This window comes from Temnothorax americanus, unplaced genomic scaffold (assembly GCF_048541705.1).
Source record: "Temnothorax americanus isolate GAGA-0224 unplaced genomic scaffold, ASM4854170v1 Scaffold22, whole genome shotgun sequence".
NCBI lineage: Eukaryota > Metazoa > Arthropoda > Insecta > Hymenoptera > Formicidae > Temnothorax > Temnothorax americanus.
This window is the reverse complement of record NW_027509360.1, coordinates 1,864,204-2,839,378: the sequence shown is the minus strand read 5'-3', so window position 1 is coordinate 2,839,378 and position 975,175 is coordinate 1,864,204. Positions and strand designations below refer to the sequence as shown.

Below are 975,175 nucleotides of genomic sequence, written 5' to 3'. Positions count from 1 at the left end.
GACTGCTATCGACCATGTTTCACCTGTCATATCGGTCCGATATGCGCAGAACTACGGGAACCTAACCGACGACCGTGCACTGATACGAATTACTTCGGCTTCCGGTAACGCGCGACCGCAATTAATTTCTACGCGAGCCCGAGGTATCCACAATATAATTACGCGAGTAAACATAATCGCCACAGATTGCTCGTCATATCGCATTTTCCTCTTTCCACGTAGCGTATTTGGTATAATGATTTTTTTATGCGATATAATAAGGAATAAAATAGAAAAGTTTATCTTTGTAAAAGCTGATAGCTTTGACGAATGGCGTACGCGCGATTGAAAAGGGAAGATGAGTACGTTTATTCATTACAATTGAAAAAAATTTCATTTAATTGGAAATCTGCAGCTGCAAATAATATAGAAAAAGTGCTGTGTTTACATATTGTTTACGCAGCGCATCAACGATCTGGAATGTTATTTCCACATATATACATATATTAGAAACACTTGGGAGCCTTGCAAACCTTGCAAACCGAGTTTAGGTACAATATTTTTAGCCGTTTTTCCGCGAGAGTACACGGAATTCTTCTGTTTATATTTTCCTCGCGTACGGATTTAACAGTTAAAATTTACTAGCAAAATAAATTATAAATTATAAAAAACATTTTTGCAGGTGTCCGGCAATCATCACAAAATATTTTCACAGTTTATTCTAAAAAACAATTAGAGCGGAAAATCTCTTAATAATCGAGTGTTGAAATCAATACTTTACGAATTATGGATAAAACTATAGAAAGTGGTATCTCGCATGGAATTCACACGCTCAAATCCATAACATATGCACTTACACACTTACTAAAATGTGTCTATTATTTTCACAATTCAGATGATATTGATTTTCACCGCTTGGTTGATTTTTTTTTATCTTTTTTTATTCGTATTACGCGTCGTTATGAATATTAATTAATCGTGCTGGTAAGCATTACTTGTTCATAGAGAATCGCGTTTCATGTCCTTTGATATTCGTATCGCAACCACGACGAATAACGCGATGATACAAGGAACGGCTTACATCACTCTAGTGCACCGTGAATGACAGTGCGTTAATTAAAAAAGCATTTATGTAAATTAATTTTTTGTTTGCTACAAACATTTGTGCCGTAAGAGGAACGCAGTTGTATGCTTTTATAATAATAAATGAAAAATTTTTGTGATTTTTTTTCTGATAAATCATAAAAATAAAATTCAATTATGAGATAATTATGATGACACGTTCACTAATCGTTAAAATACGACGATTGCGAAATTTCTTACAGCTGCATGTTTTATTAAAATTTTCATTATATGTTTTAAAAAATGTGTAAGCGATCTTAATTTTTATATAAGCTGCTCTATTCTTAGCGGATATTGAGATTAAATATCCGATATCAATTTTAATCAGTGGTTTTCTTTTTTAGACATGTTTTTTATTTGTTGATAATTTTTATTTTTCAGGTAAAGTTTGTTTTATGTATAATATAATGATATAATATAAAATTACAAAATATAAGAGAATACAAAAAATATTACAAAATAATGATACAAACATATGGATCGAATGATTTATAAATTCAAAATATTTTACTAACGCGGATACTAGCACGAAACCAAATATAATAACACAAAATTCAAGATAATTTTATGCCAAATATGCCGTATGCAACTTTGTGCCAGAAATATAATTATATCATTAAAAATAATTAATATATTTGTTATTAATTGACAATATCATGGAGTTTAAATAACGTGAGCAAAAATTTATTAATAAATTTTAATTACGTATTTTAATCATAAGAATACTTCGATTATTGAAATATTTTACAAAACTTTCGAAAAAAATATCGTATAAAAAGATGTAGATGAAGTTTCGATGTAAACTAATATTTTCTAAAAAGATAAATTTAATATTCACACTAACGAACACGGTAAATAAATCGATTGACAATACTTAGAATATTCGATTGTGATATGCGTAATTTATATGGTATTCAATGCAACGCGAATGCTTTATTATAATTATTACTATTCTACGCGATAATAAATGTAATTTTCGTGATTGCGCGTCTGTACGTAAATTTAATAATATATCGAACGAACCTATCGATCGATTACGCGTACAAAATCTAATATACTTTTTACTTTATACGTTATGATGAGCCTCATGGGCATTAAAAAATGTTCATTTTATCGGGAATAATCGCGTTATCGCCACATTCAGTGAAGGATAATTGACCCAATGATTTGGTCAGATTAAAGTTCCTGTCCCAAGTGGCACGCCGTTAGTACCCGACATAGAGATAAACGTTCTTAAAGTGAAGAGCAACCTTAATGTATCTTGCTTCTACGTCGGGTTCCTTAAAATCGATCCGCGAAAGAATGTTAAGCGACCTATCGAATATCAAGAACCTCGATACAGAAGGGAATAAATCCCAAATCTTCTGACTGTTCCCAATAGCAATGATTTCGTTAGCAATAACAATACGTTTAAACAATATTTAACAATCCGCGAAATTAGGAACTATATTGAATTTATAACAAAATAAACTAGTCCCACATAAAATGTAATTTTGTAAAATATGCTTGTATTATAGTTTGCGAAATCAAAACTGCGGATGTGAAATTTTGCAAAGTAGAAACTAAAATTTAATGAATGGTTTAACATCACACGCGCGAGTCTTTATGCTCTTATTTAATTTTATATTACATGACATAAAAATTGGCAATTTTTTAATATAAAATTTAGAATTATTATAATTCTTGAAAATTTATTAACATCCTTTAAATATAAAATACAAAATTTTTGTAAAAAATAAGGAGTTTAAAAGCAAATATGTATCAGGACTTTTTAATTTAGAAAAGTATTATTATATATTCAATTTTGTCGATTTCAAAAAGTTTAATTATCACTCACCGACCGGTGCGCAACAGCGGAATTATCTGCAACGTTGACTATGATGATTCTGTAACACACAAATATAACATTCAAATTAAAGCAACGCTTTAAATAAGAAATAGTTCAAAAATTAATTATTATGCGCATTTTTATTCATTTTTAATATTTAAATACTATAAATTTATTGAAATAATTACAGAATTTTTTTGAAAGAAAAGAACGATATTATAATTTTCATGAAAATTTTATAAAGTATTAAATTTTAAGTCATTTTCTCTAAATATTATTTTTTAATCATCGAAATCAAATGGTCCGAATCAATATATGAGAACAAATAATTTTGCTCAAATAAAAAATAATACTCACCGCAAAGTTGTTCCGCTGGCGCCTGATGCCTCTCCCAAGCCTCCTCCTCCTCTCAGGCTGTCCAGGTTATCAGCTTTGTAAGATTCCCAGCACTTTCTAAGCTGTTAATTCTGTAATCATGTCGTGGAATTTGTTGAATTGATAATCGATTTGATAATCGCTAATTATTCTTGATGATTTTGCTTTGAAAAATAATAACGTTATATCACGTGAAACGGCTCGCGTCACTTGTTTACTCAAATTGCACATTGCGAGAATGGTAGTGCAGCAACCTACACACATGTAACGGCACAACGCGTGGTGTGTACGCCACGAAAGAAAAAAAAACACAAATATCAAAATCGTGTACCGGTCGATTGCCCCCACGAAATATTTAACGCTTTATGAAATATTCGCGCCCGATATTCTGTTTCTGGCATTTGAAATCAATTTCAATGCATGGGCTATCATAACATTGAATTTAAATCTAACATTTATTTGAAGTGTAATATCAAATAACTAATTTTATCGTAAATATAATGTATGTGCCTTAATTTATTATTATTATTATTATTATTTTACGCCAAATTATGTCCAAGAGAAATGAAATTATGTCACTTCCATTATGTATTTTTATTATTTAACAGAGAATTTTTCTTGCAATGTTATTAAATTAAGGAAAATAACTCAACTTGTCATTAAAAAATGTAACGACACATAATCTCCTCGGGTTTATTGAAATTATATAATTTCTCGCATCTCTCAAAATTCAGAAATTTAAAAGTATAAAAAATAATAAGATTATATTTCTTATATATTCTTCTTTCATAAAACTAATTTATTAAAATCATACAATTTTACTTCTTCTAGCTAGAATGTAAAAGTTTTTCAAAAAATAATAATAATAAATTATATAACTCGCATTTCGCAATCACAAATCGAAAAAAGAAAGAAATGGGAAATATATCATTAGCCAATTTTAATCGCTTGGAATTTAAAAAGCTATTGTAAAATTTCAGTATGAGAAATGACATAGTTTGGCCCTACAGCGTTGTAATTAATATAAATCAAATTACTGATTTTTTTTCGTATAATAAATACTTAACAGGTAATTTATCAGGTAACAGAAATATTATTTATTTTTACAAAGTTTAATAATAAAAGACTATATAATAAATAATAGATTTATAATAAGTCACTTACATAATTGTATTGCTATTACTTAATGTCTCCTCACGCCTCGCAGATTCTTTCGTTACACTCACAATACTCATTTGCGAAATTGGTTAATTACAACCGCCTGATAGTATTTTCGCGGCACGTACGACACACGACGCGCGTTTTATTGTATTGCAAAGAATATTAGAATAATACCGAGGGATTGCACAAATTAAATGTACGATCCGCTCGTTGCGAGAGATCTCGCAAATCAATGCGATTCGTATAGCGAATCCTGGAGCCGATATACGAACGCCGAATTTTACGCGGTATTTTGCGGTTGATATATTAAAACACGAATTTAATTATGGCCGTGCAGGGTCATTAATTTTTTAATGCATTAATTTACGCAATACATATATGTATTTTCTATGTATGCCCCGACACGCGCTCAAATTCACGATAAGTTATGAGATATTAATGAGCCCGTGTGTGTACTTATCGAACGCGTAGCGATGCCGAAATTCCGAGATACCAACACTTCGACAAGAAGCTATTGTCTCGATAACTCGATCCACTGACCGTCGTTAATCGCGCGAATTCTTCGTCTCTAATTAATCTAATTATCCGAAAGCGAGAGCGAGAATAAGAAAATCGCATTCGGCGATTTCCTTGATCGTATCACGATCGCTTCTCGAATTGTATAATAGCTACCTGCCGGTAATTTTTGCGCGAACACATAATTGAAAAATATCGTGTATACACAATAGCACGCCACGTAGTCGCAAAAAACAAACGTCCGAGCGGTTGTGCTTACCGTTCGTCGCGTAAACACGGTGGCAGATAGAAAAGCATGAGCGGTGAAAGAAACGGAGCGACCACGGGAGCAGCCAAGTTTTAAAACGGTTATTTTACATTTTCGACAGTTCTCTCTCAAGAGCATCAACCTAACGGCTTGATTACAGTAGTGCCACATTCCACATATAATTGCGGATTCTTGGTAACATGAGATGAGTGGTGTGGTGGGGGATTTAGTGGGGGAGGTTGACTCAGTACGGCGCGCGCGATGTCCCTAGACCGCGCCGCCCGGCGCCCAGTCCGCTTACCTTCCCTACATCCCCACCACTCGTGTTATCGTTTAGCCTTTAGCCGCCGGCGACGGCGGCCTGCGCAGTCAGCAGTGCGCGGCGAGCGAGCGGTGGCGGCGGTGCGGTGCGTGGTGCGTATTGCGTATCCCTGGTATCCCCGATCGCGTCGAGCTTCGTATACGTGTGTATTTTGTCTGCGTCGCCGGTAATCTCTTTTTTTTCGGAAGACACTCCGCGGCGTCGGTGGCGAGCCTTCCTCGTGTGTTTTCAAATTCGGTAGCAATTTAGTCGTATCGCGGTGACGGCTAAGCGAGACGAGATAATTTATTGCCTCGCGTACCGGCGTTCCCTACATCAATTCCTCGAAATCCGTCGTGCTCTCGGCATACCGCGCTTGTTTTTCGCGGCGTCCGTCGCTTGTGGAAGCAATTACGTTTTACGTTTTATTAGGTTTGTCCTTATGGAGGATTCACACTGCGTCCGATGTTCGACGTACGACGATCCGACAACCAATAACAGAATTTATTATTAGAGACAAAAACTTCCTATTGGATGTCGGATCGTCGTACGTCGAACATCGGACGCAGTGTGAATCCTCCATTATATAAGGATTTTAGAATGTCGAAAGTCGTGCTCGAGTCCCGCTCGTGTTTCGACTACGTCGCCGGCTACTTTGGTTTTTTTTTTTTTTTTTTTTTTTTTAGAGACGCGGCGCAGATGGCGAGCCTCCCTAAATTGCGTTTACATGTTCGGTCAGTTCGGTGAGTGATTTATTACTATCGCGATGACAGCAAACCGAGCACAACAACTTAATAGCTCCGCGATCCGACTTTTTTCACATTCGGTTCCTCGAAATCCGTCGCGTTCGGCATACCGCGCTTGTTTATTTGCGACGTTCGGCGCTTGTCGAAGCAATTACGTTTTTTTTTGCTTGGATCTCGAAAGCCGTGCTCGAGTCTCGGCACATGCCGCACACGTGTTTCGCTTACTTTTTTCTCGAGCTATACATCGTTTCGAAATCTCCCCATAAGTACCATTTCCCCTTCCTCTAATTTTTCTCCTTCCACCACTTCCAAAATCGGCACTTCGGCAGTCACGTCACCTCAGTAAGCCTCAGTTTCAGTTCCTATGGGTCTATCGCGGAGACACGGGCGCGAGCGCGAGGACGGCGATGTGAATATGATTGCACGCCGCGATCGCGCGATTCGTCGATTCGCGATTATCGTAGCCCGACGGGCGCGAATCTAATCGCGCTTAGTATTGTATTTCGGGCTCTTTTTTGAAATTGGTCGTCAAGCTTGGGGAGTTTGGGAGTTTTGGTAAATTAAAAATGTCACAATTCAATTGTGATACTCATACGCGTCGTCAGTCTCGACGCGTTTGCTCGCTCATGTTTATACACGATCGCCAGATATTCCGTGTCGTAACGGGACTATATTCGTGCAAGTGTTCCACGCGACGGTTGCTCCCGGCGAGTGAAGTTGGCCGCGTGATTTACGAAATTTTGTCCGCCATCTTAGACTCGTTTGTCGCGTCTCTCTGCGGGCTGCGGGGCCTCACAGGTCATAGGCCGACGAGCCGGGCGTCGCGGTCGAGCGGATCGCATAGCTTCTACGTAAATTCTCCCATCGTCGTGTAGTTAAGTGCCGCGTCGCGTCGCGAGATTAATACCGGGAGTGCCGTGCAAAGTGTCGCGCGATTACGAGCGACGATATCGTCGATTTTCGCTCGTGAAGTGAGTGAGTGCAAGCCGATCGAAGGAGGACCGAGGAGAGGAGGAGGAGGCCTGGGAGGGCTCGGGTGACGGCGGAACGACCGTGAGGTAAATATTATTTTTATTTGTGTAAAATTAATTGGTCTCAAATATTTATTCGGATCATTTTATTTCGACGATTTAAAAATAATATTTAGAGAAAATGATTTAATATTAATGAAAAATTATAAAATTTTCATGAAGGTTCTAATATATCGTTCTTTTCTTTCAAAAATTCTCACAATAGCCCAGTAAAATGACGAAATCTTGAAGAAATAATACTGACTGGACTGAAACTTAGTAAACAGGCTTGTTTTAGGGTACTATTCAACATATTAAAAGTTCCCACGTGTATAGACGCTACGTTGCGGGGAGGGGAGAGTCCAAAAGGTCCCAAAAATCAGTTTTTCGCAAATAACTCGGAAAATATCGACTTAGCTTACAAAATTCCACACAATTTCGTTTCTATTTAAGTCTGTACGACCAAATGGAGCAGAGATAAAATTTTTTTAAACACCGGTAGTTTTGCCTCGATTCGAGAGTCCATTTTCGAGATATTAGCGAAAAATGCGTGACGCGTGTACATATGCGTTTTTGTTGCGTCGCAAAACTACCGGTGTTTAAAAAATTATATCTCTGCTCCATTTGGTCGTACAGACTTGAATAAAAAACGAAATTGTGCGGAATTTTGTAAGCTACAATTTTTATATCTACATAAATTTCCGTAAAGTTGATATTTTCCGAGTTATTTGCGAAAAACTGATTTTTGGGACCTTTTGGACCCGCCTCTGCCCGCAACGTAGGCGTCTACACATGGGGACTTTTAATATGTTAAATGGTACCCTAAAACAAGCCTTTACAAAGTTTCAGCCCAGTCAGTATTATTTCCTCAAGATCGACAAATTTCGAGTCATTTTACTGGGCTAACAATTATTTTCACAAGTATGTGAATATTAAAAATGGATAAAAATGCCCATAATATTTAATTTTTAAACTATTTGTTATTTAGAGCGTTGTTTTAATTTATATGTTATATTTGTGTGTTACAGAACGTTGCAGATAATTCCGCTGTTGCGCATCGGTCGGTGAGTAAAGTAGAAACTCGTTAAAAAATTCTCAGTCATTATTCGTTTTTTTAATATTATTATTCTCGATGGATGTATAGGATTTGATAGGAAGGTTAGAGTTTTGGTTTTAATCGCGTATGCTCCTCTAATTTATTTTTGTGTTGAAGATGCAAGTCTTCTAGTTGTTTCTGCGGGATTAATCTTTCGTCTTTTTCAATGAAGATGTGAATCGGTTCTCTACCAAATTGTAGTTCATAGGGAGTGTAACCCATACTTTTGTTAATCAGGCAATGTTAACATGTAATCGCTAATTGCGCGATCAACAAAAGTATAAATGTCTTATACATATGTCACAGCCTTTTTGCGAAATCACCCATTTTGCAATAGGCTAGCTGTTTGCAAAACGGCGGTACACGTTTGCACACATTTATTGGCGCGCAGTTTAAAAATTCGGACGGACGGACAGACAAACAGTCTGGTTTTATATAATTAAATATAATAGTATGATGGGCACCAGCATCGACACCTTCATTTAGAGCGTTGGTTTAATTACAGTTTTTTCGGTTTATTGAAATTTTTATTAAATTAAATTGTTTATATAAGAAATGATATTTCGATGTAGATGTCATTTCTGCATTGTTATATATTTTTCATCTTCTGCTTAATTTTTTAAAAGATATAATGACTTAACGGTAACGGTTTCGATTCTGGTCCTACAGGCTTCACAAAATTTCCATACGGTTTACGGTTCCGGTCCGACAAAAATGTCGGTTACGGTACGGTTTTCGGTTTCGGTCCGGTCCGGGTGCCTGGTTCCTACTTACGAGATTTAATTTGTAAAGTTTATTTTTTTTATAAAAAAAAAATATTAATATAAAACTAAAATAAATTAATAGCCTGACATTATTTATATCGCCCGAGCGTAGTGTACTTTTGTTAGAGAACAGTGAGTCGCTGTGCGAAATTTCGAAGTTCCGGATTGTGCAAAATATTTTTCATGAATAAACAAGAAAATATTTATTCATCATTTATTCATGAAAAATATTTTCTTGTACATCTTCCAACGATGTTGGACGGGCCGAAGAGGACACTTCAAATTTGGTTTATTATAACATAGACATAAACCAAAATTTGAAGTGTTCGAAATCTACTACGGCCCGCAGACTATACACTGTTGTAGAAATTAGATGCAGGGATATAAATTTAGTTTACTTCCATGCTGTTCTTCCCCGAAACATCTCTGAAATTGGTTCGACGCACATAGAACGTAACTAACGTTTCTTGCTGTCTCGGCGCCACGCGCGTTACTTTTCGTTTGCATCTACCGGAAATTCCATTGAAGTTGATTAATGATATAAATCGGGAAAAATATTCAAAGAATAATGTTTTATTTGGCGTTTGCTAACACCAAGAAGACCGCTATTAGAAGTTAAATTATATTATGTTCTTGCTCAACATTTAGAAATTAATTGGATCTGAGATTAAATAATTTTTGCACGAGCCGAAATAATCAATAAGATATTTTCTTTTTTTTATTATATACAAGATGAAGATAAACTTCATATTCTACAAATTTAAATTTTGTGTTAGACATTTAGGGAGCTTTTCAGCAAGCGGTACAAGTCGACATAAGTGTCGTCTTTGTTACCTACTTATTGCCAAAAAAGAAAGGTAGAACGACGCTTGGTGTCGACTTGTGTCCCTTGCTGGAAAACTCTTTCATTCTTTTTAAGTGGAATTAGTTAAACATTAGATAATTTGTATATAACAATTAAAACTAAATCCATAAATTAAATGCATCTTTAAGCTTATCGATTAAATGAGTTTTGATAAATGATAGCATTTATCTCTCGTGTTTTTACTAAATCTAGAATTTATTGGTACCTACAGTATATGATTATTAGTTTATAAAAGAGTACTTTTTAATGAAAAGTAGATCACAGCGGATACACTGATTAGTTCGAACTTTGAAAATATTGTTTTGTTAATGATATCACGTAAATGTAATTTTCAAAAAAGGTAAAAAGACGTCAAGTACACATTTACAATATACATTAATGATACACGAGATTCACTTAAGGTAAAAGTACCACAATACCCGGACACTTAAGAGTAGGTAAATAAACGTTTGTGGATATTATAACTATTTCAAACTATAAGAAAAAATAGTTTTATCTTTGATTTTAATTTGCATTATACTTATAAATAATAAAAGTGTTCAGATATAGATACATGTCCGGGTTATCCCAGATATTGGTATCTTTACCTTACGTGTACAAGTTAAACGCCTATTGTTTTCTATGTTTTGTATACATTGAGTATAATAATGTATTTTTCTTTTAACATTTAAAGGCGTATATTATTCCTGAGTTTCGTAAAGCGCATTGGCGCGCATTTATTTACACTAATTCACAGCATACGTAACGTTTACTATACATTGTAGAAAATTCGCGTTTTACGGAACCCAGGGTATGTCCGCGGTTGACGTTCGGCCGAATCTGTTTGGCCGAAACGGTCATTTATTGTAAGTTTTAACACGCTATCGGACACACGGTTTTGCGTGAAAACGTGAGCTTTTGTTACAGAAAAAGAGAAAAGAAAAGAGACTCTAAAAATGTCGAGATTTACCGTGTACATTTCCATGATGCGTGAATAAGAAATTGCGCCAAGGCTCTGGCTTTTGTTTGCGCTTTACAAAACCGAATTTTGTACTTGTATTTATCATTATCTATAATTTCTACGTGGCCGACGTTACTTTCGACCTGAGCGTGAATAATTGCATGTTCTTTTTTTTAACCCTAATAGGTATACACAGTCTTATTTTGCCAATTATACACTGTGGAGTCTTGGAGACCCCATCCACATTTGTTTGTCATCATAACTTCAGCAAAAATGGATTTCAGTTTATTTATTTTTTAATCGATCGAGAATCGATCGTAGAATACGCCCAATGTATAAAAGTCGATAGAATTAAAGAGTTTCAAGATATAAGTACGAGTAAAAAGAAAAGAATATATGGGACAAAAGTTCAGAAACGCGAAAAAAGAATGTTGGGCTGGGGTCTTGGAGACTTCACTGTGTATACCTTGAGTTAACAAACAGCACTGCGCTGCTGTATTCTCGATGCTGCATAGGAAAAAAGAAATCGATATAATTCACATTTTTATTTAAAAAACCGTATATACAGTTTTGCAGTACACGGAAAGAATGTATCGGTTTTGTTGAAGTATTTAAAAAATTTACCTGGATACAGATCTGAAAAGAATTTTGTTGGACCATCAAAATAATTATGTAATTGTAGAACACTTATTAAACTGATTGCTAAAATATCAAAATTTTTTACAGCATTATCATCATATTTCAGCGACTTACTATAATTATTTTGATGGTGCAAAAAAATTTTCAGATCTGTATATAGCACAACATTATTTTTAGATCTGTATCCAGCTAAATTTTTAGATACTTTAGCAAAACCGTTCTTTCCGTATACATATTTTTATCAGAGTCTAAATATCGCTAATATATATCTCTAGTGTAAAATGTATATAAAAGAAGTTAGTTGTTGTTGTTTGTACACGCATTAGTCTAATAATTTCTTTATCTGAACGTTGTTGGAATATTATCGAATCATTAGAGAATCTTAAAATTTTGAGTTTGACTGATCGAGATCGAGATTCAGCGGATTAGGCAAATATGTATAATAGATAAGCAAATTTCTGCAGAAGTTTAGGATGTCTCTACTGAAATTACTTGTAAAAGACAGACATATATCTGAACATTTTTAATTCTCGTCGAGACCGTGAACGTTTTAGGACGTGTTTTGTCCCGAAGAATGGTTGAGGATTGCTGATGCAATCAACCGTCTTTGTTTCTAAGTATTAACCGCTTTTACTTTATCGATTTTGTATTTATAAGTTATCACCGAATGGAATAATGGTCGATTTAATCCCGAAAGGGAAATTCTAATAATTCACTAATTCAGAAGTGCAGCGAAAACGATCAGGCCTAATGAGAATAGCTGATCCAGCGTCCTATCCCTTTCACTCGTTAGAACGAATAACGTGTGTTCCCAGTACAAATAAAAATTTTGCGCTTGTTAATTCGCTCTCGAGGTATAAGTCACAAAATTGGATACGTCGACGAGAATCGTCGACGACGAACTCTTTTTACGTCACGCCCGCTATATACCCGTTTCTGCAGCAGTCACACGATAAGATCTTCAACGTAGTTTGCGAGTTCAGCGCCATTGAGATGAAAGTTTTACGATCGAATTCCTAACCGTGACAGCCGCTATTAAATATCGATCGCCAGAACACGTGACTGGCAAGACATTTTCTTGCACTTATCTTGCACTTAAACTCGCAGATAGGAAAATCGATTGTACGATAGAATAGATGATTCGACGATTTATTGACATGTAATTTGGATATAGATAAAAGATAAATAGCTCCGTAAGATAGAATAAACTGAAATATATTTAATGCATTACGCGTTCTAAGAACTGACCGATAAATTCAAATGTCAGGTTAAATCTCACATTTAGTAATCCTTCTTCATAATGCAGTTCGTTATCAGCAATTTTTTAATATTGCAAAGATAAGAAATTTGTTTGCGATTAAAGTTTGGAGAAACGTTTCTTGATCCGATATTCTAAAGCTTTTTCGATTCTCATCAAATAGTTTTTATCGAAAACAACACGAAAGAAATACAAATAATTACATTATATCTCTTATGTTTACTGCGTATAAAACTTCTTCCGAATATTAGGTATGTTATTACGTTGGGGGGGAAAAACATTCGTTGTGCAACATTCTTATGTAAACTGCTACACGATAGAGTCTTCTAAAGTGCTTCAATTAATTCCGTCCGATATAACCCCGGCTTAACTCTCTCGCTCGCTTCACTTTTTTATTCGAACTTGGCGCGCACCGGTTCTTGTAGAACACATTTAAGTTTTAATTCTATTTCTTCAACGCGGACACATCTTTACTGCGAGCCATTACGACTTTTAGATTTATTAACCGTTTTAAATATAAAATAGCGCTATGTCGCGTACGGCATTACTTTAGATTATGGAGCAATCTAATTGTAAGTGATAGCATAAAAAAATGGAAGACACGATATGTCACGTTATCCCATTGTTCTCTTGTAACCATCGTCCGCGAAAACGAACAGTCCTATTGATAGCTGTTACCGATAGTGCGTTACAAACGCTTCAATAGCTGTAGTCATGGAAGCTAAGGTCTAAGGCAAACACGATCAACGGCCCACGGAGTGATACAATGCACAGATTGTTACCTGTGTACAGACACCTATTATCGTACGAAAGCAAGAGACGTTACACGGAGGTAGATTAATTTGAATCTGTATTAAGATTGGCTATAACTTGTTTTACAGTTTATTAAGCGAAATAAGATATTGATATCATTTATCATATACACCTACACTGAACAAAAAATTCATTATTTGCAAGAAAATAGATTTCTTTGAATTTAGTTTCCTTAATTTAAAGAAATAACTATTTGGTAGATTTAAGAAAACATTTTTCTGAGTTTAAAATAATTTCTCAAATCTACTTCTTTAAATTATGGAAACTAAATTTAAAGACATCTATTTTCTTGCAAATAATAAATTTTTTTAGTGTAATAATTACACACATATTTCTTTATTTATAATAATTGAATTGGTAAAGCGTTAATATTTGACTGGGGAAGAACAGCATTAATGTACAAAAATTCAGCAGTGGACAGAAAAAAAAGCAGTGGTCTATAATATTTTACGGCATTGTCCGAATTTTATTCACAATGGGTCGGCAGTATGATAGTGGACGCCCACTTTTATTCCTGGGTACGCGCATGTAACCCAGACGCCAAACGGCAGACTGTGGCTGATCTCACGAGGGGCGAATTTCAATTTCGCGCGTGAATCCATGAAAATGTCGATTGCACTTACTTCCGGACAGTTAAGTGGCGCACTGGGTGTTGCGGGGGAGAGAAATAGGAACCTTCGGAGATCACTCGCTCGGCCGAATAAAATAGCGAAGCGAATGGGAAAAGAAAGAAATGAAAGAACTCACGACGGCGCGCATGACGGGACTCTTCTCGTCGTCATCCAGCACGCAGCATACTTATGCGCGCTCCGTCTTCTAACCTCGCGTTTCTACCTACCTAGTTACCTATCTACTTACCCCGCTGATTCCCAACCTTCAGTCCCTATGGCAACGCACTTAAGCTCACTTTAGTATTTCAGTCTCGGGCACGACGTTTGCATCCCTCTTGGTTACTAGTCGTATAAGTATTGCCCCGCGTGTAAGTTGCATTGGATAATGGACAAAATCGTTTATGCGTTCTCGCGTGAAATAGAGAAAGAGAGCTTTTCCCTTTCGTTTCATCTCTTTGTCTTTCCAAATTCGTCTTCGTCTCTTCCACTCCCTATATTCGCATTTCCTTTGCTTTGTCGTGTACCGCTCTAGCTCGCACAGGACTCGCTCATGCTTGTTTGCAAATGCTGACTGAACGTATTGTACTCTCGCGCTTGCGGGAGCATTTGTCGCGGATGTGCCCTCGCGATTCTTTTAACCGACTTCAGATTAGTCCCGAGGCGTCTCGTATTTCAATCCGCATCTTTCCTCGCGGCTTTTAGTGACGTATGAGCTTTTATTGTGTCGTTGCACGTAAAACGACCGATTTGGAAAGCTTGTGTGAGAATGTTTTCATAAACCAAACTTTCTCTTGGTCTAATCAATAGATTATACGTGTAATAATAATTACATGTCATAAAATATCTCCTGTATTATTCATATATGCTTTTATTTAGTAATATTTTCTTTTTTAATCATTTTTATGTTATTCTTATAAGATAAAGCACTTTTTTCATATTTTCTTAAACTAATTTATCTCCCATTTAACAAGCATTTTATATTATAAAAATTCTTCTCGTAGAAATTTCTGAAGATGACAAAATAAAAGTTAATAAAACTGTTTAAATTAATAAATTATGTAGATGTTAAATGTTTCAAATTTTATAAATTTATTTTAATTATTATTGTTTTTTTTGCGATCCGTCTTGACAACATGTATTATCGACACTTTAATTTAATTTTTAATTTTTAAATTTTGATTTTTATATTTCTGACCATGGTGTTTAATTATTTATTTTTTCGGTCTCCAGACTCTCTGGTGAGTTTTCAAATAAAGAAAAGTTTTTTATTTTGTTTCCATCAATCTAATAATTTCAACTACTCTACGGATGTTGATTATTTAATTCTTACACAAATTTATGGTTTTCCGACTTTTTAATTTGAAAAAGCCTATTTTCGGTATGTAATGATGGAGAACGTGATTAAGTAACTCTACTTCTGTACTGCTGAGGATGGCTCGATGAGGAGTTGAAACGTACGGAACTTTTCTAATGTTTTAAAATTTAAATAAATCAGGTTTCTATGATAATACGCACGGGCAACCGCGTTGATATTATTGCCAATTTCATGTTTGTTTATTAAAATTTTAAAAATTTTCTAAAAGTAAATTTTGACATAATATTTTGCGAAATATTTAATATCTATATATATATATATATATATATATATATATATATAACATTTTGAACATTTTTCTTTTTTGTATTCCGTGAAAAAAGTAAGAGCATGCTGGCCAACGCGGTGAGGGTGTCCGACATTCCGGGCATTAAGAATATAGCCTGATGGTCTTAGGAAACTTTCCCGAGAAAGTGGATTTGTGCATGGCCGCGGAGCCAACGGTCGTGAGAAACGGAACGTACTCCGTCGTACGTCGTTATTTGGTCAGGTTATCTGAATTTAAATTTATCCGAAATGTCGCATATACGAATAAATTACCGCGAGAAGCGCGAGACATCCGTTATAGTTTCTCTTGGCGGGGAATAAACGGCGGGGTCGCCACGATTACGGACTGCCTTGAAAAATCGTCTGCGAGACGCGAACGCGAAGCAGGAAGCGTAGACGATTTGAAGAGAATATTTTATCGGGAAGAAAGACTCGTAGCGGAAAGAACCGCGAAGAAGATATTGGTAAAAACGATCCGCGCGAGCTTTACAAAGCCTTTTGTAAACGAGTTCGTGTAAAAGAGAGATATGGGAAAAGAGCGGGAGTTTTGCCGAATTTTGGTACGCTCTAATTACGTCAAATACGTAACATTTGCATTCGTACGCAGGTATGGCACACGTAAGTCCCGTGTATCTCGCAGGTGCATTTCCGCAGCGGATGCACATCGGCGCGTAGGGAACTCTTGGGAATCTTCAGTAAATCCGCTGATACGATATCGACGCAAGAACGTTTGCCACTTCGAACTCCAATAAATTCCTTTCATTCTCACGCGATATCGAGACATCGTCAAAGCATATCATTCGCGGTACATTTCATCAGTTGCAACCGTTTTATTTTTTTTTAACTTTTAACACCTTATTTCGTTTTACATACACGAATCGTTGCAGAAATGGGAAGTTTACCAAGTTTCTTGTGGTTACTCTAATTCTTTTTTGCTTTGCTCATTTTCTTATCAAAAAACTTATGTTTACACAGTAGATATGAAAACAATTTTGATTCGAAAAATACGCGCGCGATGCGATGCGATTGTGAACGTGCGCACAAAGTGATAAACAAGCGAGCGACGATAGCAATTCTTATATCATGTTCCGCTACACTTGCGTTTCTCAATTCCTGCAAAGTAAAACGTAATAGTAATAACAGAGGATATTTATTCCCGTCTTCGAGCCGATATCTCGAACACGGCATTGCGGCCGTTTATTATTTGCAACGTAAGCCGTCGCACGTCCGTAACAATACTTCGTAAGTCCGTAATTTGCATCTTGTTCCGGATGTATTCCGTGTCGTCCGCTACGTATTAGCTCCGCGAGACTCCGTCGTCATTAAACGAGTTTTCCCCGCGCTTCTCTCTTTCGTTTATGCGGCGCCTTTCCGCCCGTCCGAGTTTTCTGGACGCGTTTTTCTTCGTGTTTGCTTCGGGCGGCTTGTCGGCCCTGAGAAAAATAAAAATTTTCCGTATTCTCGCCACGATCAACCTGGTCAGAATTACGAAGGACATATATAGCAGACCGACGGAGGTGACATCGCAACCGCAACGCCGCGAAATAAAAGCCGCGACGAGGAATACTTTATTAAATCTGGACCCGTCTGTCGTGAATAAAAAGAGCAGATATCCTCTGTGAAAGCAAGACCGGTAAAAGGACGAGGTCGACGGCAAATCGTTCTTCTCGTTACTTAGAACGTGGGTTGATGACCGCAGAATGGGAAGAGCAGGCGAAGGTGAGAAGCTCGGCATCATGGTTACTTCGTTAACCCTTTGCGCATAGTCCAGCTTCGCTGCATTCATTGCAGGCGCGCCGTAACGAAATTTGGCGCAGTCGTCGGAGAGTAGATAGAAATAGACACAGGCGCGCAGACGCAGCACATAGACGTAGTCATAGAGATAAGAAACTGTTAAGCCTGTGGGTGCAATTATTTTATCATAATAAACGTGTTTAAAATTATTTTTCTCGCAATTGTCTCTATCTTCTATCAGGGTTGACCGGAAAAGTCCAGTGGATGGAAAAATGGTAAATTCCGGTTTTTACCGTCCCGGACCAATGGAATAAACTGGCAAAAATTAAAAAACAAAAATAACTAATATAATACTGAAATATATTTATACTTCATGTAAAAAGAAATTTTTATTTTAAAATTAATATGTTTATTTTTTTATATAGACTAAAAGGTATGTTGCAAGCTTAAACAAATTTCGCCATTGCCTTGTTCAGCTCTTCTTTATGTGCGGTTGTAGTTTTAATTATATAAATTTGATATTGATGGTTGCTTAAAAAATAAGAGCATGAAGAAGATTCGATGTCAATTCGCTTTCTTTTACTCGATTCTTCCAAATCATCGTCTAATTTATTTTCATTTATTGGATTAGATTGAATTTGATTGTCATCGTCTCTTTCAATCTTATTACACTTTTGAAGATGCTGTTGCAATCGTGGGGCTTTTGTACTTACTAATGTTCCACAAGCAATACATTTCTCTCGGCACATCGTCATGTTTATAAATATGCTTTTACCTTTCTGACTTAATTTTCTTCTTGTGCAACTCAATATCAGCTTCAATCAGTTTTATTTCGCTGACTATAGCATGCCACTCGACTTGCCGCGCAGATTCTTACGCACAGAATCGTAGCTAGGACTATATAGGGCCCCTCGGACACTGAATTAGAATATCGAAAAAGGTTTTCTATTTATTTTATTGTTTTTAATTTAACATAGTAGAAAAAATCAGTTTTTGTCAGTTTTTTCCGGAAAATACCGGTTTTTATCACTGGCATGGACTTTATAAAAAAGAAATTGAAATTTTGCCAACTCTGTCTTTTCTACAGTTTGTTCAATGATTGACAGACCACAAATGTTTGGTTTTTGGTTGGTGTTTGATATATCACACGCATAAACGAAGATTTTGGTGTGTTGTATCTCGTGCTAAAAGCAGTTAATCGCTTACTCCGCCTTCACTAACGACTGCTTAATCTTTCAAGTTCTGTGTTGAAAGTAACTATGCATCTTGCATCATTTTATCTGGAGACCGCAATAATTAACTGTATCTACAAGATGTACAATTGCGTCTGCAAACCCGACGTACATTTTCACAATGTAGCGCTATACGAGCAGCGTATAGCGTATGAAATAAATGACAAAACGCATTTTCCGAGATCTGTCAAGCGAGATCTCTCGGTGGTAGGAAACTTGACCTTCCGAGATCACGAGAAAGCTCGATCACTTTGCTGGCAGCTTTTCATCTGGGCCTAGCAAATCTATTCCCGTCGACTCCATAATCGCAAACCCGTAGCTCCGAAGGGATTCCTAGTATCTCGCTGAAGATTCGCGGATGTGTGAGGGTTAAAGACAAAGATCAACAAACGACGGGCGAGAAGCCCCGCCGAGAAAGGAAACGACTTACTATTTTCTAACGGTTAGGTCGCTCTCCCGTTTGACGTATCCGAGAACACAGGCCGGAGAGTGACGTATACGGCTATCAATGAGCCAAGGAGCTTTTCACGATCCTCAGACAGGTCATAAGGTCGTTATGCTCCGGAATCGGTGCAATCAACTTGACGACGATTCCAACGGCACTACGATCGTTCGTGCTGTCCGATTAAGTTGAAGCCTTTGCAACATTAGCTGTCTTAACACATTAATTGTTTCTCGGAAAAACCACAAATGTTTCGCAAGATGCTATATATAGCGCACGTAACGTAAACTATAGATTTTCAATACTGGCGGTGAATATCGGAACACAGCCTTTATCGCGATTTTTAGTAAAATGTATAATGAAACACTTTGATTTCAACTGATACAAATAAGTACTGTCTGTTTTCTCTAGTATTAGAAATTAATATTTTTTTTTTCGTAAGTTCGACGCCGTCAAAGGGAAACATTAATCCGACGCATTATATTTAGTAATAATGCTAATGCCGCGTATCCGCTTTTCTCTTTGTAGCTTTCATCGTATTACCAAATCTGTCACTTACAGCACTCGTTTAACGGCCGAATAAAGGGATTGATTTGCGTGCCGATTCGTGTTCCACCGCATCGTGGCTGTTGTAACGATCGGTTAAGGAAACGCGAATATCGACGATGGTGGGACACATCGTTCACTTTTTTCTCCCGGTCGTTTTCGATCCGCGACGAATTTACGACCGTCAGCGCGCTATATACGTATCTCCCTCGAGACTTTTCCGTTTTCTCTATCTCCTTTCCGCGCAACCGCCCGCGTTTCCCGCACCGTCCATCGCCCTTTCGCCCCTCTTCGTCGTCTCTCATAAACGACTGTTCGTAACAAGTAGCTCGCAGCTACGAATGATAAGTTGTGAACTGAACGGCTTCTTTATCGCCGTTTTTCCAAGGAGACCTTGAACAGAGCGTGACTTAGTAAACGCTGTGAATCTTAAATTCGCGATTTTTTATCGAGAAAATCGATTACTAAACAGTAAAAGGTAATGGGGTCAACTAAACCTTAATAAAAAAAAATTGTGTAGGTAAGTCGATTTGTGCGTAATTGATTTTAAATGTAATAATAAAATGAAATTGAAATCGCATGTAAATAGACAAGAAAAAATACTCATTTTGTTTGAAAATATGATTATAACACAATTTAATCCTACGTAATTGTCCAAAGCTTATTGTGCGACGTCAAGGTATTAATGAAAAAGTATAATGTGTTTAATTTGTATTTTATACTCAACGACCGGACGAGAAATACAAAAATATTTGTCCGTTTGAATATTTATGACGGTACAACATTTATAACTAATACGATCCATTATCGTTGTCGAGCTCGAATCCCACAGCACCGAATTGTCACACGGTCAACCTAATTAAGCAATGCCATTTACGAGTAGGACAACTCTCCGAACGAATTTCAACGAGGAAATCCTGCTTTTCTCCAGCGCAGTTTCTCATGCAATACGATTATATGATAGAGAAAGAAAAACAAAGAGAGAGAAAGATAGAGAGATTAAGCTAAATTATCGTTGATCTATTTACCATAACAATAGAATTAAAATTAAATAACTTAGCAGATAGAAAAATATTCTGAACATTAAATTTAAATATTAAATTCAAATATTTTCTGTGAGCGCAAAACAGACGAAATTCCTTTCTTCTTTGTTCTCTTTAAAAATAATTTCTTTATGGCAGTTTATGGGTTCCATATTACTTTTAACATTTGAAATAGCAAAGAATACCTTTGTCATAAGCTCATCTACTAACATTGCATTGCGAGCACCGCACAATACTGGGAATTGTACCACGTGTTATGAATTTTTGTCAACATTTTATTTTCTGTAACAATTTTCCAAGTATCCCTTCTCTCTCTCTCTCTCTCTCTCTCTCTATTCCTCTCTCTTTCTCTCCTTCCCTCCGTCTTGCCTCTGTTTTTCGATCTATCAAAGGTATTCTCAGGTTAATCTGCTATGTGGATATACGCGCCATCTTGGAATTCTAAAAGCCTCGCACAAGTTTCGCGAGTTTCGCCAATAAGTTTGTGTATCGCGGTATTGCAGCTGGTCTGCTCCCGGTTTCCCTACGGCAGTAGCAATCGCGCCACCCTATGTCCCTCGCTACGAAGGCTTCGGTATACTCGCTCTCGCAACTCGCTGTCGACAAGGTGAGAGAGCGAACAGGGAAACAATATGACGGATCGAAGGCAAAGGACGAAGTGCCGAGGGAGTGCGGAAGGAGGGACAGAAGTTACGCGGTAACGGTGTTGAAAACGTGAAAATATGCGCTGAAGTACACTCGAAAAAAAAAAAAAAAAAAGACGGTTGACAGTCACCGCCGGCCGGATGACGCGATAAAAGCTGGCAAAGCTCCCCTTCCTCACTAGCCACTCTTTCAGCAGGCTTTGCACCCTCGACAACATCGCTCTTTTTTCCTTGAAGTGTAACCGAGGACGCTTCACGACCGGCGCGTTGAAAATCTTGCATCTTTTGTTTAGTAACCCTGATTCGGTCTTTGTTCCGCATAAGTCGCGTGTAACGCATGCTAATTTAGTTTAAACGGGGATATAGTTCGTGATGTATAAGTAATATGTACGTCTGATTATTCCGTGATGGTGCAATAATCAAGTTGGGTACACATTCACTGCTACTTAGTTTCAAGTCCAATTTTACTGAAATCTTCAGTTTGTTGCTCGTTAATGAGATCTCGTTCTGGCAATTGTAAAATTTTATATACAAATGAGATATCTATAGTTCAGACACGGTGTCCAAGACTTTGTCGCTACTCAATTCCACTTTCGTACTAATATCAGTGTCGAATATTTCAACTATTATATTAGTGGTTTTTTTGCATTTTGAGAAATTGCATCATCTTTCGATGATAAAATTGCGTCTTTCACGGCTTTTTAAGCTCAGATTTTTCCCTTCTTGGGAGAAAGAGGTTATTTTCTTTTTGTGATCAACTTTTATAATTGCAAATTTCTTCTTTGTTTTCTTTGCAGCTGCTCTTACAGACAACTTGACACTTTCCACAATCAAATATATTCACTTTTAAATGAATAAACTAATAATAAATTCACTTTTAATCACAGCAGTCTTTCAGAGTACTGCATGCAGCTTTGAGTTTATAAGTCAATGAGTGTTTACTTTTATAAGTGTGTAATTAGAAAGTGTTTGAAATACAAATCTGTTTATTTCTAATAATTAAATACAAATTGTGTGTTTTATTTTGTTCTCGTTTGAAAATCAATATACATCTGTTTAAGGTAGTCGTCTCGTCAGGGCATGTATTAGATAAAGTTTTCGATTTTGGATTTTATATCAAATTATATGATCAGCTTTGCAGTCGATTTTTTCTGTGGCTCCTTACCGACTATTTACTCTAGAAAATCGATCTCGAAAATCACAAATTTTGCATTACTTCATACAGACGGCCAGAAAAAGAAGGCTCTATCACGGTTTCAATCACATATTTTTCGCATTTTTCGATTAGATGAAGTGAGAAAAAACATTGTTTTTGTACATTAGATTTCGAAGAATTCGATGCAACCATAAAATATATAGTTTACCGGAGATTTCGCTGCTAATTTTTAAGTTTATTTTAGTGAAAATGCGGTAATCGAGCAGACATTTTTTGGTCGAGGTAAGGTTGGGAAGACTTGGCAAGCCGCTGGCTAATCACTGTAGTTGCAGGTTATGAGGCTCGTCTTTCTTAGCCGAATTGGATAGTAATTGACACCCCTGTCATGCGTTTTGAAACCCTTTCTCAGTAATTGTCAAAATTCAATCGAAAAGGAGATGTAACCTCACTTGTAACCTTTCTCGACGACTCGCACGATCAGCCGATCAAAACGGAGTCAAATGAGAAAAATCACATAATTTGGAAAAAGTAACATACTTTGGCACGTATGAAATTTTACACCATAATTCATAAAATTATTTTTCCCTTAGCAAAAATTGCCTGAAATATATTTCTGAACGTGAAAACCTACAAACAGTCACATGACTAGCACGTAGCGAGACGCCTACCTTAATTTGACTTGTGTTTGATTTTAGAACTACAATTTTATAAAGATCTATAATGTTTGATACAAAAGTGTTTGAAAGTCAATCACTTCTATGCATAAGTGTTTGAAATGCAAATGCTTTTCTAATTGTGTTTGATAAGTCAAACATTTTTTCTACTTTAATGTTTATAATTCAAACACTTATGATGAACCAATTTTTAGAGTGATAAACTGTTTTTACCATGTTTTTCTGGACGCGCTATTTTCAGTCTCTCCTGGCGTATAAAATGAATAATAAAGGCGTTCGATGGACATTCAACTTTGTGCAATATTCTTTCGAGAAGAGAGCTTCTCTCTTCTATTTTGATAGAAAAACGAATAAAATTTTCCGGCATGTTAATGAGTTCGCTCACCGTCGGCGTTTTAATTTAATATTAGCTGTTTTCTCTCAATTTTTATACTATAGCGCCCCATTTTTCTGCGCTGCAGCTTAATTCTGTTTCCTTAAATACGATGATAATCTCAAGGCGTGTAGAAATTTAATCGCGCGGTCCTCGCGGACATTGGGTAATTGCTGCGCTCGCTTTTTATGCGAGATAAATGCGATTGAAAGATCCTCTTTCGTGAAACCGCCGTTATATCCTCGAGTTAAATCTTTAATCAAAGTCGCAAAGACGGCGGCGGCGTCATCTTCTTTTCCGCTGAAGCCCATATTCACGAAGGGGGATTCAAAGCTTCGTTCCTTCGAGGCTTTCGGTGAGCTCGAAGGAAATGGGTTTGCTAACCCACGCCGGCAAGACGTCTGCGGCGACTGAATACAAGCTTCGTACGTATTATACAGATATATATATGAAATGATCGAGTTCCTTTGCGGCTTCTGGGATTCCTTTCCGGAGACGGGTGTCGAGTTCACCCGTCCATCCGGCGCTCCAGAAACTTCACCCGCATCATTCACGATCGAGGACAAGGAAAGTTCGTTTTGCCGCGAGAAAGCGTGCCAAAAACTCCGCGACACGCGTCACGACGCTGAAGTTTAATCTGTGATCGACAGCCCGCAACGGACAGCTTTTCTCTCAGCATTGTTCTCGCGCACGTATAGAGATGTGTCATTTCCCTGCAATGAAATTTTCACGCTTGCAATATCAATTTATCCTCTTTAGAGCATGCTGCCGTTAGAATATATCGGCAAATGATGATATCTCTCAAATCAGTTTTACTGTAATTGATACATATTACTTATTGAAAATAAAAGTTTAATGTTAGTTTTTGCATAATATATTCGTAAACATTTATAAAGTACATTATCAAAATATATTTGTCGTTATGGGTGAAGGGTGACGATGAGCGCGAATTATTATATTACTTAAAAAATTTGTGCGTTGTTATAGCATTGCAGAATATTAAATTATAGTATTTTATAATCAGACGTAATATTATAATCGATTGTAATACGATAATGATGAAATTTTTTAAGCATAACGTTTCGTGCAGATTTATTTGCATAGAAAAACATTTTTATTATATTATGCGTTGAAGAACCTTTTGCATCGTGTTCATTACAACTTATATGAGAAATTTAGAAGCTATTTCCATTTTAATTTATTCTCCTTAACTTATCTTCATTGCATTACATAGCGTGAAATTTCATATAATGGGGTACTCTCTTGCGAAATATAGGTTTATAATATAATAATATCTCAAGATATTATCCTGCGTATTTTACGTACACGTTTCGCAAATGCGTCTTTCTAATCGAAATTAATGTATGCTGAGAAAAAAGTTAAAGAGAAAAGCGCAGGTTACATTGTTCAACGAAAATTTCGTTCATTAATTTTACATTGTTTTTCTTAGGGCGCGAAGATTTTTGTCGCGCTTTTATGGAAAATTTTCGTAAAGCCAGATGTTCGAGATGCAGAGAATGTAACGCCGACGTTGCTCCCCGCGTATAAGAACGGGATTGCATAATCTAATCTGGAACGTCGAACGATTTCGCGCATTGACTCTGAATTCATCTATAATATAAAACGTCGTAGAATCGACCATAGCGCGTAGAGTCGACCAAACTGTACTTTTTTGTTTTCCGTTTTATTCACCGTGTACGGTTTAGAGAGAAAACGCGAGAGAGAAAGAGAGAGCGAGAAAGGGAATGCGCCGCACGCGCGTGCTTCTTTATCCGGTAAACTCGAAGTATGCTCGTTATTAAAACAGTATACTCGGTTCGACGAACAGCTCGAGCGTCGACGATGGCTCGTAACTCGACGACAATCTTTTCGGCAAAATCGTAGAAGCGTGATGAAATTTCTCGGCCGTGTATTTGTTGCCGTGTATCAGTTGACGCAGTATTTTAAATTAAAATTGCCGTCGTTGGTTTATGGCAAACGGGGTTTTTTTTATATCGAAAATACGAAACGACTGTAGTCGCGACAAAATGCATCGTCGGTGGGACGCGACGCCCGGCCGCTGCTTGTTTCAGCGAAACGTGAGTTTTCCTTCGCTGCGAGTCCACACTACTGCCAGGTCGTTATTTCGTGTCTCGTTTCGAGGATAAGAAAAGGAGAGGAAAGAAGAGGGCAAGAGAGAGAGCAAGAGAAAAAAAAAGAAATCAAGTGACTCGTGCAAAAACGAGCCGCTTGCTATTTTACCGCGCCGCGCCGAGAAAAAGGAGTTTGCAACGAGTTGCCGGCACCGCTTTCTCGTATCTTTACGGCCACGCCGGGGCAATCGAATTTAGGGGTAGAAAGCGAACGCCGACGAACGTGTGAGGGATTGCGTCCGAGAGTCGCGGCGGTCCTTTCGCGAAGCGAGGAAGTGCGGGAGAGCTACCGTAAAAGGGACGATTTTCTTTTAACGGGGAATAATTTTCTTGACCACCCTGTATAGGCACATCGTGTGATATATATGAAGCGACGTGCCGCACGCACACAGGCTAAGCGACAAAATGCGGAGCATGCGCTCGAGCACCCATGAGTGTACGACCGTGGCTTTCGGATTCAGTTTAACCCCCGGCCTCAGCAGGGGTAGAACGTGTTTCAGCACCGTCCAGCAACGTGGGTTTATCGTATCGTATACCATTGTTCGTCCCGGCGAAACTCGTTTCTCTTCATCACTTTTCTCTTTCTCTCTGCCCGTTACTCCGTTGCCATCAGAGTCGCGTAGAGTAGAACGAGTCAATGACGAATCAGGCGCGACGCCCAAATAGATATTCGTGTGTCTGGTCGAACAGTCGACGCGATGAGAGTATAAACGCTTAGAGGAGACTATAATTCGCGATTATCACATCTGAATGTCTGTCGACGTCCTGCGACGAGATTTCGCGAGTGAACGTTTTCTGCGGTCGACCGGCCAAAGGCGGCCCACCAAAGTATCCCGCGTCTCGACGAGACAGAGAGCGTCAGCGTGAGACGGAGTGAGATAAAAGGCAGTCATTTCCGCGTCTGCTATTGTGGTGCTGGTGGTGCTGGTTGATAGCAATAATAGTAGTAGTAGTGGGTTCTGTCGGTGGTGATAGCAGTGGTGGCACACGTGAACACTCGACGTGGAACTACAACGTGGAAAAATGCGGTGAACCACCATCCCCCGCTGTCCCGCTGCGCGCTACGAAGCATACCTCAAGCAGCTCGCCCATTCAGGTGAGTGCAAAAGATATTCCTTTTTCCGTACCCTTCTCAACGCCCCTTTCTCCTCGTGAGAGCATTTTTCTTCCCGTACCCGGGACGCGGCAATAATTACATACCAAAATGACATTGCTTCGACAAACACGCGATGATGCCTCTGCACGATCAACGAGCTCAATAGCATTCTCATCGCGCACATTTAGCGATAAATGTTATTACGTGATTCTGGTATAATATTATTATATATTAATATTAAATACAATTTATATATATATATATATAGAAAGAAAAACTCGTGCTCACAAATAGCTGCATTTGATATTAAATATACTTTGGTATTTTTTAATTGCGAATATAAAAGTTTTTACACAAGCAATTAAACTGAAACGAATATTTACATCCATTAACAAATATAAAATATGTTTAATATGTAACGTATATACATTTGACTTGCGCGATGTTGTAAATGAACACGTAGCTTTCAATTGCCACGTGTGGCATTTCACCGCGATTGTTTTTCGCGGAAAAATAATTACTATCGATGCCGAACACTATGAGGCAAGATGATAGTTCTTAAGGCACGCTTATAGACTAGATATAAAAATAGATAGAAAAATACGTTCAGCACATCAATGGTTAGCGAACGTTATAACGATCGATTTTGCCGAGGCGTGACTGTCGATTCAGGTCGTTGCGCGAGTATAGTATTTTTAACGACGGTACAATGAACTCTCGGGGTTCATAATGCACGAGGACCCCGATTAAAAGCTGGATTTTTCTGTATGTTCATACAAAACGTGCACGGTTACTTTCTAACTCGTGAATGAGGTCCATTCGCGCGTTTAACGGGCAATCCGATTATGTTTGAAGCCAGCGACGATCGATCGAGAACGATGATAATCTAAGCTTTCAGTTTGACGAGACTTTTCTCGTGAACGTCAAAAGCGATTGTATCAAAAATTTAAGTCGTAACTTTTCTCCAGTACTCCGAGGATTTAACTTCGAGCGTATTATTGTGTTTGTGATCTCAGCGTCAATCGAGTACTTGTTTAAAGTAATCCCTTCTTAGATACGTTGCACATAAACGACAAAGACAATTGTGTGTGTGCGTGAATTCATAGTAATTTATTACGGCTGTCTTAAGTCAACGGGAGAACATGATATATTTGATATTCCAATGAGCCGGTGCTTACGCCACATTGCCGTTATCATGTAATTTTATCGCGTAACCCCGAAGCACAGAACCTTTTAGTTGTTATCTCTTGACAGCGGATTTCGTTATCTGTTCTTAAGTACTTTAAACTTAGACTTTTATTTTTTCTCCGTCTCATAGAAGATGCTGATTTACCACAATCATATCTGTCTAAGATTTATATCGTGCATATATATGATAAATGGATATCTTTTGCACGCAAATGCAATGCAAGTGGAAAATACCGAGACACGCTAATACGTGGAGAGACAAGATTTTCGAACTAACACATTTTATATTTACCTGCTTTATTTGAATCCAGCTATGATAAATCTGCATAAAGCTTCGACTATCTCCGTTTAATATTTATGTATTATTACTAAGCATCGAAATTCGAAATTGCGTTTTTGCACCTGCGAAACGCGAATGCAAATAACGAATTTCGTTTATGCATTCAAACATATATGCATCTTCTTGAAAATAATGTACTTTGACGTTGATAGAATAACACAAATCAAATAAATTGTCAGGATAACATATCAATATAAACAGAAAGAAAGTAAGGAGTTAATCAAGAGTTAAAATAATAACACAAAACGCAGTGTATAAATATTGTTTTTTAATGGAATAATATCTAGAATAGTTATTCTTCGTAAAGAAAACAACTTTATACTCATGCTTAATTTGTATTTAGCTCGCCTTTAAAAGATATTATTTATACCACTCTTATTTTTTAAGTCCCTCAATTTAACTTTTGCTACTTCAACTTCCCGCTAATACTGTTTCGCACTCAGACGAGTATAGTTCGTTATGGCAGAAGATTAAAGCACGTGTGTATACGTATATGGTACAAATAACTGATCGTCAGTGGAGCATTTATGTTTCCACACCTAATTATGCTTCCCGTTTGCCTTGAGTGGTGGCTTACGAATATTCGAGGTATTAGCAAAGATTACGGAGGTGAGGTACGAGTTTGATCCACGAAAGTACGCACAGTACGCTCGTCTCCTGCCGCGTGCACAGGCGAACAAAGTACCAGGTGTACCGAGAATCCTCCGGCAATAAGTTACGGGAACTTTACTTCTCTGATCCCTCCGGCGCGGCGGTTTTCTACGGATACAACTATTTCAGTACTTGTCTAGCCTTCTTCACTTCAAGTGAAGGAAAACGTCATATTTCTATATCAATCCGTGACATGATAATGTTTTTTGATGATCTGAAATCAAATTTGAAGGCACGGTGCGAGTGGAATCGGCCAGGAATTTTATCGCAATTCGAAGTAATTCAGTTTTTTAGTTATTAGGTTATTAGATTTGTTGTCGCTACATATGTACATATATAACCTTATTTGAAAAATGATAGTATCAAATTATACTAAAAGACATTTTTAAAAACATTTAAAGCAACCATTAAAGCAAACATTTAAACGTTCAAAAGAATTAGGATGTCTTTTAAACGGTAGGAATGGAAGTAATAACTGCTATAATGAACTGTCCATGTATCTTTATAAAAAAATATATTAAAGTCCCGTTTTCTTCGTTTATGCTTGCCTTCTTTGTAATTATCATATTTATCATTTTATCAAAAACAATGTCCATCACTAATTGCCTTCAGGCGTGAGATTTCGCCCCAGGAAATTATACGTCTTGACTAGAGCCGAGGTTGTTATTGTGTTTCGAATGTGTTGTATTTGATAGGATTACCAATCGCTTTGATACATCGGATTATACAATAAATTTGCTTTATGCAGAGCGTGTCGTTTAAAGATACAATAATATCAAGAAATATTTGACAAATTTTAGCATCCCGCGAATTCCAATCGTAGTGACAAAAGAAAATTTGCAATTCGTTGGTATGTTAGAGTACATATATGAAACGTTATGAGATATTTTTGATCATTAGTGCAAGAGTACACAATTAATTTCGAATAATGGTCGTGCACAAGAATTATTCAAGAGTAAACGAATAGACAGATGTCATCTATGTTCGTTTTATTTCACTGTGTAGAATAAGCGCGTGTAGGCAGTATTTCCTCTCATGTCATCGACGACATTGATATCGATTGTGAGACCTACCTATATAATACACGTTCGGTATTTCTTCGATTACTGTCCGGTACTCAACGGAATAAATAAAAACATGCGACTTAAAGTCTTAAAGTCTAAAGTCTCTGCTCTTACATCGAATTTATTTATGATAGGTATTACTGAAACTTGAAGATAATTTTGTCATTATTGAAAATTTATACGATAATTTCACGCTATCTTTCATGCCGTCTTTCTCATATTTTATTTCGTACCTTTTCTAATTTAACCGTATCTTCATATTACTAATACGGGGTTTATTAATATAAGCAACTATCGAAGCAATATTATACTCGCTCATACAGCCGCTCAGCTGGGCAACTACAGCTCGCTTATCAATTCTCTCGGAACCCGAAATTCCAATAATTTCAATTAGACGGACAATTTTCGAAATTGCTGGTATTTCGGGTAATTTGAACCTAATAGCGAGATCTTGAATTATCTAAGATTTATTGATTAAAATATATTAGTTCGGATTAGTTATGTATTGAGAGGAGACGCAGAAAATACGCGAGAAATTGGTTAAGACACCTTTCTATACCTTTCATAGTTTGCTACCAGAGGAATATGATATTATTTCGGTGTATATGGCTTCTTCTAACATTTTCATTTTTAACTTTTTTGTCTTTTTTAAGTATCATTTTATTATTACTAACAGCGTTTTTTTAAAGGGTTACAATCTCGTTAAATGTCGCACAGATTAGTAACGCACATGTAGCCTCTCATACGCTTTACCCGCTAACTTCGCTGCACTCTCTGATGACATTAATCTCATCGACGCGGTGGTGATTACATCTAGCGATTATGATCGATGAAACATATTCGTCATGGCGGCTTAAGTGCGCACGGTGCCAGTTAGTCGCCATTAAATTCTCGCTTTAAACGTTTTACCTCTAGTTACAGTTTCGTTCTCGCGGAATATTGATTAATCTGTATTTATAGTCGCTATTATTTATAGCTGTTTTTTTATTTTTAACCGTAATATCGCGCGACTTTCTCCGTTTTACCTGCGATACTGTCATCGTACAGGACAAAAATACATAGCGGAACGGACACTGCGCGCTGTATACTTGAACTTCGATATAACGTGTATGCACATCGTTATGCGTTTACTCGCATGTTACTGGAATGAGAGTTAAAAAAAAAAAAACGGAAGGTGAATGGAAAACATTTTCTGGTGCACACATCGATTTGCACTTTCAGCAGATAATAAATATTATGCGAAGCTGATTCCTTAATATCTTTATGCTTGTTATATATTTGTTTTCTAACAATATGCTTTTACTAATGTCCGCAAATTACGCTCAAGATATTGAATTGAATTAGACGGAGCTATAATCGATAGATCGAAGCAACGTTTAACACGCCGAACCCTACATCCAAGCTCAAGTTTCGATCGTTAACGGCATTTTACGGCGTTTAACAAATGCCGGGGGCGCCGAACTGGCACGGTGACGTCGATGGTGCGGGTGCGACATTAATCTCATCGACAGGACGTTGAGGGTGATTATGGATGGTGGAGAGGCTCGTTCAGCGTCCCAATGGTGCGCAGTATGGCAACGTTATACGCCGTTTCGCCGGAGGGATTCGCGGCGCGGACGATAGCGTTTGCGAGAGAGGGACTGCGGCTCTCGACGGAGGGAACGAACCATGCTATGGAATTTCGAAAGAGAGAGAGTGAGCAAGAGAGAGAGAGAGAGAGGGAAACGTAGGAGAACATGCGTACGTGTGCGTTCCACACGTTGCGCTTGCACGCACGCTCTCAGCACACCGCAAATAGTTTCGGGAATCTCTAACATGTGTTGCGAAACGCGGTGATATGATTTAGGAATCGCTTCCTGCATATATGGGCCACATCCTGCCTGGGATTTGCTTGCCGCACGCAGCGGGCGTTGCGTCCCTTCGAAATGGTCCTCCGAAACGGCGCCATAGCACCAGCCACCACCGACGCCGCGTTCCGATGGCGTTACTCCGTGGCACGATAATGCTGGTTAAGATTTACCGAGCTTACGTGACTTCCATCCGCGAAATTAGGCCGATTCATCATATCTCGACTGAATGCTAAGAGAAAGGAAGAGAAAGAGAGAGGGGGGAGAGAAGGAAAATAGGGATATATATATATATATATATATATATATATATATATATATATATATGAGGAGAGGAGAGGCGAGAGGGAGAGAAATAGAGAGAATCGCCTCTGCTCTATTCAGAGAACTGCAATCGGTTGCGTTGACGTCTCTCACCGCAAGGCGGTATTCTGCTCACGGGACATATCGATCATCTTGTGATATATCACCTCCTTGCCATGGTGCTCTGCCTGTGATCGCCCCGGCGACTGAAGGAGGGTCTGGACGTCAGGCGCAATCGGCCCAATTATCATACGCGATAGGCTGGCGAACTCCCTTGATCGTGACGTTATCCTTCTTGTTATCGTTGTGAAGATCGGATCGTGTTACTTCTCGTTTCGCAATGATGTAATACGCATATTGATAGTCTCGTCCGCATTATTGAAAGGAATTTACACGTTGACGAAGGAACTCTGTGATAGAACGTAAAAATATTTCTACGTCAGTCATAAATAATGCGATATATTTGCGTGGATATTTAACATTCTGTAAAATGCGTGAGTAGTAAAAAGTGCGTAATATTTCACGGAAAAAAGCTAGTAAAAGACAATTGTTTACTGCACGTCACTGAGATTTTCCGCATGTTTAACGTCACATATTTTTTTAGCTACACCACGGACAATTCTTTTAAACCAGATTAAACGAATAATCTCTGCACTGGATCGATCGATCGATCAATCGGTCGATCGGCTCGGATGAAACCGCTAAATTAAGCCGATTTTAACCAATTTAAGCGTCAAAGCAGTTCGCTTATTTTCGGAGCCAGGTGATAAGACTGATAAGTCGCGTTCAAACAGGTTTCATCTTTTAAGAAGGATAAATTTTTGCGTCAGTCGAAAAAATATATTGAGGTATCGGTTTATATCGATTGACCAGTAAATTATTTCTAGTGTGATAAATTCGTGCATAAAAAGTTGCATACAAATTCTCATGCCAAATTTCGCTCGAGTATAATGTTATTATTCCATTCGCACGATTTTACCAAATGATTAGCGAACGAGCCGAAGCCGTGTGTTTGTACGTGCGCGTTAATTTCATTATCCGCGCTCCATGTTAAACTTTCGCGACGAGGACGCAATTGGTTTATATCGTGTTCTCCATCATTTGGGTCCTGCATTTTATTCCTTTGTTGCGTGCCGGACGATGGCTGTCGGCGAATACTCAGAAATTTTCTGCGCGTTAGTCGCGCCACAATGAAGTGCTATTAAAAAAAAAAACAGATTTTTGCTTGTCCGAGCGTAAATACTGTTGAATATTTGCGATAGAATGTCCATTCTCTCTGTCACAAAAAGCTACAGAGAGAAAAAGAGAGAGAAAGGGAAAACGTGTTTACGAAGTGAATAAACAGCTCTTTGATAATTTTGGAGATATTAAGTATTTGCTGAATTTCTCATATAATTCACATAATTTTTTTTTTTTTTATCTTTACGATTGTACACGATGATGAAAATAACGATGGGTTATGCATAATAGGAATACAAGAGCGTAAACGTTTGTTCACCTGCAAATCCGGCTGCTTTGTGTTTCTTTTATTACGCTGGCAATTTGTCGCGTAAATGTAAAATTTTTTGAATTATCTATGCTTATGCATACGCGACTAAAAATTATTATGCTTTTCTATTTTATTGCGAAGTCGCGGGCGTCGCGCTGATTTAGATTTATGACGACGGGGAGGCGTTTTTTCTCGTAGCTCAATAACGTCTTCTCGTTATCGACGTTCGACGACGATAATTAATGCCCTGAAAAGATAATGACGTTACGAACAGTCTAAACCTTCGCGAATACGGGCGGGCACTCACAACAACGCGTAACTCGCGGCTGTTGCATATTCATAAATAGACAGTAACGACAGTCGGAGAGGCTTCCGGCGGAGATCTAGTTTGTAGGATTCCCATGTTTGTTAACTCCTCTCTGCCGTTTATGTGCCAATAACCTGTACGTTTTGCCCCCGTGCAGTACCAAACGTCAATTAACGCGGTTGGTACACGCAATGTCGTCGCGGTAGAAAACTATCTCGAATCCGAGCGTACGGTGTATTAGCCATACTCGTTCTATTTTTTCGCTTGGACTGAGAAACGTGAAAGCTATGAGGAATACCGGAAATTTTTAGATGACTGCATTGAGGCACTTATTATTAATAGAATAAAATGAATAAATACTAACTGCAAAGAATCTTGTTAAAATATAATCGGGAAAAATCATTAACAATCATTAACAATTATTAACAGTTCGAGAAACAGTATCACAATATCGCGTATTATGTTATAAAATGATTTCTAAATACGTACAAGAAATAATATTTCAAAAACGTGATTCGCATACTAATTTGCATTAATTTCTATGTAGAATCAATTACTGAAACCAATTTATTGGAGCGCGATATATTTGGACAAATGCATGAAAAATATAATATATGCCTTTTACATCGTAATTGCATCTTTATCATATGTAATTACATGTATTTTTATAATTGTATTTTTTTTTGCCTAATGTTCTTACAAAATTATTATTATCCAGAATAATTACTCTCGTCTATTTCAACTTTCAATTTGTTACTTCCACGAAAATTTACTGTTATGCATCGAACTTGATCCGATTCGCACACAACGGCGATGGCGGCAAAATTGCCGAGATTAAATGTCAGTCGCAGCTCGGCCAAAAGCCAATTCCGCTTTTGCCGAACTCTCTTTGCACAAAGTACGAGCGGCCTATATACTAGCTCTCTTGCTGTCTTCCGAGCCCGCTGCGATCTCTCGACTAATCACGAGGTGAATCGCACAAGGGACCGGGGGAGCAACTTATTGGCGAGATAAAGAGAGAAAGAAAGTCGAAATTAGAGCCGTGGCTGTATCAAATCTAAGCTCCATGTACATCTACCCTATCATTTTCAGACGAACGTTACAGGATGTGCGAGCTTCATAGGCACGCACGGAACGAACGCGCCAGACCTCTCTTCGCGACGTCACTCTCTCGTGTTAGTACTCTGTCATTAACATTCCCTTCGTACCTCTTCTCGTACTTCCTTCTCATCTCTCTTCCGTTCGTTTATATTTTCCTGTTTCCGGCCTGCACCATCCATCCATCGCTTCTTCTAGACTTTAGCTCGTTAATCTTAGCCGCTTATCTTTACCTGTTTTCTCTCTCCCCCCTTCCTTCTCTCCTCTCTCTTTCACTCTCTCTCTCTTTCTCTCTCTCTCTCTCTCTCTTGCTCGTTCTATCACGTTATCTTCCTTCTAGCTCATCGACTTCAGTCTGTGTGACCCACTTTCGTACTTCTTGCGTTCCTTCCGCTTCTTTAATGTCTTCCTGATAAGTATTTTCTTCTTATTTATAAAACATCTGTTTTACAAACTGTTATTTTGTTTGCATCAATAAATACCAAAACTTTTACCGGTTTTAGCCTATATAACTTTGCAACAAATGTAAATTAATATTTGACGATTTGATAATAATAAGCTTTTGTGAATTTAATTGAAAACGACGAATCATTTATTTGGTAACTTGGCGCTTGGATCTAATTTTCTAACTTTCAATTCAATGTTATCTATAGTAGAAAAGTAAGTATGGTAAGAAAATTTATGAAACTGTCAAATAATCCGGTGAGAAGCAAGGAAGTTAATTATATAAATGACGTGAAAAAGTCGTTATCTCTGACGTATTCTTCAATTTCTTCGTGAACATCTTTTGTTTTCGCGTCGCACTCTCCGTATCGTATTATTTTATTCGTTCGCTTTGGGAGCAGCTTATCCCCGAGCGATAAGCTTCGCTTCGTCTCACTCTCTCCGGTCGCCCTTATTTCTCGGTTAGGTTCCTGCCTATACCTCTAGACGCGCGCTCGTTGCCGACGCTATTTCGTGCAACGCTCACTGCCGCAAAAACCAAGTCACCCGCCCGCCGCCACCGCCGCGACTGCTGCCTCTTATCCGCCTTGTCCGCCTTGTCCCAACATCGCCGCCGTTTATCGTAACTTCACGCTCCGTGAATGTACGTCACGGCCGCTTCGGGCTCGTTTTGTCGACGACGAAGCCTGTCCCGAAACGTCGAGATCCACGCGAGACTTCGCCGCGTCGCTTCGATCTTATCACAGTTTTCAAGACTATACAGCATTTTAATCGTGTGCGATTAAGTTTGGAGATTAGAGCAATCGATTGGCCATGTATCCTATCTGTAATCGCGTTAAGAAGAAAAATTGGACTGCCCTAAATAATCATTATGCGCGATAAGGTATCTTTGTTACTTATTAATTATAGGAAAACGGTAAATGAATTATTTATGTAGAATGGCGTATCATGTTTCTTAATATGTTTATACATATCTTATATCTAAATATATATAATTTATAGTATATCAAGTGATACAATACAATTCACTGTATTTTTCGAGAAATCTGAACAAATATCCATAAAGATAGGAAGAAAACGATAGATAACGAGGAACAGAAAGAAAAAGGGAAAAGTGGTGTCCTTAAGCCCTCCGATGTATCCCCCTAGGCAATTCGACGAACGCGACCGGCAAAACAGGTGCACGCTGAAAAATTCACCGACCGTTAAAGGTAGGGATGGAGAAAAGAGTAACCTGGGAGAAGGCTGAAGTGGTATCGGACGGCACGAAAGAAAAGCAAAAGCGAAATGCGAACGATGGGTACGGGAAAAAGGGATTTCACGGTATATTATTGGGGCACCTGCCGAAAAACGAACGAGGTGAGGATCGAGGGCGTTTGAAAAATATCCATCTTTCATTCGTCGTACATGAACGTGTCATTTTTGATATCACTTCTCCCTAGCTATCGATCGTTGCCGACCGCTTAGCGTTTCGCGCGAAATCGGGTTGCATAAATGTACCCGACACAACAATGCATCCGTTTTTAAGTACGAGTAAAGTCCGAGTGTTAGAGTGAGTATTTACGTGAGCGATACATAAGTGCGAGCAAATTCACTGCAAATCCAAATGTGTAATTTTTACACATTTAAGTGTGTAAAATCGTGTAGTCACTTTTTACGCATGCATTTGTACGCGTGTAATTTTTTTGACAAATGTGTAAAAATTACACGCCAAATGTGTAATTTTTATACATGTAAAGTGAAAAGTGTAATTTTTCAAAAAAATAACGCGTTATATACAAATGCGTAAAAAGTGACTACAGATTTTACACATTTAAATGTGCAAAAATTACACACTTGGATTTGCAGTGCATTCGGGCTAGCTATTATGCTTCGGAATATTGTTTGTTATACTTTGAAACTGTCTCGATAAAGTTGTTGCTTTGTTTATTAACATTTGACGCGATGTATGTGCAAAGTACGGGATTGAATCGCGTTGCTTTAGAATACAAACGTACTTGGAATATCTGATTCATACTGATACTAGGTAACTATAGAGTACACTTTGTCGAATATCACAGGTGTTATTCGCGACATACAATACGGAACATGTAATTCAAAACTACATGATAAAGCCACTGTAGAGTTGAAGTATATATCGTTATACATTTTAGACGAAACATATACTATTTAATTTCATGCATAGAATGAAAAGAGATTATGTCAAACTTGTTTAATAACGTTAGTATTCGCAACGTTAATAAATTTAACGTGCACATTCGGTATTGTTTGACCTTGTGATCTTTTGCGATAAGATGATCTGACTCAGGCTCTCGTGTGCTTAACGATTTATGTAATATGCGCGAGCTATTTTTATTATTAGGCTGCGCGGTAGTTCATAGGGTTTCATGGTTGACCTTCTCATGAAGTCAATACTGATGACATATTGAGGCAGCAGACTCTCTTTCAATCTCTCATGTTGCTTGATATAAATAAAACTCTTCTCTATTCTTGCATTCATATTTTTACAGTAACGCGGATCTGCTTTTAGTGCGTCTCGAAGTAGCCGACTAAGGAAACTCGTCGTGATAAACTTCTGTATCTATTACGAAGATGTAAATGCTACGGCGCACGATTTCTCTTATTGATAAACCAGTCTCGCTCAATAACGAGACTTTTCGTGTTCGCGAACGTGCACAGGCAGTTGTCGCATGGAGCGCTTGAAAAAGCATAGGCGCGCTTTTGGTGAAAGAGCCTGTGCACGATGTCGCGTCGCCGTATTTGTATGAAATAGCGAGAGATGAAAGGAGAGGCGGAAGGAATCGGTGGTACCGCGAAGAGCCTAGGCACATAAAGCAAGAGTGCCGTCAGGGACGCACTGACTAGACGCGCGGGATGTCTGTTTCGACGTTGCGAAAGAGATCGGCGGGAGGAGGACCGTCGCTGGCGAGAAGCTCCGCTACTCTCCGGCGTCCCTCCGCGCGCCTTCATCCTTTCATGTAGTACAGTGCCAGTCAAGCCTGCATTGTTTGAGTTATCACAATGGCGGAACAAAACCTCAACCGGGGGATCGAACTCCACTCCAAAGCCCAAGCGCTCTCTCTGTTGCCTTTCCCCTCGGCGGCAGAGGCGCCGCCGCCGCTTTCCCTCCCTCCGTACCCCTTCATGTTCACCAACTCACCATGCTACCCCACGGTTCTGGTCTTCTCCTGTTCTCCCTCTGCGCTGGATCCGCAAACAACAAAACTAACCCCGAGCGTGGCACTGCCGCGTGGCGCGCATTTTGCTCTTTTCTCTCTTTCTCTCTGTTTTCTCTTCCCGCATTCTCTCTCTTTTTCTCTTACTACCTCGTTTCCCGCAACCCCTTTCCCCGGTTCCCGGACGCTCCCACCTCTTTCGTCGCTGTTCGCGGTAGAAGCTGCCGCTTTTTGAAATGCAAGTACCAGTCGTGGAACAAAAGGCAAAGGTTGCGGCGGTGCAAGATGAGTCCATTGTGTTGGCGTGAGCGCGCATATACGTCGATGTTTTTCGAATTGCGATGCTAGCTCCGTGTTCCTTGGTACGCGAGATAAATGTTCGCATTGTGGTGAATCGCTCACGAAGGTACCTATAGGAAGAGGTTTAGGTTTAATTGATTGTATGGAAAAGTTGTCTACTGCTAATATTCATTAAAATTTACGAGGTAACATGGATTCTGTTAACATACTCTGGGAAAAATAAAGACGGTTATAACCCACTTTGGGTTATATCCAAATTATTTGGATATTGTAATCGTAATTAACATTTTGGTTAGTGCCCCTTAAGTGAAAATTATTTTTGTGTAATTGAATATCGACAGAACTAATTGAGAGAATTGACTAATATAACTTAAAAGTCTTTGAAATAGAATTGCTAATTATATGATTTTTAATTACGCGTAATCGGGGGCCCCAAAGTGGGTTATATTTTTCCCAGAGATAATAAATACATAATAAAATTCCATAACTTTTTTAAAAATTGGACAATATAATTAATCTTTACGTTCATCTAGACCTAGAAAATTACAACGATTAAAACGTATAATAATAGAATACTGCAATGAATGTATTCAACTACCTCATATTTGTTTCGATAATTTCGTTTGTGATTAAAATTTTAAACGTTTTAGCTTTAACGATGAACTAATAACATTTTTCTTTTTAATTTAGGTAAATCACATAACAATTTTCTATTTTCGAATTTTTGTCAGCGAATATTAAAACTTGATTACACGATTGATATGCGCTCCTTTGTTCTAATTCCCATATATGACTTTTATCGTCACAATTGATTACCGCTTTATAAATTTAGCACATCAATTTTACTCTTTACAAAACGTTTAAGAGAAAGGACTTTCCTTTGTTACATATATGAATATCGTTCAGTGGTTTTCGTTTGCTAATATATTAATCCCTGAGGCGTATAATATATTATTACATTGTTGTACAGAGTATAAGACACGCAAAATGTAATAACGGCTGCCTTTGATCGTTATTATAAATGGCAATAATTTAATGTTAAAATTTCATTGTCAATTACGTTACATTGTAGCTTAATGTACATAAATAGTAGTGGTATGTATTGAATTTTGTTCGCTCACTTTAAATTTATTATTCTATTATTTACTTAAAAAAGTTACTGTTACTTGAAATAAGCATAAATGAAGGATGTGCAAAATTTGTATTTTTTAAAAGTCGAAGATTGCATTGTCTTATACTATGCGAAAAATCGGAATATATCCTATCTTGCAGTGCTTCTTAGACGTGACATGTATTTTATTTGTTCTGGTTAAAGTAATATACCTCCGTCCAATAAGAGATCATATTTGATCAAACATAAATAACGATAGGGCACAGAGCCGCAACAAGGTGTTCGCGTTAAAAATTATTTTTATTCAATAGATAGATTTAATAGATTTTATTTTTTAATAGATATTGTCCAACGCTTAAAAATAAAAATAATTAACGCGGACATCTTGTTGCGGCTCTGTCATATCGTTATTTATGTTTGATCAATCATGATCTCTCGTTGGACGGAGTAAGGTGCGCGCGAATCCGTACCCTCTCGTGCTCATTATCACGAGAGACAAGAGTTCTTTTCGTCTGTGTTCTATCTATTACTCGCTGCTTTATCGCAACGAACTTCATTGATCTGTTCTTCTGCTTTCTGCGCACCGCCCTCTGCCTTTTTTGCCGATCTTCTTTATCACCGCGGTCCTGTTTTTCTTACGGTTTTTACTCCTCTTACAATCATCTTTTTTTTTACATCTTTTTGTGACTTTGACTGCTCGCGCTCGACGTAGTTTCAGCGAACATTTTATATTATTTTTTTTTCTTTGTTTTACTTTTTATCTCATTTTTTATCCGCTGTTCTGGTCTCTTGGATGACCACACATCGTCCGATTCTTTTACGAGGAAACAGAATTTTCCCTCGTCACCTTCGCTCGATTCCTCGTTATTATTTCATAATGACGCTGTAGTTTTTTGACACGCGATATATATGTACACTGAATATATACATATCATCACGTAGTTTCTGAAACTGAAAGATTTTGTACGTTTTACATACATGATATAAAATATTTTTGCTAGATTTTGCTTTTACTTCGAAATACTGTCAATTTATCATATTAATCACGCACGTACGATCGCGGTATAGATTTGTACCTTGAACTCGGTAGGCAACTTGGAACTAAGCATATTAATCTACAGATATATATAGAGAGCGTACGGGCTCGGAAATTAATTTCAAACAATTGGCACGAAATTCGTGCGGAGCGGTTATGAGACGATAGCTTTGTCTTTCGAAGAAATTCTAAATCGATTCGAGCCATCGCCCTCGAGTAAGACAATGCATTTTTTTTCCGAACGTGCTAAATATCGCACGAACGATATTATTCATATATCGAATGATTTCGGGAATTTGAATTGATCTCGTTCGTAAAACACAGTGCTGTTGTTAAAATTTTTTTATTAGAATTTTCCTTTTACAGCTACATTTTTAATTCTATTGTAAAATATAGCTGAGTTTTTATTCAAAAGATAACGTGAATAGGAACAAATTTTGCAACGAAAATTGCAGTTCTGAGAGTAGCTGTGAGTAATCGACTGAACGTCTAAATTAGTGGCCAAATTTTCAGGCGTCACAAATTTGCGCACACGTTTGCGACTAAATCTCGAGATCGATTATACTCGGAAATTGTATTGCGGATAGGATACGGAAACGTTGTACCCTCTATTGGTTTCTGGTATAATAGTCAGCCAAGTTGAAGAAGAATATGATTTTTTCTTTACATGGAGCATTTTCTTTGAAGTGTGACGTATCGATTGCAACGATTTTACTAATGTGCCCTAACTTAAATTCAGGGTATTCTACATTATTTCTAGCCATTTCCACTATGGATTTTTGTGTCATGAGTAGTATATCTGGCATAGTTTTTACTCCTTGAGGATCACCTAGATCATCGCTCATTTCACGTGATTTTCATGGAGTAACCGCATAATAAAAATCTTACAGAGAGATTTTCTTTCATCCTCTCTCTCCTCTTTCTCTCAAAATTACTTTTCTAGTAATTATTATTTAAAAATTAAAGTTAAGAATTCTGCAAGAACAGATCCCATATTGTTCGTGTAACACAATCTGCAGTCACTTAAAATAGTATTTTATATTGTATTGTATTTTTATTTATGTTACAATTTACGATATACTGAATTGTTTATTAAAATATCAAATTATATTTTGAAGCATTTTCTGTTGGGTCATTTGTGTTCATATTGTTTTACGTTTTACGTTTTAGCTTACAACACGTGATTACATCTGGGGAAATATGATCATTATTTTGACGAGCGCCAATTGTATCATTAAAGTATATAATTGATACTACTCTTTATCGAGTATACTTAATTATTCAAGAACCTAGGGAAGGTATAACGATTTTATGACAATCGTACATTGAAAGAATTTAAATATTGAAATACACAGCAAATTAAATATCTGTTATATATCTATCATATATATCATATGTAAGCAAATACAAATTAAATTTCAGAGCACATTAAATTATGCACTACTTCCATTGCCTCTGTGGCCGTCTGAACGACATTTATTGAATAGAAACCGACAATTTAAAACGTATTGAGCGACGAATCAATTTTTTATTGTGTGATAATCGTGCGATAAATCCAGGATTTTGAAAATATACGAATAAAAAGATGAAATTTTTTCTTCTACTTTTTCTCTTTCATGTGCACATTTTTCTGTAAATTTTTCTCCATTACGAACGTTTCAAAGTATGAGATTTTTAGCAATCAAATTGAATTATTTTTGTCGGAGATAAAGACAGAGTCAATCGTGCAATATAATAATTTAAAAGTATGTTACAATAAATTTACAAATACGTACTTTATATCATATATACGGACGCTGTAGCTGCGCTGGAGCGAATCATATCTATTTTGTCGTAGCTGTATTGCCTGAACCACTTGAGCTTCATGATGGATACTCATTCAGGGATATCGAAAAAATACGCGCACTAATCAACATGATATGACGATCGTCTGATTGCTCGTTCGACATTTCCGATACTCAACTATACAAGCGATAAACTTCGAACGTTGACATATGTGGCATACGCGACGATCGTCATTTCGCTGGACACGCGGGATAGATGCGACAAGCACGAATTACGCACAGTTGATTACCGTTGGATATACCATTATTTGAGCCGTTCTTACGGCATTGCAAACCAGAACACGGCAACCGTATTTTGAATTATTGTCCAACAAAATTTGCAATGCAAAGCAGAATAAAATTGTACACCGGCAATTACGTGCAACAACAAAATGTAATGTTACTCCTTTGCTTTGCAAATAGCTCAATCACCCTTCGATGATCCTGATGGTTTACCGCACATTGCGTGGCACGTTCGCACGCGCTCCTGTGCATCTCGTGGAATTGTCAATGTTGTAATATCATGTGGAAGCACCTGCGACCACACGAAGCTCGGCTATAATGCGCCTTGTAATCTCAAGAGTCAAGCTCTACATCATCGAGATCGTCACGAACGGAAACTCAGGATTGCACGTGGATTATCGATACACATTGGGTTTTTTTTTGCGTCACGTGCGGATAGTCGATCCGTCACCAATATCAAATTTATCGCCATCATGCCCGTTTACTAACGTAATTTATCTCGCGACGGTAACGGCCTTTCTCGTACATAAATCAGTGCCGATTGATTCGATCGTTCATTGCGCCGTTCATCTCGCGCTAGTTCACGCGAAGTTCGCATTTCAATAACTTGAGGAGTAAACACAGTAACAATGTCAGTAAAGAACAGTTCACTTTTAGAGTTGTTTTGATGTTTGGAACTTTTAATGGAATCTTAATGATAAACGCGTGATGTGATTGATCTATGCGTTTGATCTATGAAAGTCATGTAAATTATTGTATAAGTTGAGATTAAAAAAGATTTTCGGACTAAATGTATACACGCACACACATCGATATTGTGATATCGTCGAAATAAATAAATCTTGAACATTCTTTTATAATTTAAAATAATATAAGATGAGTCAAGAGACAGTAGAGTCAATAATAAGCAGCTGATTTGTATAGGTGAACATTTTGATATTTTTCTAATTTTCTAACTTTAACGGTGCGAACAAAAAACTCACAATGACATAACGTTCATCGAAATATCATGGTAGCTTTGTCGTGAAATCTGCAACGATCATCTACGAAGCCAATTGTCACTCGTAATCAGGCGAATTATTTTCGATTTTCCATCAGCGGAGTTGATAAAATGAATATAGTGTGCGTAATATGTAGTGATTTACTGGCACCATCCGACGATGTTTTCCACACACCGTGTGTGTGAACATATTTTTCACTTCGCGTGCTTAATACAGTGGCTATAGAAAGATCAAAGACCTGCCCAATGTCGGGACAGGACAACCGAACAGACGATACGCAGGATATATTTCAATTTTTCAGACAGCGACAATATCGCAGAAGATGCTGCATCACTGCAGAACAGAATTGACAGCTTGACTTTTCAACTAAAGTTGAGAGATGAAAATCTCAACAAACTCACAGAGGAAAATGGAAAATTGAAGACGCAGACAGCTGGCTTAAGACAGGAAGTACGAAATGTTGAAAGTGAAATGAAAGACAAGAATAGTGCAATTCTTGCGCTTAAGGAACAGATCAAGTTTTACAAACAGTAATGTTCGGATGCGAACAATTACAGGAAAGAGAATGAACATCTGAAGAAAAATCTTCAACATTTGAAAAACGTACAGAGTCTTATAGATAGTTCTAGACGTGAGGTGGATGATAAAATAATGATGACGAGTGATCCTTCCAAACTTACAACACACATAGCAGTATTAAAAAGGGAATTGAAACACATGTCTCTAACAAGAGCAGAGAGGTCAGAGAGAAATATAAAAAATTACAGCAAGAATACACGCGTGCCTCTACAGAAAACAAGGTTTTAACAGAGTCAAGAGAGAGTAGAAATCACGTAATTTTAGAATGTACCATGATTATTTCCGAAGCCCTCTTGAGACCATCACTGAAAAATCCCGTAAGTTGTGTAATACCGAGGCGACGCTTCTCTTCTCTCGCGGGTCTGCTTAAGTAATCACGCTCAGTCCACTGTTTCATCCCTCGTTCCCTTTGTTCCGCACCTCGACTTTCTTTACCGCGCTCTCCCAGCGTCGGTAGAACGTGCAAAATGGAATTTGCTGGCGTTAAGTCGGAGTGCTTACGGTGCTTTATTTCTTCACGCCCCCGCACCGCCTTTTCTTCCCTTGCGCGTTGCACGACGAACGACCTCTCTTCGTTAGCCGCTGATTATTCGGCTCGTTACCATTGGCATTCTCTTACCTACCTCTCCCCTCTTCGCCTTCTTTCTTTCTGAGATAAGGGCGCGCGGCTCGTAAAATTAGCAGTCGCCGTTTACGAGTTTTTCGGTGGGGATACCGCACAAATAAATTGAATTTACGTGAGCGTGGACGCTATCCTGCGGCCTCCTCTCTGTGTTCCGACACGAGAAAACAATACCGGAGATAAAAGGAAAAAAAGGAGGGAAAAAAAGGCAAACGTATTGTTTTTCGCGAAGCACGATTTAATACAAGAACCAACGTGTAATAAAAATTGAAAAGCACGATTAAACGAAGGCATTGGATAACAGTTTTTTTTTTAAAACGACTTTTCGCTAATTTGTAAGAATTTTTAATGATTATCTGTCCAACAATAAAAGCGATGGTTAATTTTCCATGAGAAAATCGAGTAAGAATAGAAAAAAACGTTGGATCAATAAGGAGCTCTCTCTCTCTCTCTCTCTCTCTCTCTCTCTCTCTCTCTCTCTTTCTCTCTCTCTCCCCCCTCTCTCTCTCCCTTTTTCTTTCCCTCCCTCTCTCCCTTTCTCTCTCTCTCCCTCTCTCCTTTTTTCTCCCTCTCTCTCCCCCCTCTCTCTCTCCTGTTGATCCCGTTGCGCGTACATATGTAATCGATAACGAGCAACTCAACGGACCGTGGATGCGCTTATACGCTTATATGACCAAGACGACGTAGAGAAATTGGCGGCGGCAACGAGGTTGAGGGGGATAGGAAGGTGACTCGAGGCGGCTCGATGGCGGAAAATGTGTAGGTTCCTCGTGTCTGTGGGAGGTAATGGGTGGTCTGGCAAGTCTACTGCCGATAGAATAAAGTTGTCAGCTACGGCCCGAGACATCCCGTCCGAACCGCCTCGTAAATCTCTTGAAAGTTTCGCCGAGGAGGGTCGTTTTTTCGGCATTTTTGCATCCTTCGCCTGTCTACATACATGCATTCTCGAGACAACGCTTATCAACTATTACGTCGAGCCACACACACTCTCGATTTTGACTACCGCTATTGGTGCACATTATTGATCTACTTGCGTAGAGAAACAGGAGGCACAGTTGCTTGCGACGTTCAATTTTGTTCCGAGACGATAGATTTTTCAATGGAGCGACAAATTTTATCTTCTAAACATTCTTTGGTTGGATAATTAAATTGTGTATGTTTTCAAGCGGTGCATGGTTTTTTTTCAGCACAATTCATGCAGCCGGTGTATTTTTTCATGTTATTTATGCTTGTCTTCCTCAGTTATTGATCATCGGCCCATTTGTGTGTTCCAGTTAACGCGCGGCAATTATTAGGATGATATGCTAACGAACGATGATTGACAAACGGTACTAATTAACGTTCCCAGCATTGCTTTATGGAGCAGCTATCTTTGATATCGAAAGCAATTCGAAATAATTCTGCTTTCGAATTCCTGTTGCATGCTTCACATTGCCGATCTCTCGATAATGCGGACGAAATCTATTATCCAATTTCACGCGATAGTAACGTATAATGCGCGCGATTTTACTTACCAGTGGTATTGCCAGCCTAAATCGGTATTCCTGTTGTCGCATAAGGGATCGCCGCTTTGCGGACTAACGACCGCAGCCATTGCGGTCCATGATGTTTTGCTTGACTTCCTAAGGAGAGTCCGTAAATCACGGCTAAACGGGTTGCGATCCACGGTCGTTATACCAAATTTTCGCATAATAGACACACGGGACCGTGTACCGCTAAATTTATACCAGTCATTACAAACACCATGGTTTATGCAGTTTCTGCGTCGCGTGCTAATTGAAACAAAAAATTCCGCTCCTAGTATGAGTGGTATTATTCTCGAGTAAAAGCCGTTAATCGCGACTATAGCTTCGCCTCGAAAACATTTACGATGCTTACTTGGCGAAATTAATTGACATCCTTCATAAACGTTGCGCGAGATATTTTCAAGAATAATTACTTGATGTATAATAGGGTGAAATTTTTAGTATGTATTTTTCGCGCATGTATTTTTATGTTAACTGTTATCAGAATATCGAGATAGCCGCAGCAACGTTATTCAAACGCATAAAACAGTAGACATCTCTGCATTCAACGCAACCTTATTTTTTATCTTAAGCAGTAACTGGAGGAGTTGCAATTCGCGTTGGAAAAGTAGCTCCAGAGTAATACTGATGCTCCGTAAGGTTCCCAGCTAATGTAAGAACGACATAACTCCGGAGTTATCTCTCACTTGCTCCTCGTGGCGTCAGGAAATACGTTTCTTTGCCGGGATCTTGCTCAACGGTATTAGGAAGAATTACCACCGTTCTTGTCCCCGAAGAGCGTAGATTATTCTATTCCGTGCTCAGTGAGAGACTCGGAAAGACTCATTTCATCCGAGCGTGAAGTCCCTTTCCTTTCTCACCGTTAAATCTTCAGCTAAGTTACGCGAAGCGCGCTTTGGCACCTTACCCGGGTAATTCAGCAGCCATGTCATTTGAAGTGAAATTCTAATCGCGAGTGGTGTTCGCACCAACGAAACGTCCGCGAATCAACGGACCTGAACATGTTCGCTAGCGCTGACAAACATGTTCGAGATATACGTACCAAATATCACCGCACTAACGCCGTTGTTGAAGGGTCGCAACATTGTACGGTCGACCTTCTCTCTGTGTGTGTTCCGTCCTCTTCCTTCCTCCTTCTCTCTCTCTCTTCCCTTTTGTTACGCCGCAATGCTCGGTCAAGTGATGTGCCATGTGCGTCGTTAAGGGCACTTCCTGAGTGCGCCCCTGTTTCAACGCCCACCCTCTTTGTCGCTATACGGAGATACAATTTGTTTTCAGATAAATGTGGGTGCATCGTATACAATGTAATAATACGACATACAAAATTAGAAAGTCTCTAAGAGGTTCAAACGCGTAACTAAAAATAAGATAATTTAACTTCCATATTAGATATCGTAAAAGAATAATGTAGCAAATAATATGACTACTTGCTACTTTTATACATCGGCACATTTCTGCATATTGTTAACTCAGCAACAGCAGTATTTCCTATCATTAGTATTCTCCTTTTCAGTATTTATATTAATAACTTTATCCCGCGGTGAGATACGTGGCAATGTATCCATTTACGGAGACAATTGTGTACAAAATCTGAGTCTTATGTCAACTGCGAGTTAAGATTAATTATGCGCTGCAAAAAAGCTCAAGCGAAATACGACTGTTGCCGACGGATGGTGCCAAGCGCGAAGAAACCTTAACATTTATTGCCGACGAATACAGTGGTGCGGCGCGAGAAAAAAAGCCGGCGCGGAATATTATTATACTGCATCATAGTCACTCGCAAGGCGCGGAGAAAAATGCTTTTGCATCTGCGGCTGACTAACGTTGGGATATAAGTAATGGTTGCGCGAATTTCCTGCGGGGCGATGTGTTACCGGTATGTTTCCCGCGGACTCCGGCGGCGATACGCCAGTTTCTTATTGCCTCGGAAGCCGCTGGCTTTTATTGCGAGCAAAAAGTGCATATCAAAAGGGGAAAACCACAAACGAGTAACATCGCCAACGTTATAAACGCCCGCGCTCACGTGGGACGTCAAATACTCTTACAATTGTTAGATAGCGCCGCGTCGACGAACGAAACGTTCACCTCGAATTATTTGTCCGTCCACTTGAAACCACTTTTACGAGTCCTTCGCAGAGCGGTTTAACGACGATAATTATAAGAGGGAACTCTCAAGTGCCCGGCAGATACCTGTGTTCTCGGAAGGAGCATCGTGAACAATGAAATCAAATGGTTCAGTCGCGTGAACATTTGTACAATAAGCTGAGAAAAACGATGGAATTCTCCGGGTCGAATGACAATACAATTCTAACGGTGAAATTTCCGTTGTTCAAAACGTCCAATCTCAATTGGAAAAATTGGTTTCTTCCTTTACTTGATCTTATTTCATTATTTTATCATTATATTACTTCTCTAATCCACGATATTACAGAGATATCAGGAGCGACGTAATTTAATTGTAGTTGGAGGTAGATATCAATATCTTTTTGTCTTTCTAAAAAACGGTACCGAGAACATTTTGCATTTAACAATGGAAAAATTGTCATAAAGAGGAACTTGTGATTTTTTTATGTAATCTTTCGTGTAATTGTGCTCATTATCGGTAAATATAGGTTGTCACACAACAGTCAAGATCAGTATAAACATTCTAAACAAGAACGGATGAAATATCGCGTTGCTAATAAAAAATCGATACGTTTCATTACCAAAAATTGCTGGTTCTCTATATTTCGCTGGTCCAATCGCGAGGTAAAACGTAAAACTGATCGCGACAATAAAGAGCTAACGGTAACGGCAACGTCGCGCGATATTCTGCCGAGGGTAAAGTCCGCGCTCCATTATCATCCCCTAAATCACACCGGTAACGTTTTTGGAACGGTCGTAACTCCGGACTCTGATGTTTTTGGCCTCATTAGTAGCCGTCTCTTGGCTTGATGCGCTACATGGAGGAGGGTCCCGTTAGGCCAAGAGGGAGCTGAAGGACCTCGCCGGCGAGATGGTTGGGAGAGGCGAGAGGGTGGGTGGAGTGGAAGGAGCTAACAGTGGCTGCGATTAATATTCCCCGGTTCTACCGAGAGAGAACCTTCTCCCCCCCGCACCTCGTGTCTTCGCCCCTGTGCCAAGCCTTCTCCCGTGTGTTTGCGCTTTGAGTCACAATCACCGACAACGTCGACGCCTACGTCATCGCTACATCTTTTGAGCCCCGTGTTATGTGTAATATCACGCTGAATCGGAAGCACTTTGCGGCGTGACAGCGATTAATTAACGAACACGTAGCTGTCGTTTCTCGCTCTCTCCTTCACTCTCAACAATTAAGTGAGCTTCAATATATTACGAAGACATTTACAGGGCTATATCAAATGCGACAGGATAGATTAGGATTAGGCTAGAAAATTGTATAGGTAATTGCTAAATTAAAGAACTCTTATAATAAAGTTTAATATCTTTACGCAGCAAGTTTAATTTATTTAGCATAGTTATATTTATATCACAATTATCGTTTTCTCACAAATTGAAACTGTTATGCTCAAATGTTAATAGTTATTAGCGTTTGATATAAAGCTTTTCAAAATAATTGTGGCGAAAGGTTATCTTATTTTGATGAATTTACATGATTGATTACGCGGCGTCAAATTATTGCCTGCTTTAAATAGTGATACGGTTATCAGTCATACCGGAAAAGTACAATAGCGAAAGAATAGCGCGGTAACTTCGATGCGTCAGTCGGCAGTTTTCATTTAATATAATACGCACCCATAAAATGCAATGTGCAGAATATTATTACGATTTGCAACATACACGCTTGCTCTGACAGTTCATTGAAGCACGACTTATTACGAATCTGGCATCGTTGTCATGCCGGAGTTGATTTAACGATAAGTTCGTTTTATTATAATTACTATTGAAATATCGACCGATAACATACTCGATCACACTACACGAGTTTGAAACATATACATGTGGTGTCGAATTATACACAGAACTTCTGTTACATTGTTGGAAAAGGAAATTTTCATATTTGCAATCATTTAATGAGAATATTGTAGTCTCTCCGATCAGCGTTAATCTGATATTAATTCCAGAGAATCTCGGCACTCGCTTCCGCGTTGCGCTTCCGACTTCCTTCCTCATTTATGCGAACTGATTTTATCATCGCCACCTCTTTTCTTCTGAAAGAAGAAAAAAAATGATCTTTGTTCCTCTCGCGTTATCGCACGGCAAAAATCATTCGCGGTGTTTTAGCAGTTAGAAGTTCCCGAAGAGCTTGTGAAGAAAGACCTCGTCGAGAGAGATCTCTCCTCCTATCCGACACTCTAACCGATTTTCCTAGTTTCCTTTCAACGATAAGTCGAGTAAAGTTTCACCGAAATAGCTCTCTTTTCTCAATATAGATTTTCTCGGTGTAAGTTACAACCTGCTTCGAGGGGAATGACAATTTCGTCCGATGCTGCAACCGTCCCCTGTTTTATTTCACCGTCGAGTCGTCGACGTCGTGCCCGTTGACGCTGGCGCGAGCCAACTTCGGAAAAGTCAAGATAGCGGGATTTGCACCCAAAGCTTACGCGTGTATTATCTTGGCGCGGCAGACTACGGCTGCATTTAATCGTCGCGCGGACGATTAAGCCGGGGGAGAAAATCACGCATCGAGGGCATGCTCGGAATAAAATACCCGCGCGATTATCAGCGAAGGGTTAAGAGGTGTTTTCAGGCAACGCATAATTTTGTTTTCCCGTTTTAAATGAAATTTATGTTTGCGTAACCAAATGCTAAAAAAATTGAAAACAAACTATTTATCGGTCTTTTACGTAACGAGATGGTACTACCATTATGCCATTATATTATCTTTTCATAACGCGCGCGCGTATATTTATTTTTTCTATAATACGATGCCTATAAAAAAATACGAATATGTTCCACAGATTCTATTACTATCTATGCGATATGTCTAACAAGCTTCGTTTAATCATGGCCTTGTTTGTATCTTGTTACACGGAAATTTCCAAGTTACTTCAGTGTTTTCTCATATGGAATTGCTTCAATGAATCGTAAAAACTTACTCTTTTTTGTTCTACCAATTTTTGAATGTGTGTTTACTCTTGTTTGAAACATTTGAAACATTTCGAGGAAACGAAATTTCCTCATTATGACTAAAATTGTTTTGACATAATTTGTCTACGATACGAATTGTTCTCCAGTTCGTTTTATCATCTTTCTTCACTTTCTTTTTGAAGACTTCATACTCATCAGGTCTTAGTGTTGCGATACGAAGTATATTAATCATAACTTTTTCACGTTAAATGCTAGAGCCATCATTTGTGAAACCTTTTCCTTGATCCTTTATTCGTGAACTTTTACGATTGTGAGATATTGTGTTAGCTAAATAACGTGGTTATTTTTATATCGTGAAATATAGCACGACACAGAGACATCGGACACCATCCTTAATCGTATGATTGCTGCACGACGTACATATTGTAGCTTCAGTGCAGCAACGGTACAACCTAGCTTGTTCAAGGAGTACTCGCGCGCGCACAATGAAGCTACCGATACAAAAAAGTCTCTGCTCATGCATACTTTAGTAGCAGCTGCTCTACCAGCTCCAATTCCCAAGCGTGTCGATAGCACATCGGCTTAAGTACCGTTCACAATCGTAGCGCCACGATGCCTCAAGCGACCATAGAGACGTCGATCAAAGCTGACTGACGAAGTCAAGCCGCAATATATCGAGCCATCCTTACGTTCGAAAGCTGTGCATTATGATTCTCGTGTACAGTTTCCGAAAAGTTTGTTTCTTTTACAATTATTTGCGAGAAACTTACTAAGAAGAAAAAAATTAAACTTATTATTTACAATGTTTAGAGAAAGATAATTCATTACTAATATTATTGTACAAATTTGTCTTCGCCTAACTCAATTAATTCTCGATGTCTTACTTGAAAGAAGAAGATTATGCGCGTACTGTATTTTTACGCGAAAGAATTTTCCGAACGTCTAGAACGACAAATATTGTCTATCACGAACAATGACATTCCAAGATTCTTGTATAATAGTATCTTTATCACGTCATTGACTTTAATTATTCATAATCACTATAATTACTTTTGAGGTTAAAGCGATTCACTTTGAAATTGTGTCGCATGCTTTATTACACCGAATCGTTAATTCACGTCTTAAAACACCATTTCAGAATTAGATTACTAGGCTGACGAGGCAAAAGCAGCGCATTAAATCGTTGGAATATACCCCATGTTAGCGTGCGTCAATTACGTATCGGAAGTATGTGCGATGAAAATATAAGACTATAGAAATTATTTTCTTTTTTCCATATCCCTAGTATTCTTGGCGTGAATAATCGCCGTATCGATATACTCTAAAGCATGTTTTCATTTAAACGCGAACGTACAAAAATTACTTTCATCGCTGCAATATCGTGCTGCAAATCTTAAGTAAAAAAATTCATACGAGATTTAGCTTAAAAGATAAACAATTTTCTTTTTGCAGAACGTAGTATATTACCTCTCTAGGGAGAAAAACTTTTATTATACAGATATCTTAAAAGACGTAGTTGCTTCCAAGTATCGTTCTCACGTTCGAGCGTTACGTTTCACAAAGGTTCGTCACGAGATGCGTTGCGACTTGCGCATCGATTTGAACTTACCCTACCTTCGGCATCGATTGATATCCGTCGAACAGCATTCTCGATTGTTCCAACGTGGTTGCACCGAGCGCGCACCTCGCAGTAGCGGCAGAGCGGAGGCGCGGCCCTCGCAATGTCGCTCACCCTCTCTCACGAGGAGGAGGAAATACGAAGGGGGAAGATGAAAATAGGGATGGCACTTACACGACGTCGACAACCTCGTAAAGCCGTCGGTACACAAATTCTATGCAAACGAACGCGTTCTCGCGCGCGGGCGCCCGCGCGCGAGAACGCACCTTCTTGCTTATATTCGATCTCGGACGAGTATCGCGCGTCGAGCTATCGCGCGGATACGACCACGTATATGCATGCACACCATCGGTGTATACGTTCGCGGTAATTGGCTATCGACTCTACCGGGTGCAACAACCGTACGGCGCGCAAACCAGACAGCTGGGGAATGTGAGTTACGTATCGTAATCACGCGCTATCCAATCCCATCCCGCTTCGCACCGCACTCCGAGTTCTGCGTTTCACCACCGCGTTCCTCGCTCGGTACCTCCGTTTTCGGCTCTTTTTTCGGTTAAGTGGTGGTCCTTTCACCTAGTTTTCAGCTCTTCTTCTTTCCTCTCCGCTGACAGCCCGAGGATCACGACTTTGATGTGGTTATGCAAATTATTCGACACGGATACTTGGCTTCTTATTGTTAGCTGTTATTGCTCGTCCATTTGCTTTCATTCATTGAGCTCTTTTTTCTTAACACGAGAGAGAGAAAGAGAGCTGGTTTTAACACATACTCTCGTAGAATCTCCGCGCGCAATCTCTTTTCGCGACAGGGTTTTCTTTCCAGGGCGTCCTACACTAAAGTTTTATACTACGCTTGAACAAGATGTCACGCTTCTGCCGTCTTATTTTCCGCTAGCCTCTTTTTTCGTTTATCTCATTCCCAGGCTCAGAACTAGAGGAATAAGAGAGGAAATAGATATCACAGAAAGTTGAAGAAGAAGGAATGGCTGACTATTAGATGCATATACAACTATATCAAGAGGATAGGCAAAATTATATAAAAGAAGAGAGTTATAGAAACACCCCATAGATTCAGCAACGCTGTGCTATATAACTTCAAGGAGAGGTTGAAGGCACATACTTTCCCTCACCTGAATGATGTAACAAAAAAGAATCTTATTCCCGTCGCGGTTTCCTCTGTTCGTACATTCAGAAATTATTCCGCAAAGTCTTTCAAATGTCACGTTCCCATTTGTAAAAATTCAAGTCGATTACAATAACGATTTGCGAATGACACACTATTCTTGATCAATTCAATGTCGATCAACGTATCAATTTTTATTTTAATATATCTTTGGTTAACAAAAAAAGAAAAAATGTCGGAATTTTGAGTGGATTTATGCGTCTTTGTTGTCTCGCGCTCTTTCATCAGTTACGGTATTCAGTTTCTCTTCTTCACTTTTTACTTACCGACTAAATCATCTTTCAGCCCTGTCCCGATTCTACGTATTTTCTAAAGATTGTAAATAAAACCCGCCGCTTTTTACCGTGTCGGCCATACTGCACAGACGACGCCGTTGGTCTTATGGCAACGAGACACTAATTTCTCATGCACTCCAGTCCGCCGCGCTCTGCATAATACTCGCCGCTGCAGCGGGATCTCCCTGTCTCTCTTCCTTCGTCGCTTCCTCTCTCGCCTCCGTATTCTTCCGTCTCGCGAGTATCCTAGGTAATTTAGAGGTTCGTAGGCTTCTTCCTCGCCGCGTTGCCTTGTTAAACGCGAGCGCTCCAGTAAATTACGAGGGCGGACCAGCGTGTTCGGATTATGCTTTCTTAAACGCTCGCGCATTGGGAGAAGTTCGCGAGATATCTGTACGCGGAGAAGGGTATCGCGAAATGGCGCAGCTATTAATTAGCTGAAATTGTAGCGTTCCCGAAAGGTTGAAAGCGGTTAATTAGTATGCTCGCTTGTTTATAACAGCCGGTTTGCGTCGCCGCCATCGAGAGACGCGAAGAACTTTATATTCCACTCTAACACAGTTGATTTTCTTACAATGCAGCCTGCGATCCCAACGGTCTCCCTGGAGATTTTGCTGCATATTCATTGCACGTACATCGCGGCGAACGTACGCGCTTTACGTAACGTTGTTTCGCGGAGCGACAGCCGCGGCAGGTAATAAATGTTACGTCGCCTTAGTTACTGGTATTTGCTTCCGAATCAAGGGAGTAACCGTAATGTCCCTCGTAATCAGTGATTTTGTACTATTTCGCAGTGCAGCTATAACCGTAAAAACCAACATCCGCAGCCATAACGCGATGACGACCAAACAGTTTTATAACAATTTTAGTACTGTATGGTTCATGCCTATATTTTATATCTAAGACTTAATAACGTACGTGTACATTATAAAATATTATACATATATTTACCGCGTGTTGTATATGAAACTAAATATAAAATGTTTGCAAGAATAAAAGGTTATACGTTTTTAAATGCAGTTTGCTCGACATGCAGCTAACTCTAGATGAGTTCATTTATTTTCACGATGCAAAGATTAAGGCGACGGTACACGCATCTGCAAACTCCATAAACGCATCATTCTCGTAATATACGCTTCCAGCTTCTAGGTGTGCTTGCGTGCGCGGGCAATATGTACATGTGGGCATGTATATATAGGTATATATGTATATATTGCATGTAACATCGCATTGGTGCACCTGCGCGTGCTGGCTGGACTTGCGGAATTAACTGCGATCCTTAATTATCTCATGGTCGGAAACCGGAAAGCGGTACGCGAATGACACTTTTAACTCTCCGTAATTTTCTCCCCCAACTCTCGACTATTATAATGGCTTTGCCGGATATGAAATAATCTCGCAAATAGATCCCTTCCCACATTCCGTGAGGATTCATTGAATCGTAATGAGAGTTTGTGAGAACCAAGCAAACTGTTTATCTACGCTATTGTAATACATCTCGATTTGTCCATTGCTTAGAAAATGTAAAAGTTTTCGATTACCTTATGTAGATAGTAATACATATATATAAGCAATATTGTGAATTAATATTGTGATAATATTAATATTGACAACCGAATTATTACAAACGTCTGCTATTTTTGTTCGCGATGAATAATAATTGATAATAACATCAACATTAAAATATCCGCACTTTTAACTTTCTATTTTAAGTTTAATATTTACAAAATTAAAAGTAAAATGTCTTTTAAAATATTAATTAATAAAGTTAAATTTTTTAACAATCTTTGTTAATCTAATCTCGTCCAGATACTATCCAGATTTATCAATCGTGTAAGCAGCACGCGTCCTTTGGTGTCACGAGTCAGTTTCAAAATTATTAAAGTCGAATTGAGTTTGGACAGGAAGTCGAACTACGGTGCGAAACTATCGAGATCTCGTCCCGTTCCAGCTTTCGACTTAACGCGATCGAATCCCAAGTCCCATCGCGACCACCGCACGATTCGGGCGCGACCCGTGTATTCCGCGGCCGCTAAAATCCTCTCTCGACTCCATTTCCGACCTTTTCGTCTGCCATCTACCACTGTCGTCGTCGTAACTCCCTGACAAGGAACTGGCCTTTAATGTACGAGTCGTGTTCGAACCGAAACCTGTTTTGGCTAGTTACGAGACGTACGTGGAACTTCAGTGTCTGATACCTATCGTTTCTGTGTGGCATTCTGCACGTACTCGACCAGGGGGTACGGAGGCACACTGACCTCGGTGCGCCTTAGGGTTACACCGCGCCGTCGCTGTGAGGGATGTGTTCTAATTCAGGGTGCCGCGACTGATGCTAGCGAAGATAATTGCGTTTCGCTGCCTCGAAGGCGGAACGACCGCATTTGATAAAACTTTTTCGGCCTTCTCTGCTCCCTCGGCTATTTCCTCCCTTCTCGGTCGCACACCGCCGACATGTGGTTCTCGTTACTATGTTTCCCTTCCGATATATATATATATATATATATATATATATATATGTGTGTGTGTGTGTGTGTGTGTGTGTGTGTCTGTGCGTCCTACCTCCCCGTCTGTTTCTACTGCAACACGTCGCAAACGGGAACGAAAATGGCACCGTGCACAACTCCGGTGAAAACTCCGCGAGTGTGGTTTCCTGGTGCTACCGCTGCGCATTGCGATGCACCGTGCACAACTCGAGCCCTCTGGCTGATGCCGGCTAAATAATGCGCGCCTAGTCGCGTTAAGAGCTCCCGCGCTCAATTAACGCGTCAACTTTATTGCCGAGACTATTTTGCACCCTTATGTGCGACTCACGGTGGAAATTATTTTATTCCGCGGTTTGTTTTAATAGAACTTGGTAATGTTACACTTTAAACTAGCTTAACAGAAAATTAAAAACTGGTGAGTAATTTTCCTCGATATTTTTGCTACGAAAAACTTGACGGTGTAAGCTCTTAAAAAAATATTTTTTTTTATCGTGACCAACAAGTATTTTGTACATTGTATACAGAGGAAATTGAAAGTTTAGTTAGTTTGTGGCTTTATTGTCTCTCTATCGTTGAATCTTTTGTGGTACTATTATATTTCCAGGGAAACTTCGGCTCTCGCACATTTGACCACAGATACTGAGTGCAGAGGCGAAAAAAGTCGCGGAGAAGGACTCGAGAGAAGCCAACTGCTGAGTATTATTAACGGACGAACTTTATCGGTTACTCTCGCACTTTCGGAGTAAACATCGACGCGATGATATTGCCCGATGATAAACAGCTGGCAGTTGGAGCTCTCAGAGCGAACTAGATATTGCTGATGTTCAGTAACTTCCAAGCTCTCGAGACTCGTATCTTTTTATTCCGGAAACGAACCATTGTGTAGCAAAGAAGTTGATACACGTCGAGGACATGTCAAGAGACGTAACTTCTGTCTCTCAGTGAATAAAATATATATTGATTAATGTGATATTAAAAGAAGCCACGGAAAACGAAGCTTTTTTTTCTTCACTTAGCGATCTGAAAACATGATAAACGCGTCAGTTTAACGCGCTTCGACCGAACTTGTAATCACGGATGCGCTCGACAGGGTCATATGTCAATGTCTCTTCACCCATAGTTAATGATTATTCACAAAGAAGGGATCTATTGTCTGATGATTTTCCACCTTCAGCGGGAAGAACAAAAGTAAAGCGATTATTCGCGTGAATAATCTCGATAAGATACGACATGATTGTTTTTATATTTCTAAATAATTGCTGTCGACAAACAGCGTGAGTCTCTCTTCAGGATTTATGATTTTTTTTTTAACGATTAATTCCTATTTTTATGTTCAAAACAAAATACGACACAATGAATTACATGGTAATTAAACAATGCCCGCATTAATTGAGTTTTCCGCATCAGCAATCGTTAATGACAATCGACGCAAAAAATCCCAATTAGCAAATTATAGATGAACATATCGTAAAATCTTAAAATCGTTCAAAGCATTCAAGATTACTGATTGCTGTTAGATAAATTACCCTTGTATTTAGTGATTATTTTATCATTACTGTATACTTATTTTGTGCTTATTTAAGGTATGATGTCGTGTTTATGATCCAACCTTACGTATCACGAAGAGATTATTGGTACGCGAGTACGCATACCTCATTCTTCCTCCGACTCCAAGTTTTACTTCTGTGATTTTCTGTTCTTTTCTACCCTCATCTCTTTTTCCCTCTCTCTTCGCTTTTTCTTTTTCTTGTCTCCCTGTCCGTCTTTTCTGCCTTTTGCTACTTGCCTACACGAAACGTCTTTTGCGTCGTCTCGAGTAATGAAAGCTCAGACTATTCGCACAAAATGAGAAGCTAGGATATTCCTTATTTACCCGCTGGAATTAAAACACGTAGTACGCACGTACGGTATGGAGTAGAGTGTAGTAATGTACAGTACTTATATCAGTTGAAATATATCGTTTTGTTACTTTTTATTTTAGCATATTGTTATTTTAAGATAACGTTTTGAAAATTTCACGTTTATTTATTAAACATATAGTCCGTAAATATGTCAATGCATTTCTCCAATGCAATTGATGAGAAGTCATCAATTATTTTCAAGCAATATAATTAGAAATCTTGAATTTTACAATTGAATTTGAATGTACAATACTTGAACGTATAAATATATCAAATATTCACAGAGACGTACTAATTATTTAAATACGCTAGATACCTTTTAGAAGATTGGAATGTTGCATCGATATATATATATATATATATATATATATATATATATATATATATATATATATTATATATATCGATTTTAAGGTATTTTTCAAGTGCTTCCAAGGGTCTCGCAGAAAACGTAAAACGCTGTAGCAAGACAGTCAATGTTCTTTAAACAAGTCGGAACATATCCAAATGTGACGTTATTTGACGTCCCGTATACCGAGGGTTATTGGACAAGGGCACATACGGGTTCTGTCGGGTTGACGCTATTTATCTGATGCTGAGACACAGACACACATACACCGCACATACTTGCGCGTAAAGAGAAAGAGAGAGAAAGATAGGGATAGGGATAGAGAGGAAAACTCGGTATGTCGAACCGCCGCAGTTGAATTAAACTACGGGGCATTCCGGGGCTGAAAATGTCTCAGGGTCGGCAATGCTTTCCGCAACAACAACCAATGCGGCCATCGTCCCACATGCAGCTTCGTCGTCGTACCTTCGTAAATACACATATATGAGCAAGAGAGCCCTACAAAAGCGTCGTTGTATCCGGCATGCGCGTATTCTGGCACATCTCTCGAAAATGGGTTGGTTGTCCCCAGCGCGCGCGTACGCTCGTCTCGTCGCCAGCGCGCACGTTCGCTTCGATGAACGCCGACGACAAACATTGCGGACAGAAATTCTACGTATTCCCGGCTATCACGAATACGCGCCAACGACGACGGTTCTGGCTTTCGCGGTATCAAAATTGTATCCAGAGAAAGTTTCACGGCGTTCCGCTGAAATTCCGCACCCGGTAAGCGCAGTTTACATGCTATTTTTCGCATGCGTATGTGTTGCGGAAAATGCTATATACTGCCAGACGCTAGCTGTATGTATACGGGTTTTTTTTTCAATCAAAACTTCATTATTTTGTTTGTAACAAAATGGATACGATCTTTAGTCGCGCGTACATTTTGTTTTATATTTTCTCACGGGTGATTTTTCAGCTTAAATTATTAGTCGTTTTTTTTTTTTTTTTTTTTTTAATTGACTGCGAGAATATTGTTCGTACTTCTATAATAATACGTGAACCGGAAATGAAACTGATGGAACTCGAGGCTGAACTAGGCTGAGTTGATTTTAAAAAATTGCCGGAGTGCACATCGATCGATCGTATTATCCGATCATATCACATTCGTCAGCGGAACTCTGTAGGGTAGAAAACAGCGCAGGCTCTCGTCCACAACAACGCGATGTAACAGATACGCTACGCTCGAATCCATTTCAGCTAAAACTCTTTTCTTCTGTCGTTTTCATTCTGTCTATTCAGCGCCACGAATGATTTGCGAATCACCGTAATTTTCTTTGAGTTTTCCTCCTCCTTCTCGTGTAACCGCCTATACTTTCGTCAAAGGGAAGATTGAGTGGGCTTTTAAGAAGTTGGACTAACGAGAATTCTCGAAAGTAAGCAAGCTTTTCTTGATGCACCACCGGAAAATTTACATCGAGATTGATCCCGTCAAAGAAATCATCATTTCGTTCAATTCAATCCGAAGAAATTCGATAGGCGAGCGTTAAACAGGGACAAAATTTTATCGGGAGTTAGAGTAAATTATTTGAACAAAAATCTGCGACTTTTTATATTCAATTTTATACAAATAACCATTGTATTTTCAGAAAATTACGTTCTTTTCACTCTAATCGACATATTTTTCTTTATTCGCATAAAAACTCGGGAATTATGCTTTTTTATCTGAATCTTTTTTTACAATTCTTTAAAGCGATAATTTGACTTTAGTTTGAATGATATTCAGATGAGACATTAACAACATATAATAAATTAATAATAGTCTTAAATATATACTTAAATATATCGCGTCCATGATTGTTCTGAATTTAATTTTAGCTTTCGTAACTTGAATTTTAAAGTATAATTTTCACATTATTGTATGTAACTCTGTATTTCAATGCGGAGATATGCTTTCGCCAGAGGAATTTTACGGCAACAATTATATATGTCTATTCAAGTGGACGTGATACGATATCGGTCTGCATTTAGTATGACGCTTCGGCATTAGTCGCTATAAACCTATGCGATATATTGATATACGATGCACTGTCAACGATTCAATGTGTGCGATATCGTACGTGCCGTAATTTTAAACGTTTATCGACGCGTTACGATGGATAACCGATATTGTCCATCGACGTACCATATTCGAAAAATTCCATAAAATTAATAAAGCATGTGTGGAAACGCGATTAAAATATATGTGAAATAATTGTGAGAATAACTTGCTCAAATAACTTTGCTTTGTTTATTTAGATTGATTTTTCGGCAGCCGGTTCCTAAAACGTGGCGTTGTGCCTATTGCAGAAAGAAAAAGGTAACATTCGTTCGACTTTCTTTTGCAAATTATGGAAAAAGTAATACAGCGAATGGACTATTGGGAATATCGGACGGTGGTTGGTTCGTGGAATTTCTGTGGATTAAACCGATCCCGATAAAGAAGAAAGGAGTACCGCGACGGCATTATATCGGGAATATTTCGCCGTGACTCCATCCAACCGTATCGGTTTCCCCTCTCCTATTGTTATACCCCTGCCGAGTTTCCCGATACTTGGCGTTATATTAAATTATTATACTTTATACGGCCCGCCGGCGGTGGTAGCGCACTGCGATGACCCTGTTGTAATACTCCCTGCCGGGCGCGCAGCAGAGTATTACGCACGGTCCCGCGGAAAGCTGCTTTCGGAAATTGGGTGATAAATTGGGAAATCGATATATGCGCCCGCGAGTTGTTAAGCGTGATGCTTTACGCGCTGCGTCACCGCGTCGCGCCGCTGCTATTAACAAGACTAATTATACAAACGGACCCGGTTATTAATTACCCGAGAATCGCGAGAATCTCGCAGCGCGGCGGGGCGTTTATGAATTCGGGCGTTTCCGAACATTCGAACAGACGCGAACTTTGTGACTTTTGCGGACATATTAACGGTCTCGCAATTTTTTTCTTTTTTTTTCTTCAAGCCGCGTAATGCCGGTCGTTGCAGGTGAAGAAAAAAAATGTTCGAAAAGTGATTACGACGTCATAATCATCGGTGCCGAGTGGTGGAGCGTGGACTGGCTTAATTGTTGACCGAGCTGGTACGTTAATTCGGGCCGATTATCGCCCTCGTGACTGGACAATAATTAAACAGGCTGTAGTCTCTTTGTGAAGTGCTGCGGTTTCGCTCGCATGCTAACCTAAATTCATGGGATATATTTACGCCCGCATACTCACGTGCACGTTCATGGTGGACTGCCTTCACCCATTCCCTCCCCTTTGCCCTGAGAGATTTGCTCGGACTTCAACGCTATCGTCGACCGCCGCCATCGGTTTCGCCGTTTCAAGGTTTAATCCATTCCGTTTCCGAACTATGGAATATGGTAAAAAGCGCGGAAATATGTTCAAGCAAATTTACACCTTTTGCGATAATAATTCATCGACCGATATTGACTGGGATATGGAGTTTTCGCAATACTCGTTACGCATTACTCGCTACAGAATATAAAAAAAAATCTTTACTTTGATTAATCTCGTGAAACGTTTTACGATTTTAGGAGATTTTTGTTCGTCTTGATCGTGTTAATAAAAATCATATCGTAGTTTCTCCAAGCAGTATTTTCTCCAAGCACAATCGTGTGCGTGTGTGTGTGGTGTCTTGTCTTCTTTTTCAAATCTTAAATTTCTATTTGATATTAATCTTTAAGTACACGCGTTACTTTTAGTAACATATAGTCACAGGTGGGGTCTGCAGGGGTCCCCACAAGTTTTTTGTTTTCTCTAAAAAGTAATGTAAGATATGTAAGTTATAGAGTACATAATAAATAAAACACATAACTGACATAGTGACATCTCGCATAACTGAGAAAATACGTAACAAAAATAGCGCTTGGGGTCCAGCCAGACCCCGTCTGTGCAGTTAAGGATTAAAAAGAAATCTTATAAATTGTTTTGTGAAACCATCACGTTTGAATCAAACATTCATATTTCATATATTTTTCTCTATTTCTCTTAACATGCAATACATTTTAATATACTTAATGTATATTGTAGATAAAGATATGCCGTATAATCGAGAGAGACATTTGTTTTTTTTTTAAAGACATCACTCGTAGAAAATTCGATTTGTTGCAATTAGCGACTCGCGACAAAGACGGAATACCGTGCAGAAAATAACGATCGCCATTAAGAGACGAAGCGATAGACCGGTAGAGAACTTAGTGCGAAATTCCGCTTTATTGACGGATCCATTAGCGTCCATTATATACAGCGCGATGCATTATTACCTTGCTGTATGCTCGTAGAAATATCTGCATTCGTAAGATCGGCTGCCACGATTGTAAATAATGGAGTTTTATTAGGATCGGGATGAGAGGGCATTCGTCGATTCGATGATAATGGAGTTGGGCGAGCAGTATATTGACGACGTGGCACGCCACATCAATTGCCGGGGAATGAATTAGTGTCGAAAGGCCCAGCACAACGATGATACGACGATTCGTATCAATGGTCGTTCTCGTCGACGCCGGTAATAATCTCTAATTTAAAAGATCGAATTAAACGATATATAGGCTCTCTAGACTAAATTAAAGGAAATAGATGAGGCAATCGGAGCCTCGCGCGGTAATCAATGCGCAGACAAATTAAAATAATAAATGAGTATGTGTCAATAGGCTCATAAAATTAATAATCAGTCAAGGAAAAGAAAAGAGCGATTGAGCCACAACAGGATGTAAGTGTTGAAATTTCTATATTAAAATGATAGACAAACGTTTCGGCCCTTCATAGGACCATCTTCAGTGTCGGTATAAAATTACGAATCTTAAAATATCACGACATACTAATCACATAAATGAGTATATTAATCGTACGTTTCGACACCCTATTCGTGTTTTCTTCAGCGTAAATAATTAAGTTACATAAAATTTATGACGAAAGATCGAATAATTAAAAGATCGAATTACAACGATCCGACTCAACACCCAGAGCGCTCTTTCAGCTGACGCTCTTTTTAGCTGGAATTATATATCGAGGTGAAATGTATCATGCAGCTGCGATGGCTGCTAATTATCGAGATATACATGTAAATAAGCTAATAACATTTTTACTACACGATCGCGTTATTATGGCATTTATCATTCCATCAGAGTTCTCATTACAGCGTTTTGTTTGATAGTCAACATGCATATGCGTACTCTGCAATATGCATCATAAATATTTATAATAGTAATTATAAATCATATTATATATTATAATACGTGTATATACATATGTATATATATATATATATATATATATATAAGAATAATAAGAGAGAGGATTTGAAATATTATTGATACAGTTCCCTCGTGACTAAAAATACTTTTTTTTTAGGGAAGAGGAAAGCGTTATGCACACATGACCAACAGAACGCAGCTACAAATCACGCGGTATTTACCGAAAAGTAGGTTATCTTTTACAGGCCAATAAGCATTTTCTTACGATGTATGTCTTTTTCGCGATGTAGACTTTATAATGGGCAACTTTATAAACGAGCAGCGCGAGTCGGACGACGTTTTTATTATTCTGCGGCTTCTTCTTTGCGTGCACTTCGCTCCGTTACATCAGTATACCACGTTCATGCCAGACGTGTCTGACTATAACTGGTTCTCACTACTTTCCGTTTTCGCGAGGCGAGTGCTTTAAGTAAATTGAATGACACGGACGGTACACAGAGCAGGATTATGGTACGTGCATTTGTATACGATCGTAAAACGTAAATACATATCGTATAAACGATAATTTATATCGTACGAAATTAATGAAGTACTTTTAGCTTAATTTATCTTCGTCAATATAATTAATCGCAATTTAGAGATTTGAGAATGGCATAAAGCATAATGATAAATTGTACAAATTCCGATAATAGTTCATAAAAACGAACTTTCATTACATGTAATAAATAACGTGATTAAAGCTTTTTGTTAAATGTTATATTTAATAAGAAGAAGCTTGATGAAATAAAATGTCAGTGTTGAAATAAATTGACGGGGTGTAATTTATATAATTACAAATGTATGACATTGCGTATAAATGTATAAATTGGATCTGCAATATTAAGATTCCAGAATGAGTCGCGATATTATAAATTTCTAATAGATCATTGTAGAAAACACGTACTCTAATATTTAAACGTATTATTTATTATGCACGTGTATTTTACCGCCGCGATCAAATTTGCCTTGTAAAATTTTTGTTTACCTCTTCTCGTGAATACTTCATCTTGTTTTGTTCGTTCTTCTGTAACACCGGTCCGTTATTTTCCCTTCGCTTTTTCTTGTGCATGGATGTCGGCGGCAGGTACACAATTCCCGCAATTTTTGCTCATTTCAATACCCGCTACCGTACCTTACTACGAGCTCTCTTTCCCTTTCTTCTTCAGAGCCTTTATCGCATTTACAACTTAGAATTTAATTCTCAGCCGAACTACGAAACAACGAGTTCAAACCCATTCAAACAATAACCCCACTTAATGAGAGAAATCTTAACAGGTTTAGTAGAATTTATTCAATCTCGTCGCTTCCAGATCCGTAAATGTGCCACGAAAATCCCGGCGTATATCAATCTACTTTTAATCAAATAAATACTTATCGATCAAAATAAATACTGCTTAAAAAGTAACGACGTTTATCGTCGTAAAAAAAGTCGTTCGCGAACATATTATTGCTTTTCTCATTGCATTATTTACGCGCATCGATACGCTGATACACCCTGACGACCAATCGGAGGCGGTAAATACTTCGTCACCGAGGCCGACAAGTACCATCCGCGAGTACGCTTTAGGGACCTATTACTTTTTACACTTCTTCGAGCCGAGCTGCTCAACGACGAGGTAAAAGACTAGCCTGCCATTTCGCACGGCCGTGCAGAAACCACCACACGACCATCCTGATCTAAGATAAGGGTCGTTCTGGGAGTGACGCCCTTTAATATTTGTCACGGCCATCTTTTCCGATTAGCTACGCTCGCACCTCCGTTACCGGCGATAAGAAAATTTACACGAGTTCCTACCTTATTCGGTACACCTAAGCGTGTCGCGGCTTAATTTCACTCCAAGTGGCAGTAAGGGCACTTTAACGTACATCTTTTTCACCGGCTTGTTCGTGCATATCTTGAATTTTTTATTCAGTATATTTTTTATTTATTTTGAGCTATCTTTATGGGCGGAGGGTGTTAGATTCGCCTATGCTTTTAACATTAATAATTCAAATTTACCATAAACAGTAATGGTTATATTTCGAGGCTAGTATGTCAACGAAAATTTAAATCGCGTCCATGGAATGATAACAGCTAAAAGCCGACTTGCACGAATTACGATGTTATCTTTTACGACTGGTAGAAGAATCGATCAGTCGTATACTTGAAATAGGTTGACTGATCGAGAACCGTAGTATAAGAAAATAAGAAATCCTTCGGCACAACTTGGAAAATAGTTTTCAATCTCATATCTTTGTTACTGGAATTAACCAATCCTTTTTCTAATTAAATTGTAATTAAATTAAATTTAATAACAAGTGTAATTCGATAGAGATGAGAGAACGGCAACTGTTGACGATTCATGCTGTCCTATTTCTCATTCGATTCAAGTCGCGTTCATAACTCAATCTAAATCATTATTAATTTAGAATAATTCATTTTGGGGAGGATTCATAAAATATTCAAGACGCGGACGGGAAGACCACTTAATCATTGAATTTGAGCGCAAAAGCCAGGTCGATATCTCGCGTAAGCACTCGAGGTGCAAACCGGATTCGCGTGATCCATGATTCTTGGTTCATTACGGCGTCGTAGTTGCTGTTAATCTGGCGTTACATCGTCCTTTCTAAACCAGTTCGCCGGATCCCAAGGCCGAAACTTGGTTGCATACGTATACAATAGCTCGATCCGGCGACCACCTATATTGCCTATACGCGACATAATACTGTGCTAGTGAGGCGAAGGGAGTTACTTTAACCTCTGTGGTTAAGCCAAAGCGCCTTGGCGAGCCAAAAGAGGAGAACAGAGAGGGGAAATAGCGACGGTAGAGCGCGGCGGTCTAATGTTACCGCATCCAGGAACGCCGCGATTTCTCACCCTTATCTTATCTTACCAAGCCCCTCCCTCCCTCGCGCATTCTCCGCACCACCGCCGACACCGACGACCCTTCGCTTTCTCCGTCGTCCAACGCGTTTCAGCTGAGAGTCCCCAAACCTCCTTCCAACCCCGAAGATAGATCTCTTACCCGTTACCCCCTATCTCCTGCCTCACTCTTTACCTCCCAAAAGGGATAGAAAGGGGAGAGAACTTAAATTCGCTTCTCGGGCTTTTAATTCCACGGATTGACGCGGAATTTCGAGCACAGCCGTTCGCACTCATACCATCGGCCTCCTTCCATTCACGACCGCCACTTTCGCTCGTCCGCTCGTCCTTTCGAGTCTTCCTTCGTCCGTCCCGCGCAGCCCGCCGCGATTCTCACGAAAGAGGCGGCGAGTCAGGGCGAACTGGAAAATCTGCGGTATCGATCGGCACCGTCCCGCGACTCGGTCGGAATTACGACCATCGATCGAGCGAGCGAGCGGGAACGAGAGGAACGGCTACCACCGCGGCGACTAGCAAACTCTGCGCCCCTGTCTCCCTCGACGGAACTGCCATATCCCCCTTTCCGCTTTTCCGCCGTCTCGCTCAACCATCTCCGCAGGACGAACGACCGCCTCATTTCCGGTTTCTGAGGAACGATCCCTCCTCTAGTCGGCAGCGCGCGCGCGAGAAGCGAACGCTCCCGCTACTGCCGGCGAGAGTATCCATCGTTAATCCGGAAAGACTACGGGAAGTGGGTTTCCATGAATCTTTCAGATTTTCCGCGACCCCGGGATACTTCCTGAACGACGCTGGGGATAAGTAAATCTTGGTGGAAATTCGATTAAATATTTACGACAAGAAATATATCACGATTATACGGCTAATGCACATCGTGCATTTTTAATATCCAGTCGAATGCAGAAGGTATGATAAACGATATGATTTTGGTTATTTAATCTTAATTTTGATGACTTAACTTGTTGGACAAATAGAGATAAAAATATATCCAAAAAATTTTTTCTGTGCAGAATCAATAAGTGCACGTAATAGATATTTTTTTTTTAATTTATGAGTTTAATTTATAAGTATATTTTGATTAATTATAGCAATTGCGATATTGCAATAAATGAAAAATAAATAATATTTTTAATATCATTGATACAATCATTTTCTAACAATTTTATAATATTTAAGTATTAAATAGTTATTAAATAATAATTTAATTTTGATATTTCCAGATTCGATGGTATATTTATATACGAATTCATTAATTACTGGCATGATATTAGTGATTTTATAACGTTATTGAAGTCATGGTTAGTGCAAAATAATTTACTTTCACTGCATTCACTCTACATTTGCGGGAACGCAATCTCGAAATAGCTTTAGATGGCAATACTTGAGTTCGGACGAAAACGTGTTGTTGCACTGTCGTAATCTGGAACGATTAATAAATCGCGAGTATAGTGCGCGTAATGCGCAACAGCGCAACCCGAAATTGCACTTATAACACCGGAATAAGCTATCAGAAACGAATGGCGTGTTCAACGTGAGTTTTGAGATTAACGGCAACTTTGTTGCGTCGCCCACTGAAAATCGACGGAAAGAGGAACTTGCTTTCCCGGGTGCCGCGTCAAAATTAGTTACGCGTTCCTAATTGATTTTAAAATTTCCGACAGTCAGGAGCTCGGACTCACGCGTATTCAATGCGGATGCTTGAATACATATGAGCGCGATACGTGCGAAATGGGACGGTTTTCAGTTCGCCGAAAAGGATAGATTTCCGCCGAATATTTCTTAATTGTTCTCGGATACGATTCAGAACGACACGTTCGCTTGCATTATTGCTCTCGAAATCATTCTGCCGTACTTCTCGCGTGTCACCGGAACGCGAAACCTGACCGATGGGGAAAAAAAACAGCGTCGAACGCAATCGCACCTTGCCGTCAACCCACTTTCACGGCCATTAAGCGCATTCGCGCAAACGTACGACGTATTCGTCCAGATACGGAGAAAAGATCGAAAAAACTTCGCTTTACGAGGGTGCGTACGTGGTAACTAGAGACGAGCATCGTGACCGGTAGGTAGGTAGGAGGGAACGAAGGGTGAACGATTTGGTGGCGTGCCGGGCAAATTGGCCCTGGAGCTTTTTGATTCGATCAATTTACCGAGCACGCCGCGTATTTCGCCCTCTCGTTCTCCCTTTCTCGCTCGCACACTCAACCGCCGCTTCTCTTTCCCGTCCTTTCATTCGTCGGATGCAATGCTGCTCGAAATGAAATGCCGAGGATTTATCAATCTCTACCTTCCACCAATAGCATTTTGCACGGGTGTCGATTCCCAATTATATAATCCTAGAACTACGATCGACGAGCCGCTATGTGTATTTTCGTATATATTTGAGCTTCTATTTTAATTCTTCGACAGTATTGTTCTTTATTTTTCTAATTCAGATTATTAATATTCTGTAATATATAGAGAGATATGTACGGAGAGAATTTTCTCTTAAAATTTACCTTGAAATCATGGTATAAGTTGCGGGACAACATGTATTACCAAGAATTTTATGCGAGCTGTTCTGATTAATATCCACCATAATAAAAAATATTAATATCTATTACATTAAAATATAAAATATGTTTGATAAATTTTACTAAAATATATCTAGGAAATTTCAATAATTTTTCATAATTTACCAATCTGTTTATGTATATTTATATACGGTTACATTAATTACTGGCGTCATTTTTAACTTCAAATTATTAAGGATTAAATGTATTTAATATTATTGTTATTATTGTTTTACTTATTATTATTAATGATTGAAATATTTGCAATTGTAGCAAATATAAACAAGATAAATTTAAGTGTTTGAATTTTTGAGAATTTGAATATCTTGATTAAAATTTGACGTATTGATATGGCAAATTTTCTACGTATTTTATTTTATAAAAAATGTTAATATATCTCTAAATTTATTTGATATAGTTACATATTAATGTAACTTATTATATTATACTATATTGACGATTATGGAATAATTATATTAATAGTATAAACGAGAAATTATTATCCTGCCATATATTAATGAGTAAATACTCCAACTGTACCAACTAATCTTTATTAAAACTGTAATAGCAGATTTAATTAAATTTTGATAATTACTTACATTGCGTAATCACATGTGCAATATTAGAACAATGATTCAAGTACGTCGCCTATTGATTTTTTGCTTTAAAATCGACCTTATCGCGCTACGTACAACGGGTTTTTGCATTAAGGCACACTAGAATCTTTTTTATTATCACACTATTGACTTGTAAAGAAGGTAGAAAATTTCTTAGGCCTAGCTACGATCAAACACGACCGTGCTCGCGCCAAATGTACATCGTCTAAGGAAATAGCGTGCGCGGCATCAAAAGCGTGATGTGAACGTGCAAGACCCCTTTTACTTTTTGCTGACAAATTCTGCGCGAGTCTCTCGGCGGCTATGAAATCGGGCGAGAAAAAGACGCGCGCGGCAGGTAGGTACGTACCGGCGAAGTGGGTTTTGTAGACACACACAATTTGTCAAACTGCCGCGCGGCACAATGAACCGTGTATTTTCCCAGCAGATTTTCCGCTGCGACGGAATTCAGGCCAACGTTGTCGCGTTTCTAATCCCCGTCGTGCGGCACGTCCTTCTCTTCGTCATATATAGCCAACGTCTTCGTGTTTCGCCTCCTTCGATTTTGTTTTCGCGTTTCTCGTGCTTGTACCTTCTGTGTTTCGTCGCGGCAGCGCCTTCGCGCCTACGTTGTTTGCGTAGTTCGTTCGCGAACGAAGCACCATTTGAAAATCAACATTCGGAGGATGTGCGCTCGTTTTGCGTCCATACACACGTAGATATACACGGGATGCCAGGAAATTGCTACGCGCCTCTTTTAAATTTATACGCATTGAAGAAAACGGTTTTCTAGTGTCGTCAAAAGTATTGTCATCGATCAAAACCTGTTTCAACCATCTTTAGCTAATCGTTTAACGTATATCAAGCAATTAGAAGGGTGTACAGCATTTTGATTCAGCTCTGTGTCAGCTATGTGGTTACGTCGATATACGTCAATCGGAGTACACGCGCGCAATCACGTGAAATGGGACTTGGACTATATGTAGGTCCGATTCCCTCGGTACCCGTTTCTATCTATTTACGCAGCCTCGCTTCATTTAGTTTCTTCGCGGTTCGTCTGTCTGCCCATCCGTTTGCCTGTTCGTCGATCGATCGATTTCCGCGTTTCCTCCGTACATGTATGTGTATATATGTGCACGCGGTTAAGATCCAATATCGATGGGATTACGTAGAAACGCAGCGCTTTGGCGACCTCGACGTTCGTGATCTGTGAAAATTCGGCTTAGAGCGTACAGGCACGTATAACTTCATAGAATGTCGAGGGCGGTACCACTTTTTATCTCTAATCTAACTCGACTTAAACGGCGTACGCGGTGGTCCGAAATTCGCTTTTCGCAACCGTCCCGTTAATTGCCACGATACCGTACACGTGCCAATACCGGCTTATCTTTGTATTGCGGGACAAACACTTCTCTCGCAACGGCGCCACTAATTTTAATAAAAGAGACGCCATTCTTTCGGATACTTGCGCTCACAGCTTCAGCGATAATCTCTTTCATTGTTGTCGCCGTAATGTGATACCCTTATTTTTTGTTGCAACGCTATTCCCGCCATTATTTTTGCGTCGCGTATTTACAACGCAATTCTGGACAAGAAGAAAATTGTATTCGAAACGTTAAGAGTTCGAGGTGTTTGCCTATTACAATGCTCGCAAAAGTGATCGTTTATTCTTTTCGAATTCGATTAAAAGTTTCTTTCAGCATCACCGCGAGTCCCAGGAAATCTTGCGATCCATACAGATCCTTTGGTTAATTCTTCAACAAACGTTGCAGTCAGGCGCCTGTATACCTTTCTATACGTAATTAACGTTCTCTCTAAATTTCTTGGAGTGGGAATACTGCCACTCCAGTGAGATTTTACTCTTTTGGAGTAAGATTTCACTCTTTTGGAGATTTTGAAGATTTCACTCCAAAAGAGTGAAATCACTCACTGGAGTGGCAGGCAGTATTCCCACTCCAAGAAATTTAGAGAGTTTGCAAAATAAAATCGGAACGCGCCTTTCATTCTTCTCGAATCATTTTTCAAGCTTTATGCTGGGGTTACGCTTTCGATTGCAACAAATTATACCATTGCTCTTTTCGCCTTACCGCTAAATATTCTTCTGCATCTACAAAAATAAAAACTAAACGAATTTAATGGAAATTTTTCATCAACGTAATATTTTATCAAATTCAAAACGAGAAGGACATAATTATTTGCGATATTCGCATTTCGTTAAATAATGATACAAATGTGTTTAATTCTATTCAAAAGATCTTTCATGCTGGGGGACTGAATGTTTATTACTTGAGCCATTGTTGCAAACTTTTACATCAATTAATTATTTCGGGAAATTTTGGCATTTTATCGAATATAATATACAGGCCGTGTATTCGGAAGACACAAAAATCGACAAAGAGATATCTGATATAATTAATTAGGATATAACATTGTTTGGGGATACGTATGTCGATGTCGGTCGTGGATGATAGTGATGGAGAGGAGTGTATGGTTGGAACGATGTTATGTGGAGGATTCATTATAATCTCACTTTTCTCTTTCGATTCTTTAAAAAGGAAATTGTTTTTTTAATAGAATCCGATGATTATTGATCAAGCGAAAGGTCAACCTTTCGCTTGGCCAATAATCGTCGTAATAAGGAGTCGTTGCAGAGAATTTGCTGGTCCTAATGAAAGGAGAAAATCATTTCGCGCGCCTTCTCCCCTTTGCGATTGATCCTCGTCGGCACAAGACGATCGCTATCTCCCCCTTCTTTTACTGTGCACGGCGACACGTTCAGGAAACATTGGGAGTGAGACGGAAAAGGGAAAGATATTTTTTCGCGCCATCCGCCTCGGCAAAACACTGGCCAATTTCACGGAATAGCTCGTACGTGATCCGCAGATAAAGAACTTTGACGTCTTCCGCTGGAAAGTTTTTTTTATGTCTATGGAGAGGGCTTTCGATACCACTACACCAAGTTCAAATACTCGAGGCCTGGATATGTGCGAGGCCTTCTCGCGTGTTTGTCTAACGCTCTTCTCGCCCTCTCGATTCAGCTATAGGATAGATGTTAACAGGTGCGAACTTCTCATTAATGTTTAACTTATCCAAGTTTACCACGTCGCCTACTTCAAATGTTCTCACGGACGTGTACAATATTATCACGGATATCGCCTCTCGTCGATATGATTGGCTCATTCAAGTATGAAATGTGAATACGTACTCATTGATCATCATAGATATCTACTAATTATTCTATCGATAATGCTGGTTAAGGATTGCTAAACTTTTATGTGATCAATTTGTATATGTTAATGTGCTGCCGGTACATTAGTCACATGAATACGCAGACAATGTAAATAACTATTATCTCTCAGTGAACTGTGCTTTTTTCGACAACTTTTTATAAATCAGGGTAAAATTTTGTTCAAGGCGAAATTTAGCGTATCGCGTTTTCGAAATATACGGTGAAAAGTATTCTTCTCACGGGATCGTAATTTGGGAATGGAGTCTTTGCATGATAGAGCGCCGCGCAAACGGTTGAATTCATTTTAGAGCTTCGACGAACTCAGGCATCCCGCTTTTCCGCAAGGTAACCGATTGCGGAGCTATAAGTGGAAAGGAGGACGGCGAAGGATGGAAGAAGAGTCGGGTACCTTAACCTTCGATTTCTGACTCGTAGAAGAGGAGCTTGCCGCGTTTGTCGGCACCACTTGAGCAGCTCGTCGAGGAGAACTCGGTAGCGTTTCAAGATCGAGGGGGTCTCAAACGCGGTTTCGGCTCCCAACCTCTCTATATCTTCCCTCTGCGTTTCTCTCCATCAATTTATTTCAGCCATCTCTCTTCTTCTCACTTTGTCCTTCCTTTCCCTTCTTCATTTCTCTTTCTTTCTTTCTCTCTTTCGTTCTCCTTTTTCTCTCTTCTCGATGTTCTCTGATAAAAGCGCGCGTGGCGTACGAAGGCGCTCGTCGAGTAAAGGAACGCCCTGGGCAAGGAAAAGGAAGACGTCGTTCAACCCACGGTCTTCCACGACGGCGTTTATCCTTTGTGTGTACCGCGCCGGTGCCGGTGGTCTGTCGGTGTTTGCGCGCCCGTGTAGGTATATCCTGTCTCCGGCAGGTAACCTCGCGCCCTCCGACGCGCGACTCGAACTTCACGATCGATCGATTTTCCCCGTGGCCCCGAGAACGAGATACCATAGAATTCGAAGCGACTCCAGAGCGCTCGGTCTGACAGCATTCCTCCTTTTCTGTTTTCTGGCCGTTCTACCTCTCTCTCTCTTTCTCTTTCTCTCTCTCTCTTTCTCCTTTCGTGCTCTCCTACTCGAGAACGCTTAAGGGAAAGGCTCGCCTTCCGAATAGGAGTTCGAAGTAAAGTTTTACGGTCCAAGTTAGGACCTCGCGCCGGCAGGAAGGAAAGGGGTTGGCAACGAGAGGTGTTCGAAACGAAGGGGTCAAAGAAACGGAGAAACCGAGCGGCAGGAGGTAAATTTCGCGACGGGTCGGCGAGCGTGCGCGGGCTGCAACTTCGCTCGTAAATTCGATATTCAAAACAGGAAGTGAACAATGCCCCTTATACACTTCGCCACCCATGCGGTGGGTCCACTTGGCCGGCGAGTATCAGAGACGCACTCCCGGAGAAAATTGGACGATTAATGACTTCACCGCTAGTAATGGTGCATTTACAATCAGCCTAATTATCCGTTTTGCGTCATTGCACAGCTTTCCGCCGAATAGATTGATAAAAGTAAATTGGATTTGGGGAGACAGGGGAAAAACGATTTCTGAATTTATTCTATGTTTATGAATTAAATACTTCATAATAACACATAAAATATTAACACGCGTGTTACATTAATTATTATTCTCAAAGGTTCTTTATTCTTTAGACATTTTCATATTATTCATTAACGTAATGAATTATTAATGAATTGTTTTTATATACCCTATATTTTTTAATTATGTTTATTGTTTGCTGAATACCATGATATTTCGTATAATATTCGCCATCGGCAAGGAAGAACACCGTTGAAACACCGATACTCTTTGTTAAAAGCGCTACATTTGCGGAGAGAAGGATAAGCCGCAATGGAGAAGTCCATAGCCGATTAATAATTCTCCTGACCGTTCCCTCTGGCGCCCGGACATTCCAACAGTAATATCCTGCGGACGTAACGTTCGATTTATCGGCAATGGACGCGCAATAGCACGAAACGTACGCACGCAGCTCGTAGCTGCAGCTACCAAATTTAATTTCGCATTTCAACGAATTAAAATTCAAACGATCGAACGATTGACTTTATTTGCATACCGTTGGTATTTATTAACCGGGCCGCGGACCGGACCAAGCTGTGTCTCTGTTGCTTCTCTATTTCTCTCTTTCTCTTTTTCCCTTTTCATCTCTCTGGCTCTTACACATACATACACTCTTTCTCCTCTCTCTCTCTCTCTCTCTCTCTCTCTCTCTCTCTCCCTCTCTCTCTCTCTCTCCCTCTCTCTCTCTCTCTCTCTCTCTCTCTTTCTCTTTCTATCTATTCATCTCTTGCTTGTCCCGATATACCGCTATCTGAGTTCCCCCTATCGCTATTTCCTCACCCTGTCGTTCGTTCGCTCGCTCTTTCATCCCGGTGTGCATAAAAATGAAAATGGATCGTACAGCGCGCCAAATGGCCAAGTGGATTTATACCGGAAGAGGCAGACATTTTCATTTTTCCGTCACAAACTGTATGCCTCACCTGTCCACCGGCGACGCGCCGAGTTTTCAAGCGGTATTTCCCGATACCTAATCGGTGAAGAAGAGGGAAAGGTAGCGCCGCGTTTGCAGAGTTACGAGCGCTCGACGAATGCGCGGACACAAAAGGCGGTTCGTAAGCGGTTATGCACCTGTCTATGGTTTACGTACCTACCTTGCCGTGGCTCGCGGTTATGCCAATCTCTTTTTGATCGACGAGATCGGCGCGGATTTGCCCGCGTATGAATTTTTGATAAACGCACCATTGACACGTGGTCGAGAGGGAAACACGATGTGAAAAGTATAAGGGCGCTGGTTTTATTCGGAGCCGGCGCGTTTGCTTTATGACTCTCTTGTGAGTTCTTGTGAAGTCTTGATGCGTTCGCAGAATTCCGTTTTCCATTTCACGATGTTGAAACACAGAATATCGCGTAGAACGAAAAGCGCAGCTCCGCTATCGTCCTCTGTCTTCCCGGGGTATATTTATTGCTTAGACGTAGACAACGACGGACGGCTTGTCAATCAATTGAGTGGAACGTTTCTGACGTATCGCGGCATTTAGGCATGACGGTAAAACGCGGTGACGATCAGCAACAGCGATGTTAGACGTGAATTTTGAACAATAACGTGACATATTCCAATCGAGATTAAAAGCACCGTCAAGTTTGATTGAAACTTTCGTTGCATACGTCTGTATTTTTAAATCAGATATGCGTTAATAACTGAAATAATAATATAATAAATTAACTGTTTCGTAAGGACTCTATAGTATCTTTTTTTCAAATCTATATCTCATAATCTTTTTCGTCATAACGCAGTCTTGTTGTCAAAATTGATTCGTAGTTAAATACCGATGATAAGCGAATTATTGGATGGAACAAGAGTAAGAGCAGTAGAAGGAAGGATTGCTTAAATGACTGGGAAGAAAGTGGCAGCAAGTGAAGGGAGCGAACGGGAGGCAACTAAAAGAAGAAAGAGAAAGAGTGATGGACATTGTGAAAGGAGACGAGTCGTTCAATTAGAAGACCCGAGGCAGCACGATCGAATGCGAGAATTCAATTTCCTCGGTCTTTCAATCATTTCGAGTGCGCGAGGTTTCTTTTGCTTTCTCTCGCTTCTCCTCTCTCCCCTTTTCATCTTTTTTCACTCTGTCCCAGCCTCATCTCGGCTCCTGGCTGGCTCTCGCTTCGTTATCCTTGCGAACGACGTACCATTTTTCCAGCAGCCCGTCTTTTCTCCCGTTATTCAACCACATCCTCAAAAATCCTCTCCGACGCTTCGCTCCACGGCCTCTCTCGTATCTCTTATAACTCATGAAGTCATTAAAATCTGGCGGGGAGATAATCCCTTTAATGCGGCTTACACGGATTTTTCGTTAACGAAAAGTGAAACGAGCACTCGAACGCGTGTAAGTGCACGAAGTCACGTGAGCGACTTCTCAACATGTTCGTTTTACCACTGTACGATTTCAAAGTTTGAGAAACTACCTTTGTAAATAAGCGATGTGAAAGGAGAAGCACCGATCACGCTAATGCAGCATAACTTGGCTCCGTTGCCAATGACGTCGAAGCACGCTGATGTAATTGATAATTAAGCGTCAGGCAATGACGAATTGAACGAGTTTTTAACCGTGGAAATAATTTTACATTATTGTCCTTCGTTTAATCTCTGCGACTATACGTGAGAGTTTGCTGTTGATCTTCTGTGTTCTGAGGTGCGATCTGTATCAGCCGAATTTATCGTGCTTCTGGGACTTTCGCAAGGGAAGTCCCGAGCTCGTTAGCACGATCCACGCTAGCTCGTTACATCGGACAGAGTTTACTACTGTACGCACATAGTCTACGTCTAGAATATCTAAGTTATCGCGTCTTATAGTTTACATCAGATAAATAATTGAAGAATGTGGACACACAAAAATTATTCTACGTCACATTAATTTACTTCGGCATAATTTAGTATAATTTTGAAACTATTAGGGAATAGTAAGAGAGATAGCTAAAAATTTTTATTCTGTTGAATATTTATAAATGGTTTATTAAATACAATTATTAAATACAATTTTTTTTATATTAAAGAATAACATACAATATAAATATATAATAGTGAAATTTGCTATAATACATGTTAGACTATGCGTTTCGTATTGTGTGAAATTAACGATGAATATAATTCGAGATATTTTTTTGCTCTCGCATATACGGTCTTTAGTTAAAAGATGGATCGTTTCTTATCGCTCGTTAAACAACATTAAATACAAGCTTTACTCAGGTTCATCACTAATGCGATGATAGCGGCTACCTTCTATTATCTATGTACAGAGAATGTATAATGATACGTAAAAAGGATCCGCCCTTAGTTCGCCAGCTATGTTGGACTTAGGTGCGTGTAATGAAACACGTGTCCTCGGGGACTCTCATCCCATGAGACGTCTCGAAACGGCATATTATTGTCACGGTAGTAGTCGAACGCTGCAGTTCGTCACACGGTGAGTCTCGCGTTATTTTATTTTTTGGCCGACCATTTGCTTGTGTTGCTGTACTTTGATACTCTTGATTTAACCGTAACCATCGCAAGCCAGCTTTCTTTAGAAAAGCGCCGAGAGTGGCCTTGTTTTCCGACCGCTTTGATCTTTTCCAAACGTAATCTGCTCGTTTGCTGCGACCCGACGCAGCTAGATATAAATGAAAAATAACTAAAACTAAATTAAAGGAAAAATGGAGATCAAGTTGTGAGTCACATGAAAGAAAAAGACAATGTTAGATAATAATTTACGCTATTCGACGCAAACGAGGAAACAAATAATATATGTATATTTAAATTTATTCTGTTGTAATTATTCAATGATAATAGAAATACCTAACAAGTGGCCGAATGTAAACGGCGTCCGTCAAATCGACACGGAAGATCGTAATCCAGCTTATTCTGAATTCTGACATCGCGTCGACGACATAAACGATTATGGAACGACAGATTATTAACTTTCTCTCTCTCTACGTTAACCGTTAATGACGGATTAGAGTAAAATTTTACACAACTTGTTTTGATAATCGAGTGTGTTTTTCCTGAAGAAGAGTTTTAGCGTACGCGAGTAACTGTGTCCAATGCTTTATGAAGCACGGTTTTCAGTTAATAGCGAGATAATTGGTCAATATATTTAGTAAAACATTATATAACTTCAGTGAAGTGTCTACGGCTTAGCGGTTAGCTAAGGCTACATATACTTCTTCTGTTATATTTATAACGAACGATATAGGCGTGCGCGAATCTCGAGGCAAAGTTTCGAAAGTATACATAAGAGTCATCCGATCTTATTTTACGAAAGTTTCCCGCGGTATCGTTCGCCGCTGCATATTCACTGATCCAAGTGTAAAACTCTAGGGCTGGTTCAATCCCGTCCGATTAATCTGCCAGTAATATTGAATCTTTAAGAACTACTTTTTATTTAGAGAAACAAAAAAAGGGTCATTTTACTATTTTTAATAAACAGCATTTTTTACTGTTATTGTATCAAGTTGTATTATAATAAATAATTTTGACTCATAAGATACCCAAATAAGAATCAGGCATATATAACGGTATAAATCGATTCTTAATGCCTTGGAAAATATACTTGAATTTTTTTCAGATTTTTTATGGCACCATTACAGCTTGAAAATCTTAAGGGGATCCTAAAGTGAAGGCTGAACTTTCTCGACGTCGGTAATGTCAACATTTCTAATCCTGTTTTCTATGTCATATATCTATATCTGTCCTTGTCTAACAAGAGGCATCTGTCCTTGTTTCGCGTGCTGCGCCATCTCTCGCTACACGCAATGTCAACTTGAATGTGCTTTTGCACATATAAAAGTTTATTTAAACTAATCTTTTTTTCTAGGCTTTCAATCTTAGATCTAATTGCACGATATTGTTCTTAAATATTGTCCTTAGGTTACGCCGGTCTAATTTTGTGGATATTTATTGTGGAATTTTTGTACAAAGCAAATATTGTCGTCACGTATACCAAAAATTAACAACTTTAATTTTTTCTCGTTTTCGATATAAATTCGACCACCATGACCTAGATTTTGATGCGTACTTTAATTCTAGACAAGAATTTTGCATTTCTATAAAGCCAATTAAAAGATTAGCGCTAAGAAAAAAAGCCAGTATTACAGACGGCTTTAGGATCCTCTTAAGTGGCTTTAAGAGACCCAGGTAGTCGACGAAAGGAGCAGAATTACATGTGTTCTGCGAAGGGTTAATAATATGTTCTGTAAAAAAATTAGTCATATAAATATTTTGAATAAGATATCAAATTGATGCATACTGTTATTTTTACATGGTAAAATATAATAACTTCTTTATTTTACCCATTCGCAAAAAAATTATTTTTGGATTATCGTTATTTTGTTAAGCAATTTTACAGATGCGCAAGATTTGATATATTACGTTGTGTGTAATCTGTAAGTTTCACTAGATCGTTTTATGTCGTTCGACCAATCACGCAAATAGCGAAGCCCAAACGTCCGTCAGTCTACTCGTACTTTGTTAGAATGGAATTACAAGAGTGGACACCTCGGGTGAGAACCCGCAAGCGTGCATGCGAACATGGTGCGCGAGCGAAAACGTTACAAGGCAGTGAGAGCTGGCCGGGGTATAACCCAAAGGCCAGGACACCCCTAGTACGTCGAGGTCGAAACTGTTTCGAACTGTGGTCTCGTAACGCCGTTGAGACATGCTCGGTAACGTCGTTAGTCGCGAACGGTTCAAACTAGTTTATAATACGAGCGAGACAGTGAGCGAGACAATGAAAAGCGGTTACAGAGTGGAACCGGACGGCGCCGGCGTCCCGATGTCCCGTGACGCAAGTACAGTCCGCAGATTACACTGACGGACCAGAGATTGATCCTGAGAAATCGAGAAGAAAACGATTCTACGCTCGTGAAACTAGGCAATAAATAATGATGCTTTTGGGATTTTTCGCGAGATACTCTGGGGCGCGTTCAGCAGAATACAAGCAAATCTGTTAGCAGTTTGTAAATGTTTGTGTGCTCTGTTGCGTTAGCGATGTTTATATCATATGCGATTACGAACTGTCAAAATGTGTCATTTTGCGTTGTGAAAAAAACGGAGGACATACCGCTACGGAGAATTTTACGAAAAAATATCACCGTTGTATTTTTAATGGCAGTTTGCTCACGGTTTTTTTTTCTCTGCTACGAATTGATATTTGCGGATTGAAATAGACACTAAATTCAATATCGCATTTCGACAAGTCGATGATTGAGCTCGACGTCGCGAGAAAGAAACGTTGCCATTTTAAAAAGCGATAATCCCCTGTCAGACATTCGATAACATCGTCGTTGCCGCGCGCGCCGTTAAACGCTCAATAGATAGGTGCATAACGCGGAACGGTAATTATCGGGTCCGATTCTCATCAGAACGCGCCAGCCATTCTTTGTCAAACGCAACCGTGTCGATGGTGGAATTACGTTTGCGAGGTGCCGACCGATAATCCACCTCTGGCATTTTCGTCATTCGAGCAGTTCGCTTCGTAGTTGGCGCGCGCGATAAAGCCGGTAACGTCTTTAAGTGGAAACGTTCGTTCAACGTCAGACGAGCCACGTAGCGACGGCGCAGCGACCCTGGTTACGGTGGCAGCGGGGCGCGGTGCGCGAGAGGGTGAATAATCATTTCCCGTCGTAACAAGGGAGATCGAGTCGTAACCGCCTTTACTTCGCACCTTACCTGCGCGCCACGTTTCCACCCTCCGGTTAAGAGATTGTGATTCTATTCTGTAGAAAGCCTTTCGACCTCTCTCTCTCTCTCTCTCTCTCTCTCTCTCTCTCTCTCTCTCTCTCTCTCTCTCTCTCTCTCTCTCCCCCCTCCTTCATCCTTCCTTCCCTCCCTCCCTCCCTCCTTCCCCTCACCCGATATTCTCTTTTTGTCCATGAACGCACTCCACCCCCCGGTGGGTTCTCTTATGACGCACTTAACTACACCGCCGGGGTCTGTTTTACGAGCACGGCTGCCGATCCCCCGCGATAAATTCGCCGGTGGTTCGCCACCTGGCTAATTTCTACCAGCGTTTTCTTAAAAAATTGCTGTTACGATAATCGCGGGTGCTGATCCGCGATACTATCAAGAATACCCACAGGGGAGGGTTTTTTTTTTACAAAATAGAAATATAGTAATAGTAATATACTATTGTAACTGATATAACGATACTTCATGCTGACGTTCAGATCAACTAGAATTGTTAACTATAGATAGCAGGATGTATGGGAGCAAATTTATTACAAGAACAAGCGAAATATCTATATAATAAAAAATAGGGTAACTCGAATAGCATAGTGCAAGTAGCATGAGCGACAGTTTAGACACATCAATTCTAGCGAATAGCTACATATTCTGTGATTTCCCACATAACATAGAGACATTGTGAGAGACAGTCGTTTGCATCATCACGAATTACTTTTACGTCTCGGTGAGATGCTAGATGCTACATGCTTGTTAAATTCTGTCAGATGTTATACGGTTCTGACATTTCCCTTCTCGATTCAAGTATGTTATTTTATATGGCAAACAGAAATTCAGTATTAGCGGAAGTCTATGAAATTATGCATTCCCAAAATATAGAACGGTTCTCATATTTACTTCGCGCATATGAGTATCTAGATCATTAAAACTTTCAATTTAATTCGTTCACAATCGACAGTCTATTTAATCTACTTTGGCAATATTTTAATAGCAGCACAAACTTTTATGCACGTAAAGAAAGTTTCCAATATCTGTAATATTTAGAGTTTCGGCTGATATATAAGAACTGAATAAACTTAATAAAATTTTTCTATATATTATTGGTTATCACATCACGTCTTCAGGTGCATTTTAATATTAAATAATAAACACGTAGGCCCCGAACAAACATTCGGATAAATTTATCACAAACTGCTTGTAAGGTGGGGGGCCCAAAATTCGTCCCCGCGCTTAATTTCGTTTCGTTCAATACAGGCACTTGGTTTATAGGTAATGGGATATTTAACGAAGGTAATGTCAAAATTTTTGAGCTCTTACATCATTTAATACGGTCTGCAGGTACGAAAAAGTGACTTGGGGACGAAATTTGGGCTATATTATGGAAGAGAAACAGGATTAAAATTCGGGAGAGGTCGACTCTCAGCGCGGATCAGAATCGGCTAAGGAGAGAACCCGGGAACAAGAGTAAATGTTTGCCGCCTGCGAAACGAAATGGCGTCCTTCGCAGCGGCTGAACAAATACGAATATCGTTGAAGGAAAAGATGACCGTCTTTGTGTCCGCATTGGCTGCTACATTCTTTAATTGCGTTTTTTTGGCACCATTGAATGCGTAACATAATGGCAATGTCTCATGATATATCAAATAATTTTATCAAGCTGTGAATTCGGAAGTAAAATACTTAGTGTAAATAATACAAAAATAGTCCAAATATTATTAGCAAATATTGTTCGAGTATCTTAGGAAGTTCTATATCGATAATGTGTTCCACTGATTCAGATAATATATATCATGAAAGTTTGATTAACATAAATTACTCCTAAATAGAATTAAATATAGAAATTATACATCTGCACTACCTTCTAATAACAATGGTTATTGTACCGATGTATCAACGTAATTGATATTATCAGTGCGATCTGATTCGATATGCGACATTTATCGCTTGCAACGAACAGTAGCTGAATTCCATTATAGGACAATCCGGCGCCTTCTTACATTACACAGCGGCTGATCGCTGAACATCGATACTGTTACAACTTGTTAGTATATTCTTAATCTCGTGAGACCAGTTGTAAAGATCTATCCTCTCGTCGATTAACCCCGATTTGTATCCCGATCGAGTTGCAGTTGTCGTGAAAATTATGTAAGCGTTTCAAACGATTAAGTACCGCGAGATGAGGTCAGCAGTATAATTATTAAAAGTTTAATTTTTGAGATGTCAAGCAGCAATTTTGAAATTCATCCAGTCGGTGCTGTCCAGAAGGAAACTTCGAGAGACTACGTATAGAGTAACTAATGGAGGATTCACACTGCGTCCGATGTGGTTCGATGTACGACGATCCGACATCCAATAACAGAATTTATTATTAGAGACAAAAATTTCTTATTGGATGTCGGATCGTCGTACGTCGAACATCGGACGCAGTGTGAATCCTCCATAAAAGCGACTTGCCGTACGGAAATGACGTAATACCGATGCCAAGGCTTAACTCGGTTTGGCGAGTACGTCGCGGTTGAACTGTCTCCTCGGACTGGATGGTTGCCGGTTCGTTCGTCTAAACCGATCAACGGCCATATTAACGAACGCATCGCGGCTCATAAATCATAGCGATGCGGCGTTGTAGCCAATCGGGTGGCCCGTTTAGACGCTAGGAACCAGTCGGAGACGCGGCTGAACGGACGCGAACGTCGAACGAATCCCACGCCCCGGAAATTACGTGTCCGACTCTAAACTCTGATGATTGATGAGCCGGCTATACGTGGAAATAGTGTGGAGCCGGTCCTCTCCTGCTTACTACGACTTCCTCGCGCAGTTTCAAGCCCGACGATCCCCCTCCGTGTCCCTCCATCACCATCTTTCCACTTCGCTATTTCGTTTTCCTGCACCTTTGCTTTGCGCCAACTTTATCACCGTCAGTGCTGAACAAATCTGCAAAATACCTAATTGTTGTACCGGCTCACGCTGGAAAATGCCCTCGAAGTTCCATTTTATTATTTATGTCGGAGAGAACGTCTAAATTACCTAGAGATTCTGTTAAATGAAAACTTATTTTTATGATTTAGCGAGGCACTAGAATATGCAGCTGACGTTCTCCTCGAATTTATCTCCTGGCATGCCCACCACCCTCCACATATGTCTCTTCTAAAGTCTCGAAGACATTCTTTGCGCGCGAGGAAGAAAAATATTCGGGTCGTGCGTGATATTAGAAATTACAGCGTTGGAAAGTTATAAAATTCCCTGACACATATGTAGTACATATTAATCTATATCCAATTCCGTCTGAACAGTTCTTCCCTAAGCCATATACATCTCGCCTCCGAAATGGCGAAACGAAAAGTCTTCGGGGACGAGAACGCATTCTACCGTGGCATCACACCGAACTGTCACGAAAGTGTTTCCCAAGGATCAGCATTTCCGTTCTTCTCCTCGTTCTTTCGACGTTTCCGGTTGTCAGGAGTTCGTCCTTCGGGCATCCACTTCACGGTAATCCGCCAGTCGAACCGACAGTTCGGCCTGAGCAACGAGCAGAAGAACGGAGAAATTTTCGTAAAACGTTTTTCGATCCACATCACAAAGCCTAAAGTTCATCGGCGCGTGATTTATGGAATTTGTAAGAGAAGAAAAACGTTCTATTCACACCGGAAAGCCGAGTGTGTCGCGTTCTGGGAGAAGGGCGGAAAAAAACATTATTCGAAAGAGCAACGTATCGCTTGGGAACGCGAATTTCCGGCGGTGCTCCCGCCGACGCGAGATTGCAATGTAAACAGGGAAGCGGGTTATTGAAATTCAGGGCGAGCGAGAGGGTGCGCGCGATCGGCTGCGCGCGGGACGCTCGCACAGTTGATGCTTACTGATTTCGTGAAATAATTTTTCTCCGCACCCCGGGAATATTCCCGCATCCGGAGGGACGCCCGGGCGCGGTGTGCGAGAGAGGGGACTGATGTTCGTTTTATAACGCTAATTGCGGCCGTCACAAAGTTGCCACCGGATTTGCATACTATTGCTTTCGAAATTAGACGGCCGCGCGCTGCGATGGTCGCCGACGTCGCCTCGCGTTTCACAAAAGTATTCCGCGAACGCGGAGAAACGAAACGAATGAACTCGTTCAATTCGCCGCGGCATACTTAGTCCGCCAATTTGCACGCGGTGGCGTTTTCTCGCGCGCTACCACCCTCCCAACCACCACGACAATCGCCATCACCGGCGAATGTATTCCGCGGCGCGGATGTGTCGCGGGATCGCCGAGCTAAAGCGGATAGAAAACGAAATTATGTCGGCGATCGATCGATGCTGCCGCTTCTATAACCGGGACTTATTTACGCGCCGATGGATTTCCCAGCGGGTATAGGAAACACATCGTAAGATCTCCGCCTTCGAGAAGTTGTTTATACTCTTCTACGTTTTTAACGTTATTATATATTTTACCCCAACTGACTTTCAAGTAATATTCGTAGCTTGCTTGTAACATTCCCAATTACTTTTTTGACAAAGCTATCAAGAATAGGTACCAATCGAAAAGTACGACGGATTGTTGGAATTGACAATCGAAAGGTCTCCGTGTGTCGATGACAATAATATTGACTACGGGACAAGTAATTGTCGGTAGTTGAGCGTTCGCCCTTGTAACTTTCGCATCGACAGATCTTCCGCGCTTCCTCTTACACGCGACTCGCAGTATCGTCACGGTTTTCTTTTGTTCGAGTTTTTCTATATCTCCAATAGCGTTGTACGTTGAGAAAATTACGATTTCCAAACTGGAAGCAATGTATTTTTATCGCGGTTAGATTTATTGGCAAAAGAAAAAAACCAGCGAAATTTATTTGTTTGTTTACAACTACTTTTCAAAACGTACTGCCTACGCGAATTTCAACTGTACGAGGTAACGCGCAGTAATTCTGAAATACGCTCGGTAAATTTATCTTCTCTGATTACTTCGCCGACACATGCGGTTAAAATTGAAGCGGAATGATGACTATATTATTATATACGCATGTCCCGAGGGGATCCTTTGGCCATGAAAGCGGAAGCTGCTTCCGCGATACCATTTTACAGAGATATTAACATCCGGTTTCGCGCAACGTGCATATTTTACAAATGACGATATTAACGCTTGTGTAAAATCAATAAAATTAAGTCTTGTTATTAGTATTACGAAACTAAAACAAATGCTCTTAACCTGGTAATATCAATCAAGGTAATCGATATATTAATCTTGTCTTCTAGACAGAAATATTTAATTTTAACGTTTTAGTAAGTAATGTTTGAAATGCTTTGTAGTATTTTTACTATATAGATATAGCCTCGTGACCTCGACGAGAAATTTTATTCAGAACATCAATGGTTCGTGGATTAAAAGGTAGAGATATGTTGCCGTAACGTGGTACGAAACTAATAGTAGCAAACCAGGGGCTCATATATTTCGAACGAAAGCGCGCATTCCGAGTATCATTGGAAAACCATACTGTGTGATTTCTGCAGGGAATACGGTGCAGATATTTTCCACGCTTGTATACATTTCTTTTGAAAGACCACTTTTCGAAGATTTTTTTATTTTTACAAGTCGCTTCTGCGTGAGTCGCCATCCAATTCGATTTTGATTTCGTCAGGAGGCACTTGGTTGATAACCATTATCGTTAACCACAAGATGGACTATTTACGGACGCGACGGTCCGATCCGCGCTGAATTTAATCGCAGTCTCAAATTAATCGACACATCCAGCCAGGAAAGTCGGTCGCCATTTTGCCAACTACTGGCGGTGCTCACGCAATCTCGGATAACAGGTCGGCCGAACGTTAAAGTTTTTAATGGCTCGACGCCTTATCGCCGAGCTATTCGTTGGAAAAGAGAGCGGGCGAGAACTGGCGAGAAAGGCGAGAGCGAGAATATGGAGGGTAGGAGAAGGGAAGGAATGGAGTGCGGGCCCCCCTTTTCTTCTATTTCGGGCTGTCTACTTTTCCTGAGAAAATAGCGTCGCTTAAGAGGATCCGGCTAGGTTTTCATAATGGCTCCGTCCGATCCCGTACCCACTCCCTACGATTCCCGCATCCCCTACCGTTCCCGGACCCTCTTCTACATCCGGGGCGTACGGAGAGAAGAGTGGTGCTTACCCTTGGAGCGCCGATAAACTTTCAAAGTGTGCCACTTTATCGTTTCGTCTCATTACCGAGACAATGAGAGAGATTGCATTTCACTAACTAAGCAAAGAACGAGCGAGAGAATGAGGCCCTGTTTCGCTTCCACGACAAGGGAGGGAGGTGGGGGGAGGGGGAGGGGCGGCTTCGAAAGTCTTCCGCTCTCGCCTCTCAAATCATCTTTCCGCAGTATCTGTCTTACGTCGGCCGATAAGATGTATTGCTCCCGTTGCTAAAGTGAAAACTATATATACGCGCTGTAAATAAGTTTTCCGATGTACTTCGAAAATCTATACGTCTTACGTACTATCGATCCGCGCGGCGACGAATGTCATTCGATACGAGTGACAATTCCAACTTACGACGCCCTATGTGAATCCGTTTCCGGAGTGCATTTCACGCGAGAGATACCTGCTTATACTGCGGCTGTTAGACGTTATGGCCGTCTGAAGGATGCTAATTAGAAGGATCAAGAACTAGCGAGACGACGCATCGCGTCGCAGCGCCAAAGCCCGTTTAACGGGCGAACCGGGGAGGACGAGAAGGTAAACCGCGATTGCGAAAGTTGGGATCTCCATATTGATTAGCGGTTGCGCAGGCTCTTGCATGTTTGTCCTGGCTTACCCTGCTCCCGTAACACCGTTAGCTCCGAAGTCTGCTTCTCGTCGTCGACAATGAGACCATGCCCAGTTTGCTGATTAGCCGAGATTGCCGGCGGGTGTTTAACTATAACTACGAGCGACACAAAGGAGAAAGGTCATCCGTTATGGAGAAGTCACCGAAAAAAGGACAGGAGAGAATGCGAAAAGAAGAAACGGTTGTCGTCTCCTTACTTTCGCCGGCTTGACGGTGACGGTAGCAAAATGTTTGCACAGACGCAACTTGAGATAAATTGCATCGTCTAGTATTTAATCCAACTTGGCCAACTCCGGAAGGCCATTCACGAGATGCGAATGCGCGAAGCCGAGTTTCCTGCTGTCATCCCGCATGAAGTAGATCCTCGAAGAGGCAACGCATAAAGGTCGTTCGTTTCTAAATCGCCAGAATGATAAAATATTTAGTCGCACGAAATACACGAACGCAGGAACGACGGGCCACTTTGATAAACAGCAGGGATTCCGTGTCGCTCGCTCGCGAGAATCTAGAGCGATATGACTTGAAGCTTCCTGAAATGCTGACCAACGGATGCGCTCACGGAGAGGAAATAATTGTTACATATTCTGTATATGCATGTAACGGCGGTGATGTATGACGCTAGATATGCCATGTAGAACGCTTCAGCGACAATGACTATAAAGGCCGTAATTCTGCCGTATCGCGGTGGTCAATGTACAATTAGGTGCTTTGTTGGAATGTACAATCGCGGTTGGAATTCGGGCCGGTGCCGCGTGTTTGTTATGCATTTTACTCAATCGCGACACGTATTCGCTTTACACGCTATTCACATATCGGTTCGGCTGCGATGAAAATTTGATCCCATAATTAGCAAATGCCCCGTAGGATCGAAATTACAAATTTATTTGCACGATGCGCGGAATGACTTTAATCGTTAACGCAGTTAACGCATCCGGCGTACGTTGCCATCGTTACATTGTGTAGTTTCGTAATAATTATAACGATAATATTAATATTTTCGTCGGTGCGCACGGGCCAACCGCGCCGACCGCGAACAAACCGCGCCAATTGGCAATTAGCGCCGTCATTAATATCGTCACGTAGGGCTTACTAACTCTGCAACTCAACTTCGAAGCGAGCGCGCGGTGGTTGTTATGTTATCAATCAACGCGCGCAAACGACTATATTTCAGTTTTACGGGGGTATAAATTTCCTTCCTTGCTTGCAAAAGTATCAAGCTTATAAAGAGGTCAAAATAATATTGTACTCTTTTCGGATTCGTATCTATATTTCTTGAAGAAAAAAAAGAATTGTATTTTTCGTTAATAGTTTTTATATGTTGTCTTGAAAATTTACGAATAACTAATGAATAAAAAGTAATTAGAAGGACTGATATATATCACGTTTAATGGAAATTTACGGTTCATCAAACAACTTATGCACACACACAACGTCGACTATATTTTTTCTTTAATATCTCTTTCTAACGATGAAAGCATTTTGTTCGCAACTTAAACGATGTCTAGCGAACAACGTTGTAAGTTCACGCTCAACGAGCAACATAAAAATAAAACAGACGAGAAATTTATTTATAGATTTCATTAACATATATATATCAATTCAACTAACAAGCTATAGCGAGCTTACGCGCCTGCTCTATATTTTTTCTTTACATTGTTCGAGGTTGCACCGAGCTAAGCTTTGCAAGGTGCTTTCTTTCACAAACTCTTCGATACATCGCAATACCGTCCACAATCAAATAAATTTACCGTTTAAATTCGCCGTTACTTCTGTTTTGATCTACCAAGCCATTTTATCCAATCTTCTCCTACAATTTCCGCGTGCAGACGCGTCAATATTTTTCGATTTCTGCTGTAGTCCAGCTATAGGATCGTAAAACTGGGATGGCTGAAGGAAATGGCCAAGTAACACCTATATGCATTATCAGCGTCTCCCGGGGCACACCGGGTTTCCTATCTACGATTTTATTCGAGGGCGTGCACAATCGCTTTTACACAGTCGCCATTGCTATCTGGCCCGCGTCGTCGTCTTCGTTCTGCAATCGTTGTTCGACCTTCGTCGGTTTGCGATCGTTCTTTAAACTCCCCTACTTTGCACTCATCCCTCTTCCGCAGGCGCGATAAGTTTTCTGGCGGCGGTTAACGAGCCCCTAAAATCACGCCCGTAAAATTGGCGTGAAATTTGAAGAATCGCCATCTCTTTCGATTTCTTTTCGTCACAATTACAGTACACAATGAACAAATTAATAAATGCGCGAGAATTGAATATTGTAATTATCTCAACAAAGTTTAGATTATTTTTTTCGTGTTATTAGATAATAGTAATACGCTACAAATATGGTAGTTGTATAGTCTTGAAATTTTTCCCTGTTTCTTTATATTTTCTGTTTTATAAAAATTCCTCTAAACTTGTATTCATAGATAAAAAGTAGTTAAACGTTAAACACAAAGTCATAGAAAGAAAGTCGTATATTTATACGCGATATTTTTTTAAAATCCTGTCAAAAATATTATATAAAATATTGATTTTAAGTTACACGTAAACACCGAAATATCTGTGTTACTATTTTGGTATCCTCGGGAAAGAATAGTTTATCTCTGTTTTCATTTAGCTCTGCAGCGGTTTTGCAACTAACCAACCTGCCTTTGTTACGCGGTATATTCTTCGCGGTTTTAGTGGGCGATAACACAGGTTCATAATACGAAGGGAGAAACGTCACAGGAGATTGCTACCTCTCTTTTCGACGAGTTGCTCGTTTTGCTCCCTTCTTCCCTTTCTTTTCTCTCTTTCTCTCCCCCTCTCTCTCTCCCTCCTAGGCTCGGTATATTTGCCCTCGGAAAGTATATAGTGACCCGGTAGCGCGGGATAGATCCCTACCAACTTATTATTATATCGCCGCGTTCCAGTCACGTATACGCTAAAAACTTTTCTTTCGACGCGTCCATTGAAAAAATTTATCATACGTTTTTGCGCCGCATTATATGCCTTATGATAGACGCCGGACAACTTCCTCTTTCTTGCCTTCTCTCTCCCTTTCCTCCCCCTCTCGTTTCTTTCTTTTTTTGCAGTTGAAGGATCTAGGGTGAAAGCGACAAGCGTTACTGGGTCACCACTTTGGAAGTTTCGTGATACCGTAAAATGAAGTCGGTTCTCGTTGGTCGCCTCGTGCTTTCGTGGGCCGTTAGACGCTACGGCTATGATTATTGCGACGCTGGACATACCGGTTGTAGTACTAGTTCAAATCGCGAGCCGGCATACTTGATTTTTATGCAACGATCTGGATGTAACTTCTCCCAGGGGCAGCATGAAAAGTAGCGTTTTGTCCGTTCTATATCCCACAAAATAATTTCTTGATACAACTCGCAGAAAAATCAGAATTCTTAACGACTAAAGTTCAACTGAAAAATTCTCTTTTATATCTTTCAATTGTACTGCTAAAGATGCTCGTACGCATTAAATATGCGCTACCTCTACAAGTGAATCTTTTTAAAATAATAGCTGCTCGACGTTTTATTTTCGCATCTCATGAATTTATTATTTTCTATATAAACGCATCTCACGATGGATTCATTATTTTCTGTAGGCGCATTTGCCATTTTCCGCGTATATTTAAAATAGCAGCCGAGGGAGCGAGAGCGCGGAGCGTGGCGTGAGCGAGCCACGCAAATCGGTCATTTCTGTTGGTTGCACCGTAAAGGAAGCGGTCGCGTCTAAGACCGTAGGCATCAAAAGAGGTGAAAACGCGCAAAAGTGGGATCCCCAAAGCGTGCTTCTTATTTCATTGAAACCTTGCACACTGTCGCACACACTGATTCAAAACGAATAGGCGAAGTGCAAACCTGTAATCAGATTTACCGACAGCGTTTTAATTTCGTAATGTACGACTGACGCTAGCTGACGATGCAGCTTGCCATCGAGATATATCGGCTAATGACCGTATAGTCAGGTCGAGGAAATTTATCGCTCGTTTTACGTTTGCGGCACTGTGTTTGTGTGCGCCGAAAAGACAAAGAAAAGAGAGAGAGAGAGAGAGAGAAATGTTCCAAGTTATCCCTCGCGTTCTGCCTTTGTCGTCGGCCGGTTTGAACAACTTCCAGTCGAGCGATCGTAATTGTTCGCGAAAAACGCTCGAAAGAGGTATATTATAGTTATGTAAGTGTTCTACTAATGTGCCGTGTGGATCCCTTCTCTGCAAAGTCGATTTTAGTCGATTTTACAGTATAAAATCACTACCTTATAAGATATCAAGTTAATGTGCAACGATGTCCGTGAGAACATTCGTAATCAAATTGAAATGATTATAGACGAGCACGTATTTAAAATATTCGTTTTAAATTTGATTTTATATTATTTTTCATTTGATTTTATTCGTTTTGTATAATAATGATTTCTTATGTTCTCTGGAAAAATACCGACAAACTGGATTGATAACAAACAGACACAAATAAAAGAGAAATGCGTGAGTAAAAATGCACGTGTTCATCGCATTTACATTCATTAAAAGGAATGAGCTGAATGAACCGGTATTTATATAGCGCAGTTGAGCTTGATCCGACTGAAACGACTGCAGGAACGACGCACATAAAACAAATTGTACGACCTGCAGCGTAATTGCTTTACGCATCTACAGACGCATCGTTACCGTCGATGATTATTCATTGTTTTATAAATAGTCAGCTCTCGGTATCACGCGTTACGTCTGGTGCGGTTGCATTATTCAACAAGGCTCAGAAAAGAGTGACTGCAAAGTAAAAACGGAAATTGCTGCGAACATACAGCGAGTATTCTCCAAATCTTGCAATCTAATTTGTCGTTTGTCGCGTCCTATTTAAATTTAAACATCAGCGACAAATAGGAAATCCGCAGGATTGATGATACATTTTTCACGTGATGTATTTCTCGCGTTTCTTTTATGAATAAAAATTTGTAATTTAGCAAGTATTTTTAAAATATTTTACTTTGATAAAAGGTTTTGAATTTTGAAGTACTTACACGAGTAAATGCAAATTCATGCGTTTTGCATTATGCATAAATCTGTAAGAGGTTGATGCGAGTGAGTGAGTGAATGAGAGTAAATGAGAGATAAAGGAAGGGAGGGGGGAGACAGAAAGAAAGAGAGCCGGAAATACTCTTTGCAAAAATGCAACGACGACGAAATAATGATTTTTATGAATCTCGATCAGATTGAGGGTTTCTCGAAACTAATTCGTGTGCCCACAAGTACGTACGTTTAAAGTCCATAGACGTCGATTCTAAATTTATAGCAGGACATAAACTGATCTTCTGGCCACCTCTTGAAATACGAGATCTAGAATTTTTCTGCGAGCGGGCGCAGCCGATGGCCGGAAAAAAAATAAAGAAAAAAGAAGATCCTTGGAAAAATTGCGATTCCAAAAGGAGATTAAGACCATCTACCATTCATTACCTAAGACAGGACGAAGCCCTGCAGGTCGCAGCGAGGAACTCGCCTCACACATTGTATAATTAATTATAAGGAAAACCACCTGGTAGTTCCGTCCAACGCTAATACCTTACATGCGAGATACTAAGTGCAATGGTCGAAGGGCGACAGTTTCGAGGAGCATCGATATCATTTCTGTGCGCGGTCTCATGGGATTAATTGCACGCGCATTGCAACCAATTAAGCTGGGATATGATCAACTAAATAATGCATTTTCCGCCATAGAAGCGCCAGCAAATACGGTTCGACGGTTCGCGAAAGTGGCGTTGAACGGCTCCGAGGCCACCTTTACCGTAATTCGTCGTTCCACAGTATTGGATTTATCGAGTCGAGAAAATTATTGCCGCTTGTTGCAAAAAAAATTGAGAGAGAGAGAGAGAGGGAGAGGGAGAGAGATGAGGGGAGAAAGAAGAAACGGGTCAGACTTTACTACCAGGTAACAGTCGCGAGCTCTCACGACAATTATTGGAGTAAAGTCGTCAAATGGTTTTCGTCTGTTCGATCCGTCCCCGCCATTGGTCCCGGAGGAGAGAAAAATCATTTACTCTACTTCTTCCTGGACACGATACGGAGGGCGCTAGAAAAAGATGACGCTACCACCGGCTCGAGCGTAATTGGTAGCATCTGTGACCTAGTCTTCTGCGAAATTGATTGAAGTCTTCAGCCAAAGAATCGCGGCTAATTGGAACGGGTAACAAACCTACAGGGCAAAACGAATAGTTCTCCGCCTCGATTTATCTCTTTCGAGTGATACGCCACTTACTAGAAAAGCCGATTAACGTCACCATTGAGCCCACGCAGGAACGTTGGCCGTTGCTCGAGGCATTAAATCGTTTCTTTCGTGTCGCAATGAAAATCCGCCTTACGTATCTTCCGGCGTCTTACAAGCGCAATTAAATAGGAGCAACGTCGCGTCCGATATTCCGAAATACACATTGCAGTTAAACCGAAAGGATTGGAACACAACGCAATTATAAGTCACTGGTATTCAGCAGGGAATCGAGTTAATTCCACGAATTTTAGTTAACTGTACAACGTTCTCATCAGCTTATCGATTCCGTAGCGTTATTTGTACTCTAGCGCGCTATTAAGTCGGGCTTTAAAGCGCGCAATAGCGAGATAATCGAGAAATAGCTCCGATGTCTATTATGAACTAGGCAGGAATATATCCGAAAGCAAAATCCGTGAGATTTTTGTAATCCGCCGATTGCATTTATCCGGCAATCGATGATTCGCGACTCTTAATGTGATGCAATAACGAGACAGTTGCTACCAGCAAACCTTTCCTACCCCCCTCCCCCTCCCACCCTTCCTGCTCTCCTGCCCTCTCTACAGAACCTAATTTAATGTATTCTTCAATTATTCATTTCCTCGGCGACGGAAAGGAACTCCAGAGGTGGCAAATTCTCCACTATAGAGATGGACGGAACGAAACGATGGAGAGAGAGGTGCTCACAAGTCGGGTCGACGGTGATGGCGGCCGCGATGGCGGCAACGGCGGAGGGATGCCTATTAAATATGCCTCGGAAAATTGGATTTGAAATTCTTATTTTTCCACCGCGCGTTTCTACCATCCCCGCCTTCCTCTTTCCGCTCACCCCCTCGCGCGTTCATTTCTTTATCCACGGTTCTTCGTCTCGCTCGATGGTCGCCCAACCATCGTTTCCCGAATAATTCCGCTCGCGAGAGAAAAATATACATTCTATCCCGAGGCTAAATACCGATGTCGCTATTGTTAAGGGAACAGCTTGGGCTGGCCTAATAGTCCTTAAATTTTTACGTTATGTACCTGGTGCTGCTGTCGCTGCTAGGAGAAAGCTTCCCCTTCTTTTCTTTCTTCTCGTTGCTGTATCTCTCTCTTTCTTTCTCTTTCTGTTTTGCACGTTTCTTTCTCCGGGGTAGAAACGGAACCCGAAACATTTTCAGCGTGTAATGGAATTTTCTCTGGCTACACAACGATGAGATGTATCACATTTTGTAAGGCGCAATAAAGATTCGCGAATATATAGGACGCGGTGAAAGAAATTCGGAGTCGCAATTCTTTCATAAGATACGACTGATCATTGATTTTTTAAGTAGTGCAATATATATATTTATATTTTTTTAAATATACAATTAATAAATTAAAAGATTTATGTGCATTACCAACATTGCTAATAACCCGCGAATTTTTTATAATAAAATTGTATAGAATCTTGTATATGTTTGAGGTATTATGTAATTGCATTTGCGCTATCGTCATAACTAATAATCAGTGATAAAATTCTTTTAACCTGCTACATTTATATACACACGATTATGTGGCATGTGTTTCGGAAATTAATAAGCGTTTGAATGACGTATCGAACGGCAACTTACAAGGCAACCGAATCACTGTCAAACTTCGCAACTTCATTTGACGTGTATGCACACCTTTACACATTTGATGTTCCACGATTACGACAAGGGGTGCAAGAAGATTGAGACATTACTATGTCGTGTAGCTTCTTGTTCAACAAGTTTCCAGACCGAACAAGTTTCCGATCAAATTTTTCTGTCCCGACTTTTTCCGTGTTAAATCAACCTCTTTGCGCCGTGTCTCGCTGGAGGGTTAGGGCCTAAACAGAATGGCTGTCTTATAATCTTAAGGCAGTGTTTTATGCCTTAAGTCTTTGTCTTATGTAACGCACAATACTGTGTTAATGTTTCCTGTCTTGTGTAGTATACGCGACGTATAACTACACAAGACAGGAAACATTAACACAGTATTGTGCGTTACATAAGACAAAAAGACAGCCATTCTGCTTAGGCCCTTAAGATCGCGATGAGCTTGTGATCGCGGATTCGCGGAGAATAAATTTAACGGCGCATACAGTCCAATTTTGCAAATTTTACACATACTTGCGCGGGGTTTTTTTTTTACTTTTACATTAATGCGCCAGGTGCGCTCTTTTTTTACGGGCAACGACAAAAGCGCGCATTTCCTCTCGATGTCTGAGCGCCGGACGAGCGTTCGTGTTCGCCGCTATTGTAGGTCGATCGATTCTCGAGGAAATTGTGTGAGTGCGGTTAACGTGCCCGCCTGTATAGTCGGCGCGGGAGGCGATACGTCGAATCCGCGCGCGAGGAATGATTTATGGAAAAACAAGGAAGAGCCGCGCGCGGCGGACTTTACGGGTCATGTTTAGATTCACGAGTTGCACCTTGTAACATCTTCCATCGCGCGTTTACCAGCCATGTTTGCTCGACCCTTTATTATTTCTACGCCGCATTAAGGGCTTACGCCGTACGCTTCGCATACGGCACATAATTGCGGTGGCACACGATTTACATATTGTTCCGAGCGCGTCGCGATTTAATCTAACATTTTGCAACGCGAGGTCGGAATCTCGCGGCCATACGACCATACATTTTGACGGTATTTCTGCGTAAGATAACACGCGGGGATAATAATGCTGCGGACTTTTCCGTAATAACGGTACGGCTCGATTATGTGGCGAGCTTGTCACTTCACTTAACGCCGAAGCAGGCGCGTGGGTAACGTATATATTTGAGATTTGTGAGCGCGCACATCAGACAGCGACGTTTGGTGGTCTAGCTTAAATCTACTCAGTGCTCCCGATTGTATACAGAATCACGCGAGCAGGACGAATTCCCTTATTTCATCCAGTTCGTATATCTCGTATCAGCAAGGGCGCGGGCGTTCGACTATCGCGCATTGGAAAAAGATGAAATTTCAGTTCGAGATTCCGTTGCCGCAAACTTAGATACACGGTGTTATCCTTACCCGTTCGTACGAGTTTCGGCACGCTATACCGTCGACGTTTCTCCTTTTTTTTTCCTACTTTACGTCGGGTTACGCGGCGACATTTTGCAGGCCGTCATGGAAAACGAATGCAAATGCGTTACGCCATTGTGTGGCGTGCCGCCGGCAGTTGGCGTGACTTCCGGCGGAGGCGCTGAGCGCCGGAAACCAATCGTAGCCTCTACCAGACCGAATCATCTGCGCTTCTGCGGTCAAGCAATCCACGTGCCGTCGAGCTTCTCCTGGTATTCGTTAACAGCACATCGAGATAGAGACGAGCCGGGATATCGACTGCTCCTACCCCGCAATCCGCGACGTAGAATTTACGAAGCTTTTGTGAACGAATCGCCGTCTAAACGCGAAATTTTCCTCGAAATATCATAATTCGTACTCTATATCATCAGAGTAACGGATAAAAATATTAATTAACGTTATTTCATTTGTTTAACGCATTATAGGTTTTTTTTATCATACTAAATACTAAAGTACATATACATATATATATAACAATCGATTATTTCAAAAATTAAAAGGTTGATACGTTTCTTTTCTCAAAATAGAAAACCCCCAAAAATATGAGATTTACCTGGATCGACTTGACGTGTCGAAATTAAATAGAGTGACACATAAACCTTAAAATAGAAGAATGAACATAACTTGAATACTTATTACTAGCAAAGAAGAATCTTCTTTTCTCTTTGTCTTAAAAAATTATTGATATTTTGCTATTCTTGTTAGGGGAACGACGGCTTAAGAAATCTTATTCGTGAATATGACGACTTAATATACAATATATTGGCGTTCGTATTACATGCGAGTCGCGAGCGGGAGATTGTTGACCAATCTTTTCCGAATATCGGACTTACAGCCATACAAGTCGTCATTTATCGTTATCGCCGACCGCCTGGGATTCCCTTGCTATTGTTCTTCCGAGCATAAATCCGCCGTAGTCTTATGATATTCTTATATCGCTGCAACGAGGTATCGAACTACATCGGGGCACGTATCGGAACGAAGAGAGAACAAAAATAAGCGGCGAACGAGGCGGACTGGGACAGGGAAGAGGGAGAGAAGGCGGTCGGTAGGCGAAAGGCATCGCCGTTCCGAGGGTGGATTATCGGTTTTGTTTGCCCGGAGGGCCGTCATCGAGTATCGATATTCGCAATCCCGCGGAGCCTGCCGTCGAGCTGATGCAAAAATCAATGAACCAATAACCGAGGTCGATTCTCGTCTTTTGTGCTTATGTGTACGGCATGCAAGCGCCGCATACATGTACGCTGCTTGTTAGCCCGGAATCCACGAAGAGCTCTTTCAAGACTGATGAGCAGGGAACGGTAATAAGAAAAAAAAAAATCGTTTGCTTTATTTTTCCCCCCTTTTTTTAAGTAGCACCGCTTCTGCAATACGAAAACATGTATGACTCACAATCTACAAAGTTGCCATGGTACGGTAAAAAAACTTTACTGTAGAATGTATATGTACATTGACAATATTTGCTAATGATATAATACACATCATGTGATGTCATTATAATTATCAATAATATTAAATTTAATTTATTCGCAAAATTAATATTATTTTAAGGAATAATGAGATCATTAAGAAAGTTTCACTCCTTTTCATAGAGATTAACGTTGAAAGTTTTCATTGAGATTCCTATTAAGATTAAATTATGGTATTAAACACCAATCTCGCAAACATTGTTACGCCGCTTTATTCGAGAAGTAAAAAGATATAAGAGAAATGAAGGAAAAAAAGAAGGATTGTCAGAATCGATCTAAATCCGTTGTCGTCAGCATCAGCGACGACGCGTAATAACGTGAAATCCGGAAAATGAAAATCCGTGCGTTTCCTTCGTTCGATGCCGCGGCACCGAGCGGATCGGACGAATCGATGGATTAAGTGAACAGCGAGAAGGGGTCGGAAAGAGGTTGCACAATCGCGGAAGCGCGCACTAAATCCCAGCAACAAAAAACTCTCGACCGGCATAAGCCTTTCAAAGTGTTCCGTCGATGTATGGCGGGCCAAGCCGAGAAATTGGGACGTTAGTCGTTATCCTCGTCTGAAATAAATTCATTTTAATTCATTCGTCCTCCCCTATCGGGGCGATAGAGAAATCCTCCATCATTCGAGAAAGATTAAAAAACTCGACGTTGAGCTCGGGGACAGACGCACTCGGGACCAAATTCACTTTTTCCTTTTTTTTTTACGCAACTGCCGCAACAAATCGAAAGGATTGTCAACCTGACGGAATTCAATTTTTTTTATAATGGACACCGTAAAAGCCTGGGATTTTGAGTGTCTGGATGTAGCATGCCATTCTATGTTCGACCGTAATTTAACCCATTACGAATTAATTCCGCTCCCGTCGTCGCGAGGTTAATACGGTATGAAAAAAATTCTTTATTGAGTTCATTATGGAAGCATTGCATTAATGTACACGATGTTCGTGTTAGGATAACATTATGGTATATCGCGTGGAGGATATTGCCACGAAGGTATTCTAGCGACTGGTGCAACTAGTGCACGGGGCGCGCGCGCGTCAACAATCTCGTCATAAAGCGATCAGCATTTTTCCGTGGGAGCCTGGCCCCGGCGAAAGCACGCGGATTAAAATTCAAAAGCTTCCGGCGCGCCAGAGATCGCTTTAAATTTGCGAAGTTTCCGCGATGCCGGCATCCAACTTTTCGACGATGGATCTGTCTGAAAAAGGCGGACGGAGAGAGGCGGAGAGGAGACGGTATAGCGAGAATAGCATCAAGCCGCACGGCACAAATATTCACTGTGCGTTAAATATAAATAGAACTTCAAAATTGCACAAAAATCGCGGGATTTCGCGGGATTGGCTTGAAACTTTGTACACGACGCTCGAAATTTTCGTTGTGAAAAGGTAAACGATTAATCTCCCTGTGTGCGCGGTACGATTGCGTTACGTTTGCAACCCGAAACGTTTCGTGAGTCTAATCGTAGAGTTTGAGCAGCTTTTTTGGTTTAGACGCTTTTGATGCTGCAGTAGCGACGTCCAATTTTATACTAGCACAAAGTCAAGCGAATTAAATCAATTTTAACTCGAAAAAGGACTTTTCTTCATTGTGCTCGTTACAAGAGTATCTTCATATTAAATCTTGCAAGTTTTAAAGTACTGTTCAAAAAGAATTGCAATAACATATGTGCATTTAATACATATATCAAATAATTTTATTATATAAATATGAAAAATATAATTATTATATATATATATTTTATATATTATATATATAAATTTTTATGTGGTAATGCCAGAATCTTTTTAAATGTATGTAATATCACTGGAGCTAAAAAGCTCCGCGATATTCATTCGAATCGCGGCGGTTAAATGTTCCGAGACAAATCGTCAACCCGTGGAAATCGTGAGATAATGTAATATGACGCATATATACCCCGTAGCACTATCCATTCTCTTAAGTCTAAACCGACCTGAAAAACGCCACCGCGAAGGAACGACGCGATATTCGAGGACGACCTCGCTTGTCTGCCAACGAAAAACTGCTAGCGCATTTCGTTCTGTCGGGATTTGCTTCCACGTCCAAGAAACCAATTTTCCGCAGGCCTCTCCGCCACTCTTATTCTTCTTTTGAAACGCTCCGATGGAACGCGCCGCCACAGGAAAAGAGAGGAAAAGCGACGTTCGACTTTGAAGAGGGGAATGGAAGAATGGGGAATGGGGAATGGGAGAAAAGCAAATCTACTGGAAGGGAAGAAAACACATCAACTTCAATTCTCTCGAATAAATCGGCGATTTACCTAGCGGATTTAGCAGCCGCGCCATGTTTAATCGAGGCCATTATAACTCGGCCAAGTTATTACAAGCCGAGCTATTAAGAACTTTTGTTAATCCGTAAAAAGTGTCGTGCCTCGCCGAACGGCGTGAGCCGTTCTCGTCTACAAAATTCCAGGACAACAAAGCGCAAACCGTTTGAGATTGTTCACCCCCGCAATTACGAAGATACCAATCTCTATATTTACTCGCGGCGGAAAATCGTGGGTGAGTTTGCGCTAAATGGGCAAAATATCGTATTCAGCGGGATGTGAAAACGGGCACTTTAAAATAACGAAGGGATAACGCAAAGAGAAAAAAAACCCGTCGCTTTCTTTTGAGGTAGCTTTCTTGCGGATTCTTGGCTTTCTGTTTATCAGTAGAAAAACATTCGTAAACAGCGCTAGTTCACTATTCCGATACAAACGTACAAACTTCGAATCGTGTCTGTCCCACTTTCGACGGAAATCGTAATCTCGTGCTGGTAACGTTATTCGCGCGGCAGCAAGTCCACGAGGAAGGTGCCGCGGCAGATGCACGGGGTGGAATTCATTACGCGAGACCAGCCGTAGCTTATAACCGTAAAATTCTCACGTGCTATTCTATCGATCCGTAGCATTTTACAGACGTACATCGGTCAAGACGGCTGGCTCCTTTCTGGAAAGTAATTCCACGCGGAAGAGCTCGCTCGTATTTAATTACACGCCCTATGCCTCCCCTAAGACGGATACGATCGTTTATTACACTGCTGCAAGTTGGCCACACGTGCATGCCTACGCGAGCACGCGTGTATATATATATATATATATTTATCATGGGTAAAAAACGCCGAGGCAAATGTCTTGTAAATGCTAAATTAATTATTTATTAGTTTTTAGTTTATTTACAGTTCTTTTCTTGTCAGTTATTAAAATTAAAAAATAATATTCTATTAATGTCGATTGGGATCATTTCGATCCCAATTATCCTCCTCTTTATCGAATTTAATCTGTCTTGAATTTAATCCTTTTGTCATTTGTCATTTTGGCTAATTCTGTTGCTTTTTCTAGTGCAAGAAATACTAATTCCCTGTCGTTTAGTATATTAATAATCAATTTCTTCATGGGATTTATCAGTCCGTTTTCGAGAAATTCTTGTACGATGTCTTCCACGTCCCGATGACTTCTCTTATTTATAATTTCTTTCGTTAGATTCGAGGAAGCTGTTAGAACTATAATTATCTGTTATTTTATAAATAACATTCTCCAAAAAAATACTTTTTGAAGAAATGAACAACGAAAGAGAAAGAAAGTTTCATATATTTTATTAGGATATATACTTTAAGGATCTGTTAATGTTCATTAGAATTAGCACACGAACGTTGCAATATGCAGTCGAAACGAGTATTTAATCGCGAGGGAACATCGCAGATCAGGAATAAGCTCTAAAACAAGACGGTGATTCGTCATGTCGGGTTTGTCGCCCGGATTTAGATGGGCATCAATTATTCCGAGATACCAAGCCGATTTTGAATGGAGCGTGATATCGACCCACAGTTCGGCGCGTTGCACGAATAGATACGTAGAACGTCGAATCGGTGGTCGGTCGGTACGGTCGCCTAACGAAGAAACAATGGATATTTTGGCGTTAACCCGCAAAAACCGCAGCTGACCCCTCTCTTTGGCTCCACCACCGTCATTGCAGTTATCGACGACGCGTTCGGTAGCTTCGGTGTTACTTTTTCCGTTTGTCCCGCACCGCTGTCGCAGGTCCGTGTTTTGTTTAAACAAAAAAATAGAACGCGGTAGAAGTATAGCGGCAGGGATATATTCGCGCAGGCTGCCGCGGATGTTTATCAATTTTTGCGGGAATCGCTTGGCATGTTTCAACGTAAATATGTCTTTGGATTTCGTTTTGCCATTTCTGTAGTGTTCGCGCATTTTCTCGCGATGCAAGGAGCGAGCAGAAGACGAAGAGAGAGAGAGATAGGTATTTACACTGTGCCGATATATCAGACGACACTATATCATATCCTGTCTGTTTGATGCTACGATGCAGCTTATGTATTATGATTGCATGTATGCATTCTGAAACAGTCGAAATTTCATCATGCCTGTCAGCCCTTGCGTTTGATGTAAATGCGTTTGAAGAATAATTGACAAGCCTTGGAACACGGTTTGGCTGTAATATGTTGTCAACCACGGCGCTCACGTTGCATCATATATCATCAGTTTCGCTACGTCGCTTTGTCCTTAGTTGGATGCATTCCGTTGACGCTTTAACCGAACGTGATTAAAACTTAAGAATTTCAAACTTAAAATATTTTGTTAGATAATGCAAGTTTTTTTGCTACATAAAAATATTACTTTTTTTTTTTAAATATTCACGCTCTCTCTACAAGTTAACATTTTCAAACATTGTTGAACGTACATACAATTCTCTTATTACACGATTTTTTATGCTTTTTTTGTGGCTTTTTGAAAAATTTTTGTAATCTTTCATGTATCTGTACAGACCTTAATATTAATTTCTAATAATGAATTAATGAAATTTTATTTCAATTGGATACATGTCTCCTCATATTATATCATGTTAAAAAAGTTATATTCTAGACAGACTATACATATTTCAATCATCGTTGTAGCTCCAATCATATTTCAGCAGCTCGGTCGTCATTGTCAATCATATATGATTCGATTATCATTCATATGTTGTTCGTTTATCTTTATTCCTTTCAAACTCAGTTATGTATATGGCTTTCAATATAAAACAGCGTGCGCTGTGTATCTTCCTTTATAGGATTAGAAATCATGGCACGCGTGCATCTTCAACCGAGAAGAGGGTTAACGTATTAAGCTAGAAGCTTAGAGTTTCAGTTGCGCAATTGTTTCAATTCAGTCTTTCTAATATCATTATTTTTTACGCGTTTTTTTCCAAATAATGCGATTTTTTCATGCGAAACGTATCTAACGCAAAAAGAGAGTTAGGTGTATATGTATGTAGGTATGTATGTAAAGATAAATTATCTAATATGCTCGTATGAAAGAAAATAATGAAATTATTAATAAATAATGACTAATTACGATAAATATACTCGACAAATAACCGTTTTGATTTATAACAGTATTGATTTTATAATTACATAATCCAATATATGCAATCCAAAAACTTTAATAACTAAAATAATTGGGCTTCAATTTTTAAAAATTATATTCTGTGTAACCGCAGAAAGAAATTATTTCTCGACATGTATTATGTAGTATGATTTGTTCCTATATCGTTTGCTTTCTTCCTACAAATTTATTCATTGCACTTATTCAAAATCACAATCTCACGCAAAGTTGCAATGCGACAATTAGCGCCCCTTAATGACATAACGTAATTTTAGACGCGCACAGTTGAGTAACACTTTCGTGAAATGCGCGTAACGCGGCCGTTAATTTGGGAGTAATGTTATGCTTCGCAGGCGTTGAACGTCGCGCGAGTCCTGTTTGTCGTGTTATTTAATTAAAATTTCTATTCAGACTGCTGTTGCACCTCGTTCCAGTTCATGGCTTAGCACTTTAAATCCACAGCTCCGCTCAATACAAGATACAATTTGACGGTAAATGATTACGGAACAAAGTAAAGTGATAGTCTAAAAATGTGAAAAAGGAAATAAAGAATATGAACAAATGTTTAAAATATTTTTTATTATATTACAGAAAGTATTCCAAATTTTACAAATATTTTTTTAATGAAAAAGAAATTTAATATTACACATTCTCTTTTTTTTTCTTTTTTAATTAAAAAAATTGGAGATTTTTATGTATATATAATATGAACTAGATCATATAAAGATATTCGAACAAAGTAATAGAATTTATATACAAAATGTAAATCTGTCGGACTAAGTATACGTAAAGATTAATAACATGCGATTTCGCGAGAGGAATACGCATTACGTGAATTGTAACTGATGAAAAGGAAAAGATAGCTTGTTAATGAGACAGAAAGGAACAACTGGATAAAAGAAATCCGTTAACGAGGTAGAAGATGAAGCTTCTCTTATCTTGCGCGAATGTCAAGCGAGCGCTAATGAATTCGCGCCCGGTTGCATTTTCACGCACGGCAAAGAGAAGACACGAGTAGTAAAGATACTAGATTGAGGCAGTTGGCACGGGAATTTCGTTTCGGAATGTGCAAAGAAATTATTCGCTCGGGTTCGCTCATTTATCCCGCGTGTCTGCATAAGTCGGCCGTAAGGCAAGGATCGTAATTCAGACGACATTCCGCGTTAAGGACGTTCGCGGCATGGCCGCGTCTCGTTCTCAAAAGAAACATCTTATAGCAAGAAATTTTGTTCTATCTATTTCGCGCTCCACGATCGCCCTCGTGTCATTTGGTGGAACGCGAGTGAGAAGATACGAGCCGAGGTCTTCCAATTATCGGCGCGAGTCTTCCTTGGTCGCAAATTAATGACAAGTTGGTGGCAACGGCTATGAGTTTGACCGCGCGCACAAACGTCGGTTGCGCGATAGTTAGCCGGGTAACTTTGCCCAGAATGACTTTGATAACTGCTGTCATTAAGGCGAATGTCTTCTTATTGGTCATATCCTTCGGCGGTCGGATCGTTGTGACGGCATGTGCTGGATATTAGTGTAATTGGTATTTAGGAGCAAAGATAATTACTTCTTAATCTATATTAGAATTAAACACATTAAACACATACGCACGTTGATGTCATAATGAAATAAATCAATAAATCTCGTATATTTACGGATATATCTACATATAACTTGCATTTGCTACTCGCAACTTATAATAAAAGCAAACGAGACACAACAATATTTTTATTTTGAAAATATAATAATTAGCTACTATATTGCTATAATATTATGGTAAGGAACTATTTTACAATTATTTATTTTAGTAAATTCTGTGGAAAAACAGAAAAATATCTTTTTTTTATTTTTTGCTAAGATAATGCTGCTTGCTAGGATGTTGGCTAAATTACGTCAAGACACTACTTCTCTGAACGATCTAAATTAAGCCTCAAGTCCCATGGGTGGCATTTCAAAAGCATATACGAAATTTCACGATTGCTTGATGTGTTTTACGTCTCGATAAACACGTTAAAATCTTATAATCCTGGGGAGAAAAAATCTGACAGGTAATATCGTCGAGATTCAATTGAAGTCATACCGCCGTTCGTTCGGGAGAATGGATGAAATAAGAATAGGGCAAAAGAGGATTCTGTGGTTAATTTAGAGAAACGTCAAAGGTTCGAAAAAGTCCATCTTCGCGGAGCATCGTTAACCATTTTTGTTCTCTCATGCTTACCCTGGGATTACAGCCGTAAAAAAGGTTCATCAACGACAACGAAGCATGAAAAATGGTTTCTCGCGTGAGTGCGGTATAGAAAGCCTTATAATTTCACCGAAGCAGACAGGAATGACGCGCACCAACACGCGCTTCCATATAATTCGCTATCTTTTCATTCCTTTCCAGGATGAATTTTTATATGTCGAGTGCAATGCGCGAGATTTAATTTGTAATGAGCAGAAATTCTATGTCCTTGACGGAGTTATAACTTTCCACGTAATTACAACAAGTACAAACCAGCAAATATTTCTCGCGTCCTTATCTACTATCAAGTTTAAAATTGCTGGATTTTTTTTCAACTCTCATCGTGTTTTCCGATAACTGCAGTCTGTTGTAAATAGATTACTTTATCGTTATCGTGATAAATACATTCGAATAGATTACCACGACGTGCATCATGAGAAAAATAAAAATCTAATCTTCATGTTTCTTCTTTTGCTCCTCTCGTTAACTCGCCTCGTTGATTAGCTCTTGCTTTATCTTCATCTTTGGCGTCTATTTCTCTCAAGTAATTACCTCTATGTATCGTTTAGTCGTCTCTCAGTCTCCGGCAACAATTCTTTTTCTCACGGAACGTCGGAGCTTTGCACCTTCATTTCCGCCTGGGAGAGATCGATAATCGAGACTCTTGTGGAAAACGGATCTAGAACAAGGAGGAAGAATGAAATTATTCCGAGCCTCGGAGTCGAAAGTCCCCCGGGATATCCGCCGGCGAATTTCATATTTCTGCTTCTTGTAGATGCCGAGCGTCGAAGTCTTCCAGAGGACCCTTCCGCGCCCAATCTTCTCGTAAAAAGAACCCTTCGCCCCATTGCCCTCGTAAAGACCGCACCTAAGGGTGAAAAATAATCAGAGAAGCCCGCGATAGAGCCGTAACTGCTTCTGATTTATATAATCGTATATACCTCTTAAAGCGGAACATGTCTGCGTTTATAAATAGACGTTAAATCGCGATAACTTCAACGTAAATTATTGGCGTCGTTGTGAAAATTGCGAGGGTTTTCGAAGAAATAGTAGATTATTTTCTAAGAGAATTTTACATGTGATATTAATAATGCTATTTGTAAAAGAGAAAAAGAAGAAGTATTTTAAGTTTAAGAAAAAGTATTTATAGAGACATTCGGTTGATGATGGTTCAAAACGATAAAAATGCGCTCTAAAATACATTAGAACTCAGCGAAAAAGGATTCAAAAGTAATTTATTTTCATGTGTAAAAAGGAAAGTGAAGCAAAAGACAATAAGAAACGGCAGACAATAAGGCGAGCAGCCGTTAAGGGGAAAGAGATGGATGTATAACAGGAACGAGGGTAAGCAGAATGTGTGCAAAGGAGCAGAGCTGGGAGAGACACTTCAGGAAATCGTACTAGAAACTCGCCAGAGTTTTCGTCCCGTTTTGGTGCACCACTAGTGCTCCGAGAAGAGAAACGACAACGTAAGAAAAATAAAGGCTTCCTCCTCCTCTCTGCAGTACAGAACGCCGCTTCTTCCGTCCCTCTCTTCTTGTTGCGAATCGCGTTTCTCTCCTCGCTACGACTTGCTTACTTTTCGTCCGCGTCGAGTTTCGTTTTCCCTTCTCTTCCGCTCTTTTGTGTGCTCGGTCTCTCCTCTCGAGAATTATTAAAGGGAAAACACCCACGAAAATCCGTTTTCGGTTGAACGGCGTGGCAGGAGGAGGAGACGGCGGTAACTCGCGAATTTTCGTTGCCGCCGTGGTTCGCGCCGGCAGGCGCTCGCCGCGTGGTAGATAAAGATAAATGTCGCAAACGAAAGAAAATTACGTACTACGAGCGGCGGCAGGCGCCACGACCTGCTGCTCGTGAAATTTTTAAGCCGCCCATAAATATTCCATTCATACTTTTACTCTCCTGCCGCTGGATATAGCCGGTGCGCCGGCTAAACGCGCCGGCAGCTGCCTCCGTTCGCGTGCGGGATTCGAAAAATACAACGAACGAAAGCGATCCGTGCACACGCTCGGTTTCCCCGGACGCGCGTGTGCACCGGGGCGTGATCAAAGCCGCGTCAAGCCGAACGGAAACTTTCGGACGGATATTCCATATATTGCACAGCGGCTGCCTTCAAATTTCGGAAGTTCGATAGCCGCCGGCGCCATTATTACGTACAAATGGAAGTTCGGTCGAATCGCGGGTGGCCTGATTTGCCATGTTTTACACCGTACCTAACGAACTGAACAACAATCGATTTAACGCACGGTTTACCTAATTGCGTTTCGCGATCAAAGCGCGGAGCGCCGAAGCGCGAGACAACGTCGAAAATATGAAGATCTTTATGCAATATTATGATCGTTCACATATATCTCGCATATATAGGAATATATTATAATAATTCTAATCTGACATGTGTATAATACCTTGATCTACACCGATATTTAACATTTTGTGAGTATCAAATATCAATTTTATATATATATTCAAATATATATATAAGTAAATTTAAAGAGATCGGTAAAAGCAAACTTTCAAAAAGACAAAATGTAAAAGATGGAGAAATAGCTTTTCGTGAAACAAGTTCGAAAGATTCTGATTCTTTGATATATTTTTGATAATATAATTGTAAGAAGACATTAAATAATGAACGTAGCAATCTTCTTAAGTAGCACAAAATTAATTCCTAGGTATTTTAACACATTAATTTTCGAAATTTTCGCGAAGCCGAGTACATTTCTTCATTTCAACAACGTTCGGCATTCGTTAACAATTTATTCCGAAACGCCGGTAAGACTTATATTTTATAAGTGTCGTTACTTGTATCGAGTGTACGTGATGCTCTGCTGGAACTGGTGATCTTTATCTATACCTAGAGCTTTAGTATGCGGATCATGTATTGCCTTTCCTATCTTTGTATGTCCAATCAAATCCTCCATTCTATATTGAGCTCTTAAAATCATAAATACTTATAACATTAAAATGAAAATATGTATACATTTTGTAGACGAAATTTAAATGTTCTATTATAGTGCCTTGAAAAACGAGACATTTTCGTGTAGACGGTAGTTACGACAAAATATTGTATGCTCTGTCTTGATATCTAATGCTATCTACTTTCGTTTATTTATACGCACAGATCAGTCCTAAATCATGCATGAATTAATCCGAAACAGATTCAAGAATATAATGAAACGTGTCTTGCACGGTGGTGTATGATTTTCACATCAACGTGATTTAGTACCTCTGTGTCCAGCATGCGAGTCGTTAGACTTCTTAACGCTCGTTTCACCACACTCAATACGGTGTGCTTCGAGCAGTATAGCGAGCGGATGAAAGCGGAGGGGCGAACAAAACTGCGACTTATCGATTCCCGATTGCCGCGTGTACGCGTTGCCACGCGAAAAATCGCCGAAAACCTGTATCCGTCCGACCAATTATCGCAAAACATTACATTTTCGTGCCCGTATTAATTAATGCCACCGTATGCCTGGTTTTTCGGTTCGCTGCGTAACTCGTCGCCGCGTCGGGACGAATTAACGAGGATAAAGAAACTGAAATCACGTGCTGCTGAGCGTAACGTATTTTACGAATTGCTCGAAACATGAGCAAATAGTTCATTAACAGATATATCCAAGGCATTTGTAGCGCTGTTAAAAAACCAATGCGATAACAATCACGTATAGCAATTATAAGGTACTGAAATTTCCGTCGTATACCATTTTCGTAGTAAGATCTTTAACTGTAATTTCTGACGGAGTTACAACGGCAACGAGAAGCATCGACGCGTCAATCGCCCTAAACAATACGTCGCGGATATATACGTTCGCCGCCGAATATGAAAAATACGTCGCGATAACAGCCGCGTCGATACGAGGTGCATACGAGGCATTTATGTCATTCTAAAACGAAGCGTCGAAATCAATCCGAATAACATTAAATATATAACATTAAACATAAAAGCGGGATAACGCGACGTGACGGATTCAAAATTCAATTTTTCAATAGTTTAAAAAGACGATTTAAAAGAATGATAATTCGGGAAGTCAGTACTCTGATAAAAGGATCTTTTTTTTAAATTTGATATATAATTATCTTACTATTTAATCCGTTTATAGAAATCACTTTATTAGTAATTGACTCAATGGATTGTATTTTCGTCGACTGTTTTATATTATTTATTACGACAAAAAATAACGATTTAAATGTTATATACGAACAATTTAAATATAAAAAGTTTTTCGATACTAAATTTTATTTATGTCTATTTGACACCGTAACAGCCGATAATTGATTGATATTTAAAGGTACGATTTTATTTATAAAAAAAAGGATTGATTTTTAATAAAGAAAATTGATTCCGCAATGTTTTTTTTTTAGTAATATTAATGGAACAAATAAATAGAAAATATACAGACGTTAGTGCTGAAAGAATAATGGACAAAATAATTCGGTCGCCGTCAACGATATCGATCGCGCGAGAAAGAGTGAGATGTATGACAAGGGACTAGGGAGTAAGGCGTAAGTAAAGTAGCAATGGCCTGATAGGAGTGCCATAAGAATAGTACGAATTGGTCTAGATAAAAACGATCGAAGCGATAGGGGTGATCGCAATATAAAATCTTGGTGGGACCCAAGCCATATGACGTTCCAATTTCAACGTTCTGCAGTTCGTATGTCCGTCCATGCGCATACTATTCCACTTCCGCAGCGATATATCCCATCGACTTTCTTTCGCCGGCGCATCCTACCTCGCTGAAACACGAGGCGTTACTTCACCCATTTTCTCTTTTCTCGACCTGCGATTCGTCTCTTTCCTTGTTGTATCCCATCTCACCCGGGCGCCTGTGTTTCCTCTTTTCATAACTCTCGAAAGCCTCTCCACAGGTCTGGGCTGCTTTACAAAATCGATAGTGAGGAGTTTTTCACGCGCGCGATTCAGTCGCGTCCCTCATGTGTTTTCCCTCTTTAGTTATCTTTAAGCGCTATAGCATTCTCTTATGGATGAGTATTTCTGTTTGGTTTTTTATTTATTTATTTATTTATTTTTTATTTATTTAGTACAATCTCTAACCGGGACAATTTTATATAATTAATACCGCATAAAATGAAATATTTAATCACGATTTAATAGCTGACGTTTCCAATTGAGTAGATAAATTGCCGAACGAATCGAGCAATTTTAAGAACATTCGAGGCATTTCTATCCTGTGCAAGATTTTAAACGAAAATATTATTAGATTTTACTTGATTTCCTAAATAATCCAGCGTTGCAAGCTTTTTAAGTACACGGGAAAAACATTAAGTTGCTTTAATTAAACGTCGACGTCACGGGCTGCCACAAGTATAAGTGCAGTTAATTCAATTGGATATTATTAGACCAAATATTTAAATTATTAAAACAATTATCTGATGTTTTTTGTTCATTAATATTGATGTGGTGTGTTGCATCAATAAATTTTATCTCAATAACACTGATGCTGTTGATACAACATCATTTTTTCTCGTGTACCCTTGCGAAAAAGATCTCTTGCTTATTTATATAAAATAGATTGACACATTTCATTTTTCATTTTATTTCTCGACGCGATCCTGTACCTACGAATATATTTCTTGCGTATCAAATGTACAATATTTTGGTCCTGTATTCTAGGGCGGATGTAGTTACATCTGTCATCGCGGTTTCTTTCCATGCGCGTTGTTAAGGATAGTAGCCGAGCGCGGAAAGAAAAAAGGAAAATGGAAACGCGGATGGAAAGAGAAAGGGAGAGAGAGATGAGAAAGGCAGATGCAATAACGTCGCGTTTGTGCGCGGTCGTAATTCTGGCTATATCGAGCATTTCACGATGACGAGATACGAGCGTCTAGCTAGATGAACAACGAGCCGGTAAGGAAGGGGATGAAAGGGAACTAGGCAACAAGCGAAGGAGGAGGCTCCGGATAGCGGCTAAATCATTTAACGGTACGTGCTGCGGCCGGAGAGCAGGCTTAGGGTACTCGGAGAGGCTTGGGATTACGGCTCGCTTTGTGATCAATCGGGTTCATTGGTTTCTAATCGCTCGCTACGATGGACCCGTATTCTAGATATAGCAGGAATATACCCGGTACGCCGGCGATAAGCTTCTCGCGCCAGTCGTGCCCTTAGAATTGATCGCGAATACATTGTGCGGGATGGAAAATAGACGACAGGAAACGCTAAAAGATAGATAAACAAAACGGATGCACGAAAATAGGAAGCGTATATATATACATATATATATATATATATATATATATATATATATATATATACCAAGTGTTAAAGTGTTTTTTTTTCTCAAAGAAAATTTGATTGTTCATCACATTTTTTGCGACTTCTAGATCTTTAACATAAAATATTTTGATTAAATAGCTCGATAAAAATCAAACGATGTAAGAAATAAGATTCTGAAAGAATTATTGCGCGGGGAGACCGAGATGAGCAACTCGATCATTATGCAAACTTTGTTCCGCTAAATTCGAATAGATGCTGGCATTTCCCACGATTTCCTATGGGATCTTCTGCTCTTCCATTGCATACATCTCATTTCCTTTTGTAATACGTTAGCTCCCACGGTGCTAGCTTTGTACAAATAAATTGCATTTTTCTTTCCATAATAATCTCCTTCGCCGTCGTAGCTCTCCATAAATTGCCCCACGCGATTATATGCAAGTAAAAATATAATGTCAAAACATAAAAGTAAAGAAGGAAACGATGTAATATATTCACTCGCGTTATTACGAGAATTTATTAAAGTTTGAAGAAATTAAAATTATTAGGAATATTATGTCACTTATATTTCTTGAATAATTCAGCAGCAAAATGCAATTAAGTATTATATTTAATCAGATTTTTTCCTTTTTTTTTCTCTCATTTTTTTTCTCTCTTCTTAAAATTTTATTATTATAATACCGAATATTAGTAGTAGAAATCAACGTTGTCAACCGACAAATTGCATCAGTTCGCAGGAATCTAACGTTATGCATGGGAACATCATTCTTTTGGAAAGTTGTGCTCCGCTTCGTTCCTCGCAAGGCACGTAGCGCTGAATAGAGGATTAATGATCGTGTTTGTAACTTTGATGCGTTGCGACGACTGCAAGGCGCAGCCGCGTCAGCCGGGATTGAATGCAGCTGCAGCATTCGGCTGTTGCTCGCGTTTATGCGGCGACCGTAACGTCGGCGAAACGCGAGACGGACGATCGTTTGAGCGAGTTTGAGGGAGGTCGCCCGGAGGAGGAGGAAGGTTAAACGAGGTGTTTTTGTTGCGTGTTCTCGGACCGTACTCGAAACTCGACCATACGTATGTATGTCGTGCGGCAGTCGCCGTCGCCGACGGTATTCCCAGGTGTATAAACAGCCAACTTTGTCGGATTTCAAATCGACGAGATTATTCGACGCGTTCAAGGCGCTGATATATCCATCGGTTCCCAAAGGACCATCGCTTTCCATCGTTACCTTTGAAATTGCAACGCACGACAGACTGATTTAACCTTATAAGATATTAAAAATGCTCGCAAAAAGTGAGACGGCGCGTAAAAATTGGGAACATTTGTTTTGTACTCGTGGATTTTTTATTGTTAAGAATCCGGTTTATTTCGGTGATTTTTCGGAAAATCATTTATTCTGCAAGAGTAACGGTATCGACGCTTTAAATTGTGACGAGACAAATTTGTTCGGTCGTAAAATATCGAGACTTTATCAGGCCGCGAAAGATCACGTATAGTACATCGCTGTAAAAGTTGGAAGCATCGGTTTCACAGCTCTTTTCTCAAGCGTCCTGTTTACTTCTTAAAGTTAAAAGCAAATTGGCACAGGAACGCGATGTAAGAGCGTATCGGAGAAAAGCCGAGGACACGTTCTCAGCTCTGACGAGGGACAGATTTATCGGCCAAGCCGATAAGGCAAAGGGTTGCTTGCACTCGGATCGAGGACGTTAGGTTGACGGGCAGCGCTCAAATGCCGCTCGTTAAACGTTATTTATAAGAAATTCCGGATGCTTTCGAAATCGATGGGACGAAGAACGCGTTTGGAAGATATGACGATGACCGAGCATGGGCCCGTTAAGAGCTGAGGAAAACAAGGATACGTCGATCATTTTCCTTTCGGATAAATAAAAGCTCTTTCTTGATCGTTCGTTCAGGGGAGAGGAAATAGAAAACAACTGACTGAGAAAGAGAGAGAAAGAGGAAATGTCGGAGAAACTCCTTCTCAAGTTCGATCAAACGGTATTGCGGCCTTCGGTTTCAGGTCAGACGTTCGATCATCTCGACATATGGAAGAGGAAACGATTTTGAGCACGAAAGCACTAAACCGGCTCGTGGGAGAAACTTTTCGAGAGATTTAAGATTTCTCCTCCGATCGGTCGCGTCCCGCCCCCCCTTCCAACGAAGAATTCTTTCACGATGATAAGTCGATCTGTCGTTACGAGACGGAACGAGATTCGACATTTCTTGCAATAGTGCGGAATTTAATATTCTTTCTTAGGAAAGTTTAGCGGAATCCTTTTAGAGGTTTAGGCGAGGGCAAGAAACACGCCGCTCGGCGCGGCGGCCGCCCGTCGTCTGAGATCGAAGGCGAAAAGTTCAAGATTCCTATTTACGTTTTGCTTGTAAAGTGTGAAAGTTGAAGCATATTTTGCCCGTCTTGCTAACTTTTCATAGCTCCCGGTGGAATAATACTAAGGTACACGGGGCGAAACGTTGTAACGCGAGCGCGCCGAAGTGTCGAACAGCGTGATAATACGAGGAACGATTTTCGCAAGGAAAATTCTCGCCCGCGGAAAACCGTTCTCATTGACCGCTCAGTGATCGTGTGTGTATCGACTTAACTTGCGCACTTTGTTCATCGTTAACGACTGTAATTTACGGTTGATAAAAAAAAGGCACTGCTGTATATTCCGTAAATTGCTTCTGTAAATGACAATCATCGTTGGCATACAAACGTGCACCGTATATGCACCGTAATATGGACAAACTGACGCAGTTGACAATAGTAGATGGAGCACATAAGTAATAAACGGGGAGCATTTTTCTTCGACATATGCATTCACGTTTGCCATACTTCTTGTCAATGTCGTTATGCGTCCAGGGAAGCGACGGGACAACGGAATAAACAACGAAAGACGCGAGCACTGCGGTTGAGGCGTCCGCGATGTATATGGCTCTGGATTATGGATGGCGATTTAAACTCGGCACCTAAGTAATCCATCACGACACACGTTCGTGCACCGGTATACCACGTTGCTTCTGAGCGCACTGATTGGGTTATGAATTTCGTTCCGACGAGTTCATTGTCTTCTAAGTTTGTTAATTTCGAAGCAGTTCAAAGTTTAAAATAGATATGAACGGAAACAGATATTTAAGAAATATTTAAACACTTCGTGAGACGAATGTAGCTATTCTCGTTTAAAAATTAAGTTAATATTGCAGTTTTTCGCGGAGAAAAAGAAGAAGTGAAGGAACGATTTTTAGCAGGAGGAAATTTTAGCAAGAATATCGCCCACAGATTTTGCGTTACATTAATTATCATCGTAAGATCCATTTTCATCATCGCGTGAGGTTCGTTCATACTCGTCGACTATGTACGAAAACCGAGCGGGGAAAAAACGCGACGGATGTTCGTTCGTTGAACTGGTTGGCGGAACGAGCGAAAAGTATACAAAATAACAGATGCGGGGAGAGGTGCGAGAGGGAAGAGATAAATGAATGGCGCGGATCAAACGGAGGGAGTGAGAAAGAGAAGAAAACGCGAGCGAGGTGGCCAGGTGAAGGGGGGGGGAATTGAGAGATCGGCGTACAGGACGGACGAGCGAATGCGGGAAAGCGGAACTCGAAACTGCACCGCGCTCGAGAAAATTGCGTTCCCGTTGATAATATCGAGCCGCATGGCTGATAACGCAGGGGCGCGCTAAGAGGTAAACGAACCCCGCGTGCCGGCCCTCCGCGGTTACACCGCCGTACATTTTCCCCGTGTGGTGTGCACTGTGCACGCGCACACGTGATGTATGTGCCAATGTGCATGCCTGCTTTGCATTTTTACGGTGCACGTAGAATGAAGCGGTATAAAGCAGTCTCCACGTTCTGTTCTCCATCGCTTTCTCGCCCTCCGCCTCTCCTCCCCCCCTCGCCCCCTTTCTCACTCTCTTTTTCTTTCTCGGTCACGCGGTATCGCACGGGACGCGCGATCGCGTGCTCCACGAGAATCCAGGGGAATACCGTCACGAGACCGATGGAATTTCTCCTCGCAGTTATCCGCATATTTTGTAGTTTGAGACGCGCGCATATAGATTGCGTTTATTTTCCGCGTGACATGTGTCACCGGATACACGCCGGCATTAAGGCCAGCACAGTAGGCCGCGCAATTTTGGAAATCGATTGTACGCGATGCCAAAAATGATTGCGAGGATGAAGAGCCTGCGGGTTAGAAGCGCGCCACGTTTTGATCGCCGAAGTGCATTTAAAATCAATTTTCGACGATCCGTTGATTGGGTCGACCCCTCTCTCTCTCTCTCTCTCTCTCTCTCTCTCTCTTTTTCGCTTTCTCTCTGTCTCTCTTTTGTAAAACTCTTCCGCTGCATTAGTGAAACAATTAATTCGCAACGTAGGGCGACGCGGCAACGTTCGCGTTAAGTACACCTACCTGCCCAGTGAGCTAGCTGCTCGCATTCGCTTGTGGAGCGAAGCGGAAAAAGGAATGAAACGAAGAATGGGGAAAGGTAGCTACTGCTCGGTTAGAAATGCGATTAAATCTTTGCGCTTTAAACGAGATTACATCGCGGAAAACATTCGTCTTATTCGACGTAGGTAAAATGGCCGCAGCGCGCTTATTATATAATTTCAGAATTATTTGTAGAACGCACGCGTTAAATCTCTTTCCGAGATTTTAATTGAGGTCACACTCATCGTGTTTAGCACAATTAAAAAAATTTGAATTGCGCGCAATTAAAAAATACCTATAACATTATTTTAAAATTATTTTTCACATAATGAAAAGAAGCGACACACGGATAAAATATAATGAACACGATGATATCAATATATATTATAAAACCAAAAAGGGTTAATACTCTATTCCGTCAGAAATGAATACAATATTTAACATATAGGGGTTTATATGTATGCACAAATGTTATCCGAGTTACAATAATAATTAATGACGTTACCGTCTTTATTAACTGGCTGTAAAACCGTATGAATCGTGTACTCGCGTAATAATCCATACCTACATGGTAAAGTTAGTGTTTCAAGAGCCAGGTGGTATTCTCGAAATAATGAACAGCGTAATTGCGCCGATGTACATGACCCTTACGGTGAGCGCGCTGAGTGGAGTATAATATCTGGAGACTATTAAATCTTAGAGACTACTAAACGCTTTGATTGTGCCAATATTATGCAATATTAACAAATTTTCACGCTTGAATAATCGTTTACTCGTGTCGCTGACTCTTCAAGAATTTTGCAAGTGTGCATAATGTTCATAGCACCGGAAATATGCATACCGCACAATTATAGACGACACATCGAGTTTCGAATATTACGTCGGAGGAAATCGTGCGCGCATGGGATTCTCTGATTCCTCAGCGAAGAAATTTTCCTTCGTCGTCGTTCGAAGCGAGAATGTGCGCGCAACGTGTAGAATAAAATTAGTTCGGCATTCGCTCTCGCAATATCATTTTCGCCGCTGAACTTTCAGCGATGCTGCGAGGCAGAGAAACGCTGCCAGGCTATATATCCGACATTCGGAGCCAGACCATAGAAAGTGAACAGCCGAGAAGAGTTTCCGGCGGTAAACATCGTTCTCCAAATATTCCCTCGTCGACGTCTCTTCAATCCTACTCTGCTATAACATCCTCGAAAGAACAATAGGTATACGAAACATTTTCCGGCCATTTTGACGAAAGTCGTTTATTTCTCCTTCATTCCACTCTCTCTTTATCTCTATCTCTATCTCTCTACGTTTTCTCCTCCCGGTGCATATCTCATCAGTACCGGTCGCGTCCGCTGGGATCAATCGAACACGGAATATATCCTCTTAGATTTCTCACTCGTGACATCATTTGAGATTTCGCTTTTGTCGTCACTTCCACGGTCATGACATTCGCAAGTAAGTTCTTGCGCCTTATCTATGTGATTCAGGCTTCCTCGACGATGCATAATCCGCGAATGCATGTTGCGCGCGTACACGCTGTCCGTGTGTCACGTGGGTGTGCGCGTGCTTGCATGTGTGTGGCTTAAAGCATGTTTTATGTGGCCCAATCCTCGTTAATCTTTCAACGTGCATTCGAATGAGCTACACCACTGCACTGCAACATCCAGTTAGTAGTAGTAACAAAGCTATTTCGATGATTACAATGGTGCTTTGCACTCTTGCACATGTAAGAAATATCACAGCGATTATCGCGCTAAAAAACGGATTTTTTAACGGATATATTAAAAAACATATAAAAACCATTTCTTTAAAAAAAATTTTTTTTTTACATACATATTCTAATAATCACATGCAATAATGATGTACATACGAACATCAAGTAGATTAAAACGTTTTCATTTAGCTGTTTTATCACAGAAAAAGCGAAGTAATAATGTGCATGTATATAATCGTTTTATATAAAATTAATTGCGAAAATTGTGGCAGTGCGGTTATTGCAATACCGCAGTATTTTTGCATAATAATGTCAACGGTCATTGTTTTTGAATAATTTTAGTAAAAAATTAATAAAAGTCAATTATTAACAATTAAAAATAATTTTAATTTTATTTAAAGGTCAATTATTATTAATTAAAAATAATGTTAATGTTATTGATGAAGTAAGAGAATTGTTATTAATAAAATAATTCTAATTTTTTTCGCAATAATTTTGCAATAGCTCTAAATTTTATTGTTATATTTTTTAATTTTCACGCATTCTCCTCGTAAATTGCAATCATGAATGCCGTGTAACTTTCTGCCTCCGTATAACTGAAGTTTATAACCGCATTTTCGCGCACAGAACGTCCCGCGGTTTGAATATAATTTGCGAGAATACGTAACGCACGTTAATCTTAGGCCGGACCGCGTACACCTAGGATACATGCGAGCAATATATTCTACCTTAAATGCAGTTACGTTCGCACATACCGCGTCCAGAAAAACGCGGACTTTTCCGAATTCGCGGTCACGTTCTACTTTTGCTCATTTTATTTTTGCTTTCTTTCTCCGCGTGCGCCTGCTCCCGGCCCCGCGCTCGCAATTCTCTCACCCCGATTCCGTGACGATATTTTTTCTATGTTTTGCAACGGGTCCTGCCTGCGCTTCCTTCCTTCCCTTCCACCCCTCCTGCTTTTCTGAGCCTTGTTTCGTCTGGATGTACCCAACGGTTTCACCGGCAACCCTCGAACAAAACCCCCAACCGCGTTGCAGTGCCAACGAACGCGTACCACCGCAACAACCCTCTGCAAGCCACTATAGCAGCATCTCCGCCTCTCTCCCTCGACATCCTCCTGCGTTGCAATGGAGGCGCAACCTTTCCTAGACACGGTATAACCGCTACGGCTACGATACGACCTCGGGCTTTTATTTTGAATTAACATTAACAGGTTTCTGCGTCGGAGAATTTATGCGGAGGTGCACACACAAATAAGTCACACTGGTTCGCGATGAATGGCCACATTCTAATGCGGAGAAATATTTGTTGCAATATATTTATATATATTTGTCCGTGGAAGTCGAGAGGTAATTTGACAGGCGTCAGTTCTCAGCTGATGGATGAATACATGTCATATCTGGTACCATTGTGTGTGTGTTCTGTTAATCTCTGTTTTTTTTTCATAATATAGTTTTAGATGTAAGATATATATAAAGCTTAACATCCTGCATTAATAATAAAATTATTTCTACTGTTTTGGAAGCTAGAAACAACGGCATACGTATGTACTTTCCTATACGCTTGAATAATAATAATGTTAAAAAATCTCACTTCTGAACTAAATTTTTTTACTTCAAGTGAATATATTGGACGTCACAACCGCTACGATTTCACCTTTATTTTGCATATCGAGTCATCAATCATACATTCTCATTAAATCCGTTACTGTTCCGTCAACGCTATGAGAGTTCACCGCACCGTCACGAGGACGAGTCAGGCTAATTAGAAGTTACATTGCTAATAAATCCGACGGGAATTCAATAGCGATTTTGAGGATTATATCAATCCTGCGGTTATCATCGATCGCGCACGCCTCGTTGAAAATACGCTATTTTACGGAATTTTTAAATGCGAAACGCGAGAACACGGGGGATCAATTCGACGCGCAAACGGCGGCATGAGAGCGGCAAAAAAATTCATATTACTACAAATGCGGCGCGAATGAATTTATGACGACCATAAATTCTTGCTTATTCCAAATTATGCCCCATATCTGTCGTTACCTGCCGCGACGGGATAAATTACGGGCGCAGATAACACTGATATCTGTCCGTTTATAATAAATAAAGCGATCTAATTTCGAATGTCCGCTCTAGGTTCGCCCGTCGATGAATAACGACGCCGCTCTGTCGTCGGATTAAAGGTCAAATAAAAAGAAAATAAAAAGAGGAAAACATTCAGGATTGCCGAAACTATCGCCGGCGCCGCGGCGTGCCGTGCACTCCTGAAATAACTGTCGTTCCGAAGTCTTCCTCTTTTACCTTTTTCCCCGTTCCGCACACTATTCGTTTTTTTTTGCCACTCCTTCCTTTTCATCTCTTCTTTTTTTATTCGAGCGTCTCGTACTAGTAGGTATTCGACCATTCTAACCCGAGTGCGGTGGTTCCGAGTAGGTCGACCGACTATTGGACATTCCACTCTATTTGCGAGACCTTTAAAATTGTAATATACTTCCCCTTCTTTTTTTTTTAATTAAATTCCGTCCCATCCGCCCGTTCGTGCCTCTCGTTCGAACGTCTATGCTGGAGACGCGAGGCTCGTCGAATGCACCAGAACTCGATCTCGCGACGATTTTTCACGGGTTCTCTCCCTCCATCTTTCCTTTTCCGATTAGAAGCTGAATATCTGAAATTCATGCCATTCGTCGCATGTCGACGCATTCAGTATAGAACACATATTTGTCAGTGCTGGACGATCGATGTGATATGAGCTCTCAATATCACGGATCAGTACCTATCGATAGGTCAGATGTAACATCGTCTTGTCGGTATTTTTTGTATTTCTATTCTTGCAGAAATATTTCAAGATATATACGTATGTTATATATTTACATATATATGTACATATATACCGCGGACTCGAATGAAGTCATATCACAAAGCGAGTTAAATCGGTTTGAGCGCCGTTTAAAGTTCCTGCAAGCACATAATATTTTTAATGCGTTTTTAAAGTTTTTATGAAGAATTAGAAGTGTCATGTAAAAGACGTGTAAACCTTTGATCTTGAATTCTGAATGATAATTTTGCTTTTTCGAGCGAGAACGCGAGACAGCGTGTCGCCTTAAATTCAGAAACCTCCAGGCGCACTTACCAATTCTTCGCGCACTTGCCCGGACGAGTAAAACTGGAGGAATAGCCTTAGTTTTGTCAGGTCAGGATGAAACTCCACCGCAAAAGTAGAGCTGGCGTTGCGTCAGTGACGTATGCGCGTTTTATAATGCAGAGTACGCGAACTCACTTTGCCGCGGTCGCGCAAGGAACTCCAGAAAGCGAACGAGAAGACGAACTCGTGCGTAAACGTTGTCGTACCTCGTAAATCTTTTTTCATACATTTTCACATGGTTTTCTCTTAAGTGCGCCGAGTACACACTCAACGTCGTAAATGCTTAAACCGCTCGTTACTTTGGCCGCGTGCGCGTATAAGAACAATAATGGGCGACAACAGGGACGGTAAACTCCCTTCGGCGTCTCTCTATAGCGGTTGATAGGATTTAACGAGGTATCCAGCACTTTCACAGAACCATCCGGCGATGGACGATTTTGTTGGACGTTAAGCCGCGAAGGAAACCGCCGTCGGAGTTAGGCAGCGCGTCAAAGCAGCTTCGATCGATTCAATTAGGTTGATTCCGATTGACTTAAAAGGCATTAAAGCTCGGGGTCTAATCCCATTCCACCGTCGACCGAGTTCCGCACGATTCACCTCTTCGACTCTCCTCTTCATACCTACTCGGCCTTCTTTCCGCGGTGCTTAGGAAGTTTTCACTGGCTATACGAGAAATCGGTCGGTGGCGAGCTCTAGTCCTTTCCCCGCTTGGGGACGGTTTGTCAGAAACGTTATTGGGACAGCGGTACGTTATCGAACCTGGAACGAACGTGTTCCAGACACGTTTACGATCGGCGAACAGTATATATCCCCCGTCGCGGAACTTTTCACATAAAATGATTTACAGTCGCGCGATATAAGATATAAAGTCGCGCGTTTTATTTTTAATCCTATCCTACGTCACAGAAATTGTCGGACGACAGTGTTTATAAGTATCGACATCTCCAGCTTTTTATTAGGGTTCTGGAAAATTTTCAGATTACGAGTCACGCTCACATGAATACAGAGTTACGTGTATAACAAATTTAAAAAGTCTTATTCGTGCATGTTTGATAAAATTTTTCTTTCGCGGTGTTGCACGCAAGACCGATCGATTCTCTTGTCCGCGATCAATCGTATATAGCGAGTTTCCTATCTTAATGAGATATAAATTGTTGATGCAACACTACTGCACAAAGTCTGTATTCTCGCTTTACAAGACGATATCACTGATGTTTCTTTCCCACTCTTCCCATTATCGACTTTTATTCTCCCCACGATTCAAGAATCGCATCTTTAAGGGATCTATAAGATGAAATTTCCTTCCCTCTTGTGACACCCTAGTTTCTTTCACCCTATCTGTATTTCCCATCTTTCGTTGCAAATCTACTTTTTCCAACATCATATGTCATAATGAAATATTTCTCTTACGAGGGAATTTCTCTTGCGGATTTTTCTTTGCTCAATATCGGCTTTAAAAACTCATGAAGAAACTTTATATTAAATTGAAGAATTCGATTAGGTAAATACAATTTTTTGCCAGATCAACCTAATAAAATATAATTTTTTATAAAAAAATAGTATAATTTTTTATAAAAAAGATTGAAGAAAGACAAATAACTTTTTAGTTTTTTTTATAATCTCATTCTTTAAAATAAAACGTTTCATTAACTTAACGAGACTGATACTTATGTTTTTGAAGGAAATAACAAGAACAATAATTTTTTTTTTAAATTGGTTAAAATCGAAGTATATTAAATCAACGCCAAGTCTCAGAAAATATCACGAAGACTGATGATCCGTAAAAATAGATAGACTTGGAAAAGAGAAGGTCCTAGGAACGAATCGAACGATCAGACTGGCGTTTATATTAAAAGTCACGAGCTTAGCAAAATTTTCGCCTCACCGGCGGATACATATTTCCTTATCCCAGACGATGACAGAGATTTATAGGGAAGTTTGGTCATCTCTCATTGCCAAAGGGTTACGAAATTCGTCACTTTCGTTATACGACATCAATGTGTACGATGGAGTAAACAGCTTTTTCGTATAGGATTCGCGCTACTTGTACAAAGGTGAGGCACGAGGTTCGCGTTCGCGTTCGATGAAAGCCGTGATACGCGCTCGTCATAGAGGAACGTCACCAGGAAAATTGCTTTTCGCATTGCCGAATCAAAGCCTGGTGGTGCGTGAATCGACACTGTGAACGGTTTTAGCCATCGGCCGATTTATAGTGTATGCACGAGAGGACCACCATTAACGTAGACAAAGTTCCTGTTCAAATTGCAGGTTGCCACGAGTAAACGCTCCAGGATTGCGCGAGAGATACGTTTTGTTGCGGGTTTTTGTTCCAAACTATTTGTATCTCTGAGTTTTATTTTTGCGACGATGTATTCTGTTAAAACGTTTCATAAAAATTCGCTCGTATGATATTTTGAAATAGATCATCGTCTTTGAATATATATAATCTTTTATACTAAATTATAAATTCTATTAATTAAAACATCGGATCTAAATGTGTATCGAATCGGTTTCGTATTAGCAATAACTAAAATATAGAACTAAACCACAGTTTTTCCAAGTTTGTAGAAATCTATCGATCGTGCCTTTATAAATTATTATATTGCATTATACCACAACTGCAATTACTATAGAAAGAAAAGGAAAGTGTGCTAAATATTTTACATATGAATGTTATATGTTGTATAAAATTATCAGTTTATCTTAAAAATAATTCGCAAATTTTAATTTACATATATAGTGTGTATTAGTATAGATTCACAAGAAAGCGAACGCGTTTTGTTTATTATATGCTTGCGGAAACTTTAAACTTTAAACGGAATCATTCTTCACACAAAAACGATTAATTTTATAGATTTTAGTATCGGAAAAGTATTTAGTTGTCTTGAGAAAGTTGATCCTAATAAAAAAACGAAGAATTCTGTGTAACTATGAAATAAAAGTACCGAGTTTATCAAAGTTTGTATAAGATCGATGGACGTAAAGTGGTACAGGCGAAATGCATGACGCGATAGAGCAGAGGCGATAGAAAGACGAGTTAGGCACTCGTAATCGCGGCTTAGAATGCATGGAATAATTGTGCGCGAGCGAGCGAATGGACGCGTCGCATTGTAGGCGGCTTAAATGTTGCTGCAATCATAAAATATATAATTTCTTTGAGGAGCGGCTTATTACGTCACTCGTTCCTTCGTTCGCGCTCGCATTCGCGCCCCCTGATTCTTTTTTAAGTCCCGCCTCGCCATTAGGTACTTTACGCCGCGCCGTGGCAAAACAGCCGACGCTGCAGTAGAGTAGCCGTGAGGATGGTCCGCCAGGCAAGGCCGAGCGGTGGACCGTGCGTAATACGTTTGCGCGTATATCCATATACACATATACGTTCGTGTATGTATGAGCATTATATACAGAAATGCGCCTCGGAAATATCTCATGCGTTCCGTAATAAAGTGGAGATAAACAGGAAAACGGGCTTCTTTCGAGTGGGTTTTCCACCCGCGCCGCGCTTTTTGTGCAGTCCAACGGGTTTTGCGAGTTTCAGAGCTGTTTGCACCCCTCGTTTGTATTCTCCTCTTTCGCCGTTACATCTCACTCTAGAGGTGAATCATACTCGACGCGTGTACACAAGATTAATACGAACACCGAATAAAGAATATCCTTTCGACATGTTTACTCTCTTGACAATACATAATTTCAGATGTGGTGTCATACCAAAATCGGCGCTCTTCTGAGTGAAATTGAAATTGATCATGTCAGACAAATATAAGTATAAGAGAGACGTCTTATACGGAATTACGCGAAGAGATGAAAATAGCGGGAATGAACGAGACGGAGAAAAATGAGAAATAATAATAACGCGCGAAGTTGCGAGCCATCCGTAACAATTTGTCGATTGCTTGAACGAGTTTGTTGACCCAGCAGAACTGTCATCTTATAAGTGGTAGGAGAAAGAGGGACGAGAGTGAAAAAGAGACGGAAACGCCGATCCTACTTGGCAAATTTTATCAATTTCGCAATTTCCTGGCAATGGTCCAGCAACGGTTCTGAACACAAGCACAAGCGAAGCGTTTATTCTCTTGTCTCTGCGCTAGCGCGGGATTCGTTCGGGAAATCGCGGAACACGTTTATAACGTCGCGCAGATTTCCCGAATACTACCTCGCCATCCAGACGAACGCACGTTCTCTAGTTTGGATTTGTACAATACAAAACTTGAAACGCGACATTCGGATGATACGTTTCATACAAGATACGTAGAAATTTCTTTCTTTTTTTTTTTTTTCTAAAACTCTTCTTTTGAAATGCTTGGTATTTTTGATATACATATTTGGAACCGTGCGCGCGTAGTTCCATCGAAAAAGAAATTCCATATATACGTTTTGTATCATTATCGACGCTTCAATTTTTAAAGAATATATCTCTAGCAATTTTTTATTGCATAATTAACTACGGTGCTACTGTTTGCATGTATATGCCGATATATTTGTGCTTTACTTAAACTTTGCTCAATTAAAAACGAGAGTAATAAGCCTCGATGTGACCTTTTTCTTTTTAACGTTGCAATTATCCGTCCGTTCCTTCGTTTTCTCGCGTCAACATCAGAATCCTCAAAGCTGGAAAAAGAACCTGAACAGTCTCTAATCAGGTAACCTTTCGTGCTACACAGAAATCTCGAAGGATAGGAATGCAGTACAGGGGGATTGATATATATGTATATGCGTAGTAGAGGGTTGCGTTTATTTCTAGTTCCTCTATATGATCGCAATGCCTAGAAAAAGCGGGGATTTATCGGAAAGGGATGGTATCGAAGCCGGCGACGTACATACATACATCGCGTAAATAAGGTGCTTAAATAAAATCAAACGACGACGACTTTCTCGGAGTTGGGTAATTGCTTTATGCGACTACCTATATCGCGAGCAAGAGAAAAAAAAAAGAAAATTGTATTCATATATGTTTACTATATACAAGTTGAAAGTTGCGTAAAGCCTCGCGGCGCCATAGAGTTCGAGATCAAAAGCCGTCATGTTTCTCTCTGACGATTTCTGTGCATTGCCGCGGACATTGTATATCATACAGATGTGTATGAGTAGATTACGCGCTTACACAGCACGAAAAGAGACGAGAATAAAGCTAGCTCGCTGGGAAATTTTGTAAATTCAAATTGTCCATTACGTAAGCCGAGAAATCGATCGTTTGCCTTATCTTACACTTAGGGGTTAGAATATTTAAATGATGATAAAGCTCTTGCTTCGATACAAGGGGGAATGTGGAAACGACGCGAACTACACCCTCCTTTACGGAAAAAGGTGTTGTACACTCAATACGCGCTGTAAGTGCATGGCGATAGAATTTTTACGATATCGTAAACTATCTATGCGCGGAAAGCCATAGTGATAATACGTACTCTATTTTTCTGGATATTCTTTCGCGTACGCCGACTTCTTTCGCCGACGAAGAAGTATTGAACGGTATATAAGAATCGGATGCGCTATACCGGCCGTTGCACCGACATTGCCGGAATTTTATTACTATAGATTTTTCGCGTCGATCTCTTCTTCCCTGTCTATCGCGTGCCACGTTCATCTCTCTTCTTTTGGCCCTTTTCCTTTTCCTTTGTCGTTCTTTTTTTTTCTACTCACATAATGACGCACGGAAGTCTTGCTGGTGGGCTTCGACAGCCAATATCGCGGAGTGCGACTTAGCCTTGATCCCCTTTTATATTCACTGGATTTAAATAATGGAGACTGTGCTAATTCGCTGTCAGTGACGGTCAACCTTCAAGCGTAGGTACTCGGCGGAATTCAATCGCGCCGCCGGGAATCTTTTGCGAAAATCCAGAAAGAACGTACCGCTCGAGGATCGATTATCTTTTTACTTAAATTCGATTTATATTCGAAACGAGAAAGGACACTAACCGATCTGTCGCTGATGTACCCGAACAAGAACAAAACTATAATGATATTACTTTGAAGTTGTAAGGATTTTCCGTGAGATTCAGTTAAATTCTTTTCGCATTTCTTTAAGCGTCACTATTCATATATTTTTAATTAATTTTTTGAAAATTTTATTACAATTTGTCGCATTTGTATTCTATTTGCCACCGCGTTTATTTTATTAAAAAGGTATATTTTTCTCATAATTTTGATATAATTAAGACTTCGATTGTCTAATATTACTATTAGTTTTATATAGAAGAGAATTCTATCTATTTGTTTTATAATTTTATAAATCACATAATTTATTGAAAAATCTACGAGACAAATATCACAAAGCTAATAGAGATGGTAACTTTTAATACGGCCACAAAGTTAAAAATGTTTTTCAGCTTCAATATCTATGCTAATCCTCTCTGTCGTTTCTTTACCCTTCGTATTTTTCCCGTGATGGTCGCTTTCTTCGTTCCTCACTCCTTTGTCTGCCCTCGATTCGCCACTGTCCTTTTACGGTTACGTAAACAGCGATTTGAAAAGCGATTTCCCGCAACGCGGAGAGCGGCCGAGAAGAAGATAGCTGAACCCAGTCTGTAATGTCGCAGTAAAAATACTTTTACGGCCGGTGAGGTTTCTGTGACCCTAGTAAACGTAATAGCACGTTACATTCTTCACAAAATCGTTCTTATTCCGGCTACCGGAGCGTAGACCATCGATTTCTAGACGGTGGAATTACGAGAAGATATACCGACGTAATTACTTCAAAATATTACGTTAAAATTTGTCCTGTATTATTTCTTTATTCCATTGCCACGCTATTACCTTAAATCGCATTTTGCGCGCCAATAAATACCCGTAACGCCGAATTATTAATTAAAATTAACATAAAGCCACGGTAATGTCATGTAAAATTGTTCCGCCGTGTTAGAGCGTAAACGTTATAAGCATGGGGGATTAAAGTAAAACATTGTTTCGAATGAATTTTATTCCAGATATATATATATTTTCGTTAACACACATTTAATATAATAAATTATAAAAAATTAGCGAGAAACGGATTGAAGGTATACTACTTTAATTCTACATTATAGGTACGTGTGATGTTTTAACTTAATTACTCGCGTGGGATGTATTTTACACCATAACATTGTATTATATCTTAATTTTTATTGTTCTTTTTGATGATTTATAATTAAATGAGAAGGCTGTGATAATATTCTATATATCTTCTGAATTAAGATAAGTGTAAAAGTTTATTAATTGTGCGATACAATTTATGCAGCATTCGAGCGATAAAAGAGTTTTATTTTGTGAATTTAGTACATTTCTAAAGGATTTATTTTGCAGTCCACGCGAGTAACGTAGGGTTAAAAAATTATTGTAATAAATTTCAAACAATCTATAGTCATGTTTATTCGACTATCTGAATTAGTTTTTTTTTTAAAGATTGGTTACTTCGACGCTCTAATCTATTCGTCGCATCTTCGGATTGTAACTTTTCGCTTCTTGGTGGAAGAACTTCGCCGCAATCGTCATGCTCTTTGCTCGGAACCGGATAAAATAAAACGTAAAGCCTTACACCTTACATTTTACATAAGCGTTATTGAGTTATACCATGAGAAACGCAGGCTTGTCTCACTCAGCGCTTCTGTGTTAAGCGGCAAGCATGCTAGCTCGCTCGGTTGGTTTTATGAATGTCAAGTGTTATCGTTGTACCTCGAATACTGCCACGGCAAGTAATAATATATTGTACGTCGTTGTTTACCGTATCAACGACGCCCTCTTTTCTCTCGTGCAAACGTTTACCTTTCACTGCCAGGTATTATTACTTACACCGTTGAAAAATATTTGCCTATCGGAGAAATTTGTTGTGGCTATATTTTGTTCGTAAGTTATGTCACACGGTCTTAATCGCGCGATGCGCACTGCCAATCTCGCTTGCGAGTAGTAATAAAGACAAACGCAAGAATTGAAGAGTACGTCTTGTCGTAGACATTGTAGAAATTTCGAACTCTCTCTCTCTTTTCTTCTCTCTGTTAACTACAAGAATTGTGCTTACAGAGCTGATACGCAAATAGAATTAGAACGAGAAAGCTAATCAAAGTTTGTCGTTAGAGATGATGAAATATTTCACTTATATTTGGAACGAACGATTCCCAATTTCTAGATCGTTTTTGGACGACGCTCGGCACATTAGTTTGTTGCTAAATGTAGCCTATAGCTACTGTGCGGCATTTAAAGTTATTTTTAGGGAGAACATCTGTAGTTATTTATATTTCACGGCTTCTGTACGAACATTCGCAGGTACGATACATTGAACGGGCCGTTAGAGTCAAACGCGAAATTCAAGTCTGTTTAGCCTTAGATCGCTCGCTCGACTAGAATCATTCCGCCCATTTCCTATTTCGAGCCAAATCCCCTCTATAGAACCCATTAGTTCAAGTCTAATCTTCTATTCAGCATTTCCGTTATAGTTGTCAACATTACAATGGAAGGCTGATTAAACCACCCCGTCGACGGTGGTGCTATTGCGCACGCCGCCGGTGTCGCCGACAACGCCGCCAGTGTTGCTGTTGCTAAAATAATTATATTCGTTCACTTCCCAAACTGATGCAAATCGGCAGCGCCGTGTGCAACGCGAATAAATAGTGCAGCCGGTGCGCGGCGAAAACACTGTAAAAAAAAAGTTCACCCCCGACAAGCCCGGTCTCTCCTATTTTGTTTTTCGGCCTCATCGTGCAACCACTGTAAAAAAAATTTCCCAGATCGTTATTATTTATTATCGTAGTACGCGTTGTGTAACGCCGGCCGATACACCGCGCGTAATCGGCCGTGCAAAACGTTCAATCCGCTTGTGCAAAACGTGAAAGAGAGAGGGAAGGAGAGAGAAAGAGAAATTGAGAAATGTTTTTCAGGATAATTTGTGAAAATAATACGCGATGCACTGATTTCCATTTTTCTATAGTATACTAGTTACATCTCAACAAATTGATGATGTAACGCTTTATAACATTAATTAGACTCGTATAGAATATATCTGTTTCCGTATTCACCGTACTGCCATAAATATCTCCAGATACAGATTATTTTCGTCTATACGCGTTTCTATGCGAGTGCATATATCGAAATTGAAATTTGCAAATGGGGAAAACTCATCGATGCGATATTCCTGCCCACGGGGAAATAATAATTAGCCAAGCCGGGAAATCTATACGAGATGGAATTATTACGGTATGTAGCGTTACGCGGACTATCACGAACATTACAATTTCAGGCGCGTGATTCGCCGCTTCCAACCGGAATTCGGAATTTCGTGCGGGTACGAGTATCGCGGGTAAACGGCATGTACCAATATAACTTGTTGCAAGGCTAATTTTAACTGGCGGTTGTAAACGGCGCGAATCGAACCAGCCGCTTCGCGCCGTTCCGTCGCAATAATTTCCGTCCGAAAAGTGTAGCACGCGCGTGCCCCTTGTATTTCCCGTGGGCGAACACGTGGTATTAATTGCAACTATGCTATTTCGCCTCTTCTTTCGCTCTCGTTTTTTCCCAATGCCTTTTCCCGTATCTCGCGTCGATATTCGATACGGGATACGGTGATCATTAGCGAATCATACAGCAAATCATTAACACGATTACGAGGTTGCGTGGTTATCCCGCGTAATGTATTTTACAATTTTGGGCCAAGCGCGAAATACACGATAATGAAATTTTTCCGGGATTAACTGACCGTGCATGGATTTGCACAGCTATTCGTATTAACAGTTGAAGGTTTGAAAAAGTGTTAGGTCAAGTGGTCTAATTAAATCCGCTGGAAAAAAATTGTGTATTCGGTTATCACCAAAATATCATAACATTTGATTAATTAATAGGTTAGCGCTGCATTTATCAAAAAATAACGATTTTTCAAGCAAATCTTGCGCAATGGCCAATGACAATACGTTTTTTTTTTTTTTTTAAGTCTTGAACTGTCAATATTTTCCGTTTTATTTTCCATTTATTTTTAGCATTGTTTTTAGCATTGCACTCGGCGATGTTCGTTCGCCGATAAGCCGCACCGATTAAATTTATTCGGAGCATATACTCGTCGGATCGCGTGCGTTAATAACTCTCAGTTATCAGCAGTTCATTGCACCTAACTCGCAGACAAACAGATCGACAATAAACATACGAGTTATACTGTACGTGTATATATACGCACGTACAGAAGGGCACATCACAATTTGACATATGGATATCGCGCCGGCAATGCCAGGCAATACAGGAGTCATTACTTTACATCTCACTCACGGGTCACCGACCAATTATTGACAGTCGATGATGTAATTATCCACCGTTATGAAACGCAGGAATCACGACTAAATGTAATCTGCAACGGCATATCCGATATTCTTTCACGTTGACTTCGCGCATCGGGATTTCCTGCCGATAATCATACAGCGATAACTTTAATTTCGCTATTCTCTTATTATTACTCTTATTATTTCTCTTATTATTATTTAACTTCGCTATTTATTTGATACTACAATACTAATTTTTCTTTAACTGTAAATAGTCAAGTATTACGACAACTAATTATTTCTAAACACTTTTAAATTGAGACGCAGATCGTCTAATATACGTGCAGGGTATTCGCTCCGATCTAAAATTCTGGATGGCATATTTTCCACGAAGCTAAAAGTCCCATTTTGCTCAGGTAGCATTTTGACGGAGGCAATGTTACGCGATATTAGAATACGGAAATATCGTGTTATTAAATATAAATTAAAATGCAACGCAAGCCTCTTTATGAAAAAAATTAAATGTATATGTAAAATTAAATAACTGTAAATGTGTTAAAGACTAAAAGTCGGGTCGATCGATGGGATTGGTCTCGAAGCAAAAATTAACGTATTTTCCCCATTAACTAACTTTTACCCATGAATACATTTTGATACGGTAAGCTATTGCCCGTGGATGACTCTTACTATTTTCCTTTACTGCAGATGACTTTATGTCGCCGTCAACCACGCTAACGCAAAGTTAAGAATGTAGCCGGCCGCACCACTATCTTCACAAAAAACGCAACGTTGCGCCAGCAAAGCCATTTTTTTTATTTTTACATACTATTTATTATTTATCAATTTTTTCATAAATTGATACGATATAATGATAGTTAAAATACACGTTTTTAAAAACTCATGGACGCTAAAAACAATTGAGGCCATCATCAGACCCCTCCGCCGCGCGCCGGCTTTGTGCATTTTCAATAATTTTTTTAGAGATGTTGCCACCACAATTTTTACTTGGCTTTTTTTTGGGTGGTATGTGTTAGCACTATACTTGTTAGTAAAAAAAACCCAGCTTTTATAGTATGACTTGAAAATAATTATTTTTAATTATTTTTCATTAAGCCTGGCGACTAATTCTCCCCGAGCAATCGAACTGGCAATTTATTTGCATGTTCTTGAGTGATTAATTATCAATATTCGATAAAAATTAAGACTTATACTATGAATTGAAAATCCGTTTTTTTCTCACCTACGTACTTCTAAACCCCCCAAGTACGGCCAGCCAGGTGTTCGGATTATCGAAGGAGAGTCGTTCACGCAGGTTATAACGGAAAATCGTGATTTATAAAATCACTTGGCCAAAAGTGTCGTCAGCTCTTGGACTATATCTTCCGCTTCTTTCGACGGACAAATTATTTGTGCAGACATCTTGTACATACATTATTAAGACATTTCTATTTAATGATAAAGGTGTCCAGACATTGGTACATTTACTTTATGTTATATATTTTACAAAACTATCAACATCGCAGACGGGCGCGACGTTTTACATAGCTTTTACGTAAATGGAGAAACGTATCACGTCAGCCACGCCTTCACACTCACAGTCACGCATTTTTTTTCCATCATAAAAAAAAACAGAAATTTGCGGAATACACCTAGTAGACATGCCATCTGCCTATGAGAGGATACCGCTGACCGCGATGAGATCACGAACAACTTACTATTTTCTCCTTCGTGCGGGACTTTGCTTCTTCGCTACGCTTGTGAAATTGGATGAAACTGCTGGAACGGGCTTAGGTAAACAACGTGAGGAAAGAAAAAGAAAGAGAGAAAGAGAGAGAAGCTCTCGAGCGCGATCGCACGTGCAGGGGGAGTATCCCGCGCGTGAGAAAACAAAGTGAACGCCACTCGATATATCTCTTTCGATTGCGCGGTAGAACCTCGATTAAAGACGGTTAACCCTCTATATTTTCCTGTCCTGTTTTATCATCCCGTTAAATACCGTCGTTATTTACAGCTTCCGCGCCGACTATAATGATCGGACTAGCCTAAACACCGAGTAGCGAGTGGACGGCGCATCCGATAATTCGACGATATTCGGCCAAGCCCTCACGTATTCACCCACGAGAAGCTTGGACACCACCTGGCTGACCTTTCGCAAATATAGCGAAAGCTTACTCGATAATACGCGTGCATCCTGTGCGGAAAATCAAGCGCGCGTTTATAAATGTTTGCCGCGCGGAGAAAGGTCAGTCGGGTAACGTGTTAAGAATCTCACTATTAAATGCCATGCTTAAATATGTTCCGCGGAAATATCGACTATCTGTCCGGCCAGCGGAGTTGGCGACGTTCACGACGGTGAAAACCACTACTCTTCGTGGCGTGCAAATTTTTCCGCGTCCCGGTTTTCACTCCTCGGGGACCGAAATTGAAGTCGCTCTCGCCTCTCGGGCACGTACACCAGTTATTTCAACGATATAAGGAATTCTTAGGAATTTGCCGTTGGCGATCGAGTGATCTGGATACTTTACCGGTACGGGACAGTGTCATGAATTCTCAAACAGTTGCAAGCTCCGTAATTCCTCACGTATCTAAGTCCACCGTCGAATCTGAACGTCTCGCGAGTATGATATACTCGAAAATTTTGTCTCAGTTGCATACAATTTACGATCGCCGCGGATAATATTGTGACATTTCTTTCGAATTAAAACAAATAAGTAATAATTAAGTAAGATTATGTACACAACTATAGAATTAAAATTCAGTGTTTACAAAAGCAATTTCCAATTGTGTAAATTAAATATCTGTAATTTTGAAAAACATATAAAGTATTTTTAATTTATATCTCGATCAACGGGAATAATGTTTATATCTTCCCATAAATTACGTAAGCTAGATAAGCTTGTGCTGATTTAGCGATTGCTATCGCGAATATACCTTTCTACTTTGCTACACGGATCTACTCGTCTCCCAGAAACGCCGCATATTCAGTAATCTGGCGCACCGGCCCTTCAATCCCTCGAGAAGATCCCCCAGTCTCTTTAAGCCAACCCTCCAATGAAACTGCTCTCGCTTAGAGTGCTACGTAACATTCGTAATGGTCACACACGCACATTTCCGCTCCCTTCTGGTAATGGAAGCTGAAACACACCGATGTAACGATTTACGATCAATACCGAGAACCCCGACACAAAATTTTGAACACGTAACGCACATTGTTCCGTGGGATTTGTAATATTAACGACATATTAATGGCATTGTGATTTATCTGCTTCTGAATTTGCACTTTATATTTTCAAGTACTAAAATGTGTATTTTTTTATTATGCGAAATATATTACTACAGACTTTTGCTCTAACTCTATGACAGTTACATGAAACTGTTAAAACGTTATTTATATTCTTATTACTTTTGAATTCGTGTTATAATTTTCTTTATATCGATCAATTTGCAAATCACGACAATTAATAAAGAATTTATTAATTTGAAAAATGTATGAAAAGAGTAGGAATGATTTAGTATTTTAAAATCTAAAAGACCGTAGTAACGGGTCTGGGGATGCGTTCGTGTGAAATAGCAATCTAAGCCATTACGATAAATTTACGTCGCATTTCTAGCAAGGCAGCTTTTGCCTGGGATTTATCCCGTGGGAAATCTATTAGTTTTGTTCGGCGAATTTCGCAATATTACTGCGGTAAGGCAGGGTTTGAAGGCGGCCGAATAATCGAACATCGATTCGTTAAAGTCGATAGCCGATTGTAAATAGTACGGAATTGACGTTCGTTACCTGTCGGAATCAAATGTGAATGCTTGCCGGGAAATGTGCCCGTTATATTTGAGCACGTATTTTATGATAATCAGAATTATCGTTAACAGAATGATACACAGTTTGCATTGGACGATATTCAATAAAATGTTTTATGAAATGTATATTAGTATAGAACTGGAGGAAAAGGAAAACTTATTGACAATCTCATAGAGGAAGAAAAAAGCGTGTGGGAAATCTGCAGGTGATGCCGTTTGTTCCCCACGCGTATTCGTTCTTCGCGCTTCCTACGAAAATGTCAATGCCGCCCTTTTCCGCCTTCTGTTTTTGATGAGAAATAATCCGATCTCTCGCTATTGGCTGACGCGCATCTATTGTACCGCGTACAATGCCGTACAATACCATACAATACCAATGAATAACGCGAAAATACGCGTGCGGCGCTTTTCAATATTTATTTCATTACTTTGTTCTTCAGCACTTGCCAAGTCAGCTAGTCAAATTGGTTTTCGTCCAATCTCTCGTACCCCTTTTCACCTTTTACACGCCGCGTTCTCTCGCACGCCGCGTATAATCAGATCTGACACAATATATCTCGAGTCGTCCCACTTTTCATTCACGGCGCGATGCAAACATCGGAATGTTTACTGCAGTTTCAACGTACAAGTGTCCCCGTGTTCTTTGCGAGCGGACGTTTCACCAACAGCGAAACGCGGCGAAGGAGAGAGAGAGAGAGACACGTTCCTTCCCTTCGCCAGTACATTCGAAAGGTATTTTATTAACGGCGAATGAAACAGACAGCGCGGACAAAAGCTAACGTGCCATATTGTTCGGACAATACATTGGACGGGACAGAACACGCAACACGAGCCGCGCGCAATTGCACCGACTTGCATTCCGAATGCACGCGAGCAATGCGGTCGCTGACTGCAATTGTGGTCTCTCCGCGCGGACTGCTATCTCATGGAAAAACTAGATCGCGCCGACGCTCTTTTCTCTTCGTTAAACCTTATCTATTAAATTAAGCTAAAGAACTCTCATTGAATTTGCACTGCTATTCTTCATACTGGCATTCGGCCGCGACAGTGGAAAGCATATACAGTATACAGTACTCTCTCTATCGTATCTATCTGTACGCGGCAGTCAGTTTCTTGGCAGAGCGAATCGCCGGTAAAACCTGGCTTACGGAGATTGCATAACGCACCAGAAACAAGTGTCTAAAAGAGCTCCCGTTGCATCGTTCCGACGGGCGTGAAGTTTACGAAGTAATCAGATAGGCAGAGAGAGGGGGGGGGCCGTGTTCGCGCGCGCTACACACATTTACGCGAGTTTGAAACTCCACCTTCGCAACCTCAATCTCCTCCTATTATAACGTCTATACGACGATGAAACGAAAATATATCTCCGGCGCCAAGTTTTCGCGGGGGGGAGGGCTGAGTTCAGGACGCGGGGCGCAAGTTATTAGACACGCCCGCGCAATAAAATTATGTTTCGCCCCGTGTATCCGCCCGGGCGGGAAGTCACGTCGATTACGTGATACCGCATCGAGGCTCTTTTTGATCATTCCCTACCCGTGTACCCATGCGTGCTCACCCCCGATATCGACGAGCCGTAATCGGATAACCGAAAATGAGCCAACTCTTAAAACAGTTTTAAATTCAACCTGGAAAGCAAGTAATTAGTAATTCTTTTCAACCAGTTTCTCTAACGGGCAAGAAACTTCGGGCTACCCTCTAATTGTGAGGAAACGAACGGGGAGCGAGGTGAAGGGAGAAAAAAAGGAGGAGAGGGGTAAAAAGAGGAAAAGGATGACATCCGCTGCCGCGCCGGTGAAAGCGTAAGGCACGTGTTTCAAGTATCTTCCGAGCGAGGAATCCTTGATATTAATTAGATGAGCCCGTAACTCTGAAATCGGAGGAGTAAGAAGCCGAACTTCGTTTGGGAGTTCGTTAAAGGAGTTACTCGCGTTCGTATGGCGGCGGATATCCTAACTCGCGTAACGACTCTTAACGCGATGGTCTCCCTGCTTCCTGTCTCCTCCTCGTCTACTTCTCCTTGTCTTACCTCCCCCCACCTGTAACGAACGCAAAGTTCCTAGCGTGAAACGTGTCCCTACTTTCGTGGATGCTCACAATTTGTTGCACGCGACATCCGACGCGTGTCGCGGAGTTTTAGACACGCGAGTTTTTTCCTATATGGCTGCTTTTTCTCTCCCTCCCCCTTTTCGTCTCTGGCAAATCCTTTGCGAAAACATTAACTTTAAAGCGCGAATTTATCTGGAAAATCTCTTCGTGCTGTGAAACCAATCGTTTTCACCATCTTCGGACCCTTTGTTAATAATGTCCTGATTCTCTTTATCTTCCTCTCTCTCTCTTTCTCTCTCTCTCTCTCTCTCTCTCTCTCTCTCTCTCTCTCTCTCTCTCTCTTTCTGTTGTCGGAAAACTGCTGCTCGACGCGAGAAAATTAAAAAATATTCTCTAGCTTATTTCTAAGTCAGTTTATACCGCGAGATAATTAACGGAACGACGGTGAAACTACAATCGAGGACATAGCATGAATAGCCGTTTGTTTCAGCTGATACAATATCCCGGTTTACTTTATTTTATTATTTTATTCGCGCGCATTATGTTTAAAGTCAAAAGGCTATTACCGCGGAAAAACTTTTATCATACAAAATTTTCATTCTACTCAGCTGAACTTTCAGCCGCGAGATAAAAGGAGCGCCTCGCGCGCCACACATTTGCGTAAAATAAAAATCGCTTTTGGTGGAGGGGGAGGGGGTGGCGCGGGGATGATCGTAGGCGGATTAAAGACCCTCCGTGGAGCCATCTCCGAGCTATTTCGTGAAACGCGTTGCGACGTCGAATTATCGATCTATCAACCGCTGTAATATTTTGGAACGAACGAAGACAAATATTTAATGTAATTTGACTTTCACAAAAAGCAATCATACGCGATATCGGCAAATTTTTTGTTTTCAAAATATCGCGCCGAACTCGTGATCCGGTGAGAATTTCGCGGCACGTCTCGGGCTCGCCGCGAGGAGCTTCCCCGATCCGCCGCTCGGATGGCAGCACCGGCCGCGGCGTAGCACAACATGGCCGCCCTGGTGTTGGCATCGCCATGGCAATTCTCTTGGCAGCTTCCTAAACCGTCGCCTTTTTTATACATTTTACACGAGTTTTTCTAGTATCTCAACGCCTAGGAGCATGGGATATAGTGTGTGCGGTGCGTGTGCTATGATGTAACTGCGGCGCGCGGAGGCGTCCGAAAGATCGTCGCGGAGCGCGGTGAGCGCGGTGAGTGTTTTCCTTCGCGTTCTCGCTGCGCTGCGAGTGACTCGTGTCTCGGTCCCGTCGTCGGTCGTCCGTCCGTCGAACGAATCTCGTGCCGCGCGAAGTCGCCAGGATCGATTCTGCAAGGCGAGCGCACGTGATACACGGAACAACGAGCGACGATCGAGAGTCCGAGCGTCGCGTTGCGGTTCAGTGTCAGTGTCGTCGCGCGCGCTCGTCGTCCGCGAGATCTGTCACTCGTCCTCCCGTGTGTCGCGCAGTTTTTCCGTTCATTCCCCGTTTCGAGTATACGTGCGACGCGACGACCGGCCTCCTCGCCGGCACGCGCCACCCGGCGCTCGTCGATCCGGGAGAATCGTGTGCCACAATCGGGATTGTTTACCGATCCCGCGACGCCGATGACAGTTGCGTGCGCGAAATCATTGACGCGTCACACGCTGATTTCTGTCAATGGGACGACAGACCGGTTTCCTATCGGCTTTCGTTCACGTTGTTTTCCACATAAAGGTTTAATTGTTTTTACCGACGAAAGTGTAATTGTTAAATTTACATGGAAAAAATATTTAGACTTGAATTAGTCGCAAATGTATACAAACGCGCGATATAAAATTGCTGGGGGGGCTGGCTACGTAAATTCATCGAATTTGGTAGGCAAATTATAAATTCGTGTTTACATTTATTTAACTCATAAGCAAGTTATACAAAATCAATACGGTAGAGAAGACCGAAATATACGAATTAATTCTGTTTGTATCGAGAATAATGAAATATGTATGTATTTTATATATATATGTATTTCGACACTTCACCGGCGCGGCGCCGCGCCGGTGAATAAACGAACGTCGCCATGGTAACCCGCTCCGTCCACGAGTATTTCGCGTGTTGTGACAGCCGGCCGGAAATGTGGAATAAGCGCGAGATCGAATATCGCACAATTGCTTCTTAATTCGCACGTTCTTTTTTTCTCTCTCTCCCATCGTCGTTGTTATCGCCGTTTCGCCGGGCAAACGATTCTTCGCGCGCACGTTGTCCGCGTCGTCGCCGTGTCTCTAAATTGTCACCCGGACCGTCGACGGTATGGTCGACGATACTTACCGAATATATTTCGCCTTTGAACATTTTATTTGTAAACGCATTAGAAACACGTGGTTAACAATAACATGCGAATCGTTCCTCGAAGCACACGGAGGAACGTATTGATTTTTTCGCTGAAATTAACGTGTCTCTGCAATGTTTGCTTTCAGGGTGGACCTAGCTACGTTCCGAGACTGTCTGAAAAGCGACACAGGTGCGTACCGACAGTGGCATCCCGCGGGAGTAGTCCAGTAACTTTAGGATTTCACTTCGGAAAAATTCCAAGTGAGCTGAATTTTTGCATGCACTTTTATTTAGTCTTTATAAACAATACGTATCAAAAGACCCCATCATTTGATTTTACGCATAATATTTTACAGCGCGTAAAAAAGATGTTAATTTGATTTTTCGCTACTATGTTCCTATTGATTTTACGACTATAACGTCTATTTTGAAAAGTAAAGACGAGAAAATTCTCTACAAAAAAGGTCTTAGGTAGTTTTTTCGTACGCGCAATCGTTTTCGCTTATAATCTGGCGTTGAAATTGCAAGTTAAGAGAGTTATGGGTATTAAAGTGCTTTGTTTCACATACTTGTAATTCATTTTGTACAAAATGACAAAATTATGCTTTTCCTTCTTTTTCTTTTTTTTCTACTTATTCTTTATTTTCATCTTCGTTTTTGAATAAATACATTGTTGGAGGTAATCCATAGGATTAATTTGTGGGTTGTCAATTTCTTTGTCTTTATTGACTTCTGTTTCGGATGAATCGTCGATTGGTGCAACACTTATGCTGCAATATGTGTCGGTAATATGGCATTAAAGTTACTGGACTGGAGGGATGTACGAAGTATCTGTGCAGTAACGAACGATGTAGCACGTACGTTTGTTATTGTTTGTTCATTTACCTTTCGCATATTATTTCTCGCTGGCCGCATATGAAAACGATCCTTCATATCTATTCATTGCTTCTTTCTTCTTGTTTGATTATATATTTTAATTACAGCCACGTTAAAATTGAGATATATTCCTAGAATTTACTTTTCGCTTTTTTTATATTGTTTAGATACATGCTGTCTCTAAACTTTTTAACGAAATAAAACTGTAGTATATACGTTTTATTATAGTAATATTACCGAGGTTAGAGTGAAATTGGCCCTAAGTCATAACATTATTCAGTCTCATTTACGATGAAAGATAATGCCAAGAGTATAAATCATGGTTTTAATTAACCGTAGATGATAACATTATCGATATTTATATATGAGGTCATTTCGTAGAGCTACTGAATTTTCTTCTTTGTTTTATACACTTTTAATTTGCATATATACGTACGTTTATCGATAATATTTTCGTTGCCCTACTTGTTCGTTTCTTCTGACGCTTACATAAACATTTGTTCTACTTCATATCGATTCCTGTTCATCCATTTCTTTCTCACCGCCACTTTTAGTAGATATAAAACTTTTCGTTAAAATTAAAGTATTATTACAGAGAAGTAAATTCACTATATAAAAATATAAATCTGAAAATAGAAGTTTATATAAATCATAGATTTTTTTCTTATACTCGCATGTATTTTTATTGCTATTAATATATAATGATATGTATATTTTTGTAAATATAAATCAATATATTTACACCGGATCAAAATTAAAAATATCGCAGATCAGTTTTATTGTATAAATTTCAATGGTATCTCAAGATAATAAAGCAATAAAAATTTGTCTCATACTCTCGTAATAGATAATAAATCGTACGGCTCGAGAATAGGTCGAACTTATATCCTTAAACACATTCTGCCTGAATAAAACTGGCAAATAGTAAGAAATGGCTTATTATTAATAGTGTACTTACTATTCATAATAACAATGCAGTAAATTTGTATTTGGTCGTCAAGCTTGGGGAGCTTGGGAGTTTTGGTAAATTTAGTGCGTGTTGCGCCTAAGTTGTAGTGTATATGACGGTCCTAATTTGCGCTCTAAATCTTCAAGGAGCAAACAGCCTATTTCATATAGAACATATTTTACGTAGTTGTTAGGGTTCACATTGTCCAAATTGTAATAGTCTTATAATAAAAGTATAACATACTGAATTTCTTCTTTACAGTTAAATACAATCATAGTTAAAAGCAAACAATAATTTGTTATACATACATATAATTATGCAGGTATAATCAAGAAGAATAATTTAACTTGCCGATTGAAAATTATCATTTTCCCGCGACGGAAAATGTAAACAAACATAATAGTCCAGTAACTTTAGCAAAAATTCGACCAATCTTTGGAAAAATTTCAAGTGAGCTGAATTTTTGCATGCACTTTTATTTAGTTTTTTTTATAAATAACATATCAAAAGTCGCCATCATTTGATTGTGCGCATAATATTTTACAGCGCGTAAAAAAGGTGTTAAAAATTGGTTTTTCGCTAATATCTACGTTCCTATTAATTTTAAGATTTTCCTATAATCGCGTCTTCCATATCCAGTATTTTAACTTCATGCATTTAAAATTTTGGATTTTTCAAAAAGGTGTAATGTTATTTATAATATTATAATATCATCAATAGAACTCGAGGTCGTCTTATTTCGGCACAAGAAATATGTCAATGGTCCATATTTTTTGTCTTGACATAATAAAAGATTTTGCATAGAGTTTTGAAAGTGCTTAGATATATTAGCATTTATCTTGAGCAAAAACACCATACAGCTGAAGTTTATGTTTTTTTTTGGTTTGCGAGGAAAAATTGCCGCAAACCAAATATCTATTTTGAAAAATAAAGATGAGAAAATTCTCTGCAAAAAAGGTCTTGGGTAATTTTTTCGTACACGTAATCGGTTTCGCTTAATCTGGCGTTGAAATTGCAAGTTAAGACAGTTACGGTTATTAAAATACTTTATTTCACACACTTGTAATTCTTTTGTACAAAATGACAAAATCATGCTTTTTCTTCTTCTTCTTCTTCTTTTTTTTTCACCTTCTATTTGTTCTTCGTTTTCACCTTTGTTTGAATAAATGCATTGTTGGAGGTAATAAGATTAATTTGTGGGTTGTCAATTTCTTTGTTTTTATTAACTTCTGTTTTGGATGAATCGTCGATTAAGTGCAACATTCAGACAAGATTGTCCGCGAAAATTACCGCAGACTGATAAACAGTGGAGTCTTAACTTCTGATAGCCACACAATAGTCCCCAACTTTTTGAACAAATGCAAAAAATCATGTTCAAAAGACAATCCGAAGCAGGAAGTTGTGATGTTTTTTTTTTGGGTCCAATAAATTTATTCTTTAATATTTATTTTTAAACTTTGGGATTCAGTTCATTACCTACTACTTTTGCACTTGATAATAAACTCGAAATCTATGTGTAGATGGTAATAAATTCAACACTTCACTGGTTTTTTTTCGATTTCTACAAATGGAATACGATTCTTCCTGAGCACATATATATGGTGCTCCAATTAAAGAAGCCTCCAGTAATACGTATCGTTATTTGTGCTTCACCAAATCTATAGGTAAAAATCTATAGATTTCAGAAATCTGAAATGCCATATTACCGACACATATCGCAGCATAACATACTTTTTGGTAACTTACGAACGAAGATAAGTCCTTGTACCGACAGCGGCAGTACTTGTGTATCGACTGCTGAAAATTTATCCACGACTAGGTTTCTGCATTTATCGACTTACAGTCTGTTCGACCTTTCTGCATGTCGATAATACTTTTTCCTGGTTGTTATCGATATATCGTTGGTTTCCATTCGTTGAAATGGCAGTCAACAGTTTTCTACAGTTGAAGCAGTCGCCACATTGTTATTGCAGAAAATCTTTATGTCCGTTTATTGGTAAATAATTTATTATTCTGCAAGAATTTGTAGAAACTCACTCTTCACTTTATATGAACTCGTCCTTTTTCTTTCTTTTCCATTTTACCGCTAAGCTACTGTGATATAAGTCACTTTGATTCCGTTGTGAATAATAATCCTTCTGTATTATAAAAATCCTATGTATACTCAAAAATTAATTGAAGTAGAAATGTTTTCCTGAGATTACATATAGTATGTATATATAAATTTCTTTCATGCATTTTTTGTCTGCATGTATTTTGCTTATAAATTTTTTTAAAAGGTGTTTAGCTAAAGGCAGATTTTAGAATGTTATATACATATATTAAAATAAGTAAAGCTATATGGTGCTTATTAATTCACAATAAAACCTAAATGCACGTACAGTTTGAACTGATTTCTATTTATTTCTTAAAATAAAGATTTCTTATCTGATATACGCAAATTACTATAGTTGAATCTGTGTTTTATTGAGTCTTGAAATTATTATATTTCTACAAATTCTTGCAGAATAAGAAATTATTCCGCGTACACGTGAGCGAACTTTCGACTGCGCGCGCGTTTGTCGGGTATTATTTTTAATCACTCAATAGTTCGCTCGAATGTCCGAGTACGAATCTCGAGGCAATGCGATTATCCCGTAATTGGATTACGTTTGACTTCCACCTGTTTTCATGCAGATACGCCGCGCTCGCTTCTTTTCACATCGCCCGTAGCACCGAGGTGCCAATATCGTTTTTTCCCCCCTCTGCTTTTTTAATGCAGCAATTCACGCGTGCTAACTTTCAGTGACTCGACGCAACTTATAACAGTACAATCTAACGGTATATTTTCCAATAAAAAATATATATTGTGAATTACAATGTTGCTTTTAAATCACAATACGTTTGATCAATATTTATACTCATAAATAATTTCTCTACTCTCTTAAAATTAAAAAGAAAAGAGAGAAAAGAAGGAAATAATATAAATTCACAGTCGAGGATCGGTTTACACGTTTGTCATAGATTTCAAATTTCTTGTTTAACATCCTCTTATCTTTTTTAAATTTACAATGAATCATGAATTCCCCTGCCGTGTGAGGGGGAGCATCTGGCCTCCGCGTTATATTGTGTCAAAGGGGCGAGAGATCTCATGACTCATGAGGGTAGTAAACCATCAGCCGATAATCGATCATGCGACTCGGTAGCTCCATTCATGGCGTGTATAAAAGAGATAAGCATCATGAACTTTCATCATCAAAGCGGTGACATATAGCCTTTTATGCCAAAATATCGCTTGCCTTTTTACGGGGCGAATTAAGTTAGTCCATTCCATTACCGTCCTCTTCTCGGTTTATCAATCGTTGTATCGTTATAATTGGATGTCATATCAAGTTTGCGCTGAATGACCGTTTCCTCCTTTTTTCATCTTTTTTTTTCGGTGAGACTTAATGATGTTCTCGAGTTCTCGCACACCGCGTTGCCGTCGCGAAATATCTGGAAAAAGAGAAATTTTTTGTATTTTTCTACCCTCCTTTGTAAGATTTGAAGAAACTCCAATAAAGATATTGGGATGCGACAGTTTTCAACGCGTGCGAGCTTTTCCAACTCGCGGACGACATTAATGAAAAAGTGATTAATTTCAACCGTAGGGTGGCAAGCCCTCGCTCCACCGTCAGACTCCGACCGCGTTGCCGGGTGAACTGAACTGAGAGAGAGAGAGAGAAAGAGAGAGGGCGAGAGGAATCGCGGCGGGCGGCAAGTAACTGACCGCAAAAGCGACGACGAGCTCTTTTATTTATTCCTGTTTTCTTTTACGCGGAGACCCCATTCGTTCATTAGATCCGACCATCCATGCAACACGCTCGCGCAGGCTGAAGTTGGTGCCGAGTTTTCTCTCGGACCGCATGGTACATCTCTCATCCTATCTTCTCGCCAACTCGAAATTCCCTGCCTCGGTAGTTCCTCTAAACTGTCTGTTGCTGGTTCGTAGTAATTTGAAAATGTGATCACATCTGGATTTTGTTGGATACGCTACATCATTCTTAATAAAAGATTTATTTAGTTTGCAAGACATTTTCTAATATTAATATAGCGCCACGAACTCTATAGGAACATAATAATAAAGAAATTGAATAAGTAAACTTACGGGATATAAACAAGTTATATTATGCCTTTTAACAATTATTATTAATGTTATCTTTTTTTATTGTCGAATTTGTGAATCTTTGTTCCTTATTTCTAATTGTAAGAATTTACTCATTTTGTTATTCCAACGTTTCTGCTCACGTAGGATTAATTTTCATGCGTCTGGTTTGAAATCTAGAACGACTTTTTGTGCATGGTAAGTCGGTCGCGTTGTAGAATTCCTCTGTTTTCATAGCCGGGCGAGATTGGAAGCAGCCGAGGCGGAAGCAAATCCAAGAACGCGTTTGATCTTAAACCGTTTTAACCATTTTTTGATACACGTCGCTTGTCTCGTTCTTTCCTCACGAAAACGCGGCTCTTTCATTGATTAATGCACCAGCGGGACGCCAATGTATTAATAAAGCTCGAGGCTGTATGTATTTAATTACGCAACGTCAGACACACGGGTGTAGCTAAATAAACGCGCGCAACGTATGCAGAGATGCGTGAGGTAGGAGTTTGATGTAGGGATATGCGACGGTGATAGTGACGGTAGTAATAGTAAGCAACCCGCACCTGTGAATCTTTCGGCGCTGAATACTTTAGAGCGAAACTGCACGCATTCGAGCTGAACGTCGGTGTAACCAGTCCGGCCCGGGGCTAATGTTGCAGTAGCGACGCCAACCTTTACCCTCTCGCCCATTCGCATGTCTCCCTTCGCAGCCCCATCTTCCCTCCCTCCCTCTCTCTTTTTCTTTCTCTCTCTCTCTTTCTCTCTCCCCCTCTCCGTTCCGCCCATCGGTCCCTGTACACTATCCCGTGCGCCGCTTGGCAGCTGCCTTTTCCTGCTGCTCCCGTGCTGATTAATTAAAGGACACCCGAGAGACGGCGCGGTGGCGTAGTCGTGCCGAGAAAAAAACATGTGCCAAAGTTGGCCCGTTTTTCAAGCGCCGTAATGCCGCTTCGCGCCGTCCGATTGTTTTAAATGTCGATCGATGCGTTTCGTACGGCGGGAATAATCTTCCCGTATACGTTGTGTCCCCGTTGTATTTTGCTACGTCCATAAGTCGGGCGAATTACGAATATAAATTGCAATTGCAGCATCTGGCGCGGTAAAGCGTTTAGCCCTTCTGTTAACCCAAGGGGGTAATAAAACTACCACCGCTCGGGGTTTTCCCCGCATTTTAAATGCGCAAATAATTTTCATCCTCGTCTTATGCGTTACTTTCATTTAGCGATTGGAAACGGTTGTTCGTCTTGATGTAACGACTGCGCGCGTGCGAGAATGGAAGAAAATGCCATTTCGGCAAAACCGACCGACACGCGGTTTCATTACTGTCACTTAAGACTTAAGCCCAGCTTAAACTCCGCTCCAAGCGATCGTGGGATTTGCCATGTTAAAGCTAAGCCACCAAGCGCCGTGACGGTAAGGATATAGCAAAACAGACCGCCATTCGCACAGCGTATCCACTTTTAGAGTTTTCACAAAAGTCGTCTATTTTATATTGTTTGCACATAAATTCGACCAGATAAAACTTGCAGCAGATTACTCTATTTTTTCTTTAATTATACAGTAAGCCAGCTAGTATTTTTTTTAAGCTCTTCTATATTGCTTTATATAAATAACGATCGTTAATTGTTTTGCGGATTTTTGTTGTTCTCTTAAATAGTGTATACGTCTTTATTCTTTATCCTGTTTACAAATTATTTTCAAGTTTGTTAACAACGGAAAGTAATTTTTAGTAAACTCGAAGTTATATCCCCGCAGTTTTGTTTATTAATGTTTACGGTGGATATTAAATCGACTTTGAATGTTAAAGGTTGATGAAATTAGCAGAAGTAGTAATTATTTACTAGGCTGTACTAATGAGATGAGTTCACTGTTTAGATATAGGTATGATATAGGTATGTGTATACGGACTTTATAGCATGGTATATTTATACGAATGCAACATATATCATATACATAATACGAGATTATATCATGCGAAAATAGCGAGAAATAGAGACTGTTCTATCGTCCGTGGATATAATATTGAAATACTCGCGCGTATTTCAATTTAAAAAAAAAATTAGAGTTATCTGGACAGACTAGAACTCAACTAAAAAATATATGATTTTTTTTTTTTAATTTGATAGAATTTATCAAACGTAGCGAAGCTGCCTGAATTTTTACGGTAAAGCGAAAGAAGCGACCTTAATTTTTACGGCGAATGCCAGCTAGATAACGCGCTAGCAAATAAAGTTAGAACGGTGGAAAGAATCTAAATAGCTACGATGGTAAGTGGCGATGTTTCTATCTGTCTTAACGCCGATTTAACGGCCACTTTTTTTCATTTGCGCTCCGTAGAGAAACCACACATTCGTTGGTTTGCTTCATTCTTTAAACAGGAGAGTTAACTTCAAACGCTAATTGAAATTTGTAGAGTGTGCGAGTCTACTTGAACACGAAGCCAAAGCCAGAATTTTACTTTTAGCGTCGATATTTTACCGCTGCGCTTAGTTACAAGCTTTTCGAATGGAGCAGGTCAGCAATTTTAATTCGAGTCGATCGAACGTGGAAATAACTGGCGTGGTATAACTTATTATTATTCTTGATGTGGCGTTCCGTCGGCGAAATAAAGTCTCGCCGATGGTCCGATTTTGCTGTGATATTTTCAGCGTATATCCGCGAACAGCGGATCGATCGGTTGAGAATATAAATATTGACGAAACTACGGTTATCCCACCAACCAATTCGATATAGGCATCCGCCACGTAATGGTCGGGACGATATGCTTTAAAGCAGGAGTTTCTCGCGAATGTGCAATGCGAATGCGAGACACGCGTACTCTATCGTACTCTCCCGTGTGAAAGTACAATCTAATTTATGTCGAGCTCTGCCCGTGCGTGTTTCGTACGGATATATCCGATACATGATAAATGCACGAAAGTCATAGCTATCATGTGCGGCATTCCATCAGGTTTTTATTTACGTTCCATTGAAAATTAACGTCGATTTCTGAACGAAGTATCTGAAAGAAAAAAAAAATATACTGTAACATGTAAGATACGATATAAAGAGTTTATTTTATTATTGATATATTTTTAACTTGTGACGTATACCGGCGAAAAGTATGAAGTATAAAAATATAAAAATAATCTCAGCTTAATTTCTCGTTTATGCCAATATTAATTACTTTTATTGGTAATATAGATTACGGAATATAATTCTCATCCTTCGATTTTAATCTGCATAAAAACGTCTTTTTTCCTGCGTATGCTCGCGAGACACCTCGATTATCGATTTATCATCCTTCTTTGTCCACTGATACTCTCGGTCCATTTTCTAGTCGCATATTACTTAGATAGTCATCTGCTATCGCTTTATTGTGTATGTGTGCATAAAAGAAATCCTGTTGAGCTATACATTTTATCGTTATTCTTGAGAGTAGTGGATAGGAAATTCAACTTTAAAGAAAAAATCTATTAGAAAAGAGTTCAATAATAATAAAAGAAATAAAAAATAATAAAAAAGCTCCTTTGAAGAAATTTGGGGTTATCCCTTTAAAACTTTATAATGATAAAAGAATCGCTTCTTTCCTTAAACAAACTGCTGTTGAACAATTATGCTCACGAAATAGTCGCACCTGACGATCGATAGAAGGACAATCAAATGTCAACGGTGATTCGTACGTATGATTCAGAAATGTTGCAGTCGAGTAGGGAACGTGCGAAGGGTTAATCCGAGGGTCCTCTCGCATAATGGTATTAATGTGTCGTGCCTTTGCCCATAGTAGAACGGCCAGGTAGAAGCGTGTAATCATTGGCACGCGATAGTGCGTCTTGTTACCGTCAACGATAAGGACTACAATCGCAACCGACTGACCAGGCCCGACAATTCGCTAGTTTTTATTCGCGAGCTAACAAAACAGTGCGCGCGTGTTGCAGCTGAAATTATTCGAATCGTCGAAACTGCTCTGCTTTCCTCACGGGAAATTCTCGAAAACCCGGTTACTTGCGTCAGCGTGGAATTTGGTTTAAGACGGCCTTAATTCACTGCGTAAAATTGCTCGGCACTCGGCCGTAATGGAACGTAGAGAGGGATACTCGGACACGTAAAAGTAGGGCTGATTTTATTTTCACGGTAACCCCGCGATCAATTGATTCGATTGTCGGAAAGTCCAGTTCTCGTAACGCTTTTTCCTAGGAAGTATACCCGGTATTCCCGATTGGTCTCGACCATTATGGAATTAGGATGGTATACGGGAAATGATTGTATCGCGATGAAAAATCACTTTCTCATGTTTATCACGTGGAAGTTCGAAACATTAAATTTTCACTAACAACAAGAAAAACGTACGGCAAAGTAAATTTAACAAAGTTTTTCTTAATTATTTCTTACTTACTAATCTCAGGATATTTAATTTTATTTGCAAAGAAACTTGCAGAACTACGGATCGCGTTGATTAAAATGGAATTTTGTATAATTTTCAGTATTAATAAATACATAATTGACTTTGCCTAATGCGAGTCTGGCGATAAATCGTTTTTTATCGGTATGCGATTAGTGCAGTTGCACGAATCTTTCTAAGCGCTGATTGTTACTGAAACACGTATGCGCGCGTGTTTGTATTTATTTATATCCATAGCTACATATATACGTATTCTAGATGGGTAAAGCTTCTAGTCGCTGAATTTCAAGGCACGCTCTGAAACGTACCCAGCACACGTATGAAAGTGCAATAAAGAAAAGTGGCGTTCGTGCTCAGACCGAATGCGCCGGAGCTGCGCCGTGGCGCCCACTCGTTCTCGAGGAATTTATTTTCGATCATGGTGGCCATTGCTGATTAGCGCGACAATGGCAGCTTTGTTCTACGATTAACGACGTTTTCTCCAATTCCACCCATTTCGTGTACCCTTCCCGGTTCCCGATAATCGTACACTCGAATCCGGATAAGATTTAAAGAGCCATTCTCGGGAACTTACGACGGCTCTTAACTATATGTAACGGTTTCATTAAATTTTAAACCGTAGTACCTATGGGAGACATGTGCGATACTTGTTGTTACAAGATTCAGCTATTTACGATTGCCGTTTCTGGTATAAAACGTAACGGATGTATTGCGCTGTCTTAAAGTCCGGTGAAGAGCCGCCTCGCTTCTTTTTTTATTATCGTCGCGTATATATAAGAACGTTTCCGCTTTCATCGACGTATAGGTACTTGCTTTCGCGAAACGATGTATCACGCATTGTGAGATTATCTACCCGTTAAGTTCTCTCGAGAGGTGTAGCTATAGAGAAGAAAGAGCGAGATTGTAGCGGATATGATAGAATTTTTTTTAACGTTTTTTGAGGCAAAGAAGGGATACAAAGCTCACTTAAGGAGGGAGCGTGGTCTCTCGTTTTCAGCAGGAGATATCTTGATATCTAGATAAAGCTAGTTTTTTACATAATTAGATTCTCGAGCAGGTGCTCGAGATCGTTGATAGGGAATCGTTTATCTCCTCCTCGCGCGTAGAACAGGGTGGTTAAGACTGACGACTACTTTTGACTCTTTATTCGCGCAATTACACTTCTCTCGATGCTTCAATACCTCGTGTGATACTCTCTGAACAATGAAAGTGGTCGGGCGAGATCTTTCCTGGGGGAATGCGGTTCGTATTCCCAGTTTCTTCGCTGGAAAACGTCGAAACGGAACGCGGAATTAGATAGTGAAAACCGCCGGCAATTCTGTATATAGATATCTCGTAACGAAGAATGCGATTGTTCTCCCGTCGTTCGCGGGCGCTAATATCTATCGCTATTGTAGCTCGTTCAGTATTTTACGGAGCAATGAAAATATTTCCTCTCGATGCGATTAACCGTTGCACATTTTTCTCACTATTTTAACTCAACAAATTGCTTCAACTAAATGCCGATAACTTTTACGTAGCGGCACACAGGCGTTGGGGATGTCGGGCACGCTATTGCACACATTAATCGTACGAGAACTTCGTTATTTAGATCGTTATTTATTGTCCATTTTATTCTTTTCGAAAGAACCGGTGGGGGGACGAGAAAATCGTTACGTAAAGTTTCACGGACGAACCTTCGGCGCATTTATCTCGCGCAGCGATGATCGATGCGCCCAATATAAACGAGGTAATGACAAAGTATTCATTACGGGAAGCGAAAGAGCCGTATCGCGTTCTCGTGAACACCAGCGTGAGATAACTTTGGTTGTGTTTTGATAAGCCTGATGATAACCAAGCGGATTCGCGCACGTATATGTAATTACGCTGCGGCCGGGTGAGTGTGCGTGAGAGTGCTGCTTACGCTCGGTATACACGTGCAATCTAAGCGTACGCGTGTCTATACACCGATATTGGTTTCACCTTAAACTGTACCCCCAAAGTGTTGGGAAATTTAATCAAAAAGATTGCCTTTACGTAGGTACGATAGCGCGCTACTTTTTGTGATCCTCCTTTCTTGAACGGCAAAACGTTGGCACCAGATTCTCATAAAGTCTTATTTCGTCCGCTTGTTTTCGTGGTTAAATATACACGTTGACGAGATCTAATTGCGGCGATTTCAGCTACTTAACACGTGTTTGAGAGACTTCCGCACGATTACAAATAAAGTTTTTTTTTTTTTTTTTTTTTTTTTTTTTTTTTTTTTTTTTTTTTTTTTTTTTTAGGAAATTCGTTTTTTATATTTTTTGTTGCACAAACAACATTTATTAAATTAGAATTAGATCAATTAGAGGCATTAACAGTAATGGGAAATCATTTATATATTGCAAAATTTTAACAACTTTATTAATTCTCAAATTATAAAGTATACCGAGTGAAGTTGATGTGAAATTTAATAAGAATAAAATACTTATTGCAAGCTTACTTTTTTCTCAAAGCTTTTTATTTGCGATTACTCGTAACTCAAGTACTATACCACGGGCTGTTGACGTTTCTTTTAAGAAAGAAAAAACTCTAAATGGAAAAAAGTAATCCGTAAATGGAACGTATTGTGGTCGATCTAAGATTTCCAATTTATTTTCTATTACTTACAAAATTTATGTTAACATAATAAGATTTTGCCACTTAGTAAATTTTATTATATTTCACTTAATTAAATTTCTCAATACTAGTTAATATCCAACAGCTTTTTTTCACAATTATGTCGAAGGGAATTTTTGCGAGGAAAGAAGCTTGGCTGCAAACTCTTCGAAAAACGCACCCACGAGGTTTATCCGGCGTTCTATCGCGCGGTTTCTCCCGAGATATTTTTCGCGGTCGATTCAGCGATAAAGCGCCTGTCGGAAGGAGAGCGAAGCCGCATCGAAGGCGGGTGTTGATTGGCCGCCAATCGCAAAGCGCAGCGGAAAACCTCGAAGCTCGCAGGTTGGTACGCGGTCGGAGGCTGGTCGTGGATTAAAGGCTTTTCTTTCGAATTTCACGTCAGTCAGCTTCGCGCCCGGGATAATCCCGGGAGCTGTATTCGCGGAGCGTATATAAAATAAAGATCCGCCACGTCTGTCGAGCTGCGTTCCCGCTTAATAACGCTTAATAAACGGCGATCGATCTGACATGACGCGCTGCCTTTCTCTCTCTAGTTTTCTCTCGCACCCTCCTTCTTTACGGAACTTTCTCTCTCTCTCTCTCTCTCTCTCTCTCTCTCTCTCTCTCTTTCTCTCTCTCTCTCTTTCTCTCTCTCTCTCTCTTTCTTTCTCTCTCTTTTATACGGCAATGAAACGGATTACACTCTTTTACGCGCGTTTGGCACATGGGACAGGGGTTGGATGCGGAGACTGGCAGACTCGCGTGAAAAGCGAGAGAAAACAAGTTCTCTGCTACGGGGTGGGACCGTTGGGAAAGAGTGTGTTTGCCGCACGGTTTGATGGAGATACGGAACGAATGTTGGATGGGAAACTCATATGGGAGTTACGAGTGTTACGTCTCCATTATAAAGCACATTCGCAAATCATATTGTTTATTTTTAGTCAAGTCTTCAACATTCGGGACATGATTTTTTTTAACTTTATTTTGCGGTACTTTGCGCGATAATAAATCGTAGTAATAATTAATTAAGCTAATTGCAATTATATCCAGAAGTTTGATATCTAAAAATACAGTGGAATTGATTTACACGTAACTGCCTTTCGTAAGTTTTAACTTGCAAAGTTTACGAGGCGGAGTTTTGCCTTTCCTGCCTGATCGTGAACAGCGACTGAGAGTCATTTACCTCCGTGGAATTTACTTGATAATTAATTAACGTAATGAAGAAATAACTAATATCGGATAAAGATTTTGTCTTCCATGCATGGTGGAGAGAAAATTCCGCATTCCTTATTCTGCTATAATATATTTTTAAATGTTAAAAATTATAATTGTTAAACATTATTTTCGTTATAAATGGCGAATGGCCACTGCGAATGTGTCGAGTGGAACGTATTCGACGTTTTAAAATTAATGATTCTGGATAACGTATAAATGTACAAACATGGAATGGAGATTAGATACATTTAATATACGATGTTTTTTGGATCCATAAATTTTTTGTTATGTTTATTGCAAAGATTCATTATATTCGAAATTTTCCCTGATAAATAATGACGACGAAAATAAACAACGAAGCTTCTCAACCACACATTTTCTCTTCATTTCCATCGCACTCGACAATTTTTGTTCCGCATATTTGTTCGTTACCCTTGTCATTATATCGATTGAAATGCTATCGGGCGTAACCATCTATCGATCGACACAGGGGAGCTTCACCCTTCTTCGGCAAACTCAGACGCGACTTTTGACAACTTTAATCTCTTACCCGTGCGCGTTCTGGTGGGACGCAAGCGGAATCCTTGGATCAAAACGGCTGGAACTACTCCGCCACCACCTACTCAGGCCCTTTCCTTTCCTAGAACATGAAGGTATTCCTCGCCAAACCAAACTACGCGATGGTCCGTGTTGAACTGAACCGCAAGCCGTCGGCCAATTATACGGGACCCTAATAATTTAACCACGTGTCGTTGGTCTGCCTAGATTTGGCCATGATAACGCACTCTATAGTGTGCGGGGTCGTTGTATGCAGCCGAACCGTCGACTGCAAGGGGAGGTTGACCCGCACCGATCCCCCGTGGGGATATTTTATGGTAACGTTATGGCTTACTAATAACAGGTTACCGTCAGATTTTAGAGCTGTTAATCACACAAGCCAGTACCGTCGCATGGAACTAACGGACACGTAATATCGGTTTGACATCAAAACGAGCTCACGCGCATACGAAGAAATATAATTGGAAACTTTCTATAGTCGTCAGAGCTTTCGCTCGACGTTTGTTTGATTTTCAATTTCTAGTTGTGGAAGATTGTATTGCGAAAATTCGAATACTACGCTATTGACAAAAGAACATTTTAGATACTCCTGTTTAATGAAATTATTTTTTTTTTTTTTTTTTTTTTTGACATTTTTTAGACAGATAAGTCATTTGTAAAACGAACTCCCGTTTAATGAAATTATTTTTTTTTTTGACATTTTTTAGATAGATAAGTCATTTGTAAAACGATTTTTCTAATTTAAGAGCGAATTTGAAAAAATTCGCTGTAGCTATAAAACGTATCTACGATATAATACCTGTGATATATTTTGAAATTGAGATAAATGTCTATTTTCGTTAAGTTTTACAAAAAGATGCATTCTCTTAGAGTATGGCAATTTATTCACGATGTACTCGCGCGAAGTGCCTCCATCGACTTCGTCGAGGAGATTTACAAGTAAGCACCTAATATTCGTCTCTGAAGTTACTCGACTTTAACGCTCCCATACAATACTATTAGCCGTCTCATTCGGCCGCCCCGTCCCGGGAGTCGCGATTATTGGATCAGTAAGTTTTATTGCTTCCTAAACAATTCTCGGGACGCTTAACGAACCAATAAACGTTATGGGTCTGATAACTGTCTCGTACAGTGCCTCGGCATTAGCGGCTCTGAGCGCGTTAACGGGTAAAGCAAAGTTTCGTCGTACTTTGTAAAGCGCGTCGGGAAACTTTTTCTCCCTTGCGACTTAACGCACCTCACGGATTTGTCGTCGTGCTCGTTGTTATTACAGCGCGCGGCCGATATGTGCCGTTATGGAGCGCTTTCCAACTAATGTTTAAGATACAGGGGAACTCTCCGCTACACCGAAACTTTCTAATTGCATTAACTCAACCGTACGTGCGCCCCATTCCTTGGCAGATCGTACTTGTAACCTCCTATTTCGTCCCGGATTGATTACCGGTTCTAACGCAGCGATTGCATTAACGATGAACTTTAATGGCGCGCAGACCGAAAACATAGCGGCGTGTTTGTCCTTTTCATTTCAAGATGTACAGAAACGCCGCGGCTTTGCGCATCCTCTTTCATCTTTATAAACTCTTTGATTAATATATATTTGAAGTCAATCTTTCCTGAGCAAAAATTTGTTTGGATATCAGCTTTGTCTGTAATTTTTTAACATCTCAGCTTTAAATATTGCTGCTAATTCTAAAGTTAAAATCTTTTTAAGTAAAATCCATTCAATAGTTATAAACAAGAAACAAGATTCTTATCAATGATCTCTTTAAACCATTTTTAGATTCTCATACATTTATAATCCAAAAACTATTTTCGCTTAAACATTTTGTTAAGAAGAAATTCATTCTGAAATTTTTATTTGTATGTAAAGAAAGCATGGGGGAGCTCGGGACACCGCAGAGATCGATGCGGTGACATTTTTAGAAGGTAATATTAGTGAAGTGCTGCAAAACGATCTACCAATAATTTTTTTCCTTCAAAGTTACGTGGGTAGCTTAGATATTAAAAAGTACCCGCCTTTATCGTTGAACTCCTGTCTTCTTCGACTTCATCGATCATCGATTATGATGTGAGTATTCGTGATGGAACTCCATCTCGGCCCGTTTCCATCAAGGGAGTTAAGAGGTCGAGGCGGAGAATAGGGTGGAGAATGCGCTGCTTCCATTGTATTTGTGTCCTCTTGTCCTTCCCTACCTGTCTTTAATTCCCATTTTCTCACTTTTTTTAAGCTTTGCCTTTATCAAAGAGCATTTCTACTTCACTCTTGACTCGTCATTGTCGTTTATTCTATTTCACTCGCGCGCGCTGTGCCGCGGTTTCCCACGGGATCCCTGCTACAGAAACACAGACAAAAAATATCTGGTAATCTTTTATTTTTTACTTCCGATGATGAATTTTCTGACGCTTGAATTTTTTTTCTCTTGTTTTGTTTGGTATGGCCTTTTGTTTTAGTGTTTTTTTTTTTTTTTCGCAATTTGATCAAGCGTGTCGCATGACACAAGGTCATGATGGAGCTGTTTGATCGATTCACATATTGAAAATCTACCGATACTTAATTGACACGATCTGTATACAAATGCCAATAGTTTTGGAAACACGTGCGCGCTATATAGTCGTACGTGGAATGTTGCCACTGTTCGCGACGCAGAGTGTCAGTGTGGCGCGAGTAAATACTTACATTCCTTTCGCTCCGCAGTCTATAGGATAACAATACACCGGGGAACTGTTTTACGGCATTGTAAGTAGACTCGCGTGGCATCTTGTAACTATACATTTCCATACCTGACCGTCCGCCCGCCCTCCTTTCCCGTAAATACACCTGTCTCGGTACCGTAGGGTCTCGTGCGGCTTTATATTTTGCTCGCTTCACGCGTGACGTCATCACCAAAATACGTGAGCGGCGTTAGGAATTGTGGGGCAACACGTAGAGAACCGCGGAAACGAGCGTGACTTCAACGAGCGCGGCGGGAACTACCCTTAACCCATGAAGAGATCTCATTCCGAATGGAACAGCCCGATCTCTCCTCCTTCAAAGTCGCGCTATTCTTTTACGCATAAGTTTTAGATCGCGGAGAAACGATGTTTATTTCCCCTTTCTGTCTCTTTTTAGTCTTTTTCTTTCTTTCTCTCTTTTTGCATGCAGTTTTATCGCGAACATTGACGTCGATCTTTGCCGATCGGACGTATGCATCTCGTTGACTACCGGTGTCGTCGTTCAATAGCACATTTCGAAGTACTTATAACGAAATAAATATCGCAAAAAGACTCAAAATGTTAACGCGAAAAATCGTCAACTCTGTTCATGGGATTTCGAGAATGAAACGGAAGGAGGCGGTATCGAGTTTGGCTCGTACCTGTCCTATCTAGAATTCAACGCGGTTCGACGCGGAAAGAAAAAAAAAGGGAGAGGGAGAACAGGGAGGAAAAAGGAAAACCGTAATAAGAGGAAGCGACGGAAGCGAGGAAGCCCGAGGGAAACGGATGGGTTTTAATATCGCGGGCTCGACGGAGCCCGACGGCGATAGTTATAACGGCGGCGCACGCGGACTTGCTAAGCCTTACAGATTGTGGGTTCGAGACTCGACCGAGTAAATCATGGCGTCACACGGTGTGCCATCAGTTTGCGCTTTAGGATGTGCCAGAGCCCAGCTGCCAAGCTACCCTAGCGGATCATCCCCGTGGGATTAGCGATACTTCAATAAACTCTCCCGTACCTTCCCGACCCGAACAAGCCGCGCCGCGCCATGCGCGCGAGTCCGATCCGTTATCTCTCTCTCGCGCTGTCTCTTTCTCTCTCTCTCTCTCTTTCTCTCTTTTTCTTTTTCTCTCTCTCTTTCTCTCTTCCACTTCTTGCTTGATGCCGACAGAAGCGAGGGTAGTACAAGTTCGTGAACGTGAGCGCGCGAACTGCATTTAAGCGCAATAGGATTTGGCGGGGTTAAACGATTATCCAGCGGTAACAGTTTAAACAGCGGCTCGGCCAAACGAGCCGGGCAGAGCTACTCCGCTATTCTTCGAGCTCGCGTTTCATATATCCGACGGTGATGGTGGTGGCGATGATGCTCTGCTACCGTAGAAAATCCACGGGGAAAAACGATTTCCTGCGATATGTACGGAAGGGTACGACCGCCATTAGCGCCATTTCCGCCGTTAGTTAAAACTCTTCGGGATAAGAGATCTGACCCAGTTACCGATGTGCGCGCGTAACACTGGGACTTCCCGAGATCCGAGTCCATCATTACTTATGTATGGAAAGAAGCAGCGGGGGGGGGAAAAGAAAAATGGAACGCGAGTCGAGCGGTAAAGGTCGTGAGTCTTGCAAATGAAACTAATATTCGCGCTGACAGGGTCGATAAAAGGTGAGCGAGGTTCGCAAGGAAGTAGCAAGAGGAAGACGGGAGAGAGGGGAAGTAAGAGAGAAAGGGAGATAGCTGCTTCTTCGGGCCCGACGCTGAAACTCACGAAGGAGAGTTTAGGTTTTTATACAATAGATTTAACCTGATCCCCGCGCTCGACCGTTCCGGCGAGGATGTGAGCGAAGAAAGAATATCTATTTCAGAGAGGTATATTCCCCTGACCCTCCGAGGTTACCCGCGCTTGCCCGCTATCTTCCCTGTACTCTTTCTTATACGCTCCGCCTTCTCTCCGTCTTGCAACTTCTCGTTTTTTTTCCCGCTTCTCATGGCCGTTGTTCGTGCGCATAACCGCGAAGAAAGTATCTTTCGATATCGCCGTAGTCGGCGACACGATAGGGACCGACGGTTATTTCAATCACCATAAAAATAGTTTGTTCTATTTTTATAGTCGCATCCACGCCATGCTATTCCGGGAATTTTTCTTCCTTTCCCTTTTTTTTACACGACGAGAATCATTTCCCCGTGCACGCCGACCTGATGTCGCGTGACCCGCGCTTCAAAATGCCGGAATCACGGTCTCTAGTTTGAACGAGCATCTCTCGACTGCCGTGCACGCGCTACTGCAAGATACATTCGTCTTAGGAGCTTAATTAAAATTTATATTTTCACAAGGCGGGTTTATTAAACAGCCGAGACGTAGCCGCGTCGCTATCTCTCTTCTTGTTCCGCGCCGTCGCGCCCTTTCCCGTCGTTCGTTCCTCCATCCCATCAGCCGGTTCTTCGCCATACCCCGCCCTATGTTTTCCGCTTTCGCTGCCTCGCAAAGTCTAGGTAGGATTTAACATGACTGACGGGCCAGGATCAACCAAATCAGCGTGCACGTATGTAGGTATACCGCGGATTAAATCCTCCGCGAAGTTAACCCGAGGTACGGAAGAACGAGCAGCCGTTTTGTTCGTGCCGGGGAATAATAACGAGTATACTTAGGGCCCTCGTGTTTTTGGTTATAGCCCTCCAAGTGTAAATTATTCCATTCTGGAAATTCGGCAAAGAATGTAACGCCGCCGGCTCTTACCGTAGAGTCCGCACAGAGAGATTCCTAAATTTACCGAACTGCGCGTATAAAATTAGCACCCGCAAATGTATGGTCGGGGATACTAGAGATATCCCAGTCAAAGCCACGTGGATATTTGTCTTGCAGACGGCGCAACCGGTGCAGTTTACATAGGTGTATTAACATTAGCCAGTATAAAAGCATATACATTCGTGTATACATTGCTCGGTTGAATCGCCACGTACTCGACGTTAACCTCGCGTGACGAATATCATAAACGACAGTGGCAGTGCGTAGTGCGTAGTGCGTAGCGCGGAAAATGTTCTCTCTAAGATTTTACGAGGCTGCGCGCTGCCTGTGTCCTGTGCGTGCGTGTTCTCGCACACACATATTTCCGCGTATGCAAACGAACCAATGGCGATCATTATTTGCATTCTGAAGAGGGTGATCCTACACTCGTGGAATGCAAATGACGCGGCAAAAGCGAGATCGAACGTACGGAAATTAGTAAGTAAACTCGATATTTCTTTGACGCGCAAAGAAGTCAATGGAGAGTTTTACGATATTTATAAAAATTGATGTAAATTATGAATAACGATTAAATGATTTTTAAGAGGTTCCGCAATGTCTGATGGATATATCACCGCGTAATCGTACAGGCGAGAGCCAAGTACGCTCTCGCATCTTAATCATCCCCTTTAATTCAATATAGACGGTTTCTCCAAAGACTTCTCGTTAATGAATTCGTCAGTTCGCACAGATACCGTATCTGTCCGCGAGACCTCATCGCCACCGTCCTCCCTGTATATTCACGGGCACTTGACGTTGCATTGTTACGTACGGTTGGTAAACACAAGGTAGTTATCAACACTGAGAGCTAAGTCTCGTTAACCGTTCCTAACAGGCGAATGCGAAGCATCCTGCCATTGAATTTGATGCTTCGCTCGGGAGACTACCTACGTGCTGTCACGTCTGGAGACATTTGCTAACCCGCACGATGCACCGTCAGATAACATGAACAAGAGAGGTTTGCGCCACGTAGCACCATCGTAGGGCGGCGGAAGGATGTAGGGCGAGAACGACGCGACCGAATGTTCTCAGAACACTCACTCGTCTACGTATGTGTACCGATCTTCCGCGTGTGCGCGCGCGTATGTGTGTGTATGCATCCGGTTAGTCTCTCATGGCGCGGCGTTACCGTGTTATTTACGTATGACATGCCTCATTATCGGGCGTTGCGCCGCGGCTTCGGAAAATTTCGACGTGCTTATACACGCGAGTGGAGCGCGATCGCGTCTTTGGATAGGAGGGAAAGAGAATTTTCATAGCTCGGAGGGAGACATTTGTTCACGGTGAAAGTAGGCTTCTCCTACGTCGGCACGTTCCTACCGTTTATCCTGGAACTCAATGGATTCTCGCGTTTGTCGTAAAACATGATTAAATGTAAACACGTGCCGCACCAGTTAGATATAAACACCTCGCGCAAACAGCTACCGGAATACCGCAATATACCAATGAAGACGACGCCAGTGACGACGACGACGATGAGAATGTGTGTGCGCCAACACTCCCGACTACACACCTATTCTACTATACATATATCTCGCCGTCAGTATATAGTGACGAGACCGTACTATGACGGTGTAATCAGGCACGCAACTGCACGCAATTTCCATGCGCGTTCCGAGATCGCGACGGCAAATTTTATAGTTTTTCGTACGAACGACGCAATCTTTTTTTTCTTCCTACACTTCCGCCCGCGTTATCGCACCCTTTCCTACCCCAACGCTTTGACGTTTCTCCCGAACGCAGCGCCGTGTATTATAATTTATGGACGGATCACCGAATCGATAGCCTGATAGAATCAACGTGGCGTGGACGTTTGCTTTTCCGCGCGAGTGCGCGAATGCCGTACGGAGTTTCTTGGTACAATGGGATCTCTTCTATTTCTTGAGCGTGCACTTCAGGGTTTTCGTAAACGAATGTCGTTTCGCCATTCGGGATTTTGTATTTCGTATACCGAAGGTCGTCTTCCATCCGTCCGCATTCTACCATCCGCGTTTTAGTCTTTCCTCTCACGGCTCCGCAAAAAATGCTTTTCTCGTCATTTCGCCGTAATTTCATCGGTATGATCCTGCAATTTTAGTTGATCAGACTTCCGCGGTATCGAATTTATTCCGCCGCGATTCACAACCTATTATCTTTCACGGAATTCTCTCAGGCAGATTTTCGTGCTAATTTCTTCGAAATACTTATTTTATATCCCGACGATATTTATTCGCGATGATATATCCGAACACACGACTTTTTCCCTTCGATTTGATCTCTAATTTATTTTTTGATGATGTGACAAGGGAGATATATATATAACCACTTAAATGAACTCTTGAACTATCTCGAAGCATCTCGTGAACTTTCGTCCTATATTGACACAACTTGCACGATCCTTGACAAACTACAATAGTTCTACACATATAGACAGGCTGCAATTATTGCATACCATACGGTTTTGTGTTTATTATTTATTTACAATTTTATTAACGATACTCAGATTTATTATTGTATTGCAATAATTTATTAATCATATTCATATTGGTGATGTATTATTATATCTGCGCTCAGAAAGTCCGCATTATTAGTTTTGACAGCGCAGCTCTGGCATTCTATACGAATACCGTAATCGGATTAATTATTTATTGTGTTATTACGTGACTCTTTGAACCATTTATCGAGTAATATCAGCCAATATTGGAGGCGATATAATATATACCAGCACGCCTAGCAAAGTCTGGAAGTTCCAACGCTCGATCGTTGTATGGATGACGCCGTGGCGTTAGATACGTTGTAAGCCGCAACAGTTTATTAGGCACCCCGCTGCGACCTTTATTAGCCTTCTCTATCTCCTTCATAAACGGAGTTACGTGTTACGGGCGTATATGTTCACGTACACGGACGGCACACGTCGAAAATGTGACACGCACTCACGCGGGTCTTCGCACGTTTATTCCATACGGCGATGTTTGGAGTCCGTGACGAGAATCGCCATGGGTTTGTTATTAACGTCACGTATGCATCAGCTCGGGAGGTGGGAGAGGAGCACCCTTTGTTTCATACTGCGAAAGTTATATATCATAAATTTCGTCAAACCCATACTGAACGGTTAATTAAACGTTTTATTATCGGCACGGGCGCGGCGGTGGAGCGGCGCGCGATGCCCAATAATTATAAGCGGTATTTCTTGCAAACGCGTTCCACGTTGCCACGTTCGCGTGTGACACGTTAATAGCGAGATGAACTCGAATATTCCACGAACGTACGCGAAGTCAATTTTGACTCGTTTCTCCCCCAAAAAAAACCTCACGTCGCTGTATCTCTTTTCGCTAAGACCAGTTTTTCACTTTCCTCGGTAAACGCTCCTCCTAATTAGTCCTCATTCTTTCTGTTCTTTCTAACGCATTGTCAATCTTGACATACTTAGGTACTTTCCATTTCAACAAATACTTATACCTATATTCTCCCTGAACAATTATATTTTATTAATAAAATCGCGTTTATTTTTACGGTTTGAGATTAGATGCGCAGCAACGTTTCCATTTTGTCCGACAATCGCGTCCACTTGCTGAAACGTCTTTAGCTCGCTGACGAACTCTTCTTTGAAGAGCGTTACAACACGGTAGTACGAATTAGATTTCCTGCAGATGGAACACAGAGGGAAGGTAAGATTTTCCACTCTGCTCTCGAAAACCGAGCTGTGGGCGCGCGAGGATTGGCAAAAGGTGAGTTCATCACTAAGTCATGATGCTTTTATCCGGCGATCTTCGTTACCCCTAGCGTCTCGCGAACGGTTGTCTCTCTCCTTCTCTCGCTCGTTTCTCCCGTAGCTTGACGACGACTCCCGCAGTATCCCCAATCTCGCATCTTCTCTAACCTTCCACCGTCTGCCTCATCCTAGAAGACGGTGGGCAGCGGGAAAGGGCCTACCCTTTCCATGCTGTCACATTGTCGAGTCCTTCGAGACCGCTTTTTTCTTCTCGTTTCTGTCTCCTCAACCCGCAAGATTTCCGCCGTGACTGGTACATCTACATATACATACGCGCTGCATGTACACTCCATGTATTTATATTTGTTTTCACGGGTAGAAAGAGAAGAAACGATCGAGACGGAATAAAAAGGCGGGTGGATCATGGATTGGGAAAGGACCAAAGAGGATTTTACGAAGGAGGTCACTACGGGTCGCCGCGGCGACCTCCTGGAATACTCGCGGTCGATAAGATCGAATATTAAACTAGCCTCGAAATATTCACGATCTTTAACGTACGGAATTTCGAGGATTTTAATTATCGCATTACTCAGTGCTTTTAATAATTGGATTCATCAGTTTATGCTACATCCTCGATAATTACGAGGGTTATATCATTTCGTAATCATATACAAGCCTTATAATTCCTAATTGATTTCTGGTTGTTTGGTACGAGAACACAAAATTTTCACTAATTAAAAGGTATCATTTAATAAGTGACATAAGGTGCTTTATAAATTCATAAAAGGAAGCTTTTTGCATATTCGTTAAATATAAATTTCTATGATTGACATGGGATATCAAATTATTTTGTTAAAACAATTAGCATCTTATCGTATCGAATTATTTTATTAAAACACCACGTTCCCTGAATATTTTTTTCTCCTGGAATTTCAGCTGAATGTGTAACAATTTTCTAGCATGCTTCGCTGTACTCGAACATCAAATTAACCCGTTGTTTACTCCCTTCTTCCGTCTTCTCTACGTCTATACATTGGGCGAAACGATAAACTTTTTACAGGGCGGATTTTCCGGGTGGAAGCGACCCCTGGGAACGCCAAGCAAGAAAAGATCGGAGCAACGAGGCGAGAAGCTGTATTTAAAAAATTTAAGCGGCCCGTTTGCCAGTCTAGATGTATTTCCTTCGCGAGTAGAAATCTCGACATCGCCCAGTCAGTAATTTCACGCAGAGATCTGAGCCAGAGTTTCTGTCTCTCGTTCTCTTGCAGTCCGAACGGGTAAAAAGACCGGCGGATGTCACGATCTTTTTATACCAACGTTGTTGGCGCTTTTTGCGCCGCAGTGCAAATTTGGATAATTTTGTTTCTTAGCTGAATTGTTGTGTATTTTATTAATATACATTTCCGTATCGATTAGATGAATATCTGAGTTATTCAAGCTATTTGCATTACTTAGTGGGTGACTTAAATTAAATATTAGTTAGGTATATTAATCGAATTATTCATTTAAATAGTATAAAGTAAATGGACAGGCTGATGTAAAAGATATTTTATTTTTTATATAAAATATGAAATATTTAATGCGTTGTGTTGTTTAAATATGCAAAATAAACATACAGAAAGAACAGTTTTGCTGAAGTAATTAAAAATTTAATTAGATTCACGTTTGAAAATAATTATATTGGTCCATCTAAATAATTATCAAGCTGGTTGGTAGAACATACAAATTTTTTGCAGCATTGTCATATGCTGGAGTGTCCTATATAATTATTTTAATAACTTGACTAATTTTTTTTAGATCTGTATCTGGGTTAAATTCTTAGATACTTCAGAAAAACTGTGTAATATCTAATGTTTGTCGCACTGATCCATTAATGATTTTTTAATCTCGCGCGAAAAAGTTTGTGACAACTGACACGGTCTGTACGAGACATTTATGTCACGTCTAATTTGATGGTGAGACACCATTAACGCTTGACACGCGGAGGAAGACTTGTTCTGTATCTCACTGTTCATTTTTACGAGCGGCTCGTTACAGCCGTGAGCCGCGGCGCATGCAGTTTATTACACGGTGCATAATTAAGTAGCGCCATATTTAAAGCCGGTTACGTCTCGTATGCTAAGTAAGGGCGAGGTGTACAGGCCGATAGCCTAGCGTATTAATTCAATTTTCTACCACCCAGATGCTGATTTGAATTCCACGGTAACGTTGTCGGATGTATCGTACGCTTGGCATTACCGTGAAAAAGTCGCTTCTATCGCATTGTTAAATGGCGCAATAGCGCGGCACGCAGCCCGCGGCCATATCGTTATCAACTGTTAAACGTTGCACGTCGTAAGAAAGTAGCCATTTCGTATGAAACATAGTCGCAACGGTTATAATTCGTCGACCATAAGACGACGTATCGGTAGGTTTTTATACGGCATCGAGTTAAAGCATAAAATTTTGATATTGTGCCTTCTTAAAGATCTTCTTCTTGCCCTCGTTCTGAATATAACTTACAAACGCTTCTATCCTAATAGACTTAAGATTGTTGACTGTTTTCTAATATACACCAGTAAGAAAATGACAGTTATTTCAGTGCGCGATGCAATGTCTAAGTAATCTTATGACTTTGCTGTCATTTTTTTCGATATTCAGGTCATAACTTCCAATGCTTGCTTTTGTAATATGATTTAATATGGACAGGTTTATAGAAGTATTTGAAAGAAAATTGATCTACACATATGTCATCTGATTTTTACTCTGCTATAAAAGTCATAAGATATTCCTGATGAAATACGATAAGTTATAATATTATTGGAAAAATCGGTCTATAATGTTCCACGCATAAATGGACTAAATATTTAAAGCAATTAAATATTCATTTTTATAGCTTATCTTGTTCAACTAAAATGATGCTGCGGATAATTGAATCTTGCATAAATTATGAAATTAAGTTTAAGAGAGAGAAAAAAAAACAAGATTTTCCGCAGTTTGATGAAAGCGAGTATCTGGAAAATTTAATCGGTAAAATAATTCACTAAATTCACATTACAATTTACCCGGTTGGCTAAAAATAATACTGCGAATGGCGAACCATTATATTGTTCGGAGCACGGTAAAGTTGCGGAGAGAGATCACTCGTAAAACGCAATTCGATACTGCATCCGGTTTATTCGTTTACTGGTATAAAGAGTGCACTGGAGGCGGTGAATAGAATCCGACGGTGGGCGACAGGGATAATGGCTCCGCGACATTTCGCCTTTTCCGCGACGGTAGTAGAAACGGTGGCGGAAGTACGTTTTCCTTTTATTTCCGGTGCAGCGCAGCGCGGTGACAGTGCAGCGCCAAAATAGCCGCCTCCGGCAATCGCACGATAAACACTGGTCTATTCCCTTCTGCCTGTACATTCTACCGCGTCCTCTTTCACCCTTTTTTGCCCTTCTTTGCCGTGATATCGCGCTAGCGAATTTTTCGCCGTGTGATTTCAGACAAAGAGGGAAAGAGTAGAAATTTTTTTCGAGCTCAAAATTAAAGCTAAAAGAGAACGCGAGTATTTTTCTACTTTGACATTGGATTTGCGTTGTTCCATTTGATCTACATATATAACAACTTATTTGTTTGATTAGAAACTTTTTTCTGTTTTTATATATTTTTATAAAATATTTTTATAAATTTTATAAATTAACATCCTTTCATTATTTAATTATATGAAAAATATATATTTTTTAATTTAAAACTAAATCGCGCATGAAACGTTATTTTTGCATTAATCTATACACTTATTAGATTAATTAAAACTTTTAATATTTACGACGGCTGGGGTACAAGTAGAGGACAGAATGAACAGGTCGCAAGATGCAATTTATATCACAGTGATCGAGTGAAGTGGGAATTCGCGTTATTCGTTCCGCGCCGCTCATCACGGCAAGTTACCTCGGAGGTAACGGATACTCGGCGAAATTTACGGAAACATTCGCGCGGCAGGCGAATGGCCCCACCATTTAATCCCGAATAGTCTTCCACGATTGGCAGTAATGGAACATCCCTGATGAACATCCGAAGTCTGCGATATTATCGAGCGCGACCTCTCTTCTTCCTTTGCTGTCCTCCCATATACCTGCCTGTCCTGCCGCAGTTACGCAAGTTTCCAATAGCATTATCTCCGGTCGACGGTTTACCAGTAGCGGTCAGAGCATCCTCTTTGTACACCCCCGTCGCGGTACTCTCCTAATCGATTTAATTAGGATTTTATCGGATCACGGTGTCGGTGTGTACTTTTCCGTGCAAACAAAACCCCCGATTACCCGCGGCCCCCGTGTCCGTAGTCCTGCGAACTCCACGGCTTAACTTGGCGATGCTTTCGACGTTGCCGTCACTCGTATCCCTTCGGCAAACAGAAATACCGCTCGAATTAAGTGTCCTCCCGATGGATAATTGATTAAAACGGCAGGCCGGGGAGAATGTATCTATTCGAGCATCGACGGCGTCGCGCCGGAAGAACAAGAAGGTATAGCAACCGGTGTAACTTTCCAACTTTAAGGTTCCCTAGCTGCCAAGACTTTACGGCGATATGGGCGTCATAAAATGGATACAAAGAGACCATATTATCTCGCGGGTACGAGACCGCGTGGAAGTCGGGACAGAGAGACGTGAATCTGCATATGGAACGCGCATTAAGTAGTTTCTTCCGCGTTTAATTTAATAGCGCCGGCACAATGGGCGAGACTGCGAGAGGACGAAACGCCCAACGCCTCCTCCGCCGCGCACCGTGCTTTATGTCTCTTGAGCTTCGAGTTTTAGCATCGTACGCACACCGTACAACTTATCATTTTCCGACGCCTTTCGAAACGTCAGGCAATATTTTAGTATCGTTCACTCGAGCTGTTGACGAACGATATTCGACGATCAAGCACGCTACGTTACGACCGAGACGCAAGATTTGCGATACATTCTATCGGAATATTTTCGTATCTTTATTCGCGGATCAACGCGCGTTGTATTCCCGTCGGCGATAATCGTTGCCGTGTGTCATAATAGAAATCACAGCGAAGAATAGAGGTGTCGAAGTCGGGGGAACATGGGGCCAAAGTCTCTTTTTGTTATTCCGCCGTCTCGATTCCACCCTCGCTTATCGCGCTTCCCGTGATCGAAAGAGCTCCATTATTTTTATCTCCATTCCATTAAAGTGCCTCCCGTACGCGTAATCGCTATACATTCATCTGTTCCTTACACATTTCCTCAGCCCCTAGCAGGGTCACACCTCTCCCTGGAGTAGCAACTTCCTCTCTATCTCGTTAAGAGAAAAGCCGCTCTTTAGAAAAATAGGAATCAAACGGCAAATTCAAATCGACTGAAACGCAAACTGTCGAACGGCTATCGGCGCCGTCTGCTATGGCGATCTCTTCACGTTTCTTTCTTCGAGGCAATTTTCACTGCGCGACGCCACCGAACATCTTCCCGCTGACGTTGCGCGAGAAAAGCGGTAACATCGAGCATTAACTTTCGTCTGATTTTATTGGATTCTACCGAGATGGATGTCGACGGGGAACACGAGTGTTACGAGATGGAAACGGACGCGTTTCTTCGACCGAGGGGGGGAAGGTAAACACACCGGGTGGTTGGTCGCGCGAACGTGACAAAAACGAAAGACTCCTCGACGTATCCGTGGAGCAAAGGCGAAAAGTAGGAAGAAGAGAAACGAAAGAAGCAGGTGGCAGACAGGGTACAGGGTAGCTTCATTTCTTCATAACTTGGCGCGACAGCCGAGAGAAAAATTGGTTCTACCCCGTGTCCGGGCCACGGAGGTGCAAAAGGATTCGCGTGAGAGGGTGTGCGGACCGGGCGAGGCCGGGGAGTGCGCGGGGAGGGTCCAGAACGCTCTCTAATATCTTATGATTTAGTGTTGGATGCAACGACGCAGCTTAAACACCGCCCCGGTGGTATACGGCACTGTTGGCCGATACTGCCTCGAAATTAAACTTCCGCGGGTTCTTCACCCTGTCTCTCGCCTTGTCTCGCGCGCCGCGCCACCCGCGCTCCATTCCGCTTTCTCGTCCCCATTTCTTTTTTATCCTCGATACGACATTCCCCGCGAGAGCGCCAAGTTTGTACCCGCACCGTTTTAATTACTCTATAAATACGTCTCGCGCCGTGTCTTCTTTTAAAATTTTAACCGGCCGGGTGATATCGCAGGATACACGTGACACACTTCACAGTAAAGAGGGATAATTTTGTTACGGAAAACGCGATTTTTTACCAACAAATTTATTCTGCCTGTACAGTTGAGTACCTTTATTTGTGCAATTACATTTTATAAATCGTATAATAGAGCACTAACATTAAAATTGCGTATAAATTCTGACTACGTTTCTCAATTGATTATTATTTTTCTATATACAATCTTCTCTTTTCTTCTTCACAACAATCACAACTAACAGTAAATCTTAAGGAGGCTCTTACCCGGTTGCTCTAATCAATGTAGCAACCGAAAAATTATCATTAATAATTGGTTATAAAATTATCGGAAAATTAAATAAAAAAATAAATAATGATTTTTACATAGTGTAAGAGTAAGTTATATGTTCTATTAGTGTAAATATTAAAATTTATACAATAAGTCAGTTGACTACGTCAGTGCTAAAGAGCAGAACATGCGCGTGTCACAACGTCGTCTGTAGCAGTCTGCAGCTAAGTGAGGTGTAGCCGTGTAGCGTTGTAGCGAATGATGCGATGCGATGAAGAGATGGAGCCAAAAGAAAGATATAACGTGAGAATGCTGAGAGGGAAAATGAAAGGAAAATTCGCGAAAATAAAGGTTGTCAATGCGCGAGAGAATAATTATGCCGCTACCATACAGCGCAGAGAAAAGACATGTGCAAGTGAGGTTAGAAACTTCGCGCTATTTTGACACTCGGAAGATCATTCGCCTAACCTGTCGTACGTCATATTAAAACTACAATATCTTTTATAACTCATCGTCAACGCCAAGTTTTCTTCTTATCATTAGAAAGATTATTATTTTAACTACAATTCCTTAGTTTTTTGTTTACCTGGCTCGCAAACTTGCCAAGAAAATACATCACTTCCGGTAAAAATTTTAGTGTTTACCATATGCCCTGTGTTAAAAATGCGAATTTCAATACTGATATTTTTACAGTTTTTATCGTCAACCTATGCTCAAGTTTTGGGCATCGGTCCGTTGTGGTTCACTTTACAACATATATTAATTTCATAAAGATCTGTCATATTATGATCGAGGTAAGAGCCTCCTTAAACTCGAAAAAATATTTTTTGAATCCTATGCCATATAATGCAAACATTATAGGTGCATTGCAGGAATATATGCGTCGTAAAGCCCAAGTTTACTCGAAATCACCGAGTGTGCTTCGCACTGCGACCATCTTGTATATTTCATATAACATCGGAGACGCAGAGGTAGACAGTTGCTACCTCTAAATTTACGAGAACGGACATTAAATAAGCGGCATAAGCTGACGCCGCGGACGCTCTTATTCCGGACTGTCGTCCGAAAAAAAAAGGATCGGCCGGCGGTCATTTGTCAGTTGAAGCGCGTCCATTAGGGGTGAAAAATCGAGCATCGCGCCGACCATAAACAAACAAAATTATACGGCTGGCCAACGGATTCCCGACGGGACTTGTGCGGTGCACACACGGCATATTATATCGTGTGTATACGGGGCGCGCCAAGTGGACTCTTGCTTCCTGTTGCTCGTCTTCGTCGTCTTTCATTCAGTTGGATTAACGTACACGGCATTACCGTCGTCCCACGTTGCCGAGAGTGAAATACGCTTTTGAACGTTTCCCGTTTTGCAATCCCACTAATGCAATAAACTAGTTTGCGTTACTCTTCAGGTTTCATGCGTGTATTTTAATATACGCGCGCGCGCGTGCGCAGAGCACGGTAATCTTCTCGCGCTTGTTTTTTCTTTCTATTTTTTTTTACTCATGTGTATATGAACCCATATAAAAACCTGGGGGGTATTCTGCGAATATTTATCGAAAAATATTATTTTTAGCATATGACAATGCGGGACTGTTTCTCGGACACAGCTCGCCGTATTTTGTTTTCGGTATCGAATACAGGAACGTGACAGTCGGTCACGCGGAGTGTATATGCAATATATATCTACCCACATGCAAACATGGCGGTACATCGTTGCGCCAGCCGATGTCGATTGTATTCGGTCTACACGCGAAACTCGTTTTTTACTCGTGCAACGCGCCGACGACGAAATAGCAAATGCGTTACCAGGTTGTTTCAATGGACGACATTATTGAGCGAAATGTATATGCGAAAAACTGTAAAAGTGGGAAATATCGTACCGTGTACATACGTGTTGTGACGTGTATGCACCTATCATGGTGATTTTATTCGCGAACGTGAAATTTGCCCACTCAGTAACAAGTGCTCGATTTGCTCTCAGGTTTACAGACAAAATTAATTTCGACGTATTTGTCTATCACACAAACAATTACTGCAATGCTTTTTAGATAAAATCGAAAATTTTTTTTAAACTTCCTTTAAAGTAAGATTTAATATTACGAATGCAGTACCGACGCATTGCTTTTTTAAAGAATTTAATAGTGACAAATATATAGTTGACTATTTGAGTTTGTTCAACTTTACGATGAGGCGGTACGAAAGAAGTCTGATAACAACAAGCTAAAGTAGATAAGTAATATCGGGCTCTTTCGATAATTGTGCAAGTTTTCGACGGACCGTAAGCGTACGAAACTATATGTATTAGACTTGGCGTGCTCATAATTTCTTCTACGCAAGTCCTTAAAGTGTATTTCTCTTTTCCTTATAAAACAAGAAGAAAAATATTGAGTCTTCTCGATCTATTTGCTGTCGAAATGATTGCAGGAACTTTCAGTAGTTTCAATAAACATTAATTTCTTCTTCATTAGTTCAGTACTTATGCAATAAGAAACGCGATTCTTGAAAGAATTCCGGAAATGCAACAAGGTCTCAGATGTATGATCGCGAACGTACGCGTTTTTATGGAGAAGGTCTACGCAACGCTGCAATATAAAGTTTCTAAAGTTCTGTGCGCGAAGGGATACATTATATAGATGCGTGCCGTTTTACGATCATGTCTTATCCTTCATCCACCTCGCGTACCGTCGAATTTAAAGCATCGATGCCATAAGTAACCAAGAAATAGTCATAAGTAATATCGACCATAAGTAACCGATTTCGGCGAGGATGAAATATCCCGTTATGAAAGACGTTACCGTGAACCGCGACGATATCGCTTTCGTCGCGTGCCGTGCGTGTGTGAGCGCTTTCGAGATTCGCGGAGAAGAGAAAAAAAAAGAGGAGAAGGAAGAAAAACGACGGCTGGATCACCTATATGATCTCTTTTCGTGCGGCAGGGCGCACTATCTTCGATCCTCTCAGTAAATTTGGTCCGGGGTCACCTTCGACGTTCGTGCGGAGAGTTCCTTGCGAAACGGGGCGGCCGATACCGTCCTTCCTTTCACGTCGAGCGCTGTCCCCAAGGCGGCCATTTATATGTCCTGCGGGGAAGTTTCGACGACCTGGCGGGCTTTGCGGTTCCCGAAACGGATACTAAGGGTGAGCCACAAAGAACGAGGATGGACGCTTCTCTTACTCGGGTACGCTTCCAGTGGCCACGTAGGGATTAGCATGTTTAGATAGCACTCACAGAGTAGTTCTACGACCTGCCGAATTAATGCCACGACGGGACAACTTTGGACCGTACCTTGATCCATCTTGATATTCCGAGGGAAAATTGAGGGGGATACTACGGTTTTCGGCAAAGACGACCGAACGAGAAACAGAAACGGCCCTTTTGTAAGTTCCATAAGGATTGCTCGTTGCTCGACTACCGCGTCTTTCTTACTTTGAAAGCACTCTACATCTTGTTTAGTATCGACTTTGAAAATTTTGAAAATTACCTCCGCTTACGGATGCGCATTCTCCGAAAGCACGACGAAATGTAACTCGCGACGGTACACAATGGCACGCGAGAAGCACGCGAGAAAGGGCGAATAGCGAGGAACAAGGGAATTTTGCGGAAACTGCTTTGCAGAAGAATCGTCGAGACTGTTATCGTTTTTAACTATTTTATTAAGACCGGCGCGACGGTTGACTTGCAATCAAAAAAGAATCACACAACCGTTCGTGGACCGACAACCGTCCGTGCATCATATTTCCCTTTCCAGACTTTAAGTTACGGCTTAGATATACGAAGGGCTTTCTATAGCAGATATCCCGAGATTGATCGCCGCTGAGTTCGTGATTTATCTTTCTTATATACCTTCTCGCTTTTTCCTTCGCCTCTCTCTGTTTATCGTCAGTACATCATGTTCTCAGAGCGTACACGCGTCTGCATATTCATAAAATATAGTCACAAAATTGAGAAGGTATTTATTCGGCGAACGGCAGGTGATTTTCAATTTGACAAATTTAAATCACTCGAAGATTTTTCTTCTAGAAAGTATCAAAACGCCACGGGCAAGGTGATTTATTTTGCGTGAGTCCGTTCGATTCTATTTAATTAACCGCGGGTTTTAAATCATCTCATATTAAAACTTTTGCGACGTTTGAGAACGAAAGCAATTTTCTCTTGGAATTTTTCCCCTCGATTTTTTCTTCTCTCTACGAAATAAATGATTCTCTTTAACGTTCGTTGTCATTTTGTCACGAAAGACTTGTTAGTCTGTAGAGAAAATGCATTTTGAAAAATTATATACCAGCATACGTAATCGTCTACAAAAGATACGCTTACGATAATATATAGAGAGAATAACTCAGTGTCGAATTTTATGGCAATTTATTTTTAAAACTAGAAGTTATTACGAGTTTCTGATTTAGTTTTTAGTAAACAGCAGTATTTCACATATATAAATCATCAAATCCTATGTTTGATAAACGCGGGTAGGATAATGTGTAAGCGCGTTATACTACATATCAGATTATTACCCAATCTCTTGTCAGCCTCATTATCATTTGGTTACAACGCTTAATCGGTGTTGCATCAATATGGGCTATCGAAGTTTGGAATGGGCTTCTGAACACAGATAATTTGACTAGAGAGAATCGCTATTTTAGCCAACGATTGAAATTTACTCGACCATTTAAACGTGTAGTTCCAAGTTGTATTCACATGTAAATTTTAAAAGTGAACAAGTAGGTTAAACAAAGAGCGAGGAGCTATTAGTTAACGTAGAAATTCGCGTTTATTCTCAAACCGCACGTTTATTCCGTCCGAAAGGAAGGAGGAGTGAAATTTAATGTGGAAAATTTGACGTTCGGGAGTGCGGTATGTTTTAGACTCAGCTCCCGGCTATTACCTGTCGTCGGCTCGAGCCTAATACGTATGAGTTAGTTGGCTACCGAGCAACAGGCTGTCGTGACATACATAAATCCCAACTAGGTAACGGGCGGCACACCTGACTTCGTAGTCGACGTGTCGGCTTTTCCGGAGGGAGCGAGATAGTCGGGTAGAGCAAGCAGTTGGGTCGCGTCGGTGCAGTTTCGTCGAAGAACCAAAAAAGTTTTCGCACCCAAAAGAAATTCCGATGGGACGGAAATAGCTGAAGTTAAAAAAAAGGAGACAAGTAAAAGAGGAAAAGTCGCGACTCTCCGCGAACACCCAGATCGTTTCGTCGACCAGTCAACGTCCATCGATTACGATAAATTTGTCAGCGAAATGTTATTCTTGTTATTCGAGAATGGAGGGCGACGGGGAACGAGAAATAAGGTCGATAAACATTTTGTAAATTCCACCCGCTATAAAAGTATTGGCGCGACGGTGATGCCTTCGCCTCCGCTTGCGAAGTTGTCAAAAGTTTTCATCTCCGCGAGCGGCGAATTATTGTCCAATTCCCCGTCGGGAAACGTCGGTATCACGCACTCTCGCTGACGGACTATACTTTAGCGCGCGAGCTTCGCCGTGGTGTAACTTATATTTAATTACTGCCGGTAATATATTAGATTTAAAGAGTTTTCTCGTAAAATATCGCAACATTAAGGAAACCTCCCTCCGGCGCTCCGCCGCAAGGCGAGCGAGCGAGCTAGCGGTCGAAGGAAATGATTTACCTTTCATGAATTCTTTACGGCTACCTGGACGACTAGGAAACCCCCGAAGTTGCAGCCACTTGAGCCCTCTTTTTCTCTTCCACTCGTCTCCTTTTGCCCTTTTTCCCCCCTTCCTTCCTTTCGACCCACCGCGCTCTCGATCTCTTCCCCGTAGTGCGCCAACTTTCCATCGTCGTCCATCTCGTCCACCACTCCGATATTCCCTTAATTTTCCTTAGTCGCTCGCACTTCTTAACGATTTTCTTTTACTCCTTTACTTACATTAGTTTGGCCGATCAATTAAGAAAGCTCTTAAAACCGCTCGTCGTGCACAGTTCGAGAATTATTCGTTATCGTTGTGTCATTCAATTGTTATCGTCTTAAGAAAGTTGCAGTTTCATACAAATATTAAGTTTTTCAATGATGGATACAATATCGAAACGGATTCTTCTACTGATATTTTCTGATTGTAATATCTGAGTTCATGTTTTTAAATGTAGTGATAATGCCATCGATAATCAGATCGCCAAGCATACAATGCTTTATACAGATAATCAGATCCGCGCAGATTGAAGGTGAAAACTTGTAATGGTTTTGCATGCTTACTCACGAACAAATCATTTATTGCGCAAAATGAGATACATCTGAGAGTTTGTACACAATGATATCCCATTTCTAGCTTTTTTTTTGTTTGTTTAATGGAATTTTAATTGGCTTTGATAGAAACTATTAGTTTTCATTAACGCAATGTGACGACGAAATATGGAAAGAACGCGTATGTGAAACACCGCTGCGAGATCAATACGCGAGATGTTATATCGCAATGTATACTTTATATCGCGAGAATGAACGAAAAGCTTAATAGAGTCATTCGCCTTAATTCGTGATATATCGATCGCACCTAACACGTTTTTCGTAACCTATCTTACCCACTTTTAAACCTGGTAAAGCCCTTAAGTCGTAAAAAAGGTACCCAGTAATACCCCCGATTTACCCAGCCTCCTATGAAGTTAATTCGCATTTTCAGGCAACTACAAGTTAAAGTATGAAATAAAGAAGTGAAGAGAGTACAGGAGAGATGTACAGCGAACAAAGCGAAACCGACAACTAGAAAAGCGTGAAAATATTGTATAATTGACAATTGTATCCTATTAGCAAGATTTTCTGTAACCCATGTTCATTTTAAATTCATTCTTGTGTAATTTTGATTGTTAAATTGTTTTCACCGGATATAAAATTGTATTGTCACAATTTGGCATTGTAATCATTTTTTGACAATTCTCTTGACATATCTCTGACACAATTCTCACGGTGAAGTGAAAATATTAAAGATCTTCGTTATCAAAAAGTTTGACTCAGTTCGACGGCGCGTTTCTGTTGTACTCATCAACGTTGAGGCATTCGATTTACGTGCGTGCATTTGAAAGTAATTGCATACGAACGTATCGCGAAAGCGAGCGGGGCCTAAAACAATGTACGCGAGTCCGTGACGAGCGAGTTACCATTCAGCGAATATTCGAAACGTTAACCTGCTGCCAGACCAAGTCTCGGCGAGCTTTTTCTCTGTATCAACTCGCACGTAACGATTCGTCGAGGAGAGTTTCATGGTAGTTCGAATAGTCAATGTTCGATGAAAAATGCAGAACCAGCGCGTGATATCGTCCGATGGAACAATTCCATTAGAGATCTCGCTTGGGATCGACTGACAAGGGATGTTGGTGTTGAGAGCGCGGATATCGAATGAGGAAAATAAAAAAAAGAGGGTTGAAAGGAGCAAGAGAGACAGACAGAACAGCGGAGAGGAGGGGAAAGGCGACGAAAAGAGGAGGTAAAACGAGCGGGGATATTTTTCGGAAAGAGCTTGGAAAACCCAAGCGGCCAGTTGAATTCCATACAATGGCGTTTCGTGCCACTGTTAAAAGAGGGGCTACCTACCATACACGGAAGTGGAATCCCTATCCTACCTACGATCTCCTTTTCTCCTTTTCCCTTGTGTACGAAGGCCACACATTTTAATTTCACAGAAGTAACGCTGCGAATGACGAGACGTTATCGGTTGAAGATATGTCAAGAAGACGATATATTACGACGATAATGTTAGGATACGATTGACACATACAACATGTTAAGATTTTTATCAACGATATGCCACGTGTCCAGTCGCATTCAGACCTAGTGAATTTCTATGGCGTTTGTTTGAGATAGCCGAATATTTGGATAAATCTATACGTAACATTGATGCAATGTAAACGGCATATAGCACTTATTCCCTTTCAAAAGCATCTGAAATTAATTTTCACCCGTTGGAAAATTTACTCAGGCCCGTGCAACAGACCTTGTGTACGTTGTAAATTTAAAGGATTTCCGTTTTCATCTTTTTCAAAAAATTTGTAATGGAAAAATGAATAAATGATACCACGTGAAAGCGTATAAACCAGCACTTGAATTTTTTTGTCGGCATCGGAATAATGGAAAAACTGTGGGAAAATTCTCACCACGAGGTTTTACGATGAAAATGAAACGCACCATTATGAATCAGAATAGATGAAGGGTAAAGCGATTTTGATATAGTAACTGCATATTATCGTTGGATTTACCTGACATGCCTTCAGTTTCCACACGTTCTCTTTCATCGCATTTGTAATTAATACGATGAAGAAATTGTTATTTTATTCCCTTCATTATATTCATTACGGTGGTTTATCACGAATTATCGAATGTCACGAGAAATTTAGTGGAAAAAGATTTTTTTGTTACAGAAAATATACTGTGTAATAAAAATTTTTTGAAAAATAGTTTGATTTTTATAGTTTAATGGATAAAAAGTCCATTTGGCTAAAAGCGGGATTTCTTTCATTTACTGGAAGTGCGTGTCTATATTTCCAACATATTCATGTCTTTGTGCTATCGTATTGGGAAATCTACATCCGACGAGAACTTTTCTAGCTTCTAAAAAATCTTAGAAATGTTAGTCTGACTTCGAACCTTCGAGTAGACAGATGGCACGAAGGGAATTGTTTCCCCAATAATTTATTGTAGTATTCGATCTAGTAAAATAAGATCGGTTAGTAGAAAAAAGAAATTTATAACTGTTGGCAAATAAAAATAACAAATAACTAGGATATATTTTTACTGTTTTTCTCATTTTTTATCGTAAAATGGAAAAAGATTATACAAAACATTTATTTTGAAGAGCATTATTGACAGGTAGCAGTTTTGGTATAGCAGTACTAACAGAAAAATAAAGTTCTCGTTTTCGAATTAATTTTTGTTTTAAATTTGAAATTTTTGAAACATCTTTGAAAAATCTGCAATATATCTTTAATCAAGGTTAAATTAGATAGTAAGAAGAACCAGTTTTTTTTTTTTATTTAAAGAGCCAATTTAGTCGAAGGGAATTATATAAACAGCACGATAAAATTCGAAATAGCTAGTAAAAAGAAGTAAGAAAAGTTTCTTGCCCGGACGAAAGTAGGATTAGGATAGCACATCGAGGAAGTGTCGAACTTGTGTCGCAAGCTTCACAGTCGTTGACTTGTTGTCCAGACTCAAAAGACATATACGAGGGGCCTTCAAAAACTTTTAATTAATACAGATGACGAGTACACAAAGCCTCAACACCGAGCAAAGAATTTTGGAACAAAGGCGAGAGAAGAGCATTGTTGTCGGATCTTGTTACGGAGACGTGCCGCGTTGAGAGAACAAGATGGAGTGACAGAAATGCGAGAAAGTGGGGTAGGTGACAACGGAGAAAGAAGGAAGTACGGAGAGAAAGAGAAAAAGATAGGAAAAGGGAAGAACGCCCAGGGAGGAAGTGAGAAGCGCAGTCCGACTTTCCATTATGGTGTTATCCGCTTCTTCTTTGCTCTTCTCTTTCGTTCTCTCGGGCAACGGAAAACGTATAAACTAGAAATCTTTCGCGCGAGTAGTTTCCCGTAACATCAATTCACCGTAATACCAAGCATCAGTAATAAAATTTTACTCGGCGTCCCGATATATATGTATACGCATATACATATTAACACTGATGATTTCATAATTTTGCTTCTTCGGTGATTTTTCGCTTCGAATTTGTTATTCAAAGAATTCCTGCATTTGTTTGATGCATATGCTATTATAACCGCGCGCTATTCCTCTCAATTATATACGATAAATCGTTGTACTGTTTGTCGAATATGTGTGTATATCTATAAACAATTCAAAATTTTGCTAATGGATTAAACATACAATACAAACGTATTGATAATTATGCGGCTATTACAAATTGCGCGGTGCCATCGGATTACAATCGAAACGTATTTGTGTTTAGGAAATCTGAATTTCACAGTCTTGTTTTAACTGCGATATTCCCATGAAACTAGGAGCATTAATCTAATGTGAAAATTTTACATCGATTTATAACAATCGCCCTTATAAAAAGGGACAATGGATATGTGCAATAAGGTTCGCGATATAAAAAATTCGATTAACAATAACTTAATTACATTAATATACATGAATTATATATATATATATATATATATATATATATATATATAAAATACAGTACGGGGTACACAAAGTAAGACTTATCGATTTATACAAATGAGTGTTATAAGAAATTATGTGAGCGAAAAGTTATTGTGTGATACGAGCTCATCCGTAGTTCCATGATGAATATTTTACGTAGGAAAATCGTGAAGTTCTTCATTACTTTTACTTAAAGCGGTACCTAATTGTCAGTCCTCAAAATGAACGACATATGAGACTGAAGCTGGATTTTAATTAGTCTTTTCCACATTCGTATGAAACCGTCACGGAACATTGAAATTTTAATTCCTCTATTCAACTTCTTGCGCACATTGGAACTTTAATAGTCGACATAATTATGCTTAATTATGAAAGAAAGAAATTTAATAAACGATATTATCGTCTATCGTCTTAGACTTTCAAAACTTTGTAGCGTAAGGCAATTTTACCTCGCGGTGTTTTGCTCGTGGCGTTTCAAGTATTCTACCCCTTTTCTACTTAAATTAATTAGCGACAGTTACCGTCCGATAATGCGCTAACAGTCTCACTTTCTGTCAATATCGATAGGTAAAGGCCTTTGGTGTATTTAATAAGTATTAACATATACAAAATGTGATCTAAAAACATTATGTATTTTAAGAGCGTATCGTAATTACAAAAATAAATAAAAAATGTATCTTTAAGAGGGATCCGCGTAAATCAGCCTTATAGAGGTGAAATTAAATTAAATTACATGATATTTTTATATTAAGATAGCTCAGTCAAGATCGATAAGTAGAAGAAATATTAGCAGGATAAATACTGCGAGTCATACTACTCGTCTGTTGACATATCGTAGTTCATGTGCATTGGATTTCCACAAGCAAATTGTTCATATCTTTGTTCAAGCTAATTTGTAAAACATTTTTTAAAATCTATTTTTATTCTTATACAAGCGTCAACGTGGTTACCTTTCTTTATGTCATATGTGTTATATGTTTAAATCAATTTTAAGTTTCAACGTTTAGTTGATGCGCGGCAGGAAATTTAATAAAAAGATTACATCGAGAAAATTAGGAAACTGTAATCGCGAAATGCAATTTTCTGTAATATAATTTTTTATTTTGTTATTGAGGCTTTCTGCGAATGACTATATTTAGAAAGCGAGAGGTTGTGTACGTATAACTGAATGAATATAATTGCTCGTAAATAAACGGTTATTTATCAAGAATTTATTTTGGTATCGAAATAATGGAATATATTCATTATGAGTTTAACGAACGGGACGTTTTTGCGAGATGAATACTGACATGGAGTCGAGGCGGAGCAAACGCTGACTTCGTTACTACCGCATTGGTCGATCGTTTACACACGCATTTGACTTCGCCGATTTACAAACGGAAGCCCAAATGATGGAATCGAGAATGTGTAGCTGACCGGCCGCGTTTGATTGCGGATGCATTCGTTTGCACGCGCATGTTCGTACATGTACGACGTATCGCGTTGTAGTCACTCCGGGATCGGGGTGTCTCGGGGTCACGCGGGGAAGCGGGTTGGAGAGTCACATAGGGCGGTACTATCTATCCGAACTAGATTAAAAGCATTCGTTAGCGCGTTACACCGTTTTCTGTCGGACCACCCACATTTGTACGCTCGCAATTTTGTTAAGACTCGCAGGAATACAAAATAAGTTTATAAATCAAATGATCGATTTTTCTGGTCAAATTTTCAAACTTTTAAATATCAGCAATTTATGCATAGGTAATATATATAATTATATTGACCTAAAATATAATTTTTCACCTTCCAATTTTTTTAAAAATCAAAAACTGACATGACGCGCAAATTGCACAAAGCGATCTGTTTCTTTCCCAAAATCTTGCGTATATTATTATGGTATAATTCTGTTTAAAATCACGTTTTTATAATTTTGTATATGCATTTTATTTTTGTATTTATATAAGTGAGAATAAAAAGAGATTCGCCGCTTTTAACTAATATAATATGTTACCGGAATAAAGTATCTTATATCTTTATATAGTTATCGCGAGCATTGTTTAAGAATCGCGCGCCTTGATGCGAATAAGCAAATCGTGAGCTAAGAGAGCGTGAGGGTTGGTGAAATCCGTATTCGACGGCAAGCACAACGAGGTCCCGCTTTTCAAATCTTCTTTCTCGCTATCCCGGGACTCACGCTCACCCGCTGGGGTTCGAAAGCTCCGCTTTAGCTAGAACTTCGTCGTTCCTTTGGCACTGACAATTGGATTCCTCGCGCTACTCCCGTCGAGTTACAGATTTTTCCTTTCCGCGAGAATTTTCTTACAGACGCCTTTGAGAGACGAGAGATATCCCACCGCGCCGTCTCTATCGTCTTCGACGCGGCTCGCCGTTTCTAAGTACCGGTCCGCGAAAGGAGGGATCGTTACGGCGGGCTTCGAGTCTTTTCCTTTCCGAATCCGGTGCACTCTTTCAAATCAGCTTTTTTTTTATTCACGCCTAGGGAAGAACACCCAATATCGAGCTCTCGATGAAAACTCGCGTGGAAAGCGTGTCATTAGTCGGTATCGATACCTAGCGTTCTGGCAGATTGCTTCGCAAACACGACACATTTTGCGTGATAATGCCTCGCGATATAACTTCAGCAAACAACTATTTGTTACACCCTGTGATACCACACCCTATTATATATTAAGTCTAGGGATTTTCTTCTCCTTTCGAGAGAAAAGAAAAACAGTCCTACCTTCGAGTAATTTTAAACAAAGTCCTCGAGATATAATGGCTTTGCCATCTCGAAAAACCTCTCTTTTTCCTACGTGCTTCCTCGCAATCGAAGTGGTTTCGTGTCGGGGAGTGAGTCTTGATTTTTAACTGCTTTCGTGATCGAGGCTATTAACAGCTAAGAAGGGTGAGTCAGAAAAAAGAAAGGGGTTCCGGCTCCTTAGAAAAGAGGAGGAGAGAGAAAGGAGAAAAGTCGAATCTGCGCGTTTTCTAGTGATTTTTCACGTTGTCCGAATCGGTTACGATAGGTAAATGTACGATGATATAAAAGTAGCTACTATTTTTATTGCAGAAAACAATGCAATTTTTGCAGCGCATTTAAATAAATGCTAACATCACACAAATATTGAAATATAAAGTGTATTGTTAAATTGACTATCATCAATTATTTTTTATTTTCAATCGAAAATATTGATTTACATTGCTGTTACGCGCGAGAAAATCAATTTTTGTTAAGGCTCGATATTGATTATTACATTACACATTACATTACGTTTATCGTATTTCGTTATGGAGGCGAGGGAAAGAGGGAGTTTGTGTAAATCAATTCCATTTATAAATAGGTATATTATTGCTGGTAGAATAATTAAAATTATATTGCTATCCGTTTCATATCCGCGTGTGCATTGTTTAATATGAATAAAATAATATTGAAACGTATTAACTAATTTTTTACATTAATTGTAGCTGAAAGTATTTTAGTTGCAAGGCTATTTTAAACACTGAGAGATCGAATAATTTTACTTTTACGACAAAACCAGCGTTACCTTCATATCCGGTTAAAAAGGGAAAGGCTGGAGAGTATCGATTCGATATAAATTCGCGCTTTAGCGCATTGGTTTTATTACGCGAAACGATTTTGCACTGCTCGCAGAAAGTGACAATATCTCTTTCCTATTTACCAACGCTTTAATAGCGGACTAATTATCGAATACTGATCAATGCATGAGCATTTAATTGTGAAAAACAGTTTTCACGATTCGTTAAATCACCATTTTTAGTGGTAAATACTTTACAGTCCTTTCGTTTCGTAATCACAACCGATTCTTTTCCGATCAATTACAAAAAATGCTTATTACTATTTTTGTTTAACTTTTTATAAATATTAAATACTATCGCGCGCGCGTCGACTTAGTTTTCTAAAATTTTAATGTTTTAAATTTTTTATGATTTTAGTTTTATGTTTTTCAAGTAAGCCATTTTTAGTTTTTTAAATTAAAATTTTTGTATCACAAAGTGATATAATTACTCTCTAAAAAAATTATTTTGTAGAATTTATAATTTCTTAAAAATTACAAAAAAGCGTGGATTTTATTAAAATAAATATGACGTAATACTTATTCAACTGTTTTCTCCTGAGATACGGAAATCTCTTAGGCTCGATTATCGAGCCTTGCAGGGACGAATAGTAAAACAGGAGTGAATCGTACACTAAGAGCGCGCAGAGTCTCTCACGAGAAGATATAAGACGAAAGTCGAGGTATTTCCGGGAGTAATTTTCCGCTGGGTGCCTTCGGAAAATGTTTATTCATAAGTCAGCGGAATGTGCACGGTGTACGATTGTTCTGCAAGCTTCTCCACCATTCTCTACCCAGAACCGTTGTCTGCGTTCTTCTGTTTTTTTTTATTCCTTTTTTTTTAGAGAAGCCGAGACGTCTCGACGTTAATACGGTGTTAATGGGGAAAAGATTCGAGGAAGAAGCATCGTTGACGTCCGCTTTGCGTTGAGCGGACGAGCGCGAACAAGCGCAAGAAGAACGCGGGTTATTCAGAAAAAACTTCAGGGAATTTCAAGTAATGAGACAACATTAGCGTCTCGGGAGAGAAGAAAGAGACAAACGCGGGTTATACATGAAAAATCCACGCGTTCACCGCGCGACGAGTTTTACCGTAAATTGTATTAAAGCCTCTTGGGCAGCGCTATTATCGGTTATTCTACTTAACGCCGTTGCGGTTTGAACGAAATCACGTATTCCTCATAATCCGTCGAGTTCGTCTCTATTTTCGAAATGCGTTAACTCGGATTTTAAATCGATGAATGCTGTTAAGCGGATCAGGATGTTGTATCCGTTTCGGCGATAAACAAATGAAATACTTTTTAAGTACTAACTTGATCGCAAATGAAAACCGCTCGAGCACACTTGATTATGAATATGAATCGCGAACGTTATGAATACCAATCTATCTAAATAATTCTCCGGCGAAAGAAGCAAATACGAAAAAATATAAGATACGATAAAATACACACGAGTCAACAGCTACTTTTCAATTTATTATTTTGTTGTGCCATAATTAAACGAAGTTCATTTATACGTTCATGGAACGAGCACAAAACAGATAATGTTGAATTATTTATATTTTATCGTGCAAATGTTCTATTTTGGAAGAAAATATATCGATAAATAATTAAGCATAAAGTGACATTACAAAATAATCTTTTGTAATGCATATTCTAATATCGGTGTCTCTTTATTTTTTCCAAAGTTTTAATGAAGTTGCAGCACTTGACTTTTATATTCCTAATCATTTCGTTGGAGATTATAAATAATTTGAATTTTAATTTGATCGCGTATTGAATTTGTGTGCCAAGAGCTTAATTACAGACAGACACGACGATTGTCGACGATTTTTATCTTCTAACCCTCTTATCCTCTGCGTCGTTTCCGCGCACGTTCGTCTTCTTGCCTTGAATTAAGACTCACCGCCGTGCACGACCGCCGTACTTTCCGGTTACTCTTATTCCGTTTGTCATCTTTTGTTCGGGACGAGAGAAGAACGAGAGGGAAAGATTTTAGAATGGACACAGAAAGAGCCGGAACAAGCGCCGGGAGGGGTACCGAGGGGTTTATCATTGAGCACCGTGGTGCACTGGCCGCAGTATTAAATTAAGTTATGCTCATCTTTGAATTTTTTTATTATCACTGAGAAAACGGCGAGCGCATTTCCGTCGGTTCTCCGGCTAAGGCGCGAGACGAGTTTTTATTTCTTCCACCTGCCTCTCTTTTCCTCGCTTCGCGCATTGGTCGGGCGCGCGAGCGATGTCGCGCTTTTCGCGCATATTTCTGCATTAAGCTCTCGACACTCACTTTACTGTCGTCCGATTTTTATTTTGCAATTTTAACCAGCATTCGATTTATGAGTGAAGTTTCTATATTCTAAGAAAACGTGGATGGCCGCCATTGCGGCGCGTAATAAATATTTTCTACGCGGCGTTATCGGATATTCCGAGGCCTCAAATTCGAATTACGCGGTTAATATGTAATTGTTTGGCGTTTGCAGTGGCTCTAATGACACCAGCACTAATGGTCGAATCGGCTAAACCACAACAATGATTATTGCACATTTTGTCGTAGATTGTATTGTCGCCCGACTCGACTAGTTTAACATTTCTATTATAAAGCTGTCAAACGTTACAATTACTTTAGGCGCTGAAAATTAATGATAGACAATTCGAAATTTTATTTAATTTTATTGGATATGCTTTTAGTAGGCTTTACATATTTAAAACGCGAATGACGATTTCAATGTAATATTTATGACATCCGTTTGACTAATCTTGTTTTTATCTACTAATATTTACTACTCTTTATATGTTACATGCTTGTTAAAAAATTTATGATATTTTGCTTTTAACTATTCCTGAATATCGAGACGTACTTCTCATGTTGGCGCAAGACTTTAACGAAATTATTGTCTTCATGCAGACACGTATACACGCTGAAAGATCATGTTTAAAGAATTCGGAACCGGTATATGCAGAAGAGTTGCGTGTCGCATTTGCAAATGCGCATTCATTGCGGAAGTGAGTCAGAGTGATATGGGGATAGTGATCGAAGGGGAAACGGGAACGATGAAAGAGAGGGTGGTATTAAAGGTATGGCTGACGGTAAAAGCAGAAACGCAAAATAAAGGCACGAAGGGGAGGTAAATTACTTCCGTGGCGATGTCGTAAACATTGACCAATTACCACGAATAATTAATCGCTGGTACGCCATTCTATCTCACCGCTCGATACGGAAATTTCGACCAATTTTCCAAGTTTACTTCCATCGAGATCTTCGGGTAATTAGAACGATACAATGAGTTTCTCATAATAAAATTAATAGCTACAAATTTCGACTCAATAATGACGATTAAAATAATATTTATTGTTTGTCGTAGTGGTTTTCAGCGGCCGTTAATTTTATTTTCGAAAAACCGCGTTGTATTATATTCTATTTATTAAATAATTTCATATATATATATATATATATAATTTCAAGTTATTCTTTTAGAATAATCTTTTAGCAGGAATTATTAGATATTTTCTAAATCTTCTTTTATCGTAAATATATTTAGCTTTCGTGCTCGCGTTCATTTTTACGTCTATAAAATTAAGCAACAATCTTCACGTGATATTTTAGTCCGAGCGGGAATTCGATTTCGTTGCCTTTGAAGACACACGTGAACAGATACACTCACAGTACATGTACATGTAGACGCGTCACGGCACTTACCTGTTGAAAAAACGATCGGTCCCATCGAGTCCGACTTCCACGTAGACTCCCAGGAGTCTCTTGAGTTCCGCGACTGGACGACGAAGAGTCCAAGTGTCGGCGGGAAAGAAAGGAAGGAAAGGCCCGGACTATTTCTCGAAGCAAGAAGGCGCAAGCGTGGCAGATCGTGGTCACCGTCCTGTATCGATAATTCCTTCTTTGCCGCGCTCTTTCTCTCTATCCTTCTTTTTCATCTCTCTCACCCCTTTTCTTTCTCTCGCCCGTTCTCTCTCTTTCTCTCTCTCTCTTTCTTTTTCCTCTCCTTCTGTTGTCAGCTATCCGCTTTGTCTTATCTTTCTTTGCGCGAGAGATGTTTCTTCAGATACGTTCAGCTGCACCCTCGTGGGTTCCCACGGGCACAGCCGTCCCTGGGAGTACCACGCGGACAAACATCAAGCCAGAAACTGCGATACGTCGGCCGGAGAACGGCAGCTCACCCCGAACATCCCCTTACGCGGGAGACGCATGCGTCGCTTTTAAACCAACGCCGAAACCAACCCCCTACCTAACCCGCGGCTACCTTGCCCCCGTTCTTCGATTCTCCGAATCACTCCCGCGTCTCTCTCACACTTATCTCTCTCACGTAACAGTGCCATTAACGATCCGTGATGATTTACGATCAATTTTGAGAAACACCCTATGAGCTTACGACTTCAGCACTCACTTCAGTAAAAGAAAATTATTTTTTTTTTTTATCATCACTTCAAGAATGTTAGTAGATTGGATTGAAACACTTTTGATAGAAGCGCCGGAGAATATTGAAACATATCGAAAACCGACAGATTTTCTCGTAGCTTACGTTCCGACATCTTGGAATGCATAAACTCGCTCGTGACTCACAACTTCAGTCCAGTGAGAAGAAGAAAACAACAAGAGAAAGGAAAACCAGAAGCATATCTCCCGATCATCGTAAAATCTGGTCTGGCGCGAATTCGTACATGTACGTACGGCAATCTCGAGGCCAAAAGGGGCGGCGCGCCTGCGTCAGAAATGTCGGTGGTGGACGGGCAGGGTAGGGGGTGTCGTCGGGGGGCATGGGGGTGAGTCAGTCAGGCCGCAGCGCGCGTTCAGAAAACTACTCTTAACGCGGGGTCTCATACGCTCGCCGGAGTAATTTATAATTGACTCGCGAGTACGCGACAGGAATTCGAGGTTCGCGTTTGCTCGAAGTTCTTCCTTTGATATCCAAAAACGTGAATCTTCTACGAAAACGGACTTTCCCGAAGAGACCTGATTCGTCTTTTCGCACAATAAACGCGCACAACACACGGCATTATTTAGAGTTTCACGCCGTGCAGAGAGACAGATACGCAGATGCGTACAGATAACCGTCGAGAGGTCTGCTGTTGGGAAAAATTCACGAAATTTAAACAACAGGAATGGGAAGGACGGTCAGGAATGTAAACACTCGCAAATTCGAGAAATTGAATTAAGCTCTTGTGAACAGCAAGTTCTCGTTTAAGCACAGCGGTGCTGAAGACCAGAGACGAGAAGTGCAACGAAAACTCGCCAAAAGAGATACAAATGCAGCGGAAAACACCGTGGAAAATATACCCACAACGATCGGATGGTGAGAATGTGAGAAAGTCGCGTGCGGCGAGGAAGGTAGTACGAAACAAGATTCGAAGGAGCCCGCAGTCATGAGTGCAACGAACCCGAAAGCTCTAAAACTGCCGTATAAATTTCATCACGCGTGCTGCTATTAAACTTAACCCTTTGTCTTTGTTTCTTTCTCGCAAGATTCCACTGAGTTTCGTTCGATCGTTAAACAAGACGGATTATTTGCATTTTCCCGGCGAAAGCCAAAGAGCGCGTTTTGCCAACGCCTCACCATTGTTGCACAGAAAAGGACCGCGTCTCAGCGTAATAGTAGTCTCATCCGAACCAGCTATTCCATTTTCGGATTTTGAGCATCAACAGAATTACGTTATATGTTTTCTTTAACGAGAAATCGAAGGAGCAGAGGAATATAACGCGAAGACCAGGAGCACAGAGTGGAAAATGAAAAGTCTACTCGCTCGGTGGAAGCCGCGGGAAAGCAGAGAAGAACAATTACACTCAGTTACCTGGAGGATGTAACGCGAGCCGGAATCGTGGCCAGCGCCGGGTCCAGGGTCAACGTCTCGCGCGACAAAGCTCGACGGAAGCTTTGTCGTGAGGGCTCTCGGCTTGGAGCGTGGGACGCGCGAAAAATATGGGATGGTCGTGGAATCACAGGAAGAAAGAGTCGAGATAATCGCCACGAGATAGGGCTCGCAGTCAAGAATGTGGAATTTCTGAAAGTCAACAGTGGAAGAACGACAGAGAAGAATCGGATAAGGTGGCAGATAATCGTTCGCATCATCGAAGTGCAGATCTCTGAACTACTGAACGCCGTGTGTAGCTTATTAGTAGCTGTCGTTGTCGGCGTCAAGAGTGGAGAAAACGACGCGAGGACGGACGACCGGAGGTGACTCGGCGAAGAAAACGGAAGAAGGTCGGAGAGAAAATAAAGGAAGATATTTTCTACCTCCTGGGAAATATACGTCGCGCGACATCCGTCTTTCGGAGGCCAACCTGGAAGTGACGCCCTTCCAAAATTGATCCTTCTATTAAATCGGCAAGAGTGTACACGAGCGGACGCGACGACGGCGAAAGAATGTAAATAATTCTCGTACGCGATAGGAAGCGTATGCCGCGACAAAGTGGCACAACGATCGCGGCCATTATTGCGATGTCAGCGACTGGCTCCGAGGAAAACACGCGCTTCTTTCTTCCTTAACGTCAACGTCAACGACCGCACACAACGACCGCTTTTCGATATATTCGCGGAATATTTTACTGTGAGAGAGAGAGAGAGAGAGAGAGAGAGAGAGAGACACGGAGAAAGTGGGAGAGAAAGAAAATGTTAAATGGCGTGTGTCAATAATTTTTCTCGATGGCCGCTGAATAGACACTTTCGCGTCCTTCCGTCGTTTTGTACAGTTATACCATAAACGTCAGAAACAAGTATTTTTTTACGCGCAGCTCAAACTCCCGCGCGCGCGTTACTCTTCCTTTCTTTCCTACGAAAAAGTATTTCGCGAACGTGCGCTAATCTTTAGCGCTCCGCCAATTATTCGCGTCGTACTGCTCGAGAATTCAACGTGTCCGATTTTTTCCTTCCCCGGGAAAAAGAATCTTCTCCCCGCGGCGCCTGTGTGTGCGACGAGGGAGAAGAGTATAATCGCCGAGGTCTACCCTACACAGCGTCACACCTGCAACAACGTTTTTCGTCAGGAAGACGTATCTCGTCGTCCTACTTCTGTTCGCCCTCTTCCCCTCACAGTGCTGAAGGTGGTATGTTTATGACGAAGGTGGTTTATCTTTTCATAGGTGGCACGCTGCGACGGTGGTGTTAAGTGTGCAGTGATCACGGGTGGTCGAGGGAAGGCGGGAAAGAAGGTGGTCAATATGACTCCTATCTTCCTCGTCGTGTTGCTGGCGATTGACCCGATTATCGCGCAGAATACCGGTGAGTAAAATCCAAGATCAACGACGAATGCTAGTGTTTAAAGTAAACTCTCACACGTCCGGTCGCGGGCACGGACAGTTCCTCTCCGCGATGGACACTTCGTGCGCGAGGACAATGACCGCGGAAAACCGCGCGGAATGTGTGCGTGTGTGCACTGTGCACTCCTCCTAGGACTCTCGAAATCTACGAGAGCCGAGCGACGCGCCACTTTTCCACGCGCATATCTCGCGTTCGATCGCGCGTATAAAAGAGAGTCGAGTCGCATGCGTCGCGAAACTAGATCGAAACCACCGATACGCTCGTCCGCTCGAGCGTACACCGCGTTATTTAAACGGGACGAGATAATCCCTTTGCACGAACGAACGTTCTGGATCTTCGTAATTTATTACGGTTTACTTATTAGCTACGACGTCGCGCTGTCGGCCTTATCGCTTTCGATCGATGACGCGGGCAAAAAATTTTATCGTGCATCTCGATACTTATAAAAATTAATTTTTTTTTTGCGGCTACTCCCGCGACACGTTGTGATATTTTTGCAGAACGACTCGACCTCTCGTACGTGCAATCGCCTCGCGACATTAGCCGTGGTCGTAGTAATTTCGTTGCAAGCGCGCGCAAGTGCAAAGAGACTCTCGCATCGTACGATTCGTGTGCGAGAGAAGGAGAAGAACTAAATGAAAGCGTGCGTTAACGTTCTCTTCGTAATACCCGTGCTCCAAGGACGTTCGCGGAAGCGGGAAAAAGAGAACGGACTACTGAAACGCGTCGCGGGTGTCGAATATATGAAGAGAACGATGAATGAAAATGCCGTCGGCGTGACTCTGCCGCTCCCTAAAGTCGAGCTTTAAAAGCGCTCGGCTGGCTCGTCTCTTCGAGGCGGGTAATAACACGTGTCTCGAGCAGGGAGCGGCTCTCGGCGGCTAAATGACTAGCGCACGCATCGCGTTGAATTGCGTGCGTGTCGTACCGCGAACACGTGTCAGCGTCGCCCCGACTAGGCCGACACCTCGCTCGCGATTAAAATACGCGAACGGCTTGTCGAAAGTCCGGGCATTACTCCGCCGTATTATCGGGCGCTCGCGATCTCTCGTCGAAAATACAGATTCGCTCGCGTGTTCGCGTGCGATTCGCCGCGACTTTTGCGGAAGTGACCAAGTCGTCGGTACCCAGGCTCGATCTAGGAAACGCCATCGAAGTGTATACGGACTCAATACAGACTCTATGCGGACTCTAAGACTACTTACGTTAAACTCGACCGACGCACGGGGCGACGCCTCGCGAGCCCGCTTCGCGGATTTATAGAAACTCGTAGATACACGAACACCATGATCATTTCTTGTCGTCGCAACAACGTTAATAAACATCTATTTAGGGTTGGATGATCGGGAGCAATGCTAGCTGCGCGATCATTATGCGGTAATCTGTCGCCGCAGTTGGTAATCCGGCGAGCTTTACGCTGACTCTGTCATGACGATGATACATCCCCGGCATTTCAGTCAATTAATTACGTCGCGACGTAATCCTAATTCGGCTGTCGGAAAGCTCTCGCCGGATTTGAATGCTTTGTGAGTTTCAGGCGATGAGAAACGATAATGTCATATCAGAGCGATGCTGTAAAACGCGTCCGTTGTTGCCGGGTCAGTGGCGGCAACGGTAAGTAGGTAATTGAAAGGTCAGTGCGAAACTACGCTTTTAAAAGTTCCCCCGTGCAAAAACGTCCGACCGTGATCGAGTTAACGATCACGGGGAGTCGACTCGAAATATCAGTTCTCTTTCAGAAAAACGGCGCGTTGTGCCTGTGGCGGAACTAGCGTTCCATTAGTAACGAGTGACGAGAGTTAGCTGGAATCAGCGGATCAGCGCGGAACGAATCATTTTCCCCAACGGAGACGCCGATTTGATGATTGAGTTCTGTTTTCCGCAATTCTCGACAACCGTGCTGTCGTGCGCCGCCGACCGCATTCAGGTAAAACGCAGGGGATATCCGTGGACGCTTTTTTGTTTTCTACCCCTCCTTTTTTTTTAATTCGTGCAACGCCGGTCGCCCGTCTCCCATCGGTCGGATTGAGTACAGAAAATTGGCACTCCGCTCTTCGCGTCGGCGACGGCGGAAAGAAAGCGACAAAAAAAGGGTCGAAGAAGTCTCGCGGAAGGAGGAAAAGATGTGTGTGAGAGAGAGAGGATCGAAGCGGAGAGAGCGGCGCGTGCGATAGCAATGGGATGGGTGAAATCCATAGTTAATGCAGATACGTCCCGTCCGTCTCGTCTAACTCGAGGAAAAGGAAACAGTCCGGGTCGACTGCGAAGATTTCCTCGGAGGCTCGCCTGTCCGTGTGGTGACGTCTTCGTGGGGTGCGAGAAAGGAGCGTCTTTCTCGCGGGTTAAGACGACACGAACGCGGCTCCCTATCGAGATTGCGTCCTTTTTTTTATTTATTTTCTTTTTCTCTATCTTTTTCGCTCCCTAGAAAGATCGCTCGCGTTTTTTTCATATTTCGGGCCAGAGAGAATCTTAATGTACAAGTTCATATTACGCAGGCATCGCGCCGACTTCGCTACACGCGTTGAGTATTGCGAAAAATGTCGTTAGTGGTGATCCGATTCCAAATCACATGTCACTTCCGGCGTAGCGCGCTTTACATAGTGTATGCACCAATACCTTTTATAATGCATATACACACACACATACAGATGTATTATGCAGACGCATACAGGTACAGACGCATAGCGTAGCTTACTCTTTCCTTCATTTCTGGCTTTCTTCTTTTTTCTTTGTTCTCTCGTTCTCCCGCTATCGTTTTCTCGGTCGCGCGGTACGTCAACGTCCCGCTTTTCTATGTCACGCCGCAAAATGGATTCTCCACGGCTCGACCTCAGCACGACAACCAAAAGCGAGCGAGGCAAACGGTAAATAGATTTTTCGACGCCATAAAAAGAACATCGAGCGGGTGGCTGCCTCGGGAACGTCCAGAAAATAGTTTCACGAATTTTTAAATAAACTCACTTACAGCAATAGTATTTCGAGAAAATTCATCGATGCCAAATTTCGGGTTCAAGTTTTCTCATCGCGAAAAGCGTATTTTAAAGCTTCGTCTCTCGATTTTCGGATCGCTTTTCACTCAAAAGATAATCTCGGTACTTCTGACTTGACATTGACCAAACATCAACTCCAAACATTATCAGAGATATCGTAACTAACAAGAGAAATGTCGGAAATCTATATAAGAGAATATATAAGAGAAACATTTGAAACAATCAATCACATATTTCCGTAAAACGGATTAAATCGTGCTGTCACGCGATTAACTCGTTATAGTAAAGATAAATTTATGTCGCGAGCGCAATCATCTATTTTGTTTACCACATGTGCATGGAGAAAATCTACGGCTAAATATTCTTGTTTCTCCTAACCGAACGCGATAGGAACGGTCGAGCTACCGTCGTTGTTTCCCGAAAAATAACCCCGCCGCATTTTATGATACATTATGCACGCTGAACGATGGCGCTTAGTATAGGTACACCTACATCCGCCCGCACCGCCTTGTCTCCCGACTTCCCTATACGAACGTCGGTTGCCGTGATCATATTTCATCGGCATGTCAAGCGAAGAAAAACTCGTTTCTACCGTAATCGTATCTCCCGACGAATCTGGTTAGACCCGCCGTCATAATACACCGCCATTACGATTGAGATAACCGGAGGAATCGTGCGTCGGGGACCAACGGGAGAGATCGAGGGCGACTTTGGACGGTATTTCGGTGTAAAGGAAGAAATTTCTCAAACGTCACGGCATTCAATAAAACGCGGGTGGAAGTTCATAGCACGAGCGCGCGCGCGCGCGGAAGCAAAGAAATCGTATCACTTTTACACAAACGGGATGTATAGAAAGAGTTCAACGGATTTCTGCAGTTAGACGGATAACGTGCAGGTTGTCTCCTTGTGAGATCATTTGCTCTTTTTTTTTAATCGTTTTAGACAAAATAACCGCTGCGTTTTTTGGACTGGGTGAGGCCGCGTGTTATTTATCTTCCGACCAGACGTGATAATTTACATTCTCGCAAACCTTCACCCGGGTTTCAGTTCTGACCTGTCGCTGGTACCGCGCGACCTGTCGTCGTTTTTATCAGTATAATTGACAGAGTAGACGTCGGAACTTTTCAAAGGGCCGCGGTATGTATCCGCGACCAAAGAACTGCGCGAGAAAAACGCGGCCAAAAAATCGAGTACGACGCGTAATGACGAGTGACAGCCGCTTGCGCCGCGTGCCATTGCGCCGGTGCCATTTCGTTCTGCCGGTTTGCCGTTTTTGTATTCACCGTTTCATGCTTCTCTCTCTCTCTCTCTCTCTCTCTCTCTCTCTCTCTCTCTCTCTCTCTCTCTCTCTCTCTCTCTCTCTCTCTCTCTCTCTCTCTCTCCTCTTTGTACATATGGAATAAACGCGTTCCTAGGGGAGGCAGAGTACCCCCGCGCTGGTTATCGCCGCTCTTATCCAGCGCTTTCCGCACCACCGAGCTCGCAATGCAACGGGCAATTTGGAAAACCGAAATCGACCGATCTGCGACATGCTCTTTTGCGGCGTTTTCTCGACAACTATCGGGGCATTCCCCCGGGACGTATCGCCCGCTCTTTGCGACTCACGATGAGGCTATTAACGGGAAGAGACTCGCTCTCAAAAAACGGGCACCCTGATATCGGTATGACGTACTTAATTAGCCGCCGCGCAAGTACGAAAGAGGCGAAAGAAGTATGCCGCTTACATGCAACCAGTCTACCCCGAAGAGAGTCGCGCGACGTCGGCCTGGAAACGAGACCCTGGTCTGGGTTACTTCGATCGCGCGTACGTACACACTTCTGTGCTCGCGTGCTACACCTTATGTATTCACCCTACCTACGTACCGCAACGCGTGCAAGCACGCTGAAGTAGCTAGTAGAATGGCCGGATGATAAAGTAAAAAAGTTTACTCCGGTTATTTCGTAGGAACTCTCGGAGCCGGAGCTCTTTCGGGCGACTCTCACATTCGAGAGAAGCACAGTCATTGCATTTCGTCAACCTCTTTCTCTCGCAGTTCCCCTTTTCGCACCGCGCCGCGATCTTCCGCTTTTTCCCGTCACGCTCGATATAGTTTGTCCTGTCACAGCACCCCCAGCTCGCGGGCTTTTTTTATATCAAACGAATCATCAAGATAAACCCTCTGTGAGAAACTTACATCTCCCCTAAAGCCACAAGGCATTGTACGGAGGGTGGCGGCGCCGTTGCTTAGCCGCAACATTCTCCGCGGGTTTACACCCCCGGAGTGAACTTATATACTTGCGGATCTAGGATTAGCCGCCGCGGCCGACGGAGCTTCGTTTGCGGGCTAAACTGATTATGTCGTTTTGCGGCGGGGAACTCGCGCGATCGGACCAACTTTTACAGTGTTCGACGCAGCCCGAGACCGTGGAGATGTGCGTGCTTAGCTTTCACCTCCGAAACGAACTCAAACCACGGTAGAATCCGCGTTTGACCGGCTAATACGCGCAAATAAGAATCAATGGCTATCACTTTTTCAATGGCTTATAATCTTTTTAGTAGATTAAATAAATGAAAATATTTCCTACTCTAAATATTCCTATTCACGAGAATTGAAATAACGAAAATATATTTTTATGTAACTTTTTTAATAATGAAAATTAAATATTACATTTTTTTAATAAGGAATGTTAAAAAATAAAATGCGTATTCCGTGCGGCTCTTTGATGATAGTTTTGACTTCAAAAGCCTTGAAATTTACCTTCGATACAGCAAATGTTATTTATACACCATAGAGCACGATAATACGGCTGGCGTCGAATAATGTAGCGGACAACGATGCCCGCCATTGCATTCAGCGTTAATTAATCGAGCAAACTTTTCGCTCGCGCTGATGCATCGACTGTGGCCGCGTTTAATGCCGCGCATTGAAATGCAGATGATAATTACCCGCGCGTAATGCGAAAAAATCGCTCGTGTTAATTGCCAGACTGAGAGTTGCAGACGTCCTCGCTCGGCTGCGGCGAGGAGTTTCTCATTTCGTTGCAGAAAGCAGAGACAAACCGCTGTCTCGGATTAGGGGTGACGTTGGAGAGAGCGCTGCCGCAAAAGTTAGTTAATGTAATTAACCATTCTGTGTGAATCAAGCCGCGAACCTTTAGCTCCAAGACCTTTTGGCCGCTCGCGCAAGTCCAACGTCGCTTTTTAAATCACCACTTGCGTCGTTTTTTTAATCCTGTTATTAATACAAAACTACCATGATACGCGCAGAAGTTTCTCAGTGTATCTCATCCTGGAAAAATATTTTTTTAATATTTTTGCTTGATATATATATATATATATATATATATATATATATATATATATATTCTCCAGATTTTCCAAAATTTTGACGTATAAAGAATCAAAATGTACACTTTAATATTTTTAGCAATATTGTGTTTTCAACGTGTGCATATCGTTAAATATAGAATATACAGAATATCTGGTGCATAGCAGTAAAATAGGAAATGACCTTAATAGCAGTTACATCACTCGTATTTCAAGAGAGAATCAAAAATTCTTATTTTAGTAACGAAAATTTCGTCATGATTATTGTAATAGTATTAGCGTGATAATATTTTCATCTCTCATTTCACATAAATGTCGATTATTTTTCGAAGATACTTAATACGGAAATGGTTAAATCAAACACTCCGGAGAAATTTATTAATTTGTAATTCTGCGCTGCACAATACGATCATCGGAAACCGAAAAATATCCGTGAATAGTGGCGAGTGAGATAAAAATTCCCTATCCGTAAAATTCGTGTGAAGCACACCCTTCACCCGGTTTTTGTATAAGACACGCGTTACACGCGGTTAACGCATGGAGGTCGGCCGAATTTACGGACAAAATGCGAATTTGAAGGGAACGCGGGTAAACGCCCGCGTCTCTATCCGTGCGTTTCACGTCGGATCACCGGAACGTTGCAAAATACGGGCATCACCGCGGTAAAACGATTGCGAAAACATTTATACGGGCGCGGGCATCGCGCGCGCCGGGGCGCTGCGCTGCTTCACGAACTACGCTGTCTGTATTTCTACGAATTGTGCGAGATTGGTTTGCAGCGAGGCGCCTAATCAAAGGATAATAACATTCGCGGAACGAATGCATAATCTACTTACGTTAGAGGACTCGCGCGCGCGTCGGACGGAAAACACGCGCCTGTCTTTCGCTTCCAAAATTACGGCTAATCCGCGCGCACGAATCACCGAACAATTTCTACCTTGACATTTTGATTTATTAAATGCTCTGTGCGATTATTCATTCCGTTCGTAAACTTCGCTTTGTCGTCGTTACAACGCCGTTTTCGCGCTACGCGAGGAGGAGAGAGACAAAAGAGAATGGAGCGAGCGAGTTAAATATCAAAGATACGATATATTTATACTGCTCGCGCAAAATACAAAATATGAACAAAATGTAATCTCGCCATTTTTATGCGCGAATGCGGACCTATTATTTCCGCGTTTTTCTCCGCGTTTTTACCGTTAAACCACATATCCGCGAAAGCTATGTGACTTTCGGCTTCACTAACTGCATTTCCTAGTACATTATCGGACAGATTTATATCGCTGCCGGAAACGAATGGCCCCCAAAGCGCGCGGAACATTCGTGAAATTTCGAATATTAAATTTATGATGGATCGCTGCCTTCCGCGAGGTTCCGCCATTTTTCGTAGGTAAGACCGGGGGAATGTTATCGTCGTGAAAGGAGGCGATGAAAGCGAAGGAATAAAAAGTTCGAAAAATCACATCAAGCGTTGTGCGCTTTGTGTCTTGTAAATGGGGATACATGGAATCGCCGAGTACTGTTATTAGTTATTGATAGAATCTGAAAACACACATACTTATATTTGGTATAAAAAGCCATAACGTTTCTCAAAATAATAATAATACTGTTATATCGACGGAATATTGTTTCATTATGCAAAGTACTCATTCAGGATCATTCTTTTTCCTCTTTTTACGTAATGCTGAACTCGGTTTGTACCGCAATGCAAACATATCAGTAATAGGCGCGATCAAAATTCTCTAAAAATCCACACGAGATCATCTTTGACAAACGCATCAAATGATTGCTTGATTGGATCGCGGTGCTGCAGCGGGATGAAAAAGGGCCATACATAAACAATATCAAACGATGGATATCGCGTGGGCTGGCGGGTGTGAAACATTTTTAGCAAAAGCCCTTGTGTGAAGCTATTTCCCTATTCACGTGCCATGGAACCGACTGGAGTTTGCAACGAGCGCACGCCCGACAGCGCGCTAATGCGAAGCCGATGTAGCCATTTGAAAAACGAAACGTTGTGCAGCCACAGCCTATGCTGATCGCCCGCCGTGTCGTAGGGCGAGAGGAAGGGCGACCGTTAAGTCCCCATTAACGCGACGAACTCGCCGAAGTTTAAATCTGGCCATTAACCGCATTTACGATTACGGTACGTTACTTATCGATTATACAAGGAGTCTTTATACAGAGTGGAGGAGAGAGAGAGAGAGAGAAGGACACCGAGTGCGAACCACCAAGCTGTATGTATCGTCCGTGAGCGTGAGAGAGCGTCGACGTTCCACATAGTGGCATCATAATTTGCAATAACCGCGGCAATAATCGTACCTCCTTACCGGCCGGAATAATATCACGGTAATTTCTTCAGTAAAAGTGCCATTGCCCGCCCCGCCAGCCCTTTCGCCATTCCAACGTCCGTCGCGATCGTCCGTGCCACTATCTGACCTTTTCGGTATACGCGTGCGACTCTCGGGTCGGTAACGAGAAAACGAAACGAAAGCGATGCGGTCATTAGCGGAAAAAGAGTCGCGGTCGTTTCGATTGATCGAATGACGCACAACGACGACCACTCTATTCACCACGCGCGTGATCGCCGGCTCTTGAAACTCGGGTAATTAACCGAAAGGGTTGCGGTTCGCTGCGTGTCAATAGTACGAAATCACCGCAACGCTGCGATCGGTATCCCTTTTTCAGTATACGCGCGAAGTACAGACAGGCATCGCAGCCGCGATATTCCGCGTGGCGATCGGATAACAAACTCGCGAATAAATATATTTGGGAACCGAGCCGATTGCGTTCCTATCAGGGATCGGTTTACCTCGCCGTATTCGAATCGGCGGCATCGATAACGTCACATCGGGTATCTCGCTTCCGCGAAAATACGGGAATAAAGTTTCCCAATAAGTATAGATAACCAGCGGCGGAATGTGAAGCGCGTTCGACATCCCGGAAGAAGGATGCGGGCTTTCAGAGAGCTTTTGCGATCCGCCGGCATCGATTTACGCGCGCGCGCGGATATGGGGGTATACGGGCGATGTAACGCGTGCACGAGATGGTCTTTGAAAAATCGACGGCTACAAGTGGGGTTTCCGCTCGCGTTTGCATAAAACGAAAGTCCCGATCGAGCCCTCTCCCGCGGCACCTGCACCACCGTCCGATTCTACCTCTTCTCATTTCCTACCTTCCTTCCGGTTTTTCTATTCTTGGGACATCACTCCCGCCAATAGCGGCGGCCGGCGCCGGCCGTGCGTGTTTTGCATTTCGCACTTTCAATTTTGCATCAACTATTTTTGATACGGTTCTTTTTTCCAACTTCTCGGTCCTCTCGGCCACGTTCCCCGGACGAACAAACTTCATACGCCTGTACAATACGCGCGTACTCTGCGTCGCAATGTCGGATCACCTTCGCAAATACTTCTTTCCCCGTCGTGACACGAGGTTCTCCGATGCCAACTTATATAGCAAGCAATATGTGGATGGAATAGAATCCACGATTCGTCGCAATGGCGCATGAAATAGCGTGCCATGCTATTTGAAACTTTATCCTTGCATCATGACTTTGGAATGCTTTTCTATGTCTTATATCGATGATTTTTTCCAATCGACTTTGTCAATGTTCCAACAGCATATTTATGTTGAAAGAAAAGTAAAATGTAAGAGATGCAATAATTCCATATGTAATTATATAATTATACTAATACTTAATACTTTATGATATATCTAATACTTAAAAGGTATTTTATGCTATTTTCCGAATATATTATGTTCACAATAAAATAACGTTCAATAGAAGATTGTCGGGAAATAATCGCATTGTTCTCTATAATTTCGAGAGATTTTTGTGTGCTTAAAATTTCACAATGGCTCACCTCGCCTTTGATCGTTGCGCTTTATTTCTTCTTATATATATTAGATTCTTATGTATGAACTGCCAAAGGGCAATTGCGCGTAATAAGAACAAGTGTCCGTGAGTACGGAACAGTACACTTGCATTAAAACTATAGTTTACGCTTTGCGTATTTGAAGAATGAAGAACCGTTATTTGAATGCGATGCAGAGGAGGAACTCTATGAACGTGTTTTGCTTCCATATTACTCTTAGTCGTATAATACGTTGCAAATATCTTAAGCTTTGTGCCGTGAGTTATTAAAAAAATGAGAAAAACGCGGGGAAACGACTGCCAATTGAGTAGAGGAAGGAATGTATTGTGAAAAGTCGGCGCGGAAAGAATGCGCGCCTTTAATAAACTCTCGTTTTATAAATACGATATAAAGGAAGTAGAAATGTCTATATTTGAGAGGGCGTCTTGTAAATGTAAGTAAGTAATCTTAGCTTTGTAAATATTACATCATCGTACCCACGCTCGTTCCACCGATAAATTCTATACATATTCTGTAAATATTTTCATGAGCAACATAGAAAATTATACCGTAATGAGCAACGTGATACAGTGCATTTTATAGCGGGGAAATATTAATAGACTAAAAAAGAGTAGAATGAACATGCACGGCTACAATCTATAGAGTTTTTCACAGTTTAAGAAAGTTTGAAAAATGCGTTTTGGATACAGTCTGTATTACGTATATACACGCACTCGCACAAAAATTAATTTGTATTTTTTCGCTTTCAGCGAAACGTAACCTCATACGTAACGCGATTCCGCGCGAGGATTTGTATCGAGGTCCTAAATAAACCAAAGTTTACCCCATCCGCGTGCTCGTTCCGCGGAAAGTACGGCACCAGAGTCGCAAAGCTTAAAAGTGCATCGGCCGAGAGTGATCATTCAAAGAGAGCTTCGGTTATCCGCGCTTCACGGCCCGCCGCTCTCGCGCGCTCACCTTACGCGCGCGCCAGATACTATTTTTACGTCGACGCCCTTTTAAAGACGAGTTTTGCAATCGCATTTCCTGCGATCTTTCTCTGAAAAGCATCGCCCAGATACCTCGGCGTCGTTATCGTTGCACGCGCGCTTGCATTTGCTGGATGTACATCCTGAGTCCGGCAGAGTGACATTTCTTCTGTGCGCTGACCTCACACAGGTCAATACCGCCGCGCGATAGAGATGCATTCCTCCGCTACCGGCGGCTACATTTAATCGGAGACAGGCGGTAGGATATGTCAATGAAAGCTGGATCAAGTTATTCTAAGCCGCGATTTTGTCATATCTTCTCCCCAGCGAAATCTCTCGTTCTCTCGCCGTCGCATTCAAGAGTAGAACCGAAAAATGGGATATTCTTTGAAATGCCAGAGGATCCGAGGTTCACGTTGTCACGCGAGTTCCACGGGAGAGGGCTTATTGTATTCCGGAATTCTTCGACAACTCAGTCATAAAACTCCGGCTTATCCGCGCGGAATCCGCGGCGAAAGAAATTTACCCTGCGGAAAGTTACACCTCGATTTTCGCCCCGGCTTTTACGCGCGGCTGACCCTTACAGTCCGTTTCCACTGTCGTGACTTTCACCTCTCCGCGTTTCGATACTTCCCTCTCGCGCCCCCGTCCGATGGACCGGCCCTCCCACGTCCGTATCTTAACAACCGATCTACATTGTCTCAGGTCCGTTCCGCCCATTCCTACCGTTCTTTCCTACCGAGAAAGTTTATCGCGAGCTTTAACAACACGTTAGCTTTTTCTTTTGTCTGGACGAGCCCGCGCGCGGTCGAAAGCGCGCTATTTCCACCTTTCCGACGATAAAAGAACTCGGAGTGCTAGCGCTACACTTCCACGGCTATCTCCTCGATATCTATCGTTGTCATTAATTAGGTCTGCGCCCATTTACTCGACTTGAGCACTTCGCGACCACAAACAAATAGAAACTGAATGTACATTTATTTAATAGTTCTTTCTCTTCTTTCTCAAACATTTTATCTCGATAGAGTTTTTTATTCAAAATTCAGATGACGGATTCTTTAATTTTTTTAAAAACTAGTAAGTTGTCAGACATTAAATCATTATTAAAAGAGAGTTTATGATATCACGAAAAATACATCTGCAATTTCTACTCGTCTATTTCACGTACAAATTGCATATTAAAACGAAACATCTTTTGAAAATCTTTCGTTCCAAGAATCACAAGATTCTTTCCATAGCACTTTGTCGTCGCTTACTCCGGCTGGCTCATCTCGTACGTGTCTTTCCCTCTTTCCCGAATCTTCCTCGCTTCTAGTCTCAGCTGCTGGAAGTTTCACAGGCTCGAAACTCGGCGAATTAAGTGCTAACTTAACTCGCCCGCGCGAAACTTGATTCAGCGTTTCTGTGTGCGCGAAACGAAGGCTACGGGCGCGCCGACGACGACGAGTCACGTACTGGAACTAATTGCAGTTTTGTAGGGAACCGTGAGATTTTGTCGCACCTCGCGAAATAAAGCTGGAAATTAATTCTCTGGAGGATCGCGAAAGTAAACAGAGGCGCGCGCGCGCAAGATAAACGAACCAAACGACTCCGCTGATCGTTATCGCACTATAACGCGTCTCGACACATCGGTGCAAAATGAGATGTTATCTTCTCGACAACGAGAGATAGGGGTATATCTGTTCTTCGCTTCAAAATTATTTCGAGCAGGCGAAGGGGATTTAGAAAGACGCTCGAACGGGATACACTCTTGAGTCGGACCTCGTCTACCAGCACACTCGACTTTTCGAGCGTTACCTAAATTAAACAGTTAAGAGGCCTCCATTTTCGTAGCTAAATTGCCGCGAAATCAATTCCCCCTCGCTCGTGCGCTCGCGTCGTCTCTCACGTGCTTCAAGTGGGAAGCGTTTACTCAGAGATTTTGCTTCCCTGAGCGTCTTCGGTGCCCTATGAAAACGTATCCCTTTCGTGCATTTCTTTCCGTTCCGTCGCGAACGCGACGATACCCCGTAAGCGTAGATGAGAGGCATCGCCATATACGTAACGTCCCTTTCATCGGAGGCGCATAATCATAATGCTACCTAGATAATGCCGGGTTCCGTTTAAGGCAGTAAATTGCGGTTTCTGTTTCCTTACGTGCCGTCCGTGTGTAGACTGGCATTACCGCAAGTACAAGGACGTGTGTGGGACATGCGGTTGACCCGAGTGTAACGCGCAAAGGCCCGTTACCGGGGAGGTCTTTGAGCTACCGCGAAGCTACCGACGACGACGCGGAGAAGACACAGTGGCGAGGAATAAGGCATTCTGCGCACTATAGTACGGACAGTTATAATGTATATTGCTCGCACCCCGCGCTGTCGCTATGTAGTTGCGTGTTACTCATACCTCTCACAAATGCGCCCATAAGCTATAATCTCTCCGGCTGTATTAAGCTGTCGCGCGCTCGCAGAATCAGAAATAATCAGATGCGATGCGGTTGACATTTCGGTCCTAATGGCTTTATTCCTAAACGGTACACTGTGCATTCCTTTAAATTATCCGCTATCTCTTGTGTTGGCAGAAAAAAAGCTACATAATTTAATTGAATTTAATTGGACCGGCGTATCTTGCAATGTAACGTATTATTACCTTCTTTTATTTTAAAAATAGCACGGAATATGTAATCACGCGTTCCGGTATATCTGTCGTTTTATTTTGTATTGAGTGAAAAGCCATATGTGCGTATATAAAATAAGACGTCAAATATCATCTAGACACTTATCAATTTGTTTTCGTTATCCTCTGCGGCACGACCGGCGCTGTTTTATTCAATGAAGGGAAAGAGAAATATAGCGAACGAACGCTCTCGGACGCGGCGGTAGAGTGCGATGTATACATAGTATATCGATCGAGTTCATTGCAAAAGCCGGAGTCCTCCGCGCGCGGTTTGTATTCGTGATACGCTCGACCGAAGTCTATTGATCCAATTAAATCCAACGTCACTCTTACGATCGTGTTTCTCCACCTCCGTTTCTTTCTCCCGTAAGCTCCGCTTTCAACGATTCATTGTTAAATCTATAACGATAGGAGTCCATCGTCTCTCCGACAGAACGGAGACGAAGACGGAGACGGAGAGCAGAGGACGATCACCAAGAACTTGTGTCGTTTTGCTGAAGGATGATGTAATCCTCTTCCGTTTAATTGGCGAGACGTGACGGCAGATAATGACGGTGATTCGATCGATGACAAAGACGAAGCGTGAGAGTAGCGCTCTACTCCTCCCGGGACATTATCGAGATATCTTTTACCAATTACAGCGAGGAGCTACAACTCCTCCCCGCTAACTCCTCCTCTGTCGACAATTAATTTTTCTAGTGAAAGCACGTAATAATAATCTAGCTTATAAATGATGAAATTTTTTCTATTCTTAATACGCGGTCTATAAAAGCTAGCCAAGTTAAAATTATCTCTCACGATCGATCCATTTCACGAGGAGAAATGAAATTAGTCCGGTAATATATATATATATATATATATATATATATATATATAATTTTAGATATTAACAATTAGCTAGAAAAGAGGAAAGTAATTAGAATCGCTTATATTCATTATTCTGCTTTGAGAAATCTAAGACTAAATGAATTTATTCATAGTTCACGTGCGACCGGCACGTTTTTTTTTCTACACTTTGTACCCCTCGCGTTGCTTATACCTCCGTAGCGTGACAAACGGCCACTTCCGACCCCCTCGCCATTCTCGCGCTTCTCCTCTTCCCTCTCTTCTTCCTCTTTCTTTCTCTTTCTTTCTCTTTCGCCACCAATCTTGCGGCAGTGGGATTCTTTTGACGTGGGTCGCGAGGAAATTCTGGCGCAGATTAAAATATAGATTTTATTGTTTTCTGGGCGTGTCGCGTGCGCTCGCGTACGATTTATACGGCCGTTACTCATGCCGGGGCTCGTTCCCCTCTCTGAATCACATATGTATAATAATTCATCCACGATGCGCGTTTTATGAGATCTTCTATTAGATGCGCCACGCCACGCCACGCCGGCCTGGAGCCGGTAACAAATTCGACGGTCGGACTGCCGATTCGTCTATGCGACGTCGAACCGGAGCGTGAAATCCGGACGATAATGATGACACGCAGCAGTGTCATAAATCGGCACAGAAATATACGCCAGCGAAGCATGAAATTTTTGAAGAATATTATATCTTCGCCTTTTATATGATTTCCAATATATCGGTCTAATGTTAAATAATCCTCATTACGATTAATCGATTTATTCAGTTTTAATGTTTTTTTCATAAATCGCGAAATGTGTGTAAATATAGAAAATTGAAATTACAGTTAATGAACTCACGGATTGGTGAAGTCATTGCACGAGTTGATTGCCTCGCAGTTTTCCATGGTTATTTCTTGTGAATTATTATCCAGCCTTTAAATAGTTATTTTTCTTTTATTACATTTTCTTTTTCACTGCAGTCTTTTTATAACCGCTTTCATTATCGATCAGTTTGTCTGTTTTCAGCGTCGTCTTGACAAACTGCCTTGTGATATAAAAGATTGACAAGATCGCGGTACGTGTAACCGCATGCCAGTAACCAATTCAATTAATTTACCCCATTTAGATTGTAGGCACGATTCTGGCGCGCGGCGATCGATAAATGCTAACGCGTTTGGGTATCGGTAATAGCGGCATCGAAAGCATCTGACGTTAGGTTCCGTACCTGCCAAGTAGGGTGAGCCTAATTAACAAGTACCGCGAGAAGTTGTCTGGGTATTAACGCAAACCTAAACTTATTCTCGATTTTCCGTCGAACAGCCGAGCTCCCTCGTTTCAATCTGACGTACTCGCCGGCGTATTCCTTGGAGATTCGCCCCGGCTGAGACTCCACGTCCATAAAACGGAATTGCTAACTTGCGCGCGGCGGTACCGGCAAGATTGTCGCCGACTTTTCCGCCGTCCGCGTGCGCTCGATAACGTAATGAAGAAAGCCATTTCATAATCGACACCCCGCCGGAGCTCCCGAACGAGGCACGATGGCGCTCCGACTTTACGGTCTGCGTGCGCTCGGTTTCTTGGTCGTACACGTGAACACTCGGGCATCGTCGGTGTGTGTAACCAGCGGCAGACTATGCTAACGGCGAGAGCGGCGAGCTCCACGTCGGCACGCCACTGGACGACGTACAGGAGATCGCGTGCCGAAGGTTACATCGACCGACGATCACCGCACTCTCCGAGCAACCGATTCTCTTTGCGCTACTACGACCTCACCTCTTCGCCACCCCCTCGCAACCACGTCCTCTCTCTCTCTCTCTCTCTCTCTCTCTCTCTCTCTCTCTCTCTCTCTCTCTCTCTCTCTTTCTTTCTCTCTCTCTCTCTTCTCTTATGTTCTCTTCTCTTTTCTCCTCTCCTTCCTCTCTTTTCTTCTCTCTTCACTTTGTGCCTCCCTCTTCTTCCCTTCTCTTTCTCTTTCTCTTACTCGTTGGCAACCTGACGCGCGAGCACCCACCGAGCACGACCGACAATCTAACCGGCGCTTTATGAGAAAACGCTGAAGAGCTGCTTCGCTAGCGGACGTGCCTCCCGGCTGTTATTACAACAGAAACCACGGCGCCCGGCGCGATTAGAAAGGATGGAAGACCGGTCGGAACCGGCACGAGAAATTACGCCAATTTATGCGCTTGTACGATCCCGAGGTAAATGGAGACGATTCACCCTCTGCTTCACCATTCTCTTGTACGTGGTTTGCTTTCTCGCTCCTGTTTCCTCTGTCTCTTTTTTTCTCTTTATTTTGCAGTCATTGTCTTTTTTCGTTTGAACTTTCTTCCTCGGGATGGTCGATATGGCTGATCGTCGGAGCGTTGCGAGAACGCCATGACCAATACCGAACGTACCAAGAAAAGTGTAAGCTTTCGCGTGGCTAAAGTAGATTACTGGTATCATGGTCGAACAGCCATGTAAGGTGCCATCGCGCCATACCGCGGCCGCGCCGCGCCACGCCACGCTATGCCACGCCATGCTATGTTGGGAGCTTTCCGACGTGGAATTGGAAACTTTTCGGTTCCGGACCCGGGACTAACCGCACACGCTCTTGAATCCAATTCGAAAAGCGCCGCGAGTCGTTCTTCCTAGCAATTAACCTAAGAGGATTATACACGGGCGTACATACACAGCCTGTCGCGGTGTGTACTGGCACGGTAGCCCGCCGGAATGAAACTATCACGTGCTCGGTTTTATGGCCGTTTCAATTTCTGTCACTTTTAAGCGGATTTCATTGCTCGCCTTATTAAGGCGCACCCGCACCATCGCTACCTGCGATTCTACCTTCGATGTTACTTCGATAACTTGTTAAAATCGATTACGACGGATGTCTGCTGTTTGTAAACTTGTTCGTGTAATGAGACTATTAACGTTAAAATGGTCGAAACGATCATTTTCTTGGTCCGAAAATTATTTCTTCAAACGACTATTTCGCGATCTATTTGGTAATCATGTTCACTCAGCAATCTACGGATCCTTGATACTTTATCAAACGAAATCGTGCATTTGATTTCCTCAATTTTTAGTTATAAAATCTTTTCCATTATCAAGAACTGCTGTTCTCGATAACATTGTATAATTCATAATTGTCCTTTTCTGGATTTCTTTCGGATGCTTTTTATATTTCTGCCGTGTTTACGAAGTCAGTGGATGTCTTATCAATCCTTAGGAGAGTTAAACTTTGCATTGTCCATCGTGAATGCCATTCAATGAGAAATTGAGTGACACACGTGCTAACTTGGAATAATAACGGTCCAACGCAAAAGCTAAACAATCCTCGTCGCTCTAGGGGGACTATTATCAATTATTGTTTGCTTTAGGGGATTGGGACTAGCACCGCATTTCCCTGCAGCATCTGATAAACATTAGAACAGACGGTTGCAGCTTTATGTATATATTTCTCTCTCTCTCTTTCTCTCTCTCTCTCTCTCTCTCTCTCTCTCTCTCTCTCTCTCTTTTTCTCTCTCTCTCGCTTTCCACATCGAGCCATTGCGAGCCGGTGCATAACGTACATACCTCGAGAATACGCGTTTTAGATCAAACCACATCATTATTCGCGAGCCACGTTTAGTACTTGACTTTGATCTATAATTAAGTGCTTAACAATCGTGGTATAAACGAGTAAACCGGATATTATTGGACGCATGTCTTCCACAATTTTTTCAAATAATTTTCTACATTTTTCTTGCCGAACGAAATTGACTTTTCTACGCAAATTCAGCAATGAAATTAACGTGCGCAAAAGAACTGGCGTAACGACGACTACGTCCGGCAGTACAATCGAGGGAGAAATGGCGAGGAATGAAAATGTACAGTTTCCTTAGGGAAGGAGGACCGTAACGGCAATGAATGCTAGTCGGTGATTCTTGGCCATTAGAGGAGGCTCTAATTGCTGAGTATTTAAAAACAAGGTCTTCCTCTTTATTCGTTCGAGTCGTTTCAGAGTGCTTTCTTAGCCAGCGAGGGGGGAAGACGAGGAGGAGAAGGAGGGGGGGTTTGCCCGCCGTGAAAACTTGTAGAGGTAAAATGGTCACGGCGCTCACTAAGTGCGGGTTGCATGCACGCGCGCGCGCGCGCAGCTGCAGATACTCGAAACGAGAATGTAGGAGTATATCGCCGTTGTTGCCGGTAGCATTTGTAAACTAGCTTTTGATAGCGCTACGAAATGGCGTGGCGGGACTGCTGGAAGTTTCGTGCTATTCTTCTCTTTCTTTTCTTTCTTGCTTTTTCGCCTTCTTTCCTTTTTCTTTCAACGCGATGTACCTTTTTCTTCTCTCACTCTCTTTTTCTCTTTCTCTCTTTCTTTCCTTCACCTATCTCTTTCTCAGTCACTATTACACTCTCGGCCCGCTGTCTTGCCTCTCCCTTCCGCAAGTTCAACGGAATCCGCCCCTGAATCCGACCAACGAGGAAATAACTGACGCTCCGTAAAGTCTTTTCCGGAATATCCGCCGCTGCCGCATTCTCCGCCCCTCACCGAATAGGTTGTTCCCGCTTCTTTTTAGCCCGGGCGTCTTCAAAGCAATCGCCTCGTTCTTTTTCGCTAATGCGCTGCTTCTATTTCGCTCTTTGCCGGTAGTCTGAAAACTTGCTTTAGTCACGGTTGCTGCTCTGTTATGTTTTTCTTTTTTTTTTACTTTCTTTTTTTCTCCATCTTCCAAAGTCGTTGCGCGCTCATTACACGCGCATACGAAGCCAGCCGCAATAATTGAATGCAACTCTTCCTACCGTGGTTACCGTAAATCGCATCTGTATGCTCGCGCACTAAGTATCCTCCTTATTTTTCTGTACCGTGACAATTATCAGGCTGGAATTTCGCTCCTTCTCTCTTTTTTTTCCCTTCGTAGATGATTATTTCGTTCATCCTCACGTTTTCTCGCGAAGTCCAATCCGAGAGAGAGGAGGGGGACGGTTTGACCCGCCCGTAAACGTCGAGGCAAGAGCGACGCACGAGCTCGCCATTCGGCGACAGGGATGAAAAACGTTCTGGAATCTGGCAACCCTTCTCCGTATGTAAATTCACCGTGGGAGACGGATGTGTGTACCCATACCTATCTCGGTTGGATTCGCGGCGCGTCAGGCACATCATCACCCTCCGGCCCCACAAACCGTCGCATCTACCACGATCTCCGTTCATTCGTTCGGTCGAGTCCGTCCGCACCCAAACAGACCCATTTCTCGCCGTCGAAGTCAAATCTCTATATGGCGAACAGCAGCACCAGAGAGAGGAGTGTCGCATGCCATTCGGCAATCGTCCAGTCGAATGTTCGCTCGGTGATCATGAGTGCGCTTGAGCACACTTATTAACACGGGGTGACGCGAACGCGTTTGGATATGGATATTTGTTGTGTCAACACGTAATCTTATATTTTACACGCCCCACACGTTATGCACGTAGGCATCGACATTTGTCGCGAGTGTATTGGAAAAAGGAAATATATATATATATTTCCTCCTTTCTCTCTCATTTCGAATATTTTTTTATATATTTGAAATTTATTGAAATGCGTAGGAACGAGTATCTCCCCGGTAAAGATAAATTCAAACCGCGCGGAGTCCAACTCCCCGCCGTTATCGAAGGGAATCTGTGATTTCGGTCGGACGAATTGATTTATCGACAGACAACGGGTGGGCCAGTCGGAATAAGGACACGATCGAAAATAAAATCTCACCGTGATCGATACGAACGGCGTCATCTGGTGAAATCTGTCTCGAGGATATGTCCGCGTTTTCTTACGGCTTAACGCCGTCGATGCGCGGATCTCTCGTGAAGGGAGGCTGGCGTCTTATTTCTAGTCATCCGATTTCGGGCGGAGGTAAGACTTGTTTACCGGATTGTTTACCCGGTTGCGCGCGACGCTGCCGCGCTGTCGAAGTCGCGATGCACTTTGCTGGACTTTGGCCGTAAAAGGGGCTCCCGCGCACACTGTTTGCCGAGGCAAAGTTCGCAGTACGAGCGACGTTGGAATTTACCGGAGGTTTCACTGAGGCGAGAGAAACGTTGCCACTTGGCAACCACGTCCGACATTCGGGCATGCCTTAGGGATACTGCTCGTCCGTTTCACGGCAATTGTACACAGTATATTTCAACTTGTGGTGCTCTATAAATTTCAGGAGAAGATATTTCTTAGCATAATAATCGTAACGTTTTCTATTGCTTGATAACCGCTTTTACAGTCGATTTTCCTACTTTCAGATGATCTCTGAGCTATTTTTCAATAATATGCGAATGAAACTTCTTGAAGTATAACTCTGCTTTTTATTTTCATTTTTTATATTGTAGATTCTTTTTTTTACGAGATCTCGCTTTAATCTAAGATTAACTGAAAAGGATGTTTTGCTGTCGGAGATATTACGTTACGAATCGCTTTCAAATAAGCCATCGCCTTCTGGAAATCGACATTATAACGAAAAAGCGACGCTCTCGAGAGATTGGTCGGTCGACATTATTCTCGACCGTATCTCTGGGTCTACCCCTGGCGATCCACAGCCGGGTATACTATTAAATTTGATCATGGCCGGGGCGCGTCATAAAATTTATATCCGTTCGAACTGACGTCGATCGCCCGGTGGATGACGCCGCGAAATCCTGGGACGATAACGGGCATAAAAACCTAACCTAACAAAACGATCCTCCTTCACGTGCCTTTTCGTCGTCTCCTTGGAAGTTAGTAAAAGGAAGTACGTTTTGCCACTTGGTATGCTAATATCCGGCGCCTTTAATCCCTGATAACGATGTCGTTAGAGATCCCGTTGCCTCGTGAGCGCGAAGACGCGAGATTGAGTCGAAGAAACTCGTTCGCCACTCGTGTAATGGAGTTCCACGTTCTCTAATTCCAAGACACGTATTCCGAATGTACATGCATTGGAACGGCTACGTATATGCTTGTCGAAAAATGAGAGGGTGGTATATAGACTCGCGGAACGAAGATGGGGGATAAGAGTGTGGTCGAAGGGTGAGAGGGTGAAATGAAGCTGAAATGACTTTCCATCGTTCTTCCTTAACCTCGTCCGCCTCATCGATGCGGCCGATCGAGACGGGGCTATAAACCTCGTCGTAAGTATAAGCATAATGGCAATTCTTCGCGAAGAAAATGAGAGTGGCGACGCGAAAGGGGATGATTGGCGAGGAAGGAGTACGGAGGAAAGCCGGATGCCGGACGAGAGAATTACGTTTCCGAACGACCGTCCCGGTAGCCCTCCCAGGATCATATGGTACCGATTGCGGCTTGCGCGTGCCGCGTGCGTCGATCTAAACGAAGATTAATGTCGGCGAAAGAGCAATTTTCCATTTTGGTCGTGGACCCTGATGGGTTTACGTGAATCGCCAGTTTGCCGAGTTCCCCCCCCCTCCCCGCCTTGCCAGATCTCGTCCGTAGATAATTTTGGAACTACGAAATTTTGTTCTTGCAAATCCGTATAATTGCGGAAAAACGGAAACCCGAATTAATTCGGAGAGCGACCGGGGCGAGCGTGCATGTGTGTCTGGGCGCACGAATAGATCTAGTATATGACCGAGTTCAGCTTGCGAGCGGAAGCGGCGTCACATATCCGGCTTCTGCGAACTAAGTTCGTCTCCCATCTACCGCGCGAACCGGGTTACCTACCCGCCCCGTTCTCCAACGAGTCCTCCCTGTACGGCACCTCGACCCTATCCATCCATCTATCCATCCAGCCATCCATTTATCCACCCGTCCGCTCGTCCGTTCGCCCGTCCAACCAGCCGCGTGTTAGTCGGTGCAGTGAAATCTCACGAACGCAATTATCAACCGCGGAAACAAGCGACTCTCGCTGGTGATAGAGGATCCCGATTACTTCCGTTAATTAATATCGTTGCAGGAACGTTTTACGTTCTCGAATCGATTCCTGTCGCCTTGCACCTCCCGTTTGCATACAACGTTCCCTTTCTTCTCTTATGTTGTTTGGTGCGATTTCCGCTATCAAAAAGATCGCTTTTTTTCATTCTTTTTTTTTTAACGTTCATATAACCGCTGTTATTATATTATTGCGCGAATCTATCTTTGTTATGCGACGTAATTGCTAAATTCAAATTGAAATTGAACAATGTAAACGCCCGTAACGTGTGAAAAAAAATTTTCTCCCCATGAAGTTAAAAATGTGAAAATTTGAAGAACGTATACCGAGATTTGGTTCACGAGTTCAATCTGCGGGGAATTCAGTACCGATCAATTTTCATTTCATTTTTTATTTGGCCAAAGTGCACCGTGATAAATTCCAATCAGGCCAGCGTACATTTTTATCCAGACCGTGCGATATGACGTTATTGCGGCTAGAATTTTAGTAATTGGTCGATTTATCATTTTTTAAATATTTTTACTTTTACATATTTAAACACTGCATTCACTTATCACTATATACACTCGCTGTGAATGCAGTGGATTATGTAACTCGTCAATCATGACGCGAACGTGTTTTACATTAAAACGACATTGTATAAACAAAAAAAAAGGAGATGGATTTTTTCGACGCGATACTTTATCTACGTCACTTAACATCCAAATTACATTTCGGATCTAATATTTATCCATCTAGATTTATATAGGAAAGTATTGCGTGCGAGTAGAATTGCACGAAAAATTTATTAATTCCGGTACTTTCGAGCGTAGCTTGAGTCTCAACGTTGCGTGCAGACGCCGGGGCACTATTTATGAGAGGATTTTTCAAGAAACTTCTTCACGGATATTTTCGCACCTTTCTTTTTGTTATTTTGATAATTAAAATCCGTCTGTTAAAGACAACCGATGTTCTGACATTTCTATCGCGCTTTCGCGGCTCTCTCGCTTCTGTAGCGTGCGGGCATATTTGTATTCATGAAACGATAAATATGTACTTGTGCGCGTAGATGTGCATCAGCGCGATGGCAGATATCCGCATCTAACGAACTGACACGGGGTTACGTTCATGCGGTATCGGTACGCCATAGCTATGGCTTGTTTCTCTGGCGTGGAGAGCGACATCGGCTCAAACCATATTGCGTCCTTTACGCAAATCGCGTAACCTAATGCGCCCCGTAACTGTAACGAGGGTGTGCCCGTTAACTCTGACCGTAATTTAGCGATGCGGTCGGAATCCCAGAAATATATACGCGAATTCGCAGTTAAGTGCGCGTTGTTGCGGAATAACGGTTCCGGTTCTTGAGATTCTCGGGAGATCATATGTGTACCAAGTATTTATTATATTCACAATCAATTATGCAAATTGATTAAGTATTAACAAAATTAATTAAATATTTGTTAGAGAGTGATGCACATTTACAGATTATACTCATATTTTTTTTATTTACGCGAAAAGATAAAATATTGAAAATTATATTTGCCCAGCTACGTAAACGGAAGTGAATTCTTTTTGTACGAATTTGATGATGACTCGTCACAGATTTATCGCATGAAGAATTAAGCAGAGCAATAGCGATTAAATTTGCCAAAACGTCGAAGTTGAAGTTCCGAAGTGTATTTCGCACGAAATGTACGTTCCACGCGAACCAATCCATATGCTCAACCGCATGGCGCCGTTAAACGCATGTGCAGGAGAGCGCGCGCGAACGCGTCCTGGTCCGTCGATGGTGAGTATAAGCCGGCTGCTTTTGTGGCGCGGAATATTAGTCCATTAATGTCGGCCATTGTGCTCGCACGGCCGAGCCAGTCGACAATACGTCAACGGTTCGACTCCGCCACAATGCGGCAATAATCGAGCTTCCTCCTTCTCTTCGTCTTCGCAAGCTCTCGAATACGTATAGACACGCGTGCACACGCGAAGCGGGATTCTGTTCGCGAATTCGTCCACGACGTTCCATCACGTACATGTAATAGAACGTGCCCCACACGTACACGCACGCACAGTCGGACCAGCCCCAACAACCATGGAAGACGCGGTTTAAGGGACTCATTGTAATCTCTAGCTCGTCGTCGACGAACCGGGAAAACCACGACACGGTGTGCCTACTGCGTCCCCTTTGGTCGGGCTCTCTTGCCGTTGTGCTCTTCTTTCCTAGCTCTCGTAAACGCCCGGAAATCTCTTGTCCGCCTTCTTGAACGAGGTTAAAGTCTGATTATGCGCCGCGGACAATACCTCCGCGGTCTAGTTTACATTCGCCAACTAAACGGCCATTCGCGGTCGTCGAGCACTGTTTTGGGACCGGTGCATTCTACTGAAGGAGCCGGTAGATGCAGAACACGTCGCCGAACGTAGGGATCGCGAAGGAGAAAAAGGAAGAGATGAGTTGGAACGCGCTCCACCAAGTCGTAGAGAGACGAATAAAGAGTTTATTTCTTGAACTCTCGTATGATTCTGGCAGATTTTTCTTTGCACGAGCATCGCTATACCAGTTGTTTATACTGAGATTAATTTGCAATTACGGAGTTTGACGACAAAGCTCTCGATATTTCTCAATATTTGAGAGTGTGGAACAAAGTTTGAGATTTTTCATTGATAACGTTTTAATAGGTTTTATCATAAATAATAATTTAATTTATATGTCTTTCGGTCTTCTTTACGTGGTCGGCTGAATTTTGTCCACATCAAATAGAATGACTTCAACGAACGATTCGTGAACACTAAAACGAGTTTAGTAGCCAGCGATGCATTTTCAACCTGCCGGTTACACGCGTGCGCACCACTGTTTTCATTAAGCCATCGAAAATGTTTGCTTGGGTCAACGTCAAAGCGCCTTTGGGATCTGCGACCACATCGCCTGCGTTTCTGTCCCTGTCGCCCTGCCCCGTTCTTTGTTGCCCCCTGTTCGTTCATTTTCACTACGTGCGTATTACATGTACACGAGAGGTTTCATGATACTCTGTAAGCACAATAGAAAGCTTGGTCCATCTTTCCGCGTTGTTAAGCTTAAGGACGATTGAAAGGATAGAAATTTAACTAGCATTTTTTAATTACACACTTGGCGATATTTCTTAACCGGTATTTAGTGATGCGTCTATTCTATTTGAGTGTCGATTTCTTTATCACCTATTAAATTCGTAACTTTGAATAAAGTTCTAAAAGAAGAAAACTTAAAATCGTCTATAACGTACGGAGAACTTGGTTGTATATCTTTTTCAAACGTAAAAATTGTACAGTGTTTTCAGCGCGATTTTTATTATAGATTCATACTATGATCTTCACACCGATTGCATTTTCCTTCTTTGTATATAAATGCTTCTGTAGAACGTGTACGTGGTTACACGCTGCGAATACACCGTAAATAAATCCCTTTCGAGTAGTCTTTCACCGGCTTGACCGGGAGATTTATATAGCAGAGACCGCGGAGCGCGTAATTATGTGGCGATATAATGAAGCGTATCCGGCGTGTATAGCTGGAACGATTCACGGCGTGGTGATAGGATAAGGAGAGACCTTTCGTGCTCCGACTTAAAACTCATGAGAACTACCCTCATCCAATTAAGGTATCATCCTGCCTTCAGGTGCGGGCGTTTTCATCGCGTTGGGGGACGTCCGCGGAGGGGCAGGAAGACAGAGGGGACTCGAGAGGGCACTGAAAGGCGCCCGTGCGCGTAGAGATCTACAATAACGATCCCGCAAATCTTCGTTACCCGTTTAAGTCGTGAAAATTCCTCATTAAGTCGCGCAATTTCATCTTACCCGTCAGGCGAATAGTTTAAAATAATTCCGTCGTGATCAAAGAGCGAGGCAACGAGAGAGGCAACTTTCGTTCGTTTGATCGCGTGCCCCCGCGAAATAATTTATCCGGAAGCATGCATTTGTTGCTAAGACCCACGTTCATGCCCGCGAGTTTTCGAGGCTTCATGCGAGTTTGCAGATAAGCGGAATCTCGCTTTATGAGTAATTCTTGCGAGATTTTAACTTCTGTTTCCGAGGAAAAATGCGAAATTATGATGAAAACGACGTTTAGCAGTTATAAAGAAATATATCCTTCATTTACAAAAATTAGCTCTGTTTCCATGTCGGTGAGTTATTACACTCGCGAGAAACGGATACTAATCAGCATTCGCGTGATATAAGACGAAGAATTCGATCATCCAGTTCTCGTGTTGAAATTGCGCTTGCTTTCCGCGTGCTGCGCGCACATTACTTATCGTTAGAGCATCTGCGCGGATTATCCGGGCTACACAAATATCTCCGAGGTATATAATTAGCGAGTTATACGCGTCGCCGGGAGCGTGGAGCGTGGAGCGCTTGGAACGATTAAATTCTGCAGGAGGTGTGAAAAGCTCGCTCTTAACGAAAGTCTAACTTAATATAAGCCGCTGGCAGGCGGCCGGCTCTTTTTCTTCTTCTTTCCTGCAGGCGCTGCTACCTGCTATCGCCCCGCTTCGCGTCTTATCTCCTTAATATTTCAAAACCCGAATTAATTCTCATTTTCTTATCGTTTTTTCCCCGTGTGTTCGATTCATGATTTTCCACGCAGTGAGATCGTGTACAAGGGAATTCGCCCAGAGGGAGAAAGGTATGTAGATCGCAAGGAGATGGAGGGAGGAGAGAAGGGGCAACTGCGCCAAGTAGGAGTCGATAGCAAGAAGGTCGATGGTGGTGGTGGCGGCGGCGGCGGCGGCAGCGACGACGATGGAGAGGAGAGAAAGCTGGAGCGCGCGCGAGCAACCAGGAGAACCACCCTCATAAATATTCACGATGAAATCTACCCCTCGATAATAACGGGCCCCGAAATATACGCGCGAAGCGCGGTATCTGATAGGGGCAGCACCGCCCGGGCGACCGCGCCCCGCTTAAACCCCCAGGGTGTATTAAGTACCAACATAGAACGTTCCGCTTTCACTTAGGTCTCGTCCTGTGTTCCGTCGTGTAGCGTCGTGTTTCTCTCCACCGGCGCGTTGCGTTGTTTCCGATACCGCTGATTCGCGCAATTTTCGCGAAATTCGTAATCGACGCGCGTGTGTCGCGCGCGACCCGGGCACGCCGACAATTCCCGGCCGGACGGGATTTACGATTCTATCTGTTCTGTCGTCGCGCGTCTATGAGCGGTCAGCGGCCGTACGAGAGGAGAATTGATAAAAATGTTCGTGGATTATTTGCGGACGAGCGGACACAAACGCTATTCTTTTACCTGTCGCCCCAGGTTCTCCCTAGGCGTGCCTTTGCTTTCTTTTTACCTCTCCTTCAGCTCTTTTCTCCCGTCTCTGAATGTAACTCTTCTTTTTTTCTATTCCACTCTTTTACGTTTAACATTGACGAACTTTCTCCCGTTTCCTCTTCCGATTTATACTGTTCTCCCTTTCCTTGACAATGTCCGCTTCTTTGGGCGAGTATATAGTGGAACGAGACCGTGTATCCGACCAGGAAATTGCCTTGGTTTCGTCAGAGTCGAATGCACCGGAGAAAATCGAAGTAGCCCTTATAAAAAAGGGAGAAACGAAGACGAAGCCCTGGGCATTTCTAGAGGGCTTGTTTTCCTCCCGTAGCCTTTGTACTTGTCATTCTGATTCAATTCCTGCGTTCTTTTCCAGGAAACGGACCGCGGATAAAAATCCCCTTTGACGAGATATTGCAGGAAACGTTACATCGCGCTACACTGACGTTAAACAAAATCTACACTCACACGGGAAACGTTCGACCGCGCGTGTTTCGCACTCGCACAGCTAGGAGCTCGTACATAGTTTCACAAAGCCAATTATAAATTTTGCTCCGCATAAATATCATAACGTAATGAATCTCGTGTTAGAAGGGCACATTTTGTCAATTTTGCCTATAACTTGTATAATCATAAATATATGATTCATATTCTTATTACGTCCTTTGTCCCTCGAAATTCTCGTGGTAGATCCATTTTAGAATCTCGTGATCGTTATGCGACATTGTTTCGCTTTACTCTAATTCGATTTACCTCTGTCTGTGAATTTATGAACACACAAAATCTATATCCAATTCGAATATAACTTCGTATTTCCTTTTCGATATTTCCTCCATTCCCGCGCTACACGCGCGCGTATATGCGTGCGCGTATCTCGTGTGTTCGAGCCGGTCGATATTATCGGCGCGAACTCGCATCTTTCCACCATCCCAGTCACCATGTCCGTTCGGAAATCCAACCTCGTTCGCTCCACTTCTGTCTGGTCGCTGCGTCCAAATGAGATTTTCCATCGACCAACCAACACGCTCCTTCTGCACTTTTGCCTCACGGGAAAGAAATATTTCGCCCTGACATAAAGACGCCGCTCCTCAAGGAGCGGCGAGACCTCGTTCTGACGTCGCAGGAGAATACATACACTCCTGTAATTGAAACCGCTCGCTTAGAATTCCATTTCCATTGCACGCGCAATGTCCCCTCTCATCGCGCTCTCACGTTACGTTCTTTCGCTATTATCGTCTCCTTTCTCGCGGACAATTGGAAAGTATTTTATGCCGCGTTTCTCTTAAACAAATGGCCGTTCTGCAAGTCATATTTGGAGAACAGATTTATCTGACACCGTGTGTAAGCGCCAATTTGTGGCGAGATTGAAGACAAATGCGAATTAAACAATTCTTGAATTAATTAATTATTTCAATTAACGTAAAGAATAAGCGTATAAGAACACGCAAAAGAAAGAACGAGAGAGCTTGTATCAGTAATAGTATACGTGATTAAACGAAAAATTTGTGGAATTTCAGTATACATGTATGCTAGTCCCTCTGGCTCTTCTTGCCATTCTCTCTCGACTCTTATTTCTACTCGTGCTAAAGCATCTTTTACTCTTGATCTCGTTACGCATTCAGAGCTCTCGGAATAGTTTTCATTCTTTGTCTTACTTCTCTCATAGTATGGTCGTAGTTAGTTTCGGCATTTCGCAGACAGTTTTAAAAACGGTTTAGCCATCAATATGTTCATTTACCTTCGTTGAATATTGATAACGTTACAAACAATATATGTACATTAAGCATTCGCTATTATATGAGGACGGATTAGCGAATAACAATATAATATGTCTATTGATCCTAGTAATTGTTTAATATAATTTTCAATTAATTCCAGCGAGATTACTGGCGTATTTTGTATGGTTGGAGTTTATTGTTGTATGGGAGAACGATATTTTGGACATTCCGGGAAATACGATTGCCAGATATGAAATAAAGATTCAAACAAAAATGATTCATGAAACTGTTGCTATTCTTCTCATATAATATGAAAGATTGAACTATTAATAATATCTTACAATTAGATGTTCTATTAATAGCGTACATTACGTGAGAATGGACGAACTTTTTTTTTCTTCGTTAATAGTTTGAAAGAGTTCGCGAAGGTACGCTAATTGGCCTGATTCCGTTTGTTATACGGGGAAAAAATGTATGCCATTTGCGGAACGTGTAGGCACCAGCCTATAGTAACTTACTCCGCGAAAGTTTTAAATTTACACAACTTGGCAAACTTCTAAACCTTCCGAAAGTTCGGAGGGGGGCAACTTTTGCGGGCATAAAATACCAGCTGGAAAGTTGCCGGCTAAAAGAATATTTCGCAATATCTTAAGGAATTCCGCGTTCCGCATATCGCGTGCCGCGCGACCTCTCTTTGGGCGTTTACCCGCGCGAGAAGTTTACGTCGGATCCTTTTTATGGACCGCGCGCGTTATCTGGGATATCGCTTGCCGTTAAAGCCGGACGTATTTCGAGAACAGCCAATGCATTCCGGTTTCGGCGAGACGCGCCGAGCAGAGCCGCAAGCAGCTCGCGCAGAGGGAGCCAGCCCAGAATCCCGGTGTGGAATCCACGTATGCGGTGACGCAAAAAACGGCGGTCCGCTTTCTGGCACGAAGATCGACAAAACGCGAAACAGACGACGACGGCGAGGATGCCACGGCAGGAACTAAAGCCGGATCCTTCTTGCTGGTACCTTCGCCAGAGCGGTCGCATTACTGGCGGTCGACAAAACCACCGTCTGTCACAGTAAATACTCACCGTATGCATACCAGGCATCTTGCAAATCCTTCCATTGCGAACTGCTCGTGCGGGTATCCGGCACCGAGGCGAATTACTTATCCACGAGCTTGGAATTTTCAATCGCCGAATTCAATTTAATCGTTTTGCACACCCGGGAGATCGAAGGATATTCCATGCAGAGTTATTTTGCCTTTTCCCGGAAACACATAGTTTTCTAGAACATTATCCTTGAAATTGAGTATCTACATCGTCAGCCAATTTAAGAATAGAGAAAATTCTTTTGCAATTTATATTTTTTTAGCTTTCTTAAAACATTATGCACAAGAAATTTTTATAAGTAAAAAAATAGAAAATAAAGTATATTTATATGAAAAATGTATGATGTCTGAGATCTTTTCGCTCGTACAATCGAATTTCTTATACTTTTACCAATCAAGATTAAAAATGGATTTTATATAAATGTATAAGAGAGCACGTTTTATAATTATATTATACCGAAAAGTTTTACAAGGCAAGCACAATTGATTGAGTAGGAATACGCGATACAATAACTTTTTTACGTAACGAGACAGGTAACGAATATCTTGGACGCGTTTAAGTTAATAGAACGTTATAAAAGAGATGGAGGGAAAGGAAAAAAATAGCATTTGAACTTTATCGCGACGGGATTTTCTGTCTACCCAGAACTATCGACGGTTCTCAATTTTGCGGGGCGGAGCAGCGACAAGCACGATCCGGTCTTCGCGAAGAATCAGAAAAGTCGCACCACCTCGAGAAGAACTTCCGGTAAAACTTTGCGAAAATTACCTAGAGATCGAGCGTGTTCATGGTAGCGGAAAAGGGAACGCCGTGGCGATCTTTTTTCCCGTGGAACTTTTCTTCCATTGATTACGGCGTGCCGATGTCGCGGGCGTTGTAACTTTGTCGCTCTCTTGTTAAAAAGGTCTTCAAATATTTTATTGTGGGAAGCGCGAAAAACCTCTGCAGGAATGAAAGAGGACTTATTTGTTCGCGGAATTACGATCAAATTCGACTTATCACGATGAGAAAAAAAGCAATTTGCATGAGAAATTTTTACTATTGTGTACAATCTCGACAACAAATTTAGCAATATGATACAATATTTATATCTCGATTTAGCCATCTTAAAGCTCAAGGCAATGACGCGACACGCAAGAAATCGGCTTGCAATTGATATCGCGGCTACGTGGACTAAATTCCACTGTGTATCACAGTAAAAAAACCTCGATGCACCGAGATCCATAAGCACGATTCGACCGCCACTCCTAACCAAGCTCAGCTACCACGATCTACCTACGTGCCGGTTTACTATCGGCTCGCGCAACCTCGCTCTCAGTTACCTTCGCGTTTGCCCCCTCGTGTACACCCTTCTACCACACATACACACACAACTCTGGCAATCGGCGGCGAAAGTCCCCGCAGAGTGGTGCATACGAGAGCGAGCACAACGTCCGTAATGTTTCCTACACCGGAGATGTTATCGGGAAAGCATAGCACACGTAAACGGGATAACGTATAGTTATTTGTATCAGTATATACCGTGATCGATAATTATCAAAATAAAATGTAATTTTATTCGGATTAATGAAACTGAGAGGAAGAGAGCATCCAAAAGATGCGCATTAAAAGATTCACCAAAAAATTCAATTAAATGGAGCACCGAGAACTAAAACTAGATATATAATATAATATTTTGATGAAATTCTAATAATAATTAGAATGTAAAATAAAGCTTTTTTTAGGAAGCTCTTACATTCAACAAATGTGATTTTTGTCTTATCTGTCTTTCGTTTTTGGCGTTTCAAACATTATTTATAGCATATTCTTTAATTATACGCATTCTTTAGAACTTAAAACATTCTAAGTCTTATTTCAGTGATATTTCATCTTATTTCTTTAATTATTATCTTAAATTTCTTTAGCTTGTTATCGCTTTAAGCACCTAACTGATGAGCTGAAATATGATCTAGATATATATTACGCACAATATACGTAGCAAGTACAGTATATATAACACATACACTGACGGATATAGTGTAGAGTGCGGGTATATAGTTTACTCAGTATATAGTTTAATAGATACGGATAATCGAAATGTTCAATAGCTTAGACTTTCGATTTACGGGCGAGCAAGTTTCTACAAAACATCACGTTTTCACATCCTACTGCACAAGCTTAACTTCTTTCCTTTCCCGTTGCCGCTTCGTCTCATAATACCCGAGACCTTATTCCCTCATCCGTGCCTCCGAGATAAACCATCTGTTCGCTGGATCGCTTCCCCGATTTCAGGTAACGTGGCGCGATGTTGACGCAAGACAACGATGTACTGCAACAACAAAACTTTGGCGCTACATACAGCATACGGTGAACGCCCGACGCGAAATAACTCCGAAACTTTTAAATAACCTTATCGCAAAAGTGCAGAATAACATATTTGTGCTTTTTGACGGAAGAATGACGACGTACCGTTTTCATTTCTTGTAAATACGAATTTCTGCGATCGTAATATTGATCGGCGATGAAGTCATATGCTGATTGCAGCATTATTATTCGAGTACCGCGCTCACTTCTATTTATTCTGCAACTGAAAGCAAAGCGGAGGAACCTACAACAAGTTGTATTGTTTCTTACGCCGCTTTTCCGGTTTGTGCGTCAATAAAGCTACACTTCCGCACGGGAAAGCTTAAGCAAATAAACATTAAATGCACCGTTTAAACAGAGAATTGCCGGAGACAGAGGTCCGCAGTCTCTCAGTCGTTTTTTTTTCCCTCGATTTCGAGGAGCTGCTCATCGTCTGCCTAGAAAAAGAGAAATCTACCCCGCCGCGCGCCTCCCCTACGACCTGCGGAGTTTTATCGCGCCGTAAGACGAAATTACGTGTCGGAGAACGTTATAAAATCGCGGTGAAATCGCGAAAAGAGAGCCGTAAAGAAAAATCGATGGCACGTTCGCGGATGCTACCACCGTCTCGTCCCAATCATTGACGGAGATTCGATACCGTCGCGTCGATATCGGATCTGTTGCGCAATCTACGGTTAATTAAGATCGTAGATTCGTCCATGCGGCTAACCGTAACGCGGTGGAGACTAAAACTTCGCCCCTTTCCAAAGCGACCTGTAATCTCCAGCTGCATTCTTCGAGAACGATGAACGCGACCGCGAACGTTCTCTCTCGCGTGATCTCGAAAAATCGTTGTCTGGTATCTATATTGAGGCAAGCAAGCAAGCGGCTATATCACCGGGCTCGAGAAGCCATACCCGGTCATTCGTCGCTCGAAGCGGCAGCGAGATACCGCGATGGACGGATCGAGCTGGCTTCGGGAGCGTGGAGCGGAGCGAAGCGAGCGCGAGGACCGATGTTCATTTCATGGGCCGTCACGTCGTATCAGTCCAATGGCGCAAGGTGTGATTTTTCCCAGGGAATTTCGGTCTGTTTAATAGAGATCCCATATCCCGATCCGCCCGGCCTGCCGGGTTTGAGTTACGCCACCGTCACACCTCTTCCTCCCCTTCCCCGCACAATTCTCACGCTAGTCGCTCTTCCCTACTTTCCGGTCCTTCACTCTTTCGATCGACTCTCCTTTTCCCGCTGTATATGCGCTTGTGCGCTTCATTCCATCATTACGTCTCGTTCACCTCGTATTCGTTCTGCTCGGCGCAGCTCTATTTCGCCTGGTTTCGTCTTCGTCATTATCCTTTCTACCTCACGTTCTCCGACAAAGCTCTCTTTCCTCTTCGTTTCGCAAGAAGTTTATTACAGGTTACAGCATTAATAAATATTGCGTTCTGTCCGTTATATCTTTTATTGCGCGTTTCGTCTGACTGGATAGGAATTAAATGAAGACGCTACACTATTTATTTATGAAAGTATCCACTTGCGAGTGTTTTACTCTGACAATGTATATGTAGACGACATTGAAATTGAAATTAACTCGTTTACTCTATAATAAGAAATTGTGCGTGTCGGCAAGTCGCAACTTTTATATAACATGACGAAACGGAACCGATTTCGGATACATTTCTTCCCGGCATTCGTTCTCGAAGTTTCTTTTCGCGTAGTGTTCGAGAGCGAAAAAGTAAGACCGGCGTGTGTAGTCGATGGCATTAGCGAGTCTCGAGATTTGTTAAATGCTGAAGGCACTCCGCGAGAAACTCCGCTACGATTTAGACGTCAGGACGAGAGCGGAAACCACTTTCCGACCACGAAACGTAGCCCATTCTAGTGTTATTTTTCTTGCTCTTGTTTCAACTGCGGACGTTTCGTTGCGAGTATGGGATCGCCTCAAAGATAAATGACTTTTGCATTACCTTTATCATCGTTTTGGTCTCGAAAGACTTCGGGAAAACCAAAAGTCAATGGAAACTTTTGAAATCACATTAATAATGTATTCCTAAAAATAAATATTATATATTTTTAATTACAAAATATTAATCAAACGAAAAATTATTTTTATGTATCGAGATGTGTATATGAGTAGATTAAAAAGACACTCATTTTTCGGGAAACCGATAAGCTTAATGAGTGGCTCGAATCCCTTTCAGTACTCGCCGTGCGATTATGTCTCAATTATTTCATGTCCGGCGCTTCGCGGATATTCGATGGCATTGTCGCGTAACGCTTGACAGCAGCACAAAGCTATTGTTTTCATGACGACGACGCGATACCGCCATAATTAACTGGCTCATCGTCAATCGAGTGGCGCAAGCGCGTGTGCACACACATATTTAGGTCTATTTCACGGTGCAATTTCGCCGCTCTCTCAACGTTACGCCATACTCGCGTAATGACCATAATTTCCTTGCGTGGCCGATTAAACGATCGATTCAGTTTTCTTGCCAAATTATCGCCGCCGCGCGCCGGTTGTTTACGACCGTAATCAAAGTCGCCGAGCGGCCTGACGGAATATTTCGCCGCGGTTTAAAATGCCATGCAAGGAACGTGCTCGTTCGGGCAAGTGGACCAACTGAAAAACAGAATATTTGGACCGACGCTGAAAAGTCTAAACCGAATGAACAAAAGCAGCGCGAAAAACTCGAACTAAACGAACGGCTTCCGGCTGAGTTTGCGAAAACTTTTGCCGTGAAAACAACAATCGTTTAGGAGAAAAAACGCTGAACTCGTAGGAAAATGAAAAAAAAAAAAAAAAAAAAAAAAAGGGTGAGAGAAAAGGAGTAACCCTCTGGCTTGCGCTTCGTGAGGGATGATGAGCTTTTTTTTTAACAAAGCGACCGTTCTCTCCGGAGGAGAAAGAAATCAAATAGTTCGTAAAATCGGTAAACTAGCAATAACGAGTTGTTCAGGAGGGAAATCGCGTTCGTCGAAAGGTTCATTCGTAATGGCCCTGTAAAAGTCGAAACAATACAAAAGATCGCGCCGTCTTCTAACTGTCGCGAGCGAATTTCGAAGTTGGCGTCTAATCGATCTCCATTTCGAGAACCGAAGCTCGTTCCGAAGTTTTTACCACGCGCGTCCATCGCCTCTCGTCGCAGACCCGATTCGTTGGTAAGCATCCATTGGCCAAAAGAGACGATGTGGTTAGGAGGTGAGTGGCGGTTCGTGGTACGGTGGTCCTAGTAAAGTTCTCAGTGTGCAAGCACGTTTAGCACACTTCGAACCGGGCGGGGAATTCAAGTGCGGGAAAGTACAATTGCGGCGGCGGTGGCGGTGGCAGCAGCTCTCGCTCCATCAAGTATTAAAACTTCTCAAATCGACGCCGCGGTAAAAAGAGAAGAAGAATCGCCGACACCTGCGAGATTCTATGCCATTACGCCCCCGCGCCTCCCTCGTTCTCTTTCGTGCGCGCGAAACCAACCCCCCTATTGCGTCCTTTACCGCGCGCGCCTACCCGGTCGCGAATCGTTCCCGTGCAACTTGCGTCGGATCCTATTCTCTCCCCTTCCCCCTTCGGATTCAGCTCGTGCTCGTACCGGCACTTGTATTACACAATCAAATCTAAGAGGCGTCGCTTTCTGCAATCACGTAAACCTTTCGTAGAAACGACGTGACTTCGGCCGCACGCTATTTCTTATACCATGGTGGCTACCATTTAACGACGATATATATGCCTTCTGCACTCCTGCGGAATTACTTCGTCACGCCGGCTAATTTCTTTGTATTTTGTCAGATACACAGGCGCGCTCTTTTTTTGCGCGAAAAAAATATTTTTCCCCTAAATCTTTGCGACACATCTGGTCGCGTGACGCTTTATCATGACACGTATTTTATATCGACATAAAGGAAAAACACTGGAAATCTACATATTCTTGCGGATGGAAGACTTTTCTCGTTACACGAACAATTTCGTATGTTTTTCCCACTTTTGACGTTAAATGCGGCTGTTTTTCTTTTATTTTATGCTGGACGTTGGATACTGGACGTTAACATTATTTTATTAACGTAACATTACCGCGCGCTCGAGTTCGCTTAAAAATTTACGAGGAGCTGTATACAGTAATGGGGAAAAGCGAAATTGCAACAAGAAGTCCGCATTTGAGATAATGCAACAATCTAGGAGAGCCGTACCGTAAAGCTTGCCGCTGATCGACCCTCTCTCGCGGCGCGATTCTATAACGTATAATAAGGTGAAGTCGAGATTTCATTGGTCTCTCTTTTTGATTCAGTGCGCCGCGTCGTAGCGCTGGTTAGACTTCCGTTAGAATTCCGATAGCTTAGCTCTGGCTGACTGCCCTTTCACGGTTGATGCGTCGGAAGAATACGAAAGACGTTGAACGGGAATGGAGAACGCGAAGAAGAGAAAAAAAAATGAAGCGAGAAGGAGCAGAGCGGAGAGAAAGAGAGAAAAGGGGAAAGCTTCCGTAACCACGAAGACACTCGTCGGAATGCCGAGAGGCGGCGGTGTCGCCCGTCGCGGAGTCGCATTACAATAATTGAATTGCATAGGACACGCGGGTCTTCCCACCTTCAAAGAACGCAAGAAAATAGCTAGAAAGCTTCTCTCGCGGGGAACGAGATGGCTTCCGGAGAAAGAGGTGGGTCTCCGCGTCACGAGAGCCCGAAAGGGGTGGTTGCGTCGCCGTTTGCGTTGGAGTTCGAAAGCGGACACGGACGAGAGAGAGAGAGAGGGGGGTGGAAAAGGGGGAGGAGGGGCGTTGGAAAATCAATAGAAGCGTTCGTACGTCGCGTGCAGTTAAGTGACTAAGAAATTAATATCTTGATGAGGTCGGACCTCGGCTGCTCGTCGGGCTGAGGGCTTAAAAAGGTGGAGGTATAATGGGGCAATAATAACAGCAGTGTTTGCCCTCTTTCTCTCTTTCTCTCTCTTCTCTCTCCCTGTTTTCTCTCTCTCTCTCTCTCTCTCTCTCTCTCTCTTTCTCTCTCTCTCTCTGTATCTCGAAAGGGAGGCGTAGATCTTTCTTCCATGTTCGTGAGCTCAAGGCCAATCTTCGTGTGCCTTGCGGTCGTACGTTTCTTTCGGTTCCATTTCGCAAAAGTGGGACGTGGAACGGCAAAAAAGTCGCTAGTAAGACGCAACGAACGCCTTCAGAAAAACCGACATAGCTGACGTTAGCGCCCATAAATTATTTCTCAAGGTATTATTAACTTCCGTCAAGTCTTGCGTGATTTCTATCGTGCGTTTTGAGATACTGGTTTGGTCCTGCGACGTGATTCTTATACTCGTAAAAAAAGAAAATTTTTATCGTGCGCTATCTATTCACGCGCTAAGATCACATCTAAATCGATACAAGTCCGATGTTTCTCTGTTTCCTTTGAGGCGGAACATGTTATACGTTTAACGCGGATATTTCCTCCATCGAACGATATTGTCCAACTCGAGAAAAGATCCGTGACTCCACCCTATAGAGTCGATTGACTCTGGTTGGGATACCACGAACAAATAAAAAAGGCAATGGACAGCACCGGCTCTTGGAAGTCGTAGGAACGTCTAGTCGGCAAGGCGGTACTAGGACTGAGGTCGCGAGATTCGATCTACGGAGCATGGGACTCGAATAGCGATTGAAAAATGGTAGTAGTCGCCGAGGAAGAGAAGAGTGCGGGTGCGACAAGAAGGAGAGTTCGGAGAACGCCGAAACTACCTCGTGGAAATTGTCTCGAGACGAGGTCGCGCAGTCGGAAGCGCGGGGCGAGGAAGTCGGATGAAAATAGGAAGGAACGTCTCTTGCCCTCGGGTTCTTGGTTCTTCGGCCACCCAACCCGTATACCTACGCGATATCGCGGTGATTGTCTCGGCGACCGTTCCCGACGTGCAATGTGGCAACGTGCAGAGCGGAGGGCGAGAGTGAACCCGGGGACGCGGAAGGGGACAAAAAGCCGGGAACTTGCCCGGATCGGTAGCGCGCCGTAACGTGAGACACCCGCAATTTACTGGCAATCAGCGGCATGAGTGTTTTGTGGCCGTCCAGGGAGACGAGCCGGATGCACCGTTTATTTCTCGTTGTCATAGAAGAATTATAAGTCCTCGGGCGCGCACCGGCTCGTCCCCCTTCCTCTCCACTATCCACCCTCCGCGTATCACGGGCTCGGAGAAGCCCACCCGGTGCAGCGGGATCGCTACGTGGCGCGCGTGATAAACACACGTCTCGGATTACGATTCCGAAAAATCGCCCCGCGACGCTGGTTTGTAACGCACGCTGATTCATACGCGCGTCGATGATTTATGACCGGCATGGCGAGAGTTTAAAGAACGGGGCGTGCGGTTGGATGGCGGCTTTGTATGATGATTAAAAAGAGTTGTTTACCGACGCAAGCATCGTTTGCTAGATAAAGAGAGAGAGAGAGAGAGAGAGAGAGAGAGAAAAAAAGAGATAGCGCGAATAGCGTGCGTGTGACAATTTAATCAACACGCGTCGGTAACTCCCGGCCGTACTGCGTGATGTTTCAAAGCGATCGGCTCGGCATATTTGCCAGCTCGAAATGATGCTGCTGCCGCTAACCGTTGGTGTATTAATCGGCTGCCATAATCGGTGGAAGTAAACGCTGCGACGTTCCTATATATCTGTCGAATAAATGGCTAGTCGAGCGTGGCCTGAAACGGGCTCTGGTAGCGCGTTTAGGAAATTATCGGTCGGCTTTATCATCGTATATTTAGGAAATAACCGGGCTAGCATGGCGCTATTTTAAAGTCCCATAAAGTATGAAAAGGCTATATCGAATCCGCTTGATTTGATGCTTCGACGTGCAAATCCAACAATCCGTTTTCATTCGGCCGTCGTTGGTTTTTGCTGCATTTTGGCGTTTATCGATATCGGTACGGTATACGGTTCACGGTGCCGCGATATAAAATACAGTGCACGATGAACTATGATATATCGGAATACCGCGTACGCCGTATATCGCGAGGTACGCGCTAGCTTCAAAATTATATCGTGGCCTTTCGAGAGCAGCTTTTTCTCGGTTCGCGGAATTTCGTTTTGTCACAACGGCAAACAACGTCCGCGACGCACGAATATCTACGCGAACGAGACGTGAAACAAGGGAGAGTCGCGGAAAAGTGATTGGCGTATTGTCGCGAAACTTTTAATATCCTTCACCTTGTTTCCGATACGCCGCGTCGTCGCTGAGGGTGACTGACTCTTATATCTCCCGGCTCTTTCCACGTTCGGTACCCACGTCGTCTCCGTCCTCCGACGCGCATACTTACTTTCTCGCCGTCCTGGTGACGCGTCGTCGCACACACCTTCGCATCTCCGCGGCCCATATTTTTCCGAATCCCGCTGCGCCACCCATGGGACACGGGGTATCTCTCGCAGTCGCGTTCGCCCATCCCTCCATATACCACGTCGAGCAAACTCACCCCGTGATGAAAAGTGCATTCCGATATTTATGCATCGGGATTTATGTGACGGGATTATGTGTACGTTGCGGGGGATCGCGTGTCGGTATCGTCGCGAAGTAGCGTCGTAGACAGGAGTGACACTTTCCGTTCGGAAACGCCCGGCGCGTAATGACCAAAGGCTTTAGTCCGCAACTGATGTTGGAGAATCACGTTTATCCAATTAGAGCGACTAACAATAGATCCAGCCATATTACCGCAAGTATGATTAATTAAATAGCGAACAGTGTAAACTGTCACGTTCTCTACGTCCAATGACTGTCGCGCTGTCCGATAATTCTCTCTACGATAAATGTGCGAGTAATTATGTTGCAGAATCTATTTTAAAATAGATATTATAGCGCTGTTTAATATTTTCTGATTAATCAGAAAATAGAAAGATACATCTGCTATTTGCTCAATCATTATTGTTATTTAAATTGGACAAAATATACATGCAGTAAATAACTCACGAATATAAACTATCAATTTTTCTGCGATGATTTAGGAACTCTCGCAAGCTATTTTTTCTCAGAAACATAATCATTATTTACGTCGCCATAACGGCCTAAAATATTCGGAAATAAGTGAAGTATCAATCACACGATGAAGGGCGTCCCAATAATGAAATATCAAGTGACTCCGGAGCACCTTCCACACCACCCCACTCCCTATATCCTCTCTCAGTTTTACTCGCCCATCGTCGGGGTTGGAGACACCTGCCTTATAAATGGCAGCATTATGCCCCGTCCAGCACTCTCACCACCGCTATTGATAGTCGTCAAGGGGGGATGGTGAGTTGCGCTTCAGCTTTCAATATTTCAAACACTTATCGCGGCTATGTGCGGCTCGAGGGGTTGATGGAGGGTAGGGAACAGCAGGAAACGAGTGGTGGGTCCTGTCTTCGTGGCTGGTTCGCGGATTCGAGCTTGGCGGCTGTGCCACCTTCTCCTACCTTCATCCGGTATAATAGTCGCATTTATATCATCTCTGCCCGACGGTTTTGACTTTATAATTTAATGCGGAAGCCCTCGACCCACCCTTGTGCCCGTCCACCGCCATCGTCCAGACTGGAAAGGGTTGCGCGCTAGTACCAAGTATCTTCCCGTGCTACTACTGCGATGAATTATGTGAAACGTATCTGATTTTCTGCCACGGTGCCGGACTCCGCGCACCGGCGAAATGATACACTTCCTTCGACCGATAGTCCACCGATTTTGCTGTACCATCCTCGGAATATATAATCCGTATCCTTGGGAGGTGGATGAGATCGGAACAAGTTTCAGTATACGTCGGTCGGAATTGATTTCGAATATGTTGGATAGTATGGGCGGGCTCTCCGACGTGATAGAGTTAACCAAGCAAGTATCTCTCGCAGCGTATTTCGTTATTACTCCCGTGCGCGTTTGGAAAATTGCTGAAGGAAATAGGAAGGCGAATAAACGATAGTTTCGGGATCGAAACACGAAGCTATTAACCGTGGAAGGTATCAGTGAAACATGAGTGGAACTTACAAGATGAGTTTTTATGACATGCGATTTAGAGCTCTTTTCCCTCTTTTATGAGCGTGAAACAATTGAATGATGCAGTTAACCGTAAATAAGAAAAGATACGCTTCTTCGAGATTACTAGAAAAAAATTCATTTTTTCGCATATTTATTTTTAACATACGCTGCTTTAATACATCTTTTAAAATTTATAAAACACGACATCGTCAAAAAGCTTATAGATTAATATGTAAATTTATCTGTTTGGACTATAAGGAAATAAGCAAAATCGTGGAATTTAGATTCATAACTTTTTAGAAATTTTGTCTATATATTTTTTAATTTAGCGTTTCTTTGTATTATTTTTAACGTATTACCAACTTTGAAGTCGCAAATACAAATATCTTCTGTGACGACATCACTCTCCTCGAATTTACTTCGCGTCGTTTCGCGAGAAATAGTACTTGGTTATTAGTCCATAAATCGTATGTCGAAGATGGCTCGAGCGAGAGCCCAATACAAAGGAAGCTCTCGTGGTTGCGCATCGTGGATCTTCCGTTACGAGCCGACCATGCAGAGAGATACGGTGTATTAAATGGCCAGGTGCAATAGGCGAGCGTTATAGCGGAACGTTAGAATGGAATATTGCCACTATGACCTAACGCCGCTACTAGGTACGTAGTCGAGTCAAGCGGCGCTCCTCCCCGGGCACAATAGCCTCATGAAGCATGGATAAGAGTCGGAAAAATATGTTCGCGATCGATCCGTAAGGTGTACGCCCCCGTCAGTGCCTTAAATCTTGCCGCGTGCGAGAAAATATATCTGCGAACGCGGTGATTGATTCTTTCGGAGGAGTTCATTCGCGGGGCCTCTCGCAGGAGTCTCCCTCCCCGCGCTACTCGGCGGAACACCGGTCCCGCGTTTTATTATGCATCGCGAAACTCACGCCATGTGTCAAGCTTCCGCTGTAAATGCGTACATATCCCGTAGAACGTATATGGCAAACGCGCGCGATATTGTACATCCGCAAGAATTCTATTCGCGCGGTCGCGGCGGCGTTCCGTATATCTTTTTTGATTCTCTTTGCCTTCTTCCCTGACACTCGGAGGCAAGGAAATATCCTGTGGAATATCACGCGCGCTCGTGTAACAGGAGCCGTCTGGAGTGCTCGTCACGCGAACGCCACTCGCTCGTCTTACGTCAGTGCCGGTTTTCAAAAACGTCGATCGGGTATGTCGGAGATGCGACACCTCGACGCGGGAGAACTGCTGGGAGGGAGCCGGGGAGTTTATGACAACGAATTCCTTGGTGATTCGATCACTCGGCGATGGAACTCGATCGGGATTTTTCGGCGAGCGAGAGCGACTTTTCCTAGAATGCATCTTTCTTTCGCATCTTCTTGCGTGCAGCTTAAGTAAAATTTCTGAGAACATCCATTGCAATTTGTGCGAAGTATATTAATTGTAATGTATATCTTAATTTAAATTACTCAGAAAATAAATATTAAAAAATATTGAGATTTTAAATAAACAGAAAAAAATAGTAATTAAGCGTCTTAGTCGTTTACACTACTACTTGAATATTCAAAATATTTTGTTTAATATAATTAAATAAAACATTTAATAAATTAATTAATTAAATTAAAATACATTTATATAATGTTTTAATATGATTTTTTTTTTCACGTTATATATAAAATTTTTAATAAAATCAAATTTTTAAACATTGAAAATATTAAATGCATTAAAATAATTTTGTACGAGTAAAGTAAATATGGCGTATGTATATTGTATTTGAAATAATTGATGCAAAAAGCGTCCATCTATATGATTCTGTTACATATAATCAATATTATATTTCGGAATTTCAGATAAAATTTCACACAATGGAAATGGATCTGGTTAGGTATACGTGAAATGCATTCAAGTATTCATATGCGCGTTTACCGGAAATGGATGCGAAAGTGAATTCTGCAGACTTAAATCTTGAAACATCGAGATGGCGTGCGATCCTAATAAATGTCCGGCGGGAGTTAAGAGCCGCCCATTATACGGTAGGTCACCGGGGAACCACAAATGTGTCACGTCGCTTGTCTCTCGACGTTGGTCGCGATGCGCCGCTAAACTGGCAGGTCCCTCTCGGACGCGTACAAGTTCAATCCTCTTTGTTTGTGTCCCTCCGCTTATCGCGTACTCGGCATAACACTTTCTACAAGCGATGGACGGAACATCCGCATCGTATTGAACATGAGCGTTTAATAGCCACGCGGTTTAATAGCTATGCTCCGCGTTTGAATAGTTAATGGCCGCTAATATGCGGAATTAACCTGGCTCTTCATGCCAACGTTCCCGCGTTTACTATCTCGTCAAAGACTCGTTCCGGGAGAGATGTCCCACATCGCATTCTGTTTAAACCGCTCTATTGATTAGAAAAATATGCATTAATTAACAATATTCTCTCGCCCTCGTACGCTCGATTGGCATTGCAATAATTTAATCGCGCGATGTTACGCGCCGTGGTGTTATGAACTAACAGATACATTTCGTCGTTCAATAATTTAAAAGCAGCCCATGTTAACTCGAAAAAATGTGTAAAAGAACATAACGAAACACATGCTGTCGTCCCTACGGAATGGGTAATGTACATCGCTAATTTATCTATGTTGGGTGGAAAGTACACATTTATATGAATTCACGGCTCAACGTTCAACTTGCGCACGCGATGCGGCAATAGTAGGAGAACAACGACGGCGAGTAATCCTTCGGCCAATCTTCATATCCGTTATACCAACGTAGGAGTACGCGTATACTCACCGCAGCACGTGGAGTAGACCCGTACACACAACATACATATACACATACATGCGGTACGTGTATCGATGCGTATAAAGGTACCTTCGTTGGAACGGGACCCAGGCGTTCTCGCCGTCCCAGTAGCCACATCACAGTGCATTAAATTACCGAGCGCGATGCGGATACGAAGGCAGTTTAGTTTGCGTCCGTACAACGCCGCTCGTTCTACTGGCAACATCGGCCGGCGTAATGCCGCTTTGTACTACTCCACGATGATGCCGATGGCGATGCACTGCCTCGGCCGAGCTTTGGCCGCCTGCGCGGTCAACGGTCCAAGCACGATGCAAGCTCGGGCTCTTTACACACACACATATTTAGCGTAACCGGTAGCGAGTGCAACAAACGGTCAGTTCGATTTCGTTCTATTAAACCTGTGCGCCCTTTCTGCGCGCGGCCAACGGGCTGAACGAGCTCGTCGGAGGTGCTCATTTTCAAGCGTAAGAAGCGAGAAAGCTTTTCGCGCACTTCTTCTCGTTTGTCTCTTTCTCTCTCTCTTTCTTTCTCTTACCAAATAAAAGAAGTGGTAATGGCGACGATACCGTAAATGTAAATGAGAATATCGCGCGTAACTACCAGACCCAATTATTCTCTGAGCCTTTCGCTATATCGATATGCTTGTCGATCGAATTCTCGAAGTAACTATTTAGCCTTCTCTGTGGATCATAAAACATTTTATTGTGTTTGATCTTTTTGTTCGTCGTAGGAAAAGTATGTGAATCGTTGATCTATAAACGAGAGCATAAAAAGGCTCTTTTCTATCATTGCAAATATAAACATTACAAGTAAAAATGATATCGGGAATGTAAAGAATTGAATGTTTTTTTTTCTGGTGTACATATCTATTTATGTCAATGTATATATCATATATACGGAGACAATTTACAAGATTTTAAAGATCTTATGAATCCTACATTTGTTTCTTTCGTTTTCCGCGATCTTTCTAAATTTTGTAGACATTTGCTCTGATTTTATCTGTGAAAGGTCATGATATAATTCTTGATTGGTAAAGTCGATGTACTGGCATTAAATATAGTTTAAAAGCCGGCGCAGAATCCCTGAAAACATTCATATCACTTAACGCTTGAGCCTCCCGCACCCCTTCGGGGGAAACGACTGGCGGGAGCCCATCGTCTCTCTGGAGTATTTTAAGAGAGAAATTTCGACTGTCCACTCGAACGGCTGAAGAATTAATTCACATTTATATGTGTAAAACCGATTGGCAGAATTAGATCATTAGATTGGCACATCGGTTTTACCAACAATATCTGTTGGTTTTCAGATTTCAGTTTAAATGGAGAATTCTGTATCTTGACTAATTAGAAATAAGATGCTGAAAGTTGCAGAGATTTTAATAATGTTGAAGAACATTCTAAATTAACAAGCTGAATATAGTACTGCCAATTTATGTTCCGTGAAATTGCAAAAGTACCCACTACTTTTTTCGCTTCCATGCAAAATCGTGTACTCCTTATCTGCAAGTTTTAAAGTTCCGTTAGAAAAAGTTTTCGAATAATGTCATGAAATCACGTGACAGCAATCAAAGTACTGCTGGATTGAAGAGTTATTTAGCTGGCTTCGACTGCCACGAATAAAAATGTTACGTTGAACGATAACGGACGGAATTGAAAGATCGCCAATGGTCTCACTAAAAATCTAAATAAACGAGAGTCTTTGCGCGATTTCAGTCTATTTCTCTCTGTCTCTCTCCCTTTGTCTCTCTCGTAAAGCACACTTACTGTACGCGGATCTTAACACCAACGAGCGACTGGTCATCCACTTTGCGCTCTCTTTCTCCTCTTCTCTCTCTCTCTCTCTCTCTCTCTCTCTCTCTCTCTCTCTCTTCTATTCTTCTCCTATTCTCTTTCCCTTCTCTTCTCTCTCTCTCTCTCTCTCTCTCTCTCTCTCTCTCTCTCTCTCTCTCTCTCATAACTATCTCGAGGGTGAGTTTGGCTCGCAGCCAGCGTGGCTGCGCCTCCGGGGACTGCTCTAGATCTTTGCGGCCTTAGGGGACGGCGGAGAGAACCGTAACACCGACTCCGGTATTTACGGTCATTTTTATGGCCAACTCTGCCCTGCCATATAATTGCCGCGGTCTACCGGTGTTTTAAGAGCTCCATGCTCTCGGACAGAACACGGTGGGTAACAGGAGGTTGCGCGCTAGTGGTAGATGAGGATAGCCTGGCCGATGCCCGAGACCCTTCTAACTCTCGTCGTGACTATATACCACAGCCAAGAAAGTGGGAGCTCACGTGTACGTGACGGCGATACCCGAATGCTTTCCAGGCCGAAGACGCGGAAACTAACCAGGTCGCACATGGCGATTTCGCAGCGGACGGCCGTAAAAAACAAAGGCTTGGTGAAATGCCTATGGTTTCCGCCACGGATAACTATCGCACATTGGTAGCTTGAAAAATCGCCAGCTATCTTCATTGCTTCTACTTTGCTCACACGCGATTAGTGTTTCGCCGAAATGTTTCATCCCGCATTGCAATAAAAAACAGCTTTCATACCAGCTATAGCCTTTTACATCGCCATGAATCTTTGTTTTTTTTTTTTTTTATACATTTTATCTGAATCACCGTTCGCCTATTTTCAAGCGATTTTAAGCTTAAGCGTAGTTTTATTCCGATCGTATAGTTAAGGATAAGTTTTCCGATCGCTCGAAATACGATCGAGTAATAGAGACTAATCTACACCGAACGTAGAATACTTTTATGTACAAAGCCGCTTTATATATAAACTCATAACCCATAAAATGAAGCGTTTTCTTGGCAGCAAGTCTGGCCACTAAAAAGAAATGCTTAGGGATCTCTCTTTTACTCGACCGAGCGAAATACCTATGAAAGCTCACTGAAAAGAAGGAAGAGAGAGAGAGAGAGAGAGGACAGAGAATTAGGGCAAGAACAGCAACGAAAGTAGGGATTCCGTGCCGGAGTTTGTCGCTCGTCGGACGAGGGTTTACGATATTGTATCTTTTGCGGGGACTCTTTCTCTAACTTCCGTTTTCTCGGATCTACCGAGCTTTCGCTTGCCAACAAAGAGACGTCGTCGCGTATCCAAGTTTGATTCTTCTGCGGCATTATGTTATCCTCTCCTATGAATTTTTTGTTAATACGTGCGTATAATTGTCCGCTCACAACATTCTTATCGCGCCGTGATAAGACTAAACAACCCTCTCCGCTATATTTTATTTCTCTGTCACCTCTGTTACTTGTTTGTCTATTGCGTTCTTCGTCGCATGTAATGGGTGTCACGGGGACAGGTCACGTGATGCAAGCAATTTGTCATATTTCCACCCTGTCTTGCCTCTTTTACTTCTTCGACTAATTCGTCCCGGGGCAAAGTTCTGTTTTCTAACCAATTTCATTAAGCATCGAGGGGGGCATCTCTATTATATAATGTGACTTCATTGGCAAGGGTAGCAATCTTACTAATGGGTACACCCAAGCGTGCATATACATACACGCAGGCACATACCCGTCTGTACGTGCACAGAGTTGCGCGAATAACCCTCTGTAAACCGAGGCGAGAGAAAACGAACGAACGAATGAACGAATGAACGACCGAGGGAACGAACATGGGATTGTCGCTCGACGTATATCCGAGCAACTATACTCTACTCGCGCGGCGTAATCCCTCACAAAGGAAACTGTCAAAATAGCTCGTCCGACTGGACGTACGGCCGACCCTCGGTGACGTGCACTTTGTAGATTTTGACCTACCTATGCGCTTATCATCGTCGCCCAGAAATTCCCGATACGCCGCGCTCACGCTTGATTAATAGCACATCAATTTACATCGCTAATTTATACTTCCCTTCCCCTCCTCCTTCCCGCGCGATCGAGACTTCTGCCGAGTTCTATCGCACGTGCTTATCGACCGCGGCGTTGTGTAAATTAAATTTCTAGGAGCTGGGAAATCAAATTTAACGCGAGACTTTGCTGCAAATTTAATTCTCTGCAAATTCGGCGGAAGAAACGTGTTTGCCGAGTTCTCATTTTCAGACAATTCTCCGTAGACTCCGCCGGGAGATCGATATTCCGATTATTTTTTCACGCAGCGCCAATTTTAACGCGACGACGTTTCAGTACGCCGCGCCGTACGCCTCGTCCTACATTTTTATTCTTTTTCGTTTTTTTTTTGTTTTTTTTTTTTTTTTTTTTTTTTGGCATAGCGGCGCGTTGCAGCGAGCAAAGCCACTAGGGAATAATATTTTCCCGTCCAATTACGACGTTATTACGAGGCGCGGAACGGCGCACGCGCTTTCGTACGGGCATTGGTAACATTAATAACGAATTTAATAGTTTTCGGGATGACGGCTGGAACGCGGAATTGGTATATATGTGCGCTGGGGGCGGAGAGGTAATGGAGGGTGAAAGATGGAGGAGGTGCGAGACCGTTCGGGGTGCCGGCAACCCTTGAAACAATCGTCGTATTGTAAGCGTCGCAATCCGGAGTTTCGCAGGACAATGGCGGCACCCTAGCACATATCTCGACTTGCTAGACTACTCCTGTTCGCTCGCGCTCTCTTTTTCTCTCTCTGTCTCTGTCTCTGTCTCTCTCTCTTTGTCTCTCTCTGTCTCTCTCTCTCTCTCTCTTCTCTCGTCTTTCCTACTACTTCCGCATCTCGCACCGGTATATCTCGCTGCCAGCCGGATGAACAATGAGAAGCAAAGAGAACGTCGTGCTCTCCTCTTCGGCTGGATTCTCTCCTGTTGTTGCATAATTCGGAGTTTTCAATACTGAAGTCCTCCGTAAATGGCGCAAATTTTGCCAAGCTTACAATGCCTAGCTACGAAATGTCTTCACGTTTCTTACGTCATTCACCGCACGAGCACAATATACCAATGCGCTCTTTCATTACAGTGTGGAAATGGCATAATAAAGCATTACAGAGTTTAACGTCGAAAGATGAGAATCTCTTTTATGTACTTAATTTGTCTATGTACATAGGATTTATCACGTGGACTTTCTTCAATCTTATCGTAAGATATAAATGCAACTTGAAATTGAATTAAAGATTTGATTCAAGAATCTTGTTATTGATGGCTTTAAAGACTCATTATTTTATAAATAGAAATACAAAGAAAATATAATGTTGAATTAATCGAGTACACGAATAAAAGCTTTCATTGGATTTGACTTGCGAATGCATTTTTAAAGGAAATTCAAACACGATGATCTACTTCGGTACTTTTCTCGGTGCTCATCAATTATACGCACACAAAATGTGAATAAAGCAATAGTTTTATTGCACTGCTCTCGTTTCTTCATTATCATATATATTATATAATACTTTTTCGTTATTTCACATCATTAGACATTATTCATATATGTCTGATATTAAATCTTCGTAATAATATATCGATGTCTATAATCATTGTAAGATCAATGACGCATACGTACTTTTCTGTATAAACGGCGAGTATATATAGAGAAAGATAAAAATGCTGAAAGGACGAAAGTTTTTATGGCGATGGAGTTTTAAACAGAAATCGCGTACGTCGCACGGAGGACAATATGAGAGTTGGGTACGTTTACGATGAGCTCAATTGCTGGCGATATCCAATATCGGGACATCGGGAAGCACCGAAACGATTTTTCAAGAACTTTTCGGCGGAATGGTATTTCGGGAGAAGTTTGGACCGTCGTCGGGCAGAACGAAGGTTGACAAGCAACGGCGACACGAACAGAAATGCTCGGACGGTTCGACGCCGAGATAGGCCGGAAGGGAATAACGGCAATACGGTCCGGCATAAATCGTCGGTCGTCGATTCGATTAGACGAACATAATTTACACGCGCACTGCGAAGGAGTCTGCGAGCGGCTCCGCTCGATGCCTCTGCACCGGCTCTTTTTTTCCAGTATCACTAGTATCAGCCGCGTTCCGAGAAAACAATTGCCCATTGGGCATAAATCTGGGGCCACCTAGACTGATATATCTATATATACTATATACTATACATATATATACAATACACGGACTCTTAAATTCTGGAGCGCCGAGAGGAGGTCTCTTTATTTCGCCGACCTCGCCGTCGCCAACAGCCTTGTATCTCCTTCCGTTTCTCTCTGCGACCGCCGTGCCTCGGTCTCTAATTTCTTTGTTCGCCCCCGAGGGTCGCCCGTCATTCGTGAAACACGACGAGGCTGTCTTTACTCGGGATCCGTTTAATTGGCCAAGGACGACAGGGCGACTTTCTTAAATTCGGGACGTCGACGACGATGAGAGCGCCGCATGTATGACCAGCGAGGAATGAGTCTTCTTAAAATATTCGAGTGTTCGGAGCACACCGCCACTAGGTGCGATAAACTCTGTCTCTTCCGCGAAAATCCAAGCGGAAAGTTTGGCACTACTTCGATGTCAGCGTCGCCCGACACACAATAGCTTGTTACGGGACAATGGTCGGGGTGGGGTAAATTCGGCCGAATTTAATTATGAGACGCCTTGGGGAGGCGGCGAGCGATGTAGCCGGAGGATGGTACTCGCCGAAGTCTACTGTCCCGCGCCGCGGAGGTGAGCGGATGGAACAGGAAGGGAGGGCGTTTGCCCACACCCTCGGGAGAAATTGAATGCGGAGCTAATTTTACTCGCGATACAGCCACTGATTCTCTTTTCTTCTTCGTCTCCTCTCTCTCTTTTTTTCTCTCTTTCAGCTTTCATTTTTTTTCGCGCTCCACTCTTCCACCATTCGTTTTGTACGGGCAAACGAACGCCCTTTTTTCTTGTCGTTTCCGCTAATCGCGGAATCGGAAGCCCCAGCAACGGTTACTCCGTTCTCCTCTTGTGTGTTTGTCTTTTTTTCCCCCCTCTTCCTTTCTTTCGTTTCTCTTCATTTTTGCCCACCTTTGCCTCTTTTCTCTCCGCGGTGCGTTTCCTTGGTATTCTTTTTCTTTTACTGGCACCGTTTTCATAAATATTCAATGGCCGAGGCAACGTCCCTCGTGACTGCAAAACTTCCGGACGATTTCGCTTGTGCCAAGGACTTTGCGCCTTTGAGCTGGATATAGCTAAAGTCGATGTTTCATTAGCTCGCTCACTGGGGTATTCGTGAGCAGAAAACATTGCAATTTAATCTTCAGTAGTGCACTGCGGCAGCGGCTCTAAAAGAAAGCGAGCGCCGCTGCGGAAATCTCGAAGAGAAATGTTTGGATAACTTCAACGACGAAACGCGCGCGATCAATATCACACATACACGCAACACGCGGATTTATATATAATCGCATTATCCCAGTAGAGATGCAATTTTTCAACAATGACAAAGGTGCGCCTCGTTCGCTCGAACGACAGATTTTCACGAACGATAAACTTCCCGTGCTCGCTGATAACTACCGCGGTAAAGCGCGTTGTCTTTTGCCCGTCCAGCTGTTAGTAAGAAATTACCGGGCTGTCCAGGTGGAGGAACAATGGGACGAGAGAAAGGAACAACGACGGGTAGCTGCGGGAACGCTAAGGAGCGAGAGCGAGAGCGAGAAACGAGCACGGCAAACTCGGCTGCGAGTCGCTCTATTATAGTTGCCAAGTCTGCAGTAATCATGTTAGATATTTTAATAAGAGGGAACAGCAGGGAGAAACCGGATACCTCATCCCGCCGTTGCCGTTGCCGTTGCCGTTGCCGTTGCCGTTGCCGTTGCCGTCGCCGCCACTGCCACCGTCGTTCTCCTCGTTCTACTCTACCCCTACCCCGCTCGCCCTCCTCGTTGAAACCCTCTGGGCGAACCTCGTATTCCCTCCGACGGTCCTCTCCCTGACGTTTCTCCTTACCATTTACATTTATATCGCGACTCCACGGTGATCCTGTTACCGTGTCTATTCGCGCACCTTCGCGCAACGCCGAGAATCCCCCGTCCAGCAGGGGTATAAATGGAAATTCAGATTTCTTCGAAGCCTCGTCTATCCTCGCGCAGATTTATCGAAAGAATTTATACGTCTCAATTCTCGTTCCTCTCCGTTTTTGCAGATTCTTTCGTCGGCGGACAAGAAGACGAGTTAGAGGTGTGCCGGTAAATGAATCCGTCCATTTCAGCGTTCCGGTGCGACGCGTGTTCGAAATAGCACGCTATAGCGAGAATTTCGAGAAAGTCGAAACTCGATTTGCCAAATCCGACATCCCCCGCGATCGGATCGTCTTAATCGAGACAATCCTAGTGAACGATCGGGACACACGTCGCCCGTCTCAGGGATAATCACGTTATTTCGATCGAAGCCACGATACCGTTTGCCCGCTCGCTCTCTGTTTCCCGCAATTCCTCTTCGATCTGCCGATCGACTGTTTTCCGTTAGGTTCGATCCGCGTAGTTTCTCACCGCTGAAACTTACCCGTTGTAAGTCCTTTTTTCTACATCGGAAACAATTTCGCGCTGTCGAATCGATCGATCGGATTTCCCGAACCGCCCCCGGTTGCCGTTACTTCTAAAGATTTTCCTGCCGGCGTTACGTTCTTACGTCTCGTTGCTTTTACCGAGCGTTTTACTCTGCGTACTTCCACGACTCTAGTCTTTTCATCGTTCTTTTATACTCTTTTCGCCGCGCCAAGGGAAGATCCGATGAGTCGAGCAGATCGCGAGACGATCCTCTAAACCGGGCTGAGCCATTCATCCTGCATCACGCAGGATTAGAGACGCGTATTCCATTTGTAAGAAAATACGTTTTCGGAATTTCCTTCGGGAACCGACCACGTCGTTCTCAGGTTTCTCCTCATTGTACGGGAAAAACGAGGACCCTCGGAACCCGGAGCCCTCGTTCGTTGCTAACGCAAATTTATCATGCTAAGCTATGACGTCGATGTTAAGAATTCAAAATGAGTAACGTTAATACCGAGATGCTTTGCTGCCGCTCGTAAATTAAAGCGGACCGTGGAAAGAGGATAGGCAGATTTTAATAATTCCGATATTCTTATGGACTAGGAGAGCGAAATCCTTTCGTTTTTACTTTTTGCCGTTTTCGTTTATTTCAGTTTTGTCCAGTTTTCAGGTCGTTTCCAACGATATGTTCTAAAAAAAAAAAACAACAATAGAGATCGTCTCTGTGAATAATTCCATATCTCGTCGTTTAATCGTCAATATTTTAAACCGTAACACGACGTCTCGATAGACGCGATCGAACAAGCGCGCGCCGAAGTCCGTGGATCGACTTCGTTTCGAGATTATCCGAGCGCGTATATCGTCAACTTGCGTCCTGTGTGCGACGCATGCAATTTAAAGTCCAGGCGCAGAGTTACGATATAGCACGATGGACAAGTCCGCCTGCGATCCGCGATACAAACAGGTCGCTGAACAAACGCGATAACGAGATATACGATAACAGCGGGCGCGTTTAGGGTAATCACCGCTCAAAACATGTACGAAGAAATATTAAATATGAATACTCCGTACGCAGCACAGAATCACGGGCCGGCCCGGCATTAATAGCCGGCACGAGGGCGCATCCGGAATAGGGAGTTGCGAAAAAAACGTTTCGGACGAATTTTTCCTCGCGCGTGCGGAACGAATCGCTTATTCTTGCCGCACCGAGGGTGACGCCCTGGCCCGATCGGGGGACGAGACAATAATGGATCCGGTAATTTACAAGTTAATTAATGGTCCATAGTTGGTTACGGATCAGAAGTTTCGTCGATTACCAATCAAGTTCTTGACTAATGACGGAGCAAGATCTTCGCGGCCTCTTCTTTGCGGCGCACGTGATTAATGGGAGCTAATGATACCGATGTCAGATACAGAAATGGCTTTTAAGCTGTGCGCGTATACCTCGTTGTGTCTACCACCGCCGTTTTATAAAAGAATACGTTTGATTCTCGTATAGCATCTAATCCTTGTGAATAATGTTCCTGATCAAAATAAAAAAATTGTATGTTATAAAACTTCCTACCCTAAATTAATCTTCGTATTTGTTACGTAAAGATCACTTTTGTTTTGTTTAAATGTTACGTGTAATATATACAAGTATATATACATATATAGACAAAACTGTGTATCAAAGAGTTAATCGACAAGACACCATGCTATCGACAGACTGGTGCACAAACGCCGCAACTGTGTAACATGGCGTTCACGAGAGAATCGCCTTTGACGAAGACGCAAACGCAAATTGTCGCAGTTGGCTTCGAATTTCGAAGATCCAGCTACGATACGATCCTTCATCTCAAATGCAAGGACTTTGGAATTAACTAATTAATTCCGCCGACTACGTCAAACAACTTGAATCACCGACATTCCGTGGGAATATCACGAGACACAGTGCATGCCGTGGCAAATTACTGACAAACTCCGCGTTGTTCTCGAAGAAATAATGTGTGAAATAACGTGCCGCCTGACGCGCGTAGAGCAAACCGAGGGCTAAGGTAACGCTCCTACATGAAAAACTTTATCGTTAGATGCTGCAACTTGCGCTACGGCATGATTAATAACTTCCCTCCGTCACGAAACTATCAGTAAAGAGATCGGTAAATACAGAAGCCACACTTGATAGACGCCATCTTTGTCACAATATTAATCGAACTCCTGTTAATTATGATTGTTAATTATGATTAACATTATATCGACTTTTCGATGCAATCTCGAGATAAAAATTCGCGCGGGATTCAATTTTACGCAATTAAATTGCATTATGATCGTTAAGTAAATTCGTAACAATCGCAGCTAAGTAATTGGGTTAATGTTCTCGGCAAGTTTCCGAGAATCAAGTAATCAAGGAACCGTTCGAGCGGTGTTTAGTTTACCTTTATTCACGGAGAAACGAAACTTTATCTCGGAGAGGTGTATACATTTGCGCGCCGTCGTGCAGAGGTACTCTTTTTCCCTCATTACGCCAACTTGCCGATGGCACTCCCGCTAATTTCGCTTTGCTACTTTGGCAACGTCTCGCACGTTTTGGCATTCTGGACGATTCTCTTAGACCTGGATCGATTGGTAATGAGCGACCAGAAACGGGAGGGGGGAGGGGACAGAACGCGGGGCGAATCGTCCGGAAGGCCGGTTGCTGTCAGGGGGAGGGAAGGCAGCGGAATTGGGAGGGTAACTAATGGACGTTTTACGGCGTCAATTATACACCGTCATAAAATATGAATAATTGCACGAGATTATGGGCATGCAAAATTTGTGCGAGCTTGCCTCTCCAGTCGGCCAGAGTCGTAAAATATACGGCGGAGAAGTAAAAGTGCGAAATGCTTAGTCAGCCTGTATTCGCTGGCGAGCAGCCATCTGCACGTGTCATATACCAGACCGACGTGGGTAATCTCTTGAGCACGCAGATAAATTGTCAAATGTATTAAAAAATCAAGTAAGTACTACTAATAAATATATGCGAAGCCAGGGTGTCGGACTCATTTTATTCAGAAGAAACGAAACAACGCAAAATAAATTTAGATATTTAGAAGAGAAAAAGAGAAAAAATTATTTCCAGTAATTTATAATAATTTAGATTGTTTCTTATCTTGAAATTTTGACTGAATTAATTTGTTAATATGGCTATTGTCTTAAATAAGATTTAGACGTTTCATTACATGAAACAGAAATTTCGTCGTATCAGAAATTATGATTATAACGCATTCCTATAATTCAAATTTGTGTGGCTATTCTTGTGTATGATATGACAAAATTATTCATAACCGTGAACAATGGTTCAATCATTTCTCTGTTAATAAACAATTTCGCTGCTTATAATTCATGATTCCATTTGCCGATTCATTACATTGTATTGTGTTCTTAAAGCGCTTGAATGGATTTGTCTTAGAGCGTGTAATAAATGAGTAATCCATAAATAGAAAAGTAAAATGAATTAAATGAAACTCTTATATATAATTAGTCGCAACGTCGCGTCGTGCCGTGACTAATAGAAGTTGTCGTGTTGTAATGATTTCATCCATCAGTCGATTTCACGAGGCGAAACGTCTCCCGGGAACGGCCGACGAATTATCCAAAGCTAACATCGAATCTCAAGCCGTACCTGTCAGGACGACACGTGGAATATTCCGGATTCCGTGAATACGTGATAGAGAATTTAGGCAACTGCCTTGGATACACCGGAATACCGGATGACACGCCGAGAGAAGACACATGGCAACGTGCGACTAACGCGGTTCGCTTAATCGGTCGCACTCGAGCGGAGTTTCCTTTGTAGGATAGCTTATCCTCGCGACGGTTCCAACCTCGATCACCCTCGGCACCGTGCTCTGTTTGCAAATTAATTCGTCCTACTCGAGTCGCGAAATGCCAAACTGTCGCGACTCCGACAATGATGACAATGATGATAATCAGTGGAGAACTCTGAATAATTCGTGATACTATTAGCCTTTAATAATATAAAAAAAAGAAATTTAAATGGTTATGTAGTAAATTTTCAAGTCTATATACATATAGAATCAGATAATTCCAGAGTATTAAAATTAAAATAAAAGAAATTATTATTCTGCTCTTTCTATCACTCACTCGCTCTCATACATGTATATTCTAATTCTTTGATAAAATACGAAAAATTAAAGACTAATGTTTTCTTTATTTATACAAATTAATATTTATTGTTCTATCACGTTTTGAAGTAGATATAGAATTTTAACGTATGTAAGTGTATTCGAATATCTGAAATTGAAGACTTCTATCGACTTGTACGTTGAATTTTATAATCGAACCCATGGACAATAGGGACAATATGTCGCCCTGCTGTCCCGTATAAGCTTCGGTTATGGCACTTAAACGCATTTGCCGATTTTAACAGCCGGATACCCCTGATTTCGCGCAATTCCCATTCACTGGGCGCACCCCGACGTTCTACGGTCCACTGGTCACATGTGTGCAGCAGGAATACGTTATTCCTTGGTCTTTCTTCTCTCCTAGCTTTTCGTCGTTCTCGCGCTCCGCCCTTACGCGCCCGAGAATCTCTATCGGCTGAAATCGGATTTTAAAACGTTCTTGTACGGTCCTCACCCGCGTTCCCTTTCTCCTTGATCTGTTCTTTGGATACATACATGATCTATATTGGCAAAAAGATACCGAGACGACAAACCCGAATTTTCAAGACGTACTCTCAAAACAGTGAAATATGTTTGAAAATTGTCTTGAACCCTACATTTCCGTAAGCATTTGACTGTAATATTTTTATCTGGATGTAAGTTCTTGGATTTCAGATTTCGTATTTTTCTAACGATATAATGGCATTACACAGTTACCATTAACATGGTTGTGCGCGATATCGCGCGATAGCAGTGCAGTTTCCGAAGTACTACAAAATGGCGCTTACAATGGATAATTTCGTCTATTACATAGTATCTGCAGATGCCGTTTTTATATAACCGGTGATCATGAATGTTTCTCACGTGAATAGACGTGAAGAGAGACAAAGAGATCTCGTTCTCGTGAACGAGTTATTAAGCCGGGTACGCAATTTCGCACAGCGAAAGTAAATGGGGAATCCGAAAAGAGGGAAGGAGGAGGAGAGCGTGGTGTAAAATTTACGTATAAAACTGGAAACTGGATGTTCCGTAGGCGGCAATGTGGAATTCCGCGCTGTGTTCGACGTGCAAAGTCCAAATGATATTTTGCCGGTGTGTTGTCGTTTCTAAGCTTGATTGCATTTTGCTTTACGACGAGGTACATGACATCCTCTTCTCGCCGTGTCAGCCTGATGTCATCACTCGCGAGCGGCTTTACCGTGCTCGCTAGCATATTCTATCGCAGATCCCATCTTTTCGCCCGTTACGCACCGTCGTGCAATAATATCGCGCAGTTATGCCGCCGTCGGTCGTAACAGGACTCAAAAGCCAATGCGCGGACTTGCAGATTATAGAGAAGCGGTAACGGGGCAACGGCACCGCGCTCGTTTTACCCACCTACCGGCGCGCATTAAGTTTAATTGCGAATTTAGTTAATGAGCGGCGACACTGGATGCGCTTAAGTAACTGGAGAGGCGTCCGACGTCGAAACACATCATCTTGCTTCAGCATCGACCCTGCTCGTAACCTAATCCCCGGCTATATATAGTTACATATTCTATATTTATCGCGATAAAGTGTCTTTAGTATTATTAATACCTGCCTGCGCGCGAGAGCATTGACGGGATAAGCTTCGGCAGTATGTAGTAAAGCGTGGGATCACGTGGAACTGCATTCCCCCATATCCGCCTTTTTTTTTACGTTAGCGCCCTTCTTCGCGAACTAAAGTCAGAGCCATTATATCGTGGGATAGAGGCTGCCGTAAACCGATCTTACGATCGACCGTTAATCGTCTGGGGATCATCCTCTTGACCCTTTTTTAACGTCATGTCCATCGAGGATGCAGTAGTGCTCGTAATGCGGGCGTAAAAGATGCTGGCGTATTTTATGCTGGAATATTTTAGTATTTCAGAGTATGGATTACACAATGAAGACAAGACGTAAATTAAAATGTATATACATTATATAACAAGATCAATTTAATATTTATTTTTATTTACTCTCAAAATTTTTTAATTATTGAACCGTTTATTTTTAATAATTTTTAAAATATATTCTTTATTAATAAAGGTAAACATTTACGCTATATTATTTATATATTGTGTTATTTTCACAATGTTTCTCTCAGTTTTTGAATATTGATATTTAATACAGTTTTCAATTAAAATCGATTCTATTAGCTTCGAAAAGAAGATGTCTTTACAACTGAAATTATATATCAGTAAAAAAGATAACTTTATTAAGAATTTGACGAATTTTTGCTGCGAAATTTGCTTGGATCGTAAATAAATAAACTCTCGTTAATCCAGCTAAGCTGACTAATTTCCAAGTTGAGATCGAAGGGTTTTGCAAAGATCGCATGTGCGTTTCTAAGCGAGGGCGAGGGCAGACGCGCTGCTTAACTTTGTACGTGCTTCTGTCATGTGCACCAAACTTCCATAGTTTGGCTTCCATGGGAAATATAACTTTGTAGCTTAAATAGGAACAAACCTCGCATATCCTAGGCGCGGTTTTGTTATCGCCCACGAATAAACTCACGGAATAAACTTCGTCGAACTTGATAATCGGGGAGGAGAGGAGAAAGAGAGGGCGAATTCGGCCCGGCAGATTCTAATTACTGACTAGACACGAGGCCGGGCATGCCCCTGCGCGATCCCTTGAGAAACTTCCCACAGTTATGGCTCGTATATTCGGCGATCCTCTTTCATCGATGCCGTTCTTTTTCGCGCGCGCCAAACGGAGCTTTCTTTGTTTCCGAGATTTGTTCGTTCGCGAACAAACGAGCGGCCTACTTGCAGCTCGGCCAAAACGAAACATTATTGAATACTCGTTAAACGGTCATCAGCGTACATTTTTCCGTGGTTTGCTTGAACTTCCCTCGCGAAGTAATCACAGTCTCGTGACTCTCTCTTTCTCTCTTTCTTTCGCGGCGATGCCTTCCTCTTACAATCTTTCGGGACTACTTTTGCTCTTCGAGAGCGTATATTTCTTTGCAAGTGACAAACAAACGCAAACTCGCGCAGTCTCGCGCGAGAAACGCGCGAAGGCACGCCCTCTCTCATCGGCGTTCTCCCGCCGTTCCCCGCGGAAGCTTTTTATTTTGCTTCCGGAGCGGTGGAGCTCTTTGTGCCTTCCTCTACAGTCTACACGGCAGGGTACGATCGTCCCGGCGGCATTGCGAAGCTTTACGATCTTTTAATGGACGTCGGATTTAACAGCGCCGCGCAAAAGCTTCGCGGCAATAAGGCGGCAACCGTAATCGCCGTGAAGAATCTCGGTCGCTGTTTTGCACTCGCGCGGTTCGGCCCCCTTTCGTGCGCCCATTGTGATAGTACCCCAAGCAACCTACTCACGCCCCGACGAAGCCTCGTCGGCCCGCCTCGCTTCGCCTCGTAACACATTCAGAAACGCGACGAGACCGGTAATCACCGTCTACCTCAATAAATCATGATTTTTTTCCCCTTAACGATCACCGTCTCCCCAGCTCTTTATATTCCGTCCGAGTTTTGTTTAAATTTAGTCCTTCGACTTCGCCGTAGCGACACGGTATCCCGTTGACGGAAAGAATCCCCCTCCTGCGATTCCGTTTGAAAAATTAGATGGGGCCTCTCCGAGACGGTTATTGCTTATCGCGTATACAACGACTTCATCTCGTTAACTGATTTATAGTTATATCGCCGCGCGTCAAATATGGGAAGAGCCGCGAAGATTAACATCTTTATTAACGGCGCGCAACTCGTTTCCCGTTTCCCTCCCCGAAATCTCATTGGAGTGCGCTCGAGGGGCTCGTTTCGGCCCGCACAATCATGCCGATCCGACAAATCGCGGTTTTATTTTAACGATCGACCGCAGCCCGCAACAGAGCGATCGGCGGTTTCGTCGTTATACGGTGCTGCGCCGTCATTGAACTGGGATTACGTCAATCTACACTCACAAAGTTCGTCAAGGGGAGGCTCGTTCGCGCGCCGACGGCAGGATGGAGGCGAAAACGATCGCTTGTGCTAGTGGCAGCTCGTTCAAATTGGGAATTAAACTGCGACAACAAGGCGCGAAAAGCGATTTTTTTTCGTATTAAATCGCACGGATTATTCGTCGGCCGAAAAACAAAACGCGCTTAGTTTCCGTTAGTCACCAACGAGATTTTCTACGATAATCCTTACTATTCAATTCAGATATATTTGTACATTATATTTTAATATCGTGTGAAATATTCCAGATTTGTCCTCAGAGAACAACGTTGAATAATTTCATAATAATATGCCAATTAACGGCAACGTTATTTGCCGAAGCCCTTTTCGGCCGTTCTAGTTTCACCAACAACAACAACAACACCAACGGCAACTTTTCATCAGCTAAAAAAATTATCGGATAAATCCGGCACACTTTCCATTTCACCAACGAGTGCTGCCAAACAGAGCGCTTTTCGAATAAATTACCAAACTCGGTTTCTGAAATATCTCGTAAATAAACGCGTCGACCGAGAGCCCCGTTAGCACACATTCGTATCACCCCGACATTCCACATCGATTATTATTATCCCACGCTGCAATATCATTTATTCAACGTTCCGTCCCGTCGAAGTCAACTACATGCCACGAGTCTTGTCCAACGATGACGAACTGCTTCCTCGTAATGAGCGTAGACGAAATCTTCTCGTGCCGGACGGCAAATGTAAAACAACCACTCGTTTCGTCAAGGTGCAATCTGTCTCTGTCACTATGCAATAACTTTCCCCGCTTGCTAGAGAGGGGCGTGACTTCCTCTCATCCGCTTCGGGTTCTCGTAGAACCCAGTGGGCTTGCCATGCATCGGAGTTCTCGCGCGCAACATATTTTCATCAGGTCTGTTTCGATCGGACAAATTCAGTTTTTGGACACGTAACTACAACTATTAATTTCGAAATTATACCGATTTTATTCGTTTTACGTTCTGATGGAAGGTATCGCATACATTCCGCAGACAGTCGAACGTTCTCGCCTTTTACGTTCTCGGCGCCTAGCGATTCGATTGGATTCGAATCGATCCGCCGGTATATTCGAGCGTGGTTAATCTATTACCGCGGTGTAAACATCGCGAGGATACACATAGATGTATTTGCAATTAAATTCGATCACGACTACGCTATCTCTCTGGAAGGCGGAGGCGCGGTCGATTAATGATTCGGAAAAACGATAGCACGTCTCGAATCCGCCCGAGGTACGGGGCCCTCTCGACTCTTTCCATCGTCCAATACACGGTTAGACGCCTACGCGCGCGCACACAATTCACCTTCCGCCGGATTCGCGAGATGGAGGCGTTAGAATTAATTCGTGTCACGACAGCGGGGGGGAACGTGGTCTCCGAACCGCAGACACGAACGTGTAACTTAATTTCCAGGCCTCGTACTTCCATTTCTATTTGCATCGGGCAGAATACGATCGTTTCTAATTAATCTTTCGTTAATCTTTCGTGGAATCGAATTGTCTGCTTCTCTTTTCAGATTCGATTGCCCGTGTCTGACTATTACCGTCCTGTTCTACTTGCTGATGGTTTTTTCTCTCTGTTGGAATTTTAAAAGATATTAGTTTCAACGCGTAATTGATAAAATTATAAAAAATTTGCAGTTTTTGTTAATAATAAAAAAAAGGTCTAAAGTTGTAATTTAATTGATCTGAATAATTAATTTAAAGATGTAATAATACAAAAGTTTATTTTATAATTACAATGTTTTTATACATCATATATTAATGTTTTATATAATATATGTTATACATGTGAATTTTTACCGAAGTTAACGAGTTTCAAATTTCTTCTTCAATAATTCAGTTACACCTTAATTATTCGTCATATGTTGATAGCTGAAAATTAAGAATTGACTCTAGAGTATTAACTGAAGAATTTTTCATTAACATATTACACAACTCTTATCCGTAATCGAACATCTTGTCGACGAGCTTTTTCTTCATCTTGTCGGCTCTTTCTTTATCTTATCCGCGCAAAAGCGTTGTCCGATCGATACTTTCTCCGCTCCATTTTTTTGTCGGCGCTCGATGCTCACGTTCCGCGGTGCCGCGGAAATATATACGTGCCGGCAATACATGTGTGCGATAACTCGACGAACGGTGGACATTACCACGACGGGCGGTCTACGGCGGCGGCGGGGACACAAAATTACAGCCGGTTGCATTTACGTGACTTCCGTTGCACTCGCACACGAGCGCGCGCGCGCCCGCCGCACTGCTGAGGTATTTCCTACGACGATTATCGTTCGCCCCGAATTGATCGTAATACAAAGATAACCGTTAATAACTCAATTCCCGGTGCGAGGCGTGCTAATGGTACATCTGCTCGGTATTGCGCGGCATCGTACATTAACCGAGAGCACCGAGCTCTTCTCTAGCGTTTATTTGGAGCGAATTAATTTTAAGATCCGGCAACACCTGAGCTCGCGATCAATCATGCATTTATCAACGTTTTATTTAATATCATCCAACGAGCGTTATTAGTGAGAGAAACATTGAGTAATTTTTCAATATAATTAAATTATGAAAACCATTTTGCTGCATAATGTTATTATGTAACGTTTTAAACGTGAAGAAGCGCTGTGGCAGCGCAATTTTTTTCGCTCGAGTCTAAACTGTAATAAGATTTGTCGCATTTGTGATAAATTTTATGACAAATCCTGTCGATTGATTGCTCTTGATTGTGCTTTATCGAATTATAATGTCTACGCGGATGCCTATTCAAAGAGTGGAACGAAATGCTTGGATTTCGGATTGTTACCGCGGGGCAATTATTTTCCTAAGCGTGGTGGTTAGAGGGGGAGACAAATTATTCGTCGAAGGGACCAATGAAAGGGGACGAGAGCGAGAAAATCGTTTGCGCTCGCGCTACGCAAACACGCTCAGCGTCGAATTTGTCCGGGAGCTTTTTGGGACCGAGAACAGTGGCCAGGAGCATCGTATCTAAATCCGGACACGGACTTGTAAGGGATGCCCATTGGGCGGATGGCCCAGGGGCGACGTACATTCGTTGCAGTAACCAGGAAGAAGGGCGGTAGGCGGAGAGAGAGAGAGAGAGAGAGAGAGAGAGAGAGAGAGAGAGAGAGAGAGAGAGAGAGAGAGAGAGAGAGAGAGAGAGAGAGAGAGAGAGAGAGAGAGAGAGAGAGAGAGAAGGATGCGAGAAAGCATATGGTTAAACCGTAATAGGGGTGAGAGGGGTGATATATTTAAACCCGGCAAAGTTTGGTACTTGGTTCTAACGCGGGGGTGCGCCGGGCGTGCCTCGCATAAGTTTACATTATCTTACCATCTGATAGCAACTATATAGCGGCCCAGGCTCTCAGCGCACGGAGCGCGAGGCAGGAGGTCGACAGAAATTTGGCCCATGAGAAATCGCCTTGGAATTATCGATGGCGTACTTTTGCGTGATTAAAATAAAACGCCGTTGAGTTTGTTCAAGAGGTAGACCACTGTGCGATGACACGCGATATATAGCTCGATGAAGATTATTTTAAGTCGCAACGTTCTCGATTCAGAAAGATACGCTTAATGGGGACATGCAGACGTTCGATGTACGTCATACAGGGTTAAAATTGCGGACCAGATTGACTCATCCTGTCATTAAATATTTGTGACGCTTGTGAAAAAAAAACCGCGGTCACTTCTCGCGACAATACTAACGCTTATACGACCGCGTTTCTTTTCGCGACAGTAACGTGCGTTTCTTGGAATGGGATCGTTACCCTCGCCGATGTAAAAGATATCGACCGTTGTGTGCTATTTCGATTACGTACACATATCCACGCGTATGTGTATCACGCCAAGTATTACGCTATCTTTTCAATCTAATTACCATGCCGTGTATAATTTGATACAATAAAATACATCTCATCTGGTGGTGTATTTTAGCGTTGCCTCGAGGACGATTTACTCCTTGCCGATGCAATTGTTTTTTTTTGCCTCTTCCCTTTATCTAGCCGCGGAAACATCGACTCCGGACATCGAGAACGAAATTTAAGAAGACTCAAGTCCCTCGCTCGAAACTAGCTTCGCTAAACGCGAAGCGTGATTACTCGAAGAATCAACTCGAAAGTCCTTTCAGCCGAGAACTAAAGAAGTTGGTAAGCCAAACACTATTGCGATTCTCAGACTATGTTCCACCCCCCCTTTTTTCCCCCTCATTCTCCCTTTCTCTAGAACGCTTCATCTTCCTCCTCGAGCCTCCCTTTTCCCTTTTATTATAAAACAACCAATTAATCCAAACTCAGTAAGAGGATCGGAAGATAATGAATGCAATAAAAATATACGCGCCAATAACAATAGCGAACTTGAGCAAAATATGCTAAGAGGCTTAGCGAACCCTCGTCCGCTACGATTTCTCCGCCTTCCACCTCGCTCTCAATATCATTGTCTCTCGTCGGCTGACTCGAGATTTACGGGGAAGAGCGACTAAACGATATGATTGTTTGTATAATATAATCCTTCGATGGAGCTGTCTTCACAACTTCGAGCATCGTTGAACGTAAAATTAGCAGATTTATCGCTGCCGATACACAAAAGGACCGCGATCAATAACTTGCTTATGCAATGAACTTAAAGTTGTGGAGGGCCTATTATGTTCTCAACGAGCGAGTAAAATTGTGAATTCAACTAAATCATAAATATGCATATATCGTGCGTTTATTTTCAATTAAATAGCAAAATGCAAATTGTGTTGAAGCCGTTACGTTCGGCGCGATGCGCGATAACGTTTCGCGTAATTCGCACAATGTTTTCGCGTTTACATACGTGTATCGTCGCTCCGTCATTAGTCGGAATCGATTTTATAGCGACGAGCATTAATAAAACCGGCTATATAAACTGCCGTCGGACGACACGACGGCACGTAATGCTCGCGCGGCCGAATTACCTCGGGGAAAAGTATACTTCGCGAGCACGCCATTGCGTAATTATGTACTTTACCTCGTTAAGAATATTACTTCACCTCTAAACCCCTAATCGCGCTCAAACGAACTCGTTGTTTACCGATGAATCAGGCGAATTTCTGCCAATAAGCATCGGAAACAATCGTCAAAACTGTCCGTAAGTCTTTAAAATACTTCTGGAATATCGGTAACCTTTGGAAAGCAAGCGATTTTTTCGCAAAAATTTCATAAACTCGGCAACAAGGTATATATTTAAAAATATTTATTTTTAAGCAAATAAATTTTTTAACAGTGATAAATTTCTGCATAGCATTCAGCGCCTTACGACTTTGGTAAGTGACACCTCTAAATTTGAAAACCGACGGGAATAAGAAAAATACAAAATTTAGATGGAGATATACTGTAAGAATATATCGTAAGCGAATGGATCGCAAACTCACATCCCTCCGTATACTGATGGGCTCTCTCTGTAGTGCTCTTATTTATCAGCGAAAGATCATCGCTGCCAGGTTTATCTGGTATTTTTCGCACCGCGAAATGGACCAACGAAGACATTATGATGCTGGTTCCGAATTTACGAGAACAGTAGCGACGAATTACAGGGGAACATCGTTACTTTGCGCACGACTTCGCCGCAGGTGCACCCGCCCGCCGTACGATATATGCGACCCCTCTAAATCGTCGTGCACGACCTCTCGAGATATTACCGTGGCGCGGCGGGGGCTACAGGGACGAAGGGAGACCACCGAGGGTGTATGTATGTGTGGAAGGCAGGATAGGAGGAGAAGGGGCGGGCCGGCCAGTATAAATTGCATCGTGCGGTCGACGAAGCGCGGTCGAAATTGGGGAAATTAAGTTCGTCGTGTATAGGAGCAGTACCGGCGAGCTATGCACCATTGTAGATAGTACACAAAGAGACCACCGCGTCATGTGGTAACCCCGCGTGGTCCATGTAACCCTGCTGTCGATGTCGATGTTCGAGGTCAGCGCGCGGAAAGAGATGAGCGCGAGCAATAGGAAGTGGGATATCACAGACCGGAGGGGAATCTTTCGGGCGGCGCGGCTCTCGTGTGTTCTCGCGATTAAATGTATATTTACGCTGCGGCGACACATGGTCTTCGAAATAAATTCTGAGCCCCCGATCTCTGTGAAAATAAGACGCGCCCGTCCGGACCGTATTTTACTACCAAAGCGCGACGAAACGCGCCGCGCGCACTCGGCACCGTTTGGCGTTCAACGCGACAGAAAGATCGACGATAACGTTTAACCCTTTTTCGGGTGTGTTTGTACGAGGAGCGTAGAATCGGATCTTCTCCCCTTCATCGAATTCCGCAAAGATCTCTCCGTTGGCTATATCGGTTAATCCAGGTCAGTACGCGATTCCAGAGTTTCCGAGCGAACGTGCGATCTCGTCCGTTCGATACTTCTGCTCTCAGAACCGTGAGCATTTTCGGAATTTGAGCAACGAACCCGAAAACCCTTTCGTCTCGACGAGACGTGTTCTCTTACTCGATACGCGGTCAGTTGCCGAAGGGAGTCTCATGTGGAAAATTTCGTCGATCGTCCGTACGCGTTTTCGGGACATCACTTCATTGCGAAGCGGATGAAGTGGTCGGTTCGACGACATCCTTTCGGAGGGTCGTCCCATTCTTTCGTCAAAACCAGTTACTCTTCTTCGTAAATTTTTTATTCGATAGAATCTCATTAGATCCATGTAACCAGAAGCTAGATGGAATATCCTGAAAACTTTTTAAGATTGCAATGAAACAGTAACAGCGTCTAAATTCTATTAAAGTTTTGCTAATAATAAAAGTTGAGTATTAAATTTGGAATTAATTTTAAATAACGTAGCTTCATTATCATCTAAATTTTCCAGGACTTTGGATGGTCCGCGAGCGCGAACTTTTTTACTTCAGACCTACAATACACATATTTTTATATAAAGTTCTACAGCACTATTTTTGCGATATTACCCCACTATCTATAGCGTTTTATCTTCCTTTTGTCATTTTTCATCCGTTTTTCATCCGTTTTCTGGCGCATGCGTTGCTTAATCATGACCCGATTTAGAAGAAAAGTTACGCCGGGTGCCAGAGCGAATCAACCAATGAATAGCGGTCTAACTACCGAGCTGTTAGCGGCACGCGTGCGAGCATGGAAACGCGTTATGAATCGTTTAATTCCATTTCATTCTCAGCCCGGAATCCCGCATCTCTGTTTTCGTCCCTCGCGCATTTTGCACTGCCTCCCTTCCTACGCTCCCTGTATCCCTTCCTTCCCAACCGCGCGACGCCGTGCAGTCATTGAAAATTGGCTGCCGCAAACAACTCCGCACTTTGTTAACCGCATCGAAAACGGTTCCATTGAACCACCACGCATTCCTTTCCAAAAGCTATCAACGCAATGCTCAATATTTTTTAACTTATGATTGCTGATTCGTTTCTCATGCCAAACAGTTTAATTTAATAAAACACGTTTAGCGTGTTTTGTAATGCAGAACCAAATAATATTACGTAAGAAAATTGACAATTTAAAAGAAAATTATTATTTATTATTATTTTCTTTAATTTAATATTCTGATATGTGCAGGTCAAACACAAAATCTTGTGTAATTATGTTTATATTAACAATATATCTATTAGATTTTATTTATCAGAAGAGAGATTTTGTAATTATATTTTATTTATAAAAACAATAATATTGTGAACGTAGATTACAAAGACTACAAAGGAAAGTTTTTTACAGCCCGTTCCTGGCCACTTTACAGTTAAGCTTGACGTAAACTTTGCGAGCTTGAATAGTGTAACTTAATATATAAAAATTCTGAAAATGATTTGTTAGAATATATCCTGTGACGACTATACAGAACATAATTCGAAGAAAAGACGGATATGTAATTTTAGCAACGTCGTTGATCTCCATTTTCAACATTTCATCGCATCTTCCGTACGCAGCATTGCATCTAAGCTAAGCAAACCCCTCGAAGAACGGGGACGACCCGACGAGGCGCGGAGAGAGAGAGCGAGAGTCGCTACGACGCAAAATGAAGAATGACAATCGCGGAGGCGGGGCCGGTCGGAAGAATCAAGCATAATTTCTCGGTGATGGTGCGCGGCGTCGGCTTTTCAACCCTTATAATATCTTCAGCGTCCCAGTCACGACCCCTATCGCGTCCTCTCCGGCTCCCCTATCCGCGCGCGCGCGTTTCTCTCCATCTTTCGGTTTCGCTACCGGTACGCCCTCACTCCTGGGAATACATTTCCATGCATTTTCCTGGGCCACTCGTCGTCCCTCCTTCTCTCCCTCCCGTTTCTCTTCAGCCGAGCTTCCACTGTCTGCTTTCTACCCTATCCGACAACTTTCGTCGCCCTCGCCAATCCTCTCGCCGTCTCGCTCTCTTTCTCATCTTCTCTCTTTCTCCGCTTTTTCTGCCTTCTTTCTCGTGCTTTAATTACCAACTTTTCCCTGTTTTCCAGAAATTTACGCTCAAGCGAGCAGCTTTTTCGCGCCGACAGTGGTGGTTTCTCCTCCGTCTGCCCATCTTCTTCCATCTATCGCCCCTTTCTCTTCTTCTTTCGCAATGTCGCTTCTTCTTTTTTCTTTATCTAAAGCTCACGTCTCTACTTGCCTACGATACATCTAGCAGTCCGTTTTCGGTACATGCAGTTTTCGTCTGCGAAGCACCCCTGCGAAACGCAAATATACACAGTCGCGCGCCGAGCGGAGGATCGGGAAATCTTGTAATGCTCCGCTTTTCATCCGTCGTCTCCCGCCCCTCTTCTGCTTGTTTATTCGTCTCTTCAATTCCCTATCCGCCTCTGACAGGCTTCGAAATGTGATTTGCCAGCGTCTATGGAGTGCAATGTATCCGCGCAAATACACAAGCGACGGAAACGCTCGAAGGAGACGCGTGCAGTCCGGCGTCGCGCTTATTCAATATAGTATAGTCAAAATCGGAAATCCTTCCGGCCACAAAATCCGTGGAGCCGAGTTGATCCCGTTTGAGGAGAGAAAAGCATCCGAGCGTATTATTTGAGGAAGTCCTCGCGTGCATCACCTGAACATCTCACACGTGTGCAATTTCGAAGCTTCTGAGTTATATACGCACGCTCGCGAACGTTCGGACAATTCGCGAAAGGACCGGGCTATTTTCCGAGGGACGAAACTTTCCGCCGAAATAAGCGCGATAATTTTGTTAAGTCCACTCTCAGGAGAGCCACGGGAGCCGGTGGAACATCCCGGAGGAACCGCAACCGTACTTTTGGCGAAGCATAAATATAGGAAAGAGCGGCCGACTGGATAGGCGGGGTGGGGTGGGGTGATTAAAAGTTTTCTCCAGTTTAACGATCTGCTCGTTTGAACCGGACCGGAAGTTGAGGCCGTTTCTCCGCCTCTCTTCTTCCTCTTCTCTTTCCCCAACTGTGTTTCCTCTCTCCGCTCCTTCGGACTTGTCTTCTAATGTGCATCCTTATTTGCGGCTGATAGTAATGAGTACGTAAGGGATGGTCAGCCTTCGCGATTCCCAACAAGACTCGCCGCTTCCGACGGCCTCTTTAACCGTCGACAGCCGGTGGAATACCAGCTATCGTTATCGCCCACCGATCCACCGAGCGATGTTATCGTTCGTAGGGTTGTATACCAACTTCGCCGGGCTCGTTATAGTGATTTCAACGCGATCCGCTGCGTGCTACAAAGTAACAGCAATGAGGATGAAATCGATCTGACGAAAGATATTCGGGCGACTCGTTGGGGCAATAATCACAAACGAAATGATTAATATATTGCAAAAGCGATATATATTATCCACGATGAAATCTAATCTGATAACTGATCTATAAATTATTGAACAAAGTATTACATATATGATGATTTTCTTTTCTAATTTAGTATTTATTTCTATTTAATGAGAATTAACGAGCAAGTTCTTTAATTAATTAAACACTAAATATATGTGAATCTCATGGATACGTGGATATACACAGCACACGCTCTACTTTATCTTAATTGGGAAACAAGATTTTCAAATACAAAGAACTCCGCACGATTCTTATGAGAAAAACGTTCAGGGACACCTAAATTACAACATATCACAAATTGAAACAAATTGACCGAAAACGTTTTTCTCATAAGAATCGCGCGGAGTCCTTTCTAAAGCACAGCAAGTACTATGCGTCACTTCGACCCTTTAATTATCTCGTTTCGCATCGCACGTATTTCTTTTCCGCTCGGAGAGTGGAGCTACTGAACCACACACGGAATACTCGCTGGAAACACGCGAGAACGTTCCTCGGCTACTTGGGGTAATTCCCAAAGAGATTATCGAAGACGCATCACCGCGAGTCCGCGTCCAGATACAAATTGGTCCCATGCAACCGTGACCGGTGGCGCGTCGGAACGCGCACACAACGCCGTTACCTCTAATACATGCACGTTTATGCGTGTGTCGGACGCGCATACAGAGCGGTGTACAGGTGCGATGTTTGTGCGCAACGAGGAAATTGCAGGCTCGCCGGTCCCCCAGGTGCTCTTCGTCATCATAAAGCCTACGGCACTGGCGTTGTACCTGTATTAAACCCATCCTGGAACACAGCCCTCCGACTCACCCTTCCCAATGTCCGCTCCCTTGCCTTCCCCCGCGCCACGCGCACGCTTGTCCACTGTATACCGTGAGTGTGTGTGTGTATGTCGCGATCCGAGGGAGGCTACCAACCGGTCCTGGAGACCGCGCGCGCGTAGCGCGTCTCCCTTAACAACTGCGGTCCGGTCACTGTGCATGGCTATTTAATAATCAGTATTTATGGCAAAAACTTGCCAGACGTCCGGCGTATGGGCCGTTGCCTCCCGAGCTTGTTCGCCAAAATCTACGACCTTGAATATTTTGGAAACGCAAACCGGTGAAAGCGATTTTAAATTTACTAATTTGAATTATCTTAAACATACTGGATTTCTCGACGAATTTGAAGAGAATCGGTCTGTACATTATAACACAAAGTAACTCTAAAAAATTGAGTAAAGTAGAAGCGAAGTAGAAGTCGATGGAAATATGTTGAAACTTGAGACGGCAATTAGTTATAACATATTTGACTGAAGCGCGTAATTATTTTCACAGGATTACGTAGAGAAGTCGCCCAAACACTTTGTAAAGAGATAAGCTCTGCTGGGTTCGTAAAGAAAATACCAGCTGATCCTCAACTGGGCGGTAGCTTACTTTGCACAAAAACAACACGCAAGACACCTCGGACTTTAAGAGTCATTGTCCCATGAGGTCGATGTAAATACAAAGTTGCCAGTTGCCACGGAGACCGCGAAATCTCCGCATCGCGTGGCGTGAATGAAATTGCACCGGATAGAAATTATATAGGAAATGTAAATGTTCGAAATCGATCGCGACAATTGAAAACTTGACGCGAAGCAGCCGTCTAATACCATATCTTTATAAGATTGTTTTTCGCTAAAAGACTTACCGAAAGTGATAGCATTGAGAAATATTCCAAGTCTTTCTAAATGATACAAAACAAGTATAAAAGGAGTATCTTTTCTAAATATATGCCATAATATTTGTAAAAGAGCAGTTTTCACGCTGATTGTTGATCGAAAGACTACAATACTTTTGCGCGCAAAAATGATTCACGTTACGGTAGCACTCGGATTTTGATATTCCCAGTTCGACGGTATAATGAGATCGTGATCCTTCGGGAACCATTCGAGCTCGCCGGATGCAAATCGGACTCACGCGTCGTGCGCTCGCAAGCTCGCCGTTGTCCACATCAGAGGCAGCACCTAATAATAGACTCGAGGCCCGTCTCTCGGCCGTCTACCAATATAAACTTCTCGTTGCTGTCCGTTCGTTCAGACTGAATTACCCCGGTTCCGTCCCCGAGGAGTCTACGGTCCGGCGTCCAACAACAAAGTTTGCACCGGCAAGTAAAGCTTAATTAAAAGCTACGATGATGCTCAAGGGCCTCTCTCGTCGGCCGGGTGGGACCGCCGATTCGTTTCGCCAGGGTATCGGGAAGAGAGAAGGGCTCGCTTCCCGTAATCGTTCCTCGTTTACCTTCAGCAGCTTCGGGAACTACGTGGCCAGCACGCGAGCCGCTCACGAGGACGCATTTTGCTTGCTGACCTAAAAAAAGGGGACGAAGTCTTGCAATATTTTCACGAAACGGTCCGAGTTATGGAGGGATGCTGTTTTATGGAAGGTATATCGCAGGATGAATATTAGGATGAATGAGAATATCAAATTATCTTTAGCAGAAATTTACGAAAAGATCTGATCGTGAAAGCAATTAATGTAAATGTATGAAAGAGCTTTTAAGGTTCTGGGAAAGATAAGTTAATAGCAAGTTTCCGTTGAATTTCAAATGGAGATCTCATTTCGTTTATACTTTATCATAGATATCTAGTATTATATTTTTGTACTAGGTTATAAATATTATATTAGATTAATCAATATTTTTACTATTAGTATTTTTATATTTTTACTAAAGGGGAAAATTGATTTCTGGTTAATTAAAAAATTTCTTAAAAGAAAGTTGTAAACTGCTCGTCGGCTATCGTATTTCTAATGCAAGCAGTTGTAACTTTAGAAGACTATATCAGACATTCTCGCTAGAATTTCGCTGAAAAATGTAGACCGTAGTTTCTAGAAGCCATCTCACGATGTTTCCGTTAGTGCACTGGACAAAAGCTTTTTAGCATCATCTACCAACCATGCTTTTTCTTTCGCGCGCTCGATGGCGGCGCGCATGAAATGACGTTATTTTAATACATGGGACGCCATTTCGCCTACATTGTGCCGCGCATTATGCGAACGACTCGCAGTTGCAACCGCAGAGGACATTTTGCATTTGTAATTTATGGACTCCTCTGCTGTGTGACAAGCGCTTATCGCAGTCTTGAAATACCTAGAAGAGATGTTTCGCGGATTCATGACATTTAAATTTATAAATTATTGTTTTTGTTTAAACGCATGCTCACCACAATGGACTTTTTATACCGTCCTGGTTTAAATTTTTGATAAATGCGATGGGATACGTCGTACCGCATGAAATTAAGCGCTTCAGTAGTACAAGTCAAGTATTAGTCAAACGAACAGTCAAATAAATTGAATTGTTTTTTTTTTTTTTTTTTTTTTTTAGAGAAGATTACTGAGTACAGTGATGTAAAATAATTGTGATGTGATTCCAAGAAGTATCTATCTTTTATAAAAAGTCATGACAAGTTTTCCTGACATCGTACTGCGAGAAAAGAAATTGACATTAAACTTAGTCGATGAATCCGTCAGACCAAAGAGGCAGTGACAGTTTCATGACCGTCTACAATCCGATAAGAAATGAAATGAGTTAAGGTGAATTTCTGACGCTGATTTTATTTGACAAACGTCAGTTCTGATACAAACGCGCGCGCCACCGTGCGATTTTATCCGATCTTAAGTCGGAGGAGTGAATCTTTTTTTGTCGACACCGAGAGGTTTCCTTTGAAAAATGCGAGCCTCGCGTGGTCTGCGTGTTTTTCTGTTGGTCGCCTGCCTCGCGTCCAAACCGTAGAACTGCCTTATAAGGGACTTATACTATTATACCCTGTGCCTCTCTCTCTCTCTCTTTCTTTTTCTCTTTCTTCTCCTTTTCTTTAGATTAGCGCGACTTGATGCGAATCTACCGTCAAACGACGACAAAACATCGCAGAAGTTCGAGGCCGGCTAGAACGGGAGGGAAGTCCAAGGCAAGTCGTAATTGTGGCACGCAAATTGTTAAGCTAATAATGTCGAGCATACACGGCTTTTTTATCGACGTAGACTTTTTGAGGAATGACACGAACCGCGGGAGTCTTATCGGGTCTTTTCTTTCCTCGCTCCACAACGATTTTCTCGTCGCGGTCGTCAAGTAAAGGCCGACCTTTACCAGCTTCAATTAGTTACATGAGGTAATTAGCATCTAATTAGCGCTCTGCAAATAATTTGCAAATAGTTTTATAGAACGCGCGATCAATTGGGTTAATTGACTCGTAGCATTTTGATTGACGTGGTTCTAAGCATTGTTTAAATGTTTGAATCGTATTGAATAATTTCTCACACAAATTACGTTATCCTGATACTGTAGCAACGGCGAGGAGATCCGTTTATAACACAAACGTCGAAACGTGCACTTTAGAGAGGAGAAGCTGTCTCTTGCCTCGAGAATTATTAAAAGTCATATAGCACGTGATGTGATTAACGAGAGTACGTTACGGCATTACACACACATATATATGTATATATACGTTCGTTACAAGCTTGTTGCCAGCATCGATTCTCCGGCGCCAAAGGTAACTCGTTCGCTTTATGCGCTCATCCATTCGCCATTGCCTCCTGACGTTCGCAAAATATTTCGCTTTAGCTTTCATATGTACGATCAGCTTTAATAGTTCCTACATAAAGCGCATTTTGAGATCACATGCCCGGAATATAGGATTCATTTCGAGCCAGGCCGGCGAGAAACGAGCATCGTTCCTCTTTGTTGTCTCGTCGTTTTCCGGGGATAGGTGCCGTTTACTTTATTCTCTACGCTTTTCGTCCTTTCCACCTCCACCTCTACCTCCACCTCCGCCCTCCCTCTCCCTCCGCTTTTGCCATTCCCTTTACGCCCCATCCACCGTCGCGTACAAAGAATCTTTGTAATCCTGTTCTTGTAGCCCCGGGGTGCAAAAACGTGGCGGCATCCGCTCCAGTCTTCCGTATCGTCTGCAGCCGCGTGCATCCGATGCACCCGCGGCACCATCGTCAGCTCGTGAATCAAATGCAGAGATCGCATCGCAAGGTAAATTGTTCGGAAAGCCAGGTCGCGTTTGAATTTCCGCCGGAAGGTTTATGACTATTTCTCCGTTGGGGGTCGTTGCTGGCGAATCGAGCGTATCGCGCCCTTTCTTAGGAGATAATATATATATATAAACACAATCCACACGGCAGGGGCGTTTAATCGAGTGTCTAATCGATTTGAGACATGAACTTCTTTTTCCCCTCCATTAGCAATTGTTCACTTGCGTGACTGTTGCTTTAGGCAGGTCTACAGAACGATTTGAGGAAAGAAATTCAGGGGAGATATACTATTTTTTCTGAAGTTGACAAAAATATCTCGGCAAACTTATACGTCTGTACACCGTAAATTCTGTATATATCGAGACTTTTTCTATTATGAAAACACACGCGATTCTTATATACCGGTACCGCTTTTACTTTGCATCGAATTTCTCAATTCGATTCGTTTATTCTCCACTGCGCCACAAGCATCTTCGTCAAATTTCGACACCGGTGGGTCGAGGCAGCGCCGTCAAGAGGAGAGATAACGGGTGATGTGCGAGCGCAGGTATACTGCGGGGGGTTTGCTATCGTTGGCGGAGTAGCACTTGACAGCGTATACCAATTATTGCGTCGGACGCGGCTCGTGGCCAGGGAAACCAATACGCCGGGACAAATTGTCAATTTATGCTTTCTCGTTATTACGCTGGCCTGATCATAGCGCGCTGGGGCTTCACCGGCGGCACGTGAACTCCGATGCACACGCATCGTCACCGAGTGCATTGTGCAATCTATGAGAAGGAACGACCGCAGCGGTGTACGTTGGGTAACCGCAGATATGGACGTTCCTCCGTCCGCATGAAGGCGGAATTCGCGCACGTTTCAATCTCGCGGCTAACTGCCTCGTCAGGCGCCCATTACGGCGAGATACCTTCGATCGCGCATGAATGGCAGGGCCCCTTTTGTAAACTTATCGCGTACGGACGATCACAATGAAACAACGTTAGACACAGCCCATCCGTAAAACGCCTAGAGCGTATCACCTGACGCAACCTAATCTACATAGGCCAACAACGAAAGTTTGAATAAAGTTCTCGATCTAATTATACAAGCCAATGTTTATTCTTGGTGAATTTAAAAGCAACAGCTACGCATTTTATTGAGACGGTATTGCGCGCATTTTGCCTATGTACTTCGCGCGTGTGACTCAACATCCATTTAGACATGAACGCGTAATCCATTGCGTTGCGACGAAACGAACAACGAGACAAGATCAACTTTCATCCGCCAGATAGAATCTAAGGGGAAGACTTATAGTGGGTTACGAGGAGGGAATGATACAGAATTTATCCGTATATTGCGGCCGCGAAGGCTTCCGGGGGGAGGCTGCCACACGCAAAGCCATAAAAATAAAGCATAAAATCAACTGCTGACTCGATCGCGCGCCGCCTCCTACTCCTTGGCAACGGTGGGAGAATATTGCGGAGTATGCGATTTAAATCATAAAACTCGAATAAAAATCCTAGACTGTTTTTGCAGCTGCAGCGTCACGAACGGCAGGAATACGGAAGGAAAGAGGCAAGAGAGGGAGGAAAGCAGAGCGAGTCGTGTGAGATGAAAACACGAATTTCGGATGTCGCGTCTTTCATCAGCGGTCTCTCCTTCCCTCCTCGATTCACTCCGTTTCGCTTGCTCGCCGCTTATGTTTCTCTTTCGCCACGTTGCTTAACTTGCGAAACTGTGCGAGAAACTCGTAAAGGAAAATCACGCGTGCGATTTCATCTTGAAGCTGCTCGGGTCCTCAAAAAAATATGTAGTATATATAGTAATGTGAAGCCAGATTTATCGATCAATCTAATCGAACGATTTCAAGATTGAACCGCATAAACAGTTTCTAAACTTTATTCGCATAATTATCCTTTTTTTTAAATCATTTTTTGCTATTATTAAAACATATAGAACATTTAGCCTCGCATAAGTCGACTCATGAATAAATCACCGAACGTTGTGCTGGATATTCGCACTTCCCCGCGAATATTGTTTCAATGCGGGGCCATTATCCACCCAAATCAGGGAACAAAATATTTGATTAAGTTTAATCAGATTCTCCAGCGTTACCCCGCTAAGGATTAATGAAGTCGCTCTTTGAGAAAAGCGGTTGTTCATAAAGCGTTCGCTCGGAACGGAGCAGGCGAGGATAATATTTCATTCTCAGGCACGGAGTATTATTTTTCAATAATTCAGCTAACCGGCGAGGTATACCGGCCGAACAGTGGCTCCTGCTTTTTTCCCTATTTCTCGCGCCGTCTATATTTTTTCCTTTTTGCTTTGTTGCCCTGACCTTAGCCTCGGTGCGCGCAATCGGGCGCAGTCCGCGTTAGCGTTTGCGTAGCGGCGGCTAGGCGTATTTTGCGGCGTCCGGTCCGGTTTGTAGGTGGACGCGGAATGCCGTCGCGCACGGTAAATTCTCGATGCAAATGAGATCCCTGATACGGCGCGAAATATAAATCCGAAAAACCCAGGGAGAATATTTATGTCCATTATCTGAGAGCTAAGCGAAATCGCTCCGATCCGTTCTCCGCTCACCCCTATACGCGGCAGAAATACGGTCAAGTCGGATTACATTTTCGGGAATATTACAGGAAAACCACTTACGAAATCGATTAACCCACTGTCACGAGATATCGGGATTGAAATACCGCGCGGCACGGTGCAGAGGCTGCGTCTAAAAATAGTAATAAGATTTCTCGGCAGAATTATTCATCTCTTGATAATCGGAAAAAAATAGCAAGAGCTAATGTATTTGCCTAATCCGTTTAAATATCCCATTTAATTGCCATATTCGTTTATAGAATTCAAATTGTGTATTACATATTTGTCTATGTAATCTGGTATTTTTTGCAATGAGCAAGAAGAATTTATAAAACCTGTATCAAAGAATCAAATCTAGAGAGGAGTTTATTTTTTCTGATATAAGACGCTACTCAGTTTATCTGAGATTTTTTTCTTTTACAGACTGAAATTTTTATGTCATATTTATTAAATGTATATATTTGGGTATGTTATATGCATTCATGTAAAGAATGAAATCTCATGGAGTCTCATGTTATTCGTGTTTTATAAAGTTTGATTGAGATTTAGCGAACGCGGTGGCATTAAAATTACAGTATAAGTCCTAGAACAGAAGCTTTAATTGCATGGTATAACAGTTTGGTTCGCAATCGTTTTAATCGCATGCCCTCCATTATCATCTGGAACGCGTTCCTTGAAAGGATATCACGCGAAGCCTTTGAGGTCTTTAACACGTCAGAAGTACCGACGAAGTACCGAATCACCACTGGTCAGTTCCCCTAACAAAGTTGCCGACTAAATAAAATTACAGGCTTATGCCAGTAGGTCGTATTAGCATTATCTGATCGACCAAACGTGATTCAGTTTCATAAAAAAAGAAAGAAAACGAGTATCGCACTAAAGCTCCGCAAATACGCCACATACTTGCAAGTTGCAACTTATCGATTGCCCTCGTACTTGATTCCTACATCTTCTCTCTGAAGAAATAGTATATTTTATTTTGAGGAAAAATATTTCATCTCGGATACCATATTGTGAGAAGAGGTTGGTCAAGGTTGGTGAGATTTCTTAATGCAGGATTTCTCTCGGGTTCGAGTGCAATCATAGGAAAAAGGTTCGAAGTTCATATTTCATGTACACAAATTTGAAATTGCGAGTTTATTGGAAAACCAGCGGAAAACGGAATTCGATATTACATGCATCTTTCTCGGCCTCTCTCTCCGTTCTAGAATCGCGTTTCCATTAATCGATATTCCATGGCCAGTTTTATCGAACTGTCCCCAGTAGATTAGAAACTTGACACACACGATGGCGTAGGCGCGGACCGAAAAGGTGTTAACTTCTCGAAACTAATAACCGATGTGACAAGCAGATTTCCCCATTCCCAATCGAAACCATTATTAAGCCATCTACTGTCCTCGCGGCACTTTGTCCGGATTGGTGGTTTCATCCCCTTCTTCCCTGCGTTCCTCGGGAAGCTCAAGCTGGGATTTGGCCAGGCGCCAACGTATTCATTCCAGAAACTAGCCGACCGATCTAAGGGGCCAATTATTTAATCAATTCCACTCTCTTAGCGGCCCGGGATAGCGGAGATGGCCCATTCGAAACGTGGAACTGCCGACAAGGACGTCGACGTCTACGACGTCGGCGACGACAATTGAAATCGGTCCATCTTTGTCTCGTCCGCGATATTCGGACCCACTTACCGACCAACGTTTGGACATGCTTCAAGGACGTCGTCGACGGGTTGTAGAATCTCGAACGAAATCCATCCTTTGACAAAGATTACGGTATCTCGAAATATCGGTCACTAAATCCAGATCAATTCATTGCTCTATCGTTAGTTTCATTCTCTCAGGGCTAACGAATGTAATGGCTAATGATAATCAGTTTAAGCGATTGCTACTACTCAGGAGTTCCGATATATCATTTTTTGTTTGCAATTATTATTTTTGTTAAATAAATACAAATGGTAAATAACTGCTATAAATGTAAATTGTTTATTTTTCATTAGTAACAAAAAATATTTATATCGAATCATATATTTTCTCTGTATATACGTTGCAATTTCTAAATGTTATTTTAAGCTTAGAGCTTTTGAGATTTTAAATCGACCATGGGATAAATATAAATATGCGCTTGTCTATAAGCCCAGGTGTTATGAATGAACTGACAAACAAGCTATCTCGCATGATGCATTCGCATATATTGGCCTATATATTGATCGCGTATCATCATATCCGAAGCGCCACGAAGCAGGTTTAACGTCAATTAATTTGAAACTTTGGCACAGCAATTGCGAGAGAGAGCGAGAAAGAGAGGGATAGGGTGGAGGATGGTATATAGGATAGATGGGATTTCAGGAAACTCACGAAGATTTGAATATTGCCAATGAAATTAAGGGGAGAGAGCGAAGGAAATACGTGCCACATCGTATATACCACCGCGCGTTACCCAGTTCCGCTGATAATGTTATAACTATATCGCAGTTAGATACGACCAATTTTCCACTTATTAGTTATTACGTATGTCGCTAAACGACGATTAGTTAACTACTCGATTGGAAAATGCAAACGAGGGAAGATGTAGTCGGAATCAGGGAGATGCTTTAATTAACTGCTCTGATCAACCATTTTATATTCATTGTTCATTCGCGCGCAAATGCATATTTTATTTTTTATTAAAATGGTAGGTATATAATATTGCAAATGGTATATATTATTGCAAATTACTTCCACAAAGTAGGAAAAAGATTGTATCGATTTCCAGATATTTTATATATAATCCATGATTTTATAAATTAAATAAAATTTTTAGTTTTGTCTGTAGGATAATTTTACAGTCCGTGTAAGCGCGAAGCAGAGCGTCAATTGTATCTATACCGGTGATACTTTAGACCCCTGGGGCCACTGGGATTAGTGAATAGCCCAAACTACCAGTGAGAACTACCACGTAGTTTAAGAAGTATTGAACGCAATAGGCAAATTTGCGCCGCCAGCGCCTCGTGGTCTCGCCGCACTCGCCATCGTCGTACATCGCTAACCCCGTGAGAAACCGATACAAACTACTCACGCGAAATCATAATGTCGGTCATTAAAATTGATCGCGCGGCAGTAGCACAATCGCTGACATTGCTGGAAATAATTTAAGTAGCTCATTGCGCCTTTGAGATTCCAATCGTTTAAACATTTTGCACAATTTTCACACATCATTTTTCGTTTCCTGCAAATTACCGAATATATGTGATTCGAATAGTATTAAATGTTTGAAGCTAACCGAATGAGCTGTTTCGTAATGGTAAAAATTGAGCGAAACGATTCATTTTACGTCGACGGCAAGAACTATTCGCGCACGTTCCGCGTATAATATCGCAATAAGCCGCGATTTAGCGAGTGTCGAATCTGATGCGCCATAAAATTCCTTCCCTCGCCGTTCATATTGAGTTCCCGCGCCGGCATGAGCGACAGCGACGTCTTGCTTCCATTAAGATAGATATCCCTTCCCGTCGAAGCAGTTCCGTAGGAATTCGACGGCGTGAATGCGCGGTCTGATAGCCCGGAATGCCGACGAAGAAGAGACTGCGCGGAATGAGTGATAATAAAAATCGTGCCCATATATACACATACGCACGCATCTGTCAATCCGCGACGGAATGCTACCCCGTTGATGGTGTTAGAATTACGGAATCTCCAGCGCGGACACGAAATTTTAATAACCGGCCTTCGAATTCTATCTCATCTTTATACCGATTTAAGTATAGTCACGCGCGATTTTTACATTGACTTGCCGGAGAACGATCGTGCGTTTTCTCAAAATGAGTCGCCTTTCTTGCCCTTCGCGACGGGGTGGTAAACTCGCTTTTGTGCGCGGGGCGCGCAAACAGCTCGCATGATCCCGGACTCGAAAATACGATCGAGCTAACATATACACACGTGATCGCGATACGTATCTCGGCGCCGTGGCCGCGGCCACGTAAATAGGTCAGTTATATACGGATCGTCGAGCCACGATGCCGACATGGCATCGTACTCGATCCACGGTAACGGCAAACCTATTTTAAATATATATTGAATTAAATGCGCGAATGTGTTTCTTTCGTCAGCTCTGTTTTTCCTTCTTTCTGCGTATTTTTTCACGGATGGCCCAATTTTTCGTCAGAGAGAGTATTTACACGCGATTATTAAGATAGACAATAATCTTCATTTACGATCGGCACACCTATCAGATAAACGTCGGGAGCTTGTGCTGCAAAATAAACATTACGGGAATATAAAACGAATTAAAACTGTTGTTTGCGAAAATCAAATGTTTGAGCCAGCTCGACATTTTTTTTCTGGCGAATGGAATTGGAATGCCTGTGAACGTCATAGAAACGTCTTTGTCATCGAAGTTCAATGAGACGGCGCCACAATTCGTGATAACGAGATGCATGAGTTGAGTTATAGATTCACATTATGCCGGCCCGCATGGATTTCCCTCTGCCAACGGTGTGACGTATCGCGCTCGCAAGTTATACCGTGCACGGCAACTTCGTCATAACGCCGGGGGCTGACGTTAATTCAACGTTAACCTGCGGTAGGGGAACTAATTATAAAATGCATTTATATATTCGGTTGTTTTCGAATTTTTGCTCGGCGGTAAATTCCACTGTTTGCTCAGTTTCGCTCGAATACCGTATACTCGATCTTTGAGACGTTACCCCTTAGCGGAAAGGAACGCACGTTTGAAAAATTCTGAACATGTAAACTATTTATCATAAATTAACCGAGCCGGATTTAATTTCCATCAGATTAACGTAATAAATGTAACGTCCGTGTACATGTACAATATACCGTATTAAAAAGAACTACTTGGATGAGATGGAAAAAAAAAACGATGCCCGCGCGGGTTCATCAGCCGGAGTCGCTTTGGCGCTCCTGATTCCCATCATGAAAGCCTCCCAGCTCCCATAGCGACGGCGTGGCAATTTTCGTGTCTCATATCCCGTGCCTGTCGTACCGAGCGCGTGTAAGGCTTGTAACACGTAACTTTTTATGATCGGGAAAATAATCTCGCGCAATACGGTTATGGGAGCCCCGTCACCGATACACTGACATTACTCAGGCGCATAATTCCGCCCGCCCCCTTGCGCAAACTTATTTACGTCTCGCGAATATAAAACGGGGCATAATGACTCCTTATATCGGGAACGAGAGTCGTCGTTGCCTCGATTATTAAGAGCGCCGGGAAATTCATTGAGTGCCGTAAAAGCGAGCGCGTAAAATCGGGGAAAGTGCGCGCGAGCGCGTAACTTGTCGCTTCCGTCGCGACTGCCGTGAATAATCGTAAGATATAAACGCCGGAATCAAGCGATGAAACGGAAAAAGAATGGCCGAGGATTATTGCGACGGGAACAGCGTTATGTCGCGAACGAACGGGAGACACGATAAAATACATCGCCTAAATACTCTTCGACGTCGATGGGAGAGAGCGATTGGGCTGTCGTATTCCCACGGAGGTGAAGGCATCTTATGCGGTAGCGAAGGGTGCAAAAGGGCATGAGTATAGCGATACCACGCCCGCGTTATTATACGCCAAGTTAACGACAAGATTGTTTCTCAAAGTTAATTTACATCCACCGGGGGCCCGTCTAAGAGAAGAGGCAACGTGTCGATACCTCCTCGCGCACAATCTTGCCAAATTAATATCCCGTTCTATTCGTGGGGAAATCTCTTCGACGATGAGAGACGACGCGACGACGTATGCTCGCGTCGAGAGCTTCGCAATGGAATAACAGCGGTTTGGTTGACGTGCGCGCCGAAATGGCGACATCGCGCTTGCGTATCTCGGGATGCATCCGCTTGTTTGTCTGCGAGAAGCTTCACGCATGAAGGAACGCATTTGTGTTATTACGAAGTGTTGTTACAGAATGTGGATTACACACGTCCTTGAAATTATTACATACCTACTCGTGGCGTCTGGCTGGCTGAAAAGCAGTTTTGTTTGTAACGCGATTAAGAGATTAAGACACAGGCAAGCGAACAGGATTGATATTGAATTTATAGAAACATCATTAATATTATCATAGACTATTCTTAATATTAATATTACGATTATTATAATATATTAATATATTTTAAATTAAGAAACATAAAATTATGTTTCAAGATAAAAGATATGAGAAGTATAAAATGATGAGTAGAGAGAGAGAGAGAGAGAGAGAGAGAGAGAGAGAGAGAGAGAGAGAGAGAGAGAGAGAGAGAGAGAGAGAGAGAGAGAGAGAGAGTTAGAGTATAAATTTCATTTGCTAGCTTTTAATAATAAATCATTATCAGATCTCTATTATCTATTCTAGACATTTTATAATTATATATTTGATATAATATGACTATATATAATTACGAATGACTGACAGAACTAATAATATTAGATGAAGAATAAAACGATAGACCTACGATTTTCTTTTTGGCATAATTTTGGCAAGAATTATAATTTTCCGCTTTAATTTCTCGCAGCGCGGATACTTTGAATTTTAAAGCGCGCCATTGGCGATTCATTTATTCGCGCGAACACGAGGTAACGACCGTACAAGAATGAATACTAAACATCGAGCGTAAAAATATCGCCATCGCCATCGACGGTTATATTCCGCGAATAGGAACGCATGCGAAAACGTAACTCGCGCTTTCACGCTTTTCCGAGAGCTTTCACGACAGCTGCCGACCAACTCGCAAACCACCAAACACCCCTACCGCCCATCCTTCTTTCACCCTCTGCCCGACCTCTTCGTGCCTCCCGAAGGTTCGTGCAATACCCCGACGTTTTCACACACGCGAATATTCCAAGTCGAAGGAGATCGACACGGCTCTCGAGAGCGCGTATTATCGAGGGATGCAAGTCGCGTGTCGATGGCATGCCTTCGTGGCTTCGAAGTCGACGCAGTATGGCGATGAAATTCGAGAGGGATATCGAAAGCTGCCACGTATATTTCTTACTCCATTATTGAGCTTGATCAGATACATGTATACTTGCGGCGATAAACACGAGAAGCATGGGAGACACTACAAATTTATCTTATTTATCTCATTTATATAAATTTAAGTGCGTGCTTCCGCGGGAACTAATCAGTGCGCGAATGTATGCGATTAATTCCTGCTGCGTGGCCGTCTGATGTGAACGATATAATTAGATTAACGAAAACTGCGTTGGGGTTCGGCGGTCAGTACAGCGAAAGAAATGAAATGTCATGGTGTTCGTATCCGCGTAAACGCAAACACGTCGACGCACGGCACGCGCCTGGGCTCGCGAGGCATCGCCGGGACGTTACGTACGACTTGACTCAACGAGCTTCTTTCAGGAAACATCAGCGACTCGCACTACATCACGTACATGACAAGTAAGTACAAACAACGCTCGTAACGGAGGTGGCGAGCGCCGGGGGACGCCCGATGTTATCCGCCCGGCTAACATCTAGGGCGCCGCTCGCGCTCGCGCACACGTACCCGTATACGTAGATCAGCGTGGAACGAATGCGGACCCGTACGCGGCTCGTTGGCAAAAATACACTCCCCCGTGCACGATAACGGGATTCGAAGGGGGGGAACGAGGTCAGAAGAAGTGGACCTCACGCGCGCACGTAACATCGATCAGACTCGGGAATCAGGCGTTTCGAGACACGCGCAGCGTGTAGGGGCACCGCGAGCTCCCGCCGCCCGCAAATCGGCCTGTTTTCGAGCACGGACTGGTCAATTTCACAAGGGGCTAAAGGGTGAGAGGATGGGACTAGCCGGTATCTAAATTTCAAATTCACTAATGTGTATATTTTTGCCCTGGGTCCCGCGGCCGTTCTTCGTCCCGTCTATCTGTCCACCTCTCTTTCCCACCGTTATCGGCCGGCTTTCTCCGGACGCTTTGAATTTCAAATTCGGCGCGACCACCGTGTCGGCCGTCGCGGCAACAACCGACTTTCGAGTGTTTCCACCCGCTTATGCGCTGTCATTTGTTTCCGTCGCCCATTCCCCCTCTTCCAATCGGGTTATATGTAACAGACACCGCGATCTACGGTGCGGCGGTATCTCTGGTTGGTACCTCGCACTTTTATTTATGGCGCCACCCGGTATGTATCAGAATTGATTCTGTGATTTATTTCGCGGCCGATAGCGACGCGCGGGTCCGCTGCCAGCCGGCACGAAAAGGCGAATTTCGAGACTACGTTGCGATCTCCTTCACTTTGAACGTTGCGTGCGACGTAACGATTACGTTATAATTTTCTCACGTCTCACCTTACGAGGCAAAGTCTGTTCGCGCTCGCTCGTTCCCGTACGCTCGGGACGGTCGCGTAATAGTCGCCGATTGGAGTGCACGCATAACGAGAAGCGAGAGCGAGATACCGTCTTTTCCGGGGTAAAAATAACACACTCGAGCATTACGCTAATGCGCTGCTTTAACGGCAATGTAACTCCGACGTTATCGTCGACTAATCTTCTGCCGGCAATGTCTTTTAACGGTTCTTTTGCCGGTCTTCTTAATGCACGGGACTTTGCACCTAATTGCACGCTACGGCCCGACGATCGCGAAAGTTCCTCCGCGCGTTGCTCGCGCGAGCAACGGCGGGAGCAAGAAAGTCCCCGCCCGGGTTGAAAGGGATGAGAGGAGGCACGACCCCTGGCTAATTGAAGCGCAATTAACCGCGTTAAAACGCCAAGTGCTGATTAGGGCGCTACGTCTACGTCGCAGGGCGGCCTACTAATCTATGCGCATACGTGACGGCGGTGGTTCTTGCGTAAATTGAAAGTCGTCCTTGCCCTCTCATCGCTCGGCAAGAGTGCACTCGACCGCTGAAATTCGCCGAGGTATTACCCTTCATCCTCTTCGACCCTCGACGCCGTTAAGTGTACCGTCTATGAGTTTCTAAACGACGATTCGGTTATAAGTGCATAAAGAAATGATTGTAACGTTTATACAGCGATGAAAATAAAGTTATTTGATATAGAATCAAGAGTGAGAAATCTTCCAGTAAATGGTACAATCAGTAATTTCAGAATAAAATTAATGATTATTCTTTTTTTATTACTCTTATAATATTTTCTTAACTAAACAGTACGCACAGTAAAGTAATTTAAAACAAAAATATAAAATATGAAAGGCCAATCTCCGAGCAAGATAACGAATAGGTGTTGGTTTAATATAAATAATAATAATTTATTAAATGGCGAGAATAACAATCGTTTACGTTTTGACTTACTTAGTCTTCATCGGAACACACTGGAGCAAACCGATAAAATTACATTACAATAAATATAATGTAATGTAACTAATGTGTTTCATCGGTTCGGCCCAGCATGTTCTAATGAAGACTAAGTAAGTCGAAACATAAACGATTGTTATTTTTGCGGTTTTTGCCATTTAATAAATTATTATTTATATTAAACCAACACCTATTCGTTGTCTTGCTCTCGACATTGGTCGTATAACCTTCATATTTTAGTTTTGCTGTTATCGAGCATATATGTTGGTCTTTTCACAAAAATATAGCTTATGATAAGAGAAAGATTTAACAATAACTGCGTAACTCTATAATTAATTCTAAATGTTTCTTTCATCACAAACCCATAGCTTTAGAACTCAAACATTAAATCTAGAGTTAACGATACAATCATTTATTCTCATGTCAGGAAATCCAAACAAACATTAAAGGAAACCATTATAACAAATCAACTGAATTCAATTTTTATGTTCTATGAAACGTAAGCGAGGGATGCGAACAAAATCTCTGAGTTTTATAGACGAGTATATTTGGTATGTTCTAAAGGAATGCGCGCGGCGTTGTATTAAGATTAGATAATTCAAGAAAGACCTCGAACGCGCGCGGCGGGGCCTCGTGAATATTCACAAGTTCGCCGAATTGCGGGGACTCTCCCAGTGGGACTTCGATTGTTCTCTCTGGTCGCCGCAAGAAGCTTCACCGTCGTCGTCGTCGTCGTCGTCGTCGTCGAGACACTCGGAGAAACGCGAGCGCGGCTAAGAAACGCTAATTGCGCCGAAGATGCCGCTGAGACGCCAGAACGAGAAGGAACAGCGGTATTAGAGACGCCGTCACCATCGCTATCGCTGCGATTTTACAATGAGCCGAAAGCGACGGTGGATGATCGCGTTTGGTTGGTCGGATTCGCCAGTGGCAGAGATCCGGCGTGGCGAGAGACGGCTGCGGAGAGGGTGTACCTACCTACTTATTTAGAATATTGCCGGCATACATCTGCATAAATTCAGCGCAGGCCCTTCGACATTCGCGTCGTACCAACTTACCAACCCCCTCCGGACTTTACTCGCGGAGACGCTCTTAGGTCAGGGAGAGGGAACGGAACGGTCGTTCGACACGGGGGGTTGTCCCGCCCTCCCGTCGTTCCGCAGCCGCCATCAGCATCATACCGCTCGTAAAGAAATCCCTCGTGACGCCGCCTGAAAGCATCCCCGGGGCGCGAGCGCGAGAGGGTAAAAAAATTTGAGGCGCGTCGCCGCGTTATAAAAATATCTTCGACGTGCGAGCGTGTATTATCGCGCGCTCGCGCGTGGGAGATTAAAGTATCCCGGCAAACGTGCTCGATAACCGATGATCCATTCCCGACGAATGCGGGAACGCGCCCCCGCGGTAGATAGATAAGGTAGCGAGGTTATATAGATGGAAAAAGAAACGCCGCAAGGCCGTGGCGAGAAGCGGAGTGACGAGAAGGGGTGGTATATTCTCTTGTGACGGTAATATCTATATTACATGAGGTAGAGAGATGGGGGTGAGAGCGGGAGAGAGAGAGAGAGAGAGAGAGGGAGGGAGGGAGGGAAAGAGAGAAGTACAACCTACTGTATATGCACGCGGGAATTACGCGATAGGAACGTGGATGTGCGCGCGCGGACCGCTCGCGCCGCAGGCCCCGTATACATATTCAAATTGAATTATACGCGCTACCAGACGCGTTGATTCGAAATCATTCGACGGCTTGGTATCTCGAAAACAAGCCAGTATCGCCCTCCCCCGTCGGCGTCGGGTCCGCCCGCTCCGTCCCCGTGCGTGAGTTTCCGCTCAACGGGACTGTCGTTCTCTACCCTGACTAATGGAAATTCTCTGCGAGAAGTTGGTTAAACGCATTCGCTTTGCATACGTATCGAAGCGCGGCGGTTGTTGTGCTATCCCGTCCGACTTCGTGCTCCACGCGTGCAAAAGTGATGCATCGATGCACCTATCGAGGAATTTGGAAATCGCGATTCAGTCCCGGCGTGTCTCGTCGATTCGGATGCCTCGGCGGGTTCGGTTCGGTCAGCGACGAAACGTAATTACTTGATATGTATATCAGAGTACCACAGGAATCAGAATTTCTCGGATTCTGTTCCGAGTTTCTGTTTAATAAAATGAATCACAAATCGAAAAGGAGAGAAAGAGAGAGAGAGAAAGAGAGAGAGAGACAGAAATAAAGAAAATATTGCATCAAGAAAAATTTGAAATAGAACGCCACAACACACACACACACACACACACACACACAAACAGTGATTTGCATTGTCGGTGATAACATCGCGGATACGGAAGATCTTCGTCGAGACGAGTCAGGTCGAAACACGCGGGTTGTATTCACTCCTTCCCGGCGAGAGGGACGAGTGAATAAATTAAGAAGGTGCCAACACGGGAAGAGTAACGAATCTTCCGCCGTGTCTTCTCGTGTCGCCGTGGAAATTATTCTTTCCTCCCTCGCGTTGCACGGCGCGTCTCTCCGCCACCGTTGTTTATCTCATTAAAGGAACGCGGAAAACGGATAATCTCCCGGTTGACAAATCGCGCCCGGCGTCGACGGAGTCGGTTCCCCGTCCGCTCCTTTCACCGGCGTAACTTTATCGCGGGAAGAAAAAACGAACGAGGTGGTAACGGAAGCGCCGAGCGGAAAGGGGTTTTAGAGTGCCGGCGACGTTAGGCGATGGATAGGGAAGTAACCGGGCCCAGCCTTACTGGCGGGTACCAAGCTCCGTCGTAATGGACGCTTTAATTCCAAAGGAGAATAAATTGCAATTTTTCCGACCGTGCGGCGTCATTCATGGAACCGCGAGAACGAACGGTTCCCTCGTTAGTTGTGCGAGCGGCGTCAAAGAAAAATAACGCGATTCAGTTGAATAGTATGCGCCGTGTTAAAAAATCTTGAAACGATCGGAGTTAATGAGATGATGTTTAACGATTTGGTTAAATGGAGAACACATCGCATCTTTGAGAAAGATTTGCACGTAATCTCATATCTGTGTCAATTCAGTTAAGAAATATTTAAAAGCCCCATTAAATATTTTTGTCGGATTTATTAAGATCTTTCTAGCGCATGTATTTTACAATCAGAATGTTTCAGTGAAAATAGCCTCGAATCGCGCAATAAGAATCGATGGGGTCGAAGTATTCTTAGTTTGAACCAGTTTCCAGAATTCGGGTAATCGTGTTCGATTTCTTTTCTTATCTATAGATAATACGTCGATGGTATAAAATAAATTGCCGCTTCTATTATTGGAATTAATATCTATCTCGGCCGGATGATAGTCCAGAACAAATCGTGAGTTATATTTCGTTTAGCTCTGAAGCTTTAACTGCTGATTCTTTTGTGTTCAATTTTCTTTTTATAAAAAAATGTCTCGCGTCTCGAAAATGTCGATTCGTATATTAGTGACATATTTGTCTAAAAAATACAAGTCAAAAAGAACGAATGTCAAGCGTAGAAAAAAAATATCGACATTATATTCCCATTTTATATTTTATCAATTTAATTACATTTGTTTCGTTCAATATTTGCTCAAATGACCGTATATGTTTTCTCGTATTACGTCGATGAACCCGCTCGCGCGCCGGCAAAATTTTCATTATTTTAACCCGGCCAGATTCCACTCGGCGTTGTTAACACATCATATTTGAGCAATGAGACACAAGTTCACCCTTACGCCGCGCTCGACCCATCTATCTCGGCCAAGTTTGAAATGTGTATCAGCACGCAGAAGAGCGTGGATGAAAATCCATTTAAATTAAATTAATATTTACCATACGGCTGAACGGAAAGAGAGCGCGATCGTATATACGCACGCAAGTTGAACGGAAGCTCCTACCTGGGATTTTAATACTAAAATGCAAATAAATTTCGCATAATTATCTATGATAAACCTGCATTGTATTCGCAACATGTGTATATATTCGCCTATAATGCATTATCCCGCGTTCTCTTCTCCCCCTACTAACGTCTCACCTTTGTGGACACCTTTCACCCCCGCGGACGTTATCGTTATACATATGCATATATGCATATATGTAAATAAACGTGTATATATATATATATATATATATATATATATATATGCATAAATGGTCGCGTTTACAATCAATGCTAAGCGAGTGGAAGCGAGATGACATCGGCGCGACGACTCTGTATAGCTGCATCGGAAATTGCACACACGGTGTATCGACCCGACGGCACGAAATTTCGAGCGAGCCGGCATGGAGGTTTGTCCTCTTTCGAATTCGGCCGTGGTACCGGCGAGCCCGAAATGACTCCCGATCCGTAATTACCGCCCCCGCTTCGTTTCCATAAATGAGCCCCTGCGTACGTCGCGCCGCGCGTCCTCGCGTTCACGTGTTATTTAGGGGCCGGGCGTATATCAGAATCCGTTTAAACGCATCCCGTATTTGTTTCGCGATTCGCCCACCAAAACTCGTCCTCGACAGCCCGCGGGGAACGCGTTAATGTAATTGCCGCGTATTTTCAGTAATATTCCTACAGCGGCGCGGCCGCGCGTTTTCTGATGCGCGGCGGGGTCTTTGTTGAAAATCACGGCTTTAATACGGCTGCATTTTGATATTAATTAGCGATAGTACCGCTCGCACGGGCACGCCTTTCAGGGATTAACCACGTGACGAAATTGATTGAAGCGTTACGTATCAGCACGGTCTCGATGGCCGAGCGTGGTCGATATTCTCTCCATACTCTTTGCCGATCGAAAATTCTACGTATATATTTATTGCTCTACTTATTGACGGCTCTTGAAAGCCTTCTTTTTTTTTGTACGATGTCACGAAGCATCGTTCGCGCGTGCGTTCGCCAGCCTCGAATCGATTTTATAATACGTTCGGTAGTCGCTAACGCGTAATGTTATTCAAATCGCATGCAGATTGCTCCGTTATCGGCTACTTTTTCAATTACGACGTGGCGGGCTATAAAATGTAATGCCGACACCAGGAGCGAAACTTTTTCTCCAAGTTATCTGAGCCCGTGCCGAATAGCCATAAACTTTAAGTATAAGATATTGCCGTCGCGCATTTTTATATACGGATTCGCGATCGATTCGTCGCGCGAAAAGTCGCGATCGCTACCGTCGTATACCATAGGGTAGTGCGGTAGAATCTACTTCGAATGTCGGGCAATTGTGCGACATGCATCCAATACTGACACTCTTTACTGCGAAATGTTTCACGACCCGGTTACGCGCGTCCCCGATTGCATTGGACTCTGACCTTTTCACAAATGACTTTATTGCGGGACGAGAAACATTTTCCCGTGTGTTGCACACAGAATTACGCGCGGATAACTTTCCGCGGATACGCGAGGATCGTCCTCTGAAAGTCTTCGTCCTGTGTTACTATTTTCATTTCCGGCAGAGCGTATCTCTCCTCGTTCCTGGAATACTCTCTCACTTTCACTCCTCCTCTTTCTCTCTCTCTCTCTCTCTCTCTCTCTCTCTCTCTCTCTCTCTCTCTCTCTCTTTAAAAGTGGTCCGACATTCATTTCGCGGGATGCAACGACGGCATGCCTCGCTTTTCGCAATCTAATTTTCACCGGCGTTTAATCTTTGTGTACACTCGCCGGCTCGCGTGCAACCCGGCAGCGCGAGAATCTCTCAGAAAAGAGCAGCGAGTGTCGGGCACGTGCAAGCTTTTCCAATATTTTTCGAGCCGAGCCATTACTCCCGCCTTGACAACGTGCCCCTACACCTCTCGCGTGTTTTTCCCTTATCGTTTCAGTCAAAATCACATTCATCGGCCTCTCGTGCTGCGAATTTTTTTTTTTATCTTCTCACCGAAAATGATTTATTCGCGAGGAGAAGATAGCGGGAATGGGACAATTTCGGATAAATAAATGTCAGCGGCTAAAGTAAATTAATTCTCAAATATTCGACGCATTTTTCGGGCTCTAATTCGTTAAATCGTTTACATAAAAAATAACGCTAAATTAATCTTCACCACAATTGGATTCATAAAGATTATATCCCCCGTTATATTTTCGATATATATTTCCAGCTAACACAGTCAGATATGATAAATCAATTATTGGAATATAATACTAATAGCGCCTGCGTTAGATACGTTTACGGTTGCGGCCAATGAATGTGTATACATTTACCAGCTTAATTTCGATCATTCCAAATTAAACAGATATTAACTTGTCATTAATGATTCTAATTATTCGCACATCTAAAAACTCGTTCAAATTGTGTTAAAAGTAATTTCTTGCTTGTGCATAATAGAGAAGAACGATTTTATTATATTCCAGAATTTTTCGGAGAGACAACAGTTGCAAAAATCGTCTTGGATTATTACCGACGCGAGCTAGCTACTTCAGCATCTACAATCGAAAAACGAAGCAAAATGAATGCAGCGTGGCTAAATTACGCAAACAATTAAATGAAACAAATTGCACATTGGCACTGTTATATCCCCCGCGAGCTTTATCTGTATTGCATTTTGAATTGCTGACCAGACGGGGATCGAATCGATAGTATAGTTGCAGTGGGGATGGTCCTCCTTCGCGAACGACCTCTTTCCTATTTTTGTTCTATCCCTCTGTTTCCCCGTTCATCCACTTTTAATGGAATTGGGCAAACGGTCACTTTTAGCGGCGGAAGATCGAAAACTGCAATGCTGCAGCCAAGAGATAGACTCGGTATTTGCTATGTTGGAATTTAACTGGCACTCGCTTCTACGTATACAGCGAAACTTTTGGAGATTCTGATCGCTCGGAAACGACATTCCGCAAATGGTGTCGCAAACCTTCCTCGATTGTGTACAATTTGCATTTCAATAATGTTGTCGATACCGACGCTGCTGTAAATATATTTTCAAGTAAACGTTGTTATTCTTAGTAAAGTCGAGTATTGAAAAATAACATAGCTCGCTGACTTGTTATTACTGTTCTATTTATATTTATTGAAATTTTATTATAGCGATCGCATTATCCACACACATTTCGATAGAGGCACTACACATTTCCGTGATGTGTCTGCGAAAGTTACACTGCGAGTTCAAGAGATAAAATCGCAGCAAATTGTATAAAAAGCATCGCTACACACGCACACGCACCTACGTGTACACATACGCGGAAACGGTAAGTCGTAGCCTTGTTGTACACGCGTGTACGTGTACCATGTGTACACAGCGACCGTGGTCGACTAATGGACCTGTTACGAGCAATTCCGGTGGAACGACAATTGCGCGCGGAGGTACAATACGTTCGGATAAGAGTAATTTTGAATGCACAATTCGATCAAAAATTATCTGTGCTTCGTCGGCGGAATAATATTTAGCTTGAATTACGTCCGACCGAAGAGCGCGTGTGTGCGCATACGTGCGTGAAGTGTCCACGACCTGCGTTTGTAGATTAGAGTGGTCATACCTGTCAACTGTGGAATCGTCGAGTCTCTTGTACATATGCATTTTTTGCAAGTTTAACTTTTCATCGCGAAAACGACGAGCTCGCACTCATTACTCCGCTACATTTTTATTCCTGTTTCTTTTACAAAAAAGACAGTTTTTATCCATTTATATAAGGTTATTTTGTACTTTTTCTGTTTTATGATTTTTTCGAGATTAAGTCACCATTAATGAAAGTTAACATAATTTATTTGATTTATTTATATGTTTTTTCTTTTATATATATATTTTTGTATTTCTACCTGTTTGTTTTTTATAATTATACAGAATTTAATTTTTATAAAAACTTCAACTTTATAGAAATAATATAAACATTATTTGAGTGTGCCTATAATATTATATTATCACTTTCTTCGAAAGCAAAATTCTTACTCGGATCAAGAATATTTTAAGAGTACTTCTCTCGTATATTGCGCATCAACGTTCACCGCGATAAACTGCTATTATTTTTCGATACATTTTTCTTTTTATACCCGATAAAGTGTGTCATTTGACGATACGATGGACAGACGCCGTTTTAAAAACGCTGCAATAAAGTCTCACACGAGCCACGGGATCGCAAACTCTCCCGGAACGATTGCACTTTGGATTAAAAAGTTTTTTACTGCGTGTGATGTACTCCGACGTCGTAAAAGTATGTCTAATGACCCAGAAAAAGGAGACGCCGATGCCGCGCCGTGGCAAGTAGTATAAGTCGAGTTTATCGCGTACCGGGGTACCCGTAAACGTCGGGTAGATATTTTTCGGTCGTATAAACGATCGTATAAACGTCTCGGCATTAGCTCGACTGCGCCAAGATAAACATTCTTTTAACACCCTCGGCTGGAAAATCACATTTTATTATTATCCGTTAGTCCCATTACGAATAGGCGTTTCGGCGTTTGAACCAAGTAAATCAAGATCGATGTTGGCACGCAACGTTCGACTGTAAAAAGATAAGATAAAAAGCTGTGTACATTTCGATATGTCTCGCCGCCAGCGGTCCACTCCTTTCGCAGGTCGCTACACTTTTTATTCAAGCTCTTAACTCGCGGAAATAATACTCATAAACGACGTGTCGATTTTTCCGACGTAGGATCAACACGATCGAAAAGTTCCGAGACCAATTTAGAACGAGCAGTAATCCCGTTCCAGATAGCGCATCTCTGGATGTCGTCCCTTCTCTACGACGATTCTTTTTTACGTTTCTCTCTCTCTCTCTTTCCTCTTTTCTCTCCCTCTCTCTTCTTCTCTTTCTCTTTCTCCGGAGACCGCTCGACATCGCAGCGAAGCGCGGCGTTGGTCTGACAAAGGAGCGCGTCACGTTCATCCATCTTGCACCGGCCGTCTCTTTATTCCCGAGGTTAAAAGCAGCGGAGGCAGTTTGGACTTCTCGCCGCACTAAATTCACTAATTTCGGTCACCGACTTCTGGCCCGGTGCATTCGTGTAGCCACCGCGCCGCGCCACGCCGTGCGATCGATGACGGGAGAGATACGCCGTTCTCGCCCGACGAGTATAAATTTCGCGAGCGCAATCAGATTGGACTTTTACGACGTTAATTCGTAGAAGGCTGCAAACGCCCGCTCGGAACCCGATACAATTATCGGGAACGTTATTCTCGGGATCTCGATTCTCTTTCGGGAAGCGCGCGGATACGCTTTCGCTCTAAAACCGGAGTGTCCCGCTTTTCGGCCGCAAGCTCCGGCCATTTTTACATATCGAAAATTTTCCGGCTTCCGGACTTAACGCTCGGGTGTGCTGTCCGTCGTCTTCTATATTTTAACTAAAATCTACGAAAGCCATTCTAAATGATGAAAAGTAGACTAATGACCCGAATTTGCGAGAAGGAGACTAATTACCCAAGCAGAGTTATTGATGTAGAAAGAAAATATCTGCGTAACCGAGGACTGCAATTTTCCTTTGCAAATTAACGTTTTCCTACGCTGGCCGAGCGAGCGAGCGAGCGCAACCGTGAACTTTTTACTTAAATTTTAACACGAGAAACGAGAAACGTTAAAACGCGCAATTTTCATGAACGAAGGGTCCAGTTTTTATATAATTTTCTGCTACTTTGCGATTCTTTATAAAACGATCACTTGATTTCCAGTGCAAATAGCTGAAATAATCTTTATCTAGGTATAATACAATTTTATTCTGCCTTTTAGTACTGTTAATTTGAATTACTATTAATATTTTTATTGCACGAAAATTTAATAACTTTTTATTGCATTTGAAATAAATTTGATAATTTTATATGAAACAGACTGCAAGTGTCACAACCATTTAAACTTATTTTTTATCGTCAAACAAGTTTCATGTAATGAAGGCAATATTATTGTGAGAAAATGTAGATAGAAACTGTACATAAAAACGATATTTAAGACATGTTTTACAAAAATAAGCTCCAAATGATAAAAAATAAAATAAAATAATTATCAATTAAAAAGATACTCGCAGGCTTTTTGTATTCTCTAATCTATCTTCTATTCTTTAATCGGCGAGGAAAAAGACCTTATTTTTGCCATGAAATGGCGTGTTAAAGCAAACGAAGTCTCAAAATGCGCCTCAAATAGCAGCCTGGCCGCATGACCATCACACAGAAATTCTATTGTAAGCCGAGGTCTAATCAGAGAACCCCGCGTGTTCTCTTTGTTCACAGGTCCGCCGACGATCCTGGTGAAGCCACAATCACAGCAGGTGAAGGCAGGCGGAATAGCGAGCTTCTACTGCACTGCGGAAGGAGCACCGCCGCCCCAAATACACTGGCGAAAGAACGGCAAGAGAATCTCACGTAAGTCCGCGCACTTTCGCACATATTCTACTTCCCTGTCTCCGACCCGGTTTGCGTCTTCGAAATCGTCGCCACCGGTTCGTTGAGAATGCTCGAGGGTGCCGCTCTTCGGCCTTCGACCTGCACGCGAAATCTGTATCTTCTCGTTTCACGAGAACCAGAGACGCCGCGGTGAAAACGAATGAAAATTTTATCTAAATTAAAAAGTTCTCCTGACCTGGATTCTTCGCTTTTCATTTTCACGTCTTTCCCGGTACCGTTTCGTCCGCACGCGTTCATCCATTTTGCCGCATTTCTTCCTATATCGTGCATCTCGCTTTCTCTTAGTCAATTCGAACTATTCTCAGTCTCTGTCCAAGTGATTTTTGCACTCGTCCACGACGAAAACCGAACGAGTTGCGTTGGATGTTTCGCGAAATGCATATGCGTCGTATCTGATCTTTTTGTCAGGCTCCGTACGACCAAACGGATTGCGACAGCTCGACGTACTTCCATAAACCGAATTGCAATGACCATCAGGATAGTAACTCCTCGAAAATAGTTGCATATATTGACCTCCGGCTTAATCCATTCGTAATATAATAGCTTTCATAGAATTTGAATTCTGTTTCTGTAATATTCATGAATTTGTGGTTAATTCGTTTGACCTTTAGTAAACTAGGAATATATTTCCATAAATGAGTTTTATTTTAGGAAAACCGAGAAACAAGTTTTTGACTTACAATTAGTATCTTTTCTGTGTCAGTCAAAACGTTATTTTCCGATAGTATTTCTTGTAGATAACTGCCAATATCGATAGACTGTTAACTGCTAAACATAGATAAATTACTTGAACCAAGTGAGCCCACTTGTCGAAAAACTTGGAAATGCCAATTTGAAGATCGAATCTCGAGCTTCGTATATTACATTCTCATACGTTCGGAAGAACCAGCAAATCCCGCGATTCTCTAATCCGACGAGGAACACCCGACGAGATAATGGCCAGCGACCGCTTGTAACGTTCTGAACGCCAATTCGCGGTGAGCGCGGACGGACGACGCGGACGGGGGGGAGACGATAACCGGGGCGGGCGGGCCGCCCGCTCTCGAAATTTATACAGACGCGCGATCCAATTCCCATTCAATATTTCTCGGGCCGCGGAATTGGATACGAGAGGACACACATACCTCCCTTTTATTAGATTCCGCAACGGCGCAATTTTCGATCTTATATCGCCCGTTGCCGCCGCGCCGATCATTTTCGCGCGCCCCCCTCCCCCCCCTCGATCGTGCCGGTATTTTCTCGCCTTTTGTGACGAGGGTTTTCCTTTTTACGGTGCCGACGTCCGCCTCAATCTTCCGTCTTATGTCGACAGAATCCCAGTCCCGGTATGTGGTGCATCAGTATGAAAATGGTGCTTTACTGCGGATCGAACCTGTCAAGCCCGGGCGCGACAATACCAACTACGAGTGCCTAGCTGAGAACGGAGTTGGCGACGCTGTTTCAGCCGAGGCGACGCTCACCGGTTACGAAAGTAAGTGAGATTGCCGTTATTATCATTCATTTGCGCTGATAGGCGAGCGAATCCCCTATCTCTCAGCGAGGAAAATCCCATTTCTCAAAGGGAGATTATTTTTGATACAATCAACACGCCTTCCACTTCTTAATTATCTCATACTTCTTCAAAACTGATTTATTCTACTTATTTGTCTCGCGCGTTTTCTGATTAAATAATGAATATTATTAGTTCTCGCGAGATTCAAACATGCTTTTTCTGTAGTAATTTTACTTCGGGATCTCAGCTACAAATTAAATATTTCTCTGCTATTGTCTTTCATTTCCATTTCAAAAGTTCATTTAAATTTACTCTGCGTTCTTTTCCGATAAAAATCTGCTCTGTACGAAAATTTATAAAGTGCCCCAATACGCGAGAAATCGAGAAATCGCAAAAATTTACAAACTACCGCAGAACATGTTATGGCTTATGATATTTTTATTAATTACGATTGAACGAAACAAAGTATGGAGATAATTGGATCCTTTGCAAGCACGAAGTCACGCGTATAGCGAGAATATTCCGCGAACAAAACGTACCTACGTATACATATGCCAGCAAAAAGAGATATATCACTCAACCTTGTCGCGTAAAATTTTGCTTTTACGATAGCACTGCATGAAAGAAAGAGAAAGGCCCTTATTCCGAAACTGCATGTCCCAGCATAATTTTCGTCGGCAGGCTTGTGCTCAAAAGGACTACGTTATACGATACGATGGAAAGTTTTAGTTTTATCCTGCCGGTGGTAGTGGTAAACCGAGCACACGGTTTGTGTTTTATAACAAAGTCACTTGCCTTGGGAATAGTTTTCCCGGACGATATCGCGTAATAACTATTAGCGCTATCGGGGACGTCGCTACGTTGTTTAATATTTAAAGGAAGCTTCCGGGACAGCTGCTACCGTTTGGTAATGTTCGAAGCTTTAAGCTTCCTCCTATCTCGCGTGTACTATGGAGTTTGAATGTGACGCGCGCGGATAACGGCTTCTGAACTGTTTACTGATTTAGACCTCACTTAAACGCACTTCGAGTCGACGTGGACGATGATGTATCATTCATTTGTGATTGATCCTTCAATGACACTTCGATTACATCGCTTCTAAATCGCTGCCTTCCCGAAATGAAGATTAAAACTCTAATGTTTTTCAATCACATGTTTAAAATGCTGATATTACGAAGTATTTCGAAGCTTTGCTCGAGTTCGGCTGATCACATCGATATAGCGAGCGTAGCAAGGTAAATCTTTCTAAATCTGAAATTAAACAAGAAACTTGCCCACATTTTGCTCAACTTCTTTCTTCCTCTATTTTCTCAGCTATGCGGTATTTATACGGAAGACTGGTTGGCTTAATGGCGTCCGATTCGACGACCAAGACGGCAAACGACGTAATGAGGGAAAAAAAAACCACCGTGCCGCGAAACCTTACCCGTTCCCGAGGGAGAATCTCTTGAACTTTCGCAAAACGTTTTAATTGGCTTGGCCAGCCGTTTAATTTAATTCTAATTTTGTTTTTCGAATATGTTCGCTCGTGATTCGCTCCTCAACGGGGAAGAAAACAACGCCCGACTGTGTTTTTGTCCTTTCGGTATTTTTTAAGGTTTTCTTCATTCCATCTTGTTTTCGTTCATTGATGATGCCGTACCGACTTATCCAATACGCGCGTCAAGCTTTTTTTTTATCTCGATTGTCGGACATTTCCTGTCAATGCTGCTCTCATCTGGTGGCCGGTCCGGCAGTTCCTCGTAAATCACGGATATTCTCTGAAACCTCCGCTGCGATTTCAATTTATTTGTTATAAAGTTGATTCCGGCCAGATGAGCCTGTTCCCACGGGCGCAATAATAATGCGCGCGTGCGTGGGCTATCGTGAAATCAGTATACGTCAAATTGAACGTTTTTGCCGTGCCGTTTATTCGCACTCCTATTTTATTTGCGAATCATTAACGCGCGTTGGTCGAGAGAGAGAGAGAGAGAGAGAGAGAGAGAGAGAGAAACAAAGAAAAAAATAGAACATAGACTTCCTGATAAATGAAAATAATTTCGTCGGCATCACAAAGCAAAATATTGTACATTCCACGTCGACTACGCGCCACATCGTCGTCCCGAGCGTCTGCTCGCGCTTCAAATAATTCAGCGAGCTTTTACTCCGGCTGGCCGGCCGAGATATTTTTTAAGGGCGCACGAAAAAAAGCTTTGATGAAAGACAAAATTTAATTCCGTCTATGTATTCCGGAATTAAAGGCCCAATTGAGGCTTTACGCAGGGAAAGAGAGCAACCGTCAAGAGAGCGCGTTTTGCTAATTACGCGCTAAATCGCGACACATATACCGCGAAAGCTGAGCACCTTTTTTGCTCGTGCTTGAGAGCTCACCTGATTAATTGCTGACTGTCGGCGACGCACATGTGTATACATTTATGTTTGTATATTTTTATAAATGTATCCTCGTTTGTGTCGCGAAATGACTACCGAGGGAAGCGTCGTTTTTTTTTGCGTAAAAATCGCTTTTACATTTCGTGTAAAACTTTTAAGAGCGATTATCCGATAGTTTTTTTTCTGCTAAATCTCATAATTACGGAAATTACTCAAAGGGAATAATATTCCTTGATAAGTGATGTTTTCGCGAACCATGTGCTTCGCTATTTACTGCCACGCTGTAAGCTCGTGTCGGCCATATCGACCCCCGACCGTACGTATACCACGCAAACTTCGTTATCCAATCCATTGATACGATAAATACCTGCAAGTTCGCGGTAAAGCCTCATTCGGATAATGCGATTAATTGTTAGCCGAGGTATGTAATGATATAATGACGTAGCAATCGCGCGTGGTTGTACGATACGCGCGTGCAGAAAACAAAAACACAAACGATTGGTCAGATAATTGAAATATTGACCGAGCATCTGCAGTTTATTTGTTTTATACTTATCGCAATGCCAAAATAAATTCTTTTATAATAATTGGGAGATAACATTACATCGGAAATGATAATTGTGTAGTATTATACGTATACGTTTTACCTTCGCCAAGATAGTTTATACCAAATCGAGATATCAGTCGTAGAAATATTTTTCCGTTAAATCTGTATAATAATAATGAAATTTTCAATAATTGCATCGCGTCTTCGTACCTATATGTTGTGAAACTCGAACACTTGTAAAACGTAAAACCACAATAGAGGCAATAAATGCGAGGTATAATGCGCGAGGAACATTGGATATAATGTAAGGATGAGCGAGCATTACGAGAAACACCGCCATCGCCATTGTAGAATTTTCATGAGAATTTTGTTCCCCTTTTCTTCCATCGCGTAGTACAACCATTCTTTCTTACGGCAAAAATCTGAAAACCATTTCGAGATACGGTTCAGGAAACAGCGTACTGGCTTCTGTTGTTATTATTGCAATTTTATTCCACGAATTTCTGCTACGTATCGTGATTCGAGATATCGCACCACGAGGAATTATTTGTATCCGATCGTAATTATAAGTACCTTTAGTAATAAAACTATTTTTAGTAAATCCATAATATAGAAAGTCACGTTAAAAAAATATTGATATTCAAGAAGTATAAATCTGAACCTTAGAGGTAAATATTTTATTTCTTTTTATTCGCATCATACTTACATTATATTTCTGTATCTTAGAGATAGAGAATCGTACTCCTCCATTATTGTGAAATTTGAGAAAACAGGATTTGAAGTTTTAAATAGGAAAATGTATTTTTTTTTAGATAAAAAATAAAAGTAACTCTTGATTTGTTGAATTTTTAATAAAATAATGTAACTGGCATGTTTAATATAGTACAACTGCCAATAACGCGCAAAAAATACCTGGTTTAAAATTAAGACTATGAAAATTTTCAATATAACTTTTCTTTAACGTTATATGTTAAAAATCAGACAGAAGATAGACATACCCTTTATCGTCATGTAATTTAAGCTCCTGATATATCGGAAAATGTACTATTATAACTCCATTTTGACAAAAACTGGACATACGAGTCTTTATTTCTATAATAAGGTACAGAAATATAATGCAAGTATGACGCGAATAAAAAATATAAATTCAAAGAATTTAGTCTTCTCCAAATAGAAGACTTGTACAATATTTTCCTACAATAAAAACAAAAATAATTTACCGAAGCCGTATTCGTTTTATTGACACAGATCGCTACTGATATTCTAAAAAAGAACTTGGTATATGAAGGGAAGCGTCTGAATTAATTGTTTGCGCAAGAACAACAGACGATATCTGAATTCAATGCAACGGTAATTGCACCGCCAACAAGTAACAGGATAAAAATTTGTCGATTTACGTGGGAACGTGATGGCGACACGACAGTTCCTCGCTCCAGGATTCCCCGAAGAGCGACTGCGGGTTCTTGCGCGTCGCGCAACAAAAACACGCCGTTGAATTATTGGTTGCGTTTCTCTCGACAGGATAATGTCGTTTTCCAGTGATGTGTTCTTGGATCGATGTTTCCCTTCGTACGAACAAAAAACAACGCACGTCCGAGAGAGCCCCGAAAGTTTCCAGCGGCAAATAAAAGATACCATCCCACGATTCTCGCTCTCCGCGATTTCGCCACGGGGAGAGTCGTGTAATATTAAAGTCGGCAAGGCCTTGTATGTCGTGTCACGTTTTCGTTCCCGGGGCGATTCATCGTGCTCCGCCGCTAAATGCACAAAGTATATTAACCCTCCTGATGATGGAGGGTGCTCTAATTTTCGCGTCTCCCGTAGGGGGATGCGGAATTAAATTTGCACGAGAACTAAGTGGCGTCTTTGGTTCTCGTAGCCGCGCCCGGACGAACTAGCCACTTCGTTCTGCACTCTCCGCTTTCGAAACGTCGAAAGTTCGTACGGAATGGCTATCGTCCTATCTCTCCTTCGAGAAACTTGGTCGCGACATAATTCTTTTAGGACCCCTGTCGGCCACCGAACCAACGGAATACAGAAGCGGGGGGGGGGATGATGCCGTTTTAATTGCCACCGTACAATCGGCACCCGATGTAAGAACGCTGGATGGACGGTCGACGGTATTCACAATGGAAATTACGTTAAATCCTGCACAGGCGCGAATAACGAATGAACAATGGCTCTATGGGGAAACGCTGTGTTACCTTGTTTCTTCCTCTTTGCCACAGCTCGCAGAACGGTAATTAAGAGAGCGCTACGGGCGCAAGGATCTATGCGTCGCTATAATAACGGCATTATTTTAATGAGAGCTTTGTAATATTCATTTTAATTTTTTACTTCTGTGAAGCATTCACTTAAATCTTGACAATTATTGCTATAAATATATCTAATCCTGCGAATTAGGGAGATTGTAAAATCTACTGTACGAGATAACGATATGCTTTTAATCTATGGATTTTTCGTTTAATTCAGAATTGATTTTCTTTTTAATCAGAATCGGTAAAACTTGCCGTTTGTCACACAATCTTTCTATTTTCAATCTTAAATATTTTTTTCCCTAAGTTTATTTTTCAAATTATATAAATATGGTTTTACCGTTTATTTATATCTATGACTTGATTTTCAAAAATCTGGAGGTCGAGATCGCGATCGCAAATAATAAATCCTATATTTTCGATCATTCTTTCTAAATTATTACGAAAAATATTGGTTTCTCGGTATTTTTTTATTTAATTATAAAATTGTAAAAGAATGCATATAAGTAAAAGCTTGCTAAGACACTTTCTATAACGTTACTTATTTATTAAGTCAAATTGTTCTCATTGCAATACATTACCCAACTTTAACCGTAGTCGGAAAGTAGGAGTTAATGATTTTAACTTTTGATTCGATTCGAGTGAACAAGTGCTCGGACGAATGCAAAATGCAGTTTAAGTTTATGCCGATTGTTGTTTTGCCGTCATCTCCGAGTTTCAAAACTACGAAACATTGCTGCGAGGAACGAAGAACCGAACGATCGTTGGAGCATTGGCTAAATCCGATACTTAATTAACAAGCTGCATCGTGCGATTCCTTTTTTTCTCTGCTCTGACTCGTCCGGTATCTGATCTCACGTCGTCGATGCGATTTGCCATCAGCGACTTTTTCGCCGGTGTGCTCTCGCAAGGCGTGTAAGAAAAATCCCGAAGAAAACAACCGGAGTCTCTCGCCTGTCCCCTCCCCCCTCCCCGCCCTGTTCTCCAACCCTCCGCGAGAATCCGCTCTCCTTTTAGGCGGGGTAGTTCGGACGGAACTTTTGCCAAGTCGGACGTTTTAATTCGAGAAGCGATTGAGCACGAAAAACGAGACTACGAGGAAACTAAAGCCGCCTCGATAGACATCGTAAATAAGCTCCAGGTTTCCGCTCGTCGTATTCGCATTCGCTATACATGCGGAAATGTCGATTTGAGTGTGCGTGCCAGCACTCGTATTACGAATAAGTAGTTAAGAAAGCGGGGATTTTATGACCGCGCGGTTAAACCGCTATTTCCAGATTTCCGCCATAAAATCGTTAGTATCCGAGCTAAGTAAGGTTTAATTAATTATAATACCAGCGTCATCTGCGTAGCCGTTATTATTATATACCTGAATGTCATTAACGATTTTCCTCGGATGATTTTTAGCACGATGATTGAATGGAAAGTTATAAATTCAGAACATTAGAAACAAGAGAGCACAATTCAGCTTCAATTTCACTATCATAAAGCTAATAAAAAAGATGAGCGTAGAAAAAAAATGTACAATAAAACTGACTAATTATATATTTGAGAATGAAATTATAAGAAATTAGTTAGTCACATTAATTAGATTAATGTGACTAACAAGTACAGAATCGCGGAATAAAGGAACCATTATGTTTTTATATAAATAAAAAAAATTTTTCCATTGCGTGCAGAATGCGAATATTTTGCAAATGTCATCTTTACAATAAAATATTTAAATTGCGTGAACATAATTTAATAGACCTTTTGTGATATCGGCGATAAAAGATTTTATTTTATTTTATATCTTTTTATTTATTTTTTGACATGCGCACGTTTTCTGGCGTAGGCACATTTAAATATTAGTTTATATAAAATAAAATCCATTGAACTTAAAAATTGCGAGAGACAATGGAATATATGTATGCACTGTTTTGCGAGCAAACGTGCAACGGATAATCCATTCAATCGTTCCATTCTATAGAATGCAAAAATCAATCCATTGTGTATTGGGGAAAATCGTGCATTTCAAAACCATAAGCCGTTTGTTTATCGCAATGAGCGATTGTTCTCCATTAATCCTACCGCTGTATACAGTAATATGAACTGAATCTAGACATATTTAATTGCCATTGCGCATCATCATAACTATATACAAATGCGCGAAAAAATCTTTTAAAGCAACATAATATCGATATACGAGCACATTGGCAAATTACAAACCAATAATTGTACTATAAATATGTCTACTAACATATAATTTAAATCTCTATAAATTATACAAAATTCTCTCAGCGACACTCACGCTGACTTGTGAGATTCGCCGCATAACGATTTGTTTTTGAAAGAGGAGTTGAATGCTGTTAACGACTTCGAGATAGTCAATCAAATGTGGCGAGCATCGTGCACGAGACCGGGCGGAAGTATCAGCACGAGCTCGCGTTGGCGGAAGTAGCACACCGGATCGTGAAGAGATTGAAGAGACCCGGAGAATTGTCAATCCCTACATATTGTAACGGCCGATGTGAACCCCGAGTACGAGTGGAGGGCGCGTAGTACGCGCCGAGGGTGGACAATATTTACTCCTGTTTCGAAGAAAAAGAGCGGCGGGATTTCTGTTTCGAGCACAGGACTCTTTTGTTTCGCGTACACGGAGGGGTTGTTTTCTTTCGCCTTACTCCATTCCGCTTGTTTGTCCCCCGCTTTCGCCACGCAGTCAACCCACACTCCTCCGTCCCCGTCTCTCCCTTCTAACCCGCTCTTCGGTTACATGCATGGAGCTTTTCTCTTGGCGGAATCAACAGTCGTATAGAAACTCTTGCAGCGACCCTTACAATCGAACACGGTCTGCTCCGCGAGAGTCGAAAGCGAGAGGACGATTCACAAGGAGCGAGGAATTAGGGGAAACGCATAAACATCCCTCGGTAGAAAGCGCGTCTGCAGTTGGCTGCCTCTTCCATTGCAGTAAAATTACAAGCCGGGCGTTCCTTTAAAACGAGCCTCCGGACTACTATCGATAGAAAATCAATCTTACCTTCTCCGGAAAAACGGTCCGTAAACTAGTGGTAAACGACCTCGCGTTTGCGCGAAAATAGAAATCGAAATTATCCCCTTCCCGGGAAATTCTTTTTATCGGAAGGGAACGAAAATTTGATCGCGGTCCTAATTGCGAAATTACTCGAAAGTTAATGGCAAGTCAAGCTTTCGAGCACGTAATTCTTGAACGAAAAAGATAAGAATCGAAAATTTTAAAAAGTTACTCACAAATCGCGCGTGAATACGATGGTACCCAGTGTTTCTCGCAATTTCACATCTTTATTTAAGAAAAGTTTGATTTTTTTTTCTCGTCAAAACGATCGATACGAAGCTCTTCAAATATAAAGAATAGCGGTCTGCTATCAAATTTTTAGCGAAAAAGGATTCACTAGAAATTCCTCCAAAAGTCTGTGGCCGATCGTGCGGCAGATATCCGGCGTCCAGTACCCGCGCGAGCAGAAACACCCACCGACTGAAGCCTGATCCGCAATGAAAAAGCGGGGGACAAAAGTTTTGGAACAGTAAGAAGTGCGAGACATCGCCCGGGCGAATATCTTTCCGGTTTCAGAGAGTTTCGAGCGTGAACGAGAAGTTTAAGTTAAGAAGGTAACAGTCAACTTAGTTGGAACGTCGTTCGGAGGCAGCTTTGTACTCTCTTCCTTCCCCCCTGCTTCTATCTAAACCGTCGTGGCGGTTCGTCCGGAGAATTTAATTCGCCCGAAAAAGCGGCACCTTAATTAGCAATTAATTGGCACATAAATTAGCTGCGAATTTTCACCAGCGGCATACTGGAACGTATATATACATATATCTCCCTCTCTTTCTCTCCGTTTATCTATCTCATCCCCTCTCTGCCTCTCGCTAACCCCTTTCGCACATCCCCTTCTGCTCGGTTTTTTCTTCATCGTGCCAGGCCACCAGCCGCGACAGAGATAAGAACGTCAGCAACTATTTCAGCAATCTAACTTTCTCGCGGGTTCCCGGAGAATTTCCTGCACGGTGGCATTCGCCGCCGCCTCCTCACTCTCCACCGTTCGTCGCGAATTGCACTCGTAAGCCTCGGCAATGAAACCTTCCCGCCGACAACGACTCCGAAAGATGGTGACGCTTTTCTACGGCGATAAAACACGCGCGACGGGCTAAATCGACGGGCAAAGCCTCGGTAGAATCAGATCTTCGGCGTTCTCCATCGTGCCGGGGCAACCTGTAGCTTCGCGTCGACGAGAATTCGCGAAATCCGTTTGTATTGCGTAACGCAAATCGTGCTTTGATGTCTTTCCGGGTCGAATGTTTGCAGTAACGTTCATCGAAACGAACGAAAACAGACAGCTTTAGGAGAAACGTTTGGTGAAAGCCTTTGTAAAAAGAAACAAACTTTATGAAAAAAGAGATAGCGAGATGCGTTTGTATAAGAAGAGAAGAATAAATGCCGAGGATGGTATTTCGCGACACAAAGTGCGCTATTTCCCCGTTCGCTTTTTGCAAACAAATCTAAAAAAAAAAAGTTTCCGAAAAGGCGCGGAGATATAATTTGGCGCGCGAACGTCGCGACAGATATCGAAATAAATTATGGCGATAATGGAGAACGACAGTGGAAAGAAGAAATGCCGACTATCGAACGCGAAAGCCAAACAAATTGATTCTTTTCAGACTTATCGGAGAATAATGTGGCAATATGACAATAGCTGTTTGGTCCTTTCGAGCAGGCGTGAAGATGGTAACGATAGAAAAAGATTTCGGAGTGAACATGAGATGGGAAAGGCGAGAAAGGGCGGAAAAACGCGAGCTTTATTCGCCTCTCTGTTCGCGATTCGAGGAGTTCAGGTTTTAAAACAGTCCGACTTGTTAGGAATCGCCGTCGCGTTGCTACATACACGTTCCTTTATGAAAACCAATGATATTCGATCCGCGACTTTCTGTGCTGAATGTATTATACAGACTCTTTCTCTCTCTTTCTTTTTCAGCTCTTTCTCGTCCCCGATTGTCCGAGACGAAAAACCATTATTCGCAACCGCGGAGTGGTTTTATGTGATTTTGTACTCCATTTCAATCGATTCGTGAATCGTACCAATTTTCGTGGCTCGCCGTGACCGTTCCTTTATACATGTACGAAATGCCTCAGGACTGCTCGATGTCCTTGTAGCTAACCTATTATATTTCTAACGTAGACAAATCTGTTCATCATTCACACATTTATCTCTTCCATTTCTTTTTTAAATATTTGTGAGCAATTCTCCATGATAAATTAAAAATGTTTCTAAAATGGGGTATAGTTAATTGAAGAATGAATTTTTATCCATTTGCAGAATTGTGAAATGTAATTTGGCAGAAAAATATGTCATTTAATATAAAAAATATTAAGAGATAGATTTTTATGTGATACTGTAATAACACGGTAGGACCAAATCCTGTTAAAATAAATCTTGTTTTTTTAGTTTTATTTGTAGTCGAGAGAATATCATATAGTACTGAGACACCATATGTATGTGCGTGTACATATATGTTCTATTGCGGTCTTTGCTTACTGCTTCTCTACTCTCCGTAACGAATTTGTCGACTTCCTTTACAAGATTCTGCTTTTTCGATCCGGACGTTTTCGCACAAAGGTAGAAGGAATTGTCTCGTCACGGAAATTCTCTTGCAAAGAGTATACAATGTTGGTCACTAGCAAATGCAGTAAAACAGTTGCGAGAGCAACACTAAGACGATCGACTAGGAGTAAGCAGTTTTTAATTGAGAGGCTGCAAAAGCAAGTCAAATACAACATGAATTATGGATCTTTTTTTTATATTTGACCTATTGCTACCACTACCATTACCGAGTTGGATATTTTTTTGTATCGCGGGAGCATCTCCTACGATCCGTAGGATGCGTGGATTCGAGGAGTGCCTTAATTGGAGATCTCTGCTCCGTAATTGTGACTTCTCGTTCTATAATGAATTATTGAGTGGATTGCACTCTGGCGCAGGCGAGTTGTTTGAAGTTTCACTTCTAATATCTTATTTATCTCTTTTTAGTTAATGCATCCGGTACTCTCAGGGACCGGCAACGTTTACCGTTCGTTCGCAATCATTGCTCTCGATAACTTGATTTCTCGCATCGGATGTTACATCGCCAAAAGTTGTTAAAAGTTTGAATTTTTCTTTGCGACGGAGTTAGATTTGCTTCTGCTCGATCTTAGCAAAACGTAGTGGAACCAATAAATATTTTATGTTCGTTATTTGGCACAAAATTTATTGAGACGGAAGTATGGAAGCTTATAATTACACCGAAGCAGATAACACATGCGCGAAAATCATCAGCGTAAAAAAATTTAGACGGAAGTTGTTCCGTTTATTCTTCGCTCGGAAAGTCTTTTAACGCAAGGTTAAGCCGCCGAGAGTCTAAGATTAAAGTGCCTGCGAGTCCATGCAGCCAGCTCGGAGTCCTCCTTGGGGCAATTCTAATGACCAACTTTACTTCCCTCCACGTTGCTTTTTATTTTCTCGGCATTTCTCCCATTTACTTTCAAGCTGAAACGCGCGAAAGAAGGCCTCGCGATGCGAAGTAACGAAAAAGTAATCATCATTTGCCACCGCACGCAAATCGTGAAATGCGAAAATAACGAGCATCTGCAATGGATTCGTTAAGGCGAAAGCATGTTTCGAAAAAAAAAAGCAAAATTAAAAGTAGAACAAGAAATATCCTCGGAACATGATTTGAAATGTTAAAGGCTCGAAATGATTTTTTTTTAATTTTGATTTGAGTATTCGCAAAAACGAATGTACGAATCTTGCGTTACGGCAGAAATTGTGGCAAGTTGTATAATCGTCTCTTATCTCTCGTAGAAGTTCCGATCGTTCGGTGAGAAAGCATCTCTCACGAATCGCGAGGTACGTCGCGGTTAATGCACTCGATAAGTCTCGTTTCCCCGCGATCTGCCGCATTATGCGAGGCTAGAGAGGAGATCGCCGCGGCAGGAAGTTTGTCTCGCAGAAAGGCTATTCGTCTCCTTTACTTCCGCCGGGAGACACGCACGTATCTCTCGTCGTTCTAATCTCTCCTGGAGAGGAGACTGACGGGGCTCGCTTGTCCTGAAGGAAATACCGAGACAAAAGCGACTGCTTTTCCCATCTCTCTTTCTCTCCTTTCTCTGTTCCTCCTATTTTCTATTATCCATTTGCTGCCATCCACGCATGTTCGACTTTAAGAGACTGAAATAAATATGAATTTTACTCGACAAAAGCTAGAGGCACCGAGGCGCTCAGACCGATTCGAACGTGAAGAGAGAAAGAGGGAGAAGAGAGAGAAAGAAAGAGAGAAGGAGAGAGCAAGGGTAGTAGAGTAGAGCATCCTACGTACGTAGAAGGCGCTTCCAATCGACCGGAAAATCCGATTTTCTCGGGAATTAAGCCCGTAAGGGCGGATAAGAAAGAGGAACGGACTAAACGGAAACTGAGGCGGCGGGTCACTTTCGGAAACTTGAACCGCGCAATACGTACTGGCATAAGGAAAATAAAATATGAGGTGCAATAGAAAAAGCTGAGACGAAGTGGAATTTTCAACTTCTGCAAAAAAGTTTTTGAAAATTAATCTGTATCTGTGTCAAAAGCAGATAAAATTATGAGTGAAAACAGCATATTGTCTATTTTTACAGGATTAAGATATATATATATATATATATATATTTATTTTTTAACATAATGTTTCTAAAATTATCTGATGCATTTGCGACGATACATCAAAGCCGTCTACGATTATGCGGAATAATTCACGGAATTACGCGTTGAATATGCATTGTGATATGCGATGATGTCAACTCAAAAACGACAGAATTGCGTAGGATTCGCGTATATTTCGATGGACAAAGTTCGATCGCTCTTTGGACCGCCATTTGCGCTTGATTATTACTATTACGGCTGTTATTATTATTATTATCATCGTCATTATCATCATTATTCTACATTAGCCCGACATGTTGCTATTTTACGCGCGCGGCAAAAATGTCGACAAAACAGACGAACAAATAATATGTTGAATTATTGAATCGGTTATAAAAGTCATATCAAAATTTCATCGCGCATTGTTTCGACGGAAAACAAAATGCGCGGAATACATTGTGCGGACTGGTATAATCGATAATTAATATTTTGAACGAGTTATTTACTCGGCCGCTGACATTATTTGCCGCGCGATATAAATCAATCATAAGCCATACATGCGTTACATTTTGATTTTATATGAATTGTAGTCTCCGAGCCGTGGTTAACCAAAGTCGATTAAAAAAACGTAACGATTTCGCGGATGCGTTGAGCAATGTAAAAGAACATCGAGTGGCGAAAAATATTCACGAACAAGGCGACTCTCGGTTAGAAAGAAAACGCGCGTAACAGTTGAGCAAAAACGAAAGAAAGGCTAAGCTTAAGGCTTTCAAAGAATCGCCGGAGATGAAGCGACTAGAAGGGGTACCGAAATTCGAGTAGGGTAGAGCGGGGTCAAAAGTAACGCGGGGCGAAAGTAACAACTCAAATATCTATAGCTAGTTATAGCTATAAGATATAGCTTATAGTTATAGCTTGTTCAGCTTCATCCGTTAACCAATAGACGCATGCGCATCTATGCCTCTAACTATATAGATATTTGAGTTGTTACTTTCGCCCCGCGTTACTTTTGACCCCGCTCTACCCTACCTGATTACTAATCCGGTGAGCGTTCGTCTCGTGGTGCGAACGTCAATTCGATTTAGTTTGTAAATTGAATTATACCGTCCGAAAAAAGCGGATTCTAATTTTTTTCAAGAGAAGGAGACGCTCTCTTCGTTACAAACCATCTCCGCCCTTGGAACGACTTCCCGTACTTTTCTACCCTTCACGTTCCCTTTTATGTCGTATCGGCTTCGCGCGACCCTACAGAAGTACCTATCAGACAATTTCTTTCGCGCTTTTGCTTGCTTTCGGCATCCTGTTCCTCCGGCTAGAAGGTTGAAATTGTTTTTTCTGTTACATACAATTATGAGGGTCGGCATCTGCTTCTTTTTCTCTTTCTTTGTCATAAAAATTGCTACACGGAGGCGGCATGGAAGCGGTTATACAGACATCGTTAAGACAACAATGTCCTCTTATGAAGAAATAAAAAAACTTGATATTTATGAGCCAAAAAATAACGCGTGCGAAAACGATTCGTAATATGCCCTGAATTTGCGTGAAAATGTTCGAAATAATGACAGATACACAGCAGCATATAATTCCAGCGAGAATAATACGGTGGGAACAATTTTATCGCAAACGCGCGGCCTTTCGCAATGCACATGATTTTCGCGTAAAAATCATCGCGATAAACGACAAGAAATGACATCGCTTTGAAGTCGAAATTGCGGTCTAATTGTCATTTTAACGATCGCAGCCGCGATTATACACGACGATGCGATTTTTGCGTTAACTATCGCGGCAATACATTAATCATTTTTTTCTATGGTATAACGGAATTTCATAAAAACCGTCATGCTATTATATACGCGTAGAGAGAATGAGAAACTAATTTAGCGTTTTGTTTAAAACAAGCTAATTCACTTTTACACCGTATGAAAATGTTTTAACCACTGTCGTTCTTCGTTTATTAAAAAGCTACCCTCTCGAGTTTCCGAAGGCACGCGCCGCACGTATACCACACACAACGCTCGTTCGCTTCAAGTGTATATACTAAATTCAACTCGGCCGCCAATATTTATCTCGCTCGCGACATACGTTGCATTAGGCGAACGGGAAGTCCGTCATCATTGTTCTTATTCCCTTAGCAAAGCCAGACGAACCTTTTCTCTTTCCCCTGAGACTCGTGGAAGGGTATGGAATTGTCTGTCTGACTCCTTCTAGTCACGAAGACCGAGGCGTAAGAAGGACGAAGGGGGACCCGAGCCGGAAAACTCGGAAGCGCGCTCGCTGAAGTACCGGACTTTCCATCTTATTCCCAGAGTTTCCCTTTGGTTCTCTCTCTCCCTCCCTCTCTCTCTTTCTCTCGGAGATCTTAACGGCGCGAAGGAAACCGATTCGCTGACCCTCCGCGGAATTGATAGCGGGAATCCTAATTGCGCGCACGTAGATGTGGATCGTCACGGACCATCGACTGAGAAACGAAGAGCGGGTGGACGCAACCCCGGAAGAGTCTCCCGCGGATAAAATGGTGCCGCGGAAAACGTCCGCTATTTAAATCAAAGGTAGAGTGCGCGACGCCGGAAATGCCGGCACAGCCGGCGGGCATTGTCCGGTAATGAGGGCAATCAGTCGGCGAAATGATATCTCATCATATTTTCATTAGAATAATGGTCGAACGAGCTAGAGAGAGAGAGAGAGAGAAAGAGAGGGTGCAACCGCGGAAATAGAAAACAGAGAAAGAGCAATGATAGAAAGAGAGAAAGGGGAGCGAACCAAGTCGGAAAAGGAACGAGAGAGATTTTTCGTAAGCAAAAAAAGGCGTTGGTCGCTCGCAAGCGATGAAAAAAGAACGTTGAAAAATTCGCTGCGAGCACTCCGACGTCTAGAATCCATATCGAGGATATTCGGAGAACGCCGGCCGTCCTTATTTGTGAGTTCTAATAAGTTGGCCTTCGAGCTGTCGACGCTGGACTCGAGTGCCTCGTTACCGATGTTCAGCCCTCGCGGAATATCTCGTGGAGGATGGTGAAAGAGGGAGAGAGGAGAAGCCCTGGCTTTAATTTCACGCTGTAACGACGTCCGACTTCGCGAAACTCGATAATCGGACGACTTTGCCCGGTAGTCCGCGAACGAAGACAGAAAACCACTCCGGGAGTTTCTCTTTCGGTATGAGGCACAACGTCCCTTCCCTCCGCCAAGTAGAGTTTTCCGTTGCTGCTGAATGAGTGGGGATTTATATTTAGCATACGAGAGCCTTCGTTCTAACGTTGTATAGCCGGATTCTCTACGTTCTTTCGGACTATTGCGCTACAAATGGTTTGTAAAAATTTTCGAGATAAACTACATGCATGGATAATACAATTGTTACGAAATTAATATATAATTTTCGAAAGTAATCTTGTCTATATTGAAATTCTGATAAGTACTCTGGGAATTTTGCAATGTTCGCATTATCGCAACACAATGTTATATTGTTGACTAATACGGATTATTAATGCTACTATAATTCTCTATTCTCTATTTATATCATATTATATTTATATCGTATTGTACCGTTATAGTTTTTGGTCTCTATTTATATCACAAATTTAATATTCTCTAATATACAAAATTTCATTCTCTCTCCTTCAATCAATATGTAAAGATTACATTTCATATTAAACACACACGTGTATTCCACAGTGCGAAATGCGCGATATAAACGCGGCCTTTAATATGTATATGCAGCATTGCAATAGAGAGCATAAATTCCAGAATATTCCTGAAATATTCCCCAATCAATTACGGCGGATCGTGTTCACATCAGCTCGCATGATATTGCATCTTGCGGATGGTTGCACGCGGTCGAATTTAGATTTATACTCGTCCAGATTTATAAACATTCAATGTATTCATGCGCGACCCCTTTTTGCGTCACGCGGCAAATGCACTTCCATATCGCGTCCTCCATTTTCGCTGCAATGAATCCACATACTTCACGTCTTTGGGGATTGGCTACTTCCAACGCTTTTTGAATCGCGTGCGGCCACGATGAGCTTTCGCGTTTTTGGCCTAAACTGGATTACACGTACTCTCATAAACATGGAGGACGAGCACTCATCTTCTCGAATTTCCATCCTCGTCGATATATATATATAGGGATAGCGCTGCGGCTCGTTCACCCGATGGGGGTCAAGGGGGTCGAAGATTTAAGGGTGCGGTCCCCGGCACCGAGTGGCCGCACGAATAAGTTGCGGTCTGAAGGATGGGCTCCATCTCTTCTCGCTGGTAGATAGGATCGACGGGGGGTCCGATGCCCGGCTACTTAATATGACCGATAGGAGTCTCGGTAAGCCATCAAAGTGTACCGTCCGCGCCGAAGCTATCCCACGTCCGGGGGATGCTGGGTCAGCCATATTAGTTATCGTCAGGAACCGAGCGGTGTCCTCCTCTCACCGGGCGTTTCCATCACCGGCTGTGTCTCCGCCGCCGTCCGGAATATGCAACGTCGATGGAAAACGCAGGGAAATGTCGAGCGACGCTTTTACCGTCCTCAAATTACCGAGTCTGAAACGGGACTCGGAACATTTTGACAATTTTACAAGCTCCAGCTCCAGCTCGTCGCGCTTTCGCCGCCATGGAGCTGCGCATAAACGGTGGGTTTGAAGTAACGCGATGAGAGAACGTGAAAGATGACGAAGAGACGGGGGGGGGGGTGTCGGTTGAAATCATACGCATTCTAAAGCAGTTTATTTACCGTATATAAATTTCACGAAAGACGGCAGCGTTTGACCGGTGCCGGGGAAAATCCGTGAAATTCTTACAGCGTTTATGCGCCGCCGCCGCACCGGCGTTCTTCATGTTTATATGCATCAAGGCGGGGTGGACCGTTTGTGGCGAGAAGAGTAATAAATAGCCCGTTGCTCGGCGACGGTGTTCCCGGCCACCGACGGAAATCCACGTCCCAATAGCCGCTGAATACGTTCTTGAATTTGTACCGTGTCCCGCGCGGCTGCCACGAGTTTTATTTACGCGGCTGTTTACGAGGACGAAATGTGACGGCAAGTACGTACGTACATACGTACGTACGTACGTGCATGTCGATCGACTTTGCGTTTTCTCGAAGCTACATTCATCGGATTTCCGCTCGTCTCGTTATCCCAACTTCGAGACATTTCCAAATAGTCGATCGAACTTTCATCGCAATTACCATCGTGTTTTTATTCGCTCTTTTCGTAACACTGAAGTATCCAACAATATTGACGGTTATTTAGAAAAATAGTTTTCCATTCTATGTAGAGAAAAGAAAGCAGGTGAAACTTCTGTCTTTTTTTCCTCACATTTGCCCTCTCGTTTACACACATCTTGTTGATCTAAACTAAATTGTTATTTTAAAATATGAAATAAAATCTATTTATATAAAGAAAATTATCAAAATATATGGACTTAATGTTCGATGAAATACGTAACAGTCGAGATATAATCGGCTCGACCGTTTTAAGTCAGACTTTAGAGATTTCGCAAAATTCCAACCCCGAGAGCAGAGAAGCCGCGTCAAACTTTATATGCTTTTAAAGGCGGCCTTTTACGCAAGCCGTTTTTCGAAGTGGCACGGACGCATTCGTTAGCGACCGCTGCGCATGCAACGAGACCGTCGGCCTCAGCCTGCCGTAAAATCGATATAAAGGGTATTGCCACGCCGAAATGCAACTCCGTTCCAGGCAAACATGCGTGCCCGGCCGCAGAAGAGCTCGTAAAAATCGGCCGAAGAACCGTTGAAATCCTAAAGGAGAGACCGTCGTTACCGTAGATAGAAAAAGACGATGAAATCGGCTTTGAATGATGAGAAAAATAATTCTGAAGATTTTCTCTTTTTACCTGAAATTCCGTTCCCCATCTTTTATCCTCACTTGCTCTCCCTAGCCACTCCGCTTTCTCTTTCTCGTTTTATTGCTTATTTTCCTTGCTATTGCTCTCTTTTTCTAATCCACTAGCTTTTCCGAAAGCCCCCGACGGAGAAGCGTCGGATTCTCTACTGATATTATTAAATCTTATGCGCACATATATACATTAATGCTTGACCGTATTATATTTGTTATAACGCGCGCGATGTGAGCCAACAGCAATAACCCATAGAAAAGCACCGGATACTCCGATGGGTGAGCGTTTAATATTGCCGGTCTCGTCTTGCACTTGAAATTCCATGGAGGACTACTTTTCGAGTACGTAGATTAAATCGAGCAACCCGTTCGCCAGATCGAGCTCTCGTTTCCATCCGTCCATCCGTTCGTCTGAGAGAAAATTCCCGCGAGCCCGATCAGCCGCATGACGAACTCGGTGCCTGAGGGCTCTCTCGTGAGGATGGGAGGGAGTTGGGGAAGGGGGGCGGACGTGGCGGTCTGATGAAGATGGCAGATAATCATATTCGATTAGAATCATCCCCGTGGTCGGATCCTTTGTCCCAGGCGAATCTTCGAGTTGAAACTGGCGGGGGAGGAGAGGTCGCAGGATGGTAGAAGGGATCGCAGATGCTGGAGGATATAGGCTCAACGTTCGAGCATCCTTCATCTCTGGAGGTACTTCATCTTCACTTTCTTTCATCCCTCTATTTTTTCCCTATCTCTTCGTTCTCTCTTCTTCCTTTCGCATATCTACATTTATTGTCATTCTCTTTCTCTCTCTCTCTCTTCCCTCCTTCCCTTCTTTTCTCTTTCCCTCTGGTTCATATATTTATACGCTCTCTCTGTTCTCCACTCTCCACTCTCGAGGGTTTTCTCTAACTCAATCCTTAATCTAAATCACGATTTTACCATTACCACACTGTGTTCGTTACTCCCAAATCAAGCTCCACAATCGTGGGCGTGCAGTCACTATAAATTGCTTAATTATAATCCAAGAGGATCTGTGCATAGTACGTGTTGAGAGCGTGAAGCACCGAAACGATCGTTGTGGAAAAAGCCGGAAAATGCGACTTCGCATGATTGGGTCTTGTCACATTAATTGACGAAGTCTGTGATCTCCAATTGACTGAATCCAATCTTCTTGGTAACCGACGGACGATTGAGAGAATCTTATTTTTATCAATGGTTAAGGATGAAACAGAAAATGTCTATCGAATAATGGCCGATTACCTGTGTTAAGATCTCCACATTGTAAATTTTAAAAATGAATCATTAACGTACACATGCATATAATTAAAAGTTTGTTTCTGACTTCAATTTTTACAATCTGAAAGGACAATATTTATAAGTACAAATAATATAAATATGATTTCTTTGCGTACTAGTGATTATTGTGAAATTTAAAATTTTGTTTGAAATAAATCCGTAAAGGTATAACTTTTATTAAATCATATACGTATAGAAACGCGCGTCTCATCACTTCCGCTTACAAGTGCAAGTCTGTTACAAGTCTCGCGAAGGTCCAGAGGGCATCCTTCGTTAGTCCCACTTTAGGAAGCGAAGCCGTGGAAAGGGGCAGCGAGATGGACGCGCGGAAGCGATGGTATGTGGAAAAGTAAGCAACGCTCGCTCGCGCCAAATGGGAAAACACAGAAGCTATAGTTGAATGGGCATTCAAGCGAGTGGCGGCCGACTCTCGCAGCGCAGCGGCAGCACGCGCCTTGAATGCTATACACGACCAGTAGCACAATGGCTGAAGCCGCAGCTTCCTACAATACCGTTGGAAACGGCCGCGCGATAAATTCCTACAACTTTTATCGAATAGGAGGAGGGCTAACAGGCCGAGGGGGATATTGTGAAAGTTCTGTCCCGCGGTTACGGCTGACTGGCCTTTGGAATTCATGCTCTCCATTTCGCCCCTACCGCGCGGAACCTTTACCGTCTGCGAAACTGCTTCCTCTTGGGCCCCCTATACGTGCTCCTCTCATCTTCGTTCATTCACCCGGTGTGTGACACTCATAACCTGTGACATGAGTTTTTCCCTAAATACATGTGTGTCAGTTCACGCGTTTCTCATTCGTGAGTTAAATACTTCTCGAATCGTCGTATAAACCTGCGAAGTTTTTTTTTTATTTGGAAGATAAAGTAGTAAATTTGTTATTTTTTTGTATTTTATCTTTAAAAGTATAATTTATTGTTAAATATTGTATTTTTTTGTATCCTCAGAAACTTCCTAGTAGATTTTTTTTTTATGGTCTTCGTTATTGAATTAAGATTGTCAGTACCCTAAAATTGAAGCATCGCCAATCGATGCACGAAATATCCAGTACAGATTGCCGGCTATCCTGACAGATGCGACAAACGATGGGGTGGTTAGGAAGACGGAGAGAAAAATCGTTACCGTCGGGGCATGAAAATCAATTGCGTGATCAAGTCCACTTATTTCCTCGGCAAGGAAACTTGCCGCGCATTCTTCTCTTCCATCCGGGAATCCCGCAATCAAGAGGTTCCTGCGGATCGACAGTGTGCGTGCAGACGAACCTCGATGCTGAAAAGCCGCCGGAATAAGACAAAACGAGAGGAAGGAGATGAAATGACGGCGACGACGAAGATCGAGAGTGAAGAGAGAGAGAGAGAGAGAGAGAGAGAGAGAGAGAGAGAGAGAGACGATCTATAGAGGAGCAGATAGAACGATGAGATCATCTCTCTCTACGCTCCCACTGATACTCTCTCTCATCGCTCTAACAGAGTCCCGCCGCTAAAAATGAGTGAGTGATTGAGTGGAAGAGAGACGCCAATCGATAAATAGAGGGAGATCGCTCGAGACGTCGAGACATCCAAATAAGCATCCACGTGCTGGAAGTAACGGGAAGCGGAAGTATCCCCGGAAAACCATTTGTAGCCCGCATTCTTGACTCACGTCCGAAGATGCGGGTAGTTCTCCGGCAATTATACTAATGGAAATCGGGATGTAAGCGACTGATGGGAGGAAGGAGGGAAGAGAGTATTCTTTGACTGTGAAGTTGACCGAAACGGAAATAGAAGAAGGCGAGGAAGAAATACGTTAGCGAAAAAGGCGGAAGAGTTGGCGAAACGAGTCGGGCTGATGTATGTGTGTATGTGTGTGTTTGGGTGTATATGTATGCGTGTTGGGTAAAAAGTGAGCAACATTTGAGGAGGAAACCTGCTGGATACCGAAAAGCGAACGATGAGGGTAAGAGACGAAGGAACTGAAAGCTGGGAACGCTCGAAAGGGTTGTATACTCGCTCGGTATGCTTGGCCGCACTAGTCGTTTCGCTGCCAAAATAAGAGGGGCATTAATGAATGAACTTGACTGAAACATAGGCAAGGATAAAGGTCGAAGCGTCCGCGTACGCGAGAGAAAGGAGAACGTAAGATAAGGGGAAACGAGTTTTCAAAGAAACGCTAAGTGGGCCGACGTTAAGCTGCCGAAAAAAATAGCCAAAACGCTTTTCCAGAGCGAAAAATGTACTTGCCGTCTCTTTAACCTCTGTCAAACAATAACGAAGCGAGTTCGAGCGGAATGTTAAGCAACTAAATATTTCAAAATTTAACTCTGTGCAGAAACGCGATGATAAAAAATGGACGATGTCATACAGGTTTCAAGTCCGAATATATACAGTAGCCTAGATTTAGTTATCAAGTTTTTTATTGGTCTGAATAACTAAAAATAAAATAAGATCGTTATCTATAAAAGACGCAATTTAAATTTGAAAATATGTAACACATAATCTTTTTTTGTAATTCAAGATTTTTAATGGAGTATCGAAATCAATACTTAATAAAATATTTTAAGCTAAATGTTTAAAAGTATTATAAAAAAAAAATAGCTTTTACTTAGTGAAATTTTTACCAAAGAGAAATCGATTCCAGGCTAATCATGGACAGCTGTATATTTAATTTCCAAACTGGAGCACGGAGTGTTACTATCGGTAAAAGTGGCGACGACCATTCGGAATCAAAATGGTATTGCACCGGAAATAGCGCAGCTCGCAGCGCGTCGAGAGATACCCAGTCGATGGAGTAAATCGAGTGTGACGTTTAACGACAGGTTAAACCATTAGACGAGGTTACGATCGATCGGATAATACGAGACGTCTGCGAATTTGATCGGCTGTATCCGTGCCAAATTTCTGTAATCGGCGCAAATGATTACACTGCGCTTTATACGATACTCGAGGCCAAACCCTCTCTCATTGTTGCGCCCATAACGTCCCGATACGCCGCAATTGGAGTAAATATTTGAGCACTAATTGAACTATTCGGACCGCATATACCCCGTAGTTTCCCGGCTAAACAGTTACACTCGATTGTGGTAAATCATAATGGAAATGTTACCGCGCAGGGCCGTATTGCGTTTTCCTGCCACTTGCATCGTTCGGCAAAATATTTGTGCGATAAATTATATAAACGGACCGGTGCCCGTAATGTCGCTCCTCCTCCTTCATTAATTATTATTATATCGATAGAGTATCACTCGCGCGACATTACTTCTTGCGCGCAACGAAATGGTCCCCCGTTAAGCATTGTACTTCAATTTGGTCGATCTACGGCGGCTATAATCAGGTATTCGTTAATGACACTCTTAAATAAGTCAATATCAAAAAGCGATGTTTTATCTAAACCAATATCTCGTTCCGATGCCATTGATATTCATGCTAATTAATATTTAGACTTAAGCCGCGAAAATATCGCGTTATGTCATAAATCCGTTATTCTTTCTATAACATGAGTAATTTTGTCTAACAATAAGAGTAAATAAATTTATCTGATTATCGTATCTGATTATCATCTCCGAACGTACAATCATTTCAATATTTGAAACGTTTTCTCTGACCTAAATGACAAAACGCACATTATACTTAATAATACGCACGCATTAAATATGATAGTTAGATCTGTATGCGCGGGAAATAATATTTAACCATCATTCAGAGATCATAACCAACGTCTCCACCGTCGCTGCCGTTTAGTTTAAATAGAGATGGAGCACGCGCTTCCGGCACGCTCGAATCAACCTCTATACGAGGTAACGCACAACGATCCCGTGTAAATCCTTCACGCGTGTATGCATATGCGCTAATGAGCCGGAACACTTAGCCGGTGCAGCTTCGACGTTGGCCCCCACGTGTTTGCGCGTTAGCTCCGGTCCACGGGGATATTCCACACCAGAGACCTGCCGCAGTCCCTGTATACCTCGATCGGGCGTGTAAACTCTCTGCGCAATAATGACCGACTGGCCCACTGGTGTACAGACCTTTAAACTTGGAGTACCTATCTAGATGAACGAGTAGGCTCGTATTTATCGAAAGATAAATATATACCGGATATCAGCGACTATTTCCTCTACAAGCTCTAACGTATTAATTTTTTATTGCGTCGGTGAACTATACCACAAATAGCTTTCCATGAATTAATCTGCAAAGTATGTATATGGTTGTATGTTTTTGTAGAAGCTTTCGCGCGCGAACCGTCGACGCAAAACAAAGAGCGTGCGATATATGGGATACGCGTATCTAGTCTTACTTTGTTTTGTTGCACAGAAAACTAAATTGTTGTCGAGATCGTTATTATTTTCAACTAGAGAGAGAGAAAAGTTTTGTAGTCTAAAACACGGCAGATATTTGTCTTCTGTTGCAGAGTTAGCTTAATGCAAGTTTATAAACCGACATGTATAATGGAGAGTATATGTATGACCTGAAGAGAATGTCAATAGCTTTTACTGTTACTCTGGAAACTTGTCTTACCGCTTCTGATCGTCTTATCTTTGCTTTAATTGCTGCTTTATTTATAAATATATGAAATTTCTTGTGTTAATATTGCTTGATACACATTATTATCTTTTTTTGTGTTTGCGATATAAAGAAACAAAGATCTTTTTGATTGCGGTCCGTCGATAAGGCAAAAGTCCTTACGAAGCGTCTTGAGGGACCAGGTGAATAATGCCCCGCGGTCATGAGGAAGACCCGCATCGCGAAGCATTGGAGGCATTAATTATCCGGCGAGAACTGCGTGAAAAAGTTGACCGAAAGAGCCAATCAAACCATCCGGCTTCCTTTGCTTCGGTTTTAACGAAGGAGAGCGCGTGGCGCGGGAGCGCCCGAGCGGAAGAATCACATTACCGGGCGTCAATTAACGGCACCGTTTCGCGCGGTATCCGCGATTAATTAGAAGCTTCCGGGTGAGCTGGCAGCGGCTGCTGGCTGGGGTCGCTGCCGCCACCAGACAGGCTGTAGAAATACGACGCGGGATGGCGACGGGCTACGAACGACGGGGGAGAGACAGAATAAACCTCGGAAGACAGGGTGCCGCCGATAGAGCACCGTTCCGCACTTCCGTGAAAGTCGTGGAACTCGCGCGCCTCTTCCATGGTAGATTAACCGTTAATTGGTTAAGCATCCGGAGTCCGGAGGGAGGGTGCGGAAGGCTAGATACGCCGGTCTCTCCATCTCGGGAGCGGAGTTTGATTTCCGCCGGAACGCACGTCCCCCGTCGCGTTCACCGCCGCGGATATAACCATGCGATTGTCCGGATTCGCTGGGATTGCTAATTAAAAGATCGCAACGACCTTCCCCTCACTCGTTTTCTATTTACGCGACCGCTTTCACGATTTCCGTTTGACAACGCTTATTGATACGTGATGTAGAGCAACTATATTTTCTACGCTACGAAGAGAATACGGCATATAAATAAAAATTGATGAAAACCTGAATTTTGATGAATAATCTCAACGGTGAATGTCTGATGGTACACTCCATTTTGCACAGTGTATAAAATCTGACAACATTTGCACAACGACACTCAAGATTTATGGACATTTCCTGATCCGTCAATCGTTGCGCGTTTTAATGTTCGACACGCGTTAATGCGCAACCGCGTTATTAAGTAATGAGGCGTATCGATAAATCGTTGCCGGCGCAAACCTTCCGCGGTAGGCGTTAGGATTATCTGGCTGCGCAGCAAGTACGGGCAATCCAAAAGCACCAGTCATTAATAATTCCCTCTGTACTCGGTAAACACAGTACCAAGCTGAAAGTAATTCGCTGCGGCAGCGAACTGCCCCACAACCTGGCTGATATTAAGCGCGGCAACTGCATACTCTGGTGCTGGGAACTTCCAACAGCGATGTTAAACTTACATCCCGCCCGCTGTAATCGATCGTATACTGTTGACGAACGGTGAAAAGTATTCGTTAAGGGTACCTCGACAGATTGTTCGTACGGGATTACATTTTCGACGCACAAACTCAGCGCTAGATGTGCTCGCCTATTCTTAATATTAAAACAACAGTCGTCTTCCTGGGATACAATGTTTATTTAAGACGATTGAGAAACTTATTTCAAAGCGCGTAACTTTTTACGATCTTTCCCTTTTGCAACGTATAACCTTTATTTGTTAAAATGTGACTTTTTAACATATTCCGAAAATAAATTTTTTTATTTAAATTTCCGTAACAACGAATGTATGTGATAAATGTGATGAAGTTATATATTTTGCATAGAGAGTACGCATTGTAGAAAATATGCAGCTTCCAAGATCTTGCCTATGCTAGAGCAACGACAAACTAGAGTTTATTGTTATTATCGAAAGTCGTTTTTTCGATAAGGACCAAACTGTTTCACGTCGTTTCTATCGGAAATAGAACAAAGAAGCGTCTATATTATAGAACAACCGAAGATGTCGTACGTCGAGGATTTTACCATCGGCGCTTGGCGGCAGGCCTCTCGAAAGGAGCAGCTTCTTCTGAGGTGTAAGTAAGCCAATAACCCGCCGCTTACAGGTGCCTGAGTCCTCGTTCGCCCTGAAGCCGGCGCGGCGCGGCGCGTATCCCGCATATATAGACGGCGAAGCGAGCTCTCTTATATTTTATGCAGCAGTTTATAGAGATATATCGGGCGTCTAGCGCGATGGCATAAGTCAAAACCTACTTTACCTAATGGCCTCCTGGCGACCTCTCCGTCCCGTTATCCCCGGTAGGGGAAAACGGAAGGGAGGTTTTCCACTGCTCCCCAGCAACAGCATCCACCGCCGCCGCCGCTGCCGCTGCCGTTCCCCTAAAGTAAAGGCCACTCGTAGTAACTCCCGTGGCTGTAGCCGCTCCTTCAGCTTACGAGGACTCTTCCTCGTGTATTCTGCATCAAAATTGCATTTCCAATTGCAGCTTTCTAGGCTGCTGCCAGTCGAGACGCGCGTTCCCTTCTTTCCCCTCTCTTTCTCCCTCTCCTCCTCTCCTCTTCTCTTTTTCGCTCGCTCTTCTTTCAACCTTCGCCCGTACTCCCTAGTGTCCTTTCGTCTATTTTCCCGCATCTATTTTACATATGCTTCCAAACGTACTCACGTGGCCGTACGGGTATCTAACTCCGTCTGGGAATCCCATCGCGTCTGCGGTCACCATCCCCGGGCCCGACGCCCCCTATCCATCGATAATTCTCGTCTCGGGAATCTTATCGATTCTTCGCTACGCAAATCCGAAGTGATGGGCGTACTAAATTTAATCTTAAACCGAAGATCTTGACGAATACACGATGCACATTGCCAATTTCGGCAAGTTGAATTAACATTTCGCGCGAAAATCACGTATCTACTACTACTACTACTGTGTATTATTCGTACTTCTTAATTTATATCTAGAAAAGAATAGATTTAGCATCTTTTATACGAAAAATTAATCACTCCGGTCTGTCAGAATAGTAATCTTGAATCGACAATCTTTTTCCGCTTTTCTAGTTTTTCTTAATCACGAGCAAACTCATGTGAAGACGGACGTGATTCTTTACCGAAAGCGTAACCGCGAAATTATGCACGACGACGTAATGGTAGCACGACGTTTCGCGAAAAAGCGTGAAAACGTTTCTACCTCACGCTGTCGCAAACGTATCGTCTTGTTTAATAATTATTACCGCTACGTATCTTCCACTAGCGATTTTATCTTTATCCACCTTCTTTTTTCGCTTTTTTCGTCATTTTTATATAAATAACAATGCCTGACCCTTTCAGTACCTGGCGTATATCAGCGGTTTCTATGCATCCGCTCGCACATCTCGCGTGGAAGTGCACGTGGAAATACGTCACGAATCTGTCGCGCGTGCCCGTACGCGGCATGCAACGCGCATCGACTTCCCATCGTGGGATTCCTCAAGCCGAGACACGTAGGATCGAAAACTATCTCTCGTCGGCGCATTATCTCGCGGATCCATACCCGTTACTATGCAAACTGCCGGATGGTTTTCCAAACGCGGATATCGACAAATACTCCGAGAGAATTCTTATCATTAACGTTAAAATGCCCGGAGGTAGACGATTTGCGGAACAAGTTTCCAACTTTCGTGCTAGCGGGGTAAAATACGCCTCTTAACAAAATTCCGATTTTTTTTAGAAGTTATTGCACTTGGAATGTTTAAACTTTTATGCCACTGTGTCACCGTTTGCCGGATGATAATTTAACCATCTATTACAATTACAGTTCTAAAAGTTCTTCTCCAGCATTTTCATTACTTTCAGAAGTATGTTATTAAAGGAAATAACGTTAGTTACATAAGTGATAATGTTAATGCTTCCACAAAAAATAGATACAAAAGATGTACTTGGTTTTATCCGCTCTTAAAGAAGCTGAAAGACGGTAATTTTAGTATATATATATATATATATATATATATATATATATATATATATAAACGTACGTATTATTTTAAATATATTTTTATTCTAAAATAATACATATATTATTCACTGCTCAATACAATTACAGAGCGTGCTAAAAATTCAGGAATTAAGTGATTAAAAAGCTTATTATAAAATAACATTTTTATTTTTACAATTAATTAGAGAAGATTCCATTTTCAGTCAAATTTTTCTGAATATTGGTAGCCTAATAATATTTCTATATGTGAATTCTGTATACTTTTTCTAACGTAATAAACCGCGACGATTATTTGTGAAATTTTTATTTTCTATTCTTATACTATTATTAAGCTCTCGCGTGTTTTGAAATCTTTCCTAACGCTCAAGAGCCAATTTAAAAACCTACATTATGTATAATTGAAACGTCAGAATGTTAAAAAGATGCATTAAAAATGCAATGAAAGCGTATTCGCCGTATCCGTTTCTTCTTCTTTGCTTCTGAGGCAGGATAATTTCGTACATAGCTATATCTTTAAGAGGAGCTTAATGACTAACCATTTAACAGCACAACGTTTCTGCCACGTAGGTTTTCGTCGCCGATGTGCGCCGCGAGATCCTATTTATTCCCCGGTGACCGGGCGGACAAACAGAACTCGCGTGCTATCTCGATGTCGCATTCGTGATGTAGTTTTTTCGACATAACGCGGAAACATAGCTACGGCGGACACGGGACACGGGGCGAACATGCGGGAGTGTGGGTGCGCACACATGTACACGTGTAGAGAAACGCACGTGCAATAGGACATAGCCTAGCGCTGGACAGGCGTATACATTTACATACGCGAATACGCGAAAAGAGAAATAGGCGGGAGAGTACGGAGAGGGAGAGAGAGAGAGAGAGAGAGAGTAGGAAATAGAATGAGAGAAAGGTCGGGGAGGAAGAGAGGAAAGAGACGAAGGGAGAGAGGCGGTTCGGGGCAACATGTCGCCCCGACTCTGCTAAACAACAACGCCGTGAAATCAAACAGTGCCATGCAGGTACGCACGTGCGTACGTGAACGCGCGTCCGTGTATGCGCGCGGAATACGCACTATAGCATGTGCGTATCCGCCGCGATTAATAATTAGACGCGCGGATCGGATTCGATGTCGTCTCCCGCACCCCACCGCACCGCAAGCGCGATGATTCGATTTATCGTCTCGCGACCCGACAACTCTCGTATTCCGGATATCGACTCCGTCGTCGATTCCCCAGATTCCTAAGGAAACTAATTATTGCCGAGCAAACTTTCGGGATCGCGCTCGAACGTGCGGGCGAGCGAGCGAGCGAGCGAACCAAGGCGATTTTCAACCGATTCCGAGTACCGGGAAGATCGATCGCGAAATATTTACGGAGGGCTAAATGAGTTTTTACTCGTTCATCGCTCTCCGACGCAAATCCCACGGCGGAGTAAATTGAAAGCGGCAAGAAATGGCGAATTATATTTGCTTTGTCGCGCATATTTCCGCGCGCATGGAATTTCCATAAATTAATTATTGCTTTCCCCACGCTTGGACCGCGCGAATTTTTTCGCGGGGGTCTAACCATTGTTGCGCGGCATCCCCGTTGCGAAGTATATACGACAGGATTTTTCAAAAATTCAGCACGGGGAATTGCCGTAGTGAAGAAGGTCGTTATTACTCGGGGTAAGGGATGGGGGATGAGAATAAGGGCGCACAGACACCATCTCGACGCGGCGCGAAATGGTCCGTAAGCGCGGCCCGTATCGTCAAATTTAACCGCGCTCCGCGCAGCACAGAGGTTAACCGATTTAGCCCTGAATAATTCACTAATCTGGTTAGCCGCGCTAGGATGAAAATTACAGATAGCTCCGGAGTTGCGCATCAGTCCGTCTGATTAGCGGCCTCGCGCACGTCCGTGTCTGCCTGTCCGCTCGGAGCACCTTAACTTGATTTAACGATACGGCGCAGTATCCAAACGCGCTGACGAGGGCCCCGATTCGAGGAATTAACTTCCTCGAGCGCGCTTCCGCATGCCGTATCCGGCATTAAGCGCGAAAGAGCGAGCGATTTTTATCGCCAGGAGCGCGAGACGCTGTAGACGGCTTTTCATGGATATAAAAATGTTCGAGACTTGAAAAAAAAAAATCTCATTTACTCTAAAATACGAGAAGAACGGCAGGGTCGACAGATTATTCACAGGATTAATAAAATATTTACGTGTTCCATCTCTCCAGCCAGTTATATTTTATCTCTTATGATTCACGATCAAATTATACCGTTACGAATTTTTTTTTTTTAATTCATGAACGGAGATATTTGTAGCCAAATCATAGATCTGTTTATTTATATGTTATGCTGATAACGAAAGACCATTTTGTCTTCTTCGATTGCTTTTTTGAAATTAATTAATCATAGATAATGTAGTATATTTGATCAGTTTCGTGAATCAATTATACTCGTATAACAAAATAAATTAATGTTTTTGTATCTACATTCAAAATTAGCATTCGTTTAGATCAACGATTTTCCTATATTCCAGAAAAAAATTAGATTTAAACTATGATCTAACTAAAGTATACATATTCATAGCGCATGGCAAAACTAGTTCCCCTTCTGAGAGAACTGAACTGCCCCTAAGGCGTTCGAAAGATCTTGAAATACCACCTGACGAAAAATTCATATACTATCATGCGAGACCCCGCAGTTGTCTCGGATTAACCTTGAGGGCTTGTTCTACCTCAAATCGCCTCTCTCGGCGGTGTCCCAATTTTGCCGGAGAGCGGCGAGACGAGCTCGAGTAGGTACGTGTCGTCCTCAGTACCGACTTCCGACGGATACGAAGTTCCCGGCAAAGGTGTCGCGTTTCAATTTTGATAAACTCCCCGGTACGCGTCCCTGGAGGGCGTCGAGACGCTTTCGAAATTTCATGAAACGAGAACCCCGTTTCTCTATACTTGGCTGTCTCCCGCGCGCGCCCCTGCGCGTCATCCTGCGTTGAGTAGCTTTTTGCGAGAGGTCGAATCTCTAGAGCGAAAAATCGCTGTCCACCCTACGGGCGAGAGAATTGCCGAGGAAAGTAACAAGGAGTGTCGAGGTTGAGATGAAAAATCTTGTGAACGACTTCTCCTTTTGCATAATATTCGTTAGACAAAAGTATAAGAAAAATAGTGAAGTTAAATTATTCTTTTTTAATTAAACGTTTGTTTTAGAATTTAGATGAAAGAGGAGATAATTTAATCTTCTTTATGTAGTGAATTTATTAATAACTCAATAGGAATATAACGTAAAACATGACAGTTTCGACAGTTCGGATGAAGACTCTTTTTCCATTTTTCATTTTTTGCGACGAGGATATGCTTCCGCGCGGAAAATCTTTGTCGCCCTCGGGAAAGCAGTCGACACCAGTCAAGAAAAATGATAAAAGATACCGCGCGCTCGCGCCGGAAAGAAATTCCAGCTCTGCTTTCGTTAGGGTCTCTTGACGCCGCGTGTGCAGGATTTTTCTGGATTTCCCATCGACTTAACTGCGGGTCCCCTCGCCCATTCCCCACGGTTTGAGGAATGTCTCGCGAATGGTTGGCAGTTAGTTCCTTCACGGGCAAAATACCGCGAGCCACTCGAGCAACTTTTTGCTACGGCGAAGTCAAACTCGAGGACGGAAAATCGTCGATGCCATTGTTACATCGTCGGGGGGCAATGGGGCGAGTCGATTCCAAGCTGTTCCGCCCTCGTGCACCCTCCGACACCGAACCACGATTTTCAACCCTCCGCCTTCGCGTTTCTCGTTTCGCCATTTGTCCACACCGCCTGTTATTTCTTCTCGCTGCTGTCCGAACACGCTTCACATCCGGACAATGCCCGCCGCGCGTTTCTTTTTCGACGGTAGCAACAACGGAATGGGACGGAAACGGAGACGGCGGCGGTCGACGTAGGATCGCTGTTGCCGCTGTTGTTCCGTCGCCTCGGTTTCGATACGTCGACGTGATCTCGCGAGATGGAAAAGGGAGGATGCGGAAAAAGCGTGGCCGAGATGGTCGTGTAGCGTGCGAGTTGATCGATGGAGCATGAAACCACCGATAACACGACCTCTGATACCGCGCGTGTCGTACAAGCGATATCTCGATTAGCAGCGTTAGTCTTGAATTGCCAGTCACATCGCAGCTCGCGCCATCGGGGACAATGAGACACAGGGGGTATCGGAGTATCGATCGAGAGGAACAAAGCCGCGGGAAGGAAAGCTGGCGGATTTAATCTCGTTTTTATCATTAACATCTCCCAAGCTCTTTTCCCGAAAATAAAACGTGCTAAGAAGACGTTTGTCACTTTGAATTTAAATATCTGGTAACGAAGTGATACATTTGCATGCAAAGGAGTTTTTAATTTTGATCCGCTAATCTCCATAATTTCATAATTCGCAGTCCGAATACTCGAAATATAACTTTAATTGCGAATTGAAATTGAAACTTTATATATACTGATATTAAAATGGCTGGCATTTTATACCGGAAAAAAATGTTTTATTTTAGCTTTCATTTTGCCGTTCTACCATATATCTGGCCTCATTCGAAAATAAATGTAATGTATATAACGTCAGTTTTGACATTATTCAGTTCCGACATTGTTCTACCATTTTTCAACACTCGAGTTTAGATTCGTCTCGGGACAGAGTATTTTCAGAGAGCGTAACAGAATTATTTATAACGAGAATATGCATTCTCTAATATATCCTGCCTCAATTTTCTCTGCTGCGTCACAATGGCGAGGCAGCGTTACCGCAACGAGATTAACGATCATTATCAGCGCCTTTTTTTGTCCATTCGCCGCGCATTTCGGATGCAGGTGAAACATGCCCCTTTCCCGCGTCACGCCGCGCGTCGCGCTACATTCCCGGAAATGTCTCGCCATTCGTATCCCTAAGTCAGCGTCGTCCGCTAGAAGCGGAGATGAAGAAACAACCGCGAAGATAGAAATATATGCGCCACGTAACCGGGACGACGAGAGCGAGCTAACAAGTCGCGCACACGATTCCGGAAATACACGGCGTCGTCGGCGACATTCTCGCGCACGCGTTTGCCACGAGAAAGAAAACTACGTGCCGGAACTTTGGAATTTTATGTATGGCATTTCGTCGCCGAAGTATGCCGACTCGCCGCCGTACCCGCCGTGGAAGAATAGCTCCCCATCGTCTTCTCCGCGAACTTTCCGTCCCACCGCCTTCGGAAGAGTACCGCAGCTCGCCGCTTTTTTGTCGCCGGATCGCACCTACTTTTTCTTCCGTAAGAGAGTCTCCGAGAAAACTCCACTGAATATTTTTCTTGCCTTAGACGTCCGATCATCGCCGCGATCGCTACATTTCCGCTAATAATGCGGCGATGGAAAAGTTTCGCGCTGCCCTACCCGCCAGCGCTTCCTATATTCCACACTAATCCGTGTCGATAGAAAAAGTCTGACGAAGTATAAAATTGCAAATACCATTCTCTGTATTATACGAAAAACAGTATACTGTTAACGATAATTGTCGAACCCGTGAACAAATCTCCCTTGAAATTGTGAAATCTTAAAAAGTGGATCAGTAAGATCAGTTATATTTTATGATATCACTGAAAATTATTTATTGTTATATTTTAGGAATTCGAGGGAACTTCTATTGTATTCGCGTTTATTATTTTGTTCGTTATTTGCGTGCAATTCTTTATCATTGTGAAGGTTCGGTCCATTTTCTCTCTTTCATGATTGGACACTGCAACTTCCAGCAAAATTCGAAATAGACTTGTTTGTATAAACCATTGACGAGATGTTGCGCTTAACGATCACGGATTAAACGTGTCGTGACCTCAAAAAATGGCGCGAGTCAGTCTTCCACGGCTGAGGGATAATATTACGGTGCGCCGGTGCATGCAAATTTTATTGTTTCCCCGACCGAAATTAGTTCGCGGCTATATGAACTCATATATTCCGAAAACTCGTTTTAAATTTTTGAGATTGTTCGTAAAAAATTCCATCCGCGGTTACTCATAAAAATGTACGACGTTGCGTGGAAACGCGCTTTAATGACACCGATGCTCTGTTTAACTTTTTACCGTATTAATTTCGCTAAAAAAAAAAAAAGGAGAGGAGAAGCGACAGAAAAAGGATTGTCCGTCGTGTCCGGTTCGCTCTTCTCGCGCGGCCGATTTTGTAGCTGATCTCGATTCGAGATGTCCGCGCCTCCCCCTCCCCCTCCCGACGCCGAGGTTCGTTGTCGCCGAACACTGACGGTGACGAGTTGGAACGTCCATGCTCGGTGTTACCGTTTTGTATGTACGGAAGCTTCCGCAACGGAGCCGGCGGTAGCGTAAAAAGATTAGCCGTGCACGCGAGTTTGTAATGCTCTCATGAAAATCCAATTACTTCCGCGTCCCAGAATTGTACGAGCAGGTGCGGCGTAATTGTCGAACCGGTTGTACATTTACTGCCTTTGCCCGGTAACTCGATTATTTATTCGCGCAGAACTTTATTTTACATCCGTCCCCCATTTCGCTCTTTCCGCGCTCTTCTTGTTCTCTCTTTTCCTCCGTCTTGAATGGTCATAAAGCCGATCGAGAGAAAGAGGTGGGGAAGGGGAGGTGAGGGGTAAGATTTCGCGACGAGGAAAATATTGTTTCCAGACGCGCTTTAAAAGGAAACCCCTTCAACTTCCGTGGCTCGATCGAAAAACGACACAGGCACGCCGGAAGGAAACTTCTCTTCCCCTCTCTCCGGAGCAGGAGTTGCGATTTCCTTTCCCGTTCCGCCGGAATATCGGTCGACTAACGGAATCGAGGCTGTATGGGGCTATATAACGTTTGAGGAGAAAACGGAAATTCAATTGTTCGTAGCGATTGCGGACGGGAAACGGCTCGACGACCCGCGACGTCCGAAAGAGGATCCATGCCATGGAAAACTGATTTTTTTTCCGGATTCCTCCCCGTTTCCTTCTCGTCCGTCTTTCTCTTTTCTCAATTTTCGGTCAACGAGCGTAGAAATAGCGGTATTATTGGCTTATACGTCTCGCCGCCAAGACAATACACTCGCAGCCATACATTCCTGCGGAAGGCCAATACCGGATCCTTCGGTACCACTACGTGACTGAATCACAGCTCCACCCGGAGAAATCGGAGCTATATCGTAATTCAGTTTCTCGCCGGGGGAAGCCCCGCCGGTATTATTTTCGATATCTCGACTCGCGCGTATAAATAGAAACGACACCGGATGTCACCGAGAGTCGATCGAGGACGAGGATCTTTCGAGCTTTTCCGACTTCGTCAGATTCGTCTCCCCCCCCTCTCTTTCTCCACCCACATCCTCTCGTTTATCACCCACCCGTGCCCGTATCTTCCGGTTCACAGTTCATGGATTTTCCCTCGGTCCTATCCCACCCGCGGCTTCCTCGGGAGGACTTAACATCCGCTGGGTCAAGTCGAGAAATAGGTAAAGAAACTTCTCGCTGTGTCTCTCTTTCTGTGTCTTCTCAAGAATTCGGCCCAAAGGGCGACCGATCATGGCGCGCTTCACGAGAATGTAAGTCCGACGAGAGGCTGCGAGGAGAAGAAGGCGGAGGAGGGCATGATTTATCGCGGCTGCGAACTAAGATGTATCGCGGAAGTACGAACCGAATCGGATAATCACGCCGCGGCCGGCGAATGGTATATCGAGGCGCGGCCTCGCGAAAACAAAGACGAAACTACTCGGCGACTGATAAAAAAATCGACGCGTCTTTTTCTCCGGTACGATCTTTCTCGCTCCGCGCGAAACGGTATAGGTACGCCATCCAATAACGCCACCGATATTGAGTGACGGATGAATTATTAAAATAGGGCGGGTACGTCGCACGCAGAATGCGAAATGAAGTCCGATGAAATTTTCCTCTGGCCGTCGATTTTCGGCGATTTAAATTATACAAAATACGGTGTAATTCAATTACCCCGCGGGCAGCGGCGCATTATAATGCAATCAAAGGGTGAAGAGTTCTGGGCATACCAATTTCGTCCGCGCCCATATATATCTTTAATCAATTATTCCGCGATATTACAGCTCATTATTAATTTGTGTTGTTTCAAACACGCTGCCGTACGATGCTATTTGGAAATTTCATCGATCCCGTTCGGAAAACATGGACGCGGAATGAAATTCGTAGAAATTAATTTTACGATCGAGCGATTCATTCGTGATTTTTATGATTCTCACATTACAAATTGAAAATATAGGTAAATTATTACAGTTCCGTTTATTCGATACGCTTCCAGCTGACTTAACGAAGCCAGCCTTGAGCGACATTTTATCCGTTTGAATTTCTTCCGTTTGAACCTGGAGAAAAGACAAATATGCGTTTACTCTCTTAATCGACTTGGTTGGCGAAACCAAGGATCATTACTCATCGTACCGATATGAAAGAGCCGAGAGGAACTATCGGGAAACATTTCTTAAGACGAAGGGGGCTGGGTTAAGCTGACGGAAAATCCGGAAAAATCCTTTGGTGCGAAGTGTCGAAACCCTAACGAAACGATGAGCAGAGAATTTTCCTCGGTAAGCTCGGGCGCGTCTTTTATCATTTTCCTCGTGCCGAGCCAGCTTTCCTTCCGGCGAACGGCTACAAGGGGCTTAAATATCTGCCGCCGTGTCGTACGAGATCGACAGAGTAATGGAGCAAAAGGCGGCCTGGATATACCTACCTCGCGAGGTTAATGTTTACGTCACGTCACAACTAAACGGGGGGAGAAAAGTCTGCGATTACACGTCGGCGTGGAATTATAATAGTCGGATGCTTATTCGTCGATCGATCGCGCGAGTGTTCGATTGAGCCCTCTTGGCAGAGAGTCGCGCGTCGCGCGTCGCGCGTCGCGCCGTCAATATTTGCCGACGCGACGTCGCGTTATAATTTCGTATCGACGAACGAGGAAAAACGTCGCAGGTTCATAGTGCAAACGTCACTCGGAATAGAAAGAACGCCTATCAATCTCGCGACGCAACATCGATACGCATTTTCCGTTTAATCCTCCTGGTAATTTCCTTAAACAAACACTGCGCCGCGCAGATCCACGCGAATTATTTTTGCGGGACCGCTTGCGATTAAAAATTGCATTACTCTCTCTCTTTCTTTCTCTCTTCCTCTTTCGTCCGTATAATCCCGGTGGCTCAAGCGCGCCGCTGTAATGGAAAAATCATCCCCGATACGATATATGACGTCCGCGAAATTCACTCTTTCTCCGTCCCCCTGTTTGCCTCCATCCTGTATCTTTTGTTTGCAAAAACGCCGACATGACGGAAAATATTTCACGCGCGAAATTAACGAAGCATAATTGTTTCCTCGTTTACGTATCGATATATAATGTTAACTTTAACGATATTTCGTCAGGAAATGCATCTCATTTATACGATATGTGTGAAGTTTCACGCTTAAAGCAATTCTTATCAGCCGCTATTACTTTATTGCGAAATTAGTTTACTGAGGTCATTAAAGTCTACTCGATCTTGATACCTAAGCTACGTCAAAAGAGATCTTGCTATTAGGTCCCCGCATTGCGCACGCAGCTTACGAGACGAAAACGTAAGAAGCACGGTAAGAACGAGTATGCTGAGATAATAGTAGCTGCCATCAGTGCTGTCTTATGACACGCCCTTGTCTCCCGTGCCCGACCTCCATTTCACTCAGCATCGTCAAGCACGACGATAACCATTATAATCAGAAGTTTTGCGCTCCGGTGCATAACATCACCTGGCATACGCTCGGAGTGTGTTTCATAAATGTAGTATAACGAAGCACCATTACTCGGAATTGTTATAGTTACCGTCTTAGAACGGATATTATCTCGCAGCTATACAAACGGAATGGAACAAAAATAGTTAAATCGCTCAAGAACCAAAAAGGGATTTGACTTGACGAGTCGCTCTGTAATAATCGAAACTGGCAACATGCTCTAAACTGGCTAAAAAGGCATAGGATATTAATAAATTGCGATCAATCGGATTAGTTCGGTGCGCACAGATTAAAAATAACAGCGAGTTTGCAGACCGTATTATAACTGTCCGAATCAGATTACTAACAGGATACTCCTCTCTTGATGGAATTTGACAGCATTTGAGAATCAAGTTGCGAGAAAAGCAACGTGCAGCGGATGTTTTGCGCCTGTGACAGACTGCGTCAAAAAAGAGACAAGCTCTGAGTCAACCGTCGTTATCTGGCTGTTTTTATCACCGGATACTGTCGCGCGCGTTCCAGTATGACATATGGTGCAATGCAGTTGCACGTACCTAGAACGATGGCGTGTCCATCTTTTTTCGCCGTTCTCGACGGCTGCCTTCGATATCTTTCTTTGGCCGTTGAATTCTCCACTATCAATCGCAGTGATGATCAAGAGTTTTGCCTTTCTCTACGACATCTCAGCGCACTCTATAGTAGATATTATTTTCCTACGATGTAAAGACCTGAACTTTTTACAGCATTTAATCGAGTTCTGCTTTTTTTCTAATTGTAAGTAATTTTCAGTATTATCTTATTAAGCCACTTTTCTGAATTATTTGAATCATAAATTTCCCGCAAAGTCATCTCGTTCCTTCTTTATTCTACTACTTGCATCCCCTTTATTACGAGATCGTACATTTTGTAATTATTACTGTCACCATTCGCCACTGAGAGGATGCTCTGGCGTTAATCATAATTGGCCGAATTACAGCAAATTGCTAGAAAAGGAAGAAATGGTTAAGGATAAAGAATCCTTAGCTAGCGGATCGATGGAAGTGAAATAATATACAGTCAGCTCATTTACGAGCCTCTACAGGACATTAGTGCGCATCTCGTCTGCGAGTTTGCGATCTCGTAAACTCAGAGTGATTGCGGGAAATAACCAACCATGTTCTCTCTGAACTCGCGCGATAAAATATTCTACATTGAAAAGCTTCTGATTCACGGTTGTAGATATTTTTATGAAACCATAATAAACACTATCAATTATTTATACATGAACGAACAATAGCTGAAATATGAGCAGCTTGCGCACAACTTTTTCAGTTTCCCTTTTAAGCACACGAATATTATTAATTGTATTATTTCCATTAACGAAATTTCCATATTAACAAAATGGGAAATAATAACTCACCGCGGTAAGCTCATCGCAGCTAAAATGGCGCAGGGTCACCAAACCCGTAAAAAAATTTGGGGATTTAACATATAGGGATGATAACCGATGCGTGACGCGTGTCCTCGGCGCGTGCTTCGGAAAGATCATATCACGCTAACAACGAATCAGGTATTCATCGAACGCGCCGGTCACTAAATCGCGCAATTAATTGAAAACTATCGCGCGACGCGTGTTCAGTACTTCCAACGAGTTGTCGGCGCAACGGCATAACGATTTCAACCTGGAATTAACGCGGAAACACGCGTCGTTTACCCCGCGCCGAGCATTAATCCAGCGTTAAAAAAAAAGAATAAATAAAAAAGGGTTCGTTCCCGCCTCCAATTAACTACGGTTAGATTTATCTTGACTAGCGATGGAAACTGCTGCAGCGCGGTTTTGTGGAGAGTGTATGTAATCCATATGGTTTGCGAGACGGGAAACTACATCGACCACGCGCGCGCGTTATTCACAATTATGGAGACGGGCGAACCTTTGCCGAATACGCGCCTGGATATGCGAATAGTCTGTTTTTCTTTGCTCGATGTCTCATTAAATCGCCACTTCTGAGGGAACATTAAACTGCTGCGTCTGATACGTCTTATCACTTAATTGTCAGCAATGACTATGCACCTCTAAAATTAGATTGAATTATAAATTTTGATGGAAATACCGATTCGACGGTATTCGTATTTACTTTTATTTATTTACTTTTAATTTCTTATATATGTATTTAATTAATAAATGTGGAACTGTCGATAAGAAACTCGATCTTTTGTATACATATGTAAGTCTTATATTTAGGATCACGTCGGACACGTTTTAAATATAAGAAAACTTAATTTTAAAAAAAATTATGCAAAGGAAGTCACAAACGTGTGATTTTAAAAGTGTTTAAGAGGCTTTTCTCAATCGATCAATTGACTTAATCCTTTTTATCTCGGACAACCAACTGGGAAGATGAAATCAGGGTAGAATAATCGACTCGGCATCTCGAAGGCGTATAAATAGAAGAAAAGAACGATGCAAAATCGTTTTAAAACGCAGAGAGAGAGAGAGAGAGAGAGAGAGATCGTTCAAAGGCGAAAGCTCGAATCGTTCTGTACGCGAATAGTGCCCATAAAAGTAATCTTGTGCACTTTCAACTTTCGCAGAACGCGTTCCACCAGCGGATTATTGCCGCGATAATTATTTGTTTCACGGATTGAATAAAAATTCAAATGAGTTCCACAGAAACTTTGCAACCCTTCTCGTTGCATCGGGATAGGTGGAAGCGGCAAGAGGAATCGAATCACAGAAGCTTAAAACCGAGAGAGAGAGAGAGAGAGAGAGAGAGAGAGAGAGAGAGAGAGAGAGAGAGAGAGAGAGAAGGGGGGAAGGAGGAGACTACAGGAGACGAGAACTAAAACTTTGATGTTACGTTATTACGTTCCGTAGGTAGTATAGGGAAGCTTTTCCGTAAGCTAATATTGCACCGAAGATCGGCAACAAAGCCTGCAACGGAGATTCGCGCCAGGAGAACAATCGCTGCCGCTCTTTCTCTCTATATCCTTTCTCTCTCGCTGCTTTCTTCCCTTTTGCAGGGAACAAATCGCGCGCGAGATTTCGTAGACACGCTCGCGAAACGAAAGTTAGGTGCAACTTGCGTCGAGAGTGTTATTTCTGCGCGCGGAAAATATCCGAAATATCAAATCGCGTTTCGAAAAGAATGGGAAGAAAACGCGCGAGAGTTCGTCGCGGCCCGCATTCGCGAATATTGCATTCTTCTTCTGCCGACGGACGCAGAATGCTTCGATTCTCCGGCGACGGACGTTCCGAACGAAGATGGATGCGTAAAAACTCGACAAGTGGATGTAAATCGTGCGCAAACCGAGTTTCCGTTTTATCACGCTCGCCGTTCTCCCGCTATTCTTAAACGCGCATTGATTTCGCAACTATCTCAGAATAAAATGCAAGATAAAATGCAGCACCACGACGAATATAATTATTGCAAATAGAATTTTTTACATTACTATGAATCGAATTGTCATATTTTTAACGCTGTTCCTCCTCTCTTGTATATCAAATAAATTAATTTCATGCCGCGATAAAGAAATTCCAAAGTAAACAAAAAATTAGATCACTAATAGCTTATGGATTATTTTTTTTTAGTTTTTTAACATTTAGTTAATTGACAGTTTTAAAATAATGTGAGTTTAACAGCAACATGTTTATTGCGGAATTAAAATACTTCCCGATTTGACGATGCTAAAAATTTATGCCATAAACTACAAAAATAACACATATTTGCAATATCACCGGACGTATCGACCGTTTTGTAACCAAAATAGCGAGGAAAAACTCACGAGAAATTTTCCACCTCTAAACATCCGACATCATCTTGACAGTGACAACGTCACGTCAACCCGAGTATTAACTTTCTGCAGAACCGCTCGTAGATAGTAACATATTACAAACATAAGCACTTTCTTGGATTCACATTGCAAACCTTTCATTTTTACAATAATCCATCAAAATCCCGAAAAAATAAAATGCAAAGCATGCAAAAAAAGATCGCTGTTAAAATATGGACTTTTGTGATACTTTTAAACAGAATTTCTATTACTATTTTCATTCTTTATTACTACAACTCAAAGCTACGTAATAAAATTGTTTTTCAAACTAGTTCTTTCTCATTTCGCAAATTTTATTTAAATTCTGGATCCTATTTTGGAAGTTGTATAAAAATAATTCTAAAATATTATGAATTTTAATAAGACACAAATATTATATAATGTAATTATAATGTTTTGAGCCTCGATTTTAGCAAAATTTTTAAAACGTGTATTACTTTCTAAGTTAACTCAATGCATTAAACTGATAATACGTAGAAGTTTTAACATATTTTATTTAAAATAAAATCGTGTGTTGAATTTTTTTTTGTTTGTTGAAAGTTCAAGTATTTAAGTTTTGGTGCCGGACTTTAGATAACTAGAAACAAAAGGATGAATGAGCGCCAAAAATTTGTTTGCCCCGGGCGGTTAGAATCGGCCCTGCGAAAATGCATACCGCGGGCGAATATAGCGCGACGAAGTCACGGAACGTGCCAGACGTGCCCGGGAGCATCGAGAAAGGGGGTTGCAATCTTCGCGTAGCGAACAAAGCATCTTGGAAAATCCGTGGTAATGGAGCGACGCGAGGGTATACGGCGATACGTAATCCAGGTGTTTACTTAATTAAAAGTAATCCATTACTGGCGTATCCCCTGGCGTTCTCCGCGAAGGCAACTCCCGTCCGTCTCCTAAGAAAACGCGTATCTGCGTGTCTGCGCATTCGCTACGTGTTTCGTCCCCCGACAAATTACGCGGCGTAATAATGGCATTCGGGATAGGTGAACGCCGGGGAATTAAATGCGTCACGGTTGAGCATAATTAAGCGTATTTTCGATACATGCGGCATAGTTTTTCGCAAACATTTATGATAATGAGAAATACACTTTCAACTTTGTTTCTGCAATTTATGCTCTTTGCAATTTATGCTCTTTTTTTCATTGTCGATATATACATATATTTATATAATATTCTATATGTATAAAATATTGTATATAAATAATGTCTGTTTTTCTTTGTTCGTAGAATATGTCTATAAAAGAAATAATGTGACCTAAAAGCCTCGTCATAAATCGTGCAAGAGTTGAAAAAAAATTTGATGTTTAATTATAAGGATATATATCACGCTAGTATAGAATTTACAAAAAAATCCTTTTTCTCGTATAATTTAGGAATGAAGAGATGAATATTTTATATGGCACATATATTTTATTCGAAAGATTACTCTTGATATCGATTTCCAACTCGGTGCTTCCAATAAAAGATGCAAGCTTGACAGTCTGGTCTAGTAAGGATACGCCGATAAAAATAATAGATCGGCTGGCAATAATCGAAATCTCGATCTTCCCGGTAGCTATTACTGGTGGCTCGAAGAACCGTATAGCGCGTGAATTATTTCGCAGGCTGATAAACGAGATTAGTCGCAGGGAGCACGCTTAGAACGACGCCGCACTTATGTATTCCGCAAAGTGCTCGTACGAACAAGTTTGGATGTATGTGGGAGTGCGATACCGGAGAATATAATGCTTCCTTGAGTAACTCTACCCGTTTGATGCGTAAAACTTGGATAAAGGACGCGAAACGGTATCTCGAAGGCATTTGATGCGAATGGAGCACGCGTTATTTCGTTAACTGCTCGATTCTACAAAAAATACGGTAGTTATAAAAGAACAATAAAAATTTAATCCAGAAGTGAAACACAGATTCGAGACATAACGAAGTCATTCTTGAGGCGCTCCACGACTTGACAGATGAGATCTCATCGAGCAAAATGAAAGCACCGTATATAAATATATGCAATTTTCCGTTTTGCGACAGAAAATATCAGCCAGAGTGTTCCAAATTCTCACGATTTCCGGATACCTATTCGACGTAATCTGCGCAAATGACGATGTCAGTTAATATTTTTCATCGATACGAAAAGAAAGAGAGAGCAAAGAACAGTATCCTGAGTATGGAAAGAGAGAAAAAAGAAAGAGAGAAAGAGAGAGTTTTTCTAGGAGCGCGTACCCACCCTCCCGTTAAATGTGGATAAAATGTAGAATAAAGTGTAGAAGAGGGGTAGAAACGCTCGGTAACGGTAATTATTTTCCTTTCTCGGCCGTAACTGCTCAGCCCACAGGCTAACGGCGACGGAGGACTGCGCTTTTCACGGATTAATTAAATCGTTCGCGGAACGTTCACCGAACAAATACTTCTCGAGTCGAAACGAGGAAAGGTGAAGGAGGGAAGCACGGACGCCTCAGCCGGAGCAAGGAAGTGAAGGAGAAGGAGGAGGAAAAGGAAGAGGAGTAGGGAAAGAAGGAGGGCAAGTCCTTGAAACTCACGTCGTCCTTTTCTATCACATCGACCGTATAGAGCCAAAGATAGTGAGTTCACGATAGTAAGAGCCTTCGAGACGAGCCTATAAAGTGGGTTTTGTCCGCGAACAATGCGAAATCTAAAATCCACCCTTCTTCTTCGCGACCTCGCGGTTCTACGATATATGTTCTAGCGCGAGCAAAATCGTAAATTCATATTTTTCCTTAACTTTTCTCATATCCCGCGCATTTGCTAGCCGCCACGTCGTCGATATCTTCTCTCTCTCTTTCTGTCTCTCTTTCACCTCCATGCTCTTCCGTTCGCATGTTCCAAAGTGCGAGCACCTCGGAAGCCGAGTACATTATCGGGCATGGTAAAGGTTTGCGAAGTTTATTGCGAAACTTGTACTTAACCGTAGATGCCGCGATAGGCCACGACTTTGCCCTTCCGCACGGCCCTTCACTTCGACGGTACGAGCGCGATAACCGTTTGTAAAAAATTTTCCTTCGGCTATTTTCCCATACAAATTTTCCTGTGTGCAAGACTTCAAAAAAGTCTCAGAGCTAAATAACATTTTCGATAAGCTAAGGGGTTTACGACAGACAACGGCAGATTTAAGAGTTTTCGAAATTTTTAGTAGAATATCAAAGAAATTCTACACTGTTCAATTGTGAAATGACTTTTTCAATCAGCACATTTGTCGAAACAAAATAAATAATTTAAAATAATATTAATTGGTAATATATAAACACGGTTAAATTTACATAATCAATAGATAACAAGATATAAGAGATAACTAGGACTTAGATCGTTTATGCACGTCGATGGAACAAACCAACGTAAACGACAGCTTCGACGTAATTAAGCCGCGTCCGTCAAGGAAACCGTCGTCCGCCGGATGCACTCGTGTTTTCCCTCCAAATATATATTTTTACCTGACGCATTAGCTAATTGGGTGAAGACGATCGCTCGATGGCTCGACCGGAAGCGGTAAGGGGCCCGGCTCGCCTGCGCAACGGCGCGGGTAGGATGGTGAAATCCGGCGAATCGTTTCAGGACATATCACAGCCCAAATTACCTTAACGACCGCGAAACACCTAACTCTGGCCGGAGTCCGATCCGCTGGCAAGGTAATCGAGGATCCTTTGGATAACGATCACAATGAGGAGGCAACCTTCCAACCCCGTAAGGCCAATGTATGTGCGCGAACGAATCGTATAGGGGAGGGCCACCTACGGGAAATGACTATGCGCATCCTGAGAAATCGCTAATGGAGATTGTACCGCTTTCCACTAACTCGCCCGAAATCCCCCGGGATGTAACTGCCTTCAAGATTGCCCCCCCCTCTTCTTCTCTCTTGGGAACGGCACGGCTGGCACCTGCGACTAGTTAATTGGAAAATGCGAAAGTGACTGTTTACGAAAATTCTTGCGTCTTCGATGCGCGGAGCAACGAACGTTCGAATTTGTCTTGTAATTATACATACGTAACATTTTCAGTTCAATAGCTTGTGACGAAATATTTTACAAAGAGCACAGTCACATTCAAAGCATAAAACTTGTAGGAATAATTGGGAAAACCGCGTATAAATATTACAACAACCTTTTTCATTTCCAATATATATCTATGCATATTTTATTTGCAATAAAACGCATTTCTTTTTTAACACCTTTATTACGCTCCGCATCGAATGTATTTTATGTATTTTCATAACATTTATGGGCTTTTAAATTATTCGGTAAGTTTCAAACTAAAAGTGTAATATATTCTAACTAGATAAATATGTGTAAAAAATGAAAGGAAAAAAAAACAGATAAAACGCGCTACCGCTAAGTGACGCGTCCCGCGTGCATAAAAAGATACTTTGCCACATGTGATACCATTTTGAGGGCTACAAATGCGGCGAACGCGCATGCTTAAAGATCTACCCGAGTAGATGAGCGTAATGGCCGCGGCGAGTTTCCGACGTTTTTGCCGGCGGTTTCGCCACGGAAAACGCGGCAAGTATCCGCAAATAAAACGCCCGCGCGCATCGCTCTACGACGCTTTAACGCGTGCATCGAATGCATCGCGAATGCGCTTCCAAAGCCCAGGGGGTATCCTGTGCATTTACATCCCTTACGCGGCAACATCTTCCCACACTGCAACCCGCAGACACGCCCTCGAAAGCGCCCGGGCACCCCCTCGCGATGCGATGGCGCCGTACACGCGTTGTATCGAGGCGAAGACTATGCGCTCCCATCCCTTCACCTGCTCCGCACCATAAACGTCGGCGCCGCGTCCTGGCGGGATATACCAAACTCTTCAAGTGGGATCTCTTAGATGGAACCTTGCCTAATGCACTTCCCGCATCATCGCGCTCTACCGCGAGTTACAAGATTCAAAACCCTGAGGAGATCATATTCTACGAGAGGCAATAAGGTCGAGTACCTTTGACGGGATGTCTATTCAGACAACACGTTCAATGTGTACGGGACTTTAAAATCGTCGGAATTGGCAGAGCCAACTCGCCAATATGAAGATCCTGCGTATTTGTTTTACAATTTTCACACTTTCGCGCTTTCAATAGCAGAAAGAAATATTAATTCCTTCTATATGATATTATCTTACAGAAATATACATTTTTTACTTTAATGCCCAAATGAAGTTGAAATAATTGTACGAGAGCTTTACCTTGTCTAATTTGTGCTCGAGTAAAGAATCTACATTATTAATTAATTAATCTAATAAATTTATCTACACAGCTATTGAATCTTCATATTACATAAGGAAAACAATATTAGAAATTGCTGCTAGATCGGATCTCTAATAAAATTTTGTTTCTACACATCATAGAGTAAACTCAATTCTCGTCTGGTTATACTTGTAAATTTTTTTCTTTTAAGGAAATTTACAAAGTGCGAGTAAACGTTGGTATACTTTTTTTTTAGCATTACACACGTTTATATTTTATCTTATTTACATCCAAGAATCGATTCTAAACGAATCCACCAGGCAAAGGTTCAACACGTTGAGTGCTTTTCTTTTTTCAGCGGTAACAAAATACTGAATAAACTATTACCTGTGCACATCTTTTTGAAAAATAACGAAAGTAATACCGCGGATGTAAGTGAAATTTGACACAAGAAATGCGCACCTTTTGTTTCATTTTCCGTGAAAGCTTCCAACATTCTATTCTCACGCTTCGAAAGCAAGACTATTTGGGTAAAATTTCATATTATGAGGGTGGACAGAAAATTTCAGGTCGACTTCTCGCCGGAGTTTCGGTTTCCCTAATATCGACTGTATCCCTTTCTTCAGTCGCCCCATTGGCCGACCTCGAATACGTTTCACCCTTTTCCACCCTGACTGCACAGTGAAGTTTCCCTTTATATTTGCTCACCGAGACCGAGCGAGATCTCTCTCGCCTTTCCTTCGAATGAGAGCGAAAGAAAAGGCGAGAAAGAGAGAGTTCGGCCACTCGTATTCTCTTTTTACTCGTTTGCCGTTCTCCTTTTACCTTCCCGAGACGAGCCATTCATCGATCGATCGGCGTCCCTTTCCGATGCGGTACAAAAACACGAGCGAATAATATCGCGAACGGCCAATACTCGAGAGTCCTCTCTCGCAAGAGAGGGCCACGAGAGAAGAGGGAAGAGCGACCTTTGAGGCAAATTTGCGAGTGAGACTACCGGCGGAAATCCGAAGACGCGCGTTTCTCGTTGGCGTATACGAAAATGTACAATTTCTTGCGCCCGACGCTTCCTCACTGCTCCTCACCCGCCCGCCGACCCTCGAGGGGCTGATGGATGGATAAAACGCGAGGCGCTTCTTTGAATGGAATCTTGATGCGGGACTTTCGCTGCGTTAAAAAGATTCGTTCGAAGTAATGGCGCGTGTCTTAAGATTCAACCTGCGCTTCGCGGGGGTATCTCAGCAACGAATGTAGCGATATTTCTCGTACAACGCGCACGCGTTTTCTCTTACTATCGCCTTTGTGAGCGAATTGACAGCGAGAGCTTTTGTTTAGCGGGCTTTCAATTAACTTTCTTCTTTACTTTGCTGGAATATGTTATAATATCGTGGTGAAAATATTAATTTTTTTTTTCTATTTTAATTTCGAGAAAAATGCGAATGAATATTTTATCACTTAATTAATCACAAATTTTTGTTGATTTAATAAAAGCGAAGATGTTCACATGCACACAAATATTTCGCGTCGAATGCAAGATTTCGAGGGCGCATAACTGTATACATGTCGCTTACAAATTTAATGGAGTATTGATATATTACTGAGAGATAAAGCACCCCTACTCGGTGTAGCGTCTTCGCGATACGATAACCCGCACCTCCGAGACCACGCGCGCTGTTATAGTTATCTGGCCTGTTGGTCGGATCAAGATTCGAGGTAGGATCATCGGCGCTATCTCGGGTACGGAATAATATCCCGCGGGTCCCGGAATGCAGCCCTTCCGGGAAGAGTCGAGGGGTCGGGGCCAAGAGTTTAGCGACAATAATAACGGTGATTAACGATCGGTGTACATTCCGGGACGGCTGCGTCGGACGGGCTGCTCCTAAATACGGTCGCCGTCGATGACTCGATCGACTCTCCCGGTCCCATATTACGCGGTGACCGCGTTTTGGTGTCCAGCTCGCGTCCACGTCCATCTAACTGCATCACGATCCGCCGTGGACTCTACCCTAAACCGGCATATGCGTTGTATGTGTACACACGCGCCTTTTGTGTACGTATACATTCACGCACGTGCACACACGTGTGAAAACGCCTACGTGCATCGTCGCGTATACACGCCCGTGGCATGTACGTAGCGTGTACGTGCCGCTACATCGAACTACGTGTCAGTGCTCCTCGTGCGCTCGCGTTCATGCAAGCGCGCGGACGGCAGCGGCTGGCTAGGTGGTACGAGGTCTTGGATCGATCGACCATTCGTATGGTAATGTAAGCAACTACCGGACCGAACTGCTTGCCGGAGCCGAAGACCCTGTCGGCCAACCAGTGTTGGCGTGATGTCGAAGAGGAAAGAGAGGCACTCCCAGATCTTCCGCGCGCTCTCGTTCGCCGAGTGGGAGCGAGAGACGAATTTAAGGGAAAGAGAGAGAAAGAGCGAGCGAGAGAGGCATCACTGGTGCTTCGACAATATCCACGCCTCGTCCGCTGCCGCTGACAGGGATGCCGACGTGGAGTCAGGAAACCGAACGATATGATCTATAGCGTTAGCGGCCCGGCGTTATAGCGATGATTTAAGCGCATAATGGATAAATCGGATGAGGCGAGTGCGTGAGTACCTCTGCTCGCGCAAACGCGTTGTCGTCCGTTGTGTCCGAAGCCGAAACAGACGGCTATCAGTTAATCAGCGCTTCCTGTTACGGTTTACGACGATTTGATGGATCGCCATTGCCGTGATGCGCGAGAGAGAGTTTGCGACCTTGATTCGCCTAGCAGAAACGTTGATAATACGTAATTCAAGCGACAGTCGGGAGGAAATCGCAGGAGAATTTGTTGTCAATGAGCGGAGGATAATCCTTCCCTATATATAATTGACGAGTTAACCGTGCTCTGGGAAATTTATGCACGAATTCTCTGGTTCCCGAAGAAAGATATTTATAGCTTGTAAAACTTAATAATAGTTATTAGCGATACACACGTCCATGTAATTTCTAAGTGAAATGACCATAGGAACCAGTGTTACAACGATGAATAATCGTTAGGTATATGACCTTAATGATAATAGAAGTTATCAATGCTACATACGCGTAACAATAAGTCAACATACACTCATAGCTGGAAATATACATAATTATAGGTCAATAATTATTCGACTAACGATGTTGATATTACGTTTAATGAGAATATTTTAATCAGGAGGGTCGAATGTGCTTGACAATAAGTCCAAAAGACAGGCAGATCCGAAAAATAATGGATTTTCAAGTTTCGACATGGTCGGATTGCGTTACAGCAGCGATGTGGAGTGTCGCATGTATCGTAACGCGGACGTTCATTTACGACGCGATGAGTTAAAGTTGGACAGGAACGACCACGGCATTCGAGAAACAGCCCGAGCGTGTGCGTTATGGCTTGGCGGCAGGCAAGACAGTGCGAAAGTTGCCCGGATGACGGCACACATTGGCTAGTTTGGCCGGGCAATATCTTCGGCGGAGCGGCTACGGAAAGGAGAGACCATTGGATGCCGGGCGACCGTGAGAACCGACGAGCACCGGAACGAAGTTATCGCGGCAAAGTGCACGGTAATTGCGTTAACGTTCACAAAGCGTTCTCCTCCCGCGTATACCGTGCTCCATCCTACTCCCCGCGCTTTCGGAGACACAACCCACTTATCGGGATACACCATGAGGGGATACGATAGCCGCGGATGGGAATTGTTCTCGCGGCCACCGAAAAGTGCGGTCGACGATTGATTGGACGGCCAACTATTCCGCGACGCTTTCCTCACTTCAAATGGCGATCGCGTGCACGGAAAACATTTGCAGACTCCGGCTGCGAGTATAACGGTTCCGCGTCGCGGCACAAAGGAAGAAAAGCCTGTTTGTCAGCGCCGGTGGAAACGAAACGCAAATAAGGAAGGAAGATGACGTTCCTCCGGCGAGACCGAGATAAAAATCTCGATTCGACGTGCGCACGGCGGATTTCTAAATGTTTGAAATTCATTAAGACGTTTACGATTCCGGAAGTACGCGTACTCGGGCGATGTTTTAACGTTAACGTGACGCCGCATGGCGAGGAATCTGCTCTCTCACTCCTCCCCGCGGATGTAACGAATCGCTTTTATTTTCGGAAAGAGATACACGCCGGGAACATCCGACGACGAATGGGTCAAGATTACGAAATTTCGTAATTAAACGCGGCACGAGGATAGGTGGATGAAGTCTCCGGGAAAACGGACGTTATTTCTGCGCTAAGTACCCGAAACTTTGTCACTTAAGAACTTTCGACTGTTATCAAGATCAGCCGCGGTTACTGGTTCGCACATACCTCCGGTGAGAGCTGTCACTCTTAATTACTGCTCAAAAAATTTGCGCGCAGAGATTATATCTTAAAACGAACGCGCTGGGATTATGCAAGCCGACAATACCTGACTTTCTATATTTTCCACGGATAATATCCTCTAATAATAACAATTTTCATCGCTCATCGATAAAGAGGTTTAATTTCCGTTTGTCAATCAATAACTAAAAAGATATTAGTAATGATAATAATGATAATTAAGAGAGAATTTATCGAGGACCGTATTGAAAATATATCCGTATTTTTACGGCAAAGCTCGTATTCTTAGGAACATATTTTTAGCGAAAGAAAATTATTATAAAGCTTTAAAAACTGGAGCAGAAATATTTATGTAACTCGTCGCAAAAGTTTTTTTATTACGAGCAGTGATTATTTTAGTACTGACAGTAATATATATTAGTTTTTTCTGTAGTTTTTACACGTGACATTATTTTATTAATTTACTCTGCACTGTTTGGGTTTAAATTTTCTCTTGGTTATTTCTTTGTAATATCTCTCCCAATAGTTTGTATTTTAAAAATTACGCCAAGATAGACGGTAGGAAAACGTGGCGTGAGCAAATACTGATTTTCACGACGCACGAGACCGAGATATTTCCTATTTCGCTGAATATTATCACCTCTCTGAGACCACCGTGCTTGGGATGTGCTCCGTGCCTTTGCGGCGAGTCGTTGAGGCGTGCGCGTCATTCCTCAGCGAAGCGAAGACCCGGTGACGTCGACAGACTCGCGCGAGCAATCTCTACCAATCTCGGGTACGAAATCTGATTACGCGCCACTTCGTCCGCTTGTAAACTGGATACGTAAAATTAATTATCAGGAGGAGGCGAGAGACAGCAGAGTAGTAGGTAGGAGGGGAGGGATACGGAGACGTCGACGATGACGACGGCGAGGATGGTGGTGAAACCGAGATAGCGAGGGATGGGCGCGCACCCCTTCGCGATGAAAACCGTTCCCGGGAACGAGGGGTACCGTGAAACACCGAAGGCGGTAGGAGGAATGGAAATTATACCGAATAGGGGTGCTGGATGGTTGGCTGGCTGGCTGGCTGGCTGGCTGGCTGGTCGTAATGTCTTACTACGTCGGCGCGGCGCGCGGTAAGTCCCGGATCCCGGTGACGCTTTTAGACTAATGACGTAAACACGCAGAACAGGCAGAACGTGGCCCGCAAAATTGCCGATTGGCGGAACAGTCAACCGCGACTGTTTCCCGAATGCTTGGCAAATTTATGTCGTTTTACCGTTTTCGGCCGCACGTTTTCCCGTCCACGGGAGCTATCGCCAGGAATGCTATTGTGAGCCCAACATAAAACCGAATGACTCGCTCAAGAAATTGACACTTTCAGCCGATCTTCGTTCATCATCTCGACTTGTTGCGACTACATCTATATAGTACTTAATAGCGTTTTAAACTCGATAGTGTAGTTTTCATATGTGTCGTTCAAAAGTTCTTATATGTATTGTACTTTTTAGATTATTGGATGATAGCTTTGTTACAGAGCTCGGGTATTTCCCTTCGGCCTAATTTCTCGCTTATAAAAAGCAACATGCATCCGGCCGTGTTGTAACAACAGAATTGCCAATAATCCGCGTGTATAAATAATTTGAATCGGACACAGTGGATTCGATATGGATCGTGCTTTTCATTAAAAGAAGGTATTTACTGGAATCACCGTAGTATGCCAATGGAAGCTCATACCGCGTACGCATCGTGGCGAGCTTGTGTTTACCGCGTAAATGAACACCTCGAATTCAATTTCAAGTAAGCAGTTTTAATATATGCGCCCTTCACTATTGTTATAACTTCTATTTCATTCTTTTGTATATATAGTTCCTTTTTAGCGAATAATTTGACAGTCAGTTTATTTAATATCAGAATAAACTGCAATTATCGTATTTTATCATAGAAAAATATTAAAAAGATATTATATCTTTTATCCATTTTATATCGAAGTAATTATAACAATTAAAATGATGCAATAAATCATATTAAGATTATGACAGCAATAATATGACAGTTGTTATTATTTAGTATTATTATACCGCGTTATTTGTTGTTTGTCCGTCGTTTTTGTTTAGTATGTTCATACGACCGATAAAAGCGGCGAGTTTGATTTATCAGGCGAATTACTTTTCGGTTGTCCCGGTACTAATCCGCAAACGTTCATAGTCGCATTTAAAAAGTTCAACTTTAAAACACGACGTTATCTGTTACGCCGGGTAGTAAACACCGTTTATGGACGGTCGCTATTGGAGCCAATATAATACCCGGGGTCGTGTCTCTCTCCGTCTCTCCTCTCTCCGGGGCGTACAATCTAAAATTCGTTCGTGGCACAATTTCAACATCGAACCGCGATCGATATTAAAGTCCATTAAACTGGTAACCCGCGCGCTAACGGTTTCCAACCACTGCCGCGCGCGCGTCTGACCCGCGTGGGACTGTTCTACTGCACCGTCACTCGGCTGAAGGTATTAAGTAGTAATCTCCAGGCACAATCGGCCCGCGCGGTGAAAACAAGTGGAAAAAATCGCGCTGAACAAGCCGGACGAACCGTTCACGTCGTCTGAGTTGCAACAACAATGCGATCTTTGAGAATACGTTAAGTAATCGATATTTTTTTTCTTTTCTTTTTATGGAAAAATTCACGTGACGATTATTCAGTCTCGGCAACGACGAAGAGATAAAGGAATTAAAACGATCCTGATACGGTGTTCGAAGAAACGTCATTTTAACGTACCGCCAAACATTTGATCGAACGATTCGAGTGTGTAAAGAGAACGAAGGAGAATTGAAAGGAAAAGAAAGAGAGACAGAAGTAAAAGGTTCTGCCGGCGATAATTCTGCCGGCGGCGTGTTGCGATAGATTTTTACGAGGTCGAGAGTTATAACTCACCTCGTTTGCGGGCAACTCTTTGAATCCATTATACTCCCGGCGGCCGTAATAAATTTGGAAATTCTGTTAAATCCGCTTCGTGCGCTAACGTTTTCCAATCTCGACGTCTGACCGAGGAGAGCGAGCGAACAGCAGCGGGCTGTTTTACGGAACTGTCGGCCGAGCGGCGGCATTAAGTGGTAATCTCCAGGTATGAGCGGGGCGGCGAAAGGGACTGCAAAAAGCGAATTAAAAGAGCACGGTTGGCGGCGCCCGCGCGACCGCCACCATCGCCACCGGTTTTGCCAATCACTTTAAAAGGATCGGCCATTTCGCACGCGGCCGCGGCGTAACGATCGTTACGCCTGTTAAAGCAATATCGAGAAAGGCCGATTCGCTTTTACCTTTCGCCGGACATCGGCCGTGCTCGCTCAGACGATCGCGATGAATAATTGGGAACTTTTACGTCGGTCGAGCCGCCGGGGCTCTTATTAATCGGCTTTCCGATATAAAGAGAAACGCGGAACTGAGCGATGTTTTCCGAAAAAGGAGGGCGAGCGTGTGGGAGAGAAGGAGGGAAGGAAAAAAAGAAGGAAATCCAATTACAACGACGGTATAATTATAAATTCTCAACTCGTACCGCGGAATTATTCATTCGAGGGACACGGCCGGCAAGGGGGAACGAACGAAAAAGGAAAAAGAGAGGAAAAAAACGGCAGTTTCGTTGAAAAATTAACCACTCCTTTTCCTCATATCACCGTTGCTTCGGTAAGAACGTATCATTCTTACCGAAAGAGAGAACAAATAATTCGACCGCCAACTGCGGTACGCGTCCATCGTCAAGGACTCGCATCGCTCTTTTTATGATCCTCCGACCACTTTTTCTTCCACTTTTTTTTCTCCCACCCTCGCTTCTCGACGCCCGCTATCGCCGTTTTTGCGGTCCGCACGAAAGCTTCTGAAAAATATGTCACTTCGAACAAAACCCCGATATGGCGTGCGAGGGAAAGCACTCCTGAACTACCGAAACGCGCGAACGATGAAAAAGAGGAGAGAAACCTGTAGGCGGACTCTCTCGAAGATTAGAGAGGGCAAAAAAAGGGTGGAAAAGGGTCGCGAGATTCCTGCATAGGAAGAATGGATGTCCGCGCGTAAGGCGTACAAATAAGCAGCTGTTTCCCCTCGTAACTGACTACAAGCACCATCACAAGCAGGTTCCCTGACTAGGTGCCACTCGTTTATTCCCTCTTACAGCGGCCCAGTTATCTTCCCTTATCCCTACTCGTCGCGTTTGGTTGCCCGCGAGCTAACAGCTTATACATCTGTTTCTGTTTTCTTCCCTCATTTTTCTCCCTTTCATCCCATGCGTTCTTAGGTCTCTCTGTTCTTCCCCCTTCGCGCTTTCTCCTCTATTCTTTCCTTTCAGAGCGAATTTCCACCCTCGAGCTGCTTTTACCGACTCGTTAAGGATACGCGTCTTTACGAAATAGTTGGAATTGTATCGAATCATGGGGTGGAAATCGAAATTGCTAAACTCCCGGGAATACGGATGCCTGAACAACAAACTCGAGCAACAGTCACCGCACGTTTGTGTTCCTCCAACCCTTTGTCGCATCATGGAATTATAACAGATGACTTTATCTATTTTTCGGCGAGTTTCCTTGGACATTGACATAGATTGAGTTTCGTCGAAAAAGAGAAAATACGATAAGAGAATCACTATCGGCAAAGAGAAACAACAATCGTATCATCCAAAGTTATTACAGCTATTAGTTTTTACATAGCTATATATATTTTACCTTAAGGGAAACGCTCGAATATTTATTATGAATATTTGTAACTCGGATTTATACGGCTTGATATTTTACGCCGATACCGCCGGCGATCAGCGCTAAGAATGATCGATCTCTAGCGAGATACATCACTTCCGGTTAAAATTTTTAGTGTTTACCATATGCCCTGTGTTAAAAATGCGAATTTCAATACTGATATTTTAAAAATTTTTATCGTCAACCTATGCTAAAGTTTTGGGCATCGGTTCGTTGTGGTTCACTTTACAACATAATTTAATTTTATAAAGATCTGTCGTTTTATGATCGAGGTAAGAGCCTCCTTAATGCACCGCAACGGCGTCGCGCGTACACGTGACGCTTCCTGAAAGCGTCTCTCCGATATGGCCGGACAAGGGAGCCACCCCTCCTTCTCTATACACCGGACGCGGTATAAACCGCGTGAGAAAGCAACGGCAACGCGATTTTCATGAATAATAAAAAGGGCGAGGTGCCGGAGAGCTCAGGTTTCCCTACGCTGATCCACCTATCGCTTTCCGGAGAGAAAGCGCAATGTTTTTTCATTCTCTTGAAAAATATGCTGGCCTCGGGCCTTCGTCTTCCTACTTTCGAACATTCTCGTTCTCGCCTCTTCGCAGGCAGAAGCAGTTTTTCAGCTATTCGGTTTCTTCCGCAACATAGCAACATGAGGACAGACGGAGAGACTATGTATGCGATCCAATTTTGAGTAAACTCAAATATCGGTGCGATATGCACATATTTGTTCGACAAAGCGGGATGATTATATAGGTATTTTTTCGCGCGAAGGAAATTTAAGCTCATAAAGCTTATATCGATTCCTATTTTTGAGAACGTAAACTTAAAAAATAAAACGTAAAAAAAATACATGTATCGATTGCTCTCGTTCCATCTCCTCTCTGCTGCGACCTGCTCGCGCGAGTAATCTATCGTTTTTCTTATGAAAAATGATTCTCATACACAAAATCGCCCTTTCTGACGTAGAAGATCGTCAATAAGCGAACCTCAGCGAAAGCCAAGGATATTTACTTCCTTCGTCTGCTCAACCTGGACTCGCTAATAGTTTTCCGATCGATCGTGTCGGTCCGAAAATGAAGGGGGTCATTAAAGAGCTTTCGAACTATTTTCCCAAGCTCGCAGCTTCTGCACCGCGTTCGTTGCAAGTTCTACCGAAAGCTCAGAACCGCAAGATCGTCTTATGACCGATTGCGCGAAACTGCCAACAGGCTTTATTAAGCCATCGTCTTAATGAACCCCATTCGACAAAATTGACTTCCTAGTTCGAAAATATTTATTTGCGCGTCTTTTACTACTTTCATATTTTACTTCACTTTTATACCGTTCGGTAATTTCATCGGTGAACGTTTATTTGCCGTTGTTTATAATAAATTTAATGAAAATCGTTACTTTGTAAATACACTACGCGTTTTACGCGAAACGAGAGTCGAAAGATTATTTCTGCTTCGAGCTTAACAAGAACTGATCAGAAATTAGTTTACTCTCGAAATTACTCTCTTAACGCGAGAATTGATTTGCGCGATTGTTTTGCATTTGGTCTCTCATCTTTTATGTATTTTATTCGACTTTCTTGTACTATCAGATTCCACTCTTTATTCCCTATCCTCTCTCATATGCTGACGCGTCTCAGACATTAGCCGGCGTTCTCCAGTATACCTCTCCCTCCCTCATTTTTCGCTCTTTCCTTCACGCCAGCCTTTCCATCGTGCCCAAGCTCCGAACAAGCTTTTGTTGAGCTTTTGATGGAGAGATTCCGCGCTTTGCCACGCTTGTCTGGAGCTTCCTCTTTGTCCTTTATTTTTCCCTCTTGCTCGGGGCTCCGATAGGAGCGTTCTGGTCCCAATTTCTCACGATCGAAAGGTTCACGAGCTACTCAGCAGATTTCGCGGAAAAAATGTCTATATATATAGGAATGATTTCGATAATAGCGACAAAGTGGAGATATATGGAGACGATTTACGGATATTATCGGCGTTTCCGAGATTTCCTCTTTCGCATTATTCGGCAACGTTTCACTCCCCCCCCCCTTTATCGATGCACGTATTAACTCGGCAGACTCAAATCACGGTCATCTGTTATCCATTTCCGATATCCATCGAGAGCGAGACTCGTATGGCGAATCGTAAGCCACAAATACATAAGTAACTGATATAAAAAATAATTTTATTAATAAGAGCACTTATTTTTATCCTTGTAATTTATACTCAAATACCGCTGTATAATTTCAAAATGTCAGGAATATATTATTTACGGGATTATTTTAGGATACAATATTTCTAAAAAATTAAATCTGTAGAGATGTGTAAAATATACGAATTTTACATGCATTGTTAGACGTTGCGTCACAATCTCTATTTACATGTCCTTACGCGCAAATCTCTGCTCTTATCCATATTCATTTTTATCAACAAAAAGTTAGGATTGAACAAAACGTACGAAGATACTGCCAATTTTGCTTCAATGTAACATTAAATGAGAGGAAGTAGATTTTTTTATAGGTATAACCGAAGAACACTGGTCGCCTTGGCATCAATTTTTTCAAAATAAAAATTGAAACGCCACGTCTTTCCCTTTATTGCATCGTGATTTTTACTTACACAAGTTCTCGTGATTTCTTTTTTTATAAATTCGCGATCTACCGGTGGCACGCGCGATCGATAACCGAATGTACACGGAAGCTGTATCATCTTGTATTATGGTCTTTATATTCATCGAGAAATAGAGACGATTCGTTCGCCAACAATATCCTAACTACAATGTAACGAAGCACTCGACTTCTGCTTCTATTTCAATCTATCTCAACATACTTTTGAGGATTGAACGAAAGATTTCTTCTTTCTTAGTCTAACAAAAAGCCACGAAAATCAAATTTATTGCGAAAAAAGTAGCTTTGAGCATTATATCGTAAAAGTACTAAATGCTAAGTTAAAAACTTGCTTTTTCCAAACAACGTGAGAATATAAGAATTTATCTTTGAAATATTTATCGGGGAAGGGGACAGGAAGCGATTTAACTGTCCAGATTTTAAAATCTGAAGCAAAAAAAAAAGTGAATTTACAAGTTTCTAAGATTTATTTTTAATGCAATTTAAAGTAGTTCCCGAATTCACGTATTTTTCTATCCTTTGTTGAACTCTTCACGCAGGCCTGGGAGAAGAAAAAGCCACACACAAACGAGGCCCAACAACGGGTATGCGAGAGAACGCGTCGAGAGTGAGAAATAAAAGCATTCGCGTAAACAGCGCGCCGGGTCATGAATTACTTAAGAATATGGGTTCACCGTTGGATCCGCGAATTTACAACCGCGGCTCCTCGCCAAGCGAGAGGGCAGCCGAGTCGCCGCGCGCGACGTTGCCTACGTTCGTACGTCCGCCGATTGCATTGTTTTAATAAAGCCAGTAAACATATTTTATTTCTTGTAATGCTGTTTACGTCTCGTAAAATGGTTAAGCTTTCTCGCCGGGCTCGGACGCCGGTAAAGAATTGTCCTTAAATCGAGAGGAAAACGCGCGCGCGGAAAATACTGGCGCGATGCAACATTAATTATGTCTCGGGAAAAGTTTGCACGATTTCATAAACTGCCAAGTACCTTCCGTTATAGCTATACAGAAGTGTGTCGATAAATGTAGAAAAGTATTTTTTCTCGCGTTTTGTTTCGTGTAATTTAATGTATTACCGTCAACAATTTTAATGAGTGAGAATAGAAAAAAAAAATAACTGTCACATATAAATACATATTATAAATATAATTTACAAGATCTCTTTGACACCAAATCTTCAATTAATTCAACCTAATTTTATCACTATTTTACTCTATTTGTTTTTATCCTCACCAGTATATAGAAACCCTAATATTTTTTTGTGTCGTTTTTATTATTTGTCACTTGGTCTATAACCTTACGACAAATTTTAGAAATAGTCGCAAAATGATGCTATTGTGGATAACAATACAACAATATAATCGACATGGGAAAGTATACAGTGGAGTTTCGCGTACGACCGGATGAAACAACTGACTGCGCTATCAACGTGCCACGTCGAGTCTGACAAAGGCCGTCTGTGGCGTCCAGTTGCCTCCTGGGGCCAGAAAAGCTATGATCCACAAATTTCATTGACACCTACCATCCGAGATAACGTTGTCCATAATTTTGTAGTCGGATCCACGTTAAATGCACACCACCGCCATGTCGCACGAATATTTGAAACCATCGCGGAAAACCCTCGGCGATGAAATTACCGACGATGTTTCTATACTATATATGTCTCACAATCAGACACATTCGATAACCGATTCTGTATATTCCAGCCGTTTAATCCCTTTTATAGCTTAACGTTTTATTAACTCTCGCAACAGCTTAACGAACGAATTTTGCGGCTGATTTTCACCCGAATTCTGTAAAATCACGGTGATAAATTAATTCCGTGAAATTACGAGAATTACACTGTTCATAAAAAGCGTGATCAAATGTCGATGACATAGTATGAAACTGCATTATACAATTTGTAAATGAGTGTAATAAAGGGGAAAAAAATATCGTCGAAATTATTCTGCAATGCGTTTTAGATATAAACGTAACTGTCCGTTCTGTACAATACATCTCGCTTTCCTCGCGCGACAAAATTCCAAGTATTTTTTTTTGGGGGGGGGGACAAAATTTACGTTGGAGAATTTGAAAGAACATTCGCAGATCGTCCATCTCATGGCCACTAATTCCTGATGTTTACGATTCTGTGTGCCGACCAACCCCGACGGCCAGAGACCGTCAATGACTCTCCATTTTCATGATGCGGCCGTATAACGCGGTCTGTGAGCGACATACGCCGTTACCGTGGATACCGATTTAAGTAATCCCCGGGATACGGGAAATTCGACTCTCCGCAACCGATGCCGCGTGCCGCGGGATAGTATACGCCACGTCGACCTTTCGGCCCGTTCGAAGCTTAATTCACCGCGAAATACCGGACGTCCATTAGCTGGCGAGTCTGCTTTAACCGAGTCCGCCAAAACTCCACTCACGCGCGCCGGTGTTTCACGCACACGCGTGCCCATCTGCGCACGCGGCGTGTATATGCGGTTCAGTGGATATGTATATACGCTCGTGCACGTTTATCACGCCATCCTACAAATTCACGGCATTGACTAACGATTCCGAGCGTTTTCTATAACGCGCCGCTACGAATTATTTCGCTAATAGAAATAAATCGGAAATAAAGTCGTGAGAAACTGTTTAAATGCTAATTTATTTTTACTTAATTAGTTGTTAAATATTAATTTCAGTTAGATAATGACTTTTTGCAGATGTATTACAAAATTCTGCATAATTTTACAGTATATTGATGTCAAATAATTTTAATATATCAATAATGTAAAATTTTGATATTAAATCATTTTAATATTGCATAAATAATATTCTGTTACACGCGATAATTACGTGATTTTTAATAGATCAAATAATTAATATTTATAATAAAATATAATACTTTTTGCATATCATTCCTCACTATATTCAGTTTTCAGTAAAAATAAAGCCAATTTTATATGATATTTCATTTGATTTTCAGCTTTTACAAAATAATTTAAATTTAATACAAATGTGTCATATAATTGTTCATATTACTTTTATTTCTTCTTTATGTATTTATATATTTCTTATTTGTATATTTCTGATTGTAATAGTTTTCGTTATTCTACTTATCCGAATTTTTACTTACCCATATTCCTATCTATCCTATCTACTCCTATTTAGTGCACCGACTTCAGTTACGACTACAAATACAACCAATTTATAGCGGAACCTACGTGCTGGCTAATCCGTTTGAATTACTGATTCACAATTTAACGGGATTAATTTGCAATTTTAATTTACGAGCGATTAGAATTTTAATTTGCGATCAATATGGGCTAATCAGATGAACAGACTATAAAAGATTATAATTAAATTTGCTTTATATATATATATATACATATATATATATATATTAGAGTATAAAAACTTTATACTCTAAAAACCTCTGTTTTAGTATAATTTATCACTCATTTTATTTCTTCTTATTTTTCAATATTTATTTAAGCAAACTAAGTGAACTCGAAGATTTAATTAAACCTATAAAATTTTTCTGTTATATTATCTTTTAGCTTAAACTTATAATCTTTTTTCAAATATGAAAAGATTATGACTATGATAAATGATGAATTCAGATATATAATAATACAAACTATTTATACTGCTACATTTGTTATTATATTGTAAATTTAACTGTTTCTGTAATAATTGTCAAGGAATAAGAGAGATTTTTAAGCCTTCTATTCGCGTTTTTAATATTTTATGCATACCTATTACATTTTATATATTCAATATAATCTTCATAAATCCATTATCCCAGGATTAAAATAAAAAATAATTTAAGACTCACCGATACGTTGCGATGCATATGCGATGTGTAATCGTAGCGATGTTGTAATCTACGAATATTGATCTGTAACATAGAAATATATCGAAATTATAACAATGCTTAAAATAAAATTAAAAAAGAGATTAATTATTTCGCACGTTAAATTCAAGTTTAATTTTTAAACAGATATTTAGTAAAAGAATTATATAATATCTACAAATTCTTTTTATTTTTATCATTACATAATGAGAAAGCCGGTGTAAAAAATAATAGATGACAATAGATGAATAACAAGTCACTCATCTCATGATTGTATTGTCAATGTCTGATGTCTCCTAATCTCTTTTTTCCCGTATATAGATTCTTTCATTACACTCACACAATACCTATTCGCGAAACCGTTTAATTATATTATGATCGCACGCGAAATTAAGCCACCATAATACGACAACTGCGAGGTGCTTTTCACGGCATGACACACGATGCACACTTTATTATGTGGTGAAGACCGTTAAAATAATACGAAGGGATTATAATAATTATGTTTTATTCGTAACTTGCAATATTTCATAAATTAAGAATATTACAGTGACGAATTTCGAGCGGATGAAGGCTTATAAATCACTTATGTACGAACGTGGAATTTACACGATTAGCAAATATTAATTTAATTACGATTGTATACAGAATCATTGATTCCTCAACGTATATGAGTTTACACGCACATATATCGGAGCAGCATACGTGCATTTTCCAGATCCTCTTTGGTCTCTACATGTATGTCTCAATAAACGACTAAATTTATTTATTGAGGCATTAATAATCTCGTGTACTTATTAAATACGTACCAATGCTGAAATATCTACTTCGATAAAGATTTTCGTACGTTTCCATACGATAACAGTCATTAATCGCAAGAAACAATAAATCACGTTGATAATAAATTATTTGTAAAGGATCGCGTTTGCATCTCCCGTACCTGTCGCGATCGCGCCTCGGAAAGTAATACAACAATACACAGAGCGGCTCGTGCCGCTAGTTGTTCGTTTGGATATCGACACACGAATGATAGCACGATGATCTTGTGTACGTATCGGCTGTAACGGCACTAACGGCGTGCTATACCTCGAAAAAACAAACACCGAAGCTGCGCGCGCGCGCTAGTCAAATGTTGTCGCGCCGGAGTAATAACTTTATAAAAACAAACTGAATATATTCCATCGCCAAATATTCTATCTGTTACGTTTTACATTAATTTCAATAAAAAAAATTGGCTATTAAATCTAACGTTTATTTAAAGAATAAAATTTTACCTTTGATTGGATCGACAAACTTATTTGTAGATTAATTTATTGTTAATAATTTCTTTTAATTTATATTTGATTGAAGTAAAGTTGTGTGTGCGATTTTAAGAAATCAATAAATCAAAAGAGAAATATTGTCAGGACTGTCTTTGGAGTGCATTATTGTCTCAATTGTAATGGCTAATTTTACTTATACAGAGTTGATGAATTACTGATTTTATATGTACCATATATGACTAATGTATGTAGATATACCGTATATGACTAATGTGTATACATATAATGTATAATATAAACAGACTAATGTATGTTTTAATAAGTTATGATGAATAGACTAATGCGTGTTTGATGTTCACAAACTTTAATCTGGATCCTTTATTCTCGTTGATAATGGAGCTTTCCAAGTGTTAACAGTAATCTGTATACCGAGCACAAATGTATCTACGAGTTTTACAATAGAATTACCATTAGCCTGCTAGAATATACGTTTTATTTTAAGTTGTAAAATGCTATTTGTGCTCTACTGATTTCAACTTTCGAATTTTAATAACGCGACTAAAAGTGAAATGCTATTTACGGATTAAGTTGCTTGTATGCCGTTAAATAAATCACATTATTTATTTACTAAATTTAAATGCACAGTAATTTATCCAAATTTTGATTCGTGATTTATCAAAATATTTCACACTTGAAAATTAAAAAATTACAATACGTTGACATTTTCTCTAATAAAGAAAAATCGGCTTCAAAATCGTCAAAAATAATCTAATATCATGATCTGTGGAGTATTATGTACGTCGTTGCTCATATTTCTAATTAAAAATTACGTGATTATTAAATTCCAACACAGCGGGAGGGAGGTACTCATTGTTGACAATGAAAATTGAACAATAATGGGAAAAGCGACGTTGGTGCTTGCCGCATCTTCCCGGCTTGACGATCAAACGGCCGGTAACAAAGTTTGCCCCGCATAAACAACACAAAGGCCTATTGAACTCCACGGGGCATTAGAGACAGTGGAACGTTTCCTCCTTGCAATTAGCCGGCTAATTGCTCGCCGTTGTGATACGGTAAGCGCATTACAACGGGGCCGCGCATCGGATGACTCTGGCGATGCATCTTCGATCTGCCGGCTGTCGTCTGTCGGTGGTGCATTCAGAGGTCCGTGCATCTCGACCTAAATACACGGGCGCCAAGTAATACAGGGAACAGTGTAGCGTTCTCTAATTATCGTATCGTAGTCAAGCGAAGTCAACAGGTACCGGTGATAAAATTATCGACCGTAAGCTTATCCCTTGTCGTTGAGGTTGTTTCCGCGCTCAAAGTCCCTTTTGTTAAAATTACGAGGTGACGCGTTTTTAGCCATCGAAAAAAGACCGCAATTATTTGTATCTCACTTTTAATAATTATGATTCTAAAAACGTTGAATTTATATCAGTATATCACACTTTGTTATTTTTGCTGAACAAAAAATATTTTTCTGCGACATTTACTATTTGCGTGAGTTATGAATAGTCACGATGTATATGTATTCAAGCTATAATATAATTATTCTGAAAATTGTACTTTTTTGAACTGAACCATTATGCAGATAATAAAAACAAGATTATTCGTGAAGCTATTAATTATGCGACAAATAGGAGAGATATATTTAAAACTAATCGCTTTGCAATTTTTTCAAGTTTATTATTAAGGCTGTTGAAATAATGAGAATGTAGTTGAGTCCAAGATTATTCTGTTTACAAGAATAGCACGTTTACTTTTCGCAAGTCTGTTTTGCCTTTCAAAAGCCATCGTACTTGAAATTTTTATCGCAACCACCCCGCCGCGTAAGGTGAATAAGAAAAATCCTGGGGGTATTAAAAAAATAAACGCATCCACCGTTTTCGATACCTATTTAGAAGCCGACCGTTGGGAAATCATACAACGAAAGTTTCCGCACCTCACTTTTTCCATGAAATTATGGAATATCGGGGTGTACGAGGTTTTGCACTTTAACTACCAGCGTAGCAGCGCGCCGCCGCTCCATTTATTTTACCATCGATAACGGTCGACTCGCCGCCATTTGCCACTTTTACATCGAAACCGTATTATTGTGACAGGTTTTGCTGCCTTTCCGATAGTTGTGACAAGCGGCTTAATACGCGAAATTCGATGCTGCAATTTTAAGTGAGTCGCGGCAATAGCTGTCCGCAATTAAATGAGAGACGTCATTCAGTTTTATTCCTTGCGATTCGAGCGCGCTTTTCCAGAATTGCATCTTGCATGACACAAAACTAGAATAGACTTAATCAATACGAACTTTAAACAAGTATTTCGATTTAATGGAAATTGTTTTCTTTTTCATTAAATTTACACGCTTATATCTTATACCCGAACAAAGAGAATATGAATATAAAATGTCAACTGAAATTTTTCAATTAAACTAAAATTCGCAGACGAGTGGAAGAGCACAAAGGATAATAATCTGGTTTCTATTTTTAATAAAATACTAAAGTAAACAGAAAAATTAAACAAACGGGACGATGGCACAAATATGATGGAAGAATCTTTCTTCTTTTAACGCTTTTCCGTTTTATCCTGATAATAGAACAAAGTTGTCAAAACGGGTTCCGCTATTATCTACATTGAAGTAAAAAACCATACCGTTAATGGTATTAAATTATTAAATGCGACGGTAACTGTAGAATTTTATGCGATTTATCGTTTGAGATACTGAAGACTGAAGGATATATTCACCCTCGGAAAGTTGAACGAGATTAAAATGAAATATTTGGAATACACGTTGGGCTGTTTATTAAGCTTACCCTGAAGAAAGAAGGGGGAGCATTTGTGACGCGAGCTTATCCCTAAGAGTCCATTTCACATCGTGAAATATAATCGCTGTAATCCAAGATGGCGTAAACAGTAATTATTCCTTTGAAAAGGACTCGTGTCCTTCATAATCCTCCCTTGTAGCCCTCACACGGCTGTTGTAATTCTACCAGAAGATCGCAATATCCACGATCATAGTTCTACAAAATGCTGACAGTAACTCTCTTAATTAATTGAGCAGACGTTACATGGTGTAATGTTGTGTATTTAATTATAAATGTGACATTCCTATTTTCTGTTATTCGAATACGGAATGCATTATGTTACATTGAAATAAGTCAAGCATTAGAATAGTAAATATTAAAATATTATTAGAGTATTAAACAGTTCTCGCTATTGCTGGAAAATCATGCGAAGCTTGTACTTTAAACTTTAGATACGTTTATCAGGTTAAATAGATCATAACGTTTGCAATGGTAGGTATCTCAAGATTAAAGCAGCAGCATAGAGATATGAAATAGCTGTCACGACGGTTTGTAGTTGGAAAGAATTAGAACGAAGACGTTTGCTCTGCGACAAGCGACGCGCAATGTTCGAGCGAAAAAATTACGACGATCTTTGATCGAACTTGTCGTTCTTTTTTTCTCCCGTTATATAGAATAGAACGATCTTGTTCCACGTCACGTTCACTTTTCCACGAGCCATCCTCTCGATACATAGGTTTCACCCCATTCATCTCGCCAATTTGTAAAGCCAACGGTATTAATCACGAGATCAAACGACGATTTAGGACGACTTTCTTCAATGCCTCTCTACGCCCCGCCCGTCTCAACGTCCAAGGAAGGCGAGTTTGGCTTTAAAGCTTAATCTCTTAAGAGCCGCCGCTCGAAACCAACCTACTCGATGCGAATCCCTGTTAAGGCGGGCCGACTGGTTGAGAGGTAGCTCGGATATTACGAAACCACCCGCTCGCCCCTCTTTAGTCTCTTCACCCGTCCTCCGCCCTCTGCTTTTTTGTGTCCTTTTACACCACCTGCCGCCAGCATTGGAACATTAGTGCAACTCCGAGAGACAAGCTTTTATATTCCGGTAATGTAGCTTGCACCGCCCCGGTCCTTCGTTTAATGAAGTTAACTAGCGTGACGCTCGACGTACTTGTTGTTGGTGAAGCGATTACAACCCGCTTGCACACGCGGGTCTCGAGTTTTCTCCAATCGTATTCGAGAAAAATGAGTACACCGAAAATAGGGGAAGGAGACCAGACATCATTCGCACAGTCTTGTTAAATCGCGACATACACGACATACTTTGACGCATTTTTCGTAACGTTGCTAGCGAGAGGAGCTTAACCCTCGAGTTTACTGCATGTTTCCGGCTCTCGCTCTTTCTCTACAGAATCAGGTAAAGATGTATTTAAAACGAAAGACGAGAGATAACTCCTTCCTGCGAGATAATTAGTGAATTTTTCTACCAGGTATATATAAATGCTTATAATAACAGAAATATATAATCTTGAAAATATATTGTTATATAATCTTTGACGTGTGTACAAATGTAAAAATATAAATTACACATACATTAAGGACATGTAAAAACGATGTGTCTTAAGGAGAAATTTTCACGCTATGTCAGCAAGTGTGCTATTCCCGAACTTAATTCCCCGATTTCGTGAGGTTTTCTTCGCTTCGTTTTGGAGCGATTTGCACCGGCGCGGCGTCCCGAACTCGAGGGGCTCTTTTTCTGCGACTCAGGGCAATTTCGCATAGATCGATTTCTCTTGAAATGACGCGAGGCCAATATATGAGGGTACATACAGAGCGACCCAGACACTCCGCAGCAAACTTTTCCATCTACGGTTTCTTTCATCAATTTTTTTTACATCAATTTCTTCTCAACGAGAATTATATCAATAATTAAACTGTAAGCAATGCAAAAATAACGAACTTTAGCAAATAGATGGCCCTGTTTTTTAATCAACTTTTAATCAGACTTACTTTAAAATAATATAAACTCGAAACCTACTAAAATATTACTAGAAATTGACAAATTGAAAGATAGCATCCAATCAAATGGTTGCTACAAAATTTAATGAAATATTATGCGATTTCTGGAACACCCCATAAATATACGTCCATGTCCAGAAAGTACGCCTGCAGCTGCATCGCCGCATATATGCTTGAATTATGAAGGCGCGTTTGCCTGAGACTTTTACGGCGGATTTTATCCCACGTGGTTTATTGGCACGTCCCTTATTGGCCGGCTCTCTCACTTGGAACCGACAGCGATTAATTCCCTCTACCTCCATGACCGGACGTGAATTTTATTTCAGACGATGACGCGATCATTACGGATGCGTACGACTGCATTCGCCCCGGTGCGATTGAAAACCCGCTGAGTCATCCGTTATTCGTGCTACGTTCTTGCGCTAACATAATTTAGCATTACGAGGCATCGAGAAATACGGGCGCAATTACGAAATTGTGAAAGTTAATTGCATTTGATATGACTTGACGGATCGAACGTGCGTTGGATGTTTAATAATTATGAAAAAGTACTGTTATCTTACAAACAACTACTGAATGGTTAACCGTATCCTACCACACACTGTAACTCTTTCATGAAAATGTTTATTTATTAATTGATTCTCTTTTTCTATCACCTATAGAGTTACCGTGAAAAGCAGTGTTAAAAAAGAAAAAAAGTATTTCTAAAACAAGCTATTTTCTCTTCAAATATTTTCATCTTTTATTTTTTAGCACTAAATATTTCTTTCTATTTTCATAATTATAAATCTATTAAATTATAGAAATTAAATTAAGAGTGGAGTTTTTACTTATATTGTTGAAGTTTAAGTATATATATATATATATGAATCCAGAACTGTTAAAAAATCAACAATTGAAGAACACTGATCCTAAATCAATTGCGTAATTCATAGATAAAAATGATTTAGTTAATCTACGAAATTTTATACAGACTTCGGTAATATTTATGAAGTTCTATCTAGTTATGTCCATTGCGAAATATGACGATAGATTATATATTTTGCAATGTGTTGTCTTATTATTAATATTCTCACAACGTTTATTATCGCATACAATCCGAAATTTCTCGGGAAAGTAGCAGGTAACGCATTCGATAATATAATCGAAACATCCCCATCTATTTACGAATTCACATAATTGCTGTAACATCCCGTAGCCTGCGGCTGCTTTCGATACGCGGAAAATATTCCCTGCGGACCGCAACAAGACCGTTTCCCCATACCTGTACATATATCGTCTAAATTGCACCACCCGCGGCTCGAGAAAGCCAACCAATGGTGCAGGGTAGAAACTCCGCCATCCGACATTCTCCACGCAAATCTTCGTGGCAGTTCTGCCCTTGGCCCCTCCGTTACAACCCCATCGAACCCCGTTGGCCTGTCACTCTTTCATCCGGCAACTTCTCAGGTGTCTCGAGACGTATCGAAGTGCCCCGGATTACTTTCTCGTATCTCCTCAGGGATAGAAACTTCCCAACCAGTCAGCACACAAAGATCGCGAGAAGAAGGTCGATCACTATGAAAGTTTCGAGTGAATTGGCAGAATATTTCGCAGCGGTACGATCGGAGTCCGATTGTTTTGTCACAGTTTCCTCTATTGCGTCCGAATGAGATGCAAAGAAAATCTCGTTGAAAACATCGAAATGAAAAATCTACTTCTAACAAGTAACAAGCAATCCCAAGAATAAATGAAATCCGAGACAGGCCTAATTATTAGAACGATATATCTAAATGCGTTACATGATTACAGAAATATATCTCTTATCTTCATGTGTCTGTTTAAAAGGAAACACAATTGATACGAAAAAATGAGATTGAAAGAATGCGAAAATGTACAACAATACTCTTTGATCGTTCCGAATCGACTGAAACGTTGGGATGTCACGATGTAGAGGTAACGGACTTCGTCCGTCGCGAAGTCTGGGGCTGGGGGCTGTGCATCCCTGGAGATGTCGTTTCCAGATGCCGCACCCGGGGTATGTATCGCGAGATACACGGCGACGAATATTTGCGACTCCGATTACGAAAGTCGGAGGCGATTCGATTCAACCGTCGGGAAAGGAGGTGAGCGACTCCAGTATCGATTTTCTCGGGCGCGTATTTGACCCTCCCGAGCTACTTTTTCCCTCGAAATATGCTGATTATTCGAGCGCCAGTCACGTTTTTGTATTACATCGGGCCGCGATACGCTATCTCGCGCCGGAAAGACGGAAGACGGAAATTTATTATTTCCCCACAGTTACGACGTGTTATTTATGTCCGGCGGTTTGATTCTAGAGGTTTTCAAAGTCGCCGCACGAGACCTATACCTCGGCGATACGCCACGCGCTCTCAATATTTTCGTGTAACGTCGCGCGTTTAGACGAGAGGAGAATTTATGCGCGACGAACGATGATTCGGCACGCACCCTCGTTTTCGCAACACGATCCTGTAAGCCGTCGATATTTCAGAGATTCAACTGTGTGCCACTCCCGCGGACTTCCTCCGATTTGTGGATTCTCTAGATCCCCCGTGAGGGATCGCCGATTTCGAAATTGTCGTACATCTGGCTATCTCGTAGCAATTTCGTCCTAACGACACCCGGCAAATCCATTTTTCCCCTCGTTCGCTTCCTATTTTTTTCATCAATAGATCGGCTCTTATTTGCTTTAACTCCAGTTATCAATTATGTATGAGCCGAATGATAACACGGAAGAGAACGTTTCGGGGCCGCACGAATTGATCACCTGTTGCTCAATCAAATATACGAAATAACGTTGTTAAAATTACGATTTATTCCTATATTATATTCGTTTTCGCCGCCGGTTGAGGTAGAGCAAATATTTGCTGTCGATGTGTCGATCGCAAATGCAGTTGCGGCTCGGCGCAAATTTTGTGGAAATACACGTTACGAAGCGCTAAGGCCGCTCACAGAATCGTCGGAGCGGGAAGAGTCAACAAAATCCCAAAGAAGCGCTCGCCGCACCATACGCTTCTAAAAGAGTGCCGCCTGTGCCGCCGAGTAGTCCTTTATATATAACTTTGACCCTCTAAGAAAACAATTCCTTTATCGCCTATACGTAAGCGTCTCCTCGTAAAATGAGGGTGCCAAAGAGATCAGTCAGAACCTTTTTTCATGACTAGCCCTTCACTGAAAGCCGTTCTCGAACATAGAAAGCGCAGTATCTTCTTTTCTCCCTTTTCGTATGCCTTGAAATCTTACGATCGCGAGAGTGATGTCGAAAGTAACGATAAAAGGATCCTCCACGTACGGGCGAAAAAAGGGATGGAAGTAAAACGAGTTATTTGAAACCGATCATTCTATTGATTTCTCTCCATTATGTTTCACTCGAACGACACGAAACGCGGGCCCGCTGGATGATACGATAAGACGGAAGATGGAGGATGCGAGAGTGAGCGCGCAGAATGGGACAAATCGTTACAATGCCTCAACGTTCTTCATACATCCGCCTTCGAATTGAAGTAATCCCGGTATCACAACGGCGATAGTTGATATTCTATATTCCATTACCGAAATCTCTTATCAGTACTTTAATTATTTTAATCAAATAAATTGCTCGCAACGGTATCAACCTAAAGCGATTTTATATCAAATTGATAAAGTTACTTTACGTTACTTTGTCTTTTATTGTAATGTACATTAATCAAAAAGTTAAAGATCCATTCCGTTGCGCGGAAATTAAGCGGCAAATGTCGCCAGTAGAGAGAATGTCATTATAGAGTCAGACGATAAAGAATGTTGCTGAATTTGTCTTTAATCACTTTACGGTTCTACTACGGTACACTCGATATATTTTTCGTCATCTAGTAGCTACAAAGTTAACAAAGTAAATACACAGTCTGTAACTTAATCTTGTGTCCTGTGTCTTGTCGGGCAAGAATCTCTGAAAAGAAAAATCACTTCTCGCGTGAAACTGTGATCTTACGATCGCGTTGCGGCGAACATAAATCTAAATGTAACGGTAAAAGACTCGATGTGCGAATAGAGATAAAGCGAGGGAGAGAGAGAAAGAAACGGTGCAAAGCGCCGTAAAAGGAAATTGTAAAAAAGAAGGCGGCGTTCATCCCCGACAATAACTCGTCCACGTGCGCTCGGTCCATCATATTGGCGCTTTTACGCGCGCGCATTTGCGTGCATAGTCAAGTGGCGTGCACAGCGAGAAATCGCAAATAAAGAAGGAAAACCAGGAATGGAAGAACGCCGTAAAGAGAACGAGAAACCGGGAAGAAAGACAAATTCTCACAAAAATCACGTCTTCCACGAAAAAGGCGACAGCGACGGTCGTCGTCTTCGTTATCGTTGTCGTTGTCGTTGTCGTTGTCGTCGTCGCCGTTGTCGTCGTCGCCGTTGTCGTCGTCATCGTCGTAGTCGTGTTCGTTCTCCGGTTGTACAATAGTCGTCGCGCGACCTCGGACACGAGGAAGGCGCGGCGGCCGGATCGCCAGGTGGGGACAATAGCTTTGCCGACGACTTTGTTGTCGTTGCGACGCGGTCGACGTCGGGTGCTTGTATTGTTTGTTGTCGCCGGTGGAAAAGCGCACGGAGGAAAGAGGATATAGCGGGAGGAAAAGGACGGAGAGGAGAGGGTGGAAATGGCTGCGGGGGGCCACACGGAAAGTCTGCAGGCGATTTCTATTGTCGGCCGCGAAGCGCTCTCTCGGCCGCCGATATAATTGGCGCAGCCGCGCGTCGGATAACTCGGACGATAACGAGGACAAAGAAGCGGCGCCGCGGAAGAAGACAATGGGGAGAGGAAGACCCCCTGAGAAAATCCTGGAGGTTGTCGAGCATTGGACTACCGCGCTCTCCCCTATCGGCCTCTCTCGCGCGTTAATAGCACGGCGAATCCCGTTGAATTTGACAGATCCTCTGCTGAGAAAATGAAAGAAAGAAAGAGCGACGCGACTTGTATAATAGCTTCGAGTTCCTTAATGCACAATAGTTGCGACTATGGTAGCAAATAGTCGGTAAATTGATTGACCCATTTGCGATCGTTTTACCTCTGCGCAATATACACGAAAAAGAGTCCACCAATCTCTCGATTAGATCATACATCTCGCATGCATCTTTGTTAACTTGAATGTTTTCGATACATATATGGTAATGTACATGATGACATCGATGCCGTCGTGATCTGTGCTAAAAAAGCGATACAGCTAAATGTCCTCGTTACGTTGAAGCAAAAAATTATGTAATGCGGTAATTAAATTCTCCTCTCTGTTCATGTTAAAAGTAGAACTGTTAATTTGACAGATAAAACAAGTATCCACTTACTTACCTCGATTTAACTCGAAATTTCCAACAAAATCAAATTGCGCTAAATAATTTTATAATTTATCTTTCTATAGATATTATTATTACTTTCGATAAATATAGATTCGAAAATGGGAGAAATTGATTTAATGTAATAACGCCAGCGGTGTTGGAAATAAAAAGTTTGACGAAGTAAAATTAAAAATATTTTTAAAACAACGTAAATTTAAAAATATTTTTAAGCAAGAAAAAGCCCATTTATGTGCTGGTTTTAGTTCAAATGATTATTGAACGAAAATCTTTCTATATAAGAGAAATTAAATGGACAAATGTGTGTGTGTGGAAGATAATGATGAAACAATTAAGAGAAATTTATTTTTCTTTTATCCGCAATCTAACATCTAACCGAACACCGACTGCTCGGATAACGTCAACTAAAGACGGTGTCAATGTTACAAAAGAAAAACAAAAGATAGAAAAGACACAAAGCGACTGGATGCGCAATTGTGCCAATCTTCAAATATATCTTTACGTTCGTGTGAACGACTGGCTTACCAAGCTCCAACAGGTTCATTGGTTTAAAATATATTCGCGAATAGAGACGAGTAGATCAGAATACGCGAAAGTACTTGCCGACCATTAACTTCATCCGCGAGTTCCGATTGCTCTTGTAATTGACGAGACTGTGAAAGATGGACTTTCTAAGAGCCACCCCGAGGCGTCGATGGTAATTGCAGTTTGATCGCGCTCTTACGAACTTTCACCCAGTTTGTGGGCCTTGTAACAAGTCTCAAGTTCGCTTACCAGTAACTTTAACCTCAGATAGTTAAATTTCTAAAAAATTATAGAGCCATCTTCTCTTTATAAATTATAATTCGAATGTTGTGAAATGGAAAACCTTGTATTAAATCTTTGCGTTATTTAAATCTCAATTTATTAATGACGATGCATAATAAAAAGCATTATCTCTGTGAAAAAAATTTAATTTTAAATATAAAATAAAAATATGTATATAAAATGATCCGAGAAAAGAGTGCACTATAATTTTGGAAATATAAGATTAATAGTTAGAGAAAATGCCGTTTCCAGTCAGGCTGAATTTTAGTGGACTAACAGTAATATTTCTGTATTAAGAATAATATTTCTGTATAATTCTATCATATATTATATCTTCTCTATTAGATTTTCAATTTCATTTTTTGTAAAATAAATTCTACGTCTGCTTCAGATAACCAGTATCGAGAGGTTATTAAATCGGTTCAGGTAAATTGTCTTCATCTCTGTCGTACGAGCTTCCGTCGAAACGGAAGCAGGACAATCGCGGGAGTTGTTCTGAACTTCGTACGCCGCGTCGCCAACTTAGATTTAACTACGAGTTCACCCCAAGGATTAATGTAGCGCCGTCGTAATTACATGAAGAACGGGAGCGATGTGGGTCGGATCACGTGTACCTCGAAACAGGTCAAATTAATCTTCTTACTCGCCCTGAGGCTGAACTTCACGCACGACTTGTGCATCGTGCCTTTGACGCGCTCAATCTCTATCGAACATATCTTTTAATTAGGTATCGATTATAGAGACCCGTGGCGAACGCCACGGCCTATTAAAATCCATGAAGATTCAAACATCATCGTAGGTAGATACCGTTTTATTGCTTCGTCTTTCTCAAAATATAATGTTTTTCTCGGATGTCTATAACTGATCTTGGCAAATATTCATTCGTTTTAAATAGATCGATGTATTTTTCTGTTATACTATTAAAAAAAAACACACAAGTTTGCGAAGAGAATTGAGAACTAAATAGTGAAATATAAAAATCTTTTGCGAGATATTTATTCCAATTACGCAACATCCAAAAAACGCAGCTGCCAAACGAGAATCGCGCGATTTATTTGATCCTTTTTGGCGAATCCTTTCAAAAGATCTTCGCGCGGTATATTGAATTCTGTGATTCCATTCCTGATTGCATCGGCATTCCGGCGCATCTATCCATATCAGCGGGCTGCCTTCCGAGGGACGGAAGATCTGTTTTCCGCGATGGGAAATGGGAACGGCGTGGCCGACCAGTTCCAGTGGCTTTTGCTAACTTTCGATCCCGCGAGACCAGTCGCCGGATGCCCGTCTACGATCCACAGAGAGCTATCCGGATCTACTCTACGACACGTCCGATATATAATTGACGAGCCACGAAGTTTGCCTCGTATCAATGTAAAAGACGTGTACACATCGAATATTTTGACGTTCTCGCTACGCGCGATATTTTCGACTGAATGTTATCTCCTATAAATAATCCACGTATGTGTACTCGTCCCGCTATATATCATTATTTGATTATTCTGATGTCTAAGAAGATCATACATCTTGTAGCTGAATAACGGATGAAGCAGTCAAAATTTTTTGATCGATTATACTCAGTGTGCGCGAACACGCCTGCACGTATAAAAGCTCAAACAACTACAATTAAGCTTATGTGAGCATATAATAAACTCGATGAACTCGCGCTTTATTTTAAAATATTAAAAATTATGTTCACCTTGCTCTCAGGGAAAATTAATGCAGTGATCTTGCAAAGTAAGTTCATGAAAGTGCAACGGCTTCAACTAATAACATGTGCTTACTCAAATTTTAATAACATACATGCTTATTCAAATTTTCAGATTATTTCACTTGAGAGAAATATTGTATTTATTTTAAATTGTATTACGGATACGTTGTCTTGCTACGATTACCATATATTCATTCTTCAGCAAACTTTCTTAAAAGATGCATCATCAACTCTCGTCTTTCTCTTTGCATATATAACATCATCAGCGCTTCTTACCGCATAATGTGCTATTTCAGACTTTTAAGCGTGATATTTAATAACTAAAGACATCATCTTTTTTGTGATTACAGCGGAAAATCTACCGATGGGTTTCCCAATGATCACTCAAGCGCCGACGACGAAGGTAGTCGAGATGGGCCACAACGCGGTTCTTCTCTGCACCGCAGTTGGATCCCCGACGCCTATCATCTCCTGGGTGCGAGATATGCTGCCTATCGACACGTCAAATCCACGATACACGGTTCTGGATTCCGGTAAGTAACCACCGCCTGTCAATCACTGCGATCGGGGCCTTTATATCGTCGCTCGTTCGTCGAGACGTCGGTCGTCGTTGCGCGACGCATGTCCCCGAAGGCTCGAACCGGTTTTAGAACGCGGTCTTATTGCAAAAAGTACCGCCGCGTGAAATGAACGACATTATCGCGGTGAGCAACGAACGTTGCACTTTATTCACGAGACGGAAAGTAGGCCGATAAAGGAGGAAGGGTACGCGAGGGGTGGAGAGAAATATGGGGTACGTGAGCGACCGAACGATGACAAAGGCTATGAAAGATAGAAAGATTAAGGGTGTTTGGCGGGTACACAGGTAGGGTAACAATGGGGGCGCCCCATCGGCGCGGCGGCGCGCGACCAGTGGCGCATGTCATATCTCGTTGAGTGCCCGGGTGCGTAAGTCACTGTCAACTCGCGGCGGCGTTGATCGAGTGGTCACGCGATACGCGAACATCCAGCACATCCATCTCGTTTGCCGAGAGCACACCTGGCTCCCCCCCCCCTCCCCTCAACTTACTCGCACTCACCGAAGCGCATTTCGTACCCGATCATACGCGCGTTTCATAACCGGCCGGCTGCCGTAAACCGTACTCGCGCTACTTCGTCCGGCGCGCTTGTACCACGTTCGGCAGTACATCGTCTTTCGATTTTCACGACGGCACCGATAAAAAGTTCGTAAAAGTTTCACCAGATATCATATTCACGCGAATGGATATCTTTGATGACGATCTCACTTCGTGTCGCATTTTGAGTGATATAACTGCGAAGAGTACGATAATAATCATCGGTAATAATCAAACATATTACGGAATGAGGGAATCGGCTTATGTGTGTGTAGAGTGTAGATATTATTGACGTTACATTTCTTCGTTATTTATAATTCAGAAAAAACAGTCGGAAGTACATTGCGTGTCTGACCGCACGTCGTTATGACTACTGTCGCATTTGACATGTACACGCACTACTTTAAAGATCTACGGATGAACATTAATCTACGATCTTGCTAGTGTAAACGTTAAACGTTAAAGAACTCTTGGTAAGCCCAACCTCATGACAATTTACTATAAATGTCCATTTGCGTTTTGATAAAAATTCTTGATTACGATCTACCTAAATACAATATTGTAAACACAGTATTAATGCAAAAATGATATTTGTCTGACTCGTGAACGTGACTACTGGCGTTTTAAAAACATGGTCGTACTACTTTTATCCACAATCTATGCGTAAGACTTTGAAATGGGTGCCACGTAATCTCACAGCAATATGTCATCGATTCTAGATAAAATATCTTGATTGCGATATAAATTCGACTTAAATCGCGTATCTGAAAAACCTACCTCTTATCGCAACCTACTTCTCGCATATTTTTCTTCGTTTAATTAAGTAGCGAGAAGGTTCTCGATCGTCACATCATTGTTAAGCGGAAACTCCTTGCGAAATATATTAACAATATCCCTCGGAAGAAGTCGAGACGGGGCGATAAAGGTGCGAACGAATAATTTTCTGCACGCGTTGCGGAGTTTCGTTAAAGCGCGATGCTTCTCATTATCTTTACCTTAGCCGCTTGTACAAAGCCCCAGCGTGCCTTCGTGCGCGTATACGCACGTATATGCGAATGCGTTTGTATAACGCTCACTTTGTTTTTATCGTACGACGACGGTATCATTATCGAGCAACACGTCACGTAATATCGGCGTGCACTTTCCCGGGCTATCTTTACGGTGCCCGCCGCAGTTTGCCGCGACGTGAAAAGTGTACATTAGATGCGGCAAAACCGCCGCTGTATATGCGGAACGCGTATATACACGCAACACACACGCAACATGACACGGCGTGCACGTGTCTCTCGCGCACACAGTAGCGCGCGTGTGCATGCGCGTTATGTATTATGGATACGTTTGCATACCCTACTGACGGCATCCCGGGCATCCGCATTGCATCTCGGAGGCCGTGTACGAACGAAGCGTCGATACGGGCGTATGCGCGCGATGCGGCAGTCTTGCTAGAAATTGCCATAAAGAAACGCTACAGAGGAGGAAATTCGTCGGGCAAGATGCATTCGTCCGGAAACTCGATCCGCGCCGCGCAACCTGGCACGCGTGCCGGTCCACCGCTGATAAAGTTGGTTCTGAAAATCGCGGGACGATCGAGAATGGGAATCTAAATGAGATCCACCGCGGAATGAATCGGCCCGATTCCTATCCCGGTCGTTTCCACGATCGATAGCCGCGATAATGAAGTATGCCGGACGTTTATATAAACTCGTGCGGCATCGAGGCGGGCCGTTACGCGGCTATTATTATTGTAATTAGATGGGAAGAATAACGGCGTGTATTTTCAGTGTTTTTTTGCATCGCGAAGGAAAGTTTGCCTATTATCGTAGTTACGATTGGAACGGCGTTATTATCCTCAACGATGACAACGGTACGTTGATAATAAATTTATTTGAAATACAGTGTAAGAATTCCCGAATTTCATTAACAGTTTCTATTACTGCTTATGTTCGTAATATTGAGATAAAAAAGCTGAGAATATTTAAATAAGAACAAAATGAATTTCTGTAATTTAGTTAGATATCTCACGCGCTAATTGCAACATTAATAAATAATGTCTAAATTACGTTCATAGTGGCTAAAATGATTTTCATACGTTAATACTCATACGTTAATCACACGATGCATTCAATTACGTCGCTCAGCATGTGCAAATTAAATTTGTCGACGCGAGCTGTACGATGACGGTATTTGTCATCGCGTGACTTTTTATCGAATGGAGATAACGGTTACCATTGTCGGCCATAAGATCGAGTTAAGTGTAATTTAACGGAGAAGGGTTGATAACCCCTGCGCGGATGAGGGAGGCGACCCCCGGAGTCGCATCAGTCACTCGCTCGCACTCTTAACGTTATTCGCGTGTCTTCGCGACTTCGTGTGAAGACCTGAGTCGATAGCGTGCACCCGCGGTACGCTGCCGCCGTCGCGTTATACGCACATCCCATAAAATATACGCCTTAATGTATCGCAAAAAGTACATCACAAGTCGATGTACTTTCTGGATATAGCGGCGCACCAAGTTCCGCGCGAGAGAAATGGATGGACGAGAAATAAGGAGGAAGGTGGATGCGCGTCGGGGAAAGAAAAGGTACGGCGAGAACGAGGGCCGCGGGTGGGCGAGAAGGAGAACTGACGGTGCTGACCGGGGCGAAACGAGAGTTTTCATAAATTCCATCCTCGCGCTGACAAGCATTTTTCTCGTAAATCTTACCTGTCCTCGAACTCGTTAAGCGAAAGCTCGCGCGAAAATTGTACGCGCGCGCCCGTCGTTCGTATCTATCGCACGAAACTGTTAACGCGTTTGCGGAACGCCACGCGGCGCGATAGATTGCCCGCGTTCGGGAATTTTTTTTTTGGGGACTGATGATGCATTCTTGACAGAGTTTTTCATCGTTCTGCTATGTTTTATCTCGAAACAAGAACTGGATGCCGCCAAATATCAGAGAGCGACGCCAAAAATAACATACGCCATCGATCGACGCACTCGATGCATCGTGTTTTCCCGGAATAAAATACAAACTTCTCGATATATGGATTTTCCAAAGCTTATCCCGTAATTAAAGAAAAGAAACAAAGTATTATGAGCAAAAAGCTGGAGCTTTTACACATCAGGCGTATCGTAAGCGATAGCATTTGAGCGTAAATAAAGTGTATATCTATGAGAATTTTTTCATAAAAAAAAATGCTCTGAACATATTTCTTCCAAATACTGAAAAATAAATACTATAAAATATTCTATCTCTAAGAATCTCTTAAAAAAGTTCTAAAAGTTTTTATATATTATATTAAAAAATTTTAAATATATAGCTACATTTTATGCACTTTAGTGTATTTAATTGTTCGTATAAACCATGCTTGAAAAATTTATAGTAACGATATATGATTAACAGCTTTGTTTTCTCACATAACAAAACACCGAGCGTCACAGTATCTCCATATTTAGATGCATTAATGTATTTTATTCCGTTTATTTAACAAGCGTAACAGCGCGTGCAAATTTTTGCCGGAAGAAAGACAAGTTCAGCACGGAGAAAGTGTAAAAAGTGGTGGATATTTTACAAAGACTTGTGATAGGCGTTTTTCTCGCGGGGCTCATCCGCTCTCGCAACGATTACGTATAGAATTATGCGAAAATTGCGTGTGCATATGTATTATTCAAATCTCGCAGATTAAATTTACTAGGCGTTTCGCCTCGCGTTGTCAGCGAAAATTAACCCATTGCTAAAATTTTAACTCGCCGCGCACTCTCCCGTGCGCGCGCGCGTCCGTGCCCCAGATACTCGGTACATATACCATTGTTTGCGTTAATTTACGGGAATAGCTACATTCGCGATGTACATTAACGATATCAAAGCGTCCTTACTTGTCATAGAACAGCGCTTGAGACTACGGAACTACCTCCTCACATTTTCACTGCGCGCGATTAAATTCCGCAAGATCTTCGCATTTGGTGAATTGAAATGTCATTTAAAAACAGTAAAAACACAACCGCGCTTTCCCAGAACATGTTACATTATATGTAATAGTAACAATTAATTTTTTTCTGAGTGATTAACGCGGGCTATATTGAGTTATATTAAGTCCTGTTATAAAAAGTTATAAAAGTACTTTCAAAATTACGGATGTTAAATAAATGTTGAACACATTTCTTAAATCTCTTAGCTTTATGTTAAATTATTAATAAGCATAGGCTGCAAAACAAGTGTCAGCCTGTTATATGGAATATAATTATATTACGATATATGAAAAATATGTAAAAAGTATATAAGTAGTGCACAGGATTATAAAATTTGATGAAGAATTAAGAATTTCGCATGGACACGCGAGGTTCGCTCCGCGAGCAACATGTGAGCAACATATTAAGCACACGCTAAGCTCGCGCCGATAAGTCACGCTTATTCTCTCGGAGAACTCTGGCGCGCGATTACGCGACGGCAAATTTAATTAGATACGCGGGCGCATAAGTTAAAGCAGTTTAACGTTTCATTTAACCTTCAGCGGGGCGTCTTGCTGAAAGGTGGTTTGGCTCGGCGCGGCCCTTGAGGAAATCTCTCTTTCTCACGACTGCCGACTGCTCGCGCGGCGTCGTCTCGTATAGGAGCGCTCAGCGCAACGACGCGGGCAAAACTTAACACGGCGAATCGTTAAATTATATTTTGCAATTCTCCGCTCATAAAGCGAACGAAGTGGTGCGCGACGGAGATGAGGTAAAAGCGGAAAGCGTCGGTTAGCGCTTCGTCAACACTCGTAAAATTCTCCGCGTTAAAGCCCTCGAAGCTTGATGAACGAGCGCCGAACTTCGGAACAAGCGACGTAATATAGTAGCGCGACTTAACGGTGCCCTAACGGAAGATACCGCATCGCGACGGGATGATCGCGGGTGTCAGATTGTCTCGGAGATTAGAGAAGAGCAAGAAGATGGGAAAGAAGAAAAAGATTGGACTTTTTTACGCTCTCGGAACAACTGCGATGAAATCATTGCGATAATAAATTGGAAGAAGTACTAGAGAGATAATAATCGTTCAAAAGAAAATAAGAGATTTCATATAAATATCTCAATTTAATGTATATAAAAGTCGGTATCAACTTTATATGATCAAATCGTTAATTCTTATGATGGGTCTTTATTTATATTTCATGTCTTTTTCATTTATACACCTATTATCATACGTACATCATTAAGGAAGCGATGATCGCGAAACCCGAAGAAAAAAAGGTCAAGATAATCGAGATCAACTTTTTCTCGGCAGGCAGTCCCTCAAATGATTACTGCCGCGATACAACGAGATCCGCCCCCCCCCCCCCGGTGAACGGTCTACGCGACAAGATTTCTCCAACCCATTAGTCAAAGTTAATAACGAAGAGAAACCAAGTTTGACATAAACAACACGATGAGCACAATACTCTTATTATACGCTTCATTTTTCTGCTCTCTTGTTCATTGCCTCGTCTATTTTGCATTTGATAACTGTCCGCTGATTGCTATCTTTTTCACGATTTTGATATTTTAGAATTCGCTCTATCATCTTTCGGAAGTTAATTTATGTGTCCTCCCAACGCGTGCGGTAATTACAGTTTCGGGATTATTGCGAATGTTACAATTATCCTGTGCTACAGCCGTTTACAAACTCTTCATATTGCAGTTCATTACCTTTGATATCGTAGTATTGATTAACACAGCCGCGTCACACGCAGCTCGACGTAGCACAATGGTCAATGGTATTGTTAAATCGACTTACGCGATCCACCACTGAAATCTACACCATAAACAGCTCGATGTCGATTCCTGTGAGGCATGTCTCTTGGTGTTTGCAAAATTTTGCGCAGCGAACCGTCGACAAGCTGCAACCAACGAAGTTCGAAATAAGCTCCGGGATAGAATGAGCATTTCGAGTTTAACACTTATGCTGAAATTCCCGAACGTGCTCCTTCTCAGCCCAGTTTCTTAACCCCGCCATGCATCCCTTTTCCCTTCGCGCTCGACCGTAGCGAAACGGGCGCGTCCTCCACCTTTTCCACTAGCGTCTTTTCCGTCGCCGTGACTCCCCCAGAGAAGCTCTCCCGGGCCCATTAGACCACCCTTTACCCAGGGGGTTGACTTATGACACCGGCTACGCGGCGGGAGCTTGAGTGAGTTACTCTCTTTTCGCGGTGGGAGGAACCCAATGGTTGAGGGAGAGAACGGGCAAGAACGAGGAAGGATAAAGGAAAAAGGGCGACGTTACCCGATATATACCCTCAGAGAGAAGCGGATCCTCTCTCCGTTGTTTTTCGCTGTACAAAGACGCAAGGCGAGACGCGAGGGAGAGGAGAGCGTTCGTTATCTTAAACGACGCTTCGTCAAAAGACCGAGTAGTACGTAGTACGAGTTCCCCTCGTGCAGCGACAGCGCGGGAGGGGGGGGGTCGACAGGATTCTGATCGCGGAAACAACAACGTTCAAACAAAGCTGGAACGGCGCCAAGAAATCGCAATTGCATGCGATAGGAAACTCGCGCGAGCGAACGAGCACCGCGTCGCCGCCTTTCTACTTTAATTAATCCGGATAGGCAGAGCTCGGCGCTAACCCCTAAATAACCGGCGCAAACTCGTTTCGTCGCTGTTATTCCGGCAAGGACGGCTCCGCTGTCTATATATAGCTGCACCCCGACGATCATCCCCAAAGCGTTTCTCGCTGCGACCCCTCCGTGCCCGCATAATGCTGCCAATTGTCCTTATATTAGCACAACGCGTCGCTTTCGACGGTAATTTCCCATCTGTGCCTTTGATTCCGGATCGAATTCAGGCCGCGCTTACAATCGAGCTATGCCACTGGAAACTGTCTCTTGACGCAATCAAGAACCAGCATTGACGTACGTCGATGTAATTACGATCGCAAGCTGGGCATAGGGGTCCGAGAAAACAAGAGAGCCTCTTTTTTTCGTTTTTTTCGTTTTTTGTGTGTAAAATGTAAGTAAATCGGGGATAATTCTAAAAATTGAAATTTATTTGGAAAATATGCAAAAAATTGCTCTCGTGATTTCTCTTCGTATCTAATTTCTAAATGTGTACTCATGACTACCGAATTTCTAAATAAAGAACAAGTTTTTAAAGAAAGTACTTCCAATTTTTTATCAAATTTTTTACGTTGAAAGTTTTTGACCGCACTTGACCTATAAGAGAAAAATCGAAAACACTCGCGACTATTTTCTGAATCACTTTTAATGATCGAAAACTATATATAAATCGCAAAATCGGAGATGTAAACTTTAATAACGAAATTCCGCGTTGAATACACGCGTCGGGATTAAAAAGTGTCGCGGCAATGTGCACGATGGACGCATCGTAGGTATACGACTATACGCAGCGTACACTTCGGAATGCTTTCGGTGTGTAAACATATTTCCCATTTGTATTCTATCCGGATGGAATCCTGTATTCACCGAGTCGTGCGCGGCGAATTCATCCCCGCTTCATTCTTCGATTCCACCTCGCGACGCATGTTATCCAGAAATGGAGGATGAGGCGAAGAGATGACAGAGTGAGACGACTTGCACACTTCATGTATTCGTGTCGTACGTGCATACGTATACGCATCGGGGATATGTGTGTACACGTGCGTACGTACGCGTATATGCGTCGCATTTGCTCCCGTAATATTAAATGTAAGAGAGGACATTTCAATATTGGTCTGCAAACACACAAATAGCAGCCGTATACGTTCTTCCGCCTGCATCGTGTGCACACATTCCCGTGCCGCTGCATATCCCTACGCAATCGTTCAGGATCTCGCGGAAAGGCCCGAGAAAAATGCTGTCGCCGCGCCTACTGACAGACGGAATGTGTCGCCCGAAGCTTTCGCGAGATACGAACACGATTTTCCAAAGCGTAAAGAAAATTCGACACTTCCCGTACATCCGTCGATCGCGCGTAGCTTCATCTGGATTGAATCAGTCGATTGGAAAGCAACGTAAAAGGACACTTTGTATCTCGCACTCATTTCATTTGTTATCTGCCTTCGCACTTTGATCTTAATATATGCGTGTTTCACATGTTGTGCATTTTATAAAACAAAATTTGTGATTTAATTATAATACCGTACAGTTCTTTCCTTAAAGCATGTAGTTATATAAAAACAAATTATAAAATAGAGATTTTACATAGGATTGTGTTAGATTCACAATTTATATAGCAGATTCTATCCTCTTTCTCTTTCACGATTAAAAAACGGGAAATTACAAGCGGGATATGCATTTAATAGCTTACTTATCTCGAGCCTTTACTTGGCCGTCGATGACAGATTTCTCTATGAGTTTTAAACCGATTTTTCTTCGTCAAAAATCTGCTTGCTTTACGTATCAAAGTTCGTGAAAGTCGTTAATTGTCATATACTGGGAATATCGATCGACCTAGCGCGAGAGGGCCGTTGTTATTCGCCTATTATTTTTATTCAGCCGCGTATCTCGTTGCATATCCCGTGGATGTAAAAACAAAATACATCAGCAACAACTATATTTAATAAAAACAAGACATTATACTGTCACCGAAATAAAACATGGAAATAGAAGCAGTTTTCGTAATTTTATATACGGGAGATACGATATTAAAAACTGCGCTTGAATCGATGCAATCCATCTCTTGTGTTCCCTGTGCATCATATAAACATTTACGCATTTATATTGCATCGATTTTCAAGATAGAAAAGCAGCGTGAAAATTTTCTCAAAATACACAATTTTTTGTTTTAACAAGAAGGAGAGAAAGAGAGAGATGTGAGAGTTATTATCTTTAATAACTTGGACGCAAATCAAATTTGAGAAAACGATGTGAGATGTGCATACGATCACAAATTGACGCGATATATTTATCGTAGTCTCAAGTCTTAAATTATACCACTTTTAAAAGCACGAAAAGTCTAATACACATAAATATCTAGTTTCGAAGAACGAATCATTTTTCACTGGAAAATTTTACGACGCGGAAAGATAGAGATATCGCATTATCTATTCTACTACCCATTTAAAATATTCCTAACTTCGACTACCCGATCGATACGGTAAACTGGGATTATGAAAAGTTGAACAGGGTATTATGTCGATGGCTTTTAACGCAAATGTCTCTTCGTGTTCTCTCTAACGTTGTATGTGCCGATTATTGCAGTTAAAGCGGCTATGTGCTGATTATTTAACATTTATAAGAAACAGTTCACACAGTGCATTACCGTCATCTTGAGAACTGGTTCCCACATGTTCAATATCTAATTGTTCATCATCGCGTCCCTCTTCGCAACCTCTATGAATATTTTAAGCGGCTATTACGCAATACGCCGTAAAAATGTCATCGCTAAATCAATGATAATTCGCGTTCACTTGTTAATTCTACATTGTTCTTTACGTTTCACACGTATACGCGATAAAATGAGAAGTTACGACATCAACCAGACAATGGGACATTGAAACGAACGTTAGTAAAACCCGTAAGATGGAGAGAAAAAGGACGATAATTATTTTTAATATTGATGTGCACGCGTTAAAGAACCTTCCCGTCATAATTAAATTCAACAACATGCGCACGATAGTAATCATTAGAAATATTAAATTAAACTATAGACAAATAGTAAAACATTAACATTCCAATTTCTTAAAGAAGCAAGAATTTTACTTTTTAAAAATAATTTACAATCAAGCATCAACTTCAAAGAAGTTATGAATAGTTAAATCTCAGCAGAGGCTGAAACGTAATGAAATTATATATTTCCCGAGTTGAAAAATAAATTCCAATAGATGTGCGGAAGCTCGTTTAGGAGTTTGTAGAGGGAAATGCTTGATACTAAGTTCAAATGAAAATTAATTAGAAAAGAAAAAAACTTCAATTAACGGTATAACAGCACGACAAATTCCAATTGTATATTCCACTGTGAATTTAACGAAATTAAATTAATAACTTTAAATATAAAAATTGTGAAGCATCTAGAAATCGTGTGATATATTCTTCACGTATTTGCTGTTCGCATGAAGGGCAATTTTCCGGATAGCGGATAGATAATGTGTTAGGCCCATACTCTTCGCCGAGTATAACTTTTTCGCGTCGGTGCGCTAACAATGCGCACGTGATTCCATCGGGATAACAATACGACCGTGCGCGCGCGTTCCTTCCTGGTCGGCTTACGGGAAATTGTAGATGAGGCACGATTACGTATTCCGATCGTACGCGATATCAGTCCGCCTCGCTTCTCACTCGTGATGGAGTGTTCTCTACCCTCGACCCTTACTCTCTCTTCCGTTTCTTTCTCGTCTATCTATACCAAATACTTTACCGAATTCTATCCTAGGCGAGTTCTTTCCTTATCAGGACTATCTCGATAATTCGCAGTGCGAAGTTAAAACGCTCAAATTCTATTCTTATTACACGTATATAAAATAAATTTTACGTCAATAAAATTTAGATGTTACAATTCTAAGTTACAGTTAATACCGTAAAATTTTGCCTTAACTAGAATGCAACGATAGAAAACTGTTCTTTAAATGTATCAATTGATCGATATTAATTAGTAAAATCAAAAATTGAATAGAAGATGTAGGAGAAAGATTGAAAATGAATAATTAAGATGAGTCATTGAGAAATAGCTATATATATTAATTGAGGATTAACATTTCTAATTAAGAGCGCGAGACAAACTTCCATTTTAATTACGTCACTGCCCGTCTCCATCATCTGTTTCCTCCACGATCAATCAGAGTCAAGATCATAATGCGCTTGCCGAAAACCGCCACGTATGGCACGTGGACCTACTCGGGCGGATAACAAATTCCGAAATCGGCAGCCGGCGAAAATTCGGCGGCCTGCGAAATTAACAGCCGCGCGCCGGGTCACGCCGATAATTGTGGGCTCCGTTTTAACCCGGGGGCCATAATAACCAAACGGAACGTACCCTCTAACCGTTTCGCGCACATGTTTCGTTCGTTAATTCGTTTGTTCGCTCGCAAGGGAAACAACGCACCGTTCGCACACGATATTTGTCTTCCACGAGGAAAAAATATTCAGAGTTTACCGCGAATTTCGAGGTAAACTAATCCGCTCGTTCGTGTAGTCGCGTTTTCGTTCTCGATGCAGCCTATCGCGATTCGCAATAGGTGCCGCACATATCGCTCGATCGTAGCGTCGCGACGTCCTTCACAATTTATTGCACTAGACCCCGCTTATCTCACTCATGATCATCCTCTAATTATAACCGTCATCGTCGATAAAATGTCAGAAAGATTGAAAGCGAACGATCGACCCTAACGGCAGTCCCCCGTTCTATACGCCCCATTCTCGATTCCCGGTATTCGCCGGTGTTTACTTTACGAATGGGCAGGGCGGCTCCTTCGTGAGTGGAGAAGGTCACGGGGTTTGAATTATACCGGGCCGGTAGTGACGTCGGCGAAGATAATCACACGTCTCGCAACGGTCAGTTCATCATCGGGCTCTAAGGGAGCTGATGCATCGTGGAAAACCCGGCACGAACCCCGAGAGCCGGACGGAAAACGGAATGTACGAGTCAGGGTGGGAAAAGGGGTGTAGGAAGGGTGAGAGAGAAAAGGGCGACACGAAGAGGTCGACCTCTCCCAGCCCTAGCTCAACGTCTCTGTAGAACGTGGTAGGAACTCTATTAGCGGTGGAAAAATGAAGTAAAAGACGCGACGAGCGCCAGAGAATATAGACGTCCACTCAAACGTGATTCCGGCGGAGCTCGTTACCGCATACATATATTACTATATACTTTTAAATTTAATTGCACAAGACGGAGATTGCTCAGAATGCGGTACACTAAAGAAATTTTGTTTCGACATTTATCCTTATATCATTTCTGATGATCTATAATAAATCTATGCTATCGAATAAAAAAATCTGGTCGCATTAATTATTAAAAAAAAGAATGATAATAAACAATGGTAATTAACATAATGAAATTCAATATGTGAATAACTGCATATAAATACCCAGTATAGTATCACGAAAAGATAATTTCTCGTATATATCAGGCTTATAAAAGCGCTATTATAATTTTAGATCAGATAATATTAGGTCAGATATTGAATAAGATAATAGTAGGTAACATATTGTTGATGGAATATTCTACGTTTGCATTTCAGGTGCCTTGCAGATTACCGAATCCGACGTAAGCGATCAGGGGAAGTATGAATGCGTTGCTAACAATTCCGTAGGCACAGAGTACTCCAAATCGACCACGTTATACGTAAAAGGTACGTAACTGTTTACAATTTAACTGTTTACAAAAGCTTGCACGTGAAAATATTTCAGTGTATATTAAATTAATTAATTTTCGAGCGTATTTCATAATTACAGTTAATAAATATAGTTTTTTATTGCGTTTCTTGTCGGTGTCTTATTAAATACGATATAAAAAGCAAAAAAAGAAGAAAAAATATTCTAATGAAAATCAGGGAATCTGAAGCCCCAAAGGACGATGTTTTTGTTGACCAAATAACGAACGCAGCGTGTGCTCGTCGCACAGTCACGCCAATGCCATAAACGTAGACGTTTTCCTGTTTGTAATTAAAATTAATGCAACGCAATTAGAACGTAATTAAAATTAACGGGCGGCACAAAAGGCTCGCGCGACTCACATAGCGCGTGTTATTTGTCGAGACTTTCTGTTCCTTGCATTCTCGCCGCGATCTTGAATCTCTATGGTTGTGTGTTTCCGTTTAATCGTCAGCCACGATTTATAAAATCTGCGCGATGGCTTTACAAAATAATTATTTTGCTATGCTTCGTGAATTTTCACCGGACACAGTTAAGTTGTCGTCGACGTAAGACGCGCGCACGTAATAATTATGCTTTAATTGCATAGATGCGCCATTTACGCGCGTTTGCATTTCGATTTAATGTCACTCGTAAATAAATAAAATCACATGTGCTCAATTTTCACATAATGTAACTTACATACTGCGAAGGATCATGCAATATGAAGGTATATTATGTACAAGATCTGACTTTTCGCATCTTTCTTATTCACAGAGATGTATTTATTTTTCAATTTAAAATTAGATTTGTTCAACAAACATGATTGGCAGATTTTTTAAATAAGCGATTAAGAACTTAAAAATTTTCACGAATTAAACTTCTGCATGTAAATAGGTAATCAAATATTGGCTTTTGTATCTTTCTTTAATATAGAGCTAACATCAAGTCGAGATTAATCTAAATTTAAAAAGATCGAAAAATTGAAAGAAATTAGAATAAAATTTAGTCAATAAAAGATATTTATCCTGACGACTGTGCTGTGCTTCAGTACGTCGTGTTTCACCAAGCTTCTCGATTCCACCACCGGCGGTGAGCGAGGTAATGCTGGGTGGGTCACTGAATCTCACCTGCGTCGCCGTGGGTGCGCCTATGCCCTACGTCAAATGGAGAAAGGACCCGGCGACCGATCTAACGCCGGAAGACAACCTGCCGGTCGGTAAAAATGTCCTGATGCTGGTGGACATCAAGGAGTCCGCCAATTACACGTGCACAGCCGCCAGCGATCTCGGTGTAATTGACGCGACCACGTTGGTGAAAGTTCAATGTTCGTACCAAATTTTCGATTTGTGAAATCCCTTCTTTAATTTAGATAGATTCTACAGACCGTTTATGCATTTTCACGTTTTCTGGCTCACGTTGTCGCGGATTACGTGATGCGAACCGATTAATCGCGCGTTGCGTTCACCGGATAACTAATCGATCAGCAAGCTTAGACCTTGCATTATAGCAGCAACAACCGCCATGAAGCAATTTACCACGGAGAGCTATTTGGAAAAGCAGGATCTTGATGAGGAAAATATTTTTACTGTTACACATTACAGCCAAGAAATTTAGCGTTTACAACATTTCTTTCTAGAAGCTCTTAAATATCGCGACGATTTTGCCACTCATTTCGGAGTAAATGATTTCGTATTCTGTGAGACTTAAACGTGATATTTATATGATGGAGAGGTAAAGCCGTAATAATCCCCCCGCAGCTCTTCCCGGCCCGCCGGAGAACGTTCAAGTGTCCGACATCACTGCGACGTCGGTGAAGCTGAGCTGGTCCTACAAAGGACCGGATGAGCTGCAGTATTACGTAATTCAGCATAAACCGAAGCACGTGAACCAGGCATATGCCGAAATATCCGGTATCACGACGATGTACTACCATGTTAGGAGTCTCAGCCCGTATACGGAGTACGAGCTCTACGTGATAGCCGTAAACAGCATCGGGCGTGGTCCCCCAAGTGCCCCGGTGATAGTCACCACTGGTGAAACAAGTCAGTACTATAGTATTGTATTTTTACTATCGTACTATTCTCTAGCCATTTTTATGCTTCTATTGTGGTTAGAAACGATTATTTTCCTTTTCAAAATAATATAGTTCACGCTTCCAATTTCGTAACATTTATTAGTTAATTTATTAGGAAAATTGGCTTTTCTAAGAAAATCTTTATTCGATATTGCAATTTATATCGAAATAGATCAATATGACTAGCATCTACAAATGTCATAATTAGATTGCCCGTATAAAGAGATTTTCCCCTAATTCGCCGTTTCCGTGCCAAATTAACAAATGAGGGAAAATATCGTTTCTGCAGAAATATGTCTTATTTTATCAACATTCTTCTCTCGTCAGTCTCGAACTCATCGTTCGATCAAGCTTAACAAGACGTAACAACATCTATTAAATCAATCATCTTTGACGTACACGAAAACTTTATTGGGTCGTCTATATCATGACCGCTACGACAAAATAAACCCACTCATGAATCAACTCACGTTTCATTTCTGCGCCTCGCAATGAACATACGTATACGTGCGTCTCGCGGCAAGCTTATTCGCCGCTCATTAAAACGCGAACACACTTCGAATCCGACGACGTCCGTGCTTTTTTGCGCGCATCCATTCGCGAGGATCGGAGAACAATAAATACAAAGGCGTAGTGGAGGAACGGCACTACTCCGACGTGAGCGTGAATTTTTTGCACGTAGATAGAATTTTTGTACATACCATCGAGAAAGAGGAGCGAATTTTTACGCACATTTTTTGAGGGGAATTCTGTATTTTTTCCATGCTGTCCGCCGTGGACGCACGATTTGATCCATGTAAGTGACAAGAAAATTTTTTTCACCTATCACCAAACCTCCTCCCTTCCCCATCTGCTCTTTGTTGCACCAGTGTGTTAGTGTTTTTGCGGGGCCGTTCCACGGCGTTTCATCGCGTTTCGACGTCTCGTGTCATTTGTGTATTTTTTACACTATATCCTCAGCCCCTATGTCCCCCAGCCTCTCACTGCCACTTTCACTTTTCTCACTCTTTCTCTATATCTCTTTCTTCGTCTCGAATACGCGTCTCCGTCTCCCTTTTTTCCTTTTTGCAAAAGAGGGGAGAGGAGCGAGAAACGAGTACGCGGGAGAGACAGCACGCGAAATTGCACCTTTCCTAACAGAATAGTAGCACACTTCTCACCACGTGAAAATACGAAGGCGACATGTACCGCTCTCGTAGTTCGTATTTTCACTTCGCATTTATTGCCCGCGTTTATATACCGAGAATTGACAATAATCGTTTGAAATTTGTTTTTTTTTTGCATAGCGGAATCGACAAATGGAGGTGCCAGTAAGTCAAATCATATACTAAGAGTGCCGTAGTGATTCATTCACACCGATTTCTTTGCCTGTGTAGTTCTTGATTTTGGTTTCCTCTCCGTTTCGTTACTTCGCGCACACATGATTGTCACTTTAGCTGACACAAATACGTATATATACATACTTTGCCACCCTTAATGCGTATACATCGATACGTGCGCAATTTTCGTCTGGATATCTTTGTAGTTAATTGCGTACGGTGTAAATTTTTGTGAAAATGTATCCATTTATCACCGTAGTGTCGTAGTGACGCAAAATGGAATTTAATTTCGTTCTTCTCTTCCCTATTTTTACATCGCACCTACTCTTGGTTCTTATAGTTTTTTTTTTTAAGGGTTTCTTTTTGGAGAGCTTCTTATCGTGTGACTAACTGACATGTACCGCCCTTCCGCGTCTTCGTGTGGTTGCTCTTCGTCCGGTCTCCCTAATAACGCTAAAAACCGGCTAATCTCTTTTTTAGAACCCGGTACAGCGCCGCGGAAAGTTCAGGTACGGCCGTTGAGCTCCAGCACGATGGTCATACAGTGGGACGAACCGGAAACTCCGAACGGTCAGGTGACGGTCGGTGTCTTTTTCGAAATTATCTTTCACCGCGGTTTTCCTGACTTTCGCAACGTTATCGCTAACGAGCGCGCGATATGCTTCTTCATAGGGATACAAAGTGTACTACACAACGGACTCGAATCAGCCCATGGCGTCGTGGCAGTACCAGATGGTGGATAACAGCCAGTTGACAACCATCTCGGAGCTGACGCCGCACACGATCTATACGATAAGAGTCCAGGCGCTCACGAGCGTCGGTCCTGGACCTCTCAGTCTGCCGGTGCAAATCAAAACACAGCAAGGGGTACCGAGTCAACCCGAAATGCTAACGGCGGTCGACATCGGGGAGACCAAAGTAACGCTCCAATGGAGCAAGCCCGCTCATAGCGCTGAGAATATTCTCAGCTATGAGCTGTATTGGAATGACACTTATGCAAAGGTAGGCAGTTATACATTTTTAATGTCAAAATAAACTTCTTTTGAACGATAACTTGTTCATCCCTACTTTACATTCACATGCCAGGCATCGGGCATTAATGCTTAGTAATATATCCCGTATATCCTTTATTTTCTCCTAATGCTATGTTAACTTGAAAATGATATTGAAGGCAATAAATAAATTTTTTTCATCGCTCGTGAATAGAATGGACCAAAGTTCGAGGGATGAAAAATTTTAGGGTTTTTGTCTAAAAACGATTATTAATCTATGGATCTAACCCTTCCGGCATTTCTGCTCGAATCAGGAGAAGCATCATCGCAGGATACCGGTGACCGAGAACTACACTTTGAGCGGCCTGTATCCGAACACCTTGTACTACGTATGGCTGGCCGCGAGGAGTCAAAGGGGAGAGGGTGCCACGACGATACCGTATCCGGTTCGCACCAAACAGTACGGTAAGCAGAACGCGTACGAATGCATACGAAATCAAATGAGTTCACGCAGCGAGGAGTGCCAGACGCATGCTGATACGCGATTGTCGCGAGGCCGAAAGGCGGTCGACTACTCGATATCCCAATTATCGTGGCGATCTCGGGTACGACGCACCTCAGCCCTCCGGATTCTCGAGCACGATCGCGCATCGCGATGGCACAGCAGGTAGGAGGTGCTGTAGCGCTAGACGCTCCTGCAAGTAGCGTAAGCTATCGACGCACAACACCTTGGAAAGAGCCTTTGAAAAAAAAGAAAAAAAGGCGAAGACCTTTCGTCTTCGAGAACGCGTTTAATAAAGAAAAAAAAGGAAAAGAGAGCGTAAAAAAGAAAGGGAAAGACAGAAAAATAGAGAATAACGTTGAAAACAAGTGAAGTGTGGGAGAGTGAGAATGACTGCATGCGTTGCAAATAAGAAAGCCGTTTTTGGATGCCACTTTATATATATATATCTATATATATACGTACATATCATACATATAAATTGCACTAAGCACTGCATTGATATATGTGTGCATTTTGGGCACCTCTTTTCATTCTCGATAACATGATTGATTTATCGTCCGTTCTTCAGTTTTTCGTTGTCTCGTTCCCTTGCAATTATATAAACGTGTAACTCGTTAACTCTGCGGGTTATACGCCCGAGTTAACACGAACCGCTCCGGGAGAACTGTCTCTAATCACGTCTTTTTTCGACTGTTCAAGGATCGATTCGTGACTTTTTACCTTGAATATTTTACACCTCTCTGAACCTTGGCCAAACATACCGTTTTGTTGGTATCCCTCGACAGTCACCGTCGATTGTGCGCGCGTCACAACGTTGAGACCGTCAAATCGAGAAATACGAGAATTTGTTCGCTCGTCGCTTGGCGTGCTAACCGAGCTATCATTCGCTCATATGTGAAAATCCAACTACTACTACTTACTACTACTACTACTTGCAAACTACTGATTTAAAAAACTTAGTTTTCATGAATTAATAATTATCCGACGACAAAGTAATAAAAGTCACGCTCCACGACAATAATTCTAATGCTGCAACGTTTTTTCGTATTCTCGTCTTTGACCTCAAGTTAGAGACTAGTATGATCGGCCGGTAACTGCCGATTATGACCCTCGATTTTGTTTTCTTCCCCTCCTACAACTGAGTGTTATACAGTCCCCGGGGCTCCGCCTCAAAATGTAACCGGCAAGGCGATCAGCCCGACTTCCATATTGGTAACGTGGAAACCGCCGGCCGCTGAACACTCCAACGGGAGGATCGCCTACTACAGGCTGCAAGTCATCGAGAGCGGTCGCTCCGACTCCGAGGCGAGGACTATCAAACTGAATGACACGCGTTTCGTGTTGGACGAGCTCAAAAAATGGACCGAGTATCGGATCTGGGTATTGGCCGGGACCAGAATAGGTGACGGGCCCCCGAGTTTTCCTATCTTGGTCAGAACTCACGAGGACGGTATGTATCACAGACACTGACTGAAAGTCTCTCTGTTTTACCTCAGGCACGCGAGGAGTAACGTGTAAAATCCGTGGTGACGCACAGCGCGAGAGGGACGAATACCATGGCCGATGTTCTCCAATAGCTATCGCAATATACTAATTGACAGAGATCGATATCGATCGTGATACGATCTCGATGTTGATGTTATTCAACAAATATGTATAACGATCGTAATCGCGGTATAGAAAACCTCAACGCCGCGGTCGCTACGAGTTTCACACGCTAAGCTTCGCCAGGAAGAAATATTATATATTGGGATGAAGTAATAACGCGCCTCATCCGAGAGCCAAAAATATAAAAGCCCGCCAAAAGTCAGTCCGGTTATACTCTCGCGCGGTTCCAGTGCGGGTTGCGACGACACGCCGCGTGTTATTCTTGATCCGGTGAATGCATTACGTATAATATACATTACTGTATATTTTCGATTTCAGATTTACGCTAACGTCACTTCGTCACCTATCTCTCTTCCCAAACTCTCAAATGACCAGATTCTCTCTTTTCTCTCTATCTCTCCTTTATCACGATTTTCTGTTCTGTGTCCTCTCTATCGTATATCTTTTCTCTCCAGTGACTCTACACTCATGTTATATTACATTGTGTTTACGTTTTTATATTCTATTAAATTACATTATACAATATATTATATACTCTGTATTATATTATATATATGAGCTTTCCTCTTCTCTCACGCCGTTCTTGTGTTACAGTTATAGTTTCGAGAAACGAACTATCGAATCGCCCATCGTGACGAGAGAGGAAAAGAGAACGGACACGGCCCTTTTTTCCGGTCGGGTTACCTTTTTTTTGCGCGAACAAAAGTTTTGAGCGCGCACGACTTTTTGTATTTTTCGTGCCTCTCCGATCACGCTACTCCGATCGCTTTCCTGTCGTTCTTTTCGTAACCTCCTTCACTCTTCCGATTTTTATAAAACGGCATCCACGCGAAACATGAAACGATGATGGCCCTACTTTTTTGGCTGGCGAGATTTTATATTTTTGGATTTTTTGCGGCAATAAAATCTCCGATTTATTCTAGCTTTCCCGAAATCTCCCAAAAATTCCTTTCTCCCAACCCCCTCTCTTTTAGTGTGCCCACAATCATTTTTTCCAGGTGCACGCAGCCACGGATTTTTCAGAAGCTGATAACCAATTTTTGAGCTCAGCTATTAAAAGATGAAAGAAAAAGAAAGAAACGAATTTTCTTACCGTTTTTTACAGGGCCTAATCGCAACTCTCTCTTTGTTCGTTGCCGTTGGTTTTTTTCACCCCCCAGCCCCACTTTTAAAACTTGGATATCTATTTTGACACGCTAATTAATATCTAATTATACTCACTCAAGTGTTTTTGTCTTTCCTTAAAGCATTTGCAGGAGGATGATCCAGGTTTTGAACAGCTAGTTTTTAAGATCTATTCACATTATCGTAATATATCAATATTACCTAATAATATGTACTCATTACACTCAATGTTCTTTCTGGTGGTTACCGTGGTTACGTCAGTAAAGATGTTTCGTTTCTCTCCTTTAGTTTATTAATTCACTTTTGCCACGTGTTATGAAGATAGAAGTCAGGCTGGCTGCCCCGCGTGCCATTATTTCCGACACTTTTTTTTTAACCTTTTTTTATAACGCCACTAGCAGCATATGCCACATGAAACATGTAAGTAACACTAACGAACGAAATTAAATAACAACTTGTTACACGTGCAACAATCGGACGAAAGTAATGGCAACGCGTGGGACAGCTTGCGAGTGAAGCGCTTACGTATATATATATATAAAAACTCTAGCGAATGTTATCTCACACACAAGAATATATATATATGAGACGCACTTTTTCACTATATATATATATATCACACATATATATATTTCTATATCTCTGATATATAAGGCTCTTTTGTCTTTAGTTGAGATTTAGTTCTACCTATCGTTTGCACATGTTTAGAGCATGCCTTCGTTTGTTTAAAGATTCTTTAACTTCCCACGATCCCAGAAATGCAACCCCGTCGAACTTGTCCCGTCTAAAGAAAAGGAAAGAAATCCGAACCGATCCCCCCTCTCCGTCTCCGACCATCGAAATCCGCCGAACTGCGTCGAGTCTGCGATAATCATCTCTTCCCGACACAAACGAATACGTTCATCTTATACCATCTATATCCTATGAATGGCATGCCGATGCATGAGACAGTTTTGCTTTCTGTTACTTCCTGTTCCCTGTCCCGACCGAGCGGCATCTCCGAAAGTGCCGATCGATCCCGCATGTCGAACGTTTTTCGTCCCTCTATTGCCGAATGACGTCCAACACGATCCCTCTCTCATAACAAACGAATTCTGCACCGAGGGAAAAAAATTTGTTTGCACGATATTTATATATAGTAGTTGTTGAAAAAAAATAACTCCGCGCGGTCGTTAGCCACGATATTTCCCCGGGAAATCATTTAATCGTAACGATAACTTCTCTCGGTGCGGAGAAGGGGCGGTGCGGTACGACCGTGATCGTTAAAAGTTTCACGGCGCGAGTAAGTAGAAACTAGAAACAACGCGAATCGCGATATTGAAAAACATAATCGCACAGGAGAGCTAAAGTTGAAAAACAATTTGTTCCGGTAAAAAAAAAAATCCAAAAGCGAGAAAGGGAAGTAAGGTAAGAAAAAGGGGGTGGTAATCGTACAAACGCTATTTATCTTTAACGGGCTATGAAGATATTCGCGTTTGGACACATGGAGAGCGTCATTTGTCGCGGAGGTATTACGTCGCCCATGTGATTGTTGAACGAAGGAGTCGTACCGACGCGTCCGTAACGATCTTCCCGTGTGCCTTTCACAACCGTTCACCACCATGGAACACCCCCCCCTCGGATCCTCTTTCGTTTCTTCACCCTCCCGCCTGCGCTCCCGCTCCTACGAGCCCCCATTCCCGGCATTATCCCGTTCACGGAGCAACTGATCCGGTGCCCGTTTACCCTCCCGAAGCAGACTCGGCAGAGCGAAGCGAAACGATAAAAAGCACTGCTGAAAGCACCCTGCCGTGTAAGCTCGCACATTGTCAAGCACAAAGATTCACCGTCACGTGTATAGCACATATATATCTTCTACGCATACGTTTACTACTATTACTGACTGTCATCGTTCACTATTTACCGAGAGATATCACATTGCTGCTACATGGTATTATATTATATACAGTCTCACCGTATATACGTATGTGTGCACGGGCACTTTGCAAAAATCACGTAAAAACGCGCGCCGGCACCGTGTTTCACATTTATTATACTTCTCGCACCCACCACGCACGCATACACGCACCCCGCGGAGTCTCGCAGTGCCACGCGCGAACGTACGTACACGCACGTGCGTGCGTCCGCGCCGTCGTAGTCTTGTCCTTCTTGCCCACCCCCTGTGCACCGATTCTCAAGAGCACCCGCTTTTACAAATAATTCGGCTGCGAGATAGCACGTAGCATTCACGTAGGACACGTGCGCGGGCGTGTGCAACTTGGATATGCGTATACGTAGAGGCGTTAACGCTCACATGCTGCGTGAGAGAGCACCGTGCACAGCAGCGGCTATACACGTCCGAATAAATATTATTATAGACGATGCAATATCGTGCCGCCGAGCACCAGCACTGAAAGCACCCTCGAAAAGCACCCCCACTGTCGACTGTCGTGCAACCTGAAGCTCCTTCCTGAGGCGATCTCGAAATGGCGCGGTACAAAAGCTATAATAATAACCGAAATGGTAATGGATTGTTGTTGCGAGCAACGTTGTTCGTTTCGTTGCGGTAAAAGCGCGGTCTAATAATATTCGTGAAATTATATTTTACTGTATCGGGTTATTAATTTGTGAACGCTAGTGAATATATAGCGGAAAAAAAGCAGATAATATATATACGCACAAGCCGATTGTGTTAAGAAATTATCCGGAAGGAAATATGAAAGTTATTTCATATGCAGAAAAAAAATCGGTTCGTGCGGAGGCTGTTTTTATCGAAAATTTACTAAGCATACCTACAGAAATTTATAACCAATACTATGTATAATATCACGAGAAAAATAACAATCGATGATTGACGATTATTGGTTCACGATACATTTTTTTTCGAGGTCGCGACAGGAAGGTGCGCGCGTGAATGCGTGAGTGATTGTGTAAAAGAATATCGGATGGAAGGAGGACGACACGCGTAAGAAAGCGTACGCGAAAAGTGACGAAAAAAAAAATCAGGGAAGTGATCAGTCACAAAGGAAAACGGTATACAATAAAAATCGAATTGAGAGTTCGCGCGATATTTTCTCTGCGCCCAAACGTCCCCGACGAAGAAGAGAGTCGGGCAATTTGTGTCGATAAAGAGAAAGAAAAAGAAACGTTCGCGAGGCGTTTTCTTGGAAAGAAACATTTGAATACCAATATTCATCAGACCTATTTCTGATTATATTCTCATTTATATGCTCATCAGTCACAATTTTCGTGAATTCGACGAGTAGATCGTTTCCAACGTCGACTTCGCCTCCGCCGGAAACGATCGGTGACCGTTTAACATCCGCGCCAGCGGAGAACATCCTCTTAAAAAAAAATAGCACGCACAAGAAATGGAAGTGCAAAGCGCACGCTCTAAAATAAAACACTCAACTTTTGCTCGTGCGTAAAGTATCCGGCGCGGATGAAGTACGGTCTGTCCGTAAAAAAAAAGGAAACTCACCGTATGCTGCGCTGACCGCACGGACGAAAACGAGAAATCTGAACATACGTAGACTGCGAGCATCAGGTCCCATTAATTTTCATACGTAATCACTCGACGGCCGTTTTTCTATTACGTATATCTTCGCTCTCTGCATGCGAGAATCTGATCCGTTTCCAACTCTTTTATGTCTCTGTAAGTGAAAACATAGTACTCTGTTATTCAGATGATACTTCGATATGTACGAAATATTCTATTTTATAAATGCCATAGCATCTTTTTCTACGTACGTATTCTACTTTTTTATTCTCGAGAAACACGCACACGTTTTTTTACATGGGTATCTAGAGAAGGTATATAATTACATTGTATATGTAAATGTGATTTATTTCCTTTTATATCTCTGAACTTTTTCATCAACGGTTAAAGCAACGCTCTTTTCGTAGGCGTAATTTAAAGTTTTAAGAGCTTCGGCTGCCCGTTTGATTGTTCCTGATTGTTTCCTTCAATTTTTTACTTAACACGTAAACTATATTACTGTTATGTCCCAATAAAACGCATGATTTATGACAGTTCGTTTCCTTTAGCTCGACCCAGCTAGTTCCACCAATTTGAATTAGACATTTTAGATGTCATCGACAGTTTCGACCACACTCGATCATCGACAGGTACGCGAGCACGATTCGTTAATCAAATAAACGGCACGGCTACCTCTATCACCGCGTCTCGGCAACGGCTGTCGAAACGTATTTACGCGCGCGTTTTACGTGGAATTTTGTGATTTTTGCGTGGATGAATGCGCGGGTGGATGTTGACATTGAGAGAAAGAGAGAGGAGAGACGAGAAGGGAAAGAAAAAAGAGAGAAGGGAAGGGGAGACAAATAGCGGGGTACTTTTTTATGGTATCCCAAACGGCTGAGTGATCTCACTGTGTCTGTCTCTCCCTTTTGCTCTCTATTTCTTTCTTTTAGTTTCTCCCTCTGTCTCTCTTTTTCTCTAATTTACCCTGCCTCCCCTTTGCTGAAGCGACAAAAGTTTTTGATCGAGCTGCTGTTTTTTGCGGGTGACTTTTTGGAGTTGCAAAAAGAAGAAGAAAAAAGAAAGTAAAACAATTTTTCCTCAGAAGACACTCCACCCCACCGACATGTATCCCGATCTTGTATCGTGAATTTTTGACTACATACGTAAAATGTCACGAGAGTAATCGCGAGTTTTTCTCACGACTGCCCATTTCTATAGAATACCGTAGTGATAACCGACGAAACCTTTTCTCTCGTTTGATACATCCTAGAAACCGTCCACCTTATTCTTTCTTATGGTTTCTCCTACCTATAGCTTTCGTTTCGTAGGCATTTTATCATTAGGTCTTCCCTTTGATGTCTCGTGTCGGGGGAGGAAAAGAAGGGGGAAGATTCGAAATTTTGACGCTCTAAGATTACCATTCACCCGCGATTTCGGGCAAAGAAACGTGAGACAATTTAGCCCTCGTGTCCCGCCCCCGACACGAGGCAGATGAACACATTAAGCCTTTAGTTATTTCATATTTGGAGTAGTGATTGCGCATGCCAAAAAAAAAGATATTCTCACGTCTCCCGCCTCTCTACGACCAACTGTAACCGAGGGCCAAAGCGATCATTCATTTTTTTTTTTGGGTCTATGTAACGATCGATTGGAATCATGAATCTTGTTGCCACCGACATTCGTTAGCAGTTGCGAAATAAGCGGTGTGATTGTCAATCGAGCGCATGAGGCCGGAACGAAAGGACCGAATCGAGCGAATGCGAACGCGTGCCTGCTTCGAGAAGAAAAGGATAAACGAGATCTCTGTCTATATATATATTTTTTTTGTCGTAAAATCGAGAATATAGTTATTATATAATAGAGAGGGCCAATTTTGATGATAATCAGTAGTGTGCTACCCATTGATATGCCTTAAAGATTAATTAAATTACATTACACTGTAATTCTACTCAATGTACGTGCGAAGTTGACACGAATTTTTACGAGTTTTTTTTCCCACTTTTTTGGCGACTTTTGGGGCGCAGCTGAAAAAAGTGAGTATCCCTTAGCTCGTCTCGAGTTGTGCCATGACATTTTTCTATATACCGTCTATTTTTGTTTCACTTTTCCTTTTTGTCATCGTCTGGTTTTTTGCATATGTACACTCTCATTTTGTTGTCTGTCGAGAAAGTTCAATCTCGAAGTGTCGTCCTACAGTTGTTTTTTGTCTTCTTATTTTTTTTTTTTTGCTGCAGCCAGTGAATTATATTATAATATAATCTTGAGGAACATATTACATTCATTATAACGCTGCGACTGCGCGCGCTCGCCACCCTTGTTTTTTGCGCTACATAGCGAAGTTGTAAGTGTGATCTTGATCTTACTTGACTGTGTATACATGCGAGAGCTAGAAGCAGAGCGAGCACGCGATTTTCCAATCGCTTCTCATCAAGTTCGCGCTACGACGATTCAGTTTTCTGCGTCGGAATTTTCTGTATGTACTTTCGTTGCGGCGCAAGTTTCATTTTTTGCGAATCCCTCCGCCGTAGAGCTGCTTCTACTGTTATATATATATCGTGTGGAAGTAGGTATTAGGCAGTGCTGGTTTTTTATCTGAATTTTTATTTTTCTCTCACCACGTTTTACGTTTCCCATTTCTCTCTCACAACCGCGTCAATTAGCCGTTTAGCGAATTACGACGAATACTGGACCGTCCATGAGACAATCGAGTTAACTCGTCTCGCGAAACACCGACGTCCTGATGGCATCGCGACGTCAGAAGGGGGTTAACGCGATTTCGCGTATTTACGCCGTGTGGCACAGTCGCGTACTCTCTAACTTCCAACAGTCGTGCAGTGGCCGCGGTTGTAAATAAACGTTGTAAATAGGCAACGTGTGTATTTTTTCCCCGCCACTACCTCGGATCCGTTCGAGGAGCAAGGATTCCGCGACTCTGCCATCGTCGCCGTCGTCGTTGCGGCAACTTTCGTCCCCCGGCGAGCGTACTCGTTGCCCTCGCAACCGCCTCCGCGGAAACTCGCGTGCAACTAACTATCTACTTGGTCTCTGAAGTCATGGACTCTCCAATATTGCCGCTGTGTTATCGTGCCCAACATTACCGCGTCTACTTTACCGTGTCTACGCGCGCGCGCTTGTATATGCAAAGTCGAATGCGCGCGGGCTAAAGAAAAAAAAAGAGAAAAAAGCATTATTGGTATTCAAATGGAGGATTGTAATCGTATCAGGGGCGTAGAGCATGGGGTACAACGTGCCTCGTAATATTGTTTGTACGTCGTTTTGTCCGTGTGTGATTGGCGGCATGTAATTACCTTCTCCACTATTTTATTCGTCTTCTTGTTCTTCTTTTTACCTTCCCGTCTCTCTTTCGTTCGCGAACCTTATTTTACTTATGATTTCTCTCTGCAACCGCCGCAGTCGCTGGTACTTTCGTTTCCTTTTTCGATTGTATCTCACTGCTACCTCGTTCTTGCTGTCAACTACTTTTTTTTCCACCCCGTTTACAGCGACGAATTGGACGACGGATGGACGGTCGCGAAATGTAGAGGAAACGTTTTCGCATTGTATAAAGACCGATTTTACTTCTCGCTTTTCTTTCTCTAAATACGTTTTATCGTATGACAATAGGTATTTGTGCAACAAGTGCTGTAAGATGAAAATTCCCGGGTACGGTGACCGCACGAGCCGAAGGCGAGTGCGTCAACTCCGCACCCGGGAATTTTCATATTTACGCACGACTGCACACCCTATTTTATGTTGCAGGTGCGTGGAAAGTGGTCTATCACGCACGCGTAGCGTGCGCAATGGGCCACTTTCCATGCACGTGTTACATAAAGGTACCTTGTCGCTACCGACATATTACGCTTATCGCTTCTCACGTTGTTCTTTCGCTTCTGGAATGTAAATAATGACGTAATGATCTTCCGGCAGACAGGACAGACTGTGAATGACTTACATACTCTTTTGATTTCTTTCGTTTCTCATTTTTCGATCGTGTTTCTCTTTAATTTCACACAAAGATATTTTTATTTATTATTTCAGGTTTAGTAAATTCGTTATTTATTATCTCCTGTCCGCGTACGTCTGTGGGTGTACATGGGCGTGTGTCTGTGAGTGTGAGCGTCGGACGAGCGTAAAGTGCACGAATTAATTATGGATTGCGTTACAGTGCCGGGGGATCCTCAGGACGTCAAAGTCACGCCGATCAACTCGACGGCGATACACGTCAAGTGGCAGCCGCCGAAAGCGAAAGATCAGAACGGCGTCATACGGGGATATCATATACACGTGCAAGAAGTGAGGGAGGAGGTCAGTTTGCGGCTGCTGCACGATCAATAGCGTAGCGTTAGAAGTTTTGGGCTCTTGCGCGAAACTTCCCGATAAAACCCGTTACCTTCACTATCGTCTCTCTATTCACATGTAATATTATCGCGAGTTCCTTTATCCTTCCCAGTTCTTGTTCAAGTATTAATAGGATATACGTCTTAAGTAACACGATACTAAGATCTTTAAAGCGATTCTGTAGAATATTTCGTAACGAATAAACAAATTTTGACGATTTATTGGGAAGATTGTGAAGAATCTCACGAATATAGTTCTATTTCAAGTATAGTCTCATAAATATTAAAATATCCATCCCACAAAGTGATTTGAAAAAATTGTTGAGATATTTTTTATAAATTTTCCTATATTTTTAATGTAACAATCGAATTAAAATTTGAAAAAAAATATATAATTTCGGAACTATATTATCTGACATATTATCAGCATCTGTTAACAATATATTTCTTTTGAATGCTTGAATGAAATGAAGTTTAAATGAAAACAATGGCAAGTACTTAGACAGGTAAAGGCGTGGACTCGCAGTAAAATTATGATGGTTTCTCAGGGGAAAGATTTATTGAACGAACCGATACGTCGAGACGTACACGATGACGGCGTGCTAGAAGTGAACATCACCGGATTGCAACCAGACACGAGATACTCGGTGCAGGTAGCGGCATTGACGCGAAAAGGAGACGGGGACCGTTCGGTACCGATACACGTCAGGACGCCGGGCGGTGTACCAAACAGACCACAGGTGAACGTAAAGTAAGAATCGCCTACGAAATATTGTACCTTCATAAACAATTCGAATCGAATTCTATGCACGTTATATTTTCTCAGAGTCCTGAGCAGAGGCCCCGATGTCTTGGAGCTCGAATGGGCCCAGCCTACTCAAATCTACGGTAACCTGCTGGGATACCGTATTCGGTACGGTATTAAAAATCAAACGCTCAAGGAGGAATTTATCGAGGGAACGCGTCAGCATACGTACAAAATTACGGATCTCGGTGAGAAAGAACATGCACTATTTTTTTTTTTATTAATAACCTGTATTGTATAAAAATTATTATTCCATGTCATATAAAAATAGTATTGATTTTTGTATTGAATATTCTTCAAGATACATAACATATATTTTTCTCTTTACCTAGTTTTCTCTTTACGTTTGATGTAATATTATACTTATTACGATAATAACTATAATTGCTCAATTTACTAGATAATTTTGAAATTACTTGTACCTCCCTCCATTTAATAAAGTTATTTGTCAAATAATAAATCTGTAGGAGAACAAGGCGTTGATTACGAGTTCAGAGTAGCGGGCAAGAATGACATCGGCTTTGGTCAAGAGACCGTACGGTATTGGTTCAGCCCGGAAGGCGAGCCAACCGGGCCACCGACGAACCTGTCGTACTTCTTTCAAACTCCCGATACTGTGTGCGTGACCTGGGACAAACCGCTTCGGCAGCACAGAAACGGCCAGATAATCGCATACGACGTGCAATTCAACAAAAAGAACGATCACTCTACCACTATTGATAGGAACACGACCAAGACGAGAGCGGTATTCACCAATCTAGAGGAGAACACTGAATACGTCTTTCACGTGCGAGCGCACACATCGCAAGGCAGCGGTCCGTACTCCGAGAAAATCACGATAATGACGGAAAAAGATATCGGTCGAGCTCCGATGTCCGTAAGAGCCGTGGCCACATCGGACTCCAGCGTGGAGGTATGGTGGGAGCCGGTGCCGAACAGAGGGAAGATCGTCGGTTACCAGATTTTTTACACAACAACCGCTGTGGAGGATCTCGATGAATGGAAGCAAAAGAGTGTCGGTCTGACGGAATCGGCGGATCTGATCAATCTCGAGAAGTTCACGCAGTACGCTATAACAGTAGCGGCGCGCTACAAGACTGGTCTCGGAAGACTCAGCGAGAAAGTCACAGTGAAGGTGAAGCCGGAGGACGTACCATTGAACCTCAGAGCGCCGGATTCATCGACGCACTCGATGGCCCTCTCCTGGACCCCACCCATAAGACTGACTCCGACGAAGTACAAAATCTCGTTTGATGCTGTTAAAGAGTTCGTGGATTCTCAAGGTATAACGCAAACACAGCTCGTGCCCCGCAGACAGATCCTATTGGAACCTCAAATCACAAGTACGACAATAAACGAGCTGCAACCATTTACGACTTATAATGTCAACGTGAGCGCTGTACCGCGCGACGGTCAGTACAGACCACCGGCGAAGATTACAGTCACTACGCAGATGGCCGCGCCCAAACCGATGGTGAAGCCGGACTTCTACGGTGTGGTCAACGGCGAGGACATTCAAGTTATCCTACCGCAAGCTTCCGAGGAGTATGGTCCAATCTCGCACTATTATCTCATCGTTGTGCCCGAAGACAAGAGCACGGCCAATAAACAGCCGGATGAACTGACTGAGGATATGATCAGCGGGAAAGGTGCTAAGCAGGAAAGAGAAAGTGCGCCCTATATAGCTGCTAAGTTTCCACATAGAGACATTCCGTATACGTTTCATTTAGGCAGCGGAGACATCTACGAGGGATATGAAAACCGAAAGCTCGCCAAAAATAAACGCTATAGAATATTCGTACGAGCCGTAGTCGATACTCCACGAAAGGTAAGATACGCGGAGCTATTCGAGTATTTTTATATAAGTTATTTTTTAATAAGTCTGTAAATTGAATGAAATATCTCTTTCAGCATTTGTACACATCGTCACCGTTTTCTGAATATTTGTCTCTGGACATGAGGGAAGTACCTCCCGGCGAGCCACCACGTCGGCCAAATCCTAACACGCCTCCGGATGGAAACCCAGAAGTTTCTGTAAAAACTAGCGGTCAAGAACCAGGCATGGTATGGGTAGTTGGTCCTATAATCGCGGCATTGATGGTCAGCGTTTGCCTTGTACTTTTATTCGTTATTAGAAAGTAAGTTGCATTTCTTAATGAAAGATAGATAAAGTTTTTACGGTTGAATTGTGGATGCATATCTAATTTCTCTTAATTATTTCAGACGAAGACAGCCATGTAAAGCACCGGATCAAACAGCCGTTACACGACCGCTCATGGCAGCAGATATAAGCTCTAATCACGCACCGTCGGATCCGGTCGAAATGCGGCGACTAAATTTCCAAACCCCTGGCATGATTTCACATCCACCGATTCCTATTAGCGAACTAGGCAATCACATTGAACGCCTGAAAGCGAATGACAATCTCAAGTTCAGTCAAGAATATGAGTCAATAGAACCTGGCCAACAATTCACGTGGGACCATTCCAATATGGAAGTCAACGCGTCGAAGAATCGTTACGCCAATGTAATCGCGTATGATCACTCGCGAGTAATCCTTCAGACAGTTGACGGTATGCCGGGCTCCGATTATATCAACGCCAATTACTGCGACGGTTACAGAAAGCAGAACGCATACGTGGCTACCCAGGGACCGTTGCAGGAAACGTTCGGAGACTTCTGGCGCATGTGTTGGGAATTGCGCACCAGCACGATCGTGATGATGACGAAGTTGGAAGAGAGAACGAGGATAAAGTGCGATCAGTATTGGCCTACCAGAGGATCCGAGACTTACGGACAGATGACTGTGACCATCAGCGATGTTCAAGAACTGGCAACCTACTGCATTCGCACATTCCAGGTTTGCCGAGCAGGTTATTCCGAGCGACGGGAGATAAAGCAGCTGCAATTTACAGCTTGGCCCGATCACGGCGTGCCAGAACACCCCGCACCGTTCTTGCAGTTCTTGCGCAGAGTTAGATCCCTCAATGTGCCCGAAAGTGGACCATTGGTGGTGCACTGTAGCGCGGGCGTAGGAAGAACTGGCTGTTTCATCGTGATAGACTCAATGTTAGAAAGAATCAAACACGAGAAAATGATCGACATATATGGCCACGTCACGTGCCTACGTGCTCAGAGGAATTACATGGTACAGACGGAGGATCAGTACATCTTCATTCACGATGCCCTGCTGGAGGCGGTGATTTGCGGCAACACGGAAGTACCGGCTAGAAATCTACATTCTCACATTCAAAAGCTCATGCAGCCGGAAATCGACAATATAACTGGAATGGAACTGGAATTCAAGAAACTTTCCAACATCAAGGCTGACTCGACCAGATTTATATCCGCGAACCTGCCATGTAATAAACATAAGAATCGATTGGTCCATATTCTGCCTTACGAATGCACCAGAGTATGCCTACAGCCGCAACGTAATATCGAAGGATCTGATTACATAAACGCGAGCCTGATCGATGGATATCGCTATCGCGGCGCCTATATAGCTACGCAAGGTCCTCTGTGCGACACCACTGACGATTTCTGGCGTATGCTGTGGGAACATAATTCCACGATCGTCGTTATGCTGACGAAATTGAAAGAGATGGGCAGAGAGAAGTGCCACCAGTACTGGCCGTCCGATCGATCTATCCGTTATCAATGCTTCGTCGTGGACCCGATCGCGGAGTACAACATGCCGCAATACATTCTGCGAGAGTTCAAGGTGACGGATGCGCGCGACGGGGCCAGTCGCACGGTCAGGCAATTCCAATTTATCGACTGGCCGGAACAGGGTGTGCCGAAATCCGGCGATGGTTTCATCGACTTTATTGGACAGGTGCACAAAACGAAGGAACAATTCGGCCAGGATGGACCGATCACCGTGCACTGCAGTGCCGGTGTGGGAAGGACGGGTGTCTTCATAACGCTTAGCATCGTATTGGAGCGAATGCAGTACGAAGGTGTGGTCGATATATTCCAAACTGTGAGAATATTACGCACACAACGTCCAGCTATGGTTCAAACCGAGGTTCGTAAACCCCTAATTTCAATGCTTTGTAAAGTATTTATAATGTATATAACTGCGTGATATCTCATTTGCGATATTCTTATCACAGGATCAATATCAGTTCTGCTATCGAGCTAGTTTGGAGTATTTAGGCTCCTTCGATCATTACGCCAACTGACAAGCCGACACTCGCGAGCAGAGGGATCTGTCGAGGGATAAGCGAGACCGGCAAAGAGGCGAGAGAGATATCGAAAGAGCAAAAGTACGACGTGTCTAGTACAATAAAGTCGTGTGACATACTCGTACCTTCCAAGGACAAATACAGTAGAGCAACGCGATTACTAGTGTCGTGGACAGTTAATATAGAGATGAAATGTTTAGTCAATGGTGTTGCAGTAAATGCCGGAAATTTTCACTCCTGATATAGCAAATACCCGTGCTGAGAGAGAGAAGCACTCGGTTTAGGCTAATCTCTTTTTAGAAACTAGATTTGAAAGTTCCCTCGTGGTGACGCGAGTCAAAACTGCCGTTTAGAAGTACGTACAATACGCCTGGTTCCACGAGCGATCGTACGGTGTCACGTAGATACATTCTTTTCTTTTACGCGAACAAAGCGGATTCTTAATTCCCAGGCATTCTCTCACGTCGAAGAATCAATCAAGTACGACGATGTAATCAAAATTACGAACCGTCATAATCGCGTAGGATTATATTCGCGAATTAGTAAATTGGAACATATCCCATTGTCAAGTCGATCATTCGCAAAAGCATTTTTTAAGGTCTAGATAATCTAATTTTAAGATAGACTGAAAATATTACGACCATATCTCTCCCACTTGAAACATGGTGCATTTTCCCGTGCATAGGATCTCTTACAAACTAAGACAATGAAGATCAAAACCTTTCCTGTTTATCGAGGTTTAAGAGTGCTTCCTTCAATAGCGAATTGCATAGAGGAACGAAATGGTCTCGATGTCGACGTCCGTGTCTGTGAGAGAGTACCGAAACGCACATCAAGAAAATAAGAACCTACCATTCACCGTACGTGGGATATTCCATGAGTACTTACTAATGTAGAAAGAAAAATGGATTGAAAAACCAGTCGAGTAACCTTTCTGTAGCCATTACAAAATAAAGAAAGAAAGAGAGAGATGAAAATTTCCGCTCACAAGAAACAAAAAAAAATTGCCATACTGCCAAATTGACAATTATTAATGCTGTACTCACTTATGAACAGTAGAGATCTTCTCATTATAATAATGTTAGATAGATTATAAGAAATTGTTTTTAAGGATAGATTAAGCGACGCCATTAGGGAAATGAGGATGAAAGAAGGACCCGAGTGAAAGAAGGATGAAAGGAAACGGTGCCTATTCAATGAAAGGTGCGCAAGTGAATTTGCGCACGTTTCTATAAAAGAAGAGAAAAAAAACTAATTTAAATAGAAGCACTGTACGTTGAATTCGTGTACTGTTCTCCCGAGCCCTCGATACCCTTATGTACAAAGTTCCCACGTAGCTTCTACCTCGAATATTTCTACTTGCTATTCAAATATATTGAAATAGTCATAAATTCAATTACATTTGCATCGGTTCAATGTTTTTTGACTTACGAGTACCTTATATTCAAATCAAATTTACGCTGAGTATTCATTGTTCATTTTATGTGAAAGCATCGACATTTGCAAAATATACCTTTTCTTTTTCAAATGCCAGATCAATGCCAAGAACATATAATGAAGAATATCGCTACATGATATATTTGTTACGGTGAGAATATTTAATTCGGTAGTTCTATAAGATTTCTAATAATTCTATAGAATCACTGGCTGTACTGGCGAATTAATAATATATTCGAATGTCTTTTCCTACGCATTTATCAACATGACTAGTGATTCTACAGAATCGTAGATAATTTTATAAAAGCGCGAGTTATTCACTTTTACCGTGACATTATCCATTTTGTATATTAATCACGACTTCGGATACACGTATTGCAATTTAAAGTTGCAAACTGTCCAGTTTACGAGGACAATAATTGTGCGCTCGATTACACTTTCGAAATCTACATGATATACTATTGGTAATACTATTTGGTATAGCAAATATATCTTATAGTCAAATTTTAGAAAATACTAATTAAAAAAATGGTATATGTACAATGAGGGGAACGTAACGTCATCTAAATAAAGTAATTTATCAATCAAGAATCTTCTGGTTTTTGGCATTCTTTTGGCTGTAACGATTCTATACCTATAAAATATTTCTAATATGTTGAAACTACATGTGAAATGCCACACAAGAATGCAATTACACGATTTTATACAATTTTGCTCGAATATACTCCTTTTTCCATTAGTTATTGTGGTTCGAGGGTTAGAAACTGTGACTAAATGTACATAACTGCACCGTTTGTCATTAGTAACATTATATAAATATATATATAAAATGATAAGTAATATATACATAGATATACATATACATATATAAATATCATAAGAGATACGAGTGTGCATAAAGACATGAAGATGTTTAAGAAGATATAGGTATTTTCCAGACTACCGTGTTAAGTTTCAACAAAAAAATGTGTAATCTACTCAGTACGTTGTATCTACCTGTATTCTCTCTATATCTTTTATTCACCATTTTTACATTTTTTTAAAATACTTTTTTAAGTAGAGTTTTTTTTATTATACTTATCGCATTTAACAAATGTACTTTTATACAACGGCTTTCGAACAGAGTATTCCTTTATGGATTGGATTCTGAAAAAAAATTACTTATTCGATTTAGTGTTATATTTTTTTTCTTTTGTTAACAAACTGAGGGCCATTTCACATAGCATTTAATATCATGTACTTTGTGCTTGAAAAAGTACTTAATTTATTTTATATTAAAATGTACGTAATTAAATAAGTAATTACTTTCAATTTTTCACTGCCTGTTAAACCCATTACAACCATGGCATTTTTCACTAATTTATAGTATAACGGTAATAATTATAGTATTACTTATAATAATGCATAATAATACTAGTTATAAAAATAACTACGATTTGCCTTATGTCTCAAAGTTCATTACGTAACAGTAACATTTTAAATGAATGATGTATTTTAAGTTATCACGTTAAATATTTCTGGAGCAATGGCAGTAGATCCTTTATTATGACTTAATATTTGGCCTTCAGAATGTAACCATAAGCAGGTAGTTACTTTAACGTGCAGCATCTTATTTTGAAAGAAATATATATTCATACAATAGTTTTTATATAATTGCTTTTCTTATAATTTCAGTTTATTACAAACATTGCTTTAGCAAAAATTTTTATATAATATGCTCCTACTAAACGTTTTCAAGCAAATTAAGTTGTGATTATTTTCAAACGGCAGGAAAGGTTTCACCAATATTTTTATTTCTTTTTTTTCGTATGCATAATTTTGAAGACTGTAATCGGTATTTAAAGACACACTCCTCAAGACTTCTCAAGACATTGTTAATGAAATGTTATACATGGTGTATGACTGGATAACGTTTAACAGCTCTCTTGCTTACATGACTGAAAACGCTAAACACAAAACTCGAAACAATATGTTTTAGGACATTAGGATATAAGAATGGATGATATATGAACAATTATAAGTTGTACATTGGAATGTTTCATCTGTAAATAACACTAACTTATTTTCATTGAAATATTTTTATCTCGGTTATTGTACAATTAATTATTCCAAGTTTACGAAGCAAAATTATTTTAATTGCTAATTTTGATAAACTAGTTCTCGCTGTGGGATCATTTCTCAAGAAGGCAAAATCAGTAGCTTTTAAACTTTAAAAGTCAAACGCCGTGTACACACTGTGGTTTTTATTATAATGTTCTTAAAAAGAGAAAAAGACTTTTGCTAAAAATAACTTTCAAATCATTATTATAAGTATTCATCTGTAACAAATCATTGAGCGTTTCATCCCACTAAAGAGTCTTCTTAGAATATTGTAAAGCGTATTAAGTTTTAATAGCGTTAAACTTGGCAGAACTTTCGTGAGAAACTTATAAATTTCGAAATTTCAATGTAATTATTCTCAACACATGTACTTTGCCAACTTTCTTAATGGCTTCACGTTTAAAGTCTCAAGCTAAAATATGTTACAAAAAATAAACAAAATTGAATTATTGTATAAATATACTACTAGTTATAAATTGATATCGTTAAACTGTACTCACTAAAATTTGCTGCTACAAGGAAGTCCACAAAATATTCGTACATTTATATTATAACATAATAATTGTAATGTTACACTAAGTTTTTTGTATCATTCCGAAACTTTCGTGTATGTTGTATTTTAGTACCGTAAACCTTGTTAGTCTTTATAATTTTTTAATGATCTAAAATGTATAGCAAACGATATGTGGTTTGTTGTATTCTTCTTCTTCTTGAAAACGTATACAACTCGCGCGTGTCTTCGGAGCAGTTTTGATAATATAATAAAATACAATCGGCTACTATAGGCTCCGTGCAATATAGCGAGTTTGTTATTGTGTATAAGATCGCCTCTCAAATTCATCTGTAGATGAATCAGTAAAGTGACGCGGATCCGAAGAAGAATATGAATTTAAATGCAAAGAATAAGTCAAATACTAAATATCGTTGAAAGAATGGGAAATTATTTTGTGATACTTTCTTGCCAGAAAGAATACAACAGGCTGAGGTAAAAACATGATAAATGCAATGTTACTGATCAACAACTATACAAAATAAATATTGTGTAATAGGAAGAGTCTGTTGACAAGGAAAAATAACGTGTACATTATATGTATTGCCTTGCGGCATTAATAAACTAGTACTAACATAAAAGATGCTTCCTTCTTTTTAAAATATAGGTATTCATTTTAATCCTTCCACTTTTGGTGACGTCAAGGAAAACGACGGACTGGATAATGGGTAAACAGACATCTAGTCAAATAACAATAATATAGAATGTGAAGATTGACAACGGTTTATTTTATATAATACTTAAAAGATACTGTCTAACGTTGTATGTACAAACATTTGCAAATATTAAATTATTGTGTGAATATAAATTTTCAATGATACACGCACAACACGCACACATACATTAATGTTTCAAAATTTATAAATCTATATTACATTAGTTGGTTGAGTGGAATTATTCGTTGGTGGACTCCTACTCATTATGGAAGTAACCTAGGGAAAGAGAGAGCAAAATGAATTAAGTAAGAATGATACCTAAGTACAAAAAGAAAACAATTATTTTGTGTCGTAAAAATATATACATTTTGCAACACTTGTTTCCTGATGAAATCACTTGTGGCCGCTGAAATGTTTTGATCATTTCCCATTTTACATTTAATATAGCCATACAGATTCGCACCATTTAAAACTATGGCAATGCAAACGAGGAGAAGCCATTTGAATTTAAAACCAAATAATGCCGCAATGAATAGCATTGACCAAAAAAATGGGCATAAGATCAGGGCCAACCAAAAGATTCGCGCCTCAGTCGCATTAATACGGTTCTGTTGTACACCCTGAAACACAGGGCACATAGCAGACAATTGGATTTACACATGTGAAAATCATATTTAAGTAAGCTACGTCAACTATGTACGTATATTTTACTCTCCAACACATTTTATGAATAACAAAACAGCAGCTGGGACATAAATTTGTCAGGTAACTACCTACTTATTGAATAATGCGTATAAATAGTTTTAGAAAGTGCCAAGGGCATAAAAATATAACAGCTGGTAAACCTTGAACTACTCGATCCAGTTAAATCAGCGTTTGCTGGAACGTGACAAATGAAAAAATATACTCGATAATTGAAAGCTACATTTCAATATAATCTACGTACGTGGAACTTATGTGTGATATAAAATGTGATAACACGACATAGGCTTCGTATCTCGTTGAAATACAGAATTGAATGATTTTCTCGTCACAACGCCGAAAGAGGTAGAAAGGAGGCACTTTCTCGTTAATCAGAGACTCGTATACGTAATGACATGAATCAAAATATACATAAATGTGTATACAATAAGCGAACCTTTCGAGACTCAAAGATCCAATGACTTTTGCCATCGTCATCCACATAATTCCACCATCTAAGGCCGACCATTAATCTTCCCGTAATATTTTTAACGGTCCAAAAATCCATCGATAAAAGTAGTACCACCGTTACAAAGCTCGCTATAAAACTATTTGAAAACAAACCGCAAAACAAATAAACTATTATAGCCGCTATCCTGAAGGCCAAGTGAAACAGCGTAACGTACGGGTGTCTAGAATTGTAAGAGGACAACATTTTATCTTACAGAAGTACGGGCGCACTTCCATTTAGAGATATATCTTCGTTAATAGTACTTAAGCCTGTTGGGATTCTGGGCGGCCTCCTCTTCCTCCCCGAAAGCAATCGTATCGTCATCCATCAGTAAAGGTACCTATAAACGAGATCGCGAGACATTCGGTAAAAGGAGTATCGAGCATGCACGTTTGTTTCCATTTATCACGCGTGAATTATATTCGTGGATTGCATTATTGTGACGTTACGTGAACGAATAAACTCGAAGGTGTAATCTGCGTTTCTCGAGAAGCCAAAAAAAAAATAGAGAAAAGAGCGAAAAAAAAGGACGAGACACGAAGTTTAACCCCGAGAAACACCCGCATTCGCTTCCGCAAAGGGCGTGATTACCGATGTACAAACCCTTCCTAGGTGTACGCTAGGATATACGTACGGAAATGCGCAAGCGAATGTCGGAGTGACGACCTTCCTATCTCGCCGACTAGAATTATTACTCTCGGTCCTCCGTCCGGTAACGAAACGACACTTATATTTCGCTCTACAATCGGTTACCTCGTGGGTTAGGCACTACGACTAAAAAAAAGCCATGTGGCGTCAGTATGCGGTCGATCGCGCGGAGGCTCGCGGCGTTTTGCACCTACCGTTGCGGACGCCATGTTTGCACGTTGACGGTTGACGTTGGCTCCGACACGGCGCGTCGTCTGCTGGGCTGGGTGGAAATGGTGGAATATGGAAGGTGGTGGTGGTGGTGGTGGTGGTGGTGGTTGGCCTCGTCAGCCTCGCGGTCGACGGCGGCAAGAGTCGCCCTGTTCCCTCAAAACGCGTCGCGAACACGCTCTCGCGTTCCGTCGTTTCACCGTCGGGGCATTGTCGATCAAGGCGAGCGCCTTGACATCGTTAATAACCGGCACGGACCGGGAACCTTGAGACGCGGCGCCGGCGCCGCCGACACGGACGAAAGTCGCGCGACCAGCCGAACCTGCCGAACTCCGAACTCGCTCGCGCGAAGAGAGTGAAGAGACTTGGACTTTGGACTTGGACGCGGCCGGCGCGGCGGCGGCGATTGGTCGAGCGCGGGAGAGACAAGCGCGCTCATTGGCCGCTCCGATCTGTCGCGCGTCATTCGCGGCCGCTGAATTGGAGGATTTTCAAATCCATTGCGAGTTAATTTATTCCTGATTGAAACTCAACTTGATTTCGGACAATTCGGCGTTGGCTTCGAATTAAATATTCCAATTAATTAAATCCAACTCGTAAATTAATTACTTTCTAAACTGTTACCGAATTATTTGTCTATTAATCGCGAAATCATATTTATCTTTCAATTCCATCGAGACACGAGACGTGCCTTTTGATCCGACAGCCGAATTTCAGATCAATGCATTCGTTTCGAGACCGGCCAAAACCGTCGTCCGGCGAGACATGCGTGTGTGCGTGCTACGTAATGTCACGTAAACACACCGCGGCCTACGCGCCTGCGATATTCGGGAGTCGCGATTGACGTATGTACATACCTATACCGCGGTGGTGGCGGAACGACGCGTACGGCCGTGACGCTGGTGCTGGTGCCGGTGCTGGTGGTAGTAGGAACGGGGGTGGCGGCGAGGACTGAGGAGGCTGGAGGACGTGCCGACGCGGTAGTGGTTCGACGCTCGTGCGTCGGTGGTTGCGCGTTGCGCGCGCGGTGGTTGAGATAAGCAGCGCGGGGGACTGAGTGCACGGCAAGACCGGAGATCTCGCGCCGCGCCGTTCTGCTGCCGCGTATACGCGCTCGCTCGCTCGCTCCGCCGCGTCTCACATATACCGCATCCGTCGGCACGGCACTCTCGGCAGTTCGTCGCGGGACACGGTCGACCGATCGTTAACAGTCTCTCTCGCCCGATGTGACCGGAGGGTACCCGCGATGCTCAAGGATCACTCACCGATTACCCAGGCGCTCCTCGGGACCCTGTTCACGTGGGCTCTCACCGCGGCCGGCGCCGCGCTCGTCGTCGTCATTCGGGGGAAACAAGTGAGTACCGAGCGCGCGGTGGATTCTTCTCCCGGATCCCGGTCGTGGCCCGTCGACGATGACGCTCCCCCACGTCCGAAACGCCGTTCGCGTCGAATCCGAGCCCGAATCGTCGCCGTCGGGGAGAACTTAACCTTACCGGCGCATCCGCCATCCGCCCGTGCGCGAAACTCGCATCTTCGAAGCCAACATTCGAAGCCCAGTTTTCAACTGCGGTAACTGCACGCCGTGCACTCCTGCGTGACAAATGCGCGCGTCTTTCAGCTGCACTTTCTACACCTTTGTTCCAAATCTCTCCGAACAACACTTGTTTCGAGGATAAAAAATATAAATATGAAAAGTAATAAACGTATTTGCTCTCTATTTTTGCGTCGAAAACCTTGATTTTAATCTCTTTACTCCGAATACGAAAAAGAAAATGCAAGCCTATTGGAAAACCAAGGCTAATTAGTGTTGGTTAATCAAATTGAGCTAATTAGCTCAATTTTCGTTATGTACAAATATGGAAAGAAACTGTTTGCAACTTCGTATAATAAACACGCGCTCGTATTGACATTTCTTCTCCTATTTGTGTAAATTCCTTGTAAAAAATAAAATTAAAACCCTTTAATCAATGACATTTGAAAATGTCAACGATATCGCAATTCGATATTTTCCAACGCGCGCAAAATATCCAACCTCGATCGTCGACGGATCAAGGTACGAGGTTTCTCTTGCAGGACGGACGCAAAAACGCCGGACATTTGCGTAAGCAAGACTATTCCGGCGCGATCCTTCGTTGCATTTAAATTTAGATTTGCTGCTTCGATTAATCGCAGCTGCCGCCGCCGCCACTGACGGCGCGCGGCGATTGGCGGGCCCGCGTAATCCGCCGCTTCCTTCGTGCGATTTAATTCGCGCGCGCGTACGAGACACGAGTTGAATGTGTCGTTGATGAGAGTCGTATATACGTGGCGCACGCTTTCACGTTCCCATCCAGACGCGCGGATTGCGCGCGGCCGTCTACGATCCATATGGACAGAAAAGTCGCGCGAACGACGATACGGAGAAAAAAAAACGAGTAGCCGTATCGCTACGTTCCGGATGTTAAATTTTGCGCGTAACCGGTCTGGGCGGGCCCACGGCCCACGCAACACGCGCGGCAAACTTCGGTAAAAGTAATAACAAATTCTTGTTTCATCAGGCTAACGGCCGTTCTATTCCTGTGTTGCGACTGGAATCGTAGATTTAAATTATTAACACTAAAATATAACCAAACTCGTCAAAATGACGGATACAAATTTCTTGTTTAAAATTACAGAAATTATTAAGGTGCTTTTGTTGGAATTTACGTTGATATTTGTCGAAATAAAAAATCTATTATATATATGTGCTAATTTATTTTCAATTAACTACTCTATATAATTTCGAAGTTCTGTATGTAGGATGTTTACTTATACTGAAATAACTCGGGTTGTTTTAATATTAATATCATCGATACTTCTTGGAGATAATTTTCTAACAAATAATGTGTGTGCCTTGCAGTATCGTATTTTTAATATTTTTAATATAATATTACATCTTTTTTATATATTGTGTTATCCGTGTTTCAAGTTTCAAGACAGAAAGTAATTTCTTAGCTTCTTCACGAAATTGTTGGATAGAACTTGATTTTATCTCGTCTTTCTCTAACTCTTACCCAATTCTTATCCTCTTCTCTTAGAAATTCTATGTTTTTTCCTTCGAAATCTAATCAGTATTTACTTTTGATATTAAGACACGTCATATTACTTGACCATGATTGTTTTAAAACTGTCCATACCTCCATACCTAGTCCAGGGCTCCTGTGGACGTCAACTTAAAATACCCAATATGCAGAAATTTATCGTCAAGGTTATCGTCAAAACTTCAACTAAACTTCAGTCTGCCTAACTTCAATCGAAACGAATCTATTTTCGATGAAGATATTGCTAAAAGAGCTTAATTGCAAAAGGTTGAACGTAAAAACCGTTGTCTCACGGTTGAAGTTAAGAAAAATTAAAATCAATAAAGTTGAAAAAAATTGAATTCTAATGTCCATGACGTATCTTCGCGCCATTGCTCGAAAAATAATAGTTGCGTCGCTAGATTCTATTTACTTTTCAAATCGGTGCATTTTATACTATCTTTTCCTTGTTCTGTAATCTGGATACGATAGTGAGATAGCAAAATATATTTTTCCCTCGCGGTATCAATGGCTGATATTGATTATAATTTTCACGGAAATGGTAACTAGCATCCACAATATTTACCTCATAATATATAATAATAAATCACCCAACATTATTTACGGTATAATAAATCCTGCTTCTAATTTAACGTTGAAAAACAAAGTACGATAAGATTGCAAATTTCCATTGTCAAGCAAGTACAAGACGCGGAACTGTTAACGCTAGCAACCACAACTCCATCAAAGTAATGAGTTTCAAATTTCTTGTTTGAAATTACAAAAATTATTAAGTTACGTTCCCTGGAATTTATGTGGACTTTTGTCGAGATAAAAAGTGATTATATATTATAGATATGCCAATTTATTTTCCGTAAATTACTCTAAAATTTCGAAGTTCTGTACATAAAATATCTATACACATATATCAAAAAAACAACGCTGGTTATTTTAATATTAAAGTAGGAAAATAACTGAAAGAAAAAGAAATCTTACATTACACACATTAATTGTCAGGGTTTGATTTTCTAACCTACTACAAACTGAATTAAGGCCAATACGAGTCTGTGTACGCAGATGTTCGTGCGGTACCGCAACTATTAAACAACTGCGTTTGCAGGCTCGCATATGCCTTAATTTAATTTGTTACAGTTTTCATATAAATGAGCGAATTATTTATTTTATTTGTTTATATTATTTTTTAATTTTTCTCTATACAAAACAACTGTTATGAACATGACACATGAGGCAATAAATTAACGTTTTTGTACTTGGTTCTACATGAACTTCTTCACGAACTATGATGAATGACATGATGTGTGTGTTGTTTACAGTACGTATCTAATCTATCCTTTTTTAATATTATATAAACAATTAGGTTAATGTATTCACACGTAGATTCCAATTCGCACGTGTTGAGTTTCAATCGTAGATATGCAAGTAGCCAAACATATCCATGTATCAGGTAGTAATATGTCAGAGTAACATGTCACGTAACTCGATAGATATTGCATTAATCACAGATCCATTACCTCCTATATGTATCTGTCCTATATATATAATTAAAAGTTTTTAATTAAAAAAGATTATTATTTTTCTTTCATTTAATACATATATGAGAAATCAGTCCGCATTTTTCTGCACTGCACGTTTCGTGAGCCAAGTTAAAAATATCGAAAAGAGATTATTTTGAATATTTTTTTTGTCAATGTTGGGCAAGATCTTTTGGTGCTACATTTATTTTGTGGATTATTTAATTAGCATCGTAAATTTCAGATTGATAGACCTCGACACTGTCGATCGCATATCTAACGTACTGATATACGAGATAAGAGTTACTCACGAAATATTGACATACGCGTTTTTTTATACTTGCAAGTTTAATGTGTGCGCAATTCGCTCCCAAGTAAACACCTGCCGCACCCCTGATGTCTCGACGGAAGCTAAATCAGAGTTGCAGGTCTCTTTAAGTTTGATTCCAAGAGAAATCTAGATTATGGTTGTAATTGTCAGTCAATGCGTTATTTTTATTTCAAGGCCCGTGATACCAATCCCTGATATATATTTTAAAAAACTAGCATGAGTTTTTAATACTATAGATAACGAAAAGAAGGAAATAAAAAGATTAGAAAATGACGTGTCACTGATTAAGGTTCGAGAGGGGGAGGGTCTAAACGCAATTTTTTAAAATCTTAATTCTAGAGCAGATGTATATATATTCTAAAAATTATCAAAAATAATAAAAATTGTAGAAGAACTGTCAAATTTGTAGCGTAAAATTATAGTCAATTTGAATCATTTCTAACCATTCCTATATACTCGCTAGCTATTCCATTCGCTACTGATTCTACTAAAAAAAATATGTCATTAATTTAACTAAACTTAATGGAGTTAAAATAATACTATACTTTTGTGTTAAAATAATTTTCAACACACATGGTGGTTAAAAATAACAAAATGTTATTCAACTCGAGGTATTGATTTAAATTTCATCCTTTAATATTTAACAGTGATAGTGAAACAATGTCAAATGTTCCGTCTCAGATTTAGATATCTGATAGCTCGGAAGGATTGCACGGATTAAAAGTAAATGGAGATTCATCCCCTTTCCTCAGTCCCTTCACCCAAATTTTCGAGTAAGGGAGCCGCTCATATGTCTATAATGGTTCGTTTCCGTTTCAGCGTAAGCTCCTCGATGTCAGCCTGGGGTTCGCCGCTGGCGTGATGGTGGCCGCGAGTTACTGGTCGTTGCTGGCACCGGCGATCGAAATGGCAACCGAGAGCAAGATTTACGGAGCGGAGGGCGAGTACGCGTTCGTGCCGGTCGCAGTTGGGTTTCTCGTCGGCGCGGCATTCGTATACGGGACGGACGTGTTGATATCCACCCTCGGCATTCAGTCCCCCAATGTGCTTTTAGCTATGCAATCAGTCGGTACGAAACAAAGACGCAAGATCATTGCGAAACTAAAGAGTGACGAGGACTTAGACTATGATGATCATGATCCGTTGTTTAACGACGTACAGATACCCGGCGAGAAAATGTACGCTCGCGTCGAATCGACCGCTATCGATGGTATCTCATTTTCTTCTCCCGTAAAATCGCAGATTTTTGTTTCTCTCTCTCTCTGTCTTTATAGGCTTGGAAAATGGGATCAGTTCGTGATGATATACATACATATATATACTGTACATATATATACTCTGTATATGTATATGAACGTCCACTCGCCCCTCTTTGCTTTATCGCAGATGTACCTGGTTCCTATTCGGGAATAAGCATTCTCTCAAATTGTTATTTTTATGAAAATTGTCATATATTATCGGTCTGTCTTATACAATCAATATATAAGTTACAATCTTTGCATGTAGCATGATCAAAAATGCTTACATAAAGAGTAATAGTATGATAAAACTGTTTGATAAAGATCATGTTATAGACAAATTAAGTTTACAATTTTAATTTGACATCTTTTTCTCTCTTTCTCTCTCTCTCTCTCTCTCTTTTTCTCTCTCTTCTTCTTTCTTTAATAGATTCAAGGATGCACATAATATGTATTATATGGAGGAGTAAAAACCACAGTGGTGTAAGCCAAATTTTTTTAAATATTTTCTCGCGTGCATAGATGCAATTTATATATTATACAGATTGCATTTATACACACGAGAAAATATTTTTAAAAATTTGATTTACACCACTGTGGTTTTTACCCCTCCATATAATACATCCCAGGTAGTACATAATTAACTAACTTAATTGCATTACTGACGTGCACTAGTTTTAGGAAGTTCTTCAAAACGGAACACACGTATAAATGTTCTTTTAATGGCCACGTTCAGCAGAATGTTTATTTTGCAACTGTTGAAAGTTTTCTAAGCTCAGATTTGTCCGATGACAAATAGATTAAGACCGGTGTAGGACAAAATTAATTTAAGTAAATAACTGGATATACGTGCATGGATAAAATTATTTATTTTGTGCAATAATTAGTGCAATATAAATTTAAATGTTTCAAAAAAGGCTATTAAAGCTATTATATATATCTACAGATAAAGCAACTTATAATTTTGAAAGGAAAAATTTAACAAATAGGTATTTTTGTTAACTGTAGAAACGTAAAAAAAATGTTTCTTAAATCATGGTTTCAAAAACATTTTTGTTCAAACGTTTCTTAATGGTTCTTTACGGTTATGAAACTATGTATACGTTCAAAAAACGTATAATATGTGCTACCTGGGAATTATGCATCCTTGAATATACTCGCTAATATTAAAATATTTCTTATTATATTTTAATATTTTATTTTCTTAAAATTAAAATTTTTATTAAGTGTGATTGATTAAATTTATATATAAAATACTAATTAACAATTTTTTATTAATATCTAAATAAATTTCTTTAGATATTAATGCAGAGACTATTGCTTATTCCAAAATATATTGTTTGCATAAATTAATATAATATATGTATTTCATATAAAAAGTGACGTCTGATAGAAGTATGAATAGTTGATTTACACTTACTCCAAAAATATCCCAAAGCTTTGTATTAGCGTATGCATGATATTATTTGTAGTGAAATACATGGAACTTAAACACACAGGTCCAATATAAATAAAAATATCCGACCCAACTCAGCTTAAATACAGCAGCTAAACTTAAATTATAAATCCCTACCGAGTGTGACGTGATCAAAAGTGTGGAACAACGAAAACAGAACTAAAAATATTCAGTTTAAACTTACCATTAATACAAAGTGCACGTCCGTGTAAAACATTACCTAATAATATATTTAAATAAAAAAAAGAAATAAAACCAATAAAAAATAAACATTTTAGATCTGTGTGGAAAGTTCTATGGAGCTTAAAAAAAAACTGATCTTATTAATCCTGCCTAAACGAATCCAGCTGCAACAAATTCTAATCGAAAGTATCACGTGCGTGAAGAATTCCTTCTTTTAGTCCTTCATCTTAAACAAATTGCATTTGCATGAGGTGACTCTGTGCTCGTGGCTCAGTTTTTGAAAATTTTGCGCTGGCGGGATGTGGTAAATGTTGTTGTGAATGTTTGATTTTTCAGGCTTCTACGAACAGAATAGTAGACGCCGACAAATCACGAATATAAACAGATCATCGGAGTCAGCGGAAATCGGAACGGTTTACGAGGATCCTAATAATGAAGCGAAGAATAACCAATGGCGGAGGATATTGCTGCTAGTTGTCGCAATTACGGTATATTTCTACGAGATAGTAAATAATCATGCGAACTACACTTGCTTAGATCTATTTTACGTTTTATATATGGAGGGGTAAAAACCAGAGTGGTGTAAGTCAAATTTTTTTATAATTTATATATTGTAGAAATTGCATCTAAGCACACGAGAAAAAATGTAAAAAACTTTGACTTATACACCACTCTGGTTTTTACCCCTCTATATAGTTATGAAGTTAAGTATAATGTATATATGTATATATATAATCGTTCGACTTTTATAATTAGGTGCACAATATTCCTGAGGGTCTTGCGGTTGGTGTGGGCTTTGGAGCAATAGGTAGTAGTGCATCAGCAACTTTTGAAAAAGCAAGGTAAGATCAGAGATAATACAAACACGTACCGGAAACGGGATACGTAGCTTGTAACGTAAATATTGGATTGCACAATTACAAGAATGCAAGGAATTAGCATAATTAGATACGCAAAATAACAGAATATTTATACAAGATCTGAATAATACTCTTTATAGGTGCAAATATCTGATAAAGTATACGTTCGACAGATATTGGCATTTGCCAATTTTTATTGATTCTAGTACATTTTTATCAAACGTTAATTGTTGATTCGATATAAAATCGTCAAAATATTTCATATCGCGACAGATGATTTCATATCGACTAAATTTAATTGTCGATTAAAAGATATATGTTAATTTAAAAAGAGCTTTTAAAAAGAAAATAATGTGTTGCCCGGTTACGCGATGACGCGCTCTACTAACAATGTTTAATAAAGGCTGTATTACTAACTTAGATCAATCTCGTCTATTCAATTGATTACGCGAGTCAAGAAGGTTAAATACAAGGCTGGCAAAGCGGATTTTAAATATCGCAGATATTATACGCTCGCATATATTACATTATTTTTATATAATATAATCCGTGAATAGAAAACAAGTTTGAAATTTAAAAAGCGAAATGATCGCATCCCGTTTCGCATTTCGATTACAGGAGTCGTGGTATTTATATACCATATATCTCTCTCTCTCTCGCAACGGAATTTATTTTAATTATATAGTAACCAGTTTTGTGTGTGTATAATGTATAATAAAGTACGCGAACGTTAATTATATTAGAGGAATACCGGGCGGATCTAAATGGCACCAATAAAAGTAATTTTACGCTAGTAAGAGACAATCCTGTTTTTTTTTCTTTTTTTTCTTATAAGAGATAAGCAACAGGTTTGTATCGATGAACAACCTAACTTAATCTAATCGTTAATGTAAGAACAGGATAAAATTTCTACCTAGAGAGAGAACCGAAGAAACTATCAAACGTATTAAACGAGAAATTCAATATCTACGAAATATTGTTCGAATATTTTCGTCTAATTCTGCGGTAGTATATCTTTCGAGCATCTTTGTTACCGATGGCGAGGATACCGGCTGAGTATACTTAAGTCCGAATTCCGTGTTAGATGGCAGCAACGTGCAGTCGCCGGGGCGTCGCGTAAAAATTTAGACGTAGTTCTCCACGAGAGGAAGCCGAGATTAGTGATACGCATATATGTGGGTTTAAAAACTTTCTCGGCTCGTCGCGTTTCGTTCGCCACGCATTCCGAAATGCTCGCTCGATCGGAGTCTCGGTCGGAGAAGCGCGTAAAGAGAAGGAGAGGGAAGAAGATTGGAATTCTGCCGCACGTAACTTCCACGCATCTCTCCCTCGCCGCCATCTTTCCCCGTTCCGCCGCTCGCCGTTCAAATTCTATCAGCGACAAAGCAGGGCAGAGCAAGTAGGTAAGTGCGAATCGTCGCGTTCAATCTCAATAATCCTCGTTCCAATCGCGACAGTACCCCGTCCGCGTCCGCGCGTTATATTACGTCGACGCGCCGCGCGGATCGCGAGCGATTCAAGATTGGAAGCGAGGTGGCGGAGGAGGCGCGGAGAGCCGAGCCCGCATCCGCACCGACCTGGCTCGGCCCGCGCGGCGCGGCGTGGTAGGAGGTCCCCATGAATGAGCTCTATGGTGGTCGACCGCGGCCGCCAGTTGGAGGCGAAGTTTATTGGCTCCGCTCGGTGCCTGCCTGTGGCGCGCGCGGGCGCGCAGGGAGTGAAGGGCACGCGTGGCCCTGGAATTCGACGAGCCCTAGGCGCCGCGCATTCCATTCCAGCGTTCCCTCCTTTCCCTTCCTCCGCGTCTCCTCGCGCTCCGCTTATCTACCTACCTACCTACCCCGCGCCTACGTGTCCCCGGTCCCCGCTTCTTCTTTCGCGCTGCTGTGCTGCCGCCGCTGCTGCTTGCCCCCTCTGGCCCCCTCGCCGCCCCCCGCGTCGCGTCAGCTCGCTCCAAACTCGCCGTCCTCCGGCCGGTGTCTTCGAACTCGCTTTCTTCCCTCGAGAGCCGCGGTTTGCTTTTCGAGAATTTCGCCGTGTACGCTGGCGACGACTCGTGTCGCGTGCGACTTTTGCGGAATCATCTCGGGGAGAACATTTTTTTCAGAGATTCGAGATTTCCGGGGATCTCTTTCGGTTATTATCCCCTCTCGTGAACGCTCCGAATTGACACACTTTGACGTAAGGAATGTATCTCCGGTTATTTTTATTGTGCTTCTATTGACACATCCCTATGATCGATTGAGATTAATTGTGCAATTAAGATCTGTCACGTGCTTTTTGCCTTATTGATCGAATGTTGATATTTGCGTCTGGCTAATGTTAAAAACGTTGAAGTCATACGAAACGCGAGATGCCGAAGATGTAATCCATTAGCTGCGACAATCTTTATTTGGAGGTCAACAATTTTTTATCTTTTATACATGATTAATTAAAGGATTAAAGTCTGGATGTTAATTGGTCAACGGAAAACGCTCTTCACCTAACTATCGAATACATATCCTATCAAAGACAAACTTGTAAAAATTGATCTCGAAAATAGAATAAAATTTTTGTGTCAGTTTTAATAAATAAAAATCATGAATCATAAAATTATAAAATAACGAAAAAATGTAAAATAAAAAAATTGCAAATTAAAAAATTGCAGGTATGCAGCACACCTGTTCTCAGTAATATCTTCGTAACGTGACGTTTGTAGAAGCGCCGCACCTTAGGCGGCTTTATGTTCTTCCTAATGAAGCTATAATCGCGCAAAGGTTAATCTAGCGAAAGATCTTAATCTTAATGCGATATTGAGCAAAAGACCGAGGCTTATCACCGTGTCGAGTGAGCGCGCGCGCGCGCGCGCGCGCACGTGACCGTGCACGTGCACATACGCGAAGCGTTATTTCCGATTCGCCCGGCCTCCGGATCATTGTCGTTTGACGTATACGTACACCGCCGTGCAATTCGCACAGCGCCTTCCGTACACGGGCATTCGCTGTTTCTGACGACTTATTTACGATCGTTACGTGATTCGCGAACGGATACGTGACACATCGCGCTTACATGTATCGCTCTTACACAACGACGTTGACTGAGCAAACCTTTCCCCCGCGTTGTTTCGCGTTTGAGAATCAAACGCTCGTAGGCTGCGGTCTTTCTCGTTAACGAGAAAATCGAAAACTTGAGGCAGGACGCGTTGGTACTCGCGAATGCAAAGATCAACGTATGCCTGCAGAGCTCCTTTGTTGCTTATTGTTAGGCACAGGCTTTATTCTTTATTTAAAGCGAATGATTTACTCGCGTTGTAAATAAGATACCGAAGGGAAATAGGCAATATGTGTTTTTGTTAATCTCGCGCGTAATAAACGAATGATAAAACCGCACAATAGCGATAAGCGTATACGGACAATAGAGGCGAATGGACGGTAAATAATGACGCGCGCTGTCCTTCTTTTACACTTGTGAATATGCCTCACTCCTCACTCACCCTTGATTCACAATTCAAAAAATTGCTTAAAACAGATATCGTCGATTCACGTTTTATTATTTTTTTAATTCTTCTTATTTTGATAAGAAAGCTGTTAGATTGTTCTATAAAAGATTCCAAGATAAAGATATTTTTTATATAAAAGAACATTTTGTAAGAAAACTATTTCGTTATTACTTTGAACTGTTATTCGTGAAAATAGATTTTTACGAAAATAACTGATCATCAAGTATGCAAATATTATTCGTTGTTAATATTAATAATATTAATTGTTACTTTTCATGTATATGATGAAATTGTCAACTTCTTCTACATATTTTCCGTTAGCATATCGCAACAGGTATGACCGTACCGATACATAGCGCTAATTTCGAACGAGAACGCGAAAACGTCATTTAGTTATCGCAACCAGTAGTCGCGAGCGACGTTTAATTATGAACGGAATAACTGTTCCGTTCCGACGATGTAATGCAAAATTGAGCAACGTCGTCCGTTTCCGACGACAATGGAGATAAGAGGTTCCCGGCGACGCCGACGGTTAAAATCGTCAATGAGAAACCGGGCAATTAATATCACAACGAAAGCGCCTGGATTTTTCACGGTGACTACAATCCGACCTGGGAACTTTCGCGTCGCTCTCGGGAGGTAATTAGCGCCGTCACCTTAAAAGCGATCGAAAAGCGACGGTAGTGAGTCGCGTAAGGCGGTAGCCGACATCCATTTCGGAAGTGAAACTTCCCACGGTGTGCGTGCGCCCGTTTATTGGCAAGTCCTGATAAGAGAGAAATTCTGACAACGGCACGCAACGGCGCTTTGTAACGCTTTTGGCGCTATATACCGAGTAGTAGTTGGTCCTGTTTCGACCACGGTGAGAAAGAGAGAAAGAGAGAGAGAGTGAGAAAATGACGGGGGGAGGGAGGGGAGAGAGAGAGAGAGAGAGAGAGAGAGAGACACACGCTCTCGATGCTCGTTTGGAAAAATCGTTCAGCCTTGGGCGACCCTAGCCCATGCCCTTTTCTGTCTCGACCAGTTCGTAACGAACGACATACCATTCTCACGACGATTGCGATTAACCCCCTTGGTCCTGCATATATTTTCAGCTGCGCTGCAGGTCCGCGTCGTGGAGTTCGCTGTATATGTACAGGGCTGGTCGCGCTTGCTTTTAACGATGGACCTTGTATGAGTAACTAAGAAGGGCGTTTGAAGAGATGCGAGTTTCTAATTTTGGAGCGAGAGGTGCTCCCGAGTCGGTCATTGGGAGAGAAGGCCAATCTTCTCAATAAGATCTGCAAGATTAACTATTTTATTTATTAATTGTACATTTTCCTTCGGAATAGGAAAGCATTCAAATTTAAAAGTGCTCGCATTAAATTTTATTCTAGAATTATTATAAATACTGGACAATTTTTCAAACGTTTTCAAATTATTTGCAATTTTTCGCATAATATTGATATACATCGTTAACAGGAAGTGCGATAGATCAAAGAAGGGAAACAATAAAAAAGATGCCATTGCTTCTTTTACTTTTGAGGACAAATTACTACGGTATAATAATCTGCTAGCGTATATCCGTTACATAAGCATCGTGATCCTATGATTCGAGTTTCCCGTCCATAAATCGCGCTATCGATTTGCAATATCCGCAATAGGCAAGATAAAAAAAGAGGCTCGAAGGAGATCGTTGTCACGGCGTCCCGGTCAAGGAGAACGCCGTCGAGAGACGTCATCGTTATGGAAATGAAATTTTTGCGCAACTCGGGCTGCGACAGGCTCGGTCGATTGATCAGCAACCGACCTACGTTCGCGTCGCGTCCTTTCCAAGGAAACATAACTCTCGCGGTGGCGGAGGTGGCAATAAGTTCCGGTACGCTGCCGCGCTGAAAGAATCATGAATGAAACGTTTCGCAGTTTCTGCCGCCGATGTTGCAGAACGACCGACGGAGAGATACGATAAGAAATTGATGGAAAAAGAAAGAGAGAGAGAGGTGTTGTAGTAGGTAGATGGAAAGGTATAGGCCGATTTGCGTCCGTTGCAAATCGCTCAAGGAGATCCGGTACTGACTCACTACCCACGAGAATGTAGGTCTATCATTCGTTTCTTCCCTCTATTCGCGTCTATTTTTTTTTTTTTTTAATAGAAAATCTCGAATTTCAATCGCGAATGTATGCCGAATTACCCGCTCCAAATTTTATTACACAAGTGAGACAATATGTCTATACAAAACGTAACCACCGTACAATTTTTGATAAGAATTTTGTCCTAAACGATATAAAAGGCACATGCGAGAACGCGGTGTGTACAAAAAAATATTGTCTTACTTTTTGGTACATTTTGCACATGGCATAGCTATGCTAGAATTAATGCCATCGCCGATATATTTGACGCTTTAATTCGTGGATGATTTCGGTGACGGATAACATCCCCGCCGCTACACGATAACGTAAAGCAGCATCTTACAGTCGCGGGCGTACCCTGGGGTCCGGGAACGCGTTCTCCGAAATTTATTTACGACGCGCCGTAAATGCGGACAGCGTTTCGAATCACCGTAGGCGGAGTACGATCTCACAAAGGGCGCGAGAATCTGATTTGTACACACTGACCCTTCCTTCTCCTTCTCGTCCTTCTCCCCCGTTGTTCTCCTATTCGTCCTTTTTCGCGGAGCTGCTTCTGAACAAGGAGGAGGTCAGAGAACGACGGGGATGAGAGGATAAGGAGAGAGAAAGAGAGAGAGAGAGAGAGAACATGTGTAAAAACGCAGGAACCGCGGGGTCCCCCGAGTCGCTACGCCACGTAGATGAGGTGGTGCTATGTTAAACATGGCGCCGGACAAAGCTGCCGACGAAACCATCTCATTTCAGTGCTATCCTCTCCCGGCTGCCTTATTATATACCGGTCGACCGGCGCTCACCGCGGCTCTTTCTTCTTTCTTCTCTCTCTCTCTCTCTCTTTCTCTCTCTCTCTCTCTCTCTCTCTTTCTCTCTTTCTCTGCTATCTTCTCATCCTTATTCTTCATCCTCTCTTTTTACATCTTCGCTTGTATTGGCTCTTTTTTCTACCTTCTCTTCCCTCCTCCCCAAAATTTACCTTTCTCATACTTCTCCCTCTTTCTTTTATCTTTATTCTGTTCCCGTTTCTTCTCGATATCCTGTGCACGTCCAGTTTGAGATACGCCGTAAAGATCGAGATAAAGAGCTTTTGATTTTTTCGATATTACTATGTTTATCTTCAACGACGCCCCAGGTTTCTTAATTTGTGTCATCGAATTGTCGGACACGAGAGTGGCGTTTAACTTTCCGATGCTGTGCTGCCAGGTATAAATAGAATGCCCTTTCTTATCGCATTAAACATTAACGACAGACCTTTCGATCGACTTTTCTTTGACAAGAACGTCGTAGTGCCAATTATTGTGAATGGCAAGACTTGAGAGAAAGAGATTAAACTACTGATGTAATTGATTAACAAAATTCTATCGTTCGTTTAATTTCAAATAGACTTAACTTTCCAGAATTCTGTTTAACTCTCAACAATCTCAACGTAATTATCAAGATATTTAATATGGAATTCTAAAGGATCGCTTTAGTTTTATACTGCAATATCATTTGCGCTTAATCGTCAATGTTTATATAATTGGCATTAAACATGGCAATATGCTGAATTAATAACTCTCAATTGTCGGGGGACGTTCTCCGGCGTTCTGTCGACTGTGACATGCCCTGGTTCCTGTTACGGTCCCAGTAAAATCGTGGGCCCGTTCTCCGTATACTTATGTGGGCACTTTGTACCCGACGTTGCTTATCTCACGCGGAAAACTAATTCTGACGTGTGCTAATAGCGACGGAAGTCAAGTACGATATAGCACTTCCCGCTCAGGCATGCCGCACTTATGGATATGCACGTGCGCGCGTGCAGTTAGGCGCGATACAGGCCCGTCGTGTTACCGAGAGACCACACCGTCCTTTAGCACGGAGGGGTCCGTGCATGTCGGAGTAATTTCTGTTGTCGGCGATTTTCACGGCGAGAGACAGACCAGTTCCTCGAACACTCGTTCCCGATCTCGTGCTCGTCGGCATGTAAATTACGGGGGAGCCGCACATCGCACATTTCCTCCTTTACCGATATACCGCCGAAACACCGCGACGCTTCCGAATTCGTTGCCACGTCAGATTATCGAGAAAACGTACTTCTTTGCTTCTCGCGTGACGCACGTGATGGTTATTATACAGAAAAATATTATCATTTGCCGCGACGAACAACACGACGGAAGAAAATCACGTACAATTTCTCGCTTCTGACATCTTAACGTAATACACGCTGCGGTTAGCAATCGCGGAGTTTAACGTGCGCAAAGATATAAAGCGAGGCAAAAAGGTGGTCGGCGATGTCGATAATGTTGATAAGAATTTTAATACTCGTTCGCTATATGTTTTACGATATTAGCGAAGATAAAAGTTTTATGTGTATTATAATTTAATTACGAGCGCGGATCAAGAATAACGATATTAAGTTGAAAACGTTTTAATTATTCGTGTATTTATCTTGTGTCTATCTATTTCAAATTTTATTGTTTAAATTGTCACAAAAATTATATGAACAAATATAAATAGCAGAATATATATACGTAGAATATTTTTCTATTTTATATAAAAAAGTAATTAATCTAATTTCAAATTTCATTACTTCTTAATTATACAAGGAATTCTAAAAGAAACCGATATCTTATACGTCACATTCGCGATCCTTACGTTTATAAAAAAAAAATTGGTTCCGAATTGGTACATCTGCCACCGTAATTTTTTTTTTCTTTAGAAACGAAAAGAATTTAGCAAAACATGAAGGCCAAAAATGTGTTGATACACCGCTCTTGCAATTTAAAGACGCAATCCCCTTATCGGAACTTCTGGGGAATTCTCCAGCGACGAGCGAACAATCGACGATCGAGTGACGACACTTCTGAGCCTTAAAGAGTCCTCCGCGTTCGTCAGACCGCATTCGCGATTACCGTGGTCTCGCCTTTCACGGATTCCCCCGATTTCCTCATTATTCCACGAAGCGCGATTACGCCGATAAGCATCTCTTCCCGTTTCGCCGGTGCACTTTATAATCATTCAGGCACGGCCGTTCGCGAGTCGAGCGCGTTTCTGAGAACTGGACTCGCGAGACGTTCTCTAAGCTAGTGACATTCCACGGCACGCCGATACTTCTCCCGTCTCGTATTTCGCGTTCACGCGTTCCCTCGCGGCCCCCCCCTTTCTCCCCTTCGTCCTGCCGATACCTTTTCCTTCGTCTCCTTCCTCTTTCGCTCCGTCTTCTTTTCTCCCTGCTTCCTCTTCCAATCGCCGCTGCAGCGGTACGAACTATTAAAACCTGACTTTAAAATTTATATCGGCCTCGCGGCATCTGCTGCACTTTACCGCACTGCAGATTTCTCAACAATTATGTCACTTACCGCGCAATACACGCGCTGACACACGGATCGCGATTAGCATACGTTAATTTAGCAATCGTCGATTCATAAAGTACTTGTATTTGTATAACTTCTTAGCTTTTCGCGTTTCTTGGTCTACTACTAGGCCTACTCATCGTAATGCTTTAAAATGAAGGAATCCATTCGATTTAACTTAAACGCAAAAATTATCGCCATAAAAATTTGATATTATAAAAACAACTTGATGTAATGTAACAATGTAAAAAATTATGATACGCAATCATTAAAATGTTGTACAAATCATTCCATTATTTCTTAAATCTAAACAAATATAAAATATATATTATTTTGATATTTTAATTCGAATTCGAATTTTGCTTTAACTAAAATTTAAAGAGCAAACTTAGTTATCGAAAACAAACACGAAAATAATCCTTCACGATATTACGACTCTTAAAGGATTGTTCCTATATAAACTTCAATATTAATTCTTTAATTTTTTTTTATTTATACAAAATTAATTAGATTTATTATTACTCTCTTAAATCAATTCGATATTTTCCTGAAGTCTTCTGCGTGCAATGGGCGAGTTAACAAAATCCCTTAAAGGATTGTAGTCCGAAGTTCAACTAATCCTCCGTATTTTCTGTGTAAAAGAGAAACAGAATCAATTAAATATTGATTAAGTTTAAGTGATGTTTACGAGAACATCCCGCGAAGGAGCGCACCGATGGTCGATTACGATAACCTTGAACGATTAGTGGAGTCCCGCGGAGCTGCATCGAGCTGCATTCCAACGATTTCCTTCTTTTCGGCGAGGAGAGCCGTGCTATGCTGCCGACGACGGCAGTACGTCCTAAGCGCATCTCCTAGGCGAGCGTCTGACAGTCGATCGGTCGATGCGCGATGCACTCCTTAAGTTCATCGCCTGGACTCGCCGCCGCGCTTCTTCCTCGCTCGCTCGCTCGCTCGCTCGTTCGTTCGTTCGCCCGCTCTCTTCATCGACGGGCCGATGCACCGGCACGACGCGACGTGGTGCAGCGACTTCGCAATGCCTGGAATGCGGCGGCATTACGCATGCGCGCCGTGTACCTTACTCGGAACAGCCGGATCCGTTATGTCCCTCGACGACGACCTCACGATCGTCTGCGGGGACTTCACCGAGACCTGCGGCCCGCGGTCTCTCTGCCTGTCTCTCTTTTTCTCTCCCTGTCGTCCGTTCTACCTAGCCAGCCCTCTTCTTACTCTCTTCCTCGTCGCGGAGACACCTAAGCTCCTAATGCGAAGTGTACGACGGCATCGTAGCTCTTTGTTGCATTGCCCGAGACACCTGCTTTACCTTACCTTACCCGTAGCTGCTCCTCGCCGGCGATTAATCTTGTTCGCCGCATACCGCGATACGCGAGGAACTCGGAGCACTTCTCCCTATATCTCTACTTTACTTGCTCCCTCGCCCTCTTTCTCTCTCCGATTAGACACGATCGGTCTAATGCGAGCTAATTGATTCCGGTTGCGAACGCTGACGGTGTATTACTCGGCTGAGAATGATAAAGAAGTGCGCGATAATAAAGCTAAATTACGCGGGGCGCATTTCGCAGATGAGTAATCGAAAAATGTCACGATCGTTAGCGGTACTTAGTATCCTTATATATATCCGCGGCTTTCAAATATATATCTCTCAATGTACACTATAATCCGCGCTCGCGAAGACCCGTAAACCTAGGAATAGCTTATTGTAACTTCGAAGTTATAACGATCGACGGATGAAGAGAGGAAGCGGAATAACAGTAAGACCGATATGTCACTTTGAGAATTGCATGTGAAAATTACGTGTGAGGGCCAGTCGTAGTGGCTCAAGTGGCTGCGATAGAGCTACCGCGTCAAGAACGGAAAAGCGTAGGAGTTAGGAACATCCCTATGTTGAGGGTGCGTAATCACTGCGATCGCGACGCGAGACCGAGACGGATACTACAGCAGCGTCGGCGGCGGCGGCGGCGGCGGCGGCGGCGGCGGCGGCGGCGTCGGGGTTGATCTTACGGTCTTATGGTTTTATAGCGTTAGTCCGTGGCCGGTGGCCCTCTCTCCCCCCTTTATCCCCCCTCCCCTCGGGACTCACGGAGCTGAAAGAGCCGGAGAGCTCGCCTTGGCGTTGGTGGAATGCGGGACGGGCAAATCGCGGTCGGCCCGCTTGCGCCTCGTTCCCATGCATTCCTTCCTGCCCCTCTCGCCCTCCTCCGCGTTCTCTCGTCTCATGGTCTCCCTCTCCCTTTCTCTCTCTTTCTTTCTGCGCTCTTCTCCCCCTCTTCTCTTTCCCTCCTCTCGGTCTGTCTCTCTCGGTCCCTCTTTCTCGCCCCCTTCGCTCTCTCTCTCGCACAGACACATCGCTCCGCACCTCTACGCGCTCGACGTTTCATCTCGTTTCTCTCCTGTCTCTCTCATTTTAGCGTACACACGTACGTATGACACACATGCACCACAAACGAAGATTTCGCCTCTTTGCTCTCTCTCTCTCTCTCTCTCTCTCTCTCTCTCTCTCTCTCTCTCTCTCTCTCTCTCTCTCTCTCTCTCTCTCTTTCAGTTTTTCTCTTCCTCTATTCCGCTTGTCCCTTTTTTCTTTCTTTTTCAGATTCCTCTCTGTGTCTCCCGCCACGGGCGCACACGCGAATTCGCGGATCTTTTCCTTTCTTTCTCTTTCTCCGCGCCATCCCCTTCCCGCTCCCCGATACTCCGTCTCGCTCGCTTACGCGCGCGTGCACATATATATGTATATACGCACGCTCGTGCACGCGATAGACGTAGTGTGGTACCCCTCTCTATATCTTCCTCTCTTTCTCGCGCGCGCGGCTGAATCCCTAACATCCTTGCGCCTCCTTCGGAACCGAACCATCCCGCCTCATCCTGTTCCTCGACTTCCTTCTGCTTCTCGTCGAACACGCTCCTTTAACCGAGCCATACCTCGTCGCGGCGGGGAAAGCCTCGTCATGGCATCTTAACCGATCGACTCGTGCCCGACGGGCAACATTGTTGCGAATCAGGCCGAAGAAATAAATATTGAGATGGAGCAATATCGAGACGTGTTATGCGCCTTATTATATTATCTGCCATTTTATTCGAGCACTAATTTTTATTTTCTGCCGCTGAGTAATCTTAATAAATCTGATCCCGCTCGCACAATCACAAAATTATTAACGGTTTTTTTTAAATATCTCAATGTACGAAGTCTTTTATTAGAAAGTATTAAGATTATAATAAACAATACTTTTAGCGAAGCTTTCATTCTTTATGTTACAGTTCAAGTGTTTCTTAAATTGAATTAAATGCATGATTTATAAGTTTCTGTCTTCAAAACTTTTATTTATATATTTTTAATCCATATTCAATATAAAATTCTAAAGTTCTAAACTATTCGTGAAAAGAAAACGACGTCGAACTGATCTTTATTTAACATTAAAATGTAATAATGGATCGAGTAATAAAAATGGTCGGTTTTTTTTCAAAGTACGTTTTCACGCAGAATTAGCTTCTGACGTTCTTCGTCCTGCGGCAGGGCGAGGAGCAGGATAGGTGTTGCTACGTAAGGACAACCGCGGCTTTATGGAATTCAACATGGCGTCCACGGTGCGTCCGATGGAGTTACAGCAACCGCCATGTTGGTGCACACCAACGAACTCCCCAGTCAACATGATCTATTAAGTACTGCCACAGTGTTTGACTCGATCTCTAATTTATCATTCGATTCGGACTAACAGCGACACTTCAGCATTACAATTGAATTATTTGACTTCATAGTCGAATCTACTTCTAACCTAATTCGTGACCGTGACATTCATCTTTCAAGCCCTGCTTTTTTCCTCGTTTTTTGTTTGTCTCACAAAGAAATGATCGACAACGATCTCGAGCATTTTCACGTTTTTTCCCTCGCCGGGATCGAGAACCACTTATGTATATCGGCCGCTCGTAGTTGGCCCGGATATTAGATATGCGTAGATAACGGTGCGAGAACGGGGCACGTGTTCGGTCGTGCGTGCGTGTGCGTGCGTGTGCCTCAACTCACACGCGCGCAGCTTTTTTTCGCGACGGAGATGACTGACCCGGTCAGATCTCTTTTTTTCTACTAGGAGAAATCCGCGGTTTTTGACACGAGACGGCACGACGCCAATGTCGTACGGCGCGCGAAACATTCCTCGATTACCGCTTTATAATTTAAGCCGACGAATAACGGAAACAGGATCTGCCCTTTTCTATCATCTACTTATTCATTAATTTTTATTTATATCTGAATTATTTGTGAAACGATACTGCAGATAATTGTATTACGCAAAAAATCTTATTTATACATAAAAACGCAACACTGCTCGATATTAGCGACAAACGCACTCATAGCGCGTATTTTTCTTTACATGCCGTTAAAATAAATTTTGAAGTAATTTTTTCGTGTAAATTCAAGCGTAGCAATCCGTTTGGACTAAAAAAAAAATGTTATAAATGAGCAACCGCTGTTATCTTGTTCCTTACATCGTCACATATCTTGCATAACAAGAACCAAAAGCGGACCACACACACACCAAGCATGATAAATACTTTCTAATCTTCGCACAAGCGAAGAAAAGGAGACACCGAGTTAATGGTTTTTCTAAACATCCCGTCGACACACATCGACAGGACTGTGATAGCCATCCGTGTGTTGTTAATTTCTTTATCATCAAAGCGGTAAACACCACAGCTTCCAAGATTTTACATGCCGCAAGTTTCGAATCAAAAAAATGTTTCCATCAGCAATTCCATGTTAAAATCATTATATGGACGGAACATCGATTCTGAATTAGTATATTATAGTAAAATGTATTTGTATCGAAACAAACTCAGGGAATTTAAGTTTTATTTTATAAATCTGGGAATTTATGTTAATTATTGAAATGTCTAATATATTTGTCAGTTTTCAATGAACAGAAAAAAAATGAAGAAATTAACAACTTTGACGCGTCAAACTCGAAGAAATTTAAGCAATTTGAGGGAGCAAAAGTAATCACAAGTTTAAACTTTTCCACGTCACTTTAAATTAAGCGATTTTTTTTTCAAGCTTACCCTGCTCCTCATTTCCGTTCTATCTTCGACCTGAATACATATTCATCGTCGCAGCGTCGTCCATTCGTCGACGCGGCGTGAAACCTCAATTAAGACGGTTATGCGAAAGAAGCCGGCTGGTTTCTCAGTAGAAAAATTCCTTCCTGAAAATTCGTCATCGATCTACGCGCCTGTCAACTTATTCGCCAATTCGCCAATACTTTCTCCCGGATCCTCGCGCGAAACATTCCTCGGCCCGGTATCCTCCGCTCTCTACGAGAGAGCTCTCAGCTGCCCCGTTCCTAAGGTTATCTACCCGACTTCTCTCGTCGTTTTCTTTCGCCCATCGTCCTGCCTCGATCTCGGCTGCTGCTTCTCGCACTCGAATCTTTTGCGGCCGCGGAGTAGCGTGCAGCCGTGTTCTGCGCTCTTCGCGCCCGCACGAAAGAACGATAGCTTCGCTAATAGGTGGATTAGCCACGCGTAAATGTTACGGTAATACGATTAGCACCAGAGAAAGGTCGGCGCTAATTAATACGTTGCGTGTACCTCGCTCTCGGCAAGTCGCACGGAGTTTATCCAGAAGATTCCTTAATTTAAGACTCGTTACAGAAAATAAGCGTTTAATATAAAACAAACTCAGAACGAGGTTTCGCTATTCTAAATGACGTTTCGCTCGATTCGAAAAACTACAAAGATATGATAGTATGAATGACATCTGTCTATAGCCTTTCACAGTGCGCTATTAACTTTGGCATATAGAAGCTTCTTCAACGTAAAAGCAGTTTTAAGAATATTCTATACATGTGCACTACTGATAATTTTTTATGTAAAGTTTTCAAATATAAATAAAAAAAGTCTGTCTTGTACAATATTACTTTTTTGTGCTAAATTTAATATTCTGTGTATCATATTATGAATTAATGACCAATATTGCGGTCTTTATATCTCTATATTTTTATTTTATTACATTCTTTATTTTTTATTTGTGTCTCTTTTTTTTATTTATTTCTCAAATATATTAACAATAAGAAGATTAAAATGCTAAGCGCGATCGAATCGTGATATGAACGACGGCCGAAATACCGTTCTCTCGATCTCGAAACAATTCTCCGTCGCCCTATAGCCGTCTGGCGAAGACGGTAGACGGAGCCGGGAGTAGTCAGGGGCCCTAACCGTGGAAAGCAGAAAGAACTCAGGAAGAAGGAAAAGAAGCCGCGGCACCCGAACCACCAGCGGTGGTGGTGCGCGTTCAAGGGCCCGCGATGGTAGTGGGGCACCCGCAAGAGGCAGACCAGCCGCTCTCGCGCCTCAAGAGAGCGAGGGGAGAGAACGACGATACACACTCGTGCACACGTACATATCCGCGTACACGTACCGCGAATACAAGTGGGGTAGGGGAAGGGGCGATCATTCTCGGAACTCGGGTGATCTCCCTCGGTGCAACTGGCGAACAGCCGGACCCAACGGGTTAACTGTACAACCACTTATATACCTCGACGCCGTAGGAATGCGGCGACGATGATGCCGTCGTCCCATGAAATAACGCGCGACATGCCGCGGCATGACATACCTCTCGCCGGAAACCCTGCGTGTCCGCGCGAGAGGGCCCGCGGGAAAAGAGAATCACCTTATACTGGATGATCCCTGCGCGAAAGCGCGGATCACGTCATTCATTCACCTGTGCCGCCTCTACTGTCGATCGTCTTCTTTACCGGACCTGCCGTCGTTCTACTGTTAACTCGCGCTGATCTTTCCGTATAGGACTTTTCCGACACAAAACTCGCGAAAACGCGGATAACTACGATCGTGTGATATTTTATACGTTACCTCCAAAGATAAAACGCAAAGTAACACCCGATTTTATCCGTGAAACAATCGTTTGTGATAACAATTTTATCTCAATGCGCGTTCAGATTATTAAAATTTTAATTATTAAAAATCGTGCGACGGCCTTTTCGAAAATGTGACGACTTCGAACGGTACTGGGCATTTAAATATTTTTGAAAATAATTATAGAATTTTGGAAAGAAAATATAAGATAAATTTTTTTATTAAATTTTAAGTTTTCTTCTTTAATTATTTTTTTTAATTGAAATAAAACGATTCGAATAAACATGATAAAGAATGATTAATTTTGCATAAATAATTAAAAATTAATACTCACCGCATGGTTGTTCTGCCGATGCCTCTCCTAGGTCTCTCCTTCTTTCAGCAGGCTATTCAGGTTGCCAACTCCTCAGGACTCCTCTGACACAACACTCGCGAAAACGCGGACAGTCACGATCGCGCGATATTTTATACGTCACTCCCGAAAATAAAACGCGAAATAAAATAATTAATCCGTGAAAAAATTGTCCGCGATAACAATGTTAACTCAACGCGCGCGTTCAGATTATTAAAATTCTTATTATTAAAATAACATGACATTTCCGAAAATTTGATGATTTCGTACGGCACTCCCGAAAATGTGACTCGACGAACCGTTTATACAATCGGCGGCGATTTCTAACGAGTATTCTTTTTTTACAAATTACAAATTATCTTTCTCCTTTCAGAGAGAATCGAAAATAAATTATACATATTTTAACCGGCAGTGCGTTCAAAGTGCGACGCGAGACGTTCGCGAGATAGTAAACGCGAAATTCCAATTTAGACACATCCGCGAATATCGCAACGAATCTTTTATCATGCGTAAATAGGACACATGATTACACCGCCGTTGCACGATGTCTCCTAAGGCTTCCTTTTTTCCCCACATTTCCTTATCGCACAATACTCATTTATCGAAATGCTGCAGTTAATTATAATTGCGTGACGATCTGTAGAGGGTCCTATACGACGCTTCTAACTGTTAACTGTTCGCGGGATTCTGCGAAATTGTATTCCAAATGAATGATCAAACGGATCGTGCAAAAGTACGCGATGTGATCAAAGTTCAGCATTCTCATCGCGTATCGTTTCGAATAGATCGCGTGAAATATGTATCCGCTCGAATCAAGTGTTCATTGCTTTGATATCCATGCGATTCATTAAATGTGAGCGTTAGTTAATTGTACGGTAGATAATTGCATATTGTTGCGAAGACCGATCGAGAGATCTTAACGCTACAACGTACAGAACAGTTCTGAGCTACCTGCCGGCAGTGCCGGCGACTTTAATTGTTCTCGCGCAGCGACCGACGTCACGTAAACAAAGTGCGTCACGTACACCGAAAAACAACCTCGAGACCGCGTGCTAATCACAATAACATTTCCCCGAAATACTTCAACGCTTTTTAACAGATTCTTCATACAAATTTGAAAGAGTCGCGAGACTGATTGTCTCGATTCTTTCTGTGTCCACCGCGTTACGTTAATATATATAGCGACGAAGATTTCTGCAACTTCGCGATCCGCTACGTGAATCAAGCGGACTGTTAGTATAGTAAAGCAGTTAATTAGTCAAAAATACATGCTGATTGTTCCCTATAAATCCTGATCGTTCGCTAATCGATGATTCGCCGAGTCGGATCGCGGAAGAGCCTGCTGTATCGCATCTGAATCGTTTGAGCCTGTTTTTTCCATCTTGAATCGATCCGCTTGCGTTCACGTGGTGGTTAGAGATTTTTGCGGACGACGTGGACGCATCAATTTTTCGCGTCGGCAACATTTCACCAACGGTAACATTTTTACACGATTATAATGGGGATAAGGATAAAGAGAGGAGGCTTTTTATTAGATTATTTATAAGTAGCTGTTTCATTCTTGATAGAATCATCCCATTTTCGAACAATGTACACCGCGAAAATCTCTAGAATGTCTCATTAATTTTCGACTGGAACTTGGAATAAAAATAACTAATGAAAGAAGAAACGCAATTATCTTGAGAACGAAAGGCAAAATGATTCGCCATTAGATTCGCGAAAATTTTGAAATAATATCCAGCTTTTATATTTATATGATTATAATTGGTAATTTCTCTATTTAAGGTTTTGATTTATCTCAGCATTTATCTGAAGCAGGAGTATTATGAAATGCTATTCATCAAGTCGCGAAATACGATTACTAGCAACCGATGAGTTTGAAGCCCCTGAACGGCTTGTTGCAGCGTTCGCCTCGTAAAGTCCGGCGCTCATGAATATCGAATTACGGGAGCTAGATCGCGGAAGATCTTCGTTACCTCGTTCCACGTACCAGAACCGAAGGCTTTTTCTTCGTTTCGGTCGCTTCGCGCGCATGCGGCTCTGTCCGGTTCAGTCGAGTCATTCATTCGAATAGTTAGTCTCCTCTATGAAGCCCGGTACCGTTTTCTCGCTTCTTATGGACCTTAGAATTGGATCATCTCGCTAACCGGACAAGTCTCCCGACCGTTCCCCGTCTTCAATTCAGCTCCCGTCATAGGGTTCTTGCGAGGCCCCAGCACGATTCTAGTTTTATAGGAATACTATTACGTCGATCCTGAGAATCCCATTGAAGGTCTACCGATGGAAAGAAAGAGAGAAAAAGAGACAGACCAGCGCTGACGTATTCATGGTTGCAACGACCTCGCAGCCGGATTATATATAATTAATTTCGCAATTGTCTTCGAAGAAATATTAACCGTCGAGAAACAAGTTAAACTTTACCTCGCAAAAGTCGCAAAGATCTATGTATTTTAATTAATTTCCACTGTACAAGTTTAAATAAGGATTAGAAATAGTTAAAAAATTATTGTCAAAGAGACGTAATCTGCACTTTCTCCTGGAAATATTCTCATGCGTAACTCGACATATATGAATAAATAGCTCATTTTACATCCCGCGGAATTCAATCCCATCCATGTCGATTCGTCCGCGAGGCTTCCTCTCGCGAGCTCGCAAAGTTCAACCTGCGTTCCTTCGACTCGCTCGGAGTAGTGAATGGAAGGATTCGTCGCGGGATTGGCGGAGAACGCGCGGGGTCGAGAGCGGTCGGAGAGCGATGATATTCCAAAGTTGAGGAGAATTCCGCGGCGGCGGTGTGCAATATATGAGAAATATCCCGCCGGCTTGTGCGCCGTGTTAGACGCGGTGTATACCGTCGTTCATTCACCTGTTACGTCTCTCTCCCGTCGCTCCTTCCCTCCCTCGTTCCATCTCGTTCGCTCGCCCGTTCGCTAGCTCGCTCGCTCTCGCCGCCTGCCTTTCTCTCTCATTCTTCGACGTGATTCTACCATGCTATTACTTGTACCATAGATCACGCTCGGCGATTCGCGAGGTCGCGGAAAAGAGAGACAGAGATGAACGGAGGTCGAGGAAAGAGGTCTCGCGAGCTTGCAACGAAGCGCTAACGTTCTATCTCTTCTATATCGATCACGTCCACTAATCCATCGCGTGATCATTTTTGCGCATATTATACAAATTATTTTTGATCCCCCGCACTTTACCATAATTATATTTGAAAAGTTATGTAAGATTATGTCTTAATATCCATACATCCAGAGATTAATTAACAACTTTATGTATTGATTTATAACTATATTATCAATTATATAAATTTACACGTTTAACTTACACACACATCACTCATATATATTATATATAAATGTACGGAAGCCTGAAGGATTCGCAGCGAATGGATATTCGACATTGCAATAATTAGTTATTAATGTCAATGATACAAACACGTTACGTATTACGTCAATTTACTTATGACTATTGCGCCAACGGCTTCACCTCGTTGCTGGGCAGTCCGCGTAACTGGAAGCGAAACTCAAGGCTTTGTCGTTCATTGACATCTTATTTATGAGCGGCGATCCTGGTCGAGTAAGCTTAGCCGTTCTTCGGTAGGCATGAAAGAGCGAGCGGTACATACGGCTGGATCTAGAGGAAGCCTCGCGGCTCTCCAAGCGCTTCGCTCTGATCGCGAAGATGGAAAAATCTGGAGAATGTCGAAGCCGTCGACCAGTTTCAAGAACTCACTGCCACGTCGGAGAAAGAGAGAAAAAGAATGTGTGTGCGTGTGTATGTTTGTGTGTATGTACATATTATACGCGCGCAAGTTGATTCTCGCGCGGAGCCACCTTGTCTCCTTTCGTTTCGTTCTTATCGCGCTCCTCTCTTTTTCTCTTTCTCTCTCCCTTTTTCCTTCGCTTTTTCTCAATTCGGTGGCGGCAGAACGGCCCCTATTTTTGCATATCATCGTTGCGGCCCATCGGTGCACAACCTTACGGAATTTGCGAACGGTGCGCTCGGTGCAAGATCGGAGTACCTATCTTGAGACTGGTACAGAAATATCGCGATACTTATACGCTGGAACGCTTTCGATTGCGTTAACTTTGTGAAAGAATCGGTTATCGCTATATAGATAATGAATTATACCGAGTATGCAAGACAGTCTTGTCACTGATGCTATTTAAAAAGTTGATTTTTCCTTGGATAATTTTAGAGCGACTTATATTTTTAATTTATAATTAATTACATATGTATTCGCAAATTAAAAGTAACGTTCAAATTCTGAATTTTGTTACAGAAATCTCGCGATCGGGATCGGGATACAAAACTTCCCAGAAGGATTGGCAGTGTCTTTGCCCCTTCAAGCCGCCGGGATTAGCACGCTGAAGAGCTTTTGGTACGGCCAGCTCTCGGGGATGGTGGAACCCATTGCCGGTGTCCTTGGCGCAGCCGGAGTGACGCTCGCCGCACCTGCGCTACCTTATGCACTTGCCTTCGCGGCCGGTGCGATGATCTACGTTGTGATCGACGACATTATCCCGGAAGCGCATCAAAGGTATGTGCCGTATAATCCACTTGCCCGGAAAAACTTGAAACTGCGAAACGACTCCTATTTACGCTTTTTTGCAATGCTCAAAATAACGGTCACTTAACTCGCTCTCAAGATCGCTGCAACGCGATAGGAGTCCCTCTCGAAAATGTATAAATAGCGCGATCACGAGTTCAGTCGAGCCTTAAACCTATTCGGCAAAAATCGGTAGATAATAAACCTGTTGAGCGTTTCCGATATCGACTTACAACCGATATTTCCGATAAGGAACTTTATGGTCGCGCACGGTACATCGGGTACTCGGAAAATGCACGTGGGCACGTGTTATTGAAAAAGCGTGGAAGGTGGTGTTGAATGCAGAAGGGTGAAGCCGGTTCGCGCAAAGGGAGTTGGGCGCAACTCGTTCCCTTAACTGGTTCCGGTTTCTCCTCCTTCTTTCTTCTCTCCCTTGTCCTTCTTCCTCTCTTTTTCTCTCTCCCTTTCTTTTTCTCTCTCTCTTTCTCTCTCTCTCTTCCTTTTCGTTTCTTTAAAACACCGTTCGTACCAGCACCAGCCCACGGCGCACTTGCACCCGTTTCCGTCTCACGTTTCACCCTCGGTCCATTCACGATGAATTAGAAGTCCAGGCTAGTCTCAGAGTCAGAAGGGCGGAAGACGCTTTTCCCACCGACACAATGGCCCTTCATTTCGGGATTTATTCTCTCGTCCTCGGACGCGAATGCGGATAGCCGCTCGATGGCGATCTTTCAATAACGCGTGATTCTCCAATTCGATCCTTCAGAGTGTCATTTTTGTGTTGCACTTTATTGTGTTGCACTTTACTTTCTCAGAAATATTTTCTGCGTTATATGAGAAAAACAATACCGATTATTGTGGATACAAATTAAGAAGAAAGCTACGATCAATTACGCGAATCGATTTAGAGATTATCGTGCGGCAATTTGTAAAATTTTACATTTATATTTATATATCTTTTCCATACTTCTTTTATAACTTATTAGATTTATGAAGTTTATATCAAATTAACTGAAAATAATTTCTTTCATTTGTTTAATATCCATTCGTTTAATTTTATTACAGTAATAGATTACACACACAGCGACTTAATCGTGACTCTTTCAATGTAACGTGACGACGAAGCCTGTAACTCTTTACTTTTATGTTCTTTACGATTCGAAGCCGCTAGAAATCAGCGAGATCGTTCCGGCGACCGCGCGAAACGTCCGGAATTCGTTTCGACCGCGGAGTATGCGAAGCACCGAAGCGCATAAATATAGAGAAGAAAAAATTCGTGTTGCGCGTATGTCCTATGAATTTCTACTCGTGTCAAGCGGACGCGCATATGTACCTATACATACGTACTCGCACGCACAAACGTACCTATAAGTATCTATACGATGCCCGTATTTGAGAGCGATTACGGTACAATGGCGCGTGACGGCAGTGCCGTAGTTAGCGCGCCGTCGGCGAAACGGACGTGGCGAATTTCTTTCCCAGGCCTGGCGGCGCGGCGGCCTAGCTGAAGAACGTGCATTGTCATTATAATTGGCTTCTTTTGTATTTCGCGTGCGATCTAACCGCCCGGATACCCAAGCGCGAAAGCACGGTACACGCTCTCTCTCTCTCTCTCTCTCTCTCTCTCTCTCTCTCTCTCTCTCTCTCTCTCTCTCTCTCTCTCTCTCCGTCTCTCCCTCTTTCTCTCTTTTTCTCGTCGCGATTCTCTCTCGTCAAGGATCCCCTGAGACAGTCAGCCTCGACTCGCTCCCTCGGGAACCCTCCGGGTGGCCGGAAAACACAAAAGTGAAAACAGATCGCTCGCTCTCTCTACCGTCCCGTCTTTCCTCTCCTTCGTGGAAACCGTTGCTCGACCTCCACGAAAGGAGAGTCCACGAAACGCGAGCATGCGACTCTTCAAAGAAAATCAGTCGATCTCGAGCTACATTTGCATAGATGCACGCCGTCCAATTTCGCTTTTCTAATGCACTCAATATCGATATGTTCGAAATTCTAGCAACGATACGGTCATATCCGAGAAGCGTACTTGTGATCAAGCCCTAGAAGTACGAGATTTCCTTCTTTATACATTTGTGCATACGCAAATATGAATACTACTATTATTAGCGAATCGTTATTCCTGAGAAACGACTGTGAATACGCTTTTAAGTGCCGTAAATGCTCAACTCGCAACCTGCAATATTTGTATTACTGTCGAGCTACCAGAATTATACTTGTGCTAAATCCACACTTGCTTCATTTAAACGTGTAAAAAATTATGGGTTGGGCAACGACTTTTGTAGCGCTAGTCTCGATTAAAAGAAGTTTTTTGTCCACATCGTAACTAGAGTTATAAATAGGAGAACAAATTGCGAAGCTATCCGCGTTTATGACTAAAACTGGGCCACAGACGCAATATCAATTTCAGTCGAGGAAAAAAGGACATTGGAATGCGTGAGATTCCTTCGAATTCTTTCTCGAGATCTCGGTACTTTCGACGGAGAAACATCGGTAAAAATCGGCGCGGCTCGATTCGATTCGGAACGATCGCTCCTCGTGCAATTTGCATTTTCCTCTGCTCGGCGAAAAGGAACGCCTTGCTTCGCCGATGATATCCGTGCTGCATGTTCGACGCGGCCGAGCAACGTAGGGATATTTAAATTTATTGCCTTATCTCGAAACTTTCACTTATTCGGAATCGGACGTCAAGTTAGCCGACCTTTTCTTCTGCAACTGTGCAGTTTCGACTGTGGTAACTGTGAGATAAAAAAAAGAGTACCAAATCAATCGGTGCGATTTAATATACGGAGTGCTCGATAACACGATACGATGTTCGAACGTGAATAGTTGCAAAGTTATAAGAAATCAGAAAGTACACGAAGTACGTTAGAATTTTATTATCGTCTACGGAAGAGAGTAACGTACTGTCGGTATCACGCCAAACAGAGGATAAATCAGATCGAGGATCGGCTCTTAGCGGATGCGTTTAGCGGATGCGAAACGCGACGCGACTTGACGCGGCGCCCCAGTTTTGCCGAGCAAACGACGCGACGGCGACGGGACGACGACGACGAGACGACGACAACGGGACGACGACGGGGAAGAAGAGAGCGAACATTGTTATCCCATCTACCATTGCGATGAGACACGATAATGGCCAATAAAAATACAAATTTTTTGACGCACACCGAAAGGAGGTATTTACCGCGCGGATATGATTGATGTGGTAGAACGCCCACCGAAATACAACGGCGCGTTTCGCCGGCCGTTAAAATTGATGGCCGTGTATAATTTACGAAATCAACAAGCCGTGACGTGCAATACCGGGGTATATACGCGCGGCACGGCCGCAGCGCGAGTGTGTGCTTTGTATGTGCTTAATCCCTACTTACTTGCCGCGAAAACCCTTTTATTTCTCGCCATCCTGGGGCTCTCTTTCTCCCAGGTCGTTGCCACGGAGCCGTAGGAGCAGAGAAGACGATGACGATAGCAGTGGGCGACGGCGCCAGTGCCGCCTTTTTAATTCCCCGCACCCTCGTTCCTCCCTCTCCCCCCCCCTCTCGTCCTCCACCCTGGTTCACCACCAACGTCTCTCTCGATTTTTACATTCGATCCGTGCGCCGCCGGTTGCGCTAATTAAAATTCCCTCCCGATTCTTGCCGTTCATGCATCACGCCGCCACCAAATCGCAATATTGCGGAGATTTAGAAAGAACTTGATACGCGCGCGAACATCCTGTCCTTGTTGGAGTTTCGGACGAACTTTTGGAAGGCAGAATTATACCCAGATAAAATTGTCGAAACGGAAAATGTAAACCGCTAAATTCAACATTGTCGTATAAGTCGTGTCAAGTGGAGCGATACGTTTGGAATTTTTTGGCAGCTTTTTTGCGAATCTCCTGGATTTTAATGCGCGTGCCACATGCGCTTTTTGTTTACAGTGGAAATGGCAAACTCGCCAGCTGGGCCGCTATCGTCGGTTTCCTAGTGATGATGTCCCTAGACGTTGGCCTAGGTTAAGGACATCGTCCCCAAAGTAGTTACGGGCGCGTCCACGCTTTTGCGAACGTGTAAAGATCATCTGGTAATGGTAACGAGTGTTCGCAGACGCGATGAGACCGTCCCCTCAATTCGCGGCATTCACCGGACAATAGCACGTCTTCTCGCGAAGAAGTCAAAAACCGAATGCCTAGCGATAACGAACGTTTTCCAGTCCCGACGTGTGTTTTTTATCCGCCGTTTCGGATACGGCACTTTTATCCTTAAAGACTCAGGAGAATCCAACATTAGCGAAATAAGGAGTGTTTCCAATCAGGTTTCAGACTATAACCCTCGTGATTCCTGGTAGTCATCGAGAGGAACAGAGAGATATATAAGAAATTACATAAAATATTAAGCATATAATATCATGTGAAACTACGTTTTTAAGACTCGTCTGTAATTCGATGTCCGATTAATGCTATAACGAAGGCTAAGTTGTGTAATCGCTCAACAATTTTCTAAACCGGTAGATATTTTTCTAGAACGCATTTCACTTCTAGAATGCATTTCACTTCGTAAATGTCTTCCCTCGTATCTAGTCCTCGTCGATGCAATTCCAGAAGTCGAAGACACACGATAGCCTGGTTGACTGAACTTAAAATCGAACATCGAAATCGATGTCTGTCAGGATTCACCGAGATAATTGCAAGATCGATACAATCGCGAAAATTCGGTAGGTAAAGCAATTAAAACAATGTGCAGCGTCGAGAACTGTTAAAAGAAATCAGCGTTTCAAGCTATCTATTTTATTGAAAGTACAGCATCGAGAAATGTCGATATCTCACAAAGAGGGAATGGATATTAATTTTTTATCAAATACGTAGACAGATTTATATAGATATTATGACATATATCGTTTCAGACACAATAGAGTTCCAGGAAACTTCAAGCTATTTATTCCTGTATATATCGCTTGCGCCATTTCTTATATCGATTTGACTCGTCTTGACTATAGACGAATTAATAAAACGTTCTAAGTATCCAGAAAAAAAAATTCAATACGAAATATTTTTTAAGAGGGAATTATATTTTTCCATTGATTCCATTATTATTTTCTTTTTATACTGAATCCCTCTTGATGGTTTTTGGGAAACATCAAGTTGTAATTATATTTATATCAACATCAATATTGATTGATCTTTTTGTCATTATTTGTATTTTACATCAAATTTTATTTTACATTTTTCTCATTTATGTATATTTACCCATTTAGAACATTAAAATGGTAGATATAGAACAAAGATTGTTTATAATAAAATCACTTTAATTTTATCAAGTTTTTATGTAAAATCCAGTATTTTCCTAAAAGATTATCGATTGTTTTATTAATTTGCTTCAAAGTATTTGTATTATTACTTAATTATTGTGAATATTGTTAGTATTTGTGAGATTTAAATTTGCGGTTTGTTCACGGAATTAGTTCGTGATTCGCAAATCATCATTGGCATGTTTTCGACTTATATACTGCCGCCTTATTCATTCTTCACTAATGAGAGGCCCACCGTCGCATTATGCAAATCCGTTTGCGCCTTTCTGAAACGGAGCTCTCTCGAAAGAGTGCGAATTTCGCAACTTGCATGTATCTCTCGTGCTCGCACGCAATCACCGACTACGCTCTCGTGCCTGGTAGGTAAACCTATACGCATATTTATTGCGTTACAATGTGCCCTTTCTAATCACACATTGCGCGCACGGTGCAATTTTGTTCTTGTAGCGACGTGCCGTTTATCCCGGAACACGTAACGAGGTTGCCACTATACCCGTTGGCGCAAAAATAGATCACCTCGCGGAATCCGATACACGCCTCTCTCGTCTACGGTATTTCCTTTAAAGAAACGTCTAAGTTCAATCATCAGATCATTAGCCACAAAGAAGTCAAAATGAATTTTAATGAAATAATAATATATGAATGAAATAAACAATATAATTTTACTTACTTACAATTAGAGGCCAAATGAGGATTCCTTGGTTGATTGGTCAATTGACCAAAGCATGGCATATCGGATATAGTGGCGTGTGTTCTCAAGCCTTCAAAAATTAGTCATTTGGGGGGTTTTTTTTTTCAAGGTTTTAATTTCTACTTCTATAAATATATAAGTGCAAATTAATAATTGCAATTAAGATGATACAGAAAAGTAACCGTTATCTGTAATTAAATCAAACACTTTTACAAATATCCCTTTTCATATCTACAGTAACATAATTCTATATAACATTTTAATGCAGTAGCATATAATGAAGTATTAGGAATATACATATAATAAGTATTTAGTCTTTTCATAGTTTTTATATGTTGTGGATATGTGTATAAAAAAGGTAGATATAAAATTTATTCTTTTATCTTCAGACATTGGTTTGCCTAATTCCAAAATGCAGCTTCTTTATACGAGTAATATTTAGTTTCAGCATGCATGATAGGAATGTAATATTCTGTTTTCATTATTAAGATCGCTGCGATCGAGTCGGCATCCCAGATCGATATTCCTCGATAGACCGGATAGGCGTATTCGCATCAGTAATTGAAAGGCACAGATCAATCATTGGTTAATCCGATTCTCGACGCTGTACGGTTTATATAAGATATAGAGATTATATTTTGATACACGCACAGTCGATAAACCATCTAAAGTGTTAACAATATACGTGTACCCACGTATGTACGCAATACCGTGATGTGTAGAGAAGACAAGGTGGAACTTTGTCGTGGATGACACTCGAGCATTAAAGCAACAACGAGCTCAGCGATGCGATCAGAAGTTGGTCCAAAATCCTGAAAGGCAATACAATTTAACGTTAATCAGTATCATTATATCGACACGTTGATATAATTAATTTCACGTTTGGATTGAGGACCAACTTTTTAATAGGTTTTTCACTACGCTATTGCTATTGTGCGCAACATTACATCTTGTCCTCTTACTTTTCACACATCTAGACTTATATTCCTTTATATTAATTCCATTAAATAGACCGTCTGATTCCGCGGATGTCGAGAAGCATCTCTCGTGCGATGATTTTACCTAACGCGACGAATCGACGAGAACTGTCCGTTTTTTTTATTTGTTTTTTTTTTTTAAGCATTTGTTGGAACACATCGCTGCTTTTATGAAACTGATGCTTTACAAGACTAAAATTGTCAATTCCAAGAGTCAATTGGACTTTCTTCTTGCGAAGAAGAATTTTTCTTGTCGCGTGTACGACCGCCGATAGATCTTCTCGACGATCCTTGATACGGACGATCGACAGACAATTTACAGTTCAAAGCAAACCACCGACGCTCCGGTTTATATTAAACCAGTGCGACCTAGCACTGCCGTTAGAAGCTTCGATGATAGGAGCGAAGGACGTCTCGATCAATGTCGACGGCACAGCATCACGTCGACGATTACGATGACGTGCGCGAGCGGTGCTTTAGCGAATGTATCTTCTGCAATTAATAATGTAATTAATTACGCGAATTGTGTAAAATTATACAAATTATTATATTATATCTAGGTAGGTAACACAGTCAATTGTAAAACGCGTGCGGTGCGGACATTCGTGTAAATTGTTAATTTACGCCCGCCCGCTACTTCATTGATTTGGCGATTAGTACTTTATTGATGATAGCATGTTTTCGTTAATTAAGATATTTTAATAGGAAATATACTATCCAGAAGAAACGCGTTTGCACATCGCGCAATTAATTTGTTTTTTTCTGGTAACTTTTACAGCCGGAAAGTATTAAGAATTTCCTTTCCGATTAAATTAGGTGCCTTCGTAACTTAATTAGGATTACTCGTTTAAGCAAGACACCAGGTATTTGGTGATTAGACGGAACGACTGATTCATTGTCCGCCCGTTCATTATCGCGCATAATTAAATTGGTATAATTCGTCTCAAAACTTTTACACACTGCATATTCAAGAATTATTCATTTATCACGAATTTAATGCTGCGGTGTAATGGTTTTCAAAGATGTGCAATAAAAAAAGAAGTGCATTAAAGCGTACGTAATAAAACATGGCACATTCACCTACAAAATTCCATCTATTCCTCAAAACTACTCTACTAATCGTTTGTTCCAACAGTTGAGAAGTAATAAGTATCTCTTAACACAAGCCTGCTCTCCTTTTCCTGTACCCGAGACGATAATAGAATTTTATTCTCTTGCATTAACGCTCTACTTACTTATGTTTCCACAGAAATAAAGATTTTGGAGCATCGTCTTATTTGTAAAGTGATTGATGAAAGTAATAGGTGTTACACCGGGGAAGGAAGAAGGAGTGCTTGTCGTACGGGCTCGTCGACGGTAAGTTTTATCCAAGTTCTCTCCCTGCTTTGTGTGTCTCTCTCTCTCTCTCTCTTTCTCTCGGTTCGGGCGCGGTAAAGTGACGGTGTGCAATGTCGGCGCGGCGCATCCCCTCACCTCGCGTCTCTCGCCGCGAGTGAGTTGCATAACCCGAGGAGAACCGAGACATGAATGGAGCCGAGCGGCGTGCAACAAGGACAGTTGCATTGCCGGCTCGGTTTCCCGGTGCGACGAGTGCGAACGCGCGCCCGTGTATTGCGATGGTAGGGCGCACTGACCGAGGAGGATGCCAGTTTGGGTGCAGTGGCGGATTTAGGAATAGACTCGTGGGCGCTCTGCGGAGCGTCGAGATGCGACGAGCATCCGACTTTCGGCGGCGCCTAACTTTACAAGGTGGTTGTACAATCGCGCAGATGCCACTCGCCTAGATAAACATCGATTGATTGATGAACAATGAATGATATTAATTGCTTCTTAACATTGCAGTAAAGAACTTTGCTTAAAGTATTTCGAAATCGCTGTAGAGAATTAAAAAGATAAGTTATTGATGTGTGTGCTATTGCTGATCGGAATAATTACATGGATTATTTAAAAATAATATCGGTCGCCTGACAATTCCTCTATCCGAATACGCAACATTTATTCGCGAAAGAAATAGAATCCGGAGGATCGAATGATCCTCGAATGATGTGTAAGTATTAAATACGAGGATACGAGCCCCGAATGACAGCATTTTAAATAAGACTATCTTAGGTCGTTGTACGTGGAATACATTGACTAAACCGGCAACTCGTTCTTTTTAACTGTATTTTTTTCCGCCTATTGTCGCTTTCTCCTCTTTGTCAAGTACGAAAACGTAAAAAAAAGCACAGCTAAAAAGGAGCAGACCTAAGAAAGGCGGATGTCTACGAGGGGTGGCCTCAGATTTTATATGTATATGATGTGCCTAGAGCAGAGGCTGATGTGTGTGAATCCGCCACTGTTCGGTGCGAGACCGAGAACGAGAGGGACGTGGCGAACAGAAATGACGCAGTGACCGGCGGAGTCCGGCGGTATAGAGAGAGAGCGATAGAGAGACGCAGAGGAGGCATTCCGGTGGAACGGCGACGGTATACACGTCCGTTTCCACGTAGCGAGAGGGATATAGAAAGAGGTACGTCCGCGCGCATCTGCCGTCGCTGCTCGCTCGCTCGCTCGCTCGTTCGCTCGTGGAGAAAACGAACAAAGACAGAAACGGCCGGTCATCGTTAGAGAAACACGGGCCGCGTTCTCCACCACGTGGCGAAAGAAAGAAAGACGAAAAATTCTGGGAAGCGAAGCACGATCGGAGATACAGATTCGCCCCCGTGCGCGCGGCGAACGCAAACTTGGAATGCGAGGTGCGAAAACTTGGGAGAGAGAATTTATTCTGTTTAGAGAAATTAGTCTTGAGCAGAGATAGAAGTACGCAGTAAAATTTAAGATACGATTAGTCGGCGACGAACTGTAGAAAAATTGCGCGATGCATAAAGAAATAGAAGTTAATTAACTGCGTCAAATAGAAACTTAACAGCAGACGTTATACAAATCTTGTTACACTTTTTAATAGTTCTCTTGTGCCATGAAATCTAAAAATCTCGCGGAGCTTGGTCAGGATTGGAAATGGGCGAGAATGAAGACCGACTAACTAAAACGAGAGATCGAGAAAGACTGACGGAGGACGAAAAAAGCGGTGGATAAAGAAAGATAGACTGAGAAAAAGAAAAAAAAGAGAGAAGAGGATGTCGTTGGCGGTGCAGTAATCGGCTTAGCTAAAGAGAATGGTCACGTGGTCGGTGCGATGCGCGCACCATCGTGAAACGGGACGAAGCAGGGCAGGGAGACGAGGGACGAAAGGAACGGCAGCAGGAGGGTGGGAGGCAGGGTGCAGTGTGTTACATAGGAAAGCCAGCAGTCGCATAATGCACTTTGCCCTGCGCGTCGCCGCGCCGCCGCCGCTCCGCCGCCGATATAACCGGCACACACGTGCAACGCGGCTCTCGACGTGATGAATCTCTCTCTATCTCTCGTTCTTTCCCGCTGTGATAACGCTCGGTGACAATAGTGTTGTTATTGTTGATATTCTTGTTGTTGTTCCTGTTGCACGACGCATCCTTATCGATTAGCCGGCCTTAGTATAGGATCTTCGTCTAACGTCGCATTTAGTGAATTTTTCAAAAGCATTTTCCAAATCGGAGCAAACGTTTCGCAACATCGCATTTAATTGCGTCGATGCGAGGAAACTGAGGACGACAGTCGAATAGTTTAGGGTTTTGTGAGAACGCAGACGACTTTAGTTTTTAACTTGCAATGTTGCATTAATATTATCAGAATTTGTCGTAAGGAACAAATCACAAATTATTGCCGAGTTTAATTCGTGTATCCGGATTTTCCTGGCGATCCACTTCGGGTTGCTCGAGAAATTTGCTGCCCGCGCATACGTCGATTTAGGAAATAGCCAACAGAATCGTGGTTCGCTGCACGTCGATACGCAAGGGTGCGTCCTAAAACGAAACTCGGCTCTCGCGAGCATTAAGCATCCCGCCCTAGGACATTGTCCTTTTCCCTTCTCATTCACATTTCGCCCACCTCGCTCGTTCCTCCGTCCGTTCATCCAGCGTATCAATGTGGACCGATTATTATGCAATTTGTCGCCACATTTTGTAATTCTCGTACAACCTCCATTACGACGATCACTATTGCATCATTTAACTTCCTCAAGACATGCGCGTTGACATCTCGCTTTAAATAATATATCCACACATTTTTTATAATAAGAAAAATAAAACTTGAGCAACATTTACAGATTTTTCGGTATTTTGTTATATAAAAAAGTATATAATATATATATAATATATAATTATATAATTATACAAATTATAAATATATAATTATATAAATTTAAGAAAGAGTTATAATAATCATTAAATAGTTATAATTATTAAATTATTAATTATATAATTACATATATATATGTAATTTGATATAAATATATTAGAGTAAATCAATTAATTTTTCGACAGAGAAACTGTTGCACTTTTGTTGAAACCGCGTGCGAATGATCTCTTTGTTTCCTATATTTTATCGATGTTTTCGCGCACGGCAATTTAATTGGAAATGGCATGGCTTCTAATTGGTTACAAGATAGGCGACGATATATTTCCTCTGAAATAAAATAGGAAATTTATTCTCTCTCTTTGTTAAATTTTGCTCGGTAAGCTAATAATTTTTCAATAGAGATTGATAAAAAAGTAAAGCTATATTTATCTCTTTACGAAAACGTGCGAAGATTATCGAGGACTCGAATTGCATTCTGGAATAATTACGCGGCTTTGGAAGCCGCGATTAATTTGTCGCGACAACATGATACGACCTTTTAACTCCGATAACCGGTAACCGTCCCTACTCGTTCCCATATATAGCAACGAACTTCCGACAAAAAGTAATCACCGACCTCCACGAGTGGCGGAAGTCGTAGGAAGCCGTCAATTGTACGACAGTATCCTGCGACAAACCATTATCAATCCAACGCGCCAAAAATAGGAAAATTGACGACCATGCTTGATAAACAAATGTTTTTTTTTTTTTCTACGCGAGGACGCGCAGGAATCAGACAACGCAACGTAAGTATACACTGCTTCATAAGTGTGCGTATAGCTTGGTTTTTTTTTTTTTTATTATTATTAAAAGTCATTACTGCTATTGAGAAACTGAGGAAATCATGTTCTAGATTATACACGGTCAAAGTTACAAATTGACGCAATTATAATATAATGAAATGTAATACAGTGTTCCTGCGAAACAAGTTTGCTTCGTCTATTAAATATGAAATTCCCACAGGCAAGATATATACGTCTAAAAGTAGACTTTTTCTTGAAACATGTTTTATGTGTTCTTTAAGACAACTTAATGCCGTTTGAATTAATTCTTAACAGGGTTATAATTGTACGAAACCACACTTTTCTCTACACACGCTTTTTACGTATTGCGACACATGTACATGCGATGTATACGTACGTCTGCTGTCACAGCACTATAAATTCTTCTCGACTTTCTTTTCTCACGAATTTTTGCCATCAAAATGTTGTAAGATTGACTTACGATCGTGCCGTTGTCCATCACACTTTTTCTTAGCTTTATGAAACGTGTTATATTCTAACAGTCGAAAATGCATATTGATTACCGCTATTATCAACGAAACAAGAAATAACTAACAAGTATTAAAATAATAGAACACGTTTTTAATGAACATAAATTCCTCAGATTAATGATTCTTTACTAATAAAATGTTACTATATAAATAAAAGTTAATAAAATATTCTTTATACAATCGATCTTACATACATCTATGTTATCCGCGAAATTTTCAAGCTATTTAAACAGATTTGAAAATAGAGATTCAAAGAATTTTGAAAGAAACATTGCAACAATTTGTTTTCCAACGAAATTATTTTCCTCGAAAGGGTTAAACGATTCACGCGGTAAATCATTGAGCTTTAGTAAAGTTATATACCCTCGTCTTGCGTTAGTATTCGGCAACGCACACACGCGCAAGCCTTCCACACTCGTTCACCCGCTTTATACCGACGAGCACAGTAGGTTTATATATAGAAATAGCAGCAGCGGAACAGCACCGGAAGCAAAAGAGTTCCGCCCAAGCCTGAAAGGGTCACCGTACTTCGAAGAACGAGATCTAAGACCGCGCGCGTACACTTAACGAGATTCTACTTGCGTGTCATTGAAGGCTCTAAGGACTATGTATCGCGTTTGTCATTTTGCGAGTAGGACCGATAAAAAGTGTTTACAATAAAATGTACACGGAAACAAAAACGCGACAATGTAATAGAGAAACAAAAAAAGGTATATCAGAAATTCCAAGATTTTTTAATTTAAAAGTTGATACTTTTTTGGTTTCTCATGATCTTTTATTCTGAAGTCGATGCACTCGTCGTTCGAAGAAATAATATGAATCGAAATTTCTAATTTTTGCAAAAGCGAAAAAGTATTTTAACATTCAGTTAACATTATTTATATATATAAGTACGCTTCAGAAATAGGATATATTGAAAAAAAATTATATTTCTCGTAATCTTTTACTGAGCAAGACTGCAACTGAAAACAAAGCTATTTAGTCTCTATAGCGAATTTAATTATGAAAGAATATGTGCGATACCGATGATAATGATCGCACGACACCGTCAATGAGAAGATGCAGAATCGCGATTCGTCCCGCGGTTTAGCGGAAGAAAGAGAGAAAGAGAGAGAGAGAGGGGGGGAGGGAGAGAGTCAGCTTTGCGTTAACGACCACGCTTTTATTGCTACCGGTGGCGTATTCTCCGGCGCTGCGCATCCGAGCCGAGCGGAAGTCGGCACGGAGCGTTCGTTCCGGAGGCGCGTATATATTAACGTCTTCTCGCGGGGGCCAGGTAGGTACGTAAGAAAGAAGAAGCGGGCGAAGCCGTCGGTTCCTGTCGTTAACGCGCGCGCGCAGGCGTTTCCTCGCGAAACGCGTGACTTTATGAATGAAACCGCTAACCACTACACCCGCGTATAGCGACCGTGCGTGCGTGCGCCATTTCTACGCGACGAGACGGTAGTACGCGCACGCATTTACTCGCTCGTTCTATGTAGGAAGGAAGTCGCGACGGCGGAAGTATTGTCCGCCCCGGCACGGAGAACGCGGACCGTCCGCGTCGGACAGTACTTGCGCGACAGGATGCCGCATTCAAGGAAGTGTAACTCGGTCCGCGTGAGCGCCGCAGCCGCCGCTGCCTCCGTGTCGGGGTGCCCTTAATCGCGTGATGCATCGTGCATTATTCATCGTTTAATTAGACACCTTCGAATTCCTGGCGATTCCTAATGAGCCCACCGAGATCAGCAGGGTGTTGGCCTAGCGAATCCCTTTTTTAACCCTTAAATGCCACACCTCTCAAGAATCTCGTAAATGACATGAGGGGTCTAAAAAATCCCAGCATGAAAAATATCTCCTTACTCATAGATTTTTTTATCTTTAGTTATGAAAATTTTTTTCAATGTTGTTCAAGGCTTAGAAAAGAGAATAAAATGCTTATATTGTTAAAATTTCAATTTCAACATAGTATAAAAATTTAAGTAAACTGAGTACTGCTAAGCGTACAAACGGGTAGGTCACGCACTCAACTATCATCAATGGGAGCATGAGCGCCATTTTTGGCAAGAACATTTGAAAACGTTTCATTCTAAAGGGTCTGGGGTCCGCTGGACCCCACGGGGCATTTAAGGGTTAACGTTGTTTAGGCTAGTTATATGGAATAGACACCGCTGTCGAACAGAAACGCCGTTTCTCTTTAAAATTATCCGATGAATAAACGTATATAATAGTATGTATGAGGTAAAATGTAATAAATGTAAGCAAATATAACTGTATATGAGGTATGTTTCGAAACGGTATCACAGATACGTAAAATGACTCTGTTAGGAGTGAATTTTTATTTCTCCGTTGGAGATTCTCGAACCGTCAATAAATCGTGTTACAGTTCACTAAAATTCACGCCGCGTTCCGAAAAAGTCTTGCAACGAATTAAAAAAAGAAAGAGAGGTGTCTCCTCTTTCCCGCGCGATTGAAATTGACACCTGGGGGCCCTTGTATCGGGCCTCGGACGCGACTATTTTCGGACACTCGTCTTATTCATCGGCGCGGTATTTCTGGTCCCGGCGAAACTTGACGTGTATACGCCCGTCCATTATTTTAAGACTCTACTCCGATACTCTCGAAAACGCTTCCCGATACCGTCGAAAGCCTAGATCCCCCGTCTCCGTGTCTCCTGTTTATTATTCATCGCGAGCTACCCGGTGCATCGCGTCACGTCACATCGAAACGGCGACGCACGTTCCAACTCGTCCGAAACATCAGCGCCGTCCGGGGCGCGGGTTGGGCCACCTCTCTCCGATCAAATTCTAGGCCGACGACTGGCGGCTCTATTTCTAAATCTACTTCTATTCTCTATTTCCACGCGACGGCGTCGCCGCGACGAGTTTATTCGTCTGCGGTATTTCGAGGAGACGGGGCCCCAGTGCTAATTACAGGGCGCCCCGTGATGCGCAAGTTCAAACTCGTCGAAATTTCCAATTTGAGATTTCGTCACCGAAAGGAATGCTTAAACGTTGAATGGTTGAAGGGCCTGCGCGAATGTAATATTCTCTGCAATATTCTGTCTGTGTAAAAAGAAAAAAAATTTGACGCTCGGGAAAAGTTGCACTCGATCTTGCGAATTTTGCCACCCAGTAGACGCCTCTGACCTGCTGCTGCTGCTTTTTCTATTGCCCATCCTGAATTTTCTCGCTGCGACGCGATCCCATCGAGGAAGACTAAATTGCTCGTTTGCGCTAATGCACTTGATATCGTTTAATAGGCTGTTATGAGAAACATCGAGCACGCGCGCGCGAAACGGTGCTCTCTATTCTCAACAGAAATTCTTTGCGTAATCGAATTTCTAGTATGTTTGCTATATTTCTTAGCTTTATTGCTTTATTCCGAATTAATTCTTCTTTTCATCTTTAACTTAATTTTTAATATCCCGATCGAAGGGCATCGATGGTTTTCAATAAATGATTTTAATTAACTGCTATGTATTATTTGTAAAACATAATTTGAACGAATTAAGAGCGGCAAAAATTCGTTGTAAATCGACAAATTCTCCACTCATCGAGAAAGTTAGCAGAGTAACGCGCAATGAAAATTTAATTCGTATGCTGGCTTTAATTACGCAACAGTCTATTTCTTTTCTCATAGCTATATGTAAACCAATTATGTTAAAAGGCCACTTGTAGTAATGCCGGTTAGATAGTTGTCTACCTAGAGCACAGTATTGATCTCAACATGAAGCTTATTATTTTTTATTAAACAATTTTTCCTCGTCTTCAACTTCCTTGTAAAACATCAATTTACAATTTGCCTCCAGATGTATATCTTTTTCAATATGCATTATTCTGCCGGGTCAGCGAGGATCGATGCTCCGCGAATCCGATATTAATCTTAGTAGTCGTGCTTTTATTAACTGAAAGAACGCGCACCTTATTAGGTTTAAAACAAAGTTGATAACGCGAGGCGTTAAAAGTCGTGGTTTTTTTCCCCATTTTAATCCTTATTATTTTTCTCTTTAATTCCACCGCAAACGAGGAAATCTTAGTTCCGCGAATACGGGGAAAAGCGATTAGGAATATCGAACCGCGGATACCCATGGAGTCCACCGCCGTGTGTTGTCAAATCCGACAGCGATAGACCGCTAACGTGTTAAACATTTCCACGGCAGCGTAATCGCATTCGATCTCGAGGAATCAACACCGCCAGCAGCCATTAAACGTCGGCGCTTTCCGCATGAACATCACGCGCACCCGTAAGAATGCCAATAACCGTGAAAGACATATACTTAATCCGCGTGCCGTCGCACCCGACTACATGTAAATATGCAAGCTGATCGACGTTCACGTCGGAAAATCCGGGAACCGCGTATCGTCAATTAGAAATAATTAGATACCCGTGAAATCTCGTCGCGTTTTTCGCGAACCCGCGGTAATGGCCTTCGGAGATCGCGCTAAAGAATACGTGCGAGACAGGGCTCGAAATTTTCGATAACGAGAATAAGCGAATGCCTAAATTTTTGTGTACCACATATAAATCGAATTTTATACAATATTATATTTAAGAAAAAACCCCCACGATTTTTTACCTTATTTCATATTCATATCTTCTCTCTTCCGTCTGTAACCTTTTGCGCAAGTATAGGTATCACCGTTTACCTATCATTTCTATAGATTAGATGCGACAATGGTCGCATAATACCTTTTTTTTTTCTTTTTGGAGTCGTCCCTTTCATAATTCATGATATGAGCCAAACTGACAATTCATCAGCTGACCCGAAACTTGCCTCGACTTCGCGCACATCGCATTCATTGACCCAGCATTTCAGTTTTATATTTTACACATGTAAACACGCGGTGTCTTTTAGTACCTTTAGAAGCCCCGACTTAAGCCAGAACCCGACCAAATCACTCCCCATCAATTAAAACTTAAAACTCAACGTATAATTTTTTGAAGTCGCAAATACCGGACAGTGTGAAACGGCGCACAAATAAACAATCGTGTAAGAACTACGTCGCGTGAGTAGATTACAAGAAGACAATTGTAGTGGATATTGTCGCTGGCCGAAAATCACATATATCATTAAATGTAGGACGCGATTATTTTGTCGCTATTTTGCTATTTCTGGCGCTCGAGGAAATTCTCGGAGGAGAAACAAGAGTTTACGGCCATTTCGCGAAACTATTTCGAAAGCTAGCTACACGACTGCGGGAGAGCGTTATTATGTCACGTGTAAAAGACGACAATCACGACGATAATGCAATAACTGGTGCACGTTAATGTATAACTATAGGGGAAACTCGCTCGCGCGAGCTTCGATCTTCCTCGGGCAACGATTGAATCGATAATTTCATAAGAACAGCATCTAACACACACGTACGCAGTTTTATACTTGAAAAATATTTTGAGAAACGGATATGTAAAATTATTAAATGCTAAGCAATTATTATTATTTAAAAATTGCCCCGCAATTAAATTTTTATCGCATTTATAACGTTTCGTAGTTTTCGAAACTTTTTGCGATGCCATTTTGTTTGCGTTTTTAATTGATTTAATTCCGAAAATCGGAAATGGTTTACAGCTTCACTTCACGTAAAATGTCACGAATTGAGCTTTCGCGATAGAAATTGCTTACGATACGTCGATACGAAAGACTGTTACATCGGTTACGCAACTTATCGGTTCTAATCTTATTCGTAATAATAAATGTAGAAGAGACATCCTTATTCTAGATAATGCATAACGCGGTACGCGCTTATGTAGGTCTGGTCACGAAGCACATATATGTTGCTTCGAAACATTTACATTCGTATCATCAATCACGCGATGGTTCTACGTATATTCCGAAGACGACAGTTCTCGTAACAGGAGCATTGTGTATTATTGCTCCGCTTTTGCACGCGCGCGTGTGCGCCCACACACATATGCAGCGCGTCATTATATCAGAAACATCTTCCGCTTAAGACAAACCGCCGCTGCTCCGCGCTGTGCTTAAAATTATCGAAAATCTCGGAAGATTTTCAACGGTCCGCGAGAGAGTGAGAGATCATCGTGTTTTCCGACCTCGTGCGTGCTTCCCTCCCCCTGACCCGCGCACGCTCCGCGGCAACGTGTCGCAAAGGCGGTCGCGCGGAGACTGCGGAGAGTGGAGAGTGGGGCGCGAGAGAGACAGGGATGGGTGAACGGCGAGCGAGACGGAGCGAGGGTTGCCGAATGTCGCCGAACGACCGCGACGCGCGGCGCGGCGGGGCGGAAAGAGACGGAAGGACGGAACGCGTGCGAGCGAGGCAGGAGGCTCGGTCAGTCGGTTCTCAGTCCTCGTCCGTCCGCCAGCCGGTCGTCTTCCGTGGAAACGATCGACAGCTCGCGCGCACACTTCGCGCCGCTTTCTTTCCTTCCTTCCTCGATCTTTACCGCGCGCGATCGTTCCTCGTTAACGGAAAACGACCAACGTCCCCACGTCGCGCACTTTGCGCGAGACTCGCGTGGCAGCGTGGGAGCCTGCGCCCCTCGCTAACGGCCGCCATTTCTGTTTTCCGGGACCGTTTGGATTTCCCGCAACAGTGCGTCGCGGGAATTGACGGCTGCGACAGCTACGAAGGCGCGGAGGATCAGCCTGTAGACGGAGAGGCCGGGGAGAGCGGCTGTCATTGAAAACGTCAACGAGGTAGGTGCCCACGTATCGTGCTATTAGCGTACGGAAAAGTGTCCGCCGCGCCGGCGAAAAAGCCCGCGCGATACGCGAACGCGATTCGTTCGCGAGATATCCCGCCGTCGCGCCGGAATTCCGTCACTGCTCTTTCCGTTACGTCAACCCGACGTCGCAGGAAATTGATGAGCGAGCGAGCGAGCGATTCGATAAGTGATATTTGCGAAACGTGACAGATAAAGTAAAAAGTGAGAATATTTTGCGCCGATTGTCGGTAATAGGAACAATTTCGACGGGAGGAGAAGAAATTGAGCTCGTCGGAATTATATTTTTCAAGACGGTTTTTAACATTGATGATTTGTATATATTCTGTACGGACGTTGTTCAAAAATTCACAATAAATTCATCTGGAATTGATCGATTCCATTGTACAATTTAACTTTTATACAGTACGCTATGGAATGATAACAAAGGTTCAAAGGTACATACGATATTTGTACGCATCGTCGAACGAAAAACAACGGCATGCGCACGTCACGAAACTAAACGATGTTGACAGCCGCACGAGGCACGAGTCGGGGTCTTACACGATCTTATAGCTATTGAGAATCGTTCCGTCTAAGTAGATAACACGTAAGTGCGAATTGTGTGTGTGTGCGACTCTCGTTCGCGCTGGTTCGCTCGCGGAACCGTCTACAGCTGCGAATTAAATCACCCTCGACGAATTGGCTCGCGTGATTTTTTTTTTTTTTTTTTTCGTATCTCGCGTTAATTAGAAACGCGCGAGGGGGAAAAACTTAGGGATGCGCGTAAAGAGCGGTGATTTTCTACGCGATATTCACACACAATCGCGACTTCCATCGTTCGCGTATCTAGATGAAGTGACGGTCACTCGTTAAGCGGAATCTCGAAAAAGAACAAGATACTTGTGCATATTTATGTAATATAAAACATATTTTTAATTGGTATATTATATTTTTTTTGCATATATATATATTTAATATTTTTTATATATAAAACATTAGAAAGCGGGCAAATTACTGCTTATATATTTCAGTTTTACACGCATATACAGATTACTAGAGTCGTAGAATTTTAAAGCGGATCTCGACGAATTTGCCCGACGACAATCGATGAATTTGTTTTATGAGGGCTATGTGGGTCAAGGATCGAGAAGTCTTATCGCGGAATCGAACGTTGGTACGCTCGTAAATCATACGTGTGTAAATGGGAATTACTAATAAGCGTAGGTATGTACGTAAGCGCGCGCGCGCAATCGAAGAATGGACTGCAGTAGATAACGAATGTGGCAGGCATAGAAATGTGTATTTAAGATATTCGAAGTACACGGCTATTTGGTAGTGCGCCAATTACAAGGCGGTTGATACCGATTACCAAGTGTAGGTATAGCTAGATGGACAGACAGGCTTTTGCTCACGGGCTCTTTTGCATAACTAGGTCTTTTGTCAGCAGTAAGTAGCGTCAATTCGCACAGCAAACTGCATTAGTTACGATAACGTTTTATTACTTCCTACACCTTCGGCAGGAGTGGATTCGTGGAAGTGGCGAGTCGATTTTAATCTAAATTTCAACGCTGAATAAGAGGGGCAGATCTCTCGTTCTAAATAAGCTATTAGGTCAATGATTTTTCCGTTAATTATTGAAAGATATCAATGAGATACACGAAATTCGGAGAGATGTTTGTCGAACTTGTAACAAAAAGGATTTATCGGACGGAATTTCCACTTTTCCGCCGCACTCTTGCTCTTGCTTTGCTTGATTTTTCCATTTGTCCCGATTTACCTTAAGTGATAGCAGAAGGGGGCAGGGATAGAGTCGGAAACGGGGGGGGGGGGACAAGTCCGGCGAGAGGACGACGGGATCCGCGCGGAGCGGCGATTACGGCGAATGTGCCTTTATTTAGACAGGCTAGCCTGCGATCGAACAGTAGTTTCTGATGTTCCTCGAGCGAGGAGAATTAACAACTCGACATTCAAGCGTCCGTGAAGAACGAGCGATGAGATCGAAGAGGTGAACGCACTGGCGCGAAATTTACGTCAGGCATGCGCGTGTGTGCGATACGCACGTGCGCGCCCGCTCGCTCGCTCGCTCGCGCGCGCGCGCGCCGGTGTGCGTGCGTGCGTAGGATCGTTTGATCTTTGCGAATGGTGCGAGCAAATCCGCGTATCATTAAATAGATAACGACCATAAAAATTCGGCCGGGTTACATAAAGACGCGCAAAAGTGCGCGTTAAGGTCCGACCGTTCTATTTATGTGCCGGGGCGACCGGGGCGCGTTTCTAGGACAGTGGCTCTCAATCGCCTGGCTCGTCGGAGGCGGAAGTCCGGTGCTGCCTATTTTGCTACCGCTGTCGTTCAGTGAATATCGAGCGATCGTGAGATCGTGACGAGCAAAAAATCGCATCGTGCAATCTAAGAGATTGAGGAATTAGATTAGAATTTAAAGGATAATGAATGGGATATTGTGTTTAATTCCCAGTATCCCGGTATCCCAATTCTCATTTAAATAACAGCTGCTGATCTTTCAATTCGATTTATCTGTTAAATATTTCAAGCTTCGCGAAAGAAATAATGGGAATGCACGTTTCTAATTGTTTAAAATTATCATTTTTTGATACTCGTAAACGAATAATGTATATCAGTGTTATATATAATGATTGGTGTACGCATTTTTCCACAGAATTTAAGTACAACATTACTAAACAAAAAAACTTCCAGGCGCCAAACTTTCGACAAATCTAAGAGTACGGTATTTACATAATGATTACACTTACATCGTTAGAGATAATTCCAGTCTATCATTATAATTGATATATATATAATTTTTATGATATAAGACATATTAAATCGGTGAGTGTTCTTTGGCGAATGAAAAACTCAGCCGTCTATGGGTGGAACTAATTGAAATCGTCTAGCTCGATTCTTTTTTTATGGCACTTCATGGATTATCAACGTGGCGATAACGCGATATGATCCTAAAAACGTACGATAACGTGCAATATGATCCTAAAAAAAAAAAAAAAAAACGCGCGGTATCGTGCGCACGTAACTCGGATCGTGCGTACGTAAAAGTCACGGGTCGTTTCCGCGGCTCGATAAGAGCGGCCCGATTAGAGAGCCCCTGATGAATGGGAAGGGTACGGAATAATACGCGTGTACGCGGTTATCATCCGCTCCCTAGGTCTGTTTGCTTTTTATCAACGGTCGCGCGCGATAATTTCTTCTCCAAATTGCGAGATCCGCACGGCCGAGTGACCGCGCGGTTTTTCTACGCACTCTCGCACTCTCGCGCACAGATGCGATCGCGGCGCGCTATTCTTTCTCGCTTCTGGCGTGACACAGCGGATTGATTGCCAATCTGACGTGTACGGGAATGATTTATTATTGGTACCGAATCTGATTTGAATAACTTTGACGAGCAAATGATTATTAGAAATTTTCGAACCGGTATTGCTGGACGCGAGTATCGTAATAAACAGCGAGTTACGCGCGATCGTAAGGAAAACCGTTCACGGAAATAGGAAGATAGACGGAAGGAGGAAGGAAAGGAGTAATATGTTCTAAAAGAGGCGAATTTCCGCGTGAGAAGAAAAACGAATGCACAGACGCGAGAAATAGCTGCGTAAAACGAGCCCCTGAGATATTTCTACGTCTCTTCCTCTCTTTCTCCGTCATACAGATTTTTCCGCGGCGCCACATTATTGGCGAACGTCCAACCACGTCCAACCGAGGCGGGCAGCCCCGTGCCTCGTCTATTTTCGTTTATTCCGGATCTTCCTGAAAAGCCAGGCCCAACGAACGGGTCGCGTTCGCCTTCAATGCTCCTTCCGCCAATGGCATTTAACGAACGCCGCCGCCTTGGCGGCCGTGCGCGATTAATACCGCTATAAAGATGACGATAATCGTGACGAATCGGCGTCGCGCATAACAAATGTCGCGGATAATAAAGAGACGATACACTCTGTGCGCCAAGCGTATGTCTATCTCGCCTGTGATTCCAATAGTTGAAAACTATCGCGACACTCGGATACTTCTCGCTATATTCGCGACAGAAGTTTCTTTTTAAAAGATCGCGTGTGCTTCCACGTACGAACGGAAAGCGGAGTAAATCGACATATTTATGTCCACTAATATTTGCTAAATGTCATTAAAATGGTAACTGCCGCGAATATTGGCTTCTAGAAGAGAGAGATCAATACATTCTAATGACATTCGACTATATGATTAAATTATTCGAATAGCTCAGATTATCTTGATTCCCTTTGTATTGAAAAATTAAGAGCTTCTGGCAGATTAAACTTTGTTGTAAAAGCAAATCACATTTTTTTATTTAATTACAACTGCGGATGTTTTTACGTTGGATAATAAGTTTGATTTGTGTGATCGTCGAGACGTATAAAATAAATAAGTAGAAAATAACGTAGAAAATAAATTTCTGACAAACAAATAAATGTTCTAAATTCATCATGAATTTGACGAATAAATTGTTGTCAACTTGGAACCTCCTGTATGGGATTCTATAAGGAGCAATTTTTCGAGACTCAACTTGTTCTGTCCAACTCGTTTGCTCGTTTTCGTGTAATCAGGTCCGGAATCGCAGACGTTAATTTATACCGCGGCGGTGATTCGGGAGAGGGAAGGAGAGAAAAGAGGAGTGTAAGAAAAAAAAAGATTAAAGGAACCATTCTCCTCGGGAGGGGCGCTGGCTAGTCTGCAGCCAGTCTGAGAATCGATGTCTTTAATTCTCATATGTGACTCAAGCGTCTCCTCTTTCCTGTTCTCTCTTCGTCTCCGTCTCTCTGTTTACTTGTCCATCCATCTATTTGAATTTTAAAGTATTTCTAGAAAGCTGTCGGATGTGTCTCTCTTCTTTCTTCCCCCCTCCCCCCTACTTCTCTACCTTATCTACCTTCGCGATTTTTCTTGTTATTATTTCTTTAAATAATGAAATAACTAAATTGTATTTTAATTCTGTGATTAATATGACACGACAAATCTAAAGGGATTTTACCCCATGATTTTATCCAAAATCAATCTCTCTGCATCCTCTCTCTTTCTCTCTCCTTCGGCACCGCAGCCCCGATCGCTCGTTGCACGCACCAACGCTTCTCCCTCCGTGCAGCGTGCGGCATGCAACAGGTATCCACGCTGACGTCAGAATGAAGCGAGAAAGAGAGAGGGATACGCGACGCCCCGCCGACAAAGACGGGATGATCGGATCGGAGACGCACCAGCGGAGGAAGTATACGAGCCGCGAAAGAAAGAGAAAAGAGAGAACGCAGCGGGGGGACGGGGGGGACGGGCGCACGGAGGATAGGATCACACGCACATGCGAGACTTCTGCCTGCACATGACTCGAGCGTCGGCTGCATCCGCCGTCTCTTTCCGTCCCTCGTCGGCCGACGAGCTCCGGGGCTTAACTCGAACCGAGTTGTGTCACCGCGCCGCGCTGTGTGTTACGAGGCTGTTATTCAACGCGCGCGCGAAAATATGCGACGGGCAGCGACGTATATGCGCATCGACGACGGTGCGTGTTTATTACGTTTACTTACGGGGGCCGATCGAATCGGAAAGTCGAACCGAGACCCGACCGCCGAAATTTTTATCCGCGGAATCGAGATACCGGCAGGTGGCTATTACTCGAACGAGATATCGCTTATAATTAGTTTCAATTTTTTATGATTAATTCTCGGTTAAATGGCACTCACCGATCTCTCGGATAATTGTACACCCCCGCAAATTCTTTGAAGTAATTAAGATTTTTATTTTAAGAGGTTCTCCTGCAACACGACGAGCGCGAGTCTTGAAAAAATCGTCGACGAATAATTTTAGAATTTATCTTTTCACGTGGCATCATCTTCCACGCATGCACTTCTCGCGCGCATACGCGTGCATTTCCGTCGCGCCCGCGGTTCTGTTTACAAATTCCTCGGGTCTCGTCCGACAGTCGAGCTCGCCGACGACGTGTCCGTTACTGTAATTCCGCGAACTGCTTTAACAACGTCATGAATCACGGAATGACTCCGTGCGCCGTAATGTATGCGCGCAGAAACGAGAGATAACAGGCGCTGCCATTATTTTCGTACGCGATTACTATTCCGGACGTGACGCGGCTGTCCCGTTCGTGTGAGTCGCTTCCAAACGATAGTAATACATATCGATAAACGACATAGAGAGTAGTGAGGGCGAGTGAATCGAATTTAAGACCTGAAAAAAATTCTGCAAAAGAAATATGACATTTAAATTTAAGACATCCGATCAAAATTGGTATAGTCGCAGTAAAAGTAAATTTTTTAACTTTAAAATAATCCAATAGAACAAAGATTGTCTTTTCACGATGCAAGATACTTCGTCCTCATCGAGTCATTTTATCTATGGATTCTTGGACGGAATCACGCATAGTTCAGTGAAAACGTTCAATAATCTTTAAGCAGCGAATGGAAAATCCATCGACAGTTAATTTCAGAAATCTCGCTAATAGAAACTTACATAAGTAATTAATATCGGCAACGAAGAGAATGTCTCATTGAATATTCGTCAGGAAATGTTGATTTGAAATTGCTCAGGTATATTCGTAAATATGTATATATCCTGTAAAAATCGATCCGGCTCGAAATGCGAGTTTGACGTTTGCCCTATCTCGTAGTAACAGGCGAGAATGGGGAAGGGACCCGTGCATAGAGCACCTCCTCTCCCCTTCCGCTTACGAACGAGCGATGTAACATAAGTTTAACAGTGCGTTCGCGTGTGAGCGACGATCTCGGGTGCATATATCGGCCCGCGAGAGTAGGACGCGCGCGGCCCTCGGAACAAAGCACGTTTCGCGTGCAAGTACATGACTGCGTATATAGAATAGGGTAACGCGTATGTATGTACAGTAAGCGCAGCAGACCGTCCCGTCTCGTCGCGGCTCAGACCTTAATGACGTCATTATCTCTAATTAGAATTTCCATGGTGGTAACCACCACGCGGGGGACGCCCCGTTACACCTGGGGACTCACCCGATACGCGGATAGTATATCGATGTTTCGCGCTCGCTATACCGAAGTGTGTATCCTTGCGTGCCCGATATACTTCACTTCCGGCTCTAACCCAGACAGGCTGATCTCGCCTCCGAAACGCTGTCGCGATCAGATAATTCTGAAACGGCATGCATATATTATCGCGCGCGCGGTGCGCGCAGTCCATTATCGATTTTTATTTTGATCGCTGCAAAAATATCGTTGTTCAATTATCATAAGCAATATTCAATATCGTGCAGTATATCACTTTTGGCGTAGTATATAGTTTTCCGTCATCTTTATTCTCGACATGCCATTAAAACTTGACAGTCGTCAATCTAGTATATACTTATTATCGAGAGTTTGAGGAAGTTGAAATATCGGTCAGGTAGTAGAACTCTCTTTTTTCTTCTGCTGTCTTTTTCTCTGCCGTTAGATTATAGATCGTGTAAAACGAGCCGCCGAGCATAGTCCACGCGTGATAGCACGCCGGTAACGAGAATTATGTATAGGATAAACTGATGCGGATGAGCAATCTGGCTGTGACCAATCGCCTATGTGCGTCGCACGGTCGCAGTTGCATCATCGATAACGGTTTCTCTCTCTCTCTCTCTCTCTCTCTCTCTCTCTCTCTCTCTCTCTCTCTCTCTCTCTCTCTCTCTCTCTCTCTCTCTCTCTCTCTCTCTCTCTCTCCTCTTTCTTTTTTTGCGCGATATAGTGATAGAAGTGTATTATCATCGCGGAAAATATTCTTCTCTTTCGCTCTCCACTCTCTCGCGATGCACGCAAAAATTTGCGAGTCGTCGCCGTCGTCGCCGTCGTCGCCGCCGTCGCCATCGCGAAGGTCGCGTTCCTCGATTCTCTCTCGTTCCACTAATTCGATCTATCCGATCCGATAACGGGTGTCGCAAGAAGGAAAGAAACGCAGACTGAATCGAGTTAAAGTCGGGCGTGTACGCGAGGAAAACCAGTAGCGAGTGTCAGGTGTCGCATAGTCCGCAGCGAATCGAATATCTCCAGGTATCGCGACGCGTAATTCAACCCTAAACTTGAAATGCCAAGGGATTCACCAAATTAGAATCAGGCTGCGGTAAAACTCTCAAATTCAAGTAAAACGATAAAAATCCTGTGGTTTCTCCTAATGCACGTTTGGTTATTTTTAGATAATAGGATTTCTATATATATGTGATACGTTAAATATATAATATTAAATTGTACATGTGTAAGAATCTGCAAATGCGACTTGGACAATTTAATCGAAATAATGTAATAGAAATCTACATAGATAAGGTATAAAAAACCGATGTATTTTATATTTATTAGTGCCAGATTTAAGATTAAACTGATAAATGAAGAAAATTACCTTTGTCTCATTTATAGCATTTACAAAAGAATAGCTCGTTTTTACGCATCGACCGCATAGATAAATGGCGGTGCGATATTTGCTCGCTTGGGTTTTTCACGGAACCGCGGATGACCGACGCAATGGCGCGTCTCTCTTTTTATTATTCTCCGTATCGCCGTTGCCGGGGTCGCCTGTCGTTGGCGTCGTTTCTCCGCCAACGTCACGCGACAACTATGTGCGCGACACACCATTCTCGGAGACGTGCAACCGGGATTGCAAAATGCCTTACGCTCGTAGTTTGCTGTCCGTGGCCGACGCGACGCGACGTCGCGGAATATCCAACATCGATGGACAAAATGTGCGTAGTTTCGTCGTTACGTCAGCTTTTTTAGGTATTTAATCATTTGACGCCGTCAGGGATATCTAACTCTCACGGTTTCTAGAACAGATAATACTAATTGCAAGATTTTATCACGCATCTCTTAATTTTGTTATATACTGTGAAATAAACTGAATAATAATAGTTTCTTTCATATTGAGATGATAAGTCTCTAGAAGCTACGTATTTTCTAAACCATTTTAATCTTTTTATACAGTGCTTAAAAATTCACATCTCTATACTTAGCTTTTATACATATATATATTTGTTATTATAATGTAAATTGAATGTAAAATTAATCTATACATTTTAATTTTCTAATGGAGAAGTCCCTAAATATATTTCTCGCGAATACTCTAACTAGGATCAAAAAATTGTTCCATGAAGGCAATAGTTTCTAATATCCTGATCGCTCCACTAATCTTGAGGTCCTAGACCTCTAAACGAGATATATACGGAAGGCAGTCGTCACATCTTCGCGAAAGAGTGCAATGTGGGTCGCGAGAGACGTGGCGAGATGCTACTAGACATGACCATTGCATACACGTCGGAAATATCTCGCGCTAGCTATTCGCTTCGTAATATTCCTTAACCTTATTCCGCAGACATTTCATTTCGAGATCTTTCATCACTGTCGTCGTTATCCGTGCTTTCGTGATCTTGTTTGCTCCTGCTTTGAATTATAACTACTTTGGTGTTCTCGCGATGTCGAGTCATTGATGCTTCTTGGAACGATCGATATCACAAGATGAGTCATCTTCTCTAGAACGCAAATAAGAAATAAAATTTTATTTTTTTCTCCTTCGTTGATCCCACGCAATGTTCGTTTTGATAGGATCTTAATGACGCGTAACTATAAGAACGCTTAATATCGTAGATTAAAGATTCTTGAGAAAGCGTAGTGCCCAATCGAATTTTTATTATGAAAAGACTTGAAATTTCTTACGGAATGTCGGTTGCGCGCGGCTTCGGAGCGTATATTCTCTATATACTCATCCCACAATGTGTATCGCACGGAACAGAAGTTCGTCGGGGCGCCGCGAATTGAGTACCGCTGACATGCTTAGACGCCACCGCCGCCGTCGCGGTTGGATCTTTAAACTTTAAAAGCCAACGCGCCGGTCGCGTAGCTATTGACGGCTGGACCAGGGCCCCCTCTTCCCACCTTCTTCCGTCCCCCCAGCCCCACCCCGACGACGTGAGAAGGCCCTTTCGAATTTTCTCCCCTCTACTTTCTCCACCTCCACTTTTCTCGTTCTCTCGTGTCGGCCTCTTTCTCCTGTTCCCGGGCACAGTGAGGCTACCACCGAGTGGCCGCTTCCACCGCGATTATGCAAAACAATTATTGTGGAATGCGGTCAGCTGTTCCCAGACGCACGCTGAACGTCACGCGCGTGCTCTCTCACCCGGGCACGTGCTCTCGCGTCTCCATAGAAAAGAGCACGATTCCCGTAGAAAAATGCACGTCTGATATCCGTTCTCTTAACTTCCCTTTTTTTTTCGCGGATGACACAACCGGCAATCTTTCCCTACAAACCCGTACATCCGCTGCTATCGCGTAATGAGACGAGATCGCTGTGACCTTAGTTTAGTACTGATTTTCTGAAAATGTTGTTTTAAGTTATTTTATTAATCTTATGTGACGTGACATTTCGATGTATCATGCGAAAATAATGTAATATTGATGTCCTCTTGATATAATATCTATACGATATACGATAATTCGATATTGAATAATTCAATTTTAGTGTATACATCAAGGTAATGCTTGAGATATCTTCACCGAGATATCTACGTGTGTGTCAAACGACACAGTTATCTTTTCACTTTACTTTAATTGCAGAAAGTAAAAAAAAACTAACGTTTTTAAGCCATTGATTTAAACAGCGAATTATCGCATCGTTTTTCTTCCGCATAATATTTATTAACCGTCAATAGCATCCCAGGAGAAACGAAGTACTTAATTGTTTCACGATGCAGTCACGTGTTGTTTGAATTAACAAGAGATAAGCATTTTATATGTTCGTTTGCTAGAATCGCGTCAGTCGTTTCCGTTTTCTCGCGAGATAATCGGACTGCGCGTGTGACAGCGTTGTGCTATACAAAGCAATACATTGCAATCGTGATATATTGCACCTTCTAATGAGACACTCGTTCGAACAAAACTGAATATATAAAATTAAAGCATTCTCAGATGGTAGCCAGAGAGTAAAAAAAAGAATTTATTCCAAAGATTGATAAAATCTACAAGTGGATCCGCACCGTTTCTTCTCATTTCGATAAATGTGGAAGTATAAAATAGATCTATGAAAATTATACCAAAGCCTTAAGCTCTTTTCAGGTAATGATCCTTCATAGAACCGCTAATGCGTTTTAATGTTTATAAATCCTACTTATCCTACTTGTTCCATTTTTTATTTATTTTACTTATCAAAAAAGTCTCTTTTTCTCTCTCATAAAGTATAATCATTAATATCGTGACACAATACTGTCAAATGCTATATAAGTTACCCGAAACGGATTTTGAAAGTCAGAACATGCCTTCGCCGTAATACCATAGTCACTTTATTCGCGACACTTCCGTTTTTTATTTGCGTAGCGTGTCTTGAGGCACGCCTCGGCCTTGGAGCTCGATACACGTGCCGAAATTACATCAATCTGTGTATTTTCGCTCGGCAAAAACGAGCAAATCGTTTATTTGCGATGGTAATTAATGCTTCGTTGACGATTCCTTGGTCTTTACAATCGGTTTCCTAATCCCTGTGCAAATACGCGGTTTACGAAATGCGATCAATAGTGGACCTTAATGCTCTTTGCGAAATTATTTGACTTATAAAATGACGAGAAGCAAAAAGAAATGCTATGTGTGTATCTTACGTGACTTATAAGCTTCGTTAGGTTTTAAATATCGAGCAGCAATTAGGGACAGTCAGAACAGAAATGTTAACAAATCTTTCCATTCGTCACTCGAATATTGTATATCTTCTGTGATGCTCAAACGGCGATCACGACTATTAATTATTATTCCAACACTCGTATCACACATACTCTTGGGGGGGGGGGGGGTATACAAATATTTTATTATCACGCAATATGCAGACACGTCTGCGACAGAGTATTGCAAAATCTTATCATCAAGATCAGTTTGTAATAAAAGAACTTCAGTCACTCGAGATAAATAACATGTAATCGATCCGAATCTGAATCAGTAGAGCATGCACATTTTATCTGCATAATTTATTTATTATCAATGTCACAGAAAACCCAAAAATAATTTTCATATTGATCAAAATAAATTTAGCACGCTTTGCGGAATATTTTTAGTACTCACTTCCATTGGTAATAACGATTTATTAGTATAAAATGAACATGACATTATTATAATATTGCTATCTATTTTGATACGAACGATAATAACGATTTTAAATAATACAGGAGTCGAAAGTTATTTATATAAAATTCGAAAAACATGGCTTAATAAGAATATTTCTTATTAAATTGCATAGGTTCTCTCATGTTCATAATTTGTAATCTCGAATACGCAATACGCAAAATAGTTACCAGAAAGAGTACTTCTCGGAGTATTATTCCTATCAAAGTTACGTCGAAAGCATCATCGGTTGACTCGATTTTCATCGGTGATTCAAATCCGTTCCATTTCGGAAAGAAATACCACAAATGTATTCTACATATATGGTAAAAGGGTTTCTAAAGTGACGCCGCATTTGCGTCGTGAGAACGTCTGCGGTGAATTTCTCGGTCTCGCGGAGGGCCTCTCCGCGATTGGTCGCCAAAACCCGCCTCTATTACGCAGCAGAACCTCCATCGCTTCAACGGTGGCCTCTCCGATAGTAGATATACTGGTAGGAGGTGGGTCTTTAAAAAATTAGCGAGGTTCGGTCCGCGCGTGGGTTCGTTCAACTCTTTGTCTGTCTTTCTCGCACGCTCGTGAACGCACGAATATTTTCCCCTCCTCTCTGCCACACGCACAAATATCTCCCTCCTCTGGCTCCTCTGGTTCGCTCTTCGACGCTCTTGGGCGCGTCCACGTGCACACGGAACGCTTCCCGAAGTGAGTCACTATTTTTCTATCTCTTGATTTTTTTATTTTTGTTTCGTCAACGATTAACTTTCATATGCCTCTGTGATTTTTTTTACGTAAAATTTTATTTCTCTTTTATAACCTTTAACTGCACGGGCGGGGTCTGACTGGACTCTAAGCGCGATTTTTGTTACGTATTTTCTCAGTTATGTGTTTTATCTATTATGTATTCTGAAACTTTACATATCTCACATTACTTTTAGAGAAAACAAAAAACTTGTGGAGATCTCTGTAGATTCTACCTGTGACTACTATATGTTACCAAAAATAACACGTGCGTATTAAAAGTTAAGCTTCCACTTTTCTATGAAAGATCGCGCATCTCATAGCCGAGATACAGAGCAAAAATTTGTCTTTATAACTTTCTTTCGTATGAAATTTTGTTTTAGAAATTAGTGTCCTTTTAAAAGGAAGTGGCTAGAATCGCGGATGTATACCTAGAAAAGTGCAAAATATATTTACGCGGGAATGTACCCCGTTTCTTCCTGGAACTGACGCCACTACCGGAAGGTTTCTATTTGAGTCATTGAATTCACGCGAAATCGGACACTGCTACATTTCGGGAAAACGTTTCAGTTTGACGTCTAGTAAAGTATGACTAATGCTCGGTTTCACCAGCAACGGATAGGAACGATTTGTGCGTATAATAATAAGTTCATTTCCTGTGACCGATAAGAGATAGGGAGCAGATGTGTTTACGGAGCAGCCATCAGCGATTTTATTACGAGCTCGAATCGAAGGGAGAAGGCATGTATGCGGGTACGTTCCGCGATTTGCGGGGTGTACGCGGCTGAATTTAACAAATGCGGGGCTCGAAAACTTAAAAAAACTCGACGGATAATAAAAATCATCCAAAGTTCTATTAAATAAAAAAACATTTCGACAGTAGCAGTAACATTTTATTTACAATTACTGAGAAATGAATGCGAGAGAAACAAAATGAATAACAAACGCGAACATGATAACAAGACAGAAGTGAACAAGTGAAAAATATCTGCAATGTTGCAATAAAAATATCTACATATTAATGTGTTGTAGGTATATCTCTTATTCATATCTTTTTAAATAAACTTTCTTCTCCTTGGAAGTAGAAAATTACGGTCAGGAGCATAAAATATGCATATTGGTATATAAAATGACAATTCTTGATTCAGATTACAATCACCGCGTTGCATTATTGCGACGGAGAATTTCTCGGACAGTTATTACTTTCCGGAACGCGGCGATGGCGATGGTGGTCGTAACAATACGGTATCACTGCTGTTAAGATAACCGAGGACGACGCGGTTCCCACGTACCCGCGTCCGTATATCGTTGCTTGAAACTCAGTCGTATTGTATAACTGCAGGGGTACAGATCCTTTAACCGGCATTTTGCGCCCGGTAGATGCGGGAACCTTCAATCCGCAATCCTTTATATTGTTATTTACAGCGATCACTATCTATGAGAATGCTATAGCGATTGATTTATATGGTTGCTTCAGCATTCACGCGAATATTAACCACACGAATTCTATAAGCATATTTGTCCTGTTACCAGTGACTCACTAAACGGAACAACATGAAATTTTGAGGCTTAATTTCGCACGTGCGTGGATAAAACTGATCTTTGCATTTCAGAAAAATTGATTCTCACGATCTATCTCTGATTTTGATGCTGCAGCTGTGCAACAATTTGCATAGTTTTATTGTATTTATTTGCATGGGAAATAAAGCATGAAAAAATGTGAACCGACGATTCGTCGGTATGATCCATCACTGTATCGTGTTTTGAAGATATAACTACGAAAGATAGAGACGGGCACGATTATCATGTGTATGCCGTGTGTTTGCGCGAGCGCACACACAACACACCCGCACGCACGCGCGGTAATCAGTTCTCGGATCGATCAATCAGCGGAGTCCTAGGGATCGTGGACCGACGAATCATCGGGACACATATCTAGCCGTGATATGGCTGTGTGTGACGCGAGGCAGCGTGGGAACTCCTTCAGGACACGCGCAGCGGTGCTCAATCGGGCCGAATTGTTGTTGGCCCGATGTTGGGCGCGCGCGCCGGAAATTCGCATGACTCCCTCGCTTCAATCCCTCGCGCGAACCTACGCGCCGTCGAAGTTCGCACATTAATTTCGCGATTTTCTCCACGCGCGCGAAGTCGAGCGGAGATTAATTAGGGGCATGACGACGATAAAATACCGTCTCGTTCCCGCGATGAGAGAGATATCTCGGTCTTGCCGCGGAAATTGGTAAATTACCTCGTCCGGAATAAATCAACTTTCGGACAAGAACCGCGAATAAGAACTACAGAAGATACTTGCATAGAAAAAATGGAAGATCTGTCGTATATATTCCTCTATTTATTCAAAAAACTTTCATTTGAAACGCACTTGCGTTTAAAAAATCGTCGTAGTTTCTTTGTTACAGATCTGGGAAAAAAATACAGATACACGTCCATTATGGACGTTAGATCAGAAAGAGTTAAAACGAAGCGCGCTACCTTGAATGAGAATAGTACCTGGGGTCCTTAACGCGTCTCGGTAGGAAATCATGGCGGGGATGATGGGTCAATGTTTCGTGGAATGCGGGGAAATAATGGAGGTCAAGCTTCCTCGGGTCCGTACTTGCTGCTGACAGCCGCCGCGCCGACGAGATGAGAGGTGGATGGGTTAGCCGGAGAGGCCGGGCCGGACGTCGTATAGGTATATCTTCTTCGTCTCTCGCTCTCACTCTCGCTTTATTTGGCGAGTGTTTTTTTTTTTTTGCCGTGTTTTACTAGCGGCTTAGCGACGCTTTTTATAGCCGGCTCGCTTCACAATGCGCCATCACAGTGGGTTTTTACAGACGTCCTGTAGTATCTAGGCGGCGCGGCAGTGTGTATCGGATGTGTGGGTATTTTACATACGCGCCGTTATATAATGCGCAGCGCGTTATTGTGCAGGCTGGTGAAGCCTTTTCCGACACATCGTCGTCAGGTGAATCCGTTCGCGCTTCATTCTTCGATGTCTTTCAGCACATGATATAAACAGCGACGAAAGAAATTATTTCTGTGACTTTTCTTATTACAAAAATAATTATAATTTGATACAAGCTTTTGTACTAGAATTAAAAATCAAAGGAAGTAAGAAAGCTTTGTAAGTCAGTCTTCTTTCGAAAAATGAAATAGCATCAGGAATAATGTAAAATGAGAATTTAACACACTTTTTGTGTTGTAAAATTTCTTTATTTCTCCCATTAACTATTACAAAATTATCGAATAAACTTAGATTGAAAGACGGGAGATAACCTTACTATGCTATGAAGATAAGGAAAAATCGTGCGTTTCGTAAATCAGAATATTTAATTTTCTAGGAAAATATATTATACATTTCTTAAATTTATAAATTGTTAAATATTTAATATGCTTCTTTAAGAAAGCATTCGATGTTATATATTTCATTTAATATTCCATTTAAATTAATATTTCAACAGCAAAGAAAACAGATACTCTAGAATATTGCATACGTATACCGGATATTCCAAGAATACTTATTTCAATCTTAATTATTTACTTTTGGATCGATTTAGTCGTGGAAGATATGGACACAGCTATAGAATACATAAAATATATAAATGTATTCTATATGAAGGAAAGTCGTTTAAACATTCCACATATCTTCGGAACAATGTATTAAAGTCATTAACATTCATCAAATAATAAAATTATATTTAGCGAATAACGATTAATCAAATCGACACGCTCGCCGCGAGAGGATTTAGTCAGGTTCCGCAATGTAGAACGCAATTCACGGCGTTCTATATTTTTATATACGCGTGCGAGTAATTATTTATGCTGGCTGTGCAGCATGTATATTTTTACACGCGAGTATACGTGTATCCGTGAGGATACACAGTCGCGCACAGAGATTTCGCTCTTTCTTCCTCTTTTCCTCTGTCTCTCTCGTTTTCTCCCCATTCAATGCTCGCCATGAATGAACCACAGACTCTTCGTTCACGCTATATAGTAGACGCTTTTTCCCACACTTTAACGCCACAATGGTCGTCCTTCGAAGATCCAGACTGCCTCGTCGATCTTTCTTATATAGGTACCTATATATATATATATATATATATATATATATAGCAAAATTGCTTGTAAACTTGAAATTATACGAAACATAATAAGGTACTGTCTTAATGACATTAAATTGTTTTCTATAGCCATTATCGTGTTAATAATAATTATAGATTTTTTAAGGATTTCAAATAGTGTAGTATATATGCGAAAATTTAATTACAAATTTGCAAATATATAATAACTTTATATTTCATGAAAGAAACAAATTTTTCAGGAAACATAAACAAATATATTATCTTATTCGTATCTCATTTTTCGTAAAAATGAATTTGAACTGCAGTCCCATTTTTAAGAATTGTTACATTACATTATTACACCCCTCACATTGTGATTACTTTAGAAAATTGAAGTTGTTTAAAAGCGATGAGAGATGCATTGTCCCTCTTTCATATTTCTTTAACGATTCCTCTTATATCCTGTTGTAAAGTACGTAAAAGCGATTATTATTATCCGACCACAAAACATGATTAGGTGACGTGAACAGACTGAAATCCTGTTCACCGATAATTCCGTCGACTGTCGACACGTGGTTAACCATAATCGTGGGAAAAAAGAGCTCTAATATCTGTTCATGTATGCCTTCTCAGATTAATGTCACGCGTATATGTATACAAGTAAAAAGAAATGCATATACACGTAAATTTATATTTAATTTTGTTTTCAATTTGTGAAAATTTCAGGTCACAAGAGATACAGATAATATTGGATTAAAATTCTTGTGTGTCCGTTGTTATTCCTTGAAAAACGTGAGGCGAACGTACCTTTTAATCAACTGCGCAATCGGGGCTACTTTTTTGACAGCGTCATAATCGGGCTACGCACTCGCGCGTCTATAAATCTATACACGCACACGCGTTCCGTTTCCGGTTCGTGACGTCATTGCTCCTCACCAAATGCGTCCTAAATAGCGCCGTAAAGTTTATACGTTACCTCCGAATAAGAGGCCTGTGAATTTTTTTACACGCCCCTGGACTAGCCTAGACGCGTGCTCAAGACACCAGATGTATATTTATTAGGTCGAATACTGTGACTCAAATATTCAATTATTATTTTTTATGCTCGGTAAGCCGCCGCCTTAAATCTCGTTTAATACTCGATAGATTTTTCTCGCGCGTCGCAAAGGGAGGATCCGTTTTCCGTCGCAAGTAGATGCGTACGCAAGTGTGCGCATTGTGCGTGCCTTTCGACGATATTCGAGGAACCGGAGGGGGTTGGCCGGATGAGATCGAGACGGTTTTAAAGTCCGCGTGCTAACTACAATCTGACTCGTGAATTAGTTTCGGCGCGTTGCGCGCACGTTCGATATCGACTCCTATACCAATCTCGTAACCCTTTCCGGTTCGCCTATAGGCCTATACGACACGCTGATAAGTCGGGAGGCACAGTTCGACGGAGACGAACAACTGCGATGAGTTAAAGCGACGCGTTAGAATGGGAGATTCGCGCTCTACATCGGATTAATTTTGATTTTAAGCTTAAGCGAGCTTTTTTTTCTTCATCTTATGTTCATTCTATTCGTGATAGCAGAATTCAAAGCCGTAATATTAATATAATTTTCTGGAGCAATCGCGTTGCGATCGTCGACTCTGTTATCTATGCATGCAGAGGTATAACATCGAATAACCGATAAAACGTTTGCGTCATAACGCCACCTGCGCCAGGCATGCACAGCCTGTTGCGTAAATACACGTGTGTTACGTGTGCGAACGTATACGTGTGTAGGTAACGTACGTCGAATGTACGGAATTTGTCGTAAATTCACGCGCGCGCGCCTCGCCGCGACTCGTCGAGAGGCAGCATTGCGCAACGTGGGATGTGAACATGGATGTTCATTTGTCGCCCATAAAGGCACGGCGAGATTAGAAACGTTCTTAGATTGTTGAATCTGTCTCTTTTAAGACCCCTTTATGTAGCTGTTTGAAAGAAATTAAAGCTAATCAAATAATTATTAATCAGGATTTGAAAGAAGCGGATCGAAAACTTAGACCCTCTAAACTCTGAGTAAATGTTCTTAATTAACATTGAAGACATTAACTTTACCGAAGCGATTTACAGACATAATGATACCGAGTGACTTGCTCGCCTCTGTCACGTAAGCGATATTTAAACAAAAGATTATCTTATCCTATTTTTATCTCGATGTTTAAAAAGACGTAAAGTAGTCTCCACCTTCCATCTCTACGCTTCGTATATCTTCGTATCTCATACCATGCATTCAAGTAATCTCTTTTCGTATATCACTTGACAAATTTCGTATCACTTGACAAACATTTTCTACTCGCTAAACATGTGACATTTATCACTGCGCGGACACCGTGTGGGCCTTTTAAGGTCGATTTTTCGTATTTTACAGTTTTCTCCTAACGTTTCAACACTTAAAAAAAATTGCAACGCCCTTATGTAAGTATCTATAGAAATCACTTTTTTGTGAAACCTTAAAGATGATACATGAATTTTTATTAGATTTTTTGTAACACAGAACGCTAAAAACGCGCAGTATTATATTATTCTTTTGCTGTAACGCAAAAATATTACTTATTGCACAGTACATTTAAATCAGATTTTATAAAAGATCGATAAAACGAAGTGTGAGCTTACCGCTTACTTTTCAGATCGATTTAAATACCTAATCCAGATCTTCTTTTACGAAAAGACATATCGGAATCGGAAACTTGGCTTATCCATCAAAAGCACAATATGTTTCAAATTTCTTTGAGACCCTTTTCTTTAATATGCTGTAGGTACCGTTGACGCCTAATCGAAGCTTTGCCGAATGTAGTGCTTTACCGGAAATAATAAGGAAGCAGAGAGAAAATAATCCACTGTGAAGAGATACAATGCTGGCAAAATCCGTATTCACGACGAATAGAAAAAATCATATTTATCACGCGAACAATTATACTTCCGTACGTGCATTACTCACGCAAAAGGATCGAGCTGAACCGTCGGCGTCGTCGGCGGAGCGCGCGTGTGCTCCAAAATTAAACCCATGACTTACGCACGTTCTCTCGATCACGATCGAGATAGCGCGCGATCGTATACGCAACAGAAAAAAAATTCGCTTATCTGAGGCGCCAGCGAGTGGATTCCTCGGGCGGCAATCGTTCGCGGTTCTCGATTTCGTAATCTCGTCTTTCCGTATCAGTTTAGTGTCCGATTGCTTGCCGTCAGCCATCCTCCCGTGCCCGCGCCCGCCGCCACGCCACGCCACGCCACGCCACGTCGCCCGAGTTCGGAGGTTTCATCTTTCCTCCCGTTTCCCGTCTCTGAATGGAGGCGTCGGAATTCTTATCGACTGCCGGCGAACGCTGTAGTATTACGTCATACGCGGGGCCACGCCGCAAATCTGTTGTCCATTCGCTGCTAACTATAATTATACCCTCTTCCCCCCTCCATAGATGCCACATAATTGCGTCGTATGGCGCGTGCTGTGGAATATTTCGTGACGCGGAATTCGAGAACGAAATTATGATTCTGAAAGGCGGAAGATTAAATGCGATGTATTTGCGATAGATCGTGTCCCGGATCGTTGATTGCTTATTTTCCACAACTACACTATTCTCAATTTCCTATTTATTACTTCAGCGTACAGTCGTTATGTTCTACGATCGTTATTCTGTCGATTTTTCGTGCGTGTCAAAAAGTTACAATTAACTTCAAACATCTATATGCCTGAGTGTCGTAAGAAAACTGCGTTTGTTGCACCCCACTAAATTTTAACGACGTAAGAAAACTTTAATATAAGAAGAGTTTTATTAAAACAAAAATTTACGGACCAGTTTCTTGCAGAATCTGTGAAAAGATGCGGCAGCTCCTGCGCGTGATCGCTCGCGCACGATCAGCGTCGAGAGAGCGTCTCTTTCGAGGGCGGTCAATTTTTCAACGACGAGCGTTATCGCGCCTCGGTGAACGTCGCGTTAAACGCATGCATCCAGCGCGTGTTCCCCATTCGCATTCGCCAGGCCGAGCTTCATTCACGTGCTGCGTCGCGCCGTCGAGGATGTCGGGACCGGATGTCGGTCGTCGCGGCGATTCGATATCCCGGGCGGCGTTTTCGATCGCACGAAGGTCAACGCGGGTTAATCCCGAGCTACGTTATTCGCGATGGACGCGTGACCGTGGAATATCGCAGGAAGAAAGAAAGAAAGAAAGAGAGAGTAAGATAATGCATTTCGATCGCTTAATTATCGCGTTGCGCGAGTTTGCGTGTACTCACGGACGTTAGCACTTAAAATAATAGTATATAGATATATGATAACGCTAAATTAAGAACGTTTCGAAGTATAACGGATTCTTCACGGTCGCGCGATTTTAGTTTTATACGGTTTTATACCAAGCAAATTGTTACGCGTCCGGATTTGCATCATTTCCATCGACACACGTATCGCGAATTATTTTAAAAATAATATAATAATTTTTGCGTTATCTGGAAAAGGAATATTTAGGGCCAATTTTTGGTTGAATAAAAATTGACAAGTGTTGAGTAAATCGCTGGGTAGGGAAAACGACTTCCGCTTTTTCGAAAGAACGATAATGTCTATATGAGCTCGCGATTGTGCATTCTACACATATTTTACCGATATTTTTTACGCAAATATTTTTTTATGATTTTCCCCGTTTAATTTCATTCGAGTAAACTTTGTTCGGGTAAACATACTTTATTTAAAGTACGCCTGCCCGGCTCGTACTTTAATTAAAACCGGGCAGGCGGGGACTGGTTGAGAGCGAAAAATCGCGGGTGCCTCCGAACATTCCCTTTTCCGTTCACCGCTTCAATTATCTTTTCGACGCACTCGTCGTCGTTCGTAAGGTGAAATTCCGTTGCGTGCGCGCGGGTCGGTGAGCAGCCTCGTATCAGAATCGTTTGCCGTGCGTGTCCGCCCACTCGCCGCCGCCACACACGTCGTCGTCGTCGTCACCGCCGCAAGCTGCCTGCACAGCCGGAGTCGTAATAATCCACGATAAAAACCTATTAAAATACGATCGCGCAGGATATGCATTCGCTCGCGCGACTATTACGTTCGCGATTGACCGGGCTCGAGCGTCATTAATGACGAGCCCACAAATTCGCGCGAGCCGAAAACTGCCTGGCAGAAATTCGCGCTCTTGTTACTCGAGTTAAACGCTAAAAATTGCGAGCTAGACGTCTATGACATTTTCGGTTATATAAATCGTAAGAGATAAGATAAGATATATAAATCGTGAGAGATGATTTTGACGTTGCCGACTTTCAGAAGTGAACGTGTCGCCTCTCTTGAAGTAACAAGCACCGAATAGTATAAGGGTTACTCTGTGTGAACGTGGCTTAACGCAACTGCGCAACTCATAGAAGCTAATAACGCTTGAAGTGAAGGTTGTGATGCTAGAGCGAAGACACGGAATACGTTATTTCATTGCGGACTTGTAGATACTCCTCACGCATCCTCTCTAGCAAGTGCAGCGCCACTGAAAATAGAATTGCCTCGCGCAACGTTTCTTTCGAACTCTCTTCTCCGTCGCGACGAGTCCGTTCGAGTCTGTTACATTGTCGCAATTGCATCACGTGGCATGTAAATACATGAAGTATTTTTTCGTACAGTCGAGGTCGCTTCTTCTCTCAAAATACGATTCTTCGTTAAACAGCGTCACTCGCATTTTTTCTTATTACTGATGTTTTTAACATTAATTTTGTTTTACAGAGAAATCTCATGTGTGTAAATGGTTTCGATATAACTGCACGTGCCTGCATACGTTTTGAAATGATCTGTTTTGCAAAACCTCGCCGAAATTGTATCACGAAGTGCGCATGCAAATCGATCATCCACGTGCTGTATTTATTTTCGTATTTTTAGTATTGTACGCGCGGCGTACTTGAAACCTAAGCGGTCCGCATAATTCGTCGATTCGTTTATTCAGCAAATTCGCGGTTCGAAAAAACGACGGTATTGCGCACGACGTCTTTTGTCGTCGACGCCCGTCTGCCGCGTTAACTCTGCGTGTGCAGAACGCTTCGCTATTGCACCGGAGCGAGAAAGAATGACGGAGACGGAGTGCCGGTTCACAATAATGAATGGATTAAACAGCGTGACGTCACAGGATGGATTATATAAACGGTGGCGCGCGTGACATCGGACGTAGGAAGGAAGTTCGCTTCCTTTCGTACCTACAAGGTATTCCGTTCGTGCACGCGTGTAAGTATACGTGCGTGCGTGTGTGTGCGCGCGCGCGTTGTGTACGCGGACCATTTCGTTGTCGAGGGGTCGTTCATTTGAAAGCGGACGAGCTCGGTTAGAATTCTAATGACGACAGTGCCGCCTCTTTTCATCTCCTCGATACGGTACCAGGCATCCCGGCCTGCAGAGCGTACAACGCGAAATTATCGTTCAACGTCCGTAATTCCTACGTTCTAATTGTTGATTTTACGTCTGGTTGCAGGCTGCGTGCGACATGCGTACGACGTGCGTATACATCCCCGTGGCGAACGCGGTTCCCGACAGTTTCGAGAACGAGATTGTAAGTCTTTTTGCTTCCGTATAATTATACGAACGACTTTTGTAGGTAAAAACACGTTCCACGCGCGTGATCCGTGTGAATCACGCGCTTTGGAAACTTCCGTTAATTCCGGGCAATGGGATCGCTATGAGATAATTTTACGCTTTTTACTATGAAATTATCGAATGCAAGCTATTGCCTAAGATGTAGACCATTTTTTTAAATAATTAGATTGATTAGAAAGTAACGTAACAATTCTCTATCAAATAGTCATTAATAACATATATAAAAATTATATGGCCATTTGTTACAAACTATATATAGATAATACGCATCGGTACCGCGAAATTACTGACACAATATATGGTCTTATAAATCATAATTGATTTCTATGGTTTATATATATGATATACGTGTATAATATATCTACAAATTATTTCAAGTAATACTTTTCACCTGTGAATTTCATCTGTAAATGATGTTATATTAACGATTTCGTTTGAATTGTGATATTTTTAATACTCATATTAAAACTTAATAATTATTCTGATTTTTATTTCCGCTTTTTTGAATACAATTCATAAGTAAAATTTCTCGCTCTTTTTCCTCGATGAATTAAAAATGCATGTCAAGAAACGGGGGATTTCTTATTAAGAGAGAAGATAGAGCATATGAGACGATTCCGCCGATTACATTTCAGAAATAGTACTTTATTATTTAGAAGATTAATCGACTGACTGTCAAATTGCGCAAAAACAGAAGGTATAATATTAAGTGAGAAATTATGACCAATCGAATTTATATTCCGTTCATTAGTAACATAGTGTCATTTTTGTTAAAACTTCGCGTGCAATCTGCCGGCTCATGCCTATCATTATACCGATATTATCGAAAACGTATCGTCTCGCCGTATAGTATATACTTAAAGTTCCACACCGACAGGAAGATATTATCATAAGCGTCCCCACCCCGATATGCAGATATATTTGGACGGGACTACGCGCCCATGACGCAGACGAATCTAATTTATCGTCCCGACGGAATTCGTTGTGGTGTCGGTCGAACGGGAATCGGACGATCCGATTTTTGCGAATCTTCACGCGCGCGCGACGCAACATGGGGCGCGCGTTTACGTAATTCCGGTCCCCGTCGGTCATCCGTCCCGTTTCCTCGAAGTCCTCGCTAGGTCTTCGCGCGCCGATTATTAGCCTGTAGTCTGGGAGCTGTCTGCGGGTCGACGTCCGGCGTCCCGGAATAGACGCGCATCCCGCGCCGCGCCGCGCCGCCGCGCCGATGCTTGTTACATTCTGTCACCTACGAAAACGGACGCGCTGCTGGATCTCGTGATTTCCGGGCCGGCTTCATGCGACGGGAAAAGACCGAAGACGCGCCTATCCCATTGATCCCATTGATCCATTGATCCATTGATCCGTATAATTGCTTGTTTTATCAAGAAATACGCGAGTAAAATAATTACGATGATACGTATAGGTATCGTTGTGTATTCAAGCGACACATCCTGTAACACAAAGAATTTGTTCTCATATTACGAAATTATTTTTTTTATTTGTTAGCATAATTTTTCTAAGGGCGCTGGATAAAATACTTTTGTTGTATCGTAAGAACTTAACGATCGTCGGTTAAAAATCTTGACCACAATTCCCGCTTGATCGTTGCATTTCTCTCGGTTGCATCGTCTCAGCGGCGAAGCTACCCCTCTTTTTTTTCCTCTCCTATTGCCCGGTAATACGTCACGATGATCACCCCGAGACCGGTTAACAGTCATCCTCCTCGAAGGGCAGGTGCGTAGGTACGCACCGCTTTTGTATGCAAGGGAAAAGGGCAGCTGCTTGTTCCTAGACACAAGGAGGCGAAGGGCAAGCAAGTAGCGGAAGAGAAGGTGAGGAGGGAAGAAGTGGAAGAAGACGAAGGGCGAGAAAGAGAGGTGGCTCGCTGTGCTAAGGTAAACGATATAATGGGGACGTAACAGTGGGTCCTTTTCAGTGGCAGATGTCCTGGCCAAGACACGTGCCCGCGACGTGGTCCCCCTTTTTCGGAGCTCCGCGTCGCCCTCTCCCTCTCCCCCCTTCTTTCTCCGCGCTCGAGGAGGAACGAGAGCGGAAAACCCCCGAAAAAGAAGGGGCCTCTCCGTGTAGTAAGGGCCGCGCGCGCGTCCTACGTCGCGCTACTTCCTTTCTTCCGTCCTTTCTTTCCGTCCGTGCCTCTTTTTTTTTTCTTCTGAGCTTGAAGGGACGAGCGGCTTGGCACCAGCTGCTCTCGTTATACTGCGGATTTCGCACCGGTGTAACGGCGAGTCCGTTGCTTCGCGCTCTATTTGCGCGAAAATTTCAGACGGACTTTTACTGATTCGAAAACGTCGTCTTCCAGCACTTACTGCGAGTCTCGCAGCAGAGATTAGAGAGAGATCAACAGAGGAATTGTTTGACCAGTAATGGAAAACTTAGTAACAGTTAAGGTAAAACAATTTATTTTTTAGCTCTCTGGTGAAACTCTCTGACAAATATAGGCAAAAATTAGATAAAGATATATTAGAGTCTGGAGTCGGAGAAAAAAAAAGTACGAATAAATATTAAATATACCGCAGAAAAAAATACGATATATAGAGAACAAAGTAAAGTATAATAATTTAGGAGTTGGATATAAATAAGAAACAGTATAGTTAGAGAAATTATTTAAATTAGTACTTGTCATCGTATTATCAATGTTCATTTAAAGAATATTTCCTATGATTCAGTCATGACGACATTTTTCAAACGCTTCGATTTTGTGAAAAATATTACTAGAAACTATACTTGCGGACGAATATATCGTAGAAACATCTCGGAACTGCTGCGATTGTAACATATACGCAATTGAATCCGACATATCATAAATCGCATCGTTCGGTTCTGCACGGGTAGCATCTGCGCCTCTCGATTTCTCCAATGTCGCTTCGATTCGGTTTCGGATCTCGTATCCTAGATCGCTAACAAAGTGACCGGCGACGGAGAAGACGCCGAACATTGCGCGAACAAAAAGAATTTGAAGCCGGTTGGTGCCGATCGTGTTCGAATAAGCCTCAGGCGGGATACGGTACATATCGCCATGCCAAATTCTTTCAAAAGGCAAACGTTGTCGAGCGGTTGCATTGGGCGTTTCGCGCGGAAAGCTCGTCGTCTTTTCTGACCGCCGCGCGCTGGCTTAAAACCGGTCCAAGTGAAAAATATCTCTAACAAGTTTTCTAACAGAGCACGCCACGGGATATCTCTCACAAAGTGTGAAACGACACCACAATAAATTGGTATACACGACGCTCCCCAAAACTACCTATCTCTTCAAGCACATTAAGCCATTAAGAAAAACTTATGGTTGCGTGAACTTTTGTTCTATTTTACAAAATGCGTAATTATATGTATATATATTTTTTTTTGTAATAAAATAGAACTATATTAACGATATCCAATTTCTATTAATGTGGAAATTAAAACCCGCGGAAATTGTGCGGTTTGACTATCCATTCGCCTTGTCCTCATTGTACGACTTTGTCGCCACAAAAGCCGTTATGATATCTCTTACGTTTCGTCTCTTCAATGAGTTTCAATTCAGTTCCCGCGTATGTTGCACGTATAAAGCGAGCTTTACCCCGCGTCGTCTGAGAGCCGCTGCGTCGCCGTGCGACTTTTTGAGTCGCTTTGGTCTCACGCCGGGAACTATGGACGGTGTATACACGTACATTTAACGCGCACATACGTATACGTATCCACGCACGACTGATGCACTAGCGCGCGGTTACGCACATACACCTACGTCTCGGGTAGAGCCCCGTTTTACACACGCCGCGCGTACATTACGCGCGATATATCGAGCGCGCATTCCTGCTCGATATACCATTACGCGGACCGGCACCGGGACTCGTCGATACTCGCCGTGATCGCGCGACGATATCCATACGTGTACCGGTATTCCGGGACACGAAAGCCTATATAGTCAAGGAATATACCTCTTCGGTTAAAATAGCATCAGGTAGATATATATAAGTGGCTCTTGCATTATTTTTTTATAACAGCGAGCTCTCTTTCGCGTCACTTCTCGCTTAACGGAAATGTCGATAAAGCTCGTTCCATCTGCTTTTCATTTTGCTTAATATATATTTTGATAACTCAATCTGTGATTGTAATGCTAGCGAACCAAAGTCCAAAAATTGACCTGAAGATACGAGATATTATTATTTATTTTCTCTTCTAGAGTTCGAAATTAGTTTATAAGCTTCGTTAATTAAATTCTATATTCTGATAAGTACTACCTGAGGACTACTACTAAGTCTACTTACCAAAGTACTACTTAACTAATTGAAAGTTATGAATATTTATGTTTTTACCTTGCTTTTAGTTTCTCAGGAACTTCTTATGTTCAATTATTGTCAATATAATAATTTAATTAATAATTGCTCAAAAATGAGTAATCTTTTGTATGCAATTATTTAAAAAACTGTCGAGCATGTTTCTGGTAAACACTTGTAACCATGATGCGACGAATTACAACAAAAAAGCTCGCAATCATAAAATAGTACCCGCATTGACTTTTCTGCATGTGCGATTACCTTTCGCATGTATGTATTCCTGCATGCTTATATGTTTGACGAATCGCACTATAAACGCTAGAATCCTATCCTTTGAACGTTAATTTTTCCTCAGTGGAAACTTTTCTCACCGCTACATTTGCCGCATTCGAAAAGTCGACGTTAAGTAGTCTGACAATTGCATCCCAAATCTAAATATCTTTCAAAGTAAAGTACTTTTAAAGCGTACCGAAAATAATTCATGCTTTTCTAAATTTCAATCGAAGCTTTAATACCAAATGTCCCGTAGTTGTTGATGCGCGTAAAAAATTACGACGAATTTACTCGAATGCATAAGGACAATGATGCTCTATCGTTCTACGGAAGACGTCGTCGAGTTCCCGCGAAGGCCTATCGAACGTGGGATTCTATAACTTTATCGTGCGAAGAGGAGACAAGCCATTTCTCGATGTTTGTCTCATAAAAGAAACGTAACGTTGCCAAAATCTCGCTTCCTATTTTATCTTCGAAACCAGACGCGACAAATATCACATGATCGTTAATAATAACATGTGGTTGATTGAGAAAGATACTGGTTATTCATCTCGTTTTTTAACAGAACGATAGTTTCGTAGAAATTGTGTGCGGTCCGTGCCATCGAGCCACAAATCCGTGATCGAGAGTAAAAGGATGAAGCACTGCTGCTGAGAACCTCTGCGGCTACTTCGACTTCCTTCGACCCGAATGCAGTGACCCGTGCTAACGATCGCGAATAGCAACGATCGATCTTCACGATCCGGGGTGCTGTGCCAGGCGAAGAAGTCGAAGACCTCACTTCGTGAAAGTTCTTACATTGGAATTCCGTCATATCCGAGACGAGCGATTTCGTTTCTTTGCTCCCAGTTTTTTGCTTGTTCCGCTCTGTCTCGTTTTCTCCGATGCCAGTGCCGATGACTTTGAAATTCGCCTCCGAATAGTCCATGAATAATTGCGAATGGGAAGAAAAAATACGGGAAAACAGAGGAAAAGGAACAATTGGCCGGAATGTAGTTGCAAAACCTGCGACATGTTGCGTGATGTGTCGCAATGGTAGTTCGATAGATTTCTAAGAACACGAATCGAATAATACGACTTTTAAGACGATATTTTTATTCCGTGTGAAGGCTCTGGTAAAATCAAAGAGAGTGTGGAACGGGCTAAGTACGTTAAAATTTGATTTATTATAAATAAAGGGATTAACCTTTGTGCATCGTCAACAGCGCCTGGCTCTTACTTAGCCCGTTTCACACTCTCTTTGATATTTCTATTGCTCGGAAATTGTTAATTTAAACGATCGATTCATTTGACAACCGCGATTATTTTTAATATTTTAAATTAACGGTATAAATAAAATAAAATATGAATTTTGAGCAAAAATTAATGTGCCCGAAAATTATAAAATATTTAAAATTATAATCATTAAATATCCAAATCTTTACGTTATGTAATAACTAATATTTTATTAATTATTTTACTATTATGCATAAGGAAAGCTGTTTGAGTGATGAAAATAAAAATCGATTAGAGTGTTGTAGCGTCTTTTTCGCTGTATAAAAACCGTCCCAAATCGTTTACAACGTAATTATTCTAATCTTGATAAATATACGTCGCTAATAATAGACGATATAAATACATCTTATCATTGTTATTAACATAAATATCGAGAATAGGTTCTACAAAAGTATTGTTGCTGAAGCTTACGATAACGTGTACGGTAAAAGCGCAAAGTCCGCCTATGCGAATTGGATCTAATCCATTATGTAGCGATCGTCGTCTACCTTTTAAAAGCTGCATATAGACTGACAGTGACATAGTATAGACATTGGTATACGAAGATGAGTGCCCTCCATTATTCACGCGGATTATCGATAAATTATAATAGCGACGAATCAATATAGTTGAAGTCTTCGAGCTACGAGCTGTTGTTCGATTTCCTGGTATCAGTCAACGCTGATGTCTCTTTTTACGTTTTATGCGCGAAGTTCTATTACGGTTTTATGTTTTACGGTGAAATAAACGTAAGCATTTGGCGGTAACTGTGCATCGTCTATTGTGCCAACTTAAGCGAGATGTGTTAGTTTGTTGGTGCGCTAGTTTTGAACTTACGCGCGCGGTTATTTCCGATGTTGAAAGGCGTGAATCAAAATGAAATGCTTTTCACATTTAATTTAGGACATTCTTACATTGCATTATTATATTGTCGGGACTATGGGATTTAATTCCTTGAGATTTGAGTCGAATAAAAATTCTCTGTTTCGGTAATTTGTCCAGAGTTTTGCAGTTACTAAACGACACTGATGAAATAAAGCATTATTTTATGTCGTGCGAATCTCGATTTACATGTTACAAACACTTTCTAAAAATAGTATATACTATCGGTTGCCAAAAGGTTATTATCTACGAAAATACCACGAGAAAATGCGTCTTGAAAGTGAAAATGATTGAAACTGAAGTGTTGCAACGAACGGCAAAATATACACACACACACCATTTTAATAATATTAAATAAAGGGAGAGAAATATTTGACGTGAATATTATATTTTCTACAAATATTCTAATCATCGTCTACGAGGTACAAATCTGAAATCTGAGGATTATTTTATTGATATAATTATTATATATTTTTTTATTTTCGCATTTGAAGATAAATAGCGACGCGCTCGTTTCATTGTTGTGAGAACGCCTATTTAGGCTTCTATATCTTTTTTGTACGTTTCGAGGCTACAAGTTCCAATTCCCCGGCGCAAAATTTAATATCGAAGGATGCGGCGTCTCGTCGGCTACTGACAAGTGCAATGTACCAGCGGTATGTGCGGGAATAATAACCAGACGTGTCCTGACAGAAGCGAGTTCCTGGCACTCGGCATCCCGTTGCGGCCGTTCGTTTACTTCACGCGCCGCGTAATGTCCTACCGCGAAGCCCCATTCGCGTTTGACGATCCTCACGTCGCGCTTTCGTGACACCTAAGAGGCCAAATTGACGGTCTCCGAGTGCCAGGACCGCCGTCTGCGAGCGTGCGAGCGCAATTGCAATAAAATACGCAAAACCCGCGCATACCTGCGTACCTACGCACGCACCGGGATGCGCTAACGAGCGAACGACGAGATATCTCGTCGTTCCTCATCACCGGCCGCTTCATCGGCCACAGCCGCGTCCTCGAAAACACGTTTTAGCGCGATTGAAATTATAAAAGTGCTCCCTCGCCACTTGGCGTGACGCACGTCGACTCCTCTCGTCGCGAGGTGCGAATACACCTCTCTAAAGGCGAAATTGCCTTAATCCTCTTAACCGATGATGCATGGATCGCCGGGATTCCGAGCATCGCTCGCTCCGTAAGTTATTCCTCCGAGTGTCTCGAGCGAATTCGCGATTTACGAATTAGATATTCCCCACGATTTGTAATTTAACGAGAATCTAATGTTTCTGCATTCGGTACCTTCATACGATATCAGCAATATAATTAATAATAAAATGGCTTCATAAAATTATTTTAAAAAAATAGAAAATTGTAGTATTTTGTTAATTTGTCTTCTTTTTATACATGGCTATTATTTTTTCCCGCGCTACTCGTTCGCTAGTCATGCACGATGAAGACGACGATCACTCTAATGCATTACACATGGGGGGATATCGCGACGCAGGAATGTATACAATGTGGCGGCGTCCACTGTACGCGACTGCTCTTAGTAGCGTTCATTCTTCATCGGAGATGTAAAATTACCATACGGTCGTCCCTCTCGTAAAAGAGAAGCAAGCGCGGCGTCCTCCTCGACGGATCAACCGAGAGCGTATGCGGCACATTTAAATGTCCGGGACGAAAAGGCGGCTTTGGTTATCAGCGGCGCGATACGAGACTGTCCGCGGACTCGCGTGGACTATCAACTAACGAGCCACAGCGCGGCGAGTAACGCGTTGATGCTTATAGTATAGGAACCCGGTTGCTTTTGCGGCGGTCGTCTCTCCCACGGCAGGGCCGCACGTCGATCCCGCATTCCGTATTCGTACAGGCCTCGGGTACACATTCGAGCATTTTTTCGGGGCAGCATTAATCGTGGCGTGCTTTAAACAGTGGAGAGCATTTTTTAATCAATTTTTATTTTCATCAATCAAACAATTTTGCTGCAATACAAAGACTTGAATATTTTATAATTTTAGAACACAAGTTTTTTTCTGCTCGAAAACGCTCAAATTTTGTTTAGTTCGAATCGATTTGCGATGTCCGAAGATACGACACTCGAGATATGGGGTGTTCGAATGAGAGTATATATAGTATCCATAATAAATGGAATAAATAACTTTTACTTATTTCTTTTTCGTCTAACTTTTACTCATTTGATATAGCTAACTAAGTTTAGCTATATCTCCTAAATTCGGGATCACTTCGTGCCCTCAGGTTCTAACGTGAAGCTTGAAGGATCCCTACAATTTAATATTCGGATTCTCGGGAAAATTATAGCGCTGTGTGCTACAATAAACTCATTACGCCTACATTATTCAAATTGAAACGTAGTAATCGAGGTTAATTGGAGTCAATAATAGAATGAGGAGTACGTCCGCAAATAGTAACGAGATCGTGTACACGTAGTAATAGCTGCTGCAGCAGCGGCGGCGGCGGCAGTAGCAGCAGCAGTCGAAAGCAGTGGTGGTAATAATAGTAGTAGAGCAGAGCGGTAGCGGCGCGTAGTGGTAGTTCAACAGGCACGCACAGTAGTGTAGTAGTAAATGGTGAAGCCGGTAGAGAGGTAGAACACGGTGATGATTCGGTGAGCAACATCGCGGTCGGCGGTGGATGCCGAAGAGAGGCGTAGAAGAAGAAGAAGAAGTGTCTGATGGAGACGGGAAGAAAGAGAAGCGGGGGGTGGCTGGTCAGGAGGCGAGGAGGCGGGGAGTGAAGTCGGGGACTAGACTTGTACCTGCATTCCATTCCCACTGGCCGTGTAGATCCTTGTATAGGTGTTCGTCCTCCTCCTCTTTCTTCTTTTTTTCCTCCACGACCTCGTCCTCCTCCGCTCCTTACTCCCAACTCCTACTCTTTTCTTCTCGCGGAGAAAGAGAAAGGAAGACAGGGAATCCTTCTTGATCGGCTTGCCCCCCTCATATCTCCTTCCTCTTCGTCTTCCTCTTCTCTTCGTTCGTCATTTTACTTCGGCCGCCTGCTCAACGTCAACCGGATCGGGGCACTTACGAGGGCCCTCGCGATGAAGACATCCCCCGCGTTTCGCTTCGCGAAATTCCCGATATTCGACGGCAATGGGCCGTCCTCGTTCTCGTGTCAACGGACCCATCTCCGAATTATTTCTACTTTATCGCGGGGAGTTCGTCCTTGCGTAGATCTCCCCATCCCCGTCGGACTTCTTTCTTCATCCTCCGATAAGTCTCTCTTTCGTGGCACACACTTCACACTTTGCAAAGTAATGGTACACTGGTCTCCTAAAGGTCCTCTTTTTTTTCCTCCCCTTCTCTCTTTCTCCTCGCACTCGGTTTATCAGTCGCTTTCTCTGTGGACACTCCGTCGTACTTCGTCTGCGATTTTGCTTATTTTTTTTCTACACACTCCCTGTTAGTAATTAGATCTCATACATGAAGAAAAGAAATCGCACTACTCAAAATTCCATGATTTCTACCGAAATTCCGAAAGCAAACGATCATGGTTTCTATTGTAAAATCGCTGTACGTTTTGACGATTTGCTCTCGCACGCCTCAGTTCAAATTTGAAGTTTAATTGCTGAGAGATTTAATGTCTTTAATCTTCTAATTTAATGAATTCACCAAAAGATCCAAAGTGATTACATTCGAAGGTGCAAACTTTGAACGTCCCCGTGTGCGATTTCGTTATTAATAAATAATATCTATCAGAATTAAACAGGATTAAATGTCGTTCTCAAAATGATCCCGAATCGTGGAAAAATAGCCTCGTGGCGCCGCGACTCTCGCGGTGGTGTCGCCAGACAAATATAAACCCGTCGAGTTATTCCGGAGTTGCGATCCTCTTAATTAGTACAATTAGCCGTGCCGAGAATAGAGTGATGACGCGCGTCGCCGGTATTGCGCGAGTGTCACGGAATTGCATACGTTCGTCGTTACGAATCGCATATCCGATGAACAATCCTTTCCTCCACGCCCTGGTGCGAGAGAACGAGTCGCAAAGGTCGTGAAAAAATGTTGGAAAAATTATTCAGTTAATTATTATCAAATAATAAATTAAGACGAAGGTGGGAAAGAAAGGTGGGTTTGTAGGATTAAATAGAACTTTTTACAAATATAAAAATAACGCTTGTATAGACGTGGTAACTTGTGTAACTTGCGATATGTAAATACAAGGTAAACATGCATCACGCGTCTCTCGAAAGTTTCGCGAAAGTAGCTATACCTCGACCCCGCCATTACCGAAATAACAACCGCGTTCCAGAAGAGAAGTTGGGCAGCCTCGTGCGGCGACCTCCACGTATCGCACGTGGCAGTGCGTGCGATTCTCTTACCCCAGCGTGTTAACGAGAGCGTCCCAAATGCGGATGTAGTCGCATCGTAATCACGATTACGAGGGTTTCCCTACTTTTTTTTTTAACACACGGCAATAAGAGGATCGACATCGAGACGGAACGCGGAAGCGCTAAAAGAGCTCACGTTGCAACAAAACTTCCGAAACAAAATATCCGAAGTTAAGAAAGTTATAAGAAAAAAGATATAAAAAAAGGAAATCAAAAGTTCCGGATCTTTGAAGGAGTCATATGATCCGAGAATTTCGCTCCGAGGCTCTCAAGAAAATGAAATAAGATAAAGCGCAATGTACAATGTAATTAAAAATTGTCGTAAATCGTAAAAGTAAAAGAAATATCGACTCCATTGAGTAGTTCTATCCATCGAAGGTCCATTTCCCGATTGCTGACCGCAGTCGTTGTCGCGGAGCGTTTAGTTTAATTAAGAGAATTTCTTTCAGCCTACTTAGGATCATTTTAGGGCGTAGGTCGTCGTGGTTCGACGTCGCGGCCTTCGTGCAGCGTACCTATCGATCGCGAGTTAGTTTAGAGCGAATTACGTCAATCGAGGAGTATGTGTGTCCCTTTCTCCATGACGCCCCCGCGCCATCGATTCGCTTGCAACGGCATCGTTTTGCAATAATTGAATGAATTATGAAAAGGTGGGGGGAGAGACAAAATATACTTGATATCGATATCTTATCGTTACGTGGTTTCCCGATATCAACCGATCGGTATTCCATCAGACGAAAGTAGCTTGATCGACCGATCGATCGTGCACTGCTTAATGTTTGATTATACTCATGAAATTTTTATCGTTCAGCTTATTTAAACTTGCCAAGTTAAAATTCTGCCGAAGTTTGGGATCATTCATCATAGCTCGTTATATCCAATCCTCGTAAAAATCCTCATCTCAAGGTGATTGGAAACTTTGAAACGTCAAACTTATATTAATCATAGGAACATCAATTTTTCGTTTCTCGTATACGATCAAAAATAACTTTTGCTCTCGGCGCGTTTGATAGAAAACTCGATTTGACAAAAGTTACGAACTCGCGATTTTAAATTGGTTCGGGAATTCACAGATAAAAGGACAATCTATTAATATTCGCACCTTCTCTACCTTCTCACTCAATTCCCCGCGATTCGTCGCGAGAGGGGCGAATTCCAGAGAGAAGAGCGCCCAGAGCGGCAGCCTTGTCAAGGCGCTCTTCTCCGCGCGAGCGGACTCGCATGGAAAACATCTGCCTCTTCCTCTTCGCGGCCGCATAGGGTCCTCTTGGTCATACGCACGCGGCATTCGTTTAATCGGTATTCACGACCGTGACTCGGCGATGACATCAACGCGCCGCCGCGCCGTGGCCGCCGGCATTTAATCCAATGCGGTTTTGTAACGCGTTAATGTTTCTTTAATCGCTCGTTACCCGCGCGAGATGTTCTCCGTACCATATTGAATGCCCATCGTGTCCATTGTATGCAAATCGATCTCGGGGACGTGTCACATTCGCGAGATCGTAACGCTCAAATATCGATCTTTGCCTCGCTTCGTGCGTGTCTGGTTCCGGTAGAAGAATTGGGTGAAAAAATTCGCGCTATTTATACGCATTATCTCCCGTGGTACCACTTGTCTTGTAAGGAAAGATCATAAAATGTAATTTGTACTGGGCGCGACACGCTACGAATACGGTATAAGGCATTTAATCACCGCGTGATGTTTTCTCTGCGGTTAAACCATTGATTTTTTGCACATTCTGCTATTAATTCTTGCTGCTAATTTTGATTGATCATAATTTCTCGCATATGATTCCTATTCAAGAATTATTAACAAAGAATCGACAATTACAAATTACAATATTATTCTCCCGCAACAACGTAGAGATTCAAGCGACATCTGAAAGGCGCATCTGAGAGATGCTTTTTAATCACTTGCGTTATCTAAGCAAATAGCGTCGTGCGGTTACAAGCATGTACAACTACACGAACTGTAGCCAATCTTTCTAGCTTCCAGATATCGACGCTGTTCGGCAGCTGTGCAAACGTTCGTGCGAAGCTGTCTATCGCAGAGAGAGAAAGAGACGAAAAAAGAAGCGTATGATATCGAACGACCGGGCTCTAACGAGGTCCGGATAATCTTCTGATATCCTCTTTTTTCTTGTGGGATTCTTTTTTTTCGGCCATCATATCGAGGTCCGGAATCGAACCGCACACGCAACGCGACACGGACGGTGTCACGCACGCATGTTACACACCCGCGGACCCAAACGCGTGCGTGAGTGTGTGCGTGCGTGCGTGCGCGCATGAGCCACCGTTCTCGTCCATGCGCGAGATTCTCTGGAGGGATCTGTCACGCGTACAAATAGCTGACCTCGCTTCGTCGCCTCTATCAATGACTCGCCGCGCGCAGGACTTGAATGGCTTTTACGCCTCTTCCGTTTACTACGCTCTTTCGCGCGCAAGACAGTCGCGGAGATTAAAAACCGGTATAAGTTTCGGCGAACTCGACCTTCGATGAACGCGGACGCGAAGATATCAATCTTACATCATTGTTTCGGGAGTGGAGATCTTGCGTCGTCGGGGCTCCAAAAAGTCAAAATTTAAATTCTATCACGTGGTTTTTTCGAACTTTAACGAGAAAATAATATAAAAATAGCACGATTTTAAAAAGGTAGACACTTTTTACGATAAGAGATCTTCCAATTTGAATTTGGTATTGGAAATTTGATAACGTGTCTTAAATATGTCTCTATGGAATTTTAGATAGGCGTGAAAATATAATGCATACATCTCTTTATTTGAGTTATGATAACTTGCTCGTTGAACTTTTGCGTAACAATTTTTTTGTCCTGCTCTTCATTATGAGCGCTTATCTACCCCCTCTCCCCCCCTACATCAGATGTTAACTCATTGGATAATGCAGGGTACCAAGATCGGTAACGTAGAAAACTATTATGCGATGGATGGACGTGTAGATTTCACGTTACTCAGACTGGGTAACTTGCGCTCACTCGGTAAGTATATGTTACTAACCTTAGATAATGCTGTTAAATATATATACCGATTATCTCGGATGTTACTTATCAACAGTCGCTGGAACTTTTTTTTTTTTATAGAAGCCGCGATCATTTTTTTAGTAAATTTACATTTTGACATTACTGGGAATGAAAAGATTTTAATTCTTTCACAACATCGACAAAGAAATAATACATTTTTATAAACAATAATGAAAAAGAGAGAAAAGAGAATTTACACCGAATTTAACCCATCCTTAATATTATTGAGTTATTAATTGTATATATCTTTATTATATATGTTGCTCTTAAACACTTAAACTCGTAAAATAAAACAAACATTTATCCAATTTCTCATGTATATTTTTATGTATATACTTTATACAATATGAATTAATCGTCGCATCGAGAACGGTATTTCATGTATGACCACTTCGGTGACAACTTATTTCGATAAGAAGTGATATAAGTGTAAGACTTAGAGGAAACGAACTTGTCTAATTCGCAATGTTGTTTCGATATTTATCGAGGAATCGCCGACGATTTTTCGCGTTTTTTGTAAACTCGATTCGATAATAACATGCGGTATCTCGATAACAGCAACTTCGCGCGCGCATGATACATCGCGCGACGTTCCGACGATCCCCGCTCGTTAAATTTTACGATCGCACCAGGCCGTCGAATAACTGTCGCGGCTGATCTGACCGCGTTAATTAGATAAAAGCGGCGGCCCGATTCTCGGAAGGGCCCAACACGGACGGAGTAATCAGCGAGCGAGCCGATCGACGGTGCACGCCGTTACGAGATATCGACGTTACGATTGCGTCCTCTTTCTTTCTTTCTTTTTTCTCATTTTAATGCGCTATCCCAGAAATACGGAATGGAAAACAGTGGACATCGTTCAAGCGAAGATCTACAAGTTCATTCGGGATGGCAGCCCGAATTGACATTATCGCGAATCAACGCGGAAGTATTGTACTGGATGGCCCAAAATCGCTCTGGATCTTCTAGCGATGTGCACTTTATGAAACATTCAAGATCACTTTCACTTTCAATTCATAAGAAGCTATAGTTCGGTACATAACATCTTGATGTCTTTGCATCAAATTTTCGTTAAGATAAAATTCGGGTGATAACATTTAAATGAGGCCTCGTAAACTGTTTACATTTACGAGATATAATTCGTTAAATATTCGTCGATGTTGAATATCGGATAACTATACTTGATTATTTCTCTTGATTATCTTGCACCGCCAAAGCGATTGCCATTTCCTTTGCGCGATCGTGAGCACGCGCGACAGTGGGATTCCCTGTATAATATTTCAATTGAAGGAAGTGAAGAGACCGAATCTCTTCGCGTGCTGCTCTTCCTCGCCTCGCTCTTCCACGGAATATGGCCCGCGGGTCGCGAGGTCGCGGTATCCTTATCGGGGCTCCGTGTAACCGGCTCGTTTATCAGCCGACCGATAACACACGTGCAAAATAACGTATATTCCGCGTTGGACCCTTACGGACGGTCTACGAAGTCGCGAAGTAGAATTTGAAGTGGAATTCGCGTGTATATATAATCTGAATCTGCATTCGATAGATTCTGCTCATTGTCAGTTTCCGCTGTCAATTTGCTAACAATTTCTCATTGAATTAATTTTCCAATTTGCTGCTATACTGTGGAAGGCTTACTGGAATAAAAAATGAATAAAAGTAAAAACAATATATATATATATATATATATATATATATATATATATATATATTCGGGCTCGACTTTTGCGTCCGCGATCTTTTACCCCAGGATTAAAAGAAATCATAAGCGATATCAGTTGTGACGAAAAAATCTCTTTATTTCTTTTCAGGAAAAATTTTTACAATTAATCCGCGCGCGCGATCGTGTGTTGTATTTTCTACGATAAAGCGACAAGCGCGAAAACGTGGCTTATATAATTGAATTGAAATAAAGAGAACCCGCCGTGTTTTAAACGCGTAGGTGTTGCACGGGCATCTAAAAGAATTAACGTGCACGCGATAATAACGCGTTTATGTAAGAAACGTTTATTCATCCGCGTCGCGCGCACGGGGGTATTAAGCGTCGGTTTTAAAATCGGTGTATAACATTCCCCGCTGGTACGATGAAAACCTCCCAAGTAGATCCGTCGATTAAGGATCGATGAGGGTTTAAATATCACTGATCATCGTTCCCCGCATTCCTCGAGGTCATCGTGTACCTCCGCGCGGCACGTCTCGGTCCATCTGGTGTTCTGACCTGTCCAGCGACACCGCTCTGTACGTCTCGCGCACACACTCTCTCTTTCTCGCCGTCAATTTACTCTCAAAATGTAAACGTTACCGTGTTTCTTTAACGGTGCAGTTCCGATAATAATGCACGTCAGTGATCTAATCCTTTGTTGCAGACAGTAAGTACCGATTCAATTCTGTTTTTCATTTTTGATCACTGCATTGATACATTCGTCAATAATTTATTATCCATTTTGCTTATGCTTAATGCTATTGTCTTGATTTATTTTATTGACACGGTCAATACAATATTTTTAAATTGATAACAATAATTTTATCTATCTATGCGATTCCGGGAGCCGCGTGCACGCGACAAAGTCGAAGACGCAATAGTTATTTACGGGAAAACACACACACAAGACCTTTGAGTGGATCCCTCTCCTAACAAATGTATCTCCCGTATGCCATCCTTCTCCAAGAGGCAACTCAAAGCACAAAGGAACAACGGGAAAGGCGCGGTGTTCGCCCAGGGTGACCGATTCTCGAAATTACAAATTTCGACGACGTCTGGCACACGTCTGCCTGTTATTTTAGGACGTTCACAGAAATTCGAGGCCCGGCAGGAACGTCTTCTCTTTCTCATTCGGCATCGGCCGAATGGGTCGCGCCCCGTTTTAAAAATCCGCAGAAGTGAAAGTCGCGAGCGGTAGAAGAGAAGAAGAGCGCACAACTACCCTTCTTCCTTCTCCTGTTTTCGCTACTTCAAAAGTTCGTTGGAACTAATCTGCCTTCTTCTATTTTCAGGATCGTTGACAACGTGGGAAGTGGACAAGCTACCAACGCCTGTTAAAATACTTATAGCAACTTTCGTTTGCCGAGTTATTAAAATTAAGAATTTTTGCAATAAATTTAATTATTTAATTAAAAAACGCTTATATTATAAGCATCTAAAATTACCACGATTATAATCATTACCAGTATATAGTCAATGGAAATTCTCAGTTGGATTAATTATTCTCTGACGAAGTAAAAATACTTATTTGGTTTGTATACGCACTTTTGACTGAAAGTCGGTGTTCCATCTTATTATTGTTTGTCATCTTAATACATGTTATTGCGATAAATATTACCACATGCCTCAGTGGTTGAATTGGTACGACACCCATCACGGAATGAGGGAGGTTCCAGGTTCGAACCCCGGCTGAGGTAATATTTTTCGCAATAAATTTAATTATTTAATTAAGATGCTTATATATATATATATTATAAGCATCTAAAATTACATCAATTTAGAATGACCAGAATCCTTGGTCGAAACGCGGTGACGATTTGTCACGGCGATTATAATCGTTGCCAGTATATATAGTCAATGGAAATTCTCAATTGGGAAAATTAATAAGTTTAATAATAATTATCAAATTTAACGTATTATGAATAACTTCCTAGAATACCGCTTTTCCTGCCTCACGATTGGACGATCAGGACGATGCTATCGATGCTACGATGAAATCGGAACCGACGCCGGCATTAAGACGAAACTGGTTTTCACAATGAACTGACAGATATATATAATTCTGAGATCATTGTGAAAGCTGACTTTGTTCGAGTATCAACACAACGGGTCACAATGGCGTTAATCCCGAAGAGCGAAGATGAAGACAGTGTATAATAAGTCTCGAAATGTGAAATAGCACAGTTTAAATTACACTGATCTGTGCAAAGAGAGGATTTAATGTGATAATGATTAATTAAGGTATATATATAAAATGTAAGAATAAATATAAAATATATTATAAGATATACATATAAGAATAAAATAAATATATAAGAAATGAAAGAAAAATATGATAGCAGAAAAGCTATTGTAAAAATATATTTTTAGCTGTATATACGAAAGATCAGGAGCTTTAATAAAATCGTCTTTCTCTTCTAAAAATTAAGAAATGCAAAATGATGCTTTTCCTAGAAATTTACCGAGATCATATAATAGCATAACTCTTTTCAACATTAAATGAGAAGAGTGGAAAATAGAAAGCCTCAGCGAGCTTTAGATAATAAGAAAATTGTTACGCTAGTTTTAAGATATTTATTTTATTTTATTTAGGGTCTTTTTTAAAGTACTTTTGTACTATCACTATATAGTAAATTAGTGCACTCTTAGAAGAATTGTGCGCTCTCAATATAAATCAGGTAGAAATGCAATATTAATTAAAAACGTTCACCCTCGCGAGGGAAAGTACGCTTTAACCGGTACTCGCCAATTAAACATTTAGAGCGCGAACGAAAAGGAGAGGGAGAGCGATGTGCGTTTTTGTCGGAATTTCCGGTAGTGATTTATCAAACGGGAAAGATCATATCTGACGGATGGACGGCGGCAAGAAACGACTCCTCGAAGTTATGAGAAGAAGAAGAAGTAGGCGCAGAAGAAGAGGAAGAAGGGGCCAAGGAGGAGAAGAGAGAAGAAGGAGAATGCCTCGGCATCGCATCTCGCGCGCACGCACCACGTGTCCGTGTCTGCCCACGTCATCTCATCTCTACATACTGTACGCATGTTGCGCGCACGTGTATGTGTGTGCGCGTGTAGGCACATGTGAGTGAACGGGTGGTACGTACGCATTGCGTAGATCCTCTAATACGCGGGCTAATAGGCCGGGCTGGCGCTATCGAGTGTCAAACGGACCGAACGTAAGAAAAAGCCCGTCAAAAAGCCCCGTAGGCGCGGTATCGCGGGTCTTTTTGACGGAAAGCAGCCGGACGCGAGCGGCAGCGAAACTCTATACGGTGTCCGTGTACCATCGGGCCTCTCTCGCGACAGCGAGAGGCCAACGAGCACCGAGCGCGGGGATCTCCGACGTATCACACGCACCGGCACTTTGGGAACCCTTCCAACGCGCGCATCGGGCCGTTGCATGACAGCTCGAGGAAACGCACGAGGAGTGTCCTCGAGGGCTGAAGAACCCCGCCGCCGGGGTCCTTTACGCTCTGTCTAGGTCCTCGAGCCGGACAAATTCGGCTTCTCCGAACATGAGGCGCATCCTTAGCGTTCCTCGAGGACGCGCGCGCCCCTCTTCTCGCGGATCTTTCTCTTTTCTAGTGGGCAACTTTTGAATTTAATTAGTGAACGCGACTCACATATTTCCGAATAATGCGACTGTTAGAGCGTTAAGCTTGCCGACGGCAAGGTCGGATTAGCGCCGGTTTGCAATCCGTCCCTAGTCCGCTTTGCGCTTTATCACGTAATTTAACACGCGCGCGTGTTATTTTAAATAAAATTAAGATTCTCACTTATAATGACGTCATTGACGATAAGGATTCGTTACGCGATTCGTCATGTTTTCCCGGTAAAAGGAAGCTGCGTGTGGCGGCGGCGGTCTCGTAAAAATTACCTGGCAAATTGGAGAGGCCGGCGGGGTGATATACGGTGTGCCGCTTGTGTTTCGCCGTCGGTGACCTAGCGTTGCCGGTAAGGAGAGCAAACGCTATTGCGGGGGTCGTTGGCGACCGCGAAATGTCGGTCGCGCGTTAATAACCCGCTCCGGCTCGGGACCGGGCGAAATTTATGGTCCCACCAACGTTTTGACAAGCGCGCGAGGAAATTTATCGGCGTCGGAGCGGGAGGGAGAGGGGAGACCGGAGGAGAGAAGACGTAGGCAAGGTGGTGGCACTTTTTCGTTGGCCAACCCTGGCGACGATGTTTTGAGCTATTAGACGAAACAAGGCCTCGCTGTTTTACGATCGCTCGCGACCCGGAGCGTGCCACCGGGGCACGATCCGCCGTCGTAAACGTGAAGGCTCAGGGAATATTCTCTAATCTGGCACAACCGAGAAACTTTAGATTTTGGCTGAGAAAGAGAGAGAGAGAGAGAGAGAAAGAAAAAAGAGACGTAGTGAGTTTCTAATCCAAAAGAATGTGTGACTGTGTATTTGTGTAACACTAACAAGAGGAATCACGAGAGTAATGCAAATGAAAGACACTGATAAATTTGCTTGTAATTTATAATTTATAATAATATTGTTCATTTTATTGTTACCGGGAGCTTCTATTCCATTGCAGGAATTCAAATTCTCTAAATTATAGTTAGTTTCAATGCGACATTTATGATAGGCGATTATATCGTTGATGTAAATTAGACGCTAAATCGATTTTATAAATTAAATTGTTATTTGTACTGTTTCGACCAACGGTTTGATAATCCTTGGTCAAAATAACGATTTGTGTGCAATATATTAGATATAGATATGAATATTACTAGGCGCAATTTGATCTCTGCAACGAGATTGTATATGCGATAAACGACTTATTACTCGGGGATATAATTGAAATAAATGGGCTTTTCCCAGAAACGGCGTTAAAAAGTATCGTAAAGTGGTCGTGTAAGATCGAATAATTAGGTGGCGCCGTGGATACTTTTCCGAAACTGCACTCGAATCAAATTTCCGTCCTATCGTCCCGAAGGATTCTTATATCGTCGCGGAGAAAGCGGGATGACTTTTACGATCATTGTAGTCATCGCGGTGAGAGTTTCGAACGACATCGTAAAAACGATCTGATACGATTTTCTCGAAAACTCGTAAATCCTCCTTCGTACAAGAGCGAACCACTTGTGGCTTGCTCCTATGATCGCCGTCGTGAAACGTCACTTTGACAACCGAAACGCTCGTAAGTGTGAAGAGATAAATAAATCGTGATTTTGAGAGAATGTGCTAACCGACTAGTTTTCCTCCCAGTTTTCTCACATTTTCGAAAGTATTTATCTCGAACTGTAATTTAGAAGTGAAAAGAAATATTATATTTTCTTCGAATTATAGTTTATTATAAATTGTTAAATTATTTCATACAAACTGAAATACGTGCGTCCAGCGTTCACATTAAGTTTTTTAAGGCAATTTAATTTAACTTAATTATATAAAAAGTTATTTGAGACAATTACAGTTAAGATTCGAACATTAAATTAAGGCTGCAGAGTTGAAATTAAGAAAAAAATTGCAGCAACGCTCGAATCCGTCCCTCGTAGGGACCGCGAAGGGGGTTAATGAATCGCATCGCGCGTAATCGATAACCGCGCTCATTCTCACACTGGACGTAGGAGAGAGCGCTTTTTGCTAGCTGCGGCCGGTCCGCCATCGCTGACCAGCGAGCGGTGCACGTGCATAATGCACGGCACACGCACGCGTACGCACGCGCGTTCTCTCTCTCTCTCTCTTTCTTTCTCTTCTTCTCTGTCCGATCTCGCGGATGTGCGCACCATCGCACATATACGATTCGCTCAAGTTGGCGAACAGCGTGGTCCAGCCGGCTCTCTTTCTTTCTCGCTCCTCCCTCTTCTTCATCCTTTTTCCGTCTTTCTCGGCCGTCATCATCTCGGGTCCGAGCTTTTATCGAGTCCGAATCGCCGCTAGCCGGCCACATGTGTGCCCGGCAAAAAGTCCCGCCTTGAGGCTACGCTCTCGCCTTCGTCCTCCCTGCGAGCTTTGAGGACCACGGCCGTGGCGGGTGGCCGAGGCGGGTAATAAATTTATTACGGCTCGCAGTCGACGGAATTCGCGAGCGAACGCGGAAGAGACGACCGTTTTGTACGATGGAAGCTTTATTTTCTAACGCTAAGAAAGTAGCGAAGTATAATAAACTCAACGGAGAGAGAAACTTATTTTATATTCGGACGGTTTCACAATCAATGTAGATCTTTAAAGGTCTAAAAGTTTAAATTATTGGATTTCTAATACAGAGCGCAGATTTTGGGAATTTATTTAAAAGAACTTATTCGAGTCTCAAAATTATTTAATATTTCTATTAGAATTTTCGAATAGCACATATTTGATGCAACTCATCACTTAAAAGTTACTTGACATTCATATTATTTTAATAAAGTAACGATAAGAGAATCGATGTGGTTATCACAGGATGGGGACAGGGGGATAAATACTGCCGTACTACGAACATTCAAATAAATGCATACGATCGGGAAGCCTCCTGTGTTGTATGCAGGGCTATTGTCGCTTGCGGCAACGTCGCGGTCGCGTCCCGGGTCCCGGCATCGTGCTCTTGCAACATGACCCCGAAAGACCTCTCTATCGCTCTCGCAGACAATGCGACGGTGATAATTCCCCCGTTTTTTTTCTTCCACCGAGAGAGCGAGTAAATCTGGGAAAATTCACGTATACGGGACAACGATCAAAACCTTTGATGGGGCCGCATCCGCGTTGAACTCGATAGGGACCCGATCTCCACCTCGATCCCCCTCTCCATATCGTCCGTCCCGCGATAACGCATCGGACTCTATTTAATCGACCACGTGAACCCCCCCCCGGTTACATAATCGTGCCAATTCGTCATGGCCGGACCAAAAAGCTGGAGCCCGCGTAATCTTTTTCCACTCCAATTCCTGTCAAATCTCACCCCCCCTCCTCCGTTATCACGGTGGGGTAACGCGCGTGAGGCCCACGAAGAGGTCAATCACCAGCGACTTGTTAATGCCGTCGATGCTACAACATAGACATTTATTTACAATACAGGCATATTATACAATCCACGGTGCGACTGTTATTTAGCTTTATTTAGTTAGTCAAACGTGACGATCTAATTACGAATTTTATTTGTTTGATGCAAGAGTTTGTAAGATATCAATTGGATATCAAGATATTATTCTAAAATTACACTCTTGTATTGTGTAGTATTAGCAGAATATATCAAATTCGATAAAGAAAGCAAGAAAAATGTATATCTAGTTTCCCGATAAGTCAACAATTATCCATCTCGATTTTTCAAAGAAAAAATTGCCAGTCATATACATATGGATGGATTGTGTATTCACGATCCAAAAATATCTTTGTCAAATTTAAGACAATTTAGGCTCAACGTTCGCCAAATGTATAATCGCTGTTTAACCCTATGATTTAATCTCCCGATTTAATTTTTAAGCCTCACTAATAATCTTTCCAGCAATCGAATATTTATTTTCGAAATCGGTAGGTCTTTTTACTCGTGTAAATTTAAAACGATTTAGAATCAACGTTCGCAAAATGTAATGGTTTAACTTTTTCTAATTTAATTTTTTAACCATGCTATTAATCTCCGATAGCAATTGAATTTTCACCGTCGAAACTGACAGGGCTTCCTACCCCTATAAATTTAAGACAAGGATCTAGGTCATATAAAACGTTGACCAACAACTTCGTCACTTTTCAATTCTTGGACCGGGTTTCCTTCGTTGGCTTCGACGATGGAAAAGCATGCGCGCGTCACATCGCCGATAACGCGGTCGCGCAACAACAATACCGAGTTATAAATTATAATAATAGCCGAGGACATTGTAATCGGAGCCGCAATTAGTCTCAGTCGGCACTGAGCGACCCGAGTGGGGAGCCGGTTTATTGTGTTCGACCGTTATCGCGGCAATTTTTCATCGTGACTTCTGATAGAAATTCCCTCTTCACGTTCGTGTCCACGCGAAGAAAAGTTTGCGTTTATCTGCGCATAATTTAAGGGAAAAAAAACAAATTGACATATTTCTCTATTCATTCGTTAAGTAACGATTACGGCTTGTAGGACACCGAATGTTAAGTCTTCAAGGGAGAATGATTATTTACGACACCGTCACTCCACTCTCCTTAATATCAGGGAACTTTGCTCCAATTAAAGGAGTTTGTCTTTAAATATTCGATTACCATTAATTTCTATCAAGTATTTCTCTTTTTGTTCATGTATGTCTATTACCGCCAAGTTATGCTCACGATATACGAACTACGACGGATCGGTATTTCGTAGAGGACTCGATTACAAGAACGCGTACATGAGACGAATCGGTGGGCCACGTGTCGGTATCGCGTCTCGAATTTCAAAAGCTTCTTAAAATCGGGCCCGAGAAATGAGACGTACCTGCTGTGTGTCACGGTTCTACGGTTCGTCGAAGCTGCCTGTTAAGAATAAGAAACGAGAAGGAAGGAGAGCGAAAGAGAGAGGGTTAAAATCCACATAAACGTCTTCGGAATATTGTGACGTCTCTACCAAAGGTCGGCAACACGGTGACGGGGATACGTCGCAGATTAATCGTTGTGATATCTTCTTTTAATAATTTATTAAAATAATCATTTATTCGTCGCTGTTATTTACGCGTTTTTGTTCTTTTCTATTTTCCCGCGATTTACTTCGTCGAAGCTCTTCGATGTCATCGCGTCGAGCACCGATCTCTGCGGACTCGGCTTCCTCGGCGATTCTTGCCGGAATGTTGAAAGGCTACGACGATAACGCGAATATTCTTATAACGCTAGCCTCGCTAAGCCGCTGGTATTCACGGGTACGCCCGTACACATGGTGGTTCTAGTACCTCGATATAGTGGTGGATACTCGCTCTTTGTCAGCCATACCAGTCGAGAGTCACTCACGAGGAGAGTGCTTGAGACAGTGCAGAAGGCCTCGGGCTCTCCTCTCACTTCTTCCTCTTATCCTCCACCTTAGGTGACGTCGCGGCGTTAATCGTTTTTCTGCCCGTTGCGGCCTACAGCTTTCGGATCAGAAGCGCGGAATTAACGAAAACCCTTCGGTCGGGAATTCCGGCCTTCGATATAACGAGCGAATCCGAAACTCTTCGTGAGAATTGCAAGTGAAAAGACAAAATTAAAGCTGCGGTAAATGATAAAGAAATATCGATAGAATATATTGAAAATCGCAAAACTGCAAAGAATTAAGATAAATTCACGTGACATGACGTCTATCAAACTACACGGTTAGATAAATGAGTAGAAATCGTTTATTGAGAGATCGTAGAGAGAGAAAATGGGCAAATATTTTTTTTATAAATATATTTGCTGCCGATTATTCTTGTTAAACGAATAGATTACTTACGCGAATCAAAGAGTAATTTCTTTAAACGACAAAATAGTCATCTCATAAATTAGAATAACTATAATAAGTGTAACAACGTGTAAATTCGACGGGTTTCTCGGGCGACATGAGTTCTCCCGAGGCTCGGATTTTCAGCTTGAAAGAAGGGCAGGCTTTCGGCGGGTTCTCTCGTCTTATCTCGCGAACGGGACGCAAACGCAATTACGTTAATGCATCATCGACGTCAGTAAGTGCCGTGGAGAAAACCGTCTGCGCAGAAAAATGGAGGAAAAAGAAAGGGGAGTGAGAGAGGCCAATGGGTAAGAAGGGTTGAAGGAGGAGGAGGCTCCCTGTCTCTCAGACGGCGTATCTGCCATCGACGTTGGGCGAAGAAGACGACGCGGCCGCGGGTCTCAGGCGCAGAAGAGCCTGCGGTAAATTCAAGACCTATAAAACGTACAAACAAACTTTTTTCTGAGAAGAAGCTAACCGCGCCGTGCCGGCATCGCCGGCATGAGCGTATCGCGGATCACTCGCTGCCAAATGCCAATTATCTTTACTCGCCGCTGGCAATTAAGATGTGCCGCGCTTGGACGGGCGCCGAGGGAGAAGGAGCGATATCGGCCGCCAAGGGACGAAGCGTATATTACAATTTCGTCGAAACGGCAACGCGAGTTCCCGAGACGTCGTCGATGAGACGCCAATTAAGGTCACGGAACGTGCCCGTTGTAATTCCTCGAGATTCATAACGGATAATTAATGCTAAGTGACGAATATAAACGTAATTTAATTTGTAGCGAAAAATATTACGTCGCGTCGCGAGCTTTCGCAAGATCCATCAAAATGCATTATTTAGAGAAGAACATAGCGCGCGCGCGCGCGGGCGCGGTGCGCCGTGCAGTGGAACATTAAAAGTCTCCTGGACGCGAACCCCTTTGGTTCTTACTGATAAGCTTGTATCGGCGCCCTGCTATGTACCTAGGTGCATGGTTTATCGGTATCTACCGCGTAATTACCATGGTAACGCCACGATAAGCCGCTACTCGTGTTTAACTTGCTATTGACCGCGCATCACGGTGAGCCAGCCCTTCGTCTCTATGGGTATGCGGCCTCGTCTAGTTTCACACGTGGTGGGACCCGTTTAGTGTGTACCGAAAGGGCGACCGATTAGATTGCCGAACGATTGCGACTTCGCTCTTCTCGCTCTCGTGGAAGAACAACGAAGGGCGAGAAGAGGTATCATCTTCAACGACCGGAAAACTACTGCGCTGCGACCCGCGAAACTTATCTCCGCGGCTATTCAGCAATTCTTAAAACGGCCTAATTGCCGCGCTAATTAGAACTATCGTCGTGTCGGCTGATAAGCTCTCTCTTCGATCCTTCCCCCCCTTATCTACTAGATATTATATATATAAATTCTGAATCATCGAGACGCAAGTCTCATCGAGATCACGTAAATCTTTCCTACAAGACATCTCAAATGAAGCCACGAGACGCGTAATGATATTAATTCATTAAACAAAGTTTCGAAGGTATATTAAGCTATCTAAGCCAAATTATCAGAACACAAAAAATTTTATATGGAATTAATTTGCTAATTATTTGCTATTTCTAGCATATATGCTATTTTTTACAATTACGTGGCAGCTTATTCTTAAGCTATCCAGCTTTTTGTAACTTTTTAATAGCTGGAGCAAAAAAATTACTTCTAAAAGCGAAAAATATCAAATAATTAGCAAATGAATTCTATGTAAAAATTTGTGTGTTCTGATAATTTGGCTTAGGTACCTTAATATATCTAAGTTTCGAGATAATGTAAAGCTTCTTTGTATAAATCCGATTCCATTTACGCCAAAAAGATATTTTTACGCATGGATATGATGATGCCTTTTTTTAAACAGTAAATAATAATTTTATATTTAGAAAATTCGGAATGAAGCGATGATATAAATGATTCTTGCTCCTTTTCGCGTTTCGCCACTTCGATTTGATTTCGTGACGAATCTTTCGCCAGAAATATCGACGGAACTTATGGTTGGCCCTAAGATTCTCCCGCAATCACAATGGCATACGCGTGCCGCGAGGCGAGATTTCGATGAATGGATAGATAGTAAGGAGGATATATAACTGGCCGATAAAACGTAGCGCAACCTGGAACAGCTGGAAGGGTTTACAACTCTTTATTCTGCGGGGCGCTGAATGCCCGAACTGTCGAAAATTTTATCGATATATTATCGTACTCGCTCAAATATTTATTTACCGTACGAAATGTCATCGCACTCGATCGGCCCGAGATTGTATTCCCCGCAGGAGGGAAATGTCCTTTTCGAGCGAAGGCGGAGTGAAGTACCCAGGATTACGAAAAATATTAGTCTAATCGCTTAACATATTTTTATGCAAGTTTTATAATCACAAGCCAGTATTGTGTGATAATGAGATATTTAATGTTAATGATTTTTGCCTCAGGTGGAATTGCGTACCGATTTTCACCAAGTGTGTTCAGTCTAAAGCTATATTTCAAGATGGCATTTCGATCAAATGGCATTTCGATTAACTTAATCGGTAATTAATTTGTCAAATTAATTTAAACTTTCGTGTTAAAAAATTTATCGTTAATCTTAGACATCTTGTTAGCAAATTTAGTTAGCAAATAGTATCGTTTTATTGAAGTTCATTGTGAAGATACACAGAAAGGGGAAGAAGAGAGAAAGAGCGGATGTGCTCGTATCGAGATAGACGTCGATTCCACGATTTCTAGGAACTAGCACCCGGAAGTCGTTCGATGTTAAAGAACGACCGCCTGCTTCCAGTAAATCGAATATACACATATATTACGTGACGAAATTAAAATAGATAAAGCGTATAAATGGCGGGTCTTTCCGACACCCCAGCTGCCCGTACACTTCAATGGGCGGTACTGTCGCGTTTGCACCACGATTGTTTCTCCGCTATATCCTCCTTGTCCTGTTCACGGAATTCTATATATCGTGCCAAAGGGGTCAAGAAGGTGCCGTTTCCGTCGTTTGTTCCGTTCCGTTGCCCGCTCACGCGTCGGTGCTTTATCGAAATCCCGATGTCTGACAACGATGCGAGGAAAAAAATCAGACGGCCGTACGATGATACTGCGGGATGGAAGGGCTGACTCTCGTCAAGCTCATCGGTCTCTTCTTTCGCCGAGAGATGACGAGGGAGAAAAAAAGTCAAGTTGATCTAACTCGACGAAACCCATCGTGAACGATCGCCGCGCGAGTTACCGACTTGTTTTCACCACGGTATCGCCCATTCTAAATTTAGCTCTAAACTTGGCATAACTCACAATCAGTAGAAAAACAGAGAGATTAAAATTATAATATAAATATGGGAAGAGAAATATATAAAATTTGCAGATATGTACAGGGAGAAACTCGAGCATCTCGTTTCTGACGAATAAATAATAATTACGATCATAGAAGTACGTATAATATGGACAAAGTATTCGTAAATGAAATGCAACCGAATTTAATTACAACTAATTATAAGTGATAATTTTTATTGAGTCGTCAGAAGTACACGTGTACCTTGTCTCCGTTTAATCTCCTAGATGCGGATAAGTGGCATATAAAGTCGCGACATTCCCACGTCCCTCGCCGGTAGATTCGATAAGCCCCCTGTTTGCTCGACCGAGAGAATGGTCCGTTCGCGGTTTTCGGGCCATTAAAAGGGGAAAGTAAAGGGCTCGACAAATATTTGAGGCGCGTTGTTACCGCGTGTGACCTAGTCCGCGTACTATTTCATTTCGCTACGCGTGTATCGTTGCAAATATCATTCGAGAAGGCGAGAAAGATAAGGCTCCACGTCGGCCTCGGTCGCACGGTCCTGATGCGAATTCGGCTGCAGCCGTTTAGTACGAAAATTTTATCTTTAAGAATATAAGTTCCTCGCGCAATTGAGAAATTACATTCAGATTAGCTGAGAAAGTCACGGTCAAAAGGACATTCTAAATACGAGGGTCGTTCAATAAGTCCTTAGAAAAAGATAGAAAAACAAAGGATAAGGAAACAAAGGATAGAAAAAAAAAATTTTTTAAGGACTTATTGAACGACCCTCGTACATCTATCAATTTAAATGGTTTGTCATAATTCAGAACACATTATTTAAAACGAAACATAAAATAATTAATTGAGATAATGCTAATATTTTTACGTTACGTATAGAATGATACATAATAATATATTTGTTATAAAAATGTGTTAAAGTCGACATATAATTTCTGGGAAGTTAGGAGCGAGAGAGGGATATTAAATGCGACAGATTTTAGTCTCTCTTGCTTTATTTCTACAAATTAGCGTACATCGCACTTATAAATTACGGTTTAGTGCTCGCTCTTCAGTGCGCACAACTACGCCGAGACGTTAACCTACGCTTTCTATCAATCCTCGTAAAAATGCGGTGAATAAATATCTAAGTACAAAAGCACGGCTGTGTCAGCGTAGTAACTAGTAAGTGTTAATAACGTATAGTATATGTGATCTACGTGTTTTAATATGGAGCTGTAAGCTCATTTACAATTAGCTGTGCGCTCGATACCAGGCCAGTCGGTTCTCGATATATCCGGTCGTTTACGGTCGAGCTAAAATCGGAAATACCATTCACATCTCGTGGAAAAACGAGGGACGATTCGCGATTGAATTACTATAGAAAACGACTCGGCTCTTTAATTCATAAAAATCATACTCGATTAAAATTTCCTAAAGAGTTAACTCCGTCAATCATCAAGTCTTTTACAGCTGCGATCGCGTCGCCGTGCCGTATCTCGCGCGCGAATTCCGGGTCCCGAAATACTCGGTCCGTTAAACGGAAAGCGCCAAGCGCACATTTGTTGCCACCCTCGATCGTATTTCAGCCGTTTATTTGAACGGGACGTGCGCGAGCGTGCGGCGAGCCGACCGGCCGATCGCCGGTTTATAGCGTCCGCGCGCGTCTCGCTTACATATGTATATACATATATATATTTATTACATTTGGAACGCTCGCGCGCCGTTGGGCACCGTATATATCGAGCGGCCGCCTGTTTGTTTGGCCTGAAATTCTGCGCTTTGGAATGGCCGGCTGTCATGGAATGATGTCATGGTGAGTATCGTGGCCGCGCCTCGTCTACGTGCTGGAGACTCTCGAGTCGGGAGAACGGCCAATCCGCCATTTTCGCGTCGAGCAAGAGGCACGTAGCGCGCGCGACCGTATCTCGGATTGCGAGCGATGGTTGTTAACGAGCTATTGCTGTTAATAAATTATCGTTAACAACAATTGTATATTACCAATCACCGTAAAGTAGAATATCGATACCTTATTGACTCGTCATGCAGTTCGATTCTAACACTTGAAGAAGGAAATCCGATCTCTTCTGGAGATGTGAAAATTTAATCCGGTGTTAGTATCCACGTCAAATGCAACGGTATAATAAATTGCCAGGCTTAGATAAACGAAGGGCCGGATAATGTATAATAAAGATGAAAAATCTCAGAACTAAGCATCAGATCGAAGAAAGTTAAATGAAGGGTATAAAATCATTGTTCTGCGTATCTTAAAAAGGATTGAAAGCCCATCAGAAAAACCGAAACTCAAACGATTTGACTTTTGTCTGACTCTGGCTTGATTATCTCTAATAGATACGTTTATAATAAATTTTAGCGCTCTGCACTCTATATATATTTTCCCGTCGCGTTTCCTGTTGAAATTAGGAAGAGAAAGACCCATCAAACTCTATGTAATGACGGATGTTACGCGAACGTTTACACGTAATCGTCGCGATACCAAAATTACGTGGCAGAACGATAAGAGTATAATTTCGACTTTCCAGAAGAATGACTTGGAAATCTCAAAGTCATGACCTTCATATGTATCGATATTTTCTTTTCTTCCCGTCTTTCTTTCTTCACAAATTCGCAATGCCGTCAAACGTCAGAGACGATAGTCCCTTTCTGAGGAAGAGATTTAAGATCGACGCGAATGGATTATATCCAACATATCTGCGTTACGCTACAAATTTTATCACACGAAGCTCACGTTTAGCCGCGCGTACAATCGCGAGCAAACTCATATGTAAAACTATTAATAGAGTGGATCTCTACAATTAATCGTTAATTACGTTGTATTTGGCTATTCCTGGGGCTCTGTATGCCCGGAAATGTCGCGAGGATTTAACATCGCGGCGATTAATCCGATCACAATTTATTTATACAATCGTGTGCATTTTACAATCATTTTTATTTATACAAGCATTTGCAATGATTTGGGTCAATGTAACAAAATATTCGACGTGATAAAATAGTCTTTATTTTACTTTTTTTACTTTTCGCGCACATAACTTTATCAGCATCGTTATCTACATCGGGGTATCCTGGATCTATAAAAAATACTTTGTAGAGAAATTTCTTAAGAAACTCAATACCGACTTTTCCTTAGTAAGGATTTCTAAGAAATATGACTGTATCGTCAAAAATAAGGTCGTTTACGTGAGTAAGTTGCAAAAATTGCGAAGAAAAAAATAACAAGTCTTCGACTAGCAAATAATTTTAAGACAATTTCGATAAATGTACGACTTTAACCATCGAGCTACATTTTTGGCAAAAATTTAAAAGCTATAGACGGATAACGTCTTTTCCTCGGCGTGTCGGCCGGGGCGACTCGAAGTCGCGTTCCGAAAATCTATCCCTCGAATATTTCACGACAGATCCAGGATGGTTTACGCAAATCTTTTTTCTGCTTGTTTATATACGTAAAAATGGGACGATTCGACGATATCGCGGCGTGCCTCTCGGCATCGCGAAAACGAAAAATGTGTGTTGGGCATTTTTACCTCGCTTTGGTCTACATGTAATTCGGCCACGTCTCGATGCCAGACACGTAGCGATGTGCGTATTGCGCGTAGGGCGTGGACACGTGCGGATGGCCCATCTGCGTACTCGCGTGCGAATGGTGCGCGTTATGGGCGGATATGTACTGGACCGGCGGAAGGGGAGGCTGCAGCTCGTGGTACCTGACCATCTCCTGAGTCCTGTCCTCCCATGACGAAACTTCCGCGATCGCCTGCTCCGAGCAGTGACGCTTGATCGGTCTCTCGATCTCCTCCTCATATCTGGAAGTGAAGCGAAGTGTCCCGATGTCCCGTAAATCATGCAGAGAGAGAGAGAGAGAGAAAGCGGCAGGGATAAATTTCGGAAAATCCATCGGTCAATTTTACAACGCGCCTCTCGTAACTTTGGTCTGATGTTAACGAACAATATTTGCACCGAATATAATTGAGTGTTCTTAGAAGAGAAGACGTGCAAAATTATAAATAAAAATATTAATTAGATAACGATGAAAGATATGAGGAACTCTCGACATATTACGTCGCGCGCGGTCTTTTCTATTTTAAGTGCAACGAAACTTTTGGTGGTCGAAACTTGTAGAATGCCGCCATTATAATTTTACGTTCTTTTTAGGTTGCACTCTTTGACTTGAAATCATTGCGAAAGAGCGCAATTACGACGGGCTCTCTTTACCTGTTGAGTAACCATTGCGAGGCGGTGGTGACTTGCACGGGCGGGTACTGATGTATCGGCGTGCTGGTCTGGGGCGGTAAGTATTGGTCGAGCTCGTTGCTCTCGACCTCGCACTCCTGGAAATTCACCGGGAGATTCAGGCCGAGACCGCCCAAAGTGCCGAGGCCGTTCAACTGATTCTCCTCGCCGGGGAGGCCGTCCCCGACCTCGATATAACGAAGATCGACTGCCGGTTGCTGATGCGGGGACTCGCTCGACGGCGTGCCGCTGACCAACTCCTGGTAGTACACCGTGTTGTTGTTCTGCGGAAGCTGATTACTCTGCGAATCAAGCGTCTTCATTTCGCGGGACGTCAACGATTAGAATGATTGACCGAGGATACAAACAATTCGTGCGCGCGCGAAGTAGCTTTGAATAATTATATTTACAAGGATTAACTCTTTGCTGTCCTACTTTGAATTAGATTCGACATAATACACGGTCGTATTCTTTAAGCATTCGAATCGGCAAATTATATTTTTAATATCATCTCTATGAATTTCTCCAAGTAATAAAAATTCTTTGATTCATATTAGATACTAGCTGATTAGATAAAATTGAGGATGAAATACTTCATTTTTGCTCATTTGCGAGAAATTATTTGGTCCGCAAAAGTTAAATTTTTTTTCGATTAAATATAATGATCGCAAAACGAAAATTAAATGGCAGACAACTTATTGTTTAAATTATTATCATTATTACAATCATTGTTAGTTATGCAAATTGATCTTATGAACGATAATCTTAAAATGGCAAACGCGAGTATTGTTGATATAATTATCTAAGTTATTTCTTTCTCATCAAATCAAAAGTTTTCGGGCGATCGCAAGCGAGACGCGTTGAGTACCTGATTGATGTAGTGCTGTCCCCTGGGTGTCGTAGGGGGTGTCGGCGGTGAGAGGCCCTGACCGGGTGTCGTGGGTGGCGAGGAGCTCACGCCACTCTGCGGCGAATTGGGACCTTGAACGCCTCTAGGACTCATGTCCTCCTGCTTCATCGACCTGGTAACGCTGAACGTCACGTTGCTCTGGCTCCTCGTGGGCGAGCTCTCGCGACCGGAAGACGGCCCGTTCTGCTTCCGACGTCGGGGTTGATACTTGTAATCGGGGTGCTCGCGCTTATGGATAACGCGCAGACGGTCGGCCTCCTCGATGAAGGGTTTCTTGTCGTTATCGGACAGGAGCCTGTACACAATCAGCCGCGTAAGAATATGTGTTGTACGAGCTTCGCGGTATCTTTTAAGCTACGCTCGAACGTCCACAATTTTTCCGAATTGTTATAATTTCAAGACCTACATCGCGGAGCGATTCTCGACACTCGGCCGTGAAATCTGTCGTCGGCCCGACGTGATTCACGTCTCTTCGCGCCCGCATTGCGCGTATACACAAGCGAGCAACCGTCCCTCTCCTCGCGCCGCTCGTGGCCGAGCGTCTCTTGCTACCCGGCATCAGAAGAGCCTCGGAACGAGAGCGTTTCCATCGGCGTCCGATATATACTCTCGAATAAGTCGAAATGGGGGGTCTGGTTAGTGTTTCTGGGCGCGTTAAGGCGCTCGAAGGCGCGCACAACTTGGTCCGCCTCGCGGAGCGGCTTGACGGGCGCGGGGCTCGGTGCACAGTTACGGTCCTTAAATGCTCTTTGTGTTTATATTCCCACTGGGCTCGTAAACCTCGCGGCCGATAAGGTTTTCCGGTGCAATAGAGAACGTCCGAGAGATTTCGAGGATTTCCGTCGTTCTACGCTATAGCCGATGGTTCGTGCCGCCCAAGCGATTCACGTTTCTTCTCTTTAAACGTCTTGCATTTAATAATAAAGTCATCCTGCAAGATGCAGGATGACCTCAGGTTCGTCGCGCTTTCTCTCATCCACAAGATAATTTCCGATTCAGGTCGTCGATGACCGCTTCTTCTGAGTTTGACGTCTCATTCATATTCATTCTTTTCTGATATCTTCATTTAATTGTTAATATGTTTCTTAATTGTATTGTAAACACACACCGCGCGCGCAAAATGCAAAATAGAATAGGAGTTGCATGTCATGAGAAACGTTTGAGGAAGCTGATGGTGATACATCATCTGGAGTATTCGCAAGCTCGGGATTTAAATCCCACGACGGGAGCTAAGCTCTCGAGCGGGTTGACACACGTATCTCAAGCTTAACCGAGAGTGTTTTGTCACTCCGACGGAAAGAAGGAGGGAGAAAGAGCCATAGACTGGCGGAGAGAGAGAGAGAGAGAGAGAGAGAGAGAGAGAGAGAGAGAGAGAGACGGAGAGAGAAAATCCATCTGGTCAATGGACTTGCCACGAGCTTTTTTTTCGACCAGTGGATGCCGACGATAGCGAACCGTCGCAGCCTCTCTTTTTCCTCGCCAGATGCAACGCAGGGTCAGTCAATTTAGTTCTGCCTCTCGCCAGTATCTCTACGAGGTTATCTGTACATACGTATCAGATGTTACCCCGTGAGAGAGGAGGAGAAGGAGGAGGAGGAAGAGAGAAATTCACACGGCCGAACGTCGCACGAGCTCAATCTCGATGAATCCACATCGCGGGATTCTAATTGAATTATCACGCTTGTCATTCCTAGTAACCGTCAACAAATCGCGAAATTGTCCGACTTTCTCGAAGCGTTCCTTGAGCCAGCTACTAAAAGCGACGATAATTGCTGGACAGAATGTATAATGTTGAATATTAACAAAATTGCGATTAATGGTTAACTTCGTAAAAAGACGGAGACGTTATAAATTTGATTTTCGCGAACGTAATGCTTCAAACAGCGATATAATATATAAAATCCAAGTCATTGGCCGAAAAGAGCAATTTGCGCTTTTACTTCGAATCGATAGCGGCTACCGAGAGAGGAGAAAATAATAGCTATCGCTTTCGAGGGAAGTCTGATGTGTGGAGGAATCGTTCCTTCCGGGAGATAAGACGGATTTACCTGTTCTCGTCACGCGCTATTTGCAGGCGGGCCCGCGGCGCGGGGAAGCGGGTTCGGAAAAATTCACCTGACGGACACAAGGCGCCTATTGTGGTCCCCGGGGGCCCCTTTATCTCCGGCAGGAACCGGCCGGCAGCTGCGAGCACGCGCCAAGGATGAACCGGGGGGATATCTGTTTTCCTTTTGTCGACAAACACATCGCGTTTGGAGTATCCGAATGGCGATACGTTTCGAGACGACGAGAGAAAGAGAGAGAGAATGCGAGAAAAAGATTTATTTCCAGGCGCTGGCACCTGGCCCTCTTATCAGGATTGACGTGAGACAAGTCGGCGTCAAAGTCCGCGAGAATCGACGCAGTTGCGATTAAAGTTCTTGCGCCAAAGGGGCAAGAATCCTTATCGTTTTACACTGCAGATTTAGATCCTCGTCATATTCTCGTAACTATATTGCGTGAATTATAAAATTTTTGCGAATTATATTACGATATCGCTTCAATCTCTGCTTACATATCTCTTAGATTTTATATTTCTCTACATTTTTACATCTTCATTTTACATATCTTTTTCCTTTTGTACGCACATAAGGTCGCAAACATCATTGTAATTCAAGTGTAACGATATCTCCTTTATTCACTTGTCACTTCGCGAACGACCGCGCCATCGATGATCAATGTTGCGATCTCTGTACATATATACTCGCAAGCACGATCTTCGTTGAGCTTCGCCGTTTTATCGGTCTCATCGAGGTTGGCAAGCAACTCCGGGCCGCGTAGCGCGATCGCTCTAGCACTGTGTTCATTACCGAAGATGACTGTATCATTTGTTCCTGCGCGAAGGTGGATCAAAATGTCAGAGTGGCGCACGGCGACGTCTCTCAATCGACGACCGATCGCGCAAATTCGATTCTTTACGCGTGACGTGATTGCTCAAAGACGATTTGGCTAGTTCATTCGCGCGTATTACGGAGCCTTGGCACAGTCACGTATAAATACATCTCGCGTTCGAACGTGAATGTGTTAATTGGGACTAGGTCCATATACCGAAAAGGTGCTAAATAATGACTTTTTAAGAGCCGAAAACCGTAGGTCAACGTAACGACTCAAGGACGGCTTCTGTTTCTCTTGTACGACCGGGGTACATGCCGATTTTGGTACACGAACCTTCAAAATCCCGTCTCCGACGTGTATTCTTTCTCCTTCTTATGCGAGAGGTCTAGGTGGGTAACGGTTCACCTACGAATGGTGAATGTCACTTTATTCAATCGACGCGCGTTACAGGACCAATAGATCGCTAATGAGCCCCGATATGGCGTTAGGAAAAAAATCGATTGATCTTTAATGCCAAGCGGCGTCTTATCTTTGGGCGAAAGCTCCGGCCGCGCCGTGACAATCGCCGGGATATCGATCGTCGATCTTTGGCGAACGATCGCGATCGCGGCCGGTGTTATTAAATGATTCGCGACGGGGGTCCTTGTCGGCGCGGCCTCTGATGATCGTTTATATGGCCCACTGGGGCACCTCGTTAGTCCCAACCAGGAAACGGAATCGTCCACCAGTCATCCCGCGTATACAGGATGTATCGGTAATCGCGTGCGTTGCGCGCACGTTTCATTTACCCGACGTAAGTGTATATCTCATCCTCTCGATTTCTACCTTTTCTTTATTCAACGGTAGGAGAAGGCGTTTAAATCTATTTTGAAAAGATGAAGGATTTTCCAAGAGCGATATATCGGAAGCGACACGAGCGTTAAGGAGATTTGTATCTTCTATAAAGAGAGGGCTGCCGAGACGTCACGCGAAGTGTGTTCTCCGCTGTTACATGTGCGACCCGAGGTTCACGGGTCTCGAGAAGCAGGAACACTTGTACCACGTGCAGCCTAGGCGCCACGTGGTGCGGATGTGTTTACATATATGTATATACGTGCCGCGCTAACTCCAAAAGTAAAAAAAAAGAAGAAGCATTCGCGAATTCGCTGGTAAAAATAGAAATGGGTTACGTATGAACAAGTGGTCGCGGGAATTGGAACGCGGTGACTCTGAACTTTCGTCGCACGATCCTTGTTGGACGATGTTAGCTCTTTCCGGCCCAGCGATTTTGATCGAAATCGCATATGCAATTTCGCCTCTTACGCAAGTGAAATCGAACGTGATTTCAAAACAGTCAAAGCATTATCTTTATTCTTCATCCTTTGGTGACTGAAAATTTTTTGAATTTCTACAAAGCCTCACGGCAGTGAAAGAAGGATAGTTCGCAACGCAGAACCGTCGTATATTTATCAGAGATTCGTAAAAAGAGGAAGAAGTGCTTCCAAGTTTTTAATAAAGCATAAATTGAAGAATTTTAATTTGCTACATATAAAAATCAATATCGATATAATTCTAAATTATCTGTTGTCTGTATTTTGCCCCTTCGCGCGAATTCAACGTGTGAGCTTGAAATTATTGAATCGGCGATAAACTATCACAGGTGGCCTCGAATAAACGGCAGCTGTAAAATGCTCAACAGCACATTTCCGTGCTTTCGGCTTGTGATCCGATTTTCTTCGAACGAGGCGAGCGCGAACGAAGATCAGCGGAGCGCGATTCTCTCGCATGGCTGGCCGCCGCCTGGCGAGCTCGCATCTGTGAGAGAATCGGGCTTATCAGATCGGGAGAACCAGAACGGAGAGGCATCCGATTGAAGACACGTGGTGCCGATTAATTTTATCGAAACAGTGCCTTTCCGCCGCGCAGGGAGGCCGTTGAAACCTTATTCGTCGACCGAACGTTCGAGTGCGCATTTATACGTTTAATTCTCAACTATACGCGACTTTTATAAAAGCGAATCGAGCAAAAGGAAAAATTGAAGCAAAAAGTTGTGTTAGACTGAAGCGGAGAGTCTAGTGACATTTTGTTCGATTTCGAGCTAAATAATTCTAACAAAGACAAAAAGAGGAGCATAAACGTCAGAGTTATCTTTATCATAATTTTCGAAAAAAATATAATGGTAGATTTTAAGCTGAATATTTTAAATGGTAAAACATCTAAGATCTTGCGCTAATCTAAGAATAACGAAACCGCCGTGCCTCTCCTAGGATTTGTCACGTTACTGATTTACCGGCTACCGTTCCGCTTGACGCGTTCAAAATATTGACGCAAGCACAAAGAACGCGCGACACTCACCGCCATAACTTTCCCAGTGTTTTCGACAGCTCGGCGTTGTGAAGCTGTGGGTACTGATCGGCCAGTTTTCGCCTCGCAGCCTGGGCCCACACCATAAACGCATTCATGGGCCTCTTGACGTGGGCCGCCCTTTTGTCGCCGGAGCCCCTGCAATTCGAAGACATTATCTTCATTGGAAACGATACACCTCTCTATACAAATTTGCGCGAACAAACACAAGATTCTATTAAAGAGACTTCTTCAATATTATATACCCAGCGAGAAACCTCTTATTTATGTACCTCATTACGTTTACTGCGCGCTCTAAACATCTAAATGATTAATTCCGAGATTAATTCAATTCACCACGTAGCTCGTGATACTCCTATATGCAACGTAACTTCAACACGTAACTGAGTGAGTCCTTATTCTTTTGGCAATTAACATGCTCGGTATTTTACCGCTTCCGGTTAACTTCTTTCGCGATACAACTTCGAGATAAAGTACTTTTACAATACAAAATTATATCAAATGTCCCGTCAAACTTTCACAGAGTCGCGTAAATCTCTGATCTCTTACGACTTAAAAAAAACGCGTATATAAAAATGAGATTTTTCAAATCGTTCAGTAAAAATAAAAGCTAAATTCAACAGCGAGAAAGATTCTCTCTCTCTCTCTCTCTCTCTCTCTCTCTCTCTCTCTCTCTCTTTCCTCCTCTATCTACCTACCCGGTCGACTATTCTGGCGGATAATCTGGTGACTTGCAGAAGAAAATAACCAGAGGCGACGGCACGGTATATACATATACACACGCACACATACGTATCCGTATCGGGTTCTCCGCGCGGGCTACCCCCGGGTCATCCTGGCGAGCGGCGCGGAGCGTTTAAAACCGGCCTTAAAATAACACCGTGGCTGCCGACGTGTGACGGGTAGGAATGGACGTATCCCTTTCTTTCCGAGAAGATGACTTCATAAAACTTTTGCCCCGTCCAGAGCCCAGGGATCGACGTGATTGACGTGATTGCCGCGCCAGGAGAGATATCCTGGACTGGCCTCTTCCACCCCCCCCTTTCCTACCTGTTTTTCTTTTTACCCTTAATCGAGGATTCTTTAAGGACTCGCGCGCGGCCGCCCGAGCGGACGGCCGTGAGGCGCGAAGAACGGGCGGCATACGGTATACGGGATTATTTTCTGGCAAGAATCTCATTAGGTGGGATATAAAGAGATAGGCACGCAGTTATTATGCGATCTTAAATAATGTCGAAACAATCGGATTAAGATACGAAGGTACAGCTCGGATGTAGCTGGCGATACGTAAACGATATCAGATGCGTACATAAATTATGTATATTTATCGCGTACGAGAGTGCGCGATGTTTGTCGCGATCGATTCCCGATGCAAGGCGGGGTAAAAGGATCGCTCCGAAGGCTTCCGGCCGAGGAAAGCGGAACCCGGAGGGACAGCGTTGCTGCAACAGTCCGTAGGGTGTAATCGGACCTACAAACGTTCGATTCGCGCGGGGATTACACGGGGATAAGCGTGGCGAACGCGCGTAACGCGGGTGAAAAGGACTCCGGCGTGCGTCTCAAGGATTCGAAAGCGGTCCCCGCGGTACATTTCGGCCTCTTTGAAATGAGAGGGGCGTTAAATCCGTGTGTAAACCCGCGGAGCCGTTGGTAATTAGCGTGGGCTCACTAACGAGAGTTTTCACGGCGCTCCTCGACGCGAGCGCGCGGCACACACGACGCGCGCGCTTTACCTGGATAAACGCAAGGAGAGGAAAAAAAAGTGAAAAAAGATGCGTGTGACTCTGCGCGTTCGCGACGTAGGCGTGGTACCGTGCAAAATGGCACAAACGCGCAGCAAGAAGAACTCGAGAGCGATATCAGGCGGGCAATTGAAAGAAAAAAAAGAAGCTTTCACTAACGCGCCAACCTTATCCTGCGTCTTGGTGAACACAATTTTCACCAAACTGTCATTTTTGCGCGTTTAGAAATCGTCAATTAATGTTTGATATATACGGTACGGCTCGCGGCTTCTGCGCGACACGATACACACTCTCACGGAAATGCATGGGAATTAAAAAACCGGTCGATTTTATCGGGCTCTATCGCCGGGAATAAACACCGCACCCTGCGTCTAACCCCCCCCTCCCCCCCCCCGAGATAACCCCGTAATTGAGGGTTAGCGATAAGCGCGCGTAACGATACACTCCGTGATTTCCGTCGTAGCCCGCCCTCCTCTATGATCTAACCGCGTACCTAGTACCGCGTAATCGCTCCTCCTCGCATCGTTCCGTTGAATTTTTCCGGCGTCTTATCTTCGGCGCGCGCGACAGCCGCGATCCTCCGGACATTCTTTTCGCACGCGTCTAACGACGTTGAGATTATAAGATGAAATCATAAGCAAATCTTCTTCACTGAAATCAACATTCTCGATGTCATTTGATGGAGTTTTCTTCGGAGAATTTTAAAGTTTCCAACGCGTTTCAAAAAGAGACGTTGCTTCAGCATTCTTTAAAGTCATTTTCGAAAATACACTCGAACCTTTGATCGCGTGATTTTCTAGATACATTCCAAAATTTTATTATCTCGGCGATGTCCCAAATTGCAGGTGATGACAGTTCACGCAATACAATTACACCCAAACGTAATTTCCACATTTGACACAACGTAAGTGTCTTATAGACGCTCCGATAAGATATTTTTCACAGTTTCCGGTGTTTTTTTAAATCTTCCCGATATAGATTCTTCTATTCTATTCTTTTTGCAAAGGCAATTACGATCGTCGCGGCAACTAGAAATACCAAATCGCAGTATATCGGCAGCCATTACGACGGCGGATCGGAAGGCGCGCGTTGCACAATTTTCCGCGTATCGAGGTCGAGCTCGCAATTTTATCGAGTTCGCCGGCGATCTAATAATTTTTCATCGGCGAGCACCGAGTGACGCGCCGAGGACACACCGCTCGACGAGGAACACTCCGCTCCTAAAGTGCGGAAAGAGAAATAAGCATTTCAGTTTCTCTCCTCTCGTTATTTTCTTCTTTTTTCTTTCTTTTCTTCGGATCGTTATCGGGTCGCTGTTTTAAAACCGCCTCTGCCTTCCCACGATCGCGGAGGACCGACGGGCTGGCGCGCGGGATGCGGCGATCGGGCATTAATTAGCCAATTTGCGTTAATTGGCGACCGAGGACATTTTTCCGCGAGACGCACGTTTCCCAGGCCGGGGAAACGAGTGCGTCATAATTGAGTTAGCGTTACGTATTTTTAAGGCCGCGCGTCGCGCTTCCTCGCCCTCTTCTTCTCTCCCCGACGGCTCCGTCGCGTCGTTCCTTCTTCTTTCTCTTCTTCGGTTTTTTTCTCCCCCTCCCTCCTTTTTCCCCCCCTCGCGCGAGTTAAACCCGCGAAGCTTCACAGCACGGCCACATGCGTGCGTGTCTATGTTATAACGCGTCGCTAATACGACTCGCGACGATTAAAACGCTTCGCGAAAACATCGAGGAAGCTAGAGGAGAAAAAAAGAAATATACCTCTCGGAAGCGTTTTCTATTTCAGTGATTCATTAATCTTTCTGCTCTAAACAGAAAAAAATATGAACAAAATGGTGTCGTAACATCTAAATGAAATATCAATGGAGAAATACATCTTTCATTCGTCAGTGTCACACATATATGTCGACGTTTGCGCGAAGTTACTTTATCATATATGATAAAGTAACTTCGCAAACGTCGACTATGTTAATTTTTCTTAGTTCCTTCGATTCGGTGAGTTTTTTTTTCGAACGACGGCAAGATCTCTTTTCATCATCCTCTTCAAATTCTAGCAAAAGAACGTTTAAAATATGACTAATGAAATCTGACTGAAAGACATCAGAAGATTGCGCCAAAGCGCCCGAGCAATTTTTCGGAATCTTTCCATCGCTCGAATGAAACGGCGGTTCAGAAGTGAGGAAAAAAAAAAGAGTCTGCCACGCGATACACTTACTTGGTAGCAACGGGTACCAGGGTCCAGTCGTATCCTTGGAGAACCTTGGCGACGGCAGCGCTGATTCCCTCGCCGCCGTTGGCGGCCACCGTCGCCGCGGCGACGGCCGTTGCTGACGCTTTGCTGTTACCGTTGATGCTGTTGTTATTGTTGTTATTGTTCCCGACCGCCGGCGAAATCGACGCGCCGCTGCTCTCCGGCTTGACGTCGTTCATCTTCATCCCCTTCGTCGCTTACGTCGCGCGCAACAACGATGCCCGCGCGAGGCCCGTCGGTGCCGAGGGTGCCGTGCGATCGCGCGCGATCAATCCTACCGATTTGTCGACACGCGGCAAACACGTCTCATCTCATCTCAGCCGCGAAGAGTAATCGCGATCGATCAATTTGTCATCGCCGCGATAACGCAGCCGCTCTTGTTATCGCCTTTTATCATCGCGGCGAGCGCATCGCTTACGTTTTCCCGCGATTCGGTCGCGACCCCGGCGGTCGACGATAAATTTCGTCAGCTGCTGATGCCGCGGTCTCTGCGTCCGATCTCGATTCTTCCCTCCCCTCGCGGAGTTTTGGGCTGCCGCGTCCCGATCGGCGACCGTCACGTTTGTAATCAAATTCGTCGGCGATTAACTCGCGCGTATCTCGCGCGCACACTCGCGTGACTCGTTTGCAGCGTCGTTCTATCTGCTCGTAGGTCGCCTTTTTACTCGTCGCAGTTCGCCGAACTCCGGCTGGCTTCTTATCTGCGCCGCTCCTCTTTGTCCGTCTCGCAGTCTCGCGCTTGGTCCCCTTCCCGAGAAAGGCGAGATCGGTGCCGCGTATCTCGTGATCGACAGCTTTCCTCGACGGTCGGTCCTCTTATCCTTCCGCGTAGATCATTGCACTTTGCTTCTCTGCCTCGAGCCAGCGGATCTTCAGTCGTATGACACGTGTCTCGGTAAACAGATGTCACTGGCGTTTAAACGAATTCTCGTATCGTTACAGTCTACCGCATTCGTCGTGTATCCTTCGAGAGGAGCAGCATCCAAGTATCGTCATATACGTCGCGAGATCGCCCGTGATGTCAGCGGAACTGAAATTGTCCGAAAGCATTCGCGGAATCCGCGGGGAGTCTGCGACGTCTCTCAGTAGATCCGTTCGTCCGATCGTCAGGAATCGTTAACTCGCACCAGCCGGTCCGGTCCAAGTCCCGCGGGGACCGCGCACGACTTCGCGCCTTTCGAAGAGTCTCCCGTGTAGCGGCGCGTTCGAACAGTTTGTTTTTTTCTTTCACATAACGACACCGTGAACTCCGGTATCTCCGCTCGCCGGGCCGGACGACGAAGCTCGCGCTCGCATTACTCGCGTTAACTCGCGCCGAGTCGAAGCTCTCGGGGTTTCGGCGGGTCGCTTGTCGCGCGATCGGCGCTCGAGTGAGGTGGTTGCATCGCCTCGGGGCAGTTTCCACCACGAGGCCTGACATCGTTCACTCGGCTCGGCTGGCTCGTTTTGGGGGCGGGGCGAAGGCAGCGCGCTGGTAACACTTGTTGCTCCGTGAAGTCCCGGCGACGGTCGCGTGCACCGGGAGGGAGATGACGGCGGCGGCGGCGGCGGCGGCGGCGGCGGTGGTAGTGGCCGGGATATCTCGCGGATGGAAACGAGACAAGGAGAGGGCACACGAGGCACTCGCTCGGCGTATCTCGCGGCCGTCGTGTTCGCCGGCCTCGTCGTCGCCTCGACGAGGAACGCGGCCAAATAAGGCGGCACCCACGAGGCCGTTATATTTTTTTGTTGCTTCTTCGTATTGTAATACACCGTCAATGGAAAGATTCCGCGTTATCATAATCGACGTACGAGCAAAAGCGAGCCTCGCCATAGCGGGAAGGACTGCGATCGTAATTCTTTAACCCTTATATATTCAGACACTACCGATCATTACGATAATAATGAGATTGAGTTTGCTGTTAATTAATAATAATTATAAAAGATTTACTGTAATTAATTAATTAATCAAAGGAAGGCTGCTGAAAATCTGTTCATCGAAATTCATCGAAAAGAAATTCGTTAGCAAGTTTCGATAAAAAAATAAAAGCCCTCCTATGGGCGAGTATGTAGTAAAAATTAGCGAGAAAATATACACGATCCAAACGGAATGTAATATAAAAATGATAACTCCGAAATAGAATCTCGAGTACCAAATCATTACACTTGTGTGGCATTTAATCTCCTTTTTTCAGCGTTGACTTAATTCTCTATAGTACGAGTTCCACTAATTACGTACCTCGTCAAACTCTATCTCTCTTCCTCCAACACTTTTTATTTTAATACGAAGTGTTGGAGTCTTTTTTTTTTCAAGACCACGATTGCATTTATGATACGCCGCTAAGGATTGGAGACAAAGAATGCAAACACGCCATCTCGTTGACCAAAGAAAGGGTGTCCCGCGACAATGTTGCACCATCCGACTGCAATCCTGACATTTTTTTCGCGCGAGAGACCACTCTCGCTGACCGACAATCAGACGTTAATAATATCGCGGATTTGTCTCTCTCTTTCTTTCTCTCCGTCTCCGTCTCTCTTTCTCTGTTCTCGGATAGATCATCTCCCCTTCCTCGTGTGATACCGCGTTCCCCTCCCCTTCGGGCTGTCAGAGATCGCCGGTCATTCCATTTATATTTCGGTGCTCTTTGCTGACAAGAGAGTTTCCATGGCTACGATATCCTCCGGGAGGATGGAACCAATCGTGTTTCTGCTTGCTCCACCTATCTCTCGCCTCGTCCCTCTTCTTCTCTCTCCCTCCTTCCCTCTCCCTCTCTCCTACTGCAGCTCCTCGATTCTCCGCTCCGTTCCTGCTCGCGATCATCTCCGTTCCTCCGACGTGGTCCCGTCGATTGGTCCGGGCGGTCGGCTGCAATTATGACGTCGCGTGGAGGAGAGTACATGCCGCGTCAAGACCGGTTGCATTCACGATTGCACGCTGCACTCATCGACCGACCCTCGTGGTGACCGGACATTTACGTTTCGGCAAGGAAACGAAAGCTTCGACGAGACGCGCGTAATTCGCGAGGACTTTCAATGTTGCTTCATACTTGGGAATCTTGCAAATAAATTTACCTCTCGCGTTTTTACATCGAATTCTTTTCAACACAAAGAGGACATGGGACGTACGAAAGAGCCATCATGTGTACATTTTGTAGAAAGACCAGATTTTATGATGTCATTAAATTAATAAACGTTATAACGAGAAAAAATTTCTACTTTGAATGAATTTAGCGAATTATTTATGGATTTCTAAACAAGCTTATTTTTTCATTAACGAAAGCATTATTAATTAGCTCAGTAATTTTTATTTCTCGCAAAATAGAATGACGTCAAGCCGTCCCTTAAATGTTTACCATTAAAGTCATTTGGAATAAGATTCGTTATTTTTAATTACCTGTTTTATTAATTACGCGATTATTAATTAGAAATATATAAATTCCATTATTCTTATGAATCAGCATAGTATAATGGAGTTATCTGCTTTAATATTTGTCAACTGCATTTGCATCTTCGAACGCACAACGCACATAAATCTTGACCCGTATGCAACGGTCTCTGGAACGCAGCTCGAGTCATTAATCAAGTCGGTTGTAATTAACGATTTCGTAAGCGTCAGTCCGAGAACTCCGAGCGAATTAATTAGAAAGCAATAGGAATCGACTGAGTTTCACAATGAAAATTAAGCGTGGCGAGTACGACGAGAAAGATTTGCGGATAAGGAGAACGAAGCTGCGTTCCTAGATGCGGTCAGTTTTCGTAAACAAAAATAGAAGATTTTCATCTTACTTATTTTATTTCATAAGAGTAATACACAGTCCCAGCGATTACATGTCAGAAAGATTATCTAATTGTAAGTCATCATACTCATCATAATATGCATATTTGTGCCACTGAAAACTGAAAACTAAACATACAGAACGCATTCCAAATCAGAATAGTCGGACGACTGGTTCGCCGTTTCCTTACAACGAAACCTACGCTATATCTTTGTATTCCCCATAAAGTCGAAAAGCGAATTTATCCCGCGTAAAAAAGGAAAAATTAAATCTCCGCTGAAATTAATAATCTGGCTTCGAATAAATTATAAGTATGCAACAGTAATCTAATTGTCTTCCAAGAATTCGAGAGGATTAATCAAAATTTAATTTTTTCTCTCAATTTTAAGAATTACTTCTTCAAACTTAAAGGAAAATCTTCGTTGGATATTCTTCAGTTGTTAAATTGCACCAAGATCCTTTAATTAATTCGCTGAAATCAGAGGCAGCTCTTTAATTATCATTCCTCCGCGGATCGATTCCCGAGTGAGATTAACTTATGCCGTTCTTGCGAAAATAATTTAACCGCGATCCGCGAAAAATCGGGTCGACGTCGCGCACGTTTGCCGCGCGTGTTTGCCGACACGCGTATACACCCGTACACGTGTAGCTATCGGCCTCGTGTACTATACGCAATGACGTTGCCGGGACGCGATGATGACGGCGCAGAATGTCTCGAGGCTCGTGTCTCCGTTGGGGGTCCGTGCGCGAGTCGCCGGTGCTCGCCACCCGGGGGGCTACATGTGTCGGGTACCCGGCTCTACCGACCCACCCCCCTCCCCTCGCCCCGTCCCCCGCCCCATGGGATCCTTTCAAGTGCCCGACGGCACGCCGTCCCGACCCCCAGGAATTGCTGGAATTATTATTTTATCGCGGCGACGAGGGAGAGTCGCCTTGCGTATTCGATACGTATCCCTCGATCCACCGCCGGGCTTTCCAACGGTGATCTCTCCCCCTTATCGTTCCCGGTTCTGTTACATCCGCGGCGTGATTAATAACGATATGTAATTAATACTTATCGAGATTAAGAGGTACGAATGCACATTTCGAGAGCACGAAAGTGAAAGTCATATTAAATCTTTTTCGATAGCCAGTTAAGAGATAGATATTTTTTTATTGTCCATTATTCCCAGATAAACACATATATAACAAAAATTATTAAAATGAATACTTAACATCTTTCAAAATATTTGAGATAAAGGAAAATCAAAGCAATTTATTTAAATCCATAATAAACTTTTTTACTTTATCATTTTTTGGAAAATGCAGAGTTCAAGTTTTGCTTTTATACCCCTTTTGTATGAATTTATAATTCTTTTATATGATTTTTTTTCGAAAGATATACCTTTGAATTATGTCTTCTAATTCTAATTGATTAAATCATTAAATTCTCTTTCTTTATATTAAATTCTTTTTATTGCTGTGTTGTTTAAAGAAAAAGAGAGAAAAACATGTTTTTTTTTAAATTTTATCCTCCCTACTGTTTGTTCAAATGTTAAACGTACCTTTGGATATTCAAAGAGGATGTAATAATCGCGCCTCGAAATAAAGAGACACGGATGCGAGGCTGGTGCGAATGTTTCCCCGGATGGCTGTGCCTCAGGAGCGACTCTGAGAGAGACAAAGAGAAAGAGAGAAACGAATTCTCGCTTACGTACACCGGGGAAAGGCCCATATTGACGCCACGTGCGCGCGCGTCGGGATGTTTATCTCGGCAAGAGCAAAATTCCGACTTCGTGAAATCAATATTATTGTTCCCGTCGGGCTAAATTTGCATTGCCGGTGCACAATACAAGCACGCGCCCGGGCAGACATTTGAAGGATGCGCGGACGACCGAGTATCTCGCAAAACGAGCGCACAAATTGATGAAAAGTGCTAATCGCCACGCTATATAGTTTTATTTCTGATTAATTTTATAATTAATTCTATTTCAAATAAGATATGAAAATAACGACTATGAGAATTATAAAAAAGTTATTGGAAACTTTACTTGATTTTTTATTATATAATTATATTAATTGTTATATATACATGCTATGTTATACTATTTCTATGTAATAATTATATTTATATTATCATTTATTTATTATATAATTTATATTTATAAATCACATTTTTGTATTTTTATTCATCTACCAATATGGGATAAATTATTATGTTGTTATCATTTTTAGTTTTATTGCAATTGCAATTGCAATAGGCTGCTAATCAGCTAAGTCGAGCACAGAAATGTAGAAGAAAAATTTACATTCTTCATTTTCCAAATACCTCGGCAAAGTTGAAAAACATTTTTACCGAGTTGTTGATTTACAAATAAATTACCAGGTTATCTTTTGTCCTTATCAGAAATTCTAAATGTGTTAGTTTCGTCGTGTCGGTCTAGCTCGCGTTTCAACATAGGTCATTTATATTTGTGCACAATTACGAAAGATCGGAACAGATTGAGAGACGACGCTATCTATGCTCTCTGGAGTGGAGCACCCGGACAGGAATGTCGTAATCTTTAATCCGCGAGGGAGCCGGGGTCGCGCACTCGCGTGCGTTCACGCGCCGGTGATGGTAGCGCGAGTTAATCCCGCGCAAAGTGCGAGAGCAAGAGATGCTCTCTTTGATCTCACCACAAAAGCCGCCACACGGCATTGACCGTGGTTTATATACGCCCATGGTTTGTATGAGCCACTGTATTTGCTAGCTCACTCATTCATTAAATTCGTTGTATAATTAGGCTCGCCTTTCGGGACCGCTGGACGGAGAAAGGAGGGAACCGCTTCGAGAACTCGTTGCTCTCTTCTGCCCCCTTTTCTCTCGCTCTTCTGAACATCACGCTGCTCTATTTTGTCGTACGCACTTTTTTCGCGTTCCGTGTCGACGCGATGTTATTCTCGCGCATTTACATGCAGGGCGCGCACCGAAAGAAAATGTATCAAGGTGAATATAACTTAGGGCGAAAAAGAAAATTTCTTCCCCAAAGAGAACAGAATATATTTGGTCATATTGACCCAATTTACGTCATTTTTTTGTCAATGTAATGTCAAATTGACATTATTTTGACTTTTCCTTAGGTCGTTTTTGGCGAGAACACAATCGCGACGGTGCAATGCAAGATTTTTCCCAAATACATAGATAATACAAGTTAAAGCTTGCCAGTCGCTACGTGATGGTCACGCTCAATGTGTGCGTGAAAACTCCTTCTCTCGGGCCCTTATCATTAATCATTTTATATTCGCGTACGATCAGTAAACTAGCGGTCCACTTCCCAGCGACCTTTTCACATACGATCCACACGTTCGCGACAACAAACGGACGGTAATTAGTCGACGCTTCGTCGCGAACAAATTGCAAAGTGGGTATCGTAAGCCGGATGCGTATTATCTGCGGATCTTTAGATTCCGCATTACTGCAATACAATACAACGCAAAAAGTCCAAGAAACATTTTTGTAAGTAGCATAATATATTTCTTTCTCTCTTTCCTTTGACAAAAATTTATAAATAAGGTCCAAAATAAAATTTTTTCTAAACTCTCCCTTCGAATATTTCAGGAAATAATTTCCTATCCCTCTCTGAAGCATAGTACTCTGAAGTATAATTCAGGAATTCTTTTCACTCATTCATAATTTAAAAATTATTGACATTTGTGTTGAAAAAAATCAAAGTCTCAACTAAATAATCTACCATCAATATTCAATCTTTCTGCTAATATTCTCGCTAAAAGCGGTATGAGCTTTTTTTCTGCGTATTCAGTAAGATAGAAAAAAAGGGAGAAAAACCACTCGATGACGAGGCGCGGCTTCGCGATTCCATAAGACTCTCAGATTTCACGCAGTTTTCCACGGAGAAAGGAGCGTCGGAAATTACGAGGAATTGCGATGCAGAAACGGCGGTGGTGCAGGATTGCACCGCGCAGGATATGCCGAGAGGCCGACGCGGGCACGAGGAACCGACGACGAAGATAAAGAGAAGAGGACGAAGAACGGTGAAGAAGAGAAAGGAGGAAGATCCTACGTGTCTCCCCCCACCAGAGGTAGGTGGTCCACGGAACCGCCTCCGCGGTCTGCCATCCGCCCGACGGTTTCGGTGCGTGTGCCAGACGTGCGCTCGTCTCGTCTCGCCTCGGCCTCGGCCTCTTCCAATCCGTGGACCAACCTGTGCGGCTGTGAGCCGTGCAGACGGCTTCCTTCGCCTCCCTGAATCCATCGGGTCCGTCGTCGCGTCTCTCCTCTCGGCCGATCAGTCGGCCATCGGAGTTTACCTGATTCGCCAGTACCGCCGCGCCGTCGCGTCTCTCCCGATCTCGGGTCACATCCATTCGATGTCGCGTACCAGAGATCGGATAAAGGGACGACACGGCGTCTCAGTTCACGCTATCTCCCGTCCTCGATAACCGATAAAGAGAGAAAGAGAAGCGACCAGGTACCGATAAAAAGAGACGCCGTGGATTTTAACTATGACGCGACTCGATGATCTCGAGGTCGGCCAGGACGAATCTTCTCCCGCACGATGTGGCACCCCCTCGAAGTAGCGTGCCCTACGACTCTTGAGCCGTCTCGCATCGAATGCGAGGACGCAGAATCCTCCGAGAAAGGATCCATTGACGAAAGATAAGTCGAGGAGAGCTGCAGCTCGGGTGATTTCCGAAGAGAGTGCGTCCCTCCTCTCCTCTCAACGCGTCGCGTTGCGTCGCGTTCCGTCGCAACGATTTCCGTCTAATGTTTCTTGGAGCCGATAACGAAGTGAATCTCCGAGTGATCTACGAGTTCGCGGGAATCGGTTTAATCAATCGGGATAAAGGAAATATATATTCGATGCGGATAAGGTCGCGCGGGGTCGACTAAGTAGCCATAAAGAAGATTCGGCGACCTACCCGACCCGATAAATCGCGCTCTGATAACCCTCGATTAATTATCGAGCCTCTCCTCTTCCTGCGCCTAAGATTTCTTACCGAGAATCCCGCTTATCTGCGACCGATATCCACGAGATGCATTTTACGTCCCGTCGAAATTTGCCATTCAATTTGCCGATGATTATTTGAGTGATATTTTTAACGTTCGAGAATGCGTTCTTGAACTCGCGAATCTTTGTCATCTATGAGAGATATAGTTTTTGGTGATCGTGCGGGCACATTGGCCGCCGTCAGTGAGAGTGTCTTTTGCGTTTAATTAAAAAATGGAAGCCCATCATAATAACAACGGCTTGTCGTCATTGTCGGAGGGTAAAGCCGGCTCTTCCAGCAACGAACATGGCAACAATAATTCCTTGGACGATGCTGTGGGCAAGCTACTGCAAGGTATGCAATTTTGTAATTGGCGTATAATCGTACAACATAAATCTGTCTATAAAAAAAATGTAATGAGTGTAGAGAGAGTTTCACATAATGAGCAATATTCTTGAAAAATAGTGAGAGGAAATTAAATCACAATGATGTTTACATTATTTTGAGGAGAGTTCCGGTCAATTACACATAAGAAAAATTTTTAGTAATAAACAAAGAATAAATACCACGAAGTATCGCGTTTTGAACGGACACTTGACGAAAAATTGACTATTAGTTTACGTAATCTGGTTCAGATATAATTATTTACGATTTTTTTTATTACAAGCTTTTAGGCACGTTTTTTCGAAGAGAAGTTTAAAAAAATTATAAAACATTAACAAAATATGAAAAATAATCTACGTTTGCGACGCTCGGACGCGATATCGAATGGCATCGACGAAACAAACTGCAGATCGAAATTGGCGGACGAAAAAATATCAGTCATCCGAAATAGCACGCGAAACGCGCACGTCCATTCGCCGCCACGTTCTTTTTCGCCCAGTCGTTGCAGTCTTTATCGAGTCATTTAGGGAGGGAAGGCAAACTGGTAATTGGCGCTGAAAGCCCGCGTCGTCGGCAGCATCGCTCTCTTCTCCATTTGGCCGCTCGCCGATTTATCCGGGCGATATTCGCGAGAGTAGAAAGCGGAAAGCAGGAGTGGTGCCCGACAAGGGGGAGAAAGAGCGCGGCGGTAACGGCGGCGGCAGAGCGGAGTCGGACGAGGCGGAGAAATATTAGCTATCGTCCGCTCTTCGCGAACGATCCTCCTCGGCTATATATTTCTCCGAGAGGGGAAACTTCGCTGGCACGGCAGGTGCTGCGAGCAGAGCGAGACGAGGCGTATACGCGCCTGCCACCGCCGCTAATTATGTTAGTACCGAATTAAATCTGAAAGATCACCGTCGCGGGAGGGGCGCGCAGGGCTCGTGATTTACGGCGCGCGTCGAGACTTGGTCGTCTCCGCGACGACGAGGTTTCGCTAGAAGAGATGCGGGCACGATCGTCGCCGCCGCGCCGGCCGGGGGGCAGCGGCACCCGGACAGGACGGACAGGTGGAAATCGCCCGGGGATGATATCTCTGCCGGGGACTAATTCTGTCCACGAGATGTTGGACAATCGCGACGCGAATAATTATGAGGATTAATGAGGTCTGGTCGATGTAGCGGATTAGGAGGAAACGCCGCGGGCGCGTCGCCCTTTTCTCGAGTCTGCGGCTGGCTATTCTAGCGGGGTCTAGATGCGAGATACGCGACTATGTTAGTATCTCTCGTCGAATCTTACCCGCATACTCTTCATTAAACAGATATATTCCTAGGAAAATTTCTGAGGGGATTCTATAGAGAGTGCGTTTCGACGATAACCGATTCACTCGGCGAAGGATACCGCAAATCATAACGCGCTCCTGTTTTAAGATCAAATCTGAGATGTGTTTAGTTAGATTAGATATAGTGCCAGAAACGACAGCAGAGTGACGGATACTTGAATCCGTTGATGATTGAAGTTGAAAAACCGACGGCACGCGCGAGACGCTCGTGAACGTCGAACGCACGCAGGAATGTATAATCCAAATAGTTTATCATATAGCTCGAGGAAGGGACAAGCCCGCGTCTGCACCACGAGTAAATATTTGATCCACCGGTGCTAAGCGATGCGCATTTCGTTACAAAGTATCCACTCGACAAAAATACAGGTGTCCCTTGATATTACTCGAAGCCATGCGTACGAAGCACGGATGAGTCTCGGATAGATACTGGAATTTCGCGTTATGAAATTACGCGAATTATCTCATTTATCATGTTGTCTGCTTATTAGCAATCTCGCGTATTTTACCCACGTGTAAAATTTTCATTATCACAATGTTAAAATATTCTATAATATGACTGAAATTAAATAAGACTGTATCCTCTCATAGATACAGCGCGTTGATAGCGCATTCTTACTTTACGTATATAGCTATGTCAAAATTTTATGTCGGATGATAATTATTGTATACAACCGTTTTTTTTTAAAACATCAATAGTGCCGGTCACATTTTTACTTTAAATTGTTACGTAGCTATGACAAAATTTTAAACATATCAGATATACAAAGTAATTCTCGAATCACACAATTAATTAGTTCCATGTTATTGAAAACCATGTTATTTAAGACTTGGAATTCAATTTTGTGGAGATCACGTTCCGTACTATTGAAAACCGTGCGGTTCAAGACTCCAAATCTATATACATAAAATTGGGCATTTAGTTCCAAGGACTTATTGAAAATATACTTAAAAAGGGTTATTACAATTTTTTACTGTGCAGTTCAAATACAATTATTCGAGGATCACCTGTAATTGTCATATTTTTACAAGAGTTTTAGAAAAACTTTGGACAGTGCCGGTCACCAGGATTAACACATTAGGCTCTAATCGTCTTATCCGACTTGATTTAAATTTCGATTATCTCGTCTCATTCGATTTCGGATGCCTCATTTCGCCGATCAGCATTGGTACCACGTTGGTACCGCGCTAATTCTCCTTGCGTCGCGAAGTTGGACGGTGCGGCGCGAGCCGAGGATCGTCGGGCACGTGGCGATGTCAAACATCGACGGGACGAGGTGTCGAAGCGTTTAAGAGGGCCTCGTTAAAGGCGGGAGGATTTGTAACAGGCGGATTTGTAAAGGAGTTAATGTAGCGCAAGAGTCGACGACAGGTCGCCATTGATGGCCGAGCACACCGGTTCATTCACCAGGCCGCACAACCCGCCTATTGTGGCACGGGCGCGCTAACTACGGTCCTGATCTCGCAGCTCAAAAGCCATTCACGATCCTGAAAAAAACGTGCGAGTTCTCGGTCACTCGCCGATTCACCGAGTCGTTAATTAGCCCGTTGCCCCGAGTCGCCCGTAATTAGCCAAATTAAAACGGGGGAGGGAGGAAAAGAGCCTAAAATTAGGTATCTAACGATCTGGCGAACGGATCTCTCAATTCCGCGATTTGAGATTTATTCGCTTGCGCGATCACCGACTATGCTCGATGCCAGAGATCGATTAATTCACTGATAACAATATGTCAACGTCGCCTCGAGATAAAGCCTCATTGTGCCGCTTATAATCCCCGCTTTATTTCGGACGAACGTAACAATGTTGTTTTCTAATTCAACTCTACTCGCGAGAGAGACGAGTCTTCCTTTTCTTCTATATATACAATTATTAAACAGACAGAGGTGCAGAAACGCTTCTTTTTGTCGTTCTACGTAAGGCTCCAGCAATTGAGGGGTTCACCTACATTGTCGGTAATGTTGGGCCTCAAAAAAGGGGCCGTCCCGCCTAAGGACCGATGCCTTCTGCACGCCTAATCGACCCGGTTCGCGCGAAATTTCCTCTATTCCCGTCGCGTTCTTCGCAAAGCCCTTCCGCGTTTCCGTGTAAAATTTGTATTTCGGCCGCGGCTATCGGCGCAGGCGTCGACGAAGGACCTCCCCCGGATGCTGAAAGGCGCCGACACAAGTGCCGCGCCAGTGGACCGTGGACCCACGGTAATTAGCTCCCACCAGCTTCCCAAACCCCGAGTTGACGCTTCGTCACGTGCACCATCTTTCCCGTGGTCTCGCCCATACCCTCTTTCCCCATTCACCCTCGTTGACTCGCTCCCTAAGTGCTCAATGACGATTAGAAATACAAACGATTAGAAATAAGAAATTCAATTCGGCCTTATAATGCAGCTAATTTGATATTTAAATTTGTTATCTTCTCAACTCCATATTTTTAATCTGTCTTAACACGTGTGTAATGCTTTTCTTTCTTCATCTCTTTCAAGATATATAATCGTGTCAATCTTGTGAAAAATAATAAAAGTTGTTAAAATTGAAACCAGAGAAATTAATGAATGTTATACACACTCATTCCGCGACTAAGCATCAGAATATTCTTGAACCTTTGCCACATTATTTATACAAAATAACAAGCAAGTAGTTAAACGAGACCTCGCTCCTAGTTTGAATATTCCTCTAAAAGTGATTTTCAGGCTGCGGTCCACTTGACGCTACAAATGCTTCGAAGCATTCCTCTTCTCTTTTCTTTCAATGAAGAAAGAAAGAGAAGAAGGACGCTCCAAAGAATTCGTAGCGTCAAGTGGACCGCAGCCTCAATCGTGCGAAGAAAAGGATATTTTGCAAGACGAGAGTTTAATTACTTGTTAAAGTCAATTTCATCAATCTTGCACACACGGGATATTACGCAATTTCCGAATCGGCCTAATTACCGCCTTGCATCTCGAGCTCTTCCTTATTCCTTCGAGGTCTGCCTCCTCCAATTTGGACCAGACTGTGCTCTTTCGGGCCGGGGAATTAAGATTTAGGAGACCGCGGTGAGAGAGAGCGCAGGACAGATTTACATAAGTCGGTATACATTTGTTCGAAGGGAGACAAGGTTTTACGACCTCGGGCTTGCCCGGAGTTCTTTTTTCCCACGAAGTGAAATGTAGGAATCCACATCCGGAGCTGAATCCTTATTAAGCGATGCGCGGAATTTTTGGTAATCCGGAGCACTTACGTCACTTAACGTCTCGACCACATAAGTAGGGCTACTTCGTGATAAACTTTGATGTTACCATATCCACTGACGCGTTACGCCTACAGTCTATAATTCAACTGAATTTTTTAAATGTAAGATATGACACGAGATACGTAAATATACAAAATAAGAAATTATCTCATTTTATAACTTTAAAAGTTAAATGTTTTTCTTCCGGCTCAAATTAAAATATTCAATTCTAATTGGAAAAAAGTACTCAGCATTCACGAAATTGGTATTTATATAAGCTATATTTTTATTTTTTAATTTTCCTCACGCGTTCGGATTGGCTGATGATGTTATGATCATCTCCCGAAGAAAAGATAGAGTTTTTCTTCACTGAAAAAACCGAATCTCTCAAGTTGACCTACACGACCCGAGATTCCAGTGAGTTATTTGCGTTTGAGAGGAAATGACTGCCTAGTAGTAATAATAATTAGTTTCTTAATGCGGAGGAGTAACGGGAGAGCGATAGAAACAGAGAGAGAAAGAGAGAGAGAGAACATCCTACCCAATGTCTCTCTCTCTCTCTCTCTCTCTCTCTTTCTGTATCTTCGTATGATTTTCAGGTCGTAAAAGTCCTATCGCGTTCTTCGTAAAGAAGTTAAATAAAGAGGAGACGGAAGAAGGGGGGAGAGAGAGAGACCGACGGCGCTAACAAATGTCGGTCGAATCGGCCGCACGAGCCGCGAGGATACAGGTGTAGTTTTATCTCGTATTCCTTTACAATCCGATTCCGCAGACAGGACTACTTCCGGTGCCCACGAAGACGGCAAGATACGAACCAGAAAAGTTCCTGTTATCACGTGTCGTTTTTAACATACCTTTCATGTTAGTCGGTCTTACAGTTAAATAGAAAATAATACCAGGATAGGCAGTCGTTTTAATTATTTAATTAATTTGAATACAGATGTTTTAAATGAAGCAATGGAAAAAAACGTAATCGAGTACTTCTCTATTGATTAAAATTTTCCAATAATTATCTGAAATTTAATACTACTGAAGATACTTCTAAAATTCGAGGGTATTGAAGCTTATGCTGAAGTTATATATAGATTTATCGAATTATATATAGATAAAGAGCGAGTTTTTCTCTGGCGCGTGTGATGATGCGCCAGAGTCTTGTGACTTGTTTCTTCCCGAGATCTCGAAGACTATGTACATGTATATGAATTAAGCCATATATGAATTAGTCCCATGTACATTTGCAGGATACGATTGGACGCTACTTCCGGTAACTTCGCGCGCCAGCGGGAGAAGAAGCGCCCACGTGAAGCGCCCGATGAACGCCTTCATGGTGTGGGCGCAGGCGGCAAGGCGAAGATTGGCCGACCAGTATCCGCAATTGCACAATGCTGAGCTGTCGAAGACGCTGGGAAAATTGTGGAGGTAATCCAGCTTCGACTAGACATAGGCAGAAACGTCAGAAGAAAAACCCAGTCGTTTCGCGCATTTTATACACAGAGTGATTATATACAGTCTTTACGTAGTTTCAAATTTTCGTAGCTTCCATTCTATAAAATTAATCTGTATTACGTAAAACAAAAACCGAGATACGATTCTGAAATTCTACAAATACCTTTTGCAGTAGATTTACAGTAAATCGCTTCAAATCGCATTATCTTAGTCCGCGAATCATCTAAAGAGCGGGATTTTGTTGAATAAACAATAGTCTTAGCATGTTTCCAGAAATAAATCCCGCGATCGGCAAATTTGGTAACGCTGTGGTCACGAGATTGATCCACCTCTCTTTCAATCCATTTGTTAGAAAAACTTTCCTAAGCAAACTTTAATACATACTTCACTAAATTGTAATTCTAATATCTTTTACATATTAATTTCATTAAAAAACAAAAGTTTTGAAAAAATTGCATAGACTTTATAATCGTTCTGTATAATATCCGGATAACATGCAGATACCAAAGAAAAAAATATAATCCGCGTGTAAGGCAGATTATTACTTGAAGTTAATGAAGCATCACGAGAATAAAAATAGAAGACGAAAAAATATATCAACACCCCATTTTTTTATATCAAATCAATTCAGTATCTATCCCAGTAAAATTCAATATTTTTGAGTGCTCATCGCGTTCAGTGGCAATACTATAGAGATTGCGAGATGTGTCTGCTGCAGGATTCTAAGCGACGGCGAGAAGCAGCCGTTCATCGAGGAAGCCGAGAGACTGAGGAACGCACACAAGAAGCAGCATCCGCACTACAAGGTAATCGACCGCCGAATTAACTGACGGATGACACGCGGCCACGGCGGAATCGCGCATATCATTAGGGCTAATACGGGGGAATGTATCTCGCGCGTTACGAAATTGCGCGGATTCGCGATCGAGCGGCCCGATTCGCGCGGGATGGCGGAACGAATTAACGCGTGCAGCGCGCATTCATCTTGGAGCGCTCGAGTGGTTAATCGAGGCCCGATCGCCCGAGCGATTTGAATCCCACCGCGTCGGCGATGATTTACGAGAAGGGGAAATGAATTCACTGCGATGAAGCCATCCGTGTCGCCGCTCCACTGCGAGGCGAGAAAGTGGAACGGCGAGGACGAGACGCGACGGAGCTTTTACCGGGTTCCAGCTTTGTTGGCAATCATCTGTCTAATGTATTCACTAATTTAATCCGATTGTACGATCGCGTTTTAAAAGTCCGATTTCGTAGATTTCGTAAGTTTATCTTCATAGAAATAATAATATTTTTATCATGCGCAAAGTTCGTTAAAATAACAAGCTATATAAATATAATGTACATGAAAGATAAACATGTGCGCGCGCAGAAGGCAAGGTTGTTTAAATAATATCTGTCTGAAATTAAAAATCTAGCATTATAAATTTCTTATATATAATTTTTGTGTCTATTTATTTTGTATGCAGGCACGAAATTACAACGTTATAATTCATTAGGGATTAAGTAAAAAGACACATATCCATATATTCTTTTCAAAGTTAAACTCAGAGTTAAACTCACTGCAATCATATCGGATTACATCAGACACAAAAAATTTCATCGTACAGCGCAAAAAAAGAATTTATAAAAGATTTTTTATTTCTCGTAATGTGTAATACGGTTCCAATAGAGCGTCTTGAGACTAATTTAAACACGATGTGATACTGTTCGTAGTATCAACCTCGTCGCAGGAAGCCGAAGTCGGACGATCAGATGGGCATCATCGTGCACAGAGGCGGGCTTCCGTCGCCGGGGACCTCCCTCGACTCCTCGGCCGGCTCCTCGGACTGCACCTACGCCCGCTTGTATCCGGACACCGGTGTGAAGGCGTACGAACGACCGACGACCTACCACGAACCGAAGTCCAGCGCCTACGACCTGGCCCGACCGGTCTGGGTCAACGAGACGGTCGCGAAGTATTCCGCCGTCGATCATCCTACCAAGCCGACGTACGAAACGACGGCCAGAAGCTACGCCGAGGCGAAGTGCCACGAGGTCGCCAAGTACCACCACGAGATGGCCGGCACCAAGTACCACCACGAGATGATCGGTACCAAGTATCATCATCACCACGAGTCGACGGCAACCAAGTATCCGGATCTGCAGACTAAGCCCTACGATCTGCCCAAATACCCGGACGCCAAGGGGTATCCGGACGGTCTCAAGTACTCCGCGGAAATGAGCAGCGGCGCGGCCGCTGCCGCTAAAGCGCCCTACGCTTGTGTACATGGACAATACTACCCTACCGCAGAGGGATACGCTGTGCACGGTGAAGAGAATGATTACCAGCCGCAGAGTGTGTCGTCGCATCCCTCTTTTTACCCCTACATATCGGCGTCCATGGCGCAACCGCCGTACTACATGGGACCTCGATAGACCGCGAGCTGAAGATGGGAGGCGATACGAAACAATTCTTGGAGATTTTCACAAGGCCGAATGAAACTGCGCGGCATAACATCGAGTAAAATACAATCGTAAACTATTGCCCGTCGGATAGGAAACTATTTACTATGGATAAATTAGTCGAGACAATATTTCTGATGAATGAAACCAAGACTGCGTTATCCTCTCCCTCTGAATGCGAGTCGTGTTTGAGTCTTGATATAACGCAGCAGCGTGTGCGTGTATGTGTATGTATGTGTGTGCTTGATAAACTTTGAGCGTAGACGATAGTAACGCTATTAACGACCCATCGAGATTTAATTCAATCGAATATATATCGGGCGTTTAATAAAACTCTGTAAAGTACTTAAAACAATAGCGGTGTTGTACTTAATGACGTTAAATTCAGTTACTTAACTTTATTCTACAAAGCGAGACACATTATTCGATTGCTTTGTAACCTTTTTTTTTTTAATTTATTAGACATTACAGGCGCGCGCTCTCTACGCGCGTGCCATTTAGCTATTTACCTATGTTTGAATAAATATTACAAGTCAACACACAATAGGTTTGAGAATAGGTAACCTTTTAACTGCCATTAAATTTGTTTACAATACAAATAAAACAGATCTATATTACCTAAGTATTCTTGAGTTACGGCTCAATGTGCGACATTCATATTCTTCGGGACTATTTGCAGAAAAATAGGAACGATATAAACACACATTTTAAACACAGAACTTACAAACAGATTTATAAATTATATAAAAAATATGTATACTAACTTATGTGTACCATTCCACGACATTTCCAGTGACTAGGAGAAAAATGTAATCTCCACTGAGTTAGAATTATGAGAGAAAAAAAGATATATGTACGAGCATACGTGAACATCTCGCAAATCACGCCGTCTATAACGCGAGCGGAGGAAAAAAGGCAATCTAATATCACATTTGTCGAGACATCGGCGACAAGTAGCGGTGAAGAAGTAACTATAATACACGCTACGTAACGAGATAATTGCTAGGCTAATTACATAATCGTTAACCGAGCCAGCGGTAAATCATCGATATAATTATACCAAGCGTGAATGTGTACGTGCGTGCGACGTGATTCTGCAACCAAGTACTTTTCTTTCCGACGACATCCCCTCTTAAAGTCCTTCTTCTTAGTCCTCCAAACTGGAGTCGCGCCCGATGATGGTTGCCAGTTCCTGCACCACATCTCGATTCGCGTGCATGAACGCCTTCGCGGTCCAGATCATGTTCACCAATATCTCATCGCTCTTCTCGTCCATGGCGACTTCCGTCGATAGATGCGGACTGAATCTATAGTACGGTACACCGATCATGGAGCACCAGGTGCGAGCGCGATCGACTACACGGCCGTCGCTGGCTGTTGCCTGATCGACCAGCAGCGTGCCAAGCGCCGAGATACCGAACGCGAGTTTGGCGGTGTCCCAGAGACTGTCCGGTCGGAAAACGTCAATCTCATTCAGGGCATACGTGGTCGGTATGGTTCCCGTGCCGAGGGAGACCACCAGCGACAGTGGTATCACCTCCTTCTCGCGATTAGTAGCCTTTAGAGCCAGATTGTATTCATGGATCTCCGTCATGGCGTCCAGGGTGGGATTATTAGCTATCAGACCGCCATCCAGAAAACGGCCGAACGCTCGGAAGTACGACGGCGCCGCACCAGTCGCTCTCGCCGCTTTCCAAAGCAACTGCTCCCGCGGCGACAATGTCGGTTTGAACATCGAGCTCTCCGGCAACTTCAGGATCGCGCTGGGCGCCTCGTAGTTGCGGAATAGATGAAGATCCACGGGTTTACGATCGGCGAGCACGCCTGTGATCATTATCTTTGGTATTTGGATGTCGGCCATGACGGTATCAGCGCCGAGGCATTCCTTCAACTCCTTCTCCAAACCTTCGCTGTTGTAAGGCCGCGAACCCACGAAGGCGTTCTCCTTGATACGAAAGTAGAGTGCCTGACATTCCCGTAGAGACTTACCAGCGGCGAGACCGAGTCCTAAGATACCGCCGGTGGACGTGCCGGCGATCCAGTCAAAGCAGTGCATCACGGGTTTGCGCAGCACCGATTCGATCTCCAGCAGCGTCTGTATAAGCACTAGTCCCCGAATACCGCCGCCATCGAGACAAAGTAGCCTACCGCCCTTGATTCGCTTACGGTTTCCGGGCTCGGCCATCTTCTCCATGCCGGAAACGTGAAGCATCTGGTCGAGAATCGTGCGCGGTATATAACGTGGTGGTTCCTCTGGCGCAATACCAGTATAGTTCTCGCCGTGCTTGCAGCCGAGATGACAACCCGCCATTTCTGGCGGGCACCTCTGCGCGCCCACCGCGTGCAACATGTAGATTATCTTGTTGCCATCGGTGGTGTCGACGTTCGCTTTGTGCCTAGGTGTTTCCGCCTTCCAGTTCTGCGGGTCGATGTCGGAGCCGAAACCGATGAGCGCCTGCACGATGGCCGGTGTCTCTGCCTCAACCGCAAGGTGCAGCGGTGCGTTGCCGTCGTTGTCGACGATGTTGACGGATGCCATGTGGCTCAGCAGAGCGACCACGCAAGGCAGCCGTTTGCGCATCACCATCACGTGTAGCGCGGTACGCCCGTTGAAGTTGGGCGCGTCGATATCGCAGTTGGTGTCGATCAGCGCCGTGATCACCTCGCGACTACGCGACCAATGCAACGGCGTGCCACCGAACTTCATATCTTCCGGGTGAAGCACGTTCGGTTTGTTTTGCTGCAGGTAATCGCCGACGTAGCCGGGACTGGAGGGCTGACCCTCGGAAGCGGGTATATTTACGTCGGCGCCGATCAACAGGAGCGCTCTCACGCAATCAGGCTTGTCGTTCAAGCACGCGACATGCAAAGGGGTGTGACCGTTGCTGTTACGACTATTTAAACTGTTTGGAAGACCAGGACCCAGAGCAAGAATGATCTCCTTAGTAGACGTAGCCGCGTAATGATAGACGGTATTCGCATTGTAATCCAGATGCTCCAGCGAACTCTTCGCCGCTATCAGCATCTCGACGGTGCGGAGGTTGTGTGTCTGTATGGCGACTTGCAGGGGCGAGATACCGGTCTCCGAATCGCCACTGTTGAGTTGGCTGTTGACGATCACATGCGTGAACGCATCGTGGAGGGCAAAGTACGCGGCTAGATGTGCTAAAGTCCACGTTGGGTGTTGTGTGAGAGTGTCGCAGAGTTTTTGAATTTTTCCAACACTGCACATCTTGAAGGAAAAGAAGATAAGATCAATTATAAATATTATCCGTTATAAATTAATGCAAATTATATATTAATTATAAAATAATGACTATCTCAAACTTTTTTTTAAATTATGTATAAAAGATGTAAAGAGATGTGTAATATGAGAACGGAATTTCTTTAAAGTATACTTAATCGCTACACTTTATCTAAACATATGTATATAAGATGTTAAAACAAAGAAACGTTACCTCGCGCACTATCTGCACAAACACAGGGACTTTGTCTTTATATATTGAAAATCGTTCCTCCGCACCTCGTAGAGTTTCAGATCGAAACAGACTGAAATGAAACATTTAAAAGTCAAGAAAACATCCAAGTCTCGAAAGATCAATAAAGATAGGAAATAGAACACAAAAGATATATGGACAATATTGAAAGTTAAATATAAAGTTGCAAGAATGCAATAGCTGCTTTCAAGAAAACGATTACAATTAATTATTATACATTACAAATAACTTTTAAAATAAATAATTATTATAATCACAATATTGTTTTCTTGCGCCAAAATAACATGACGTACCTGTACGCTTCATGCAGGGTTTCCGTGCACGGCCTGTGCAGGACGATCTCGTATTTTTCCTGATTTTTCTTACCGCCGGGCCCGTAGAGAACAATGCCGTCCTCGCGGGAGTGTATGTGCCGATTGCTGTACTGGTCCGGCCGGACCTCCAGAACCACGTTCGGCGGCGTGTCCGTGAAGACGATGTTCCGCAGCACGTTGTTCGCGATCGTGCCGAGCCAAGCCATGATGTTATCGTCGTCGCAGCTGACAACCGGGTGAGTGAACGGGAACGATAAACGCGAGTATCTCTACCGCGATGAGACGTTATACAATTTCCCGTTACTCATCGCGTTGCAAAAACGCGACATGACAGCTCGTTCGTATCTCGCACTTTGCCTCGCCCCGCTCGCCCGACGTAACACGTTTATGCGAGATTATCCCATCCGATCGAGATGAACGACACGCGACGGTAAGTAATGACCAGTAAAGTAATGACAGGCGAACCAAGGTCGACCAAGACGATCCGAGAGACCTCGCGCAGCGAGAACGTACAACAAAGGGCTGTCTCAGCTGGTCAGCTGTCAGTAGCTGCCAGCCGGTATAATGCCAGAATTAATTGTCCCTAGTAGAGGCACGTGACGTAATTTGATAGCAAATTGCGCACTCGGTGCATAAGTGCATTTTGTGTTTGCTGGGATCATGTGAAGTATTGAGTATTATACTTTTTTATTTTTGCTCTTTTTAAGTAATGTTCTCTTCTTCAAGTTTTCTTACCATAAACAAATAAGAAATGCCTAAAAACCTACTAAAAAAATGTTATATTTTATGTAACTTTCCGAAAATCGATATAATGTTTATACGCGCGGGAATTATTAATAATTTTATTTTTAATTATCAAAATATGTTTTTATAATATGCTGCTCATATGCATACATACCACATTTTCTTTGTATGCGTATTCCCACACGTCCTCATTCTGCTATTCATCAGAACGGCATCACTGTTATTAAACAGCTGGAGAAACGCTCTTATAAAATGCATGTTTTAATTTATATATTTATTTCTTTTTTGAAAAAAAAATACTGACATAAATTAATCGAATTTTAGAACAATTTTAGAATCAAACATAGAAGATAATCGATCGTCCCCTCTTCTGCTCCAATTAAGTTCAAAAAGGTTGCCTGGGTAACGGCAGGACAAACACGACGAGTTTTCCATTTCATTCAGTTTGATTCAGCTAAGAAAAAACCTTAATTAGGTTAAAATTGATATTTAAAAAAAAATATCAGTTTAAGATGTCGTGAAATATAAGATACAGTGATTAACTGTGTTGAAAGTTTTAATTATCCTTTCTCAGTAAACTTCCTGTTTGTCGATGTCAGGCTTAAAAGCCACTTGGTGTTGTTTGATTTATACGAGAGCGTGACGCGATGCCTTTGTTCTTCAACAAGTTTTCCCCCAAGAAGACGCCGACTAGGAAGGCATCAGTTTTTCTTGCAAATAAAAATTTAAGCCCTAAACGAATAGAGAAGGAGCTTGGGCCTGAAGTAGGACCTATACGTCTTCACCTGGGAGATCAGGAAGCTGTCTTTGAGGCTGGCCTGTGGATTCCAGGTAGAATAACGTTCAATTTACCGTGCAAAGACCTTTACGCTCTCTTTCCCAAATATATGAAAAAAAGAGGACAACTCTGTTCTAGAATCTGGTAAAGCGGGAGGTACTTTCAAAGAGAACGAGAAGTTAAAAAAGGAAGTGAGACGGCTGGAGGAAGAGAACAACCTGTTAAAGCTAAAGTTTGACGTACTTTTAGACATGGTAATTTTCTTTTATGTTGCATCTTTCAAAAAGTTAGACAGTTAATGTCTAAAACAAAAAGTACATACGTAGGAAGTTTGTCAATATTATAGCAGAACAATAATACAGACACGTAATATGATAAGTATCATATGTTATATTAATTTGTTTACTGTTTTATAGTTAACGCAAACAACCGCCGAGGTTCATTCGCGGAAAGAAGAATTAGAGAGACTGAAAAATAATTTTTCTCACAACAAACGAGTTGTCGTTTAATATATTAAACATTGTTAATTGCGTCGAGGACATACACAGTAACTATAAAACAACTTTATCGAACTACCTTTAAACATCTTAAAACTTATGAAAGTTTTCACTTTAATGAGGCAGAAGTTGAATTTTACAGATAAAAGTCGTATTTGACACTATTCGGTTCTACTTAAGCTTTTTACAACTTTAATCGTTACAAACTGTACATTATTTACAATACTGTGAAAATCACTTGTCAGTTCCCACTTGATGGACATTTGTTCTTCGTATGACCTGTGAAAAAACAGTAGAAAATGTAAAAAAAATATATGATATGTACAATGTGACAGATAATGAATATAACTGAGAACAATAAAAATGTTACTGTTTTTTTTTAAGTGGAAGAAAATAGTAGAGATAGAGGGGAAGAGAAAATATAACAAAAAAAAAGAAGTCTTTACCTTCTATTCCGCAATTTCCGCACTTTCTCTTGCCCCCGGTAAGTCTAGGTCTTTTGGGGACACCGCCTTTTTGAGGCATTCTGCTTCGTGCTATATTCCCTCTTCCTCTCGCAGTGGAATTGCTCCAGTCCGTGTTCTCGTGACTACCGGCGTCATCCTCGTCTGCCCACTTGAAGAACTTACAGGTGGAGTTCATACCTTTGGGACATCCGTAAAACTGCCGTCCTTTATTGGGGCCGTCCTTATGAACCGTCAGCCTAAAGAAACACGAAAGAAAATATTTTTACGTACATTACAGACATAGCTGTTAGCCGGCGATATTTAACTAAGACTTTGACTCATTAATTATTGACATTGAATTTAGCCGAGAAAGTTTATCGTTCTCTCCGATCGAAGAATTTACTCACTTTCGAGCGGGCTGATCACACTGGCATATAACATCGTTCGTGGATGAGTTTCCCCAATCGTTATTAGAAGTGCCAACGCGAGAGACGTTGCCAGCACCATCATTGTTTCTGTTCAGATTAGATACCCAACTTGAATGCTCGATCGCTGCGTTATCTTCAGGTTCGGCGTTGTCAGATGCCCACAAGAAAAAATTGCAACCGCTACCTTGCGGTTTAGCACATTTGTAAAATAAACGTCCTGGAATTACAAATGTTATCCAAAGCGACTTATGCGACAAATCACAAAGATTTACATTTTTGAACTTACCTTTATTTGGTCCCTCTTTTCTAACTGTTAACTGGATCGCAAGCTCGTGACAATGACATATAATCTCAGTACTATTGTCAATGTTACCCCACGTATTGGTTATACGATTCGTGTTGCGAGAATCTCTGGCCGCATATGGTTTTGATCTGTTCCGCGAACTATTGAAATCATCCGAATTAATTCCCCAAGAATTATGGTTTTCTCTATTGTTCGACGTTGTACTTCTATCGGTATTCGGCCTATTTGATCTATTTAGCTGAGAAACATTAGAATGTTGGTTTTGTATACGGCTTTCAGATGTGCCAGAAATTCCGATCAAGCCAACATTGTTGTTACTTCGAACAGTACTTCCTGTATTACTAGAAACGGACTGTTGTTGAATACTTCGCGATTGGGATGTACTTGAGGTAGAAGTGGAGCCGTATCCTGTATCCCTCGTATTATTGTGACCAGTGTAATTCGCTCTTCTCTCTCCAGTTTGTTTAACGCAATCTTCCCTGATGTTCGACATTTCTCTGAATTCGCTATCACAGCCTATACAAGTTGTGTAAGGGGTACCGTACAAGGGTACCATAGTCCTGACTAATTTGAATTTTAATTTGCGTATATTTTCTGTACACTGAAAATATAATTTGTGCATAATAACCAACTTAATAACCTACAAATAACACATTTATGTAAAACGCTGCGAAGACGTTATATTTACCTGACTGCATGTTTCGTTCAAAACCTCCACATCTTCTACAGTTTCTGGGAACCAGATCACGTTGGTGCACGTTCCCATGCAACTGATATATTTTCCTCTGCCTTGTCGTCTCTCTCTTAGAACCATGTTAGAGCCGCATTTTGGACACTTGAATACAGCGACGTCACTCTCTTGAGCAACCAGTGCTTGCTCAGCTTGGATAGGTCTCTCGTCGAGATAGTGTGCTAAAGAGTCGTCTATCAGTTTAGCGCGTTCTATAGCCACTTTGAATACTTCGCGATATTTATTAACTTGATTTTGTAACACTTCATTCGGGTCTTTTTGACGCTGGCATATCCTATGATAACAAAACCATATGATAAAAAAGCAGATTTATAAATATCACTTTGCAGCGTATAGAATAAGGGATTGTTTAATGATACAATGAGTTGCTTACAGCTGTAAATCCTTTTCTAACTCCGCGCGCAAATGCGGCTTGGACATTTGGAAACCCATATTGTCGTAACCCATGACCAGACCAATCCCCAATTTGCCCGGCATGAAATGTTGAGTGTCCGTTAAACCCACGTATTGCCTGGATTTGATGGTGTCGATATGTTCAGCGTGAGTAGCGTCCGTACCGATACCGTGCTTGTCCATCAGTGCGATCAACTCGGCCTCGGTTAACAAATTCGGCGCCGAAGTCTTCTCTTCCACCATATCGATGGTGGTCGGTCGGAAAACTTGGTTCTGCTCGTAAGGGTGAATTTGCTTGCTGTTCCATTTTTCGTATACATACACGTCAAGATAATTCTTCGCTACGATTTCGAGACCATTAGCCGTGAATCTTTCTCCCGCTATATTGATTTCCACCGTTGTTTCCCGGCCCTCCGCGTTCTTCGACAGACAAGCCAGAAAATGTCGAACCACAAATTCGTAGACCTTCGCTTCGTTTCCTATTGACAAGTCGCGACTGATTAACGCAGTCAATTTAACGACAAATAAGAACAGACTCTAGGAACGGACCTTGCAAATTGTCGGCATATTTTGTAGGGTGAATAGGAGGATGCGCTTCATCGCTTTTCTTCCCTTGCCTGGGAGTTATTCCAGAGTCCAGTAAATTTCGCGCAAAGTCACCCCATTTCCGATCGTTTACTTGTTGCTCCACTAAAGGTGCCAGATTCAATTCCTTCGGGAATATATTTGTTTCCGTCCGTGGGTAACTGATGAGACCTTGGGTGTACAATCTCTCCGCGATTCTCATCGTCTCCTTCGCGTTTATGCGCAACTTACGAGAGCCTTGTTTCTCCAATTCCTAAATCGATGATTCTCGATGAAATCGAATGCTGAATAACTCGCGATATCTTCTAACAATAACTCAGTTACTTACAACAGTATCCAGGGGTAGCGGTCTCCATTTGCTCTTCGGTTTGCACGTTACCTTCTCTACCGTAGCTTCCGGCTGTTCCAAGCACATGTCCAGAAAGATCTGGCAAGGCATTTTCTCGAACAATCTTACCCTGGCCCATCTGAATTCTACAGACATCCCTTCGCGTTCGTCGAGCACTCTTAGCTTCCAGTATGGCTCGGATTTGAACCGATTGATGGCTAGAAACCTCTCGACTACAAACCCAAGTGTTGGAAACTGGCAGCTTCCGTAACTGATAAGCATATCTCCAAGAGTATTGGGGAATACTTTTTGCAACCTTAAGGTCTGAAATCTCGTGAACGCGGCACCTGTCAACATGTTGGTTAATTAAAGATTCATTTACGTGGAATTTATATTTACAGGTAGATTACGATTCACAATAAGATGTTTAATAGAATCAGTACCAATTCGTAAATCTAATTCGCTTCTTACATCTACGGCATCGCTCATTGCTTTATCTGGTTCTCCCAAAGTTTGCAGGGCTCTTTCGACGGACTGTTTCGTAATTTCTGAGAATTTTGCTCTGAAACATTTAGGAAAACATTAAAAATATTGTCAAATGAAAAGAACGTGGAAACAGGTTTTCAATTACCTATATACACGGATATTACGCTTGACTGCTTGGCAGACCTGAATAATCTCAAAGCCTATGTTCTCCCCCTCTCTGTCGCAATCTGTCCAAATAATCAATGTGTCACAGGATCGTATTTCTCGCTCTAAGGTCCTCTTGATCTTTACGTAATTGTCATCTAAGCACCGCTTAGATACCGGGGCATCAAATAAGGTTAACGGATGACAGCTGTGCCACTTGCTGTAGGCACCGTTAAATTCGTAGCCTAATAAGTGGCCGGTCACGGATGTCATCATCATTTGGCAGTTTTGACCCCACAGTTGTACATTAAATTCGAAGATCTTGTTGTACACGGAAAAACCTTCCCTCTGCAAGAAACAGAAGCGTTGAGAAGCACATTTCCATAGCTCCTTCGGTTTGCGAACAGATACGATTGAACGATGAGAAGTGCGTGGACGATAGTCAAACATTACCGATGAGAGAACGCTTTATGCACAGTGTAATTGTTTACCTTTCTGCTGGTACCGTGCGACAAATAACCAGCGATAGTTTTAGCCGCGTTCGGCTTCTCGGCAACGTTGAGGACCTTCATAACGCGTTGTGAACAATATCGCCTTAACGGGTAGAAAGAATTCGCAGACTTGTTGCTGGACAAATTGTTGATGCCCCTCAGACCGTAATATATCGTACAATCCAATGCGATATTGTATAATTTAGAGAGGGCCATAACACACACACATGACGCTCGGTAATGTTGACAATTTTCCGTCTACGAAGGTTAGGTTCCTCACTCGAAGCAATCTTTTTCTGAATATACGCAACATTGAACGACGTGTCAACACATGCAATTTATCTATCCCAAGTCACGTTATCGGAATGAGGCACTTGTGTTCTATCTATCGCGATATCTTAACCATCAACGGCGCGACGGCGCGACCGATTCGCTTCGAAATTTTGTTTATCGAACCTCGCACCTCGCACTGCTCGCACTCTCGCAGTGCCTCTGCGCGCTCGCGCAGTGGACAACAATTGCGCAGTGACATGCGCGACAACTTATTACAAGAACAGTGATTTTGCGTTTCGTAGGTTCCTGGAGTGGGAAATTTCACCAAACTGGTGTCACCCATCAGAAAACGCAGAAGAGGAGCTGGAAGGAGCTTCGGAGCCGCGGAGATCGTCCCTCGAATATTTTGCACAACAATTTTCAATCCGATGTGGATTTTTCTCAGGGCACGCACACGTGGGTATCGCGTGCCGAGTGTCCGCGTCAACGTTGCGCCACGTTACGTCACCGCCGACGGGAAATCGGAGAGTGACGGAGAGATTGCGCGAGGAATCGTAACGCGCACGTACCCGCGCGTGCATACGCGCGTCGGCTCCGCTGTTTTTATCAACGACGGACACTTCGTGCTCGCGACTTCGCCCGTCGACGGTCCGCGGGACGCGCCGCTCCGCGTGTCCGCGCGCCCACGACCACTGGCGATCGCACGTACGCCGTTTCCTCGGACGAAGAGGAGGCGCGAAAACCCGACGACGTGTCGCGTCACGTCGTGTCATTGAACGATTGTTCCCTGCCTTCGCGTTAAATTTGCATAATTAATAGCGCAATTACTCGATCCTCGGGGTGTAGAGATCGCGGCTCGAAATCGGCGAATACGCAGATTTCTGTTTCCCGGGCCACGTCGCGTGTTTTTTTCCTCTCCTTTTTTACGAACTTCGTTGTCCGCTCTCGTTGATCCTGGTCGGTCCAAAATTTATTTCTGGCAAATGAGAGAAGGTCGGATGGCCTCGTCTTCGGGTTTTATGTAACTACCGGGTCTGACGTGAATCCAGGATTTTTTATCGCTCGAAGGGATTTACGGAGAGACCTCACAAAAATACAGTTCTGCTGTTTATAATCGTGATTTGTTTAAAGACCGTTGCAAGGCGTCGTGTCGAATGCAGTTGGGATTGCAATACGTTAATTAATATTTCTTCCAAGTTTTTAAATTCTCGTTGAGGTACGAAACAGGAAAATGCCTTTTTTCTCTTCAAGATCTCGCAGACAAGCGATCTGTGTCGATAACGTACAAGCTTCATACAATAATGTCACATCTCTATAAAAACAATAAAAACATTACGTTTGCTGATTGTGAAATCATGGATATTTCATCTGGTTTCAGCGATAGAGGATCACCTTTGACTTCCCTGATTTGTGATATGTGGCTTTCTTTAAAATACCAAACATGACGGAGGACATGTTGGGCGCGGACATCTGCAGGGTCTGTCGATCCGAGGGCCTCGCCGACAGACCCCTGTTTCATCCGTGCATATGTACAGGCAGCATTAAATGGATACACCAGGAGTGCCTGGTCCAGTGGATGCGCTACTCGCGCAAGGAGTATTGCGAGCTCTGTGGCTACCGGTTTTCATTCACACCTATATACAGCCCGGACATGCCGCGACGTTTACCACTGAGAGACGTAGTAGGCGGCTTATTCTCGAGCATCGTCACCGCCGTCAAGTACTGGTTACATTACACCCTGGTAGCAATCGCGTGGCTAGGAATAGTCCCTTTAACCGCGTGTCGCACATATAGAACTCTCTTCAGCGGACCGCTCGATTTGGTTCGGGTAAGTGGGAGAAATACGTAATAAATCCTCGGCTTTAACACAGGAATTTGCGACTTAAAGCATCGACAAATTTATCGCTGACTTTGTGTATTTGCAGATAATGTCGCTACCGACGGATATGCTCTCCACCGAAAATATATCATCGGACGTGTTCCACGGCTGTTTCGTAGTTACTTGCACCTTATTCGCGTTCATCGGTCTAGTATGGCTACGCGAGCAGATTTTACACGCGGGCGGTCCCGACTGGCTCGAGAGAGATATACAGTTGCCCCCGGTCGACAATCCGCCACAAGCAAACGCACAACGACCGCAACAACCTCAGGAACAGCGTGCTATGCCACAAGAAGTCCAGGACAACAACAATGTCCCTCCCTTCATTGATCCACCTATTCCGCAAGAAGGAGAGTTACATAATGAAGGTAATCTGACAAAATAAGCTAGATTTTTATACCTTGAAAAGCGATAATATTACAATTAACGCGATAGACTTGATTGTATCTGTAATATAAATTAATCGTTCCTTTTATTTAAACCAAATCGTAGAACAACAACGTCCCATATATATGGCAGAAAACTTGGCCAATAATCCACAAATTGGCGAACCCGAGGATCTAGTGAGAGATATACAGGCACCTGCTCCTCCCGCACCGCCCCTTCCAGTCAGAGATGAACTCGGCGTAGACGGTGGACAGGCGAATGCCGTGGGTGGCGAGCGTTGGGCGAGAGGACACGCAGTAGGCGTGCAGGCACACGTGGTAGGACAGGCGCAGGGTGAAGCTGAGGAGGCTAATTGGAATCCTATGGAGTGGGACAGGCCAGCTGAGGAATTAACCTGGGAACGTCTCTTAGGATTGGACGGATCTCTTGTCTTTCTTGAACATGTCTTCTGGGTTGTGTCTCTAAATACTTTATTTATCATGGTGAGATTAAATGTGATTAAATATATATTTATTTAATCCTTGCCTTGTGCGGTTTTCGATCAACTTCCGTACAATACATTTGTTCTTTTTCGCACATTTAACTTATATTACGCGCGCGCGTGATTAAATATATTAAATAAATGTTTAATTTTTTTAAACAATGATATTTTGCGCCAAGGTAGTTTCTCTTTCTTTTTTTTTTTAATTTTTTTTTTTTAAATCTTTTTCAGGTATTTGCTTTCTGTCCGTATCATATCGGTCATTTTACGATAGCGGGATTGGGCCTGCAGGAACACGCGGCCGCGTCGCACTTCGAAGGCCTGGTGACCACGCTGTGCGGTTACTGCGTGATCGGAGTTTGTCTGGTGGTCCTCCACACTCTCGCCGCACTGTTAGGCTTTCAGCGCTCCCAGCGAATCTTAGGACTCTGCTACGTTATTGTCAAGGTCTCCTTGCTCTCTGTCGTGGAGATCGGCGTACTTCCATTAGTCTGCGGCTGGTGGTTGGACATCTGCTCGTTGGCGATGTTCGACGCTACGCTCAGAGATAGAGAATCTTCGTTCAGACTCGCTCCCGGCACATCCATGTTCATCCACTGGCTGGTGGGGATGATTTACATATATTATTTCGCGTCGTTTATTCTTCTCTTACGTGAGGTTCTGCGGCCCGGAGTTCTCTGGTTTCTGCGAAATCTGAACGATCCCGATTTCTCTCCTATACAAGAAATGATACATCTTCCCATACTACGACACGTACGTCGACTAGTCGCATCCGCAATCATATTCGGCACGGCAATTTTGCTGATGTTGTGGCTGCCCGTGAAGATCCTAAGATGGGCCTGGCCAGGATTTTTACCCTACACTGTGACCGTACAAAGCGAAGCTCAGGTAAAGGAAAAAAAAACAGCAATAATGTTAATTTATTTTACTCCTTCCTATTGCGGCGATTAAATTGTATTTTCTAAATTCTAGGTCAGCGAGCTTTCGTTGGAGTTGCTTCTGTTGCAAGTGATCCTTCCCGCGTTATTGGAGCAATCGCACACGCGCACATGGCTGAGAGCCCTAGTGAGAGCGTGGTGCCGCGTGGTAGCGTGGATGCTGGATCTGCAGTCGTATCTTCTGCGGGATCAGGCGGACGAGCCGGGACCGGCGGTAATCGAAGAACCACAACATCCGGACTTGGGCGCCGCGCATCAAGCGCTGTTGCACAGAGAGGGACCAACGGGATTTCAACCTTATGTCAGGCCGCGATGGTTTCCCGCGAGATTGGTCGGGCTTCTGTTCTGCGTTTGCGTGTCCCTCGTGATCGCCAGTCTAGTCGCTATGACGCTGCCCGTATGGCTCGGACGCAGAGTGATGGCATTGTGGATGGTAGGGGCACCCGCTCCGTCGCCGCCTGTGTTGCCGCCTACACTAACCGGATCCGGTAAGTCGGCCAATTTATATTTATTTTCCAGTTTTTTTTTTTTTATGTAAACGTTTTAAGAGAGAATATTATCTTGCAAAATATACTCAAAATAATTATGATTTTTTGCTCTTATTTTAGACGGTGGCGAAACTGTGGGGTCTCTATCCGGAAGGGTACACGAAGTGTATACGATAGCCTGCGGGACGTATGTATGTTGGGCCGCAGCTCGAGGTTTAGCATTGGCGTTCTCCTGGTTGCCTCGCGGCCGAAGAGCCATTATAGACCGGATCAAACACTGGGCGATCTTGGCCGTGAAAGCCTCGGTGGCGTTTGTGTTGCTCGTCGGCGTTATACCGCTCCTGTTCGGTCTTCTTCTTGAATTAGTAGTAGTGGTCCCATTGCGTGTGCCGTTAGAACAAAATCCCATCTTATTCATCTGGCAAGATTGGGCCTTGGGCGTACTGTACACTAAGATAGCTACCGCCATAACGATGATGGGACCGGATTGGCGAATACGTCTCGCTATCGAGCGGGCGTATAACGAAGGCATAAGGGAAATGGATTTAAAGTTCGTCATCAAGGAATTAGCGGCTCCCGTTATATGTTGCTTCGGCCTCGCCCTTGCGGTTCCTTATGCCGTGGCCTACGGAATAGTTCCACTTCTCGTGACTAATCTGCAGACCCAGATCCTTATCGCCAGACGTCTATATCCTTTTCTTCTTTTAGTAAATCTGGTCTGCGCGGTGATTTGCTTTCAGATACGCCAGTTCAAGAAGTTGTACGAGCATATTAAGAACGACAAGTATCTTGTGGGGCAAAGGCTCGTGAATTATGAGCATCGTAACAGATCGCAGACCCAGCAGCATCAATCGCAGAGATCGAGCTAACGGTGTCAGTAGGCATAATATTGTTACGGGCGGAAAACGGATTAGGATTAGCTTCGTGTACATTCTTTAATAATTACTTACTGATTGATAATTTATATTATATATACATGTGTATGTATGTATATATATGTACACACACACACACACACACACACACACACATATATATATATATATATACACACACACACACACACACACACATACATACATATACATATACACACACACAGTCATGGTTTTATTTTTAATATTATAATTTATTGATGTAAAGCGATACCGAATAAATCAAAGACTGTTATCCAGTGTCGCTTTTCACTCCAATGCTTCATAGTTTTAATATCAATATGATGTATATCAATTATTTTGACAAATAATGAACGAGATTTTAATCGCATTATTTGCAGCAACGAAGGATGACTACGGACTACGGGGTTATAGAATTATGGTAAATATATTGAAAAACACAATTTTATTCTTTGTTAGGTAACTGTGAATTTCTGACGTAGTCCATCTTGTGCCTATTCTATAATTTCTTAACGTAGCTGTATTCTTAATGTCACTATTATGTTATTACGTAAAATAACTTGACAGTTATAGAACTGCGTAAAACAAAAGTAACATTAACAGCGGTTGAAATCGTTAGGAAGTCGTACAATAGACATACAGAAGTATAAGATAAATGTTACAGATATAAATGTACAGAATAAAATCTCGATAATTCTTTTAGATCTTAGAAAGAGAGATTAAGAGGGAAAAAAAGGATATATGAAAGTACATTGTGGTCATTGTTATCTACTATAATATAGGATATAATTTCGATCTCTATGTAATAAAATTTGTATAAACCTGCATACATTTGACTGGCGGCTGGATTTAATGTAATCGAATATTTTTACAATAGCCTCAAATGTTTGCAAATTAATTAAAGTTTCGCATACGGGTTATACTTAATCATACTTTTGTTTTTGTTCATGAGAATCGATTATTTCTAATATGTATGCATAAATCACATGTAGATACCCAATGATACGGTATGTACATGTATATAAAACATTTACAATAAACTAATATTTTATAATAAAATGGTATATTGTCCAAAAAATATTGTGTATATATATATATACATACATATCTTAATATTTATTTATGAAATAATATTATGCGCTAGTGTTAAAAAATTACATAAATTGCATCCTTTTACAAATCATTTCCATACAGTCTGCAACAAATTCGCATTATTTATTACAAATATACTACATTCAATAATCACTCGGCAAACGTTAAATGCTTTTAATACCAAAAAGCAGATGTCAGATATGTAAAAACAATATAAAAATACTTCGATTTTATTGGATACTTTTATTCGATATTTTAGAGGATTGCATTGTACAATTTGAAGTGGTATCTCGTCTAAATTCGTAACTGTTAAAATTGGATTGTATATAATAGATATAGTCTCCTTTGTCACTGCATCTAAGTTTTTCAATAATAAAACATTAATACATTTAATAATATTATATAAAATATAATAATATTATATAAAATATAATAATAATATTATTATATAAAATATAATAATACATTAATAAAAAATCATGTACATATATATAATCATTATTATCAATAACAATGATTATGTATAATTTTCACAATAATAGTGATATAATAATAATAAACGAATATATAAAACATATAATAATAATTTATCCATCATACAGGTTAATCATTTTTAAAATGATTTAAAAATGATTTTATTGCATTCTCAGTGTAGCTATGATCGTTAAACTGTGTCTTCTGTATTTTCACTAATTAATATTTGTAATCCTCCAAATTTCCAATTTTTCCATGTATATATATATATATATACATGAATATTCGTAAATTTTTAAAATATTACAATTTGTACATACATTAAAATAGATTGTGATAAATCATAGAAATTGTCGATCATTATAAAATCAATTAAAAATATCCTAAATCTCTGTCTACTGTTGCGGCGGCGGTAGAAGAGTTGCTTTTAAGCGTAATTCGTCATTAATTTTCTTTACCTGTATATGCACCAAACTAAACAAATTGATTATCTAAAATAGATATTTGCAGTTTATTAATAATCATTTTGATAATTTACTTTTGTTAGTACATTATAGAGAATATTACCTGTACAGTAGGCGGTTTCGTCCAATAGACAGTTATAGTTGGTACATAATCTGCGGTATACTCCAATGTGGCAACGGATTCCATGTCTTTAAGATTTACTCTTAGTTTTATGCCAGTATCACAGAGCATAACTTCTATACCGTCTTCCTTCACGTATATTACAGTAGCTGCCGCTTCAAATCCGCCTGCAAGGCCTACCATATACGCGAAGAACACCTCCGTGCTCTGTTCCTGAGCTAATTTCGCACTATATTTCTTCAAATTACAATTGGCTGCAATTCTGTCGCAAATTAAATGTAAAAGTTATTTGTTGAAGCAAATTTTATATCGTTCTGCTTTTGTATCGCATCATTAACATACTTGGAGCACAACTTGACCGTCCATTTTTCTGGTAAAGGTTTATTTTCGAGTGTCGCACTGAGCAAACGGTGGACTATGCAATCGGAATATCTTCGAATGGGAGAGGTAAAGTGTGTGTAAAGAGGCACATTTAACGCATAGTGTTTTAAATCACTCGACAAAGGTACGGTAGATGCGCATACATATTCTGCGCGCTGAGAAATAAAAATTTCAATATTATAGAATTATCAAATTGTAAACTTTCCTTCGCTATTTGTCTTTACATTATTAATAAATCACGTAATATAAAAAATAAAAATTCTTACCGTCATAGACTTTGAACACATATTTACGATAGTCATCATAACGTATTTCATAAAATCGACAGAAATATTTTCTGAATCATAACGACGGATGCTGGCTTGTAAGGCTCCAGCTGTTTCAGTATTCAAATGAATTCCGTACTTTTGCAATATATTATGAACTGTATTGAGGCAGTGCTTGGATGGAGCTTTATGAATACGTAATAAAGCCGTTTTGGGAATTTTAATGTACAGTTGTGCGGCGACTGTCAGATTTGCCAACAGCATAAATTCTTCTATAAGACTAAAATACAGATATTCGTAATAATTGAGAAAACAGAGTTAGAGTTTCCTCATGCATAGTCTAAATAATACAATAAATCAATAGGGAGATATAAGTAACTGAAAAACTCACCTATTGCTATCGTTTTTTTCATCCACATAATAGTTTACAGGTATCGGAATCCCGTGTTTCTGACTGAGCGTGGGATCTATACGTATCTGCACCTTTGGTTTATCCAATCTGAGTGCACCGTTAACAAATCGTTTATTTTTCAACTGTGTGGATAATTTAAATAATTTGTTCACTATATCGGATAATAACGATGCCGTGTAATCTCCTTTTATGTCGAGAAAATCTTCGGGCCAAGACTTTTCCGGATCGTCGATCATGGCTTGAGCCGATTCGTAGGACATTTGACAACACGATCTTATTACAGTCCTTGCGAAGCGATGTTTCAAGACTTCACCGTCTGGCGTTATTTCCCATATCACAGAAAAAGCTAATTTATCTTTACCAGGTAGTAAAGAACAAACTTTACACAGTTCCTCCGGTAACATATGAGAAGTCATGTGTGGCAAATAAATAGTAGTAGCTCGTTTCAAAACTTCTGTATCTAGCGGAGAGAAAAATTCCAAATAATGCGTAACGTCTGATATATGTACAGCAATCTGAAATTATAAAAAAAAAATAATTTATTAAATAACCTCTCATGCTATATAAATCTGCTACGGCTTAAGTTTAATATATTGCAATTACTTCGTAGTTTTCATTATCTAAGACTTTACAAGAAAGGGCGTCATCTATATCAACAGCTGTCGCGGGATCTATCGTAAAAATGCATTCGCGCCTCCAATCCTCTCTATTTTTTAGGTCGGCCTCTGTTAAAGTATAATCACTAGTTGGAAGTCCTTTCAATAACGTTTCTCGGTATGGAGATATATCTAAATTATTTTCGAGTATTATGGCTTTTAATTCCGTGTCTATCTCGCCACCTTTACCCACGATCGAAATAACTCGCCTGTAAATACGGTATAGAAATATATTTTATGTATGTTTACAAAGACAGAGACAACAGAAGACAAGGAAAGTCAATATAAACGTGTGAATATATATCTTTAAAACTGTGACATATTATTCTACGTGTTAGATACGTGTAACGCAGACCTACCCTGATGCATGTATCTGCTCCCAAAAATCGATATTAACAAAAAACATTGTATTCTCGTAAAGTTCTGGTTGATCGTGATATAAAGACGGCACAGATTCAGGAAGTATGTCAACCAGCGGTACTCTCTGATCTTTTGGATGAAACATCAAGAGCGAATTTTCTTTCTTCTTTAAGTATCCAACCGCTCGTCTCGAATGCACTTTCTCTAATATGCAAACAATTTTACCAGTCTTTTGTATTTCTCCGTCGGAACACTCGTGCCAGAATTTTTCAGGGTTTACGCATGCCACAACTAGATCCCCTTCAAAAGCACGATTTCTATTTGATATACCAATGATCAGCAGGTCACGTTCTTCGTTATGCATATGTAAATAAGCATATTTGTTAAAAGAAGGATTCACGCGGAGATTTCCTTTTACATATTGTACACCATTGAACGGTTGCTTTCTTAAAATATTCAACATTCTCGGCACAGGTATGTGATCTGAAAATATCTTCCTGATTGGTTTCTCTACTACTGTATTCTTTTTCTTCTTCGGATTGCTCTTTATTATTTTTTCACCATAGTTTTCTTTCCCTGCGCTTGATTTGTTTTCTGCTTCTGCTATTATATGCGTTCCTGTTTTATTTCGTGTATTAGCCCTTGTCAATCTCGAGTATTTTCCTTTGTTATCAAGAGTATCAGCCTGGAAAAACGGTTATTATTAATGAATGATAGTACAATGGAGAATATAATAGTTTTATTAAAATTATTACATGATACAGAAATAATGGGAGTTCCTACGGAACATTTACATAAACAAGAATAAGAAAGATTTGCGTTGTACCTGATTTGTAACTATATTTTTAGTCCCGCAATTGTCGTTAGCTGACACTATCGTCGTCCTGTCGCCTTTTCTTTCTCCTTTCACAGAATCGTTACATTCCCCCGCAGTACCGTGCTTCGCTTCCAATCTGTTAAAAACGTTCCAGAAGACCTGAGACGTGCTCGCACGCTGCGCGGGATTATCTTGCGCAGCATCTTCTGAGAATTTGGATGCGACTTGTCCCTGGATATTATCTGCTACGTCGGATTTCGTGTTCCTTCTTTTTGACCGGAGACTCGAGGAGATCTTGAGATTAGCCGCGAGCTGCTCGCTGAGCTCCGTCAATTCGTCGTAACGAGTCATAAACGCTTCGCCCGTCAAGGAGTTTAAAATCGTTCTCTGCACGCAGCGTTTTCGTTCATCTCTACACGCGTTACCTACGTGACGCCTGCGGTGAGATCCATCCTCGGCTTTCCTCACGGATTCGTCAACTCTCAAGCGCTTGGGCATGATCGGCGACAGAACGAGCTATCGGGGCAGCGACGATAAAAGAATCACTAGCCGTATATCTAACGCGGAACACAATCTGAAAGAAAGATACAGATTACAAAAGAACAGATCACAGATAAAGCTTGTATGTACTTTCTACGTGTGTGTCAAGAGTTAAAAACGATCTCCGCATGGATCAACTGGGAACCATCGACTCCGTGAAAAATTTCGCGAACGTCATGCACCGCCTGCTGTTACCTCGGGTCTCGGGTGGCTCGGGTCACATTGAAAGGAGGGGAAAAAAAAAGATAAATACACGGTCCGTTAAGCGTTAGATCGACGAGAATGCGCGGCGAGAATTTGGGTTAGGGCCTCGCTAGGCCAAGACGAGCCGAAATCCGAAATGAGAAATCGTCCTGCGCACGTGGGTCACGTGAGTCACGTGGATCGTCCCCGTCGCTCATTGGACGAGCTGCGCGACGACGACCATGCCATTGGCCCGATTGGCCGTTCGATTCGACGGGTGTGCTGGAAATCGGAGCGTGTTGACGACCAACAATCGGCACTTTGAGGTTAGGGTTCTCAGTAACTCTGTCGAAGACATTCGAAGAGGCGATTCAGGTTGTCGCCTGACTCGCGTTAATTGTATTGAATTCGCGTTGCATTTTAGTTGTGTCGCGATTGTATGGAAGGATGGCCGATACAGATATCTTTGACAGCAACGAGGAGCAACTGCCGCAGGACCTCGGCGACGATGTCGTTCAGGAGGTCCTCAAAACTGGCACCGACCTACGCCAGTATTCTAGACAGATCGAGAAGGAGCTCAAGGAGGTCGAGAACAAGTCGATTCAAGATTACATCAAGGAAAGCGAGAATATAGCCAAGTTGCACAATCAGATTGCCGCCTGCGACAATATCTTGGAGGTTAGGATTCGCTGTCGACGCACCAGGTCTTGCTCGACACGTCGACGGATTTATGCATTATGTCCACTTCTACCAATGTAGCTTAACTTTAATCTTGCTTTAATTTTTTGAAATCTTTCTTAGTTCTAAGAATTATAAAAAAGATAAAGAATAAATTAAAACATGGATTAAAGTTAATCTGCATTGACAGCGATAAATATGAGATGTAAAATAATAGCTTGTCGCCGACAATATGTTATTAATAACTTCTTAAGTTCATGACTTAAAATTTAGATGATCAACTCGTAATATTAATTTTATCATTTATTATTATTCTGATATTTCATAAATATATATGTATGTTTACGATTTAATAGAGTATTCGATTTTTATTTAAAACTATAATTTTATCGCTGTCATTTGGTCATTTGATTTAAATTGGGATTTACTGCTGTCGTTTAGTCATTTATGAAAATGATAAGTATAGAAAAAAATTTGTTTTTGCAGCAATATACATATATCGTTACATTATAAATATATATTCTTGTTTATGAAGCATCTATATATAATAATAAATAATAAATTTAATATATAAGCGAATTGTTCAGATATTTATGTTGAACAATTTATATTAATAGTCAAGGATATCTTATTCTTTAATTACTTCTGGGTCCGCAAACTCTCCCTACTCTATTGATAGTCATAAAAATTTACAGAGTTGTTGGACTTTAATAGCATCTCATCAGCAAGTGCCTTAAATGTATCGTTTGCATAATCTATTTCAATAACTTATCTTTGCAAAATGATACTGTTAATTGAGTAAAAGGAAACATTCACGTATAGACTTCAGTATTATTACCTTTTACAGAAAATGGAATCTATGCTGATGAACTTTCAGACAGTTTTGGGAAGTATTAGTTCGGAAATAGTTTACTTGCAACGCAAGTCTGTTGCCATGAGTCAGCAGCTATCCAACAGACAAATAATACGAGGCCCGCTTAGTCAGTTTATTGAGGACATGACGGTGTCTGATGCTCTAATAGCGTAAGAGGCATTTGTCAATGTTTTACAAAAGAATGTTAGAGAGATAAACTCGTTAAATCTATATTAATTTTCTTGCAGCTGTATTATGGACTGTCCAGTGACTGAAAAGGAATTTTTGATTCAGCTACAAACTCTGAATCATAAAATCAACTTTGTGAAGGAACAAAGTTTCAAGGAGGCTAAGTCTTGTTTAGACGTGAAGGATATATTAGAGAAGTTGAAGGTGAAGGCGATGGCAAAGATTAGGACATATTTACTAGAGCAAATTTATAAATTTAGGAAACCGATGGGAAATTTTCAAGTGCCGCAGAACAATATGCTAAAGTACAAATTCTTTTTTGAGTTTATATTGTCAAATGAGAGAAATGTGGCTGAGGAAATATGTGGAGAATACATTGATACTATGAGCAAGATACAGTACTCGTATTTCAAAACTTATTCGTCGAGATTGATGAAATTACAGGTAAAGCTGCAACAGATAAATTATATTATTAGTATTATTTAACCAAGTTGAAATATCAAGTTACAATTATTTTCACAAGTTTGAAGAGAAAACGTCAAAGGATGATTTAATGGGAGTCGAAGACACTGCAGGCAAAGGTATATTTCATAAGACAACGTTAAAGCACAAAGGTACCGTCTTTTCTATAGATACAAGAGGTCAGGTTTTGTCTTCTCTATTGGAAGCACCTATAATTATCCCACACACTGCCTCTAATAAAACACGAGTAAGTACCAACGATACATATATGACTCGAACTTGCGTGATCTTGAAAGCATGTTTTCTAAATTAATATTGTAATCTTACAGTATCATTATGAAGCTCTATTCAGAAGTGAACAATATGGTATTTGTGATCATGCTTGCAGAGAATATCTGTTCCTGATAGAATTTTTCAAGGTCCATAATGCACAGGCACTAGATATTTTTAATCAGGTAAGAGATTAACATTTATAATAAATTGATTTAATACATTAAGTAAGTATATTAAGTAGTAAATGTGTACTAAAATATTTTTTCCTTTTGACAGGTCATGGGAAAAACGTTAAATCTCATGATAAAGAATTTGCAATCGTTTGTTGAGGATTGTTACGATACAATTGCTCTGTTTCTCTGCCTGAATTTAGTGAAGCATTATCAGTTAATATGTCACAAAAGAGCTGTACCAGCATTGGATAAATACTGGGAGACCTTAACAGCCACAATTTGGCCTAGGTACTTAATTATGCTTAAAAATAATTGCAATAATATTCACATCTTAGTATTTCGTATCGTTACAATTTGCAAAATTATATCTGCTTTTTAGATTTACATTGGTGTTCCAATTAAACATAAACAGTGTCAAAGACTGTGATCCATCAAAATTCAACAAAGAGACTGGTCCACATTATGTAAGTATCTAAAGCAGTATGCAAAGGATTGTTTATAGTGGCATTTGATTACCATATAACATTGCAGTATGTAATATTGTTAATTTCTTATATAATTATGAATTTTTAGATTACCAGAAGATACGCGGAGTTCAGCGCAGCAATTGTAAGTGTAGTCGAGACATTTCCTTGCGAGGGGACGACTCAGTTATTGGCAGAATTGAGAGAAACTGTACAATGCTTCCTGCTAAGAATGGCATCTATTTTCCCAACCCGGACGCAGCAATTAGTATTTCTTATCAATAATTATGATCTGGTACTCAGGGTATTAATAGTAAGTAGATTTTACTTGACATGGAAAAGTCTATCAAAATTAATATATTAAGAAAGTATTAAGATGCTACATTTGATTACAGGAAAGAACGCGAGAGACCTCGAAAGAAGCGGAGAGTTTCCGGGAGCTATTAAACTCGCGTTCTGCCGAATTTGTCGAAGAAGTCTTGAGCCCGCATTTCGGCAATATAATCCAATTGGTGAAGGAATCGGAGGCTCTAATCGAAAAGGGCCAAGCTGATGATTTGAAACGGCAGGAGGGCAAAGCATTGGCCCTAGTGCAATCTTTCACGAACAATTGGAAACGAGCGTTAGAAGAGATAAATCGTGAGGTGTTACAATCGTTTCCCAGCCTGGTGCTCGGCAGCACTCTGGTGCAAGGCGCAATGGCGCAATTGGTAGCATATTACAATCGCCTACACAAGATTCTGCCGCCAAACGCGCGCACGCAACTTACGAACATCCATCATCTAATGGTAGAAATTAAGAAGTACAAAACAAATTTTTAGACTACTTTTTGAAGAAATTGATTACTCAAATCCAAATAGCTATTGATCATTGGTTATTTGCTGTAAAAGAATTATTTCTAGTATTGCATATGAAAATCAGCTATTGCAGCGATTTCAAATTCTAGTAATTAGAATTATTTATTAAATAAGTATGTAAATTTTGTTTTATTAATAAGTACTGTGTTTAGGAATATTGAAGAACATTCTTGTAAATATAATCATAGAAATACATTCTGTACATTTATTTATAAAAAGATATGAGTTATGAACTAAGCATGGTATTGCGTTACCATTCTATACAATAGCGATTAATATCCCGTACTCTTGTGCGCCTGACACGAGTACACGAATCTCTGACGTTGCTTATCTTATATAAATTAATATGTATACACATGTACGCGCGTTAAAAATGGTCTCGTTACTTTTTCCTACGATTTCGCGACCTATGGCATGTCAATTTTTCGGTGACTGAACCCAATCGCGATGCGGCGAGCATTTACTAATATTACTTTAATATAACTCGATTTAATTGCCACACATTTCACCGCACTCACGCAAGCAATTTACATTCACTTGATATATCGAGCTCATCAACTTTTCGAGAAATTATACAATAGATACAATTGCGTTTAATGTGACGAATTATTATACGATTATCACCTGCATGATTGCAATCTGTGCATCTTAATCGTCAATTTGCATTCATTACGAACTGTCGTTTTATAGAACACCGTCGATAGCATGTAACACACCGTTCGTCGCTGGCACATTATGCGTCACAACGTGTGCCTCGTTCACTCGTACGCGTCCTGAAACAACGATGTATGTCGAATCATCTGAGAGATTATCTATTTCTTGATTTATATTTTTCTAATAATGCGATGCATCATGAAGGATCAGCTATTAAAATACGAATCTTACGTCATTTGAATTACTTACCGCCGTTTTTGTGGATATGAACCGGTGATTGTGGACGAAGGGTGTCCTTTTGAATGTAATATCTCATGCCGGCCGTGTAAAGAGTCGTGGGAATCACGTGCCGCGAGATTATCGCCTTCGCCGCTTCCGGCCCGTCCTCATCGGTCCAAATTGGAGCGCCGTTCTTCGTGGACGCATCGGTGAAAGCGGAATCGGTTGGTGCGAAGATGGTGAACGTCTTCGGTCCTAGAAAGGCAGCTTTCGTTACACTAAACGACGGAGGATTCAGGATGATTCATCGATTTTGCAAGTCAGACGTACAGGAGGGGCGCATATTGCACAAACGGAGTTCTTTTAAATTCATTTATTTTTTGCTCGGATTTTCAATTTACCTGTGAGCGTGTCCTCCAAGCCCGACACGTGCAGCATTCTGAGGAATGTGGTGAACCTCCTCTCACGATCGGCTTGCAGAGTTTGCACCAAATCTCCGACCGGAAGCGGGAACATGACCCTGTCGACGGCGTGGGCGATACCTTGAGGAATCTCGATGTCCCGTTTGTTGGGCGCGACTCGCGCCCCGTTTATCGCCGTTACCTATTTGCAAACAATGCGAAATTACAAATGAAGGGAAACGATTGCACTGATATGAAATTGTTTTCATCGGATCTGTTCTGAAAGTTTGATATGTACTAAGTGGGCGTATCTCTCTCTCAGAGAACATTATGACGTCTTGAAATGGTCTGACAGAGAAGTAAAAAATTTTGAAGATTTATGGAATTATTAGAAAGATATCTGTATAACATTTTTAATACGTCTTTTGATAAAATTTTAAAAAAGATGAGCCGTCTTTTAGACACACGCGTTGTCTGGATTTTTTCGTGAGAAGCGGACGACGGAGCTGTCGCAATTTCATGCATGTTCACCGAGTGAATGGAAGAGATTTCTATATTCGCGAAGGTCAATAAACTGGATCACGCACGAACACACATGAACCAATCACGTATGTAAAAATAATGTTGCATTGACTCACAAACTCTTAATAATTTATACAGATAAACGAACGATTTTCTACCAAACGAAAGAAAAGCTTAATAACTTAAAAAAAAAAAGGAATTGAACCTTAATTAAAAACAAAGAAACGTAAAATAAAAAGGCGAGAAAGGGTCTCATCGGAATTGGACAAAATTCTAAAATATTATATAAAATTACTTTCACGTCGTTCCATTCGTGATCCTGCATCGTGTACTCGTTCACCCGCAATTGCGTTCCCGCAAGACTGACGCCGGTCATCTCGTCCTGCAGGGAATCGATCCTGAAGGCTCCTGGTATGACGTGGTGAAGAAGAAGCTGTCGCAAAGAATTCTCAGTACATATTCTAGGCACTAACGATTTTTACTGTAGAACATTTTCTTTCACTAAGCTCAGTTAATTTCAAGATTAAGTTTAATTGAGTCCTCTCCTCTCGGGAAAAGCGGCAAATCAAATTAATTACGATTGGCTAACTGGTGTCAGTGAAATTTACCGTTAGGTAGATAAATTATTAATGATGCTTTTTTGGCACCGATACGTACCCCACTTAGAAGTCTCGGATTGTCGTGGAACTTCTGCTCAGCTTTCTCTGGCCCTCCCAGCTGCACCATCAACGTCCTGAAGGCTTTGTCCGTAGGGACGAATATGGTGTACGGACCTGAAGCATAATGTCGCAAAACAATACAAGGAAGTGTCACGAAACTATCGAACAGCGTAATTGTTATAGAAATCTTTGGTTCAATTTGGAATCGGGGCCTTTCCTCAAACTGGTCAAATGTCCAGACGCGTTCGATTTAAATGACGATCGAAAATGAGAGAGACTTTCGGCAAACTAAACTTCGGAGAAGAGGGAATAGATGACGGAGTCGTATCCCTCGCGGAGACTCGATCCAAGGTTCAATTATTAAAATTGTTAGAGATTAGAAAGAAACCTTTCACACATCGCCTCATTGCATTAATTTGTAACGTCAAGAGCTACACAATCATTGCCGTGTATATACGTTTCGCGCAGCTTTTGCGATCCATAATTGCGTTTCATATTCGCCATCAGACCATTCTCTTCCATTCCGGGCGTAGCACACGCGCGGTTGAGTTCATCTATGATCCTCGCAGAAGGAGAAACATATCGTTGGAGAACGTGACGAAGTTACACAATGTCCCGATTGATGATTGCATTCGCGATCGACAGAAACGGAACTGTTACCGCGGCGGGGGATCGTTATAGGAAATATCGCTGTTTCTCGCACGCGAGAAAACACGCAGCTGGCTTATTATTTTCTTTCTAACGAGCGTGCGAACGCGGTCGAATAAAATCGTCGGTACGTGAAAAGAGCTTCAACATTTTCCTCACGACGAGACTCTCTTCTCGGGAATTGACGAAACACGGCGCGGCGGCAGATGTCGAGTCGAGGCACCGGCGTTTATCGGATTATTCAGCGAAAATTGTTTATAGCCGAGGGAACGCGTGAAAGGATCGACGTACGCCACGTTATTAATACGCTGCAAAGAGAATCCAGTTCAACTTGAACTGGATTCTTCAGAAATGAAATGAAAAAATTTACTATCGCGTAGGGAAGTTATTACGTAACTTATCTCACGTAACGTTGCCGTAATTCTCTGACGTACTTTCATGCGTTTAGCTTACGAGGTAAGCCCGTTTCTCGATCTTCCTCTCGATGAAAAAAGGTATATATACATAGATAAAGGGCCCGAAGAGACAATGGGCTAAGCAAGTCGTCACGCCGATAATTATAACGACTAATGAAATCGCGTGTCTTCTTCGTGAGAGCCCGCGTAATGAGATACGCGTGTCTTTGTTCTCGTAGAAGACGGAGAGGTGCCTGTGTCGAAACGAGCAACGAGTCGTGAGAACAATTTTTCCGACGAATGTTGCACGACTAAAAGCGAAACGCGAGGTACAAATGGTGGTGGATTGTGCAAAGAGGCACGGTCTACCTCGCCATCAACGGGGATTATTTGTACAACCGTTTGGTCCACGACAACATTGACGCAAGTTGTGTCCCGCCTTGCGATACTGTTGGATAAGACCGCGGCGGTCCTTGCACTGTTGCGCAGAGAATTAATTCGTTTATTGTAGTATTTAACGTCTTCACACGAAATACTCTTCGTAAAGCTCGCTTATTGTCGCGCGTAGTGCATCGTCACTTATGACTAATTAATAATTTTTCGCTATTTCTGCTTTATAAATCATGTTTTTCCGCGATTATGTTAATATTAATAGATCGGAATATATTGTACGAACCGTTTGTCAAATCAAATCATTGACACCAGAACAATTGCAGTAACTGCGAATTTCTTGCTTAAAATCGTGACGTTCGATAAGTACTTACATTAAGTTTTTCTCTCTGTTAATGTTACACATATAAATTCTATTCTATTAATATTTTTGATAAATTGTGTGTGAGAAAGTTTGAAAGTTACCGAAATTCGTATTTTTGTTCATCAAATGAGAAACTATTTAAAGTCTTCTCTTCTATCACTAAGAGTCTATACTCTTCTATCATTAATAAATACCATTAATTAATTTTACACGGTAAATTATCAAGTTTGACTGACATCCAACTCACCGGTTTCGTTCAGCACATTATCCAGTCCCGACTGCCTCAGGTATTTTGCCATAGCGAAGAGGCCTTCCTTTCTCAATAACGTGGCTAGATTCTCCTGCGAACCTTGAGTTTTCGCCTCCTCCGCTGAGGTCGACGAAGTCTCCGTGGATGGATACTTGGAAAAATAGACATAGTTCGGCGTATGATGCGAGTAAGTCGCCGGAGTCGTCGCCGTCGTTACGATCTCGTTCACCGGCGCCATCGTTGGGATGAACTGGCTCCTGGTGGACGAGTACTTAGTGGTCACCCGCGGGATGTGATCCGATAGGGTTGTCTTCGTCGGGCTGGTATTCAGAGAGTTATATACGTGGCCCGTGACGCTGGACGCCGAGGTCACGTATTTGTCAGTGGTAGACACCGAGTTCGGCGATACCGTGACGTAGGGGATGTATTCCGTCGTCGACTTACTGAAAAATTTATTTCGTCGTTCAGAATCTTTTACTAGATCGAAAAAATTGTTTGGAATAGATTATATGAATGCGAATCATCGCGATAATCACCTTTCGTATCTGGTCGAGGTAGATCTGACGGTGGTGGGTCTGAAGGTCGCCGCCTTCGTGCTGACGGAGTGATGAGATGATATCGGCGTTCTGGACGTACCAGTGGACACTATCAGATTCGGATCGATGCTGGACTCGAGATGTTCTAGCGTAGACGATTGCGTGGTCGGTCCGAGCGAGCTGGGCGGCAGCTTCAGCTCGCCCTTCTTGATCTTCTCGACGATGGACTCGACGTCGGTGCCACTCTCCTTATCGTTGGCGTTACCCTTGATACCCTGCACCTTGTAACTGCCGTCCGGCTGTTCCTCCAACAAAACGAACGTGACTTTCTTCGCCGGTAGATTCTGGATTATCGGCGTCTTGCCGATCTCCTCGAGCCTGCCGTCGCTCTTCTGCCGGATGATCTCGAAATCGGCACCCGGTGGCAGTACGCCGCCCTTCGTCAGCTCCTCGAAGAGCGCCTTCGGAGGCTTGATGGTGGTCGTCGAGGACGGTATAGCTGACGTCTGAATAGTGGAACTCGATGCGATGGATGATAAACCGTTCGGCGCGTGAATGACCTGAATCTTCTTGCCGTTCGGTAGTATCAGATCCCTGGTAGTGACATTCCTGACAACGTCATCGTCATCGCCGGACTGAGATAGAGCGAGTTTGAGTTGCTTCAGCAACAATTCCCGCTCAGACTGTGGAGAGCTCCTGCTTCTGCCGCTGGAAGTCTGTCTCGTCGTGCTGGGTTTATCGGTCTGATAGATCACCTTGATCTGCGGCTTCGGTTTACCTTGCTGCAACAATTGACTCTCTTGACCCTGAAGCAGGCTGAGCAAGTTCTCCGGTATATCTGTCTCCTGATGAGCATTAGAGGTAATCAGACGTCTGGATGGCGGAGGTGGTTGCGTGGTAGTGGTAGTGGTCGTTGTAGTCGTGCTTGCTGCTGTCGTCGTATACTTTTTCTGATGGTTAGCAATTGCTTTAAGGAAAAGGTCCGCTTCCGACGGCGTGATACGTCGCGCCGACGGCGAAGATAGCAACAACGGTGAGGAAGTGGTGCTAACGGTGATCGGGATCGATGTCGCGGTAGGTGGAAGTGGCGTAGTGGAAGTGAGCCTCTGGAGTTGCTGAAGTCGCAGCAGTTCCTGCTGCCTGCGCAATTCCTGTTGCTCGTACAGCAGCTGCTGCCGTTGCTTCTGGAGCAGCTCCAGCTCGCGCTGCTTCTCGAGATATTCCTGTAACTGTACCGTCTGCTGATCGCTAAACAGCGGTTGCGACAGGTCCTGTTGAAGATTTTGGAAGCCATTCTGATTGTACTGATTGTATTGTTGTTGCTGGTATTGCTGCCGTTGCTGGTATTGTGGCGTTTGTACGCCGCCGCTGCCACCGCCGCTACCACCGTTCACGAAGTTCGAAGTACCGAGTTGCTGGGCGATCTTCTGTTGTTGTTGTTGCAGAAGCTGCTGCACTTGTTGTTGCTGCTGCTGCAACTGTTGCAACTGTTGCTTCGCTCGATCAACTTTGTACTTGGCCAGGGAGGAGTACGGCGTGCTCGATTGTGCTTGTTCGAACGAGGAAACCCGCGGATTCTTGAAATCTTGAATGGGACGTTGCCGGTACTGTTGCTGGTGCTGTTGCACATCGCTCAGTATCTGGGCTTGCTGAGAAGCCGAGAGACGAGGTCGCGGATCGTTCACAATGCGACCCTAGAATCAAATATTTACACGAATATATCACGCATTTTTTTCAGAAAGAAGTAAAACACTAAAGTTTCTTAAAGATACAAATAATCTGTTTATAAAGCTAATTATTATTGTCTGTTTATATGTATATTTTTCTATTAAAACGACTGATTTACGCTGTAAAGTTTCTTGCACATTAAAATGCATTCCTGCGGTCATTGCTCTTTATTTACTCTGTGTAATGGTGCAATATCTTATGCAATATAGAATTTTTGCGCATGTTCTTAGGCATCATGAGCGCTTTAATACAAAATTATATAATACCGTGATATTTCCAGTGGCATTTAATCAGTAGCAAAACGAATTAACGACAACATGTTTCTGAAGTTCAATTACGACAGTCTATTGTTCTCTTTTAATAATTTTTTGATGATGTAGCAAAAAATTTACACGAGGTGTTCTAAGCTGTGATAAAGAGACATTTGCTTTTTGTGAATGAATATAACTTTCAGTAAACTTAAAAATATATAGCGCTATCAAAGACATAGAAATAAAAATTTGATAATAATGGCAGTGAACGCAATCTTTCGTATATTACAGAGAAAGTATGACGGAAGGTATGAGAGTATGAAATCGTTGACAGTTTTCATAAATTATCCTGGTTAATTGCTTTGCGAATCACATTTTGCATTTCCATTCTACATAAGATATTCTATTTGGATAACGTGCTGCACGTCAACAAGATAAAAGCGAAAGCAAATCGAATCTACGCAATTGACGGCAATTCGGTGTATGTCACAAGATTTATAAATTATCGTAGATTTATACTTCAGGGCGCTTGGGAACCAAGTGGAAAATCGATAAGAAGATTACCTTCGATTTAGTAAAAGTTATATACTGGAAATGTCATATTCACTCTTGCGACTATTCATTTTAAAATCAATAGATCAACATATACTTTACAACGTACAATATTTTTCAGATAAATCTCATTTCTCTTCCTTTGTTTAGAGACAACAAAGAACGCATTAAAAAATTATTAAAAAATCATTACATAGTGATTGTAATTTGTGATCAATTATATTATAATTATATATCATTTATGTGAGGCACGATCAGTTTGAGACAGACTTTCCTTGAGAGAAGCCTGGATCTATAATTATATATCATTTATATACTTTCACATAATTGACAATATAGTTAATTCTCAAATTTTAACAATAAACAATTTAAAAAACATTTTCAAAGAATTTTGAGTCAATAACTTTTTACGATCACAGCTTGTGGTATAATAAACTTAATGATCTAGATTTTACTTTTTTCTCCAACATATACCATAAATTCCTACTTATTGATTCCATTATCGCCGCTTTTATTGTTGCCGATATACTTAATACTGTACACAACATGCTCTCAAATTCATTGTTGTTGCTTTTATTGTGCGCGCGAGAAAGACGCGAATAATTAAGGTGGCCCGTAATTAAGAGGGGCATTGTTCGATCTTCCTTTCTCCCGTGTGCCTTCTGTGCCGTCGTCGGCCCGTTGTGAGACGGGTCTTCTCGTCCTCTCGTAGAAAGTACGACCTACTGCAGTTTCCATTTCACACACATAACGACTTACATATCATGTTCAAGTGGATCGACGTGTGTACTGGTTCTTTATATAACGGCACAGCCCTGCGGGCTAATATCCGCGTTTTGCATGATTACGCGTCTTCTCGCGTGGCGGTTTGCAGCTGTCGCATTTTTACAAGACACTCATAATATTATTATTCAGCAGAGAAACCGTTGAAATGTTTTTTTCTACAACTTCACGTTGACGAGACACTAACTGAATGTCATACTTCCTGTATTTTACGGTGAAATTGTCGCTTGACGTCGAAAATAGAATGCGTTTTTAAGAAATTTTTATTATTACTTGCAGACTGACGGTTAAAATAGCAGTTTAAACAGTGAGAAGTAAGATGACTCTCGTTTGCGAGAAATTTTAATATACACATGTCAACAATGTTTCGCTTCGCGTTCCAGATCAATTATACGTATTCGATTTCATTGACATTGACATTAACGCCAAGGAACCTCTCTAACAGACATCCACGCGTTATGTCGTAATTCTCCACGTCGATATTAAGCAACAATTATTTGTACTAGGGTATATCGTCATTTTTAATAAATAAATAAAACGTACATTATTTGCATAATTTTTTTTCATTCGTATCAGAAACGACGATAAGATGTTGATCTGAGATCTTTATGCAAAAGTTTAGCGAAGTTGCGAATGCAAAATAATTCGACAAAACATTTATATTAAAATATTGTAGTTATACAAAAAAATATAAATTCCCTCGTTTACATGTTCTTGATAAATTACCCCTAGTATGCTAAATAGATTTGATTGTATTGACAAGCGCAAGGTTACTGATACTGGTTTTCCAATATCACAGTCGTTCTAGTTTAACGTCACGCATAGCGTAACGAAATAATTTCGCATAGACACACGCAAGGAGAGCAGCATCTAAAATTACTTACAACTGCATGCATTTCGCGAGTTACGTCTTTTTCGTATCGTTGGCCGCAGTTTCAATCTTTCAGCTGGATGGTTCCAGACAGATCGATTAAAAGCAATTAGGTAATTGCACGTCGTTCTCCTCTCACAGCTGTGACACTTTGTTGTTAAGTGTCACAAACTGCGATGTGGCGATTATGCGTCTGTCTCTACTTTCTATTTTAGCACACGTGCGGCGGGAAATAGTAGATCCCAGTTTTGTAAGCGGTACTTAAAAAGCAGCAACCTCCGAGAGTGCCCGATCGCTCGTTCGCTAAGCGATCGGATTAAGTTGCACGTCGATGGGTTGCACAGATTCCTACGCGGTAATTACCACTTTCCGCAACAACGTTGCATGCAGTCATGCAGTTTGACGCGTGCGGCAATATCCCGGGGCACGCGTAAATCAGATCAAACCGGATATTAAATGTCGTTAAAGAGCTGTACGCAAACGACGCCCGCGTTTTGCAGAAAATGCGCACGTTCCAAACTGCGGCGGCAAAAAAAATGTTTTAAAGTCTTTTCTGGAATTGGATTTCCGTCGTAGAGCTGCGAAAATGAGCTATCTGGTAATTTGCGCGATTGCCTCGAGAAATGGTCTGTTTCTGTCAGAGGATAATTGAGGCCTAGAAAGCGACGGAGTTCAGAGAAACTTTGGAGCACTGTAGCAAGAATGACGGGGCCGTCCTGTTCGACGATTCATCACGCGGATTTGGAGTTTGCGAAAATTCGGCTCAGATCAAACCGGAAATCGCGCCAAGTTCGCAATTCGAGTAAAACCTTGAAAGAAAAGTATAAATGCTAAAGATAAAAGTATTCAAAAAAGCTTGAAGAAATTTATTGCAGAAAAAAACTTGAGAAAATAAATGTTGACAAGACTTGCTGTCTGTTGTATAATAATTTTAAGTATATGATGCGATCTCTTTTTTTCACGTTAAATCTTTGAATGAAGCGAACGTTTCTTTAAACTCCTACATGCATTTCAAAGATGCTCGAGTGTCTCGAAAACAGGTCGTTGCAGAGTCTTTCGCGAAGGGAACAAATGCAATCGCGTAATGCCTCGCAGCCCACAGTTAATCACTCTGTTACACACACACACGAGTACCATTAGCAAATAAAAAATATATTAAGTGGAGCGAACAGCCTGCCACGTGAATAAATGGCTCTCGATGTGCCGTGCTCCACCCACGCGCTGATAAATGTTGGAGAATTACGAACGGGTTTCGATAGGCGCGAGATAATCGTTATCACGTGTGGCTTATCAAAAAATATCATCGCTGGGATTATAACAGTTTCCGCGTCTGACCAGAGACAGAACTCTGAACCGGCGCGCCGGCTCGTGAAAGACGATCCTCTCACTTTCGTGCCATAAACCGAGCGCAATTCGCGGCCGGTCACCGCTATCCGACTCTCAAAAATCCTCCAGTAAACAGATCGAGATAAGAGGACAATCGGTAAACTTGTATCAATGTATAGATTTTAGAATAAGTACGACAATTGCGAAATTTGAACGTCAAAAAGTTCTCTTAAACTTTTTGCAGCTATTTTCTATGCACGCTTAAATTATATTAAAGTAGCAATTATTTAATTAAATAAAACGTTGCAGTTTCTCAATTAGACAAAACATCGCAACGGTTGCTTATTTGCAATTACTGAATTTCCACCCTTTGTCGCAACTAAAAAATTCTTTACGTCAAATATAAAATTACTCGGCTATAGCCTTGCCATTAAACCTGTTCACTTTTCTATAATGTGTAATCCGCAGAAGAAATTTACTGTGGCAGGGGAGAGAGAGAGAGAGAGAGAGAGAAGCAGAATAACTTATTAAATACATATAACGCCACTGCAACCTCTTACTCGCCGTGTCGAGGCAATTATCGTTTCTCCTAGCGGTCCAAAGATCAAGGAAAAGATCGAGGGCGTTTATAATGCCCAGAAGGAGCTAAGAAACCACACTTGGGATAAACGTTCTCCTCTTTTTTTTCTCTTCCGCTTGTGGGAAACTCGCGGCCACTGGACCGCGCTTGGCTTTTACGATGATCGTGCGCCGCTTAATTGCGCCAGTAGATACGGAATGTGCATAGCCAGACGCGGCGTGAGATCATACACGTATTTCCAACTCGATACGCCATATCGGCCTATCTCTTGATGCGAATTTACGTATCTTCTGATATTCTCGTTCGTTAAAAATCAAGTAAAAGATCGATTAAGATATATATCATTTGTAAATTAGAAATTATAAGTAAAATTAAAAATTCGTAAATTAAGAAATCAAGTAAAATTCAAATCAAACCAATTCGCACTTGCTCCTGAAATTAAACTTTATGTTAAACCTTTAAATGTTTGTTGTATCGTTTATCGCTGCCTGACAAACTATATCTTTTCATCTTTATTTAGAATTCTATAACTGTTCGCATGTTATGTTTTTAATCTTGATTTTGTTTTCGACTTCATTTTTGATAGGAAATATTATCGTAACATAATATTAATTGAGAAAATACTTTCTTTAAAAAAAGAAAGTATTTAAAAGTTGGTTCTATAAGAAACAAGATATATTCTGTTTTGTAAAATTGTTCAAGCACGCTTATACACAAATTTATCGATAATCAGGACGCTGTAAGTAGATATAATTTTAGCAATCTTACTATACTACTCTTATTTTATACTCGAGATTGCATAAGTTGTTGGCATGCACGGTCAAACGTGTGCGTTCACTGACATGCAACGCCGCATACTTGGCTTGTGCAACGAGTGTTCCTTCACTTTTGAAGTGTTCCGAAAGACAGGAACGCTTCCTCATAAAGAGGATCTTTTTGGCTATTACGTTAATAACAGACTATATTTCGTAATATCTTCAATCAATAAAAGTCTCACACATTATATAAATTGAAACGATTATTTTATCATTTACAGGACTAATTATACACACCATTATATATATTATACATATATTTTACATCAATGACTTGCATATTAATTGAGTGAGAATAGTTGCCGGAAACTAATGCACTTTCCGATTGCTAAAGTAGAGCAATATTACGTACTACTAGAGGACCGTATTTACTTTATAATAGCCACATAAACTTCCAGTACGACATTTAACCAATAAACTGCATCACCTTATCCCGTTAAGAATCAATACGTACTTTCATATCCTGCCCCGGAAGGCACTGCCATTGAGCTAACATAAAGTGTTAGCTTTCCGCATAAAGCAAATCTAATTCCGCAGTAACATTCCTACTTTCATTTAGATGTGTTTCACACGTCCTTTGTGAACCCACGAGCAAAGGTATATTGAATCGTATTGTCAGGCTATAAGTACTTGGGGAACCAACATTCGCGGCAACAACAGAGATTGAATCGGGTTTATAAATATGTAAAAATGTTTAGAATGCATTTGAAACCTTCGTTCGTGCGCTTTTCTTCAAAATTTCGAAATAATTTGACACGCACTCACTCAGCACACTGAATATTTAATATATCCTTGGATAACTTTAACGAAATGTGCTCGAAGTGTTTTTTTTCTCACAATTTTGTCAAGCAAGCTACTCGTTTAATATTCTTATATGTTTAAAGAAGAGCTTCTCTTGCATTAAGATTAGCATAAATTCATAATTATTCCATAAGGCATGACGTTAAGCAGTTTCTACTGATCCTACCAGGCTTGATCGGTAGATGAAAATTTCTCTCGTAACAACGAACGGTGTGTCCTTTTGCCGAGGAGGATCGACGAGAGAAATTTCACCCCGGGGTCATTTGGAATCCACGCACTTTCCGTTTCACCGTTTATTACCTGAAACCACCTGCCAACACAGGACATTTCTACGCGGCGAAGAGCGAATCAGAAACGACTTCCAAGACGGTATCGCGCACAAACGAAGAAAAAAAGAAGTGCGCGTGGAAATAATTGAAACCAGAAACGTTTTTCCAGAAAATTTTTGCACGCGAATATATTTCCTATGTAATTAATAAGTTCTATAATGATTAGCTGAAGTTATATCGTGAGTTATATCATTGGAAGTACGAGACTTTCATGAATTTTTTTGGATTAGAAAAGTTTTCAATAATTTTGTCTTTAACATTTTTCTGGATATAGAAATATCTACGTGAATAGTGTCTTACAAAATAAGAACAATGCGTATATTAACAGCATTAGCTAATAAAAGTCTAATTGACAATAATCTTATTAATTTAATTCAATAACAAAAAAATTAATAAAGCAAATAACACTTTATTAAAAGAACATGACGTATTTACTTCATTAATTATACTGTTATTAAATTAATAACATTTCTTTTGATTAGCTAAACTTATTGTTATAGCTAATGTTGTTAATATTATGCAATATCATTTTTTTTCCATGTAGAATTTCTTTCTTGAAATAAAGAGATATCGCATAAAAATGGCACGAAAATTGAAACAGGTTTTTTTCTTGGCGGAAGTTATTCGTAAGTAACAGCATACGAGCTGAGTAGTAAAAGTGGGTGAGGAGAGAAAAAGACGAAAAAGAAAGAAGTTTAACCTTCGCCTCTCTCGTGTGTCCACCGAGGAGAAATTGATTAATGGCACAATCGAGGCGACCGTCGCATCGCCTCGTGCCTCCACTTATACAGGAAGTCCAAATTCCAGTTCCGCCTCTTATTCAAATTTCGAGAAAGCTCAGCAATAAATGAAGTATCGCGGTCATTTGTATAGTAGAACGAAAATGCACTTCTCCACAAAACAGAGAAAACGCGATCGATTATTCTCTCGTAATCATCTCCGTCAATTTTCAACTCGGGCAGGAAGATGGGAGAAAGTAGCGATTAAGAGCGTAATCTGCGTAATAAAAAAAAGGCACATATTATTTCGAGGCCGTTGCTGCGAGAGAAACGGGAAAAGGGTACCACAGCTGCGTTACCACAGCTGAGTCTTACTGAGCACCCATTTATCGCGTCTAATTGTTAAATTGATATCTATATAAACACTTTCCGATACAGATATTGCGTTCTTACGCGGCGTGTTACCCGTCACGCTCTCTCAGATCGCTCGGTAATTTGTCTTAACCAGCGTTTGATCGTCTGTTCCTGTTATTAACGCTTGACCAATTATAGCGATCAAGTGACTTCGTCGTGCCGTTACACCGGAAAGTGAAACGATGCGGTAACAACGCCGATGGTTCCCCTCCGTCTAACTCCACTCGCGCCGGTATTGACACGAGCGAGATTCCTGAACGAGGAGACTCACCGGAGAAAAAGCAAGAAATTAATTGCACACCCGACGCAAAAATAGTGGTTTACGATAGGCAAAGGTTTTTCGCCATCGCGTCTTTCTCGTAAATTCGGTGATGAGCTGTTGCGATAAAATTAATAACAACCAGAGATGGATTTCTGGGTACGACGATATATAGACGAGCGTTCTAGCGGTTCTAGCTCCTTTTACAAGAGGAAACCTGAATACTCGATAATTCCAGTTGTAAAATTTAATAGGTATCTCTGAGAGCGTATGTCGTCCACACACGTTGCCGTAAATGATAGTTTCGTTGCGGCAATTTAGTTCTGTAAGGACTAACCCCGTGAACGTTTGCGTAAGATCGTGGAGATGGGCTCGCGTGTAAGATCCGTCCGGTGCGACGCGCGAACGTGTTGAAATCGTGGTGGACTGTTCTCGCGGCGGGATATTTCGTTAAACAGCCGTTTGCGCAAAAATGAAACGGATCGCTCGTTGGCCAATTGGCTCCGGGATAATTCGTCCGTGTCCTTTACGATTACAGTCCGCGAGATAACATTACGCGAAAGGAGGGAAATCGATTTCGGTAAATGAGCGAATCGTGGAGATTAGAGACACGTGTTTGTCTGTTCGCGGTTAATTATCTACAATTACAGACTCGATTACTCGATTGCACCATTTAATCGAGTTGAGAGCAGAGTTGCGGCTGTACAATTACATCGATTACGAAATACCCCGAGGTCTAATTGTTTCATTAGTGTATAGGGATAATATTTTGAATTTGTAGAATTATCGCACGCGTATGTTTTGCGGATGGAAAAAAAACGCTTGGGACAAGACGCATATAAATCTTCCCAAACTTTCTTCTTGAAACAATCTGCCATCTCAGATTATTTTTTTCTTTAATTAGACGCCTTTCCTACGCTGGGTGTTGTAGCTTCACTTTTACTGCGGTAACATTAAGCAAAGCAGACAAGCGAGAAATGTACGAAAAAACACTTTCACAGTGATCACTGATGAACCAGTTGATTAAAAGGTGACAGTCTTCCTGCTTAAGGCTATAAAACTGGACTGTACGAAAACTGGACTAGCGAATTAATTTACATAACATTGATTTAACGTCTTATTGCTATTAATATAAATAGGATTTCTTTTATTTAATTAATTTTTTAATTTTTTCAGAATAAAATTCTTTCGTGAATATAGAATCGATTTCGTTAGAATTGCTTAACGCAAGGGAAATTACTTTCACTCATATTAGAGAAAACTAAATTTCTTCTTTAAATAGGAATTTATCATATTGCAAAATATTAATTTCTCGAATTTTACAAAGTTTTACCAATTTAAAACTTGCGTCTGGAAGAAACTGCGAAATTTGAAGTAGAATTTGAACTATCTACGATAGTTATTGACTAAGAAAATATTCATAATTCTGAATAACTGGAAACTTTTATGTTCATCTTACTTCTGCAATCTGATTGAATTAAGTGCGATTTCGTTTATCATCTATAAACATCTCGACATAATCTTTTATTTTATACTTTACGATCTCGTCATTGTTTTGTTACATCAGTGTATAATTGTTGTTAATTGCTTTTCACGATATTCGATGCTTAGATGTTTCTTAACGCATATACATTTATGGGATGAAAGTTGGGCTGTCTTCCGCATTTATATTATCGAGATTTCATCGCGCGATTTGGACAATAGCTTAATTGGACAACAATATAGCGCAGTGTGATTCATTTGATATAATCGATGATTATTCGACGATGCGCGTCTACGTGTCGTATGTAATTAATTTCATTAAAATGAATAATTACGGCTTTCACAACAAGATATAGTCCCTGATACCAATTTCCTTCCGATACACGCTTCACAGTCCGTTCCACTCTGCGCAGAAAACATTCACGAGATTCCCGATTAATATACCGGATTGCATAATTTCCTCGCCCAAGAAATTAATTACACCCGTTCACCTGCGTCCCGTTATCTTTCCTGTAACGAAGCAACGAAATTTTGTTCGCGTCGTCGACATTCGTCGTATATCTTCGTTATTTTCTGGAGAGATAGATTTCTGGAGAAAGTGAGAGAGCACGTAGCATCCTTCACCTTCACCCATTGTCCTCTATATTTATCTCGATCTCACCTCGTGTCGCGAGGTATAAGATTCATAGCGCGAAGATCCGATATTTCTTCATCGTGTCGATGTCGAACCATCTGCAGCTAAGTTAATGTTCCGCGACACGAAAGCGAATTATTAATATTAGAATTAAATATCCGAGAAAAAGAACTGAAGAATTTACATCAGCTAAACGCAATAATTCCAGGATAGTAGAAACGGATAACGATTTCCCTGAATTCTATTACACATCTTAAAATCATTCTTAAGTAGATGTACCCTATTTTCGCTTATGTGGTATCCTTGACAGTAATTTAATAAATGTGCGTTTCTCTCACGGTACGCACTCGCACTGTATTTTAACAAGAAAACTTCTTTATTTTCTGTATTTAATCCAGATACGCTCTAAATGAACTATTCCTTATCGGGAAGAAGAACTATGAAATATGAGAAGAGGATCGCGCAGCAGTCATAGCACCGCGACCGTTTCGAAGAACGAACGACGAAGGAAAATCGCTTTAGCAAGCGTGCCAGGTCACACGTCTGCGATTTAAAGACGATTTCTAACGCGTGCCAGAAAATCATTACAACACGCCATCATGTATGCCCGCATTTGTGTCTGTAATTACCCGCGCGTAAAATTGCGCCCCTTAATTTTGCTCAATATTTAGCTCGCGGAACGACTCTCGGTGTGATGTTGCGTGAATTGCTCCACGTTCGCGCGAAAGATTATGGGCAAATCGAAGTGGAACGGTGAAAACCGTATATGCCTCTTATGTAAATTGCGGAAAAGCCGCGCGGAACGTTAGCGCTCTTTACTGATTACTGTTAACTGATCACGGAATATAATGCCGCCCGATGGATGGAATATGATGCCGCGACGTATTTTTTGCGATTGCATAAAAAAAGATTATCTCTATTATTTTACAATATATTAGATATATTAGATATATGTAAATGATATTTACACCTTTAGATATACGTGTTCTTTTTAATATGTAAATAAAGATATATATAGGTGAGATTGTTTTATCTAATATTGAAATTTTCTTTTAATATTTTTCGTACAGATATAAGATGTTTTTATTATTTAAGTATTAACAATAACAAAAAACAAATGCAATGTGTAAACGCTATAATGCAAACGTTATGCGAGATTATCATTATGCTACTCACAATCAAACAAAACGTACCGCACTTCTAAGTATCAAATGTATCTAATCAGTTAAGGATATATCTTCTCTGATAAAGATGAACGTGTCTTCGTTTTGTTCGCGCATTAGAAAGTTCCTGGTTATACGTGACGCGTGTACGCTTTATACCCATCGTTCAAAAAACTTCCGGAAGAGGAGACGCTTCAACCGGAAACTACTTCAATTCAATTGGATGTCCCTCGTATTTCCTGTTACACGCGCACGAGATACTTTTCATACCGTACATGGAAACCTGAACGTTTTCTCGGTGGCCCGAGTGAAAGGTCCCGCGATCGGAGACGTTCCACACCGTTTGGATCCACGCGTATCCATTTCCGATGTATCCTCAATTAATGACAATTAACTTCTCAAGAGAACGCTTCCCTCCACTTAGGTGAAATAAAGAGAGATTCGTTCACACAGCATTATTTATCTTTCATTAGGGTATAAAAGCTATATCGAAAGATTAGATTATTTATATACTTTGAGAAGCTTAAGAGAAATGTTGAAACGCCAAAATCTTTCTGTACAACTACTTTTACAACGTTTATTAAGAGGATTCGTATTTGCTCAAGATAAATACTGTTGTGCACGTGGGTGTGTGTTCACGTTTTTAAATTATTCATCAGCACCGGATTGCTTCTTTATTCATGCGGGGAATCGATTCCAGAGAGAAACCGAGCAATTAGAATGAGAAGATCCACGCTGCTAAGAAGGCTACGAGATGTATATCAGAGTCCAGATGTAAAACACGTAGAGCGGAAGTGTGGAAGAAGGTTCGAGGAAGAGAGAAAGAGAGAGAGGGGCGGTCAAGAGTCACTCTGTTAGTGGGTGAGCACTCGTGCGGTTCTACTTTCATGCAGCCTCTGAATTGTTTTACGATCTTGCGCATCTAGAGTTCTATCGTCGTAACCACTGAACGGATCGATCTGAGAGAAAGATAGAGGAATATTCAAATTGACAGACGAACAGTTATCTTTCTCTTTCTGTGAAAGCATGAATATTAAAGCATGGAAGTAGGTTAAAGCAAAATATTATGATGATATATAGAAAATTTGATGACAATACTTCATTCATCGAAAGCATTCAGCCAGCGAATTGCTAATTTTACGAAATTGCTACAATATTTATCGCGTCAATCAAATCAATCAATCAATCAATTAATTTTTTCTCATGTCGTAACAGATACAATAGCTCGCGTGCTTTGTATGCATCTCATAAGAACTGTATTTTCTGTATTTTTATTAATATATAGTGCCAATCTAATTTGAGAAAAATACTTTGAGTGTAAAGTATTTTTCTAGAAGTGCTGATACTTCAGATTCGTTTTTCTTTGATATAACGTATCCGGTAAAAAAAACTTGTTTATTAAACGTATTCATCAAATTACTTTTTTATTACTAAAATATCTACATTATTTCATATATATAAAATCAATGAAAATAGAAAATGATTTTTCTGCACTAATTTTGCTTTAAGATAGAAAGGAGCACACGATGTCACGTTATCATATAAAATTTAAGTAAAAGTTTGATTTGCGTCTGGACAGAACGTTTGTCAGAAAAGATAACCTGTGATATTGTCGAATTATCATATCTAAAAACCGGTACTGCAATACTTAAACCGATAGGTAAAGTGCACTACTTAAACAAATACATTGTATTGCTTTCTAGGCAAGAAGAACATTCGATGAACAGGCGAGCGTGAGACGCGAATATAGATTCCACGTTCGTCTTTATGAAGGAAGACGAATGGAGAGCGTAATTAACGCAAAGCGCGAGTCTCTTTTTTTCCCTCTTTCTTTGCGCACGGTTACCGTCTCGCCAGTGAAATTTCACTGTGATCGTTATTGAAGTAGATAGCCGGAGGATTCGCGATGCAACGGCCTGATTACGTCAGGCGCACAGCAATTTCATTAAATCTGCATACTCGTCCGCGCTCGAGTAATCTACGTGCCCGGAGCAATACATTAAATCGAGTCCCTAGAGAAATTTCGAAACGAATCCAATCAAACGCTAAAGGATTCATTGCGGAAACGCGAATGAGATGGATGATGGACCTCTGGAATCGTCAAAACACGAAGCCTCAACCTGAGTGAAAAATACTTTTCAATCACTCAACTCGTTATTCAATTGACTATTCCTTCTTTCCCAAGCAAGTAAGCAGATATATGTTAGTAATAAAGTTAAGTGCCATGTTCCTGATTAATGTAACTCGGTCAAATAATTATATTTCTAAAGGATAATTTATTCTATTATTAAAAATTTCATATCTGCTTATTTTTATACTTTATTGTTATTTTTTTTATTATTACTATATTTTTTAATAATACATTTTATTGTTTATGTGTGTCTGCGTGCGCGCGTATGTGTGTATGTTTAATGATTCTCGCGCATGCAAACGTTGCTTCAGCAGGAGCAAAGCCAAATTACGCGAGAGTGTAAATTTTATGACTTTTCCACGGACAAAATTTTCAGGGTAATAAAATGTAAGAATAATAAAGCAATTACTTTCACCACAGCGTTCTGCGGTTTGTACAATTCATTTAGGTGTAAGTGCCGTCTCAGCGATAATTCCAAACGTATTTAGATTTTTCGCGGCTTATACGATTTTATCAGTATAAATTACTGCTTTTAAAACCATAGTATGGAAACTAACGATCTCTAATCGTCGAACGATTTTTGGGTTGAGATACGCGAATTCATGTACTATGAAGCCGCGAGTAGCTCCCATTCGAAAACGTTATTCAGTTGCCTCGTGATCGACTAAAATGTAAAATGCAAAGAACTCGCGCTTTTATTTTGTTTGTAAATGTTTTCTCATTACTTTCAACAATCCACGACTCGACAGAAATTTATGCAAAAATCTGCGATAAAAGATTGGCACATTATATCGATTGCAACAACGAAGCGGAACCGAATCGAGATTAAACGCGTGAAAAATCAGATTTATCAATGCTTTTAGTCAAGTGTTAATCCGAAATGCCTCGCGACGAATCTCGCGCGTCGTTACACTTCCATTACGCAAATATGTATATTTTGCCGGCCGATCGAAGAAAGTTTTTTGACGCGAGAGAAAGTTGCGCGATGGAATTAATTAAAAAAAATAAAAGTAATTCTCTGATAAAAATTGTCGCATCAGTCAACAGTCTTACAAATGTTTCGACTAAATAAAACAATCTAATTAGAAAATGAATAAATTATGAAATATAGAAACTTTGGTTGGATTAATTGCGATGATATTAAATGCATATTTATAATTCCGGTTCAATAATAAAATATACAAGATAAATATTGCTTCCTAATCACTCACCTGTTGAAGATGGGGTAAGTCGGCGCCGTTTAAAATTGCAGGATCGGCCTCAGCCGCCACGAGAATGTCTCCCCGCAGTGTCAACGCGGTCCACAGAAAACACAAGAAGTATCTCTGCCTCATCACGGAGGATGAATTCCGTTCCTGGCTCTAAATCAACGTCTACACTATGACGAAGCACCCGTTTTATTCTTCTTTCGAATTTCACCACCGGTACATCAGAGAGAATCCTCTCTCGCCTGTATTAATTTACAAATGCTCTCTCGGTAGCCTATCTCAGTCGACGATCCTTGTATAAATAAAGATGAATCCGCCTTCCTCTTAAAATAATCTCACTCGTGAGATCAGACGCGAGGTCTCCCTATTGTTTTGACGATTGTTCTTAGCCTCTTCGATCTTATCGGTCGTGTTCGCGCTTAATCACGCGGGAGAAGCGCCTCTCGCGTCCAGGGGATGCCAGGCATTGAATTCACCGCGGCGACTTCCTTCCTTCCTTCCCGTGTTCAGGAAGAGACGAGATCAGGAAGAGGCTGAGCTGATACGCCAGCTACCAGTTGCGGGGCCTAACGAGTTCGTACGTCGACGGGGACGAGTTCGGGACTGTTGGAGATCGGAAAACGTCCGTGAGTTTTACTTCTCCGCGACGCGGGAAGAGTTCTCGGGGTCCGTCAAGTGGGAGACTGCCACCAAGCAGGCCGGTGAACGTCAACAAAAAGGAACCCACTTCTTCTCTCGATATTTTCTTGCTATGAGACAGGATGAAAGACCGTATTAATTAAAAATTGAAAATAAAAGTTCCAATCTATTAATTAAAAGAGAACTTAAAAAGAACAATTTTTTAAGTACAAAAGCGTCCTGTTTTTAATTTTCCTAGATTTTTGAAAAATCACACCAATCACTTTTAATATTTGAAATGCATTCAGCTATTAGTTATCACTATTTCACCAAAGTCCCATCTTTTTTACCATACAAATGAAGATCTATCCTGAGCTGAATTTCTCAATTCTCGTTAGTAACTCATTGCGAACACGCTTTGACTCGGCATATTACTGTAAAATTGCTTGTGACAATCATCGTCGCCTAAATAAAACTAAGTCGAGAAAACAATTTCTCTACTTATTCTTTACTTAAAATATTACGTCGTGTCTCTCGTACATAACATATATACACGACTTTGTTTTCTGAGCTGAAGACCGTGAATTAAAGCTCAACGAATAAAAATGATAATTTATAAAATAATAAAAATTATTTATGTCTCTGTATTTATGTCTTACAATTAGCAGCCGTGATTTTATTAACTTCTTTAATGTCTTTTTACTGTTTCGATAACAATATTCTTCTATATCTAAATATTAAATAGTCAGCATTTTTTTGTAGTTGATAAAACAGTTATATGTTGCAGTCTAGGAAATTTAAAATAAACTTTCGAAAGCTCTCTCTCTTTCTCTGTCTCTCTTTCAAAGAACATTTGTAAGAAGCGTTGGTAAGCGTTGGTAAGAGACATAAAGAAACCCCTTTCGTTCCTCTTCCTTATCACAAACGAAATATCGGAAGAGAAATGTTACACGACCAATTCCATCCATCCGTTAGCTATTACTTAATGACGATCGAGATCGAGCGAACGCTTGAACGGACATCGGTCCATTACGTTTCCGTCCAAGTGCTCGACGTTCCAGAGAACGGGCAAATGCGCGACGTACCATTTTACAGTTGCCTTTTTCATACGCCGCTTCCGATAACGTGCCGCTGTTTTATTCGCAGCTCAGCGACGCGCGCTCGCGGAAATGCCACTCATTAAGCCTTCGCACGCCCGTTCTTACGTCAAGCAATTTCTAACGAAATTATTACGTAAATTAACTTGCAAATCGTATCTAACGTTTCCTACTTAATACACTTAATAGTTTCCTACTTAATATACTTAATACGTGTTTTCGTTGCAAATTTATTTCACGATTCTTTAAATAAGCTTTCCTCGCGGATATACTATATTGTGATTAATTAATGTTGAAATAAATATCGGTGACTCTTATTGGATCGTAAGTATGGAGAAGCTTACGAAATCCCTATCATTACAAGCAAAAAAAAATAGATCTTATAATCATAGTTGGGGCCCGGAGGCGTGTGAAGCAACCGAATCAATCGTGTTCGAGAACTGACGGGAAGAAGTCAGTTCGTGCAACGATGACTAATGACGCACCGTAATGCAACGACGTTATTAAGAGAATCAAGATCATGCGATACATACTTGTTCGATCGATGCCGATCTTTCGTCATGGTCCAGTACTTTCTGATTGAGCAGCGAAAACACTTTCGGGTTCGCCCCGGGCGACGAAAACTCGACCGTCCAGCGACTCTTCCTTTCTCCAGTCTCGATTGTGCGACGGCGAGTCTCACGTTTCGGACTGATCGCCCATTTCAAAGAAGGATTTGCAGCATTGGCAGCTTCCACTGAAATTTATAATAAAAATGATTTAAAAATGTATTAATATAAAAAATAATATAAATTTATTAATGTTTGAGATAAACTGTGTGAAATGCGAAGTCAACTCTCTCCCTAGGGATTTTGTTAAAATCCGTCTACTATATCTTTCAAATCGATTAAAATTTTGGACTACATTCGCGAAGAATTGAAACTAAGTTCGCTGGAACTTAAATGAATGATGTGGATCTGATATATAATTACATTTTAAAATCATAGAAGCTCACGAAGAATTTTTAATGTTAAATTACAATTGACATACTTGAGCAAAAAGGTTGTGATTTTAACGTGAGCTTAGATATTATTTTTTATCTGACGAATACACAAATACATTCAAAGTACGGTCTTACATAATTTCTGATAGCAAAAATTACGCGAGAAAAATAAAATATCCACATACGTAAGCTACCACATTTTATAGAAAATACATACATATATCTACAGTTATTTATTTTTGAAAATTAATAGAATAGCATAATATATTATTTACATAATTATTAAAATGTAGTATTTAGTGTAAAAGGCTATCATGTTAATATCTACGGCAGTTTCATATTATTTGCATTCTAAGTATCGCGTGCTAAGTACTCGCGTGTAGTTTACAAGCCACATTATGAAATCTGGAAGTATAAATAATTAAACAGGGACAAGAATTTTCGCAAGATTGTTATCTGCGAGATCTCAGGCTCGTCTATTACTTGACCTCGTACTTTATCAAGTTATTTTGTAGACGTTAGTACACATATGCACATAACGCATATATTATTTCCATTATATCATAAAGCCCATAGCTCGTGCTAACGCGCTATCTACATGTTTATCGCTCATTTTCTACGTCATCTCGACACTTTTTTCCACTCTTCGTATGGCGATCGACTGCAGAATATTGTAATTATTGGATATTCTCGATTTTCTCGAGAAATAAATTCTGTTCTCTGTGCGATGTATATACATATATACGTGCGTGCAAACTTTCTTTCTTCGCACGGCTATTACTTTCTTCGAGAGGCACGCAACTTCCGTGGAATTATCTGCCCCTAATTCTCGCGGACGAAACGAAGATGACGAAATTTTCATAAATTGTTAGGCATTGTATCACATTAGTGTATTAGGAGATCAAAGAGAGGCTTCTCTTATATATACGGTGTACTCTTTAAAAAGATAAATAAAGAGTTGCCACATGACATTTCGATTAGCGATGAATTTAATATTGCGAAATAATGGTGTTATAATGCTTTTCAATCGGAGAATGCCAATTAAGACATTAAGGCGGCCGGGTTACGTAAAACGACATAATCTTCGTATAAGTTTATCACGAGCGAGACATCTGCCGTGTCGCCACATGAAAAGTATTATGTGAATGTACGAGTATCATGTATGGGAAAAAGAGACTTTTCTCTTCGTATATACGCGTATGAATCCTCGTTAAAAAGCGTTTCACTCGAATGAAAGGGAGCGGAAGCGATCTTAATGAGACAAGAATTATGCGATTTCTTGTATAACAAGATCTCTTTCGTAGCACAAAACTGTAAAAGGATACCGCAGATATCTAAAAATCAAACAGCTTCCCGAAACAAAGCCTAACCAAAATTTGAAATCATATATATTTTAGAAACTATAAGACGAGCAGTCTCGTCTTTCAATCAAGTTATGTGGATAAATAAGTTATGATTATCAAATAAATTGTGATGCCCACAAGAGACGTGCGCTTTGAAATATTAGTTTATAATCTCTCTCTATTGGTATAATTTAACAATACACATATATCATTTGTAAATAATTTTCATAAACTTATAATGACACCTAAAACCAATAAATGTATGATAATTATTTAAGTATTGGTAGAATAAACAATGACTTCTATTTATATCTTTTCTTGTTAAAAATATATCTAATATATAGTAAAATTTGCGGACCAATAATGTACATAATAGTTTTATAATCCATATTAGCTAGTCGAAAAAATTATTCGTGATCGATAATATCCTGATTCAGCTTTGCAGCCAATTAGTTTATTGATATATATCCGCAGACAAACGAGTAATGTATCTGTAGTTGTATACCGAGAAAGCGAAACAAAGTAATTCAATCGCATTATTCTCCGTTATTGGGCCGCGACCGCACTCCGTAATTAATATCCGCGTCATTGCATAAACGCGAGAGGCACGGCAATTTTCACCAAAGTAGAAAAACTGCCCGCTGTAATCGCATTGTGGGCCCTGATGACACCGCTGATGATGCGCATTTAAGCACAGATTACGCGCATGTTTCACTTCAAGGTCTGCTCAAGCCAACCAGTGAATGTGAAATTGTCAACGAAACCGCAACACAGCTTCCTTTCCTCTGCCCTTTGCGCGATACTTTTATTACGATTCTTTAATCGCTCATAACGGAATTAATCATTTCAAATTATAAAAAGACCGTATCATATTTTCCAAAAGAAAATCCATACTCAAAATAACTCCGGTATCTGCAATTTTAAATTAACAATCAAAATTTAATACGTGGCATTAGATTTCGCGGATTCCAAGTTCGTTATGTACAAATTCGATAATAATAACGGACCCGCTATGTGCAAACAAACATTTGAGATGTACAGCAAAATAACATTTGGATATGTAAACACAAACACACATATAACACAGTCACATAGCCTAATCTTCAGTACTCTTGCGTTTCTCTTAAAAGCATCTTAAAGACGATCGTCGAAATCGAAGCAAGCATGACAACTGAGTACAATTACGGTAATTGGTGCTTTACGCTAAATAATAAAATGAAAGTGATATTAAGAAACGATCGCAACGTCTCTAACAAGTTTTCCGTTGCACTGGATATTCACATCGGTAATTTTCATCATATTATATTTCTACGCATATGGAACGAATCTAGAAATATTAGACACAACATTTCAGAACATTTATAAATACAGATTAAAAAATATATATATATAAGAAACTTTTATACGCCTCAATTGTCTTAAAATTAGATTTTTTCCACATTAATCTGTCTATTAATTGTAAATACTGACCGCGTTTTTTTTTATATATTTAATATAACTTATATTATATATATATATATATATATATATATATATATATAATACTTGTATATGTATAATTCATTGTATACAACTACTACATTATACATACGATTCGAAATGCATAATCTGTTCTTTTTATTTATTTACGTAAAAGCCAAACAGAGAAAAAAGCAAGCAAAGGAATTTTTTAATTTAATATATCTACCATTCTCTCTGATATCATATCAACGTCTCACAATCTAATAAAATATTTTTAGTTACTTAATATGTTGTTCTAATTGTGTGTGTGTGTGTGTGTGTGGATGATAATCAAATTATAAATTTCATACATTTAATTAGAAATAAAACATGTCGTTACAGGTAGCTTTGCCGATCCAAAAAATTTTCCAGGATTGGCGAACTTGTGTCAACAAATGATAATTTTGGGAAAAACCGCACAGTCCAACAGGTTTCAGGAACTTTTATATAAATATGACGGCGATATCTCCTTAACAACATCATCAGAGCATACCACCTATTATTTCCACTTTTATACAAAGGACTATGATGTTGTTGAGCAAATCTTAGAGCGCTTTGTTCAGCTCTTCATTTCAACTCCTTCTTTCAATGACGCTTGTATCGAAGAAAGGATAAGGATAATGAATTCAAAGTTAAAAACAGAATTGCAACATAATTGGTTTCAATATTTTGAAAGGTCTACGATCAATTCCGCTCATCCTTATTCAAACTATGGCTTGTGCAAGGAAAAAATATTGACGGAAATGTCTATAAAAAACATCAAATTTACGTTACTCAATTTCATTTTGAAATATTACTCCGCTAATATCATGACACTAGGCATCGCGAGTAATTGTAAGAGGCAGTAACTTATTTATAGATAAAAAAAATAAATAGAGAATGTTTTTTAGAGTTAATACATAATAACAGTTATAAAGCTATTACAAATTATAATCTTATTATATTAAATGAGTCAAACTAATGAATAAATTTATACTTAGATGCAGGTAGAATTGAACAGATAGTAGACAAAATATTCTCTGAAATACAGAACTCGGAAATTAAACTTCCAAAATATTTTACGCCATTTACGGATCGATTTTGCACTGTATGGTATATTGCTCCAAAAAGTGATACCAAGAATTTAATGAGACTTGCATTTCCTTTGCCGAATTTAGAAGAAGATTGTTGGCGCAGGGTAACATAATTTTCTTATAGAGCGTTTTTTTTACAAATATCATCTCAATTAATTGATTTATATTAACATATTATATATGACATTATACGTATATATGCACATTAATTGTTAATATTTAATATTTATAGACTTTTAAAATTTTGACATTTTCAAACATTTTCTGTTTCTGTAACTTTCTTCTCTGTTTTTTTTATTGGTCTCTCGCAAAAACAAACAATTACTGGCTGCAGAAAGACCTAGATCGATATTAATAGTCGGTTCTTATTTCAAGATCGTCTTAAGGACGTTCACCGGTCCTTATACTAGAGAAAATCGAAATTCTATAGATTTTCTTGAAACTGGTGAATATACGTTAATTTAGGTGTGCTTTATGCGTGGTATAAATTTCAGTACCTCTTACGGTATAAAAATCGAGATACTGAGCCTCAAAGTTTCAATATTTACCAATTTAGTAAAAGTTGAAACTTTGAGGCTCAGTATCTCGATTTTTATACCGCAAGAGGTACTGAAATTTATACCACGCATAAAGCACACCTAAATTAACGTATATTTACAGTTTCAAAAAAATCTATAGAAAATAGATTTTCTTTAGTATAAGGACCGGTGAACGTCTTTAAGTAATGTCTTAAGATGTTAATACTTGGTGATTGATTCATGACATCTTAAGATTGTACTTAAGACAATCTTAAATATAAGCTCCGACTATGAATACCGGCCCTCGAGTTTATTTATATACCAAAGGCAGAATAGCTAAGAAACAATATTATGTAATTAGAAAAGAGTTACACAAAAATTTCTTTGAAATTTCCAAAATTTTGCTTAATCCTTTATTATTTTAATAATTTTATCTATTTTTTTCTTACTTATCACTCGTTATTACAGGCTGTAAATTGTATTAGCTTTTTTCTGGAATATGACAACGAAAAGTCACTATTGGGTACATTAAAGGCCAAGAATTGGTGTAACGGTATCTCTATTAGTGCATGTCAAGAAGCCAGAAATCTAAATTTTTTCCATGTCGTTTTCACGTTGTTGCCAAAAGGATACCGACATACCTCTAATATTGTTCAATTATTTTTTGAATATCTTAAGTTATTCAAGACTAAGTACTTAAACTCACCGAACCGTCGATTTATTAAAGTACTAAACAATGTAAGTAACAAAATATAAGAGTTTATATAGAGATTTTCGACAAATTGTCATACTACTTACAATTTCTCGTGATTAAAAAGATCAAGTAAAAATATGATATATAATTAAACTTTTCGAAAACAATAATTTTGACATTTTTATGCTTTTATATTCAAAATCATTTTTCTCAAAATTTCCATACACGAAGGAAAAAGAAACCTTTTTCTTATTTCTTACATTTCTCATGTTCTTTAGCACATTATCGTTTTACATTTATTATTCATCTGTACCTAATTATTATAAAGAATTTTATTCAACTTGAACGAGATAAACAAATATACATAACTTTAGACTCTTTAGAGAAATACTTATATATATAGCATATTTTCATACGTGCATATTTTCTCAATTTCGCCTTTCTTGAGAACTAAGTCAATCAAAACATATATTTTTTATTTCTTTTTCTCTAATAAATTAAAACAAAATAGCATAAATAATGTTTTCAAGAGTTCTCGACGTCTCGCTTGGGAAATATATAAACAAATTCATATGTATATAAACCCATTAAAAAAATTCTTATGATTTAACTTTATAAACACCACCTACAAATCAAACTGGTATTAACACTACTGGTGTTTCAACCCTAGTATAAAACAACTTTTATCTCAAACACGTTTATGTACAAAGCATACGAAAAAAAAGATAGAGACATAAAAATGAGAAAATGACTCAACCTGTAAAATCCATAAAATTCTACATTTGCAGATGTTAAAATATGGAAGACTTGAAAAAGAAGAAGAAGCTCAACAAAGGATTATAAAGATAGTTCAACAATTGAACCAATGTCAATATCCATCAACGAATACTCTAAACAATAAATTTTTTAGAGAGTTCAATTATATTACGTCCACGATTAAAATACTAATAGATGAATACATATCTCCGCGTTTTATTAGAATTTATATAATCTACGATGACTTCCCGCCTTTAGAAAGCGAATGGGACAATGCAGACTACACAGAAAGTAAAATTAAGGAATCATTAATTGATCTATGGTCAAAAGAACCATCGAAGAAAGAAGAACGATCAGAATTACTTCTACCTGACTTAAAATTTGTGCCAGATCCAAATGTATGTAACTCTTCACTATATTAATATACATATATATATTTAGGCGCAATCATATTTTCGTTAATTTATTTATTATTAATATATTATCGTGTAAAATATGAATATTTAGAAATAGAACTAGAAATTCTTCTAAAAAAATCGAGATACTTTTTTACGCAAGCGTGGTGCAAGGCAAAGAAAAATAATTTCTTATGAATCGAAGATATGAAATAAATCCTTCTCTGTACAAGAAATCTTTTTAAACAGATATTTATATATTTCAAAAATAGATCTTATTTTAATAATAACGCTTTCTTTTGAATTTGAATGATAATTGGTTACATATTATCATATTTATTTCAACAGTATTTATAAGGCAATTTCAAAGAACACGAAATTATTTGTTTTCACATATTTTTCGCATAAAATTATTTTTTATATTTTTTTAGGGCTGGCGCCCTATTTTTTACATTATAGTCTAATGAACTTTGAATTATGGCGTATATGTACTATACAAGTAATTTAAAGACTATTCAAGATTATCAAAAATACAAAATAGTTAAATTTATATATAAAATTTCGAAACTTTTCAATGTTTTTGTAAAATAATAGTTCGTATAATAAATATTTATTTTACGTCTTTGACATGTATTAATACACGAAATCGTATCTTTCACGATTAACCCGTCATGTCGTACATCATATTTACATATCGTGTATATCGGTAGCAAAAATATTTTACAGATCCCACTATATACTGAAAAAATGCCTGAAATTATAAAGGACACATTATTCATACAACTTTGGTACGCCCACGCAACTCCAAAATCAAGCGCAATTCAGCGACATATTAAAATGTTCTTTCATTTCATCAGGTATACGAAGCAAACTTAAACATATTATACAAGCAATATATCTGTCACAAATAAATATGTATCGCAATAATGCGTAACGTGTAATTTCTTTCTGAATTTGATTTGTAGTCCGCAAGCTTACGAGAACCCCTTGGATTATATATTAAACATTATATTTGCCAGGCTAGTTAAAATTTCTACCGAAATGCCGATTTTTCTTGAAGATGAAATGCAATGGGAGATTAGGAAAACCAAGTACGGCATAGTGGTGAGTAAAATAATAATAAAATCTTTGATACATAAATTATGTATTTTATTTTTTTTCGCTCATAATCCAAATTTAATAATATATAACCGACTTTTTTAATTCCATCTGCACGATTAATCTAAAGAAAACAAATTGTATAATAAAATATTCAAAGAGAAAGAATGCACTAAAAATAATCTATACTGGCGAGATTATATTGGTGTAACTCTTTCGTTGTTTATAAATAAATATGTAATAATAAATATTTAGTACGTGTAACTTTTGATTAAATAAATTTTTCTGAAAGAAATAAAATTACATTTGAATATAATATTTGTTCGCAGTAGATGTATTCTTACCGAATAAATACTAATCGACTATTTGCAAGCAAAATTTTATTTCCCATTCGTCATTTGTTATTCGCAAATTTGTTTAATTCTTTCTCGTATAATACAATAATATTATATATTGAATAGACATCTAATTGACTTCATGCAAAAAATAGATAATTAAGAAAACTGTTTACTTTTTAAGGCAATAATTAAAAAAATTTTCTTTAGCTTGAACTAACTAGTTATGTCCCTATAACGTATCGTGGGTATTTGGGAAAGGTAATTTCTACAATAATGCACTTGAAAGTTCTACCGGAAGAGTTCGAAACCCTCAAGAAGAAGGTAGGTACAATGAAATACAGAGAAGACACAAATTTAAATTAGGTATGAAATTAAATTAAATATAGCCGTACTTATTAAGAATGCGGGTTACAGTATATCAAAGCCTTCAAATATTTCGCACGTATGCGACCATCAGAGCAGGCATTCTGTTACTTTCAAAACATGTTATCGGAGAAATCCTGGCCGCATAATGAAGTATTAAAAGCAAGTACTTGTAAGTATGCGAAAAAATATTTCGTTATTAAGATGTTAAAAATAATTAATTGTAAATTTATGTTTTATTGAAAAAATATATCTTCTTTCAAATAAATTTTGTTAACATATAATTATATATCGTTCATTAAACTTAAATAACTATGCATTCAGATAAGATTTAAATCGTGATTTAAATTGATTTAATATTTAATGACATGTAAATTATAATCGCTCAAACATCTCTATGATGTTGATAGCTACAGATATAACTGCTGATACAATGCAAAAGTTTATACAAAAGTTCGTTAATAACTTACACGTTAAATGCTTAATATACGGTGAAATAAGCAAGGTACAAGCCTTAGAAATAGGTGATACTCTGGAATTCAAGGTGAAAAAAGCAAAAGACCAAACGATCACGCAAACAAGATTGCTACAGCATCGCGAAGCCAAGCTAGAAAATGGTGAGCAACGTTCAAACATAAAGCCAACATATAACTTTAAAGGATTTTGAAAATTCACGACAAGCCCCAATAGTATTAAACAGATTTAAATAACTTTTTTTGTACCTAAAGTCTTAATAAACTAAATATCATTAAGAAATAAAATTAAAAATTAAAAAATGCAAATTTAAATTTTGTCATATTTTTGGAAATTAGTTATTAAAAATTTTAAGAAAAGATTAATTCACTTTATTGCACATTTAATTTATTTTATATATTTATCGGCAAAAGATTATCCTATGCGTAATACAATTTTTGTCACCAAATGAAATGTCTTCAGCGAATTAATTAGATTATATCTAAGGCTGGAATGTATTTTACATTCCACGCGGTTATTATTTAATCCTGTTAAATATTAATCGCGTGGGATGTAAAATCCAGCCTTAGAAATCTAAATTAACAGCGATACATTTTCATCAAACGAGTGCTGCACAAATCACTTATCAATTAAAGAAGAACTTTTATACTTATTTTTATCAAAAAGATATATAAATATTATTAATCTCTATTTAATTGTAAATTATTAAACAGAACGTTGAAAGTTGATTGTAATGTTGCGGTTTAAAATAAATTTCATACGAAAATACGTTAAAAAGTAATATAAAAGTTAACTAATATGATCTATAATGATATATCATTATATGCTATATAATAATATATTGTATTCATTATAGATACTCACTTTCTGTATGAAGTAGAACATAATAATAAATCCCTGCATGATGTATCGTGTACGCTAGTATACTATCAAATTGAAGAGACAAATCTATCGAAATTAGCTCTTGTATACCATATAATGGCAAAAAGATCTTTAAAGTTCTTTGAAGATATTCAGCACATCCACAAAATATATATGTGTGTGTGTACAGCAACGGGTGTACAAGGCTTCCAAATCGTAATTGATGCTTTTATTGACCCATATGTTGTTCAGTATCATATCGAACAATTCATCTCATCTACGATGGTAATTATCGCATTACACAAATTCCGCGTAAATCTGTTTGCGCTGTGAGAATAATAATGTATACGATAATCTGTTATTAATCGTACAATCGGGCAAATGATAGAAATATAATTACCAAAATAATATTTGAGAATATAGAATAAAATGTTTGTATTACTCTTTGTACCGAGAAAAACATGACAATTAATGAAATTAATAAAATAATAATATAATAATAATAATAATTAATAGTACCTTGTATCACTTCTAAGCTTGAATAACGTTTAATTAACAATAAGTTGCGACATAATTAACTCGTGCAATATATCACAAAATATGTTCTCTGCTATAACAACAAAAATAGATAAAACAATTCAAACTTCCACATTTTTTGTTTATCGTCTCTATTTATAACGAGCTCACTTGTTTTCGTTAAATACAGTAGCCTGAATACTTTTATTTGCCACATTTTTAATCGCTTACATTATAATTACATTTTAGAAATACATTAAACAGCTCTCTAAGCTCTCTATAAAAGAATTTGAGAAGTACAAGACAGATCTCATCAGACATGGCGAGATTAATAAGACACTAAAATTAAATGATATATCTGACGTAATCTGGATGGGCGGTTTTACCAAGTTATATTCCGGTGATCAACAGAAAATCAAAATAAAATCCATACAAGACATAAAGCAAACATCATTACTTAAGTTTTACAAGGTAACAGTATTTTTTACTTTACATTTATTTATCTGCATTATGCGTCACATAATTTATGCTCTAAAAAAAATTTAAAAAAATTATTCTACATAAAAAAATATGTAGAAAATATAGAAAAGATATTGTCATCCTGTGGATTTCCGAAAAACAAATAATCTTAAATTAAATAATTAGTAGTAATTGTCCACTTACTAAGATTTAGATTACCTAGCTTAAATCTTCTCATTGTCGTATATTCTTAATTTTGTCAAAAGCATAATTATCACAACACGAATGAAAAGAGATATAATATCATTTTCTAAAGAAAGAACAATAAATTGCAAAACATTACACGTAAGAGATATTAATGCAAAGATATTAAAATTATATTTTAATTATATTTTAATTAAAATATTATTTTAATTTTTTGAACTAATATGTATTTTTTTGTGTTTAATGTTTTTACGCGAATGTTTTTGCGCGAAATTATTAATTGCTTCATCTCAATTGCAAAATTATATTGCTCATGTTTTCTTATGTATAACTTTGTAGAAACACATTTATGACAAAAGGGCTACATTATCAGTGCACGTGTCGCCCAAGCGTAAGAACAAATTGCAAGAAGAAAATGCATCACCTGTAGATGCATCACCTGTAGATGAAAAGGACCAGAGTGAAATATTAAATTTTGAACCCAAGATGATTACTCATGAACCATTAGTTACTATTGATACATCCAAAGTGTCACCCATTGCCAAAATAAAGGGATTAAAGTATACATTAAGCAGGTGGTGCAATATGGAAGAATGGTATCGCATCCCTGAGGCACGCTTTAAAAAAATCAATGACATCATGCTGTTTAAACGAACTCGAAATTACTATAATTAAATACCGCCAGTTCATTTCGCAGAAAAGATGAATTTCCATATCGAGAACATGTGGAAAATCGTTTTTGGATTTAAGACAACGTTTTATACAAATAGTACTGCTATATCAATTTAGGTGAATTATATATATAAACCTTTTTTATACATATATATTAGAATCTGCGAAGAAAATACGATATATTCTTTTAAAATTATATCACTATTCGGGCATTCCAAATAAATGCACTAGCTCAGTTTTATTATTAATATGAAAGACGTAAACACATAATGTGATGTAACGTATATAATGTATTCTAGCCTAGGATGTATAATCGCACAAATACTATTGCAATCGTAGATTTTAGATAGATTGCGCGCTCACAGATACCTATACTGACCTATAGGATAACTAAACAACATCGAAGAAAAGAGATATGCGATAGTGTTAGATATTTTCAGATATTTTCTCTATCGCACAATCCCTTTGATAGGATGATGCAGACAGATAAGAATAAAAATAAGAGAGAGAAAAAGTGAGATGATTAAGGAGCATCTCTTTCTAAGAGAATAAAAAAAACCGACTTATTTCTTCCTCTTCTTTCTTCTCTCCATCATCTATGCAATAAGGATTGTGGAAAATATCTAACTAGCTGCTTCCTCTTTCATGCTGTTTTTCACGCCTCCAACGAGAGCACGCCTACGGTAAATCTACGATTATAATATGCATACATTAGATTTTAATGTTATTATCATGCGCGACTTGGATTCTAATTCCCAATAAAATGTGTGTGTCAATCGATATCTCAAGTTTTAATTTCTCATGAATGCGTAATACATACCCCGGTGAGAATTGCGCGCACACCGAGCTGAGTTTCGGCGAAGGAGTTTAACTTGAAACGCATAGTCTATAACCTGGGGCCTGGGCGTGCAGAGGCCGGATCGACGCGGGAATCGCGATCTCGACGTGCAATATGTATGACGCGTTACCGCGAACGGTCGATATTTCGCGAGACACTCGCGATGATCTTCGTCCAGAATTAATTTCCAGACGAAGACACGAACACGAATACGGAGCGATATGAACATAGCTGCATGATCCTTCGCGGCGCGATTCGCGACGGATTTCGATTCGAGATTAGAGGGACGTGGCGATTCTCGAAGTCGTCGAGAAATGTAGCGCAAAAATCAATTCATGATAATTATTTATAAATATCTATATTAATATTATATGGTATAATTACATGTCAATTTTATACAATACGTGTATAATAATTACATATAATTTTATACAATATAATAATTGCGTATTATACAATACACAACTTTATATATAATACATCCCGTTATATTATATATCTGTTTATTAAAATAATTATTATGTTGGAATTGCGCTTAATTAAGTTAAAGTACATAATTTTCCGAGGTTGAAAACAATATTACGAAACAAAATAAAATATTGCAATATATGCATGTTTATATGCATAAACGCATAAACGCGCGTGCGAAAGGTTTTCTAATGTAGATTTAAATATAATATGGAATAAAATTTATATTTCGATTCCCTTAGGATAGAAAAATATTTGTAGAAAAAAACATATTGTAATTTGCTGTTACAATTTGTCAAATAAAATTAGAATTGACACAAGCAAAGGTATGAGTAGTAATCAAGAGAAAATTTACAAATTGAAGATTTTGATTTATTAAGGCAGACCGTTACCAAACGATCGACCAAAATCCATCTATTGTACAATCCTCATCAGTCTTACATAATTTATTGAATGTGGTTTTTAATGGAAAACCGATAATTTCCCGGTCTTCTTGTATTCTAAACGTAAATGTCGATTCATGAGTTCCTATGAAATATCTAATTAAAAAAAAAAAAAGGAAAAGTTACCTGAGATTCTTGTATTATAAGCTAAGTATCACAAGTTTATCACAGATATTTATTGCAGATAATTTATTAAACGAGTAGTTTGCACTCAACAACCTGTTTTTAATCAATCGGTATGAATAAATCGTCATAAATATTCTTACCTGGCATACGAACAAATTATTTGATCAATAATGGCGACCCCACCATCTTTGAATTTATTTATTACATAATCAGATGGCACATACTTCATGACTTTGTACTGAGGTAAATACGACTTAAGTTCTTCGAACTCTGAAAATCATTATTCAAGTGTTATTTAATTTTTCTTCATATATAGAACATTTTTTCAATTATAACTTGTACATTTAACACAGATTTGATAATTTATAGAATTTTCCAAAAGTCAAGTTTACATAAAGCTGTATATACCGTATTGCTCTGCATCTGTCGCAACAAATAATAAGGTTAGCCCAAGCCTATCCATTCTTTTTTGTAATTGTAGGGCAGTATCCATTATTGTCGGCACTGATTCCTTGTGAGCCCTAATAAAGTCGCGTCTCCTAAGATGAACCGCCAAATAAGGCCCGCCTCTTGCATTTCGCCGATTCTGAAATTAGAACTCAGATAAGATTTATCATTATCATTATAGTATAAAAGAATAATAATCAACATACCTTCTCTTTGGTCCAATCCGCTGGTCGTTCCGTATTATCGTTCACATTCGTGGAATTTAGAAAAATTTTCCTATATTTTTCCGCGATATCGTACAACTCGGAATTATAACGCATGCTGCGTCTAGCCCTCCAGTATTCTTTAGATCCGTATTCGTCGTGTAAAGCAATCTCCATGCGATCAAACATTATGGATCTGTGTAAAAGCAAAAAAGTGATAGTAAAATCCTTACATAAGCAGTATAGAAATACATTCAGAATATCTCACCTGTATTGCGTTGGCACGAGATTCTGAGAAAGGTCATGTGCCGTGCCATGAAACTTAAGACATTTCACATCCCGAACCGTGACATTATGATAGCCCCAGAATGGACCGATGTACAAATGTTGCTCCAATTCACGATATCGCGAAGAGCCACGGTCGCAGTCTACCAGTTCGTTCTTATCCTCGAATTTACCTGTCTTGAACATTTCTTCGTCATTTTGCAGAATGTACAGACGATCGAGTTGCACCTCTCTGTTCCCGCACGAGTACTCTAAAATCAAGCTGTTGTACAGTCAAATAAATCATTTATATCAAATCCTCATAATACCATTAATCAGAAAAAAGTTAATACACATTAATAAATGTATAATAGATTGAAACCCAATACAGAATTATTCTATAACTTAGAAAATCTGTATTAGAAAATAGAAGAAAAATATTATGTAGACACAAGTTAATCAGATTGTATCTTTCAAGTTATCGAAAGAAATAAGGCATAAACTTTAGAAAGTTATATTCTTCCTTCAATTTTTCACGAAGCAAAATACGCTTCGAGTATTTGCTAGTACCTCAAGCATTATATAATAATTCATTATAATTCAAGAGCTAAATCTTGAATAATCTAAGTTTATGTAACACTTTTTCTTGTTTTACATTCTGACTGTATTCTTTGAAAAAAACCTAAGCAAACGTTATGGGTTTAATATTCTTGCAGTTGTGAAGAAACATAAAGAAATGCACCTTCCATAAATGTGTACATCTCCATGACTGATATGTATCGTTGCAGACTAGCAATGTCAAAGAAAGTACCCCAGGACAGACGTTCCTGGGATCCTATATTTCTGCTTTGCCAATGGTACAGATTACCTAGAACAGAGATTGAAATAAATGCACAATCGTGTATAAGTTATAAATCTCATGAAATATATCTACAGTTCATATATTACCCCATGGTGGCAGAACCAATTGCCACTGGTATTGCTTATCCCTCTCAATTAGCCTTCTTAGAAAAACGGCGACACGGATATACACATCTCTCCTCAGATTGAAGCCTTCCGCAGGATTCACATCGTAAAGGATGTAACTGTAAAGAAAGCATATCGTAAATCCTCGCTCTGAAGCACGAAAATAAACAAATATCTACAATAACATATGACATATATAAAGTTGCATTTCTATAAATCTATATTTTATATAAGCCTCACAATGAAAGAAAATTATTTAAATATATATTTTTCAAATCTCATTGAGATACATCTCGACGTAATTTACAATAAATATATCTCAATATAAGATTAGAAAAATATAAATATATAAATAATTAATTACCAAGTTTGACTGAGATTTAAAAACATGGATTTAAAGCGTAAAATATACGGACAACGAAAAACTTTAATCAGTGTTTTCTATTTAGCGGTTGTATAATTCTTTTCCTTCGCAAGCAAAGGAATTCCGGTTTAAATTTTAACTTCCTCTGACGCGAGATCTCAATAATTCCTGACCGTATTCCTGTGAAGTGGCTCTGACCGGGACATCCTCTCGAATCCTCGGCGCACTCGTCGGGCGTCTCGCAAAATCCGGACTCGCTGCCACTCGCGACGCACGCAATCGAAATAACAATACACAAAATTTTCAAGACGGACATTTTTCACTCGCAAATCTCAGATCTGTTTTTTTAATAGTTGAATTAGCGTATATACACCTTCTCTCGACGTACTATTTACCTTTCCTCTTTTCTCTCCAATTTGCTCCAATTCCGTCTGTTCAAGTGTAGGAAGTACAATTCGTACAGTGCATATAGTGCAGTTATAAAGAATAGCTCTCGAGTCTCGAAATAATATCGAAATATCGATAAAAACGACAATAAACGATCGCGTGTTTCGAGCTTTCAGGAAGTATGTTGTACAATACTTACATGCGTATGCATCTGTGTGACGTATTCACAGATAACCGTGGATTTATGCAGGCCGGGATTACCCGGCTTTCCGTATAGTTTCTGTGCCGTGAATTTTTCGAGTAATACGCTACGGCACGCTACTCGACGGTCCACTCCAGTCAACTCCAGTGTGTAACGTTTTGCTCTGGGCTTGCCCGTCGTCTGCTTTTGTCACGCCCACGTTTTCCCCGTCGAGAGTCAAGATTTCTGTCCCAGTCCGGTTTTCCATTCTTCCCTCCGTCGAGCTGACAATCGGCGACACACGAAGATCTTGCGACAGACAATGCAACCCGTAAAATCATGAAGTTTTACGAGGTAATTGACACTCTCGTGTACTTGTAATCTGTGTTCTTTTTTTTGGGGGGGGGAGAAAACAAATTGAATGTTTTTTTTTTCTGTTAAGCAGAATCCGGATTGCGTGCCTCTTGAGGAACTGCAGCTGAATATCAAGAATGACGGGGTGGTTGTTGTGATAAATGCGTTGGTACGTTAATTTCTGTAACGTGGCATTGTAAAGATTCGTGTCCGTCAGAATTCATGGTTCCTGTTTCACTCTGATACCAACGACTGTGTATAAGGCCCAGTTCAACAGTGGCCAGTTATCTAACCTTTGAGTTAAAAAGAGACAGAGAGTGAGAGTTAACTACTAGTTAAGCTAACTGACCACTGTTGAACTGGGCCTAAATGAGCCAGATGTTTGATATTCAGGTTCCTGTGTATTGACGAATGTCGAATTTTAGAATGCCAAATGGGCGGACGAGCGTTACTTCCTACGTTACGAAGTGCCGGAGATGTACGATGAAGATGGGTCAGAAATTGTGGGCGCTAAGGATCGCTGGCTGGAGGTTGTGAATTACATCATCGAGGATCTAAATTGGTTACTGGACCTTCCGTTTTATCGGTACAACACGTCCCTTGATAGCTTTGACACTGTTAACGGCGTGTTAACAGTTACTACAAGCAGTTTTCCTTTATTTAGATTCTGGTCCAACATTGTATACAATGGCTCGATTATGGATACATTGGTATCTTTTTTACAAGAGGCCCCGCCTTTCTACACGTTAGAAAATTTTCCCGCCGAACCGAAGATGCTCGAGGCATTGGAAAATCTTCATCGTAACGTACTTGTCGTCTTTGCACGACTCTGCACGAATAAGAAGAGTCCGGGGGAATATATGAGCCGTCCGTTCCTTGGGAATTTGTTATACGACAATTATATATTTACAATACCAATTATATTTGATCTGTGTCAACTGTACGGTAGAGAAAATGCCAAAGTAGTGGAAAAAATTGTACATAGTGTATTTAGTCTACAGCCAATGTACAATGACGACCTTCAGAAATCTGTGCCGTGCCTTATAAAGGTATAATGTATACTGTTAGAACATTCTTTACAAAAAAAACATTAACTTTTTGTATCATATTTTGATCGTTGGTTGTATTCATGTAAGAAATATCCGTTATAAATATGAATTTAATAAATATAACTAATTGTTCAGAGTTAAATTTGCTTAAAAATGTGATTAGCAATCATTGTATGATCAAAAATTAAGTAAAAACTTGCAGATTATAAGGAAATTGTTATAATTTTGGTTTCAGTTGAGTTAATTAATCATTCTTGCTACCGTAGGCTCTCGAAAATGTTGAACGGAGATTCGAGGATTGTCCAAGTGATGCGACTGAAGCAGTAGCACTTTCAGAAAGAGGAAGCTCCATTGAGATAACGTTATATAATTTAGAGGATTTGATACTCTATGTTCTAGATGTATCATCGACTCTTACTGCGTTATTAAGAAGCTATTCTCCAGTAACTGCGACATTTCACACAGATGACTTCATAAACAAGTGAATAAACACTCTTTTACTATTGGCATTTAATTAATGTAACAGATTTTATAATACTTTGGCAACACATTGATGCTCAACTGTTGAGTATTAAACCAATTTGTTTAATACTTACAGTTTTTACTAAATCTAACTCTTATTTGTACACCTATACACTTTGTTCAAACTTGCAATATATTATTATGCGATATTTTTATATTGGTGCCACTATATTGTTTCTGTTTGCTAGGATAGTTTCATTATATGGAAGTACAATACCTGAGATGTATAAAAAGTTAGATAAGTTAGCATATAACGAGGAAAGTATGCCAAAGTACATTGAATTGAAGCATCGTCTCGATGTAACCAGAGTGGAAATATTAAACCTTTATCGAATTATTATCTATGAACCTATATTAAATATTCAGGAAAAGCTGTAAGTATGAAAAAGTACCACTTTATAAAAGTAATTATATGGATCATCCTGAGTAAAAGATTTATTTACTAACGTTACATCTGCAGAAACACAATAACGGAAGACGAGATAAGAAATTGCATAGACGAATATTTAAATTTACTAATGAATGCTATATCTGAAAAAGAATTCATTATAGATTATCATCAGTTTTACCCGATTGATGTTGATCTAGAAAATATGACCAAACTTTGTCCTGAAGTGTATCCTTTTTTTTTAAAGAAATTACAATATTGTAATTATACAAAGAGAGATTTTTAAATTTTAATTTCCTTTACGTATTTAATGATCAGTGATACAATAAAATGCGAGTATATATTACAATCATTGCACGCATCAATTGGAGATACTAAGACGTCAGCTAGTGCATCTCTCAATAATACTAATGTAAGTAACAATCTTGCAAATATATGCATAGGTTGTTTAAAAACTTTCCATCATTATGTACTACGTTATAGATGGCTGTTGCTGGATCTAGCGGTGTTCAAAGCAATCAACCAAAAAAACATTCCAACGATGTGAATTGCGTAAACAATAAGATGGACTTTGCTTCAGAAGATCCTTTCAACATAATGGCTCTCATCTCGGAAGTAAAAGAAGTTTTGTGCAATTTTGACTATGGTGAAGGTTTCATACAGGTAAGATATTTGTATATATTAAGTTTATTAATTTATAAATAGAAATAATGGACGAAAAACAAAAAATTAAATTTGCCAAATAAAGGATATATTAAATAGCATTTTTATAAATTTGTGCAATCTAAAACTTTCAGCTATGTTTAAAGCATTACAATTATAACGTTGAATCTGTGATAAATGCAGTTTTGGAGGATGATTTACCACGTAATTTGAAAGGATTTGATAAGACAATACCATATATACCACCGGATCCAATGGTAAGTGATAAAATAATTTTTGTGCTATATGACAAGCCAAAATAGCGAAAATTAATCTGCATTATGTATTATTTTAGGAAACGTCGGCTGCTGCGAAACCTGCTGTTGTAAATCTGGCCAGCAATTTTCAAGAATTAGATATTTCTTACAACACTGAATTTGACATTTTGACAGAGAACTTTGCAGAGTCGGAGACAAGGAAAAAGTAAGTCATTGAATTTGTACAAAATTACATGTTTTTTAACAGTCCTGTTATAATTAAATATATCTTTTTTTTCTAGGGAAGGTAGATACAGAAATGCAAATGAAATGCTGAATGACAAGTCTGAAATTAAAAAATCGTGGAATTTTTATGAAAAGTACAGCCTTGTCGTCGATGAATACGATGATGAATATGACGATACATATGATAGTAATGACATTCGTGGTAGCGCACCGGACGATTCCACAGAAATAGACGTTAGGCCTTTCACCACTCCGAGGGTTAGTTTAAATATTCTTTAGCTTTAATTTATAATTTTACGTGAATTTTGTTTTCTATGCAACAAATTTGTTACGCAGATATTTCAAACACGCGATAAAAATAATGCTAGCTCGGAGGATGACGATGAGAATGAAGAAGAGAAACCTGTGCAGAATAACGACCATTTCATACAAAATCCAGCGGAATTGCGCGCTAAAGCTGAACAGCGAAGACAATCCGCAAGAGATGGCAGAAATGCTCACGATGTAAACGGTAAATTGCAAATTTATTAAATTCCTTTAAAACCATTTACAGTTTTATAGTATAGATTAAAACATACGATAACAGATACAAAATAAAATACTTTAATTTTTATTCGACAAATGTACAAAATCGCTGTTTCAACTTATATATTATTTGTATTTACATATCATGTGCAATGAAATAGTGATCTATTACATTTCGGAATGGTATCTGCAATAACATTAATTATATAGTATATTTATAAAGTATACTTAATACTTTTTTAACTAGGTGCTTAACAAATAATCACTTTAATCGCGTTCACCTTTTGTTTGATTATTGATCTGTTTACTTGTTCACATGTTACCGATTGAAAAGCTTTAGTAACATTTGACAATTCAATGAAACTTGCATTCATTGAGTTATATTCAGATTTTAAATTGTAATCTTTTATTTTTTTAAAGGCAAGCCAAAAGATCAAAAGCAAGACAAGAACGGTCCGACTAATAATAGGAAGAAAAATATAAACAAAGCTTCACAAGGCAATCACAATCGGCGCATAGGTGCCCAGATTAAAAGGAACCGAGGAATGATTCCATCTTAAAGCGGCACATTTTTGCAAACGCAAAAGATTAGACGATGTACATACTGCCAAGCAATGAACATCTTTACTTTGTTATTTAATCATCCCACAGAAATAAACATTCTTATAATTTCTACTCCTCTGATTAATTATTCCGAACCAATAACTTTAACGAATAAAAACACATTTTTGTGAAAATGATTTTGTAAAAAAAAAACATGTTCTCTGTACGTTACTGTTTTAGAAATTTTTAGAGGAACGCGTTGTACTCGTTCAATGATCCTTTACTATAGTTAACGCTCTCAGTCTATTTAATTCAGTATTAATAATTCGCTGATGTTCCTCCTCAGGTATCATGCTCGATGTGAATTCAGAAGAACATTGAATAGGCATTAATTGCGTGTATAACTGTGTCGCGTGCCCGTAATAATTTAATTGTATCGTGATCACTGCGTGAATGCTCGGATTGATGTATTCCAATCTTTTCCCGAGAAACGTGGGTAATTCCGTGAGTAACTGAGCGTGTATAGTCTTTAACTCTTTAGCAGCTGCATCCTCCGCTCGTCGCTCTCTCTCCAGCTTCGCGATGTGGCTCGCAGTCCTGTCCTTTTTCTCTTGTAATTTTTTTACACGATTATACACGTATTTCCACGTAGCTACTAGTTCCTCACGCTTTGCTATCGCTGCAGCAATGGTGATAAATTCATTTCTTAACTTTTTTAGAGGTTCGATAAATGTCTTATGGCACAAGCTGCTGATTTCCTGAACGTTCTTTCCCACCTGACAGCGAGACAGTGTGATTAACGTGAATCATAGTATCCCGAGGGGAAATGTTAGCGTCATTACAGGTATAAACATGTTAACTTACTTGGGTAGCAACAGAATAGTACTCTTCCACTATTTTTCTACATTCATTATTATTCTGCGCTAGCCCGCAATTGATGAGATTTGTACTTAAACGTTGATCAGCTCTGTCTAGATTCGTCAGAGCTCCTATATATTTCTTCATCTCCTTGGTCAACTTTCTTATCGCGCTCTCAACACTTGGAAAGAAAACCGATATTGTAATACATTCAAATATATTTTTAAGTAACAAGTGCGATGCATAAAAATCTAGTTCAGAGAAAGACAGTCGAAAGCAATTGCACTTGACAAAAGTACAAAAGGTCGCACTGTACAAACTTTTTAATACAGAACAATTTTATCGAATGTACGTACTAGATGAGCTTTTGGACAACAACGTCCAATTCTTTATCTTCCGTATAAGACAAAAGTGGCGACGCAGAAGTTGGCCTCTGGGTCAAATAGTTCTTCTTCAAAGGATTCCTGCTCGTACAACATACATATCTCATGTAAGTTCGCGATCTGATAGACAGATATTGAAGCATCGACGCATTTTGAAAGTCAGTTACTTACCACGTCATATTCGATGTCGATCAACAAATGTTAGCATAACAATTGTTTACATCTATATGGATGATTCTAAAGTTCAGACGATAATTTTGCAGGATGCTGTTGCAGCTGTATGCAATCTTTATCCGTATCTCAGAATCATCGGGCGACTCGTGAACATTCATGCACGTATATCTTTGACGAAATTACGATAAATTGTTTGTATAATCAGAAAACAGCTGTAGCACCCACTTTTGTTTTAGGCGCAGAAAGTGCAGTAGACCCGCAACCGCAAGGCGCACTGGGTCACACCGAACACATCAGCGGACTGCGATCAGCTGAGCGATCAGAGGAGCCAGTTTACCACAGTTTACGTCGCGTGGAAGGTGAGAAGATTCGAGACGGCAATGTTTCCGGCGTACGCGCACTTGTCGGCTTACGACAGGCACAAGAAACTCGTGAACGACTACCTGACAGTCTACGGGAAGTCAGTATCGTCGTTCACACGAGACACGTATGTTGAATCTTTCGGTTTTACATTAGCGGATATTCGGTGGAAGCTAATTTTGTTATCGTCGGACAGGACCGTGACAAGTGATGTCTTGTCACTTGTTTGGCTCCTCGTTTCGATCGACTCCGCTTTCTGCAATTTTACTTTGTTTTCCTTGTTTTCTTCAACGGCTGAATGCACTGGTAGTATCCCCGGAGAATATTTCAGTAAAGTTTATCTTTATCTATTGTTATTTTGTATGTGTATATTATATATTATGTTGCATTATTTTGCATTAAAGTGTAAAAATATTATCGGATTCGTGAATGCTTTCTTCCCGAAAATTGTAACCTTTTTTAAGATTCTTATATTTTATAGTTATACTATATAGAAAATACGATGTGAACCGAAAAGCTAGAAGAGCTACTATACTTTTAAGAGGCGCATAATTTACGTCATTTCCTTGCGATGGATTTATCATTAATTAGTAGCATGAAAGTTATAATTTGATAAAATTTGTAATAAACAGCACTTGACGTTTCGAGGTCCCGAGACAAAACTGATTACGATGTCATCAGAGATAACCACAAGTTTCTCTGGGAGCAAGAGGACATTCCAGACACATGGGGTGCAAAATTAGCTAAGAAATACTATGACAAATTGTTCAAGGAGTACTGCATATGTGATCTTACGTATTACAAACATAATAAGGTACGAAATGTCCTTATTACATATTTATATCTCCGTATTGATTATATGGTGAATTGATTATAAAAATAATTATGAGTAAGTTGATTAACATTATTAGTTTGATATGTGCGTAGGTTGCTTTGAGATGGAGAACCGAGAAGGAAGTGATAGTTGGAAAAGGACAGTTCGAGTGTGGCAGTAAAACGTGCAAGGAGAAGGAGAATTTGCGTTCTTGGGAGCTTAATTTTGGCTATGTGGAACATGGCGAAAAGAAGAATGCACTAGTAAAATTAAGTATGTTTTATAATCAGTTTAAAGACGAGACAATTATACGTATGAGACTGCTCCGCGTAAGACAAATTAATATTTCTTTTTTCTTTTTACGTTAAGGACTTTGCCCGGAATGCTCGGTAAAACTCAATTATCGATCACAAAAGCGGGAGGTGAAAAGGGGAAAGTCTTTGAAGCGTTTGGACACGAATTCCGAAAGTAACAACGATGTGGCTACTGTATCCAGTACTTCAGAATCAGATAATAGAGCGGAGATAGATTCCAGATCGGCTGAAATACAAAGCAGTGAAAATACTGACACGAATGAGACGAATATCTGGAAAGAAAAACCAACTGAAGACGCGGAAAAGACAAGAGAGAAAGAATTTGAGGAATACTTGGCAGATTTGCTTATGTAAAAGCGATTAGTAATCATAATTTATTTTTCATTTGATGTTTTATTGTAAATAGATATTGAAGAAAATAGTATAATTTCTTATGTTCGATTTCTTGCAAGGATGCTAGAATGTATGACTGTTAGTACAGTCATATATATGTATAATAGTATTATTAAACAATAAAATTTTTATAATAAAATATTTCATATATCACAGATATTTTTCAATGAGATACCTTTTATGCATTTAAAAGAAATTTGAAATAAATGAGAGAGCGATACTTATTATAATTTAATAAAAATGGAATTATATTGTTATGTAACTTCTTAATAAACTTTAAACTTATAATGTTAGGCAATGTTTAATTTGTGTACCAAAAATTTATAAGAAATCAAGAATGCCTTAATTGCATGCACGTTGTGTCTAAATTTATTTATTTTTTTCGTCTCTTTTTTTATAGTGTAGAATTGTAGACAAAAAAAGGGAAATAATAAATTAAATTTGAATTTAGAATTGTATCGTTTGGAAGTTGTATTTATACCACTTCTTACTTAATTATATACTTTCCTGATAATTTAACGTTTTTTGAGAATTAAAATTTTTGCGGTTGATTTATTACCGACCGAGATAAGTTACATGATCTTCTTATAAATTACGGATAAAATTTTCAATTTTTATAAATCGACAAAGTATCAAGATAATATAATTCGATAAAACGTGACACTAATCGAAATTTTAAGAATTACGATTGTAAAATTTTTAAAAATTATGTTTGTGGATTCGAATCATTAGAATTCAAATTAGAATATTTATGAAGTAATATAACGGGATATGAGGTAATATAAGTCATAATTCCGAGTCTTGTGATTTCAAAAACTCTAATTTTATTTATTTCTCTTCTTTTGTCTACATATTGTGAGCAATATTATAAACTAAAAAGGGGCAAGATAAATAACAAATCTAGACACGCATGCCCCAAATATGCTAAAAATTAGTACAATTTCAGTATTGAGGCATTTCCGGTGCCTAGTACAGATTATACAGATTACAATAATATGTTACTGTTAATATGGGGTAACAATATATTTTCCTGCCAAGAAATATAAATAATTTATAGGGTTTGCATGAATGAAGATTTATATATTGATATTTTCAGAAAGCTTTTCAGGATATCTTTTTAAACCTTAAAGTATTAGAATTATGTAAAATGGAATAAATTTGTATTATTTTGTATGTGTGTGTGCATGTGTGTTAATTTCATATTAATAGATCAACATTCTTTTGCATTCGATTTTTTTCTATTACGTATTTTATGACAAGTTTTTAATATGTCCTACATTTGATCGTATACAAAATTGAATATTGACTTATTTTCTTGCGTAAAAGCTTATCTAATATTTTTTAACATAAATCTAGTAATTTTTTGTCTTAAATCAGAATTATACATTTTATTTTTCATTATCTAATGAATTAAAATTAATATCTATTAGCTACTTACGTAATTATTAATTCAAAGAATGATCGTATAAGATTATACTTTATATTTGTTCTGTACACCTATCCTAAATTGCACAATTCACTATTGTTAGAGTTTGTAGCATCTCGTTCAACTTCTATCATTTCGTCATTTTGATCATGACTTTAGTAAGCTTACATTGCATATAAAAAGAGCGAGTAATTAATTTTACAATAAGTTCAATGTCGTTGATGTCTTCTACTATCAAAACTTCAATATAATACTCCTCAACTTTAATATATATATGTGTGTGTGTGTATATATATATATATATATATATAAATGAATATATATATATATATATATTAGGACTGTACATTTCAAAAAACGTAAACAGTCCCGGAACATACCTCTGGACCTACATATATATATATATATATATATATATATATATATATATTCTTATATATATATGTATATATACATACGAAGTTAATATACAACATATACAATGCTAATAAAATCTGTTACGTGTTGTGTATAATTCAATGTTCAATCTGAATATTTTATAATATGAATATTTGTGCGCTAATTATTACATTATTAATAATATCCCAACTACAAAAGTATTAAATATGTTCTCTGAAGAACTATAATCGATGTAAGTATTGCCACGTTTCATCTTTTATATCGACATCGTTAAAAAAATCTAAATTACTATGTATACTTTGGGACTAAATATTGTTAACGCAGCTGAAACGCGTCGTATGGTACAATGATTCCTCGAAAATTCTACATATATCATATATCAATCATTTCATTTCTCAGTCAATTTCAGTTACGTAAAATGAAAAGTAGCACCGAGTATCATAAAATATGACTTCAGTTGCAATTCGCGTTTCTTGTAGATAGTCTCATTTGATTAGCTTGCTTCTGCGAATCGCTATCTTCATCGCTACAATCCTCGTCGTGTGTATGCGTAACATTACGTGGCGTTTCCGGTCTCGCATGTGGAATTTGATTATTAAAATGGTCCACATATAAATTCTTCTAAACAAAAAGACGATATGGAATACATTACTGAGACTTCCATGTCAATCAATTAATATAATGACAACGATGTTTTTATAAATACTCACGGAAGAAGGCCGATTGTGTTCTTCTTCCTCGTCTACCAGTTTAAATGTTCTCGAACGGCTTATCATCGGCGTTTCCATAACAAACCTTTGTTCATGTGCTACCGTGCTCTCATGAGGCATCTGAAAGCGCAATAAGGAGGATTTATGATTGTCTCTGTACAACTTGGATAAATCGTGTATCCCAAATACGCCGTAACAACTTACCAGCATAGCAGGTGCTCTGAACATGTATGAAAAGGGGTAGTAAATCAGATTCAAGAAAGTCGCTGCGTATAGATCGGCATACCTTACGACTTGACTGCTGAAAAACGTTTGTCTACTTCCGCTACGAAATAGGGAACCCATCATGCCGTAAGCTAAATCCATTTTGTGTGTGACATCCCTTATGGACGCGCGTAACTTGGAAATATCCGGCTTTTCTTTCGTACTACTGTCTAAATTTCTAAACAAAGTAGTTGCAACGTTAATAAAAAAAAATACGTTGCGAGTATTTTATATGAAATATTTATACCGATTATATACTACTTACTTATACATTTCCCCGAGCATAACGTCTAGACTCTGTAATTCGGCAAACAATTGACACTTATCGGTCCAAACGTGTAACTCTTGAACCAGCTCGGGGACTATTAAAAATGTCCTCCAGCCCTTTATTTTCTTGCTTTTTAAAATATCACCAAATATGTGGTCACCAACATATAAGACATCTTTTCCTTTCGCGCCGATTAATTCTGTAAAGACGTCGCACGAGCCTCCGGAGTACACTTCCCCTTTTAATAAAAATCAAGGGTTAAAAATGTCACTTGTGGTCAACCAAAGTTTTCTAAATTACATTTGTTAAAGTTAAGTTAATATTTCTTTGTTACCTGTATGAAGTGGTCCTTTGTGTGTACCAAGTTTTAAAGCACCCGTTCTCGTGTCCACTTGTCGTAAGATTGTTCCTTCTCCGAAGAACAACGGCTTTCTGGCGTCTACCACAATTGTGTCAAAATAAGTTTTCCAGTTTCTATGCGGTTCATCAGGCTGAAATGAAAGTAATGTATCAGAAATCTATTTATACTTAGTATATATCTTGTGTGAATATGCTTCATCATGAGTATATTTCTCGCATTTAACAAGCGAGAGAGATATTATCTTATGAATAAAAAATTTCTCATATACAGATATACAGAATCTATTCTAACAATAAGTTAGATAACTATAAAGGTTCAAAATTTTATTAGTGTCATAATGTTTCATTAAAAATTTACATATTTAATTTCGAGGGATTCTTCAAATTATTAAAACTAAATTATTAACGTTGAATAAATAATAAATATAGCTCGTTAATTTGTTTGGAGCAATTAATTTCAAGAATGGTGACAGTGAATGAGAAAAAACGTACCCGTGCACCGTGTGGAAAATCGAACAAATAAGTCATAATTTTGTCCGTGAAAACGTAATCACTGTTAGTTAATAAAAACACTCTCGCTCCACTCTCTCGGATTCTCGTAAGGAACATAGGCAACCTCTCGTCCTTCTTTACGTATTCATCTAAGTTCTCGATAGTCTTCGATTTCAGATCACCATGAAGGTGTATCCAATCTACCGCGTTTCGGACGTCCTGAAATATGCTTTTGAAGCTCATGGTGAGCTCACCTTCTTTCACTCCGGTCTTTTCTCTGGTATATTGCGGCGAGTTTGTGAAAAAATCTATCAGACACGCCAGCAGATAGGTCTCCGGTAGATTGAACAAGGTATTGAGCACGTAAACTCTAGATTCGTCTAATTGTAGAAATTTATTTGGATAAAGCTCGTAGACCTGAGAGCTGAAATGGAACAGACGAAGTGTGTGTAGAGATAAGAGAAAGAGAAATAAGAGAATATAAGCTGTGCGAGAAAGGCGCAAGCGTAATTTTTATCCCTTACTGTTTCAAGAACTCGAAGCCGTGGACACAGACCAAGATGTTCCCGTAAGCGTCCACTTTCAAGAGATTCCCGTGTAAGGTATCGAACCATAATCCACGAACGGGAAAACTGGGATCGTATTCGAAGGCCTTGATTTCCTGCGGATACCCCAGGGACACTAGACGATCCTTGAGCAGATTGAAGCCCAATTGCTCATACTGTGGCGACTTGTATTCTAAAATGTTACATAATATATTTATCTATATCGTATATGTGTGTAATTTCGTTTATCTCAGCTTCTCTTCTAGAAAAAAAGGAAGAGCCATAATTACCTGCCAATGTGTAATCCATATCGAAGCCATAGAACTTGATGTTCTCCAAATGAAGACTCCGATTGACGAAGATCCTGCGAAGAGTGATTTATCGATTAAGAAACATAATTACATTGATTTACGATGGTTGTAATTTACAAATTTGTTAAGTACGCGATGAATTTGATTTAATGAGGAAAATTCAGCGAGACCTATTGGCGACGATTCGTCGCGGGTTACCGATGACAAACTCGTTCCCCTCAAGATCTTCCTGCTGATAGAGAAATGATAATCGTGGTATTCTCATAATATCGGAATCAACTTCTCGCTCGTATTGTATGCCGCTTTTCGAAATAGCAATCATTTTGTTGCGATATTAAAGGCGGGAAAAGCTGATGGGTATGTTAGATTTGACGTGTTGGACAAATCGCGATACTAAAGCGCTGGTAATCGAGTAACAAAAGATTGTTCTCTCTCATTCATTTTATTTCTTGTTGTTAAATTACACTAATTACTGTGTGCCAAAGAAGATATATAAATCTACACGTCTTCCTCAGACAGACGCTTCTGTGAAAGCTCGTACAGGAGCAGCGGTTATTTCGATGTCACTATGTGATTAATTAAATTAATAATCTCGCGTGAAGCCACAAAGATTACGTTACTTATCATCGGTCGAGGCATTCGTGTTGAAAATTATGCATTTTGAAGTCGAGACACACTTTCGGCCCAACTTTCGAATGTGTCAGAATCGTCGAGCCGACAGACACATTCCGCAGCAACTTTTTATAACGCTAATTGCGATCAAACATAGAGTGCGGATCCAACACGAACGTTTAATTTCTCTATTTCGTAATCTCGATCATAAAAAACTTAAAAATTCCCTGGATTTCTTTTATCGTTATCAGTATGATAAAAAAATGGTTTTAATCTTTGACAATAAAAAGTCATAAAGCTAACATCGACGTAAGATGAGTATTCTATTCTAATCAGAAAGCAAAAAGATTGGCATGCATATGCATATGAGAAACGATAGACAATTAGCAAACTACATAAGTAATTTTAAAAAGAATAGAGGAATATATATATATGAGAAAAAAATAATCCCGAAAATTTTGAAAATGTAAACAGCTCTTTTTAAAATCTTTGGAAACTGCTTCGCATTTTCCTATAAAGCAAAAAAAAATGGAAATATTCTTGTTTTATATCGCTCTTACGGCGCGGCGATGACTAGAACGTTCACATCTATAATACATATCGCATTTCCGCTCTGCGTCGGGCTTACATCAGCCGTTTGTGATTCCCTTTTTCTTTTCGATTCTACATCAGTCGGATTTTATTCGCGTGAATTGTTTTTTTTTTTTACTCGAATTTTTTTACGAATTTACATGACTAAAATGGAGGACGGTTAACTTACTCATTCTGGACGCACTGTCGCGAATTCACAAAATTCGCAGTTGGCGAGACGTCGTCGTTCGCATCCTTCAGCCACATTTTTTCGCGGAATATCAACAAATCATCGGTACTCTGAGATCGATTTGTATTTACGTTATCCAGCAACAATGCGTCAGATGCAATAAAGCCGCTAAAGAGATCGGGACAAAAACTCGGGACAATATATAGTCTAGAGAGAACTCCGAATTTTTTTCCGGTAACAATATAACGATAAATGTGACGTAATATAATAGATGGTATTAATAAATATATCAAGCTAACTCAGATTATGTGTTGTAAGAACAAAAACAAAACTCAATCGGCCTACGCATATATCGACCTAGAAATTCTTGTTTCTTTTACGTTCCGCATTTATTCCTTTAGAATATAAATATTTCATTAAAAACTATCTTGTATAATTACTATCCAAATTTAGTATGCGTAAGATTTTCTTACTTATAATTATATTCGCGATTTTTGACACCACAGAGTTGTAAATTAGAATAAAATTCCGCCCCGAATTCCGTGTAAAACGGTTTTACAATAAAGACATCGTCACAATAAAGAGAATAATCATTTTTCGCGCTACTGGTAACGCTGGGTCAACGAATACACTGTCGATAAATAATAATTCTAAGATGCAAAAATCTCGAGTTTTTTCTCTTTTTTTTTACCGAAATTGGATAAAGACGTCAAAGAGGAAAAAAATATCGCGATAACCAGCCGATAAAACGTGACACGAGTACAACACAAAGAGGACGTGTGTTCGAAAAAAAGCTGTTCGTACAAAGCGCTCCGCGAAATCTTCCAGCGTGTTCGTCAGATCGTCTTGAGTCAGAAAATGTCATCTACTCCCAATGACGCACCACACGCGGACGAAAGCTCTCGAGTCGGATTACCGCAACGTAGGTAAGTCGCAGTTCGAAGCGAGCGAACGAGCGTGAAAGGCGTTGCTTTTGACGGTGAAAGAACAAGAAACGACGACGACGGCGACGATGCTGTTCGCTCAATGACCAAACGTCCACTGGTCCGTGGTGAGCCGCCGGAGTCGATTAATACACAACGATGGTAGCTAATTCATCGTCTTCCGGATATAAACCTCCCCCAATCCGACGGGGATTGCGTGCAGGACGGTTGTTCAAGTTCCAGCGACGGTTAGATCAGATTGTTCGCCTGGGATTCACTTCGTAATTACGTCGCCGCTACACGACGGCGAAATCGCATGGTGTATCGCCGAAAAGCGTGCGAACGAAAACGTGCGATCCCCCACGTTCTTCTCATTTCCATCGTTTTCTCCTGGCTCCGACCCGCCCCGAATACACGACGCGACGCGAGAGGAAAAAAGCTCGTTGTTCCTTTTCTTCTTTTTTTTTTTTTAATATCGATACCAGAGGTGTGTTCCCGCGTACTTTAACGCGAACGATAAACGGTTCACGCGAATTCAACGCGCCAGGTGAGTCATATCACCTTGTGCTTGGTATACACGCGTGAGAACTTGGCCGTATCCAATCTAATTTTAGACGTCCCGAAAGCGTTTCGATCCTACGTTTGCACGTATGCCGAGTGAACTTTAAGTTCCGACAACCGACAAGGCTCACATTACCGTATTGCACGCCGGTATGCGGTGTCCCACCCGTCCGACCGGTACAGATTCGAGTATGCGACTAGAGATCGCATATTTGTACGACTCGATCGAATTTGTTGATAGAATGCCAAGTATGCATATAGTATATATATATATTTTTTACAAAATAATGGTCTGCGAAAGAAAGAAAATAAAATGTACATTAATAATAATAACAATAAATAATATATGTACATTGCTTTCTCTTTCAAAGTTATTCTCTCATAAGATTATTAAAGTTTCTTCTTACAGAGCTGCATATTTCCGTTTGTGGCATCATATTGCGGCTGGTACCGCGAAACGAGGCTCGATTACGTGCCTTAAGGATATCGAGATGTTCTAACGATCAATTTCGCGTAATCTTGTTAATCGTTCCTAGATACAACCTTCTTACAGACGTATCTCGCACCATGGATTTTTAGTTAAGTCGGTCAAAGCGCTGCACAAGAGGATGTAATGCATACCGGCACGCAAGTCACGGCTGAGGCACGCACCGCTTGCACTTTCACCAGTAATTTATTCGCGGTATCTACCGCGCCACGCGTCTACGTTACGTCCGCGTATAAAATCATTTCAATAATTAATTTGCTTGATTAAAGATACCATACATATTGTTCTTAATTATCAATCCGCTATATCCAACGTACATCGGGCATTACTCGATGCTGTATAGCTGAGGCGTTGATAAAGCGTTTTATGGCGCAACGCTAATAACGACATGAATGAATACACGCGCGTTTACTATTGCGACGTGGAGCTTCTCATCACGTTGCCATCAGAAGTGTCTGCCAGTGACTCGAAATAAGTTGCGCACGTTGCGTAAGTTCTTGATAGTTACTTTTATACGTTCACGGTGGATAAAGACGGTGATTATACGGACGAATGACCGCACGCACAACGGTGCCCTAAAAAAAATGTGCATTTTAGGAAGAGCAATTAAAGTTTTCGAAGAGAACATTTTTTAAGATACATCTACATCACGAATCACGACATTTGTATGACGCGATTATTAGTAGAGCTTAGAAAGATTTCTAAGAGAGCGTTTTCAATCACGTCGCTTTACGTGCAAAGCTCCAACGTTTTATTATTAATTTTATTACTAATTATATCAATATAACATCGAGAGGACTTTTAGATCTAAAATTTATTATTTGTTGTACAAAAATTAATTAATTGTTGTTACAAAGATTATCTGCCAAACGTTGCCTGGCATTCTTTCGATCAAGGATTGAAAATTTTACGCGTGCAAATTGTTTTTTTTTTTGTTTTGTTATTATTATGATGGCGCAATTCTTGTGAAGCAATACTTTGCTTGATTACATTACAACGTCAGTTGTCGTTGTTGCTATCTGCTTAGTGAAGAAACTTGTTTGCGTCGCTGGAAATTTTTAGTCGCTTTATCGCAATTGACTCACAAAAGCATCTTGACAGTTCTTGGTCCAACAGATTACGACGAACATGCAATACGGGGATGAGAAGAGGAACGCTTTAGCGCGCGCGCGCGTATAGAGATAATACTTTCTTATGAAATCGTTATATCGAGAATAACTGATCTTCTCGCTACTATTTATATGTCGTACATAAATACGAATAAACTGAATAAATACATACCAAAAATGGCTTATTTGAAATTGTATTATACATATGTAAATTAATAATTATTAATTCTAGGTGTAGTGAGAAAAAAAACAGATTTGCCAATTTTAGACAGTAAATTAATTTTATACTTTATACATGCATATAGCTTTTATAGCTTTAAATATGCATATTTGCAAAAAAAGAAAAAAAAAAAGAGAGAAGAAAATATATAAAAAATAATTTATAAATGTATCTATATTTATATCTAAATATTTCGCTGTATATAGCCGCGGGTATCGTGAGAATTATGAGAATTATAAGTCGGGAACAATTACACGCGATGAAATAATTGCCGTTGGCACAATGAAATTCTAAGAAAGATTGCTGAAGAATGTTGTATAGTGTGACACACGAAACTCCTTTATTATCTAATAATACCATTGAGCGCGTTAATCTATCGCGATTAGTCTCTCTATATACGGTTTTGATTGGTCTCCTGCATTGTTCTCGTATACATTACGGTAATGATGGAATAGCGAGCATGTTCGCACTCTTAGAAATACCTGTAGAAAGGAAGATAAGGCGTAAATATAATGGTTATTTCTGTCTTCGACGAGAAGACGATCAATTACAGAGCTTAAGGAGATGTCCTCGAGCTTCGAGATTTGGCGCTTCTTCACCGTCTAACACAATAAGACGATAAATTTCATCGTTGATAAATCGCGACGACATTTTATACATATTTAGATGCACGAATTAATCCATGATTGACTTGAAAATCGTCGCGGTTACTCAAGATACAAGAGATTATACATTCAAAGAGTGTAGCATTAAAATGCAACCTCAAAAAAATTTATTTTTTCATTCCTCGCTGTTTTCTTCACGAGGGACACGACATCCTGTATACAGTTTCTGTTACAAAGAAAACACGTGTATAACAAACGCGAGACGAAAATAGCGCACGTAATGTAACGCGAGTAGAAAGAGAGAGGAATCGTTTGATAAATTAGAATCAGTTAAGCTTCGTCCAACAATAAGTTCAAGTCCCTCTTCTTTTAAATTACGATCTTCCGTGATCGCAAGATGGATATGACCCGAATTCGCGGATGTGCCGGTAATAAAATCCGCGAGTTTGATACAGCGGAGGTGCCGAATTCAAAGCGGCAATCGATCGCGAGCGATGCCTCCGAAGAGGAGGCGTATACCTCTCGGTCTTCGCGCATCAGCCCCGTTACACGAGCACTGCAGATCGTTGTGCAGCAAGCGTGCGCGCACATTATCGGGAGATGCGAGGATATATGCGCGTGCATATATCCTCGGTTTCCCGAACCACGTGAAAACCTATATTTTCCCGGACGCAAAATCGATGGTCGCGACACGACGCGCGAAAATTCCTCGCTCCGCGCGAGGAAATTCCAATCTCGGTTGCCGTCGGATGCGAGAGAACCGGGAGAATTAAATCTCTCTCTCTCTCTCCAAGAGATATCGTTGTCTTCGGTGCTCGCGCGTAGATAAACGAGTGACCGAATTAAGTATATACCGTCATATTCCTCGCCAGTACGCGATGCGCGTTAATTTCAATCAATAATAGCATATCGAAAAGCAATCGCGCGTGTCGCAACATCTCGCAGGTTGTCTTCTCTGGCACTAGGAAGTAAAATGAGTTAAAATTAGGCTGAAAACTCGACATTACCGACCCGGGGCCAGATTCTATAATTGGATTAAGGTTTGCCGGTGAACTGGCGGGGTGAAATTGTCTTGCGCGTCGGCCATATCGAGGTCGCCTTATCGCGTATTGATAACACATCAATCCTGACCTCACTCCGCTTTCACCCCGGCTTACTATGCAGAATCCTATAGATTTACCTGTGCCCCAGTTCGCGCTTATCACTGCGGGCGCCGTGCGTGCCCTCGATGTAGCTGTCCAGGTCTTGCTCGCTACGATCGTTCCTGGTCAGTCCTACGTTAAGGCCGAGCATGGTACGGTGGATCGATTCCTCGGGGAATACGTTCGAGTCATCCGGGAATCGCAACCTCGGTCCTGCACCGTGAAATTCGAGTCGTCTCTTCGTTCGAATTAAAGGGTTCTGGGTTCCCACGGTAATGAAGTAAGCCCGCAATTCGTAAGACCCGTATCTTTACGTGGCGATTCTCGACAATAAGGCCCGGTCTACAATGGATGTCGTAAGTCGGAGTCGTATAAGAAATTGACCAATCGCAATCTATTATTCTCCTTGCGGTCGAAGAACAACGAACTGTGATTGGACAATAATAGCGGTGTACAACCGCGACAAAAGGTGGAGACCGACCGCGTTGAATTTACGAGCTCGCGAGTCTGCGGAGCCCGACGCATAATTGGAGCAAGGCGAAAGATTCGCGCGAAATAAACCGTTCAACGTTTGTTCGGCGCATTTAAAACTGGATTTTACGGATTGCGAGCTCGTCTCATTGCGTCGAACCCTATATACGATCCGTCTCCGAAAAAGTTATTTAGAACAGAATAATGGCCTTGCACGCTGATAATATAATTAGCGAGATGCCCCACACGCGGCGTATCTGCTTAAGTACCATTTATCGCGCGATATTTTCCAACGCGCGAACTAAAGTCCAATTGCGGAGATAGATTAGATATATTAACGCGCGCCTAAATAAATCGTGCGGCTCGATCTAAAATTCGGGAAAGCTACAGAGAAAGCGACGCGTGCAACTTACGTTAATTAAAACACACTTAAAAAAAAATAGAGAGAGAAGAAGATAATTACCAATAGCGTAGCTCGCCGGCGTAATGACCACGTCGACATTTCGTTGGGTCATCGCGCAAAATAACGTCGCGAAAAACTGATCGCCGAATCCACGTATACCTAGTCCTTCGAAGTCCTCGACTTCCGTCTTGCACGAGCGGTAATGTCGTAATGACGGGACGGTACTTTCGACCGTGAATCCGTGAACAAACAACGCGATTCGCGTTCGCCCGACGCGAACGGAGAGGCGATAAGAATGCGGCGGATCAGAACCCGAGGGTCAAATCGCCGCGTGACGAAAGCGACGGAGAAGGCGGGATAATCGCGCGGCTCGCGTGATACGCCGCGATTTTCATCGTTTTCTTATATTCTCGGACGTCAAGTCGCAACGAATCTTTCGGGTCAGAAGGCGAGAACGAGCGAACGAGAATGCGAAGCGGGAGCTTCTGCCGCAACAACGATAGTATATACTTTATGGGTACTATCGTTAGCCTTGAAAAACCACAAGAGTGCATATCGACAGTACGTGTTCGGATATGTGTTTTTGGATACGTGGTATATATCTCCATGTGTCCTCAGCAGAGATAACGGTGGTAATAACTAATAACGCATATCGTTGCTCTTAATTATAATTGGACTTACACTTAAAAATTCCTTTACGCGTCAAATTTTCTCATGGCTTCTATAATTTTCTTTTTTAATTAAACTATTATATATTTGCACGAAGAATTTAACAGACTCGGTGTGAAAAAAAGGCTGCAGATATAATGCATTCTTTAATCTACCTGTTTTTAATTTATGATTTATATAAGGCGAAGAAACTTTTTCCACACTCTTCCTTCAAATAGGATATTACTTGGAGAAAATATTGTACATATATAATATATTACATATTCTCTTGAGATTATTTTTCTTACGGATATGCATTTGTGTATATCTCGCTGCGCGACATTAGCCACGGAGAAAGAGAACGTCGAGCAGCTTCCCGAAATACTTCGCGACCGAAGTGTATCGTTTAAACGAGTTATTTTTGTACGGCACACATGGATTCGTTTTCGAAAATGCGCGTAGATTACATCGGTATTTTCGATGCTGTCGCAACTATTAGAACGGATATATTATTAGTCCGGAAATATTCCAGAAATCTATTTACATACTTGTAGCATAGCCTACACCCCACTTGAGCAAAACCGTCGCTCGATAATAAGCATCTGTTTTATACAACAGCTATTTAGAGTACTCTTTAGTCATTTGTATCGATAAAAATTAAAGACGGCATGGCACAAACATACAGGAAAAACTCAAGTATTTGCGACGATTATACGTGTAAAAACGAATAATTAAATTTATGATTCTTATCTACGGCGCATATACTTCGTCATTTCTGTAGCAAAGTTATATTATCCATAGAAAATAAAATTATTAGATACTTGTGTTTTATTTTATTTGGACAAATGCACTCCGTCTATAATCAAAATATATTCAGTGTCGCTCCCAGACGAAACGGATCGTGTTTAAAAAATATGAATCTAATTTAGAACTTATATTTATTTTCATTTGTAATACGTAATATTTATTTATATGTAACGATATAAATCTAATTTTTTCAGTGTTTAATTTAATATTATACGTAACTGTTTACCTGATTTTATTTTATGTTCAACTTTCCGAACGCTCTCATAAATAGCTGTCAAGCTAAAAGACAGCTTTCAATCGTGACGTACGGGTATTATCTAGGTCGCTGAATTTACACATTCGTTATCCAAATATTGAATATTCAAAAGGAAAACGCTGTCACAAGAGCTTCGAACTCGTGACGTAAGGACGACACAACGAGGCGGCCTGCGCGAATGCCGATTCACTAACCTTTGGCTGGCCTGCCGGTACCACTTCTTGTTACCGCTCGGATCGTTGTCGTTCTGTGGCGCGTTAGGCCCCGTGTTCTCCCGATCTCCGTGCGCATTGCAGTTTTCAACCTCCATGATTAGCTGCAAACGCAATTTATGCAACATTCAATGAGATCTTTTCTCCGAACACTCAACGCTACCATGCGTGCATGTGTGTGACGCGTGTTAATATACATATCATGTATCAAGAGATAAATAAAGAGTCATCAATATTTAATTCTTAATAGCAAGACAAAGTTAGCGCGCGAAGAAAATTCTCTCGCAAGTACGAAACAGAAAGGATACGAAAGAGCTCTAACGAGCTATAATAGCTCAGGTTTCATTAAGAGTGACGGAAAATCTGTCGCGCAATGACTATGGCTGCATTCCGATATTTATTGTCGGTGAAAATCTATAGTACACGTCATTGATGTCGTTATATACGTAAAAAGTGTAAGGTTCGCGCTTATTCGTGTTTCGTAGCGCGGATCGAACGTTTTGTGAGAAAAGCACGTCGCGGTCACTCGCGAAATGCGAAATGTGCGATAAAGGCGAGGACACCGCGAAACCGGCGACGGTTTCGACGGGGCTCGGTTTATCCGGCACGGACAGGCGGGGGAACGTGTCTCGCGATTCACGATCCGTCGGGCCTCTCCGCTCTCGGTAAATCGATATCGCCTGTCGCGAGCGCCGAAATCCGAGCTCGATGAAACGATCGCCGGGTTTCGAGTTCTCCGGGCGGGAAGAATGTGAGGAAAATACACGCACGGTTAACCGGGCGCAATCGCAACCCCGCACGCGGCCCGGATATCAGCGGCGCCGGCCGCGTTATCGCTCTCCGCGTCGGAATTACGGGATCGACGGTGACTCGTCGAATCGAGAATTCGAACCGGCGCGGCGAGCGCGTCCGTCCGTTGCTCCGAAATCGTCCTCGCGGCGCGGCGTATAGGTATTGTTTACGCGCGTTAAACGCGCGGAGGGAAGGTCTCGGTCTTTCCCTCACGCGTGCACACACGCACGTCGGCCCACGCCGTCAACGCGAGGTTAGCGCGAAAACGAACGTCCGTTCCCGTACCTCGTCGGCGAGATCCCTTATCGCTTTTTACGACGGATTCGTTAGAATCGCTCGTGACGCTGCGAACTGTCATTCGAGGCTCAACGGACCGGCCGATATCCAACCGCACCGCACCGCACCCTCCTACGATGCAACTTCACGGCGTACTGAGGTCAATTCACCGAACTGCGGCGACCTCGGCCGGCAGGTGCGCCAACCGGTCGCGGCGAAAAGTCCCCAGCGCGGCGCGCGGCGCACGAGCGACGTGAGGGGAAAAAAAACTCGGCGTCGTTTTTTGGCGTCTTTGCGATCGGGAACCAATCGCGATGAACAAACGAGAGCGCGCGTACTCGTGGAAACGGATGCGCGGGGGATTAACGAGGCCCAACGGGGACGCGACGCGTTCCTGATCGTGGCGGCATTGCCGAGCGCGAAAATACAAATCGGAGTAGACGATAGAAGTCGCGGCACGCAAAAGATGCATCTTGGGAATCGAGAAAGGGATATTTTTGTTTAATGGCGTCGAGCTCGAATAATTAATTTCTCAACGAGAAGTTTTGCGCGTTTCTCCCGTGGCGATATGTTTCGATAAATGCGGCATGCCACTCTTCTTATAGATATATATTATCCTTAAAAATGCATGCGTGTGTAATGCAATCTCTGAACTATATATAATGCATTTCGTATAATATTATATAGGATTCTTTTTTCTTATCCGATGCGTTTACAGTAGCTTGTAGCTTCTCGAAGTCAGGGGGGAAAGGTCGATGCAAATCATTTATAATGAACGTAATAATTAACGTAAAGGGAGAGATATACAGGGATCGATTCGAGGAAGTCGCGTTACAGCGGACATAAATAAGTACCTACACGAGCAAAGTCGCGCTCTTTCCAAAAATCATTCCAACGAGATTAGTCCGACGCGTGCAACGTAAGGTGCGAAAGGGGTTGAAGAGAGCTGCGTCGAGTCTCCTTCCTCCTCTTCTCCTCGGATTTTCGACGGCATGCACAGGGCACAGGACGACGGAGAAGGGCGCGCGACGCGGGTTTTCGGGGGGTGATTTAAACAGCGGAACATAATTGAAACAATAAATGGTGCACCTGTCGGATGGTCGAGGTCGAGGCGCGAATAACAAGCGGCGCACTCCGACCCGTGGAAACGCCGTTGCCGTCGCCGTCGCCGTCGCCGTCGCCGACGGCGCGGCCGGGCTCGCTCTCGCTCGTCCGTGGCGCCGTGCGTGACCCGTCGTCGCTCCGTCGTCGGCCGTGCGCCGAGATCCACGGTGGTCGTGGTCGTGGTGCAGCGATAGGAGGAGTAACGGTAGTAGGAGGAGAAGCGAAAGGAGGTAAAAGCCCGTGTCTCGCGGTCCTCGCGAGCCTCCACCACGCGTACGCGCCGCTCATCATCGTGCCCGCCGTCGCCGTCGTCGTTGACGAACGTCGCCGCGGAGCAGCTGACGGCCCGTCGTTAACGTGAAACGATTACGTCGCTCGCGGCTGGTCATCGCGTATTGCGTAAAACTAATCCGATTTAGGCGGCGACCTCGCTCGCTCCGTGCACCCCTCCGGCCTCCGGCCCCTCTCGGCGCGTCTCTCCGTCTTCGCGGACCTTCGCCATCCACCGCCGCCGTCGGCCGTCGTCCGTCGCGTCGCGGCGAGATCGCTTCTGCCGACGGGGAAGAGGGAGAGGGAAGAGGAAAGGAAAGGAGGAGGAGAGAAGGGACCGATTGACACGCAACACGCACGCAGTACGCGGTACGCAGTCTCCTCTCGCCGCTCGCCGCTCGCCGCTCCCGCTCGCGGTACGCGGTACGCTCCTCGCTCCTCTCTCGAGTCTCTCGCGAGAGCGACGCGTTGTCGCGCGGTGCGCGGATCGCGGTGACGAGGGTGACGAGTTATTGTCGCGTCGACTCGCGTCTCGCGGGCCCAACAGGCCCAACCCACTTTTTGATTCGCGGCGGCCGTTCGCGCGCCCGGTCGTCTTGTGCGCCATGTACCCGCGGTGATCCTCGAGCAGCTTCCTCGGGCAGCGTTATTACCCCGGCCAGCGAGCCGAGGTAGCCCCGGAGCCCCCGGGTGTCGCGTCGTGTCGCGTCACCCCGCTTCGCCTCGCCCACTGCGCCTCGAACTCGGGACACTCGGGTAGGTGTGGAATTTTGCGGGACGACGGCGCGTCCACGTAACCTTTAAAGCCACCAAGGAGACCGTCGGTCGTCGCGTTTCCCCTCGGCCGACGGCCACCGCCGCCGCCGCGTTCATGTGTCGACGTCGACCGTCGTCCTCGGCTCGCCTCCGTCGGCAACGCTCCGGGTCACGTCGCGGAAACGACGCTCCGACGCTGAACGCGATCCGTCGAGGACGAGAAGCCACCCCCACCCCCCCTTTCGTTCCTTCGCCACCCCCCGCGTCCGCTCCGCGAATCTGCGACCCCGTTCTCGTTTGCGCTGCGCTCACCGCCGACCGACGGCGCGTGCACTACGTGTTTGTCGTGCTGTACCTGACGATATTCAGTTTGATTCTGTTCTATTTATTTCTGATCGTGCGGGACGTTATCGCGAGGATACAATCTCGTCTGTACCGTTGAGTTTTATTTTTTTTTCTTCCACTGTTAATAAATTCAGTTATTCTTCACCCCACACGGTGTTTTGTGTTTTCATTTCGTACACGCTCCACTTCGCGCGCGCACACGCACGCACGCACGTTCCCCGCTTCCATCCCTCTCTTCATTCTTTCCCGCACCCTCCAATTCTGCACAGATTCTCACGTTCTGTATCTCGTAAGTATGCGTTGAGAGAGAATCTTCCGTTGCGATCGTCCTTGGTTTTCTTCTTTTCGTCGGGCAGAGCGTTTCTTTTCGGACGTTATGATTTTGTAATGCTTACTGGACCAGCTGAGAGTGCATTCGCTTCGTTCGACGTAGTCCTTTAGATTGTTGGAAGATACCTGGAGATTCGTTTTCAGACGTTATGATTTTGTAATTCTTACTGGACCAGCTGAGAGTGCATTCGCTTCTTTCGACACAGTCTTTTAGATTGTTGGAAGATACCTGGCGATTCGGCCACTCAGAAACTATCCGTATTAGTGCGAGAATAAGGTCAATTTTTTTATTTCTTTTTTTTATACTCGCACGAGAGTATTCTGTAGCCGAATGAGAAGAACGACATGACCGACGATCACTTTCTGCTGATTGTCGAAGCAATGGTGTGCTGAGAGGTCGACGCGCGTGGACTAAGTAATCCAGGAAGGCTCGTCGCAAGTTGAGAAGATGAATAATCAGGCGTTTAGTTTGGCGGAGAGACTCATACCGTCGACCTACGTGCAGCAGGGCCTGAACGCCAAGAAGTCTCGCGAGAACCTTATACGGCATTTCATCGAACACGTAAGCCTCGTGTCCATTTCTATCTCTCAATGTAGATTAATTTCCCAGTTTTTAATTTGTTTTTTACCCTTTCTAAATATTCTCTGATGTCCACTTCTACCGATGCGGATTAACTTTAATCTCGGTCCAACTTGCTTTTTGTCTTCTTTCAGTTCTAAGAAATAGAAAAAAGATGAAAAGTAAGTTAAACTGAGAGATCAACGTAGATTAAAATTAATCTACGTTGATAGAAGTGGACACTGATAGAGCAAAAAGCGATCTCTGTGCGCGAAGCAAACTCCGAATGTATATGTTTATCTGAAAAACAGCGAAAATGGCCAGAGGAGGGCTGGGACGACGCAACGATAGAGGCGTTTCTGTCGGATCTGTCGCAGATGGACAGCAACAACTTCCCCTCAAATTGCAGCGTCGGCGAACGGGAGGCGAGGATCGTGTCGAACATCGTCGCGAGACGACACTTTCGTATGGGGCACGGCATAGGTAGATCCGGCGATCTGGAAGAAGTACAACCGAAGGCAGCTGGTAGCAGCTTAATGTATAAATTAACCAACTCCTTAGTGCTTGAAGTTATACGATATATGGGTAAGGAGATACACAGGAATATGTATTTAGCATAATAGAGAATATGAAACATTTCGCGCAGATTCAATAATCGCGTAAGAAATTAATTTATTTGTGGTCTAAAATGGCAGAGAGGAGAGACGGATTATGAGTCTTGATGTCAGATTAATCGGAAAAGTTCGTTAACTTTGCGATTTATTTCTTTGTTTTTTTTGTTGTCTGACTCTTTTCGTTTCATTAGAGACGTCTAACAGAGATATTCTCGATCGCAGGAGTGAAGAGCATAGCGGGCTGCTTTCTATCGCCAATGGCTACGGGAATGAGCCTAGTCCTATGTATGTTAACGCTTAAGCAAGACAGACCACGAGCGAAATACGTTTTATGGCCTAGAATTGACCAAAAGTCTAGCTTCAAGTCTATAATCACGGCCGGATTAGAGCCTATCGTTATCGAGATGCAAATAATAGGGGACGAATTAAAAACCGACGTGCAGAGACTCGAGGCCCAAATGGCAGCCTTAGGCGAGAGTGTCGCCTGCGTACTCACGACAACCAGCTGTTTTGCGCCCAGAGCGTGCGACTCTGTGGACGCGATCGCGGCCCTCTGCGGTCAGTATAACGTACCGCATCTGGTGAATAATGCATACGGGTAAGTGGAAAGATGCATAATTTTTCACGTACGTCTCTAGATCGATATCTTGGCACACCAATAAACAACCGCATCCTCGGCTCTAGATCTAGAATTTTTATTCGGAAATCAAATGTTGATCTTACTACCGAGATATCGAAGTGTATTCCGATTTAAAACGATTTTACTAAATGTATCGCACTATATTGCTAAAAGCTTGCAGAGCACAAGATGTATGCATCTCATACAAGAAGCGTCGAAAAAGGGTCGAGTAGACGCTTTCGTTCAAAGCACGGACAAGAACTTCCTAGTTCCAGTGGGTGGTGCCATTATAGGCTCCTTCGACAAGAATCTCTTAGATCGCATATCGAAAATGTATCCAGGACGTGCGAGCGCGAGTTCCGTTATGGATGTGATGATAACGCTGCTGAGTCTCGGAATGGCAGGGTACAAACAATTGATTGCTCAACGTAAGGAAATGTATTCTTACCTGAAAGATGAATTGGGAAAATTAGCGACGAGGCATGGGGAGAGGCTGTTGGACACTAAGGGCAACCCAATATCCATGGCTATGACTCTTCAGTGTCTGAGCCATCAGCACGACAACAAGCAAGTCACTATGCTAGGATCAATGCTATTTCTGCGTAACGTTAGTGGTACTAGAGTAATAACGACCACGGATTCTAAGCACATTGTTTCACATAAATTTGAAGGTATATATTTTTAATTATAATTTAATAATGTTTTTTAGAATATATTAAATTTATTAAAATATATAATAATATAATAGTCATCTCCGTACAACCATATTTAAGAATATCGTATAAATTTATTGTGAATTTTTTAATTTTTTAATTTAGATTCTTATCTAAGATAATTTCTGTTTCGTAATATGTATTTACCTTAATCGCTAACAGGCTGGGGCGCACACAACAGCAATTATAGAGTTCCATATCTGACTGCTGCGGCAGCGTTAGGCATGAAGAGATCTGATGTGGATGCATTCGTACAAAGATTGGACAAAGCTTTAACGAAAGTAAGGAGGCGTTCAGCGCCAGTAACGCCTACTGCTTCGCTCGCCGGTTCCAGCATCAATGGAGATGCAGGTGGTACTGGTGGACCAGGGGAATCTAGCACAGCCTCAACCAGCCGTGCAAGTAGCAAAGACAGTCTAAGAAAATGAACCGTAATCAACGCAACTGGCCAGTCCAATCAGCACATTAATCTCAATTTGTAAGTAACTTATCGCTTACAAATTGACATCCATAGCATGTTTCTGAGAAATACAAATTTGGGGTACACGTGTTCCTTTATAAATATGTCAATCACGTGTTTGCGTTGACACAGGAGTTTTACGAAATTTGAAGAAATTTAATACAAAAAACCTGAAATTCTTTAGATTGAAAATTAGATAATACATTTTTTATGGGAAAAGGGAGGGAAGGAGGATATATATATATATATATATATATATATATATATATATTTCTTTTCTATATATCACATTTCTTTTCTAAATGAGATGTCGAAACAAAATCCATTATTACGTTAATATTTCACAATACTAAAGGAAACAGTGATTACATGTATTCTCACAGACACATGCTAGATATAAATGTACTGATTCGTCTGCCCATTTGCGTTGAGATATTGTCAATTTAAATTATATACCAAAAGAGGATGAGTCTTCAGACGTTAAAGAGTGATCAAAATTAATATTGGAAAATGACAGGAAACACAAGGCATTCGGATTCCTATGGCTCTGTTTCAGAAAGAGATTTAAGTGATGAGCGCTGGCTGTCGATATAATTGTTGAGTATGTTCTTCGTTGAAATGTATATGCTATTATTTATAAAGATAACAGGCAACATTGAATTGAATTCTTACATTTAACTCTTTTTTCACCTTCTTGCTGTCTAATGCAGTTTGATATAAACACATAAGAGACACGTATCAATCAAAAGAAATTGTACGTTTGCTTTACATAATATAAATTCCTATTTTAAAGGAATAACTACGAAACTTACAATTCTGTCGATACATGTAGCAATATTTGCTGTTCCAATTGTTTATAATATTTGTCATGTTATTCTCTTCAAAGCTGTCACGTTTCTGATATAATTTATTCACTTATATGCACTTAATAGAATCGATTGTTATTGCGTCGTGTTATTTTGTTATCTTTAAACGGAGACTACGACATAGACTGCATATAGAATGAGAATCTTTTTCTTTTATTTAAGCAGAGTATATTAGTGTTTACGGCACTAGTAAAATGATATATTATCTGTAAAAAAGGAAGCAGTAGTGAAATATTTATGGAAACACTATTAGGAAAGTATGTCAAAATTTAGGTACATAGTACACATAATGACACAACGTGGTATACGAACATGTTACGAATATTGAGTTTATATAGAAAGATTGTAATACCTTCGCTTATGTAGGTATTGTACGTTTAGTTTCCCAAGAACGATAAGAATTAGAGCACAATATGGTATTATTAATTTGTTTTCAATGCTTTTTCAACGATAGTATTACATTTAATTGTACTGTTGCGTAATAAATAGAGCATTATGTATCTAGGAGTATGTTACGGAAATATTAAGATTGTTTGACATATTTAGTACTATTCGCAAGCAAGCAACATCAACATACATACTAGATACTAACAGACACACACACATACATATTTATACATACGAAAAAGTATGTTTATATGTATATAGATGCCTGCGTGCATAGGTATGTATACAGATATATTCATACTTGTGTAATTCGTTGCGTATAAAGAATAGTTTATTTGAAGTTTCATGTGATTTAGAAAATGGTATATCGAAGTTGTATTTATAAATATTTAATAGAGATAAAGGAGAAGTAAACCGATAGGGGGGAGATTATTAGCGTTGTTAAAATTTTATCGAGCATATATAATTTATAATACCTGTTGCACTTTCTTTAAATAGAAATATTAATTATTTATATTATATATTGTTGACGTTTGAATTTTGTAGTTGTACATTTTACGTCGAATGTTCAAAGCGAAAAATTATTAGTCGGTAAATCATCTGGTAAAGTGACAACAGCGCAAAATGACTATAAATCACCGAAGTTTTCAAAGTGTATTATTATTATGAGCGAAAGAAGCAACGATACACGGAGATTAGCATTTAATTAAACGTTTAGTTGATGGCTTATTAGATCGACAGAGTGCTAATTAAGATTTTGTGAAGCTCCTAATAATAATTATCATTATTCAATACATTATATCCTACTAATAATTATGGATTCATATTTTTCAATTAATTATATAGTCACTACGTCCCTCATATAAAGAACCGATCTTTTAGTACGTATATAAATATATACTTTTCCTTTCCAAAATTTATGATATAATTTACAGGGTGTTCTAGATTCCTACACCTTTTTATCCATAGATCATTTGGTCTTTTCTAGAGAATCGGTTCCAAAATAATCAAAGAAAAATGTAAAATGTAACTTGATAGATTTGGAACCGTACCCATATGGCAATACTTATACTTTTAGACAAGAATATATATACAAGTTATATATACTGCTATTGTATTGCGCACTTTTCGACCATTCGTTATAAGTTATATGTTTTTTTAATTATCTACATATTTATCTGGGAGGAATATTACACGCAGAAAAAAAATTTCTAACATGTAGTACAAGAACTTGCAAAATTACCGCTATAAAGGGATCGTGTATGACGCTATAATAGGAAATACACATTGACGTTATAATATTATTTAATAAAGAGGAATATATGTTGTGTGTGTATATATATACACATATATACATAATATACATGTATGAGCGATCTTTATACCATGATATCTCGATGTATTCAGGCTATTATCGAAAAATCACGCCATCTCAACTATATCGATAATCCACACCTATGAGTTTGCATCTTTATATTTAAGATTTACCTTTCACTTTTTTTACATCAGCAAGCAATAAGTATGACGTAACGCGTATGATTCTGCGGGATTATCTTTCATTCTACGCTCAAGCAAGGAAACATTGGATTTTCTCGAAGAGCAATAGACAAATCAGCCTATATACGTATTTATATACATGTATATATACATATATGCATATATGTGTGTAATAATAGGAAAACATTCTAGGACGTACGAGGCCACTGACGTACGATGATCCTATAACTCGTACTCGTGACATTCCTATGTAAATAAAGAAGTCTCTGTCTTATTTGACTCACCTCCATTTTTCAGCTGGGTTTCGTGCAATAAAGGGCCAGCTTACTTATTATATCGTTAAACGCCTTTTTCACGCGACAACGACGATCTTGCGGACCTAATTTTTCCATTTTCCAATTTCTCTCTCTCCCTGAGTTTCGCGTCCGACATAGAATCGGTCCGGCTCCGACTGCAGTTTCATTGTCTTTTTATATATATATATATATATATATATATATATATAATACGAAAATATATAAAATGATATTCTAACACAAACAGCGAATGCGTCGACTTGAGAAAACACCTATACGTTCGCATGAGAACAAATGTGTATTTATATATAAGGGAAAAAATAAAAAAGAATGTATATTATATATATACATATATAAATATATGCAGCCGAGTCGCTGTATTAAAGTTAGTGTCGGTGTGTAATTGTGAGCGAGCAGTTAAGGCTTGTATCGAATATACGATAAATATACGATATGATTAATAAGGACGCGAGGCAAAAAACGAGATAACTCGAGAAACGCGAAACGTGTTCTCCGAGGAGTATTTGGTTTTTTTTAACGATGCAACATCCAGGACGCGCCGGAGAAGTCCGCGACTCTGCTGGCATTGTACATACATACTACATAAACTTGCTTCAACGGCCCATCTTCAAGACACGTGGGAAGCAAAGAGGGGGGCCTCGCGGGAGCGCGTGGAGCTGAACATCACGAAGATGTTCCTTCGATTGGGACGTTCGTCGCTCGTAAAAGCCAGCATTCCGAGTACCTAGATAGAAGCGAAAACAGGAGAAACGATCGAGAGGAAGAAGATTGTACAGGATCGATCCGAGTGCGAACGAAATGGAGACGACCGCGGGGTCGTCTCGATCTCTTCATATCGTTTCCTCCCTGGAAGTCTGGAAGCTGTTTCCGCCTGACTTTCCTCCGGCGATTTAAAGAAAACGGCACGCTGAATATTAATCAAATAATTAGCGAACAATGTAAATGGCGTAAATGTACGCGCTCTTCCCTAAATATGTGATTACCGTGTAATAGTCGGCGCTTTATTTGTAATATACGTAACTATTGGATAAATAAATTAAAAACTGTTAAGCGACGCCCACTTTGTTGACTTAAAGGACGATATCGTGCATGAAAATATAAAGAAATTTCTTTTAAAAGAAGCAGATTGTTTCCTGCTACGTTTTAGCTATATAAAATCATTTTGCGACATATCTAAATGTCTGGAAAATGAGGTGAATTTATTTTAAATCTTTATATGTTTTGTCACCTATATATATAGCACCCCTCTACTTTTGCATTCTTGACTTGAGATAGACAAAGAAAAAGAAGATAAATCGTTGCAAAATTGAAACTTTTGATAAACTTCGACTTTTGAGTATATATTTCTTGGGAAGTACTGACTTTTATAATCCTTTTTTCAATCTTGAAAAAAAAAAAAAAAAAAAAAACTGAACATATTGACCCAGTGATAAGAAGAAGCATAAAGGTAGAGTTTGTTGCTCCATGATTTCTGCGACTGTGCCGAAAAACTTGCCAACATCTCGGAGCGTTATCACGAGCTTCAATAATCTTATCACGAGTCTAATCTTTCGAACATTTCAGGCGAGAAAGGGCGACAAGCTTTCGCGTTTTCGCGATTGTAATGCTGTAGAAATGTAGAGAGAAATTAATTATGTACAAATTTCAATATGAAGTTTTGGAAAATAATTCTGGCGATGCGTCTCAGATCTGCTGTTGTCGCGAACTCTAGTAATCTTATCCCGAGTCTAATTCTTTGGATATTTCGGCGAGAAAGGGTGAAAAGCTTTCGCGCGTTCCGTCGGACTGACGCCGTAAACGTAGATAAATTAATTATGGACGAATTTCACTACACAATACGGAGTTTTGGAAAATAATCTTTGATAATCTTGGCGATGCCTTTTGCGTCTCATTTCGCCGATTCGACAATACGATATCAATAACGGGACTGTGAAATCACAACGGTCAACGCGGATCATCCACGTTGCCGAATGACCGCGATGCGTGCACCGCTCAATGGACACTCGTCGTTTTTCTTAATCGTGAGGTTCTCACGGAGGCTTTGCGAACGGTGTGGCGACGGGAGATAACCTAAACCGGCATATTGCCATATGTCGGAGGGAACACGGTGATCTCGACGAATTTTAGACGCCGCAAGAGAGAGGAAGAGAAATCCACGTGCTGTATTTCGCTGGGTTCGTTCCCGGCCGTCGGCAGCCTGCCTGAACCTCGATTCCACGATCGATGAAACCTTTCATGTCCCATCTTTTGCTCCAAGAATTTTGTTGACATTCAGCTCGGTGACGCTTTCCGTTGATCTTCTCCTATACCGTGTCGTTCAGCAATTGTATGTATGACGATACGAAACATTAACGTGAGTAACATTTGCGAATAGTACAAGTTAATTGAACATTGCCGTCGCTTGACGTAGCCGATAAGCCGACGTAGAATGATATGGGTTAGGGAGACTTTAGGAGGTAAATCATGGTTCTACCGGCTCTCGAAGAAACAGTAAAGTAATTGACGAATAAATAAAGGAAGATTAAATTTCTTAAATCGTGGCTTTCGATAAAAGTGGCTTCGAAATCGTGGAATGTGAAAGCAGTGTGGATGCATTTGTTTATTTCAATAAATAATTTTTTAGAACTTTCTATATGAATTTGATACGTTTTTAGAAAATTTATCTTTTTTTTTTTTAATTGGGACATTTCAGGATCGTTGAGAAAGTCAACATCTTTTCTACAATTCTTTATACATTGAATTCTGAAATATTCTAAGATTTTGTGCTCACACGTTCTATAATTTCTAAAGAAAGCTTATAAAATCTGAAGAAGCTTTAACATGTACACATTTGGTGGATATATAACTCCTTAACTATCGTTAAGAGTTACAGAATTCCGCCTCTGGAATCTTTGTACTAAATTATTCCATGTATATTATTGTATTTACTCGCCGAGTATTATCATCGTGACGACTTCTTTGTTTCAGGATACTTAAGAATTTTAGAATGGCGAAAGGCAAAACGCAAGAGAAGGCCACGAAGATAAGAGCCAAGACGTCTAAGACGAATAAAAGTTTAAAAATGCCGATAAATTTTATAATCGTCACTGCGAGTATGGCCGTTGCCATTTGGTTTGGATACAAGGGATACCTCGAAACGAGAGTTAATACTCCATGTGACGTGAACAAGGCATGTGATCCATTGAATAATTTTACGTACTCTCAAGATCTTGTTATAAATCGATAAAAGCTGTAAAATATCAAGCGTAGCGTTACAGAATAGTGTCTCCAAAACTGTAAGAGATACACATCTGATTGTTATAGTATTTTGTTCGATATAAGAAAGTTTGTTGAGGTTTAATTGGTGCAACTTTGGAGATATTAGATATGCAATATGTTTTTATATACTCTCTGTGTGTAAACTATCAAATACCTGCAGATTTGTAATCCGGAAAATTGGAATGTTTTAAAATTAGCTGGTTACTGCATCTGGATTGGACGACCCGGATAGATATTGGGGTACCTACCGTTCCGGTGTGTATTTCGGCTTAAAAACAAGAGATCCGCATTCCTTGGTGACTGGTTTGATGTGGTATATTCCACGTTACCTACGCCACGATGGGAGTGGATTTAGACATTGGTGCGAGCAAGGCGATGAATTAGACAGGTACCGTAAACGGAATATTCTTCGGTCAGAAATAATTTTTTACCGATGCAACTAATTGAAATTTAAATGTTAGATATGCCTGGTTGGAGCACGACGGACGAACATTTGGCGTTCAGGAAATAGTAGACGGTTCTGTAGTTATAAGTACGACATTCGTCAAAAGACCTGGTGGATATCACGGTGGTGACTGGACCGCGAGAATTGCGGTATCGCCGAAGAAAGAACGGGTTGGAGAAGAAATTTCGCTGTTATTTTATACCGCTATCGAGGAAGGCACGAAAGGTTGGATAAAGGCTAATTTGGGGGATTACGATCGTTTGACGGGAATAGAAGGAAATACGCAGGGATTGGGATCTTTCGTTATAAACGTAAATTTGATAAATGGCACTGTGGAAGCGCATTCCTTCCTAGCGACGGTCGCTCCTGGTCTACACGTACTGAAAGAAACGGTACTGCAAAATCTCCGCGTCGCAACTCAGAAGGGATCCATGGAGAAACACGTAGTTTTAGCTGGCGAACAATTGCCTTTGCTGCCTGAAGGCAAGAAGAAGGATCCAAATTTCATCGCGACTCAAGTGACGGGAAAAATCCCCTTTGAGATCGAAGTTAGTTATGAATCTGGCAGTTTTGGTAATAGGATAGAGAAATTAACGGGCAACGTTTATGATGATGCTCTTAAGGAACACAGAGAACTGTTTTCGAAGAAATTTGAAACTATTTTCAAACTGAAGTCCAAGGGATATACGGACGATGAAGTAGCGTTTGCGAAGATGGCATTTTCGAATCTTATAGGCTCGGTAGGCTACTTTTATGGGACTTCGCAAGTGCAAAGTACGTATACCAAGGGACCTGTGCCTTATTGGAAAGCACCTTTGTATACTGCCGTACCAAGCAGAAGCTTTTTCCCGCGAGGTTTCCTGTGGGACGAAGGTTTTCACGGTTTACTTATCTCGGCTTGGGACACAGAAATAGAATTAGATATCGTAAGCCATTGGTTTGATCTGATGAACGTCGAGGGCTGGATACCGAGGGAGATGATCCTGGGTCAGGAAGCTCTGGCCAAGGTACCCGAAGAGTTCGTGACTCAGATCAATACGAATGCGAATCCGCCTACATTTTTTTTAACGCTCGACTTTATGCTCCAGCATAAAGAGCAGAACTTGCTGAAACATTTCCGGTTACTCGACAACCTGTACAAACGATTGCAGGTATGGTTCTCGTGGTTTAACGTCACGCAAGTCGGCGAGCTGCCCAGTACGTACAGATGGCGGGGCAGAGACGAGAAGACTACCAGAGAGTTGAATCCCAAAACGCTCACATCCGGCTTGGACGATTATCCCAGAGCTTCTCATCCAAGTGTGTCCGAACGTCACGTTGATTTGCGTTGCTGGATTGCCTTCGCCGCTCGCGTTATGGCTCAACTCGCCGAAACGTTGAGTTACCCTGCCACAAAGTACCAAGAAACATTCCAGTATCTGTCTGATAATAACTTGTTGAACAAACTACATTGGTCGTCGAATGCGCAAGCATATTCTGATTACGGTTTGCACACCGACAAGGTGGTTCTACGGAAACTCGCGTCGCCGCCACCTCGTGCAAATAAACAACAATCCAATGTACAACCGCCGGAAATGACACGCATCGTACTGGAAAATCCGTCTTTGAAGTTCGTCGACACAACCTTTGGATACGTATCGTTGTTCCCTTTCATTCTACAGATTGTCGAGCCCGATTCGCCACAACTGGGGAAGATACTGCAGGATCTACGGGATCCTGATTTATTGTGGACGAAGTATGGACTGCGATCGCTCGCGAAAACATCGCCTTTATACATGAAATACAATACGGAACACGACGCGCCTTACTGGCGCGGTCCTATCTGGATAAATTTGAATTACTTGACAGTGCGGGCCGCGTATCATTATTCTAACGTAACGGGACCGTATCGGGAAAGCGCGAGAAGGATATACCAAGAGTTGCGAAAGAATTTGATACAGAATCTTATTATGCAATATAGGAAGACCGGATATTTGTGGGAGCATTACGACAGCACGGAAGGAAAGGGCAAAGGGAGCCACCCTTTCACCGGCTGGACTTCCTTAGTTGTACTACTTATGGCAGAAATATATTAAATGTCGTGCTAATGTGTATATATCGAATATGATCATTCTGCACTATTTCACCGAAAGTGGAATCAAAAGACATTGAAGTGTTCATTCAGATTCGAGTTATCACGTGGATCTGTTGATAGCACTTTGCGTTTAGACTAGACAGAACAACCACAATTGTATAATTGTATTATTTTGTTGTATCACTATTACGTTATGTGTGTATATTATGTTTTTATCTTTTATACAATGTTATATCATTGGGGAATCATTGTGTTGTCGGAAAGAAAAGCATTTGTAAACATGTCAAGCTATAGCTGTATATGATATACTCGCACGTACAATTTACATTAATTGGGAGATATAATAATATTCTTTGATATCTTGATGGCCTGATATTCTTGATAATAAATCTAAATCTAAATTCTAGATTGAAGATAGTTGCATCTCTTCTAACAAAAGCGTTACTTCTAATGTTTCTACAAGTACTATAAGTATATAATACTCCATTAAATCACGATGCCGAAAAATATGTGTGACGGTCATTAAAATCATTCATTATATAACATTTTAATTTTAATAAACCCCATGTGCGTGTTTACAAATTATAATATAGAGTTCATAATGTTAACAAAATAAGGATCAAGTGTGTGAAAACAAGCAATACTTTACACGATACTGTGCTGAAAAATACGTATGACGGTCGTATAAAAATTATAGATGTATTTTAAGTAAAGCAATATGCTTGTTTTTACACAGTTTAGTTGGTTTTTTATTTTGTTAATATTATGAACTCTATATTATATTATAATTTATAAATTCACACAATGTGGTAATGATACTGTGCAATTGTCTTGAAGGAAGAAGCTAGATTTCAAATCTTGGCTGTGATTCACTGAAAACTTTCTATGTACATCCCTAATCTTAAGCTCTTTTGGGAAAAGCGCTGTGTTTTATCATTGTAGCACACTTCGAAATACACTTATTTATATATAGTTGTACAAAAAGGAGCTTTTGCTAATCTAGCCGTTTTCTAAAAATGGTTTTCGAAACGGAAGTTCAGGCTGCGTATAGCGTAATAAAATGTTATTTACACATTAAGGCGAAAAATGAATATACCTCTTCTTTTGCGCTTATGTAGAATTTTAATTTTGTTTGTAGACATTAGTTTCACATTTATCGCGAAGTAATATTATACAATCTCGAGTTTTTTTTTTAAAGGTACGTAACAGTTCTATAAACGATATGTAACCCACATATTTTTATATAAAGATCCAGCTTTTGTATAAATTGAGCTATTTTTATTTTTAATGTTGTTTTTATATCTAAACGCTCAGAATATGTATACAGATAATCAGGAAACCTTGCCGTCTATAACAGTATATAGATATTACAATAAATATACTTTTTGCAGGCTGCAAATTAAATATTTTGACAAATTGAAATATAAAAATAAATAAGTTATTAATGCTCTACAATTATTATATTATTCTTACAGCATTCCAAATAGTTTTTATTAATTTTGAACTGAAACTCATAAATAGTGAAGCAAATTGTGAAAGAAGGGAGCGTTTGATAGGGTATGTCCTCTTTTTTTTCACATTAGAGAGAAAAAGAGAAAAGATGAACTGTGCGAGAATTTCAGCTAAAAAGAATTAGGCGGATTAGGCCTATTGCTTTGCAAAAGGGTTGGCACTCCTGCTCGCGACGCACCTCGAGACTCGAGAAACGATTCTCGAATCGCACGGTCGCGGTCGCTCGATCGCCGAGTCGCTGATGACTCCCTTCAGACGCCTCGACGCCTCGCTGGCCTCGCTCGAAGGATAGGACGATAGGTGTGTGCCCGTGGGGTTACGGTCGTGGGTCCTCGATCGAAACAACGTCGCGTGGACATTCCGATTTCGTATTATGGAGCCGTACGACGTGATCGTCAATCAGCCGGTGGTTATCGACAACGTAAGTGCCCGCCCGCCGTTCAGTTTCTCTCGCGCGATGTGTGTCCCCGGGAAAGCGAGCGATGTGTCAAACTTCAATGTCGGTCGTCACCGTCGACGAGGAATTGTCGCTCAAAAGGACACGACGTTGAATGCTTCATGCTTCTCCTCGCGTTCGCATTACTATTTTATTTACCGTTATTGATTTGTATTCGTATCTTGATTTCCGACCGCAAACGGGAATTATTATTGACTTCATCGACAGTCCGGTCGATGGATGATGATGACAATGTCGATACGATGACGCTATGCGAATCTTTTCCCAATTTAGGATCGATAACGTTGTCATTACAACCTGGTCTTGTTCTGTTCAGGGATCCGGCGTGATCAAGGCAGGGTTCGCGGGCGATCAGATACCAAAATGCAGATTTCCGAATTAGTAAGTAGCGGGGAGAGAGCGCTATTGACATTCGTGACAGTGTCTCCCGGTTTTGAAGCTTACTGTTGGATGGCTAGTTATTCTGATGACATATATCGAGAATGTCTAGATTAAGCTTTGATTTCATTATTTGCTCATATTGATTCTCAACTGGAAGAATCGCTTGCTACAAAACTTCGAGGTGTATTTGTCGTTTTTGGTAAAAATTGTCTATTTTAAATAAAATTGATAACTCTATTTGTGTTAACAAAGTTAGAGACATTATTTAATAAGTTAATTATATTATTTTTTTTATGAGACTTTCTGACTGTTATTACAACTTGTAAAAACTAATTAATTGAAATGTTAAAAATCAATATGACGTTAAAAAATATGATATATGACGAATTTTAAAATAAATTAGAATTTTTACATTAGCAGCATTATTGATTGATAAAGGAATTAATGTATGTTTCTTGTCTTTAGCATTGGAAGGCCAAAACATGTACGCGTTATGGCTGGTGCTTTGGAAGGAGATCTGTTCGTGGGTCCAATAGCGGAGGAGCATCGTGGCCTTTTATCTCTTCGGTATCCAATGGAACACGGCGTGGTCACAGATTGGAACGACATGGAGCGTATCTGGTCTTACGTTTATAGTAAAGATCAGTTAGCTACGTTCAGCGAGGAGCATCCGGTGTTGCTTACAGAAGCACCTTTAAACCCCAGGAAGAATCGTGAGAAGGCAGCCGAAATATTTTTCGAAACGTTTAACGTTCCAGCTTTATTTGTTTCCATGCAAGCTGTACTTAGCTTGTAAGTAACCTTTTGCAATAATCAGTGTTAAAACGATTTGTAACTTTTTACCTTCTGAAATTAGAATCTCGAAATTATATTGTTTATGGTGATTAGATGACCGTTTTGGATTGCACAACAATGATCTTTGTTATTTATCAATGCAGATATGCAACGGGCAGAACTACGGGAGTAGTTCTAGATGCTGGCGATGGTGTTACGCACGCTGTACCTATTTACGAAGGTTTTGCTATGCCTCACAGTATAATGCGAGTTGATATAGCAGGACGTGACGTTACGAGGCATCTTAGGCTACTTTTACGTAAGGAAGGTATTAATTTCAAGACTACAGCGGAATTTGAAATTGTCAGAATAATTAAAGAGCGAGCGTGCTACCTCGCTAGCAATCCTCAGAAAGAAGAAACGATAGAGACGGAGAAGTTTCAATATGTGTTACCTGACGGCAGTCACTTGGAGGTAATAAAGTAACTTGAACCCTAGTAATAATAACTAGAAAAATATTACGCGTGTATATAACTTCAAAATAGCAAGTTCGAACTTCTTATATGTATGCTTTATTCAATGTAGATTGGTCCGGCACGATTCAGAGCTCCTGAAGTGCTGTTTAGACCGGATCTGATAGGTGAGGAATGCGAAGGCCTTCATGAAGTACTAACGTATTCCATTCAGAAGTCTGATTTGGATTTGAGAAAGGTTCTATTCCAAAATATCGTATTGTCGGGAGGATCGACATTATTCCGCGTAAGCAGACAAATCAATATATGTGTAAAATAAAGAAAGAATATAAAAAATTATATCTTTTTGTATTCTTATCTTTCTATATTGTACAAAGGAATTGTTATAATGTAACAAGATTCTCATATTTACCGTTTAGGGTTTCGGTGACAGATTATTATCGGAGATTCGTAGGATGTCGCCAAAAGACATTAAAATAAGGGTAAGGAAACAGAGAATAAAAAAATGAAGATAAGATATAAATTAAATAGTGAATCAAAAAATTATAGTATATTCAGAAATGCATTATATTTGTTTCTGGTTTAACAGATATCTGCGCCTCAGGAACGATTATATAGTACTTGGATTGGAGGTTCCATCTTGGCTTCTTTAGATACCTTCAAAAAGATGTGGGTGAGCAAAAGAGAATTTGAGGAAGATGGTATACGGGCTATTCACCGTAAAACATTTTGAATTTAATTTAGAGAAGCTTTCGAAAATGTTATATATCGAATAATTTTATTATAATACGAAATGATGGCACACACACTCGGCACGATACAAAATAATATGTCGCAGCAAGCATACGTTATAATTGTTTTGGATAGTAACTCGTATAATTTCTATCATTATTTCAAGGAGTCATTACTTAGGTATTTCTAATTATATTTTTAAGGCCCGCGATATAGCGCAAGAACCGTTTCGATTTATTTTTGCTTCAATCGATTAATGTGACTTTATTTTGATAGATATATACATGGTTGTGTTAACATACAATTAATATACATGAATACGTCTGCAAAGACTGTATAACGCGATAAAAGTGAAAGGAAAGCTAGCACATCTCGAGATCCCTTAAAAATGTAAATAACGACTTTTCGAATCAAATGAATTATGGTCAAACGTAACATTCTAAATTGTTTTTAGAACTTATTTATTTATATTTATATATTTATGCTGTGCGCTCTGTCCCGTTATGTGTATTACGGCAGTATACATGATTTTTCATTTACTATTGTAAGAGAGAAAGTGCTCTATTTCGGCTTCAATATAGCGAAACGAGGTATTCTGTAATTTCTATGTGCGGTAACATTTATGCAAAATATTTGTAAATATGCTTTCGTAAAAATAAATCTTTATAGTCTTTACACCTACAAACGCAACACACATAAGTGCATGTGATTAAAATATGAATTTCTACAATTGCGTAACGTCGAGATTTGTAGCTTTACATTAAACAATTGATTCCAACTTACTTTGTATCGCGCATAAACTATTAATTTTTAAATGTATATTAAACGCTGAAGGAGAGAGAACGCAATCTTTGTTACTTTTTATTTATGTATTAGTATGTTTTAGCTGTGATAAGAATAGGGATTATCGGAAAGTTTATTGACGTTCTTATCGCTACGTAAAAAGAAAGATCGAGTTTTTTGAAAATAACAAGCAATAACTTAATTGGAACGGATTCAGTCATCACATAATATCTGTTAGAATTGTATATTATATATATGCCTGCGCTGTTCGGAGAGAAACGAATATCGAGAACATTCAGAAACTTGTCGACAATTATTTAATGTCGCACACGCAATGGAAAAAAAATGCTCGAAATACGAGATGCTGCACAAGGCAAAAGTACTATATGTAGAAAAATTTAGAAAATGCGCCTGAATCAATATATTATTTAAAAGACAACCTGCAAAGGCATCTATATTAAAGCTAGTGTAACGAGTGTTTATACCATTTTTAATTATTTAACAAATGTGTATTTTTGTTTAAATAAACTGTACGAGACACGCTGGTTTTATATATCTGGAGTAATCGGAAAATACATGCGAAATACGGCATTAATTAAACAATATAGAACTCTGTTAATTTTCTGCATTTATATACTATATATTATATGAATATATTTATATATATTTTATCTTTATTTTTAATAATATTTGCAACAATATATGTATTCATTAGTCAACGTAATATTTAGTCATATACTAATTGCAGACGGAACAGCATGTTTACAGCACGTGGTGCCACTGGAGCCTCCACAGTGGAGGATACAGATATTGTCTTCGTGTTTAGCTTACACGTGGTACGATGGTGGTGCGGAAAAGAATGATAATATATTTATTTTATATATATTTATCCATTTTATACATAAAATTAAGCTTTACAAGAAGATCTTCGCTCTTCAGTTATGTCGTTGCAGTATTTGTTAAACTTTCGACTTACTACTTACATCTCAAATTGAAAAAAAAAAGAAGAAAAGAAAGGAGATAAAAGTTTCGCGATTGAGAAAGGAGCGTGATGCTTCGAGAGAACACAAATCGAAGAATTTAGAAGAATCTCGTAGGTTAAAATCGGAATGGAACGAAAGATTGATAATATTTTCAATCAAAGTGAGTGGATTTAATTTTTATCATAAACTTAATTTTTTTTATGAAGAATGTATTTTTATCTGAAATTGGACTCGTCACAAACGCATTATTTGTATCGCACTTATGGGATTTTCGTCTTTATTTCAATATCATCCATCGCAATAGTCTGAAATAAAAACAAAGATAATTTCGGCATACACAAGGAAAATATTAACCGAAGTTTAACTTTTTATCTTTTCATCTTCTTCTAGTTCTAAAAAATTAAGTATTAATCGAACGGGGCAAAGAATCTTTTAAAGTTTAGCGCCAAGCTGATCGCAGCTCTTGTGTGCGACAGCTTGGCCAATCACGTTCCGTTTCGCGTATCAAAGCCCCGATCAGGCTTGCCATTTCGCGCTCCTTTCATTTGATTCGCCGCTTCCCGATGAAATTCTAGTTATTTCTTCGCGATCCATTCTCGATTCTCGCGGTTACGCAAAACGTTGATACCACTTGGCAGAGGGAGCCGTCCTCTTTCTTTATCAAATTATCATATGGGCAATGGCAATGGCATACGGTAGATTAATTTCCCCTATGCCCGGTTGGTACCGCCGTTCACTCGCTCGACCGTCGACGGCTCGTCGACTCTCTCCGCGCGGTGAGCTGTCTATCTGGACCTGGACCGGACGGACCGACCTCTCGTGCTCTCGTCTCGGTCGCTCTCTCCGTCCCTCCCCTCGGTGTCTCGAATGATCGTGCGACGACTGCGACGTACTTGCTGCTCGCTCGCGAGCATCTGACGCGAGGCGTATATATCGTAATGGCCGCGACTTGATTTGCAGGCGAAGGCCTACGTGTGGCGACGCGAACAGGCGAAGAACGAGCGTGCGAAGAGAGGAGGTTTGTTGGGTGGGTCGGATCGGGTGGAAAGCGAGACCAGACGGGACGGCCGTCGTCGGATCTTCAACACTCGCTCGCTCGCTCTCGAGACTCTCTGGACCTCGAGAGTGAAGGATAGTCTCGCGCGAATTGTGCGCGTGATTCAGCGCTCGCACACAGCCGTGCGTGCGTGCGTGCGTGCGTATCGCGAGAGTGGGTGGGCGAGGCGTGTTGCGTGTTCACTCGCTCCGGTTTCCCGCACGCTCCGCCGAGGCCCGAGAGATATATCATCGTCGCGACGAGCTCTCGCTCGCTTCTCGCTTGTGCGCGCGCACGCACGTGTGTGTGTCTCCGTGGTGTGCGCCGTGCGCGTGGTGTGTGCGGGAGTGAGTGAGTGAGTGCGTGAGGTTGCACTCCGGATAGCGATAGCAGCAGCAGCAGCAGCAGCAGCAGCAGCGGCGGAGCGGCGGCGGCGGTGCGTCGATCGGTGGCACCGCGGATCGGCACCGCGATGAGCGACGACAGGAGCGAGGACGATCCGATCATGGACTTCTGGTATAGCAATTGGGAGCAGCAGTGCGTCGAGGCGCTCGAGTCTGAGCCCGATTACGAGAATCAGCTGCACAACGAGAAGGAGCTCTACTCGCAGCAGATGTGGACGAAATTCCAGACGACCGCGTCGGCCATCGCTCAGTTGTACAAAGGTGATCCCCCACGTTTCCGAGACCGTGGGACTCGCGCCTCTTTTTTTTTCTTTTCTTTTCTCTTTTCATTTCCTCCCCGTTCGCTACGGCACGGCGAGCCGCCTCCAAGGTCGAGCTCCCCCGTAGCGCCGCGAATTCCGCCCGTCTCGCGTAACATCCATTTTGTCGCGCCGTTACGAGAACGATAATCTCGCGCAACGTCGTCCGTGTGCGGGAGACTCGTTCTCGTGACTCCTTCCGCGCGAAATATCGATCGGATTCGTTTAACCTCCTCCGTTTTTTTTTCTCCGTTATTTTGCAGACCGCACGCTGGGTGTATCGCTGTGGGTGCCCTTTCAGACGGCCGCTGGTACCGTCACGTCATTGTACAAAGGTGCGTGATTTCTCAAGTGTCTTATGGTGCCCCATTGTCAACAGCGACCGATAACGTAAACGGCAGAACGGCACGGCCTCCTCTTCCCCCTCCTCCTGCTCCTCCTCCTCGTCCCCGCCTCCGTCTCCTCGCCTCGTGCGCTCCGAGCTCCGAGGCGTCATCTTCTCCGTGGCTCGAATCTTTGTTCCTACCATCTATGCTCGTGCTCGTGTCGCGTTTGTCCTCTATTGTGAACGCGCGTGCGATCATCATTACCGATGAAAATGGTCCCTCCTCCACGTGATGGCTGACCGCTCAGGGTCAGCTGTTTATTGGGCACTGAATGCAACGTTACAAAATTAACGTTGGCCGTATTGTCATCTGTAAAGAGGCCAGGAGCCATTAACCAAAAAGGATTTACAATTAACGTGGCACCGAGGAATTTGTGGATTGACCGTGCGGTCTCTCCGCATCGCGGGACGCACGACTTTCTTAACGGGGCAGGCGCAAAATCATTGGAAACGAACCAGTGGGAGAAATGAACTTGTCGAGTTTCTTCAACGACTTAATTATAAACTACCGAATTCACGGGTACAAAGAAAAATCTATGGGGAAGAATCACCATAACGGCTCTCAAACGGATCGAAAACAGTATTTGCTTGTGATTTTTTTCCTCATCGTTTGATTTATAGGTTAGGTCAATTGATTAATTTGTTGGTCATGTTTTTTGATATTTTTTGACGTCACGTTTGATTCCGGATAACTGCTGATTATTTTGGTGTTTTATAACACGTATAGGCGGCGTATATTTAATCCAGCAGAATTGCTCCAGTGTCGCGTGTCGGTTGAGACAACACGGTTCTTTTTTTATTATTTAGGTTCTCTCAATCAATAGCATGAAATGTCTTAATATATCCATGTAAAATTGAGAGAAAGTGTTGTCACGATTAATATCGGAGTACAATAATTTGCAAAATTATATTTTTTTGGTACGAGAAAGAATTGGGTATTGAGACATATGTGTGATAAAAATAGTAATACACTGAAAAACTCATTAATTAATAAACATCTGGCAAGAGCGATCTATTATTCATCGTGCTGGTAAAAGGAGAACGTGCGTATAAAATCTTAACGGAAGACAGAGCGAAAAGACAAATTAGGTCAATTTTAAGGCCGAAACATAGTTATTGATATTTAAATTTGATGACTAATGATTACTTTAATAATGTTCGTAATAATGTTAAATTATTCGTGCTATCATTGACGTTAGAGATAACAGTGTTGCAAAAATGTTAACTTGACGTTTGTGATAACACAAAGACGTGTTCTTTCTTTATTCCGAGCATAATAGCTTTATCATATTTCGGTTTTCGCAATCGTTATCTCTGTCTGTCATTATCACGGTTTTTCTCCTCTAAAAAATCTTCTACGTTGAGAAGAGTTCAATTTTTATCTATTATATATTTTTATATATTTCTTTTGTTTATATATTGATCTTTTATATTATTGAATATATATGTATATAGAATAAAACATAAAGAGTAACAGATAAAAGAGGTATATTCAATTCTTGTTTATATGATTCATTGTATCAATTGCAACGACATTGTTACAAAAATAAAATGATAATGATATGCGTCTTACGAATAAAGATTATTGATTGTAGATACAAAATTTAACGCGATAAAATAATTTGGATATTATTTGTATTATGGATTTTATTATGTTAAATTTTGTAACACGCGTGCCTCTATTATATAAAACTTATATGCACTTGTCTGTAAAGTTAATCGAGAATTGTTTAAATAGATTCAGTGGACTGTATGAGGCGATGCAGCGATTTGGGAGTAGAAATGGGCAAGCAGAAACGTTGTAAAGAAATAATGAACTGGGCTAGGAAAAAAAGACGTATGATTCGCAGGGAAGATCTTCTTGCATATCTCGCTGGAAAGCCACCACCTCCACCTCGTCCGCATCCACACAGGTTTATCTTCGTTGTAGTTTATTGCGAATAAATTATTAATTAAAAAAAAAAAATAAACAAATAAATTTTAATAAATTAGTAAATAAAATAAGTCGATTGCTCATTGACGATACAATATGTTGATAATGTTGCAGAAGTTCACCTAAACCACGTATGACGGTGTGTGGCTCCCCGTCGTCTCAAAGTCAAACACCGAGTATGGTTATCGCTCCAGCACCGACAACAGGCACTGATCCAGATCCTGAGTTACACACATTTAGGGAAGCATTGTCGGGTATGTTATTCTATCCTCTAATTTAATTTGTTTTAAATTTTATGTAAATTCTTGTTACAGTTAGTCAGTGCTATATTATTTATTGCGGTAGCAACATCCCTACTTAGTATTAGCTAAAATATTTATATCGTTAAGGTTTATAATCATATTTGATTGAACGTAGAATCACGCGACGAAGTATGAAGACTTTACGCGGCACGATATGCGGATGCCCGTGATAAAAAGTATTAAAATTTTCCAGGTTCTCCAGTGTCTCGACGTGGCGGAAGACAAGCCGAACTGTCGGCCTTTATTAGCAACGAATTTGCTCGGCACCACAAACGGCCTGCTTCGCATGACGTGGATATGGGATCACCCACGCACAAACGTATGCGTACTACACTGTAACGGCGCGCGACGCGTACGGTAGCTTTACTCCCTCGTTCCCTGTTAATTAATCGACCCGATTAATGACTAATAGCTCAGCTCCCCTACATAACTCCCGGTTATGTGTAATCATTTGAGGGAAATGGTAGTGGTTCACACTGCCAGGTAAACACGTTCGTATGTGTCTCCGATAGCTTTTACTGCCGATCTCGATTTCTATAACGTTCAAAATTAACTTAATCCCATAATAGCTGTGTAGAGTGCGTTCGTTTGACGCATAAATTTGAAAATACCTTTAATGCACAATAATATATTTACGGGATATTCATTTTGCATGTATTGGCAAAATAATATTTCGTTCACGTTCTAAAGTTATTGTTTCCCCTTAATATGTGATTTCATGAAAATTTGGATTTTGTGAAATCCTATACAATATAGGTGTATATATGTATATGTAATAATTACGTACTTCTTGTTTATCGATACGTAGAAAATCACGGAAGTAAAAGCACACGAACGTGTCTTAACAACTACTGTTTCAAGTGCCCACACATAATAATCGGTCTGACACTATGTGCAAGAATTTGTATATGAGATTTGTCGATCTCATTTTGTCGATCTATAAATCAATTTACGAAGAATTTGTTTAGCCAGATGTGTGACATTATATTCGAAATGTTAAGTCTTTGAACGTCATTACGTATATCGATATATGTATCGAAATTTATAACGACTTTATAACGATAAGCATTCGAATATTTGTCAATCAATATTAGGCCTGTTCGTTTTCGCTGCACTTCTATTATCTTTTCTTTACATTACGTGCGGAAAATTTTCAAGTTCTCGAGATAAAACATAAGAATATTTTTGTCTAAAAATGTGTTGTCTTAAAATTGATAGTTAATTTATGGTCAGAATGGGACAGGGAGAAGATGAGTACAAAAGATTTGTTTTTATATTAAATTGAAATTCATTAGATTGCTCATTTAAAATGTTGTTGTTTATTACATCGTGATTGTTTACTCACGTTATAACTCACGTTAATCCTTTGGACGTTTTTCAATTAATAAAATGGTTGTTTCATATCATGTGGATGATAGCCAGTTACGAAGAAAATGAGAAACGGTAGAAAAAATGATAATAATGCGATAATAATAAATTAAAAATGCTTCTATTTTAAGTCTTATTTATCAATTATCAAAATTGATTTACCATATTCTTGTTGAAATGTCCCCGAATGTATAATAAATTTGAATCTATTATTGAGTCTTTCGTGTATAATAATATATGTAATTTTCTCGTTTAAAACATTATTTTATACATTCTTTTCTATCCTACGTCTATTGCACTTCATTTGTGTGCATCATCGTAAAATAGGTTGAGATGGTTATTGCCCAGATTGTTCGACTTCTACTTTGTGGTCAAATTATCTTATGTTAAAAATATTTATAGAGTCAAAATTATAAGATTATGATATCAAGGTCTCTCAAGAGGAAAAAGTACTAAAATATTTCATTTCTCAGTTACGAAAAGTGTTATGCGAGGGCATCAAAAATATTTCTTCAAGAGATCTCATGAGTTTTTACCGTGGCATACCAAACTTTTAGTATAAGAGTTTCCAGAAGTAAGATAAAGGGCAAGATAAAAGGCACACAAACATGTCTGATCTGTTATAAGAACTCAATATCTTAATATACTGAGGAAAAAAAGGGGATAGTATAAATTTAGTTTATCTTTTGTTGATGCGTGGGCTAGTAAAAGAGAATTGATGAATCATCAGGAAGATACCAAGCTTTACATCCCGAACAAGGTCTGCGTTAATATTCTACGATAAAAAATTGATTTAATATTCCACAGCTCACAGGAGCGTAATGTGTTCGCTATATAGAACTTATTTAAACGTAGACTTTGTAAGGTGTGATAATGATTGCAATATATGTATGTGTGTATGTGTGTACATATATATACATATAATATATATATATATATATATATATATATATATATATATATATATATGTATACACATACATATGACGATGTATTTTGTAAAAAAGGCGCTTAACAATTGCGTTTAACGATTTGTGCCAGAGAGTGAGAGCCTCTTTCCCTAATGAAGGTGATGATTGTAAATGTACATTATTTCTAACTATGCCTCATACTACTTCTATCTGAATTTTCAAAGATCTTACAGATGAATTAGTGGATCGTTATTTATCTTATCGAATCCACTGGAACTCGATTTATACATACAAAATCCACATCTTTGTCTGCACACCGTTCTTCGAAGATCATGTCACAAGTCGACGTACATTTTTATTTGTTTCTTTGCAAGATTGTTCGAGCGTCATTCATGAGAGGGGTAAAAATTGTTGTTCAGTTGTAAATATAGATAGCGTATGCTAATAACGGTAAACAATAAACATTGATATATCGCTAATATTATCATTATACTAGTGTTAACTACTATGCGATAGCTTTAACAATATTTATCAATACCGTGCGATCGGCAGTTTATAGAATTATCGAGGACTCTGCTCTCGATTTACACAGTTCCTCGGATGAGATCGGCGATGCAGGGTCCGAGAGTATCGCGCCAGTGAGAACACACTACAACCGTGGAGAATTTATTTTTCGCGAGCAAACCACTTATATGTCTACTGTACATGCGAATTAAACGATCACGGAAGAAAAGTGTTGCTTTCACGATGTAAAAAAAAAAGATCTATTCAGCAATTTGTACGTTCGCATCAACACGTTTCTTCCTTTTCCACTGTCGGAAGTATCTCCCGTGTAAATGTCGTTCTTTTCGTAACTATGATATAGAAGAAAGTAATACATTACTTAGGTATTATCGTATGCGAAGATGCCATACTTAGGTACACTTTATCCATAAGCGAGCGCACCAAACCCGGCGATATAACGTCGGGGCAACTCTAAACACCGATCTGTTTTCGTTTCCGTTCTATGTGTTCGTGGTATGTCTTCTGACTGCACAATCGAAAACGTCCATCCTTGATCATCATGTCTTTGAGTGAAATATCATCGAGAGTTATTCTCGAGGGTCACATTTATAACTACGATGGACAACATATAATACAGATGGAAAATACTACAGAGAGTACTTACTCTCTCATTCGTATCTTCTTATTCTCTTTACTTCCGAGAGTCGCTCTCAAATGGAGAGATCAATGGCAATTGTGCGCTCCTTTTTTTTTCATTAGCGAGTAAGTAGCTTGAGTACGCGGTTTCGCCGGTATAATTGGCATTTTTTCTCTATCTAGCATAATAGAGCCACCCGTGCGCACGGGACGACACTTGGAGGTCGGTGAAAAAATTTTCCCACACGCGAGAGGAAGCTTTCCCTTTCTCATGGGAGAACTATCTCGTCGGAAATCTGTGGGCCATTATAAGATTACATACAGATATAATGCACATCGAGAAAATATGAAATTAAAATGGTTTTGTTGATTAAGATATAACTAAGTTTAGACGATATGTGTTGCGTAATTTTTAATTCGTATTATAAATATAACATATATTTAATTCAAAATTAGAACTCAATAATTTGACAATTCTTACAAATAAAGTTGGTAAAAAGAGTTCTTTTTTACTAAAGATAAAAATATTTTTTAAATGCGAAATTGAATTAAAATATCATTTTATGTTTGAGATATTTACGATATGTTTATATGAAAATATATAAATGTATAATAATGCGATGATAGGCGCCTGACAGACGCTTCTGAAAGAAAAAAATAAATAAAAATACAATACATATTTGAAAATATATCGAAATCAATACAAGGACCGGTGTAATAGTGTATTCATAGGCTAAAAAGCGGAGGTGAAGAGAGTCAGGAGGGATCACTTGTATATTATATTGTTCACTGTTACATTGTACTTGATACGTTCGTGATACGCAGGAACGTATTATAAACGCGTCTGCAAGATGCGAGGCACCAAAAAATTTTTTACGAGCGTATCATCTTTTCTTTTCTCATTATCCCGATGCACATCGCTGCAAGTTGCATTGGTGCACTTTCGCGAGAACGAGTGTACCGTGACATGAGACTTGCACAAACATGACGCCTTAGTCGGGCACGACGCGTTCATGGCAAGGCGTGAAATGGTGCTGTTACTTTCTTGCGAACATAAGAAGCTTGTATATTTTTGCGCCTCTTGTTTGTAAGATAATCATTTACAAATAAATCACGAAAAAAAGAAATTTGCCGCGGCATTTTCCTGCCCACGCTCACACTTTCTCTCTCTCCAACGTCTCTGCGAATAAAAACCATCATGTATATACATATACATTCTTTATTGTCACATAATTATTTTGTACATTTTGCGCTATTTTCTGAATACAATATGTACTATACACGATGTTACACAAAATTTTAACGCATAAATTCAGTAATCTATAATTATTCACAATATATAATTCATAATTATTACCAGGACTCAGTTATACCTCAGTTATCTAAAATGTAGATATAAATTTTTTAAACATTTTTTTACATTATACATAGTGTTACTAAATTCTCACTCATTAAAAATCGTTAAGAGTCGAAAAAATTAGCAATATCAATCCTTTTTTTTATTAATATAGTAGCTTACAATTAGTAATTATGCTTTAGACATAAATGACGAAGTGGAAGGGCAAGTGATTATTGTGTAACTATAGTTCATCAATAATAAATTAAAGTATCTAAATTTTGATATTCAATTTATTTCGTGAACAGTTTAATATTTAATGTTAATTTAATAATTAATGTTGTTAAAAAAAAAAAATTATGGTAAAAATGTATGTTTTTATTATATATCTGTGTGCAAAAATTTTGAAATTTCGTGTATAGTACAATATAATATATACGTCTAATTAAAGTAACAGGTCAGGCTGATGTTGAATAGAACAATATCAACGACGATACATTTTATGGCAGTGTATTATGGTGTATTGAATTTTTGTTTCTTTAATTATGGCAAGAACTGTTTGTTCTATCTTACTTATTTTGTGCGATCGATAATTCTCTCCTTCCTTCTTATTTTTTTCTGATTTTCGATTTTTTGTAAACTTTTCTAATGATCATTTACATAATTACGATTACGTACAATTTAAGCCAATGTGAGATCGATTAAATATAGTATATATATTTTTTAACTGTAAATGATAGGAAAATATGTTGACAATAGATAGACTATAAAATTACAAGGCACAAAGAAGTTCGATATTAAGACACTTCTGATATTGAATAATTTAATATTTAATAATTTTAATAACTTTTTCCAACTTTTTTTATTGTCTAATGATTAATTTGCGCGATTTTTACAAAAAACCTCAATTTTGTGTTTTACGTTTAAAAAACAACCGTTCCCTATTTCTATCTCTTGCACACAAGCCATTAATAGCTACTTTCCCGCACTTGTGGATGGACGGATAATTTCGTTAACAGCAGTACATCCTCTATGGCTAATGCAATATATTTTCACAATCTACTGTCCTTGATAACACTCTCCGGCGTGTTCAGCGCTTTTTTCCGATTTGCGATTGCATTAGTGAGTTTCCGTCTGGGACCGAGGGGAAGTTTGAGGGCCGCTATGTCGGTTTCAGTGAGCAGCATCAGAGCTTCCAGATCGATTTGCTCCAATTCCAAGATGGGATGTATGGATGTGAGATTATTGGCGACCAAAAATCTCTGTAAAGGTGTCCATTCCTCGTCCGTTTCCTCACCTTCTGTTCACAGATAAATTCAACAATGTGATATTTTGCTTTTCTTGCAGGCAAAACGTGACAATGCGAAAAAAATGAGGGAAAATGATTGATTATCATGCATCGTTTCTTAATGGCATAGAACGCATTGTCGTATTTTATTGCAAGGGCCATAAGTATTCCAATTGTACTTTGTAATAAGGTTTGTCGAACTTACCCGAAAGAAGATCCTCATCCCACAAGCTTTGCCTGCGTGCCAAACTGCCGGCACTTCCTATACTAATCTCTTCATTGTGTCCGTTTGGGCTAAACTTATTGCTGTTTATGGATCCGTTTGTAGAACAATTTGCTGAAATATTGCTGTTTTGCAATTGAACATCCGTCTGGATGACTGGCAGATTATCTAGCGTAGATGTTATCTACAAAAGAAAATTACGAATTAATTTACGCAAATACAGAAACAAATTAATTAGCTCATCTACCGCCTTTTCCACCTATTCGTACATTTCATTGCATAATTGCGTAATTAGTGCATCCGATGAATATCTATTACGTATTTCTACGCTGTAATCGTTTTAAAGATCGTTAGCGTTTCTGCAACGATTCCCATTATTCATTTCTTTGTTTCTCTTGAATCATGATTCAAATGGGACAAGCAATAGCTCATCTCGTAAAAGAAAATGCAATGAAATGTTAAAGCATACCGATTTCTACGAGTCGAGTAGTTATTACGAAGATAGTCATGCGGAACGGTTACATTTATGAAATGCAGATTACAGTGTGTAAAAAGCATTAAAATGATTGTAAAAATAAAAGACGTGGATTGTACAAATTTCTACAACTCCACAAGTTTTTAAAGAAAATAAAACACGCAGCTCAAAATACAGAGAATATTTCTAGAGTAACTTCTTTGTTGCTTATACGTTCTCTTAACTTAATATACGTTTTTATTGTGAGCAAAGTACTTGGAACTACTAGCGAACTTGTAAGAACGATCTAAAATATCCATTAAGACTAACCGCCCTTCTGAAAGCTACTGAACCGAAACCAGGTCGGTTGAAGATGCTGGCTGGTTCCCGAAGAAAAGCGGTGTCCTTTGCAACATTCAAGTTCTCTTCCTCCCTATCCTCTTCCTCCTCGTCATATATCCTTTCACCTAAGAGATCGGGCGTACTCTGTGATTTACTGAGAGTGCCCCATACATCAGAGATCTTTCCTCTTCTGATGCCTATGTGTTGAGGCTGAGTGTCATATGTGCCTACGTACATAACTTCAGAATCCCGTCGAACGCCGGTGAGACTTCGAACTGACTTCTTTCCATTCACTTCGACCTGTAATATATATGCAACATTATATAATTTACTAACCATTAAATTAAATCAAAAAATCGTTTGAGATAAGTTACAACTCGGTTCATTCGTTATTATTTCTGTTTTTTAGACATCAAAAATTCTAGTTTTGGAAATTATTTTTAGATCATTTCTTTGAACGTTCGTGAAAAATTGTATAATTTTCATTTATTTATATATCTTTTTTACCTCGACGACTTTGAAGTCGTTGACGGCTTTTTTAGCTAAAGCTTTCCGACAAACTGTGCTGCCGTGTCTCTTCGTAGTAGTACCAACGATGTCGCTGAATGTCGGCGAAGGTTTCATTCGGCCTCTAAAGGTCAGTACCCCGGGCCGTTGGGGGTTCAACTCATTCATTGCGTCGAAGTCTGATTTAGCACGATCCTTTATGAGTTTCTTCTGTTCCTTTTCCGCTCTAATTTCGGCCATTTTTTGTTTCTTCATGTACTCCTTCAGTCTTAATAGAAACATACTTTTATACATAATTATCTATAAAAATTTCAACATATATATTTAAAACAAAAAATAAACAGTTAAAAGAAATTATATTAAAATCCAATATAGATGTAATAATATGCTAATCGCACTATCGCAGTGAGTAAAAAAAAAGGTTGAAATTGCGAAATTATTTGTGCATTATCATAGAAACAGGTTTAATCGAATGATCCGCAAATGGTAGCGACATTAGTCTCTCTCACTCTCTCTTTTCAAGTGGGAGGTGCAAAAACAAATTCACATTCCACAACTGTACCTCTTCTCCGCATCTCTCTCCGCCTTTTCCCGGAGCAACCGACTTTTCTTGCGATTATTCAATTCCTGATCGGCCTGAGCAATGTCCAGGAACTGCAGGATCTTCTCGCAGCCGTTCATCGCTGCGAGTTCACGGGCGGAATGCCGGTCGATGTCCAGCGACCAGATATTGCAACCGAATTTTACCAAGAATTTCACGCAGAATTCATGGCCCCTCGCCGCTGCCAGGTGCAAGCATGTATTACCGAAATAATCGGTCTTGTCCGGATCACCTCTACGATGAAACGATCACGTTACGCCGAGATAAATGTGAGGCAGATTTTTCAGATTTCAAGAAGAGAAAAAAAATCTGAATTTTTGTAATAAGAATTGTATATAAGAGAATATGAAAAATATAATATACATATAAATATATATAAACGAAAATCTTGTGTATAGATATAACAATAGTGAAACATTTTTCACATTTTTTTTCTCTTTTCAAGAGAAAGGCAGTACAGGTTTATATTTTATAATATTTGGTAAATTCAAATGATGGATATTGAAATGTAAAATATACAGGGTCTATTTCTGACAATAGATTAGAATTGTTTTTCCAATTTCGAAGAAGTCTTTCGATCGAAAGTTATATAGATCTGAAGAACTTGTATTACCACACATGTAATTTCTTTTTACATTAAAAGCATTTTACGGAAAAATGTTAGAATCTCTGTGATCTCGTAAAAATTTATTGATCGTTTTCTATTTGAATACGAAAAGAAATAGATAATGTTCGAGAGAAACGAGACGGATATTTCATTCGTTGGTTGTATCATAAATGGATGGATGTATTCGTAGATTTTCGGATACGTGGGATCTGCTTCGGCCTGCCTTCCATCAAGTATGCGTCCCATTGTTTTTCATTCGCTCGACCGCGGTTTCCGCAACTGTGCAGTCGATGGACACCTGTAATGCGTGCTTCCGGTTCCGCGCACATATTATTGCGATGTACAATAGCAATACTATAAGGGCTCTACGACGGTACCTTCAGGTACCGGGGCAATTTGAATCGACATCCTGTCGTTTTGCTGACTTACTAGAGATCGATGTAACATTTATTTTCAACGTTTATATTTTAAAAACTTTATTTCTCAAAAACCTCCGACGCAGCGTTCGCGATAAATGGCCGGAAGCGTTGAGGGACTTTACAGTATTTTGGAGTTGGCTGGAGCGGCTTGCAGTTGAGGTAAGTATTAATTATGAAGTACCAGTGGGGCTATCGTGCTCACGGGGCACGACGACCTCGTGCCTGATGGGCACCAATGTTTCGTGTGAGTGGATAAAACGCGAAGTTATATATTTTTCATCGAACGTGCTTCGTTTCTGCAACTTGTTTCTGTAACTTAGTTCCACGTATCGACTATATACATATACACACATAATTTTCATTCAGTTGCAGTGTAATATTAATCGTACAAACTGCAAAGTCTACATGCAATGATCAAATATCAAATGCATTGTACGTAGTCGGGCAAGAATATTAGAAAAGAAACACCTTGTCGCGCGCATGAGCTATCGCATGCCCGCGGTGTAAAATACGACACGTTGGTCGCACTTGGTCACTGTAAAAAATAAAAATAAAATTAGGCACGCACATACCCTCTGGCGACTAGCAGTCTCAGAGCATCTACGTGGCCTTCGAAGGCTGCCCATAATGTCGGGGTCATTCCTCCTTCATCTCGCGCGTTACAATCCTTTCTCGTGGCTTCCTTCAGAACATCCAATATGCCTTCTTGCGCGGCCCTTCGACAAAGAGAAATATATTATATTATTCTCTTACATTATATCATTATTGTTCGTAGGCACGTGTTTCGTTCCGAGTGTTGAAAATCGAATATTAAGACAGAGTAGTATATACAAATATTGATATTTAATAAGTTATATTCAAAACAAATAAAATTATGATATCTGGGTATTGATAAAAAACAACTTACTCATCAATTGCAAATATCAATAGTAACGTATACAAAGAAATATGTAAAAAATACATAGATATATATACGGTACTTACTCTCCAAATATCTTATTTAAATTATTTATTAAAATTAATACTAACATTAAATTAAATTAATTTTTATTGATTCAACAAATTCATTACACACGCACAGTATTTTATGTTTCACTCCGTCTTTCTTTCTCTTCCTGCTAAACAAAAAACTATTTTTACTTTTTCCGAATATTCGGAAGAAACGGTACATCAGTATTGCGGAAACTCTACTCGTTATTTTATTGTGTGCATCGTGATGTCTTATCTTTTAACTAGGATGTTTTTTTTAATTATTGTCACAGTTTTCGAAGAAAAATCATGAACCTCGGCATAGCAGAAAGCTTCGCACGATGGCATGAAATATATATCTATGCGTCTCAACATCTGATAATCTGTGGAGACTTGCTCGTGATATTTTAATTAACGAATTAAACTGTTAAAACGCGCTTGCAGCAGCGCGATGCGTTTTCCTTCCTTTTAATTAGGAAAATTGGCACGTTAAAAAAACCGCGCGTGATTTGCGAGGCGAGACAGCAGCAAGGTACTTTCGATTCGCCGATGCTGCATTCCACAAACTGATTTCAGCGCATATCATTTCTCGGTGCTTCGTCAATGTCATCGAGTTATAACATTAATAATCCTTTTAATTAATCCTAAACAGTATATAAGTTTAACACACAAGCTATATTAAAAACAAATAAACATTTAATAAGTGTATTATTTTTCTTTGCATTTCTCAACATTAGATTACATTCGAAAATTAAACGTAGTTTCTCACACTTGTAAATTTCTTGCCACTTAAACTCATCAATCCGTACCATTTTGAGATCTAATTATAAAATTAATTTCTTACAAAGTTTTGGAGAATTAAATTCCGGAAGCATTAATAACGAAATCCTTTTTTTCACTCGATTCAAAGCGAGCCGGACAAAATTCGAGAGAGCTCAGATATTTTTTTCCAAGTTAATTACTGAAAATTCAAACATTTTGAAGACAATCAGCTCTGTGGATTGAAGTTTCGTTAAGAAAATATCTTGAAATTCAATAGGGAGATACATAAACGTATCGTCGATTTGCTACGCGTCGCGTATATCGTCCGTAGAATAAATACATCAATCGCGCGGCGTACAGCACACTCGCCATTGCTAACGAAAGTTGACTGGTTCGCTAGAAATTTTTACGGGTGATCCGTGCGATAAATTCCGTGCGTGGTTGAATGAAATAAGAGCACGGGCCTCCTCTCATGCATGAATTCCGCACGCGCTCTGCCGATGTACACGATACCGCAATGAAACAGCCCGTAATTACGGTTATTTTGCGCTTGTGGACGACTATTCGAAATCTTCTAATCTCTTCATTTACTAAATCGCGCGTACGTTACTGGGGATCACCGTTGCTCTCTTTTACACGCATCCAATGATACTAATAAAAAAAGTCAGTTGTTAAAATATAATACGTTAATTATCGCTTAATGTGTCTCTATTTATTCCAACAGCTCATTGCGCTTTGCAACTATAAAATATAAGAGATTCGATTCGGTTCACGTCTTCTCACTTCGTTCCACTTGCTTGGTAAACGTCGGTCCGATTTCCTTAATGAGATAGAGCGATTATCATTAATCCTGTGCGAATCGTTTAATTTACGATTCAAATTGTCTGAAAAAAAATCTCTCGGCATGCCACGTGAAGTTCGCCATGAAAATTTAATTCCTGAAAGAACAATGGAACAGAAGAAGCATTGAACTTTCGTACAATCGGTCAAGACTCGAATACCAGCCTATTCGCATTTTTTTTGCAGCGTGGAGCGCGAGGAAAAGGATAGCAATAACGTATTCAAAGTCGTATATCCGATCTGTAAATCTTGTCAACATTATTATCAACATTCGCGTATTATTCGTGACGCGCTAAATACCGCTGCAGCTATTCTCCCCGTGTTATCGAATCGCCTCGCGCGATCGTTGCCACGCGCCGCCGGGGGATATTTTTTTTCTCAATCCCAAGGCGAGTACCTCTCCCCGCGACATTTTTCTCCGCTTTCCGGGATTTAAGTCCTACGGGCGAGCGCTGCACAAAACGAAAACAAGAGCAGAGGAAGAGTCGGAAGAGGGAGAGAGAGAGAAAAAAAAGCGCACTCACTTGTGAAATCGCTCGGACGACATTTCGCGCGCGTCGCTCACTGCTTCGACAATCCGGCTATCCAGACAGCATCGTTCGCGGGTCCGGATGACGCTCCTCGACGAGGAGCGTTCCGCTCGAGGATTCGGCGAGGAGGAGGCGAAGGTACGGCGAAGAATAGGTACGCCGAGGCGGCTGGACGCCCGTGTCGAGAGTACTGCGGAGTACCGCGTCCGGCGGTGCACTGCGGGACGAGTGGCGAGTTACACCTGGGGGCCCCCCAGGGCCCCCGGCCCCCGGCGCGCGTTCCCCATCCTCCCAGCTGTCACGCTTCGCTCCGCTCCGCTCCGACTCGATAACCTCACACCTCTCGCCACGCTCCGCGCGATTTGCCGCCACCTGTCTACGGGCGCCGCGGCCCACCGCGGCCGCCGCGCCGCGTCCTGCGCCACCTGGAGCACGTCCTGCGAGATTCGTACGGCTTGGATTCAAATCGCGAGGGCGCTCGCGTTCAATCGCTTGTCGCCTGATTCGGCGAAGGAGGAGGCGGACTGCGGAGAAGCGGGAGCCGCGGCAGGAGAGGCTGAGTCCGCTCGAAAGGTGGAAATTTCGCGTATACGGTAATTTTCATGCGCTTTGTCTCGAGTCGAGAAACATTTTATGTTCCTTTTAGACAGGAATGAAAATTTTGTCGGTTCGATTCACTCGTTCGCTCATCGCGATTCGCGCTGTATCGAGGTGAAGTTGGAATTAACGTCGCGGACGCGGAACGGATATCGAGCCCCCGAATTGTCGAGTCTGAAATGCCACGACGGGTTTAATTAGTGTAAGTTTAGTTCATTATCAAATTTGTATTTGACAATTGACAATCGCTTGGAGCAGATTCGACGTTCGGCGATTTGTCGGGACTCCGCGCGAGACTCATTTGATCGCGGCGGGATTCCGCGCGCGGCGCGAGCAGTCGGCAATCTGTATTTTCGGAGTAAATATTCTCGCGAATATTCATCTCTCAAGTCTCAACTCGCTCATTTATTATTACAAGTGCGAGATCGCAGGTGGAACGCGAGCGTGTGGGCGTATGCGCCGTGCACATTAGACCTTGCATATTGATATACGCATAAAGTGTGCAAAAGTGCAACTGGGCTAGGGACAACAATTGTCGCGTGGTGACAACGATAGTGCGAGTGGTGAGACCGTCGCGTGAAGTTGGCCATGATCGAATCCGCGAATCTCATTCGTCAATTCAGATTCTTCCGTTACGAACTTGCGAGACGCTTCAGACGCTATGCAGGTGGCCCGTGATCCTGTGCGATCGCATCGCGCGCGACGCGCGTCTTCTCCCGCTTCTCCGCGTACGTTGGTACGTTTCGCCTTCGCCGCCATAGCGCGATAAAGTCACGTCGCGGGACTCGCGGGTGCGATTAACGTCGGGAGTGCCGAGAGCGGTGGACGCGCGATCGACACGGTGTTTCGGGAGAGTGCGATTAGCGGCGGGACGGGACGGGAGTACTCCGTATCGCGAGTGAGCGTGCCGGGGAGGCATCAGGCGACGGCGGAGCAACGCCGTGGGTAAGTGTCCGATTACTACTTATTCGCCGTTTGTCGCGGCGGGGCATTTCGCCGCTTTAGAATCCCCAAGCGCGACTTTGTTCGATCCTCTGCTATTGTAACATCGAATATCTCAAAGTGTTTGTCCGTGGCATCTAGTGGAAAAATTCCTCGTAGAATATAGTATATTTCAGTATATATCACGGTATATTGTGATATATTATCAATATATAGATAATACGAATGTGCGACAGTTTCGTTAAATAAACTCCGCGCGATCGTAGCGCGATTGCGGCGATTGGTTCACGGGATGAAGTACGAGTGCGCTCCGTGCGACCGTAGCGTCTTCCTTCGACTGATTTTCGAATTGATTGATTACGTAGAAGTTGATTGAAATATATAGTATAGCAAATGAACGTAACAATCATATCTTTATTAGAATTTTTTTTATTAACGACCTATTTGAGAAGATCGAATTGAAATCACTTTAAATAATTTTTATATCGACTTGGTGGTGGCAGATATTTTTTTAGCACTGATTCCAAGATTTATATTAAATTTAGAAGTGAATTATTTATCGTGCGATCTGCAAGTTATCTTTCGCGTAGTTCGCACGGTAACGATGCGGTTTTAACTGTTTTAACTCATCTCTGCAGAGAGCGTTACTTGTCCATTAGCAACGTTTATCATGCTTTGTGCCAAATAGGCTAATATTTTTCTATAAAAAAAAAAGTTTATCGTGCTTTCTTTATCCAATAAAAAAAAAGTTTACCGCGCTTTCTTTAAAGTCAAGTCGATGTCGGAACAAGAGTTCCTAATGGTATTAATTTTGAATCGTTTATTGGACTTTCGACAAAATGCAACACGAATCTGTAACGCGTAACGAAACGTGACAAATCGTTATGAAAAAATTACATATAAAATTTTTTTCTTTGAAAAATACACATAGCTACGATTAATTTTGGGTTGCCTTTTTTATTGATATACGTTACAACAATTAGCATGCAATAACGGTTACATTGACTTAAAAATTTTACACCGATGCTTATCCGCGTCTCAGCATTAATTGTACCAAAACTAGAACCGATATCGTAGAAATTCTCGTAAGAATTAAAGTATTTTTAGCGTTTGATTGTCGCGAGAAATTGTTCGAACAGTCTAGGCTTTTCGTCAAGGCGCATATCGATTTAATACGAATTAAATAATTTAAGGTATCAACGTGAGAGCTGAAACGAACGGATTTTTCGCTCTTATACGAAAATCTTTATCAAAATATCGTAAATAATCATCTTTTCTCTTAAATTACGTATATAGATTTATATATAATGCAGTTAATACATTACCGTACGTGTCTCAGGCTATGAGACTTACGAAGTTATTCTTTACTTTAACTTTTATCCATTGCGGTGCGCGCGAATAAAAGTATGCATTATCTGCTTTATAAGAATATCTCTCGCGCGTTTAATAATTTTGACGATTCTTATTTCAATCACTCTTGCGCGCCTGTTCGTTTCTTCGATTTGAGATATTTTATCGGATCGAAGCAGCATCGCACATTTGCCAAGAGAAACGTTATCCAGTATAGTGTCTCTCGTTAAGTTATACCTCGATCACAGTTCGATTATGTTTACTCCGTTAAATATGAGTTATGTACATGCTCATTATACGTACATTCGTATCCGTTACAGAGTGATAACTATAGATATAACTTAATTCTACTATGTATTAAAATCGCGGTTTTGCAAACACGTAAGCCGTTTCAACCGCGAGGGGTTGGAAAATTATGAAAGACAATCGACGCACCTCGGTTTCATACATCACCCGATACACTAAACTTACACATTTTCTGGTAGAAAAATACCAGACGACTTTAAGAGGCGCGCTATTATTATTGATACCTATTGATATTAAATCGTTAATTTACATATCGTCAATATATTGCGTGTGATTGCATTTTTTTTATTATACTACCTTTTTCGGTACTGCTTTCTACGTTTGAAAACAAATGAATGAGATTCTGTACAAAGATCGATCGTATTTTAATCAGTATAACACTCAACTATATTAATCATATCTAAGCGATCTTTAATATGTATAGCGTTTCCTAGAATCTCCGACATCAATTTCACAATAATAGATATTTCTTGACCAATTTGAAGGTACACTTTTATGATTTGAGATATGGAGGCATCATTTTCAAATTAAGTGACGTCTTTTTATGAATGAAGTTTATCGTTTGTTTAAACTCAAATGAATTTTATTTCTTCAAAATTTTGATTTAGAATTTAACCATCAAGACTCAGCTTTAAATACTGAAACGTTACAACAAATAATTCCACTATTAATTTTTCAATTCTCTGACGTGAATTACTTACCGTCGAAAGCGCTCGCGAGAGCAATCTTTTCAATTTTTATTTTTAGGACTTTTTTGCGTTCTCATCGATTCTTTATTCATTTACGCCGATCAGAACATCGTTTCAATGTTATCCGATAGTTTTTCTATTGTTTAACGATTTTATCTGAATAAACAATCTCGATCACTTTAGCATCGCGTACGCTTTTATCACGTTATTATTGTAATTAGTTATTTATGAAATTTTTTGTCAAGTCCCGAAAAATTTCTGTTCTCGCGTAATTTGTGGATTTTTATTCTGCAAACTTTTCCTTCGGAAATTTATCACATCCGCAACAAATGATACAATTTTTTTTAAATAATTCCTTAGAAATATTAATTCTCAGAGAAATTTGACAAAATAAAAATTAGGCAATATGTTTTGTTTTCTCGACAAAGGTAAATCGATCGGGACTAAAATCTCGATTATTCTGTCGATTTCGAAACGAATTAGATAACTGTTACCATCGGCATAAAATACAACATATGTTTCTCAAAATGCAGTACATTTTTCGCAAATCTATTTGCGACGCGAATTAGGGGGTGAAAAAGTGAAAATTTCAACACGAATTTGTCGAAATCGCGGTTGCGTAATTATTTGACATGACACGAAGATATTTTATTGAATGACATCAATGTGAGCTGAAAGGTGGAAGGTGGAAAAGTTTGTCGACAGTCGACCACTAGACGTTTTCCAAAATAAAAACAATCTCGCTTTTCTCTCTCGATAGGGAGATTAATCGTTAATATACATGTATATAATTAATGTTGTGCGAACTTGTTGCGAGATATAAAAATATATTACACGCGCGATTTTGTGGGCCGTTACTTGGTTAAGAACAACTCTGTTACTCTGACGCTATTAGACTGCGCACTATTTCTCGCTATTTCGTTAGAAATTTAATGATTTTTCTTTTCATTGGGCAATCCGCGCGAGTGTATCGAGAGATTCGTGTGTTTCTACATGTTTCTATGATTTCGAATTCTTCTACGATTTGTCATCGCTTAAATGTTTAACGAAGAAGTACGGAATAGGCCGCAGTTTCGCGTGCACGAACGGCAAATGCGTTAACAACGGATCGGAAAAGATCTGAGATTTATATAAATATTCAGTTCCCATATACATATGTTTCGTGGTTGGTTTGAAGAAGAGTCTTAAAGATACTTTCGATGGCACTAACACCAGATGAGATCCACATTAATCCATTCGTTACCATTTTTAATCTTTAAGCGAATTCTTTAGCGAAAATTAAAACGGAATGTCAGAGTGAGAACGAATTAAGTAAACTTATTAGTAAACAGATAAGTAAAACGTTGTTTAGAAAAATAATTTTGTCTAATATCTTTGTTTCAGCAAGAATGATGAACGTAACGAATAATGAAGAGGAAAATAAAAGGTATGTAGAGGCGAATATATATCACGTTTAATGCCGCGTGGCGCGTACGAACGCAAGCACAGCGCAATCCAGCTGTACCTACTTGCGTTAAAATTTTTTGTTCAATGTATACAACAAAAAGACATCATATTTTAAAAAAAGATACTATGCAATATAAATACGCAAGGACAGCTATTAAAAATATTCGAATTAAAGATATTCGAAAAAATATCTTATGTGTTTTTTTAAGTTAATTAATCCTTACTTTGCTTTATTAAAATACAAAGGTATTTTTTAATCGAAGAATTAATCATATGTGATAATTCTGGAAAATGTAGATAATGTCGGACAATTTAACAATTAAATTCACTGTAACTGATGAATTAATATAAAAAATTTCCTCAAATTTTTTCTGGATCTCATGGGAGAGTCATGGAATCTTTCTTATTGCTAGGAAACTACATCAAAATCGATTGAATCTTTAAAAAGGATACGAATCAATGTTTTCAAAGCATATGAATAATGAAAATAATGCACATATAATGGAAATATAAAAAATAAATGTACGCGAGGAACTAAAAATGTAGAATAAATAACAAGTCTAAAGTCTTTGTTACATTCCGTTATCTAGCGTATCCTTTTTTATAATATCTCTTTTGTATCGGTTCTTAAATGTATTCACGTCGAAGAGATTATAGCGTTCTGCTTTCGTATATACGAGAAAATTGTGCCATACAAATGCATGAATCCCGGTGTAAAGAGTAATATAAGGTATGTATGTTATATAAATATAATTATATAATATACGGCTAACATATTCCTCATAGATCCTCCTTCGTCGCCAATCTTCGTAAATATTTATGAACGGTACATATATGGGGCTTACCGCTTACCACATATTTGACCGCGTACTTTATAACTAGCTGCGTGAATACCTTGGTGCAATAAATAAAAATTCCATATATTAATGATATATATATAGAATGAAGCATACTTGAAATTTTTCGTATAAAAGATAACGTTTTCTTATTTACGCATTTCTTATTTGTACATTTCGTCAAAGCAACAAATTTAAATTATCATTGAAATGAAAAATAATTTTCGTTTCGTCAAATAAATATGTACATTATTCTTTTATTGCAATATTAAGAGGTGAGAACAAGCGCGCCGTCTGAGACACTTCGTATTCTAATAACACCGTTTTCTACCGTACAAGATTCATTTTGAATCGCGCTACATATATCCCTCTGACTTTATCGTCAGAGACTTGACACAACAAACGCTCGAACGAGTTAATCTGAAACGTATTTACAGGTGAACGTTGTATTTCCCGTTACAAGTACAAAACTCTCTTTAGCATGGTTAATCACGTTTTGCATTTCAACGAATCTTATACCTTACGTTAGGTCTATTATCGTCTATTGCGCTACGTCAAAATTTGTTGGTAACAATTATTTGTCATCAATGTGGCAAACGTTACAATCCCTCGTTACCTTTGCGCGAAAGGCATAGCGAGTGTTTGCCGATAAAAAAAATGATTGTCTCGTTACAAAACGCAATTCGTACGTGATCTTGTTTTTTTTTTTTCGTTGAGCATGTTTCACGACGTAACGTCGCACCCGAAGTGACAATCGCGATCGATCGACAGTCGCATCGTCGAATCCTTGCGTGATTTTCTCACATTTGCGAAGGGACATTGCCAGCAATGTTGAACACGAATCTCTTACTTCGCAAATGTCGTCGTTATTTTCCCCAGGATGGCCTGAGTACATTGTTAAACCTCAAAAATCTCTTCCGCTCTTCATACCTCGTCATCTTCTATATACAAAGTCGTTTCATATTTCTCATTGTGCTCGATCTGCCCCGAATTGTGCGCCGCTTCCTCAGCTATCGTCCGCGAGCTATCGTCCATGTCGTCGGCGATAATTACGGGATTTTGTCCTTGCACCGTCGTATCGGTCCACTCGCTCGATCTGCACGACTCGCATTTCCCATCGTCATCGAGATCATCCCCCGAGCTTTCCACGTCAATCTCCGTGACGTTCTCCAATTCCGGTTCCTCGAGCAGCATATCGTCCTCCGTAGGCCCCTCGGATGACAAAGCGTTAGGATTCGCCTCCTCGATATCCAGTACGTGACTCTCGTCAGAATTGTCGCCGCGGCTCTCCTCGGCGTCGAGGGACACCGTCGTAAAGTATTTCGGCTCGCAATCAGATCCGCAGCCCTCCATAACGACCTGAGTATTCAGGGAGTGCCGACTCGACTGAGGATCCTTCGAGTGCCTGTCGAAGGATCGCCGTCTGTTGTCGTCCGATCTAGAATGATGTAGCTTAGGATGACGCGGTTGCCTTCGCAGATTCTCCCCGCTGTTCGCTCGGGACTTAATCTCTGCGTCGTCAAACATGCACCGGGTACAATCGACGCTGAATCTATCTATCGATAGCTTCCTGTAAATTCGGTTAGAAGAGACATTTTCTCGATTGCTTTTAGCAAATGAAGTTTTAGAATGATTAGACATCTTATATAATGTATAATGTTACATACAAACTAAACAAAGAGCAGTTTAAAGCCTTATAAATTGTGATTTGTGCAATCTTAAAAAAAATATTTATAGATAATTTATTTTTAATCGGAAATCAATTTTGATTTTATTACTACGACTATATATAGTTTAAGATCGCGATAAATTTAAATTTGTGATCGTAGACCATAAGTAGTCATCCAGCAAATGACACGTGCACGTTAGAAATACAAAAAAATAATACACTGAGAAGAAAATTGTTAATCCCAAGAAATTAGTCCGATAAATTCAACTCTAAACATTTTAGTTAGTTAACTAAACATTAGTTGTTTCTGATGATTATAAAATTCGATCTGAAATTCTTTCCTACCTGTAGTCTCCCCTTCGGAAATCCGGACTTCTTCGGAACTCGAGGCTAGCTTTTCGATGTCCCATCGTTCTGTCGAAGCGACGATCGCCGCCGATTCTGTCGAAGGACATTTTACGGAAGTTTGGCGAGGAGACTTTGCGGAAGTCCCGTGGCGAGGCCTTACTGAATTCTTTCGATACCACCGTCAACTCTTCCAACAGTCTCAGATCTATTGAATTTCTTTTTCTTGGCACGAAGTCGTCTGGATATCTACAATAAGCACCTGATCGAGATGTTCATGATTATTGATATCTAGACGTGTAAACGCATTTTTTTACGTTTATCCGGGCAATCTTCTTGGTCCATGAAAGCGATAACATCCGAACTCCGATTACTCGAAAAAAGCTTAATATGCATTATAGCATTTCGTGCAGACAGAATGAATTTAATTTCCGTAGTTTCATATAGTTTCTGAACTAAGTAATCTAGCCATTTTTTTAAAATTGATATTTTTAGAGTATCTTACGTATCTGATGATTATTACAGTGATCTTAAAAATCTGAGTGATCACATATTTAAAATTATTTATTTATAGCCACCTGGCAATTTAGGCGAGTGCACGAGAGTCGGCGGTGGTCGCGTAGCTTCATCGACTTCCTCAACGTCTTCGACTTTTGTTTGACGAAGCAGCTGATGTCGTCTCGCTGTGTCGGATCGGTCCTTCACTTTGAGCGTAACGGGACCTTTGTTCGGTATATGTAAATCCATCGCCATTGAAGCTTGACTACCACTCATCTTTTGATGCTCCAGGCTTTCTCTGCTGACCTATTAATTATCGAGAAAAGAGGTCTTATTAGCCGTTCTGAATTATAATCATTGAGAGTATTGAGACAATAAAGACCAATTGGAACTTGTCAAAATTTTTATCATGCAAAATATAGTACGTTTATCTCTTTTCGTTTGGTCAAAAAGTAATATAGTTGTTGTTAATTGATCAAGTTCGCGAAAGAGGTTTTGTTTCTTTCTCGATTACCTGATGCGGGCTGTAGCTCGGATTGTCGACCGAAAGGGCGTGTCTCTGCAGCAATTCTGGATTAAGTAGCGAGCAACCCGCGTATTTAGGCGATCTTCGGCGCGGCGACTTTTTGTCGACTAACGTTGGTGCGCTCGGGCTCTTCTTTATGGAGTGCGCCACGCCTTTTTCCCGCAGATCTTTTGAGAACTGCATAAACTCCGCCGTCAGCTGTTTCCTCGAGACTTCGTGCGTACTGGGACTCGGGCTGCGGTTCACCCTAAACAGGCCCAGCTGATGGTCCCATTTTGTCGTCTGGCTCGATGTCGATCTTCTGTTGCGCTGGCTTTTCGAACTCCTCAGCGTTGATGCCTGGTTGAAGCGATAGCGAGCTGGCACCACCTTGGCCGCGCTGTCACGCGCTTCGAAAGTCATCACGCAGGCAGCTACCACAATGAAGCCTGAAAATCGTTATTTATGTATAACAGAACGTTAACTTTTACATTTGCTTAACATTTACATTTGCCTATATTTACATATATTATTGGGCTTCGGATTTTGCATCATTAATCATTGAACGCACATTAATTTATCAATGCAAGTTTAAGCAAAGTATGTTCTACATTATTGAACAATTTATTCGACACCATTCAAAGTAGAACGGAAATGGAACGTGATATATATGAGATTTTATTTCGTTGCATGGTGATTATCTTTTAACTACAATACATAATCTTCATATAATTTGATTTTTTAATTTAACCATAGTGCAATTATCTTAACTTCTTTTATTTAAGATTATTAAAACTTGATGTTTCACGCGAATTAGGAAAACGCGAGTCAGAATATTCTAAAAATGTATTTTCTCTTAATATAAACGTAATTAAAGATGTGTAGATAAGATAAAATCTACGTGGCGCTTGTATCCGAGGCTGCTCGTCGATAGTCGAGCGTAAGCCTCCATAGCTCAGGGGTTAGAGCACTGGTCTTGTAAACCAGGGGTCGAGAGTTCAAATCTCTCTGGGGGCAAAAATTTTTTTTTTGTAGTTTCTATCAAGTGTTCTCATTCGTGCAGTGCCGCGCATTTTCCGCGTTTCGCCCGCAATTTTCCGCTTTACATCCATTACATTACTTCATGCTTTTATTTTGTAGCTATTATTAGATCTTTGTATTTCCTCATGCAAAACTACTTATCTGTGCAATTTTGTAATTTTTTTTAGAACTATAGATCTATCTTTGCTCATATATATCAGTATATGGTCGAAAACACAAAAACTCATTTATGAGGTTGATATAATATCTTCGATATGATATATCGTATATGTTGAATATGTATTGATTTTATGCCAAAGAGAAAAATTATAGTACAAGCCTTGGTTTACAGTTAGAGACGATATTAATTCTCTTCCAAAAGATCAATTTACAAAACGTTGAGAGGAATTAAATTTGTACACGATATTTTCCACAATCTTATTACGTCATATTATATAACGAGTACATCAACATATACGTTATGCATGAAGTGCTGAGTTACATGCTATTATCTACATCCCGGGATGTTTATGTGAATTTTGCAACGGTGCACCTATCTATTACCGCGCAGTTTCAAGGAGATCAGTGTTGCGTAGCTAGTCGCTCGGTCGAACAAGTGTATCGCGCTTGTAAATTGTGCAAAATGTATGTTACTATTACCTCCCAGACCCATAACGACAGGGCCGGCGTAGCTCAGATTATTCAGGTGAAACCCGCGTGACTCGTTCTTCACCTTTACCGTGATATTACCTCTGATCTCTTGCGCCACCGACAGCTGGTCCGCGTAATATCCTATTGAAGGAAACAAGAGAAACGCTTTCATTCCCCATCGTATATATATATGCAATGATTGATGAGACATAACGGAATGAGAAAAATAGAATAGATAGCAGAAAGATTTTTTTAATTGTTCTAATGTGATATTTTGCGCTTGACGAGTTATAAAACTGTGATTACGCAATTACAATTAGTGTTTATATGAAATGGAATGTTGTTTAATATAAATTTGAAATTCAAATTTTTGGTTCATGCACGTAAGCATAAGCAGATTGCAAGCTTGCGCGTGAAAAAAAATCAACTTTTTTTTGCAATGGGGGGAAGCGTGGATTAATTATAAAATTTAATTATTTATATTTAGAACGTACAAGTTACTCCAATTATTTTCTTGTCGTCGCAAATTCATCAAATAGAGCAACTTTCTGCGAAGTTCCTTAAATGTGAGCCATTAAAGACAACAGAAATTGGATAAAGAGTTGATCTTTGCAAAGGATTGATCTTTCCAAAGTGCTCTTTGCAAACGCCTCTAAACGGTTAGCGGTTTAGAGGCCAAGGCGGAATAGCACTCGTCGGCATGCACTCATGTTTAATTACGTAGTTCTACTCACCTATGGTCGCCATGCAAGCTCCTAAAAGCATTAGCAGCAGCCCAATTCCGAGAGCTTTGCAGGCGTGCCACAAGCACCGCGTTGTCACCTTGCCTCTCACCACCTGTTCGATTTAATTGCCGTCGTTAACAGTTAATAAACCTGGACGATGGTCCAGTTGTTTACCCATCAGCAACAAACGTTCGTACGTCCGCGTTTACACGGCGCCGTTAAATCGATCAGTACGATTTACGATGTTACATTAACGGTGTAACGGCACAGTAACGTTTTTCGGTGCTGGTAACCACGAGCGACGTACTCTTAGCGTTTATCTAAATTATTGCACAGTGATAGTATAGTGCTAGGATAATTAATTTTAATCGCAGATTAATTAAACAAAAAGTAAAAATTCTTTCTACGAGCGTGTGTCATTGGGATTAGTTCTATGTATTTACAGAATCGTGTGCATAGATATTATTATAGCAGAGAGCGATAGCAATCCCTTTCAGCAGCACTAATAATAATTGTAGCTTCCTATAATTATAGTGTTTGCTTTTGTTTGTACGAAATCTGCGTATATTTCCGCTGAGACGGATTCTGCATCGGAAGAGTAATTTCTGCAGGTGTTTATAAACGTGCTAGAGATGATCAAAATAGGGATATATATCTACGTATACATGCTCTCTACATATGCATATTATTGGACTTTTTTCTCTCTCTCTCTCTCTCTCTCTCTCTCTCTCTCTCCCCCTCCCTCCCCATTTCTCTTCCTGCGGCTGATATTCTTATCGATCGATCTACTCCCTAATAATTACACTAACGAGACTGATAAAGAAAAAAAATCAGCTTCGTGATACGGTATACTTTGAATACTTTGAATTTTTATAAGCGATAAGAATGTACCTGCACGTTCCAATTAGCCCCAGGCCCGCAGGCTCTTCTCTGCGTCCCCTGCCATTGAATGCTTCCTTGTGGCATCCTGTGTGCTCATAAAACCAATTGTTTCATTTTAATATTATTGCAATGTAGAAGGAAAAGAGAAAATTTAAGGTTCTAAGATTTGTATTACATTGTAGAAGCAAAATTTTAATATAAACTGTATTTCAAATTTTGTTAAAACCGTGAATTATTAGTTACATAAAAGTATTACTATAATATGTATTAAACAGATTATTGTAATTCTGAACAGATATGGCTTGTTGGTATCTCAGAAATTTTTTAATATAGCGAACGGTCAAACGTATACACGGTATTTTTCCGTTGCGTTCTGCTACATAAAAATTCAAGTGGCTTCTAATATTCTGTTCACATGCACAGTTTTCATAAAAAGTTCTTTTCGCTCGCGTACATACTTCTGACGTCTAGAAAATGAGAAAAATAATTATCTAGTTTTAGATAATTATTTTAATGATTCGTGTCAATTTGCTTTAATTAATCCTTCATCATAACATAATTATATCTAATGTGATAAAATATTTGAGTCGCTAACTTGAAGTTTTTTTACTGTAACGTAATTATTGTATGCAACGTAATTATATCGTGTTTTTTAAAATAGATATAAATTGATAATAGGAACGATAATCTTATGCCGCGATGAATATAAAATGTTATCGATATAAGATGTTATATACCAGTCTACCTATTTTTATACATCTCTTTGACATTGATAGCGTTAAGATATCGATATTCTGTAAGAAATTTTAGAGGCTTTTAATAAAGTAGTCGATCCTTTTGCTAAAAATTTTATACACTTACGTATATGACGTCTGGATAAACTTTTTTAACTTAGATCTCAATTTGTAGTAATAAGAGTAGTAGCATCAAGAAAAAAAAGAAGCGAGCATCTTTAATAAACTCGCATACTACGTAAATTATTTCTAATTTAAATCTTCTTGATTTTTTAACGGAACTAGGGAACTAAATCAATCTTTGCTGGACATTAAATTTATTAAATTGCTTACCCTCACGTTTTCCAGATCCTTGAGCCTCAGAAACATACGATCCCAGATTCTGTAAATATTTTCAACTAAGTATCATGGAAGAAAAAGGATAGAATTGTTAATAAAAAAAAGATTATAAAGCTGAATTATATATATACGAAGAACGACACCGTATCACTTTTACACACGTGCGGACTGTATATAGTGTCAAAGAAACGGGATTCTTTTGTCTTTATTTCTATTTACATTTTTTTGTCTTTCAATTGACACTTGAAACAACGTTCGATTTGCAATGAAAGAATGTAATAACGCGCAAGTTTGTTAATTAGCAATTCCGAACTCGCGGCATTATGTGCGATCTCTCTCATCACGTTTTGTCGCACAGCATCGTCCGTGACGTCGTTTTAATTTGACGGTCGCGCGTACAACGGACACACGCTGGGTGCGCGCTATTCAACACATCTACATTCACTCGTACACAACATCGCCAGCTACGCATACGCCACTCGAGGCCGAGCACAATGTGTACGTGAGAATTATCTGACTGCGTCGTCAGTGTGCGCTCGCTCTCGTGTATGGCGAACGCGGCAGAAGTGCATTGTTCGTATACGCCTGTGCCTCCAGTATTTCGTCTTTCAACGTCGAAACTTCGCGCGTCCTATCGATTCAAATCCCTGCTCTTTACAGTTGCGGCGGTGATCTTTCTCTGACGTCTCGAAAGTTGGCCATTTTCGCCCGACAGATTCTGTCAGCGGCTGTAAGCTCCTTCTCTGAACACAAGATCCCGCTAATGCCGAAGTAGTTTTTGTGCCTATATTCTTAAATCTGCTTTTCTTGTCGGCGAGATCATTTGAGACGCCGATAGAGGAGGACTTTATTAAATTGATTCTTCGGTAGTCTATTCCTCGCAAAAAAATGCATTCAAAAATTGACGTTTACAGCACAAATATCTTGCCTTTTTGCGCCGCGGAAAAAATCGTGCAAGCAAAATTTATATTTTGCGAAAAAAAAGAGAAAAAAGCGTATAGCTCTATAGATAACAAAAAATAAAACGATTTCATGGAATGCAATTTAATTAATTACAATTTAATAAAAAACAATCGAGGTGGTCACGTATATGTACGCGATTCAACCATGTTTTTCGACGGTAGAGATCCGCGTATCGTTATTCGCGTTAGATACAACACGAAATTTCGTGCAGAATGATGAATAGTCGCGATTTAACGATACAACTCACAATCGCTCTTGCTCCTTGTCTATCCAACAAGGGTACGTGCACAAGTCTACTTAAGTTGCATGTTACGAACTCTCCGCACTCTGCTATTTCAGAACTATTCGATCCGACGGACTCCCGAGAAACTGCTTTCCGCCGGATTGCTTCTCGCACTTCATTCCGCACAGCGTAGCGCCCAATTCAGGAGAACATTCCACGTTATGGCGTTTCAAGACCTTTTAAATTCGATTATGTATATAACGTGTGCGCAAGATGTTACTATCGCTCGCCAGCGATCTTGTTAAATCAGTATCGCAAATCTTTCAGTTTAAAAATGTCATACACTTTTTCTCTGTAAATGTAAGACATTTGTAAAAAATTTTATCTTATACTTATATTCCGCTGTAGATACAAATTATATCTCTTAAAGAAGATTTATTGGGAGATTTTTTAAATTCAAAATTTGAGTTCTTTCATGGAATGGGAATTGTATATAAATACAGTTTGAATTCTTTCATGGAATGGAAATTGTATATGAATACAGGATATCCCGGATTTATCACGCAACTTTCCAGTCCCTTAGGAAAAGTCCAAACTTAGAAAGACCAATTTCAGAGAGAGTTATAAGCGTCTGGGGATAAAACGACTTGGAAGAATTAAACTCCCAAAGTGTATACAGATAAATATAACTTGCTTGCAACTGATTTCTTATAGTTCAATCAAATTCAAGATACGTATATGCCGTAACTATCTAAGATAGCTATTATTAATTGCTCATTATCTGACAAGATCTTTCATGAAATTTTCACCAAGCACGAGTCGAATTCGTATTCCATCGGAGAATATGTGGTTAATGGAGTATCTGTAACGCCGTGTATATTTTCCTAAGCGGTTGTTTCCATAAACGCGCGTTTTCGACTCATAATTTTTACTTCTGTAACATTGACCAAGCCAATTCGCATGTTTATTCGTGTTTTATTCAAACCAGAATTTCGATTACGATTACACATGTGTTACTTCTCTACCCAGAGGGGTAAAGATAGAAGCCGCAATAAATTTAGGATTACCTTTGTAAATCTCTTCCCAAATCTGCCCATCTCGACAGCGCGCAGCGTTCCTTTCCCTTATAAAAACTAAATTCGTTGTTTCTTTTATTTTGATTCCTATCCAACACGCGTAAATCATTTAGGAGCGATTGAGCCGGGAAGATATCGATTTTATCACGTTTCGCACGAGAGCGTGATTTATTCTCCTCGTGAAAGATGTGTCACCTGAATTACGAAGCGATCGAATTATCCGCGATTTCAGGTAACGCGGAGTATTTTCGACGCAACCTCGCCTCGCCTATATCGATTTTGATTATTAAAATCTGACACCTGTGCTCCCTCCTTACGAATGAGCGTGTGTCCTATGCTACCGAGATAAATAATGAATTCCAATGCTTTTGCAGCGGATTGGTTACCATAACGACCGACTCGGCTGGCGTACCATTTGCATAACCACGACCTTTCGTCGTACGCCGCGTGTTCTTCCTTGTCCAATCAAAGCCCGACTTCCGATCCATCGGATGGCTCGTTTGAATAATGCATCGCGGGAAAACGTCGTGCTCCCGGAGGGTTTCCCGATCGTTTTCCAAACCGTTGTCGCGTACGAGGTTTCTATCGAGCTCGCGGAGATCTCATGAATGATTTTTTCCCGACTATACCCTCTAGGTTCCGAAAGCTGACATTTGAAAACACTCGCGGTATGTTTCTTTTCAGCGTATTATGGAAAAACTATCGATTACTCTTCTCCAATTGTATCAATTATTCACAATATTTGCGTATTAATCCGATTGTATGTATGGACGGCACGACGAATATCCTTTATTACATTTTTATAGCATCATAATCTCGTATAAATACATCAGATACGCGGAGTATTATATTCTTAATCCTTAATATCGCGCAAATATCATACATGGAGTGGTCGCGATCTATATTTAACCCTTTGAGGTATGTCGAAGCCAACCACCCGGTATTCACGGCGAGTGTTCGCGAAAAGAACGGGATAAAAAGCTTTCAATACTGCCTACGCCGCGCCGCGCCGCCGCGCGCCGTCACGGATATCGATGTAATCAACGTCGGACGTTTCTCTCGCTCTATAATAGAGTTTCGGATGAAATGTATGTTTAAAACGAAACCCTTGTAACTGACCTAAAAAACGGACGCTTCTTAATCAATGTTAGCGAAATTTTTACCGTGATATATTAATAAATATTCGTAAAAAGAATATTACATCGTATATTTAGTAAAAGAAAGTGCTGTTTACAGTATATTCTATATAATTACCTGCCTAGAGATTCATATCATATATATCTATTATGGTATTTAGTTTTTGCACGCGTCGCTTCGGGGAATATGAAGGTACATGCAAAAGTAGATTTAATGGCTCGCTATTGCCCCGCCGTTGAATTTGCATTTTTAATTACTCTTCGCAATCTTCTTGATGCAGAGTTCTTGCGCACGGTCGCGCACGACTTCGTCATTTATCTCGCCATTATCACGTACTGCACATATATCTTTATACACTATACACTTTAGAATAGCACACGAAGATACATATTTATGTTGCCGCGTCTCGCTTTTGTAGACGAGTGCTTTTAAAACATTTCTCCCATCTATCTCAAACGCCTGAAATTTTTATTCGCGCCCCTTCCCCCCCCCCACCAGAGAAAGCTATTTAAGGAATTATTTAAATTACTACGGCTCACCTATCTTTCCTCTTCCGCTCTTTTTCCCCGTTGTCACAGCATCTCGTCCCTCTCGTATTTCGCGTTCCGCGCTCGGGGAATCAAGATGATTATGATCGTCCACCTTTGACTTTTCTTCTCGCCGGTGAGTCAGATACGCGAATCAAAGCTCCATTGAAATTAACGTGCCACCTACACGTCTCGCTCTAATGTTTCGCACTAAAGTTTCACGCGGCGCTATTAAGTCACTCCTCCGTGCGGGAAACCGGGACGTACAATACGAATCGCTAATCAACAACGTGACGCGATAAACTCGGAAATTTTAGGCACCTCACCGAGAGCACCGACGCGGCTTTATTTTTATTCCGACACGTGTTGCGCGGGCGAACTAAGAAAACACGATGATATCCAGGGCGATTCGTGCTCGTGCCGTATCTCTCGCTTCGTCATTTCACTTTCGTCACCTTGCGATATAACCGTCAAATTTTCGAAAGACGCTTTTTCACGCAATGCACTTTTCAAACAATGCAGACTGTTTAAGGTCGGATGCGCGATGTCATCTTCACAAATCTTCTATAATTTTCAAACGTACTCTGTTTGCAATACAGATACTGGTATCGATACTGGTGTATTTAATTTATTGCATCCTATAGCAATGCGTAACGATTGTACTTACTTAAAGTGATAATATTGTTGTGCGTGTTTGCTTGTTTGAAAATAGCGACGTAGTTGAAGAAATTGCTGACCGAGATTAATCTATGGTTATATATTCGATAGTCGTATCGGGGCCAGCGAACCGAAGAGAAAAATTGTGTTGAAATCGGGATTCGGTTATTAATAAGTCAGAGTATCGTGCAATCGGACTCTGAATGCGGAGCGACAAGAGGAAATCAATGATTTCATATATATAAAGTGAAGATGTCCGTTATGTGCAGCTCGTTGAACAGTGAAATATCCTGCCTGGCTACAATGCTCTTCGGATTCCTTTATGTATTCCCGTAAAACGATTTTAATGTACTTCTATCAATGCAGTGTGTCATCATCTCTGGGAAAGAATTCTGTAATTTTATTATATGCGCTCATCTTATAGGTATGCGCGCCGTTCGATCTATGTCTTCGCAATCGTACATAATCTCATTGCACTCGTATTTCGTATCTCTTGTTGTTCTCGGAAAGTGTATTTTCAATTTACACAGTCGATATTTTCCATTTGATAAAAATGCCTAGCGTACGCAGTAGGTCAAAACAGAATATCTCGATGAGACGAATCAGAAATTTTCAAGTTGCAACAACCTTCTTACAAAATTTAAGAGTCAGAGTCGAAGTTAGAAATAATCGGAGTGCATTAAAGGATTTCAAAGATTTATTCGCTCGATTCAGCTATCGTCGCTGTCGCGTATGCACGTTTAAAGATCGCTTTTCACCCGCCAAAGATCTGAAAATCGCTCACCTTGTCAGAATTCAGCGCGTGGAAGGGAACACTCGATCGTCGCACGTCCCGCACGTCGATCCCGCGCTCGTGTCAACCGCGTAACTACATCCCGAGTATACGTCGCGACGTCGCGGTGCTCTCGCGGATAGAACAGGCGCGCGCGGGAAGGAAGCTGCGTCGGGGAAGAATCGTAGTCGGGGAAGCACTGTACCAACGGTCTGCCCACTAAATCATCGACCGATCGAAACTTTCGCCGCGTATCTCGTCGACGTTTCTCGCCCGACTTTCCTCCCGCGTCTCGCCCGAACTAAATGGATGCTACCCCCGCGTGTTTATCCTGGCAGCGAAGTCCGGCTAGATGGATCCTGGCGGTAGTCGGGCAATCCGTATAGGGTACAGGGCGAGCGATAGGCTCGTGAGAGCGATATTAAATCACCGTTGTCGTCGGCGGCGGGACCCGTGGGAAACGCTCGACGAGATGCCGCTCGAGGGAGTGTCCTCCTCCTTCTTCGGCATCACCTGTTGGTATCGCGCCGTGACCCCGGTCACGGTTTTATACGGGGTGGCACGCTGAAAACGGCCGCGGCGCGGCACGGCGCAGCGTCTCGCGCCGAGCCAATGCGCACACGCCGCCACGGCAGATCGATGTGCGTTGTATATATATCGCGAGCTTCTCTCCTCTCTCCGAGGGAGGATAAGGGTTCTCTTAGCGAGGAATCTCTTTCTCCTTCTCTCTCGACGGTCGGTTATGCGCGCGATGCCCGCGTCCGCCGCCGTTATGCGTTTACCCGCCGATTTCGCGGCGTGTCAAATGCACCTGTCGCGGCCAGGTAGCGTGCAAATGACAGCTTCATAGTCGGTAGGTATTTAGGTATACGAATAACATCTAGATGCAAATGTTTATGTATGCAAAGAGTTGTGCACAAAAAACCATAGCACGAATGCTAATTATCTAAACATGCGAAGCAGACTGTTAACTCTTTTTTTGGATATTTCTCGTATATTTATCGCCCACGTATTATTTTAATGTCTGCTGAATGATTTTCTTTTTTAAGTTCGCGATCTTATTTTAATTTTCTTATACGCGACGCAGGACGGTGTGCTATTTTTATTTGTTTATACATGGTAAGGAGGTGCATAATATTGGATGCACAATATCGGAATTTGAGATATTATTTTTTCCGATATCAGTTATTTTTGCTTAAGGTTGTGCGATTCATAGCCAAGGAGATCATTTATCAGAGATCTTAACGATATTTCGTAATCAATACTTTATAATTAGTTACTCCATTAGACATTAACATCTTCAACGTTCGGTTTAATCAATTTTTACTCACCCCATTACTTCATTTACTCACCCCATGATTTTCTTCTCTCAGATTCACTCATTGCACTTACAACATTCGCGAAAACATGACTAATTATATATATGTATGAATCATTAGAATATGATAATTGCACGGCACTTCCGGCGATAATTACGCGCAATGCGCACTTTACAATTTATATACATTGAAATTCTATCTAAACGTGAGAGATCGCTCGACACTCGTAAAACTTGTAAATTGACACAACGAACAAAATCTCAAACTCTGTACTCGTTACTCAAACGCATTGAAATGTTGCTTGACTCGCAATCAATTTTGTACATGCGACGTTCCATTTATGACTGAAAAGTTGAAAAATAAAAATTAGCATTTTAAACGCGCAGTACAGTGCGATTAATAAAGTTGAATTAATGATATAATTAAAATGCAATTATCTGAAAATCTACTATCAAAAGTTAATATTGCGTATATATAATGTATTTATAGGAATTTAGTATATCTCTCTATACTCCGCATTTACAACCGAAATAAACGAGCAATTTACGTTTAAATCAGCGAATATTTCAAACCTCGATGTATTCGAATCTAGTGTCATCGTTAAATAAGTCATTATCGTCGGCGTATAAATAACGCTTCATAATTCCCATCCGCTATTAATTCGATTCTGAGTGACACGAATAAATCGCGTGAGATATTTGCATCGATGAAAACTGTCGAGAGACTTACAATCGTTAATCGCGGGAATTAATCACACGAGATGATGCGCGGGCTAATAGTTCGTAGGAAATAATCGCGTTTCGATGGGTATAACACGGAGTGACACGTTGTTATCGGTTTGAGCTTTGCCGCGTGATTAATAACACGGTGTTCGACGGCCTTGCCGTTGGACGCTTATTTTCCACAAACACCAAGGTAACACCAAGGGTGTTATATTTTATATTGTAAATTAATTTCGATTGAAAATGAACTATTATCTGCATATTTTACGCTTTGTTTCGTGAACTCGTTAGCATCGGGACGATTAATTCGGTTCGATTGAAGGAGCAGTTTGAAATGGAAATATTGTCGCTCTAATTTTAACTGACGAGACTACTTGTTTCAATCTGTTTCATGTCTATATGAATGTATATTGTTATAGTAACAAATTTTAATTATTATACGATGCATTATTTCTTTTTTTAATGACAACTTATATAATTTAATACATATCATCTAATTTTTATTTGAAAAGAATTGATAAATGTATTATTTGAAGAATAAAATTTACCTTCGTTTTAATTGGAAAACGGTTTATGTAAATTATTTCATTATTATTATTATTTATAGATTTTATTTAACAGAAGAGTAAAATTGTACAATTTATTTTTTTTATTAAATCAAGATTTATAATTTTACTAGATCGAGCCTTAGGAAATCAAATTATAAATTGCTGTAAGATGATCCATTTTAATTTATTGAAATCATATATTTTCGCGCTCGAAGTGCGTAGAACTTTAGAGAAAGAATAACAATAAAATAATTTCCATAAATACTTTTTTGATTAAAACGGAGGTAAAATTTATCCTTTAAATAAATATTAAATTTAGTACCGTTAATACGTCCGCAATATTGTAAGCAATCATTTATTTATTTGCTCTTCGAATGTATTGAACATTTTAATTGCGAAACTTTATACTTAATTCATATTCGGGGATTTATAAAATAAATATCGTGTAAATAGCCCGGTTGAGAGATTTTGTAAATAATATTTATTAGATAATGTGTGCTTACGAGTATTAGGTAACATAATGTACTCTAGGGTCCTTCATAGAAGGCGTACAAATCATTGTTCCAGCAATGTCTTCTAGATTAACGTAGATAAAATCGTCGCCGTTGCGATCGTCTTCGTTCGCTTTTCGCGAAACACGCTTCGTTGCGCGAAGTAACAATTTCTTTTTTAATAATCGACACATAAAATCGAATCTCTCGTCTTCATCGAGGTCGCGGATTATCACTTCTCGCATTTATCGGCCAAAGTTTGCAAGATTACCTAATCATTTTAATAACTTGGCTTACACGCCGTAAAATGGCACGTAAATTCATGATATTTGCAAACTTTACTTTTGAGAGATGTCTCTTTAAATATATTTTTTTTAACGTTTACTTTTCTTTTTCACTCGTAACAATCTCCTTTACTTCATTATACTTATACACGTGTATGCTAAAAATTCAACAATCATCTATTAATAATAAGAAATCGAGCGTATAAATGTTGCTGACTCATTGCTACAATAGCTTATGCGGTACAGTATCGTAAAATTTGAGTTTCGTAGCAGAGCAAGCGCGTCTAATTAATATGTAAAGCCGCTTAATCGCGAAGGGCGAGTTACGCTATACGCTTCGACAAGCCAGTGAGCAAGTTCAAGGGAAAAATCGTTTTGCAAACTGTCGTCGCGATAAGAGTCTGACCATATAATTATACGCGAACACGACCTCATTAGCGATACGATTCGATTTTATTGCCGCAGTTCACGCGCTTCTACGACGATCGACTCGACGTTTTCCCGGGTCAATTCTAACATCAAACCAACCAAAATTCCTAAAATTAGTTTATACACGATCTAAATTTACCTCTCTCACTCTCTAACTAAAACTTCTCTCAAGTGAATGTATCATTTGTAAATATTTTCCTAAGTTCGTCGAAGCCGACGAGCGTGCGCTCGAAAAACGCGGTTCGACTTTCTTTAAAAAATTCTCGATTAATTAATTCCTACTCTCTTATTTGCATTCTCTTGCACAGGTCTCTTTATACACGCATTCTTTTACACACATTCATACTTTTTCCTCTCTCTCTCTCTCTCTTGTTACATATACAGAATATTCCAGAACTATCGCCAGTTTTTTCTCTAAGAATTCTTTGATCAATTTGGATTTCGGCAATTAATGAAAATGTCGAGGCGTCAGTAGTTTTTGAATTATAAGCGGCTGAAAACTTTTCTTGTTAATGTGTTATTTTATGTTATTTTAATAGTTCTTACTTAATCGCGAGCAAATATCTGTAAATACTCTGAAGTGTCCAATATTATAAAGATAAAAGAATTATAAGAAGCTGGGCTGAAAATTAATCAAACAATTCGTAAATGAAGGAAATGGCGGTAGCATTTTGGGATATCCCATGAATATAGTATATATTTATCTGTTCTCATATAAGGTAATAGCAAGTGAGTTAATCTCATGCACGTTTTACGTCCGCAAGTACATCGATGCCTAATTTTCATAGATATTAATGTAATTACGCACATATCGGTATATATTTATAGTTACGTTCATAGGATGCCATGTACATGTGTTTACGTTTCTCGTTTTTTCACTTTTTTATTCTCTCTCTTTCTCTTTCTCCCCCTTTCTCTCTCTTTGATTGTGTAAATGTGTGTATATTATCATATATTTATATATATATATATATATACTATGTTTCTTATGTAGAGTAGGTATCTCAATAGTGTCTCTTGTCTTTTTTTATAGCATTAAGAATTCATTTATTAAAACTTTCTCTATCATTTTCTCATTTTCATAGCGTTTTTAATATCTGCGGCCATGCATTAATCATTGCAATATATTTTCATCGTACAGGTTTTGCAAATCTCTCTCGCTTTCTCTCTCACACGCACACTCTCTCTTTTTCTCTTTTTTCTCATCCCGCCACATAGTTAAATTTTTCTAAAAACTTTTACACGCTGTACATAGTCATCGAACAGCTCGAGGCATCCTGCTGATTGTACTTGTATTTGTTGATAATGAAATTTCTCTTTAAACGCCTCCCATTCCGCTTTCTCGTCCCCGAGTTCTCGCAGCGATAAACGGCGATGCCCTTCAGAACGGTGTTTCTAAAGTGCTCCAACTCGCGGTCGTCACTTTTTTATATCTAGGATTCGTCTCGAGCGTTCGACAAAGCGATAAATCGAAAATGCGAGCGGGCGAAAGTTTCACGTCGCATCTCCGCCGAAGTTCGTCGCGGAAATTTACAGCTATCCCCTTTTGGACCAACTTGCACGACTACTCGACGTCGACTCGACTCGTTTACGTCGATGACGATTGGCGTTATACTTCGCCTCGGGATTCTCGGCGTCGAGAGTCAATAAAAGATATATATCTCTCGCGAATTGAAATTACTATTTTACTCGAATAAAGCGACTCAGGGATGAGCTTGGCTAGCGAAAGAAGTCCCTGGGGGTGTCAACGAGTCTCTGTGAAAAATAAAATAAAAAAGACGCGCTTGACGAGCTAGCGTCGTGGCAACTGATTTTTCTTGCACCTGAATTATTGACGCGCCGAGAAGCGCAGTGCGGGTTCCCCGCGGGACGCGTTTAACTTTTCAAAACTGGCAACTTTGCCCGGGATAACGGGCGGCAATCGGCTATACCCAGCCAGAGACTTGGTCGACGTTTGTCTTCGCTCGCGTCGCTCGATGTATCGACGTTCGACCGCAAAACTTGTTTCGCGGTAAATGGTCGGGGAGTGCATTTATTCTCGCCAGACGAAGTGAAAAATCGTAGCTACGGTCAGAAACGTGCCGCGTTATGGTCTCTCGAGTACAGTCGCGAACTGTCTCCTCTCGCTTCTTCCGTGCTCCTATACGGTGCATTTCGAAACTACCAGTACGTATTTCGATGACGGCCTTGTTACACTCACGCAGACTTGATATTTCTTTTGGGATAATCTTACGGAAGACCATCATGTCGCAATTTTCTTATGAATTCCCGCGAAGATAATGCGACAATCCGAACTTTATCAAAGTAAAACCGGCCTGAATTTTTTCTAACAATATGATTTTATTCTCCGCCTGTTATCTTGAAGTTTCGCTCTTCATTAATTATATATATTTTCGCTTTTAATTCAACCACATTTAACGACATTTAACATCTGTTATTGAAATATGTTCCGGTGGTTTTGGGACACCTTGTACGTACACTTCGGTTGAATATATTCTATCTACACGCACGTCTCTTGTTCTGCCAAACTCGCTCGTTGTTGTGCGCTTAGACATGTCATTTTTTTAAATTAATTGTATATAATGTAATATAAGTATAATATATATATATATATTATTATTAATCTGAGTTTCTAGGCAGTTGTGTGTTGTTTACGGTATATACGTTAAGGTTTATGTAACTAAGATCCCTTCCTTTTTTCTCGCTGTTGTCTCCCTCTTGCCTTTTTCTCCGAATTGCCTTCAATTACGTTCTTAGAAAAAAAAACGATTTCTATTTCGCATGCGTGATTGACCGTTCTACTTGTTAGGTATTACAAAATGAACACGTTGACCTATCGGGAGAATAATGGTCGAGCTGTTCGAGAAAAGAACGTTTACATTCATCTATGTATATATACATTTTTTAAATTAGACTTTTTTTACATCGCAAGTAATAGCGTGATTGTGAATGTAAGCTGAAACGTTACCTCGAGACAAACGGAACTCAAGAATCATAGATTGTCCAAACGATACGAGGCACGGGCGTATCGATAAATTTCATTTCGTCTACATAAGTAATTGACGTTGTCCGGATACGATTTTCGCGTCCACCTTCTCGAAACGCTCGAAATTATTCCGGCCTTTTGACAATATATTGATCTTTTCTCTTTCTCTCTCGTTTCGCTCACATATGTGTTGCTCACTCATACACACTCAAAATAATTATCTATGGGTTTCCCCGTCGACTCTCGAGTCGGTTCGCAATATATTTGTCTCGGCGTCTGCTCGCGCGGAGGAAAGATTCATAAATTATTTATAAAGAATAACCGTGACACGGCCGCGCGCGCATTTGTTCATCTAAACGTAATTAAGTTTACGAAGGTTTTATACATTACGGAAACGCTATACGGAAAGAACGGTATGTGTGTGTCTTCCTGATGTCCTAATCGGTGGTATTGAGCAAAGTGCCGTAATTACGTACTCGTTAGACTTACTCGGTACGAATTAGAAATTATACGTATTATACGAAATTATCCTCCTATTGGTCGTTTATGCTACTTAACAGTAGACTATCTGGCGGTTACTTGCTGCGTTATTGCTGCTAAAATTTATGTAAAAGGGAAATGCGCCTCATTCTCTATGTATGATTATCAATTAATCGTAAACTTCTTTTTTTTTTGTATTTTGACAATTTTCACCGTGTTTGCTAGATCTCTCGGGATAAATGCATGCTGATAGCTTTGTTTCAAGGGAAAAAAAGGAATTTGCCTTTCTGAATTGAGATTCGAACGCGGCGGGGAACGTACAGCCAACGATATACTTTTAATTAATGACTAATTGTAAGTTCATTAAACTCATGTTTTTTTTCTTGCGTTGCAAAAGCATGTTTCTTGTCAAGAGTCTAGTTCTTTGACAGTTTGTGCGGACGAAAATCCCGTAGCTCGTGGAACAGCGCCGCGAGTCGTCGAAGGCATCGATTGTTCTCACAAATGTGTATGTATGTACGCGCGTGTGTGCTTTCGCGTTAAGACGAGTGTTTAGTACGTATTGAAAAATTTCTCGTAGATGTACAGTCCACGCTAGACTACGTTGTGCTTCTTATCGTCTTCGCTCTACGGATCTATCCTTCCGATACTGCTACTCATTTAAATGCGATATTAACAAAGTCGTAAATCGGAAAATCTCGGCGCGCATTTCTCTCGACGAAATGCGCACGGTTTTCTCATCTCGCGATGTCTCGCAGTTTGTTCGATTAAAGCGGTATGACGGTCGATTGAGCTATTAGATAATGTTACCTTACTATAAATTTTCTAAACTATAAAAGCGTTTACAAGACTATGTGTGATTTGTAACAAGGTACGAAATTAAAAATTTATATTACCAAAAAGTTTCGGTGAACCCGTACATCTTCTCGAGGCTCTGGATACATTTCTGAAATATCTCTTACAAAGAGTATCTACCTTTTCTGTCAAGGAGCGTGTCCTGTCGTGTAGCTAAACCGACTATTATATCGTTTTAATGAATTGTTGAGCGTAACGAACCCACGTCTTCGACTCGCAATAATCGTACATGCGCGACTTTCTCCGACGATATAATTTTCTCCCTTCTGCGACGCGCCCCGATTTTTTTTTTTTTTTTTTAAGATGGAAGCACGAAATGTTTCACGAGGCCCGCGGAAAATATCACAGCCCTGAGAGAAGTCACGAAACTATCCGCGACGCATCCAGGAGTTTCTTGGTCGTATAACTATTTTGAAAGTGGCGTAAGTTCAAGTTTGATGTAATCCTAAATTCTGGAATATAAATCTGCGATCTGCCTCTACAAGTGTTCTACCTCTGAAAACTGTTACACGCCATTTTCGAAACGAACGGCTTGTAATATTAGCGATATAGCTTCCGAAGAGTATAGGTCGCGTTACGCGTTGCAAGTGAGTCTGTTAAATCAACATTTTGTTCTCAAAGCACTTGTGGCTATAGGACGATTCAGGACGACGGTTCGTGCGATCGTAGCAGCGATGGAACTCGAGCGAAATTGTGCGAAGTAACGTAATATAGCCAATCTATTACGCTTCGAGAAGCTTGTCTATGCGGATATATAAAAATGTATCGGTATTGCAAATCATCGTAAAGAATTCTGTCGAATTATATCAATCGGATCGTCAACATTTTTACATTTTTGCTTATCGTTTACGAAACTGAGAATGTCATAGACGTGAGTCAAGGTGTTCGTAAAATCCAGTACAACGACTTGGCAGTGAATTAATATCGGCAACGAATCGTATTACATACGCATCTTAAGCATAATTCAAGCAGCGCGTCGAATAAATTTCGAGAATAGCCGATATTCTTTGGCGATGCGAGTCAGTTAGAAGCATTGATGTTATTATCGATAGCGTGTATCTGGACAGGTTTGTATCTTATAGAAAGTATAGAGTCAATTTTGGAAAGATTAAAAATGGAATCGATGCGCGCGATTAATAGAAAATTTCGTTTCGTTGCGTTGCTATCAATTACGATAAATTTGCCATAAAGCGAGAGGTTTTTCCTTTCTTCTTTTTATTGACGCGTGGGAGCTACCTTGGCGCGCGAAGCTTTAATGAATCGTTAGAAATTTAATTATTTCTCTCGCACTCTTCAATCTTCTCTATTTGGAAATTTCGTTATATTCGCACATCATAAGTGCACTTGTCTGATTCGATATTCATGTATAAGGGCGTTTCAAAATTACACTGACAGACACCATTGGTGGCGAATTCATTGACGAATTTGGAGTCGTTCCATCTTAAAAACTATCGAAATATTAATAATTTTTCAATTATAAGCGATTGGATATGAGTAATCTTTCATACATTATCTTTGAAAAGTACAAACAAGTAACGAAATCTTATTCTACATTTAATCTTAAGTGAACTTTATATATAGGAAAAGCTTTTGTTTAATGCTTATATTTACGTATTTAATGTTGCAAATTAAGAAAGGGTAGGAAATTTTTTATCCAGCTATGTTTCTCTCTATTGAATGAAATGTTAATTGCAAAATACTAAAAAAATTTATAAATATCAATCTGTGTTGGAGAATTTAAAAAAGCTTTTACGATTCAGTCAGAGTAATGCAAAAAGAAAAAAATATAAATTTTGGAGGAAAGATCTTTTCGAAGATGATTGTATTTAAAAGGGACGTATAAGCTGAATAAAATTAAATTGAAACGAAAGTATACAGTATATACAGGCAGTACAAATACCTATTAACTTTTACGATTCTCGTTTATAACGTGGAATTGAATTCAAATATTTCTTAGAGAACGCGCAGAATATTTTCAATATAGTATAGTATCGTTAATTCATCTAAAAATTATAAAAGTATGGCTTATCTCTTTGGTTGGTGTATGACAGTGATGTCATTTACGATCGTTCTCTGGTCGAAGTATAAAGAACGATGTAAATGTGACGCCTGAGATGATATTCCGTTCGAACTATTTATATTTCGGGTTTTAGCTTAAACGCAAGAAATCTTACGAGATTAATTACGCAGAGCTGCCACAGGCAAATTCATATTCTTGTACATTTAACGCTAGATATATGGCTGCCTGGTTTTGATATTTATTAATTTTGTATATGAAGATCGTGTTGCACGTGCTGGAAGCATGATATGAGAATCAGCCGACCATAAATGGTACTAAATGTACGCTGAGAATATGACCTTTTTTTCCTTTCAATAAAATTTCTGCGAGAATCCTTCCGATCACCTTTGCGATTAGCAAAATAACTTACATAAGTTGAGCGCGTAACAAGTATTTTTGCGAATTTATCCTAACGAGTTAAAAATTGCAGCTTATAAAGTGAAATTATGAAATGATTCATACTTTCAAACTTATATGTTTTCTGTTTTTTTTTTTTTTAATTATTTTAAAATAGAATATGCAGCACGGTGTATGTAAAGTATACGCTTCAACGTAGTGCAGGTGATGCAAATTGCGAAATAATGAATAAGTGTCCGGATTATTAAGTCAAGTTTGAAGTCTAAACGGAAATGCCTGACAAATAATGATCGCGAAATTATGCCGAATAATTTGCAAGCGTGGAAGAAGCACTGAGAGTTAAAAACAATCATTAATCTTTCTTTAATATTATGAGGTTACTCTCTCTAATTCGTGTTTAATATCACAAAATTAATAAAGGCGTCATTTATAAGAGGCGGATAATTATTTCTCAAATGCGATCGCAATTTACTGCCGCTAACGGCGCCGGCGTTCGAGATCTCCTTCCAAACGACAGGCGAACGGACTCACTCGTCCCAAAGGTGTCTCCGAAGGATCCTCGACGCCATTAACTTCGAAGGACCGGTCGCATTCCCGCGTTGAATCTTCGTCTCTCGTTAAGGCGCGACGGAGTCCCTGAAGTAAAAGTCGGCAGTTCTTTCGGTGTAGATTGGTCGGTCGTTTCCGTTGGAGTTTGCCTTCTTATGGATACGGATCCTTTGGCGATTCGGGGCACGCGTCCTTACAGGCTCCAATAATACCGCGGCACCCGCAGGATCTTCGGCGATCGCGCAAAGTCGGGAAATCCCGGCACGATTGTCCTTAAAGAGGATCAGGACGCGCCGTAGACGCAGGCCGAGTTGTCCGGTGGACTGATCTTTTCCACAGGTAACACCGCCGCTCTGTGCCACTCGTCACGAACCTATCACCCAGAAAAGATAGTGATTGCAAACTGCAGCAAGATAAGAAGTGGAGAACGAAATCGATCTCTACGTTTGATACCATTTTTGAAATTTCTTTTCCAGCAAAAAATCATTAAGGATCGTTTTCTCGTCCTTATACTATAGAGAAAATCGATTTTTTAAGGATTTTCTTGAAACTGTGAATATACGTTAATTTAGGTGTGCTTTATGCGTGGTATAAATTTCAGTACCTCTTCCGGTATAAAAAATCAAGATACTGAGCCTCAAAGTTTCAACTTTTACTAATGAAAAGGTTTTCCAGGCCAAACGGTAAGAGATACGACGTTGGCCAAAAGGACCAAAGTTGCTCCTCTCGTCGAGTTCTATGAGGAAAAAATGCCCCAAAACTAAAAAAAATTAAATTAAAAAATTTTTTTTTAAAACTTTGAGGCTCAGTCAGTATTTTTATTTTTTATACCGGAAGAGGTACTGAAATTTATACCACGCCATAAAGCACACCCAAATTAACGTATATTCACAGTTTCAAGAAAATCTATAGAAAATCGATTTTCTCTAGTATAAGGACGAGAGAACGTCCTTAAGATCAATCTTTTGAAAAAATAATACGTGGAGTTGTAGTATCTAGTTGTATGTAATTTTTCATTTTTCATTAATTCTTTCATTTCTCATTCTAATTTTTTATTTGATTTGCTTGAAAAGCCAATGTTTGCTATTTTAATTTTTCTTTATGTCGTCTCTTTATTCCGAGCGTGAACATAATTCCAATAATGAACTTGCGAAAACAAGAGCCAAGGTTGTAACGCGTTCAATTAGCTTTGCGCGTGTGTAACAAAGAGTGTTAAAACTTTAACAACCGTCCAATAACGCTGATAAATTCAACGCGCGCGCGCGCGCGATAAACCGTAGATATCCGGAATTACGCAGTCCACCGTCGCGTAGGATTACGTGTTTTTCGTTCGAGCTAGCAAAAGCGCTTTTCGTTTACAACCGTCGTAAAAAAAAACGGCGCTTTGTAGCCGATTAAAAACGAGCATCGCCGTACCTGTTCGACTTTTGCGAATACCCTCAGCAAGTTGAGGCCGGCTAGTTTCTTGATGTCTTCCTCCGTCCATGTAGGATCCTCCAGTAAGGTGGCCAATAGTTGCGGATACCTCGAGACATCTTCTAAACCCGTGGGAGTGCTGCAAAAAGGATAAATCTCGTGAGGATCAAACGATCTTCTTAACTTAGCTGGTTCGAGGTAACACTCAGAGAACGACGATAAGTTTTCTGTGCTCGACGCGTTACTTTCATGTTCTTAAAAGAACATCGTAACAATAAACTGAATAAGGATTGAATCGTTTGTTTTGAAGACGATATGAATTATATTTTTAGCTAATCTGAGTTGATATCTTTCACTTCTGCCTCGATATTGTATTCATAATTGACATATATGTCCCACGCATTACTGCAGATGCACAAGCCTTTGTGATTCCACATTAGTTCTGAACAGTCTGATTATTATTATGAATAAATTGAACTTGAAGATAGAAAATAACTGTGTACAATTAGCTAGTTTATTGCGAAACGCATATTAAATCGAGCACGATATAAGTTCAAAATTATATAACATTTCTGTTTGACTAACATGTTTTAGTGATTTTATGAGCAATGTTCCGTAACATGAATATAAATTAATTTTGTTTTTGTGCCCAATGAAAAGGGGTAGAAGCTATATTTTGCATGTTAAACCGAAGTAAATTTTGAAAGAATTATTGCGACAAAAAAAAAGCATGGAAAGTTATGTTAGCAACGATATATTATATAATACTATGCATTACAAGAACCATGATTAGGCACTTTGTGAAAGTTTTATAGCTGCAGTGGAACAAAAGCAGTTCCTTGGGCATTGTTTCTTGCGTCCCTCCATAAAATTAACCTCCCGGGACTCACGCGCTTCTCCAAACAAGCGAAGCAATTATCCCGAGTGTTATAAAAGTGGAACTCTCTGTAGGTTAAATACACATTTACGTCGGGCTCCAGATTTATTGTGGCTCGTACCTTTCGACGAGATTAATCATGAACGTTATTGAACGAAATTACTTATATGTGGCAATGTCGCGCGCGTGTTGTCTCTGAGTGTTTCTGCCTCGCGAAAATAGATATGGTGAAAGAATAATTACAAATTTATCCCGTCGAAACCCGCTCCGATCCCAACGTGATCAATTCCCGCTACCTTTCGAATATGATTGATGTGTGCTGAAACAATATAGGGCCTTGATCATTCTGTCCTGGTTGGCAGCGCGTCGCAAAATATCTTAATATATAAAATATTTTAATATAAATGCATGCACGTTTGCCTGTGGGAATAAAATAGGGAATAACGGCGCCGGTTATATGAGGTAACGCGTTTACGAGATCGTCATGCATGCATGGGTGAAATAAAATGTTTTGTTATTGTCGGGACAACGTATCTCCTCAAATATTTGCAAACGTTAAAGTGGAAGCAAGAATATATCCCACTTAAAAAATGACTGAGCAAGATGAATTGCAGGATTCTTGCAATATTCAGATGCGTGTTTGTTTCTCGTTCGAGAAATGTCGGACACATTTATTTATTTTGATTTAATTTTACGTCTTTTTACGGAGCATGACTCCGAAAATTAAATTCACGACGGAAAACGTGTCAAAATGACGTACAATATAATACGTGTATAGTAATTACGGCGCGTCTGTCACATGCAATATCGATAACGGTATAATTTATTCCCGGGGTGTAGCTTAGCACAGTTTTGCGAATAGCGTTGCACGTACCAATAACGTCTTTTATAGTAGCGGTGCTGTTGCATGTTATGAAGTAGGTATAAAAAGGGACCATCGCCACTCCGCCATTCTTAGCCTGTGAACAGATGCATTAATGTCGTATACGCTGTGCGATCGTATTTCTTTCGATCTTTAAACGTATGACACGAAAATACATCGTGCAGTCATTTGCAGTAGAGCCATAATGTACATTATCCCACTACTGAAATTTATTCGCGAGAGAATGGCCGTTTAAAACCTTAATGGCCACTCTTCAGAAATATCCATGGTCTAAAATCCGATATAAAAATGAATGAAAAATTTTATTAATTTAATTCGTTTATGCAGATTGTTGCAGTTGTAAAATACACTTAAAGATTCACGCGGATAATGTTACTGCATCAAAGAAATCGACGTTTCAGAAAATAAATAGTTCATAAATTACAGTTATAAAAGATATCATCAAAAGAGAGACTAATCACAAAATATGATCAGTTTAAAATAATTTGTTTAACAATAATTTCTTTATTAACTCAAGTTGTTTTTCAATCAACTGAACGCGGAAGCTATCAGGGAAACTGTTTCAAGGAACACGCAGTTGTCTATTTGATACCTATCCTCGCTTAAACTGCATGGGCAATGTTAATTAGGGCAGCAGGACGACGCGGTTAATAACACGTTACCGGACAAGCCATCCGGCTTAGATCGCTGTTACTCATCTTCTCGTTCTGCGGGTATAATTAAGGGAATATTGATCGCCCACGGAGAGAAAGAGAGAGAGAGAGAGAAGAGAATGAAGTTCGTGGATATGAGGATGTTTGGTTGACTTCAAGAAATCGAGGGAAATGTCGGTTAATTAATTAGTATCCGTCTTGTTCTTCGAGGATGGTTAACAACATTTCACGCGTATACTATCTTGCAAATTGGACATGTGTTTCAAAAGAATTGGTGAACGGAGCAACATGAATTTTCCAGAATAAAGTATTAATATAAAGCATTAGCTAATATTAAGGTATTAGAACAGATTAGCGCCAAGTTAGTCAAAATAAAAAGTTTTCCGCTCAGAACCTTAAGAGAGTCCCAAAGTGGATCGTAATATTATAAAATATTAATACGTTATCAGTGTACCTTTTGCTACTTATATCTTTCATAATTTATCATCTATTTTATATTTTCTATCTTTTATAATTTAAGTTTCTTTTTCTAGATAACAAAACTTTTGTGATTACATGGTTATTAATTCTTTATATAACTACATATAGATTAGAACTGTCAACTTATGCTACAGTTTAGAATTTTGTATGGGTCCAATGACTCATATAAATAATACTACAGAGTGTAAAATGGTGCATAAAATTTGCATCGCATATCCCTCGCGATAAAGTTCGAAGTGCCGAATTAATCGGCAATAAGTTGAATTTACTTTCGTTAGCTTAGAGCTCTTTGAGCTCATCGTTAGTTCGTCAATCGTCAATCGTTAATCAACGAGCACGCGGCACGAGAATGGGATGAAATTTTAATGAAGCGTCGCGTTTAAATTCTTACTCGACCAACTGTTACGATTAATGAAACGTCAATTATCGTGCCGCGTTTATGCCTCTCGCGAATTTAATGGGCGAGGAAAAATTTCGGTGCTGCGGTTCAGAGGACGAGATTAGCGCCAATTGGATTAACGCCAATTCGCGGTGGTGGCGGTGTGAGCAGAATTATCGATAATAACGCGGATTAAGCCTCTCGAACTTCTAACACACTCGATGCTATTTTGACGCGTTGTTTCCGTCGCTCGAAATCGTTTTGACATATCTCCATTCCCGAGCTTCGTTCCTTCGTCCACATTACGAATAGTTTGCAATTATCTCGTTACACAAACACAAACAATTTGCGCGCTCGATGTTACACTTTGTGTTTGATAATACAGATCCCGATGTTCTTGCACGTTTCCACCGATTCGCGCTCCGCGCGTTTTACAACTTCGCGGATTGCAAACTACTCTGATATCGCGTTCGATTTGCACACGGCTGGCCTGACTTCGCTTGTAGGCTACGAATTTAATTTCGACGTTACGCATCTCACTTCCAGATATCAGATCTGTCGATAAAACTTGCGTTTAATCACTCGGCACTGCGCGCACACTTTCGTTTTGCTTTTCGCATCATTTTTATTTCCTTTTACATGCACTCGAACGATCGCGATATATATAAATAAAGCGGTTGTCGGCAGCTATTTATTTCGCACGTATGTTTTATATTCCTTCTCGTATTCGATCGTATATATTTTTACTATCATCATATATTTTATTATATCTTTACGTATGTTTTTCGTTATATTATTACTTTATCAGTATTATTTTCTTTCTAATTATAGCTTTGCGTCGAAATTGTAATTAATTAGAATGTTGAAATAAATTTCTGACGAGACTATTTTGCATCGCCACGTAAAATCGTTAATGCTCATGAGCACATTTACCAGCGTAGAACTGCGGATATTTTATTACCCGCTGCTTCTCAAATATTACACATATCACAATTCCGCAGGGTAGTTGTCGCTCACCAATACTAAACCGCACGAAAACCGAGCTTCAGGGCGACCTGGTTGGTCAGCGGCATGTATGTACGCTAACCCGAAATCAAATAATCTCGGTATGGTCGAACAAAGGCCGCGGCACAGCCAGCAACTTTCATGCGCGCCGGTTTACATTTTCGCGAGTGTTCGCTTTGATTTTCTCTATCCGTCTCTTGTAAGCGCGGCAGCGGAGAAATATCTCATTCGTTTTCTGTACGCGAGCGCTCGCACTCCGCACAGTGCTTTCTAACTGACCGACGACGCGCGCGGTACCGCGAGACCTGAATAAATAAATAAATAAATCCCCCTTGTATATATATATTGCAATCGACGTATCGCACTTTTTCTTCTCGCAACAGCGCGCGGTGTTTCCGTTTAACTCGCTACCTGTTTCCACGAGGAGCGGAAGGTTTCTAACTGATCCGTTTACTTTTTTCTTTTCCCCCCTTTTTGTAAGCGCAATCCGATTGGATTCGGGTATCCGTGTTTATGCTACGCGGGGAAACTCACCAGATTTCTGAGCACGTCGTCCGGCACGTTTCTGGTAGAATTGCACAGCGCTCTGGCAGCGCTGTGCGAGAAAATCACCGGCGCCCTCGTCGTCTGCAGGGCCGCCCTCATCGTTCTTGTCGAGACATGCGAGAGATCGACCAACATGCCCAGCCTGTTCAATTCCCTGACAACTGCCTGCAGAATAATCAAATACGTTAAAGTCATATTTATCTGCGTAAAGTCACGTATGACTATCTTATGAAATAAATTAATGAATTAAGAATTTCGAAAGGACTATGCTAATAGAATTCACTACAGAAAATAAATTGCAAATTTAAGTAAAAAATACTATGAAAATAGGTAAAGTAGGTAAAAAGGAGATGCTGCACAACGTTTTATAGGACTTATTGTTAACTTATATTTTACATTCGTTATACTATCTTTCAGGATGCATTAATTTTAAAAATATCCTTCAAATATATATTCAAGAATAATGCTTCAAAAATAAAATATTTAGTAACGGAAGCAAAGTATAGGAATCAAAGTATTTCGTAATTCCGAGAGCGAAATGTCGGACGGAGTGATGGGTTTGGAAGGTGCGTCTGTTACGGCGTAAAAACACGTGGAAAGGGTCGATCGGAAAGGATGAGAAAAATATCATGGGAAACGGAGGAAACGCCGGCGTTTCGACTAGCGAACATTAGCCGGGAACGCGCAAGCAACCGCCCATTCCATCATGTGATAGCGGAAAAAGCTTCGATGTATTGGCCGTTGGTCGAAGCGTGGGCTCGAGCTTGATATATTTGCGGCCCGCTGCCGCCGTAAATGTTAAATCACTTTTCCTTATCTTGGAAATGAAGTGAGTTTAATTTTGAGGAACGTTGCGAGTTCCAACGGGATTATAAATTGGCGCGTCAATTTCGTTCAATTTTCCGGGTTTAGTTTGACCTATATCGCTTTTTTAATTAACGAATCAGTTAATTAACCTTTAAAATACCGGATTGTTAAAAATAATTAGCAAATTAAAATTGGAAGATCCGATTGCTTCTCTTTGTTATTCTATCCATTCTTGCTCTTTCAAACATTAATTTTCGAAAACACGACTCTTATATATGTTTCTACGTACTATCGTATTTTCTACAAACGTCGCGAGCAAATTTCGATAAATATAATATAGTCCTGTCGACGCGAACGGAAAAGGAAACGGAGGGGGGTAGGTGGAAGAACGAATCACAATGGTCTCGTTTTTCCAGCATTTAAGGGTGAGGGCCCGCTTTTCTCGAGCCGCACACGATTTCATGCGAATGATGCGAGTCTCGTGCGTCGATGGTAGAAAACGACGTCCATTGTTTTTGCGGTGAGATGATGGTCTCTGATATGCGTCGTTTTTTAGCGAGACAGACGATTATGCGAATAAAGAACGATTTCTTATTAGCATTATATGATTTCTTGTTAGCATTAATAACCAAGCGAAAAACAAGCTAAAAAAACACTGCTTGTAAGGAAAATAGAGCGAAAACATGCAAATGTCGCTCAAGTCGCGAACAAGTAGAACGGCTAGGTAAACAGTTGGAAAATTTTATAAAGCTATAAGTAGTATTAATAAAAATCAGGGCGTATTATTTGAATGACTTAACGTATGTAACTATAGCGTATATAAATTTTAATTTTCGCTTCGCAATATTCGCTAAATCTTTCGATCCATTCAGATTTAATTACGATATTTTTCAAATTAATAGCATCGCGTAATCGATTCCGCTGCATTCGACATTATTTCCAATCTTTCGCGAAAATCGAGAAAAAGAAATCGGTTTTATGTGTCGTCTGTATCCCCCGGCGGATGAAACGGCGAATTTTCGCGGTGTAATCCCGATGCCTGTTGCTGCATGGGTATCGAACGCGCGACGGGACTAGGTGAAACTAATCGTCACATCTAAAAGCCGCAATAAAATCAAGCTCACGTTGCAACAAATACAACACCGCGAGCTATCGCCATAATTTCACGATATATCACCGTGTCATGTTAACGGTGGTCCAAGATCGTGCGTGTGTGCGTGCGTGCGTGCGTGCGTGCGTGCGTGCGTTCATGCGCGTATTCGCGCACCTGATGAATGGACACCGGAAAATATGGGTCGTTCAATAGAAATAACAGGCCAAAGGAACAAAGAGCGTAAAGGGTAAAAATGTTCGTCGAGTTGCGCATTCGTCCGCACACGCGGCGCAGTCAAACTCATCTCTTCGCCGGAATAGCGTATGGCTGTCCGTCGCCGGAAATGCATGCCGGTATTTACAACGGCATGACATTATGGAAGGCTGAACTGTACAAGGAAACACGAGCACGGAATTTTCAGATAATTCTGTTTGTCTTTTCGAACGAGCTATGGCGTCGCGACGTTTCCATTTGAAACGACACGCGAAATTCGTTGAAACGTATTTTGCCGGGTGTACAAGCGAGTGGTTTCGATAGGCTTAGATCTCGAGGTAATGAGTTACTCATTTATAATTCTGTTCAATTACCAACATTTCTAGTTGTCTGCCGTGCGCGACTGCGAAGGCTCGTTTCTTCCTTTCGTTTGCATTTCGTTCACTTTTGTGTAACGCGAAAGCAGAGAGATCTCTCTCTCTCTCTTCTTCGAATAGAAAACCAAACTAAAGCACACGAAGTGGATTATTGTCTCTGATAAAAATATTTCGGTATCGCAGATAGAGAGAAAGGACGATATTACTTCCGGGACTTGTAGATTATCGGAATTTCGTGGCGAAATGTTCGCCCGATGCCAGGCTACCAGCAATAACACTTTTGTACCGCCGGTGTTTCAATATAGCCAGCGGTGTGTTGCGACAATCGAGACACGCCAGGCAACACGACTTTTCGTTTGCGTAGCAAATAGAACACGGTTGATATCGCGCGTACAGAAAATTCTTTTTTCCGAGTAATTTATTGTAACCGTGGCTCAATCATATTTACCGTTTTTCGATAGTCAGTTGCAATATATGCGTGTTTAAATGACGCAGCTGAATTGGCGATATCCGTTAATTAAGCTTTCTATCTTCGCTTTCCAGGAATGAATAAATTATATGCGTAAATAATGTGCAATGAAATATAAGAAATGCTGCAGAAAAGTACCGGGAACGTATACGATAAATAAAAATGATTAAAACTGCTCCCGGACCATGATATTTGGAAAGACGTTACCGCGTCAGCGAATTATTTCTAATTGCCGAAAATTTTTAAATGGAATATCTGTTTAACACTTCATGGGCGAATTGTCAATGACAAACTGCGGAGCATTTAGCGTTGCGCATAAAATTTTTCTTCGGAAGACCTGTCATTTGTTAATGTGAGATTTAGCTGTTGCAAGGGATGCGATAATGGAGGGACGAGATAATGGAGGTGATTCGTTTGATTTACGTTCTCACGCGTCTCCCTCGTTCGTTTACCTCCTCCTTATTTCTTCTCCTCTCCATTATTCTCGCTATTTCATCTCATTTTTTCTTCTTTTAATCGAAAACCGTTGTTGCCGCAAGATTATAAATTTCGACAAAAACTCAATCGATGCGAAACGACCTGACGAGAATTCATTTCTTCCGGGGGGTTTTTTTTTTAGACGGGTTTCGGGATTCACGCGGCGCGAGAATGGCAGAAATTCGCCTCGTCGAGATCACCGAACCTGTGCGTTAACGCTCGAAATCCCTCGACGAATTCTACACGCGCGAAAGTGGGTCGGGATATAATTTTATGAACGCGGTGGAGCGACGGGAGTGATAAACGGAATGTAGGTCGGACGCGATCAGTCGCGCGTTCGTTGACGATCATTTCCCCGGTTACGTCGTGGAAAAATAATTCGAGCCATCGAGATCGTGAAGCCGCGATCTAAATCCCGCTACGAAAATTGGGAACGTCCCTGATGTAATGTGCCGTCGTGACGTCTCGTTTATATAGATATTCCGAAAGGGTGAGCCGTTGGGAAATTTGAACAATATATATACAAGTGCGAAGTGTTAGTAGAAATTAGTGCATGGATATTATCTTATCGGTGTATTTATACTCTTTGTTCGCTAATAGGTGATTTAAACGCTAAATTTGCCAATTCGTATAACAGTATTATTTGTAATAATTTGCGCGTAAAAAAGAGAAACAACTTCAAATTACTTTGAACATTACTCCACACACACATGCTTTAACGATATAAGATATTCTCTAGTCTCAGGTTGATATCACTATTTATTAGGGAACATTTTATTTTCGCAAAAAAACTGAAAATGTTTAATGCAATATTCGCGTTATAACGTACGGGGAGCTCATAGCGAAATTATAATCTGAACTGTCGTGCGGTCGTTTCGCGGAATAATGCCGGGACGCGTCTTGGCCGGAAGTCTGCAGTATTATTTTTCAGCAGAATGTCGCGCAGCTCTGTCCGTGTCCATAAAACGGAAACTCTTTCGAAAGCGTGTATGTACAGGCGGGCATTTTTTTGCGAACGCGATATTTCCCTGTTCAGTGAAAAAGGTAAATCTGCAGTGGAGCGTACAATGTAAATGTTGACTCACTTTCCCAAATTCGCTGAGGCCCGGCGTGGAGTCCTGAGTATTGTTCGTCTCGCCAACGGAACAGACTGCCCTGCCAAGAAAATGTCTGTTAGAACGTCGGGGTTTGCGTCTCTCGCCGCAAAAATCCAGCGGTCGCGCTGCGTGCTCGCGCTTGCTTTCTCTTCCCTCGGACGAGTTTCGGATGAGAGAATGGAGCGAACAAAATTTTCTGAACTATCAGGTTATAAAGCTTCTAAACTCATACATATTTATTATGCGTATACATACATATTTCATGATCCATTTAGTGTGAAATAAATCGAATTCCCGATCACGCGTGACACGACAAATTGTCGATCGTGAAAGCGTGTATTCATCATTAATAGAAAATAAATAAATTATTTTATACTCTATTTTGTCACATTTCAAAAATACCTATTTATTTATTTGATATTATATAGAATGTTTTTTAAGTGTTAACAATGAGTTTTTCTATAAAGTCTGCGTCTGTCCAAAACTCGATAAACATGATAATCTCCATCCAGCTTTAATATCTATGATTTTTGTAATAATACATTTTTAGATCTGATCAGTAATGGCTGGTATAGGTATGCACTGAGAACAGAGAAATTCAAACTCCTTTCTATTTGTGCTCGAATAGGCATATCCGAGAAGCGTTGGGTCAAGTGATTTAGGTCAAATGTGCACAAACTCCCCCGCTTTCGGGGTTGCGTACTTCGTTATCATATACGTTGCCTTTAGAATCGTTAAAGCAATCTGAAGCTCATTCGAGTTTCGCGTAACTTTTCGGAAGTAGCGTGTTTTCATTTATCTATTTATTACGGTTAATTCTTACTATTTGCTAGAGGCAAATTTATTGATAATAAGAAAAGTTTCGAAATATTTTGAGATATAATAAAAGCAATATCTTGAGATCACAAATACCTAATAACCGTATAGATGTGTCGTTTTAATAGCATGTCATTTAATGTCACTTAATATGTCATTTTTATTATTTTAATGGCAGACTTTTCCTAAATAACTTTGACATTTTCTGAATAATTATATAAGAGACTATTATCGATTGCAACTTTTTCAATTTTCTCGATAAATATCTTACAATTAGCAATTATAACTTTACTGTAAATATCTGTTAAAATAAATACTACTTGCAATTAATTGAAAAATGTAACATCTCGTTATCTATATTTATACTTTTAACGCTTAATAATTTTCGTAACTAAACATTTGCATAATTTTAATTTTTGTTAAAAAAATGTAAGCTTTTAAATTCGCCAGAGAAACTATTAAGACTTGTTTTGACTGTTAATGAAGAGAGTTTGTGTTATTTTTATTTACTGCTGAATAGTGGAATACGTCCAAAATATCGAGGAAATAAAGGTGGAAAGGTTAAAAAAACAAGTAGTATAAAGGCGCGAATGATATTGAGAATCCGATAATTCTTCACGGTCGATTTTCGCTTCCAGACGTGGAAACGCCAGAGATGATTCGGCGTCGTCATCTAGAACTGTAGAAAATTCAATCGGGTCGACAATCTCGCGTCCCTAGGGAGGAGAGGGAGGACACGCGACAGAAATGGAAAAAGACGAACAGAGATGCGAGAGAAAGAGAGAGAGAGAGAGAGAGAGAGAGAGAGAGAGAGAGAGAGAAGAGGGTCAGAGGCTGACATTAAGCCCCGGGTACACGTCCGAAAGCAATTCGGATAATGTCCCAATAAAAGCACGCTTTTTCTCATGGATGCCGGAAATCTCAGGCCGCAGAGATGAAACCGCATTTTTAGGATGAGTTTTCTTCAGATGTTCTCTCTGCGGTAGGCTTCTCTCATAGACGTGCACTTTTCTGAATGTCCCAAATCGCTTGTTCTTTTGTGACTCAGCTAGGCAATTATTATTATGTCTCCTATTACAAAAAGTTGCACATTGCCTATTGTTTTTTTTATTACGACTTATTTATAGCGTTATTGCAAAGATGCGTGTAAATTTCTATAAAAAAATTACTTAGATTTAATTTCAATAATTCTTAGAACAAAGCATTAAGTTTCAGAAAATCTGGTGTAATTTAACTTTAAAGTTGATATGATAGGAAAAGTACAAACTGTATAAACTTTAAATGTGTTATTATGATTTTTATCTTTCAAATTTTTTCTCATGAAACCTCGCGATTTATTTTATTACGTAGACATTTCTAATATCTGTATTTTTATTTGAGTAACACATTTATTTGTGAAATGAATCCTTCGCCCCTTCCTTCGATGTCGAAGACCTCCCGACCTCCCGACCTCCCGTGTCATGCGTATCAAGACGACATCGACGTAATTTTGGAGAAAGGGGAATTTTGTAGATTAGAAGAGAAAAATATGTACTATCCGAAAGAAGATTTGCACGTCGAGGGGTCTGACGCGATTCCCGATTCTTATTTACTGCTGTAAGCGTCGTGGCGTCGAGGGAGACATAAAGCAGGCGAACATCGCGGAAAGAGCACGGCGAATCGGGTCGGTGCCCATTGTCGTATAATACTTCGGCCTTAAAACGGCGTTAGAGTTAGTAACATTGGCGGTCACCGTCGTAATTTACATCCCGAAAACTACCGGGGCATCCAGCATCGCTCTCCTCGAGACGTAAATCCTATTTTGCGTGGCACAGGGAACACAGAATGAGATTATTACATTTCGAGCATGATTCCTCGCGCTCATAAAAGATACAGTATGAGCAATGTGGGTACATGTACGGTTGACGAATGCGGTTGACAATTGGTGAAATTCGGTTGATAAAAGAGGTAAAGCGGATGTGAAAAATGTAACAAATAGAAAAATAAAATCGCGAGAAATATACTTTTGAATTTTTGGCATCATCCCGACTTCTTCGGCGCGGCCATTTAATGAACGTTCCCAAGCTTCGCGAAGAGAAAAAACAACTAGAATGTTCTAAACTTTAGTTTCCGGATTATGAATATTATTATGCTGAAAAGATAAAAAAAAAACTTGGCGAAGTTCGAGAGGGTAGAAAAAGTCGAGCGAGAATTTTTCGTTGGTCGCTAATAAAATTTCCTTTCGACGACGAAGATCTGTGTAAATGACCACGGCTTCGTGATAATTAAACGACCGCGGAGCCGCGCGAGAGTCGAATGTCGCTGTTCTGCGCGCGTGTAGTTCTGTTTTATGGCCCGCGTAACTTGCAGCTCGCAAATAATGCAATGTTGGATTTTCCGCGAAAACACAACTTGTCGCGGCTCATGTGACCCGGATCGAACAAACGCATAAAAGCAGGGACTTTATTTACAACTCCACACGGCACGCGGTATCGCAAGGGAGGCATAAACCTCGAGGTTAAAGATCGATGTTCGAGGAGGAAAAGCGTTTCTGTTCCTATTCTGCTCCATTTTTCGTCTCGCAATCTCGCTCGCAAGAAGCGAGCGGATAATAATAAACTAATATATGCGATAAAAAAAATATAAAATAAAAATATAGTAATAAATTTTCCGCAATTTTATATTTTTAAGTTCAAGATTACATCGCAAAGATTAGATGATATTTTTAAATGCTTTATTTTGATATATAACATCGCGAGAAAAGATATGAGATTGTTTATGTTTCAAAATTGTAACAAATAAACTCGTAGTAGCAATATGTAAAGTAACATAAATAAAAGCCGGAGCGTATCGTTATAAGATTTTATCAAGTATTAAGCTCGATTTACTAAATGTATAATGATGAACAAATGATGCGGTAGATCGGGACGGACAATGCCAGACAAAATCTGGCAAAATTGGAAAATAAAGTCAGAATAATTTAAAGAAATGTCTTTACGGTAACTGATTAGGAGACTAAATTGTGAAAGTTGACTTCTGGATTCTGAGGTCTTTCTAATAAAAGATGCTACTCTCCTCTTTTTCTCTCTATGCGAAACAAAGCTCTTCCTTTCTTCCGTAAAGTTTCTTTTTCAGACGCGCCGGAAAATAAGCGGCGGCTTTGGGCTTCTTTCGAAATTACAGAAAAGAACTTCCGGGCGTCCAGATTTCAGGTTATTTTGGCCCTCGGCTAAGCCGATCAGCCGTGGAATTGGTTTGCCTCTAAGAGCAGATTGTGATACGAAGCACAATGAGTTGCGAATAAAAAAAACCTGATGTTCGATGAATGAGCGGCATGTACATTGAGAAACTTCTTGAACGCGAGGTAAGAGGAGGCACGACAAGAACGATGTCGAGAAAACGAAACGCCCCGCAGAATCTTGATCTCGTGAATAGGAAGGTGAAATCTTTCAACTCTAATGAATCGTGCATTGACGCGAGGAACATAGTATCGAAAGTTGAAGTTAAAGCGTATTTTATACTAAATCAATATTTCAGCGAATAGGCGATTTCAAAATATTGTTTTTTAGCTAAATCGATATAGAGCTTATACAATAATTCTGTTTGTAAATTAAATCGAGCTTGGCTCGGAATAATGTAACATGTATAAGATTGTTATTTTTATTTGAAATCAAGCAGCGTTATCCCTATTAAGTATGCCGTAATCTATTATGATACATAATTCATGCATAATTTGAAAAAGAATATATTAGCTTTTTTATTTTCATTTTTACTCGTGATTAAATTCTATCACACAACGCTCTTTATCATCTCGTTAATTTTTTTTGCTGCGTGACCGGTTTATTACGAGTCCGTTATTCCTCTCATTGAGCTTCAGATCGCGTTAAATTAATTATTCCGAAGACAAGTTCTTATATGTACGCTCCCTCGTAATTTATACTCACCAGGAGGTGTCGCACGCATGTGTCAGAGTAAGATATCGCGCTCCCAGACCGTAAAATGTCCTGAGGACACCCAAGGAATTTCCCAGGGAATGACCACCTTCCACTCCGATTAGACTCGCGATCTTGCCTTCTCTATGCGCCTCGATGAGACCTGCGCAAACACCATCACATCATGATTTAATCGAGGATTTAATTTAAAAAAATCTCTCGGTGCCATATTCTTTAGTTTACGTTCCACGATAATAGAAAGTTCGTCACATTTTAGCGATTTAATGTTGTAAACGTGAAACTAAAAACTGCGGTAGCGCTATCCACGATGAACTTGCCGAACTGAGAATATTTAAACCTCAGAAAACACCTAAGTACACGAGTTATTCGAGGCTCATCCTCCCGCGGAACTTCGAATCATCTTCGGTGAACTTTGCTCTCGGCCGAATTACAGCTTCTTCCGTGAATCAGCGAAGTTTCGTCCGTTTTTTCGTCGTGCCTGCTCCGCCGGCGCGAGTCTTATAATTTTTCCTTTTTTTTCCCCGGGCGAGATTAAAGTGACACTTTATGAGATTAAGCGGAGCCGCGGGATCGTAGAATTATGGTGTTCATAGATTATTTACGACCTTCGCCGGGTGAAGAGATCGGACGGAATCTCGGAAAGTCGGTCGCGCTTTAGGCGGATCGGGAATGAATGAAAAGATCGGTAAAAATCGGCTTTCAGATCCGCTTTCGGAAGTGCTTTCAGGAGTGCTGTCGATCGCCTCATTGAAACTTTCAGGCTGCATCGAGACGGCGCCGGTGGGATATTAAAGCCCGCTGATTTATCATACTTTATATCGTGTATGTCGAGTATCGCGCGAGTTATTTATTTAACTGCATATCTTGGATTTTTAAAGTCCGCTTTGCTGCGATATTAAAGGTATACGTATGTATTTCTGTAATCTCAGGATTAATGACGGATTCGTCGGACTCGTAAACTTTTATTATCCTGTTGCTTTCCATTCGTTCTCAAAAATTCTCACACTGCGCTTTTTTTATCGCTACACAACCACGCCATTTACGATCTCTTGTTTATTTCTTTGCGCAGCTTTTGGTAAATTGGTAAATTATTATTGATGCTGGTCAATATAATTATAATTTAATCGAATTTGTAGACCGTGATGGGGTTGCATAAATTTTTATATAGATTAAATCCGAGGATATCGGATTGTAATTAAAAAAACATTGAATAATTACAAAGAAAAACTGCAATAATAAATTAATATTAACCTAAAGTTTTTACGCGCTCGCTTGATTCATCCTTTTATCATGCCATACGATAAGCTAAAGCGTTTTATAGCATTTAATAGGATTTAATATCTTTTATCTTGATACAAGAAAGCCGCATACTCTCTCTTTAGAGTAACGCGCCATTGATCTCGAAAATTAAAAAGCTGTAATCTTCTCTTGTAATTGTTCTCTGCCTTGCTACTTTGAACGAAGCTCGCTTGGAAGCAGCTTGCCTTAAAAAAAAAATAAAATGAATCTAAATGAATATATCTCCTCCTTTAACAACTTTTTCGTTTTTGTTATTAATTACTATATTATTTTACAATAAGCTTATTATTACATAATGTAACATATAAGATCTAATCTGAGATCTAAGGAACATCTAATAGTAAAAATGGTTTAACAAATTATACATTGCGCGAGATAAGAATATTAAAATATCGATGTAACGAAAAAATAAATTTCTTAGGACTAAATTAACACAATTATTATAAATAATTTACATTATCAATGATTTAATTTTTTGATTCTGGTTTATCGATTGTATTAACATGTAACAACTTTTATGTGTTTTTATACGAGTTAGAAGAAATTAGAGTGCTTTGAGAGGTATCTTGCTAGTTATTAATTAATAACGTTTTTTTGCACTTGGTCAAATTCAACGCAACGAATTTTCAAAATTGCGGTTTTTTTGTCTGTTTGGGACGCTGTTGTGAGATAGATTCGCATGCACGAGCCGTTAGCTTTTCCACCTTTTACCTTCTTCATACCGCGACCTCGTTTCCACTTCCCACTTGGCGAAGTTTCTCGAGCTTATGAAAATGGCTGACAGCTTTCCGGACCGGGTTACTCGCGGTAAGTTCCACTGCGAGGCTTTCGTTGCGAGGTTGTGCCAGTCCCACACACATTTCTTCACTCGCTCTTCACACACACACATATTCCCCTTTTCATATTTCAACTGCGTAACTTGATTTGGTATATACCTGTTCAATCAACTGTTCATTTGCATAAACATATTCGTCGCGAGAGGATCAAATTTTTCATTACTGGACGATTAACTGTATCTTATCAATCGCAAAAATTGTATCGCAATTTCCAGCATGAAATATTGTGGCGACTAAAGTTTGAACTAAAATTCTATTAAAATAAAGTTTCGTTGTAATAAAAGATTATCTAATTTATTTCAAGTAAATTGTCTTTGCGTTTTTCATTATACAATGTACGCCGTTCGAATTATTTGTTACGTTTTTAATCGTTTTTCGATTATTTATGCAGCCTTTGTGCAGAAGCTATATCGTAAAATGTTACGCGTTCTTATCTCTTTCTCGCGCGACCTCGATTCGATTTCAACGAGCTTATGAAAATGGCAGTCGGGTTTCTGAAGTGAGTTACTTGTCGCAAAAACTTTCACAAGCTTTCGCGTATATCCTTCTCGCTGTCCTCTCCTGTTTGGCATTTTCTTTTCTTTTAGCTATGCGCGCAGTTCGTTCTTTATTTTAGCGCCGCTGTTGCCTCGGTTATATTTTCTCTTTTTCTCCATGAATATATCGTAAAAGTAGCTATTGCATATCGATGAAATTTATTCTCCATTAGTCGATTTCGCCAACATTTCGCAAATTCTCGTTAACAGACGATAAATTGACCCATTAATTTTTAACGGTAAATGAGTTTTCGTTAAAAATAGAGGTGGTTTAACCAGTCATCAACGTTAATGGACGTTCGCGAAACAAAAAAATTTGCATTCAACACATTTCGTAATCCTTTTATCTCTTACTGTATTGAGATAAACTTTGACATACCTAATAGTAATTCGTAACAGGTTTCTAAAATGTAGTGGGGTGTTAGAGCTTTAAATTATTTTCCTAAATTTGTATAAAATATTTCAAATATGCGCGCAACAAAAATGTGATAATAATTAATTAGTACATTAAGCAGCACTCGTAACATGAAATTGATAATATAAGTTAGTTGGCATTAATTCGTCAAGATTAATTCGAATCGCAAAGTGATAAAGGCCCGTCAATGATCCGGCAGGCATTATCTCAATTTTAATATTCTTATTACGTCGAATACCGTTATGTCTCTGGTGTCTCGTGAATCAGCAGGGACCGTCGTCGATTATGGCGTGGGCGGTAGCCTAATACTTTTGTCCACTGCTGATAAATCTTCCCTAATACCAAGTTACGCCATCGAATCGAATCCAATAACGACTTTCCTCTTCAACTTCGGAGAAGTCGAGCAATTAATAGCGGTCCTTTATCCTCTCGAATCGTCCCGATGAGAAACTTTCTCCAAGACCGTCGCTTTCATATCTATTGGTACTACCGGTTACCGTGTTACATTTAATAACATAATACGACGGTCGCAAGAATTCTTTTAGTTACAAAAGGTAAGGTTCAGTTCAAATAAACCAACGTTGCTCCTGAAGACACAACGTGGATTCTTTTGATAATACTTTAGAGACCCACATTCATTGTACGCGCTTTGGTATTGTTGACGTTTCTACTCAACTCAACGATCCTCGTTTTTCACTTGCGTTTGCTTGACACACATCGCATTGTTCGTATAATATTACTAACATTTATTACTGTCATTTATTAATTGGCTAACTATACAATCGTAGTTATAAAATACTTTATAAAGGTAAAAAGGAGATAATTTTACGTCTTTAAAATTGATGATAAAAAATAAACGCGCAGAATGATATTAGATCGTTTAGAATAGAATTGCAATTTTTTATACGAATTTAGAAAAGAAATTACTGATATTTAATATGAAGAAAGATTATAATGATGTGATTACTGTCACGTAATATGATGGAAAAATTATAAAATTGTTGATTATAGATCAGTGCTGATGTAATACTCACCTTTGACGGAGGTAACCAGGGTTAAGTGTTGAGCATTCATTTCGGCGAGTCGACGAATTACGTCGATCTGTTCCAGTGAGAGTTGAACTGCGTTTAACTGAGCGGCACCGCAAGGAACGTAGGCGGACCAAAACTGAAAAAAGAAGCAGATTATATTATTAGATTATTTAGAAATCTAGCATTTCTATGAAATTCAATTTAACAAATGTTTTAACACAAAGTCCTTGCGGTATGAATGTTTCAAATTAAGAAAAAACAACTTTTTTCTTTTTATATTCTCTCCCATTTTTCTCGTGCACGAAATTAATCGATTGAAAATATTTTTCGGAGAGAGAAAATGAAAAAAGGAGAGAGAAGACAATTGGTGGGCTTAATAGTGATATAAAATCTTGATATAAAATGGTTAAATCAAATATCAACGAAAGAAGATATCTCAACAAACTTATTTAGAAAAAGGGCACTTCTTTTTTCCGAAAAAGAGGAAATCTGTTCATATAAAATCATGTAATAGTTTATTCTCTCTTTTAACTCTCGAATACATTTCTAGGAGTTACATTGCTACAATAAAGCATTGCGGTGGAAGATATCAAATGAAACATTATTAATAGTAGTTCTCGTGTATTTTTTCGCGTGTTCTGATATCGCGTGACTCCGTACTACAAGTGTCGTAATATAGTCACGCCCAATTGCTCACAATGCTTTACGATTGTCGGCGCGATAAACGTTTCATTAACTCTTTACGTTAAAAAATTTGGGTTTTACTTCCGCGCTTAACAAGTTGCTTTATCGCGCAAGGAATGTTATTTGAGGCTTCTTGCCGAGAAGGAATTTCACGTGAAATACCGATACTTTTATCTATATCTATCTAATTACTTTGCATAATTGAAAACATGATATTTTGATCGAGAAAGTAAATAATCTTGAGTCTACGGGACCAAATTAATTAAGAGAGAATTTAATATCTTTAATTGTATGCTAAGCAGTCTCTTTTGTATATTTTTCTTATAAAAGAAAGTATATATATATATTCAAAAAGTTTAGCATTCTAGGTCGATATTGATCGAAGGAAAAGTATTTATTGTACTGAAATTAAGATTTTCCTTCGATAAAATCATCGTAAGTCGTGTTTTCAAAGTTACATCGATTTTAAACTTTGCTTGCACCAGGCGAAATGATCTAATTCCCGCGTGTTTACTTAATTTACGCGTAAACGCTCAGCCTCGAGTTAAGCGTTCACGCAGTTCGGCAAATGTTGAATTCCTGGAGTTCGATCGAGCTAGCATTCGATGTGTCGTCGTCGAACGTAATCGAACGTCAATATCGGGAAGGAGACACGCAGGGCAGCAAGTTGCTGGAATACGGCATTCACAGCCCGAATTTCACTGCGCTTTCTCGTAGAGGCTTTGAGAGAGCTAGCGTTACCAATTACTCGGCGGTCTAATTAACACTGAGTTACCGCGCGCACTGGCGTAAATATTGAATTTCAGTTCCGGGTATAGTCTAACGCGATTGGCATCCTCGATTCTCGCGCTGCCATGCCGGTCCTCTTCCGACATCAACGTTATTATACTAATCGCATGACATGAATGGGCAGGATGGCGTGCGTTCGGATAGCGAGGGATGAAAGAAAGCTGGAAAAGCGGAGAGAAGGTAGATAGGGAGAGATGAGAGACGAATCGTCACGGAAATCTCATGCAACTCAAACGAATTATCTTTCGACTGCAGGGGAAATCGGAGCTATCGTCTCGGCATGTAGCGTTTCACGAACGGTCTTTTGACGCTCGCATTTATCGCCGATAGTATATATAAACGCGTTCTATGTACATATACACTTCCGCGTGACGTTACGAACAGAGAGACGCATTTATATTTTCTCGCTATTATTTTGACTGCGTATTTGAAGATACTACATGCGCGAGAGTTACATTATTCTTCTTATTGTTAGTGAATTGCGCGAGATAGTGACAATCGTCACAAATATACTCGATGTTCGTAGGATCCTAAACGTATATATGATTTATCGCTCTTGGTAGGCAAGTGAATTCACGGGCTATGTGAATTCAAATAATTTATAGTATTTTGCGCGTAATTTAAACGGAGTGCGGATGCGCGTGACACGCGCGTAGACATCTTTCCGGTACATCGCGCGGCAGATGCGCGCGATAGAGGGTTATTCGTCACGGCGAAATAGACGTGGGGACGCTAATAATCTGACGCCGCTAACTGATGGAGTTTAGCGTTGCAAACAGCGAGCAACAGCGAGCGGATCTGACGTTCCCTATCTTCCGGACGACCCCCGCGCCGCTGTAGAACGCGCGCGCGGACGATCGCATGGCGAATCGCAGTTAATAATGATATCGCGAGGCGGGGTATGCGGCAGATAAAGCCGTCCGACCGGAAAGCTACGTGCCTTCTTGCAGAAGGAAAGCAGATAACACTGACGAGACGGGGGGCGGAGGGGAAGTAGTTCAAAACACGCGACGGCTGCCAACGGAATATCCGCTCGATAGCGGTGCAACGTTTTGAGAAATCCAGGGCGGAAACGTATTTATCGAAGAAAACGTATCTTGAGAGCGTCAGCGTGAACTCGGGATGAAGGATAAACAACGACGCGCGTTAAATGGAAGGCGTTTTGCTGTCGCTTCGCGGAATAGCGTCAAATTTTACAGGCGTAATTGTGTCCAATAAACACCACGGATACTCGAATTTATAGTTGTAAGTTGTAACTGAGAGGAACATAATGGTGCACGTGCATCTCTTCAGGCACTCATACTGTACTGTCAACGTGTACATATAAAAGAGTCAGCTAAGTGCCATTGCTACTTACGAAAGGAGCAACAGATTTTCATCTTGAGCACTCAGAGACCTTTTTATTATTAATCAGTTTAACTAACTCTTAGACTTGCCACTTTACATGTTGTTAGTTAATATAAATCTGCCAAAAACTCGGCAAATGCACGCTGCTTGCTTTATGCACCACGTACGAGAAAATCATAATACACATTCTCTTTGCGAAGGTGACGTCGCGCAGTGAGGGAGCTCTCGAAAACAAAGACGCTTTCAATGCATTTCGCGTGCAAGTGCACTACTCACGATCCGTGAGAGTTCTTTCGTTTCGTATTCCTTCGAAATAGCCTTTTCCCGACGACGAAAATTATTTTCTTGCGCCCGAAATAGCCCGCTCCAACGGGCGTGCTTCCGTTTCGCGTCGGAAAGTAGAGATAGAAAAAAAGAGAGAGAGAGAGAGAGAGAGAGAGAGAGAGAGAGAGAGAGAGAGAGAGAGGTGGTAAGGATATAGTTTGGAGTAAACAACGACGGTACGGGGTTGCTAGTCCAGCGCGGCCAACTTCGTGGATGGAGCTTTCGTCTCGCTGATTGTCTTTTATCGCTGTTCTCTCGTTGCAAACTTCAGCAATCTTTTCGCGGTCACGGTACTTTCTCCGCGTTTTCGACGGAAGTTAAGGGGCGGAAGAGGGTGGTAAAGGATGGGCAGGGGGGAGTACTAAGCGGGCAGGAACTCGGCTTCCGTCCCTGTGTGCGCCCCAACGAACTGAGAAGAAATGGAATTTCGTCGCGCTCCCGCTGTGGGGAATTTGTTCGTAAACAGGATTGCCATTGTTAAGGATATCTACCTATCTACGTACCGTGGAGTTCGCATCGCGCACGAACGCGAAGTTTGAGTGGCTCGACCCGAAGGAACCGGTTTACTGCCGCAACGAATGCGCCTCGATACACTCGCTCTCGCGAATTACACGGCATTTCCTTGTTTCGTTATGTCGTTTTTACCGCTATACTTTCCGCACGATAGCTCGAGGGGGTGGAAAGACGGGTAAAACTGGTGTACGGCTCCTTTTTTTAGTCGTAACGGTCTTTACTTCTATTTTTGTAGAGGTAAACGGAGTGAATTTTCTTTTGGCAAAGGTTTGCTCTAAAAACTAAAACACTTCATCTCGCTGTCATTTTCATATGGAAATACGGCGATACTAATAATGCTCTGTATATTGTGTATTCAATTTATTCGTAATGTATTATCATACGGTTGAACTCAAATTAAAATTCTATGGAAATAAAATTCCGCCACCACAAATAATTGAACATACAATACATATCGCAAAGGTAATAATAATGTCATAATTAATATGCTATTTATTATGTTATCTCGTTTTACTGTTTTCATATTATTTTACGACTGTGTGCAACCATAAAATATTAAACAATGTTTATCGGTAATTCTAGCGCCGTAAGTTCAAGCGCAGGACTCATTTTTATCCATGAGTATCGAATTATCGATACTCTTTATATTGCCGCGAATAAAATTTATATTTATAATTACTAATGTCGAGTACTATATTGTATCTGATTTTTCACATTTATATGTACAATCTTTTGATAATATCGATAAAACCGTATTGACAGTAGATTAGGTATCCTTGAGTCAGAATATAATTGATTAATTTCCATTAATTAATTGACGTGAGAGAGCATTTATTAGCGGATTATACTGAATTCAAAATACCTCATTAGTTCATGCATCGAAATTAATCGGCTAATCATTAATAACATGTACATAAACAATAAAGCCATGCTACGTGTATTTGATCGACAATTGCAATAGGATCTACAAGACTAGTCCAGCTTATTAATTAGAAATCATGTGTTAATGTCCAAAGTTTAATCTTAAATTTATATCGTATATAACATTTTTACAGGAGACACGTATCTGATTTTATTATCTAGACGTTCGCACTTTTTATTATAATAAATATATTATTTTTAAAAAGAGAGAGAGAGATAGATCTGCGCATTATGTGTGATTAGTTTCTTTTCTTAAAACAAATATTCCAGAGAAATTGCATTAAAATAAAATTGGAATATTTTCTCATATGATTTCTGTTATACTTTTTACGTTTGTCGTTATATAAACTAATTTTGATTCTACCGCGTCAGTTTCGTGTAGTTTAAAACAAAAATTGCTGATTAAGCGCGGATCTATCGTGTCTCATCAAAACGCAGTTAGTAAAATTTTCGTCGCTTGCGAAAACTTTTCCGTCAACTACCTCGCGATTTCTGGACGCTTTTCTGCACCGCTCCCGGTTTGCGGCTCTTTTTCGTGGCGCTTTCTTCTCAGCTTCCCGCAGAAAACGTGCGAGAACCATTTCGCCAACAAACTCCGTCCGCCATTCTGCCGGTGTGCTTTTATCTATGCATAAGTACTCCTCTAGAGCCTTGAACTTTGCCGTTGCAGATTTCCGCCACGCGTTAATGCACCTTCGATTCGTTCCCGGCTTGTTTCGTTGTAAGCTCCCCGAAACGAGAGCGAACACCCGTGGCGTGATAAATTGGTTTTGCAAAGTAAAAAGGTTTGCGCTGTTTTCTCGAGAAAATTTGATGTACGGTTTTTCGACGCTTCGAGGAGGATAACGCAATATTGTAGAGATTATCGCGATGAAGAATGCTACGTACCAAAATTATCATCCAAAAATATCAACGACGATCAAATAAAATGCAAAAAATATTTAATTTTTTTTTTTTTTTTTAAATAGCAAATGTGGAAATCCATTTTAGCAGACTTAATCGCGTAAAAATGTTTATAATGTAATTTATATTTCGAGGATATCGATCAAAAATTATTTTGCGTTTGCAGGAGAATTTTATCATTATTCTCGGGAATAAATCTTTTAAATTAGTACGTTAATTTCACATATAGCTATAAGGATATATTAAGATTTTTACTATCGATAGCTGCTTTCAAAAAGTAAAACTTTGAAACCAATGCTTTGATATTTGCCATAGTTTCATCTTGCGAGTCACAATTTAATTCTCTCAATTTAATATTACGTAGGTATTACTATGTATATGTATTATTAATTATTACTATTTTTCGCGTGATGAATATTTATCGCATTTATAATTACGTGGCGACGCTATAATGAGATCACAAAACGCGACGCATTAGATGCACGATAATCCATTTGCCGAGATACGAAAACACGCAAATTAACATTGATCTGAGATATGAGAGCACATATAAGAAAGGAAACACATACACGTACAGACGCACATACAGTATTCGGAATTTACATTTACCTTATAACGTTTTATTTATTGATGTACTATTTCGTATAGAGACTTGCACCGAGATCGTTAGGTATGTGCGACGCGCTGTTGTTTACGCCGACCGCGGCTTCTCGGGAACATGACGTAGTGGGGGTGAGTAGGGATAGGATGACTAGGCTTACCGAGCACGCATGCTTACCCCCACTTTATCTCCCATTGTTCGCGCGTCGACACCGCCAACTCGGCCGCTGAAACCTTATTGCGACATTAAGTATACCGTTCGCGCGCCGAGACTCGAGCGGGTAACTTCCGCTCCGTGTATCGTCGTATCGTAATATTTTATTGAATGCGATCGCGGCAAATGCCGAGAAACACAAAACGCTATCACTTTGAACAATTAACGAATGCTACTTCGCACGGTTCAATCGTCTCTTGTGCTTAACGATTTGTGAACGTATCGAGACGATGGCTATTCATCGAAACGGATATTTCGCACGATTTAGAATTAATAACGAGGAACGAGTCTCACAAATCATTTCGTTTCGTCGCGATACTTACGGGCAACGATTGCTTTTTTTAACAACGGTCGGATTAGAATACATTTTTGCTCTCGCTCTTTTCGTCAACGTTAGTACAATTTGTTCGGCAATTTCACGATTTACATACGTGATCACTTTGAATAATTAACGATTGTCAAAATCCCCCACGGTTTAACCGTCTCTTGTGTTTAGCGATTCATGAACGTATCGAAATGACGGCTATCCATCAAAGCGGATACCTATTTCGCGTGATTCAGAATAGGCATTGATAACGGAGAACGGAGGCACACAAGTTATTTCGTTTCATCGCGATACTTACCGGGTGACGATTGTTTTTCCAACGGTTGGATTAGAATATATTTTCGCTCTTGCTCTTTTCGTCGACGTTAATACAATTTATTTGGTAATTCCGCGATTTACTCGTTCAAATTATATCATGCACGCATATAGGCCGGTATTCATGTTGAAGTTGGCGTTGGCGTTGTATATTTTCAAACATTTTATTGTGGTTTTATCAGCCACTAACTCAATTCGCGCTATCTCGCGGTATATCAGGATAAAATTGCCAATTCCATTTATGAATTTTTCGGTCAACAAAACCGTCACGGCTATAGGAAACGGATCGATTTCGAGTCGTAATACTCGTACGAACGCCCTGTCGTTCGAAGTTTATTCGCTACCGTGCAGAATGCCGCGAGTAATTAACAAATCGCATAGTTCGTGTAATTATGTTTATGTGTTTTCGTGTGTGAAGGTTGTGCCACGAAAAATCAGCAATAGAGAGACATGAGAGGAGGAGGAGGCTCGGGGAAGCATCTGGCGACGGCGGAGCAACCAAAGGGTGAGTATAATTTATTGTTTACTTGTTACATATTATACGTTGTAAAATTTATTATTTATTGAACATTCGAATATTAATATTTTTATTTTTTAGACTTTGTGCAATACGATGCATATATGAAATATTTTTCATTATTTAAAAGATAATACTTTTTTCATTAAAATAATTAATACAATATTTTTTAGACTTTTAACATATACATTTCTGTGGGTTGCTTGTATGAGAGAAAAATGGATACTTTTACTCATTGAATTTTAGAAAAGTTTATGCTTAAGAAAAAATTTCTTTTAATTTCGGAAATCTTTAAATCTCTGTTAAATATATCTACTTGAATAATAAATATAAAATTTAGTACATATGATAATTGTATTTTTAATTATAATAATATAATATTAGATAATGTTCTAATCTGAATATATTTGTACTTTATTTTTATTTGTATTTGTATTTTACAGATCAACGTAGTTGCGCTACAACTCCGCTGCTGCGCATCGTAGTGGTGAGTTTAATATTATTTTTTTTATTTAAATTTGGGGTAATGGATCCAGAGTAAAAAAATATATTACAGATATAACAAATGTAACACTTCACGGATCCATTGCCTTAAAATGGATGGACTAAGATTGATTATTGCTAATATTTAATTTTATTATGTGTGTGTGTATATATATAGTATATAATTTCGTTTTGATTTATTATATTTATTTATTGTGTTGATATGTTCGAGTATATCGGCGAGATGACGATTGCGCGCGCGAAATGATATATTTAGATGTTGTGTGTATTTATATGAAAAATTAAAACATGAATAACAATTATTACTTGCGAAACAATAATAGAGAAATATTGTTAATATTTAGGTGGTCTTTGTTTTTTGTTTTTTTTTCTATTGGTTTAAATTGGCGCAAGATAACAATATACTTAGAAATTTTATTCAGCACTCATATATATTGAAAGTATAAATATAAAACATACAGACTATATTTCATTGCTACAGTATTTTTGAATTTAACTGAATGAGCTAATGACGATTAATTACATTTATTTATGTAACGCGCCAGTTTAACGTTAATCTTTCATAGTCTATCCATATTTATTGGTGACTTGATTTTGCAATACTTAAAGAAAAGTGAAAAGTAACGTGAGATTCAATTGTTGTTTCATCTTCTTGAGAGGAGTAAAAGAATTTTTGCATTCAGATTATTTATAAGTGGATTAATTAGATGCCACTTATGTTAAAATGTTTGAAATTGAAATAATTCTGTTATATTGAAAACAATTGGATTGGTTTTCGTAATATAATAACGAGATATAAAACTTTATTTCGATTATCTCAATTGATACGCTTTTAAAATGAAATTTAACTAACGATTTAAATTGCGGGTTTAAAATAAGTATTTGCAAAAAAAATCAATCTCGCAGATAGAATAACGTTGATCGCACTCACAGAGATCGTGCGACACTATCGAGATCGTAGGTTTTTATTATTGAAAGTTATCTCAGAGGGTGAAACCCTCAAGCCGTTCAAGCGAACATCCATCGAAAATCATTCCCGAAGAATAAAACTGTCGAGTATGTTTTACTATCCAGTAGCTCCTTGCAGAGCGGAGCTCTCGCACGAACAATCACTGAGAGTCGCACTTAAAGTCTACATTCACTGTACGCTTCCGCTACAAAGAATCGTTCTCGAACGGACACGCGTTGCTAGCGCTTACATTAGTAATATTGATTTACAGCGGAAGGCCGTGGAATACGAGTCGTTCCGTAGTTACAGTTTCTCCGCGTTTTCGGAGCGGAGGTGAGATGGAGGGAAACGATTCCGTATTCAGTTTCCGAGTTCTCTCCCTTTCTCTTACTCCCTTTCCGCCATTTTCTGAGCAAGCTTTTATCTGTGGACGAGCACTCAGGGGCAACGAAGTTCGTCCGTATGGACGTGCTTATCGCCGTGCCTTGGGCTCGCCATTAAGGGCGAACTCCGGCTTCTTAACCCTCGATGGATTTGTCGTAGGGCTTACGTGCGACTATAGTAGCGCGTTATTTATATTGTTGCCAGTCGTAAAATTGCTAAATAAATCGCGCGACCGTAGATATCGCGTTAAATCATATCTGACAGCCCCGACGCGACAAAGTTGTCCTGTAACGCGAATGGTTGTGCGTAAAATTTATATTGCGTATACCTGGAAGGGACTCGACGGCGCGGATCGATACGCTCTAAATGGCGCATTGTTGTTTGATAAATATTAATGGTTCAAAAGTGTGTGTGTCATTTTTTATAGGGAAAAAAACCGCGCTCCTGAAATTGATACGCAAATGGCGCCTGTTCTTTTTACACCACCGCGTTTTGTTCCATCTTGGAAAATAATGGCGCCCGGAACTCACAACATTTCTCTGCCTGCCGCCCTCGTCGTTGTTCTACATTTTCATCTCCCACTAGTTTCTTTTGTGCGAGCGCACTTTTCCTTTATGTTATAAATTAATGGCGAAATTGCTTGTTTACTTTTTTAATTTACTTTCACAGGCACGTTACAAACCTTGTTTTTTTCCTTCTGTTTTTTCTGTTTTTATACGTTTTTGATTACTTCTATGTAGTACCAATTAAAGAATTATTAGATCTCCGAGATGCAAACGTGAAAAAATGAGGAAGAGAGAAAATCCTTTTTCTCTTCCATTATAATCGTAAATCCAATTATTGTTTTTACTCGTGTGATTATCTCGTTTTTTCTCATTTTCATTCTCATACTCGTATATCGGAGTCAAGAGTGAACTGATAAAAACTATTAAAAAATATACGAAAAAGAAGTTGCCACATTTACGCGTTTAGACTTGTTAAATACTCTTATCGACAGCAAGTCAATCGAGCGTAATCATAATCTTGATTTTAGTGCGATAATATGCATATTTTAACGATAAAACATGAGCATCCGTCGCATCACATTAAGAATCCAATTTTTCTTTCGGATCAATAAAACTCGATATTACTCTCGGGTAATAGTTAGCGTTGGACGCGTCGCTAAATAAAGAGAAAGAGAATACCGGCCAATTTCTCTTGTTACGCGCACTCGGTCCATTTTAGTTAGCCCTTTTGTCGCGAGGTTTCACTTAGTCGTTTTCAATCAGATTTACAAACGAGGTCGGAGAGCGCAACGGACGGAGTTTTCTTTTACCGGATCTTAATATTTATCCGAGTCCGGAAGAGAGCAAAAGGACAAGAGCAGCCACGGGAAACTAAAAAATTGAATTTCACGGGCGCGCCCGCTTCTCGTCGGCGACAATGGTCGCGCCTTTCATCGGGATTGTTTCGATAATTGAATTAGAAGTCGCCGGTATCTCCGGCGGAGTTTACTAGAGAGAGAGAGATAGAAGCTTTCGCAACCGTTTCATAACGCGCCCGGAATTCCAAATCCGATTGCTTGCACTGTATCTCGGGTTTACATTCGGCGTTTTTTAAGTTTTCCCTGCTTGTTGTGGCCTTCGACCACGTCGCCGCATCGCGGTATTCACAGCAAAATGACTCGACAAATATTTAATTTATAAAATGCTTAATAAAAAAAATTATCTGTATTAATTATGAGGCTTTATCTAATGGGGAAGATAATTAAAAAATATCCTTACTCTATAGAGTTTATATTCTTATTATATCATTACTATATTCGCATATTTTTATCGAGAAAAATAATCAAAAAATGAGTTTGCAGTCAATTAGAGGTACACTGTAGAAGGGTTAATTAGGCTGTACATTGAAATCATGTATGGGATGAAGATTGATTATATGCGTCGATTATGCGTGTTAGTCCACTCTGCAGTATGTTAACATAGTAGACATGTTGCACACAATATAGTGATGCATGTAATTTGCAATGCAATAGCTTTGTCGGAGCGCTATCACTGGAGGATTAATGTCCCAAAATTTAAAATGCATTTTGATAGCTCTCTCTCCAATAACATACATATGCACCTCTCAATATTTATCACGTGTAGTTAATCCGTTTGCCTTTAACCACAATGCCTTTAACCAATTTAACTGTTTGCTTGATTTTGAAAATTGCGTACATGTTTCTATATAACATTTAAATATCTTGCAACATACTTGGAGTTTGCTCTTGCTTATCTTTTTTATTATTGTTCAAGATTTTAACGTTCTAAATTTCTTAATGCGCGTGATTAAAACTGGTTTAAAAAAAAATCAATATTTCAATATAATTTTAACAAATTATTAATAATAGTACGAGTCTTACATCTTAAAGCAATCATAAAATACAATAAATTTAATTAACAAAACGGGCGAGATAATGCAATGTAAATGTGTAAATGTATGAAATATTGCTGCAAAATAGAAAATTTTACATGAAATTTGTTTATCTTAGCGTTCAACACATTTATTTCTGTGAAAAATGTAAAGAGTTCTTACATCCGAAGTTTTCTGCTATTTCTTATTTCTGCGCTACCAAAACTAAGCGCAACACTTGAGATTCATCTTTCTTTTCCTCGCCCGCACGCATTTCTAGCATAAATTTCCCCATCTTTGCAAATTCTTTCTTCCTTGGATATATTCTTCTTTCAAGCTGTCTACATTTACGCTTTGTAATGAAATCTGATTCCGAGGAGAAAAATTCAAAGCATACCCTCTGACTGAGCTCAGTCTCATCGTCGTCGATAAAATCCACCGTCAATTTGTCAGAACAGCGCGAGTTGAACGTTGATAGGGAAATGAAACGTAAAACCGTACGACGGGGGATTGAAAAGGTGGTACAGAAGGGGTCAAATGATACGGCGCTGCAAACGAATCTGATTATGGCGCAACCGCGTTTCACTCGACGTTACTGCCGTGCGATGAATCGCGCGATGAGCGCTATTACCTTTTGTCTCTTTCATCTCGTCGAGCACTCGAAGAAATCGACTTTCCCGCATTTCTTCCATTGTCTTTGTACGTAGTACTTCTGTCAGACGTTATTTGGTATCGAGAGAGAAAAAGAAACTCGTTCTGTTATTATGTCGAATCAGAAACTTTGTGATTGATAAACGGTTAATGTTTTCTCTAAACCAGCGGATTAGTTGAATCCGCTCGTGAAAAATACAAATTGCGACGAAATTATTTCTATTTTTATACACGCGATTGAATAATAACGCCATGAAACTTTTCGTTAAAATTTAATTTAATATTATTCTATATCCAATATATATTTTTAAAATTGTGGGGAAATTTTTCAAAAAATTCGAAGAGTTGCGCGTAGATTTTACGATTGCGCTTTTATGTCTTTATGTCGCGGCAGTGATTTTTGCGAAATGACTTCCTCTCTGGGCGACATGTATATAATCACGTAAAACGCAGGATCTCTCGCTGAAGCGAACGAGCGATTATTATCATCGCAACGAGCTCTCGGCTTTATCTGTTGCTTGTTCTTTCCCGCTCGTAAATGAACGCGAATCATTCATATCGTATATCAAACGCTCCTCCTTTCTTCCAGCGTCGCTCGATAGCCAGATTGTGCTTGTGTGTATCGTAGCACTATAAAAATCACGATACCCAAGCACAAAGCACAACGAGCACACAAGGTGGAGAGAGTATGCCGTAGTTATGAAATCGGTAGGTGTCAGAAGACCGCCTCCGTTAGTAATAACGCGACGATGAGTGTTTTTATTATATTTCATAAGGTTATGAAATACGTGGTAAATATATAAAAAAAATTTAGCGAGGGGATATTGCTGAATTTTTCGTGAAATGACGAAACTTGGAGACAGAATGAAAGTAGCGTGGTATGTGCCTCGTGTAATTCCCGTTTCGTAAGAAATTGAGCAATTGATGATACAATAATGACGATATTATTTTTATTTCTTTTCAAGGTTTAACAAACCTATTCATATTAATCGAATCGTATTTCGTGAGATACGATGATATCTATTTTTATCCATTTCTTTTCCGTCTCCCGCGCCCTACGGTATTAATATAACTTGATATCCTAATCTCGGAAACAAGCGCTTGACGGATACACGTAATTTCTTTCTCTCTCCCGTAGGGACATGGATGCTGTTAGGATACTAACGATACTTTTATTTCTACTACAAGCTATTAATGTTGTCGATGTCTTTGTCATGTAATCGATATATTGATTTAATAAGGGCATTGCACATTTACAATAAAATAGCTCTTTTTATTAACTGAAATATTCTAAATTTATACGTTATCTTTCTACATCATTTCTATAACAGCTCTATTTTTACATGTACAATAAATTGTCTGTTGGATGCATTTGTGCTTGATGCACTGACGAGTCTGTCGTACTTGACGCGCAATGCATTCGGACGAACAGACATTGTAGTACGTTTTCCAACGCTGCAAGAAAGCGCAATTTTTCGATACCAGAAAGAAAGTTCAATTTGGGATGTTGAAGAGAAAGCTGAATTTTTCGATATTGAAAGGAAAGTCCATTCAGCGCCTCGAATGTGTGTGTGTGTGTGTGTGTGTGTGTGCCACTTCTGATATTAAATATACAATATTCGAAAATCATTTTATTTGTTTTATATAAAGTGATTTTTGCATGTATGTAGCATTGAATTAAAAATTAATTAAAATTATAAAGTTCGATGAACGATGAACATCGTAAATTCTCTAATTTACATATCACGTATAAAATAAGAGTTGAAATATTTGTTGTGCGGATTATGTAGGCGTCTAATAGCTATTTCTAATTTTGTATTTGGTCAATAGACAATCCGAGCGTGAACGTGCAATCGCGCGCGCGCGTTTTCGCATATGGTGATTTTGCTAATTTCGGATTTCCATCGCTGTGAGATCGCGCAAACACAGGGTCACTTATTGTTGGTTCGTTTTGTGCAAAACGATAATATACATACCGTCTTATAAATTACGCTACGGAGATGGAGATGAATTATGAATTGGATATCCGAGAGGAGAACCGGAATTTAGATTGCAAACTTGAATTGCGCAACTGTGGTATTCTTTGGCGAAGTAAATTATTTAAATTTCACAAACTGCATATGTAAAATAATTTATCGTTCGTCCGATATATTTTGCATACGAAATAATTTAGCTTTAGATTTGGCGAGCTTCACACAAATGATTTTAATTATGATTATTATTGAATTGTTGATATAATAATGTCGAATTATGTAGCAGCTTGAAATTGGTAACTGTTTTGAAAAATTGTTATATAAATAATATATAAATATTTAGAAATTCAGTGATCACGAGTATCAGTTGCACACTCGAATGAATATAATTACAATTACAGTTTTACGAAGAGAACAAAAGCTTTAATTGAGTTTTACTTTAATTGAGTTTTGATACGTGAAAAACGGTTTTATTAAATTATTTAAAAAATAAAAAAATAGTTCGACCTCTGAATTTTATTTTACATTGTATAAAGCATATGCATTTGTAAAGAATCTTTTTCTCCGTATACCGCGTGTATCATGCTGCTTCGACTATTTCTATAAGTTCGATCATTTATTAAGCAGTGTGTTACCGGGTTGAGAAGCTAGTTCTCATAACCGACAAGAAGGTAGCGAGCTGGTATAAATAAATTTTTGCAGAATGCAAGGCAGATGTTGAGCATGAAAGCCGCGGCGGAAATTTCGGGATAGCGGAAACTGCTATTATCTCTTTTTGCTAACCTATTCTTTCGACAATGTTTATCCACTCTGAATTACCGTCTAGGAATTGAAACGTATAGACTCTATCTGCCTCGTATTGTCGAATTTCATGCGCATACCTGATTTTCTGTAGAGGACTTGCACGATATATTGTTTACTACTTGAATGATGCTTGTACGAATAACAGTCCACTATTATAAGAATGCAAGATTTTTTTGTGAGAAAAGTTTTCGCTATTGAAACGTACGTTTTTGCGATCTATTTTGAGCTATTTTGAAAGAGTTAGTTCGCAAGAATTATAAACGAACCGGACGATACGGATCGTAATTCGAATCAAACGAGAGAAAAATAAATTTTGATATTTTCTGCTTTTGTCGAGAGGACATATTTCTACCTTTCGCGAGATCCGGTCGGGTACTTTTCGATCAGAAGAGAATTAGATAAGAAAAGAATTAGAAATCCTGTCTCCATATTTCTTGTGTCTCGTCTAGAGCCTCGTTATATCTCATCCCAGCAGAAAGAATCGAAAATCGAATTTCACCAGCACGCGCCGCGGAATTTTATTTGCGATCTTAAAGCGGATGGCTTCGGTGCCAAGTTACAGATCGGGGTAAACAACGATTTGGCTCGCTCCGGTTGCATAGGCAGGAGAAATAATAGCGATGAAAAGACTTCTCTCTTTTGTTCGCTTTCTCGTTTCAGCGTCGGATGAACGAGATGGAATTTTTTCGTCGCTGTTGTTATTCCACGCTTATGTAACGAGATCGGGCCATTTCGCGTTCAAGAAGCGTCTCGCGTTCCTTCCGATCACAATGTACCCGAACGGGTCCGAGTCCGAAAACGATCGACGTAAGTCATCTTTCCGCGTGATGCCGGAAATGAACTTTTTGGCGGAAAGCCCGGGTAATCAATAATATGCTTTGCGAACGGCACGCGATAAAATACGTTCGTTATTAGCGCGGTGCACGATCAGAAAATAGGAAGAACATTGGGAAAATAACCGGTAGTTTCCATGAACGAGAGAAGCAGAAGTGCACTTCGTTAAATCGCTGATAATGGCACGTCTGAGTTCGAGATAGTCCAAGTAAAATAGCTTCTTATATACGAGCGTCATTGTCTGCTCATTTATGGATGGAACATTCGTGTATATACATATATATATACACACACATATATGTATATCTATGTATATATATATATACATCTGCTATTCAGTTGGCGGTACTTTATTCCCATGTTTAAAGGTATTTTAAAATTTTATAATTAGTTTTTTCCGTAAATCAGCGTTATTTATTGGAATCATGTTGATTGTCATGTCGTGGTCATAGAGTACCTCATTAATCATCATAGCCAACAATTAATCGGAAACGTTGGCAAACTGTCGTGCTGTACACCCTCGTCAAGTTGATGTCAAACAAATTGAAATATAATACACATACGCAGTGTCAATATATCGCGCGTGTGTAAAAAGATAGGTTTTTCTACGGGATGCAGCGGGATGTAGAACACAACGAAGCGGCGTTCTGTCCGTCGTGAAATTAAATATCGACCTTTTCTCTCTTCCGAGGAATTTAATTTTCCCTCTATTTCACTGCAGTCTAATTACCCATCCTCTATGCTATGAATGCAAATTAAGCGAGGCGCAGAGCCTCCTCTATATGATCAGGTATGCATCTTTTCGGGAATACCGCACCGGGGAATACGGGAGGTCTGTTCTCGCGGAATGGCCAGGTGCGGCGCTATTATCCAATATGACCTAATTATGATAGTGGTACACCGACGTAGCGCCATGCGTTCGCTACGGACCCGCGTAAACCAGTCCTGCATGCATCAGCACCGCACGCCGATATAATACCCCTCTCGTAATAACGACCAATTCGCGTTCCCCGTCCACCTTCCTCATACCGCGCGCCGCGTTCGCGTTCCTCATCGGCCGAGAACGTAGACGCGTACGCCGAATCCTATCGATCCGATCGAATTGATTGACGTATCGACACCTGTCGCCGCTCTACCACTGACTTTCGTAAAACTTCGCATCGCAATCGGTTACGATTCCCCCCTTCGCAAATATCGTGATAAACATGCCCGGTCGGCGATTGACAACGAGCTGAGAGAAAAAGCTCGCACCGTGAACTTTCGATCGCCATCAGCGACGGCTAGTATTTTTGATGCTAGATATTAAATCGAACTCTGCATAACGTACATTGCGATAATAAGATTTTGAAATGCCCTAAATAATTTATTTTGGCTTTACAAACTTTACAAGTTCTTGAATTATTTATTTTACTACACTTTTCACACACATATTAGCGTAAAAAAACCTACACGTTTATTGCAATTTTTTAATATAGAAAATATTTATTAAAAAAATTAAAAGTATGTAACGCGTTTAACGTTTAATATTATATAAAAATTAAAAATTCGCTAAATAGATAATTAGCGACACTAGTGATTGTTGTTCTTCGCCAATAATTTTATCTTATAATCGTTGTATTTGACAATGAATGAAATTCTTGAAGACTATTGTTTACCGAAGATAATCGATTTTTATAATGTTGTTATAATGTTAAAGTGTCTTCTCATAGAAATCAAAGGTGAATAAGGACATAGACTAAATTCTGACGATTTTCAAAAGTGATTGACATATCGACATCTGCTATTCAGTTGATATCATCATTGTATCGTGCAACTTTGATACTTCATCGATTTTTTTTATTTTGTGCAAATAGATTTATTACAAACGTCGATGCACAAAACGATTTTTAAACTTATTTTTGTTATAATTGAATTACTGGGATTAATTAAAACTTAATAACACATCGCTATATTTAACATAAATTGTGTGAAAATTTCGGATTAATCTCACGGTAATGATCACGAAAATTTAATTTAACTGCAATGCAGTTTCGAAATATAATAGAATTCAAAGGAATAATAGAATATTTAGCATATTCAATGTTTCAATAAATAGAATGCGATGTAGTAACAACGTATACGGGATGTAGCCGTAGGTATAGTCATACAAACTCAAGTGAAAGATAGGTAACAAGAGGGACAAGTGGCAGGTCGGTTGCCATTCTCGTTCCTGTAATTTATTGAAATGTGATTGATGGATCGACATCTTTGATCAAACCGCTTACTTTAATTAATTTAGTTTTTGATTGTTAATTTCAAGTAACGATTTGGGAGTTTGGGAGCATAATTCAATTTTCCCACAATTGCTCTTAAATAATTTATTCAACGAATAGTATTAATGCAGATTAATTAATATAATTGATGAAATAAATTTATCTTTTTTTGCGTGAGTCAAGACTTTAATAAATTAGTATTTAAGTGTTAAGCATTTTATTGGGAACGAATAAATGTTATATAAGATTATAAACTTGCATTACAGCGAAGTTGTGGTGGTACAATGATACTTCGCAGTTTAAACGTAAAGCAGCTTCTCTCTCTCTCGAACGATCGCGTCGAACTTTTCGCTGATGTTTAAAATTCCATCCGGGAAGAGCGAATACCGTCAATAATAAAATCGCAAAGTTTTTAATTAAGTCACCTACTAATTCTTCGTAAATTGACAACAATGTTTCCGTAATGAAGCGCGAATGATTCGCGATTAATCCGCCACAAGTTGCGCGAACGAGAGAATTAAAGTAAAAAGAGGGTGTTAGCAATAATTAACAGTTTATCGGCGCTGCAACAGTCGGTTCCCAGAGGAAAAAATGCTCGCGTTAAATTTTTATTGGCTGATCAAGGTGCAAACAAATTAAGTCGAAAGGAGACAATTGGGAACTGAAACAGAGTGAGAACTGGCCGGGCAGTTTCGATGATCGCAATATGCCAAAATAAAGTCTTTGAATTATTGAAATGTTCTAAATTATAGGCACAATTTTGTACCTGTAATTTAACATCACATTATAAAAGTGCTTAAAAATAAAAAAAAAAATCACTCCAAGTGCAGACATTTTCTTATTTGTCAAACTTAGACTTATAATAACAGTTCTTTGCCAGTTTTTTTTTTATATCAGTACATATTTACAAGCGATTTATTTCTTACTCTTAAAAATAAAAATTTATTAAAAATATACTATTATGCATTCATTTACACTATTTTTACAGAAAAGTAAAAAGGAAATTTTGAATGATTGATATACCTCGTGAAGAATGGAACAAACATTCTATCTTGAGCGTATGTATAAATGTATTAACTTGTGTTTTAATGATTTTTTACTGAAATCCAGAGTTTTGATTATGAAACTTTCAAACTCGTTTAAATACATTCGTGCAAAAAACATTCGCGATAATATAAAGAAAGTTAAATAGGAATGTTTGTACAAATTGATTCTCCGGTTTTCCCCTTGTAAATTTCAAGATGTTTTTCTAAATTTATGTTAGATCACATGTATCGTGTTGACATTCAAGTACTGATTGGTAATGAGAAATTTTAATACAACTTGAGCTCGACGCGAGGTGCACGCGAGTCGACGTAATTAGCGCCTTGATAATCGAAGCCTAAAGTTTTCCCTCGACCTTACCGGCCCATTGACACTGGCAGCACCGTTACCAAGTCCGCCAAACTAACCCCCACCCTTTCGACATTCAAATAGTGTCGGTGCAAACTTGTTCAAGTTCCGACTGCAGCACGAGCTATAGGTAGAATACGTAATGAGTACGTGGGCTCTTGACTTCGGACTATTATACGAGCCGGCCCATTATGACTAATCGCTCGGTATGCCTCGCTATCGGAGCCTCGGGCGAATATTCGCGTGGCGAACGAAACTTATACGCATACAAGAATCACAACTCGTTATCGTGGATTTGGGTTCAAATAAACGTGATCGAGAGTTTAGTCGGAACTGAGAAAATGTTTTTCTCAATAAATATCTCGGTAGAACGTTAATAACGGAATCATATGACAAATAAAAGGGCAAATTATTATGTACTTTTACGTTTATATTTTTCTACCGTCATTATAATTAACGATGTGCACTGATAGACAGAATCCTACAACCGCCCTAACCGGGCTATTTAACGTTCAGTTAAAGTACGCGTACGGTCGGATCAGGCTCTTACTTTTATACTACTCCACGTCGCTCATGGTGAAACGCCCTTCCCGCACGAGATCGAAAATTCCTAGATAATTTCTCGTCACGCGATTATTTCTCGTGGAGTGGCCACTCACTCGGGCACGATCTAATTTCTGGCTTAATCTCGAAGGCGCGCGGTCCGACGATGAGACACGATGTGAATGCGAACGGTCATACGCGCAGTCAGGATGCGAGGAGATGCGAGAGCGAAGATAGAAAGCGGAAGGGGGTAGGGGAGGGGGAGTTTAGGTATTGGTGATTCTATAGCGATGTATTAGCGCCACGATTGCCGCGGCGCCAGCAGCCTCGGCCTAAGTGAATGGCTCTGCCGAGGGCTTTGCTGATTATGGCGTCGCCATTGATCCAGATCGAAATTGGCTTGCCTCTGTCACGGAACGTGCCCAGAGGACCATTAATATTCTCCGCGGGCCAAGAGCGAACGGGCGCGACGCCGGTATCGATGACGGAGATGAGAGGAAGAGGCCAGCTAATCGCAAATATAGCCGTAGACCGAGGTGCGAAGCCGTTACCGGGATATATCAGCTCATTGAGCGATTAAATAATCAGCATCCAATCGTTTGTCGTATATATATATATATATATATATATATATATATATCGAGAGTTTTTCTTTAAAATCCAATTATAATTGTGTGTGAATAAAAGAGTAAAAAAGTACTTGTATACCGAAAACGCTTTAGCAGAAAAATGCTCGAATAATATTTTGTTTGAAAAAAGTAGAGAGAATATTTTTCAGATGTGTTTTCTGCATGTAAAAAAAGAATATTCCCTCTCTACGATATTTTAGTAGATACATCAGTATTAATTAAATATCTGATTTTTCACGTATTTTTAAAATACACAGTATTTTCTTTTTAAGGCCGCAACAAATAAAAATGTATACCATTGATAATAAAAAATACGACGCTTTTGATACATATATTTGTAAAATATCTATTTCAGCAACTTTTCAATCCGTAAAAGAAAATACACGATTTTTTAAATAAATAGTTAAATGTAAAATACTTTATTATACTGATCTTCTGACAGATAATCGCAAATAATTAGATAATGGATAATCTTTAACGTTAAACAGTCGATCAATAATTAAAAAAGGCCAGTTGATTTATAAATCCTTTTCTATCGTTAGGAGAATGACAATCCACCACTTATCTGTCTATCGGCGCGATTGATAAATTGTTAGGATTAAAAGGGTTCACGATCAGTAAATAAATGCAGTGTACTCGGAGATTGAATTTGACGTAAACCGGCAAAACTGGAGCAAAATTCTCGCGCGCTCTCGATATAGTCTCGATCGTGTTTGTTTACACTTCTACTTTATCCGCTTGTCGCTTGATTAATGAGGATTACAACGGACTATAAAAAATAAGGATGTACTCCGTGTTTGATCGCGCGAATTATATCGGGAATATAAAATTTATGGACTAACACACTGTAATGTGTTGCTTCGAAGCGAGTAACAGGTTATAAATATCGAATCGGGTACAAACGCCATTTCATTTATCCATAAAATTTTCCGATATAGATAAATTATGCAGCATCGGAAACACGCCAATAATAGCAACGGATTAATTTAGATCATTTATGAGCCTTTATGACTCGCTTTTACGTCGCTTATTGCTCTTTTCAATCCGATGAATAACTTATTTGCGGAATAAATATCCTAGCACTCGCGTTTACAACCAAACAGAAGTATTTAATTTTTGCGTCGAAATGATTCAAAACAGAGAACGCAATTATTCCACCAATCAAATAGTCTGTATCAACGATGATAAAAATATGCGTTCTTGTATTTTAATTAATTTGTTTTATTTTAATGCAGTTTTTAAAATTGAGTAAATACTTGTAACATTATTTCTCTCTTACAAATGTGTTATATATTTTTAAGATGAAAAAAGCTGATAATTTACAATAATAATAATAATAATGAATCTAATAAATTGCTACATTCGGCCTACTTTATTTAAAATACTAGTCTTTAATATACTGGTTTATTAAATATAACATTTGACAGCGTACAGAATTTTGATTTTTTTGATCGTACAACAGAATTAAATAAAAGACAATGTCTAGCTGAAGCAAAAAATTACGTGACAAGTGAAGATAACATATTTCTTTCGACAATTGATCTTTTCCCGCTCGAAGCTATAATATGACTCTATATTAGCGTTTATCGGCTAATTGAAGTTTTCAAAGGTAGTCATTTGCCAGATTGGATTAAAAATTGAGTAGTTGCTGAGGATCAAAGGAACCTATTTTCTGCCGTTCAAGTACCGCAACGGATTCTATATACTGGCTTATTGGCGTATATATCACCGCATACGATTTATCTTTCTTTTTTAATCGCGTATCACCAGATAAACCAGCGATCGACATTTCCACAGAGAAAATATAAATGAGAAATCGTTACCAACCGTTTTCTAAATTTTTAAGTTTGTTGGAAGAAAATTACATTTTTTCCCTTAACAATTTAAAAATTACTAAGATTTATCGGAGCGGAGGTGCACGGATTTCGGTCGAAATTTTTCGGGAAAGTGGCTCTAAAATGTGTTTCTCGATACCGAGAATCAATTTTCGTTGCCGGTATATATCTTTTTCGGGACACCTCGTGGACGCGGCGATGAAGGCTCGAAGTAGATGATGCTTCCTTCCTCCGTCTGTATCTGTCGATTGCCAATATCTCGGCAAGACGGCAAGAGACGGCGGGATCGAACAGGCAGGATTCTCGATTCCGATAAGAGTTAGTGCTCACTTGTTGACCCGCTTCGACGATCGTAACTTATCGAGATACAAGACCGACGATTGAGAGAAACGACGTGCGGCCAGACGCCGAGAGTCTCGGATTTATTGAGAGGTCTTAATAACGTCGCGCGCACGATGATTTTTATGGCGACGCGTGCTGATAGATCGACGTCGGCGGCGGGTTTAGCATTTTTTTTTTCAGTTTGAGATTTGCGGTCGAGAAATCGCGGTCGATTAAGCGTCAACGGTTTACATCTCATTGAGCCGATTGTTACATCGTTGCAAGAACGATACTCGAATCCGTCGAGACGCTATCACATGGGCAGTTCTCCATAGTAGTTCATGTAGTGCCATCAATTAGTCGCTTATTAGCCGAGTTACGTCAAGTGGCATTGTGCGGCAAGTAAATTTTCTGTTTTATCGTTTGTGTGCAAATCATCGTTAGGCATTTCGATTCATCGTTCGGCGCGATCCGATTGGATTGTACATACGCGCCCGCGTATAATCGAGTAGAATTACAGACGCCGTGTGCCGGCCAATGCCGATCTGTTACAGCGAACAGCTACAGATAGAACTGATAATGAATTGGAATTGTTTGCAAACTGCCTGGGCGCTTTAGCAACAACGCGAGTACCGCTATTCGCTACAATTGCGCACATAGTTATTCCGTTCGGATAATATGTTTCGATAATTGGAGGCTTTTACGGTTTGGGTCCAATTGGAATTGCACGTTTCTATGCCACTGACGGGTCTCTCCGTTATCGATAAGGTCGACCTGTCATATTCGGGAACGCGCGCCGCGGCGAGCGTCTTTGTTTAAGTTGGATTGCTTCCTTTGATATCTAATTGTCCGCAATTGAATATCATTCTTAGTACGGTGACAGGTAAATTCGCTGCTTCAAGATAGTTTTGGCGTGCCGAAACCCTTGTATCAGCACCGAATCGTCGTTAATCTTCTTACCAGCGTATATAATATAAGAAAATCAAGGCTTACATTTAAACCGAACGATTTTCTATTGGTATAAGATTAGTTTCTTGAAAGAATTTGTTGTAGCAAAAAATATATTATTTATTCAGATATCATCTCGCGATAAATACACGAATTTAATATATTCTATTTTTATTCAATTGCTGATGTGACTAACGTATAATGTTTGATAATTTCGAGCGTTTCTCATTATCAATTATTTTTGATAAAATAATGTATTTTTGATTTATATGAATGTGTAACGTAATACGAATTAACATAGAAATTGCGATACGATACTAAAATTCCGGAAACAGAAATAATGGTCGACGGAGAGAAAGGACGGTGAACCTAACGAATGCTATGTTGAATTTACCTGTGCACCGACGAGGCCAGCGCGTAATCTAGGGATGTCCGTGTGACTCCAGTCTGATCTGGCCCAAGGGTCGACCCTGCCGAGATCGCTGCTCAGGTTGACTTCGCCAAGTTGATTGTGTACGAACTTTCTGACGTTCCAGGGCAAATCGTTGTGCCTGCGAATTAGAAATATGAGTTTTAAAAGAATATTACATTACGTGCAGCAAGTACGATATCTTGCGATACTCGGCAGTGTATATAGGTGAATAATTATTTTTGATTAACTTGAAAATTTGTGATATGTTGCAATGATATATCCTTTTTATTCAAGTATCAGTTGCGGAACATTATATACTTGAATAATAATTTGAAATGTATAATGATCTGTATATTACAATGTTACTTGAGATTAATAAGCAAGATTGAATCGAAATGAGATTTATATTTGATTTCGAGAGTATCCGGGAGTTATATCCATATCATTACGCGATGTAAACATATGATATGTTGGAATAATTACTCGATACATTAATGAGATTGTATACTCCGGAAACAAGACTGTATATTGGGAAATTCAAAGCAATTTGTATTTTTCGAATGTCTTTGTATATTGAAGTTTGTTTTAAATTCTGTTTTACGTTTTACCCGCAGCACATTTTGCGAGGTTTTACTTTCGGTATTTTTTAATTCGGTAATAAACTCACCCGTCGATCAGAGGCACTTCAGTGAGAATCCTCCTGATCACGTCCAGCCTCTGCTGGTGCGTGGCAGGCGCGGATTGTAATAGAAACGGCAGACAGAGGCCTCCGAGAAGCAGGACGGCCACTAGGAGCAGGACAGGCGCCAACAGCCGACACCTCCTGCGAGAACTCTCGTCTCTGCGATCCTTGCTGCTGCCGCTGCTAGGCGAGTCCTCGCACGGCGGCGGTAGTCGCACGGTGCCGTTGCAAGGCGCCACGTCTGGCAGTTCTGTTAGGCACGTGGTCTGAAAAAAGAAATCCGAAATTGCACGACATTCTGCTTGCTTTGCCGCCGGTGATCTCGCTGAATTATTAATCTCGTTGAAGAGGGAATTGTTACAAGAAGTCGAAGAGCGATTTTGACAGGTGTCAAAAAAATATTACGATATATCGGTTTAGTTTATGGTAACGATTTTTGAACATCTTTCGAAAAATTTTCTGAGATTATATGTAGATTTCGTAGATGATACATCTTTAATTCCGAAATTTCAAAAATCGCTTTGATAATTTAATGAAACATATATACGTTTTCAGGGATCTTTTTATTAATCATTCAATATTAAACTTGCTATTAAGCTGTTAGGTTATCTATAGTTAATATGCATGTCCACAACTCTTTCGTCAATTTGAATGATATGTGTATGCGGTAACTAACAAGTTTGCGAAGCAGATCTCATTCATGGAGAAGAGACAGAACATTTGTGTTGGTTTAGTATATCGTGCGCACGTTCGAGATATTTGCTTGGCGAATTAATTAATTTGGTTAATAGCTGCCGCGGAGATTACATGCTGCTATCCAGCGGACGCGCGTGCACTTGTGGAAATAAATAATTACTTATCTGTAATTTCGCGTGCGTTGGTAAGCGACACTGCGGAAGATTAATACTTCCCGGCTAACTGAAGTCAAACACAATGTATGTTGTAATAAAATAATGCGACCGAGAGTATTACGAGAGATTTTAATTAAACATATTTAGACGCATTAATATGATGAAACACTTTTTACTGTTACAAAATTGTAACTATTTGCACATTGTATAATTAATAATATATTTTGACATATTATCGCAACATATTGTGAAGATAGATATTAATCGCTTCTCGCGATTAATATAATTAAATATTAATTTTTTTTCCTCGCGATTAATATAAGTAAAAATAATAATTAAATCTATTCGATGAAAACTTCTTGCATTATTTGGCTACGCATTGATCTTACGTTCTGTTTGCAACGGCATTCGCAAAATTGTCCTAAATCTTTAAAATATTGCTAATATGAGCTTTGTATAGCAGGGATATAAATCCTCTCGTCTCGCACACGAGACGTTTCGACGTGGGCGAAACGTATCCGAGCGAAGTTAGACAATCGCGAGTATTAACGACTATTTAAGTGTCTTTTAGAAAGTGCATTACGCTAGTGGCGCATGCAGCGGAAACGGACAGCACGGTGGCTGTAACCTGTCCGCGGAAAAATATAACCACCGCGGATGGAAGGGCAACCTCGAAGGAGGGTTGCTGGATGAAAGGAGGGCTCCTTCGCGGCGTCACATGCGACGCTCTGCAGGCAACGCGCGGTAAACTTTTGTTCGCCCTCCTTTCGACCATCATAAAACACGTTAACGCCTAGCTACGGATTTTCCGCGTGTATATAGGATATAGTGTAGAACACAGTCGCGAAAGGCATTGAGATACTTGGCGAGCCTCTGGGAATTTTCTCAGTTTCTACAGTTGTCGTAAACAACTCACCAAGTTATAACTCTCGTATATACCCCCCTTTCGCAACACTTCGTAATACTCGTCAGATTTCACGTGATTACAAATCAAATAAAATCGTGAATCTTTATTGACACGTTGATACCACCCACGATAAGAAAATAATAAAAAAAATCTATTTTACAGTTTTCTCGGTTGTTTTTAGTAAAATGTAATTTGTGTGTGTGCGCTAACATTTTTATACATAATTTATTAAACGTACTAAATTGTGAGCTTTCGGCGAGACATCCGACACGATTGAAGATGGAAACAAACAATAATAATTGAAAACAATTTGGAAACTGGAGTTTAAGATAATCTCGTTATTAAAGATAAGAAATAATTAGAAAGGTGTAGAAAAATTTTGAGAGACACGGCAAGTGTGCCTCTTTCCGATACTTCTTCCGGTGAAACTTTTATCTCATGCATGTCCCCCTTCTTATAATATGGCAGCGCCAAGTTCCGCGCATTTATGGTATACAATAATGCGAGGGATACGAAGTTTCGCGAGATGCTACGCGGCGGAAGAAGTTCGAACGAGAGCGACGAACTGCCGGATGAAGCCGGCAGATTCAACGAGCTAAACCGCGAAAGTTATCGTCGGCATTACCGACGCAAAAGAAATGGCGATATGCGTTGTCGTCGAAGCGCGAAATAGCGAACGCGATTCCCATTTTTAGCCGTTTCTCCGATTTCTTATTCACGACTCCGCTCGGTGAGAATCGATTATCGATACTGCGGGTAATTAATAGCTGCCTGAAGGTAATGAAAACGAAAGCTATTGACGTTTCTATGCATATAACTAATGGAGAAAGAAAGAGAAAGAGAGGTGTTTCCCCAATAATACTTGTAATTTATTGTTTAAAAAAATCATTGTTCCAAAAAAGTCTGGTGGTTACGGTGTATTTTTTCTTTTTTTTAATAGAACAATGAACGATTTTTACTTTATTTATTAAATATAAATGCTAAAATCTCTCTCTCTCTCTCTCTCTCTCTCTCTCTCTCTCTCTCTCTCTCTCTCTCTCTCTCTCAAAGACAGTTTTCTCCCGCAAATTTGTTTAATGGCGCAATAAAGAGAACAACTCCGAATTCTCGATTTTTTTCGCGCGAGAAATCACCGAAAAATTAATTCGTACTTTATCACGCTCGCTACGTAAAGACAATTATTGTCGCTCATGATAGTAATAATGGGCGACCGGTTTTTAGCGCTACTCCTCCGGAATTTAACGAAAAAACGAATTTTCAACGTACTTTTATAACCGTGCTAAAAGTTTTTACCGCAAGCATAAACGTATTAATTAAGCGCGTTAATTAAGCGCGTTTAAAAACGAAACGACACATAAGGCAGTTATGTAGATATGGAAAATGCAACGTTTCAACTTATTCTCGTGTATACTTTTCTTGAAATGAAATATTCTTTTCATTAGCACGAGAGACCAACATGTCTTTAAAAATATCATATTTTCCTTGTATTTGAAAATATTTAAAGGTTTTATTTTATTTTTCGAAGATATAGTGTAAAATATTATTTAATACATTAATACCGTGTAAATATGTTCTTTATTGATGAGGAAGACAAGTTAAGTATATATGTCACATGTCTTTAATTTTTGTCCTGCAGAGAATATATGAGAAATAACAAGAAAATTATAAGATGGGACTTTATTATAAGAATAATTTACATATAGTTCGCATAGAAGGTATTAATTTCTATGTCAAAGTGTAATGACATTTTGGTATTTTTTGAACTTTGATTTTTTGGTAGTATTTTTTTTAAATATATACGAGAAACTCGACAAAATAATAAAAGGGACTTAACATAAAACATTTCGAAATTACCATATTTGAAAGATAATAATTATGTTTTTTTTTTATTTGCAATTGTAAAATGTGATGTCACATATACCCACTTGTCATACCGTATCCTATACACCCGTGCCGTTTCTGTATAGCTCGTAGTACTCTGAAACTATAATAGAAGTCCTTCCGTATCTGACGTGTTCTTACGCGATTAAGTCCGGGCCCGACTTCTCGAGGAGACGTGAAGTGTGAGATTCGTAGTTGGCTCTTTGGGTATACACGTCGGGAAACCCGGAAGCGAACGCCATCGCTGATTCCTTCTTGTGTGTGTCTGGTTAATGGAACTAAGAAGCTCGTAAACGTATTAACTGCTGGAAAGGACATCGGCTTTGATCCTGTGACGAGTGCCTGCCTTCGTCTCGTCTTTGCTCTTTGAGAAGCACGGTCGAAGCATAATCCTATATGTTTTAAGCAAAAATAAAACTTTTTTTTTTATTAATTGTTAGAAAATTAAATAATAAATTCCTATTATTATTTTTTGTGAGTCGAAATGTGAAGTGATACTAATGATGGTATATATCAATTCAAATTGTGATATGCATTTCTGAAACATATTGGCTATGCTTGCGCATATCAGTATCTGTGTGATTGTGAGTTTCTTTTATCATCCGTTTCTGTTTTCGAATGGGAAAAGGAAATATTTGGAACGTATCTGGTGATGATATTCAGCTTTTCTTTTCATTTATATAAGCTAATCATAACACGAAGAAAGATCCCGCAGAGATGACTGATCCGTACAGTCATTTGGGTTTAGCGAACCCACGGTCCCGAGCTCATCACATTGCGGATACTCACATACATTTAAACATATTTCACACACGCACTTACACAAGTGAATTTGTAAATGGTAATGCAGTGAATAGTTGAAAATGGAATGGAGGTAATCTAAAGAATAAGAATAGATTAAAGTTTCTTTAGATGTATCTATGTTAAATAACTTATAATTTTTAATATCATATAAAAACATATAAAAGAAAATAGAGAACAAAAGTCACGAGAGAATGCAACGTGATATAGATATGTCCAAAATTTCCCTCGTCCCTTTCCTCCCTTTGAAACAAATATGGAAAAGAAAATTTGCGAGATATGCATCAAGAACTTGTCAGACAAGAGCCTTAAAGTCTTCTCTAAGAGATGCATTCTCGTTAAATGAGTCCCGTAACGAGGCTTCTCGCCAAACTCTCATAACAGGGTCCTCCCTTACGAGCTTCTTGAAGTGCGCCAAATTTTACGTCTCGCTATAACGACGTCGGGAGATAAAAGCCTCGCGGAGTTTGGAGAACGCTTATCTCGCCGTTCATAATTTTGGAAATCGGACAAGTGGGACGCGGCTGCGAAAACGGGCGGTAAGTTTTAAGCCGTAAAGTCCTCGCGGAGTTTACTCGTCGTTAATAGCGCGCCATTGCGGTGTCGGGGATCAAGGGACGTCGCGGGAGAAAGGGTGAAACTCCAATAACGAATGTAATTCACAGTCGCGGTTGTGTGTCCGGTCTAAAGTCGCGCGCCAAACGCCTCACTTCTCCGCGCTGAAGGCTGAAGGCACTTTCCACCTTTTTGCACGCGCGTGTATGCGTGCGCGGAAATAGTAGGCGGTGAGAACAGGCGGGCGAGAAAAGGACTTGAAAGTCGGCTGGACCAGAGCGACACCGCGTGCGAGAGCATTGTCAAGTTTTCGTATAAATTTCTCCTCGACGTGAATTTAAAGACCGCCGCGGGGAGGCTTTCGTATAAAGCCGAGCCGGAAGGGTAGTCGGGACGAAACGAGAGCGGAGGGCTGGCCTAAAGAGGCAGGTGGCATTCGAGACTATGGTATCCCCCTTGTGTCTCCCCCCTTTCTTCTTGCCTTTATCTCGACTGTCTCCTCGTTCTCTTAATTCCGGTGCGATTAACGGTCCGCGCTGCCGAGAAATTAGTCCATCTTGTTTCTGTCCTTCGCTTTCTCTTCCTTCTCCTCACTTTTTCGACGTGTTGGCGTTTCCGTTCCTTCCTACTTTCTTCTCCCAATTATCACATCCTTAACGCAAGGTCTTTCACCGAACGATCCATCTTCATCTCTTTTTAAGCTCGAATTTGAAAGATAGGGAAATTAATATTATGAATAAAAAATATGATTAATATATCGTACATAGATGTTCATCTCACGGTTAAAGTGTCAGTAGTAGCATTCTATAAGCACATGATCGAGGAATCGGTATACGCACCCTCTTTCATATCATGCATAACAAAGTTTGTGCTGTATTTATTTTGCAACAAGCGCAGCATCGGTTTTTTGTTAATTAGCTTAATCGAGTGGCGCTGTGCATAACGCTGAATCGGACTGATGAACCGTGAAAAGAGATGATTTTCTGGACGTTAAACAGCATTGTTTAAGAAAGAAAATTCCGATTCGCCGGGAAACGCGAGCAGGATATCATCATTAATGTCATTTCGCGTGAGCTGATTAAGAGGAAATAACGAGAAATATTATAATTACCGAGATAATTGCGTTCTATGGGAATTATACGCTTGTCACGACGGAAAAATATCACGGGCTCCGCTCGTTTATTATCATTTCACGCTGCATCGCAACGCACGTATTCCCCGGTATTCTCTTTTAATCCCTATCGGTCGAAATGTTAATTTTGCCGTTCTGTCTTCAAATGTGTAAGCCGGTCGTTAAATGTAAATTTTCCGCGTGTGACAACGCGTTACGGAGGTAACGACAGTCGTATACGCGTGGTTTAGACTCGCACCGGATTAGACTTAATGAATTTACGCCATTTCGACGGTCCGAATGTCAACGACCAAGCGGAGACGCGCTAACATACGGGACATTTAGTCGAAATTAAGGACGACCTTTGTTCTCGCGAGCCGTTGCGCTCGCCGCACGCCGATTCGCACGTTCGCTCACATTTTGTTTCGAGTAACGAGCGCGCACTCCGCAATTGGCGCAAATACTAATGCGGAAACAGGTGGAGGAATTGGGGGAAGAGCTTTTGTTTGGCTGGAAAATGGCGGTGCCTCGTCTGTCGAATAGCCGGACAATAATTTACGTTCTTGTCACGGGAGACAGAAGAGAACTAGACAGACAGTCTACATTTATTTTCATATATTCGTATTGCATGGTGTAATAACAATCTATTATACTATACGAATTATATGGGTTTCACCAAATCCACCACGTCATATTTTAAGGCCTTTTTGATTAATTTGGAGTTGACTTTCCCCTCCGAAGATAATAGTATATTTTAATATATTTTACAAGCCTTTCGAACACCATTTTATCAGCAAACGCATGATAAAATCTTGTTTTAAATTGTATATGCATTTTGCAGCAATGACTCTCGTTTGTCTTTAGATCATCTTTTGTTAATGACGAGAAGCCAGGGGCTTTTCTGATGCTTTTAGTTAATTAACAATTATACGACCGACGGTGCGAGAAGGAAGCGGACAAGGAACGGAAACCGGCAAGGCGGACGAATTGGTCGTCTTTGTAAAACGGAAGCTCGTCGAAGGTAGCCGTCTCTTATTGGAATTAAATAATTTAATGCGCCGCGAGCTCTTCCGGAAATTCCGAGCAAGTTCTGTTCAGCATCTAAATTGAAACTTCGGTCTTCGATATCTTTTCGCGAGCGGAACAAAATAACGTGCATTGTTGAATTAACTTTCAAACGTTGCGACACTTTCCCCAGGATTGTATCGCGCGAAGAAAGCTTTGTTTGTGCGGCGCTTCTTGTTTGCTTACCGTCTTCGTAATCCGATTAAAATTTTATGTAATTCCGACCGTCGGCGTCGTGTCGTGTCGTGTCGTCCAGCCAGCCGAATGCTTTTAAATTTTATGATATTTATGAAGATAAAAGATTTAATTTTTGTTTAGTTTTCAATATCTTTCGTCTATTTGTTTATTATTCTGTGATTTATTTGAAATATTTTAGATATAATTCTTATAGCAGCAGAGAGATCTTTAACATAAGTACGGCAATAGACACCTTTTGCTTAGGGAAAATTAGCGTAATGATTAATCGTTTAATTAATATTACGATCGTTTTGTTTGCAATATTTATTTACATTTTTAAAATTGTAACTAACACAAGAAGAAGCTAATATTGAAGCATCGCAATAATAATATGTTTTGCAAATAACGTTGCATATTGTTTTGTTGTCAAATAAAACTTGACAAATAATTGTTAAACAATGTTGCATGCGGTATATTTCAACAAATCTATCGAAATAGGATTTACAATAGTCAAAGCGACAATAGTCAAAAGCGTTTCACGCAACAATTGTTATTTAAACATAACATTTAATGAATTTTACAAATATGTTCGTTGCAAAAAGTGGCGTTTAATCAACGTTTCGCTTACACAGGAAAGAATCGTTTCAGAAAATCTACAGTAAAATTTGCGAAGAGTACACGATTTCTGAACAACTTTGATATCACTCCAGCCTTTCCATTTAATTTACGCGCTTCACGCTCTTGTGTACCGGCAGCGAGATCTTTTCTTCTCTCGCCTTAGCCCATTTCCCGTCCCGGCGATAAATTTCACCGAAGTTCTCGCGCTTGTCATTTTCGCGATGACATACAATACACGATGCCTCATGCATCTTTGCAAAATCTTCTGAGAGCCGGTCTCGTCTTGAAAAATTGAAACGCGATTCATGTTTTATTCCTTCGCGTCTGTCCGAGATGTTGTTTTCCTTCCGCGTCTATACCGTGTGCGTGCGAGACAATCGATTTTCACGATTTCCAAGAAAAAGTTTCCCCGCGGCGATTCTTCTCAGTGTCGCAACGGCGCGGCGGGCGCGGCGAAACTAAATGGCATGTGGGATCATTGGTGAAGCGAGTGAATCCGCGATGCTCGGGGGCAACGCGATATATTTCCACGGCCCCGTTAGTAATCTATAATGTGACTTTTATTCCTAAATTCAGAACATTGATACGTATTTGGTGTCGAATATAACAAATTGAATTAAATTTAATGATCGAAATTATACTTAATGTTCGTTTCTTTAACCAGGTTGAGAGAAAACTGGTGACCTAACCAGATGAAGTATAAAAATGTGAAGAAATGAATATGCATGAGGAAAGTGCATGTTATTATTCCTTAAATATCTATGAATACGATAATATTTTTGCGCGTTCTTACGGCGTTCCCATCCGCTCTTTATTGTCTCTTTCGCTACGTCTCTGTTGAGTCTGCTGCGCATGAATTTCCATATTTTTCTCGTCTCCCGATTGGACTATAAGTTCTACGAAATTATAGTTCATTTTTTTCTTGTCTCGAAAGAGAGGAAACTTTGGTCTCTCTGCGAGCGAGAGTTAACTTCGCGCTGCCCCAAAGTACTCTCGACCGTCACCTTGTTTTTTCCTCTCTCTCGAATCGACAATGAGAGATGCATAAAACATTACCGAGCTCCAATTTTCTAATATCACCGCGTAGCGCGGCGGCTCTATCATCTTATAGGTTTTCTTCCTCAAAATCATTCGGGTGAGATATCTTAATTCATATGCGCTGTGTAATTTGTTATACTCAATTTTAGAACACGCTAACATAAAAGTATTAGCTAATTAACATTCAATTAATGTCTTCCCATGCATATGCGACAATCGACAGGTCCTCGGTGTGAAGTAAAATAGTATAGAACGCAATAAATATAATATGTATCCTAATGGTTGATAATCTTTCACCTCATTTATAATTGTTGAATTAAACCTTCATTATAAAGATGGCCTAAATCACGTATCTTTTGTTGAGATAATTGAATTTTTTTGTGTACATTAAAAATATTCTTTAAAGATTTAACGAAGTTCGTGTAGTTAGTTAAGTAATGCTAAACACTATTATACTTTTCACGTTTATTTTTTCTATGATGGTATAATTTTATGAATACTGAGCGATATAAAGCGAAGTACACGGTTAAACTCGGTTGTTTCACATAATTTACCACTATAATATTATTTTAATCACTAAGCATAGACGTATGCTAAAGCATGAAACAATAACCTCTGTTTTCATTTTGATGTTATACGATAAAAGCTGTGTACTCTCCGTTTTTGATATGTACTTTTTTACCTCACACATAATTTGCTAATAAAAATTTTATTAAATATTGTAATTACAAATCGGTCCGTTGAATACGACGAGTTTGGCATCCAATGTTGAGTATTCGAACGTCATGTATAAAACCGCGTAACGCGTAATCTGCGCAAGAACATTGATGCAATCGATGAGATCGCGTTCGTATAGGGATCCCCGAACGTACCATATCGGCGAGACGTTACTTAAAAAAATAAAAAAAAAAAAAAAAAAACACGAAAAATCCTTCGCGTAGAAGGCAACGGGGATGCGATAGATACCGAGGGATAAAACTTGGACGAGCGAGAAATTAATCGCGACTGATCCGTCTCTTCCGCTTCTTCAGCGTCGCGAATGAATGATGCATAAAACATTATCGGCAGTTGCTTCGCCGACAGCGTGGCGCAATTTCTGACCCACCTCATTCTCTCGGATCGATTACCTGCTCGGCGTGACGCGCTCCGATTTATTTCTCGTAATTAATTTGTCGACGATGAAGGCGCGGCGGCGAGGCGGCGGTGCAATGGTACGCGAGATGAAATCGCGCGGGCATCACGATGATCCCATCTATCGCGACAGCCGGGGGAATCGCCCGAACAAGTCGTCATCTCGTGATCGTGTGATGCAGGATGCCGAGAGATCGAAGGGCGAACGTCAGCCCTGCTGTAGCGCCGACATCGAAATGCGATTTTTCCACCCCGAGGGAGGAGGAACTCCGATGGCCAAGTCCATGCGAGTGATCGAAGTTCGAGAAGCTCGGCCGACTCCTTGCCCTCGGCCATCTTTCCTATCTCGGTCCTTTCCTACCTCGTCGCCCGAAGATGAAAAATGCATAAAACATTATCGGCATTCCGTTAGCTGGCGGGGGTCAGCATCCTCCCATTGAAAGGCTATCTTCCCTCCGCTCCCGATTCTCGACTCGACTCGCGTGCCCGTATATTCCCTTTGCTACCGTGTTTATATGAAAAACATGCACACCCGTGGAAAATGAATCGGATTGCGACCTGTTCTTTAATCTCATCGCAATCTGACCAGAAGCGCCGATTTCTGGTCAGATTGCGATGAGATCTTTCTTGTTCTTTTGCCTTATCGTATTCCTTGATATTAATCATCGCGCTGATCTTTTTCCTGCAGTTAATGTTTCTTTAGAAACAGCTATCGTTAAATATTTCTACTTTTGTAGAGAGAAAGTACCACTTTTATTATTTCTCAAACATTATTTCTTCTTAATTACGTAGTGCTTTGCCGAAACTGTCTTTTTCAATATTTTTATATAATTTTATTATATAAAAATTTGCGCGGATAACTTTCTGATGAAACGTAATATAAAATCATTAATTAGAAATAATTAGAATTTTTATATTTCGTACTTTACTTATAATACGGGTCGAATACAGATACGTCGTGTACTAAAAAAAAAAAATTAAACTCACAGTCTCTGATTAAGCTGCAGGCGATACGTAAAAATATTGAAAATTAAAAAAATATAACGCGAACATGGTATAATGGATTCACAGTAAAGCTATGCTATATGCGAATAAAGAATTGAAATTTTACGCGGCGGGATAATGTATATTGTCGGATCACGAACTTTTTCCTCTTTAAATATAATTGGAAAATTCAGGTGCTGCATATTTAATTTATATTATTACATTTAACGCGTACTTAATTTGTTTTACTTTACATGCCATTATCATATTACATTGTCCTGTTATATATTATCTATTTAATTCTTCAATTATGAGGTCGCAAAAAGCAACGGGCACGTAGAGAGCGATCGGTGTGCAAATACCGAAGAAGTTAACGAGAATATATATACATATCGAACGGCATAATATTTGAATTATTATCAAATTCAGATTTATTCGGATTGTTGTCCGATTAAAAATATTAATCACTTTCTAACGTGAATCATAATTAGTCTTTTTTTATTATGATATTTTAGTTAGTTTATTTATTAATTAATATAAATATATGCGCGATGCGCGAAATACATCAGTGGATATTCGTTGTGAATCATTGTTGACACTTAAAAAAAATCTCGAAAAATATGAGAAATGCTCTGGGAAGCTCGAAATTGAAAAATGTTATGAATAACGTTTCTCAATTTTAATCATCATGACAGACTTAAACATTTTCATGAAAATGGTGATTTCGAAGGAAACAATTAATGAAGCCTGCAAAACGCAAATACAAGTGGGCTTCTTGACGAGCGAGCGGGCAAAATTTTTTCGGGAAATTTACTGTTTCGATAAAAGTTGATGCGCGTTACTGCATCAACATGTATTCCTTAAATATTAGCTGTCTTGATAAATTTATTGCTTAAATTGTGTTGCTCAAGACATTTTCAAAAATTGTCGCTGACTATTACTTCTGTGTGAGTGATCTCTTATCTATTTTTTTAAGAGAAAAATATGGAAGATTATATATATATATTGAAAATAATTTTGCTAATAGTATTTTTTTTCTCTCTTTCTTTCTCTCTCTAATGTCGAACGTGTAATAAGCATGTACATTACTTTCCGAAAGACGTCGATGTTTTAAGTGGTAATTCCCGAATTGCTGGCACACGTAAATAATTTAAGTGAATAAGTTTACCGTATCCGTTCTGAGGTTACTTGGGAGAGCCTAGGGACAAATAAGGCCGGCTTTTCCTTTGCGCGTTAAATCTTGTTTAAGCGATCCCTGCACGGTACCTTACGCGTATATAAATGCGAGTATACTATCACGAAACACGTGTTGCTTTAAACTAAATAAAACGGTAGGTACATACACATGTTAAATTTTCAATGATTAAATGATGAAATAATAAACCGAATTATTAACGAATATCAATCAACAATGTGAATGAAATAGAAACATAATGAAGTAGAAACTGAGAAAGAAATTATCACTAGCGCGACTTTAAAATTTTTCCATCATAATGCTGTAATAAAATCACGTTATGTAATAAAAATTGAATGAAAACTGCAAAATTTAAAAAGCAACTTACTAAAAATGCTCGAAATTACTGTTATTTTTTTTCAACGAAATATGGAATATCAAGAGACTTTTTCAATTTTCTAACTTTTGCGTGTTTTTCTAGAAGACTAACAATTCTGCTGAAAGCCATGCTCGATATTTAAAGCGCGCTGAAAACATGGTCGAGCGATTTCTAGGGAGGGAGAGAAAACCTCTGACGAAATTTCTCAGAATGCCATTCGCAGGGGAGTCGCCACGAGGCGCAAAAATATCATCGTGGAAAGAAAAAAATCATATCGACATATCATCCTTGTAAACGACGATAACTTGAAAATCGATGCGCTCGTTAAAATGCTGCCGCTTTGCTGGTTTTAGTTCGCGGTTGTATTCGAGATAATAGTTTTTGTTCGCTTACATTTTCTCGTTCTACAATTACGGACCTGTTTCTGATTTTTTCGCTCATCCCACGGAACAATACAGTGGACTGCAAAGAGTGCACGCACATTCGAACCATCACGAAAGGAGACCTTAAAATTCATTACATTAACAACATATGTATTAAGATTTATCATACTGAAAGATCTTTGAATTAAAAATAAGTGTTACAATATTTATAGACATATTCTTTCTTGAATACTTTAATAGGCATTTCTATTTTATTTTTCATACTATTTTATACTAATTATCTGCATTCCTGCAATTCGCGATTCTTATCTTATTGACAGATTCGGAGCATCTATTATAGCTTCAATGTGTCTCGATCCGTTACCGTTGGAAAAAAGATTTGGTACAGCAAGAATAGTTGAGACGAAATGCCAGAATCGGCCATAGCTCGCCGCTGTCTGTATTACAAGTCCCTTCGTATATGCACATCCCTTTGTCGTCTTTCATTTCAAAGTGCATCCTTCTGCCAGTCGGGAACAAAGCGGAAGAATTGAGATAAAAAAAAGTATTGATACTTTTTTCGCTAGTCGTTTACTTCACTATGAATATTTAAAGAGGAGAGTTTAAGGTCTTTCGGCTCTTAACCCTTAATTGGCCATATAAAGTGCTTGCGGTTATCCAGGCTTTTAGTATAATTTTACGTGGTGTGCTTTGCACGTTCGAAATTGAAAAGACATTTTTCTTCGACAAAGTGTTCTTGGAAAGAGACGCCCAACAATTTCTTTGGATAGCTCGAAATAGATTTTACCTTGGAAAAATTTCGATCATGATATTTTATTTAAAAATTATGAATTTGTTAAATGTCTTCTCAGCGAAGATGCACTTCGCATAATCTAAAAAAAACCCGTTGTTAAAATATGAGCAGATAACTTTAAAATATACGCTATACATCGTAATGCACCCGGGTGAGCTTCTTGTTCGTATATTTAGGAGGGTTCGTCCAGCCCACCATCTCTGGTTGGTTTGTCCGGGATTATCGAATCTCCATTGTCAGAAATTACGACGCTCCATTTTATATTAAATTTCACGATTTAATACCCGCGCTATTTTACGAACTTTTGTCGAGAAACGGTTCAGGCGAACTTTGTTTTGAAGTACCTATGCATTTAAGTAATGCAGCTTTTGGACGATCTTATTCTTTGAAGTAATATAATTTGATGCATTATTTATAACTTGTGTTAGTTAAATTGTGAGATCTCTTTAAACATAGTAAACGCGTGATAATATATATTTTCAACGATAGTACGTGATAGGAATAGAAATAATCCATTAAAAATAATTATTTTATATTTGCGTATATTTAGTATATATTGATATATATATATATATATATATATATATATATATATATATATATACGTGAAACTAAATATTAAGAAGTTTAAGAAACCATTAATTTCATTAGACGAGATATTTATAGACAAAGCTTATGCTGTTATGTCAATTTGTCTCGCGTACGAGATGTCGGATTTCTCTTTCATTTTCTGCCGTTTTTCCTGCCGCGTGCTCTCGCATCCTGGCTTCGGCCGTTCGCGGCGAACCCTTTTAGACCTATCGAGTGTTCCACGGTCGAGCGATTTTCCGTTAAATCGCTCGGCAGCCCAACTAAATGAAAACGTGTTTTTCGTGCCCTTCGACCATACCGATCGCCTCAGTGTTAATGGTCGCGGTTGGAAATGCAATCGATATCGTTTGGGTATCAATAGCTTTACTTGTTTGATAGTTTTTTTTCTGTTTCTGTAAAAAATATTGATACCCGAATCGCAAAATTGGTTATAGAGTTGATATTGAGTTTCCTGTTATCCACCCGCGATGGCGGGCACTAACCCGACGAGGAGACAAACTCGGATTTTCCCGGCCTCTGCTGTGCACGAGACCGACGTGTAAAGGCTTACAAGCCTGGCGGCCCTCGACGATATTATATAACGATACTCCCCGCAATTTTACGAGGCGTGAAACGTTCCCTTCCGCATGGCGACCGTCATGGACCCCACGATTCCGCGATTTACTCGGAACACATAGGTGAACGGGGTAGACCCTTGTGAGTAAGTGCACAAGGGTCGACGAACTCTCGTTCATCCCTTGATACGGGAGATGCACGTTTTGATCGGAATCGTTGAATCGCGTAGCTCGCTATTTATTGGAAAGGAAACTTAGGAGTAGATTCAAGTTCGCATTGTGTGAAATGAGACGTTAAAACGAAGTTTTATAAAATATGGCTTTATATAAAATGCGATTGAGAAAATGGCGTATGTAAATAGATGATCTGACAACTTAATAAAAATAATATGCTTACGAGCTCGAAAATTTAATAATTTATGTTTGAGGTATAAATTGAGCTGTACGGCTTTTTTAATTTATTATTGAATCTGATAAATCCGAATTGGATTTTGCATTTAATTATATTATTATCTTTCGTGTGATTATAGGATGTATTTATTATTATATATCGATAATTATAGCTGTTACATAGAAAATGCAAAATTTTCGTGATATAGCTTACGTGATTTTCGATGACATTATTAACTCGTAAAAAATTAAGTGACCTTGATTGGTTTCAATCGCTCTTTTTTCTCCCTTCGATACAATCGGATATCATTGGCCGATTTCCAGGAAATTACGGCGCGGGAGTGCGACGTATCCGAAAATATAGCACACGCGACAATCGCCTCGTTACTTCGACATTCGCATGAAAAGCGCCCATTCGATGCGAAACTCAAGATTTTTCAGGAACAAAAAAGACGAGAAGAGAAAAGTACGGAGGGGTGCTTTGTGCAGAAAGAGTCACGGGGGGCTCTCAAACTTGTCGCATTTCGAGAACGCCATTATGCTCGTCTATTGGCCGGATCGTACGCAATTTTTCACTGTACATCCTCCCCTCGGGATACCTTAAACTTTCCATCTCTCTCCACTGCTCGCGTTGCTTCGACAGCTCTGCAAAGATGATTCATCGAGCTTTGAAAATGACGCACGCGCGCGAATCCTTTATTGTATTAGATCCGCGCTATAGCAGTATGTATTAATAATACAATATTTAAATACCGTCATTGGTAACTTCTCTTTTGAAATACAATATTACGTGATCGTATTTTTGTTCATCGTATTTTTTTCAAAGAGATAATGAAATAACATTTAATTTATTTATCACGTGTTAATAATATAATAGTATTTCATTGTTGTCATAATCGGATAATATTATATGTTTTTTAACGATAATAAGAATATTTATGGTTATGTCCGTCGTCATTTTATTCGTGGCTACATTGCGTTTTGAAATTATATATTGTTATACGACTTACTACTATACATATTTTTATAGATATTACGTAAAATTTCATTATTTTATTTGTTAGGAAAATAGCGGGCTACATCAATGTTATAATTAATCATGAAAATGCATTTTTGGCGTATGCATGTTGTTTCAGACGTGAGTAAATTAATTCTTCGTAATATGGCCATTAAAGTATATATATAATTTTGCTTAGTAACTTATTTTAAAAATTTAATATCTACACGGCGAAGAGAGAGAGAGAGAGAGAGAGAGAGAGAGAGAGAGAGAGTAGGAGAGAGTAAAATGCTCTATGTCGTTTTTTAAATTTTCTTCGCAGATTAACGAGTTTCATATTTAAATGTCAACTGGAGTTTTGATAAATTCCGTGATCTTATTGTATTATTATTTGATTTATTGTATATTTATTGTATATTATATATATATATATATTTTTTTTTTATATGTAGATATATATTATATTTGATTTTATCGTTCTTGCATTTTTGATTGTTTTAGACTATACAGTGTTTAATTGTACGTAACATCTACTGTCAGTATCACTGATAGAAATAAAAAAAGAAATGGAACGAATAACAATATAAACGAGACTTTATAGATACACGGATAAAAGTCATGGATATGAGTCAAAACTTGTGACGGATAGTATTGAACGATAGTTGTATCCCGAATTATTGACGTATAGATGTGATATATGTAATTCTATTGGTAAAATCGTTCACACTGCTATTTACACAAGTATGCATGTCATACATTAATTATTGCTTTCTATAAAATTTATTTATTTAACGATTGTTAAGAAGATTCGTTGGATGCATTTAGTCGCAGCTCGTTTGCTCCGATTAAAAGTCACGAGTAATTTGCATAGACCGCATCTTTATCTAATTAATTCGCGAAGTCTAAATGAAAACAAAATGTGCTTGTAATACCTTCAAAGTTTGTTTAAAACCTCAAGAGGATATTTAAATTCGAATAAACGGTCGAGAAAAATTAACGAGTAATATAAAAAAGTTCTAGAAATATTAAAGAGCCACTAAATATAAAATATACTTCGTTGAAGTTGGGATTACAATTTGGCTTGGAAAAATTTCGCACCTTAATAAACAATTTTCTATTCGAAATAAAAATTTAAACGTTAAGAGGTTAATTCTCTCGCAAATTGTTATCGTGCTTCGTAATGGAGGATAATGGATAGCGAAGTGAACTTTCGTTTCTCTGTTCGAGTGTCCACAGAATTTGTCTCTCTCCCTCTTTCTTCTCCTTGTAATTTGCTTGTTCCCCTGCCACGAATTGTTCGATTCCGGCGACGTGCTTTCGACTTAAGTGAAATGAAATGATCTGCACGAACGGTGATCGTAGCGGTGGAGTTCTTTTCTATGAGAGAAACGTGCATGATGAAAGGAAATCGATGTTAAGATGAAAAATGTTACGATACGGAGGATAATGTTTCTGCCGTACATCGGACTGGATTGCGAGTCGATCGAAGCAAGTCGATCGAATTAGAAACAATAAGTTTGAGAAATCGTAAATGCAAAGTAATTGCGCTTGATGTTAAAGAAACGATTACAAATTGAAGCGTTTGATTATGCCTAAAACTATCCGTTGCCGATATCGCCTTTATCGGTCTATCGTGTTACTCGCACTGGCTGCACTTTATCCGACGCATGCTAGTGAAACATTGTCCCCATGCCACCTCGTCGGGCTTTTTAAACGGGATTTTTAAATCGATCAGCCATAAGTGACACGTACCTTCCCGCGTCGGTTTTCAAATTTGCATATCGACCACACTCCTAATGAGCGTATAAACTTCATTTTCTCTCTGCGAATAAAAGAAGTTTCTTAACACGAATCGGGCGTGTTAGAGTTGCAAGAATAACGTTAATGGAGTAACGTGACATTTCCCCGACCTGTTTTCTGATGACGACTTGAAGAGATTTAACGGTTCAACTGTGGTTAAGTTCTCGCTTAAGATTCGCGCTTGCGGAAGTGCCAACTGCAGCGCAGCATGATTTCAAAAGTCTCTCTTTCTTCTAATTGTTCGCGATCGCGAATTTTAAATTCCGTACACGTTGTTGGCCACGTGATCGGAACCCTAAGAGACAAGAAGTTAATTTCTCAGAGAATCTAAGACACTCAATAATTATAGATTATAGATGTAATTGTCTACAGTATTTGTACCGTTCAATTTAAACAAAGAACATATATTTTTTCATACATTTATCTATTGGACAAATATTGGACCGCGTTTTTTGAATTTATGTGCTTATTTCTCAAATTAAATTTCTGATTTTTGTTCTCTGCTACTACCTGCGAAAATATTTATTTTCGAGGATACTCCGCGTTGAAGTTTGAAAGAAATAACGATTCCCGCAAGTATCTGCTTATTTTTCCTGGTTGAACATACATTTGCGGAATATTGGCGTTAAGGGAAGCCTTTTTCCAGGTTTCTTTCGCATTCCACATAGAGACATTAAAACTACATTAAAGGCCGAACTTTTCTTATCCTCTTTCGACGCTGTCGATGTTTTTTTTCCTCGAACAATTTTAAATTAATGTTCACTGTGGCGTGTAAATTCCATTGCCGGCTGCAATTTAACACCAAATTCCGGTAAATACAATCACGAACACCAGTCGGAAATGCAAAGAGAAAAATTGTCTGCGCATCCGCGTTGTTTCCGCTACAGTTGCCTCATCGTCGTTTATCCGTGAATATTATACGAATTTTCGAACTCGTCTTTTTAGCGAATCATGATTTAAAAGAGGGGAGGGGAGGTGCGTTCGAAAACGAGTAAACTCGCAAAATTTCTCAAAAAATGTTAGGGCCTTGGCACATAGAAAAACTTAAGAAGCGGTAAGAAATCAACGGTATGGATTCGCTGCCGCTTAGGGCCGTGCTTTGTAAGTTCTTGGCTGTGCGTGGCTGATTTGCTTACCGCTTGAGTTTTACTGCTTAAGTTTTTCTATGTGCCACGGCCTTTATATATGCAACTCGGATCGAAATAACGCTTTAGATCGAGAAAACGAATTATCTCCTGGTCATTGGACCATTGGCAGCGTTCCGATATCTGACTGCGACATACGACTGATCGTCGAACCGGCCTTAATGTATCCAAGACGGATTAACTCATTTTTGCATTAACGTTGAAAACACTTGGCGTATGAATTTCGCATTACAATCGCAAGAGAAAGGCATATATCGGCGCGCTGAAATTACCGCGAATCACATGTGAACGCTTTCCTGCTCGTCGCGCACTCATCGCCGTGCCGAAAAAGTTTTCATTTCTTACCTATTATTTCGTAGGAAAAGCGTCGCTCACGAGCCACGAGCCTCCACTCTATTGCCGTTTTTATGTCGCCGAGGTTGTTTACGATTTTGGGCTCGGCTTTCCTGGAAATCGCGAGACGCCCGACGCGGCCGGCGTACTTCCCCCACTCTTCCCCACTCTTTCCAAATTTTTCCTATTGCCTATAGAATGCCTAGTCGCTCGCGGACAGTATTGGTGCTCGGCTCGCTCCGCGTTTCTCGCGTTCTCCAACCTGTCGGTCGTGAATCTTTTGGCCGTTATCGCGCTCCAAAAGGAGCCATATTGTAATTAAAGAAGAAATATCGTGAATCTGTTCGCGAACGAGTGTCGGGATTGAGCCACGGTCGATCGTCTTGTTGCGTATGTACTACGTACCATATCGCGTCTCTCGATGTTCGCAAGTGGCGTCGAATTAATTGATTCAAGAAGTTAGTCTCACGTTTAACGCAAGCGAATTGGCGAATCCGCGCCGGATCTTTTTGCTCGCCGAGAGTGAATCTCGTCGCGCCGCAGTAACGTATATCTCCCGTCATTAAATTTCCGTTTCACACGCGGGTGAGTTGGTCGTGGCGCGTTTTCGCGAGCCAATCAGTCGCGTCGCGTGGCATCGGTGTGAAGTTGCACCCGAATTGAATTTTTCGGTTATTAACGAGACGCCTCGGGTGAGAAACGGATCGAGCGGGCGTCGCGAGTCGCGACGCATTTAATTAGTAAGTAGTAAGTAGAACCGTAATTAGCCGCGTGACTCGATACCCCTCATTCGCAAGGCGTACTTGATCCGTCGGGTGATCGGTCGAGAGGTGATCGTGCGTATTTCGCGAGATTCGCATTCGGTCAAGGTGGCCGTCGCGTCACCCGGCGCGGTGCCGCGCCGAGAACGTTCGTTAGGAAACGGTGGCCATATTTGCAGCATTTCGTTCCGCGGACGTGTATTCTTCGTATCGATCTTGCTCCGTATACTTATTCGTTCTTGTTACAACACGAAGTCATTTTCGCGTGTATCATTTTTATTCCAAGTGCGGGAAGTGCGTGGAAAGGCTGGAGCACTGTCGCCAAAATATCATCGTTAAATATTGCGTTAAATATTGATCAGTGCGTGCGCGATCAAAGCAATCATATTTTTGCGAGTTTCTAGTGCGTACATGTGTCATAAAGGATCGCACTGATCGCAGTAGCAACGGACTGAAAAGAGAGGAGGAAGAGGTGGCCCGGGGAGGCATCGGGCAACGGCGGAGCAACCGTGGGGTAAGCAACTTATATGACTTATTTAATTTATTATTTTACTCCCGACATTATTTTATACGTGTCGATACGTGTTTATTATTAATCTCAGCGATCAAGTATTATTTTCTTACATAATATAACGCTGTGTAATGCATATAAAATATTTTAAATTATTTTCGAATATTATCTACAAATACATTTAAAACATTATAAGTATAAGATTGATAATTATTTGGATTATTACATAATTAGATTGTTTCTGAATTTTTTTTAAACAAAGAAAATTCTTTTAAGAATTATGTAATTATTTTGCTAAACATCTGTTTGAAGAAACCAAAAATAAAGAAATTCGAGGTAATAATTATTTTTTAAATATTAATTATTCTGAAGCACAGTTGTAATTTAAATACGCTCTCTTTTACAGATATGACAACTCCGCTGCGCATCGTACCGGTGAGTTTGAAATAATATTTTTATTTTTTATCTGGAAAATCTTAAATATATGACTCAAAGAAGATATTGCAAAGAAATTTTATTTGTAAATTCATCAATGGTTATTATACGATAAATATCAAATAGAATGGAGTCGCGCTATTATAGGAATAATTGAAGTAGCTATAGTTAAATAAATTTTCCCTTACGACATCCCTTCTCTCTCTGCTCTCAGCATTGGTATTGCGTATTCCCATATAGAGATTTGGTAACCGGATAAATTACCAGAGATACATTTTCCTTCAGGAAATCAAGCGATCTGGAGGATTTCCAACGTCGATGTCTCGAGGCAGTCGGAAATTCGCGACTCGGTATAGCGCATGAGGATCAATAAGATAGGGATCAAAGGCTTCGAACATGCTCGAATCCGAGTGACAAAAATCTGAGTTGGCAGATCAATTGTAAACTGCACCCACCACATATATCTAACGACAAATAATAGATATAAAATAGGCAAACATACACAATCTTGATTAAAACAATGAGACGTCTTATCAATTGATAGATTTAAATGCTGGATAACGTTTACAACACGTAACGAAGTTTCACGTTTAATTATAATAGATATTTAATTAAAAATTTCTTCTATTTTAAACAAAATGAAATATTAAGGAATCTTAATTCGAAAATGTATCATTTAATTGTGTGGTTAGTTTAACTTATAAATTAAATTTCTTCGCATTCATAAAGACAAGTAGGCAGATGATATATTTTACTCTCCGAATCAATCGGTCCCTTAAGACATATAGAGAAAAGACAAACTTATTTGCGTTGAACTAAGAAGAATGGAAAAAGAGTATAACAACATGAGGAGATGCTAAAGTTTTTCCATGTATCTGGGTAACTTTTTTACATATCGCAACAAAGACTGGAAACGATATCACAATTTGAGCATAATTCGCGACGACGTTGGAATAAGGTATATCAGTCTATAAAGGTATGAGAAGGTTAATCAGGCAGCTAATTGCAACATCGCACGGTGTGTGTGTGTGTGGTTCCGTTTATACCTCGTCGCATAAACAGTTTTATTATTTATAATGGAATATATCGATTTTTCTTACGGTTCTTCCGTGTCATCCGGCACGCGTCGGTAATAAAGCCCTTCTGGGGCGTTTCATATGTAGGCCGCATTATGCAAATGGATTATGTGTTACGCAGCGGGACCGTTGTAATGTGCAGTATGATGAATTATAAAATACATTACTGCCGGTTGCGGCGTCGAGTTCCTTGAGCCCGCGCTCGATATACGTAAAATTTCCCCGAAAATTGCATACTCTCGTCGGATAAATCGGACGTTTCTCGGTACCGCGGGAAAAGGGGCGGGACGATAAATCGTCCGTTTTATAGCGCGTGAATCATTTTATTGTCGAAAACTTCGTAAAATGCGTGTCTAAACCGCAGATAATATTACCATACCACTACCGATTCGGCTCCCGGCCGAATTGGATAATTACTCGAATAGAATAATTGGACCCGATTCATTCCGAACGTAATCCCCCAGGGCATTGTTTGCAGAAATAAGAAGCTTACCGCTAACCATTCAATTTTGCTGCATTATTTCGCTCGAATGTTGTTGTAATTATATTTGTCGGTGTATTAGGAAAACTTGTTTGTTACCGCATTTCGTGGATTTTCGTGGGATATTTTATTCGGTAATAATTTTAGTTATTATCCGCTGCAAATATAGACGCTCAGATGAATTTTCTGGCTTTTACGCGCGTGCATCGTACTGCTGTAAATATGAATAACGACAACGTAAAAATAGAAATGTGAATTGTCGATTATTACGATTGATATTGTTAATCGCTCGTTTTCGAGTGTTGCAATTGTACGAGGAATCTAATTACCAAAACTAACAACCAACGACATAAATAATTAAGGATGGAAATTAAGCGTTTGATTAAAAGAGAGTTATCATACATCGAATTTAGAATTCCATTTATTTCCAATATTGTATCGGCGATGAAATTAATAAAACGACTTAACCTATCCGGCAGTGATTCGTACAAAGTTTATAATTTGTCACGAATTGAATCCGATTGTTGGGCGCGAATCAGAATGAAATTGAAAACTCGTATTTCAAAAGAAGTGATGGTGATTGAGGGTAAGAGTAATTTATTGTTTCCTGCAAACAGGAGAGCTAGCAAGGCAAATTGAATTATCTATCAGTGGAACGGTGTAATTTGGTTTTAATTAAAAATTCGATAAAGCATGTTGTGTGTTCCAATCAGCCATCATTATATCCTATGAAGGGGATTAATTAAATTGCAAAAAAAGCTCGCATACAATTCGCAACGTAAATTAATAAAGAGGTAGACGCAGCGTCACATATCATCAAATTTACATCGACCATCTAAATTATTTTCATATAGAATAGTGAAGGTTCAGTTAATCGCGTCATTCCACTCAACTCGCCGAATGACAGCTCGTACTATATTGTCGTAAATCCCGTCCATATGCCGCACCTCTTTGGCGGAACGTGAAGCCGATGCTGTATGCAGTTCCGAGGTCGTTCGTGTACACACAGGGTGTTCCAAAATCCTCGATCTTTCTTTAGTAAATTGACGTAAGGAAATCTTGGGAGCGCGAAACAGTATCCATTGCAATTTTTCAATACTCTGTATAACGGTAATAAAAATCGAAAATAAATTCTCGAAGATCGTAGAGTTTTGCATAGGACATATATCTTTTCCGAGTCGTGCGAAAATGCCTTGGACAAATCTTTCTTTTAATTCTTTTGAAAATACTATGGAAATTTTGTAAATTGTCTTTATTTAGTTGGCGCAAATTGACTTTGCAATATGTTATCTCATGTACTCTGCTATATTTCTATGACAACACTAACAATGTTTTAAAAGAGCATATCAACCGAAGCGGTCATTAAATATGCGTTAATGTATGTTGACAAAATTTAGTGCAAAATTCAGTCGGTATATATTTGCGTCAACCCTTTCGTTAAAATCATAATTTGATATGGCGACCAATGTAAGCGCGGAAATTAATCTTTCCATTCGCGTAGTTTATGATCCAATGACATTTCAGAATTCAATATTAGTCCATATAAATGTTCTCTTAACAAAGCAAACAATCGGTATACAGCAATATGACACACATTTTGAGTAAGGTTCCATTTCGAAAAAGAAACGTTTATAGATCCGGGACTGACAAGTCCGGGGAAACCTCGAGGATACACGTCTCTCGTGTCGAAAGGATGAAAACGTCTCGTGTCAACTCGACACAGGGGAGATGCTCTTGAGGTTTCCACGAATGTTTCATCAGACACACCCTGTACACGGAGATGATTGAGTGACGTATTCGGGCTTGGTTGGCACAATCGCTCTCGCGGAGTCGTTCGCATACTCAGGTCTCGTTCTATTACCAGAGCGCATCAGATATATAGTGACCCGGATCTCTCTTCTTTCGGCGTTTCGCTGCATAAGGAAGCAAACGAGAGTCGAATGGAAATTCGATAATAATTATTGCAGCCGGTACCAATGGGACTGCCACTCTCCTCCTCGTTGCCCTACTCGCAGACCGTCGAAAGCCGCCGGCGTGAAGGCCGCGCTTGTGGCGTCCATAAATTTCGTTATACGGCGTTGCGCCATTCTCAGATTGGCCTTAGGTATACCCTACGAGCCAGACGAATGCGCGCATTTATCAGCCGATCCCTTCGCCTCGCGACCGATAATTCGATTAAAAAATCATCAAAAGCCACCGCGAAGACAAATTCCTCAATCGTAACTCGGTCACTCATTTAACAGATTAACTCGACGACTCGAATAAGATACTCGTACAACGTGTAATCTGCCCTAAATCGAAATTGACGCGAAGCTTTGTACTTGACATTATTTTAATTCCACTTAAAAACACTTGCACATGAATGCATCGAAACAAGATTTCGCAATGTACAATGTAATGCTGATGAAAAAGAGCTTACAAATCCAGATTGTTATAGTAAATCCAGATTAAGAATGACGTGCTACAGAAATTTTGTTTGCTATACAGCATATTTTCGAATGGAACATCTCTGTGATTACAGCATACGAATGCGTGTTGTGTTTAAATGTTAATGTTGCATTAATGCAATTGCGAACTGGCAAATCTCTGTAATATGCGGTTGAAAAACCATATCACAGGGAAACAGATATTGTGCATCTGTTTTCCCGTACTATTATATTAAAAATTCATTCGCATTATCTTGTTCTCATTTACTTCACAAACTTTCTCGGTCAAGTTTCGCGTTTAATCAATATATTCTTCTTTAGTAAAAATTACTAAATTTAATCCCTTTTATCCTTTCATTTACTTAGCTTTAATACATATTCATAAAAGACGCCTAAACCATTTAAAGAAACATACATAGATAAAAAAATTTTTTAACGCATTGAAAAAAGTATTTATAAGAGTTAATTTAATTTTATCGTAGTTGATCGATTTTAATATATTTTAATATAATTTTAGATTATAACATTCTACGTGTATTTAGGGGAAATTATCATAACGTAGAAAATTATGTTGGAAATTACAATGTCTGGCTTAGAACAGTTATGTAAAATAATTATTAATGTTGTATTCGCTGGCCCGTAAATTCGCATTTAGAAAATATGTTATCGCGAATGATGCAGTGGAAGATATTAATGGAATTATTGTGGCTATCAAGAGTATTAAGTGTCTTGCGAATGAATAATATATTTTGACGACTGATTAAATCCCGGTGCGATTTGCATATGAAAATACATTGAACAACGACGGTAATAATGACGACGGCGGAATATGGCCATGCGCGCGATTCGATATTACGGAACGGCATTACATCGACTATAATTTCGCGGCGTGCACTGACTCTGAATTACCATCCTGACTAAACATCGCTTTCGGATGGTGCAGGCAAGTAAATTTTGTTTAATGTCGCACGAACGCATTCGCCTATCAAACATCTATCAAATTCGCCGAATGCATATTTTGCTTGTAACAAGAATCCGAATAGACTGAACGAACGTATAAACGAATAGCCATTAATTCTTGATTTTTTGATTTTTTTTTCTGACCGGATGTTATTTACCAGATGTATATTTTCAAAAAAGCTATCATATCTATATCTACAAATAAGATTTTAAGATTGATTCAAAAAGCCACGAAAGGTGTATCATGAAATCGATAAATAATCTTTTAGCGAGTGCTAATAACGTTGATGACCAAGTTCAAAGCAACGGCAACTCGAAAAATATTCGTTTCCAGCTTTTTTTTTTACGAAATTCGAATATTATTAAAATTGATTAGAATTTGATAAATCTGATGTCTTGATGTAACAAAATTCGTATTGATCATACTAAGCATCAGCATTATTTACTTGCATACACTATTCATGAGAGATTTAAAATAATAAGAGGTTAATATTTTTGGATTCTTTTAAACAGTCTAAATGTAAGAATGGGTCATTGCCAAAAAGAGGAATTCGGCGGTGTAGGTTTTTTAACTCCGCCAATCGATATGGGCGTTCAACCAGTTCAACGGAAACAAGGTCATGCGTTTTCGACTGACGATAATGTATTCCCCAGGAGAACTCGCCGGTTTCAAAGTGCCGCAAGAGTAGATTGATTCTCCTAATGGCGTTGCGACGTGCGACTTCTCTCTCTCTCTCTCTCTCTTTCTCTTTCTCTTTCTCTTTCTCTCTCTCTCCGGCATCACCGCGAAACGTTATTATAACCCGCGGCGCTTTTGAAATACCGCGGCAGCGTGTGCAACGCAGATCAGCATCGCGACCGAATGCATCACTTTGAGTTTACCTGGATCGGTAAACGTACGGTTAATGAGGTGTGTTTGATCGTGATTTGGTACAGCCACTCTTGGCGTACGTATCCACGGGCGTGCATCAAATTTATGCCCGAGGCTCTGATAGCGATTGAGCGCGCGCGGTCACTTTGCTGATCGATTTAAGCTTACGCGCAATAAAGTTTCACCCTCCGGACACTTCGACTCTTCCTTCGCGCGACTACCTTTCACGCGATATTCCTAATATCCGGATTCTACCCGGATATAAGTATTAACTCTAAAATACTTGGGAAACCGCGCGGGCATTTGGAATGAAAAGAGAATATTAATGCGTTTGATGCCTTTGCTTTATTAGAACAGGAATTTTATTATTCACGTATATAAAAAAAAGACATATATATATGTAATAGAAAGATATTCTTTAAAAATAGGGATTATACGAAAGACACAGGGAAATAAATATTTTATAACGTTTTTGTGAGGTCTGCATAATAACTCTTGATAAATTTAATTGTAAGATGGAGATGATTTTAGTGAGAACTGTGTGTATGTGAGAAATTAATATTAGTTTAAATTTTTGATATTAATTCACTTTGCGGCCATCAGTTGGGTACACCAAAAATTATTTAAATATTTTAATTGTGATTGCAGAGGATTAAAAATGCTTAGTAATCAAGTTTAAAATCAAATATTTATCAAGACAAAGATCACTTCAGATATACTGGAAAATAAGATTGAAATTTAGTTTGTCTAACTTTTTTATGTTATCGTTAATCTGTTTAGTTGTTATTAATGGCTTATTAACCATTTATTACATATTATGAGCTTTATTACGCAAATGAGAAAAATATATATGTTTAATATAACGTTACATATATATTTTTTTAATGCATTAGCGAAGCATTATAAAATATGAAAATGCCTTTACTTTTTTATGATATTTAAATTATTAAACACATTTTTTTAAATGTATGCTTATGATTTTATTTCTAAAAATCTAATAATGAATTTCCATATTATGAATTTTAATAAAAAATAATTTGATGCGTAAAAAATTTCATGACTCGTATTATTTTCGCATAGAGTCAACAAAATATCGATTTGCCGAGAATAAGACAGACACGTCGTCTTCCTCAAATATATCATATATCGCGTTTTCTTAGCTTAGACTCAGTTAAGGGGTGCCTGTTAAAATGTACCGCTTTAAGAAGAAATTTTCCGTGAAAGTTTGTCACAGCATTCGCTTTTGGAAGACAGATTATCTTGCGACACCCTTTACGCGACAAATAGGGAGAGTTGACATACCGGTAGTGAGTTGCGCGCATTCCTGCGGGGAGAGAGTCGCGCGAAAATCGCGAAGGAAAGCATCCCTATTGGGGTGGTTCGCCACTGCGCCTTCCCTGGACGGAATTTTAATTTTTCCTCGAGTCACCGCGCCGGCTGGCTTCGTCCTCCCGATGCGAGGAATCGCGCGGGGACGAGCGGTTGGAAGTAGCGGCGAATATCACGTAAGGAATTACGACCGAGGGGGCGCGCGGAGGGTGGAATATGGCTGCGGGCGGGTAGCCAGGGGTGGTATACGCGCCATACGAGGGGGTGAGGAAGTAATTATTTAAATATACGTCGCCGGAGGCGAGCGCTTCGAGCGGGAATATTTCACGGCTCCGCGCCATATTACGCCAGTAACTTACGTCCGGCCGTCCGGGCCAGATGTTTCTCTGGGAGCCGTTCTGGAATGGCGAACGAGCGTGTACGAGCGGTGCCGAGCGACGCCGAGCTGCTTTGGCCCCGGCAGCCTTCGACGCGATTCCATCACATGGTGGTTGCCGTCGTCGCGAGCTGAGGGAAGGGTAGATAGTGCGCGCGCGGAGGGATGGAACGGACAGCCGCGCGCGCGGCGGCGCCGTCGGCGGGGCCCCGGGGGTTGCCTGTTGTGCCCGATATTGATGTCAAGGTCCTTCATCTCGGTCGTACTCTTCTCCTCCGGCCTGGGAAGTCTCCGCGCGCGAAATCAATAGGATAAAATCGTCGCCGACAGGCAACCTCGTACGCTCGCCTCTCACATCGCTTGTGCCATCGAGCCACTGGGAGTTTTAGGAATCGCGTGCGTTGGGGATGTAGGGGATGTAGAATAGCACGCCTATATCCCTTCGACTCAGTTAAATTTGGCTCGGCCTCTTGGTGAAAAATATGCTCGAAACTGTCCTTGATACCGTACGAATACTGAAGGGATACTAGCTATTAGATGCGCCCATTTGATCACCCAAGAGAGGCCTGTTGCTGCAATAATAGACACTCGCTAGATATACTCTCCTTTGATGTTATCTCGCATGCTCCTATAATATCGAATATATCGTCAAATTTCTTAAAATGACTCATATTTAAGTTAAATCAATATATTGTTGATTCTAAGAACGGTATAGGTCCACACAAGTCCTGATATTTTTAATGCTGTACATAGGTATTAGAGATATTGCTAGGCATTATTTATATATTGAGCCATAGTTATATATTTGTTGACCATAGATACGCGACTATAGATTCTAAATATTGTGCAGTTCCTATAATCATCGTGACCAATCATCGCGATTGACTATTGCTTCCGCGTTGATCTCGTTAGTCATTTGAGATGTCAGTAATCACACGGACGTGCCTCGTGATTGCTAGGATTTCCGGGATGCCTAACAGTCATTGGTCATATCCATATGGCCACCGGTGACATCTTAAACGACCAGAAGGACCATGGCTGCAAAGCTCGTATCAGACTCCGCTGTTGGAGATTGAGATTGCATTGCAATTATGCATCGGAGATTGGGACATGATCAATAGGACTTAGGCTCTCTGGCTTCGCTCTCGTCGGCCGAACACCAATTTCCAATGCGCTATCACAGGGCAATCTTAATTTCCAACGCGGTGACCCGATACGGGATTAACGGCGCACAACAATCGCCGGATCCATCCAAATTTCCAGCGATTTGCCCGTGCTCACTTTAGCAACGCGGGTAACAGTCTCGTGGTAGTAAGCAATAAACGCGTGACATAATCTTAATGGACAAATGTGAATAACATCCCTACGGTGTTGTAAGCCCTGAATCCACATCCCTTGTGTAAACGCTGTTACGCGGGCGGACACTGTTACGGCATATACATACAATGTGAAATTACGACGTCTTGGCGAGCAGGTTACTCCGTCGAGCTTTCGTAAGAAACGAGAAAACGAGACACTTCGTCTCCCTCAAATGTATATCGCGTTTTCTTAGCTGAGACTCGGGGCGTTTGTTAAAAATAACCTTCATCCACTTATCGCCATTCGACAGTCACCTAATTAACTCGACGCTCTTCCACGCTTTCTTTTCCGAGGGAAGATGGACGAAAGTACCTTCCGCGCCGCTTCTTATTATCCCATCCTTTACGTCGGTGACGCGCTCGCGCGCTTAATCACCGCGACTCTAATTCCGGTGTTATGTTATCACATGCAGCTTTTTTCCAGGCAGATCTTTGCCGCGGGAGGCGGTCGTTGCGCGTGATAAATTATACCTCATGCTTTGTCCCTACGTTTCTCTCCGATTGTTTCCCTTTTTATGTACACCCCGCGCGTTCTCTTCCTCCGCTTTCATCTCATTCCTTTTTAGAGCGTTTTCGCCAGAACGAATCCTACCTGTCTGATTCTGCGTAGCCATGACAATTCTAACGCTTCAACGATGGTCTCAAAACCGTGTAATCGGTGCAAATCCTTTTCTCGCTTTAACGAGACTTCATTAATTTGCAAGGATTGAAATTGGCCCGTAGATTTTAAAAATTCAAGGCAAACAAGAATATGGAATGAGGAATATTTATTCGGCGCGTGATTCTCGTGATGTATATTATGTTGAAACAAATGATTACGATTTATTCCGCATTCAAAAATTACACAAAACACGTTATCTGTGGCAGCCACGTCACACAATCGTTGTGAAAAAAGTTTATTTTAACGGTATATCTCTGCTGTTGTTCTTGTATTCGGTATATCTTATCGATGTACCGAAATTAAAATGTAATATCAAATGAACATGGATATATGAGTTAGTGGGATGTTTTCCTATGTGACGCATGATTGGTATGCGTCTGCCAAAATATGCAAGGGTAAAGCCTCCTTTCGCGCAAATTTGCATAGGACTAAAAGCGTAGCATATAAACGTCTTGACCAATAGGATACCCAGCATAAATTGCGGAGAACAATATGGTGTATGTTGCTGAGAGTATCATCGAACGTTTATGTATACTATACATATGCTAAGTTTGTGTACGACGGGTATTAACAGTCGGCGAATTAAGTTTATCATTTTCAGTAACGGAGTGGATATATGGGCTGTGTCTGACCATGACGGTCCGTAACTACTTCGCGCAACTCCGCGATTTTCATTCCGCAAAAATATTTACTTGCAAATCTTTCTGCATCAATTTAACAAGACCGTATATTTAATTTAGGTGGCAATAACAATTTTAAATGTAACTTTTGAGAGTTAATTAACGGTGATTCATTAACAAACAGGTTAAACATTCTTATCTTTCTTGTACGAGTCAGAAATTAGAGTATTTATCGGATATGTGCACGCCTTAGTATTTAAAACGGAATCCCTAATTCCGCCAATACTGCATGTGCCCTTCGTAATTGAGGGGATTGATTTGGATGCGGGTTGAAGCCATTAAATAAATAACGTTTTTTTTTCTCCGTCGATCAACCAGGAAAAGCGATTTTGTCGGCAACAGGTGCAAGAGAGGGAAAAAACTACGGAGGCCGCGTCGGTCCTGCGAGGATTTTCGATTAATGGGATAACCTGCAGGGGAACGTGATTCGCACAAAAAAAAAGAAAAGTTTAAAATTTGAGGAGCTTCGAAACTTCACAAACTTCGCGATCGATGGTTCTTTACGGCGATGTGCTTTTACTGTTACGCCGAAATTGCGTATTTCTCTTGTAAATTTGGACGAGTTTTCAGAAATTCGGGCACGAAACGACGAGGGTGAAACAGGGAAAATTCGCATTGTGAATTTCAATGGCAGAGACGATATTTAGATAAGTAACACCGGCATTATCTTTCTTTCTGATTACTAAAACTATAGAATAACAAGAAAGGAGATAGAACAGTAATCTAGACATATTTTATTATTATAAAACAAAGATAGAGAGAGAATATATTTTATTATCTTGACAGCTTGCATATAAAACGTATTATCGCTTATTTTTCATTGAACGTGTCTTGCTTTAGAAATAACGCTGTAAAATATGTGAAATTTTTCTTTTTCTTCCCATATTTGCTTTAAATCAACAATATCATTTGTCGACATGGAGAATTTGTCGTTTCAAGATATTTCGCAAGGCACCAACAGTTGTTCTAATATTCAAAGATCTCCGTTGATTTCTCGTTGCAGGATATCTAATTATTTTTATATTCGACATGAATTTTTCAATAAAATATAGCCGCCGTGTAGCTTGATTTTCTGTGACAAGAATATTTCTATGAGCGACGAGAATTTCTTGTAGTCAAGTAACGTCGTAAATTGTACGATTTTCTCTTTTGTGTGCTTTATTTCTCCATTAATGTTTCCTTATTATACGTGCCCACTCGGCTCTTTCCATCTATTGTTTCGTTCGGAAAAAACAGGCTCGCTTTCGTGACGTTTTAACCCTTCGCGGCTGTGCTGAGCGAAACGCCGCACGATATTTTAGACATATTGTTGGCCTTCGCACACGTGTAACTTTTGAGAGAAATGTCGAGTCGAATATTCAGATTTAATATCCGAGAGCTTCCTTCTACACATTGTTCATGGTAGAATTTAATTTCCTCTACACTTTTATTCGGCCGCGTCGCAACGGCGCTAAAAGCTTGCGCGTGCGGCTCGCTGGTGCGATAACAGAACGTTATTGCCGGGTCGCTCTGCCATAACGAATTTGCAAATTACTGTTATTGGAGTCCCTTAAATTCGCCACTTGCACATGCGAGAGAGAGAGCGGTTTTCGTCCCGGCGCGACCGTATTTTCCGGTTTGTACGCGCGCTCGTAATCCAATTAAAAGGTGATCGAAGCGCGGTAGGGAGACGCGCTTCATCGAGAGTCAGAAAGAGAGAAATGGAGGATAGCCCAAGCCAGGTGCGCGGTTACCCAGTGGCAAAAATGGCGGCGCCGCGTCCAATTAGGCCGGCGGTAACAGCGTCGGTTTTGAAAAATTCGATTAGCCGCCACAATGCCTGTCGCTGAACTTCTACCATTTCCGCTTCGTTTTCAGCCCGACGATCACATCCCCCGTATACTCGTCGATCTTTCACCGATCGAGAATTCCTCCTCCGCTGTCAAGCGGCGACTCTTCTCTTCTCTCCGGCCCGCCAGCGTCTTCAGTTTTTTCACCTTCGAGCAAAATATTTAGCTCGCCGGTAGTGGCCGGAGGGTGAAAAACGACAAGGGTATAGCACGGGGGCGTCAGAAAAGAAAGAGCCGGTTGGAGAGCGTTTCCGGGGGTGCGAACAAAGGGCGCGCAACCCTCGGTCGTCTTGGAGGTACTCGCGTAGAAAGAAAGAGGGTCGTTGGTACGGTTAAAGCTCTGAGGAAAGCAAGTGAGAAGAGCGAGAAATAGATTTCGCCGTGGTGCGCCGGTGTTTTCTAATTTCCGCGCACGAGAGGGTAACGTATTCGTTTTGCCACCGCAGCCCGGCCGTTGTTTTTGGCCAAGGTATGTCGAAACGGTTTGATATCGAGTGCTCGGTGACTTGAACGAGATCGGAATAATTTCTCTTACATTTGGGAGAGATCGTAAAAGTATGAATTTCGAGTTATATAACATTCGATAGCTATTGGTGCCTGTAAATCGCTTAACGCGATGAAGTGAATATTAGAGTTGCCAAGAACATTAAGCTCTTGCGGGAATTATTAGCTTGGATAAATTAAACTTTAGAGGTGTAGCTTAATAGCAAAAATCCTTATCCAATACCTCGGGTTTTACTTTATATAGCGGAAAGTTACTTTGAACTTCCACCGTGCACAAATTTTTGATATCAAAAATTGCAAAGAGAGAGTTGCAAAGGATAGTCTTTCAAATTTGAATTCTCGTTTTAAAAGAGCAAAATGCCGAAAGTATGAATTAAAGACAAGGAAAAAAATGGCACAATTGTTTTATGTAAATATTTCTATAATTATATAAATAATTATATAAATGTAGTTATATTTCTAAATCATATATATATCCCTCTTATCTTTCTTTTTTTATTTTATTTGAAAAGGTAGATCTCTTTTTTCATATTTTACACTGCGCGCCTACGGGCTGTACGGTATTTTAAGACTCTAACTGCCGTCTACGTTGGCCCATACAACATTGCGTATTCCTGCTAATTGAATATCTCACAGAATAATAACAGAAGGTTTTTCTGCTCGGCGGAGAGAAAGAGAATACGCGCGTGAGTATTTCTGTGCATTTATAGTTTGCACCATTTTTCTTTTCTAATTAAGGCGCGATCTAATATCGTAGGTCGCTCCTGGACGACGAAGAGGCGTGTAATGTCGAGTTCTTTTCTAAATTTAGAGCGCACGTTTATTGAGGTAACATTTTCTGATTACCACGTTCGAACGTTCTATATAGCGGATATCGAATTTTTTCCGTACTTCCGCGTGTTTGATCGAAGTTGACCCGAGAGTTAACAACGCAGGAACAGCACAACTTTTTCTCCTGAGGCGATACGCGCGCACGCGAAGGGGTGAACGGTAGTGACATTATGCAACACTTTAATAAGCGTGTGTGAGATAATCCAAGATTATCAGCTTGTTTTTCCTATGTGTAAAAAGATTCGATATATTAACTTATTTAAAAGCATTTTTTTTTTAATTTAAGATATGTTTTAAAAGAGAAATGTGACTAGAGATGAGAAATCTTGTGCCGTCATTTTTGACGAATCCAAGTAAATATAAACCTTTTTTAAAAAAAGGTAAAAAAAGGCGCCAAGTACACGTATAGTAGTGTATATGTTGTTACCTAAAAAAAAAAAGAAAGTGGTAGTATTATACCTCGAAAAAACCTAAGTAACAAGTGTTAGATCTTTATATCTCGAAAAATCTCGAAAAAATCTAAGCAGTAGTATCTTTATTTCCGAAAAATTATAACCCAAGTGATACACGTCACAAAATTATGTTACCTTATCAAAAAGAAGAGTCGCGCTTCAAGTGATCTATTACAATTACAAAAAGAAATGATATCTCTTTAAGTTAGAGCGCCAATTACAGAGAGAACATGTATATTGCCTCAAAAAATAATTGTTGCACTACATTGAAAAATCTTTACATTGTGTCAATTAGAAAAGAATGTATAATAACAATTTTATAAGATTAAAAAATTTTATTTAAATTTAACAAGGGAATACAAGATATTTAAATACAAAGTTATTTACATGTGTATTTTTTAATGGCCACAAAGAATTACAGAGGTAACAGTACAAAATAAAAATATTTTATTAAAATACATAAATTTTTCTTGTAAAAAAACTTGGCGCTGCTAGACCTTTTAAATAAATAAAAACAACAATAAATAAAAATAATTCAGAGAAGAATACAATGGGAGTAATATTAAATGATTATCAGCGTGGATGTGGGAGTGAGTGATATGGGTGTGCGTGACTACGCGGACGGCGGATAATGCGGCTTATAATTAAGTATAGAATAAGTTTATTTATTTATTTAAAATTTCTCGGTTTAGCAGCGCCAAGTTTTTTTACAAGAAAAATTTATGTATTTTAATAAAATATTTTTATTTTGTACTGTTACCTCTGTAATTCTTTTTGGCCATTAAAAAATACACATGTAAATAACTTTGTATTTAAATATCTTGTATTCCCTTGTTAAATTTAAATAAAATTTTTTAATCTTATAAAATTGTTATTATACATTCTTTTCTAATTGACACAATGTAAAGATTTTTCAATGTAGTGCAACAATTATTTTTTGAGGCAATATACATGTTCTCTCTGTAATTGGCGCTCTAACTTAAAGAGATATCATTTCTTTTTTGTAATTGTAATAGATCACTTGAAGCGCGACTCTTCTTTTTGATAAGGTAACATAATTTTGTGACGTGTATCACTTGGGTTATAATTTTTCGGAAATAAAGATACTACTGCTTAGATTTTTTCGAGATTTTTCGAGATATAAAGATCTAACACTTGTTACTTAGGTTTTTTCGAGGTATAATACTACCACTTTCTTTTTTTTTTTAGGTAACAACATATACACTACTATACGTGTACTTGGCGCCTTTTTTTACCTTTTTTTAAAAAAGGTAATTTTGTGCGGATATCACGCCTTTTTGTAGTATATTACGCATTGTATAAACAGTATGTACAGGATAAAGCTATTTGGAGGTATAATACTACCACTTTGTTTTTTTCGAGGGTAACAACATAACAGGGTAACAACATAATACATATACACTATTATGCGTGTACTTGGCGCTCATTTTACCTTTTTTTTAAAAAGGTAATTTTGTACGGATATCACGCCTTTTTGTAGTGTTACGCAACTTAATCTTATAAACAATATATCTTATAATTTCATAAACCGTATATAATACAAGGTATGAAGCTAAAAGTGTTACGAACTATTATTTCTAAAGAAAACAACAATTTAATATTTTGCTCAGTTTTTTAAAAATAATAATCTGTAACCCTTTTAGTTGTACACCTTGTATATATTTTTCAATTTCAACATAAAACATAATCGCAATAAAGCATGATTAATGTTAATAAGTCGTTAACTGTAAAATTCTTTATTTATTTTTATTTGCGTGTCTTACTGAATGTTGTTCGCCACTGTATATGTACCGATATCTTCAGGTATCGATATTTTTGATAATTATTTTTACGTCAGACATAATTTAATTCATCCAATTTTTATTATGTCTAAACATAATTTTTGTCCAATTTTTATTATGTCTAGACATAATTTTAATTCAGCGATTTTTATTATGTCATGACATAATTTTAATTCTGCCGCTAGGGAAATTTTAAGTCGATTTTTATGAATCAAGCTTGAATTCAATGTTTAGGTGTCCCAGGTTGCCGATGACGAGGTCCACATAGCGCGCTCTATAGTTTTCGGTGTCCAGGTGTATTAATACCTTGAATTTGATGGCCACGTGTTCCAAGTTGCCAATGACGAGGTCCACATAGTGCGCTTCGTAGTTTTCGGTGTCTACATGTATTAATACCTCGAATTCGATATCTACGTGTCCTACATTGGGTGCGTTAAGCCGATACTTTGCTAGCCTAGCAATCGTGAGCAGTCGCTCGTTTTCGCTCGTTTCCTCTTTTTTGACTTACTGGATTAAAAAGAGAAGAAACGAGCAAAAACGAGCAACTGCTCACGATTGCTAGGCTAGCGGAGTATCGGCTGAACGCACCCATTCAGATTTAAAGTTATTAATACACCTAGACACCAAAAACTATGAAGCGCATTATGTGGACCTCGTCATCAGCAACCTAAAACACCTAGACATCAATTTCAAGGTATTAATACACGTAGACACCGAAAACTACGGAGCGCAATATGTGGACCTTGTCATCGGCAACCTGGGACACGTAGACATCAAATTCAACGTACGATTACACCTGGACACCGGAAACTATGAAGCGCACTATCTGGATCCCGTCATCGGCAACCTGGAATACGTGGACATCGAATTCAAAATATTAATACACGTAGACACCGAAAACTACGGAGCGCACTATGTGGATCTTGTCATCGGCAACCTAAAACACGTAGACATCAAATTCGAGGTATTACTACACCTAGACACCGAAAACTACGGAGCGCGATACCTGGACCTCGTCATCGGCAACCTGGGACACGTAGACACCGAAAACTACGGAGCGCACTATGTGGACCTCGTAATCGGAAACGTGGGACACCTAGACATTGAATTCAACGTACGATTACATCTGGACACCGAAAACTATGAAGCGCATTATCTGGATCCCGTCATCGGCAACCTGGAACTCGTGGACATCGAATTCAAGATATTAATACACGTAGACACCAAAAACTACGGAGCGCACTATGTGGACCTCGTCATCGGCAACCTGGGACACGTAGACATCGAATTCAACGTATTATTACACCTGGACACCGAAATCTATGAAGCGCATTATCTGGATCCCGTCATCGGCAACCTGAGACACGTGGACATCGAATTCAAGATATTAATACACGTAGACACCAAAAACTACGGAGCGCACTGTGTGGACCTCGTCATCGGCAACCTGGGACACGTAGACATCGAATTCAACGTATTATTACACCTGGACACCGAAAACTATGAAGCGCATTATCTGGATCCCGTCATCGGCAACCTGGAACACGTGGACATCGAATTCAAGATATTAATACACGTGGACACCAAAAACTACGGAGCGCACTATGTGGACCTCGTCATCGGCAACCTGGGACACGTAGACATCGAATTCAACGTATTATTACACCTGGACACCGAAATCTATGAAGCGCATTATCTGGATCCCGTCATCGGCAACCTGAGACACGTGGACATCGAATTCAAGATATTAATACACGTAGACACCAAAAACTACGGAGCGCACTGTGTGGACCTCGTCATCGGCAACCTGGGACACGTAGACATCGAATTCGACGTATTATTACACCTGGACACCGAAAACTATGAAGCGCATTATCTGGATCCCGTCATCGGCAACCTGGAACACGTGGACATCGAATTCAAGATATTAATACACGTGGACACCAAAAACTACGGAGCGCACTATGTGGACCTCGTCATCGGCAACCTGGGACACGTAGACATCGAATTCAACGTATTATTACACCTGGACACCGAAATCTATGAAGCGCATTATCTGGATCCCGTCGTCGGCAACCTGAGACACGTGGACATCGAATTCAAGATATTAATACACGTAGACACCAAAAACTACGGAGCGCACTGTGTGGACCTCGTCATCGGCAACCTGGGACACGTAGACATCGAATTCAACGTATTATTACACCTGGACACCGAAAACTATGAAGCGCACTGTGTGGACCTCGTCATCGGCAACCTGGGACACGTGGACATCGAATTCAAGGTATTAATACACGTAGACACCGAAAACTACGGAGCGCACTATGTGGACCTCGTCATCGGCAACCTGGGACACCTAGACATCGAATTCAACGTACGATTACACCTGGACACCGAAAACTATGAAGCGCATTATCTGGATCCCGTCATCGGCAACCTGGAACACGTGGACATCGAATTCAAGATATTAATACACGTGGACATCAAAAACTACGGAGCGCACTATGTGGACCTCGTCATCGGCAACCTGGGACACGTAGACATCGAATTCAACGTATTATTACACCTGGACACCGAAATCTATGAAGCGCATTATCTGGATCCCGTCATCGGCAACCTGGGACACGTGGACATCGAATTCAAGATATTAATACACGTAGACACCAAAAACTACGGAGCGCACTATGTGGACCTCGTCATCGGCAACCTGGGACACCTAGACATCGAATTCAACGTACGATTACACCTGGACACCGAAAACTATGAAGCGCATTATCTGGATCCCGTCATCGGCAACCTGGAACACGTGGACATCGAATTCAAGATATTAATACACGTGGACATCAAAAACTACGGAGCGCACTATGTGGACCTCGTCATCGGCAACCTGGGACACGTAGACATCGAATTCAACGTATTATTACACCTGGACACCGAAATCTATGAAGCGCATTATCTGGATCCCGTCATCGGCAACCTGGGACACGTGGACATCGAATTCAAGATATTAATACACGTAGACACCAAAAACTACGGAGCGCACTATGTGGACCTCGTCATCGGCAACCTGGGACACGTAGACATCGAATTCAACGTATTATTACACCTGGACACCGAAAACTATAAAGCGCACTATCTGGACCTTGTCATCGGCAACCTGGGATACATAGACATCAAATTCAAGCTTGATTCATAAGAATCGACTTAAAAATTCCCTAGCGGCATTTTCTGCCAAGCATAGAGAACCTTCTTTTCCGTTGACTCAATATTTATTATATATATACCTAATTTTTACTTAAATAGAAATCTTCCTCCTGACCGATAAGTTTATCGATTTAATTTTGAAATACGCGCGCGATATCGAAACTGGCGATACCTGCGCCGCCAGCGTCGAAAAAGTGAAAGTGACGTTTCTCTGATAGATCGCAGCGTTAGGAGGAGTATCTTAAAAATAAATTTTCACATTTGGACTTTGCGTCGCAATATCTCCGCTCGTAAGGCACGTAGCGGAATATTATGAGAGAAACCCCCCCCTAATTGGACCCCAAGCTATCGATCAAGCCTACTTAGAACTTGATCCGTTCACTCGTTATCGAGATCTCAACATCTCGGGTACTCGCAACCCGTCGCGTCGCGTAAAAGAGTCACGGTCGGTCTCGCTCCGCGTGTACTTGGCGCGAGACACTACCGTGTCTCTTGATAGAAAGAACGATGGCAGTGCTGACGCACACATTATTTATACGTTCGAATACCATGTCGACGGAAATTAGAGTTCCTTATCGTAAAATTTTTGCGACAAAACTTAAACGAATAGATACGAATCAGTATGATCGTATTGTTCTACTTCTGGATAACATTTTCGTCATTATCGAGTTTACGCCAAAAATTATTTCGTTCTTATTACGAGAAACATTGCATTTTCCTACCCTTGTTATATATTGCGTTAAATTAATATAATTATATTTTATTGCTAATTTTTAATGGACTTGCTTTTCCATCGAGGACAGAACAGTCTGATTCTGTCGTATGCTAATGAAAGTTCCATACTTATACGACAGCGTGTCCTTGGCTGAGCACTTCGAAGACTCACAATTTGCATTTATTATCCAGAGTTTCGGTATGTCCTACATCGGAATCTCTGACGTTCCTAACTTCCTGAGAAACTAATTATACTTTGTTAATGGAAACATAGATAAGTTCAATGCCAAAATCTATAAATTTATAAACATCTTGCTTCAGCTGTGAATTTCGAAAATGAATTTTTTAAATATTATACATTGTACGGTCGACATTCGAAATCTTAGACGTTTATTACTCTATTTTCGTAACACTTTTTATTGCACCGAATGAAAAGAATAATTATCCGCTATGGAACGTAGTAATGTCTTACTGCATAATTACTCGGCGACTCCATCGGCAATTGATAATATAATTAATGATAACGACGCAGCGATTTGATAATTCATTCGTGATTAATGCTTCCAAAGCGATGATAGTTATCGAGCGGTTAGGTGATATTTGTTCGGCGGTTGGTAATAATTGATGCATTCCCAAGTCGTCACAATGGGCCGCCACATAATTGCGTCGTATGTAATTATATCGGCATGTGCGGTTATGATACATTATATTGTAAAATCCGGGGCGCGCTTCGCGTCGAGAGACGGAGTTCGTCTCTCCCCGATTTCTCTAGTAATTCTTTTACGCGATTATTACGAATCTGTTTCGACGGAAGCTGGCTCTTCCTTGACATTGTTATCCTGACTTGTGGTCCCGAGAAACTTGAGGCTTCTTGGTCCGTCCGAAATCCTCCTGGAGCTCGAAGTTCTCGAATATAATCCATGGAATCCCTTTACCTAATTCCCAAACACACTTGGAACGTCGAGATCCACTACTCGGCTATATATTGAACGTGTTACCACATTCGCGACGAAATAGAACGTAGAGAAGAGCACATTCTCTCTCTCTCAGTTAAGCGGTCGTTATCGATACAGAGTACATACGAAACTTTTTCCAGTAACTCCACCTGCGTTTGTGAACTAATTTTAATCGAACAATTTATGTGCACGCGAAACTATTATATCAATTTATTATTTTAATTGGGAATTTAGTCCTTTCTGTGCAACAGAATCATAATTATTTTTTTTTACGATCTAGCTGATTTTTCGGCTAATTTGAATCTTAGTTTAATTTGCTTTTTTTTATAATAAAAGTTACGTGAAAAACTCGATTAACCTACTTTGAAAGGAAATCGATGAAGTCCATTATTTTATATTTATAAATGTTTATTTTATCGTTGCAACATACAGTCGTACCAATAAATATAAATGATCAAATTAATGCAAAACTGATTTTCGAGAAAAATAAATCATTAATATACAATGTAACTTGATAATAAGTAACATTTTCAATTTGTGGAAAAGTATACGCGGTTTCTACTTTTATGTGGTATTTTCCGGCCCTTCTATGCGGGGAAAATGAGTGGAGGATGGGTTTATGAAACTGTTATACTTCGCGTATCCTTATATACTAACTATGTTTCTGCCGCGCACATCGCGACTACGTGGAAACCGGCGTAATGTGTGCAATCTATGCACTCGACGAAGTTTACTCGCCGCACTGCAGTGGTAACGACCCGTCGGCGTTGTTGCTGCGTGCCTTCTCGCATCGAGAATGGATTCTCCCCACCTGTCTGCTTGAAATGATGTTCGAAGAGTCCCGTGTAGCTTTGCCGTCACTACACATGCACGAGCACACGTCGCTCCCATCCACGCGCGTACGCGCGTACCCTCGCACACCGCCGCGCCGTATCCTGACAGGTATCGCGATGATAGATACGCCCGCGCACGGCTTTTTTATTCATCCTTGCCGCTTCCGGTCCCTTCGCGATTCCCTGGCAACCGGCCAGGATCGCAGCTCGTCCGAATCAGGACGCGCGGGCTCTAAAGTTCGACGCGCGGCCCCGTTAGGCAGTGCCCATTTCAAAATGAATTTTTCTCCTCTCTCTCTCTCTCTCTCTCTCTCGCTTTTTCTTTTCCCTTGTTCTTTTTACCGCGCGAAACGTTCCGGCCGAACGAGGCCGTGGAAGTTCCGCGTATCCGCGCGCATTTTCCGAGTCCGTGATTTTTTGGAACGCGATGTTTCCGTAACGATGATAAATAGATAAATAAATAGATTGTTAAACATAGGACAACATTCTTATAAAATTTGTACACAGAATAGCAATACGGAGTAGATATATATAGACGCGTGTGCAATATATCTATAAAATTATTTTAGTCGAATACCTGGACGATTGAATAAGCGTTACGCTTTCAAATAAAGAAAAGTGATTTTATTAAGTGTTCTATCTTCTATCAATAAAATGGAATAGGAACTTGCAAATGAAAATTTTATTCTTTATCGCGACGAATATATCTTGCATGACAAAGAATGATGATTGATCGTGGTGGAAAGTAGTAAATTCAAGCGCGGTAATCGATTTTCTTTCGTTTACCACTTGACACTTGGCAATCGCGAAATTCTATTCAATTCGATGCTTTTAACGAATAATTAGATAGAGTCCGCCGCTGCGCCGAATCCGCGACCCTCGGATTTCGAAAGATTTGTCACCGACGTAATGTTAGCATCCTCGCGGGAGGCAACTCCCGTAGGAGGAGACACAGAAACTCTTCGCTCTCGCGGAAACATATGTAGCGCACGTTCGTCTGCGGAGAAAGAATTCTTTATGGACGCCTCGTAGAGGCTCGTATATTATCGCATAATCGTAAAGGCTTAAGCGCAGTGCGGTCGGCTTCTCTCCACCCGGTTGAAACTATATACGAACGTTGCGTTTTCTTTCCGGCTGTTTCTCCACCGTCTTTTTCTCCCTCTCCGCCCCCCGCTGTTCTCAGTGTTTGCGCTATTCTCCGGCTCTCCGCGGGAGGATTTCACGGACAGTTCGGTCGCACGTAAAAGATGAAACGCCACCGGGAAAAGCAGACAGCGGGACGAGGTCTCAAGGCAGGAAGCTGCTTGTGAATTTTTCAGGCTACGATGAATTACCTCTGCCTGATAGCAAGTCCGGACGCAGAGCTGCGCGGAAGACGAGCGCTCCTAGGGACGGATGGGCAGATAGTTGGGGCGAATTGTAATAATTCGACGACGGTGGTGGTATTCGCATTACGTATTTATCGCGACGAAATGAACTGGAGCGAGTGGTGAAAGCGATTGAATCCTGAGGCAATTGCTTCGAGCAAAATTTGAGCGGTGAATAAATTTGACGGGAGTCTATAGTTGCCGTGAACGCATCAAGAAAGTCGAATAAATTTTCGGATTTATTTTTTCCGCAACAGATTAACCGTTTTCAATGCCTTTTATAATAATTGTTCTTAATATATAAATTATTAGGATTTGCACAAAACGAATTATTCGCGCGATTTTAGATCTACTTTATCGTAATGATAAAATTAAGGGATCGGAACATTATAACTATTATAAGTATCGTATCGTGTTGAAAGATAGAGAGATAAAAATATCTTTAGCATATCTATCCGATAATTTATCATAAATTACGCTATGAAGAATATATAGACAAAAATAACAGGATTTGGAAACTACAAGGGATTATAAACATCCACCGTTACCAAGAATTAATTTAAAGAGTGAATTTGCATCTCAAATCTCGCCATGCTTTGTTAGTTTTATGGATGCATCAGCAAATTACGTAGCTGATCTATATGTATCACTATATATACGGTGACACGGAATGTATTAGAATGTTTATAGACAGAGGAAAATATGACAATTATATATTCACTTCTTTATACGCTTCTTTATCGTAAAAAGTAGCTGTATAAAATGTTATTTCACTTCAGACTTTGGAATTGTATCTCGAAACATGTAAAGAAAGAAAAAGCTTTTTTAGCATGATATATCTGACAACTTTAAAGCTTTTGAAGATACGCAATTTCGGAATTTGAAATGAAACAGAGAAAATATATTCAGTTTCACGAGTAACGCTGGCCGCGGTTATGAATGTTATGATATTGTGTCATTCACGACAGGAAAATCCAGGATCTCATCATTATACTTTGCGTCTGGATGTACCATTTTCCTCTATATTTATGAAGGCTAGCTAGCTCTCTCTCTCTCTCTCTCTCTCTCTCTCTCTCTCTCTCTCTTTCTCTCTCTCTCTCTCTTTCGCGATACGTTCTCGACAGAACGTAATATCGCATCACACGATACAAACGTGCATACATGCCTCGCATAACACGCGCGATATTACGCTGGATTTATAAGAAAGCCCAGGGTTTTCATTGTGATTGTCATTGCATTCTGCCTCCCGCACGATGATAGCATCATAGTTGCCCGCAGTTGGAAACCAATCAACTGCGGATGATTAATTGTCGTCATACGATAGCTAACTGTGTTTCTGCAATTAGCTATTCACGCGATATACATGATCTATGTGCGGGTAAAACGAGCATTCACATGATTTTTCGGCGAGCACATGTGTTTTTTGGGTATATATACTTCCGGGCGAGTGCGCGCGGAGTGAGCTCATTTTTTTCGTGGAATTAGTGGTTAATTGTGTTTCGCCGAGCGTATATTCCTATCTCACCTGATAGTCCATGTAATTCCCGTAGCCCATGTGGTTGCATGTGCAGGCGCATGCCTGAATGTGCCTCCGCATGTCGAGCTCGACCTCCTCGCCGCATACGCCTCTGCTCGTCGCCATCATCGTATCTCCCATGCAATAGCCGCCGGTGCAATACATTCTCGGGTCACTCTGATCCAGGTAACCCCCACCGGTGTCGTCGTATCCGAGCCCGCTGGCGCACCTGGAATCTGAGGCGTATCCCACCCGGGACTGAGGACGTTCCTCGTAGCCCAGTCTGGACTGGGACCGGTGGAATGTCGAGGATACATCCTGAAAGAAAAAGAAGGATTATCCTGCAACAAATCACTTAGTGCCTTCGCTTCGATCGCGCCAGAATTAGCGGTTGGCAGATCGTAATTGGTGCAGCCAACAGTAGATATTGCAATTTTTTTGCATCAAATCTTTAATAATAAGTTTTTTTTGCGGAAGCGTGTCAGTTTTTTAATTATTCGTGATTGAACGTTAATACGTGCGGTAAATCAATCGTACGTTTGCAGATATTTTCTTACTCAAGATACATCATATGTCTAATTTTTTAAGAAGCATAACTAAACTCGTACATCAAAGATGCACTTTTAAATTCCAATATTAAATTTAGTGATAATTTTCGATAAAATTATTTTTAATAAGAAAATAATTTTATTTTCCACACGTGTGATTTTTTGATACTATAATTTGCAATTTTTCCTTTCGTATCACGTTTGAAATCATACAAATATGATTTGGTTAACGATGAACAATGAGAATGTCAAATATAATTCTATGCTTGTTGGTTGCGATATTGTTATATGCATCAGTTAAAACAAATGGCATATACCTTTTATACATTTGATAGAAATTTTAATTGGCTTTCCTATACAGAATACCGGCTGAAAATGATCAGAAAATAATTTTGTTTTTGTTGAAACATTGCCGGGAAAAAGTTTCACAAATCGAGTTCAATTGTGATAAAGAACGAGTTATTTATATTACGATTTATTATCATCGTTGCTTTTTTAAAATATAGATTTTAAACTAATTTATTTAAGATTATATTATGTATTTTTTTATCTGATACTAATACGTGATAGAGTATATAATAAGACAAAATAGATTATCTAATCGAGGTATTCTTACGTTTATAGTATTAACTATATTATGTATTTGAAGCAATTTGGTTGATTAAACCGTCTTCGTAAACGAGATATCGTTCGCCAACCATCAGACATGCCAAGAATCTCTCGGAATATGAAGAAATTTAATATTCAAGACGTACCGCAAACATTTCGAATTTGAAAAGAATCATCTTAATGTGCAGCACAAAGGTGGAATGCGTTGGTGTGGGAATTGCAATTGCGTAAGGGAGTGTATAACGTGCCAGTCGCATCTGCGGATAAAATCTTTTTCGCTGTAACACGTGGAATTACCCGCTTCGATTCACCTTCCCTACCGTTTCCTTATTTACGCAACAAGGGGAAAAAACGATCTATAAGAAAATAAGTATTTTATGCGAAAATCCATTCTCTCCAAAATATGTATACAAGAATAATACGATAATTCCCAATCGCTGTACAATACAACTGATCGTCGAAAATTTTTCGCAAACCTATTTACGATCCAAAATTAATTCATTTATGAACTAGATGTCTTAGATTGGGATTTTTACGTATTTTTATGCAAATGCAATCCGTGGATTACGTGCTTTACAGGGTGTTTAAGGGAAAAGTGGGAAAAAAAACCGCGTACTTTATTCGTCGTGTTTATCTTTTGTTCATTCTATGGTACATTCGCAGTTACCACGATTGCGCGCGGCAGTACTCGATGGCTTATGAGCTACCATATTCCGCGGTATGTTGCCGCATCGTCCTTCGATATGGACGGCGGCACGACGACCGGCACCGCGAATCGCGCGGCTTTCTATCGCCGCTATCTTTACACCGGCACCGATACGGCTTCCCGTAACAGTAAAGTATCGATATCGCTAAAATAACCGGAACGTATGTACGGTCTTTGAAGCCGAAACACCATACACGGCGCGGCGCGGCACACGATCCTGAAATTCCCCCAGTAACGTTCCGCCGTCATCGTCATACGATTCCGAACGATAGAGACTGTTGGAGAATAGTTGGCATCTTGCTCTACGATTTCACGAGCGCGCGAGATAACGACACGTTGGATCGATAGTTTGACGATTTTTGAACATTTGCCATTTCCTTCCGAAGCTTTGTAAGCTCTATCAAGCCTCGCGAGATGATACGTACCTATAAGCGCAATATAACGTGTAACGTTTCACAATTTCTTATTCAGACAGGAATTGACTGAGAAAATCTATCATATGAAAAGTACGATAATTTTAAAATTGTTTTTGGAAAAATTCTTTCTTTTTATTTTGAAAAATTAATATAGGTACTTCTAATGAGTCGTTTTTGCCTTTAAAATTACAGAATTTTTCCCGTTACCTAATTTGGTTTCAATAAATTCAAATAATGCGGTAGCATGATTAAATAGAGAAGGTGCACGTTTGGGAAGCCATCTGCGGCGATATCGCTTCGCAGAAAATATCGAAGGGTGAACAGATGATCGGCACGTGATCGCTTTGTATATACATGTTATGCATTTGCGAAATTGCAGTCCGCAGACGACATGGCTCGTGGCAATGTTGAAATTTAATAGGATATTGATACTTTTACTTTTTGTATCAAATACCACAAGTATCGGCATTTTCTACATACTCGATATTTCTTGTTTATAAATATTGATATTGATGTTGTCCGTGATGCACAAGAGGCGAAGACCTGCTGGACAATTAAATTCAACCGATGAAAATCGACGCAACTTGGCGCATCTATTCATCTCATCTTTATTCAACACGCTTCGATCTTGCCCTTTAGCTATTCCAACATTCGATTATAATCGAAGATAAATCATCGATGGTAAAAATACTCGGTCCAGAAAGCAAAATATTGATACTGTCTATGTTGATGTTCTACTTCGCGCGGCAATTAATTCACCCCAATAATATCGATTTCATCCGCGATTTGGTGTCGTTTTCGCGATTCTAATACGGAACGCGATCTCGCGACGGGAACTGCTTCCGTCGAATCGATAGTCTGTATATTAATGCTCGTACGGCGAAACTTGGAGAGCTGAAGCGTGCCAAGCCGAATCAATTTTCGGATACCGAAAACCCGTAATAGCTCTTCGAAGGTTCCCGCGGCGAAGTTAAAGCGGTCTCTCGTCGAATTTGTGCGATAACGGAAAGACGAAACTCGTGACTGCACGGCTATTAAGAAACCTCTCTCGCTGACGAGACTATCCGGAGATAAATACCGAGATAAAATACTCACCTCCTTTTCTGCGCGAGCACCGTATTAGTAAACGCCGTTGAGTTAGCGGAAAAAAATAAGCTCGCCGCGATTAGCGACGCGACGCTTTTGCATTAAACTTCGATTTCACAGTAATTCAGAGGGCATTTTTTTTTGCTTTATACGTGGTCCACCCGGAAAGTCTAATTGCGGTTATCTGTCTTCCGTGTTGCAACAAAATATATAGAGTATTCAAAAATTGTGGGTGGAAGATTTAGAGGCGTATTCTTTTGTGTGAGCTTATACAAGAGAAAATCTCCAACTCGGAAATTAAAAAAAAATCATGAAACTTTGACGATACATATAGAGGATATCCTGATATGTATAAATAACTATTCTTTTGCGGCCCAATAATTTTGATAAATTTTCTAATCGATAAATTGAAAAGAAATAAGTTCTTTTTCTATAAAACTTATTTGTTTTATTTTCTTATGTTAGTGAATAATTAAATAAAGAAGAAAAATAGGCTAACCTGAAAGGTTGATTTTACTATTTCAGATTGAATTTGGGCAAAAGAAAAAAAATTATATAACATTTTTCATGTACCAAAGTTTCATAATTTTTTAAATTTCTGATTTGAATATCTTTTATTGTTAATGTAACAACAGTTAAAGACATTAAGTATCTTATTTTACTGTATTATTTTTTATAGTTGCCGATTAAAAAAAAAGCAAATTTACGTCAATAATTTTTGGTCATATTTTACATTTTATTCCTGGGAAAACTGTGATAAAAATTTTTTTTTCCGCGTGTATATTGCGATATGAATTGCTCGTTATAAATAATATTTTTTTCTAATATCAGAAAAGGCAGGACGCATTTTTATGCATGAAAGGTTCTCGCGATTCGTATTATCGATAGCGATCGCCTCAGTTCGTTGAATCATGACGATCTTAAAGTGCACTCTTTTCACGCTAACTAAGCTCCTATTTCTCTGGAAGTAGCAAATTCAATTTTCGCCATTCAATAATCATAAATACCAGAATCGAGCGGTTTCGTTATAAAATGGCGAACTCGTTCGATTCTATTGGATAATTATCGTGTAATATCTACACCTGGAGGTGATATCAAATTTAATTGACATCGATTTGTACAGCGGCACACTGTATCACTGAAGTCCGATGCGAATAACCGATATTAATTGCATTATGATAAATTGCACACTATTAATTTTAGCTTATGACATAAAACCGAATTCTAATACTGGTTGAATAGTACGTATTATAAAAACGAAGTATTTTATTTACACATGAAGGTACAACAAAACGAATGGGACATATTCGTTTGTACTGTGTGCGTAAATATGTTTGAGAGATAAATTATACAATATTAATTTTAGCTTATTACAACATAAAACCGAACTTTAATACCGGTTGAATATTATTGTTATATATAGGAAAAGTATTTTATTAATATACATAAAGGTACAAACAAAACGAATGAGACATATTTATTTGTACCGTGTGCGTAAATATGTTTCAAAGCTGCTTTCAAAAGTTAAATTTTATCTAGTTATTTCATTAAAACTTCCTATTTGTTCATACATAACTTGACAATTGCACTAGAACATAGTAATATAACTGTAATGTAATTGGGAGTGAAAAGGCTATATTTGAATTTTTGAAGCAATTGGGCACTACCTAGTGCCAATACTAGTAACATAAATCAAATTGTACTGGCAAAAAGTTTTCATTGCACCGGTCTCATATACAATCGGATACATTAACGTTCCCCAGCGCATTTGCATTCAACGACCGAATTTCTCTTTAATATGTAAGAAGGATGTGTCTCCTTTGTTACATAACGTTTTGCATTCTTACATTATTTTAATTCTTTAAACGTCTCGTGTTTGCGAAAAATGAGAAAATAATATCGCGCATAAAATCGTGAAGGATTGCGAATCGTGAAGACTTATGGATTGTAAATCGCGAATGCGGAACCAGGTATCGTTAATGCGATGGAACATAATGAAATCCATACCTGAGGATAGGGCTCCTCCTGATACGGTGTCCTGCGATGGCACTCGTCGTAACACCTGGCGTCGTAGCCGCTGGGCGGCCGTGGGTACGGGTCTTGCGCCGCTACCGCGGCCGCGCAGCAGTCCGGGATTTGCGCCTGGTAGGTTTCGTAGGGACACTTGGGATCGGGCTGGACCGATCGCGGAGCCTGGTGAACGCGCTCCTGCGGCCCGTCTCCGTAACCGGCGCCGCCGCCGCCGCCGCTGCCACCGCCACCGCCGCCTCTGCCACCGCCATCGCCACCGCCGGCGTGATGCATCGTCGTCGTCCACTCTCGCGGACCTCCTCTCGCCTGACCTCGCACCACACCACCACCACCTTCCCCCGATCACTGCATCCTAATGCCGCGTTGCGTGCGATACGCGATTGAATCCGCGGCCTCGGCTAGCCTCGTCTCTGTCGCGCGGCCCTCTTCGCACGGGTCCATCCTCACCACGCCACTATACCTTGCGCTCTCTCCTCCTCTTTGCGAGCATCGGATCCCTCTAGCCCATCTCCGAGTCGTACCTGCGCGCGATTATCGCGTGTGAGAAGCTCATCGTCTTCGCGTGCATCAATTCGTCAAGTGGGAATGCAGCATCGCGGCCGTCGCCCGCGCTCGCGTCCGCTCGATGCGCCTGCATCCCACTCGAATTAATGCACCGCATTACAGGACTATAGTGTAACTCTGAGCCATCCGTATTCACTCTTAACTGCCGAAAGTAAACCGCCGGCTTTGCTCTTTACCTACTTTGCGCGCGTATCTACGAGTCAAGGGGGGGGGGGCTTTTTTACGTTATTTACTCGAGCTCTTTTAATCTTAGTCCTTTCGGGCGCTTTTTCAGCGTCGTCCCGTAGCGTAAGCTTTTAGATACTCGTACTCGCAGAGCGGCGATGCTCGATCAACGTGCCAGACTTGATCCACCCATTGATCTTCTCTGACCCCTTGTCTAGAAGAGTGTACGGTGTTGCTGTGTAAACTAATGAGTTTGCAAAGAGTAGGATGAAGAATCGATCCTCGCGGCGGATGCAATTTTGACACGTTAAAAATGCTAATGCGCAGCGTCGGATATTCGTAAGCTGCTTTTGAGACACGTGACCGACTGTTACATCAACAGACGTCGACTGTGAGGATATTCCGCGTATCTGATCCGCGATGAATTTCATGAAGTTTATCTGACCTAATTCTATCGAAAATCCATTCGTCTTTTACAGCGAAATAAGTTTCGTCTCTTTGAAAATCACACGTGCTTTCTCTAATTTAAACTTACAACGGCCTTGGCTCGAGCCGATACATCCTCGTTATAGATCTCGGATATTTCGGTTATGCACGAGACTAAGTTAGATGAAGTGTCTGTGCATGGACCGTAATTAGAGCCTCTTAATTTATCGCGGCAAGGACCATACAAGCGCGCTCGGATGAAACTTTGATGTAGCGATAGAGCAGCATATAGGCGAGACCGTGTAAAGGACCTAACGTGCCTATTTGGGACACGTTGGCGTGTCTTTGCCACGGCTTTCGAATATATTAATCGCGAAAGGCGCACCGGATCGATCGTCATATTTAGAACAAGTATCTCGCGCACCCGTTTCTCTCTGTTGAAATAGTTACATGTAGCTCGATTAGCATAACGGAACAAAGATGATTTAAACTGCATGATATCTGAATACATGAACACATATCGAGGAAACATGACATGTATAGAATGCAGTCTACTTGCACTTCAAATGGTTCATATTTTCTTTGCTGACACGTGAAATTATAAATAATTAATATGCAATATGAACTATTATATTTTAACAAGAAAACACCTTTTTTATTGCGCTTCTGTAATATAATGTATAAGAAATATCAGGTGTACTTATATACAAGTCATTCTCTGGTGCATGAGGGCGAATACAGCTGGAATCTCTAGGCATATTGCTGGACTTGGAAACGGAAAAAAATACAACGCTTGTGTCAACCTCTGGTACAAGCAAAATATAAAATATTTAGTTTCCGTTCTGCTTGTTCGCAAACAAAATATTTCATTTTTATTTTCATGAACTAAAGTGAAAAAAAGCTTTTAAAATAAATTTAAAATTTTAAATGAAATTTAATATAAAAAAATCTCGCTTTTTACAGCAAATGATTGTTCCTGCAATTAAATGTCGATGGAATTTTGTGCCGCGCACACGTTAAATACGTGTTATTTTAAAATTAATTAAATAATATGTAGTATTTCATTTATCTGGTTATAACAGGAATGCCATTACTATTTATCTCTTATTATGAATTCTGATTAAAAATTCGTAACTGAAATAATTATTCCGTTTTTGTCCGTTTTCAAGATTTCAATTAATATTGTTATTATCTCAGTTTTAATATTTGGTCGGGCTACCTATATACATGATGACGGTAATAAACTATTAAACTATTAAACTATTATATCGTTCACTATTATAGTTATAGATAGTAGATCAACTAGATATAGACACTAACGCTATATTGAGCAATCATTGCCTTTTATGACCTCGATTATAGAGACGCTTTGTAGGAACTGTAATCCGCATACAATATCTATAAAATGACGTCAATACTGCATTTAACTTGCGAATCGCTTCATTATTTCACTCAGATACCCATCCAAAATCGATCAATAATTGATATTAATATACGAGTGTAATTTTTCACCTCTCGACTGCGTTATTTCTGCGCGAATTACGATCGCAATTTTCATCCATTTAATAAATTAACACAAATATAATTTTTGAAATTGTTCAATATTGTACGAAATGAAAGAGAGAAGAGGAAGAAAAGCGAAAATGAGCAGCTGCCTCGTACAATCGTATAAGTGGAAAAAAAATACTAATAATACAATCGTGATCTATGATACCTCTAATCTAATATTTTGATTTGTAAGTATATCAGAAAATTGTTTACAACTAAGAAAGTGAGAGAAAGAACAATTCAACAAAACTTTTTGGATTCAACAAAAGGTTTTGTTATTATTGCAAAATTAATTAGCCTTTGCAGCAAAAAATGTTGGTTGTTCACATAGTAACAAGACCTTTCTCTCAGTGCTCTGTGAAAATCATATTATTTTCATGGAATAAAAAAAGTTATTTAATTTGGGCTTTAATTGTTCATTGTCGACGCGATTTTTCTGCGATGAACGCAAGTAATGAGTAATTACAGATTTTGTTGACGGGATAAAATCTAATATCTCTCTGATGCGTGATATCGATCAGCTTCGAGCATATCCAATATGTATACATCGCGAGATCTTTTTCGTAGCGATTCAGAACAATTGGTAAGGTGAACTTTCGCGACTGATATACTCGAGGGACTCATTATTACCCACAACACCTCAGCTCTCACCTATCTATTCGCGACGAGTAGTACGTTTCGGATGTTTTTAGCGTGTGTCGGAAATCAAAAATCCTTCCGCAAATACTTCGGAAGATATCAGCGGCGATTCTAGACCTCCACTGCTGTATCGCAGACGGCATAACTTGTTTCGACCAACAAACGCGAACGTGCTCGGAACTGCGAATCCGCTGATTCTCTTGAGTGAATTAGACGCTAGGAAGGTATCGAAGGAAAATTTTTCGCAGTGCAAACGTGGATTTTTCAAAAAATTTAAAATACAGTTCCGGTATATAAAGTTTCCCCGATCTCTATATTCTTTTTTTTATTACGCGGTAGGAATGAAAGGAATATAATTGTAAAGGTGCAGATTTGAGCATTTTTTTTTAATTTTTAGTTCAACCGTTTATTTTTTAAAATTGTTTTTTTTTATTCTTTAATTAATTACAGAAATAATTTTGAGGTCATTTTTTAAAAAGGGACAGATTGATCCGATATAACTGTTCTTGAAAATAAAGGACTTTTCGCGAACTAAGTCTTTTCAGCGCAGTTAAATAGAAAAATCTATCCCATTTACTTTCTAATCTCCGAGTTTTAATTCGAGTTTTAAGCACTAAGATATTCCCATGCCCGAATATTTAAAAGTTTCAGCAAACTCCAATGGAATTTTTTCTGAGAAAAAAGCATAACTTATCTGTACGGGGGATTTTAGGACAGTCACAATATTACATTAAGATTTATGTTGTTAAATCGATGTGGAGATATGTGATTATTCCACATTATTTCTCGCATAATTCGCAAATAAAACGAACGTCCAGTGATGCATCGTAGGATATCAGAACGAGCCTACAGCTCCGGCGCAAACACAAACGCGCGCGCAATCCAGCCATGAGCTCTCCCTCGGAAACTCGGTTCGATCACGAATTCAGCGTGCGCGCACGTAGCGGCCGCGCTCGCTCTCCCGCCGGTGGATTCAGCTCCCTTTTGTTTTACTTCGCCTCTCATCTCTGACCGCTTCCCGTATATACCGCATTCTCAGAGCGACGGCGCGGCGGTGCTCTCGGTGTACGTGTTCTTATCCTGTATTTCCGCCTCCCGCGAGTTCCGTTCACGGCGAGCGATAGCGGAACACCGTCTATGAAAACCAAGGATCCTCCGGACTCTCCCTCCCTCTTTCTCTCGATGATCAGCGGAGCGGCAGCGGAACTCCGGGAGGATGATAGGGCGAAATAGAGCGAGATAGTACGGAAAGCTCGTTGAGACTTCCGGCGCGCGGTACTGTTTTATTCATCGTCTGTAGTCACAGACTACCACCTGACCGATCCGTGCATCCACGGTCAATTCCGCAAACACTCGATTAATCGACCAGAATCCTATTTTCGTTTTGCTATTCTGAAACTTGTACGCGAAAAGCAATCGCCTTTCGTCAATCGGCGCCTGTCTACCTGCCTTCTATTAGCGGATCTTATAATTTCTCCCTTCTTAGAAATATGTACGAATTTTTCTATTAATATTGATGAGTGGAGAGATTTTTATTTCCCTCTTTCATTTTTATTGAATTACTGAATAATTTGCGGTCGACTTTTCTATAACAAAAATATTGAGGTTGAAGTGATTGATTATCAAGAAGTTACAACGAATTAAGCTTCCGGATTACAAGTATTAGGTAAATTATGTTTTACTTGTCCGGCAACTTTTAGAACTTGACAGAATTTCAAATTCAGTTATCAATATTTAACGTTGGAATTTCAAGCGTTGCGAAGAAGAATAACATCTGATAAAATTCTCGTTGGAAAAAAAAAATCAACTTGAAATTAGACGAAGAATTCGAAAGTTGTTGCGAAAGAGTGCTCCGGAACATTTTGTATATTTACAAGAATCTTAAGAATCACCGAGATTGTCGATAGAAGAGCTCGTTAGTAATAAGACGACTCATCTCCGAGCGCGTAAACTTGGGAAAGTTTCAATAGACCGTCGAAATCTTCTCGGGGCAGCTTGAAGCTTGATCGGAATGTATTTGCCGACGTTTTAATATTCCATGACGGAACGTGACTACGTAGTGACGTTTCGTACATCTACTTACGGATTTTTATGCGCTTTTCGTGCTGTGGCACGTCACAAGGGTCATACGTTGCGCTACAACTGAAGTTTAATAAAATATCTCAGACGACGTAGCACATTCAACTGCAGCGCTTGAACGCTTCCCGCCGATATTGTAAAACTTTTAAGGTAGAGCTTCTTTACGTGGCTTGCATTATCGATCGATATACGTGCGCGTGGTTTTGCGGAATTGTGAAGCATTAATCGAGCCTGCAATAACGACCTGACTTGAGAAATGTTGTTTCGGGAAGAATAAAAAAAAAGGTGGTTTTAAAGGGAATTATTTGGCAGAAACATATAAATTTTTCCTATATAAACAAGTTAAGTAATATAATAGAATAATTACAAAATAATTAGAAAATCTATAATGTTTATTATGCTTAATCACGTAGATGATTCCAGCTAGAAGCGACTGCATTGCTTAGTACAGATTTTCATTACTTTCACCGTTAAAAAGATTTTTGAAAATAAAATATTTTGAACGATAGCTATATAAGATTTGTTTGATGTAACAGTAGCTTAAAACGACCGTATTCTTCTTCATTTTTAATCGCTCATATAAGTATTAATAAAAATCGTGCCAGAGAGACGTGCAATCGGTCTTTGCGAACAAGCGTAAACCTGTTGCACGGATTGATGGTTCTCTCACTTTCGGCGAATAGAAAAATATCTCGCTGCGAAACTATTACGCTCTCGCGTGAATTTCGTCGAGGTGGACGGTACGAGGGCGACGTCGTCGCGGCACGGCCGAAGCAATTTCGTCGCCGTGGCGAAATTGCCGTTAGATCGGCCAGATAATTTTCTCTCTTCTCCGGTGGATCCGAGGGTGGCCCGCCGGAGCGAGAGGGAGTCTTCATCATTTAAGGACGAACCGGGCGCCCAGCTCTTCGTCGGACGCGATCATCAATCTTCGCGAGGCAAGGGTAACACGTTCATCTCCCCAATTACGAGGCCTCTTCCTTACGGGAAGGAAGATTTGCATCTCAGAGGTAGATGCATCTTTTGGTTAGGTTGGAATCGACTCCCAGCGACTTTATAAAGACATTCAGTTTATGTGTCTTCCACGAGAGAACCATTTCCGTTCCACAAGATGAATGACGCTCATGATAATTTAGTTCATTCGTTTACAGTGTTTACACGAATATTCGTATATAAAAGGTGCTTATAATGAAATAAGTCAAATTGCATGGAATCTCAATGTTAAATGCAACAGAAGTAGAAAGTTATTAAGAAGAAATAGGGAAAAGTTATCGAGGATGTGAGTGTATATTGTAAGCGGTGGGCTAATTGTTAAATTGTTTCTCTATGATACGTCAATAATAACACTAAATCCCTCGGTTACAACTAAAGCGCATATGCGATGGCACAGTCATGCCCGGAAACCTTTTATTCTGAAGAAATAGAAATGGTCACGAAAGAAAGACAAAAGTCTTCCTTTTGCAAACTACAAAAGTAATGTTTTTTCAAATGGAATGGTCTCCAGAAAAACTGTATACTACCGGATACTCTTTTTAACTCGTTTAAACGCAAGGATCAGTTAGGACAACATAATGCAGTGAAAGAGAAAGAGGTCAACTATTATTATTGCAAGCTTTATGCTAGTTAATTATGATTTTATATAACGACGTAAGGTGTACAATGATATAAGACCGAGTGCGGGAGGGAGAATTCCTTTAGAATCTGCTCTTTTTTAGAGCTCAATCGATAAAATAAAATTTACAGCTCGTTGATTTAAAATCCATGTGAGTACATCGGCTCTTTGGCCCACGCCTTACCTGTACTCACATCACTCACTCACCGATCGATATAATTTTCTCGTCTCTCTTCGAAATTTGTCCGTGTGTTTTCTCTCTCGCTATACTCGCGTATATGGCGATCGCTGGTAAGGATTTCCTTACGATACGATATATTCTTGCCAGGTCGCAATCTCGCAACCTGGACGTGTCCCGATCGTAAACGCATACGCGCAACACGCACGTGCACGCGAGAGATATACCCGTCGTGCCATTACGTCGATAATGACATGCGGCGACGTGTTACGCTCCGATAGGTCGGCGCTACTCGAAATCCTGTGTCGGGGGCCTGCAAATCTGCGATGCAGGACATGCGATATGTAATCACTGGGAAATTGCTGAAATTAATTTTCAATTGTCAAAGCTGCTGAAGTGGATTTTCCATAAAATTCAATGTTAAACGCTGTACGCAAATAATCTGTTTGTTTTAAAAGCTGTATAATTTGCATTTAAAAAATCGCATTTGCATTGCATTTAAAAATTAAAAGAGATTTAATATTTTGGCGTAAATTATCAGAACAGAATTATTAAACGGAATTATTATTACACAGAAGTTTACGCGCTACTTTCTATTTGTACAGTAGTAACAAAATAATTAAATAATAGATATGTATGCATGTTGGATGTAGGAATCATACACCGAGAATTACCGAGAATAAAAAAAAATCTGTAATTTTTAAATAATCTTGTAATTTAAATAAAAACTGAAATTAATAATGGAGTAATGAAGTAAAAAAAAAAACTGAAATTAAAATAACCATGTATATAACACATCAGAATTTCCCAGTGGTCTATTTCTCGCGTAAAACGCGAATGAATCTGCAATAGTATCTTATTTGAGCGGCGATCCCATATATATACATGTGATATAACGTTATATCATACCTCTCTTGCTCGAGATGTAAATATGTAATACAGCAAATATTATCTGACAAGCCCCATGTAGAACTTTTTCGCCGTCGACGGGAAAATATCGATATTGTAATTTACATATCTGAAATTACCTGCGGCGCGCTATATCACACTTATCGATGCAAATCGAAAACCCGCGCTCGTTGCGAAATCGTATGTAGCGCAATTGAAATTTGCGATGATTCACGATCGTCGGTTCGGACATACGTTGCTTCGGGCGCGCACCGAGGTTGTTAATTTAAATGTTAAGCGCGGATAATTTTGCTATTGCGACGATCGCATCGTATCGCTCTCGTCACAAATTGTAAGGTGATGAGCCCGTCTCCCGGCATTTTGTAGGTCGCGTATGTTATCCGCGTTTTTTTGGACGCACGCTAGATCCGTCAGCTCCTCCTTTTTTCCGATAAGAAAAGACTCGCGCTCTTGACAGGACGATCAGTCAAGATCGAGCAGGGCAAGTCGTTCATCCAGCGCCAATTACTAAGCTTCGCTTCGAGAAGAAGTAACAATTTGCCTCCATCTTCTTTGCTTCGGCGTTTCTCCAGTATATTTTCAAACCTAATTTTAATCGACGAATGTTTACGATTAAATCCGGAATGAATTTTAATCTCTATCATGTTTCTCTTTCCTCTACAATTTAACATTAAAGTAGCGAAAGTAACATTAGTAAAATTTTCTTAGGTAAATTTCATCATATAAAAATGTAGACCAAATAAGACTGTAATAATATACTATGATCTTGCGATCGCAACGCATCAAAACTTGAATGCGAAATTTAAGTCGAGGCTTTTCGCGAGGCTTGATTGTAATACCGTCGCGATCTTATGAGTTCTCCGGAGAACTATGCCGATAAGTTTGATTAATTATGGATCGCTAGACGCGCGGCAGGATTATCCGTTTTCAGGGGAAATGCGAAAACGCGTTGGATACTTCCAATAATTCCGCCGTCTTCGTAATGCGAATGGGATTGGGTATTATACCTTTTGTCTACCCGTTCGTTTTATCGACTAATCATTTATCGCCCGGTCTCCTAATTTTGTTCCTATATTTTTTTTTCGCACGACCTATCGTATCGTAGGCGGATGTATGGCAGAAGCCTCATCGATCTTAGTTACGAAAGTTTTTAAACATAAGAAGATCTATCCGTTAATTACACGTTTCTCGAATGGCGTGAAAGAGGGTTTTATGGTGGGTAAAACGTTAATTTCTACCGAGTCGAAGTGCATGAACCTTGCACGTATATTGCACTAATGACCTCGTTGGAATCAGCAGATATACGAGAGCGGTATTCTTATCACGATGATATATTACGTTATCTTAATCTACGGACTGTCTTGAAAAAATCGCGTATTTTTTTGTCCATTCTTTTCGTTGAATTATTCGACCAGGTTACAATCCATTTATTCCTATATTTTTTGCAAAATTTTATTCACATGTTTCTTTTTTTAAATTTTATACACTCGTACAGCCTTCGATCGTTATACTGCAGATTAAGGACGTGTTCTCTCGTCTTTATACTAGAGATAATCGATTTTCTTTAGATTTTCTTGAAACTGTGAATATACGTTTAGGTGTGCTTTATGCGTGGTATAAATTTCAGTACCTCTTCCGGTATAAAAAATAAAAATACTGAGCCTCAAAGTAAAAAAAAATAAATAAATAAATAAATAATTTTTTTTAATTTTGGCATTTTTTTTCTTATATAACTCGACGAGAGGAGCAACTTTGGTCCTCTTGGCCAACTTCGTATCTCTTAGCGTTTGGCCTGGAAAACCTTTTCATTAGTAAAAGTTGAAACTTTGAGGCTCAGTATCTTGATTTTTTATACCGGAAGAGGTACTGAAATTTATACCATGCATAAAGCACACCTAAATTAACGTATATTCACACAGTTTCAAGAAAATCTAAAGAAAATCGATTTTCTCTAGTATAAGGACGAGAGAACGTCCTTAATATAGACTTTATTTTTTTTTGTTTTTACAAACTCAATGATAACCCTTCGATTCGTTTTGAACATGATCACTGAGTGCGCGCTCGCAATAAGTCGTCACTTGATCTCGACGCGAGTACGCTGTAAGAGAGGCGATGTCTATTTTTTTTATATATTTTTTATTTTTTTTATAAAAGCTCAGCTTTGATATCCTGTGAGAGCTCGGAGTCTATATCCGCGTTTTCACGACATGTCTATGTCGCTGTGTCGACGGGACGAAGTCGCGAAGATACACTGGTGGCGGTGGTCTTTTCGCGAGATCGTTGCGAGATCTTTACGAGTTCCTTACAAGTTCGTTGCAAAGAACGAGAGAAAGAGAGAGAGAGAGAGAGAGAGAGAGAGAGAGAGAGAGAGAGAGAGAGCTGTCTGCACGGATGTAGATGCGAATCCTGTTTATCGAGTTCGCGTTCTTTACAGCGTTGTTCGCTTCCGCCGTTTTAGGACGGCCTATAGATACAAGCGTCAAATAACGGCACGAAATGGCATTCTTCGCCTACTAACTTCCGAGGGAACATCTGTATCTTATTTTATTGACGTTCTTTCTTTTTCTTTTTTTTTGTTGCAATATGCGGTTTAGGCAAGCACAACAATTGCGAAAAGTATATCTAAATAGATTCGACGAACATTTCGTTTTTAAAGAGAGTTCTTTTATTTAATCTGTTTCTAAACCTTTTTTTTTTAGCATTTATGATATCGTGTGTGCATTGTGAAAACAACGAGAATTAAATTGTTGTTCTCAGATGCTTTTTCAACTTTGTATATAAAAGATCTGAAACATTGCTGAAATTAAGAATACGATAACAGACACAGAGATTCTGAAGTTCGAAGCGAGGATTTCGGAATGCAAGGAAGTGATCAGGTGCATAAGAAATAGCTAAAGTTTATGCCCAACGGGAAAATAATTAAAATATCCATACTCTACGATAAACTCCCATGCACTTGCATTTGTATACATATAATCGAATGTCTGTTCTTGGAACGCGCGAATGTCACGTTTATCCAAATAAAATTAAATGTCTGCCCGGATAAGATAGACGCTATTGATCGGCAATGAGCCTTTTCCCTTCTACTAAAAGGTGGATTCTCGTAATATCCCTGCTTTCTCTGTGCAAGCGAAACGCAAAACTCTCGCAGTTCTCTTGCGCGCTCGCGATTTCAGAACGGCCACGTGACTCGCAGCCCGATCCGCTCGAGTAAGAAACTCGAGGATATTTCGCGGGAATTCCCGGGAATCCCGCCGATAACTCTCTCCGTATCTGCGCTGACTCGGCCATTTCTCCGCTTCCGCGAGTACGACATCCGCGAGAAGTCCGATAAAATGGAAAGCAAGAAAAAGAGAGAAAGAGAAATTGAGAGAGGAGAGGAGAGGAGAGAGAGAGAGAGAGAGAGAGAGAGAGAGAGAGAGAGAGAGAGAGAGAGAGAGAGAGAGAGAGAGAGAAAGAAAGTCGTCGTTTATTTAGCGCTGCGCGATGCACTTCTTTTGGCTCCTTGAAAACGGAAAATATAAGACATGTGTGTTTGCGTAAAACAATATTTTCGATATAATATTCTCGAATCTCATAAATGTAAATAATGTAACTTGTAGCAGAGCCAATGTTCTTCTCCGGCCAGAAGGAAAGAGATTTCGACTTGGCCAATTCAACGATAAGAAATTAAATTCCTCCTATCTATTTTTTGTATTTTAGACGACTTTATCCTTATTGGTACAAACTTAGTCCGCTCTTACTCGAAATCTTTTACACGCATTTCTGTCATTGCCGCGAGTATCTCGGAGAAGAAATCGACGACGAGATTTACTCCGTTTGAACCTCGCTGAAGTCGTTACACGGCAAATGGAACGGGACTGCCAAAGAGTCTTCATGAGGAAAAGGGACATGCATCGTCGTCTTCGAAGATCGAATTCGACCTCACGACGAAAGGCTCGCGTACATCGCGTGAATAATAAACTCCGGAGCACTTCTTTCCAATCGCTAAAACCGCGATCATCAGTCCCGTATAGTCATGTTTTTAATCGCAGATTGCTAAATCGTAAAACGAGCGGGAGAAATATCGTCATCGATCCGATAAACCGTGCTTTGCGGTACATTTTAATTTTTGAAAAAGCAATCAAAATGCGGGGGAAAAACGCGAGTATATTTTAGCTCGATTTTAGCGTTGTTACGCATGAAATGTTGGTTTTCTACCGATAATATCTTTTAGTTTTGGTGATATTGAATACGTTCAGCTGAAACAATTTCAATGCAAATACCTGACATATTTTTTCCCCATAATCTCGTCTCGATAATGCTGCATGGGAAATTTTAGAATCAAAAATGGTTTTCTGTTATACAATAAGAATTAAATCACTATGCAATTGTAGTGAAAATTTTAAACCTTGTTCGGAGAAATAAAATCTAGTTTTATATATATAAATATGCTAGTTTATCACGATATGTAATAACGGATCACGAAGAGAGATTTGTTTCGTGAATTGTCGTGCAAGACCGACTTTGGAGATTCAATTCATTTTGTATGCACCAGTTTAGTAAGAATAAATCAAATAATCCGACGCTTGCGATACATTCGTAAGCAAATTCGAGATTGTTTGAAAGCGTTGCCTTGGAAAGTTTCATGCGAATACATTTAACGATCGAGCCGTGAAGACCTATCGAGCGAAGCGATAAATCGCCGAGGAGACACGGAAAATCACGAGAGAACGCCGAAGTAAAGCAAGATGAATGCCAGAGGAGAGAGAGAAAAAAGAAGAAAGGAAAAGATCAACGACGAAGAAGAGGTCACACACTTGAATTCGGCGAGCGGAAGAGCGATGGCGCACGAATCGATATTGGCGAATGGCCGAATGGCGACTTCATCACGGGGTATCATATGAAGAATTTGTGACAATAACACACTAGGTAATTTTATCTTGTATATTTATCTACAGATTTGTTTACAATTCTGATGAAAAACAGTAGTATTTTCAGATTTTATTATAGTAGTCGATTATTTAATAATGATTAGAATACATGTACAAAGATTGATATTACTTTTTTATCATACTCATAATTTTACAAGTTTGTTCTATACAACAACAAATGCACTGACTTGGATCTTATTGGAAAAAAATCCATCTTCCATTTTTCAGAATATAAATTTCGGAAACGCGAGAAAAACATGCGTTTACTTGGTATACACACGCGCGATTGCTTCTTGTCGTAACAGTCTGACGGCGTTTAATCGTTAATTAGATGTCGTTAAGTTTTATTAGTAATTGGATAAGTTTACGATGAGACGAAGACTCCGGGGCACAATGCGTGCGATGCCTGCGAGGGCGGGCGTCGCCGTTGTGTGCGAGTGAACTTCGCGTTCGCGAGACGGTGAACTCGACAATGCGACGATTCATCGCTCCCAGGATGAACGTATTTACTTTCGAGCGTTTTCCTATTCCGCCTTTCAGTACACCTGGCAAACAGTCTATTACGTGATATCGACAGACGTTGAAACTGCACGGCCGGTTCCGTGCGCGAAACAGAGACAGGCAGGCTCGCAGAAATCTCGCCAGAATTTTTGAAACGATTTCTCGCTTGCGCACCAAGTTTATGTTTTCGAAAACCCGTTTCATATATCTTTGCTCTTTCACGACAACATTAGATTATCTTTTAATTTTATATGGAATACAGTTTTTTATTGATATGATCTTCAGGAAATTCAAGGTTTTTAACATCAATTTATTGTAAAAATAATTAAATTTGATACTTAGATGTTGGAATTTTATGATATACTCGAACATCTAAATTTAAATTTTACGTAATAGATGTCTATTTTTTTAATTTTAACGTTTCCTCTGGATTTTCTTGCTCTCCTAATTTCATGATAATACTATTACGCGCGTATATTCGGCCGAAGAAATTCACGCTTGTCGTGTAAATTCCACCCGGTTTTCCGCAGGTCGCACGAGGAAGAGAGCTCGCGACGTACGCGGATTTTCCCGCGATTTCCACGTGCTAACGAGCTCTGAGTTTCTTGCGTGAAATATATCGCCATAGTCGTGAAGCGGGTTGCGGTAAGGTCTGTAGGCCATTTCCTCAAGAGCTCGGAGTTTCCACCCGATTCCTCCGTCTTGTCCACGGCCCTGCAGCGTTTTTCTCCCTCACAGTTCCTCTTCTTTCCTCAACTGAGCTTTCAGAAGACGAAGCGTGAGAGAACCGCGTGCTCGCGACATGATAAGCTCCATTGGAAAATCGATATTAATCCCCGTATTTCTAGACCGAGCAATATGGCATTTAAAAACACAAATAAAACATCCATTTATAAAATTTACTTTAAATGTGGCTTGATATTTTACATATTAAAAAGTTTGATAGAAAAAAAGGAAATCTGTTTGGAAAAACAAATTAATTGGATTTTATGTTTCATATATATGCGCTTGTGAATTAAATTTGTTATTTGGTCTTTATCATCAAGGCTCTCTCTCGTTCTCTCACTTCATGTGAGATGCGTTAATAGTGCTTTCCATGAAAAATCTGGAACTCTGCATCTACAGCATCTGGCGATATATTTTAGTGGGTCGAGGTAATTTCAAAGCCTGCGGTTCGCAAACTGCCCCAACTTTAGCCTCAACTTCAGTAGAGACAGGTTCCCTTTGCACACGCTGTTCGATAATCGTGTAATTAGATAATACTATCTATAATCGGTATCTATTTAGCGCTTGCCACTTTAAAGCACGTTTAATGTATAGCTGAAGTGGATTAAACCATTTGCGAGGAAAAATCTGCATCGCAAACTGTGTTCTATTGTATTTTAATCTCGTTTAGTGCCGGCATAATACGGTGAAACAAAAATTAAAAATATTTTTTGCTTTTTTCTGTTATTAAATTTTTATTTAATTGTAAATTGTGAGTCAATATAAATTTAATTATAATATAATTTGATTAATACATTAATATAAATCTAATATAATCAAAAGTCATGAATTTAAAAGCATAATATTGATTTATGATATACTGAAGTATTTAAAATTATGAATCAGAATAAGTATTCTATGCATTTACTGTGCTACTTTTTATTTTCATATGGTTGTGTTTTTGGCACTTTACCACTAGACATTTTATTTTGGCCAACTTATACAATTGATTTACTTTTACTAATAACAGTTGTAATTTTATTCAACGGAAGGCAACACGTGGTTTTTACTGAAGAATATCTTATTCGCTAAGTAACGACGATAAGTTTGAAAATAATTATAGGCTTGCAGAGTAACTGGCAAGATCAAAGTGATCTCGATTTAACATGTAATGTAGATAGAAATTATGGAACAGCGTTTTACATACGGATATCGAGTTAAGTGAAGTTTCGTAATTAAATTTTATAAAGCGGGAAGTTGATAGTATAATTGAGCGCGAAGGAAATTCGATTCATATTTTATGCGCCAAGTATAAGACATTAACTATAAACGTCATGATTCCGTTTTATGTGCGAAATACACATGCTGCGAAAAATTTGTTTTCCTCGCATGATTAATGAAAATCTGGCAATGAAGCAAACACGTTCCAAAAGATCAAGATAGTTCGAACAAAGAGAATTCGTCATGAAATCAATAATAACTAACAGAATATTGCATAAAAATTCTTTAACGATTTTTTGAAATTGACGTTTCTTTATAAAAATTTAATGGAAGACTATTATTAACTGTAATTCTTCAATCTTTAGTATCCTTTGTTTAGTCTAATCTCTGATGTATAACGTGATATGTCCGGAACACCCTTACAACTCTTGGCTCGTGATGAAAAGCCGTGCCGAGCATTTTCATCATCCCAGAAAATCGATCTCGGTGAAACGATGCGAACGGTATTACCGGCCACAAGAAGGAATTAAGTACATTGTAGACGGCGTATCTTTCTTTTTTTTTCCTATACGGCGTCTTAGATTGCACATTTTCTTGGAACCAAAAACAGTAACGACTAAACTAGAAGGAAAGTTTTTAACATCGTGGCATCGACAATTTCTAAAATAAAGTTATATAAGAATTAAGGGGACGACATGTTATCTTCCTCAAGAGCGTATACAGATAACAAAAAAATTATCCTTCAGTCAATTTTCGGTAAATTTTTTCTGAAAGTAATTTTAATTTATGGCTTTAGTCACCACAAGTCATATAAAGTAGAAAATTAAAAAGTTGTGAATAGAAGAGAAAGACAGAGAGGCGCCTTTTCGATTAAAATTTCTTGCTTGGCTTATACTGTTTGTTTCGAAAACTTATATCGAAAGATTCAGATGAGTTTCGTGAATCGAATTTGTAATCGGATCGCTGCGAGTTATATCCTTTTTTTTTTTCAAAAAACGTATTAAGAAATCTAAGAATGCTTAAATTTCCATGAGCATGAATATATGTTATACAGATTTTATATGAAATATCCATCAGATATATGTTTAGAGAATCTCAAATTTTTTTGAAAGTTATAATTTTATGAAAGATGAGCGAGCACTATTTGGAAATCACATAAGTTTGGATTAAGCATCATTAGATTTAATTCCGTGTTACTTGCGGTAGTTGGTATCCGATATCCGAGTATTATGGAATTAGTGTACAAAATTTTGGTTAAAGCGGTTTACCGATTCGTGGACGCCTCGCCGCTTTTAGGACCTATCCGATGGGCGTAACGATCGCATCGTCGCAATTCCAAAGCCGCGGGATTTCAGAACCGCGGGTCGCATATCCGAGCGAAAATTTCTATCTCTTTCGGACCTGGCGATCCGGTGCTATCTTCAAAGGACACGGATATCTCCAGCTAGATGAAAGTTCTCTCGCTTTTGCGCGCACGCGGTAGGCGCGAGTTGAGGGGCGCGTTCGGCCGGGGTGGAAACTTGTTTATAGCATGCCGAGGGAATCGAACGATTCGCCAAAGGTAAATTGAAGATCTCGTTTAAGTGTTCCTGCGCCGCGCCATAACGCTTCGAGGAGGTTTTATCGCCGTCGAAGCCCAGCTAAAAGCAAGGCACGGCGCGCGTGCCTTTCATTTCGCGAGAGCCTCGACTCGAGCACCCGGGACATTCTCGTCAACACAAGACGCGAGTACCTCGGTCGATTTAAATATTGCTCCTTGAATCTACCGAGAGTAGGTCAGTTCGTCATGTTGTAATCTCGCACTAAGCGTACGTATTTGAAACAATAACTTATGCACACACGTGCGAAGCTTTACACTGATCGTCTCCAAAGTGGTGGGATTATCCAGGGGACCGAGAAGGCGGTAGAGGGAAGTGCAAGTGTTATTGGATCAGATTCACAATTTTGTTAAGCAAACCGAAGTGCAATTTATTTTATATATCCATCTTTGATACTTGATTATCAAGCTGCTACGTTTCGATTGGATTTTGAAATAAATGTGCAAATGTTTGTCAAAACGCTCTTTCCCCGATTCTCTCGTCGCGAAATTATGAATTATGAGCGAGGATTAGCTCAGAGTAATATCTGCCTTTGCCACGATTCGTGGAGTGACAAAGCGCAACGATGTTGCTTTGTCGGGTAAATGCACCGTTACAATCTCAATGTCCCCTTCATGATAATCATTTGAAGATATACTTGTGCGCGCGAAAAATGTTTCACAAACTCTGCTCGATTAGATTCGCGCGTTATTACAAGTTATTAGTGCATGGTTATTGTGGCTCGACTAGGAGATCGGTTTTTGAAGGATATTGACTTCTTTTTGTGCTTTTTGGTAAATATTGATTTTATAAAGGCATGGTAATATTTATTTTATATTTCATATTAAATTTTACATTTTAAATGTCGTTTATATATAGGCAAATGGACAAATAAACAAAAATGATGTTGAATAATACAATAATTTGAAAATATAATTTTATACAATGACAAATAATTTTGAACGGCATGAATAATTTTTAAATTGCTAGAATTTTAATAAACACATACACACACATTTCAAGAACAAAAGAGATTTAATTGATTTTTCTCGCGTGTAATTATTTACGAGAATAAAGGAAAGAACTTCAATAAATATTTCCCAATGAAAACGTGATAAAACGAACCAGCGAAAGTCCGCAGCACTCGCTGATAACGTATTTTCTGGCAAATACAGGGGCAAGGAGCGAATAATAGACGCATGTTTAGCCATTGTGTGCGGCAATTACAAGATAACGATTTATTCGGTAACAAGCTTGGACGGTTCTAGAAATGTGCTGCATTGTATTTGTAACGCAGTTTGATCGGAAGCGAGTTTAGTCGGGGGGCGATTCACTTTGACAGAGGCGCTATATTCGAATCGATTGTTGAATTGTGCAATACAACCATTATTCTCCACGACGTTTATTTTCAACTTTCATGTAGCCTTTCTCAATCGCGGGCTTTCAAGCCAGCATCAAGCTTCAAATAGAGGTGCGCAACAATTTGATGTTTCCACGATAATTAAATTTAAAAAAAAAATGGAGACCTTATTTCTGATCAATTGTTCTTTTTCTTGTTTCTATAATCTCACACAATATAATCATTCTTTTTATTTGTGAAAATGAGTAACGAGAGAGGAAGCGAACGGTAGGGGAGTAACAGGGAAGCGAAATATAATTTATTCGCCTTCAATCAAAGAGCCGCGCATTTCAGGGTTAAAATCGAAAGTTCGCTATAATGTACCGTATACAATTTACATAGAAAGCGACTGATCTACTATGCACGAAAGTGATCTTTTTTCTTACGAATAACTGTCGTCGCTCTCGCTTACGGGCTTACGTCGTACGGGCTTTACACAGCGTAAATCGAATGACAGCATACAAACAATGTGCATCATTTGCCAGGTTTTCATGACGGTTTCGCCGTGCGTTTGCGCGCGCGCTCTGCACGGCCTTAATTATCGAAAATCTATAAAAAGCACAATTGCATTTAGAGATTTCCTCGAGAGACACGAGGAATTGCGAGGAATCGCAAAGATTTCCTTGGTGATTCCCGAGGAGCGTTGGGCCCCGCAATGAATCGCACCGACTCCATCGCGCAACTTAATTAAATTAATAATTACATCGCCGATATCTACGCGGCCGGTGAAATTTACAGTTGAATAAAATGCCGCTGGTCGACTCCGTTTAATCTTGCATGCGACGCAGCGCATCGCGCCATTGATATTCAAACTCCGTTTCGAAAATCTCGAGATTTAATGTAACCCCGGTGACTTTAAGCGAGTCACGCGCTATCATTTCGAATTCTTCATATTCTAATCGAACATTTCGACTGTGCGCAGTAATTTTAGACAGACAGACAGATATTAAATCTTCATTTGTTCACGTATCGATGTTATACGAAGGTAATCCTATTTCAATAATAAATCTTCTCGATGGTTCTAATGTAATAATATTAACAATGTTAGACACTATGTAAATGTAATTTTGCTCGATAAAAGAGGATCTCGTCAAATATTCACTTAATAAAATAATCATTCAAGATTTGATCAGCTTTCTTGATCAACATATTCGTGTCCCACATGTAGTGATAAGCGTGATTATCCGCGATTCTTAGTTTCGAATATAAATGTCGTGTTTGGTGTTATCGCGAGATGAGAATGAAATGGTCACGTTTAGCGCCAGTTGTAAAACGAGAATACGAGCCAAAGCGAAAGGGATACCTGGTGTTTAAAAGAGGTGAGGCGTGTTAAATGGGAATTCAAGCCCCGGCCTGCGAGGGAACTAGTCGCAGCGAGAGTCCACTTTTTCAAACCCTATAAGAGAGCCAAGAAAGCTGTCCGAGTTATTTTGAAATTTTATCGAGCATTTCACCGTATTTCGAAGCGAATACTGAAAATGCTGCGATAACGTTTACAACATGCTTCGATTGCTGCAGAAACCCGCGTGTTTAGGTTCGCTTTTTTTTCTATTTTATACTTTCTTTTTCGCTTTGCCTTCTTTCACGTATTACAGAGATGTTTCTTCCCTCTTGCAAGAAAACGATGTGTCATTATTAATCAAATATTAATTGACAAATAACTAATATTTTCTCACTGTTACTCTAATTTATGTAATATTATTTTTGTCTCTGTTAAACAGTCTAATTGTACAAATAATAACAGTATAAATAATTGATTATTTTGAACACAATTAATTAGATGCTATTTACCTCGTAACTGCTTGAATAAAGAATAAAAATAAGCGATTGTTTTCTAAATGCCGTTAGTTGAATATTATTTTTGTCGCTGCTCATCGATTACCGAGTGACGCGCCGCGTGAAAAAGTGCGGGCTTGTTTGGTTCTTACACCCCGACTTTCAATTTCCCATCATGAAAATGTAGAAAAAAGCGAAACGGCGAATCAACTGGTTGCGACGTGACGAAAGGAGATGGAATATATGTGTGACGCGGGAAAATGTGAAGCCGTGGCGGAGTACGCGTAGAAAGCATTGAAACCCCTAGCAGGGGTAGCATTTGCATTTCTTCCTACGACGTCCTTTGAATAACAAATAAGCTCCCCCGGCCGCGAACGAATGCGTGCGATATCTTGCGGAAGGATGAGGATGATAATAATAATAATAATAATAATAAAAGAGCTGGGAGACAGCTCGATGCTGCTTCTACTTCTATCCCCGCGACTCACCGAGCACAAGCTTTGTAAGTGTTGTTACAGTTAGAAACACGCACTTAGTTAGATATTGTTTCAAATCTTATTTGATTATATAATATTTAGATTGAATGGAAACTTCGCAAGAGAGGTATTAACTCTAATATAAGTTATATGACTTTTGCTAGGAACAAAGACGTTCGCTCGTTTCGAGGAAGCCAATGAAGTTAATGAAGCGAATTTTACATAAATGTACTATATATTTTAAAGAGTCTTAACTTTTTAATATGCAGATAATTTGCAGATGATGGTATACACGACAGTACATTATATATACAAAAGTGTGAGAGAGATATATGCATTTTACATCAAAATAATGTCTCATCATTGCGCTGTTATCAAAAATATAAGATATCATATGTATTGATTTCTGACTTGTCGCGAAAAGATTCGAAAAAATATGACAGTGCGGTAATGTGAATGGTGAAGAATTAATTCTTTGCAGACTAGTTTCATGCATCATTTTATTTTTCGCTGTTTTGTCTTTTTCATCCACAAATCGTTGGGCGCGGTAATAAGAGGGTTGTGGATTTGAAAAATTTCTGGTACTGAGTTCCCCAACGAGAGTATAGTCACGAAGATTTATTATCACTGAAAGAAGGAAAGAAAGGAAGCAGGTGCAATTCTCACGATATTCTTCAAGAGAAATTAAATAAAGCACAAGGCTTTTTATAATAAAAAAAAAAACGAAAAGGAAGATGCGCAATGTTTCCTACTTTTTCTGCTTTCACTTCTCCTTTTGTATATAGTTTATTCTATAAAGTTTTCCAATTCTACAAAAATATTAATTTTTACTTTCAATGTTTCGCTAAATAGAAAAATCCATGGGATTGTAGAGAAAAAACTTAGGTAGGAGATAGTAAAAAATATAAGTATAACGCATGAACGATATTAGGAATATTTTACCATTCTTTTTTTAGTAACTATATTTATTTATAACTATTTATAAGAAAGCAAAATTACTTTTTTAGTGTTTATTAAAATGTATTCTGTATTTAACACATATATTTAGCTTCTTTTGATTATTTGTCGACTTCCTTGTTTAAAAAAAAATATCTATATCTTATACCGGTAAATAATTATTCATTAATATGAGGAGAAATAATAGTGTTGAATAATGTTTGAAATTTCTTTTTGTATATCAGCAATTATTCTTATTGCTTTTATAAAACGACATTAAAAGATGCTGAATGCATTTAATATCTAAAAGCATTCCCTGAACTAGAGCCATCTCTCAATTTTGAAAATTATGCTTGACCGCTTATCTATCCACGATAGAGAAAATCGGGTAGCTTCCTAACCGAGCTACCCGAGTTGCATATAGCGATCTTTAACGAGGTGTCCACTCCGCAAAGTTCCACCGACGCGTTCGCGGTAAATTTGTCAATCTGACGATGTACCGGGAAAATTGCGCTTCGCGTTTATGCAATATTCATACACGCGGTGCACGAGCAGGACGCTGTTGATCTGATAGAGAGACGAATTAAAATGTCGCGCTATATACGGACGAAACAGAGATAGAAAGAAAAAAAAGAGTAAGAGTAATTTTTCTTCACTAAAGTTTTCAATATGACTCGAAAAACTAATTTAGAAAACAATAGGAAATATTTTTTTTACGAAGATGCAGTATTAATTAAATAATTATTTTTAATTTAATCTCTTCTACGCATACACACATTGTAAAAAGATCACAGGGAAGAATATCATTCTATATATATATACTACGAGAAGAATTGTGATTTCTGTAACGCGTAATATACGTGAGTATGTTCAAAATTCGCTTCTTTTTACATAGATACTTTATATGAAAGTTGACTCTTATATATACGAAGAACAACAAAATTGATGCAAATAATAACAGGAAGTTCAGAACGAAGGTAGAATCGCAAACTTGTTAGTAGGAGCCTAACGATCGGAAGGATGAAGACGTGTGTAGTGGCATAGAAAAGAAACTTCCACCGGGAATCCTAAGAACGCTAGCAATTAAATTCTCGAGCGTGCTCAAAACGAGCTTCGGCGATATCTAGCGGGCGCTCGCGCCACGCGCGGAATTCGCTCTTTATTCTCTAATTTGTCTTGAGGTAAAATATATATCTCACCCATCCTTTGCGAGCCGCCGACGAGGTCGTCAATCTGCGCGAGGTGAGAAAGAGTATAGGTATATAACGGAATCACGGGGCACTCTGCACAAATATGACACACCGTGTCGATTTTTCCATATTAGCGTCAAATATTTTTGACGAAACCATTTATGTATCCGCGACATATCACTCGCATTTTTTAATAGAATTTATATTAGAATTAATATTACTAACATTAATGATGCATCGAGATCTATATGTGTTCCCATATACTTTGGCCAGTATTAGTTATACTGGCCCAGTATTGGGCCGATTGTAAAATCCTATATGGGTTGTATATATATATAATTAAAAATATATAATATTTATATCATTAGAAAATATATTTTGCAGAATTCTTACGAGACATAAGAAATATCTGCATTAATAGAACAATAAACTTAATACGATAAATTCAATGAAATTGAATTTCTCGCAACAATAAGCGAGGAAAATTATTCCCTTGTCTATTATTTGTATTTCAGATATTATGTATAGGAATATTCGATTAGTTTTTTTTTCCTCGTGTCACACAATTGTCCACGTGCATCTAGCTCTTTGCACGAGTCGCGATTCTTTGTAGTTGTATATATGGTTGGAAGCTATTGCACTGATAAAATTAATGCACAAGATGCATTAAAAATTAAATAGCTCTTTTTTTCGGTTCCTTGGATATATATAATTTTGAATAAATTTTATTTTAATCTTTCTTTGACAACAGTATTTCTACAGAGATTTATTCGTATGCGATTGATAACCTGGAGCAAGGGAGAAATATTCAATTCTTTTATACATATCGAATATAAGTCGTGAAGCAATAATTGCAACAGAGTTGGAAAAAACTTAACGGCGCGACTCGCGATTGTAATCAACGACTGCAACTGCAGTCGTGTCGGGATTCAATTGAGAAGAACCCTTTTTCGCGACCTAAATTTACCTTGACAAAGTAAATCCAGATTGATTGGAGTAGACAATACTTTTTCCCCAGTTACGATTACGCAAACGTTCATGACGCGGCGTCACGTCGAATCGTGCAAATGCAATTGAACACAGATATCGACGATTGGAAACATATTGAAAATTATCGCTCGAGAGTATATCTCGGGTGGATAAAAATTTCATTGATTGACATCGCCGAACGTATCACAGCGGTAAATCCACGTAGGGATTTACGTAGAAAATTATACCCGGGAACTCTACACGCGGGAATGGAGACTGTCCCTGCATTTTCTTTTTAATTATTTTCAATAGAAGTTCTGCGAAGCTTTGAATGTCAGTTATATTGAATATTAACGAATTTACCGCTCGTACGTATATAGCCTCGGAATTGTAAAAATTTTTTTTGTGAAGCTTTTTTCTTAAAGAAAAAGATTTATTATTATAGATTTTCCGTAACTTCGGATTATTAACGTTACATTTTTGTTACTTCGCGTGCGCTTATTTTACATAATGGATCTCATACTTTCCAAGACACGACGTTTTTTGACTAGTTCAGAGCTGATGTTTTTTTTCCTGCATTGCGCGCAGAGTTTCAAGAAACGGTATTATAACGTTCATATTTGCCGACGAGAAAACGAGCAAGTATTAATTTTGCTACAATATTTATGTCATAAACTATCAACAAAATATTCATGTGCAAAATACCGCATTGGAATGAAAACGGAATCGCATCAAAATGTATAAACGAACGCTATTCCGATGCATCGCGTTTGTAATGTAATTATTATATTAATATAAATGAATGTTAGAGAGCATGTCGTATTTTTAATTACACATAACGCAACGTCATTTGATCGGAATTAATCAATTAGGCGAATATCCGGTGAACGTTTATTTTATCGCGCATGAAAGACGTAAAATTTCCATAATGTTCTCTATTTTCAGTTATTCATTTGAGGTCCAACATTTGTCTGCCAGTTTTGTTTTTTTTTTCAAATATACAAACAATAATTAACATGATACTGTCACAAAATTACAAAAATAAGTAGCAAATTTGTCAATAACAAATTAAAATAAAGTTGATATTTTTTTACAAACATATTCGAAATGATTGTCTCCCTTGTAACTCGAAACTCAATTGCGAACGGATGTTGTCCCTCAAATAGTTTATTTATCTTTATTTGTTCAGCAAATCAATAATATCGGAGACGTAAGATTGCGAGTGTAAAGCAAGAGCTGCCGAGTGTTTCGAGTTTATGAGATTCATCTCGAAAAATTAGATCTGGCTGCACATCGCGAGCAATATCCGAGTTTGTAAGTAAATGTTGACGTTCGCAGGAGAGTTCATTTCGGCCGTTGCCCGGCGAGAGAACGTCGCGGCGCGTCGTTGCGATTCCGTCGTGCGAGACGGGAAAACGAGAGGAGGAGCGATCCGATCATTGTGATACGATTGGCGTGACTCTATCTCGCGAATTTAATTTTGCGGGGAAATAATGTCTCGCTGAGCGCGCCCGCCCGCGCGCGCGCGCGCGCGCGAGATTAATATCGAAATAGCATGTGGATTACTTTCGAGATGCCGGGGGATCTGAATTCACCGCGCGCATCGTGGTAAACTTTCATCCAAACTCCGCCGGAACGGAGAGGAAAATGGAAGATAAGAATAGGTCACCGCCGCATTCGACAAATACCGCGCTAAGACACGGGCTGGATCCTGAATCCACCGCGAGACCTCGAACCGTGGTAACCATGCATTAGCTATACGCGCGCCACGATGTAAATTTGGTTTTACTATGAACCGGGGTATTACGCCGACGTCTCGGAGACACTTCGGCGAGAATTATGGGACGTGATATCATTCGGACCGTATTCCGCGAGAACGATGATCTACGCGAAACGACCCTATGATTAATTATACATCAGCTACATTTCAACTATATACCTACATTACGATGTATAAATCTGGTTTCACTATTACGCGTACGTAGGTATTACGCGGAGCTTTAGACACTTCTCTGCATTGCAATGCACTTTATATGTAGTTTACATTTCAATTGCTTGTCATTATCATATAAATTTGATTTTATTAAGTAGCATTTCTCGAAGAGAGACGTCATGAAAATGACGTGATTACATTTAAATGATTTGGTGTGCAATTGTTTACGCGTATCATGTATGTGTTATATATTATAATGTAATATAAACATTCTGTATTATGCTATTATGACGAATAATGTATCGTCCAAGAATTACGCGGATTGATATCACGCAATCTATATTCGAGAAATAGTAGAATCATAGTGGAGAAATATGTATAAACAGTAAATCTGTTATATAAGAATATTACGTAGATTATCACAAATATTCTACCTAATATAATATGGTATTCTTCACGTACTCTGATATAAATCGATGATCTGTTCGAAACACTTCCCAAAATCTTAGAATTCTGCATAAAAACTTCACAATTTCTCCGTAATCGCGGTCGGTGGATACTGACAAATGGAAATAAAAAAGCAAAAGATACAATATCTCGTTGCGAGAAAATCTACCGGATCCATCTGAGGATCGAGCACCGCGTGTACGAGATTGGGATAGCATATGTGAGATTTCCGGAATATTTTCGAAAAGTTAACACACAAAGGAGATTTTCGAGAAGCCACAGAAAGTGAAACTTTCGGGAAAGATCAGACTCGAAAGAGAAGAAGAGAGAAAGAGAAAGAGAGAGAGACAGAGAGAAAGAGCTGTCGTCTCGACCGGGTTTTCCGCGACTGCCGGAGCATTACATTTTTGTGTCGCGGCGGACGATTTGGATCGTGCGTCCGACGTTGTGCGCGTCCGCTAACTCGGCTAACTCACTGAAGATCCCCGCGGCACCGGGGGCCGGACTTTCACCAAGAAAACCGACGCGGCGTGTATCAGAGTGTGTATCACACAGTGCCGGAGGTCGCTCCGCGGCTCTCGGAGCGGTGCGGACAAAAAAGAGCAGCGAGAACGCGAGGGAAAAGGAAAACGGAGCCGTCGCGCACTCGGCGACCGCCGCGGCAAGACTGGGGTCTGCTGCCCGGCCGGGGTAGCTGCCATGGCAACCCGACCACCCCCGAAAGCTTCATCTCTTCACTCCGTGTCTCGCGCACCCTCGCTCGCGCTCTCCTCTACCGCGTCGCAGCAGCAGCAGCAGCAGCAGCAGCGGCAGCAGCCAGCAGCGACGGCAGCAGCAGCAGCAGCAGCAGCAGCACATAGAGACGTGGACACGGCACGGCGCGTGCGGCGCATCTTTCCATCTCTTCTCTCACCTCCGTCCTCCTCTGCTCTCCTCTGTCAGCGAAGGTCCTCAAACCGATACCCACTCGCGATCCTCGAACAGAGTGCATATGCCCGAAAGGGGGTATCGGGTAGATCTCATTTTGAGATGCGTTTAGAAGACGCTCGTGCATGGTACGTCTCGGAGTATCGACGCTTCGCTCCCGATATCGAACAGTTATTATAATCGCCACGGGGCTTAAGATATTGCCAGCCAACTTTGTCTTCTCTCATTCCGCGCTGTCCTTCATCTCTCGCTGTCACGACGATCTCCTTTGAACGGATATCCACTCGATATCATCGATAAAACGAAGTGCAGATGCTCGTACGAAAGGGATATCGGTGTATCTTTGCTTTGGGTATGTAAGGGTCAAGGGATGCTTAAGGTACATCGATACTTCGCTTCCGGCGGTTACCGAAGGTAACCGTGTTCGAGCCGCTTCCGGAGTACTCTTCTTCTCCAGATCAGCTTGTCGGCGAGGCAGTTGCGTTCGACTTTTAATATTAAACTTTCAAGTATTAACTCACTTTTTCTCATAATTGTACGATTAAACGAACTTACCTGTAAGTGAAGATCTATCGTAATTGTATGTAGCGCCTCTTCCGAAGAGATCACCTGGTAGTACCCGCCTCTCCATGCCAATGTTACCACAGGTTAAAAGTAAAATAAAACTTTTTCCCCGCTACGATGGCGCTCCTGCGACGCGTCTCATGCTTCATTTCTTTAAAGTGCTGCCGTAATTCTTAGGGGCTAAGGTCTCTTAGCTATGGGTGGGTGGGAAGTGATCTCTTCGGAAGAGGCGCTACATACAATTACGATAGAACTTCACTTACAGGTAAGTTCGTTTAATCGTACAATTGTATTTCGCGCCTCTTCCTCAAGATCACCTGGTAGACGTTTAAAGCCTATTACGGCAGAAGTGCGTTTATTTTTTATTTTTTATTTATTTATTTATTTATTTATTTTTTATTTATTTATTTATTTTTTTTTTTTGCAGGGAGTTATATTCCTAATGCTTACTGTTCTAGAATTGCCCTTGCAAATACTTCTTTTTCTTCTCTCACCCTTAGGTTGTAGACCTTGGCGAATGTCTCTGAAGCTATGGTCCAACCTGCTGTCTTCTTAATTGTATCTATGCTGACGCCGCTCCTTTTTGCCGCTGAAGTCGAAGCGTGACGCGTGCTGTATGCTGAAAATGTCTTCGTATCCACTCCGCTTATCGTTAGTGTCGACTTAACCCAGCGGCTTAGGGTCTGCGTTGATACAGCCTTGTAAGGCTTTTTGAACGAAATAAAGAGGCTTGTACATCTGCCTCGCAATTCTCGAGTTCGTTCCATATATGCTTCCAGTGTGGATGCCACGCAGATATCTCTATTCTGAGGGTAGAACGGAATTATTAACGTTGGTTGTTCTCTTCCTGGCCGCGAAGTTTTGATCCTCGCTGGAATCTTTATCTCGATTAAGTTTCTTGCTTTTTCGATATTCCGCACATCTATGAGTGCTAAGGTCTGAAATCTGTGACCTGTTATTAGAGCGAGCAGCGTGACGAGTTTCAATGAAAGTTTTTCTAGGTCTAACTCGTTGTTCGGTGTCCATTTTCCCAAAAAATCTATCACGATCCTTGGGTCCCAAGTCGAGTTGTATTTTGGTTTCGGTGGTCGTTTCTTCGAGACGCCTCTGCAAAACTTTTTTACCCTGTCGTCTTGGCCGATTTCTGGTCCCAATATAAATGCGATAGCCGAGCGATAGCTATTTATCGTCCCGTACGACGCTCCAGTGTGAAATTCTCTTGAAAGAAAGCTTAAAATATTCGGGATTGAAATCGTGAAGGCGTCGATGTGGTTCTCTTGACAATAAGACCACCATTTTTTGTAAGCCGTTTCGTACTGACGTACGGACGAATCGCTTAAGGACGAAACTGCTATGTCCAAGGCGTCTTCTGGTATTCCTTTTAGTGCGAGGGCTTGCCGCATGATATTCCGGCTACCAGGGTAAGGCGCCTCCATAAGGGATGTGGTTCCCTACACGAAGAGAGTAAGAGATGCATATCTGGTTTGAAATAAATCGGTTCCGATTCAAACATGTCCATACAAAGTGGGTACCACGCTTGTGATGGCCAATGAGGGACAACTATTACGCCTCGAGCCCGATCAGATTGGATCTTTCTCAACATCTTTAGAATTACTGAGAAGGAGGGAATGCGTAAAAATAATATGTTTGCCAATTGACTGTGAATGCGTCGATAGTCAACGCATTTGGATCTTTCCGCCAAGAGACATAACGTGCACATTTTGCGTTTATTCTGCTTGCGAAAAGGTCAATCTCGGGTTTTCCGAACACCCGACATATCTCGTTGAACGCATATCCCGACAGACTAAATTCTGTTTCGTGTTCTCTTCTTCTTGATTCTAAGTCAGCTATCGTATTTCCTTCCGAACGGATATAGGAAGCAAAGATCCACAGATTTCTTTGCTCGCACCAGCTCCAAATATCCTTAGCGAGTTTACTAAGATTTTTGTACCGTGTGCCACCCATCCGATTAATATACGCAATAGCTGTCGTATTATCGATCCTCAATAGTACGTTACAATTTCTCAAATCTTTCGCGAAACATTTAAGCCCAAAGAACGCCACAAGAAGCTCCAAGTAATTAATCTGGTGTTTCCTATCTTCCTCATCCCAATGTCCGTAGGATTTCTCATCTTCACAGCTTACACCCCAGCCTGATTGGGACGCGTCTGAGAAAATCTCCGTTTCGTAATTTTCTATCTCAATAGGATTATTTGCCGACATAATGTTTGATTTCCACCAAACTAGATCCTCTCTAATATTATTTGATAGGATCATTGTCTTTTCAAAATTGTCGTTATTCGCTATCAATGCTAGCGTCTTTTCCCTTTCAAGGCTCTTCATGTACACCCAACCGTAGCGTACCGCTCGACAGCATGCCCCGAGTGTTCCAACGAAAGACGCGAATTCCCGTATCGTGCATGAGCGTAATTTTTCAAATTTTAGGATATCGGACAGTACCTTGATTCTTTTGGAATCGGGGAGCTCGATTAGCATCCTTTTAGAATTTAGTTGAAATCCTAGATATTTTCGAATCTTTGAGGGTTCGAGCTGACTTTTCTCCTCATTAATCACAAAACCTAACTCCTGTAATAGATCGCGAGTTTCATCTCGATTTTTTAGGCAAAGTTGATAAGAGTTACCGATTAAAAGAAGATCATCTAGGTATGTAACAGAGATGTGTCCCAACTTTCTTAGATATGCTACCACCGGTCTCATAATTTTTGTGAATATGTAAGGCGCAATATTCAGTCCAAAAGGAAGGCAGCAAAACTCGAAGAGTTTTTCCCTAAACCTAAAACGTAAGTATTTCCGGTGCGATTTTTTAATCGGGACGACATAATATGCGTCTTTCAGGTCTAACGTTACCATAAATGAATTCTGGCGCAAAAGATCTCTTGCTGTCCGGATATCCTCTAATTTGAAGTGCTCTGTCTCTAAGAATTTGTTTAATTCTTTCAAATTCAAAATAAAACGATTAGTGCCGTCCGCTTTCGGCGTAAGGAAAATTGGTGATATGAATTCTCCTTGGACGTTCTCACATTCCTCGATCGCCCCCTTTCTCAGTAATTCTTCAAGTTGTTCTAATATTTGTGATATTTCTACAGGCGACCAATCCGTCTCTCTTGGAATCGATTTTTGACAAATTGTTTCCTCTAACGGTAGCTTTATTCCCGATATCCATTCTAAGACAACCGCGTCCGTGGTGATTTCTTCCCATTTTGTATGGAAATATCTAAGACGCCCGGCAAATTTCCTTACCGGATCTAATAACGTTTCTTCTGGGGATATCGATCGTGTCTCGGATATCGATCGTGTTCCGACTTCCGGTATCCCGAGTATCGCTGACTGTAAGGTTTTCTTTGTCCGCCCGTCGTCGTGGACTGTCGTTTGTAGGTCTGTTGACGGAACGGACCTTTGGAGTTTTTTGATATGCGACTGGGAGGTACTTTCGGTGTTGTCTTGCTCAGTCCTTTAGCGGAATGCTCTAGCGTCTTCGCCGTCTTAAGGTTCTCTTCTAACTGCTTCCCGAAGAGCCACTCATCCACGACTGTAGCTTTAAGGGCTTCTCTAACCGATGCATTGAGGTTAGGGAGGATCAGGGCTCTCCTCGTGAGAGTCTCCTCCCGTTGTAGATCTACTAGCAACCTTCCTATATCGCTCAATCTTTCCAGAAGCGTTAATTTATCGACGGACTGACCTTTCAGTAAATCCGATAAAGTTGTCCCCAATACAGCCAGGCAGACGGTTACTTTCTCTTGCTTGTCAACTAAGCGAGTGTCTCTGGTTATGAATGCTTCATTGAGAGAAGCTTTTACCTCGGGATTTATCTTGGGTGGATTTATGAACAAGCAATTCTCTGGTGTTCCGTATTTCTTCAACAGCAAAGATTTTTCTTCCTTTGGAAGACCGGCTTTGAAGAGATCTGTCCATCTTAGTACGATTTCTTCGAATATCGGGGCTCCAAGTGGCTTGTCAACTGCCACGCGCTCTCCTAGTGCTTTGAGAACGTTATCGTCGACCTGGTTCGCCTCTAGCGGTTGATCGACCGTTTGGACCGGATCCTCTGGCGGTGGTGTCCCTTGTATAGGGGCTAAGGGCTCCTCGGTCTCCGAAACGGATTGCTGCGTTGTTGGTGACGACTCAGGAACGTCGTTGCGATCTGAAATCATTTGAGTGTGAAAATTTTTTCAATTTTTGCGTGCGCTTTTGCGTCTAAACAAACTTTTGTCTGTCTTTTATTAAGGCAAAACGCGGCCCCGGATCTAATTCGGTAACGTCACGGGCTTAACCTGTACGTATGGCCAGCGTCTCATGTTTGCGTTTAAGCAAGCGCGGTCTCGGATCTACGCCGGTACGAAACAGGCTTAACCTGTACGCACGGCCTGCGCGTCTTGTTTGCGTCGGTTCGAACTCCTGTCCGTGCAAACGTGGCCCCGGATCTAATCCGGTACGAAACAGGCCTAACCTGTTCGTGTAGCCTACGCATCTTGTCTACGTCCGGTCGGACTACTGTCCGCAGCCCCGGATCTAATCCGGTACGTAACAGGCCTAACCTGTACGTGTGGCCTACGCATCTTGCTTACGTCCGGTCGAACTCCTGTTCGTGCAGACGCGGCCCCGGACCTAGTCCGGTACGTAACAGGCCTAACCTGTACGTGTGGCCTATGCGTGTCGTAATCTTGATAACCTCGTCAACTTACTGCGATGGATGTTCTTTATTCGTCTCTCCAGACGTCGGAATCGTTTCTTCCATTTATTCTCCTTTTCCTCGTCGTGTTCAATCGACCGTTTTCTGCTTTTCTTACCCATATTCGTTTTCTGGAAAATAAACGCGTGTGGTCTATTTGGCACAAAAAATTGGAATGAAGCATGAGACGCGTCGCAGGAGCGCCATCGTAGCGGGGAAAAAGTTTTATTTTACTTTTAACCTGTGGTAACATTGGCATGGAGAGGCGGGTACTACCAGGTGATCTTGAGGAAGAGGCGCGAAATACAATTGTAATAAGTTGTTGCTGCATTACTGTCTGAAAAGAATACCGCGGAGCCCACGAGCTATACCAGGTCTCGCGATTTTCTTCCCGCTTTCTACCACCTTATGTCTTCCACGTTTCTAACAACAGCGCACGAGAACTTGAAAACAGATGCTCGAAAAGAAATTCGATATGTCACGCTGTTCTGTCTGTCTGTTCATAATTTAATATAGCTTATTTTAAATTAATAAATGAAAGTTTGCCGCGGTATCTATAATTGCGCTAAAAATATATAAGTTCAATTTTTTCAATTTTTAAAATATAATTATTCTCACATAAAAAATATATTACAATTTTTTAATATAAATTTTTAATTATTGTATAATGAATAAGTACTACTTTTATTATGTTATATACATATATGCTTTTCCTCTTTTTCTTCCTCTTTCTCATTTATGATTCTCAATATATTTAAATATTATAATTCTTAATTGCCAAAAATTTTTATTAAAATATTTTGGTAATAACATTTTTTTTCGATAAAAGGATATTAGTTGGATGAGTTTTTGGGTTATAAAATAAAAATTTAAAAATGAAAAATTGTTAGATTACGTTTAAAGAAATATAGGAAGAGGAATGTGCTTTTTCATGAAAAGCATCTCGAGACATTTCTCAAAGTGTGAGAGAGCGAGACAGAAAGAGAGTGAAGGAGAGAAAGAGGATGCCATTTTTTATAAACTTTTCTGTGGCTTTCGGTTTTCGCTCCCTTTTCTCATTTTTGCGTTTGGTTCCTTTTTAGACGCGGCGCCACGGTGAAAGTCATTTTCGAGTCTCAAAGACGCGCACGGTATATCCAACGATCTTAGATCCCATGTAAGAAACTGTTACGCGGTTTCCCTTTAAAGGTACCCTCCGGAATCTCGAGGTTATCTGAAGGGTAATCGAGAATTTCCGCCTCGTGGAATTCTCGATCTCCATGGATAATTGAGTTACCGTTTTAACGCTATTAAATACATCTCTATGGACCACTTGGTCAACTTCAATAGCTCGCAGACTTCGCAGCGAGTACTTTCTGCAAACACTCTTTCTCTTTTTCTCTTTCTCTCTCTCTTTCATTTGTCTCTTGACGATTTTTTTCTATATATCTACTCTGGTTTTGCTTCGACTCGTATTTGATTCGGATTTTCGATTCAGTTTTTTTTATCAGTCTTCGTATAGTTGAAACATATCAAAACCGAAAAAGCTGTCATATCAAAAGAACAAGTAAAAGGTTTGGAAAAACAAATTTTTTAAGCAATACATTTGATTCTATTACATATTCTGTACCAATAAACATATTTATTTTTATTTATTTGATATGAAATTTAATATCCAACAAAAATTATATCGTTTACTTATCTAAACGTGAAATGTGTAATGGTCGGAAACGCGAACAAAGAGAGCTGTATGTATACAATTGCGCTCGTATTTTCGCGTCCGCTCGTAAAAGCGATGGGTTCTACTCGAACGAATTTTCAGCATGTGAATTTTTCAGTCGATGTTTGAGTACCGCGGTTTAAGCAACTCTCACGTCGGAGTAATGAGATTCGAGTTGTTTCGCAAGGTATTCCAGGGCGTTACGGCATTTTTAAGCCAAGGGCGAGCGCGCCGTTACACTGGCACTTTCCTCGTTTTATTTCGTTCAAGAATGGTTTAATGCTATTTTGTATTCTTACAGTTTGCAAAAAGAAAATAACAAGAGTAAAAGATACAATATAGTGAAAGATTTAGAAACAAAATCGTTTTATTATGCTAAAAAAAACATGCAATAAAAATATTTTAGATGTTCTTTTAATGTATCTCTATTTGAAAAAAGAAATGTATTATACTTACTCTGCAATTTCTTTAAGTGATAATGATATGTCTATATATATTGAGTTTTCTTTTATTTAATATTTTAATTCCATGCGCGCGCAGTATGCATTCGTATAATCATATCATATATCATTTCAATTCCACTGCGGACAATTCCCTCGTGAACAATTGCAATGTTGTTAATGAATAGGGTATATATGTTGCAATACTATAAAAACTGTGATAATGTAAAAATCCCTCATCTGATTATTTCATGTATTAATTATGCGTTGTGAGTGCCTCCATACCACTGCATTGTAATATAGTGTTACTGTAGGGCTTATGGAGCATCAAGCGTTAAGCGTTAGTCCTGCCGGGCTTAAAGTGTTAATGGACGTGATGTCTCGATATACATCGTCTACTGATTTTAAGTATAACAAAGATTAAACTGCAAATGCGAATATGTTTTGTTTTTTAGACGTTGAAAAAGATAGACTAAACGGGATTTATTTTAAATAAAATCATCTCTTTTTTACAAACGGTTGCAAAATTGTAGAATCTTGACGGAATATGAGCTTCTAAAATATATGAAATTCATCTGAATTCCGTTTTAGTTAAGATAGGTTTCGCATTCTAATTATAATTGCGTAATTATAGTTGGAAGATTGAGAACTCAGATATTTGAAAAGGTTACCCAGCAATTACATTTTTACCGAAAAAGAATTGTCTCTAAATTTTAATAAATGTAGGAAGTTTTCTCAGAGTTGTTTCGTAAGCGATATTTCCATTCGTAATAATGCAAACGTAAGCAGCGCAAAATGAAGCATATTGCCGCTTTTCTTTTTAATCAAGTAATAACACTGGATCAAGCGCGTTGTAATTTTTCGAATTTACCGGTTGGGATAACTTAGGAGTTACATTACGGTAAAACGCGCATCTTAACGTTACGATTCACGGTTTTCATATTTTCGCAACTTTACGTTGCCATTTACGCGGATCGGCGTTAATGTAAACGCAAAATGCATTAGCACAGCCGTGCCGAGGCGAGCGTAAAGCCTGCGAATTTATCCAGAGACTGGCAACGAGATGCGATACTTGGAAATGAACAGCTGAGTCTAGTATTTTACGCTCTTTTCAAGTTGCTAGATTACAATGGATTAATGGAATACATGACAATCGCGAAAAATCTATCGCTTATTATTTATTCGTTCTAGATATCTCGAACATTCCTTATTTGCCACTAATTTTTTTCTATCACTGCTCTTGCGTCACCTTGAGCCTCCTGAGGCGTTGCGAAGTATACTTTTCTTATCTTACCTCCTTTGCCGTTCCAACCAGTGAGTGAAACTAAATATCCGTGTTATCCGCGGAATGCGCCTGGCGCCCGACGTTTTATCGTCCACTATGAAAAAAAGATGTAGCTTCGAATGGAGCCGCCTCGCTGCTTGCTCGTTTCTCCTAGTCAACCAGGATGGATTACAAAGGAACTAAGGAACAGCTTCTCGGAATGTCGGCCTGTTCCATCCCCGAGCGAACGCGCGCGCTTTTTCTCGAATTTCTTCCTTTCGCGCGACGCTCGACACTACGACGAGTCGAACAGCTTCATTGCTGTGTCGTATATCGTATATCCAAATAGTTTCCGTCTGTCTTTTCCGCGCGCGATGTTCCAAAGCGGAATTCCGCCTTTCCCGAACTTGTTTCCGCTTTATCGCGAAATAACTCTAATTGAAAGTACACGGTCCGTTGACTCTTCCTCGTTACCCGCGAGAAGTCGTAAAACTCGTCATTTTTACGCGATATCGTGTGAAGTTTATTTAGGACGGATACTTATTTTACATTGCAATCTTGAATTCCACGCCGTTATTTGCTCTGCTATAGAACGAGCTGCGTAACAATGATAAGAGGAATTTTAACGAAAGGCAAAAGCTGCCTCTGTTTTACTGTTATTTACAATCATACGAGGTATTAATTCCCGAAGCTCTGTTGTCATTTTTTACCACGTATTTTGAACAATTTAAGATTGATTCTTCTTAAAGAGATAATATCAAAATCTATTTATTCCGTGGTTTATATAGATATGTGATAAATGGACGAAATCACATTTCAGTATTTTTCACGTTTTTTAAATACACATCTGAATAAAATACAAATCTGAATAACATACAAAAAATAGCGCTCTGTTGAAACTTCGTCGTTGAAACATAATAATTAAATATACTGAAAGTTAAGTATAATGACCCCACATACCTGCAAATAACATTAGAATTTTTAGTTTATTCTGGAAAAAAAGAATCTTTTTCTACCAATGCAAGAAAAGCGTATAAGCGATGATAACAAAAGAATTTCGATAAAGTGATTCAGAAATAAACCTCTATAGAAAGTACCGATGCAGAAATCGCAGATTTTATTGTACGCTTTTACCCACAATATTTGATACAGTTGAAAGCTCTCTTAATGACGCGATTAGATTCCACGTTTGATAATGAAGTGTGCGACAAAACATCGACATACGCATATGGCAAATATGATTGTGGTCCTTATTCTATTTAGAACAAAGACACATATATTTTTTTATTCCTGCGAAGAAATTTATTTTTTCTACTACTGTTCTGAAATAGCAGAAACTGAGTGAACAATTGTAGCAAAAGGAAATGATTTGTCAAAAGATTTTTATGGCATGATATAATAATATTTGTGACACATACACATACATACGTTCAATATGAACCGACGTATGAAAAATGTACATAAAATATACTTTATAATAGATAATCGTTTAGCGAGTGCCGCACTCGCCGGAATTTCATAGTCAGTCGTTTAATCTAAAATTAAAGCAAACGGCGTTTACATTATCTCAACGAGGCGCATAAGCACAATGTCGCGTGCAAAATACACGAACTTATTTCAAAGGAACTCGGTTGCCTCGGTCACGATTACCTCGAACGTATCCTCCGCTCTTAAAAGGTAATTATTACCGCGGCATGATAAATATGTCTTAACGCTGTACTCGAACCGTTCCTCTCGCCCTCCTCTCTCTCTAGCTTTTCTAGAGCATCTTCCGCGCTCTCGGCTCCGACTATCTTGCTCGAAAGGATTTAAACGCAGATGTACGAAATCGTCCAAGCAACTCGGGCGTAATCCGCGCGGATAATCAAATAGGCAAATTTCCGCCCCTTTTGCGTCGCGGCGCGGAGTTTCTCTCTTCCCCGGCATGGCATCGCTTAGCCCGGCGATCGTTTATACCGAATAAATAGATTTCGGTCTGGAGCACGAGGTATAGCAGAAACGGACGAAATCACAAAAGTAGCTGCGATTTTCCATTAGGGAGAAGGAGAATTCTAGGTTAACGAGTTAAGCTCTCAAGTGATATCAAAGATAAAATTTACAATTACAATTTTTTTTTCACCGCGAAGAATCACGAAGATTTCACGAGAGATAATGAGAGATAAGAGTAGAACAATACGAAGATAGAGGCACCGAAGAAAACTGGCTTTCCGTACAAGTATAGACACGGTCGCGGACACTTTTAAATGAGATTAGAGAGTTTGTCTAACATATCGCTGAGAAGAAGTACGAACAGGCGCCGTTAATTACCCCTTAATTATCCTTGCCGGAGTCAGTCATTAATTTTCCCCGAAATGCTACGGTCGCGAAAGGACCTCGTCACCTTTTTCCGTGGACGTACAAGGAAGCTCGGCCGTTTCCCGCAAGAAACGTGAATTTGCGCGATAAAATTTACAAATTGTCAAGTAAAAAACTGTCAAGAAGAAATTAAGCATTATTCTATAATATCGTTTGAAGATACAAAAGATTAAAGGACCACACTTAAACGTGTGATATGTAAATATGAAATTTTACGCGCCAAGAAATTGAGAATTCGCAACGTTTGCGCCAAGCGCGTTAATGTTTGCGGTTTTTTAAATCGTCTACTCTCGTGTAATCACGAGCAGAGGCAAACGATTAATTAACCGCTATAGATATGCATTTAAGTCTATCATTATAAGCGGCATACTTATTCATGACAACACATCGCAATTATTTGCTGATAACACGTGCTCATGTAGCATATATTAGATTCCGCGTAATGAACAGACTATATACATAATGCTTCCGTAACAATACGTTTTCGAGATAGTTGACGTTGCTTGTCCGCGTGCATTTGGATCGTATAATTAAATTTCCCACGCTGGATGTCATTTTGCGACAAAGTGATTGATCTCCTTTAAAAATCTAGTTTAATTGACGGAACGTTGTTTTACTATCTTGTACGTTCAAAGAAAGCGAAATGGAATACGAAATAAATGGTGGTATATATATAGAAAGCAGAGAAAATTTAATAAGTAATGAAATGTGCGAGAGACCATCATATTTGACAGAATTGACAGAATTTGAATAGCAATAATATATTATATTTTCTATTGTTTGTTACATTACATTATACGTCAGATATATTATAGGAAATAGAATATTTCGAAAATAGAAAGTGTTACACTATTTTGTAATGTTTTTTGTTATATGCGGTATAGATTGTAAAATAACAAAAAGTTGGAAAGTAAAGATCGAGATGCACTGGTCATAAATTAAGCAAATGAGAAGGATTGATAAGTAAGAATTGATTAAGCAAGTTGGCATATAAATCTTTATTTGTATTTAGATCGCATTAATCTCCCGAATTCTGCGTTGTAAAGAGAGATCGTTTATTCCCACGAATTTATTTTATCTTACTTTTTTTGACAACGGTGGGATAATTTATTTCACGATTCGGTTAAAATCGCATAACGATGAAGCTGCTCCGATAAATTCACGATGAAGTGCGTCTTCGCGCACTTTGCGCGACTTCGTGACTCTTCCGGCATCCTACGAAAACACCGGCACACCGGGGACTCGTAATTACGTTGAACACTGCGTCGTATAAATTCTATTGCGGCCCCGACAAACAACAAGAGCGCAGCAGCCGGGCGTTTTGTAGAAGGAAGCGGCGTATCTGATCTTCGTCCCTCTCGCGTTTGTTTGTTCGAGTGCCAATTAACCTTTTCGCTGCTCGGAATGAGCGCAAAAAGATGACGCACCCGAAGGGCCTTGGCAAATAGTTTTATTAAGTTGACCTATTGTTTAATACTTCAACTGAATCGAAGACATCCGTTGTGGACGGGTCGGCCGAGCGTGCTGAACCCACCTCTAATTCGAGTGCACTCTGTTTTGCAACATTCTCGAGTACACCGAATCTTCCGCTCTAAAAGATTCAATTCATCGCAGTGGCGATCTCAGAAAAGAATCAAGCGTTTCGTTCTTTGATAGAAGAAGTGCCCAGAAGAGATATACAAGAATTTAATTAAAATTTTCAAGCAAAAATTTTGAAGAAAAATTTTCTTGTTATTCTCGATAATTAGCTTTAAATTTGAACGATTATGAAATTACGCAATAGATATTGCGATGTCTTTTGATCTTAACAAATAAATAGCGCTATCTCACACAGTATCTATGTTATAAAAACTATGTTAAATCTGTTTTGCGTTAATTGCTTTTATAACAAAGATCGCTTGCGCGTATAAAATTATGAAGACAAACAAAATTTTAGACTTTAGAGTAGCAGCTTAAATGTGATTTACAATAAATAATTAATTACCCCTTATGAACCTGTAACGCATACAAGATTTTTGTACATAAATCAATAGCGTCGTAAAGCACTTAGTAAATCTGGCTGCACGATGTGTTAGCCTTGAATATGCCATGCCATGATCAAACGCAGCGAGATAAATATTTCTAGTCCGATCAGTTAAGCATGTCTGACTCTTCTATTTGAGGGTCCCCGCTGCTATGTACAAAACAAATAGCCTAAAACTGTAACACGACGTAATGTTGATCCTCTAATAAATTCATTACATTAATTATCCGCAAATCAATGCGAAGGTGAATAAACACGGCCCGATGTATACTAATATCGATTCGCGAAATCATAATCGCGCCGAAATTCTCGGGTAAATGGTCCGCGCAATAGACTTCCTATATATCGTAAAACTGTCGTTATCGCCGAATAAGTTGTTTCCCTCGATATAATTTCAACGTGTTATATATAGATTGTCACGATAGGAATTCGCCGCTTTGTCATCGCTCTATAAATGCATCAGTTAAGAGGAGAGAAATTCGCATGAACATAGTTGCGGCGCGAAACAATGTCGCAGACAACCTGACGAAGTTACGGTGGTTTTAACGGCAAAGGTGGAGGCACATAACGACAAAGGTCGTAGGTTATAAGGCCCCGGAAAGATCCAAGGAACTTTAGAAAAAATTATTGCACTCCCATTTACGTTTATATATAAAGTTGTTTCAAATAGTTTTTAATTGTTCAAGTCGCTCAGAGCGCTCCTACGTGTCGTTATCCAATCGGATGAACAGAGTCGTTCGAACGGTCTTGAAAATCAGATAGACTTGATATATAGTTATTTCTATTAGAAATAACAAAAGAGATAATTTGTCAAAATAAAATATCCGCGCTTTTCCTTTTCGAGATGTAGAGATCGAGGAAAGGAGGAGGGCGGAGAGCAAGGGAGAAAGAGTGGAAGATAAGCCATGGGAAATTGGTTGAACTGCGACATCTCGTTCTTTTAGTTTCACAATAGCACTCGCTGCTCGCGTCGTATTACGGACTCCTCGGTGCGGCTGAATCGTTCCATGTCGATGGAAGTGAAATTTTGCTCGTTCGTGACGACCCTCGCCTGCAACCTGACCGCACGAGAGCTTTCGGCCACGGTCGAGTTAAGCTCTGGAAAAGCTCCGAAAGCGCTCCCGGTTGCGGTTTCCCATTGCAATAAATAAAGCTGATAAGCCGGCCTCGCTGTTTGCGAACGTTTTACTATTACTTTCCCTGCCGCCCCGCCTATGCCCACTATCCTTCATCGTTTCCATGTCACGATGAACGATCGCGCCGGACCGGTAACTTCGATCCGACGCCCGATCATTCCCAGTTTGCCCGCTCACACCTCTTCACGCGTTATCTGCAAATGCTCTTTCTTTCTCCGCGAGGAAGTGCAGAAATGTATTTTCCATTTCAGTAAAGTTAGCTATCGATTATGACGTCCGAGCAAAGTCGCGAAATAGCGGGGGATTAAACTACAAAAATAATAATGGCGATACATTGTGCAAAACTTTGATTTAAAGTTATTTTGCGATTTTGGATGATACTCTATTTTTTTCTGTTCCTGCTTTCTCTGTTTAGATAAAGTTTCAAATTCTTTTGGAAAATATCGCCGCACATAGATATATTTTTAAAAAATATAAAATGGATGAACGTGAAATGAATTCTAGAGCTGGTGTTAGTGAGATAAAAGCATGGTAAGAAGATGCAGGGATGTGTAAGACTTTCATTCAGAAAACTGCGGTCGAGTTTTTCGCGATGTAAATGTGTCTAATATTCACAGATTATCACGGTGCGGCTGCACAATATTGCACTTGAGATTAAACCGAGTTTGCAATGAGGTTATTTTGTTACGTTGGCTATTCGCAAAGCGAGAATATCCAAAATATCGGTTTTTATCGCGCCAGAAGCTCATGTAAATCGCAGCATTTATTTTCACGTTGTATATTTATCAAAAATAAGCGGCTGCCGGAAAATATCGATGCAACGAATAACCGACGGATTTACACTGAGGTTTTTCATGGAAGCTTTAACGAGTCATATAAATTTCATTCAATTGCGTAACGATAACGTGAACCTTCTATGAAAATGTGTGCAAATTAGATGTCCATCGTGCCCCGCGGTAGCTTTACGCGAGACACTTTTGTAACATATATTTTGCAGATGTATGCAAATATATATATATCTGTAAAACATATGCAGATTTCCCAGCATGTGTATCATATTTTTGACCTAGGTATCTAAATTTTAATACCTAAATTTTAGAATTTAAAAAGTGTGTATATATACTGAGGATAAAAATAAAAACGAAAAGGGCAACATACAAGTATTGATTGTAGTAAAACGTAATTTTAAAATTTTTAATAAATATTTCTATATTTTATATTAAGTGGCTTATATATAATATAACGAACGTGGCAGCAAAAATAAATATTAATTTTAAACATTAAAAAAAAAGGACGCGATATCGAACGTTGTAAAGATGTATCCTGTATTCAATGTTCCTTGAACTAAACGACATCATGCATACGAATCATATATGAAGTTTTGAGAGGATTTATTGTGTATGTGTAACGTGGAATATTTGAAGAGAGCGCATACGATTCGATCCGATTTAATTTCGAGGAAATAGGACGAGCGAAATTATTCGACATATTTGGCAAATTTATTCGCATTGTATGCCGTGAGTGCGTCTCGAATGATTTACGGCATTTGAGAATGCACTACGAGCGCAATGCGCCAAAATACTTAGCGTCAAAAAGATTAGCTTTTCGGTCACGAGACGCGTATGATTTTGTTTCAATTCTCTGACATGCGCAATTCAATTTCGATCTTCCTCAAGGATCACGCATTATATAATGTGAAACATTATATTCTTGTATTATACCGTATCCTAATGAGGGTAGAATAAAGTATAGATGTATATAATAAGAATATTACGCGAGCCGAAGTTAATACGAATTTTATTGCGCGCGCGCGCGGGGTTCTTCTGCGAGAATATATTTAATCTTCCTTCTCAAGCGTTAGTATCTATTCGTGCGATTTTTCATTCTAACGACTAATGTCTGCCTGATCGAAATGAACTTCATATACGTGACGTTTTATCAAAGCTGATGGAAATAATTCGGTGCTGACACGGATTTTTCCGACGTCGATATAGGAATTCTTTTCGTTATATGCACGCTGTGGAAGAATTCTTTTTCGAAATCTGCTGATAAGAAGAACTAAGAGTTTCCATCCTCACGGTAACGAGTCCATTATAAAGTTTAAGTAAACACCGGACGTGTCAATAAGTTGCATCATAAAACTCTGCCCGAGATAACGGTGGCCTCCATTCGAACTTGTTTTCTCGAGGGACGCGGCCCGCGTTGCCCCGGCCAACCCTCTTTCCGGCTCGCGAGCGGAGGGTATTAAGGAAGGATGCGCTGCGAGCGCTTCGTGCCGAGGCATAATCGTGCGCGGTTAGTATCCATTACGCGCGTGTGAGGTGCGCGCGTATATGCGCCTCGTGCAATCGAACGATGTCAGTCCGTGGTCGGTCGGGGTCTGGTAACCAGAACTGCGCCGCGACCACCGAGGGAGGAATTTCAGGAGGAACCCGAAGGTAACCCGACGATGGCCGCAGGCTATGAGCAAACACCTCCTCCACGACCACGAGCGCACTTTACACGCGAATGCATGCGTGTATAACAATTGGAAAGGCCGAGTTAGATATCAGAGTTAGGCGCTAAAACCGATACTGTAATATCATAGGGGCGTCCAATTATATAGATATAAAGATATTTGCAGCATTGCAGCTTAATAGGTTAATTAAGTAACTTAAGTAGTATTTGAGCTTATTAAATTAACTTAAAATACTAAGTCAGTAAATATTTCATTTGAAGATGTATAATTCAGAATGTTGCTTTTCACATTCGTATCGTCTGAAAATAGGTTCGTTTGGACAGTGCAATTCAATTCACTTCGTGCCGATTGATTCGTCAGAAACGTTCATTCACACCAAAGTGTGTAAATTCGTCTTTACGTGTCGTTTGTTCATCGGATATACAGCGCGATCTATAAAGTACGCGCTCGGAAAAACAACCTCTCGCCCTATCGATTTCACGTTATACATATCGCGCGACGATAAAACCTACCGCCGATGTCATGTATCGCCTCGCTATGTGACACGACCGATTTTTTTCTACATTGTTGGAACCCACCGCGGGGTGCCATAATTATTGAACCGTATGCGACTTTAGGACTCTATCGTGAACGCCGACAGGCGTTTTCTCGAGGAAGTACATTTTAATAAGTATCGGAGCAAAAGCTTAGCAAACTTTCTTGCCTTACGTGACAACTTGGTGGTGGAATCTATATTGAACATTAGCGACAAATTGTCTATCAAATTTTACTAGAAAATACAAAGTTTTTTCCTCTTATGAAAACATGAATGGATTCTGTCCATGTCCATTACGTCCGATCGCAAACTTTTTACAGCATCCATGATTTCTAATATCGTCAAAAATTAAGCTGCTATGCATTCTATCGACTTTTCACAATTTATTGTCAGATTTTTATGGATACTTTAAACGTGATATAAATACGCACGTACGTCGCCATTTGCGCAAAAACATTATTATCACGAAGCGTATAATCAAATCCGTAACTATATCCTCGCACTACGCTCATAACTGCATGATTCTCCAACGAGAGGCGTTTGCTCAGAATGCCACCTTGTCAGCGGTAGCCGCATCGGGAGACATAGTTGGGCGGGCGGGCGGCCGCTAAGGAGGTGGGCGCGGGTGCGCGACCAGGGGAGGAAGGATGCGCGGGTAGTAATTAATGCCGCTGCAGCGCTGCAGCGAACCAAGAAGCTGCGGGACCAGCCGGCTGGGCGGTGGGCGGCGGGCGGCGGGCGGCAGCGATGCCAGCCAAAAGCAAACATTCCTAGAGTCACGGTATCCCGAGTATCCAGGTATTGGTTCGACACGTACCAATTATAAGCCGGCGCACTGGTCATTTGTAACGCGCCGGAATGCCGCGTGCGGACTTGTCGTGGGAGAAGCACGGCTATAGCTGGGCTGGGTTCTTGGTTCTCCCTGGATTGAGTGCCATTTAACCTCCGTATACCGCACACATCGAATCCCTGCGAAATATTTTAGGCGAGCTTAACATATACATATGTGCGGGGGAACACAAAATGTTTTACGTTATTGTTCCACTCCGCGATCGAACGTTATTTAAACACGTCACCCGCGATATCGCTATTATTCGCATTGTTTATCGCCTTAAATTAGCTTGAATTAGCTATATAGGAACTAAGGTTTTCACCCTTTACAAAACCATTCGAACAATCATGGATAACTAGTTTATTACTGATTTCATCTTGGCTCGATGCTCGTCGATGTTTAGTTTCTCGCGCGCGGCGCTCTTTGCATCCGGAAATAATAATTCGATTTCCCTAATCGTATAACCATGCGATTGTGTTACGTGCATCAAGTTCGGCCGATAACTCCATGCAACTGGAAACTGGAATAATTGATCTCGTTTTACTTACGGCGAGTCGGTATAGTGTTAGGCTGGCAGATAATACTATAGGTACAAAACTCTCGGCCATTAGCTTTGACATACATAGTCGGTAGATAATGCGGATTAATATTCAATTTTTGTTCTCTTATTCATCCAACTTGAACAATCATTAACTTAATACTTAGAAAATTATTGCGACACAGTACCTAGCCAAAACGCTGAGTTTCTAACGAGACGTTATTAGAAATGTTACAAATTGACGCTACAACTCAACTGCCACGCCTAAAAAAATTTAAGTAGAGGATGTAAGCAATAAAATAAAATTTATTGTTGCACAAACGTTAACATAGAATTCATTTGACAAAATTTGATGCCGGTTTGTTGGATAGCGGAACATAAGTTCTAGATTAGTGCTCGACGTCTGTCGGGATACGGAAACGTATTTTACGGATTAACCATGCCGGGTCTTATCACTCGAATGTGTATGCGCTCCTCTTACGTTTCTACTCGCTATATTTCATTCACAATGAGACCGTGCTCTGTATTGTATGTGTGCCCAGATATCGAGTTATAAGCGAACGTATACCAGCTAGAGTGATTTGTTTCGCGCGGAGACAGCCGGAGCGAATGTCGTGAGATTAAAAGAGCGAGAATACCTTCTCCCCCATCACGGAAGGCACAAATGATATTCACGATTGTTTTGCGCGCGTTCCGCGATTCGCAGAACTACGAAACTGCTCGCGGATACCCGCTTTTCGGATATTAATTCTTCGCGACACGCGGCATTGCAGCTCCTCAAAGGGTTCCCGATTCTCTTACCTTTTGTTCTACCTTGAGATTTCCTTGACTCAAGCTTTAGAAATATAAACAGATATACGACGTGTTCTTTATCAAATATATTCTTTGGTGAACGCGGAATTTTATTTTTTACATTACAGTAATGCAAATTGAATATAATAAAATATAAAAGATAAAAAGGTTCAATTAGATCTCGACAGATTTTTAAATGGGAAATAACGATGAATCGTACTGCTGCGTTTCGTTGAAACGTTCTCAGATACGAGGATTAAATTGAAGATTAAATTGAAATAAATGTGATAAAACGTCTGTGGTAACGTTCAATAGATAAAATAGTCCTTTTTTCTCAAAGCTACCAGACACATAAAATAATTCTGGACATAGAAATAATGGTAATATATTAAACGTACGTAAAACGTACATAAAAAATAGGGAAGTTGGCGAGTTTGTCAGGTTTGCAGCGCGACGGAAAAAGTGCGCTGTAACAATGCGTCATATAATGTATATAAATATTCACGATGCCGTAAACAACGAGATTTAAAATAAAATTCAGTTATTTCGGCGCTGTATGTAGATGTTTCCGTCATGTTGAAAAATTTCTATGTGTATACTTAAGGAGAGAAAATGGAACACAATGATATTTTCACTTACGCACCAAAGAATCGGTAGAATGATTTGTCAGCGAGTATAGCGATTGACGAAAGTCGATCAGCTGTTTGTCAGAAAATATAAATGTCTAGAAGAGAAAACAAGACTAGTGTCGCGATAATAATGCAACATATTTCAATTCAGTATTTACTCTGTTACAGAAATGCATTAATACCCAATTATTTTATTGATAATATTTGTAAACTTCAAAATATGGTAGAAAAATATAGGTACCATATATTTTTTTAAGTAAAATAATGAATATCCGTTTCGGATTTCATAAAAATTAAACATTGTGAATTACAAATTATTAAAAAATAAATAAACATGGAGTAAACGTTTCTTTTGTTTTTTTTGTTATTTTTTGTTAAATTGTTAAAAACGCATATGATGAATATTTTGACTTCTACGTTTTCTTTTTTATCTCGACGAGCGATATAGTAACTTTAGGGAGATATAAAGGGTGTCGACGTTTGAGCGACGTTGACGTATACGCGCCTTGATGGGGGCTGAAATAATTTCAATCGCGCGCATCAGAGAAAGATGCGGGAGACGAAAGATGGGCGTATTTAGTGCCAATTTACGAAGTTTACTTCCGACGACGATTGAATTATTCAAAGTGGAAAGAAAAGGTAGGAAAATACGAGACCTAACTTAGTTTTTATGTCGTCCAGAGTGGATCGTGTTATTAATAGCAGCCATCTCATAATTTTACAAGAAACATTGCTTTATCAATTATATTTAATTTAAAATGACATGACAAATTGAGTTTCACTTTTAAAGGATATAATATCAAACTATATTGTGTGATACCCCAAAAAGCTAAGATATAATAATATAATTTCTTGAGTAATTGAAACATTATATATATTGATTAAATAGGTGGCGATCGTGGCGCAGAAAGATGTGCGCTGCTCTAAACGAGCCGAAGATCCGAGTTCAAATCTGACTAAAAATCGTCGGTTTTTATATGATCGCCACCTCTCGGAAGGGTATGGCAACCCACCGAGAGTGTATCTCATACTCATATCTCTTGAGCACCCCTCTATATTTGAGAACTGATCCTCCAGGTTGGGGGTTAGGCGCTAGGCTAACAACCCGTAAAAAAAATTATTGTTAAAAAACCAGAAAGGAGACCTCGGATTTTGATAAAGGCCGAACTTCAGGAGTAGGTTCAATATTGAGCTGTAGTGCCGCTGAAGAAGAAGAGAAATTCGATTAATTTCTCTATATATTCGGCTTATCGTTGTTACGTAATTGACATATTATTATACAAGTAAAATGTTCTGAGTACTTATTTAATAGAATTATCAAGGAGATAGTTATATAAAGAGAGTATCGTTAATCTTATTATTCGAGAAAATAATCGTATCTTAATTTTAATTAAAACTCCCGTTTACTCAAAAAGATCTCAATTCCCATTAAATTCTAATTAATTCCTCGCGAAACAAATCATCTATGTTAAACTATGAAAGAGTTAACGTTACTTTATACACGGCCCGCACGGCCGCTTTGGGCAAACATTCATGGGATCAAGCAAATTAAAATGTGCGAAGCGCTCTATACGAAGATAAAAGAGCCCATTTGAATTTTTACAGTAGAACTAGTTAATTGCTCTTTTGCAATTGTCGTTTGGAATTCTAGTTACTTGCAATTGGACGATCTATCGTGTGAGTACCTACTGGAGTTAATAATATATGCAAAAAGTAATATATAAACGAGATTAACTGTAAAATGAGCAAATCAAATAATAAAGCGAATTTAGTAATATAAAATAAAAAAGAAAATGTTTTTTTTTCCATGAATTTTTACGTAATCAAAAAATCAAATAAAATATTATATTGTATGATAGATATGTAAAATTAATTGTACAAATTTAGAGAATCTAAAAATATTATAAGAGGGAAAGAGAAAGATGGGAAATTAAAGTCCAAACAATAAAAAGTGAATTATACATTTTCAAGTTATGTTTAAGAGAATTCTCTTATGTGTGTATATTATAAATCGAGGAAAATTAATTCACAATCTCTTTTTCGTAATTAAGTTAAGTGCAAAGATTGCTGTATCTTCCCGTGAGTTTAATAGTAAATGCATACAGATCGCTCGGTACGACGATGATTAACGTGGTTACGATCATTCCGCGTATAAACGGTATCAGATCTAAAATAGAAAAGACTTACGTTGTACCGTGAACACCGCGCGCATCGCGATGTCGTCTTACTCGCGCGCCGTTTTCCATTACGTGATTTTATATTCCCGAGCAATCTCTCCGCCCTGTATACCTGGGCACACATGCACGTATGCGGGGACTTCTGTGCCGGTTAGGAAGAAAAGTACGGAGTACAGCTTGAGATGAATTATGGTCGAGATTTTTCATCCAGTGGGACGCTACGTGAGTCGCATCGGGGCGCGAAAAACTTGTCGGAGTGTCAATCGCTCGGCTTTTCGCCGTGCGCGTGATTTCCGCGAGCCACTGAGAAATTATGTTGCGACATCGCGATGAATCAGTCGCTCATGCGCCAAAAGAATACGGCTCTATTTCGCAGCTTATAAAAGCGGTCGCGTCTTTCTCAGTGCGAGTCGTCGGTGTACATTTTTCGCGAACGCGCGTTTAATAGCATAGCATTGCACTTTTCGATGCTGTAGGCTCTAACGCATTAATGAAAGGACGTGTAAACCCACGCCAACCGACCGACAGCGTTATGATCGCCGCTTATGTTCACTTCAGCCGATCCGTCACTGACGGATGTTCATGAAAAAAAAAAATTATTCTGGGAACGGCTGCGCTCTCTCTACGCGTTGGCGCAACGGTGTAACGGAGAAACCAAACAAAAATAAACGCGTCGAGAGCGTTATCAGAGAGAGCGGTTCGTCTATCGACGCGCAATTCGGAAAAGCGGGTTTCCGCCGGCGTCGACGCAGTGGCTTTGTTTACGTTTCTTTTAGACTATATAAACGCTTTTTGGGTCATCGAATTTACGCGAAACTGTAGATCACTTCGCACACGAACTCGCCGTATGACAAAATTAAAAAAAAGTATGAATTTTCTTTTTATCTTCTTAATTCATCGCGGTAACTTCGCAACCTCTTTTTAGCAGCGAACTATAATTCTGTGATATCATATAATTTTATAAATTATTTAATTATAGAATAATTTAATATGGAATTGGATAAAATAAAAGTAAAATTAATTTCTTTTTAGTCTAACCGAGTGCGCAGAGACAGTAGCGAAGATACTTGGAATTAAACGACGAGTAATAAGCGTCCATTAAATGAAACTCGAATTCAGATTCACGCAATAAGAATTGCTAAAAATGGCAACTGTATTTCTGTGTTGCAGTTGCAAGACAACTTCTCCGGCGCGAAGGAATATGGAAGTTATCGATATACCTTTCGGGCATCCAAGGTACTATGCGAGTGTTATTATGGCATTAATATGCAAATATTAAATAATACGAGGCTTCCTGAAGCACATCCGACCAATGTGCGCTCGCATATTTTATAGCCGCGGCCCCCCGGTTTTAATTAATTAAGCCAATCGTATCACACGCGCGCAGATTCTTATCCACGTGTAGCTCGCATATACGCGCGTTCGTACCAATTAAAGTTTTGTTTCCCTTCTCGGCCGCGAGACACATAATATATCCGTCCTCGTTATTTCCGCTAGCAGCGGCGAATTTCTGTTTTTAATTAAAACTATGCCTATCGCTCACGAATTATGGCAGCGCCGCCGTTGCCGCCCGTAAAGTCTAACCGTGGCGGAAAAAAAGTCGTAACCCTTTTGTTATTGGCCGTTGCCTGTACTTTACGCGCCGCGCGCCGCTGCATCCGGTGATATTGGCAAAGACGTATTTGCTCATCGATCACTATTTCGTGAAATACCGAGTGACCAGGCCAGTGTAAATCCGTCTCGGATTTATTTGCTGTCAGCAATAAATTCGAGAGAGAGAATCGCGAAATACTAAACACATCCTTTATTTTATTTGTTCCCTTTGATCGGGCAAAGAAATGCTGTTTGACACGTTAGATGAATCACTATTTCAATAGTATAACATATTCGAACACGATACTCTCTTTTATTGTTTCTCTTTTTTTTTCCTTTCCGAGAATATTTAGTAAAAATACACCAGTTTTTTTTTTATATGTACAACAATAAAATTTGTTCGCCATTATTGTAACAATCGTTTCATCGATGGCCATTTGAGGTTGTGAAATCTTCGTTTGTTTCTCCTCAAGCTATTATTAGATATGTCGCAATCATAATGACATGAAAAACTATAATTCGGTACTTAAGTTTTAACGCGATATTCATTTTTTGCGCAGATATCATGGAAGTACAATAACGAAGGCATGTTATAAATACGTATTTATTTAACGTTTTAAGAAAACCACCGCTCGAGAACTTTGAGATTTCTGGCTCTCCCTCGGTAACGCTAACTCCGAAATCATCGGCAAGAAACTTATCGCGATTAAATGCACGTTAGTTCGCCTGGCTAAAACCCCCTCCCACCTTTTACCCACTTGGAAAGAAGCGATTAGTGCCCGAAGGGCTAAAACTGTCGAAGGGGCGTCATTTGTCCCGACGACGAGCTCGACCCATCGGCGCATCGATTTTTGTTTGATTATCTTGTTAGAGACGCGGCCGGAACCGCGTTGTGTCTTCATTAAAGTCCACTTGACCGCGCGGTTGCCGCGGTCCGAAGAGGACCGAAGCGGAGGTGGGCGGGAAGCCGAGATGGACGATGGCAGTTGCAGCTTCGACAACGACGGTCCAGTAAGAGAAAGAGAAATGGAGAGAGAGAGAAAGAGAGAGAGAGAGACAGCGAAAGAGCGGGCGTACAATATTCATCGACTAAAAATACATCATCGACGCGCTTCTGCCGATATTCAAACGATAGGCCGCTTGACCGACGCGACTGGACGCGGTTTTAACATCACTGTTTACCTTCCTTCACCAGGCTTAAACTGATTGTTCGACAACTAGCGTTTCAATTGTATCAATTCCGTGCGCTACATATCAATCGACGCGTGATTTGTTTTGGCGACGTTAGTGACGGGGCGTTCTGAAAATGATTAAATGACAAGGATATACATCGAGACAGAATCGTTGTTGTTACTTCTTCATTAACAATTAATTGTGCAATTTCGAAGACCAAGTCTTCTTTTAACAACCAGTTACTTTGTGTTTCAAAATATTTTCGCAACAAGTAAATTCTTTATTTCCTTACTTTATACCATCCTTCTTATTTTAAAGAATAAAAGAAAGCTATTCGCTGATCTCGGTTAGTCCGTGTGCCAAAACGGGCGATGTTAAACTTTCTTCAAGACGCAGACCGAAGTGCGCGCGGAGAGCGAAGAAATAATTGAACTCTCTCTCGAACGTGTTCGATGCGGCTCGCGCGAGATTCGAAGGGATTCACGAAAAAGGAAGGTAATTATCGTCTTCGAGTGCGCCGCGCAGATAAAGTCGGCCGATATAACGTCGAATGGCAGACGCTCGCAGTAATGAAACAACGCCGTCGTTTCGAATTGTCTCTACCTTTTATTTGTGTATCACGCGTATCTTTCTTCTTCTCGCTCTCTCCATTCGTAGAATCTAGATCGAGATGGGGAACGTCTCATTATCAATATTTGATCGACTCTATTCCCGCGCGATAAATGTTTTTGTGCGCGATCGCTCTTTTATTTTTTTTTTTTTTTTTTTAATTTAAATCAGATATCTATGTGTCTTTTATATCATTACAGTATTCACGTATTAAACCCTTATATATTACGTATGTACGTAGAAATTAGAGAGACTAAACAACCACGTTGAAACTTTTTGAATGTTAATTAAATGCATTCTTTTGAAGCAAGTACATGCTTGTTACACGATTTTAACGACCGTTGCGAGATTGTAACGTGGAAATCAGGTTGGCTGCTAATTCGCTTCATTAAGCACCGTTCGGCGGAAACACCACTGACAAATGTCGCTGGTATTTGCATTTCGGGGTTGGTATCGATCGCGAAAGATATTGGGAGCCGTGTTATTCCGCGAAACGACTGATACTATCTTAATTGGATATTTTACAAATCGACCTGCAAGAATTTAATCTTGCAATCACACGGTATAAACGAATAGGCGGATTAAAATTATATCGAATTTGAATAAGCGACCGAGGTCTTGATATTTAATCGCGAATTGATAACGATGTAGTTTCAATTACAGTTCAAAGAACATCAAACAGATGGAGGACAGAATCTACCGTTGAAATTATCAGCGGTGTTATCTCGCCGTATAGAGAGATATAAAAGGACCTACGCTCTAAAAGAATTTATAAAATATATAAGGAATTTTTTTTTAAATATATGATTTTATGCAAAGTATCGCATTTCCATTATCTCGAACAAACGCGAAGATTACTTGATATCGGTATCGAAATTCAGACTTTATTCGTTGAAACCATTGTAAGAAGACCTGCTCGGATAAGATTATAATTATCCTTTTCGCTCTTTCTCCCTTTCAGTTTCTGCTCTAGCATAATCTTACACTGTATTCTCGACGAGGAGATGTCCCTCAGACGGTCCGCGAAAGTCTCTTCGTTCGCTCTAGTGTTTGTTCAGTATTCACTTAGAGTCTCGGACCTCAGCCGCCGGCTCCTCGTTTTCTCTCCTCTCGAGCGACTCGAGAATAGCGTTGCTCGCAACGAGCCCCTCTCGCAACCCTATTCTCTGTTAACGTTCTTTGCCGTGCTCTCTGTGGGCAAAGATGAATTGCCGTGAGCGGCAAACTGTGCCTTTGTTTTTTTCTCCTCAAAGTGTTACCGTGTGAGAAATATCGCGATATCGTCGATAATCGTCGTTAATTAACAATAAAACTCAATCATTCTCGCGAATGCCGGCAGTGAATCTCGTAGAGTTTCGATAAATTTTTATTTTTTGAGTAGAATAGACATTTTGAAGATCATTCAATAAATAATTAACTCCGCCAAATAATTAACAGAGCGGCATACATTTGCATATCCTGCCTCTAATGGACCAGTCTACGCGTGGCGAGCACTGTGCGAACTAAAAAATAAAAAATTGCACTTGCTGATAATTTTCATTAATCTAAGAGCTAAGTAATTACTGGATATCACCTTTTCTTTTCGGTCTGAGAGTCTAACATCGTTGTCCTCTGACTCCAAGGAAGACTTGTCGCAACGGCAGAGCATGCAGTCAGTGAAAGAACACTGCGTCGCGGAGAATTTTTTTCACTTCGGACGCGACAGATAGATGTGAACGGGAGAAGTTACGTCTTTACCGTCGGTTTATACCGAGTGGCTCGAGATCGAGAAAGCAGGGTGAGCTTTTATGCTGCGGTTGAAGTAGCAATGTGTCTATCTTCCGTTCCTCTCACCTACCTTTAGTTCTATGAGGAATGACGACTCTCCCTCGTCTTTTGACTCTTTCCATCTAACTTCTTTATTTCTTTCATTGCGGTGTTATATTGCCACGGTTATATTGCCGCAGCGGCAATATCTTAAAAACGCAACCACTCGACTATACTCAGAGTTCAAGACACCTGTTAGAATTTTTCACCCGACAACTAGTAATGAAGAAAAACTTGTCCGATTTTAGATTAATGATATATAATTGATATAATAATTTATATTAATAATATAATGATATAATTTTATTTCTTTAAATAAACGTAGGATATAAAAATGTTTTTGTCTCACATCCGTCGCATTTATCAAACTTATTGAATTTGTGTTAAAAAAATTCAAAGTAAAATATCGATTTTGAATTTATTAAAGAATCCATTATATATTAATGATGAAGGGAGAAAATCGGGCAATGTGATAAATGATAGAACATTCAATATATGGCGTATGAAGTTATTTATGATTATTCCACTATCTTTTATTAAACTGTTTACATCTTTACGATATCAAAGTATCAAAAACGATGACAGTTCTTCTTTATTTATTCACCAATGTATTTTTCACTCGAAACTCTTTGCGTCGATATAAATTTCTGCGCGTATCTTTGATAGTTTTTCTAAACGAATCGCTCTTTGTATAATAGCGATTGCGTCCGTTTCTTATTTAAAATTTAAACGGTCCTCATATACGCGTGTGACAATCGCGCAGATCGCGAAGATTAGAGCACGCTCGACATCTCGGAATCGCGGAATTTCCCCTCGAGTAAAGTTCTCGACGACGATGGTAATGGATCCGAGACCGGCGCCCCGGGCACGAAAGGACGAGGGATGAAACGTTCTAGGGAAAATTTCGCTTGGCGGTCTATACGGCAGCGATGTTCTCTAAATTGGACACAAACCTCGTTGCATACATCTCGTGATATACTTTCGCTTAATATAGCGTTATTAAAAAGTATAAAAAGTAAAACGGTTATATTTTAATCATTGCAATGTAAAATTATCGTGTTTTAGCTATCGGCATCAGGAATAACATTTCTCTTTAATTAATTTAAGTTATTTAACATGTACATACATATAATAACTCTGCATCGCATAATTTTGATGCTCAGCATTATAAAAGCGAGACTGACCTGCGCGGACAGTTTCCTCGCACTCACGCGTAATTTAATCTAATTTCCCAGCACTGTCGGGAATATCAGCGCGACATAAGGATTTTAACCACCGAGACGATCGTCTTTATCGAGTCAACCCCTTCATCTCCGTCCTTTTCCGTTTTCCTCCGAATTTTCCACGCGTCTCACCTTTCTTTTTACATGATCTCGCAAACGTTTTGCAAATTGACCGTCTATCCGACGTGTTTCACAGTCTGAGAAAAACCACGAAATCTGAAGAACGTGCTAAAAACTTGAACGAGCTATTCGCTCGCGTGACATGGTTTTAAAAACGACGAATGCCATTTATTATATCGCTCGATTAAATAAGCTTGATTTTCTAAAGAATAAATTAGCGATTAAAGGCTGAAGCTCGAAAAGGAGGGTGTTTGCAGTAACGAGGTGCTTATAGATAGATCCGATCGTAAATAAATATAAATAGTTATAGATATATAACTATTTATATTATCGAGTATATCATAATACTTATTTTGCTTTTGCATATATACTTATATTTATTTCACCAAATTCTTGAAGTTCTTGCTTTTGCCTTGACGACGGTTAAAATATTTAAGAATAAAATATTGAAATAAAAAATGCGGAGAATTAAAAGAGAGATTTTTACATTTTATTTCACGTTTATTTTTCAATAACGCTGTAAAAATTGAATTTAATTACTTTGCGATTAATAGATGTCGGAAGTTATGTTTTTTTCAGTCTTCTCGCTCGCGCAGTTCGGCGTGGTATATTGTTTATTGAAGACTATTCAGCGGGAAATGACGGGGAACGCGTCACCATCGTTTATTCATCGAGTCCCAGTGGAACTATACCGAATCGCGAGCGCATTATTCGTTGGAGCAAAATAGGTGGGCACGAGCGCTTAAACTTCGACCAGAAGCGCGAACAAAGCGCGCGGGTTTTAATTTTCCTCCCATAAATCGCGAGATATGATCCGCGCGAAGATTTAACGTTGTCCAAAGTGAATGATAATGAGAAACGAGCCCTCTGTCCGACCGTTATTTCGCTGGCGATATATTCTCCTATGTGAATCGCATTCGCGCTCGTTTCGCTTCACTTCGGTTAGGAAAATAGCGAAGTTAATGAACGGACATGAGGAATGTGTCGCGTTTATCGTATTTTTGAATTGTTCACTTTGAATTCGAAATTACGGATGCGAATATCATTGCTTAATTATTATTGGCGAGTTAATAATGTATACGACACGTTGAGAAATTATCGAAGCATGCGCATAGATATCCCGATAATTTCTCTCGTCGAGATAATTACAGAGATTCTAACGACCAAGTTCAGTTTTGCAGCATTCAATTTACATTCCAATGTACAAAATACGGTTTATTCGGTTACAACGTCATAAAACATTGCGAATGCCAACGAAGCTTTCTTAAATTGCTGTTTATTTTAAGATACTCCGTTTGACACAATGGGAAATGATGTCTCATGCATGAGGCTAACTCATCTTTCGTAAGAGCATGTTGTGTTATCTGCTTGAAAAATTGTGTAGGAAATTTATTATCTAAATTTTGAAACGAGAAAAAGAGAAAGGGAGAGAAAGAGAAACGTCGTCGTTTTAATATTATAATACATATAGCTGCTCATGACGTTTAGCGATGATCAATAATAATTTTTGCCGTTATGTTATTTTCGTTTTGTTTCGATTTTACCGATTGAAGTGGACCACTGAAAGTCAGGCGATGCAATATTGCAACCGATAATCATATCATGCCTCGTTTCGACACTACAGAGTATTTCGGTGAAATGCATACAGTCCCTCTTAAACAGATTAAACTTAACTTATTTATTGGATGCAATAATGAAATTATCGAATATGGAATAATTTCCAGCGTCGCGTCGCGTCGCGTTATTTTCAATATCGCGATCAGTCCTATCGAATTGGGCTGTTGATTAATTGTCACATGACAAAATATGCGAAATAATTTGTACATCAAAATGTTTCGTATTACACGTTTAAGAGTGCACAGAACCGTTTTGATATTAGAGTATTCTGCCTCGTCAAAATAGAATTAAATACGATTATGCAACCGATGGATACTATGGTATAAAGCAGAAAAAATCCGATTCCAAGTTTGTCGAGAATTATATATCTAACGCGAGAACAGCGCTCGTAGAATTAAAAACTTGATTAGGCCATAAAAGCAAACGAATGTTCGCGTTTGTCCGCGCAGAATTCGTGACTTTGTACCGCAGGCCGCAGGGACCAGTAAGAACTTAATTACACACTGACGTAAAACTGACGGATAAGAAGACTCAGCCGCGAAACCGATCGCAGCTGTCGCGGAAGACTACTTTAATGAGCTATCGTTTGAGCTTTTACTGCCGCTCGTCTTTCGCCGCGGAAGTTATGGCCTGAACTTCCTTCTCGGTCCAGCCGGCGCCTTCAGGAGCAATCTCATCGCCGTTGTCAGACCGGGCCGGGGGATTATTATTTCTGTTGCAGAAGCCCGTCTCATTAAGAACCCGGGAAATTACCCTAAAGTCGGCTTTAACCTCTTTGCTCTCAGCGTCTTCAATTATAGACCTTATCTCCATTTATATAGAGGTAGATGTACCAATCGATGTCTATCGGTAAATAACCACTGAACTTATATACATGTACTTACATGCACATTATATATTTTTGTAAATATATAGATTGATATTGGTGATTACGCCTTATAATTAAGCTGAATGTAAATCTATAAATATATTCGGGAAGAGTGAACTTATCAAGTTATGTTTGAAGAATTCTCTCTATATAAAACCGATAACTTTTTTGCAAAACTACGTATACGAATGCTGATCCGTTGAAAAAATATATTTATGCAAAAAAAGATAAAATTATGCGCGTTAGGGTTACTCCCGCAGGTTCAAAAGTGAAAGATCTAAAAACGCATGATGATATGTAACTTTTATAGGATGAAGAACATTTACTTGAGGGAAAAGAGGGATAGACCACAAATCGTGAAATCTGATTTGCATCTGATTTCAGAGCGAGTTTCAAACTGCGAATTCTGCAGCGATTTTCTTTACCCTCGATTTTTCTCAGTCCTATCCCCGGACAGAAAAAAGTAAGCAAACGGTCAAGCAAGCGATGTTGAAGATGATCGGAAGTGATCGTATTGGCGTTACATATGAACTTTGTGTGAAAAGGGATATGAGCCATCGTTGACCGGTATATGATACACGAATTTTCAAAGTGCATTAATTATTAATTAATTTATATTCTTAATATATTATATATAAAAATTTTTTTTTCTATCGGCGAGGATTTATCTTTATTTATATCACGATGAGTAAATCGAATTTATCCCGCTTGCTCCTTCTATCTATACATATTTTTTTCTGCACTTTTACTTGCCCTCATCTCAGTAGAAGACAACTGCCGCGCAAAGAGGTTTTGCCTACGGAAAGACTAGGAGTCGAGAATGGACAGAACGAAAGGGGGGGTGGAAACGAGCGGCGTGAGCGCTCGGTATAACTGCAACTGCGAGAGCGTACCGCCTCCGGCGGTACAGGGGAATATATTTCAATCCTTTTCCATCGCTTCGTCCTCGCCCCCATTCCTCGAAGTCTCCTCCCACGCCAAGTCTTTCTACTCTCCTTCGTGCGACAGCTTCTTGAACTTATCTTATCCAAAGAAGGATTCTTATTCCTATACCATTTAAAAATAAACTGTACGTCTTTTACTCAAGTGTGCAAGATATAAATTAAAAATATTGGCTCCGTCAAATTCTTTGGGATGTATCGTTTAAGGACTTTGCCATTGGTATATTGAATAAGCTCTCGTATAATTTCATGGGTATTACTTATTAGTTCTTGGCTCGAAGTTTAAATCGTAATCTCTCAGGCTCGCAAGAAACTCGTTCAATCTTAACGAAAGTAGAAATGGACAGGTACTAATCATACATTAACTTGTTGCACACAAAACGTTTAAATATATTTTATTACTTTTATATTACAACATTTCGTCGTAATTACTCGTTACGTAATATGATAACAATCAGTCGTTACGTACTATTGCGTAATATAATGGTAACAATAAAATGTGCCTGTTCTTTCTTTATTTATGTCTTCATGGCTATTTACATCAATCGTGATTGCAAATTGCAAATTAAGTGTTCGCGAGATGGAAGTTACAGAAGCTGTACACAAGCGCATTTATCTTGGAAAATTGTATATAATATTTCAAACTATTTAAGTAGACTGTTAAAGGATCGCGAAATATTAATAAAGCATACACTTCGTGTCGTTTTTTCTATTCTCCGAAAGAATCATTGCCCTTTCACCCTTCATGACTTCCGAACTCGAAGAGCCGAGCTCCATCTTGATTGGATTTTCATCCGTGAACGTTTTTATGAAACATTCTCGTTCTTCTCGGTGGCGGTTACTACGCCAAGGAAAGGGGTTGTAAGCCCCGTCACGTGTGTCTACCGATCGGGTTGGAACGAGTAGAATTTCAATGAGCAGATAGTCGTGAAATTTTATGTCTCCGTCGAAATCCTTATTAAAATCGAGAGCGGGGTAAGGCGTGGCGCGCAGGTTGAGCGTAATTAAATATGGTTTTTCGCGGCGTTTTGCAATCTGCGGGAGCTTTCAAATCTGCTTGTCTCTGCACTCCGCGTTAGACGTCGTCGCTAAGAGCAAGCGCAACAATTCTTTTCGTGCGAGAAAGCTTTTACTTTTTTATTCCACCATCAAATAACAGTTACGAAACCAAGTATGTAAACTTTCGAGAATTGGCTGATTGAAGTTTAATAACAAATTCCTTAACTCATAAAGTGATTTACTTTAAAGTAAATTCTTCAAGATTTTTATTTTTAAAAGAAAAATAAATATTTTTAAGAATATTTTATATAAGAAATAAGTATTTTTGGGAAATGTGTTGGGAAATATATCCGAATGTTATTCAGCGTGATACATCAAAGTAACAACATTTATATATGTTGCATATGCATATCTCTGATATATATATCATGAATTATTACCCTTTTACATTACCAAGCGATCTATTTCTATGTGGCATTGCGATTAATTATAAACCGACCATATTTCGCGAGCATCGAATAAATTAATCTAATGGACATAGAGTAATTTGTACATTTTATATATGCATACTAGGAATTATATTTATCATAATGCGCATGAACATATTATACATATAGACGAGAACTTAAACATATTAAACGTGTACATCAAAGTACGTTAATCGATGGTTCATTGACCTGAAATTTTCCTAAAATTAAATTTAATTAAAATTAATTGTTTAACATAGGGTTTATAACTCTCGGGACGCAAGACATCTCTATTGAAAGATGCAAAATAACTTTCATCAAACATTTTTTTATTAATTTATTATGTATGGGGCATTCTCTCTCTCCATGCCAAATCACCGAAGATTTTCCTCGACCATTTTTGATTTGGCGGAAACTTTTTTGTATTTTTATAAATGAAATTAGCTTCCATTATTTTCTTAGATTTGTATCTCTACCCATACTTAAGTTATGGATTTTTTTAAATGATTTTTTTAATTATGGAAGCTACAGACTTTCATTTAGTATAAAAACACAAAAAAATTTTTGCGAAATAAAAAATGGTCGAGAAAAATCGTCGGTGATTTGGCATGAAATGCCCTATATATACTGTTGCTTTCCGTAATGATTCCATCAAATTTCATCAAATATTTAACCTCCTCTTTCTCTCTTTCTCTTCATTCTTTCTCTTTGCATTTAAGAAGAAGAATTCCGCCGTTAATGAGTTAATGTCGCACGTAGCGGAATGCCGCGGTTACGTAAGGGCAAAGTGTACCGAAGATAGACCGCAATGTCTGCGAGGGGGGACACAATGGTCGCGGGACACGGAGGAAAGTGTACACTGCGGCGCGGAGTAATCGCTCCTACGGAAGACGGGGAAGAAACGACGTTAACAAGTCTCGGTTAATAATGCAGCACCGACGAGCAGGCGCAATGTCCTATAGCAGTGTACACAGATAACCGCCCTAGCCGCCGACGACGCCGTATAGACGTCGTCGGCGTTGACCTGCGTCTTCAGGAAATTGAGAATCTCTCGGGTCAACGGAGCAAGAACGGAGGCACGAGGTGGATCCGCATGAAAGGCTAATAAGTCCGCGGCACGATTTATCGTGCCGCACGTACTTACTTTTGCCCGCTCGGCTTCGAGTTAATTAAATAATCGCCCGACGTTTCCGTTTTATTATCGCAGCAGCGACCTGAAGTCTCAGCCCTGATATCGCGTGACGTCGATAAAGATCGACACTCGTTGCGTCAGATAGCCCGAGCTGCCCTTTGTGAGCGCGCGTTTGTGACGTCGCCTGTGCAAAGATTATTTTAGGAACACAGGAGAGAGCCCTTGGAAGTAATAAAAAGCTAAGGGCACGATAATTTAAGGAAGTGTCATGAAAAATATTGTTATCGTAGAGACTCGACAAACAGAATATATAGAATAGAATATAGAATAGAACAGAATAAAAATTTAATGTAGAAATAAAATAAAAGTGACAGAAAATGAAATAATGCAGTTTTTATATTGTTAATATTGTTGGGGAGTGCTTTGATGTTAACAATTGAGATATATCAACAAACAATCATTAATAATTATGTATTTTATTGGGACATAATTTGCTTTAATAATATATACGGTATTTTAATTGATAATAAATTTCGATCACCTAAGGATCTTTTTAGAAACAATAGAAGTACTTCATAAACCTTCACGAGCAATATTTTCTATCGGTTGTTGAATCCAGCCTGCTCTATATCAGCTTCTAAAAGTGAGTGAGATTACTGAACATTTCCGGCTATACATTTCGGGATAGCCTCACGGTCCAGGGAAGTCTTGTCGTCCTTTTCGAACGGGTATAGCCCCCGGTCTCTAAGTGAAACGTATGTATATAGGCGCGGCCGAGCTTAGGGACGATAAAACTACTGGGTTCGCGTAGCCATAAGTATTTATTTGCGCAGCGTGGAGTCCGGAGGAGAGAAATAGTCTGGGATCCGAAACTCAACGCGGAGCTATCGATGAAACGTGTTTCTGATATTTATCTTTCTTCACCATCGTTTTAAACCGAGATGTATCGTCAGGACGCTTCTACATAATTGAAAAAACGCCGCGTAATCGTAAAAGAACTGAAAAATCCTACTGAAAATTTAATAAGTATTTCTCTTACACTTGGAGTGTTATGTCTCTCATATCTAAATGACGCGGTCTTATTTACCCGATTAAGAATAATTTTACTAAATACTTAAGACATTAAAGAAGTAATATTTATTAAAACATTAAAAGAAGCAATAAAATATCAAAATAATATATTAGATTTATTAAATTCAATGCCGAAACCAGCTTGGTATTCAAAGTATTAATATATTAATTTTTCTTAATTGAAATTCTCATTTTACTCTAATTTGGTTTTTATATTTCATTTGCTAAGCCATTGTATATTAATGTATGAATTTAATAGACAGTCGCGGTTTGATTAATCTTTCTATTACATAATTTTTTTATATTAAATATCGTAAAATTTTGGAAAATATTGATAGCATTTTAAACTTTGGTTAAGAAAAGGTATAATATAAATCTCTATCTCTATCTCCCCTGTCGCGTTTGCGGTTAAGTGCACAGAAAAATTGATAACATCCCGATAACGTAACGAAGAACTCATTCCGTTTACAGATGCGTAGCGCAAACACTTGCAGGTGAACAGTGTTAATCGCTCTTCGCACTCACGTATTGTTTTAACGCGGCGGCAGCTCGCTGCTCGTTATGCGGAAAACTTTACGTTTACCTCGCACGTGAAGACGAAGGAGCGAACGGAGGAAGCGAGAACCGTGGCTATTATTGGCAAACGGCCGCGGTAAACCACATAAATCACTTCGCGCGCACCCGAGGTCCGCGTTGATTAGCCGTGATAAACCACGGATGTCAAGCTGCGAGTTTACCCGCTTGCGAAAGAATCGATCGAGACGGCGATTTACTGGCTGTCTCTCACGCGTGCGTCACCCAGAAATCGGTAGGGTTTCTTGCACGATTCGGGAAACCGTATCACACAATGAATAAAATAATTGTTATAAAAAATGACTATAGAGAATATATATTATATATGTATGTAATTTTTTTTTACATTATATATTCGGAAAAATAAGGATATAATAGTCGGGATTGAAAGCACTTTTCTGAGAAAATGCTTACTTTGTTTCGCAATACGGTGTTCGTCGCTTTTAAAATCGCTTCCACACGCCCGCCGCGAGAGAGGCAAAACGAATAAACGATTTTTTTTCCACGCACTCCCGTCGAGGACGATGGTTGCCGCAAACGGCGCACTGGATGCCGATAAAAAAAATGTATATTCTCTCTCTCGGCCCCGCGGCAATCGAATAAAAATCTCGGGCGCACGCCGCACCGGACAGCTCGCTCTCGCTCTCGCGGTGAACGCGCGTCGAACACGCGCGCGTTGCACACCATTTCTCTTCCCGCGGGTATAAAATCGAAACGGGGATACCTTGCCTCTCGGCCGTAGATACCGAGCTAGAAAAGCGATAAAGCCGGCTGGAAGTTCGAATCTCGCGCAATCGGGTTTACGCTTAGTCCCGGAGTCCGCATCGCGCCGCACGTCTACGCCGAAAATTCGCTCGTTTATTCATTCTAAATTCATCCGACACGCCCGAATGCTCGGCCGATGTTATCCCGCCGCGCCGCTGACGCTGGCTGGCTGCGTCGACAGAATCCTCGATGCAATCTCAAATCGGTCGAGGGATCTGGAAAATCTCCAAACAGCCGTCAATACTGAAATTGCCAGAAAATTTTGCCTCCTCCAATAATTATTATTATTTCACGTATTTCGCTTTTGTATCGTATTACGATGAAGCAACGTTTAATATTTTTGGAAAAAATAATGAATATTAAATGTATTAAAAATTATTCAACGATGAGCGGAGATAGTGCTTTCTAAGCTACAAAAACCTAAAATTATACAAAATTGTATATGGAACATTTTTTATAATTAAAAAGATTTTTATTCACGTGCTGAATAAAATCGTGGATAAATAATAGAATTCGGAGAGCCAGGTCAATTCGGAACTCGAAAAATTTTTATTGTGCTCCGACATGATGAATATCAAATTTCAGCTGTTTAATTATCAATCTACTTTACGAATTGACGCATTACTATTATAGTGTTAATTTTTTGACGATGTTGAACACGAAGACAAATTAAACAGAGATTTTCGAAACAGTCTAACAGTATGTTTATTATCGCTTTCATTAACAAGCTTCTGGATTAATTAAGGTGGTGATGTTGAATACAAATTTCGTACACACACGCGGATGATATATTCACGTGCGCGCGCGCGCGGACGCGTGGATTAATGATCGAACGTCCGTGGTATCGTCGCGATCGTGACGAATGGATCAAGACTTTCCGGTGTGACCGGCGCGGCGGCGATGGCGACAGACCCCCGAAGAGAAACGGTCGGAGACACCATTTATGGCGAAACGATGGAAGCATGGCACGCTCGAGGGGCGAGTTCTTCTCCGTATGTGCCATGGCGTTTACTGTCGATCGATGTGACGATCAATTTTTAAAACCACCTGAAACACTCGCTGCCAGGCGTGCTATTAGGGTACTTTATAGTGTTCGCGACATGTCGATGCCATGGTCTATAACGTCAATAACGCTGACGTTCTCTCTAATCATAGTAAGGAATATCGGCTCTATCGTACCTGCGAGCCGATTTTAATAGCGTGCATGTGCACGGTTCTTGATACTTTCACGTGAAAAAATATGATTATCCCGATAATTTAAACGCCACCTAAAATTTTAGCAGTTGTGTGAATTCGATGAATGCCGCGGCGCCATATAAAGTTACGGAAAGTGCAATTCACATTTCCAAAGCAAGTATTTAAATATCAAAATTAATGAGTAACAGGAAAAAGTGGACTTTGATAGTCAAACGCGGTTAGTTATATGTTAATTTGTATTAAATTATTAATTAAATTTTACACAGCGCTAACTCACGTATACAATAACCGCGTTTGACCCTCAAAGTCTGCTTTTCCTTGTTACTCGTTAATTTTAATATCAAAAAATTTTAGTTAATTTATTAATTAATCATTGATTTTAATGTCATATATTTATATCTCTTTTATTCCGTTTGTGTTAATTCTAATTATTTTTTAGTTGAATTGACTTGCCTGATATGGCATTGAGAGATTTATACAGAAAGGTTTTATAATGATGCAAACTCGCATTGATATCGATAGGAAAATAACATTGATTTCTCTTGCCTGCATACAAAGTTGCACGCAAGAGAAAACTAGAGGATTGAGTGCTCTGCACGTCGTATCGGTAACGACAAACACGCCCAGTTATAGACATTCAGAGGTGGTTTCCGGTCGTTGCGCGGCTTTGCCCCAGCTTCGAATTCTTCTAGGAGAAATGGAATTCGCACAATCGAGGCCTGAGAATGCTTCTCAGTTTACATAAGGTGTTCATGCATTTATTCGCGTCCTTGCGTAGAACCTTTAATAATACATGGCAGATAAGGATGCCAAATGGAGTTTCGTATGCGGCGGTGCGCAGTTCATTTTTCATGTGCATCCGCATGAGCGTATCACGAGGAGATATTGACATGCGCATAAGTTCGTGAACATTATGTGCGTCGTCGTCTACATAGTGACTACTGAAATTCCGAAATCGCACGTTACAAATACAGAAACTACTGGAGTCAAAATAGTATTTGTTATTTTTTATTACGAATTCGTTGTTTCGTCATGAGAGCTTAGACATTTCATTCTCCGCGTCTTAATCTCACGATTCACTAATTTCTGCTGCTGGTTTTTAAAATGTTAGTTCTTTTTTTCTTTTTAATAAACGATAAATGTCAATAAATGTATTGCAAAGATGTACACGCGCGCGCACGAAAAGCTATTATGTGTTTATCTATCTCATGGTTGAAAGAACAAGATAGACAAGTCACATATGAGACCGACTGTCGAGAATTCTTGAAACAACATTTGAGAGAAGATTTTATATATAATTATGCTGCACTGAGATTTTATATAGAATTATGCTGCATGTAGAATCGATATGACTTCGGTAACCTGTATGAATCAAGATGATTCGGTAAAAAATCACTTACGTGATATGAGCTACATGTAAAAAAGTTGCAGTCGAATTACATTCGAGACATTTTGATTATAATTGCGCAGTATGACACAATAGTGTGAAGAATAATTGGTCTACATTTCTTTGCTTTTCCAAGATGAAAAATGTTTTGTAACGCTCAATCAAACATTGATACATCTTATAAAAAATGTATTGCTAAATTCTACCGTAATTACAATTATTCTTAAAGGGTTAACGTGGTTCATTTTGCTTGACACAAATTGTTCAAGATAAAATAGGAAGGCATCTAAGAAAAACGCCGAGATTACAATCCCGCTGAATGGAAAGCGGGAAAACGTACCGATGGAGGTTTTCGTTTCGGTAACTTACCAAACGGTGTTGTCCGGAGGGGAAAATTCAACGACAACCGACGTCTCGCGAAGATAAAGAGATGATGGAACGGCCGGGACTTTTTTCGACGCGCGGAGCGTGTGTAAGCCAAGGGTGTTTCCGCTGATAGTTCGCGTTGCCGAGGATTCTGATAAATTTAATATACCGCTCGTCGCGCGGAGCGCCGACAATAAAAGGCTCTTTAAAGCGGGCCGTAATTCATTACGATCCCGAAGGATTGCACATTGTCCCGTTGAAACGATGCCCCGTCTCTCTTTATTACGTCACTTTATCGTCGTTAATCCCCTAATGGTCGCAGCTTTTCCGCGACCGACCGGCGGACGGCGGTCGCGCAAAGTGTTTCTTCTTACGCTCGTCGCATTTATTTCCGGTCGCCTGCCGGCGACTATTTTAAACGATAGAATCGTCGGTTCTTGCGAGGAAAGAAACCAAGTGCTCGCGCGGTGTCCAGAAGTGACACTGAAGTGTTAAGGGTCGAAAGGTCGATGGTGACGTTGAAGCGGTTTGTCCGGTTTATTTGCGTCCACCTTATTCAGTATTATTTATGGCATTAACCGCGTCGTCTATATCTTCAGTCTGTCTACTGAAAATATAGATACACACTTGTGCTTAAAACGTAAATAGATTTATTTTAACCCATTTCGGCACAATAAAGCTCAAGAGAAGAATGTTTAAGAGGAAGTCGATATTTTAGGGAGTGATAACGAATCTGTTTATGTGCGCACAAACAACCTGGATTTTTTCTTCCTCGGATAAAATTGTGCTTCTAAATTCCTTCTTTCGATTCGATTTGCCGCAAACAAGTTGTAAAATTCTCCGTAACGAAGTATTTTTCTTTGCTATTTTTATTCTAGAAAAAAAAAAGATGAGACATTAAGCCACATTTACCGAGAAGAATTAATTTCTAAATGTGTACTCTGCACACCACTGAATTAGCCCGCACGCAATTCACGTCATTGTAGCGGTTGGTTTGCGACCGAGCGGAGCGTTCGCGCTTCCAGCCGCGTTGGCCGGAAGATAAATGTTTTTGCTGTAGCTGCCGAGATAGCGCCATGATTTATCTGTCCCTTAAATTAATCCGCCTGGGAGTTTGACGCGACACTGCGCGCCGCGAGAACTTTGCCATTCGATTTCCAGAGACCGCTTTGCCTCTCGCACCTCCGTATTGTGGTGGCGGTCTTAAACGAGACACGGAATGGATCCTGTACAAAAGAAGTGCACTTGCTCAAAACCTTGACACGGGAAGATAGAATTAGGAAAAACGACGATCTCCTCGTGGTGATAATACTCTTGGACTATTTGCTATCGAAAAACAAACAGCAAGAGAGATTTCGCACTGTTGAAACAAGATTCAAAATTATATTACGTGATAAATTAACAAGAAGTTCTGATTGATGTACTCGTGCATTAATAAAGAGATTGGAAGCGAAATACCAGGAATTTTTTAAACAATCTCTGTCAGAAAATGTACACAATGTGCCTCTCAACGCTGTAATTATCATATTTTCTCTTAATGAATAGTTCGATATTTAATTATATTTAATTATATAACCGCGGCGGCTCTAATATTAGCGAATAATTCCGCGATAAATACGAGTTTATCGAGTTTTTTTCGCTGGAACTTCTGCTACTTGATAAAAATCACAATTCTAAATATCGTAATAACATTTGTATGAAAAAAAAATGTATTTGACAATTAAATTGTTACAATATGTAATTCTTTGATGCATATCTATAATATGCATTGAGAACTGCGTTACCTACATTGCGCGTGATATATCTTTTCGTCGCGTCTAATAAAAAATATATAAAAATTAATAAATAAATAAAATATATAAAAAATTTAATTTCCTAAGTTTTACGAGATAATTGGGAAGATAAACTCGTAAAAAATATATAACCACAGCATCGTCAATCCGCACGTTCGCGGCGAACTCGATAAACGAGCGCGGCAGCGAGCGTGAAGAAATATTCGACACCGCCGCGCACGAATGGTTAATCCGCGATGGCTTTGCGTCTCGTCCGCTGCCATGATACGCCGCAGTACCGTGGGAACTTCGCGATCCGATTGTTAACCGCTAACAGTGACTAACTGCCGGACTCATGTTTCGCGATTGCGGCGGTATTCCGCACGACACGAATCGCGCGGTCGCCGAGAGTCGCTAAATTCACCGCCGAAACTTTATTCGTGACAATAACCGCGCTACAAATATTGCGCTCTGACAAAATGCGATTCTGCAAAATCTTTATGCGTCCGGCAAATTTTATTAACCTATATAATAAATCGCGTTGCAATCTCTAATAAACCCATGCATTATTATCCATATATATATTTAAAGTAATTAATTTAATTAAATAATTTAATTGAATACATATAGCAGAAGGTATATTTTACGTTATTCAAGCTAATCTAATAACAAGAAGAGAAAAATACGCTGACATTTAAAACAATTAAACATATTAACTTGACAGAATAATGGCAGATGGACGTATCATATATCTTTTTTTTTTTTGTCACTATTATATATATATATTGTATAGATTTAATTACTTGTTTATAATCTATAATCTATAATATGATATAATCGAGGATTAACTTTCTTTACAGCGTCGCGGATTTATTATTGCGGTGATAAAATAATAAGTCAATCTCTATGTCACGTTTTATGGTTCATATCCGCTTTATCGTGGCAATTAAGGCGTCGCAACACGCAATGCACCACGCTATACAGGGCGTTGTACACGCTTCCGACTGCGATAGCGTCGTGAATTGCATTTTCCGCGTCTGGTCCAATTAATTCGCCCCCGTGAATCTAACTCGCATGATCCCCGTCGCGCTTTCGCGTCGTTTTGTTCCGATAGAGGAAATCGTTCGTCACGCTATAATGCGCGTTTCTCGCGATTTTTCGCGCGACATAAATTAAATCCGTAATTTCGCGCGTTTATCTCTTTGCATTAATGCAGCCGAGACTGATCTGGCCGCTCCATCGCGAAAATAACACGTGACGGGTCTTGTTTTGTAAAATTTATCCAATTAGACCGTATCCATGTGACGACGGATGTCGAAACAAGAGTATTCAATTTCACATCAGAGTGAGGCATTTAATTTCACAGGCGAAAATGGAGCCTCTCTCTCTCCCCTTTCCCTTCGCCTCTCTCTCTCTCTCTCTCTCTCTCTCTCTCTCTCTCTCTCTGCAATGTTCGAGCAGTTCCGTGATTGGTATCCTATCATAGCTATAGATGAAGCTTTAATAGCAGATTCTCCTGACAAATTCCCAATCAACTATTCCTTAGCAAAAACTTAACAGAAAGACACGAATGTGGAAAACGGGCTAACTTAGAACCACTACTTCGAATTTTAACAGAAAGAATTCATTATTTGGTAAAAATTGAATTAAAAATTTGGAGGAACAAATGCAACTTGTAATTAATCAAAACACGAGATTTTTGTAAAAACTTTTACATTACATGAAAAACTTTTATATTACATAAAGTATAATTTACATGTCACAAATAAAATAATTGTGAAAAGGGAGAGGAGAGAAAAAGAGAGATAGAGAGAAGAATTTTATTTTAATATAGCTTAAAACAAAATTTTATTGACATCAGTTATGAGTGCAACTCTGCTTGGCAGTGTGTCAACGATTCTCTTCCTCGGAAACTTCAAGTTTACACGCCTCTTTACTATTGCAGTGTAACATTTACAGGCGCATACATCTCCGTATGTTCATCGATATAAGTTTCCACATTTAGGTGCACACATTTAGAACTAAAGTGCGCACATGATCATTAAGCAAGATACAGATATAGTAAATATACTGTAACGTTTGTCAATGCGACATTGGCTACATTGTGCGCAATTTCATATAGCTAATTTGCATCAACGCATTTTTAGTATCTACCGTGATGGGATTTTTGAAAAAAATACCGAAGGGAATATAACATTAGCCTGCTATTGTCAACACATTGGTATTTGCATCCAGTTGTTTGGATAACTGGATACAGATAAACAATTTGCGGTGCGTCGTTTATGTTTATAGTGATTTCGTAAAAAAAGTGGCGCAAGTGCCAATATACGGTTTCCAATTTTAAATAGATATTACGGCCGTACAATACTCTTGGGAATGCGGCGGAGTGCAATACCATTTTCCGCGTAAAAATGTTTAATACCGCGAGGAGAGCGCTCTTCGCGTATAATTTCAACGGAGATATTCTCCGAGACGAGAGGCGAGCGACGTCTGATTTAATTCTCAGTGCGAATACCGGCAGCTGTCATTTTTACAAGTAATTACGAACGTGAAGTTTAATCCCACACCGCAAGATGAAAGATAAGATTTTTTCGTGCAGTGCCGCGCAGCGAAAATTTAACGATAATAAGAATATGATCTTTTAATTATCCGACTACGGTTAAACTCGGAAAAAATTTTTAAATCCCGTCCAGCGCTTTGTCTACGCGCTCGTGCACGTAGACGTATGTAGCAGCTTAAATTTCCTATATGTATCTGAGAGTCGAGAGTATCCGAGGATGAACGCCATAAAACTCCCAGGTCAAAACACGTGCGGCAGAAATAACAAAAAAAAATACCGTGTGCTTTTGCGCACGGCTTTTTTTCAACGGAACAGAAAAATAATTTCTCTATTGACCAAAAAAATGCTACGTGCTGCGGCCTGTCACGGCGGGACGTTTTGTGTGCGACGCGTTGGAGGAGTTGCGAGAGGGAAAAAGCAGAGCTCAATTCAAGCGATAAAATTGACTTACTGTGGATGAAAGAATTGATCGGGCTATTAATGGTACTTCGTTCTGTTAATTTTTGATCGACCAATTGACCGCGTATGTGTAGGATCCTAATATTCATGCGATTTATAAGCGGAGTGCCGATTAATTTCGTGCTAATGCTAACATACGTGCGATGTAATGACAACGATATTTAAGAGGTAGAACAGTATATTGTATATATATATATATATATATATATATATATATATAATATATATATAACATCATTTTATGCTAAAATTCTGATTGCAATTTCGAATAGCGCTATTGATAAAGTGCTATTTATATATCAAGTGTATCACATTTACGAAACAGTTAACTGAGTTATACCGTTTAATTTAAAGCCATAGAAATTCTGTTATTCGGTTAAGCGCGACGATTTAATGCGCGACTAAAGTTTGTGAATAAAAGTAATTTTTTTATTATTCACATATCAAGAAATTGCAATACCCGTTTGATTCGTGTACAGGTAGTTGATCGAAGAAGAAATTCCCGTACAGTGTGGATGTCGAAGAGCGACAGAAACTTCATAATTGGTCTTGAAAGTTATAAAACCGTTTAATCATTCCAGCAAAAGACATAACCGCGCGCGCCGGCGCACGTCGACATAATTCGCCACGTAACTTTCGTGACGTTTCGGCTGGATCTCTCTGGAGCTGCTTACGCGAAGCGAAGCTTTCCCGCCATTAGAAAGTGTCCTTTATAAGAGCGATTAGTTACATATTGTTCGAGACACGTGCGCAAAAGCACGTAGCGCATTCAAGTGTTCGCCGATGGTTTTGGCAGACGGGCGAATTCGACTTTCTTTTATCCTAATATGGCAAGCCCTCCCAGTTTCGAACTTCGTGCCGTAAGCTTCGCTTGGGGCACTTAGCTAATATTTGTTATCAGACTCGCGCTGCAGCTGGTAACTTTGGAGATGGAGTAAAAAGCACCGTTTCTTTATTGCATTAAGTTTCACGGCTACCTGAACGGACCGAGCGAACGGCGGAACAATTCGTACGAATAAACATCATCCCGTATAAACAATTATGTACATTCGAGTTTGCGCTTTATCGCGCGCGCGTATAAGCGACGTAACGCAGTCATTGAACACATTCGAGCTTCCATCTAACAGTACGTACGAACATTTATGGTTATACTCGCGCATGCACGTGCGTAGAATCGGAGAACGTTAAGTACATATACGACTTGTGTCGCGGTTGACGTTACACCGATGTAGCCACGTGGACACCAGCAGAATTCCTCGCACAGAAAGTTTGACGAATACTTTCTTTTAGTCTATTAAAATTGAAAGTCTTTTTCTACTATTTATTATAAATATCATAAATTTACTGTGTATAAATTGCCCAAAAATTAAGTTATCCATGCCTGGCTTTAAAGTCTTAAATTGTAATGCTAGGCGCATATTTCTGCGTGCTTTCATAAAAATATTTATAAGCAGAATAATTGCAGAATACCATACAGTAACGAAATTTCGCGAAAAATCGCTGATTTCTAATTCTATACACAAACGGTCGTGGAAGTAGATGAAACAGGTTATAATCGAGCTTTCTTCGCTCTTTTGAAATCTCAAAGAGATATAAGTGCATTTCTTCTTCTTTGCGCAGTCGGGATGTTTCCATTACCGCGGAAATTCATGGATGTCGTTTGCATCCCTCTTCACTACACTCGTGTACTCACGGAACGCGTTTCTATGCCTGCGCGAGCTGTGAATTAGCGAGAGAGATACATAGCGGTCTTCACACATAAGAGAAAATGAGATAGAAATCGGTTTATTATATTCTGGGTCAAGCCCAGTCAGAATAAGAACACGCATGTTAACAGAACTAAACGAAAATAATGTAATTGTCGAGAGTGAGTTAGCAATATGCAATTATGGTAAAAAGCTAATGGAAATTGCAGCGATAATACAACCATACACAAAAAGATTAAAAAACAGAGATAAAGGAGATAAATTTGGATTCAAATCACCAATAATGCAAATTGAGTGAATCCAGTGAAAGAGCGAGCAAGTAAGCATTGCTAAGTAAGCATTGTAATAAAAATCAATTATTGACAATACCAAGCAATTTGGGCTGTAAATCGATATTTAAAAAGAGAAAAAAATAATTATTTTTTTTCTCAACAAATCACTCTGTTATTTAGGGAAATAGATTTATTTTTTATTGATAATGTATAAAGTTATCTAATTTCTGAATTGAGAGAAATGCACGTCCTCGATACACGTATTTTCGTTACACATGAGAGTCGCAAAAAGAGCGAAGACTGAAAGATCCGAAGAAAAGAGTGGCCGCGCGAAGTATGAAAGGAAGAAAACAGAGAGAGAGAGGGGAGGGAGGGCGCTAGGCCGATCGTAGTACGAAAATTCGCGCGTCAAGAGCATTACTAGGAGAAGATGTTCAGAGATTGTGCCCTCGAGCGCGACGTATTCGGGTCACTGGCACTGGTACGTTCCCCTCGGCTTCCCGCCCTCGAGGATTGCCCTGTTTCATCCTTGTCTACTACCCTGTCACGCGATCACTACCCCGCCGCTTTTTCCGCCACCTCCCTCGCCGTACTCGTCCCGCCTTTTTCCCTCTTCAGTTTCAATCGAAACGTCATGTCGGCCGTTCACGAAGAGCGCGGCGAAGAAAATCAGCATAGATGTATACTCGCGAATGCGACGTTTCCGTAATCAGGATTGCCTTCAACCTTTGCCGAAAGAAACGTTCGCAGGTGCGAATGACGATCGCGAGAAAACACGAAAAACAAAAAATATCTCGGATGTTGAATGGTTCTCAAATCTTTTTCAATCTCTTCTTCTCTTCCTGTCTCACGTCACGCTGTGTACATAAGATGTCCAAAAAAAAAAGTTACAGGCCTTGACGGTAGTGTTAAAAGAAAATAATGAAAAAGCTTCTAATAAGCATAGGTCCAAAAATCAATACTCATGGCGTTACAAAGCCTTGAGTGTTATGTGTATTGTGTATTTCTATTGGAAGTACTTTACACAAGTACTCAGCTAGTGGCCAGCTATTTCTACACAGTGTACCGCCCTTCGACGGACAGAAGCACATGTTCTTGCGAAAATTCCTGGGTTTTCACGAATCTGCATGCTGACACGCATTAAAACACGTGCTTCTTTGCGTCGAGGAGCTGCAAAGAAGCTCGCACGCTGCACAAGAGTGAACACGCTATACAAGAAATATGGCTGACCGTCATAGAGCGCACTTGCAATAGAAACGACAATCAAGACTTTGTAACTCCGTAGATTTTTGGACTCACGTTTGTCAGAAGTTTTTTCATTATTTTGGTGAGTACTATCAAACTCTTGTTTTGAATATCCTGTATACTGGACTAAAAATCAATTAGCTACGGGTTTATTCTAGATGATATCGGTGGAACTGCAAGAGATATTTTATGCTTTGTATCACCATAAAGTAAATTAATTCTAAATTAATTCTCGCAAGCAAATAGATCTCACAATCCTTTTACTGGTGCGAATTACTCGCTTTAGAATTTTCTTCGTTAATAATTTAAAAAGAAAAAAAAAACGTTTGTTAATTTCTCCTGGAAACAATTCGATCGACCAACGTAATTTCTTCATCATCCGATCGCATTCGCCTCGCGTTTATTATCGCGATATTATTCGACGTTTCGGGAGCACGTTATCGATTTTCGTATGTTCCTAACGTCGCCAAAACGAGCAACATCGGGAACTAGGGGACACCTTTTTTTCGATATCGCCGATATCCTCAGGTCGATCGAACTATTTCAGCGGCTTGCCGCGGCTTTGTTCTGCCTGTCGACTCACCTCTGAAGTGGCGACCTCGATATTTTAAATAAAGGTTCATTACCGAGAAAACGACTGGTCCGTCGCCGTCGCTCCGCGTCGTTGTCGTCGTCATCGCGCGGTCACCTACAACGAAATCGCCGATGTCCCGACAAAGGCGAGGGTGCTTCTCTACCTCGCGAGGTGCTCCTCTACCTCGCGAAACACAAAATGTAGCGACATATATTGCAAGATTAGCTCTTAAAATTTCTTTAGAAGCACTTCGTTTTATTAATTTATTAAACATATTATATTTTCGGGGAAATAACTATTCCGGTAACCATAATGATTTGTCAAAGTAATCTTTTTGCATTTCATTAAATACGAACACTATTATATGAGAATTATGAATTTTATTGTTCTCGCGCTAATTTCACAGCGTGCACGGCGATAAACCTACAAGAGACCGTAAAATTATACATACGCATAAGAAATTAATAACAATTAAGGGAAACCGCGGATTGTCCCAAGTACTTGCTGAATCGTTTTGTTGTCACAAGGACGTGATCCCCTAAAAATTTGGAGAGAATCTTTTTTTGCGATCGGTCGCCGCTGAATAATTTATCATTAAAAAGTTAATAACAATTAAGGAGAACCGCGGATTGTTGCAAATACCTTTTAAATCGTTTTGTTGTCACAAGGACGTGATCCCCTAAAAATTTGGAGGGAATCGTTCTTTGCGATTGGTCGCTACTGAATAAATTATCAATAAAAAATTAATAACAATTAAGGGAAACCGCGGATTGTCCCAAATACTTGCTGAATCGTTTTGTTATCACAAGGATGTGATCCCATAAAAATTTGGAGGGAATTGTTCTTTGCGATCGGTCGCCGCTGAATAAATTATGAATAAATAATTAATAACAATTAATATAAAACCGCGGATTGTTCCAAATACTTGCTGAATCGTTTTGTTGTTACAAGAACGTGATTCCCTAAAAATTTGGAGAAAATCGTTCTTTGCTATGTTCTACAATTATATATTTATCGAATAATCTATAATAATTAAAACATGTTTTTATATCAAACCGATGAAAAAACAGTTTGAATATTGTAAAAAACATTTATATATAAATAAATTTAATTTTCATTAATTAATAATTTCTAAGAAAAGCCCAGCGGCTAATAATAATTAACCTACGATACGTTCGGACCCCCTGAGAAACCCATATGATATTCGGCCCTGTCCGCGGGACGTTCCGCTGCTAGCTCCCGCTGCTAGCTTCAGCGACATGTCGCCCTTGACGGGCCGTTTGATATCAATCGATAGATCGACTAGGCGGCTACCGCGTTCAAGGATAGAGATTGGGATCTTATCTCTAAGTAGCGATTTCCGGCGATTACGTGTTACAGACAGGATGAGCAATTTAGATGCCGGTATAATGCACCGTTTGCTTAAGTTCTGTGACAACGAGATTACCGCATCTCGGTCAAGTTAATATTCTGTCTTCAGAATTTGATAGACTTTTAAAGCTCTCTCCCGCAAAGAGTTATAAAGTTATCTCGCTATAGACGTTTGCGAAATTTTAATTCGTGAATTTGAAAGTAATAAGATAAAAAAAATTAAAAATTGAAATTACAATAAATACGCACTAATACAATTTTTGGATGCTAAAAATAACGAATACTTCTTTTCATGACAATAAAAACGCGAGAATTAATTACGACAAATATATTCATTCGTATAATTTAAAAGATTACAGTTTTTGAAACGCGATTTCTATTTCAAAAACTCTGGAGAAAACATTGCTCCAGAATTTACACTAGAACGATGTTTACAGAAACGCGGCGCGCAGTCTCTTGAAACACTTTTGCCTCTTTCTCTTGTCTCATTCTCTTTCTGATAATGGCTTAACGTTTGCGGCGTGGCAGAGGCAGTAGATCGAAATACTCGCATTCTGTTTATACAAGCGTGTGTTTGCGCCCGACAATTCCACCGGCAACGTTTATCTTGCGAAAGGTGCATCGTGGCCGCGCGTCGTTAATGTTCTACCGGGGTTTCGAGACCAGCCCGGTTAGAAACATCTTCAACGCATCGCAATATCCTTTGCCAATGTCCTTTCGGAAATGGCAACACGACAACGTGCCGCACATCGTCGTTGTATTCATTTGATATCTGCTGTCCTCGGGAGATATCGTCGCGCCGCGCTCTCTCTCTCTCTCTCTCTCTCTTTCTCTCTCTCTCTCTCTCTCTCTCTCTCTCTCTCTCTCTCTCTCTCTCTCTCTCTCACACATCTGTCTCGCGCACGCCACAAGTTTACGTCGCTCCACAAAACTTCCGACAGGAGCTGAAGTAGTTATATTCCCAACGCAAGAGACACTGCGTCATATATTTCAGGAATCAAGGAAAAAATGTAACTGCCATTCATATATCATATGTCACATATATGACTGAGTGTCTCACATAAGAGATATCTTTTCTATTATTATAGATAATATAGGTTATAAATCTGTTATCAAAAGTTATGTTTATATATAGTATATTCTGAAATTACATACTCTTCTGAGACAATTATACCATATTACGCATATTCTGAAATTTAATTTAAGTAAAAAATCTTATTAAAAATCATACCAATGAATTTGCAGCATATTTACCAAATTCGGATTAAAATATTTTTATTAAATTTATTAGATTTTTTAAACAATTGTTTAATTGAACCAAATTAATAATTACTAATTATTAACAATTAATAATTAATAATTATTTTAGAAGCTAACGAGATCATCAAATGAAACAATAGTAATTCATCAAAATTAATTTTAAATGTTAGAAATAGAGATCGAATTCAGCGTTTATTTGACATTAATATATTTCATGGCATCAGTGATGAATTGACATACGGCAATTACGGCATGTAATTTTCAGCAATCATTTTTTTTCCGATGGTGCGTTTGACGATGATATCCTTCGATGATTTTTATGTAGGTGGGTGGACTCAGTACCTGGACGGTTTATTCGAAAGGAGAAGCTAATGTACCCAAAATAGAACAGATTGTTCGCTTGTGGTGGAAGACACGTAGGCAGAATCATATGACGACCCTTACAATCCTCCCCTTTATTGTACGATCCAGTTCTTGAGTCTTTCACTACAGTGTGTGGCGTTTTATCGGGTATCTTAATTAATTTTAAGAGAAGCGCCGCAAAGCGTTGCGCAATCGTCGTACTCTGATGATTAATTCACACACGACTGTAATTAACTGCGGTTTCTCGAGTGAGTGAATAAGAGTGGGAGTGTGTTGTGAGAATTGAGATTATAATGAGAGAAGAAGGGAAGGGCTGGGAGAGGCACCAGGTAACAGCGAAGGAACAGAATGAATAATTCATTATTTATGTGTATACTTGCGAAATTGTTTATTCCTGTACAGTGAGACAATTGAAATAAAAACTAGATAATTTTTATTTATAAAATGTTATAAAAGTTTATATTTGAAAAAGTTTTTTTGCAACTTTAATACAGGGTTTACTGTAAATAACAACGTTCAAAGGTACATTTCCAAGATTATTTTGAGATAAAAATAAAATAAATAAATAAACAATAACTATTATTGTCTCGATATTTTGATTTTGATGAAGATTTTCATTTCAAAATAATCTCAGGCATCTGCTTTTAAGCATTATTACGGCTTTTACGAAACACCCAATATATATATTATATATTGTATATATGGTCATTTATTAAATAGGTATTTGATAAATAATCATCTTATACAAATATTTAAAATATAAATGAATAAAACATCCGAGTAGGAAGATGCGGATAATTATTTTTTGAAATATTAAAATTACTTTTGGAATATTAAAATTATTTTGGGTGCTATATAATTTAGATCCTGTGTTTATAATTTTCAGATTAATGCAGTCACAACATAATTACTTCGCTGCCGCTGTTGCGTGTGGTATCGGTAAGTACCGAAAGGATTACGAGTTCCACAGAAATGCAACTGATGCTATCATTTTATGTACTTTAGTTTGGATAAATGGGATTTTAGTCTTGTCAGTGTATAATTATTTTGCATTAACAATTGCTCGCTGTAATCAAATCTTAATGTCATTTATTTAGAAGTACCTACAATTGCAAAGTACGAGATACATTTCGAGTCTCATTCCGAAATCGTGATATTTCTTTTAGCTCATAAAAGTAGCGTTACGCGGCGGATACACAGTTTCGCGATCGTCGCGTAATATCGTAAGCACGAAGAAGAACCGAGAGACAAAGTTCGCAAATAATAAACTTTAAAAAAAAAGAGAAAAAAGAAGAAGAAAAGGGAGAACCGTAGTGTCGTCTGTAAAAGCGCGTGATGGTGCGCGAACTTTATCGGACTTCTTTGCATCGAAGTTCGCGCGACATCGTGCTGCTTTAAATGTGGCATGGTTCGCCGAAGCACTTTTGATATCAGGTATCGAGGCCCTACAGCGCGCATATTACAACAGAAGGTATCCGACAGCTAGCTTTATGCGCGTATAGGGTTGCCCCGTGCTGAAACTTTCATGAAATTTGATCCGCTCACGCAGAGCATGTAAATAAACGCGGACACTTCGATCTTGTAAATATGCAGGTATAAAAGAGCGGTTTTGTGTCACACCTTAATTTAGATTTTAATATATATATCACGAGACAAATACATACACACATAAACAGCGTCTCAGAACTGTCGCGGCGCATTTCTTCCACGTTTCAATAGAGGCTCTATTCTCTAAACCATGTATCGTGGGTATAAATGCTTACCTTCCACGTTATATGAATTTAAAGAGAAATCTTTTTTTGAGTTAAAAAAATCTTTCGGCACAATTTTTTTCATGGATAATTATAAGGAAGGTTTTAACAAAATTATAATTGTGATGCCGTCACGTCAAAATTAAACATTTCGAATAAAATAAAATAAATAAATATCTTCTATGAAAATATATTGACACGGTACAAATTACAAACATTTAATTTCTTCTTTTGAGTCATTAGTTAAAAAGATGTAGGTACATATTCGTCTAGTTAAACGTTTACGACATTGTTTCAAAAAAATTTTTCACTGTCCTTAGGTTTGTTCATGCAAATTTTTACGGACATTAATGTACCTGGTAAACATTGGTACGTGACACTATAATGGGTCACTAAAAATATGACGACAGACACGCGCGCCAAATTGGTTTGCTCTTCATTCGTACCACTCTCTTTGTGCCATCCTTTACCCGAATAATTTATCGTATTTACATATTTACGTTCTGATTTAAAGTTGCGTATACCTTTCGGCAACGTTGTAAATTGTAAATAAATTTTGCATCGCGGACGTGGATTTTTGAACGTCTAATTAGTTGGGTTTTGCGTACGCGAAATTTTGCCTTACCTTTTGTTTAATGCGTAATTACGTCGATTGTATTTCGCCAACGATACGAGACGTAATTTTTATTATTGCGCCCGTCCTATTACGAAAGTATAATTAATTCTGCTTGTGATACATTGTCATTATTTATTTCTGAAAGAGAACTGAAATATCAATACGGATACGAATGAATTTGACCTTAATGAATGGCTGCGAATGTATACGCAATATTTAATATTAATTTTATCATTAATTATCCATATTCCATAATGCGGCTTGATCACTCTTAGTAGTGTATTGTTTCCGATAATACCGGCTCGCACATCCGAGAGTTCGATCAGGAGAATATTGGATTAATTGTCGTAAATATAAATTGAGACCTTAATCACGCATTAAAAACATATTATTTAAGCTTATTAAAGATAACAAAGTAGAAATTCTTCAAAGGCGCAACTGTGGCTGTTGTAATGCGTGCGATACATATCGCGTATCTATCTTCCTTGATCTGTGTACCGTTTAATCAACATCGCTTATTTTTCATCCTTGCGTTGAAAAATAAGCGTAGGCTGTCGGGTTCGCCTAATGCACATCTAATTGATAGTAAGTGCACGCGATTATATTCACTCAGCCATCATACATTCTCTTTAGAATATGCACTGCAGCCTGGCCGTAAGCTGGTTATCAGCGATTTAGTACCACGCACACGCAGTGGAAGCGTGCGGCTTTAGTCGGGCCGCCAGCTCAAAGCATTAGAGATGCAGAGTAGATACTCATCGCCGTGATCAGACGATCGTCGCGAGCTAATAGCGCGCTCTGTGCTTCAAGGAACGTAGAATTACAACGATCCTACGCGATAATCAACGCGGCAATTAATGCGGAATGAAAGAAAGCGCCGACTCGTTTAACTTTACCAGCGTTTAATACTCACGAATGCGCGAATAAAAAGGATTGACCGAAGCTTTTTATAAAACGAGAAAAGATTGGGTATAACGTATCCACGTTGTGAATAGAAAAGCGTAAATAATCCGTACGCGCGGTACACAGTAACAAGTTATTCATGACTACCATATAAAACGTGTAACGATAAATAACAAGTTTATACGTGATATTATGTACATGAAAATTAAATATGTATGCGGGACGTTGAAATTTCCCCATCTATTCAAATTTGCATACTTTGTATGAGAAGTATAATTGTTATTTACAATTTTTTCGAATTGGCAAGGTAAATTTTTGTAAATGACATTTTCCACTGTTTTTCTATACACATTAATACTGACGAATACATGCAGATTAAAATTGTTATTATTGTATATGTTTTCCAAAATTATAATTTTATTCTTTTATCACTGATAACATATTTTCTTTTTTTCTTTTTTTTTTGAGCCTATACATCGTACTTTTAAATCTTTTATAATATTTCTCTGCGTTTATTTGTTATATCATTTTATTAAAAAATCTAATATAAAAATTCACAGCTTAGTATTAAAAATACATTGTTATGCAAATACATCGTTTCGCTAATTTCATTCGAATGAAAAGTATTTTACGATTACTGACCATCGATCCGCGACAGACAGAAAGTAACAGACAGAAAGAAAAGGACTCTGTACAGCCTGCGGCGACGAAAGTTCGCTGTTTGCGCCGTCGAGACGAGAGGGAGAGGGAGAGAGGGAGAGAGAGAGATTGATTGATTGATTGATAGATTTATTATGCCCGAGCAATGGCTAAGGGGCAAAAAGTAATATAGCAGTTACAATAATATCGCAATTACAATACTATAGCAGTTACAATACCACAGCAATTACAATAATATATAGCAGTTGCAAGATGCAAAGATACAATGTGATATAAACAAAAGCGAATTATAGCGACAGGAGCTAGCATGATATGCATGCTCTCTCTCTTAAGGCAAGCAACCAGCAATCTCAATAATATACACTATAAAACTAAGAACTAACGCAACTTAAACTAATAATGAGTACAGTGAAAAAGAATAAAATATAAGGAGCAAGTATTACTGAAAAGAAGTAAATAGTGCACATATAAACTAAGAACTAAGGCGTAGTGCAATTTGCGAGCTAATAATAAGGAATGAAAGAACTAGAAGCTCTATACCAGAAACAATGTTATCCAATTTCACATGCAAGCAAGTCGATATGTCCACGAAAGGAATAAGCGTTGAATTTAACAAAACGTATCCGAGAAGAATTACACGAACATGACTACGAAGGGAGTTTGCGTTGAACTGAGCAACCCGAAACTCAGACTCATTGCGACTCGAACACCTCAGTGGATGCATCTCATGAGGTCAATCGAGGCGAGTCAGATTGGCGCTTCAATGTAAATAATAGACGAGCCATCTGATCGTCTCACGCAAATCCGCCCATGCCTTATCCAAACATATTTAAAAGAACGTTCCTTAGCAATACACTTGGTCCGCTGCAGCAACTCATAGCCATCCTTAGTGAGCAATTCATTAATATATACAGAGAGAGAGAGAGAGAGAGAGAGAGAGAGAGAGAGAGAGAGAGAGAGAGAGAGAGAGAGAGAGAGAGAGAGAGAGAGAGAGAGAGAGAGAGAGAGAGAGAGAGAGAGAGAGAGAGAGAGTACGCATATCGAGAAACTATATTTTCCAAGCGTTTCTCTTTATCTCTGCCTATCCCGAAAAGAGAGTACCGGGAGATTACAAACGCGGCGAAGGCTCAAGTAGCGGCCTCTTTTGAGAGGATCTTCGGCTCGCGGCTCCCGGTCGCGGCAGTAAAGTACTAGGTACGAGCTAGGTACGAATTGCAAAGTCGCGGGGGAAACTCCCTTTGATCCGGCGTATACGCCTCGCGTCTCGCTAACACAAAGGCATTCGTGCATACATATACGCTCGAAACCCGTTTGCGAACGCATGCTACCGCGCAGTGCCGTACGATCATTCGGTAGACATCACGAATATGATTTCCTTTTTATGAATGCTGAATACGCGTGAGGTACTGAGAAACGTAAAGGCGAGGCAAAAGTGGCAGGGTGAAGTTAAACACAACCTATTGGTTCGACGCGAAAGTAGAAATTACTCAAATTGATAACATCGAAAGCATGATGTAAATTCGAAAAACAGTAAATTAGCAAGATTGAAGAACCGTCTGCTGTCCTAATGCACGCATCATTCCGACAGATCTAGTATATCTTTTTTAAAGCTTCAACGTGTTATTTTATTTGTTAAAATTCCGGATTAAAGTTACAATTGTAAATGTGTTACTTTGCTCAAGTTTTACTTCCGAGCTAGCGTACACGCGTGTGTCTACATGCCTGCGTGCGGGTCAAAGTTTGGCCCGGATGCGGGCTTACGGTCTTTCTCTATTCGAAATTCCTCGCATGTCGTCTGATCCTCGCGCCTTGCCTCCCGTCTGGCAAATAAATAAGAACTTTTCTCCGAGTTTTCGACATCGACCTCTCTCTTTTTCGACACCCTTGTCCCAGAATGTGGAAGTTTGCGATGATATTTTGCGTGACAATATTCGTGCATTTTTTTTTCGCTATTTTCCGGTAAATTATTTATCGGCGTAATTGTGTGATCGACGATATTATTATTAAAAACTTAACAAAATTCGACGTCCTTTAAAATAATTGATTCGACGTTTGTAGCTTATTAATTAAAATACTGATTATTAAAATTAATGCTGAACGTATGAAATCATCGCGTGAATTATAAGTCGACGATTGCGAACGGTATTGCGAGTACTTATTAAAGAATGTTGTTCATTCGCGCTTGTTCATACTCTTTTACCTAGCCTGAATCTGACTTAATAGACACTGACTTTATAGACATGATTTAATAGACAGATATATGTATAAAGAACTATAGTCTTTAATTTTAATTTACTTTTTTCACGAAGAAGTACCCATTTTCCGGCTGTATTGTCCGTCAAATTATTTCCCGCACACTATGTGCGCAACAAATAGAAGCATGCAATATCATTCGACGAGATCGGGAAATAAATGATCGTTCAACGCGCAATCAGAGGTTAATAACGCGGACGCTATTTTTCCGAGAGTATGTGTGCAAGACGAGTAATTGGCTGCATTTTCGGCCGCTCTACGAGCAAGACGTTTTCTTGGAAGTACGCAATATGCCGTTGCCGTGTTATTTTCATCTGCACGATATCGCACTCTCGCGCAGTCGTCTTCGCCTGCTTTCCTCGCCATATAAAATTCTATTCTGTCGGATACACCCAAGGAAGACGCATAGAGAGTGCGAGCGTTCTACGTCACGCGTCAAATAATATATTTAAACGTCAGCAATCCTCAGCGGGCCAAGCTCTGCTACGTTATTTGCCACAACATATTTGCGAGTTACTCTTATTGCTGCAGCGTGTTTGGTATTCGTAATTTATGACGTGTGATATGATGTACTTGTAATTTTTTATAATGTGTTGGACTCTCAAGCGTGATTAATCTTGCAGTAACCAAAAATACAAAGATACGTCTCGGAATAAAAATGGTTTCATATATATGCGATTCTTTTTCATATATAAAATATAAATCTACAATTTAAAATTGCATTTTTCTTTTTATTCTTGACGTTTAGAAAAGATCGTCGTTTATTTCCACGTTGATAATATTTTTGAAATGAAAGTAATTAAATGTCTAGATTGTCTAGGAGAATTTTCTTTTATTCAATTTTATTTTATTTTATATGCAAATTCGTAATGTCTTATATATATTTTCTATTTAATATGAAATAAAAATTTTTTATTTTATAGCAGTATCTTAATTTAAAGTATAGCTGCAACTCTGAAATTTACAGAATTACAAGAATTCTTGTTAACGATTGCCATCGACTGTGACAATTCCAGTTCCTTTATAACCGTTCTTTATATTTTCAATGCATAGCTTCTTCTAAATCGTGCTTCACGTTGCCTTCCGCCAGAGAAATTGATTAAATTTGATTCTCTGAGGACGGGCAAACATCCATTTCGAGCTATATTCTTGTCATTCCAGAAACCCGATACATCCTCGCGAAAGTAACGTCCAAATACTCGGGCGCATTGTAACTCGATACGTCATACGGATGCATCGAGTCGATCGGAGATCGAAAGGGCGGCCTGCACGAAGCCCGGAACCCAGGACGGAGACGGGTGACAACAGAAGCGAGAGGCGCGCGTGCTGTACTGAATTCTAAGTATGCGCATCGTGTTACGTTTGCGCTAGTGAGTCAGAAAATATGCTGTTTACAAGCGCGCGACGGCGTATTTACACGCTACGTACAAATGCATCGTCGACGCGCGCGCGCATACACACAGGGAAGCGAACGTTGCATCGCGGTTTCCATGTGCATCCGTCTCGGAGTCCCGTCTAAGAGGAGACGACGAGATGCGCCATTGAGATGCAGACGTCGGGCGTCTCTCGCGCTCTCTCGCATCCTTTCGTCTTCTCTCCCTCGATCCGCCTCGTTCCCGTTCTCCACTTCAAAGGCCGTCACGATACGCGTTCCTTCGAGTTCAAACTCCGGAACGTGCGTCTGACAGTGATGAGAGACAGACGCGCGTATCGGGTTATTCCTTTAAAAACTATTCATATTCTCCATGCGCTTTTAAGCGGTTTGAACGAGATCTGTCTACGATGTTCGCTCGCGATAAACGAATTTCGCCAAGTTTACGTGAATAAAATTTCGATCGTGCGGTATTCAAACGGAATAGATGTAAATGACAAAAAACAACCTTAAAATATTTTAATTATAATGATTGTGCGTGTGTGTGAGACAAGAGTGATATATTATACGCGAATCTGATTGTAACTCAAAGTTATTAAATTTTATATTATTGCCCCCTTTTTACGATGGCAATTGATTTGATCTCTAACGTGTTTTTTGTAGCGTAAATAAATCACATTATTACACAGATATGATATCGCATATCCCTAAACAAATTAACTTAAGCTGTTTTGGAAGTTTTGGAAGTAAAGCGGATCGGAATCGGATCGGATAGCTTCGACGCTTCAATATCATTTGCATCACAGCCGATCTCGCGTTGAACTCGCGTTGAACTCGCCTTGAAATAATCCACTTGCCCGCTCGATGATCCGTCGCGGCGTCGTTTTGACGACGTACGTTGCAGTGACGTTCGCCGACCAAATTCGCGCGTGGCGGACGGATTGAAATCGAGGCCAGTGCGAAAATTACATTGGGCTATATTTGCGGTTGGCCCAGGCGTGAAAACGCTCTTTTCCGTCATGTCGCGCGGATGGGAAATGAATCGGTTAAGATTAGCCCGAAGTTGAAGATGAATAATGAAGCTTCGTCTGGCACGTCGACCTGATCGATTTAGTTGAAAGAAAGTATACGTCGTATTGTCGAAATAGAGAGATAAAGCAGGATTATCGTTTTAATCGCTGTTAATTTAAAATAAATTTTGCTCATAATACTCTTGGAGGAACTTCTTTCTGTGATTAATTTAATAAGAATATTAAATATTAATTACTTAAATTTGTATTTAATTTCTTCTCGCTCGCAGAAATTTATTATTATGATTGACATTAAAGCTCATGAAAACTGATAAAAATTAGATGACACGTTAATTTTCCTTCAATTGTATATAGTAATATCTAATATATTTAAATATTTATTACGTTTTTAAATATTATAATATTTCTTCTGTATTTTCGTTATTCTTTTCGTTTTCGCGTTTTAAGAAAAATGTACTTTTTTACCTACACACACTTCGAGTTAAAATATTAAATATTAAATATAATTAGATATTAAGAGAGAGTGTCTCTACAGACACATTCAAAAGGAGCACAACGACGTCTTTCAACGAACCTGATGGCAATGGGTGACGGGCAATTTTGAATAATTGAAATTATAATTTTATACCGCAATTTCATCCGGACGACCTGCCAAAATCTCCGGCCGCGACATGCGTGAAATTTTAATTTTAATTAATTGACGTCGCGATATTGTACGCAGGATCAGATCCAGGACAGTCTATGCGCTTCCAGATGATATGCGCCAATTCGGGCGCGTATATTATTTCTCTATAAATCCGTTATGCAAATCCAGTGGTTTTGCGGAGAATGAATGATCAATAACAATCTGTGAGCTTTAATTGTGTAAACTGTAATGCATTCGTGGAAATTGGATTATAAATTAAAGAGACAGTAATAAATGCAATTTGTAAATACGATCGTGCTAATTTATACAGAAAATAAAAAGAGATAAATATAGAAACTTGTCAAAAAGCATTATTGATTCAAATTACTGATATATAACGAAGAAAATTAAAGAGATAATTTAAATTTAATTTTATTATTCGATCCTCCCCGTAATTTATTCACGATTATATGTGATAATCGCGCAATGCTAGAATTATATTCTCATAGTTTCATTCATGCTAGTAATGTAATGTAATGTAATAATAAATTCTCATTTATTCTCTATACGCAGTCAAACACCGACGTACTAATCTCCAATTAAATGGCTAAGCATGACATTAAAATTATCTCATAGTACTTTGAAATGGCGGAGAGCCTTTTACTATTTTTGGTATTCAATTGGTAAAAATAACGTAAAAATAATCGAAACAAAAGGATATTCGGGTATTTAATTCAATTATACCTATCTATCTAAATGGGTTTTTATGGAAGCTGTAGAAATAAATGGTTTCATGTTTTGTGCAAAGCGGATTTATTCCTGTTTATTCTATTTGACAGGCATGTATAATAACTTTAAAATTAATATCTTGCGATTTTTCGTCGCGTGAAGGCAGCTAATGACGTTCATCGGCTCAGCCACGCAGAAGCTGCATTAAATCAATATTTTCCAGTCGACGGATACAATGCCGTCGACATACAATGGGGAACGCAACAAGTATACATCGAGGCTGCGTCACCAGTAAAGTACGCGCATTTAAATTGCCTGATTAATTAATTGCCTCGAGTTTGCTTGCGAGCATTGCGCCGCGATGCGTCGCCGAAGGTCGGTGAAATCAACGCGTTTTTTCCAACATTTTGAAAAATCAATAAGTCCATTTGATTGTAAATTAATAATTGGCAAGCGGCGACTTGAAAAATGTTTTCGAATGACGTTCTTACTTCCGACGGATAAAAATTTAACGGAAATAACTACGTAAATGAACACGCAGAATATTTTAAATTCACTATCATTTTTCTTTTGTTTGAGAGATTCTTTAATTTGTTTGAATTTAATTGTGCTTAGCTAAGTTTATAACGACGATATTGCACGATTCAATAAAATTACGCGAAACTCTAAAATTAGTGCATTGTTTTTCGCACTATTCTGCGGAATTGGAGAAAACAATCGTGATATTGCGCGAAAAGATTTTCGTTTTATGGACCAGTCGCGTCCAATATTGGAAATTATTGCACAATTCGGGTAGTTATTGTAGATTGGATATAAAATTGGATTCAATACCGCGTCTGAAACGGCGTTTCTAAGAAATACTCTGTGAACCTTTAATGTGCCATTTTCACAAACGATGTGTATTATACCAGACCATGTTCTCCTGTTTGTTCTCCTGATAAAATCGTTGAACCATAAATAATCAAATATTTTTAAACTCTTAAAAATTTTTAGAAGGAGAAGTTTATTCAAATCTTGTTATAGGGTATTTATGTATAATAATAAAAAATAGATTTACTATCCATGTTTTGCCGTATCCCACGCTTGACTTTGGTCACAAATTTGATAGCTGAAGTTTATGGCAGGTGGCGAATTTACGGACCGGGAAGAAGCGAGGATCGAAATATCCTCGACGGTTGAGAAGAAAGGCAGGACCCTTTTCTCTCGCGTCACAAAGCAAAACGGCTGATGAGCTTTTGCTGCTTCGATCAAATTCGAACGCTGATCACCGACACTCGCCATATCATCGACGTGATCCTGACGAAGAATTCGCCTCCATATCGTCGAGGAATGCGACGTGAAACAAATTATATCCATTTTTTATCCAGATTTCGCGCGACGTTAGTCGACTTCGCCGCTTTCAAGTTAGTTATACCTACCTGTTTCGCGATTTCCGCTCTAAGCTCATCGAGCTTTCGAAACTTGGATTTCAATTTTTGAATTTCTGGAGTTTGCAAATTCTTAAAAATATCTCTATTTGATTTTTCGTTCTTTCATGTTGGAGTCATATACAAGTATAGAAAATAATAACGTACGAAAAGTTAAAAAGGAATTGTTTATAGCATCAGAAAAATATCATTTCTCGATAACGCAAGATACGAAAATCGGTTTAGGATGCCCCTACATTTAACAATCGATAAATCATCGAATAATCATCGCGGGCGACAAATGCTTATAGGAGCGCTCACGTACCGGCGAGAGCTCCGTCGAATAAAACGTGACGTTCCCGGCTCGCGCGAGGAAACGACGTCATTCGGGTGATTACGAGGAAAGTGCGTACTCCACGTCTCGGGAATGGTAACGGGCGCACTTTCTCCGTACCGTGTCTTTGAAATCTTTTCGCCGTTGTACGCGGCCGCGAATTGTCTCGCCGAAGCATGCCGCTCGTTCATTGCGGGAGAAGCCTGGCTCATGACCCGGTACTTCTCGTTGCGTTCGTTTAAGGACCGCGTTCTCGAGAAAGGATGGTGGAGGGACGAAAGAGCGATATATACCGTTTCCCCCATTCTCCCTCTTCCCTTAGTAGATAGGTACGTGCCCGTACATTAAGAGAGGCGCGATGTCCTCACGTCCGCGGTATTTCCCGTCCCGCGCACGTCCCGACGATACGGACCGCCCGCGTCTGACCAGCGCCGGCCGTTTCTACTCGGCGCGCGCTCCCAAGCATATTTCACCGCGACCCGCAAACATATGTATTTCTATTTCTGTACCCGAGAGCCGCGCTATCGCAAGTGACGTTCGCCTATTCTTCAATAAGAGGCGTAAATAACGTTATTGTTTTTCGAAGACGGCCTCACGTATCCGGTGTCTCGGAAACCAATGAATTGCCCAATGAAATTGAACAGGATTCGAATGTCCTCTTTTGCATATTGTTAGCGTTAATACCAATGTTATTGTATATTACAGCGCAACTTGACCGCGCGAAGTAATTAATAGGAAGAAATTTTGTATCATTACGTGATTATTAATATTAGTTATATTAATTTTGAAGTTAATTTTCAAATTGTGTGGGAAATATATTTGAAATATTGATGCCACTCCTATTGCGCAATTATCACTTAGTAGTTATTAATTACTATTCAATCATCGTTTAGTTAATTTAATTTAACTCAATTAATTTGGGATAAAAATTAATTTTATTTTCGCATGCAGGGGTTCACAGATACCGCCTTTCATTAAACGTTTTTGCCGATTTATTTTGGCTCTCCTCGCCGCGGTTAAATCGGATTGCTCATACATGAGATAATCATGCAAATCGACAATCACTTGTCCCATCAACAGCACAGCGATGCCGTGACGAGACCGCGTTAATTCGGAGTTCAAACTCGCGGTTTTCTGCCGCTTCGCGATTAGAATTTAAAAATTCATATCTCGCCAGCGCGTCGACCATAGACGGTCGTGTCGCAGCGGTGGAAAATGAACCTTTCTCTATAAGCGAGAAACGGAAAGAGAGAGAGAGAGAGAGAGAGAGAGAGAGAGAGAGAGAGAGAGAAATTCCGCAACATAAATACGGCGTAAAACATACAAATAAAGTCGTTGCGAATAAAGAATGTCGGAGGCTTTTCTCGGAGGTTTCTCGCGTTTGAGAGCCAACGGCCGATATCTCGAGCATTCGTTACGCTTTTTACCTTTTCCGCGAGGTGCATATTCTTTCTGCAGCAGCAAATTGAATAATATCCGGTGTCGACTTATATATTGTATATACGAGCGCGTGCACATACGTGTAAGGCGGTAATACGAAACGCACCTGGTAACGAATACGCTCCGCGCCGAGGATAGGGATATTACATCGGTCTCGGGTAATATAAACCACGCACTATATTTTAATATAAAGATATCGCGCGAAGGGAAGGTGCGCGAGATGTACGCCGTTTTAAAAGAGCCGATAGTTACTCGCCGATATTTCAAGCGCGCGTTATACCTCTCCCTAAAAGAGCCGTTTATATATCGCTGTTTCGCTTCGCGAGGATTGCATTAAATTTATTGTCGATTCATACCAATTTGCAGATTTTTCCTGATACGCATTTGCGTCTGTATCGCGCTCATCGCCGAATCGGTTGAAACTAAATTGTATCGTATCGAATATAAGGGAAAGGATCGACCGCGCTTGATCATACCGTTTTACGCGATCTCCGATTCACCGCTACCCGCGGGATTCCGTGCGAAGTTTAAATTTATATTGCCTCGTTGCGTGATGCACGAACGCGGCATTGTTTTTCTTAATATTAATCTCGCGCCGCACAAGTTCGACCGTTTCGCAGCCGCAGAATTATGCCCGTGCAATTCAGCGCGAACTGGTTGGTTAGTAACGCGGTTAGAGATTCGTGATGATGTTTCCTTTCTCTCTCTCTCTCTCTCTCTCTCTCTCTCTCTCTCTCTCTCTCTCTTCCTCTCTCTTCGCAAGAGCATACTATCCCGGTTCCTAATATAGCACTACGGATAAAATATCGTAGCAAACGGCCACGCATATACCGTTTCCAATATCAGTACAAACGAAACTGTCGTAAGTCGAAAGAACGGAGCTCTGAACCTGTATGTTAGTGCGCTATAAATTTCACTTATCCTTAGATTTGAAATACTTTTTTCTCACGTTTATGTCCGCACAGAGAATTGGACGACGAGAGGGACCGTTTTACGCCTACCTTGTACTCCGAAATTTCTCGGTGGTTTGTCATGCCTATGACTAAGGAACCGACCATATTGATCTTTTTTTTTTTTACGTAAAAATCCACCTCCGCACGGTCTTTTCGTCACAATTTATTATACGGTAAATATCTGAGCGGCACATACTCAGGGGCTGCCCACGCAGCGGTGTGACGCACGTGTAACATATAGGTACCTAAATGGGAAGTGTACTTAGGACATTGGAATATGTTGTATAACGGTAGAAAGGGAGAATAAGAATGGGCAGGTCGAGCGAGAGAAACGGAAACGGTTTTAAGGTTCTTATCGCCGGCGTTTAATGACCTCGCGGAACGGGTACGGGTTTATCTAAAGATCTTTATATTGCTTCTTTCGGTTCTTTAACGTTGGGCGTAACACTAGATTAAGAGATTACTGAACAAACCCACCCCGCAAAGTTACGAAACATCTCGCGGATTAAAATGCTATCTCTTAGTCCAGCCTTTGGCAAGCCGTGACGTATAGCGTGATAGAATCCATCCGATAAACAAGAGAATTAGCGTAGATGAAAAAGTGAATGGTTCTTTAAATAATAAAGGGAAATTGGCGCTTTTAATCTCTCTATAAGAAGAAATACTTAATAATTTATATCACGTTTTATAGGTATATAAAATAGGATAATATATATATAATGTATAGTTTAATAACATATTTATATAAATTAAGATAATTTATACTTTAATAAGTAAAAAAAATATCGATATAGATTAAATATTTTAGTTTTCTTATTTTTGGTATTTTCATCGAGCGCGGGACCAAGATACGTTATATGTATATCTTGGTTAAATATTTGCTGTATTCTTTAGATTTTAGATTGTTCAGTAGTGGTTTATTCGGTTTTGAGTTTATGTTAGTTAGAAATACAGTTACGTTTTTAATCGTAACATAATAGCTCTAATTATCCTAATTTCCTCTTTTTAGGAGCGTATTTGAAATAATAAAACCCATTCTATCGTAATTCTGAATAGCAGAGATGGTTTATCTGTCGAATGTCCGTAATAGTGAAATGCGACTAATTCGCATTAATTCATACTACATAGTAAACACGTCGTTAAATGGGCGACACATAAAAGCATCGGGCAGCGTGCAAAGAAGTATTTATCGTGTTCATGATCACATAAACGATGTTACGTGGTTTTGCGGTGGTAAAATTACGAGTTCTTTAAGGTAAATGCGAGCTCAAAAAGCAACGCAATATAATTTGCAACGTTCCACAAACACACACTATGATAATAAGCTATAATACATTGCATTATCCTATAAAATTGTGTCTCTAAAAGTGGAAAGTAAATGAAAATTTAAAATTCTTTTAAATGCCAAACATTATTGTCATATAAAATATGAGAGAAGAACATTAAAAATATCTTTTAATATTATTTTACAGAAAGATGTACAAATTTGCTAAAAGGTCTGCCGAAAATTTATCAGGTTAACTTGATTAATTATATGGCTTTTAATATTAAAAAAAATAAACTAAAGTATTATGAGACAGAAATGATAAAATTTGTTGTACAGATACGTAATATATATAATATACAGATACGTCTAATTATAATGTATTTTTGTATGTAATATAATTTTTATTTTAACCTTGTATAATTTTATCTTTAATATTTTATTAATTATTAAAAACATCGTAACTAAAATTCTAATTAGAAAATTAAATAGACCGATATTAATAATAAACCAGATTTAATGGACATGCTACGGTAATTCAACTTTTCAGAATTAAAAAAGTACATCGCCGAGGGAGCTTTTTAACACAAAATCTCATGTTCTTCAGCTCTGTCGGAGATACGAACTTTAATTTGTAAGTAAGTTGACTTTACCTCGTAAATGGCAATTCCAAATGCACACGCACACGTCCGTTTGATGTAATAGTCGGTTTATTTATCTTTTACGACGCGACGCTACGTTTTTGTACTGTTCGCGCTATGACAGTAAGCCAAGCAAGGTGTAGCCTGGTGTTAGTTAACTTGTTGATAACAACGCGTCGAGAGTAATCCTTTTTTGTATTTGGAAACGAGCCTCAAGCACACTCATCGCGCAATTACCGCGATTTGAATTCATCGGATTTATAACGTTTTGTTGTCACTTTCACGGATCTGACCTCGCGATTCGGGCTAGCTGTCGTGGCCGTGCAAAATAAATATGCAGGTTGCATGGGCGTTTAATTGGCGAATAAATACGCCGTGTGATTCATCGAAAAACCACGGCTTTCCGCGAAAATCTCAAACGTCCGGAAATCTGTAAACACACACAACGCGTGTGTCTACAGGGTGTCCGTAAATATGAGAGGATATGATTGACGTAAAAATCTTTTAGTAATTCGAAAACTTTTTTTTCCCAATGCAGGTATCGATGACCAGTTGTAAAATTGTACTCAATCAATTAAAATACAGGGGGATTGTTGTGATTTAATCTTCTATATGTAACAAAAAAAAACCATTGTTCTGCTAATATTTTCATACAAATTCGATTTCAATTTGGATTTTAATTTGGGGATCAGTTATCAAAATATTAATATTGAATATCGAAATATTGTTGAAAAAAATGTTGGCATCCAATCAAAATTTTGTTAAACACAGGAAGCCATTAAGCGTGTACGTGAATTTGTGGCTACATTGTATGTACCGCAACTACTCTGACCGAGATTAATTAATTTATTTCGCTGACATTCACGTCAATTGGATTAATTCACGTGACTTGCACGGTTTTTGATACGACGGACAGCTGAATATTACGTGTAATTTTAATTTTTAATATGATATTAAATTGAAATTATATATTAATATTACGTATAATTTAATACGAATATTTATCATGAAAAACTTAAAATTTATATTAAATAATTACAAAACCATTGTGTAAAATACAAGTTTTATATGAGTATATATTTTTAAACGAGAACTGGCCCTAAATTTTACAATACAATTAGATGATGTAAAATTATAACAAAATTAAAATTTACTTAAATAAAAAGACATTTACCTACAGTAATATACACATATCTCTCTCTCTTTCTCTCTCTCTCTCTCTCTCTCTCTCTCTCTCTCTCATCCGTAAAAATGTATATTTAAAAATATCGTGTTTCTAAGTTTTTTCAGAATACATTTTTGTAATAAATAAATTGTTTTCGCGTCACAGAATAACAGCATTACGTTGTTATTACATTGTTATACTTTTTTAGTCGGCTATTACAGGTTTAACCTAGTGGAAATCCAAGCGGTTTATCGTACTTGTTTTTACAATTTATACGCCTTCGTGCGGAAAAGTCAAGGATAGCGCCCAAAACTGCGAGAGGACCGGGTGTGGTTCGTGTCGCTCTATTTGAGGGATAAACGGGAAGGAAGTTGGCGTTAAGCCAATAAAACAGCATGCGAATATCGCGATGCATGATGTAGACTGTGTGTAGAGCGAACAAAATAAGAGGGAGAGATGCAGACGAGATGTAACGACACAACGACGACGACAACGACGACGACGGGGGAGCAAGCCGATGAAAGAGGAAGCAATATAGTTAGGAGAGTGGAGGTGGCTTAACAAAAAGGCGGGTAGGGAAATGGACGAGAGCGAGGGAAAAAAGGAAAGTCTCGCGAGGCCGTGTAACCGCGCGACTAAACAATGGCGACGGAAAATAGGCTCCTGCGTCGAGACCCTGGTTCGCGTGAGGCGGGAAGGGAGGAGCGGGAGCGGACAAGGGTGGCAGGAAAGGTGGGAGGAAACGACTGCATTCGTCGTATATCATTGATAGCGAACCCCGGGCTCTCTCGGACTTTCCCGGTGAAATTCAATTATGCGATCCTAAAAAAAGTCCGAACACACGAACGCGAACGGTGAGACTCGGCAAATGGTGTCGCGACGCTACCGGTGTTTTCGATTCGAGAGAAGGAGGAAGGGAAGAAAATCGACGTCGCCACGCATGTGGCGTACAACGACATACAATAGTATACGATAATAGAGTTTATTAATTCGAGCAGATATCGTGAGCATGCAGAAAAAGTTCATTTTGTGGCTGCAGAAAATCAAATTTAGATATCAGATCTATAAACATGAATTTTTCTTCTTCATTACTTGTTATATAATTATCATGTGTGTATCGATTTACACACTTTTAAACATCATATGAGCCTGATTAAGAGCCTTTATTACGCGGTCATGATGTACGTTTACTTAAAGACGAAAAAATACACAATTTCTGGCTTTATTTTAATAATTTTAAAAAGTTGACTGTGCATAAATGAATGGCCGGCGTTCTGTAATTTGTATATGATAGACTGAAAATTGATGGATGCGAAATACAGTCGACGCGGTCGAAATACAGCGCGAGATGCGTAATACATCTTCGCAAATTTACATTTTTTCTTTGAGCCTCCAAAATTCAGTTGCACAATTGTGGAAATATTCCATTATCCGTGTAAAATTAAATGAAGTAAGTTTATTCTGAATATAGAAGAGCGGAAGTAATAGCCAACTGTTTGAAGTACATCGTTAAGAATGAAAGTTCAGCTCTCTCGTCCGTTTCTCATTAGAGATAAGGATTATTTATCGATCTCCATGCTCACTCCATGCAATCATAATCATCGATGCAATAAAGACCCGATACTCATGCGCTTATTATCAAACAAAAGTTTTTGAATTAACAAAATAGATTGCTTCTAAATGACTCGCAGCAATTTTGAGAATTGTCGAGCGAATTACTCACTTCGTCACGAAATTTATTAAAGGAACAATCTCGGTATACATTGGTAGCAATTTTTCTATTAACTTTATTAATGAAAGAATAATTGATGCAAACACTGCGAAGTGATATTACCAAAGTCTCTTCTCTCCTTCAATTCTACATTCTTCGAGATATTTGAACGAGAATGTACACATATATATGTAATATCTTTTTTCTGCAAAATTCAAGAAGTACATACGTAATTTTATATATATAGATTTATATGACATTTGTTTATTCCCGTTAAATTAAAATAATCAGTGATTCGTAACAATTGGTCCTCGCAGAATGTTATTTGCAGATTAATAAACGAGCATTAGGGTCAATCGGAATAATCGTGTAATAGTGAACTGTGTGTGACACTTCGATATTTACGCACCAATAAAATTAATAGTCATCGTTATTTAATAATATTATCTTGAGTATATTAAACCAATATTCATTAACTGAAAAATGTTAATCGTATCGCTATTAATCATATCGTGCTCACTTTGACAATGCAGTTAACTTAATCGATTCTAAATTTCTTGCAAAATGCAGAAAGGCGAAGTAATTCGTTTCGACGCGCAACGCGAAATATGAGTCGATAAGTTTGATTCTCCTGATGTGGAAACATTAGATTCTCATCGGCGTCGCGTGCCGAAGAAAACGAAGACAATTAAGAATGCGCGATTGAAGCAACTGCATTCTCACGGGGGTTTTTTCTTGCGTAATTCAACACAATATAGTGCACGTGAGTCAAGCAACCTATTCTTCGAGAGAATGCGCCGGACACGCGATTGGCTCGTTTCACGCTGCGACCAGATCGGCTCGTTGACTTGCTTAGACTAATAGATGCGCTCATAAGACTTTGATGGTATCGACATTTCGACAGGAACACAAGAACATCAATGGAGCAAGTTAGTTCCAAACGATAATCAATTAACAGTTTTAAAAAAGTAGGATTAAATCTTATCCATCTTTTGCGTAAATAAATTATTTTAATAATCGTTTAACTTATAAATTTGTTATAAGAAAATTGCAGAAACAGCTTATATATATAAAATAAAAACAATATTAATTAAATAATTTCAAAAGCATTTAGCTATGAAATAAATTATTGGACTTATCTCGAATTTTATTTTATATAAAATCTTATATTGTTTTACATTAATAAAAACATGAAATGTAACGTTATATAGAAATATAAAATATATATAAGTTACAGGAAAAGAGGAGACATTAAAAACAAACTAATTTAAGCAGTAATGTTTAAACATTTAAAAGCGTTAAATAAAACGATTACGCAGTTCATCGCAGTTCATAATATCTCATGGATTTGCTAGGATATTAGAGAATTTTTTATTTAACGTGTTAATGTTAATGGAACGACATAATTATATAACACGCTCCAACACAAACCGCGAAATGTTATATACTGTGAGAGTGGCGGATTACAAAGTGCGCCGTTGACGTTCGTCCGAGATGTGTTTTTTTTCGTCTCGTAGAATATTTCCACAGAAATTAATGCACTTTTTATGTAGGGAAGGAAAATTAACGGAGTCGACCTTTTACCGTTGCCGCGCGAGGTATTATTCCTTTGTGGAACGGGGTTCGAAGTGGAAAGCATTTGGCCGATTCCCATGGAGCTTCCATAAGGTTTTCCACTGGCTACACAATACAATAATACGCGGTACATGAGACGGTGACACGCGAGACTCTCGAGAGCGAGTACGGCGAGTAGAAAAGGCCACGTGTGGTCTGGCGCGTTATATGTATTTAATACATACCCCTGATGCGCATGCTGGGTGTCCCTGATTACATTTACCAACCGTATATACGTCCATTCATTTACTTCGAGCTTGATTTTTTGCAATTTTTTAACGATATAACCATTATTTATTGTTAACAATTTGTTTTAATGGTGAATATCTACTATATCTTTAGTTGACTCTTAACTATTAACGTGGAAAAGATCGCATTGATAAGGAGATATTTTGTGCTTTTCGAAAATAATGTTAATGCTTTTATTGGTTATTTGAAATTTCTACAAAATAAACGGGGAAAAAATATTATAAACTTATTATTAATATTGTGTTAAAACATTCTCGCAACGAGAGCTAAAAGGCAATATTCAAGCTCTGCAGTTTGTGAAATTCTACACGGTGTTAAGGATTAAATCTCTATGGTGAAGTTTAGTGAAAATTATTTAAAAACGACGTCACATTACACATTTAATTCATTTAAAGTATTTAATATTTAATTGTACAAGTTGCTATATACATATACTTTCTTTTCTATCTGAAAGATGATAGAATGAAAGCTTGAACACCCTATACACTCAACAGCTGCTATTAAATTTTATATATATATTTTAGGTATATATATATATATACACTTTACGATCCAAGTTTCACTAAAAAAATTTTGTTTAACTTTTTATGGACGGGTAAGTTCGTCCATTTACGAGAAATGTGTGTGAAAAATGTCGTTTCTAATAAAAGATAAGACGAGAGAGAGAGAGAGAGAGAGAGAGAGAGAGCGCTTCACTTTATTTTAGCAAAAGCTCGGCAGTGCATTATCTATTCGATATAATTAGGATAATGAATTGTAAATGAATTTAAATTTCCTGCGACAACATTTTTCACATTTTTCCCCATAATATTAATTCAAGTTCTGCCGCATTTTTTTTTACATTACAACCTTTTGCATATCGTAAATGAACGACTGCATAAAAATCTCTCTTCCTCTTTCTCTCTCTCCATATTTATAATGGTTACGTATATACGCAAAGTTCCACAAAGATCAATAAATGTGACAAAAAGAAAACGTTTAATTGCTGCTAGCAGCTTCTAAAAATTGACTCGAAGGACGATTCTGTTAGCGATTCGCAATTCACACACCTCGACAGGCATTTCAGGCATCTGCATCGCATGCACTCACATAAATACACACGGATGTAACTACGTATGTACGCACGCGTGCATAGACTCAAAGCGCGCTGCGCTAGTTGGCTTGTGTTTGCGATCGCCTCGTTGACTTAAGCCGATGATGCACGGCCCCTGGCTCCGCATCGAATATAAATTCCGCACGGACACTACGTCGAATAAATTTGATCGCGACGAGATAATGTCGGCGCGTGAATTTTCCTGCCGGAAACGGAGCGGTCATCTCTCTAAATGCCATGCCATGCCCGTTTTCCCGTAACGTCGTATCTCGATGGTCTCATTCATATGTGCAATGTCTAACTAAAAAACTTTTCCAAGATGAATTAGCTTTTCTCTCGCTACACCTCCCGAAATAAATATTATGTAGGTAATAATGCGAATACATGACATGAGAGAGTAAAGTATTTTGAGATATTTCCGTATGTTCTTGACTGTAATACGAGCGATCGCTAAATTGGGAATCGATTTATGACACCGATTCGGTTTTACTAATTGCCACATATAACTCGCATCTAACGAAAGGGCAGACGTCACGTCACAGTTTCGAGGTCTTCTTTGAGAACCTTCGGAGATCTTGACGACATTTGATATCGCCGATTGTCAGGTTCAATTAGAGACGGTGAGCTTGAGCTCACTTGTTATTCGTCGGATGTATCGCGTTATAGTTTCGACGGAATACTCGTTTCGGTGGGGCCCGTAGCGATTTTGGAGGGTTACCGAATTCGGCTGGGGCTCTTAAAGCTTACGTCTCTTGACGCGGTTAAACGTTCCCATCACGTTCCAATATACAACCACGACTCGTCTATGTTGCAAGAGGGTCGTAAGTAAGATATCTCTCGGGATATAGGTTTAATTAGAGATTATAAGCAACGAAACGGTACTTTGCTTATGATCATTAATAATTAAGGCGTTTAGTCCCACCGGTCTATTCTCGATACGTTTCGTTACTCCGTTCGTTAAATCCGTCGATAATCAAATCCCTAAGGCCTTTCTGCCACTCTTCGATTCATTAAAAGAGAACAAAATAAATAAGATACGATAAGTGATTCGATAAGCCAACGAAAGGCAAGGATTATATTGCACGTGTAACATTTCAAAATGCAAAAAAAATTCAATTACTTTGAATACCATTTTATTTTCACTGAAAATAGAATTTGCTCGAAAAAAGAAGGGGATATCAAGATACTGTACTCTTTACTATACTCTCTACAAATGTAATAATGAAAACTAATATTTCATAAGAGTGCAACCAACGAACGCAGAAACGTCGGAGAAACGCATCGAGAAACTGAAGTTAATTTCTTCTTTCGGAGAATACCCTTGAATTGCGATCTCCATTTCCGCGACACGTTCCGAGGTCGGACTTATTTTTCAGACCTCCTCGCACCAGACGCCAGAATTAGAGAAATTAATCTCGCGCCACGGCTGTGGCGTGTTTTTCCTTTCCGTTGTGGGGAAAAGAGACACGTATAAATAAAGCGTCCGCCCTCTTCGCCGCGTCGTCTTTTATTTTTTTTTTCGAGGGCGCCTTTGCCGACTGTCTGGTCGGTTCCCTCGCGAGTATGCGCGCACGCTACGCCGCACACCCCGTCCATCCGTGTTTACCTGCGGGAAAACCATCGACCCGCGTCGTCATTCCGCACTCCTCAAGACGTCGACAGGGAGATACTCCAATTTGTCAACCGCACGACCGAGTGCTTTTTTCCCCGAGATCCTGTCGTGCTTCGAGAGGACGAGAGCAGCTCTCACGATAGACACCGACGAAAGCTCGAGGGCCGCGCTGCACTCCTCCCCTTTCTCCTTTTGCACACTCGATGGGCACCCTGCTCCCTCCACTGTTTTTACCTTTACTGGTCTACGCAGCTGACTGCAGACAATGCGACGTCGAGTATTCGAGACGCAGTGCGCGCGGTGACAATTTTCACGTGAGAAACTTTCGGATCAATCAACCTAATTATAACACCGCAAAACTTTCAATGTACATTACAATATTAACTCGAAGATTAATAGGACGAGAGTTTATTTGACAATTATTATAAAATCATACGGTTAAGAATAATGTATATATTTGAGAATTATTTATGATTAATTTTGCTACTGGAAGATATTACGATGTCATGTTTGCCGATAACCCGATTGAGTAATATTGCATTATCGTACAGAAAATACAATACGCTTTTATTAAGTGCCCCGATAGAGAATGGTACGAGAGAATATCATGAGATATATACGTTCCGATATCCATTATATGGTTCTTACTACGAACTCGCATGCAAGAACACATACCAAGCGTTGGATGTAAAGCTTGCATCGCAAACAATAATCCGAAATCATACCGGTTTGCCGGATCGCTGCCCACATCGGGTGGTGCTTAAAGTAAATTTGCACAGTTCATTTGATTGTTCGGGTAAATTATATGCAATAAAGGATGGATAAGTCAGGTATGTAGTATTTTCGAAAAAAGTTTATCAGACGTGAAAATTTATGATTGGCAAAAGAAGTAGAACAATCCTCTATTAGGGTTTAAATATATTAGGACCTTCATGCAGTCATAATACAAAATGTGAAGAGAAGTTATAAACGTAATTAGGATAATAACCGAATAATTTTATAAGTAGCCGGAATAATATATGTACGTGTAATATCTACATACATTTTTTTATTTACTAAAAAACCTGAGATTTGACATATCCAAATCTATCATGAGTCACATGGAGTTCGAATATATATTCGTCTTTATATACGAGGAAGCACGCGAACAAATAGAAAAGCAGCCTAATGTCGAGCGAGAGGAAGTCAAATGGTAAGTGCACGTAGTTCGGATTGTAACTGTATCGAGTTACGGCAGAGGGGCATCGAATATTCAACAAAGTCTTGTTTGCACGCGTTACCATCCTCGCGCCGCACCCGGACATTAACTGCAACACACCTTGTAATTTCAATGCGGATTCGCCCGTACCGCACAACCTCCGGAATGCGCTGGATACATTAAATTCCGGAGTTCGCTGGCAGCTGGTTTGCAGAGTATCCGCAGATCAACTCGAGCTCAGGAACTGGTTAGTTAAGATTTACTTCGTAAAACCGCGAGAAGGATACTCCGAGTATCGGGAAATGAGGAATTTCTGAGAAAAACAAACTTAATTGAAATAATTGTGCCGTTGCGACATATATTTATTAATCAAAAGAGCCATTGACTTTTAGTAATTTCAACGCGACTATTTTGGTAACAGTCTTATTGATATTTTTGTATATAAAAATTATACCTAAATACTATACACACATATAATTTAATACTCGAGGCGCAGATTACGCCATTAATTTTATTCAAATCCATATATCCAGAAATCATTTTATATATAACGTTTCTATCTAGAAAATAGCATTGATTATTCTTATTCTAGGATACCATGGTACCCTAATAGAATAAAAAATTGATGGTGGTCTATTTTTGTCTTCAACGAACTCCTTTCAGGTTAATTGTACAAGAGACGTTATTCTTAGATTTTTGTTAAAAACCCACAGTGGTCAGTAACGACAAAAGGGAAGACAATACACATATATCGCGGTATAATATAACATCGTTAATGTTTTCGCACGCGTGTACATTTGAAAATAAATCTACTGTCGTATTCTTTGCATCATCTGAAGGCTTCCGAACTTTCTCGCCGGGTTGAATAAAATGGCGCACGCAAACTTTTCTTCAGTCCGTTCAAAGCGATTAATAGTCCACGTGCGAGCAACAGACGATTGATATTAGCATCGATGTGAAACTTTATAAACTTTCTATTGCTTTTCTCAAAACTAAACTTTGCGAAGAGTAAAAAAGCTCAGAATTATTTTAGAACGAGAGAAATGATAACAGGCAAAAAGAATAACGCTTTTTATTTATACCTATACCATTTCACGCAACTCTCCTCGATGTATTTTATCAGCCCGATTATCGAACACGAGTTGGTAGTGTACGAAAAAGTTAATTCGCTACAGCGTATATCGCAAGAAAAGAATTCACGTAATTTCTCGTTTTTCGATACCGTAATTCAACGCGGTTGCGACGAGAGGGGAAACGGTAGCCTTAATGCACGAGAATCGTATCACATGAGAAATTCCGCGTGATGCCGTCCCCAAAGGTCCTTGGGAGAGAAAGGGGCCCTCCTTCGCGGCCCCCGTGTCGGGCGCAGCATCGCGCGGCGACGGTCCCCTGGTATATCGCACGTCCGTATTCCATTATGTAATGGGCCATTGTACCGCGCAATCTTACCGCGGCGAGATGGAGCAATGCCGTTGGGTGTCGTACAACACATCGGGGGTCGAGCAGGCATACAAACGCGCGCGAGAGCGGGCGCCACGGTCCTCTCTTCGTTTCGTAATCAAAGGGAACGACCGCAAGCGGAATTATTAATAGCGTGAGATATACAGATAGATAGATAAATAAAAGCAGAGAGAGAGAGAGAGAGGGGGGGGGGAGAAGGGGGGTCATGCATGCTGCAACTCTCACGTAGTGGTAGGTAACGAATACTTCCCGTTTCGCGGTAATAAGTAAAAACCACCGTATCGAATATATGTGCCTGGCGTGAGAAACGACATTTATTGACCATCAGGATGTAGGCCTCGCGCCGGATGATGGTAATTGCGTTTTGCGTCCCTTGTAAATCTCGCAAACGCCTCACGTGTGTGTCTGACGAATACCAGCAGGGTCCGCCCGTTATCCCATATCTTCGTTGTAGTCGCTCTTTTGGGAAATCCGAAAAGGAATGTTTAGTCTGTACCGTTCGCCTTTTTGTGTCATTACGACGTGCGCAATCATACTATATTCCGATCTCGTCACCGCGTAGGCGGCTTTTCCTAACGTCCTAAGCGTTCTTTCAGGACGCTTCGTTCAGGTCGTGCATTTAAAATAGACTTCATATATTATTCATAGATTTAAGTTACTCCTGTAATAGACAGTAATAATAGATTATTTCGTAAAACTTTGCTGGCGCTTAATCGAATTTTTTTGCGGATTTTTTTATTTTCCGTTGAGGAATCGTATATTACGACATTCGAATCCGAGTCTCGCTGCCCTCGACGCGTCGCGATAATTTTGGCTTTCTCACCCGCTGCGAGCACACGCCAAAGGAGCTACTTTCGGTATTGCCCATCGTATTACGCTCACGTACCCAATTTCATTTCGTCGCGATGGACCTCATTGGTTCGAGCTAATTCACTCCCGCGTTTCCGCCCACCAACTCCCCAGACGCCTCTATCGACGACTTGGCCGCCGTACGCCGACGAAACATTCGATGCGACGCAATCGACGAGAGATAAAAAAAAAACCAGAGAAAGAGTGGTACAGGGGGTAGAGCAAAATAAGGGCGCGGGAGGGAAGGTGCGAAAGACCGGAAGAGTAAAGCAGGAACGCGGACAAGAGGTGACAATTAAAGGTAAGGGGACGTGCGCGGGCGCGTAAAGTCATTAGCCTTAATTGGAGTGCGCCGCTCGGCTGTCAGCCGTTGAATGGGTGACATACGTTTCGCGATATGTCCGTCGTTCGCGAGAGAAAGACAGAGGTTGCGGGACAGTGGAGACGTGGCCGCGGGCGGGCGGGCGGGGGAGAGGGTGGGGGGGGGAAGGGAACGAGGAGCGACAGATGGGAAGGTAGAATGGCAGAGAGAACCCGTCCGGTACCGGTCTGCGGCCATTGATTTTGCCCGTATGCAGTTGCACATGCAACCTCTCCGTGTGTATACATCTCTCTCGGTCAAGTCGTTTTGTCGGGCTTGCGCGAGCGAGCAGAACGCCGCAATTAATTAAGCCTCCGCGCAATTTATATCGGCATTATACGCGCTGTTTTGCGTGCAAAAACCATTTACGGCGTACTCCCGATTGCCCTCCCGTCCTCACCGGCGACAACAACAGCGGGCCGGCCGCGGTCGGTTTTGCACCGGGATCGTTGTCGATACAACAATTGGGTCTGGATATAGATACGTAATATAATATGTACTCGAGATGCACAAAACTGCAAAACTTATATCAGTATTATTATACTCGGTATATACACTTGCAAATCGAAAGAAGCTAGTAAAGGTTAACAGTTTAACAATAACATAACGTTAACAATAACAATAAGCTAGTACAGTTCAACAATAACATATCCTAAAACTATAATGTATTCTGAAATAATCTATTTTTTTACATATATATATACTATATATATATATATATATATATATATACTAAGCTACGAGATAACTAAAATTTTTTGGTAAATGTTAAAATCCATCTTTGATTTTAAGGAAAATTTCACGTGTGTCTCTCTTACGAGCATTTAATTTTTATTATTTTTCAGGGAATTAAGTCTGAAATATAAAAATTCCGTGATATTAAAGCTGAAGCAAAATGAATATTTAACTTTCCTAACGCAAATATATCGTGTTTAATATCAACGTAAAATGAGACGGGGAACCTAGTTTAGGTGTAAATATAAGAATTTTACGGTACAGATTTTACGATCTTCTCTAGAGATTTTTAATATCTTTTGGTAATGAAGAAAGGCTAATTATTATCGGACAAATTTGAAAAACCTTTTTTATTTGAAACGAAACGAATTTAAGGAATTATCATAACCAGAATACGAATTTTGTGCAATGATTGTCAAGGAGATTTTCTTTCCCCTGAATTTTCTTTTATATATCTTCTAACGGATATATATTCCGCGTCTTATGATTTTTTTTTCAAGATTTCATCTACTGCTAAAAATGTTAGTTGCCATAAGATTCTCAATCTATGTTATTATGTTATTAGGATTGTAGGAAGGATTTTTAACGCAAAACACTCGTATACGTTATGCAGTCGATGGTCGACGCAACGTGTCAAAATGATTTCGATAATGCAGTCGCGCGCATTTCTGCGCTCGGCTTTCAATTATGCCCTGAGCTGTGAGCAGATGGATATATAGATTTGACCGCGGGAATAATGCGTGCGCCGCGGCCGCCGTTAATTCTGATGGATAGGCACGAATGCGCGCGAGTCCGTGATTCACGAATCACCCGCCCGTGCTCTCGGCTCTCGGTACACTCGGGATAACGCCGTATTGAGAAACTAACATCACCGCGAGCCGAGCGATCTCTCTCTCTCTCTGCATTCCTCGCATTTTTGTCAGTCTCACACGTATATTAAAATATTATATTGAACATATCTCGCATACATTAAATTTACCTTGGTAGCGCGCGTCTACGGCTCTCTGAACTTCAACTCGGCACTATTGGAATATGCAGTGGATTCTCTAAACGAAGAAACTCAGCGCACACTTGTGTATTGCTTTCTCGTCGAAAATTGCGGCGGAGTTTATCGAACTCTCGCCAGACAAATGGCAAACAAATGCCCCCCTCGGATTAAAGAAGAGATAAAAGAAATCTTTATCCAATCTGTGCGAGGTGACACGAGGCTCCCTTTTAGAAGTGACCTTTCGTGGATCACGCGTACTCGGAATTAGTGTCCAGGAGTAAAGGTTACCGATGTACACGGCGGGAATGTGAACATATACATAAGTCCTGTTGCCCGAGGTAAGCGTACGATTTTTTTCTGACATAAATAACCGTAAAGGGTATATATTATACCCTGCTTATAAGCCAATAGGTTAATATATTGCGTATGGCAAGATCTCTTCTCTTTTGTTGACCAAAAGTTCACATCTACGATATCTATATTAGTGATAATCTAAGCTGGTAATGTCGGATAACGCAGATATCAAAAATATATTCTCCGTTTATCATTAAAGCCTCCATAGACTAATAACAAGTTCGATTGCTCACGAAATTATTGTTTTACTACTACTTACATTTGTGCGATCATTATTATTGTGAACCATCCGCTGGCGCTGCTTCAATTCCTGCCGATACGCCGGGGATTATCAGGATATCGATTATCAGGATAACCGCGGTGGCGCGGTGAGGCACGGTAATAAGGAAAAATCTCAAAACCGACGTGCACGCATGCGTTCCCGTAATTAGAAAAAGAGATACAAGCCTATTGCTGTCGGATGGAATTCGCCTGCCTCGCGCTTTCAAAAGCGTGCCTTTCTTCTTCCCTCGCTATTACGGCGAAATGGGCGGACGATGGCTACGAAATAGCCACTCCGATTCTTCTCGCGCGCCGTTTTCTTTCGTGTGCAGCCAGGTCGTCGGAAGCATTTATACGCGGAGGCTTATCTTATCGCGGCGCGGCGAGAATCGGGTTCTGGGGATGTGTCGCTGCCGCATCCGGTTTCGCGGCGATGTACGAGCCGATAGAAGCTCGTTCGATACAACTCGAATAACTCGTCACATTCTTACGCCGGATACCGCGAACGAGCGTGCGTTTTTCGATATTACACGGTCGTGCGCCGTGAAACGACTTCCGCCGATCGCGATCGACGATGGGTACCGAAAAGCGATGCGCTCTTGCGTATATATGCGCTTTTTTACGGTGTGAAACTTCGTAAATAAAAAAAAAAGGAAAAAAGCATTGATGCGCCGAAACGACAGTGCCGTCGCGTTTTTACGATCCGCGACGCTCGCGCGTCTACAGTTTTGACGGCCCGTTTTTCGCGCCGCTCATTTTTCAGAGTCGTTGCGTCCGAGATAATTATTTACACGCGGTGGATGAAACAGAATGCCGCTGAATCGGTCGGCTGACATTCGCGCGAGCGATTTTCCCGAAATGTCTGAAATAGAGTTCCCATTTGTTTAAATTCGACTAATAGTTATCCACTCGGCTATCTCCATCTTAAAAAATATTTAATATGAAATATCTTAACTCATACTCTTAATCAAAATAAAACTGTGAAATACAGTGATAATTAATTTCGTATAATATTCTATAAAGATTCATATACGTGGTAATTATCTATTATTCGCACACCTAAATTTAAAAAATGTGCGATAATCTTTGTCATCTCTATCGAAGTGGACCTGAAATAGCGCATAGGAAATTTTATGCATATTTAAAAAAGATCTTATTGATTAAATTCTACATGCATTTAAAAAATCTATACATTTTTTTAAAAGAACAAAATATATATATATGTATGTACGTGGTAATCTTTGTCATCTCTCTCTATTTTCAGAATATATACGTAGAATTTCCTGTTCGTTGTTACAAATACATTTTGATAGAGATGACAAAGATTACCACGTACATACATGTTCGCTATATATATTTTTTAAAATATATGTAGAATTTCCTATATTCGCTGTTTCAAATCCATTTCGATAGAGATGACAAAGATTACTGCAATATATATACATATATACCAAACTTGATGCGCTTCCGTGATTATGTCGAGCTAGTTGCACATTAACAATTGATGATTAACAATTCAGATAAATTGGAAATTTCGATGAATCGCGAGATTGAGTAGGCTGGATAGAAGCTCGACGCATTTGGGATAGGTTGTTACCGCTATTGTCGTCTATACGGTATCTAACTGAAAGTTGTATTTAACGCGCCATTGCGCCACGAGGACACATTACTTTCGTTAACGACGCCTCGCGTGGGAATTTAGATATTTCCATTCGCTTTTCGCGAAATTAGAAACTCCCCTGTTCCCAGAATGCGTTTAGAATCGCGCGGCGCAGCGGCGCACAAAACCGAACGTGTCGCTTGCAAATGCAAAGCGATAAAGTAAAATGTCATGTAGAGTACCTACCTCAGAAGTTGCGCGCTACCTACCTGCGAACCGCGGACGATAGAAAACTAAAATTACTTGTTGTTTCGATGCCAGCACAAAGCGAATGATCTTCGTATTTATTCGCGAGAACTAAAAGTTTTCGGAAAAATCGAAAAAGATTTTTTCGCGAATAAAATTTTGCGTAAATGACGAAAACGGGAAACTTAAGTTTCCGTTAAATTTACGTTTTAATTCGGAGCTTAATTTATGAGACGTTGCACGTTGAGTATTAAAGTGGAAGTGAAGAGAGATGACGTCCGATTAAACTTCTGCTAAATTCAATCCGGCAGTTAATGACAATACACCGTGTTAAACGTGAAATATTTAAATAAACTCTTGTTAGAGAGAAATCGCTAATCCTGTTTCAAGTTTTTCGCTGGCTCTGGAGGATAAACTCGTCAAACGCGAACATTTAAAGCGGGAAACGTTAATAATAAAGGCTTCATTTCGTTTCGTTGTATAGTTAGCCGTAATATGCAGTTTGCTGTCGCGTTCCGCGTAAATGGAAAAGTTGGGACACGAAGTATAGACGTTCACGTTGCCCTAGGAAAATTTTCACGCAGTGCTTAATCAAGCACATAAATTGCGTGACAATGTAAGAGAAGCATCGTACAATATGGATTTACGGTAATAGAGGATGTTATCGCGCTTAAAGCACGCTATTGATCAAATATTTTCATCAATAAATACAGTTTATTATTCTCTATATAAATTGTTCGATATAATGCGATATAATTCGATGTAATTCGCGCAACAATTTTTGCATTTAATTAATGGTATACGAATTAAGGCTTACAGATTACATTTAAATGGTATAAAAGCTCAAAGACGTTTAACCTCCTTCTTAACTGCTCGTAACTTTCGCGCATTATTCGCATAATCCCCGCATAGCGGACAGGAATATGGTAAATTAGTACTTTGCCCTTTGCATATACTTTGTTCGTTCAGCGCCTTCATTAACTGCAAGTATAATTACTTCGGTAAAGAATCTTGAGACAGAAAGAACTGAGGACAGAGCGGAACAAGATTTACGTCAACTTTGCACAATCACAAAATTTCAGCCCTCTGTTATATCTTCTTTTATTATAATTTCAACGTTTCAACGTTATTAACGTTTTTATAAAGTTTTGGTTTAAGATCCTTAAATTTTTAAATATAACATTTTCTTTGTCGTGCTTTGGAAACTCGAGCGCTTCGTTAAACACGCGAATAATTATTTTTCTCACAAGATCTGAAATTTTCGAATAATTCCTCGATTCTTGAATCTTTTAAATTAATCATCCTTGAATCCTCTGACTCGGACATTTTTCTTGGGAGTCTCGGATACCGATTGGCGCAGTTTTTAATCCGTAAATTTGCGTATTTTACATTTGAATTATTCATTGAAATTTTCGCACTCTGAAATTTCACTCGAATATTCCGTTGAACGAAACTAATTACGTTCTGAATGGATCGCACGTCGTGCTCCTTCGCCTTTACAGCGGTATACGGGTGATGTAAAAGAGTTCACTAGTCGAACATTTTACACGCGGCTGCGCAAGGCGCTCTCGAGATAACATAATATCTACCCTCTTGCATGGGCCCGTGCCACTAGATGCGCGTAAACACGTGTGTGTTTCTATACGTGTACGTGGTATATATCGCACGTTTTCTCTCTCGAGGAGGCCAAGAGGAGGCGGGTCGGTAATGCCTAGCGTTAATTTGCACGATGGCCTTAGCAGTGGACTTAGAACGTCGTAATTCACGAAATACGGTTGACGATAAATGTACCGCAATTAAGCGTTGCGTATTATGCTGTTCCTATCGCCGCGCCGGCCGGGTGTTCGAGTTCGCGCGCACATAACGACGGAATATTACTTTTGATTAACCGGCTTCTTACCGGACTGCGGCGGGCGCGCCGCGGAAATCAGGTCGCACTAACGCCGCGCTTGTGCATTAATATGAAGGGCACATCACCTCAATTTCTTACTGCGCGTGCCGCTGCTGCAAAACGATTCGCACGGTTTTAAAGAATGCATCGCGTCGTACATATTACAAACGAGTTTATTCGCTACCGTATTAAATTATGCAGAACATTTGACCAACCGCCTGTCCTTCGTGCGACGAAAGAAGAGATATCATCCCTCCTGACTTTTGCACATGCTGCAATCTGGCGAAAATTTAATGTGTATATGTACTAAATCTCGGATTATTACCTTAATTACTTTTCCCTTTATCAATCTTTTACAAATATGTATACGTTAAGTATATGTATGTACACCAGTGCATCGATTGTGTTGCATTGGTTTCTGTAAATATATATATATATTGTTTGTTTATAAATTATTTACATTTAAATTTTTAAATATCCTTAACATTAGAACTACCAAAGCAGTCACAATAACTGATTTATAATTTTTTCAAAAATTAAGTACTCAAATTTATGGTAGTGCATTTTCTGAGATTTTTCATGACTTTTGTTGCAATACGTAAATGATTAAATTAATCAATTTATTTTCTGCCTTCGTCCCTTGTTTCAAAAATATATATTATACTTTAATAGAAATTAATGTAGTTCTAGTGTTAAAAAGTACATGTTCGCATACGTAATTTTATTTGCATACTAACACATGCCTCTCTATTATCCCTCTCATTGATATGCTTTTCAAGAGCGATCTCATAAGTGAGTTATCGATAGAGAGAATAATAAAATATCCTGATGAGTTGAACAAAGGTGTAATATAGGCCGCACGGGTTTTCAGCGTGAAAGTTACGGATGAACTAGTTCCTCGCAGCTTCCCGAAATCAGGTCATGAGGGTGGTTCCACGCGCTAAGGGCGAACATATCGAAGTGATCAAACTGGTTGAACTCCATTGGCTCTGCCTTCGATTGAATTTGCAGGAGTTAAACAGCGGAATCTACCGTATTTATTTTAAATGAGTGCGTCAATTCTCGGGATTCGAGAATCGAGTAACGTCGAAACGTTATTACATCGAGACACGTTATCTGGCACTGTCACTTACCGGGCGAATTCTAAAGTTAAACTTATTTAGTTTAGACATTGGAATGCGATGCGCGTCAAATTGCGAACCGTCTACAGATTCTTCGGAAAGTTTGCGGCCAATTTTTTCCAAACGCAAATTCAGACGCAACTTTCTGCACAAGGTCTCCTCGTTCTTGACATAAAACGTCCCGTTAAAACTAAACTTACGTCAAAGCATCTGTTAAAGTAACGCGAGATTGAAGGCTCGGGAAACGGGGTCTTGTTATTTATTCGCAGCTTCGAGAAGCTCTCGTTCGTCCGAATTGTAATTTTCCGTCAAGCGTAACGAAAAACTATCGACGCATTGACTTCGGAACAACAGCTATTTGTCTTAGTTCAAATTCCACTTCAGTCTGCGACTGAAAGGTTTGCGCGAGGGCGGGATCTAGGTAGGTCGGTCTGGCGTATACTCGCGCGTCTACGGGACGTGACTCGCGCTTTCCGCCGCGCCGCCGCCGCGGGTTTATAGCACCTTTGCGTTGCCGATGCAACGCTACACGACTTACAACCGTGCGCTTTAGATACGTGCATTCTCTCTGTTTTCTCTTCACCTCCGCCCTTCCGTTTCTCGCCACGAAGACGAGGGAGGACGTCGTGTTTTGCACAACAGGGTGTTCTCTCGGCACAATGCTGACGCGGGCGCAGCGGAGTGGAGAAGACGAAGTCAGAGAGCCGAGCGGAGAGAGAGTGATGGAAAGCACGAAAAAGAGGGTAGGAGCTGTGCATGGTCCACGCCGGGGTGAATTCTGTGCTTGTGAAATAGTCGCTAATGCTTATCGATCCCGGCACCCGCTGTCTTTCTCCCGCCAGCCGTCGCGTTTCCCTCTCGCCTTCGCCGTTTTTCTGTGCGCGCTCGTCCATCTTTTTCCCCTCCGCACGCATGCAAAGCAATGAAAAGCGTAGGAGAGAGGGATAGGGAGGGAGGGAAGAGGAAGCGAGACCATCTTCTCTTCTTTCTTCCTTTTTCAATTTTTCCTTTCACAGGATAGATATTTTCTTTCCTTCGTATACTTTTATTATTCAATTTATTTTGTGATCGTGTTTTGCGTGTGATTACGTTCACTTTAGAGCGATATAATTTGAGGGCGCGGAATATCATTAGAAAACTCGTTTGCCTCGCATTATTGAAAAAGAAAAGAAAGGATTTGCGGAAAAAGAGGATTTAAAGAAACATCTCAAACCACTCGCGAGGAGCTCATTGCTATTCTTGCTCCCGCTACGTCTCGGAGGAATTTGTTGCGGGAATCAATGTCGAGTGCATCGGCTAAGACGGCTACGGAAATCTAATATGCAAATCCGCAGTTACTCGATAACACAAGGATCACGAGATATCCGGCGGTAATGACGCTACAAGCCGTATAATAATGATCGACGTCTGAGTAATTTATGAGCCGAGCCGCGGGGCGATTATGCCAATCGTTGCCAGTTTTCTCTTCTTGCTGTTCTCCGCGTTTTTGTTTTCTATTTTTCTAAAAATTTTGTTTCCAATATATCGTATTAATTGCGAGTGCAGAAAACTATGCTCTTTATCTTTCGTGTCCGCTCGAACTGTGTCGAGCTGAAGAAAATTTTAAACGCTGTCAACTGTGAGGGATTATTCAATTGCATATTCTAACGAAAGACAAAACAAAAGTCGGAGATAGAGACGTCCGTAGACAATTTCTACACAAAGTATTACATGTGATATTGGAAAATATCTACATCTTGGAACTCACTTGGTTAAACAACACATAATTCTTTTATAAGAAATATTTAAAAACATATAATGTGTGTATTAAAAAAAAACTCCATTTCTAGGAAAATTATTGTGTGATTAAATGAAATTCGGTTTAGAATTTATCTCATATTCTGAGGTTTGTAGAGTTTATGTCAGTTATAAATATACGTATTTATATGGGTTTTGTGGATTGCGAAATAAAACCAAATTACTCGAAGCATTTATTACATTTTGGAGATGCAGCTCTGTTTTGCATTTTATAACATTACTTTTCGATAATATTGTCAGCATGTCGGCTACAATCTATATTTATCGCAATATATACCCTATGCCCTTCGCTTCTGTTCAAGAAGCGTCCTTTAACAAGCGATTACGGTAAACTTGAAGTGTGCTGTCACCCTGATATAGCGCAGGTAGATTATTCAATAATATCGGATATACGTCTGTATAACTAATGTAAGAGCGAAGTGGGGTATGAGATGATAACTATGCCACATTGGCTTTCGACGTTGAGGGACACGCGCTTTCTCTATTTATTTTTGCATTCAGAATTTACTATCTCCAGTTTCGCGATCGTACGTACTTCCTTTAAGCCGATACACGATATATTGTGCACCCATGAAAAATGATTCGTACGGTATATTTCTAAGGCGCTTATATTTCTAAGGCCTTCTCACATTCAAATCACTCGCACGAGTCAGCCCCGAATCGAAATCGAAATCTTAGGAATAGCCTGATTAATATCGTTTGGGAATCAAGCAAATTCACAGCTCTGACGTGCATGCCTTTTATACTGTGTATTACGTGGATAGTAACCTTTTGACACGTGAAACCGTGTGGAGGTATTTTTAGGGGCTATGATATTTAGATTATGGCCTTTGTAACCCGTTGACAGCGTGTTTTATTTAGCCCTTAGGCGCGGTGGTGTGTCATATTTCATAGGCTTTCCTTTACACGGATATCTGCGCTTTTCAGCTTTTTCTCGTGAAATATTAAACGTTACATACAATTAACACAAATTTTATTTTTTCTAATTAATTAACACCCACCTTGACTACCTTACTAAGCTGAATTTACTGTAAGGTTCTCGCCTTCACAGGAATCCCAATTTAATATAACGTCCGGGTTGACCTTCCGAAACGTATAATAGTTTATGCAGGATGAAATCGAACAGAAGAAGGCTACTGTAAAAGGACGGGAATAGAACACAGTATTCTCAACAACCGTTAAATCTATTCCCTTACAAAAAAGTATTACTAGCTGGTTAGTAATAAATACTTATTTGTGTATTAATAATACTAAAATTAAGTATTTATTAGTACTTGAATCACTGTGATCCAAGTATTGCATAGTATTTTATTACTGGTCAGTAATTTATGAAAGTAGTATTTAATATACAGGACGAGTATTGAATACTTAGTATTAAATTTCTGATGAGAAAGCATTTAATACTAGGTGAAAAATACTTGTGTAATAAATACTTGTGTTGAATTACTGATGAGTATTTCAATGTTAGTACTGAAGTACTGAACCAAGGATTCCATGTGTAATAAATCACTGGCCAATATTAATACTCAAGTACTGAACTGAATATTCCATGTGAAATTAATCACTGACCAGTACTACAATTTGTATAGAAACATTATAATGGGTGTGTAATTCCTGATAATATTAAGGAAAAAAGATAAAAGTAAGGCACAAATACATTTTATATGAAGGTCTGTACTAATTCGTCGTGATAAAAGTGTACAATTAAGTTTTGAAATAGTACTGAAGATATCATTTTAATATCCAATTCAAAATTTTATTACTCTTTTTAAACTGAATTTGTTTCTTAAGATGATTTTTGAAAATTATATATTTGTGCTGGTTATGACACATGCGTAGACTATATATAACACTTACATCAAATTAAGAAGTAGTCTACCACGTAAGGCAGTTGGCTCACGATCCAGAGGTCCCGAGTTCGATCCCACCAAGGTAAGTGTGTTTTTTAAATACGAGAAAATATTTATAATTATAGACTGCATCTTAAGAAACAAATTTAGTTATAAAATAGTAATAAAATTTTGAAAAAAAAATAATTTTTTTTTATGTCGGGTAAATATCGGAAATCGAAATATCGGTAGGTAATTCAATACTAAGCACCAGTAGTTCTGTGTAGTATTAATCACTACCTATAATATTTATCACTACCAGTATTTTCCCAGTATTTCCCAAATAAATATTGACAGTATTAAATCACTGAGATTTTAAGTATTTAGTCAGTAATACTTTTTTGTAAGGGTTTATACTACGATACAAAAGAACAGTTCATTGCACGGAACTGTAGAAAGAACGCGCGGATCGCGTAAACAAAGTACGACCGTCTAAGCCGGTGTTCGAGGAGAGACTCGCTGAGCTCTGAAAGGCCCAAAATAAAAAAAATGCAGCTATATATTTACAAAATATGCAGAAACTCAGATTATACAAAATAAACCGTATACCAAAAAGAAATAAATACAAAAAATATATATTATGCATTATATGTATATATTATTTATATTATTATATATTTAACAATATAATTTTAGGTGGAATAAATATAAAACTGTCACAAATCGAAATAATAGATTTTCTCGTGATCGAAACAGACATAAGTAAAAAAAATGAATAATTCGGTTTGTAATAAATCTAGCGCATTATTTTAATATTGGCGATTAAAGTGGTAATAAGGTATGAATACTGAGAAATTGATTTATAATTCGAGAATTTAATTTTAATTTTTGTTAACACTTGTTGCATTCCTTACTGTCCGTCATTGTCTCCAGAATCATGTACCAAGGCACGTGGAGCAACCTCGTCTCCGGCGTGGCGGAAAGTAACCTAACCGCCGAAAAACTGATTTCACGAGCGACGCGGCCAGCGGGGTTTATTCCCGCGGCGCAACACAGAATAGAGAATGCTAGGATAGCGCTTTAAATCCTCCGGAGGCAGCAACGTCCTTCCGGTGAAACAGGTCGACAATAAAAATCCGGTGCACCGAATGTAAAACCGGGCGGGGGGATCGTCAGAGCTTCGGCAAAAGAGCATAACCCTCCCTCTCTTTCTTCCCTCCTTTCGCGGACCTTCACCGGACCCTCTCCCAAAAGATGAATTTCGCACGATTCGCCCCTGACGATCATTCCGGACGAATTACCTACGCGAGCTGCATGAAACGAGCGTTCTTCTTCGGACACATTGTCGGGGATGAATTTATTCAACGCAACGCAGATATTCCATCGCGATATTAATACTGTTAGAGATATCGTTTAAACATTTCGAAATGAAGATATATGAGATGGATTAATCCACAGCTATCCGCGGGCTAATATAAATAATTGCTGCGCATATGACGTATAATATAGATACCCCATATTATAATCTAGAATTCTACATAAATCTTGTTAGACTCTTAATACTCGAGGCAAAGCTTTTTCACACTTATAGATATTGAGATTATCGCATAACGAATGATGTAAAAGATGTCCTGACTCAGCATCTCTCTCTCTCTTGTCGATTATTCCGAGTGATTTATTCGATGAGATAGCAATCGATTAGGATTCCATTCGTCGCCAACACAAAGCATACGAATAGTTATTATTGCGACAATATAAAGCACGTTAAATTTGCGAGCTGACGATCGGATATGAAAAATGAAATTCTATCATCATCCAATGATTTTATAATTGTCTTTGTTGAATGTAACCATTGCTTATGCGATGATCCGCTCTCTTTATCTCTCTTTGAATCTCTGTGACAAGCAAACTCACGGGCTTAAATTATCGCTCACCGTTTTACAAAACCTCCACAGCCGCTCTTTCCCAACGTGCTAGCCATCGTCGTGACTCTCGCCAGCAAATTTCACGCGCGCAATATACGTAAGTATACGAGAGTGCAGCCAGCAAAATTCTGCCGTCGTTGCCGATTCGTCCGTCCGTAAAATCCGGCAAAATGAAACGAATGGATACGCGACTTATCCGCGGCGCGTATCCGCGGTACTTTGACACGCGTGAGTTTCCTTATTCGAGTCGGAGCCTCGATTATACGGAATCCGTTGTCGAATACGGCTGCACGAGATTAAGCTAATTTTTCCGCGGCCGTTATCGCGCCGGCAATCTCAATTTGCAAACTTTATTTAACGCCCGTCGATTCGCCCCGAATGGAGAAAGGAAATTTATCGAATTGGAGTTGATATGGTATTCGGTTGACAATAAGTCGCGCCTAATCGCGCGAGTAGAACAACCATTGTGCCGCGTTAACGCAATTTTATCCACCGTCCTCGTTCCACCCCGTTCTACCGGAAGCAAGAAACCTGCTAAGTCAATTTCAACGAATAGAGAATTCTGATCGAGTTTAATCGTGCGCGTGCCGACAACCGTAATGTTACCGTTTTCAACAGACAAAACATCTCTCTGTTCCGGATAAACAGGCTTACATCTAATTGAGCTCTTCCTCGCGCTACGTACATACGCCCAATTGTAAATGCGCAACTTTAATCGTATCATCTCCTTATGCAACAGCGTGAAATGCGCGAGTAGGAGCAGCGAGAGAGAAAAAAAAGAGCTCGTCAAAGAGAATCCTCTTAACGAGCCGCATTTGCCTGGCCGGTCATAGATAACGAGACGATTCTATATCTTGTTGCATTTCGGTGTAGCATCACAGCGCCCGAGCCTGTAATTCGCAGCGAGTATAGTCGGGACCGCAGAAGTCGCTTTTTAAAACGCAACTGAGAGACGAGCGAAGAAAAGATGGTTTTTAGAAGAAAATTTTACTCTTTTAATTACGAAACGCTTTTTTGACAATTTTGTGCCGCGCTGCGGCACGTAACGCAACTACGTCAGTTGCAAAATTCCATTTTATTCTGTGTCACAATTTAGAAAAATGCATTGTCACATTTAATGCTTATATGTTTCTATATATTTCATGTATGAAACTATCAAGGAAAACAACTATAATAATTAGAAAGGGGAATAAACATTTATAATTAGAGAGAGAGAGAGAACGAGTAGATATGTTATACATTAACTTTTCATATCCACGTCGCTTTGTCCACAAACTGGAATAACGATATGAGGATAAATAGATTAGTAAGAACGAGGATCGGTTACGACATGTGCACAGAGCTCGAATGCGGCTATATATTTCTAATAAAATTTTAATTTTTAATCTAGCATGCGTTTCCGCGCGGGGCAAGATAATAAATCAATCCAAGCAGACGCGAGTCGCCAAACAAAAATGACAGGGCTACCCTCTCCGGGATCTTCAGAAAGAGTATTCTATTTAGGCAGGGGGAGTAGCGCGAGGAGTAATGTGGACAGACAGCGCCGTCGAGAACGGTGGAGCGCACAAAGGAAGCGAATTAGTCGGTATGACCTAAGGCATCTAATTAACGCGTCGCGTTTCATCACGGTTCCTCCGCGTTCCTCCTTCGTCCTTCCTGAAATCTGCGCCGCGCGATGCGCCGGCGCGGCGCTCTTCCGTCGCCGGAACTCTTTCGGCGCCGGCGGAAGAAACGGGAATGCACCCGAGTCACGCGTGATTCACAAAGCACGCACGCACGGGGGACCGAAACAAAGTAGCCCCGGTATTGTCGGGGAAAATTGCCTCTGCAATGTTCAGTAGCCCGTCCTTTCTATCCGTGCGCGCGCGTACCGTTCCGCCCTCGACCTCGACAATTCCTCATTGGCGACGACGCGAACGCTCGCACGGGGAAAGGGAACTCGTTTACTCTCGAATTCTCAATTGCTTGCCGAGGACGGAACGTTATCTGATGATGTTGATTCAAGTGCGACGCCGCGACGGGAAGAGCTCTCGCTCCCGCGACGGTCGGAGGGTTTTTCTGAGCGCGACGAAGAACCGGTCGAGGATCGCGTTGCGGCTGCCAATCAATGTCGAATCGCAACGCTAATTACGTTCTGTCAAAACGAGTGATTTTTGCGGACTAATAGAGTTATTATTGAAATATTACACGGATCGTCGCATTCGTCGCTATATAATAATATTAATTATTTATTAACGTCATGTCATTTTGAAATTTTAAACAGATGCTTTTATCTTGAAGGGAAAAAAGATTTGGTAATTACGCTCGGCGAAAATTTTGTGGGTAAAGAGAGTTATACTATCAAAGAATTACACAAATCGTCATTATGTAATAATATTAATTTCATTCGTGTTACATAATTTTGGAATTTTAAACATATATCTATTATAAAGGGAAAAAACAATTTACAAGGCTGCTTGTAAGGAAATATTTTAAATCGACGCATCTCTTTTATTGTTTTTTTTTTGTGAGAGACAATTCGAGGTACTTGGACATCCGTTCGATGTGAATCAACTTGTGTTACGCGAAGCCTCTGACACACAAGTCGTTTCGCGAAGAAATGTCGGGGACAAACGTTACTTCCACCCGGGTGAAACTCGAACACGTTATTCTCTCGACGGTCCGGGATACGTGGAAGAGAAAGGGTCGGTTAACCGCCTTTAATCTAAAATGCTGGACGTTCAAAGAGCATTACACGGCCGCTGTCCGTCGCGCTAGACAATGAGCGAGGATGCTGCTCGATGAAGCTTTTAAGGACCTTATTTCGAATTGATGTGCATGCGGATACGACTCATTCGGTCGGCCCCGTTTACGAGGAACGGCGCCGCTAGTTCCGTGTGTCGTCAGTCCTTACAAATTGCCACTCTGACGATCTAGTAATAATTAACGTTTCGCGGTGCCTTAACGTAACACGTGCCCTCCCGTAATATAAAACGAGCGCGAAGAACAAGAGCTACGTCCTATACGTCGAGTAAAATTGCATGAAATTTTATGTTGATTTTTTTCTTTAATTGTAAGATTTTATATGAGATCAAGCGCATCAATTAACATAAAATGCGCATTTATCGAAATCTTTAAATAATGTTCACCAAAATCTTGAGATGAGATCCTCGTGTCGACATCTGTGACGTTGCGCTTCAAGCTACTGCGGCGGGCTACGTTACCTCCGAAAACGAAACGCACCTCGCAAATTCGCTGTTTTGAATTCAAGCCATGTTAACGTTGTGGCAATCGCGTATTCGTATAAATAAACTATGGAAAAATATACCGTGTTTGCCTTCAGCATTTTGGGTAATATGAATTTATCATAAAGCACCGCTATGATAACATGACTTCGTCGATAACAAGCGCATTACTTCCGATCTTTTGCCGTCAATAAATATTTATATATGAAATATTCGTCGAGATAATCACTGCGCTAAAATTTGATCTATAGATTTTTATTTATAGAAGAAAAATAAAAACGTGTTTTTTTATAATAACAATATATTTCATCACCGTTGTGTTATAAACATGAGTATCATGCAAGACGTCTCGGAACTATCGTCGATTTATGAATACTTGATAACTTTAGAATTAAGTTCTCCTTCTTTAGAAAACTTGATTGAACATTGGACTTCAGAATTTTTATGTTAAATGTCTCGGTAATTAGATCATAAACGTAAATTAAGGTAAATGTACCAATGCCGGGACACTTAAGACCTATGTCTAGACACCTTTATCATTTTAATTTATAAATAAGTATATCTCGAATTAAAATCAAAGATAAAAATATAATACAAGAAAAATATGTTTATCTTTGATTCTTTGATTTTCATTCGCGTTATAACTTATTTTAAGGGCTAAAATGATAAAAAATTCCAGACATAGGTACGTGTCCAGGCACTGGTACATTTACCTTAAAATAAAATTCACTCGAATCACTGAAATAACGATAATCCTGATACAGTCTAATATACGTAATGCATGGAGAGTATCCACGATCAACGTGGCACACATAAAAACTTCTCAGATTGTTCACGTGTACACACGAAATGAATTATAAATTCTCTTGAAAAATATTCGAGTTATATATGTATATATTTACAATCGCTTAGGCACTCTTCACGCATCGATACGACACGCGTATATACAACCTATAAATTCTTATGTACATAGCGATTTAACAATTATTAGGGAATTAGAAATATCGTTCGCTGGTCCATAAAATATATTAAGTACACAACAGGGAATGTTTAAAACTTGAACGCGCTATACATATTCGAGATTCTTATCATCATATAATAAAAGATGAATATTTCCGGTTAAATATCATACGTGATATTTTAATCATTTGATAATCAAAGAATATACAAATGTTGCAAGAATCTATATAATTAGACAGATATAGAATCTATATGTAGATAAATATAGAATCTATGTAGTTAATGTGGAACGACTCGAGATTTTGCACGTCTTTCTTCTTCCTGTCTTCGAGAATCGTATTGTCATGTTTACCGGGAATTGTGTACAAGTTTCGGTTATCAATTATTTGGCAACGCTACGATCTGTCGGGGCATATACGAAACTTCGCTACTCCGGTGCTATCCTCCATTGGACCCGCTTGCTAACTTCTCGGGCAAACACTTTGTAATCGTCGGTTCGATTAGCTTCCACACTTCAGCCAACTGTAAACAAACGTTTGCATCAGCAATTTCCATCGCAAATCCGATAATGTGTGTGTGTGCGTGTGTGTGTGCTCTGATACTAAAGATATTTGCTTAACACGTATGTAGCTGGAAACAATACAGCGCAATAAACACAGTGGAGCTGTATAAAACGAAAATAAAGAAGAAAGCGCTCGGATATAAATATTAAAAAATATTGTGTGACAACTCACCGAGACCTCTTCGGTTCGTTTGCAAAATAAACACACTTGTTAATCAGCAAATAATATAATATTTGAGTTATCGAAGACTGGTGAATATTTACCTCGGAATGCCCGCGAATCTGCACGCTCACGAGACTCTGCAGCACGGTGGCGAGTATCTCTAGATGCGCATGAACGAGCTGGGTCTCCATGTGCAGGCAGAGCAGCGAGAAACAGTTCCTCAGTTCGACGTTGGCGATCACGGATTCCTGGGAGACCATCTTATTCTCGAGGTACTCGACGGTGTCGGCCTGGACATATGTATACGATAAAATCGCGTGCACTCTTCTCGAAATGAGCGTGCGTGCGCCGCGTGTTCGCAAACTATGACGGATTGCGTAAGGCCGCAGGAAGTTACGCTTACTCTTTATAACGGCGAGTCTCCGCGATTTCTCAGATTATACTGCCTCAAACTCAACGAGTAATTATACAATTGCGACAACGCGATTGCCGGTTACATTACCGCGTCAATTATAGCCTACGCGATGAGCACGGGAGAGTCATGGTTTACTGGCTAATAAATCTTAAGTAGGCACGTACGTCGGTGCCGCGAATAACGCCTTGCATTTGCCGCTTCTTGAGAGACAGCATCGTAGACAGGGCGCGTTGATGATCGGTGCTGACGCCTCGCTCGTGTCTCTCGCACAGCATCCTATGCGCGACTAAAATGTCGAGCAGGAGATTCAGCCTCTCGCAGACCATGGTCTCCTCTCTGACCGCTTGTTGAAGGGCTCTGGTCGACAGCAGGTTGAACTCTCTAAAATTTTCCGTTTATCATATATTTAAAAGCAATCGCGAAAGCTTAAAAATTAAATTCCCCTAAAGTATAAAAGCCGAGAATGTAGGGAACACGATTGTATCGTGTATCACACGCCGACAACGTGAGATCTCAAGCACCTTCGTTATCGATACCTAATTCTTAGAGCGAAAAAAAAACAACGATTACGTAATACGGCAACAATGCGAAATCTCAATCGCACTTTCCTTATCGATATTGGACCCTTACTTCGAGATTACGTGAAAGCCCTTCTTCATGTCTTGCCAAAGGCTGGAACAGCCGGTGAGCCAGGTGCCGGTGCCGTGCTGTTCCGCGGCCAAAGTGCTCAGCTGATTGCCGAGCTCAGCCATATCCACCGCGTAATTATGCGACCTGATCGCCAGGCTGTCGGCGATGTGCTTCAGCCGGGAGATACCGAGGAGTATCACGCGTATCTGATCGCGGCTGTTCGCGAACTCGGTCAGCGTTTCGGGCGGCATCAGCTCTTTCGCCCTCGACGACAGCTCGGACGTGGCAAACTCATCGGGCACGCGCCTGAATACCTCGCGGATCTTGTGCTGCGTCTCGTCGCCGGTGTAAGTGAAGAAAAATTGTACGATCGGATCGTCGCTTACCACCGGGTGGCGAGCGATCAGCGTGAGAAACCGCAGGAGAGAGCGCCGCCTCTCTTCGAGAAATTGTGAGTCCGCTGCAACGGGACGAAATGGAAAAAAAAAAAAAATGAATTTCTCGTTCATTGTAAATTATAACGTTATAGCATTGCGATAATAAATTTCTAATTAACTACGAAATTATGTAACTCTTCTCGATTAACAATTATGTATGCATATGCATGCGTGTTTACCTCCTACGATTTTCTTCGGTGGTAACTTGGGGATCAATCTGTAGGGAAACCGAGCTAGGAGGAGGTCGTATAACGATACGAAATCATTGTAACGCCTGTAGACCACGGAATTGAACCTCTGAAAAAATATGAAATTTATCCATGTGAGCTCTCGTTCTTCGTTACGGTGTAATTCTCTTATTCGCTACGATGGAATCTAGATAAGCTTTTATTAAAGCAATCTAAATAATAGCGCTACGTCGTTTCATGCTTCTACGAACGGAAACGCGAGCTCCGGTAATACCTTGCTGGTGACTTGATACTCCACGTGCTTCAGGAAAATGCCCTTCTTTTCGGGAACGAGGTTGACCTCGATAGTGTCCAGATTACAGATGTCCGAGTAAGTGTGATTCAGCTTTGCGGGATTGCCCCGGTGCAGCCTCTGCGCCAGAAGCGTCACTTCCGACAGATCTCCCAGAGCGGGGACGGGTAATTCTGCGAATAAGAAGATCCTCTCGAGTGAAGGACGCACAGTGTTTTATGACAGCTGCTGACCAGCCGTATTTAGCGGAGACGACAGTACAATTACTTAGTAGCAATAGAATTTGATTGACATACATTAAATTCAAATTAAACTCCTCTCCAGTACGACAGTACGAAACGTTTCTGATGGGCTTCGAGGACATGGCCCCTTTTTCAAATTATTCTCTCCGCGTATTTGTCAAATCTTTCCTAATTTTCATAATTCACGATAAATATATAATTGAAATATATTTCACTTTATATGCTTATAATTTAAGAAAAATTGATTAAAAGTAACTTAATTAAGAAAAAGTTTGATATGTATGAAACAAATCGAAAGTCATAGTTTCTCAGGAGTATTTATTTTTTGTCCTGTTAATATCTTTGTTCCTCTCGTTAATTGCGCTTTTTGTGAAAATGAAACTCGTTAAAGATTTAATTAAGCAAAAGTTCAATATATAAAACGAATCGAAAAGCATACGCTTTCAGAAGCATGTATTTCGTCTTATCAATATCTTTGTTCATTTCGTTTTAAATGCTCTTTTTTAAATACTGCAAGTATCCTAGTTTCTTTCGTTGTTCCTGTCATTGTCGTGCACGAATAGAATAAAACGCCAGATCCGGTAATTCAACAATTCTTTCGCCCTCGATACCGTCGAGTCAGATCCGTTTATTTTTGCGGTTCCGTTACTATTTCGGCTGACAAATAACGAAATTGCGGCAATGAATTCGTCAATCGTCCAAAAAAGAAAGAAAGAAGAGCGCGTTTTCTCTTCGTATTCTTTCCGATGTGTTCTATTTCGCCGATATTATTCTGAGACGAGCGAGATCTCGCGGCGTTATTATGGCAAATAATCATCGTCGACGCAACCTCGATAACGAACGAGTCTCCTGACCTCGCGATACCTTGACTACGCGCTTATGTTCCCACAGTTTTACCATTCACGACTCGACTTTCATAAAGCCGTCTTCGTTCCGTGCATTTATAATTCAACGTTGTATAATGAGAATGATCACGTCGTGCGGCTTCAAAACAAGAAGTTATTAAGGTCACAAAGTTATTTTCGCACTAAGCCGTTACACGCTATTATGTTATTATAATCCTTTGTCGAGCGTGAAAAATGTAAGAATTCCTCTCGAAAGATCTGAATACGCGGATTCCAGCAAAAATCTATTTTATGATAACGTTAATTCTTATAAAACAATCCTTTTTTAAATAAATGTTGGGGGGGGCGAATGTTAGTGAGAATTAATCTAATATTGATACATTGATACAGACGAACATGCAAAAACAATGCGTAATATTAATTTATACATAACAAGTGTATAGACAGTGATAAAAATAATTTCTTTAACAAATAAACAATTATTGATAAGTAAATTGAGAGATGAAAAAAAAACAATATACACGTTACGTAGCAAAATGGTAATAAATACAATAGTATTTCAAAGTTGCAGCGCAATTTTCTTTGAGTCGCGACAACATGTAGCTTTCTAGCGATAAGCAAAACGGCAATAATAATTTTGCTGGTCAACGACTCCGGTAACGCCTACAGGTTTCTGGATATCCTGCCGAAGCACATACGCGCATTATCCAAACACCTGTCCGATAATAGACTTATTCAAGACCTACTTTCATCGCAATCTATATACGGACTGTTTTAACGGCACGGAAGTCTTTTTGTGTGTGTATATAGCTTCTCTTGTTTGTGAAGCAAATTACTTAAGCTAAAAGAGATAAACTAGATACCGTAAGAGAGCCGCTGTAAAAAAAATACCGAGGCGAGTTCAACGCGAATGCTTAATCCGCGCTTGACGTCGAGCTTGATGCCTTTGCGCGATTTGATAATTTCATCAATTATAATTATCGTCGTTCAAATTTGTTATTACACAAAATTGTAGCGAAAATGATCAAGTAAAGCCTTTACTTTGTTAAAAAAAAAAAATACTTTTTGATAAAAACGCATTCTTAAAAATAAAACTTTTTTGAAATTCCAAAATTTACATTCGCTTTCGTTTCATAAAATATTATTTAAGGCTATTCTCGTTCATAAAACCTTTTTTGGCAGATCATTGACAAAATAGTGTACTCACCTAACTAAACATTTTGACATTTTTCATTTAGGGACTTACATGCCTAATATTTTAACTGTTAACAAATCGAAAAAGGTAGTAATTTAAATTTGACTAACCTTGGGATTCGGAGTTTTCCAGTAGCTTGTCGCTCGGTTGCTTTCCTTGTTGAGCGAAGGCGACGAGAGCGAGACCCTTGTACAATCCGCTTCTCGTAAGATAACCCGTCTTGCTGTCCACCAGCTTCCATATCTAAGGAAGAATAGAGGAAGAATTTTTTAAAAGATCGCTTCGAGCACATATACCTGACTCTCTTATTGTTAGAGATAAATAAACAAAACATTTAGCAGAAATACGAGCGAGTGTCCTCTCAAAATTTACAGACGAGTGATAAAAAGTATAGCGATAAAAAAGGGAGATACACGGCCCCCGAGAAAGCGTCAGCGATCGTATGTACACAATGGACTTCGTGTCCGAGTAACGGCACAACGGCGAACTCTGTGAGGGAAGCCTAAGGATTAGGCCGTAAATGAAAGTAACTGCATTCCGGAGATTTTTCTACCTTACCGCGCCATTTCGCTTCTACTTCCATCCTCGCTCACGCGTCTCTCCTCCACGGTGTCCCCTGTGTTGTCCCTTCTCCCTTTATCACCAGCATAAAACCCTCTGGCTTCCCCCCTCGGTCCCTCGCTCGTCTGTACTCAAAGAAACCGCAACGAACGGAGGACACGAGTGCACGTGAACTCACGCTGAATACAAAAGTGCATCCAGAAGCGTAAATGTAAAGAAAAAAAAGCCCCGTGCCCCTCTCCCTTCTCTTATAATTTGAAGAGACGCGGCAATGCTCACAAGTTAGTTTTTATATCTCTAGAGCTTAGTAGTAACGTTTTAATAATAAATTATAATAAAATAATAAAAATTATTGTAGATCTTTCATAAATAATAAATAACAATAAAATTTAATATACGTGACTTTATATCGTTCATACTTTCAACGGGAAATATATTTACCGTGAAACGACTGGCGCTTTGCGAGAGAAAGAAAAGATATACGAGATAGAAAGTATATATAATCGTTTTTGAAAAGAGCAAACCGTTGTCTACGCCACTGCGGGCACCCTCGCTTTCTCGCTGCTCTCTCGAGTGTCGTTAAACCTTAATCGCCAATCAAGTTCAAGCCGGGAGGAAAGCCTGAGACAATAATAGATTCCCTCTATTCTGGATACGTGTGCGCGAATCGCGAGTAAACAACGGGAATTGGCGAAGACACGAATCGTCTCGCGTCGCACGGGCGCAAGAGTCATGCACGCACGAGTGCGTGTTGCGCTCACCGGAAGAATATGACAGAACTCGTAAATAACGAGGAAGAAGATCGGGAGACATCAGGGACATCGGTGAGAAGAGGCACGAGCGAAGGCATTCACCGGGAGGAGCCTCTGCAAAGAAAAAGGACAAGAGTATGCATTCGTGGAGAGATGCGAAGGAGAGAGAGCGAGAGAACGAGGAAAGATCACGTATTTGATACAACGTCGTGCGTACAGGTGTGCGGAATGTACGCAAATTCGTTTTAATACGCCGCACGCAAACAGGTTTATATGGCGGAAAGAGGTGGAGACAGGTGAGAGAGAGGAGCGATATCGCAGGGTCTTATCTCGCGTGCGAGACGCTTTAGAATGCTAAGCGCAAGAACGATTTCATTGTTATCGCAATAGCGATATGATAAGATCCATCAGGGGAAAGAAAGAATAACAACGCTCGTATATCGTCGAACGAATGTTTTTGCGTAATAAATCACCAGATAACGCGTAACCCGTTACAAGTGTCCGAACAGGCGTTCGCGAATCATATCTAATCAGCGTCGATTAATGCCTCTACAATGTGCTATATTGATTAAAAAAAAAAAACACTTTGCGCGTTCCGCAGAGGATATTTTTAGAAGGGAGACGAGGGTGCTCTCGAGGACGTGGGAGTGCGCTGACATTCGTGTCAATAACAGTTCGATGCAACCGCAAGAGTACAACGGCGAATGTGACATCTATGAAAGGAACGCACGTGAACGAGGCTCTGTGTAACGAGAGGTCGTGTGTGCTCGCCGTCACGCAACATCTCTACGCGAGATAATTGTGCGCAGCCACTGAATCGACCGGCGCAATTCATCATCATCTCCCATTTGCGTACCCGAGGCACGTAATCTGTAAAGACGATGCTCATGCTCAAACATCCCGTCGCGAGTTGCAATACGACGGCAACACAATCGAAACCATCACACATGTCCGACACGCGTCTCGTTTAGACATTTATGCTCGCAAAACTGCTCGACGCGAGGGGGAACAATTATCCGTATGTTCGATCGATAAATGAAAAATTGTTTATTGATTAGATTGTCAGTCGTGGAAAACACGAGAGACACGTTAACCGAAATAACGTGTATTGGTGGAGAAACGGAAGACGTTCGTTTCGGCGGTTTTAACGGCGAAGCGGTTTTCAATATAAGAGCGCCATACATTGCGTGCCAATGCGGAAGACGGCAATCAAACGATTTCACCTATAGCAGGAAGACGATCCGCGTTGAAAAACGTACCGGCTGCTGTTGCGCGCCGCACTTGTTTTCAGCGTGCATCAACGTTGGGAATTGGATATTAAATATTAAAGTATAGGTACGTGCGGAAGTATCAGGTGTAGGACGTTAATTCATCCGCACTTAATTGAGAGGCAGCGTAAAATTATACAGCTTCGGAGTAAATCATTTTCGCAAAAGCCTGGAACTTTCCATGTAAAATGGGAAAAGTATCGTAGAAATTCTTCATACATTCTGCGTTATTTTGACATTTTTTAGCAATATTACGGAATAATTCAGTCTGTCTTTTTCTATATAAACGCATAATAATGTACTCTATTCTAAGAAATTTATTCTAAGATCTTACACGCACACACACACATTGGCCAACAATATTTAAGTAATAAAATAACCTATGCAATAATAAAAAATTGCATTACGTTGAAAATCGCAGAATAATAAAAAGATAAAATATTACATCTGTTCTATAAACATGAATTATATAAAAAGTTCCACAAATTTTACGATAGTTTCAAATTATTATTGTAAAAAGCGATTGGTATACCTACATTTGTCTCTCTTCTAAAGCCTTAATCTCCCGAGTTTATTAGGTCGACAATATTTATGATTTTAATTTTAATAACGAATCATTGCCTTAAAAACTTGCGTTATAACTTTTGAGACAACCTGTAGCTGGAAGGATTATTATTCTACTTGTGCGATAACGGAACACCTCGGCGCGGCCCTGCGTAATGCTATTTTGATTGTGTTGTTAGCACAATGAATGAGAGACGGACACGGCGAGTGACGTCGTGATGCGACGTGACATTTCTGGGTGTCGCATAGCCATACTGACTTTTTCGCGCGAACCTTTACAAAACAGGTTCTCAAATCGCGTTATAAAATTTCTCGAGGCTGCCCATATACATGTAAAAATATTAGTGAATTAACATTTCGGCAAAATATTTATATATCGTGAAATTTTAATTCGATGAAATTTAGCACAGCAATTTTACATTCAGATGAGTAAACATAAAAACTCCGAAAAGATGTAAGTGGATGATAAAAATATATAATTAAATCTTTTTTACGCAGTTTCAAGCAAGTTATGTTAATGAAAGTTTAAAATGCGACTTAAATTCAGAAAATTATGCAATGCTGGTGGATTAAAAAATATTGCTCCGTTACACATTTGCGTAAGAACGACCTAAACTCATTCTTAAATTGAATGAATTATTCATTTTTCAAGTTCATCAGAAATTTATCGCTAACGCTTTATACGATAGAAACTGGACGTCCGTATTTTCGTTTCGCGCAAAGCCGGTGTTCTTCCGAGAACTAATGTCGTTAACACGGTAACTTTCCAAGACTCAGGAACTTTCCGTGAAATCTGCACGCCGGAATTCTGAGTACACTATGCAGACGGATGAATAAAAGGTGAGTATAGGCCATTCGCGAACATGCTGGAACGCGTCTGTGACGTTGTTGCGAGCGGCAGAGTGCACACGACGGTACAATTGACCCTGTCACATAATCTTGCATCATTATGAAGGGGCGTCCATGCGCGCTATCATCGACGGGTGTGTTGTTAAAGATGATAAGGCTCCGCCGATACGGCGCGGCGCGGCGCCTGGAATATTTTAATCGGTTTTTAGGGATACACTCGCCGCATAATTGGCACACCGTCAACAACGACTTTCGCAAAAAAATGAACGGAGACGGAACAGGATGACCCTCCCGAATTGCGACGTGAGATAACGATGTGGACGCACCGGTGCAACCGGTTCGCGTCATCAGGGCGAAATTACGTAACGTAAGAATTAGAAAAATAACTGCCTGAAGGATATATTTCTTTCGATCGCCGCGCAAATATTAAATACAATCGTTCGTACGGTTCAGATGCTTTGAATCTGAAAATATATTAGTTCGGTGAAACTGGACGACGCACTGGAACAAAACCGCAAGTAGCGGTAACATTGCGTGAAACGATGCGAATGAGTAACAAATATGAAAAAAAAATACTTGGAAGAAATCAATCAGTTTATTGGAATTTTCTGCCGCCTTGAGAGACGCGATTTCAGATTTAATATGCGCGCATATATTAGATAAGAGTTAAATACCATCAACGCCAGTAATGCTTGGAAATAGCAATTGGCATCATCGGCGTTATCTCCATTAAATGACACGCACGGTCATGGAGATTTTCCTCGGAAGAATGAACGCGCCGCGACCGAAACGCATAACACGGCATCGGTAACGCGAGAAGCGCTTCGTACTCGTTGATCCAGCAAATTATCCTGTCAGTCGCAACGAGGTCCACGCGTTCTTGGACTGCTTGGACACGTCGATTTTCTCCGCGACGTAAATCACGAAAAGAAGAAAGGCGAGAGGGAAAACGGTTAGGCGCTTTAACGGGATTACAGAGAGCCGGATTATGCAGATCGACTCAAATTATCCTTTCCGAGCCGGCGTCGCTCGAATAAGCGACGATTTGTTCGCGCGAATTTCTTCATCGCTCCCGACGTCACATTCAAAGCTGATGTATAAGCATCGCGTTTCCTGATACGTACATAATTGTGATACGAATGACGTTTTCCATTTTGCGATTACCTTATCCCTGTCTGATAAGTGCTCGGTTTGCATTATTATGCTCGCGAACTCTGCCATATATTTAACCAAATTGGCCGATTATCTCCGAATAGAAAGTCGCGTAAAGATGGTCGGATTAAATTTTCTTGTTCGTCGTGCGCGATAAGAACGATGAAAAGTCGCCGGAGAAAATCTTCGTCATACGAGAGCGAGCCTGATCGCGTTTGCGATAAATCGTCGATTATTTTAATAGTTCTGTGACGTGTTAAGGAATTAAAATAATATCCAACTCAAATTAAGACCGTTTGTTTATTTAATATGGCAATTGTTAATCAAAGGCTGATTTTCGACAGCTGATATTTTATTTATTGTTCGCATACAATAAACTCGTATTGCTGACCGACGTATTATTGCGAATGTTTTTCGAACAAAATCAGAAAATGAGGAAGTATATACATATATTCTGATAAATAGTAGAATGATAAGAATATCGAAAATATTTATTGCTAATTAATAGACTCCAATCCAATAGTGATAGCTCCAATCGATAGTAATAGCAGCAGAAAGCCTATTAATTATATTAAGCCTGCAGTTGAAAACGTGTTAAGAGGTTTAAGTAATATCCTCTTGAATAAATTAAGACTTCGTTTATTTGATATGACAATCAAAATCAACATATAGGGCATCAAAGTACAGATAAGAAGGCTTCACAGCGTATCATCTCTCGCTGGTATATGCAAAATATAAATATCGGTATGTACAAATGTTTTGCAGTCGCAATAGAGATACAAACATAACACAAGTAAATTCCTCTTGGGAAAGGTCGTGCGACACGTTAGAAACTGAAACCCGTGAGAGTATACGCCCGCCGCGTTTTAAACTCGCTATCGGATTTACTCCACAGTGTAAAGGCATTTCTTTGTAACAGTCCAACGGAACGCCTTCTTCCTCTCTTATTCACACACACACAGCTCTCTCTTCGCCATTTACTTCTCGATGGATTCGCGAGATAAGGAAATAAATGACATCTTCATCTCGTGATTGGTAAAGAACCAAGCCTTGTACGAGCTTCTCGGAAGCCAAATTGATTAACTCCATAAAATAAAAAACGGAGTAATTGGTGAAATTGCAAACTAATCGCGTGCTTCGTGTGTAAGATTGAAAAGTTTGTGAGAAGTGGAGTTTATTTGGTGTCTAAAAATAAGAGAATTATATATTCATTATTTATAAATTTCACTAAATGCAATCGACGATCATTCTTTGCATCATCATCATCCAGATTGTATTAGTGTTGTTATATTTCGACTGACAACAATCGGAAGCGCGGAAGAATTTTCTTTATCCGACCAATTAAAAATAACCCTTAACAAAACGAAGAACGATAAATAGATAAATTATTCGGAAACGAGACGCGGAAGAGCCGTACCTGATTGACGATGGAGCCGCTTAGCTGCGACTTTACGAGCAGGGACCTGAACACCTCGAGCTTCACGTTTCCGCTGGTGGGCAAGCAGACCTTCTCGTAGACTTCTCTGTAGAACGCCGGTATAGAGCCTGGGATTCGTGCGGGGAGAGAAACGTGAGAGAAAAAAACAGAGAGAAACGAAAGAGAGAGATGAAGAGAAAAAGAGACAGGTCTCCCCGAACGGAATCCTACCGTCGGCGTCGCTCGCTCGGCTCGGCCCGCTCGACGGCTAAAACGAGGCCTTCGAGAGCGGCGTTCCTAGCGCGCGGCGTACGCTCGCGCTCTATCCGCGACCGCTCTCGTCGGTCGCGCGTGACGAAATGCCGGAGTACGTGCATGCGTTCGTGTCGGGTCGGCCGTCCCGCGAACGAGCGTGCTTTTGTTAAAGGGAACCCGAGTGACTTTCTCCGAGTTTCTTACGAGAAATCGCTCTTTACGGAAATCTACCGCGCTCTGGATTTTCCTCAGGGTGTCCCAACGTCGTTCTCTATCGCGCCAAATTCGCGCTCGGATTACGTTAAAACCTGCGCCAATTAACCGCGCGAAACTTTGCAGGCCGATTCATCGTCGAATCTTCGTATAATTCGACATATAATTATAATACATAGAATTGTTGTAATTTTTAGGGCCACGATTTTGATAAATCCAACGTCAAGCGTAGTGAAATGCTGTTCAATAAATTTGCTATGTTTTCCAACGAAGTTTTATGTCGTGCAAAAACGAAGAGCATCCAATAAAGACCCAAGGTGAAGTCATCCCCAGAGCGATTATGAAACATCTTATGCGTCATTAGCTCCGCGTTAACACAGGCACGCTAAAATCGTACCTCAGTTTCTTTTCAACGTCAGCGCGTTTCGATAATATTCCGATTTAATCGATTCGCGTTCGCGCGGGGGAAACGCGCGCACGCGAAATCCAAACTCGGCAAATCTTGCCCCGCGTGAAGTTTATTAACGGTACGGAAATCAGACGGTACCATCAAACCATCGCGACGGTCGTTACCGTTATCGTCGTCGTGGCCGCCGGTCACGCATACGCGATTTACATCGCGGACGTCAAGGCGTACGAAAGATCAGCTGATTGTCGCATCCCGGACACGCGAGCCTACGAGCGAAAAAAAAGCGGGCGAAGGAAAAAGAGAGGAAGCTGCATCTCCCGGTCGCGGACGAGCGGAAGGCAAACGAGAGACGTCCGCCCGACGTCCCGTATTCTCATTGCGCTCGCATTGATAAGGAGATCGGGACATCCGGGGGGGAAGGACAGAGAAAGAAAGAGAGAGAGAGAGAGAGAGAGAGAGAGAGAGAGAGAGAGAGAGAGAGAGAGAGAGAGAGAGAGAGAGAATGAGTGAGAGAAGGGAGCGACCGCGTTTTCGCGAGGCAACGCGACGACGCGACGGCCGACGACGGATCGGCCGACGAGAGAACCGGTTGACCTCGCGGGAGACCTTGTCACGGAGACTGTTACGGGGTTCTCGAAGAGGCTCATCATTTACCGAACGACAGATCGGTCGACGCCATGTTGGATCATCCGTGGATCATCCGTGGATCATTCGTGCGACGGATCGGCGACGCAGAGAGAAAAAGAGAAGGAGAGAAAGAGAAAAAAAGATAGTCAGCCGTCGTCGGTGAGGCGATCGACGGTTGACGGCACCAGGGCGCGAGCGTTGAAATTGGAGTTCCCGTTCCGGTCGCACGAGCGCGAACGATCTCTCGCGGCACTCGCGGCACTCGCGAACGTACGACGTTGCGACACGTCAACGACAACGGTGACGGCGCGCGTAAAATACCCAGACGACACACGCTGTCGCCGCGCGGCGGAAGACTGACGACGGACGACGGGACGGGACGCCGCGCCGCGGAACGCCGATCCTCGTGCTCTCGTGCTCGCGCGATCGCGGCGTCTCGCCGCGGAGTCCGCGTGAAGTGGTGATTACCACCGAGCTGGACTCTCGCTGGAGCACGCTGCGATGTTTATGCATCGGAGTCGCGAAAGAAACATCAGCATACGTTCAATGTTCAATTTGCATATCTCTTCCTTATTTTTCATCTGTTCTTTTAATCAGGAAGCGGCAATTTTTTACGATGATGATGACAGTAATTCAACAGATGCGTTTATTTTTATTTTTTTAAGTCGAAAAGTTCTCTTTAAAAGTACAATAACTATTGGTATGAATAAAATTAATAAATCTGTCAAGATATAAAAGTAGAATTAGGGAGGATTCTCTAAGAGTCTAAAAATTAATTATCAATAGCACATGAATAAAATTAATAATTGATCGAATTTTATTCCGAAAGAAGATAGCAATAGTTTCCATGCTCTTTGGTACCGTGAATAAAATTAATGTGTGGGTCAAACAAGAGTATACAATGATAACAATACATGTAAAATATGATAAAAAATAAGAAAAGAGAAGAGAAAGATAAATATTTTGACGAAATTGACATCTATTTTGTTTTTAAAATCCACATCAAATATGAGAATAATTTTGCAGAATAAAATTTATAAATCTAATCTTACAAATAATTTATCTATTTACGATTTTAGACAGTTGAATCATAATACTTGACATTATCTTTTACGTTCTTATCTGTAAAATTCACTTGTGGCTTATCAGACGATTGAAACATGATAAAAAATATAGTCGACTATATTTGACACACAATCCGATCTAGGCCATGTAATTTGCGCATTACGTGCGTAGATTACATCAATCAATTTTCCCCTGGTTCAGTCAGCGGAAACAGTTTCGGCGACGGTCTTTCACGTTTGAGCTCACAAATCTCTCTTCGCAGCTCGTTGGACGTTTGACTGTCCAGCGACTCGATCAGCCGTATTTTCTGCGCTATCTCCTGCTGCATTATGGGCCGATACTTCTTCCCCATTCCGAGGTTCTCCATATCGCGCAAGAAATCCATTCTCTCGCGGATCCCTTGAGCCACTACGAGAAGCAGAACGACGTGATTTGTCGTTATGACATCACCATCGGTTTCCACGCGCATTACAAAAATATGTTTTATTAAATTTGAGGTGCTCTAATACTGTTTGTACGATTGTCGTAAATAACTTGGAGAAGAGAAGACTCCTTAAAATTTCGTATAATACCACATAGGTACGCGACAGACTGTGATAACTTACAGTCATTCAGAAAATCCGCGTTCTCAGGTATTTCCGGCTCTCGTTTAGCCCTGTGAAGGATTTTGGGACCGTGAGGAGTCTCCGGCATGTCCTTCCCATAAGCCATCATACACGCCAAGTGACGTTTTTGCTTCTCCTTGTTGGCTAATTGGCGTGAAATTCATATCGTTCAATGCGCGTTTTATATTTTCGGCTACTACCTTGACTAAAGTAATATTATTTCTAATTATTACGTAAGGGTGTTGTCCTCCTGTATTGTTCTCTCTCGTAAGCACCGCTGCTTATAATCGTATCCTGTGAACGCCTCCTCCAAGCACTAGGGAATTTAACCTAGCGAAAAACGCAACGGAATATTATCTTGAAATCATTTTCTAGAGATTTTTTTATTGCGATATTTACTTGATAATCTTCGGCTTTATCTTTCGCTTCTTTCGTTCTGTCGATGGAAGGTGGTAAAGACTCACCCTTGTCTACCGCTTCCTGGATCGTTTTCCTTTGCAACATTGTTAGCTTGGATTCCTCCATTAACACTAATATTTAATATTTATTAGATTAGTTAGAGACGCGTTAAAAATCGTGTAAAAAAAACAGGATTCTTTGCGCAAAGCTCAATATATTTAACACGCGTCGACGCGTCGAATATTGGTTATTATTGTTTACTTACGCTTAATAAGATTTTTCGTTTCCTCGCTGTATTTCGCTCTTGGGGGATTGTGAAACGCGCCCACCCCCAAACCCACCCTCTGATACTTTCGCTCCATCGGTTTCAAAATTCGCGAATTCCCGAAAGCGACGTGTCGTGCAATCGCACGCTATTGCGAAATGGACTGTCACGAACTTGCGGCAGTTGCGGCTCGTCAAAACGACAATCACGCATTCATCCCCCTCGACCGCGTAATCTACCATTTCGGGGCGCACGTCGCGTTTCTATGACTACTTGGAAAGATGACTCAACGCGATCGAACTAACTTTCCAGATTAGAGTTCGAAAGCGCGAGCTATTACTCACGAGTGGATCTAATAATTTCTGCAGCGGTTCGCAAATCCACTCGTCCGCAATCAAAATTTCACTCGAGTTCGTACAAATCTTGAAATTGAAAAAGAATTGGAATAACGCAGTTAATTGCCACACTTTTAAACATTTAGATTTTTAAGATAAATCTTTGTATTTTGAGATTCCAGATTTAAAAATTTGATATCTGGATCTGGATATTTTAGGGAATTTATATTTCGAAATCTAAAATTCTCTCGCATGTTGAATTTCTTTGATATATATTAGTCTTTTTTACTTTAAAAATTTCTAGGATTTAAAAATGTCTAGAATATTAAATATCAGATGAAAATCCTGATTAACATTTATTTAATCGTAATTCAAGTTACACTATCTTTTTTTCCAACTCTATTTCAGAAAATATAATCAATTACATTCAAATTACACATAAATAATGTTTTTCGAATTACTCTTTTTACGATGATGATTAATCCTTAAATTAGACGCGCTCACATTCAATTAATTATCCATCACAAAGAATAGAAATGAAAAATAAAACATTCCTTATCATCGAAGCTTCGTGCTAATCAGACTTAATTAAATCTGCAGCAGATTTGCTTTAAAAAAAAAATGTATTCGATAAATCGTGCGATTAATTGAAACCGACGCGTATAAACAATAGTCAATCCGGAGCAGACGCACCCGAAGGGATGCATGATAGCGTGCGTTACAGCGCGTGCGCGCCCGTCGAGCAGTCGTTTTCAACCCCCTTCGAACCACGAAGCCACTCTCGCGTTCTGCGCGTCGCAAGCACCCCGGCGAGATCGACCCCGGGACGCGCTATTTTTTCCCGTTACATTATTTGTCGCTCGTACGCGATCTCACGGGTGTCGCGAGCGAAAATTCGTCGCCGATACGCCGCGATACGAAGCTGCCGGCGCCACGGATCGCCCTACCCCCTGTCACGGTGTGTCCGCGAAAGTTATTGATTCCCATCGCGAGCAGACGGTGGTGGTTCGTCGAGCACACCTACGGTCGTGTTTAGGAGTACACCTGCCGCGAAGGTAAACGGCGACGTGCGTTTCACCTACTTTCGTCACTGGTCATTGCTGCGCGACTTCGATTGCTTTAAGGTGCGTCTCGACGCGTTGCACGGAGGCTGCCAAGGGGTAACGGGCAAGATAATCAGTAAAATTATCGAGATAAGCATGGGAATGTGATCTAATACGTTATTGTTGCTCTCTGTAATTTATTTATTAAAAAATAATCTCCGCGTTTGTTAGTACAATACAAACTCGCTGCGCGTAAAGTTCGTAAACCTATATATACCTTATTATAATAGCGAAATATATTTCTTAGAAGATTTGAGTGATTTAATAAACTAAAATCTAATAACACGCGTAGATATTTATGGATTACATAGAAAATAATTAATGAACTTTCAGGGGTGTGTTCGAAGAGCTAGTTTGCGATCTACGTTAATTCTCAAAAGCCGAGATGAAGATCGGACTGTTGAAGAACTTTTGCACTATTTTCAACCTGAGGCAGGGCACAATACTAATTGCCATATTCCAATTGGTAACAACAACCTCTATGAGATTTATCTCGAGCAATTAATCTCCTTCGTTGAGTATATAATTTTAATAAATGTCGCAGTTTTCGTCCGGATTCAGTATGATATTCTTCATCCTGGCTCTGGCGCACGCAATGGGGATTCAAGAAATGGTGGTGAGAGACACCGAAGACGCCCTCGAGAGGGAGGCCTTGGAGGAGATATCGTCGAATCATCTCAACACAAAAAAAATGGACCTGGCGCATCACAACGCAACCGGTTATTAACACTTACATTCGCGCGAGGCACAAAAATCATGCACGAAAGAAAAAAGAAACCATCGTTATCCCTCATGTCACGTATAATTTACAAAAAGATGATTTTATATTTGTAGAAATGGTATATGCGATGTACTGCGGGCTCGTTATCACGGTTATCCACTTTATCTCTACTATGTTACTTCTCTATGGAGCTCTAACGGTAATCGAAATCGCTTGAAAGAATAGTCAGAGGTCGAGGTCTTTCTTATTTACGATGTACTTGATTTTCAGAATAATCGTCACTTTATGGCGCCTTGGATGATGGTCAAGATCACTATTATATCAGCCTTAGCAATCTCATTATTCCTGGTAGAGGAGGATTGCCCTTTCCTCGCTACTCTAGGCGGAAGAGCTGGTATTTGCGAACGTATGTTGAAATTTTCAAGTATATAAAACGCCCGTAATGCTACGAATGTCTTCGGTTAAATTTTGTATCTATTGTATTTCAAAGAAAATTCAACTGGGCCCTTATATTCTTTCACAATTTAGAGAACATCGTAACCGTGAAATGAGAAATTTAGAGCGATCGATATATCATTTTACTTACCGAAGAATTTTATATTAACTTTATTTTATCACATGAAATATTTATCGTGATTTTTACTGAGGGATGATGTAATATTTTCAGGCCTAATCGCCTTCTTCCTGATAATCATGAGCTTTTACGTCTGGTTCGTGGTGTACAGTACTTATAAGAGCCTCGAGACGAAGAAAGGACTTATGCACGAGGTACACAGTATGAAAAAAAAGTACGCAGTTCCCGTACCGCTGGAGGTACCAAAAGCGGCGATTCAGATGCCGGTGAACAAACCTTACGAACTTTAAAGATATTATGAGATAACAATGGAGAATTGATTCGTCGATGAGGATGGAGAAAATCCTCGTAATATCGCAAGATTCGATCGTGGCGTAGATGCATTTTGACAAAAATACATGTGCTTTCGGACAAGTCCGAAAATTGGGATGGCAATTAGAGATGGTTGTAAAATCGTGAAATAAAAGTGCATTATCTCGGAAAAATTATTGCAAACTGACGGAAGGTTTTCGTAATAAAAAGTGGATAGGATAGGATCTTTTTGTTTATAAGATTTTACTGTGTAAAGTTCAAGAGAACTTGCGAGAAACGCGCTTCTCATATTTAAATGTTTCTCCTCGTTCTGGCCTTGTTAAAGTTCATGCATGTTCTTTTACGTTGTTCGTGCGTTGAGATGGCTCTTTAATGTAACGCACGCACAGATACTAGTGTTTAGGTCATTCAATCAAAAAACTGTGTATCCACCGTACGCTCACATGCGACACACATGCGTTTCGGATTTCCATTCGTCGGAATTCTGACGGGTGAAAATATCACGATTCCAAAAGTAATCTCTCTCTCTGCGAGTGCGCACTTCCTTTCACGCGCAAGACTGAATTTAATTTTTTAGCGTAAGCGAGTGAGATCTCGAATAATTTACGCTCGGTAGATTGACAACGTCGAAAACGCTATATATGAATTGTAGACTAATTTATTAGAGAGAAATAGCGGGGCAGGACTCCGAATCGTGGCATAATCAGTTTTTATTTCGTACTTAAACTCAACTTGTTTGTGAAATTACAACCTCGTTATCTGCGGTAATAACCGTGTGATATAAAGTGTAGAATCTCTTGTGTATATGTATATTAGATGTATGGAAAAACGTAAAAATAAAAATTACAATACTTCAGTACGATATATATGTATATGACGTGTATATATATATATATATATGATATGATTCGACATATGAAACAAACGCGTTCAACAAATCGCCAAAACCGGATGCGATTATATCAACAATCTATTTAAAATCGTCGAAGAGTAGGGATGTATATATCAATTTTATAGTAATGTATTTATATATAACGAAAAGATTTACGGAGCTACAAAACACATGATCGATATAGGGATACACGATTGCATTGCAAAGCGCTTACCGCGAAGCTACGGAAAATGATTATTTGCTTTTCGCCACAAGGATAATTTATGGCCAACATTTGCTTTAGTTAGCTGCAGCAGCGATCTTATCTAAAATGTAAGAAAACGTGAGTATCACGCCAACGAGTAACTTGCGATGTCCCCCGTTATCACCTGGGGAAATATTCCTTCTGTTTTTTTGTTATATTTAAAAATTTGCTCTTCTATCTCAATAGGCGTCAGCGAATAGGCTCGCGTAACAAGTTTATGACACAATCTCTGTTAAGGTATTTTTCCCTTCCTCTTCTATTTGTCAATATTTCTTTTCTTTTCTTTTTTTTTTCGGGAAAAAATCCGCGCACAAACACACCAACGATATCACCAACAATTAATAGAACTCTTCATTTGGTCCTCTATCGTAACGGTTTGGTACAAACGTTATTTCCCCTATATTAACAGCTCGAGTGTTGCAATCCATGAATACGATGTACCTGGAAGCCGTACCCGCTCGTTCTTTTACTCGGCCGAAATGAGTGAAAACAATGAAGGAACACGAAGGTCATCTCTCGCGGTTAGGAGTCCACCGCCGGTTATGTATCCTCCGATCACGCTTTGTCATCGGTCAACTCGAGAAACTGCGCGTAAAAGTCTCTCGTGCACTCACCCTTGTTGTTGAATACGAACTTGTAATAACTACCGTCTGCGCATATCACTGCATAAAGGATCGTAAACGTGAAAGATTGAACGGAGCATGTAAAACGGTTTTTGTTTGACATTTCTTTAATTCACATGGTGAATTACGCTTACCTATGATGCTATTGTTATCTTGACCAAACGCGCACATGCACTGGGGACCGCCCGGCACTTGAAATTTGCAGAAACTCCAATTCGAACTGAAGTACTTTGGCAGGAAAGTGGCGGACGCTAAACTAGATTGGCGATTTAATTTTTGATCTTCGACGGCAAATACGTGTACGGTACCGTGATCGCTGGCAACGCACAGCCACGTAGAATCGTGATTGAAGTTTATGCTGAAATAAAACATACATATCAGTCAACATTTCGTGCACCACACGTTTCGTCACATTTCTTTTTAGAGCGCTTACCAATAGATATTTGCGTGATTCGCTCCTCTTCTCAATTCGTTAATCATGTTACCGTTTTGCGTGTCAAACACTCTTATCAGAGTACCTTTCTCCGAGGCAGTGGCCAATCTGGTGCCCTGCAGATTTAAAGCTATGCAAGATAAAGGCGTTTCGTGTGCTTCTATATTTAAGGGTTGCTTCTCTGTATTAGCCAGATCTATAACTGAAATACAAGTCGTCGGTGTTACGTAATCAATATATATTTGACGTGCAAGACGCATCGATCCCCCTTTTTTTTTTTGACAGATCTTACCTTGAACGTGACCGTTCTTTCGTCCGGGAAAGGCGAGTAAGGAGTTGTTGCTGTTCGGGCACAGAACGCACAACCCTCGCGGATTAGGATTAGTCTCGAATACGTGCAACTGTTGGGGATTTTGTGTAAACGTATAAACCTTAATAACACCCTCCAGCACTACCACTATCCTGTCTCTCCGCAACTTGACCCCCTTCACGGGTGCATTGAATTCTAGGGTAATTGCTGGCAATTTCTTTATATCGTCCCATATCATGACTGCAATCACAAAGTATAAGTGGCCTCAATTTGTAGCAATGTTTGTACCGTATATACATATATAGAAAAGTAAAAGGAACCTTTGTTTGTCGGGTACATCGGCTTGGCTCCACCGCCAACCAGCGCCAGATAATTACATCTGAAAAGCATCTCCACATATCCGAGACCCCCGTCGCTGAAGTCGTGCCTCTCTTTCTCCTTCAGCGGATCACAGTTGTACACACGGAACCCGTTCTCCATGCCACAGGCGAAGCATCCTGCAAATGCGTAAACACAGGCGGTGATACAACTTTATCCGCTACACGTACATCCCTTTCCTTAGCAATATTAATCGACTATCGCGTATATTTACGATACATGCACGCGCCGACACAAACGCAGAAGATGACTGGACCTGATAAACTCGCACAGAAACGCGATATCGCGCCGACTTGTTTCAACCGTACAACGGTATCGCTTCGAGATGAGATGGAAGGAAAAGGAGATGCGAACGAATGTACCGACGTGTCGTTCTTTTGCCACAGCTTTCTAAATCGAGAGAGAATCTCTCATTGATCCGAGAGAGAGAAAGAGAACAGATCGTACGAGAGCGAATCTACGAATCTGCCGCGAATCGCGCGGCGGGTCGCTGACGTTCCTCGGCGAAGAGGCTCTCGGTCGATCCTCGGCGTTCCGGATTAACGGCCACGGCGAGGAGATTAGGAACAGGAACGCCGAGGCTGAATCGCTCTCGCCGCGACGCGGATCGCGTCATCGTCGTCGTCGCGGTACCGTCTGCCGCGAACGAGCCGCGAACGGCTCGGCTAGGTTAGAACGCGGAAGCCAGGCGAGCGAGACGGACCTCTTGACAGATACGCGCGGCGCGCGGATGTTCCGTTATCAGCGCGGCTGTCAGGCAGAACGCGCGAACGCACGTACCTTGGTCCTGATTGAAGCCGGCGTAGAGCAGGCCGTTGCCGTGCGCGTTGCCTGCGGTGAGGTTCATCGTGGGATCACTACGTCGACGAAAACATCCGGGGCCTCAGACGTCTGTCTGTCTCGCGCTCGCGCCGCGGCTCCTCGGTCACATCGCCGCATTCGCCGCTCGCCGCCGCCGCCGGTCCGCGACACTCTTCCCTCTTCCCTGCCGCAGCCGCCGCCGCCGCCAGGCCAGGCCGCTACGAGCGTGCCGCGAACGTGCACGCGCATGTGTGCGTCGCGTATGTGGTATGGGCGCCCTGACTATTTTCTCTGATGTACGCGTGTTGTATATTAAGTATATGTATATGCACTGCACTCGTTATTCGAGGCATCGAGGCATGAGTGTTATTAAAGGCTGACGATCTTATTGTTAGATCAGAAGTTCGTGTGACTTCATGTGTCAAAATTTGGACGATTAACTCGTTCATAATATTTTATGATTTATTGTTATTCTGACGTTTCACCACACACGTGCAATACTGCAATGAGAGTATGTTTTCTATTGCTGAACTGGCTGCACCAAGTTCAGGGTTTATCTTTTTCTTTTCAACCTGGAGTAAAAAAGATGAACGGAAAATAGACAACAGACTCTTTAATTTTTTGGTGCTTCCTCGCGGTCGGTGACTTATCGATTTAATAGCTAAATATGATATGTCAATAATGAAGAGAGGAACTCTTAATTAAATCTCGTCACATAAATCGCAAATTTAATAACAAGTTGGTTGTTCAGGTATTCATGTCTGCGATCGAAAAATGTCGACGGTCAATAATATTGATATTCTTTAATAATATCTCGTCGGTGGTTTCTCATTCGAGGTTTATAGGATTGTTTTACACCTTTTATTCTTTTTCCTTTTTCTCGTCACCGTCTGGTCTGTATATGCATCTCTTTCGTCTTGAGTGCAGAAAGTGCAGTATCGAACAATTCTAGGAGCAGACTTAAAGTTTCAGTTTTGAAGTGAGATACTTTCTTTTATAACATTTTTTGTAACGCATCCGAATATCTGCGTATTTCATTAACAAGACTCGAACTGATCCTTCTTGACGATCAATAACATTTGATACCGATGATACGTCAAGTTTCCGAAGCAACGACTGACAGATGTTGATCAGCCGATAACCAACGTCGCGGTGCGCAACATGGCCGCGCCCAGAGTCCAGTTTGTTTTCTCTCTCTCCACCACACGCGTTTATTCTCAAATTAATTACTTGGAGATTTAGTTAGCTCGTGATTTGTACGCACTAACGATTCGCTGGAAATGTACGACGCTCAATCTGGTGACGGATAGACATTGGATATTTGCGAAAAGTCTCTCGACGTCGAGCGTTTACCCTGAACCACGCTCGGTCAGGTTAGATCACATTTTGTATTGTACATATCCCGAGATGAATTCTCTCTGCAGGAGCGTCTCGCGGACGAGGGGCGTGCACACCGGTTGCGCATTGCTCAGGGAGACCCCGCGGAATCTGAAGGGCAAGAAGCACAGCTCGCAGCAGTGGCTGGTGAGGCAGCTGCGCGATCCGTACGTGGAGATGGCGAAGCAGGAGAGCTACAGGTGCAGGAGCGCGTTCAAGCTACTCGAGATCAACGAGAGATTCAAGATCCTCAGCCCGGGTTTGACGGTCATAGATTGCGGGGCGGCGCCCGGCAGCTGGACGCAGGTCGCCACCAATCTGACCAACGCGCACGCCAAGAGAGAGGATCCCGTCGGCAGGGTGTACGCCGTCGACAGGCTGCCGTTCTATCCAGTGGAAGGCGCGACCATTCTGGGGAACATGGATTTCACGAGCGCCAAGACGCAAGAGGCTCTGAGCGAAATACTGCGCGGGGACAAGGCCGACGTTGTCCTGTCCGACATGGCACCGAACGCGTCCGGCGTGAGGGAGATGGATCACGATAATATAATGTTACTCGCGTACGCCGTCCTGAGATTCGCGGTGCGGTTCGGTAAGGCGCGGGGTACGCTCGTGGTGAAAGTTTGGGACGGTGGTAAGGCGCAGCAGTTTGAAGAGAATCTGTCCAAGTTTTACGATAGCGTGAAAGTGGTCAGGCCTGACGCGACGAGAGACGAGTCGTCCGAGAAATTTTTCCTGGCTAGAGGGTTTAAGGGTCTCAAGACGAGCTGATACAGTTGATTAGTTTTTTGTAGGTACGATATTTCAATTGTGTATAGGATACGCGTGGAGGATGGGTGGACAGGTTGTACAAATAAAAGAGTACGATAATTTGGTATCATACGGGCGTCGTATGCGATTCATTTTTTTTTCCACAACTCCTTTCACTCCGTTTATCTAACAGGCGGCCTTGCACAACACGACAAATGCAATATACATCGATATATTTCGCTATAAATAATACGATAAGATTTAATACGCGATTAATACGCAATCGGGGACTGTGCTCTTGCTGTTAACACTTATATTATTTATATTATGCCTACATTATATATGCCTCTATGCGTATATACATTTCTCAATGATAAAAATTAATATGTACACGAATCGACATTCAAATAGTACGAGAGACATTACACACCACATTGAGACGCACGTAGATCAGTTAGACTTACTGGCCGCACAATGTCAAGTATCGTAAAAATCTTTCGGCTTCGTTATCGCGTTCGTAGCAGGAATAACAAAAGCTGATTCGAAATGTCTCGATGCTTGGGATGGAGTCCCGGTAGCGTCCGCTATAATAAAAGCCGCGGTTTTAGCAACACCGTGTGCAACAGATTAAAATGAAAGAAGCAAAACCGTTAGACAATTTTAATATATGAGTGTTAACAGGATTTAGTAAATATTATTTGAATAGAATTCTTAATTGGGGTATTATATTTGACGTAAACATTTCCCATATTTTTTAAGCTTTTCGATTTTAAGGGAAAGAAAGCTGTAACAAATTCCGGGAGTGTCATGCGATGACAAGTAATAGCATATTACTTGTCTAAATATACGTCTAGGTCTAATGAAAATTAATTTATTTTTAAGAGAAGACTTTTACGATTTACGCATCAATAAAAATCATTGAAAGTATTCTACGTCGATTTATTATTAATATTATTCAAATAAAGAGTTTTAAGTATTCTTGCGCGCTTACTGCGTGTCACGTTATAACCGGAGCGTTTGTTATAGCGGTATCGGTGACGATAATGTTGCCGTCAAAATGCAATTATCTTGCCTCGTGAATGAAAGGCAAGGCCGAATACGGCAAAGAAGTTTCATCGAAACTTTTCGACCATTGATTTTGCCTGTCTCGAGCGAAATCACCTTTGAAGCTATCGACGTGAAACAACGATCGATTAGGTCACACCAAAAACACTTATTCTACGCTGTGGGTTTGCTAATATAGATGTAATTCGTGATCGATTTGTAAAAAGATCTAACACGTTCGCGCACGCTTGTCGTTTATAAAATCGAGTGATTTAAGAATCTGCAAAAGGTCGTGTAATTCGAAGTGATTCGCTGGTCTTTCGCTACAGATCTTACAACGACGAGCACGAAATTGATGCAGCACGATATATTTTTTTACTGAGCAACACGATTCTCAAAATTTCGTACGACCAAAAATCGACTACTCTATAATAACTATAAAGATCAGTCTGTGCTTCAATAACACTTCCGTTAGTAAATGAGCTCGACGTATCGCTCGCGAGCTCGTAAGCGCCGCTCATGTACCCTTATCTCGAAATTAGTGTTAACACTGACGCGAGTCTAATAACTATCTCTCTGCTGCACAGAGAATAAAGATTCATCAACGACATTTCGCACGAAACTTGGCTGAATTAATGACTATTTCACCATGCGATAGCCTAATCAGCGATATATTTTATATTAAGGATTTATTCGCATTTTCCCGCATTTTCGTCGCATATTTAGTATTCAATACGACGAAATTATTTATATCATGCGAAACATGACAAACTAATCGTTTAAAATAATAGAATTACGAAAAATAAAATAGAGTCATTATAAATAAAATTTCATTACAAAATGATTGTTATATTATTACAATAATAAACATTGATAGTTAAAAATATAGAGATCCGGATATCTCGTACGTGAAATCAAATATGTGACGAAAGTGTGGATCATTATTAATTTCTAAAGTCGAAAAAATGTAAAAAAATTACTCATAAAAAATTTTTTAAAGTTATTTCGGGCAGTGTTTCTTCTACTTTATTTTAGCGTATTCTGGTACCGTAGAAAATCTCAGCTTTCGTTTGCTTGTTTCGTAAATGTTAGCCTAATTAATATTAGTTTGAACAAATCGATCCTCTCGATCGACTTTACTGTTCGAAAGAGCGACGGATATTTTTCATGCGGTTCAATATTCGTTATCGCTTAGATCAAATGTAACGAGTTCGCAAAAAACATCCGACGCTTAGCAACTCGATGCCTTTATTTTGAAATGCACGATGCAGTTCGAACTTTCCGTAGAAAGCTGCACGTCTCATTAAAATTCGTTGTCGATTGCACAAATCTTTTACGTCAGCTACTTGCTATTTTCTTTATCCAATGCTTATCATTATTAATTACGCAGCATAGATATTAATACGCATTCTTTGTGAGATTTTCACCGAAAAGATCTTCCCAGATACGAGTTTAAAATCGCCAACGCGATATGACGCAAATGTAATACATGTCTAAGTACGCTTCTTAAATTTCCTTCCGCTCTTAGCGAGTCCAGTTTTCTTCTCACACGGAGAATCGGGAAGGCAATACCAGGGAAGATAACTTAGATTCCGGATCACCCCTCCTGAGATCGTCGAAGTTTCCAACATATTTGCAACATATTCGCTGAGCAAAAAAAAATACTAGGCGCGATACACGTAGTACCGCCGACTCTCGAACTTCTCCGACAGATTGTCACGGAATATCTTCCGTCAACTATTCTCCTCATCGATCTTATTTCTTCGAAATCTTGGTACGATAGCGATCTAAACGCGGCGAACAATCCGCGAACTATCTCGACGCAATTTCGGAATTCTTCTCAAGTCATTTGACACAGTTCTAAACACAGTTCATTAAACCTTTCTTCCAAAGGAAAGCGACGTGAAGACAATTACATGCCGATTGGCGTTCTTCGCTTCTGCGTTGGCACCCTGCTCCCCGGCGACGTCTCCGTGAAGGGGCTCAACCTCCGCGACGATCGCCCCCGGAAAAATCGGTCGTGGAATTGTTTCTGGTCGTCGTCGGTCGCCTCGTCCTGATAGGGATACATGTCCGGATCCCTGATCAGCGGCATCTTACTCCAGAAACGCATCAAATCTGATCTCCGATTCTGCCTCTCGCTGGCCGTCGTCTGGATGTGATCGGGTTGCGATCGGTCCAGCTTCCAACTTGACGCCGTCAGATAGTAAATTGGTTTTTGACGCGTGGGTACGCTGTTCTTGGTGCTGGTGCCGCCGTAAGGGACGACGTCGTCCGCGGGATAGCGCGAGTTCTGCTTATAATTCTGATTGTGTATGCTGTTGGCTTCGTTAGACGGGAACCTCACGTAATTACTTTGTTGCGGCTGCCTTGGGTAATCGGGAAATCTCACGAAATCCTCGGTGGAGTCGAGATTCATCGTAGTCCGTTTGGAACTGCTCACCGCGACGTTTGACTGATGGGAGTCCTTCGAACTTTCCTGCAGCACGCTTTCTTTGGCGTCCGATCGTTTCTCGTTGATCGTGTGGATCTCGGTTATCGGGTCTTCCTCCGGCGAGTCGTACAACAGCGACTCGGACGAGGAAGGCGCAGTTTCCAGTTCCTCGTTCCTCTCATTTTCGATCCTCGTAGAGAGCTGCTCGGTTCGCTCGCGTCCGTTCGAATTGGTGGACGCCGCGCCATGAGCGTCTTGAGAGAATACGACTTCCGGCACGATATCGGGATTCTTGCCGAACGATTCTTTGGAACCGTTCTCGCTATCCTTGACGATTTTTTCCGTCACGTCCGGCGGCGACTGAGTGGTGACTTGCAGTCTCTCGGTGTTCACGTCCAGGATCGTTGTCTCCAGAATGAAGTCACCGTCGATGCTGACTTCGCTGGAGACATTGCTCCCCGCCTCGTCCTTGTCCTCCGTAGGCGCGGAATCATTAAAGCGGATCATGACTCGATCGCCTATATCGAGCATCTTCTTTTGTAGATCTGCGGTTCGATTTCGCTGCCGTTGAGGGCGATCGCGATCTAATCGCTCGATGTCTCGCGTGGGAATCGTCATCCCGGCCTCTCCATGCTTCAAGATCTCCTCACCTTCAGTCGAGTCTTCATCGTCCGGTACGTCCGTGCTGTATTGATAATCCCCGTCGTCCTCTTCCTGATCATAGATGAAATCCGTTTCCTGCGACTCGTTCGGCTTGGAAGTCTCCGGTGTTAATTCGTCTTCCGCGTATGTCTCGTTATCTCGTTGCTCATCCAGCGGATTCGACGTCAGTTGTTTCGCAGGTGGAAGCGCGGTGGAGTCCGGTGCCTCGACGATGATGCTGTCCTTCATGGTAGTGTTCGAGGTGACGTCAGACATTTGCGTGATTTGCTCGGCGGTATCGTTTTGCGTCAACGACAGATCGTCCACTACGTTTGTCAATTTTGTAGGCGAGATCAGCAGCACTAGTGCGGGCGGCGTTTCAGTGGAGTTCTCCTCCCGCTTCTCCGCCATCGGGATGCTTTCTTCCGTACCGTCACTCGCGTTGACCCTGTTCACGCTTGAAGAGTTTAATAGTGGTTTCAGGTTTATCGAGATCTTGTAGTCCACTACTTCCGAGGAATTGGTATCGTTCATCTCCTCGATCAATTCCGCGATTGAAACTGTCGTTGGAGATTTCCGATCGATCTTTTCAACATCGCGAACACTGGAATTCTCAAGAAAAAACGCCGACTCCTCCTTGTCCAGGGTCGTGTCGTTCTTCACTTCGTACAGAGTCGTCTCGTGCGGCTTTGTCTTCTCTTCGCTTCCCGGCGTGAAGTAAGTTTCATTGCGAGTCGGTACCGCGACCGGCTCGTTTGTCGAGAATATTTCGTCCAATCGGATGTTCGTCAATGGACGATTAATGTCGGGCACCAGAGGGATATTAAGCTGCAGGGGACCGGTTGATTTTTTCTGGTCATTTTTGGAGGCTAGCGCATTACCGAACATAATTTTGAGTCGCTCTAGAAGAAAGTTCTTGTGCGCGGTATCGTTAATGCTTATCTCTCTCTTCACGCACCTGCCCATCTCGTCCGCGTGATAACCCTCCGCGCAGGCGGGTAACACCGGCGCGATGAACACGCTCTTCGGCGTTATCCTTCGTAAAAAAGGGGCAGGGTGGTCCATGCTGGGTTGGAGATTCTGTGCGTCCATCAGGATCGACCACCCTTCCCAGTGGTCGGTCAGAGAGCCAATGTCCTTCTTTTTGGGTGTCGACGACGTTGCTGACGATGTTTCTTCAGGTACACGGATAGGCGCCAGTTCGCCACTGCAGATCATTCCGAGAAACAGTAAGACGGGGAACATTCTCCACCGAGAATGCCTTCGCCGTAGGCTCAGCATCGTTTCGTCCTCGTTGCTTCTAATCGAAGCCTCTTCGCGGAATTCGGGAAATATATCTCGGAGCGCTCCTCTGGATTTTGCTTGTCACCTGTCCCTCGTTCTTGGAACCATCGGATCAGTCTGCCAACAGATAGAAAGATAAAATTAATATGTTTTCTATATGCGCTTACACGTGTGGTGAGCGTTTAAGTGGTCGAGCGGAGAAATTAGCAATACGTTTGCGCAACGCGGCGATGAATTAACTTCAGCCGCCACTGCCGCCAGTATAGCGGCTCATCCCAAGGAGCAATGTTAACCCAGTTTCTAATCTTAATAGACGCCACTTAGCCGGCAACGCGCGTATACCGGACGCATCGTTCCCCCGAGGCAATTTAGGACCGCGCGAGTTTCCACAGGAATTTCTCAGAATGTTGCGCATCTGCTTCGATCTCGTCTCTCTAAAGTCCCGCTATAGAAATGCTTCCATCTGTCTCTACGAGTCATATGATTTGAATAATTATAAAGAGAACTTCGAAACGACTGGTAACCATAGACCAGGGCGCGGCGTGACACGCGGAAAAGAATATAAGTCGACTATTATCGTCGAGTGAAAGTTGTTTCCGATCCTCTCGGAGCACGCTCGTAATGGAAAAATCACGGGATACACTCCTATCTCCTCGCGTTCAGTGACATACTATGCCACAATAACATACGTGCCACAAATCGATTGCCGATTTTATCAACTTACTCGACCGCCGAACGAACGTCCAATTAATCGTCGAGTTTACTGTGATAGTAACGATAAGCGAGAAAGGAAGAGCTATACAGCTGAAATATGTCCATCAGGCGAATATGATGATCCGCGGGAACATGTGTAAACCGACAGCGAATCTTGGACGCGAATCATATAGCAGAATTATACCATAATTCAGAGAACATATAAAAGAAAATTTTTTTTAAAGATATTTTAATATTTAAATTAAATTTTATTTTATTTAAATATTTAATATAAGTGTATATTATATTGTAAAGAGATAATTGTAGACTATAACTTGTCATACGTTTTATGTTTTATTGCACAATCTATATGCGTCGGTAGAGAAAAAAAATCAGAACGTAGCGCTCATCCGATGTCCCCCATTTCCGCTCTTCAATTACTTTTATATCTCGCTTTTAACCGAGACTTCCGCGTATAAAGCGTATACGTAAAAGGATAAAAGGATAATTAAACGTAGGCAATTGCATCGCGTGATACCGCCGTTTGTATTTCTCGGAGGTTTCGAGAAGTACAATGTGTTTCGGCTTGTTACTATAGGCACCGACACGTTACCGTTCGCTATATATCCTTAAAAGGCGTGCGCTGCAAAGTGCGTGCCTCATATGCCGGCTGGATAATGCGCCTGCGAGTGTGCGTACACACAGCGAGGAAAAGTGAACGCACGCCGATCTGTTTTTACCGTTACGCAGGCACGCCGGGATTATGTCTGTTTCGTGAATAAGACGTACAAATACGAGAATCGACTTCCCGATCGTTTACGTGTCGTCGCCTCGCGGGAATACGCGCCGCGCGCCGTCTTATTCCAGGGGTCTTCTCGCCTTCTATTTTCAGTAGCAATAACAGGAGCGACGCGGATACTTTATAGCGTTGCAAATGAGAAGCCGCGAAATGTCGTATATCTTATTGTTAGTTCATACCGGGGGTAATTCTAATCGTTGACTAATCTCGAGATCGGACAACAGAACAAATTTGTGCGAAATATATGTATATAGTAGTTAGAGGCGCGCGTTCTTTGGAACTTCTCTTCCACCTGGTATAGTTCTTAACAAAATAAATGTGACGGTGCGTGCAATCTAGATCAATTTTTACCGTAAGAAACGCACGCTTCGTAAATTATTCGTTTCCGGTGAGAGAGAAACGAATGCATTACTTGCGGGCAGCTTATCCCGCGAGAGTGTTGCGAATCCCAGCGCAACGCGGGAAACGCTGAAGAAATTTAGAGAAAAGGCAGACATATACAAATTGACACGACCGCGACGTGTCCACATCACGCGGCGAAGGTAGGGCTTAAACGAATCAATTTATGAACATGTCCCGATGCAAGATGTAAAATACAGTTTCCTGCGAGCGTGCCCGTTAGCATTCCAAAAAGTTCAACGCGTCCCACCGGGCACTGAAATTGACGCTATATAAAATATAAACGCGCGTAACGACCGTAGGCAGATTGAATGTCTTTCGCGCGACCATATTTATCAGGCTTTCCAATCAACGAAAGTCGATGCGTTAACATCGAGGTAAATGTCAGTAGACAGCGGTAGGAAGCGCCCATCGTCTCTGGCTTTATACCCGTTTACGATGTTACCTCGCCGCCTCTCGCGCAATAATTTCACCGACGATGACGGAAAACGCGATTTTCTGCGCGCGGCACGATAGGGATGGATTAACGCTCGGTATCGCCGATACCGATATTATACGTTCGGAACGGAGACGCGGAATATTTTGAACGTGAAACACCGATAATCGTTATCGCGCGTTGGGACCATATGTCGATATGACGGGGAAAAAGACCGCCGGTGGTATGATTTATGCGAGAACGAATTAAGTACTCTCGTACGTACGTGCCTCCCGAGATAGCCGTGTTGCGAGATATCGGCGCCTTCTTTCGGAACGATCCTATCCCGCGACGCGCAACGTAAGCAAGTGGAAGTGTTTCTGTTAAGCGAGCTGTAAGGGCGCTCGATTGCAGCCGATCGCGGTAAGATCACTATAAACTAGAGTACTTATCCTCTATAGCCTATATTTCAGCTACAATCGCTAAATCGGTCCAACGTATTTTGCTAATAAAAGGCCGCGACACGCTGTGGACGCTCATGCACGACCATGTTAATACGAGCAGAAAAATCTTACCGAATTATCTCTTTAGCGAACTCTTTGGCGAAAATTAAAACGGAATGTCAGAGTGAGAACGAATTAAGTAAACAGATAAGTGAAACGTTGTTTAGAAAAATAATTTTGTCTGATGTCAGACAATTATTGGAAGGAAGAATAATGAACGTACTCACGCAGCATCAAACTTGAATAAAAAGACCGAATCTTCGGCTTCGTCCGACGAGGTTGCGTGCGCGTTCGTTTGCTAAACAAAACGTGCAACGCGCGTAGCCGAAGAGGAAAATAAAAAATATGGTAGAAGCGAGTATATCACGTTTAATACCGCGTGGCGCGTACGAACGCAGGCGCGGTAATCCAGCTGTAAATTCAGTGATTCGGGATAGGGCGAAATAAAATATAGTGTGTCCAAAGTTCTTGCTTGCCGGACACGATATTGCTCGAGGTCACCGAAAGAGAATTAACGGACGCGAAGCGACATTTTATGCGACCGTCCGTCGTAACGGCACGAAGGATCCCGAGTGCGTTATCTCGCGAAAATACGTGCTTCTATATATAAAGAACGTTAAGCCTAATAACATCGAACTCAAGCCTGCCGCGAGAGAAAAGATCGGATGTCGATGAGACTTTTTCGACATTCAGCTCCGACTGTTCGCCGTCCATGCGCCAAAGCTCTATTCCGCCACATTTTCGCTCCCTGCCTCTTTCTTCGATATTATTCGTGTTATCGAGCACAGCTCGAGTGAGGAATTAATGAGAATTTTATGGCGTTTAATTTGCGCGCATATTAATTAATAGTTTCCGGCATGCGAGTGGAAATGTTTACGGAATGTCAGATCAAAAGCGTAAAAAGCTAACGGAGCGATATTTATGACCACAATCAAGAGTTTCTCTTAAAAATAAATTTATTTACAGAGCACTATCTGATTTTATAATGCATGCAAGGTATGATTATAGGTCTGGTTATATTTATTGACAGTTAATTCTTTTTATCTTATGCGTTTTAGACGTGTCGATTATTTTGCATACACAAAACTATATATATATATATATATATATATATATATATATATATATAATGTTTTATGGCAGTATATATAATTTCACTCGATATATTACACATGTTTTTTGATAATTTCCTGGATGTGTTTTCGTGAACCGTTCTGCCATTCGAATTTGAATGCGTAGCGCAATAAAAATACCGGCTCGGGAGAAAGTTTTTTATATTTTGTAGACCGCGGGCACGAGCAAAGAATGGTTCGGCGATGATTGTTCATGCATTCCGACGAGTACTTAGGTCGTTTCACTGATAGCAGTGATAGCTGATGACGAGAGTATTTCCTACGCGAGCACGCAAGCAATTCGTTATCCGTTTGTCAATGACCAACAACTTTTATTGCTCATGTACCAACCGCTAAGCGTTTCTGTATCGGAAGCTTTCTCCGATAGGGTTGTACTTTCGACGAAAAGGGAGAACAAAGGGAGATAGAAAACGAGGGAGAGGGAGAAATGCTCGGAGAATCCGTTAATTACGCTTCAACGTTTAGAAGATTATAATTAAACGATAACGACATGGGCACTATAGTCAATTTCAACGTGACGTTGATTGGCCAACAAGATTATTGACCGGTAGAAAATTGATTCAATTATTCAGCGTTTATGAATTCTGTTGTTTAAATCTTTTAAGCCTTAATTGCAGCCAGATAGATATTCAATCAAATACTGATTGAATTGAAGAAGATTAATTATGAGCCATCTAACTGCGCGGTATTTCTTATTATTTACGCTTTTCATATAAAAGCGTTTTCGAACCCTCTTCATTATGCTGGCATTAAACATTTTTCTCAAGATTTTTCTTTAGGTTTTTATAAATTTTTTCAGCGAATATGGCAGGAGCGATCTAGTTAAAAGCAAAAAATTCTGCATTCTTTTCTTCATTTAAGAAAGAAAAAATATTTTATGCACAAGAAAGAGATACGTATATTAAATTTTTTAATTTACAAAAATATTATATAAATATTCCATAAATACAATTAAATAAAAAGTATTTTAAAGTTTAACAATTAATAAGAAATTAGCACGCAACACAATCTGAAATACATTACGTGTGAAAAAGTACTAATAAGAGCGGTGCATTAAAGATGTCTCCTAACACTATCACACAATTCGCACCATATCCACTACAATTATTCGCGTCAATACGACCATTAAATTTTTCCGATCCGCGAAAACGTCTGTTGCTTTAGCGAATCTGGCCACAGCTGGCAGTAAAGAATGATTAACCCTTCGCGATCCGAGATAACGTTGAGAAATAGGTCGATATCAAGCATTCTGCAATTATTTGAACGTCATTGGTGTTGCTCATGTACTACAATTTTCCTCTAGTGTTTTAATACGGAAAACCTGAAGAGTAGTCTACGAATTGTAATAACCAATTGCTTTACGGGAACGTTCATAAAAATCTACGTGAAACAAAATATAGATTGAAAAATAGATGTATAACATATGTATTATATGCGAAAAAAAGATAAACATTTTTATTACCATCGCTTATATTGCAAGCAATATCTATCTTGATACAGAGAACCGCGCGAAGGGTTAAAGACATACTTTAGTATCTTGTGACAAACCGGCTATAAAGATCCATCAGCTTTAATCTTCCCGCCGCCACCGACACAGAAAACATCGTGTATTTGTCTTGCGTCTGCTCTCATAATCCATAACACTAACATTTACACTCCGGCGCTCCAGATGCGTTAATTATCACTCGTGCCGAACTTCTCTTGCTCGGATTACACACTCGGGTTTTTTTTCCTAGGCAATCTTTAAAGATAGAATAATTTACCGAGATATAAACGATAATCGAATAGCCAATAAATAAATTCTTGAAGTAAAAGTGATTCTCTTCTTTTTAAGAATGTTACAAATTAATCTAAAAAGTAATATAACACAATTGATACACGGTCGATAGAATTATATCAATTTAATCATTAAATAAAGAAGATCCGTTAATGTTTGTGGCATATTAAAACTATATTTCTTTAACTCATAAATCTTATCGAAATGGCGTAATGACAGAGAGATACAGTGAAAAACAATAATCCTTAGCCAATCTCAGATCATGTTTACTCGACTTGATTCTTGTTGTTTGTATATGTTTCGTCGAGAAGGAGAGATATATATAAAGTGTCTGTGTATTTTCTTAATATGGTTCATTAGGTCGTGACGCAATTGCTTTCGGAAGCTGCGCACAATTGCAGAGTGATGTTTCAAATGCATCAATTGCACGCCTCGCATTCGGGTTACTCAAAGCGGATAGCGATTGCGCCGCATTGTACACACTTCGAAGAATACTACGCATATTATTTATCATATCTCGATAGTTGTTGTGAATTTTTTGCAAAACGCGAGCATTAATTTTTAACTCAATGTATTGTGTGTAACTGATATAATGCGGTTATGGTAGTTATTAAAAAAAAGTTAAATATTAAATTAAATATTAAATATTTTAAGCAAAAAAAATTCCGCATAAAATCTTCATTTAAAAAGGAAAAAAATATTTTATGCACGAGAGAGATAAACACACTAAACTTTTTAATTTGTATAAATATAATATAAATATAACTAAGCGAAAAGTTAGCGGCATGTTTTACAATTTAGTTGAAATAGCGAAGTTTTATTTCTCTTATATCTTTATTAATTTTGACGAAAGTGATTCGAAAATTTCGACAAGAAGTTGCCAAGTCTAAAATGCCTATTTAATATTTTTGTTACAGTTACGCGTCGCGTGATCACAAATATGTTAAGAAATATGTAGCTGAAAGGAACAATAAATCTGGTATACACAGTGCAGAAAATTATATAGCCGGAGAGTGCAGGGGTTTATCCCGAGTTACTATTCTCAGTCGGTTTAAATGGCCTCGAGATGACCAATGGTGACTGCGTCTTCTTCAGCTTTCGTCGTTCCTCTCGCGAACGACGTCCATGCTCGAATCTACGATGATTCACTACGAGTTGACCTCTCCCTAAATAACGCAACGCCGGCAGAACGAATTCAATAACGCGAAGCAATGAATCCTCACGCTCAGATTATTCCGAGGTACAATCAAGACGCCGCATGTCAGTAGCTGAACACTTCAGCGTATAAAATAGCCGCGCTCTCGTACAACTCGAATAATTCTTTTTCTCTTAGAGGTAGATATCCGTTTTCATAAAACTTTAAATGGAGCCATCGTATTTTATTATAACTCAATGCGATTGAGAGATGAAAAGCTGAGATGAAAAGAGTACTCGATTAAATTACTAAAACCAAACTCGACTTCGCGGTAAGATAAATGGTACTAGCAGAAACCACAAATCTGTACACGCGTGAATATAATACGGTGTAGCTAGAATGTGAGAGTAGCGGTCTTTCGAAACGACAGCTCTAAGCGCATTCCTCGGGATTGTAATCTCGGCGTTTCTCGGGTGATTAGTAAATCCGCGTCTCTCTTGATTTCTCTCGTAGCCGTTCTCGACCACGTTCGGTGACAGAGAGCATTAAGAATAAGTCAACTATTAAAGACTTGGTATCAAATATCAGCAACGAATGCGTGATCTACTTGCAAGTATGTCTCACATTTCATCCTCTTTTCGCGATAAAGTTAAGTGATGCTCCAGACGCGCTTTATCTAATATATTATGCATTCTATTCAGTCTGCATTCATCGGTTCGTTGCATATCGCAGGTATATTGTGTATATAGGTATACATACGTTTAAAAACAGACGGACTGGAACTTCTGTTGTCAAAAAGATTTAAGACACGTTTTTATAAAAAAAATTTAACAATTTAACTCTTTAATTCTTACTGCCGGCAATCGCGATGATTATCTAAAAATAAATATCGAAATAGTCTTTAGTCAAACAAAGCAATCTTAAGTTACAGTAATAGTTTACAAACTGAATATAAAATCATAACTTTAAATTTTCGAAAATCTAAAAGTTCAACTGAAAGTTTCAATTAGAAATTCACATTCACACATTCGCGTTTACGTTCCCACCTCTCAGGTTAAGTTTCAGACCGGGAATGTAGTGTCCTCCGTTTAAAATTTCGTCGAGGGAAGCACGTATCGAGGTCATAAATCGCGCGATGGAACTCGGAAAGTGCGACACGAGCGTTTCCGAGACACCCCGTAGCCGAGACTCTCGGGTACGAGAGTCGCACAGCAGGTGTATCTCCGCTAAGATTCCCCTACATCTCCGACGGCATGCACTTTGTCTGGTCTCGTACGTATCCCGGAGCCCGATGCGTCCCGGCTGAGTTTATCTGTGAGTGCAGTTTGACCGTGGCCGTACATACATATATAAATTTCAGAGCGCATCTCTTGGCTTCGGTCTCTCCTGCTACATAGCTGTATCCTAGCTCCGATACATCTCGTACCCGATGCACTCCGCCGACCGAACAACTACCATTTCTTGCGTACTTGTTGCACGAGTGTTGTTCAATCGAGTAGCTTTCGCTTTTTCTCGCGCGCGACTGAATTTTCACGACGGACTTCTAAACGGGATATCCACGCCGGAGTAATCGGTGCCTTAGATCACGCGTTATCTGCTCAAACTACAAATACTATAAATGTTGGCTTAAATGTTAGAGCAATGTCTATTAGTCAGTTATTTTAGTCTTACATGTTAATAAATAAATAATAATGACCAAAGATGTATTTATAAATAAATAACCTTTTCCGTTTTATTATTTGTGATTTTATTTAAAAGGTTTTTATTAAAGTCTTTTATATACGACATCGAGAGTGGGGTAAACGGGTAGACCGTCAGACCTCGCCGATAATAAAATAGAGAGAGAGACTCATATTTAGATTCATATTTATTCAATGTTATGCAAAAGCATCTCTTTTGCACTTGACACGTGTAAAACTTTCCGACTTTTATCTGAGGCGGGTTGTTGGTTGTCGGTATATCACACATCAAGAGAGCTGGAGTAACTAAGTTGACTGGGCTCAATCTGTCGAAACAAATAAGCCAAAAAGAAAAGATTGGACTATGTGTTTATTCAACTGTGAAAAAAATATCTCTTGGAACTTGATATATGTAAAATTCGCCGAGCGATTCGACTTTTTGCTACGAATCCGAAATTTCGTCATATCACCGCGAAGGCTGACCGGCTTGTCAGCAGTGAGAGGATCGTAATCCTGGCTGGCGCGGCCAGCTAATGTAATTGGCGCGCGATTAAACGAGGAATTAAGCTCGACGCTGCTTAAAGCGAAGGCGATACCGTAATTCGTCGGCTATATACAGGACGGCCTCGCCCGCCGCGATTCGAACTGTTAGGCTTTTAATAAGACGCGAGCGGGATTTTCTTCGAAGCGACGAGCAGATGTGACATACTTTTGGCCCGATATTCGACTTCGTGTGACCGTCCTGGGACAATGGGTGATCATTGATTTAATAGGGATAGTCAATAATCACGCGAATCTCAACATTGGCAAAGATGATCAGAATTAAGAGCATTTAAATTATGTGCTCTGCTGCAGGATAATGGCAAGTAGCATCGAGGAATCAGTAGCTATGCTTAATGGGCAATTTTGAGGACACTCATACATAAAAAGAAGAATACGCTGGCGAAGGATAAATAAGAGATTTTACAGCTCAAATTACTAATGGAAGTATACAATGAATGCTACTTAAGTAGGACATAATGATTTTGACACACAGAAAAAAAGTTATATGTGGCACACAACCTGGACGTAATATCTCTCCCAATAATTTCAAGAAAGTATCTTTCTCGCGCATGTCTTGTGCTCGGTATTATTTCGTCGCAAGGTCAGAGGCAGTTCATCGAAAAGTGACAAAATCGCTCGTTGATATACCTTGTAATACGAGACGTCCAATGCGCACGCCACTTTTGTTTATGGATCGTCGTCAGAATTATAAGACAATAATTTTTTTCTTTAAGTTACCGTCTTGTGTCTTCTGGTGGTGCGTTCACCTCGAATCCGAAGATCGAAGTTGGCTCCGCGCCTGGAATATAGAGCGCTCTTCCTGTTTATCGCATCATTTATTATCTGTCATAATATATTTCTGCTCGTTGACCTTCATTTAGGCTATCACGACGAAAATCCCCGGGAGCATTGTCTCGGCGTCTCGCGCACGTGTGTAGCGCGTATAAACATGAGATAATAATTTTTATATTTATTACCTAAAATCATTATTAATTGGTTGAAGCCGCTATCGCGTGTTCGCGGGAGAAGAAATATCTGCCTCGAAGAGACGTTTCATAAAATATTTCACATACACACACAATCGCGAATATCTCCAGGAAATTTTCAAATTTAAGATTCAAACGCTTTCTTTCGCAGCGCGGAAAATACCGAGTTTTTCTACAAAGCATCATATTATCTCTCCCATTCTTTCCGTTCTCTTCTCATTTTTCCTTTTATACTCGGCGTCTCGTTTCTCAGAAATGTATCACATCGTTGCGGGGGATCGCCTCCTTTCATTCCCGCGCGCGCGTTTTCTTCAGCACTCATTTAATCTTGTATGCGCTAGATTTACTCAGTGCGTTAATACACACGCAGCGTTGGGCTTGCGTATACGTGTTACGTATCGTTCGTCGAGTCAAGCCATACATATATACATATATTTTTCGTTCCGATCTCTCGCTTTGCCGCTGCCGCGGGCCGGTTGCGTTTGTGTCACGGGGGAAAAAGCATCGTGCGGCCGAGTCTCCGCTCCGAGAGATTCAGCGGGGTCAATGAATCTGATCTGGAAAGCGGCGATATATACACTCGCGGTGGCTGAGCTCGTGGGAGCCGCAGCCGTGGGGAACTATACGCAGCCGCGACCTCGAGGCCTCCTCTCCCGGAGGCGGCGGCGGTGGCGACGGCGGCTTCTGCTCCCTTCTTCTTCGTCTTCTTCTCCTTCACCGTCTTATTTTTCTCACCGCCGCCGTCGCTGCACCATCCCGCCGACGCCGACGCGCCGAGATGGAATCATATGCTTGCGAACTCGCTCGTGCGTCGTTTCGTGCGTCCTCAAACGAGGATTCCCGGTGTCGATATTAGAAGCAAGAGATAATATATAAGTAAAAGAAATTAATTACATTGTAAAATATAAAAAAATGTCCCTCGACATGTTAAATATTTCAAACTCCGCTTATTAAGTTTTTACCTCGGTTTTTACAAATTTACGAGTATTTTATCACCGATAAAACCCTAGAACTTGGGGTTCGAAACGATTATAACCGTTTTATGTCAATGCAGCGAAACACCCTGTATATTTCCTGCGTTATCACGCTCGCCGCGGAAATCGTGTTCGGAGGAACGTGTCGGAGTCCGCCCGCGTAGAAGCTTCGAAGTCGCGGAGTCCGTGACATATCGCGTGCGCGACTCGAAGGTCCGCAACGGGAATTCCAGTACACGTTTGCAACATGTCTGGCTGCTGTCCAAGGAGGTTGGAAAACGCACCGGTAATAATCGGCACGACCGAAAGTTCGTCCGAGTCGTATAAGAATTGAGGCTCTGGCATGCCGCCAAGCTCGCTACTACGCACAGAAATCGACGAGCTGTCTCCGATAACGTTAATCGTAGACACCTGCTCCCGAGGCTGACTTACGAGTCTGGACTGCTGGATCATGTGGCTTCTTTCTCCGCGGCTCTCGCGGCTTAAAGTATATAAACGCCAGTCCAGTTAGAAGTACTCGAGGAAAATTGTCTGGAAAACTTTCGACCAACTCCGTACTGCAAACACTTCTTTTACAACAAAATCCGGCAGTGCAGTGCAATAAAAACTTATTCAGTTCTCATTTATTAGTAATAAATATTAGAATTAAAGTAAAGTTAATATTATATATTTTTATTTGTTTTATTCTTAAAAGCGAGTAAGCAAATAATTCATATGGTATATGATCGCGTAATCTTAGGCGGTATATTCACTTTCTAAAGAAAACATAAAATAAGATACTAGATTTCCTCGAAAACGCGCACAATAAATAATTCGAGACAACATTTGTTCTCGGTGTTAAATTCTGCAGACGGCGGAGATGTTAAATCCGAGCGTCGCCGTCGTCGTCGCGGGGCGTCCCTTGCCATCGCCGATATGCTGTAAAAATATATTTATATGACGCGCGATCGCTCGTGTTGGAAGTACATGAAGCGAAGAGAAAAAGCGTGCCGAAATTTATCGCGACGGCTCGACGTCGCCGTATCTCTCGTCGGCTCGTAGAGATCGGATCGAATTCGCCTTCAGCACCAGCCTCATCCGAGCCCCCGAGCTCTTTCACGCTCGCTATCGGTTCTTTCGAAATTATGCTGGGCGCACGTCGTATTATCATGCACCTAGGGCAGGTAACAAAGATGACTTACTGCACGCGAATATTACAAGTTTCTAGAAGAATATTAGTTCCTATTGAAAACTTTTAATGCAAGTCACTCCCCCGTAGGTATAACTGGAAGCGAACAATTAAAACTTTGAGAAGTCGTGCAAATCTCGATTGTTATAGGTAATACTTGGGAATTGGAAGGACAGATTCATTATTCCTTCTCAAAACGACAGTCCTTAGCATTTTCTTAACAGAAGATTTCCAAGTGAGAATTATAAGAAACTACATCATCATGCGAAGATACGTCATCTCCAAGGTTGCGAGCGTACGTGTCTTCTTCAGATGCGGTTGAACGTTCTTGAAAAACCGAGGTCTCCGCGCAAATCGCCAATCATGCGCGTTTTGCAATCATCTCCGCTACGCGCGAGTCAGCAATTACCTCTCACATTTGAAAAGGCATCGATATCTTCCCAATGACATTTTCAGGACATCTATATTATTTCGTCTCTACTCTTGGCAACGACACGAGAGAGTGAATGATTTTTCCAGCGTGTCGCGGCAGGTGACATTAATATTCCTCAAAAGCTTCGAGTGTTTTAATACCAGCATCGAGGATTCGCCGTTAATCAACAACTTTGTATTATTGCTGTCGCACTATTTCTGCGCGAAGTACCCAGCCGACGCTGGTTTTACGACGTGCCGCCGGCGCATCCTGCAAACTCTAGCGTTATTCCAGCTTGGAGAATGCATTACGAAGACGTTTCTCACTGACATGAAACAATACGAGCCGCAGATAAGAAGCTTCCACCTTGCCTCTACTACACGCCGCACCACTCGCTGCTCTTCCTAACCGAGAAACCGCGTTTGTTTTCTATCGGAAATAAAAAGTAGGAGAAACGCGCTAACAAACGCGTCTAGTAAAAACGTAATCTTGATAAGCATCCCTGATGAGCTGTGCTAATTCACAAGCAACTCAATAAGTGTCTTAATTTATATATCATATTGATAAGCGGAAAAAGACAGCCAGTCAATTACAATCTTTATATTCGTTATTTCTATTTGTTCATCGTTCTCCGTCGTACATCTAGGACGTTGCGTAGAAAACAATGTCCGTTACGGGATGACAAAAAAATGCAATATGGTATAACGATGTCAGATATATAATAGCGATTCCATACCTCGTTATACTTTTCGAGCTAGTATCTCGTTTTTTGGCGATCGGCCGGATCCATTCGTGCTCTCCTCTGGTCTGCGATACCGGTTGCTTGATTGACTCCTGGAAAATCGAGCACAACGTTTGCATTTCTTCCAGGAAGTCAGTCATCGCGGCACGAAAGGGGAACGTTCGTGGAAGAAGGTGAGAAGCGGGCGTGATTCCGGCGCACGAAAGAAGTATAAAATTGTATTTAGGGCAACTCTTATTACGCGCGTCGCGTCGCTGGCGCTAAAAAGATTAATTGCACGGATGCACGCAATCGACAGATTATCGAGATTTACACACGTGCTGAAAAATCACCGAAAGAATCGATTAAGAATATATTGAGATGATAATTTAAGCAATTTTACATTGTTCTATCGAATTGTCTATTCGACTTTGTCTTCTTATTCGATGCAAAACGCTATAATTTTATTTGTATAAAAAGACAATTTTCAGGACAGGTACAAGAAGCTCGACACGTGGCTTATTTTACCCTTTATTCTTTTTTGTTAAAAAAGAGAAGCAAGTCCATTTGACTTGCCGCCTTATTTTTGTATGAACCTGCCATAACGGATCCCGCCATTCCCGCCGTTTTGTCGCGAGAGCCGTGCTAATTTCTCACTGAAGTTAACGTTTTTACTACGGTTCGGGCGGGGGGGGGGGTAAAAACAATTTTGTTGAACGGCGAAGCGTAGAAAATGACGCGTGTTTTGGAATCCGGGGGAGAAACCCGGCATCTAATATTCCTTTGTGTTTTGTGTCCCATCACGCTTGCATGCTGTTTAAAAACGTGACTCGAACCGGATTTCTAAATCCGTTCGACAACTGGCTATATTTAGAATCAAATGTCTTTTTCTCGGCATGACCGCGGCACAGCTTTTTTTCTGCCTTTCTGACAGGGTCCTCATCTCGCGCGGCTTTATCTCGACGCCCGCTTGTTCGAACGAAAGGATAGGGAGGTATCGAGACGCGGCGGCTTGTAAAAACCCGCTTACACGCACCGAAATGACTTTCGTCCCGTGAAAATTATCCGTCGAGCCCATCATTCACTGCTAAAGAAAGATTCTCGAAAATTTCTCTTTCACTTCATGTATAGCTGTTGTTAAATAGTCGGTGCAAAGTAAAAAATGATAACTTAATTATTCAGTAACTTATAATGTTTCTCCTACATATATTATTAGTAATGAATTTTTAGAGAGATTCTGTGCGAGATTCTTCGGGAATTGAAATAAACACACCGAAGACGTGTTTTCCATATGATACCGTTAGGAGTACCGCGATTTTTAGTAACATTTTCTACCGTCTATGGGAAGCAGATAAACTTTTCACTTTGCGGTTTAACGATATCTCGATTATTCCGCGAATGGCAAAGATCTCGCGGCAGGTATTCAGATTATGCAAGCTCTGGAACAAGTGATCGGGCTCAACGGGCCGCGGCGAGCAATGAAGACAAAGAAGTTCAAGGCAAATTGAAAGTAGAAATGAGACTCCGTTACTACGCCGACCTGGAGCAGCGAATTGCATTTGTATGGGACTCCTTGTACATGTATCGGCGCGATTCCGCAGAAAACCGACATCGTGCCATTACGAGGCTATTATGAAATAAGAATATCGCTCGACAAAGACCAATAATTAAGCGCTAACTTGTGGTTAATATATTGTTAATCACGAGTTGTGGTGCTTGATAATTCATTAACCATAATTGTTAAAATAAGCATTCAAAAACCGTTTCAATATGGATAAATCCACATTTGTTCGTAAATGAATGTGCGAACGACAATCTTAAGAGCGCGAGTTCGCGCGAGTTTCAGAATACGGTCCGCGCTGAATGTGAGAAACGAGACGAATATCGGCGTTTTCTTCAGGCTCGACAAAACATTCTTGCCTGTTGAGCTGTGAACCTGCCTTCTCAGATAAATCGAGTCTCATGTCGGCTTCGGTGTCGGCATCGAGCGATTACGAGCGTCGCACTTTGCATACACGCGACTTGGGAATTTTACCTAACCCTCGTAATGTTAGAATTCTTTAGCGAAGGGAAGGATCTCCCCTCCGAGGCAGGCACGTTCCCATTTTATGGGAAATAATGTATTCTACTCCGCCGGATTCTCGGTCACCAAATATATTTCTTAATTTCTCTTTCTCGACCATACGTGTGTGTGTGTGTTTAAAAGAATGCACTTGGAGTATTCAGGATATTTATAGAATGCACTTTGACTATCTTTCCGTTATAATCTTTATTTTGATGTCGCTAGAATTAATCGTTCAATTACGAACGATTAAGGAACCGAGGATTTTAATTGATCTTTATATGTTACAATATGTGATAAAACCTTATTTAATTAAAATGTCAAATAAACTTTTCAACAAAACTTTCTCGCAAGATATTTATTGCTGAAATTTCAAAAATCGCAAAGCAATGATAATGTGAGTCTGTAATGAAGTCAGATGAATCATCTCGAGTTTCGATGAAGAGGTTAACAATTAATTCGTTAAATTCATACTGCCTGTACCGCGTAACGTCGCGTCGCGTCGCGAGACATTATTCTAGGAACACGCGAAATTACAATCGTTTCATAACCGGGAAAGATTAATAAATTATCACGGTTGACCAATTAGAAAAATATAGTGCAACACGTTCGCGAACACGCTCCAAAGTGTATCACGAATCGTGCATAGTCTAGCGCCAGCTCTTTAGATGAAAAAGAAAGAAAAAAAAAAGAAAACGACGACGAAGTCGGGGCGGCGCGGCGAGTTAACGCGCGCGGATCGCGGTGTTATTTGACGGTAACTTCATCATCGTCGTCGTTGTCGAGGGATCGTCGGCGGCAAACGCAGCACGGCACGCGGGAGGACCTTGAGGCCAACTGTCTCGCTTTGATAGCATCAGCAGTGTTTCGTGTAAACTAATTAATCGGCGCGGTGCTGAGCACGTCGTAAAATAAAGTCGTATATTATCTGTTCGCGCGATCGCCCGACTTTATCGCGAGTTATATTTCCGCGAGTCGCAACGCCTGCAGCCGCGCGCGCGCGAGCGGAGGGAGCGAGCGGAGTGAAGCGCGAAACGATCTCCCCCGGTCTCGGATACGTTATTCGCGATAAATTACGGCAATCCGCGATGCGATTCGGTCTTGATCGGGAAGAAGAACGAGCGACGGGAAGGAACGAGCGACAATACGAGGCGGCAACGTCGGGAGGGATCCTCGGATTTATTACGGCCCGGTCGGCGCTAAAGACCGGCGCGTGAGATAATAAAAGCGACGCGAGGCGGGAGAACGAAAATTTTAAACGAGAAGCGGCGACAGTAAAATCGCGTTTATCGTCCGCGTTCGCGCGTGATCCCGGTGGCCAGAGAACGATCAGCTTAAAAAAGCGCGGTATGAAATCCACAGGAAACTGGTTCGGCAAATCGTCCACTTCCGATATTTCGCCAAGCGCGCGCGCGCGGCCAATCGCGTGACGAGTATTACCGCGGCGCGGCCGGTCGTTGCTCATTACTGAAAATAAGAAAAACGGCGGACAATCACAATGCCATAACGTGAAATGTCCAATGTATAATATGAACCGGCTAGTGCCGCGATATCGCCCTAATTATATGCCCGGTTGCAACGCGTATTATTTCTATTTTTATCTCTGCATGCGAGCGCGCGCGAGTCAGCGTTAAAAAGTCTTCCATCTTTTTCAACATCATCGTATTCTGCCATTTACAAAGTAGATACGATCTGATGGGGTAGAGGGGGGGGAAAGAAACTCTGCTTAAGCGTGTAAATGCTACAATGACAAGAGAGTTTCGATATCTGGAGCACATTCTTGCAAGATCATAGGTTCGAAATGAATAATTATGCTAAAGAATGCAAGTAACAAGAACAATGTGGATTTTTTGATTTATTGACTCAGCTTGGGTAGGAACGGAGCAGGTTGATATGCTTAATGTAAGCAGTTAAGAGACCTCCTACTGTTACGTTTGCCGCGTGAAATATGAGTACCATGGGCGAGATAAACTTAAGATAACTTCTCCTTAACAAGAATGTCCAGATATAAATGGTTCGAAGGACTCGAGCGAATTAAATATATATGCATAAAAAAATAGGTAATAGATAATAACAACCTTATTGATATTCTCAACGAATCAAGTGGTCTTTCGCTTTAATGTCCCTATAATCTCGGCACAGCTACGAAGATACCTAATATACCGGAACCAGTAGCGGTTCTAATAGGCAGAAAGATTTTTTAAGTTTACGATAGGGAACACATTGCTGATACGATAAGGAACATACTGCTCGCCAAACGCGCTTATTACCGAACGGCCTGCATCGAGACTGTCAGGACGCGCGCGGCTGTGCGGCGCGGCGGCGGCCGCTGGCTGCTGCTAATGCCAGCCGCCGCTGGAAACTGGAATCGATGAAAAATCAATGCAACTCCCTCAGACACGCTCTGATAGACTTAGACGTTCGCAAAGTCTCTCGCAATTCGACGGCCGAGCTCGCGCTCGCGCCACGCTCGGCTCTCCTATACCAAGAGCGCTTTCGTTTCCTCCGCGGGGCGACAGACGGAGAGGTAACAATCCATGCGCGATAATTACACCGGCGAGCTCGGCGTAGCCGACCGATCAAATTGGAGGCGATAATATAAGTGTGCGCCCCGCACGCGCGCCGCGGTCCGCGCGCGATCGGTATCACCTCGCGGTTTTCGCTTAGTTTTCCGCTCGAATTCCTGAAATTCTCGCCGCTATCGAATGTCCGAGAGACAGACAGAGATTACTCCATGCCGATGAAGTATAATACAAGATACTTCTCCATCCTACGATCGCATGCAGTTTCGCGTCCGCGAGTGCGAGACGCGAGTGCGAAACAATTAGTGGTAATAGTGTCAAGGGAAAGATTGACTTGATTTGTAACGTCGAACACGTAACGAAGACACTCTGCTCGCCTTTGGCGAAAGTGAAAACGATCTTTTTCACCTCAGAAGCGATTCGCGCAATTTGATGATTACGAAGTCGATTTTGGCCAATTCTAAATTAGATCAAATGAAATATATCTTTGTACTTTATTTTATATAACAATTTTATTTTCTCCAATTTTTTCATTATCCTATCTTGAATAAACATATCCACATTTATTTATTCATTTATACTTATTTATTTATTATATTCATTTACTTATATATATATACCTATCTATTATAAAATTTCACCTATTATACTACAATCGTTTGGAATTTATAACTTGCGATATTATTTGGCGACTTGCGTGATTAACGGTGAGCACAGAATTTTTTTCGAGATTTTCTTCTCTGCAGGATGACAATTTCGGGAAATCTATAATTCCGATAAAAATGGATTATTTTCAACATCAGAAATTACGTGTGTCACCTCGGCTTTTCTCGGATGATTTTAGAAAGCAGGTGCGATTACGGAATAGAAGTTTGTCTCAGAAGAGCCTCCGTTCTTTTGAAGCGCATCTGCTTGCGCAGAGGAAAGCTATCTGCCGCGCGTCCGACAGAGACGCGAGATACAGACTGCTCGCTCGGGTATTTTTGAGGCATTTCTGGCATTCGCGTGAACGGCCGAGGCATGGCGCGGGCCATCGTATCGTGACATTCGTCGCGAATCTGGTCGCGTGCCGAACCTACCACAACGCGCTCGAAAGAATGCCGCAGTTTTTGCTATCGCGTTAGATGTGTCCGGTTACCTGAGGCAATCTAGTTATGTAATATAATTTCATGATGATCCAAAATTGACTGATAATGCCTAGTTAATATTATTGTAGTTATTTACGTTCATATATTAAATTAGTCAATATCTCTGATTACATTCAAAACATATAAATCTTATGTAACTATGAAGCGAATTTCAAATTGTTTTTCACAATCGAGTCGATCGTGTTTGAAAATCGCGTAAAATAATTTTCAGCGTTTTTGATCTCATTTAACAATTCTATATTCTCCTCTTATTTTTATTCGATTTTCTATGATATTAATATCTTTTACACATTTAATGCGTTTTTATTTAATTTTGCATTTAGGTGGTGGACGATTCGGTCCAATTTAATAAATATGCGCGATAAAAAGATGAACAATATACGAACACATAGCATAGATCTCTCTCAGACTACGATAACAGTTGCGGTATCGCTTAATTAGCGAGCTGATGAGCGCCACAAAGTCTTACCGCCGTTCCTCTCGCTCTAATAAGTAATTCTGATAATTGCTCTAATATGCTCTAAACATCAAGGCGGCTCGTCTAATTTAGGTTGTCTCGCTATTACACGAGATCAAGTTAGCGAAGCACTTCGAAATCGTCGTCATGTGACAAGGAAAACGGAGATCACGATAAATAGGAAGTCACTATAGGTGCGCAGCGCATGACGATGCGTACGGCGGTAGGATGAGGAATGCGGCCTGAATGCGCTTGCACTCTCATTGAGCCGTTGATTCTTTGAGAAGAAGAATTTTATTTATTTCATACCGATGATAGGATGGTAATTGAAGTGCAGGCTTAGTTTAGATACCTTGTGGATGACGATTTAAGAAGCGATAAACCATCTCTAATTTTTACACCCTCAATTCCTGTGACTTCTAATACAAGAGATCGACTTTTAATCATAAATATATTTAATAGTCAAAATATTAATATATTATTTAATAATAAAAGATAAAAGTATGTTTTATTGTAATATACAATGTTATATTACGTATTGTAAAATGTTATATTATTAATCGTCACATTATCATATTATCTATTCATTTCAACATTTCTACGTATAAAAGAGAAATTTATAATAAAAGAAAAACGATGGTGCAGTGTAATGTGTCTTGATATTCTGTAACGGCATTGAAAGGTCTCGATCATTTTATGCCGCGCTGCTTGTATTATCCACCCCTTTGGAAAAATTGTAAAATTCGCGGCAACTCTCACCTCATTAGCTATACGATTGCGGTATTATATTCGCCGTAAAGCAACACCGTTCGGACCACCGTGGGGATTCAGGGTCGTAATATCGGCGTTCATAATTCACCATGATACAGTGAATTCGCGCTCGCACTCGCGTGGAGAACGGCAAAAGTGGTGCGCGTTGTGAAACGTCGTTTCTTCGGCTTTTTTCAAAAGCCGGACGTGGCCGGAGCGTTAATGGGACACGCGCGTGCATTCACGCGGAAATTATGGAAATCGCCGGTGACGATTTGCGAGGCGAGGCTCAACGGACGAGCGGAAATGGCGGGAAGGGCGGAAGGAAGGGGTTGGATGGCAGGAGCTCGCCGGAGATTTAGGATGGAACGTGGGAATGACCATCTTCCTTCGCGCTGCTACTATTTTTCCATTTGCATTTTAGAAGCACTAGCGGACTTTTCGCAAAGCCGGAAATTCGTCGGGAAGAGAAGAGAGAAAAGTCTGCCAGCATATTTTATGACGGATTCGAATGTAAAATATTTTCAAAATAAATTTAGAATGCATTTTTAAACTTACTTTAATTCATAAATATATGACTGGTACATCAGTACAATACGGGCCGGATAGTTTCCACATTTGAATATCTTCTGCATCGAGTAGTGTGATCTATTGCTCTGATCTGAGCTATAAAATCTAAGTAGATAACTGCTTTTCACCCGTCTGTTTGTAATAAAGCACAATGAGCGTGTCGCAAAGGCGTCAATATATAATCGTGTCGGTGATACGACCCACTTCCGGTTGAGGAAGAGATACAAATCGCACACGAGCCGACGGACTTTGTGCGGTTACGATGTAATCGCAAAGACTTTTTACTCGGGGGTCAAATTTTTGACACGAACGTGCCAATTATAAGTTATCTTAATCATGTTTCTTTTCTGCTATATTTATATCATTCCTATTTAAATATCTACTCGAATAATAAATGAAAATTATATCTGAGAAAATGCGATTAGAAAATATAAAACAGATTAATAAAGGAAATATAAACAGATTGTAATAAACGCGAGATTTCGAATTTTTAATTCCTTTTTTTACAAAATAATACTCGTTTCTTTTTTATGGCGAAGTCATGTATCGTTTTTTTTAGATGCATCAATTATTATCTATGTCCTTTTTTTACGTTTTTGCTAAATTAAGCAATAAAAATAAAATCTTAATTCATCGGGGACAATATTAGATACAATATACCTCCCGAAAGTTTAAGAAATTTTTATTTAGTTTAATCGGCGAAACCAAGAAGTACGACTTAAGGTTAAAATACAGTTGACAGCTATGGCTGGCGCCAAAATATAATCAGGGTGTTCCACAATACTGGAAAAACGTGCCAAATCGCACGATGGCACGAACGAGATTACAGATGGGGAAGCTGACCACGCAGGAACGCGGTTCTCGAGTCTCCTGCACTTTATCTCGCTCATCGAAGAGTAGCTGAATTTTCTGAACGAGAACTGCGACGCGAGATACGTGCCAAGTACGTCAGAGAAAAAGACCTCGGATCTCGGATCCGGCCGTCTCCTTTGATATATCAGCATCGAACGAAAAATTACTAGATTATAAGAAAAAAAACAAGTCGAAAATATGCCAGACGTTCATATGCGTCACATAGTCTCTAAAGCATTAATCAGCTTTCCTTTTCGCATAAAAAATCTTAGGAAAAGTTATTTTTTGAGCTTTGCGTAATTTTGGACCTTCAAATGGACGTGTCCATTCTTCCAACAATAGGTAACCGCTCGAGGAGAGTTCTAGTGATCTTTCACTTCGGGAAACACGTTCAAAGTCACGTAGAAGGCAAAAGGAAACTTTGTTCCTTCGTCAGCTCGATCAGAAAAGAAAATAATGGCCGTGAGAACAAACGTACTTCGTGGAACTATAATGGTGACCAAAAGATTCTCTCCCGATGTGTGTGATCGGCCATAAAACGAAGAGCAATATCTCTCTCTCTAATTGGACGACGATCGTTTTGCTTGTCGAGATGGCCACGCGAATCCTCGAATCGTTCCTTTTTGCGATGAATTTATCTCGAATTTGCATGAGGCGAAAGTGTAAACGTAACGCTATAAAATCCAGCGTGCCGTCTATAAATTTTGCGTTTAATTGTCAAAACACGTAGAATTAAAAATAACATGACGAACTATAATTTTTTATAGTCGAAGAATTGCGAGAACTCTTATGTAATTTCTTTTTCCTTTACTTTCAAAGTAGAGAACATCGGTTTTTCTTACAGTGTCGCGATATTTGTTTCTCCGTCACGTAGGTCCGGTTCGCGTATCAAAACGCAGCATCGTACCATCGTAGACGATTTAATTTCGAGTCCACCTTGAGATCGGCGTGCCGTCGGACACCCCTCGGCTTTCAATAATCGTTTTTACTCGGTCTCGTTAAGGCCGTCCAGAAAGGCTGGTCCCGGCGTTTTTTCCGGCAGCGGCGAGAACGAAGAAAATTCACGGCGAGACAGCCGCGGAGTGAGAAAGCGAGAAGTGCGATCGGTATTTACTTTCGTGCTGCGCCGAGGAGGAATTATCGCAGGAATTCAGGAGTGCCATGGTCAAGGTAAGAGGGTCAGCGAGGTGCGCGGAAAAAAACGGGGAAGCCGCGATGCGCCACCGTGATCGATGCAATTCTCGACGCTGGCTTCGAACGTTGCGCGGTTTTCGAATGCGACTAGCTACACCTTGGTAAATAAGTACCGGCGGTTGTAGTGGCGAATTGAGACCTGCATCCGACTAGTGCGGAAAAAATAGGAAGCGCAGAACGGATGTACTGAACGTATATTAAATATCACGATATAAGATATTATTGTTGCCAAAATTTATACACTTATAAATTAAAAAAATATTTGTTATTATTTGTTAAATTACATATATTTGTTATATAAGAAAGTCTCCATACCATAATGCAAATGCATGAAAAATAAGCGAGGCAGAATATACACCTAGGCTCAAAAAAGATGTTTGTAAAAAAAAAGAAAGATGTAACGAGCATACTGAAATTCACGGGTTGAGTCAAGTAGCTGATATATCGCCTAATCGAGTAAAAGCTTCCAGGCTAGGATCATCAAGACTGAATATAGTCTAGCACGATCGTTTATTTATGTCAAACTGTGTGCACGATACATTTATCAGGTATGATATATTTGTTCATAAACGTTATTCACGATTGGCGCAGTATGTGTTTTGGCTGGATTTATTGCTTGAAGAACGCTTGAGCTCTTATAATATTTTAAGAGGAATGATATTTTTCTGATGCTTTTAGCGAAAGAAAAAAGGCTTTTACACATCGATCTTTACATACATGGATGCATTTTTTTTTATTATACATAACTATTTCCGGAAAAAAAATTTCTGTGTGATATCTCGTTTCAGATTCGAAATCCTCAAAAAGATATTTATATGTATTAAGCAAGAGTGAGATTAATTAAATTTAACGTTACGTGAAATCAATTAATTGCATTTTGAAGGAGGATTAATTACAATTATTTGCTTTGTATTTGCATTACACTGATTAGATTTTAGATTATTTATTTAACGTACACGAGCGTATGTTTTCTCATCGCAATTTATCCCAATTCAATCTCCATCATGTGGCGTAAGCTCGCTCGTAATCGTTCGCTCCAGATTTATTGCGTTCGTCGAACATCTGCTCCCTAAGCGCGCCACTGTGTGGATCCGTTATAAATCAAAAACTTTTGCGCAACGTTTGATAACGAGAAGTGCTAACATAATCAGGAGCGACCAAGGACGAGGCTGCAAAGTAACACGCGTTCTGTTTACACTCAATGTCGACCCCAATTTCGTCTCGAATCTATACAGTTCATTTAGATGACCTCGACATTACACTCATCTCATGTTGAATTAAACATCGTGGCTGCCTAGCGTCGAAATTTTTTTTTGTTGGCAATTAAAAGATTTCACACATAATTCATGCGGAGGTAAGGGGCCAGATAAGTGTTCGCATTACGGTTCGCATTCACATCAGTTTCCGCGGTTGCCGTTTAATCTCAATGCTGACGCACGATTTCATCCACCTTAACCATCAATCTCGGCTATCGTAAATATTATTCTGAGATCCGCGGGATGAGCTTCTTCTTCGATAACCTTCTTGCGCGATGTCGAGTTATGCGCCCAACTGTCTGGAAAGCTTTTGGACGAGCTCCAAGATACACGGCGCGTTAAAAGAAGCTTTCGGTTTCTACGTTTTGCCTCGTTCTCTCTTTCGGATAAAAGCGAAGATGCGAGCGTGCGAGTTTTCGGCAAGACCTGCAGGGTTGTCACGAAAATATTCGTTTCTTTTAGACGACGGATATTTTGTGTTCGTCGATAGATAGAAAAAATTTTTTAAATTATGTATAGCAAGTGTGTCCGTGTGATGTTTAGAAATTTTTGAGCAACTGGCAAGGTTCTCGTGTGCCTAAATATTTATAAATAATATTCTGCTCTATGATGAAATACTATGACATTGATATTATTAATTAAATATTACTCTCAATTTTTCGCTATGGAATAATAATTTATATAATATTAAATATTACTGTGTGTGTATTATACCCAAGAGCAAATTCAATAAACATAAAATTATGAATCGGAAACGTAACACACTTAAGCTTTCATACGTGAGTAAAAGCTCTTGGCGGTTATATTCTTGGAGCTTTCAAGAAGAGCCGTTCGGAATGGTTCGGAAGTGTTCGCAAAGTGAACTCAGCCTGTATGGCCGAGGATTACCCTATAACCTAGGAGAGATAAAAATTTTGACGGAGCCGTCAAGCTAATGGCAGATGCTTTTTTCCGTTAAAAGCGCGATAGACGCGAACATAACGAGCGATGACAGCAGAAATTTCGATGAAATTTCTTGCAGCTCGAAATAGACGTGCAATATGCTTCAGCAATGTATGCTTATAGCAACGGCGGATCGAAATGGTGAATCGCATTTTAAATTAAAAATTCATTTTATCCCTTTCTCAGAAAGCTGCAATTACTTTTACGATCACTGTACTTTCTTCGAAGGAGAGAGAGGAGGCGAGTCTCTAACTATAATCCGCTTTGCGGCATAATACTCATTCACGATGACTATATTTAAGACTTCCAATGAAAGCATCATAGTCGTGAACGGAAGTTTAAGTAAACCGCGTGAATCGCGTCTATATAAGTAAGTGCGAGCATTCACCGTGGTTGTTTTAAATAATTACAGCCACGGTTTGATCTCTCTCGATCGCGATTTATCACCGCTCGTCGCATCCCGGAAGCGCGTAGCCGGCGTCATTGTTTGTGCAAATTCTTGCAGGCGCGAGAAAACGAGAGAGAGAAAGAAAGAAAGGGGGGAAAGAGAAAGACGGACCGTTACGCAATCGCGATATTACGTACCGCAATTATAACAGTCCGCCGACGCAGGAATTTGAAACATAACGCGACATAACGCGACACGCAGTCGCGAGGAAGTGCGATATTATACGCATTATCGTACGTACTTTGCGCGCTCTCTGACCTCGACATTCTGAAATTACGAAGTAATAAAAAACGACGTAACAGCTATGTAAGAGCGCAAAAGCATGAAAGCGTCAATGCTCCCATCACGTGTATATATAAAAGGAAAGATTGCATGTTATCGATTTTTCTCTCCTTCTCTTTTTCTTATATAATTCTAATAACAATCTGTGGATAATGTAAATTATAATTTCTTTAATAAGTCAAATTTATTTATTTATTTATTTATACCCAAAATTAACGTTAAAAGTATCATTTTCAATTTATTTCTAAATTTGCATTTATATTATAAAATTTAACGCCATCATCCATTTCTAAAATGCGTTCTGTGAAAAGCGGGTCTCATGCGCAGGATCGATCAGAGATAATTCAATTAGACGAGCTGTCGGTCTTGCCGATCGTATCTGGTCTTCCGACTAACTGGTTTAGATGACGAATTGACCCGATTGTTAACCCTATACACAGTCTTGCGCGAGAAGCTCCAGTTCTTCTGTTGCAACTCGCGCAATGGCCTTTGACCTAATACGAAGGTTTAGGACGATTTGCGTTTCTTCGAAGTGCAAATTGAATATGGTCCATACCGGTCATACCACTACGGTCGTTGCTCCGAAATATTTTAAATGATTTGTCGTCCGGCAAAGTCAATCTAATCGCGCCATCAACTGTATGATTAAATCGCGTCTAGGAATCTACATAAAATCTCGAATCTCATTATACCGAGAACATTTCCTTTTTCGACGTAATCTGGTTCATTTTATTACGCGCGATAGATATCGTCGGGATTTGTGAGCAACCCGTGGCAACGGTAGAACGATCTCGCGAGAGAGATTTCGCGAGGGCAAAAAGAAATGGTATAAGTATTGCGGTTTCCTGGACGACCTTAAGACCGATTTTAGAATGCCCTTTGGGGAGGCTCGTCGAGCGTGGCGAGGCGTCGCTCTTCCTCGACGCTCCACCGACGCGATTTATGCCGAAGCTCCCCAAGGTCGCGAAAAAATTTCATGCTCTTTCATCTGAAGGTAGCCTCTTGGCTTCTCGCCTCGTGAGAGAATCTTTCTCTTCTAACTGCGTATTTCCCTGAAATTCTCGCTGCACGAGGAAACGATGGCCTCTACTCACATTTCAAGAAATGTAATTTAAAAACACATTCAATATAAAATTCAAGAAATTGAGAAGAATCATGAATCTTATTGTTAGAGTTTATTTTGATAAATTTATATAGGACATTTGATGTAGGAAATTTTAATGACGGACTCTTGTGGCGATCGGTCGGGATTCACTTCTGATTTGGTGAATCATATCCTAGGGTGACTCGAGAAAAATTCAAGAGCGATGATCCCACGTGGAATCGAGATAAAGCATCCGCTCGGATTTACGAACACTTTTCGGTTCTGCCGCGCGGGTTCGATCACGTGAGGACACAAGCCGGGCCGTCGAAGCCCGTCGCGCGGGTTGTGAAACAGTGTCAGTGACCGACAGCCTAAGGCTACCAGACCGCCTTGCACAGAGAGCATCGTCTCAAAATGATTTAAGTATCGTTCACACCGAGGAAAAAAAAAGCGATAAGTCCCCGAGCGCCGACATTTATGCCGGTTTCGACGCGGAGCCGTATATATCGGTGCTTGAACTACGTGCCGTCGAAAAACACCGCGTCGATGCCTGAAACTCGTCTCGCTTTTACTTCGGCGTGTCTTATCGATTCATCCCGTGTCGTTCCTTGCGCGCTATATCGATTGCATAAATACATAGGTACCTTATGTATCGCCTTTGCGTGAACAGAATAATGCCCATTTCTTGCTTTCGTCTTTTCTTTCGTCGCGTCGTCACGTCCTGAAGAAAATATTCTTATCCAATTGTAACCACGTTGATAGAACCGTACAGACCATTCGCGATTACATGCAAATTCGAGAACGCGTTAACGTGATAATAAGGAGGAGGAGAGAAGACGAGGCACATTTAGCTACCGTTCGAGACTTGGTCTTCGCATAAATAACCTGAATAAAGCTGAATCGAAGCCTCGCGCGCTCCGTCTGAAGCATGTAGAATTGTAGAATCGATCCGATTAGAATGGTCATCGCGGCCGCGGTTGCGGACGATCCGTTACAATCCGTCGCTGTAACGCGATCGACCGCGTCGATCTCGATACCGATACGGTGCCGAGATTCGTCCGCCAACGGCGCCGCGGCGGTCGCTGGCCCTGAGAAAGCCCCATCCCTCTGGCGACGATCACCTTCAATGTGGGTTCGATACTGACTCACACACGCCGCCTGTCCCACTTACGCACCATCGCGACAACCAACGTGCGTGGTTGGCGTTCGTTGCCGATGATCGCGCGCTTTTCCACAATCTCGTGCTAAGCTCGACGAAACTCGAGCCCCGTAGCTCTAATCTCATTTTCTAAAGAGGGAGGATCTGTGCACTCAGCGTTACAGCTGGCTCTCTGAACTGCCGCTTCAACAGTGGCCAGTTTAACGGACTTCCCGAGTAATCTTACTAACAGTAGGCACTCTCTAGTCCAATGCGGGCATTGCAGATTCAGTCCTGAATAGACGCATTTTCTACCTCTGCATCATCACTTCGCGAAGGAAGTTACTCGGTCGCTTCCTGCCGGCCGCTCGAGTCGAGGCACGAAGACAAAAGGAAGACGGCCGCTCTACCGGGCGAATGAGCGACAACGTCATCCGTTTCGCGGGAACTCTCCTGGCCGTACCCGTGGGAACCGTTACACGCGGGAAACCGCGGTGTAAACGACAGAAAATAGTTCTCCCGTTAATCACCGCGCCAGATGGTGCGCGTGCGCCGCGCGCACGCCCCTATAATTAAGCCACGTCTAATTAATTTCGCCTCGCGTCGAATATGGAATGAAAACGTGTGACGGGTGATTTCGCACGAGCGGGAGGACCAAGTCGTCCGTGTAAACGCGCCGGCGAATTACTTCGGTGCCTGGTCGACCGTAAACTTTGTTCAGACTCCCCTCAGATCGGTGTCGAGAAGAAGGGTTTCGTCGCAGCGTCTCGCTGGAAATTTGACCAACTCGTTTGGAAAAGATGGACGCCAAATATTATTCATTAATGTGCATAATCGCGTCGATCTTGATATAGTGAATCTCAAAACAAACGAAGACAAACATAATTATGTCATAATTGTTACAAAGCAGACTAAAGGAATAAAAATATGAAGTAAAGTTTGGATGCTAATTGTAAGATTTATTCCTGAGCGCGCGTTGGTCTTTTTAAAATTTTAAGAATTTTAAGGACCAACGTGTTCTTTCATCTCTTTCCCTTCGTTTTTTCGCCCCGACAGTTTTGTTTTCCTTGTTTGACAGGTTTCGTTTAATAATGTCGCTTCGTCATCGTGGCATTAAACGGTTCTGACTGTAGAGCGCTTCGTTCGTCTGTCCTTTGTACACAAGTCGTGGTCCCCTTGAACGTTCGAACGTGTACCATGACAATGGCGAGTCCGTGTCGGAGGCACGCTCGAGATCCCCTACAGCTAATTCCGAGAATCCCGCGGTCCCGCGAACATATCCGCTCCAAAAGAAGGTTCGACCGGAGCTACCTCCAGACTCCAGACTGAGTCATAATTCAACGCTCACGACAGGTATTCCTCGCCGTTTAAATATACCTAGTCGCGCATAATTGCCCCCGCGCAAATCTTATGATTACTTTAATAGCGAATCTCCCGGGTGCTGTCGGTCAATGAAAAGGAAGACGCTTTCCTGCGCCGCCAACTCCATTGATTATTTCCTCTCTGTGCAGCAACGAAAGAGATACACGCTTTTCAATAGAAGGAAGTTCGCGCGCGCGATGTCGATATTCTTTGTGATTACATCGGAGCAATTTATTGCATTTACTCAGATTTAATTAATGAGAAAAAAAAGAGTCACGCTTGTGCAACAGTAACTACTATTATACTTAATTGCATTTACATTGCGATAGACTTTTTTTTGTATCATTAGAATCAATCTCGCCACTTAGGATAATCGTTGCTGATTCTTATCATTTTAATCTTCAACGTTTATCTCTTTTTTTCCTAAAAGATTAAAGTTGGTAAAAATAGATAACACGATCTTAAAAAAAAAAAAAAAAAAAAAAAAAAAAAAAAAAAAAAAACAGATGTCATTTTTAATACGATCGCGTTTCGATTTCCATTAAGTTTGATATACATTTAAATATCGGAAAGTATCGCACGCAATCAGACGTCTCCTCGCGCTTCGTGCGATTCGAAACTGTTCCAAGGTGGTAAGGTGCACGCGCTGAATGCCATATGAAGCACGAACGGAACGAACGGACATCCTGGCGTTATGTAACGCCGTCCTCTTCCCCTCCGCAATTAGCACACGCCTGGTTGTATTAACCTTCCAACCTCCGCACCAAACGGCGACGCTCCTTTCTCCCGATCGCGTCTCGGCGAGTTCGCTGACGAACCGCGGCTCGCGGCGGTCCGCGAACGGGGTCAGCCGCGAGCCAAATTCGCCGGCAAAAATCGAGGCGCTGCCCACGCGCGCTCAGTAGTTAACACAAAACGGTAGTGCGGTGAAAGCCTTGAACCTGAAACCGCTCGCAACCGTGGGATGAAAGCACGAAAGCGAGATG

At 40.7% G+C, this 975,175-nt stretch overlaps 33 protein-coding genes, 1 long non-coding RNA gene, 1 other non-coding gene and 1 pseudogene across 96 annotated transcripts in view; 18 read left to right on the top strand and 18 right to left on the bottom strand.

The window, feature by feature from the left end:
* Window positions 1–7,145: 7,145 nt before the first annotated feature.
* Lar (tyrosine-protein phosphatase Lar) lies at window positions 7,146–406,985 on the top strand. Of its 12 annotated transcripts, none has more exons than XM_077407378.1 (23): window positions 7,146–7,333; window positions 8,314–8,349; window positions 141,830–141,873; window positions 192,781–192,919; window positions 278,646–278,684; window positions 290,640–290,771; window positions 292,126–292,284; window positions 369,096–369,278; window positions 381,966–382,076; window positions 383,129–383,404; window positions 383,838–384,122; window positions 385,441–385,464; window positions 385,954–386,054; window positions 386,146–386,475; window positions 386,780–386,930; window positions 388,124–388,420; window positions 397,329–397,468; window positions 398,049–398,251; window positions 398,327–398,493; window positions 398,773–400,133; window positions 400,217–400,443; window positions 400,529–402,335; window positions 402,424–406,985. In XM_077407378.1, exons 4-23 carry the CDS (start codon window positions 192,859–192,861, stop codon window positions 402,490–402,492), a joined length of 6,123 nt encoding a protein of 2,040 aa, XP_077263504.1. In that variant the 5' UTR covers window positions 7,146–7,333; window positions 8,314–8,349; window positions 141,830–141,873; window positions 192,781–192,858; the 3' UTR covers window positions 402,493–406,985. The 12 variants fall into 12 exon arrangements, with proteins under 12 accessions (XP_077263504.1, XP_077263500.1, XP_077263503.1 ...); XM_077407374.1 differs by having other exon boundaries at window positions 141,830–141,944; XM_077407377.1 differs by lacking the exons at window positions 7,146–7,333; window positions 8,314–8,349 and adding an exon at window positions 26,367–26,985.
* Window positions 44,283–45,359, top strand: LOC143898178 (uncharacterized; annotated as a pseudogene).
* Window positions 144,916–189,923, bottom strand: LOC143898141 (uncharacterized). The gene is made up of 2 exons (XR_013257113.1): window positions 189,388–189,923; window positions 144,916–146,982 (listed from the first exon to the last, which is right to left on the bottom strand). It is a non-coding gene; the product is annotated as an uncharacterized LOC143898141 (long non-coding RNA).
* Window positions 406,986–407,289: 304 nt separating the features above from the next.
* On the bottom strand, window positions 407,290–410,694 carry LOC143898140 (putative Golgi apparatus membrane protein-like protein CG5021). Of its 6 annotated transcripts, XM_077407391.1 has the most exons (6): window positions 409,273–410,184; window positions 409,065–409,204; window positions 408,694–408,770; window positions 408,377–408,611; window positions 407,604–407,858; window positions 407,290–407,514 (listed from the first exon to the last, which is right to left on the bottom strand). In XM_077407391.1, the coding sequence occupies exons 3-6, from the start codon at window positions 408,756–408,758 to the stop codon at window positions 407,449–407,451; spliced, it is 621 nt and encodes a 206-aa protein (XP_077263517.1). In that variant the 5' UTR covers window positions 408,759–408,770; window positions 409,065–409,204; window positions 409,273–410,184; the 3' UTR covers window positions 407,290–407,448. The 6 variants fall into 6 exon arrangements, with proteins under 6 accessions (XP_077263517.1, XP_077263518.1, XP_077263514.1 ...); XM_077407392.1 differs by lacking the exons at window positions 409,065–409,204; window positions 409,273–410,184 and adding an exon at window positions 410,554–410,694; XM_077407388.1 differs by lacking the exon at window positions 409,065–409,204.
* Window positions 410,194–487,267, top strand: Zip48c (Zinc/iron regulated transporter-related protein 48C). Of its 5 annotated transcripts, none has more exons than XR_013257112.1 (8): window positions 410,194–410,642; window positions 415,009–415,399; window positions 417,403–417,554; window positions 417,823–417,908; window positions 438,359–438,616; window positions 457,638–457,740; window positions 481,098–481,175; window positions 486,340–487,267. XR_013257112.1 is itself a non-coding variant. In XM_077407385.1 (7 exons), exons 1-6 carry the CDS (start codon window positions 410,535–410,537, stop codon window positions 457,693–457,695), a joined length of 1,053 nt encoding a protein of 350 aa, XP_077263511.1. In that variant the 5' UTR covers window positions 410,194–410,534; the 3' UTR covers window positions 457,696–457,740; window positions 481,098–481,733. The 5 variants fall into 5 exon arrangements, 3 of the variants coding, with proteins under 3 accessions (XP_077263511.1, XP_077263510.1, XP_077263513.1); XR_013257111.1 differs by having other exon boundaries at window positions 486,332–487,267; XM_077407385.1 differs by lacking the exon at window positions 486,340–487,267 and having other exon boundaries at window positions 481,098–481,733.
* A 25,312-nt stretch (window positions 487,268–512,579) lies between these two features.
* LOC143898065 (transcription factor Sox-9-B) lies at window positions 512,580–525,692 on the bottom strand. Of its 6 annotated transcripts, none has more exons than XM_077407145.1 (5): window positions 523,918–525,692; window positions 519,950–520,078; window positions 514,700–515,036; window positions 513,814–514,148; window positions 512,580–513,404 (listed from the first exon to the last, which is right to left on the bottom strand). In XM_077407145.1, the coding sequence occupies exons 1-5, from the start codon at window positions 524,136–524,138 to the stop codon at window positions 513,137–513,139; spliced, it is 1,290 nt and encodes a 429-aa protein (XP_077263271.1). In that variant the 5' UTR covers window positions 524,139–525,692; the 3' UTR covers window positions 512,580–513,136. The 6 variants fall into 6 exon arrangements, with proteins under 6 accessions (XP_077263271.1, XP_077263269.1, XP_077263270.1 ...); XM_077407143.1 differs by having other exon boundaries at window positions 519,950–520,096; window positions 523,918–525,691; XM_077407144.1 differs by having other exon boundaries at window positions 513,814–514,133; window positions 519,950–520,096; window positions 523,918–525,691.
* A 4,058-nt stretch (window positions 525,693–529,750) lies between these two features.
* LOC143898057 (uncharacterized) lies at window positions 529,751–541,444 on the top strand. Its single transcript, XM_077407124.1, has 4 exons — window positions 529,751–533,033; window positions 538,825–539,002; window positions 539,748–539,835; window positions 540,743–541,444. Exons 1-4 carry the CDS (start codon window positions 532,913–532,915, stop codon window positions 541,442–541,444), a joined length of 1,089 nt encoding a protein of 362 aa, XP_077263250.1. The 5' UTR covers window positions 529,751–532,912.
* Window positions 541,445–541,854: 410 nt separating this feature from the next.
* On the bottom strand, window positions 541,855–545,797 carry Ipla2-via (calcium-independent phospholipase A2 VIA). Its single transcript, XM_077407099.1, has 3 exons — window positions 545,262–545,797; window positions 544,930–545,020; window positions 541,855–544,703 (listed from the first exon to the last, which is right to left on the bottom strand). The coding sequence occupies exons 1-3, from the start codon at window positions 545,486–545,488 to the stop codon at window positions 542,619–542,621; spliced, it is 2,403 nt and encodes an 800-aa protein (XP_077263225.1). The 5' UTR covers window positions 545,489–545,797; the 3' UTR covers window positions 541,855–542,618.
* Window positions 545,798–545,852: 55 nt separating this feature from the next.
* On the top strand, window positions 545,853–547,667 carry Cby (beta catenin antagonist chibby). Its single transcript, XM_077407129.1, has 3 exons — window positions 545,853–546,857; window positions 546,943–547,058; window positions 547,221–547,667. Exons 1-3 carry the CDS (start codon window positions 546,674–546,676, stop codon window positions 547,311–547,313), a joined length of 393 nt encoding a protein of 130 aa, XP_077263255.1. The 5' UTR covers window positions 545,853–546,673; the 3' UTR covers window positions 547,314–547,667.
* On the bottom strand, window positions 547,283–552,105 carry Top3alpha (topoisomerase 3-alpha). The gene is made up of 11 exons (XM_077407088.1): window positions 551,658–552,105; window positions 551,168–551,514; window positions 550,980–551,098; window positions 550,537–550,883; window positions 550,173–550,461; window positions 549,604–550,102; window positions 549,168–549,504; window positions 548,462–549,080; window positions 548,155–548,392; window positions 547,748–548,004; window positions 547,283–547,580 (listed from the first exon to the last, which is right to left on the bottom strand). The coding sequence occupies exons 1-11, from the start codon at window positions 551,871–551,873 to the stop codon at window positions 547,543–547,545; spliced, it is 3,306 nt and encodes a 1,101-aa protein (XP_077263214.1). The 5' UTR covers window positions 551,874–552,105; the 3' UTR covers window positions 547,283–547,542.
* Window positions 552,106–552,648: 543 nt separating this feature from the next.
* On the top strand, window positions 552,649–558,077 carry March6 (membrane-associated ring finger (C3HC4) 6). Its single transcript, XM_077407093.1, has 7 exons — window positions 552,649–553,146; window positions 553,309–553,758; window positions 553,856–554,177; window positions 554,305–554,678; window positions 554,909–555,565; window positions 555,650–556,103; window positions 556,224–558,077. Exons 2-7 carry the CDS (start codon window positions 553,372–553,374, stop codon window positions 556,970–556,972), a joined length of 2,943 nt encoding a protein of 980 aa, XP_077263219.1. The 5' UTR covers window positions 552,649–553,146; window positions 553,309–553,371; the 3' UTR covers window positions 556,973–558,077.
* Window positions 558,078–558,224: 147 nt separating this feature from the next.
* LOC143898048 (DIS3-like exonuclease 2) lies at window positions 558,225–562,924 on the bottom strand. 2 transcript variants are annotated; one of them, XM_077407096.1, is made up of 9 exons: window positions 562,778–562,924; window positions 562,052–562,616; window positions 561,225–561,910; window positions 560,813–561,074; window positions 560,189–560,724; window positions 559,798–560,077; window positions 559,493–559,686; window positions 559,133–559,412; window positions 558,225–559,056 (listed from the first exon to the last, which is right to left on the bottom strand). In XM_077407096.1, the coding sequence occupies exons 2-9, from the start codon at window positions 562,538–562,540 to the stop codon at window positions 558,961–558,963; spliced, it is 2,823 nt and encodes a 940-aa protein (XP_077263222.1). In that variant the 5' UTR covers window positions 562,541–562,616; window positions 562,778–562,924; the 3' UTR covers window positions 558,225–558,960. The 2 variants fall into 2 exon arrangements, with proteins under 2 accessions (XP_077263222.1, XP_077263223.1); XM_077407097.1 differs by having other exon boundaries at window positions 562,673–562,891.
* A 28-nt stretch (window positions 562,925–562,952) lies between these two features.
* Vps52 (vacuolar protein sorting 52) lies at window positions 562,953–566,952 on the top strand. The gene is made up of 10 exons (XM_077407111.1): window positions 562,953–563,091; window positions 563,190–563,443; window positions 564,291–564,466; window positions 564,545–564,929; window positions 565,009–565,194; window positions 565,277–565,402; window positions 565,497–565,681; window positions 565,773–565,857; window positions 565,967–566,170; window positions 566,253–566,952. The coding sequence occupies exons 2-10, from the start codon at window positions 563,213–563,215 to the stop codon at window positions 566,676–566,678; spliced, it is 2,004 nt and encodes a 667-aa protein (XP_077263237.1). The 5' UTR covers window positions 562,953–563,091; window positions 563,190–563,212; the 3' UTR covers window positions 566,679–566,952.
* LOC143898044 (uncharacterized) lies at window positions 566,894–602,765 on the bottom strand. 3 transcript variants are annotated; one of them, XM_077407089.1, is made up of 11 exons: window positions 602,580–602,765; window positions 602,139–602,448; window positions 590,047–590,249; window positions 587,802–588,547; window positions 571,753–573,446; window positions 571,214–571,659; window positions 569,168–569,283; window positions 568,806–568,943; window positions 567,989–568,190; window positions 567,618–567,842; window positions 566,894–567,487 (listed from the first exon to the last, which is right to left on the bottom strand). In XM_077407089.1, the coding sequence occupies exons 4-11, from the start codon at window positions 587,922–587,924 to the stop codon at window positions 567,399–567,401; spliced, it is 3,033 nt and encodes a 1,010-aa protein (XP_077263215.1). In that variant the 5' UTR covers window positions 587,925–588,547; window positions 590,047–590,249; window positions 602,139–602,448; window positions 602,580–602,765; the 3' UTR covers window positions 566,894–567,398. The 3 variants fall into 3 exon arrangements, with proteins under 3 accessions (XP_077263215.1, XP_077263217.1, XP_077263216.1); XM_077407091.1 differs by having other exon boundaries at window positions 602,323–602,448; XM_077407090.1 differs by lacking the exon at window positions 602,139–602,448.
* LOC143898046 (insulin-degrading enzyme-like) lies at window positions 590,256–602,141 on the top strand. Its single transcript, XM_077407092.1, has 13 exons — window positions 590,256–593,123; window positions 593,681–594,172; window positions 594,319–594,515; window positions 595,398–595,667; window positions 596,412–596,777; window positions 597,501–597,631; window positions 597,740–597,878; window positions 598,418–598,531; window positions 598,625–598,745; window positions 598,984–599,190; window positions 599,904–600,193; window positions 600,674–600,895; window positions 601,427–602,141. The coding sequence occupies exons 1-13, from the start codon at window positions 593,003–593,005 to the stop codon at window positions 601,760–601,762; spliced, it is 3,006 nt and encodes a 1,001-aa protein (XP_077263218.1). The 5' UTR covers window positions 590,256–593,002; the 3' UTR covers window positions 601,763–602,141.
* Window positions 602,766–603,298: 533 nt separating the features above from the next.
* O-fut2 (O-fucosyltransferase 2) lies at window positions 603,299–606,431 on the bottom strand. The gene is made up of 8 exons (XM_077407123.1): window positions 606,052–606,431; window positions 605,497–605,633; window positions 605,291–605,416; window positions 604,553–604,820; window positions 604,288–604,480; window positions 604,043–604,220; window positions 603,775–603,904; window positions 603,299–603,604 (listed from the first exon to the last, which is right to left on the bottom strand). Exons 1-8 carry the CDS (start codon window positions 606,192–606,194, stop codon window positions 603,454–603,456), a joined length of 1,326 nt encoding a protein of 441 aa, XP_077263249.1. The 5' UTR covers window positions 606,195–606,431; the 3' UTR covers window positions 603,299–603,453.
* A 22-nt stretch (window positions 606,432–606,453) lies between these two features.
* On the top strand, window positions 606,454–611,104 carry LOC143898051 (activating signal cointegrator 1 complex subunit 2). Its single transcript, XM_077407100.1, has 14 exons — window positions 606,454–606,800; window positions 606,892–606,969; window positions 607,226–607,386; window positions 607,465–607,849; window positions 608,116–608,330; window positions 608,560–608,745; window positions 608,832–608,987; window positions 609,078–609,171; window positions 609,243–609,422; window positions 609,557–609,679; window positions 609,757–609,884; window positions 609,961–610,162; window positions 610,241–610,415; window positions 610,850–611,104. The coding sequence occupies exons 1-14, from the start codon at window positions 606,786–606,788 to the stop codon at window positions 610,987–610,989; spliced, it is 2,238 nt and encodes a 745-aa protein (XP_077263226.1). The 5' UTR covers window positions 606,454–606,785; the 3' UTR covers window positions 610,990–611,104.
* On the bottom strand, window positions 611,017–612,539 carry LOC143898059 (bridging integrator 3). Its single transcript, XM_077407127.1, has 4 exons — window positions 612,385–612,539; window positions 612,187–612,294; window positions 611,837–612,011; window positions 611,017–611,748 (listed from the first exon to the last, which is right to left on the bottom strand). The coding sequence occupies exons 1-4, from the start codon at window positions 612,390–612,392 to the stop codon at window positions 611,242–611,244; spliced, it is 798 nt and encodes a 265-aa protein (XP_077263253.1). The 5' UTR covers window positions 612,393–612,539; the 3' UTR covers window positions 611,017–611,241.
* A 201-nt stretch (window positions 612,540–612,740) lies between these two features.
* On the top strand, window positions 612,741–614,421 carry LOC143898058 (protein FRA10AC1 homolog). 2 transcript variants are annotated; one of them, XM_077407125.1, is made up of 5 exons: window positions 612,741–612,874; window positions 612,944–613,077; window positions 613,380–613,561; window positions 613,675–613,834; window positions 613,931–614,421. In XM_077407125.1, exons 1-5 carry the CDS (start codon window positions 612,768–612,770, stop codon window positions 614,227–614,229), a joined length of 882 nt encoding a protein of 293 aa, XP_077263251.1. In that variant the 5' UTR covers window positions 612,741–612,767; the 3' UTR covers window positions 614,230–614,421. The 2 variants fall into 2 exon arrangements, with proteins under 2 accessions (XP_077263251.1, XP_077263252.1); XM_077407126.1 differs by lacking the exon at window positions 612,944–613,077 and having other exon boundaries at window positions 613,396–613,561.
* A 648-nt stretch (window positions 614,422–615,069) lies between these two features.
* Window positions 615,070–630,866, bottom strand: Nt5b (5' nucleotidase B). 9 transcript variants are annotated; one of them, XM_077407104.1, is made up of 11 exons: window positions 630,417–630,435; window positions 628,242–628,363; window positions 625,501–625,675; window positions 619,023–619,096; window positions 618,712–618,925; window positions 618,188–618,611; window positions 617,670–617,826; window positions 617,333–617,573; window positions 617,008–617,245; window positions 616,804–616,923; window positions 615,070–616,714 (listed from the first exon to the last, which is right to left on the bottom strand). In XM_077407104.1, the coding sequence occupies exons 2-11, from the start codon at window positions 628,336–628,338 to the stop codon at window positions 616,547–616,549; spliced, it is 1,908 nt and encodes a 635-aa protein (XP_077263230.1). In that variant the 5' UTR covers window positions 628,339–628,363; window positions 630,417–630,435; the 3' UTR covers window positions 615,070–616,546. The 9 variants fall into 9 exon arrangements, with proteins under 9 accessions (XP_077263230.1, XP_077263231.1, XP_077263229.1 ...); XM_077407105.1 differs by lacking the exon at window positions 630,417–630,435 and adding an exon at window positions 629,337–629,498 and having other exon boundaries at window positions 615,070–616,711; XM_077407103.1 differs by lacking the exon at window positions 630,417–630,435 and adding an exon at window positions 629,337–629,497.
* Window positions 630,522–639,219, top strand: Secs (Sec synthetase). Of its 10 annotated transcripts, none has more exons than XM_077407122.1 (6): window positions 630,522–630,661; window positions 632,512–632,694; window positions 633,003–633,276; window positions 633,528–633,903; window positions 634,099–634,595; window positions 634,800–639,219. In XM_077407122.1, exons 2-6 carry the CDS (start codon window positions 632,581–632,583, stop codon window positions 635,063–635,065), a joined length of 1,527 nt encoding a protein of 508 aa, XP_077263248.1. In that variant the 5' UTR covers window positions 630,522–630,661; window positions 632,512–632,580; the 3' UTR covers window positions 635,066–639,219. The 10 variants fall into 10 exon arrangements, with proteins under 10 accessions (XP_077263248.1, XP_077263244.1, XP_077263241.1 ...); XM_077407118.1 differs by having other exon boundaries at window positions 630,544–630,661; window positions 632,339–632,694; XM_077407115.1 differs by having other exon boundaries at window positions 630,644–630,661; window positions 632,236–632,694.
* Window positions 639,220–639,665: 446 nt separating this feature from the next.
* Gcs1 (mannosyl-oligosaccharide glucosidase) lies at window positions 639,666–645,019 on the top strand. The gene is made up of 4 exons (XM_077407098.1): window positions 639,666–640,517; window positions 641,132–641,333; window positions 641,620–641,810; window positions 641,884–645,019. The coding sequence occupies exons 2-4, from the start codon at window positions 641,151–641,153 to the stop codon at window positions 643,940–643,942; spliced, it is 2,433 nt and encodes an 810-aa protein (XP_077263224.1). The 5' UTR covers window positions 639,666–640,517; window positions 641,132–641,150; the 3' UTR covers window positions 643,943–645,019.
* Window positions 645,020–645,702: 683 nt separating this feature from the next.
* On the top strand, window positions 645,703–649,606 carry Arp1 (Actin-related protein 1). Its single transcript, XM_077407463.1, has 7 exons — window positions 645,703–645,874; window positions 646,227–646,291; window positions 646,757–647,083; window positions 647,230–647,539; window positions 647,651–647,824; window positions 647,958–648,020; window positions 648,128–649,606. Exons 1-7 carry the CDS (start codon window positions 645,827–645,829, stop codon window positions 648,269–648,271), a joined length of 1,131 nt encoding a protein of 376 aa, XP_077263589.1. The 5' UTR covers window positions 645,703–645,826; the 3' UTR covers window positions 648,272–649,606.
* Window positions 649,607–650,763: 1,157 nt separating this feature from the next.
* On the top strand, window positions 650,764–658,489 carry LOC143898171 (HUWE1-associated protein modifying stress responses 1). Its single transcript, XM_077407464.1, has 5 exons — window positions 650,764–651,737; window positions 652,039–652,110; window positions 653,899–654,073; window positions 654,208–654,347; window positions 654,589–658,489. Exons 1-5 carry the CDS (start codon window positions 651,545–651,547, stop codon window positions 654,732–654,734), a joined length of 726 nt encoding a protein of 241 aa, XP_077263590.1. The 5' UTR covers window positions 650,764–651,544; the 3' UTR covers window positions 654,735–658,489.
* A 528-nt stretch (window positions 658,490–659,017) lies between these two features.
* On the bottom strand, window positions 659,018–667,062 carry Sans (SAM_USH1G_HARP domain-containing protein Sans). The gene is made up of 7 exons (XM_077407462.1): window positions 666,687–667,062; window positions 664,164–664,307; window positions 662,527–662,799; window positions 661,965–662,232; window positions 661,446–661,757; window positions 660,644–660,845; window positions 659,018–660,450 (listed from the first exon to the last, which is right to left on the bottom strand). The coding sequence occupies exons 1-7, from the start codon at window positions 666,707–666,709 to the stop codon at window positions 660,203–660,205; spliced, it is 1,470 nt and encodes a 489-aa protein (XP_077263588.1). The 5' UTR covers window positions 666,710–667,062; the 3' UTR covers window positions 659,018–660,202.
* A 145-nt stretch (window positions 667,063–667,207) lies between these two features.
* LOC143898137 (uncharacterized) overlaps window positions 667,208–975,175 on the top strand; it is a 331,198-nt gene continuing 23,230 nt past the window's right edge. Inside the window, exons 1-4 of one of the 4 annotated variants that reach the window (XM_077407370.1) lie at window positions 667,208–668,234; window positions 671,960–672,002; window positions 723,651–723,737; window positions 724,193–724,236. In XM_077407370.1, the coding sequence (XP_077263496.1) occupies window positions 723,683–723,737; window positions 724,193–724,236 (99 nt within the window). In that variant the 5' untranslated portion in view covers window positions 667,208–668,234; window positions 671,960–672,002; window positions 723,651–723,682. Of the gene's footprint in view, window positions 668,235–671,959; window positions 672,003–723,647; window positions 723,738–724,192; window positions 724,237–761,038; window positions 762,172–762,574; window positions 762,604–871,822; window positions 871,876–878,280; window positions 879,104–975,175 lie in introns of those variants that run through there. The other 3 variants (XR_013257109.1, XR_013257108.1, XR_013257110.1) reach the window with 3 other exon arrangements.
* LOC143898130 (uncharacterized) lies at window positions 669,169–686,117 on the bottom strand. Of its 6 annotated transcripts, none has more exons than XM_077407356.1 (10): window positions 684,820–686,117; window positions 684,165–684,716; window positions 680,221–680,271; window positions 679,163–679,238; window positions 678,281–678,383; window positions 677,556–677,687; window positions 675,885–676,324; window positions 675,451–675,676; window positions 674,873–675,134; window positions 669,169–674,428 (listed from the first exon to the last, which is right to left on the bottom strand). In XM_077407356.1, exons 4-10 carry the CDS (start codon window positions 679,235–679,237, stop codon window positions 673,783–673,785), a joined length of 1,884 nt encoding a protein of 627 aa, XP_077263482.1. In that variant the 5' UTR covers window position 679,238; window positions 680,221–680,271; window positions 684,165–684,716; window positions 684,820–686,117; the 3' UTR covers window positions 669,169–673,782. The 6 variants fall into 6 exon arrangements, with proteins under 6 accessions (XP_077263482.1, XP_077263484.1, XP_077263485.1 ...); XM_077407358.1 differs by having other exon boundaries at window positions 684,165–685,188; window positions 685,594–686,117; XM_077407359.1 differs by having other exon boundaries at window positions 684,165–684,430; window positions 685,594–686,117.
* Window positions 676,820–676,892, top strand: Trnat-ugu (transfer RNA threonine (anticodon UGU)). The gene has a single exon. It is a non-coding gene; the product is annotated as a tRNA-Thr (tRNA).
* Window positions 688,635–819,041, bottom strand: LOC143898129 (dipeptidase 1). Of its 3 annotated transcripts, none has more exons than XM_077407353.1 (13): window positions 818,792–819,041; window positions 792,202–792,746; window positions 786,839–787,147; window positions 741,224–741,504; window positions 740,539–740,695; window positions 716,301–716,433; window positions 712,172–712,322; window positions 707,421–707,490; window positions 702,888–703,064; window positions 699,828–699,912; window positions 699,197–699,272; window positions 698,077–698,215; window positions 688,635–697,033 (listed from the first exon to the last, which is right to left on the bottom strand). In XM_077407353.1, the coding sequence occupies exons 2-13, from the start codon at window positions 792,496–792,498 to the stop codon at window positions 696,944–696,946; spliced, it is 1,965 nt and encodes a 654-aa protein (XP_077263479.1). In that variant the 5' UTR covers window positions 792,499–792,746; window positions 818,792–819,041; the 3' UTR covers window positions 688,635–696,943. The 3 variants fall into 3 exon arrangements, 2 of the variants coding, with proteins under 2 accessions (XP_077263479.1, XP_077263480.1); XM_077407354.1 differs by having other exon boundaries at window positions 818,865–819,041; XR_013257107.1 differs by lacking the exons at window positions 688,635–697,033; window positions 698,077–698,215 and having other exon boundaries at window positions 699,223–699,272; window positions 707,421–707,485.
* Window positions 820,268–824,802, bottom strand: LOC143898071 (uncharacterized). Of its 2 annotated transcripts, XM_077407158.1 has the most exons (3): window positions 824,583–824,801; window positions 823,141–824,041; window positions 820,268–821,330 (listed from the first exon to the last, which is right to left on the bottom strand). In XM_077407158.1, the coding sequence occupies exons 1-2, from the start codon at window positions 824,689–824,691 to the stop codon at window positions 823,146–823,148; spliced, it is 1,005 nt and encodes a 334-aa protein (XP_077263284.1). In that variant the 5' UTR covers window positions 824,692–824,801; the 3' UTR covers window positions 820,268–821,330; window positions 823,141–823,145. The 2 variants fall into 2 exon arrangements, with proteins under 2 accessions (XP_077263284.1, XP_077263285.1); XM_077407159.1 differs by lacking the exon at window positions 820,268–821,330 and having other exon boundaries at window positions 822,547–824,041; window positions 824,583–824,802.
* LOC143898131 (sorting nexin-8) lies at window positions 914,438–928,538 on the bottom strand. Of its 2 annotated transcripts, none has more exons than XM_077407363.1 (9): window positions 928,222–928,538; window positions 926,691–926,818; window positions 920,238–920,370; window positions 917,828–918,018; window positions 917,545–917,662; window positions 916,929–917,388; window positions 916,463–916,655; window positions 915,985–916,173; window positions 914,438–915,680 (listed from the first exon to the last, which is right to left on the bottom strand). In XM_077407363.1, the coding sequence occupies exons 1-9, from the start codon at window positions 928,244–928,246 to the stop codon at window positions 915,597–915,599; spliced, it is 1,521 nt and encodes a 506-aa protein (XP_077263489.1). In that variant the 5' UTR covers window positions 928,247–928,538; the 3' UTR covers window positions 914,438–915,596. The 2 variants fall into 2 exon arrangements, with proteins under 2 accessions (XP_077263489.1, XP_077263488.1); XM_077407362.1 differs by having other exon boundaries at window positions 916,463–916,679; window positions 928,222–928,536.
* LOC143898135 (UPF0193 protein EVG1) lies at window positions 928,982–931,469 on the bottom strand. The gene is made up of 5 exons (XM_077407366.1): window positions 930,529–931,469; window positions 930,264–930,394; window positions 930,098–930,194; window positions 929,865–930,008; window positions 928,982–929,667 (listed from the first exon to the last, which is right to left on the bottom strand). Exons 1-5 carry the CDS (start codon window positions 930,623–930,625, stop codon window positions 929,441–929,443), a joined length of 696 nt encoding a protein of 231 aa, XP_077263492.1. The 5' UTR covers window positions 930,626–931,469; the 3' UTR covers window positions 928,982–929,440.
* LOC143898136 (uncharacterized) lies at window positions 931,649–934,445 on the top strand. Its single transcript, XM_077407367.1, has 6 exons — window positions 931,649–931,987; window positions 932,300–932,432; window positions 932,511–932,685; window positions 932,801–932,886; window positions 932,958–933,093; window positions 933,355–934,445. The coding sequence occupies exons 2-6, from the start codon at window positions 932,352–932,354 to the stop codon at window positions 933,549–933,551; spliced, it is 675 nt and encodes a 224-aa protein (XP_077263493.1). The 5' UTR covers window positions 931,649–931,987; window positions 932,300–932,351; the 3' UTR covers window positions 933,552–934,445.
* LOC143898132 (WD repeat domain phosphoinositide-interacting protein 3) lies at window positions 934,266–937,417 on the bottom strand. The gene is made up of 6 exons (XM_077407364.1): window positions 937,234–937,417; window positions 936,396–936,572; window positions 936,058–936,315; window positions 935,766–935,967; window positions 935,467–935,690; window positions 934,266–935,371 (listed from the first exon to the last, which is right to left on the bottom strand). The coding sequence occupies exons 1-6, from the start codon at window positions 937,298–937,300 to the stop codon at window positions 935,265–935,267; spliced, it is 1,035 nt and encodes a 344-aa protein (XP_077263490.1). The 5' UTR covers window positions 937,301–937,417; the 3' UTR covers window positions 934,266–935,264.
* Window positions 938,395–939,513, top strand: Mrm2 (Mitochondrial rRNA methyltransferase 2). Its single transcript, XM_077407365.1, has one exon. It carries the CDS (start codon window positions 938,662–938,664, stop codon window positions 939,400–939,402), a length of 741 nt encoding a protein of 246 aa, XP_077263491.1. The 5' UTR covers window positions 938,395–938,661; the 3' UTR covers window positions 939,403–939,513.
* Window positions 939,499–975,175, bottom strand: part of LOC143898127 (uncharacterized) — an 85,961-nt gene continuing 50,284 nt past the window's right edge. For 2 of the 4 annotated variants that reach the window (XM_077407351.1, XM_077407352.1), the window contains one exon: window positions 939,499–944,902. In XM_077407351.1, coding sequence (XP_077263477.1) covers window positions 942,338–944,782 — 2,445 coding nt within the window. In that variant the 5' untranslated portion in view covers window positions 944,783–944,902 and the 3' untranslated portion in view covers window positions 939,499–942,337. Of the gene's footprint in view, window positions 944,903–956,522; window positions 956,740–958,137; window positions 958,236–975,175 lie in introns of those variants that run through there. The other 2 variants (XM_077407350.1, XR_013257106.1) reach the window with 2 other exon arrangements.

Coding starts and splice junctions, on each gene's coding strand:
- Mrm2 (XM_077407365.1), top strand. CDS start 938,662: ATGAATTCTCTCTGCAGGAGCGTCTCGCGGACGAGGGGCGTGCACACC.
- Gcs1 (XM_077407098.1), top strand. CDS start 641,151: ATGGCGAAAGGCAAAACGCAAGAGAAGGCCACGAAGATAAGAGCCAAG. Junction 641,334..641,619: donor CTCCATGTGACGTGAACAAG/GCATGTGATCCA, acceptor TTTTAAAATTAG/CTGGTTACTGCATCTGGATT. Junction 641,811..641,883: donor CAAGGCGATGAATTAGACAG/GTACCGTAAACG, acceptor TTTAAATGTTAG/ATATGCCTGGTTGGAGCACG.
- Zip48c (XM_077407384.1), top strand. CDS start 410,535: ATGCTCAAGGATCACTCACCGATTACCCAGGCGCTCCTCGGGACCCTG. Junction 410,643..415,008: donor TCGTCATTCGGGGGAAACAA/GTGAGTACCGAG, acceptor TTTCCGTTTCAG/CGTAAGCTCCTCGATGTCAG. Junction 438,617..442,544: donor ATCCCGGAAGCGCATCAAAG/GTATGTGCCGTA, acceptor TTTTGTTTACAG/TGGAAATGGCAAACTCGCCA.
- LOC143898135 (XM_077407366.1), bottom strand. CDS start 930,625: ATGGAGCGAAAGTATCAGAGGGTGGGTTTGGGGGTGGGCGCGTTTCAC. Junction 930,395..930,528: donor AACGAAAAATCTTATTAAGC/GTAAGTAAACAA, acceptor ATTAAATATTAG/TGTTAATGGAGGAATCCAAG. Junction 930,009..930,097: donor CAGGAGGACAACACCCTTAC/GTAATAATTAGA, acceptor CACGCCAATTAG/CCAACAAGGAGAAGCAAAAA.
- LOC143898058 (XM_077407125.1), top strand. CDS start 612,768: ATGTTTCCGGCGTACGCGCACTTGTCGGCTTACGACAGGCACAAGAAA. Junction 613,078..613,379: donor TATCCCCGGAGAATATTTCA/GTAAAGTTTATC, acceptor TGTAATAAACAG/CACTTGACGTTTCGAGGTCC. Junction 613,835..613,930: donor GAATGCACTAGTAAAATTAA/GTATGTTTTATA, acceptor TTTTACGTTAAG/GACTTTGCCCGGAATGCTCG.
- LOC143898044 (XM_077407089.1), bottom strand. CDS start 587,924: ATGAGGCAGAGATACTTCTTGTGTTTTCTGTGGACCGCGTTGACACTG. Junction 573,447..587,801: donor ACTTACCCCATCTTCAACAG/GTGAGTGATTAG, acceptor ATTTGATTCTAG/GGTCGCATTGTGAACGATCC. Junction 571,660..571,752: donor ACCTCGACCAGATACGAAAG/GTGATTATCGCG, acceptor TAAATTTTTCAG/TAAGTCGACGACGGAATACA.
- LOC143898131 (XM_077407362.1), bottom strand. CDS start 928,246: ATGGCGTCGACCGATCTGTCGTTCG. Junction 920,371..926,690: donor GCGGCTCCATCGTCAATCAG/GTACGGCTCTTC, acceptor ATTCTTCCTTAG/ATATGGAAGCTGGTGGACAG. Junction 918,019..920,237: donor GGAAAACTCCGAATCCCAAG/GTTAGTCAAATT, acceptor TCTTATTCGCAG/AATTACCCGTCCCCGCTCTG.
- LOC143898132 (XM_077407364.1), bottom strand. CDS start 937,300: ATGAACCTCACCGCAGGCAACGCGCACGGCAACGGCCTGCTCTACGCC. Junction 936,573..937,233: donor CGGCTTCAATCAGGACCAAG/GTACGTGCGTTC, acceptor ACGCATTTGCAG/GATGCTTCGCCTGTGGCATG. Junction 935,691..935,765: donor AATCACGCAAATATCTATTG/GTAAGCGCTCTA, acceptor GTTTTATTTCAG/CATAAACTTCAATCACGATT.
- LOC143898065 (XM_077407143.1), bottom strand. CDS start 524,138: ATGAAGATGAACGACGTCAAGCCGGAGAGCAGCGGCGCGTCGATTTCG. Junction 514,149..514,699: donor GACAGCACTACATCAATCAG/GTACTCAACGCG, acceptor CGCGAAATGAAG/ACGCTTGATTCGCAGAGTAA. Junction 513,405..513,813: donor TCGCAATGGTTACTCAACAG/GTAAAGAGAGCC, acceptor CTTCACTTCCAG/ATATGAGGAGGAGATCGAGA.
- Arp1 (XM_077407463.1), top strand. CDS start 645,827: ATGGAGCCGTACGACGTGATCGTCAATCAGCCGGTGGTTATCGACAAC. Junction 646,292..646,756: donor AAATGCAGATTTCCGAATTA/GTAAGTAGCGGG, acceptor TCTTGTCTTTAG/CATTGGAAGGCCAAAACATG. Junction 647,540..647,650: donor CTGACGGCAGTCACTTGGAG/GTAATAAAGTAA, acceptor TATTCAATGTAG/ATTGGTCCGGCACGATTCAG.
- Vps52 (XM_077407111.1), top strand. CDS start 563,213: ATGGCCGATACAGATATCTTTGACAGCAACGAGGAGCAACTGCCGCAG. Junction 564,930..565,008: donor CGAGATTGATGAAATTACAG/GTAAAGCTGCAA, acceptor TATTTTCACAAG/TTTGAAGAGAAAACGTCAAA. Junction 565,195..565,276: donor CTGCCTCTAATAAAACACGA/GTAAGTACCAAC, acceptor GTAATCTTACAG/TATCATTATGAAGCTCTATT.
- O-fut2 (XM_077407123.1), bottom strand. CDS start 606,194: ATGTCCGTCTTGAAAATTTTGTGTATTGTTATTTCGATTGCGTGCGTC. Junction 604,481..604,552: donor CTCGTGCCAACGCAATACAG/GTGAGATATTCT, acceptor GCTTTTACACAG/ATCCATAATGTTTGATCGCA. Junction 603,605..603,774: donor ATAATTTGTTCGTATGCCAG/GTAAGAATATTT, acceptor TTTTTTAATTAG/ATATTTCATAGGAACTCATG.
- LOC143898140 (XM_077407388.1), bottom strand. Junction 408,612..408,693: donor CAGAATCCCAACAGGCTTAA/GTACTATTAACG, acceptor TTACAATTCTAG/ACACCCGTACGTTACGCTGT. Junction 407,859..408,376: donor GGATCTTTGAGTCTCGAAAG/GTTCGCTTATTG, acceptor CCTGTGTTTCAG/GGTGTACAACAGAACCGTAT.
- Secs (XM_077407122.1), top strand. CDS start 632,581: ATGAATAATCAGGCGTTTAGTTTGGCGGAGAGACTCATACCGTCGACC. Junction 632,695..633,002: donor TACGGCATTTCATCGAACAC/GTAAGCCTCGTG, acceptor TCTGAAAAACAG/CGAAAATGGCCAGAGGAGGG. Junction 633,904..634,098: donor CTGGTGAATAATGCATACGG/GTAAGTGGAAAG, acceptor TATTGCTAAAAG/CTTGCAGAGCACAAGATGTA.
- LOC143898130 (XM_077407357.1), bottom strand. CDS start 679,237: ATGCCACAAGGAAGCATTCAATGGCAGGGGACGCAGAGAAGAGCCTGC. Junction 678,384..679,162: donor GGGCTAATTGGAACGTGCAG/GTACATTCTTAT, acceptor TAAATCGAACAG/GTGGTGAGAGGCAAGGTGAC. Junction 675,135..675,450: donor GCACTCGCCTAAATTGCCAG/GTGGCTATAAAT, acceptor CATCTCGATCAG/GTGCTTATTGTAGATATCCA.
- LOC143898171 (XM_077407464.1), top strand. CDS start 651,545: ATGAGCGACGACAGGAGCGAGGACGATCCGATCATGGACTTCTGGTAT. Junction 651,738..652,038: donor CATCGCTCAGTTGTACAAAG/GTGATCCCCCAC, acceptor GTTATTTTGCAG/ACCGCACGCTGGGTGTATCG. Junction 654,074..654,207: donor CCTCGTCCGCATCCACACAG/GTTTATCTTCGT, acceptor ATAATGTTGCAG/AAGTTCACCTAAACCACGTA.
- LOC143898051 (XM_077407100.1), top strand. Junction 609,172..609,242: donor CATCTCTCAATAATACTAAT/GTAAGTAACAAT, acceptor ACTACGTTATAG/ATGGCTGTTGCTGGATCTAG. Junction 609,423..609,556: donor ATGGTGAAGGTTTCATACAG/GTAAGATATTTG, acceptor TAAAACTTTCAG/CTATGTTTAAAGCATTACAA.
- LOC143898046 (XM_077407092.1), top strand. CDS start 593,003: ATGACAACTGAGTACAATTACGGTAATTGGTGCTTTACGCTAAATAAT. Junction 596,778..597,500: donor AATTTGTGCCAGATCCAAAT/GTATGTAACTCT, acceptor AATATTTTACAG/ATCCCACTATATACTGAAAA. Junction 600,194..600,673: donor AATTCATCTCATCTACGATG/GTAATTATCGCA, acceptor ATTACATTTTAG/AAATACATTAAACAGCTCTC.
- LOC143898071 (XM_077407159.1), bottom strand. CDS start 824,691: ATGGGTAAGAAAAGCAGAAAACGGTCGATTGAACACGACGAGGAAAAG. Junction 824,042..824,582: donor AATAAAGAACATCCATCGCA/GTAAGTTGACGA, acceptor AAATGATTTCAG/ATCGCAACGACGTTCCTGAG.
- LOC143898057 (XM_077407124.1), top strand. CDS start 532,913: ATGGAAGCCCATCATAATAACAACGGCTTGTCGTCATTGTCGGAGGGT. Junction 539,003..539,747: donor ACGCTGGGAAAATTGTGGAG/GTAATCCAGCTT, acceptor TGTCTGCTGCAG/GATTCTAAGCGACGGCGAGA. Junction 539,836..540,742: donor AGCAGCATCCGCACTACAAG/GTAATCGACCGC, acceptor TACTGTTCGTAG/TATCAACCTCGTCGCAGGAA.
- March6 (XM_077407093.1), top strand. CDS start 553,372: ATGACGGAGGACATGTTGGGCGCGGACATCTGCAGGGTCTGTCGATCC. Junction 553,759..553,855: donor GACCGCTCGATTTGGTTCGG/GTAAGTGGGAGA, acceptor GTGTATTTGCAG/ATAATGTCGCTACCGACGGA. Junction 554,178..554,304: donor AGGAGAGTTACATAATGAAG/GTAATCTGACAA, acceptor AAATCGTAGAAC/AACAACGTCCCATATATATG.
- Cby (XM_077407129.1), top strand. CDS start 546,674: ATGCCTTTGTTCTTCAACAAGTTTTCCCCCAAGAAGACGCCGACTAGG. Junction 546,858..546,942: donor GGCTGGCCTGTGGATTCCAG/GTAGAATAACGT, acceptor ACTCTGTTCTAG/AATCTGGTAAAGCGGGAGGT. Junction 547,059..547,220: donor TTGACGTACTTTTAGACATG/GTAATTTTCTTT, acceptor ACTGTTTTATAG/TTAACGCAAACAACCGCCGA.
- Ipla2-via (XM_077407099.1), bottom strand. CDS start 545,488: ATGGCTTGGCTCGGCACGATCGCGAACAACGTGCTGCGGAACATCGTC. Junction 545,021..545,261: donor ACCCTGCATGAAGCGTACAG/GTACGTCATGTT, acceptor GTTTCATTTCAG/TCTGTTTCGATCTGAAACTC. Junction 544,704..544,929: donor TTGTGCAGATAGTGCGCGAG/GTAACGTTTCTT, acceptor TTTTCCTTCAAG/ATGTGCAGTGTTGGAAAAAT.
- LOC143898048 (XM_077407096.1), bottom strand. CDS start 562,540: ATGCCCAAGCGCTTGAGAGTTGACGAATCCGTGAGGAAAGCCGAGGAT. Junction 561,911..562,051: donor AAAATATAGTTACAAATCAG/GTACAACGCAAA, acceptor CCGTTTTTCCAG/GCTGATACTCTTGATAACAA. Junction 559,057..559,132: donor CGAAACCGCCTACTGTACAG/GTAATATTCTCT, acceptor TATCTATTTTAG/ATAATCAATTTGTTTAGTTT.
- Nt5b (XM_077407101.1), bottom strand. CDS start 630,722: ATGATGAGCGGCGCGTACGCGTGGTGGAGGCTCGCGAGGACCGCGAGA. Junction 617,827..618,187: donor ATTTTCCACACGGTGCACGG/GTACGTTTTTTC, acceptor CTTTCATTTCAG/CCTGATGAACCGCATAGAAA. Junction 616,924..617,007: donor TCAGAGCACCTGCTATGCTG/GTAAGTTGTTAC, acceptor TTGCGCTTTCAG/ATGCCTCATGAGAGCACGGT.
- LOC143898136 (XM_077407367.1), top strand. CDS start 932,352: ATGAAGATCGGACTGTTGAAGAACTTTTGCACTATTTTCAACCTGAGG. Junction 932,433..932,510: donor TAATTGCCATATTCCAATTG/GTAACAACAACC, acceptor TAAATGTCGCAG/TTTTCGTCCGGATTCAGTAT. Junction 933,094..933,354: donor AAGAGCTGGTATTTGCGAAC/GTATGTTGAAAT, acceptor TAATATTTTCAG/GCCTAATCGCCTTCTTCCTG.
- Lar (XM_077407378.1), top strand. CDS start 192,859: ATGACTCCTATCTTCCTCGTCGTGTTGCTGGCGATTGACCCGATTATC. Junction 369,279..381,965: donor ATACACGGTTCTGGATTCCG/GTAAGTAACCAC, acceptor TTTGCATTTCAG/GTGCCTTGCAGATTACCGAA. Junction 386,055..386,145: donor CTCCGAACGGTCAGGTGACG/GTCGGTGTCTTT, acceptor GCTTCTTCATAG/GGATACAAAGTGTACTACAC.
- LOC143898059 (XM_077407127.1), bottom strand. Junction 612,012..612,186: donor GTTGTCCAAAAGCTCATCTA/GTACGTACATTC, acceptor TTTCTTTCCAAG/TGTTGAGAGCGCGATAAGAA. Junction 611,749..611,836: donor ACTATTCTGTTGCTACCCAA/GTAAGTTAACAT, acceptor TCTCGCTGTCAG/GTGGGAAAGAACGTTCAGGA.
- Sans (XM_077407462.1), bottom strand. CDS start 666,709: ATGTCGTCCGAGCGATTTCACAA. Junction 662,800..664,163: donor AGACTGCTAGTCGCCAGAGG/GTATGTGCGTGC, acceptor GTTTCATCGTAG/AGGTGATCCGGACAAGACCG. Junction 662,233..662,526: donor GAGAGAGATGCGGAGAAGAG/GTACAGTTGTGG, acceptor GTTTCTATTAAG/ACTGAAGGAGTACATGAAGA.
- LOC143898129 (XM_077407353.1), bottom strand. CDS start 792,498: ATGCATCACGCCGGCGGTGGCGATGGCGGTGGCAGAGGCGGCGGTGGC. Junction 740,696..741,223: donor GAAGTGCCTCTGATCGACGG/GTGAGTTTATTA, acceptor TCTAATTCGCAG/GCACAACGATTTGCCCTGGA. Junction 707,491..712,171: donor CATGCGTGCGACACCTCCTG/GTGAGTATAAAT, acceptor TTTTCTTGGCAG/GGCAGTCTGTTCCGTTGGCG.
- Top3alpha (XM_077407088.1), bottom strand. CDS start 551,873: ATGGCCCTCTCTAAATTATACAATATCGCATTGGATTGTACGATATAT. Junction 550,103..550,172: donor ATATGCCGACAATTTGCAAG/GTCCGTTCCTAG, acceptor ACTTGTCAATAG/GAAACGAAGCGAAGGTCTAC. Junction 548,393..548,461: donor AAAAGAGGGACCAAATAAAG/GTAAGTTCAAAA, acceptor TTGTAATTCCAG/GACGTTTATTTTACAAATGT.